At 46.9% G+C, this 975,175-nt stretch overlaps 11 protein-coding genes and 3 long non-coding RNA genes across 30 annotated transcripts in view; 8 read left to right on the top strand and 6 right to left on the bottom strand.

Annotated features, from left to right (window-relative positions):
* The first annotated feature begins 385 nt into the window (after positions 1-385).
* Positions 386-67,569, top strand: ARIH1 (ariadne RBR E3 ubiquitin protein ligase 1). Its single transcript, XM_064517641.1, has 14 exons — positions 386-806; positions 26,381-26,448; positions 35,871-36,015; positions 41,819-41,911; positions 42,265-42,320; positions 46,590-46,656; positions 47,771-47,877; positions 48,669-48,711; positions 50,329-50,400; positions 58,627-58,757; positions 58,856-58,913; positions 60,213-60,473; positions 61,400-61,512; positions 64,462-67,569. The coding sequence occupies exons 1-14, from the start codon at positions 438-440 to the stop codon at positions 64,544-64,546; spliced, it is 1,668 nt and encodes a 555-aa protein (XP_064373711.1). The 5' UTR covers positions 386-437; the 3' UTR covers positions 64,547-67,569.
* Positions 67,570-68,182: 613 nt separating this feature from the next.
* Positions 68,183-111,116, top strand: BBS4 (Bardet-Biedl syndrome 4). 3 transcript variants are annotated; one of them, XM_026115235.2, is made up of 16 exons: positions 68,183-68,295; positions 70,888-70,939; positions 88,541-88,620; positions 93,011-93,074; positions 93,895-94,006; positions 94,611-94,683; positions 96,611-96,664; positions 98,734-98,861; positions 100,667-100,721; positions 102,072-102,140; positions 103,384-103,536; positions 103,683-103,854; positions 104,360-104,429; positions 108,664-108,805; positions 109,199-109,409; positions 110,794-111,116. In XM_026115235.2, exons 1-16 carry the CDS (start codon positions 68,272-68,274, stop codon positions 110,943-110,945), a joined length of 1,611 nt encoding a protein of 536 aa, XP_025971020.2. In that variant the 5' UTR covers positions 68,183-68,271; the 3' UTR covers positions 110,946-111,116. The 3 variants fall into 3 exon arrangements, with proteins under 3 accessions (XP_025971020.2, XP_025971029.2, XP_064373709.1); XM_026115244.2 differs by lacking the exon at positions 96,611-96,664; XM_064517639.1 differs by lacking the exons at positions 68,183-68,295; positions 70,888-70,939 and adding an exon at positions 83,818-83,838.
* Positions 111,117-113,457: 2,341 nt separating this feature from the next.
* Positions 113,458-132,292, bottom strand: ADPGK (ADP dependent glucokinase). Of its 2 annotated transcripts, none has more exons than XM_026115255.2 (7): positions 132,078-132,292; positions 128,194-128,419; positions 126,803-126,865; positions 125,275-125,395; positions 123,098-123,294; positions 122,247-122,345; positions 113,458-121,786 (listed from the first exon to the last, which is right to left on the bottom strand). In XM_026115255.2, the coding sequence occupies exons 1-7, from the start codon at positions 132,290-132,292 to the stop codon at positions 121,235-121,237; spliced, it is 1,473 nt and encodes a 490-aa protein (XP_025971040.1). In that variant the 3' UTR covers positions 113,458-121,234. The 2 variants fall into 2 exon arrangements, with proteins under 2 accessions (XP_025971040.1, XP_025971043.1); XM_026115258.2 differs by having other exon boundaries at positions 113,458-121,783.
* Positions 132,293-132,379: 87 nt separating this feature from the next.
* Positions 132,380-254,290, top strand: LOC112992289 (uncharacterized). Of its 2 annotated transcripts, XR_010390818.1 has the most exons (19): positions 132,380-132,497; positions 134,475-134,605; positions 152,417-152,518; positions 161,708-161,885; positions 177,278-177,534; positions 185,855-186,011; positions 186,355-186,512; positions 197,920-198,052; positions 216,554-216,865; positions 219,750-219,889; positions 223,904-225,087; positions 226,583-231,311; positions 232,790-237,583; positions 238,461-238,581; positions 238,713-239,008; positions 239,747-248,357; positions 248,784-248,912; positions 249,022-249,196; positions 249,951-254,290. It is a non-coding gene; the product is annotated as an uncharacterized LOC112992289 (long non-coding RNA). The 2 variants fall into 2 exon arrangements; XR_010390817.1 differs by lacking the exons at positions 177,278-177,534; positions 223,904-225,087 and having other exon boundaries at positions 161,708-161,998.
* A 5,019-nt stretch (positions 254,291-259,309) lies between these two features.
* LOC135329378 (uncharacterized) lies at positions 259,310-261,842 on the bottom strand. The gene is made up of 2 exons (XR_010390819.1): positions 261,305-261,842; positions 259,310-259,752 (listed from the first exon to the last, which is right to left on the bottom strand). It is a non-coding gene; the product is annotated as an uncharacterized LOC135329378 (long non-coding RNA).
* On the top strand, positions 260,240-476,464 carry NEO1 (neogenin 1). 7 transcript variants are annotated; one of them, XM_064517635.1, is made up of 29 exons: positions 260,240-260,724; positions 326,038-326,355; positions 347,044-347,319; positions 351,701-351,854; positions 359,181-359,317; positions 396,409-396,563; positions 397,407-397,527; positions 423,574-423,733; positions 430,481-430,635; positions 431,529-431,677; positions 432,363-432,501; positions 435,491-435,540; positions 436,435-436,579; positions 437,575-437,685; positions 441,281-441,475; positions 441,915-442,010; positions 443,199-443,422; positions 447,041-447,179; positions 449,952-450,059; positions 453,124-453,318; positions 454,096-454,128; positions 458,112-458,180; positions 459,053-459,200; positions 461,261-461,499; positions 462,227-462,319; positions 468,169-468,327; positions 470,330-470,584; positions 470,924-471,060; positions 473,541-476,464. In XM_064517635.1, the coding sequence occupies exons 1-29, from the start codon at positions 260,607-260,609 to the stop codon at positions 473,622-473,624; spliced, it is 4,362 nt and encodes a 1,453-aa protein (XP_064373705.1). In that variant the 5' UTR covers positions 260,240-260,606; the 3' UTR covers positions 473,625-476,464. The 7 variants fall into 7 exon arrangements, with proteins under 7 accessions (XP_064373705.1, XP_064373702.1, XP_064373706.1 ...); XM_064517632.1 differs by having other exon boundaries at positions 423,514-423,733; XM_064517636.1 differs by having other exon boundaries at positions 423,514-423,733; positions 470,924-471,064.
* A 417-nt stretch (positions 476,465-476,881) lies between these two features.
* On the bottom strand, positions 476,882-479,874 carry LOC135329396 (uncharacterized). The gene is made up of 3 exons (XR_010390858.1): positions 479,339-479,874; positions 477,474-477,583; positions 476,882-476,974 (listed from the first exon to the last, which is right to left on the bottom strand). It is a non-coding gene; the product is annotated as an uncharacterized LOC135329396 (long non-coding RNA).
* An 8,813-nt stretch (positions 479,875-488,687) lies between these two features.
* HCN4 (hyperpolarization activated cyclic nucleotide gated potassium channel 4) lies at positions 488,688-639,852 on the bottom strand. Of its 2 annotated transcripts, none has more exons than XM_064517631.1 (8): positions 639,669-639,852; positions 572,334-572,757; positions 540,083-540,244; positions 530,190-530,408; positions 515,997-516,143; positions 512,554-512,794; positions 510,397-510,561; positions 488,688-493,153 (listed from the first exon to the last, which is right to left on the bottom strand). In XM_064517631.1, the coding sequence occupies exons 2-8, from the start codon at positions 572,736-572,738 to the stop codon at positions 491,574-491,576; spliced, it is 2,919 nt and encodes a 972-aa protein (XP_064373701.1). In that variant the 5' UTR covers positions 572,739-572,757; positions 639,669-639,852; the 3' UTR covers positions 488,688-491,573. The 2 variants fall into 2 exon arrangements, with proteins under 2 accessions (XP_064373701.1, XP_025971754.2); XM_026115969.2 differs by lacking the exon at positions 639,669-639,852 and adding an exon at positions 602,600-603,364.
* A 17,246-nt stretch (positions 639,853-657,098) lies between these two features.
* On the top strand, positions 657,099-685,988 carry REC114 (REC114 meiotic recombination protein). The gene is made up of 6 exons (XM_026115486.2): positions 657,099-657,294; positions 658,342-658,431; positions 673,935-674,018; positions 678,683-678,895; positions 681,201-681,269; positions 684,763-685,988. Exons 1-6 carry the CDS (start codon positions 657,142-657,144, stop codon positions 684,922-684,924), a joined length of 771 nt encoding a protein of 256 aa, XP_025971271.2. The 5' UTR covers positions 657,099-657,141; the 3' UTR covers positions 684,925-685,988.
* On the bottom strand, positions 685,010-742,624 carry NPTN (neuroplastin). Of its 2 annotated transcripts, XM_064517629.1 has the most exons (8): positions 742,338-742,622; positions 712,955-713,123; positions 708,374-708,468; positions 699,345-699,478; positions 697,486-697,759; positions 687,346-687,367; positions 686,535-686,608; positions 685,010-686,074 (listed from the first exon to the last, which is right to left on the bottom strand). In XM_064517629.1, exons 1-7 carry the CDS (start codon positions 742,423-742,425, stop codon positions 686,548-686,550), a joined length of 843 nt encoding a protein of 280 aa, XP_064373699.1. In that variant the 5' UTR covers positions 742,426-742,622; the 3' UTR covers positions 685,010-686,074; positions 686,535-686,547. The 2 variants fall into 2 exon arrangements, with proteins under 2 accessions (XP_064373699.1, XP_064373700.1); XM_064517630.1 differs by lacking the exons at positions 685,010-686,074; positions 686,535-686,608; positions 687,346-687,367 and adding an exon at positions 695,477-695,511 and having other exon boundaries at positions 742,338-742,624.
* Positions 742,625-756,589: 13,965 nt separating this feature from the next.
* On the top strand, positions 756,590-779,047 carry CD276 (CD276 molecule). Of its 2 annotated transcripts, none has more exons than XM_064517628.1 (8): positions 756,590-756,811; positions 763,566-763,711; positions 766,946-767,296; positions 767,982-768,278; positions 772,428-772,568; positions 774,149-774,190; positions 774,784-774,819; positions 777,271-779,047. In XM_064517628.1, exons 2-8 carry the CDS (start codon positions 763,663-763,665, stop codon positions 777,291-777,293), a joined length of 939 nt encoding a protein of 312 aa, XP_064373698.1. In that variant the 5' UTR covers positions 756,590-756,811; positions 763,566-763,662; the 3' UTR covers positions 777,294-779,047. The 2 variants fall into 2 exon arrangements, with proteins under 2 accessions (XP_064373698.1, XP_025971871.1); XM_026116086.2 differs by lacking the exon at positions 756,590-756,811 and adding an exon at positions 760,930-761,238.
* Positions 779,048-790,848: 11,801 nt separating this feature from the next.
* Positions 790,849-794,011, top strand: LOC112992819 (zona pellucida sperm-binding protein 3-like). The gene is made up of 9 exons (XM_026116075.2): positions 790,849-791,310; positions 791,790-791,908; positions 792,006-792,109; positions 792,386-792,563; positions 792,641-792,761; positions 792,870-792,961; positions 793,036-793,181; positions 793,481-793,600; positions 793,832-794,011. The coding sequence occupies exons 1-9, from the start codon at positions 790,903-790,905 to the stop codon at positions 793,963-793,965; spliced, it is 1,422 nt and encodes a 473-aa protein (XP_025971860.2). The 5' UTR covers positions 790,849-790,902; the 3' UTR covers positions 793,966-794,011.
* A 23,650-nt stretch (positions 794,012-817,661) lies between these two features.
* INSYN1 (inhibitory synaptic factor 1) lies at positions 817,662-842,427 on the bottom strand. 4 transcript variants are annotated; one of them, XM_064517627.1, is made up of 4 exons: positions 842,319-842,427; positions 841,007-841,179; positions 839,934-840,754; positions 817,662-818,552 (listed from the first exon to the last, which is right to left on the bottom strand). In XM_064517627.1, exons 3-4 carry the CDS (start codon positions 840,114-840,116, stop codon positions 817,911-817,913), a joined length of 825 nt encoding a protein of 274 aa, XP_064373697.1. In that variant the 5' UTR covers positions 840,117-840,754; positions 841,007-841,179; positions 842,319-842,427; the 3' UTR covers positions 817,662-817,910. The 4 variants fall into 4 exon arrangements, with proteins under 4 accessions (XP_064373697.1, XP_064373696.1, XP_064373694.1 ...); XM_064517626.1 differs by lacking the exon at positions 842,319-842,427 and adding an exon at positions 841,433-841,668 and having other exon boundaries at positions 841,007-841,182; XM_064517624.1 differs by lacking the exon at positions 842,319-842,427 and adding an exon at positions 841,433-841,668.
* Positions 842,428-973,165: 130,738 nt separating this feature from the next.
* The window catches only part of TBC1D21 (TBC1 domain family member 21), a 10,167-nt gene continuing 8,157 nt past the window's right edge, over positions 973,166-975,175 (top strand). Inside the window, exons 1-2 of the mRNA XM_026115524.2 lie at positions 973,166-973,363; positions 973,748-973,855. Coding sequence (XP_025971309.2) covers positions 973,166-973,363; positions 973,748-973,855 — 306 coding nt within the window. The remainder of the gene's footprint in view (positions 973,364-973,747; positions 973,856-975,175) is intronic.

Below are 975,175 nucleotides of genomic sequence, written 5' to 3'. Positions count from 1 at the left end.
GGGCCCGCGCGCAGCATGGCGCGCACAATGCAGGCGCCACCCCCAGCATGGCCGCGCCTCCCCTCCGCGGCCCGCCCCGCGCCACGCTCAAGATGGCGGCGGGCGTGGGGGGCGCGCACTCCGGATGGCCCTCCCCGGGGTCGGCGCCTGAGGGGAGATGGCGGCGGGCGCCCTGCGCGCAGGCGCGGCGCGGCGCGTCACGCGCCGCGGCGTGACGTGCCGTGCGTGCGCGGCGCGCGGTGACGGAGCGGGTCCGCCGCGTCCCTTTGTTGGCTCGGCGGCGGCGGCGGGCGCTGCGGGGCGGCGGGCAGCGAGCGGCCGGGCCGGGCCGCGCCGGGCCGGGCCGGGGCAGCGCGGGGGCGGGCGGGCGGGCGCCAGCGGGGCCGGCGGGGGGGCGGGAGCCGCCGCGCCGCCGCCGCCACCACCACCGCCTCGCCATGGACTCGGACGAGGGCTACAACTACGAGTTCGACGAGGACGAGGAGTGCAGCGAGGACAGCGGCGCCGAGGAGGACGAGGAGGACGAGGAGGAGGACGAGCCCGACGACGACAACCTGGACCTGGGCGAGGTGGACCTGGTGGAGCCCGGGCTGCGCGTGGGCGGCGAGCGCGACGGGCTGCTGGGCGGCGAGACGGGCGGGCTGGGCCCCGGCGGCGGCGGCGGCGGCGGGCTGGGCGGCGGGCCGGGCCCCGGCGGCGGCGGCGGCCCCGAGCAGGAGGAGGACTACCGCTACGAGGTGCTCACGGCCGAGCAGATCCTGCAGCACATGGTGGAGTGCATCCGCGAGGTCAACGAGGTCATCCAGGTGCGGCACCGGCGCCGGGGGGCGGCAGCGGGCGCCGGGGGCGGCGGCGGCTGGGCCGGCGGGCGGCGGCGGGGCGGCGCGGGGCTCCCCCGGCCGCGAGGCCGGCCGCGGCCGAGCGCGCCTCCCCGCGGGGTCCCGCCGCGCCGGGCTGGCTTCCAGCGGCGCCCGGGGGCCGGGGAGAGAGCCCCCGGCAAGCGCAGCTCGTTCCCCTTGCGAGCGTGCCATTTTGGAAGCGAAGCCCAGCTCAGGGTACCGGCCTCCAAATGGCCCTGCCTGGGTCTCACGTGCCGGCTTTCCAGCGTGGCTTTCCAGCTTGGCTTTCCAGCTTTCGGGAAAACCCGAGCCCCCGGCATCCCCTCCTAAACAGCTGCGCTAGGCTTTGTCCCAGCTTGCCCCGAGTTTCTCTTGCTGCTCACTCTTTCTACAGGTGACCAGCGTGCGTGGGTTTTCTTTTGTTCCAGTTTAGTCAGTATTATTCGGAGTTATAGCTAATGAATTGCAAGTGCTTCTGCTCTTCCCATATGCAGACAGAAATAGTGCGAGAAGAGGAGATCTACCGATTTTAAAATTTTGGAGGATGCAGTGCCCAGAAATCAGTTGTTTGCTAGTTGCATGTACTCTTTCGCCTAAGATTGTGCACTCTGGAGCGATTATATTAGCAGCTTTAAAGTGTTGCTCTACATGCTTGATGTGAACAACTGTCGAAGTGTTCATCCAGTAAATTAGTAAATGACACTTCTGAAGTCAAAATGAATAACCTTAGTAATAGCACCATACATGTTAGGCTGAATAAGGCAATCTAAACAAGCTTTCTCATTACCAGGGAGCGCAGCTAAAGAAGGTCTCTTTGTTAAATACGGATATTTGTTGACCAGCAGTTATTGATCCTAACATAGCGAAGCAAATGGGAAATAGCCGTGCAAATAGGAAGTTAGACATGCAAACGTTTGATGAGCTGAGGTTTGTGCTCTTTGAAATAGTGATTAAAATGGTGAGTATGAATTTAATGACTGAGGCTATGAAAATCATAGCCCTTACTAATTGTACTGGACATATTCTACCATTTGTTTCGTCTGTGCATAAGCAGAGTGGTGGAAGTGTCTCTGCCTTTGAGGAGCAGTGAATACTCCTGCTTGTGGATTTTTCCAGTCTTGGCCCACACGGTGAATTCACCTACCTCTTCTTTATGAACTAGTTTCTTAGTCGAGGTCCTGGTTTCTTGTCCATGTGTTTTCCTTCTCTTATGCTGCCCTCAAGCCGCGCAGCTTGTGTGCGTGACGTCAGAGTAGCAGAACTAGTGGACAAAAGTCAATAAAGGTAGAGGACTCTGCTCCCTCTCTTGTACCTGGGGAAACTGCAGAAGGCCCAGCCCTGTGAGGGACCGATTTCGCTGGGATCTGCAGCAGCATTGCAGACCGCCTGCACAGATAACAGTGGATGTTACTTACTTACACTTTAGTTATCAGCAGTGTGTTTGCAGGTGTTATTCCTGGTTTAATAGAGAAGAGTGCAGAAAACCAGTTTATGTTTAGAACAGTAAGGAGTAAACTTAAGAGCTAAAATCAGCTTAAGCACTAGGATGTGTCAGAAGTGGGTAGAAAAACATTCAGTTGTCTTGAATTGTTTTTAAATGCCAGCTTACTGCTGTTAGTTTTCTAGTCTGTTCAGAGGTGAGTGAACTTAATGCAGTCAGTGCTTCAGTATTTGCTCATCCTCGTTTCTGTTGCTTGCGGCGAAAGCTTCCAGGGCTCTCTACTGTTTATTTCCTGCTTTTGGCACCCAACCAGGATTGCTGCTGCCACTTTCCTGGTTCAGTAAACCTTTTCTGGAGTCACATTGGCTCAGGATCCTGCTGCAGATCCTTGGTTGCAGGCCTGTGATTCACTTCTTCCAGTCTAGTACTGAAGGGTTTTGGTCTCTGTGTCTCTGAAATTCAGATCTTGGTATCAAATGAGAACGGTTGCAGTTACAGTTTGTAGTGCTTGGTAGCTTACTTGTTCAAGTGAAGTTGAAATGCAGAAGTGCGCTATGCCTGAGAAGGTTAGCTGCAGGCCTCCTGCCCTCTCATCAGTGAAGGCAGCAATTTCTGATCCGAAATCAGGTATAAATATGATTTTGTTTTTCAAGTTAATCATCTTTGCACTAGCAATGAAACAAAAAGGTATCTGTAAGCAACAGAATACCTGTGTCTGGGGATGGGATGTGGCTGATACAACTCCCATACATAGGGAGCTGGGCCTTAATCTATATTAGAAGACAGCATTTGAGCAGCAGTTTATTAGCTGTTAAGTGTTACTTGAGGAGACCAAGTTCAATTTACTCTCCTATCCTTTTAGTCACTTCCAAATACCAGCTGTGTATGTATGTATATGAAAAACTCCTTAAGGCAGGGTTTTAATCTGATGAAGATGCTGGAATAGTAGCTCTCCTGTGACAGACTTGTTGGCTACTAAGTGTATAATTTGTGCTGGTAGAGTGTAAAGTGCTCTTGAGGGTGGCTGCTTGGTAGTGATACCTGCTGATTTTTGGTCACTTGGCCTTTTAAGACCACCAAACTTAGAGTGAACTAAGGAGGCTTCAGGATGACTCAAATATTCAGATTATTTTGCATTCACTGTCTCTGCAGACTTGCCTGAGCATAAGCAGGATTTCAGGTGCTTACTGATGATTTTTTGCAGACTCTTTAGCATTTATGCTGATAATCTGATTTGACTCCGTGTGCCACACAAAACTCCCCTTTCCCCCAAATGCGAAAATAAACCCCTTAACCTTGCACTGGTGACTGGCTGAGGCTTTTAAACCCGGCCTCAGATCAGAGTGTCACTTCCATTGTGTCACTGTAACTTCATGGATTAGAGATTAATTCAGCAGGTTATTTTGAATTTTAGCCGTCAGAGTAAACGAGCAGACTTCTTGCATGTCTTTCTTACAGAATAACTTGCAGAACAGCTGTGAAAATGTAGGCATAGAGGTAGATGTTTGAGAGGTGGCGTTAAACAAAAGTTTTTCTTATTTGGAAGGTGTTTTCCCACGGAACTTCGCTGTACTCTTCTCAGAACTTCAGGAGGAAAGATTGTCCAAATAAGTCTTTACCATCTTCTCTCTCTCTCTCTCTCTCTCTCTTTATTTCAGATGGCTATTTATATCTTTGCTCTAGATTTTCTGAAAATAAACTTGAAAATGTTTAGAATAGCATGTTTATTTCTACTCTGAATAAGCACATGATGAGCTGCATCTCTGGCCTCGCTCGGTTTAGTTTTCTCCTTGCTTTGTTGCAAGTTTGTGTGATTTCAGTCTTTCTGGGTTGGGCTTGTTTCCCTTTTTGGTCACCTTTTCTGGAGCGACTGAGTGACATCATTGTGATGTCATTGACTGTATTTGTTCTGTCTGGCCTTCATAACTGGTGAAGGTGTCGAAAACATGGGGATGCAGCTCCAGGATGGTTGATACAGCAAAAATTGCTCGAGACCCGTGTTTAAAACAAAACCACGGAAAGGGCAGTCGAGCAGAATTGCGGCCCGAAGCAGGACCCTGGAGGTTGCCGGGTGGCCTCACTGGCCCCCGCTGGATGCTTGGGAGGATGTCGGACTTCAAACATGCTTTTTTTTGGAAGGAGCTGGACTCGCCAGATACAAGAAAACTTTGCCTTGTGCAAAAACACCTTTTCTCTTTACCACAGGCTTTAAAATAACATTCTTAAGAGCAGAACAGAGAGTATGTGATTTCTGAACGTTTGTACTGGATATTCGTTTCTCATTTAGGTGATAAATCTAGACGGCTTCTTTGAAAGTAAGGTCAGGTCCTCACTGGCTGAAAACTTTGACGTTAAAATAAGCCAAAACCCCAGGCCACTTCTAAGTTACAATGCTGTGTTTGTTAAGTTTGTCGAGGAGCAGCTTTTTCGAGAGGCCGCCACAACTGAGGCAGCGCAAATATTCCCCAGAATGCCGCTCCGCCGTTAAATAGCGCTCTGTTACAGCGAGTGTGAATCTGTTGTTGCTTGGGAAAAGTGGTCTTATTAAACAGTGGCTTTACTTGTTCGAACAAAACCTACTGAGTCCCAGGCATAACTTATGAAATTTTTCCCACTGGTGGTGTAATTCAGTGCTATTGGCAATATGTTCAGAATAGGTTGTCCAGAATAGGAATGACTTGCCAGCGAGCAGCAGTAATTGCTGCTACTGCACAGCCTTGTGCTTAAGACTGTATTTAATGTTAGAGGTGACATCCTGAAAACTCTGAGTGCTTGAAACCGCTTGACAAGCGTTAGGTAGGAGTCTGTGGGAGCAGGCGCTTCAGGCTGATGCTCCTTGTGCTTGGGTCTGCTCGCGCTGCCTGTACCGGGTGCGTTTGCAACCCTCTAACGTCGCTTCGTCTGTGGTTGGTTATTTTACAATAAAACGCGGTTGGGTCCTAAATGTTATGATGCTGGAAGGAAATGCTTTTTCAGACTTCATGTTTCTGTCATGTGGCGTTTATAAGGTGTTTCATTATAGTAGGAATGCATTTAATATTTCCAAGGAGCAGAGTAAACTTCGCTGTGACAAAGCATTCCTGAGACCTGTTACATGTGGCCGCTCTGCAGCTTCTCGGAAATGACGCTGTATCTGCTCGCTGGCTGCTGAGACATGGAATTGTGAATATAATAAAAAAATTTTGTGAGAATTATTGTAAATTACACAATTATAAGGTAGAAAAATTTTTCTACGTGTGTAAGTCTCCAGACTAACGTAGATCTCATACTTAAACGACCTGTTTGCTTAGTGCTTTAGATTTCCATTTCTGTTAGGCCAAATGTAAATCTTGTGGCTGGCCATGAGTAAAAATTGATGCTGGTTTCTTTTGCCCCCGCGTAATTTTACAAAAATCACACCGAGCAGCCTTCTCCTGATGAACCTTGTTGATGCAGATGGGGACTGGAATGTATTGGGGATATTTCAAAGTGAAACCGAAAACGCTGCTCTTTGTTTTAGCTGCCCTTATATATTTGTTTATGTAAGTATTAAAAATCCCTTTTTAAAGGGGGGAAGAAATACTAAATTGTAGATACAGTTATTGGTATTTCCTGTGGGTTTAATTTTAGCTACTAGGAACCAAACTTGCTATGCAAAGTAGAAGCGTTACTTCTACTAAAAATTGATGGCTCTGGTTTGCCATTGAGAAGTCAGAATTGAAACGGTTGCTTTCATGGCCCGGGATGTGAAGTGAGAGCTATTTCTGGGTATAACCTGGTACGCTGGAAGCAAAATGAAACTGGAGTTTACACTTTGATATGTATCCCATCTTCTGACTCTTATTTTTTAAATTTGTATGAGATAAACTTCCTAATAGGAAATAAAAATAAGCTTCTGAAGCTCCTTGTGTTTTTGTGATGTAGTATGGAAGTGTAGCGTCAGCCCTGCATTTATTCAGAATTATTTCCCGTTTTTGCTCAGAGCTGCTTGGCAAGCAAAGTTAGCTTCAGGAATGTGGTGCAGAGTCTCGCTATGCCAGTCTCCTGCTCCTTGGGGTTAAACCTGGGACCTGGAACACTTCAGTGTGGGTTTGGAGTGACACCATCAACTCGTAAATTAAAAGTAGCTCCTCAGCGCAGTACCTCCCTCAAGTCTCCCTGCCACCTGTTGTGGGGGTTTTCTTTCAATTTTCAATTTGGAAGCAAGCTCTCTTCCCAGTTATTCTGTGAACGAGATAAACCAAAGAGACTGTTCAACGCTGTTTGGTGTCAGATGTAGTAGAGCAGTTTGAGGAAGTGATCGTTCAACTTTGAACTGTGCGCGTGTTGTAATAGTGAGTCAAGGTTTTCATACAGAAATCATTTCTGAGAGTCTTTTTTTTTCCCTAGAGAATATAACTGCTCGTTCCCCCGCAAAAAAGACTGTTTTGAACAGTTGATAGCTGGGAAGAGAATCTTTAATTTGTCAGTAGAGCTATCGCTTTCTGCGAGAGGTGACCATGACGGGTCACTGTGCTGTCTGTGCGGCTCCGTTAGCAAGGGATCATCTGTTCGGGGCCGTTGTACCTCCATGCCGCTGGACTTCTTTTACTCCTCGAGTTAGAGGGATCGAAAAATATTGCAAGAGGTGTTTTCTCTTGTTTGTGTTTGGCTACATTGTATTATTGGGCATGAGCGAAGAATGCTTGGAGGCTTGTGAGTGTATGTAGGTATACAATACTGCTGGATTTCATGAAGTCATTCAGTAGCTTCCGCATTTGCAAGAATATTGCAGCCTCGTTTATTGTAAAACGGGCTTGGAGGGCTTGCAGAGCTTCAGTACTTCCAAATGGTGCATTTGAGTGCAGCCCAGAATACAGATGTCTGCGCGTTTGAAAAAGGCCTGTCGAGCTAGGATATCGGTGGAGGAGATTCCAGCACGAAGAGGAGGTAGCTGGCTTCGCTTGAGCTGGAGCAGAAACTTTATTTTGTAATTTGATAATGAAAATTCTGCTAATATTTAAGTCTTTGCCGTTCCAGGTTTTTCATTTGGGAATGTTGAGAACCTTGAGTTTCTGGCCCATATGTGATGCCTTGGCTTGCCATGTTTTAGCTTTTGATCTTGAGCTGTGATGGAAATACAGCTTACAGGAATGCTTTGAAAACTGCCGTTCAAGGCTTCACAAGTAGTTTAGTTTCATACGTAGCGAAGCTCAGCAGTGTTTGTACTTCGTAAGTCAGCCTTCTAGAATTGGAAATGTCCATATAACTACAGACACCCTTTCAAACAAAGTCCCTTGTTTTCCTGGCTTAGTATGCTGAGTAATTATTTTTGGTATTCAGAATAGCTCATTGTGGCAAATGTATTTGAGTGCTACGTGAATACAGTGGTTCAAGCAACTATCTGCACTAAGTCTTTCGCCTATTTTTAGAGACTGAGAACTTTCTCCAATGTCAGAAATAATTTCAAATTCAAAGTCTGACACGGATGCTTTCAACAGTATCTAAATCATTCAGAACAAAGAAGGAGCTAATAAGCCATTTAAATGTTTTCTGAAAAAAACTTGCTGCTTCATGTCATAGCTTAGATACCTGCTTCTGGAAGCCTTGGCCTGCCTCCTGAAAGCGCGTTGGGAATCGTGGTGCCTTCTGGCAGTACTGAACGTTTTGCAAACTGTTTGGGGTAGCATTTGAGAGCTGGTGCGGCTTCTGGCTGGTAGCTATTGCCACTGTCTAATAAGGGCAGGGGGGTGGTGGGCAAAAACAACCCTCTCTGAAAGAACTAGCTTGGGAGAGAGCCAAGTACCCTTTTGGTGTGCTCCTCGTGGAGCCCGGACAGCTTAAACTGCAAGTGCTGCTTCTGCCTGGCCATGTTATGGTGTATGTCTTGTCCTTGTTGCCAGGATCTGGCGTGTCGGCGTGACAGCAAAAGGTTGTAGTCCTCAGCAGATACATTGGATAAGGTGAGAAGAACCAAATATCACTGCTGCTGAGAGCCCTGTGAGCAAGGGGCTCGGCCAGGATCTGGGAGTACCTGGGCAGGAGCCTGTGTGCCTACCTGGATCTCTGCTGCTTGGTCTCTTCCTGAGCTACTGGTACTTCCTAGCTGGTACCCACTTGTTCCTGCTGGCACATTAAGTCCCACCTCTCAGCGTTTTGTAAGGCATTCTTGAATTTCTGTCTACCCCAGTTAAAGCTTTTACATCCTGGAATCTGGTGTGGCACTTCAGAAGCCCGGGGAAGGGGAGGCAAGCAGATCCTGTCTTGGCCATCTCGCTTCAGGCCTCCTGGGAAAGTGCTTCTGGCGGAAACATAAAGGTTGAAGTGAAAAAGAGAGCTTTTTCTTGTGGCTTACCCAACTCTTTGCCTGCGCTCCTGGTCTGAGGTACCCTCCAAGTTCAGGGACATCGTGGAGAGGGTGCATGTTAATTCATGAAATAAGTAGTTCTGACTGCTTGGTGATTTGAGAAATTTGGGAGCTGTAGGCAGGCCATCTCCAAAGTGGAAGTTAAAAGCTTGATTATTTGGTTACTGCCTTTATTCTGTCATGCACGGACAATTTCTTTGATGTGCTGTAGTGTTTTGTGTGTTGCTTCACCAGGTAGGGGACGTAGGCTCTTAACCTTGTTTTTCAGCAGCTAAGCAGGATATAGTAGAAGTTACTGCTAAGACGGATTCTGCTTGAGCAAAAGAAAATCCTCTTGAAGTGGAGAATGCTCAGTAAAAACACAGAACTGGAAGAGAGCTGGTGTAACTGCACCTGAAAATAGCCAGCTGGCAAAATAACTAACTTTTTGGGGTGTTCTTTCAAGGATTTGTAAACTCCTCTGCTGCTTCGGCTATTAAGGTGAACGCATGAAGAGGCTTTCTTCCAAGGTGTAGAAATAAGTATTTTAAGTGGTTCTAAAGGTTTCTGTTTGACACCTGATATTAGGAAGTTAGGCCAACCTCTGTGTTGGGTGAGCTGTGTGAGCATACTACTCCAGGAAAGTGTGTTTGACCTGTTTACTTCAGCAAAACTCTTTTTAGAGCCACAGGGGAAGTAGCTGCTGTTTGAGCAAGTCCGTTACATAAAAATCACAGAAAGGCCTGCTTGACTTTACTGTTCCTGTACGGCTTTGATGTGTGCGGGGAAGGTGGTGAAACAGTTGCTGCACAGTCTTTCACTGTGAATAGCTTCCTCTTAGATTTTTCTCTTCGATTTTCTGAGCAGTAGACTAAGACACTACGGGCGGTTGTTGATGGGCTTCCCTTGCGGTTTCGCTTGAAACACTGATGAACTCGAGACGGTTCTGGAGGTTTTTGGGTATCTGATGGTCATCCAAGTAATGCTTTTGGAGATGCAGTGCTGTAAAGATACTCTCCTCCTCTTGCAACCTGAAAAAGGGGCTTGGTTACATGTGTAACTCTTGGCTTAGGCATTCCCTCATGGTGCTGGTACAAGCTGTTTGCATGGCCAGGTAGTGAGTGGGATCAGTGAACTGTCTGATTCAATGTGCCTCTTCTTCCCGGCTCTTATCAGTCAGCTCACTGTTGACCCTGTAAACAGTTGTTTTGCTCCGTTTGCCAGACATGATGGTGATTGAGTTGCTCAGCTGTGCAGTGTCACCAAAAGCAATGTAGCTATACCTGAAGACATAATTTTGGCAGCCTGTTTTGGGTGCGTGTATGTTTGTGGGACCATATTTAACTTTTGAAAGAGCTTTGGATACTTGTTCAAAACTTTGATCTCCTCCACAGTAGATAACTTGGGATTGCATGTGTTCTTGTGTAACCGAATGCAATCGGCATTCCTTTGTCTGGAGAACAGCAATGTGGAGAGGGATTAGGGGAAAACAGGAGAATTCGCATGAGTAAACAGTCTCCCTTGCAATGCGCTTTTCTGTGCGGGAAGAATAAGTTAACTCTTAGCAATCTACATCCCGTTCAGACTCTGAGGTCTGAGAAATAGGGAGGTGGAAGGAGTGGTCTGGAAAGATGAGCTGAGGACCCCTTCTAGGAAGAGGGAGCACGTGTGGGAGATCCGTGCCTCGAGGACCTTACCTAAGGAGAAGTCTCAAATTGGTCCACAGAGCACCCAAGGCCTGACGAGGTTAGACTCCAGAATAAGTGCTCAGAAGTGACAGAGCTTCACTCATCAATATACTTTAGAATTAGACTGCAGAGCAATTTCTTTTTTAATAGAAAGTTGATAAGAACACTCAGCATTGAATTAGCAACTTCATTTCTCTTCTCAGAGCTCTGATAATGTCCCTGCCTAAAAATGAGGAATGCAGGTTCACATTCTGCATTCCTGTATACCTGTATAAATTAACCCAATAGATGCTATGAATGTGAAGTTTCTTCATTGTTGTGAAAGGTTTTGGGGGTATGCACTTGGTATGCGTGCAGAAAATTCTGTAAAAAAAAAAAAAATCCGATGAGCAAACATGCCTGACATCTTTGTTTTGGTCACTAATGATACTTCTGTGACAACTGAAGAGCTGTCTGGGCAAATTGATTTCTTTTTTTCTTTGATTCACAAGTGTTTTATATATGCACTAGCGTGTGTTGTAATGAGCATATATAAGCCTTTTCATATTTACATCTGTACTTGGTAAAATGATGCGTTTGAAATTTCCTTATTTGTATTGCTAAAAGCAGGCAAAATTAGTACTTGAAGTTATACTCTGCTATATTTTTGTCATCTTGAACAAAGATAGTTGATAGTAAATGCAGGTGTAGTTATACGGGACAGTCTTAGTAAAGAATCCCTGTATAACATGACGCAGGTCTTGAACTATTGCCTTTAGAAATGTGAAGTACTTTGCCTTCCACTGGGAATTTATTACCATGGTATTAGAAACAGGTTCAGTGTTAATATAGAGACAGGTACTTGCTTCTTGGCTAAATTTCTTCCTTAATTTCTGAGTCATCATCTGCTTTCCTGCTTCAGTAGAACTCTTCCTGGGTTACCTTTTTCAAACCAGTCTTCCATTGCCGTTTCATACAACTGCCTCGCAGTCTTTGTACAAGCAGATGATGACTTCTTCAGTGAAAATGCAGCGTGAAGACTTGAGTTGTTTTGGGGATGCCTGGGAACTGATACCGAAGCTATCTGAAGGGTGCTTGGAGATGTTTGGGATCGCTCTCATCACGTATCAGGGTGTACCTCCCTCTGACTGGCGTCCTGCTATCGCTTTCCAGGGTACCTCGGCAGGCAGCCGGCCAGCACTGTGGTTTGGAAGAGGCTGAATGCAAGTCTTCCCAGTGCACTCAATTATCTGCTAGTCATTAGTTTAATGATTTGTATTGCCAGCATTCACATCGGTTATAAAGAAGGACTGATAAGGGTGTTTTTTTCCCCCCTTCCTCCCAGAAGCCCAGTGTCTGATGAGAGGTAGCAATATCTTCATGGAAAAGAAACAAGGGTATCCCTGTCAGCTACTGCCCAGTTTATCATGTACAAAATTACACAGCTATGTATATTCTGTATTATCTAATGAAAGGGAGAAAGGTGCTGTGGAGGGTCTGCATATGCTTGCTGGTTAAACTAAACGGATTTAAAAATACTTCTGATTAAATGAGTACAAGTTTGTAGAAGGGCAAGTCCTAAATGAGAAAATCATGAAAAGACTGGAAAGGCATTCCCGTTCTCCCCAGCTGCTGTACAATTTGTTTTCCATTATTTCTGTACTGAATCCCAGTAGAGCATTTTCTCAAACTTGAGTTAGTTCAGGTAGTTGGTTAAAAATATCTACAGCAGTTAGAGACTGCAGTTATGATTATAAGCATAAGCATATCATGTTAAAAAAAATGTGAATGAGGATGAACAAGAGAACTGGCAAGCTCTTAAGGCCTCCAGAATGTCCTTTCTTCAAAGGTGGTTTCTGTGCAGCCTTCTGAGAAAAATGTGTTTTGAGGTGTAAACAGGCAAAATTACTCCATATAGTGGCAATCCTGGCTCATGAAATAGTGCATTGCTGGGGCTCTGTTTTGTTGGCTATGAAATGAAGCAAGATTAAATGAGCACGGTATGGTAAATAAATTGCAAAGTCATCATTTAGTAATGGTCTGAGCAAGAAGAGTTTTGCTGGAAAAAGGATTTTGGCAGATTTTCCTAGTGCAGATGCAGCTTCTGCCAGCAAAAAAGTGCTTTTGCAGGTATAGCTTATTTTGTGCAGGGAAGTGATATAAGCTATAGTGACATCTGCTCTGGGGCTTTTGCCAACAGAAGAGCATTGCCAAAGATTACATCCCCAAGACATTGCTGTATTGGCAATGATTTCCTGGGCCTCTCTCTCTTAAAAGTGTTGAAAGACTTCTAAGGTTTTTTGCTCAACTAGGAATTGCAGGCTAAGGCATAGGCATTAACCGGGTAGACTTATTGCCCGTTCATCAAGGTGACATCATGTGTACAAAACCAAAATTCACCAGCGAGTACTTCAAAGGGTTAAAGTCTTCCTGCTTGGTGTTGCATTGTAATTTGGAAAAACATCTGCCTTTCTGCCAGATGAGGCAAAGATAATACATCGGCACGGCCTTGTATTGGAAAATGGGAAGGTGGCAGGAAGAACCGTGATCCAGTTATGGAGCTGCACCCCTAAATAGGGATGCTAGTTAAATCGGAGTTGTGTGCTGTGATGTTGCATGGCTTTATGCATCCAAGTGCTCGGTTTAGCTAGGTACGTGCTGCAGTGAGCAAAGTTGGGGCCTTTGTGGAGTGACGGGGAATCAAGTCAGCCCAAGTAAGACGTATTTTATAACAGACTATAGAGCGTGGTGCTGTTTTGGTGCTTAGGCGAAATTGCCCTTCTGTCAAACCAAGGTGTGCCAAAAAGGGGACAGTTTGTAGAGCCGCTTGAAGGAAGGGACAAAGCCACAAGCAGTAAAACCAGGCAGAGGGCAGAGAAGAGGAGAAATGCGTAGTGTTTGGATGCTGACCAAGCTTGGGCCTGGAGAAGAAAGATAAGACGGAAGATGTTAAGGATTTTGTTTTCTTCATAAAAATTCTCTAGTGCTCTTTTAAGAGTGAAGTGCCTGGGGCTAGAAATTCTTTTGCTGAGCCTGTGTTTCTTGGCTGCCGTGCTCTCTGAAGGGTTAACAGCAGTGTGCTACTGTGACCATACATCGAAGTATATTTGAAAAAACCTGACCATTGCTATGAGAGAGGTTTTTAATTGGGGCGGCTTTCATTTAGCTTTCAAGGCAGATTTCTAAGTTATTGATTCTGGGCGCTACTTGAATGCAGCTAATGGAAGCAGTTATCTTGCCCTACTGTATTTGTCTTCCCTGTGTCCCTTCTTTGTTGGGAAATGTTAATTAGGCTCTGGAGTGGAAGTCCAGATTTAGGAGATGGGTCGCATTGGTGTGTTATTTTGCCTTTGCGTAGCGAGCATTTTCCCCCCAAGCATCTGGGTGTCCTAGAGCTCTAGTACAGGAGGTAGCTTGTCCTTTTGTTCTAATTTCTTGCCAGAAGAGCAAAATACTGTGTAATCAAGTGTTAAAAAAACTGTCTTGTGGGGAAAAACAAACGTACGTTTGGGCTGGCGGTGTACTTTGGGGCAAGGGTCTGTCTGCACTCGGGAGTTATCCTGGAAACGAATGATTTTGAGGAATCAGCTCGGAGGTGATCTACAGTTTGGTTGGATTATCTTCTTGTCCCATTGATAAACATCTAAACTGTCTTTGTGTTTGAACTTATCGTGTTGGAATAGGTGTTTTCCATTAGTGCCCAGCGACAAAGGCAAATTGGAGACAGCTCAGCCGCGACTGGAGATTTAACCAGTATTTGAGAGAGACGTTTAAGGTTGAGTACCCTTGGAGTCTGGTCCGCTGCTTACGCGCTATCTGAAGAGAGGACACCTTTATTTTAATCCTTGTCTGGAAGGACCTTTGAGACCAGGAAAAGGACAATTTGAGAGACCTTCCTAGAGAATTTATATAACCTAATCCAGAAAATCAATTAGTTATTGGTCCCCCCCACCCTGTTAGCACATGTTTGAGCCAACAAACAGATTTTCTGCTATAGAAATTGTCTACAATTCGTTGTCCATGAATTGTTGGGAGTTTATCCTTTCTAGTATGTGTATTGCTGTGATGTTAAGTGTCAGAAAATATTCTCATCTGTTTAAAGTCTACCTGATTTCTTTTGTCAACTTCAAAAGAATTTTTGAGGGAAGTGGGATAGACATTTTTCAGTCAGATAATATCTGATAATATACTGTAATGCGGAGCAACAGATTTTGGGGGAATGAAGCAATGGTTTGATTTTTTTTGTGTGTGTTTTTTTTTTTTTTCAAAGAACACTCAAAATGCAGTTGATTATCTTATACTGTAAGAAGCTTTCTGTAAAGCTGCTTTTTTTTTTTTTTTTTTGATCTAAAAACCATTTGCTGTGGTTCTAAGAACAGTCCAGCATTGACTCTTCCACAGTACAGATTTCTTACTAAGGGGAGGGATGGTTGCTGATAGCCTATCAGGTCTGTTGTTAGCATCCTTCTAAGGCCTGGTTCCCATTCAGTGCCTGAGTGGTTTGACCAGGCGATGCCTTGAACATGCTTAAAGCAGCACAAGTGAAGTCCTGCTGCCTTAAGGGCATGAGAAATCCACAGAGAAGTCCCAACTATACCTGCCTAGAAGTAGTTCATTGGGCAGAGTTGCAGACAGCCTGTTCCTTGCATTGCATAAGGTCTTGGAAACTGGAGCTAGCAGAGACAGCGGTATTGCTGCCTGATGAGGAGGAACAGTCTCAGTCTCTACAAATGTATCACGTCCAGAAAATGAGTACAAATCCTATGGGTGAATTTGACTCTTGAACAAAATCTGAAAATGAACAAGGCTGACTATGGTGAAGGAGTGAAATTAACTTATTTGTTTATATCTGTATCTATATATATTGTGTGTATATATTTGTATATGAAGAAAAAGAAGCAGGGAAAACCTTTTTCCTTTAAATTGCTTTATGGAAATCTGAGGGGTCGCAAAAAGCAACTGTAACTTGACATTCTTTCAGTTTTATACCTTTACTTTCTGTTTCTCCCTCAAAAAGCACATCTTGCGTAGCTCGCATAGGCAGATCTGTACTTTCCCAGAAATGCTCAGCTCATTCAGAAGAGGAGTTGGACACCCAATGAAGACAGCATTGCCCAGGAGCCCAAAGGCAGTGCTTTGGATCATTTTCTGTTTATCAACTAGATGGGTCACTGACCTGACACATGCCACAGCTGGTCTTTCCAAAATTGACTAATAAAAGAGAAAAGGTGCGTTTCTGTCCTGGTGGTCTCCTGGTTTGGTTGCGCTGAGAACACATCTTTGGGAATAGCGCCAACCTCAGTGAAGTTATTCTTATACCATTTAAATCTTCTGTTTTGGTAGCCCAGCTGAAAATAGCCCCCAGACACTAATGAAACTGTAGACAGGGCCAGATTAATAATAGCTCTTATTAATAACTGTACTGTACCCCTAGGTAGCCACCTCCCTCAAGATCTGGCTTGCCATGGGGTTGCAATGGAGAAAGCTGAAAAAAGGCTGGCAAAAATGACATTGTGCTTGTTTTCCAGATGAGAAACATTCTTCTCTGGATGATGCTTTCAGAGATGAATGATGAAGTTGCTAGTGGGAGGAGGGGGAGTGGGACCAGCCTTTCTGGCAGTAACCTGCATCAGACTGTACCCTACTGTGCTTTTAAGGCTTTGTGGCAAGAAGATTTGGAGGGTCTGTGATCCCTGGGGCGCCCAGCTTTGACATATGCTTGGCTTGTGGCTCTCAACAGACTGATTTTACAAAAAAATTTTTGGAAGCAAGTCCATGTTGTCTGAGTTGTGCCAGCTCAACTGTCTGGCCTCACAGTGATCCTGATCAGAGACTGATCTGGGTTAAAAATAAACCAGCAACCCGCCTCAGCCCGGGTCGCTTCCCCTATCTAGTTCACTCGTAGCTGTGCAAGCAGTTGTGCTGTCGTAGACGGAGAGGTCAGCGGCAGGCCCGGGAGCCAGCGGTTGCATGAGTTTGTTTTGCTGCTGAAGTAAATATTTTCAGAGCTCTCTCTTCATGGTCTGGTGGTGATGGGATGTAGCGTCTTTGAAACAGGTTTTAAAGGGTGTATTTTACTGCTCTGCTTAGTTACTGTCCTGCTTGTTTTTTTTCAGTCAAAGCTACTTTTGTGAACAGCTGTTGGAAATTGTTCAGGCGGGTGTTTTCCCCTCTCAAAATAGGGCCCATAAATCCAGACTATTTCTTTCAAAGTGCTGGTCATTGCAGTGTTGTTTGAACTCCACGGCATAATGCTGTTTGAAGGAAGTACAGTTTAGAAACATTCAAAGTAAAATAAGAATCCAAATAGTCACTACTTTATCTCGTAGGAAAAAAAAAATAGACCTGGTGCAAAGTGAAACCATTTGGGTTTCTGGAGTTTCCCCCGGTGTCTCTAAAAGCACATAGAAGGGAGGAGACCTCTTAGCTGGTTCAGATGGACATGTGCCCTTGGTCTAAACTGAGGGATTTTGATGTGTGTTGCCTAGTCACTGAATTCCTCAGCCTTCACGCTGCATCGTTTCCTTCTGTGGCAAAATGTACCCTTGCATTCCTTTTGAACCAACACAGTATATTTTCTCCGAGCTCCCCACCAGTGAATTGTATTGGTTTGATGGGAGAAGAATTGAAGCGATAGCCAGGTGTCTTTTCTAGTCTTCTGGAGGCTGTTGGTCTGAGCGATCCCAAGGGACTAAAAGTATGAAATGATGCTTCTTGCTGTTATTAGGTATGCTTGTCCTCCGGAGAAAATCAACAGTTTTCTTTTTGTATTTGATGGAGTTGGACCTGTTTGGTATGTGTCTATGAACAGCGCAGTAACTGTCTGGCAGGTAAGTGCAGACTAAGTGCAGAAGTACATGCGTTGGGGTGAGAATTTTTCAGTGCAAGCCCATATATGATAGAGGGGAAAAACTGGGGCCTGTAAGAGCAGTCGTGTGTAATTTTAAGAGAGAAGGGGGACTAAAGGATGCTTCATGGCCACTACTTGCCTGAACAGTACGCAGCGGATGAGCAAGGAAGATGACTACGTGTAGTTTGTTTGTGGCTAGGAAGCAGGTCTCTTAATGCTTTTCCTAAATAGTCATCTGTATTTGGTATCTGTTTGTCTCATTGATTTCTCATCCTAATGGAGACACCACTGTGAGGCTTTGGATGTTGACTGAAGGTTTGGCCTGAGGGGGCTGGTGGTGGTGATTACCAAGGATGCAAATCCCGCCTGAGTGAGCCTGTGGGTCCTTCGCGTTCAGGCCTGCCAAAACTTTGGGGGGTCATAGATGAGGCTCTTAGAACTGTTCCCTTCCTAGCTCAGCTGCTGTGTGTCACATGCTGTTTTCTTCCTCTGTAATGGGAGATATTGAACAGCTACTGAAATAGTAAATTGAAAGAATTATATGGAAATAGTGCCATCACCCTCTCCTACTCTTTTAAGGCTGCTCTTTGCAAACTCATGAGTAGGAGGCATGAGAAGAGAGGGCTGAAGTAAAAAATCAATTTTGAAACGTACTCTAGCACCCATGTGCTTCTGCTCTTGTTCTCTCTTGGTCCGTAAGCTTTAGTTGCTCAGTGGAGACATGGGCAACTGTAGCTGTGGCTCATGTTGCTTACACAAAGTTGCTGAGTTTTTGCTCTTACATTGGGATTCTTGTGGTGGGAGACAACCGAAGGAGTGAGATAGTTCGCATGATACTGCCTTTGTGGGCAATAAAACAGTAGCGCTCCTTAATCCAAAGGGATTAAAAGTGAGAAATTGTTTGTGAAAGCATGTACATTTGGAGACCTCTTGCTCCATAGTCTTTCAAAAGCGTACAGTGGCATAACTTTCTTGATTTCATAGTGCCTCTACAGCTGTGCGCCTTTGTTCTTTAGTGGCTTGACTTTATACCCAAGAACTGTAGCAAAAGGCAGTAGAAGACAAAATGTTATTCAGAAGAAATATATAAAATATAGTTAACATCTCTCTGTATTTTATTATCAAACCATAGGTCTTGTATAGAAGCAAGTGTAGCTGAAACAGTCTTAAATACCTTCCCTGGTTGTAATGCATATGCAGTGTTTAAATTTGTGTTGAGTTGGTGGCAGAGTTTCTGCCATCCTCTGAGAGCCAGTGCTGTCCAGAACGCTTGAGAAGCATGACAAATCCATGTGATGCATGTTTTTTTAATTTATTTAGAAGAATTACTCTGTGAATTCAGTTTTTTGCATTTCCAAATTTGCTAATTCATTCTGGAGTTGTCACCTTTAGTAATTTTTTTTGATTTAAAAGCTTCGTTAGACAATAGCTCTCTGTCATGGCTCTTAATCATTAACCTGAAAACTTTCCAAAGGCTCAAAGAAAATGTAAAGCAGCTGACTGCTTCACTTCTGTTTCTTGAACCAATTAAATGAAGTAATAGCTTTCGCTGAAGTTGCTTTTTATTATCTTCCTCTGGTAAAAGCATGTATGTTCATCAGAGCTAGAAACAATCAGTAAAATGCAGATAGGTTAATACAAACTCAGATCGTAATATCAAGCTACCTTTTTGTGCCATAGTGTGATGGTACTAATTCCATAATTCTGTAAAACTTAGTTTTTGAAATTGGGGATGATGTGTGAAGGGCAGTTAATGAGATGAAGTAGGATGTAGGAGGCTAAGATGATCAGCGTTGAAGCAGAAGCCACTATATATGATGGGAAATTACAGTGAGGTGGTAGGTGCCAGTCTGAGGAAAGCAGTTGACCGTGATGATTGGCAATGTCATAAGGAAGTAGCCTAGCTTCATGCAGCGTTGCTTGGAAATGGTAGTGCTAGGAAAAGGTAAATTTGAGGGTGATTCAGAACTGGCTAGTTAGAAACTAAGCCACTTAGTGTGACTTCAGTGGGCTTGTAGGACGCAAAGTCCATGTCCTCAGTAGGTACATAGAGATGGAAAAGAATGATCCTGATATTTATTTATCTATTTTTTTATTTTTGGCAGAAAGATAGGCCCGGGAGAGAATTACATTCGGGTAAGGAGATGACAGAAGAAGGGAGTATTGATGGGTGGTGGTGGACTGATCTAGTTAGCTACTGTCCTCATCTTCTTACAGCGACCCTTTACATGCTATTTGTAATTGAGTCAGGGAATATTAGGTGACATTAAGGTTTTCCAGCCTTCTCAGAGTGATTAGTCTGAACTGTTAAAAACTAGTAAGTTTGAAGGTAACCTCTTCAGGAGATCGGGCCCTGGAGAGGCTCAGCACTTGGAGATGAATGCAGAAGACGGGATCTTGGGAGTTTTGCTAAGCTGATAGGAGTGAGTCCTGTGTTTGTGAGGTTTTCTGTAGTTGTCTCTTGAGAGAATAGATGTGAACAGACTTTTACAAGTGGAGGTCACTCGGTGCGCCTGTAAAGCCCTGCGAACCTCCCTGTGGCAGTGTGACTGTAATGCGATTCGGACTCGGAGCTGATGTAGCATACGGAGCAAGTGTTTTATGCCTGGCGTTGACTGGGTGGTGGAGCGGGGGTGCAAGGGAAGACCAGTGGCGTTTGAAACGGAGTAGTCAGCCTAGTTATTGCAGCAGATCCATGCAGGTTTTTGCTGTTATTAGCCGACCAAGGGAAGCAGCTGTACGGCGCCTGGCCTGCGTTGACACTTGCCCTTTTTCTGCATCGTAGATGAGAAATGAGCTGTTGTCCGTGAGAGAGGAGCATCGGTATGTAAACGTGTTCGGTTTTTGAGGTAATCGAAGCGTTGTTGGGATGTTTGGCTCCTGATCCGCGGCGGCGCTCCGTGCAGTTGGGTAGCCCCTGTTGGTGTCGGGCCCGCCCGAGGCCTGCGGCACGCCTGCGCCCTGCCTCCCGTAGCCCGCAGTCATCCCGAGAGAGCGGGGAAGCGCGCGGCGCGCCTGACCCGCTCCCCAGGCCATCCGAGTCCCCGGGACCCGGCGACGCTTATCCCGCCGCGACGCGTAGCAGATGTGTCGGGAAGAGGGCTGTGGCGGAGGCAAGCCACAAGTCCCCAGGCCTTTTACTCCTGAATTTACCAAGGAATCTGTTTAGCTTTCTCATGGCGAGGTTGCTCTTGCTCCGTCTGCGACCGTGAAATGTGACCCGTTGGTGGTGGTTACTGATGCTTCCTTACCTTTCCAGGGCACGCTGTGCGCGGTGCCTTTGCAGGGGAAGCTGGGGCGAAGCACGCGGCTGCGCTTTCGACTGCGCGCGCTCAGAGGGCACCTAGAGTTTCCTCTCGGTGCTCTGCTCTTGGCACACGCTGGGGTTTTGACTGATTAAATATTTACGGCGGTGGTGTAACATGCTGTCTTTGGATGCTGCTTTAATGGAGCAAGTACCTGTGGTGCTTGGTTGTAGGAGCTGGAGCTTCAGAGCTGGTTTTTTGACAGCCCTCTGCTCTCCCACTGGTGTGGGCAAAGTGTCGTCACCAAGCAAAGCTCTTGGTCTTTGCTCTCAAACAACTGCCTCGAAACCAGTCGGCTTCCTCTTGCCAGGGAGTTTAAATACCATCTTGCGGCATTTATGTGCCAGCAGACTGTGGCAGTGGATGTCGCTGAGGTTTGAACCATGGAGGATTGGGTAAAGCCAGCATCTGCGGAGCGTCTGCTTTGATTCGGGAGTGCTGAAACAGTTGCGTAGAAAATTAAACTGGAAGCGGTATCAAACCTGCACCAAGTCTGAAAAAACTGCTGCTATGAGGACCTAGACCCTGCCGTTAGCATGAGAAGTGTTGAAATGCTAAAGCTGCCATGTTTAAAAAAGAAAAAAGAAAAAAAAACCAAAACCAAATAAACCCACCATGAAATGGAAAGATGCAAGATGACGGATTTATCAATACCATGTCTCCAGGAGGTGGGGAGGAATTTGGCTGGAGAGCGGAGCTGGAGTTGAGTTGTTAGTAAATGGTTTTAATCCGCAGCGAATGCTCAGATGGAAGCAGCGGCTTACTCCCAGCGTGTGATGAGAAACGCCGTTCTGGAATACACTTCTGGCTGTTATAAACTGCAAGAATTAACTGCACGACTCATCTGGAAAGATGAAAACATGAATAGATCAAGTGCTGCAAACTATCATGCAGCAAATTACGCAGCAAATTATGCTGTTTGAAAATTCAGATTCGAGCTAATGTCCCAATAATCCGTAAACTGTAATTCATTTATAGTGTTTGCGCGCGTCCCGGTTCCTCCTTCCAATTCATACCGTCTTATTTTGGTGGCAAAAAGAATCTAAGTGAACTCAGACGTTTGTAACCAAGCTCAAGTAAATTTTACTGAATGAAGTGGGTCCTCCCCCCCCCCCCCCCGGGAATGTTATTAGCTGCAGTAAGAGCTCCAAATCGGATTTCTGAAGCTTTTTAGGGTTTCCCATCCCTGTATCTCCAGCTAGCATTGGTGCGTCTGAGCATGACAAAGTAGATAACAACAATAAATGTGAATACCTCCACTGAAAATAGCAACAATAAATGTAAATACCTCCACTGCAAAGTAGCAGGAAGGTGGGATCTGTTTAGAGCAGGTTGGAGCTTAGCCGCTTTGTTAAGCGAGGCGATCGCTCCTGAAGGACCGACTCCTTTTCTCTGCGGGCAGAGCTTTACTCAAGTGTGGTGTTGGCGCGATAGTTGTGACAGCCAGCCTTTGAAAGCAGCCGGAGAATTTCAACAAAATGGCTGCTTTCCTCGGGTTTCACTTATATCTGGATATCAACAGGCTTTGCTGCCTCGAGCTCTAGGCAGTCGTCTTCGGCTCCAGCATGTAAAATGGAATAGGTGACTGCTGTAAACGAGATCTGCTGTTTCAGCTTTCATCAAACCGCGTTTGAGTGAAAACTGAACGTTTGAATGTGCCAGCTTTTCCCCAGCTTCCCATCTGTTTCTGGCTGCTTTACTTAGTTATTTTTTCTTTTTTTCGGTAAACAGAAAAAATCCTTTGTAAAAGCACACTTCTCGCTGCTGCGGCTCAGAGCCGAGGTAGTAATCCTGTCTGAGCAGCGCCGTCGCCTGCTCATAACTAATCTTTGGGGTGTAATGATCACAGACAATAATCCTGTGTGCAAAACGAGAAGCCCGTCCAGTTTCAGAGCAGAAGCTAAAATCTGCTAGGAGCTCCGTAACTTGCTGCTGTTTGCCTCCTGCGAGTCCTCGCTGCGCCGGGCCGAGCCAGCGTCAGTGGGATTGCGGAGGTAGGCGCCGCCGCCATGGCAGCGCGAATGTGGGGTGTAGCAAAACTGGTGTCGAAGCAGAGGTTGAAAGGTCGGGTTATTTTGGCGTCGTTTTGCCCGCGCACGCGGCGGGAGGTGTAGCCTTGTGACCGGGCTGCGGGAGGTCAGCAGCTCTGCAGTAGCCAACCTCTCCTGATGCTCCTCCAAAGCGACTCCCGAGAATGGCACGGTAGGTGTGTGCGTGCAATTAATGCAGAGCAGCCGCTACGCGGCACCTTGCCGGTGTGCCTTGCCTTAAATTAGAACAATCCTTAATGCCAGAGGTTTTTACGTTTGTGTTTGACTGTGGTTTACATTATGTAAACCAAGCCTCTTAACGCTTCCTCCCTGCCTTCGGAGTCCTCTGCCTAATGCAGGCTCAGATTATGCTGCGGTCCTCTCTGCAGGTGAACAAGGGCAGAGTCGTATTAGTCCTCGCTTTCTGTGTCAGCGAAACTAGTTTCACTGAAACTGGTTAAGTTTTAATACTAGATCTCGGCTATGGCAAGCATGCAGAAAGCATGCAGCCCAGCTATTTCTGGTAGGCGCTTGCCGTGCTGCTGGTGTTTCCTTTTTTTAAAATAACGCTGAACAAATACTGTTGGAGCTAAAGGAAGCTAAAGCCCAGAAAGCCAGTAAAAGCTTCCCCCGCCCCCCGACATACTTGTCTTAATGCACTGAACCGATGGTTCTGGTCTCTGAAGTGTAATCCCAGAATAACATGCTGTTTTGTACATTGCCTTCATAAAAGAAAGCTATTTTTCTACTGTGACACTGCTGGGATATTTAGGGACTCTGATCTAGAGAAACTTGTCTTGGAAAGCTGCAGTGCTGCTTCTCTGGAAAAACGCAGACGCCGCAAAGGAAACTGGAGCCCCTCGTTCGCAGCCGCGTGTCCTTTGGTGAGCAGTATTTGGTAGGTTTGTCTTGAGACGCTCGACGGTCACTGCAGACCACTTTTATTCTTTTAATATAGTGTTACTCTTCAGCATAGGGGAAAATTCTCTTTCTTCCTTCTTGCTTAAAAAAAAAAAAACCCCAAAACAGAAAAACCCTCTGACAGACCACTGCCTTGGTGGCCTCTTAGCTTGTTAAGTGGTTAACAAATATTCCCAGAAACATATAACACAGGGGCCAAGTGGGCTACTGCAGCAGAAGGTAGGACAAGTCTTTGTTGTTTGAGAATTTAAGAAAGTACAGTTTCTTTGTGCATCCTTTTGGCCGATCTCTGGAACAGACTCCCTGGTCCAAGTAAAGGCTCCCTACGTTTGAGAAGAGCCGCTCGCTTTACTGCCCGCGGCTTGTTTGCCATTCCAGAGCACGGCACAAGCGATGGATGGGAGTAAAGTGCTGTATAAATGTGTGAGAGCGCTGGAAGGATTAGCCGGAGAAACCTCTAGGTGGTATTTGCCTGGTGTGTTTAGCTGGAGACTTCCCAGTTTGAGGCAAGCCTTGTTGCAGAAGAAGTTTTTTTAATAAAAGTTTTAGGGACTGTAGTCACTGGTATTATAACCAAGGTAATCTAGAGATAAGATCAGCTTGTTTACTAAAAAGCACGTTCTTGCCTTTGATTAATTTGCTCTAGGAAGTGTGCATGGTTAAGTGAGCTATTACGAGTTCCTTTAGGTGCCGTTATGTAATATGGATTGTGTTGTAGAGAAAGATGTTGTGGATACCCCAGAGCAAATGCAAAGTAACCTCGAAAGAATAAAACCCAAAGGCTTGAAACAGATTGCGTTCTTCCTTGCAGAAATTGGAGTTGCCCCTTAGTGAAGGAGACCCTTAAAAGTGGTGGTGCTGCCAAACAGCCCTGTTTCCCACGCAGGCGGCAGTACCGACTTCAGACCGTTCTCAGCTGCTTGCTCCTAGCTTAAAGTCAGCAGTGCTGCCACAAGCTTGGTGGCACCACGCTGCGATCCAGATCGGGATTTGCTCCTATCTGAAAGCTTTTTCCCCCCCCCTCTTTTTCCGACTGGGTTGCACGCTGGTTTTGCTGCTGGGTCTGGGCTGCGTGTGTGCCCGGGGAGCGATTGCACAGCTGCCTGGTGAGGTGCAGCAGCTTGCTGACTTGGCTGAGACCCAGCCCTGCACAGGGAGAGGGGAAAATTAACTCCCGTCAGCACAGTTAGTCCAGCTTGTGCCAGAGCTGCACCATCACAGCTTTTGACACAAGGAGATGGGTGAATTTGCCGGCCGGGAGCGCAGTGCCTCTTCAGCAGGTGCCTTGCAGTTTTGTGGTGGCCGGTCCCATACGGTGGTCAGCCGAGGACCTAGCAGAGCTATTGCAGTTAGGAGCTCGGATCTCTCTTGCCTGGGAGGCTCGTCCAAAGAGGGCCCGGGGCTGCGTTTTCACAATACCGACTGTTTGGCAATACTGGTTTTTGTTTTTTCTGCCACATGCCGTCCAGCAGATTGCTGTTGCAACTCTTTATGGGGCTCCCCAAGAGCCGGATCAGGGATCTGCTCTAACTTTTTTAAAGCCGCTTTTGTCCATGTGGGTGTTTTAAGCTGGAAAAAAGTCTTAATTTCGCATTGATCAAACTGTATTGGTATTAAGGAGAGGAAGAACGCGCTGCAGAGGGGAGAGGAGTGTCGCTTCCATAGCAGAGACCACCAGACTAGTTTTCTGCGCTTGCATTTGGACTCCAGGGCTTTAGTTCAGCAAATGGTTTTGCTGGCGTTGCTGCTGAAAGCCGCTGTCCCGCTTGGCCCCGGCTGCCCGCTCCTGCCTTCCCCCTCGCGCCGGTGCGGCTGTTTGTGTGGTCAGGCAACGAAACAGATTGGGGAACTGATTCAGTGAAAAAGCAGCTTAAGAAAAGACGAGAAAGAAGTCGGTTTCAGAGCCAGTAATTTGCAGTGTTTTAGCATAAAACGGCTGTACTAGTGTGGGGTGGTGAGGGCGAGAAAAGGGGGGAGCAAGCGGGGTCAGGGCAGGGTGGGACTGCTGCTTTGGGTGGCAGTAGTGGCTTTTTTGGCAGCTTGACGTTGTAGCTATAGCCTGGAGGCTCAAAAAATTGCATTGCTCTGTTATGTCCTACTTTTCAACAGCTTCAGAGTGTCCATTGAATATTTGCCCTGCAGCAAACTTCCATTTTGGTGTCAAACGGCAAAGTACGTGCAGCCGCTCCTTGGGTGCTGACTGGTGCCTGTGTTGCACGTAAATGGTCCCTGGCCTGAGCTGGGATAGTTTGGATTTAGGGAGCTCAGTCACGCTTCTTGGGTGTAACACAAGCCCCGTGTTTTGTTCCGCTTCTCTTCTCGTGTGGCCAAGCCCTTGGCTGAAGAGACAGATTTAATTGGAGGTAAAACTTGTGCGAAAGTGCAAACCAGCTTTTCTTCCTAGCCCTTGCTTCTGACCTTCCCAGGCTGTATTTCTTTCCTTAGTCGTACAGTATTTTCCGAGTCTCAAGGTGCGTTGGGAGCACCTCGAGATTTCAGAAGAAGCTGCCACCCGACAGCATCAGCCAGTTACTTCCTGGGAGAAATTGCACCCCAAGTGTGTTGGGGTGGGAGGTGGGACAACCGAGGAAGACTTTGGTTCTGCGAGTAGTGTGGAGCTTGTGGCAAAAATGAATAGGGCGGATGCCAATTCACCCTTCCTGCGTTTTCAGGAACATCCTGGATTCGCATTGTGTAAGCGCGCCGGGCTCCGAGATGTTAACGCTTGGGCGTCGTGAGTTCATCCGCTGCGGCAGCAGTAACTGACTGGTTCCTCAAGTCTTCAAGCCTAGTCTCATTTCGTATAGCTCTTCTGCTTTATAGAATTGTTCTTAATTTTTTTTATCTGCCAAGTCATGAACTATTTTCCAGTGTATGTTAATTTTCATAATCTATGTAGACAATACATGCAGTCAGGCACACCGGCTTCCCCATGCACTTACCCAAATTGCTGCTTGGGGTACTCGTATACCAACTCCGTCAAACAGTTACTCACTTGTTCATTACTTTCTTTTTTTTTCCAGAATCCAGCGACTATCACTCGGATACTGCTTAGCCATTTCAACTGGGATAAAGAAAAGCTGATGGAGAGGTAAGCAGCTGTCTTAGCATGCAGCCGCACTTCCCTTCAGACCTGCAAGAAATGTTTATTACTGGATTAATGTGATAATGGATGAATGCACAGTGTGGGGCAGGAGTGTCTCTTGTGAAAGCTCTTAAGGTTTTTTCTTTTTCTTTCTTTCTCTCCCAGCCCCAAACCCCCAGCAGCCTTTACTGGCTAAGAGTGACTCCTTGTCTTAATATTAATAATGCCTATAAGACTTCAAAGACGTTTTGGAAGTCAGTTGCCCCCTTGGAGGAAGGGATGCCTTTCGGTTTGAACACATGCAGCTAAGGTGTTTTTTCCGCAGGCTGTGGACAAAAGCAAGCACAAACAGGTTCCTGTTATCTTGCAACTGTTTCAGATTTGGATGTAGTTGCTTTTGCATGTCATACTACCGTACTGGTTCCCGAACTGTTTATTCTCTAGCCTTGATGATAAGGGTGCCAGTAAGCGTGTCTGCCGTCTTAGTCTTCATCTTTGCGGCACTGGGTTTTCTTTTGGGGGGTGTTTGTAAATAACGGCTTGGATTCTGTCTCTCCTTCCCCCTCCAAGCAGAGCATTTTACTGCTGCTGCTGCTTGTCTTTGATTCATATTTCTTGGAGAATGTTGCTGGTGAAGATACTTTTTATAGTTTCTTGTCCTTCTACAGCAGAGGTTAAATCTAACAGCTACAGTTGTAACACACTTTGTTTTTTTTTTTTGTTTTGTTTTGTTCTTCTATGCCAGTGTTGCTGTTGAAGAGAATATGGGGGAGATGGAGAAATCCATTTACTTGTGCAAGCCTGGGTGGGAGCATTAGGCTGGACTAGAAGCAGCAGTACAGCTAGTGCAGGCACTTAATTTTAACAATGATGTCCTTAATTTTTGTGGTCTTTGCTGATCCAAGCGACCCAAGTGCTAAGAGAGACAAATGTGGTGGGTGGGTGAGGGGAGCAGGACTGGGCCTGGTGGGATTGTTTCTTTGTCTAGTCTTAGTGGTGGTTATTGCTCTGCCTGATGGTCAGGGTAGGAGAAGACAGGATGCTTAGTCTATACAAGCTTGTGTGGAAGCAGACACCTTGTTAACTTGATAAATAGCAGTTAAGAGCTGATGGGTGTTCTGCACTGGGGGTTGAGGCAGAGCCTTGCTTGGCCCATCTATAGCAGCAAGGTGCCCTTTTACACAGGGTGCGAGTGTAGAGGAGCAGCAAATACTCAGTTTGCTAGTGGATGACTCTGGAATTTAGGTATTTCCTCAAGGGTAGGGGATTAATGACCTCTTTGGCCACTCCTGTAGTATTAGTGTAGTATTTTCCTGTGTAGTATTTCCAGTTACTGATGGAGCTTGTGTATCTTTTATGTTTTGTTTGGCCTAGATTTTCTTCTGAACTGATAGGATTTTTTTTCAAGCTTTCCAGCTTTTATTTTCCTTAGACTAATGACCTCAATTAGTTAATGTTGAAGGTATCTGAAGGCTTCTTGTTATGGATGAGCATAGTCACTCTGAGGTTATTTAACTTTGACTACAGCTGTTAAGCATGCAGGTTTAGTTCTTTCTTCATGACTGCTGTCTGCTCGTTGAGTTCCTTGGGCTGGTTCTTTTGGTTGGACTGAAGTTTACTTGTTTGCTGTCTCCATCTCACTTTGAGGTACCTTTATGTAAATGAACTGGAACTGAACCTTTATTCAATAGGCTTTTTGCCCTTCTCACTTAAAGCTTGCTTGTTAAGGCTGGCACCAATTAAAAAAAAAATTCGGCTTTGGGGTTTTTGTGGGGGGGTATTAGTTACTTCTCTGTGAGGTGTTATTGTTAAAGGGCTTTACAGTTTGCAAAAAAAAATTTTAAATACATGTAAATATTTACAATATCCACAGGTAAACAATTGTTCTCAGTGCATATTCATTAAAACACTTATCTTAATTCTATAGAATTATCCCTGTGAGTAATGTTATAAGTGACCCTTGCTACGCAGCTATTGCACACTAGTTATATTTTTGCTGCTAATGTTCTGTTGTACTAGAAAAACATGGAAACAGTTTCTTCAATTAGCTGTCGCTGCTCTCAGTCATCTCTTTGCCAAACAGCCTAGGAGAAGCCCTTTGCAGCACTCCCCTGACACTCAGCTGTGTTAAACCAAGGAGCGGGAGGTTGGGGAGGAGGCAGAGAGCTGACTCTTTGCAGAGTGTTCGAGAAGGCTCTGCGATTGCTGCGGGAAAAGGCGAAGGCTAGGGTAGGAGGCAGGCAGTCGTCTCGGTAGCCGGGATGCAAAACAGAGCTGAGGTGGCGATGGAGCTGGAAAAGAAGCCATGAGCTGGCTACAGATTGCATCTGCTCCCTGGAAACTAGAAGATTGAGAGAGGTTGTTTCCATTTAGAAGAAGGTGACTGGCTGACTAAGCCCAAATGTGGGTTTAGTCTTCCAAAAATAGGGGCCACTTGAGTCTTGCTTAGTCTTGTGTGTGGTTTCACACCAGTTGAATCCATGGTCTGCAACAGTGTTGGAAACCCCCCCCCCCCCTTTTTTTCCCCTCTGGGGGATATTATTTTAAACATTTTTAACTGGTATATGTTTGGCCTCTTTTACTCCTAATAACCATTAGGAAGGCTTCCCAGTGAATTACTGTTGTTGCCGGCGGTGTGGATTGGTTTAATGCTTGCTGAGATATAATATTTGGGTGCAATATTTGGTGCTTGATTCCATACCAAGTCAGAGCTTGAACTCAGTTGCTTAATGGGTTTTTTTTGCAGGCCTAGCCAATGCCTGTTTTACCTTAGCTCAGCGTGAATCAGCATGACCTAACAGGCAGCCTTATCAAGCTTCGCCTGTAGTAAAGCAGATAAATTAAGTGGCTTCATTTTTGATATGTATTGAGCATTACTAGATCTGAGTTTGAGAGATGAAAGCTTCTGTATTTTAAAACATTAAAAGCTCTTAGTTGCTATTTTGTATTGTTATGCATATTTTTAATGAGCAGCTTATTTTTGTCTGTGACAGCTTTGTCATGGACTAATTGCATGGCATTATTAAGAAGCCAAATATGTTACAGGTGTTTATTCCACTTAAAATGAAGTAATATCCACAACTGAAAAAAATGTCCTATCCGCTGGTGAAGCACTAGTTACTTGGCTGTGTTTGAAAGCAAAGCTGGCGTGTTGGGGTGGGGTTGTTGAAAGGATGGAAGCCCGTACTGGGGGAAACACTGGAGTTGAGCTTCTGATGCCTGATGTGCTGCACAAGTCTTGGAGAACAAAGACGTTAGACGAAGGAAAAGATAGTGCTGAAGATGTCTGCAGAAACCCTGTCCTTGGAGGTGAGCAGGTGTTGAAATTTCCCCAAAGCTGAGCATGTCACAAGCTTGGTTACTAGAGGCAGGATCCTGGTAGGTGCAGACTGAGCACACACCTTCAGAAGTAAGTGAAAGAGATGTGCTTTGGATTATTACTTTGCTGCCCTGAGTAACTTCCAGTTTTACCGTGGCTGCAAGCATCTGCCCCTCCTGAGGGGAGCTTTAGCGTGAACCTCTACGTGCTGAAGAGACTGAAGTGCAGCTCTCCTGCTTTACGTGGAAGGAGGCTTCCTCTGACCGTTGTTCTAAAGAGAAGTAGTCCAGCATGTAGCTAAGGGCCCAATTTAATCACTTGAGGTACAGAAAGAGATACAGAAGTAGAGATCCAGCCTCTTGCAGGCACTTATCTCCCTGGCTGCATGTCCACGTCCCCTCTGCGGAGAGGACGGAGTCTAGAAGTGCCTCTTGGATGCTGTTGCTGGCCTAGATTGCCTCTTCCCTCTCCCCCTTGCAGTTGGTGTTCTGGCTCCTCTCTGTAGGTACCTCACTGTCTCCTTTGGACATGTAAGAGCCTAACACTATTTGGCAAGGGCGGAAGAGGTGCCGAATTATTGCTTATGGCAGGCTTTTTGGTATGAAGATACAATCTCTTACTTTGAGTATAGTGATTCTCTAACGTTCAGAAATGCCTTTTTACTAAAGGAAATTTCCTGGAGTGTGTACTAGAAGCTTTTTTATTTTCAGTGAAGAGAGGTTTTTATCTGTGATACTCCCTTGGATGGGATTCGATTATGGCTAGAAAATTGTCGTTAGACAGTTACCAACAGCAGTGTCCATGGAGACCAGCTCTATCTTGAGGAAATAAAGAAGTGGCCAGCTTGATCCCTCAGCCAACAAGACCTGATGCTGTTATAGACTTGGTTTTGGTAATCAGTAAAGAAATTATGTAAGAATTTGAAAATAATTTTCACTTGTGTGACTATTCCTTCAGTTTTAAGTAGCAGAAAAAAACACCATGGTCTGTAATGAAAAAAATGAACTTTGATAAATTAATGGAACTGGTTACTGAAGTCAGCTTTACTGAGCAGAGAGACTCTAATGTTGATTAAACCATAACCTTTCTTGAATATCAGAAGTCCTAAAATTATTGAGTATCTGCATCGCAAAGGGAGAAGAAGGAGCATGAGGGATTTAATGCTAAGCCTGTCTGGATGAATAATAATCTTGGAGAGGTGCTCTGCTCCTCCTCAAAATGAAAAGGAGAGACCTCGCCACCAAGAAGCAACCCTGTAAGAGCAAGAACTGTAGGGATGACGTGAGAATAGTCAAAAGTCAAGCTCAGTTACTCATTTGGCTGTGGAAGCTTTACAGAGTAAGAATTTGGGGAGGAGGAACAGTCTGCAGTAAAGATAAGCTAGAGACAGAGGCTACTTGATCAATAAGAATAAAATGAATCTACTGGTTTCATTAAGAAATGATTTTTGCCTTATGGCCTGTGTGAAAGGTGTAGCATGGAGAGGAGATTACCGCATCTAAAGTGGAAGCAAACCTCAGGGCAGTCCAGGCTGGAGGAAGAGGATGGGGTGGAATAACCCTGGAGTTCTGAAGGAAGCGAGATGGGAATTAAAGGTTTTCTCCCAAGTTTCACAGCAGAGGCGATAGCATGCAACTATGTGATATCAAATATGGGGCATATATAGAAAGGGAGGCAGGGCTGGGAAGTCACTGGCCAGATACAGGTCTGTAGGAAAGGATTACTGAAGACCAAGGTGAATGAAAATTAAAGATGATCTGATTTAGAAGTGATTTTCTAAAGAGATATTGTGTCCAAGTAAATCTGTTTTCTCTGATACCTTCCAATTCTCTTGCGGGCGAGGGAGATGTGATAAATTGCATCTGGAATTCAGTAGAACGTTTGCTTTAGTGCTGTGTAAGTAGTGATTAGTGAAGATGGGTAGAGGGGTTAGTATGGTGTGTGTGAAGTTACTTTGAAATGGGAACTAGCAGACTAGATGGAACCTGTTAGTGAGGTCCCCATTTTGGGGGTGAGTGGTAAAGTACTGGTGAGCGACTTGGCACAAATCTGTTATGAGGCATTCAGTTCGGAGGAGGATCCAGATGTCATAGAGGAAAAATTGGATAGCCTGGAGGACTCCAGCAATAGTAGCAGTAAAAAGTGTCAAGACAGGTCTCGTCAACAAGGAGATGGAGAATATGGGATTTCTGGAAGAGATTAAAATGGAGCTGCTAACATGAAGGAGCTCTGGAGAAATGTAACATCATTTAGGATGCCTTAGGTGAGATTTCCTGGAGAAATGGAGAAGTATTGGTGACATTGTACAAGATCCTCGTGAAATCTTACCAGATTTGCATTTGTTCTGGCTTCCTTGGGTGCAAGAGGGAGGAATGGAAATGGAAACCAGTAGTTGAGAAGGTTTGCTAGGGCAGTTAAGGATGTGGAGAAATGTGGTAAGGAGGTGGGAGCTGACCTACTTTGTCATGCCAAAGGGAAATTGAGAAAGGGGGCTACCGCCGCTCTCTGTGAACCCCTCAAACGGAAGAATGGGGGAAGAGCAGAGGGAGATCTTCTGATGGTCTCTGTCAGCATTTGAACAAGTGGGGAAAAAAGATGTGGTAATTGAAACTGTGTGATTCCTAACCATTGAAGGAAGTGGAACAGTCTGCATTGGGAGCTTGGTGTGTTTGTCTAAGGAATGGTGGAGTAGTTCTGTGAAAGATGAGTGTTGGACTTTACTCCAGAGTGTCCCTGTTGATTTTTTGCTTCCAGGAAGGTCCAGATATCTCTTGTTTTCTTACTACACGATTCCAGCATGATTTTTGAGTCTGAGACACATACATGCAAATAGTTGTGGAAATTATTTTCTTAGTGCAGCCAGGCACACTGAAGAAAATAAATATATTAAAAGAAAACGGCCCAAAATGGGAAAACAGGAATACCTGCTATCCTGTTTCCCTCAGACATAGGTGCTGTTCACAAATGGTTACGAAGCCTATAAAATTAGGGATGAGCAGTTCCGAGGGCAGAACTTTTTTTTTTTTTTTAATGTTTTCTGTGTTTTTTTCCTTCTCTGCATGGTGCTGAATGGGCTAAGTCTGTCCCAGCTGCCTCATTTGTTTCTCCTGTGGAGGTATATGTAAGACCAAGTGGTTCTAAGTGAGATGGAAACAATTCAATATGGGCCATAGCTGTTGTCCCAAAGTATAAGCATCTGCATACTTAGCAATATCAATGCTTTGGAAACTTTTAAATTGGTCAAGGACTCCAGCCTATGCATCTAGCTCTGAGTTGGCTTTATCACCAGCCTTTAGCCCAGTGAAACACCCAATACTGTATTAAACTTTTTCCCCCCCCCTATCTCTTACTGGGAAAATCCTGAAAGTCTGGGAAGGAAATGGATGTTCTGAATTAGTTACCCATTGGAATTTAGAAGGGATAGGTAATTCTGGGTGAAAAACAGTTGTTAGTGACTGTCTTTCTTTCTTGGTCTTGAGCTGGAGGTGCCCTGGCTCAGGAGAGTAGCTTTTGCAGGGATTTCGTAAAAATGGAACTGCCTAATGAAAGTGGTAAAGTCAAGTTCCTGCTGTGATATGCACACTTTAAAAACAGCTCACCATTAAAAATAGCTCTGATATTTCCATGAGCTTATAATTGACTGTAAATGTTAGTATTAAAGTTGCATTATAGGATTTGTCTTCAAAAACCCTTATTTTCTTTGCAAACGTTACACTCAACTATTTGTCTACAATTTTTGAACGGAGAATAGATGACTCTGATCATGCTGCATGCAGGAACAATTTGACTGCTAGAAACCTTTCGCGGAGTTAAATATTTATCCATGACTCTTTAGTAGACAAATACTGTGTATAATGGGAGTGCACGGAATTTACTTGCTAAAATTTTCTAGATAGAAGTAATCCTGAAAGCAAACAAAATACCTCGGTTAAGTTAAATCCATGAGCTAACACTGGAGAACAGTGGCAAACCCTAGGGCATACCATAATTCCAGAATTCACCACCAGCTTCAGAATTCAGTGACCTGAAAATTAGGATCTAACGTGTGCAAAGTATGTTCAGGAGTTGGTGAACTGCATTAAGAAACTTAGGAGACAGTAGTGAACCATTTTCTGGGGGCACATCAGCTCATGCCACTAATGGTTTTGAAGCCATTTTGGTTAGGCGATGGCTGACTGGCACAGCATAAATCCCAAAATACTGTGTTTACTTGCTATGGGGCTGGAGTCATAGAATCGAATTGGCAGTAGCTGAACATTAGCTGACGGGAGATGGAAATAGGGACCTTTTCTTAAACCTTCAGAAGTAACTTTTTTCCCCTTCTAAGGAAGAATGGACCTTTTTCTGACAGTAAGTCAGATCTCGTCCATAAGTAGTACTGTAAGAGGGCTGCTAGGGATTTGGGGCTCTTTAGGAACGGCGGGGGTGCGACTTGCAGGAGGCAGTTTGGTTAGATGTTGCATAGCTGGCCTGGCCCCAGATTTTTGAGAGAGACCTGGTAACTTCTTTCCCCAGCAGAAAGACTTGATTGTCTTGGGTCTGTTGGTGGATAGCAGGGTCTTTTTGTCTGGTTTGTGATGAGTTTAAGTATATGCCTTGTAAAGGTATCTTTAATTTCAGCTCTGCCTGCATGCTTAGCTATAGGGACAGTTATCTGCTGGGAGTTGATTTGCTGGTCTTAAATTTAAGTGACTACTGTATGGTCAGATCTTTGGTTTTTTTTCAGGCAGATGCCACCTTACTTGGATTTAACTTGCTGCTGGTGGTGGTGGAGGAGGAGGAGAGGAGGGGGAAAAGGACTTAGTTTCCTGACACTGAATGGGGGATGCGCATGCGAGCAAGGTTAACTGGTTAGCTGTCAGGTTTGATCAGCTCTTTGCAGCTGCTGCAGGCTGGAGAAAGATGTGGTGTCTGGATGCTGGGAAGAGGCTGTCCTGCCTACTCGCAGTTCTTTCAAATCTAGCTCTCCTAGGCTGGCTGAAGAGCCTTCTGTAACGGTGTAAACCCAAACAGTCTTGTTTTTCCCCCTTAAGGGGATGGAAAATAGTGGTCTTTCCTCTCCCCTCTACCCAATTTTGCATCTGTCCTTCCCCTCAGATATCTAATCCTTGGAAAAATTGTGAAGTTGGAATTGTCTTTTCTTAGGAGGTTGTTAGAATATTGCCTAACTAACTGGAGACAAAAAGATACTTGAAAGGCTGAGATTTTGGCCCACGAGGCACACTGCGCATTCACTCCGTTGCAGGCTTAAATTGAAGACTGGCCTAAATGGAGTTTAGATGCCTGCTTCAACAGATACCTGATGCAACAGCAGTGTTTCCCAAACTCTGGAGATGCCTAATCACAAATGCAGCCCCGCGTTTGCCTTAGCTGGACAAATGCAGCCCCGCGTTTGCCTTAGCTGGACGGCACACCAATGTGCCCTGCTCCAGAGAGCAGGGGAGGAAGTGCTAAAATTGAAGTCCAATTGAAGTCAACTGGACTCCTGTCAACTCTTTGGGGCACACCTCATGTAAACTGAGTTCACTGAGGAAAACACAAAACTCAGTCACTAGGGATGTGCTGATTCACAAACCATGGCTAGGAGTGCTGCTGTCTGCCTCCTCTTTAATGTTGTAGCAATTAGAATATTTGCAAAAAATGGAAGGCTTAAGCTGAAATGAGAAACTAACCTGGCGGCATCAAGTCTGCACGTTAGGAAAGTATCTAGATTCCTAGACTGTGAAATAAGATATTTTTATTCTAGCTTCCTGTTTTAGGTAGTCTTGGAGCTTTAATGCAAAACTCTGGAGAATCATGAATTAATTAAATACTGTTCTTTTCCGTTTGTACTAGCTTGACTGAAATGCAATTGAGGAACTGAAGGTATCTGAACTTTCAGGAACACCCAATTTGAGCCCCAATCTCTGAAAAGATGCAGTTGTCTAATATGCCCCTCTGTGGTGAGGACCACGGTGTGATGTGTTAGTGAAGAGTATGTTACAAGTAGTGGGCATGTGAGTTTTCTGAAGTACTGTCTCCAGCTGTGTACATTTAACTCCTAAACAGTTTGAAAAATGACTTGCAGAGAAGGTAGTTAAATTCGTATTCTCTTATGTGTATTATGCAGGTACTTCGATGGCAACTTGGAGAAGCTCTTTGCAGAGTGTCATGTAATTAATCCAAGTAAAAAGTCTCGAACGCGCCAGATGAACACAAGGTCATCAGCCCAGGATATGCCTTGTCAGATCTGCTACCTGAACTACCCAAACTCGGTGAGTACCTGGCAGCCGAGGCAATTTTTAAGTGATAACCACCTGTACTTTACTATATGAAACTTAACTGAATGCTTATGGGCATCCCTATGAAGACTGCTCCTACAATATTTTAAAAAGCCTTTGAAAAGGAACTGGGGTGTCATTTTTTGATTGATTCTTCTAACCTGTAGGATGTACATTTAAAAAAAAGGAGGTGGGGTTGAGTAAAGATTCTGGTTTTTACCATAGCAACCTTGTGTCTTGTGTGCTGCAGCTGATCCAGATAATATAGTGGAGACCACAGAACTATGTAGTGCTTCATGCATTCTCTTTGAGCCTTGCTTTGACAAAGTTTGACAAAATTTAAAACACCACTACTACCACCCCAAAACCCCCCCCAGACCTCAAACAGTGTTAGAGTACCCAGAGATGGGGTTGTATTTCAAAGGAAATGATTATTCTTTCTGCAAAGACCTTTGAGGATGCTGGGCAGCAGCGTAGTGAAGGTATTTAGAAGAAAGGGACCAGTAGATCATGTGACTCTTACGAATGTCAGATACCTGTTGAGACATGCAAATAAATGCTATGTGAAAAAAAATAAATGTGGAAAGCATGCCAGGCTAAGGTATTTACTCAAATAGAATGAAAAGATAGGAAGTTGCCTAGAAATGAGGTAAATAATGACCCAAAATAATCAAGCTATAAAGTCCAGGATAAAAGTAAGTGGGACTGGGGTAAAATAAAGTTGAGCTGTTCAGAGAACAGAACCAATGGATATGTCTGTCCAGTTCCTAATCGTGGAAGATTAGGATAGAAGGTCTTGCTGGGGCTCTAATTCAGTCTTGGTTTGTGGCAAGATTGGTGATAGTGCTTCTTTTCTATGGATACTCATAAAGTGTAAACTTTCAGATGCACCGATTTGGAGATCCAGGCTGCTTCTGTGTTCGGTACAGGCATACAACTTGCTGTGAATTTTCTGGGCCGCAGGATGCTATGATGGGAGATCCTGGAAGAAACTCAGATTAGTAGAAAAACTCAAACATCAGAGTCTGTCTGTGACTTTGCCAAAGGACAGGGTGCTGACATACATCAGGAATTGTCTCTGTTTATCGGCACTTACCCTTCTGCATGGAACTGTTCTGACCGTCCAAAACACTGTAACATCTGCCTGACCTTCTTTAAAGAGAAAAGCGGTCCTTGTGCAAGATTTCCACTCACACTCTGGGTGTGTTTGAGCTTGCTTTTCAGCAATAATGGAAACCATTATGAGGTCTGTTTTTTATGAGCAGCCTTGAATAAAGTACTCTTGCTGCTGTAGCTTGACTGCGAGGCTTTTCCTTGCTTTGGAACAGGCACAGCAGAGCAAAGCCCAGTTTCAGGCAGCTGAGATTCTCAGCATTAAGATCACTATTGCTCTTGAGCCAGTAACCACAAAACTTCTTGCATCTCCTTTTAAGCCTTGTATGCTTTGACTTCCTTTTAGAGAATATCTGCAAACCGGAATTGTTGCTTGCTTTCTATATAAAGGTACTTATATTTTTTTTGAGAGAGAGATTTGTCTATCCCTCTACCTTATACTAAAATGTTACTGTTTAATCATCCCAGATCTTTCCATGTCAGATAGTAAGGAAGTGAAGTAATTTTGATTTAGGCTTTGCAACATTTTAAATGAAAATAGTGGAAAAATTGAGGGAAAGAATGAGAGGAGACATCTTCAGTATCTTAATATCCATCTACAGAAGAGGCCCTTTTGGAAATTTCATATTTAGGTTCAATATTCCTCCTATAGCTTTCCCTTCCTTTCCTGCTTGTCAGATACCTCCTTAAAATTCTGCTTAGGAAGTAAAATCTATTTAGGTTCTAGACTGACACATTTGTTTTAATACTTGCTTGTCAGCTTCTCCTTTTTGCTCCTTAGACCCCACTACATCCACTGCCAACAGTGGCAGAATAAAAGTTTATTTACTGCTGCCGTACGGATAATGATGAGTTACGTATAGAGAGCCTAAAAGGTATTGCACACAGCAGATTTCTCATTAATCTTGGTTTCTCGTGAGCTCAGGTTGGAGGGGGAGGGTGTGCTGAACAGATGTTTGGAAGCCAGCCTTTGTTACTTCCAGATTTTCGTAAGCTCCTATTGATGCTAAAGGCTCCTTCAAGTGGAGCTGCTGTGCTGGGAACAAAAGACCTACCACTCGTGACTGACAGGCCTTTCCTTTGGGCCGTGGGGTATATATGTTGCCTGGGAAGCAGTTTTCTGGCTGCTGGAGGGAACTCCACAAAGCATATTTGTATTTCTTCTTGGTTTTGTCGTTGGGATAGCACCTTAAAAGTGGTGGTGGCCCAATTATTGGGAGAGCAGTTTCTCAGCTGGGGTGGTGAGACGTTGCAGGTGAGTGGGTTGTCTCTAGCTGCCTAGTGCTGATTGAGTCAAGAGGCAACTGAGGGGAACCCTGTTTCTTTGCTGTATCCAGAAGCTGGAGCATATAGAAAGGCTGATGTTTCTGATTACTTCTGTAAAAGGCTGCGGCTGCTCTGTGTGTAAGGTCACCATAAGCCATCTGGTTTGAAATCTGTATTGAAGCTGCTTTGGTCAATGTGAGTTAGAAATTCTAGGAACAGTTATATTAAATACTTAACTTAAAATCTCAGCTTTTAAGTATTTTTGCTTTGCTTAGCTTTTACTACTTTCCCAGATGGTTTAAAAAGCTATATTTTTCCTGAGAGCCCCTTTCAGCCTTTAGAAAGCTGGGAGTTAGGAATTACCTTGTTAAGAGATTTTACATTGTAAAAGTACTGCAGGAGTGTAAGATTTTTCAAGCCTTCACCTTCTCGTGGGGTCATTGCAGGTGGCATCAGTCTGCCTTTTAAGACGTGGCTGAGGGAAGTACTGAGTCTTTAGAGTGACCTCTTTAGTCAGCTCGGAAGAACTGTGGTTGACTCCACTAAATTGTGAGGAGGATGACCGTGTTGCATGACTTGAGGTTTTGGGAAACACCTGCAAAACGTCGCATGTGATGCCCTTATGGCAGCCTGCATCCAGATGGTTCGAAAGCTTAAGCAAAATATTTTGCTCTCTCCAGGTCTCCAGGAACCAGTGTCAGGTCTCAATAGTTATAAAGGTTTCACCGGGACTAAAGTGAAGACAGGAACAGAGAGGGTTATAGCTTTGCTGCCTCCTCTCTTGCATCTCTTCCTTCAGATCCCATTTGAGAGGAGCGTCGCCAGGGTGGGGGTGTCAGGGAAGCTGTTGTCCAGACTCTGTGTTTTGAGGACGCGCAGATGACCTGCTCTGTTAGACTGGTACTACCATGGCTTGCTTACTGAGGTAAAGAAGGCCAAAGTGAAGCTGTTCTGGTAAACACACCTTGGGGAAGCCGATCCCTCCTTTGATCGGGTTGGTGCTACTAGCCGAGTGGAGGCAGGTATCAAATGGCAGCACGCTGCCGCTAGTGTTTGGCGTCACTTTGACTTCTGCAAGAGAAGTAGGTGATGACTTCAGATAGGGCGAAAGTAGAGCTGTCCCCTGTGATAACGTGCTGTTTCAGCAGTGACTGTTATCCGTTGCACTTGGCAGTTGTGTGTTGGTCTTTCTTGCTTGCTCCCTTGACATCTGCTGTCAGCTTAGCCAAAACTAACTGGGAACTCCCTCAAAGTAAAGAAATGAGTTGAAAGATACTCTGAACTCTCTGCAGCTTGGGAGGAAGTGTGGTGGCTGCCTTTTATGTGGGCATTTAGGAAATCTTTTCACTACCTGAAATAACTGAAATCAGTCTTCACTGAAGATAGGCTATTTACCCCCCCGCCCCGCTTCCCTGTGAATGTTTGCTGCAGGAGTACGTAGGTTCGTTAAGGAATGATCCCCTTGTCCATGCCTACTTCCCATCACATGTGGAGGAGCGCTAATTCTGGGAAACACTCGTGCCTTCTTCAGACTGGATCATGTGCTGCTGTTGACATCCCCAGAGCTACAGATATCAGGGGACTTTCCTACCGTAGCCCTGCTTCTCCAGCGGACATGGTTTGGTCACAGCAGCATCTGTGCAGGATCAGAAACCTTCTCAGCTAGCTCAGTGATGGTTCAATACTTCAAAGTGATTTTTCCTTCTGGTGGAGTTGGTGTACCTTGGCCCCAGAGCCAGCTCCCTCCCGTCTCTTTGAGCAGGGTGCTGAGCGAGCACAGAGCTCTGATTTTTGTTCCAAAGAAAGCCAAGGTTTGTGTGGGTATCTCAGCTTTTACCTGAACCTAGTCAGGCGCTCAGGCCCACTTCATTCTTCGCTGACTGGTCAGGTCAGATTTAACCATGTCGCTGCTGGTGGTAAGCACGTTTTGTTGATGGGCCGTAGGAATGGCAGGCAGATTCAAGCCTGCCGGCTGTGTCATCGCAGGGCGTTTCCAAGCCTGGGGTTCAAACCTCTGCCTCAGTCGACAGCTGGAGTGCCAGGCAAGTGGGGATCACAAAACGGCAAGGCCGTGGGAAGAGCGTGCTGACAAGCGCCTTCCCTGAGCCATCCGAGTGCTGCAGCCGTTGAAAGATGAGCACAGCCTGGCTGTACGCCAGCATCAGGTGAACAAAACGGGTGATACGGTTGTAATCTGGAGTCTCTAATGGTCAAGGAAGCTGTTTTAGCAGAACATTTTTTTTTCCTTAAAATTGACTCCAGTCCATTTTTTAATTGACACCGTCCTGCTGCTGTTTTGGGCTGTTTTGCAGAAGATAACCTGCTCTCTTGCATTCTCTTAATGCAAGATTATGGCATCTCATGCAAGATTATGGCATCTCAGGGTGAAGTTCTTGTTTTGTTTTATTGGCTAAGAATAAGAAAGTTTGAAAAATTAAGCCATCAAATGGAAACCTGCATAGTGGTATGAGTAGACTGTTTCAAATATAGTCTGTCCCTGCCCCTGGCTCTCAGTATAAAATAACTAAGATGGCCTGAGGAAAAGTAATTTCATTTCAGTCTTTGCTCTTCAGTGTTTGCTTCTCCACCCCTTGTGTAACCATTCAATCCCAGGTGGTATCTTGACATACTTCATGTAGATGATGCATACCCAGATGAAGTTGTCCTTGTTGCTGTCTGCAACAGCTAATCATTATTGAATTTTATTTGGTAATTTGCACCTGCCAATTAGGATCTTTAGCCTCTGCAGCTGACGAGCATCTGGGTTTCAGAGGGAAGTTTACGAGGCAAGTTGGCAAACTTGGTGCGTGCCTACTAAAGGCATGAGTGTGCACCGTTTTTATCTCTGTTGCTCAGTGCTTACCCAGCGTGCAGGCTGCTCGCTGATCAGCTGCCTGTTTCCTGAACAAGAGGTGGTAGCTATGTGAGTGCCCGTGTGTAGCAGGTTGGTACACATTTTGGGGTTATGGGCAGCACCCATGTGTGGGAATGAGCCAAGTAGAAGAACATGAGGAAAGAAGACAGTGTGTCATCTTAATACTGTGACCTGTTTCATGATGATGTGCTTTTTTAAAATTTTATTTATTTAACTTTATTATGCGTGTATGAGAGTGAAACAGGGGAGAGCCATGTTAAGCTATGTATATACTCACAAAATAAAGATCAATTTGAATGGGCAGGCAGGATGGAAACGGCCACATTTTCCTTGCTGTTAAGGCCGGGGAGTAAAGTCTGACTTTGAAAGCATGTTTAAAGCTGTTACAGCAATGTTCTGTGGAGCTGATGCAGAAGGAATAGTAGTGGCTCAAACTTGGGGTTAGGGGATATGATAAAATTGCGCAGCACCAGGAGGGGCCAAATGATCCAGTGATTCCACTTGATAAAATAATACAATGTCTCTTGTTCTTTGTTGTTGCAGTACTTCACTGGCCTAGAGTGTGGACACAAGTTCTGTATGCAGTGCTGGAGTGAATATTTAACTACCAAAATAATGGAAGAAGGCATGGGACAGGTAAAGTCTCGATTCACCCATGTTTTTGGGGGGAAGAAATTTGTGTATTGGAGAGGAGGGGGAGAGAAGAGAGAGAATTCTTCCCTACTAAAATTAAAACAAACAAACGACTGTGGAGGGTAGATTCTTTGCAGCTGCTGAATCTGAAAGGAGCTACATGGAATTTGTGTGTGCATCTTTGCTCTGCGTGGGAAGAACCGTGCTGTGCACAGTGGCACATCTGGGCCACCGATGTGTGATGATACAGCCAATGTACAATTTTTGCTATGGGTTTTAGTGAAGACTGTGGCCTTGGAATTCCTTGTGATGCAAAATTTTATGACCTTTTATTTTTTTTCCCCTCTTTTTTTCAGACTATTTCATGTCCTGCTCATGGCTGTGATATCTTAGTTGATGACAATACAGTTATGTAAGTATGATGAGTTGCTACCTCTTGGCTTTCCTTTGTTTTTCTGTTTTGTTGCTCATGTGTTATTCAAATGTTCTGGCTTATAAAAAGCAGCATAGAGGCCTTAAGGCAGCAGAGGGGTTGGTGTTGATTGTCTGTTTTGTTACTGGTATGTCTCTTAACTTCCTGTTTAGGTCTGGAGAACCCATGCCATAGTGCTTGCAGGAAAGGCTCCTTGGCTGATATGGTCAGCATGACAATAGAATAAACACCAGGCAGTCTTTCAAAACCGTGTTTAATTGCTTTGTGCGTTTTGTTTCATTAGATATACTTAGGAATTTAGGACTTCCTACCTAGGTCAACCCACTGGTTCACCAAGTCCCAGACCTATAGTTAGTAAGTGAGTCAGAGGAAGTAAGTCCTGTATACAGTCATAGGAGATGTTTTATGCCCTCTGATAGGGAACAGTTGACCCTCAAACATAAGATTTGATTAAGCTGGTATGTAAGCCTGTGTCACTTTGCTTAAGTTGCCCAGCTGTGGGTTGACTGCTCCTACATGACGGAGCAGTGAATTCTGTGAGCCGCCTTCTCTTTTGTATTGGGTGATGCTCTTGCATGAGTAATATCCCTCATAATCCTAAACCTTGATTAAGTCCATTTTAATTCTTCATGCTAAAAAGCATCTAAATAGAAGCTCATTCCCTGTTACCTTACTCTTCCTTCCTGAAGTCTGACTCATTCATTGATATTACTTTGCTGGTTTTGTATCATTTGCTTGCAGAGTAGTGGCTTCCCGTATCGCTCTGCGTTAGTGGCTGTACGTTAGTCATAAAGAGAGTGTAGGCTGAATAGAAGTGGAAGTTGCTTAAGTGCATTCATGCCCTGTTGAGGGGTGGTTTGTAGAGTTCAGTGGGTGGAAACTGTTTTAAGAGATTCTTAATTTGGCACAGTATCTCGAGTGACTTATTTGAAATATTTGTTTGCTGGAGTCTGAACTTAGCTTGTGGTGTCACACATGCTCAGCAGGGATTTTTCTGAGTACCCAAGACCAGCCAGAACCAATTGAGAACTTGACTTTACTTATCAGACGTACACTTCACGCTGTAAATTTCTTCACAATCCATAAAGTTACATTCTTGATTACATCAATTTCCGAATAAGCTGTTCTCTTGTATCTCCTCAGCTAATGCCCGTAAAGTAGGTTAGTTGAAGGTTTTGAAATCAGTGGAGGCAGTGGTGGTAACAGGGGAAGGATGGAGGAAGAGAGGAGCAGTACTGGCGTGCGTTGCTGCCGCTTGATACGAGGTGGTACGTCTGACCGCCCCTGCCTTTTGCCTTGCGGTTTACAGAGCGGAGAGCTCCGGGGTGAACCAGTGCAGTCTTCACATCTGGTTAGGTGCTGTGAGCTTCTCCTGCAGCTAGAGATGGCAAGCCTAGCTGGGGCTTGTGGTGGTAAAATGACATCTGTGGAAGGAGAGGGGTATTTTCTTTAAAACCCCCAACGCTTTACTTGAATGGCAAAGATGATCTGCAGCAGTCTTATGAGTTGGCATGAATAAAAATGCAAGTAATCCACCTGGGAAGTTCCCCCCTCCCATGTGCTTAACTTTCTCTTTTCAGCTCCTTTCCTTTTCACAAAGTCTCCAGCTCTGGTTTTCCGAGCTATGCAGTACCTAAGCTTAACGTGTAGTGTAGAGACATTAGTTTCTTTATCCATCAGAAAATCGAGTAGATTATCCAAGCTTGTAACTTGCTCCCTCTTTGATACACTGCCTTATTGAGGGCAAGCGTCTCCAAGTTGCATTATTTCCATACAAGTCCAAACTCGGCAATTAAGATGGCTTTCCTGGATTTGTTAGTATTTAGGTAGCTTATTGTCAGTTTTCCTACGCCACTTGTTACTGTTGAGCTGAAGCAGGAGGGTGAAAGAGAGGGTCTTCCTCAGATCTTTCAAGACCTTCAGACCGGCTGAAGGTAATCTGCTTCTATCCCTTGTTCACCCTTGCTAATGCTGATGGTAATTGCTTTAACCTACATGCAAAGTTGTTGATTTCATTAATAAGCAAGGCAGGCTGCCTCTATTAGGGGTGTCTTAAGAGCCGCCACTGTCAGGTGGCAGCAGCCTCGCGGTAGCCTGGAAGAATCAACCCACTCGGTGGGAATGGACAACTTTGGGGGTCACTTAGGAGAAGGCAGATGAGTGCTGCCTTATTTTCAGTCGTTCTTTGTATAGTTGCAAATAACGCTGCTGCTGTGGCACTTAAACTTCAGAGTACTGTAAGGTCGTGACCTTACTATGAGAAAGAAGTAAGAAGTAGTAATTGCTATGGGAGGGTGTTTGAACCTTTGTATAATGTGCCTTTTGCTGAGTTCACCAATTTATGCCTTTGAGGAGTTTGCGTTATCAAAGTGGAACAAAAGTGTAAAATTTGCCATCTGAAAAAGCATCTTCCATCTTTGAATGAAGTTTTGAGGTGGTTCTGAAAACGTGTCGGTGCGTAGTACTTGTTCCTGAACTTAGTTGCCCGAAGAGATCAGGGGATAGTGGCTTCTGCAAGCAGTTTGCTTTTCCAGCCTGGCCGCTTTGGTGTGGTCAGTTCTCCTTTTATGCCTTGGCTCCTACAAGAGCGAAGCCGCGAGGTGGTCTGCAGGCACTGGGAACGGAGCGCGGCTCTTGGTTTGTCCGGTTCCGTTTTGGTGATCGTCAAAGGCGATAATACTCCTAGCAAGGCTCTTAAAGATCTTCCCCTGAATGGCGCTGGGGAAGTGCTGTTGAGCCTAGTAGCCCAGAGCAGGTGAGGCTGCTCACGTGGACCGTTCGGAGAGTTTGGTCGGCAAAAACAGTGGACAGTGCGCTAGGTGTGCTCTGGTAAGATAAGGCATTACTCCATTTAAATTCTAGTCTCCAATATATGTATAATACTGGAAATTCTATATGTGATGTTTATTATGGCTAGAAGCTAGGCGTGGAGTAAGAAAGTGAGGTTTATAATCCATATTACAAGTTTAAATATATATTTTTTGCATTCTTTGATAACAGTTTCATTCTGAAATTGCAGGCTTGCCATGGATGTGGGCCATAATAAGATGCTTTGAGAGTATATTCATTTTATTTTAGCACTGGGAATTTGGTTGTCATGTGCTATGTTTATGTAATAACCAGCATGTCATTTGTTGAAGCTCCCCACACTGCTGAAGGCTAGGATTTCTGTAGCACTGCGTAGTCACATGCACTGTTCTTTAATGAATGTTGGCATAATAACATGCAAGAGCAGATTCAATGCTGGCTGCACCTTGAAATGGATAGTGTATTAATTTCAATATTTATATGTGATATGGCCTGTGTAAAGCCATATTGCATGGTCTTATTTAAAACAAAAGTACTGCAAAATGCATACTAGTCCAGCTTTATATTGTGAGTTTATATATATACACTTATACACACGCACACTTTATATAAATGTGTGTGTATGTATATACATACATAAAGTGTGTATATATATGTATGCAGAGGACATTTTGATCAAAACTAAAAGATGTGTAATAGTGTTCAGCAGTACATAATTAAATCATTTAGAGTGCATCTAGCATTAACAGTCTGCAAATGCCAACCGGATCGGTGTGTGCAGGAGAATAGTGTTTGCCCTGCTTTTAAAGGCTTCCCATCTGTCTAGTTTTCTCCTTCTCTCTCACTTCTGAGCAAGTTTGTTACTGCATGGAATGACTTAATTTAAAATTAAAGTCAGTGTTGTGTACACCCTGCATGATGTTGAATTTAAATCAACTTTGGTTTTTTATGCTAACTATAAGAGAGAAAATCAACATTAATTTCCAAGCTGATAAGCTGTAGCATTCTGTTGAAATCCAGATAGCACTAGGTCTACCAGAGCTATTAACACCACAACAGTTGTTCTGAAGCTTTTAAAAGAGGTTTGCCAAATGCACATATTTAAAGTGAATGAACTAATGAAACTGTTTCCTCTGTTTCTTGGACTCTTCAAGAAAGTGTTTAAAACAAACAACCCCCCCCCCCCCAAAAGCAACAGGTTCAGTTTTCTTGAATTGAATGATTTATTTTTAATGCATCTGAAATTAGTGTTGGAAATTAAATGCAATATTACAGGTGTAACAGAAGTATAATAAATAGAAAACAGGTAAGTACAAAAAAAGTACCTACAGGCATAGAAGGAAAATATCAAAATCATTTGTTTGTCCTAACTTCTTGGCTGTTTGTGGAAAAAGTGGATTTTCTACTACAATAACGTTTCCGTATTCTTCCCTTCCACAGGCGTCTGATCACAGATTCGAAGGTTAAATTAAAGTACCAGCATTTAATAACCAATAGTTTTGTAGAGGTGAGTTTGTATTTGAAATATTTAATAGCTTCCAGGGTTTTTCTTGCATGTGCACCAAAGCAGAGAAGTGAGGCTTGTTTATAACTTTAGAGCAAATTATCTCTTGCATAGTTTATAATCAAATGTAACTACGAGTTAGAGGCTTTGCAGGGGATGTTTTATAGCCCGTTTAGTTATTTGTGTAGCTGTAGGGAAACATTTTTAAAAAAAAATCTGCAGAACACCTGGAGACCTATTATGTTATTGGAAGCAAAAGAGAGGGTGCGATTACTTAGTGATATGGGAAGCAGTGTAGATGAGAGTGCAGGAGGTGCTCAGTGTGTCAGTTCTGAGAAACACTTAATACTTACAGTCCTTGCATGAGTGTTCTCTGGGATGCTTCAGGCTCAAACTGGGAAACATTATAAACAAGAATATGCCTTAAACATTTGCCTTTTGAAGCAAAGCTGTAAAATTGGTTTTAGCAAAATACCAATAGCTTCAGCACTTCAAAATAAATAAACTTAGAAGGTGCTTTGGAGGGTTGTCCACTGTCCCTGTTTCCTATTGCATGTGTTTAGATTCGCTGTAGAGCCTAGTATGTAGGTTGTTACTGGAATTAAACCTTCACAAAAAAAGGTTTGAGGTGAAACACTGGAGATAAACACTTCAAAGCATCTTCAAGGTGTATAAGAAAATTGCTTTTGAAAGCTAGTTACTGTGCATATTTGTGAGTGTTGTTTCAGAAAGGCTGTGGCTGCAGTGGAACAGAGATAGCTAGTTGCATAGGACTTTAACAGATACTTTTTGAATGGAAAGCTTGGTAGCTTCATCTTACTCAAATATATTCTCTGGGTGAGCTACAAGGTCATCGGAAGTCTTCATGCTCCTCCTCCTCCTTATTCCTAGAGGAGACCACTTGACATTGAAGAGTTGACTATGTTATTCCTGTTTTCCTGAAGCAGTAAGAAAGTAAATGCTTAGAATAAGGAGACAGCACTTCTTGTACAGTGGACTGGTAAGACAGGAAGAAGTTTAATTGAAGATCATGGTTAAAAGGATGAAAAAGAGTGAAGGGCAAACTCCTTGTGCAGCATCTTTTTGCTATTAGGGTTTCTCTTGCTTTATTTCCTAGTGTAATCGACTGTTAAAATGGTGTCCTGCCCCAGACTGCCACCACGTTGTTAAAGTCCAATATCCTGATGCTAAGCCCGTTCGCTGCAAATGTGGACGTCAGTTTTGGTAAGAACAATCAAGTAAAAGAATTTGGTATTGCTTTTCGCTTAACGCTTTGAATGTGTGTGAGCGTGCATTTTATAAGTTTATATTGGGGTGTTGCTTTAGATGGTGGGGGAAGCATGGGGATGGGGTGGCCTTTACAAGAAGGTAACAAATCTGTTGGGTCCTTCAGCTGGACTCATTCTCCTCTGTCTCCCTGAATGTGTAAAATGAGCATTTCGCGTGCATTATCACCTCCGATGAAACCAATTACAAATGGGCAGAAAACTCCTGGGATTACTTTTGTCAGCTGATAAATTCTCTTAAAGAAATGTTTGAACTCATTTTCAACAAACAGTACCTGTGCATCACAGTGTCCTTAGTTACTGCATTTTCTTGAGTGTTTTGTCAATGATGTGTGAAATAATATCTACACTTGGAAAATGTATTCACAAATACTGGCATTTCACTTGAAAATGGTAAGCTGGAATTAGGAGCAGCTGGTTGTGAAGGCCATCACTGTGTAGCTGTTGCCTTCTCTGTGCCTCAGGGCCTCATCTGACATAGAGGCAGGCCTGGCTTTTGCTGACAGAGGGGCCATAGCTGAACTGATGGTTTCAGATTAGGTGAGGCTCTTGATGCACTTCTTGAATTCTCGAAGGCACTGTAGAGAATCAAAGTGTTTTTAGGTATCTACTTAGGACTGGCCGCGCTCTTTCAGTAGAACAACCCAGAAGGAAACTTCCACGTTGTTAACTTAGTTAAAGTATAGCCATCTACCTTACTCACTAATTTCTCCTTTCTTTCACTTACAGCTTTAATTGCGGTGAAAATTGGCATGATCCTGTTAAGTGCAAGGTGAGCATGTCTGAGTTCTTATCTAAATACATGACTTTTCAAAGTGTAAAGTCAAGCTATGTGCAAGATACCTAGCAATTGTAGCTGTTCACATCAAGAGGGATAGCGGTTCACCTATTTAGATCATAGCGTAAGGAGCCATAGAGGAATAGAGGAAGCAGCCAAATCGTACTGGATGCCTTCAGTGGTTGACCCCAAAATCTGCCTTTGTGAAGGCACAGCACCGCAGCTGTGTGGGGAAATGTCTGGAGGAGGAGGCTGTTACAGCTGTGACCCTCTGAAGAAGAATCAGGTGGCTTCAGACATGAATGCTTCACTTCACAACGAGTGTTCCTATAATCGTAGTGTTTCTGTAGGTGTTTGGTGCTTCAGCAGGCTTGTGATCTGCAGTGCAGAAGTAATGAATTTGGGCCTGGTTCTGGGAGCTGCTGCTGTGCAGTGATTTCTGGAGCTGGGCTGTTCTTTTTCATGGAAGTGTCAGAAGCTCCGGTCAAACCTGGCATCCTGCGTGCTAGGCCCTGCGGAGAACTTAGACGTGTTTCATGCCTTGAGGACAGAGCAGTCTGTATTCCTAGTGACGAACACAAAAAAACTTCCTGGGGGAGGGGAAGGGAAACCTCAGCAAAGGTTTAGCATGGTTTTGTTAGTGTTTCCGTAACAGATGTGGTTAATTTATTGTCTAACAGGTGCAAGCAGTATTTTGCTTTTGCAGCTTGCATCCATTTGATGTTGCCATGTTCCCTCTAGGGAAAAAAAAAAGCATAAGGTGGAAAGTGTGGGCCTGAGTGGGCATTTTCAAATAGCCTTAGTGCATCTCAAATGGCTGAAGTCTGAGAATGCGCAATATAAATGGACTTGGTTCTCCTAAGATTTCAATTCATGGAAATTTTTCTTATTGGTGCATTTCCCCCAACCTCCCTTCTCTCTGCCATGGTTAGGACTTTGGGGAAGTCTTATGAAACAGTTTAGTCAATTCTTTCCTGTTTGGCTTTTCCTTAGAGCGCTGCTTTTTTTTCTCTTCCTCTTCACATTTTGAGTTAACAGTTTCACCTTTTAAAAAGTGAATGTAGTTGATGTCTTAATTCTTTGGAGGTGAAAATAGTCTTCATGCAACTTACGCACAACGTTTGAGACTCTGTAAGCCTAAGGAAAAATTTATGATATGGCTTGATGTAAAAGCTAGCTAGCACAGAGGGTCTGACTGCAGTTTTCACAGATCACTGTTATTGCTGAAGTGTTTGTGCTGAGTGGTCCTGCTAGCTGGATCAGGATGGTGCTGCAGGAAATATCTGTAACTAAATTAACTTGGACTGCTCCCCAACATCCCCCCCCTCAGATTCACTGAAAAATAATCCCCAGAAGATGGGATTTGAGAATAGTGGTGATTGCGTAGACCTCTGATCCTGTATTCTCTGCTGGCATATGTCTAGAGAGTTGGGCAACAGGTTTTTATTCACCATAGGAAGCTTTGTGAAGTTAGAGATCATCCCACCTCACTGTGGCAGCATTCAGCTCGCATGTGACCGTGGGTTTCTTAGCGTTACCTTAATGTAAGCAACTATCTTGGAAACCCCGAAAGTTCCTCTGTTTAACTCTTTTCTTCATTTTTTCTAACAGTGGTTAAAGAAATGGATTAAGAAGTGTGATGATGACAGTGAAACTTCTAATTGGATTGCAGCAAACACAAAGGTGAGGGTTTTTTCTCATATTTTATATGGACTATCAGATGAAAAGAAGAATGGCAGCCTAATTCTTTGGCACTAGGATTACTTTTCTTTTGCATGTCATTAGTTAACAGCAAGTATAAAAATGTACAGTAGACTGAAGTACTCCTGTTTAAAGTGCAAATAGCCGCTACTGCCTCGAACCAGGTGGGGTTCTTCAGGTGAAGTGGAGTTTGTTTTGGTAAGAAAGAGTTAATTGGAGACCCAAAGGAAGCTCAGGTTTTGTGTCTTGGGGCCTCCTGTCTGGTGCTGATGGCTTTCCTAAGCAAATCTGTGCTCGACTCCAAGTGTGTGAAACATGTTAACACCCCCTGTGGCTCGATTTGGCTGTGATAATTTACATCTGCCTTTAAATCCCCTGGGTTTGCCTCTTTAGGAGGCGTTCATTTCCGCTGGGCGGGATGCCAGATCGAGCCTGGCAGAACAGCTGTTAAGATTTTATTATGTAAATGCCTTGGTTCCAGCTAGCCCAACTTTGCATGAAACTTCAGCGGGGTCTGCGTTTGTTCGGTTCGCGAAGAATAAAAACCAAGGTTGGCACGGCGGCAAGAGAACAAAGCGAGCAGATGCCACTGGGAGGCCGAGGGTGAGGAGCGGACCTGGGCCTCCCGACTGCCAAGTCAGGAGGCTGGAAGAAGGTGGGGAGGGTGTGAGGAAGCGGCCGCTTTGTTTTCCTAGCTCTGTTGTGTAACTAGTTAATGGCATTGTTTGCTGCGGAGCTGCTGCTTTCTGGGGCTCGCTGTGTGTTTTTCATTGAACTGGAATGTCACATTCTGGTGAAAGCAGAAACACCCGTCGCACTGAAATGCACCATTAAAAGCATGCTGAAATTTCTCGGCTCAGTTGCTGCTTTCTGTTCCATGGACTGAGACTTGTGTGGCCTCTGCTTGGAGGCTGGACGTTGCTCAGGAAAATTAACTTGGCGTTTTCTGAGGTGGGTGGGTTCAAAGATGTATTGGAGCTCAAGAACGGAACCAGATTTGCTCAAAGTTCACTTGGTCTTCAGATATTGCCTGTAGTAAACCTGAGGAAGAGTAGCTGAATAGTTTGGAAAGGCTGGATGTAAGCACATGCAAAGCAGCTTTCAGCCTAGGGTATCAAACATTTGGGACATCAAAATTGCCACAGTCCTACTGCGTATTTTGCCTGTGCCACTGCCCTAGGCAGCCAGGTGAGGTGCTGCTGCCCCTGAAGGAGAGTATTGGTGATGGCCTTAGGGCTCTCCATCTTCTATTTGCCCTACATTGGCGTGTGCTGACAGAGACCAAGGTCTGAGCTCTCTGCCTGGGGATGCAAAAGTTAGTTTTGCCCATCCTTCTGGGGAGCTCTGGGCTTGCTAGGTTTTGACCTGGTTAGATGTTAAGCTCTCTCTTACTGGGTTCTGTGCTTGCTAAAAGGACGTACCCACGTGTTATTGTAGATCAAACATGGGTAATGTGCTGGTAACGCTGGCTACTGGAAATAGTAAACGACTTGTCCCTTTTCAGACAGGGAGGTGGGAGTTTTGGCAGCTTGCTTGCCCAAAGCTTTAAGCATAGACAGCACTGCTGTTGTCAAGATGGTCACCCTGTCTTTAACCAGGATCTCAAATTTGTCAGCTAGGAGCCATGCTAGTGGTTGGGCTGCTACTTAAAGCGCAGCTCAGACTGTCAGAAATCAGACTGAATAGCAGGAGCAAGAAGTTTTTGTGGGAAACACCCATGCAGAGGATGATGAAGTGGGGAAGCAAGAGCATGGCGTAGCCCCGCTGGCGTCAGCCCAGCTAATCTGTTAGTTCCTGTAGTCTTATGTCAGCAGGAGCAAGAGCTGTTGTCCTTGAACATCCCTGTCTAAGCCACGTCCTCTAATGCTGTGTGAGACACTCCTACAGCAAGGAAATACTTTGGAGCCCAGACCGTACAGAAGCAACAGGAGGGGGGAAAAAAAAAAGCAGGGTAATTACTCCAGACATTGAGCAAGCCGACTGTCATGGAGTCTTATGATATCCATATCAATCGAATTATCTAAAGGACAATATTGTAATTCTTCTCTCTCTCTCGGAACTGATGCTAGATTCAACGGAGGGGAAAATTGGCAGGAAATGTAACCCACCCCTCTAATGCTCTCTGCCTTCTCGTGAGCAGTGGACATGGGGAAGATGGTAATTTCACACTGCTGTAATGATGAAGCGCGAGCGGCGCTGGTTGTTGGAACATGTGTAATCGGAGCCTCGCGGCCTCCGGAGAACCAGACCGGCCCAGCGCCGCAGGGCCGCCAGCCACCACCTTTTCTCGTCTGAACTGCCTGCTGGCCGCTGGCCAAACGCTCGGAGAAATCCAAGCGCCTATCTGACAGTGACACAGTTCGACTGCTGTTCAGAAGGGAACCAAATATTTGTACAGCTCGGGGGGGGGAAATCCTTTCCTGCTGTAGCGTGAGGTTGTAGCAATACAAAGGGCTGTGAATCGCACAGTGGAGGTGCGGGCGTATCTGTCCCTCCTCTCTGTCTCTCTGCACTACTTGCAGCAGGAAAGCACGTCAGTCATGTTTGGGGAGGGCAGGCTTTTGCCTCCACAGCTGTTTGCTTCAGTGCATGCAAGTCAGGGCCCTAAAGCGGCATTTGATTGATCCAAAGGCACCTAGAAGGGAACTGAATCCCATCGGACTTCAAATCCGATCAGAGCCCTCTTTTCCAAGTAATGCAGTTGTCGTTGCTGCCACGTTTCCGGTGCTGCTGCTGTTTCCAGCAGGCTCTAGCTTCTGCGAAGGGCTTCCTCCAGGCCTCCGAGCGTGACGCCGAGCTGCGGTCCTGTCCCACGGGGCCTGTGTTCAGGGAAGAAAGCTTCCTGTCTTACCAGGATCAAGACGTAAGAGAAAAATACCAGTCTTCCTGGAATGTACGCTTGAAATCTTGGTAATCCTTTGCAACAGGAGAATGCGAGGTAAATTTGTTCCAGCTCGCCCTGAGACAGCGTAGCAAAGGGAGATGAGGCAGTTGCTGTATGAGAGACTAGAAAAGTGAAACCCAACTGAGTTGGTTTCTGCTTGCAAGCTGGAGTGACATGATACCTTTTTTTGATGAATTGTGTAGAGCAGTCTGAATGAAATATGAGATTTGAGTAGTGACTTTGCGGTCTCCTGTATAAAAAAAAAAATCTTATTTCAGGTTCATTTACTTGCACTTGGGAGATCACCGTGCTAGATTTCTCGTCCTGCTTGTACAAAACAGTTTTTGGAAGAGACAGTGGAGTAGGTGGTCTTTGACCTAAAATAAGCTACTTCTGAGTGTGTGAATTCAATTTGACTAAACTGGATTAAATTTGTGATAAGCCAATACAAGTTCTTCATCAAGACTTTAATTCTCAATCTTTCTGTTAGGGAAGGGTTGGGTAGTTCAGGGTTTTGCGTGCTGCTTTCTTTCTCGGTTTGTTGTGCATACTTGGTTTGTAACTTGTTTCTTTCTTCTTGAAATAAACTGGGCAGGTTTCTGCTTTTGTCGGCTTCATGTGGCTTTGCAAATAAAGAAACCACACGCATCAGTTACTTCTGTTAAGTGGGCTTTCAAAGCACTGGGGGGGGGGGGGGGGGGGACCCAAACCCTCAAAACCAGAAGGACTCGGCTTTGTGCATTTATTTTTGGCTTTCTTAAGGTGTATCAGGGCTGCCAGAAAGGAGCCTAAAAGGAGAGGAAAATGAAAAAACGGTTTCAAACCTGTGTTTCAGCGATGTTGATCTTTCTGCGTCTTTGAATCCTAAAGAAAGGAGGAAAGGGATATTGGATCTTAACTGTGCCTGTCTTCGCCCAAGGCAGTGTTTTCTGTTGTAGTTAAATGGGTGTTAATGAAAGTTGCTCATCTGATTCTAAAAATGCCCCTGCTTTACCATTTTTGGCTCCTGGCATGTTACCATCTCATTATCTTCCAGGCTAGACAGGACTTGAATGTCCCAGAACAAGCAGATTGATTCTCCCCCCTCCCAAAAATTAAAAAAAGCTATTGGGCATTTTACCCCTCAAAGCAAGATGGAATGGCATGAACCCAGTTCTGCACCTTTTCGGGTCATTTTTAGATGTCTGAACACGTATTCCCTCCGTGCTCTCTGAAAGTACATTTGTTCCAATGCGTGTAGGTTCTGGCATCCCAGTAGATGCTCCAGCACTCAGCTTTGCTCTCTTGCTTCTCACCGCTGCCATTCGGGGCCAGAACCAGGAACGGTGTCTTTCCCAAGATGTAGAGCTGCCGTCTTTCTTTTCAGATGAACGAATGCTTAAAATACCCCATTTTGTTCAGTGATTCTGGGTGTTGTCACTGTATACTATTTTGCAGTAACTGTAGCTGAGTTCGGCAGTTCCAGATCTGGTTGAAATGCATCAAGTATTCCTGTGGCATCTGAGGATTCCCCCTTTTAGGGCAAGGTGTAGGTGAAGGCATTGCTGTGAGTACAGCTGCTGTGCTGGTGTACACCAGTTGTCTCTGGGAGTCCTGGAGGGGACTAAGCTGTTTCACCTGCCCTGAAACACAGAAGTGTTTCTATTTTATCCTTCTATTCATAGAAGAACAGCTGAGGTTTAAGGTGTTTTGTGTACACACAGCCTTTTATGACAAAACAGGGATTGTTCTCTTTTGCCAGGTTTGCCTGGGCCCTTGTTTCAAAGTGCACTGTGTAAGCACAACAGTGATTTGTTTGGAGTGGAACAATGTTAATGAGGTCACTTCTGCATCGTGGCCTGATAGATAACGTACAGAATAATCTGCTCATTTAGTAATTTGATTTGCTGGCTATTATGTTGTTTGCATGGCCATAATTCTCAAGAAAATTTTCCTTCCCTATTCTCCTTAATCTATAAATCCCTCCTACTTACTGCATTAGTGGTTTGAATAGTTGCTACTTTTTATTTTCTTGCTGGTATTCAGCGTTTCTTTAATATGTTCCTCTCATGGCTTTTTCTTAGTCTTTAGTAATACTTGACTTACGTACTTCTACACAACATCATGAATCTGTCTAGTTTGCTGAGTAATCTGTCATCCTTGTGCTTTGTATGGTGGAGTATAGAAACTTGAGAAGAATGGCATTCCCTTTAATGCAAGGGCTGTAATTAGGGTCTTTTTGTTCTAATTTGCATCGTAGTGCTGCCTGGAAGCCGTAATCACCATTCAGTTTTGAGACATTGAAGAGCTTAGTTTCATCCTTAAATACACAAAGGCAGAATTTCAGTGCTCGCAGTTGAACGTAGCTGCAGATGCTGATGGCCCCACACGTGGCGCGGAAGAGCCCCACTGTGCCTCTCCAGGTTGGCAGGTTGTCTGGGCACCGTTTCTCCGTTATTCCGGTTATGAGATTTTCCTGAGCAGGAGTGATCACTCCAGCTGTTTTTTGATTTAGCTGTGTCTTCCAGTGGGGGAGGCAAATGTAGGCATCTAATCAGATGAGATGTGCTTAAAAGAAACTGCACAACTCTGCTACCACCATCTTCTCTTGAAAAACCATTCATGACTGTGTTCCCCACAGTCATGAATGACAGGATAGTGCGTGAAAGGGATGCGATGACACTCTTGCATGGAAAATGCACGCTAGTGAATGAGCTAACCAGGCTGTGATCTGCCCACACAGTTGTGAAGAGTATTGATGTGATAAATTTAAAATAAAATCCTGATGTTTTTGTGCAGGATTGGGAAAGAGGAGAGGGCTGCATGGGAAAGGGAAGTAGTTATTGTACTGGGCACTGCATTGGAAGGAAAGACTGTTTTTAACTCCAGAGTTCACAAAACTAGGTTGACTATTTGGGAACAACCTTACCTAGCTGGATAACCATCCTGTAGAGAACCCAGCAGGACATCTTGATGTTGTCTCTCTGACTGGTGTTGTCTCCCTGAGTGGCCTTCAAGGGAGCTACCCTGCTTCATTTACCCTGTTTGTAGTTGGACAAATGCTGTGTGATGGGGAGGAAAGCAGAGCAGGCTGAATCCATCCCTTTGCATGCTTGCTTGATGCCTGAAGAACTGATCAGAGTAACCAGCCCAGCCAAAAAACCCTGAACCAGAAGGAATAGCCAGCCAGCTAGCATGCAGTGTACTAGCAAAGCATGAGGACAGGAGGAGAGGGGTGACTGCAGAGAGAAACATTCATCAGAGAAAACCTGGCTGGTTGTGTAGGATGTCACTCATTTCTGCCCAGTCCTTAACCCTTCTTCAGGAGCAGGCAGTTGAATTCAAGCAAGACTTTGAAGAGAAACAAATGATGCTAGTACTCAAGTGGACCTCTCTGCTGGAGCTGGGGAGAATTGTGAAATGTTTTGGGTTGGGAGGGACCCCTGGGTGGCCTCTCGTTCAGCCCCCAGGCTCAAAGTAAGGCTAACATCAAAGTCAGGTCAGGTGGCTGCAGTGAGACTTAGTTTTCATTCGTTCAGGTTTGCAAAATTGCGGTCACCAAGAAGCAAAAGTAGCTGAAAGAACTTTTTTTTTTAAATTAACATTTGGCCAAAAAGAGGCCACAGTTTCTCATGTTAACTTCTTCCTCCTTGTCCCTTTTCCCTCATAACCTGCTTTGCCATACTGCAAACCTCCAACCCTTCTCCCATTGAGAAAGGCATCTGGAGACTGCACTGGTCTTTTGCAGCTCCTGAGCTATTTCTGAATATTTCTTGGTAAAAGCTACAACTTTTTACAATACAAAAGCTAAAACTTGTATGAAAATGTATCTTATGATGATACCTGGGGCACTTGGAGTAGATGTAGTAGAGTATGCTGGATTGTAAAAGTAGTAGTTATGTACTGGTAGAGCATGTTGGTTTCTTTCTGCAGTGGGTGTCTGTGTGTACTGAATGCTGGAAAAGGGTATTGTACTCTTGATTTCTTCTCTGTGAAGTAAAAGGTAAAGAGGTGAGTGGCCATGGGCTATTTTGTATTCTTCTGGCACAAGAGCTGCAGCTGGCTTTACAAGGGAGGATAGCTGAGTTCTGCCAGTTCTTTGGCTTGTGTTGAGTGTTGCCTTGTAGATAAAACCATGGTTTTTGCAAAAATTTCACATTTGTATAAGCTGCTGTTGCTTTTGGAAGGTGCTCTGCTTGTCCCTTCCTTGTGTTGGCACAAGTACTGGTGTGGCTGTGTGGTGAGCTGGACTGAGAACTGATCTGGGCTCAAACGCGTTTTCTGTACTTGTTGGTTTGTTTAACCTTGATGAGTTCTTTGGCCCAGGTTTGGTGCAGCTGCACTCACTCTGTGCTCTGAGTTGCTGGCACGAGGGGAGTGCTGCAGGGACAGGAACGAGTGGTAGAAGGGTGTTGGACCGGTGTCCTTTGCTAACAGAGTCAGTTTAGGCTATCTTTGCCATCTCAGCTTTGTGTGCTTATTGGGGTACTAGAGGAATACTCAGTTTTTTGATGTTCTGCGTGGCATGTCCAGCTGAATATCATCTCATGAAATGGCCACGTGCTGCAGGTGTATGAGAATGATGTTGGTGTTAGGAAGATCTTTGGAGAACAGCTTCTGTGTGCAGTGCTGCTCTTTGATATCCTCACACTCGGCAAAGACTTCATACCTAAAAAAAGGAAGCCCCACGGGGGCTCTTGTAGAAGAGTCTTCAGCGAGGTGTCACATGAAGAGGAAAAGAGGAGCCTGACAGCAAATGTGGAAATGCCCCAGGAGAAGTGGTGTCTTTCTAGTTGACAGAAGCTTCTTTGAAGCACAATAAACTTTTGTTGTGAGTTTTCAGATACTTTTTGGATGACATTTTACAACTGCAGGTGTCTCAGATTGATAACAGCATGATATCAGCACACCGTTATGCTTTTTAAGTTTGTGCTGAAATGGACCAAATACTTGACTGTGAAGAAAGCCAGATGCCTTCCCCTGGGCAATTACGGACCATCAGTACTACTGTAATTCTGGAGAAGGTCATAAAATCGCCCATCCAGTGTACCACTAGGAATGTATGGTAGCTACATACATAAAATTAGTTATTCCTTGGGTGGGTGGATGGCTGCTTTTTTTTTTTTTTTTTTTTTTTTGTTACCCAGCTGTTCTGAGTTTGGAAGTATTTTTAGGTCTGACTTGGAAGAGGATCTTGATGATCAAAGGGACAAAGTAAATCATGCCTTTCACCTGACATGCGATTCCTTACTGCTGTTTGTAAGATGGTTAGGTGTCCCACTCTTCCCTTTTTCCAAATCATGTCTTGCTTTCCGTGTTAATGGTAATCCATGCCCTGTTACCAGGAATGCCCGAAATGCCACGTGACCATCGAGAAGGATGGGGGCTGCAATCACATGGTCTGTCGGAACCAGAACTGCAAAGCTGAGTTCTGCTGGGTGTGCCTGGGCCCCTGGGAGCCCCATGGATCTGCCTGGTGAGTTCAGGACTACGCCTTGCTGGGAGGCAAGGAAGTGGTAATGCACACAGCATCCGTTTGCACTAAAATCTGTGGATTCGCTGTCCCCGTTACAGGTACAACTGTAATCGCTACAACGAGGATGATGCAAAGGCAGCAAGGGATGCACAGGAGGTGAGTCCATAACCTTTGGTGGGTTAGGGTGATCACCGATCCTGCGGCATGCTTTCGGGCTTTCCATAAACCTATAAATCAGTCCTGGGGAATTTCCTGGATTTGGGCACGAATCCAAAAGGCAGTTAAGTTCCACAGCAGCTTTGGACTCTTGTTTTGTGCCAAAGAAAACGTTCAAAGTCACTTTAACCCAATTTAAAGAACACATTAACTCAGTTATCTGTCATGCTGTCTTGCCTGTTTTATAACAGCTCTTCACATGAAGTCATCGTAATGCTGTGGGTCTGAGGCAACAAACCTGACACCCCTTGTAAAATGCTCTTTACTGCAAAGTTCTTGATGCTAATCCTGAGGTGCTTTTAAGCACAACATACCTTCTGAACATAATATAATATAATAGACTTTAGTTGTTCCAGTAACTGTTCTTGGAAGCCTGACATGAGTAGAAATTGTGGGTGAAGTTGCAGCTGCATTTTACTGTTTTGTGAATATGGATGGCACAGGCAAAACCCTTTTGATGGGGAGGGATTGCATGCTGTGTGCTGCAGCTTGCAGAAATCCATTTCCTGCATCCTCGTCAAAGTGCTGTGATAGCCAAAATCCAAAACATTTCCAGCAACCCCTCCTCTGGCAGATAAGTGTGACTTGGATTGAGATTTTGTACATCCATGCTGTACAAGTTTAACCGTGCACATGTTGTCATTTTTTCAGCTGATCTGTTAGTGAAAAGAAAATAAGATCAATGGCTGCGTACTGAGTCATCTTGGTTCTCTTGTACTACTTAACACATGGCATCTTTCCCCTGCTCTATAATCAGCGTGGCCTAGGCAACCTAGGGTTGCCCTCTTAATACAAGCACAGTCATTTTTTTTACTTCAAATTCCTTATTAGCTGAAAAAAAGAAAAGCTGCTTCTTACTGTTTGTCATGACACTGGTAGCATTTATGTCCTGTAATTGGAGATGGGAGGCTGAAAATAAAACTGGTCAGACTTTAGCAGTGTGATTCTACTTGTTTTCAAGGCTGGGCATGAGAATGGCATAGCTGTGCTAGGAAGCTCGCTGTGTGGTAGTGAGCTGCAGCAGGTCTGGCCTCTTGTCCCTGCACGGTGTCGGGGTTAACGGTGCTGTGCAAAGTGGCGCCATCTGAATCTGGCCAGTGTGAGAGGAGAGGAAACACCGTTGGGAAGGAAGCTCATTCTTAGGGTCAGGAAGAGCCTCGTGAAGGGTTTACTTCTCTTACAGTCATTACTTTGTTTTAACTATTTGTTCTCTTTTTCCCCTAATGGGAATTAACACAGCGATCCAGAGCAGCCCTGCAGAGGTACCTGTTCTACTGCAACCGCTATATGAACCACATGCAGAGCCTGCGCTTCGAGCACAAGCTCTATGCTCAGGTGAAGCAGAAAATGGAGGAGATGCAGCAGCACAATATGTCGTGGATCGAGGTGCAGTTCCTGAAGAAAGCAGTCGACGTCCTCTGCCAGTGTCGTGCCACACTCATGTACACTTACGTCTTTGCCTTCTACCTCAAAAAGAATAATCAGTCCATTATCTTTGAGGTAGGAGAAAACATGCTTTTCAGGAACTGAGATTACAAAGTTTACAGTGAAATAGGGATTTAATGCTTGGAAAAGCTGTTGTCCCACAGTTTTACAGAAGTGGGTTGGTCCTGGTATTCTGTTGTGCGAAAGTTAGAGGCCCTGTTGGGCATTACACAGCATTTTCTTTTGGAGAAGGAGAAAGTAGAATTAAAAATTGCTGCATTGTGAAACAAGAAAGGGATCAAGGTTGATGGCTTGAACTGGTGAAGAATGCGTTAAAGCTCAAATCTGGCGTTTTTGTCTTTCCCTGGTGTTGCCCCACTCCAGGTTCCTATCAGTAAAATAGCTCTCACACGCACCCCACCCAGGGTTATTCTCAGTAAAATAGCACTTGAAGGTCTAAACATGGAAGTCTAGTCTGCTTTACAGGTGAAATTGTATTGGCTATGTATGATTAAAACAATCCTTCACCAGTGTTTGTGCAGAACCCAAGCCAAATGCTTCTGTGCTGCATGCTCAGCAAATGCAGCACAGAACTACTGAGCACTATTAAAGCTGTGCTCTGATGCTGGTTTGTGTGCACCAGGAGTCTTTGCTAATGCTAGGAAAAATTAAATAGACAAGGAAAAGAATGGAAGACAAATTGGCTTGTGCCATGCTCTAGTAAGGAAATAGTAAGGAAAGGGTTTGTGTAGGCTTGCTAGGTTGTTGCAGATCAAGGAAGGCATAAGACCTTATGGTAGATACGCATATTCTCTTCTGATTGAATGAAGACATTTCTGCTTTTTTGATTCTGATGCTCAGAGCAGGTTACTTGAGTGAGTAAATGAGATTTTTGGATCTCATCCTGCTTTTTATTTCAGTATTAATTTTCATTTGGATTGTAGAAAAGTCTCATCTGGAAAACAAACAAACAAAAAAACTGGTGCTCTTTGTCTTTACAGAATAACCAAGCAGACTTAGAGAATGCTACAGAGGTGCTTTCTGGGTACCTTGAGCGAGATATATCCCAAGATTCGCTGCAAGACATAAAGCAGAAAGTACAGGATAAGTACAGGTTAGTTTCTGAATCATCTGTCTCAGAGCTGTTCTAGCACCTGTATTTGCCCTCCCATGTGATTAGTACTGGCATGTGTACTTGCCAGGTTACAGATTTCTCCAGAGTCATGTCTCTAGGAAGCTGCTTGCTGTTGGCCTTCTGCCATACATTGTGATCAGCAGCCAGTCCCTGGGCATCTGAGCGCAGCAGTAGTGTTGCATGCCAGCCCCTGAAATCAGCAGCAGTGAAGCCCCCGTGCAGATACTGGCAGCGCTGTTACGTGCCCCGGCTGGGACCAGCCCTCGGGGCGGTGATAGCCTCCAGGGGAGGCCCTCACCTCTGCCTCGCGTCTGCTGTGCTGAGCAGTAGCCGGAAGATGCGAGCCTGTAATGGAAAAGGCTTGTGTGTGAAGAGCCATTGCTTCTGGTCACTGCTCTTCCTACGCAGAAGGAGCCCCTGGGAGCGGCCGGGACCGAGACAGAAGAACAAGGAGCGACTTTGTTGTTCCCAAGTGACAATTTTGGCCTGGGATGTGTTGCCATAAGACAGTGATCAGCTGTTTCCCTTCAACAATGCAGTGTGTGTTGGGTCCATTTGTCCAGTATGTCCCCTGAGCAAATGTAGGTACAGGAGAGGAGCTGTACAGAAGAAAAGGGGAGAGAGCAGCCTGCTCTCAGCTGTGGAAGAGAACTGAAGAACTGGGGCCCAGGTGATACACGTGCCACACATGTCTTCCAGTCCGAGGGAATCACTCCTGCACAGTGGAAAAATACAAAGCTGTAAACGTGGATGAGTCACAGGATTATGGGTTGCGTTTTTGAGGCATTTTGCCAGAGTCGCTAATTTGTTATCTCTAACTTGGAAAAAGAAAAAAGCCCACTGCCAAAGTAAAATGCGCTTTTATGGCTACGGGATTCTGTGGGGTGTGGAAGTAGTCACCACCTGCAGCAGGCCTACGGCTAGGACTGGACAGGTCTATTGGACCTTCTCTTTTGAGACATTTTGTAACTTTTAGACTGCCATGAAGTTGGGATCTCAGCTTGTGTTGCTGTTTGCTTAAGTCCTGTGAAACTGGATGTCCTTCTAGGGATGGTAACAACTATCCAGAACAAATTAAAACCTAATATGGCCTGACCTGCCTGAGACATAATATCCCAAACCTGCCTGTGTGTTTCTGGGAAGAAAGTATGCATCTGTCAAGCCTGCGCAGGTCCCTAATTAACGAGTTCAGTCATGTCTTAATCATATCCTGCGGAGTGCTGTTCCTGTGCTGCTTACAGTATGTTGATGTGAGACTGGGACCGAGGATGGTTGTCAAGGTGGGCAGATGGGTTTTAAAGAACTCTGGGAAATTGCAGCAACTGACCACCTAGCTAATTCGGTTTCAGCTGTTTTGATCTCTTAGCTTGTGAAGTTCATGACATTTCCAGAAAACAGGATTAAACCCCCACCAACAGCAAACAACTGAAGTTTGGGAAAGCGGGTACTGTGCATGTTCCCTATCACATGCTTCATAAAATCAATGGGACTTTGTGTACGATGATTTATGTTGCAACAGCTGATAGCGATGAGAAGAGCCAGAATGGTTTTATTCAGATAAAGCAGACAATCTGAGCAGATACTGGACGTTAGCAGTATTAGGAGTGCAACTTAAAGTGAGACAGTTCTGAGTTCAGGCTGCCATGGTACACTTTCCACACTTATGCCTACATGTTAATGTGTTGTGATCAAGGATAGCCTTTTCTTCAAGTCTCCTGCAATATGCTCGGAGATTCCCCCTATGCCTCTGTGCATCCCCTATGTGCACCTGGCTTCGGGGAGAGGAGGGACGTTTGCTGTTGCAGTGAAGGCAGGGTTCCCAGCTGCAGAAGCCCCTCAGATGCCACCCTGGCAGATACACATGCCCAGGCACTGAACCGTCCTCCCAGGAGGACCCGGTAACTCAGCAGTCAGCTCCTCCGGTCTAGTTTCTTGTGTTGCAGCACGCTGCTCCGAGCTGGACGGGCTCAGCTTGCGGCTCTAGCGTTAGGGCACTGTCTGTGCGCTGCCGAACCAGCACCTGGGGCCTCCGGAGCAGCTGAGATGATGTTTTGTCCCCGGTGTGCCTGAAGATGTCGAATTTGGCATCACCGCTGCAAGGGGTTTAATCCAGAAATGCCTGCTGCTTATTTATAATTTGCTCTTGGAACCTGAATACTTTAAACATTTCTCTGCTTTTATCTTTTTAGTTGGCTAACGCACCTGAAATGAACATGGCAGCTTTTGATATGTTCCTATGATATCACTTTTCCTCAGTATCATTGATCCTGGTAGGACTGTGCCTAACTCTGGGATCAGTTTTATTTGCAGCTTTGTCTGTTTAAAGGAGTGTAGATGGGAAGACCTTACAGGGCCTAGTGCCCCTCTCAGAGGCACAGCAATTGCTGTGCGAGGTAAAATTTGAACTCCGGCTAGGCCAGTACCCTTTTTGTAGCCAGCTGTCAATGCTTGACCGCTTCCATTTCCGCTGGGATTTTGGAGGGGATTTAAAGCGGGTCAGCAGCCCCGAGGTTCTGCCCAGCTAGCTGCTGGCTTGTGGTGTTTTGACATGGCTCGGTGAGCAGTGTTGAGACCTTCATCCCGTTTCGGGTGTCACCCCGTGCTCTGGCTTTTACAAATAGTAGCTGCTATTTCTCCATTTTTTGGTTATTATTGGAACTGAAGGGTTCTCAGCTATAAGGGCTTTGGGGATCTTTTTGCATGGGAACCTCGAGATTTGCATGATGTTTTTCTCAGCCAGGGACCTTGACTTAGCGACTAGAGTAACTAAAGTCTTAATTAGTGCTGTTAACCGGCTACATGTACGAAGCCCTTCTCAGGGGATCTCCTCTTTTGAAAGTGAGGCGTAATTTAGGTTTGTGTTACTTGCTGCGCAGAATAAGCAGTGCTTCCTAACCTGTTTTTTCTGTGCTGTGCCCTTTGCTGCAGATACTGCGAGAGTCGACGAAGGGTTTTGTTGCAGCATGTGCATGAAGGCTACGAGAAGGACCTGTGGGAGTACATTGAGGACTGAGACTGGCCCTGCATAAAATGAACTCTGAAAACTTTACCATCTAGAGTGCTCATGCAATTAAAACAAAATACACACACAAGGCACTACGCCTATTACACCGCTGGTCTGTAGTACCGGGATTCTGTTTTGTTAACAGAAACGTTAAGTAAATTATATTGTAATAAAAAAAAAAGGTAGATAAACCATTGTACAACAGTATTCTAGGCGGCCAATAAGAGTGTGACAGACGCACTAAAAAAAACCCTCCAACTTTAACTTGTAACGTAGCTTCATTCTCCAAGCCGACTCCTTTTTCTTTTCTATCTTTCTTTTCCTGTGTGTAGTACAGATGAAATTTAAACCAGTTTCTTGACACTGCTTTTCATGTCCAAACCAGCCATTTTGATGTACTTTGGTAAGGGGGGATGTCTCTCCCTCCCCCCTCCTCCTCTCTTCCACCCAAGTACATGAATGAATGTCGATTGGCTCATTGTAAAGGTGATTCTTGGGGAGGGGAGGAGGGGGGTACACAGCAAGGAAAAAACTTTGTATATGACTTTTAAAACAAAAAAAGAGGACAACACAGTATTTTTCAAAGTTGTATATAGCGCATATGCATGGACAAAGAGCAAGCGTGGCACGTGTTTGCATAATGTTTAATTACAAAAAAATATTTATTCTTTAAAAATCTTCAAGATTATGTCTATTTGCTGTGCATTTTCTTTCAGTTTGATTATTTTTGTTTTGTTTTGTTTTCCCTGGGATGGGGTGGGGGAAGCGTGTGCTGGTGTAGTGACTTTTTTTGAGGGCTTTTACCAGAGAAGTTGGGTTTCTCCTCTTCCTGCAGTTCCTTTATGTCCATGGCCTCCGTGGTTTTGTGCGTATCCATTGCTGGCAACGGACCCCTCCCCTCACTTTGGGCTCCTGATCTCATTAAGCCGGTGTGCGTTGCATTAGTGATGAATGTACATCGTGATTCAGGATGCTTTGCCTTTTTTGCTCCGATTGGTACCGCTTTACCTGCCCAAATCGACCTCAGCTGTCCCCCCCCCCCCCCCCATGCACGCAGGACACGCGCTCTGAACCTATAGGAAGTGTGTGTTTAGGCTTTTTTTTCTTCTTCTTTTTTTATTCTGAGGCAGGAAAAGGAGGGGTATTTTGCACCACTTCTCAAGAGACTATTGAAAGAGTTCAGCTGTGGCTCTCCTCTCGCTCCCCCTTTCATCTGTCGAATGGAACGTTCCTTGCTGTTAAGTTTCACTTACATTATAACAAGTCGTAACATTGAAAAGGAAAGATGATGGAATTGTCTTTGTGTTTGTTTTGGGCTCAATTATTGGGCATACTGTCCTGGCAAATATTTAACACTCCATCTAGTGCAGTAGAAATTGAAATCAGTGGGGGATTTTTTTCAATTAAAAGGGGAAAGAACTAATGAGTTAGCTACTGAGTCCATTTTTATGATTTCTGTAACAAGAGCTATGTTAAAGTAAACAATTGGTGGTGGTTTTATTAAATTTACTCCTGTATAGGAATTCCTTCTGTGGTATTTTTCGCCAGGCTAGTGTCCTAAAAGCTTTCTGCCAATGTTAAAGGGGGGACAAATTGAAAAGGGATGAATTAGAAGCAGCAGATCACAAGCAGGTCTGTGATGAGACAGGCTGTTTTCAGCTGGCACCTGAGTCACTTCAGCTCACTTGCATTTGCAGAGGAGCAGTTGGATGAGTACTGACACCTCCAGAAATGTAATTTTGTGCCTCGGTATCTGCTTTTGCACTCCGCTTCCCCCACGATGGCTCACTTGCCCCTGGGAATTGCATTGGAGAATATCTGCACGCGTGCAGGTTGCTGTGCGCTTTTCTCTCACAGGCTGCCGAGGGCGAGGGGTGGGACGGAGCAGGCGCTCTGCTCTGCTCTGCTCTGCTCTGCTCTGCTAGGAGGCCGCTGTACCACGGGAGCCATGTTAGCAAAGGCCTCTTGTCGGGGTCAGGCCTGCGGCGGGTGGCTGCTCCAAGCTGCCCCAGGCTGCTCGCAAAACTCTCCCATCCGAAGCGTCGCTCAGATGTTAAAATGCTTTCTGAAGCGGTGTGCTCCTCCGGAGCTGATGTGAAGAGCAGTGGCTAGCCAGGTCAGGTGGGTGGAAGAATGGATCCCACTTGTTGTTGGGATTTTTATTGACTTGGTGTCCCCTGAACTGCATATCCAAATGCAAAGGACAGGCTCTAACTGGCTGCTAATCATGAAGGGAAACCTGCTCAGTGTTGTCTTGAATCTTGATGGCTGTTGACAGACCTTACTTAAGATAATTATGATTAAAACCACCTTCTGCTAGTTAGCTCTGTGGAAGCAATCTGTCACTGTTCCTTTAGTCCAGCTTCTGACTACTCCTACGGGAATTCTCTGTGTGTGGAATGACTTTGTCACCAGTAACACCAGCTGGAAGGGGTGCAGTTCTTCCTGCCGGCTCCTCCTCGCCCACGCTGTGGCAGATACCAAGCGGAGCGGGGCAGGTTGCGGATGGGCCCTGCTCTTTCGCGGAGACACGCTTGTAAGCCGGATGCACTGATGGATTGGTTGCTTGATGGTAGCATTCAAAAGATTAAATGGGTCTCCATGTCTTACAAAGGACTGAGCTAGTGTAAAATACAGTGTAAAAAAAGCTCCCTCTGACTGCTAGGGGCTCTTGAGGCTCTGGTGTTTATGCTCTGTAGGTAGTGACTAAACTTTCAATGCATATAGACCTAAACTGTTCTAGCGCAACCATACCCTAGGAAATTGTGTTTTAAGAGACAAGTAGAGCCCTGACACCTTTCTTACAGAGCTCCTTTCAGCTGCCCAGGGTGCTGCTGCCAGGCACTGGGGTGGGGACACAATCAGAGGGGGGATCGGCCTGAAGCCTCCTCGCCCTTTAATCTTCTCCTAGAGACCACCTTGTGCTGTGGAAGTAACTGTTCTTTAGACAATTTCATTGTAATCTGCTGGACTGTTCCATGTTAAAGATAAACAGGGAGAGAAAGCATTCCTAATAAACTTTTATTTTATTATTTCATTAGTTACTTTTGTGTTTTTCATAGCCAACCGCTCTGGCATGCTGAAGCTTTCCCTTGCCATAGTGCTGGGCGCAGCTTGTGTGCGCAGGCTCCTGACAAGCTCCTGCCCCAGGAAAAGCAGGGACGCTGACGCCACCGGGCAGGACCGTGGCTGTGGGGACAGGCTCCCCGAGGCGACGGGGAAGGAGGGAAGGCGCTCCCAGGGGAGCCTGGGCGCTGGCCGGGGGAAAGAGGGGGTTTCCTCCCCGGAGAAACTAGGCGTGAGATTCTTCCACAGCCCTCCGCATCGCTCTGGCTCTTGGGCAAAGAAAACCATAGGCCGCAGTGGGGAAATGCAGAGGTGGGGCCCGGGCACTCCGGGCAGGGTGAGAGCCACGGCCGCCCCACCGGCCGCTGCCTCTGGCCGAGGAAAGGCCGCAGCCGCCGTTTCCTGTTGCTGGGCCCGGTCGGGCCGGGCCCCGCCGCCATCACGGGGCCGCCGCCCCGCCGCCAGGGAGCGCGGGCGGGCGAGGCCCCGGGGCTCCCGCCGCCATCTTCCCGTCGGCCGCGGCAGGTGGCGGTTTGGCAGCTCACTTCCGCCACGCTCATCTCCTCTATGATTCTGCCTTCCCCATCCTCCCGCCGCCGCCGCCGCCGGAAGCTCTTCCGGGTCGGCCGGTAACCGTGGCAACGAGGAGCTTCGCGCGGCCGGACGCCATGGCGGAGCCGCAGGCCGAGCCGGTGAGGAGGGACCGGCCGGGGCGGCGCGGGCGCGGGCGCGGGCGCGGGCCGGGGCCGCCGTTGCTCCCGCTGTCGCTGGCGAGAGCTTTGCGGCGCGGGAGGGCGGGAAGGCGGGAGGGCGAGCTCCAAAACTGGCGCGGAGAGAAAGGGGTCGAACGATTTAGGTTCCTGTTCTCAGTTTTATTTCGGAGCTGTTTTTAAAAAACGATTTTTTCTCTCTGGACGTCGAGCAGCCAAAGCATAATGGAAATTCAGACCTCTGACTTTCACGGGGCTGGAGGCAGCCTTGTCGCCGGCGGTCTTGCTTTCCCCTGCCGCCCCCGGGGCGCCAGTGGTGACCGGTTGCTAGTTCAGCCCCGCCGATGGTGGTGCTGGATCAAGCGGAACTGGAGACACCTGTGTTCAGGCGTTAATGTAGTGTTAAATTCCCTGGAGAGACCTGTATTGAGAGCTAAAAGGGAAGGTTAAGAACACGTGATGAAATATATTTACTGTATGCTCATTATTATATACTTACTGCACTAACTGTAAAATACATATTAAATGTTATGTAAATGTCACAGTGGGTTCTCTCACTGAATCCAAGCCTTTCTCTAAGTACAGCACAGATCACTTTTTTCCATGTCTTGGGGCTCTTGCAAAATTGTCTTCATTCCACCTGCTGAACAGGCAGAATCGTACAATTTGATTCCTTATTGTCAAAAGCTCTTAAAGAAACTAAATGGTCTTGGAGTGAGAGAGGTCCTCTTGTGGATAAATATCTTATTAAAAGGTGAGGTGCAGAGGGAAGGAATAAATGCTCATTTTTGTGGTGGAGGGAGGTCATCAGTGGGGTCTTACAAGGATCTGTGCAGGGGGTGTGTTCAGTGTATCTACAGATGATCTGGACAAAAGGATGACTAGTAAGAAGTTCCTTGGGATAATAAAGGTGAGAAGTAGCTGAGAAATTACAGCGGAATCTAACAGTGCTGAGTGACAGGGCGCAGAATGGCAGTGATGTGTAAAAAAATGTGGCAGTGATGTCAAAAAATGATGGGCTCTTAGCTGGGTATTGCTGCTTAGGAGCAAGATCTTGGAATTGGGTGTTTCTGCAAAAATATCAACTGTGCGTTTCTTCTTAGCAATCAAAAGAGCAAATAAAACGTTAGAAATCGTAAGGAAACAAACCCAGCAAAAGTCTTTATGCTACGTATGCTTCAAGGGTATTCCCGTGTCTCAGATATTGTATGCAGTTCTGCTCTTCCCAACCTCAATTAAAGAAAAAAGTGGGGAAGGAGGAGTGGGACTAGAAAACATTCCCCAAACATTACAAGGAATGACTAGGTAGACTGACTCTCCAGCATGCAAAATTGCTTATTAAGGAGGGGAGAGGTGAAACAGGTCTATAAAATCCTGCACAGGGTGGGGAAGTGGAGTGAGGGATGTCTCTTCCACCATGAGAACTGGAGGACAAAGAAAGAAAAGGTTCGCTTGTGTAACCACGTTTCTCTTCTGTGGATGCTTGTTTTTGCTGACTAGACAGACTGAGTTCTAAGAACAAGCAAAAGGATGCTGTGGGCTCTATAAAACACATCTTTTTTCCATGAACTAGTTACCTGCTTGTCCGTGAGATCTGCTTTGGGCAGTATTTGTAGGCTGAGGTTTGTTGCCTTCCATGCACGGGACTTTGCTATGCTCTCTCGCGTACTGGCTCTGATGCTTTCTGAAATTACTTCCTTTTGGCCATATTCAGGGGCAAAAGTCTGGCCTAGACATGCCTTTGTTTTGCTCCCTGTGTTCTAAAATATATATTCAGTTTCTGTAAAAAGACCGCAGCTTCACTAAGGCAGAGTAATTTAGCTTATCATCAAAAACAGTGGGAGTGGGTGTTAGAAATGACGGAGTACCTTGAGAATGCACCTGCTTTCAGGCAGTGCACTGGGCAGGGGGCACTTGCCTCTTTCTCTTGAATGGGTGACTTCCCGTAGTATTTATTTCTTCGTCAAGAAAAGGCAGAATGCTGAATATTGAATTTGGTCATCTTACCCCGAAACAGATTCTATTAATGATGACCCAAAAATCATTTTGATGTGAACTGTAAAACTGAATCTCCTGAAGCAAACTTCTCTCAGTTACAGTCTGATCCTGCAAAGCTGGTTCGTATCTATTAACTATAGGTCAGTGCAGAGACTATCCGTTCTTTTCATTCTCTTTCCCCAGGAACCACTTTGTTGTAATTATAAATGTTTTATACAGGGAAATGTCAAAAGCATTTGTTACAATTTTTAAACAGCATTTTAAATGCTTGAGACTTTGGATTTTAAAATGTAACGATCACTTTCTAGAATCCTAATAAATATCAGTGAACCTACAAAACAGGAAAGTACTCTAAAATGAGTGGGTTTATTTAATCTACACAGTGAACAGAAATCTCTGCATCGCTATGGCTAGGAAAGATTAATGCTTGGTAGGGCAGAGTTTGTCTAGCAGAGATGTTGCTATTTTTATGCCTTCTTTTGGGATTTGCCAGTTGTCTTTTCTGATTATTTTGTGGAATATTTCTTCAAGAAACTCTGCCCTGGTGTTTTTAACAATCTTCTTCTGCCTTTTCAGGTTTCTTCATTGCCAGTGGCTACAGAACCTCCAAAACCCCGTCCCAAAAAAGGTTTGTTTTGAGACATGATTATGATCGTGTTTCTTGGGCAGGTTGATTTTAAGATTGCTTTATAGTATGTGTGGCTGTCTAGTAAGAAATAAATGATCACGGAGAAATGATGAGAATATCTAGGCTGTAAGTTACTGAGTACCAGGACTTTTTTCTAGGTTCTGTGTGATCACTAGCTCAGTGGAGCCATAATCTACTGCTGGTGAGTTTACTATACCTCTGGCCTGCATCATGTTGGCTTATAAGATAAGATAATATAAGAGACTATTTTATAATGTACATACTTTTTGGGCTGCTAATGAGTTTGATATTCACTTTCTTGAATAATAAAAGGGGTTTGCTCATTTCAGGTTCTGTAGATACTTGAATTCTTCAGAATAACATCTTGCTATAAAAATGATCTTGTGAAGCTGTGCAATTATGTCTCGTTGATTTTCATGTCACATTTTCTAAGTTTTGAAGTAAAAGGGATGTGCAAGTGAGATCAGACCTGTCTTCAGGTTTTAACTGGTTTTAACTGTAGTTTGTTTGTTTTTCATTCTGAAAGTGAGAGATAATTAACTCAGAGCTGTTGCTTTGAAATCTTGGTTGAATCTGAACTGGAACAGTAACAACTTTGGTTACTAGTTCAAAATGTTTGACGAAAGCCTGATGTTCTGTAAGGGGGTCTACCTCAACCCCCATATCGGTCCACAGAACAGTTTGATGTTGCAGTCTCTCCTTTCCCCTCTTCCTTTGCCCCTTGCAAGGGCGCACACGGCATTCGTTTCCTTCTCTGCAGTTCTGAGCTGCGCGCTGCCAGCGTTCCTAGTAAGGATCTGTTCATTGTAGGGCCTTCTGTACCTGCCTAAGGTGAGGTTTGTTTTTGTGGATTTTCTTCCCCCTTTAGTGTACAAGGGGTCCCATCAGCCCAGACGACGATTAACAGGGAGCTCTGCAGTGTTGTTAGGCCCCCAGCATGCTTATCGTGCAAGTCAGAAGCAGTCTGCCGTGTGCCTTACCTCTGCTTCAGGGAGCTTTGCTTAAGGAGCACTGCACTTTGGACTTCTACCCTTGAATGTGGGCTTTGCCTGTCAGAGTACGCTTTGTGGGGAGCTCTTACATGTTCCTGAATCCCTCGTGATGGAAACTGCCTTGGTGACACTGCTAGGAGCTTGTTTGACACCTGGATGCTACGTCACAGTTTCTGCCTGAAGATGAAGTTCTTGGTCTAGCATGTAGGCATTGTCCTATAACTAGCTCTGGGAGTCTGGAAAAGTCCCTTTGCCTTTTGGGGGGGAGGTCAGTCTAACATCGCATAGTCTTGATTCCTGGCAGCAGAATTCCGACGCTTGAGCAGATTATTTCTATCCAAGGGATGATCCTTGATGTTTCAGTAGACCTAAAGTTGTTAGCTCGCGCAAGTCTGAGCCTCTCCTGTACATTGCCCAAAACTGAGGGGGAAAAGACTGCTACTAGCTTCAGGCCTGTATGCAAGTGAAAATAAAACCAAAATTTACTTTCATCTCGACTGCCAACTCTTTTAGAGCAAGAATGGCTGTTACGTTGGAGCAAACAGCTTGGCTGTGGAGGCTGTGATTCACTCCCAAGTGAGATTGTTCATCTCCATCCTTATCTGTAAAGATTGTGACTCTGATGTGTAGTAACCACCACCTTGTTCTGTCTTGTCACGCAAGTCACATCTATTATATTTGCACTGAGTGTGTGGGTTGGGAGGCTGTGTCTTCTATCTGTTTTTACAGGACAGCGTACACTTACGGCTCTCTAAATAAAACATCTGTGAAGGGAGCAGGCTGGTGGTGTTTGCCAAGTGACAGACTATCACTCTCGTGCTCTTTCCTGGAGGGTTGAGGTCTATTAAATCAATTCTGCATAATTCATGAGTGAATGTAATAGCTAAAAAAGAAAGATGGGGCCATCAACCTTACAAACAAGCCAGCGGAGGTGTGCTGTATAGAAGCTGTCATGCTTCTGTCAGCTTGCTTGTTAAACTGTCAGTCAAGTGCCTTGCTGCTTTTAAGTGTGCACAATTTAATGTTGATTGTTTGGGAAAATGAACTGTGGCAGTTGCGACTAGGTTAATGGGACCACTCGTACGGGTACTGCCTGCCCTTTGATAAAGGGACACCGGCTTACGGCTGCCGAGGAGGGATTTTCTCTTGTACTCGGCATTTTGCACTGACAGCCTTGAAACTGGACTGGACACCTCTTTAAAAAGGAGCACCAGCGCTCCTTTGGCTTTTAAAGAACGCACTCTGAGGCCGGGCGACGGCTGTACGGAAGCACAGGTCTGTCTGCATCACCAGCCCATGGTCCTTCCCCTTCCTGGATTCGGCATGGGTGTTTGCACAGCTGCACGCCAGATGGGAAGCTCTAGTAGCTGAACCCAAGTTATTCACATCCGTGGGTTTCCCTTTCATAAGAACATGACTATTGATTGCAGCAGGTAGCTCAGAACTAACTATGGTAAAGAAAAAATTCCAGCTTGTAACATTTGTAATCATGCCCTTGTCTCTGAAGGCAAATGGAGGCATCTTATCTCCGGAACCTGACACACCTCGTGTTGTTCTTCAGGGAAATGCTCTCAAAGGCTGCGCGCTACTGTTTGGCCGTATTGCATTTAGTGCAGCGAGCAAAAGCTGATTTGAGCTGCCTGTTTGCTAATCTCTAGAAAATGAGGGCAGGAGCAAGATTTGTAATAGGAAGGGATATAACAGTGTCCTTTGTGTGGGTGAATATGGTGTGGGGGACGTGAAAGAGAGGAGAGGAAAGGAGAAGAAGTACTGTTGTGTATGCTTTTGTGGAGTTTGGGGAAAAAGAATAACATTTCTTCACTGAGAGAGCCTTTTTTTCCTAGGACTTTACTAGAGTTTCTTGAGAAAGGTTCTCTTCGTCTAGTTTGGCTGAGGAGACTTATGGTAAAATACAAGGAGCTAGAGAAACCCACAGCAATTCGGTTTGTATAGAAGAGAGCTGCTAAACTTGTTGTAAAGTATCATTTTTAAACACTGAAAGGTAAAGTCCTGTTTCAGCAATTTGCCTTTTCTACTTGCATTTTATTTTCAAGTTGAATGCAAGAGAGATACTGTAACCAACATTAGTGCGAGCAGATCTGTGAAACAGGGGAGACTATATAATGAAATAAATTAGTCCCTTATCCTATAAACAGTTTGGTGGGGATGACATTTGTGTCTGAATGAAGCATGTATTATAATAACTAAACGATGCTGTTGTACATGAATATAATGCACTATGGCCAAGTCATCACTGAACTCCTAACCTTAATCATTGCAGCGTCTGAATTCAGATCGTGGTAGCTTGGCTTTGTTTGTGCTGGGTAGAACTAAGGTATTAAATTTACGTTTCTGAAAATGTGATCTTGACTTGCTAAAAGTGATTTGCGTGACAAAATACAAAAGTGGAGTTTTGTTGCCTAACCAGAAGGAAAGCTGTGTTTTCAGGCTGTCTGAAGCAGGATGCAGATGATGATATGTTGAACACTGTTGAACTGCAGAACCTGAAAACAGAGCAGCTGCCCCTGGCTGTTGCATCACTCTCCTCACGTCGATGTGCGTTCAGTGCCCTCCTGTGAGACAAGAAAAATCAGAGAAACTTGGAGCCAATATATAGTAGCCTGATTTCAGGCCTCTTAAACAAGAATAATTTGGTCTTCAATTAGCTGCTGTCAGGGCTGATCAGTCATGTAGCTCTTTGCTTGCGAACGGCTGAAAGGTGAGGATTTAAGAGGGTCTTGGAGGCAGGTCAGTCCGAAGGGAAAACGATGAGCGTTCGACGAGCGTATCGGTGGTCTGGAGCCGAGCACGGCGGTGGTGGGGAGAGGCATCGCGTGCAGCAGTCGGGTTAGAAATCTCTAACTCGGGCCATCTGAATTAAAGGGCCTGGTAGGCGGCAAACCCCGCAGAGTGCCTTGTAGCTGCGCTTGGTGACAACCACTATTCAGCAGCTGACATGTTAGTGGCGAAAACCATTCATTATTTTGTCCTTTGCCCCCCGTGGGGAGAGCTGCTCTGAAAATCAATTCCCTTTGTTGCTGCGTCGAGATCCATAACTCTCCCCGTGCTGATGTTTCTTCCCCAAGCGATTGGTGGCAGAATAACAGGAGCTCTGCTCCTTGAGGCAACGTAGGGGTAATATCAGCCTGCCGAGGCAGGGTTTTCATCTCCCTGCTGCATTTTAAATTCATCGGATATTTTCCAAAATGCTTTCCTGGTTTTGCATTGCAATAGGCTGCCTCCCACCTCTCTGCCTTCCCTTCACCACTCAGTCCAATCGAATCAGGTTATAGCAGCTGGTACTGCTGTAGTGGAGAAGGCTCCTTACCAGCTTAAATTGTTGATTTTTATGGAATGTTCCTTTTATCGTGAAAAATATTGCCTGAGAAAGGAAGTTCTGGGCTCCCCTGTTAGTCTAATGGTAGATTGTAGGCTAACGGAACAATTTTAAACGCATTTTGATTTTTACACAAATATAGACCCCAGCTTTTGCTGAGCTACAACGATGCCTTTTTAATAACAGGATAGAATCCTAAAAAATTTCTAACACAATAAATACTAGATAGTAGATTAAAGTGGAGTACAGTTGAGTTACTGGGAAAACTTAGGCTAGAAATCCTTCAGACTTTGAAGGAGCAGAATCCTGAATCGGTACCAGCTACCTTCCGTGTTTACCCAAATGAGGATCAGGCAGCTACTTTTCCAAGCTAAAATCTTCCCTCGTGGATTGTAAAAGGATTAGCAGGGATTAAGTGTTCTGCCCGGTTCTGGGCACTGGGATATTTTTTGGACGCATTGTAGGTATGTTTGTCTAGCCTTTAAAGCAAGGAATTCTGCCCTGGATTAATTGTGACCTTTGGCAAACTGCTTCAACTTTGGTTTTTTCAGTTTATCAACCACAAGATTAGTCTAATAGTCAGTGACAGCATTGGGATGCTGCTGACTTTCATTATCGTTAAGAAAATGTTTGGAGACGTTAAAAGAACAATGCTATGTAAATGTATGTATTACAGAGCACTACTCGGCCTGTTCCAGCGCTGCTAAAGGCAGTATTGAAGGGTGCGGACAAGATGTATGAGCACAGTAGTACGGAGAAATTTCCGTCTGCCCTCTGATCAGATCTGCCTGTTAGGCATTTCAGCGTGCTCATCACTTCGCATCAGCACATTTCTGTAAAATAAACCAGGTGTCTGGATGTTTCAAGGCTTGTGAGTCTTTGTAATTTTTATTTTTTAGATAAGTTCATTTCTGTCCTGTGTGATTACCAGCCTAACTAGTCCAAATGTCTTGTAAGGCCAGGGTGGGTTGTTTGAGATGGGGAAATGAAGCTTGTTGTGTTTTTATTACGTTCTCCATTACTGAGACAAAGTAAGTTACTGACCTCAGATTAAAATGATTGATGAGACTGGTGTATCAGTGATCAACAGTGTCCCTCTGTAAGTAACAGCAAAGTTCAGTTAGGTTTGGTTATTGCAGATGAGTTAGAGACTAGAAATAGGGAAGCGTGCAATGTAAGAATGTGTTTTAAAGCTGCGGTTTTTGCTCCGTGGTAATTAATGTTCCTCCATGTGGCTCAGAGTTGCCACTCTTTCACCACACTACGTTTTGGATGGGTTACAGCTACGAAGTATTTTGCATCTTATCAGGGTGGTTTATTTTGTTTAATTGCATTTTGGAATATTTGCAAGCGGTGTGCTTTATTCTTCTCCAGCTAAATCCCTTGTCAATATTTAGCGCAAGTACTGATAGTGCCACCTTTTTTACATAGGTACTCACCTTTGAAGACAAGGATATAGTCAACGGGTTCAAATAAAAAATAATTGCACTTGCAGATCTGATAGGCGGCAAAGCTCCCTTTTTCTGGTATTGACTCTACTTAGGGAGTGCTCCTGAAGATAAGTGATCTTAAAATATGACTGTTAGATAACAAATAACTTTCAGATCATGCAGGAATAAACAAGCGTATGTGTCTTATCATCCGCTCTGCAAATGCAGCTCTCTTCCTCGCCAGGTGGTTCCCGCTCTAGCAGATGAGCCGACGGGAATCCCTCCTGCTCCTGGAAGCATCCTAATGACTCAAGCTCTCTGGAGAACATGAACCTTTTAGTACCCTGAGGAGTGGATTCGGTGCACTGCAGCGCTGGTCACTTCTGAATTCCTAATATATATTTTTTTAATCGATATAAATCCGTTCTTTGAGCCAGCTTCAAAGCTGCCTTTGAACTTGTGAGAGTGAGGCTGCCTGAGAAATCCAGATAAAAAACAACCCCCTTGAATTCAATTAATTAATACTTTTAAGTGTGTTAAGCAGAAAAGGTCGTTGTGGAAATGTCGGGTAGGGGAGCAAACGCAGTTCCCGGTATCTGTACATGCTACTCTCTTTCCATGCGGTCAGGTTCAAGCCAGATTTTTTAGCCCATTTGAACCTACAATCTTGTTAGAAGAAAGTGATTTCTAAATAATATAGATCAGTGGGTAATTACATCATTGTTTTATATGAGAAGCTCATGTTTTCATCTCTGTAGGGAAAGAGGATAGTCCTGTTGTGTTTAATTCGTTCAGGATTTGATGCAGAGGTTAGTTTTGAAAAGTTAGATTAAAAAACTTAAATTACCATTTTTATATTATATTGTATGTATATTTGTAATTATATTGTAGCTATAATGTACTTACTACCTTTTTCTGTCTAAAATAGTTTTTCCCTTAGGTTTGTATGTCCTTCGTCACTCCTTCCTCTTCTCCCCAGGACAACAACCCAGTAATCTCGGCACCATAAAGAATTTGCAAGTCTGGAAGCACTTAGTGTGAATGTGCTAGTGCAGCTCTGCCCTCTTGTGTGTGTACGTTAATATCTGTGGTTATGTGACCGCGGACCGTTTTTCAGATGCAGCACAGTAGGTAGATCTTATTGTCAAGAGTGGCATCACTGTAAGACTTCAGCACTGACTTTTAAATCAGAAGGTTCCTCGTTTTAGGTCTAGCTTTAACATCTTTTGGTCGTTGCCAGCCTATCTCGGTCCTCTCTGTAAAGATGAGGTTCCATATCTGCTTTTTAAGTAAACATAATTAAGCAATGACTGAAAAGTGCTATACAAATGTCACCTCTTGTAGCAAGTATGTATAATTTGAGTATTTTTTGATCATTTGCTGTCAAGGAATATATCACACTAGATTAGGATGAGGAGGAGGGTGAAGTATGGCAACCCAGCTTTAGAAGGGCTAACTGTACGATCGTAGCATGCTAGTTTTGTATCACATTTCAGTTGGTGAATTTATTTTTGAAGTTCCTTAAAGACCTTTGATGCTAGGCAAGTTTCTTTGGTGTTTTAAAGCACTCAGCCTCTTAGTGTCTGTCTGTTGGTGTACTGCTTACAGATAAAATGGCATCTCCTATTGTGATTTTTTTTTAAATTGTATAAAAGTAGTAAGTAGCAAATTTAGGAAGGGTGGGATTCATTTTCCTGAATTACATATCTCTGACTTAGAGCTTTAAATCTGAGCAGATCACTTGTGCTCCTCCTTTGATAAGTGGAAAGCGGTATCTGGGTGCCGTTCCTCTGACCTCTCCTAGCCACCTACCTTTGGATGAGGCGTATCGTTCCTTGGGGACACGTATTCCTCCTCTTCACTGTAAAAAGAGTCCAAGGCAAGTAACTCAGATGCCTCACTTTTCAGATGCCCAGGTTAGGGGAGATGCATCCCACTTGGAGATGGCAGAATTGATGTTGTCTGTGTGACTTTAACGCAAGCCCTTGAGTCTTTAGTGACATGATTACGTATTGACTTTAGCCGAGCTCTCTAACATCCATTGCACAGTAGTGATGGAGCTTGCTGAAACAGGGCTCACAGCTCAGGGAGGGCTTTTTTAATAAAGAATCTCGCCATTATTCAATATACAGGCACACGTCATACTCTGTTTAGCTGTCAAATCCCACAGATAAATTCTCTGATGCTGCAGCGTTCTTCTGAGTAGTGCTCAAACACAGTGTATCATATATTAAAAACTCTTGAGGGAATAACTGCTATGACACTTGACTTTCACTTCTCACAACTCTTCTTGATAAACAAAAGTAGACACTAATTTTGGGTGCCCAACTTTTGATACCTGAGGGCTTGATTTTTTCGGAGTAGTTAACTGTGTATATTATAGCACTTCCACGTCCAGAGCGTGGCTCCTGCTGATCTTGCTTGCTCTTGCTTGCTCGAGTGACTGCGGTGAGATAGCAGGTCCCATGTCTTTCAAGCTGTGCAGCCAGGAAATGATGGCTTGTCCTATAGTGGCCACCTTTGCAGAGCTTGGGGAGGTGATCTTCCAGTGTTAGGTAGGAGCTTTGTGGCAGGAGTTGGAGTGAGATTTCTTTTCTCATGGGTGGTATTACACCCTCTTCCCAAAGAGGTCATTCATTAATTTCTCTCCAGTTCTGTCCCCTTTGCCGCAGATGTTTTAAGCTGCGTAGCAGATGCCACAGGAGCCCTGCGATTTAGTCACTGTACATTCCTGATTCAGAACAGTTTTAGTCACCGTCCAACCTTGATTCGTTTTTGTATTCATTATTTGTAGGATGACGCAGAGGACCTGGTGAAAATACTAGCGTGTTTTCCTGTAATTGTAGATAGGCTACAGACTTTAATTACGCAAGCATAAGGCACATGTGCCAGGGGGAAGAGAGAAGGCTGCGCAGGCAGATACTCATTCTGGGACAGACGTCTGACATGGAAAGCTTCATCCCGAGGCAGTAAGTCTGGAAAAACCGAGTGCGTTCAAAAACAGGGTCTCATAGTAGAAAGTGTTGGACCATTTGCAAGACCAACTACAAAATACTTTTCTTTTGCAGTGGATGAAATGCGGATAGCTTTTAGGTATTATTTCCTGCTGAGTGGGAAGTTTCCAAAGCTGTCCCTGTCATGGTTTTGATGTAAATAGGACAGTTTTTCTTACAAAAGTCTTACAATGGTTTTAGTTTTAATTTTCATTGCAAATATCTTGCACCATAGACAGGAGAAGACTAAGCTTGGGCAGAATTTAGACCAAAACAAGGATTAGACTGGAAATCCCGAAACCGCCGAGTGCGTGGAATTAATGAGAAGCTAGTTACGCAGGTTATTTTGGGAACATCTGCAGGCAGTGCAGCTACTTTTGTGGAGGAAGTGTCCTCTATCCCTATTTTCCTATGAGAGGAGACAGTGGGTGGACATCAGTTGCTGTCTCGGAGCTACGGTGCTGTTTAGATGCCGGTTTATTGAGAAGCCTCTTGTAAAGGCCTCTTCTACCTCCCTGCAGTTTAGGAACAGCACTGGCAAACGGACCCCGAAGGGAGCTCCAGCTACTGCCCGCCCGTCAAGATAGTAAGCCCAAGGCATCCGCGGGGTAAAGCCGTTTAGCTACAGAAGGTGAGAGGCAGGAGGCTATACCGAAGGTTTAGAGCCTGAACCCCAGTGCTCAGAACTGTTGTGCAAAGCGGCACATTTCTTTGTAGATTAACTTGAATTTAAGGGCAGAAATGGCAGAAACGGTTCGAGATGCTCGTTTTTCTTACGTTCAGAACACAGCTCTGCCCAGCCGTCAGCGCCGTTGGTCTAAATTGGCTCACGCCGAGGAAGCAGACTTGTGCGTTTGGCTTTTGAGGTAAATAAAGACAACCATCGTTTTAAAATTTTGTCTTTTAAAGCTCGTATTTGTTGCTAAATTCCACCCTGGTGTCGTTTGCTCTTCGAGGCTCAAACAGCCTGATCAGTACGACACAAAAGATGGTACTGTGCTCCCGTACAGGATGCTCTCCGCAGGCCTCGCGCCGCTGCCGCAGGGTGGCCCGGCACCCGGCTGCTCCCGTCGCCGGGAAACTCGCCCGGGCTGCGGCGTTGGGAAGGCCCAGGTGGTCACACGTACGTATTTATTTCTACATCTTCCCGCTTTAGCTTTGAAGAGTTAAACTTGAGGAGCGCGTGCTACAAAACATTTATACCGAATAATCGCTGGAGGTATCTGTCGCCTGCAAAGAAAAGCATTTCTATTTGGAGCAACTCAGAACTTGAAAAGTCTTAACTCAGGCGAGCTGGTGATGTCGGGGATAACAACTCTTTAAGATTTATGCAGCGTATACTAACGGCACAGAATGCCCATTGTTGGTTTTTCTAGTGTACAAAGCAGATTTAAGATGCAATTTTCGGCACGGAGAGCTCTTCCTTTTAATTTTGGCCTGTTTTCCTGCAGGGGGAGGTGCGGAGTCAGGAATGCCGGCTTTTTGTTTAAACCTGCTCCTGTTTTTCCGCCTCCTTCCAGTTTTCTCCGTGTACAGTGAAGCTATTAATACACGGTAGTAAGATCACAGCTCTGAATTATGGCTTTCTCGCCAGCATCGGGATTGTGTATGATGAGCTTTATTAACCCCAGCTGACTGTAAATAACTAGCAACCATACAGGTTTATTGCTTGATTTAAAGGCATTCCAGCAGCAATTTGGGGAAGGGGATTAAGCAGAGAGAAGGGCTACAGCTGCTGGTGGAGAGGGCTGTAAAGAGCTCTCCTTTTTTCCCTGTTGTTTATATGCATTTTACATGTTTTTGTGTACACAGACAGCTGTATTCTCATGTGCGTGTGCATATATAGAGATACACACACACAATGAGTGACGTACAGCATAAACCATCTGCTCTGGATGTTTATTTTTTGAGTTATTTTTTGTCATTATTGAGTTCTGAATACATGATGTCTCCATTTATGCTGTCTTCAGACTCCAAAGATGGATCTGGGCACATGAAGGACAACGTTCCTATATAGCTTTCTTTAAAGCTATAATGTATTTGTGTTGTTGCACACTCAGTAAAAGCCTTTGAGTATCTGAACTAGGAAGAGGATTTCTCGTTAAATTTGTCTGTGAGCCTGCCCAGCTTGGGTTTTGTAGAGTGCTTCACTGCTATCAAAGCGGGCAGTTGATTTTAAATCTAGAAATCCTGGTGTTAGAGCTTAAAAATGCTTTCCATCCAGTATTCATGCTTTATTTTGGAAAATGCAATTCCCGGCAGTGGTGCATTGCGTTAGAGTAGCTGTTTGGGTTTGTGCCTTGTTAGTTCAGTATTATTTTTATTTCGGAGATGCTCATTACCTCTGCTTTCACTGGTTTTACAAGCGGTAGCTCAGTTCCTCGCGTTGGCAGCTTCTGAGGCTCGAGGCAAAAGGGAAACGTGCACAGCTGGTTTCCTCCTCGCCTTTCCCTTCCTATCAATATTTAAATAAATACGGCTGCAGAAGCAACAAGCTTCATTTTGGACTGTAACCACTTCTATGGCCGGCAATAAACCTTCTCCAGACCGTGGCACGGTGCTTAAGAAAGTGTAAGATCAGACTGGGCGGGAGCCTCTGCTTTGCTGCGGGTTTTCCTACCTGTTAGTTCTGTGCAGCGCTTGGGTGCCATGGTGACAAGCGCGGCAGCGGAGCTGGAAATAACGCTCGGGCCAAGGTCAGCCCTGGCTCTCGTTCACCTCCCCGCGAGTGGGAATAACTGTAACCCTGGCAATAACGTCAGCACCGCGTATCTCCAGGAGAGCGGGTTCGGAGTCGAGAGGCACGTTGGGGATGCTGGTGCTGAGACGCGCGTGTACGGCCTCCTGCCTCCTCCTCCTCCTCCTCCTCCTGGAAGGCCTCCTCCAGCAGCGGGCGAATTGTCATTAGGCCGTCGTTTTCTGTAAAGCCGATGGCCAGGATTAGTTTAAAAGAGGAAATGGAGCTCCAAGAGCTGTTTCTGGGCATTGGAATGAGCCTTGTGCTCTCTGATGCTGGTAACTTGGCTCCCTCTTGGCTTCACCGCGCTCCTGCTTTGATAGGCGCCAAGATGCGCTTCACAAATTCTTCTGCGGTGCAGCTCTATTGGTGTCAAAATGTTATAACAACGAGAGACTTGGGTCGTAGTGTCTGCTTTTTTTGTTAGTTTTGAACATACCTGCGTGTTTGAATGCTTTCTCAAGATCGACTTGTTTTACACCATATAATTTTAAATTAGGATTTGGGAAGGGATAGTTGAGTCAGGATCCAAACCAGGCCTGGTGGATAATCTTACCCGCATATGTGGTGCCTGCTACGGTGGATCCAGACCTTTCATTTAATTACGTTTGAATTGAAATTTGAGGAATTTGAGATCCTTTCTCAAGCCCCCCATCAGGAGAGCCATCAGCCGATCTGTGCTTTCTGCGGGAGCAGTGCCGGGGTGCTCCGGGCAGCTGGCAGTGCGCGATGGGGGACGTAAGGGGACGGGCGAAAGGCTCTCTGATCGCGACGGTTGTGCTGTTAAGCCGAAGTCCTGTTTGCTCTGGCTGTGCCTACAACGCACGTGGTCTCCTTGCACCTGGCAGTGTCTTGAGGAGGACGGCTTTGGCTCAGGCAAGCATTTCCCCCCCCCGAAATTAGATAGAAGCCTTCCAGGGTTTTTTCTTTCTTTGTTTTTTTTTTTTTTCCCCTCTTTCCTTACACTACAGCAGCTTCAAAACCTTTTTATTAAATCTAAAAAGCACTGTTTAATAGATTGTATCGAAGCTATAATTACCCAATATGAAGATGCAAGCACAAAATAATTTCCCTGGGAGGTTTTCACAAAAGGGAATAATTCTGGTTTCTTTTTTTTCCCACTCCTTTGAGAAAATCTCTAATAGGATGACTACAGCGAAGAGTGATGATAGGGCAGCAGAGATACAAACCTGATGATCTTACTCCGATTCTGGTGGGGTTTCCACTCCGGTGACTTCCGTAAAGGGGCATTGTCAGAAAGAAAAATCACACCGCTGGAAGCGGGCTGTGCAATCAATCACCGGCCAGCGAGAAAGCGCTGGATCAGATGGATTCCCTTCTGAATTCAATCAAAACACTTCAAAGAAACTGGCCTGTCTCTTGATGGAGGTATTTAATCATATACTTGGCGCCTGGCTCTCTGTTGCACTTGCTTAATGAGACTCGACTTTTGTCATCCTGGAAAAGAGAGGCCAAAAGATAATTATGCAAGCTACAGTCCCTTTTTACTGTAGATATCAAGTTTTTGGATAACTGCATTTTCTTGGACTGGCCTTGAGCAGATTGATTCACAGAAAATAATTTGATCCCCCCCCACTGGAAGGTATAAACCACTATTTTTTTAAGCGGTAGTGCCTGTATCCCTGCAGATGCCGGATCATTTGTGAGGGTGTGAAAGGTGACAGAGAAGCAGGTTTTCATGTGCTACACAGTGGTTACAGAGGAGGAACTTCTGAGGGTCCTCATCTCGAGGAAGGTGAAAAATCGCAGTGCAGACAGCCTGCAAACCTGATGAATGTGCTCTGCTCCTCCGGGGAGGCCACATGCGGTGGCCTTTGCCAGCGCAGCAAGCTCTGCAGTGCCCAGCTGCGGCAGTAGGTGTTGCAGGCTCTAACGCAGGCGAGGTTGCAACCGGTGATTTGCCGTCCGGAGTCTCCAGGGCTCCCGATCCTCTTTAAGCCGGAGCGGACTGAGGCCTGGCGCTCCTGCTTCTTTCTGTCCTTTTGCCGTTTGTTGCGGCCACCATGGCTGGATCCAGCCCGCTGGGGCTGCTGCGATAGGAGCTCTGGAGCCCCAAGTGTCTGTGCACGCCTTTGTGGGCAAATACCTTTCTGCTTTTCCTCTCCGGTCCAGCTCACTCTGTTCAGGTGTCCTGTGGGGAGTTACTAAGCTTCGGAAAAAAATACATAGCTATTAGGGCCAGTAATGACTGAATCAGGTCCTTTACGAAAGGGACAAAATGCTTCGTGCCCTTGCTCAGCAGCGAGAGGCAGAGATAGCTGGGGATCTGCGTTTCCCTTCGCTTCAGAAAGCGCGCGGGGACCCTTTGCGCGGAGACGGGCCTTGTTGGCTGGCGGGGGCAGCAAACGTAATGAAGACGAATAAGGGAAAAGTAAGGATCGCACCGCTTTCACGGAAAGACCGAAATGCAAATTAAAATGGCCGTGGAGGGACGTGCAACTAAATAACTTTCAGTCTTTTTGCCTCTGAAAAGAATTTAGAGTCCTGGAATAGTCCTTTACCGCCCACAGCTCCTTTTGAGGGTCAGACCCGTTCCTGTGGGTCTGATACCTCTACCGAAGTATTAATTTCTTCACAATTTCTTTGCCCTTCCTCTCTTCCCTGTCCTGTGAAGGCTCCACACCAGACTTGGTCCATGATGTTTATGCTGGATTTCTTCAGAGCAGGGGTCAAACCATTTATATTTTCTTTCTTTCTTTTTCTAGATATCTTTTTATAAAAGCATGAAGCATTTTAGTCTGCCTTTTTTACTCTTTCTGGCCTTGCTGCTAAAACCAATTTGATGTTTATCTTATAAAATAAAGAGGAGGATTAAAAAGAAAAACCAGCTGATGTTTTCTCCATCAGGCTTGTTGCTATTTTCAAACCCGTTTTAGGGGAGTAAAAGCCCCAGTGTTTTCCCAGTTTAGGATTAGCTCGGTGAATTGCCGGGGGAAGCAAAACTCGCTTATCTCGGCAGATGTGAACGCCGTTCTCTTCTGGGTCACGTGGCGGTTTTGTTTTCTCTCTGTTTTGTCTCCGGACGAGCTCTTTTAGATATCTCTTCTAGGTTTTGCAGTCTCTGGACCGCAAGGCAGACACCGCCTGCGAAGTGTTGAGCGAGTGTCCGTCGCCTCCTTTCCTTTCCTTTCCGTTTCCACTCATTTCTCAGCAGCAAGTCAGTAATGAGGAGAAATGACAGTGACAGCAAACACTCCTGTCTCTTGGGCCTGGCTACGCCATAGGTGTTTGAGACGGGCTGTGGTAAATTGATCAAGCTTCCCCTCAAATCCGTTATAAAAATCTGTGTTCATTTCCAGACAGCGTTACTCTCCCCTTCGGTCTCTGGTGGGGTTTTTTCAAAGCTGTAGCGTTCATACGCAGGATCCACTCCAGCTCGGTGCTCTGTTCAGTGTTCATCCTGACTGTTAGTGTTTTGGTGCCCGGATTGGGGGAGCGTTCCTTACTTCTTCCTTCCCAGCAGCGTCCTCGGCAGGAGCTGCCGCGGCGCGGGAGTGGAGTATGGTGTCCCTTCAGTCGTAAAGCCGTGGAACACCTCTTTCCTGCAGGAATTAGCCAAGAGGTCTTCCAGCCCCTTGTCGATGTACCCCAAAAGGTTCGTGTGGGGGTGTTAATGCAATCTGACCTTTCCCATCTCGGCCGAGAACATACGCCAGCCAGCTAGCTCTCTTATATACGTATTTTTTAAGGTTTAATGGCATTCTTTTTGCTACTTTTTCACCTCTCTGTAAGGCTCACACTAAAATTGGTATCAGGTTTGAGACCAGGTCCATGGATATATCTAGAAGGTCTTCTGATTCTTCCCAGTATAAAACAACTGTCATTGCTTGTAGCAATATAGGATTTTGATATCTTAAGCAGTATTACCAGGCAGCATTGTTTGAATGGCACCAAACTGACAAATTTTGCTATAGATTTGACTGTAATTGAAATCTTGCTGATTACATAGGGTTTGCAACATCTGCACTTAAATCTCTGCTTACATAAGAACATAAGACGTGCTCTAGTGGATCTAGGCCAGTGATCCATCTGGTTCGGTGTTTTGTATGAGCCAGCGGCAACCGGAGGCGCTAGGCAGAGGCGCATGCGAGTTCATGCTCTAGGATCTGTAATTGCTATATTTGTTCTAGGAAAAGAAAGTTCTGTCAAATCCTGGCCCCCGTAATAACTTGCACAGGGAAGTCATTATAAACGTGTAAATGAATTATGTAACCCCCGATGGACTTCGGGACCGTAGCCCTCCAGACTCGTGATGAAATACTGTTTCTCAGTCAGTTCATAGCTATTTAGGTACCACTTTTAACTCTTCCCTTGCAGTGAAACCCTGGAGAAGGAGAAAGGGAAAACATAGTGTCATCAGAAATCAAGTTAACCCGATCTGGGAACAGAGATATTAAAATGCTTTAATTGGAAGGATCCGGTTATTACACAGTAGGGCAGAATTTGAAAACATTTGGATTCTTGATCTTTGCGTTTCCATGAGTTTAGCATTTTTGAATCACTTGTTTGGATTCTCATTTTTCTGCTTGTTTTGGGGGGATAATTAAACCATCTTTATAAGGTATCTGAACTTACGTTGCTGATGCGTACGCTTAAATCTCAACTTCATCCCAGTGTAAATCTGGATGGGTGTTATAGAATACAAAGACAAGATAGCTTTTAAATATCTTTTTTCAGCTTCAGTTTCTGAAAGTAGTTTTAGTACCAGCTAAATAAATTTTAGCTGTTTTTAAGTGCTTTCATTGATACTGTAGTGGGATAATTGTGGAGAAAACCTGGTGTTTGCTGTGTGAGCGATGTGTGTTTGCTGCTAGCTGCAGGTGCAGTCCTCACGTGATTAAAGTTCAGAATTTCCAAAAGATAATAATATTTTGCACTGATAAAGTGTCCCGACGTGATTCAGCCCTTGCTGCCGCAGAGTTTCGTCTTTCTGAGATGCGATCCTGACCTGTGCTGCAGGCTCACGGCGGTGCCTAGGGACCCTCTAAAACACTGCCTTGTGTGAGGGGTTCCTGGAAGCCAAGCCTGCACCTCCGTTTCGCCGCGCTGCGGTGGGTTGTGGGGGCTGGGAGAAGGTGCCCGGGTGCTGTATCGTAATCACCGCTCCTGCAACAAGCTTCGCCCTGCTCTGCTTCTGCACTTCTGTCATAATATTGACTTGCAAACATATAGCTTTTTTGCCGGTTGCTATGGTTACCTCGCAGCTACCAGCATCTGAACGGTAGAAACGAGTAACAAGCAATACATTTCAAGCCTTAATGAAATGCACAGCAGTGTGTTAAACTTTTAAACCCAACATGAATATCACCAAGCAACATCCATTCGTGATTTGCCATAATTACTGCTGCAGGCTCCTTACGATTGAAATACTGGAGCTCGAGTCTTTCTCCTCCACTGCATCAAATACATTTTTCTGCCAGTAGCTTCACAATATCTCAGACCTGTGATGTTTCATCATCCCTTCACCGTTTCAAAGAACTACGTTTGACCTCTTTAAATTATTCACACCTTCCCTTGTGGTTTTAGAAAAACAATATCTCCAAAATCTCCTCTTGTGTGTAATACCTGTTTCCTTCTCTCTCGCTCCCAGAAACTTCTTCTACAGAGGTTTGATTCTTCTGTCCTAGTTACAAAATGTGAATCCAACTCATTTCCCCCAAGCTGCTTCTTGCATATCTGGAAGATCTAATCCTGTCAAACCAGCATTAGTGTTGAATTAAAACCTATGTGTAGTCAATGCATTGGTGCCGTTTGCCCCAGTGACTGCGCCAGAAGGAGCAGATGCCTCAAGTTGTTCAAAGTAGTAGTTTTCTGTTTCCTATTAAGAGGTCTTATTTGGTGTGTCTGTCTCGAACAATGCGTTCTTACCCATCAATTTGAAATGTCTCCTTGTAAAATGAAGTGGGCACTAATGACACAGCCATTCTCCAGGCTCCAAGTCTGGTGAGTGCAATTGCAGTTCTTCATTAGTTGTGCTGTGCTTGGCCATTTAGAAAATCTGTGTGTGCTGTGCACAAGTTCTCCGCTGACCATTCTGATTTAGTGTGTTCTGCTCATGTTTTGCATGTAGCGCCGGAGTTACCAATCCTAGAGAGAAAAAACTGGTTGATCTATCTGCTCTACGTCCGCAAAGACTACGACGCATGTAAGGTAAGAGTGGCATTTGAGACTTGGCATTAGGAAATATTTTGAGGAAGTTATGAAATGACATACGAGCCAGATCTAGCTGTGCCGTGCACCACATACCTTGGCCATACCATGATCATCTATCTACTCTGCACTGAGCACTGCCAACAGAAGGCTACGGTGTCATTAAGACTTCTCCTTTCCCCAGAAATCTCTGCATGTCTAACATAACGTCCCTAGTTTGAGGTTAGTTTGGATCCTAACCACACTCTTTCCTGGCTTCCCTTGGAGTAAGGGGAAGCCCTTGGAATAAGGGGACCAAGAGACGATGCAGCTAAAATAAGGGTCAAAACAACTTTAATTTTCTCAAATTCTCAGCTACATTCAGGACTCAAAATTGCAATTCTCTAGAGGTACCAATGAGCTCTATATTTCTTTGGAAGTAGAAAAAAATCAAAAGAATTGCAAACCTCTCTTGTTTCAGCTGACAAAACAGTCTTCCCATCAATTATAACTCAGTTTCATAGTTCAGAGTCTCTCAATGGTACTACAGAAATGCTATGAAAAACACTTCAGTCGAGTAAAACATTTCTATACCGAGTGTGAGAAAAGGTCTTGGCTTTGCTTGAATGAAATTTGTTCGTTTCACATGTGGTATGTTGCACCTTTTAATTTATCTGTGTTTTGGAGGATAACTTGGAAGTGGTTGTTGATTTGGAACTGCAATGGTGAGTGAACTAAGGGAATGGCAAGCCTGTTAAACTGTGTGTTTTCCTGATAAAATGCACACAAGCTATTAAAGGTGATCTGCAATGGGCAGGAGAGGGGGAATAAGAGGTTCTTACAGAACCTGGTTCTGTAACGTGCTAGGAAGATCTGAAAGGATTATTTTCCTTCTGAAACACCAGCACTGGTCAGGACCTGTCTTGTCTCTCTTTGTTGGAAGATTCCTGGGGCTGCTTAGGAAAGTGGCAGGCCAGAGGAAATTCATTTAGGTCTTAATTAATGGAGCTGGAGGGTAGTATCCCTAGCAGAGTGATTTCCTCTCAGGGCTTGGTTTAAATAGATATAAACAAAAGTTATGATTAGCAGTCTAAATAGAAAATTGCTTCCATTTTCTGTTGATATGTCTGCATTTCCTTGGTCTCTCATTTTGTGAATTTACTGGCTTTGTGATCAGATGTACAATCCTGAAGTGCAGAAAAGATGCACAGTTCAGGAAAACAGAAAATAACTGAATGGGTGATGTAAAGGGAATATTGAGCTCTCCAGGTCTTTTTTAGTCACTAAAGGAAGCAAAAAAGGGTAAAAAAAAAAATCTAGAGAATGGAGCTAATACTCTTCTCCTTGGCAGGCCAGTTTTGCAGCAGTAGCTGTCAAACTGAAAGGCTCTGATGGGCAGCAAAACCTTTCCTCATGGCTCACAAAACTGCTTTTGCGGTAACCTTGGAAGAGTTTGATGCCAGACCCGTAGCTTGTAGAGGAATCCTCCATCCTTTTGCACAGGTGTTGTGCATGTGTGCTCAGAGCCCCGGACTTGTCCCGGGGAAGACAGGATCATAAACATCCCAGGATCCTGCTTCAGTCACTGAAGAGTGATAGCATGCCCGAAAGGCAGTTCGGATCTTAGGTGGGCTAAGCTGCCCTCTGGTAGTGTCTGTCTGTCTGTCTTTCTCCTCACTGATGTTAGTGTAGTTGCAGAGCTAACTTGCATGCCCCCCAGGTGCTTGCCTTGGTAGGGGATAAACCCAGGCATGTCCCAAACGTGCTGTTTGGGGTCTAATACCTTCAAAATGAAAGAGGTATTTCCACTATCGCTGATGTCTTAAATTTCTGTAAACTCATTGATTTCAGTATAGTTTGGACATTCCTTAAAATCCATTACTGCTCTTTTAAGACTTAACTAAGAAATGAGTGACCTCGGTTTTGCTGGGCACTCTCTTCTGCTCCCTGCTTTGGTATGCCTCTCTCTGACATGGGTTTTAAAAGTTCCCGTATTTGTCCACGTTGTAAAAGGCCAAGAAAGAATTGCTTGCTTATTAACCTTAGCTCCCCAAAATGAAAGGGTTAAATTACAGCTTTCCCAGTCCTACTTCTATGTCTATTTTTGTGTTGCCAAGCTTTTTGACAAATGTTGCTGCTCATTATGGCACGAGAATGATAGCGCTGGCTGATTTTGGTACCCAGCAAGAGGCAGGGCAAACATCCCCCCGAAGCCCGAGGCTGCAACACCCGCTGTCTCGGTAGCCCAGGCCCCGTGGGATAGGGGTGTGCTGGGGGCAGAGGGCAGGGACAGACCCTGCGAAGCCGTGAGCGTCGCTCGGCTCCAGCCCTTGACACGCAAAGCTAACAAGCTGCTTTGTAGCATCACTTCCAGTTCTTCCCCCTAACCGTTTTTCACAACAGAAATCCTCCGCTTCTGTTATGTGCGAGGAAGGAATTACTAAAATTACCAGATGCTTTTAATTAATTAAAATCACTCATCACTGTTTGGTCTCCTGCCAATATGTCTGAATTCTGTCAGCAAGTTAAATAAACTTAGAAGCAAAAGCTGGGATTCCAGATCGTATTTCTCAGCACAAAGCCTTTTGCTGTGGGATTTTTTAGGGCTTAGAGAATTAATCAGATATCTCTAAAAGATAGCTCTCTGTTGCCCTCTCTTGCTCTGAGAAACTGATATGATGTAGATGGAACAATATAGGGTATCCATATCCCGAAGATTTATTGTTTATGAACATCTGATAATGGCGCCTGTAAAGACTTAAATATGGACTTGTGGAGGGACTCTGGTTAGGAGATTAGCAGATACAGCTCCAAGGGGAAGAGCAGCCTGGAGCTGTTCTTCCTTTCCCTCCTCTGTTTAGTTTTCTTTTCATGAGTGAGGATGCTCGGTGACACCTCTCCTTGCCGTCACCCTGCATTCCTTCTGCGTGCTGTGTTTTAGGTTCAGTTTTCCTCCTTGTTTTCAGGTCCTTTTGTTTGCATTCAGCTTGGAGGCAGGGGATACAGAGGATGTGCGAGTCGGAGGAGCGCCAGGTTATCGCTAGCCTGGAGGAATGCCTTTTTTGTTCCCCCTCTGTCTCTTCCACTTTTGAGCAACAGAGGAATCTCGGAGGAAGCAGAGATGATGTGCTTGATTCTCAGTCACAGTCCGCATCCCCCCAAAGGTCGCTGATTTTGACCGCTTTTATAATTTCATGTCATGTGCGACTGTGGAATATAGCCACGGGACCCCCGACACCCCAAACTGTCATCTGCACGAGTGCAGCCAGCAGGAATTTACATTTTCATCGTTCTTTCTCGTTCCCTTTTCCCTGTACACGTCATCTGTGCATTGTGCTTTCCTCGACTCAGCTGCAGTTGCTCCGATTCAATTTATTTCTCCACAAAGGGCCTGGGGTAGATGTCCTTATCAGCACAGGATGTTTCCATAGATTCCTTGCGGCATTTTCCCCAGGTGATATCTAATTATCTTTGGTAATAGGAGTGAGCAGAGACATACTAAAAGGGCTCCGGTATTCCTGGCCCAGTGTGATGAGTTTGCACCGTTATGTTCACCGTTGCAGTTGTCCCATCCCCAGTCCAGTGCCTTTATTATATGTGCGATTTGTTTGTGTTTTCAGGACAAATTTTGTGAGCTGGGCACTAATATTTCATTCCGATCCATGCTCGCCTGTTGTGGAAGGATCCTCCGCTGCCTTGGAGAGGCAATTAAAATATTCCTTTTTAAAGGAAGAGGGAAAAGGACATTTATGTTCCCTGTGCTGTTGCTAGGAACCAGAGCTGGTCATGTTATGGCAAAAACGTCGTGTACTTAGTTGAAAAATTGAAATTTGTAAATGAGTAAAATCTATTAATTCACACCTATCTATACACCTGAAACTTGATCTCTTTTATTACCTTTGTTAAACTACTAAAAGTTTACCACTTTTATAGAACTTTAATATAGTATATCACAAAAACTAGCTGCAAGTTCTATATTAATACTGACTTTTCCAAGCACAAATTCTGGTTACGTGAATGTCATATTTGTCATGTCCCATGTGATACCATCTTTACTAGTCACATGAAGAAGAGCTTTGTCCAGTAACATGTTGTAAGATGTTTGAATTGAGGTTATTTTAGGGCACTGCACCAAGCATATAGCTATATGTTGTTAAAAAAAAAGAAAAGAAAAGAAAAACAGAACAAAACAAAACAATTCTGCAGAGTGATGTTGCAAAAGGCATTTGGTCAGTCAGAAATCAATTTTTCTTTCATAGGGATTGCCCATATTGAAATATCAGGAGGTTTTGTATTTTTCTGAAAACTGCCATGCTGCAGTTTAATATGGGGGTAATAGTCCACCAGCTAATTGGCTTTTCAGTGCCGAAGATCACATTTGGTTTGTATTCTTTCCGCTTCATTGTTTCAGGCACTCATCAAAGAGCAACTGCAGGAGTCTCATGGCATGTGTGAATATGCGGTGTACGTTCAAGGTACGTTCATGGGCGTCTGAAAGTCATCGGGGTTTTTTTGCTACACCAAGTTATTTCTGGTTTAAGATACAGTGAACAACAAGAAAGGGGAACAACTGAAGGAAAAGGGTATAAAATTCATATGTAAAAAATGCGTTTTTGACATTTTTCTACTTGCTATGTCTGGTTTTGAAATTCAGGATTATCTCAGGAATGTACAAATTAGATTTTCTGTTTTCTCTTTATCGATGAGTTTGCCTTCAGTTCTTCCTCAGACTAGGGACTCTTGGCCTTTAATGTGTTCATGTTTGATCAGATCGTGTTTGTATGCCGTGAAATGTGTTACAGATGCTTGTTTTCTGTTAGAGCTACATGCCTTACGTGACACGTGCCTTACTGTTGCCTTTAAGGATGGTTGTCATCTTCCTGTCCTGCCCTCCGTCCTCTAAGAGCAATCCCCCAAAAACTGGCCTTGCAATTCAGCGTCATGTGTCACGGCAGCGGATTACAGGGGCGGGGGACAGCTGAGGTTTGTTGGCCAAGGACACCTTGCAGCCTGTAAGCTTTGGGGGCAGGGGGAGAAATCCAGGCCTTATCTTAACAAACAATAAGGCTGCCTGTATTCTAAAGAACAGAAAATTTCCAAGCAAGCACAAGTGCTTTACATGCTTTTTCACTCTGCCCTCAGACACAGAGTCTGCCTGAGGTTGCTGCAGAGGGGGAACGACCAAATGAGCGTTGTTATAATGTATTTGTACTCTCTGTTCTGTCCCTGCTGTCAGAAAGGCACATTTTTCCTACAGATAATGGACTAATTTGCCTGATATATGTTGTCTTACAGCTCTGATATTTCGCTTGGAGGGGAAAATTCAAGAATCTCTGGAACTTTTTCAGACATGTTCCATTCTGAACCCTCGAAGTGCCGACAACCTCAAGCAGGTGGCACGATCGCTGTGAGTGGTGGTTTATTGATTCTCGTTGATGTGCCACCCAGGACCTTCCATGTTTTGTTTTTCTCCCAGGCATCCAGTGAAATCCCAGGCTGCTTAATTCCGAGCACGCTTCCTCCTTATCAACACTTGAGTTGGTTTCCCGAAGCGTGGGCTAGCCTTGAAAGCAGAATCTCTGTTATCTGCCTAGCTGCGATTGTGGTGTTTTTTCTTTGTGTTTTAAGCAAGAGGTAGCACCCCACTTCCTAAGGGTGCTGACTTGAGCTCTGTGACTGGCCTTACCGGCTCCTTTCCGTCCCTTGAGTGTCCAGTTTGCTTTCAATCCCCTGGCTCTTTCCTTTTGAGATGAAGGCAGACTACGGAGACTGCGGATTCATTCCTTACATCTCCAGTGCTATAAGGGAATGCCTCGCATCTCTCAGATTCGATGACCTTGGCCTTGAAAAGGAGCTGGCTGGTGTATTACTTGGATTGTAAACTTCTCAGGGCTTCTCGTGCAGGTCTCTGGAGAACTAGCAGATAGCATCATTTCTTACTGGCAAAGGGGTGGTGGTTGCACAGCAGGCTTTCAAAGCAGGAAAAAGTAAAATTTGAAATACTTTCACAGGTTTCTTTTGGGGAAACACAAGGCAGCCATTGAAGTGTACAATGAAGCAGCTAAGCTCAATGAAAAGGACTGGGTAAGTGTATGAGTAAGTTGCAGATTATTGTAGTATGCAGATGTTTCTATACAGCCTTATGAAGGCAGCTGCAAACTTGTTCCAAGCAGAGATGAGCTCATGCTGTCTGCAGTCTGAGCGGAGTGGGAGCTGCAAGGCTGAGAAGCAGAGCTTTTTAGCACAGGGTCACTAACAGTGATGTGGCTCTGCAAGCTTCTGGCTTAGATCACAGGCACAGGGCATCATTGCTGCCTGCAGGAGCCCCCACCTTGCCTTGGGGCACAAACATAGACCCGCGCAACATGTCTGAGCTTTGCAGAGTATTGCTGTTAGCATAACACAGAGCTAGATTTCATTAAGGAAAGTAAGGGAAGCCACTCCCTCTTTGGAAACCCTCAGTTATCATTAAAACTTGTTTGAGTAATCAGGAATCCTTTGGTAATGCAAAACACCATTGAAAAAGATTGCCTTCCAGTTAGCTAAAAAGGTTGTACCAAGTACTACCTGTTTTGGCAAAATACAGGCTGATAGCTGTAGGAGCAATAATTAAATTAGCTCTTCCAAATAATAAGAAAAAAAAGTGAAGGAATAGCACTGCAAAAAGAAAAGCTGATGAGAAGAGAGAGGATGTGGCTTGCAGTTTGGGAGCAGCCTTCCACATGTGACTGTTTTGTGTGCAGAAGTGTTGTTTCTCAGACAGACTTGCTACGTATGATCTCGTGCAGGATGTCCCGTTCACCTGCAAGCTTACACAGAGTAATGGCCTCATTCCCTAAGACAGCAGCCACTCGCTTCTTTAGCTGTGGTTTTGGTCCTCAGTATGTCTAAAAATCAGGCTGAATACAAGGATGCATTCAGTATATTTCTCCTCTTCAACTCAACCTCTGCCAGATGACTCAGAAACCTTTTATGCAGTGAATCTTCTTTCAAGTCTGCATTCTCTGAGCTAACCAGGCAGCCTGCAGTGTGCGCTTGGCAGCCCTGTTTACAACCCCAGCAGGCAGACTTCAGTGGGTATTTTGATTAGTAATTTCCCATACCTGGCTTAGCACTGGAAGCAGAGCCAGGCTGCGCGCTTCCCTTGTGCTCTGTCATTCGGCGAGCCACAGTAACCAGGAGCAGCTCTCTGATTCTTTGCTGTTCTCTGCAGTTGGAGACTGCATGGAGGGAAATGCCATTGAAAGGGGGTTAATGTGGAAATAGAAGAGTTGCCTTTTAAAGGTCAAGACTGTCTAAACTGATGAAGCTTTTACCAGAATAGAAACAAGAAACTAGTGAGCCTTGCATTTCTACTCCCCAAAATGTAGCAGGGTGAAGAAGATGGCACGTAGCTTGTCTATTAAACTCTTGGCAATGAGTTAGAGGTGTGATTTGTTCCCTGCAGTGTCACAAGAGTGTTTAGGATGCCAAAGTGATTTTCCTACTGTGTTGCAAGCATGTTTAGAGTGCCATTGGGATATCAGCCCTTTTGGTGCTCGGCTTCTATTTTGGAAAGCTAGACACGTTTTTCAAATTGTGTGCAGCCGGGTGCAGTATTGTGCATATCCTAGTACGTATCCAATCTACCTACAGATGGATCGAGAGCCACCCATAAGGGCAAGTTGTGTCACCTTCAGCGATCTCACTGGGAATTGAGTCACGTCCCAGCAAAGAAATGGAGCTCTGCTCCTTGCTCTCCTAAGAGACCATCCTCACTTCCCTGCTTTTACCTCAGTGGACTGTAGTCTTTCCTGTGCAATGAGGCTGTAGGTTCCTGAAGTGCCTTGCGTTTATAGAGCTATTTGAATTACGAAGCAAGAAGGGTGTGGGCAGGCACAGAGGAGTCCCCATGCACGTCAGTGGTGGCTGTAACGTGTCTCTGCAGGTTGCCTCGCCCATACCTCAAACCTCATGCTGATTGGGATTTTTTTGGTTGGTTGGTTTGTTTGTTTGTTTTTTGTGCACACAGGAGATCAGCCACAACCTGGGTGTGTGCTACATGTACCTGAAGCATTTCAACAAGGTAATGCAACGCTCATCTCAGCTACCTGACCAATGGGAAGTGACGTTCCCAGAGTTTTCACTCTTCTTAGTAGTGTAAAGTGGAGCAGTTGCAGTGAGAGGTATCAAGGAAGTTTTGTGTGTCAGTGTTCATTTCTGGGAATGAAAGTTTGTGAGCGGTGCCTGTTTTCATTTGCATGTTGAATTACTTTGAGCCGGTGGGAAGTTAGTGAACCGGGTAAGAATGAAACTGAGGATAGCCTTGTTGCAGGCCAGGCGGCATTTTTTGAACTACGATTTTCAGAAAGCATTTCTATTTTTAAAGTGAATGTTGGGGAAACCTCGAAGAGCTGCCTCAAGCTAGACAGAAAAACCAGCTGTGCTCCAGCAAAAACTGCTTCTGTTTCGGAGCCTTTTAAAACTAAAACTATATCCATTGCTGGTTTTGTGAGGAGCAGCAATCTGTAGAGCATGCCAGTTCCATCTTCTCGAAGCAGCAGAAGTTTGACAATTAAGACCCAAACTCTGCTCCAGCATGTAAACTGCTTGGACTGCTGTACCTTGTGCAGAGAGTTTCTTGGGTCTGAAGGAGTTTTCACAGACTCTTGTCTCTGGGCCGGATTCAGAGAGAGGGGTTATAGATTTTGTCTGCTGGAAGTGCAGAGCCCTCTGTCCCCTCCTGCCGTGGAAAGGATTTGTTGTGAGTCTGAAGCTCCTTTTGCCCCAAGCCTGGAGCAGAAGTCACAAAGGAGCACGGCATGGGCAACACTGTTGATGCTTCCTAGGGAGTAAGGACTTCTAGGAAACTTGCAGTGGGGTTTTGGTGCCTGTCTAAGCATGCCATTCATTCCCAGCTCTTCGCTTAACCCTTCCTAGGCACTCGTGATGAGCACTGAGTGGTCCCTTATCATGTGGGGTTACTTAGTAAGGGAAAAATCAGCGTTTAGAAAAACTTCATTCCCAGTTTGGCCGCTTTGCTCCCTGCTACTAGAACAGCAGGAATTCCTTTACAGGGAGGTCTTTGGAGGAGAAAATGAAACAAAAAATATCCCTTCTGCTTGAGATAAGGGTGACAGTCTTCCGAAAACTGCTGTTTTGAATTGACTTGAACATCACATCAGCCACCTGAATTCTAGTCTTTAGGGACCTCTGTGACTGTTGAATTCCTTCTCGGATATATTGCAGTTGATATAGAAGTTCTCAAGCTGTTTCTGGTGGAATATTGTGGCCCTTGCATCGAACCCCTGCTGCATTCCCAGTTAGAGGCATTGCTGTAAAGCAAGAAGCTCTGGAGTATAGGTTCATACTTGGGCTTTATCATACGCACTAACATCTTCCATATTGGGACCTCCTAATTTCTTGGCTGTCCCACAGGCCTGAGATATAGTGGTCGCCCTGGGCAGAAATACATGCTGAATACTTTCATGAGGACCTCTGCAATACAAGGAAGCTCATGGAGATGATTTTGGCTTATTAGTAGTTGCTGATAGCAAATACTCAGTATTGCAGAATTCCTTTCCTTTGTCAGCATTTCTCTTTCTAATATATTGTGTATTCAGAAACAGCGCACATTTTCTACTGTCTTGCTGGCTGGGCCTGGGGTAATGAGAGGAAGACATGCTTGAAAGTCTCTCCTGTTGGAGAGGATCAGTGTGCGCCTGACAAGAGCTGATTCATTCCTCTTGTTTGCTTGGCAGTCCCTGCTTACTGCTGAAATAAGCATTTTAGAAAGACATGAACTGTGCTGTACCTATTAACCTAACAAATCTGGAGCAGCCCTCAAACCAAACTGATTCAAATGCAGGAATAGGCAGGCCTGTGCTCCTCTCTTCCTTGGTAGGTCATTGCCTCTCGCCTTGGCTTGAAGCATTCAGCTTTGCGTTCTTCTGCCCCTAAAAGCACATGGCTCCTGATGCAGAACTTGTTTGGACAATTAGGCTGGGTTTTTCTAGCAAGATTCTCCGAGCTCGGTGGGTTAGCTGTTCCCTCTTGCTACCTGCTAGCTGCTAGGGATTGCTCTTAGGCTGTTGCTTCACTAAGAACTCTGTAATCACTGATTCTGTCTTTTATCCTCTGCGGTGGTGTGTTTAGGCACAAGATCAGCTCAACAGAGCCCTGGAGCTCAACCGACACGACCTGACTTACATGATGCTGGGAAAAATTCACCTATTGGAAGGGGAGACGGATAAAGCCCTTGAAGTCTATAAGAAGGCAGTAGAGTAAGATTATATCCTTTTTCCTATCTGTCCATGTCTCAGCCTATGCCAGGAGAAATTTGATTGGTGTCCCAGGTCCGAATTGAAGACAGAAATGCATGATTAAAAAGCTAATGGTAATTATAGCGTCTTGGTGCAAATTTGGCACTTTCAAGCTCTTTGGCTGTCTCTGCTCTCAGCTGTAGTCCTCCTCCTGCTGACAATGTGTCAGGGAAGAAGGTAGCTGTTTGAAGGTCTGCCAAGAAAAAGTGGAAAGCAAATGGATGGAGATGCCTGCGAGCAAACGTATCCAAAACTGACTTTTAAATCCCGGAGGTTTGTCGACCGAAAAGATCTAACCCTGAGCATCTGTCAGTAATCAGTTGTTGGGCTTTGTGTACTGTTTTCACTTGGAGTAATTTATATTCGAAAGAGTGGGAGTAGGCAGAGTAGAGGTGGGCTGGTGTGCTGTGAGATTCTCCCTGCCAGTCACTGTTTCTCAGTCCTGGTCTGTCTTATTTGAGGGCATTTCTGAGCATAGGTTGACATCTGACTTATCAGTGGTTTTAAAAAGTGGTCTTTTTAATGTGGAGAAACACTAAAGAAAAGCAGGATGTCCCTAACAGCATGGTTGCCAGAAGCTAGTGGAGGATGTACATTTTGTACTTGCCATTTTCACATACTTTTTCCTTAAACATCTGCCTTTGGTGGCTGTCTGACAGTATATTGGGTTAATCTAGAAAGCTTATTATGTAATTAACCCTTGCTAAGCATTTTACCGTGCTTATATTTCTTATCTCAGTGCCCCCCTTCTCTGCCTTCTTTGTTTCTTCTGTTCTTTTTTCCTCATCTGACTATTGTATTTTGTCTGCTGTTAGCAGCTCTGGGATAGTCTGTCGCTACTGTCTGTTTCTGTAACACCCGACACAGTGAGGTTTTGTTCTGGTTAAGATTTAAAGGTGCCTATGTGATTATAAATATTAGACTGCTTAAGACTTCATAGCTCAGTTAACTGCAGTGACTTGAAAACTCAGTTCTCTTAAGGTGAATGAGGCCGTGAATGTGCAGTGTGCCTTTCTGCTTTTTTGGGTGTTTGTTTTGTTTTGTTTCATCCTATTTATTTCTTTGTTCAAAAGCTACTGGGAATGGGGATGCTTTCATGAGTATTCACGACCTTGCTGTGTGCACCCCAAATTAGCAGTGAAGGCTTGGGAGTTGCATGCTCTAACTGAAAACACTCAGAACGTACTTTTTCAGCCTTGCAGTGCTGAACGGGGTGGTGCGTATCGCCAGGGATATGTTTATTGCCAGGGAAGTGCCCGTCTGGGGCTACCAGTGCACAGCAGGGCCATGGTGAGCACTGCATAGCAGCTCCATAAAACCATGTTTGTTATCTTTTTATAGAGTAGTGAGTTAAAAGGCCGATGATGAGTATGTGTAGGATCCATCAGATGTGGCTCCAGAGGCTTGGGGTGGTTTATGGGAAATGACAGGAAATACCAACTTCTGTTTCCAGGTATCTGATGCAGATTCACTGTGAATCTTAAGAAAACCGTGTTATCTTCTTGCACCTCTATTTGCTTATATTGTAAGATCTACTTCACAGAACCATCGTGACTTCTATCAACAGGGCATCTGAGAGCTTCAATGTAATACTGTTCAAAGGGAGTCCCCGTGATGACAGTTGTTCTCATATTTGGGTTTAATAATAACAGTTAATTTCCTGGGGCGATGCTAGTATAATGTAGCATAATAATTCCATGTTCTGCACTGTACCTTGTCCTAGAAAGGCCAATAAACAATACAGCTCTTTGGCTTTTGTATTACAGATTTTCTCCAGAGAACACAGAGCTCCTTACAACTTTGGGGTTACTCTACTTGCAGGTACTGAAAACTGTTAGCTGTTACATGAACTTACTTATTTTCAAAATGATCTAGGTATTATTACAGAGTTAGTTTCTATGCATCTTTGTATGAGTTTCACACATTTCTCTAAAGGCCATGTGTGACATGACAGAACATGCTTTTCTGTATCTTCTTTTTTCCTTTTACTGCTAAAAGGAAGTTGATTTCCTGGAACTGAGCCAGAGCAGGAATTCTGTTTGGCAACTGCCCTAATTTTGTTACAAATCCTCCAGGTACAATAAAACATGACTAGTCATTACCTTGCTTCTCTAGCAGGAGCCTATCATGTTGTTCTCCTAAAAGCAGCCATGAAATTGTTAGTGCTAACGCACCTTAGAAGAAAATTGGGAATAATTTAAATAACAAAAGGATGTTTATCACTCAGATCTGTGAAGTGCATGGGAAGGACCATCTGTTTATTCGAAAAGTAAGCTGCTTGGAAAACATTGCTTTGCTCTGGAGATAGGGAGACTGAGTGGGAGACCTGAATGTCTTCAAGTGGATATGTGGGGATTTATAAGGGAGTCTGGCATGGGAAGGGGATCTGCAAGACAGAAGTAGTATGAGTGTAACATCCACGAGGTGAATTTAGCCCCTGGTTCTCCATGCTGTGACTCACGTATTCTGTTTGTCGTGTCTCTGGATACATACCCACTCTTGGAAGCTGAAAAAGGCTTTCACAGTCTTTCCCCTCACTATTAATTACAGAAGGCACTGGACACTGATGCATCAGTATAATTGCTGGAGTGAAAAATGGACTCTTCATGAAATTTCTATCACCGAGAGAAGACACCAGTAGCCACAACTTTATCCTGGTCAGACTGGTACAATTCTGGCATAACTCCATTGAAAACAATAAGATTTCAGTGATTCTAAGTAGTCACATGCTTACATATGTGCATAATCCTGCCCACTAACATTTGCAGTCCATTAGAAGACATTCTGTGAAAAGAGCGCACAGCGTCCTGAGGAGTGAAGAAGTTGTGGTGAGGGGATCCAGGATGTGTCGAGCAGTTTGTAGTTTCTCTTCTGAAAGAGGTGAAGGAGCAGAGGAATATCAATCCAGAGTTCCCTCCTGTATAGAAATGTCACAGCGCAAACGATATAGAAAAGTTTGTTTTGGTCAGAACAGTGAATTTCATTAAGCAAAATCCATTTTTAGGATCTGTTTTGTAAATTATTAAGCAAGAATGTTTGTGTGTAATGGGAGCACTATAAAACTCTCTCTTCTGCATCCTAGTTTCAGTTGAACTGGAAATTCTGGTATCCAAAAAGCATGTGTGTTCCTTCCTAACCTCATTCCTTGATGCTCATTTATTTCTTTCCCAGCTTGGGGATTACCAGAAGGCTTTTGAACACCTTGGAAATGCGCTTACTTATGACCCCACCAACTACAAGGTATCGTGAGGACTGGAAAAGAACCAGCTGAATGACGATGAGATACCTCTTAAAGCTAATTCCAGTGTCAGAGCTTTGCCATCTAAGACCAGTGCGTGAGCCTGGGAAGGCTGAAAAGGATCATGTCCCAGGAAACTTTCTCTGAAATACCTTCTGGGACCTTTCCCTGGGAAGGGAATTGTGTGTGTGGAAGTAGGGAAGGGGAGGAGGCAGAGAAGAGGATGCTAAGTTGATGCCTTTGGCTTTTAATCTGAAGTTGCACCTGTTTTTAACAAATGGAAATTATTTTGCTATGAAAGTCTTCAAGGCATTGTTTCAAAAATCCCAAGAGCTGTGTCTGAGTGCTTGTGACTCCTAGATATGGAGTGCAGATACAAGTGACGTCCCGTAATATTATCTTACTGTCCATTTATACACCTGTCTGTGCTGCCTGCTGTTGTATGTAGATGTAATTTTTCCTCAGTTTTGGTCTGGAAAGCTAAGCCTGGCATCCAGGTTCGGTTCTTGATGCTGAAGCAGCTTCCCTTTTTAGGCATGTTACTTCATTTCTCTCTGCCTCTTTCTCCTTCTGTATGGTGATAGCAATGTAGGATATGGAGGTGTATGGTTGACGAATACACAAATGCAAACCAAATGTTATTGTGAAAACACCTTTACACTTACAAATTTTATTTGTCACTGTGAAATATTGTAAATGACTTAACTAGCTTACTGTGGTTTAAATATAGTGTGTTGCAATCACTTGCTCTTCTTTTCATGCATATTTCTGTTAATTTGCAATATCAGCCAGTCGGTGTGAACTAGGCAAGCTTTGCTGCATATGTCTTGCCTGCGTATGTTTTAATCTCCAGTTAACTTGCACCAGAGCTATTTCTATCCGTAGTTGTTGATAAAAAGAAACGATTAGCGTATACATCTTCTCAGAGACTCAGGAACTCTGGAAGCTACTGGTGTCACCCCAAAACATACCCTAAGCATTATTTCCAATCCAGTTATGATCGAAACACACAGTACAGGAAGAAATGGATTGCCTCCTTTAGCCTGTCTTCTCCTGCTGTCTGTTGGGAGACTCTAGAGTCCCCATCTGCTCCGCTAGCTTTTGATCTTGGCAGCTACTAGGAGACACCTGAAGAAGACATTTGTTCTTGAGAAGGTTTCAGTTTAATAACTTTGTCCCATTGTTGTCTTGCCACATTTGGGGAGACCCGGTTCCTCAGTTGGTCTCTCTCATGTTCTTTCACAGGCTACCTTGGCAGCAGGCAGCATGATGCAGACCCATGGAGATTTTGATGTTGCCTTGGCCAAATACAGGGTGGTAGCTGGCGCTGCGCCTGAAAGCCCCCCGCTGTGGAACAACATTGGAATGTGCTTCTTTGGCAAGAAGAAATACATAGCAGTAAGTATCCGGTTTCCTTTTATTATTATTATTATTATTTCCATCTGTAATTGACTTTATATAAGAACAAGAGTCCTGTTGTGGCAGAGACAGGAGGTCTGATTGGGTTGGGCTGTGTTACAGCACACTGTTATTCCTTTTTGAAGGCTATCAGTTGCCTGAAGCGAGCAAACTACTTGGCTCCCTTTGACTGGAAGATTCTGTACAATCTGGGGTTAGTCCACCTCACGATGCAGCAGTATGCCTCTGCTTTCCACTTCCTCAGTGCTGCCATCAACTTCCAGCCCAAGATGGGAGAGCTCTATATGCTCCTGGCAGGTACGCAATGCTCCATTACCCGGATCTGGGGTGTGTCCGGCTTAGGAGGTGTAATGTTTCAGAGAGAAAGCTTGGGCTGAAGCAAGCAAACACTGGACAAATGCTGTACCAAGGAGCTGTTTCCCCCAGGTCACTGGCAGATGTGAAGTCTGCATAGTCTGTTCTCTCTGTCTGTTGTGGATAGGAGGGTTAAACTGCAGTGAGATTCAGATTAGACATTAGAAAAAACTCTCTATCCTTAAGAGTTTGGCACTGAACTAGATTGCCTAAGGGAAGGGTGTGCATTTCCAGCACTGGAGATTTGTGTGATCAAGCTGGACAAATATCAGTCAGAGGGACATAAGTTGAGTTACTCTTGGCCTGGGGCAGGGGAAGGAGTCTGGACAACCCTGCTAGGTACCTTCCGCTCTTATTTATTTTATGATTTAATGGCATTCCAAATTGTCTTGAAAGCGAAGTCCTTGTGGTGCATGAACTTCTGTGTGTACGTTTTGTTTTGGTACAGTTGCTCTGACAAACCTTGAAGACATTGAGAACGCAAAACGTTCCTATGAGCAAGCTGTGGCACTGGACAAGTAAGTCTTAATCATATCTGTTGGTTGTTCGATCAAATTGCTTCTCCTCACTTTACCTGGTTTTCTTTGCATACTTTGTCCCTCTGTCTACTTCTACCCTACGTGGTTTGCAGTAGGGGGATATTTTTATGCTTGGAGCTGTGCAAGTTGCTGTTCTAAACACTTTTTTGGGGTACAGGCCTGCTCTGAAAAATGAAAGGGATATCTTGTTTCAGACCAACCCAAAGCTGAGCTTTATTTTGTTATTTACACAGTGAGTCAGTGATAATGACTTCGGATTCCAGGCCTTCTTCCGGTTAATATTTATACAGAACGGAGCAGATTCAATAGAAGAAAAAGAGCTTCCCAGAATATTTTGTAACCCAATGTGCGAGCACTGTGCAGGGCAATGGGAGGCTAGGTATGAAGCCTGTTCTGAGTTGGGCAGAGGGGAAGATCTTTGTCTGGGAGAATGTGGGCAAGAAGCTAATCTAGACGATATAAAAGGACAGCAGCGGCAGCTCTTTCTCCTCCATTTTGTAAACAATGTCTACATGCAGTAGCTAGCCCCTAAAATCAAAGCACGTGACTTCAGAAATGTTAAAATGAACCGTTTCGGTATTAAAAATAGTAGCTGTTATAATTTCAGCTGGAAAAACAAATTTGTGTTAAATTCATGAAATAACTTTGGCAGCCTGGGTCTGCTTTTCTTTGCTTCTTTTTTTATTCTTATTTTAACTAGTAGGTGATTTCATGAGGATTCTTCTCCCCAGTTTACTGTGAATGGCTGCATATTAGCAGCAGCTAGCACAGCGCTCCTGAGCCAGGGAGGTTCTGCGTGCCGACAGCAGAGCCCTACGGCAGGTTCTGGGGAAAGTACCCTTTCCCTCTGCAGTGACCACTGCAAGGTGGCCTGAGAAAATACTGGTCCCTTTTCCTCTTTCCTTTCTAACCTAGATGCACTGGCCAGGTTTAAAGTTCATAGGCCCATAAAAAGAGCAGTAGGTTTCAAAAAAAGAGTGGTTGACATTTTGGTGCAGTCCTCTTTGTGAAGAGGTGCTGTAATGCTCTCGGATGTTTCTGGAGAGTTGCACAGCTCGCCTGCGTGGCAGAGCTCTTGAATCGGTTAGCCCTGTGCAGCCAGTACACATCTGGCACCGCAGTTCTTCATGCTTATGCATCAGCAAAATCACAGAGCAGATCTGAGTGGTACGTCTGCATCTGTTTCGAATGCCACAGAGCTGTGCAACCTCCGCAGAGGACGTGAACCTGTGCGGCCTAACAATGTGTCAGAAAGATTCGGAAATGTTCCGTTATAATGCGGCGTTAGAGCGTTTTGCAATTAAGCGTTGGTCATTCCTACCAAGTCGCTGCTAGTCCAGCTGCAGCTGTGTTTACCTGGCTTTCCTAATCGGCCTTCCATGCCTAGCAAGGCAGTGCGGGATCTACGGTGGTTCAGGCTGCTCAGTCCTGAGTTCGTGTGCTTTGATCAAAGAGCGGGGATAGAAGCTCCACAACTTTGCCTAAGTATTTGGCACTAGCATGATGCTACAGCCGTATAGACTTTCCTATATAGACTATATAGGAAAATAAAACCCCATCAAAGCGAAAATTAGTGCCAACTGCCACAGATGCTGGAGGGAATATGCAGGCTTTGTTAGCCTCTGATCTTTGTGGCTTGTTCAGCTGACATCCCTTACGCCTTCTGCAGTAATTTTTGTGGCTGAATCCGTGTTCCCGCAGGCCTTCTTTGCTGGCGTATTGTGAACAGTTTGGCTGGGATGAAGATAGCCGTGTCTGTTTTCATTACCATAAATATTTTTATAGCAACGCTATGACATTTGGTGTGGGTGCCGTGCTGGGGCCTGGAAGGGAAAGCATCTTGGAAAAACCTTTTAAAAAGATGTCTGCTGCTCCTCTTAGCACTGCTTTTTAGCTCATAGCTGCACTTTCTTTCTGTGATTATTTAGCCATTGATTTTTCTGACTGTGGTGTTGCTTCTCAGCTCTTGAAGGAGGATTAGTTTGATAGGGTTCAATTAGTTTTAAAGCTGGCTATTCCCAGTTTCCAGTGTGGGCTTGTGTGGGGTTGGGTTTTTTGGAAAACTTTAATGGCATTTTTGGGGGTGAAGCGATGGCTTTTTGATATCTTTCATTTTTCACACGTTCCTTCCTTTGCTTTGTCAAAGACAGTGAGGAGGTTCTGTTGTTTTTTTTTTTATTGCAGGATCAGTTTCTCCGTTAAGGGAGAGACAACAGCTATAAATGCTATCAGATGCTTTGTAATAGTCGTCTTTGTCACAGCGCTGTCATATAACTTAAAAGAATTGATAGTCATGGCCTGTAGGTGACACTTTCTGTTTACCTGGCAGTGCTAGCACAAGCCCTGCCCTTCAGCGCTCCTCACAAAGAAAGCTCGCTCTGTCTTGACACCCAGGCTGTGGGTGCTGGAGCCCTTGGGTGGCTCCAGCTATCCCGGGTGCACCCCAGGAGAGGGCACTAGTCCCTCGCTCAGATTTATCGAATACAAGTACAAAGCATCCCTCGCTGACCTGCGTGCAGCGATACCTGCATGTGGCCTCTCTGCAGGGATGTGTGGCTAGACAGCGTTCCCCCAACGCGCTCCTCGACAGCGTGTCCTCTGCTGAAGTCCCCTGGGATCCAAAGGAAGTCTTGGCCAAATGCAGCTCTGCTCTCCTGGGGCTCAGCCTGCAGCTGGTATGAATTGAGCGTCTGGATCAGCTCCCAGGCTGGGACCAGTGGCTCCCTTGCGTTTCATTTCTTTCCTGAAGATATTAGATATGCATTTTGTGGAATTCAGACCAGGAATGGTCAGAGCATTTGGCTGAATGTAAATCTGGGCTAGTCGAGCAACAAGAGGAGGGTCAGGTCACTGAGGCATTTACTTCATGTATCAGCAGAGCCAAGGGGATCAGCTCACTCCTTCCCTCTGGTTTAGTTTGCTCATGCTCCTCCTGGCTATGCCAGAAGGAAAGTTACTGGTCTGGGTCAAGGTATCCTAGTGAAGACAGAATAAGAATAAACAGAACTTCTCTTCCCTTCTGAAGTTGTCTGTGCATGCACTGTTCTGCATCAGGAGGGGAGGCAGGACTGCGTGGGATAGCACTGTAACATCTGCTGTGCTGGGTTCCTCTCTGAATCCTTCATCGAGAGGGATCACCTGCTGTTTCTCTGTAGCGGTGTATACAGTTGCGTATGTGTTTTATTGGGTGAATGAGAGAGAAGAGTTAGGGGAAAAAGAAATGTAAGCAGAGTATTCTGTAGCGTGCTGGTTTGTAAAACACAATCAGTAAGCAGGAGTTGGTTCCACTGTTTGTCCCATCCCATGACAAGCTTTTCTTCTACGAATTTGGAGAGTCATGACAGCCTGAGGTAGGTCAGAGCAGAGATCAGCTTTCACAGTATGATGAAACCTCTGCAACTGCAGTTTCTGCCCCAGGAGCAAGAGGTTGGGAGACCAGGCAGGGATTTGCATTTGGAGGTACCTGCTCAGTGAATGGGCACTTCCTCTGGCTACCAGCTTGCTAAGGACACTCCTATGAGTTGCGAGTCACGTACAAAGACTTGGCTGTTGCGGGGACGACCCTCAAAGGGAGTGAAGCAATCCGAAGAGCTGTCTGCATTGGCATTGTGGAATACTTTGCTGGCCCCAGGCACCAAGTCTCTCGCCAAGCTAATGGGAGCCTAACTTGTTCCAAAACGTTTAAATGGGACCAGACGCAAACATCTCTCAGTGTTAGTGTTTCTGCTGTCAGCCAGGCTTCTGCAGCTGCCTTTCTGAGTCCGCACTTATTGAAAAATGCAAAAGCTTTACATTTTTACTCTGCAGCTTTGTAGCAAACCAAACCCTAGTGCACCATGGCTCTCCATTACGCTGCATACCCCTCCACCCCCTAGTATGCAATGTTCATAGTTCTGAGGTTGGTCAGACGTTGCATGCATTTTGAGGCGAACACTTGTGGTAGTTGAGTGAATCTCATGGTTGAGAGGTCACTTTTCAGGGTTACTTACATGGACCTGACCTGAAAACAGCTGAAACAGAGCACTGGAAACCTGTGAGCAGGTGTGACTCTGGCTCTGCAGCCCCTCATCTGCTTTGGGGTCACATATCCTGTGACTCGTCTGTGCCAGACAGCAGAGTATCTCTAGCTTTGCTGCTTGGGCCCCCCTTAGCTTTGTTCTTGTCAGGACAAGTTTTCTTGCACTGAATGTGATGTATCCTGTGTTTGCTGCAGGTGCAATCCCCTCGTCAACCTGAACTATGCTGTCCTGCTCTACAACCAGGGAGACAAGAAGGGAGCCCTCTGCCAGTACCAGGAGATGGAGAAGAAGGTCAACGTGCTGAAGGAGAGCAGTACTCTTGACTTTGACCCTGAGGTATGTGCCTAAGAATTGTCAGCGGGAACTAAGTAGCCACATTAAGACTGGCAAGAAATGAGCAGGAAATTTGTTTTTTGAGTAGAATTATTAGGAAGAAATTCTGCTTGTGAGACTTTGAGTAGAGCAGTCACCTGCTGAGAGCTGCCTGCTTCATTTCTGTTCTTTGAAGTCCAGTTCTTAAATCAATACACAGCAAGACAAGATTCCCTCTTAATTAAGGGAATGAATTAGGGAGATACGTTTCCCTCAAGCACCAAGGCGCTAGCCAGCTCCACACAGCACGTGCACTCTCTGGCGCTCTCTCTCTCTCTTTTTTTTTTTCTTTCTGATGACTTTATTGTCTTAAGTGTTCCTGTTTACAAGGATCTCCTCTTTTTGTTTCTTGAGAAGATGGTGGATGTGGCCCAGAAGATGGGAGCTGCCCTGCAGGTGGGGGAGAGCCTGGTCTGGACTAGGGGTACTAAAGAGTCTAAATCCAAGCAGCGAGCTGCTCCATCAGGGAAATCCTCCAGTGTTCAGCAACCTTTGGGCTCTAACCAGGCCCTGGGTCAAGCCATGTCCTCAGCTGCGGGGTATGGGAGAACCATGCAACTTCCCCCAGGTACTTGTCTTTTGCATTTCTGTAAAGTGGAAGTATGGGAGGGGTAAATGTTCAGCAGGGAGCAGGGAAATCTCTCTCCTTTTGGGGAGAGAGTTACAGCACGTGGTACTGACGTCAACATTTGGTAACTGTTTTCCCACCTTCCTGAGTTAAGGAAGTATGGAGCAAAGATGCTCTGCCTCTGGGGCATTGTGCAATCCTGCTTTTGCAGGGGTGTGGAAAGCCAGGAAAGTTTCTTTTCTTCTCTGAGCCATGATGGGTAAAACTCCATTAGCATGGGATTGATATCTTGCTCAGGGAAGGAGGTGTTTCAGGAACCAGACCTCTCGTCTTCCTTTGGAAGAGAGCAGCAGCTGACATGCACATAAAGAGGGAGGCAGGCTGCTTGGTGAAGAGAAACGAGGGACAGTTTTCTGAAATGCATTCTCATTTCCTTCATGAAAATTATTGCAACTGAATTGCTTTGAAGTTGTCCAGATGGATCCCTCCATTGCAAATACTGCCAGATTGCTTTTTAATGCAGGCCGTTGTACTGAAAGATGCTCAGGAGATATTTTCAGTCTTAGAAGGCTAAGGGCAATGCTTCTTCTTGCTATGAGGTGGGTAGGTGCAGCTCCTGAGCCACCGTTTATGGCCTGACCTCTTCTCACCCCTCAGCTTCCAAAGAGGAATGTACTAAGGTATTACTCATGGTGGTGATTTTCTGTCACTCTTAGTCTTGTTTCCTGTGGATTGAAACGGGAGAGAGGTTCTGTATCCTTAAGGACCTGTTCTGTTTTTCACGTATGAAATAAACCTTCCACACAGGGAAGACAGGCTGTCAAATAAAACATAACAGGAGTTTGGGGCTTACCTGAAGGACTTTATCATCCACATTGGAGAAGGAAGCTGGCTCATAACAGCAGTTGTAAGCCTAAAACTAAGTGTTGAAACAACTTCAGAATGGAAGTGTTCTGTTTTGATTTTATTCTGTAAGTAGCTGCATTAACTGCCAGGAAACTCCCCCTGAGATAACTATAACTGTAAATTGAAAACCATAGCGTGGATTTGGTTCCAGCTTGAGTACAGACTAGCTTTGATTGAACTATATTCCTGTCCAAAGCGTGAGTTAAATTCTGAGTTTGTAGTGACTTCTCTCAGCAGCACAGCTGAGCTAGTTGCTGTACCTTAGCTTCCCTTCAGTAGAACTTCAAGTACTGTAAGATCTATGTCTGGAAAGCTCACAAAAGAATTGAGTGCTACTGATAAGCTAATGCTAGATTAGAATACATTTGAGAGTAATTAATAGCCATGATTGTTGTGTGTCTTCATGCTGCTTGGAGTGGCAAAAGAGTGGACAAGATGTGTAGTCATACGGTTGCTGTAACTTGTGTTTTCCCCTCAGGTGCTGGAGCATCAGCTCCCCTTGCAAAGCCTCCCTCACTGCCTCTGGAACCAGAACCAGGCTCAGAAACAGGCCCCGAGGAGACCACAGCTCCAACAGAAGCTGAGGAACGAAGGAAAGAAAAGCGCAAGAGCAAGCAGGCAGCGGACTAGAAAGGACTCCGGCCAGGACAGGCAGGCGCGTCTCCAGCACTGCCTGCTGATTTGTGGGGAAAGGCACCTGCCTCCCCCACCCCGACCCGCGGTGGCTTCAGCCCACTGTCAGTTTAGTCTAAACACAGCTGTTTGCTGATAGTGATTTTAGCATGTGGTCTCTGCCTTGTCCCAAGGAGTCTTTGTGGCAATCGGAAGAGGTTCCTACATAGCTACCGTTAGCACGGTCGCACCTCACCACACGCGACTGGAGGGTGGAGATCCTTCACTCCACCAGAGTTGGCTGTCTTCAGTGTTTAGGTGTAAGTTCTCCGGAAGGATGCTGAGGCCATACGATATATTTAGAAAAAGCCAGCAGCAGTGACTTAGCACCTTGGAAAAATGAGAACGCAAAGAGGATCAAACCCTTGCAGTGGCTAAACTTATCGGCAGCTGAGAAAGCTCTACACAAGCTGTAGTAAGGTCAGTGATGATACACTTGGAGAGGGGGGCAAGCTAGAACACCTCGCCAGTGCAAGTGCAGAGTGGTAAGCCTGGCCTGGCACTAGCACAGCCTGCCTCCTGGGAGTGATGAGCTTTTCACTCGGAGTTTCAAAAGGGCAAGACTTTATAAATGCTTTCCCAAGGGTAAAGAAAGGAGATTGTTCAGGCAGGGAGCTGAAACAGTTGGGAGCTGTTACTCCTTACCAGGACCTCTACTAGCAGGGCAGCGTCATGGCCACAAAGTAAGAGAGGCACTTTTGGAGTGCACATTTTCTTCATGAGTGGTTGCTGTGAAACATGGTGGAGCTCGACAGCAAAAGGGAGCTCATCAGGCCATTAACATACAGGGTGGTGGAGTGTGGATGGCCAAAGCAGACCTGCTGCACCAGCAGTACTAATGCCCTTGCACACTTTCTGTTCTAGCAGCACATGTGTTGGCCAGCTAGTGATGCTGGACTCTCAGTTTCTGCTAAATGCTTCTATCCGTTTCCATAGGAAAGTTAAAACTGAAATTTTTCCAGGGAGGAGAATACTACAAGGTCTTCTCCCTTCCCCCCTCCAATCCGGAGGCAGTGAATTTACTTTCTACAAAGAACTAATGCTACCTGTTAGACTTAGCAAGTCCCAGACCACTCTGGCGCAGGCTAAGCCAGCTTCTTTAGGACTGTTCACCCTCTGATCCCAGGATCACTCTTTATATTTCTTGAATCGAACTGAAAAAGCTATTTTTAAGTGTGAGTTTCTCTACGTGGAAGCTAATAATGGTCAAAGAAGGTTGCAAAGCTAGCCTGTGGTAAGGCAGATGCTCGGAGGCTGGCTATTCTGAAAGCAGGCTAGCTGGAGCAGCACAGGAGTCTGCCAGAGCAAATTCCTAATTGTTTGCTGAGAAACAGGGTAAATGAGCCTCAACTAAGCTCTATGCTCATGCAATTAAAGTCCTTCCTTTAGAATTTGTATTGCACGGTAGGAGGGGGAGAGATTGAGACAAAAGAGCAAGACTTTTTGGGAGAGAAGATATGGTCAGCTTCAACGCTAATTTTAAAATGTTTTAGTATGACAGCAGGCACACTCTGAATAATTCAGTTATGCCCTCCTTACAGTAGCTTTGCAGGAGAAATAATTTATGCTAGCTGCAAGAAGGCAAAGCATCCCCTTGCTGAGTGAAGAAGGGAATTTTAATGCCTGTGTGTCACTGGAGATGTTTTGAAAATGTTTTTATATTGGAACAGAAAAAATCTAGCTTTCCTTCCTCTGCTGCTACCATTTTGCTGCTTCTGGACACTGTCTAGAGCTTGATACAGGTCTTCAAAACAACTGCTTTTGGGCATTAAATAAGGCAGGACCATCCTCCTTTACATAAAGAGCCAGTAACTGTGTTAAGTGTAGTTTCTCTTTCCATCTTCACTGCGCACAGAGAAAAAAGTACACAAAGTTAATGTTGCTGTAGGAACTTTTGATCTGGGTTTCCCAAATAGAGCATGTAGCACTTCCCCCATCGAAGCTGGAGCTTTGGCCTCAGTATATTCACCAATTAGGCTACTGAGGTTTTCAAATATATTTTCTGCTTTTAGTGCTGCACTGTTGCATAATATCACTCCATAATTAACATGTGCAACAGAGCAAGGGTTGTAATGGGATCCTTTCTGCAGTAACAATGTAAAAGCTGTGCGACCAAGGCTCTGGATACATTAACATCCCTGGGTTGTGCTTTCTGGTTAGCAGCTATTATCCAGAAGGGCATTAATGCATCTTTAGAGTGCAAACAGGAACCAAAGTGCTATCCTACTCCCCGGAGAGCTCTAAAAGAGTAGGAACCCTTCACTTTTCCCTCTGTTTTGATTGGCAAAACTGCCTGCTAATCTCAAATGTGGCTTTTTTTCAGTCTGTCCTCTACTGCTTGGTTTTGCATTGGTACAGCCTCCCCCTTGCACTCCTGGAAGGTGCCCCTTATGCTAGGGGCTGAAGGAAACAGAGTTTCTTTTGTGACGCACTGGCAAGCTTAAACAAACCAGACAAGAAGCAGTGTAAGTCAGGTACAATGCAGCTATTTTATTCACATTAAACTTCTTACACTCAAGGTTACTGCAGCATAAGGGGGTGCCTGTGAAGAAGAGGTTAAGATTGCAGAGCAGGGATAGGCAGGGTTTGGGAACTCTTTACCTCACCCCCAAAACTTGAGTTCAAGACAAGTTTTCCTGTAACAGTTGCTTGTTATAGTCCTTTAGTCTTACCATAATCCTTTAGTCTTTCAAGCTATGGAAGGTCCAACACAAAGAACAGTGACCAGGACAGAGCGAGTGCAGGCAAGTGAGCACCAGCACTGCTGATGGAGGAAGGCTGAGTTTTCCATCCATTTGTTTGTCACTCTTTGTTTAGATTTTACTGGCTAATTTATCCTTTTTACAACAAGCAGAAGGCAGGGGAAAGCAATGCCAAGACTTGCAGCATTATGAAACCATTTTGCTCTATTCATTTGATGGGTGCAGCCCTTGTCCCACAGGTGGCTGTGGGAGCCTGGTCTGCTTATGAAACACCTTTATTCTCAATTTCCAGCACACCTGAGGCACAAGGAACAGCCAAAGATATAACTCTCTTTTCTCACCCAGACCCACTTGTGCAACCTCTTAGCTTCTTGGCTGCTAAGATGTTTTTATAGGTGAAAGTACTATGGGGTGTATTACAGTTGCAGGTACTGTAAAGGTATTTAAAATATACCTCTCAGTAAAAAGCTTAGGCAGATGATTAATATAATTTTTCCTTCCATGAACAGAAGCAGTAGCACCTTGTTACTTTCTGGATTTGACCAGAGCAGAAGGGAGGTTCATGTCTAAGGAAGCATTTTAAAATATGTAATTACAGCTGGATAATAAATAGAACAGACATTCCTTGTCCCAGCTCCTGTCCTCCCCTGAGTATTCTGATGATGGCATTTGCCTACAGTACATTCACAGTAGTTATATTCTAATAGTAACTGTATAGAGAGCTCTTCTGCTAGCTAACGAGGAGAAGGAGGCTGGACTGTTTTTTCAACTGAAATTAAGCAAGGGATTTTTCTGCAGGACTGTACTAAGTCATTTAGGGATTTTGGAAATCATACCGTATACTGCAAAACCTGCTTCTGGCATCAGCAGGTTTTTCACTTCCTCCCAGGGAAGGGACTATGAGACACTCAAAAAGCAAAGATTAGGCAGCAAGGCCTCGTTTCAGCCAAGAGTTACTGACCGGTTCATCCAGCAATTTGTATTAAAACAGACAACTCTGGTTTTGAGGCCCCTGAGACAAGAGGATGCTGATCTGTTACAGGCAACATTACTGTATATTTGCTACTTTCCTGTGCTCTGTCTTGACTGCCCAGACATGGCCACTGACAGAAGACTGAACAACGTACGTTCAGTTCTCATGTTAGACATTTAAAATTTAGACTTCCCAATTGGGAAGTGGGTTTCAGCTGGCAAAGCCTTTTCTTTAGAGATAGGCAAACCTTAGAGCTGAATGAAGAGGAAAAAAGAAAAAACCCAACTTTACTAAAATAATAAGCTCTACACATAAATGCACTACAAAAAAAAAAAAAAGCATATAATAAGTAAGTACTTCATCTGCCAAGAGTATTTTATATAATAGGAAACACAGTTCTACTACAAGGAAAGCTTTACCACTCCCTCAAACCAAATCAGTGTTTTCTTCAGTGGTTCTTAATGAAAAAAACAGGTGAGATTTGAACTCAGTTTTATCCAGCTGGCTAAGGAGCAGTTTTCCTGAGAAATTCTTAGGGGAGACTTTCAGGATTTTTTTTTCTTGGCCCCCCTACTCCTCCCCTGCATTTTAGTGAGATCATTCACCTTAGCTGCCATAATTTGTATTCTTCCGCTGCCATGAGCTCTTCTCCGTGCTGGCTGATACCAGGTGCAGTTTTCAAATCCACAGCGAGCCTTTCTGAGTCTCTGGCACAGAAGGCATTGGCTGTGCATGCTGTTTCCAACCTGCATTTGCTCCCTTTGTTGAGGGAACCTCAACTCTCCCACACAGAGAGACATCCTACAATAGGAGTTTGGATCAGTAACTCCTTGAGAATCCAGTTCTGGCCGGGGCCTAGGATCCACCTGAGATATTACACAAGAAACTGCTCCATCTGTTATGGAAGAGAACTTAATCTGACATCTTTGAGCAGACATGAGAACAATCATTCCTGGGATGCATGAAGGCTAAGATAAAGTTTGAGTAAAGGGTTTAATCAGACTCAGCACTGCTGGAGCAGAAAGACAGGAGTGAGGCCTGAGAGCAGTCCAAGGGCTAGTCTAGGTAAAAGAATGCTTGTTCTGCCCCATAGCACTCAGGAGTTGTAAAAATAAAGAACAAAGATAACCTTTAATATTCCCATTCCTCGCTTTAGTAAGCTCGCTAGTGCTTGAACGAGGAATGTGAGACTAAATCTTTGTCATGGCTTCTGTTGTAGCTAGCTGATCAAAGACAGGAGGTACTTTGCTGTGAGCTTCATTCAATACAACAGACTGTGAAGGTGGTGGGTTGTTCTGTGGAACGCCTGTTTTCCTGCTCAAACAGTTCTCTTCTTGCTAGTTGCCACTTAGAACAGGGTCCAAGGTTGAATTACGGGCAGTGCATATATGGTTTGTGGTGAATGCAGTTCTAACAACACTGTATCACATTACCCAGCAAGCCTATAGACATGTAACTTCTTTAAAAAAGAACACAGAACTACCACTTTGGTACAATCATGGTTTCAAAACATAACTGTGTGCTTTCACCAAAACATCAATTGTGCCAGAGAAGAGTGCAATTAATATGGCTTGGAACAAACATTTATGTTCAAACATGGGATTGTTCATATAGATATAGCCTGACTTAAACCCCCTAAAGCTATTAAAAAAAGAAAAAAACCCTCAATATTTCCCCCCAGTTTTACAGTGTTCTTTCACATGTACTTAAAATCTTGATGAGTTTCCTTAAAACAGAAATAGTAACGTAACACATGGGGTGACAGAAGTACTTGACAGGACCACTTCAGAACAGATTGCCCTGAGCATGTGCATCAGTACCTAACACCAGATACCAATGCAGAAACGGTTTAGCTGCTCAATAGTTGACAACAGCATTAACTTTCAGCTATGCTGAAAGCAAGAGCCCAACAGTACAGATGTTTAGATGGCTTCTGGGGTAAGTGCAATGAATTATGCTGCCTTTTACCATTCTCAAAAAAGCTGTGTCCCAGTATCCATTTTTACTTTTTTCAGAACATGGCTGGAACGGTCACCCTGTAGGACATAACAATTAGGCAGTTGCTGACAGTTTACTATATGATTACAACACGCACGCATGTGCACACACACACACACAGCCAACCCCAGTTATCATCAGTGGATTGCACAGTTTAAGATGATCTACTTTTTATATCTATTATAAGGCCCTTGCACTTCAGAGGGGGCTATAAGATGCCACCTGCACCTTAGCTTAACTAGTCTTAATAAGCCTGTACAGAAGATAGCTGATGGCAAATACATAAACCGCTGGCAATTTTCTGTTAGTTGTGGAAGTGGACCTAGCTCTCTGCTAATATACAGGTTTGGGATTTCCATAACTGAGAAGTGGTGTCGGGCTCTAAATCAAGCTCTAACAAGGTTCAGAGCAGTTGATGTGGTCTTTTCTAGAGGAAATGCAGAAAGGTAAGGAGAAGAATTTAGCATTTGTTCTGTAAAAGGAACTCACAAGACAAGAACAAACTTAACCAGATCTCACATGTCACAAGAGGAGATAACCAAGAAACATGGAAGTAAAGAAAAACTCCCCTGGGCAGAAAACAAAAAGCCTTTAAACTGCAAAAAAAAGTTCACTTTGGAATATACTCTTCCATGGCCAGGCAGCAGTCGCACGTCAGCATGGGTACAGCAGAGAAGCAACAACATACCGTTTCAAGGCCTGCCAGCTTCCTGCGATTCACACATCTCAAATAACCTGCCTTCAGGAGGCAACACACCCAGGCAGCCTCGTCACCTTTCTTTCGCAATGAGATATCAACAATTACTTTTTTTGATCAAAGGCTGGGGGAAAAAAAAAAAAAAACAAACAACATGCCTGTATTGGCTACAGGTACTCAGAAGTGGAATACCAGCGTTGTGCAAGCCCTGTCGTCTATAAAGCCACTGGTGTGCTCTCACAACGATGAGGTCACGTATCACATCATCAGCAAGCTACGTGCAAGCAAACGTTTCCAGTGTAAACCCTTCGATTCAGGAGTGCAAGGCTAGCTCAGGCTTGATCTATCCACCACATCAATCAGTGTGAATGTCAACGTATGATTAAAGCACAAGAACAAAAAGGATTTGCAGGGAGAGAGGGTAAGGACAAGGAGAACGCAGAGGTCATTTCAAAACTGGTTTTAAAACTTTGGTATTTTTGCAAGCTGTGTTCTGATGGTGAATCCAGATCTGGAGTTTCACAGTTAGATAAGTTTGCTAAACCTCTCACCTACCAAGGACTTTTGTCTTTTACAACCAACAGGGGAAAAAAAAATCCCAACCCCCCCCCCCCCCCCAAAAAAAAAAACAGATCACAGGACCCTCTAAAAAGAATTGTTTAAGTACTCATAAGAAAAACAGGACACAACAGCCTTTTAACTTTTCAGATGTGCTCCAGCTGTTTTCCATAGGGGAGAGAAATAAAAAAAGCAAGCAAGCCCAAGAGCACCAAAAGTACTGCAATGGGGACAGTCAAAACACCAACCTTGAAGGATAAGTTTCCCCCTAAATTGATAGGTATCTCACTAGAGTTTAAACACACAACCCACCACACACGATATTTCCATTTCTGTTGTTCAGCAAAGCCTGTTGAAGACTGAGCAGCCTTGCTTCGCTGTCACTGCTGTTACTGCGCGTAGGGGTCAGGCAGCCTGCGCGTGCAGAAGGGTTTCAAGAGGCTCTGCAGCCCTCCTCCTAATTAAGTTTGGAAGGCAGAAGGAAGCTAAGCACATCAGGTTCACAGCACGTGAAATATGAATTGAAGGAGGCCTGCTGGGTGCTGCCATTCGGTTCAGTTTTATTATCATATAGATTGTTTCAAAACTTAATCAGGGATACCAAGAGCATATCTGATTAACAGGTCGCACGTGTTAAGAATTATCCTTGCTAAGTGAATTTGGTGAGCAGGCAACCCGACAGCGAGATGCCTGATCAAAGCAGCTCTGCAGATGCAGCAGCAGTCTAGCCATCACAAGCTACTTTCCCTCGAGAAGGGACTCTTGCTGCCAGGCATTCACAGCACACGGGCAAATGGCCATAGGAGCAATATTACCCAGTGAGAAAGAACAGACGCAACAGGAAAGGAGTTCATAATAATTTAGGAGTGTTTAGTTTTTAGGCCCAGATGAACTCTCAGCAATAAACTCGCTTCATACTTACAGCAGTTATTTATTTGAAAAAGCTTAAAAAAAACCCCCAAAACAAAAAAACCCTAAACAAACAAAAACAAAACAAGAAAAACCCCAAAACACCAGAAGGCCTGTAACACCCCTGCAAAGAGCAAGCGTAACTCACCCTTGGACAGGTTCTGTTAGTGCACTTACATGATTTTAAATGGCCCTAAGGCAATGACAGTCCAACAAGCCCAGTATCTCAGCAATTGTTTTTGGAAGAGAGAGATCAACTACAACAGCAAGACCATTGCTCATAACAGCTTGTGTGTGTTTAGCTTTGTTTTGTTTCCAGCTCAAGAATCCACACAGCTCAGCCTGATGTCGAGAAAGTGGGACCTACCCTAAGCAAAGAATTAATTCTCCAGCTGGTTGGATGCATGGCCTTTGGTGGCCCTAGGGGGGTTGTGCCAGAAGGCTGTGATCAAAGGTTGCAAAAATAACCCTGCTAATGGCCTCAGACCTTTTAGATGGCTCAAAGCAGGTTTTTTTTAAAATATATATATTTTTTAGAAAGACTAAAACAGAGCTCTGAGTCCCATGCTACAATTTATCAAAAATAAACTCTGGATAGAAAGACTTCCAGTGTTAAGATGATCCCTCATGGAGATAAATGCCAAGATCCAAGGGAAGATCAGGGTGGTCTAAGCTACAGGAAAGCATAGCACTGACTGGGTCTCTCCTCCGGTACTACAGAGCAGGCTTTCCTCAGAGGGGAAGCAGAAGTTAAATATACACTGGCAGACAGCGTTGTGTGTTAGGTCTGTACAAGTTACAACAGCTGTCAATTTTTATCCTTACAGAGCTTTCACAATGGGTTTTTCCAACAGGAAAACATCACTGACAGCAGTATGACAGCAGTACTGTAACCGATCCCTCCAGCCAAAGTGATGCGGACTCCATATCACTCCCCTCCATTCAGATGCAAAGACTGGCCATAAGTGACCTCATACAAATTCTAGTACAGTCCTGGCTTGCATAGATACGGTGATTGCATTTAATTTAGTTATACTGAAAAATTTGTATGATAGCTATACAAATACATTAACATTCCTGGAAGGAGACACAGACAACACAGAAGATCCTGGTATCGATCCTATGCAGGATATCCTGTGCAACTGATAGGGTGCTACTATCAAGAGGAAAAAATATAAACAAAGTATTTCACAAGCTTTCTAAACTAGCTATGCCAAGATACTAGGCATCATTTGCGTGATAAGACACACAAGTTCTAACTTTATTCATTTCAAAGGCTGTCCAGAGCAAAGGAACTGTTATCAGTGACTTCATCCAAAATAAAAAGAGCCTCACTTCAATCTTACCTGGAAGGCGCTGTCACAGCTTTTTAGCCCCCAGAGGGGCCGTGCCTAAGAACATAACCCTTCTGAATGGAACGCAGGGAAACCGGAGAAAATTGCACAACAGTTCTCAAACAAAAGTTTAGTCTCCAGCATCCAAAAGCTTTTTTTGTCAGCTGGAAGGGATCAGATATAAGCACCTACTGTTGGCAAAGGAAGCAAACTGTGAGCCCCTTTGGCTGAAACTCTTGGTATTTAGTGTATAACTAACCCAGGTAAAGTTCTGGGATTAACCCAACAAGTAAGTAAAGCTGTTCCCCCAAATATAAACCTGGATTATCTTCACTTTTATTTGCCCAAAAACTAAGTGCAGGCTACTAGGGCTCAGTTGAATACTGTAAGTCACAGAGACAACCAGATAGCTACCCAAAACAACCTCTGCAGTCTTGAGTCAGGTTTTCTCTGTGCATTTAAGGAGTAGGTATGGTGTGCATCACATTTCAGGACTCTGGCTCCCTCCAATGCCAGGGGCACTGAGGTTGAGAGGTAATTTTGTCAGTAAGAGATTTCATCATCACACCAAGCAAGCAGAAGGTTTGCTCTTGCCCTGTAGCAATGTGCCGTGAGGAGATAATGCAAGAGCCTTTTATTTTTACTTTATCAGAAGCAAGACAGGGCCGAGAACTGCTGTGCTCTCCCTGGAATTCATAAGCAGGAAATTCTCCTGGCTGCTATACTTTCAAGCACTAACAGACAAGACCAATTCATGGTTACAAACACCAGACCTACTCAAAACAGGGATTTGGATACTCATTTCCTTCCCGACATGCTTAAGACAAAGAAAAGCCAGTCTTTGCTTTAAAATACTAAAGCCTCTGCACTTGAACATGAAATGTTCGAGTCACTGCCAAGTGACTGGAATGTGTCTGACAGCTTATACCTGGAATTATTCTTTGGCTCTTTTTCAGTTATATCCAGAAAATGTATCGCACCCTAATTCTATTCCTATACCACCACTGGCTGAAATCCTAACGAGAACACCGTGATTCCTCAGTACAGTACTGGAGAAAAAGTAGGGTCTTAGTCTTCTATTGAGGATATACTTCTGAATATAGTAGTCCTTCAGCTGAAATAGCATCCCCAAGTCCCACGGTCCGGACAGGATCTTTACACACCAAAACGGGAGTGAAATGGAATGAAATCCCTTCTCTGTGCCAATGCACTACTGGCTCATCTGGGTTTAAAGATATTTTGGAGGGTGCCTCTGTCTGGGAGGTCACAAACTCCAGAGGAGCTTTAAGAAAGACTTTGCTGGTGTCAATGGTCTCCGTTGCACAGGCCTGCGTCCCTGCCGCTCTAGCTCCAGCAGCCACAGCAGCAATCTGGTTGCCCCAGTACCCATCCACTGTAACAAGGATATGATAGGCCAGGGTGTGGAAGTGGATCCGTGTGAGATCGGAGGCCCTGTCTGTGGTTCTCCCGTGCTCCTTCAGGATCCAGAAGAGGATGTCACTGACCACGCCGACATCGGGAACTCCGTTCCAGGAAGCCAGGGAGGCGTGGGGACCAGAGGCAGACTGCGTGAGGAAGAGCAGCTCCTGCTCATTCAGCCCAATAGAGTTCACCAGGGGAAAGACCTGCTAACGGAAATACAGGAACAACAGTTTTTCCTTCACACGCAGAATCAGTGTGACACCAGGGCTCTATCACCAGTATGCTCAGCAGAAGGGAGCACCCAGTTTCCTGGTAAGATGCAGGTACAAAGTTTACAAGAGTTACTTAGGCAGGAAAATGCTGAATGCCAAAGGGTGCATGCGCATTTTGTGTAATTAATTTTCTAGATACACACTTTGACATTAACAAGTAACAGAACATCAGAGCTACATGAAACACTCCTAACACTGAGATCAGAGTTGTGTCAAGTTAAGGAACCCAAGTGTTCAGAAAGGAACAGCAGACATTAAACCCATGTTCTCCCTTTCTCTCCAACAGGATAGCCCTCATTCTAAGTTTCCATGTGTATAATCATCTACCAGTTGTGCACTGTGATGCTGAAGAAAAGATCACTGATAAAAGAGCATGTCCTGTCATTTTGGTTACCTGATGCATAATGTTGCTCATAAGATCCTGATCAGTCATACTGGCCAATTCCAGGTGTATGGGAATATCAGTAGGGATATCAGATATGGAGGCCACAGCCTGCAGGGGTAGAGAAAGAGAAAAACAAAATAAAACCACTGTTCATTAAGAAACAGAATGGACAACAGGGTTTTGGCCCAGAGATGCACATTGTTTAATTTTCCCATATATGGGTTTAATCAGGATTCTAAATGAGATTTCTGACAAGTGCCAGAATGTAGTGCTAAGAGAAGGAAATAAAAACAGCCAGCAGCCTTTAGAATGCCAGAGCAGGAAAACTACATCTAATCCTAATCTGCACCCAACTCAGCATTTTTCTAATAGATTAAATCAGAGATCTCACAAACCTCATTGAGTCAAGAAGGGCACTCAGCTGTAAGATGGGCAAACATCTGTAAATAAAGAAAAACTCAGCATAGCTTGTTTGGGCTCGGATAAGGAGATTCCCTCTTGGATTATCTAATGTAGATGATGCTTAAAAAAAACCCAGAAGTCTTGATTACAGCCTTGATCGTCTTAGTATCTAGGATAGGAAAAGTGCAATTCAGGCACTGGGTAAGCTCCAATAACTAGGTAAATCTGTTCCAACCAGACAACCAGAGCATAACTTCTTTTTCCCCCTAGACAACCCACTGAATCCAAGAAACTTTAGCCCTACAGGTCATGTTCTTTTAGCATGCAATAGCGAGAAGATTTCTGGGAGATGTGAAGACACAGCCTAATTACAAGTTCAAACCTCAGAAACCAAGAGTTTCCCATGAAGTGTTTGTTGGAATGGAAATTAAGGAAACATGGATGTTTAAGTATTTTACCTCCAGAAGTCGTTTCTGTCGCATCTCCTTGCTCTGGCCCTCCATCATGTGAAGCCCTGAGAGTACCACAAGATCTGGCTGAAATTCATCCAAGCTAGACACAAACACTTCCAACATATTTAAGGCGCCATTTGATACGTCATGGGAGAAGATGAAGCGGTTGGCATTGGGTGCTGTCACTTGTCCCCACTCTTCACCTAGGGTGCAGCAAAAAGAAAGAAATCAAATTTGTGAGAGAAGCAAATCAAGTCACATATCTAGAGATTATTTTGGGATAGCCTGCTAGAATCTGAAGCCATGGTTTCACAGCATGACTGTGCCAAATTAACAGCTGCCTACTACCAGCAGTGAGAGAGGCCTTTCTCTTCTTAACATCCTTTCCCATTCATTCTCTTCATTTGCTCCCTCTGCCTTGTTTAGATGCCTGTCTGATCATAAAGTAAATCCAATATTTGTTTGTTTTTGCCAGGTTAGCTGTCTGCTGTTTTAATCAGTTTTATTAGTTTGCTGTGCAATTAGGTAAGCATCACAGCCAGCTCAAGCCAAACAGCTGGAGCATGCAAAATCTGAGGAGAGAGGAGACCTCCCCTTCTTGGCAACAGCCACCTCATAGTTTGACTCACACTGTATCATGAAAATATACCCTGAACAACACTCATGGCTCTTACTATTCCTGACTGGGCAGCTCCCAAAAATGATCTGCAGAATAGGGTTGGATCAGTGCTTGATGTGCAAACTCTGCTTTGTTCCTGGATAAGATCACAAACAAAAACTGTTTCACGGGCTGCATCTCTGGGACTCTGAGCCATGAGAGAACAGAGTAGCAACAGCGAGCCTAAAAAGGATACAAATTACACAAGTCACAGTCCAGCTGGTCAGCCCTCGCCAACTCTCCCATCAGTACAAGCATCTTTAATCAGAGAGCAAACAATTCCCTGTGCCCATTATAAATGGGCAAAAAGAAATGTAAGGGAATAATAAACAGAGATGACGAGGGCAGCCTTGGGGAGGTAGAGAGTGTAGAAAAGTGATATAGCATTATTCAAGCATTTTTTCTGCTTATAATTTTAATAGATGAAATATTTCTGAACAGAAATTGTTGAAACACAAGCATTTTTGAGGTTACTGTGGACAATCTCCATCCTAAAACCAGCATGCATGCTTGTTCACTCAGATGCTCCTCTTGAGAGAGGAGAGGGAAAAAAAACCTGACAACAGACAAAGTTCTGTCTAGGAGAAAGATCCCCAGCGTAACTGCTTCTTGCAAGATGGCTTCATTAGGAGGGCAGTTCTCACTGGGACAGAGATGCTGAGAAAAGGCAACATCATATATAAGCATATCTTCTAATGAGGATGCTTTCAGGAGCTGGAAGAGTAAGATTTACTTAAGGTTAATGTATTTTATGTTGGCTACTGTGTAACAAACAGCACTCCTCAGTTGTAATAAACTTGCCTTGGCCAGGAGCCCTAGGTGGACACAGGGTGCTGCTCCACATTAGCTTTGCTGCTGGAAAAGTTTAATTAGTGGTTTTTGCCTTCCATCCTTGCCAAATACTCCCTCTTCTGTTACACCAATATAACTATTTCTGAAACTATGTTTTGAGACAGGGTCTGTGAAATGATTCAGGTTAAAAAACAGCAAGAAAACGCATGCATATTTATTTTAGCCATTACATTAGGGTTACCCTGAATTTCATCTGCATGCAGTTAAATGGTGCCTCTCTGTTTACAGAGAGCACTACTAGATCATTTTAATGTTAACATAGCTTTAGAATTGGACTACCTGGTCTGCTTAGTATATGTACTTCTTTCTAATGAAATCTACCACAATGAAGTGAAAAGTCCACTTGGCTTCTATAGGTTACAGCATACAAGAATACAGAACCAAAGGGATGGCAATGGAGCAGCATGATTCAATATTTACAGTAACTGTATTAAAGGAAAAAAAAAGTTTCAAAAGAGCTTAAGATGTCCGTTTACCTACTACAGCTCTCTAAAGTACATGGAATTATCAGACTAGCGCACTGACAGCTACTAATATTGATAACTTCTACAGTACTTCTGGAATTAACTGATTCAGAGGAAGTTCAGGAAAAAAAAAAAAAAAAACTTTAAAACCACAAATATCTTATTGATGTTCAGGGTTCCCATCTAACATTCCACCTTTGGCGAGGTACCTGCTTGATACTCCAAGATAAGATGGAATTCATCCCCTTCCTGCATAGATTCAGGTGGCACAACTATGTTATCATCAAGTAGTTCATGAAGTTTAGGACCAACTGGGCCACAAAGGAGGATCTAGAAAACAATAAGAGAAAAAACAAAACAAAATATCAAGGATCGATCCCCTGACATGCCCCCACCAGCATTTTGGTGCATCTAAATAGCTATTCTGTTTTATGGAAAGCCATTTTATGGATTGGTTCCAGATTTGTTCATCTCTTGCCAGCAGTAGCTGATGTGTAAGATATTCTCATACAGGAAAATATAATACTGGTTACACATTATAGAGAAATCTTGACTTAACCCATTGCAGAATTAGAACCGAATTCCATTTGTTTTATGACCATACTGAAGGATGGAGGATCCTACACCACTCTATTTGAAACAACGTGGCCTATCACAAAACCACCTGAAAACAGGAACAGAGTTTTACTAAACTAAGAGGATCAGGACCACACAGGGATGCATATTTGGTTATTAGAGAGAATACAGAAGCCAGTAACTCTGCAGCAGCAATAAACAAGATACCGTTACCTAGACAATGGACAGTAGATTAAACTTAAAAAAAAAAAAAAAAAAAAAAACAAAACCACAAACAACCACCTCCCCTCAAACAATGCCCCCCCCCCCCCCACAAGTCAGCTACGGCTTTTGAGTTTGTGAGGCATAAGAACTAGCAGTTGTGCCAGTCCAGCTTTTGCCACTACAGCTCCTGTTGATGAAGTATGGGATAGCTAGGTACAGCTGTCCAACAGGGCAGACTGCCCTCTTCCCACCTCCAAATGGGACATTGTCATTTGCCCAGCCCTGCAGCATACAAGAACAGGAATCTGATCCAACTGAAAACTAACCTGTCCAAAAAATAGTTTTCAGTCTGACCACATACTAGCACCATCGCAACAGATGAGGTGGAACAGGCAGCTGGGAATAAGCCTGGATTGCCCTTTGCTGACAGCCTGAGCTCAAATTTAGTGTTGGGGATGGTCTTGTTCCAAGCAAGAGTTTGAACTAGAGACCTCCAGAGGCTTCTGCTAACCATGAAACCCCACTCAAGTACTGCATTTGACAAGGTCGGCTGAGATATAATGACCATGTCTCCAAAAGAGGCAGTCCCATATCAACCTCCTTTTTTGGCCCCATGTTCCCTTACAGTCAGCTCTGGCACTCATCTGGCCCTTCAGTGAACCAGTTCAGGTCTCACTAAACTGACAGGATACTAGTGATTGATTGTCTTTTTACAATGCTAGTGTTTTGTTTGTTTGGTTGGTTTTAAACTATTTCAGGAGCTGAGTCAGGTCTGTGGAAGTTGCAACAAGCCCTAGTGGTGACACAACGAAAGGCAAACTGCCCTTCAGAGGCAGTGAACCATTCAACTGGTTCAACTGTGGTGTTCAACCATGTCCTGAAAAATAGATTGGACTGCAAGATCTCCACAATCTCATTAAAGACAAGTGAATAGTACAAAGTTTCTGGAACACTTACCTTCAGGTCTGGGTTTGTTGCAAGCTTCTGACCAATAAGAGCAGCATTCCCTCCTACATAAAGCTGTAAAACAGATCAGGCAGATATGGGCATTCCTTTGCTTTTTTTGATAGATTTATACATGCTCAGTGCTCTGTACGGGCTCAAGATTTTAGTAGTTAAGAAAAAGTTTTAGCATCAGAGAAGTTAATGAAGTTTACTGGAGCCGAAGGCAATATAAATCTACAATTCTGTCAGATCCATTCTCAGCAATTTCAGTTTTTTGTTTTTTGTTTTTTTTAAATGTAATTATTTGCTTTCAGGTAACTTGTAATCCTGGACAAGTCAATTAAATAATAATATAAATAGTCCATACTTCTATGTAACATATTTTTGGCAATTTGTAACTTATTTTTATTTGCAAGGCTGACAAGCAATAATTTAGAATGGTAACAATATTTCATCCAGTTTGAGATCAGTGTTAAACCTACTACCTGTGCTCACATAAAGTAAGCAGAACCTTGAAAGTTTCTTCAGGTGAGAAAGTTCGAACTTTCAGGTAAGAAAATTCCTACATGAGCTCTGAAACTCAAAGATCATCATGAGGATCAGAGGTGCTGAAATAGCTGAGAAAAGAATGAGGAATTTAACTAATCCAAAAGATTTATGACTATATTGAGGAGTGTCAGAAAACAGGATATAGAAGATTACAGCTAATAATCAAATGATTCCAGAAAGGCAAAGTAGCAAATACAGTGAGAAACAAGGCAACACAGGAAAATTTTGATAAAGCAGCTGCCAAACTGCATATAAAGCAGCATTAAGCAGCTTGTAGAAATTAGCCAGCTACCAAGTAGATCTCAAGCCAGTACTTCAGAAGACACAATGTAAATTAGAGCAATAGAACTTTGCTTTTGGAAAAGGAGGCTTCAGAAAGATTATTAATTGCTTTTCATCGCCCCTACTTCCAGAGAGAATTCAAATCCTGCATTATGAGCTGAAGTTTATAGGAGCGTTTACAGCTCCTAATGCTTGAATCTATTTCCTTCCTGTCTGCCTCACGACAAGTTAGAACAGCATCAGGCCTATCTGGCTCCTATATAGCATCTTCAATATCTTCAAAAATATCTTCAGTAGTATTCTTGTGGAGGCATCTTGGACTGACAGAGCCAAATACAGGCATTTCAGTTTTATCCTTTATATCTATGCTTGCAAAGGATAGACTGTTCAAGACCCCACTGTTTGGGGTAGCTGCAGAAGGAGAGTTGTGTAAAGTCATTAACACGCTCAAGCAGCAGCATAGGTTTCTTCCCCCAAATGATGTGCACTCTCACTAGAAAGAGAATAAGAGTCAAAGACACAGAAAATAGGAAATGTACTTGTCAAACCTTATCCTCAGTTGAAAAACACACCTGTGCATCGGGGTACTCCGAGGCTGTCTGCGCTATGTGATGGAAAGACTCCGCATCACTGAAGAAGCGCTCAGCAGCTGCCCCCTTTTGCATGAAGTAAGCGAATGCTTCCTTCAGGTCTTGTCTGGAGTTCAGGACGGCATGATTTTTTCCATCCCCAGGATCAAGACCGAGCTCCTCTAACAATTTCACACCAGACAGAACAACATCTACACAGGCGTTGACACTGAAAGAGAGAGAGAAAATGCATACTGGGAAAATCACGTGTGTATTAGGGCACTTGCAAGACAATATAGTGACGTCACTTCCCAGGCCATAATAATTGCTGTCAAGTTCTGTGCAGCCCTCATGATAAGCAAGGAGGGAAAAAGAAAAGCCAGGGAGGGGGAAGGGATTTGAATTTCCTGAAGTTCTCTACTGAAGTGTGCTCCTCTTAACAGGTTTCATTCAGCGCCAGCATTGCAGAGAAAGGATAGATTCCTGATGTTCTACCAAAACTAAAACAAGAAAGCAGAGTAAGCTACTTATGTCCAAAGGTAGTTGCATATGTTGTGTTATATGTTGTGCGCTTCATTTTTTCTCTTGCGCTTGCTCAAAAGAGAACAGGCACAATAGTAACAGCAGCAGAAATGAGGGGAAATCAGAGGGCTGAGCTCCAGCTTCCCTTAGTAAAGGCATGCAATAAAGGAATACTTATTTATTGTTAGCCCTGAGGACACTGGTCTTCTATGCTAACAAGAGTTAGAATATTACCTTTATGAATACAAAGTTACCAAGATTTTCCCCTTACTCTTAAAATAAGAGTTTTTCTTCTACTTCTAGATTAAAGTCTATAAGCAATTCTGAACTACTGAAAACAAAACTGAGAGTTTTCTTTCCAAGTCAGCCTCTAGGGTTTCAGCTACTGTTAACAAAACCAAGAACATGTACACACAGAAAGATCCAACACTCTACACGCAGGCGGCTGCTGCTGTTTATAAGAAGCAGGGAGCACAATTTTTCAGCTGAAACATTTGAAAACCACTTTCAGAAGTATCATCCCAAATTTCCAGAAACTGCAGGCCACCCTTCTCTCAAATAGTGAAACAGAAAAGCTCTGCAATATTTAGGAAATTACAAGAACCATTTCAGCAAATCCAGACTTTAGGTAAAGGCTATGCTGCAGCTCAAATCTTCCAGTCCCCATTTCTTATAAACATAGTGAGTGTAATTCAGAACAGAGCACACAAACATCTGGGCTGGAACCAAGCCCCCAGGAGAGTCCTACATTCACTGCTGGTGTATTTTAGGGAATGTTTATAGCACTTATCCTTGTTTCCACTCCTTGATTACAGACACATACTGATACAAAGAAAATGTTTACTGAGACCAGCCCAGCAATTACTAAAGCATCTTTTGGAATTGTTTTTGACTGTCAGTTATGTTCTTCTGCCCCATGCTCCCATGACAGGGAGCCAAACCATCCCCGCGACCTTTGCAGGATCTCTGACTTTCTCTGACGCTCCAAATGCCTATAGCCTATACCTACTTAAACACGAGCTTGGGGCGCACAACCACATCCTTCCTTCTCAGTAACCTTTCTTGCACAATTTGGGCAACAACATGCAAAGGCTGCATGATACAAAATAAAGGAAATTACAAAGCTTGAAGGTTTTCAGTGCAAGAGGTAATGCAGCTCATATTCTATCAGGAATCCTCCGTTTTGTGCATTATCTCATGCAGTAAGGAGAGAAAGATCCCCTTGCACAGCAAAGAAAAAAAAAAAGAGAGACAATAAGGCTGAGCAGCATTTCAGCCTCAATTTCAGTGCAGCAAAACATCAACAGTCTTATATTTTAATGTATCATTAAAAATGCAAGATGACATAAAACCAAGTCACAGTTCTTTCAGGTGAGACACCTCTAATCATCTTCCAACTGTCTTTCTTTTCCCTCCCTGCCATTTCTCTGCTAACACACTTCATGCTTTTAATATACTCCCTGAACAGCAGGGATATAGTACTAATGAACTGCTTTTGCTGATGAACTTCGAGGCCCTGGGTGTTTGGTGGACATATATATTTAGCCCCTTTAAAGCAAGGAAGAAAGCAGGGAATAAACTGAAGATAACTGGCTCTTTTCCAGTAGAGGCACGGCAAAAGAAGAGACTAAATGAGGTACTGAAAACCTGTTTGTCACATACAGTGATTCAGGGGAGAAAGCCTGCATCAACCGTAACGCAAGAGCAAGACAGACTCCCGTGCACAGTGCATCAGCTACGCAGCCACGAAGGTAGAGCAACTTTTTCCCAACCCTTGAAGGTTGAGTCTTCTGGTCCAAGTCAGGTTATCCTGTCATGCCCTTACATTTAAAAGGGAACGAATCAAGTGGTGTATATAGCTGCAATACCAGTGGTCAGACTTCAAACCAGCATTTAAGATCGATGTGATATTCCTGAACTTTACCCTCTTTCCAACTTAAAAAGAGGGAAAGGGTTTGGATTTCTGCAGGCTCACACATGCATTTTCAATGTCTATTCCTTTCTCCTGTCTCTGCCTTCTCTTCTTTCTTTCCTTTGCTTACATTACCTTCTCTACCTTCACTCAGTCTTCTTCACTTGTATCTCAAAGGTTTCACTCGCTTCCCTACTTTATAAATGCCTCTCATAGCTATATGTTGTCAGGCTGTGCTCCCTAAATGGCACCTTCTAGGGAATAAGCTGGTAGCTCCAAGTCACTGAAATAGTCTCTCAGTATAAAATCATTTTACAGACAAGCAAACCAAGGATGAGAACTCATTTCCCTGACAAGCAAAGCAAGGATGAGAGCACCGGAGACGGCCTCACCAACCGCTTCTGAACCTTACGGCGCACTCAGATCTCCACTACGTAAGGTTTTCTGGACCATTAATTCCCCTCAGCAGAGGTCCACCTATGATTAGACAACCCAACAGCAAGGCGCCTGCACTCACCAGCGGCTGTCTCTGGAAATGCCCTTGTCTGGAAAAGTACAGGACTGGAAAACGGACACACTAGTTTGGAGAACATGTAAGAGCTCCACCAAGACATACAGCCGCGTTGGTGTAGTGTTTGCACAACATGGCGGCAAGCGGTTTTCCGCAGCGAGTTTCCTGAGGAGCCTCTCCTGTCTCCACGTGTGCAGTTAGAGCACGGGAGTCGGGAAGCGCGCGGAGGCGCCTCAGAAGAGGAGCATGAGCCTTGCCCTCGAGGTCTAAACCGCGCACACGCGCTTGCAGCACCGGCACCTCGCGGTTCACCGAAGCATGCTGGTGGTGCAGGTCTGCGTGTCCACGGCCACCCCACAGGCAGGGCCCAGAGCAGTGTCTGCTGCCTCGGCCTCGAGGACCCCCCACGCCTGCCACCCCCCCGGGCCTTCCACGCGCACAGGCTGCGAACAGAGAGGGAGCCAACACCAAGCGCCCGGGACGGGGCAAGAACACAACGCTGCGCTTGCTTGTACACTGCCTTCCTGCGGGGCCGACCAAACCCCCCATCACGTCAGTGCTCGGGGGGAGCTCTACAGACGTGCTGTGCATCTCCTCTGCGGGCGGGCAAACCGGAGGAGAGGGAGAACACTGCCGGCGCGGCCGCGGCAGGGGACTGTGCCCGCCGCCACGGTGGGGAGAGCCGAGGCCTCCTGAGGGCACCGGCCTGGCGCATCATGGCGGGCACCCCCACCCAGGCACAAGCAGTGAGGCCCGAGCACACCTTCCTTACTGCTAAATATACATATATATGTATACAGACATCCCCCCCATATATATACACATGTATCTCCCCAGCAGAGCAGAGCAGCCTGGCCTGCGGGCGCCCCCACGTGCCCCCCACCCCCCGCCGCCAGGGGCGCTCGCGCCGCGCCCCGCCTCTCCCGCCCTCCCCTCACGTACCCGACGGCCACGCGCGCCCAGCCCCGCGCCGGGCGGACGATGGCCGCTTGCCAGGCGGCCACCATGCGGCTCTCGAGGGAGCGGGCGCGGCGCAGTCCGCCCAGCAGCGAGGCGGAGAGGTGCTGCAGCGCCGACTGGGGCAGCTCGGGGCCCAGCAGGCAGAGGTAGCCCACGGCCAGGGCGAGCAGGCCCACGCACACCGACTTGTGCCACATCGCGGCCGGGCCGCTCCGCGCCGGCTGCGCACCAGCCCCTCCCCCGCCACGTCTGAGGAGGGCGGTGGGAGGGAAGCGAGCGGCGGAGGCCTTCTTACGCCGTCTCCGTAGCGCCCCGCCCTCGCTGGCGCCCGGCTGACGTAAAGCTGCTTCGGGAATCGATGCTGGCCCTACGCGAAATGCGCAGCCTCTCCCCCGGCGCAGTGTACGTAGCTCTGGGAGGCGCGCACGCGTGGTGTGCGGAGCTGCGCTACGGGAATAGGGAGGGGTGCGCAGCGCAGCTGGGGGGCGGGGGAGGGAGGGCGGGGCGGCGCGGGGCGGGCTGGGCTGGGCTGTGGGGGAGCCGCCGCGGGTGTCGCGGCCTCGCAGGCCGCCTGGGTGCCGTCGTGCTGGGTGTCCCCCGGTGCCCTAGGCCGGGCGCGGCGGGGCTGGCCGGAGGCAGCGAGGAGCTGAGGGGCAGGGATGCGCGCTGGGCCGCCCTCGGGCCTGGCCCTTGGCCTCGCCGGGTTGGCCGGTCCGTGGGTGTCCCGTCCACCCGAGCACGTTGTGCCAAGGACCCCACAGCCCTGCGTACGCAGCGCTGCTCCACCTCCCTCTCCCCAGGGTCTTCCTCGCGGTCCCCTTTTCCTCTGGCCCTACCATAGACTCGTCTTTAACCTCTTCCTCTGACCGTAGCTTCTGATCTGGCCTCTTTCACACCTTCTCCATGTTGTGTTGCTTCATCAGATGTCGGTGCACGTTGCACAGTCCGGCATTCCCGGTGCAGCCTGTGGTGGGCTTAGCAGGGAGCAGTGGAGGAGAGCGTTCTCTGTTGTCCTCTTCATCCCATCACGTAGGTGCTATAACAAGTCAAGAGGGAGGCTTCCTTTTTTAATGACAGGAAAAAGTTCCAGGCTGCTTTGGAAATCATAGAGACATTAGCTCTAAGACTTATGACAAAATTTGCAGGAGTTTGACAACTGCATGCCACAGTGCGTTGGCTGAGGCAGCAGTTAATTTTCTTACTCAGCTCTGAGTTGTGAGTGATTGTCATTTTCTTTGACTCTGACAAAACAAACAGTAAAAGAGATGGATAGTTGAAGACTTTTTGGGTTTTTTTTTTTTAGGATGCAAGAACTGGTATTCAGTTAACAGCTCATCTACAGTGGTTGTTATCATGAGCTCATTGACTCTGGCCCTGAGAGCAGATGCTGCTCATCAGGTTCCCCTTACAAGCCCGTGTCAAAAAGGACTGCTTCATTTTTGTCCTATTCTCCTGTGAAGTTGCTCTTAAGAACAAGTGAAGAGCTGGGGTGCCAAGGTAGACTGGACAGGCTGGGGCTGCAATTTTTAAGGAAAGAAAGAGAAGGAGAAAGGGGCCTCACATGGCAGAGGATGGTATGCAGGGGTACTGTCCTTTTTTCAAGAGTCTGGAGTGTTACAATAATGTAACAATCTTTAAGAACAGAATCCTGAAAACAAAGTGGAAGCCTAACCACTTTCCCCATTCCTCAGAAATCCTTCAAACAATTCCCACTCCTCAAATAACTACTTATTTAAGTGCCTTATAAAGGACTGATTACGTTCTTCATCAGTTAGACCTATATTCAGCCCATCAGTGTCAGTCTGTTGATATGTAATCCCTCTTTTCCCTTGCTCAGGTGGTCTTTGGGTTTTGTCAGTAGGCTTTGTCATTTGAACAAATTTACTCTCTTTCCCTTTGGCACTCTTCCCATTGACGTTTGATCTGTATGTGATTATGAAGTCTTGCTTGCTTCCAGACTCTTGAACTCCCCAGGGTACAGGCTTATAAGGCTCCCATAGTTATAAACAGTTCTCTAGGTCAGGCAAGCAATGATACGTTGTTTGGGAATAGAGATAATACCAGCCAAAACCTCTCACTGCTCACTACAATCAGGTCTTCACCTGTGGGAGCATGTGCATTTATAGCCTTGTCACAGAACATCATAATTAGACATGCCCATAAGGCAGTCACAGCCCATAGCATTGTCACAGCTCAGGGACTCCGTTATTAGGACTGTGTCATCAGAGGGTTAGCCTTCAAGCAGATAACCTATCTAACACAGTAATACTTAAGGGAATTAGCCATTATTCCAATTTGGGGTGATTAGTTTTTAATCTGATGCTAACGCATTGTTCTGCATTGTTACCCTGAAAACTAAAGTTGTGTTTTTACGCCCAGAACAGGTACAGTTTCCACCTCAACAAAATCAAACCTGCTCAGGAAGAACTACGGCTACGTCATCCCCATAAACTGCTGGTGTTCAGTCTCCATGAACAGTTTTGTCAGTGGACCTGAATGAGACTGCAGAGGTAATTGAAAGATTTCTTTTATGATCTTGTGTCCTGCCAACAAAAATAGAAGCAGTTTAAAAAATAAGAAAAGGAGAAGAGCTTCCCTCACAGGATCTGTCGAGTTACAAAGGTAATGAGCAGCCACTTGGTTGACATTTGTTTGAAACCAATGCGTATCTAGGTTTGCCTTGAACAGCTAAATTAGAGGTGAAATGGTCAGCTAAGAAGTTAAAGCCCGCTCCTTATTTCCTTCCCTTGAGATATACTGCATCCCACAAATCTTATTTAGAGGCAGAGGAGAGGGACACAGCTGGATTGCTCTTAGATTCATAAGAGTTAACTCAGGCCAGGTAAAAGGTATTAGTTCTACACCTGTTTATTTACAGAAATATCAAGCTGGCTACTTCTGTTTCAGGGCTGTGTGTTATTCTGAAGATACGACACACTGATTTCAAAAGCATTTTCTGGAATGCTTCTATTAAAAGCATAGGAAGAGAGAGGAAAGAGTGGATCTCAAACTATATAGAGTTAAATCAAATCTTGCTGTTAACAATTTTCCTTGTTTTCTTCTCCCTAGTTATATGAAGTTCTTTATATAAAAAATCCTTTTCTTGACACTCTTTCCTTTCATGGTATGAGCTGCTTGTGATGGGGTAGAGGGTGCAGGGAAGGCAGTTCTAGCCAGTCTTCAGTTATTAGAAACTGAAGTTGTTCCCTTTGGCAAAAAAGAAAAAAAAGGTAGGGGGGAGGAAAACAAGATTATAGCAGGAGGCAGACAAAAGATGCGTTTTCTTGCTTGTTTGAAAATTAGCTATGGGGAGTTGCACACATATAGCACAGGCTCTCAGCAGCCATTCAGAGCTGACAAACTTTTGTGTGTGAGCTTTTTTAACGACCTTACTGAGTTTTCTTTTCTGACCACGGACTCAGAGCAGTTTTGGGAAATGTGGGTTTGCCAAGCACTTATTAGGCAGGAAGCAAGAGGAAAGGGGATGAAGATGGGCAAGCAGACAAAATAGCAGGGAGCGGTGAAGCCAAAGCTTCCAAGTTCTCAAAGAAACCACGAAGACCTGTTTTTCTTAGCTTGAACTTGTAAGCTTGAAGCAATTGTCTTCACTCCTTGTTATGTTGAATTTACATATTCAAATGGACTCATTCCCTTTGACCTACTTTGGCCAGCTTAAACCATAGGCCTATGCACAACGTGGGAAGAGGAGGAGTTTTTCTGAAACTATGAATTCCTTTATTGTTGTTGTGGTCGGTCATGCATATCTTTAATGTCTGGGATCGAATCTTTGGCTGTACCTAATAAATATTAGGCAGTACTCAGGGGAGGATGTGCATTGCAGATGCTTGCAGTCCTGTTACCTTCTGCAGTATCCAACACTCCCATCATATTACTGCTTTTCTCTGAGTTTCCTAGGCATCAAGTAGTCCATTATTCACCCTTTGTGCCTCCAGCTTGCTCTTCTAAGTGTCATCATCCCTTCCCTCCTATCAAACCTCTCCCTAAAATCCCACATCCTCCTGTCTTTGATTGCAGGCCATTTTTAATCTGAATTAGAAACTCTTTACAGCTGGAACCATATAGTAGTCCATGCTCATGAAATTAGTGTGTACATTTCTGGTGTTTGACCTGTGTGACATTTAATGATAGCCAGTAGCATGTCTTCACTGGACGAACAGTGTGAAAACATGGAAGAGACACTCTTTGGATGGGTCCTTAGTAAAGGCTTGGAAATTTCAAAAGATGAAAATTTGTGCTGAGCCATGCAGATGAGCAGAGGAGCTCTAATTGAAATACAAACTCTGTGTTGTTCTCAGAAACTGGGCAAAATTCCCCATCTCAGCTCTGCCAGCATATCTCAATCCTGGACTTCAGCACCCACTGCTTCTCTGCTCTGTGAGAGAGACACTCAGCTTGGCCAGCGCATCTCAATCTCGATCTGTAACACTTCCTGCTGTTCCAATTCTGTCTCCTTTTTGAGCAAAAAAATACCAGCTCTCTACTAAGTTGTGCCAAATCACTTGGTTTGGCCACAGAATGCGTTTTCACTTTTCACCTAACGGGATACCTAGAGACCTTCATCCAACACTGTCAGCAACAGAGGAAAAAAGAACATGTGAATACCCAGCCCCCTGCTAAGTCCTCTAATTATATAGTGATGTGTTAATAACAAACATGCTTTCATGTCTTGGCAGTTGTAACACACTCATCAGTAGTGTAGTCCTTCAGAAGTAGAATCACACAGGAAAGATGCTAGTCCTGGTTTAAATTACTTAAGTAGTATCAGCATAGCCTGTATCCAGAATTAGAGCTTGGAAGAAATACCTAGTGAAAAGCTGTCAGATGTCAGTTGCTTAGATGTTCTGCAGAACCTGCACCACTGCATTAGAGATATTTGCTGTTGCAGAATTCAGTGGTTCTGAGCAAAGACTGTCTTCTCCCTCCCACCCCACCTCATGGTTATAAATCTGCCTTATTTGGAGGCCTTGCTGTCTCCCATCCTTTTGAGAACTCAGCAGTGGGAGGTGGAATGGCTTCCATCTTGGCTTAGGCACCCAAGCTGGAGCTGGGAACATCCAGATGCAGAATTACCTGCTTTCTTCAGTTTGAGCCAAATTGCTGGATTTTGCAGTGCTGATCCATCATACTGTGTGCTGATCTGCCTGATTCCAACAGAATACACTGGAATTGGGGCAAGCATGACCCCCCACATGTGCTGGTGAATGCCCCAAACAATGAGAATTCGTAGCAGTGACTGCCTGAGCTCAGGAGCATTTGCCTTGTTTCTGGAGCAAATGATTCAGACACCAAAGGTGAAAGAATTAAAAACTTCATTAGAAGAAGAGAGCTTAGGAAATTATTACCAAGAAAGAAGTGAGGAAACTTTGGTGTAAAGATGTCTTCGTTGCATTTCCATTCTTCCCACTATGAGATGCCAAGTTAGTGCAGCTGCACCAACTGAACAAAGTGAAAAAGGTCCTCTGAAAATAAGATGGAAAAGTTAGAAAGCCTTAGAGGGTTAGGCTGTGGGACCAACAGGCTTGGGGGAAAATAAAGAGAGGGGCAGCAAATTAGAACTACAGAAAGAGGAGAGAGAACCAAACGGGAGAGGATTCTTTTTCAGAAGAGCAGAGGAGGAGGCAACTGACTGGTTTCATCATGTCATGTTAGCTCATAAGCGTGAACTTCAGCTATGTCTAAAGCCCCTTCTCATCCATGCGTGTGGCTCATGTGTTGGCTCGCACTTTGACTGGAGCCTGGAATAAGCCAACTTGCTTGCCTGGCGAGGATGGCAAGCTCGGGCGCCCCCCTTACAGACAATATGGCTGTGAGCAGCGGTGTCAGGTGCTGAGCGTGGCATAAAAACGGGCCAGCTAAACACCTATTTATCTGTCAGGTTTGACCCTGTGAACAGTCACATGAAAGTCATTAAATTTATTACAGGTGGTGTTCTATACTCACCCAGAAGAAAGGATGGATATATATCTCATATGAGCAGTGCATGCTAACAAAGCAATGCTTTGAGCACTTTGCTTTATTCTCAACTCCTTTGGCAAGATACAAGATGAATGACAGATGCCCCATCTTATCTTTGGAAAGCAACTCTGAAAACAAAAATCTCAAAATATTCTTTAATCCCCTAAATCCATCCAATTTACATATTCATTGGTGAGTATAGACTGTATCTCATATACTTTTATTCTTTATTATATAGATTACAAATTCAGTGCACATCATTTCAGCATTAACAGCAGTGCTGGTGTCATTGACAGTGAACGTGTCATAAAATGTTTGGTGTTTATAGAATCTGACTTCACTACTGTGACACAAGGGCATTGCTAAAGCATCTTCAGTTCCTCATCAGCATACACCTCAAACTAACAAATTAGCATAGTACAAGCCATCAGCAAAATTATAGGCTCTCCTCTATGTCAGAAGTGAGGCGCTTATTACTGTTACCATTCAGGAAAACTAAAAGCTGGATCTCTGAGGAACCTTTTGTTTGCAACCCTTTAAGCTTTAATTTAAGCCCTTGCTGTGGCAGAAGACTGTGGAAGAAAGATGTAGGTTTTAATTTAGAATAGAGGAGGTAAAGTATTTGTTGTCCTTCAGGGCCCTCCGTGTGCAGAGCTATACATGAAAGCCTTTTGAGGTTACTCCGCCAATGAGTAGGAGAGCCTCTGTCGGATTTCTGCAAGCCTAAGGAAGGGAAGAGGTATGATCTTTGGCTGATAACCCCACAGTTTTGCCAGCAAAAATGCACCTTTACTAGCATTGTTTGTGGAGAACATACAGCCAGTATGTAGTGCAGCTGTGCTAGTGTTAGTGCTTCGTCCCAGAGAGCTTTGCTGGGTTAATGCTCAGGAGTCCTATACTGATCAGATATTTGTAGTACAGTGATAGCCTTTTTGTTTCTGTCTTATTCAACGTGTATCCTACGCACGTTTGAAGTAGGCATAGTCTGGATCTTAGGCACAGGCTATGTCTTCGTGGGGAGCGGTTCTTTCCTGCTGGCTTTGACCTATTTTGCCATTCCAATGGCATTCACAGCTGTAAAGGAAGTGCGTTGGATGGGGAGAATGTAAGGTGATGGTTACATCAGCTATGTGCTGCTCGTCCTTGTAGATCCTGCCTTGCAGGCTGTGCCTGGCTGCGTCCTTATCATGCACCAGTCTGCTTAATGAGAACAGCCCCCAGGGCCACCTTCCCTCCACCCTCCTGAGCTTTGCCTTGTGGATGGCACCTCCCAGCAGAGTGAGCACAGACCGTGCTACAGCTGAAACAACAGGAACTCAAGGCTGTAGCAATTGGGCATTTGGTTGTGCTTGCTCATGGATGGGTGATCTGCAGACTGATACGATGTGCCTTTTGCAGTATTGTAAGCTAGGCACATTTTAACATGCTAACTGAAGCCCCAAATCGCATTTTGCAATAAACCTGTGTATTGCTCTGCTGAGAGGCAGTTGTTTCAGAATTTCACCGGTGAGACTGCCAAAACTATTTGTGTATTTCGTAGTTCGTATTGTAAACTACTTGCATGCATCCCCATGTCATATATTAACTGACACAACTCATAAATAATGGTGCCTAGCGCAGCTGTCTTCCACAGATCTGTCTACAGAGATTTTAGCAATAGAACTGGCTTTAACAAGGTTGTTGCTGGTATTTTCCTCCTGTGTGAGTGACAGTGTGTAAGGCATGGAGTATTTGGTATAAAATGAAGAATCCAGTGGTTGTAACTGTGGCTGCATGTGAAACCAGATTTGTCTTAATAGGCAAAAGAGGTCTCTAACCTCTTCCTCAAATAGGCAATGAGCAGAGAAACAGAAACTTTTCTAGAAGAAATGTGGCCAAGACAAGTAAATCCTGTGCAGGCAGAACACCCAGAAAATGCTTTGTGAGAGAAAAGGGGTGGGGGGAGCAAAGGGAACCTGAAACTGACTGTGTAAGGAGGGGGTTGAACAAGACTTCAAAGAAAGTATCTTCTTACGCTCTGGAAAAAAAACAACCCAACCATGAAAATCCAGAACAAAATCTGTCCTTTTTTAAACATTATTTGAGATCTATTTTGACTAATGTTAGCATGTAGATCTTACAGAGGCTCTCTGAGCAAGAAATGAAATTCATTTTCCCATTGTAGTTTTGAGGCACATATAAATCATATAAGGTGTGCTGTGTCTAGGCTAGGCAATGCATATGACAGGGAGGGGTGGCTGACCAAAAGAGACTGAACTAAAAATCAGATAAACTCCCAGGGAAATTACTATGTGGTCTTACGGGTGACCAGCTAGATTAGGCTCCAGAGACTTCCTTTTCAAAGGCTACATATGACTTAGGCCAACTTCCTTTTATGATCCCAGAGGTTCTCCTTAGTTAATGCTGCAGGGGTAATGCAAAAAAAAAAAAAAAAATCTGCAATGCTTTTCTTAAATATCTTCAGGCTAATTTAGGTGATTGGGTTGCTCCCACTGTCTTAAAGCAAAGCACATCTCTTGCAGAAATGCCTGTTCGGCTTATAGTGCAGATAGCCCACATCGTAGCACTCTGGAAGACATAAGAAAAGGACCGGTAGGCAAATGGGCTAAAGAGAAGAGAGAAGGCACTAAAGCACCTTCATGATGAACATATTGACATAGGCTGTGCCTCCCACCTCTTTACAAAAGTGTAGAAGAGAGCAAACAGATCCTTTTCTGCCTCTTTTGCTTTTCGGATTTCAGAAGTGACTGCTGGGCTATGAAATTTCCCTTCTCAGTAGTGGCCAAGGCAGATTATCAGGTCTCTTTACTCTTTCCCCTTTTTCCTCTAGCTGAAAGTATGCGGACGGCCTCAACAGCGAGTGACTCCATCTGCTGTCTAGAGGAGGTCATTTATTTCTGAAGGGAACGCTGAGACTTACGGATGGCTTGCTCCTGAGAAAGTCAGCTGCTAAATCCCCTTTGACAGAGCATTGGGTTTAGCCAAACGTGGGCTTATGAGAATAGTTTTGGTTGCCCACCAATCTGAAAAACTATATAGTAGAAATAAAAATAAGAGCAACAGGGATGATTGCCAGCCTGGAACAGCTATCGTACACAAAGTTGGATAAACGCGGACACCTCAGCTTTGAGCAGAGATGTTCTGGGGTGATACCATAGAGGCCTGTGAAGTCATCCCTGTCTAGAGGGTGACCAGTGAATGACGGTTTGCTGTCTCTTTCCCAGGCATCGCACTGTTTCATCACTGGCAAAGATGAGATAATGGGCTGTGTGGGTCTGTTGTCTGACCTGCTGTGCCTGTCTTGTGTTCTCCTCTGGAGAGGAGAGGTGTTACTGAGCATGTTACTTACTTCAAGTGAAGTCCTAAGATGCCTGATAGGGAAGGGTGTGAAAAAAATCCTCCCCAAACAGGGCTTCCTTAGGGGAGAGGAGCTGATAACTCTGTGGAGACTGCTACTGATTTAGCATGTGGCTGGCAGCTGAAGGTGAGAAAGACAGGTCTGGGCAGCTGCGCAGGACACTGAACTGGGGAAGGACACAGCTATGCAGCAAGCACCTGATGACTAGACATATATATTATCAAAGTAGATAGGCCTGACTAGACACTGCTCCTGGATGAGAAGCGGGAGCCTGAGGACAGCTGGGTTTTCCGAGACAGTGCATGTTCCTGCCTCCATTGGTTTCAGCTGGAGTCGCAGGTGCTTAGATGCTTCTCACTGTTAGGCTCTTGAGCTTTCAGCCGGGCATCCATCCAGCCATCCGTCACTCCTTGGATCTTGTCCATGTCTGCCAAATGTGATCTGAGAGTTGCCACCACGGCAAAGATATCGAACAGACACCTGGCATTTAATAGAAATGGAGGTAAATTCAACCTGAAAATAGGACTGGATTGTGCCTCGATGGCCGGGCAAGAAATAAACCTGTGATGGGGCTTCTGGCTGTTCCCTGAAGGCTGAGGTCGCAGCCCTTTAGATCAGCTCCAAACAAAAGGCAAAAACAGATGTTTGGATGTAACTATAAAAAATCAGATATGGAGCAGTCAGCCACAGAACCTTAGGTAAATCGAAAGCCAAGATGGGGGCTTTTCCTTTTCCCACAGTGATATGATCAAGTGAGGAACAGCTAAGTGGGTTCTTTTGTTCTTTGTGGCACAACTGACAGATAATATAGAGGGAGGAGGGATTGGTTTTGTTTTTAACTGTGAAATCCATGAAGGGATATGTTCTTTGTGAATTAATTAATTTAGAGAAAATGGAGTTTAATTATTTGACAAAAGATTCCTTTCCACCCACTTTCCAGCTGGCACTCTAGCGCGGTTTAAACATGGACTGTCAGATTCCCAGCATGCTTTAATATTTGAGCTGAAATAACAACTTTTGTTCTGTGGGCCAGTCAGTAAAGGTGGTGTGACCCGTGCTGCTCGCTGGTAACCGGTATTGTCCTGCTGTTCTCCTAGCAGGGAGTGGGAGGCCTGGGTTCTGCCCTGCTTCAGACAGGGCTGATCTAGTAGCTGTGTGTCCTGTTTGACAGATAGGACAAGTGGGAGGTAAGACTTCAGTCTTTCTGAGCAAGGATGTAGGTTCAGTTCCCAGTCCTGCCAGCAGAAGCCTTCTGTAATTTTTCCCTGTTTTTTTCTTTTTTTTTTTTTTTTTTTTTTGAAATTTAGGGAAATTATACTATTCTTCACCTCCAGGGAAGTGATACTATTCTTCACCCTAAAGGAAGGGTTTCCCATTCAGATTATGCAGTGTATCAGTGCTGCAGCAAGCCACATTAATGGGACACACAGGAGCCAGTGTAGTAACTGATGGCATTCTGACAGGTGCAGGGACATCTTCAAGATAGAAGCTGTGGCACATCGTAATCACAGACTCATTAGTCTGCTAATGAGAGCTGGGGGAATAAACCTAAAATGAAATTAGAGTTTGCTCTGGTAGCAGGCAGCAGACACCTGCTGGCTTCCTATGGTCATGACTTGACCTTGGAAAAAGGTATATGCTGGCTAATAATAAATACTGATAATAAGCCAGTTCAGAGACCATGTAAACTTCATGTGTAAACTCCACATTCTGTCCAGATCTTTCAAATGTTTGCAAACCTTTAATTTGGTGTATCAAACTGACAGATGTTATGGAGGCATTTACATCAACGTGATGCACCTGGCCCACAAGAAGTCTTATCCCTCAGTGTAATGATATGAATGGAAAGGTGACTGTGCCTTCTGTTGTCAGTGAAAGGGGTTGCGGGACAGCAATGGCTTTCCTGTTAATGTCACCACTACCAACAGAGCAAAGATATCTTTAAACTGCACGGGAATGTTTTGCAACTGTGATCTCGTGTGAAAAGTTCAAACTGTATTTCAAGGGCAGAAAATCTTCTAAGTAAAAGGAAATCAAATCCCCAAGGAGCAGTTATGAAATGCCACTGTTAGTGCCCCAAAATGTCTTTAGCTTATTTTGCTGAAACTGCATGCTATAGCTTATATATATATGACAAGTAAAGGACAAAAGTATATGTAGTTGGAACACTGAGCAGCTTTACAGTTCATAAATACTGCAAGGCAACAGTAAAATGGGATCTTCACTCTGAGTAGAAGAAAATAGAAAGAAAAAAAAAAAAAGCCCAGAGAGCATCAACCAAGATATCTGTGTGCCCATTTTGAGTGCAGTTAGGAAGAATCTGAGAAGAAATTCTAAAAGACAGAGATTTACAATTGCAAATGTTTGCTACTCTGTCAAGATTGTGGAACACCAAAGAAGTCCCATTTGCAGTCTATAAATACTTAAGCCAACAAGACAGTGCAAGCCCATGGAGAGGCAGACTCAGGAATTGCATCAGAAGACTGATGAGATGTTTGCGAGGAGGGGAGGAGTGCAAAAGTACAAAGTAAGGGAAATCTCGGAGAAAACAGACCTCAGCCCAGTGAATGCTCCAGGATGGTGAGGAACTTGAGACCCGGGAGAGCTTTCTTATTTTGTCTAGAGCTGTTCATCTCTTGGGCTACCTGAAGTAGAAAATACCTGAGATTCTTTTTGTCAGTTCTGTGTGTTTTGTTTTTCATCTGCAATGTGACCCTGGAGAAGTAAACTGTAAACTTGAGTTCCTGAAAGGTTGGGGGTATGCAAGTGCCCTCGTGGTACTGGGCTGCGCATCTGTGATGGAGTAACAACTGGCCTGGGCTTGGGAAAGGAGTCTTAAAGAGCCATGGAAGAGACAGTTTTGGAGTCTATGCAGATCAGAGCGACTCTGGTGCAGTGGTTCAGCTAGGAGAGCTCTGTCAGGACTCTGTCACCATCACCCTCCTACAGTTAATGCCATGGTAGTGCCAGCTCAGCAGCTGGGATGACCACTGCACTCTTAAACACAGCTGCAGGAAACAAAGCAAATACAGGGAAATCAATCTGGATTGTCACAGCTGTACATGGCAGCCTGACACAATGTCTGAAGTCAGGATGCGCACATACATTCAGTGAGAGAGTCAAGGGCAAATGGAGCTTAGCCTGTGTCTCCTTTGGGCAATATGCAGTCGACCTGTTCCTCAGCCTAGAGCACCAAAAGAGGAATTTACTCTTCTATACGTATCTCCATACCCTGGAACCTCTGCTCTCACGATGTTACCACAGCCAGCAGTGAAGGAAGGACTAACACAAAGAGGAAAAGTGCTAGGAAAAGCCAAAATCTCCTATCACAAGCGCACAAAAGACCACCTGGAACTACCACCAGGAGATCCTGTCAGTATCAGACTGTTTCTTCGGGATAAATCGTGCACTTGGAAGCCAGCAGAATCTGTTGAGCAGATAAATTCTTGCTCATACAGCCTAGCAGTAGAGAGTCATATATTTCACTGAAACCACAAATACATACATGCACTCACTACAAGTGTAAGACAAATGAGCCTTGGAGGACAGTGAAATATGCAGCCTCCTGCGGCTCGAGCAGCACGCAGAAGGAACGTAGGCCTACCAGCTTGCCATAGATTTTGGAACAGACTCTCAGCCCCACTACAGCCCAGTGTAAGCCAACCGCCTGTCATCGCAAGACTGGCTTGCACTCACCCCCATCTAGCCACCCACACAGCACGCACAGGACTTTTCACAGTAGCAAAGAATGAAAGAACAACCTTCCCAAGCCTGGAGAAAATCCCTTGGGTGCCAAGCAAGCTGAGTAAGGTAGTCTGCAAAGCAGGGTTGGTGGTGCATGTGATGACATAGCAGTATTGGGTATGCAACAGTACAGATATGTAGAATACATAATATTAGGTGAGATATGTGGTGTTTATTTTGCTCTCTTAGATGACCGTGGCAGGAGGGAGTATCATGAAAAATCCTTTTCCAGTAGCAGCTGCTGGAGCCTGATCCTGGATAGGGCCTGAGGGCATGTCTAGCCAAGCGCTGCGTATGCCCAAGGTGGCGGAGAGCAAGGCCCTGATGCCGCACAGCACTGTGCGAGCAGAGCCGCCTGTCCTTGCTCATGCACAGCCCTGTGCTTCTCAACTGCTTCGGGGCCAAATGAGATGTCCTGGTCAATCCAAATAGCCTTTTATTTCCTTCGAAATTTCTTTTGTTAGCCAGTTATTCCAGCAGCTGTAGGATGGTGCTGAATGTCCTGTGGGTGTACCAGATCTGGGAGCCTGTTGGCTCCGATGCTGGGGGCCTCATGCAGTCCTTTGCATTGAGGAAGAGGAGAAGCGTTTCCACAGCAGCCTTCTTTCCAGCCAGAAAACTTCTGCTCCGAGAGTGTCATTCCCCTTGGAGGAAGGCTGACTCCTCCAGCGCCTCTCTCTCCTGACAGTGCAGAAGGCACTCTGCCAGCTTTTTCCAGCCTGCCTTGCATGTCAGGCTGTGTTTAATGTCCAGCCTTCTCTGTGTGTCTTACAAAGGGGCTTTATCCCTTTCTGTATCTCCTGGGGCTGGGACACCTCATCTTCGTCCCCTTAGAAAGTAAAATGACAACTGTAGTTGAGCTTCATTTACTCTACACATGCAATGTATCTGTATCTGTGAAGCTCTTTTGTTCATATCCTTGGCTCCCAGCATTAGAAACAGCAATTTGTCCTTTAAAATAGTAGCAATGATCCCAAGCAAACTGCCTACAGAAGCAAAGCTTGCTGTTGCTTTTCCTTTCGCCTGGTAAAAGACCTCTCGTATTTCTTCTCCTTGGCTGTGCGAAGCTCCCCGCACCAGTGGGGCGAGGGGGACGGGTCGCAGGCCAGGTTGGTAGGCGGTGCCGGGCGCTGAGACGCCCTGGGCAGGGTGAGGCTGGAGCCAGCCGCTGAGACGCTCTCGGTGAGTGAGGCTGGAGAAGTCTGCCGAGATGAGGGTACCAGGACAGACTGGCAGTTATCCTCGTTGCTCAGTGCACTGCTGGATGTGGTTAAACCTTAAACCTGGGTCCAGGAGAGGAATTTTTTTGCTCCACGCTCCTCTAGCCAAGCTCAGGCCCCCAGCAAAACCTCAGTGAACAGAGCTCACCTTTATCAAGTGCCCAGCAGCTGCTAGCAGTATGCAGCCTAGGCTGTGCGCCATTAGGTGCCAAAATGCCACTGGCCTTGGCTCAGGGCGCGTAGAAGCTGCTGCTCTTCCGAGTGCTGCAGGAATCAGCCCTTGCCAAACGCCGGCTCCGCGTGCCGGGCGATGCCTGGCGCTGGCGAGCCTCGCAGGCAGGCGGGAAGCCGGGGCTGCCAGGCAGGGCAGCGCCCCGAGAGCAAGCCGGGCGCCGGGGCTGTGCGTGCCCCGGCGCTTGCAGCGGCGCAGCGGGCCTCGTCCGGCTGTGCGGCGCCGAAGCCGCCCGTGCGCGGCCGGCCTGCGGGAGAGGGCGCTGCGGGCCCGTGCTGCGCAGCCTGGCAGCTCCTGCCTGTCTGCAGGGCTGTGTTCAGAGGCTGGAGACAATGCGCGGGGCAAAGCAGACAATAGCAGGCAGGGAACAGTGGCGGAGGATTCACCTTGGAGATACGAGGTTTCATTCCTTCAGAGGGGAAAACGTGATGCTGGAAACTTCACACCAAACAGCCCAAAGAGGGGAAAAGGCAACAGATTATCAGCAAATGCTTACAAGAAACAAGGAGCCTGTGAATTACCAGCCTGTAGTTAGTGCATGTGATGAGCAGAGATCTCAGCTTGCACTGAAGGGTGCTTTTGCTGGTGTAACATGCTTTGGAGTTCAGCTGCTGCTCACCAGAAAGGATGGTGGGTTTTATTTCATACGATTAGATTTGTTGTTCTTTCTGTTCTGTTTTGGTTTTGCCCCCTAAATATTCAGTCCTGAAGTTTGTAGCTAGGAAGTGACCATAGAAACGGTCAAAATCTACATCAGAGAAGGCGTATCATATCACAGGCATTTGTTCTCTTTCCATTTCCATGAAAACATGCTCTGGACCCAGAGAATGGTTTGGTGGTTTCAGGCAGAGCGGCCTGGCCCTCTGCCCTGGCAGGATCTCGCTGACTCTCTCCAGGAAGAGCTGCTGGTAATGGCACGCAGATATGCGGCTTGGTCTCATTAGGTTCTGAGAGAGCCGGGTAACCTTGTCCTTTAGAATAACAATTCTTGATGTATCGTCCCAGAAACAACAGCAGTGAGAAACATTTGACTCCATACCTTCCCCTTCCCATCCTACCCGTCCACATCCCCTTTCCTTACCACTGCCCTGTCCCATCCTGCTGGGAAAACAGCATACACCACAGGCTACAATTTTTAATTTCCTGGGGGGTGGAAGGGGTGGAGAGCACATCTTACGGCAACTGACAGGCTTTTTTGTTCTGCGTCAGTCCTTTTATTAACCCCCTGCTAGATCATTCACTCTCTCTGCTTAGCTGCCCCCGCTGCGCCAGTGATGAGAGTGTTTGTAACAGCAGGTCTGCCTTGGGAGATTAGGGGGATCCCGTGGACAGGGAGCAATGGGCTGGTCGGTGTGTGCACACAGACTGCTAGCTGCAGCTTTGCCTCCATCTGCCCTCTCTGCTAGGCTAGCTACCTTTCATTATCCCCGCAGTGACAGCAGTTCCCTTTCTCATCCCCCTGGAGCTGCCCCGTATCTCCTTGTGCGCAGATTTGATGTCCCACCTGTGAAGTCCGAGGCAATGCAGTGGTGGGCAGGCTGCTGAGAGTCCCGCGGGAGGTGGTGTGTTGCGAACGGATAGGAAGGCGCTCAGTTAAGGCAAGGACGTCTTCTGTTATCCTATGCCCTCTGCTATGCTTCAGCTTTGCATAGCCCCTTTCTTTTTTTTTTTTGCATCTCAGGCAAAAATGAGTGTTCCCAATCAATAACCGTGTCCATTCCCCCTTTTGTATTTAGGGTCTCACTTCCATAAAACCTTTGTCCCAGGCATGGAATCAGAGAATTTATGAGAGTAATCTAGAGCTTTCTGGACAGTTTCTGCCTTTTCCTCTTGGATGAGATTATTGTTGGTGGTTGATTATTCAAACAAATTAATTTAGGATGCACACACAAGTTCTAATTAGCTGCAATTATTCACTTACTCCCTGCTTCCCTCCCACATCACTAGAAATTCAAAAATATCACCCTAACACAATGTGCCCTGCAATAATTATCCTCCAGGCCAATCCTCAACCTCTCAATCTACGATCAATACCTTCATCTGTCAGCCACGATTAATTAAATGGAATCCCACTTTCAGAGCTTTGATTCATATCACCCCAGAACAGCTTACTAGGTATTATAATCCAAATGTGATTCTAGTAATGTCCTCAAGTGAAAGGGAGAGGCTGACTGATACATCAAAAACAGCTTCATTAGAAAGCTAAATGCTGCAGGAACTTCCATTGTAAGGCAAGTGGTGGGTAGATGGGGCCACATTCTCCTCTACACCCTGGCTGCATCTTATGCTGCTTAAGCCAAAGGCGTGAGCAAGTGTATTACTCTTTATGAGAAAGGGAAGCAGAATTTGGCCTAGCGTGATTACTTTGATGTCTGCACAGTCTGTGTAGGTGTATTCTGTTCTACACAGGCTTCTTATTTTGGCCAGTGGTTTCAGGTTTGGAATTTGATATGGTTCTGCGCTGTAATGCAGTATCCAGAGGCTGTTCTGGCCTGGCTCTGCTCTACGGCGGTTGAAGCCAGAACTCCAAAGATGCTATAGCAAAGCTCTTCAAAAAATAAAATTAATGTTTTACTTGAGAATCTTCTGATTGTTTTAATAACCCTCCATTCTACACGTGAAGAGGTAAAAGTTAAGTGAGATGTTAAGCCCAGGCATGCAATGGCAAAGCAGGGACTGGATACAAGATTCATGGCTCCCTCTCCTCTTTCCTGCCTTCCTCAAACAGGAAAGGAGGTCAGATCTAAAAGGGGTAATTTGGATCTGCTCCAGGTCTTAAACCTGACAGACAGTACCCTTTTTTTTGCTGATGCTGACCATGTGTATCAAGCAGGCAGCATCCTCTCCTAGGATTTCTGCCTTCAAATTATTTCTCGACTCCGATTCACAGTGAAGCTCTCTCAGCCTCTCTCTCCCAGACGCATGTCCCTTGCACCTGCACCCTCAGGGCTTCACGTGCCTCAGACCCAGCATCTCGGAGTCTGAGGGCGGCTGCTGTTATCTGCGAAAGGCAGGCAGCTGAGCAAATCTTCAGGTGATAAGAGACAATGAGTGGAAGCAGACTTTTCATGTCAAGCCCCCTGGAAGAAAGTGGAGCTGACGATACTGCAGAGAGTCATGACCCCAGGACTGGGAACAGCAAATCTGACTGTGCTTGAGCTCGCCAGCAGTCCTCAGTGTCCAATTTCACCAGTGCAGGTACCCGGGGAGTTTCCAGGACATGCTACATCTTCCAAATGATAGATGTGTTTTGTTTTCTGCCCTTGTAGGACAAATGACTTCTGAGGTGTTATCAAAGGGGAATACATAGGCTGTGTAAAAGTCAGCTCAGGATCCGTGTTAGAGGAGAGCACCGTGTTTGTACAGCACAAGCAGGAGCTTGTTGCCAGTGAGGGAAATGTTAGACTTGGCCTGCCCGGCCGAATTTACACCTCAGTGGTACAGTGCGAATGGAGGAAGCAGCAGATATGCAAAACCTTCCACTCCGCCTGTGTCCACACTCACTAGGGCTGGAGCCCAGAGCCGCAGTAGCATTGCTTGAGGGAGCTGCAGAGCTGACCGCAGGCTGGAGGGGCATGTTTTGCATAGCCGTTTGAATTTGAAGGTTCATTCCAGTTCAGTGAGGCTTTCATGCCTGCTCTCCGTACACAGTTCTGGTATTCATGCTGTAGCAGCACACATATTTGCATCCAGAGATGGTTAAAGCTGGAACATTCCCTAGGCAAATTTCATAAGTTTGATAGGACATTCAATTAGGGAAGAAAAATGATAGCACATAGTGTGCTGGTCACTGAATATGCCTCACTGACAAAGCTGTTCTCTGTTAGAATTTGCAAATTATTTTGCATACTGATCACAGCTGAGAATTTCCCAATTGCTTTGCAGAGAGGAAAACCAATATGCGAAACTTTCAAAATAATAATTTGTTGGGAGTTTTCTGCCTGGCTCTTTCCAAAACACTGTTCATGCTTTTTGCTGAAGATCAGAATGGTACCCTGACTGCTACTTTCATTTGCACTTTAAGCTTCAGTTTGTAAATAGCAAGATCTGTGTGATCAGAATGATTTTAGGTACATGCAAGCCAAAGAATGCCAATTTCTCAGCTACCCACCTAAGGAAATTGAGCAATGGGATTTGCAGTGGAGCAATAAAAAACAGTGCCTTTGTAGGTGTAAACTGCTAGCCTTAGGTTCTCTGCAAGACAGAGGAACAAAGGCCACTTTGCTTTCACCAGCCACTTGAGAAGCGTGGTCCCCCCCACTGCACTCGCGTGGTGAAAGGCTCTGCTGGTGAGGCTTTATAGCCAGTATAAAATGAAAATTACGTGCAAAATATAGAGGAGAAAATTCGTACCTCCGCATTAGCCTGTTGTGCTGGGTATGATATCACTGCTGGCCAATCGGCAAGCTCCCTTTGTGGCTGGCATTCTAATAACAGCCGCTTCATCGGAATAATTTACAGTAATAATTTATTCACCTTCCAGGAATGACACCACCTGACTCTCTAACAGCTGGAGAGAGAGAGAGTGTGCAAAGGTCTCACGTGCTAGACACTGCAGCTGTGCCCTGAACAAGTACATTTCCATCCCTAAGATGCCAGGAGTGGTGTTCAGCTTGCAGATAGTGTAAGTGGTTACTTGTATTACTAGCTCCCTAAGAGTGAGCGCCATAAAGGTGCTCAGCACTGCAGGCACTTGGAGCAGAAGATGGTCCCTGTGGCATCAGGAACTAGTGGCTCCAGTAGGACCTAGCTCTAGGGCTGCACAACCGGGCAGCTGCTGAGCTCTGCCATTCCCGAACGACTGGGCTTGCAGACCTGCTCCGCAAACCTGGGCAGTGTGTGACAGGTTCTTCTTGCTCCCCAGGAATCTAGGGGAACAAGGGGCTGCTTTGAGTGGAAACCTGGAAGAATTTGGCCATTTGGAATTGGGGGTTTGCCTGAAGGAAGGACGGGGAACATCGCATCTGAAAGAGGGAGGCTGAGGCACCACATTTTTGTGTACAGCTGTTTCCTGGTACTAAGCAGGGAAGGAGCTGAACATGCAGGAATGGCTTGGATATGGCCACTGGCAGTTGTGTCACTCAGTTCAGCTCAGAGCGACCTTCTCTCCAGTCTGTGATATCACAAGCTCTTCTGAATATCAGATGTGGCATCCAGTCTTACATGCAATAAATAATAGCCCTGCAGGTGCATGTGCAGTGTGCAGGGACTCCAGCGTGGAAATGCTGAGGAATGAAGACAGACCACACTAAAAAGAGAAGCAGAGCTTGTGGGGTCTTTCCCTGAGTCACAAGAAAGTGTTGCTTGGAGCAAGGTCCTGCAGTACCCTGGGACTTAGCAGCAGGCTGCATGCTCGCTGCACAGGAGGTGTGGCAGCTGCTTGTCCTGCATCCCTGGGGAAGGAGCCTCATCTGCTCCGCAAGGCTCCCAGCCTGGTGTGTTGTGCTGGAGGCTCTTTCAAGGCTATCTTCAGCAGGCTGTGTGGTGCCACGGAGCGTCTGTCTCCGCTGTGGCCCGGTGGTGTCTCTAGCTGGCCTGTGAACTCTTTGGGGCAGCCAGAGCTGTCCCACAGCAAGACGTCTCCCTGTAGTCCAGCAGCAGATGGTATAACTGCTTGTGGAGAGCACATAGGCTGTGTCTGTGCTGCCGGCGTAAGTTCCCCATACCAGTCTCTGCACGAGCAGCGCTGGATTTGGAAGCAGAGCACAGAGGTACTGAACAGACACCAAAACTTGAAGGCAACAAAAATAAGGGATCACTTCTGCCCTGAATAATTTGCTTTCTTTCACAGGGAGAGGAAGCAGCAGAACTGGGACCAGCAAGCAGATGTCCTGAGTCAACACAAGGAACTCCAGACTGACATTCCAGTATAACCCCCAGCGCGTTGAAATAGGTAATGGAGATGTCATTTTGAAGTGCAGCTGGGTTAAAAAACAGTATTTGTTAGGTGGCAGAGTGCAGGGGCTATTCTCACAGTGTGCAGGCAGTAGGGACTACATGCCTTTTGGGAAGTTTGAAATTAGAAAACAAAATCCAAGTAATTCAACCAGTGGAGTTAACTTGCTCTGCAAATCCTTTTGCAAGTGCGTTCAGGTAGGCTTTGTGTTGGGAGTTGCTCCGGTAGTTTACCCTCGCCCTGCGTGCGGCATTGATCCCGGGGAGCAGGACAGCTCGGCATGATGAATAACCAGCCTCTCAGCTATTCTGAACAAAGTGTTCAGCCAACAGTCCGAACTGCTCTGATGGGGTCTGTTATGACTCAGGTTGGAGGAGCTGATTAAGGAGATGATATACAACCTTGTTAGCTGCATGGAAAGATTCCTCATTTAGGGCCAGATCCTGAGCTTAGATGAGTGTTGCAGGAGTGGGGGAGTACAACGAACCACAGACAGTGTTAATGAGGGGTTGGGAGGACTCTGCAGTCCCCTTTGATTCCCAAGTAAATCTCCCCTAGGTAAGTTTTGCCTTGATTTGTTACTCTTTGTGTAGTGGTAAGCCTGAGAGGCCTTGAATGTCCTCACTCAGTGAGCGGGAGCTGCATGGCCCCTTTCTGGATCTGGCCTTCACGGAGTCCTGAAATCATTCAGCTCCCGCAGCCGGATGGGGCTCAGCTCTGCTCAGTCCCTGTGCGGATAAGGCCCTCTGTACAACCTTTGCTCTGAGCGAGGACTGAACAGAGAGACAGGCCAATCTTCCCCAGTGCCCTCCTTTTTCTAGTTGTACCGCTTCAGTAGGCTCTGGTTACTTTCACTGGGGGCCAAATCCTGGCTCAGTTGAAGGCCACAAGGAGATTTGCCACTGCAGTCCCTCCCTGGGGTTGGGCTGTTTCCTCAAGTATTTCCAGGGCCATCTGTGGCAACCAGGAAGCCCTGGTTGCAGCCCACGTATGGTGGCAGTGGAGTGGCCATGTGGCGTATCGCCCTGTTCGTGTAGCGTGAGAGACCCAGGCACCCGCCCAGGCCAGCACTGCGGCAAGCAGTCCTGATACGGCTAGCACAGGGCTTTCTGGTCGCTGGCTGTGGAGGACCCCTTCCAGCTGCAAGCCAGGCCTTAGCCCATACTCCCATACTGTGAAGAAGCACTGGGGGCTTCATGAAATGTTTTGCTGCTTGGATTTTGACCATTTATTTGGTTGGATTGCACTAATCCAGAGAAGCAGCATCCTGTCTAAAGCAATGTCCCAGGCTGGAGGAAGAAAACCGAGATAACTGGGAAGAGAGGAGGACTGAGGTGTTCCACCCAGCTTGTGTCTGTAGGACCCTTTTAAGTGTTGTTTATTGATTTACTTTGAAACTACATCCTTGGCCTTATGTGAGTGCAATCAGAGGTGACAGAACTCCAGAGAAGAGCTTAAAACATATTTTCTAAGAATCACTTGTCATATCTGAAGAGTAAATGGGAGGGTAAAATAAACACACACAAAGCCTGGGATAGTGGCTATTACTGTACAGAGAAAGTGATCTCAGAGTCTGGAGTGATCTGATGAAGTCTTGTAATAGGAATTTGGACAAAGCTGTGCTTTACAGACTTGCTTCTGTTGCAAATGAAGCCTCGTAAAACATCTCAGAATTGCTGGGGCACCTAGGCAAGCAGTCTGGAGAGACCAGGCCACGTTGCCTGACTGTAATTGTGCATTTTATGAAGCCTGGCTTTCAGATAACCTCCACTGCACACCCCTTGGAACCAGCTCCCTTAACTTTGCCTAAATGGTCTGTACCAAAAAGAGATGTTAACTCTCCTCACCCCATTATGCCACCACAGAGCGTATGTCAGTCAGTGAAGAATGTTTTCCGAGAAATCGCCTGACTTGCATTGCTGGGAGAGAAACAGTCAGTTTTTGGCATGGCTCAAGGCTGAATCAAGACCACATAGTCTCTTGCTTCCATCAGGGTTTGTGCACCTTAAACCTAAAAGTAGTTTGTCACACACACGCAGACAGGAACAGAATAATGTCTAGACCACTTATTTTGGTGGCTAATTTAAGTGTCTCACCTGCTCTTTTCTGTTGACTTGGTCAGGTATTTCCAGATTGTAAGACATCTGACTCACTCATTATTCTTCTCAGATTAAGCAGCAGAGAAGTTGCTTATACTTGCTTTAAGTGCCAGAATAGAGCTTCTTGATGCAGCCCTTTTGTTCTTGCAGCCGTTGTCCCATGGATCCATTCCCAGCGCCCACTTCCCCTCGCTGTGCATGGGGCTTGCCGGATTGCTAAGTCTATCTGCAGCTAGAAATGGATCCTCTTTTTCAGAATCTCTTTGCTGTCTTGGGCTCTCAGGGTGACTGCCTAAAACCTGCAAAAACCCTGCATCCGTCTGTATATTACATGAATCCCTACTTGACAAATTGGAGGCCATTGCCAGTGACAAGTTAATCTGGACACGCTCTGCATGCCGTCTTATTCTTTCCAGCCAGTAGACTCAGGTAAATGGGTGATTGCGAAATACAGTGTCTGGCCAGCTGGCTGTGTGATGTAGGGTCAATTGCGACTTTCAGAATCCCGCTGCTCCTGCCCCTGCAGATCACAGGCATTAGCCCTGTCTCTTCCAGTGTCTGGGTAGCAGCTGAGTAATGCTGGAGAGGCTCTGTTTCCCAGCAAAACTCCTTGCCAGCTGCAGCTGTGTGGTTGTCTTTGACAATCTGTGGCTACCAACAAGTTGTGTTCCCTCTCTTTAGGTTTGGTAGTCTCCTTGTAGCTGTCTCTGGGAGGACTTCACTACCCCATCTCACAGTATAGCTGTCAAAAGCTCCAGTGAGAATGTGGCTCCTACCCACTGGAAGGAGTCTCTTCTCCACGGGGAAGCCTTAGCCTCCAGATTAAGTCTGCAGGTGCAAGAGCCAGTTCAGGGTCAGCACTCACAGGCAGCTCCCAGGGAAGCTCCTGAGACAGAAATTGTTCTCTTTGCTCCCAGCTTGTCCTATGCTGTCAAAATTAACTGTCGGCCTGTTTTTCTGACAGCACTTCATGGATATCCATCTACTGGCTTCAACTCAACACAGTCAAAACAGAGTTTTTAATCTTCTCTTGCTTGCTCTCCCATGCTACCTTTCTTGATGACCCTGATCTCTCTAACCATACAGACTCTTGTGCAGACCCAGCATCTGGATCCTCTTTGACTTGACCTCTCTCTAAATACCCGTATCTAGGCCATGCCTAAAACTATGCAGTTCTTCCAGAAGAGTATCTCTAAGATCCAGCTCCTTCTCCCTGTCTACCTAGGTGAAAATCCTTTAGAGTGCCCAGATTTTCTAAGCAATTGGTCTCCTGACAGTTCTCAGTTCTTTGTGGAGCACCACACACCCTTATCGGCAGGATTTTCACCGGGAACCTCTTTGACAGTGCACCGTTAAATGGTTCTGCAGAGTGTATCTTACCAGTTCCTTCATTTTCTTCTCTCTCATATGAGCTGTAAAGTGCTTGTGCCTTCTTCAGACAGACTGTTCTGGCCCATCTGCTCCATCTATCCATCTCATAAAAATATTCCACTACTGCGATACTGAGTCTTGCCTGTCTGCCAGCCATGCCAGTTCCACCATGCAGCTGCATGTTTCTGCACTGTTTCTCCACTCCTCTACAGGGGGGGAGCAACTTGTAAATATTCAGAAAGCTTTTTCTCTTTCCTCCAGATCACTCCTAAAAACTCTTCCCTACTACAGTGCTTGATGTACTGCAACTGCTACCCAGCATCTGTCTTCATGCCTTGTAGCGCTCCTTAGCCTGCGTACTGTGTCTTCGTTGCCTCTAAGCGTGTCCTTGGGATATGCATTTCTGGGCACAGGCCAGGCCCTCTGCTACATTTTTGCAGCGTGCCAAGCAAGATGAGGCCATGGCCTACTGGTGCTCCTGTGATACAGCACATAATGAGGATGGAAAGAGTAATCATTTGGAAGCCTAAATTATTAAGTCTGGTCATTTTGGTTTCTTGGAACAGTGAAGATGACGTTGGTTTTTTAGTGCATACAAATCTTCCCTGTAAGGTTCCATTTCCTGGGCACTTTGCAGTTGTGTTGCCTGTCAAATCTAGCAGATGGTGCTCCTCCCACAGATTATCTGGGCATATAAATGACCCAAGACATATACACTATCATTTTCTCATGCTGTGACTTTTCTTAGACCCGTTGCCCCCACATGGTGCATGACAATAAAATTACCGTGCTTGTTCCTTTCCCACAGACAGTCCTCCAGGCTTGTCAGTCAGCATCACGTGCACTGTCCTTCGTCAAGTACATTTGGGACCCAGTGTGTGATTCAGGAAGGATCTGTTGTGCTGTAATTCACCTTTGTTTGCCTTCAGGAGAAGGATTCTGGTTTCCATGCTGCAAATCTTGTCCCTGCTTGGCTATTTGATCATGGTTTGACTCCTCAGGCCTTCAGAATTATGGTTACTTTATCAGGTTTTCCGGACAAAGCCAGTTTGCCCAAGACACTAGTGACATGTTGGTTCCAGACAAGCTTCCATTTACTCAGTCCCAACTCATCATTACCTGCTAGTTCCGACAGACTCTCTTGTTTCCGCTCTTGCCACAGACTTCTTGTTTCTCACCTCTATTTAAGTGCTGTTTGTATCTAAGATACTTTTAACTTTCTCTGTCACTGTCATCTGGCTTTCCACATTTTCACTTTAAAAGAAGAAAGATCTGAATATTAGATCCACTTTATCATTTTTGTCCCCACTGACCCTTCTGCACGACGTACAACCAGACTTGCACCAGTAACTCAGATGGAGAGCCTGCAAGAGCCTACTGCACTCACCAGCACTTGTTAACAGGGCTCATGTCTCGAAAACGCAAGCAATAGAGCTCTGACATGCCTGCAAGGTTAAATAAAACCCTTATGCTTTCTCATCTTCCTCCTCAAAAGACTTTACATATACACTAAAATGTACACTCTTGGTGCTGAATTTGAGCCAGTCAAGCCAGGATCAGAACTACTTCCAGGCAGGAAGCTTTTTAATCAAATGTTTCCCCAGCAGTGCGTAAGTCTTACTGCTTATTATGCAGTGTGTACATCTGATACCAGGGGAAACAGGAGCAGGATATCAGAATTGGCTGCCAGCTGGAAGCCAACTGGCATATTCTTCTTCCCAGCGCAGACCCTGATGTGAGATGCTCCCTGCTCTGAAGCAAAGTCAGTGGGCTGCGGAATTGCTCCAGGAATCCTGATCTATAGGAAAATCATGCATCGTGCAACTGATGTGCTCAGCAAGTGGTTGTGCATGTGGTTACTGAGCGTTTCAGTATGTTTCGTAGATACATTAGTTCATCCTCAAGGAGAGTTCTTAGAAAAAAGACACGTAAGGAGAAAGACCATGCAATGGCAATGATTTTCAGCCTGTGGGCAGTGGATGACTTCTGTGGAGCCAGACCTTTTTCAGGGGGCTCAACCCTACATGCAGGGGGCTGAAACTAGATCAGGTAACTTTTAAGAGGCCTGAAAGGTATAAGCATCTAAGCGTAACTCTGGAAAGAGTCAGGGACTGAGGGATGAGGAAGACAGACTCCTCAGGGTGTTGTCCCAAGAAGTCAGATGTACCCTACCTTTCAGGAGATGATAAACTTTGTGAAGGATGGGTATGGTTACATGCTTTTTCCTTCAAGCTCTTTCCTCCAGAATATACTAGATTTGCTTTGTAAATGTTGTGTGGTCATTGCATGCCCTACCTAGCTCCTAGCTGACAAAACAGCCATGGAGTAATGGGAACTGGATCTAACAGAAGTAGTGGTTTGTAGATCAGAACTGGAAGATGATACACTACTCACGAGTGGAGGGGTTAGAGGGGAAGGTATTTGGCTGTGAAAAATGCCCCCTGACCACAGCACACAGCTCTCTGCTTGCACTGCCTGTAGCAGAGAAGTGATCTTTTAGGTTTATTTTCCCACCCAGCTGTACAGACCCAATGTCAGCATTGGATCTTGATATTCCACCCCCTTTTCACATGTCCATTTCAGTCTCTCTAGCAGAGAAGGAAAGGCACTGAGGGAGGAATGGACCAAGTTTTCTCTAAAATCAATGGTCAAAGAAGATTGCTGTCAGCAACTTTCAGACTGAGACCTCCGGCCGGTCATGTTGGTGCGTAAAATAATAAATTATCTGTGCTTGAGTGCTTGGCTTTAACCGCAATGTCCAGTTGAGGTGTCTTTGTTGAAGGAGTGGACTGACAGACCTTCACAGGGAGCGGTTGAACTCTTACCTTCCCAGGTCAGAAGGGTGGATCAAAACCAGCTCTGCCAGCAGGTATTCCCTGCATGCTGAAGAAATGGAGAACAAGCTCATCTTGGTCTGAACTTGGTGTTCTGCTTCCACCTTCACAAGGGAAAGGACTTCCATTTTTCATTAATATTTTTCGTATTTTATAATATCAGTAATGACCTCCTGGTCAGACATTTCAGGAAATTTAATGACAAGCTGTGAGAAGGGACCTTGGTTTCACTTATGTCTTCCAGCCTTGCATAAGCTGCCAAACTCATTATTGGCAGGTACAGCAGCACTGATGTTACCTGGGGGGTAGCAAGGTAAAGTTTTCCTGGATCCTTCTTCTCCTGCCTGAATTCTGGGCAAATAGGGTTCACAAATCCCTATTTATACAAGCAGAAAATGTCATTATTCTGTCCAATTATAATCCCAAACTTAAAAATTAATTGGGGTAGGTATTAAATTAAGCAGGTTTTGCTTGAGTAAATATTTTCCATTTTGGAGCTTAATCTGTTCACTTAATAATCTAAAGCAGTTTTATTAATTCTTTTTTTTTGGTTTGCAAAAAAATAATAATGTCTCTTCCATTAGGAACTGTCACTGGCTTAAGAGGATTTTACTCCCATTTTATGGTTTGGCTCAAAGAAAATTTATTCTTGCAATAGATTTAATGATTCTTAGCTAACATTGTCTTCCCAGCTGCAATTGGACTGTAATAAAAAAACCTTTGGCTTTTGTTAGACTTGCACATTCTTGGCTGCCAATAATGATTAATCTTTCCTCCTACCAGATCATCTTATTACTTGGGTTTGACTTAGGAGCTGCCATTCCCTCCGGAGCTTGGTAAGGGCTTTCTCCCAGAGCAGCTCTGATGCAGCACAGGTGTGACCTGCAGTCCCTGGCTTTGTAGTCTGTCTTTGCTCCTTAATTGCTGATCTGTGGCACTCTGCTTTCTAAGCTTCTCTGCGCAGGAATGTTATTAGGGGATGATGGAGAATTAATTGAAAGAGGAATTTCTGAATACTTCCGTGCGTGGAAAGGCCCTGAGAGCCCCAGGCTGCCCAGCAGGGAGGATTGTCCAGACAGTGAGTGCGGTGGAAGGCAGGGCTCAGACTCCTCTGCGGCCGTGGGCAAGCCGCACACCCGAAGAGCAAATAGCTGCAGTGGGCTAAGACACTGCCACCTCCCAGCCTGGGTTAAAAGCCCTCTCCTGCAGGGCACCGTCCCCACAGCTCTCAGCAGGACAGACCACGTGCAGGTCTCTCAGTCTTGCTAGTGGAGAGTCTCCTGCTCGTCTTCTCAAAGCACTTCGTGCCTCTGTGTCAGTCGTCTCTTGGTACACAGGGAGGGACAGGGATGCCTAAATTTCAAAGGTGTGGGGGGATGCTGAGAGAATAGGCCTGGCCTGGGCACGTATCTGTGAAAGTCCTACAGCAGATGATCTTGAGGCATCGCCAAACATATGGGATTGGAGCTTCATGCTGAGAAAACTTGTGTTTTAATTCAAGACCATCTTGGCAGTGTTTTAATGGTTCATAGTAATAAAAACCTTGGGAACAGGAAGGAAAGAGGTGCTTAATCCATTTCAGAGAGACCTTCGGCATTAACAGGACGCACGTGCTTTCTGATCAGGTTGTCACATCTGGCATAAGTGAATTTGCAGTATGTGAATTTGCAGTATATGAATTTGCTGTACTCTCTCTGCCTTTGCCTGTAAGGTCTTTTGGGCTAAATGATCCCACCAGAGATTTTGCATAAAAGACACTGTTCCCCCTGCCCCCTTCCTGTGCTCTGAAAGGTAGCTGAAGGGCAGAACATAGCTAATTACACGAGGAGAAGTGGTCAGCAGTACCTCCAATTAAAACGGAAGTGGAAAACATATCAGACATTTGGCTAGCACCTAGACTTTCTTTTAGAAGGCTCTTGCTAACAAACATGAGTGGTCAGGACTGTTGTTTTACATCCGTCAGAGTCCTGCTGCGTACCAAAGGGCTGGCTGTCAGCAATCAGAGATACGGAGCTGGTGCTAACGCAGCCTCGCTCCGAGCACTGACGAAGGCAAACTATGTTCCACATCGTTTCAGAAGCTAGGGTTAAGTATTGGCCTGGTCCGAGCAGGTTTCATGAACAGCCCTAATATAACAAGCCTATGTGGGTGTAAGGGGGGAGCATAAGTGCTTTCTGGAAAGGAAATTTGCTTCCCTTTCCAATTTTTAAAGGCTTATGATAAATCACAGCTTGAACACTCAGAAACAGAAGCCCCAAGGGCGTCTTCTTATTTCACTTTTCTGCCCATCTCACAGTGAAATAATGGGTGCTGAGGTGAGAACGCACTCTGATATGAGAGATGGTAGGCAGGAGTGCACACTGAGTCACCAGGAAGGAAGCCAAGACTCATCCTGGATTTCAAACAGTATGTGCCTCCTGCCAAAGCGGGTTTCTCGAGGCTCAGGGAGCACTGGGGCATCCCTACAGATTGATGTTCCTGTGAAAGGACTTGAGTCTGAAGGTGCCTTTTCACTGTAACTGAGCCATGTTTGTGGCAAGCAAAACTATTTGCAAAATTCTAGTCAAATTCAATAAGTCGTTTCAGGTAGGAAAAAGGACCCAGCACTCCTGTGGGAGTGGAACATCAGCCTTTTCTGACTTTTTTTAAACAAAATCTCTTAAGTTTTCATTTTGTTTAGAAATTTAGCTGGATGACATTTTTTAAATGCACAAGATCTTCTGAAACCAAAACTAAAAAAAAATTTCGCTTGGGTTGACCAGTCTGTGTGGTTAGTTCTGAAAGATGTTTTTAGATTTGTTTTTTTGCTGCAGTGGGAGAAAGTGGCGAACTTTTGTTATGGGTTGGCCTGAGAATGATTTTTTTTTCTGATTTTTTTTTAGTTCAGTTTCTGAGAGATCCTCCAGCTCCCTCTGACATTCCTGTAAGCTGAGATTTCAGCTCTGTTGGGAGAAGCCTTCATCCTGTTCCCGGTTGGCAGAAGGATTTGTCACACAGCAAGGGACACAGCTGGGCCCTGAAAGACAAGCTGGGTGGAGAGCACAGGCAGAGTTGGCTCTGGTGAGTGGACTCTTTCTGGTGACAAAGTTGAGACTAAGTGCGGATGAACGTCATTTATCCCCTTCTGATACGAGCAAAAAGGGTTTCCTTGCCTGGCCTGGAACACCAAATGGGTGAGTTTGCCCACTTTTTCTTTTATCATTGTACTTGTACTCCTTTCCATAACTGGGTCAGGGCTGCCGTATCATGTATAGGGAATATGCTGTCACCATTCTTGCTGTTCAAGCAAGCTGCCCATCCCCATGTACGCTCCTCTGACTGTTCCTGGGCCCAGAGCACTCATCACCATCCTTCAGAGATGGCCGTAGTTGCTCATCTCCTTCTCAGCTGTTGAAGTAGTGTAACAGAACCCTTTCTGCAGCGAGCAGGCGTGAGTGCGAGGCACACGGTGAGAGGTACTGGCAAAGGGTGTATTTTACCTTTAACCCTTCCGTTTCTTCAGCTAAAGTCTTTCACGTCCTTGCTTCAGCCCCACGGACAGGCTGGCTTGGGCAGCTACGTGGCTTCCCCGCAGGTGAGCGGCACTGCTGCGTCGGTGGCCCATGGCTGCCCTGGGTACGTCGTAGCTGGGATCACGGGTGTTTCTCCTGAGCTCACTACGCTCTGCTGACACATTGCTGTGTGCACAGGCACTTCAAAGGGATTTCCATGAACAGGAAGCAGGGCAGATTAGAGGCACACTAAGGCTTTTATTTTATGCCAGGATTTCTAAATGTTCATGCTGGTATTTCTGAGGCCCCATTTTTAACCACTCTTAATACATGTATATAATGTAGCAGAAGGGCAGCCTGGCTGGCTCTGTGAGCCGCACGCTGAGTCTTCGTGGGATGAGAGTCACAAGGCACTTCACATGCGTCAGAGAGCCAAGGGGCTCCAGGGTGGTTCAGGACTGGCTCCTTCAGGTCTGCTTCCTTTAGCAGCTGGGCCTCAGATCACCCAGCAGCCCCTGACCAGCCTCACCACAGCACGCACTGCTCTGGAGCCTGAGGCTGGCTGTCCCTGGCGCATGTGTCGGTACTAGCTGACACGGCTGCGCTGCTCCGTGCCCTTAGGGACATGCCAACTCCCTTGGAGTGCGCTCAGGGAAGCAGCGTGTGTGCACACTGAGGTAGCCAGAGGTCCTGGCAGGCTGGGGGAGTGGGTGGTGCTGGGATTTTGCTGCCTCTTGCTTTCCCTCATAAGTTTGCACCCTTTCCAGACATGCGTCAGCTCCACTCCCACAGGAGCACTGGGAAGAAAATGCCCCAGCTGCTGTTCCTCCATGGTTTCTCCCCAGCAATGTAAACAGTTTTGCAGAGGACTTTGTAAACAGCAGATTTTGTTTAGGATATTGTCTGCGTTCCCGCCTCAGCGGTCCCTTATTCTGCAGCACAGGGGGAACGCTGAGCTGCTGGCTGTAGGTCTGTGGCTTAGTTGTCAGAGGAGAGGATGGTGATGACCGAGAGGAGGGAGTTGTGTACGCTCCTGCGTTCTCTGTGAGCCTGGTGGATTTGGAGGATCACACCAGGGTCACACGCACACCCCACAGCTGCATGGAAATGTTTCTGCATCTGCCAAGGAGGAAAGTTGGCATGGGATGCAGCTGCTGCTGAGCCTTTTGCAGGACATAGTTACATGAAAGACCAGAGCAGACGTGAACAGAGAGCTGCTTACGCAGCGTCCAGGGCACTGGGAGATAAATGAGAAATCCTCAAAGGTAGGAGCTTCGTTTCAGAAAAGTACTGCTTGTTTGAGAAGTCTCAGAAACTCGTTTTGACTCCCTGGGGAAGCTGGTTGTCCATTCAGGGAAATAAGGTTGTTAAATCAACTCTGCCTTCGTCCCATGGGAATACCCTCTGAAGATGTCTGTTCTTCACAGCTATTCGCTTAGGGATTCTGCCCGTGCTTATCAGTGGGAGATCAGCTTTTCCCTCTCACCCCTAGGCCTTTGTAAGGGAGCACTGAAGGGAGAGAGCAGTTCCTACTTGAGTTTCTGCATCTGCTGCAGGAGCTTTTTGAAACTGGAACTGTGCTTACTCCCAGATAGCCATTAAAAATCAGATGCACACACCAGAGAAAGACATGAGCAGTGGCAAAGGTGGATGAGGGGAGCCTGAAATAGGTTGACATGCCAAGAAGAGGGTCCATGGGTGGGGTGAGCAGCAGACAGACATCATCAGAAGCAGTCAGGAAAGCTGGGTGGATGGGAGACATTCCCCAGGCTGCCAAATGTCTACTGCTGCTCTAAGTGAATTCAGCCTGCTTCTGCTAGTAAAACATTGCTTCTGCAATGTAGTTGCGAGAAGCAGCCGCCCAGACAGGAGAGTGTATGAGGGCACAACTTTCAGGAAGCTCCTGGACATGGCTGAGATCCAGAGTTCCTGGACAGGAATGAACAGAGCGTGAATGTGGCAGTGCACTTAGTATCTATCCTTTTTAGTTTTTCTGTTGTCGTGCTTGACTCTGAGCAGTTTAAATCTGTGACAGGCTCTCGAGTTGCTACCTCTGTATTCAAACATTGCTCACAGACAGGAGGGATAACTGTTGCAGGCCTGTGCGGCTGCCTGCGTTGGGTTGTCAGGAACTGACGGCAGATGATTCTGCTGTTTGTTTGCCCCTCTTCTCTGCCAACCACAAGTTTGAGGCTTGAATTTATACATCTGAATAGAAAGGACAAAATCTCCCAATGACACCTCCAGGTCATTGCCAGGGCAATCTTGTCTCCAGAAGACAAACAGCTTGACAAAGCCAGACACCAGGAGAAGCAATCTGACCACATTTTCCACAGCGTTGGCTTCCCAAATATGTGGCTGCTGGTTCCAGTTCACAGACAGTCTCCGACTCCCCTGTTAGCATTGCCATGTGAGGGGCTGGTGGCAGTGTCCACATGGTCAGTGTTGTTAGGAAGGAAAGGCCAGCAAGGTCTTCTAGCTTCTTGTGTGTCTGCTTCCCTGAGAGACGTGGATGTATGGCACAGATTCAGCCTGGCCTAGGAACAGTCAAGAAGGCTGAATTTTGGACATCTCTGTGGATTTTTTAAATATTGTATTAAAACCCTTTTGGGGGGGGGGGGGGGACGTGGATAGTTAAGTGTTGTCCAGCGGGATTCTGTTGACTTTCTATTGAGCTTAAACTGTAAATATTTGAACAAAAAATTATCTTGTCTTAGCCTTAGCAAAATTTAATCTTTCTGTACATAACAAAATCTGGCTTAAGTCACAAGAGAAAATGAGAGTGGTAGTTTCAGGCAATTCCCTAAGGGGCGTTTGTCCGCATCGCACAGAAACCAGTGTGTTGTCCCTCACGGTTGGCAGCCTGTTCGTCAGGAAGGGCTGGAAGGGCAGCCCCGGTTGCTGGGCAGGAGGGAGGTGCATTGGCTGAGTTTCACAAGGTCCCGAATAGGAAAGCAGGGGGGCTTCAGGTCACGATGGACGAGCTGAAGCAGAAGGTGGGAGGCACGAGGCTGTCAGAAGAATTGCCATTTCTCACATCTTTCTGTTTCCTTGCAAGGTCCTGGAGTTTGGGACCAGTTTTGCTATAAATCCAAATGCACAAGCTAATTGTTAGACCTGCTTGGAGTAAAATCTGCCTGTGATCAGCTTTCTGCCCTGCTTGGTTTTCTTTTGGGGGGACAGCGAGAGGTTCTGGAAGGGTTTCAGTTCACTCCTTTCTTCTCTGGACCCCCACCTTTATCATGCAAAAGGATGGTGAATGGGAAGCAGAAAGCTCTCCCGCTACCTCTCTCTCCCTCTCCACAGCTCCCGTATGCCTAATTCATTCTTGGAGAATTAGGCTACACCCTGGGAAAGGGATACCAAACTCCCAGAGCAGGACTGAGTCTGAGGCGTGGAAGAAGGGTGCAAATTGTTGAGGAGAGGCTGAGCAGATGTGTGGGTGGAGGGAGACAGAAGCAATAACGGAGTAGAAGTGGGAGGACTGAGATGGCCAGGGGGGCTATGAGGCAGGTGAGTATGAGGAGAGTCACCCCCACAGCCCCAAAGGACCACCCGGGACTCACACACACTGCAGTTGAGAGGAGGCAGAAAGATTCAGATATTAGAAGCAGACCTGAACATGCAATGTGATCCTCATAAAAACATATTCCTTAAATAACCTCCTGCTCTGGAGAAATCCGACAGGGCCGGGGTTCCCCAGAGCCAGCAGCAATGCGGGAGGTAAGCAGGGGAAGAGACACCAGGTCAGGAGCGGGGGGCAGGAGCAGAGCTGACTGCCAGGGCAGCAGGTCAGGACCAGGGCACCAGCAGAAAGTCATTGCAGTTCTGCTCGGAGAACATATATAAAGCAGTGACGTTTTCAAAAGAGCAAGGAACTGACAGCCACCTCCTGCAGCCCTCAAGTGCCTTGAAATCCCACCTTCCTTTACAATAAACAGGTGCCTTGCTCAATTAAATGCCTTGAGTGGAAACATCTGGAAGCTTCCAGCATTCACCCCAAATTCACCTTGCTCAAGACACCCAAGCAGATATGTCTGTTCCTGGCTGCTGGTTCTGCAGCTTGATAAAGATGCTCAGGCAGCCCGGCTGTAGTGCAACCATCTGCTGGAGCTTCGCAGGCCTGTGAGGCAGCTGATGGGTTGGAGGTTGCTGGGACGTTCTGCGACAGGCGCTTGATTCCCCCTTCCTTTTTGTATGGGGTCCCTCTTCGAGAGGGAGTGGGTGCAGGAGGCCGTCCAAATGAGCTCCTGTGTTTTGACCTGGGATGGGTTGTGTCCAGGAGCCCAGGAAGGCGGGAGTTAATCATATGTGGTCCAGTTCAGCCGCTCTCCCTGCATCAGGCCTTTGCTTTGGCCTCCTGCTTGATCTTCTCGCTGCGTGCTCTGGCAGAGGAGAGCCCTGCTCTGTTGTTCTTGGGCTCTACAGCAGCAGAATGCCCTTAGCAGCAAGGCTCAGGCCTTATGATAAAGCTCTGCACACAGGACTTCAGGCTCCTCCTAGGCATGTGCTGGACCTCTCCTGCTGGGCTCTGGGTGGACTCAGCTGAACTCGTGGCCTTCTCTGTTGCGAGGGAAGGCGGCTGTGTCGGCTGCGGCCGGTTAATAGCTCCGCGAAGCTGTCTGAGCTTGGAAGTGCCGTTAACCCAATGCTGACTGCACCTTTTGCTGCGAGAGTGGGAGAGGCCGTACTAGAGCACCCAGGGCAAACTGGTGTGAAGGTGGAAGGATGTTTAGACAACCCGCTCCCGGTATTTATTCTGGCTTTTCTATGAAGGGATAGAGAGAGGAGACAGGTGAGAAGAGGATGGCAAAGCCTCCAGGGATCCAGGTCCCTTCTACCACAAAGGGAGCCCTGCTGCTGGCTACCAAAGGCTGGTGGTGCTGCGTGGGCAGAAGCCCCCCATCTTTTGAAGCATGGAGAGGGCAGGTGTAGGCCAAGTGCAGACCAAGAGGAGACGTGGCCGAAGACTAAGACCAAGGGGGGCTAATTAAAAAAATGCTGCCCTTGAATCAAAGCAGAGCCCCAGATTATACAGTATTGCTGTTGGGTAGCAGAGCACAAGATCAGAGGGCATCTTGGTCCCGGGGCTGCTTTCTGCCTTGCCTTGGAGAACTAACTCCACGGGCGCTTGTACGACGGGGTCATGGGCAGCGCGTGTCTCGTGGCTGCAGCAGCGCCCGTGCAGCTGAGCCCCACAGGTTTCACTGCCGGGCTCATCAGGAGAGATGAGTGAGGCAGAGTTAAGAGCGGGCTTGCGAGATGGGAAGTGCTGTAATTAATCGGGAAGATGGTTGTTAATAAACTGGGCGTGATAATACCTCGCGAGGGTGGGACGGGCTGACGAGTGTTTGCAGAGCCACTCCACGACCCGTGAGCACCTCGAGTGCTGTTACGTGCGTGGGGCGCTTCAGGGGCCGGGCGCGCGGGTTCGGCTCGCGGTCGCACGCTGCCCCGCTCGAGGGCCTGGGGAGCACAGTGGCGGTGGGCGGGCGGCGGGGGCCCCGAGAAGCTGTAACAGTTCCCGTTTAGATTTGACCTTTTGCTGGATATTAAAGCCTTGCTGTGGCTCAGTGAGATGAACGCTGCAGCAAGTGCAATTCCTCAAGATGAAATATCTCTCCAGTGGGTAATTCCAGCCTCATTTGAGCTTCCCCCTCTCCCCCCCCCCCACTGAATCATTTATTCCTGGTGTCAGGAAGGTGCAGAATGACTTTCCCCACTGGCTTTCAGAGCTTCATTGATTCTTCAACTCCCACTCCTGCAAATCTGCTGGAACAGCAGCCTTTGGCCTCTCTGATTTTCCCAGCGGGGGGATGGGCAAGGGGAGGGTCTCAGGCCTGGAAGTGCTCTTTAGCGAGCCCACTCATAGTCTGGGGGAGATGCCATTTTATTTTAAGCTCCCTAGTCCAGAGTCTGTGTCTTTTGATTTGCAGGTTTTTTCACCTTAGGCCTGGTGCTATGAAATGCCTCCTCAGCACTCAGCTGTCAGCATAGGGAAGGGGGAAGCAGGACATGTTAAAACTGCTGCTGAAGGCATGTTTTGTGCTGGAAGGATAAGAAGCGGGGCACACTCTTGAGTCTCGGGTCATCCTAAACACCATTCAGATGCCGACACAGGTTGAGAAAGGCAGGGCTGGTCCTTGCCTGACTGAGCAGGGTCTCCAGAAAGAAATGGGGCAAGATGCATTACAGTAGCTCCGCCAAAACACAGAAAAAATGATGGATCGATGGTAGAAAGTGGAGCAGTGAGAAGGATCATCTGCTAGAATCTGTGTGTGTGTGTGTGTGTGTGTGTGTGTGTGTGTGTACGGCACCCGTGGGAATTCCTGAAATTTTACAGAGCACGGGAGACCTTTGGCCCTTCCTGCTTTCTGGTTCACTGTCGCAACTTAACTCCTTTGCTGGTGGTGCGTATGAGTCTGGTTGCTTCAGCAAAGCGATCTATTTCCAAACTACGTGGAGTAAACAAATGCAATCACTTGCGCTCTGCCAGACAGGAGTGACTGAAGCCAGGCCTCTGCCCTGTCATCATCAATCTATTTTCAGACCTGTATCTGAGTTCACACTTCACGCTCTCCAGTGCAGCTCTCTTTCTTGGACTCCTGGGAGACAGGGAAATGCTGTCCTCCTCATTTAGGAGGAGATGGGAAGAGAAGAGGGAATGGAGTGAGATCTGGTGAGAACAGGGCTGAGCCCCATCAGAATTTAGGAACCCAACACAAGATTTAGGAAGCATTAACTACTTGTGTCCAAAAGGGTTGTTCTGAACACTGCCGTGGGTTCAAAGGCACAGCTCTGGCAGTACCTCAGTTCCCGAGGCACCTGTGTTTCTGACCTTGTGTTCTGCAAGTCCCTGAAGCTGAGTGTTAGGGTTTGACTTGCTCCATCAGAAGTTACAGAGCGGATAGGATGCAGTTACCAGAGCACAGTGCTGCTTCTCTGGGTGTGTTGCGTGTGTGTTGCGTTCGTGGCTGCTGCCTTCCCTTGTGTCATAGCCTGATGGTCACAACCCTCCTGCTTGTCAGGGGACTGCAAGCCAGCGTTGTTGGGGGCTGGCTGGAGGCGGAGAGAGGAACGCTCTGCTTACCCTGGGACAGTTGTTCGCTTTGCAGAGCGTCCCAAAGGACGCACCGGGCCAGCAGCAGACACCATCTAGCCTAGTGATTAGGCCCTTCTCAGCTGGCTTTCAGCCTTTTGTCCAAAAGTTATCCCAGGACTTTTTCCGGTGGCTGTTCGATGTCAAATATTCAAACTTCCTGACTGCCACCTACCTGATGCATCTGCACAGGGGAGAGCTGCGAGAAGAGCAATGTCTGCCCTATTTGGGACGGGGAAGGACTGTCACCTCTCTCTGGGGAGTGAGTCTGGAGCTGTGAATCCCAGGGGAAGAGACGTCCCTCCCTGTAACGAGAGGCATAACCCCTTGGAGTAGAGCGGGCTTTAAGGCCTTCCCCTGTCTCCTGTATTTCCCCAGAGGCTGGTGTAGGTGTGGGTGTAGGTGGCTCACACTTTAGAGTGCGTTAATGGTTGCTGTGGACCCCATTCGGAGGCACAAAACTCTTCCCACACACTGCAGCGGATGTTTGGGATCCTGGCTGGGGAGGGCTGCTCCAGGGGCTCAGCACTAAAAATCTGGATATCAAAATAATCTATATTTTTATATCTAAGGCTGCAGTCCACTGGAGAAAGAAGGTCCCATCCTAAATAGCTCTCCCTCCCCTTCTCTTGAACCCCAGGAAGTTACAACACTCTCAGACCTGCGAGCCCAACTGCGACCAAATTGTTCCTCAGTCAGGTGAGCCGTAATAGGACACGTTAGCTTTGGTGCTTTTATGTTAGATTTTTTGCTGTATGGTCTTTTGCTTCAAAGGTTGTTTTTGCTTCTCTACTGACTATTCAGATACTGTTTTTCTCCCTTTCTCTTGGTGGTGTTGGTTTGCCTCACAAACCCATGTATCCTGCTCAGGGAAACCCTCTGCGGTCCTCATCTGAGCAGAACAGTCACAGTGAACGTGCACCAGGCATTTCACTGCCCAAACCCGCGGCTGCTTCCACGCTAGCTCCCTCCCGGCCTGCGCGCGTGCGTTGCCATTGCCTGGTGAGCTGCACAGGGCTGCCGTTGCGCTGGTGGGTGGGTGTTTGTTAGAAACAAAGCTGAACTGAGCTGTCACCTGGGCAGTGATCCACACGTAAGCCTTTCAGGAGCCCCTGTGGGTTAAGGTCACCTTCTCGCCACTCTGCCTTCTGCGAGCACCACGGTGAGCAGGGGAGAGGTTGCTCCCCAGCCAGGATGGGGTTGGGTGGAACGTGAAATCAGCCCTTCTCCTGAGATCTCTGCCTCTGGTTTGGCATTCCTGGACAAACTCAGCCACTTGAGGCTTGCTGAGCGCTACAGGAATTTGCTTTGCACTGTCAGGGTGTTTTTCTCGCCTCCTGAGATGATTTCACCCAGATCCTTTGGAGAGTACACTCCCTTCCTCTGGGAGGGAACCCTGCTGCATATGGGAGCAGGCCTGAGCCCCTGCTGCCTTGCGCTTTGGTGTGGCGCCCGGGGAGGTGGGAGAGCCAAGTGGGTGTGAAACGCCGAGCAGAGCATTGCCTGACCCCTCTCCAGCGGAGGAGCAAATAGAGCAGGACAGCCGCGAAAGGGACCCAGGGTTTTAAGCAGGGCTGAATAGACGCCTTGTGTCCAGCAAAGCTTGTAGCCAGGCGCTTGCTACCAAGCTTCATAGCTTTGATTTAAGGAGTTGCAAGCAGTCTGACCATGCCCATTAGAGTTTACATGATTCCCCTGCCAAGTAGTTGTAAATGTTTCCATTCGTTCTGCACTTGGCCCGGTTTCTCCAGTTTCTTATCCTGAATGCACCCAGGATATGGCCCTGCTCCCCCTCCCCAGCCCTCGTTCCAGTTCCACTCAAGTTCTTTCCATGAACACTGTCACATAAGCACTGCTTAAAGGACAGAAAATTAAAGGGAGATGGGTCTTCCCGGAGATGCTGTGCCCTCCTTGGGATGAGGCATTGTGCTTTTGCATCGCAGCGTCACGTGGGCTGAAACAAATGTAGAAACAAATGCAAAAGGTCACTGGCTGCAGAGGAGCTGGCGTGGTGAGAGAGAGCTGCTTGGGATGGACGGCAGCGGAGGATGCTTAGTGCTGGCAGATATTTAAGTCACTGTTTATTGCAGTGCTACACAGGAACAAAAAAGATCAATATTTATTAGTCGCAGAAAGCATAATTTTGCATGAAAAGCATTGATCAGCCTGTCAGCTGAGACAATGTCATTACGTCTTCTTTATGATTTGGTCAACATCCCCATATGAGTAAGGGCACTGTTCTCCCGGACGGACAGAGCCCAGGGAGGGGAGGGGGGTGAAGGGGAAATTCAGCACGGTGCTATGATGTGAGGTGGAGAGGGGAGCAAAGCCTGGGGTGCAGCTGCCTGCCTCTGTGGAAGGCAGGGGATGGGGCAAGGAGGAGAAGTGTCTTGAAAGGGAGTAAAGTGGAGGATTATATTTCAAAATCTCATCTAGGTGGCATGACCCTGAGTTTGGCCTGGCCTAGACTGCGAAAGTGTCGCCTAGTGTTCAGTTTAGACACCGGGCCTGCGTGCAGCCTCCGGAGCTGTTTGACCTGAGCGTAGTGACTCGAGGCAGCCAGTCTGCCTGGGCGGGCTTGTCGGTCGGTCGTGGCGTGGGGAGCTTCAGCCTCGCAGCACGTGCCGGCTCTTGCCCAGGTGGCTGGCGGGGGAACCCAGGTAGGCAGGGGTGTGGGAAAGGCATTGCCTTGGGACCGCGTGGGGAGAGCAGCTCGGGAGGCGCTGGGAACGGCAGTGACCTGGAGGAGGTAGAGGAGCTTCGGGGCAGCAGTTGGTGGGATGGAGAGGTGCTTGAGGGGGATCTGGTGGTACTGAGTAGGTGGGAAGTAGGAACCTTGGGAAGGTGGAAGTTACTGCAGTTGAGCAGCTGGATGCAAACCCAAAGGGGAGAGGCTGCTGGAGCGCCGCTGCGTGCGGAGCAGCCCTGCTGCTCCAACTTCTCCTTGTCGGGGGTCTGGCGGCAGAGCCAGCTGCAGCCCAGCCAGGGCTGGAGGGGGGTTACAGCCCGCTCTGCTCCACATGCCTGGCAGTCCGTGCCTGAGCACCGCAGCAACAGCAAGATCCCCTTGTACCTCTGCAAAAGCAGCTAAAACCCTGCCATTTCCAGAGCTGTGCTGGCCCTAGCAAGGATAGAGGAGTGCAAAAACAGGCTTGGAAACAGCAGGCCTTGTGGTTTTGCAGAAAGCCTGAGTCAGGACTCCCGGTTCTATTCCCAGCAGTGCCGTTGACTCCCTTAGGGCAAGCCACAAGTTAACCATGTGGGCTGCGACTGCAGGACTCAGCTTCCACTTGGACACCAAAATAATCAGCTCAGCAAGCTGGGGGCATATGGGCTCCTCAGACTTCTTGGAAAAGTCCTGCCGTAAGAGTCACGACTGCACCAGGCCGTTCTGTGCCTCCCCAGCCCCGTGCAGTATCCGAGCCAGGGCAAGGTGACCCCAGCTGGGTGAGAGGAAGCTAATGATCCTGACCAGTTCACAGGCTGGTCGTGAGACTTAATCTAGGTGTTTGCAGATAAAAGGTGTTGTCAAATGAAGATGAGTGGTCCTGTCTGGCTATCTGAATGATGAATGAGGTGTTGGTCCGTACACGCAGAAGGGACCTCCATGTGGATCCTGAGATACTGTTTGAAGGCAGCTATTCTTGCTTCTGCAGCCTGACTGACCTTACAGACCAGCACTTTTGTCAGTGTGAGGCCACTGAAGAGAGTGGTGCTGTCAGAAGGCTTGGTTAAAATAACAGGGTGCCTTCAACCCGCCTGCATTGCAACTGCCGCTGCAGAGATTTGTGGCGGCGGCTCTCCCTAGCGTGGGAGCAGTCCAGGTGGCCGACATATACCCCCGGGAGCGTCCGTGCCATTCCAGAGCTTCTAAGGCCCCAGGTCCCTGGGCCGAGCATCAGGGCCCAGACTTACCTGCCTGTGCTGGGAGCCTGCTGACAGGTCGGAGTGTTAGGCTGGGTGAAACTGGGCCGGGACGTGCAGAAGGAAGGCAAGTTGTGCCCAGGCTGCTTTCAGCGCTAGCCCAGCCACGCAGCTCCCCGGGAAACCTGCTGGTAACTCTGCTCAGTATGGAGGCCAGAACGGGTCAGTCAGGACTCGAACGGGTCAGTCAGGGCTCATGCGCAAGGACAAGCAGGCAAGTAAGAGCAAAGCAACCGATGGGGGAAAGGCAGGACACGCAGGTTAAAGAAAGGGCCCGGGGGCCTTGCGTCGCTGCAGCCAGCAGTGTCAGCCAGTCGAAGCTGCAGTCCCATCCCTGCTCCCAGCCAAGCAGAGCCTTTCCTTGTACTTCCATGATGCTCATCTGGTGTGGGATGAGCGTCCTGAGGATGCTGAGCTGGCAGAAAACTAACCCTGCAACAAATAAAAAGCAGATTGTTCACTCCCTGCAGCGAGTTGGGTAGGGCCAGGCAAGCCCCGGTGCGCTGATGCAAAGGGGCTCGGAGTCAGCCAGGAGCAGGACAGGGAGTGGAGCTGCGAGGAGGGCAGAGGGAAGGATTCACCTTAGCATTGTGCTTGGCAGTGTTTCCCGTCAGCTGTAAATGCTGAAGCAGGAACAAGACGTGTCCTGCGTGCAGGCCTTTGGCACTGGCGGGCCTGGTGCTTCGAGCCTGTCATCCAGGCTGCTCCGCAAGCTGAGGGATCATTTGAGCCCAGGAGCTCAGGACCGTGGCACGCTGTGCCCATCACGTGTCTGCATCAAGTTTGGCATCAGCTTGTTGATGCTCAGAGAAGCTGGGGCCACCGTAGCGCAGCCTGGGCAAGGCAGTGAGCCTAGGTAGGGCCTGCGGAGTTGTGTCACACCAAGGAGCGTTGGGAGGCACCGAGTTTTCAATCCCGCTTTTGCGGTGCAAGCGGAGATGCGAAGAGCAGCAGCCTTGCTGCGTGGAGTCTCCGTGAGAACTATAAATTTTGTATTAGGATATAAAAACTGCCTGAGCTGAACAGACCAATAGTCCTTCCAGCCCAGTATCCTGTCTCCACCAGAAGCCGAGGCCGGATGCCTTAAAGGAAGGCATAAAACTCCCATAATACCCGTAATTGTGCAGTACTACCCTATGGGGGGAGATTTCACCCTGACCCCAGCTGGCAAGCAGCTTAGACCCTGAAGCAGAAGAATCAATAGCTGTTATGATTTTCATTTGAGCTAGTGTCACTGCAGATGCTGTTCTCATTCACATAAATGTCTGATCCTGTTGTGAAACTCTCTAATGCTGTTTGTTATACTGCTCTTTGGATACCCTGGCGAGAAGCTGATATTCTCCGATATGGTGACCTGTGTTCAGGATAGGTCTTGGATGACCTGCCACAGGCTGCTCTTAGGGATCCAGAGAAGGAGCGTAGCCCCTTCCCCAGCACCCCAGCCAATCCTCCTCCTTCTGCTCGTTATTTAACTGTTAGCTCTCCCCATGGCCCTGCTACAGAGTGGCCACGGTGGGGAGGAGAAGCACTGCCCATTTCCTTGTGTGTGCTGGTTCCCTGCTGAGGTATTGCCCTGCTAGCGGTGCGGTGCCAGTGTTAAGCTTCTTTGCTCCTGAAATATTTACAGGACATTGCTTGAAGATGAATTGTGGGTCTAATAGGAGACTGACTGATATTTGGTAGGGTGCAACATCCTCACAGCTACCTCAGGTGATGGAAGCATTTTCTTGTCTGGCAGTGTCCTCATTCCGCCGCTCCTTTTCTCCTTGGCCGTCCCAGCCAAGCCTCCTGCCATTAATGCTAGATGAAGCTTGTTCAGGTGCTGAACAGGCCAGCGTATGATAGAGGCCGGAGCAACTGGACAGTGACTTGCTGCACTGTTTGGCAGGAGACCTTGACCTGAGAGCAGCTCCGCAGGAACAAAATTAGATGTTCCCCCAGAGAAGAGGAATCACCCTCAGGATCCCTCGGTGCAGCGAAAGGATTCATGCTGGGCGAAATCAAAAGCTAGAAGTGCCTTGCCGTGGGGCTAGCTGTGCCACTAGCTAGCAATGCTCCGAGTGACCATGCGGAAGAGCTGCCTTTCGCTCACTGTGAAAGGGCACAGCACAGAAAGGTCTCAGCCTCTGTACGTGAAGTCATGGTGTGTCTGCTCCCAACTAGCCCTTCTTTGGGTGAGATATCCAGCTCAGCGGCTGCCTCTTCCACTTGTCTGACTTTCCCCAACCCCCACCAGCCCTAAGCATGGGAGAAGTGAAAAAGAAGGCTACCCATGAAGGAGCAGCAAAGGTGTGTTTGCCTGTTAGCAAAACAGGAGAAAACAGGAGAGGGGAGTGAAGGCAAGAAAGCAGGTCTCGTCATGCAGAACGGGGAGGAGGTGACACAGCCCATGATAATTGGACCATTAAATCTAGCAAAGGCACCGACACTTACACAATGTGGCTCAGGGAAACAAACGTTCTGTAGTAACAATAACTCTCCAATAGCAAGCAATAATAAATATCTGCAATCATTTTTCTGCTGATCCAGTGCTTAATCCTATTGTTCGGATTCCAGGTCAAATTGTCCTCAAACCTCTGTGCAAAGGCCAGATGTGTTTGCAGAGATGGGCAGGCGTGACTGAGAGGAGATGTTGGCTCAGAGATCACGTTGCAGTTTGTATAGGTCTCAGATGTCCCCTTTTGTTTCCTGTGCCTCCTTTCTGCCACTTCTTCCCCTTCCAGAAACGTCTGCATCGGAGAGAACCGTCCCGGCCCCATGGTCAAACCCCCTTTATTCTGCCGCAGATCTCCCAGTGAGTCTCACTCACCAGCTACGGGCAGTGCCAGAACTGCCTGAGACAGTCACAAAATTGGCTAAAAATCCTTAGAGTTTACAAATGTGGCTTTAATTCTTTTTATTTACTGTAGATCTGGGGAGGAGGGTTTAATCCTTGAGCCGCATTCTCAGACTTTTCAACTATGAGAGTTTTTTGCAATAACAAAAGTGGAATTTTGCATGCAAACACAGGGCCCTGGGAGCTGGGGATTTAAGAACAACACCCTGTTTCTGAAAACCTCACAGTAAAGCGCAGTCTGTTGGCAGTTTGGGGCTTCCAGGGCTGATATTCAATATTGTGACAATATCTTTATATATTCTTAATTCACCAACTCTAATCCCATGGAGCATATCAGACCCCGCTGGATTGTTGTTCATGCCATCAAATACAGGTGCAAAATCTGATGAAGCGGCTTAGATGTGAAGTTCGTCTGTGGCACTGGGTGGGGAGGGCCCTGTCCAGGGTCAGAGCCCAGCTCCCGTGTCCAGGTCCCCCTCAGCACCGGTGCGTTCAGGGTGTGAATGTGCTTGTAGCGCGTTCAGGGTGTGAATGTGCTTGTAGCCTGGGTGCTGGCAGCTTGAGGCACGCTGGGGCTAGGATTGAGAGCAAAGACAAAGAGAAGCTTACCTCTCCGCTGGCCTGGGTTTTTCAAGGCTTTTTTAGCTAAGTAGAGGACATGGAGGGGCAGAAAAACACTTTCTCAATCCTGTGTCTGGCCAGGCAGGGAATCACATAATTTTTGCAGATATTTCAGCCACGTAGCCCAATTGCAGATGGCTTTGCTGGATGCCTGTTCTGTGTCTTGTCCTGCTCTGGGATTTGGGCTGCCAGGCTTTGGTAGAAAAACGGCATACAGGTGTCAGCCATACCTTTTCTTGACCTGATAGTTCTCTGCTGCCTGATAGCAGGTGCTTACCCCAGACTGACTGGAGTCCCTTCTTCCTGAGCACTGCTCACCAGCACTGGAGCTGGTGATTAAACATTCAGATGATATTTCTTCCGCAGCGTGACTGAACAGTGCAGCCCTCCTGAATTAGAGTGAATGATGCTAGTGTCTGAGAACACCTACCATATTTTTACTGTCACTTCAGCTATGTGATTTGCATCCTTTCCTCGCTAGGTGTAGTCCCCGCTCGCTGTTCCTGGGCTGAGTCATGGTAGAAGTCAGCGAGGTGCGTGTTCCCCAGCCGCTGTCTACAGCCAGCTTCACCGCTTCTCCTGCACGGTCACTTTGGTCCCGGCAGTAGGATGGGGGTGCAACCCTGCACTGGGCAGGAGGGGATTGAAGTGGGACCGCAAGCACTGTCAGATGTCAGGCTGTGAGGCCCCCGGCTCAGGCCTGGGGCTGCTGTGCAGCTGGAGTCTCCTCGATGCAAGGTGAGCTGGTCGTGAAAGGTTCGTGGCTCCCTGTAACTCATTCCCTCCGTCTGAGCTGCACTGTGACTTTTCAGAGATGTCTAGAAATGAGACATGCCATGGGCACATTTCTTTTCCTCTTCTTTCCCTTTGATGCCCTCTCCCTAAATAATCCTGGGAGACTTCTGCAGCTTGGGGTTGACCTCCCCTGTTGGATTGGACTGAAACGCTCCTGGTCTCATCAGTGCTGGTGTTAGTAAACACACGCTTGATCTTGCCCTTCTTACTGGATGAAATCCCTGCTGTTGTCTGCATCTGAAGTTGTTAGACTAGTGCCCTGGCAAAATGCGTGTGTTGGGGAGCAGGGAGGCCCCAAACATCGCCATCCCCTGAACTCAGCCCTGCTGAGGAGCCTCTTGGGAGCAAGCAGATACATGCAGCGGGGCAGTGCAGACGGCAGTGTCACTGCTGGGCTCTCTCCCTTGAGACACCTGCCTGGCCTCAGAGCTTGCCCTGCAGCTGCAGGCTGCTGCTGTCCTCTCCCAGTTTGGTGGGGCTTTGCCATCCCAGGGCCTGCAGGACCCAGGGACTCGTCGTTCTTCCTGCAGGGGGGTGCGGCTGGGCAGCGGCTTGCTAGCAGAAGTGTGGTTTCATTTGAACAAAGGATAAAAGAAGGGAAATGGATCTTCCCTCTTTGGAGGCCCAAGATTTACAGACTTGTCTTTCTCACCCAGACCTTCCCACCCCTTTGCTGAGCCCCAGGCAGGCCTCTCAGCTCTGACTATGGCTTGGTTTCCTGCAGCTTAAGATACTGCTCTTTAGCTATTAATTGGGCTCTGGGTTTCCTGAGTTCAGATCTTGGACTCAGTGGCCCAAGTGCAGTTTGGAGTGAGTTCTGTGGTAGGGCAGTGTGAGCGCAAAAACCTCCTTCGTTGTTGCAGGAGCAGTCGTGGGTGGTTGTCTCAAGGTACCGTCCCATGCTCTGCAGATGGTTTTCATCACCCTCCTATTAAGTCGAGCCAGCTTGTTAACAGAGTACACATCCCAGGGCCCAGCTTTGTAAATGACGGATCAGCTGCTCTCGCTGCAGCATGCAGCGGCGAGGAGCAGTGGTGTGTCGCAAAATGATTAATCTCTCCTGTCATACCAGCCTGGAATTATGTCACGACACCTTAAGGGGTAAGAAGGTGATTCAGTCTGTGAGCAGGGTTGCTGCTTGTCTCTATTTCTGTAGGGAGTCCCTCCGACAGAGATGAGAGAACTAGGTGTCCAGTGAGACTGACCCCATACCTCACCCCTGCAGGGCTGAGGTAGGACTCCCTGCCACCACTGTGGGTCTGGAGGTCGGTGTCATGAAGAAGGAGGACATCCTACACCTGCACGCTCTGATGCGTGTTACGGCTGTTGAGGGACCTGAGTTGCAGAACTAACCGCTTCCGCTGGGGCTGGGGCTGGTGTCTCGTCTCCTGTGTTTCCTCTGAGCCGGGCTGTGTAGCTGCCTTTGTCCTGCCTGCGCTCCTGGCCCCGGTTCCCCGGGCTGGAAGGGCTGGGAAGCGTGGGGCTGGGAAGGTGGCAGCAAGGACTGGCAGCTGGCAAGGGAGCGGTGGCAAGGCAGCCACTTCAGTCATTACACGGGGGTTGGCCCTGGTCAAGTATTTTCTGCCGCTGATTCTTACCAGCCTTGTGGCATCCCCAAATGAGGCACAGGGGATTGCAAAGCAGACAGGCTTCGTTTAAACCCTGACCTTGGCATGAGGCTGCGAGCATGGCAAGGAAGAGATGAGTTAGCTGGCAGTCTGCCTGCGTGTGGCAAGGGCTCTCTGAAGCCTCAAAGGATGCATTAGTTCGCTGTCAAGGCTTTGTCTGCGGCGTTCCCTGGAATAGTTATCCTCCCTCTGTGCATGTGTGTGTACACACGTACCTCCTCCCGGCCTGACTCCCTGATGCTCCCCCATCCCATGTGCAAAGAGCACAGTTCGGCGGTGTGGATGACTCCAGCGAGACAGATGGAGATGGATGCAGGCCTCTGTGGGGACAGCTGCGTCCCTGACAGTTCCCTCTGGTTATGCACCTGTTAGGAGCTATACTTAGCATGGAAAACTTTCCGGAAGAAAGCAAGCAGGGGAGAAGCAGAAAGGCTGGGAATTTGGCCTCGTTCTCACCAGCGGGTCTGGAAGTTCCAAAATGCCTTTCAGTAATACCATCCAAAAATGACAATCAGGTGAAAAGCAGGCAGCGTACCCAGGCTTGCTGGCACCGCTCAGAGACAGCCTGAACGAGTGACGGCTTCATAACTCCTGGGTGAAATGCCAGGAAGCCTGGTGTGTTTGTCCTGACAGGCCCCAGCAGTCCAGATCATTCGGCAACTGCCATATGGGAATTCTGGTAGCTACTGAGTGAGGCGCGTGCTGGGGGGGGTCACAGGTTGAGCCTTCACTGTTGCGAGATGTGAGGCATTGCAGACTCTCACGTGCGTCATGTATCAGCCAGGACTGTTGCACTACCTCTAGCTCTTCCCGGTTGGAGCAGCCCTGTTGCACTCAGCAAGCTGTCTGCCTGTGCTCCAACCTGTCTGTGACACTTAACAGCCATCCATCCATCTGTCTGTCCATTCATCCGTCATCCCTGTGTGTATCCACCTACCCATGTAGCTTATAGTCCTGTGCGGAATGGATGGAGGTGGAGATCCTCCTCCTTCGAGGGCTATGGAAAGTTCTGTCTGCGGGGATGGGAGGCATTTCAGCTCTCCTTGTTACGAAGGAAGAGCCTGAAATTAGGTCCCCGTGCTCTGATGATAATTGAGCGTGAACTTTCCTTGCCTTGCCCCCCAAAATCAAGGGCAGTACTGAAAGTACAGAATTGCATACTCCTCACCACCTCCAGCTGTCAGGATGGTCGCAGTGTGGCCAACATTTCACAGCTTGCCAGTCAAGGAGACGAACAGAAAGCATTCCTGGGCCACAGGGTCAGCTGTGAGTTGGACCTTGCTGACCGACAAAGCTCTCCATGTCCCCACGTCTTCTTGCAGCTGTTGACTCCCTGGGGGCCTTGCACAGAGGCCGACTGAGCTGTGGTATCTTGCCTGATTTTGGCAGCAGATCCAGCTGGGTTAGAGGCCATGTTTCCTTTCATATTCTCTTTATTTGGTGAGTGATGAGCTACACTTCCACTACCCAAGACTCCCGTTGGCACAGGAGGTGCCCGGTGGCTGTGCTGTGCTGGCTGTGCTGGTCACTCACAAGGTGCGGCAGTGGCCGCACTCCCTCTAGACCACCCCTCATCTTCCAGGGTTTCGCATGTCCCGGGAGAAGCTCCTGAGCTCCTTCTCTGGAGACGCCCCTGCCCTGGGCTGCAGCGGATGAAGAGTGAAACTCTATCACTGCTTGGTGACTGCAGGAGGCTTTGGATGAATGAGAGTCCAACCGCTCTCACGTGCCTCCAGAGCCTTCCCGCAGCAGGGCCCAGCTCCCCGGAGCCGGTGGCAGGTGGCATTGCCTCCCTGGAAGGACACTCTGCTTTGCTTTCAGCTGCTCTCCTGCTATGCTTGTCTGCACACCCTCTCTAAGACACGCACGCCGCACGTGCAGTTAGCATTTCAGCATTTATGGCCACCTGGGCTGTTGCTTGGCGGGGGGATTTGCTGTACTTAGTTGAAAAATGCAACAGAACTGCTCTGGGGCTAAGTTGAGTTCACTTTTCCAGTCTCTGTAGCTCTCAACTATTCTCCTCTGTTGCCCAGAGGCCCAGTTGCCCTGTCCTGTAATGAGAAGCTCTGGTGAAAGAAAACTATTATGTTGCACTTAGGATCCACCAAATGCTATGGGTTTCAGTAAACAGCTTTCCCGAATGATGTTCTTACTCAGTGCTTCTCCGGCCACAAGGGAGAAGTCTGGGTGTGAAACAAAGAAAAGAAAAGGGAACACAGCATCATCCTGAGGATAGCCACAACATCTCCAACTGATGGGATAAATCCATAACATTCCTGGCTGCCTAATATTGTTATTATAACAGTGCTGCAAAGAGGAAGGGAAAGGTGAACATCCCCATTTCACCAATGGGGAGATGCAGCCCCAAAAGGCTATGGAGCCTGTACGGGGTTACACAGGGAACCCATAGTACAGCTGGGATCTGGGCCTGGGTGTATCACCATCCTTCTTCCGTTTTAAAATCTAGCGCACTGGGGAGCGGAGCTCTTCCTTCTGTCAGCATGGAGGCTCTTGTGGGCTCCCGGCTGGGCTCTGGGCAGCAGATGTGAATAGGGACGTCTTACATCTCCACCCAGAACACTCTGCCAGTCCCGTTCCTCAGCAGAGATGTGGAGTCCTCGGGAAGCCTCTCCTGCATCTTGTTGTTCTTCATTCAGTAACTCCCTCTGCACAAATACGTGTTCAGGGCCGGTGGAAAGGCAGCAGCTACCAGTGCGGCTGGCCCGTGTAGTGTGGATTGCTCTTATCCCAGCTTTCAGCGTCTGTCTTAGGCACCTAAAGTTAAAAGCAAGGGAGCTACAGGCAACTGTTTTAGACGCTGGAGAGAGGGAGGTGTCCCCGCAAGCAGCTCAGCCGACGGAGTGATCCTGAGCCTGGCCTGCTGGGAGTTATGCCTGGTCCGCTGGAGCCCTGCACTTTGTACTGGTGGCTGCTGTGCCAGCTGTGATGCCCCAGGATGGATTCCTCTGCGGTGGGAAGTAGGGCAATGCCAGTCTCCTTTCAGAGGGCGCTTGCAACCTCTTCCTCTCTAAAATGCAGACTGACTTTGAGGCCATAACAGTGGGAAAATCCTTCTCACATCTCCAGACTTTTCTCTGTGGTGTTAGGAAGTGATACGTAGAGAGAATCGTATCTATTTCTGCTTGTGAGTGGGCGAGACAGAAAGTCATTCCTAATCTCAGTTGTGGAGATGGATTGAATGAAGCTAGTAAGTGTGGTATAAATGGATAACCTTTATGTTACTTGCAGGATGCTCAACCTCTCTTTATATATGCCATGGAGGCTCTCCTGGAACTAGAGGCACTAGCCAACGCAAATTGCTTCTGTCAATGTGCTTTATTGGACTACATCAAAGTAGAATCGATGAAGAGTTTAAAAAAAAAAAAACCCAAAACAGGCTTACTAAGCCAGACCAAGTCATAAACAGATCTGAGTGCTGTGGAGGTCAGGTTTCAACCAGCGTTCATGAAAATACGGGGGCTCTGCGTTATCTGAGGGTGATTCATTACGCTGGATTATTGCAGGGGAGGAGAATCATGCAGTAGTTGTTAAAGCACCGCTGCAACGAGAGGAGCTTATCACGTGTCAGATTTCTGCCTCCGAGTTTGCTATCGCAGATTTATACTGATACCGTTTATATCAGTATGTATTATCTGCTTCCAGTTAACGTAGATGAAAGCCTGAGAATGGTTATTGCATTCTAAGTTTGCTGGAACTTGTTAATAATTTAAAATAATAAAGTCAGTCAAATCACTCACTAAATTTGAACTTATTTGCATTGGCTTGTCTTTTTTTGTAGCAGATCTCTCTGCAGGCCTGTGTTTGTGTAAGCTTTTTGTATGTGCTTGTGAGTGTTTGTGTGCATACGTAATTTCCTTCACCATCTTATAACCAAAAGAGGCTGAGCTGGATTTAGACATTGTACAAGAAAAATAGTTTCTCCCTGCCTGTGAATATATTTAGTGGAGGTCCAGCCCAAAGTGAAGCCAAATAGCTAAGATATAAATCCATGGGAAAAAATGGGGTTTGTAATGGAAATGCTCCCTTGTCTTAAATTATAGCTAGGCATATGTGAAGCTGAAATTCATGCTGCAGCATCCAGACGGTGCCTCAAGCTGGCCATGCATTCCCAGAAATAAAGCAAAATACCACAGCCTACCTGCAAAATGACCTTTTCCTAACGCTGACTTGCAGCTCAGAAGCTTTTGTGCTGTAAGAGGCAAGGTAAGATACATGAAGTGACAGATTGCTGCTGACAGTGAAAGGCTCTTTCAGCCACATTTCTCTAAAGCCACAGTGATATATCCAGGGGCTTGTTAGAGGAACAACAGCACCAGCCAATAACCAGTTGGTCTAAGCCCTAGAGATAGAGCGTATGTCCCACACTCTGTTTTCTAATCAACGAATGTAGAGTGAATTCAGCTGCAGTATTACTTCTCTCCCTGCGTGTTATATAGCAAAGATACGCACCCGTATATTTATCTGTGTATGGCAGTGTGCATATCTATAAATAACAATATTTGTATCTGTATGTGCGGGTGTGTGCATATTTATGTGCTTATGTATTTATTATGGGTGAGGCAGGTTGCAGAGCAGTCCAGAAAATAGAAATCCTTTTGTGCAAATCATGTTTTTTTGGAGGAAAGGAGAGCCAGGAGACCGAGGGTGATGAATTGGCCTTGAACTGTGACAAAAATTTTTTAAAGGCAAAGCAATTTCAGGGAAAGGGTCTCCAAAAAAGTCCGGTTTCAGGAGGCGGCTCAATTGAATTTCTGGTTCCTGGCTGCCTGCCAGAAAGGCCTCTTGTCACTTCTACTTTCTTCCAACAAGGCAGAAGGCAGAATTGACAGCAGCCTTCCCGCCAGGCTGTTAGAGAGGCAGGAAAGCCAGATGCTTAGGCTCCTTGCTCCCTCCTCCTTCTGTGGCCAGAGAGCCGGAGAGTTAAGTTACTTAACTTTTCCATCTTTGCTCTCCAGTGTTACGGATCTGGCCTGGCGAGGATTGTATGGAATGAAATAATACCTGGCAGTCTGCAAAGGCAGTGCGTGTGCGCAAAGAGGTTCCTCACTATTGAGGGGCAGGAGTGTGAGTGTCACACCGTAAAGTGTAATTACGTGTTTGCATACAAAGTGTAATTTTACTTCTGTACACCAAGTTTATGCAGAGAGACACATTGATGGAAATGGGCTGATATATGATCCCCTGCCTTAGAGGGAAACCTGGACAAATCGTTGTGTAACAGGACATCCGAACTTCCATTCCAGTGCTTCTAAAGTCACTCTCAAACCATGCTATTTGTGTAACTGCATGTAGATGTTATTCATATAGGTGATATCTAAAATATTCTCATGATTTCTTCTACAAGGACAGGAACATAGTACGCTCAGCCCCTCTCTTTTCTTCCTTGTATACAGTTATCATCTTTAGATAATAAGAAATTTAGGAAGGTTTCAGTTGCTGTTGCATTAGTATTTGTATATGCATCATTTAACTAGATAATTTGCTGACTCTGAAATTTCTGTGTAATCATATTGGTTGCCTTTTTTAACATTTTTAGCTGCTAGTTAGAACTCTTAGGAGAATGACCATCTTTCTTTAGACTCTTGGCAGTAGCAGGGCAAGGGGTTATCCCATATAGCTTTTAGAGACCTGGCCTGCTCCAAAGCAGCGGCAGGAGATTTTCCGGCAAATGTGGCCCAAGGAATTCTCACCCTCCCTGCTCAGTCTGCCAAAGGCTGCAAAACGGGGCGACAAGTCTGTAATGGATGACCAGGAAATGAGACCCTCTCCCTCCCCAAACTCATCTCACTGCAAAAAGCTCCAAATGCCAGTTAAGATGAGAACCTCTCTCTTTCTCTACTAAGCCAGTCTATACGGAGACCGGCAGTCACTGCTCAAAAAGCAGTGAGATGACAGGGTTTCATTAAAATGTGTATAGTCCTCTTCTCCTCCCCTATGCATCCTTTTGTCTTCTCCAGACCCAACAGTTACATCTCTGTCTATCCAGTGAGTGCTTGTACACGTGTGTGTGTGTGTGTGTGTGTGTATGTGTATGTGTATGCACATGTAGAGCCTTTCTTTCCACCACTGGTCTTTTGGTCCCCTCTGCCTTGGAGGGGAAAATCCTGATTGAGCAGGCTTTCCTCCTCATTTGGCATGCATTGCTGCTTGTGCCAACTCAGGCAGGAATGAGCGCCAGCCTAGGGCAAACCATGAACATTTGTAGCCTGCAGCAAGGCAAAAAGGATTGCCCAGAACAGCCTTTGGAAATATTTTAATTATCCCTGGTGAACTGGCAATCAACTAACTTGAGGTAAAGATCACAAGTGGGGACAAAGTCTAAGGGGAATTTTTATGCTTGGAGTCAAATTTCAGCAACATTTTCTAAGCATTTCTAATTGGAGTGGTTTAACAGCCATCACCAAACGTCCCTAAATCAAAACACTTCTAATGTGTATGGAAAGCAAATCACAGTTGTGCTGTCCTAGTACTGTGTTATGAGGTGGACAAATACAGGGCTTATAAAGGAATATGGGGAACAGCCTAACCAGGGAGATCTTTCTAAGCAGCTTTATAGTCAGAGGAAGTTTTTAATGGACTGTGAATCAAAAATGACTTTATTTTTTGTTTTCCAGACTTGCCAGTGAAAGAAAGCCTTGCATTTGCCAGAATGCTTTCAGATTGTCATCTTTGCCAGCCAAAGCAGTCTCTTCTTGTCTGCTTCCAAGAAGCATGAGCTTAAACAACTGGTCTCAGAGTGGGGTGTATCTACAGTCTTAGCCATGAGGAGAGGTGATTATTCCTCACTAGTAATTCAGTTTCCCATAAGGAAATTATCACATACGTAGAGGTGTGCACCTTCCTCTATTCTGTTGACATGCACTGCTAGAAAGATTTATTTCTGTAATAAGATCTTTACAGTGAAACTTAACAAAAATGAGGGGGGAAGTTTATTAATTATATATTTTACAGTTAATGAAACATAATATTTAACAGAAATAATTGCAGGCATCTGCCTTGATGGCACAATTCATTTTCAGTAATAAACGGTTTGTGTTTCCCATTGTTGGACTGATCGGTTACCAAGACAAATCCTGCCTCGTGCTAAGCGCCTCTTCTCTCTTTGGGTTTGCAGGTGATGAAATGTTCTCCTCTTCAGTATATGCAGAAGAGACTGGAGCTTAGCTCCTATCTTCATAACAGTAAAACTACAGTGAAATCTGAATTCTTTGTTCATGTTTCACTGCCTACTTTGAGGAAAACAGTGATCATGAGATCAGACGTCAGCCTCAGGTGAGTATAGATACCACCCACACCAGCTCTACCAACACACTGCAGTCTGTATCTGATTCATTCCATTCTTGTCTATCCCTGGCAGTCCTGCTGCAGGCTCTGGTAGGCATGAAAGCCTTGTTCTACAGGACTCCAGTATCTCACCCCTCTAGCTGCTTCCAAGCATATTGTGGCCTCTTCCAGTTGTCCTGAAATGTCATGTAGGAGCACTTTTCACACTCACCTCAGCTGGGATTTAAGCCGTTTGCAAAATCTGGTTATGGATATACATTAGCTGTCCATGTAGTAACTTGGCTGGTTGTCAGCGTATGTGCCCCTTTGGTGTCTGATACAAAGGGTGGCTGGGTGACTTCTTCTGTACCCTGACATTTACAGATTAAGAAAGTTTATGTTGCAGTATCACTTTGATATTTTTCTATGTTGCTAGCACCTTTCAAGCAAGTTGGATTCTGCTTCATGTAGGTGTCTATCCCTGGTTATCTTTCTGCTACCTGAGGTACACTGCAGAGTCTGTGACACACACTTGAGTGATTTTTTTTCCCTCCACTTGAGGGAAGTATCTTACAACATTTTATGCTGGTCTACTGCAGTTGACTCATGCCACCTCTTTCTGAAATGCAGCCAACCAGGTAAGAGAAGATTAAAAAAATTTTAACAGCATCCAGATCAATTTAGGACAGGAAGTAAAAACAAAAGTTGGTTGAAACATTGTAAAGAGACAAACCCAACAGGCACAGGTGCCCACTAAACACTGTGTGACAGTGTGACATTCCTTCCTTCTTTCATTTTTTTCTTTAAAAATATATCAGTTCAGTTAGTGGGTTCTCCCTGTGGGGTTCACCACAAATAAGCTGTGACAGGTGAAGTCATTAGCTCTAATAGCTATGCACACCTCAAGATAACAGTCCTTCATACATAAGAGGTTGTTGGGAACTTTTCAAGGAGGTGTTTATATAATGACATGCCACAGGGATCAGAGTTAGGTCCAGTCTTCTTTAGTGTCTTCATTAATGAGCTGGAAGAGGGGGTAAACAGCATGTTAATGACATCTGTGGATGAAGTGAAGAGAGAACTATGCAAAGGGAGGTCAGTGGTGCCAGCCAGCCAGAGGTGAGTGGAGCTGGGTAGTATCTGCTATAGGCTTTCAGTGTGGCTTCATGTTGGCCTGGTTTCATAAGCAAAAGGCAGAGCCTTGGGCTGTGTCTGGGCAACCAGGGAGGTGGGCTAGGTGTTTGTAAGGGCATCTGTTAGGCTGTGGGGTTGGCTGCTTGGCTTTAAACCACAGGTTTTCTGCAGACCCATCTTGCAAATGTTGAAGTGCATGAGTAGCGGAAACAGCAAGTTTGGATGGAGTCTTGCGAGTGTGGAGGAGAACAGAGAGCGTGTGTGAGCTGCATGTCTCCCTTTCACGTGTCTGCACTCTCACGTGCGTGTCTTCCAGTACCTTTCGGAGATACTTTCTTCCAAAAAGGTCTGACAGTCTTTCAGGCATCAATCATGGAAACTCCACAATAACCCTGCAAAGTCAGGAAGTGTTACCAAGATTGGGGAAAAGTCTGTGTCTCTGTGTTATTCCTCAGAGGCTGCAGGGGAACCATTTGCCTGCTCCTGAGCAAGGAGAGGTGAGCGGAGGACTGGTGCCTCCTGCAAGTGCGCACAATGGCTGCAATCAGAGCTCTCCCGCTTTGCCTAGAGCCGGGGATGGGAGCCAGGTCTCCTAAACCCCTGTTGCCTGCCTTGACCACTAGAAACACTTCCTCCCCACATAAACCTCACCGTGAAACCACCCAGAGGAGAAGGGCTTTGTTGTTTGGCAGGGAGAGCACAGGCTCTGCTCTACCCAATCCGCAGGCACATTTTTGGGGTTGTGTGTTTACTAAAATCTTGGCTTTGCTGGTCTGGAGAGAATAAAAGTTGATTGTTCACCAGCCAGGGATCGGCGTCTCCCTGCCTGTACGTGTAAATATCTCTGCACAGCCGTACCAGGCCATAGGGAATGTTTGTGGCGCGGCAGCCTGCTTGTGTTAGAAGCCTTGTCTCTCTTCTGCGGTAAACACGTCTCCTGTTACCTGGTCTCGCTGAAGCTTTCCTGGCTTCTCCTGTCCTTTACTTGGCCACATTGGCTTCAGGGGCTCTTGATAGCTGGATTGATTTATTTATTTAATAATAAAACTTAAAGAACTGGTTGTTTTCCAGATTGCTCCGTCCTGGGCACTGGCTGTTTCTGAGGAGCCAGGTCGTGATGGGGTTAGTGTGGAGGGAAGCAGGGCTGCTTGGTGTGAGCCTCAGCTCTGCCAACCCTACTGCTCCGGCTGCTTCTCAGCGTTCTCCCAAGAACCCTCTTTCTCCTGAATTAGCAGGAATGGCTGCGCTGCGTTCAGACTGTGCAGGCCTTGCTGCTTCTGTCTCTCTCAGTGCGTGGCAGGGACCGTGTGAAAGGGAGTTCACAGCCCGAGTTTACAAACAGGACCCTGTGACAGCAGAGGGAAGGTTTCGGAAGACTGTAGCAAGGGAATTGGCCTTCTGTCAGTTATTGCTTGTGTGCAGGTCCCTCCTAGGTGTCACAGCATATGGTTGCTGTCTCTCACCTGCTCCGTGAGTCCACATCTGAGTGTGGCTGCTCAGCACATAACATGTTAGGGAGAGGCTGCAGAGCTTTAGTGTGCTTATCCCATCTTTTGCAGAGAGGGCAGTGACACCCTCCCTACATGGGTTAGCAGTGTTGTCTGTTTATTAGAGTGGTTGGGAAGCAACAGCACTCTGTCAGATGGTGGATTAGTAAGTCTTTTAAGGCAGAAGTCAGGGATCTGAACTCTGGATCCCAGCCTGAGGCATCTGCTGGTCCAGATTTGAAGGCAGTCAACATCTGGCTGGTGCAGGAAAGTGTCCGCCCCCAACAACTTCACATGTGCTGCTGACAAGCCTAATGGGACATTTTGCTGCTTTAGGAAACTTAATTTTGTTCAGTTTCCTAAAATATTCTTGAGTTCTATGATGCCTACACTGGAGCACTGCTTTGAGCAGAAGTCAGTGTTACTGGTTCATCTCTCATGCTCTCCTGCCTGTCAGTTTTACATCTGAAGTAATGAAACCCACCTCCTGTTCCTCTCTTACTCTTCTGACCTTGGTTTTGCAGAGTGTTCAGGGGCATCTTAAAGACTTCATGGTTCAAGAGGCAGGAGTCAGTTACAGCTGCAGGTCAGTGCTTCATATGGTTCATTTCCCTGAAGGTTTGGCTCTTCCTTCAGGAGGAAGTTTGTATCTTAACAGTGTTTCTACCAGTAGAACTGGTAATGTTGAGATTGTGTTTTACACAACAGCAATAGAACGAAGAAAGCGGAGGCAATCAGGACCCAAAATAATTATGTTTATCATCTGTAATGATCACACAGGCTGTAACTGCACGTAAACACTTCTAGCTGGCTGCTTTCAAGAACACAGAATTAAAGGAGTATTAATAGAGGAGTCACTGATTATTTAAAAGGACACCACCCAGTTGCTGAACACTGCAGCAGGGGATTCTCTAGACTGTAAACACACCTATATTATTACATATGTGAAAAACAAGGGCATATCGAGTGTTGACTCCTTCTCTGTGTGTGCAGGCATTAGAGGGTGTAGTTTTCAGAGTGAGACTGCTGGGGAAATAACAACTCAGCCTCTTCCTTAGTGATCCCTAGGATTTGGAAGGTGTAATCGGAAGAGCCTACAGCTGCCTGAGCTCCTCTTCATGGAGCGGATTATTCCAAGGGAGCTCTGATGTTTCCCCTGTGGCTATGTCTGCTCCTCCTTAGTTTCGTGCCAGTCTGGAAACATAACCCTGAATGGGGACTTTAGGACTGGGTTCCCTGCTAGCAAAACTGTCCTCCAGTCCACCGCTGCACAGTCTGAGGGTGCTGGACAGAAATGTCTGGGCGAATTCATGTGATCTCAGTCCAGAAAAGGCCCCTGAAGACATTTGCTGCATTCCCAAAGATAAGCAAAAAAAAGCAATATTCTCCCAGCTGTCCTCACAGCTCCGTTTCTGCTCTCTCTGCTAGTTCCTGCCCTAGTGCTGCACTGTTAGGGAGAGCCAGGCTTTGGAGTGAGGGAGAAGGGATGAAAGAAAGTCTTGGCCAAAGTGAGTACAATGAATTTTTGCGTTTAGCTGTTTGATGGAAGGTCTTAGTAACAACCTGCTTGGAAGTCTTTAAGCTGGCAGCACAGGAAGAGTTAAAGCCAGATTTTGTGTTTGTATAGTGGAATTTGTTGGAATCCCATCAGAAGTCTGTGACACTTCATCTCTTGAGTAAAACATCTGAGATGCCGCATGTTTCTTTTTTCTGATGTTCAGGGTTATAAAGTGGCTTTCTAAACTCCTTGTTTTCCATGATGATGTCCAGATGAGGATGTAATATCTCTCCTTGTCGTGTTATAGGAGGCCAATCCTAAGGTGTCTCTGTGGGTAAGGGAGGGATATTTCTCATCCTCTGAGATCTGTCAATGGGAACTGGTGTTTCTCCTGCAGACATTGCCCCTCTGCCAAGAACCTTCCTTTAGCAAGGCTCTTAGGAATTATTTTCATATCTGGAAGGTTCTTTTAGAGCCAGACGTTGATATAAATGAGTTTTTACTAAAATACAAATGCAAACCAATCAGGATTTCACTCCAACACTTCCATTTTCCTGCAAACTGTTTTTCCAGGGGCACCCTCTCCTACACCAGTAGGGGAGTGCTGTCAAGACAGGAGCCATTCCTCCATATCTGAGGGGCAACCAACCACCGAGGGACTGAGCCAGATACTTATATAGGTATCTCATGCCAGCGGGCCAAGGAGGAGAACTGATCTTTGTGGTGTGCTCTCTGCCTGGTCAGAAGGGTCCTCTGTTAACTGTACAAGTGAGATTCTGCCTTCTGTTTCAGGGCCATATAATCCTAGAATTACAGGATAATGTTGCGTTAAAGAAACGCAGAGGTCTTTAGTCCAGCCTCCTGCTCAAAGCACAACCACCTTCACAGTTAGGTCCAGTTTGTCAGGGCCCTGTCCAGTCAAGTCTTGGATATCTTCAAGGACAGGGATTCCACAGCCTCTCTGGGCTCCTGTCCAGTGCTTAACCCCTCTCAGTATGAAAAATGACTGTACTGGGTTTATTCTGGTGCTGAGTACTCAGTAGCTGAGTGTAAAATCTTTTCCTGAATCTTTTCCCTTTTCTGTGTGCTGCAATGCTGCAGTCCAGGAGACAGAAGAAGGCCAGAACACATCTCATTGTTTCATTTGACAGTCTGCCCATCCAAACTGATCAGTCCTTGGAAAGGCAAGGCAAGCAATGCATACATTTCTAAGTCTTGCTTCCATCTTAGGCCAAGTCCTCCCCTTACTAATAGCTCCTGCGCAGAGAAGGAGACTCCCAGCTGTTCTCTGTCTGTGTGCTCTCTGGTGGCCTGGATATGCTACATAGGAAGGTAGTAGCCCTGTTTTTTGTGTCTCTTACCTGAATACTTTGAGTCGTTCAGATTTTGTGCATTCTACTTTGCTCTTGGCTTTGGGCTTTACTGGAGTTAAGCACAACTACGAGGACTTGCTAGGTGGATTCTGCTTCCAAAGCAGATTTATCTCTGGTGGAGTGTTTGCCTGTGTTTCACATTGGTGAGTAGACTAGTGTTCACAAAGAGATTTTGGGGTGGGATCAAATGTTTCCTAGGCTGGGGACAGAGTCTGGCTCCTGTGGGGTGGGGTGAACACTTGACCTCTGGAACTGGAGGCTGCTGCTTGCTGGAGCAGGGAATTTCTGGAGCAGTGGGGCAAAGCCTCCGGATTTTCATGCTTCAGCTCAACTGCTCTAGGAAGAGACCTATAGGGAGGAGGACCTGTATGGCCAGGACCCTGAAAGTCCTTCCCATGTTCTTTTCCATGGAAATGGAACAGCAGAAGAAGATGCTAAATCAGTGATGCAGATGGGGGAGCTCCTGTGGTGGACCCTTGGCATGAGAGCTATGGAACGAAGCTTCAGGCTGTCTGAAACTGTACAAACACAAAATAAAAAGATGAGGCCTTTCCCAGAGAATTCCCTACCTAAGTGTGAGAGTGGTGGAGGTGAACAGAAGAGCAGTGAAGTGATACTGACTGTAGTCTTCATGCTCTGCTGTGCTAACTGCTGTCAAACTTTTAGCAGGAATCACAGCAAAGGGAGATTTTGAAGAAGACAAGCAAGCAGCTTTGTGGGTGTTTTTCCCTTCTAGAAGCATGAATAAAGAAAAGCACGACAGTGCTTCCTTGAAAATCTTGTGGGTGGACTGGTGCTATGAGCTGATAGAAGATGGGGGCTGATTCCTTGATACTGAATGAAAGATGACAGATGGGGAAAGGCAAGGCAAGGCCTTCAGCACTAATATAATTAAATTACTTCTGAGAACATTGGGAATTTTTTTTTTAATATGAAAGAGAAAAGGAAGGATATTTGCTTGAGATTAATGGCATAATGGGAAGTGCAGAGGTAAACTTTGTCAGTCCTTTGTTCCTGAGAAACCTAAAGTGAAGACACTGTACCAGCTTTAAGAACAGTAAGAGAAATGGGTTTTAGGGTGGCTTCTCTGATCTTAGAGAGGGTAGGCTGCATGGGACTGGTCCTTTCTCCTCCTGCCTTCATCAGTGGTCCCAAGCTCTTGTTTTGGAAGAGAAGGTGAAGAGCCAATACCCCTCCAGACCAGTAATGTCTTTACACCCCTACTTTCCTCCCTGTGTCTTCTCTCTTACACACTAACAAGTCTGAGCCTGCTTAGTTATGCCTTGAGCAGTTGTGCTTTTAATTGTGCTCTGTGTCTTTGACCATCTGTTGTGCTCTTTTCGGAATCTGTTTCAGTTCTGATATCCCCTTTGAGATGAAGGGACGACAAGTGCACACAGTATCCAAGGTGTGGATGAGTCATAGATTTTTCTGTTCTGTTCTTTTTTCCTTTCCAAATGATTCACCACTTGATCTGTTTCTTGATGATTGCTGAGCATTAAGCTGACATTTCATGGAACTGTCTATCACGGAAGGTGGCCTGACTGCTTTATGTGGAAAAATGAGGGCCTACCAATAAGAGTGAACATGGATAAAGTGATGTCTGTTAGACTAGATTGTTTGGACAGGGAATATCACAAGAGCCTGAAGAGAAAGGTTACGGTAACTCCCAGCATGGAAGCCACTGGGGAGAAAGGCCAAGATGCAGTTCATGGCATTACAATGTCATGTGTCAGGAAGGTGCTGCTGTAATTTGTTGATGGAAGTAAAAGAGCAAGCATGGCAGACCTCTTCTTTGACCAAAAGTACAAGAGAGAGGAAAATCAGGCCAGAAGAGGGAGCTGGGGAGGCTCCAGCTTGAGTAGGGAAGGTGAGAGACACAAAATGAAAGGTTAATGAGCCAAGAGAACTTGTTAGGAAGACAGAGCAACTGCCAAGTTTGGGCAGAGGATGTAGAGCAATATCTGTGAGAGAGGGCTATGTGCAAGGATTGCAACAGACTGTGTGGAGAGAGCAGTATCTTCCCTGGCTGCCAAGTTAAACTTGTGGTCCTACTCACCCAGGCCTGGGAGTCCAAGACTGAAGGTTTAGCTCCTAGAGCTCCTTGGAGACTTCATGGAGGATGAGAGCTGAGGTAGGTGCAGACAGACTACAGGTGGCATTTGGTGGACAAAATGGGCAGGCTTAACCTCCACATATTTGTTGTGTAGGATTAACGTAACTGCACCATCTCTTACATTTAGCAGAGCAGAGGGCTGAAGTCTGAAGGAACAGGGTAGCTGGAGTTGGAGGAAGACCAGGAGGTGATACCTGGAAGAGGCCTGTTCTACTTTTTGGGATAAGGGGATAAAATTATGGTCTGGAGCAACTGTTTATGTGCTTTAGCACCTTCTGACTGCATATGAGGCATATTCTCCATTCATAGGGAGAGCATAAGCTCATGTGACTTCCTCTTTATCATCTCAGCACTCGCTCTGGCTCCTTTCTTCTGGTGTGCAGGCATGTTCTGGCCTGTCCCGCTGCTGCCAGGGAGATACTGTGCTATCTCTGGCTCCGATAGTGCCAAGAATGCCTCGCTGTCAGCAGGATGCTCTCGCTCTCTGGAGTCTCTTTGCCATGCAGAGTGCTGTTACTGCTTGGGCCTGCAGAATCCAGCCCCAACACACAACAGTGTGCATTCAGCCCAGTGCTGGCTTTTCTTGACCGCTGTGCATGTTCTGTGCACCTAGGCCACACTGCAAGTGTGATTCTCATTTGGATTTGTGTGTGGTGACAGTGTGTGGACAGGTTGGATATTCATGCCAGCCCCTCAGTATCTTTAGGAAAGTCTTACTCCATCCTAGATTGGGGAGATCATCCCTTTACCTCTGTCAGCTGCTCCCTACCTTGCCTTCTGAGCTTCTCTTAACGATATCTCAGACTGCTTTCATGTGGTTTCCTGATGCCCTTTTTTGACCTTCCTTTCTCCCCTAGGCATGACACCTCGGTTCTTAGATGTCACCCATCATCACTGCTCCCTACATGAGCAGTGAAAAGAACCACCTGATATTTTGCTTGCTGTCTCTCTTCCAGCTCTCTGACACCTTTCACATCCAGCTTCCAACCACAGGAAGAAATTGAGGTATTTAGTCCCATGATTATCAGCCCAGGAAAACTATCTGTTAGCTAGAAAACAGGAGTGTGCATAGCTAAAATAACCAAGTCTAATTCCAATTGACAGGGGAAACATTCCATTGTCCGCTGCTAGTCCTGTTTAAAAGAGAGTGCCGCTTCTGGGATGAATAAAATGAGGCATACAAACAAAATTGCCTGGCTGAAATCAAATGGGATCCATGGCAAAACTAGAGTTACCAAGGAGATCAACTGGCATAACTGCTTTCACTGCTGTTGGTTAGTTACTTGAATAAAGTGAGAGAAACCATGAGTTCCTTCAGTGATAACTGGGGAGCACTGGTTCTTCTTGGAGGGGTTTCAGACAATATCCTCTTCCCTATTCAGCGCCCTAGCTGAGTCCTTGGTCAGATGCCTGTGCCCTGCTCAATCCCAACCCCTTTGTGACCGCTCTGAGAAGGGAATTCTCCAGGCCTGCCTGAGTCTGGAATAGCCACAGCTCTGAGTCTCAGAGCTTCTTGCACCCTTTTCTTCTCCCAGAAGGTGCCCTTCTCTGCCTGCCTAGATGCTCTGGGGCTTGTTCTGTTCCAGCGGGGTTGTCTTGTTCTCTAGACAGTGATATGAGTTGCCAGGTCAGGGTCTCTAGGAGTGCTGTTGACTGTACACTGATGTGCAAGGCCTCTCTCTGTCATTGTTCTACTGTTGCTGTTTTATAAAGCGTGGAGGATGGTGAGCATACATAGCTCACCAAATTACTTAAGGGGCTCTCTCTCCTGTTCCTGTATTCTGCAGGCAGGTCCCTCTCCAATATAAACGTGTACCTGCAGGGTTAGGTGCCAAGCATCAGTCATCTGAGAGGACTGTAAATGAGGTTCCTTCAAGAACTAGTTCTGTTTTGCTTAGGGCCATAATGGGGAAACTGCTGTGTTTCCATTAAATCCCCTTTGTATCAATCTGTAGAGTTCGGCTGTGGGAGAGAGGTGCTGAGATCCCAATAGACCACTAATTAATTACTAACCCCACGTTACTTATTGGCAATGCAGGGGCCTTCCAGCACTGCCTCTTTATAGTTAATTAGGGTGAAAGCCAAGCAGAGGCTCCATTTCACTGGTGATCAGTTAACATTCCCTCTGGCTTTATTCCTTGCAGACACATCTTGGCATTGTGAGGGGAAGCCAAGATTGAACATATGGCTTATTGTGGAGCTCTGACCTTCCCAGAGTGCCAGTGCTCTGGGGCAAAGTCAGACGCCTGGAATTTCCATCTAGCACCACTCAAAAGCCTACCTGAAAAACCACTGTGCCACTTCTGGGAAAACGAATCCACATGTGAAGTGCAAGCAGTTGCTATTATCTCATATTATTTGTCACTATACAACATGGACAGCTAAGAAACGTCTTGTGTTGACTGCAAGACTCTCTGCTCTAATGCCTACCTCGTGCTGCAATGTTAGGTGGCAAATTCCCTCCCAGACCAGCCCCATCTGACTGGCCTAAACTGTGACAGCTGCTCTGCTGCCCAGCTGTATCTGGAGCAGGAGGGAGGCCACGGTGCTGTGCTGTGGCTGTGGGAGCACCTTTTGGGGCTTGATGCTCAAGGCCCTACCAACAGCATCCTTCAAAAGCCGCATAGCTCCAGGGCCACTCTCTGAGGGGAACCCCCGGCCGTGTGTGTCCCTTGCATGCCGCGAGGAATCCAAGGGGTAATAAGATAATGGATTGGGATGCCGTGGGAACTCCAAGACACACTTCTCCAAACCACACATGCAGTCTGATGGTATCTTATGTGTCAGTGAAGAAAAAAGCACTGCTGGGATGAGGCACAGTAGTTGAGAGAGAAACTATCCAGCTGTTCTGAGTGTGAAAAGAATACTGTGGTTGGCCGGCCTGAGAGAGACCTTGGATAAGCAGGATGTAACTGCTCCCAGTGGCTTGCCAAGATCTGGGTGGGAAAAACCTTCCTTTGAAGAGGATTTCCCATCTTCTACGGAGGACTCCCCAGCTGCCGAGCTTTCTTTGTTGCTGTGGCCTCGTGTCTGGGATTTGCTTTCCTCAAGACCTTGAAACCTATTCCCCTTCCCAGCTCCTCATGGAGTTCTCTGCCGTCTGTCTCTGGTAATGCAGCTGTTTGCTCCTTCTCTGGAATCCACTTTGAACAGAAAAGATTTCTACTTTATTTTCCTTTTGCTCTGCTGCGACCTAATTACTTAACTTTATATTGCAGCTTCTTCTGACAGCTCTTGCTAAAGCACTCATCAAAGCCTCCCTGCCCCAGCGCTGGGGAGGTGGGTTATTAGTCTCTCTGTGCTCAAGGTTAGAGGAGATGTTTTCTTCTATTGTGGACTAGCAACTCTCCCAAACAAATCTTTAGCCTCCCTATTCAAGATCAAAACCACAGGCATCTGGGAGCACATTAGAGTAATGCGCATTCAGAGACACTGCTTTGTTTGCTTTTAGTGACTGTCAACTCTGACGTGCTGAAGGCAAACTGACTTCACCCTGATGCTTCACACTTTGTGCCAGGCTGTCTGGGAAGTCTCCGTGCCTTGTCCCGGGAACCCTGGGGCACCCGTGTTCCTCCTGTGCTCCCCAGCACAAGTGATTGTCAGCCTGGCTATCAGGAGACGGGCTGGGAGCTGGTGGGAGGGCTAATGGCCTGTTCTTCCGTCTGAAAACGAGCAAGACCAATTCTCTGTTGCAGAGTGGGCAGTGCTACCCTCACCTTGAACCAGCACACTGGTTCTCTGCTCTGGGGTGTGTTAGTGCATGGCGTTGTATGGGTGTCAGCCTTGACCAAAACCTGGTCTCTTCTAGGGAGGATAAGCTTCAAAAGGAAAAGGCTTCTGCAGCTGAGGACAGTCTGTTACTTTGGAAACTCTCTGGGCTGTGGCCTCACATGGTGGAAAGATTCGGCAGAGTCAACTGAAATGTGCTGGCATATCAGAAGGTGAGCACATGCGGTGGCACGGTGACTCTACTGGTCTTGTTTCTTTTGCTTTTACCCTAGCTATCTGCTACTACAGAGGTGTCTTATGGGTGATAACAGTGAGTGTTTCCACAGAGTGGACGTTACAAATCTGAAGTCCCTCCAGGCCTCCAGGCTGCACAGGAATATCACATACTTAATTCTTGGCATAACTAGGTCTGTTTGGTATTGGAGTGATTGGAAGAATATCTGGTCTCCCTCCTACCTTGACTAGATTAGACTCCCAAATTGCCCTTTTTCCCCTCCGTGACAGGGAGACTGATGCACCTACCTGGAGCCAAGGGCTAATGTAGGCAAAATAAATCACTGTTGGCTGTGATTTCCCGAATGTGTGATGTCCTAGAGATGTGGTACTGTGCTGGCCAGGAGGGGATATATGAGAGAGCAAGAGAGCCTGGTTAAATACCCATGTCCTACACTCAGATTTCACATGCATGTGCCTGAGCTGCATGCAAAGAACAGCTGCTCAGGCCTGACTTAGGCAGTGTCCTGATCTGCACGCAGCACTGTGGCTATAGGAATGCAGCATCTATGAACAAGGGTCGGACTGGCCCCAGGGGCAGAGGGGTTTGTGTCGGGCCAGAGGGTTTGTGTAAGGGGCAACTACTACATGGTGCAGGCCTGCATTAGGTACCAGGACCAACGGTGGGACTAAACTTCCTTGGCCACCCAGTGACTCTGCTCTAGAAACTCACTTCCAGTGAGGAAAGCAAGGCAGGATTTGCAATGATCAGTAAAGAGAGGGGACCAGAAATGGAACAGGAGATGCTGGAAGGGCACTGGAGATTGCTGACAAAGTCAAGGATGGTAATGGGAGCCAGATCTGACTGGGGCTGGAAGAGGGATGAGAGGAGGCTGAGTTGGTCAGAAGACAAAATAGGTGGTTAGAGGCATCCCACTCATTCCTTATTTGAGCAGCTCTGGTCACTGCCACTAGCTCTCCCAGCAACACCATCCCAGGACCTGTGGGGATGTTCACTCACCGCGTGGTCATGTACTGGTGTAGTCCTTTGGCGGGACAGCAGCACACTGCTCCGTCCATCACACCCTGCGCTCACAGGACTGTGTGCATCCGCTGTTCTGTGACTGCCGGTACCCAGCACGTGCCTCTGCCCCTGGGCAGCAGCTGGTACATCCATTTGCTCAGCAGGTATGTTCGTGCATTCCCTGGAAGAGTGGGCCTTTCAGAAGAGGCAGGGAAAGAGAAGAGAGGAAAAATTGGCAGGGGGGTGGAAATAGAGGGAAATGGAAGGCAGAGGGAAAAGGCAGCAAATGACTGAAAGAATTAGAGCTGGAGTGAGGAAAGAACTGTGCGTCCCCGGTTGCTTTGAGCACTCAGCAGATCCTGTGGTGTGTCTGCTTTATTACTGACAGAGTTCTCCCTTCTGTCGGCTTGTTTCCTAATTGCTGGTCTTGTAAACTGCTTGATTTATGGCTCTGTTCATCAGTTCTGGCCCTCGGGTATAACATGCTTTTCCTTCCAGGCTGGGAAGTGAATAACGAATTAACAGCCCGCCTTAGGTTCAATAAGAAGCTGAGCATTCAGGGATCTTTATTGCAATGCATGTGCCAAATCTAACTGCTTAATTTTTACTTCTCATTCATGGAGGGTATTCAGTGACTCCTTCCCCAGGGCAGCAGCTGCATTGTGGATGCTTAGTGCCTTTGAAGTGTCCCACAAGAGAAGCCACCAAGGAATGGATTCGCTGTTGGTTTGCTTAGGGAACTCAATCTGTTTCCTTGCAGCTTGCTCTGAAGCTGATATTGTGTGCCATACGTGTTTGTCTCAGACAAACTTCCTTTCAGTACAGTCAAGGGATGAAGATCAAGGCAGAGAACAAACAGTCCTGCTGAGCTAGAGCCATGACCCCCAATGTGCGAGGAGCTGTCAAGCCAACCCCTGGCTGTCACCTCAATGTTCAGCTCTAAGAAGAGGTTTGACTGAGACCCACAGAGGTAGCTCAGCGTAACTTCAATCTTTTCTCGGGTGTAGTGAGTACCTGTGTCCCTGTGGATCTGAGCGTGGCACCACTACTGGGGGAAATCCAGTTCCTTCCGCACAACTTTGTTCCACATGGCTATATGGCCGCACCACAATGTGCTGGGTGTATCCCTGGCATGTGACGTGGGGCAGACTCACTGTTCGGGCTGTGGAGGGTAAGTGCTCGTCACGTGAATGTGATGTGCTAACTCAGCCTGATGTGGGGGAACTTCAGAGGGGGGTGGCACAGCGCCACCAGGAAGGGCCACCTAAGCCTTGCCAGGTGAGAGGAGGAGAGGGACAACTGGGTACACCTCGTGTTTGGCGTGCAGGACTGACAGATTGCCTCTTCTGTTAATGTCCTAACTTGTGTGGTGTTCCCAGTTGGACTAGAGTGATCCCCAGGCACTGAAATCTCCATTTCCTATGCGGAGCATCTGGCCCCTGGCATGATAATGTTTGTCCATCTCTGTCACCCCAGAGGGCTGTGAGGTTGGGAGCTCCCCTTGGTTCAGAGCATGTGACTGTTCTCCTTAACCAGTTCACAGGACTATGGCCAGGAAGTACTGTCGTTTTCGTGCTTACTCTGGAGCACCAGAGACACACTGCAGCTGAGATTTCTGCGACTGGCTGCATGGCAGAGACTTGCAGGAGAAAGAAAACCTCAAATGCCCATAGAACAAAACCTCTGCAAAGGATGAAAGCTCTTGTAAAGAGCAGAGAAACTACTGTAGAAACAACAGAGCTGTGCTGCAAGCATAACTCTCTGCAAGTACTAGCTCAGGGCTTGCAGATCGCAAGCAGATAAGGTTTAAGCTCACAAGTCCCTTCAGTGCATAGCAGCTCTCTGCCATCCTGCGTTTGGACAGCCTCTTAGGATGCTGTTGCTCTCTGTGAGCTGCTTCGTGGCTGTGGCAGGTAAATCTGGTCAGCCTGAAAGGGGGAGCTCCAGAAAATGGCTTTGTCTGTGCACTCTGCATGCTGTTGTAGAAAGGGGCAGGAGGTGTTTGCATCACGTGAGGCCGTGAGTGAAGGGGAGAAAGCTCAGGAAGTCATGTGGGGCATTAACATAAGGCCTGCAGCCCCTCAGGTGCTGTAAAAACTCAGTAAGAGGGAGAGTTTTAAAGCATGTGCTTAGTCCTGATTCAGTCTGCAGGAGCTCAGCATGCTGGAAGGTCTGTTGGATGGAGCGTTTCCTCTTCCCAGAATCCTGCTGCAGTGAGAGCTGCTGGTGTCTGGTTTACCTCCTGGGGCACATACAGTAAAGCACAGCCGAAACAAACTACACAGTACAGCATTTCTCTCCTAGTAGTGTTAGCAGTACAGCTTGGTTAGATTGTCACAGCCATCCTGTACGCTTTGTCTCTTACTCTTCCTTCCCTTGATGGGTCTGCAGGTGCACGTTCATGCACCATGAAAACTGCCTGCTGAGCAAACAGGTCAGCTCCTGCTGATCTATAAATCTCTAGCTCTTCTCTCAAGTGTTTTCTTGGTCAGTCCTGCTTGGTGATCACAGCCTCCTTCCTGGTGACTTGGCTGTCAAGTTAACCTCTCTCCTGATTGTTGTCTTTGATGGGAGTCATCAGACTGTAGAGCTGGGGTACACCTGAACAGGGAACCTTGTCCATGTAGACACTGTTAGCTCTGTCTGCAGTACATCTGTGGGACTCTCAAAGAAAGGTCTTCCCACAGCACGAATGTGGAAGTTCTGCAAGGTATGTGCTGTACAGACACTTCTCATGATGCCCCCCCCTCAGCAATGATAGCCCTGAAGTTACTTCTAGATCATGGTTTCTCTTCAAGCCCACAGATTCCAGACAACTGGATCCCTGTCTGAGGAGCAGAGAAGCGGTATCTTAGGGTGCCATGTGCTGGAGATATCTGATCTGCCCAAGCCTATCACTGTGGTGCCTGTATCCCAAGCAGTCTGAATGCCTCCAATTCTCCTATCCTATTCTTCAGCTTCTCACAAGGCACAGGTATCTCTAGCCCTTGGAGTGGGCTGGACCCTCACAAGAGTGCATGTGTGCCATCTCCAACAGGATCCCTGACGTGGCCTTAGTTTTGATTAAAATCCATGAGTCTTCCCCCTGACTGCTTCCCTCCCAATAACCTAGCAAGCCTGTAAGGAGAGAGCAGGTCTTGGGGTGCAAAGCACAAATATGGGACTGCAGAGTCCTCACAGGACGTGAGCAGCATGCATACTGTGGTTTTAGTCATTTGGTTCCTCGTGCCATATAGTCCAGAATCCAAAAACACTAGGAAGGGAGATCAGAAGAGCCTCTTGCTTACATTTCACACGTCCTATCACCAGGAGTATTAACTACTAATTACTAAACTAATCTGAATACATGCTCAAAGTCCAGGTGTTATCGCTTACTGATAAAAAGGCTTGACGCTGCCTCTGGTTCTGCGTGTGAGCATGCTCACGCCCATGCAGAATCTCTGTCTTGTTTCCTAAGTTGCATGGCAGGCAAGGTGGTTCAGCTACAATACGTGCAGGAGGTTCGAGGTTCAAGGTCCTGGCCATATCTTGATCACTCTGCTGAGGCTGTGAGCCAGCAGCAGAGATCAAAGGAGTAGCAGTCTGGGATCTGTGTTCAGGGTGAGTAGAGAAGATACACACACACTTCCCCCACTGCTCTGCAAAGACTGGGGTAGTTTCTAGGCCTAGGACCAAATCACGCTCTGGATACTGCTGTGGGGTGGTATCATAACACAGAGAGCTTCTCTTTGGACATGTTCCTACTGCTCCCTCTGGACAAGGGGCTTTAAATGGGATCAGTGTGAAATATTTTTCTTTAAACTCTATATTCACACAGCAAGATCCTCTCTGTCCCCTCTGACCTGTTCCTGTCTGGCTGCTGGAACGGATCTGAGCACTGCAGCGTTGACTCGCCTTCCAGGCAATTGAACAGGAGCTGCTCCAAAGACAGTCGCTTTCCCTCTCTCCTGCCCGTGAGTAGGAATTATCTCAAGCAGGTTGTGGCAGCATATCTAGTAATGACTCTATCAGTGAATGTAGTTCTCGTTGCCTGGATGCAGGTAAAAAAACTATTAGGAGGAAGGGAAGATCTTGCAGCTGAAGGTATAGTCAGATGAGCATCTGTTCCATCTTTAGAATCTTTTTTTTTTTTTAAGTTACCATATTTCAGCTAAAGGTTACTGCCCCTCTGATGTCAGGTCTCCTCCTGCAGCTCGGGTAGCTAACCCTGGTCGTGCTTCTGTTATGCGACCGCACAAAGTAAAACGGCTTTCCGTGAACCCTGCCTACGTGCTCGTCTTGTTCTGGACATCGTGATGTCGGGGGTTCTGACCTCCCACGGGAGTCAGCTTCACAGCGCTGGGTCCTGTGGCCACAAGAGTCTGCCCCGCGACACTCCACAGCCTCAGTCTGCCGCTCGGCCGTTCTGCCGGGCCGGTCGACTGCAGCCGTCGTGGAGGGATGGAGCTGTTTGCCGAGGGGAGCCCCTGGGTCCGTGCGTACACCTCAGCAGGAGTTTGGACCCTCCCTGCAGAGATCACAGCTCTGTTCACCGCAGGGGAAAGGTGTCTGGGCGTGAGGTGGCTCGCTTCCTAGCTAACTGCTGTAACAAGTGGCTGGTGCTAGAGCTGGAGAGCTGACCCTGACCGGGCCTGTGCCCTCGTAAGACAGAGAGCACACTGCACAGATCATTTTGGTGGTAATTTGGCGCAGCAAAGCGCCAAGGCTGGGCTGAATGCTGATTTTGTAGTGAGCAGATACAGTTGTTCTGTGGAAGACCAGGACTGGTGAGTTCCCCGCAGTCCCTGCCAGCGCCAGCTCTGCTTCTGCCGGGAGCAGAGCCCTGTGCCCCGTGCGAGCAGCGAGCTGCTGGTGGTGTAGCAGCCAGCAAGGGGAAATGGGGCTGGTTCTTGTCCATGCATCACTAGCGTTTCTTTGTGTTGCTCTTCCCCACTTCTGAGTTTCATGATGGGTTTCATGAATTGCAGGTTGAGTTCAACCTTGAGGGCGCCTGGGATGAGGGAATAAGGCTTGTCAGAGCCTTCTTCCTCAGCTACCGTGTCAGCTGCTCTATGGATCTGGTACGTCTTTGCCCTGTGGCTTCTTCGTGCCATCTGGCAGTACAAGACTGCCCTAAAGGGTGCAAAATGAATCCCTGTAAGAATGGCCTTATTGGCTAAGGCAAGTTGGACTAAGGTCTGGACTGGGGATGCACATGAAGAGCAAGCTGGGTTATGGCTGTTTTCTACAAATCTGTGGGGATTGTAGGATGTGAAATGTGAGACAGAGCAGTCTTACGCTTCTTATAACTTAACAGTTGTAGCCAAGCAAGACCTTGTGCAGCCCAGAACAGAGCAGCACAAAGGCTGCTAATTGGTGATGTAGCCCACAAACATCTCTCCCTCCCCCTAAGGGACGAGGAGACAGAAGCAAACATTTTTACACATTTAGAGTATAGGGAAAGACAGCTCATTTTGACTGAACTGGATTAGAGTGCCTTCACAAGCGTACCCCAGCTGGCAGCTGTGAGCAAGGGCGATCTCGGGGAGTGGGAGGGTGACAAGCTGCGAGAAGCAGTCACAGCTAGCTAGCGCTGGCGCAGCTGCAGCTTAGCCATGATTGTTCTGCTTGTTTGCCCTGCAGTGCACTCTTCCCTTGGCAGGGGATTGGAGCCGCCATCCCTTCTCCCTACCCACAGGACTGATTGCAAGCTAGAGGGAAGATCTGGCGGCAGCCCCCACAAACATTTGGTTACTTTCCAGCTCTCCTACTCTCCATTGCAGCTCCCAACTTGCTTCAGGTCAAGGACATTCATTAACTCACTGACTGTCTTTCTCTCCCCTACACAGTGCATTAGCTATGCTCTGGCTCTCCTGCCTGACAGAGATGTGCTCTACTTAGACAATAAGTGAAGACTACCTGCAGGGTGGCAGGCGCCCTGACCTGATTTTTTGGTGAGAAAAATATTTGTCCGTTTTTAGTTCCACTGAGCTGGGTGGGGGGTGCCGCATTGCTGAGCAGCGTGCCCCCAGATCCTTGGAGCATCCGCACTGCCGGGAAGGCAGAGCCTGCCTCGCTTTCCACGGGCTCAAATCCCTCTTTTCCCCCTTGCCAGCTAGACCACAGAGAAAGATTGACAAGTATCTTCTGTCAAGCTGTAGCTGGCCCTACAACTCAAGCAGCCCAGCCTCCTGCTTGTACACAAGGCAATGCAAAAGCTGTAGTCCCTCCTAGCAGACCAAGGCTCCTAGTCTGGCGGTAACTGTTGCTTACAGTGCTAACTAGGACCGTACCACCTCTTCTTCTAGCAAGCCTAGTCTGCAAGGAGACACTAGGTGAGCAGTGATCTGTAGGACAGCAACGGTCCCTTCTCTCTGGTTGCAGTCCTCCAGGTCCCCAGCTCTTGCCAAAGTCAAGGTACCTCCCGCTGGAACGCACCGCCCTGATTAAGGCAGAGAGTGCGACAAGCTGCGTGTGGGAGGAGATGTTCTGCTTCCCAACTGGCAGCAGTAATGCAGACATGCAAAATTCTGGTAAGGCAGGCATGGGGAAAGGGAGGTGGCTTTTTCCTCTTGGTTGCTTTGTTCGTTGTTTAGGTAGCGGGTGGAAGAAAGGCTTTGCCAGATACGTTAAGGAAGTTATTGTTTAGCTGAGGGCTTATGTGTTCTATTTGGGAGGAAGATTTTGTTTGCCTTTGGGGGGAAGATGGTGAAACAGCAGTTCATTTTAATTAGTTCCCGTTTCTTTACCTTGGCTTCATTTAACCAGAGAATAAATTTCTGAAGGGAGAATTTTAAAAAGTGAGGGAGAGCATGCCAAAGCAAAGCCCAGATTTGGGCTGGGATTTGGGATCTGTGCTTCCCATTTTCCCCTGACATGTACCCCCTTACCAAGGAAAGCTTTTACCGTAGAGGCATAGGATGTGCCTCATTGCTTTCTCTCTCTTCATAGTGTCTACAGTCACATTAGGGGATGAATGAGGGAAGTCTCTGTATCTTTGTGGTGGGATTGCTGGCAATGTGGAGATGACCTGAATGTATAATGGCCTGTTTTCCCAGTAGAAGGGGCTTGTACCAGCAGCGGTTTGGCCCAGGTGTCCATAAGGGCTATATAGACTCACATAGGAAGCATGGAGTCTGACCAAAACATGGATGTGCTTCTTTATTATCTGAAATCACTTGTAAAACAGGATATTTAGGGCATGACCTGCTCTCTGGCCGCAGCAGATGGTGATAGGTGATGTGTGGAGTGTTCCTTTGGGCCTCCACTGAGAGGTCCGGTTGCTAAAATAGCCTTTCCTTCCTTTCTCAGCTGATCTGTACGTGAGAAGGAAGCACCCAAAGAATTTTCTTCTTTCAGTTCTTCTGCCCTTGAGGTTGAGTTGCATCAGATGCTCCCAGAGCTGGGGAGCAGGGCAGCCTGCTGAACAGATGGGTATGTCATGTAACTGGCTGTTGCTGTGAACATATTTAGGCACCTGTTTATCTGACTTTAGTGAGAATTAGGCATTAAATAGGAGCTGTGGAAGAAAACATTTACATGAACCTGGCCTTTGTATCTTCCTGCTGGGGCATTTGTCTACCTGTGGGCACTCCCATTAGCACTGCCAGAGAGACCTTTGAATGGGGTACTCAGGGAGCAAAATCAAGGTGATGAGAGAAATGACACTGAGGAGCTGATTCCAGGACAGATGTCTTTCCCTCCCCTCCCTTCATATCCGTCCTCTTTTATATCCATTTTCCTCTCTGTCCCTTACCCCCGTGGCACGGTCTTATGGAGAAGGGAGTAGGAGGAAGGTTCCCCTCTCTGTTCTCCCACCCTTGTCTACAGATTTCGGCTGTCTGTGAGGTGGGGGGGCAGCTGGGAAAGGAGTGGCCTGGGCTCTTTCAAGTCTCTCTGTGCCTTGTCACTATTTCTTTCTGAGCTGGAAGGTGACAGTCGTGACAACAGCTGGAGAGCAGGGACAAGCATCTGGGGTGTAGCAAGTTATAGGTCAGGGCAGGGTTTGCTTTTGTCCAGGTCATAGGGAAAGGAGACCTCCTGGTACAAAGAGAGTTAAAAATCTCTCCATTAAAGCACTCCTGGCTGCCTAGGGCTCTGCAGACCATATTTTCAGTCTGGCGGCACTTGCTGGCAGCCTGCTGCCCTCGGAGCTGAGCTCAGTGCCTTCTGTCTCCTCTCCTCTCTGAGGGCACCTCCCCGCTGTTCGGGTCTGAGTGAGCTTGGGGTCACTCCCACTTCAAGCCTTTTTTCCCTTCCCTTTCCAGCTCCTTAAACAACAAAGGTGTTGAGGGAATTTATACCTCTGCCTGGTAACAAGACAGATCAGTGAGACGTTGTCACGGTTTTGTGAAGGCTCCACAGATTTTTATGGCTTTTCAGTCCTTGGGTTCCCAGCCTTCCTTTGGCTTGTAAATTGCCCACAAAATGCAGACACAGCTCCTATTCTGTGAGTTCCTTTGATGATTTTATTTATATATCTTGCTTTGTCTTGTCTTTTATTATAGGGAGACTGCAATTAATTATTATCCCATCAGTTTCTATTTAGCCTGACAGTACAATGCAACACACAGTGGCCAACCTTCTCCTGCCTCTGTGTGCACAAGCGGGCAGCTATTCTCAACAAGAACAAAGGCTCTGGCAGTTTTAGAAAGGGACATGCTGCTAACGGGCAGCCTAAGAGAGTTCAATAGCACCAGCATAGTATAGTAGCAGTACGGCTAAAGTGACCAAACGTCACAATCCAGTTGTGAGGCTCCTGATTTTATCTTATCAGCCAAAGTGATTTTTGTATTGTCACTCTTCAAGCGGGTATAGATTTGTGGTTACAGCAGAGGCAGGGCTCTTGCATCCTTTTCTCACATCTCGGACTGGATTATTTCATGTCTTACCCCCTGTAAAATGGAAATGACACCTGTGAGAGAGATAAAACAGTCCCTGCTTGGTCGGTGTGGGCGAAGTCTCAGTGAGAACGCAAGAGGTGCACGATCAAAGAGAGTCAGAAATAGCACCAGAATGATCAGAAATCTCAGGAACATTGCCCCTGGCATGCAGCTGAAGGAACTGGGACTGTCTGGTCACAAGACAACTTAGAGGACACTTGGTGATGCCCTGGCAAAGAGGGAGGGAATGATCAGTTCTTCACATCTCCAAGACAGTAGGAGGGCAAGAAGGACTTAACTTAGAGCAAGGGAGATTCAGGGTAGACATTGGGAAAGGGCTAAGAATAGTAATGTCATGAGCAGTTTTCCTGGGCTGGAGAGGGAGAGTCTCCAGTGGTGATGCTTGTTAGGAGCTGTTTTGGATATGTGCCTGTTAGGAAGGAATTGACCCCACCTTTTCATAAGCAGATGGACGAGATGACTTCTCAAGGGTCCAGCCCAGTTTTCCATGTCTCCTCATTGTGCTCTTCTGAGGACAAGTTTTCTTAGGTGCTCTCTGTCCCAGACAGTTTCTAACTGGTTTGTTCTGTAGGTGTAGGTCCTGGTCAAACAACCAGGACCCGGCACAACGCTGTCAGGACCCGGCATAACCCTGTAGAAATAATAATGACTGACGGTCTCGAGAACAATTGTGTTTTAGACGGGGAAGTGTGTAATGGTGACTTCAGGACCCATTTCTTATCCAATCTTTAGCACCGGTTTCTGAACCAGGAATATAAGTTTTCTCTGCTGGCTGTTCTGTCACTGAAGAAGCAACACAACTGTTTTTGCTCTTTCCTTTTTCTTGACATCTTGCAGAACAGTCTGTTTCTACTACAGGCCCATCAGTGCAGTGCCACCATTGCTGAGCAGTGCTGGTGATGCAGTAAAGATGTTTCAGCAAGATTGAGTGCTTGGTGAGTGGAAGCTGCCTTTAAACCAAATGCCTGTTCACTTCACTTCTGCTTATTTCTCTCATTGTCTCGTTTGTTTGTTTACACCTGATCTCAGCGGTGGATGTGTCTTTGGCCATACAGCTGTTGGTCAGACCTCCTCACCAGCGACAATGGAGCAGAGCCTCCGAGCTATCCCCAGCATCCTTATGAAACTGTCAGCATAGTCCTTCTAAACCAGTGTCCTCTCCTCATCTCCCCAGCAGAATCCATCCACAGGTGCTTCAGAGGAAGCTGCAAAACGGCCCCTGTGTGGGCTACAGTGCCCTAAGTTCAGAGAGATGTTTCTCGCTCCTGTTCTGCACAGATGGCATGTGCTCACCTGCCCACATCTGTACCAGCCACGGGCTGGTTTGAGTTTTTTAGTCCAAGCTAATGTAGCTCTGAGGCACCGTGGGAGACAAAGGGCATGTCTGGACAGGGAGGAGAGGCAGATTGAGCTGGCTCTGCCATTGCGAATACCAGAATGGAAGCGCCAGGAACTGCAGGGCTGAAATGGTGAGCTGGCTGTAAGAAAACTGGCTCAAGTCTAGGACAGCCTAGCTTCACCCCACTTAATGAGCCTTTCTGAAAGAACAGATTCAATGGCATGGGTGCAGGTCTGCCCAGGTGTGCTAACCTGCCGTGCTAACCGGCCAAGTGAGCTGGGATGGTCCTGCAACCCTGTCCTGTGTTATTTGAACTTATCAGCTCAGTTCTGCTTTGTGTTGGGTCTCTCTGTCCCATGCCTAGAGATGAGGCTAAAGATAAGAGCAATAACTCAGTGCCTGATTCCAGGTCTTCCACTGATAACTCTTGGTATAGTGGTCAAGTGAGCTCTTCTTCCTCCTCCATCCCAGCTGCATCCCAGCTAGGTTTCTACTGAGTCTGTGATTACTGTGATAAAATTGCAACTAAATCCTGCCAGCTCTGAAGCATGAACTATGAGAGCTGGTCTTCACATCAGACATGTAATTACCTGTCTGCAAAACTATGAAAATGTACAAGGAAAAAGAGAGGGAAAAGCAAGATCTCTGTCAAATGAGAGAAAACCTATCATTTTCCCCCCCTTTTTTTGTTTTTCTCCATTCACAGCAGGACATAACTGTGCTTAATCCAGCTAGGAAGCTGCTCAGAAATCAAACTCTCTGATAAACTACCACCTTGTAGCTCCTGACACATGAGAATGTAAGACTTAATATTTGAAAATCCTGGAAAAACGCTGAAATTTGCAACATCTTAGAAGCAGGAAAATCTGTTACAAGGAATATCTTTTTGTGTTAAATGAATACTGACTTGCAATCAGAATGGCAGTACTATTTGTTAAATGCAAGTTACTTAAATAATTCATTTTTCTCACTAATTATGCAGTACGTGGTTAGTTTCAGTGATCACATGTAATTAAAGGAGAACAGTCTCTGTAGTACTGTCATGACTTTGATGGTGCTGATCGAGAAGAGACTAAGATTTCCTTGTAGTCTACAGATTATGTGCTAAGTAAGGGGTTTACATGTCATGTCATGTATATCCTGTGCTCGGAGACAGACCGTGAACATACTCGGTATCTTCTGGTTTCCTAGAGGTCCATAGATTTGACTAAGGTCCCAAGTTATCAAAGCCTCTGCTTAATTAAATACGTGCTTAAAACCTTTCGAAGTCAATGATGCCTGAGTATGTGCTTTGGCTTTAGTCGCACACTTGAGAATTTTGCCGAATCAAGGCCACCGGCTACTTAGGGATAAAGCCTAACTAGTACCTGTTCTTCCCCAAGGATACATCTTACCTCCTTGATTAGCCGATCCAACCCAGCAGGCTTGGAACACCTGTGTGAAAGCACAAGTGACTTCAGTGACTGTCACAGTTAACTTTATTTAGTTTTAAACACAATAGGCAAATCCCAAAGAGCTTGAGAAGTTCTTTCCCCAAGAAACAAAATGAAAGTATATGTGGGAGGAAAAAAATATATAATCTCTGGCTATATTATTTTACAATGCCAACCATTGGGAAGCCTTACAGAAGATTACTATATAGTGAAAGAGGCTTGGTTTTGTGTGTTTGCTTTAATGACTGGACCTTTGTTCTGCCTTTTAACTGTGACCATTTAATAACCACTTGACTCACCTTGCCCACAGCAGGATGTTGCACACAGCTTTGCTGCATTTAAGAACACTCAAAATTAAAAATGTAATTTAATGATTCAGTTGGTAACAGACAGACTACCTAATAGCCTGCCTGCAGAGTAGACCTTCATAAGCATCCTTCTATACAAGAATGCTTCCCTTGGCAAAAAAAACTTGCAGGCATTATGCATCAAGCTCCCAAGTCATCTCATCTGCAGTCTTTAAATCCTGCACATAGAATCGCTACAGAATGTTTAGCCAACAGCAAAATGAGAGAAAATTCTCTCCTTTAACAAAAGTAAAGTGGTTCTTACCTTTCCCTGTGAAGTGGATTGAGATATCTTTGCACAGAGCATGCTGGGAAGGACATGGGCAGGTCTCTCCTCTGGAGAGTTCAGGATTTAAACATACAAGACAGACCAGAGGGGGAAGTGGAAGCAGGCTGCAAGGGGAAGGAGACTTGCCTGAGGCGGCACGAGGGGCCAGTGGCAGAGGTAGTGTTACACCCCGGGCCCCCAGCGCAGTGTCCTGTGCACTGCGGCTGCAGGAATCCTTTGGTGCTTTGGTGGTTACTTGGGATTGTCACCACTCAGGTGTGGGCAAACCCTAAATGGAAGGATGTTATTATCTACAAGGCATCAGGATGGATAAAGAAACTGAAGAAGCAATCTTTTTATACCCAGGAGAAGTGAAGAGACCTCCTGAGCATCTGTTCAGCTCAGGAGGGGAGTACCTGGAGGAAGGAGGTAACCGACAGCGAAGGGCTGGGGCAGACGGGTTTGAGAAAAAGAAGAGGAAACATATGCTGACCGAATGTATCAGTGGACTTCAGTTCTCTGCACTTCAGCTCAGTTACTGCAAGGAAATGTTTCCTACCAAAGAAACCAAAGAAGCAAATCCTGAAAAAGCCCTGTTTCAGCACAGAAAGAGCCTGCAACATGACAGTAATGTCTCTCTAGTCTGCAGGTCACAATCAGACAGTGCAGCAAGGGAAATGGAGGTTTCAGTTTGAGAGAAAATTCTCACTTGCCCCGAGGGAAGAACAACAGGTCTTTCTGCCCGGTCTTCATAAACAAATTAATTGGACCTGACTGTCCTGTCAGGCAGGGATAGGACAAGAAATAATGAATTGCAGTGGGAAAAATTTAGGTTAGACGTTAGGAAATTCTTCTTGCAATGAGGATAGTTTGACCATGCAATAGCTTGCCCAGGAAGCATATTTCTAAGGACAGGTTAGAGAAATACCTGTCAATAGAAACATAGGTAGAGCTGATCCTGCTTAGATTGTTTCCTCTCTGGAAATTCACTCTGGATATCTGCAAAACCAAGACCTGAGGTTTTTTCCAGTTGCTTCAAGACTAGATATTTTCTGGGTGGGAGCAGGCAAAATGTTATGCTGAGGCAAAAGCCCATCTTTCCCAGGGATCTCCATGAATTTCTCGGAGACTAATGAACATGCTCCATGTGCTTTCGTGGCTGAGCTGGGTGCTCTTAGTTTTTGGACCTCTGCAGCTGGATTAGATGTAGATGGATTAGATGTAGAAGGTGATGCCGTGGTTGTGAGCTACCAAGGCAGACCTTACTGGTGTTCCTGCTCAGCACTCTGTCTTACACAAGGTGCTTCGTCAAGGTCCATGGAAGATCAGATCAGATGAAATCCTGTTTTGAGTGCCTCATGCCAGACTTAATTCCTTCAGCTGTGGCTCTCTGTGAAAGGAGTCAAGTGCCCTTGACTGTAGCAGCTCTCTCTGGAGAGAGAATTCTTTGGTACCTCCAATTGTAATTGTACCCTCTGGCTCTCTCTTAATCTGGCCCATTCCCAAAATGATGTGAATATGTGTACGCTCCATCACAACACAAATAGTCACAGGAGGCAAAGACACAAGACTAACATTGTTCTTAGGAAATCTTTTCGGTGGCCTTCATTTACAGCTAGTTTGAAGCTGTTTTTTGGAAAGAATAAATTTACTGTAGTAGGAGTGAGTCAGCGTGGATATATTGCAAGTAAATCATGTCAGACTAATTTGATCACTTATGCTAATGAAATAACTATCAGTCTAGATAGCATAGATCTATCTGGTTTTCCAGAAGATTTTAACAAAATTTCGCATGATGGATTACAGTACAAACTCCCTAAATGTAGGTTAAAATAATCCATTATTGAAAAGGATAAAATGCTGGCAAAAAGACAGAGTCATGACTTGGAGTTAAAGGTGAGCGTCAGTGAGGAAGTGACTGAGAGGTGGAGTCTTGCGGGATCCTCTTCTGGGGCTCTTTTTTAATGTACGCAACACTGCAGCATACAGAATCATGAAATCTGCAGCTGATACAAAGCTAAAGGGATCAGGGAAGACTTAGTGGTCTTTCTTTGGAGAGAAATTGCTTTTGGGCAATATAATCCTGCCAAATTATGTAAATAGACTCAAAAGTACACTATGATCCTGACTGGACCAAAAATCCTTCCATGACCACTACAGGACCTGCAGTGGAGCACTGGAGTACAAACCGTTGAGCCTCTCCAGTGGAGGTGGGAGGTCTGTGTGTTAAGGTGTGGTGTAGGTGGGGGGAGAGGGGAACGAGCAGCAGGAGGAGAGAACTAGCAGATTTTTCCTTCGTTTTTCATTTAGCAAGTCCTTAAGTGAGTGAGTCATTCACCGTGAACATTTGCACAGCAGAGTTTGATAGAGAAGTACTGGGGGTGGCTGTGTTTTATTCTAGTATATAAAATATTATATATTCTGTTTGTAGCTGATGTAGCAGTTATGTCTGAGAGAACAGTAAGGGCTTGCCTAAGTGCAGAGCTGTTCCTGGTCTCCTGGAGTGCCTCTGGAAGGAGGGGGAACTGAGCAGGAGCAAAACATTCTTGTTCTAGTGCAAATGTGTTCGCACACAGAGGTAACTGTGAACGGATGCTACACTCAGTTCCTACCTCATTATAACACACAGTAATGTTGAGAGTAGCCATATCCCAGGCATTTTTAGCTTTATAAGTGCTGTTCCTGTCACAGCCATCATCTCAGCTGCTGAACTGCATGTCCATGTAGGTTTCTGATTTTAGGTGCTCCTCATTACCCAGCCTCTAGGCAGCATCTTGCCGGCCTAGGCAAGAAAGTCATTTCCTTTTTCTCAGGATGCTACACTGTTCCCATCAAGTGCAAGACAGCTGAGCTGTCCAGCAGACAACGCTCAATACCTTCCAGCCATTTCTACCAATTTTTAAGAGTAATGTGATGACTGTGCTACTCCAGTGACAGTGTTACACACACGCTTCTTTCTGCTACCCTGCGAACAAATGTTCAGTCTTTGGAAGACGCACTGAAACTAGCAGCTGATTTGTCACATGAGATTCTGCGTGGAGGGAACAGTGAAAACAGCAAGAGAGTATTTTTCCTCTATTTTGGTCTCTGACTGAAATCAGCCTCTGAGGCAACATTCACTTCTGGGAGCAGAATGATGCTTTTGGATTAGGGTTTCTGCAATAGGAGCAATCTTTTGGGGTAGCTGGTCACATGCATTTCAGAGCTAGTGTAGATGTGTAAAGGTGACCAACCGCACCTAAAATAGATGCAGATGCCATGTTCCTGATTTCTCTGCCACTGAGAAGCTGCCTAGAAGTCTTCATACCTCTGTTACCATTAGCAGAAGGGCAAAAATTTTAAAATATAAGCCACAAAGTAGATCTCTTGAATAAATCAAAGATAGGACCAAAGAAGAGATATGAAATCCCCATGTATTAGGCAGAGCTCATTCTCACTGCCAGTTCAAAATTAACCATAGCAGGAGACTTTAATGATACCATTGTTTAGGGAAATTAGACATGACATTAGCCAGTTACCTTTCTTTTCGCTTGGTTAGGATTTCCTGTTGTTTGACACTCATTAGAAATCACAGTAACCTGCTTTAAGGGCAGTCAAATTAAGATTCCCTCCCTCTGTACAAGATTACTCATCACACCACAGCTACCTGGTAATTGGAAAATAACTAGTGAATTAGTATGTCTTACAGAAGCTGTCATCTGAGCGTTTCAGGTAACATACCAGAAATGATGTTACAGAGAATTTAGTCATATACACAACAGCTAAGAAAAGGCTGTAGCAGGAAGGTAATGCGACAATAATTCTTATCAGATGCAGAAATAATTATTATTCCGTAATGATCCTGGCAGACCATTTCTTCAGGGGGATTTACCTGCCCTTCTGATCCCTTCAGTGCCTCCAGCACGGGAACACATGAATTCCTACCTGGAACTGAGCCCCGGCTTCTCCTTATTCAGGGCGCTACCCCACCACCCAGTGAGTTAGAGAAGCCCTGGTGTTTGCCGGGTCAAGCATAGGGAGTCCTGCACGGAGGAAACATCCAGCCTTCTCATGTGCCCCTCAGCTTGGTCTCTCAGGTCCCTGAGCTACTCTGCCTCTCCCTGTGAAGCAGGAGCCTGCTCCGTGCATTAGCAGCTCTTGCTGAAGCCCTCCAAGGCTGTTGGGCGCCGGCTCTCGTGAGTTCTGGGCAAGCCGTAACCTACTGACACTGGATGTGAAGTTGCTTTCTGGAGGTGGCTCCCTGGTAGAGGACAAAGAATATGGCAAATTCTCCACTACCTCAGGCGAGGGAAGTTTCTGCTTTTTCAGTTGAAGAGAGAGGGTGACTAATGTGAAGCTTACGTGTTACAAGATTATGAATGCGTAGACGTAGCAAACCCAGGGCTGTGAGTGGATCGGGTCAGTGAGGGGATGTTGTTGCCGGGGGCTGTGAGAACGGCTGGTGGGGCTGCACAGATCCAATTTGCACAGGCAAGCACAGAACGTGAGTTGTATGACTTAAGCAAATTCAGCCACATAAAGGTAGCACCATGACTTCCAGGGAAAGACCTGTAAGGACACACTTGCAGGACAGCAGGATAAGCTGCTAGCTCCAAGTATACTGTCTTCTGTCTCCTGCCAGAGGAGACCTTTTTTAGCTAAACCAGAATGTGGAGTAGGTGAAAAGTTTAGTTGATTCCTGCAAAGAGGCTGTATATTGCAAAGGGCTGTCCAGGAAGCATCATGAAGTCTTGCAAGGAGATAAGCAGAGAGGGGCTTCATAGTGGTTATATCTGCACTAGCAAGCAGCAAGGTGCAATAGGAGCAGATCTGGAGGGTGAAACGTTTTGTGCTGGTCTGCTGTATGCATCTTGGGGGATTTGCTTGGGAAAGCTCTAATGTGACCCAGGGCTTGGAACACCCAATAGCAGCTGCAGCATGTTAGCTGAGATTCTGGAGCTCATCTGTTCAATTAGGTTGATCTGAAAGGGATCCAGTTCTGCAGTGTGGACCTAAGTGCAGGAAGTGGAGATGGTCAGGAAGGACTCTAGAAGGGCTGTTCTACTCCAGAATACAACACAAATGTCGATACAGCTGTAGAAGAGTCTGCAGAGAGCCAGTCAAACCAGCTCCTCATTCCCAGAAACAGCTAACAAAGTTAATGTGAACATGCACAGCCTGTTTTATTGTTTCTAAAACGTATTCACTCTGAAATGCTTTTGTTCTAGGGAAGGACTACTTTGCATTCAGGAAGTTGCTCGTTTTGTGATTAGCATCACCATGGCCCCGGAGGGAAGGGATGGCACTGTCTGGATAGATTTCAGATCTGCTGAGGGAACTTGCACCTGATACTCACTCAGCCTGAGATCCAGTCTACAAGTAGAAGAGTCGCCTGACACCAACTGATGGCTTTGGGTTTAGGGTCGAAGAGATGATGTGCTGTGTGGGGCCACAGTGTGAAATGAGAGTGGTCAGAAGTACAGTTCACCCAGTAGATGTGACATAAGTTTCCAGCCTCAGTTTGGCAGGGGAATGTACAGGTAAGATTAACTTTATCAGATTATTGTTTATCATCTGCAATGCATTCATTTTTTTTTCTAGAGAATATCATCCTTATATCACACTGCCCAACTCTATGTATTCCCTGTATATTCAAATAGAAGACAGATGAATTTCCACTTCTGATAGTTCAGCCCACAAAACCAAGAGAGAGGTGGAGAAAAGACTATAAGAAATTTCACAAAACTGTGGAGAGACCCTTCTGCCTCAGTGAGATGACTGATCACTTTTTATTTTTGCTCGGATGCCAGGTCTGGATTTGAAATAAAAAAGTAATACACTGTTTTACAAAGTTATTTCAGGAGGGGGCCCTGGAGGAGGAATGTAGCATGCGGTAAGACAGGGCTGGAGAGATCAGACAGGCTCCCGGAGAACAAAAGCCGCCACTGTTAGGGATCTGGGAGCTGATGCTGGATGAAGCGGGGCCTCCCGCTGTTCTCTGCTCGCTGTTGCCGTGGCCAGGCTGGCATCGCTGTGCAAGGGGAAATGCAGCGAGGAGCTAATCTATCGAAACAGAAGGACAGACTTAGCTTGAGAAGATGAGCATGCTGAGCTGGTTTCTGCTCTGTTACACCCTGAAACCTCACTGACATCTGTAGAGCTCCCCAGCTATAACTAGGAGCAGACAGGGGTTCTTTATGCATTTTCTCCAGAGCCGCACTGTTGAGGATTTGGTGAGGACTGGAGAAACTGATACTGAGATTTTCAGCTCTGCAGGAGGGAGTCTGTGTTTGCTTAATTTGGGAAAAGACAGTCATATAACTTACAGTATGTAAGGCTTAAGCAGTGAAAGTATCCTCCAGAGCGTAGCCTGGGGTTCAGGGCAGCTAAGAAAAGTCTTTCAGGCTGCCTGAGTCTTTGCACAATGCTTCCTCCATTCCTCCAGGTACTCACAAAGAAATGCCTGCTGCAAACAATGCAAACATTTCAACTTTTACCTAGGCATGAAATGGAAAGCATCCAGTCTGGGCCAGCTGCTTGGCACCTAGATACAGGGAGCCTCTTCTATAAGCACCTTCTCTCACTGCACGATTTTAGGACAAGTGTCCCTCCAGAGTGACACTTTGTCTGATTTAATTCTGAAAGCTCCAGAAACTGCTGCAATCTTCTGTTACTGAGGTTGCATTCGAAAGCTTTTTCCATAAGGGTACTCGTAAACTGCACTCGGTGTTGGCAGACAGTTTGATCAGATGGAAATGTGAACAACGTTTATAAGCGATGTGCTGTGCTTGCAGAGAGGACAGCATCACATCTGGCAATAGGTCGGTATTTCTTCAAGATCTGGTTGCCCCTACACCGTGCCAAAGAGCACAGGAAGCACTTGCTGGCGGTTCCCGGTGGTGTGCTCGTTACGGCCCATTGCAGTCCCCATTTGTGCAAGAACTACGCTCTAGGAGCAGCAGGGATTATGACAGCCGTGTTTAGTCTGACCTCCTGTATATGAAGGGCTATATAATTTCTCCCAGAAGGTGAATTAAAGAGTGTCCTCTGAAAAACAGCTAAGCTCATAATTTCACCTAGTTCCCTGGCAAGCTCTTCCAGTACTGAATGGCCTTCACTGCTGTTTCATTATGTTTTATTTCAAGGCTAAATTTTTAGTTTCTGGCTTTTGCGATTGTCTCAAAAGAGGGATCACGATACCTGAAAGCCTCCTTCCACCACGTAAGTGCCTGTAGCAGTAATCAGATCCCTTCTCAGTCACCTCTTTGATAAGCTGACGGGCCTGGGCTCCTTCCGCAGCGTGCTGGCCTGCTTCTGTTCCCCAGCGCCTTTTTGGCTCTGCCGGCATCCCTTCTGTATTTCTTCTTTCTTTTGGAGGAAGGAGCATAGATTGGACACGGTTTTCCAGCATTTTGTCGCTGGTGCTGTGTCCAGAAGAAGGAACGCTTCCTGCTTGGGTTTGTGATTCCCCGTTTTAAACACTGAGAGACTGGAGGAGTCTCCTTATGGCAGTTTGCGCTGCAGCAAGGGCTAAGGCAGATCTGTCATGTCCTCTAAGTCCTTTCCAAAGCAGCTGCTTCCCAAGGCAGCATCCTGTGAGTGTAACCTGCCTTTCTGGTTTCGGATGTCTTACCTTGCATTTGACTTCTTAAATCATGTTTGATTGGAGTGTGGCCAATTCGCAGTTACTTTAGATCACTGTATATTGGTAGTCCAGTCCTGCTTGTTGTTTTCCTTCCACCAATCTTGTTGGCATCTGCAGACTTTGCCACAACAAGGATTATTGTAGCATCATTTAGATTGTTGATAAAAAACAGTGAATAAAACTGGAAGAGGATTTTCACTCTTCTTTTATCCAGGATAGTTTTGCCCAGTGTAATATTGCTCTACCTTTCTTGAATTGTGGCTACTGGAACATCTAGTAGAATGCCTTTGCAGAATAGCCCGTTTTCCAGAAATGCTTTCCACTTTAAATGCGTATTCCCAGTGCATTATGCCGACAGCTGAGGTTAAGGCTTGGGAAAATAGAAATGTTAAATGCACAGGTGTGTGCGTCACTGCTTGGTGCCAGGTTGTTTGCACAAGTGTAACCACATCATGCCCTGTGGTATCTAGGCAACTTGCTGGCTTGTAGATCAGCAATTAACTCTTCTTTGGCCCTCAGAGGTCCAGCAGGAGGTTTCCCTATGCAGAATGCAGCAGTTTCTGGACTGAAGGCGTTATCGTTTCTCATGAATTTTTGTTGGTGGCTTTATGACATGTCTGGTAACTAGCTTGTGGGTTGAAATCCACTGCAATAATGCAACTTTGCTTCCTCCCATCATGGGCAGAGGAAGTGAGAGCCATGCTGGACATTCTGTCTGTGGTGGTGCCCACCGTGTAGAACATACTGTTAATAGGCATTTTGAATGGTTTTTTTTCCAGAGGAGAGGGCAGTGTGCAGCCACTCTCAGTTACCAACCTGGGTCTCCGTGGGGAACAGGGCTGACAGTAGCTCCTGCTGTGATTGCCATGGAGGAAGCTAGGTCTGCGAACTTCTCCAGAGCTGGTCAAGGTGACTGCAGGTGGGTACCAGCGTTCCCAGCACAGCAGTGCAGGCCCTGGCACTAAGAGGTTTTCAGTCTTTATAACAGCTCTAAAGGGGGAAGGCACTGTTATGGCAGAAGGCCATCTTTGCCTTCCCTCAAGTGCTGTGGGTTGCTCAGGACCTCTAATGGATGCAATCCTGGAGCTTGCTTAGATCCTAGATTGTGAGGGTTGCAAACCCAGGAATTTGTTTTTAAATATCCTCCTCTAAAACTAGACTCAGAGCCACTTCCACCTGACTTTGGGAGGTGGTGGTGTGATAGGAATCCCCACCTTTTGCAGCGCTTTCTAGGACAAAGGCAGCTGCTCTGACAGTGACTGTGTAGCAAATTGTTTTAAAGAAATAATGCCTCAAAGTCTCAGAACTGCTCAGAGGGCCTCCGCCAAATATCCCCAGGCTGGTACAGCAGAGCACGAAAGAAAAAGTTGACATACAGAACTTGATCTTTAGCTACATGGGACCTGAAAGCACAGGTGTGTTTGTGCCTCTGGGGACAGGGGTAGGAGGAAGCAGGACAGCATTTGACATGGTAACAGGAGCTCTTACTTGCACAGCTAGAGGCAGAACAGTCATCATTAAAAGAAGGTGACTTGGCCTTCGCAGAGACATTTGAGTTGCTCAGGGTTGCAGCCAGCCTGGGCTTTGAGTCCTGAACTCATGGTGACATTGGCTCTGTACAGGAGACTCTGAAAGAAGGTTATGGCTGGGGAGATTGGCACCGCCAATGGGAAAAGGTCATGAAGAAAAAAACAGAGTGCCTTTGACAGGAAGCAAGGAACATCTCTGGCTATATACAAATATCCAGCTGCTTCATTTCAGGCCCATTGCTCATGGCATGCAGGCAGGAGAAAGCATGAAGGGAAGGCAACTCAAGGTAGCTTCTTCTACATGCAGCTCTGTGCAACCGGGGAAAACTTAGGGCAGCCCATCCCCCATCTCTCCCTGGTTTTCATTATTATTTTTTATAGCCACAAATAAGAACTTTATCGACTTTATTCATCACCTGTCAGGTGCCCAATCAACATTTGGCAATACAGCATTTCCCAGAAAGTGCTGACCTGGTGAGAACTAGTGGAGCAGGAGGTGCTGAGGGAAGGTCTCCATCCCCCTCCCGTCCCTGCTTGCTCTTTTAATTATCTTTCCAAGCTGAAGGAGGACCTGCCTCACCCTCGCTGCCGGCCTGCGTTCCAGAGCACCAGGGGCACGGGAGCTGCCCTGGAGATGTGAATGTGATGACTGTGTTAGAGGTCCCTGTCAGGCTTGCAGGAGATACAAGTGCTGGGGAAAATTTGTCCATCTCTAGTGTTCCTGAGAGCAATGGCAGATGCTGGAGACTCTTCCTATTTTTGTTCCTCCCTCCTTTAAAATAATTAAAGAAAAATGAACCTCAGGGCTCATTTCAAGCCAGCTGTTCCTGGTTGTGCTGGTGTCCTGGTCCAGGAACATTTAAGCTGTAACAGTTGTGCTGTTATAAAAGCCCATGTCCAGTCTGCCATAAGCGTCCACACTGAGAGTAATACTGTACCACTGCAGTGCTTTATATCCACCCCTGAGCTTCCACCATTTCACTTTCCCCTACAGGTTAGCTGTCAGTCCTGTGGCAGCACTAATTAATGGGGAATTAAACAGCCAGGAGGCTTCACCATCAGGCAGCCACAACTGTAGCAGAGATGGGATGACTGGGAAAGAGGCCTCCGGCATCCCCTTGAAGAGGTGCTGCTAATATTCAGCAGTGTGGTTTTGGCCGTGGTTGGAAGACACCTGAGAAGGCATGTGGGGCATCGAGTGTAGGGACAGGCAGGAGCTGATCAGGGGGCAGGGTGTCCTGTAGAGCTGATAATGAGGCATTGCATCCTTTCTTAGGACTGGACTAGGCCACTGTATGGGGAGGAAATTTGATGAATGACTCAGAAAGGGGCTGTGGACCATATGTAGTCCCTGGCTAGTCTAACAAGACTGCACGTGGCAGGGCAGTGTGTGCAAAGAAGAGCTAAGCTCTCCCTTCTCCCATGTGCATTTGTTTGGATTTGTACAGGACACAGACTCTATGCATAAAAATGCAGGGCTCCTTCCTGAAGGATTTCTGATAGAATTTCCTGCAAGTTGAAGGATTTTGAGATCTAGCAGAAGATTGACTAGAAGGAGAGAAACATATTTTTATGTACTTCAGTGTGTATTGGGCTAATAATAAAATTCAGGTGTAACAAGCCAGAGGCAAGTTCTGTTCCACCCGAAGACTAGCCCATGTGCAGCAGCTCCAGCAGGTCCGACAGGTTCCCCGTCAGATCCCTGGGCTCCCACAGCGGCTCACTTGAGCCCCCTTTTCCCACACAGTCGCGCCCAGATTTCTCCCTTAGGTGTGGGTGGCTTGGTTTGCGCTGAATTGTGGTACCTGCCTTTCCACATCTCGGGTTTTCTTTGCTCCCTATCACTGAGATTCCAGCTCCGTGCAGTAGGTCAGGGCAGTTCCTCCCTCTTCTCTGCCACAGTCTTCTCTGCACATTTTTGCCTTTTTGCTCTGTGTGACTCTCCTCCTGCCTCCATGTGAAGTTCCCCTCTGTCCCTGTCACACGCCGGTCTCTCCGGTTGCTCCGACACGTTCTCTTCTGCCCACAGATCCTCTTGGGGCTCCGCAGCCCCTGTAAGGTCTCTTCCCGCACCCCTGCTCCGGGGCAGCAGCTGGCAAGGCTGCTCTGTGGCTGCGAGTGGCTTTGTCACCTGGAGTGACGGTGCCTGAGGGGCCTGGCACTTCCATGCCCATGGGGAGAGCAGCGCGGGCTCCCCCTTCCTCCTGCCCGCAAGTGGAGCTGGTGGGTGGCAGAGTGTCGGGGACACAGTAGCTGGGGCAGATGGGGGCAGCTGCTTCCTTGCCCCAGCCGGGCTCTGGCACCACTTCAGGTTCCCCTGCCCAGAGAGTTCTCCCCAGACCACGTCCCACTGTAAAGGAGGAGAGGGCCAGCTCCCCTCCTGGTCTTGGCTGCTCTCCTTGAAATAGCAAACCTTACCATTAAACAAGGACACAAACCCTTGCAGCCCTCACCCAAATTCGGTGCCTGCAGCCTGGTCCTTTCCTGGCCATTTTTGGCGCATACAATCATATCAAACACCCTGTCAAGTCACCAGAGCTGGGTATCTTCAGTTATCCTCAGCTCCAAGTCCACAGCGAGAGATACAGGCTGTTTAGAGAAAGGGTCCCAGCCGTACAGCCTGATCAGATGACCGCTCATGTGAGCAAATGCAGCCAGTGGGAGCTGAGGCATGCTAATCCAGCCCATAATGCTCCTTTAAAGACATTTCAGCAGCTCAATTAACTTTCCACTTCTGTTTTCTTTTTTCCCCCTTTGCTTTCATGGTCATTTAAAACAAATAAAGTGAGCAGAACATGGCAGCCTGATAACCACCATTTAATTTTCTTCCCACGGGTCTCCAGATTATTTGGTGATTCAGTGGCAGCAGGGGAACATTTACGGAAAGGGAGGGGGGAGCGTCCCACAGGGACAACAGCACAAAACAGGGCCCCTGAGCTTCTCTGAGGAAATACGTGCCTCTGGTTTCTTTTTAAATGCCATGGATATGGTGAGTGCAGCCAGCGAGTCCAGGCCTTGGAACCGATACAGCCACCACTTCCCCGCTTTCGTGGCGTTCCCGTTCTCATTCCATGTCTCGCTGCCCTTGTTGTTCTCACATTGTGAAGTGTGGATGAAGACCAGTGTTCAGGATACATTTCACGCTTCTGTGCAAACACAATATGAGATGGAGAATTTGTGCCCTTAGACAAGGAGAGGAGAGTGTATTTTCTCATAATAAGGAAACAGAGCCAGACTGGAGCCTGCCAATTTCTCTTCAGTGCTCCCCACTTCCCTAGGAAGTTCAAACAAGCTAATGCTTTTGAACAGGCAGAGGGAAGTATACCATATTAAAAAAAGAAAACAAATCCCCTTGGATCTTTTTTACATTCTCAGAATTGTTCTCAAAACCTCTGTCTTCACAGGTGACTTTTCCAGCTCCCCCTTTCAATCTGCTCTGCCTGCAGTGGTGGTGAAGGAGAATGCCGTGTGTTTTCTGTGTTTGCGAACAATTAATAGTGGTACCGCGTTCCGCTGGAACAGCATGTAAAACGCACCCCAGGAGGGGAAAAAATAACAACCAAGCGGACTGTTAAGCAGGCCAGGGCTTTTGCTGTCCTGTAGGAAAACACAATATGAGGGTTTGCTTATTCATCAGCAGCAGTAAATAACGGGCGCTCACCTTGAGTTCTCCTTCAGCTACTTCTTCATCTCCCCAGCCTCTGTGCTAGGCACAGAAAAGAAATGTTTACTGTATTTTGGATGACAAACTGTGTTTTTATAGCTGTCCAAATTTTAGCTGTTGTTTTCTCTCTGAAAAAGCATGGTTTTCATAGCTTTGTCTTCTTCCCCAGCATCAAAAGCCTCTGGAGTGCATTCTGCCAGTCTGACACTGAAAATTAGTCGTGAGCCATTTGCCTGAACCTGTCAACCCCACATCATACCCACGCGTTGTGTATGCAGGTGGTTTGGCTTGGGAAGGACGCATAATGCACGTTAGTCATTTAATACGTTTATAATCTAATCTCTCAGAATGGTGCAGTCAGCAGTTTTTCTTGCTCCTTCTGCAGAAGACACCTTTCTGTCCCTACATCGTTCTGTGCCGGTGCCAGGAGAAGGTGCTGGCTTGCCTAGCACCGGGGTGCTAAGTCCCTTCAACAAAGGCTACGGCAGCACCAGCTTCCCCACACTGACCCTTGACTGCGCCTCTGCCCGCCCTGGCAAGGCAGGACCTATGTCCTGAAGAGCGACTGTTGTCCTGTGAGCCCCCGGAGCCAACAGCCTCTTCACTGGGGTCAAATGCAGGAGTGTCTGCCTGACAGCTCCAGCTGTACCGGGAGCCTCCAGCACGCGCCTTGCCATCGAATGCCCACAGCATCTCTTCGCTGCATCCAGACATCCTGACTTTCAGTGGATCTCGCTCAAGCTGAACGTGAGCCCAGAGGTGCAGAGCTTACAGAGCTTTTTCCCCCCAACCATCTGTGCTCTAGAGTCATCCCATCTTGTCTCATTTTCCGGTGGGGAAGAGAAAGGCGAGGCAGCGCGTGAGTTGGAGACTGCAGTGTGCCTTGGAAGTCCCAGCAAGCCACAAGTGGCCAAGATCTACGAAGTATGTTGACCAGGAGAGCTGCAGATACCGGGCTCCTAAAGGCTGTGCCGTACCAAACATCTTCATACAGTTGCCTGTATTAAAATGGTTCAGGAAACACATTTTCAGACTGTCGGTGAAATACATTCATCACTCCCCTGAATATGCAGCAGATTGTTAATGCTTCAGGCCAAATACCATGTCTTTTCTAATGCCTACAAAATGCAGTGCATGTTGCTGGCTCTATATTTATAATAATTATGAAAGTAACGGGAGTAGCTGCATTCCTATAGGCTAGAAATGGCTGGGCACAGACAAAAAAATGATTCATTGTTGCAATTAATGCTTGAGCTTGCACCTGTGATTAATTAGCCTGGCGATAGTGCTGTGCAAAAGATCAGGGTGAGAATTAATAGGGAGACAAGTGGCGACTTTTAAGATGGTTAGACTACTATTTAGTGTTTCTTCCTTGGACTGCCTGTGCCCATTTAATTAAAGGTAATGGCACAGCCTTGCTGTGCGCCAGTAGATCCACAGGCGGGTGGTGTAGAATATTTATCTGACAGTGCTCAGTAGAAAACTTCAAAATTAAATTCCTGTGCAGGTCTCTTAATGTAATTCTGAAGTGCCGGCGATGGTAAGAGGAATGTTGGCACCGGGTGAGATTCCTGTCGGGACCCCCCGGTGCTGTTGCAGGTTTACGCTGGGCAGCATCTAGAGCAAAGGGTCTTGAGATACGCAGGTGACTTTGCAGCCGTTGTGCTTCGGGGAGTCTGAAATGCCGTGGTGGACATCCTTCAAGGGGTGGAAGGCAGAGAGACTAACAGGAGCGTGGGCTGCACATCAGTACTCCTGTAGCTGTCTGTTGCTAAACGCTACAGACGCTTTGGTTAATGCTGCTTTAGGTGTGACACAACGCTGCTGACGGGGTGGGTGAATGCCCCGGTTTGGGTGTGCTGGCTAAAGGGGGCCAGCGCAGGAGCTGCGGGGGTTGCTGGTGCTGCGGGTGCTAGTGAAGGGGCTGGAAGGGTAACCTGGCACGCTCTGCCCCAAACCGTGCACCCTTGAAGCGGAGTTGAGCACGCCATGCCCTCGTAAACCCGCCAGCCAAAAGCAGCACGTGCGGGGCTGTGTGGCGGCTGTGCGCAGCGCGGGTCCCAGCGCCTGGGGCTTCCCCACAGCAGGCTCTCCGCACTCCGGCACGGCCGGGCACGCTGCAGGCGGCATCGGCGTACGGATGTCACCTTGCTGCTGCCTCCTTAGAGATACTGCTGAGAAGGAAGGAGGAGGGAGAGGGAGTGGGGAGGAGGGAGCGCTGATGAGTGCAGCCTGATGGGATGCTAATGGAGAGAAGAGGGATGAGAGGTGTTGTACCGAGATCCACCGAGAGAAAAAGGTCTCGAGAAGAGGCTCTAGCACCTTTCTGGGAGCATCAAGTCAGAGGCAGGGCTGCCCGTTGTCTCTCTTCTGTGACCTTTCCCTGACTTTCATGTCTTTTCTCCTCCCTTTCTTCCAGGCGTACCTGTCTGTGAGGAGCAGCTTTGCTCCTTTTTTAATAGGTGACTTTGATGGGTGAGATGGAGCAGGAGCAACCCCTAAGAGCCTGCAGGGTCCCATGAAACGCAAACTACACCAAAGAACATACTCTTCAGGGTAAGCCACGCTGGTAAAGTTTCTTCTGCAGGTTTTTCCATCGCTCCTTCAGCTGGCTTATTATCTTTTCCATCTGTGTATTTGGGTCTCCCACCACCCCAAACTCTTCTCCCAGGTGCAGCAGCTATGGACTGGTTTATGTAGATGGGGTTTAACAAGTCCGCCCCCACCTGCTCCTGAATCGCTGACAAGGCCAATTTGCCTGTTCACCCATCAACGTGAAAGCACGTGCAAAATTTTACCTTGGCTGACTTAATTGTTAGGAGCTGCAACCCCGACGTCTTTGTAAATAAAATGGTTTAATCTCATGGGGCATAGCTGGTGGAGAGAGTTGAATAAATACATCAATATGGAAATAGATCCACAAGAGGGGGATGAACTGGGACTTTGCAAAACTGATAAAGCATCTTAGGAGACATGTTGCTGCTACACTTCTTGCATACTCTGCCTAAGCAGACAGTAATGCTGGATCTCAGCCCTGGGTTGTGGGAGAGGAAGGGAGGGAGGGAATGTGGGCCCTAGCACACCGTGACTGAAATTCTTTTATGGATTGATTTGACTCAAATATATTCTGGGGCTGGTCTAATTGCTAGTTTAGTCTTGGGCTTTGATTTTCCTGTTGCTTTCACGTCTCCGCTGCTGCATCTTTCCTGTATTTCAAGCAGCCTTACTGGGGGCAGCACCCAGGCCAAACAGATCCTGTGTCAGACCAGAATGCATGATACCCGTCCTGCTGAGCCCTTCCGCGAAGGGTACGTGGCGGAGTTCAAGGTACGTGGCATGAGTTAAAGGGAGTGAAGGTCGGACTTTTGCTCCGTGGGTGCTTTTCCTGTGTAAGGACATCAGGTTTTATTTTGAGTAACAAAGCCTGAAGCTTCCACGTTGTTCATGGTGGGCCCATGCTGGTGCGGCCCTCAGCAGAAGTCTCCCTCCTGAATTGCAGCAGCCTAGTTAAATGCAGCAGAAAAAGAAGATGCCATGGCCGATATGTTCGTGCTGACACGCATCCTGCAGGATCCTGTCCGCCATGGGACTGGGTATTTGCAAGCTGCCTCTGTAGACAGCAGCCCTAACTTCTCCCTGCCTTGTATCCCGGGCCGTGGTGCCCACCCATGTGAAGTGCCGCTCTGCTGATCTGGTGCGGCTGTACTTCCACCCCCCGGGTGGAAAGAGAGACACGAAGTGGAGAATCCTGCCGGGCGTTTGGTTCACGAGTCGCAGCTCTGCCTGCCGTGTGTCAGACGGGGAAACCCAGCAACCCGCCGGGGACCTCAGGCAGCTGGACGGTTCTGGGCCGATCTCCGCGGAAAGGCGAGGAGAAGCCTCCGGCCGCATCGGCTGGGGCGCTGCGCCGTTTCCGCGGGCTGAGCTCCAGCCCTTGTTTTGCAGCGCGCCGCGGGGAGTTTTATCACCTTCAACAATGAAATCTGTCACCTTCAAGCTGCTTTATTGTAATCTGGGGACTTTCACCCTGTTGCCGTAACCCTGCTCCGGGCTCCCACCACGCAGCGCTGCATTCCCCGCCACGCCAGCGCTAGCAGCTATTGATTAGGCTCCTTGCTGATACCGACGGTGTTAACTTCAGGGACCGCATTTGTACTTGTTTTCTCACCGGGATCAGATAGTTAATTGATCTTCCTCTTTCTCTTTGCCTTGCTTCTGTCTCGTGTTCCTCCGATGGCCGCCTCACCTTCCCCTCCCCGCCCCCGCCGGTTCGGAGAATAAAAGCCGGTCAGACGTGCGGCACAGGCAGCGCTCGGGACTTCTCCTGCTCTGATAGTTTAAAGAGTGCAATGTACAAATACATGTTTTAAGCTATGATACCTTCCTGTTGCATCAGTTACACACGTTGGAATCAGATTAACTGGCATATCTGAGCCTTGAGAAAACAATTTAATACTAAGCTCAGGGAAGGGTACTTCTTCAGCAGACAGGGCTCGGCTGCTAGAGCTCGGGAAGCGTGTTGCCTGAGGTTTTCTCCTGGTTAGTTTGGGAACACTGGTGTGGCAGGATCAGAATACTTTTGCTTGCTGTTTTTCTACGGCTTTTATTGTAGATGCATTTTTCTTGTAGGGGTTAAGTCGTTTTCATTTGAAAGGCAGTTATGTACATTTGCATACACATTTGTACGGGCTAATTAAAAACTTACCGTCAGAGTCGCTTTTCTGCTAACAAACGCTATACAGCAAAATGGTTGTTGCTTTTCTGAAATGTCTGCTTTGTTGCAGAAATTTGAGCTTTTGTAAAATCATTTGGTCAAATCTTTGGGGTTTAGATTTTCAATGAATAACCAATATTTGCAACAAAAGATTTAAAGAAAAAGGGGTTTTCATTGAAGTTTTCCACGGGAAAAAATCTATAACATGTATTATTAAATATAAAGAGGCTTATGTCCTGAGTTTTATCTTGCCACAGCTCTTTATAGCCCCTCTGAAGCTTGAAACGGATGTTTTTCATTGGACAAAACGGTCTGTTCCCCCGCCGCATTCGCTGCAGGCTGCGTGCTGGAAGGTGCCGGTGCCCGGCAGCGTGGGCCTGCAGGGCCGCTCACGTCGCTCTCAGTGCCCTGTTATTCCCTGAGCCGTGGAAACACTCGTTTCCAAAATGGATGTGTAAAGGATGAAGCAGTATCAGGGCAACAACCGAGGGGCAGCATGTTTTCTCCCTGGCGTTTTTGTACACCTGCCTCCCCAAGACTTTTAAGCCCTGAGGTGGCAGCTTTGGGAGAGTCCCCTGGAGATGGACGTTGTAGCCGGTGATGGCCACAGCTCTTTCCACTACTCTCTTCCTTGCCAGTGGTCTCAACCCTGGCCTGTGAGACATTCCCTCTCTCTCAGAACTAAAATGCCTCTGTGCAGCTGGTTACACACTTGGACGTTTTAGGAGATGATACTGGACTCTAGGGCTTGGAACAGGATGATTTCCAGCACCACCAGCAAGGAGCTAGGAGAAAAAGCTCCTTATTCCGTTTCCCGTGAATTGCCGGGTTTGCCGGCAGTGGAACTCGCAGGCCGGTGCTCCAAAGCGTTGCTTAGGCAGCCAGGCAGAACGGGAGTACAGAAATGCTTCAGTCCTATTTTCATTCCCCAGAGCCAAGCTCCAGTATCCAAAATGGGATTACCAGAATAGAAAGGCGGTTGCGTTTTGCCTCTGCTGACCTTCAGCAGCTGCAGCTGCAGCCCTGGCTCCCCAGAGGGATGCACCTCTGTACCGGTGTGTCAGTCCCCGCTCCTCCTGCCTTGAGCCTGTCCCAAGCAGAGGCTGCCCACCAAGCTACCGAGCTGTGGGGATTTTGTGACAAGCCAATGGAAACCTTTTCGCCAGCACGTACAAATACGCTTTGCAAGGCAAAAATAAGCAGTAATGCAGACATCACGCTCTGTTTTGTTTTATATTCCTTTGCTTCAGGAAAACAGGAAGGGGCAAAAAAGGACTGACACTTCATCCCACCAAGGGCTTTCTCTAAGATGCCTGCTGGGAACGCTCTCTGTGTGCTTCTCCCTAGGTGGTAGCTCTCTTGATTTTTCTCGCTGCCTTGCAGGTCCTACTGAGGAGCTTGGAGGAGGATTTGCTGATTGCTTATGAAATCCATTCTCCCTTGAGGATCCGTTCTTTCCATCTTGATAAACTTTTAATTCCTGCTTTCTGATAACACTGAGTAACTGTGTTTTCGGGACCTGCCTTTGTGAGGGATTTGTGATTGATGTTCGTGTGCGCTAGCAGGAGGCCGGTAACCTCATTTCATTTTTGACAGAACATCAGAACAAGGGCTCTGCATCCTTCTCCTTTCTTGGTCACGTATAAATGAAAGAGAAAGTAGAGCAGATATAATCTGTCCAAATCTGTCATTTTGACTCACTTGTATTCCCTTGCCATATTGCTAAACTTCCCACACTGTTTCTGTCCAACGTGGCATATGGGCACATGTTTAAAGGACACGCTCAGCTTCTTTCCCATGTAGCTCTGTTACCTTGTTTCTGTTCTTGGTTCTGTACAGGAAAGTCTGGGATATTTGGAACTAGCTGCTGCAGCTTTGCATGGGAGTGGATTGTTTGAATATGACCTCACGGAGCCCATGTAAATTTATAGCAGATAAGACTTGGACCCAGACTGTCTTTTTTAACCAGTTATTGTCTCCTTCCTATTCCATTCCCTCTGCCCTCTCTTTCTGACATATTTCCAGCAACTTTGAGATGAACATGGCTCCCATTTTGCGCTCAGACCAACCTCATCTGTGATGCCAGAACCGTATCTACCTGGCCAAGAGAGAGCTTGCACTTCTGCATCTGTATAGAGGCACACATACACGTAGGGACCACTGAGGAAGGACTTGTCACTATGAGAAATGATGAAGAAAAATGTCTGTAATGATGAATTCACAAGAAATACATAAAATACTATATAGATATCCAGGCAACATCATTCACCAAACTATGATACTGTTCCCATAGAGAAATGTCACTTCCCTTTTAAGATCAGTTTTATTTCCGTAGGAGAAAGGATGTTCAGAGCACCTTCACTGGCGGAGAGAAAGCGGACGCGCCGTTGTACGTGCCCCGCTGCCTGTGCTGCTCAGCAGCTTCTAAACGCAGGTTTGGTTATTTCTTATTTTTTCCTCTCTCTTTGATTTTTTTTTACTTTGAAATGTCTGCTTGAGTTCTCGGTGAAGAACAGCTGAAAGGTTGTGAAAATGGCTTAAGAATTCCACAGGCCATAAGGTGTTTGGATTTAAAGTAGTGCCTGGGAGAGAGCTTTTTCCGCTGCCTGGCCGCACAATCGCCCTTCTGTCGCCGGCTGGGCTTCCCGGCCTTTGTTCGCCCTGATGTCAGATTCCCATTAGCTTCCCAGTGGGCTGTGGAGCCTTCACGGGAAGGCAGAGAGGGATGAATGGGGCTTCATTTCTTCTTTAAATCTCCCAAGGTCCTGCTTGAAAAAACCAACCCTTCGTGGGCCATCTTCCTTGTTTTACTTGTGCTCCTCGGCTTTGCTTTCTCACGCTCTCCCCTCCGCGCCCCTTTGCAGGGCGCCGCTGAGCGCTGGAGCAGAGCTGTGCAGAAGCAGCTCGGCCTCCCCAGGCCGGAGCCCCCGCGGCCTGGCTGCCTGTTTGGCGAAGGCCGGCGCCGTTTCCGAGACACGCAGATCCTTTTTTCCCCTCCTCTCCCAGGGTTTGCAGAAGCAAAGCTGCTGCCGGCGTGCTGGGCCGGCGCGATGCTGGCAGCCAGGCTGCGAACGGGGCGCCCCGTCGCTCGCCCTGCTGCTCCGCGGCGGTGGGCGGGTGGCGGAGGGAGGGTCCCACCACGCTTGGGTTCCTGCTCGTCCCCTCGGCAGAGGCAGGCGGCAGGGAGCGCGGGGATGTCCCGTGGTACGGGCTCCCTGTTACTGGTTTTTTTGCCTCTGATGTGCAGCAGATCAAGGGGAGAGTTAAGCCAAGCGCGGCAGCCAGGCAGCGGCAGCGCCGCTCACGCCCGGGGCAGGCGAGGGGGCCGAGGGGCCCTGCGGCGCCCCGGCAGCCTTTTTGCCATCAGCCCTGGCTCCGTGGGAGCTGTGAGCAGGGCTCACACACCGCCTTACCTGTGGGTCACCTTTGCCTCTGTGCCGTCCCCTTGCCCGCTGGGAGAGCCTGCCCGCAGGACACGTGCCAGCACCCCGGGAGCGTTTCTGAAGCCATTTTTGTTAAGAAATTCCTGTTGTTGCTTTTTTTGCTGACCTAAGCGAGCTGTATCTTTTCCAACCGTTTCTGACGTTTCTCACAGTAATCTGTTAATGTAACGGGCACGGATTCTGCTGACTTCAGTTTGGCTTCTGCTTGCCTTTGGGCAGGCTCTTGCCTTTATGGGGGAATGCCTCAAGCCAAAAAGAGAGGAAAAAACCCAGCCCCTGAGCTAACTGAAAACAGGCCCGAAGGGGAGCGCTTTCCAGCCGCATCGCCTCTCGCCGACTGGCTTCTGTTCTGTGCTTGGGGACGTGCCAGACTTCAGTGCCTCCGTGCTTTTGATTCCTGTTTATCCCCAGCAACATGATTGCCTATAATTATATATAATCTCTCCCTTGTTTACTCTTCTTCCTCCAGGTCTGAACACAGCTCGATGGTAGCTCTCGGCACAGCCTGCCAAGGCTCCAGCTCCAAACGGCTTCTCGGCATCCTCCACCTTCTTTTTCAGGAGTAACAAAGACATCTGATTTCCTCCCACCCCTCGCCTGCCGCCCCTGCTCTCCCCTCCCCCTCGCTGGCACCCGCGTTAGCTATACAGAATACGGAAACAATTTGCCCGCGAAGCGAACAACGTAACCCGGAGTGAAGCAAGGGAGACGAGCTTATTGTGCAGGCTTGCAGGCGTTTTGGGGGCGAGAGGGAGTGGACTGTTTTCCTTTCTTTCTGCTCTTCCCTTTCAACATCTCGCTGAACCGCTTTCCATCTCTGGTCCAAACCAGAGCAACCAGATCTGACTGCGCGTTTTGGAGGAGGTTCAGGTTGGATCCCTCCCTGCGTCAGAGCTTGGTGAGGCAGTATCTCTGTGCTTAATCCTCTTGGAGGTTTTGCTCTCGGATCACTTCTGCTCCTGGATTAGCATTAATGAAGAGCATGTGTGCTGCAAGGACCTGATCCAGGCCCTCAGAGCTGCAGCGCTGCTAAAGGCAGTGTTTCCAGAGGAACTGTTAGGCTGAAAGAGAAGATTGCCTGGGAGCGGATGAGACAGGAACTTTGTGCAAAGTATGATTTCACTCTTTCTCCCTTCACACACCAAGGATTAGGCTTTCAGAACAGCCCAGAGCCTTGCTAGCACTTGTGAGAGCGTCTCTGAAAAGCAAGCTGTTTGCTCCAGTGCCCGCCTAAGACGTGGAAGTTTGGAGTGAAGCACTTGCAGTTCTCGGAGAGGCAGGTGCCCTTATCCGCTGGAATAAGGCATCAGGAGCTGAGCCAACGTTTGGTTCAGTACCTTTGAGCAGGTCAGAGGTCTTCAGATCTTCCTGCGCACTGGGCCCAGTTGCCACGAAGTCCTCAAATAGTAGTCCAAGCCCAGTCCTCTTTTGAAGAGGGGGATATTGGTGTTGCAGAGGGAAGGGAGTGTTCTCCGCAGGTTGCAGGTCGGAGCAGAGTGGCTGCCCTGGCAAACTCCCCTTCCGGGGAACTCCTTTCTTAATAGCCTCCAGACTCGGGACGTGATCTGTGCAAGCCGTGCTGAGCTGGTAGGACAGAGCCACGAAGCTGCCAACCGGGACAGCATGTTGCTCTTTAAACCGGGCAGATCTCCGATCCTGAACTGGTGCAGGAGATAAACAGTGATCCAATAGCACAGGAGGGAGCCGCGTGGCAGAGGGACAGTCGGAACTCGTGCTGGGCTCTTCCTCGCTCACATCTCACATCGTCCCCACCTTCTACTTACTGCTCCTTCGCAGTCTTCGCTCCTGCACAGAGTGGGAACTTTCAGTGTGCGTATGTTCTGTAACGTGCCACGTCTGCCCTGCCTCACCGAATGGCAGATGTCTCCGTGGGCAGCCTGACCCTTTTGAAGCTAACGGCACAGCGTAGAGACCATTACGAATGCTGTTGCTGCTCCCTTCCTTTAGCCAATTTTTGGCCCAGATTAGCAACTTGTGGTGTGGAATCCAGCACAGGGTGGGAGCAGAGATGCTTTGGTCCCTTCTGTTTTCTGATGTGATGTGGTCAGGGGCAGTTCAGTTCCTCTCTTTGGGCTGGTCTGACTTTTACTAACTCTCAGAGGGGCCAGAAGCAGAAGTGGTTTCTGGTTTCTGCTCCAAGCCGTGCACCAGCGCTGGAAGCTGTGTGGACAGGAAGCCCACAGCCGGGAGCGAAGAGCGACTGCCCCAGCCATCCATCCTCCGCCGGTCCCTGTCGGGTACCAGCTGAGCCGTGCACGGAGGCTGCGGCAGAAGGGAAGCGTGGGTCTCCTGCGCGTTCACTCTATCAACATAAGTGTCTGTGAGCACAGCGTGCTCCTCAGCCTGCCCGTCTCCTGTCCGTGCTGCCTCACACAGAGCCTGTGGATGTCTGCAACAGCCTGCCCGGGCATGTCGCGCGGTGTGCTGAGCTGACTGGCAGTGCCCGAGGCTGCTGAGGGTGTTCAGGTGCGAGAGACTCTGGAGGGCCGCCTCTGGTCCCCCCTGCAGCCGCGCGTGCAGGCTCAGGCTGCGAGGACAGCAGTCCTGGTCTTGGGGACAGTGTCTGGGCACCCCCCTGGAGGCAGTATGGACAGACAGGTTTCCAGTCTCTTTTTGACTCCGAGGCCCCCCTTCACCCCGGGAAACATGAGGCCCTGAGTTAGACAGCATGGAGAGTTATGAACTAGACAGGGCAGAGTAGACTCTTGTAGCTCTGCTTCTAGAGACTTTAAAATGCAGAGACCAGAGGGAGTAGTGTAATTTCAGGGAAGCAGTCTTTGGAGCTCTTGTGTTTCTTCCCTTCTGGTTTGATTTTAAATATTCGAATGCTCATAAAAACATGAGGAAAACACTGCTTGGGATGATTGTGCTGCTGAAACTATCACTGGCTTTTTGGAATTTCCTCTGTCATCTTGTCCTTTTTTTTTAACTATTTTTAGGACTATTTAGACAAGAACAGATTTGTATTCTTCTCTTCGTGCTGCTCAGTTACCACCTGAAATCCTCATCTACTCTTTGCAGTTCCCAGCACAACTGCGAGCAATATCCTGAGCAGAGCGGTTTAGCTTCAGGTGAAGGAGAGCAGCAGAAGCAGATGGGCTTGTAAACAGCCAAGATCTGGTGCTCGCGCAGAGGTCCTCGCAGAGCAGAAATGAGCAGAATGCTTCGCAAACTCGAAGCAACTCTTATTTTATTTCTGGGAAATGTCAGTAGCTGAAATGTGATAATCTGGGGAGGGGAGGACAGCGTAGGAACAGCAAAACGTATTTTGGCACAGTCAGTTATTGCAGAAGCTGTTCGTGTTAGAACTTGTAGCAAAGTGGAGAGTATGGAAACAGGGGGATGTTCTCCAGAATCAAGGAATTTGTAGGTGATGGAAGCAAGATTTCCACCAGCCCTTCCACTCTGGCATTTTTATCTTGGTTTCCTAAGGAAACAGCCTACTGGTTTTCTGTCATCCTCCCCCGCAAATTACTTCCAAAACTGTCAGTCAATCTCCACCAAAATTGTGAGTAACTTCATTGATACGAAGTTCCTACCAGTTCCCTGAGGATGTACAGCTGGACGGAGGAGAAGGAAAGCCAGCGCAGTGCCCCCGCGCTGGACGCAGCCGTTGTGGCCACCTCACAGCCCTCTGGAGCAGCAGCAGCAGCCGCCAGCGGGCCGAGCAGCGCAGCCGTTGCTGCCACCCAGCCCCTGCGGCCGCCTGTGCAGCCACGCGCACGGGGCCGTGCAAGTGAGCTGGAGCGCTGCGGGGAAGGGCAGGGGCAGGAGAGGGACCGTGATAAGTGAGACCTAATTCCCTAACGGCCAGGATTTGGTAGCGCTGCCTGCGGCTCGTTGCCGTAAGCGTCTCCCTGCAGCAGCTCCTTTGGTGGAGTGACAGCGAAGGAAGAGGTGCAGCGGCCCCGTGCACAGGGTGGGCAGCCGGTCGGTCTGTCGTGCCGGCGCTGCTCCCGCAGGTGCGCCCAGGGCACGGTTGCAAGGGAAAGGGGGAGAAAAGCCTAGTGCTGACATAGCCTGTCAGGGCCTTCAGACCAGGCGTTGACAAACCTCCGAGTGCTGCCCCCGAGAAGCAGCAGATGAGCTGTTTCCTGAAGGGATGCAGACGCCTGGCTGTATAAACTCTGGCTTCCCTTTGGTTTCCCGTGTAATAGAGCCCAAGAGCGGAGCGAGCCGGCAGGCCTCTTCCCCAGCGAGACGCCTGGGGACTCCTCCTCTGCTTACTTTGCCTCCTGCTTGGGCAGGTCCCCTTTCCCTGCCGTTTCTCGCCGCTCGGTGCTTACCGTCAAGCCTGTGGGGTTTAGCTGCTTAGCTTTAGAGGCAGGAAATGAATGAAGAGGGGCAGGAAAAGAGAAAACACAGTCAGGAGGCTCACTTCCATAATTTATCGGGCCCAGAGTGGTTTCTCTAAGCCACATGGTGTCAGGTGTAAAAGAAATGAAAGATGATAACCCAAAGTGGAAGAATGGAGCAGCCCAAACCTCCCACAGCACGGCGGCTCTCCAGAGAGCGGCTTCAGCAGCGATTTAATGGGTACCTGATGGCAAAGAGCAGCCCCTCCGCCTTGTTCCTGAGCAGGGCAGGTCCTGATCCGCGTGCTCTGTTTTCATTTCCCCAGGCAGGGAGAGGAGCGCTGGAGCTGTGCTGCGGGTCCCGTGGCGTGCAGCAGTCGCGGAGGAGGGAGACCGAGGGGAGACGGCGCCAGGTTAGAGCTGCAGAGGGGTTGGTGCTGGAGCGAGGGTTGAGGCGTTGATATTTCTATTTTATCTCTATTTTTTCTTGGGTGGGGAGAGGAGGGAGAAGTGAATTGCTGAGTCTTAATGGAAAATGATGAGCACCTGGACCAGATTCCCAAAGGGACCTTTGGAGATAACGAAATGCCCAAAGGAGCTGGAATACACCAGCCACCAGAGTTCATCCGGTCCAGGATAAAACCTCTGAAATAGGCAGTGCTTTAAAAATGCACTTACGGTTGAGGGCTCAAAATACAAGAAAAAAATACCCGAGGAAGGTGAGATAACACTTCCTCCATTTCCTAGAAAGGAGGGGAAAAATGCCAAAAAGTTACTCATTTTTTCTGAGAAAGTCTCCGCCAGACAAGAAGCACTGCAGGTCCAGACAGCCCCCTTGACCTGCGGCTTGCAGCATGGGCTTACTTCCTCCTGGCAACAGGCGTCCAGCATTTCCAGGGAGACCTGTAATTCCAAGCAACGTCCTCAGAGGTTAATTGAGCCCTAAAGTAAGTTTAGTTGGTAGGTGGGCTAGAGGGGGGGTTAATTACGTGTCTAGATCTGTGTTGCTTTAAGCACTAATTTTGCCTGGGAAAGGAAGCCGTAGTGTTGGGAACTGCACCTCCAAGCAGCGGAGATTTGGAGACCGAAAATCTGGGGGGAGAGTACTGGCAAAAGCCCACGTGCTGTTACCCAGAGGCAGCTGGAAATGAGTTCTCAATAAAAAGAATCTCTTTTGTTTGTTTTGGGCCAAAAATAGCCGGCCACGATGGGAGGCCTGTTTTGCGAGGATGGGTGCTCAGCGGCTTTCTGACAGTCAGGCTGTCAGAAGCTATCCAAAACGCAGACTGTACACGTCTGAAAAATGTTGCCCTTATTTCTCTTCTGCTTTGGATGTCAGATTCTCCCTGCAGCTTTCCAGAGTGGAGTTGCTCTTCCACTTGTTCTCGCTTCCCTCCTGCTGAGTCAATTCCTTTATTTTTTACCATTATTTGTGCTGTAGTCACTCCCCGAGTCTGGGAACCTTGCTCAGAGCTCTCCGCGTCTCCTGAGCTTACTGCCAGTCTCCCCCCAAAGCTTTTTATTCTTCGTTCGGTAGAAGAATAAAAGGCCAAAAGCGTGCCTTGACACCCAGGCAGGAGGCATTGCCCCGCCGTTCTTTAAAACCTGCCTGTGAATTGGCAGTCGCTGAGAAGTGCTCGAGCGAGAAGCCTAGAGACTAAATTGGTTTCAGTACATTAAAGGAAAGCAAGTGCTGTGGCCTGGTATCAGGCCCCGAGCTCTGGCTTCGGTTTGGATGTCAACTTGCTCGCTGAGCTCGGGGAGATCGCGTCCTGGCACCGGGCACCTCTTTGCACTCCCACCTCTAATTGTTGCTCTGTTTAGGCTACGAGCTCTTCGGGACTCAGCCCGCCCCTCGCTGCGTGTGTGTACGACGCCAGAGCACAGCGGAGCCTTGTCTTGGTTGGGGCCTTCGGTGTTGCGGTAGTGCAAACAAGAAGAAAAGGTATGTGCAGAGCAAGGCAAGCTTCGCAGACGTGCCACCCGCGAGCGTGTCTGACACCCGATGTGCTGGGAGCTGTCTGTTCCCCGCGCTTGGCTTCTCTCCGCCGGCCAACACGCATTTACTGGTTCCAGTTATGCTGCTGAGGTGACCTGGCCCGTTCCCAGCTCCGCCGGCAACCGGGGTGAAATCGCTAAACTCTTTCTCGCAAACTCAAGCAGCGCCTGAGAGGAGCCTCCATCGTGCGCAGCGCCGGACCCGCCTGGAGCCCAGCCACCTCCCTGCAGGTGCAAAGCTCCTTGCGTCAGCCCCGAAGCTTGGAGCCATCTCAGCCTGCTCGCCGCCGCCGCCACGCAAGCTGGAGCCTCGTCCCGTTTGCCAGCAGAGAAAGGAGCCGAGCAGCCTCCGCTTCCCTGCCTTGCCTGACGAGGTGCGTAGCTGCCCCCCCCCGGCTTTTCGGCCGCCCTCCTCCTTGTGCGTAGCCCCGTCCTCTGACGGCGGGTTCGTTCCCTGGGTCCAGCCCATCTTTTGCATCGCTCCGCGGTTTGATGCAGCCTTGCGCTGGTCCTGCTTCACACCAAGAGAAGGGTATTAGATGGATTCCCCATAGAGTAGAAATTGAATGGAGAGAAGTGGCTGGCTTCCCAGCAATAATTTATCTGATTAAAAAAATACTCCCCAAACTCCCCCTCCTCCTCCAGTCCTGCGCCCCCTCCAAAAAGCACACTGGCACTCAGGCTAGTGTTTGAACTGTATTATTCAAATTGCTGGAAGGGGGATTTAGATGAGAAAATAACTGTCAAAAGATGGCTCTCTGGGGAAAAGAAGCGCGAGCGCTGAAATTTGGAACATGGGTTGTTGTATGGAGGAGTCAGAAAGAGTAAATAATTCTGAGTCAAGTACTTCAGTGATTTCCAGCTCAGCCCTCATCTAACAAATGTTTACGTACACACACATGCACACGCACACGTGCACCCGTGCACCCGTGCACACATGGCATAGAAAAAGCCATTAGCAGTAGCTCCAAAGCAAAGCAAGCTATTCCTCCTCTTTCATTTCTCCTTTCTTTTTTGCCTTAGCTCAGGGTTCATTCCAAATAAAATAAGAAACCCACTTCATACAATGCTTATCTCCTTGTTTGTTACCTGTACAGTTTTATTCCTTTCAGATCAGTGTTATCCAAGACCAGTAATTTTCTCCTCCTGCGAAAGGCAGCATTGCTTTGCTCACAGAGGCTGCTGTAATTGGGGAACAGAAGAGTCACCCTGACACCCCTCTTCATCACAGAAATGCAGCGTGGGTGACCTGAACTATGCGTTTCTGGCCCATCTGCATTTTGTTCTTGCCTTCTTTGAGGGAGAGAGACAGGTATTTTACATTTCACACCGCTTCCACAGCATGCAGTGATTTATAACAGGAGCTACCTTATTAATGTCAAGGGCAGAATTGCTACCGACATTCAAGCTGCAAGAGCGTATGAAAATCATTTAGTTAGCTATGGCACGATCCCAGCGCTGAGGGCTGTTAGCTGATGTGCATTCCCCTCTGCGTTCGCAGCCTCGTCCAGTTCTGCGCGGTGGTTTGTGGGCCGCTGGGTGAAATGCAAACAGGCCCGTTCGGAGCTGGAGCTTTTCAGCCTCAGAACAACCTTAAGCTGGTCGCCAGAGCTCAGGTTTCCTTGATTTTTGACAGGAGTACTGTGCAGATGAAACCTCTCTCTGCTCCTTCTGGAGGATTTACACTGCCACAAGTCTTCATTTTTTCCAGATGTTTTACCTAATAAATCACGGAGCCTCATCAGAGGATTCGAATCCAAAAGCTGTTACCATGACTTCAAAGGCACAGCCTGGAATGGAAAGAAGCGGTGCAGACATTTTATGCCAATCTGTAGTCCCTGATCATGAAAATACGCTTCGGTTCCAGGATCTGTTCTATGGATACCAAAACTCTGCTGTGATTAAATAAAACAGTGCTGTGCTCCTTCAGCCAGCCCTTGCTTTCAAAAATTCAGATTAAGCACTGCCAGGTGGTACGGTTGGCAAAAATGGTCCTCGGTAACATAGGATGGGTGTAGTCCTGAGGGGTGCTGAGCTCTGCCAACCCCCATCCAAAATCAGGGACAAATAACTCAGGTTTGAACTCTGTCCTGCCAGATCAATACTTGCTGCATATTTTCTCTCAATGCCAATTTAAGCTATTCTCACTTGAAGGATTCAGACCTCAGTTCGTAGTCTTAAAATGTCTGGGAGAGAAAAGGATAAAAAGAGTTACATTGCTGCAAAATATGATTGCAGTTATTCATATTGGTTTGTTCCTTGATTAAGAACGTAACATTTTTTTTAGTTAACCCTTTCCATTTTACAGTGTCTGTATGGTGTCATTTTCCCTCACTGTTACACTTCTAAAGAGAAAGGGAGTGCGGGGTGCTAAAGCGCTCTAAGAAACAGCTATGTATGTGTTCCTAATTACTCGATAGCACACCGTACTGCAGGAGAGTTTAATGGAGAAAAGCAGCTGAAGAAGGAAAGGATGTTGCAGTGGGCCGGTGAGCTGAAGACCTCGGGGCCAGGGGTTTGATTCCCTGCTTTCTCGCAGTGCTGCTGGCAGCAGAGCTCAGTCCCTGCCCGGCAGAGATGCCCAAGCTGGCCTGTGCCAAGATAAGCTGCTCCTGTTTCCCCCCCCTTGTCCCCCCCAACCTGTACAGATGATTGCGGAGCCACATGCTGAAGCGGAAGCGTTTCCCAGCTGGATGCATCTCGCAGATCCCCAGGCAGTTGTGCGAGGAGGACTGAGCGGACGGTGCCGGCTGGGGGAAGGCTGCCCGCGGCGGGAGGAGAAGCTGGTGTGGCTGGAGGAGCCTCTGCAGCCGGCGCTGCCGTGCAGAGAGGTGCCCAGGGACCGCAGCGCCGGTACTGCCGCTCCTACAGCGCTCCCGCTCCCCTTCGAGAGGGCGTTTGGACTGCTTATTTCCAGGGCTGCCCCGCGCTGCCTTCCCGCACAGCAGCGAAGAGGGGCAGCTGTGGCAGCCCACGGAGGGTGCTTACGGCAGGGGATGTGAGCAGAGCCCTTCGGGTTGTGGTCTCGGGGGTTTCGGGCACGCGGAGAAGCCGTCGCAGGGTGGCTGTCGGGGGAGGCTGAGCTGGCTCTGCCTCGCGCTGGCTGCAGGTTAGCGGCACGCGGAGGGCTGCTCACCGCAGAGCAGATGGGTGGTAAACGGCTTGCGGATCCCGGCGCTGCGCGAAGGGGGGGCTCTCGCACTTGGAGTGCTGGGAAGATACTGCAGCTGCATAAAACCAATTTGGGACATGAATTTACTCCAGTTAGACCATATTCTGGGTGCTCTGGCAGCAGTAGGCAAGAGGGGTGTGTGGTCCTGCCATACGCTTAACCAGGCCTTAAAAAATTCCCCATGGTTTCGGACAGCGTTTCATAGAGGATGTTCCCGGGAAGGGCAAGTCCTGCTGCGTTCTGGGGCCGGGCTGTCAGGGTGCAGGAAGAGCCAGGTGCATATCTCTTCTGTTGTAATGATATGTTCAGACTAAAAAATGATCTGATATAAATATTAGCAATAAAAAAGCAGTTACCGTGATACAATTTGTTCCTGCCCCAGACTTCGGAACAATTGCTGCTTATCTTCCCTCCGCCAAGAAGCTGAAGCCCAGCACGACAAACTGTTGTGACTGCCTTGGATTGGTGACATCTCGAGTGACACGTGCTGGATCACCAGAACAGAGTGGCAGCAGCACAGCTTGGCTTCGGGAGCCTAAAAATAGGTACTACCATTTCGGAGCTGAAGCCTCCCTCCTTTTTCCCCACCCAGCCCTGCTGTTTGGCACATGCAGCACATAATCGTAGTGTTCACATCGTACCAAAGAAAAACCACATCTCTAAAGCAAGCAGTGTGTTAAGTAGTGGACATGCATTGGATGTAGGATATGTTATGACATGGCTCCTAAATTAGTGAGTATCAGTGACAATGGTTTGCAGATTTTCTATGGGCAGTTGGTATAGAAAGGAGTATGAATCATCTGCTGCACTGCCATATAGAAAAGCATCAAAGATGTTCAGAGATGCACCATAAAATAAGGACCTTGAATTCCCTCCACTGGACAGCTGCTCAAATACTTGCGAGTTGAATGAGTGATGGATGTAGCACATTTGATTTCCTTCTGGATCTTTTCTCTTTTATTCTGCAGCTCAGTGAATCTCAGTGATGCTTTTACCTTTTATCTTTTTTAACTCTACTCACTGGAGAAAGTATTTGTCAGCTTCTGCCAAACCCCAATAAGCTACATTTCATTAAAAAAAAGGATTACTCGGAAGGGGTGAAATTTGATTCACAAAGATAAAACTCTTTGAAGATGTCTGTTCCTTTGGTAGTGACTGATTTAAATGGGTGCCATTTTAGTATGCCTGTTACACCGTTCTCAAGGCCACACAAAGGAGGAGGAATTGTATGAGGCCATATAAATCAGGGTTTGTTATAGGGATGTCAAACACAGCTGCACCATGGGGTGTTAATAGGAAGGAGGCAAGAAGCCAAAAGCAAGTCAGAACCAACTAACAAAAGCTACAAAGCTAGTCTGTCGGATTCTTGATGCTTCCGGAAGTGCACTGCCTGCACTCTCAGGTTCTCCTTCTGGGAGAAGCTTGGGGTGTTCGACTGATCCACATCACATTTTTTAAGTGCTCCAGTAATTGGATAAGTAGTCTTTGTGGAACATCTTTAGTTCTCAATTTCTCCCATCAGGAAAAATCTAAAAATGAAGCTCCATGAGGACATCACCAGTCCAAGTCTCCTATTTACTAACGCCAAGGTCATTCCACTGAATTCGTGGTCGTCCAAAATAGCCGTGAGGACAGACAGGCCACTGGACACACTAGTAAGGGAGCTGTTGGATTAAGCTTCCACCAAACTGTTGATCACTGTGTGGAAGGAGAAAACTCCCAATCTTTGTGCATGCAAATTAGTTTCCTCCTTTTCCAGCAGCACTTCGTGGGTGGAGTGGAGGGCAGCCAAGAAAATTTAACCAGAGTGAGGAACAGAAAAAAAACCTTTTAGTGCACACTTGAAATGAAAGCTCTCAAGCAGCATTTTTGGTATGCTCGACAACAGAAATACTGCACACATCAGAACCTCTCCCTAGGACTGTTCACCCTCAAGACAGCTGTCGCAGTGGGCAATGTTGTATCTCTTACTCAAGTTCTTGCAGAACAGGATTTCTGTCCCCTCTGACATATTCTCCAAAGGAGTGGTCCTGGCAACATCTCCTAAGACTTCATGTGCCGATCATTAATGTGTAGGTTCACTACGAGTTAAACCCTGAGGCTCTGACTCCACTGAGCTCCTATTGAAGCCTATGGGAAGCTCTGGAATAATAAGTGAATGGGGATCTTAGTATGCAGCCTGAGGAGAAGGTGCTAATGAATACACTTTCCCCTCTTCCCCATTCACATAGTACAGTGCCTTGAGCACTTCAGAGGTTCCCCTTCACTCTCTCCTTCACCTGCTCTTGCCTGTAGGACTCAAGGCTGCACATGGACTGTGTGTCTGGAAGGCAAGGTAGGAGCTGTGTGGGCACCATGATAAGCAAAATAGAAGGGGACACTGCTTTCTCTCCTAGAATGACTGCGTGCCCTCTGTGACTTTCCAAATACCTGATACTCCAAAACAGAAACTGAGTTCAAGCTTCCTGAAAAATTGTGTGCTTTCTACCAGAAAGAAGCTTTTAGTGCTTCAAAATTGTGCATGAGGCTTCTTTCTTACAGAAGGAATTCAAGACAGTGGGAAAGTGGAAAGTTTGAGGGATTTAACATAGCTTGTGGGCCAGGATCTTGAACGATTGCTTGAGTCCATTGGACAAACTGCACACACGTGTGTGCCCATGTGCCTTGTGGTTTCCGTATTAGTTTTTGTTATTTCTCAATATTCCCTTTAATATTTAATGTATTTATCTTGATTGCTGGTAATTGCAGCATTGAGAGTGCTGACTCTGATGTCCCTCCGAGACATGAAATTGGCTTGGGACAATCCAACATTTTTGTGTGGGCCTGCAAAAAATTTTCAGCCCACTCCCCTCCAACCCCAAGAACATTCCTGGCTGCTCTGATAACATCCCGAGGCACAGCGCTGGCGTAAAGACTTTCAGGGTGCAAGAGTGACATGACACTTCCAAACACAGTTTTCCAGGAGTTGTGGGTCACTGGAAGCTATTTGAGTTCAGCCTTTCCCAAGGAAGGAAGCCTTTAGCCAGCTCAATCCCGTACCTACAATGTCTACCCATTTTGTGTGTGGGGGGTGCAAATTTGGCCAGACTAACAAGCAGAGAATGAGAGTCCGGAGCGGAATAGAAGAGCAGAGCTGTGGTGCCCTGACAGAGCTTTTCAGAAGCTGATAACTAAAACAGCGAAGGAGAAGCCCTGTTAGTGAGAGCTGGACGAACTCCAGGGAGGGAACAACAGAGGGTGCTGCAGGTCACGGCTGAGCCGGCGTGACAGCCGTGCTGGGGGTGGCACAGGAACAGCAGCTTCCAGTTCAGGGGCAGGGATGCAGCTTTGATCCTTGGTGGTGCCCGGTTGTGCTGGGATGGTGACTGAAGGGATTGTGGGGGACTGTGGGTCAGGAATGGCGGGGGTGTGGGTAGTGCTAGACGCTAGCCAGTGATACTCGTGTCTGCCTTTAAAATCAAGTCAAGCGGAGTCTTGATTTCTCCTCCTAAGTAAAATGGCGGTGTTTAGGACAGCATGGCTCCCAAACAAGCTTGTCTCTGGGAACTGGGACTGCTCTAGGGCAGAGGAAGGGATGCGCTCGGAGGGAAACTGCGTGCACAGGTACCCTCCAGCCTGAGGCACAAAGCTGCATTTTGCCTTTGTGAACGTTTGCCAATTATAGCATATCATGTGCATCAATAGTGCCTCTAACTTGCCTTAATACCTTTTTATGAGAATAAAATTTGTTCTTATATGGTGCTTTTCATGCTTGAGGCAGTTCAAAGCGCTTCGCTAAGCACAGTAATGAGTTAGATCTTGGGAGCGCAGTGATTGTGTAGGCAAATACAGGGACTATTATGTGCTCTGCAATAATTCACAGAGCCGCCTATGCTAGAAGCTATTTTATTTATTGAAGGGAGGAATGTTGGCTGGATCTCATGGTTGTCCTCTGGAAGGTTTTAATGATCTTTAGCTTCCATATGGAAAGCCACCTCGGAGCAGTTGCAGCCCAGAGACCTCGCTTGAGGCAGGACACATCCAACTACGCAGCGCCGAGGCTGCAGAGCTCCACTGCAGTGTCAGCTGGGGCGAGGGGCCCGAGATTAGTTGCCACCTTTGAGCATGAGATTTGCCTTTCTCAAGCATATTACATCTCTCGGAGTCCTATCAGTGCATTCTGGCCAACTCTGTTATTTGATGTCCTCTTTTTCCTTAATTTTATTTATAAAATAAAACCTTTTTGTAGGACCTTCTATCCCTAGGTCTTGGAGAGGGATTGCTGAGCTTAACAGTGGCACTGTGAAGCACTGTGAAAGCACTGTTATTCTGAACAGGAATAAAGCGGGCTTTAAAGGCTAGATCCAAACAGACATCTGAAGTGCAATTTGCACAGGATTTAGGCACCTCAGTCCAAAGTCACAATCCTGAAAAACCTGCTCTCAGCTTTGCCTACCTAGGCTTTGCCCACGCTTTGTTTTCAGCATATAACTTCTCCCTGTGCGGTCTCAGAGGCGTTTGGAGGTATGGGTGTAATGGCCAAAGCAGTTACTGCCTCAGCTCTCCACTGGTGGCCTCTTGCCAGCCAGACCTTCGCTGCTGACCTGCTGGCCAAGCTTCATCTGGGATTGCTCCCGCGAAGAGGTCTGCGGCAGCGTGCGTGGGAGGAGACCTGTGTCCCAGAGACGCTGTGCATGTCTGCAAAAGACCGGGTGCTGTCCAGCCTCAAAGTAGCTTCATGTCTTTTTGCCTCTTCTAGAAAAGGTAAACGAACCCCAGTAGATTGCCATAACCTTTTGGTGGTTACACACAGGTGGTTGTGGAGCCCTTCCTACTACTACCTGGCCTTGGTGCTGGAAAATATACATATCTGCTTCGGCGCTGCGATGGCCTTTCTCCAGTGGGATCCAGCTTTTTCCTACTGCTGTGTGATTACAGAAGCCTAATTAAGCAAGCGAGTGGCGGATGAACAGGAAGATGCCCCCCTCCAGGTGTTGTCTCAGCATGCACCTCCTCAGAGACTCCTTACTTACGCAGGGAGTCGGCCTATGCAGCTTCGCTCTCTGGGGCCATTTAGCATATTTGCCTGCCAAAGTGTTTGCCTACATGGCAAATGCTCTACCCTTCGGTGTCCCCTTTGCAGCGGTACATAGCAGAACAGTTACATAAAGAAGTTTCTTTGGTATTTGTGAGTAGATATATTCTGCTGGTGTTTTGCTCCAAATATAGCCTTGAAACTCCTCCTTAAACTCATAGGAGAGGCCTGTGCTGTGCCTCCTGGGAACAAAGGGAATTTGCATCACCCTTCAGCATTTCCCGCCTGCCCGGTGATTTGTGTCTTAACTGTGAATAACAGTCCTTGCCTCTCCGGAGTTCAGGGCATCAGAGGGTTTCAAACTGCTCTGCAAACAGGGCAGCCCCACTGACGTGAATAGGGCTGGTCAACTGGGAATGTAAACAGAGTCTGACTTATTACCAAATTAACTTCCTAGCAGTCCTAGGGGCAAGGAGAGAAAGGTGTCACTTCAGGCTCTGCTGGCATGGGACAGGATAGAGTAGCTGGAATTGTCCAGAGCAAAACTACCCACAGTTTAAGACTATAAGTAAAAAATAATGCAATCTCTAATTGAAACCAGATGAGACATTCAAGTAGACAGCCTGCAAATACCCACAAAAAGCAGAAAGCAAATGCTTTTTGTACAAGCATTAATCTTCATGCGTCACTAGGGCACAAGTCCTAGTGCGAGTGCAAGGAGAGAATTCAGCTCATTCGGCGCTGGTCTGTAAAGATCTGTGTCCAGTTTTGCACTTAATTCTGTTTAACTGGGGCCGTCAATTAGCTCCTTCAGTTTTTCTGCCTGTCTGTGCTGGGTCCAGTGAATGCTCCTGCACATAAAGATCTGTCACTGATTGCTTGGGCAGCTAAATTGGGCAGCCAGCTCGCTACTCAAAGGTATCTTAACTTTGCATCCCTTTCTGTTGGGGCAGGAATACTGGGGATGACTTCAACCTCGTTGTAATCTCCTTGTACACATTGCTATTCTAATTTTATGCCTAGGTATGGCATTTCCATTACAAAGGAGTTTTGTTGGTTGAGCTCTGCTGGTCCAAGTCTTTCAAAAGCCTCCGGTCATGTGCTTCTACTCTTTTCCTCCAGAACAAAACATCATCTACGCAGATCCTAGGCTATCAAAGCCCATGAAACAGTTGAAGTGCCAAACACAACCCAAATGGCAGTCTGAGGAAATTATGTCTCCCATAGGGGCTGTTGAATATGCACAAACGTATGCTCTGTTTTCCTAACGTGCCTGTTAGAACCCTGCTGATGCCTCCAGCAGAGGAAAATATTTGGCATAGTCCATTTCCCCCCAAACTTTTACTCCTTGCAGGAAATATAAAACGTTCTTTTCCTACGTATTTATTTTTGTCTGACTGTAATCAAAGGATTTCATTTTTCCTCCCTTTCTCTGGTGACCCATGAGCATCCACTTGCTGTCAAGTCTGCGTTTCCTCCATCTTCCAGAGAGCTGTGAGCCTGTCCAGCACCGCCTCTAGCCTCTGCTAAAGTCCGTGTAAGAATCTGATTTAAGAGATGAGCTTTATGATGGGTGGGCTCTGTTCAGGTTTACTCAGCACCCTATGCGGCCTTCCCTATTTTGTAGAGGTCCTCACTCTGTCTTAGTTGTTCAGGTCCTGTAAAGACATTCTTCTAATGAGAACAAGGCTTTGATATGTTTTCAACACAGCTTTATATGCTGCTAGTATTTCAGATTGTTTTGCTGTCTCTTGTTTCCCCATACATTTAACAACGCATTTCTTTGGTGAAAGATGCCCATAGAAGATGCCCACACTCAGTGCTGACTTAGGGCAGTTTCACTCACTTCTGCCCATTTTGAGAGTCTGCTTTTAGCTTTTCTATTGGGGCTAATTATCACTGTTCCTAACACTTAACGATAACTGCACAACTTAAAATGAATGACTATCCCTTTATCTTTCAGGCTGTGGTTTGCTCATCTGCTGCAGTGTCGCCCCACTTGGCCCGGGCCCGTGAAACATTCTGAACGGGGATTTGTCCACGCTGACCGCTGTGTCAGCACACGCTTGCGGTCCTCTGTCTTCTCCCGAAGGTGGGGACCGATTTCTGGTGCTCGCCCTCTGGGTTCGGGTCCACGGGCTGTTTGCTGGCATGAGTGCTCTTGAACTCGCAGAACTCTTTCCGGCCCCCTTCTGTTGCAGTATTTTGGATCACTGGATCTGCCTTCTCTCAGTCAGCTTTAGTCTGGATGCGGTGACTTTCCAGTGCTGTTTAACAGATTCACGGACCTCAGCCCACAGCTTGAAAGGCGGTCTGCAAGTCAGCTGCTGTGCTGCAGTAGATCCAGTACTGGACTTGTTCATGCCCACATTCACTGTGAGTCAAAAATCTACTTTTCAGTGATTTGTCTCAAAACCTAGTTATGATCTGATTTCTTATATGAGTTCAATTAGCCTTTCAGCACTGCAAATCAGCTATTGAGGTTAGAGAATCATAGAGCTTTCTAAGCTTACTCCTTCTTTACATGCATGATATCTGTCATTTTTATGCAAAGTGCAAGATTTCTTGCATTTGTCACTATTTACATAGTACATATTGTTCACCTGAGTCAGCTGAAAGTTAGCAAAACTTTTCATGTGTCAAAACTGGCTGTAGCCAGGCACAAGACTAACTTCTGCTTCTTTCTGGATTGGAAACTGCTCAGAATAAGACCCAGGCACAAGACTAACTTCTGCTTCTTTCTGGATTGGAAACTGCTCAGAATAAGACCTTTGCCTCACTTAGTGTCTGAGTTCTCGCTACTCCCTTCCTGCAACAGGAGCCGGTGCCCAGCACGTGCTCCTTCGGGAGCCTCCTGGGGCACAGGACCCCGTGAACAATTGCATTTGCCAGAAATAGTATGCAGTGGTTAAAAGAAAAGAGAAGATGAGAATAGGAGTTTTATGTGAAGGGATTTTTTTTACTGATATCCTTCATTGGTGCTTTTTTACAGCTTTGTTTTTAAGCTAAGCATAATACCTGAGCTCTGTTCTTTAATAAAAACACATACATTAACAGCAGTAGTAGCAGTAAACATCAAAAGCATGTCAGTAATACTATACCTTGTCTTCTCCTGCTCTGCCTTCTCCAGAAGTAGTACTTCCTAGAATGACCCGGCAGCTTGAGAAGTAGCGGCTCGCTGCGGATATTGCAACGGCAACCCCAGCAGGGCCAGATGACTGTTACCTGATATCTGGTGAGTGGGCTAGAGGTCAGAAGGAAAAAGCTGGACTACCATTTGTGAGCATGGTTTAGACAAAGCTAACAGATCATGAAGCGAGCGTCAGCCTGAAAGAGGGTTTTAGAGGCAGATTGCAGCCATTTGGGGCTAGAAAAACATTAGATTCGTGAGAAAGCTTTTCTTCCTCTGTCAAATATATCTTATTTGGTACCTGCCTCAGAGGGCTCTCATCTGAAAAATGCCATTTCTTCTCTTTGTAGAATGTAAATGTTCATTCCAGATGATATAGATTTCTCTTCCTCAATTTCTTTTCAGCACTCACTGTATGTTTTTGAATGTGGAATCAGAGCCTTTTTGAGAAATGAATTCCTTGTTGAATACATGCACTTTTATACTTTCAGAAATGAAAGGTACTTCTGATAGCCTGAACCTCTTTCTCTCCGAATTCCCCATTTTTAGCAATGGAAGTTGGTTCCAAATACCTAAATTCTCTCCATTTTTTGGTAGTGAACTGTTTTAGCTGAATGCCTGTGGAGTGTGAAGGCATCTTCCTTTTATGCAAAACGTACACTACTTGTACAGTCTATGAGTATCTTCCCTCCAGGCTTCCCTGCCGGCATGTTGCTCATGCTTTGCTGAAGGAGGATGTGCCATTTCAATCCTTGGTCCTTCTAAGAGCATTCCCAAAAAACGTGTATTAGTGGAGGAGGACGTAGGTGGAGCAACACAGCTGTGCACCATTTTCTTACAATGTGGTAGCTGTTAACTAGGATGTGGATTAGATGGACCTTCATCATGCAGACCGTCACATCTTTTCAGGCAAGGCACATGACTGCCAACAGGCAGTGATTTTCAAAAACCAATGATCTCGGGTGGTATAAACTAGTGACCTTCTTTAGTTGTGTGCAGTTCCTTTTGCTCCGTTCCGTATTTCTGAATCTCTTTGTGTGTCGCCTGGGCACAAAGTAACATTCTGACCTCTTTGAGGCTCATTCCATATTTTTTAGAATCAATAAACTTCAAATGCAGTACCAGAAATACCAACTAGTCAGTAAGTCCAGTCAAGTTACGTTAGAAGTAAAAGCAGTGTGTTGTAAGGGCAACATTTTCTTAAGGAACTGCTATTCAGGCATATTTGTTGTTTCAATTAGCCTGATTTAGTGGCTCAGTAAGGGGGCTGCAGCCTGTAGCAGCCAAATTACTCAGACTGTAATTTGATTTCTAAAGCTGCCATTCAGGTACTAAGGAAACAAAAAGATGTGGTAAAACCGCACTGTGACAGCAGATGTACAGACCCTGATGCGCTTAATGTGCAGTATATCTGTCAGGAGGATACAAGGGTTCACGGCATGATCACCCGCATTTCACATCCCATCAGAGTTGCATGTTTTGCTCTCCTGGCTTTGATCGTCGGTCCCTGGGGAGGGGCATGGAAAGGTGGTAGAATGGTGGTGTTTTTTTGGAACTGCTGCCCTGAAGGGATGTTTAAACAAAAAAAGAAAGTAAAATTAATGTGTGTGGAAAGTGCCAGACTGACAGCCTTAGCGAGTGAAACACTACCTATTTGAAGGCTACCCACGTTTTATCTGCTAGAGCTGTCAGTATAGTACCATCCCTCCGCATGAAATGTATTCTTTTCTGTTTAAACTGTCCCTTGTTTCTCTAAATTGCTCAGTCCTGCATCCGAGAAAGATTCAGACAGTACTAATGGGGGTAAGGAGTTGGGCTGCTGAAAACTAGGAAGAAATGCTGGCAAGTTTGCCCTCTCTTTTGGAGATACTTAGAATTTGCAAGAGGCTAGAAATGATTTAAAAATAAAATTTATGCAGAATGATGTGAAGCATAGCTCTGCTTTCAAACTGGAAACTGTTGGGAACAGAAGCTTGTTTCTCTCCTTAGTAAATCAGGGCTTATCCATGTTGTAACTCTTTGGAAAGAGACCTCCATGCTCTCTTCTTAAGAGCTACATAACCAAGATCTTGTCCAGATATCTGCAGCATAGAGAGGTGCTGCAGAATGGCTCCCTGGCTTTCTTGGTAGGAGGGTGCAACAGTTTGGATCTTGCCGATAGAAATGAAGATAACCACGTAAACACTAACAGCAAAGTTTGAATCTTAACATCTGAATTATTCCAGCTGAGTCCATTTAAAAGCTGCCATTCTTATACTCAGAAAAAAAGTAAGCTGGGAGACTTTGGTTTCCTCTGCTACTCCGTTACCCTTGAACATGCTTCTTTGTCAATCTGTGCTCCTCAGGCAGCATGCAAGCTGCTTATTTTGGAAGAGACTGTTTTACCCTGTTTCTCCATATTTGACGCATAATGTAGAAACTCATCTCCATCCTACAGGTTGGGCACTTTGGGAGATGCCATGATCAGCTGCTGTTTAGATCATGTGGCAGGAAGTCACGGAGAAAAGAGAAGTCCTCCAGGACTCCAGATATCCTTCAGAGCTTGGAGAGTAGAAAACCTAATCTAAATGTGGTCTTGGATCTGTTGCTTTTTGGCACTGGTAACAAGATATTTAATTTATTGGATATACAGAGAGTCAAATTAGGTCCCTGCAGTGTTATGCATAGGTAAATTTACATCTATAACCCCACAGTACAATCTTCAAAGCTTCTGATACATGAATCTGAAGATCTTTTCTAAGAAGTTGAATTTTACAAGTATTTGAGCTTCTCCCTTTTTCAGATGCCGTAGTAAAAATGAAGTAGTCCAATATCCGTTCCATGAAAAATCTACTCCATTTATAAGAAATTCCCTCACAGTATTTGAAAGGGTGATGAGGTTTTGAGGAGCATTCCAGGAGGAGGAAGTGGAGCCAAAACTCTTGACTACTTTAAAGGGCTGCCTGAGAAGAGTATGAACAAGATGGTTGCCCATTGCAGCTCTCTCCCTGTCAGGCTCTCTCCCTGTCCAGATCTGTCATCTGATGTTCTGCAGATCATCCTCCCTGCCTTCACTACATCTGCTGTTTATTAAAAACTGTGTTCCTGGCTTAGATGTGAACCCGCACACTGAATGCCCCATCATCCTAATGATGTGTGCCATTGGTTTTGAACTATTCTATTAGTGGACTGAGGCAATTTTGCTGATATTTAACGTTTTGTCCCAGCATTCTAAAACTTCTCTTTGCCTCCTGTTTCCCCCGTTTAAAACAGGGATACCTTCACCAGTATTTTCAAAGAGGGGCTCCTGGAACTATTCTATATGTATATTCAGTTTCAGACACCTAAAGCAGTAGCCTGAGGTACAAGGCAGCCATGGCTGACCTCCAGTACCACAGACATCTGTGGGAGCTGCCGGTGTTGACACGGGCATCAAATCTATCTAGTCTCAAGTTTTTTGCGTCAGACTTGCTCATCTAGCTCTGGCTGATCCATTTGTATCTCACGTGCTGGCAATTTGGCTGCATCTCTCCTCTTCCAGGACTCCACAAAGCAAGTGCAGCTGATCCACCCCCTGACCACTGGATGGGTGTCAGAGCTGGAGGGAGCCTACAGGGCAGTGTAGCCACCAGGAAGGTGCCTTAGCCTCTTCTCTCATGTGAGTGCAGTGTGTATGGCGGGGGGTGTTGGGGCAGGTGGACTGGAGCAACTGCCATATGCAAAGGAGGAGGGGAATTAAGGATCCCAGCCATATGGCCCAACACATCAGCCTAATCGGTAAGGTAACAAAAAAAGGTATATATGTTTTCCAGGCATCCCCTGCTGCTGTTCTGAGATTGTTTCTCTGATTTCCCTTCCCCAGAGGCAAAGGACTGGTATGGTTTCTTTGTGCTAAGTATCAGTTCTCTTCCTTTTGTTTTAGCCTTTCTCCTCTCTCTTTTTTTTCCTCTCCATTTTGGCCTGCTCTCAGGTGGCAGCAAACTCACTTCCCTGCCTTTGCTGGCATGATCGTAGGAGAAAATGTGATAGTGTGGACACAGCACTGAAGCAGGAGAACTCAAGAGGTGTGAAATTTGTCTTCATCGCAGACCTGCTGCACTGCCTTTGGTGACTCGTAACACCTTTCCGTGGTTCTGTTTCCCTCCTAACTTCCTGCCAGTCTAACCTCCTAGACCAGAAGCTCTCTGGGGCAAAGACCTGCTTTTACTGTGTGATCATGCAGTGTCTAATACAATAGGTCCCAACCTCAGGTAAGACCTTTAGATACTCCCATTATATGAATGAGAACAAGATTGTTTGTGTCAGTAATTAACATTCTTGTGGGATTGTTGGAAATGCTTTGGGATAAACGCTGCCTGGAATCCTTGTCTGGCTTATGTGTTTTTTAAGCTGCAGAGAAGGCTCATCCTGTTCACGTGAGCGGGCATGGACCATCTGTCCCTTCTCTTATTGTGTGCACAAGAAGTCTTTCTGTCCAAAAAGAGTTGCAATACCTCAGTGAGAAGCTGGACACTGGAAAAGTGTCTGGTTGCTAGTGGGGAGGAAGAATGGAGACTCAGTTATCAGTGTGTCTCCAGTAATGATTTCAGCTGAGAACAAAAACTATATGATAAACACCAAAACAGAGAGAGAAAAATACCGAACTAAGGGTCAGTGATAATGTTGTGAATGTCTTTGGCACAGCGACATCCCATGACAGGCTTCCAGAGATGAAATCTCACTCTGGTTACATGGATAGCAAAACTCCCATTGACTGCAATATCATCAGGCTTTCCCCTTGGAGTTACCTGGATTTCTCTGCTTCTGAATGCCCAGGTAGCCACATTCCACATCATTATGCACATTCTGATAATACATACATTATTCTTTCCTTTAAAGAGTGGATTAGATTTGGTAATCCCTGCATTTTGGATTCGAGGTTGCCTCTATCTGCATTTGAAATCTTTGAATAAACAAACATTGGATTAGACCTCAACAGCTCCTCTGCTCAGCAACTGAAGCCATTAAAAGCATTTCACACCAACTACTCTGCTCTTATTTCAGACTCCCTATTAGACACTGACTCAAGCTAAGGAGCTCAGTCTTCCTTTACAAAACTTGCCAGGGCACTAACCTTAGTTATTGGAATGTCTGCCTCAGTTTATGACCTTCCCTGACTGCAGTGAGGAGTTGGAATTGTCTAGCTGTTGACCTCAGGAATGACACAAGTATGTGCTGGGGTTAGAGGGCTTTTGGCGAGTGGCCCACTAACCTAGAATTTGCTTTGCAAAGTCATGAGGATGACTTTTAACCTCAAAGCAGTTTGCCAAACCACACCTGTGACCAATACATATGAAAAATGAAAAAAAATCGGGTCCCTACTGAATGATGAAAGAGAGCATACCTTGCTGGGCACTGTGATGCTAGGAGCAGTGTGGGGACCTATGCTGGCTTCATCAAACATGGGTCATCACTGTCAGAAGCCTGTGGCTGTAGTTCATACCTCATACGCAAGGGAGGCAGCACAGCTGATTAAACGGAAGGTCAACATCTCGTAGCTGTAAGTCTTAGACATAATGAGTCAAATCTTTATTTGTACTGCAGCCCCTTTCTACCCCAAAGTTACCTTAACCAGCTGCTGGAGGGTGCCAGTAAAGGGAGGTTCTCTGGATAATGGAAAACTGGTGGAACAATTGTGTCACCTCTCATCCTGCTGAGCAGCAGAGAGATCAAGATCAGAAAGATGGACTTGAGTGCCACTAAACAGTTGACTCCTAGCTTCAAGACCCTTCTCGTGGGCAATAGATAACCCAGTGCATCTTAGAGCAGCTCTGAAGTGGCTCCAAGTCTCACCAGGAATCAGAAAGGTTCTGTGCTAGCCTCGGGCCTGAGGAGTCACAACAGTTCAGTGAAGTTGCCTTTGTTCCATAACCGTGCTTCTACACCAGAAAAAGATAGGCTGGTTTGAAATATGAAGCACTTGAAGCAAAAAAGCAAAATTATAATCACTGGAATTAAGATCCTTCTCTGAATCTCTCTCTGGAGAATACTGTCGGTCTCCACTGCTTATGCAGACTCCCAAATAAGGTAAATTTTGAATTTAGAACTATACAATGTCAACATTTGAATGACAGTATTAAATCTTGGCTATAAGGCTTAAAAATCTCCAAGAGAAGAAAAACACTTTGTCCACTCAACCATGTAACAATGGCTGTGGTAGATAAGGTATATATATTGTCTCCAACTATTAAAGGGTGGTGGAATCACTTACACACGTGTATTATATGTTTGCAGTCTAAGTTCTTTTTTTTAATTATTCAAGAGTTTAAAAGTTAAGAAATGCCAGCATTATGGTGGCCTGTGCAACCGTAATTTGTTCTCTTTTGTGCATTTGCATTATGATACACTATTTAATTGTAATTAGCTCACATGCTGTTCTTTCAACAGGTTCCCTGCCTCACTCATTGTACAGAATAGACTGTGCTCACTAAGTAATAATTTTATTTTCTCTTCGCTGTTCACTATGTGGCCCATGCTTTATTTACAGCATGCTATTCAAATATTGTTCTGAAGACAGATTTATTCTTTTCCTCCTGGGCCTTTCTGCGATACTCATCACTGTGATGTGAGTGCTTCACAAAGTCTAATTCATTTTCTCCAACACAGTTGTGAGAACTAGTATTACCCCTATTTTATGGATGAGGAATTGAGGTATACCAAGAGAATGGTAAAAAAAAATTATTTTAATTTTAGATGTCCAATTACGAATACTTCTGATTTTGTCAGAAAATACAACATGGCAAAGCATCTGATTTAGTCAAAGTTAGTAAATTCTCATTTGCTGCAGTTACATGTGTAAGTGCTCTTCACTTCTGCAAATCAGACTTCAAAATGTCAAATCAGGCACCTAGGAAATGAAGATTACACAATTAGTGCATCACTGTGAAAGCTCGGTTTTAAGCACTGTGCTTTGCATTGTATAGGCGTTGTGAGGCAGAAGCCCCTTCCTGCAGCAGCAGTCACCCACCTTAGTCATGCCAGGATGGTTTCTTCTGCTGCACCTCCTTGCAAGGAACATAAAATAACTGCATCTAATTTTTATAGTAAATTAAGTGGAAGTTGTTTAGGCCCTTACCTGTGTTGCTTGACCTTGCTTCATCGTCTGAGCCAGACATATCCTTTCGCACTGGCAACCTTTATTCTGGTGTTTCATAACTTGGGGGTGTTTCACTTTGCAGCCTAACTAATGTTCTTTTAATGTTGTTTTCCATGTGCATTTCTCGTCCATTTAGAGATAACCTAACCCCCCCAGCAGTTTAATCTTGTGTTGTTACAGTGACATCCATGTGGGCCACCAGCAATGTGGAACCTTACTGCAAATGAGGAATCTAGTAGTTTGCTAGCAGCACTAGGAGAGGACCAGATACATTCTCAGTGTATTTCAGATATTTGGTGTCTGTGGAGACATGACAGTGTTCCAGGCAGTCTTCATCCCTTTTCCTAAATCCTCCTCTGTTTTCTTTCCCGTGCTCTGCCTCCTGTCCTTGGTTGTGTGTTATTCCCACACCTATAACCCTGTCTCTAGGGAACTCCCACGGCCCGTTGCCCTCGCTGCACCTCGGGGTCCTGCTCCAGCTCTCTCATCTCATCTCTTTGCCCAGCGAGGTCTCTTTCAGCCCTTAGCTCAGTAACACGCTGGTCTTGATTCCCTGTCCTTCTCCAGGTAATTCTGGTTTTCTCCCATTTCCAGTCTGTTTTCAGTCTTCTCCCTACCCACTGGCTTCCAGACGCTCCCTGCTGATGAGGTTCGCTCTGTCCCTCCCCAGCAGACCCCGTTTCCCCTTCCAACTCCTGGTTCCCTCTCACCGCCCCGGAGAACCTGGCTCCCTCCAGATCCTCCGTGCCTGCCAACTTGCTCTTCCCCCATCCAGTTCTTGCCCCCGCTGCCGGTTCCTCCGCGAGCGTCCTGCTCGGAGCTGCCCGGGCAGCAGCGTGGACGGGACGGACGGGTTCCCCGCGCCCCGCCATACCTCCCGCCTCGGCGCCGTCCAGGGCTCTGCAGGCCCGGCGGCGGCTCCCACCGCCCCGGGCTGCGACACGCTCCCTGCGGAGAAACCTCCGCGGGATTACAGCCACCGCTGAGCGCCAGCGGGATCTCCAGTCGGTTTTTACGTGGCAGTTTTTGCGGGAGCGGTAGCAGTAACGTCTCGGACAAAAAGGCCATTCTCGTTTTCAGACTTGAAGATCCTGTTTCAAAGCGAAACATTTTCCTCTGACCTGACAGATGAAATGATAGAAGAAGTTTTTTAAATTTAACCGGAGGTATGAACCAGACACTTAAATTTCAGCACAACAGTTAGTCTGGCAATACTAAAAGTGGCTGAAGACAGGATTTAATGATGGGAATTGCTAACCAACTTTAACATTAATTAGCAATAGCAATTCTGCTTTTAATCAGTGCTTCCATTTTCAGTAAAAATTATTACAGTTCACTGCTGGTAATCCTCCTGGCATATCAGATATCCGTGTAACTAGGCAAGCAATCGTATGGAGAAAACCAAACATCCTTGCCTTCCGAGCAGGTAATTATTCATCATTGTGAAAGTGCTCCAGGATATTTTTAGTGGAGGACAAAACTCCAGTTTCCTAACAGAAACACTGAACAAATTTATAGAAGAATGAAACAAGAAAAATGCCGCAGACAACTGGGTTAGCTGATACTTTGTAGTAATGCTAACACTGAAGTAGCATCCTGCACATTGCTGCATGCATATGTGCAGATAAATGCACACCTGCATTTTGGCGCACTGTGAAGTGCGTCAGCCTTCTGATTCACAGGAAAGCCTCCAAACAGACAAACTTGCAAATCCCACTACATCAGGAATAAATTGCACAGGAATATAAGGATGCCTGTGTTGAGAGGGACACCCTTACCACATGTACGGCAGTTCATCCAGGTAAACAACAAACTTTCTTAGAAGTTGGCCTCAGTTCCTTAGCAGGAATGCTTTCTGCAACAAAATATTTTGAACCAGTTTGAAAACGTTTTGTGATACAAGCACGCATCTGGGGGATCGTACCCAAGTTAGCCGTGTTTCACGTCTTGTAATGCCCCAGGGGAATGGCTGTCTCATGATTACCCCACCACCTCTCCAGCCTTGGTGTTACATAATTTATGTAGTGAAATAGACAATTCAATTAGTCAATAAGGACATGAGGAGTGGCAATAGCATGCATATTCTAAAAAAAATATAATTTCGTGAGGAAGAAGCTGAGATGGAAAAATACAAGGCTACATTTCATATGATTAATGAAGGAGGAATGTATATTTATAGTTCTTATTGTGTTCTTTGTAAGGACACAAGATGCAACAGTGAGAATAAAACTGGCTGGTAATGATGCAGCATTCAAATGATTTTTATTTGAATGGCAAATGCTGTATAAAACTAATTACCCCCAGGAGGATGAAAATACATTTCATTTGCCTTTTCAAAGTATGTTTAGTCTTTTCTTCTCATTTATCTATCTTTTGGTTTGTTGAGAAACATGATTACTACAAAAGTCAACATCCAGTATTTAGCAGCAGAGTCCCCCCCCCAAGGAACAAGTTTCTGCAAGTTAGTATTTTTACAAGATTTGGGAATTTCTTTTCAGTAGTTCTTAAGGCAGGATTACTGTGTCTCCCGGCAGGTTCCCAGCAACACATAGCGCAATTACTCCTTGTTTTGCAGCGACTCATCCGACCAACCAAATTTGCAAGAATCGCCAAGCTGGCAGTTGGTAATTGCTGTTTTTGCACGTCTTCTTGCCTTGTAACGTAGGCAGATTATGCAGTCGTATTGTGCTTCGGGTAAGAGAGGGGGGAAAAAGAAGTTTATTTCGGTTAAACACCAGACACTTCATCGCGCCGTTCCCAGCCCGGGCCACCTGCAGCACCCGCCGGACCAGCGCTGCGGGCGGCCTGCGGACCGTCACCAGGCGCCAAGCGCGAGGCCTCCTTCCGCGCCGCCGCCGCGCTGCTACTCGAGGCCCCGCGCCAAGGAGCGGGGCGACCCCCCAGGCCCCCGCGCACCCCCCGCGCCCCGGGGGCGGCTCTCAGCGCCAGGAGCCGCCGGGGCCCGGCCCGGCCCGGCCCCGCTCCGAGGCGCCCCAACGGCCGCGCCGCCTCGTGCCGCCCGTCCCCGCCGGGGGGGAGGGGGGCGGCGGCGCTCGGCGGGCGCGCGCACGCGCACCTGGCGCGGGGGTCGGTCGTCGCGGGAGGGAGCGCGTGCGCGGCGCTCGCCCCGGGAGCGGCGGGGGGAGGGGGGGGAGCGCGCGGGGCGCATGCGCGCGGGGGGCGGGCCGGTGGGTGGGAGCGAGGGGGAGGAGCGCGCGCGGCGGGCGCCCCTCTGGCTCCGTGCGAGGGAGCCGCGGAGCCCGGCGCTGGGACCGGCCCGCGATGGAGTGAGCGCGGCCGCTCGCTCGCTCGCTCCCTCCCTGCCCGCTCGGCGGCCGCGCTCCGGGGAGGCCGCGCGTCCCCCCCTCCCCGCCGGGCTCCCGGCGCCCGCTGAGGACCAGCCCCCTGCGCAGGGTGCCGCAGGGGCGCAGCGCGGCGGCCGAGGAGCGCGGAGCGCGGCCGGGGCGGCCGGCAGGCAGGAGCAGCCCCCGGGGGAGGGGCCGGCGCTGGGTGCCCGGCTGCCGGGCGCGGGGAGCGGAGCGATGGCGGCGGGGAGAGCCCGGCGGCTGCTCGGCTCCCTCTGGATCGCCCTCCTGCTCCTCGGGCAGCCGGGCCCGGCCGGCGCCGCCGCGCGCAGCAGCTCGCAGAGCCTCCTCGCAGGTAAGGAGCCGGGCGAGCCCTGTCAGCGCCGGGCGCTGGGGGGCGGCGGCGGCGCGGGGGGCGGCGGGCCGCGGCTCCGCGAGCGCGCGCCGGAGCCGTCGCTGTCGCCGTTGCGGGCGGCGGTTGGGGCGCGCGGCGGAGCCCCCGCGGCAGCGCGGCGGGGGGCGGCGGCGGCGGCGCCCGCAGGTGCCGCCGCGCGGGGCGGCGCGAGGGAGGTGCGCGGCGGCGGTGCCCCGCTCCGCGCTCGTGCGAGCCGGGCAGCCGCGGACACGTCGCGTGCGCCCGTAGAGGCCACCGCGCGCCCCGCCGGCGGCCGTGCCCGCTCCCCGGGAGCCACCTGAAGCCGCTGCCGGCAGCGCGCGTGGGGAGCCGCCGCGCCGCCTGCGCTCCGCGGGCACGAGCGGGCTCTGCCCGAGCTGGGACCCCGGGCCAGGGCTGCGGAGACCGCCGGGACCCCACCGGAGGGACGGTGGCAACCTGTGGAGGGAGGGGAGCTCGCCGGGGAGCTGTGCCCTCGTACCCCGGGAGCCGCCCGGCAGCGCTTCACCGCTGTCGTTCTCGCACCTTTTCCCATTGTTACCTTGAACGATCCCTTTCTGACTCCTGGTTCTTTGTGGGCTCCAGAACCCGTCAGCTCCTCCAGGCGAAGCATGCTGCGCGCGGGAGGCAGCCCTCTAAAACGGCGCTTGCAAAGACTGATCAGTTCGTACTGCAGACCGCTCTACGGGTTTGCAGTCATGTCAGCTGCTTGTTTTGCAAAACGTTGGCTTAGGAGAAGTAACTTTTTTCCCTCCTTGTCAGCAGTAGGCTGCCGTAATAGCTGAATCTTGTCATGAACGCTGGGAATTTCTTTTTTAAATACTCCTCTGTAGCTTGCATCCTGGTATTTGTAAGGAAAGGTTGGTGTGAGTGGAATTGGAAAAACTGGTCCAAATGGGTGGTGTTTAATAACTCATAAGTGAGTGTGATTAAGCTCTGATATTACATGATACTATTGTTCTGTTTCCCATTAGGCTGAAACGTGCATCCTAGTTATCAGCTTAGGCTCTCCTGATGTAATCACGTATGCTGACTCCTGTTGACAGGGAATATATTTATCCTTTTAAGCGATACAAGTTTTGCAGATTACAGATCTGAAGCAAGATTTTTTCTTTTCCTTCTTTTGGAAAATGCGATACTTAGGTTCAAAGATCTACAGAGTGTGTGTAGTAGTTACTTTTCTGATGTGTAAAATCTTACCAGGGAATGATTCTTTTCCAGTATTCATTGTTCTGCTCTCAGCTCACTGTAGTTATAGTGGTGCTGGTTGTTCTTTGCTGCTTTAACAAAAGATATCCTTTACGGTGTCCAAAAATGGAATTGATAGGTGAACTTTTGTCCATTGAAGTCAAATGTCTAAATTAAGTCAGCAAGGGGGGGATATAGTGCTGAAATACACAAAATAAAGCATTCACTGAAGCTGACTTTTTTTCAGAATGGGAAGTTAAAAGTACGGGTGCAGGAATTCTGGAGGTTCTGGTGTACCCTGCTCTCCCCCCTTTCCTCATATGTAGAAGGAGCTTTTGTGCCATATTGATGTCCCATCCCATTTCATCCATGCTTAGGACCAGACCCCATGTTGCCCTAACTCAGAGTGTTTAATCAAAGAGGGAATCAAAGCAAGTAATCAAAGAGGGAGAGGCTCTTGTGATTCTTTGTCTCAATGAATATTTAATATTTCGTGCAGAGTGGATGAACTTTATCCTAATTCCCCCTACTTTCTAACTGATTTTTCTAGTGTCTTCTTTATTTAAATATGGGATGTTCCACTTCCAAATACTTTCATATTTGGCAGGTGGGAGAGGCACGCTTGAGGCCCTGCTGGTGGCAGAGGGACCAGGATGCGGGTGCTCCATGCACACGTGCAAGTGCTGCCCTTTGTGTTTTTAGAGGCCAGGGTGGTAGCGCTGTCTTTACGCCGAGGGTTGTGTGGAGCCTGATCTTAGATGTGCCCTGAAGATTCTTGTCCGACCAGAGAGGTGCAGGATATCCTAGTCCACGCATCCGGGTGGAGGTTAGGTGCGAGGCTGGTGGCTCAGCAGGCCAGGACTGAAGTGCTTCTCGCTGTGTCCAGAAGGAGTAAAACTTTAATGTAAACAATGCTTGCCTTTTCGCATTGATAAAAATGGTACAGATGAGCAGAGGTTACAGATCTGGATGCCTGTGTTCTTTTATGTAGCCCTGAATGTTTGATGAGTGACATTTGATCCTATCTATAAATAGCCAGTCGCTGCTCTGAAGAAGAATCGAGCGCAGTTGAATTATTTTAGGAAAAACCTATATAACTTCGAGCAGTTATTTGTGTCTCTGTAATAGTAATCTGTTCCCTGCACGTCTACTTGGTTGCTTTGTATATAAGATAAAATGAGACATTTACCTTGGAATAAAACAAAAAAACAGTAGTAAGGAACAAGCATCACCTGAAGCTAAATCCTGCCTCTTGTAGCCATTTGAAACTGACCTCAGATTAATGTAAAAGCTTTGATCTAGATGGAATTACATTGTTAAGAATAAAACTGAAGTTGGTATAAACTTTCTTTATTACTAGAAAGGCTGTGATAAACTATATAGGCCATTAAGATTGCAAGTTAGATTATTCAGAAGCAGGAAGTTTGTTCTGTCCCTCCCTGGGGTTCTGGAAGCCCTTGGAATCAATACCTGTTCCTCCCTCAAGGGACAGGCTGGCAATGGGGGAGCTCCACAGTAAAATACAATTAGAAATGGGGAGGATCAAAGATGCGGAAGACTCCCAGAACTTAACAAGTGTCTTTAATAACATGTTGATTACAGGTCTTTAAAATTGGTACAGCGTATACTGCTGTAGATAGCATGCTTCTTCTAAGGTGTTTGAGTAGTGTAATAAAGGCAAAAAGGGGTGGGAGTAATAGACCTTTCAGGTTACTGAGAAGTGTAAGGTTTTTGCTTGTTTTGGTTTTGTATGTGCTTCTTGATTATTTCTAAATATATCACCAGTTAAAAATACAGTACAAATATTCAGGTTTCAATTACATCCCAAGTCACTTAAGCACAGGACTCCAGTGGATATTCCTATTTCATATAAATACACTGTATGTCAGATTTGTGGTATTCTGGGTGTTGCGTACAATCTGATATAAGCAATTTGGTTGCTTATAGCTCCCGAGATATGCAGCCGCCAGCACCGCTTGTATGTATGAACAGGCCATAGCGGAAGGGTCTGCGGATGCCGGAGCGTGCACGGTGCGGGTGTGAACTATTGCGGTAATAATCTCTGATTGAGGCTCCCTTTCAGCGGGGTCGTGCTGATGCTTTGGTGCCTGTCCTCAGTTGCAAGGGCCTGAGCTGTGTATAGCTTCTGCAGTGCGAGTTTATTTGCTTTATTAGTTATCTCCTAACAGAATGAGTTGGCTTGCTTATGAACCTATGCTAATAAACTAACACTTCCACTTAAAATTTGAGATGTATGTACACATGTATGTATGTGAGATGTATATACTCACTTGTACTGACTATTTATCACAGTGAAACAGCAAACAAAAATGGAGGTACGCCTTTAAAAAGAGAAGTCACCTGGCCTAACTGTCTCCTGCTAATTTTTCAGCACAGTTTACAACTATTTGGTTATTCTTGATGATAAAGTGTCCTTCTGATTTGCAAGATGTTAAACCTTCAACAGAAGATCCTCAGAGAAATCTGGAAACTACTTAGACATTTTTTAAAAATAATAAGCTAGTCACCTTTTTGTGAGAGATTCTGGCTTAGACTTTAATATCACCTAATTTGTTTGCTGTGTTGCGAAGAAGAGGGTGATGAGGGGTGACTATTGGAGTGGAGTAGGAGTTTAAGAAGATCGCATCGAGCAGTATGACATGTTTCTTAACACTCACTTGCGAGTTATAAAAATGTGTGCAAGGTCAGGCTGGGTGCTGTGTACGAGTAGAAAGCAAATTCTTTGTACCAGCACTGGCTTGATGTGGAAATAATCTTCTATATAATATATATGCCAGTATGTTTGCAGCTTGTCTCTCTAAATATGCAGTAGTGGGTTTTTTTTTCAGTTTTACTTTAAAATGTTTATGAGGAGGTCTAGCTGAAATTCTTTCTATTAGCTGATTTTTTTAATGACTTTCCTGTAAGGAGTCTGTCCTGGTTTGGAGAAGTCAGCGAGGGGAAGTAGGCTTCCTGCGGCTTCTCTCTGAATCATTGGCCAGTGGAGACTTTTTCTGAAACAGATTTCAGTGGTGGCAGTATTATTCAAGGCCAAGATTAGTTTCTCATATGTTTAACTTAAATACTAGTTATAACTAGTATTTATTTACTTTTCTGTGACTGTTAAGACCTGGGAGTTCAAGCAGTAAAATATCAGAAGTCGTCGTTCGGTGTTTGGGAATGGTGGTCGGGGTGGTGATCTGCGCCTGGCCGGGGTGGCTCCCGCGCGGGCGGGCTGCTGCGGACGTGCTGCTTCGCGTTACCCTGCTGGAACACAGCTCTGCTCCTCGAATAAACTATACAATGCGCTGAGGATATTGATCTTAAAAAAAAAAAAAAAAAAAAGAAAAAAAGGGGGGGGGGGCGGGGAGGACTTCTTAATAGCAATAATGTCTCAGCACTGTGAAAACAGTAATATTTTCCTGATGGAAAGCTTTTGATTTAGTTCGTTCTCCAGTTAAGTTGCTAAGAAAGTGGTAATCCTGATTAATTCCATATAAATAAATAAGCACAATTTGTAGTTTATAGTTGTGGAGTTCTTAGAAAGACTCAAACCCCAGCTTTATACGATATATTAGGTGCTTTAAGTATTTTTTCCCTCATTTAATATACACACTGAAGAGGATATCTTAATTTTACAAAATAGACTATCAATTCATGATAAACATTTTTTGCATCAGTTAAAGCATTTTTTTTGCTAAAGAGGATCTTACCAAAGGGAACGAGGGAATAAGCAATGTTTTGTTGAATTTTTACTTCAGGATGCTTGAGGAGGAAGTGTTTGTGGTCACTGTCCTGTTCCTGTGGTTTACAGTAGTAATTTCTTCTTAGTTCATTTCTCCTATTTATGAAGATTTAATGTGGTGTATCTGCTAGGTCAGTGACCCAGGCTGTGTGAACTGTTGTTTTGTAATTTTGTTGTGTGCACACAGGCTGGGGAAGGTATGGTGGAAGTAACCTTAAAATTAGCATTGAAAGAAAACTGATGATATTCTGCTTGAAACGCCATTTAAAAATCATTACTTCTCGGTTCTGATATCTTTGTATCCCAAGAATCCTGTGGGAGACCGCTTGCCTAAACGTCTGTTGGAAAACTGCATGCGTAAGAATTATCCTGTGTGCATCCTTCCTGCTTGCAGACATTACTAATGCACACGAAGTCTTCTTGGGAGTTTGGCTAATTCCATGGAGTGAGTGAGGAGTGTGAAATGTTTGAGTTGGGTGGAATATGAAGAGAGATTTAATGTTTAATTGTTAATGAAAGTTATTTAATGCTGTGCTAACAATGATATTGCAGCTTTTTATTCTTCTATTCCTTGTGCGTTCTAGCTTGCGCTGTTACACAGCTAGAGATCTCCTGAGCTGCTAGGTTGCTTTAGAAATATTAAATTGCATATTAGAGAGATCTCTAAGATGTGCTGTTTTGCATACGTTAGCAGTGGGTTTTATTTGTCCTGAAGTAGTTTGTGCAGCTAACTTGACACTGGACACCAGTGAAGAACTTCACGTTATGCATGAGCTGAATTTTTTTCCTCTGCAGATTTTGCTCAGTTGATCTGCTTTTTCTTAATGCATTGTATAAATGTTAGCTCATATGTATGGTCTTAGAGCATTACACGTTGACTCTGAACCACTTTGAATACTGACCATTCATTTGCTTTGTTTTCCGTCAAAGCACAGCAGTTTAATATTTTTTAGTATTCTCTAGTCATATAATTTTGTCCAGGGGTCTTCTAAAAGTGCAGAAAAACTGTTGTGATTGAATTATCCGCTCCTTCATTCACCTATTCAAAGAATGTGAAGTACAACCAGCCTTTGTAGCAAAGATCTTAGTTTACTCAAATTATCCCGTACTGCAGTGAATCTTGCTTTTTTTTTTTTTGCTATTGCCTTTAAAAAAAACCCTCAAGATTGTGTATTGACTATTTGCTGTTTTTCATTTATCTACTATAGAAACTTAGTGTGTTCTGTTTTTTGAGAACAGCTGAGCCATTTTCTTACATGTCCATCAGATGTTTCAGCCTTTTGGTTCAAATGACCTGGTTTTTTATTATGTGATGACAAGAGAGGCAGACTAAAGAAATCACTTACCTGTGTGTTACTGCACCACTGATTCAGATGGCCTGAATTTCTTTTGCTGTCTTGTTTAATATGAGTAGGAATTTTTATACTTTTGTACTTTTGCCCCCTTCTCCCCTAAAATTTCATTTTCTTTCTCCTGGCTTTCTTCTTGACTGTGTATTTTGTATCCTTTTATGGATTTCTGCTTGTTTGCAATAGCTCTGTTTAACTTTACCACCTATTCATCTGTTTTTGTCTTTTGTTTAGAAGTATGGATGTCTTTGCAGTTGTGATTTTAGCTTTCTGCACTTACATATATACTGAATTTTAATATTTTTCTTTATTTTTTTCCTTGATATCTTGAAGCTGTCATACTCTATGGCATTTGGTCAAAGCATATGTCAGCAGCTGGCATGGATGTGCTCTGTTATTATATTTAAATAAATCTGTTTAATGTGCTTGTAACTTTTTAGACATGGGTCTAACATTGGTGTTGACCCAGAGGTGAATAATAGGATGATGCTAATATGTTTATAGTGTTCTGTAGTTTGAGGCTTTTACCAATATAGGTTTAACTGGTGTTTCTTGCTAATTAGATTGTTTAACTTAGGCTTCATATGATTTTGCAGATGTGCTCTTCTACAACTTCAACCTATTTCATGCTCTGTATGTAGTTTATAGCCAGGAATTAATAATGAATGTTTTCCTGGGAAATTCCACCTTATTTAGGATTTTCTTTACTACTAAGATATTCTAAGCCACAGAGGTTTTTGTTTTCACATTTATTACAATTTGTGAACACACAATATTTTTATTTATATAATATGGTACTTCCTACTACATTGTGTCTTGGACTTAAAAGTTGTATCTGTGATCACTCCAGCGATTCCTCTTTCACGCTTTTGACCCAGAAATACCTTTGTATTGCTGACATCACTAATGCACTTGAGTACTTAGCGGCAACTTTCAGCTTTTTCTTAAGCTCCCGTTTTTTAGTTTAATGGTCCAGCAGCTTGATTCCCCTTGGGTTAAGGTGGAGTCGGTTCATTTTGGATGAGCTCTTATCTTTTCCAATGTTCTCTTGTAGCTAATGAACCTAAACATCTCCTTAACGCTGCTTTACGATTCACGTGTTGAAACCCTAGAGTTTCCCTGTGGCAAGAACTGGAACAGGGTGCCAAAACTCATCTAGGTCATTTGAACTATCATGACTTCAGAAGTCTCTTGTATTTGGATCAAAAAAATGGAGTGTAACTTGCTTTCTAAATTTTAAGGCATTACTGTTGCACTGATTAAAAAATGAGTAGTTTTTTTTGTTGCGATGTTGCACGTGGCAAAGCCTGGCTATTAACAAGAAAAAGAGGTATTTCCAAAAGCAGTTTCTGGAGCCAGACTCTCCTGTTTGAAAACAGGCAAGGAAGGAAGTATCAAAGAGCTGGAAATGAAGTAAAACTGCATCCAGAAATCTATTTTGATATTGGTAGGGCACCAAAATGGTTTACAGTAAACTTCTGTGCGGTTGGAACTGGCATTTTTCATGTTGAACTGTCATGTTCCCATGGCAGAAAAATCAGGCATTTTGCTATCAATTTGAGGATCTTTTATTAGAAATGTGTCTGGGCAGATAAGAAGTCCATCAGCTCTGTGAAGTGGTTGCCAAGTGCTAATCCTATTTTCATGTGTTTAGTTTCAGCTTTTCGAGCTGGCACTGCCGTTGAAAGGAGATGGGCCGCACGCTATGCCCTCCTGTTTGCTTTCACAAGCGTTGCGGAGCATGTAGCGAGTTGGATCGGTTCCCTGCTCTGCGCCATGTGGCTGCACGAGTGCTTGTATTCCCCAAGGAAAGAGGGTGACACGAGCATGTGCGACCAAGGTGTTGTGCGAGGGAGACTTTTTCTGGTGGTGGTGGAGGTTGGCTTGGTATTCGAACATGAAAAGCATGATGAACAAAATATTTCAAATTTCTTTTGTCATTATAACAATCCTAAATATTCTGAAATAGGTCACATCAATTTCAGGCCTTAGACTAAAATATTGTCAGAAACTGTACCTTGTCACTTTTAATAGTTGAATTTGCTAATAAAATCATTTGCGAAGTTCAGCTTTACATTGGTAATTAATTCTCAGTTTAACTTTAATTACTTTTTTTTTTAATCCAAGTAGAAATCTCATTCATTTGACTGGTTCCTAAGTTGGAAGAAAGCTGCTATTTTCATCTTAGAAGCTGAGGTCTCCTTCGGCTTCAGGAATAGAAATGTAAAGCCACCAGTGGGTTAAGTTTTTCAAAAGAAGACGGTGGCCTGTAATTCTTTGAATATATCAGCCAGTTATTTGCCTAAAGTCCAGATGAAACTTCAATTAATGGTCGTTAGCTTTGTGCAGCTGAGGGTTTCAGGTGCCGTTTTGAATCCTTCAGCTTCGGGTACTAGGGGCTGCGTCGTGGGTGTGAAAGACCCGGATTTTCAGATGATCCCTGTGACAGCAGCGGGAACCCGTCAGCAGACCGCTGAGCTGAAGTCTAGTGAGGAGCGCAGGGAACGTGGCTACCTGGTGTGCTGCGTCCGTGCTGGGCGATGGACGGTGCGATGGAGCATGCCGTCCGTGACGCATGGAAAGCATGTTTGGCACCTCAACGAGCTCCTAATGTCTGGAGACTCCCTGCCAGTTTAATGGTTAATGATGAAATTGCTCAGTACTTCTCAGGAAAAAAATTGATTTGAATGTGGGAACTAAGTGTCGGAGACGTGCAGATGCTGGGAGGCTGGCACGAAGCTGAGGTGCAGCCAGGCTGTAAAGCCGGGGCAGGTAGGGGGGGAGGAGAAGGACTTGCTGTTCCCTTCCTGCCCTGTGGCCTATATTGATATATTTTGGAGGTCTTCCAGTGCAGTTTAGGTGAGGTTTTTCATTAATCCAATCATGTATACCGATAAGAGCCATGCTGTGCATGTATACATGCTGCTTTTGAAATGACTTAGTTATTCCTTTTTTTTATGGAGATGATAATGAAACAGACATAGAAATCATTCTTCTGTTGATACCGCTGCATCTACCGAGGAGGGCAACTTTGCCGTGCAACCGTATCCATAGATACTGATACAAGGGACAGTTTCAAGGATTATTTCTGAAATTTTAGATGTATAATTTTATATGTTTTTCAAGGGCAAGTAAGTTTAAAAAAAAATTGAGGCACCCTACTTCTACTAGCATTAAAAGCTTCTGGAGTATATACTGCGAGTTTGGAGTGTGACAGCCCTGCTCCGTAATTTTCCCAGGTTGCCTCCTTTTGTAGAAACTGAAATGGCTTGTCTTCTGTTTGAAGTGTAAAAGAGCTTATTTATGCTAATCTTTATGTGCAATTATTTGTTTATTCCTAGTTCAGGTCTTTGGAGCCTTAATTTTCGGTTCTGTATATTTTCTTTTGTTATTCTTCTGGATTCTTTTTACTTATCTCCTTACTTGAACTTATGGTAATTTTTGCGTAGCGTCTAAACGCTAAGAAAAGAGGTCACAAATGGCCTAGTTAGATATCTGATGTGATTTGGTAATAGCTGTTTCTAGGTTGTGGTTTTCATGTAGCTTTTTTGAGAGGCAGATGAAAGAAAACGTACAAATCGCTAAACTACGGAAATAGTGTCATACTGGAACTACTGAGCTCTTTCAGTTGTGCCGTGCAGCGTAAATCAGTGTTCTGCACTTTACAACTTGTTGCCTTTGAACAGAAACAAGAAGTGATATTCCTTACAGTTGACATAAGTGGTGTAGGTCTGGTATAAAAGTATCTAAAACTAAGGAGGCAAGATCTGGAAGGTTTCACCATAGCGTATGAATAGAGGTTTTCATACTTCAAATTTGAGGCTTTGGGGGTGGGGGGTTGATTTCTGAACATGAAAGGAATGCATCAAATGCGTTGAAAGCCAGGTCTGATGCATTCTGACTCCCAGAGTACTGCTAGTTAAAGGCTTTTTCTGATTCAGCTTGATGGAAATAGCTTGTGCTAATAGTAACACCATTATCGGCCTGGAATCTGAAGTGTCCCTTTTCCGAAGTAGTGTTTTCCAGTCGTTTCCTTTATTTACTGTTGTTGCCTAGCTTTTCATTTTGCTGAGGAAATCAATAGTCTGAAGGAGAGAAGACAGCTAATTCACAGTAGCTGAAAATATCTGCGTATACTAGATCTGACCTATATATCCATTTGGACGTGTCCTATTTTTTGTTCCGTGTCTGGAACTTGCTGCGGAGGCGCTGGTCATGGCCTCGTAGCAGAGTCCAAGCCCACGCTTCGGGGACTCGGCCGCTTCTGCGTTCAGTGAATGTCAAATGTTCTTCAGGTACGGGTTTTAACCGCTTTGGTGTAGCGTTTTCAAGCATGTCCTTTGATTATTTATTAAAAGGACCTGTAAGAAATAGGTTTTTGCTGTAGATCTTGTGTGATCTTAAATATCTTTTTTTCTAGTTTACCATATACACAGGTCATCCTTGTTTCTGCAAAGGGTTATCAGGTGGTTGTTTCTGTTATGATTGCAGATTAATATATAGGGCATATTGGTTGCTCAAATCTAGTGTAGCTCCTGGGCTATAATAGGTAACTTTATCACTTAGTTGAGTTCATTTACGTGCTGAAGAGCTGTTGGCTGTTGCGAGTCGGTGTGCAGATTGGAGGAGAGGGTGCGATGGTGTTGGTGTGAAGAATTGTCTTTCGTAGGTCATGGCTCACAGCTGCTGTTGATGGCAAGTTTCATGTCTGATTTCTGCCAAAGGAAAAGTTGGATTCACCGGCCTGTCTTGATTCTCTTGTGGGATACAAAACAGCTGGACTGATTTGGTAAGGTGAGTGTCAAATCACGACACATTCAGTAAACTACAAGAAATTACGTGCTTAGTAACGTAGGTAACTTGTGCAATCTTACTGTACGTGAGCTTTACTAAGAAAAAGGAATAGCCCAAAGATTCAAATGTTATGTCTTTCAAAAAAAAAATGTAACTTGCCACAGGGCAAATTAAGGAGTGATTTGAAGATGCGGAGATACACTCAAGGAGTTCAGACGGATTTCCCTTGGTCTTGGGTTGTCAGAAAAAAGCCAATACCCTGTTTCAGCTAGGGCGAGACTGCATACGTTTGTCAGAATTCCTTTATCGTAATTTAGTGGTTACTGTCTGGAGTTGTCTGATATCCCAATTATTTATGTTTGGAAAACTGAAGGGTAGGGGCAAAGTTATTGCTCACAGTGTCTGAAAGGTAATGGTAATTTTTTAATTATGGAAGCTTTTACAGTCTCTCAAGTAGCATTTTGGACTTGTAGTAAAGAGAGCCCCTTTTGCCGTGTCATTTGGAAGAGATCTTTGCAGGCAATATCGTAAGAGATTGATAGAAGGGCACTTTATGGGGAACAAGTGATATCTGGATAGTGTTGTAATAGCAGATCCACGTTTGATTCATTCTTCTGCCTTTTATGATGATAAATGTTGAGATTATGCAGTCTTTTATGGCTGTTTGGATCAGAAACATCCACGCTTGTTCCTTACTTATTTATATACTCTTCCAAGTCTACCATGCAGGGAATGGAGCCTTCAGTGGTGTTGCTCTGTAATCTTTTGAGGCACTATTTCCCAGTTTTTTTAGGATAAAAAACATAGCATGCTTGTTTTTAAACATTGGAATTTGCATATGGGGGGAAAATGATTCAAGAAGGTAGCTGCAATTTACTCTGCGGGTGCTGTACTGCTTTTGTTTTGACCTTATATATAGTGAGTGTGCAAGGTCCTTTGAATAGACCAGTTGTGCAAAAATAGTCTGATTTAAATTTTTTTAAAAGGGATTTTTTTAATTGTAACTGATCTGCATTATAGTTACACCAGTGAACATATGAACCAAAACCAAAATAAGGTGCTATAAACATTTGGTAGAAAGCAAAGCTGTCGCCATGAGGTTCCAAAAGCATGTAAAGTCTCTGCACGCTCCTTCCCTTCCTGGAGCATGGTTTTGATGTAGCAAAAGAGCAACTGGAAAACTTTATTTTTACAAATCATTTGACTTAATAGAAAGCAACGCTTGACTTTGGTAACTTGTATAAGCAACATACAATGCTGTTACGATATTGCGCAAGACCACACTTTGAGTTTTTGTTTGGATAAATTGTTCTGGGGGAGTGTTTTGTTTTTTTATACACTCCGTAGTGCACTTCCTTGGCTTTTGATTCTGAAGTTGCTGTTATGCTGGATTTCACAAGCTTGTGATAAAATTAGACTGACCTTACTGCCCTGAGTGTTTAATTTCTGTGGCTTTGCTGTCCCTGTATGTATCTCTTGCAGTTCTGTCCAGGCAGAACTGGACCTGATTGAGTTTCTTCTGTGTATATATACATGCTTTTGCATTCTCAAACTTCTCTTTGTTTTACAGAAGACTACCAATAAAAATAGTTTATAGTGGAAATCTGTTTAAACCTTTGTTTGTGACTTCTGCCATTATCTTTTACCTTTTGATATTTGACTAAAGAAAAAATCTGGTGATCAAAGGTATCATAGAAAATCTAAACTCTTTGGTTAATAGGATGGTCATTTTAAATGAGGCTCATAAGTTTTCGAATAACTGCCCGCAGAACTTGGAGGTGTTTTTGAGCACTGCTGTAATGTCACGCAAAGGCACACTTTCTGAAGCTGCTTCATGATCTTAGTGTAGAAAATTAAAATTTTTGAATATTCTTCTGGAATGTAGACTTTACCTGGTTCACATCACTCGCAAAGCTAAATTTAAAGAAAAACTAGGGAACAGTACGTTATTCATACATGTAAAATCCTTGCTAGAATTTTCATTAAAAAAAAAAAAAACCCACCTCTGGATGAATCCGTCCTTAGTTTGCTGCTGGATGTTCAACCCTGAAAAAATACTTGGATGCCTTTCGTGTGTCCTCCTGCTCCCCATCCCTGCAGTGTGTGGGGGACGTTGTATGGGATGGATAACACGTAAACCAGTACAGGTAAGGCACGCACGCACACGGGCACGCACGCACATGGGCTGGGTTGGATGCAGCCTTGATGAGGGCTGTAAGGGGAAGCGGGGAGATGGTGAGCCAAGCTGTAAAATAGCTCCACGTGTGCTTGTTAGGCAACAGCGCTGACATGCATAATGTATCAGAGGACAGCGGTGAAGGAGCTCCACGGACCTTCTGGTGTCTTTCCCTCTTCCTTTTTTCTGTGCAAATCCGCCTTGGAGGATGAGTATGAGCAACATGCCTTGCTGGGCTGTGGGTTTCAGGGGATGTGTACTGTGTTTGTACACAGGGCCTTTACACCTTACGTGGATTTGCAAACTGATTTATTTATTTACATTTAAAAAAAGCTTATACATCTTTAACACGAACAAAATGCATGAATGGGTGTGTGCTTTGTCGAAAGAGGATTTAACTTTATAAATTTACAGAACCGTAATTTGGCTGCTTAGGCAGGTTGTTGTATTTACTTTGCGATCTTCTATAAAGCTAGGATGCTCTAGGTGAATGTAAAATCCAAACCCGAGTACTGTAGTGAAGTCCTCCGTCCTCACAGTTTTTTTCTTTCAATTTGTAAAGTGTCGTGGCCTTTTCCAATGCTCCTCTTGTTCCTTGTTACAGAAAGAATACTTTTCTATTTTTAATGTGCTTTTTTTTCCTTAAACACTTTCACCTTTGACCCTCTGGTATGAAATGCAATAGAAGTGGAGTGGCTGACTGTGCCTATACTGTGATCTGAAATGCAAGAAAAATCGTGCTTTTTCATTTTCTCTTGTTCTCTTTTTCTAGTAAATATTAGTGCAAAAGAAGTCTGCCATGTTTCATGAACACTTAATAACTTCAGTTGCATCTCGCAGGAATGCAAGGCCTTTTAGTGCTATAAAAAATGTCACAGACTTACAGAAGTCCTGATTTGTCTGTAACTTAAAAAAAAAAAATCCATTACTGATTGTAATTTCGCGTTGTTACTAGTATTGTGAACCCCAAAAGACACCCGTGTGTGTTGTTATGCTTTGGATGTTGGCGCTAGTCTGTCTTCTGGAGGCTTGCTCTAATCCTGCTGCTGATATTTTCATTGCTTGACAGAGCAGAGGAATGTTGGAGGCCCGCGGCAGGGGCTGGCGAAAGCCGTTAGCCAGCAACGGGAGCGAGACGGGGCCGGGAGCGCGGGGAGGCTGCCGCCCTCCCGTGCAGCCCAGCAGAAGCGGGGATAAAGCTGAGCAGCTTTTCCTTCCCAGGATGAGAAGAAGTAATTTACTCATGATGTAGCACACTTGTCTTGTGGCGTTGGAAGAGATGCAGGCTGAATTTATGCAGTTTTATTTGCTTGAGAAATTAATTTTCTTTCTGTAACCATGAGCGCTAAGGAGCACAACTAATTGCTTTATACCTGAAGTGTCTCTTTGCCCTGTCGTGCCTTTCCGATAACAGTTTTTGGCTAATATTTGTGTCAAAATGATTTCAATTGATAATTATGCTAAATTCTAGAAAGGCTAACAACTTGAATAATGTTACTTTTGGTGTGATGGGAAACTGAAGACAAAGCTTCTTAATCTGTTGTGGAAGCTTGTCTAGGCAATTCATTGGTTTTTGTCCACATTTGCACCAGATATATATTTATGGGGAGAAGCTGCTGTGTAGATTTATACATAGATGTAAACAAATCATCTGAGGTTTACTCCTTGGAAAGGACAGCACGTACACTGTGAAAACTAAGTAAATACCATTACCCTAAGGACAAATGCAGAAAAGTTTCTAAGAAGTCAGTGTGTTCAGGTGATACCTCACTCAACAGAACTGATGTCACACATAAACATTAAAATTTCCTTTCTTGATGTCTGAGTTTAAAATATTGTGGTATGGACAAATTACATGGAGATGTAGCTATGCACTCTTGAAGCCGTTTATCCAAAAATTAGTCGGTGGTATAGCTGTTGGACGGATCCTTTGCTTGAGAAGCATTACGAACCACACTGCTAAATGTTTACAGTGCCCATATTAAGGCAATACTTGCTGTGAAAATTGAACAGGTGATCAATCTGTAGAAATTTTCTTTGCCATAAATTGATTTAGAAGCTTGTATCATTTTTTTTCTTAACTCTTCTGGGTTCTTGGGACATTAACAAAAAGGTAGAGAGGTATCTTTTACATGGGCATGCCGCTGTGGACTAGCAGGGCTCTGACCAAAGGAGTAAACTTGTTAAATATATGTAGTCATTTCAGGGATTTTTTCATGGAGGCTAAATAAATATATTAAGACAAAGTGCTTACAACACAGCTGCCTTACATCTTGGAAGCTCCAAAGAAAGCACTGTAATCATGTTCACTTGGCTCATTCAAAGGAGTATGACCTGTGAATTTGTTTGACAGCTTTTATCAGAGACAGATGTCATGAAAGCATATTAGTACTTGTTTTGGTGAGTTTACTAGACCTCTAGTATCCATCCCAAAACACACTTATCAAAACTTTAGAATACATTTTGTATTTGCATCTGTCAAAGATGTAGAGGGTACTGTGCATACAGATTTTCTCTGCTTGAAGCACACTGTGTAGCTCAGAGACCTACTTAAAACTAGTTAAAGAATCTGCTGGTTTTTGCCCTACTTCTGCCCCAAGCTGGCTGGACTTGAGACTGCTCTGGTTAGGGAGCTGTGACGCCTTGTTAGCGCGGTGCTCGGCCTTGCCGAAAGGTTGACGATTCCTGCTGGCCTAAATGCAAGCAGCCGTGCAGCCCAGCCGGAATGACTCTTGTACTGAAGAAGCCGATGCAGAGTAGGTAGAAAGGTGTCAGTCTGTTTCCTTATTTGCACCATTTTATAGTCCTGCAAATTGAAAAAAGTATTGTGCACTGGTAATAGCAGTTACATTTCATTATTTATGCCAGACTACTTTCATGCTTTCTTAAATATAGGGCCTGCTAACAGGGGCTCTGACACAGCTTTGCATGGAAGGGAGCTGATCCCTTTTAGTATCTAGGAGCTGATGTTGGGACTGTGCTGCACTTCTGTCACACCTACAACTTCTTGACTGGTTTATACTTGTAAGCACTTTCTGTTCTCTTTAGCAGGTTTTGCTGCCTTTGGTGGTATATTTTTCCTGGAGGTCTTTGTGTTCTGGCTGAGTGGAAACTTAAAGCAAAGTAACTATCTTAGTGGTTCTGTGATGCCTGTAAAATGCCCCAGCTTGCTTTGTTCACTTAAAAAAAAACCCTGCAGAAACCTCCTGGTATGTACCTTTAGACAAACTCTGCTCCATGAAGCCAGGACAGACTCCAGCTTTTTCTCCCCTAGGTCACCGTCTCGCTGTTTCTCCTGTAGGCATGGAAGAGCACTAGCAGCTAGCTGGGTCCCGTGCTCTGCCGCGCGCCACCCAGTCGCCAGTAGCTCTTTCTAGCGACACTAGGCATGGATGATATTTTTTGAAGAAAACTAGGAATTAAAATAAGCTTCAAAGTCTTATTTCCATATCAAAGCTGTGGTGAAAATCTCCTCGGCTTGTTACTTTAACAAGTGGTTTCTATTGTAATGTTTTGTTTCGCTGTTTTGTGCAGGTTACGCTATTCTTATGCATATAGTCTGATGGCTCCCCAAGAACACATAATACTTTATTTGTGTGGCTAAGATTAGCCTTATTTTGGAAAACAAGTTGTAGAGCTACATGCAGTTTGTCGGTTCCCAGGTCTTTCTGAATCGTGATGAGCTCTTGAAAAACCTTCAGAACGTTGACTTTATCGTTTGAGCACAATTTGGGTGCACAGAGTACCCAATATTTAATCCTTTCCGTCTCCACTTTTACTTTATATGGAAATCAAAATGCCAAATTCCCAAACCTGAATATTCTCACGTGACCGCAGACTGTAAGGTGACCTTTTTGGCTCTGAGCCCAGTCTAGGAATGTATCGTTTCTTTGAGTCAGACTTTGAAACAGGTATTACTTTACAATTTAATTGGCTGCATACATCTTGAAAAGGATATAAACCAGTGGTTTTTTCCACTATGGAGACATAAAGGCTTGTTTCACAGAAGAGAGGGCATAAACAAGGCGGTACAAGGGACCTTGTCTGAACTGAGCTATACTGTGTACTGCAGGGAAAAGGTCTGATTTTTTTTTTTTTTTTTTTGGTGGTGTAGCTTTTGGCAGTTTCAAACAAAACAGTCAATGTTCTCCTAGAAAAACTAAGGATTTTCTTAATATCTTGAAAACTTATTTAAAGAACCCCCCTGCCTCCTTTGTGAATTGCTGAGAGTGTTGTCCGGTCTTGCAGGTTACTGCCTTTGCTGAAGGTTCCTGCTTACTGAGTTCTTTGAGATGTTTTGCATGTTCTAGTGAGAATTTCAGTTCTGTGGCACAAGCAAACAACTGCCTTGAAACCAAAGGCTGCTAAAAATTAAAGAAAAAATTGAAAATGTTTAGAGAGAGAAACCCTTTGTTCTGTGGTTTTTTTCTCTCTCCCCCCCCCCCCTTTTCTCTTGCTTTCAGTAGGTGAAAGTGATCTAATTCTTGTCCTCAGCTGGATCCCAAAGCCTTTTTGCTGACCTATATTCAGGCCCCTTTCATCAGTTGTATGCGGTTAAGATCTTCATATTAGTTATTTAGCAGTAAGGAGCCAAATGGGGGGGAGGAGAAGAGATAAACCTTTTAGTTCTTTGAATCTCTTTTTTTTGCTGTTTTTTTTTTTCATTCCTTACTTAAATATCTGTGGCTTATCTTCAATTTTAATCTTATTGTGCTGTTTGACTTTACTTCTTTGTAATCTGTGGGTTTTAATGCCTAAAAGGTCCTAAATATTTGATCAAAATAAGACCTAACTCCTCTTCTGAAGAGAATAAATCAGTTTAAAAGTGGCAGAAAGAGAAACCGTATGTAAGCACAACGTAGTTTGTGGGGAGGGATGCAGCACGCAAGCACACACCATCAATTACTGCAGCTTGGCACTAATGTTCCCTCTGCTCCCTACTTAGCCGCTTCCAGGCTCAGAGAGCAACTTAGGTAGTTTCCATTAATCCATTTAGCGCTAAGAGCTTTGAGCACAGAACTTGTCTGTGCCCCTTCTCTCTGTATCGCGTTTTCTACTGTTTGTCTTGGTTTCTCCAGTTTGCTTTTCTGGCATATTTGGTGTTTCACCCTGTCAGCTAGTGTGGGCAGGATTCCCTTCTTAATGATTGCAACTAGAAAGCAGTGATGGTAAGTTAGTGGCTCTCCACTGCTTTGTAGTTGCAAGTAGGATATAGTGGTAATGTGCATATTTCCTCCTGCTGTTTTAGCAGAGTCTTTCTACTGTGCATGTTTACACTAAATTCTCCTTCATGAAGAGCTGGTGGCGAAGCTCCCCTCCTTGCATTATTCAAAGTTGGGACGATAGGACGATCCTGTGCTGCTGCCAGCTAGTGAGTGTCACAGAGCTGCGAAGGTGTCAAGTGCTGCGGAAGTGAGGAGCGCGCTTCGTCCGGAGGCAGGGCTAATCAAGCTGCTCAACGCACAAAGGGTCTGAAAAATAGAGTTAATGTTTATGCCAAAATACTCAAAATTATTCACAAAAATACTTTGTTACTCTCGTGATCGTGCCCTTTCTCCCTTATGGGTATGGTTATCCATAAAAAGTGTATTTGAAAAAGATACTAGGAGTTAGGTCTGCCTTCTTTTCCTTTTTACAAAATACGAGATCTCATTTTGAGGTAATTCCTGACTCATTAACTCCTGTTAATTTTTTGTTTAATCCTAACTGAGTATTTTCTGGCAAGGTGGTTAAAACTGTTTTAAACACTGAGTATCACTTACCTCATTTTTTAAAAACAGAATACTTAAAATTTTGCCTACTTGAACATCAATAGCATTTATATTAATGGCCAACTAAATATTCTGGCAGCGCAAGTTTGGCATTTAAAAGAAATTCAAATGAGTAGAAGGGGAAGTCGCTAGATAAGCACTGGAAGTAGAGTTTAAGTGATCAGCTACGCTCTGACACTTACCAGGCTTTATGCCACTGCAAGACACATTTTGATGAAAGTTCAGTAGTTACTTCATGCAACCTTAAAATACTAATAAGGAACAGAAAAATCAGGACAAGTATTTTTTTTCTATTCCAGTCTGTAAATTAAAAAACATAGAGGAGATGCTGAGATCTTAGGACCTTGTGATCAAAGCTGTTCGCTTTTGACTTTTGGTCAACAGATAGATCTTAAATGTGCAGAATATGATACCCTTGACTTACAAGTTTATCTAAAGTGTATTCCTTAAAAAGGACTTTTCTATGTTTGTTTATAGCATTCAACTTAATTCATTGTTGTCTATAAAAGTAGCTTGACACAGATCTTAAATAGTTTTACATAATAAATAGTATTTATCTTTTTCTAACATAATAAAGTGTGAAAAGTAAGAGATGGATTTTAAGCAGCATGATTGCCTAATGGCATATGTAAAATATCTCTAAAAAATAGTGTAATGCTTACGAGATACTGTCTTGAAAATTATCAACCTTCTTTGAGGGGTTGGGGGGATTTTAACAAGAACAAGGTTAGTACTTTTTTTTTTTTAAAGTTCCTGCCTTTTTTTTTTTTTTTAAATCACTTTAAAGATCATTGGGGGGAAAAATACTGTTTTCTTGTTCTTCAGAATAATAGAAATTAGTAGTGTGGTTTTCTTTTTCCTTTTATCTGACTAAGCACTTACAGGCTGCCAATTAAATCCTAACTTAAAGTTTTGGTGACCTAATTTTTTTAAACATAAAGTACAGCATTTCAGTAGAAAAAAAATCTGGATCTGTGTATGTGGTTTTTTTTTTTTTTAGGAGTGGTATATTACACACTTAAATCAATTGCAGACAAAATTTTATTAAATAGAAATGGAAGAAGTGTGATCAATGAAAAGGATTTGCAGACCCTGCTCCTTAGAGAGGAATCAGGAACACGGGAGAGCTGGGGCACTGCTGCATCAGTCGATTCTCGCTCCGCTTCCTTCTAGCAGCGTATCTGGCCAAATGAAACCCCTATTGTTAGTGAGCCAGAAACAGGTCTGCGTCTGAGTTTTAGGAATGTGCTTTTGATATTCTTGGACAATTTACCTCTCCGCAAGAATTGTTAGTGTTGGAGCTGCAAAGCCTGAGTAAACTTCCTGAGAGGAAGTAATTGTAAAATATCCAGGAAGTTATTAGGAAACGTGAACTTCTGCTCCTGTTTGCTGACCGTGTGAAGGGCTCAGACTTAGTGTGGCACCAACTCCGCACGCTGCAGAGCTTAAAATGGAGTTGCTCTTTAGTAACCCGAGGCTTTCGTAGAGGCTGGAAGTCAGAAATGGGACATCAAGTACCACTAAAGCTCAAGCTCTTAAGATCCTTAACCACTGTGAGAAAAATGATTTGCTTTTCTTTTCGGCATGACGCGCTTTCAACTGCTGATAGCAATGGACCTAATTTTCATTATTTGCCTTGCTCCTTCAGTTCTAGGCTTGAATGCCAACTAGTCAACTTCAGTGTATTTTTGTTTGGAAAAAAGTAGGCAGCAATAGCAAAGATGGACAAGGAAACGGTTCCGAGAGAAGCAGACCCAAAAACGGAGATCCCAGAGGAGCTAAATCTGGCTTTCAGCATATTACGATCAAGTTTGACAGTGGTCCCCCTCTTTTTCATGTTTAAACTTTACCAGGGCCAAAGACCTGTCTTAAACATGAAGTTGTGCCTGCATTGTGTGCTCTCTCGTCACCCTATATTTTTATTATTATTTGTGGAAGGATGACATGATGGTTTTCTGCCCTGGGCTTCACCTACCGAGAGGCCTGGTCGTTCCAGTGTCCCCCCGGCGGGGTGGGAGTCCCTGCGCTGCCGTTCCAATGTGAATTGTATCTTCACGAGATTAGACTGATTTTAAAATTAGAGTTTCTTTTTTTCTGCTGATTAAATGTCCTTTACATTTTCTCTGGGAGATCTGAAGTCTAAGAAAATTTTAGTTGGTGAAGGGTGTTCTCCTGGATGCTATAATAGATGCAATTTCTTGTCATTGTCTTTAATAAAATAAATCAGAGCTGTCAGCCGGTAAGTACATAATTTCAGGTGGTCTAAGGACCGGCTGATTATGAATGTTCTAAGCGTAAAATACGTCTGTGCTGCTTTCTTACGATGTCGAGGAGGAGCAGCTCTTTTGGTATTTGGAAGATGACAGTTTTTAAATGTGAAGTTCAGATTTTTTTCTAAATCTGGTAGCATTTAAATGTTAGTGTCTCTTGAATTTGAGAACTTTTTTGAGGGGAGCTGAAGAATTTGAGAAACTTCTCTAGTGTTAAAGGTGTGTGTGTGGGGAAATGTTAATGAATAACAACCCAGCTGGTAATTAAAGCAGTCTCACTTCTCTTCTCCCCCCACCTTTCCCCACCAGGTCGTCAGCTGTGTAATGTGCATCTTTGTGTCGGTACTTTTAACGTTCAGAACAGATGCTGCTCAGTTTTGTTACCAGAGGACACAGCAGAATGTTATCGAGGGAACTGAAACATCCTTGAAGCTGCCCAGTGCCATGTGTCCTGTGGATTTTGCAGTGCCGTTTGCCGGTTGCTAGTGTGCTGATGGTGTTGCTGAGATCCCTGCTCAGCTGCTTCCACCTTCTCTTTCCTCTCCCTAAAACCGAACCACCCTCCATGACATCAGTACAGAAAAAGAGCACAATCTCTTTGTGCCAGGTGAAATATCTTCTCTTTTTTCCATGGGTCAAGACTGTTTGGAAACTTTTTTCCCCTAGTGATGGTGAGTCACCAGATTTCGTGATGCTTCAGCTGTGGCAGCCACCTGAAATGAGAGAGCCAGGGAGATTTGCCGAGTTCTTCCAATACAGTTTGCAGATTCTCTTCCTAGAAATAACCCTGTAACTACTTTTGATAGTGATAGATGTGTCTAGTGCACTCCTGCTTTGAGATCTATGTTGTCCCAGAGGAATATAGCTGCAGTGGTGCTTCATAAATTGAGTTTTGCTTTTTGATGCAGCTAGAGCTTTATCCGGTAGTTGCTTTGAAAGTCAGAACCAATTCATAGGCTGATACTGGAAGCTGACCAAGTTGGTGAAAGAAGTTGAGCATAGACCTGCTCTTCTGTCAGTTTTAGCCTTGGAAGAAAGTGTGCAGTTATGCCTGGTATTTATTAAAGATTTTTTTCATATTCAGCTGTCAATGCAGCAAGTTGTAGACTAGACCTTGGAAACCTAAAAAGAATAGGAGGGTACTGCGGTTAAGCCCTTATCCAAAGGAAAGGGAAGAGGTTGGCGTAGCGAGTTGGAGGCTGCTGACTCGCTGTCCCAACTCCTCGACATCCGCACGAGGTGTCCGCACCTGCGTGCTCTGCATGCCTGGCACCGGCACCGCTGCTGGAAGGAGCAGCGCTGCCGTGTAAACAAAGAGCATGGTTTTGGTTTCAAAAAGTAGTATTCGCTGTTTCTTTTGCTTTATGTTTAATTTCTATAGCATGCATCTGGGAGGAAGTAACGAAGTAATTAATAAATAGTTCTGTAAGCCATGTAATGAATAATTCTTTGTATGTATTTCTATTAGCAGTGAAGTACCGTGTGGATTTTTGATGCCCTGAAAAGTTTGAGTTTGATGCAGCCTTTTTCCCCTGAGAGCAGTAAATATTCCTCCTTGATTTGACTGCCTATGTTAGAATTTTGTGGGAACTCCTTGAAATCATTACTTTTGTCCAATTTGGTTTAAATTGGCAAATATAAACTCAAGTTCTAGCAAGCAGGGATTGTTGTATGCACGTATGTGTACACACACACACACACACACACACACACACACACGCGCGTACAAATAACCCTTGTTAATTTAAGATACGGGCTAGAAAATGCAAAATCAGCTAGAAGTGATGATATGGGTATTGCTGATGTCTGGTGACAGAAGGATTTTGAACTTGCTTTCTATTTTTTTCCATCTCTGCCATACAGCTTGTTTTCACTGCTCAGCTAAATTTTAGTTTTAGAGTACCTTTTTAACTTTGTTCCTCAGTGGGCTTAGCTGTTTTAGCAGTTTGACTTTTGCTAACGGATTCCACAATCTGTTTTGTGTATACTTTCATAGTAGTTGGCCATGCTCACTTGAACTGCACTAACTGGGGTGTGATTAAACTGATTTGCTTCTGTAGAGAAAAGAAGTCTAAGTACCTCATACATGGACTCTAGAAGGTCATTTGACTTGTTTCTCTTCCCTGCTTTTGCCTATCTTACCGTTTAAATTGGAAACTTTGCAGGAGTTATAGTAAAGTATGTTTGGGCAGCACCAAACTCAGTGATATCCAAGCTTATGAGAGCTTCAGGCACAGTGCAGTGCAAGTAATGCTAGGGCATGGTCACTCCCCTCCCCGACCCTCCCCCAGGTTTAGAAAGTAATTTGATGGAGAAGAATTTTGAATGCTATTTTATTTTAGAAATTAATAATGTAGAAAGTTGTGCTTAGAATTTAATCCAATATTTATAGATTTCTGCTCTGCAAGAGGTAAAACAGCCTCGTGAGGACAGTTTAAAATTCGTGTTTTTAATAGTCTCTTAAAGAATTTTGGAATCCTCAGGAAGAGTTTTGAAAAGAATGTAGTCGGGAAGAATTCTTCGTGTTACTGCACTGTGGGGCCTTCCTGGTTTCTCCTGTTGCTAGAAAGGCTTGTTTTCCGCTTCAGAATTTTGCTATTTCTTCCTGCAACATAATCCCCATGGAAGGTAACTGTGCTGTTGCAGAGCAGGTGTGATTTTTAGACAGGAACTCTTGTACTTATTGAAAGCCATCTGCCCTTTATTTTAATCCATATCATGCATTGATTTCTCTTGCTTAGCCACCTTCTTGATGGCAATTACAGATTTTATTCAGCTGTTGTGTAAGTCTCATTGGTTATGGATGATGGGCAGTTCTGTAGTATTGTTACTGTACAGGTGCTGTTACGGTCTAGAAATAAGCAGGCTCTAACCTATCTTTCCTGTAACTGCTGCTTAAAATATTTTAAGTGTGTGTGTGTGTGGATTTGTTTTTTATAAGAGGTGATGTGTGCTTCCTAACCTTCTTGAGGAGAACTTGCACACAAAATCAGCAGATGTAATGATCAGTCTGTTTTCGGTTTGAACTGATGCACTGACCTGAACATCTCTGCATGGGTCTCTGCTTCAGTCAAGGGTTGGCTGCTATCAGATTCCTCACTGAATCCCTTAAGAGTAAAGGGGTGTTTGGGAGGTAATGATATTTTGCTTGATTGTAATGTGGTGTAGAGTGGGAACACTGCTGCTAAGCATTTTCCATTAATTTCTCTAAAATGCAGCATTTCAGAGAGCTATGACATGTTTGTTTATAAAATTATTACAGTTTGTTACCCACCAGCCTTCCGTGCAGAGCTGAAATTGTTTCTTGTATTAGCCAACTTTAGGTCTGTGAAACTTTTTCAAATAGAGGAGTGGAGGGTCTGACTTTGGGACTTCAAGTCCCCATGACTCACCTGCAAGAAATAATCAGCTTTTAGGGGCATGGGAGAAGGTTAAAACTGGGTAATTCAAAGGAAAGTGGTATCTGGGTAGTTGCTGTGTGTTTGAATTGAACTTCTAATACATTGAGCCTAAGGTTGTAGAGTTCAAGAACGGATACCTGTATCTACAGATCTGAGAAGGAAAAGAGTCCCAAGTCCAGGAGAACCCAGCGGTTATTAAGAGGTAGGCTCTTCTGGGCTAGTTAAGAGGATCACTCAGGCACTTGGGAAATTGCTGGATGACAGCCAGACCTGTAGAACACACTGATCTGGATTTCAGTCATGCTTCATGAATGCATTTGTTTCTCTCAACCCTGCTAATGTGAACTGCTGGGTCATACTGGTTCTGCTGTCCTTACACGCCGTTCATCTTGGTTGTATTACAGGCAAACATACTGGGTACTGGAACAACAGGGCTAAGGCTGGTCAAATGCTAAGGAAATACGCAGCAAACTTTTTAAGGATTATTTTTGGTGGTTTTTGAGTAGAGAATGCTTGGGCATAAATAGACTTCCACATCCACTAATGAAAGGATTTGAGTGTAACTTGACTTACTGTGTTTTCTGGTTATGCTAAATTACTTTGATGTGGCCCCTGTGGTTATATATTGAAGTTTTTGCTGCGTACTGACTCCTCCATCTTAAAGCCTGCATGGACCACTGTTGTAACGGTTCTTATTAGTAAAACCTCTGTATGTATAAGCAAATGGACAAGGGGAAAAAAAACCAGTATGACTTACTAAACTCTGTAAGTTGGTCTAGTCAGTGTTGACTAATGTAGTTTTTGGGGCAAGGGGGAAGGCTTTTGAATGGAGAGACAAACTTCAGCCTAAAATAAAATTTTAAATGTAGGATCTAGCTGCGTTCAAAGAACCAAAAAATCTCAGTAGTACAGGTAGGACTAAGTACTAAACAGTATTTATTGCAAATTACCCCTGTGCTTAAGATTTGCAACATGTTAAGTTCCCAACAGTGCCATTATTAGTGATTTTTATGGGAGATTCTCCGTGAGGATGAGGTAACCGTTAGAAGCTTTCCACAATTTTTACCGCAAATGACTTCTGCTGGTTTCTGATTCCTACTGCTTTCTGTAAGGAATTAACCTGCCTGGTCTCCACCCCTACCCCATGCTGAGCTTTATGCTGTTTCTCTGGGAGCCACTCTCAAATCCTTACTATTAGTTGTGCTTTTTTCTTTGTTTGACAGGACTAGGCTTTTCATTAAGACCTTGTGGGTTGGTTGGTGGTTCCCATGGCAGAAAGACCTAAGAGACTGTTTCCTCAAAAACTCTCTTGCTGACTGTGTGTGTCGGGGTAGGAAAATCCCTGCCTGCTGTGAAGGCAGGTTCTGGGAAACCTCAGGCAACCACAGGAGCTTCCTCTGTGAGATATACCAAAGCCAGGCATAGTCACTTTGAACTCTGCTTATTCACAGCGTTACTCACGTATTGAAATGTCCAGAAGTGATGCCACTTTTAATGGATTTGTCCTGCAGTTCTCATTGAAACAGTGGCTTTCCTGCAGGTCTTATTCACAGGTACTGTTTTTTTGATCATCCGTATTCTGGATGGAAGTGTAGGCAGTTGCTTGAATGGAGAACACAGGTTATTTGCATGTAAGTGTCTATGACAGTTCACAACCCTCCCTGCTATCTCCAGTTCATCTGAGACTAGCTGAGAGGAACTGGCTCATCGGTTACTGCTGGGTGCATGACACACAAAGGGGTTAATCTTGGGCCTTCCTCCTGCAGGTACTGCTAAGGGGGTGGGGGGGAGCCCTTAACTTAGTGTTGGTGCTAGAGTATTCACTGTGTGAAGCAATGTATAATATGTAGAAGAATGGCCAGAATTAAGTAATCTGTCTTTTAACACCTGTAGAGATCATGATATAAATGTATTTAGACCAGTATGTAATGTGTAAGTTGAATAATAAAGTTAATACTTCTGTCGTCCAGCCACTAGTACCAGAACTTTATCACTATCTAAATGTTTTCCACTTTTCACAAAAAGGCCTTCTCTGTCTGGCAAAATAAAATTAAACATCTAAGTCTCCTAACATCAGCTTTGAAAAATCTGGACTTTTATGCATCTGTTCGTAGCAGTTATGTAGCTGAAGACTAACCTGCAGCATTTCTCATTCATTCCTTTGCATTGCAAGTATCTTGTAAAAATCAGTCTGTGAACATGGACCAAATGCAGCTGCTTGCCACACCAGCAAAAGTGAGTGCTATGTCAATGTAGGAACTTAATGGCAAAATGAAGTGTTAGATTTGAAAATACACAAAAACCATACATGTACAGTTCCTTTCTGGGATTTCAAGATTCAAGTTCGTAGTGTGCAGATTCTACTGACGCCATTGACCTATGAAGGAATCAGGTCATGTCCTTAAATAGCACGTACAGTGGCCTAGTTAAGATTGCACGATGAACAAAGCCAAGATTTGTGATTATCTGGGAGATGTTTTTACTTATTTGTCCAAATCTTTCTTATGAAAAAAATGTAGATTACAACTTATATATTGTATTTCCTATAGTTTGATACTTAATTGTTAAAATGAATTTTATATGATCTGCTAATTTGCAAACTGATCACACTTTCAAGCCATTTCCAGATTTGATAACTTCAGTATTTTCATTTTGCTGTTGTAGCAGTGTGAAAATACAGAAAGAGGACAGTGCATGAACGCTGTCCATAATTTGCCGTCTCTGTCTCCAGTGAGTCACAATTCAAACATCAGTGCAAGTCTTGCAATTCATAATCATTACAGTGGAATGCAGAATCTATCGATGGAGGAATGACTGCTCAAGCTTACCTGTTGAGGGTCTGTTATTGCTTCGTCTATCATCTTCTATGAGGATGCATCACAACTCCTCAGCTGATGCAGTAGCATTGTTATCGTCTGTATTTGTTCATCGTTTTTCGTTTCGTGAGTATTTTAAAATCCCCAGGACTTGAAGAGAACTTGCTTGATAAAGATTTTAGATTATTTTTTGAGGCCAGCTTGGAGACAGTAATATTTGCTATGATTTCATAAGGTTGTGTGTGTCCTGGAATGTGGTGCGGGGGTGGGTTTTCTTTATTCATGGAATTGTTGCACTAAAAATATTTACTTTGTAAAGCATTTCTGTAAATGGAGAAAGGAACCCTGACGTTCAGAACTCTTGCATCAAGCTCCTAAAGAATTTTTTTTTAAAGAGGTTTTGTGTGCGCATATTCAAGGGCGGGGAAGCGGGTGTCACGACAGAAGGGCTTTGGGTTAATTTAGCTTGCTGCTATGCCTTTGCAGTGTTGAGCTGTATTAATTATTGACAAGACTAGCCTAATGCAGAGGCTGGGCACTCTGAGGCAGCATCCTGCCCCATAGCATGGTGTGAGGAGAACAAAAATAACTTGTTTGGTTCTTACTGCCAATGTGGATGATACCGTTAAAGCCAGAAACATTGGTTGAGAAAATGTTTAACATAAAATAGGTCAGTGTGCTAGGCTAAGCATATGAAGAAGTGCTGTGTTCTTATGTAAATACCTCTTTGTAGTGTTTTTTTTAATAGAAACTCTAATTCTGGAAATGCTAGTGACGTTCTGCATATACGACTGACTTTGATAGTTTCTGATGTTTAAATAGGAAATGAAACTTGTATTTCTGTAGCTCCATTTGGTAAAATACTGTCAGTGTCCTGCCTCTAGCACAGAACGGCTTCATGGATACTGAAGAGCCATCTTTACGGCTGCTTCACCTTGATCTTATGCAAAATGGCTGAAGAAGTCTAGAGAATCTGCTTCAGAGTAATGGAAGGACCTTTTTCTCATCAGATTATAGATAGGTTATTGGTAAGTTGTGACTGTAATATTTATTTAGGTGAAGCCCAAAGTATAGGAAGAAACTATTAGTATGGAAGTGTTGAAAGTAATAGGAAGAACTCTACTAGCTATATTAACTATTGGATAGATGTATCTTATTTTCAATGATAGTAGTGGAGGAAAGGACAAAAATGTCCTTTTTTCCGCAGAAAATATGCTTTTTCTATAGCAAGGCACTCGATCACATTTGGTTAGAATCTCAGTAGGACAGGAGTCGTTGAAAATGGGAAGAAATTTTGATGCAGAACTGTGTCTGTCTCTGCGCCATCTTCTATCCTTCCCCTTTTTCTGGCCCCAACCTTTCTATTAACAAAGAAGCTGTGATCTTTTTCACTAGCTTTCCTGTATGTCTTCTTAAATGTACATTTGTCCTGAATTGTTTTCAGCCATTTAGGTGGCCTGTTTGTCTATAGGTGGTATTTCAGAGCAACTGTGTTAGATCATGGTAGCTTTTAGAACATAGCTTGTGTTATCAGATCAGGTAATTAGCTGCCTCTTAGCCTCTCTTGTGGCTCTAGAAACTTGGTAAGGATGCAGTTTGTTCAAGTCCTGTTTTTAGGTTTCCTACTTTAATTGCTTCTATATTCTTGTAAATATTTACAATGTATCAGGAAAATCATATACTATTTCCATCTCTTTTTCAGAAGTGTCAAAATTATGTCCTGTAGGATTCTTCTGAGAGTTAGTGATGCTTTTCTTAACTGTGAGCTCTTTAGACTGTCTCTTTCTCCCTGGTTCCATTTTTTTTCCCCTCGTTCCTTCTACTTCCTAGCTCTGTCTCTGTCCTAGCCACTTTTTTTCTGGTTATGCTTCCTCCTCTTTACCCAGCACTTTCCCAGACTTCCAGATTTCAAGGTGCATTCCCCAGCAGCATGTCCCTCTTGTTTTTAGAAGGTCCTGAATCTAGGTTATGAGGAATATCTTGCAGGAGTGTATTTAAAGGGAAGGTTGAGAACTATTCAAAGTTTTAACGTCTTCCTGTAGTACCGGTTGTTATGAATAAAAGGTCATGATCCTACTTAGGAATGGCTTGAAAGGTGGCTAGCCTCAAAGGTAGCTAGGTCACTTTTTTTTTCCTTCCCCTCCCCACCGTCAGAATTTCTGCATTGTACGGATAACTCCTCCATGATGGAAAATAACCCAGGATTCCTGCCTAACCTACGTATCATTCTGTAAAGGGGTGATGTTACTGTACGATTTCTTTGCCCATCTTTAACTTCTGGGTGTCCTGTGGGACTTCATAAATATCACTTCCTCCAGCAAAGCTACTGATATGAAGCAAAAGCCATCAATAAATTATTCATATGCTGTTCATTTTCTATGTTTAGGAATTAATGCAGCTTCACTTAAAAATTCTCTTCGATGGCTGAAGTAGAGTAAAATTGCTGGAATTAAAGCTGCATACTAAGTAACGTTTTAATTTTCCCTGAGTTATTTTGCATTTTGTAACTAGTGGCTTACTAAACAATGAAAAGTTTCATTAAACGCCCAACTTTAATACTGAATTCTGTAGGTACTATTTTGAAGTTTTTGTGATGTACATGTTGCTAAAATGAAAGGTGCATTTTGGTAAGTCACAAGTGCGATTGTGTACTGTTTATAAGATATAATTTGCAATACTTTAATACATTTATGAAGCAGTAGCCTCAAAATAGGTAGCTTTGCATTTACAAGATGTCTGTTTGATTAAAAAACCACACACACATGCATGTGCCACAAGCTAAACACCAAAAACCTGTCTAAATCCCCAAAGCCTTTGGTGTTGATTGCTTCTCTCACATTTATGTCATGTTATTTTCAAGAATGCATTCTCTTTGTAATTTGAAAAAAGTGTGAAATTATATTCTTTCTCTCATTTTAGTAATTATCTGAGAGTCAAAGGTATATATAGTTTGAATAGGTTAGTATTGTACATGCTACTCTATTTTGTCTAGTGTTTTTTTTGTAATCTTGGACCATGCTTCTGCATTTATCATTTCTACTAAGATTCTGGGGAGTGAGCAATTTTTCTTTAGGTCACGTAGATTTAGTTCATGAAAATGTCCAACTTTATTCCACAAAGACATTATTTTAAGCACTGAAACATGGAGAAGAACAGTGCGAAACCAGACAGGGAATTTGTGGCTTTGAAAAGATATAAAAGATATTTAAAAGCATCCACTCTTTTGCGAAGACAGCAGATGAGGGAGAGGCAGTATTAGTCTTGTTTATGGGAGGAAATAATGAAATGTTAAGGTTTCCTGGTTAGTTGCTAAATGGGCACTTTCCAACATCTCAATCATCTCAATATCCCTTTTATTTTTCAGTGTTACTATGACTTGTCATAGTAGTTTGTTTTAAATTATAGAAAAGAAAACAGCATCAATATTTAATTGCTGTGATGGTCCTAAAATGCAGTTGCTATGGTATGAAAGTATTTCTCATGTTAGTTTGTCTTGAGGTATTTCGCCTTGGGAACAAAATGTAGTTCACTGTAATTTTATCTTTTTTTACCCGTTTCCTTAGCAATAGCATGGCAGAAAGCATAGTGTGTATCATTTTTTTGTAAGTGGACACACATTTGGGTACATGATAGAAAATAGTCTCATGTAAAACTTTCCTGTATTTTTTTAACCATACTGAATCAACTGTAAATTGCTAAATATTTAGAGATGGATATATTTAATGGCTGTAAAAATGTAGGCGAGCTGCAGTGTATCTTCCGGGTACCTAAAGCATCGAGAGGAGAAATAATCCAAATTAAACCTACCTGCTGCTGAACTCAGCACTGGCACTTGCAACTCATGGAGTCGTGGTTGGCAGTTCTCTGATTTTGTTAGCTTCCTAGGCAGCGGTAGCTGAAAAAGCCAAGAAAGGGATGGAAGAAGACAGAGCGGTGTTTGCTGCTGTATAAAACACTGGTGCTGTGGTCAGCTCAGAGCTTGGAGACCAGCTCTGGTCTCCAGACTGCATCTTGGGAAGGAAGTAGCAAAGTTGGAGAAGGTAAAAAGCTCCGATTGTTTGGTCTGGGGCGAAGGCTGAAGTTGGAAGGGAACCTGAGGTTTCCCAGCTCAGGAAGGCAGCAGGTAATGCTCTTTGCAACGCCCAGTGCTCTTCACCGCATCCTGAGGCACTGGAGTGATGTTTCACTGGATGAAACTAGTAGGAGGTTGGTTAAAACCAGACTGTAGAAAGAACCAGAGCACTGGCAAATTCAGAAAGGGGTTAGATGTGTTCATGAGCAACAGGTCAGTAAACGGATAACAAGTCTAGGCAGTGATGTACCCTCTACCCGTCATATAACAGCTGTAGCCAGTGGGGGAGCGCAAGGGGAACGGCCTGTAGAGGGTGGCCAGGCTGGCTCGTTTTCACTAGGTAACATGCTGCTGCAGCCACTGCTGGAGGCCGGGCTGTCGCCCTGACCTGGTGTGGCATTACTTCTGTTTTCTTGACCAAAACGGAGACCGCTCTAGGAAATGCATCCTAGTTGCGTGATAATCGGCTGGAAGCTTAATTTTTGTTTATTTCTTTGCTTCCTTTTATGATACCGCTCCTACAGCTCTCCATTCATAAAATTTTGCAAATTCTGGAATGGCTACGACACGAAGAGGAGGTTCTCTGATGCAGGGAATGTTTTCTTTTTTTATTAGTATATCGCTCTATCTATAAGAAAACAGGAGTGTCACTCCTTTATTTTTAGGACTAGAAATGTGAACTGTAGATATTCCACCGGATTTACAGACTTTTTACATTCAGGACTGTGTAACCAACAATTACCAGATTCATAGATGGCTGCTTCCTAAAAATACCGAAGTAAGTACGTCTCGCTACAGCGTGGAGTGTTCTGTGAGGGCAAACGCTAACTCTGAGACTCTTCCAAGGTTGATCAAGGGAACTGAAGTGATGGAGAGCTTGCCATGTTTCCTGATCGTCCAGTGCAGGAGTAAAGTACTCCCCCCCACCCCTGCATAAAATAAAGACATCTGTAATTAAAACTTGTGGACAGAGGCATCACAAAAAATTAAAATATATTCTAACATCTAACATATTTTGTCATCATTCTGTCTAATTACTGCTGTTGAGTTGCCGCCTCATTTTCTCAATAAAGATGAGGTGCTTTGCTGTTGTCTTGAGAGATTTTCTGCATCACTTGTTTTTGTGGATTTCTGCCGAAGTCCTGTCCATTTGTCACTGTGCTGCAGAAGATGGATCTGAATGTCGATTTCTAGTAAGTTCTTGCCTATATCCTTGGCAGAATTCATAGTCGCTTCCTTGCGGATTTGTATGATGTTCTGACTGTAGAGGGAGGTATGGCACATGTTTTTGCATTTCTACTGGCAGCACTGGAGCATTGGTCGGGATTTGAGTTTTCTTCAGCCCCGAAGCAGAACAAAGCTAGCATTCTTAAAATTAATATTCAAAGGGAATCACTGAATGTGTTTGTGTTTCTCATTAAAAATTTTAAAGCCTGTGTATGTCATATTAGACACTGTCATATTAGTTTTATTTGCAGCTCTTTCTGAGGTGACCGAAGTCACCTGAGTCTCTCTTATTGCAAAGTAGGTCAGTGATAATTTCCATCTATAAGGAATGAGGAATTGATTAGTGAAAGCTGTAAAATGAGTAAGATAACTAGTAGAAGCTAGTGGGATCAGAACATGGGATCCCGTGGCTTGCCCGTAGGCTGCGTTGGTCCTCTGGCTGAAGCACTCATCTTCTCACCTGCCATGGGGGAGAGGAAAGGTGTGGCAGTTGCCTGTCATGGGAGATGGACACTGGGAAGGTCTTGAGCTGAAATGATGCTATTTCACCTGAACCTTTCAGACTGAAGCCATGCTTGGTATGCAGGGTCTTTAAAAGCATGAGATAAATTTCAAATGATTGGTAGTAATAGTATGGGGGATTTGAAATAGACCTTTTATATCTAGACTAGGATTAAAAGGACCTTGTCTTCTGGAATAACCTTATGTGCTACCTCTACCAAATGCTGTACAAATTAACTGAATGATGGACAGTGCATTACTGCTTGCCCCCATTTCAGCTGTAAATCATCTGAAGCTCAGGCTATGCTATTTTAGAGGGAGCAAATGTCAGTCTGAATGTCAGAATTATCCTTTGTCTAACTTTACTGAAATACCACCGCTTTAATGTTTGTCTGGTGTCTTCCATGTCCTTTTCAGGAGAACCAAATGATGCATTAGTATAGAAATATTGCACAGGAGTCGCAATTGTAGGTTTGGGTCCTGTTGAATTTGATCCTGTATAAACACATACCGTATAATCTTTTTCCCAAAGAGTTTATGGCTAACTTCTAAAGGCTTGAATATGAAAAGGATAGGACATGTGTAAGGCGTTTAAGTTGTATAATATAATAGCGTTAGCATAGGGATGTGTCCTTCCCTTTTCAATGTCTTCATAGCTAAATCCCACAAAGTTGTCCTTTTATGTTTGGAAAAGTGACAGTATTTCTGTGGCATAAAGAAACATCTGAATGTTCTGTCTTTGCTGCTGCTCCGTAGTTACTGCATTTACTGCTTTTGTTTAAAAACTGTTAAAATGCGAGTGGGAACACAAAAGGCAAGCTTAGAGCCATTTCTGTGCTGTGTATTGCTGTGGTGTGCTTGCCTTAAAGAGCTAGTTATTAGGCTTTTATGAATACCTTTCTTTCAAGAAGAAAAGAATTGGAAAGTTCAAAATGGTTTAGAACATGCTTAAGCTATACATAACTGCACCTTCAAGAAGAGAAGTAGACGTGGTGGATCGCAGGTGTACTTCTGATATGAGACACTATACATTCTCGTAGGGGACAGCATTTATTTAGTCCACTTAAAGCAGTCAACAGCACACTGAGATGGTAAAATGATTTGAAAAAAGAGTTGAAAGTTAAATTGAAATGTTCTGGTTTTGTTTTTGAAAATCGCATACAAACACCTCTTTCAAGTACTCACTTAGCTGAGTTTAAAGAGTGAGACTTCTGCTTTGGAAAGGCAGCCTGGCTCTAGAAGCAAGTAAAACGTGCCACTTTCTGGAACATCCTTCTGGCTGATGCTGGGTTAACTTGGAAATTGCAGTATTGTGAAGGGACTTTATTTTGCAAAGTGTTCACCCTTCAAGAGTATTATCTTCCAAATATGGATAATTACTGGTATTCATATTACAGCGATTCCCATATTTTTTTTTTCTACATTGTTTAAGACCGCTTGCACATTTGGTTCTTTTTTATGTTCGTTACAGTTGGTTAAATGGCTTCAGATTTTTGCTGAGATTCTCTTCAGGACAAAATGGCTTCCTAGGGAAAGGGCTCGCACCAGCCGCCGGCTCGAGTCCCGCAGTGGAGCAGCAGCTTTCCTTTCCCGAGTGTGCTGCGGTAGTGTTAATCCAGATTTGGCAGTTTTATTTGGTACGTGGTTAAAATCCCACTCTTGTGCTGTGGAGGCTGGTAATGTAGTGTCTAAAATGCCAATATTGCAATTCGTAGTTCCAGACAGTTACCGCCCATATATCCTGATGCATCCTTTCTTTAATTTTTTTAGATTGTAAAGCTTAACCCCGTTTTATAAAATATCATTTTAAATTATAGAAAACATGTACTTGCCAGGTATCATGATAAATGCTTTTAACTTCAAATAGAAAATTCTCTAAGCTATCTCTTTTCCTTAAGAATACTCTTGTAGTGTAGATAGCACCTATTTATGTTTTTAATCTGTTTTTTTTTTCTTAGAGATTAAAAAAAAATTGTTTTGGGATGGTCTCATCATTTCCTCTGTTTTCTCACCTGTAAGTGGTCTGCTGTTTTTTTTCCCAGAGTATGTCGCATTTTGAAAGCTAGTCAGTGCCTTTTTTGATAGTTATAACACTTAATAACATGTGGATTGTTGAAAGACTAAAGCAGGCTTACTTAAAGTTGTAATGTGTTTAACTTTGACACTTCTGTTTTGCTAGCTGCCATCTCTTGCTACTTGTCTTTGATCAGAGTTGAAGACAGACTAAGGCAGCTGCAATATTCCAGCTGTGGCACTGAGAATAGCTTGCAGTGCACACCTTCAGCTCCGTACCGGGAAAAGTCCGATGGGGAGTAACAAACAAGTTACGCATGTAAAGCAGGTGAAGAAAGTGAGGGGAAAAAACTAAGAGAATGGGAAGAGGACCAAAGATTACCGATTATTTTTGAGAGCTGCTGCTTTTCTCCAACGCTTCCACCAAAAGGACTGTGTCTGCATGTAACAGCAACAGGGCTCCCCCCTTGCTCCTTTTGGAAACCAGCAGAAGGGCTCATAGAAAGGACGGAAGAGGAAGCCTGTGGTTGCTCCTTTGGTGAAAAAGAGCAGTGTCTTCCCAATTACTATAGCCTGAATTGGCTTTGTTAAAGATGCCAAGAAGTGTTTTCTTAGTTGTATCTTTTGCTCGTTTTAGGTTGATAGCTGCAAGAAAACCATGTCAACAATAAATATGTTCCTCCTCCCTTAACAGCCTCTTCTATTCCTGCTCACTTCTTGGAGAAAAAGGAAATTATTCTCCTGAATTAGAGGGGAAATCAGATTTTAAAACTGCTTGAAGTAGTAGTGTTTCCTAATAGTAATTGGGATGTATCTTATGTCCTGTATTGTCTTTTACTGAGCCTCATACATGCTGATATAGCTCTCAGCCAAGAAGAATGGAGGAGAGCAAAAACTGGTTTTAAAATGAAATGACCTTGTGGCTATCTTGATTTTTATAGAACAAACTTAGCACTTTTATTATCTGAATGCATCCCCTTCATGTTGTAGGTATTATTTAGTTCACTTTCTTGGCCATGGACTCCTGTTCTGAACTGTATTCGTTTTCATATGGAGTATCGTGACTTAGACCAACTGGTTTGGGGTTTCCATTTGTGATGTTTTCATCCATCATTATTGGGAGACCTGCCTGGCTAGAGATGGTGAGAGCCAGGGCCCGAAGAGAGAACTGCCTTGGCCATTTTGGGATGTGCATATCTGTGCATATCCCTTTCCAATGTGTTTTGCAGCTATTGAGGGGCAAAAAATGTGTAAGACCAGCATCATAGTCTGGTCAAGATAGAGTATTTGTAACTTGTAGGTGGCCCTGTATCTGTTACAGTGAATTTATTAATTAAGCACCAGAGTTTGGGAAAAAAGGCAACTATGCCAATTCTTTTCATCCAAATGAGTTGCTTTTCAGAAATGTGAGTGTTTCTCACCCAGGGCACATCCTATTGGGGCACATTTCATTGCTGTATTGTCCTTCTGGCCTGTTTGGTAGAGTCTCCTGGTAATTTCAGCACCCTTGCACTGATTTCAGAGGACTCAACTTTTAAAAGATTTATCTTCCATCTATAACTATCTCTGCAAGAGGGCAAGCCATTACTGACTTGTAGTAGTCTGTACTTAGAAGAAGAAAAAAAAACCCTAGTAAAAAGGAGAATAGGGATGCAGCAACAAGTCATAACATGACAGGGGTGCATTCTCGTAGAAATATGATTGAATGCAACCTTGGCCTTTCCTGGCAAGAATCCCGTTACGAACAGAGCAATAAGAACTTTATATTTTCCCTGTGAGAGAATTCCTATGATCAGTTTTTCTTTTCAGCTTGCAATTGTTAGAACTGGATTTGTCATTCAGTCAGGAGATCTGGGTCTCTTTGGGGAAAAGGTTCAGTTTGTTCTTCCTAATGTCGTGCAAGAAATGTCTAAGTTGCTTTACATTGTTTAAAATAAGGAGCATAGAAAATCCCAAGACTTGTACTTTGATTTTGGTTGTGCTCCCCTTGTTCAAAGGGAATTCGCTGTCTGAACATCAAATGACTTTATTCTGCTTTGGGCAAGTGGCAAACAGAGATGTCAGATATGCAGATCTTTGGCACGATTGCAAAAGAAGTCCTGCCCTTCCTTTATCTAGGAAGGGAGTTTGTCCCCCTGAGTACCCTGTTCCGTAAGTAACTCCCCAGAAGGCTACCTGGAGATGTGCTGATTATTGTCCCCCAACACTCACCGTCATGTAAAATCAGCGTTTCTTCAAGGATAGCTAATAGAAGTAGAATACATCAGCCTTTCATGAGGATCTTGTGCAAATCACTTACCTGGTTCAGCCGCGGGATCTAGGACTCCAGGGCTGGTTGTGCTTGAATGGAAGGCTGTGATTGCCGAACTTGATTTCCCCTAATAACTACTAGCATTTTTAATAAGTGGAGTTAGGAAAATGACGGGGTGAAGGGATTTGTTTTTCCTGGCACCTTCCCCCCCCGCCCCGGTAAATATTTTTGCACAAGCTCTCCAAAGGCTGTTGGTGTTAATAAACTGGCCCTTGATTTTTTTTTTTTTTTTTTTTTTTTTTAATCCCAGTTCTTCTGAGGACTTCAATTTCTAAGTTGGTAAGCCTTGTGTTTTGTAAGAGAAACTTCTTGGCTGTACTTGGTCAGAGAATACATATTACCTACCTCCTGACTACTATGACTGAATTATTAAACACTTGCACTTTATAGATAACTAGCCAGAAAGGAAATCCCAGTTTTCCATGGTAGAGTTACAATATTATGCAGTTGTCTAAGTTTTATTGAATTAGGAACATTATTTCTTATTCTGATGTATATTTGCTAAATTTCTACTTCCTTTTTTCTTCCTATGTAACTTGAAAGACACTAAGGAGCAATAAAAGCCTTTCTAAAGGGATGGCTTTTTACTACCTGTTTGATTTCCAAGCATTGTTTACATACAGCTTGGTTATACTAGAATAGCTCGCAAGGAAATATCTCAGCAAATGAGTATAAATTCACTATGCATCTGGTTTGTATGGGTTTATTCTAAAGCTTTGTGTGAGTATTTTTTATTATTTTTAGTCTGGGCAGTTCTTACGTTCGTAATTGTTTCTTGAGCGTTTAAATAAATTTAGCCACGACATTGCAAAATGACCTATTGGTAATTCTGCTGTTCACTTGAGCTATTTATTTTACCAATACCCTTCTGAACTTCTGTTGCTGGCAAGTGCCTTCAGTGGCAAGAAAACCTGATTGTGGTTTCAAACGTACAAATAACTTTAAAAAAAATACACACATTATATATATATATGGTATTATATATACACATGTAGCAAGATCCAGGAGAAGAAGCTATGTGTGTATATATATTCAATATATTACATATGTGTGTGTATATATTGAACATATATTGCCCGTGCGCACACGGGTATAGCTTGTTCTATTGTCTCTCTGAACTAAATCTCTGATTTTTATTTAAAGTCTTTTTCCAGGGATAGGGAATGAGTCACTGCTGTTTATAAGGATTTGGCTGTTTACTCTGACAAGCCCTTGATCGGAGACACTTGACAAGATCTCAGTAAATCAATTTGTTCAGGATCTATAAGCATCTCATTAGCATTTATTTGCAGCGCTCAGTCAAAGCGCAGCTGCAGCTGTTTGACACACTGAATCTCTCGGAGATTTTCAGGATTGTGAGCATATGTTTCGCGATTGTGTGCTAAGTGCAGGAATTTCGTGGGCTTTTTCCTTCTCTTTTGGCGCCGGGAACAAAGATCTCTTCGAATCGCATTGCGGGTTGTGTGTGTGTAGCCTTCCCTGTGTTCGGAAAAAATACTGCTGCTGGAATTGCACGACTGAAAAAATATTCTTCAGGAGAAAAGCTGGTATTTGACACTTACACTTATCATTTAAGTGCGCCTGCCCTCCTTCAGCGCCCACCACGCCCTGGGCTTGAACTCAAACGCGGGTTATCTCCCTTTTCGTTACTAGCGGGAGGAGAGATGCCCGCAGGGCGCGTAGAGCTGGCGTCGCCCTCGCAGCCCCAGTTTCCGTTACCTTCCCGAATTTTCGCGCGCGCCGCGGCCCCGGCCCCGGCCCCGGCCCCGGCCCCGGCCGCCCCCCGCCGGCAGCGGGAGCGCGCGGTGCGGGAGCCTGCGCCTTGCGGAACGCCGCCTGCCCCAGCGGCGTCGCCATGGCGACGGGCCGCCCCGGGCGCCCCTCCCCCTCCGCCTGCGCGGGGGCCGGTACCCTGGAGGCGGGGGGGGGGGGGGGGGGGCGCTGAGCGCAGCCGTTGCTCCGAGCAGCGCCGCGTGGGGCCGGTGCGGTGAATCTCGGGTTGCGCCCTCGGGCTTTCCTCGTGGGGGGCAGGCACTTTTGCCGGCGTAGCTGGGATTAAAGTACTGTAGGCCAACAGATGCAGTAGCGAGTTAGCAAAAGACTTGAAGCCCAACTCTGGGGGGGGGGGGGGGGCTGCTTTAAAAACTACAGACCTACCGTACCAACGGTCTGCCACCGCGTTCAGCGTGTTACCTGCTGCAGCAGCAGCTACGGCTGGTCTGCGAGCCAGCCGGTATCTTCAGTATTGTCTCATAAATTCCTTTCCTTGTAAAACATAACCATAACTGGGAATACCCTGACTCATTCCAGCAGTTTCTGTGTACGTTTGGTACCCTGGATAACTTGCTGAAACGGACATAGCTTGATCAATGGTTCAGTATAAAATTGTGATGTGTTTTCGTTGTAGATCGATAATGGATCAATGACTCAAGGGGGAAAAAAATCAAAATACCACCTCCATATAAAATATTTCTTATGGAAAAATCATGTTAATGGCTTTATAACTGCTTATGCTGAATAGCTGTTCTGATAAGAAAAACTTGTGACCCAGAGGCACAACTGCAGAGGGACAACCTTGTGAAAGCTGTATCTCAGTGTACAGTTTTGGAGTCATGAGGAAAACATTTATGTCACACTGAGGTTTTTGGTGGTATTTCTGTTCCCATAGTACAGCACCAAAGAGAACAGGAGGTTTAGAACCGGTGCAGAAATCTAAGGGTGTACTTAAAAAGTTTGGACCAAGGAAACAGTAGTTTTTAAATATATAAAGATGCAGTTTGTAAGGATGTGAAGAGTGCTGGAGAGTTTTGAAGAAGTGTTCATATCTTGCACTAAAAAAAAAAAGTCATGAACCAGTGTGAAGGGCCATGTGTGAGATGTGTGTGCAAGTACGTGCCTCAGGGCGGTGATCTCCATTGGACCAAAGCGCTGGATTAATTTTTAAAAACCTTAAAAAACCATGGTGCTGTGCCTAGTCGCTCTTGTTGCATTTGCCCATCCCTTCCTGGCCATTTGGATGCTTGTGGCAGGGGGCAGCTCCCCTCCGAGCAGGGAGCCTGCCCCTGTGCGTGCCTGGTGTTAGCTGGGGGTGTTTTGATCGTGTACTAGAAAAAAATAACTTTTAATCATGGCTGTAAGTGGGAGAAGTCTCTTCCAGATCTGCTTTTCTAGTAGGAGCACACCCTCTTTTGAGTGATAAACTTCAGTACCTTTTCCACTTCACCGCTCTGTTCTCTCAGTTGTCTGAAATGCTGAATCAGACATCTAAACCTTCTCCTCAAAATATTATACCAGTGTCATCTTTTGTGTATTAAGTTGCACATTTTCTTTTTTTAGTCTAGTTGTTAGTTATGAAATATTAGCATTTAGATTTGTTTTAGCACCACACACAAATAGCAGTATACTGACCAAATATAGCTGTGATGTGAAACAGATAAAGCAAGTCTAGGATTTTTTTCATCTTGACACTGTTACCGCAAAGATGAAGTGAAAAGCATGTGGCTGAGAATATGTGATTTTATTTTGAATTTTATTTAAATCTAAAACTGTAAAAGTGTGGTGAACAGTGGTAGCTTGAAATCGATTTTCTTTTTCTGAAGCCCCTTTGACTATACTGAAAACCTGTCTTTATTTCGTAGCTCCACCTATCTCATTCTTCCAAGGTTACTGGAGAGCTGGAAGGAGGAGTAGGTGAAAAGGGGAGAATCTGGGATGACTAAAATAGTCTCATTTGTGGTTGCTGATGGTGAGGGTCTGTGGCTGTTGTTAATAATTCTTGGTTAGCTGCAGCTTAACCTTGAGTAATATGGCAGGGAAAGTGCTTCCATTTCTTATCACTTAATGAAGACTCAATTATATTTATATTTTGGGCATAGTGTTTAGTGGGTGATCTATGAGTTGCAGCCCAATTAATGATATTTAATTTAATTGATGAGATATCACAGGCACCTTAGTCTAATAATAAGTTTTGACCATGTAAATACTAATTTTTTCCCCCATGAACTAAAAACAAGTTATGCAAACTTAACGAGCTGCTCTTGAAGTGTTCTTATCGGCTTGTTGTTTGGACATGAGCTTCGCATCTGATAAGCTCTTGGTTTGCTGGGGTGGTTTCTAGTCACCAGCCCTTTAGGCATTCGTTTTTGGTACAGACCCCTGCTTGAATTAACTTGCGATAGCTAGTGCTTTGTGGTGCCGTCGTGCAGGCCTGGGGAGGAAGCAGCGCTGCAGGTTTCCTCAGACGTTATGTTTACCTGCAGTTGCAGTCAAGTGGTAAACCCTCAGATTAAGTGGGTTTTTTTGTTTGTTTGCGTGTTTGTTTTTATATATAGTCCTTCCTTGTATAAAAATTGACTCAGATCTGTGCAAAAAAGTACTCAACGCTTGCTTGATATACTTTACGCTTATTCCAGTGTCACTGTTGCCTCTTGGCAACGAGACATTGCTTTGCCTTGCTCTTTTCATTAATGTGCTCTAAACGGAGCCCTCGTTAGATGGTGTCCTTGTATGTGTTACTGTCTCTTCTGTCGCATGGTCCCTCTGTTTAGCCCTGGATTTTCTATAATGCTCTAGATAATTGTAGTTCCCAAGGGGATTTCTTCTTTGAAATCCATTCTGGAAAAAATAATTTTCCTAAGTTGTTAGTTTAAAAAAAAAAAAAAAAAAAAAGTAGCACTTACATACAGGATTGCGTTTCTCTCGGTATATGTAAACATAGTTAAACTGCTGAGAAGAAGCCCAAATTGGACTCCCCCAGTTGCATGGGAGTGAAAAGATGTAAGAGGTGATACCTTGTATAAGGGGTTCTCTCAGCCTGCATGATACCTGCTTAGTTGAACCTACTTACATTTAGGAAGAGCTGCTGGACCATTTTAGAAGTAAAATTAATTTAAATGTTGAGGTAGATCTCATGCCATTATTTGGTAAGTCTCTTCAGTGATCTGGTCTATGCTTTATCAAAAAACACTTCCCATCTGGCCCTGCTGATAGTTCTAATCATCATACGTGTACATTTATGCAGCCATGCTGATACACATATTTTTATATATAAAGACAATGTATGGCTTAAAATAAGAAAATCTTACAGGCAGTTATTTGAGATGCCTGTATAAAGTGCAGTTAGTAAAGCAAAGGTGAATTAGCTTTGGGTACTTGCATGAGATATCATTATATAATGTCTTTTCCATACGATTTCTCTGACACATTTTTAGCCTGGGGCTCCCTCAGTACTGACACATCTGGCTGCCCTAATGTGGTTGCAGTTTTTCCCAACAGATGAGTAGCACTTGGCAGTCTTTCAGCCTTTTGTTTTCGGATAACTTTATACAGCCCAATTGTGTGGTAATGCCTTGGTTTTACTCTTCTGTTGATAGATTCTCCCTTTGTAAGACTGACCTACTTCTGTCTGCTTAGTGTTTGCAAACTCTCCTCCTAATTCCTTGCACACCCACTCTCTCCAATTTTTCCATCACCCTCAACCAAAGTGGGGAGGAAACCTTACGAGCATTGATGTGGCTGGATGTACTGGTTTGGGAAGGAGATACTGCTGGAATTGAAACTATTAGTTGTGAAAATGTGCAAAAAAATTAACTTGGCTCTTCTTTTTGCTTCATGTTTGTGATCGCATTTACGAAGATAAAATATAGAACACTTGCATTTATTAGAAATGTTTTTCAAAACTTTGAGAGGCAAAATAATTACATCTTATTATTGGCTATAAGAAATCTGTACAGCAAAGAAACTCCTAATGAAGTATTGACATAGTTATCTGTGATCTAAGTCCCCTCCAGCATGCAAGTAAGGTAAGTGCTGTAAGGGAGGACCTGTGTAATGTGTAAATTAGATGAGTCAAAGCCAGAAGCTCTACCACATAAGATGTTTTACAGAAACTTAATAGTTTATTTGATTAAAAAAAAATGATAGCAGGTGAACATATTCCTGTGTTTTAAGAATGCTTCACAGAACTGGAAGTGCTGTACCTGAAGGTGCATCACCTCAAATACCCCTCTTGTAAACAATTTCCAGCTTCGCTTTGACTATTTCCTTTTAAAATCAGGTCTGTAGGAGTGGGTGTTTCGGTCATGGAGTTGATGAAATTTACTTTACATGCCTGTGCCTTGGACTTCTCCATGGTAAAATGAAATGAGCATTCCTGGAAAGTGTGTGGGGTTTTTTTCTTCTTCTTTTACCCTCTTCCCTTTTATGAGGGGAAGGAGGTAGTTAGGTAGTTCTGTTTTCTGGATATATTTGTTACCCACTCAACAAAAACACATTATTAGACAACTTTTTGTTGACAATTTTAGTTCAAAAAGTGAAAATTACTGTGCTAAAAACTGTAGATTCCCATTTGTGATATCCATAACGTGGTCTGAATGAAACATAGTTTAAAGAAAGTGTTTTTTTTTCCCCTTAAGCACAACTTCTGAATGTTAAATTAGACTTACCAGGGGCTGTAATTATTTGATTATACTGTAATTGAGGGCTATTTGAGTTGCGAGAGTTTCTCAGGAGAAGTTCATACAGGCTGTGTGCATAAAACCTCAGAACAGACATGGAATACGAGACCAAAGGTATTTTTAGCTTTGTAATAATGTCTTGACAGTGGTTGGTGGTGGATGCCTAGGAGGAGTGTATTTGCCTTTCAGCTGAAAGTATTTGTGGCTTTATCCTAAAGGTGGTAATCCGGTGACTGGGACAAACTATAGTAGAAATTCTTGAAGTATTTGGGAATAGCTTTGTACTGTCTTTTGAAACTTGTTTTATATTCTGATGCTTGTTCTAACTTATTTGTGTAAATACTTGTTTTCTATTTAAATGCAGTTCTATCAATGTACGTTATTTAAAATAGAAAGCTTGTCGCAGCAGGCATCAACTAGGATGCAAATCTGAAGGATATGCTGAAAACCTTGCCTGAATGCTAGCTTGCCCTGCATGCTGCCAATGCAGGAAATTCTTGGGCCCACTGCCTTGCTTGATTTTGCTCTGCCCCTTTCGGATAAATGCTGAAATCATAGTGCTGGGAAGTCTTGCGCAGGTAAAGACCTCTAGTTTAGACAGTGGGCTTGGATGGTATAGGTGGATTGCACTGAGGGAGGGAAGGGACTTAAGGAGTGCAGGCAGTAAGACTAGAAGGCATTGGTGGTAAATGAAGGTGGAGATGTAGGCCTGCTGGAAATGGGGCCTGCTCATATACAGCAGGCTATAGCAGAAGGGGAATGAAAAGGAATCCACTGAAACAGTGTTTAGATCCTTCTATTCCTCACTCATGTAATACCAGTCCATGCTAACCTCTGTCAGCTAGAGGACAAGTGATCTGTTGTGGCTGTTTACCTTACTAGTAGACCATCACCACTGATTGAATGGATTTAAGTTGGTGGTGATAGTCACTGCTGACCTTGGAGTAATAAGTAGTCACATCTGAGAAGCTGCTGCAAACTCTCCTTAGGGAGATGCAGCTGATAAATGGCAACAGCTTACTCTGCATTTTGACTGTGGTAAGTACAGTCTGCAGCAGCTGATAGATAAGCAGCAGAGGCTGTTTCCACCACAGGGTGACAGATCAACTTGCTGAGTTCGGAGCTTGACTGTAGTCAAGAACTGATGTAAAGTGAAGGTGAGGGGACTGGAAGGACATTATAGTAGTTAATGGCTGTGTGTTGAGGTTGAATTCTTCACTGACTCTCTTGGTCATTTGACTTGTCTGCTCTGTGCTTAGTGCCCAGACAATACAATTAACATAGTTGTCAGTGTAAGCAAAACCATAATTACAACATCAGCAAACTCATCAGTCAAGAGATTGATGTGTTTAGATTAGGTGAGGTTGTGTCACAGCCTCATGTTTCCTCCAGAAATGTGTAACTTAAGCCTTTTCAAATACGTTTTACACAGTCCTACTTATGGGATGAATGAATGGTGCAGTTCTGAGAGTTGTATTCTTCTGAGAGCAAGATATGCCCTTCCTGTTGCTGGTCTGACTACCTAAAAGATAGGATTTGCAGAGCATATTGGTATACTGTGTCTTCCTCCTTGTTTCTAAGAATGGTAACAGGTGGATCAGGCATTCTGCCAAGCTCTTATTAGTGGGTTCCTCAGAAAAAGATCTTCCCTAATGTTGCTATTATGTAGCTTGCTCATGTGCATCTTTTTGTGGTCTTTCTGGTTTTAATTTGATAATGTTTAACCTTATCTTAGAGTTGTGATTTGTCAGAAATGAAGTAATGGAAGGCAATTGGGGGGCGTATCTCTTGCCAGATTTTTCTACTTTGGATGCGTGTACATTTTTTTGCTCGTTTGCCTTTTATTATTGCATATCCTTAGAGAGGCTCAAAACTTGGCTGGCCAGATCCCTGAGTAACCTGATCTAATTAGACCTGCTTTGAGCAGGTGGTTGGACTAGGTTACCTCCAGAGGTCCCTTCCAACCGAATTATTCAGCGATTCTGCGACATGCAACTCCTTCACCTGCAAAATATGAAGAAAGGATGAGAATTGCACCCAAGTTATGTTTCAGGAGGTATTATCAGCTGAAATTTTATTTCAGAGAGTAAGGACAAGTAAGAAGCAAGCTAGTGTGATTCCACTGTCCAGGCAGGATAAAGAACTTCTTGTAGTATGAAGATAAACATTTCTCTTGTAAGAACACTTTAAACTTGGTTTAAGTCTATGCATTGGAAGAAATGTTAAAAGAGAATTGTAAATATTTAATTTTGTGTGTTTATCTTTACTCAAAAGTTCTTGTTCAGTAGCTCAAACTTTAACTCTCCTTATTCGGGTGAGCTTTTGCATCTTGCAAACTTGGAAGTTAGAGCCGAAGCAAAAGGGTGATATCAACACAGTCTGCACTGTTTTCTGAGCCATCTGCTTAACGTCTGAAACTTCTGCAGGTGTCGGTGTTGGTTGGAAACAGGTATTATTCTGTTTCTGTGGAGTTATGAGTTCCTTCTGGGTGTTTGTTGCCATAATTTGTAACTTGTTTATTTGTTTAATGGCTTAAAAGTGAAGTTGAGTACTGTATGCCAACTGGCATACAAATGCAAAGTTCAAATCTGATTCCTGTTTTAAGATGGCTTGAGCCTCATCCTAAGAGGAAAATCTTGAACTAGGATATTTCAAATGGTCAACCAGGTAGCTGTCAGACTGCTGAATATGGTCGGTGTTTGCTAATTCGAAATGAAAATGGGATTAATAAGAACATAGGCAGTAGATTGAGGGAGGTGAGCTCCCCGCTGCAGGTCATGGAGAAGCTGGAGCCAGGCTGTTTGGTGGTGCGTGGAGGGAGGACGAGAAACAGTGGCGCAAACGGAAACGAGAGGTTCAAAGCTCAGCAGAGGAAAAGCTTTTCCTCCCTGAGGACGGGCAAGCAGGGTAGCAGGCTGCCCGGCGAGGCTGTGCAGGCTGCTCTTAGGTTTTCAGGACCTGCCTAGAAAAAGTCCTCAGTAACCTGATCTGACTCAGAGCTGAGCCTGCTTGGAGGAGGTTGGACTGGAGACCTCCTGAGGTCCCTTCCAACCTATGCTTCTATAAAAGCAGTTGTAGGAAGCTTTAAAGCTTGCCGCAATCACCATTTTCTTTCCCCATCAGCTGTTTTGGAAACACGATCCTGCCAGTGGGCTGTAGGATCATGTAACAGATGATCTGTGTTGGCCTTTCTGTAGTGTTTTTTGTTTGCTTTTTTTAAAGTGGCTGCAGGAATACGACCAAGAGAGGCTCACTCTCAAGTGAATCGAAGGGATAAGTTATGCACTAGAAGCAACTTACGTTGTTCAGTCAAATTTTCGTTTAGCGGATTCTTAAATATCTAATGCGAGAACTTTCACAATTGCACGGAAATTGGAATAAAAGGGTTAAAAGCAAATTTCTTCTAATGATGATTTAAGAATTTGCTTTTTTAGCATTCCTGACTATCCACTGTTAGCAATTCAGGTAATCTAATATCCATGTCTGTAATCTGGCATGGTAATTTATTTGACATATAAATACTTGTATTTCCATTTTTTACAAGTTCTTTTTAAACACTTTTGCTTTCCCACTTTGATGGAATAATCTGTATCATAAATCTGTTTTTTTCCTTACAAATTTATATAACACTTGCAAAGGTAGTATTTTGAAATGCTTTTTATGTTGCCCTGACAAAAAATGTACTAATCAAACCTCCAGGGATTTAGGAGGTTAAGTGAGTAAACAAGCTAGATGAAAGCTTTTATTTGTCTTTAGGAAATGAAAAAGCAAGCTTTTTCATTAATACGCTTTCAGAAGAGACAAGAATCTGTGTAAAACTTTTAAAACTGTCTTTTAGCTCATTTTACTGTACTTTCAACCGAGATCAAATAGGGAAAATGATGATAGTTAGACGTGCTCCATTATGTTGCATCACATGGCTTATTCTCATTTAAAATCGTACGTACAACTGTACTGCTTTACAGGCAGGAGCAGAAATGTCATCGTTCACTTTGGTAGTTTAGTTCTCCCCTTTCCTTAACAGAAAGGGGAGACATTCGTATACCAACTACTCCTCTTGTGAGAGGAGGAATTGAGAATTTTGAGTGGAAAATCAGGCCTTTGACTTTCTTTTTTTTCCCCTCTTTGCTTAGAAAGTGTTAACAGCGTAGTAGGATCTGTTAGTGAAAACTATCAACTAGGTACAATAACATAACTGCAGAGTTGTAATAAAGGATTAGTGTAATTTAATTTTCATAGATCTGTTTTGAATACAAATGTTAACTGTGCAGTTGCCTTTCTGAAGTATAGCTGTTTGATTTCATATTAAAAAGCAATAAACAACAATCTAGTAATTTGCTCTACTACTTGTATGTTCAGTGCACTTGAAATCATTAAGCTGCAGTAAATAACACTTGTGGACTCCTTTTCATGATTCCAGATCATGCATGTCATGATAAAAGATCAGTTAGTCTTGCAAATATTTCTGTCACATGTGGCTTCAGGGATGAAGCAAGGTGGTTTATAACAGTGGAGCTTCTGAGATGGCTGTAGTTGAACTGTTCTTGGGATGGCTTGATTTATGTGCGGGTGCAGTCTGGAGTCCCTGGTGCGAGGCGTAGCTCCAGTGTGCTGTAGAATGTATTTGTCCTATATAGATATTCCCGACGGTGAAGGGAGTGCTAATGTAGCCAAAGCCGCATTTCCGTTTTCAAACAGAATGAAAGTCTCTAACCATTATTGATCTTGACCCAGCCAAATTGTATAAAAGGCATAAACGTTCACAGGCTCAACGTGCAGAAGTCGCAGCTGAGAGGAAGAAAAAGATGTTTGAAACTGGTGCGCTGCAGAGATGACACAAATGGAGTAACCTGCTTTCATCCACTGCTGAGAGTTGAAAAGAAATACATATTTTCAAGGAGGTGTTATCTGAAAGGGTCATGTGTTTAAACAGTAACTATTTACATGACTTACATCATCATAGATGAGTGTCTTTTTTTTATTTATAGTTCTTGGCCATAGTTACAATGTTCATTTCCATAACCCAGTGTATCCTCTGTTTTAGTACTGAAGCTGATCTAGAGATCTGATTTTAATTTCTGCACCTTCAAACATGCCTGCATTTTTACCAGTTTCAGATCTGCTATGTTTTTCTGAAATCTAGCTCAATAGTGTTCCCGTTTTTGTATTCCCCGTTGTATTTTCATATAGGCAATTTATCAATGGTATAATAAGATCTATAAATCTGGTTTAGATCAGTCATTTTTAAACGCTTGTCTTGAAAATATTTGAGGTTTGAGGAATAAGCAGGTGTTACTATGAAGAACATTGGTAGGTGTGTACAATTATGTACTTAAAAAAAAAGAAAAAGGCATGCAGTATGAGATTCAACCGTTAGCATTTGACGGTTGAAATTCACCAACATAATTTATATTGACTTTTAAATGGTTACTACTATATTATGACTGTAAATGTTCAACTTCAAAAGGTCCTTGCAAAGATTGTATCACTGGACAGAAGTTCACGTTTGCTCAATGGTGCAGTGGTACCCCACAGTCACGCAACGCTGTGAAGCGCCTGTACAAGTGGCTGATGGTGCTGTTTAAGACAGCTATAGGTATTACTATATGTATGTCAATGCTTTTACCAAGCACTATAGCAATATAAAGAGGAAGTATACCTGCTTACGATGAAAATATTGTGACTTTTTACAGTAGGGCCTAGACAGCTGCCATAGCAAAGCTGCCCTTTCCCCTATTCTGCTTGCCGAGTTAGTGTTTTCTCTGGGCAAGTGTTATGTATGGGGCAAGCTCTGCTCGCTTGTGTGAGCTGTTGATGGCAATTATGACTGTAGGCATCAATCTGCATATGGGTGTTCTTGGATATAGGGCCATGTTACGGTGGTATAGAATTCGGACGCTTTTTGCCTCTGTTCTCCATTTGAATTGAAGACAATTTTAAGAATGAACCTTGTGACTTAAATATTTTTTCTAAGGGGTGAAAACCATGCAAATTCCCAGTCTTCTGTTTGTCTAGTGTAAAATGCCATTATTTTTTCTTCTGTCATTCAGTGAATGTTGCATGCATGATTTTTTTCTCTTTCTAGAGAAATGATTTTAATTCTAATTACTGTGGCTTTTCCTCGATGACCGTCAAATGCTCTGCCCCAAGGCATTTGTCTACCTTGCTTATTAAAATGCCAGTAGGGTCTTCAAATGTGAACAGTCAGACCCTTACACTTTAACATGCTTTAAAAATAAACGTACGAAGATGGATGAGAAGGTAAAACACTGAACTCCGTCTATACAGAATCTGATGTATGCTTTTCGTACTATTCGGTTAGTATTGGTGCTCTGAAGCTGTAATGGTTAACAGGGAGAATCTCTGATACAGACTCTTGTATTTCACTACTTGGTGTAAAGATAGGTATTTCTTAAGAGTTTGCCTTTGGACTGTATATTTTTCATTTTGGGCTTCTCAAACAGCGAACAGTACCAAAACCTTACTCTAAGTAGCAAACTTACATATGTGATGCTACTGGTTATGTGTTGTTCCCTCCATTTCCCTGCTGTGGTGTTTTATCTTTGTGTCCCCCATTCCAGCTAAACTACCACTGTTTTCTGTGTCACTTGAGGGCATGTGCTGTACCTGTGTCCTTTCCATGACACTGATTATATGCCTGTCATCTGGCCGCATACCTTTCTGCTAAAAAAGTGTCTCTATTTTGAACTTTATAGTTTGTCGGCTTGCTTTTACAAGGATAGTATTGGATTCATGAAGGGTCAGCTTTATTGCAAGCTTATTTTCCTATATAATAATGAACTCTGCCAGAAAATTTGAATTTTATGGGATAGAAAAACAAGTGTAAATATATGTAGCATCTGCTCTTGACTATTCTGTGATGAGGCACTGAGTTAAAGGGGTTCTTTCTGCTCTGATCGGTGCGACTGTTCTCCTGTTTCCTGCTCCTCTTAGATGATCCGTGCTTGATTGAACATTAAAGGTGTGTGTTAAGAGTGTTCTTCTCTTTTATGAAGCACACGAGGTCCCTTTAGAAAAAGATGCTGGAAATGTTGTTCAGCAACTTTCAGTGTGGTTCTTGCTTGCGTCTTTTTTCATTATTCAGCCCTTCCTTTTTCATTTTTAAGATTCCCGTAGAAACCAGCTTCCCCTCTTGTCCTTGTCGTATCTTTCCATATACCAGTTTAAACCATTGCTCATGCCTGGAACACTCTATTTATAACAGCGTTCCCTTTTGCCTTTCCCGCTTGTCCTGCAGCCGTACTTTGTGATCACTCCGAAGCAGTACGTTGAGTAGGGGGGAGAGAGGAACAAAGAAATCCACAGCGTGCAGGAAGGTCCTTCACGGGAGTGTGACCCTTGTCTGACCTCTGTGGCATCTTTTAAGGAATCTGCTACATCCTATATGTTCTGTTGGGTAACATATAACCTGTTGGCTTCTGAGATAAAAATATTACTTTACCTGTCACATAGAGTTTTGCTGGATGTTTAGTATCTTGCCTGTGTTGCATGCACACTGGATAACATGGGGAATCTTTAAACCTTTGTTTTATTTTTTTACCCCTTTGAAAATTGTTGTTTGCTTTTACTACTACGTGTATCTGAAGAGGTAAATTATGTACTTGTGTGTACCTGTGTGGACAGAACTTCTAGGAAAGTCCATGACTTCAGGAAAAAATGCAAATTCCTTTTTGCATTAACAAATGTAGCATTGTCAGTTGTGGACATCTGGTAGTCATTTCTGTGGAAAAGTCAAAGTACTGTTGTTCACCATGATTAGCAGAAATAAATATTTTCTTTTTCTTTGGTAGGTGTTTTTACGGTGCCCTTTAGTAAATTTCTGTAGAAATGCTAAATATATCTTTTCCCAGACCAGTCTGATAAAGCAGAGAAAATGGCTACTGGAAGAATTAAATACAGATTAAAGTCTGGTCTCATGTAGTTGATGTGCTTTCTGAAGGAAGTACTGCTAATATTAAAAAAAGTGCTTGCCATTCTTTTCTTTTTCATAGTTGACAAGGGAGAATATGAAAAGAACATGCGTCATCTTTCTCAAGTCACGTTAGAGTTGTTGGCTCCAGTAGCTTTTTTTAGTAAAGTGGATCCTTGCTTAAGTAATGGCTGCTCAATCAGAAGTTATCGATATAGAAACAATCTTTCTGCTTAAGGTGGGAGCAAGAAGATTACAGGGGAATAAGAGCCACAGAAAGCATTCAAAAATGGGCTAAAATAGGAGGGGAAAAGAGCCTCCTGTGATAACTTCATATGGAAGATAATCACTTCAGCTTGTTTTGTTGGCAGAAAATAAAGAGAAATTTGACATTGGATGAAGGCCTTGTAGGGGGTAGGGTGCACGCTGGTTTTTGTAGTGCTTGCTACCCTGTTGACAAAGTCATCACCCTTGAAACAATCTTAGCTCATGTATTGAACAACTCCTCCCAAGAGATTGGTTCAGATAACTTCTGTGCCTGGATTTTATGGCAAGAGGGTTTACCTTGTTAGCATTCTGGCTTATTTCTCTCATTAACAGCAATAGAAGAAAGGCTATCATATGCGGGTATGTTTTGTCCTTTGTAATGAATAAAACACAGTACCATTTTTAAATCCTGTGCAAGCATGAGGCATGTATTGGTGAAGGAGCCTGGTTAGTTGCATGAAGATTGATAGCTCTCTGAAATCAGAGGAAAGGATTCAGTAATTTTGTCCACAAAAACTGAAAAATGTTGATTAAAATCATGGGCTAGATGAGCAGACAGGTGGATTGAGAACTGGCTGAAAGGCAGAGCTCAGAGGGTTGTGATCAGTGGTGCAAAATCTAGTTGGAGGCCTATAGCTAGCAGTGTCCCCCAGGGGCATTCCTGGGTCCGGTATTGTTCAACTTACTCATCAGTGACCTGGAGGAAGGGACAGAGCGCACCCTCAGCAAGTTGGCTGATGATCCAAAACCGGCAGGAGTGGCTGCTACCCCAGAGGGCTGTGCTGCCCTTCAGAGGGCCCTCGACAGGCTGGAGAGATGGGCAGAGGGGAACCTCGTGAAATTCACCGAAGGGAAGTGCAGGGTCCTGCACCTAGGGAGGGATAACCCCATGCCCCAGTGCAGGCTGGGAGTTGACCTGCTGGAAAGCAGCTCTGCAGGGGAGGATGCGAGTGGGGGTCCTGGTGGATGACAAGTTGACTATAAGACAGCAATGTGCCCTTGTGGCCAAGAAGGCCAATGGCATCCAGGATTGCATGAGGAAGAGCATTGCCAGCAGGTCGAGGGAGGTGATCCTCTCCTCTACTCAGTCCTGGTGAGGCAGCATCTGGAGTGCTGTGCCCACGACTGGGCTACCCAATACAAGGGAGACATGGAGCTTCTGGAGCAAGTCCAGTGAAGGGCTACCAAGATGATGAAGGGACTGGAGCATCTCATCTGAGGAACGGCTAAGAGAGTTGGGCCTGTTCAGCCTGGAGAAGAGAAGGCTGAGGGAGGATCTTAGCAATGTGTGTAAGTATCTGAAGGGAGGGCGTAAAGAGGATGGGGCCCAACTCTTTTTCAGTGTTGCCCAGTGAGAGCATGAGAAGCAACGGGCACAGACTGAAACACAGGAAGCTCCGTCTGGACATAAGGAAGAACTTTGTTCCTGTGTGGGTGACAGAGCACCAGAACAGGTTGCCCAGAGAGGTTGTGGAGTTGCCATCATTGGAGATGTTCAAATGCCATCTGGACACAATCCTTGGAAACATGTTCTAGGTGACCCTGCTTGAGCAAGAAGGGGTTTGGACTAGATGATCTCCAGAGGTCCCTTTCAACCAACCTCAGCCATTCTGTGATTCTGTGAAAATCGTTTAAGTTCTCCCTCTGAGATGATTTTGAAAAGAAACTTTGCAGTTAGGATGTTCAGGGTAGTTTCTTCATTGGCTTGAAGGAAGTTTTTAATATATGGTGTTAGATGGTTTGACTTTATTTTCCTCTGCTGATTATAAAATCAAAATCCTTTTGAAAGCATGTTCCTTTCAGAAGGCAAGAGAGGTATCTGTGGGACATACGGTTCCTAGGTTTGAATTCTGTAACACCTGAAGATTGTTTTTAAGCAATCTAAAGGAAATCCAAATTGCTGTTCTTGTCAGCTGTAAAGGATTTTTCTTTCTTCCACATCGTGAATAGAGAGTCCAACAGAACTTGTTTCTGAAGCATGTCTGGTTGAGAGTTTCTTAGATTTGAGTATAGTTTTAAGTCAGATCAACAAATAATTGCCAGGAGATAGCTTTAATTTTGTGAACAGTGTGTGTTCAAATATAACGTAATCTGAAGGCCTGGATGAGTAAAATTCTCAAATGGAATTCTTAATTTAAAAAAAAAAGTAGTAGTAGTAAAAGCTATGGCCAGCGTATTGATATTTACATGACTGGGGAAAAAAGTGACTGAGCATAAACAGATTAAGCAGATGGCAGCTTGTCCTTTCTATGTGCCTTGGAGAAAAGAATATAAAGAACTTTGGAAGCTGCAGGTGACTTATGACCAGAGCTATTTTTAGTGACTTGCAGATTTCAGCTTTAGCAATGATTTTTCAGCTTAGGTGGTTGGGCCTTACAGTTTAACTTGTGAGGAGAGCCATCAGATTGAGCTTTCGTTTTTTTGTGGTTTTAGTCTGATGTGAGGCTATTGGTTTGCCTCTTGCCTTCAAAGCTGTGATTTGAAGGTTAAGGCCTAGGTGACTTTTGTGTCATTAGAAACTTCCTTTACTTCTAATTCTTTTGTTAGCAGTTCTGTCTTGGTGACAGAAGGAGACACATAAAGACTTGTCATTTGTGCGAGTAGTTGGGCATTTAGGGGAAGATATGCAAAGCATAGGGGAAAGTACCAAAAAAAAAAAAAAAAAAAGTATTCCAGCCTTTCTTGCCTGACATACCCATGGGAGAAGCTGTAGCCCTACTCCAGAGGGTATTTTGTGAAGGTGCCCCTCCTTTGGGGTAGCGGGCTTGCTGGAGAGTGAGGGAATAAATTGAAAACACCACCACCACCACCAAGAGTGCATAAAACAGTAGAACTCTGGCCTGGACAAAAAAGAAACATATCTCCTGGGTTGGAAGCTCTTGGGGGACAAGTTGCACAAGTGTGTCACAAAAACTGGTTGTAATGAACCTTTAGGGAAAATTGCTGCAAGAGGACTTGTGTCATCTTTTTCTTCAGTTTTCCAAGCCTGATGGAGCAGTAGTTCCTCAGTAAAGGGGCATGAGATTTCTGCCTCAGCATGGCAGCTCCTGTAAGTTAGACAGCTGCTGGAGAGCCAAATTCACAAAGCTTTTGACAATTAAAAACTAGCAGTGCTGTAAATAGGAAAGCTGCTTCCATGTGTAAAAAATTTAGGTAAAAATTTCTAACTCCCTAGAGGTGTTAGAAAGCCCATACATTTACATCTGGTGCATAGTTGCATCTCCTGAAAAGTTTGGTATTTGGAATTATAGTTTGTCTGTAGATTTTGCTGCTAATCGTTATCTTTTTTTCCTTCCCATTATTTAATAATATATGAGAAGATTGTATCGCTTACAGAAAGAGTGACTGGAGTACATGCACGGATGCTTATTTTTCAGTGCTTTACTGCATGCACCCTGTGTACTATGAGGACATTTTATTCTTGATTGTATTTCCACATGCATTTTTTAATGGGCTAAATCTATTTTTTATTGTTTTCTATAATTTCCTGCCTGAAGTCTGTAAGGAAGGTCAATTAAGATTAAACCAACCAAGATTAATTTCTCATTTGCAAGCAAAAGGTAATTGGAAGTACAGTCAAAGCTGTAGAAGTATCTTTGCAAAGCACAGTGTTGTCTGAAGGGCAAGGATACCTTTGAAACTTACTGAGGACAAAATCTTGAAATAGATATTTCTTTTTTTGTTATAGTACTTCAGTGTTAATGATGAGTATCTTGACTTTTGTGTTGCAGGGTGTTGGAAAAACTGCTCAACTCTGTAATGTTAATAGAGAAAAACATGGAAAAATACTTACCTTGTTCACAACTTCATGTTTCTGGACTGGTGCCTGTTGAAAAAAAATTAGGAACAAAAAGGCAGAGCAGACTTCCTTATAACTGAAAGCTAACATCTCTGCATGTTGATAACAGTGTAGATGTATACAGGCTTTCTAGTGTTAAGATGGATTCTCTTTGCAATGGGCCATGAAGAATAATTTTCCCTAAACTATCACTTTACTGCGAATGATTGAGGGTACAAGTTTTACTGTGGTATCCTAAGCAGTTAGTATGCCCTCAGTATGGTATACTCCGTGTTGTAAGAAGGCACCTACACACAGGACTGACAACTAAGGAGAAGGGTCGAATGTTCAGGAGAACGTTCTTGAGCAAGCAGTTATCTCCCTATCTTTCTGGAGCACAGAAGAAGTTCCTTTTATCAAAGGGGGAAAGGGGTTCTGCGCACGTTGCTTCCTGATAGCACAAATAAAAGAACATCTCTCTGTTTGGGACTTCAGACCAGAGCTCCTTCACTTGTAGGCCAGAATGACTCTGAGCCACATTATTCTGCAGACGTTACTGCTAACCCACAGTGCTTGATGACATTAGGGCGAAGATGAGTCACTCTTCTTGATGAATATCTTTGTTATAATGTATTAAATCATAAAAGAGGAAATCTGCTTGTGCCGAAGGAGCAAGAAATCTAGCAAGTCTGGGAAAGTCTAGATTTATATGTGGCATCGCTACTTTTAAAATGTTACATCCACTAGGCTCCATGTCAGCCTCTGTTGGAATTATTAAAGTATCAGCACAAGTCGATATTGTGCGTTTGCAGTCATGGCTAGCTTTTACACTTTTCTCCTTTTTTCTTGGCACTTAAGTGCAACATCTTTTCTGTCTCAGAATTTATAGAGTGTACAGTCTTGTCGAAGAAAGAAATGGAAGGGAGTTCAGAGTATGCAGTTTAGAGGATTTGGCCTTGATTTTACAGTAGCAGTGAACTTCCAAACCACCGTGTAAGCGACTGGGCGTTGGAGGTGCTGAAAGAAAACCTTTGTCCATTGCTGTGTGGTGTCATCTTGTGCAGTTTAATTTGGTCAGGGCATCTATATGCTACTATGAGGGAAGAATGTCATATTAAGCACAAAATCTGTCCTTGCCTGAACATTAGTTCTGCTGTGTTATATTTAATATCATATAAAAATGCTGCTTATTGCGTAGTGCAGAATGTTTTTAATGATGTCAAGGAAAAAAATACTAAGCTAACTAATACTTATTTTTTTATTTAGAGATTAATGCATGTTACAACTTGTCTGTATAGATAATGTGCTCCTTGGCAATGAATATTTTAACAAAACCACAAAACAAGTTCATTGTGAGCTCTTTCTGGCAGCTTGAAAGATTAGTGTTTGTAACGTCTTCGATTAAAATACATTTGTCTAATTCTTGAGGACAGCTTTTATAATGATCTAGGTTAGGAAGGGCATGACATACTGTTTTTAGGATTACAAGGGTTGGTGGGAATGTTAATTAAATTCTGGTGGAAAAACCTGTAAAAGTTCAATCCTGCAGCAAGAGAGCTTGAATCTTTTATCATTGGCTTGCAATACACAAAAAGGGACATTATAATACTTGCTGCCAGTCTGCTTAAGGTCTTGTCAAATGCTTCTATTTTAAATGTCGATTTTTCAAGGGCATTATATATTTGCTCTTAAATTGCTTTGGAGTTTAATTCAAAAGGACAAATATGCCCTGCTTGATACATTCGTGTGTTGAAGAAAGAAGTAATCCCTCTTCCTCGGAGCCTTGTCTAACTCCTTCCAGCAACTGAATCCTTGTGTACTACTAGACTAAAGTCCTATACTTTTGATGGAAGATGGCTTGGTTGCCTTAACATATGATTCTATTCAGAAGAAGTGACTCCGAAGTTATACCAGTTTCATGTTTTATTTTTGGATGCCTATTGCACTGGGTCCTTTTGAACTGGACTGCTGTTTAATTCTCCTGCTCATGTGAAATTTGATATCAAAAGTCTCCTGCTTTGAGTGCAGCTGACAGTTGTTGTCAGGAATACATCGGTATCGAGTAGTTTTGGTGGCAACAGTGCATTAAAGTTGAATCTATAGCACTGATAGCTGGGAAATCTTTCGACACGTGCAGCTGTGTGCTGGTATGAGGTAATTTAGATGTCCTAAGTGGAGCTATGAGATCAGTGTTTTTGTCTGGAGTTATTTTCCTGAACATCATCATTTCTGAAAACCTTGTGTCGGGGAGTTGTTAAAGCATGAATTTTAATAATTTTAGTTTGATAGCTGAATGCTTGTGTCTTTCAAAAATTAACTGTGTAATGAAGGGAAACTTCTTCCCATTTGAACAGCCACTTTGCATTTACTGTTTGAGGAATTGCCTCACCTGAAGCTTTGTTAAAGACTTGCCAATGCAGAAAATGTGGTGCGTGTAGCAGAATGCCCAAAGGGACAAAAAACAAACAAACAAAAAAAAAACCAAAAACCCCCCAAAACCCTCCTGTAGGCACATTAGCAGTAAAAAGGCAGCCAAGGACTGTCTTAGCTCTCCCTCCTTGAAGTATACCACCTTTTGAAAATGCAGCGTTTGGAAAGAGCGGTGCAGGAGCTCTTTCTGTTTTGTCTAACCTAGTTGCTTTCAGATTCCCTGTAGCTGAAAAGCAAAGTGGTACAGTTATATTAAAACTTGCTTCTTTTGAGTTTAAAACTTCTCAGTGGTCTTTGTGGCAGCATGCTACAAGGAAAGGTTCGGGAAGATTCGTCTTAATCCTTAATCAGTAGCATGTCTCAAATGCACTTGCTGTATTGCTGCTCCTTTTTGGGTGAAAAGAATTGCATGCTTATGGTCAGCAGTCCTAATACCAAGAGAACAAGTCATCAGCTAGACTAAGTGAAGGACAAGCTAAAAAGCACTACTTTGAGACGTGTATATATAGAGAGAGATAGATATGTACACACACACATATATTTTTTTTTGATTTTTTTTTATCAGTTTGGTCTGAAGTTGATCTTGGTTGAAGCTATCTCAGATCTGTTGGTTCATTTTGAGAATTTGAGAGACGAGGTAGGAGGAGGCCTAGAAAAGCCCCAAATCCTCTAAATAGGGAGAGAAGGAGCTATAGGGAACTATAAATCAGTCAGCCTGGCTTCAGTTCAAAATTTTTCCCCCTACCACCACCATCTCCTAAGACATTCTTGAAAGGAAGTGGAGAAACATGGTCTAAAGGGACCTGATACTGAATGGCTATGAAAATGGCTGGGTAGCTGCTGAGGGAAGTAACAGTGATAATATCAAAGGCTGTTTTGTGCAGGGTTTTGTGCTTTTGTACTCTTAGTAAACTTCTATTTGATGTCTTGTCTTACCCCATCATCCAGGCTGTGAATGAATGTTTGTTAAATTTTCACATGACAGAGCTGAAAGAAGGAGGACAAGGTGAGAATTCAAAATTGGAACATTTTCTTTTGAAAGTAGAGGCAACTTCAGGAGCCAAATGAAAGTTAATATGGTTAGCCATGGGTAATCAACTAGTCAAATACTAAATAGAAAAGAACAGGCTTCATGACAGTTCCCTAGAAAAGCATCATCCAGGGATTACACTATTGAAGGGATTACAAATCAGATAGAAGTCAGTAGTGTTATGCTTCTGCACTAAACCCTAATGCCTATGCTTTGAGAAGGATGAAGAAGTTGCTGAGCCTCCAAAACATATGGAATGATACTGTACCTGTACTTAGCACTGATCTTGTTTCTGCTGGAGTACTTGCTCATGTTTTTGGCATACCACTTCCAGAAAAACATGGGCCAGCTGGAGGAGATTCAGAGACTTATCAGAGCCTGAGGAAATGCAGTCTTTTAGAGAATTGAAGGAAATAGGAATGTGAAGCCTAAGGACAAGGCTGGAAGGATTTAAGTCCTCAAATGAGTGGAATGCTGTTGGAAAGGAAAAACAGTCTATTCTCCATGCCCACAGTGGCAATAAGATAGGTTTAAAGCATGGCAGTAGTGCTTGGAAGTCCTGGTAGCAGAGGTAGTGAAGCACGGGAGCTGCCTGGCTGTAGGAACTGTTGCGTCCCTGTCACTACTGTTCAAGAGCAGTTCTGAGAAAATCATCTGCTAGGAATGAGCAAGATTTAATTGGTCCAGTCTCTGAGCAGGAAAACATGCTTGTATTGATGTTCTTAGTTGTGCTACACTGGTGTTATTCAAGCCACAAGTCATCAGAAGCTGATGTTTGTTTAACATTTGTTAAACATTTGTTAATATGCATAAAATCCTAACAGCATAAAAATGGCTCTGTTTTAACTAAACTCTTATGTGATATAGTTGCATTATAATTTACTTGGTTTATATAGTTCAGGCATTCTATTTTTGTAAAAGTTTCTTGGAGCAGGATTAACACAGATCAAGTCACTGATGAAAGATGAATACAGGGAAAGAGGAAAGACTCTCCACGAAATACAACAATTCAGTCTTTAGTAATGTGTTGTCTTTAACTGAATAATCAATAGGTTGATGGAGTGGGAGAAATGACTTGTCGATGGAAATAAGTAATTGAAGTATTGTATGCACAAAACATTTTTATGCTGAACCAAGGCTTAAATGAGGTATGAATTCGCTTGGCTAGAGTCTAGCTGTGGCTCCACCAGCGCTTCTCCAGAGGGTGCCCCAGAAACACCAAAAAACCTCTAAATTACAAAACCCTTCTTAGAATGTAGGCTGGGAAGTTCCTTGCTCTAGTTTAATTTTCTCTGTTTTAAGACAGAGATTATTTATTTATCAACTCTTTTATCCACTGCTTTCTGTCCAGCAGCATGGTAGTATCCTGAGTGCAGAGCATTCGCTGTCCCCTCTGGGTTCTTGGCAAGAGTTGTCTTCTGTCATCTCTGAAAGCTAGCTGAGAATCCGCTTTCCTTTATTCTTAAATGTCTCTATTCACTTCTATGGCGTTGTCTCTTCTTTGCATGCTCTCTCTTGATGCCCTCTGCTCCGTAGTGTCATTTCCTTGGGCATCTTGTTGCTTCGAGAACAACCTGCTCTTCCCATCAAAGGGTTTGATCTGCTCCAGTCTGCAGCAAAGGCTGGACAAGTCAAGCAGGGAGCCAGCCTCACGTTTTCAGGGGAAGATGATGTAGTAACATGTATGCAGTGCCATTGATCTTGCATGTGTATGAATTGGCTATGAAGTGCAAGACAGCGCAGGTCTCCTGACCCCTTGGCTCATTGGGATGCACCACTCTTGAGCTTGGAGGAAGTGATCCTTGAATGTTAACCAGCTTTCTTGGACTCCTCTTCCTTCTAGGGTCCTAACCCATGGGATTCTTCCAAGAAAGTCCCTGAAGAGGCCAAATTTAGCTCTCCTGAAGTTCAGCGTTGTTATGATACTTTCTGCCCTGCTTCCCCCTCGCAGGATCCTGAACTCCACCTCATGGTCACTGCAGCCAGGGCTGCCCCTAGCCTTTGCATCTCCAACCAGCCCTTCCTTGTTTGTTAGTACAAGGTCCAGCAGTGCACCTCTCCTTGTTGGCCCTCCATCACCTGTGTCAGCAAGTTATCATCAGTGCTCTCCAGGAACCTCCTGGGTTGCTTGTCCCTTGCTGTGGTGTTCCTCCAGCAGGTATCAGGATGGTTAAAGTCCCCCATGAGAACCAGGGCCTGTGATTGTGGGATTACTTCCAGCTCTCTGTGGAAGGTCTCATCGACTTCCTCTTCCTGATCAGGTGGCCTGTAGCAAGCACCCACAACAGTGTCCCCCATGTTAGTCTGCCCTTTAATCCTTACCCGTAAGCTCTCCATCCACTCCTCATCCACCCCTGGGCAGAGCTCCATACATTTCAGTTGCTTTCCTCATTTCCACCACTTTCCAGTGATTCCCCTGACCACCGCCACCACCATGGATTTCTACTGGAAAGGTCAGCGAAGAGCAGAGAAAAGCAAAACTTGGTGTGCTTGTATTTGCTCGACTAGGGGTCTGAATCTACTGAAAAGGCTGCAGGAGTTTGCAAAGGGGAAAAGAAAAAAGCTTGTGTAGAATTCCTTGTAATGGAAAATCGATGGATAGTAAGGGTGAAGCTTTAATTTTGAGAAATCTTTAGGTTTCTGGAGTGGTGGATGAAATTATAATAATAAACTTGGTACAATAACAAATCCAAAGTAACAAAAACAGTGCCTGGAGATTCTGTAGGCTTTCTTGTTTGTTTGTTTTTAAAATCCTCAGGAAAGACGTGATCTCGAGGATTTGCATGCTGACACCGCACGACTACAGTCTTGTCTGAGATTTACTGTCACTGGGGAAACTTGAGTCTTTCTATTTTTTTCCTCATCTGTGACTGAGTTTTTGGAGGTAGAAGAATGTTTGAATGCTGCAAGCTACAAAAGCATAAATTATCTGTTGTTTCTTTCCCGCCGCTGCTCCTGCCTTATCTTAAGTGCCTGCGAGCGGGGAGCCACCAGGACCCCGGGCTTTGTGCGAGAAGGCTGCAGCCCCTCTCCCAGGGAGGCGGGAGCGTCTCTTCGCAGACCAGAGTCTTCCTGTGCAATTCAGTGATAGAGGGAATCCTATCAATTTGCTAATTAAGGCTATTTTAGACAGTAAATCTGATTAGGAAAAAAACCAAGCAAACAGTTGAGGCTAAATTGCTTACAGGACAGACTCTCTTTGCAACTAAAGGTCTCCTTCATGTTTTTGCTTTTCTTCGAAGAAGCATAGGCTTCGCATTGTTCCATGATGTATGGAAACAAATCTGGTTATTGAATGTGTATGCCTACCCAAGCTGGTCTTAACGTATTTAAGCATTTAATTACTGACCTTACTGGGAAAGAGGAAATGTTTTTGCGAGGAGGAGTTTTACGGGACTGTCTGAAGGATTTAGTGTGTACGGTAGGTGCTGCAGTTTGTATCTGTGCGTGCATTTTAACCCTTTTTTTAATAATGCTTGTCACAAGCGTTACAGCTTTGCTTAAAATCCTCAGGATAATTGCTTGAGAGAGGGAACCCATCCCTGCTGTCCTGTGCGTTGCTGCCGGACGGAGCAAACGGGTTCGCAGTGGATAGGGCTGCTGCCCCGGCGCCAAGTAACAACCATGTCATCTCTGCCTTTGCGGCACGAACAGTGGAGGGCAGATTCTTCTTCTCTGTTTTATGATGTCTGAATACAGATTGCGAAGACTACTATTAAGGAAGGAGGGAGGGATGATAGCGGGGCATCACCTTTCCAGTCTCCAAGCTGTCTGTCTTGTAGGTGCCCAGTAAAAAATGGTGCTATAATGGTGCGGTTTTTGTGAGCCGAAAGCCCCTATTTCTCAGTTTCCAGAAGGCCCGTGAACACCTCTGTACAGGGGAATCCTGTCTCCATTTATACTTAATTTTAACTTCCTTTGAATAGTTCTTGAAGAACTTGTACAGTATGTTTCGAGCGTGTGATTTTTTGAAAAGTTGTTTTTAATATTTTTAAACAAGGGCGTTCTGTGAGTCTGTCACTTCACGCTGAGAGAACACGGTTAGACGCAGCGTTTGCAAAATGTTTTATTCATTAGGAATGTCATTTAGTTGTTGCCTGCCGAAAATATTTATTTTTTTTCAGGCCTTGCAGCCAGACCTTGTCTGGGTCTGACGCTGTGTTTGCAGCTAGCGCTCGTTTGAAGCATCTCCCGCTAGAGCGGCCTCCGTCAGCGGAGGCCAGAAGGGACGGTGGCTGCGCCGGGCTATTGGTGCTTTTGAAGCAAGTTGCTTTGACCTTTTAGCTTTGGTTTGCTGGTAGAAGGCTGTTTATTATTATTATTATTATTATTTTTAAGGCCCCGCTGTCTCTCAGATGGGCATATTAACAAGTTTTGCTGATTTGGAAAGCTGTTTTTCCCTGAAAGACTTTCTTCCTTCCGTTTTCTGTGCGTGATTAAGTTAAGACAAATCAAAGCAGTGTTGGCGCGTGATCCTTCTGCTTGACCAAACACACTAGAAATACAGTAATTAAAATTTGCTTCTTAATGGCAAGTAGATGTTAATTATCGATGTCTCTTGGGAATACTCAAAATGGAAAAGTAATCGTGTTTATCCTTAACCGGGATAGAAGTAAGAAATGTATTACGATCCTTGCATGATGTATTGAGCTTGGAATTGGGTTATAAATTTACTAAAAGTATACTCTTTCTCTCAAGGTCTAAATTATTCTTAATGTTTCATAATCTTGATTATACCAAACAAATGACCGCCCTGCTGCTATTGGCATCCGTACCACAAAAGGCCAAGAGTGTCCTCATGGTACCGAGTGTCTGTATAAACGTGTTGGTCAAGCACGTATTTATTAAGTTATACCTTTGCTAAAACTTTCTGTTCAGTTAGAGCATGGTTAATAGCTTGTGTAAGCACCGATGGGGCAGATTTCTGTGCCTGATGGATAGTGCGGGACTGTAACACACAGTGGTTCTAGTATGAGCGTTAGAGTGTTTTAGGGATGAAAACGGTTTTTATTATTATTTCAGGAATTCATTGGTGAAAATAGATGCCTGGAGTAGACTGTGATGCAGATAGTTTCTGTCCTTAAGCAATACCGACACAGAGTGCCTCCCCTCAAGTAGTATTTAGTTAATTGTATTAAGTACTTGAGTTTCTATTACATTTAGAAGAGCACTGTTGGCAGTTCAAGTATTTTACTAGAAAATGTTACAAATATTTGGTTTTAACAAGATTTCAAATTTAATTATTTCAAGAGACAGCTGTGGGCAAAGGAAAATTTCCCTGGGGAGGGGAAGAGATTACTAGCATAGTTTTGAGGCATGTTGGAGTTAAAAATTGAAATATTGAAGCTTTCTTCAGAAAAGCTAAGGCCTTCTTCAGTAAGGGAAACAGTTACGTACAGGTAACAAATTTTTCATAAACTCTTTTTAAAGGGAAAGTAGTAGAGGAGGAGGGGATTTCTTAAGATCTGGAATAGAATGGGATATATACATATACTTTTTTCATGTTTTAGATGCATAGTTTACAAGCGTGTGTGCGCTTTAAGGAGCAAAGAGCCCTTAGTTGAAGGAGAAAGTACTACCATATAGACCAAGCCATTTCTAAAGCGTTCAGGGAAATGTTCTTGCAAGCAGTGATGGTTCTTATGCTATACTGTACATGTTAAAACATTTTAACAAGATGCATTCTTTTGCTTAAAAAAAAAAGCAGAGAAAGCTGAAGCAAACCATTTCATATGGTTTTTGTTTTGCAGGATCTGCTGTGAGGACCTTCACTCCTTTCCACTTTCTGGTGGAGCCAACGGACGTTCTGTCAGTCCGCGGCGCTTCCGTCGTCATGAACTGCTCAGCTTATTGTGAGACTTCACCAAAAATTGAATGGAAAAAAGATGGGACTTTCCTAAACTTGGTGTCGGATGACCGTCGGCACTTGCTACCGGATGGATCTTTATTAATAAACAGTGTGGTGCATTCCAAACACAATAAACCCGATGAAGGATATTATCAATGTGTGGCGACTGTGGATAGCCTAGGGACCATTGTAAGCAGAACAGCAAAGCTCACAGTAGCGGGTAAGTCTTTTTTTATTTTGATTTTATCGCTAACAGCATGATAATAGATATATTCTCTTTCTTTACAAAAAGAGGAAGAAACTATGAGAAAGGAGAAAATAGCTTCATCACTTTTTAGTAAAGCTGGGGCTGTATCTCTACGAGCTGAAACTTGTCATATATTCTATGTATCTAAGTGGTTTAATATATGGATATTTTTATGGAAGCGCTGAAGATCAGGAAAACTAAGATGAGGAAGTTAAAGGAAAGAATAGTATCAGGTACATGTAATTACAGTAAAGGCCTACTCAAGCTTAAAAGGAAATACATAGCAGAATTTTGCTTTCATTGTGTATGAAAAGCCTTAAAAACTTAGTTTCTCTGGCTGTTTCTGTGTTGAGATTTATCTGTCCTACATGCCATGAAAAACTTGGGAAGCTTCTAAAAACTAGTGGTACGTACCAGTTTTCTAGTTTTTTAGGGATTCTAGGTGACATGGGAATGCTGGGGTTTTGTATTTTTGTATTTTGTGAGTATGAGGCATGAATAAAAACATTTGAAAAGTAATGAACAACTCCTAAAACTTTAAAACTTTATTTACAAACTTTTAAAACCTTCCTCACAGATATTAAGAAAACAGAGATCGTCACCTCACGTTTGGTTTCCTTTTAGGTAACCTTTAGATGTGACTTGGTAATGTTTCTTGTTTAGGAAATAGAAAACAGTAAAGCGAGTGAAGGCCGATGCAGGGGGAAAAAAAAAGAATTTGCCTGGAGAAAACGATCTGTTTTCAGAATATCATTCACTTGTAACTCAGGATTCAGGAGTGTTAGAGTCTATAGTCCTTAGAGGTAGGATATCTTTTTTTTTTTTGTAAACCATATTTCTGAAAGAGACTTATAATTACTGAGTAAGAGTGAGACTTTGGAAAACAACAAAAAAAGGTAAACTGAGGCAATTTAAGTAGGAAAAAAGAGCTGATGCAGCAATTTGTTGTTTCTCTAATGATCTGTGTCAGCCTTTCAAACAGTTTTTCTTTTCCCTTTTTTTTCTTTCCTTAATAAGTGGCTCAAGGTAATGAATTCCTCCTTGCTAGTGCAGCAGCAGGCCCAGAGCTGCTGCTCCTTGTCGTTTGTATGCAGATGTTGTTTCTACTAAGCTATCCTGCAGCGCTGCAGAAGATCAGAAACGTCGGAAATAAAGACTTGAGTTTTTTATCTTATAGGAGTGGCTTTCAGCGGCTCTCTGAATGGAAAACACATTGCTGAGTTTCTTGAGGATGATGACAGTAAATGGAATCCTAACATTTTTATCTCGGGCAATTAGCACCTTCTTACACTGCTGTTTTCCTGTTTAATTCTGCGGCTTCCTACGTGGGATCATTCACAATGTCAGCTGCTGTTATCACACTGGTCCCTGTGATCATTAGATAAAGTTAATAGGGCTAAAAATGAAGATAATGCAAATTGCCTTTCAGTGTCTCCAGTACATTTTTTCCTGCATCAGTATGGAAAATACTATTTTAAGCGATATTTTTTAAGAACGGGATTTTCGAGAGCCTTTTACTATATTAAAAAAGCACATTTGTAATGAATTTTGCTTTCAAAACAAAAATCTAACTTATACTAGAAAATCATAAATAAATCTAGATTAAAGGACTGCTGCTCAGCACTCCCTTATGCCTGGCGTGAGGGCATCGCCTGGCCGCGGTGCCTGTACGCGGTTCTGCTGCTCAGAAACGCTGGTCGAAGGCAGGTGTGCACCAGCCTGTTTACCAGCCTGGTTCGATGCCGAGGCTCTGCATGGCCTAATCCTTTGAGGGGAAAAAGGATCACTTTGGTCGTCAAGGCTCTGGAACGAGAGAAGGCAGATCTGAGGTCTGTTTTAACTTCAATATGGTCTTTCTTGACCTCATTTGAATCTGTTTTATCAGCTTTTTCCTAATATTTCCTTTTGCCCATCTTTGTGTTTAAACTGGAAGCTTTCAGGCCGTAACTGTGGGAGTGGTGAGCTTAGCAGGGTCTCCTCAGCCTGAAGATACCCGCGGGAGGCGGATAATGCTGTTCTTAATTGATCCATGTTGCATTCGCATGGCGCGCATGAATGTCGTACTGAGATCCACTTAATTTCTTTAAAAGAGAATATTGTCAAGTGCAGCTTGCACAATTTAACTGCTGCTTATTCATTAATATGAATGTACATGAGTACATGTTTTGGAGCTTTTAGATTCTTTTAATTGCACATGATGCTGAGCAATCTACCTATGCGGAATCCTGCATAGAACTGTAACAGGTTGGTCAATGTTGAATTTTAGAATTTTTGACAGATTTAAAAATTCTGAATGGTGGGAACCAATGAGCTTTTACTGCTGGTATAGCAGCAGCTGTTGATAAGCCAGGGTGTTGCTGTTTGCTCCTTTTTGTATGCAGCACTCTGATGTGCAGAGGGGCATAGCCAAGCTTTTTATGAAAAAGTCGAAACAAAATACACGTTCCCAGCACCTGAGTGGAGGTGGTTTCGACAGTGACTGAATGTTTCGTTTTAAGAGCCACTATCTTGGTTTCTTGCTTCAGCTTGTTTTTGGCACAGTGTTATAAACTTGTCATGGTATTGGAAAATTGATGGTATGGCACGGACAGTTTGTAGTGTGTTTGACAATATGCTTTTAAGGAGCCTTTTCCACATGCGATGATAGCTGAGAAGTCTTGCTCCAGGCTTTCTGAGATGTGAGAATCAAAGTTTCTGGGGCAAGTCTAACATTCTGGGAGAAGTTATATTTACCTTCTTGTTTCAAACCAGTTTCTCGTGATTTTTTTAAAGGAGAAGAACTGTTGGAAGCTGTGATAAAAGAAAGGAAATACTAAATTATTAAGAAATATTTTAAATCACAATTTTTCTGTGATTTGAACTTGTGTGCTATTGCAAGATTATGGCATCTTATTTTTAAAGAATAATTTCTGGTAGAAAATATATTTGATTTTTCAGAATTGCAAGCAGTAGGCAGAAGGCTAAGTGTGGACAAGTATACTTGGTCTCTTAAGCAAATGCATAGCTTTTAGGTGACTTTAATGGGACGATTTATGCTTAAAGATGATCTGTTTTGTCAAATAGGATGCTTAGGTGGTTTTAATAGCATTCCTGTTAATTTTGAAAAAAATACCTTATTATTGAATTGCTTCTGCGCTAATGAAGTTATTGAAATGACTAAAAATACTTGAACTTTCGCGTGAGTTTTCTCAAGTACTGTTAAAAATAGGACACTCACGTTCTGCTTTGAGGTTTCTAAGCAGACATGTTAGTGATTTGGTAGGATGGGTCTTCACGACCGAGAGTTGCAAGTGCTCAGAGGGAGAATGGTTGAAGTGCAGCAGGTATTTTGGCTTCCGTTTGGTGCGCTGGAACCAGTGCTGTGGTTGCAGCTAGGACCAGGCTCCGCGAGCAGTCCTTGAGATAGTCGTGTTCTTGCCGCTACGAATGGGGAAGAAATTCTGGGTTTGACTTCTTGACATACGTGGGTGAGCACTGAAAGCATGACGTTTGTTAGTTTATTTTAATGATGAGTATGTTCAGGAGATATCTGTCCATTTCCCACCGAGTGCGTGCTTCCACGTTTGGGTTCCTTCCAGTAAATGTAGTTTGAGATTGTTGCTGCCAAAGTCTCTTTCCTGCTTTGTGGCCGTTACTCTTGTTGTGCAAACTTAACCGTGTTACCGTGCTCGAAGCTGGGTTTGTGAAGTGTTTCATTTATTTTAAAAATTTCTTTGTTTCTCTCAAGCTGGAATATCTCTGCAGAAACAGCATGGCTGAACTGCAGGGATCCGAACTAGGGAAAGTCAAAGGAAATGGCTAATATGTATAAAGACATGTGATTTTCAGTGCCTTACTATAGTATCAGTTTCTTTTTTTTAATTGGTTTTGAAATGTAAGCCTGCCTTTGGTGAATGACAGTTAAGCACCACTTGGACCTCAAGAGGAGTGAAGGGCTGGAGTTACTCTTACAAATCAAAGATACAGAAATATTTTACGAGTCTTGGGGAATTATAATTCCTCTTGGAGAAATAAATTTGCATGTATTTTAGTGAAGAGTATGATAATACTAACTTAAAGGTAGTCCTGAGATAACTTATCTTTGCTCCCAGTCACTACTTGCTACTGCTTAGTTAAATCTTTAATGAAGTGTTTGTTGAGACGAGGGAAATGTGAGGGACTAACAGACGTGGACGGTGTCACTGAGTTTCATCCTAGGGATTTACCGGTTTTATATGATGGTTTAAAGACTCTGCTCACTAAAATGTTTATTTCATCTCTCTCCCTTCTTTCCCAATGAATCCATCTGCTCTTTCTTCCTCTTCTACCCCTTACTTAGTCTTGCATTTGTTAACACTTGGCATTACATGTAATTAGCTTGGTTGTGATGAGTTACTCATACGAAAGGTAGTTGCATTGCTGCCTAGATGTGAGCTTCAGGTATGTCTGAGTTTCTCTAAGCTAATAACTAAAAAGCACTTAATGTTTTGTAACATAACTTATTGGCTTTCCTTTTTTTCCATCTTCAATGAAATAAACTTCTTATATTCTTAGGTATTCTTGAAGTATTATAATTTCAAACCTTCATTTTGAAGTTACTTTTGCAAAAAATCACAGATAAATTAGCACTGTTAAGGAATATTCCTGCACTGTAGTATCAAAATATAAAGGGACTCAACAAACAGAAGACACGCTTATGTTCAGTAAAAGCTTAATTTTTTTCAGGAACGTGGCACTTAGCCTGCAACATTTTCCGGTATCTAAAATGAACATTGTTTTTTCTTGGAAATTACCAGCGCAAAGGTAAGTCGTTTGTGCTGTATGTTGACTGAGCACTTCAGAGATCCTGTTTTTCCTATTTTCAACTGGAAATGCTCGAGTGACTTGTGTGTGGGTTGAGACACCCAGTGTGCATATTCTGAACAAGGATTTTGTGTTTAGCCACTGGAGCATGTCCTTGAATGTCATGCTCCTCGGTATGAAATCCTCTGCCGTTCCCCGCTTTTCTGCGCAGAATAAATCCTTCTCCTTCTGCTGATTTGTTCAGCTAATCACGTAGCTGAGACTGTGTTGGACTGCTGACGCTTCTGGCTTCAGATCCTGCTGCTGTTGCATGGCCGAGGGATTGTTGCAGTTTCATTAATAAAATGAGTCTTCACCTCTTTTTTTCTTTTTCATTCAAAAGCTAGGGAACGTCATTTAAAAACCTTTGCAGGAATATTTTGTCTGTGCAATCAAGTGTCTGAAGGTTAAATGCCAGAATGTGTTGAGTATGCAATTGCCATTCCTTTGTATGTGGTATGATTATATATGTTTGTGTATTGTATCATCACTTGAATTCCTCCTGCTGTCCTGTCTCCACCAGCATAGAGAACCAGCCTTGGTGGCCGGGAAACGGGAGAGGACTGGGTGGTCAGTGAAATGCTTCGTGATATTATTGCCGCAGTTCTTGTAAAACTTGGAAGCGTAGCCCTTTTGTCAGGGGACTGTGAGAAGGGAAGATGATTCCTTACTTAAGTGGTAGATTTAAGACCGGAGGAGGAAGGCTGTGATTATATACTCCAACCTGCCGCCTAACGTGGCATAGAAGCTCTCGCAGTAATTGGGATGTCAAGTCCTTCACTTGCGTTTGACCACTGTGATTTATTTGATTCTCAAGACGTCAGCTGGAAAACAAACTTCACTTGGGAAATTGTTCCTATGTTTAGGTGGCTTAGATGGCCTTTTTTAAAGCTTTGTTTATGGCTTGAATTTATCTAGCTTTGGGCTTCTGAATTGATGATCAGAAAAGCTGTCTGTGTAACTGCCACTGAAATTATGGGAAGCCTAGATGAACAACTGCTGTGGCATTTAATGTAACGTGCTTTGCAGGAATTAATTGAATTATGAGCCAGGAGATGCTGATGTCTAATCCTGCTTCTATTACTGATTCATTATATGGTCTTAAGAAGGTCTCCCTGCTTCGCCTTTTCCTCAGTGCGGTAATAATGAATTTCTCCTCAATAAATTAGAGTATTACCATGTCTAATGTACCAAGATGCTGTCCGTGGTGAATAACCTAGGAAAAGGCCATATAGAAATAAGTAATCCTGTATCCACTGCAAGTTTTGGATTCTATATAGTAAGTAAAGTTGTAGCGAAGAAACGACTATCGAGGAACTGCCGTCAGCGCGGTTTGCAGGAGGGCAAGGGAGAGGAAGCTGGATGGATGTTCACTTGCAAGGCACATCCCCAAAGAGGTGGCTTGTGGTCGTGAGAACTTAAATGTTGTGACATATCAGATGTTAGATACTTAAGGTCAAAATTGTTTGGTTATTTGTATTTAAACAGTGGTAAATAGTTAAAAATTTTTGCTTAAACATTAATGCAGGCTGAAATTTTGCCTGCTCTAGCCTTTTGCCCTAGGTATTGAGGACTGCACAAATGTAAGCAAGGTGTGCAGTTCTGTAGTTGTGTGCGCTTTGTAAAGCTTGCCTCGCCACTTTGAAGAGTACATCTGAAGAGCATTTCTGTCGTCCCAGCCCCGTGTGTGCACCGTCCCACAGAAATGAGGGAAGCTTAGTTCTGTGGCAGAGCAAACTGCGCTTCTACCAGCTCCTTGGAGATGCAGCTGAAGTTAGAAACTATAGCACATTCTCTTTATTCAGTAAGTATTATACATTTCCTATTTAAAAAAAAAGAAAAAAAAGACTTAGGATCAGATTATCATGAATAAAGAAGTTTGAGCATCTTTGAGTTGGAAAAAACCTAAGAGCACAGACACTTCAGTGGAGTGTACTTAAGAGCACTTAACTAATAAAAGTAAATGGCGTGGATGACACCTTTTCCTTGCAGAAGTACGCTTTCTGTGGAAAAAAGAGCATCTGCATTTTTCATTGAGTCTGTAACAAATTATCTTACATAAAAATGCATTTCTTTTTGATGGATAAATAGGAAAGGAGGTGGATTTTACCAAGATTGTGGTTTATTCATTTTCCATCAATGTTCAGTAGAAACTGGAGAGTTTAGACATTTAGGACAATAAATGGTCTAGCTTACATGTCACTTCAGATTCTTACAGTCCACATTTGCCCATTCCTAGGAGTTTAAAAGACAAAACAGTGTTTTCGATAATAGTGCTGGGACTGAAAGCAGAGGTCCCGTCTGAGAGCAGCTGTCCGCACTTTCAGTGGAGAATTTGAACAAACCGATTAATATACTTTTGCCTTCATTTCTTTTTTTTTCTTTTCAGACAGTAACTGCAAACATTTGAGACAGAAGGACTGGGTTGTTTAGTAGTAGTTTGATACTGAGTGCTTCATTTTTGGGGGCATACAACTTGAAAAGGGTTGCCTCTGAGAGAGCGCTGGGCTTGCTGTCCTATTGCCTTCCCACCTTCTCTCCGTCTCCCCACCACCACCACTGAATAACATTGAGAGTGTCTTATTTTGTGATCTTGCATTACTTGCATACCATTCTTATAGTATTAGAGATTCAGGGTACAATTATAATCTCACTGGGACTTGACCAAGTTGGTCAAGTCTCATTCTCTGTAGGGGAGTGGTAGGAAAGGTCTGGAGGAGTTGCTCGTGGCTGAAATGATTGTGTTGATTCAGTAGAAATCTAATAGAACTAAAGCAGCTCGGTTTCATACCTTAAGCTGGATATTTGCAAAGATCAGCATGCTTCAGTTCATAGCAACTTTTGTTGAATTATGGGAGGAAAAAAGTGTAATTGCTGGTCAAGTATCTGTTTTCTTTTAGGTCCCCATCTGTGTGTGCACGCGTGCATCAGGAATTGCATCCTGCAGTTCCTAGAACCTGGTTTCCAGACCATATGTATATGGTTAAATCACCCTGTGTTTTAAAGAACACTAAATTTTCTCGTATGAAAGCAGCATATGAAGCTAGGATTTAACATCAGACGGCCTCTCGCTGCTGTATTGATTCTTCCAGTCCTGGGTGAAAGCCCACAGTGGAACAGTTCATTAAACCCACTTGTTTTTTAAGCTATTTGTTTAAATCTAAGTATTAAGTTATAAACTAGGAGAATAGATTCAAGTTTACTGGTTGAATGATAATAAAACCACAGTTTCTTTCTAAAAATGCCGAAGTTTCTTAAGCTTTCATGATCTTATTAACCTAATATGGAATGAAATTAAATAGCTCATTTTGGCTAATACCATCCCTGTCCTTAATGTGTGGGTCAGTGAGCTGCTTAAAGCCTGTTCGTGCTCATTAGAGGGTGAGAATCCTCTTCTGTAGCTCTAAAAGAGGGTCCATAAGTAGATCTGTAACAGTCCTGTGTGAACTTTCTCTTTTAGTAACGCTTTAATGTTACCTTTTGGAAGAAAACTAGTATATCTTTTCCAGAAATGTAGTTAATATGTTGGGTGCAATTAGATGCCCCTTATTGAGCACAGTTAGAAAAGTGGAAGAACGATGGATCCTTTTATCACACATTGGTAGATGCGGGGGAAAAAAAGAAATTGGTGATATTTCAAATTACCATTACCAGCTGTTTAATTTACATGTAGAAATGTCCCTTTTTGGTGGGTCTTTGTTCTAAGAAGGTTGTGGTCACTAGTCCTTTAGGTTCTTAAGCACACGGTGCTGAAACCTTTAAAACGTGGTCTTTCGTTAAGGTTGAGTTCTCTAAGATTAGTTTCTTAATTATGCCTTATTTTAAAGAACATAGTATTTCAAGTCCATATAAGCCAGAAAGATTAGGGTTTGTTTTTCAGTTTATCAGTGTGTAACTCATTTACATCTTGCTGTAAATCAAAAAAAAGAAAAAAAGAAAAAAAAGAAAAAAAGCTTTTTGCAGTATGTAGACAAATCTTGAATTTTGGTTTGGAAATAAAGAAGGGAATACTGATAATCTCCAAAGAAGCATGAAGGGAGCTTCAGTGCCAACTTTAATTTTTCTAAAATCACTTGGGGTTGTAGCAGGAGGTCTGGTGTGTATGATTTTAGATGGTGATACAAAAGTTAAGAGCATTAAGAGCATATTGGCAATTCATCAACATCTATTAAAAAAAAGTTGGATACGCATTGCTACGATTAGCTTTCTCATTTTTTGATGTTTTTCACTCAGGTAATTTCTCCGTATATTTTTGTCTGCATGTCAGCACCAGCAACACTTTTTATGATTTTGTTTGAAAAGTTTTCACAGAGATTTTTCTCTATAAATCCCCGACTGTCAGGCAGTTGCTAGCTACATCTATGACCCGTGTTCTTAACTAACTGTATTTTATAGTGTGAGGTTGAATATGACATTTCAGCTTTGGTGAGGCAGCGTGAAAGTGCTGGGTCTCCACAGAGGCAGTGTTCAGATTTTAGATTAACTGAATGTTGCATTTTGAAAATGCTAAAAACTTGCGCTAGCATGCAAACCGACCCTGCAGAAGATGGCACAAAAGCAGTGCTAAGAAAAGCAGTGGCAGAAGTGTGTGTCTGTGTATATTTATATAAGTATATTGTGTGTATGTGCTTATAAAAATATATAAACTTTATTTTTTCATAATAGAAATTCAAGAGGAAGTTTAATGGCCTTAAGAAGGAAATAAAATGGAGGGAGATTATTGGGGGGGGAATTAATTGATGAAATTAGCTGTGGCGGATTGCGGTAAGGTTGTGGTCTTGGTAAAATGCCTAAAAACCATGACAACAGAATCTCGAGAGCCACATAATTACAAATAATTAAAAATATAATGCTTATTTTCCTATATAAACCTGTATGTTTTCCTGTATAACCCCCTGTTTGGTTGGGGGTGTGGGGAAGCACCTCCGCATAACTTTGCGGTCCTGTGCGGTGCTCTGCTCCCCTCCTTAAGGGCTGTTGGAGTCGCGTCCCTGAACTAGGCGCCCCAGGAGTCTGCGCCTCTGAGTGTTCATCAGCCGAACCCATGAAAAACAAAGCCAGGAAAGGCTTCGTTATGGAGAGACCTTTTAAAAAAAATTCTCTGATATGATGTGTTTAACTTGTAGCGGCTGTCCAAGGGTCAGTGGTGCGATACTCCTTGTCTCAGGTGTGTGGTGTTTTTTCTTTGTTGCTTTCTTTTTGTTTTCTCTCTTTTTTTTTGAGTTCCCTTTGAATGAGCCACTGTTTTGTCTAATAATTTGCTACTTATTCATGCTCTTTTTAGTGTTTCCCTCCTCCTTTCTGCCATGCACCCTTTTCGTCTCTAGCCATCTTTAATAAAATATAAGCTTTTAGTTGGAAAAGAATGAAGTTCTTTCCCCTGTTGTATTAATTAAAAAGTTTCATGTTGTATCAGTCCTTAAATACTCTGTTTTGGAGGGGCTTCTTTGCTATTCATGAATTCTCAGCATTCTTCTATAAAATTACTTAGAAGATTTCTTATCTCTAAGTGTCTCTCCTCAGGTACCAGCGGTCTCTGTGGCTGTCTGTGGAGTTGCCTGCAAAAGTTTTTTTTCTGATCTCTCCTTTTCTCCGGTTTCTTGATAAATTTGTCATGACAGTCCTCTCGGTGCATTAATCCTCTCTGAATGGCTTGTTCACATGAGCTTTCGTAATTGATAGCCTTGCCTGGATCTAAAATTATTTAACCTGTCAAGCTCTTTTCTTTCACCAGAATACTTGGATCTTACTCTTCTTTTGTTATGGCCATTGATTTTTGTCTTAGAAAGAGTAATTGTGAGCCTGTACTTTTTTCCCCTCCCCTTCCCTTTTTTTTAAGCCAGTCTATTGATCAAGACCTGAGGTTTCTTAAATGAGGAGGCAATCCACACACCTTATCTTAAGGTCTTCTCTTAATAACTCAGTGTTTGCTTTATTGTCCTTGGTGTTACAATGAGCTTCAACAGTACTAAGTAAGTAGCTCCATAGTTTGCACCCCCTCCAGTGATTTTTCTGTTGGTATTAGGCTGTTTTTCAGTGTCTGAATGGATCAAATACGTTGCATCTGCTGCAGCTTTTCCTTGCAGCCTTGAGAAGTGCTGTTGACACTGGAGCTTTGCTGTTCTTTGCCCCTTTGTGGCAAGTCCTGTTTCCCATTTTAATGTACGGTTATTTCACCTACTCCATTAACAGAATTAGGTTTTTTCTTTACACCTAGGCAGCCCTTGCTTGCAGTGTTGTCTCAACCTGACCTCCCTGTGCATCTCCCCCCCCCTCCCCCGTTAGCTTTTTGTTAGTTTATGGTTTCCATCAACAACCTCTGTACTTCTGGAGATGTTCCTTGAATCAACATTCTTGTTCTCATTTAGTTCGTGGAATAGCTCTGAGGTTGCCTGACTTTTTTATTATTATTATTATCATTTTTCCCCTTGGTTTGGTGTTTAAAATATGCTTTCTCAGCTCAGAAGGGACAAATAAGATATAGCAACAATAAATTTATTTTTAATATAAAATTTTACATGCTGGTAGCCAACTTTTTTTTTTTTTTCCTTTTTCCAGTTCAGAAGGATTTAATCTTCTCCTGGTTTCTTTATTCTCCCCGTCTGTGATACGGAAGCTGCCAGGCAGCATAGGTGCACCCCCTCTCAGAGCCGCTCTTGCTCGTTGATGAAATCCCTCTACCAGCACCGCTGAGGCTGCGGCTGGGCAGGCTGCGAGGCCGGACCGTCACGGCCGGCGTCCCCTGTCGCAGAGCTTAGCCAGCCCCTGCCTTCACCTCTTGCAGTCCTTTTTCACACAGTAGCCAGGATCCCATTTGATGCAATATCAGGTCATATCAGCTCTTTTATTTATTTCTTGATCTATTTTAATACTTCATATTATCCCTAGGGCTTCTGTCAAAGGTTGCATTTGGCAAAGTAGCCTCGCAAGGTTGGTTTCTAGATGTTCGACCCATCCCTTACTCCAGAGAAGCTGGCAGTGGACCCATGGGGTCGCCGAGTCCTGACTTGCGTGTTGAGTTGTTCTAGGCTAAGCAGTGTTTCTCAGGGATCCCCCCCTCCCCTTGACTGGCTGGTTTCGAAAGGCCCTCGGAGCGGTGTGTCCTGGCTCCGAATCAGAGCTGCTCCGGCACGCTTTGGTCAGATGCGATCCTGTCAGTTAGTGGGGTTTTCTACCGTGATGCATGGGTGTGTGCTTACGCTGTTGTATTTCAGGTTGGGCTTCCAGTACGTTAGATTTCGCAAAGTAGTATCTCTGGTGCTTAAAGGACAGTTATATAGATGCTTTTTTAAAAATAAATTCTGTGGGAAACTTTTCCCAGTTAAAAACTTTAGAATATTCTGATATATATTTATTAGTCAAAATACTCTCTTAAAGGATGTGTGCATTAAAAAAATTTTTTTTTGTAATTTTTTTGTTAATAAGCTGTGGTTCTGTGGCAAAGCTCAGATCTAAGTCTTGAGAGGGGATAACAGCAACCTTGAGAAACGCATCTAGCCCAGCCATGTGCTCCTTGGCATTATCAATTCTGCTTTCACCTTCCCTGTGAAGTTTTTGACAGGTCTAACTCTACTCCTCTTTGCAGAATATTATTAAATATTTTTGAATGCTGTTGCTGTATCTCTGTGTAGCCTTCTGTGTTGTCTGGAGGGACCTCAGGGGAGATGTGGTTCAATCGCCTGCTCAAAATGGTCACTTACGTGGTCACAGCGGGTCGTAGGTGTGTCCGAGTTACCGGTACGTACAGGGACATCTCCCCTTTTCCCCTGCTTCTGCAGTCAGATCAAGGTATATATGCTGTGTTAGCTGTCCTACCGAGGCTCTGTTAGTGCAGCTGTGCTGTAATTTCGATTATGTACTGCAGCTTCCAACCCCTGTTTTGTATTCCCCTGTTTCTAGCTTTAGTTTAGCAACCAAGATGTGCAGTGGCTTTTCTTCTGTTCGTTTGGTAATTCTTCTAAGAATAGTCTGTCCTGGTGCATACTTTAGGTCAGGTTGCATTATCTTCCATCTACTCTGGCTAAGCAAGGAGAAAACAATGTGGTAGTTGGTATTTTTTTTCATTGTAGGGAGGACTTCGAAACCTCTGGTCTTGTCTTAATTGAGATAATGCTGGATTTCTGCTCTCCATGAATGGATTTTGCAGTGATGAAGTCTATTCTACTTGCTAGTGAGATTCGAGAAATATGTCCTGCTAACAGACTGCATTTTAGAGCATGTTTAGTGCCTGTGCCACTTGGACACATGATGCTGAATGATGTCCAAGAAGAGAAGCTGAGATAATTTCATGAATCGTCTGCAGATGGCTGGACTTTGCTGGTTTGTTTTTTTTAACAGGGTTCCAGTGAGGAGCTGATGTGCTAACAGAGGTATACAGTGTCTCTAAGATCCGCTAGCTTACTAGAGCATAGTAGACGTTGTAGCTGTTGTATCATGTTTTTATATTCCTTTATTTAGTTACTTTGCTAAAATCTTTGTATTTTCTGTAGAGCTGTTTTTAATGAACAATGTAGTAATAGAGTTACGATTTTGTCATAAGTTCAAAATGGGTTAGGAAGACAAGAATGGGGGAGAAAATCCAAATGTGTTAATTACCAGCGGTTTGCGTAACCGTTCTTGGTGTCTCTGTGTCCGAACAGCACACTGGAATGGGGAAGAGTTGTAAGGTGGCAGCGTTTGTACGTGATAACCACCGCTAAGGTTAGTTAAGGCTTGGGTAAAATTGCAAAGACCTTTTGTAGGGCCGAGATTGGGCAACAGAGAATTTCATGGTTGATATATGGGAGGTAATAGGTTTGGAAAATATATCGGCTACTCACAAGTTCTACTTTATCCTTACTGAGGTAGAAGTAATCAGGGAAAATACTCATTGAGTGCATTGAGAATCTGCAAAAAAAGCCTAAAACCAGCTCTGGGAAACAGAAAACTGCTAAACATATAATGTGATTTTCTTCAGAACTGCTTAATGCTTACACAAAATATTACGTTAAATTCCAGTCTGCAGAGCAACAGTGGCAGAGACTCTGGTACATGAGAAGAGTGCAAAAATGCATGTATAGATCTGACAGGTTTGCACACATAAAGTTATATAAACCAGCGATAAGCAGGGAAAAAAGTGAATTTCCTTGCACCTTTCTGTTGCTCTTGAGAACAAAGACTTGGTCTTGTTTCTTATTTTTGTTTTGCCGTCTTGTTTCTGCAAGATATGCGTTGATGCCGGGAGGTTAGTAGGGTTCTAAAGAGGATTAAACGTGTATATGGTCGTAGCATCCACATTAAATAAACTTGAACACTTAGTGTCTGCTGACAGTATTTTAAAGCAGAAAGCGAGCACTTACTCTGAAGAGCACTGTCATACGAGCAAGGTATTTAGAGGTGGTTGATTATGGAGTGTGGGGTGTTTGTTTTGTTTCCTTTTCTTCCAGCCTCCTTGAAAATGAATGGCACTGTCCACGGCTGCAAAAGGACTGAGCTAGGTAGCGCCTGGCTCAGTCTAACGAATTCCTGCTGCCCTGGCAAGTACAGGAGATGAAATACTGGCTCCGTTGCAGTCAGCGGACTGCGGCCAGGAGTCTCGCCATCTGCGTTTTCCAGGAGTGCGGGAGTTATTGCTGTTCTAGGCCCATCTTTTTCAGAAGTAAAGACAACAGGCCACAAATCTCAGCACTGCTTAGCCTGGAGGCAGTGTCTGGGTGGAGTATATTTGCATTAAGCAGACTGTTTATGGGCATTCCTCCCATTGCTCTGAGTGAGGGGAGGAGAGAGAGAAAAGGGAAGGAGAAAATAAGGACTCTTCTTTCTCCGTTTGCGTTGTCCGAGCAGCAAATTTCAAGTTTGTGGCGCATGTGATTTCTATTGCATGCATATGAGGCTTGCACTATTGCAAATGTGTTCTCTTGCTAGTTTTTAGAGGACTTTCCAGGTGGAAAATGATCCTGCTGGAGGCGAGTTGATTAACCTGCGTTCCTGCAGAGTTGGAAGTATTTTCCTTCAGTCTTCCAGAATCGATACAGAACGGGTTTGTGCTGCTGAGGAATGATTAACGTGTGTATGTTAGTATTAGAAACCCAAAGTATCAGTTATCGTTATGTTCATTTTAACAAATGATGGGGTGATACCTTCAGCTGAATGCAACATGCAAGTGAAAAGCAGGTGCTGCTTGCTCCTTAGAAATCCAGCCTAGCTTTGAATTACCTGTGTAATAAATCATCTTGCTTTGCCTTGTTGATGGAAATGATTGGTCAATACAAACCGCTATGAGAAAAATCTGTCATAAGAACATTTTTTTTAATTTAACTTAAATGTATTTCTAATTTAAATATAAAGACTGAGTTAGTTTAAATGCTTTCAAAAATGAGATTAACAAGTTAAGGAAAAGACAGGCTTGCAAGTCACTCAGTTACTGTTTTGAGAAGCAAAAGAGAAGCTCTTTAACCAAAAGACTCTAGCCTGGTAGATGGAAGAATATTTGCTTATAGTATATCACTGCAGGAAGTATGCCAGCGCCGTGGGACCTGTTACAGTGTTTATAAACAGGTCTCAGAATTATTACTGAATTTTTGTATTTCCAATGTCTCTTGTAGCACGTTGTTGTTGCTCTGTGGTTGTCTGCCGGCCGACACAAACGGGGCCTCTTCTGTCGTGGAGGCTTCTAAGCAGCGCAGATTGCAAATAACTGTAGAATAAGTGAAAATTACTCTATGGTTATTTTCATTACTATATTGCCAAATCCGTTAGTTTTGGTTAATATGTGTGACAAAATTATGGCCTAGATTTAAAAAAAACTTATAATAAAAATGCACAAAGTGTGATCTTGTAAAGATTCTACTGACACTCATTTAAGGACTAATGAAACCATTTTAAGCTCAAGCTTATTTAACCTTAAAGGAGCACCAGCATGCAGCAGAACATACCCTGTCTGTCTCGTCCAGTGAGTGAACAGTACTGACCAGGAATTTGAAATAAAGAGTAACGCAGCTTTATGGTAGAAATGGCAGGGCTTCACTCCTCCAATGACATTCTCACTTATGCCGTAAGTTGCTGATAAAAGATAATATCGGTAGTAGTTGAACAGCATAAACAAAGTTACATCATCTGGGCTGAAAACAGAAGTTGTGCTGCTGATCTGACAAAAGGAGAAAGTCCACAGCTCCCTCCCAGGCTGAGGAAATACTTGACGTATTAATTTGAAAGTTCATTAGGGAAGGTTTTTAATTAATTGCAAAATCAGGGCTCGTCCCTTCCTCTTGGAGAAAAACACGTGTAGAATATATGCCCCCAAAGGGGAGGGGTGATCACAGAGCAATTAGCCTGATCCCAGCACTGTGTCATTTTAAGAGATATTGAAGGCTAGAGTAATTAAGACAGAGGAAAATAGGAAGGACACTAAACTGTACTGTCACTCTTGTCAGTGGTTTGCACCTGAGTTTCTTGATGAAGCAATTGATGTCTTGGAGCAGCGTAATACGATGGGTATGCTGTGACGTACCCTTTTGACAATGTCCATTAGAAATTAAAGGTCAAAATGGTGGAAGTTTAATTGATAATGGTGAGATTGATAAGAATCTGAAGTAATTATAAAAATTTCATAGGTTACATTCAAAGGGAAACTTTCAGAATGAAAAGATGCCTCAGAGACTAGACTGCAAGAAGGTCGTGTTTAACATACTCACCAGGTATTTTAGCATACGAATTAAGTGTATATCTTTGAAACTGGCAAGTGTGCAAATTTGGAAGACCTTGATACTCTTGCTGAGGCCTTGGTGGCCTTACAGGAAGAATTAAGTGATGCCGTAGACTGAATAGCTGTGAAATTTTTCAGTACAGCATTCAGAGTCATGCCCATACAGCAGCATTCTTGTTACGTAGTTGGGACAGAGGAATTGATGACTTTATAGGAGAAGAAAACCCTCTAGTTAGATTCATTCCTCATTTCAGGATTGGCTATAATCCGCCAGTGTGAAAAGAGCTAATGGGATTCTCAAATGCACCGGGAAGATATTTTCAGTAGGCACAGGGTAGTATTTTTGCTGTTTAAACCTGGACGTCTATGAGCGAAACTTAAGAGTGCATCTGGCATTTCAGTTTATCTGCGGTCACTTTGTCCTGCCAGCGGTGCGTGCCAGGCAGGTGAGAGACGTTGGACATCCACTGAAGCAGGAGAGCTTCTGTCCAGATTTGAGGAGAAAGCTTTGCTCCCTGCGGAGAGCGGAGCAGTGGAACAGGCCGCTGGCCAGGCCCCGTGGGCTCCGGCCGTGGAGGTCTGCAAGCCCCGAGTAACCGGCTCTGCTTTGAGCAGGAGGCTGGACTCTGTCCCTCCTGCCCTGAGTGATCTGTGATGGCTTTTTCTGTAAAGAAAGGTTGCTGGGATGGTTAGGGGATTGAGGAAAAGAGGCGAAAGATCTGAGCTTCATTAACTAAGCAGAACTAAGGTTGAGAGGTGCTGCGATTTATTTGTATGAATACCTCAGAGGGAGGGAGTAACGAGTAAATATCAAGGATGCAGCATAGTTAAGTGTAATACCAAAACAAGGTCAAGATCAAAGCAGTGCAAGTTGGTTGTGAATACAGCAGCACTGGAAACTGGAATAAAGTTTCTTATTCTCAGAAGAGTAAAGCTATGGAAGGAGCCTCCAGATAGTGTTTGGGGGAGGGAACGTGTATGTAACCTGTTTGGAGATGGACCTTTGTAAGCTTATGGAAGGGATAATGTGACAAGACAGAGGTGATCTCAGTGTTAGAAATGTAATATGTTAGAAGTCATAATGTGTCCAGCTTGCAGATATTCTTGAGAGGGGTTGAAGGGAATGATATTTTAAATTGTACTTGCACCATATTTATGTTTCATACTTCAGGCCCTAAAGCAAGGATTGGGCAAGTCTGTTTTTTGATGGCCCCCCCCCCATCAGTTATATATAACTTTTATGTTCATTTGGGTTTGTGTCTCTGTAACATCAGAGATTAGCCGCAGCTACAGAGGCCAGGTATGGTGTTGCTTCTAGTTGTATTAGCATTTTTGCAGGTGCGTGGCTGGTGCATTTAACTCGATCTTGCAATTAGACTGATCACTGGATTTGAAATCGGGAAAGAATTTTGCCCCGGGAACATAACGACGGAGGCCCGTAGCGGTTCGCTGCCGTTCTCTGTGCCTAGGGCTACAAAGCCTGCGGACTTCAGGGCGTTTAACCTGCAGCAGGTTGGATGTTGGTTGTTGGTTGTGGTCTTGATCTCTCATATGGTGACACACAGCAGTTTGTGGGTTTGGGGCTTTTACTATAAGATGTAGAGATGATGCTCTGTGGATTTTTCTCAGTTAAATCTGTTATGTGTTTGGCTTTGATTGCAGAGCCCTGGACTTGATGCTGGTGGTCTGCTTCAAGCTTATTTTGCTATAGGGGAAAAAAACACATAGTTTTAAGAAACAAATGTGTACTTAAGTGGGTGCTAATAACGAAGAATTTTACGGTCCAAGCAAAACCACTTTTCATTCAAGTGAAAAAAGCCTGAACACGTGTGGTATCAGATGTTCCTCCTTGTTCCTTTTCCAAGGATTTTTATAAAAGTTGGACAGTAAAAATCACAATTCCAGTACTTAAGAAAATCCCATAGCATTCTTTTGAAAGTAAATAGGGATTTGAGCTAAAATGATACAAAAGAGTAATTAGCTAAAGCAGGGTATGGTATGGATTCCTTCCTGCGCAGTGGAGCGTTGTGGATATGGACAGAGGAAACCTCCAGAGACGGACTCCTCGGCACCAATGTATAACAGATATGCAGCATGCGGCAATGTGTTTTACTAGGAAGTTGGGGCAAAGGAGGTAGATAACTCTCTTCCATCCCCTTCCTTCCCCTTTGCATTGAAGAGCTATGCAGTATTTTCCATGCATAGGTATTTTGTATACTTTAACAGTAGCTTTTCTGGTCTGAGTGATTGTTTAATATTCCTCTGTAGAGAAGGAAGGAATTATAAAGCACCGAACTAGGTATTAAAAAAAAAAAAAAAAAAAAAAAAGAAAAAGTTTGTCCGTGTTGTTAAATTCCTCGTCATATTTTTGATGGACATGTGTTAAGTAAAATGTTGGGTTGTGCTCTTTGGAAGTCAGGTGTCTAAAACAATTTAAAAGCATCATGTTAACAGAAAGGGATAAGCAGGGGTTTTTCAAATTAGATCAAACTTCTGAAATGGGAAGACACAGATAAGGGATTTCACCCTTACGCTTGCTGAGGGAGATGGAGAAGGTGAGAGCTGAGCTGAACCACCACAGCTTCGTCCGAGTGTAAGCGCGACTGGAGGGCACCACTGGTGAAGAGAGCTTGCGCGGGCTGCTCTGGGGACTTGGTGTGCGCAGCAGGCTCGAGTTGGAGGCTCTCAGAACCTGCTGATCCCCAGCAGGCTCCGATGCTTGCGTCGTTACAGCAGCATGGTTTGATCTGTGTCACCCAAGGTCCCACTTCCATCCTCTCCCTTAAGAGCACGCAGTGTATTGAGAAGACAGCCTCGCAGAACGCGCTCGAAGCGGTGTGCCTTTGAGAGGGAACGGTGGGGAGTACTAAGGGGCTGCTTCAGTGACAATGCTAGTTTTAAGAGCAAACAAACAAAAAAATGCTAATAGTAACTGGGGGCTGACACTACTGCCCTGGAGTCGTGTGCCTTTCCCCATGTCAGTCACCCCTGGGTGACTTGCAAAAAGCAGCTGAGCTGATAAAATAGCTAACTGTCCCCCAAACGGCAGGGAGGAGGTTTTTCCTTCCCTTTTCCTCCCCCTGCTTTGTCCTTTTCCCTCCTCCTTTACTGTATTTACTGCTTTTATTGAGCTGTTTGAAGAGCTTCAAGCAATGGGAGGCTGTTCAGGGGACTGAGCATTTCTCGTGGAAGGTCTGATACCTGTTCTGCTGTGGGAAGCTGCAATGAAAAACATTTTTATTTGGGGAGTAAACACATTCTTCGTGGAGAGCTGCTATACCAATGTTGCAACTATCACTTTTTTGTTTCGTGTTGTGAAGAAATTTAATTCTCAAAAATGTATTAACATGAGAAATATTTTTATATGAACAGATGCAATTTTTACCTTCTAGGTCAATAGATAAGGCTTTTTGTGGGGGAGATCTTCAAAGGGATATCCCATTTCGACTGAATTTCAGTGAGATTTGGTCCTTTAACATCCTCACGCTCCTTTGCATGGTCTGTTTAAATTACTGTGAAGCTGCACCTTTACTTATACGTAGTTGGTGACAAAGTTGCTGTAGAAAATACTTTCCAACTTTTGAGCTTAAATTCTTAACCTCCAGTATCAGAAGTCTTCTCCATTGATAGAGAAAGCCTCACTGTAAGAAATCATGCAGGCTGTAAAATTCAGGGTGGAAGAAGCCTTATTTTCCCCAGAATCGTCTGTTGTTGTTACAGTCCCTAGAACACATCCTAGAGGGCATCTGTGCTCCACCCCGGGGCAGTCGGTGGCTATTGCAGAACATGGTTCAAGCTCTGTTCGTTCTGATGTACCAGACAGACACTTCCTTGACTCTGTCATTTCTGTGCTATATGTTCCTTAAGGACAGAGCCCGCTGGAGCAGTGGGCAGATGTTACTTGCATGTCTTCTCCCATTTCTGAGGACTCTAAGGACTCCTGTATTTTGTATTTTAAGACAAAAGTAGTTTTATAGCTGTTTTTACTTACCTTTACACCAGCTTTTTTTCATTGTGCTCTTTTATCAAATGTTAAGGTTTTTAAAAAGATGTAGAGCAAGTTGGTTGTTTTTTAGCTAAGTTCTTGAATCTCGACTTGGGCTTCAAAACTTTAGTCCCCCTAATTTGTCATGAACTTTTCTATTTCTCATTTCCAGGTCTTCCCAGGTTCACCAGTCAGCCAGAATCATCATCTGTCTACAGAGGAAGCAGTGCAATCCTTAACTGTGAAGTCAATGTTGACCTTGCACCATTCGTGAGGTGGGAGCAGGACCGTCAGCCAGTCTTTCTGGATGATCGCGTGTTTAAATTACCAAGTGGAGCGCTAATTATTAGCAATGCTACTGATACGGATGGAGGACTGTATCGTTGCATTATTGAAAGTGGTGGGACCCCCAAATACAGCGAAGAGGCAGAGCTCAAAGTTCTTCCAGGTATTAATCTATTTTTCCTTAAAATAGTTAAAAAATTAAAATTACTCAAGTGAAAAGAAAAAGGGAAAAGATAATACTTACAAAGGGGAGCAAGTGAGAATCTACTGTATCACATTTTTGTACGTTTTAAGTTGGATGTCTCAATTTAATAGGCTTTGGAGGTTGTTTCTTCAAGCAGATGAAAATGAACGTAGACACTCCACTAAAGCATGTTGCCCTTGGGAAGACTAATCTGCACCATACAGTTGGAGAATAGAAAAATCAAACCAGTTGTCAGTGTCTGAGCCCTTTGTAATTTTGAGAACAGGTCAGAGGCATGCAAATACTTGCTGTATTTAGTGGTTTAGCTCTTAAAAAGGCATTCTTGGAAAAATTTCTATAAAGGGTCCCTAGTAACACGGTTCCATTTTGTGACTTGTTAGAAAGAGGGAATTGACCATTTCTTTGAGTAGAAGAGTTTGGGGATTAATGTGTTTCTAAGTTTCTCAGAGTCGAACCCTATGTTTATAATATTGTTTCTGAAGTTTCCAAAAGAAATTGGTTCCTAGAGTCCCTAGCTGTTGGGGTGCTTAAGCTGAGGCACTTTTAATGGTCCAAATTTTTGGGGAAATTGAGATTCTGTCAGTGTTGGGCCCTTTTGGGAAGTCTCCAGATCCCAAAATGGGGGTGGCCACAAATAAGATTATTTTGAAGGTCTTAGCTGTGCCTCTTGCTTTAAGATGCATAGTGGTTTTTTTTCTTTCATGAGAACAGAAGTTCACTTCTGATGTAAACTGTTTCTACATTTAGCCCATTCTTTTTCTAATGATAATATTGCGTACATCTTTGTATCACCAGATGTTGTAACACAAAGTTATGAAAATTAACCAAAAATATAACAGGAATGTGAAATCACACTTTCCCAAACTAGGGAAGCATGGGTTGTTTTGTATGGGTTTTGTTTTCTTAATTATTTCCAGAGCTTTGTGCTGTGTTGTATCTTCTGAATTAGTCTTTGTTGCAATTCTGATTCAATTTTTACTGCTTGGAAGAACTGCCAGAGAGCTGCTCAATTTCCATCTTCGGAGGTTTTCAAGACCTGACCTAGTGTTGAAAATAGGTGTGCTTCAAGCAGGTGGTTGGACTAGTGATCTTCAGAGGTCCCCATCAGTGAATATTTTTTGGTTTTGATGACTATCGCTTTTCTATTTAAAAGGCTAAAAAGTACTTTAAAATATCCTAAATTACAATTGCAGTGGTCTCCATTTTAAAATGGAGGCATTTGCTAGCCTAAGGAAATTATGCTTAAAGTAAAAACTTGTTTCGTTAAGCCCTAAGATACAGTTTGCTTGTTATTATAATGTGTTACTAAAGGTGACTTAAGTTAACTGTATTAGGGGACACAAATAATGCTGTTCCCTGACTTGACTATGTATCTAAAGCGTTGACGGTGAAGTTTTGTGAAATTCCCCCATCACCCCCAAGCAGGCAGGATTTTTTCCCCTCAAGTGGAATTCAGCTGTTGCACAGAAAGCTTTTCTTAATCTGCTATGTTGTGAATAATCACGTAATTGATAGTTTGGTTTGAGATGCATTTAAATGAATGATCTGAATTAAATTGCTCTTCGATTTTATTCCATTTTTAAACCATTACCTAATGCGTGGCTGACAGTAATTCCACTGTTGTGCTTTGAAATCCTTGAAGTACACCCAACACACTTGCATCGTGCAGATTTGTATCCGTGGAAGGGGTTCTACTCCTTAGCCAGCTTCCTTAGTGCCTCCAGTCTGCCTTTCATCTGCCACCAAGCAGGAGATATGTTTTTGAGCTCTGCTACTTAACAGCAGGTACTTTCAAATACAGGAATGCAAGGGGAAAAAAATGACTTAATTGTCGAATCCAGTTTTCACTAACCTGAGCACTGAACTCCTTTCCTGTGAGCTTGGAGCACTGAGAAGTTCTGTCTCCAGGGAATCATATTAACTCCTCCCCAGTGTAGTGATTGCTCGCTGGCAATCTGTTATATCCATTTTTGTTTTACACCTTGGCTTGCTCCACATGTCACTCCAGGTCACTCGCGCTGCATACATGCCTGTTCACACATGGTCTTATTTCTGGAGCAAGCCGACTGGTTTCCTCCAATAGGGAATGTGGGCAGAGTTGGTGAGACGAGTTTATGCGTGGGCCTGAGACAGATGGTGTGATCCAGGATCACTCCAAGTTTGGTTCCCTCTGCCTAGGGCAATCCTGAAACATGACTCCATCAGGTCTGGTTCTCTCAAATAGCCTTGCAGCCTCTTCATGTTACACCTTAGAGCCCATGCATGCCCTTAGCTTTGTGCTGTAAACACAGAGTTGTTACTCTGCGCGCTTTGAACACCAAAGCCAACAACTTCTGAAGCCCCTGAGAGTATCACGTAGGTCCCACATGAGATAGGGGCCAAATGCTGTGCATGATGGACACAGTGTCCTTCAGCGAGCAATGGTAGTGTAGATGCAGAATAGTCTGCCCCCAGTTAGTCTGGGGGTTTGGCCCTCTACCTTGCATCAACTCAGACAGTGAAGATATAGTCCTGCTTGACCAATTTAGTTGGAATATAGTATCGTAGTAGTATGTGCAGAATACGTGCCCTTTTGTGGTTTAAACGCTTGCTCATCTGCCTTTGGAGAGGAATGAGAGACGGATAGTTAGCAAGAGGGTTCATGCGTTAATCAGGAGTTGCACAACGTAGTATGTGTCTGTCGTTGGGTGCTGGTTTATTTGCGTCGTGATGTAGTGAAGCTGAATTTTTAGAAAGGGATATGAAAGGAGTTACAAAGGTTTGGGGGAGTTGCGTAAGAACAGACAAAACTTAATAATGTAACGGGGTAGGCAGAAGGGGAACTGATGACTCAAAATTGCATGTAGGAAGGAGGATGGACATTGAGGTGTTCAGAAACCGAGAGCGGCTAGTGTGTGTTCAATGATGCGTGAGCCATGGAGGGTAGGGGCTTACGGTTGTCAAAAATGACTTTTCAATAGAAGGTTGAGGGCTTGTCCAATTTTAGGGCTTGCTCATCACCAGACTTCCTCCTTTGTAAGAAGAGATATGAGCACACATCTGAAGGTTGCTAATGCACCAATTCGTGCAGCAGAAGCACTGCTTTTCCGAGCGGTTGGCATAAAGAGAGTTATGACAACTGATACAATAAAAGTGCTGGGTCCAGTACCTAAGAATTCATTTGCTTCTGATTATGGTGTAAGGTACATGTCAAAGTTATTGCAGAGGATGCGGGATCTTACTCGGACCAGGAGTTAACTGGAGCCCCTTGATTAATTTGATTCCGTTTTAGTTAAAGTTGACTTTTAGAACTTCTTTCCAAAGGATACATTTTGAGTCTTAAACTTTTTTTTTTTTTTTTTTTTTTTTTAAGAAAAGTAGAAGATTAGCCTTTTGTTCTGAATGTTTAATTGCAGTAGTTTAGTTGAGACTAGGTTGCTGGGCAGTCTTTGTTGGACACATACTCGGTTCTCACAGTCAAGGTGGCCCTTTCTTGTACTGAAAGAATAAGTAAACACGCATTTGCTCCTGCTTGTTCTTAAGAGGGGAGAAAAAAGAAACAAACTCATTTCAGCCCAAATTAAAGTAAAACCCACGCTAGTTCAGAGGATTCACCATTATAAGGATGGAAAACCATGATATCCTTTTGCTTTAGGATAAAGCTTATGTTACTGCAGCCTACGAACTACTTAGTTATTTCTTTGCTTAGGGCTGACTCTGCTGCAGTGATTTCATCTTCCAGTGCATGAAAGCTCGGGTATCTGTCTCTGTTTCTCCGGCAGCTACCTGATAAAGTTTGGTATGAAATGGTGGCACAGCTGATTTCGGTGCTTTCCATAGCATATTTTTTTGATTCAGATGGCTAGAGTAAGGTGAGGTAATCCAGGCCAACTGTCATGAATTTGTGTAACGAATCCTAATCGCTAGACCTCAATCCCAGAGCAGAAAGTAATTTTATCTTTTAGGAACAGGCTCTTACACACCAGCATTGTGGTTTGGGTGATAGCCACAGTTGGACCTATGTCTTTGCTTAGCAGATACTTTCTGGGTGGTGGTAGTTCCAGCTTCAGGGCTGTAGCTGTTAGCTTAAATTGCTTTCTGGGGAGTCTGAGGACTCTGAACCCCAGCGGGGTGGGGGGATCAGTTTGTGTGTCTGAAGAAAGTGCTAGAGAGCTATTCACCTGGGAGGCTGGTAGAACCTCCTGCAGAGAGCTGGTCGTGTAGGTAAGACAGCGACTCAGGCCTGTGAAGATGGAGGCTTTTCATTGTGTGTGGGTTTTATTTATTTTATTTTTATTAACAGGATGATCTTCTGATTCTGCATCTGGTAACTTCCTTGTCATTTACAAAATATTTGCAGATCCAGAGGTGCCGCGGAACTTGATGTTTCTGAGGCAGCCGTCTTCTCTCACTAAAGTTACGGGGCAAAGTGCAGTTTTCCCATGTGTTGCGGTAGGATTTCCAACGCCGTATATCAGGTGGACAAGGAATGAAGAAGAGCTCATCACAGAAGGGTGAGTAATGGCTAATATGTTTTTACATAAGGGTAGGAATTTAGAAACTGAGCTGGAATTTCCATTTTAGATTCATACCCAATTTGATTTCTGCTTGGTTTTAAACCAGCAAAACGGATCCTAGTGTGTTTAAATGCCAGAGGGCTTCTTGACTGAGTGTTATGACAAGTCAGGTAGTTCATGAGAGCTGGAGAACAATTTCATGCCATTTCCTGCAGACACATGAAACAAAAAAAATCTTATTTGAAACAGAAAGGCTTCAGGAATAAATTACTCTGTTAGATTGCCTCTGGAGTAAAAGAAGCAATTAAGGGCATAAGGATATTGCAGAAAAGCTGAGACTTCTTCATGTTGGCGTCTGTCTCTGTGGAGATTCCTCACTAGCATTGCTTTTTCTGCAGTGAAGATGTCCAAAGTTAAGTATGTATCTAAATGTTCCAGAAGAATTTAAGAATGTGTTTTATGCAGAATTTCATAGTTTTTTTTTTTTAATCCTGCGTACATTTTAATACTCAATTTTAATGAGAAATTATTTACAGGCCTTTAGGAATGCATTAAGTGATAATTACACTATTAAAAATTATCATTGGTGTATTCCTACAAAAGCATGTGGCAGAAAATGGGGAAAAAAACAGCAAAACTTATCACGGAAAGCTATGTTTTTGTCCATCCAATGAAAATACATCCATGAGCATGAAAATTACAAATGGATAGTGGGATGTTCTCAGTGCCCTCCAAAATCAGTGGTGAGACTCACTGCAGAAGCAGGGTAATCGTGAAAGAGAGGGGTAAAGTTAGGTTATAGGCTGGAGTATGGCTGCCCCAGAAGGCAGCTGAAGGAGTATGGAAGTCTCTTGCAGCAGCAGCACAGTAGTCACACGTTATTTTTGTCACCTCCTAAAAAATCTAGGGGCTCATGATTTGAACTGTCTTTATCTGGAAAATGCAAGCTTCTATAGGTAATGACCACCGGTCAGTGCCACTGGGAAGCTGTGCTGATGTCGATCTGATGGCACGTGATTTCTTTTTTGATTCTTTTTTTGTAAATATGAGAAATCATTCACAGAAAACGGATGGGTACAGACTTGTTAAGTTGCACAATCAAGCGTAATGAAACGTCAGAATAAATGTGCCCGGTAAGATCTTAATTTGTTGTCCTCGTATCCAAAATGTTGATGTATTGTCTCTGCAAAGGTGTCCCTACCCTCATCCCACCCCTCTCCCTGCCCCGTTCCTCTCTCGCCTGTGCCACGTTCAGTGCACCACGAGGTGCTGCTCACTTACCGAGCAGCCGCTCTTGTTGTTTTGTTTCCTTCTCACTTTTTGCCATGGAGTCCTGCTTTTCAAATCCTGCTTTGGATACTGTTAATTCCCTTATGAGTTTTCCTGTGATTATCACGGTAACTTCTGAGGGCTTCACAAATGCTTATTTGATTTCAAAATACAAAGTAAGGAATTTTGTAACTGGAGAGCTGAGGCATAGCTTCAGCAAACACATTCAGTCTTGCTCTGTGTACAACTTGAGCTGTGGATGACTGGATTTTTTGGAATATGTAGTGTCAACTTTTTGCATTACATATCACTTTGTACGTTACAAGTACAGCTTCCAGTTGACTTCTGCTGCGAGCAGGAATCCCTTTGCAAGCTGTGCATCGGGCGCTCGCTGCGGCCACGCGCAACAGCACTTCCGCTGCGCTGTGACCGCCTCCTTGCTTGAAACCATTTCTTTCCTTAAGTATCTTTCCATCGTCACGCAGAAATTTTGCGGTAAGGCAAGAACAGAATCCACAGGGCTGTCACTTTTCTCAGATGCCGTTTTATTAAACACCTCTGTGCTTCTGCAACAAATGAGCTGTGCAAATTCTCTGCCGAGCCCAAATTAATAGGCACAGGCCTGTAGTGTCACCTGTTTTTTCCTGGAATATGTGCATGGGAATGCATCTTCTCTGGAAAGCCTGTCGTTGAACTGCACGCTGCAGGTGCCTGCATGTCCTTGCAGGCTTTTTGGTTGCCACATGCATGGATGTGCCTTTACTAAGGAAGGTAAAGTCAAAAAAACAAAGGAATATTCCTCTTCCATTTAAAATAAATATTTTCTTCTCCCCAAAGGCAGAACCCCAAAAGAAATAAAGGAGGGTCTTGAACAAAGAGAACTGTATTTAGTTGGACTTGCTGTACTGCAGAGTCTGGTCTGGCTGCAGATAGTGATGCTACTTTGCTTTGCTGATGAAATTGATTTTTTTGGAAATTATTTTGTATTAAAATAGCTCTTTTGCATAAAAATAAGACTTTGCTAGTTAACGTGGCTTTTCTTTATACAAAGAAAAATGATTGTTATCATGTGGGCAGGTTTTAATGTACTTTCAGCCTAGAAAAATCTCTTAAATCCTCTTTATACATATATATATACACACAATATATTCATGTGCATGCACACATATATGCACATAAGAATATACATTATATATTTCTGTATGTATATATTTATTATTCCTAACATCCTATTCCTGTTCTTGTGTGTGTGTGTATATATATATATATATATATACACACACTGTGTGTGTGTATATATATGTATGTATGGGGGAAAAAAAGATCAGAAATAAAACTCTGGTCAAATATTTCCTTTTTTTTACCCTTGTTGAATGGTTTAGGGATATAACCTTTTATTTTTTACTTTTATGTTTTAACTGTGGCAATTCATCTAATACAGAATTAAATGGTGTTTTTTCCCCTAAGCTCTATTCTTAATAAGAGTCTGTACAGGAACCTGTATTTCACAGATTAATATTAAGAATTTAGGACTGCTGTGGCTTTTGGGGAATAAATATTTATTATAAGGCCAGATAAAGGGAAGGCGTTCAGTTTTGATGGAGGATCTGTCAAGGACTGCAAGAAGATTTATGTTAGTGGATAAATATGAGTAAACTTTAATGATGGTAGTCTTGCCATTTGTTCAGACACCAAGCCTCTAATGCAATATATTGTGAAATTAGTTTGCTGTGATAAAATATTTGTCAAACTAATTTTTTTTTTAATGCATGCTTTGAAGCATTATTTTAAAAATTGTTTGATTTGTCAGTGAGATGATAGCCTGTGAAGTTATCGCCCCAATATGGACACACATTAATCTGAAATTCATGAAATATGTGTGGTTGTCTAGCCTTAGATTTAAAGGTGCAGGCAGACACTTTTAAAATACATGATTTTTCTGAGCTTGAGAGAGAGGAGGAATCATTGCACTTTGAATGAGAATAAAGTTAATTCAATGCCAAAGTATCCATTGTAGTAAAACTGTTGCTAACTTCAAGGAATCATTTCAGGACTTGGTAACTTAAAGATTTTAAATATAAATAGAAACAAAGTCACCAAAACCAGTAAGTAATTTTTAAATGATTTAGTACATTTATTATGAATGCATTATCGATACAGTGCTCAAAGTGAATCTACTGAAAAAGTAGGCGTTGGTGCCCCTGACCGATGACTTAGCCTTGTGGCTTAGGCAGACCTCTTGGCGTCCCAGGAGAGCGCTCGGAGGTCTGTATCGCACTTGGTCTTCTGTTACGTGATCCAACTACAGCAATCCTGCATCGCACAATGAGCGTTCCTCTAGCTGGAGGTGGGACCTGTGCTTGGACTCCCGTCACACCATCCAAGAGGCAAAGACGCGTCTTCGTCATGCCGCTGTGGCTGGCTGGTTGTGTGGTTTGGTCACTGAGACGTGTGCCTCTGGCCACGTACTGGGGAGGGAACTGGAGCAGTCTCAGGAAAGGGCTGCAGGGAGTAGACACATCTGATGGATTGTGGGTTATTCTGCCAAGCTATGAATTAAGGACCCCAGGTCAAAAGATTAGACTGCTCATGTTGTGGTTCCCCGTAATAGAACATGAAGTCTATCAAAGCCTATGAAATACCCCGTTTCCACCCGGGACTTGGAAGTCTCTGTCCTCAGGAATTGAAGAGTAGGAGACTGTCCAGAGGAAGGGTCTCCATGTGCTCGCACTCTCCCTGTACCCTTCTCTAGGCATCGCTGTTTGGCATATTGGGAGAAGCATGATACTTCACTATGTGAACCTTTTTTATCCTTTAAGACCTTCTTTACTGTATTAATGGTTTTTTAGAGATAAAGATCACTGGAAATAGTTGAAAATTGGCCCCAATGAGCTGTGACTGGGAAAAATGTTTGACTGCTTGGATGAAAGTTTTCATTGAACTGGCTCAATATTTAAACTAATGATCTTCATAATATTTAATAATTTTCGTAAAACTGCGTTGTTTGAAATTGAAAGAAAAGGTTAAACCCTATGCTAAATTGAAAATTATGCTGCTGGTCCTCATTGCTCCAGAGTAAAGCTCCAGAATATGAAGTGAACTGCCACTAGGCTCAGACCAAAGCAGATGCAATGAACCAGAAGTGTGAATTCGTTTTGTGTATTATCCTGTGATACAGGGTGTACCACTCCTCACTGCGAGGTTGATGGCTGGCAGTACTGATGCAGCCCCAGCTGCCGTGTTCTCCACGTGCGGTTCAGCGATTTGAGTATGCATTCTGCTTTTCCGGCTGGATTTCCTCCGTGAACTCAGTCTGAGTAACCTCTCTGCCAGGGATTCGGAAGGTGTTGAGAGAAATGGAAGGAAACGGGAGAGGCCACTGAAGTATAAAGCAATTTGGAAAAAAAAATTGTCCTTTTCAGAGAAATCTATTTCTGAATAAGTAAAATCTTCATGTTAGAAACTTTAGATGATATAAAATGCTGTAACGGAAATGTTATATAAGGGCAGAGTAGTTCCTCAGATTTTGCCATCTTTGCGCCTTCCATAAGTTTGTTCCAAAAACATCCTTTGTGGCCAAAGATCCTACTGTGTGAAGATCTGTTTTGTGGTGAATGCTGGAGTAATCTTGTGCTTTTGATAAGTCTGTAATTGAAAAGTGAGGTTTCGGTTGGGGTGGATGCCAGGACGGGTTTGCAGCACTTGGGAGGCAAGCGCTGAGCTTCGAATATGCAGGAGGTGCTCTCCCGCTTGGGACCCTTTCCGCAGGTTGTGGATCGATGTTTTACTGCTGTGGGCTCCAACAGCATCTGTGCTGTAATCCAGCTCGTATTTGGGCATATGCGTGGAAGAAAACACGACTGCCTGGATCACAGGAAGTTCTATAAAAAACTACAGTAAACGAGATGGTTAATTTGAAAATAAGCAATTGAAAGGACTCTAAACAGTAGCTATATTTAATAAAGCTATTAAAGTACCACTAACTAATGCCATACACAAACGTGTGATATTTTTGGTTACGTATTATTGTTTGCCAGGGCCTCGGAGTGATTTGTATTAAGTGAATTACACTTGCCCACCTCAGCAAAGGTTAAACATAGCCGAGAAATTATGGAGATTTTTCTGGTAGTAGACTGAACAGAATAATCTAATATGCTGTCTAATTTTATCTGCTGCTCTTTACCAAGACTGCAAAGAGCTTGTAAGATGTTTTGGGAAGAGTAATTTAAAAAGCAAACACCCCTCCACCCCAGCCCTCCGGCCTGTTACACTGCCTACAGTGAACTGATAAAGGTTTACTATGTTTCATCATACTGAAATGTAAAAAAGTATGCCTAGGTATTCAGAATTACTCAAGAAATTGTATATGAAGAAAGCGCATAACAGTGTAACTAAAGGCAGCATGAAATATGTATAAAAAGCTTGAATTTGATTTTGCCATTCCCTGACATTTGAATAATCGATCTGTTTTTAATGATTTTTTTAAAATTGTATTATTGCTTTTACGTTAAGCTGATTCTTTGTGTCTAGCATCTAAAATCTGATTGCTTTACTCTTTTTGTGCAAGTGCTTTGTTATCCTTACAAAATTAAGGTTTCTTTTTTCTAATTTATTACAAAAGCAGGTTTGTTTTAAGCCCAGAACGATTCCAAGGTAATGCATGCAGAAGGAATCATCAAATAGGCTGAAAGACAATTCTTTTTTGCCCTCTTAACAGCACTGAGCTTGTATTGGATCAGATATTGGTAAACTCTGGATACTATTTTTTCTAGGTTTTCTCAAAGAAAATAATCAGATGGAGTACTTGTTTTTGATTTAAAAAGTGGGGAACAAAATTTAGATGGCCAAAAATATATAACCCTGTTTCTTGGCAAAAATGAGAAACATTTGTTTAACAAATTTGTTTAACAAATTTGTCCTACACAAAGGTGTGTAGGACACTGATGAGGGCGTTTTGCCTGCCCGCCGGCATTGCTGGGCTGCAGCTTGGGAAATCAGTGCTCCGACCTGGAAAGCTGCTGTTTGGTCAAATTCAGTGTTTAAGATTTCATTTAAATGTTACCAAATGTTTCAGGTAATTTGTGAGATCTTATGCGAGACTAATTTTTGTTGCCTATGTGACAGTGCTTAGTAACTTTTAATAATTTTAGTAACCCTTTAGCTGCTGGTTTGTACCCAGACTAGCTGATCTGCTGCCTCCCCGGCAATGTGAAAAGCAGCGTTGCAATGCAGGTGTTGGTGTCCCTTGGATGGCGATGGAAGATCCTGGGCTCTTTTATGACTAGTTTCTTTCCCTTGATTCAAATAATGGTTATATTTGTTCCATTTTTAAATATATTGAACCAAAAATTTAATCAACAATTGTAATAGCACCATAAATCCTCATTAACGTGGTGACTGGTTGGGGAGCCAAACAGCTTTGTGTCATAATTTATATTTCCACTCAGGTAAGAATATTATTTTTACTAACGTAATGCTAGTAAAAAAATTGAAATAGAAAAGGTAATTGTATTGGCTTTTGTATATTGGCCACCCTATAAAGATCAAAAATATGCTAGTTGTAGTCACATGCTCTTTGGTTAGTATTTTGAAAAAAAATTCAGTCCTCTCCCACCCTCCAAACCCAGACTTTCTAGTGCCAGACAAATTCATCAGCTAGGACTGAAGCCATCCCAGCTGTGCCTCCAAATGATTGCTTCGATAATGCAATTCAATTGTTTCATTTTTCTGAAATGTTATCTGTTCTTGTCTAAATATCTTGGATCACATTTAATTAAGAAGAGCTGAAGCTGGAAGTGTGGAAAGTTGCATTGCCGTTGTGCAGAATGGATTTATTGAACTTGGTTTTAAATGCAAAGCCAAAGTGTAATATTTGACCATCTAGCTAAAAATTTTTCTAACCTGGCACCTCGTAAATGGCACCCAGAAATATTGCGCATAAACCCTGGAGTTTGTTTAGACATTTCATACAGAGAGCCTGTGCGCGCTTGTGTGTGGATACTCCATTTAAATCCGTTTTTCCATCTAATTACCAACACGTCCTGTTTTGCACAGCTATGAAAGACTTCTTTTACTTGCGGGAGGGAGCCTGGAGATCCGTGAGGTTGCGGAGGACGACGCTGGGACGTATTCCTGCATAGCCGACGCCGGGAACGAGACGGTCGAAGCTCAGGCAGAGCTTTCGGTTCAAGGTAGGCAGAACATTTACCTTTCAGAGAGGCTCGGTCTCCGGATGCCTGCTCTTCAGGGTTTTATTCTTGTGTGGTCATTTGAAGACTTGGCTGTAAAAGGGCTTGGATCTTTATCTGACAGTTGTGTCCATGCCCTTTTTCGGGTCCCCTTTAAAAAACAAAAACCATGAAGTTGAATTTGCTATAACTCCTGTGTGTGTTATGTGTTACTCAGATTTATTATTTGAGCTACTTATAACTTCATAAATATTGAAATGATTTGCTCATATAACTGCTTCATTGGCCTCTCTTGAAATGGACATTCTAAAAAGTATTTTGCATAATCCTTAAAAATACTGTTATTTTCAAGGAACTCACCAGAACACAAAAGCTGATATACTTACTTAGTAAGCTCCTGTTTTTTTGTGTGTGTATAATGACTTCTCTTGCTTCCTCATGAAAGCCCTTTTTAATAGAAACGGCACTGAAGCGCTGATTTGAAAACATGTTTTTATTTATATAACCTGTGCAAATAATGTAGACTTGTTTAGGAGCAAAGAAAATTGGATAAAAGTTGGACTTTTTGATTATTCTCACATTTCATGAAGAAACATGCTTTGTGCTTTTAAATTGGGCTTTTGCACTGGTTTAAGGTATTTCAGCTAACTTTGACTTGTGCGTCAGTGGTTTGTATCTGATATCCTCCTAAGAACTAAGCTGACTTATTTTATGAGGGATTGTGGCACAGAAAAGTTGGTCTTAGAAATAAGTCTGAAGGGATAAAATTTAATCATTGAACAACTTCTAAGGAAAGCTTGTCCATGGGCAGAACCTTAATGATGAAAACAGGGTGCATTTTTTACTTCACGGGATAAGTATTCTGCTATGCTGAAGGGTTATGCAAAGGCACCTTAGCGGAGTTCGTACTTCTCTACTTCTCTCCCAGCCAGAGGTTTCAAAGCTTGGCAAAGTCTAGCCCTCAAGGCATGCGTATTTATTTATGGTGCGAAGGAGTTTTACATGCCTTAGCTGGCCCTTCGGAAAGGTGGCTGTGCTGCTGGTATAGCGTTGCTGGTGAAGGTCAGCTTTTGCCTTCTGCGGGTTACTGTCACAGGAGCATTTTGGCTAGATCTGCCCTTCTTTAAAAGTTGGGGAAGAATATCTGAGAAGCCTGTTTCTAATGCAATGCGGCTCCACTTTGCCTGGAAGTATTTTGCAAGCCAACAAATTCTGGACATGTAGTGCAAGCCTTTTAAGACTTGTGCTTGATGATTAATAGCACTTTATGATGGTTTTAGGTCACTCAATGTTTGCTGGTGCTTAATTTAGTTCCAAATTACCTATTTTGCAGGATTGGCATGGGGCCTTGAGCTTTATGGGCAGCAGCAGAAATTGGTAATATTAGTGATATGACACAATTAAGCTAAGAAAATCATTAAGACTGAGATTACGGCCTTAATTTAGCATACACTGCCTGATCGCTTGAGGATGGAAGTGATCCAAGATCACTGTTTGTTCCATAACGTAATGCGATTCATTATTTATTTGATTGTAAAGTTTTAAAATCTGGTCTGCCAATTAATCATTTCACACTGATTTTTTTCGTATAGGCCTGGGACGACAAAATATTATTGGTTCTAGTGCTTTGATATTAAAATATATTAAAGATCATTCAGAATGTATTTTGGAAAGTTGCATTTCTGATTTTATTTCTTAGTTCTAAATCTTACTTAGCTCTACTTCCCTTCAGCTTCAGGCAGTCACTATGGAGGGTAATTGCACTCTTCCATTACCGTAATTTGGTAAAGGGTTGAATAGTTTGAGTAGCTGTTATCTGATCGTTGTACCGTTTTCTTCGAGTCCAGAAAAATTGTCATCTTTTCCCACCTAATGACTGTATGATTCTGCTTATTTTAAGCTTCTTTTATTGTTCTTAGATTAAAGTCTGGCAGAAATTTGTAAAAGGAATCCAGGGTTTTGGTATTTAATTCCTGTTTCATCTGTTTTTTTGCATCTTTTCCTTGAAGCAACTGGGGTTTTTTGTTTGAAGATTTCAGTGGCATAGTAGAGGTTGTACTAATGCAGTCAATTTCCCCCCCCCCCCCCCCATTAACATTTCCTGATGGCAAGATGGCAATTCAATGACTCATTTATAAGTCTTCGCTTGAGCGTGGGTAAGATGGCATTATTTGACAGTGTTGGGACAATTAAAGTGCAATAGCGTTCCTGTCGATGACTCTTAACCGAGATTTCCTGCAGGATGGCACTGCAAGGTGCCGATTTATGGAAAATTGCAGGTACTTGGAAACACCCCATGTTACCCAGTCGTAAGCTGGAATTGTGTATAAAATACAGAGAGGGCTCATTACATGTTACTTTGTTCCAAGACCGACTTTCCTGCAGCCTTTAGTACCTTGCAAAGGGAGGAGCTGACGGGGCTTCGTTCTTGCTGGCGGAGCAGCAAGCTGCGACGCTGGAGCGGTTGGTCGCCTGTCCTCGCGCTGCAGGAGGACTGCAATTGCTGGCCCTCGGTGCTAAAGGCTGCCGGGCACCTCGAATCGTCCCGCGTGTAACACCGCACCTCAAACTGCATGAAAGTATATGTGCCGATCAACCCTGAGAGCGCTTGTTTTTCTGTTGAATTTGGCACTCTACTGAATTCAGATAGATCTTACTTTAAACAATAAGGGAATTTACTACATTACTCAGGTGACACCTTAAGATAGTATTGGTTTTTAAATATAAATTTATAAATTTATAAATTTTTAATTCATAAATTTTAATTTATAAATATAAATTTTTAAATATACACACACACGTATATATACATACATATATGTTTGGCATAGTTTCCTTACATATATGGCAGAGGGACTGAGTATGGGGAAGAGGGGTGATTTTAATAACTGAGGGTCCAAAACCATATTGCACAGAGTTGTTTCCTTAGCCGCTGTATCTACAGAGTACATCTGGGAGCCTGAGCTGAGGCCGTTTCATTTTATTCAGAGGTCAGTGGGACATTAATGGAAAATTTTGGTGAACACTTTTTTAAAGGTAGGTGAAAGGTATGCAGTGCAGGATACAGGAAAAAACAGTATTTCACTGCTGGTGTAAAAGGGTGGGGTTTTTTAAAGTGTTTTTAGCTGAGACAAATCATTTAAATTTACGTGGGTTTTGATAGGGAAAAATTATATATTTTTTTGACCTAACCTACATTTTTGGGTAGGACAGACAGAATTGTAAATGAATACCTGCTTTTTTCCCTTTAGTGACCTTCCTTGTATCTTCACCTGTGGAACATCTCCAATAGCTTTCAAGCTTCTGTTAAAACATGTTACCAAAGTAGCTAATACTACAGGTATGAGGGGAGGGAACTCGAAATACTTGCTCTCCAAAGTACATCTTGGAACACAGCGGCTTTTAGTATAGAAATTGCCGCCGATTAAGTCTGTATATTCTGCGGAACGACGGAAAGTGCTGCCGCCCGCGCTGGGGGGGAGCCAGCCTGGCGCCCGAGCCGCCTGCACCCGCTGCGCCACCAGCGCTCTTGCCCTTCCCGCGGTGCCGGGCACCGGATTTATTTATGACACAGGGTGACTCTGAGCGCACGGGAAAAATCTGTTTTGCTCTCGCCAGCCGTGAAAGCATCTGTAGTATTTCCGGTAGATAAGAGTGGAAAGCGATGAAAGAGAAGTCAGGGAAACAAGTAGTAAGTCCATGCAAAACGCAGTTGGCCGGCTTCCGTTCAGGCTAAAAACTGCGGCCCGGAAGAGCCCTAGCGGTGGTGAACTACCGAGAAGGTTACAAGTTCATTCTTCATCTGGGAAATATTTAAAATTTATTGCAGTGCCCAGAGCCCCGGGGAGCTCTGCGAGCGCCGTGATGCGCGTCGGAGCACTGCTTGGCTTCCTGCCGCCTGCCTCGCGGCTTGGGCCCGGGATGGGGGTTCGGAGGGAGTTTGCTCGTTGCGTTGAAATATTTATCGCCCTTTATAGTGAGCCACAAAACAATTAAAAAAAAAATTCCATTTTTGTTTTCCTAGTGCAAATTATAGAATTGATATGGCAGGTCTGAAGTATTTCAAAAAAAAAATCACTCTCTGCTTTGGGTGAGAAGAGTTAAATTGCTTTTTGTTGCGTTCTCTACGTTACTGCTTTTCAGTGTTTTTGGGGGGGTTGCAGAAACTTAGCTGTTCCGGCATCAGTGTCTAATATCTTATCTTAAATAACATGCATTAAATGCCTTCCAGCATTGATGTCCTAAAACTAGAAATAAGATTAAAGGAAAGTTTTGTTTAAGGTATCTTGTTAGTGGTAAATTTGAGGATGCACGTGGCAGTAGTGTGATCACCCCCTCATTTGTGCTGCTGGAGTCAATTGCATAGAGGGGACGAGACACAAATGCAGAAGTATTTTGATAGAATCGCTCCTGTGCTTTGAAAGGAAATGCCTGAAATGTTTTAGTGTAGCTTTATAGCCATATGCTAATGAAGACTCGTTATTCTAGCAAGACGTGTATTTTCTGCTGTTTTTCCTGCTGTGTAGGAAAAAACATGTTTGTGCTTTCTGGGTAGCAATTTGGATAATAAAAGAAATCTAGATAAAGTCTATATTTTGTCTAGTTGGTAGGTTTTGAATTGATAGTTGCAGTGACACAAATCGGATGTGACAATGTTACATTATTACCGCACAGCAGAACTGTAGCTGGTTAGTCCTCCAGACTGTAAGACTTGAGACGTTCTGCTCTTTGCCCCGCGCACCCGACTGCACCGTAACGTATAAAAACATCTGAGGTGGCGATAGCGTTTCCAACACTTGGAGCAAGGCTTGGTGCACAGAAGAGGAGAGCAACTTAGCTTTCACAAATCTGTGGAAGTGTATATAGGTTGATTTTCTCGGGATTTATTTGTACCATTTATAGTCTTACAGTCTTTCAGCTTTATTTTTCATTTAGCCATGCTGCTTGCTGGTGGAGTGATAGATATTTCTTGTATGCAAAACATTATGGTTATTGATGGCAGGTAATACCTTATTTTGAGTTTTGTGTTTGAAGATTGTGGCTGAAAACCTAGTTATGATTATGGCCTGATTGCTATTTGAATTCTTTTCTATTTTTGGTTATGGGTTTAGTTACTGTTGTTGATCCTTAGGAACAGTGTAGTCTAAAGCGGTTGACTAGACTTTAAAAATAGCTTGAAAAATGCTTCCACTTTACCCTATTACAAGGCTTTGGTGACATAGCTTCCCTCCTATCATTTAAAAAAAATTGAGCTTACATTGTTTTTAAGAACGTCCCTGCTTCTTAGGTTGGACAAAATGGAAGTTCTTGTATTTTCAGCTATTTTTGAGTATCTGCTGTGAACTTTTGTCTTCCATGGAGAGGCTTTAATGTGTTTCAGGGGAGTACGTGCATCTAACTGCAGTAATCGCATCCAGCTGTTGGTTATACTTCGGTACTGCTTGGGAGATCAAAATAGCATCAGGTCCTGTTTGAGAAGACTTTTTTGGTTAACTGTTTATGATACATTGGGATTGGCTTTCAGTCTAGATCGTCAAGTGTAGTTCATAATATCTCTTTTTTTAACATCTCATGAAATGTTGAAAAAAGTAGGTTGTTTAGTGTGTAGGAGACAAGTTGAGTCCTCATCTGCATTGGTCGCAGTTGCCATACGTACTGTCCGGGTTGCAGAGAGAGTATCCAGTCCTGGCCATCTGGTTTCCTTGTCTTGCACAAAGAGCCAATTTATTAGGTGCCACTACATTATTCACCAGCCTGACTTAATTTTCTTAAGAGATGGATTTATTAAGAATTTCTCTTAAAAAAGCAAGGGGATATGTGTGGGGGAACGTTGCTTGCCTTGCCTTGCCTTAGGGAATCTTCAGTTTGGCTTCTGAAAGTACCTCTGACCAGATCTTAATCTCTGGCAGATGCTTTGGTAAGAGAAAGCACCGTCCTTCGCAGGAAATCTTAGAAGTTTGAAAACCAAATTAAATCTCGTAATAGCAGAGTAATATGCCTGGGTGACTCTTATTTTTGCATTAAGGTTTCGTTATTGTTGGAAACTATTCTAGGAACGAAATTTGAACCAACGCTGGAAATTGCTAAAACCTTTCTCATACTTTCTAGATTATTGATTTCTGTTTCTAATTAAGCTCTGTGCTGTATCTTGATAATAGGCTTCACTTCAGTAACAGATTCAGAAGATAGTGTGGTAAGCCTGATGCTGTAGAAGTCTCAAACTTTGGACAAAGTATTCTGTTTTTCTGGATATATCATAATTGTGGTTGGGGGAAGCTGTTAATGTTAAAAAGAATTTCTGTGCTTCATACACACTATTTCTTTCCTCTGAAAAATGCAGTGTAACTTCTGTTGATGATTGTTGTTCATTGGTAATACAAAAGATTTGCTGTAGGAGTCTGATGTGGGGAAGGTACATAAAATAATCTCACTGCAGTGTTGGTCAGTACCATGGCACTTCACTGCATTGTCTGTTCTTAATGGCCCTTGCTGCTCTTTAAGTGTAGTTTAATATTTATGGGGCTGTATAATTTACCTGTGGATTCAATTAAATCATATGAATTACTACAGATATTCTTGAGTCATTTTTGCCTATTTGCTGCTTTTATGAGCAACATCAGCCTTGCAACATGAGTGTAAGCATTATAAACAAATATTTGAAATTATGGGGAGGCTTACTCAGACTTTACCTAGAGCCCAATATACCTATCTACATGAGATGCATGTTTCTAATGCTAAATGTGAACTTACACAAATACAAAAAAAAGAGTGCCTTACGTCCCACAAAACATCACTTCTGTAGGGTTTACAGGTACCGAGGTCAAATTGCTGCTGCCCACCACTGTTTTGCAGCACTCCTGGGCTCAGCAGAGCCTCTGACTCTGCTTGTAGTTCTCATTTTCTAAATCTTGCTCTGTGGTCTGTAAACTCCTGTAGACTTTTTTTTTTTTTTTTTTTTTTGGTACGCCTTGATCTTTTTCTGAGACCAGGAGGACCATCTGTGATGCTTTAATATAATGCAGAAAGGGTGTAGAATATCAGCCGGTGAATTTTGTGTGGTCTAATGGCACATAGCCATTTGACCACAAGTATTTCAAAAAAGTCCCCAAGCTGTAATTGCAGCAGCTATTTTAAAGGGGCATTACTGATGCAGCAATATCCATCTTCTAACTTGTCTGACTGTGAACAAAATTTTATGGAGATTTCAAAAGGCGTGTGCGCTGATCTGTCCTGTTCTTGCCGTGCTTCCAAAGCGTAGGACAGCAAAGCTGGTTAAAAGCAAGCTTGCTGTGATTCTGAATACAGACACCCAAATTTGGGTTCCTTTAGTCATGCTTTCTGGAGCAGATGAGCCAGCTTTGCCAAAATTTTGCAGAAAGGATTCCCCTGGAGCAGTCCAAATGCTTAAAACTTGGTTTGACCTAGGTGTGCGACGGCTTCGCGGGCATCCCTCCCGGCAGGACCACCGCGAGGTCCATCGGCTGGCGCGGCGGCTTCCCAGCCTGCAGGGTCACCGCGGGAGGCAGCAGGTTGCTTTTGCTGTAGACAGCTGAGCTGCAGCGGGACGTGTCCGGCTGCCAGCCGCATCCCCCGCCCGCCGGCAGAGCAGGATGAGGGACGGGAAATGGGTGTACCGCTGCCGCAGAGCCTGCGCCGGCTTCTGGGGAGGGATGCGAAAGGCTGTTTGTGATCCCTGAGTTAATCTCGCTCTTTGATCATCCTGTGCCCCGAGGCCCCGGCTCGCAGCACGCCTCTCTCGGCAGCGGGGACGGGAAGGCCCCGGGGGTTTGGGCACTGGCCCAGGGCCGAGCTCTCTGGAGTGACCGAAGTGTCAGCAGTGCAGTGCAGGTGTAGCTATAGTGATCAGTAAATAATACTAATGTTGGAAGGTAAACTTCTTTTCTGAAAGAGTATCTTTTCTGAGTACCTGACAGCCGATAACTAGGAGGGTTTTCTACATGAAACATCTATAATTCACTAGACAATTACATCCAGAAAGATTTTCTTTGCTACGTAAGTGTTGCATGGTTTTCAAACAGATTCTTGCGGCACAGAAAAAGCAGCTGCAAAACAGCCCCCGAAGTAAGTGTTAGTGAGGACAGAGGTGGGATCCTCTTGGCTAAGTGCCCACAACTCAATAGCGTGGTTTTATTGCAAGGCAGGACAGCAAATGTTACAGTAGGTGCCTTACAGGCCTGTGCTGTGCTTCCATCCAGGCTGCCTTTTTTTCCCCCCTCCTCAAAAGAGACAGGAGTAGAGGTAGGGCAGAACGTGTTCCTCATATTTCTAAATATCTCTCCCTAAACCTGTGAATAGTTCAGTGCTAAAAGCCCAAACAGCATTGCCTCCGTGCAGGAGTGAGTTGACGTGGAGGTTTCCCTTTTTCCGCCCCAGCTCGCAGCCTGGCTGGAAGCTGCGAGCGGGGAAACGCCGGCGAGCATGGGAGAGCGAAGGAGGATGGGAGGAAGCTCACAGAGCGGGTTTGTTCTTGAAATGGGGTTACGCTTCTTAAAAGCAATCTCTTCTGACGTGGTGACAACTGGCCGCCAAGCTGAAGCTGAAACCTAAGCTTTTGCTTTTGTTACACTGCACTTGCGGCATTTTGCAGTTTCAGTGTCTTTTCAAAGCCATTTGTTTTCCCAACCGGAGCAGCCATATGGCAACCAACAGGTTTTGTACAGCTGCTTTGGGCCTCCATGGAAATTCTCCCCTTTTCTAGCGAAGATGTGTTGCTGACAAATGACTAACTTCATCAAGTTAGAAGTACCGAGGTGTTCCCTTTGCTGTAATCTTGACTGATGAATATAAGCCATATTGCTGGGATGAGCTTTAGATTACACAGTACTGCAAAAAGATCTAGCAACCATAGTTGTAACAGCCATAACCCATTAACGTCCAGGAACACTATCTTTTTTTGGAAGTTCGTTTGCCAGGGTTGTTGCATGTCCCCTAGTACTTTTTTTTAGAAGACACAGTGAATAGCTGTTCCTGATGCATGTTCTCTCTAACATTATATCTATAGATCTGTTTGAGGTTTTATATTCCATTTTCTTGCCCTTCTCCTGGAGGAATGCCTCCAGAACGGCACCGACATGGAAGAGGAGGTGCTCTGCGCATTTAAGCAATGCTGTGTGATTTCTTCTTCCTGCATGGGGCATACGAGCAGATTCAGTTGCTTGGAAGAAAAGGCTGGAAAATAACTCAGTGAGCTTCTGTGAGGGACAAAAAGTTATTCTGGTCTGTCTGTGGGATACGGTAGTGCTCCTGAACATCTCATACTATTTAGAGTCATGCTAGAGGAAGGAGGATACTTCTCTTCCTCTTTTATTTCACTTTTCTAAGTTTGGAATCATGTTGATGGATGAGGGATATTAATAATATAATTAAGTGTGTGTTTGTGAGTTTGTGTATGTGCGTATGTATATGTGTGTATATACACACATGCATATATATGTATATATACACATATATGCACACACACTCACAAACACACCCTTAAAAATTGCATTACCAATATCCCTCATGTGCATATCTCTCCCCCTCTCTATATATGTATCTATCTCCTTTATATATATAAAGTACCATTAAGAAACCCAAACCCAAGTTATCAGTAACCCATACAATTCAGACAAAATGGTTTTCCATGTAAATGTTCTTGAGTAATCCTTGGGGATAATGAAAATGTTACTAAATTAAGCATCAGTATCTTAAATATCTGCAGTGTAGAAATTGATATTGAACTAAGGGAATTGTAAAAGCTGGTTTATCTTTCGGCTAGAATTTCTAATAAATTAAGATCATATTAAGAGGGTTTTGAACCAGCTGCTGCTTTACGAAAAAAGAACCCTACTCTCACAGAATAGCTTAAAAAAGTGTCAATAATTTTGGCCTAAAGCATTAGTTAGAAACAGTACACACTTTTGCATAAGTCTAATATTTAGATAAGTTCTTGTCTCTTTTCCCAAATCATAAGATATTTCAATAATGAACTGGAAAATTAGACGTTGATTTAGCTCAACGCCCCTTTTCCTTGAAAGCTTTAAGGCTGGTTGCAGGAGAGTGGGTGAAAAAAGGGGGAGGGGGAAGGGAAAGACTGACAAGTATTCATCCCCTCTGATTTTAGACTTGTGTGTCAGTGATGCTTTCAGCGTGTTTTCAGGGCAATCAGGCACTCTACAGCTAAGAACGCTCACTTAAGACAGGTTCCTGAAGGTGAGCAGTAAGTATGTTCTTATATGCAAATAGATCATCTTTCAGCATTTCCCCTATTACCTCCATCAAAGACATGCCCTAACTCGATCATTAACCTGCAGTTTGCAGATCGAAGAGATATCTTTATTGCTTCTCTGTTACAGAAGACGTGATCTGCTGGGTGAGGTGTGGTGCATACCAAATGGACAGTTTTTAACTTAGGTCCAAGGTGTGAACTTGTTGCACATTGACTCCAGGTCCTCCCATGGTCTGAATTTATGCCGTGCCTCTAGGTATAGTTCTAGTGAGGTACTGAAGTACTGGTATCTCCCCAAATTGTGGTGTTTTGTTAGAAATTGTGCTCTGTGCCCATGTATTGTGTCAGGCTCCCCAAGAGCTTTAGGTAGAGCAATTGCTTGGGGCTGCATTGGGAGTGCCCAGCACACGTAACTGTGAAACAGGTGTTCGTTCTGAGCACGGGGGAAAGCAGGACGTTAGATGCCCAGGGGATTCGATTCGTTAGGTGAAGATGTAGATGTACAAAATTGGACAGGCTTTCAGAATCACACTGTTGGATTTAAAGAGCCTGTGATCCTTTCTGTCTCGGAGCTCACGCTGCCCACAGTTGCAGAGGACGTCTTTGGTTGAGTAGGGCTTGGGGGAGTATGGCTTAGGCGTCCCAGGGTCAGAGCTGAGGAGTCATAGGACTGTGCGGCTTTTCCATCTGCATTGGCTGTGGATGGTGCTATGACCAATTCGGGGACCTTTTCTGTTGCTTCTCTCTCTCTCTCTCTCTCCCCCCCGCCCCCCCCAAGTTCATGCTAATGTAAGTAAGCTGCTTCTCCGTCTTGCTGCAAATAAGTCAACACTGCAGTTAACTCAGAAATGGCTTGTTCCTCTTCTCTTCTTCTTGAATCTGGTTTAAATGAAAGGGTTTACGTGGCATGGGATTTGCCACCTTGATTCTGAAGTCAGTTATGTGATGATTAAATTGGTAACGCTGCAAATCAGAAAAAAGGATGGTGCTGCAGTGCAGTGCAGCCAGCCTGCCTCAGTCGGTCACCTCCTTGTACTAAAATGCCTAAGGCAATATTATTGAGGTGACTTTTTATTTTTTAAAAGACAGACAGTGAAGCCTTTTCTATTTTCTGCATCTATTTTCAGCTTGTTTCTTCATAGTTTTCCTTTAGATTTCTTGGAAGAAAATATCTAATCGCACGAATTGTCATACGTGTGGCATGAATACATCTGACATGCTATATGAAGCACAGCATTAGGCTCCTCGTGGCTTATGCAGGGGTAATAGTTAGCATTGGGTGGAAGGTTCATCGTCTGTACAGCTGATGGGATGCTATAAATGATGCTTGTTTTCCATAAAGCGATGGAGGCAAGGTACGCCAGTCAGGTAGTCCGAAGGATTGAACGTTCGGAGTGCTCTCGGGCACGTGCTAAGGACTGAAGAACGTAGCAGATATAATCATAAAATGGAGGTGAGCTGTAGGGTGATTTTTTTAATTATTGTTGTTATTTTCTATCAAAAAGAGATATAACCCTTTAGAATCTCAAATATAAGAAGCTGAAAGATTCAATACCAATTTTTAAATTGTTTATGCCAAAGACTTGCAAGAAATGTAAATGTGTGAACTGAGAAGCTCATTAAAATGCCTTTTTCCTCTAAGTGAGAAATGTTTTTATAGAAAGTGTGCCTAAAACAGCAAGTATTTTTATCTATGTATCAAGGTCATCCTTCCGTGTTTAATTGATCGAGTAAACTTTTAAGTTTGATTCTCGCATTTATAGGTTGCTGTTGCATGCTTTTCCATTTTGACACAGAATTCTGCTTTGTTTTTGGTACCAACAAATTTCCAGTGGGTAATGATGAAATCCGAGGGAATATTGAAATGGAAATGCTGAAGAACACTGCGCATTACTTTTATTCTCTCTCTCTTGAGACTTAATCTAAAGTACACATGTACTTTCTTTAAAGTTAATTTTTATGGTAGTTAAACTGACTCTTACAGCACGAGGTAATTTGTGTCTCTGATGGGAGGTGGAGCATCGCAGTTACTGGCTGTCTTATTACAAAGCCGCAGTCCTTGGAAGGGCATTTTATGCTGAAGTTTCGAAGATGAAACAATTCAGTCATTTGTTGTAAGGAGACAGGCTGTTACCTGGGGTGACGTAGTCCCTGCGCAGTCTTGCAGTGCTGCGGTTAATTAGTCTCCCTTCATGCTGAGACCCATTTAGGAGGAGAGCACCAGAGTGTTGTGATTCCTTAAGTAAAGCCAAGTTTGCTTAGTTACAAGATCAATTCAAGTTAAATGCGTTCTCCTGTAGCAGATGTGAGCTATGTAGTAAGTTAAGCGTTGGTCTTTCTGGCACTCTTAGGTAGCAAGGCATAGGCTGGGTTTTCTGCGTGTTTTAGAAGTGAGGACTTACTGACATAAATTGCAATTTAAAGCAGGGTGGTACTCTGAGGAGTGAGTGCCTGTAGAAGTGGCATCTCGCAGGTTAGGTGCCTCTGACTTGCATCAGATGCTTTTGGTTTCAGTAAAATATTTTGGTCTGAAAATGCAACTTTTGCAAAAGAGGTCGTCTCTCCTTGCTAACCATATTGTCTCACATTTGGAAGGCCAGATGCAAACATTCGGGGTTGCCGGTGTAACCTTGCTGTCATCGATACGCTAATACACAAAATGTATGCTTACTGAAGAGGTCTGCTTATAAAAGGAGGAACAGTCTTTGTTTTAAACTACATTGACTGCAGTGGTGGTAGGCATGTAAGCTGCAAAAGCTGCTTTTTTTTAGTAAAGACCTAGATCTCTAGACACAAGAAGGAGTTTAAGACAGCGTAGTTTTTGCATGGTCATGTTGCACGGTGGAATTGTAGTTGAAGGGTTTATGAAAGCTTAGTGGTCTTTGGAAATAATCACACTTCATGCTCTGTAACTCATCTAGCCCAGCAGTGCTTTGGAGTTTCAACTGCAAATTAAGTTTGTTTATTCTAATGGAATATCTTTTAAGAGATGAATGATGCTCTTCACGATTGCAAGCCTGCCTGCTGCCTATTGACAACATGAAGGCAATCCTCGTGCATAGCAATGAAGCAAAAGGATGAGAAGCACAATGTAAGAAATGTCAGCCCTCTGTAATGAAAATGTCTCTTTTGAGATGAGTTTAGCAATTCATAACTTTGGAGAGTTCTGTCAATGCTGTTAAGCATACATTTTTAGTAAATTCAAATGTTTTCCTTCTGAATGTGTGTGTGAGGCTTTGGGGAGAAGTTTTAAAATAGAATTTTGTCATTCCCATCGCCTTTTGGCAAATAACTTTTATGTGGCTTTTCTCTATTTAATAACCGATTTACTCTTAGTATCAACAACGACATAGCTCAGAATTATGGCTTTTGTCTTTTGCCCTTTTGCCTTCTCTGTAGTACATCATGAAATGCCACGTAGACTTCCTACGCTGTATAAAGGAAGGTAGTTTTAGGGGAAAAGCAATAGAAAAAAGGAATGCAGGAATATTATCCTATTGCATTCTGTTTTGCTGAAGGAAATAAGGTCCAAATTGTGCTGTAAATAATTGGCTAAAATTTAGTTTTGGGCAGCAATCCAAGAATTTCTCTGGAGCGGGAAGGGGAAACAGCTGCCGGAGGCTTCGTGTAGGTGAGAAAGGAGGTTTTGTTACGTGAGATCAGGCCGCTGAGGCTTCACGACACGTAGTGCACCCATCCTGGCACTGACCGTAGATTCCCTGCCAGTCGTGAACTTAATCTGAACAGTGAAAGATTATTGCTCTGCTAATTTGCTTAGTTCATCGTTAGTGTGATTAATAGGACCGATTAGTGTGAGTTAATAGGACTGATTTTTTCAGAGTTGCTGATCTCCCTGCTGCTCCTTTTCTTTACACCTGGAATTGTGTATCCATCAACTTGGACAATGAAAAGGAAGAAAACTGAGGGTTTAAACAGTTAACCTATAAATTTAGGTACAGCTTAGCTGGCCTGTAAGCAGGTGCGATAGAATTACAAGAAATAAGGATTTTATGAAGCCTCTTAAGTGGGTTTCATTAACTGTTTTCTGTGCTGTTCATAAAGTTCTGTATCATCATGTTAATGAAACAGTAATATTAAATCAGTAGTTCAAGTCCTTGGGAAAAATACCGCGACTTCAAATCTTAAGCTGGTTCTTCTCTGTTAGGTATCTCTGGCATTTAGTTGCTTTAATTTCCACATTGGATTGTAATTGTTGATTATTGTAGAAGAGCCATTCCTTCGTAATTCACAGTGCAGAAAAATGGCATTTATGACGGGAAACTGCAGTATTTCTCTTATTTGCCTAAAATAGCGCAAAGATTTGTAATGCTCAATAAAAACAGCAGAGGACTTTTTGAAAAATAGTGATTCTTTATTATCCAACCTTACAAATAATACTGAGCGTTATAAAGTACTCCCTTGAAGTTTGTCATGTTAATAAATCTAGGACGATGTTGGTGCTTTATCAGTGACAATGAAGTCGCCGCTTAATTTGCTAACTTGAAATTTAGAAATCCAGATTCTTGTATCACCTCTCCCTGGTTTATTAACAGCTACTGCGTTGCATTGGTGCTGTGAATTCTCTCTAGTCTGCTCTTTTTGTAGGCTAGGAAGGATTATTTTTAAAAATACTGGAAAATCAGTTCTGGCGCTAACTTAAGCCTCGTTTAAATTTGCAAGATTTTCAGTTTATCATTGCAGTAAAGCATTTCTGGAGTGCCGTAGCAGCGCAAGTGCCCGGCAGCGTGGCCCAGCGCCCTGGAAGCGAAGGGGGCACCGGTCTCCTGCCCGCGCGGTTGCCGGCTGCGCTTCGGCAGGGCGCTCAGCGCCTGGGCGCTCGGCGAGCTCTGCTGACGTGGCCCCTGAGCCCGCAGTGCGCTCGTGGGAGAGCAGCAGCTGGAGGACGGAGCAAGGGACGAAACGTGGAGCGTGGTTTTTCCGATTTTTAGGCCCTGAAGGTATTTTTCCTAGAGACTGATTACTGTAGGAATATGCCTGGTTCCTGCAGTAGCATGTTGTAGGAAGTCCATGTAACATGTCAGTGAAGGTGAGAGGGACTTAAAGGAGTGGTGGAGCCAATCAGTTATTTCTACTACTTGCAGATCTATTTTTTTTCCCCTCACCAAGTGGTCTGAGGCAATCCGTATTCAGCAAACAAACAATCCCTTTTGGCCTTTGCCAGCTTCTTAATCTCTCTCACCCTCAGGCATCATCCCCTTGTGAAGGTCACACAGGCGAATGCTTAAAAATAAGAAATTGTAGGGTTAAGGTTGCTAGCCGTCCTTAACTTGTCGTCTCCTCCTGCCCCCTTGTTATAGGGCAAAGTTAGGATAATCTTAAATTATCTGTTCTCACGCTGTTTCTCTGCAGGACCTTCCTGCTTTGTGCTGCGCAGAAAATTCATAACTCTACTGAGAAAATACTCAATATTTTTTTTTCTTGTTCAGGGGATAGTACCATGATTTATTTATTGTGCTCTGTTCAAATCCATATTTATTTCTGTTTCGGTATTCAGCACCGTGGAATCTGAGAGGTTCACAGATGCTAACGAATGTGGTGTTGCAGTGCACTGAAAAGAAGCGCGATCGAATCCATTTTTAAAATCGACCGAGACGCAGAAGGTGACAAGTATCTAGCTGCTTTGGTGCCTGGCTTGAGACGCTTGAACGTGGGTTTTTCGGAACGTGCATCCCTCGATGTGTCCCTTCAGAGCGGTGATCGCCCTGCGCGCTTGCGAGGGGCCAGCAGCCCCGCAGAGGACACCGGAGCACCGTTCCCCCGCGCCGTGTCCTCTGCCCTCTCCCAGCGCCGGCTCTTTTGGGGGCTCTCAGTGCTCCCGTTGCGCGTGCGCGGTCTCTGCCCGCCAGCCTGTTTCCCTCCCCGCGTGCCTGTTCAGTGATCTGAGCAGTGATCAGCCTCTGCCTGAGTTTATCCTGCTGGCACACACCGTCCGGTTTTCTCTCCCTGTGCTGCCGTGCTCCAGTCCACCCTCCTTCCTCCCGGTCTCTCCCTTCTCCCATCCACCTCTGAGAAAATTGGGCAATTTCCTTCTGTACAATCGCAGACCGCGGTAGGAAGCAGGGGGGAATTTTTTTGCCTGCTGTTCAGGTGCTTTACCCCAGCAGGGGAAATCCTGCCTGGCCCCAGCACAGCTGAAACCTTTCGGGGCAACTTATTTACCGTGAGTGGAGATGATGGTACTTGATTATATGCACGCTGGCTTTCTCGTCCGCATAATTATAGACTGAATTTCAACAAGAAAGGTTGAAGCATGCTGTAATGACACGAAGGTAGCGCTTTCACCAGACTTCGGGTTCCTCCTTCATGAGGGATGCTAAAAGCATCTTAAACAAAATTGTGTTTTTCCTTTACTTCTCAAAAATAGCTGAACACTTATAAACCTCTGATGTCAGTTTTTGGAAAAGTCAGTTCAAGGAAGAAAATGCCCTTGGAAAATTTGCCAAATGCAAGTTTTGGCAAGCTGTAAACAATTAAAAAATGTGTTATTACCAAGGCAATTAGTTTTCATGCACCGTAGATCGAGCCCCCAGTCTTACCTATAACAATAATTAAAAAAAAGAAATTGTTTTGTAGTCTGGTATAAAGATTGGTCTTTAACTGTCAGAGAATCACGTAACTACCTGCTAGCTTTATGGTAACACTGCTGTGATTATAAATGTGGTAAGTGTGGTAATCATCTTTTAAAAGTCTTTGCTGCAACAATAAATGATTAATCATAGATAATATAACAGCAGAATATTTTGCTAGGGAATAAAACTTGTTGGTGGATATGTTTGAACATGTTTGCACTGACACATGCCTGCTATGCTGGCAATTGCTTTAAAAAACATACCTTTACAGGAAAAAAAAAAAACCCTATCCAGATCCCAGAAATCCAGAATAAAAACCGTAAATGCCAGAAGTGACGGTTTTTATTTTCCATGCTGATTGAAGCGGTGCTGCGGATCCTTCATTAAATAGTCTAAGTAGAGGATGCACATTAATATGTTAGCCAGTGGTGTTTGAGAGAGGGAAGAAAAAATCTAAAACTGAATCATCTCCCAAGATGCTCTTGCTTATCAGAGATGGCATTAAAGTATTAATTTAAAGTAGTAAATTAGAGTAGAAACTCTGAAAGTTTCCAATAGGAGTTAGTCTTGTACTGCATATTTGGAAACAAGGGCCCAAAGGCCACAGGCCTCTCTCTTGCGGAGGGCTCTGTCTGCTGCCTCCCCACCGTGTGTTTGTTCTTTAGAAAATTAGAGCTCTGGAATTCAATAAAATGTTCGTTGTCTTTGGCACTGCTGTAAGAAATTTAAATTTTGATGAGCATTCTTGTTATTCAGATGTTTCTGTGGTACTTGGAGTAGATTCAGGGTCAAATAAGCTTGATTTCTCTTACAAGGACTGAAGAAGGAGGGCTTATTAAAAGCTAAAGAGAAGATATACTGAACATAGCATTTGTGCATTATTGATGCCTTAGATCAAGTTTACTGGTTCTAAAAAAGCATCCTAGAAGTTGCTTGAAAGGTTTGTTTTGCATAATAATCAGTAACAGCCACTCGTAAGCACTGCATATGTGTTCTGTGTTTTAATTTGATTGATAAGCTCTTACATATGATCACAGTTATCTCATTTTAATATAGAAATCTATTTTGTCATCTGTTCCGGCGAGTTCTTCATGAGCTGGAGTTGGCTGCTGATAGCGTGTTAATCCCAGACTGTGCCTTCACCGGCTCTCACAGGGAGCGTCCATACACAGAGGATGGGGTTAATCTTGACAAAAAGGAACTGCATCTTTGGTATTTAAAATTAAATATGGTTACAGAGGCATTTTACTTGCATGGACTGAGGGGGAGAGCTGGCAAAAGAAAGTATTGATGTATCATGTGAAAAGTAACAAAAACTTCACATCCTCCCCTAAAAGGGTGGAACAGAAATTAGCAAAGCTCACACAGGAAGTCGGAAAAGGCACCTAAGTATTCAGAGTCCCTTTTAAACAGGTGGCATAAAATTGGAAACAAGTTCTGTCTCGAGCAAGAGAATGGGCCACCAAGCAACGTGATCCTGCTAAGCTGAACTGGGTGAGTGGAGCAAGCAAGGGCTAAGCTGGGTCAGGGAAAGCCATATGGTGACACCATCAGCCGCGACCTGTTGGCTGCGGCTCACTGCACTAAGTGCCCGCGCTTCAGTCGGCTCTCGTCCGAGGCGAAGCTGTGATAGCCCTGTGTCATTCCACTCACTGGTCTTGCTGACATCTTGTAAATACCAAGTTTTGTACGTACACTCATACGTTCACTTGCATTATACATCATTAGTCTGTGAATAGCCTAAGCTTTCATGTGTATATTCCCCTCTTGCATGCAAAATAATTACAAATACAAGCAATTTATCACTGTTGGATCCTAATAATCTTAAACCTTGTAAAAGTAGCTCTTCGTTAATCATCTTGTGGCAAGTTCATTGTTTCATCTGTGCAGAGATTAACTGGGGAGTTTCTGGACCATCCAGTCACCTGGATCAAGCTTCATACGTTTCACCCCTTGGTTCTTTTGCATGTTACGGGTCAGAGCAGCGGGGTTGTACAGCAGATGCCTTATACCCCGCATCATAAAACACATTAAAAATATGACTCCAGGAGGGCCGTGCTGTTTACTACACCTGCTTTTGCATCTCACTCTTGGGGTGTAGTTGCGGTTAACCTACGCTAATGGTCTGTCCAGGCATAAGGCAGTTTGTAGAGTATAGCAATATAAACGTAACCAGATACAAAGCAACAGGCCAGTTACCATCAGCAGCCAAATAAGGAGCTATGTAATAAGACATTCCTGGTCATTGACCATCGCCAAAAATGTTACCCACAGCATAGCCAGTGAGTTTGAGGGTTGTTTTATCACCACTGGCTTGCCAGTTACAGAAGTAGCCAAACTGATTTCAGGGAAATTCACAGAATGCAGAAAGTGCCTGTAAAGCAAAAAGCTCTTCTACCATTATTTATTCTTTTGACTAATAGCTGCAGGGAATACGTTTCGTTTTCCATTTCACCTTCCTCTGCACCACCTTGTAAACAAGCCACCAGGCACCACAGTGCATCCACACACTGCTGCTCCACTGTCCTACAGCAAGCCTTTGCTGGCTGGGTTGCAATCCCAGTTGGCTTGTTCCAAGTTTTTGTGTACACGTCAACCTGCCATGCTATAGGTGTGTGCTGAGTGACCAAAAATTGAGCCACAGGCTCCCAAAGCTATGCTATAAGGTGGGTTGAGGGTCCTCCAAGGTGGCCTCCCTCTGTCTAAACAGCAGCATATTCTATTGTTGCTGTGACACTCTGCAGCACTAATGTTCAAGTCCTTGCACGTGTCCTGTCCCAAAAGCTATCATGACACAGGTCCCTGGCCCTTGTCTGTGTTCTCCACCAATTTGTATCACAGTGATGCGGGGGAAGTAACACCAGGCAGTGCAGTCCTGCTGAGCTCAGCATATTAAGCAGAATAACTGAGGGACAGGCTCTGTCAAGGGAAGCCTTTTGCTTGTGCGCTCATGCATGTCTCTTCAACTGAGACCCACTGGGATGCCACTCCAACCGGTGGGTTGGCAAGGCTGCTCTGAATCATGTTTAAAAGGTCATGGCAATCAGGAGAGAGGCCCAAGGAATGGAAGAAAGCTAATGCCACTCCAGTCTTCAAAAAGGGAAAGGAGGAGGACCCAGGGAACTGCAGGCCAGTCAGCCTCACCTTGATTCCCAGAAAGGTGATGGAGCAGCTAATCCTGGATACCATTTCCAAGCACATGAAGGACCAGCAGGTCATCAGGAGCAGGCAGAATGGATTCACCAAGGGGAAATCATGCCTGATAGCCTTCTACGATGGAACAAATGACTGGGTAGATGCAGGGGGGAACAGTGGATGTTGTCTATCTTGACTTCAGGAAGGCTTTTGATACTGTCTCCTATAACATCCTCACAGGCAAGCTGATGAAGTAGGGGCTAGATGAGCAAACACGTGGATTGAGAACTGGCTGAAAGGCAGAGCTCAGAGGGTTGTGAACAGTGGCACAGAGTCTAGTTGGAGGCCTGTAGTTAGTGTATGCCAGGAGCAATCCTGGGTCTGGTATTGTTAAACTTACTCATCAGTGACCTGGAGGAGGGGACAGAGCGCATCCTCAGCAAGTTTCCTGATGATCCAAAACTGGCCAGCGTGGCTGCTACCCCAGAGGGCTGTGCTGCCCTTCAGAGGGCCCTCGACAGGCTGGAGAGATGGGCAGAGGGGAACCTCGTGAAGTTCAACAAAGGGAAGTGCAGAGTCTTGCACCTAGGGAGGAATAACCCCATGTCCTAGTACAGGCTGGGGGTTGACCTGCTGGAAAGCAGCTCTGCTGAGAAGGATGTGGGGGTCCTGGTGGATGACAGGTTGACCATGAGCCAGCAGTATGTCCTTGTTTTGTGGCCAGCAAAGGCCTGCTAGAGCATTATTCACAAGGAAAGACTGTGAGAGCTGGGCCTCTGGAGACGAGAAGGCTGAGGGGGGGATCTTATTAATGTGTATGAGTATCTGAAGGGAGGGTATAAAGAGGATGGGGCCCCACTCTTTTCAGTGGTGCCCAGCGATAGGACAAGAGGCAGCGGGCACGGCGTGAAACACAGGAAGCTCCATCTGAACATAAGGAAGAGCTTTGTTCCTGTGAGGGTGACCGAGCACCAGAACAGGTTGCCCAGAGAGGTTGTAGAGTCTCCATCCTTGGAAATATGCAAAAGCCATTTTGACGGGGTGCTGGGCAATGTGCGGTAGGTGACCTTGCTGGAGCAGGGGGGTTGGACTGGATGTTGTTGTCCAGAGGTCCCTTCCAACCTCAACCATTCTGTGGTACTTTTGAGCCTGGGGAGATGTTATGGAGCCGTCCAGCAGAATGTGGGAGCAGAGTGCCTGAGGTGGGAATGTGACACGTTGAAGCTGAGCTCTTGCCAAAGAGCCCAGCAATGAGACTGGCCAGAGCGAGCGTTGTGTTCCCCAGGGCTTGACCTGTACTTGTGTGTGGACACAGAGCTTTTGCAGACGTTGCCTTTTGCTTGGTCTGCTTAATAAGTTAAGCTTAACTGTTTCACAGTGTTAGGTGTTCCTCCTGCCAACCTGGACAAGATCAAGCTTATGTGTACCTGTGTTCAAATGCTGGAAGTTGAAGGAGGTGAAAGCAGTTGCAATGGCTGGTTTTCATAAAGGTTGAAATTTGGTGGAATCAAAATAATAATTGAAACAGTTCAATACTGGAATATAATTTAGAGGGGAAAAATAGAGAGTAGCCTGGGCCAGTGGAAGAGTAGTAATGTACATTAAGGAAAGCTCAAAGTCTAATGTCATAAATAAACTACTGTATCAACAAGTAATGTAGAATCCCTTTAAATTGAAATTCCAGACAAATTTGAAATATAGTCGTTGAAGATGGTCATCAAGATTGGTCATCACTTACTAAGGAAGAGCAGAGGGGCTGCAGAGCAGAAAATCATTATTAATGGGAGACTGCAGTTATCCCCATGTAAGTTAGGTAAATATCAGCTGCCATACACTGTAGTTGTCTGATTTTGTGGAGTAACTAATTTGGAAATTCAGAGAAGTAGTTTTTTGCTTGATTCTGAGCAGTGCATGAAACTGAATTGAAAATTTGTCTATCGGTCATTCTGGAACTGTGACCATAATGTACTTCCATGCATTGACAGAAGCAATAGAAACCCCAAATCCACTACAGAAGCATTTAATTTAGAAAGGGGGATCTGTGTATTGTAGAGGAAGCTTATTAAAAGCAGAATTAAGAGAGGTACCAAAAAAGAGTAAACACTTGGCAAGTGGCATGGCAGTTGTTTAAGGAACTACATAAGACTTGCAGTGAATGACTTACACCTGTCACAAACCATGTTGCAAAAACTAAGGGGGGGAAAAAGGGGAATCTTCTAGCAGCAGGGAAAAGGAAAAAAAATGATAAACTTTGTCACATTAATATGCAAGTAATATAATAAAAAGTTTTTGAAAAACAATTCGCTAATAATATAAAAATCTACTAATAAGCTTTTTTGCAAGCCTGTCAGCGATAGGAAGCCTGCCAGAGAAAGTGTAGGATCAACAGATGATTGAATATAAAAGGAATGGGGTGAGAAGATGGCTTAAAGTAGAAGAGCAATTCTTGGTATCTGTGTTCTCTGTAGAGTTGGAAGCTTTTTTTACAGAGCGTTGATTGGAGGATCTACCTGAAATTGAAGAGCTAGTAAAATGTTTTTCAAAACAAATCCACAAAGTGAACAGTAACAAGTCATCGAGACCAGATGGCATTCACTCAAAATTTCTCAAGGAGTTAGTTTAGGTGTGAAATCCTGGGTTTCCAAGTGTGGCGTGTGTAACCTGTCACTTAATTAATTGGAAAGTTGGCTAGTGTGACAATATTTTTTTTAAAGTCTTTTGGGGGAAATCTGGGGAACTGCAGACAAGTTAACCTGACATCTTGACTAGTCGATTTGGGGGGGGTATAGAGTTAGTAGGTACATGCAGAAATATGGGACACTGGAACTGTTTATGTATGTTTTCTAGAAAAAAGCCATACCTTACAAATCTATTGAGAACCTTTAGAAGGATTTGCTGAGATGTTGTGGGCAGATGTATTGAGACTGATGTAGGGCTCTTGGATTTCCAGAATCCTGATATTCTCTCATTAAAGTCTTAATGAAATGATGGTGCTGTGGTGTAATGCCCTCTTGTAGATTATAAATTGTTTAACGGATAGAAAATTAGAGTGGGACGAAGGAGTTGGTTTCATCGCTGGAGCTGAGTTTGCACTGTTCTGCCTTTCTGTAAGCGATCTGGAAAAGAGGACTGCTGGGTGGCAGAGTCTGCTGCCGATGCTGAGCTGAGTGGGGCAGTAAGAATGAAAGCCGGCCGTGAGGAGCTGCAGCAACGTCTTGCAGTATAACAAAAAAGCGATAGAATAGCAGGAGAAGTTCAATGCACTGTGAAGTGGCATATGCAATTAAAAGTAGTTCTAGCTGTACTTATATAGCAGTGGTCTCTAAACTGATGGTTTTTGCATAGGCATGAAATATCGAAGTTGTAATGTGTAGTTCTTTGAAAAATGCGAGATTGTAAAAACCAAATAAAATGTTAGGAGTGATTAGGAAAGGAACAGATACCTCAAAAGAAAAATCATTACGTCTAAATTTTTGATGTTGCTATATATTGAATGCTGTGAGCAGTTCTGGTTCCCTCATCTCTTAAAAGACGTAGTAAAGCCAAGAAAGGTCTGGGGACTGGAATAAGGGTGATCAAAGACACGGGAATGTTGAGAACTGTTCTTTTGCATAAAATCATGAGTGCCATGGAGAAAGCGAATGAATGAATGCTTGTTTCTCTTCAACTGCAAGAAGCAGGAGGCATCACATGGCTGGCTGGCTCAAAGACTGCAAAAAATGGTAAATTTTCTCAGAATGTTGTTAAAATATTGGACTTACTGCTGTGAACATTAGGCTGTTGAATTAGGCATTAGGGTGAGTGATGCTGAATTTGTCACATCTCAGTGATGAGAACAGTTTATAAAAGAAAAATCCAGTGAGGACTAGTAAACACAAAGGTATCTTCTCTTTCTCAGGAAATCCCTCATCGAGGGATTGCTAGACACTGGGGGAATGTATGGAGACCTATTGCTTTTATGCTTTCACTGTTTTTAAATCCTTTCCTTTTTACCTGCTGCTGGCTGCTCTGTGGCACTGCACAACCTTTACTGTGTTTTTATGTTTACTGGCTGTGTCCTGGTGATAAACACCTGTTGTTCACAAGTTATCGGGGTATGGTTACGCAGAAAGCACTGCAAAGCAGAGTCCATGTCTTCTGCAAAAACTGGTTAGATAAGGTGGTTCTTCTAAAGGCCTCCCACTACTGCCGAAAAGACTGGCTAACAAGGGGGGGGGCAATTATAATTGCCTTCGTATAGACAGGATTAAGGGAAATGTGGATCATGCCACAGTCTTGCCACGGCTTTAATGCCAGCGTGCAATTAGTGTACCGAATAGGTCTGCGACTGGTAAGGCGCCCCTCGTGTGGAAAACATACAGAAAAGTACTACTAGTATATAGGGTGCTCGGAGCGCTTGCCCTGTGTTTCTCGACCAGGAAAACTTCCCAGGCGGTTGCCTAAGGGGGGCATGCATACGTAACCTCGAATCGTCTGCTGTCCACATCCATGCTCAAAGCTAACGGCTCGCAACTAACTCTTAATGGTAGTTTTTACTCAATCTGTAGAGTCCTGCGTATTCAGAAGTTCCTACTGGTTACTTTCAAAGGCAGTTTTTTAATAAAGCTTGTACTGAGAGGAAGAACTCATTTTCATACCAAATTAGTCAAAAATCAATCATTTCTCTTTTAGAAATGTATTTTTTGACAGGAGAGTGAAAATGAGATGTATTCTCTACTCCATCGCGACTGGAATTTGTTCATATGTAAGAAGAATTCGTCTTTGGGCAGAGACAAGATTATATATGTGTGAATGCTAGGTAATTTCTTCATTTGTTCCACTTTTAAGTCATTTTAGAGATTGCCTATTGAGAAGGTTTGCATTAAGCCATTTCACCAAAATTTGGTTTAGTTGCTTCAAAAAATTTCATCTCCAGATTCTCCTTAAAAAGTACACCTCTGTCTTCTGCCTGAAGGGTCTTGGCTGTCTTCGCAGTTTGAGTTTTGTCTTTTTTACAATAAGGCAAGAACCTATTTTTGTAGGGGCTTTCAATGTGTAAGGATGATATAAATTGGCTTTTTCTCTCTTTGCAGTGAGTATTTCTGTATGGAGAATGAAAGAACGTCAGGGGAGATTGAGGGGTGTTTGTACTGCAGTCGCGCGTGATTCAGTGCTCTGGGACAGCGGCCTCGTTGATGGGAGATCTGAATGGAAGACTGAATCTGACAGAAGAAGTTAGCCTAGATTTTCCACTTTCCAGCTAAATGCTTTAATATCTAAACATTAGCCTGCAGAAAGACAATCAGTATTTATTTTCTTCCAAGTTGTGACCTAAATTTTAAGTTGCCCAGTTATTTTTCTGATTTTTTGGCTTAGTCTCTGAACTGAGCTTTTTTATTTGCCATGGCGCTATCCTGAATGCGTCTCTCTTCTCCCCGGCGCTGGCATTAGTGCTCACAGTGCTGCAAATGATCCTTGCAGAATTTTTTGAAATCCTTTAATCCCAAATGAATTGGAGCCCGTTCCATGAAGAATACCATTATGGGAAAAACACGGCGCACTTCTCCCCTGTCCTAGGGTAGATATGCTAAGCTAGCGCGTGGGCCTTTGCACATGATGTGTGCCACAGCAGAGATGGTTTGTAGCTACGGTTCTTAAATAAATGGATTTCATTTAATTGCAGATAACTCCTGTTCTCTCAGAGATTACACAGCTACTTACAAAATAGGTATTTCACAGGTGGATGGAGTTCATGAAGTTACAGAAAATAGGGCTAGGAGGGAGCTCAGGAGGTCTTCTAGCCTGCCCAGAGCCGCAGTGCAGGATGAGTTGTATGTAAGTCATTCCTGACGGATGTTTGTTTAATACGCTCTGAGAAAAAAAAGGAAGAGCTTGCTTGGCTTGGTAGTCAGTCTGTTCCAGCACCCAACTCTCCTTGCTCCCTCGCTGCATTTGAATTTACTCCCTTTCCCTCTGCAGCTCTCTCGCCCATTAGAGGTCTCTGATTGTGTGACGCCTTGACCTTGCCTTTGCTCAGGTAACCAAGTCCAGGGCTTCCACTTATCTTTTGGAGTCCGTTTTCTGAGTCACGGATCATTCTCAGTGCTACTTGTGAAATCACAGCCCAGATTTTCTTTTAAATAGGGCGCTCAAATAACATGGTGCTTCAGCTGAGGCGTTACTGGGTGTTGAATGGAAGAGGAGTCTTTGAAGCTGCTGCTCTACCTCCTTGCATAACATTAGCTTTTTTTCGCAACAGGGAGTTGTGTTCAGTTCCTGGCCATTTTTGTGACCTCTGGTAACAATCCTCAGACCTTTATCTGTAGAGTTTGTTACTTTTCCCATTCCACAAATGTACAGTTAAATATTCCTCCCTGAAAAAGTAATACACGCTTGTTGAAATGTATCCTGATACTTTAATTCTACTTCTGTAATTTGTCAAGACAAGTTTGAATGATAGTTATTCTTCAGTGTTCACCCTCTCCTGATTTGTAGATAGTTGTAATGTAATTCGATTGTTCTTTAGTTTCCGTTCCCAAAATGTTTATTTAGGGACTGGCCTCTGAAGGGTATTTCATATTTCAGAAATTGCTGAAGTAAAGCTTTTCACTTTAAATGTAAAACCTGTGCTTTCAAATGGATTCAGATCCGATCTGGTCATCCCCCTGCCTTGCCCTGCCACGGAAGGCATCTCTCCAGGTCGTGGGTGGTGTGATGCCTTTCCAGCGGGTGAGCAGCATCCAGCCGGAGCTGCCCTAGCCTGCCGGAGATACCGTGCAGAACAGCAACCCCGTCCCTCGCGGTGTGCTTCGTCTGTTAAACAAGCAGTGAAAAATTCCTACCAGGAAACATCCCACAGGGAGAGAAGCATTGATCTATATGTGTGCTGGATTTAATTTGCTAAAATGTAAAAACCCATCAATTTGGTTAAAAACAGATGCATGCAGTCATTACCTTACAGGGTAAGAAGTAATAATATTACGCTGCTGCCTCAGAAACCTTCATCATCTTACTGGTTTCTGATCATAACCTGGAATTTAGCTTTTGTGTATTAAAAATGCTATGCATGTACTAGTTTACATTTTTATAACCTTTTTGGGTCTTGGTACACTGTTTTTTTAATATTCATCTGACAGTTTTCTGTTCTGTGGATATTTCTCTAAAAAGATTCCCTTTTGTCAGCTTTTGTTTGCTATGCAAATTTTCGGCCGCATATTAAATGCGTTTTAAGGAGATGACAGTGCTGTTCAGAGGTTGGGAAGACTTTTGACTTCCCTGAAATGTAGTTTTGGTTTTTTTTGTTTTGTTTTTTGTTTTTAATAGAAAACTCCTCCATATGCCTTTACTAGTTTTAAGAAAGAATATTTTAATTCAACAGTTTTGTTTAAGGTGTGATTTCCCTTGGTTCTAGGATACATTTCAAGAAGAACAGCTTATTTGTACAACTGTACTATAGAATTAAAAGATTATTGAAACTTCTGCTGTGAAACATCAATCTGTACATTTTCTCTCTCTTCTGCTGGCAATGACAGGTGGTGAAGGATGTCATTTCGTTATTTTGGAGCAGAATCAAAATTTTGGAAAAACATTAATTCAGAAGGCCAATAAATTTACTAACTATTTTGCAGTTGCACTTTGTTGCCATGAAGCAGAAAACACATTCATAGACTTAGGTGAATGTAAGACTCCCTGAGACTATTGATGACTATCGCTCTCTCCATAATTGTATAATGTTATCATTTATCCTGAATTTGTTTCGTTTCTTTGGTTGACTTGCGATAATAAAACACTTTGCCTGTGTTTTTAACATAATACGTCTGCTCCATGGGTACTCCTCAGCAGTAGGATAATAACAAAAATTTAAAACATTTTCATTCCAGCCTGCCTGAGGTATCATGCCAAATGGCTCTCAGAAATTGGTCAGCTTCAGCTAACTGACCAAGCAAATTGCTATTAGTTTAAATAAAATGCACGGTATGTGTAATGCAGTCTTTTCTGCGGCGAGCATTGAAAAGTTGACTTGTCCCAAGTGGTGAAATGATGTCCTGTGGCCTGAACCGGAGACAGACCCGTCCGCTAAAACATCCTCTAGTTTGGGCAAATTTACAGAAGAATTCAGAGCTTTTTAAATCCTGTTAAACACCTTATTAAAATATAGCAGTGCTGTTTACAGAAGCCTGAGCTATATTTGCCACTTGACAAGAAGATTTGGAGAAGGTCTTATCTGTCGCGGTGCTGCCTATGAATATGTTAATATTGATTCAGGTAGATTTGGAGAAAGTCTTATGTATTGCGGTGATGCCTATGTATATGTTAATATTGATTCAAGGTGTGATTGAATGGATTAACAGTGTGATCATCGTATTCCAGAGCCGTATCCTTTTTAGAAGCACACTTTCAGTTAAAAATGAGTTTAACTTTATAGGGACTCTAACAGGATTTGTGTCTTATTCCCCCAGGAGGAAAAATGAAAGCTCCTCTGGGCTTACTGTTCTGCGATGGTGTGAAATGACTTTTCTAATAAAATGCCCAGTCTAAAAAAATGTTGGTAATTCTGGTTGTTAACTGAAATTTAGAGTTGGGATTCTACCCCCAACAGCTATCAGAAGTGTAGTTATACATGTGAGTCATCTGACCGAGCATGTTTACACAGTGATTAACCAGAGATGCACTATGGAAAATTCTCTCGTCTACTTAGTTCTTACATCTGGTAAGTGGAGTATGCAAGAACAGGTTTTGAATTTAGAAATTACTTTTGTATTTGAACAGTATGCATTGAGAGAAGAAATACTTTGGTCAGTGACAGAAGTCTATTAGGACCCTTCCTTTAATACTCCTGAGGATTGAAGATTGATGAAGATTGGTCGAAGACTGATGAAATTTGATGAAGATTTTGCAAAGAAACATTAACAAGGATTACAGTTTAATTGTGTGATTTTGGAAAACAGTCTCTTATTTTTTCAGGCTTGAGGGCATTTATGGATAGCTGAGGAAGCAGATAGGACCGCTTTCATCTTGTCCTTGATAGCTTCTATTTGGGAATTTGGTGGTTGCATTTCCCCCCTATCTGGGGCCAACTTGGACCACTGAAGGGGGGTTATAAGAATCGCTCAGCGTGCAGAGGGAATAGTCCTACAACAGGGTTCACCCATATTATTTGTTTGCTTGACAGCAAGCAGTAGGTGACAAAACATATGCATGATACTTAATCAGGAAATTTAAGGTCAGCGTGAGTTGTCTTGCCTGTTTGAGATAAGGCAACGCTGAGTGAGAAGAATCGTGGGTTTTGCTTCAAGTTACTTGCTGCTAGCACAGCGATCGTCCTGTCTTATAGATGAGGCTTTTCGTTACTCCACCCTTGCCAGAGACCTGTTCTGCCTATTCAAGAGCTTCACTGGCTGGTGGTGCTGGTTAGTTCAACTTGCATTTTGGGAGAATCACCACGCAGGCATTGCACATGTCGTGTGAGCCAGTGTGTTACATGAGTATGATTGTGTAGTACCATAGCACCTGAATGACTTCAGGTGGCTACGGGCTCATGCCGAGTGGAGTTTGGTGAACTGGGGGCAGCAAGTGGAGTAATTCGTCTGCACAGAACGAGGGAGGCGATAGAGGCCTGGGAGAAACACCAAAATGCTGTAAGAGAGATTGTATCTAGCCTTTACAATTGATCATGTATATGTGGTTTTTTGTCTGATGCTATGCTTGGACCAACAGCTATATTTATTAGTGCTTCCTAAAAAGAGATTAAGCCTTTTTAAAGTAGAGTTTGAAATCCGTTTCTGTTGCATGAAGATGAGACTCTTGTTGTGGGCTGTGCCTATGACAGTGTTTTACGTATATTAGGAAGTGAGAAAAAGATGCAGACTGCAGCTGCCTGTTCTTTGAGTACTAAATATATAATGCCTTGTTCCTTTTGGATTTTTAAAAAAGATTTTAGATTTTAGACTTTATTGTTATTATGGAGGTCTAAATGACCTGCCTGCTAGAGATCACTTCTCTGCCTCTACAAGGCTTTATTTGTTGCTCAAGCCTAATTATCAGGAAACAATACTTTGTTACCATGGGTGGTTTTTTTCTCCTTTAGGGGACCAGTGTGATTTTTAAGATTTAAGTTGATTTTTAAGAAAGGTTAAGGCACAGAAAAATGAGGTATTATCTGGAGTAGCATTTTGATTTGGTTATTTTACAAGAAGGTTCATTATACTCAGAACCTTCAAAATTCTTATTAGTTAGCTGTGCAGAACTTGAATTCCTCCTTTTCTTGTTTACTTATAGCTCAGCTTGATGTTTCACATCTAAAATACGATTGCAGAAGCAGGAACTTTTGGTGTGATTGCAAGGCTGAAGGGAAAGCTCTTCAAGAGACCAAGAGAAGGACTGAACGTAATTAATTTCTCTCTCATTTGAAGCAGTGCAGATGGTGGAATTGAAAATAGATTCTTTCAAGCTACACCCCGAAGGCCACAAAATTGTTCGCTTTCTGTCTTAATGAGAGAGAATGGTCGAGAGCTACTAACCACTGAAAGGATATTTGAAGAAACAGTCATTCTGTAAAGTTTAGAAGATGTGAAGCTTCTTTGTTATTATCTGCATAGTTATTCAAACCTTTCTAATCCTTTTGCATTTAAAAATTAACCCACAGACGGTGCACATCCCCAGCCAACGTTGTTCTTTCTGGATTTACCGTGTTGGAGTATGCTTGTGCGCAAGGATGAACCAAATCCGAGTTTTAAGGCAGCAGGTTGACTTTTGCTGCTCTTGTATCTGAAGATGTGGAGGGGCAGAGTCTGTCCGGTTGGTTTTCAGTTCCTCTGATCACCTGTGCTTGTAGAAGGCAATCCACGCACAGCATCCGTTTCCGTTTCTGTTTCCACTTGCATGCAATGCCTCTTGCATATGTGTTGTTCCTTAGCTTTTCTCATCATTTTATACCTGTTAGCTTAAAAAACATGTTTTTTTAGAGGATTTCACTTTTACAGGGATTTAGCTTATGTTTTGAAGCAAAAATCCTTGAGTTTCAGTTAGTGAGTAGCAAGTAGTCAAGATGCTTTCTAAGTTTGGATAAAGATAGATCCTAAAAATAGTTACTTTTGTAAAAACTTCAAGGCAAGAGAGTTGCTCCTTATACTGTTCTCCCAAGAGCACTACGAACCTCCTATTTGGAAGAAAAGCTTTTAGAAGCCTAAGCAGGAACCATCCCTGAACGATCCTGTGAGTTTCGGCTCCCCTTAACCTTCTGAGGTTGAGCCAGCACAGGATATTAGAGCTTCTGAGACTGGCAGAGCTTCTGGACTGCCCCACAAGGACATACTTAGGTAATTCATTCTGGTGGCTATGAAAGCCTTCACTGTTGATGTGTAGGATCATTTTCTGTTGAAATTGTCTCAAGCTAAACAGCAGAAGGTAGCCAGTGGCCCAGTGTGTTACGATCTAGAAAGCATAAAAGTGTCCAAGTAGGCTCAAAATTCATCAAGCCAGCAGCTATCAGTCCGCCACCAGCTATGCCTAAAAATAGATGCCTTAGGGAAGAACAGGAAAAGAGTAAGCATTTGAAGATGCATTTACTGAACACTTTCCAAGCCTCCGACAGTTTGTAATCTGGGGACATTCTGCACCAGAGGTAGTTTTAATATACTGTGTAGCATATGCTCTTCCAGAAACTTGTCCAGTCTCTCCCTTTAACCTCTTATCACCCATAGCATTCCCATAGCTGTTAGTTCAAGAGCTTAAGTATGTACTGCGTAAAGAATCACCTTCTTCTGAACCTTTGGGCTGTCTAGTACTGGGAGAAACAGAACAATTCTTCATCCTCTTCTGCTTGTCGTTGATCGCTTGGGGTGCCCTTTGCAGACCCTTTTCCAGTTCTGGTACGTTCCTGGTGAACTCATGGGAGCAGAGCTACTCACGTGTGTGAGGTGTGGCTATGCCACGTGTTCATATAGCAGCTCAGCAACATACTGTGCTTTATTCTCTGCCCTTTCCTAATAATTCTTTACATTTAATTCACTTTTTGGGTACTGCTGGGCATTGCCAGCCTTCTGATCCCTGTGATTCGCCCAATGCCCGAGCGGTAGCTGGGACGCCACCTCCATCCTACCACCCCCTTCTTCGGAAGGAGAGGACACAGAGGCCGTGTAAGGGTAACATGCTAGAAAAGTTACCAGCTGCTCCAATAGCCTGGCTTATGGTTGTATTTATCTATTGATTGATTGATCCATGTGTATCTGATGTGTTTTAAAATTAAGAAGTTTGTTCTTGTATATCAACAAAAGAGCGGGAGATGCTCTTGTGCGGGGACTCCGCGAGCGTGCCGCGGCGCCTGTGAAGTGCTGGGTGAGCAGCCAGCCGGTGACGTTCTTGTTTGCGTGGTAGCATTAAGAGGGATAGAAGAGTAGGCTGAGCTGCCAAGTCGTCTTTGAAGTTTAATTGTCTGTTTGGTAACGGAACACATAATCTTCCATTACAAATCTTATTTTATATGGTAATTGGCTCATTTGCTCTCTGGTTATCAATTTAACTTCTCTCCCACAAACATCTGCACTTGTATTGTGTTAATCAGTGTGAATGCTAAACATTGACATAGTCAAACTGTAAATGTGCATTTTGAAAGCATTTTTTAATTCATTAACTGGAAAGTAAATGATAATAAACTGCTCACTTCTCATGTGACCCCTTTGTAAACAGCTTGGCATTTTCTCCATAAGCAAGAAAAGCAAAATCACTTTGAAGAAATAACGTGTTGCAAATTCTGAACGTCCTAAATCAAATATATTTGAGAGCAGGTAGTAGGATATCTAGTTCAACTTTCACTTTTGTGATAAATCTCATGATTCAATATTAATGCTGGCTTGTGGATGCTGCCCCTGGTTAGAGCGATGTCAGTCGCTAGAGGCATTTGAGCAATTACCCATATGTCTGTGTTATAAGTTAGATGTTAGAAGTGAAAAACCAGGAATAATCCCAGAGCTCTGTATTCCACTGATTTTCCCTGTCAGATGTGATGGACGTCCATCATACCATCATTGCCTTACCGCGATCCTCCCTCCTCCTCACCCTCCACCCCTTTCTCCACATGCATACCCTTTACATTAGTGAAAGCCCATCCCATACTGCCTTTTTGCCTCTTTCCTTCTTCTGTGATTTAATTTTGGGATTTGCTTTTAAAACCTGCTAGGTATCGTCAAGCGCCTTATCTAAAAGGTGGGTGCTGCGGGAAGGCTAAACTGCCGTGAAGGTATATGAAGCAGGACGTTAGTGGAGCACCGCTGGAGATGGGTATCACCAAGGAGTTGTGCTAGTATCCTGCTGTACTCCCCAGGCGATGCCCCACGGGCAACATCTGTACACTGAGGAGGAGGGAGCTGCTCTTTCTCATGCTTCTCTTAATTGAGGGACAGTCAGCTGTGCCTCTCCTGGGCTATTTATGCTCCTTGTTTCCTGAATGAAAGGCTGTCTAAACATGCTTTTGAAAGAAGTAACTATTGACCAAACACATAGAGGTAAATGGAAAATTGGATTTAAAAAAATAGTAATTTAATTAAAAGTAAATTGTATCATAATACTACTTTTGATAAAGTAGCTAACATTTTTTGGCAGTAGTTCCTTGAACCCGAACTAGCCAATTTTTGTATTAAGATCCACTCATGATTTTACTGAACTTCCATCCCTCCTGTAGTCCTTGAGTCTCCTGGGGAAGCTGCTAGGCAGAGCAGGCCTTGCAATGCCATCTGCTTTGCACGTATTCTGACTTGATCAGTTCCTTTTTTTTTTACACAAGTTTTGTGCTTTTTTTTTTTTTTTTTGCAGCTATGTAAGCACTTTAAAAATAGAGATTGTGAGGAAATCAGACCATATAAACTATTGATAAAACAGACTCTGGGACCAACTTACCCGTTGGTTAAGAATAGCTAGAGATGAGAAAGCAGTGATCTATCACAGGACGCTTCCAAGATCAGGGCGACACGTCTAGGAGAGGGCGAAGGCAGTAGCAGTGTGAATGGAGTGAGATACTTGCTGCAGAGATAACATTGTATTTATGTCATCTTTCAAGTTGCTGGTGAGCCTCATCTGAAATTGCACACAAGAATTGAAACTCTACGTGCTGCGGAGATGCATTCAAACTGGAAGAAACGGGGAGGGTTTGCGAGGATGATGGGGGTAACTGCTCGTGCCAGTAAGCAACCGTGGCTTGTTGAGCTTGGGGGAGAGGGTGGGAGTGGAGAAGTGCAGCTCCCTGCAAAGACCTGGGGACAAATGCCAGGAGCAATAAAAAATTAAAAAAAAAGGCAGTGTTGCCATAAAAGATAAGCAGCCACAAACTGGTTGCAAAAAATTTAGAAATCAGGTTTTAAGTGTCAAAGGAGTGAAGTTGTGGTTACAGCAACCATCTAATACAAATACTAAGTACAAAAATATCTAAAGGGTTTTAAGATGGAGTTTATGGTAAGTTTATGGAAATGATTTTATGAAATGGGTGTCTGAAATCATGGGCAGCTGGACTCAACGCAGCTGTTGGAGTGCAGATTTTTGCTTCTACGTGAAAGGGTTCAAGGTGTAAATATGTATCTATGTCTTTATTAGTTTCTGGTACAGATTTGCGTAAGTGTCTGAGAGTTACTCCATCTTCTTACTCTGTAAATAAATGCTTCTGGATTTTAATGTTCGGTTATTTCATGTATAATCCAAAGCTTTAGTTTTTGTGGAGGGCTGCTTGGTTCCAGGTGTCTGTTTAAAAAAATAAATAAATAAAAAATAAATCTACGATAAACCTTTTTATGGAGGAAAGTGGATTGTTTCGTCGGAAGGATATAACGTGCTCTAGTATGCTGTATTCCCTAGCACGAAATAAATCCCGTTGAGGAGTGGGGGTGTAAAGCGCTCGCCTGGTGCCGCAGCCCTCGCTTACTGACTTCCTTTGGTAAATGTTAAAGGGCGAAAGGGCGCTCCTGCCTTTCCTGGAACTTGAGCCTCCGGGTCTGCCAACGTAAGTAAGCAAATCGCCCTTGTGTTGGCGAGTGTACTGAAAACAAACAAACAGGTGAACCTTCTTTGTGATAGATGATATTCAAGTTGCATGTTCCCGCAAGCGGCGCCTCTTTCTGCCTCCAAGCTGAGGAAGCTTGGAGGCCCGGGATGCAGCTGGACGCTTAGCGACACAGGTTTTCGCAGAAGTATTTTAAATATGTAGATATTAGCTTTGGACACTGTGGGGATTGTATTACCAGAGAATTCTGCGTGTTTGAATTTTTATGAATTTTGAATATCTTAATCTTATTCTGAGTAAATAATGACATTTTAAAAGGTAGTCAAGACCTGGAGATAGCAACTGTGGTATACATACTTGACTAGAGTCTGTACCCCGATATGATTATAGAGACGTCGCGTATTGAAATGGTCCAAAAAGGTCTCCCTTCGTAGGTCTCTGGAATAGCAGTTTAGGTTTCCCGGCGTCTCTGGCCGCCGGTGGTTCTGCTCTGCTGTACTTTCAGAGCCAGACTGCTTCTCCTTTAGGTTGCACCTCTCTGTAGCTGTTTGCTGGTGCTAACGAGACCCACGTATTCTGGCTGTGAGCAAGAATCAACCAAATTGCCTCATGTCTGTGTTCAGACTCCCAGAGATTTTTAATAAATTTTTTCGAAGTACATAGCAATCTTGAACAGTAGCCATGTGAATATTGGTATCGTCAATGATTCTGGTTCAGCCACATACACAAATACAAGTTAAACTTTTCTCCTATCAAATAATATATTCTTCTTTTGTGAAGAACCTTTGTGTTTTACTTTGCTATGAAATACATGTGCTTGATCCTACGTGTCTGTAATATGTTATCGATACGGTACACTTACATGTAGCTCTGTGCATAGTATTTCTTGCGGGGGGGGGGGGGTATTTGTTTTAACCTGGCAGGTTTTCTTTCTTTAAAATGCCAAAAGGAATGAATAGGCATCTAAAGATGTCTGTGTCTTGCAGTCAAAATTTGACCCTGCCTAGACAAAAATAAGAGAAGAAAATCTTTGGATAAATACAGTATTGTCTGGCTTGAATGCTCAGTTTATTCACAGAAGCACGAGGCAACGGGAGCCCTAGGAATTCAGGATAGACTGGCAAAACGTTTCGTTTAAATTTGTGTCCATTTATTTTTAAAAGTATTTTTTCTTTTTTTAACCTTTTGCCTTAAACATTAAGTACAAAGAACGCTGTCTGCAAAACCTCTGTTGTATCAATGCAGCATTTTGCCTGTATAAATACATTGCTGCTGCTGCTGTACTCTCGGCTGCACAGCCACAGGTCTTTGTTTTATGGAGCTCCAGCTGGCCTTAAAGTGCAGATTATTGAAAAATATTTAGTTAGCAATTTTCATCATAGCCTGTTTTTTATTGCAAATCTAAATTACAATATTCCCGTTTTATGAATGCTCAAACTTTGCTGAAGGAGGGGGTGAGTGCTTTTGTATAACCTTTCGTTGTCTGACTGGGGAGCTCGTCCCACGAGGTTGCTTTTTTATTTTGGTGGAATACACATAAAACTGTTGCACGGTTAAGCACTGAACGGTTTATTCGGGTGAGGTAGTGCAGGGCTGCGAGTGATGGCTGACACGCGCTCTCGTCTCCCTGGAGCGCGGCCCCGTGCCTGGGTCAGAGACGCGAGTGCAACCCGCTCTCCCGCCGCGGGGTGATTTCCCTCCAAGTGGCACGTGTATCTCTGGATTTTAAAATCCTTTCTCGCTTTATGCTTTTTATAAATGCCCAAGAGGTCATTTTAAATTAAAATATCTGTTTCTTTAACTAGCCCAAATGTAATTTTGAAATAACACAGAGCTGCATACATCAGCACTGCTTGGTTGTGCTGGTTTTTTGGGGTTTCTTTTTTAACTTCCCCCGGTAGGATGTAAAAGAAGCTTGAGCAAATGTGTCTTCTGCTGGCTTGGTTGTTCTTGCTCATTGACACATCCCGTTAGGATATTCGAAGGAGCCTGAGTGAGCTGGATGCACGCTTTTCCCTCCCCGACCTGAAAACGTCTGCCAACGTTGCTGCCGTTGGTGCTGCGGTACCTGAAGCCGTTTCTCGCGTGTTGATACTCGCTGTACTTCTGAGCACAAGCGCAGCTCACGTGTTTTTGTGGGTGCTAACGCTCCGTTTTCTCTTTCTTCCATTTTCAGTTCCTCCGGAGTTTCTGAAGCGGCCTGCGAATATATATGCGCATGAATCTATGGACATTGTGTTTGAGTGCGAGGTGACAGGGAAACCTACTCCGACTGTGAAATGGGTCAAGAATGGCGACATGGTGATCCCGAGCGACTACTTCAAAATTGTTGTAAGTACGCTGTCAGTTTTGCACTCTGTAAGCTCTTGACCTGTGGCTTAATCCTCTTACACATATGCAGAGAAGCTCGACTTTTCTATAGGACCAGCTTGCTGGTTTTACAGGCTGGGGCCTGGAAGGATTAAATGGTTTCTTGAATCCTTTAATGCTCTGTAATTGAGTCATTGTATTAAAACGCTAAGGCGTGTGGCTTATACTGCGTGACTCTATTTCTTAGATTTTCCATGCGGGAGAGGGGGACACGCACACAATGACGAAAGGAGATTTGTTGCCTGAACCTGTTAAAAAAGCAAGTTCGTGATTAATTCTGATAGTGTATGTTTTCTGCCATCCTCTGTGATGGATGAAAATTACAATTTCAAACACGGATTTAAATTTAAACGTAAAGGAGTTGTGGATCGTGAATTTTGGCATGCCACTGCTGCTACTGTGAACCTTTAGATGTAGTGAAAATCATTACTGAGACACAGTTTGGAACTTATTGATGGTATAATTGGGTACACCTGAGGCTGCAGGATTGAACAGTGAGTTATTCGGTTATTTTCAGTGCTTAAAATATCATCAAAATGGCTGTGTGAATGTTATGACTTGCCAGTGATACGTGATGCTAAAAATAATAGTGTATTAGTAAGAACTTGTGCTGATTTTTGATATAGCACAATTTGAGGATTTGGTGTAAAAAGAGATGATAGCTGACAGGAACTGCTAGTATGCTTTTGTGTCTTACTATTCCAAATTTTCTCCTGTCATAGTAATGTGCCATAATAACACCACTGTTTTTGCAATTGCAGCCCATTTTTTTTTTAAGTGTTGCGTTTATCCTTTATTCCTCAGAAAGAACATAATCTGCAAGTTTTGGGTCTGGTGAAATCAGACGAGGGATTCTATCAGTGCATTGCAGAAAATGATGTTGGAAACGCACAGGCTGGAGCCCAGCTGATAATACTTGACCTTGGTAAGATAAACAGTGACAGTATAGTGCCAAAAGATGGGGAGGAACAATTTTGAGGGACTTTTTGCACCTAATGTGTTGTATCTATAACTCAGCCAGGCTAAGATGGTTTTTCTTTGAGCCTGTGAGGGGCTCAGTGTCATCTCCTCACTGTACATTTATAGTTACTTAAGAGAAATTAATGAGTTCTGCAGGATTCACCTTGTATTTTGGATAATATTTTGGAAATATTTAGCGCAGTAATAAACTAGAGCCAGAGATCTGAAATATTGTTGCATATGAACATTTTAACAAATGGCAGGACAGCTGAACTGAAACGATCGCTGTGATTACGAAACTGAAAAATGGGTACTTCCGGAGCCCCGTACAAATGAACTATTTCATACTAAAATTGTCACAGTGGCAGAAGCTTTCTTCTGGTATCAGTTGAAAAAAGTAGTGAGCTCTATCACTTCTGCAAACTGCAGATGCAGGAATTTTTTTTTCTTGAGGTAGAGTCACAGTCTCAGGAGAATACTCGTTATTGAACTCCCGTCAGTGGAATCACTAACAACTCTCACCTTCTTGTTGCTGAAACATGCAATGTCCTGCATCTCATATTTGGGATATTAGAAGAGAATAATTGTTGTTTTGATTAAAGAACTACTTTGTTCTAGAGAAAAGGTAGTAAAAACATCATTGCTTAAGGCATCAGCTTGCTTTGCTCTTAGAAGTCACAAGGCTCTTGAAAATAATTTCTAAGAGCGCAAGGAAGAAAACCTGTAGTAAGGAGAGGGAAGAAGCCAGACAAGAAAATACTAATTGCCTACCTCTTTTTGACTTTTATGTTGCCTGTCTTCTTTCAGTAATGTTTCAGAATTGGAATTTCTTACGTGTTTTCCTGTGTATAGCAAAACTTTGGTATGGCAAGATTTTAGGAGAAACACTGTTACATATGACCGGAGGAATGACATAAATTCACACTTGACATTTTAGCAGATACCAAGCAGCTAGACCTGGTTTTGGTGTTCAAGGTACTGAGAATAAACTGTTACGAGTGTGCCCTGAAGAGATACATCTTCCATTTCTTTTCTGATTGTTTTGTAGAGCAGTTGTGCACTTTTAACTTCTGAATTCTGCTTTGGGTATGGGTCTCTTCATTGCTGGCTGAAGAGATGCGTGTCTTTACCCAAGTATTTCTGGAATGAAAGGTGCCCTCTCCTGGATTCAGTGGCTTTAATGCTCTGAAGCAATTGGGTTTCAACCTCGGACTAATGTTAGGCAGCTGGATCCAGCCATGACCTACTGTCATCATGTTGCCAGAAAAATTATGAAAAGTAATTTTATGCCTGCTGTATGCATGAATCACCTGAGCGGTTTCCAAATCTTTTACGCAGAAGCATTATTCTGTATTTTCCACTTTTGAAAAGCATTGAATTAGTGTACTTGAGCTTTGAAGCCCTGCCCTGCCCTACCCAAGGTTGTACTTTCACCCAATTCCCAGTAGTGGTTTATAAATTATTATTATTGTTATTATTGTAGCTCCTGTCATCTCACTCTTTTCCTTTCCATCCCCTGCTGTTTGCCTGGTGCTTTCTCCTTCCTGCCCTGCTCTGGCAACCTGTCCCGTTGTACTAAAGGACTTTGCCTTATAATGCTGTCCTTTCTCTTTTGCATGCTGCCAAAGGATTATGGATGCAGTGTTGGTGGAGACTCGTATCGGGTGTAAAATGACACCCACGAAGTCATGTCGTGCTGTTACATGGCCTGCAGTGTTTTTAACAATATGCTCCCTGTGTAACGCTGATACATATTAGTTGCTGTTCTTTTACCACAGTGGAGATGATTACATGGTACATCACTGGAAGTACACTGTATTTTTTTGTTATTAAGTAGTGGCATAACAAGTAGTGCAGTAGGCATGAATGTGCTGTGTCTTACTCAGTCCTGATTTATAAAAAGTGGTATAATACATACACTCAGAGAATGCCAATGTTTGCTGTCTTATTTTAATACGACAGCACAATAAATAAATGGTGAAGAGGGAAGCTGTGTGAAGGTATCATATACAGTATTCTCTCGTGACAGGTATCTAGATATGAAATTAAAAAATACCAAGCTGAACAAAAAATATTCTAAAAACTTTGATCATTAATTTAGAAAGCTTTATTTATCCTAAATTGTCTCTTGACACCTGATAATGAGAAGTATCTACCTTGCCACTTAGAAAAATAATAAATTTGGGGGGAAAATGTTGATTATGAATTAATCACAGTGTCTTCCAAATCAAAACTATGTTCCTTCCCTTTAGGTTCACTGTTTTCTTCTTCCAAAATGTGATTGGAAAGTATCTGACTATTTACAGACTCTTTCCAGTTAGGCCTTTTGGTTATAATGTTGAATTGATTTTTAATAAATTAAATATAAATGACAAAGTAGAAACCTTACGGAGTTTCTCAGACAGGCAGGTCACATTCGTTCCGTATGGACCGGTGTTGAAGAAATGGTCCAGGACTACTGTGATGGGCAGCTATAAAGAGAATACAGCACTGCTTATGGTATGATTGCCAACAAGCAAGGGGATAGGTGGCTGTCCTAAAAGATGAGTTTGAATAGCTGGAAAAGACTGAGTTACTCAGACTTTGAGGAGGATATGCTGAGAAAGGTTAAATCGGTTAAATAAACCAATAACAGTGGGTTTTTTTGTTTGTACTTTGCATTTTTGATAAGATCTTAGTCGTCTCTTCCATACATTAACTTGTCTGATTCTGAACTCATCACATGGAAATCTTTCCGTGTTGGTTTTTGCTGCCTAGAGCTTTGCTGTTTCGTGCATAGCTTCGTGGAAGTGTGCTGTTAAGTTTCCCAAGTGGTTTGAAAGTAAAATATAACATCTGTACTTTCTTCAGTCTTATATGGTAGCATAATTTTTAAATGGGTGTAAAGTGGGTGTATGTTGTGGTGGGTAGTGACACTTACACGTGCACATGCAGACTCTTGTATATTAAGAATAAGTTTAATATATTTATCGATTAGACATAAGCTTCTTTTGGTTTGGTCTTTCGTGTACTTGCAGTGATTTTTGGAAAGCATGCAATGTTTGTGGAAATTATTTGAGGAATATATAATAAAGCAAAGAATTGACTGGCTAAAAAAGCTAGGGTAATTTGAAGGCTTATTGGGGTGTCTGTTTTATTTTCAGTTTCTCTGATGACTTAACAGTTTAGAAAAGAGGACTGCACTAGGAAAAGGATTGGCTGTACCAGTCCCCAACTTCTGCATTTTCTGCAACATGTAAAAGAGAATTGTGGCATAGAGAGAAGAGATTTTAGGGCGATTGTTTGTAGTTGAGAAGGTCGAAGGGGGAGATGGAGTGGGACTCAGGTAAATGATCTAAGTAGATACTCTTCTAGCAATATCCCTTGCACTTTGGGTGCAGCATTCTGCAAGAGAGTTAAAAAGTATTTCTTACGCTTTTAAAGTATTTTGAGATTCGAAGTCTTGTCCTTATTCCTGAGATACTGGCTTTCCCCTTGATGGTGAGTACCTTGGGAATTGCAGTGGAGGGTAGATCAGCCTTTTAGGGAGAATTTGAAGAACTGCTTAGGAAGGAGCTGAATTACCTTCCTCTTCACTTGCCCTCTGCCAGCCTTTGGCAGCTTTGATGCTCCTGTCTTGGCCTCACTGACTCAGTAGATAAACTGTCTTTTCTTATTTCCTTCGAATGCCACCATGGGGGTCTCCTGCGTATCACGATGAGAAGGAAGAAACTTAATCTTTGTAAGTCTTTCCCAAGTCCAAGTACTTGGGAATGACAGTCTCAGGAACCTCGAAATCCAACCCCTTTTACACAAAAAGAGCTTTTTCTTTTTTGCTTACAATTATATCCCGATCGGTCAGCATTTGACCTTCTCAATTTTACAACATATGGATCAGATACAATAATATGCTTGCTAATTCTAGCAAAGCTATTCCCTGTCATAATTTTTACAGCATTAATTTGCGTGATCTCATGTCCGTGAAAACCTCAGCAATGTATACATTTGGCTTTTCTTGGTAGGGGTTAAATGGTAGTGACAAGACTGAGAAATTCAGCCAGGACCTGTAACCTGGCCTTTTTCAGCGTATCTGGCATTGCTTCCAATTGCCATTTGGGAACTGAAAAAGAACAGGTGGTAATAAGTAAAAGGAGGTGCCTTTGGGGGAGGAAGGCAGATGGTTCCCTGTCACCCCTGTGTGATAGGCGTTTGACAAGTGTTCAGGCAGCAAAAGAAGGAGTGATTACTGAGTGCGCTGTACAGAAAAGCCATACACTGTAAACAAATATGCCACGTTGTTCAGAGAACAGTTTCAAAGCATCATTCGAGACGCACCGTGTCACCTTTAAAATTCTTAAGTGAATGTAGTACACCGAGTGAATTTTGTACTTGCGTCCTGCAAAAGGTAGTGTTTTGTGCCAACCTCGTGAGCTGTGTGGGGGTGAGATCTTGAAGTGAGCGAACAAAATGCTGCTGGTATCCAGTAATATCCTGCACTGAGATTTTTTGTAGAGGACCTATCCATTTCTTTAAATTGTCAAGAAGAATAGTTTATATCTAAGAAAGGATATCCTGCATGTGAATTAATATTGCCAAGAGCAGTGTGCAGCATGGATAACAAGCAGGAGGAATTAGGAGTCTGTGTGTTGTTGCAGAGCTGTGAGGCCATTGAGATTACGGAGACGTGTTGGGACAGCTCACATGACGAGAGTGCTCCAAAGGATGGAGACAGGCTCTTTAGGAAGGACGGAGTGGGGAAGCAAGGAGGAGTTGTGCTGTCTGCAAAGGAGTGGCTCGAATGCACGTAGCTTTGCCTTGGGGTGGGTGATGAGCCAGCACAGAGCTTATGTGTAATGATCAGAGGATGGAAAGATGGCATGGTGGTATGTCTGCTACAAACCGCCTGGTCAAAGGGAAGAAGGAGATGAACCATTTTTTAAACAACTGGGGGAAGCCTCAAGATTGCAGGCCCTCGCACTCATGGGTTTTTTTCTTTTAACCATCTAGTATGTGCTTGAAGGGCAGCTTGTGTGGCAAACAATAATGAGCCGACTAGTGGAGGTGCTGTATTGGAGCTGCTATTCATGAACAAAAAAGAACCGTTCAGAGATATAGAGGTCAAGGCAACCTTGGCAGCAACGATCATGAGATGCTTGAATTTAGGTTCCTAAGAGAAGTGAGAAGACAAATAGCAGAATTACACCCTTGGACTTCAGGAGAGGAGATGTTGGCTTGTGATGGGAGACTGTGGTGGGTAGCAGGAGTACTGCTTGATCCCAAAGTACAGCCTCCTCGAAGTACAAGAATCCATTCCAGTGTGCGGAAAGTCCAGCATGTGTGGAAGGAGGCCAGCACGGATCAACAAGGAACACCTAACGGAGCTCAAATGCAAAAAGGAAGTACGTAGAAGTTGGAAGCAGAAGCAGAAAAGTGGGGGACATTGCCTGGATGCGCAGGGATGGACCTAGGAAAGCAAAAGCTCAGCTGCAGTTGGAAGCAGTAAGATCTAGGAAAGGCTTCTATAAACATATTGGCAGTAAAAGAAAGGTTAAGGAAAATATGGGCTTTTGCTCAGCAGGGCAAGGGATCTAGTGAGGAATGACACAGAAAAGGCCAAAGGACTCAGTGCCTTGTTTGCCTTGTTTTTTACTGGTAAGGTTGCTGTTCAGGTCTACCGGACCCCTAAGCCTACTGTCAGAGCTGAAAGAGCGAAGCCTGCCCCATAGAAGATGATGAAATTGGGAACTAGTTAAGCAGATACAACATACACAAACGCATGGGGCTGGGTGAGAAGCATCTGATGGTTCTGAGGAAGCTGGCCAACGTCACTGCGAGACCCCTCTCTATCGGCTTCCAAAGTTCATGGTTTTGGGGGGGAGGTTCCTGAGGACTGCAGTGCGGCAAATGTCACACCCCTCTTGGAAAGCACAAGGGCAGGATCCAGGGAGCTACACACTGCTCAGCCTCACCTCCATCTCCAGGAAGGTTACGGAGCAAATCCTCCTGGAAGCCATGCCCAGGGACAGGAGGGAGAAGGCGCTGATGGGGAAAATCCAGCATGGCTTTACCAAGGGCAAATTGCACCCGAGCAGCTCCGTAGCCACCTCAAATGAAGTGACTGGCCCTGTGGTCCAGAGGAGAGCAGTGGAGGTTGCTTCCTTGGCCTTTAGCAAAGGCTTCAACACAGTCTCCCGCAGATCCCTGCGGCTAAACTGGGGACATACGGCCTGGGCGGGTGGACTGCGCAGCATGCGCAAAGCTGGCCGACCCGTCAGGCTTCTGGCGTAGTGGTGAATGGGTGAAGACTCACCAGCAGCCAGCTATGAGTGGTGTTACTCAGGGCTTGCTGCAGGGACTGATGGGGCTTCAGGTCTTCCTCAGTGACCCCGGTGATGGCACAGAGTGTGTCCTCAGCAAGTCTGGAGCTGATACCAAATTGGGAGAAGCAGCTGATACGCCAGAAGATAGAGCGGCTGTTCAGAGGGAGCCCAACAGGCTGGAGAAGTGGGTGACAGGAACTCAAAGCTCAGCACAGACCAATGCATAGTCTTGCCTAAGAGGACATCTTACTGCTCCAAAGGTGGTGGGAGTAGATGGAGCTAGCCTCCTCTCAGAGGTGCACCTTGAAAGGATGACATGAAACAGGCAAAAGTTGCAAAAAAAGAAGTTCCAACTAGATTTGAGGAAACAATTTCACAGGAAGGGTAGTTAACAGTTAAAACAGGTTGCCCAGGGAGGTTGTGAAATGTCTCTGTTCTTGGAGATATTTGAGACACACCAGGACAAGGCCCTGAGCAAAGTTGGCCCCAGTTTGTGCGGGCAGGTGGAATAGTTGACCTCCAGAGATGCCTTCCAAGTGGTATTCTATGATTCAGAAAAAACATCAGTCTGAGAGGTGTGAATGGACCTTATTTACCTCTTTGAAGTTTGCAGTCTTAAGTCAAATTAGGACAATTTAAAATATATGTTCCCCTGCTGATGTCCTTATGGGAAATATTAATACCTGATATTGGATGCACAGTTTGACATTGCAGACCAAATTTGATTAAAGTATAACACCACTTCTGTTACACTGTGTGATATTAATTCCTTCACTGAATTGCCTTATGTGAATCCTAATTCTGAGGGATTTTTAAAGACATTGTTTCTTGACCTAAAATTTGTGCTCTCTCTGTCTAATCAGTTGAGTCAGGGCACCATTACTGCATAAATAATTTCATCTTACATTGATGCTTCAGGTCTTATGACAATGAAGTGAAGTGTGCAGGAATTTTGCAATGCAGTGAAGTTTTGCAGAGTCAGCATGTTTCGGCTAGAACTGTGCCGAAAGTATGGCATTTTTATACTGCAAGTGGTATTTTTGGCTTTCACTACATGAGACTTGAGACTAAGGAGAGACATACAGTGGGATATAGCTGATTTCAGTTCATTGCATGACTTTGTAGTGGTACTGGAGACTGATTGAAATGTGTTAGATTGCACTTTGGAAAGCGTGGTATTTCTGTCCTCTCACTCTGCCGTTTGGAGCATTTGCAGTACCTCTGTTACAGTGTCAATCGTTTGGTGCGACTGTCTCAGGCTACCACAGACTCGGGGACTTAAATGGAAAACTCCTATCTTACCTGCTATTTCAGCTCCCATAGTTTGATGCCAATCAAGGAAAATTTCCAGCTGTAGTTGGAGTTCCAATTTCTTGTTAGTCAAACCTTGCATTTAGCTTCTCTGTGAAGGAGGAACCCTTACGTGGATGGAGCACTCAGTCTCTTTAACTGTGATACATTGATATTACTATTCAGTGTTATTTGTTAGCATTCTCCGAATTTTCAGAGGCTCTGCCAACAAGGACATTTCTGATACGGGAAAAGGAGGTAAGTAGGCAGGCTAAGCAGATAAGTTGCCTCTTCCCCAGCCGTTCCCAAGAACATGAAACAACCGATCTGACCAGTTTACTACTTGAATTAAGAAGCAGTCAGTGCTCTGCTCAAGATAGTTTTTTGTTTTTTGCTGCAAGACAGGATTTCAATATATTTGTTAAGACAGAAAAAGCTTACAGAAATAAGTCTATCAGTGCTTTGAGTGGCAAAGGTTCTGATCTAAAGAGAGAAATATTTTATTTAATTATGTCATGTTGAACACTCAGGAAAACAGTCTTTGTTATCGTTGAACATAGCAGCAGTCAAAAGTGTCGCCACGCGGAATTGCGCTCCAGGAGACACCGCTGCTCTCTGGAAGTTTGGCTGATGACAGGAAGAAATAACCTTGGGAAAAAAGCCTGAGATTTTGGGGCAGGCTTCTCGGGTGCTACTGAGAACTGAATTACTGTATATAATCAAGGAAAACAGAAGTGAAAGGGAATTCAAGTTGTCCTCTAGCCCATGCAAAATCCTCTCTACCTCGGACATTCCTGATAGATGTCTGCATTACTTATGCAATAAAAAGCCGACAAAATAACTCCATGGCGTGTCCCTCCGGTAGTGTCTTCCAGTGTTCTGTTTTGCTTATAAATATGGTCTTTCAAAAAATGTCTAGCTTTAAGCTCCCTTTTTTCAACTCTACACTCATTGCTTTTTGTTCCTCCTCTCCAAAGCGAACAGGGGAGTAAAGTTCTTTGCTCTTTGCTAGGTACTTGAAGTTTGTTAGGATGTTTCCTCTCAGTTTCTTCTCTGGGCTGTGGAGAGGGGTAGTTCCAGCAGCCTTCGCCTATGGGGAACGTTTTTTAGGTCTCTGAGCACTGTCCCTGCTCTGCCCTGGACTTTCTGACTGTTGCTTAAGTGCAGGGTCCCAAACTGAGCACAGCTCTCTGAGCGAGGATGCACCAATGGTGACCCGAGGAAGAAGGTTGCTTCTCCATCTTCCAGGCTGTAGTTCTGCTCGTCTAACAGGATGGTTGTGTTTTTTGAAACACTGTTGGCTCATCTCAGCTTGTGATCTGTTATCACAGGTGTGTCCCTTCTTACTTAACTTTTTACTAGGTAGTTATTGTTTTTCCTTTACTGGTACAGTCATTTCTTCTTGCCTAAGTGCAGGGTGGAGAACCTTGCATTTGTCCATATTGTGGATGGCAGTTTGCTTTTTCCGGGCTGTTTCTTCGCTTTGACAACATGCTTTGAAATTCTCTGTTGCTCGGTGTGCTCACAGCCCCTCCAGCTTGTCATTCTCAGAAAGATTACAAGCATTTTCTCTACTCCCTCATCTGAGTTGTCAAAGAATATATTGAAGACGGTGGAGCTCAGCATACAGTCCTGTACATTCTGGTTCGGTATCACCTTTCTTTTTGACAAGGAGGCAATGAAAACCGCTCTGAATGTGGTTTTCCAGCCAGTTAACCATCCACTTTTGTAGTAGCCTCGACTGGAACATGTTTGCTTGCTTATGAAAATGTCATGCGAAACAGTGTCAAAACCCTTTTTAAGTCAAGATACAGGAATTTGCCTTTTCCAGTCTGTAAGTTGTATCATTTTGTTACAGAAAGAAAATATTATTTCTTTTTGACAAATCTTGGCCTCTAGTGAAAGAAGAACTAGACTTGGCATTAACCGGCTTGTGCTCCGCTTTGAAAAGCTCAGTATGCACTTTTTGATATTTTCTTATGTAAAATGTTCCATTACATAAATTTGTCTTCTACCACCTTGGACTGGTTCAAGCTAAGGGCAGACAACTCGCATGTCAACTCAGGAACAATTTTGGGTGATTGTACACACATCAAGTATAACTGCTGCTCAGCCTCTCTCACATCTCGGAGAGGTAATTTTTTGAAGTATTTTATCTACAGTCGCATACTGTGAATCAATAACAAATTTAGTGGTGTTGTCAGGGTGATGCAGTTAATATTTTCTCACTCTGTGCAATTCTATGGAGTCATCTGAGACTGCAAAGCTACTTGAAAAATATGCAGGGTATCGTGGCTGAAATGTCAGAGCAAGATGGAAAAACTGGGCTTAATCGGAGAGGAGGACTCTGTTGGATGTCCTTCCTGAAGACTCTTCTACTTCACACAGGCAGAAGGGTCTTCATGTTGTGTCTTGTGCAATTTTTTGTATCATAAAGCAAGGAAAATCAGAAGAGGTCCCTGCAGTTTGCAGGTGTGGCTTTTGGAAGTCTAGCAATGTCCACCATAGAAGAAATGATTTGTAGATTGAGACTGAAGAGTAAGGCTGTGAAACCCTTGTAGCCAAAAATTCACAGTTTCTGTTACAGGGAAAAAGTACTCCAAAGGAACGGTTCATGGGTCTCGGGGGAGCCGCCAGCAGCTGCTCGTGCAAAGGGCACGTGCCGCCGCTGGGATCAGAATCCGGACAAGACTCGAGAGTTCCCATCTGGTCCCTTATGGGGAAGAGCCAAAACCAGAAAATCCCCTACCATGAGGCTCTTCAGAGACAGCAGCAGCAGGGGGATTTCCTCTCCCACCCAGAAATCTTTATCCACTTCTATCCATCATATATCAGCATATCCTTGTGTATTTTTTGCTCAGCACATTTAAGGCTTTGTTTAATCTAAACTGCCAGCTGTTGTATTCAAACTCTTGCGTTGCAAATTTAGTTGAACATACCTACAGCAGTTTGTCATAGTTTATGGCAAAAATGGATTTGCAACTTAGAAAACAATACCACAAGTCTGGGACTGGGATATTTTGAGTTAAATATCTTCTGTGTCATTTAAAGCAATGTGAATATTTAGGGGCAGTTACTCTGTTTTGAAATCCAAGTCATCTCCTCCTACACCATTGCGCTTGCACCTCGGCTCTCTGTTTCTCTGTGTACGCAACATACTCGCCTCTATGAAAATATTCACATCCGTAAATACTCATTTTCTTTTCAAATGCAAGAGTTCTGGAGTATTGCAGACACTGCAGTTGTGTGAAAACGCTAAAAGCTACGACTGTAACAAATATGACCTCAATACTGATTGCATAATGAGGTTTTTTAAAAAAATGACCATGCTTGTGTTGCGAGTAGGTGAACACTTTTCCAAACTCGCTGTCTTTAAAATATCCAAATGACTTCATCTGAATTAGAGATGAACAGCTTGTATGTCTCATTTTGAAAGTTGTGTTTTAGGAACATAAACAGCATCTGAAATCTCAAACTGACTTCAAACAGTGCTTTGTAAAACCAAAGCCAAACTCTGAGAAAGATTTTGTTGTTAGTTGTGTACACTTTGTTGCTAATTTTCTATAAACATATGTTCTCTTCTGTAATGCTGACTTTTTTTTATTTTAATTTTGATTTTAATTTACATTACTCAGTCTTGCTCTGTGAAAAACAGTTTTATACTTTTCAATGACTGCATGTGTGTTAAAAATTGCAAGAAAGCTGTTTTAATTCATTGTTACTTGAATTTTTTGATTTAGTTCTGGTTTGAGATTTGCTTCTTTCCCATTTAAGGTCACGGCTTAGGTAGAGTCATGTTGAGAAGTCTAACTGATTAAACTATGGTAAACTCTCTCAGACTTCCTAAATTTTAACTTTATGAAATTGTGACCCAAATAGTTTTCATATTCTGCATTCAGTGGACTATTCATGCTTAAAGTTGGCCCGGGCTTTAAGTAAATTGCTCTAATTCAGATTAAATTAATAATAGATTAATGTTTGTCCATGTGCAGTGAATTTCAGGAAGGTTTAATGAAATTTATAGGACACTTTGATTGTGCTTATTAGTTTTCATTCCTTGTTTTATGACTGTATTTACAGTTAATTTGGCAAAGGAATTTGAAACCTTGTCAAGGTATTCACATCAGATGATGGGCGCCATGACTTTAAGCTTCGGTCTGCTCAGCAGAAATAGAGGTTTTGGTGGTTGCTGCTTCTGCAGTTATACTCTGAAACAGTTAGACTGTGTCGCCTGCTTAATTTTGGTTTTCGTGAGTGGAATTAGCGGTTAACAGGTACTCGTGTTGAAAGACATAGTACGAATGTCATACTATAAAGAGGAATAATGCATAAGGAATATTAAGTGGAGGCAGAGAAGGAACCTGTGGCAGTAAAAAGCTTCACTGTATCTTGAAAAACCATTGAACAGATGTTAATAATTGTTCACTCCCCTTCACCTATTCTACTTGCTTGTACCACAGCAGGCCTGGCATGATAGGAACATGTCCGCTGTAGGGCATCACTGCCCAGGCAGGGTTGCCAAAGGGGATCGCATACTCCGAGTCCCCGTCTTATATCCTCCTCCCAGTTTTATCTTGAAAGTCCAGTTAAGCTTCGGAGTTTAATAACTGAAGGGGTTTTTGCAACCAGGAAAGCTAACAGAAGCTGTGGATTGTGTCTCTTCTTACATAAGGTTTGTGGTTACCAGCAGAAAATAAAAATAAGCATGGTGAAAAACATCCACTGTAGGTATACGACATATTCATTGTGTCTTTCTTTTTTCTTTCTTTCTCTTTTTTTAAGACAACAAGTATAACAACAGGGTCAGTTTTAGCTTGATATCTAACAGGACTACTGACGGCATTTCCTTTGCCAATATTCGCAAGCAGGGATGTGAATATTGACAGAAGTAGCCTTAATCTGTAATTGATCCTAGCCTCCTGGTGCAGAGGAAAATATCAGATTTGTTCAGTCTCGCACCAGAAGGGAATAGACGTGTGGATATGGCCTTAATTGATTCCTTATATTTCAGAGTTGCTAAATTATATAGTAATATCAGAGACAGCTGAATGCCATTTGGAGAAAAAGAGAAAAGGCAGGATTGATTTACAGTTTCGTTGCATATGTAATGGGATTTAAACAACTGAATCTGAGGCTGTTATACTCCTGTATTTTTCCAGCAGTGTTGAGAAGGCATCCTCAATATGTCTGTAGGTTTTATATCACATGAAAATCAGTGCACTAACAAATAAATCTAATTTTCACTTTTAATACTGTGCCTTCAATTTGCCTAATCTCAGATTGACACAAACTGAAAGTTGTCACTGTTGTAACTGCCTTAAAAATAGACTTGTGTGATACTTTCTTGAGATGATGATTGTCAGCCCCCCCCCCCCCCCAAAAAAAAAAAAAAGTAGGGGGAATCAAATGCTTTTGGAGACAAAGTCTTTAAAAGCCAGGTGGATCCTGCCTGCTTTTCCTCTGAGCACACTAGTACCGAAGGTGCTAAAGGAGAACGAGGAGAAAGAGCAAAGTCCTGCCTAGGTCTGCTTAGGCTTAGCCTTCAGTCATGCAGAGCTGCTGTGTCTCAGCAATGGGTATTTCGCCTTTGGATTGGAGTAGATGTCCTATATCATCCTTTCCTTTACCGCTTCTGTGAAAGCCGCATGTCTAAGGTGACCGGTCGTGGTGAGTAAGCAGGTATGTACGGCCTTTAACGCAGAAATCCCCGCAGAACGAATCTGCAAAGCCAAGACCACGTGGAGCAGGATTGCTGCAGAAGTAGGTACAGTTGTGCCGTAGGAGCTGCCGCGCGGTCTCATGTGTCGAAGCTCCTGCTGGCCGGAGGTGCTGTCCAAGCCGTTTAAAGTATCTGCAGATGCAAGAGTGAGGGGAATTGGGTTTCACGTCCGGAGCAGCCTGTGCCGGCCGTTCCTCCGGCGAAGCCCGCGTGGGCCGGAGCCGCCTTGGCACGGATGCCCGTCAGGTGCAGGGTAGTGCCCAGGGTCATCCACAGCGGGGCAGAAGGGGAAGATGAGCATTTATCCAGAGGAGGCTTTGAGGAGCATTATGGTCCTTTAGAAAGGTTTCGGTCTGAAATAAAGGGTTATCAAAGTTAGCCAAAAAGACCATTGACAGTAGCAGGAATTTCACCTGGTGGTTTAGCAACCACAGCTCTAAACTGGGTTCATTTATTTCGGTTTATGCTGTTATTGAGAAAGAGATCAAGGGAGCAGTCATCCTCTATTGCTTCTTTGAAAATCCATCCTTAAATAATCGAATGTGGTGGCTAACGCGTGGTACCAGGAAACAGGTACTCTTCTGCCATGAAAGCAACAATTTCAGTCCTAAACCTGACTTGTTGCAAGGGATATTGTTGTTTGCAGTGTTTGCAGAACTGACAGCAGCTGTGGCCCCATTATGTTGGCTCTGCCAACAGCAAGGGAAAACTGGAAAACTCTGCAAAAAAAACCATGAAAGGTGAGATTGGAAACAAAGAAACGGTGAGGTGATCTGCTCAGGCCGACAGCACGAGTTACTGGCAGAGTCCCAGGGAAACTTTAGGCTGAGGGAACCATCTTACCTAACGCTTCGAATAAGTAAACGGATCCACATACTGTAAAAATCATCCCTTTCCAAAAATATACAGTATTTTTATCAGGAGCTATTCCGTAAAGAAGCCTTGCTCAGATGTGGTGCGTTTGCTCTTCAAATAAAACCGTTATTTTCCAATTATGAGATACAGTGGTTAAATTATGATATGTTGCCTCAGACTCTGCTGTTCTGAAAAGATTTTGATTCCGCATAAGAATTCAGTTTATGAATGTTTACATTAAGAAGACAACCTGTACAGGCTTTTTTGGTGCCTTTTTTGTGTCTGTATGGCCTAGGGCTCTATCTATGCATTTTGTTCAGTGGTTTTGCCTCTTTTTCTCAAGGAGGGGTTGTTGCAAAGCCTTAAATCATTTTAAAGAAATAATCACTATGGGATTTTAAGATGCTTTCTTTCTCCATTTTGCAATGTCATTATGGTTTGAATTTTCTCCCAATAACAAAATCTGTTTAGAAGTATGTAGTATTAACCCCCTTGGGAGATAGGTAGGGATGTGTTTGGCTTTTTCCCTTCTTTTTTGTAGTCCGAGTCTCGTGATCGAAGTGCATTGGGTACTTTTTTCCTTTACATCCTCTCCTGAAACGGCGGCGTTTGCACTAGGGCCAGAGGAGAGGCTGCCTTCCTCCGCGGGCTCGCCGCTGCGCGGAGTGCGTCAGTGAGGGCTGGCACGCCTTTTTAATGGCCGTTTTATATCACAGGAAAAAATCAAATTGTTTCCTCTACACCAAAGCGCTTTATAGCGAAATGAATGTGGGAGGAGTATTCTTTATCAGAATGGATTTTATGACTTCCGTTAAAAAATAGGCTCATTATCAGAAAACATGTTTTTCAGTTCGTTCATATGTTCATGATTTATTCAGTGTCCATTTTTCATTAGAATACAGAACCAAATCAGTGCTTAAAAATCAGAATCACTTGGCCTGAGTTAGGACTTTACTCGTATATATTTTTTTGCGAGTATCTGTTGGGTGAAGAGCAAATAACCGTTCACATTCCCAGTGTTAAGGTAAATTAGTCTAAGGCAATTGAAAAGCAGCAGACATTTTTCCTATCTGTTCTAGGCAAAAAAAAAAAAAAAAAAGTCAATATAAAGATATATTTGTAAGTATCTCTGTTTCATTTTTGAAGATAATGAGGGTGGGGTTTTGTTTTTTAGGGTTTTTCGCTGTTCCTTGGGGTCTAGGTCTACTCGAGATAAAGTTGATTCAGAGAGTTGTGTCAGGGTCCTGCTCTCAGTCCTCTTCCTCCTTGGAGGTGACTGAAAGCAATGAGTCTTGCCGGGCTCTGCTGGCCGTGTTCACCTTGAGGAGCACGTTGATGGTGTGGTGCACCTGATCTTGCTTTTCCCCCTGCACATGTTTTCCCATCCCCTTCCCTTCCTTGTCTGCCCTGGCAGTTAGTTGATTCAGGATGCTAAGCCAGCAGAAAGTTTTATGGTAGTAAGAAGAAGCAAATAATTATCTCCAGGTTTCACTCCTTGAAATGCCTTACTGTAGGGTCAGAGACCACCAGCCTATCTACGCAGGTGGGAGTGGGGCATGCTGCACCCACAGCAGTTAACATTGCCTTGGGCACCTCACTTAACCTGTTCTTTGTGTCAGCCAGCGATTTCATGTACAACTGAGAAAATCTGATGGCTCTTTGCAGCCCAAAAGGCAAGTTCTCACTGCAGAGTGTGTGTTGCTGCCGCCTCCTTTGAACCTGCTCTCCCAAGCTCTCCCCTTCAGCAGATGTGAGCTCTTGGAATAATTTCCACTTTTCCTGAAACTTCAACCAGTGTTTTTCCATCAGGAGTTGTGTATCGAATAGCCTGGTATAGTCAGAGGCAGTGAAAATGCTACAGAAGTTAAAAGTGTTGTCTTTAATAAGACCATTGTGTAAGTGCATAGAAAAATGTGCCTAAGGTTGAAGATAGCTGGCTGCCTGGGTCTTTCCTTGGCCAGGTGAAGTGGTAGAACAAAACGATCTTAAGATCCTGTTGCCATGTGAGAGAAATGTCTGAAAAAAATGCTACTAGAAAAATACTGTGCCGAAGAGAAATTCGTGCAGTCAAAGCCTGAGTTTGGGGAACGCTGCCTTCATCTTCTACTCTGCTTCTGTCCTGTTCAGTGCAGAATGTCTTTCATATGCAATGGTAAGCAACATTAATGGATTTTCAATTAACCATAGCAAATAATGTATAAAAAGCTGCAATATATAAAACATGAAAACTCCGTATGTTTTCTTTTTTGAGCCTGTCGTCCCTGATATGCAATACGCCACTGCTATGTAGTCGCGCAAGCATGAGGTGGTCTTTTATAGGGCCCGTTCCTCAGCAGATGTGCTCTGCATTTCCGAATGGTTTGTGCAGTTTTAATTTTAGAAACAATTTCAAGGTTAGTAGGCTTTATATGCAGGTGGCCACAGTTGTGCTTTCTTGTGGATGGTGCCCTTAAAATTGGAATGTGCTTTCTCTTCCTTACAAATTTCCTTCGGCAGCAAAATCACACACAAAATGTTCTGCGGTATAGATTACTTCACGAGGTGCAATTTTGTATATAACTGTTGGTTTAATTGTGCATTTTCTCTGAAATATTAAATTGTCTGTCACGTCAATGAGACATAGATGTGCCTCGCACCGGGTGGAGAGAGCTGCTATTGACTGCCGTTATGAAATCCAGGAGAGTCAGAAAATGGATGTTCATCATACACAAGCAGGAATTAGTTTAATACGTTCTTTTTTCCATGCCAGTTTATTCCCTTTTTCTGTTTCGTATGAAAGCAGCTCTTAGTAGAAGAGGAGGAGCATGATATATTTCTTTTAATTAGGTTTTCCAGGGGAAGGAAGTAATTCAGTTAATCTAACTGATCTATTGAGACTGTTTATATTGAAGTATCAGCTTCAGCGTCGTGGTCATTTGTCCTATAAGAACTGAACAGACCCAGCTACCATGTTTTCCTTTGATTATGGTAACATGCAGGGGACTGTCAGGAAAAACAAGAAGATACCCCTTCTGTCATAAATTAAAAATTAAGAATATGAAGAGGGACAACAGTTTGATACACGGAAAATACTGGAGGAAAAGGAGAGAAAGCCATTTTAAAAGACAGCTGTATGGCATGGACTTACTGATTTTATTGTTTCATACTGACTGCATTGCAAGCAGTGTCATATTTTTTGAATACCACAAGGGAACCTGTAAAATTAAAAAAATACTGGTTTTTGCATATAACTCTCTGAAGTATCCCAGCCTCTTGATCTTGATGAAAGTTAAATCCTTCTGCTCCTTAAGCAGAGGAAGAGAAACAATACCGTATACTAAAGCACAAATTTTGGAAGACAGTGTGTTAGATAAAAGTAGGAAAAATGTTTCAAATTCTTGATCACCTTTTAGGAATCAGTTAAATGGCAATGTACATGAAAAAATATTGCTCTTCACGTAAACACTCTTATCTGTGTGCACTCAATTAAAAGGAAACATACTGGTACCTGTGAGATATTTTTTTCTTATGGTATACAGCTGAAGTTTTCAAAGCATCCAGAGATTTGAATGTCTTAGGTCATGTTTTTCCAACAGATTTTTGAGTGAAATAATGTTTTGCCTTACTCAGTTGCTGTAGTATGCATTCATTGCTGAAGCCACAGATTTATTTACATTTAAAAGCTATAAAATCTATTCTGAAATCTTTAGAGAGAGGATTTTCTTTTCTTCTGTAATATTATATACTGACTGCTTTCAGATGCCCCCAGTTCCACAGTTGTCCCCATAACCGTTTGCTGTTGGCTTGGTCTATCTTGCTCTCCACTTGCCACGGTAGCTCGGTCCTCTGAGGGTGCACCTACGGGAAGGTTTTCACTTGGATCGGGAGAGCACTCTTGAAACAAGCTTTCCCATCGTCCCTTCTTAACGCTCATCGCATTGCAGCTCAGGGTAGGCTTGGATCCAGCTTCCTGCGCAGTGGAGCTAAGCTGGAAGATGTGCTCCAGTCCCGACTTGGGGTTTGGGGTAAGAGCTAGACCGATGTGAAACCTTTTGAGTCTGTATAATGTGGGTGCTGGGTTCTCAGCAATGGCTCTTTCACCCTCCCCTTCTGCCCCGCTTGCACTGCACCAGCCTCCAATGTAGGTGCAGCCTCCAGCATGCCTCAAACACATTCGATGGGCACAGAAATGTGACTTTGGGGCCACTTGAATATGGCCAACAGCCTTCCAAACAAGACCATAAAGTAGTTCTAAAAGTGTTCATGCATCTTAATTTCTTAAGTTTCAATACTGCTTTCACGAAGTAGCTTGTAGTAGTGGCATACTAGTTATGCACAGGAGGTCGCTGAGGCGTGGGGAGTTGGACTTGTCCCAGGTCATTCAGATAACGGCGGCAAACCTGAAAGCAGGTAACATTCCTGTTCTGCTTTTTCTTTGTGTAGTGTATCCGATGTTATAATTGGGATGTTACTGCCCAAAGCGGGAGGAAGCTGTGAATATGCCAGTAATGTGCCACGGGAGGAAAAAAGGAGGAAAAAGGAAATATAAAACGGAGGGGCTGGACAGCATGGAAAATATTTCAGATAGTTAGCTAACAAATAAAGCATTTCAATTGCTAGTTTTCAGGTGTGGTGTGTTTGACAGAGTTGTTTTTCAAAGATCACATCAGTATCCTGAAATGCTGATGAGATAAGAGCATCACAGGCTTACCCTCAGTGAAGTGCACTACTAGCAGCGAGGGTCTTTTTCCCACCTGCGTGAAAGACGGTACCATTTGGGTGCCTCGAACTTTGATGGTCCCCCATAGCTTTTACCTCTTAGACTTTAACAACGTAATGTTTTATGCTGTGCTTCCGCTGTTGAAGATGAGGGTTCAAGTTCTGTAAGTCGCTGGCGGATATTAGCTTGTTTCAGCCTAACTCCTTGTGAGTGTGTGTCTTCATTTTGATGACATTGTTGGAACAGGTACTAGCTGCCCAAAACAAACCCTAGGAACGCCTGCCAGCGAACAGCTTGGCAGAAGGGACTGGAGCAATTAGCAACGCGGCCGCGTGTGCCCGCGCCTTCGTTGTGCGCATCGTCGCGCCGACGCTAGCCGGGAGGCTGCCAGTCTGCAGGGAGCAGACCTGTCCGGTGGGTCACCAGGAGCCTCCTCCGCGGCCGGGTCCGACAGTTGCCAGCGCCACGTGTTGAGCTCCCGTGTAAAGCGTGTGTGCTGCAAGTGAAAAGCGATCGTTAGGGGAGAGGTGGTAAAATCATGCTTTCTCATTTCCCTGTCCATCTCATCCCCTTGGTGGGTGTTGGGGTGCCCAGTGCCTGCAGTGATGGCACGTTTCAGTAGTTAAGCGTTATCTGCGTTTGTTCAGTCACATAATCCAGGCGTTGCTTCGTTGCCCGGGTTACGACATAAGTGTTAGAAAATCCATTGTGTGAAGGAGAAAAAGGACTGTTTGAAATATTTTGCTTGGAATTTAACTTTTTCCTATCGGTTAGATGCAGAAAGATAAATCAGCCTGCTTTCCTTCTCTGTTGGTCCAGAATTAAAATCGTATTGCCATGTTTTTAATTTATCCTCTTAGCAACATTTAGTTACTTAACCTCCGTCTCCCCCTTTCAACCCCTACCTGTAGCGGAGCCACTGTTTAAAGGAGACTGATTTATTCTGTGTCAGCTGTTTTGCTGAAAGATTTCCTTCAAACGCTGTTGCAGACGGTGTGCTCTATCTAGACCCCACAGCCTTTGTGCGACGCTAAATTGAGCAACAGCTTTTCCTTGATCTCGTGGAAAAATACAAGCTTGGAGAAGGTGATCTATCAGCAGTGGCTGAAAAGATAAATCTGTTGTATATATGTCTGGCATGCAGCAACATCGTTTTTTTTCCGTGTTCTTAACATGCCACTTGTTGAATATGCCTATTTCATATTTTCTAAAAACCTGAGATTAATGCAAAGCTGTCAAGGAATAGCGCTGTAAGGAATATTCTGGGGTATAGATGCTTTAGATGAAGTGATGAAATGTATATTAGAAGGAAAAGACTTGTTTTGTGTGTTACTTGTTACATCATGCTTAAAAGCTTTAAGTAATAAAGCTGCTCCCTTATTGGCATTAAAGCTAATTTTAGTGTAATTACTCACTGACACGGCGCTGCACCGCTGAGCGCTGGGCTCACATGGCTGCGTACAAATCAGTCCGTAATGGCACTCAAGGCGTTTTGAGGGAGAATGAGGGAAAAAGAAAAAGAAATAACCTAGTCTTCTAAATACGCTCCACAGCTATCAGCAGTACCAAATTACCACCAAGCTGGTATTTAATTGCAGCTTTCCATGGGTGAGTTTTCCTGCCTATTCATTGCTTACCCTCCTTGTACAATCTGCAAGTCCTTTGTGCTTTTATGTGGATCATGGTTTATTTTTCATACCCTACTAGTTTTTGTTGTGTTTGACCAACCTACCTACAATGCTGTCAGAAGGAATATTTCTAGTCTCTCATCTTGCACAAGGCGGTAACTGAGTTTCTGTTAATCTGGGAAATCTTGGCAGCTCTCCCAGACTCTTCATCTTGATGCCTGCAGCCTCTTCAAGCACCGGGTGCAGATCACTTAAGTAAAAGATGAATCTTTTTCATTATGTAGGAAGACAAATATATGAGTATGTGGGATGTGTTTTAGATTAAGCAGATGAATTTTAAAAATTCATTAGGCTAATATATTTTCTTAGAGAAATGTCATTTTGGTTGGGTTTTTTTGGAAAAATATTTGTATTGCATTTTAACTAAACATGGTGATTTTTAAAGATAGGTAAGCTGCATCTTTTGCCTGAAGAGCATATAGTTTCCAACAGATCACCTGAGAATATCGCCAAGACACATAAGTGAAACCGAAATATTAACACAAGGTAATCTGAAGATATGTGCATTGCATTTTGAGTTGGAATAGGTATCCTAGACAACTGCTGTAGTGGAGAAGGGCGGTCTAATAAATTTCTTTGAAGTTTTGTTCTTTGTAAGTTCATATAGTACGTATTCATTTCCTGAAATCTTCCTAGAGATAAAACAAACAGCTGAAATGGTTACAAGGAACTTTCTTTGTCAAGAAAGTGAAATAGCAACTGTCAGTTGTACTGGATATTTTTAAAGTGTCTTAAGTTTCTTTTCAAAAAAGGGAGGCACTTACAATGTTAGGTGGTTTTAAACATCGTGTGAAGCAATCAGTTACAGAGGTCGCCAAAACGGTTCAGAGGACGCTACTTCAGAAGGCGTTTTGCTGATGTAGCTAAACAATACGAGATTGTTTTAATGACAGCTTCCATACAGATTGCTCCTCAAACTGTTTCATGGTTTTAAATAATTAAATAATGTAACCACCTAACAGAAGAATAGGAAATTACAGCTCTCTGCAAGTGGAAAATAGTCAAATGAAACTTAAAGAGAACTGAAAATGTAAAATTTGAAATGAAATGGAAGTCAATTAAGCAGACACCCTGGGAAGGATGCTGAAAAGTGCAAGCACTGAGGAAGTGTTTTGCAGAATACTGTACCGTGATCCTCAGTGGCAAAACTGTGTGAAGGGAATAAAGAAAAGTGCAAGGATTAAGGCTGCAGTCCAGGGGAACTATTAATACTGGCTCAAATATAAATATAGGAGAAGCCTGGCTGATGTAATTGGAACCATGTATGTACTCAAGTTAAGTATGCACTTAAATATGCTATTGAATTGGCACTGTAATTATCATTTATGAGCAGCAAGATTAATGTTGGTCAGCTGCCCTGGCCCTGCTGCAGGACTTTGCATTTGTCTGTGTTGGGCTCCCTCTGAACAGCCGCTCTATCTTCCGGTGTATCAGCTGCTTCTCCCAATTTGGTATCAGCTCCAGACTTGCTGAGGACACACTCTGTGCCATCACCGGGGTCACTGAGGAAGACCTGAAGCCCCATCAGTCCCTGCAGCAAGCCCTGAGTAACACCACTCATAGCTGGCTGCTGGTGAGTCTTCATCCATTCACCACTACGCCAGAAGCCTGACGGGTCGGCCAGCTTTGCGCATGCTGCGCAGTCCACCCGCCCAGGCCGCATGTCCCCAGTTTAGCCGCAGGGATCTGCGGGAGACTGTGTTGAAGCCTTTGCTAAAGGCCAAGGAAGCAACCTCCACTGCTCTCCTCTGGACCACAGGGCCAGTCACTTCATTTGAGGTGGCTACGGAGCTGCTCGGGTGCAATTTGCCCTTGGTAAAGCCATGCTGGATTTTCCCCATCAGCGCCTTCTCCCTCCTGTCCCTGGGCATGGCTTCCAGGAGGATTTGCTCCGTAACCTTCCTGGAGATGGAGGTGAGGCTGAGCAGTGTGTAGCTCCCTGGATCCTGCCCTTGTGCTTTCCAAGAGGGGTGTGACATTTGCCGCACTGCAGTCCTCAGGAACCTCCCCCCAAAACCATGAACTTTGGAAGCCGATAGAGAGAGGTCTCGCAGTGACGTCAGCCCAGCACCATCAGATGCTTCTCACCCAGCCCCATGCGTTTGTGTATGCTGTATTTGCTTAACTTGTCCGTAACTCAGTCCTCCCCTGCTGCGATCCCCACGCTGTTACTAGGTGCAAAGGCCAGGAAGGCCTAAGAGCAGATCTTGCCAACAAATACAGTGACAAAGAAGGCACTGAGTTCCTCAGCACTTCCCATGTCCTTCATCACCATTCAGCAGCAAGTCAGCATTTACGCTGGTCTTCCTTTTGCTGCCTTTGTGCCTGTAGAAGCCTTTCTTGTTGCCCTTCACATCCCTCCCGAATTTCAAATGCAGTCAAGCTTTGACTCTCCTCTTCCCCCCCCCGCCCCCCCCACAGGCTTGGATGGTGCTTCTATATTTCTTTTGGGTAGCCTGTCTCTATTTTTGCCTCTCTTACACTTTTTGTGTTTGAGCTTGTCCAGGCGTTCCCTGTGCAGCCAAGCTGGCTTCTTGCTATGCCTGCTTGTTTCCTTGCCCATTGGATTGGACTGTTCTTGTGCTTTGAGGAGCCCATCCTTGAAGATCAACCATCTCTCTTGGGTCCCTCTGCTCATAGGCAGGCAGCCATCCATGGGATCCTGTGTGTCCTGTGAACAAGCTGAAGTTTGTTCTCCTGTAGTCCAGTGTCTTTATTATGCCCTTGTCTTCCTCACTTTCCTCAGGATCTTAGATTCTACCATCTGATGGTCACATCAACTAAGAATGCCATTGCCTTTCAGCTGCCTGAGCAAATTTTTCATATTTATGAGTAGCAGATCCAGGAAAGCATCTCTCCTACTGAGTTATCCAGCACTGGTGTCCAGAAACTTGCCCACAGCACACTTCAGCGTTCATGGCTCTCAGAAATGGTGATATTGTAGGTTGGAGTAAGGCTGCAGTGGTGACTGTAAGTGCTGATAGCTTTAGCTAACACCTTCTGTGCCCCCGAGATACTGCTTTTGGCCCTTGGTATATTGAACTGCACCTGTGAACAAGGGCTGAAGTGAGACATCCGGTACTGGGTAGTGTCTTCAATAACAAAGATGTCCTTGGGCTATAGGGCCCTCTTTGAGTTTAGAACAAGAGCTGAAATCTGGCCCATTCGTGTGAGAAATCTAATTAAAGGGACATAAGAATAGTACAGATTTTGCAGTGAATGTGAAATTAATGGTGTAGTCCACTGATCCAGGGTGAGGGGATTTTGGAGAATACTTAATGGTGATCTGTGGCTATTACCGTGTGGAAAGGTTGGTTAAGAAGGAAGGTGTTCTTGACTACCTGTCTTTCTGCAATCTGTGTTTTCAGTATTGAGGCAGGTATAGTCCAGGCTTTGGGAGTCTTAGACAGTCCTCTAAAGACAGAGTAATTGAAGTGAAAAGTTTTGATTTTAGTATCAAAGCAAGGAAGAATATTTAATTGAAATGTAATTAAATTGCTAATTGTGTTTATGCTGGTACTTGCTGGGGAGAGTGAAATTTTCCCAGCTGACACTGTAGGCAGTATCTGAGAGCGGAGATGAAACCTTGGATGAGTTTGGGGAGGGGCGGAAGAGCAGCGGTGGAAGGGTTCCAGGCACGCTGACAACTGGGAAGGGAAGAATTCGTGGAGGACCTCACCAGTGTCTCACGTAGCAGAGAAAACGGAACTCAACCTCCTTTGTGGTTGTTGCTGGTCCCAAGAAATATATGCTTTTCTTTGTGGTATTGTGTAGAGTATTGTTTCATATGAAACAATGAATTGTTTCATAGTTCTGTCCACATAATTTTATTACATTGCGCAAGTCTGATTAAAGCAGATGTTTTATTCTTTCACCATCGTCAGTAGTTGCCTAAGAAATAGAAATAGAAAATGAGAGTTCTGCCAGGTCAAGACCCACACGTGGGATGATTCTTTGGTTGACAATGTTTTTTTTAGAATTTAATATCAAGCTATTCTTAATGATAGACTTTTGAATGCAGTAGAGATGTTCTCAGAGTGTCTGCCTGAAGGTACTCCATGGGTTTCGTTGTTCAGATAACTTCTTCTGTTTCAATCACTGTTTCTGTATGCAGTTTCCTCCTTGTCTATCATGACACAAGTTCATATATTCTAGCAGTACTTTAGGTGGAGATGCTGCAGCTCGCAACAAAAGCTCGACTTGTCCTGAGCTTCCCTTTGAGAAATATCTGAGCCACTTTAGTTTCCATAATTAATGAGCAAAGAAATGTATTTGGCAGCATAGACTCCAGTGTGGAAAATGTCATCATATGGCTTAAGCTTGATAAATGGTTAAGAATCTATTTCATCTGAAAAATTCAGGGTAACCTGAACTTTAAGCGTTACCAATTGCGCTTCCTGTAATACTCTATTGTAACTGGGGCCCCGCTGCTCAGAATATTACTGTTAGATTTACTGGAGGGTCGGAGGGATTGCTTTAATAGGATTTGGAGAACGGCTATTTGTATGTCACAGCTTTTGCTCTTAGCTTGCCAGCCTTTTCATGCCATATTCCTAGGGTTTTAGCCTAGCTTTAAAATAGTAACACAGGAAGACATACGTGATTTACCACCACAAAAAAGTCTGTAAAGTCTTCGTGTAGCATGAAGCAAGAGCTTTTTATGCTTGTTAGTGTCTTTTGAAAATGTTGTAATGTATGTTATGAGAGGGAGGAAGAACACTGATGGACAGAAAATAGTGACATTAGTGGATATTAGGAAAAAGCCTCTATTTCCTCTGGCATATGAAGTTTGTCAGCACATCTCACCATTAGCAGCAGTAGAACCCAACCAGTTCAGAAAGCAGCTGTTATGTGAACTGATTTCAGTTTTCAATTGCACAACCTGGATAAGTTTGCACTCCTTTGATGAATTTTGTATACTCCATCTGTCTTTTTTATGATTGAGAATAGTATAAATTAATCCTGCATGTTAATGAAATAAAGTAGAAGATTGGGTCTGGATGTGTTTTTGAAAAAATAGTGCAAGTTTTTATTTGTAAATGTTTGGTATGATATCTGGTTTACAAAGAAATGAAAACGTTTTTTGCCACTGGTATGTCCTCTTAGGAAGTCATATTTTATCCTCAGTTTTCACCCTTCCCTTTCCCTTGCCACTTCCATTACAGTGGAGATTTGGTCTGCTTGCTCTACAGTGATGTGTCCTTTAATATTTCCCATTAGTTTTCAGTAGTTACCTTTGCCTGCATGTCGGCCTTCAGTTTAATGGCCTTTTTTGTGTGTTCATTTTGTTTTGTTTCCCATCGTGGTTTTGTTTATTTCTTTTGTTTTTTTTCCCTGTTTTCTTTTTTTAAACCGTGGTGGTGTTTGCCCTTCATATTCCCCAATGTTTGCACATGACAAGATGTTGCCATCCCAACATTACCTCCCACTTCACTGACCAGTGCCACTAATGACCATCTAGCACCAGCAACAACTGGACCATTGCCTTCAGCCCCGCGGGATGTTGTGGCCACCCTCGTCTCCACTCGCTTCATCAGACTGACGTGGCGGACGCCCGCATCAGACCCTCAAGGGGACAACCTCACCTATTCAATCTTCTACACCAAGGAAGGTATAAACAGGTAAAGAGCTGTACATGTAAAATGGGTTGTTCTCATTTGTGACTCCTTTTCATGCTAGCTTTGCGTAGAAGGACTATAAAGCTTTAGCCTTTAATGCCCCAATTCACAAGGGCTGCAGAGACTGAGGGGCGATTGTGTTTGCTTCCTTCCTGCCACCCCGTTCCTGGAAATGGTTAGTGGAAATTAATTTTTAATCACTTCATTTAATCACTTCATTCACTTATATTGATCATATATATATGTATGATTCATAGAAAATATTCTGTAAGAGTAAGCTTAAACAGTTTGATCTTAGAACATTCTTGCGGACACTGTTTGTGCATATTTGTGATTGACTGCAAACAGTTGCTACCTGCTTTTAGCAGACTGCTTAGAAACTAAAAGCGCTCATGGACTGTAACACCTCTTCAGGAATACTGACACCGCTATAAATGCCATCTACCATATGCACTTAAACAGCCGCCAGATAATGCACGTGCTGTTTGAGATAGAGCAGTCACTTGATGCTTTAAAACCACTTAAACGTAGTCTGATTCTAGAGCACCATGTGGTGTGGGCTGGCAAATGCTGATTCTCCTCCAGCAATCGCTGCAAACAGGAACTTCATGAATGCGAAGCGTTCATGAATTTTTACATGCTGTCCCAGTGGTTTAGTGCAGTCTACCATTTTTCTTACTGACAGGATCGGCCGCTCAGAATTAAAGTCTCAAATTGTTGTGATAAAGTGAAACTCTTTGGTCGGAGAAGTTGGAGCTAACATTCATTTTAAACAGTGCTTAATTAATTGCAAATTAGCTTGATTATCAGATTTATTACTCACCAGGAAATCATCTGTCTGCTTAGTGACTAGAGCATGAAACTCAAAGTTAAGTTATTTGTAAAGAATATGAAACACACTATTAGTCATGGTGAATTTCTATACCTCTTTTTATTCTGTGGCTTGGCATCTTGTCCAGGTTCATGCATGACAGCTAACGGAGGCAAGTTGTAAATTTTTTTTGTGCCTCACAAATGTTGGTCTACTTCCTTGCTTTGGTAATATTTATTCCTACTGGATGTATTTTAAGTGAGACAGGAAAAATGGAGAAGTTCTGCTAGGCATTCTTGTATCCCGCCTTTCCTCCTCCAAATTCCTGGTTGCAGCTGCTCTACCAGCTGGGTCTTTAGGACGTGATTTGCTGGAGGTGGCTTCATGCCTCTCCCTAAACGGGGTCTTGCTTTTGCAGGGGGCAAAGTGCATCCCCTTCCACTACATATGAGACTGTGGAAATCTAGACAATATTCCTGTTTTCAGAAGCATTGTACAGAACCAAGGGAAAGAGGCATCTCATAGCTGGTGGTCAGTAAATTAGGAAAGAAATTACAGGACAATCTGCTGAAAGTGCTGATTCCAGTTCTTGCAAAATAGTCCTCCAGGGTTCAGTTAATGCAGTCCACAGAGAGTTTACACAGCAAGGTACCTAAGCGGGTGCTTACATATAAGCAGGTGGTTTCATTGGCTTCCATGAGATCTTTGCTTCAGTGTTCTTCTGGATCAGGGTTCCAAGTAGCATCCAGAAGCCTTTTATTAGCACATACTCATTATTTTCTAACCTCTGCCACTACTCTGTCTTTTTGTAATTTTTTGATATGCCAAATAAAGATAGCAGTATCACACATTTCACGGATTGGTATGAAAATACTGTGAAATCCTGATGTTAAGCCTGGATTTAGAGAATGAGAATAATAAAGCTTAAAAAAAATTAAATTAGTTGGGAGCGAGTAATTTGAAGGACTTGGCCATCTGTCTGCATCAGCATTCTCCACCTTCTCATTGAGGACACGTATGGATGCTATTTGCTTCCTCTTATTCAAATTAGATGTGAGCTGATGGTCCTGACAGCCTGCCAGTGTCAGTTCATTAGGGGGTGAATTTTGGTGCCATTAATCTGGATTAAGCAATGAGTAAAATGCATCATTTGTGATAGAACGATAGTTAAAATTGAACTGAGTAGTCCCTTCTACCTGCAAGGTCAGAAATAACTCTTGTAGTTGAATCTGAGATGACGATTAAAGGTAAGGCTCAAGGGAATTCAAATCCTGAGTGTATTCGAAGTGGCGCTAACCTCTCCTGCCTCCCCAAACCCAGCTGATTTTTAAAAGGGACAGAAGCTGAGGTGGTAAATTTAGTAGATGTTTGCCTTTATTAGAGGTAAAGACAGAACGGAGATCTGCCGAAGCTTTTTGACCCTGTAATACTGTCCCCTTCCTTATTTCTAGGCACTTACGATGAAAGTCAGCAAAAATCTCTGATGAGTAGGATGCTGGCATCCACTGAATTTGTCTGATGACTCTTTGTAATTCCCAGGCCTAAAGTGGTTTCTATGCAATCAATAAAGTACCTAACCTTTGCACTGAAGAGTCTAAAATTCCCTATTCTTACCTAGTTTCCTGTATCAGCTTGTTGGAGAGGGCATATCTGTGCCTATGTGTGGGCGTGGGGGGGGTCGATTTACAGTTGCATCTAAGTTTTTAAAAATTCTTTTAAGGAAGAGGCACAGAAACACAGGTAACTAATTGTGTAGAGATTAAATAGATGAGGATAGAATTTTTACTTGAAATTTAAAGTCACAGTAGCAGTAAAGAAAAGCATAAAGGAACAGACAAGTGATTGATCTATGAACGCACATCCCATTTAGCTTTTGGACATTAAGTGGTGGTACTTTTTGACTAGTTGCTTGGCCTTGTGGAAGAGTTGCTTAGTTATTGAATAAAAAATAGATGAAGATGTCATACATAACCAAGCAATCAGAAGCCTGAAAATTTCAAAGTTAAGTTTGGATGTGCGACCATCCTTTCTTTCCCAGCATTATAAAACAGTACTTAAATGTTGCTCTGTAGTCCTTGAATAATACATGATCACATATATTTGCTGTGGTCTTAAGTGCATAGTATCATCTGCTCATACTATAATATTTTTGCCTATGTGTTTCATTTTCGTTGCCTGCATTACTGGATCCTTTTAGTAAGCAACACATTGTTTCTTCTTCACTTGTATTTGGGCAGTGATCAAACTAGGTATTTGATGTACTTACCTTCTAATTGGGCTTTAAAAAAAAATGAAGGAAGAGGAACGATTCTGTAATGCGGAATGGCTTAGCTAGATATGCCGATATCCATTAATACATCTTAAAAGGGCTTCAGGTAGTCATTTTTACATTGGGAATTGTAACAGCGTTTACATCTCTCCACAGTATGCAAGGTGTGCAGTTCACAAGGTGTTGGGTCCAGCAGAGGCTTTGCCACCGCCACTTTGATTTACATTCATTGTATTTTTATTTGTTCAGGGAAATGAGATAAACACAGAAACACGGGAAGGTGTTCCTTAACTTTGCGCTTTGAACTTATTCAGAGGGCTGCAAAATGTTGCTGACTGGCTCATGACTTTTCTTCCCTCCTGGACTAACCAGGCCCTCCTGCTAGAGGCTGCTCCAGTGCCGCGTGGCAGCTCTCGGCCACCAACTGTTTCAGCTGCCAAAGCTGTTCAGGAGGAGATCTCCTTCGGCCCTCTCCCCCTGCCCCTGGGAAATTGTGTTTCACATTTTAAACTCCTTGTCTGCTTGGAGGAAAAAATGTTAAGCCTCAAAGTTGAATATAACTGAAAATTGTAGGCAACTGAAAATAGGGAATGACAGCAAAAAATGCCAGTGCTGCCAAAATTATGATGGTTGCTTCTATCAGCTCCTGAAATAGCCAAAGCTGGGTTTTGATAATATTTAGAGTCTGCAGAGTCCTTAAGTCCTTCTGATCTTATATTCTGGTAAATCCAGGGAAACTGCCAGTTAGTGCAGCAGAACAGCTCGAGGCGGCAGCAGAGGAAGAGGTGCCACGGGGAACTGGCTGAGCTGTCCGGGAGCAGTGAGCTACGTTCAGATACAGCAAGGTCCATATAATGTGCTGTAGGACCTGAAAGGTTACTCTTAAAGAGAAACCAAAGCGATACATAGAAGAGGAGCTTCTCAAAGCATGGAAATCAGCCATGGTGGTAGCACAAGCCGGCTTCTTTGGGCTTGTTTCCCTGACTGTGTAATGGGAAACCGGCTGGTGATGCTTTTCAAATGATGCCTATCTTCATCCAGGACCGATGGCCTGAGTACATAAGAGATGCGCTTTTATTGAGAGAATCGCATGAGAAGTTAGGGAGCATCCCATGAGTTTACTAGTATTTCTAGAAGGATTCAAGTAATGTGATCAGATAGAAAATATTGTAGATAGAAAATATAGGTCATATAGTCACATAGTTACCTTCATCCTTTTGTTCAATATTCTAAATTCAAGACACCTCCCCGAAAAGTGTCTGAAACTTCAAATGCCCTTGGGGAGGGTGTTAATGCTGTGAAACTTCAGATGACCACGCAGGCATAAGAAGTTCAAATCTTTTAAGACAAAAAAAAAAAAAAAGAAATAGCTAACAGAACTGGTATGAGATGGTAAATTATGTATGATATATTCCAATAATATTAAAGCCACAGTTCAGCTTAATATGCCTCAAAAAGGAAATGGAATTTAATCCTGTGTAATCCCACTATCAAACTGTCTGGTTGAGTTCACTGCCGGGCTTTACCAAGGTGGGACAGAGTTGACGCTGGATGACACAAACAATCTTGACTTTTTAGTACTTCCTCGAATGTTTCTTTTTTATAAGTGTAACTTAAAACTGCGAGTTTCCAGTTGAAAACTTGTTTCTGTTTTCAAACTGTGTATCCCTGTAGTTTTTTTCCCTTAAGTACTTGATAGCTATTTTAAACCTTAATGCTAGTTTACAGAGCTTTTTAATTGGGGATTAAGCTGGAATGAGTTAGAATAGCCATAATGTTGTGTCGGGTGGTAGAGCTATTCCTATAGACCATCTGCTGCGCTACCTATTACGCCTACCTGAACCCATCAGAGCTCGGCAATGGTGCTCAAGGCTCCCTCCGAAAGAGCATAAACGAGAGATTCATGTGGCACTTAATTAGATTGATCTCAACATATCTTTAACGTACTGTTGGGATGGAAAGCACAGCTCCCAGTTATTACTGAAAATTGCAACACTTTGACAAGTCTATGAGGATTTTGATGAATGTTGTCTTTCCATTAAAATAATTTGGGGTTTTATTTGTAATTTTAAATAACAACCTTGGATTGCTGTTTTTTTCTACATAACATCAGAGAGTGCCTTTACACTTGAGGTATAAAATGCAAAATATTTTGCATGTCAGTGAGAGATGAATGTTGTTCCACAGCTGTGAATCAGTTGGCACTTATTCTGGGTTTTCAAAAACCAGTCATTATAGCTAAGATGCATCTTAGAGAAAACTAGTCAGCTGAAAATGCACTTTCAACCAAACATTGCACTTGCTATAACTGGAAAAGTTAGTGCTGGAAAATATTTTATCTTTTTCCCTGCGCTCCTGTTGTGTTCTGTAGCGAGTGTGATGCTTCTTCAGTGCTTCTCTATCAGCTTCTTTCTTACCGAAAATATTTTATAAACATGCGAAGAAGAGAAATCTTTTCTAGACATTTTTAATTCAGAATATATAATAGATATAATTATATATAATTCAGAATAAGGATGGTATTCACTCAAAGGTGGAAGTTAAAAAAAAATAAAGCAGTTGAATTGCATTGACAAAGTAGGTAATTCCCTTTCGGGGAAGGACAGCGTGTGAACGGCGGTACCCAAATTCAGGCCCATGACAGTTCACATGACAAAAGCCATGTGTTGCAAATAAAGTCTGTTGTTAGTTGATAATTAATCTTTTATTCTTCATCTCAGTGCTGAGCGTGGTAAGAAACGATCAAGTGCCCTGAGCTGTGTTCAGAGCAAGACCGTGCTTTCGCCCTGCCTGAAACAGCAAATTTCTCCCTGATTGGGAGCTGTAATTGGGGTTTACTAAAAGTAGGGCAACAATCTTTCCTCTTGCAAAATATTCAGGCGTACAGAGCGTCCTCTCCCAGCTGGATTACGGCTGTTAGCTTGCTGAGTGCCTGCCTTTGCCTGCATCTAAAGCACCCGCTTTGGCGGTGCTCCCCGAAGCAGAGCCGGCGGAAGCCGTTGCCGCGGGCCCCCGCGGCGGCGGGCTGCGCTGCTGCACGGGCAGCCGTGGCCTTTCGTCACCTCTGCGGCTCGTGTGGCACCGGCCTAAAAGCCACAGCTGCCAGCTGAGCCTGCCTTGGGGTGTTTAGAAGAAATCCAGATGTTAGGGAGGAACTGAATAAAGTTTGGAGGACAAGGGAAATCGTAAAACAGCTTCTTTGAAAACTGTGCAAAAAGCAACCCAGCACTATTAAAAATGCCTTAAATCCAGCCGGGCGATGTATATGGTTCTTAAATGTTTTTTTTCTTGTGGCTTCTGAATAGTGGGGTAAGCTGTCACCGTGAATTATTGTGTACTGTTACAAGAATAACAGTGGGACTGCTTACATCTTCGTGATGCTGAGTGTAACCGACTCTTTAGTGCATATTTTTTTCAAAGCAACGTTGCAAAATCAGAAGCAAAAATCAGTTGCAAAATCAGCATCACCAGCAATTTTGGCAGATTATCATTGCTGTATAATTGGCGAGATACAATTAAGCACATCATTAACACATTAGGTATTATCAAACAGGGTACAGGTTAGACTTTTTCCAGTATCAGCTACTCTTTTATTCCCCCCCCCCCCCCCCCCCAAATCCTCTTACTAATCAGTGATTGTTTCCATGCCCAAACCTCTGGTTTCCTAAAGGGAACGTGTCGAAAACACAAGTCGTCCTGGAGAGATGCAAGTGACGATCCAAAACCTGATGCCGGAAACAGTTTATGTCTTCAGAGTTGTGGCTCAAAACAAGCACGGCCCCGGAGAGAGCTCGGTGCCCCTGAAGGTGGCAACCCAGCCCGAGGGTAAGCTGTAAATATTTCTAGTCGTCTTGACTTTGCGATAGATTTTCTTTTTTTTCCATTCATGACCTTTTTTCCAGAAAAAGCTGATACTCTTCACCAGTAGCGCACTTGCAGACCTTACTAATAAAGTTTCAAAACGATTTTCCAGGTTACCACGTTGGTAAGCTTGCGTGATTTGTTCTGGAAATAAACTGCGTGAATCTTCTTTTAAAAGATACTTTGCAATATTAATATTTCTATTTATGTTTGTACTGCAACTCAGATGGCTTTAATATTTTCAGTTGCATTAATTTAAAGTTAAAGCCAAGAGAAGTAATGTAAGTTTTAAAACATTAAAGGTTATTTAGTCATTGTTTAAGAAATAGGTCTTATAAAGCCAAAAAACACCCCAGGCATAAACTCAAGCATGCCACAGTTAAAGAAATACATAAGGTAATCATTCAGGCATATATTTTACTTGGTAAGGTAAAGCTCTTTGAATCCGTTACCAGTGCACAATACTTGAGCATCGTCTGTGGTGGCGGTGTCTAGCTCTTAAGGACTCCCGTTCCTTGCAAAATTCCCTGGATTTTCTTTTGTAAAAGGGACACTTTAAATCCTCATCAGTCAAAAAAAAGAGGAAAAGAAAAACTCTAACAGAATGGACTCTTCGTGTTCTGTTAAGATCGCTGAGGACAACATGAAAGTCTGACCCAGGGAGCTGCATCTCTTGCTGTCCTCTTTTGGAAATTCGGGTCCACCTTTCCCCCCAGTGTATCCACGTGAGATGCTGAAATGTGAACAAATACCCTCCTCCTTGCTGATTACTTGTGAAGTTGGCGCCAAAATATTTAGCAACACAGAATGTCACGGGTAGGCTCGGTGACCGGCGTAGTTTTGTGCTTGCGTTTCAGTTCAGCTTCCTGGTCCAGCACCCAATATCCGAGCATATGCCAGCTCCCCCACGTCGGTCACTGTCACATGGGAAACGCCGTTGTCTGGCAATGGCGAAATCCAGAACTACAAGCTCTACTACATGGAGAAGGGCCAGGACAACGAGCAGGTACAGAACTTAGCTCTTTCCATGTTGTATACAATGCCAGTAACTGCATTTCTTCTTTGATAGTATTTTTACCTTAAATTTCGAGAAAGGGCTGGCCAAGCATTCATTTTCCTGACAGGCTGTAGCCTAAAATACAGAAGTTTTGAAAATTAAAAGTCCAGTTGCCACCTAAGAAATAATCCTAACTTTAGGATAATTAATCCCAGGCTCTTGATTTTGTATCCAACAGCGCGTGAATATTATTCCAGCTTTTAAGAAAAAAAGCTGAGGGAAGCTTTTTTGCTTCTCTCGAATATTTTTGTCAGCATATGAAGTAATTTTGACATCACTTTTTGAAATGGGAATGTGTCGTATTCCTCAGAATTACTTTTTCGAGTTCTGCATCCCACTAATGAAAATACAGTATCAATTTTTACTAATAAGTAACTTCGCAAGATCCCTTTTCACTTACAGACCCTGTGTCCGTGTTATGGCTTAAATCACATAGGTAGAACTTTTATTTTGCAAGCCCAGTGTTGTTCTCTTTAAAAGTCCTGGCTGCGTATAACCAGGTTTAACTGCACGTGCTGCAGAACGGTCTCGGTCCTGATGTTGAGTATTACAGTACTGAGAATCTAAAACATTTATAATAGTTGCAGACCTGATTCTGACCTTGACATGTATGTATTTGTTTTTTTCTGAACAGGATGTTGATGTAGGAGGCCTTTCCTATACCATTAACGGATTAAAGAAGTATACAGAGTATAGTTTCCGAGTGGTCGCTTACAATAAACACGGTCCTGGAGTCTCTACCCAAGATGTTGTTGTACGAACACTGTCAGACGGTAAGCTGCTTTATTTCAGGTTTTTTTCAGGAATCACATGATTATTTCTTTTAAGTGGATTCTTAATCAGAAAGACTTTTAAGTTTTTTGTTCAGCGTTGCCCTCTTTCATTAATAATGTGGTCGCTGCGTATTTCTGTGCATGCTGGAAGCTCCCCTTGAGGCTTTCTGAATTGAGTGCAGGGAAATTACCATACCTGCAAAAGTATCTGCGGTTCTAATAATGAAACAACAACGGCCTTAATTCAATATCAGAAGTATACTTCATGGGTTATTATCTCTACCAAGTACTAACAGTGGACAGAAACAAAATTATGTCAAACCCAACAACTTCAAATTATTTTTTAGCTTCTATAATATTTTCACATATGAGCAGACTTTCGTCTTTGGAGTATTTTTATTTTACTTGATTGTAGTTGTATGGGAAAATGTGTATTTCAGTTTGAACTCCAGCATAGATACTATTAAATCAATTGTATATAATACTGAAAGCAGGAAGTGGTAACAGCATTTTCTATAAGCCAAATAAAAGGGTAATGTGAGCAAATGTGGATATGTATGAACAATTGTAGAATGACCAGAGTTAATGTTAACTTCCATTTTTAATATAAAATTTGAAATGTAGATAAGAACAGTCAGACCAAAAATCAGCCTAGCCTGGAATCCTGTCTCCACAAGCAACCAAAAGCAGATGTGACCAGGAGCAGGATGCTTTAAAAATAGAGGTAGAGGGTAACAAAATTGTATTAAAGATACAAGTGTGTAATTCCTAGTATTTGACTGGCTTTTGGGGCTCATTCTAATCACTGAGGTGACATTTTTGGGGTAGAGTGGTCTTGCTCCTCAGTGGTAATGATCTGCTCAGAGGCATCATTTTGTGTGTGGAGTTAGGACCGTTTTTTCCATCAGTGTAACTTTACCTTGAGTTTCATCTGCCACCTTAACATCCAAGCCCTAAATCGCCTGAGGTCTTTCTGCAGTTCTTTGCAGTCAGACCTTGTCTGTGCTATCCAGCAATGCTTGTCACCTCACTGTTCATCCCCCTTTCATCACTTCACAGTGTGTTGAAGAAGGGTCTCAGCACATACCACTGCGAAACTCCACTACTCCTCTCCCACCACATAGACTCCTATCTTCTCTTTCCTTTCTTTTAGCAGTGATTTATTCAGGCGAGAACTTCCCTCCTATCCCATGGTTGTTTAGGATCTTGGGAGAACTCCTCCAAAGGGAGGTCCTCGAGGACCTCCCTTTAAAAGAGCGACATTGTCTCTTGGCAAACATGTCATTTTTCTCCATGTATTTATAAATTCCATGCTTTATTATAGCTTCAGTTTATTTGTCCAGTACAGAGATCTGTCTTACTATGTAAAGTTTCCAATGTTTTCTCCCACAGAACTCCTTTTAAAAATTGGCATCAAGTTTACCATCTCCCAATCCTTGGGTATCAAGATACCTTTAAGAGAGAGGTTATACCCTACTGTTAGTACTGCAGCTGTTTCATTCCCAAGTTCCCTTAGAACTCTTGGGTGAATAGCATCTAATCCTGGCAACATGCTAGTCTCCATCATGTCTGACTCTTTCATAATCCCTTCTGTTGACATTTCAGTTTGAGAGCTCCTGTAAATCCCTTGTAAGGGATGTCATGGAAGCCTCTTCTCTTCCTTCCAGTCAGTTCAAATACAAAGAAGTTAGTTTGGATGGCCTTTTTCTTCTTCTGTCCTACCCTGATCATCTGCTAACTCTGCATATTCTCTGAAGGGCTTCCTGCTCCTTATTTGTTGAAGAATTTATTATTAGTTTGGATGTCATTTGCAAGTTGTTGCCTAAATTCTTTGTGGCCTGAGTTACGTTTCTACATTTAACCTGTAGGAATTTATTTTCTACATATGACAGGCCTTTAGCTTTCTGAAGGACATCATCTTGCTTCTAACAGTCTCATGACCCTGCTGCTTAACCATGCTGTTCTGCTTCTACAATTTCTCAGATCTTTTTGGATGAGTCTCCATCTTGTGTTTTCTTCATTGTGGCATCTATAAGCAATCTCCATGCCTCCTGTAAGGATTTTGTTCTTAGCTGCTACCTTTGGCCTCTTTTTAACAATCTTCCCTGTTTTTATGTAGGTTTTTGCTCTTAATCTACGTACGTTATTGGTGGTTTGTTGCGGAATAGCTCTTCAGGTATAACATTTTGAACCAGGGCTTATGTGCTGCTCATTGCCAAGGATTGCTTCTCTTCTTATGGTGGTCTTGATCTTTAGGCAGTAATGATTTATCACAATCAGAAGTGTAATCTCTGCATTGCACCCTGATGAAGGCCATTTGCCTTACTGTCTTGTCCTTATGGTCTCTCTGAACACCATCAGCATGTCATGGTCCTCCTGCCTGGATGGCTGCATAACATTTGGTGAGTCTTTTCACCACTGGAGTGCTGCAACAAGAGTTTCCTGGGTCTCAGGTTCTCTCTTACATAGCCTTTCTGTCTAATGGACTTTAAACGTCATGATCAGCAAGCTGCTACAGCTACCTACAGGATTAACAGATAGGAGAGGTTTCAAAGCAGGAACTGTCATGATATAAAAACCATGGCTAGAATTCTGAATGTGGATTCCCAGAATCAAGCATCCAAATGAAAGTCTTGGTTTTGAAAAGTACTGAACATGATCTCTCTTGCTAGAGTTAATGGGAAATGTGATGCTTAATATCTTTAAATATCAGGCTTTTTTTATTTAGGTACCTGTGGTAAGTAAGGACTTGAATAAAATGTAAATTCATTCTTTATGCTGGCAATAGGTAAACCTCCTAAGCTGAATGGTCACTGTATGTCACAAAGTACTCCTGGTAGAATTTTGTGTTTACTTTATACGGTGTCTTAAATCAGCATGATTTGTGCTTTCATAGTGGAATGATATCAGAGAATAGTTGTGTGTGGAAATATAGTATTTGACGTAGTATGTAGAAATTTTTGAGTTGTAATGCCTTTAATGTTTCTAGTCCCCAGCGCTCCACCACAGAATCTCACCCTGGAGGTGCGCAATTCCAAGGTAAGATGCAGAGAAATTGCTATTGCTGATGGCTAAATGAAGGATTGATGGGTCTTAGATCAGCCTATATTGAGAGCTGCTCCAGGTCTTTTTTCTGCCACGCTGCTTTCCAGTTATTTGTATACGAGTTACCTAGCAGAATATCTGAATGTGGGGCTGGAAACTTGAGAAACCGTTGTGGGTTGTACATAACTGAATGCAGTGAAGACAACGACAGTGCACCAAAGTTCAGCACGGAGGCTAATTATGAAAGCAGGCGAGGTTTAATCAGGCACAAAAGCCTGAAGCACCGGAGCATGAATATGTTCCTGTTGATTAACTGCTGTTTACAGTGTGTGTGCATACATATGCATGTTTACAGTGTCCTGGGCCACTTTAAAAGAGAAAATGACATACTCAGTCATTATGACTTTAGTGATTATGATTGGAGATTTAAAATAAGCTTTTTCCAAACCCTCTTCCAAACCTCTCCTTTTATGACAATTAAAGAAAAACCCAGAACAACAACAACAAAAAATCAAAAACCCCTTCATGCACACAAACTACAGGTCAGATAACTTTTGTACCTCATAAAGAAAGCACCGATTCTTAAAGATGTGTCCTTAAGTAAGCTATATCTTAAGATAACACAAAGGAAATGAAATGGAAAGCCAAGAGGCTGTTTGTGAAATGACATCAGAAGGTCTCATGGGATTGAAGCACTTTGAGATGAACTTTTACTGGCATGTGTATGGCCTGCTTTTTTACAGAAGCCTACATTTTTCATGTATGAAAATGCAATGTTTCCAATATGCAGGCTCTACTGTCTTACTTTTCATGCAGTATTAGCACTAGAATAGTTTCTGTGGCTGTGTGGGAAGCAATGACTTTGCAATTAGCTTCCATCTTCCACAGAGCATCATGCTGCAGTGGCAGCCTCCGCCTCCAGGAACACACAGCGGACAAATCACCGGCTACAAAATTCGCTACCGTAAAGTGTCCCGTAAGAGCGATGTAACAGAGAGCATTGGTGGGACACAGCTTTTTCAGCTAATTGAAGGTGAGCTAATATTTGCGAGCATTTGTTATCAGAATGCTTTTTTTAATTGCTTTCAGTGGGCTGAGGCTCAGAGACATGTTCATCTAGGGTACTTACTTCGGAAGAAAAAATGAAAACATTTAAAATGAGTGACTGTATGTTCTGAGGTAGTTTGGGCTGGCTGGTGGAAACTGAAGTCTAGTGACCTGTTTCCTAGCCCTAATTTTGCCATTGATTTGCAAAATGGATTGGACAAGTCCTTTTAAAACCTTTGCTATAAAAAGGCATAGAGATTATATGGAGGAGCTGGTCCTGAACTCCTTCTGCCTGCCCAAACCCTAGAAAGAGAAGCGTAGAGAAGCACGCTAAAGAAACCAGTCTGGCTGGATGTTCTGCAGACCTCTCTGCACCTAGACGTAATCTAGAACTAGAACTCCTCCTAGCAGGAGTTGCTTTGTGCCTGTAACCAGAGTATGTTTTTGCCAGCAACAAAGCCTATTTAAGAAGTTCTATGTATCAAATTTTTGAGTGTGTTTTCATGTTGCTTTAGTTATTGCTTGTATGCTCTTGAATACCATAAACTAGCTCTTTACACGTTTTGGTCACTTGTTTTTGATATTACACACCTGTGCTCAGTTACAGGTGTGAGTCATTCTGAACTTAAAACTAATTAATAGCCTGAAAAAGTAAAGTCTGGCTGCTGAGACTGCACACGATACCTCATGGAGTCTGCTGGTGACCTACTGGGAGGCTCTGCGTAGTGTCGCAGCCCCGGGCGTCTCTGGTTGTGGCTTAGCTGTTGCACCATAACTGATGTCAGCTTCTTTGACGGAGTTGTGCTGAGAGTCGTGCTGATTTGCATTCCTGACCTCGGGTTATGCTCAAATTTGAGGTGAAAGGCCATTACTGTCAGATTATGCTTGTAGTGGAAATAAGTATTTTAATTAGGAGGTGGGATTCCTGTGCTCACAGCTGGAATTGCTGGTTTGATATCTTGGCTCCTCTTTGCCTGGTAGGTCTCGAACGTGGTACAGAGTACAGCTTCCGCGTAGCTGCCTTGACTGTTAACGGCACTGGACCGGCTACTGACTGGATATCGGCAGAAACGTTTGAGAGTGATCTAGATGGTAAGGTCGTAAGTGAGAACATATTTATGACACTAAAGACATCAGAATTCATGGGCAGGGTGCAATAAGGTTTGATTGCCTTCTTAAAGACAAACATGATTTTGCTCAATTATTTTTACTATATTCTAATTGTACAAAGTGTTTTATTTATGTTTAACTGAAGTTAATGTCTATTTTAACATAAATTTCTTGGTAAGTCAATAAAATGGCTATAAATTAAGTCCTCCTTTACTTTCTAGTGCTGTATGTTAGCACTATGTTTTTTTCTGGTAAGAAATACCCAATTATGAATGACAATATCAGTGACTCAATATTTATATAATAATAATGGCTTGATTTTTATATTGTAATAAAATTCATCCTGTTAATCATGTGGGTGTTTGCATGCTACAGAATGGAGGTAGGAGGATTGTTTCCCTTGAGGGAAGTAAAATCATGGCTATTTATGTAGCTCCCGATGTTTGCTGATGTGTAACCATTGAAGTATACCTCAAAGAGTTCAGACTAGTGATTTACTTTGCAAAGATATGGTGCAGTGATAAACTAGACATACGTCTGTTGACCACGGCACTGTGGCTGTGGAGTCGGGAGTCTAAGTGTAATCTGTGTTGAATGTGAAAGAGAGGCCATAGTATGATAGAAACAGTGCAAAGTGTGGCTGATGCCCATAGATACTTGCAGTCTTACCACGCTTTGTTAAAAAAATTTCTGTACTTTTTTTCTTTCTCATATTTTCCTTCTAAAGGAAAGAATAAAGAGACAAGAGGGCATTTGACTGACAGTCATTATTGTTTTGCCACTTTAGAGAAGAAGAGGCTGATCATATTTTCAATCCTAGTAGACCAGTGTAGACTATACCTTCTTCCATCAAAGATTGTCTTCTCCAAAGCCATAGGTTCATGATACATGCTGTACAGAACCTTGTTAACATCTTATTTTTCCCATGTAGAGGTTAACAATAAAAGTAGAAAATACTATGTGAAAAAATGTGACTTTTAGTAGTTGGTCACATGGCAAGCTGACTCTTACAGAAGAATTGAGATGAGGAAATCTGCGGGCTTCTCGAAGAATCTGTCTAAAAGAAATTTGAAATTGAGGAGGAAGAGTGCCATTTTTAAAAGCATCACTATATTATTTTGTGGCAGATCTCTTTGGATCTGCCTACATGTATATGGTTGTTCTGGATAGACTGTACCTATTTCAGAAAACCATTTGATCAGTTTTGTTGCACCCAAGTTACCTTATACTTAGCTTCTGGCAGGGCAGTCCCCCTTTGCTATGTTAGAGTAGCTTGAGGGTCATTCTAGTTTAATTAATGCCACCAGTTGCCACTAATGTCTCTTAGGTTCATGCGATTTGAGATTTAGTTATGGTGGCAGCTGGGAGACAGAATTATAAGAGAGTCTCAACACTTGTTCCATGCTGTTGGAAGATTGCTTCAGTAGCCAACTGATTAAACCCCTTGAGAGCCCATGTTTCATCTTTGCGTTATGCAGAGGTGATGCTCAACTTCATATATGCCATCTTATTTCTTATTGTCCTCTGTTTAACCATGCACAAAAGCCAGTGTTAACAATAGAGTTCAGTTTTGCAAGCTATGTAAAGTTTACTTTTCGAAGTTGAAATTGCTGGCATCTTTGGGTCTGCCTTCCTCTGCCTGGCTATGACACAATCTTGTAGCTTTGAAAGACCACTAGTTCCCCAAGCTGAAGCAGAATTCTGTAAATGGGCAGCATTTATTAAAGGTAATGAAAATGTGCTCTCCTTTTGAGTTAGAGTTAACAATTCCTTGTCAGAGGAGAGTGTCAAGATTAAATTTAAACAGGGAGGGAAGAAGGAGCAAAAAAGAACCCTTCCATTCTGCATCGGTTTTGCAATTTTAGTCATTTTCAGATTGGAATATTACAGTCATTACAGGAAATCTAACTTTTTTTATATGTATGCATATGCTTCACAATGTAGAACATAATGAAAATTCCCAATTAAGACAATGGAATATGGTATTCACATCAGTATATATACACGTGTGAGATGCTTGTGCATATGCACACTGGAAAGGCGATCTGTATTTTTTGCTTTTCTTTCTTTGAAAGGCCATATGGATAATTTTAATACTATGCAATGTATTTACAGCTAATCTTTAATTACTTGGGTTCAATATACATGTAAGCCTGATTACTATTTATTCTGTGGTTGCTTTTTGAATTGAAATAGCATATAATTCACTTTATAGGACCCTCGGTGTAAATGGGAGTCAGACCGGTACAATTCTGTGTTAGTTTGTAATTCTGCAGAGTTGGTGCAAGCCCTGCCATGAATGCAAACGTCGATAAACAGTTGTTCAGAGCTGATCCCCAAAGACACTGACTTTTGTGCAGTGAAAAACTTCATCTCTTATATTGCAATTCTGTAGCTTTTCTTTATTTAACAGCTGTGAACTCTGCGTGATCAGCTGTGTGAAATGGGGGCCATAAGCTCTTGGTTTAGCCGGCCAATGCTGTTATTATGATCCAGATAATAGTGTTGTGGTGGTTTATTAAATGTTTTTTGATGAATGCAACATGTTTCTTTAAAAGGTAATCCCTGCCGGAAGCAGAACTCTCTGAGCTGGTTTTATTTCACAGTGGGGAACTCAACTTTGTATTTTGTAGAATATTTAATATCTGTGAACATATGGCAGTACCAGTGGCCTGACGGAGCTACTTATTCGATTTTCAAGAAGTTAAACTTAGGTGTGGACATCAGGATGTACAGCGGTCCCTTTAGATGGCTTAAGTTCTAATTAGCAGTGGGAAAAAATCCTTTTATTAAAAATATTTGGGGATTACAGTTACGTACTGTGGAAGTCCTTCTGTTATTAAGGATTCATTAATCCAGTAGGATTGTGATTAGATTTGTGTTGCTTTTTTGGGGGTGGGGGTGTGTGAGTCTGGGTATTTTTTGATCTCGTCGTATGGCCATATCGTCCCTGCATATATTTGTGAATTATTTAAGAGAGAGTCAAGGACTTAAACAGTGACAAGTAAGGTGCGATGTATACAACAAATCACAACAAACCTTTTTAGTAAATGCAATATCCATTTTATTGACAATTGTTAGAGCTTTGGAATATTTCATTTAATCCGATAGTGAGCTCAGAAACCTTTCTTTCATCGTAAGTATGTTTTCAAGGTAATTATTTTAATGCCTGCAAGCAAGTAATATGACAGAACTGAAAGTAGATTGCTTTGTGGATGGGAGGGAAGTGATAAATTTAAAGAATATTTTGAAAAATTACAAATGGGAAGGAACATGCACAAAAGCCAAAAATCAAAGAAGTCTGCCTTGAAGCAGATCTGATACTTTTCTTCAGTATGACTGCCCTTTCTTTTAAAACTAGTATCTATCGAAATGTATTATTATACAAAACTATGTTAATTTTCTTCTGCTTGTTAGAGTTCTTTCCTTTCTCTTGTACAATGAAGATCTCTCCTTTGGAGCGTTCTCATTTTAATACGAGCGCAGAATAGAATTGCTACATTTGACTTATTAGCTTCTTCATGTAATTACCTTTATTTAAGAGAAATCCTTTAAATTCATCATTTTTCTGTACCAGAAACTCGTGTTCCCGAAGTTCCAAGTTCCTTGCACGTCCGCCCACTTGTCACCAGTATCGTAGTAAGCTGGACTCCTCCTGAAAACCAGAACATTGTGGTAAGAGGATATGCTATAGGGTACGGCATTGGCAGCCCCCACGCGCAGACCATCAAGGTGGACTATAAACAGAGATATTACACCATTGAGAACTTAGGTAAGGCAAATGAATTACCGTCAGTGCCTAAATTTTTCCTCTCATTTAGATTACTGCCTTCTAGTTATGGTATTGTAAATCAATACAACTACAGTCATGTCTTTTAAGAGGATCTTTTGCATTGTGAAGATGCTATGCTAAGACTCCAAGCGGTTGTTAAATTTAAAATAAACTCACTTTTCTGATGATAGAGGAACAGGTAGGGAAAGGGGGAAAAAAAAACCCGGAATCCTAAATGCACAGATCTTGAAGCTTAGTGCATTTTGATCTGATGCTTCCACTTCAGTTCACTTTCAGTTGAAATACCCAAAATAACTAGACTGAATCTGCATTGAGTGGTCTCTGTACATGACTTCTTTTAGCATGAATGAAGCAGAGAACATGCAGAAGCAAAAAAGAGTTTGCACTAAAAAATACATCTGAATTTTTCTTCCTTCAGACCCCAGCTCCCACTACGTCATAACTCTGAAAGCGTTTAACAACGTCGGTGAAGGAATCCCTCTGTATGAGAGCGCGGTGACCAGGCCTCACTCAGGTACAGGCAAGGGCTTGCTTTTAAGTTTTGCACAGCTGAAAATCATTAACATATGTTCTGCACGGCAGTTGAAAATGTGATGATATGTAATGTAAGAGTGTTGTTTTTCAGTGTCATCAAGTGCTCTCCATTTATTTAACTTATTGGCCTTACTGTTTCAGTGATTACCTTGCATGGTTCCTCCATTTATTAAACCACCTAAAATTGATTTTATTGTTAAATTGCAAATTTTACTCTTCTTTAACAACTCACAGATGTTCTTATTCAGAAAGTTATTCCAACTTTAGCACGAATTGTAGGAGTGCAGTTCTAAAGGCATTGAACTTATTTTGCTTTTTGTTATACCAGCATAGATTTTGTCTTTCACACTGAGATTCTGAGTTATTATGCCTATATTTTCTGTGTCTAATTCTCAGTCTGCAGTCACTACGTTAAACAAGGCCTTGGGTTAAATTTTTTCATCTTGTAAATTTGTAAATTAATAAAAACTTGGTGTTATCTTAGACTTTAAGCAGAGAAATTCGTTCACAAGTGAGCTACTGCTATTCTCTGGCTCATCGTGCTACCTGCTACGCTGGTGACATTATTTAGTATTTCAGAGATGATTGTTCAGATTTTAACACTTCTGTATATCTTAACCTTCTGAAGACCAGGAATTCCGATGGGTTTCTAGAGGACACTGGAATCCCAGTTACTTCAGTTATTGCAGATTCATGTGATACGTGGAACTTGATTGTCATTAGCATTCTTTAAAAGATAATGAGAGTTCCCTGTAATTTGTTATGAAGTAGTATTTGCCGATCTAGAACAAGTCCCTCTCTTTTTCCTCGTTATTGTTTTCTGGAGAAGGAATCAGTGGACATTTTGAGGCAAATAAAATCACTATATTATCCTGGAAGTATGTTGGGTTTCTTAGGTCATGACTGAATACTAATATGGTTAGGTGGCAAACTTTATGGCATATGTATATCACCGTTGCCTTAAGAAGGGAACACAGTGCAAGAGTGATTGTATTAGCCTGTCTTATGTCACCTATTAACTCTGACTTTTCTCTCTTTTTCTCCATCTCTCACCTTTCATTTCATTGTATTACCCTGCATTTCCCCTTTTTTGTTTTTGTTTACATTAAAATGCCACCTTCTCCCTTTTTAATTATAATACACTACTTTTTACCCATCAATTCCCTAGACACTTCCGAGGTTGATTTGTTTGTTATTAATGCTCCATACACTCCAGTGCCAGATCCGTCTCCCATGATGCCACCGGTGGGAGTTCAGGCTTCCATCCTGAGTCATGACACCATCAGGATCACTTGGGCAGACAACTCTCTGCCAAAGAACCAGAAGATCACAGATGCTCGCTACTACACAGTTCGCTGGAAAACCAATATTCCTGCAAATACGAAGTACAAGGTATTGGAGTTTCAACAGCATTGATGCAGCTGGAGTATTTGAATGAGAAGTTTCATGTTCAAGTCAGGGTGAAGCGGAAGTTGAGGGTGAAGACGGTTGCTTAGAAAGCAGTGCAGGCTTGTATGGCGTCAGTAGTGTTCAGTTAAATCAACACTTCAAAAGTTGCTGTAGATTTGGTGGAAGCAGATGTTTTTGCGGTCTCTGTTGTGTATGTGCGCGAGAGGCTGAGATGGGTTGGGTACGATGCGAACGGAAGAGCTGACTCGTGGAAGCAGGGGAGGAGAACACTTCCAGGATGACTTTCCCCTGTGGACGCAGTGACTGGTTTCAGCCTTGCTGTTTTACCCTGCCGTGATCTCCTTGTATGACAGATGTGGGCTTCCCTGGAGAGAAGCCGAGAGTGCGTTACTGTGGTCGGTGTTACTGGTGGCTTCTCTCCAGTTAGCAGAGGAATCTGAATTTGTGGGGTGAGTAACACACACCCTCAACCTGGAAAATATTTACCCTTACGGTTTTAGGTTGTTTTCCTTTTTTGACAAGCTTTTCTGTTCACACCAAGTTGATGGTGAAAGTTTGGGTGCAAAATACAAAGCAATACCTTTATGATATCCTCAGCTTCCTAGATTTTCATCCACGGTTTTGATTTGGAGGCTAGATTTGGGGTAGGTTTTTTCATTCGGATTTTTTTTGGTTGGTTGGATTTTTTACTGTTAACAGTTACCTGGAGACCTCAAAAATGCTGACTGTAAATTTCACATTTGAAATGAGACTCAAAGGAAATGGTTGTTAAAATACCCAGCTAGCGGCGCTCCCTTTATGATCTTACAGAGCAATCTTGTTACGAACCAGACTTTTTTTTTTTTTTTTTTATCTAAATGAAAAGATGTATGTATATATGTTCTTCCTCTAAAGGCGGGTTATTTATGAACCCACATTCCTGAGTCATGTGCAGAGGATGTCTCAGGAGTGATTTATATTATGCTGCAACTTCATTAGCTGAGAGCTTAAGCAAAACACCCTCCGTGGTGACTGAAACACTCCCACAGTTCTCGGTGCTGGTGGCCAGCGGTCAACAAGTTTTATTGTGGACCAAAAATAGTATGTAATGATGGCATACGGTTCAAAATTACTCATTGTAAAAAGCATTTGCCTGAAAGGGCATAAGTATGCAAACATTTGTTCCAGTACCCATTTTAACCCATCGTGTCTGGAGAGCTCTCCTGCTGCCTATCTTTGTTTCAGTCATGAATTCTGCACTACTCTACTGAACAGCAATTGCTCATTTTAAGGAAGGCAAACCTCTTTTCAACAGTGCCGTTCAATAAGCTGAGATATTTCAGCCCGTTAAAGCTGGTAACTTCATTAAGTATGGGCTAGCGGATTGTTTGTCCTGTCCCTCTCCAGCAGCTTTGCTCTTTAGCCCACGTTTCGAGGCTGTTTGCCCAGTGGCGTCAGAGCTTCTCCGTTACACACACTGGCACACACAAATTTTATCTTCGTGTCCGTTCCCTGGTATCCAAAGCTGCATCTGTTCGGCTGGGTGTTGCATCCATCATTGTCTTCAGTAAACTGGATGTTGATACAGTTCATTCATAATTTTCTACATTCAGTCCCACTTCCTATCCTGACATTTGTAAAAGGTTTGGTTAAAGAAAAGGTTGCCTGCTTCAAATCCAGGTTCAGAGAGTCTACCTTAAGGAGCCTTATTTTCTCAAATTTATATAGAAGATGTGTCAGTCCAGAGCGTATAAACATAGGAACAGATGTGATACAGTCCCTGAAGCTAAAATAGTCCACCGTGCTTTGGACCGTGTAGTTTCACTAATGTGGATCAGAAAGCATTTTTCAAAGAACCTTTATTGGTGGAGCAGAGTTTTCCTGCTCACAGACTACCTGTAATTTATTAGCTGTGCTCTCACGCATAAGCTAAAATATTAATTCTGCATGTAGATCTTTTAGGACCGTATAGAAAGAAAACAAATTTTGCAGGGTAATATTTATGGAGTTTAATTCTATTAGGTGCACAGGGTTTAGTATCGTGGGATTTGTTGCAATCTTAAAAACAGCAAGTGGTACACGTAATGAAGGAAGCAGAGAAGCCAAGCGCTCCAGCTAGGCTTCCAGGTGTAATGTTCGAGGTGATGTGCAGTGAAACTGAAATTCTGGAGAAGAAGAAATGCTGTTTCTGGGTAAGGCAGCTTGTAATCTAAGATGCTAGGTAAAGGTTTCTTCCATGGACTGGTTATTATATAATTGTCCAGGCCAGAGTTTTTCGCAGCTTCCACTGAAGCATCTGTTATTTCCTGATGTCCCTGAGCTAGACTGCAAAAAGCCTGGATAAAATACTGCTTGGCCCTGAGAGCCGATGAACAGCTCTTCTGAACCCAGGGTTTCATGTTAGTACTAGGGAGCTTGTGTTTGATCTCGTTTTGTCGCAGAGTTTTGTATCTACTAAATGGTAATGGAGAATCCAGTGTTAATTATATTTATCATGTCTTTATTTTATTGTCTGTCCCCGGCCTGTGAAGTTTATCTGGCTAAATGCATGTCGTGACCATGCAGAATCCTTGGTACAAATCTAAGTTTCACTTGGCTAACAGAGTTTTCAGTGGGCGTAACTAAAAAGCTGTCGTTGTATACTTGAGAAATAAGGGTTTTCTCTACAGAAGTTTGTCCTTTTTTATTTGGACTATATTAGACTAGACTGGACTACATTAGTGTCTTGACGGGATGTAAATTTATTAGATAGATTCTTTTCCTTGAAGGAGAATTAGCTGGAAACAATTGTTTTTTGAAGGAAATAGTTATGTATGAATACAGTTGTTATATGACCCTGTCAGAGTTTGAAATGACTAACTCTTAGATTACTGTAGGTCTAGGTAAGGAATACAGATATATGTAGATAACCCTTTTTTTTTTTTTCTTTTTTTTTTCTTTTTTTTTTTTGTCTATAGGTAAAGAAGTTGTAACTAACTGACTGAGTTCTGAATCATACTATAAACCCTGTGTAGTTTAAGCATGTCCCTTGATAATCATTCTTCCTGAAAAAACCCACATATTAATAAAGCTTCATTTTCTTCATGTCTCTGAGCACCTACATCCTCAGTTGATTTTTTAAGTATGTTTAAAATTCACTGAAAATTCTAACATGGATATGGAAGGAAGAAGATCTGGATTTCAAGAAGGGCGTTTATTGTTAACTGTGCTTTATTGTTTTCCCTAGCTAGATGATTTAATGAAATACTGTAAATTAACACACACACACACGCGCACACACACACGCACACACACACACACACACACACCAAGCAGCCGGTGATTCAGCCTGCTGCATAACAAGTGTGCCCTGGACATTATATTGCTTTTTTAATTTATAATTGACTGTTATTAAATGCTCTTGCTGACTGCAGAAATAATTTCTCGTTTAGGATAAAACAAGTGCTACATTACTACTTGATTAATGAATTTGCATGAGAAAGCGAAAAAGAGAATTAATGATGCTGGTTATCAAAATGTAGCAATGTTAAAATGTTTTAAACACCTGCCTGAGGCAAAGGTGTCTGAGAGTTAGTGACTTGACGTTTTTCAGAAGTTACTGACACTTTGCTTTTCTTTCAGACTGCAAATGCAACCACTTTGAGCTATTTAGTGACCGGGTTAAAACCAAATACCTTGTACGAATTCTCTGTGATGGTGACGAAAGGGCGACGATCGAGTACCTGGAGTATGACAGCACATGGGACAACTTTTGAATTAGGTACTTGTGTCTTTCCGGGAAGGCTGATGCTTCTGGCAACATGCATCAAATCTAGTCTGCCAGAATCCTGGAAGAGGGAGTGCAGATATTTAAAATGATTATGTTGATGAATACTTGCTGGGTTTTTTTTTCTTTATAGTTTAGTCAGAAATCCTGATTAAAAAACAACAAGGTACTTCAAAATTCAAAGGCGTGATTGCATCCAAAAGGATTTCCATCAAATCACAGAGATGTAATAAATAATATGCCGCAGTTCATGGATGGGAGAGGAAAAAAGCAGCATACTTTTGAAACATCTCAGATACAGCACATCAATAGCAAATACAAACAGCATAGTTTAGCCAATGGTAGTTAAAACTGGATATAATTATGATGATAACCATTATAGAGTAAGAAAGCTCGTGAGGCAGGAGTCAAAAAAAAATCCCAGTTGGAATTAAGACATGAAAATCAGCTCTGAATTCCTACTCTTTGACCTGAATTGCCATTGCAATTCTTGGTGTAGAAATGACGCACTCCCAAAGTACAGAACAGAAGAGGATCACAGCTGCTGGGAGGAACGTGGGCCTGTGGCATAACTGCGACTGCAGAAGCTTTCATGGGCCGGACCTGTCCCTCACTAGCTCCATTGAGTCTTTCTGTGATTAAATTTATTGCTTATTGTGTTTATGGTTTTGTTTATTTGAACTGTACGTACAATAAGGAGCCTATCCAAATTGCTGTATAGTTCTGACACCAGTTTAAGGTAGTGCAAAAAAATCAAGTATGCAAAGAATCGGTCAGGGCATCCAGATGCTGTAACACAAGGAGGAAAAAAAGCAAAACTTAAACTAGGATAAAATCAAAAAACTCCTAACTTACTCTGAAGTCCCATATACCCTTAGTGATCTTCAGTTGCTTTGAAATCATTGTCTTAGGTCTTGGTGGGAATCCCGTTCATGTGTTCTCCCAGAGGTGGCCCGCTTTGTCCGAAAGTATTGCACTGAAAATCCCGAGACCTAGAGCGGCGGCAGCTGCCGTTGCAACAGCCCAGGTCAGGGAGTAAGGCATGGTTCCCCTCGCAATTGCTGTGCACACCCAGTGCTCAAACACTTTATTTGGTATTTTTGCTGCCACACATACAGTTCTCATCCATAGCTCTACAATAAGAATAGGGACTGTAAAAGTTGCACAGAAAAGTTCTGAAAAGAGAATTTCAAACAAAAAATACGTGAGCGAGGATGAAACGTCAAGTTTTGTGTCTTCTGTTTAAATAGAAAGCTAATTCCTAATCTGTGTTGTTGCAGAGAAATACTTGAAAAGATGACCTAAAAGCTTGAGAACTAGGAGGAAAATAAAATAAAAAAAAAGGCTACATTTATTTTCTCCTAACAGATCTTGTGATTTATACTACTCGCCAAATTCCTGAGTGTGTGACTCATTATTTTGAGTACTCATGACTAGCAGCGCTGTATAGGACTTACTTCTCAACTAATACTGAAGAAAAACACAGGATACTGGTTTCAGTGTTGGTCTGCGCATTGGTAATCTCTGGAGGGCCTAATCCTGATTTTTGTCTCTACCTTACTGTAGGGCTTTGAAGCATGCTTTGCTTGAGTTCATTTCTGCTGAGCGTGTGTTTAAGAGTTTTGGATAATAATCACACCAATTTTTGAGCTTCACTTTCACCATCCCTGGTTTCTAGCTATATTCTGCCGAGGGACTATAGGTGGCCACCTCAGAGGATGGAAAGATTAATTTCTAATAGGTAGCAGACAAAAAGCTCTTTAAATGTGGAAGGCATTGTGTAAGCTCTAAATATTACTGTTACAGTATTAAATATCCAAGGCAGATTTACTCTGCTAAAAGTTACCTAATTAGAAGTCTCGTGTTTTTCATAATGTGGAGGCCCAACTGTAGCTGGTTAATGCACCTTTGGAGATGTTGGCTCTGTGCATTTGAAAGCCATTAATCTAAGCCCCAGCTGGATATTTTAGTTCACAGTGAGAGAGGTCTCAGGTTTCAGTCTTTTGCTGGAGTGGCTCATGCAGTTTTCTGAGTTTTAGGCAGGAGAGGCCTGATGGGGAAAAAGAGTTCTCTCTCTCGCTCACTGTCAGGCAACCCAAGGAGTAAAGTTGGACAATTGTGTTCAGCAAATACTTCTAGATTTTAAATGCCTCTGTGGTGCAGATTTCCTTGCAAATCACAGTTAGATCATTCATAAAGTAAATTAGCAATTATTGGTTGTGATTCTAAACCTCAGGTGGATTGTGCTGATTCAGATTTGAGGGGAAAATTGGCATTGCTAGGTCTTGGTCCCATCATAAACCTCAAAATACGGAGATACTTGGTATGTCTGTGCATGTAGGATGTATTTATTTCACAAGTTCATCTAATTTTCCTTATGACCAAACTAACGCAGGTTAGGAGTCATTAACCCTAACCTATTTGAGTTCTGCAAAGGCAGCATTTTTTGGAAGACACATGGGTGCATTCAGTCATGAATCACAGCATCTGTCGACAGAAACGCTGCAGAAACAGGTAACTTCTTATGGAAAGGAAATACTGCACACCAGATGGCATTTGCCAGTTTAATGGAGTAAGTCAGTGTAAATCAGTACACTGTGCTGGTAGCTTTACCTGAAGATGAATGTTCTGAATTTTTATTATCGTATGCGCCTTTCTTTCAATGGTAACATATTTAAATAGCAGAAGTGCTGAGATTATTTTCTTATATCCAGTGAAATTGTGCAACATGATAGTCTGATCGTCTGTTTTTTTCTTTGTTTGTAGTTCCTACTTCTCCTCCTAAAGATGTAACTGTGGTGAGCAAGGAGGGAAAACCTCGGACAATAATTGTAAACTGGCAGCCTCCGTCTGAAGCCAATGGCAAAATTACAGGTGCAGTTTGCATGAGTTATAAAGGTGGATATAAGGTGCTCGGTTAACAGAATATAATCTACATGCATCCTTGAAAATGTACCATACTTTCTTTATCCTTGAGCTATCCAAGAGTTCTGTATCATCTTTGTTAATCTTTTTAGGTAGCTCAGATTAATTATTTACTTTTGTACCTAGTGAAAATACATTAAGATACAAACAATAGCTGCAGTGTGAAGTTGGCATCTAACCAGAAGTATAATTGAAAGTTCAAATATCTCAGCAACCTTGGTCTTCCTCAGCTTGTGCTACTCTAATAGCCCGCCTCCAGGAATACCATCTGCAATGCATCTGGCCCAGAGTCTTTGATTCGGAAGTTTCTGTTCCAGTGCTCTTTGTCATCTTTGTGCCACTCCTAGAGGCTTGAAGCCAGCGTATTAGCGACTGAAGAATTCCTCCGCTGACTTGATGATTAGGAGTAAACTATTATCTGGCTTTGTAATTGCATCACTTTCATGTAGGATAAGTCATTTTAGAGAAAATAATAATTACCACTTTTCTTTCTGTAAGAGTTCTCTTCATTTGGATTGCCATTTCTAAAGGCTTTCTGAAATAATTCACTTGCTTTACTTTTTTTTTTTTTCCTGGCTGTAAGCTTAAAGCAGATTTTGTTGGCATACAGTGTGCAGTGTTTGAATTTTGCTTGTGTTACTGGAATCGACTGTGGTGCAGAATCAAGCCTTGGAAATCAGTCACCAGCTGAAGAGTCTGAACATGCAGTACTGTAGCCCAGGTTGTAGACAGGAGACTAAAACTAATCAGATTCATCTGAAAAGGCAGAATGTTGAAGAATCTGTTCTTAATAATTACCATGAACTTTGAAGTAAATGGGAGGAAAGGCCCCTAAAAAGCACAGGGCGTTCAGCATGCGGCCCGAAGGCTGCGGGTGGGACAGTGTGGATGTAGCGGTAGGGCTGTATGTCTTTTTGGAACCAGTGTGGCAGGAGGGGTTGTGCATTGTGCATTGCTCTTCACGTGATCCTGTGCCAAGTGTGCCCCACAAGTGGAGATACGAAGATGCAGCTGGAAAAGACCAGCTACTCACACTGCAACAGCAGGTCCGAATGAGCTATCTGTGTGTCTCTGTATAGTTGTTTATATTTTCATCTTTCTCTATTTTCATTTATCTCTATAAAGCAAATTGGGGGTTATTTTATTATCAGCTAGATGTTTCCTCTATATCTAGAGGCAGGTTTGGCCAGAGAAACAAAAGCCTTTGTCCTAATTGCAGGTTAAAGCACTTGGTTGCTAGTGCTCAATCTGGATCACTCAGACGTGTGTGAACTGTAAGGCACAGATATCCCCAGGTTGTGTATATGCTCTTAGAAAAGGTGAGCCTGTCACCTCCGTTGTATCAAGTGTGTATGCGAGAAAATGTGCAAGGAGATCAGCGTTTACTTATAAAGTGTCATTAGCAAAATTACCATGAAAAGGTAATTTTCCAGGTAAAAAAAATCTCCTTGCAATTTCTATACCATAAAGGAAAGCCTCATGTTGATTCACACACGTTGAGTGGAAACGTGTTGTATTCATTAGTTTTTGCATAAGCAAAACCAGCTGAATGTTTTCTAAAAAAAATGGTTTTTTGTAAGTTGTTTTGCTCCCAGGCTGCCTGAGTCCACCAAACCTTAGAATTCAATTTGCCAAGGGCGCTGTTGCGAATTTTCGGGCACGTGTGAACCGAGTGCCCTCTGGTGGAGACACCCAAAATCTGGCATGATTATTAGCTCAGTCCATTCTGTGCATTTAATGGCAGAAAAGCTACGTGAGGCTGTAATTCCATGCACTAGATCGCACGCCTTTAGATTGCTTGTCTTTTCCATTTTAATCTGCATTCAGTGTGGGCAGGATGGATGTGAAGCGCTGGAATGGGCTAAGCTGGGCTCCAGCAGCTTTTGCTGCCCAGCGTGTGCGACTTGCCCGCTAACTAGTATGGTTGTGAGTAAACTCGGAGGCCTTGTGCCGAGCTGCGCTGTTAACTGTCACTACGCTCTATATAGTGCTCTGAACTGTCACTATATATGTGTTGTCCCATTTGTAACCCATCCAAGTAGCAAACTGTTAAATCTACTCCCCGGTAGCTAACAGTATCACGAAGGCAAGAAATAAGCTACGTCAAGCCTACAACTGGTGTTTCACACATCTCCCTCCATGCCACGCTGATTACTGTGATGTATGTGAATTTGGGGAATCGGCAATATTTCTGATTGCTTTAAAGAAGTGGAAGTTGCTCTGGCGAACGAGCATCCCCTCCCTGCTCATACCCCGCAGCCAGAGAGGCTGTGGAACAAGGGAAGTAGCAAGTTGTGCTCATGTATTTCCTCATAGAGATTCATCAGGCTGATGACCTGGCCCCATATTTGTGCAAATGAGGATATATTTTATGGTAGGGTCCTATGTTGCTCCTTAAATAGCAAAAAATTAGAGAGCTTTTACTTCATCTTGCTTGGTATGTGTAGTATATATAATAAAAGATCATATACTCTTCTCATATCTTATTTCTATGCTAAGCAAGATTGCTTTGGTTCTCTTTAGTTTATAGTTTTCTTTGTTAATAAACTGAAAACTAATACATTTTAATTATTTTATAATGATAAATAAGCTGTGCATGAGAATGTTTCTTTGTTTTAAGGTTATCAGTTTTCTCTAAGCACTAATTCTTTGCTGATGTTTTTGTAATAGTAGCTTTATGTTTTTTATGTTGCTTGGACTATGATCAGGTAAAGACATGGAGATGAGGAATTTCTCCATACTTGGATGAATAGTGGTTAAAAATAGCTTTGATATTTCAAATGGCTTTTTTTCCTCTCAACATATGGCTTAAAATTTGAGATGGGAAAGCTGTCTAATACCCGAACGCATTCTTAGTCTTTGAAAAAGTAAGAATACGTTTTCAGAAAACCCATAATCATTTAGCTGTGAAATATCATTAGTAGTTGAGAGAACTTTTGGTGTTAGATCTTATGAATGTTCTGTTCTTCATGCATAATGGTGGTTCTTCTTTTTTCTTTTTTCCTTTGAACAGGATACATCATTTACTACAGTACAGATGTGAATGCTGAAATACATGATTGGGTTATTGAACCTGTCGTGGGAAACAGACTGACCCATCAGATACAAGAATTAACCCTTGATACACCCTATTATTTCAAAATCCAGGCTCGCAACTCCAAGGGCATGGGGCCTATGTCTGAGGCAGTTCAGTTCAGAACCCCGAAAGGTAAAGTATCAGGAATACGTAAATACCTTCTCTGTCATTTTCTGATGAAAGCCATATAGGGATAAATACCAATAGCATGATTTTTTTATTTAAGCTGGAAAAGACAGGAAGAAGATAGAGTTTGATTAGAAGAAAATTTTCTCTTGAGTTGCTCTTGCATGTAGTTAATACATATGCAAATATTTTTCAGCTGTTTGCTTAGACGTGTTGTTTCAGAATTATTGGTAGGCCGTTAGGTGAACAAGTTATGAATGCTGAGGGTCCACATCCTAAATGTGCTTTTTAGAAAGCTAGTTTCTGATTGCTTTAAGATTTTAGGTTGCGTGTGGCATCTGCCCATGATGAAATGGTACCAAGCAGCAGGATCTAGAGTTGGTAGCCAGCAAACGACTGTACTCTAAAGACTTGGATGATATAGTGTGAACTAGTGTGACGCAACAGGCTCTTTAATCTGCTTGGTGCTGGCTAACTGGTGAAATATTAAGACGGCATGATACTTGAAAAATCTCGTACTCCGGAAAGGGGATGAAAAACCCTTATTGTGGGAGGGAGTCGGAGGTAAATGTACTCTGAGGAGAGATGAAAAATAACCTCAAAAATGTTATGAGTAGATTTTCAAACCATACTTTTTCCATGTGAGTATTTGTGGTTAAAAATGAGATCTTAACTCTTAACTAAGTTTATTTATATTATGTGAAACTTCAGATTCTGTCTGTCACTCCTTCAAGCCTTGTGATCTTTCTCTTGTTTTTTCCTTCCCTGTGCTTGTCCCAGTAGCTGAATCCTCAGATAAAATGCCTAATGATCAAGGTAAATGAATAGCCACGCTTTCTCTTTTATTCCATCTTTTTCATGTTTTGTTTTTCCTTTTCATGTGCTGTTGCATTTCTGAAACGAAACAAGTTTCTGCTGCTCTAAATGTAAATGAGCAGGTTCCTGTTGTGCTTTTTATAGTGGAAGGTCTATTTGTGGTTGGGGCGTTAGGAATATAAAGTGATCTCTGTAGTCAGATGTCACATGAAGGGACAAAGCGGGTTGTGCCAGAGCTGAATCATTCTGTCAAAATGAATTTGGATTAAGTGATATTCCAGCCAGCCTCTGACCACTGGATGTGAGATCTCAGTATACAGAGGTGGAAGATCAAACAGTTAGTTAATTAGCATAAGTGCTGTTTTGTGAGCTCTATATCTATAATTATTTTTATAATAAAGGAAAATATCACTACTCTAGATGGCTTTTTTGCAAGCGAGATTCTGCTAGTCAGCTCATTTAGACTCCACTCTCTCCCAAAGACATAACATTAGCTGCTAAAAGCCTTAAGGTTTTAAAATGCTAACTTGAAAAATGGTAGCTTTGAGTTTACTACATCGAATTATATGGTGAATGTCCCAGAGGTATTTTTGCTTTCTTCCAAATAAGCTACAAGCCCAATAAAAAGTGGAAGAATTAGTCTGAAGGGAGGAGTTCAAAAGGACATTGGCAAGCATCTTAGACATACAATTAAATAGATCCTAAAGGGATTGAGAATGAGATATTTTAACTTGTTTTTGAACCTGTTACTTAGCAGTAATTTATTAAATATGCTTTTACCTTTGGGTTTGCTACCTCTGTACCAAATACTGTTGATCTTAGGCTGTTACAGAGCAAATTCATATCCAGACTTCCATAACAGAGATACTAGGTGAGATTCAGGATTGTCAGGGGGGAAGCAGATGTTCGCCATGGCATCGCTAGCTCTCTGTTGCAAGTGGAGCAGAATAGGGAAAGATTAAAATCTGTGTTTTATTTAAAAGTTGCTGTTTTCTCTTCTGCACATTTCTTCTAACTTCATTTCAGCAGATAATTAATCTCGTCACCCAACATTATCATCCTAAAGTAACATTTTCTCCCAGTAACAATTACTTTAATGTTTATAAAACTGTATAATTTATCAATCATAAAAGCTTACCTCCAAGTCAAGAGATTTTGTTTCAGGATACCTATAAGAGCACTCAGAGGCTACAAATCATTGCAGTGGGTTAAATGCAGCAAAGGAGAATACAAGCTGAAGAGCAGAAAAGCTTGCTCTGTGACAAGATCATCAAAGTGCAGACGCGTGTCCTTCAGGAAGTAGCAGACAAATTATTTGAGACTGGAGAGAAAAACACTGCAGCAGGGTTGACTCGCTGGCCTTTCAGCCTGCTTAGTGACTCTTGTCTTTCCTCTTGCCTGCTTTAATATTTTTCCTTCTGTATGAAGTATGTTGTTCTTCGACACACTTCTGTAGCGCAGGTACCAGCTTCTATTAGGAGAGGTCACCAGCTCATGCGGTTGGGCTTCAGGGATTTGCACAGACCTAGTACAAAACCAAAGGTTAAGATACCTAATCCTGGTAAACCTATGTTGAAAAGAACACAAAATAAAATGTCTTGTCCAACTGCCAGATACCTCATGGGCAACACAGAGGTAACTGAACTAAAAAATTGAACAATTTCAAGTAAACTTAAGCCATTCCTTGATACAGAAGAAAATGGAAAAACCTCAGTAACAGCCTTCATAAGACCCTGGAAAATAGGCTGGTATGCACACAGAAGGTGGAGCACGTGCATACGCGTGTTCAGAGCAGGCTGTGGCGCAGTAGCGGCAAGGTTTCTGATCCTTGCAGTGGCATGATTAGGTGCTGCAAAGAAGGGTGGTGAGGTCCAGCCTTCACGCCAGCAAGAACCGTAGGGACCAGTCAGGTCGTCTTTCAGGTAGCGTTACATATGGAACGAGCTGCCCCTATTTAAAGGCTAAACTGGTGATCCCTGGTTGCTCCGGTATTTAGGAACCTAAATCTCGCTGTATTTTGCAAACTGACTTTGTGTGTTGAAGTTAACTTTGCTTCTTTGGAAACACGCACTCACTGCTCCATGGGCACCACACAGTTAGGGCCAATATCAGGTGTCCCTGAACTCTACAAGGATCTCAAGACCCTTTAGAAATCACTGCTTTCCAAAATGCTGGTTTTTCCCACTGGCTGCCAGCATTTTCTTCATCATCTAAGTATGATTTATATTTTGTCACATACACCTCCCCCCAACATACGTGTTTATAAGCCCTGCCGGTGCCTGGGCGAGTAGATACACTGTTCTAGTGAGTGCAGATCGTCCGATAAACTGCGCTGACTTAATGCGTTATGCCCACATTTACTGCATGATCCCTGTTGGTCTGTGCAGGTGACTTTGCCTGTCTTATCTACTCAATTATTTTTTGTCATCGGTTAACTTTAGTAGCAATTATTTTAGCTTTCTTTCACAGTGTTAATTAAGATACTGAATTACACTTGGCCAAGCACAGGTCTTTGCGGCACCTCGTTAGAAATATCCCTTATGAATAATGATTCTGCAGTTATAATTCTTATTCGTATCAGTTAATTGGTTGATAATCTTGTTAATATGTGCCACATTGCTTTTTTATTGTGCTATTTTTAACGAAGCACTGTACAGTGCTCAGTAAAATGTTTATAGAAGGCTAAATATAGGAGGTCTGCATCGTTACCCTTACCAACAAAATTTGTAGTCTGACATTAAGTTTGTTTGGCAATAACTTTTCAGTAAAACAGCGTGGCTGGGCATGAACTGTGCTATCATCTCCTATCCATCAACCTTTCCGTGAACTTGTTCCTGCGTTCAGGATCCAGCTACTGCACTGACAATACGCAGGGCTGCCTATTTGTCCTTTCGAAATATAGTCAGTTATTTTTATTCCCTCGCGAAGCTGCCCCGGTGCTCCAGCATGCCTCCAGTGCTAGGTTCAATGGTTCATAGAATTTTTCAGCGAGTTTTTTCAGGTCTCTTTGGTGGCAGCTATCTCATCATACAGATCTAAGTATATTAAATATATGCTATTTAAAATTGTTGGATTTATTTCGTTGTTGCTGCAAAATTATTAGTCCAGTGCTTTAAAAACAGAATATGTTTCAACGGAATGCAGTTGTCCTCTCCAGACAAGCAGGTGCAATATATCTATTTCGTTATAGATTTGTCCCGCAATACATCATTTCCATTATTTAGACTACATCTAATTCCTTATTGTAACATGTAAAAAATTCTTTCTTATTGTCCTTCTTGGGATTTGATCAGTATTTAGTTGGTACTTTTCGCTGTTCCTACCAGTCGTCCTTATTTCACAATTACTAATTCAGTCTGTGATACTAACTTCAAAATTCCCATTTGTTACACATCCTTTAACTGCTATTTTACTTAGCGTGGACTTTTAACTAAAAAAAGCTTTGTTTCTGATTGTGAAACTGTAGTATTGGGAACAATGTTTTTTGTGGTTTTGGCTTTTTGCATGCAGCAGTGTAAAAATGTGCAAAGTATTATGAATTCCTAAAACCAGACATAGGTCGTTCTTTGCATCTTGCTGTATGCTTCCCCTACTTCAGTATTTTTAGCATTCGTGGCAATTTTGCATTAGCGTATTTTACTCAAAACATGGAAGTGAAAGAACCAGGACTTTTTTTGCTGGAAGCATTCTGCTAACTCAGTGGAGGTCTTGACACTGGAGTTGAACTTGTGGCTTCATGCACCTCGCTGCAGCAGCAAGTGATATACATTAGACCTGACTTTAAAAAGGGGGAAATACTTAGGAGAGTAGAGAGAGGATTGCATTTCAGTGGTTAGTTTAGCACTTGCATTCAAAATGGTTCAGACAGAAGTTCTGAAAAGACTACCGTAGAAATGAAAGCGTGTGGGTTCGTGTGTGTGCACGTGTGTGTATATATGGATATAGAGAGAGATATATACTTATTACATATATGACTTTTTCAGCTTCAGGATCTGCAGGAAAAGGAAGCCGCCCAGTGGACCTAGGGCCAGATTACAAACCACCGCTCGGTGGTAAGTGTTGTTATAAAGCTTTTCAAATTAAATGCGGCGTCCTTTGATATTCCACTTAGAATAGTGAACTGTCTACAACCCTGATTACACCTGTTTCAGTAACTTTTGTCTTTGTATGGTGATAGCCGTTCCCACTGAAGAAACTGTGTCACACTCCTATCATAAAGTTCTTGCCTACTATGTGGGGTATATGTAGAAAATAGTTACATGCATTTAAATTTCAGTCTCGATAGCACATTTTCCTTGTTTACTTTAAAATGGCTGCTGCAGTGCACAAGTGCAAAATTAATTCAGCAAGAACAGATTAGGGAGGGAAAAATTCCTTCTCCCTTTTAGCACTGAGCATTGTGGAAGCCTTGCCCTGAGGTAACACTCATTACTGCTACGTCAAATGTGTTGAATCATCATTTCATCAAATTGCATCAAATGGGTGAATTTTGTTCCCGAGGAGAGTGACCGCTGCAGAATACTGATAGAGACTCGTGTCTGTGTTGTGTGCGAGGGAATGCCGGCTGTGCTGCAGTTGTAGCAGAGCCCCAGGTTAACTCTGCCAGGCGCTAACCTACTGAGTATTTTTATGATAACTATCTGAGTAGGGCAAACATAAATTCTTATAGACTGTCAGTTGGAAATAGATCTATAAGGCACCTTATAGATTTAACAATTGCACAGAAACACAATTGACTAATGGCAAAAAATAAGGAAGCAGTAGAAATCCTATCAGATAAACCAACTTTTGCCTTCTGCTGATCTGTATGATATTGCCATTCTTTGGCCAGTGTTGACTGCTTTTTGCATTCTTTGATGGGAAACTTTTCCGACTGAACGCCATATAATAAATGTCCCCTTTCTCCCCACTCTAACTCTTACAGGCAGTAACAGTCCCCACGGAAGTCCTACCTCTCCCTTGGATAGCAACATGCTTCTTGTCATCATAGTGTCTGTTGGAGTGATTACCATTGTGATAGTGGTGATAGTTGCTGTCTTCTGCACTCGTCGTACTACTTCTCACCAGAAAAAGTAAGATTCCTGTGCAGGACTTTGCCCTGTCCTACCTTTCTCACTTTATTCTATTATTTAATCTTTTCTTTAGGATGCTTTGGAGTTTATTAATTTTGAGTATTGTGGGCTGTAGAAATTCTGTTCGGACAACTAATTAGCTGTGCAGTGTTGTGACATGAGTTTGAATTTAGCATTCAGAGAAGATAACTTAGCTGTATTGATGCATGTTATCTTGCATGTGATGATGATGTTTTTCTGCTTTTCCTAATCAGTGTTTCAGTTCACAAACGATCAAGATAAGCATTCACAGGCAAACCGGGAAAATATTTCATACAGACCTGCATTTGCCCCTCTCTGAGGCGAGATTGTTGGTTAGAATACTGGGATTATTTTATGTTCTTTTTTTTTTTTAAATCAGCTCATGGTGTTTGGAGTAATCACACCATTCTCTGGTGAATATCTTGCTGGAAGTTTAAATGGTCTTCTAAGGGCTGACATCTCTCATCATGCAGCTTCCTTCACTACTTACACCACAGGATCAAAGGCAGAACTAATTCAGGCAGAGCAGCACGCAAAGTTGGATGTTCTGTTTCCAAAGTTGAGCTGATACATCTGTGCAGAGCTGGGTGAACTCGGCAGCTCGGGCAGGTTCTGGTTCCCATTCTTAGCCTGTATTTCCTTGTGCAGCACAGGTTTCCAAGCTGTGCATGACAGTATCTGACTTCAGCTAGATTACTGGAGTGGAATCTGAACCTGGTGCTGGACCTCTTAGAAAAGTGTTCTGAAATCCTAAAGATAGGTGTACATCTGAATTCTCCCTTCACACACCAAAATTAAGACTACAGCAGGGATGCTTCGATTCAGAGGCCAAATATCACTCCTGAAGGTTGTTGCTTCTTCATGTTCTTTGAAAAAACTGAAGAGCTGAAACCTTTTTTTTAAGTTTTGAAAGTCTGTTATGCAAAACAGAGTTTTAAGAAAGTGCTTAAAAGCCAGGCTTAGAAGGTATCCTCCACTTGTTTTGCTGAAGTTGAACCGTTCTGCAAGAGTGCAAGTTCTTCAAGAGAAGGGAGCAAAGATGTACGCGTGATAGTCTAGCAACTGGGGGAAGTGCTTGGGAGAGGGAAGAGTTCAAGGTCCTGTGCCCAAGACAAGTTATTCATTTCTCAAAGAGCAGAAACAACCTTGTGAAATCTTGTCATTCTTTCCTCAGTTTGCAATTGCCACCTCTTCTATGTGCAGTAACCCACAACCAGTGAACAACCTCCTGATCTGCTTCATTCTTTCAACTCCGCTGCTCAAAGCAGAACGCTGGGATTTGAGCGTGTCTGGCTGCGTATCACCTACATGTTCACTGATATTTTTAAAAATTTATTTATTCATGTCTTAGCCGTTTCCAGCAAGTGTGCTACCCAGACAGAACGCCTTCCTCCGTGGTTGCCAGAATCCCAAGTGAGGCATGTGTGTACAGAGGGGAGTGTTGGAGCTCTGTATTTTACTTTTCTAAAATTCCTTTGTGTCAAATGTTTGCCTCACAAACACTCCCTCTCGTTGGCTGCTGATGCTGCTCTACAACGATGAAAAAGCACATTAGTTAGATGTGTCTGACCTGGGTAAAATGAACATTCTTGACATTAGTCTTTAGAGTTAACTATCCTATTGGGATAACTGGCTAATTCCACACTCCTCCTTACTGCTCTTATTTGAGGTTGTTTGTAAGCCCAGGAGTACAGCACAGCATGGTTTACATACACTTCATGTTTAGAATATTGTCTTAATAACCATAAGCACTGGAAACTTAATTTTTGTTAATGAAACCTCAGACTGTAGGGCACAGTTCTGCAGCATGTGGTAGCATTTCAGACCAAAATCATGGCATCAGAGTTGCCGAATATGCAGTGCTATGCATTGAGATGTCAAATCTGCTTGTATTGAAAATTCAAAGCTTCCTGCCCAGTTGGGTAGTTCTCACTCAGCTGGATACAGGATCTGAAAGAAATCTCAGTGAAAATTTGCCCTTTTCAACAAGTAAAGAGATGCATACATCTAAGAACATTTCATTTGTCTTCCTTTCCAAGGAAACGAGCTGCCTGCAAATCAGTGAACGGGTCCCATAAGTACAAAGGAAACTCCAAAGATGTCAAGCCTCCTGACCTTTGGATCCATCATGAAAGACTGGAGCTAAAACCCATTGATAAATCTCCAGATCCCAATCCAATCATGACAGATACCCCAATCCCTCGCAACTCCCAGGACATCACCCCAGTTGACAATTCCATGGATAGCAATATCCATCAAAGGCGGAATTCCTACAGAGGTGAGCTATCAGCGAGTACTTTGATTCTTGTGTTTAAAATTAAGTACATTTTACTGTGTCTGGCGAAAATCACTTTCATGGCACATTATTCACTTACAGTAATCTTTCTTTTTTTGGTTCTTATTTTCTAAATAGTGTGTTTGTTTTGTGCCTAGTTCATAAGGCTCTGTGAAAAGGATGGATCGTGTATTTTAGCGAGATAACTGAGTACGCAAGAGTTAAACCATGAATTTCCCTGAAAAAGTAATGATTAGTAATCAGCAGATCAGGTAACAAGTCTCATGTTAACCTGTTGAGAGAAGTGTGTGACAGATTATTTCAGAGCTCAAACACAATCAAGTTAATGGTGCTTTAACCAGTTACTGCGCATCTTTGAGGTTTGGGCGAGTTTTTCACTCGGTGAGTAGTAACTTGTTAATCCAGCACATTTCATTCAGACTCTTTCCGCTACCAGTCATTGCCCAGAGCTGCATTTCCAGAGGCTTGTGTTTGCCTGGTGGCCTGAAGAATTTTTCCATTGCCAAACAGTCTTTACCCTAACCGTCCTCCTCTGCTCCACCTTCTAGTGGAAAAAGATGAAAGAACTGTTTTTAGCAATTGTGAGTCAAAGAACTGCTTACAAACAAGACAGCCCTCTTTAAGGATAAGAGGAGGATTGAAATCACCTGATGTGGTATCACGGAAGTCTTGCTGCCATAGTAAATAACCTTCAGTGTTCTTCCTTCAGGGCATGAGTCAGAGGATAGCATGTCCACACTGGCAGGAAGAAGGGGGATGAGGCCCAAGATGATGATGCCTTTTGATTCTCAGCCACCTCAGCGTAAGTCTACAGCCCATCTACCATGGCGTGGAATGGGGAGCACCCAAACAAGCCACGCTGATACTGTATGCGCAGGCACACACTTTCACTCACTGTCTTCCTGCCTACTTCTGATTAGCTCTGTCCTGTCTGCAGTGGAAACAGTTCAGAGGAGGCATACTGAATCCCTCATCCTGAATGCAGATTTGGCTCAAACTACAAAGAAAAACTGGGTAGCTGTATTTGAGTGAGGAGTAGGAGTGCTGCAGAAGTGGGGATGGTTAGGAATGTAGTCCAACAGTCTGTCCCAGTCTCCAGCAGGGGCAATTGCAGGTGCTTTTCAGGGAGAACATATGAGCTGGGCCACTTCTATAGTCCATTCTCCTTGTGCTCCCCCAGTGGCTACAGCTGTTACATAGGAATGGTAGAGGGTGCATCACTGCCTGGACTTTTGTTATCCATTTATTGACCTGTTGTTCATGAATACATCTCACCCCTTTCTGATTTTGCTGGTGCCGTCTGCCTCTACTCTCCTGTTGCAGCAAGTTCCAGAAGTTCACTACCTGCTGTGTAATGTCCGTCTTTCTGTAGTCTGATTTTAACCTCCTACCACTTTCGAGTGACTCGTCATTCTAGTCCTTGTTGGTGAAGAGCATTTTGCAGTCACCTTTTCTGCTGCCTTCCTGAGTTGGTAAATCTCAGTCAAATTCTTCTCCACTCTCAGCCTTCTCCTCCCCAGACCAGTCAGAGCATTTTTGGCCTCTTTGCATAAGGCAGCTACTCTGTCCCCTTGATCACTTCAGTTGCCATTCTGAGTACCTTCTCTAACTTCATTACATCCCTTCTTGAGATGCAGAGGGGCCAGAGCTGCATGCAGTGCCAAGGACTTAAATAGCAGGAAGAATGTCCTCTGTCCTGTTCTCAATGTCCTCCTTGTTGAATGACTTACTACCTTTTTTTGGCTGCTATTGTATATTGAGCTAATGATATCAGCGATCTGTCAACCACAATTCCAAGAACTCTTTCCTGAGTTGTAACTGCCACCTCTGAGTTTAGATGATTTTTCCCTCAGTGCACTACTGTACGTTGAAGCTATACTAAAGTTCACCTGCCATTTTTGCCCACTGGCTTAGTCTGTGAGGTCCTTCTGGAGCTCCTTGCCATCAACACAGCATTTGACTACCCCAAAGACCTTAGTGTTATCTACAGACTTGAAGATTTCTTTGGTCATTCCCATGTGTGGGTCATTGAGAAAGATATTAATTAAAACTAGTCCCAGCAATGATACCTGGGAGATCTCCTGATGACTCTTCTCCATCTTGAAAATTGGTCACTAAGCCCTTCCCTTTGCTTCCTATCCTTTAACCAGCTTTCAGTCCGTAAAAGAGCTCTCCCTCCAACACCAAATTAACCCTTTTACAGAAGCCATGCTCGCTCTGAATGACAATGTTTACCCCTGTCTACAGGGATCTTACTCATACCCTGAAATGCAAGACATAACTGCTGTCCCCACTGCATGGACAGCTGAGCTGTTTGTGAGGCAGTCCTTGACCTGCTGCAGTTTACAACCCACCAGCATAAGGCAAACTAAAATCAGTATGGATGTATGTAAAACACTGTAGTGGCTCAGGAGCAGCTTCAGAGACAACTCAGCTGTCCATCCAGTAGGAGAGAGTTAGAGATCTGGGGCAACATATCACCACATGTCTCAGAACAAGACATCTGTGAGCCAGACCCCTTATTTACTGAGCAGAAGAAATGGTCCCAAAGGAGTAACACTGCTCATTTTTTGGAAGGGATACTAAAAGTTTGCAATACTCAGAGTAGTTTTGCTCCACAATTTGTCTGTTGCACTAATCTACTGGAATGCTAAGCTGATATATCACTGACAGAGGCTGAGGTTTTGTGAGCCTGGCAGAGCAAACTTTAAAATGGGGCAGTGTCTGATTTGTTATTCCTTATCTGTGTGTTTTTCATACCCTATCGATTAACGATTATTGAGCAAAAGTGCTAAGTTGGAAGTTTTGTTCTGGCAGTAGCAATACGTTTTAATTATTGTAGAATATTTTAAGAACTAAACAATACCCCAGGTTTTCAAATGATGACTCTGAGATGAGAAAGGACTTTGGTAAACCTCTGAACAGCTGGACTGAAACCCTGACTTAGGACAGAGGTAAAAAAGAACAAAAGTTAATGTGCATTGGTACAACTGTGCGGCAGAATTACACAGCGCTTACTTGGTCCCAGCTTTAGACTTCCGTGAGCGTGTGCTCATGTTCATATTCAACCACGTAGCCAGGTAATTACCACCTCCAGCCAAGAACCAAGTGTTCTTCTGTTCTGTGGAGTGATTTTGGGCCAGTTCATTTTCTCTTATCTTTTTCTTTATTTACTTGAAGTAAGTGCTTGGCCTCCATGTGCTTTTTCAAGCAGCCCAATGACCTGATTAGCTCAGTTTGTGACTTTGCTGCCGTTTGCATGTTTTACAACTTTTTTACAAGAATATCATTTTTTTCCTTGGTTTTAAAGTAAGCTGATGTTCCTTGTTTTCTTACAGTTTTACATGTATTAGGAAAGAGTGGAGGAAACTTCATTTTTACTCTGATTAGTTACTTGAAAGTTCTGTCAGCTGTCAAATACAGGTGTCTTAACAAGGGACATTATAGTTACTGGATCCTGCTACTTTCCTGTCCTGTGCCAGGTGCTGCAACGTCAGGAGTTCAGACTTGCGTGACGCCTTAATGAGTTCAGACTGCAATGACCCTTCCTTTGCACTCTTCTTATATTATAAGTGTTTTTTCTCCCAATGGGATTCATTCCTTCCATGTAAGATAAACACGTGTAGGAGCTAATGCTGGAGTGTGCTGAGTGTGCTGCGTACCGCACAGAAATTGCTTAGCAAAGTGCCTCTTCTGCTAAGTTAATTCAGTGAAAAGGACACTCAGCAGCTTTTCTGATCGGTCCCACAGAGGGTGAAAGATGTGTGACTGACGCGGGTGATAAATGCAGCGGTAGTACTTCTGTGGCAGTTGCATCTTCCAGTTCCACCTATTGATGGCTTTCAGGCTGATGGGATTATGCTGGCAGAAATAGTTCTGGGTAAGATTTCTCCTTGCAGCACCAAACCCAGCTTTGACATCCTTTTGAGAAACCAACCTGCTGTTTGCTTGAAAAACATATTTATTTTCTCCCTTTTTATTAGATTCCCTTGCCCAGAAAGAAAGAACACACTGCAGACATAGCTGGCTGGGTGTGACAGGTTAGCATGGTACATGAAATGTCAGTAAGAATATGTAAGGTCTTCTGGTGCCTTAGGGCTTGTGATTGTTTCTGTGACTTGGACTTTTTGTCCTGTTCAGCAAAAGCTAAGAGAGCTTCCAACTGTATTTTCTAGTAAGTGGAAACATTACTGGAATGCTTTTAGGTACTTTTCTCGCACTGCAGTTATATTGGTTGCTCGGCCCATAACCCTGCAGAGACATTCTGAGCTCATTTTTTTGATTTTTCTCAAGGGAATACAGAAAAACTAGTTTAATATCTGCTGCAAAATTCCAGAAGCAGACTTCCCCTTTAAAGAGGAAGAAAAGCCATGTCTCTGCTCAGAGCAAAGAGGGAGTAAATAAAACACGATCATCACAGTGTAGGCACTTTTGTATAAGAAAGTACCTCGAATCCTGCTGTTTTTAGAAGACTGCCGTACATTTCATTCCTGAGCTGTATATCTGTTGCCTGGATTTACTAGACCCATTTGAAATTTGCCCACTCCAGAGATATTCCCAAGTTCCCTCTTGGTTCAGCAGATGACGGGAGCAGAAGCTGTGCAGCAAACATGACACTCCAGTGGCAGGACTGTTTAGTATGTTTAAGCCTGTGGCTGCAGATATCTTCCTGCTGTTTTTTTTCCTCATTTTAGCTTTCAGATCTAGATTTTTTACCTGTTAAATAATACATTGGAATAATTTATTAGGTTTAATTTTAGTATAATTTACAATACAACAGGAATGCTGTGTGGCTAGTTAGTCCTGGTTAGGGCTTTTTATTTCTAAATGCACCACGTTTCTCTTTATCTGGTTCTACATATGAACTTTTTGCTTCCTTGAAATTAAACTTTGCATCACGATCTTCGTTAAGAACATATAATGTGATATAAAGTTATAATGTGCTGACTTTTGTCCCCTAAGGCTATATGTGATTTAGGCCTGAAACCCAGCAAGTTGATAACAAAGTGCAGTGCATGTGCAGTGTATTTTCATTGTGGTTGCAGAAAAGTACAGGCAGTCTTTTGTATTAACAGGCATTATATTGGATAATGGTTGAAATATTGCTGAAACACAGCTGCAGGCCAGTGGTTTCTGCAAATCGAAGAAATTAAAATGTTTACACCCATAAAATCTTATGCCTTGAAATCTATATGCCTCCTGCCTTGCTGACATGTGAGACAGCTCCTGGTTTCTTTGATGACCGTTGTTTCTGCCAGAATTTCTGGCCTCCAAGATCTTGTGGTTTATTCCTCCATTTGCCAGTTCCCTGGGAGATAAAGTGGCATTTTAATCTTGCTCGAAGCTCTTAGTAAGAGTATCCGACTTTTCACAGTAACCTTTCCCTTGACAGCTATCTCACGAGGATGTACAACGCAGACCTGAGTGCTCAGTTTTAGAGTTTAGTTCCTCTTCATTTTGGAGAGTTTGATAATGGGGTTAGCTTTCCATTGAGGCAGCTTAATGGGAGACAGAAATTGGTTATTCCCAATAGCTGAAAACCTTTAAGTGTATTGCCTCCACTGATCAATTCACGTACTCTGTCCTGCTGACAGACTGTTTTCCAGGAAATGGGGATCCATATCTGATTAGTCAACCTCTGAGTTCAAACTGCATGCATCGAGGCAGGAAGTCTGAACGGGACTCACCACTTAAAAGGACAGATTTGGGTGTCATGTCATTCTTAAAAAACAACTTTCAAAGGCAGCACATCTGGGGGAATTTCAGAAAAGGTTCAAAAGATTAACAGCTACAACCTTATTTTTCTTTAGGGTGCTAGTGGTAGCACTGACATTCGGTATTTCCCTCCTGTTTTCTGTGTCGAGACACTTTCTCCTGGATCATTTGAAACAATCCAGTATTTGAGTCTGCCCTAAGAACTAAATTCTGGGTGTGCTTCTCCTCCCAGCTGGGGAGTGGTGGGAGCTTGTTTTGCTATTACCACAGGAGGGCAAGGGCAAAGGATGACTTATGTTAAGTACAAAATTCAGGTTCTTGAGCAGGAAAAACAGACAGTAAAAGAACAAAGGAAAGAAAAATGAAAAGAGCCTTCTGGTTTGAATGCATTGGAGAGCTTTACTAATTCTTTACAGGGGGACTGAATAGAGCCTTTAGTGTCATACTCTATGCTTATCATCTGTCTTGCAGTATTTAATGAAGCAAAGATGCCACATTTGGTTACAGTGTTGAGAAATTCAATGACAGCCTGAAATGATTTTGGAGTTCGAGCTCATGTGTCTCCTGTGTTAGGTCCAGCATTTATAGCACAGTGTGAAATACATGGAAGTTGTGATGGGAACAGAACTTCATTTTTCCCGAGTGTAACAGAAAGCTCTTGGAAGACGCATGTCCAAGAGAGATGCACTTTCTGCATGGGAAGAAACGAAGAGCTGTGCCTCTTTCTGGGTTTTGTTTCTTGGCATGGAAGGAGCTAAAGACACTGTGGGAAAACTGGAAATAAAGCATGGTATCTTGGTATCATTGCGAATCTGCCGAGGGGCTGGCTCCTCTGTCCGGTGGCTTTGTGGGAGAAGGGCGGGATATGGTGCGTTTCAGTACATGTGCACGCTTGTCTGTATGTTAAGCATTTCTCTGTCTTATATTCATTCACAGCTGTGATTAGTGCTCATCCCATCCATTCACTCGATAACCCTCACCATCATTTCCACTCCGGCAGCCTCGCTTCTCCAACTCGCAGCTATCTCCATCACCAGGTCAACCCGTGGCCGCTTGGCACATCCATGTCCCATTCAGACAGGGCCAATTCCACAGGTGAGATATAAATGATCAGGTAGATTTTGATTGTAATGGAACAATGAGTGAAACATGTAGAAATCAAAGCCTGTAAGACACGCATGAGCTTAACGTGGTCAGTCTCCATGGTGGTGTTTTCCCAGGGAATGTGGAATCACCGAACAGTTACTTTTCTTCCTTTCCGAGGTTATGACTCTCCTTGTGCTGAATGAAAATAAGATTAACATGATTGAGGTTTTCACATGGCAGCTGCAGCTTCAACTAGCGCTTTGTATATCTTCTTCAGTAGCGTGAATCCCAGCATTTTCTGGTTTGTTGCCAATAAAAGATCAGGGAGGGAATGGAAAAAAATTTTTTTTCTTTCCACGAAAGGCAGAGGGATGGGTTTAAGTACGAACAACATCCTTGACACTTAGGCTGAGTTTTCTCCAAAGAATTTCTTGCATAGATCAGACGTTGGTCGTTGGGATACACGATGGCGATCGTATTTTATACACACACATTCAGATAGGAAGATTCCTTATTTTAAAGCCTTTGGCCTGGGAGTCTGAAACTTCAGTTTACATCTAATTAGAACTCGCTTGCTCACTTAATATGATAACAACTTTCCTAATTAACAGCAAAGAAGGACAAAAGTCCGGCTTAGGCTCTTGAGAGCTAATATTAGTTAATCTTCCTGAAGCACACAAAAAAACTTGCTGTTTTTGTGCGGTGTTTTCAGGCTTGAGGTACAGTCAAGTGAACAGTCACTCGCAATAGTTTCTGTAATGTATTCAGTGCTTTGAGAAATTGTGAAGCACCAGTGCTGGAATCACGAATAGCTGATACCTCAAGATGGAAGGAATTCGGGGCTTCTCTTGCTGACGGTCTGAATTTTAATTCAGGTGCCACAGCCAGAGCTGTTGCCAGGAATATCTCAGTTGTTGATAGTCAAAGCATAAAACAATTCATGAGGCTGCAAATACACAGGCGAACGATGTGTTCGAGGCAGAGGTTTCCCTTGTTCTGTTCATACTGCTGAAGTAATTGGAGACGTGACTGCTCTCGCAGTCTGGATCTTTGCTGAATGTGGCCTAAGTAGGGTTGCAGTGCCGTAAATTCAAGTTACCGCGTTGTTGTTCTCCTAGATCAGGATGGAGCGTGCTGCAGCCCAACAAGGCTTGTGACTTCGTTTTAGCTTTCAACAAGTAAAGGAATTTCAAGCCTGTCTCAAAAATTTTCGTCTCTTTGGTATAGGCTACAGTGACATATGCTTAACGTATGCCTATTTAAGAGTTTCGATACTTTGAAATTCTCAAGTGTAAAATGGGGATGAAGATCTGTGTTCCATGCTGTTTCTCTGAGGCCAAGGCTGCTAACTACATCCTATCCCATATAGCTGTTGCAACGCAAAACTGTTATTTTCTTATTAGACCTATGTGCTCTAGTGAACTTTTATGTGAGACTGGCTTCCATATTACTAAATACCTCATTTTGCTAAGGCACAGGAATAGGCGGGGATGAAAGGAAGAGCATAAAAGGGCATGAAGTAGCATTAGATCAGCTTTGGGTGTATCATTTCTGTGAGGGTTCAGAGCACCTCCCAGAACAATGGAAAAATGTAAATTTTTGATAAGCGTGTTTTAGAAACATGGTAATCCTTAGATCAGTATCGTGGCCTTGGGCAGCTGCTCATTATAAGCTTTTTTTCTTTTTCTTTTTCTTTTCTCTGACTGAAAAAGAGCTGCAGAAAAAATACATCTTATAATCAGAGGGCTTTTAAAAAGCTGATCACTGTGGACTCCTCTAGTTAAGTTTACTTTGTTATTGGACAGCTGTGGCCATTTCACCTTAAAATACAATGGTTGCATGGAATTGGTGTTACTTGCTACCGAAATAGCTGCTATATGAACTCACTTCTTAGCTTATAACCGCAGTCTTGGAAAAGGTACTTGTAAACACTACTGCCTTGCTTCCATCTGCCCAAACAGAAAATTTCTGTTGAAGAAAATAAGCCACGTTTTTTGTTCGTCTGTTGTAGAATCTGTTCGAAATACACCTAGCACAGACACCATGCCGGCTTCCTCGTCTCAGACGTGTGCTGACCATCAGGATCCAGAAAGCACCACGGGCACTTATCTGGCAAACGCGCAAGAGGAGGACTCGGCTCAGAACCTCCCGACTGCGCACGTCCGTCCTTCGCACCCGCTGAAGAGCTTCGCAGTGCCGGCCGTCCCCGCAGCTGGTCCCGCGTACGATCCCGCGCTGCCAAGCACACCGTTACTGACTCAGCAAGGTGAGCGGGGGAAGTGGCAGGAGAGACTTGCCAGAAAGAGAAGGAAGGAGATTTGGGAAAAAAAATGAGAAAAGCTCCTTCAGGGATGACAGAGCTGGGCATCAAAAGAAATACATCAGAGGCTGGACTGAATTTCATTGGTATAATTTGCAAAGGCCTTTTATTTTGAGTACATAGATAAACTAGAGGAAAATTCAAAATCAGCATTCCATAATCTGAAGTGTTCTTTTTGTCCCTATTCTGATAAAACCCTTGTTGCTCTTCTACTTTGAAGAGCACTCTGAAATAGGCAGGAGAATCAGTTAACCGATGCATGACTATATGACAATTTATTTTAAGCTCCTAACCATCCAGTTCACTCGGTGAAGACTGCGTCGATCGGGACTTTGGGAAGAACTCGACCTCCTATGCCAGTGGTGGTTCCCAGTGCCCCCGACATGCAGGAGACTACCAGGATGCTCGAGGACTCGGAAAGCGTAGGTACACTTACACTGCCAGTGGCTTTCCTGGGCAGTGCTTACCAAGCTGTGATGAATCTCTGTTCATACTATAGTTGTAAACTTTAGTAATGTCTGCCCTGAGACAGGTGGAGATAGGCGGAGGATAATTAGGTTTCTGACTTCCACCAAGTGCCACTGCCTGTTAACCCTTATAAAAATCCTGTAGTGCAAATTCCTTCCATACAAGTCAGTAAATTCAGAGAATAAGTAAGTACTTAAATGTAAGCTTTAGTAGCGCTTTCTAAATCTGAAAAATCACCAGCAGGTGAGCATATCTCTATTCTTAATTACACAGCACTGAACAGATCCATTGCTCCCATCCATTCCAGTGCACCAGACTCACTGAGTCAAAACTGATTAGCCTTCATCAACATTTTGGCTATCCTCAGGCTATCTGAACAGGGTAATGTTCTCTAAGATTGCCTTTACTCTTGATGCAAAGAGCAGCTGAAGGCCTCCATCAGTGCTCTTTGCTCTTCTGTACAGCTCAAGATGCTGTGTTCATGCTCACTTTGAGATGTCATTTATTTCTATCATCTGTTTTGCAAGCCTGGATCCTATTAAAGTCAGGCAGCTGTTGTTTCCTCTGCTGCTGCAGAGTATCCAAAGCATGAAGTGTGGGATTGTAAAAGAATAATTTAGTATTAATGCCAAAATGTTTAAAGCCATCACCACAAATATATATTGTTTTTAGATACTTAGATGAAAGTGTCCTGACTTTCTCAGAAAACTGCAACTCTTGAGCTGCTTTGGAAATCAGACACCTTTTAAGAAGTCAGGATGTTTTGGGTATCAGGCACTGGTTGCCTTTGAAATTGTAGGAGTTATTTGATAAAACAATTATATATATTAGAGTCACAGGAAATGTTTATTTTGAATGACTTTTTTTCTTATTTCCTTGTTCTCCTTTCCCTTTATCACGTTGCTGTTGTCTCTAATGCACCTCCTTGATTTTATTTCTCTATGCGGTGTTGTGGAGACTGTACGCATGCTTGATTTGGTGCACTTTTGCCCTTCAGTCTGTTCGTCAATCCTGTGTCATTCGTTTGTTCTCTCGTCAGTGCAGAACACGATTCATAGGGGCTTAAAGACATTAATGAACAGAATTCAATAAGGATTTATTGATAATCAATCTTACCTATTAAAATAGATTTGATAAAGGTAGTGTAGCATAATAGATTTCTCTGGGCATTTTAACTAATACTGTATCTTCATTAATAAATTAGTACAATATAAAATCACCACAGTACACTCGATATACTGGTTAAATGATGAGTTTTGAAAAGTAATTAGAATTAGAAAACCATTTGAATTAGTTTTATGAGAGTCTGTAGGACTGAGTCTGATTTCATGTTTACTTCCAGCTCATTGATTTTTATCATTGTTGATAGCTGGCAAATAACTGTGTTGGACACAGGGTAGAGAGGACTTTCCTGGTACAAAGCAGTCTAGATTGCTTGGTAAACTAAAAGTGGCTACAGCTTCATTTCTATCTACGTGAAAGGAAAGGTTTGTAAGAAGCAAAGGAGGTGAGATTACACTGTCAGGTTTGAGGACTCCACTCTGGGGAAGACTCCAGTTTTGTAGTGCACTGTCAACTGAACAGTAGCTTTTTAACATTATACTTATTCATTGTATTTATTGTATTTATTACTTTATTTACATTATAATTGTTTGGTGTATTATTATATATATAAAATAATATTAGGCTCTAGTCAGAAGGTCTAATAATGTACCTCAGATTTATAGAGCAGAACCTATGAAATGAGAGTGCAGGAGTTTTGTTACTTCTAATTCTGCATTAGCACAGCTGGTCTTGGAATACCCTGTGCAGTTCTGGCTCGCTTCCTATGCAAATGTTGTTGAGAGTGTGAAGAGGGTTTGGATGACTTAAGGGTTGAAAACTACAGTGAAAGACTTGATCAGCTTAGAAAAGGTTTTGAGGGAAACTGGTTCATGGTATCTACATGCATGCATTGAGAATGGAATTATGACAGTAGTTCAGTATAACAGACAGACAATTTAAGACAGTATCTATAAGCTGAAGCTATAAAATTGAGGCTAGAAGTGGAGGATGATCTTTTTAGGAAGCATAAGTGATTTTTAAAACTATTGCACTAAAGTGATTCCTGACATATTTTCAATTAACCTAGGAAGATTTTTCTAAAATATCTACTAAATTTAAATTGAAGGTGTTATCTTGAAGCAGGAATTGATAGAAGGAAACCAGATAAGATGATCACAGTTTTACAATCAGTTATTGCAAAAATATCTGCACTTGGAAAGTTGTTTCAAGTTATTAATTCCTGTAAATCCCAATAAATCTTGTTCATTTGTCAGGGTCACAATCTATACCAGAACCACTGGCCATTTCTTCTTATTCCTTATTCTGTCCCCTCTAAAGAAAGCAAGTTATCCTGTCAGTAACTAACTAACTCTTTAAAATTCTCCTGCAGAATTATGAACCGGATGAGCTGACCAAAGAGATGGCCCACCTGGAAGGACTTATGAAGGACCTTAATGCCATCACTACAGCATGACCGCCTTCACCAGGACATGACTCCAAATCCAGTTTCACAAGTCTTGGGACTCAGCCTTGGAACACAAGGAATTGTACAGAAAAAAAAACAGAAAAAAAAAGAGAGACAGCACATGAGAGCATACCCAGCAAGCAAACCAACCAACCAGTGCATTTGTGCTACAGCTGGTCAAAGAGATGACCCTGCTTGTCATCATCCTGCAATGAAGTCATTGCCAAGTTGAATTCTAGTTACCTGCTGAGACCATGCAGGATGGGACGCATCAGGCTGAAATCTAGCATCCAGACAGCAGGAAGAAAAGTGGACTTGACTTTTTTTTTTCTGGTCAGGTTTTGTCTCAGTGGTGTGATTGCCCTGCCTTTTCAGTGTTGGACATTCGCATTTATGTACAATTTTATTTGTGTTTTTATTTTATCTTTTTTTTTATAAAAAGGAAAAAAATATTGTAATCAAAAAAAAAGAAACTGTTGTTTTCCACAGCCTAGGCTGATGTTTGACTGCTTGTTCTATTGTGTATGAAAATTCATTGCCAGTGTGGGTTGTTCTGTTTTGTTTTTTATTCTGCGTATAATTATGTCCCCTTCTGGCAGTTAATCCATGGCCTTTTGGGATGCTGCACTGCTATTTGTAAGCTTTTTTATTATTTTTATATTATAATTATTAAAAGCCTGACTTTCTCCTCTCATCACTGTGAGATTACCAGTCTGTTTGAATTGAAATGTAATTTGAAAGGCTTGTTTGTCGCTTTTTGTGCAGTTTCAATATTTTGAGTGGGGAAAAGTAGATGGGGAAGGGGAGGGGAGCCAGGGGAAGGTTTCATTATTGTTGTTTTCTTGTCTTTCTATACTGACTTGAAAGACTGAAGAAAATGAGAGCATCTTCTGTAACGTCTTTCCTTGTAACTTCAGCATACTGTGTCTCTGGTTACTGAATTGCAGTGAGAGTCTCATTTAGAAACTTTTTTTAAAAAATTCCTTCTGTAAAGTAGGGTTCCTTATGTTTAGATGACACTACAGCTTATTTTGGCAACAGTGCTCCATTTTGTTGTTGTTAGTTTAAAGATCGCATCATGAAACTTTAAGGTGCAAGCTGAGCGCTCGTTCAGCATGGAGAGCGAACTTAGCGCGGGCAGCAGTGCGCAGCGCAGCACAGCACAGCACTTCTCTGCCGGCGGGGCCGGGGTCTCGCCTCCCCGCAGCGCCTGGAAGCAGAGAGCTGTGGACCCTTGTACTCAGCAGCATATCATGCCCTGCCTTTGAACACACAGCCCGGCCACAGGATCCTTCAGCAGCAAGACCGACCCCGGTGCAATTTCTCTCTCCCAGGCCATTTAAACAGTGCTTTGAGATGAGTCCTTGTCAGCGCAAGGGCTCTCGGGAGACATAAGCAAGGCAAAATGTATTTTTTTACACTTTTGAAACCTTTTGAAAGAAAACAGTATTAGTGACTCAGGTGCTGTTCTAGGAAGGAAGGAAAGTTAAAAGGGAACTCCTGCACAAGGGGGAGGGAAAATGTTTTTTTTATTTTCTCCTTGTGTGATAGCTTGGCTCTGCCATCCTCTGTGATGAGGAATGGCATAAAAGGAAGAACTGTATTTTAGTAGAAAAAAAAAGAAAAAATAAAACCCAGCTGCCCAAGAAACTCATGTGCACATTTTCATTTTTAAGATGAAAGGAAACCCAAAACTTACTGATGCTTTCATATGGAGAATCTGTTCCTCCCGAGTGAGTGGATATATGATCTTGAAAGCTCAGCATTAAGGATGGAGGAAGCGCAGCCAACAGGCGTTGCAGATGCAGAACGCTTCTGCCATAGTCCCCAGCTCCTCTGCTCGATGGCTGCGCCTGTTGGGACATTAACAGGAAATATTAGAATGTGTTTAGATTAAAAAAAAACAAACAAAAAAACAAAAAACACACTCGATAGTCAAATGGATAAAAGAAGGGGAAAAAAAAAAAAAGCTAAAGCTGAACTCTGGGCCAGTTTTCTTAGACCCTGTCGCTAAGGCAAAGGAGAGCCAGTGAATTGTCCCGCACAGCAATAGGTATTTGGGTTGTAGTTTTACTTTCTTTCTTTTCCTGGACTCTTTGTGTTGCCATTTCTAGCAAACTTGCTGGGTTTATTTATTATTTGAGGGAGGGGAGGGACTCGATTAATTGGAGCACCATGGGCCACCTAAAAAAATTCATGTTTGGACTTTTAATTGATACAATTCAGGGCAAAATAAGCTACAGAATATGTATTTAAATAATAAAGTACACACCCTGTCCTGAAAGGAAGGGTATATGTTTTCCTTTGCCTATTTTTTACCTATACCCAAAGAAATACCATCATACATACACAGTATTCTTAGCTGGTGGGTCTTTGTGAATATTACTTATGTATAACACCATGAATGTTAATATTGTCATTGAATTTGGGGAGGGGAATATTTTTAATGATAAAACAACTGTTCAAAGTTGGTTTTTTAAGGTTAAACTGAAGAAAACATTTATTCAATTCAGTGTACAATCTGTATTGCACTTTTTCACATTTTAATGCTACGTTTTCTTACATATCCTGTGATTTTAAATTTGGAACATTGTGTATCCTTGTAGTGTCATAGTCAAGCTGTTAAGTGGCAGCTTCCCTCAGAGCTATTTGGGGAAAAAAAGCAAACCTGTATATTGTTTTATGATTCTCATGTAGGATGATTTTGAGGACTGCTGTAGACGTCTACCTTTCTGTACAATTTTTTTGCTTTTCTGTAGTATTGCTGTATACTCTATGGCTTTTTTTAATAACTTCATGTTTATTATTTTGTATTGGACATCCAATACACTTTTTTTAATCCAATCAAATTCTGGTCTGCTTGGAGAGTTTGTTCTCTTTTTAATTATTCCTATACCTTTTTTTTCTTGGTTATCTTGGTGACCAGGTTAGGAATTTTACTTGCACTTTTTTCGGTTGTGGTTTGGCAGGTTGCCTCCTCCAGAGAAAGAGGAGGAACAGCACACTTACTCCCTGTGTCCATGCACACACAATAGCAAAAATATCACCTCTTAACAAGCAAGCAGCAAGAGGGAAGGATTTCAGATCAGTTAAAGTAGCTTTCCAAGAATATCCTTAGTAAATCAATAAATCACAGAAGAGTAATAATTCTTTGCTTTTGGCACTTTCTGGCTCTAGATTTCCAAGTGCTGTAATGGTTATCCTCATGCTTGCTCCAGTCTCATTATCTTAAATGATCACTCAAATACTCAAAGACTCACCTTGATGAACAGCGAGCTTCCTCTCTGCGAGCCAGCCAATGCCCCAGCTACTAGAGTCGCATCTTCTTGGCGGAGTCGGACTGTTCCTCGTCCTGACCTCTGCAAACAGGAATATGAATTACTGCGTTGTTTTGCGCCCCCCCCCCCCCCAGATTTTGCTAGTCAGATTCTTCTCGCAGGGAAATTTTGAAAGCCTGCCGGGGTCTCAGATGGGAACCAGCCTCCCAGCTGCTGAAGGACTGTCATGTCTTTGCAGCTGCGCGGGGCCTGCTCAGCCGTGCTGGAAGTGGCGGGGTGCACGCGTGTATGCCTGCAGGAGCAGAGACGCTGGGAACAGAGACGTTCATGCAATTGCAACTGTCACAGGGCACATCTGAGATGCAGATGGGAAGAGCTGATTAAGCAAAAATTGTGACCTCTACTTACTAACAACATCTAGATTTAGAAGTTAGTTAATTATTTCTTGCTAGGTTGGCCAGTGTGCATAATTTGCTGTGATACATGCTTTGCATATCAAATCAGATGAGGAGGTGACAGTTTTATGGGGTGTTTATAAGGGTCAAGTGGCCCATTTTAAGCCGGGCAGAGGTAGCATTACCTGCTGTGACTTGTCCCCTCGCTGTCCAGCGGCGGCAGCCCGGCAGTGCATGGCAGGGACACTAGAGGGCAGCGATGCCCTGCTGGTAAAGCCACGATTTCTGCACCTACCTGGAAGGGGATAAAGTATTTCTCTTCTGCCTAGGTGAAGGAGACCATCGTTACGATGCTTTCTTGTTAGTAAGCGGTTATCAGTGAACTCATGCAGCAAACTATTTTTCATGCCTAGTTGTGGCCTCCCTTGATAGCACTTATGTTTCCAACACAAAAGTTGTTGGGGTTTGACTTCTTGTGACTCAAACAGCCTAGTTAAATTGGTGTCACACTTCCAGGCTTTGTCCCTGTTAAGAATGGCCTTCTGGCTTGATGCATATTGAGACTGGCTTTAAACTAAATCACAGCGAGTCACTGTTACTCTCAAGTAAGCGTATTCCTATGGCGCTCATCAGGGTTTAACTAAACTGGCAAAATGTTAACCCAATACAACTTTTCTGTGGGGGCAGGTCTCCCCTGATGCAAGATGGGCTTCAGACAGGTTACACGTCTGCTTCCTAGACATGTGGGCGTGAATACCTACGGCCTGCGTAACTCCTAGAGAGAGCAGCCAGCTGTTGAGACGCAGTGTGACTCTTCAGGCCCTGCTATAAACACACACAGAGCCCAACTCCTGCCGCCGAAAAGCTCACCAGCTCTCCAGTGCGATGGACACTACAAAAGTCAAGGGCACCCTCAGCCTAACACAGGCAAGAAAATGTCCAGGGCTGACAGGGCAGAGGCAGGAGACAAGCACACCAGTAGCAGCAGCTTTGGAAAAGGCAAGCAGACCCTCGGCAGGCCCAGTGTGGAAAGGTGGCACCACAAACAGGGTATGAGTGAAAGGACAGCAGAAGGCAACACCCACAGAGCCAGACTGTGCACCTGCCTTTAGAGAAGCAGGAAAAACCTGGGCATGGTGGATTGCCAGGGAGAAGTCCTAAAATCCAGCGAGGTGGAACAAAGAAGAAGCAGGGCTAGATCCAGCCTACTCTGAGGGCTCCTGGCCACCTGGCTGTGGGGAAACATGTTCCCCCACTCCATCCTAGGTAGCAGCTGAGTCTCCCAGACCTGCCTGTACAGTTACCTGGCTCATTTCCCCGCTACAAGCCTGGTGGCAGCTGCACTAGGACAATAACCTCTCCCCTGCCCTTTCACAAAGCGACAATTGACTTTTGTGCAGTTACTCCCCAATTCAGGGCCTGCTCCACCTCCTCTTTCTCCCCTTCGTCCCCCTTTCCCAAGGCTTCTCCTTTCCAGCATACACTGACCTTCCTCCAGACCTTCCTCTCTGAGGAAGAGTGGCCAAAACATCCAGTTCCCAGAGGACTGCAATTTAGAGCAAACACTAATTTTCCTTGGTAACTTCTTAGGAGGAAATTCTCCATTCCCAACCCTGGCTGGCCCAGGGGATCCCACCCGCAGACAGCTGCCAAGTGGCCACTGGGACGCTGCAGGGTGCTCAGCCCACAGGAGCTGGGCTTGGCGATGGTTCAACCACAGTCATTTTGTTCAACACATAACCAGCTCCACCAGTAATGCCACCGCCTGCCTCGGAAATGCAGTGAAGCGCTGTGCTAGCATCTGCTGTGCCCTGTCTCCTGCTGGGAGCGGTGCCCACCCTCTCCTCCCATCTCAAAGCCTGAGGTTTCTCAACTGATGTTACCCCGTGTAGGACTGCGCGCGGGTGTGCCGGGCAGCTCAGAGCCACGCCGTCCCAACCAGGCAGCCCTGGCTCGGAAACAGCAAGCCTGGGGAAATTAAATGAGACACGCCAGCAACGCAGCAGTAAACGCATCACATCGGAGCTTCAGCCACACCAGCAGTACTCACCCTCAGCGTGCGCCAGGCCGGGGAAGAGCGCTCGCGGGACCGCCACGGGCTGCTCTGCCTGGAGCCTCTGCTGCAGCCGCATTTCCCTTCTTCCATTTTAGGCTGGCTGTCAGCGTTTCTAGCCCTGCAATTTTACCGCTCTGTAAAGCTGGGCCGAGGTCCTCTCCCCGGGGCATCACACCTGAGGGCAAAGAGAGAGCAACGCCACGGATCACCCCGGCTAGCGGAGCCTCTGCGAAGGGGCTGGGGCTCGCCGAGGGGCCCCCAGGGAGCCCTGCCCCAAGCGCAGCCCCCCTGCAGCCACAGGCCTTGCACAGGGGGCAGGGGGCTGCTGTCGGGCCCTGCTGTGCAGCCTGGTCCCCGGGCTCCCCCCCGGCTCGGCAGGGCCCCGCTCGCAGGGATCGCAGGACACGAGGGGCTCGGGGGTTTCCTCTGTGAAATGAGGAGGCGGTTGAGGGCCGCGGGCCCAGCAGCCCGGCCTCCGCCTCCGCGAGGAAAGCACCAGGCCCGGTTTCCGCACCCTGGCTCCTCCGGGGCCCCGTTGCCACAGTAACAGCAGCCACTTAATCCGGCCGAGCGCTGGGCTGATGGAGGCGAGGGCTGGCTTCCCTCCGCCGCGGGGGGTTTCTCTCAGCTGCTGCCATTGTCTTAGGCGGCACAGCCCCCCCCCCCCCCCCAAACCACCCTGTCCCTTCGTGGTGCGTGGCCGAGGAGCTGGAGCCTCGTGACAGAAATAAATAAAATTAAAGAAAAAAATCCATCAGTGGCGAAGGGCAGGGAGGTATCTGCAGCAAGCAGCTGCCGGGAAACCATCCCCGCTTGTAGCTCTGCATCTCTCCCCCAGCCCCGGCCTGCTCTGGAGCCGCTGCTGGGCCCCCTCCATCGCCCCCCCCCCCCCCCCCCAGCAGGGCCCTGAGCCACCACTGCCGGCCACCTCAGCCGTGCCCCTCGCCTCCCGGGTGCGCCTGCCCCCCCCCCCCCCCCCCCCCAAGCAGCCGCTCGTGGCTGGCAACGCTTGGGCTCGTCCCCACCGCCGCCTTTGCCCCCTCTTACCTGGCCACAGCCCGCGGAGGCTGCTGCTTGCTGCAAGGAGGCCACAGAGCACCGTCCCCACCTCCCCCAGGTGCTGCCCCCGCCCTCCCCAGGCGCCCCCCCCCCCCCCTTTAGCTGCAGGCCCTTAGCCCGAGTGCCTCACTCAGCGCTGCCGGCTGGATCTCGCCCCATGCGAGACTGTGCTTTGGAGGCCGGCCTGGAAACGCGGGGCTGGGCAGCCGTGGAGGGCAGGGGACGCAGTGGGACGAGGGCCAGAGTGGGACCAGCCCTTTCAGACCGGGACCCAAACAGGCACCAGGCAAAGCTTGGAGCCACCGAGCTCTGGCAAAACCCAGCAAGCGCACAGCAGCGTCACGACAAACCAGAGCTGGCTCCTGAGTCCCCAGCGCTCGTGACTCACGGGCTCTCCGGGGGATGGGCCTAAAGCCCCCAGGCTGGCGTGTGCTTGGCTTGGGGGCTTTAGTTTTGTTTTTGTTTACATAAATGTGGTTTCTTAATCCTCACAGGAGTAGAGAGAAGCTGGTTAAAAAAAAAAAAAAAAAAAAAAAAAACCTGCTCCCACGTTCATTCAGGGCGCAGTGAATAGACCCAAAACATCTACTCACAAATGTTAAAAAAAAAAAAACAAAAAAAAAACACCCACAAGACAAAACAAAAGCCAGCGAACTAAACCCTATGATTTTGGAGATGGCTTGCTGGGGAGCGGGGAGGAGAGATGAGCGCACCAGGCCGTGTGTCCATGCACAGGTGCCTCCTGCTCTCCCCGCCGGTCCCGGGGGCCCCCACGGCATCGCGCCCTGGGGCCACGATCACGCCTGCTTGCTGCAGCAGATGAGACGTGGCCAGAGCCAGGCACGTATCTATCTCCTCGTCGCCACAGCCTCTCCGGAGGCACAAGGCACTGGCTTGTAGTGACATGAAATCCCACGTGTCCTGGCACTAAATTTTTACTACAAACCACAAATGCAAGAAGGGCCCGAGGCAGCAGCGAGAAGGTTAATAATCCCGCTAGGACGCTGTTCGTGCTTGGCAGTGCAGCCACAAGCTACACGTTTGGCTCTGGCCAGCAAATGTGCCTCCCCCTGCCCCTGTGCCCCCTCCCCAGGCTGGCCGGGGGGGTGCGGGGGGGGGGCGGCTGGGTCCCTTGCAGTACCGTCAGGCAGGTCCTGGGCAGGGATGCAGAAGTCCTCACAGAGGAGAAGCAGTGAAGCCCTGTCTCCATCGTCCCTCCCTCCCCACGAGCCAGACGTCACTCCCAGAGCTGCCGGAGCTTTCTGACTGCGGTGGGTTTGTGCCGGGCCGAGTGCCGGGGCGGGCTGTGCCCCCGGCAGGGTGCTGTGGTCGGGTGCCCTCACCTCGCCAAGGAGCCCGTTCCCAGGGAGGAGGCAGCTGGAGCAGCAGCAGTTGCAAAGGGCAGCTCCCCCACCTGCAGCCCCCCCCCCCGGGAGCCCCCCCAGGGGCTGCGCTGGCCCACGCGGAGCAGCGCGCCGGCACCGACCAGCTGCGGAGAGGAGCCGACAGTGACAGGCAGGCGCGAGGCCCGAGCTGGCAGCGCCCTTCGGCCGCAGCAGGCAGCTGGCGAGGGTGGGCGAGACGCGGCACGCCGAGGGGGGGGCAGCTGGCCGTGCCCTCCCACGAGCCACGGCCGCACGCGGGCCCCGCCGAGCGAGCGCCTCCGCAGAGCCGCTGGAAGCCGTGTGTAGGCGAGACCCCCCCCCCCCCCCCATCACAGCTGAGCAAAGTGCGTGTATAGAAAATAAAATAGAAGGGGACTGGGGGGAGGTGTGACCCAGAAGAGCTGTCTGATCTGCAGCACAGTCAGGCAGAGCGGCTTCCCAGGCAGGGGCAGACACTGAGACGCGCAGGACTGGGCGATGCTGTTAACACCTTCCTTCCTGCTCGACCCCGCAGCGCGGCTTCAGGCAGCTCCTGCGCTCCCGCAGCAGCGGCCAGGGCGCACGCGGTGCGGCCGGCGTCGCCGGCGCGTTTCTGGAGGCGACGGTCAGCCCTGCGCACGCGGCCCTGCAGCACCAGCGCCAGCAGGGCACCGGGGGCCTCCGCAGCTCGCGGCGCAAGGGGTCACTCGGCGGCAGTCCTGGGAAGGGCCTGGCGTTCGCGGGGCTGAAGCTCCCACTTTAAGCTTTCCAGCTGCCCTTTCTCCTCCACTAAAACAAAAGCACATCCATCTCTTCCGAGAAACTTCATTCAATGTCTTTTCTAATCAGGTGCCTGCTAAGAGGTGGACTTGAGCAGAACAGTCACTGCTAGCGATTAGGGGCAGCTGGAGGCTGCAAGGCAGCTGGTTTGCAACACCTCTTTAGGGGAAACAAAACAAAAAAAATATCAATTTTCCTTCCAATGCAAGTGGCAGAACCCAGTTAGGATTTTCTTCCTTTGATTTGCCAATTGTAGACGTCGCCGTACTCAGCTCCATTAAAAATCACAGCTTGGAGTGAAATTGGGGCTTAGACACCGGTTCGGTGTGCTGAAATTAGTGAGTCAGAGCATGTGAGGCCTCTGCAAATAACTTACGTGACAAAACCTGTGTGCACATATGTACGGGTGAAAATTCAATGCCTTTTCACTAAGAGGGGAGCAGCCAGCAGGCAGCGGGGGGACTGGTCTGAAGATGCCTTGCCAAGCAAGGCAGCAGCCCCCGGGACCGCCGCGAGCAGAACGTGGCACAGCCCAGAGCCCGTGCTGGCACTCGATTTAATTCTGCAGGTTTCTCGGTGTGGGCTTGAGCCTAGAAACCAAAGTGGCTTCTGGTTGCACCCTGGCTGAGGAGCCACGTGCATGCACACAACCCAGCATCTCAACCTGAGTGTTTCCCCAAGCAAGGAAAGGGGGCAAAAAGAAGGCATCTGAGATACCTGCCAAACTTTGTGTGGGCTCTCCCAGATGCCTTGTGCAAAGAGAAAATTGTGACCTTGAGATGAGCATGGCTCAGAGCTCACAAGCTGTGTCACCACACTCAACGGGTGCCTGTCACATCCTCTCCCTCCCTGCCTGGGTTCTGACGAAGGTTTCAGCTTCACAGACCTTTGCAGAGTCCCTGCGCTCCACTGGAGACCCTCCGGCTGTGCCCCAGCACCTGCCACTGCGGCAGGCGCCCACGGCTGGCACAGCAGGCAGCAGAGCCTGGGCCTCGCTCCTGCTGCGCACCGCAGGTGTGATTAGCTCCTCCTGGGCTGGGGGCTTTGTTTGGCCTCAATCTCCATGCGAAATGCAATCAAGGAGCTGCACAGCTGATGAAAAGCAGCTGTAAAACCACCTCTGGCTCCTGTGGGCAAACCCCAGCAGTGCCAGTCTCCCCCGTGCTCCTCTTCCCCCCACTGCTGAAGGGGACCACTGACCCCAGCTTCGGGTCAGCAGTGGGACAGGGCCACCCATGCCACTACTCACAGGCCACCAGTCGGTCACCTCAGCCAGGGACAGAGGGGTCTGCAAGGGGGTAATGGTGGATGGGGAGGGAGTCTACAGAGTTAACGTGCCACCAGCAAAAACAGTCTGACTGCTTTTTTATGACAGTACCTGCTGATTCCCGGGCTTTCACCCTCGCAGCCATCGCCGGGGACCTGGGGCCTGGCTCTTCTGCAGCGCTGCCCCTGTCAGATGGGTCAGCACTGGAGAGGGCATTGGCCACAGGCTTCCCGGTGTCCTGGCACGTGCTGGCCTCTTTTTTCCCCACTCCTAGGGCTCACATGATACCGATGCCCCTGCTGAACCTCTCAGGGACTTGCAGACGTGGATGCTGCCCACCAGTTCTGGGCAGGTAGAATTACCTTGGAGGGCAAAGATCCTGCCTCATCAGGCGCTGGGCCCATGCGGGTGCCAGCAGCAGCTGCCTTCGGGTCACCGGCGCTGACGCTGTACCACCGTCCTCGCCTATGGGAAGCAGAAACTCCTGGTCAGGCTTTCAGTGCGAGCATGGCCGCGGCGCCTCACCAGAGGCTGCCACCCACCAGCGCTGGGCAGAGGGGGCCACCCTGGCTCCTCTCCCTTCCCTCCCTCCGAGGGCTGGGCTCCAGCTACCTCGGGCACAGGCCTTTGCCGCCATGCTGGTGCCTGCACCCTGGAGAGCCCTATTCCTGCCCTCTACCCTTGTCCCTGCAAGGCATGTGGCCTGGAGCAAAGACAAACTTGGCTGGAAAGATGTCCATCCATCCCATCATTTAAGGCTACGAACATCTGCATGTGCCCTCACCTTCCACACCCCTGGCCACTTCTCTGTTCATGGGGAGGCCTTGGGTCCCCCATTTCTGCAAGCTTTCACCTCTGTGTGGGGCTGATGCAGGCCCACAGGGCAGAGGTGGCCATGTTCTCCACAGTGCCCATATGGGGTGATGGGCAGTCCAGCTTCAGGGGCTGCAGAACAGCTCGGCCTGCTCCACACAGGAGTCCTGCTTCAGCCCTGGGCACGGGGTATTCCCAGGGTTGGACAAGCACTGCCTCATCCTGCAGGAGTGGAAATGTGAGAGGGTGTCTCCTCACCTGGACACCAGCTCCTCCTGCTTCTGCCCGAAGGTGGAGGGGCAGCAGTGGGCGACATGGGGTGAGCAGTGCTGGGCCTAGAGCAGCTCCTTTGTTTGCCTTCTGCATGTCAAGTCCCACATGTGAATGCAGGCAGTGCCCTGCAGACAGCATCCCTTCAACAGCACATCCCAAAGTGATCTTCAGCCCATCTTCCTCAGCCTCCCATCCCTTCATCCTGCTGCACCCTCCTGTCCTGTCCTGTCCTGTCACCCAGGCCTTTTCCTGCAACTCTTCTCTCCTTGCCAAGTTTGGCTCTCCCACAAAATAACAAGGATGCAGAGGCCAGATTGTGCAGATTGCAGCTCATGCCCCACCAGTCCCATGGGCTGGCAGGTAAAAGCTTGGCCCCTGAGGCTGAGTGGAGTGAATGAGCAAAAGCTGTTATCAGTGTTTGGGTTTCTTTATTTTTAAATAAAATATACACTATGATGTATTCATTTCTTTACAGCAGAGGCTGCTAACTTGCTAATGTCTCCCCCAGCATGGAGGGGAATAGGGCAAAAGCAAATCCCCTTTTCTTCTCCTTGGCATTCACTGAAGAACCTTGCAGACTCCCTGTTGCCTCCTCCAAGCTCACCATCCTGTGCCCAGTGCTGCCAGATCACTGGATTTGCAGAGGAGATTTAAAAAAAGGAAGGACTCAGCTGTCTGCTTGCCAGGGCATGCAGAGCTCCTCCCCAGTGCCAGGCAGCCTGGAGACACATCATAGCTCACGGCTGCCTCAGGGGTCCTCCTGCGGTGACTGTGGCTGGAGGACAATGCTGCGCGAAGAGGTCTGCTGAGGGTCTTGCCAGGCCGGTGTCCACATAGCGCCAAAGCATTTTGTGCTCAATGAACCTTATCATCTTGTTGGTTCAAACAGCTCAGTGAGTTTGTGAAGAGGAAGAAAAACCCCATTTCAGAGTGCTGAGCCTCAGCCTGCTTCTCACTGCAGCTTCAGCATCCCTTTCCTCTCTGTCCAAGGTTGCCTGGTGCAGGGGATCAGCCAGTCTCAGTGCTTGCAGAAAAGCATTGCGGGGGGGGGGGGGGGGGGAACAAAAACAGACAGAAATTCTGTTCTCTCCACCACCTCAAAATCTCTCATTGGCTCTAAGAAGTACTGGTTTGGGAGCCCCTGCCTCTGTCCCGTAACCAGCGCTTGCTCTTTTCTAGGAGAGATGGGAGACAGGGCAGGCATATAGTCAGGGACAGTTTCCAGGGACAAAGCTGAAATTCCCATGAACATCCCTGGCCAAACTGCTATGGGGAGGGGGACCACAAGAGCTGGCGATCTTTGCCTTCTCCTGCCGCAACGGGCTGTCTCTTCACAAGGCACTGCAGGGGAGGTAGTAGTGAACAGGAGCTGGAGAAACGACCCTGTTGACAGGAGGGTGACTTGGCTCTGGTATCTGAATAGTTTGTTTCTGGCAGCCAGTGTGTGAATATCATGGAAGTGTGTGGTCCTGAGTCCTTTCAGTAAGGTAAGGCGGCATCAATGCACATGCTAAGCCAGTCAAGCCCTTCCATGTGTGCAGTCCTACAGCTGGCGGGGCTTCCTTGGGTCCTCTGGAGGTTGGAGACAGGGCTTTTCTTTGGTCATGGAAAAGCTGTTTGTGCCATCCTGATCCACACTGACCTGGAGCACAGACGTGGCTACTAGCTGGGTTGAAATGCTGGCCCTCAGGTTAGTCCTTGTTCCGTTTAGGTACAAGGGAACTTGTCCTTGGACATGTTGGCTGGATAGTGCTGCTTGCGTCAGCGCTGATACCAGCGTGGATTTGGCTCTGGATGCAGAAAAGCTTAGACTCCATTAGCTATGCCCCATCAACCGTTCACACGCTTGTCATGAGGACCAGGAGGCTAGTGTGCTGCTGTGAGCTGTGATCTGCCCTGCTCTCCGCAAAGGCTGGGTGTCGTGAGCTCCTCCTGATGCAGTCCTGCCCATCCTTCTGCAACTTGTAGCAGTAGGGCTGCATCTGGGCTCCCTGCTAGAGGCTGGTGGAGAACAGAAGGCAGGTTTCACAGGGCTCTTTAAGATTTCAAAACTTGGATTTCACTCTACTCCAACATAACCCCCCTGAAATCTTCTTGAAATGTAATTTAAATAATTTTTTGACTGGGCAGGACTGACTCACAATTCCAGCTTCCTCTATAATAATAGCATTCAAAATAAAAAAAGCCTGGCACAGACTTTCATTTGGAAAGGCAAAACAAACATCTTACTGCTTGAATTTCTTCCCTCAGTGAAGCTCCAGGGCAACTGACCTACCAGGGCAAGCCCATCTGGTTTCAAGGGAACTGCAGTCTCTGATGAAAATGTTTGGTTTACTCTTTCCTCACCAGCTCTGCTTATAGAGAACCAGACTAGGGCAGAGGACGGACGGAGGGAGACTGACAGGGTTTCCTATTTTCCTGTGGCATCAGAAGCACGTGGAGGGGGAAGGGGAGAGCGAAAGAGGAGGTCCTGCTTGGAAGTCAGTGTCTGTGCTGTGCAGCATCAGTGGGACAGGCATGTGTGCTCACGTCTCTGCACAGCCCTCTCTGCAAAATCCTGGTCTCACACACTAGCCCTCGGGCTCCTTTCCTGTCTTGCAGCTCTCTGAATCCAATCTTTCCTCAATAAATTGTACCAGCAATTTTTGTCATCTCTGGCATTGGGACTCCTGGTAAAGAAGATCCTGGCCCTAGTTCTCATCCCAGCAGGAAAGACACCCTGTTGATGTGTTACCAAATTAAGTCTTTCAGGGGTTGGGCGAGATGTAAAGTTAGAAGGCTAAAAGCAGTGATTGGATGAAAAGGTACCAAGAAAGTGAGATTTCTGAGAAGGAAAAATGAAGGTGAGCGCATCAGCACTGCAGAGATCTAGCAAGGCTCCTGGCTTCAGCGGGTTAGAGGAGAGGAAGCAGGGAGCACAGCGGCTCACTACATCTCGCTGCCGCAGGCGGGACTCCAGCAGTTGGGCTGCTCCGCTCTACACTTTCTTGACTGTGAAGAGAGGGCATGAGGCCATACAGCTCCAATGCGAGCTACTGACCCAAATCATCCATTTTGTGCATATTTCCTAGGGTGGGTTTGGACAGAAACTCAAAGAGGATCTCACAGGAGTGAAATGAAAGGTAAGAATTGAGGCTAGTTTTATCTTCCTAAAATACATCAAGTCCTGATCTCGGCACTGTCATCCAGCTTAATTTGCAACCTGGAAATGGCTATTTCTTTTCTGCCTTTTTTTCTTTTTGCTTTCAATGATAGCCCCGATTCCAAGTTGTTAATGTGTGTTTCCTGCCATAACGGTCCTTGAGCTTATCTCTAAGGATCGCAGAGTCAGTCAGAGGGTCCAGATCTGCCAGTAACGGAAGGCTTCCCAGATACACACTCACAAAAAAACAAGATTTCTCCTTTTGTAATGTTAAACATTCCACTGTAGACAAAGGTTTAAAACTTTTACTGTTAATGGCTTAATTTTCTTTCCTACAAGAGTACGTGAGGTGGGAATGTGGGAGCAGGTAAACACACTGCTAAAGCTGTGGAGTCATCAGGAAAACACAGGCAGAAAGTGAGACAAAAAAATCTACATCTTCTGTCTCCAGTGGGAGAGACAGGGCTGAAAAGTCATGCAAGTTTTTTCTTCTTTAAGTCTCATACTGCCTGAAGTTCAACACCCAAAACAGACAGCAAGTCAGAGGGATGGGTTTTTTATGTTTTTATTTACTAAGGTTTTTATTATGTTTTATATTGCAAACCCCACCCCTAGAACTCTTCCCTCCCTTCCCCCCAAAATAAAACAAAAAATAACAATAATAATTATTATAGTTCCACCTACTGAGACAAGCCTAGTGTTGACTGGGGTCCAGTCGGAGTAACTCAATATTGGCTACTGCACCGCTAAGAACTGGAAAATCAAACAATATCCCCATGAAAATCAAAGCAAAGGAACCCAACCGAATGAAGGATGTTCACCAGACTGGTGGATGGGACGCACGTCTACCAGAGACAGCCCTCAAGGTGCTTCTGTGCACCTCCGTTTGTCTGAGTGTCCACAGGGCTTGTTGAGATTCAAGTAGTAATGCAGCAGTCACAGGAGATTCATCCATGAGGGCCTGGCCTTGCTGAGCTGAAGACTTTTCCCACCTGGTTAGATTGCATTCCCCAGACCCAAACAGTTTAGCTCCCAGCTCCTGACATGCTCGTGCCAGGGGACTGTCCAGCATGTGGGAAAACAAGACTGTTAAAGCAAATATTAAACTTGAGAAGCTATTCTGAGTCTTCCTTCTAGGAACTGCCTGCTGTCTTGGAGAATACGAGAGGTCTGTGAATCTACTACACCTCCGTCAATTAGATTCTGTTTCAAGATGAACCTGTATGTATTTCAGAAAAGCAGGATCTGTACACTATAATTATCACCTGCCAATCAGTCCTACAGGAGGGTCAAAACTGACATGTATTTTAAAACTAGGGGAGATATATATATATAAATATGAATGTGTGTGTGTGTGTGTGTGTGTGTGTGTGTGTGTGTGTGTGTGTGTGCGCGCGTGCGCTTCCACAGGTGCATAAATAGTTTACATATGTGTATAACTGTATACCATATGTATAAAAGTATGTGCATGTACATATATATGTACCTATACACACACACACACACACACACACGTGTACACACCTCCCGCCACACACACTCACACACATATAGTTTTATGTAGCTAGTAGAAAAAACAGTTCTAGATTTCCCCTAACCCTTTAAGGAAGGAAGACCAAAGCTGACTACATCTGGATTCGGAGCCACCAAAGCACAGGGATCAGGAATGCCCACTAATGCTTGCAGCAACATTCAAGATACAGGCACATGTCAGAGTTTTGCAAACAATTTGGTATAAAAATCAGCTGTCAGGCAATGTTTTGGGAGAGAGGGGCGGGGCGGGGCGGGTGGTGGAGGTAAGGGCGACCAGAAGGATCTGTGTTGTTATTGTGATTATTAGGTCGTTTTGGCACTGCTGCAGGAAGTCCTGCTTTCCCTCTGTGGGCTGGGGGGGACTTTGCGATAGCTGGAAACAGAGGAGGGCAGGACATGTGTTTCTAGCAAGTGCTAGAAAAGTTGAGCACCTGACTTTTTATAGTGAGGTGGCCAGAGATACCTGTTGGGCTAAGGAGAAACAAAACAGAAAGGAAGAATTGAAATAAAAAGAGACATTTGCTCTAGAGGTAAAGGCTGTAGCTTCTTGGTGCTGCGTGCACCCAATGGCCCCTTACTGTCTTCTTCCCACTTTAAATGCCTTAAATCAGGGGAGCCCCAAAAATCCAGCTCAAGGACCCTGCCAGGCCCCAGATGTGTCCAGTGATGCTGCAGCTGCAGAGTGAGACCAGAGCCTATGTATGCTGTTATTGCTGGTGAAATCAAGCAAACAATTTCAATTCTCCCATCAGAGGAGAAGCATGGACCATGGCTGGCCAATTTTCTGGGTTTAATCTTTTTTAGTGGTATAAACATAGTTGCAAATCTGAAGGATTTTTGGCTGGGCACCAATATTACCCTCAGTGCCTCAAAGCTCAAACTCCCCTGGGCTAAGGAGGAAGAGGGCTGGGGTGACTGCACCCCGCTTTTTGATCTTGCTGTCCCCAGTTCTTTTCAAAGCAGTCAGCCCATGGACACTGAGACATTAAGACTGAGAGAAGGTTAAAGTGCTGTCTCTTTCTTCATCCCCGCCCAGCATTGCACGCCCCAGCCGGGAATGCAGCACGCACGCCTTCCAAACCACAGAGAGGCTGAGGCTTGGGCCCTTCTGCTGGGGCCAGCAGCCTGGCGTGCTGGCATGGAGATGGGACGTCTCCTCCCACAACCCACATCCATGATGCTTATGGAAATACAGTGGGGATATTCACTGCCCTCCCTATGACTTATAAGTATTATTTCTTGTTCCCACTAGAGCATCAGCGGAACGAGAAAGAGACAAGCATCTGAAGTCAGGCCCGTCCATCTCCTGGTCACCTTTATCTTCTTCAGATGGAGTCCGAGAAAGAGACAAACAAAAACTCAGCCCTTCTGCAATCCCTAGAGGGGACTGCATTAGTGGAACTCACCCCTCTTCTTGCTTCCTCTGCAACCTGCTGATCACAGGAGAAAACCTGGGAGAAGTGAAACTTTCTGATGTGCGCAGTGAGCCATCCAAGTGCCCCCAAATCTAGGTGCTGTGGGCCAAGTTCACAGCTGGTGCAAAGTGGTGCGAAGCCGAGGCCAACCAGAGCTGTTCCAAATACACCAGCTACGGGCCTGACCTGATGTTCCCTTTTATGGCCCACGTCAACCTTGGATCTTTGTCTCAACAGGAAAACCATTTTTGGTGGTTTCTATGGCTGATCATTCATATGTTCCAGCTCAGGCACACGCCTTGTCTGTGCGTTACCTCGTTGGATTAAATTTTCCAATATCCTTTTGCTCCATGTATTAAAATATTCTATAAAATCAAGTGACCAAAAATCTATAGCTCTAAGAATACCTGGTTATCTTCTTTTTTTGTTGTTTTTGTGTTTTTTGTTTATTTCTAATCACAGTTAAACCTAAAGAAAAGAAATGGGGAAAAAAGAGAAAAAAAGAAGAAGAAAAAATGATTCATGAAAGTCTAATCAGGAACTGAATTGCACGGCTGACATACCCAGCTTTCAGAAGGAGTCCTCACAAATTGGAGGGCAGTTTGGATCTGACAGGTTCCAGATCCCCTGTGAGCACTATAGATTCTTTCCGCCCACCAGCAGTCAGAGAAGTAGCGCCTGCAGCACTGGCCCCAAACACCAGCGGATGTGGTAGAGAACCTGAGGACATCTGACGCGGCAAAGTCACACGCCCAGGAATTGAGCTACAAGGCTTCCCAAGAAGTCCAGCCCCTCCGCCAGGGAAAGGAGAGAAGCTGGAAATGGATTCCCTAGAGGAATGAGGAGAACTTTGGCTCAGCGTCTGAGCCAGCTCTTGGGGCAAAGATGGCTGGGAAGCAGAGATCAGCTTGATGTCCTGGCTCAGACGTCCTGGTGGCAGGGGTGGCGTGCTCTTGGACTGCAGGATCTGAGGAGGTGGGCTGGCGGTCTGAGACAGGAGTAGAGATCCGTGAGAGCCTGAGGCCCTGGCAGGGCCACATTGAAAAGTTCTTGTTGCCACTGGGCTCTGACTAGGAGGACTAAGGCCAGAAGGGGTATAACATGGAGAGGCAACACCAGACTGTTGTAGTGGTGACATGGAGGCAAAAGGTGACCTTTCTTGGTGGAGCTGGGCTATCGTTCCAGTTAAAGATCCTAATGCACTTGGATGTGTTTGGCACAGGCCTGAGGATGGACCACCAGAGGCCTGTGCCAGCTGGCTTAGGCTGGAGGATGGAGAACTGGAAGAAGGAGGGGGTTGGAAGTGATTAATTCCCCCCAAAGTTCCACTGCCCGAGAGTTGCTGTAACTGTCCCCCCTGCAGCGGTCTTGTGGTGGGCTGAAATTGGTTGAGAAGACTGGGGGGTGAATTTGATGAAAGCTGGGTGAATGATGTCGATGGGGAGCTAGCTGTGGCTTGCTGGAAGTGCCCAAATCCACTGCTGGAAAGGGGCGGCTGCTGCTGCTGTTGCTGCTGCTGCATGGGTTGACCTGTCCCTAACGGTGATCCAGAAGATGCTTGTTGGAACTGGTTCAGTCCCACTGAGGACGTGCCACTCAAAGCTGGCTGGCTGGAGCCAGCTGGAGGGGATCCCACCGAGGCCTGGTGGAACTGGCCTAGGCCGGCAGAGGCTGAGAATCCTGCGAGCTGCTGGATGTGGAAAGAAGAGGACGAAGGGGTTTCTGCTCCTGGTGTATGCAGCTGGGACGGAGTACTGGAGGGAGAGCCTACAGCAGAAGGCCCGGTTGATGGGATTAGAGACTGAAGCCTTTTCAGCTGTCTTGGAGTCTGGCTGGACTGCTGTCCCAAGGAACCCAAGACAGACACTGGAGGACGGAAGATGGCTGTTGGGAGACGTGGGTGGTGGGTCAGAGCTATAGCGACAGACGTGGTGGCTGCTGCAGCTTGCAGGGGCGCCTGGATCAGTGGAGTCCAGATGACGGGGGTGGGTGTGGATGCGGCCGCAGCAGCAGCGGCCGCAGCAGCCTGGACGTTGTGAGCACAGTGTGCCATCTCTCTGTCGTGCTGCACAATCTGCTGGATGATCTCATTCTCCTGGTAGTTGAAAACACCTGAATTGAGGTCATGTTGGACTTTATGCAGCAGAATGGAATTTTTCTTACCTGTAGAGAAAGTGGAAAGAGAAAGGTGATTCTGATATGTAAACGCAAGGAAGGCATCCTCAAAGATTCATGCCAGACTTTCCTCGAATTGTTGGCACTGTCTACGTTCTACGTTTGTAAGAAAACTCTGTTGTCACAGTCTATCCACTCCAGCAACAAGATGGCACACAACCCATCTCCTGCTTTTGTGATATGATCAATAGACTTAAAGATCCCACAAAACCACGCCTTACAGAACTCAGTCTTAGACAGTAGGATTAATACTGAGGAGTTCAGGAGATTGGTAGTAGAAAATATAAATCTGGAAGGTTGTCATTTTGTGCTTTACAATCTAAAAAGAGAATAGAAGACTGTAATTTTTATGTTTGCAAATAAAAACCTTAAAAATATAGTTCCAGTGAAGCCTGCCTGACTCTTCAGCAACTCTCTAGTTGCTTTGTCTGTCTCAATGAACTTGTTCACTTTGAAATCTCATACCAGTCTGGTAAATTGTTAACTATTTCATCCAAGCAGGCTTGGAGCCATCTCATCTAGTATTTCACGCAGGTCAAACTTGTCTTGCAGGTGAAGTTTGGTGTTTGTTCCTACTTTGTCCCAGATTCAAGTCCTGGCCCTTATACAGTGTAACAGAGAGCTTTTGCAGTCAAACATATTCTACAAAATATCGCTGAAACTGGGACCAAATACTGCAAGTTTTTCTTGAAGATGCCTGATATTTTCCCAAAGATGTAGCCCACTGTTCTCTGGAATTATATACTACATACTCAGCTTCAGATTGCCTATGGAAGAAATCCTCAGCTCAAATGTAGGTCTGTTTGATTTATACATGTTAATTTGGCCTTTCATTAATATGTCCTTAGCTAATGCCCTGCACTTCTGTTGCACTCAAGATCTTGTTATGCTTGAAAATAATCACCCTGTCATCCTATTCTATTGGGCAAAGCCAGGCACAGCTCAGCAAAGTGACTTATCTCAGGTTTCATGACAAATTGAATCCCAGATTCCTGCTCTGATCACGTTATTCCTCATTGCTCAGTGAACCCTTGCTAAGCTAGTGAACTGGCTCTTCAGTTCCTGCTTTGCAGAGGAAAAGCCTCCAGTGACTGAGCACCAAGAGAGCAACTCATATGCAGGGAGTGTTCCCAGCAGAAAGGGGGCTCAGCTGCCAAGCTCAAGTTTGTGGAAAAATAGAGTATCCCCCAGACAGTGCTCTATTTTACACTCGGTGCTAGGCCAAACTCCAGCTAGGACAGGTGTTGGAGGAATGTGAAAGATTATGAATGAGAGCCCCCTTTCCCCATCCTAGAGGGTCTTTGCAAGTGATACAGTCCAGGAACAGGAGAGGACCTGTGGAGAAAGCATGGAGAGACACACCTCAGCCAGGGACAGATCACACTGTTCCCTGTGGGAACTGGCCCACTTGCAGCTAGGCTAAGGCTAGCAGGCCTTACTCTTTAGGAAATGGAATAGGAGAATAGAGAGGTCCTTGGGATTTGGATGCTTAGCTCTGATCTCAAACCATCCCAGGGTTCAAAAGAAACATTTTCCCCTCCTGAGCCATTTAAATGCATGTCTTTTTCCTTACTAAGGACAGTCCTTCAATATCTAAGAGTACTGAAATGTTAAGGTCATGTCTAAAACTTGCTATCTGAGAATCTCACGGCACACTGCAAACCATTATGGGTGAAATCCTGGCTCTAGTGAGGTCACTGGAAGTTTTGCCATTGACTTCAGTGGGGCTAGGACTTCATCCTAAGGCTCGCAACTCCCTAGGAGGAAGAAAGCCAAGCATTTGTTTCTAGCTGAAGGGAAATTTCTCTGTGAACAAGGGACAGAAGGACATCACATGCCAGAAAAGCTCAGCTGGCCCAAGCAAGAGCCCTCAGATATGCTGCGGTTGCCATCTTACGTGGCTGTGAACTTCTAGCCTCAGCTTTAAGGAAACTGCAGGCCAGTGAACCTCATGTTCCAGCTGGACACTCTAGTCTGCAGCAAAATATTAGCTCAGCACTTTATCTTTTCAATAGGCTGGATAATATGGCGTAATGAGTTTGTCTGGCCTTAGAGTGCACCTAGCACTGAAGGGACACTCTCCTGGAATGAAGGACCGAACCATGCAGCGCAGGGGGAGGAGTGTTGCCAGTGATGCCCTTTCACTAGAGCACAGTGCCTTCTCCAAGGAGAGGATTTCTGATGTAGACAGGCATTCTGCTCAACAGCCTTCATATCTGCATTCCTGTAACATTATGAAAATGGGTAACTATAATGGCATTGATTTATGAGAAGCTGGTGCCTCTACACTGGATTGAATGATTTTCTTACAAAAACAGGGTGCATTAGATGTCCTGTGCTTGCCCTGGACCCTGCACCCTGACAACATATGCTGGTTTGAATGGATGACAGCACCTGCATATGGGCTTCCCTTTAGCTTTTGTTTCTTGAGGCTGGTAGGAGTTGAAGGGTTCAGCCTAGTAAGCTCTGTGCATGCATGTGTGTGTGTGTGTGTGTGTGTGTGTGTGTGTGTGTGTGTAGGTGCGTGTGTGCGTCTGCATGCTGGGCTCCCCGGTTGTGTGTCTGTACACAGCTCATTTTGTGGCTGAAGCTCAGGGGGTGCGTGTAGAAGGGTCACCTCTAGAAGAAGCACCAGCCAGTCTGTATCAGATCAGACATCCAGACTGGTGTGTTTTTTACAGCATGGTGTATCTTTTATATCTGTAACAGATGAAGAGTTAGAGTTTAAGGACATGACTCTTACTGTAGCCAACTGTAAAATCAAACAGCTGGTAGCAAAGAACTTAAACCACACTCAGAAGAGGGTAGCTGGTGTCCTGAAAAGCGGTAACTCTGAAAAAGGCTTGGCAGGGTCTTGAATGTAACTAGCTGAGTTCCAAAGCTACCTCCAACAAAAGGTGGAACACTTATTGCACAAATAAGGAGGAAATTATCAAGTAGAAGAAGGAAGATACTAGTCACTACCACATATAATGCTAGGAGGACCACTAGCATGCAGTACAACGTCCCAGTTCCAGTGGCTGGCTGCAAACTTGAAAAAGCACGGAAAACATCCACAAGAATCAGACTTGGAAAGCATCAACAAATAAGGAAGTACAATGTATTCAGCTTTTTCTCATAGAAGAGGTGACTTGATACTGATTTTACATAAGAGGAAGCTGATACGAACCATTCTTTATGGTTTCAGAAAGAGTCATGAGATCTGATTTTGACAAGCCCAGATGAAAAATAAGGAGCAGACTAATAGTAATAGTAGCTAAGCATTGGAAGAACAAACAAAGCAGTTTTCCTTCACATTTTAAAATCAAGAGTGGATGTCCTATAAAGGAAGATACGTAGTTAAAACAACAAAGAGTGTGATACGATAATTATTGGCCTAGGTTCCTTGCACAGTGCTGTGCAAATGCTCATACCACGTAAAGCTTGAAATCTACAGCTCCCTGGTCGGCCTTTCCGGCAGGCTGAACTGCACCGTAAAACCAAACCGCTGGAATACTGGCAGAAGTCTGATTCTGCATCTGCAACTGGTGCCCTGGGGACATGTCTGTTGTGGGTAGCGCTTTGGGACGCTTAATGCTTTTGTGTTTTCCGCACTGCTAATCACTCCCTCCAAAAGAGCAGGAAGGCACATGGACAGGCAGTTATCTTTGAAAGAAACACCAGCCGGGGAAGGCTAAAGGCAGAAAACAGCGTCCTGAGCTGCCGCCTTACTGCATTCAGTGCTGCTAACGTTATCACAGGGGTTGGAGAGCCCGGCTTCACTGCAAGCACTGGTGCAGGACATTTGTACAATGTTGGTTTTATTGTATACCAGACTGGACTAGTCAGCACTGGATATCCCCAGGGCAGACAGAGCCCGATTCTCCCTGCAGTTCACGTAGCCAGTTACACCAGGGGGACTATGAATGTCACCTTTAAAGCTAGAGCATTTTTGCAGTGAATATACAATGAAAGGGAGTGAATGGGGCATCAGAGAGTCTGACTGTACATATGCAATGCTTTCCAGGCAGTATCTTCCAGAATCACACACGCACTCACAAACAAATTGGATCCCAAAGAGCTGCTTAACAGCAACAGAAATACTAATTGCACCAAGTCAGGAGAAAAAGAACAACCTATCTACATAAAATTGATGGGTAAGAAAGGATCTGGCCAGCACACTTGAGGTAAAGAGGGATTCAGACTGCAGGTTTGTAATCATCCTCTTTTGGGAGCTGAAGGTACAAATCCCAGCATGGGCAATCTGCAGCTATCCTGCACCACTGCAAAGTCAGGATGTGGATGGGAGACAGCATGCTGAGTTCAAAGCAGTCAGGCAGAAAAGCTGCCCTGCCGCATTTGCTTTCTTGATAACACACTAGAAAAACCAGGCTGAGAAGGAATGGCTGGGGGTACAAGAATGAGGAATAGCAGATGTTGCTAATGCAGCTTTCCAAAAAGCTCAATACCAGCAACTGCTCGGTGTTTCCGTCATCACACTGACACCTCATCTCACTCTTCAATTCCATGTCACCTGCCTCTGGCTTCTGATTTGCTTGTTTGTGCTTGAATAGCCTGTAATTTCCACGGCCGCCCTCAATCTGAACGAGAACCCAGAGCGATGTTAATCAGAGCTGCACGGATGAATTGAGAGGCCTGATGTTTTCATAACCAGAGCTCTTGACAACACAGAAAGAGCTGAACGGCAGACTCCGGTTTCCTTGGGAGTGCACTAAACAGAGACCCTGCTAACATCTTCCAAACGTGTACTATTTACTGAAAAATGATTTGATCAAAGCTCCTTAAATTCATGTCACACTGACAAAATAATTCCAGCAAAAACCTTGGAATGCTTTGTTTTTTAATTTTTAAACAGAAGATTCCAGTTTTCCTTTGAAATTACACTACATCTTAATGTTTTTCTTGGTACAAGTCAAACAAAACTGTTATTTATCAACTGTTTTATTTGATTAATTTTTTATTTCTTTTCTGTTTTATGAAAAAAATCTCTCTCTTTTTTTTTTTTTTTGTGCCTCCAAAACGTTTTACAGAATTACTGAAAATGTTCCTTTTTATTTGTGAAGGGGAAAGGAATTTTTCAAAACCATTTTTCAAAATTGCAATCGGCTAGCAGACTGAAAAAGTGTTTCCATCACTCTAATTAATTGCATCATTTGTGTGATGCTTCTACACACCGATATCAGTCTTATTAGTTGCTTCTGGGGCAAAACCTCCTTCCAGCCAGCACCAGTTTACATGAGGCACGCAGCAGTGTGCTGCTGGCACATTTTCCTGGTAGGTTTGACTAAAGTCCTGCACGAAACATAAGCCAACAGTGGAATGAGACAGGAGGAGTGAGTTTGCGTGGGCTGGTGGTTCTGAGATTATTTCTCCTCCTCATCTTATTTATGAAATTGCTTTAGTTTCAAATTCATTTTTCCTGCCCTGGATTTATTGTCACTGCACCTGCCTCAAAAGGAGATCACTAAATACAGCAATCAGAGGACTGAACGGCTGATTAGTTTGGCTCTGTGTAACCCTAATTGAAACGACGTTCTGAAGCTCACAGCTACAGTCAGGGAGCTGCAACAGAGTCCTGCAGTCTTGCTAAGCCAGTGAGAGGCTTCATTAGGGGAGGGGAAGGGGCAATCTTGTTTCCCCTTCAATTTAATTATGGAAGCACAGATGCTTTATGTTATCCGGAGTTTCTCCTTCTATGTTGTTTATTGCAGAGAAACTAAAATGCTGAGCAGAGTCTAAGATACTAGAATAAACAGTCCACCCAAGCATGGCCCCTAAACCCCAAAATACTATGCAAATTTATTGCAATTCTAAGAAAAGCAGTAATTTTAATTCATTACATTTTGTTGACATGTGCCATGAACTGGAAATCCAGCAAAATGTTTTGTTTTGGAAATGTCAAAATGTAAAGGATGTTGACCTTGGCATCCTGGCACTGGAGAAGTCTGTCTATCTGGTCTACAAGACAATCTAGGATCCCAGGCCAACCTGAGACTTGGGGTTTTCAAGTTCTGCTGCTGGGAACAGCTCTTGTGGGAAACTGGTGAAACCTGAGGCATTTGGAAATCAACAATTCTAATATACCTTTGTTTCATCAGACAATTTCCATTCAGCTCTATTTGAGCTCTGGATTCGGGAACTGTCTTCCTGTTCTGTATTTGTACACGACATAGCACAGGAGAGCCAGGATTCATGCTCCTGGGCACTTGCCAAATAAATCAGGAATTGACTCCTGGATGATCTTCATGTCAGCAGACCCTGGGGATGGGGTGTTGCCATAAGTATTGATTAATCAGAGTTTGGAAGCCTTTGGACATCAAGCCAATCTCCAAGAATTTAAAGGGCTGTTGCCAGCCCCAGAACTGAAACCCTGGAAAGCTGTGCTGTGTTTGGATGTGTGGCAAAGGGATGTGTCTGGAGCAGCAGGCCACCTCCTCAGGAAAGCTACTCATTCTGCACGGCTTAGGGGAGGCTTTTAAGTCACTCAGCTTCTCCACTACACTGACATCACCAAATTCAGCTCCCCAAAGACACTGGTTTATAGTGAACAAGGAATTAATACCATTTCAGCAACTCCTGCTCTTGCCAGAGCTCAGGGGAGAGCTACAAGAACAAGTGTTTTGACTAGCGTGTGCGTGTGTGTGTGTGTGTGTGTGCATGTGTGTGTGTATGTGTTGCTACAGTGGGGGATATATTTAAAGCTAGGCTCTGCGACTTAGTGCGGTGTCCTTGCTAAGGGATGATTCCCAAGGCAAGGAATTCTCTGCTGCCTTTGCTGAAGAGACTATTCCTCCTGTTCCAAGTGTTGGCCCTGGGTAGATCACATCTTTCCAAATCTTTCTGCCACGTTACAAAATCCTGCTCAGATCTGGACCCAGGTCCTCTGAGGTGAAGGGCTGCTAGGTAAATGCTTCCACACATCTGTCTCTAGAGGTCTCATCTGCTTTTATGGGGGAAAATCACTGCTTTTTGCCTTTCCCTGCCTTATGCTGCTTTAGTGCTTCCTGTGGAGCAGGCAGTTACATGTCTCTAAGTAGATCCTGCCTTTGAGCATGTAACCTGTTTAATACACCTGTGGACATTTTAAAAGCATTAATGCAGCAGCAGAAACCAAGCTCAGATCCCTTATATCCACAATCACAGTCACACTAACCTGAGCTCGTGGAGGCCATTCCTTAATCTCAGCAGACCTCTGACCTCTGTACATAGGGACAGCCTCAGCCAGAGCAGGACCCCAAGCGAAATTTAGACTCAGAGGCCAAATTATTTTTTAAAGAGTAAAGACGCCTGTCCTCTCTCCTAGGAGCCCCTTCCATGGCTGATACAAGTCCCCATTCCCAGTCCTATGTCTCCTGACTTCTTCACTCTTAACCCCCTTTCTTTCCTCGGAGAGACCTACAGCCCCATTCTCTTTTCTTCTGAACTGCTTAGGACACATGTTCCCTGTCTCTATCATCCCATGTCCCTGCCTCCCCAAACTCCTACTCTACATCCTCCCCAGGAGACACAAGTCTCAGTGCTTGCTTAGGTGCTATGTAGCCAGCATGGGAGCCATCAGCAGCTGCCTCATATTCCAGCACCCGTGCTTGGTTAGTCCGAGGTGTTGTAGTTCAAGGCCCCTTACCCTGCTACAGAAGAGAGAGAAGCTGCCTTTTTTGTGTCAAGGGACAAGTCTCTACTCACAGGAGTTTCTGTAGGGCATTTGACAACCTGAGGAGGGGAGGACTGGATGGTTCCCAAGCAGCTAGCTGGGGTGGATGTACCTCTGAACAGGACTGAGGGAGCCCTGTAAGTTCCAGCTAACGGAGCAACAGGAGCACAGTTAACGTACTTAGACTATAAGGTCTCAACAGCACAACTCACTTTTTTATTCCCTTTGTACAGCTCCTAGCACAATATGCTTTTTTTTTCCATGGCCAGACAAAAATAAATAACATTAACTAGTGCTGTGGATTCTAGTCCGCCCCCCCCCCCCCACACACACACACACACAATTTTTCTCACTGCAACAGTGGACTAAACACAGGAAAAGAGAAGAGATTTAGAGCTGAAAAGATGCTTCTAGCAAAGCTGTCAGAGCTTTGAAGTGGATTGGGGTTTGTGAAATTGTGGAAACTAAACTAATAGATGTTGCTCCCTTAATAAAGAATTAGTCAGACATCCTCAACTGCAGATAGCACACAAAGAAACACAGAGAAAGGGCCATGTGATTTCATAAAAAGAGCCAGCACTCAACAATAATTCTTCTATCAAAATATCAAAATTAGCTTTCTGTTGTTAAAATTCTGCACAGACACAGGGGAAATTAGCTGCGACTTTATGTTCAGTTCTCTTTTTATTCTGCCTAAGTCCACCAGCTGCAGTTTAAGAATTCAGGTCACTGAATTGCTTTCTGAATTTACATGTATTTGAAATAATCTCACTTTATTAGGCTGGCTTATGCCCTGGCCTGCTGTCAAAGTGGCTGCCCCCTGCCACATGGTTACTTCTCTCAGGTCCGATCTCTTCTTATTATTCATCCGACTGGGTACCAAACACCCCGCTCAGCTCACTGGTTGCAGCAAGAAGCTCACAGCACAGTGCAGCTATGAAGGTGGGCTCTGCCCTCCTCTGCTTACGGGTTACCTGGGCTGCTCATAATTTACCTTGCTGCCAGCATCCCCAGAGGGGCAATACAGCGACTGGCAACTGCAGGCAAAGAAGCCCTGGACGTACTCATTACGCTGGCAGTTTGCCACAGCTGCTTCTGTGCCCCCGGGAACCCTTCTGCAGCGGGACGACGTTGGCTGGAGGGTCTCCACCAGCTCTTGCCACTGTCACAGCCTTAGAGTCTGTGTATACAGGGAAATTATCTGGATCAGTGATTTCAAAATAATTCTTAACTCCTAGTATATATGCTCTTTTCCTGATCAAGCCTGACTTTCTCTCACATTTCGGTTAACCCATAGTAAACTGCATTAACTGTCATGTAAAGGTCAGCTCGATCTCAACAGCTTCAATTCTGGGTAAGAGCAGCCACACAGAAGTTTAGTGCACTTAACAAATCTGCTGTAGAAATTCATTTAGATTAACTTTTCTGAGAATCTGGCTATGCGAATACATTACAAACTTGATTTGCAGCTCTTGACAAACTGCTCTACAGTAGTTGCGTTTCTCTCTTGCTAAAGCCATACCATTTGAAGTCTGGTGGCACATTTAAAGTAGAACAACATCCCCTTCTCCCCTGCTTTGTCCTCACCAGGCCTATCTGGAGCTAAACCTGTACACATGGGTGTATTGCAGGAAAGCTAGACCCTATATGGAAAGGGAAATTAATTGTATGAATGAGAGCCTGTTATATGGGAACAGTGAACTGACTCAGTTGTCTTACTACCATATTGACAAACAATAATTAGTCTAAAATATTTGAAATAGACAATTCCCTATTTTTCCCAGTGGAGGTTTTCCCTCCCTGCACAGTTCAAGCCTACCCCTGATTGCATCTCCTCTCCCATAAACCTATTAGAGATCTCCCTAAGTAAGTGGCACCTCTTTTAAGAGAGAGAATGTAACCTTTAACTGCACTGAACTGCTGGAGGTCAAATGATACACAGAGAAAAATGTATCTGATAAATCTCATAATAGTTAAACAACATTTAAATTAAATTAACCCTATGATGTTCTTTCCTCCTGCTCTTACTCCCATCATATACAGGTGTGTAGAACAAACAGAACATACAGAGCTTATATTTTGTGAATATACATGAATGGGTGCAAGCACTGTGTAATTTTGGAGTGTTTGTGATGCCCTGTGCTGCCTGAAGCACAGTGTCCTGGCCCTTACCTATCGCTGGAGACTAGAGCCAGAGAGCCCTCTTTTCCTCAAGTGGCAGCAGTGCTTGTGCCTGGAGCCGAAGCTCCTGCACTCAGTTTGCAGTGCCCTACAGGAGCTGACAGCTGTGAGAGGGACAGATCCTGGCAGACTCTGCACTGATGACATTCTGGCACCGGTTTTCTGTCAGTTGTGTGCTTTGCAGTGTGGCCTGATGGCAGATAGCTACTGGATTGCACTCAGGGCAGGACGAGTTTCCCAAGTTTAGAGGTGCAGGAAGGAAGCAGGTCCTACCTTATGTAATTAAAGAGGTAGTTGAAAATTATTTTAAAAGGTGTTGGAGTGGGGAAAATGTTATCTGAACAGGTTTTTATTTTGCTGAAAATAGCCAATAGTTGTGGATGTGGTGGTTCTCTCAAAAGTAAAAAGAATCTGGTAACTCGGGGGACCCATGGTGATGGGGACACAAATACATTGCATCTCCCACCACTCCCCCAACTCTCTCCCTCAAAATCAGTCCTGCTTAATGTCTCCCAGCCAGCCACGTATCTTTTTGTGGTATTTGTGACACCTGCCTAAAAGACCTGCCTCTTCCCAGAAAACTTGCATCCTGCAAGGTACAGTTGTTTCAGGATAAACTGATGTGACCAAGGTCACTTACAAGGTCAGTGGCAGGTCTTCTGATATCTCATTTATCATTTCATACTGCCCCTTCTACCAGGGCTTGTTTTCCTTCTAGAGTTGAATGAGATATGGCATTTCCATATTCAAACGAGGTTTCCGTTCACCTTAATTAAGCTGAAGGCATTTGCCTTCAGTCAGGGCTGGTGGGTTGCTGATGTTTTTGCTTAGTCTAAACACACAATACTCTGAGTCTGGGCCTGCTCTTCAAAATTAAAAGAAATTTAAATATCTAAGTCCTGCTCAACTTCAAGCTCCTACCCTGCAAACACCCATGTCTGAGCTAGATAGCATTTCCAGGGTATGATCCACCTAAGCCATTTTAGATAGCCACTGTAGGAGAAGATGAATCACACTCCAGAAATGCCATTTCCTCTCTGCTGACTATAAAAGAAGTTAAGACTGATTCAGATGCAGATGTGTTCATTGTAGTGTTGGAAATGATGGGAAAAGGTTTCTAGTCAGAGAGCACAGTGGTATTTGAACCCTGATTCCTCATAAACACTTATGTGTGTGGGTTATTCAGATGACCAGAGAGGACAGAGCACAGGAGAACCTGTGTTATCACTTGTCAGCCATTGCTGTCAGCTGCTCAGTACCTGGGTAATGAGATTCTGCCTATTTAAAGGGCTGGGCAGCCTTCAGTGTGTTTTGAGATAAAACTTTCCCCCAAAGCACACACATTTCAGCACTATATATTAATCCTAAGCCACAGGAACTTGTATCTTTAAATCACCTGTGTCTGCATCAGCAGCCTTAAATAAGAACTGCTGTAGCCTTATGATCAAATCTGCTTGCTCACCTCATATGTGCTGTTCTTCGGGGTTACTCACATGAGCAAGGTGAACAAATCTGGGACTGTAATATGGATACAGTGTAAACGTTATGCTGAGTACATACTGTTTTACATATACACACTTTAATCCTTTTCATTTATTCATAAGATTTTGCATGGCACCTGCCATGAGGGAGTAGGCAGCTAAGAAGCATTCAGAGACTGAGCTCCACCTTTAGTTAGTACTATTTTCCCTGTAGAAGAGATGAGGAGCTGAAGCACAGAGCAAAGACGTGACAAAGTCACACAGGGAGTCTGTGGCAGAGCTTGGCATAGATCCCAGATCTTCTAATTCACAGTTCACCTACCTAACATCAGACCAGTCAATCCTCTGAGGCAGCAGATCCCAGAGTATTAGTCATGACCTAGGCAAGTGGGGGGCAAACCCAACAGGATTTCAACTGCAGAAGTGTGATCATGAGCTGAGAAATAGGGTGTCCAGTGAAAAAGCTTAGGAACAGCTATTTTTGTGGCTTGTCTACATGGCAAAGCTTTTACCACCTCTACTACTATAATCTCTTGGACAGACACTCTTGTACCATAATAATACTATCAACAAAATACTGTTGGGTTAATATTTAGATACTGGTTTTGTGTGATCTTAGCTTTTCTTTGGTTTTTAGCAACTGCACCAGAGGAAATGCAAGGCATTCTTAATCCAGTGTTAACTAGGATCCTTGCATCAAAAAACATACGTTTCAGACTACTGGAGTGAGAAATTCCTGAAGAAACTGGAAAAATAACTTTCTCTGGCTTCAAAGTATGCTCTCAGCTCTCATCAGTGACTTTGGTATGGATGGTAAGCAGCTGTATGGAAAACATCCATGATATTTATTATAGCATAACAAATAACAGAAAATAATTGCCCCCCGATATTTTCGAAGGCATCAATGAACTTTGATATGACAATATTCACAACCTGTGCTGTATTTACTTTCATTGAACATTTGAGTGGTTGTGTTTTATAAGTGCAAATACTTGTGAAAATCTAATTTTAAGCCTCAATGGTCACCGAAAGCCAGTTTCAAAGCCAGTCAGGGAACAGAATCATGCGACTTATGTAACTAACTGACACATCACAAACTGGGGCTTTTCACAAAGGCTTGGCAGACAAAGAAGTACTCACTGGAGAAATGATCAAATCATTTCAACATATAAATATTAAGAAGAATTTTACAGCTCGGTCAAGAACAAGAAAAAGAGGAAAGTTTAATCAGTGATATATTAGTCTAATTTCCTTGAGTCTCCATCTTCAGGTCCTGAGCCTGTGGAGAGTTATGCATGTGATTTTCTGCAGCCTGAGGGGTTCTTTAGAGTTTGAAATTACTCCGAGAACAGAGTTAAGCAGGGACACAAATCTTTGTAGAATGCAGGCCTTAGTCAATTCTTGGAGAATAATCTCTCAGTCTTTAAAGAGCTCTGCAAGTGCAAAACACCTGGGAAACCTCTTCCCCAGCAGTGCATGACCCAGGCAGGATGCCAATATCAATTCTCATTAACAACAGAGGTTAGAAGGATACATCAACAAGCTCTTTGCCAGAGCGATCACTGCCGCTGACAGCGCTCCGGGGGGCTGTGCCCTTTCTGCTGTGGCAGTGCACATCCAACAGCAGGAAGCGATGGGGACACACAGCACAGGGGGCATCTGTCCCTCTCTTCCCCCCTCTGTCTAGCCACAGGCTTTCAAACGGCATTTGCTGCACAAAGTGAATGCCTCATTTCACCTCCAGTCAGGCAGTACTGCTCCTGGTGCTTCAAGGGATGGGGTCTTAATGTTCTCATCCTGTCTCTCTGCTACCTAGATGAGCTTAGACCACGCTTTCCCAAATCCCCTGTATAGCAGCTAATCCTGTAAACATCTCTCCAGTCATTGTGACTGGATGGACAGAGATTTTTCTCCCTACTCTCTTGCTTACTCACTGCACAGGGAGAATACTGGTCTGTCCTGGTACCAGAACACGGATAGATCCCTCTGAATCTTTCCATGAACTCAGCGAGGCATGGGCTTCTCAAGGACACGCTGTCAGCTGCTTAGAAGGGAGTTAGTGAATGCACGACTGCTTTGGAAAAAGGCTCCCATTTGCTTCCGTCTTCTGTACAGATGCTGAGCTGAACATATCATGAACCAAAAATATGGTCCTGCTTCTGTTCATACCTGGCTTTTATGAGTCTCTGCTCCTTATCCTCATCCCCCTACAATGATCCCTCTACCTTCAGAGTCTCAGCTCGTGACTTCCCCCAACAGTAGCAGGCTGTTGCACAGCTCTCTCCACATGGTGTGCATTTCAGTGGAAAGTGAGGAAATGCCGTATTTATAAAGACAGGGGTCTCCAAGGGGTCTGCCAATTTTAGTAGGATGTGCATAATTTCCTAGGCTCTTCCGGGAAATCCCAGTCAAAGAGTGTCGGGCACAACAGGGTATTTTGCAACGGTAGAGGATGAAGAAAATTTGGGAGAGTAGCCAGCTCTCCGTTCTCATTCCCAGGGAAACAGGGGCAGCACTAGGATTTTCCAGTGTACAACTCTGCAGGTTTGCGCTTTTTATATGGCACAGGGACTGATGTTGTCTCAGGCCAGCAGTGTGGCAAAAACAGGGGAGGACAAAGTCTGAGCTGTGCCCCGAAGGGCCCGTTATTCCGGTAGCTGTATGCCCCCTTCTGACCTTCTGTTGACCTTTCGCAGCTACATGAGGAAGGGAATTTCTCCTAGGGGAAGAAGCATGTGAGGCTCTTTATGCTGCTTCAGAAAGTAGAGCTAAAAGCAGCAGCTTCTCCCCTCCACCATCACTGCAAGAAAGGTTTCCCACAGCAGCACTCATGTGAAGATTTCTGTCTGGCTTCTGCCAAGCTTCTGGGTTTGACTCCGTGCTGAAACTGGAAAAGGACTCTATGCCAAAAAGACTGTCTGCATCGAAATGCCTCAGTCGAGTGGTCTGACTCAGGGTCTAAGTGTTGTTCCTTGGAAACTCAGGCAACATCACGAAAATAGCTCAGATGTAGGTCTGATGGAGCTGTGGAAAGAGAGCACTGCCTTGGGCTTGCAGGATTAGGAGTTGTGTTGGCAAAGTTAATTCTTCGTAATGCCACTGACTCGCTGTGATCTTGAGCGGGCTGACTTTACCTCCCCATGCCTCAGTTCTCTCATTTGTAAAATTCCCTGCCATAACATTGACTTTCAGTGCTACTTTGGGCAAATCACTTCAATCCATACCTTGAAAGGTGCTCAACTGTTTCTTGCATTGAAAGCAACAGCACCTGGGCAGCTGGATAGCTCTGAGAAGCTCTGGGCTGTGACTACTCTGCAAACTGGGGAGAATAACGCTGTCCTGTCCTGCTGCTGCATGAAGAAGGAACACAATCCATTCTCATGCTGGCAGCAGCAAAGCAGTGCGAGAAAGGTGGAATAACTTCGGGAAGTTCTCTGATGTGGAGACACAGCTTGGAAGGGCATCAACGAGACACTCTCTCTCCTTCAAGTCTGCTCCAGGGAAGAGTGAAAGGGGAGCAAGGCTCAGCCATTCCAGCCACCATCCAAATGGCAGAACAGTGGCTGGTGTGCAGGGCACAGCACTGAGTGCCTACAACGCAGCCAGAGATCAAACCAGATCCCGCTGTTTGATCCGGAACTCCTTTCCCACACCTCCAGCTTCCCTGCCCTTTCTCCTGGGGATCTGGCCTGGCTGCTGATTGCTGACAGAGGTGCTGTATCAGGCAGTCTCAAGGCCCACATGCCTCCCTAGCAGCTGTACAGATGACACTTGTCTAAGTAAACAGTCCCAGCAGTGATTCTCTGCAGTGACCCACTGACTGGTGGAAGCTCTTCCAAAGGAACTCAACCTGACTGGGGCTATCTGTCTGTCACCCCCATTCCTACCTAATCCCCCCAGAGCTGTTGTTAGGTTTTAGGGGTTCAGAGGCTGACAACAATGGGACCTAATAATTTATAAATGCACAGTCCATCTTATTATCTCCCAGAGGTCAGCGGAAACTCAGACCCCAAGTATCTTATCTGAGCTACATCTGCGCGTTTCTCTTCCATGGGGGCTATTGCTCCCACAGTCCTCACTGTAGCAGGAGAGGACATACCTGAGATAGCTTCAAACTGGCTCACTCAGGTACTGGTGTCATCCCAGCTGTGAAGCTCACTGCAGGTTAAGTATCCATGGATTTACCTAATTTCACAGTGGTTTGGGGAAGCTCCACTAAGTTCTGCATGACTACTGAAAAGCGGTCTCTGCTACATTTGCTATGAATTTCAGTCACACGTGCAGCTGCACACAGAGTAAAGGGCAAGGAGCAGGCGCCCTGCCCACTTGTATGCACAGTCACAGAGAGCATAAGGCTAGGAGGGCTGAGCAGCCGTGACCATCTAATCTCAGAGAATTTGGGATAACAAAGTCAAGCTGGCCCTTCCTTCGTTGTGCCTGACATTACATTTTCTAGCAGTTTGTTCAGTTTAATTTGAATAACCCAAGTGATGGGACTGTTGCCACTTACACAAGGGCCTCATTAGCGTGGGCTTTGCCAAACTGTACATATTTAGCTCATAACCTTTTCCTCAAGGGTCAGACTTTCTGATTTGCAGCAGGTAATGAGATGCACAGAATACAATGTTCCTGGCATGAAAAGCCCTAGAGGCACTGCACCCCTTGCTGGGATGCCAGCTTCCTCCCTACCCCCCTCACCCCATTATCCTGTTCGCCTTCTACATTGTGCTCAGACCTGCACTGACCTTTTTGATTCTGAAAAGCAACGAAAATGAGCGCAATTTTAAGTGATGTAGAATAAGAAACTAAAGAAGTTGGACTGTGACCCTGAAATGCTCGGTCCTCAGCTCTGCAAAGACTTCTTGCATGACCTTGCGCAAGTCAGTTAATCTCAGTTAATCACAGTCTCTAGCTGTGCCCGGGAATTGTATCCTGGTCTTCTCTAGCTAGGCAACGAGGCTTGCAGCACAGGTGATGTCTCCCACAGGGCAGGACAGCATCCTGGCATGGGTCACTATGAGGTAGTACAATCCAGAAAGTCTTTGGTTAATAGTGTTTTCTTTGGGGTGTGGAATGTTTTATTACTTGTTCCATGTTCTATCAGGTGCTGATTTCTATTGAATATGTTTATAGTTGGACTCTTGTGGACAGTCGGACAGGTGCTTCACACTTGTGTTTTGCTGATGGTTTTGCACAAGAGTCTCTTTTGGATCAGAAAGCATCCTAAGCTTTCCCTTCCCTACAGCACTTTCTGTTTCTCCAGTTGTTTTTCAGCAATGATTAGAGAAACAGTGGTCCAAAAAAAGCCACTATAGTACCAATGTACCAGGGAAGAAGACTGCCCCCCATCTACATGGCTGTCAGTTTTTATCTTAAAAAAAGTAATACTACTAACCCATGGAGTCATACCATAGCTGTCATCCCTGCAAAACCCAGGCCATACTCTAACAAACAGCCAAGCCCTATTGCTGAAGCATGATTTCTGCCACAGAACATTTCACTGAATTCTGGGGTTGGCTTGCAGGGCTTGGCGGTCAGAGCCTGGCCTGTTTTCTCTCAAGTCTTGGAGGCTGTGGGCATTTGCACATTCTGAGCTAAAATTCAAAAGCTAGTGACCTCACCAGCATGACCCTGACAGCTCAGACTGCAGGTCTCTGTTTCTTAAAAAGACCTCTTAGAAAAGGAAACAAACGGACGCAGGAGCAGGTTGAAGTGTGCACGTGTAAGAGATACAGAGAAGAATGTGGATTCAGCTGCTTGTTAATGCGGCTCCTAGAAGGAGCTGAAGTCAGGAAAGGAGAGACAGACTAGGATCTCCTTCAGTTCACAACTCCAGCTACGGAAGCAAGGATCAAGTCTGGGGATAGAGGGCCAGGGCAGCAGGCAGTGGGAAGGGGACCATCATGCTTTCTTCTTACCAATTCTGTCCAGCCTGTCCAGTGCCACTGTTTCAAAAGCTCGCCGCATCATGGGATACTCTTCCAGCACTTCGTTGAAGTTGTCCACTGAGAGGGAGTAGAGCCGGCAGTAGGTATCAGCTCGCACGCTGGCTGTGCGCCGGCCACGGGTCAGCAGGCAAATCTCTGGAATGAAAGACCCAGCTTGAGAAGGTGGGGACAGACCCCGTCACCCCTGTAATACAAGACCTGCCACTGTCACTCACAGGCAGTCCTGTCTACCACCCAGCCTCCTCTCTAGCTGGAGCCTACCTGCTTTCCCATGGAAAACACAAACAGTGAAAATGTTCTCCGTATGCAATAACATCAGGAAAAAAAAATACCAGGGGGCTCAGTTGTGGCAGCTGCTACATACAATTGCACCTCAGGGATTTTGCTCATCTAATTAGCCAGTCAAGTTTTGTTATGGTGGATTATCAAAGATACCATTTGTGCATTCAGAGTGGAGAGGCTGTCTTCCTCCAGCTCCTCACAGGCACAGGGAGCAGAAGGTCATGCCGTGCCCTCACTGAAGCTAACTCTCTCTAGATTTTCAGTAGAGACTCTACGCTGACCTGTGGCCCTGGTGCCTCGGTAGTAATTGCGATCCCCACATTGCGAAGATTTGTCTTGGCAAAGACACTTGGAAGTTATCTGTAGATGTGCTACAAGCCTAGAGATTGCTGGATTAAGCCAAGTTTGTGGCACCCATTTACTACTAACTCTTGGTGTATTTACACTGCAGGCAGCCGCTCCTAGGAGGGTGCTCAGCTGCTGACAGAACAGAGAGCCCTTGACTCCACCATAAAAGCCTCATCTGAGTACAGACACTCCTTGAACACTCAGTGGAGAGCTCCTGAGTCCTGCTTTCCCACTGATTACACAAAGAGTCCGGGCACCGAAAGCAGGCACATTGAGACAGATGGTGTGACCTAAAGACAGAAGACTCCTTTACTGGCAGCATCCTTCTCCATGCTATGTGTTGGGTGTCAGTCTACCAGTGCCACTCTCAGGATTCATTCTGGGTCTGCCCAAAGCACTAGCACAGCAGCGCTACGAGGTTGCAGTGATCACAACACGTTTTTAGGTGGCTTTCCTAAGGAAATGATACTTATGAGTCTGTGCTGTCTTTGAGCGTATGTGAGCAGGTGTGTGTGTAGTATCAAAAATGCACTGAATCTGCTGGGCAGTTTTAACCAAATTAGTCAGAGTCAGCGTATCCTGACTGCCACCCTCGAATTCCAAATCCCAGTGAACTGACCCCACTTGCTAGGGACTGGCAACATCCCTGCACTCCAGAGCCAGCAGGTAGGTGCAAACAGGTTGTTTACGGGAGCTAAGATTGTAAGAAGATTGTAGGAAATGCATGATAGTGATTTTTTGAATGGAGAGCAGGTCTTACAGAGGGAAGGAAAGGCAGGCTGCATTCTGCCTTTCTCAGTAGGCCATTAACTGTGGTGCATTCAGGGTTTGTACTGAAAAGTGCATCTACAAGAGAACTGTGTGTCTTGGGGTGTCTGTGAGACCTCCGCAGGGCTCTAATAACAGGGGTGTCCCTGTATTACTTGTAGGAGCATTATCCTAAATCTTTTCTTATGGTGTTTTCTGACCTCATACTAGTCTCACTGCTCAGGCCTCTCCTGCTGATACATTATGTCTGCCTGCTGACCTTCATGACATTTTGCTGAGCCACAGGCTGGGGAGATGATGGACTATGCTTTTTCCTCTGTGTTTATACAGTACCTCATATGATAGATGCCAGTCAGTAGGACTAGGCAGCATGATAAATGGGCTTGGAGAATTGAAAATGCTCCATTTTTTTCCTTTAGGCTCTCAGCTTCACAGATCTATCAATTTGCTTGAGGCAAAGAAGAAAGGAACCTTCCAGAACTAAATTTTCCTTCTCAGTTTTACTTGTATTTATTATCTAGATTCCTGCACTGCCCAAGAGTCACAGTCACTCCCCTTTGCACAACCTGCTATATGGGAAGCAGCAAGACAGGTGAGACGAACAGAGACAGAGGGTGGAGGAGAAGGTGATGGAGACATCAGTTCCACATCCTGTCATGCCTTCATGTCCAGGACATATGAGCAATAGCAGTAGGTCTCGCTATGTGGGGGTGACTCACTAACACGCACCTCCAAAATAGGAGCCATCTGCCAGCTTGGTCTCCTTGTTGCCTTTGGTGAGGACGCTCACCACCCCGTGCTGGATGAAGTACATCTTCTTGCCAATGGTGCCCTCCCGAATGATGTAATCCCCTGGCTGGAACACCTCAAACCGCAACTTGGTCAGCATGGAGGTCACAAAGTTGGGATCTGCGTTGGCAAAGAGGGGCATGGAGGCAACCAGCTTCCGGCAGTTGAAGTTTATGATTTCCTGACCACGAAGTGAGTATGAAAGACAGAGAGAGAGAAAGAAAGAGAGAGGAGTGGAGAGAAGGAGAGAGGCAGGGAGAAAAAGTGGGACAGAGAGCAGAAAAGACACACACATCTTCAGTCAACATCTAATAACCTGTGAAGATCCCCCACTTGACCTCTATATTAGAAAATGAACAAAAAAGATGCTACACTCTCAGTCTGGTTCCCCCAGTGCAGTCTGGAATAGGCCTCTGAATGCTCACAGCACACAGCAATGCTAACCGAAGCTGATAGCTTGACATCATGCTTCATCGCCATTCACGATGTTCTCTCTTTGAGCAGCTACAATACAGTGACACCCCCTCTGCCCCCCAAATACACACAATATACCTCTTTCTGTAGTAAACCTTGTACTGTGTGAGGAGTGCATAGCACTGGTGAAATGGTGTATGAAAAAGCCCAGGACTCCTCTCTGGGAAAATGTTGTAGCTCACCTTGGCAGCCCTGTGTTCTGTGTTGCCCTTGCTTGACAATGAGATGCTAAACAGCACAAATGTGCCAAGGTACTCAGCGAAAGAGTCATCCTGGGCAGCTGGGGACAGCGTCGGGAGGGGGGAGGCAGAGGTGCCCACCAGTCACTGGGGCATGGGCTGGATCATCAACCTCAGATGAAGAAAACCCAGTTCAGCTGTTCAGCTGTCATAAAGCAGACAGGGACTGTGCCTGCTCCTGCGGCTTGGTGTCACTCGGAGGGTATGACAGCACTTTCCACCGCACAGGAGCTGTTCTGTGCCATGTCAGCTCAGGCTCAGAAAGCAGCAAAGTGATATTGAGCAAAACACCTCAGTGCAACACTCCTCAGCCAAAAAGTAAAGGAGGAACTGAATGATCGGAGCAGGGAGAGGGAGGGCAAGGGAAGCATCTGTCTCCTTCTCACTGGGACTTCTCTTTCAGGGCTGCCTTTTTAGAATCCCACCTAGCCTTTGGCAGAACTAGTTTTAAAATATAGCTGGTAGATCCTCAACTCTTCTCTCTCCCACAGAGAGATGTGACTGGGAGGAAAGGCAGAAGGAAGACTACTGGTGCTTGTGGGTCATATATAGGAGGTATGTACTAGTGAGAGGCTACATTCCTAAGCTGCAGCTGGGGAAGGTGGTTTTCTGTAGTCATTCCTCTGAATGTGGGCCCTGCTAGGCGGCTCCTCCTTTCCCTTGACTCTGTATGCTGGCTGCTGGCACAGATCAGGCCTGCGTGCTGCCTCTGCCATGGAGGGGTCCTGGAGCAGTAGAGACACCACAGAGGTGTGTATAAACACATGAGATACAGCTTAAGATCAGGGAGCTTGAGGTGGGAGCTCACTCAACCCACAGTCTGAGAGGCGACCAGGCAGAGGAGACCAGGGGAGGGTGTGGGGGGAAGGGGGCTTGCAGAAATGCATGGAAATAGCAAGGCACTTCTCAGAGTGCTCTCCTGCAGCAGCACTTTTAAAATGGGGATGAAGTCTTTGCCATTGCTCCAGAGCAGACACCAAGTGCAAATGTATGTATGACCAACTGCTGGGCACGAGGTCAGAGACGCCAACGTGCTCCCTTTTCCAGTAAAAGCTAGGCTGGTACAGCAAGATCTTTGAACAGAGATGGCATCAAGGGGAAAGCAAAACCATTGAGATCTCCAAGCAACAAAACTGCTAGATTCCTGGCATTTTGTCACATGAGATCTTTTCCCCCCTCTTTTCTCATCCGCTTCAGGTGATTAGATCACGGAGGGAAGGAGACAAAGGACTAGCAGTGCTGTCTATTCACTGCCAGGTTTGACAGCTCATCCAGGTCAAAGAGCAGGAACAGGGCAGAGGTTATCAGAGAGGCAGTAGCTGCATGATGCCACCCACAACCCTTGACTCCTTGCTTGTTTGGTAAAGTTTGATCTCCTAAGGGGAGGTAGGCAGGATTTATTGGGGGAAAGAATAATATATCAATAATATCTACGCATCAGCCACTGCAGACTTGTTTCTGGAGCATTTCTCACATTTGGCATTTCCCTAGAGCAACATTCATGCAGACACTGGGGTTGTAAGCAGAGATGAAACTAGGAGGAAGCTTAGCTCCAACCCCTTCATTTCAGGTAACTGGCCATCTATTGGCAAAGGAAGTACAGGCTGTCAGGGTTTTGTATCAGCCTCTTTGGGAAATGTTGCCGCATTTGCTATGTTATCCCAGCCTCAAAAAAATGAGGTGTTTGTCAACAGTATGGGCTCTGCAATGCCAGGCAGGTAAAGCACCTTTAAAGCACACATGGATAAAGGACAGGAGTAACTGGGGGAGGGGGAGCTCAGTCAGACGAAGATGTGTATTTCTGTTGTATTGAGAAAAAGGGCAGGAGATTAGTCAAAAAGTGCGAAGGGGCAGTGAAATTCATCTCCACATCCCCACCAGAAGTTGCTTGAGAGGTCTACTAGTGCTCTTAAAGAGAAAAACAGGCAATGGACACTTCTGTGTGCTATGCAGCCAACTGGGGGCTAGCCAGGCTCAGGACAGCAAGGAGAGTCTTTCCTGAAGGGATCCAAAATATATGGCTCGCTTATCCTTGGTGATGTGACTGTCTTGTGACCTGCTTAATCCTGCTCCTCTCCAGACACGGTCATGGCCTCAAAAGGTGCCAAGAGGTATCTATTCACATGACGGGTGCATGGCAGGGCCTGCCTATTGCACCTTCCATCACCTTTATGTCATATGCCACTTGTGCTGCAGTGACCAACCGACTCAGGCAGGAGTCCTGCAGCTGCCAAAGGCCTGGCCTTCTCTGCTCCACAGCAGTGACTTCTGCCATGACCAAGGCAAGGGAATCCCAGATGTGCATCAGTGGCTAGAATATACGTCACTCCCTCTGAATGAAACTATCTCGGATAGAGACATAATCAAGCTGTGGGCCATGCTCGTCTTGGCTTTGCTTTCCCAGAAGGTTGGGCACAGTCCAGGAACAGGTAGATCCCCAAGGAAAAAGGCGGGGGGGGGGGTGGGGCTGCATGGATGCGGGCTCTGCTGGGCATGATACTAGAGCATGCACACATAGCCAGTGCTTCTGAGACAGCTGGCCTCCCACCACTCACATCTACCTCAGGGTGACCTCTGCAAACCACTGGGACAGGCCACTGTACACCAGGAGCTCCACAGCTGCCAAAGATGGCAGGAACCCACATTGCCCGTTAAATGCCGCCTCCTTACCTCTCGGAGGGGCTCACTCAGCTCTCCCAGGATGCTCTCTTCATCGAACATCTTGCCCTGGTAGCGGTGCTCATAGTAATCATGGATGCGCTGCCGCATGTCTGCAGGGAGTTTGTGGAAGGACATATACTGCTCCACTTGTTTGTACTGCACAGGGGAGAGAAGAAGAGAAGGCGTTACTAGGACATTCAAGGAAGGGCACTGCTGCTGCTGCTGCTCCTCCTGGCAATAGGTACCCACTCATGGACAAGCACGTGCCAGACAGTACCCATACTTGCTTCCTTCACACCGAGCTCGGCTGGCCTAGGCTGGCAAAGCCGGTGCAGGAGATACCATCTACCTAAGTGCATGAGGGTTTGTAGACACCTTTTTTACATTTGCTAAAAGGCTGCCCCATGTTTTAATTAGCCAGGTGCTCTGTGGGGACCTCTACTCCTTCCCTGGGTGCTCCCATTCTCCCCAGCACACACAGCAAAGGCTGGGAGCAGAGGTGAGTGAAGAGTGACGAGCTGGGGATCTCCTCTCAGCAAGTAACACTGAGCAGAGACCGTCTGACCCCCGTGCCTCCCCAAGGCAGAACTAGAGAAAGGAAAGTACAATGTGCTGTCAACAGAAGGCTTTCCAATGGCTCACCGCAGGTTGGAGGCCAGGATAAATGACCTGGCATCTTGACCCTAAACCAGTGGAAACAAGTAATAGATAATGTGTAGCACCTTGAGGCCCCAGCCAAGCACAGGAACCCTTTGTGCTAGGTGCTGTACAAAACAGCACAAAACAGTCCTGCCTTGGATGTTCACAGTCATACACAGGCTAAAGGACAGACATAGAGAGAAATCTGACAGTTACTCAGTTAAAGCTGCCATACACAGGCCCTATTTTCTTCTCCTTTGTGCTCTCATCTGTCCAGCTATGAGGCCCTACACCTTTGCTTTCCCACTTAGGGCTGCACAGATCCTGATTTTCTTGACCTTCTGCTGTGTCCCTATTGCCCCATGCACTTCTGCTGTCTAATCTGTCTGTATTTTTGCCTAATGATCTGCATTTCCATCCTGTCACTTAGAGGGGAATACAAAGGCACTTGACGGATGCCAGAGCAGTATCTGGAGAGGAATGGTACTTTCTATGAGTACATGACACTTCCTCAAGGGCACAGGACTGTAAGTGGGTTCATACGGCCTGAAACTGCTGCAGGAACAAAAGGTGTGTGAGCCGCAATGGTCATGTCCCCCTGCCACTGGACAGCAGTAAGAATATGATCCTGCCTATGTACCACGTAACTAATGCTGATGGGAGGACCATGCTTCCCTTTTGCCTTCCCTCTTCTCCCCAGTAAACCTGTCCCTGAATGTCCCTTTACTGCAGCTCGTTCTGAAGTGCCTAATTACCAAACTCCTGCTCATTACAGACCTCTCCCTGCACACACCAGTGTCACTCTGCTCTCAGTACAGTCTGTGCTGGCACTGCCTTGCATGCTAACAACTCGATCTGCACCAGAGAGGGGAAGGAATTACTCTAAAAAGCCAAGGTGGCAGAGGGGACACACGGGGTTTCCTGGCATTTCCAGAGGCTTTTGTCTGTAGCTAGCAGCAGAGGAGCTGGCTGTAAATATTCACGACCACTACACCATGATCAAAGTCAAGCAAGTCACAACCTCCCCATGGGGAGTCAGTCGGTGAACTGGCAAGGAAAGTTGCACTTTATTTGGATTGCTGAATTTCTTCTTTAGCGCCTGGAAGCAAGCTGTGTCAGGAGGCACTGTGCTAGGTGCTGGACAGGGTTTGCAGCTCACGAACGAGTGAGCGCAAGGAAGTGGAAACCAGCATTTCACGAATGGAGAAGTCACTGGTCTGAGCCACTCGAGAGTTCTGCATGTTATCCTCTTAACTGCAGCTAGTTGAAGGGCTTGACTCAGATGCTTAAACATAGACGTCTACCACCATTTGAGGTGCACTACTGCGTGTGAGACATCGACAGGGGCCTCGCAGATAGGACACAGGACAGGCAGAATACTCACTATGGAAAGCGAAATCATTAGGCCCTAGTTTTTACTGACTCAGTTGTATCAAATTTATCTTACATTCATAAATAGTTCTGCTTGTTTTAATGCTGTACTTTTGTTGAATAAATTATTTGCCAAAAATGCCACCTTATACGTTCAGTTTTAGCCCAATGATGTTTTGGATCAGACCATGTCTATTAAACCACAAAAGCACCACAAAAAATGCTCTATCAAACAGACCCTGTGTTGAGAGCACCAGGTGATGCCTTTGAGTATGCCCAGAGTCATAAGATGCCTCTCATCACCTCCTACCAGGACCTGGCCTCCACCCCACTTCTCTCTACTGTAGAACTTGTTATGACCAATCTTCAACTCACCTGCGCTTCTTGGAAAAAACACCCCCAACTCCGAAGACTCACAGGCGTAGCTTGCATGGAGGGACTCAGACTCCTTGCTTGTTCACTACCATACAAAGATTTATTGCTTTGCAACAAAGAGCAATAAATTGCTGCTCTGTAAAATCCCTAGGGCTTGTCAGATTCTCCTGTGATCACTGTCTCCAGATAAGGCTCAGAGTAAAAACAGGGCAAATTTATTTCACCAGAATGAAAGGTTCTGCTCCTGATTACAAATTAAAAACATAGTTACAAAAGCAAACAGTAAAATAAGAAACCATAATTCTCTGTCATAGTTAACAAGAAGGATATACCTTGGCTCTCCCGTCTTTGCTAGTGCTGCCTGCCCTCACCCATGCAAGATCTGCTGGCTATGGAGAGTTCTGTGCGTTTTTAACTCTCCCTTACTTAGAGATGGAGCCTTGCAGAGGTGCTTAGAGCTGAAAGCTTCAGCCCTTCTCTCTACATCTGAAAAATGAAAGATCCATATGGGTTTCTCCCCCTCTCCTTAGGGGGCTGCTCCAGCCAGGCTGAAGGCTAGCACTCTTGCAGTGTCCCTCATCAGTACCCACTAAACTGAAGGCCACTAATATTAAGCACTGCATGAGGGAAGGCCTTTCACAAGTGCTGTAGGAAGTCTATGTCTCTTCTCAGCTCTAAGCTCTGAAATGACATCACTTCTGAGGTCACCATCAAGGCTAAACGATGGGACAAAGCAAAGGGGTAAGGGTAACTCTGCAGAGAACATGAACAGCAGAGTGCATGGGGGTTAGAGACTTTGCCTGTTAATCCTGAATTAACAGTTCTTCCTTCTTTAACTGAAGCCCTGGTACCGTGCAGGCCAGGCAATCTCTGAAGCCACTTGAATCAATCATTAGTTTAGACATGTCTGAGTTGTTTTCTCTAGTGGTGAATTCAGCTGGCTAGCCTGAACTCTCAGTGCCACCCTCAGCTAAACTGGGTCCACCTGTACATAACCGTATACACACGGATCAGAATCGCCTCTAACCAGCCCTTAGGTCTTCCTGTTCCTCTTTTCAGACCACTACAAATTCTTGAATCTGACTCCTTCCCAAGATTCACAGTGCTATTACAGAGTGCCATCTAACTGCTGCGTTCCCTGTGACAGAAGGACCTGGGAGGGTGCAGAAAGTCCATGCTGGCTCTTCCCACACTTCTTTGATTATAACTGTGAAGTGCTGAAAACCACATGCTCAGGTGTCTCTGGCAGTACCTCTGGTTTTGATATGAGAAAGCCCATGAAATGCCCACAAAAGCTCCTAGCTTAAGGATGGATGAAGAATGCCAAAAGGACTTGCTAAGGAACGCACAAAGTAACATTTCTTTCAGATGTGGCCAGGCCTAACGTGGCAGCATCCTTTTGCCTCCTTTCTCCCCTGTGTTTGTCTGTTCGGTCTTTGTACTTCTCTCCATGTCCTCGAGCTGCCCTGTGCTCAGAGAAACCTGCAGAGGAGTTCAACCCCAAAGACTCATTTACGAATTATTTAGATCTCTCTGAAGACAATCAAGTCCATTTAAATCCTAGCTCATCTTCTTTAAGTCTGTTTTTCCTCAAATAAGCCCTTGAAGGAGGCGTTAATATATCAAAAGGGAACCATTTCAGTGGGTACTTTTCCTTCTAGAACCAGTCACTTTCCCCAGTTGTCTCACCATTCCCCTCCCCTTCCACCGAAGCCCTCACAGTCCAGAGAGAGCTAAATACTTTTAACTGCTCTCATACTCTCACTCTCTATCGTGACTCCTGCTGTCTTTGGCAGTAATAAATCACTGCCTGAAAAGGCTGGACTACTTCCTAGCCCAGCCTCTGACTCATCACCTGAGAGGAGCTGCTCCTACCCCAGTCCTGGCACTGACACCTCTCTTAAGTTCTCTCTTGGTCCACAGACATCACTTTCCAGAGCTTCAGAGAAATGCTGATTTCTATTTTTGCAGCTTTTGCATTTTGCAGCTCAGTAAATTCAAACACATCTACACAGTTTCACATTATGCATACCAATACATGCATGCACACATAACCTACTGTAACGAAGGCACTGAGGATATGCAAAGACATTAGTGTTTCTGTCTAACCAAAGATAAATATACATTTCGTATATAGAGATGTATTGCTTACACCCTTGCAGAAATAGGCTGAAATGATTGTGGGTCAGAGTTTAATCTTGGTTACAATGGTGTAAATCTGGACTCCATGGATGTCAACATCTAGTGCAAGAAATAGGAGAATCAAGCAGAGTAACGCATTTTCCATTAAGTGAAAGATTAGAGTGCTCTGACAGTATTTCAAATGGGTGAGTAGTTTAGGAGAAGAAAACTGAACTTTTGTAGTACTCGGTAAAATCATGCCATCATCACTGCGATCTTTGTTGGTTTCCCTTTGCAGGGCTCCATGCTTGGAGCATATTTAGTGTCAATACTAGCTTATATAATTTTGCTCTTCTATCTTCCCAAAATTTGGCTGGGGCCTGTAACTGGTGCAAGCTATCACATTTTATCCTGAGTCTGTCAACACTTGTGGACACAGTTAGCTCTACATACAAACTCATGCCCATGAACATAGTCCTGCTGTCTTGCAACAAGAACAGTGAAATTTGTAAAATGAAATGTGCACAGGTACCCCTTTTCGATAGCAATAGCGAAGTGGTTGAGAGGAGCCAAATTCAGGCATATGCTGTCCTTCCAATATCCTGCAGCCCCCAGGGAGCATGAGGATGGAGTTACAGGTGGAGCTGAAGCAGGGTTTGGATTCCTTCACAGTGGGATCTCCAGAGGCAGCTCTAAGTGAACAAGGAAGCTGAAAGAGAGCCAGAGGGGCCTGGGTGGGGAAGTGGCAGGGATCAGTCTAAATCTATACAGGAAAAGACTAAATCTATATCCACCATCTACTCTTCAACTTTGGAAGCTCCCTGATAGCTACCCTCTTGGTCCAATCTTCATTCTGAAAAAAAGCTTTACACAACGTCCTGTTTCTGAGTTCTTCCAAACGCTGCGGTTCAGATCTGGCTTAATTTTTGCAGCTCAGCACTAGCTCCATTTGCTACAATAGGATGATTTTCAAGAGCTGCATGTTACATGCTGAAATACTTGCGACACTTTTGCCCTCACCTCAGCGACTCCAGTGAAACCTTTAGAAATTATCTTAACAAGAAACCAGCTCTTTATTTCTTGCTCTGCTATAAATACCGCAGATACTAGCAGAAAATTCTTGGAGCTTTTTTTCCACTTTCTATACAACATTCATTAAACTGAGGATGGCTGCAATGATCAGCCTCTGTAGCTGCCTCCCCTTGCTGCTAATCAGCACCTATTCAGGCAAGGATTATGCTTCAGACAATCCCATTTCTGGGCTGTGAGCGGGAGATGTCAACAGACAGAGCAGGGTCAATCATGAGCCTGATGAAACAGTTGTTTGCTTCCTCCCCTCAGCCGTATGACTGCAGCGGCGAGCAGAGCAAGCCAGGGAACCCCGGCGGGGGGATGGTGCCGCTCGGCACACAGCGCTGAGCTCACGGTCACACACCCAGAGCACAGGCTCTTTGCTTTGCTGCAAGCACTGGAAACCTCTGCTAACTTCAGGAGTCCTAGGAAATCCAGTCCAACAACTCTGGGACAAACCTGTTTGCATTAAGTGCTGAGGGCAGCGCACGGTTTGTCTGTTCTTACGAGTTCTCAGTGTTAAGGTCTGATCCTGTGCATCACGGCAGGATGGTGTGATGACGAATGTATTATGTACAGACTGGCCCATGGTGGAGCAAAGAGAAGGCCACAGAAAGAGCTTGTTTTTCACAACTAACAGCAGCCTGGGAAAGGCGCCCGAGGAGAATGCCTTGCTTGGTTTTACAGGTCTGATCCCAGCCTGTGTCAGCAGTCCAGCACAGTGGACTTTTCGACTGGGTCAGTGAATCATTTATTATTCATTAAGAGCCGTGAAACCCAGATCACAGGATCTTTTGGAGATGTCAGGCTGTGTCACTGGCTTCATGCAAATTTAGAAGTGTGATGGGGGAAACAGAGAGCAGCAGTGCTTCCATCAGCAGAGCAGGAGAGGAGAGATGAGGCAAAATCTGCCAGCAGGCAAAGGCCAGAGATGGGGAGAAGGGAACAGCGAGTCTGTGCGGTTTGAAATCAGTATTGCTGGGCGCAGCCTTTTGCCAGGAGACATGGCGCAGCAGGGAGGCTCAGCTCCTCGCATTATGATGCATTTATTTATTTATTTACTGTTCAAGTGCCAAAATGAATTTCAAAACTGATAATGAAGTTCAAAATCCCACACTGGGATGCAAAGAACTGCTGAGGCAGGAGCGCTTTCCTCTCCGTGATAGCACAGGCAGCGCTCGCGCGTGCACAAACATACTGCTCAGACCAGGCTGTCATCAATACTGCTCAAGGAACAGAACTACTCGTTTGGCTTTCATTCTCAGAAAAAACATGTCAAAATCTTAGTTTTAATCACTGTATCTCTGACACAGCAAACCAAGACCCATCTCCAAAGTAAACTGGCTGACAGAAGGCAGACTACGTGGCAGGTTCATTTTGCCCACTGTAAAGATGCGCAGCAAAGACACTGCAGGGTCACCGATTTCTTCCGTCCGTCCTTCGCCTGAGCTCGGAGAGGGCACTCCACGTGGCCCTGCGCTTCCTCGCACTCACCCTTCGTACGCTCCACACAGGCGCTGCGACTTCTAAGATGGACGCGCTCACACAAGGGCTGCCTGACCACCACTGCATGGATATACAGAAGGTGTGTTTTACAGCTTCATGGAGGGGCTTTGCTTAATAGGCAGCAGTAAACAGTTTCAAGGAAACTGTAAATTCACCAGTGAAATATTCTTCCTGCAGGAACAAAAATGAGTGGACCCCAGTTCACAGTAACAGCCATAAAAGAAAGACAAATTCCATTGCAAGATGTTTTAAAAGGAAACCATGAGGTTTTCCATCAGGAAATAACATTTTCATTTCATAATGAACCCAATATTCTTTTAAGGAAAGGAATGAATAACCTGAAAACAACTGACCCAAATTTCTGATTTTTTTGGTTGAGCCAACCATTATTTGCAGCACTCTATTACTTATTTCTTACAAACGCTCTTCTAAAAGGGAGTGGATGTAGTCTTGATGTACAGCCCTGACCAGCCATTCTCACCGGACTTTGCCCACTGTCTGAAAGGAGTTTGAATCACGTAGTCACAGAATGCTGTAAGTTGGAAGGGATCTCTGGATGCTATCGGGTCCAAATCCCCACTCAAAGCAGGGTCAACTTACACCAGGCAGTAAATTTTCTGGCAACCTCCTTGGACTTACTGTCTGCACCTGGGTGGGGTTGAGTGTCATGGGGGCCCTTCATTATTGCAGCTGTTTTTTTAACGCGTCAAGGGTGAAATTCACCCCCTCCTGTGATCTTGAGCTGCATCTGATCTTGCCCCCTTCACCTGTTGAACCTAGACTGCAAACCAGCCAGAAAACCCAGCCCAAACTACAGAAGACTCTACCCAGAGGCATTGCCCAAGACACCGAGCCCAGTGCACCTGAGCAGCCCTTGCAGCGAGACACAGTCGATAAAGCGTGCCATTTACAAGTCTTGTTGTCAACCCCAAATGCTTTGATTGATAGTAACACAGGACATAATAGTTCTTAGACCCCTTTCTTAGCAGACCAAGTTAATACACAACTAACACAGTCATAACAGGATAAACCAAACTTTTTCCAATTAGCAAATTTGATTAAATTTTGCATTTGATTAAGTTTCCCAGACACCTTTAATTTCTGGAGTGCTGCACACTTCCTCCCCTCTCCTCCCCGCACACACATTCCCAGGAGAGGCAGGGAGCTTTGCAGCTTTCCCAGCATCCAAGGCTGTGATGCTGGCTCAAGAAGCGGACTTCTACCTAACCCATTTGGACCTCTGAGAATCTGGGGAGGCCACCTGAGAACCTACAGACATTGGAGACCAATCATCTTGGCAATGGCACTTCAAACCCTGTCCAGGCTGGTAATAAATATGAAATTTCTCACCTGGTATCTGTGGCATAGGAGGAGGGGGAACAAGGGCAGTCTTTGCCCATCTCCACCCTAACATAGAGCAGCTGACACTAGTTATGTTAATATAGCTGTGCTGTATCAGAGATCCCCAAGGTAGTGCTGGCTAGGCCAATCCTGAAGCCCCAGGAACTAATATAGCTTCAGTGTAGTGCTGCACTTGCATTAATTAGCTCTGCTTTTGGGGGAAAGGAGGGTGGCTAATCAGCAAGGGCATATTGCCAGGCTAATGTGATTACGCTGCATCCAGGACCCTAGCTAGGATCTCTGCATCAAATTCTCTGTGCTCTGCCCTCATTCATTTAGAGCCCATTCAGAACACTGAGCTATAAAGAAAAACGGCCTAAAAACATAACAGTAACCATAAAGGGTCAGGCTAAGGGCTCTTCTCAGCTGGTTTTATGTTTCTGACAGTTTCAGATGCTTTGGGGAAGAAGAAAAAGAATAAAAGAGGCATATAGCAATACAGCTCCTGGCCATACCCTCCTAGCTTCTGACAAAAAGTAGATTAGGGGTATCCACAGTTAGAGGTTATATCTGCACCTTAGCACTCAGTATCATGTGAAAGATTTTCCTTAGGTGAATTTGTCTAAATATTCTGAGGCTGATTAAACTTTGGGCCTCCACAGCATCTGCAGCAGTGAGTTCCACAGTTTCACCACATACTGAAAAAAAAGCACTCCTTATACCTGCTGCCTAAGACTGTACTGCTGGACTCCAAGAAAGGCCAAGGACTCAATGAGCCCAGAGCACTGTAGTAGTCCAGGTGCAATGGCAGTGTGCTCCTTTAGCTGTACGTCTTTTCTGGGCACTGAACATAAGTGTTCAGAGTTAATCCAGCCTCCAGTCTACCTCCATTTTCATGGGAATAACTCGTTCTGTGGATTTAGTGTGGCTCTCTGAGGAAGATGTAGGAGTTGTGGTTGAGAGTCTGAGGGATGAAGACCTTCATCTTTGGCCACTGACATCAAGCCATTCTGCTCAGTTCACCTTAACTCACACTGTCCCACAGAGATGCAGTGGAAAGGACCACATGAGATCACCTGGTCCAAACTCTTGCCTGACACAGAATCTCCCACCTCCCCACTAATGAATATTAGTCTAACATCTGCTTCGACCTCCAACAAAGATAGCTTTTTCCAGGTAACATGCTTCAGCCTTTACAGTTACTAAGTTTTCCCCAATAGCTATTATCTAAATCCTCTTTGCTGAGTTCAGGCCAATGATGGAAGGGCTGAAATGGTGAGAGTTGAACAGTGAAGTGCCTTTTCACTTGGATAACCAGACCCCAGGGTACAGGATAAAACTGTGACAGCAGGATCTGTCCTGATGGTTAAGCAAGGCTGTTTCAGGAACTGAGAGGTGACATCATTAGTGCTTTTGTAGAGGGATTTATTTTTATAGCTGTAATGCTACCTCCTTGCCCCCTTGCCACTGTGCTGCAGCAGGTGCTTCTTCAGCATAATGACAAGTGAATATGCAAGTATCTACCCAGTGTCAATATATATTTTTAGAACAAAAGGTATTGAATAGAGTGTTCAGGGGGAATGGGGAGCAGGGGGATGAGTGTGGAGAGCAGGGAGTTTGAGAGAATACCAGTGTAGCAGACAGATCTTGAGGAGAGATGAGAACCTGGAGAGACTGCAGCTTTGCTGGGCCCTGCGTTGCTGAGAACAGCAGTTCCCCACCAGTCACTCTTCTAGATGTATCTAACAAAGTAACACAGCAGAGCCAAGCCTCTCCGCAGGATCCCCAACACTGCTTGCATCCTGCTGGGATGGGAGAGCGGAGCCCAGAGCTCTCCGCTTTGTTCCGAGGAGCACGGCCGCAGTAGGCAGTATAATCGCTGCTCCCAAAGGGCTCAAGGTCACAGAGTCTGTTGGGAAGGATATGTGTGTGCGTGTGTATCTGTGGTGACTTGACACAAATATTAATCCAGCTAAGCTTTAGTACACACACAAAAAAGAAATTAATAGGGGAACCTGAAGAAAGCATGGAAATAACTTGCCTATCTGTCTAGTTTACTTATCTTCCGGACAGGAAACACTTCTTCCTCTCTTATGAGCCACAGTTACTGCAGGTTGTGGGGTAGTCACAGCCACAGTCAAAGATGAACTCGCGTTTTAGGGCTTGAGCTGATCCAGGGACAGCTGAACAGGGCCTTACGCCTTTGCTCTTGCTTATAGACTTCCTCCACCATCATCCCACACCAGCTCTGCCACTCACTGGACTCTGGAGTAAGATGATTCAACCCACTAATCTGGCAGAAAGCTAATCCAGAAAAAAGGGAAGTAAACAGCCTTCTGCCAGGTCAGTGGATCAAATCAGCTCAGCAAAGGTCTGAGGAATATGAGAGGTGGAACATGTGAGATGAAACTCCGCAGCTAGGAGTAGGGGCAGGGAGCAGTGGGGGAGAACAGTTGCTCCTTTCAGGCTGGAGTTATTAGACCAACTCAGTTATAATATGTAACTTCACGCCATGCCCTTGGGAAATTTTTCTATCAGAGTCCTTCAGGCTGGACTTGTGGTGATACTCTCCCTTTACCTTCATGTGGGAAAAAGGAAACCTATCCTGCCTGCAAAGACTTGGTAGAGTTAGACACTAGACTGAGGTCTAGAGATAGTGGTCAGCTCCTGCGTCTGCCATTGACTCTCTGTGTGACCATGGGCCAATCATTTAGGGCATAACGCACTCTGCAATGCAGGATAGGATGGAGAAGTGCCTTCTAACCTTGCCTCTGGGTCTGGAAATAAAAGTCACCTCATAGTGCCAGAGCTAAAGAGCTCTTCCGACTCAGAGCTTTCTAAGGGAGGCACAGAGCCATACTTACATGATGGCTGGGCCACTTCCAGAACCTGAGCTAGTACGAGTGCACTGTGTCACTTAGGTATACCAGCACTCTCCCACGTACCCAGAAACCTCTGCACCACACTGTCGTGGAGGATGCAACTTCCCCCTCCAAAATCTCTGTGCTTCTTAGTACCCCACCTGCTTCCCTGTCTTGCAGAAACCAGCATAGTAGGAAATTCAGGTGCTGCAGCAAAACACTATTTGGAGGACAGGGATAAAGTGCCCAAATGTTCAATGAATCCAAACCAGAGTGAAAGATGGGGCCAAATCATGCACCGTTTACTGAGAGAAGCCTGCTGCTGAAGCCAAAAGACAGCAGATCTTGGCTTTAATTCCTCTTCTCAGAAGCTGTTAGTACAAGGGAAGAACAAGTTGGTTTGGCAGAGATACAGACCAGTCTGAAACTTCACTACAAACTCACTCCTGAACCTTGTCCTGAAGGTTATACAAAGCAAAGCTGGTCAGTAAAGCTACCAGGTATACTCCTCTGTCCTGTTCCTATGTGCACTTCTGCCATCTCTGTCCCTCCCCCTTGCCTCCCTTTTCTTTGGCCACTCCCTAAATAGTTGCAAGGGTCTCTACAGCCTGAGATGCTCTGAGGTGAGAGGCAGAGCCCTGTTTGCAGCCCAGAGGTGCACTCAGCACAAGTCTCCAAACTGCTTTCTGCTTCTGCCAATCGACCCTGCAAACCTGTTGAGATTCTTCGCTTATAATATGCTTCAACAGACACATTGTCCCATGAGGACTGAACTAAATTGAGTTGCAGGGCTGCAAATCACGAAGCAGCCTCATTTTAATCATGGCTATTCAAGTGCTAAGGAATGCACAAAGTAAATACATATTTGTTTTAGGTCATCATTTGTCCCATTTGTAAGAGGAAATTGAATGTACTCAATCCCTGAGGCTTTGTTCCTAGGAGAATACCTGGGGAAATGAACCTACTATAACCACCACACATGAAATACATCCTTCATTAAATCCTCTACCCACTGCTTTTGTCACAAAGCTTTTCTCCTGGATCTATTAACCCTCTCGTTTATATCTCACCATTCTAATCAGGCTTTAACATTTCACACTCCTTCCGCCACCCCAGCTCCAGTCCCTGCTGGCATGCTGGTGGCCAATTTCCCTGAGCACTGACTGGAATCAAACTCCCAGGGTCAAGTTCTGCCCTTGTCTTCAGACCTGGCTGGGGAAAAAATCATAGCGCCCAGATCTGCAGGTAAAAACTTGGCTGCTGCTGTGAAGACCAGGTGGTTGAATTTGCAAATCAGTCCTTGACTCTATGCTACTTCAAACACATTTGAATAAATACTCTGCATACACAGATTTGATCAGCTTGCACTCTGAGTGCTGCAGTGTCCTTCTCTCTGGCGTGCCTTACTCTCGGTTAGCCTTTGTCCTGCCAATCTTTAACACGGTGGCAAAACTCTATAGAAAGCCCAGTGCTCAGATTGCCTCCCAGTCCTCTGTGCTTCCTCTCCTGGGCTTTTTCTGTCTTTTAGCTCTAACTCTAGCTCGAGCTCCTCCATAACCTCAAAGAATGATTCAGCCCCTGGTCTTTTCTGCTTTTACTCTCTGGCCTACTGCAAACTCTTTTTATGGCCCAGCTTTGTGATTTCTGTGTCTAAAACCAGTTCCTGGAGCCATCTGACAAATCTGTCCTCCCCACTTTCTCTTATGCAGCAACTTACTTCTAATTCATTATTCAAACTCACTTCTCTTATGTCTGTGCATGCTAGTCATACTTTACCCTTTGGAATAACAGCTATCCTCTCACCTAATCTAACTGCCCCAGGCAAGGTCAGAATGAGCACCTAGTTCTTCCTCTTCTTAATCTTCAGGCCAGATGTATCCCTATGACCCTGATCATAACACCTCCTTCACTATGTCTTCCTCAGCCCCCCTGCTTGTGTTGATGCCTGAAAGTAACCTACTGTCTTTGCTGTCAAGTCCTTTCCGCACCTCTGAGCCACTCAGACCCTTCTCTTAGTTATACAAAGTCACCCTTCAGGGAGCTCTCCTGTTCTGTGGTGAAGCAGGCCTGATGGTTCAACCCAAGCCAGAAGCTCTGCCTGCCTGTGTCCCTGCAGAAAAAACACTGCACTAGCTGGCCCCCTGCTTTCCCTGTGCACCCTTTCGCTTTAGATGATAAAATATGACTGTATAGACAGCAACATACTGAAGGCATGGAAAGGCACTAACTAGTGAAGGAGTTGATGCACTTCAGAAAGTTACCACTCATCAGCTGAATCATGGCGACTGACCCCCGTTTACACTTGTAGCATCTGACAAATGCACAGCATCACCTTAAACCCACCACCATCAGCTATTGCAGCTGCAGTGGTAACCTGACCACTTGTGACATTTCTATCTGTGCCCTACATTATGCGATTCTACAACTGCGCAATTAATTCGATAGTCACCTGGGGAACCTATTCGGTGCTCTTGAGCTTTGATCTGTGCTTTGGGGTTTCTTACGTAGTTTTGCTCATGAGCACTGGAGCGTTTAATCTGGATAATGTTAAAGAAAGAACTTGCTAAACAAAAGCTGCACATTCTGGAACACTCACTTGGGGTTTGAAACACGATCTTAGGAAAAAGTGAGTGACAATCTTAGATACTAGTGACATTGATAACATTGATCTAAAAAGACAGTCAGAGAAAACAAGAATTACCTGCTTGCCCTGTATTATTCATCTGATCTTGCATCTATTTCTTCCTGAGGGTCTTTTTGAGTGAATGAATGGGTATGAGTTACCAGTAACTGCCGTGGTGACAAAACCACCACACCTTTGACCTCTCACATAGGTCACTCACAGCCCTGACTTCACGTCCAGACAACGTGTAAACCTCCATGGGGTCACATGAGGGTTGCAAAGCCCAGTCCTTACCTTCTCCTGGTACTGGCGCCGTGAGGAGTCCAGCGACTGGATTAGGGCTGTGGCATGGCCGATGAACATGGCATAGCAGGTGGCACCGACAATCATGCTCAGCATGGTGAGCCACACATCTGACATGCCAACGGGCGCCTGCTGCCCATACCCAATGCAGAGCATGTGACTCATTGCCTTGAACAGCGCATAGGAATACTGCTTCCCCCAGGAGTCGTTCTAAAGAGACAGACAGACAGACAAAGCTTTAGCAGTGGGACAAGACATTCTCTTGGCATGAAAACATTTCAGAAAAGGATACCTAACATTAGGCCTGAAAGTCCATATTTAAAGCACTTTTATAACTTAAACAAGTGATTAATTCCTTGATGGCTTGGAAGTGCTCGGCACACTGGATTTAAAAGCAAGCTTAAATTGAGTCACCTGACAATAACTGATTTAGTCAGGGTTTTTACAATTTCCATGTACTCTTTCCAGCAAAACCTTCCACAAAGGAAGCCGGAGAGACTGACACATTGGTAAGCAGGGACAAACAGATGATGTGCTGGGATATTTCCAAAATGACCCACATGTGATGTGAGAGAAGGAACTGAAGCAAATGATTATTTGCTGGGAAATGGAGTTTAACAGAGCACTGGTAAAAGAGAGCCCGAGCAAGGCTGCCAGCAGCAAGACTTTAAAGTGGGGAAAATCACTTATTCCCCAGCAATTTATGAAATGTTCAGGAACTCTGGTCATTAACTGAAGAGATGGGAAGGGCAGAAAATCAAGATGATAATGTCCGGGCAGGGAGTTCTTTTCAGCGTAAAACAGGGCTTTTTCCAAGGAGCTGAATAGACTACAAATGGTCTAATTTGAGAGACACAATAAACCACAGTGAGAAACCAGCTGAAGTCAATGGCTTCTCTGGGACATCCTGTGCTTTCCCACTGAAACCACAGCAGAAGCAGCTCAGCAACTGCGTCATGGGATAGGGAGGAAAAAAACCCCAAAGTTTGATCACTACTCTGATTAGCCTGAGTTCATGGAACAGCTCAAGGTACCTTTACTATCCTGTGGGTACTCTATGATAGAAAGTCCTTGCCACAAAACTGTGTAAAGTAAATGCACTGTCATCACATACTGCTATTACAAGGTACGTGAAAAAATACCTCTGCTACAGTGACATTCATTGCAGCACATAATCTGTGCATTCATCAGTCTTCTTTCTGTTCCTAGGAAGGTGCTAACATTATGGATACAGCTGTGCCAATATATGTACCATAGCAACTTAGGAGGTCACCGTGCAGAAGGACAGCTTTGTAGCAAGCTCACACAGACAAGCAACACTTCTGCGAACTCCATGCAGAGAAAAAGAGCAGACGCAACACCAGTGACTAGCAGTGTTGGGAGCCCTGAGGCTGAATGGGCACCGGTGACTTTTAAAGACCGTGCAACCCCCCTGGAGGGATCTATCACAATCAGGTGGGCGGCTGATGACCTATCTACTACCAGCTCCCTGAGTGCCATTAATGTTGGTGGAAATTTTTTAGTAAGCTTACAAGCAGTAAACAGAACCAGAGCGTACTGTTGCTGTTTGTGAGCTGGGGCAAAGAGCTGGAACCTCTGGAGAGCGTTACTGCTTGGTTAGGAGATAAGCACATGGACAAAGACAGTCGATAGTGTTACCCTGGCCATATTCAGTTACCTTACGCAACACAGGCCTGATTCACACTGGCAGCAAGAAGGGCAATGCAACAGAAGCGACAGCGAAGCAGACACAGAAGAAGCAGCCCATTCACAGCCCCAGAAGCGAGTGCTCCCTGCGGGCGCCAGCCTGTCTGGGCTCACCTCCCTGACAAAGGGACAACCTAGTCACCCAGCCACCTGTACTGGAAAAAATTACTCTGAAGACTACAGAAGAGCCAACGTGGCCACTGGTGTCTTTATTCCCAGCTATGCAGCTGGCTTGCCGGGGTGTCAGGAGCTGCAGCCCAAGGAGGTGGAAGCTACAAACAAAGGCAAAGAGCGTTTGCACCCTGCTGCCTCCCACGGGGCAGTGGGAAGGGTCTCACTACTGGCGGCTGTCTGAGGAGCACCCACCAAGGGAGGGCATCTGCTGCCCCCTTTGCCTCACCCGTCGCTATGGCGTGCCACCGAGCAGTGTGGGTGTCCGGACCCCTCCCCTCCGGGTGACGAACCCTCCTTGCGCCGTGGATGTGTTCGCTTGTGAAACTGCACTGGGGCAAGCGGGTCCCTTGTCTGCTGGGGGCAGCCGAGTGCTGCTGCCAGGCAGGAGAAGGGCACGTGTGTTCCTGCCCCAGCCGCCTCCGTGCGGCAGCGAGGCAGAGGATCAAGATCATGAGGAGCGGCCTGAAAGACATCGCCGGTGTGTGGCAGGGGCAAGGCTGGGCACATTCGCTCACGACGGAAGTGCACAGTGCTCTTGGGAGAAGCATGATGAGGCAAGGAGAGACGACTCAGTCCCAGCGCTAATTGCAAACGGAAAGGGCAGTTCAGCTCCAGGTACAACAGTGAGGTGCTCCTGGTTTAGGTGGGCAGTGTCATGATAAAAAGCCAGCAATGCATGACACGGTGGCCAGGCCCACAGCAGCCTGCCTTTCTCCGACAGAGGTAAGAGGTAAGAGGTGAGCTTGGCAGAGAAAAGGAGCAGATGAGAATTTGGCCCAACGGAGCAGAGAATGACTTCTTCTCCCCTTGCCCTCTCATGCCAGCTCATCTTTCTGAGCTTCTTCTCCAGAAAGTTCTCACAGCAAATTCCCTTCCCATTCAAGCGTTTCTCACCAGCCTCTGCAGAGATGCTGCTGCCTTTGGAGTTTAGTGTGGCAGTAGTTTAACAGGGCAGCACACGTTCACAGCAGAATTGAGGGCAGGGAGCAAAGAAATGCCAGGTCGAAATTCTAAAGGGAACGTGGGGAGGCAGAATGAGATTAGCTGAGCTTCAGTTTGATATACCAAGAAACTGGCTGCCAAGGTCTTTAATGACCATAGGTGATCACAGCCTAAGACATGGGTCTGGGTATCAGACAGACACAGGTTTTAAAAGCCACTCTTCCAAAACTTGCTCTTCAGGGGTGGGCAAGTCACTGCACCATGCTAGTTTGGTTTCCTCCTCAGGAAACAGGAGACAATAGTTCCCAACTAAATTTGTGGTTTAGAAGGCTTGTCAATATTTTGTAGGAATTAGTCACCCCAAAACCACCACATCCAACAACACTGAGTCCCAGTAGCATGCAGAAATAGTTCTGGGAACTTTCCCACTTGCAAGCCACAACCACCTCTCCCATCAGCACCACGGCTCCCAGCGAGGACAGCCTGCTCTGTGCCAGGCTGAGGAGATCGCTGAGTAATGGCAGAGAGACGGGCGAGAGCTGGAGGAAAACAGGGAGCGTTTAAAAAAGTCCTGGGCCACATGGCCAGCTGGGAGAGGAGGTCAAGGACTGCTGAAACAGAGGCACTTCCATGAAGGGGGAAATCTCTCAGAACAATTACCCTTTAGGGGACAGTCTCTGAGCTCTCTGAGCCTCTGTAAAGAGCACTGGATCCTCATGGCACAGTCTATGACTCTTCACTTATAGGTCTCAACATATCTTTACTTTTTAGGCCTGCTCTACACCCTTTTGTTTCCACAGAAAAAGTAGTAAGTCAAGAATGCAATACTTCAAGACAAAGTAGTGGTATTGGTTCCAAATGTAACGTGGACACGAGTTTACTGGCATCACGGTGCCTTAGACTAATAAAACTTGTTTCCCTTAACAGTCGTCCTGCTATATTCAATATACCACTACGCCAGCCCCACAGTGGGAGGGCTGTACTACTTCAAGTATACTGGAGTGGCTAAAATGGTCCATTAGGTAGGTAAATGAGGCCTTAAACTACACAAAGAAAATGACGCCTCACTAAGAAAATCTCAAATCAAGCTAAAATGGAGCTATAAATCTGTGCTTGAACGTAGTCAAGAGGAATGTCATCTCAAACACATGGAGGGCACTAAGAGCATCTGCAAAAAGGAGTTAAAATGACTTTGAAGTGGTTTCTCAAACTAGCCTGCTCCTGTACTGGCAGGACTATAAGGGTTTCTCAGGGCTTAGTGTCTGGACTTCAGTGCCTCTGCTCACACAAGCTTGAATACTTGGAGATACGTTCCCGAAACTCCCATGGCAGCACTGGGTTTTGCCTGGCACCGGAAACGGCGTCTTTTAGGATGTTGCTGGGGCTGAGGAGCATGTGCGCATATGTAATTGAACCCTTACAGCAGGAGACTGGACAGAGAGGAGAAGACACAGAAAAGTGCTGGCAAATCCTTGGGGTAGGAGCATCGTCCATGGGCACAACGCTATGCCTGACTTACACCACTAACATTTCACAGTGCTAAGAGGCTGTCTGAAGTGAAAGGGTGTATTTTATTCAGCATCGAACCCCCCTCAGGAAGAAATCTTATGAGCTATGGGCTGTAGTTTACAGGTGGTTCACATCTCAGACCACCAGCCCTGCCAAGCAGAGCGTGAATATGTTTTGTGAACTCCCACATTCACCTCAGCAGTTATCGCATGTGGCCAGAGCTGCTACTTGGGGTTTGCTCTTCCACCCCGCTGAGGTGGTGCCTCTGCACGTCACTGCCCTCCCCTGGACAATATCATAACTGCTGGGCAGGGAAAACGGACCTTGGGCTCAAGTTTAAAGCAAGCTAACAGTGGGGCCAGAAATGGAGATGACAGGTCAAACTTCACACTGGAGAGCACCTGCCTGTTCTGCGCTTATTTCCAGTGAGGGCTTTGCTTGGCCTTCACCTTAAAAAGGGATGATTTTCTCAGGACTCGGAGTGCACCGGTAGGCCTTTATTGCTCCAGTCAGACCTGCATGGGCCCCCACTCGCACACCCATTGCTCCAGGAGCTACATTTAGGCTCAGGCCTGAGCATCCCATCCCCGCCTGAGCTATGTCAGAGGTGCACCTTCTCTGAGCTGGGCCTTGAACATATGTTTAGCCTTGTCTCCAGTTCTGCCTCTGGCTCCATCTCCTGCTGCTTCTGACTGCACTCTCTGGCTGAACCCTGGACCTGAGCATCACCTTGCCTTGTCTAGGACTGCTGGTGGACCCTGTTATCATCACCCCTGCTCTGCCCACCCTGTTTAGACGCTGTGGGACTGTGCCCTATTTGGTGAGGGCATTGCCTATGCTGGGGTGACCCTTGGTTCCTGGCTCATACCCCCTCATGGAGCAGCCCTGATCTTGCTCCATGACATTTTATAAAACATGATACCCTACAATGTGGCTTCATAAGCCTCCCGAGCAAGGGTATGAGGGATCTGCTGGCTTGGGGGAAGTTAGGGGTCAAACAGGAGATCCATATAGGATCTGTCTTCTGCCATAACACAAGCTGCATCAGCTTCCCTTCTTCCTTTCTGTCAAGGAGCTACTCTCCTTCTTTTGGTGGAAGGGAAGATGATTAGCATTTCCTATGCAAGGCTGCTGCATTGAACATGGGGATATTTGCCTTCCCTGCAGGGTTTGTCAGTTCGGCACAATACCCAAGGGAACGAGCCACATGTTTCCAAAAGCTTTCAGGTCTCAGCAGAGCTCAGATTTCTCTGATGAGGAGCTGCCAGGGAAGGGTCTTGGGGAGATGCTGCTGCCCACACACTGGCTTCTCTGCAGCTGTCTCGCTAGTGTTTTCCTTTTTAATAAAGTACTCTGTGGGGATTCTAACGCTGAAGCTCCTGAGATTAGGGCTGAGCAATTAATACTGGAAACATCCTTCCCTGCCATTTCAGAGCCAGTTCAAACAGAAGTCCTAGAAGGAATCCTTCTACAATTGCTAAAGATGAAACATGCAGCACTGAGAAACTGCCAGGATGAATTGGACCCAGGGGTTCATCGAGCCCCTGATATGATTTTGGCAACACCAGACCCTTCACAGATACCTTGGAAGAGGATCAAGCCTTTAAGAAGCAGATGGGAGGTGATAAATCTTCTCTCCCTGCTGGGTCAGAGGCATAGATGGTTTCAGGAGCTGCCAAGTAGCCACTTCAGGTTGCTGTACTTTCCAGGTGGGAAACTCTGGAAGAGCAGCAGCAGTATACTCACAGAAAGTCATTTCATAAATTTCCCTAAAGCCTCCAAAGCATTTGGCACCTGCCTTCCAGCTCCCTTTGAAGACAGCTGCTTTGAAAGAGTCCTCTTTCTTCCCCAGGGGTTCCATCACAGCTTTTTAGCTCCTGTGTGTAATAGGGGTGGTCCTGTTCCTCAAATTTGTGATGAGGTCAGTACAGAATGTCCCAACATCCAGCCTACGGACTCTGTCAAAGACGGATGCTGCCCTGGCCTTTCACCTCCCAACTCTGTCCATCACAGCTCTCCAACAGAGCCATTCTGCAAACAACCATCTAGATCTTGCCACCATGTCTGAGAACAATCCAGGCCACTGGTTTCTTGTCATTTCCTGACTCAGTGACCTCTCCTATTACTTTATTATTGAATATAAGTAAATATTTGCACTAAACATGCCATTCACGTTCCACGCTGGTCCACAGACTCCAAATGATACATCTGGAAACCTCAAGAGATCAGAGGACAGAATCTTATTTTGAGAAGAAACTATCTTACTCTAGAATCACTAATTATTCTCCATGTTAAATGCTCTATATATAGGCTATTCTGGGGCTGCTGCATTCCCGTAAAGCTTCTGGAGTTGAAGCCACTTAGACTATAGCTGAGGCTTTTACCATCCCTCCAGTTCTTCATCCAAGTTTTCTGAGACTCCATGTCTGAGACAGGCACTAAGATCATCATTTTTTTTTCACTTTTATTAAATTGAAAAAGTGAAGGTGATTTTGCTGCAGAGGAGAAGCAGCAAAAAGATCACACATGGAAAGTTTAATTCCCAGCTTCACAGGCTCTCTGGGCTGAGAAGACAAGTACTGCAGTGTGAGTCCTTGCCTAGTAAAGCTCTGCTCTAGATAGAAACTTTCTATCTTGCCTCTTCTGGAGAGGCTGCAGGGTCCTCCTGCCAGTGGGATGCATCCTTCCCCATCTCTCCTCACTCTTGCTGCTAAGAAAGGTGCCTATACTAAATCTTTTCTCCCTCTGTCCTGTCTTCTGGCTTCTTTCGAGACTGCAGCTAATCATTTTCCTTCATTACACAGTTACTTTGAAGGTAATTTATGGACTGTGAGCATGGCCTGGCCCAACTTACTCTTTTTCTAGACCATACAAATTTGCTTCCTTCCTCATCAAGCTCTGATCTCGATATGTTTGTAGCTCTTCTCTCCACTGCACCATGTAAGTGGTCTTGTTTGGCTTTACAGCCTCTGTGTGTAAAGAGTCCAAGAGCAAATTGGCATTAGCTCCTGCCACCCACTTGTGCAACCTTCTCAGTATTGCCCCAGGTGTCTCAGACTCATTCCATTTTAGATACAGATCACTGCAGTATTTGCTTATCCTCGGAAGCACCTGGGGAGGGAGAACAACTCTCTGAGCCTCCCATCTGATTTGCCTGAGATCACACAGGACATCTGTAACAGAGCTGGGAATTGAAACCAGGTGTCCCATTTTCAGTCAGTGCTCCAACCATTGGGTTATTCTTCCTCTCACCAGGTGTGTCTGTCTTTGCTATTCATTGCCTTCTATAATGTGAAGGTTTTCTATGCATCAGTCACTGGCAGACCTGGTTGCTTTGACTCTCCAGGTCACTTTGCAGCTTGTGCTGGAGCTCTCATCTGCTGGCCCTTGGGCAGAGTGTGCTTCTCACACTTCTAACTCTGACAACCAAGTCTAAAGAATTGCAATCCTAGGTTTTACCTCTTCCCCCAGGGTTGGGTGGGAAAAGCAGATGGAAGTTGTTGCCATCAGATGGCAGCCTCCATCCAGTTCCTTGCAGGTAAACACCCAGGGCACTGATTAACATTGTTGACAGTTTTGGCACTGACCTGGAAATTGGCCAGAGGCCACATTTACATTTTAAATTTAGTGTAAGCTTTGGCCCTGCAAGTGCATTGACCAACTGTTGTAATGACCAGAGGTAGAAAGGAGTGTCTGCTTCTCAAAAGACTGAAGAGTCCTCTCCTCTCCTCTGGATCTCCTCCTGCAGCATAGGCAAGCTCCAGGATCAGCTGAACGGAGCTGAGACCTATCTGGCCTAATACTGGCAACTGCCTCATAGACAGTGGGAAAAGGAGAGCTGAGTTTGGCAACTGACAGCTGAACTCAGGAGTCACCTTCCTCTGGGGAAATGAGGACAGAAGGACAGAAGGGGCAACTGCCAGCAGCCCCTTCAGCCAGCCTCCCATTTACAGTGCACCCAGACCTGAGACTCTACTCAGCTTCTGGAGCTGTCTTAAAGGGTCTGATTACTTTTGTGTCCCAGACTAGGGGCAGCTGAAGCTCTGGCTTACAGTTTAATCAATTAGAATATGAGGCCTCCTTGGTCTGCGGTTCTCTCCCAAGCTTTAAATGCAAATAAATACATTCTCAATGGCCATTTGACTAAGGATCAGTCCCCTGCAGGGAGGCTGAACCACCAAAGTGGGAAAGAGGAGGAAGCACCATCTAGTAAATAGATGTTAGGAGTAAGGAAACAGTTCAAATTTGCAGCTCTGAAACTGTCCTGCAAGAGCACCATGGCCAAGTCACTTCATCTGATGGGGATGATTTGTGGCTACACCTCTGAGCTCTCAGGACAGGGAGCTGTCTGGCCTTTCGAACCTGAATAACACAAGCACAATGGGGCCCAGATCTTTCATTGTTCCTGCCATGTAAATAATAAAAAGGCAGCATGGGGGAAGATTAGGCAGCTGCTGCATGGGCTGTGCCTGTGCTGTAGATAAATAAAGGGCTCCAGTCTCCAGAGCTGTCAGTCTGGCACCTTTCAACTGCAGGAAGTGAATGATTATTGCAGTGGGAAGAAATAAATAAATAAACCCAAACAGACGACTTTCTCGTGGATGCTCACTCATCTCAGGCATGTGCCCGCAGCTCCGCACGTGGGAGGCATGGGAAGTTGGCAGGTTTTTTTTATATTTTACATTCGTTCTGCTCTGCCCAAGTGCATGCCTTTTTTTAAAGAAGAAACTGGTTGGGGGAATCTGGAGGTTAAGAGCTGCAATAAGAGGCAATTTTTAAAGGTTTGTCAGTTTTTTCTGCTTAATCAACTGGACATTGTCCCTTTGAATAAAAGCTCCTGAACTGTCAGTGAGATGGTTGAAAGGTACCATGAACTCGCTGCGCATTTACCATATGGTATGAATCTCGCTCACGGCAAGCAGCGCAGTGAGCAGCACAGCTTGGGATGTTACTGGGAAGCCTGGCTACTCTTCCCACAACGGGAGGCTGGAATACGGCCTGGCAGCCTGCTTCAGCCCCCTTCAACGTCCCAGGTGACATTGTGCAGCACCCCAGGGAAAAGTGGGCAGCGTGATCACAGCCACCTTTCAAGCGGATATGGAGCAGGAGGATGAGCAGTTTCCGTAGGAGCAGTAATGGGAATTAGGATTTTGCGGATGAGACCCAAGCATGGCTCTAGGGCCCCTCTGCCTCCTCGCTGCGGCTCAGCTCGCCCAGCTCCCAGCCGTTTCAAACCTCGCTCTCTGCTGTCTCCTGCCAGGAGGGGGAGCCTGGCTCCTGCCTTCTGCTGCAGGCAGCCCGCAGCAGGCTGGCCGGGCTCCCCAGCCCTGAGTGGGACTCCTTCAAGGAGCCTCCGTGGCCACAGTGTCGTGGCCTTCGGAGGGGCTGCTGCGTAGTGCAGGAAGGCCCTCAAAGCAGGAGCGGGGAAATGGGAAGCTGGGGGAGGCCACGTTGGTGCTGGGAGGTTGGCGCTGAAAGGAGGGTTGGTGCTGTGGCGGGGGCCTGGAGGCCCGGGCTCAGGGCGGTGAGGGGCAAGCGGGGCGGGCACTCACCACCATGCGGTTGAGGGACACCCAGCAATCATCGGGGAAGTCCTGCAGCATGGGCACGAGGAACTGGAGGCAGCCATCCCAGTGACACAGCAGCAGCATCATCCCGATCAGGTTCACGATCCGCACCACTGCGCTGGCCAGATCGTAGGTCATGTGGAAGATCTGCGGGGGCCAACAGGGAGCAGATTAAACAGCAGCTCCCCAAACAATCAACCCAACATAATTAGACGCAGCATCGGGGTCAAGAGCCTTGCTAAAGTAACAGGAAAGGCTGAGTCAGCTCAGCTCAGGTCAGTCACTGCATGCAAGCAGAACTAGCTGAAAAATAGATTAAAAAAACCAAAAACCAAAATCACAGTCATTTACCCCTCTTGCCCTTTGATTTTGCATTTTAATTTATATTCAAAGCTCCATAGCTCATTTTACAATACAAGTTGGTTGCAGATGATTAGGGAACATGAGCCACTCCTCACCCATAAACTTCACCACTACGTCACTCTAGCTGCAGTGCCCCTCTCTGATTCCTGCTCTCGCTCAGTGTGTGCTACACCCTGACCCACGGCCGAAGCGAGCTTTGCACTGGATGGCGGAAGCAGGCTCTGCGAGTCTCAACTGCAAGAAAGCATGGCCTCAAACTCAGCAGACTTTGAGGGGAGGACCTGACGCAGTATTTCTTCTACTAGCTGCTAAATCTCTTCCAGTCTTATATTAAGGTACGCAAGGAAAAGAGAAACATGGCAGAACTAGGCAACAGTCTTGTGTTGGCACAATACAGTAGCTTTCAGCAAGGAGGCCCAGAAACCTGGAAATGGAGAGCTGCAACCACATCTCTGCAGCCACTTCTCTAACACGAAGGACGCCCACGACCCGGTTGTCCATAGAACGAGTCCTAAGCAGGACATGCTGGGAAACCCAGCTGCCCTGTCAGTGAAGTGGTGTACGCAGTCTCAGGTTACTTGGTGGCACTGTATTTTATTCCCAGGGTCGGTGCACTGTGCAGACGTTGGGGCTGCTTGGCCCTTTTATGCCCAATTTTGTGGTACTAGCTAGACACGCTCGGCATGCCAGTGACCGCTATCCTAAGCTACATATCCGTCCAGGTATGGTTTTCCCTGCCTTGTAGAAGGCCACAGTGAGACGGGGAGAGAGCCCACCTTCTGGTCTCTTAGCCCATTCCCACAGATCTTGAAGACAGCAATCTTCAGCTTGCCACCAGGCAACGTTTGGGTGAAGGAAGGACAGCACCCATAGTCCTCACAGGGTGCAGCCTTCCAGCTGGGGAAACCCACTGCATCATACGGATTTGGATGCAGCCTTGAGGGTCCTGCCAAATTGTCGGCGTGGCCCAAGCTTCGCAACCAACAGATAATGCTGTTGGGCCATGCTCGGACAGGAAGAACACAATGGTTAAATCAATGCTGCTACAGGTAAGAATGGCCTCTCCCGTGAAACTCGCCTGCGGGGTGGCAAGGGGGAGACAGCTTGTGCTCCCCCCATGAGGGAGTTCCTCTCACTCCAACATCACCCTGCAAACAGAGCCCCCAACACATCTGGCATCCTCTCCCACAGGCTGCCATGCTGTCATGGCAATTTGTGGCAGAGCCAGGATGCACGGAGGCCTGAGAGCCATGCCCCAGCCCTGCCAGCATGTCCTGCCCTAGGGCCTCGCCTGGAGAAGCGCTAATCACTGCTCCCCACACACGGTGCTGCTGCGGCTGCTGGAGGAAGAGGGAAGTACTCGGAGAGCCGTGTGTGAACGATGCGGATGGACTCACCGCTGTCAGCTGCCCCCACCGTGCCTTGTCAGTAGGCCTCCCCATGGCCTCAAGGTACATAGAGCCTGGCGGTTTTGCAGCTCAGCCCACAATCTGTTGACAAAACGTCCTAGCTGGATTTCAAGGAAGGAACTGAAAAGCAGAGGAGTACGAGGGGCAAATCGGACTACTGTGAATCAGCGCAGATGAGACTTGTGATGGGAAAAGAGTATTACTCCGGACAGATGAGGCTGCACGTCCCAGCAGCATGTCCCAGCTCTACTCCTGCATTTCCATCCTGACCTACAGGCGCTGGTACTCCCTTCCAGGGCTTCTTCCAGGCAGCTCTGTCCTAATCTGGCTACGTCAGCTTGAATCTCCCCCTACAGCTCTGCCAGTGCCCCTTCACCAGGGCCCACGGCCTCTCCTGCTATCGCTCTCCAGACTCGCCCCAGCTCTGCGCTGTACCGCTGCTCTCCAGCCCTGCGGGACTGCCCTTGCTGCCTGCTGCCCCACCTGCCAGCCCCCTTCTCGTTACAGGGCAAATCCAAGTGCTTTTGTAAAACTGACCTCCAAGGGAGCCATGCTGGGCACACAGGGACCCCTACCCAAACTCACAGCTCCCTTATGGATGTAGCATGATTTACTCTCCATTCTCCTGATGTAAAATAAACCCATAAACACAACTTTCCTATGGGGCACTGGGCAGCGGGCGAAGACTTATATAGGCTTATACAAGATGCAAAAGTCATTTTCCATTTCCCACGTTGTTATTAATAGGAATCGATAGCGCAGTGACTGCAGCCATAGCACCTGAGAACCGCCGCTGGGGAGGCAAGCGGCTACCAGGGGAGCCGAGCGTCTGTCAGCTCAGCACCTAAAGCAGGTGACATGGATGCAGGCGTGCTACGCGACGGTATGGCTATGGCCATGTAACCGCCTGGGGCTCCGATAGGGGTGGTCCTGCTCCTTCCCATGGCAGTATGTACCTGCCACCTTCACCGGTACCAGTGAGGGCCCTCCTCTGGCCCCAGGGTAAGTCAGCTCGAGCAGCTAAAAAGGCAGAAAACTAATCCTGTAAAAGAAAGGAATCACGTTTTGTCAGTTTGCTCCCTAAATTGGCTCACTGTTCTGTTCCCAGAGCTAGCTGTTCAGTTTGAATGCTCATTTCCACACCAGATATTAACACTTCCCTGCCTCATCAGGCTGCCACGAGGTTATAGGCATTAAGAGATGCTGACACGCTCAAACCACACTGGGCAGGAGCCATGTAAGAAGGCCGGGAAACAGAAAGATGAATGATCTGGATAACTGCATCTAAACCCTATTATTTCCTCTGCGTCCATGGTGCAGCTGGAGTCCACAGTGTCACTTAGTGTGACAAAGGCCATTCTAACAATATTTCTGGGCTGAAAAGAAGAAAATATCCAAAATCCAGCATGAAAGGCTGTTCTAGGAAATCCGACTCTCATTGCCGACTCAATAGGTCAGTATGAAAGCTGAGCACATAATTCATACAGAATAATTCCTACTGGTTTCATCTTTTTTTTTCCATTGCAGAAATGATCATTCTCATTTAGATAACCCAAAGCGAATCCAGCCTGCTCCGGTGACAGCCACGGGCTATGCTTTTAATGAAGCCAGAGCAGCAGTCTGCAAAAGGAGCAGTGAGCAGATCTTTTGTATTGCCGGGGTTTTACTGTGCTAATGACTTTTCCTCTCCTACCTACCCGTGTTTTGCAAAGGGTTTGAGCCCTCCTGTAACCTGGGGATCTCCAGCCAGGCAGAGGGAGAAGCCCCACCAGATTTAGGAAGAGCCATCCTTCTTTTAATTTAGAAAGTGAGGGAATGGCTGGTTTGGGGGAGAGGTAAATGGATGTGCAGCTTCTTCTATGACGATTGGGATCTATTCCGGTAAGGCCGGAGCACAAAGCCTTTACCCGGTGGTCCATCTCCAAAACCCAGGCACAGCGGAGTGTGCTGGTTTCTGCCACGAGGCCCCGCTGCCTCCTCTCATGCGCTGGCAGCTCATGCGCTTGCTGGCAGCTGAGAAACGGCAGCTCTGTGCGAAGCGTGCATGTCCTGGGCACACGCCTTCCCCCACCGCTGGGCCACCCCGGCCCGCAAGCAGGGAGTGCTGCCACCGTAAATGCAGGACGCAGCGTTGAAGCAGGAAGGGGAGCAGGATGCGTCTGCCCGTGTAGCACATGGATGTTCCCATCACAGAGCTCAGAGAGGCCAAGAGCTAAGTGGCCGTTTAGAATTGCCCTCTAATGCCCTGACCTGCCTAGGGGAAGGCTTGCCACGGGCCAGCATAAGCTTCCCACACGGGTAGTGGCTAGATCTGCTCTACGGACAGCAAGGATGGATTCAGCTCAGCTCCTCTGGACGTTCAGACTCCAAGTTAATATCTAGTCTATCACTAGGGGCAATGGATGGAAATGCACCTCCAGAGGGAGACATCTAGTCTGCGGCATTTGTTTAACTGAGAAGGGGTGCACTTTGTCTCAGGAATTCCCGTTTCTCGGTGCGGACCGTAAAGTGAACCTAGATAATGAACCACAACTGTAGACGTCTGAATGTTAGGTGAGACAAATCCAATTTCAAATGTCAGTCCGAGGAGCTAGCAGTTCATGCCCACTCCTCGGAACACATTTGCATTCGAATGTAACAGAAAAAAAAGAAACACTCACCCCACGGCACACAGAAATAACTGCGAAGGGGTGTGAATGAACACCTTTCCCTGAGAAGAAGCTCCTGTAAATGGTCCCTGTGTTGCAGGGAATAAAAAGCTGCAGTAGCTTGCTGGAGAGTGTCTAAGCTAGTGCTGTGGCATCCTAAAGCAGTCTTTAGCTCGCCAGAGAGAGATGGGGAGGAAACGTGCTAGAATAGCTGGTCCACAAGCAGAGGAACGCGAGTGGTAATTGGTACTTCTCTGCTTTTCATCATTAACACTCAGGGCTTTCTCGTCCTGCTGTAACACAACCCAGGCTCAGTCCCAGAGCATCACACCTCCTTCTGCCCCTGGAACTGCTTGTGCTTGCAGTCTTTCAGCTGCCTGTGATTTGAAAAAAGGGAGTGAGGAGAAGGAGAAGGAGAAAGCACAGGTTCAAGCTCAGAGTATCTGTTTGCAAGGCTATTCTCTGATAGACCTAATGCCCCCATTTCTTGACTATCCAAAACAAGCGGTGGCTTGGGAACCCCTGGCACAAAGTAAGTTCTGTGCTTCTAGCCAAAGGGCACCTTGCACGGCTTTCTGAAAGGACGGCATGGGGGAAAGCAGGAGGACCAAAATTTCCCTCAACAAAGTAGTCTCTAGTCATGTAAGGGCTCTCTCTCCCTTGGAATCCCCACTCACACTGGACATCTGTTGGGATCCTAACGGTATGACTGTGAAATCCTGTCAGCTCCAACAAACTCTGCACAGTGCTCCTCAACTGGCTCTGCACTGCAGCAGGATCCCTCTCTCCCGAGAGCTTCTCTGACCCTTGAGAGCAATGCTGCATCAGTACCTGCCTCTGCCTAGGGCCGTGGAGGCTGGACTGCTCTGAGAGATGGAGATACTGCCAACCGGATACTCCGGGGAGGGTGCACTAATGGCCGGGCAGCCCCATGCCGGAGGCAGCTCGCTGCAGACAGTCAGTACCAGCCCTGCCAGGCCCCGGCGAGCAGCAGCAAAGCCCCCCTCTCTGCACTCTGCTCCCCAGCGCTTCGGGCTCCGCAGCCCTGGTAGCTGGGGCGAAACCCAGACCCCCGTAGGCTCTGCATGAACGCGAGTGTAGTATGTGGAACAAATGGGTCTCCCAAAGGGTCTTTGAATCACAGTGCAGAGGCACAGTAATGAATCTGTTCAGAGCCAGCGTGGCTGAGCCAGAGCTAAACACCCTGCTAGACAGAGCTAACAGCATGCACAGTCACTCAGCTGAATGCTGGCTCTGTACAGCTCTGACTCGCATCCGTAGGGTTTGTGAACAGATTCTGCACCACAGGAAAGCAGTGAAACTGCTTGTTGCCCTTCACTAGCTCTAGTAGCAATATAGCAGGATTTCTGTAGCTCCGCATCCAAGCTAAGAAAGCCTGCTGCTCCTGAGCCAGTTCTGGTGTCTGTACCCACACTACGCTTAATACGCAACAGTGCCAAATCCCCCTGTGGATAATCAAGTGGGTGTTAAACTACTCCAGCTTAATAGAAAACAAAGTATCTACTGGTAATTCATGGTTTAAAAAACCCAAAGACCTTAGGAGGGAACACAAAACTCAAAAGAGAATCAAAACTGTACCGTATGCTCTTGTGAGTGTTTAGGGGTCAGAGTTAAGATGGTTCTGCTGCGAGGGAATGCGTATTTACTTACAGTTAAGGGCAGTATTTGTTGACTATGCAGAAGAAGGTTGGGATGTCTTTCACTTTTCCTATCCTTACTTGACTTCTGTACACAACAGTGGTAAAGACATGTTTTCCTCTTAGAGGCATTAGCTGCCTTTTCAAATCTAAGTTTTAAGTCTCTCGACATGCTGGAGGTGCGTGGGTTTTGTGAGAGCTTTTCTGAGCCTAAAATATTGTTAGATAGGCTAGTGCAGGGCATTTGTACTAAGTCCCTGCATCATCAACTGTATCTAATCACTGACTGGGCCTCATCCTGCTTAGTTTGTGAGAACTGACTAGTCAACAGTCTAAGCTGTTAGTCCTTCAGGCCAACGTGTAAGCTAAAGGTAGCTCATTGGGCAAGCAATGCTTTTCTCGTTTAGGGATCATGATCACCCGGCAGTGGCAATTCCTGTGACAAGATGCTAAACTTCGCCTCGCCCACACTCTGCAAAAACCTTGACTGACACAAACCATGCAGCACCCGAAGGCTGTGGGATCCTCGACAAGCAGATAGGTCCTGGCAGGGTGGAGGGAGGGGAGAGGCAAACTACACGCAAAGCTCCCAGGAGGGGCTTCCCCCAGGAGGAAAAACCTCGCCAGGGATATACAGCATTGCACGCATCAGAGCACCGAAGCATGCAAGCCATGAGCATACACGAGCCACACGCAGAGCCAAAACCCCTGAGCAATTCAGACACTGCAGGGACACACATGAAATGAAAGTCAAGAGAGAAAGGGCAGCTCCCCGTGAAATGCAGCGGGCTGGGTAAGTCCACACCAGCAGGAAACACAGTGGTTCAGCGCAGCAGCAGAGAAGATCTCAGTGGCTGCTTTCCCTCTGCTGATGCTGCTGATGAGAAATGCATCATCGACCCCTTTGCTTCCTCTTTCCTCTCTCTCCCCAATTCTCTATTTTTTCTTCCAGTGATGTCACTATTTAGCTGTGCCAAAACATAAACTAATTTTACTCCAAAAGGTTTGCTGTCTCGAGTAGCTCATCAGGCCACACATTTTGCTTTTTTTTTTTTTTTTTTTTTTTTTGGAAAGACTGGACAAAATGCTGTTCTTGCCACTAAAACATACAAAGATAGGAATGCTGAAATTCTGAGGCAACTGCTGCCAGACAGGACTGCTGAAAAGGGCCTTAGTTAAGGAGGAAAATTATGCAAAGGGATACAACTGGGCTTATGTGCACCTTCACAGTGTGCTGGAAAGTGGAATTCCCACATGAAGGAAACCCGCTCTGGGGCAGACAGCTCTGGGCTGTGCTCATCACACCGTGTCTGGCACACAGCACGGGGGCACGGGAGGCAGGGAGCTCTCTGATCCCGACTGTACTGGGACAACGCTGAAAGCAGCCGCCAGCACAGAGCAGATGGACGGGAGAAGGGAAATCTTCTGCGGCGCACAAATACATCAGCAAGCAGCGTGCAGATCCACGAGTGTGCTTGACAGTTTGAGATGGTCTGGGATTTGGTTTTGCTGGTTTTTTGCTGTGCCAGGAAGAAAAACTACAGCCAGCTGATCAAGTTTTAGATGAAGGCAAGAGGCTGGGGTTGCTTCTTTTTTTATGCTTGCTTTGCACCAAATGACATAACCAATGGCAGTGGAGTTGCTGATACTGCCTCGAGTCAGTGCGAGAGGAGGATCGGGTCCGTGATTCATTCGGTTTAATGCTCACGGGTGAGGATACTCAGGAGTGTGCCTGTCTCAGGGCTGTCTGGAACAGCCGAGTTTGAGGGAAGTGCACCCAGTGCCAGGTGTTAAGAGAGATATCCAAGTAGATTTTACACTTTAAATAATAATCCTTTGTGCTGCTGTGGCAGTTTCCGTCTGAAGGTCTCAAGGGGCTCTGCTGACATTCATCTGGTATGCTTCGATATCTCCAGAGCATGTCCTATCTCAATTATTACAGATGGGCAAAAGGAGGAAAGCAAAAGGGAAAAGCCACTCGCCAAAGGTCGCACAGGAAGCTGAGAGCAACGTTTTGAACCAAATTTAGCGGTGCCAGCTTCGACCTCCTGCTCTGACCATTGCCTATTTATTGTGGCTACTAAGTAGAGCCCAAGGAGGTACCCTCCAAGTTCAGAAATGGCCACATCAGCATCATCGAAAATAGGAGTGTGTCTGTCCAGCGCAGGGCAGTGAGAAGAGACTCAGGGCAGCCTGATGCAAGCCTGCAGGACCCCACCTCCTCCTGAGCCGATCTAACTCTCGCCAGGCAGCTTGCTGCTGGCTAATGAAGTTCTTCCCCAGCTATGAGCCGAAGGGCCACAGGCAGAGAACAGCAGCAGAAAACCCAAGGAAAAATTTAAAATAGCATTTCCTTGCCTTCTCCCCCCGAGACTTGTGTCTACTGGAAAATATTTACAGCAGGGAAAGGTGAAATAGCAGGACTAATTAGCAGGCAGAGCGCCGGCATAAATGGCAGATGTTTACAGATATATCTAAAGCCCCAAAGATCGTGCCACCACCATGTGTTTTTGCCTCCTGCACTCTCAGAGTTCAGGTTGTCATGACGACAGCCCCCCTTCCCCTCCCCATGCAACCGTTCCCCGCCTCGACTTTCATCTTCATCATTTTAAGAACTTTTGTCACCACGGCAACACAACACAGACTTTTAAAAATATTTTCCAGCACAACTCAAACAACTGTCTTCCCTGCACGGTTTTCTTGAAACCTCGAGGTCAAACACTCAGCGCTGGATGCTGCCTCCGCTGACCCCGGCTGCAAGCCTCCCACGGGCGCGAGTCAGCAGAGGAGGGAGGCGGCCGGGGCTCCCAGCGCGCAGGGACCAGGGCCGGCTGCACCTCGCCGGGAACGCGTCTAACAGCAGCAGCGCAAGGCCTGGGGCCGCTGCTTCTTCCAGAGCCGACGTGCCTCTGCCGCGAGCGCCCCTTTGCTTTTCAGCGGGGCTTATGCCCTCACAGGCTTTTACAGCTCGGGTTTTCCACAGTAGCTATGTTCCTCTTGATACAGTTAAACGCTACGGAAAATAAAAAGCCTCAAGCCCCCAGCGCTCTAAATAGGTTAGGTGTCTAGCTCTCAGTGCGAATTGGATGGCTAACACGCCAAGACATTTTTTTTAAATATCCTGTGACTCTTATCTGCATCTTGGGAATCTTAATTCTCCCCAAGGCTAGCAACGAAGCACTCTCAGCAACCGGCATGGGCTTTTCTGGAAGTTTATGACTGACCACAGTCACCAGGCCAAAGGGCTGCCCAGCTCATAGATACACACAGATACGCCTAGGGAAAGAACTACTTGGGAAGGCTGAGGGAAAGGAAGCATAGAGACCAGAGAAGGGGGCAAGAAACGTAACTGGTTTGGAAATGGAACTGGACTGGTGTTAGGACGAGCTGGCACCCCTGGGGTAAGAGGTGAGGTCTGTCCGGCCAGGCACACCGAGGAGGAGCGCCGAGCCGTCGGGCCCCGCTCCCAGCAGAGCAGCTTCCACATGGCTCTGCACTGGGTGCCCGGCACTCGGTGACGGTATTCATCCCTGGAAAAGGCAGCTGAGCAGCAAGATGAGGTAATCGATGGATGACTCAGAGGATGTAGGTGAGTTCAGGCTGCAGACTATGTCAGAAGGACCTCATTAGCGATCTGATCAAAACCACATTCAGCTAAGTGGGAAGACACCCCTTGAGTGCAATGAGCTATCAGGCACAAAGCCAGTTAAAATGGTTGGCATGGGCAAGTAATGAGACAACATAATAATGGCAATAATGAACACGTTACGCTATTACCTAGGCCAGTGACACCCCTTCCCTTCGAACCCGAGGTCCATTTCCAGCCAGGGAGCTACAAACTTGCAGAAAGAGGTGTCCTGAGGCAGAGGATCCCAGATCTTTCCCCCCAGCAGCAGCAACCACTCCCAAAGCAGTGCCATGTCACACACCGTCTTGAAGCTGTTTGCTTTCTGTCAAGCGACAGCTTAGTTTGTGGACCCCTGATTAAGAGGCAGGAGTCAAAAATCTATAATTATAGAACAAATTCTGGGACTGTTTGGTCCAAGAAGGAAACGGTGACAGGCAGATATGACAGGGGTATCTCAGAAAGAGCTCAGTGTAACGGGATAGGTTAAGTGCTCATAACTACCCTCTCTCTTACGCAAAGACGAGAGGACTTTTTATGCAACTGCAGTGTCAGCTGGTGAAAGGAAATGCTCCTTTTTCCAAACAATGTGCAGTTTCGCCTGGGTAATACATTGCCCCAGGAATCCTTCAGGGCAAGGACTTGGCTGGCTACTAAATACAAGCATAAATAAATAAATGGCTGAATAATAACTTTAAAAACATTGGTTCATATTCTTTCTTTTCAGGGTTTAAAACAACTTCTAACTGATGAAACGGAGGAATAAATCTACCTGTGGGCAGATTATTATACAGCTGTTGTGTGGAATCCACCACATGCTCCCTCGGAAGCCCGTGACCTCTATTAAGAAGAGGCTACTGGACTAAAGGACCCTCTGGTCTGTCACAGGGCTTCTGCTTCACCATTTACATCCATGTAACAGTCTGACCTGGAGAACTGTTGACTATCATCAGCTGTATTTCTAGGCAGAAACACACAACCAGAACATGGGAAAAGGAGAACCAGATCAACAGAAGAGAACCTTCGAAGGAAGGAAACTGGCTTCTTAAAATTCAGATCAGACAGTAAAACAGCCGCGGCCCACAGCCGGGAGAAAGTTGTCACAAAACAAATTAGCAGTAACCTTTGTCTTCGTATTTCTTCCAGTCACACTTCAATTTTCCAGTCTGAGATTCAGAACAGATTTAAGACAGTCCGAGAATGTCACTTAACGTACCTACGGATTCATATGGTTGGCAAGTTGGATCTAGTAAACGCTCACTAGGTCCTGTCCAGAAAGTGCAAGCTTGCTGAAGATTTAAAGAACTCACAGAGCATATTCTTGATCAGTCTGTATCTCTGTAATGCATCTTGCATCTCAGTTAAGAGTAAAGTACAAGCACATTGACCCTTTATTAAGCCCTATTCCAGTGTCCGGAGATAGCTCAGTGAGAGGTGAGCAGAAACAACACGCTTGCGGAGGTGAAGGGAACATGCACCGGTTTGTCTTCTAAATGCCGCTCTCCACATGAGCAAACCAGGCTGCACCTCCGGCTCGTCCCAGAGCGGGCTCAAGCAGCTGGACGCAGGCGGCTCAGAGGCTCTTTCCCCACCAAGGTCAGGCCACCGGTGGCACAGGTAAGCCTCCCTAGGGGCCACCCTTCGGCAGCAATGCACAGAGATCGGGGCAGCAGCCACAGTCAGTCCTGCTGGCTCTTTGAAAGAGATGCAGCTGTGCACATTTTCACACCGATCTCCTCTCAGCTCCGGAGCTAGCATTTGTTTAAAGGATCAGGCTTTCTGTCGACGGCAATGACGGCAAGTGTTTTCCTCCTGTTTTTAAACAGGGTGGATCATGTAAATTCCCACCTGCCGCATCCGCCCGCCGAGGCGGTTATTGCGTTACGCTTGATGACATTTATGTACCAAAGCATCATCTCTTGCTGCGTGCAGCACAGCTCCGCCTGCCAGGACGGCTCCTGCTCCGGAGGGAGATGGAGTGCTTTCCACCTAACTCAATCCTCCAGTTTAATTCAATTACAACCTCGGCAACCAAACACAACTTCCACCCTGGAGTTTTTTTATGCCATTGGTGGCTGTGACATCCATGACGGGAAGGAGCCCAGCAGGCCCGGAGGCTCGAGTAGTTTCATGCGCCGCGAGGCAGAGTGTGAGCAGAGATAACAAAAGCTCCTCTGGCTCTGAACTCCGCGGCGCTGCAGTTTAGCTGAGACCAGGGCTGACAACTGAGGCCACTCAGCACAGCGGCTGCATTTCCGGACGGGCTGAGCATTTGCCTGCAAAGTTGCCAGTGATCCACTTTGGGCCCCTTTTCGTTTTCTTCTTGCTAGCAAAATGGCAGAAACAGCAGATGAAAAGGAAGGTGTATGTGACACCACAGTGAAAACACGATTTACCTGCAGCACTGTGCAAACTGGGAGCATGGGGTTTCAGGATGCTGGGTAGGCTGCTGTTTGCTCCCCAGGAGCACAAACTTGAACTGCCTTGTTACGGCATTGGACCTTTTTCGGACACAGACTGCTTCGAGGTAGCCTGGCCACAATATTTCCAACGAGGATCCGAATCATCATCTGGGGATGGAGTGTGCCAGTGGAGTACCAAAACACTTCATTGCATAGACTGACGGGAATTTACCTCTATGCAGCGTACGACACATATGACATCCCGCCCAAGCCACGCAGCAGGAGGCACAAATGCCCTCCTGCTCTTCTGGAGTAGCCGCAGTAACACAATCGTGTCAGTCTTGCAGCCTGCACCTTAGAGAAGGCATCTCTCAAAAGAACAACACCTCGAAAATAACTCCTTGGGTAACGCAAACCTCAGAAAACTTGTACCTCCAGGTAACCTTCACAGAAAGAGGCAGAGGAGACACACAGAAACTGGAGGAAGAGGAGCTGTTGGAGGAAGGATGGCTATCACCCTCAACGCGCACGCGGCCCGCGCTGCTTAGGGAGGGGAGGGAGCGGCAGGGCAAGCGGCTGCGCTCCTCTTTGGTTTGATTCAAGCATTTCGGGAGGGGGGAAGAGGAGTTTGATTCCTCTTTAACCAAAAAGCAGTAGGTTGTATTTCTGAAAACATGACAGGTTAATTCCTGCTGTGGTTGAAAACAGATACCATGAATGATTATAGAAAAATGAACTAAATCGGAACAAAGACATTTAAAAGCAGTATTTAAATGCTACCTGCAACGCTCCTAAGCCGCCATTAATATACGCTGGGCAGGAACAGAGTCCCTCAAGGCTGCCATTTTAATTAGAGCTCCAGCAGGAATTGCTGCCTGATGACAGGTTATCGAGGTGAAAATACCCAGAGCTGTAGCCAGGGAGCAGATGGAGATTTGCACAGCTCTTTTAGGGATATAATAATAATAATAATAATAATAATAATAATAATAATAATAATAGTTTGACAGGGATGTGGTAGATTCAAGCAAAATACCAGGGTGTTCTGAAAACCTGCAGCTGCCCCGCTGCCCCCAGCTGTGCCCCAGAGGTGCAGGTCCAGGGGCAGGTCATCGAGCTGGTAACGTAAGGAGGACTCCCCCTTCACACTCACATTACAGGGCGTTTCTGTCCTCGACATGACTCTCGCAGCCTTGACACCCTTTCTTTGTAGTGAACCTACATCAACCGACCGACCAAAGGGAAAAAGATACCAGCAAATGCTTTTGAAAGCCTTTCCTAGGCAGGTTTTTTACGCTTGCTCCCCAAGCTTTTTACCCTGAGAAGGAAGAGGTGTTAGATATGAGGTCCTGGTCCATCATGGCTGGATGAGCCAGGTACCCCCATGGCACTGCAAGACCCTCCCATAAATATTAACAAAATCCTAATGGAAGTTTTTCTTGTTGTTATATCATGTGACCAGACAGTATTTTATTGCTATTTCCCTCCAAAAGGCACATCACACAATAGAATCACTGAAAACAAACTGTTTTTTTTGGCGCAGTTTTGCTGTTTTCCTTCTGCTATGCCTCTACTCCTACATCTAGTCAAAATTTCCTGTTAGTCCTGACAGGAATGTGACACACCGTCCTCTCCTAACTCACCCCCCGCCCAGCCTGTGTGCCTCGCTTCCTCGCACCAGTGTACATGAAGAACAACTCCACTAACTTCGGTTGAAACCACTCGAAGAGAACAAGGTCAGATCACATCAGATGCAGATCTCAGTTGCTCCAGGAAGCTCTGTTTGGCAGCAACCAAAATCAGATAGTTTAGACCAAGGCAAAAGAAACCTCACATCAGGCAGAGAGAAGATATCCCACCTCCTTGGAAGACTTCACCTGAATGCATAATAGCGAGAGATTGATTTAAACTTGGAAGCAGGAGTGTTTTTTAACCTTCCAAAGCACTTGCCTACCTTGTAACTCTGGGTATTCTCGTAACTCACATAAACATCCAAATTGCCCTTGAATTGTGCTATCCGTGGAAGGAGCTCCAATGGCTGAATACATGCTGTCCGAACGAGTATTTCCTGAAATTCATTTGGAATTTGCTGCCTTTTCAATTTCTTTGACTGCTCCATATCCTCGTTGTATGAGGCAGGAAGAATATACAGCCCTCATCTTCTTTTTCTAGCCCACTTATTACCTTCTGCGCTTTTTTCTTTAATCTCATCCCCTTAAAGGAAAGAATTTCAAGCTTTTGATTTTTTCCAGGTTGTCCTCGATCGTTCTCATCAGGATTCTCTGAATTCCCTTTACTCCTACAACGCTGAAGTAGCTGAAGTGACTAGAGTTGGGATATTTTTATCACCAGTTATCCCATGATGGTGATTTATACAATTTTTAATGCTGTTCTCCACCCTGTGTTCCCCCAACCCCAGTTCTACTTTTTTATCATCTCTAGCAGAGACTCAGACAGGAGGAAGCGATATAGAAGAAGACTCTATAAGGAAGCTCTACTGTGAAACAGAAATGGAGCTGCTTTAGTGTTCATACTCTCCTCCTTATTCTGGTACAGTTTCTTGTTCAGTTTTAAAAGAAATGGAGTCCTTGGGGAATTCGCTCCATAACCTACTCATTCGACCTCTCCTGCCTTGCCCTTCATAGTCTGGATCATTCTTCAGCTTATGCTGCCTTGTCTGATTTAATGACACCTCATTGCTGTGAAAGCCCCCAGTGCAGCAGTGGGAAAATTCACCCCCATCAATGTAAGAAGAAATGGGCAGAAGAAGTGATGGTGGCAGCACTGAAAAATTACCAGGGGAAATGAAGTACATAAAAATGACAGCATTGATCATTCTTTACAATTCCCTAGCAGCTCCCTGCATGCTGCTGCAGCAGAGCCTCCCCCGTCAATACCTCTGAATATTTATTCAGAAAAATTAAGTCCAGGGCAAAATCTGCCTTACCGATTCAGTTTTACAAGCACTATGTCTACACTGGCAATGTCTGCAGATGCTACAGACTATGTACATATAGGCTATGTCTACACTGCAAGGTGAGAATGGACTCCAAGCAAGCACAAGTATGTGGAGCCCTGTGACACACATTTTTCCATCCCCAGCAGTGGCTGTAGCTGTAGCGCTGATTCGAAGTATCAACACTTCATTTAGGAGGGCTAGACTCAGGGTATCTGCTCCTGGACTGGGTTCAGCCTCACTCATGCTTGCTCCGCCGAGGTCGAATGAATGGGAGCTGTGCAAAAGGGCTGAAAACACTCAGGCCTTCGCCCTTGGGAGAGGTAAGGCGAACGTGTAGCCTGTGTCTGAACGCGGGCTTGCACGGATGCAGAGCAGCGACTGGACAAGCTGGCACTCAAGGAGTGACTCAGACTCATGCTGAACTGACAGCAGGAATCCAGAAAGGCTTACGTTGCATTTTCTACCCCCTAAAAGAGTACTAATAGAGTGGTAAAACTGCCACACAGGACTAGATTTCTGCACTAGAGAGCTATGCTGTAAGAGGGGACAGGGAAGGGACCAGAGCAGTGCTTCAATGGTTTGCACTTACCGTAACCAGTGTCTTTCTCATGAGCACTTCTAACCTAAGGCAGAATTACTAAGTGTCAGTGGTGATTATAAATAAAGCCACATCCCTGACCCTGCAAAGCTCTGGCAGAGCAGGAAACGTGAATCAGGACACAAGCATGGACAGAGGCAGAGGATGTAGATACCAGGAGCAGCTGCAACATACGGGATCAGGCGAGGAGGAGCAGCAGGGCAGTAGGCACATGCTTCCTAGGCAAGCTCAAAGGTACTCACTTCGGGAAGCTTCAGCACTGGGATTAAATGATTCTCTGTTTTAAATAATACCGTTAGTTCCTTTCTTCGTGTTTATGGAGCTTTCCCCCCCACAAAGCGAATAGGGAGTTAAATTGCAGCCAAAGAGTTCTGGTATGAAACAACATGGGCATGAAATGCTGGGAGGAAAGTGTCATTTTGAAACGCAACTTCGGACAAAGTCTTGGCCCCTTCTCAGACTTCTGTCATCCCAGGGGGATTGGAAGCTCCAAAAAGATGAGAATTGAACCTCTTCAGATTTCAAAGCCTGGATGGGAAAACCCAGATATTAGCTTGCTCCATTAGTTTTGCGCTTAGTGCGAACTCAAAACCATAAGGATCTAATTTCTCAGTTCTGTCAGATTCAGCTGAAATCTTACAAGAAGGGTGGCCTCGCCTCCTTACACTGAATTCACAAGGACTTCTGGGGTTCACAACACCATCACATTTTGCGCACATGGTGGGCAGCTAGTGACACATGGGAATTACACTGCAGTTCCTCTTCATGACCACCTACAAACTGATGACTTCCTCAAGAGAGTTTTCTCTGGAGCATGCAGATGGGTGCAGACACTCCAAGGAGCAGTAAGCAAAATAATCACAGGACTCAGAACCCATTGGGAAGGCTGAAAACGAAGGGAGCCAACAACAGATGTCTGCTATCTCAGGTATCCGTTTGTATCTCCCTAAAACCCAAGGCACCTCAGACTCTGGAAGGGTTAGACTCGTGCCCAAATTTTTTAGCAAATGATTGATATTAGAGTCAGAGCTTTGGAACTCTCCCTACCACAGAGACAAGAAATGATCTGAATGTCAGGATTTCATTAGGGATCCCATCTCATTGATGAGATGAATGGACAAGCTTTCGACAATGGGCTCTTCTTCAGATCTACTGGATGTCAAATGGGAGGTGAGGAGGAACGCGTTAAGGATTGTTAAGGATGGTGTGAGGGGGCATGAAGTAGAAAGTACTGGGATGCAACTAAAAGGGGGACAACTCTAAATTGAACACCAAGGGAAAATACTGACCATAAGGCTCCTTTAGCAGCATTACCTTGCTATGGGAAACGTAGGAAGACACATCATTTGAGGCATTTGAAATCGGAGATGATGTGGGGTGCAGGAGGCTTGTATGAGCAGGTGCTATTTGCACCTGCATCTACACAACCCAACAGATCTTCGCTTCAACCCAGTACTCTCAAGGTGACCTGGCAAATCCGCATCATCAGAAAAGACGGAAACAGAAGACCAGCCGTGAGAGGCATGGAGAGCCAGCGCCAGCCAGAGACAAGTGTCTGGCCAGTGTGTCCTGTTGCCCTCCAGCAAGCCAGCTGGGCTTTGCAAAGTTGTCAGCCCTGTACACACACATATACACATGTACCCAAGATGAAGGGATGTCTCTGCTAGAACTGATGACCACAGATGACCTCTGGCTGCCATCGCTCCAGGAATCAGGAGGATCTCTCCTTGGTCAGTCTGTGAACTGGCTGACATTGCTCTCCTGTAATTACCAACTGCAGGGAGCCAGCTCTTTGCACCTGGCTCCAGGTCTTTCCAGCAGAAAGCAGAAAAACGCACAGCTTGCTGTCCTGCTCTCTGGAGGCCTTGGACCAAGGACTTGGTCTTGCAGTCAAGCCTCCCAGCCAGCCACCTGGCCTGCCACATTTCCCAAGCTTTAAACACAGTTATGCACTAACCCCCCTCACATCACTATGTCCCAGGCTTGTTCCCTCGCCACCACCCCATCTTGCTCCCGGCCCTTTCTCCTGTCACTTCTCTGACACCAGTGCTGGCATCTGGAATTGGCATCTGCCTCCCATCCATCAGCACGGATTCTCTGTGCCAGCTGTCAACTAAGCTGGCTCATCGGTGCAACCTTCCCACCTTCCCAGCCCCCCAGAGCAGTCCACAGGGCACTGAACCGCCAGCCCGGAGGCAGAGAGCTGGTTGTCAGCTGTCAGACATGGTAAGCTCTGCAACATCTGAAAACAAGTGATGGGAGCCAGAAGCCACCGTGTGGGGTGCTGATACCCAGCCCCTGCCCTGAGGAGCTGCCTTGTCTGGAATGAAATATCCTCCGTCCTTTTTAGCCTGGTCTTTTCACTCCAATCACACTGAGAAATACCCTCCCCCATCCCCTTATATTTGAAAGTTTTCTCCACAGAATAGTTCCTCCCCCCTCCCAAAACAGTACAGGAAAATTGGAGGTGGTGTCCTATGGCTCGCATCTCCCCCAGGGAGGAGGAAACACATCCTGGCAACTTTTCCTCCAAATGACCAGAAAAATTGCTAGCTAATCAGAGCAGGTACCGCTTCACTCAAGCGACTGATTGGAGCACTGGCCCTTCTTCTCCCTTCCCTCACCCCCATTAGCTGATCAGGGTCAAAGGCCCGGCTCCGAGGCTGCTTCCCCCCATCTGCCAGGGGCCGCAGAGCCGGGAAGGAAAGAGCTAGAAGGAAAGAGGCAGTGAGCTGCACGTCCTGCTGCCAGCAATCGCTCAAGCTGGGGCAACGCTTAGCAGGCAAGGGAATGGCAGAGCAGCCCAACACACCAGCCCGGCTTTCACCCGCCGGAGCCTGGTGCACTGCACCTGCAGCCCACACCAGCAGGCTGGCCCCAATGTGCAGAGCAGGGAAGACCAAGCAGTAGGAGCCTCCACAGGGAGCTCCGTGGGTATTGAATGAGGTTATAAGCCTGCTCTGACATGTAAGATCCCTGCTCTGTGGTGCTACCGATATGCAGGCTAGAGAAAAGCTAGCAGAGATCGTATGCATCTTTTTGCAGTGATGGTGGATGTTTAGAGGGAGGAGGCATGCCTCTCCCATGATCACGCATGGCTGGTTAGTGGATGCACTGATGCAGACAGGCTGGGAGGAAGGTCCAGAGAGCTTTCTTTTTCCAGCAGCAGAAGGAAAGCCGCTGCCAGCTGCCACCGGTCCCCAGTCAGCACTTTGTGCAGCACATCCACATCTGAGGGCTGCAGATAAGGGGCAAATGCTTTGCGATAAGGTTCCTTTTAAAGGAACCATCTGCGGTAGGAGCTTGCGGCATGCTCTGTCTCGGAAAGGGTGGGGAGGAGGGAAAGGGTAAAGGCCAGGGAGGAACACGTTTGGCTCCAGAGCTCATCTTCTGCATTCCCAGCACTCACAGATAGGCAGTGCGGAAACTGAAAGTTTTTTTCCATCTTCCTAAAATGTGCTGCATTCTTCCTTCCCTGTGAGCAGTTAAAGTGACCTTGAAGAGTGCAAGGAAAGGGGCAAAAATCTGTATAAGAGAAGCAGCAGCTGTCAAGTGGTTGCATCCCCAGCAGCATTATTGCTACAGGTCAGGAGAGAAGCTCCGGGAAGGAGTCCTCAAGTTCCCCTAAAGCAAATGCACTTCCTCTACCCCACGTGCACTCGTGGGGAGCACTGTGCAAGGCAGGCCTGAGGTGCGGTCTTCTACACTCACCGCTACGCATTCATTCCTCTCTCTCATCGTGCGTGAGAGCGAGCGCTTTCCTTTGGCTTTGGAACGACTTTCCTTGCTGGAGAAACCAATCTCCTCCTCCTGGCAACAGCAAAGCCTGGCTCTCCACTCTCGGGCCCACTTGTCTTCTGTGGGCCAAAGCACAGTCATACCCCAGCTAAGCAAGGGAATCTCGTGCATTCGAAAGCAAGTAATCCCATTCACAGCATTCAAGAGGATGCTGTAGACGAACCTCCCAGAAAAAGGGACAATGTCCTGCCTCCTGAAGCATTTAAAACCTATCTGACAACAGCCATTGCAGATCACAGAGACAACTCTGTGTCAGGACAGACTAGATCATGCAGCAGGCCTTCCTCATATCTCATTTCGATCGTCTCATTTCACAGGAGGACTCTTCATTCCATTTTCTTCCTGGCCTATCTGTCCTTCCTCCATTTTTCTTTCAAGTTCCGTGATTGGACTGGGTCTGGCTTATGCTCCAGACCAAATGCAAACGTGTCTTTCAGATCTGGAGGGCAGGGAGCTGAAGGGAGAAGGTCCTATCTGCCCTTCCTCATACCTACAAGCTTAAGGTGAATTACTGACTGAAGAAGTCCACCTAAGCACATGCCTGTGCATCCCGCCAGGGAACAGAATTTCATGGAAGAAGTATTCAGCGAGCGGAGGAGCAAGGCTGTGAATGGCACTCACAGGCCTGGCAGGAGGGGGAAGAGCCTGCTGGAGAAGGCACAATTAATCTGAATCACACATTTTTTTCTCTCCACCTGTATGCAAATGACAGCTGTTTTTGCCCTCTCTCTGCATGAAAGAGCAATATGGCAGCCGAGAGGCAGGTGATCAGCAGAAGTCCTCCCCCCAGGGCTGGCACAAGCTCCCCATGAGTCATTCGTGGCTCCACTTTGCATTTCCCATGGTTGGGCTATTTCCAGCAGAGGCTCCAGCACGGGGCGGGGGATGGAGATACAGAAGGAGCGAAGAGGCACTGAGCTCATGTGATACACACAGTTTGTCAGTGCGTTACAACATATTTACACAAAACCACCAGAACAGCTGCGGGGGATATTCCCAGCCTCCAGGGAGCCCTTGACAGGTATGCAGCTGGCTAGGTTTTCTCTAGATTGTCTCTTCAGACATCCCCGTGGCACACGAGTGCAGGTAAGGAGTACAGTGCTCTGCCAGCCCAGCCATTTGTCAGGACTGCCGCCAGGCTCTGACCTCTGCGGTGTGATGTAGCAACCTCCCAGCGCAAAGGAGGCACAGTTCCTCTGATCGCCAGCTCATATTTTTCAGGGAAGATTTAGGAGGATGGCAATTTTGGGGGGATGTAGCCCCCCTTTAGCACTGGAAGGGAGGTGGTGATCTTGCTGACATGTCTCATCTACCCTAGGCATATCTTGTTACCTGCAGAAACCAATTAGAGCTGGGCCCAGTAGATGGGACTGGTTTTGGGTGGTGGTGATTAGAGGAGGACTGGGATTTACTTCTCTGCTCAGGACCTTTCTCTGGTGATCACTGCTGCTCCTTGATAGAGGCCTCTGGACTTTGGCTGCACTAAGTTTATATAATTAACTTGGCAATTTCAGCTTAATTCTTTGTAGCATCAGAAAAGCCAGGCACACTGTTGGGATAAAGTGGAATTAGTGGATGTTTGGGTGATGCATACTGGAGAGGAGTCTAATCAACCCTATTCGAGGGACAGCCTCTCCAAACTGGGCTGCACTGAGACACAGCAAATCAAGAGGAATTAACACCCGGCAGTTTGCTGGGTGAAGAAAAAAATATAAATGAAAAAAAACAAACACAGCTGCTCCGTCTTAACTGCTCTCCACCCCCTCCAGGGAATTGAGGAAGAGCAGGCCTGTCAGCTGCTTTAAGAGACATTATCCTCACAGTTTCTTCCCAGTGTTTACAAGGAAGCACTGCCACTGCTTGTTTGATTGCTTGTCACTGGCAGCGCACAGAGAGGTTCTCTCAAAGTTCACCCTCCACAGGCTCCACCACCCGAGAGTGGAGCCCGACCTAACTTGATCCTAAGTGAGTAAAGTCTCCTGGCTGCGCCCTGCTCTCTGGGGCCAGGCTCTGTGCTCCACCCCAGCACTGGACAGCACTTCGGAGGGTGACATCCCCTCCCTGAGCTTGCTATCCACAGTGACGCTGCCCTCCTCTCCTCCACTAGCCTCTCACCAAGTCGCTTCTTTTCCAGCTTCTGCCCAGACATCTTCGGTACCTGGCCTGACTCATTCCTCACCTCAAGATTTCCCCTCAGCCCCCCATCTCCTTCTACTCCAAATCCGTGTACATGTCATTACAAAGAGCATCATCTTTCTTGACGATCTATCTTGGCTGGATCCAAGCTTGAGAAACACATTCCCCAACTTCCTCCTTCTCTCTTGCCCCTTGGAGATCTAAGATACAGAGTAACCATGACACCATCTTCCTCTGTGCACTTGCCTTGATGATCTCAAATCAGCAGGTCAAAGGAGAGGATATTAGATACATCACTGAATAAGGAACAGCCACATGAGGCATCAGGGTATGCTAATATGAAAATATATAGGTCCCATGTTGGGTTAGGACTCTGTTTCTAGAACAGAGTAGGAGCTGGGGACAGGGCTTGCCAAAGGGTACTTATTAGAGAAGTGTATTTTTAAGTCATATCTCAATGGGATTGCTCAACGTCTATGTCAGGACAGATCCCAGGTCCCAGATCTAATGGGACCTCACAAGCTTGAATAAACTGCAGCTGTTTAAGATCTTCTCTGAGGAGACTACATTATTTTACATCATTTTACAGAAAGTTTTACATCATTTTACAGAAAGGAACATTGAGGCACTACAGGCACATGGATTATCCTAAACACAAAAGGAAGCTAGAAGAAGAATTCAGATTTGTTTTCAAATCACATCTCTTACTATTTTTTCCTGTTGCCCCAAAGGCAGAATGTTTCCCATGATCAGGTCCTCCCAGATTTCTGGCTTTCTCCCTCATAAATACTGGATGAACAAATGGCAAAGATACAATCACCAGCAGTTCAGTGGGGGACCACTTACTACATGGCTCTGCCAAGGTAGGTAGAGCTTTGCCATTTTACGCTGTCAGAAACACAGTTTTCCCTTTAGATTTAAAAGCCGAAGTCCCTAGTCTTCCTTCCCCTTTCCCTCTGCATATGCACATATACACCTTTGCATTCTGCCCTTGACCAACCTCATTATGTAGAGAACCACTGATGTGAGAATTGAGTTTTGCTTGGTCCAGGCTCCTCTAGAGCTGACCCAGCTCAGAACCGCACAAAGTACGTGGCCGGCTGCCACCATCCATCCCGCCGATGCTGCAGTGCATCCGACGGCAGCACTGCTGAGTCACGCGTTGCGACTTGCTGAGGGAGCCTTGGTGCGGGCTGGGGCTCCTCTGCTCTTTGGGAGGGTTGTGCCATCGACCTGCTATGAAAAGCTTGAAACAAAGGGCCCCAATGAAATGTTTTGGTCAGCTTTTGTGATAAAAAACTCATGGTCCTGGGGCACAGATGGAGGTAGGGGGGATGGAGGTAAAACTCAGGTTTACCTGAAACAGTCAAGAAATAAAAACACTAATACTTTCTTGGACAGAAGAGAATCAGCATGGGTAAGGTGGCAACAGACTAAGTCTGGGAAGATTTTTGCTGGGAAGTTTTATCTTTTGCTCCTTTGTCCAGATTGTATAAAGCATTTTGCATGTGTCACTAGACTGAAATACCAGATGCATGGTGCAACTCACGTCAGGAACTACCAGGGGCAGGAGTATTTCAGAGAGGGCAGGTTCACCAGAAGCAGGGGAATTACCCCTGCTCCCTCTGATTTTATGGCAGAATCTCACTGAGGAACTTCTGGAGAGACTTTCTCCAGCTCTGGCAGCTGCCCTTTTGCAGCACTTTTTCCTTTAGAAGGAAAGAAAAAACATGGGAGGAATAATTACCACTAAGATCCTGATCAGGTGGGAGTAGAGAATATGAAAGACACTGGAAAAGCAGAGAAAGGGGCCAAGCTTTCCTTGGAACAAAAAACTGGGGTGAAGATTAGTACCATCAACCACACACTAGAATTCTTTGCTGGTTAAGTGGCTCTGGACGGAAATGAATGAAAAGGTTCTTGCACTGAGGTTATAAGTCTACTTTCAAGCCTTTTTCCAAGAAGGCAATAAGGAAAATTTTGAAATGCATTGCAAAGAGATTTCAGAAGCATTTTCCATTCTAATGTGAGTCTGGGAATGCGGAAACTGGTTTGTCCTTTCCTCTAGCCCATGGGGTATTTCTGCTTAATCAAAACGGGGAGAGGGAGGAGTTAAAGTAGAAGAGGAACCTTAGAAATATTTATCCTTATGAGAGAGGCAAGAATAAAATGTCATCTCTCAGCTCTGAAAAAGTTACCACATTGATTTCTGCTTCATAAAAATGAGGTTAAGTTGAATGCATTAAGCTGGCAAACTGGATAATTGCATGTCCTGAAACTGTCTTCAAAACAGCTCTTTTCACAGCGGTGCTCAGAAAATAACTTCATCAATAAGGCTCTTGCCCATTAAACCTTCGCACTTCTCTGTGTCTGGCTCAGGAGTGAAGCCTGTCCTTCCCCAGAAAGATTTTTTCCTCATTTTACCTCAAAGTAGTGAGAAAGTAAGGCAGCTTTGCATTGCATTAGCATATTTTTGCCAAGAAGAAGAGGGTGAAAACAAACACACACTCAGGGCGGGGGGGTTTCCAGCTCCAGTTCCTCACACGTAGTGTGTTGCAGATAGTTTTCTACTGCGGCCACCTACTTTTTCTCTAGAGTAGGAGTGAGAATTGCTCGGGACCAAAGCTTGGCCTCGGGTTTTGATGCACTGTGGAAGAGCATTGATTTTTCCCCCAGCCAGTCTGGTCAGGGTCCCGGGCATTCCCAGCCAGCTGAGCAGTCATCCAGCCCTGCGGGCAGCGTGACTCCTGGCCTTTCTGCACAGCCGACATTGCCCTGTCCCGCTCCCTCAACGCACAGCACCCTAGAAAGGCAAGAGCTTGCCTTCAGCAATCTTGTTTGCATGGCAATATGCATGTGTCTTCTGACCCCCAGCATTATCCAGCGATGGTGCTGGAGCCTCAGCTCTGCACGCAGCACTCCTTACTGTAGGGAGCTTTGTCTGGGAGATCGATCCGGGAGTCTTTGCAGCCTAGAGCTCTACAACACTACAGCACTTGCCTCAGGATGCAGCAAGGGTCTGCAGACAGGGAGCTTTGCTGATAATTTGTCCTCTCCAACCGGCCCCATCCACTTACTAGAAGAAAACGGACCAGGTGTGTAGCGCTGCTGTCCAGCCAGTGCCTCAGAGTGCCCACCAGCTTCGGCAGGGAGACAAGCAAAGCAAACTGGCACGGGGAGACTGCACACCTATCTAAGGAGCTACACAGAGACATACTCTTTCCCTGAACCTAAACCCTCAGTTATCCCAGTGACTTGGGTTTTTTTTCTCTTTCCATTAACGGAGCTTTGCTCTCCCATTCACCCTGTGTCTAGACACCCAGTCTGTGGAAAGCAGAAGTCAGTGCAAACTCAGCGCCAGCAGGACCGGCTGTTCAGGTCCCCATCTGGCACTTTCTCTTGCCCAGTGACTGATTCAGATCACAGGAGGATGCTCCAAGGGGAGATGAAGTAACAGACTTCAACGCCTCTTGGCAAAAGGGAACTCCATGCAGCCATGCTCCTTCTTGCACTCCCAAACCTCCTCTTCTTCCTTCCCCTCTAACCAGCTCCAGTTTTTCTTCACGGCCTTATTTGAGCCAAGTTCCTGCTTCATTCACGTAACTTATGGATTTGGCATGTTCCTCTCCAACCCCGTCTTGCTAAATAATAAAAGTGAGGTGAGGAAGTACTGTTCTCTTCAGTTACCTCATTAAAGGTATTTTAACTTGACATGGATGCAGTCAATAGTGCCTTCCTGGAAAAAGCTTTAGTGAGAGAAGCAATTAAGTTGCTACCATTCGCCAAGGCCAATGTGCTAGACACGCTGGCCTTAACGTATTGGCCGAACATGATTCCCACGCTGCTGAAAGACACCACCACAGCTCGGGCATTGGATCAGCACCCAAATGGCAACAGGAATCTCCACTGCTGAATGGCTTCCAGTGCTGCGTCAGCTACCGCTAACATCAGCGCTGTATATACGCACATCAGGTATACACCACACAACTCCTCAACCAAAGACTCAGCCCTGGCTACGTGGAGGTGTGTGCAGGCTGGCTGGGGCACGTACCCAGCTTGAGGTGCTCAGTTCCAGCTCCACCGAGGGGACAGTCCTCACAAACTGGCCTTCGCAGTGCTTTTGCTTTGGGTGCGATTGTGACACAGCAGCAATAATAAAGTCTGCCAGGGCCCCCCTCCGAATACCATGGCCTGAAGAAAAATGACAGGCAGCTGGCAAGAGAGGCGCTTTGAGCTGCAGGCAGCTGGTGCTGGCAGAGACATGCACAGATGTGAGCTCTCCAAGAGGACCTAGCGCAGTGCCCAGCGAAGGGACGTAAGGAGTAGTCTAGGAGGAGTCTGAGGGAAGAGCAAAATGAAAGGCTGGAGCAGCAACTAGCTATCACAGTCATTAGAGACCAGCAGGAGATCAGCCTCTCTCTTTTGAAAGCCTCGATAATTTTGTGCTCGTGTGAAAGCCCGGCCTGACAGCCCTGGTGACACTGAGAACACGAGGCTGGCACAGGCGAGACCCTCTTATTAGCATGTCTTACACCCTGACCAGTGGGGATCTTTCTCCAAACGCGAGGCGGAATGTGAACCCCACTACTGCCGCTAAAGGGAGCGTGAGGCTCACGGGGGCCAGCCACAGGGATGACTGTCCTGCACGCACCTGCCTCCTCGGAGCAGATCAGAGACAGAAAAGCCATGAGACGGCAAATGATTTTCAGTTGCTACCAAGCTGGATCTGAACTGCTGACCTAGAGACAAATGGCTCCGTGCCCTCCTCTCAGCCCCTCGAGCCATCTATTCCCTGTATCATACCATCTTGTTGACAGGAGACCCATTAAGCATTGCCAGAAGGTGACTGTAAAAAAACCCAGCTTTTTGCTTTTTATGCCAACCTCTGTGTCATTTGTAGCTGCGCAGCTATTCAAATATTTGCCTTGCTCCTTATAATTCATTATAACCCATTTTTTATGATATTCTCTTTGAAACTGTGTATTCTCATGGCCCAGGTGGAAAACTTAATTTGCACTACAGCGGCAGAACTTCCTGCTGAAGACAAACGCCACCAAAAAGCCTTGCTTGGTTTCTCCCTCCTGAAAGGTGGCAGGGCACAGGGGCAGGGGTTGGGTCACTAAGCTGCCCGCGGCCACGGGAGAGAAACTGTCACGTTCATATTTGAACGGAGAACATCTCTTTCTTTCCTGTTGCCTGGCCTGTCTTGGCAAGGATATTTTGCTGCATGAGCGAAAACAGTTTAATCTAAAAGGCTGTAGTAAAATCTTGAACCACCTTCTTCCAACATGTCAACAAGAGTTTTTTGCCAACAGCTACACTGCAGCCAGGATTTTCTCTGAGAGGAAAAGATGCTCGAGTTTTGGGTCACTTTGTGCATTGAGAATGCAAATTACTGTAACATGCATTACGGTTATAATAAGCTGCTGTAATGACATTAAAGACAAATGCTTGATAATGCTGCCTTCAGAAATGGGGTGATGCAAATTTAGCAAGCAACCCAGCCCATTCTTCCCTTCCGTGCCACGTTCCCAACGTTTGTTGAATCAGCTCTTACTCAAGAGTGGCCAAAGGTGTTCACGGCTTACTCCCACGCGTCTGCCTTGCCACGTACCACGACTGAGTCGCAAATCAGATCGATGCAATATCCGCCAAGCCATTTTGAACTCCTTGTGGAACGGGAGCCTGCTGTACTACCTGGCTGCAGTAATTTTGCCTAGCTTCTCCACTCTCAGGAGCCAGTTAAGTGTTTAGCCTAAAATTACATCCCCCAGCCACTAGCCACTTTAATTTAAGGAAGGCTACAAATAGGTCAGAAGAACCTAAGGGAATTAGCCTTTCAAATCTAAATGAAAATCAATTGGGAGCTGTATTCCTATAGTCTTTGGAAGCTCTCTCCTACTCCTTTTTGCATAAGCCCTCTATCCTTGGAATCTAGTTCTATGAATATCTCTGAATCTTCTTAAAACTGATGTCACCTTTCAGATAATGTAACCTATGGCCAGTAACAGACCCTGAGAAGATGCATTTCCCTCATTCTAAAACGTCTGTGGAAGACGCAAGCTCAGTGGGAGAAAAGGACAGCGTTCAGCAGGCTTTTCAAGCTTTCATTAAAGTAGCACTCTGAAAATTGCCAAATTGTCCTTTCCTTCAGGTTTCAGTTGCCAATATTAAAAAATTGTAACTTTTTTCCAACAAAAAACTGAAAACATCCCTCTCTTGGGGTAATCATTTATCATTGTGACAAATATCAAAACCAGTTAATTCCTTTCCTTACCCCCATATTCCCTCGCATATACTGATTTTGAAATCAAAATATTTTGGTTAGCTTAGCCCATTTGCTGTTTGGAAACTGATTTATAGGGGTAGGATTTTACTGTTGTCCTAATAAATGTTCCTTGATCGCAAGTCACAATAGTTTGATCTTAAGTACAGGTTACTGCATTCAAGCACTGGGATAGATGCTGCCCAAAAATAGGGAAAGCTCAGCAAACTGGTCTTAGAAAACAATTTTTTCAATCAATTTTGCCTATGAAAACCTAAAGAGAATTTTTTGCTCAACACTCACAATCTGAGTTACACTGATTCAGTGTGACTGGATATATGGGCTACATGGCATTACCCTGTTTATTTCTGCTGGCTGACCTTGAGATAAGGTTTGTAGGATGTACACGTTTGGTCTGCCTTCCCCGAACATTTTCGCAGAGACAACATCACAGAGGCCCAGCTCCCTGACTCCGTGAGCTACATGTCCCCCCTTTTTCACATGGTCAGGAACAACCGACCTGCCCCAATGCCCTGAAGAGCTGTGGGGATGGTTCAAAGGTTGAGGTGACGAGAGCTTGCCTGGGGTGTCACCACGTCTGCTCATGTGAAATGGGGTTGGGCTGGGCACGTGCTAGCTTCTCTGGGCAATGAGAAAACATCATCTCCAGTTTCTTCTGGCCTTTTGCTGCCCTATTTGGGAACTCGGATTCTCCAGTAACCCCTATTCCAGCAAAGCCACTTTGCCAGACTTGTTAAAGCAAAGCAGCCACACAAAAAGGGCTTGTAATCTCCAGTTTGGCCATTTCTGGACTACTCCTATATAGCAATGAGACGTATGACGAAGACACGGCTCGATTACCTGTATTTGTGCCAACCTTCGCAGTACAGCTCCAGAAGGGGCTCTTGCACTGTCTGCGCCAGCCCTCCTGGATCTGTGGTCATGCGTTTGGTACCTAGTAGACACTGAAGCTTATGACATGATATTGCAGCAAGCTAGGCTCAAGTCGAGGCTAGTATGCCTTCCTACATTGCAATCAAGCTTCCCACTGCATGGTAGATATGGGCAGACACTTCAAAAAGATTCTATTTATATTCTGCCCTGCTGGTAAATTCATTTGTTAGACCATTCATGCAAAATGGATAATGCAAATGAAACTGCTACATTTGGAGTTAAGCTTATTTCTGTACTCCAGTGAATATTAGCACGCTGGATCGTTTTTCTTTTTTCTTCTTCTTCTTTAGGGTGTTTGCCCAGCTGTAGACCCCCAAGCACTTGTTTCAGATCTAGGGAAGGATGTCAGAGCAGTCTGCTGATGAGACAGAATGGTGCAGGCACTCAGACCACTGGCTCCCGAGCCCACAGACTCATGACTAGCATTGATCTGGAACTGATGAGTGGCTGGCTTTTTTACAGCATTGCAGCCTTAGAGAAGGCTGCTCTCTCTTCACTGCAGGGTGAGTGATAAATTCATGCAGAGCATGGACAATTGCAGAGGAAGAAACAGAGAGGCTCACTGTGAACTCAGGAAGTGTCCACTTATCCCTGTACTCATTCAGAGTGACACTAATGCGCAGATGAAATGTTCATACAGGAGGCAGAGAGCAAGGAAACTGTCGGACATCTCTGTGTAGGTTGGATCCCCCTCTCCTCCTCATACAGGACCCAGAGTCTCAGCAGCAGTTGTAAGCAGGGAGCTAAGTTTTCCCTGGCAGCAGTGACTGCTTCATCAGAAGTCACTGCGTAAGCTCAGTACAGGTGAGCTGGGATACCCTCTCCAGCCACACTGCAGAACTCTCCCTCTCTGACTAGTCCATCCACCTGCATTAACTCTGCCTCAGACTGTGCTACACCCGCTCTCACCATTTCTACACATACTCTTCTCCAGTAGGCCAGCCTGCCCTACTCAGATGTCTTCTTTAGTTCATTTACTCATATGTGAAGGTCCTGAGAGAGAACGATACTACCTAGCAGATGAGACATACAGTGGGATAGTGTGGGGGAGCCAAGGAGAATGTATAAAAGTCTCTCTTCAGCAACATCTTCTCCCAACAGTCCTCCCTCTTTAACTCTGCACACCAATCTGCCCTTTGCATACACCCAGAACAAGCCTAGGCCAATACTGCTCCATCCTGCAGGAATTAACACTTCCAAATCACCACTGTGACTTGTGTCACTAATCTGTGCAGTGAGGAAAAAGCCAAATGTGAACTTTCAGAGATGGATCATCCGTAGGCACTTCAGAGGAAGAGGAGGAGAGAACAATCAGTGTGATTCCACAGAGCACCACAGATTATTCCCATACGAAGATGAGGAAGCACTTCTCTCCCTGTCTGCTTGTTACTTTGTAGCAGTCACTGCACTAGTGACAAGGGATTTCCCCTTCTCTCTGCTTACCTCCCCAAGGGGAGAAACTTCCTAGTATCATGCTCTCTCCGGGAAGCTGCTACCTGGGTCAAGCCCTGTTTGAAAAAAAAAGACTATCATGTTTGCTCTGCTGGGCTCTGCAATGCATAACAGAGTCTGCATTGCAGTCTCCAACTGCAGTTCAGCACCATCTGTCCATTCCACTTGCAGCACTGCATCACTCCAGGGAGTCTCTTCTTCAGGGGGGATCCGGAGCGCGCCTGGCTACACAGGCCCCTGGTACCCCCAACAGCCAGCAAGAGGGCAAGATGCCCCCCCTAGCTGGAGTACGAGACTGAAATCAGAAATGGCTTCTCCGTGAAACTGTACGGGAAGCAAGACAGGGAGAGGATGCTGATTTGTCTTCATTTGATTAATTTGTAAAACAAATTCATTACAATCAACAGCAAATATACTTAGCTGCTCTTCAGCCACCTTATGGAAAGGAAGTGAAGGAGCTGAGCTGAGTGAGTGCTGAGCTCCGGCCTGCCACGGCTACACGTATACCAGCATGAAGGAGCTAGTTTAACAACGGCCGAAGCCACCAACTCCCCTCTCCTGAGCGTTCTCCTATTAGGCAACAGAGAAGCAACGCAACCAAGGGACAACACAATAGACTTGGAGATATTTCACTGCTCAGCTCAGTGTCTGACTTACCGAGTCACATTGGGAAAGACACTTTCACTGTATGTCTCTCCACCTCTCTGTGCACTTCCTGCCTGTCTCTTTTATGAAGCAAATGAACCTGGTAGTGAATTCTGCTGGGCTGTAGCTGTCTCTCCCTATATGCCTGTACAGCACCTTGTACAATGAGGTCCCAAACTTCGCCAAGGCGTTGTGCGCTGCTGTTAAGTGAAACATTCACAATTCATAATAACATAGAGATGAAGCCTGGAATTTGTGAAGTATGTATCAATGCTCTCCCTCTTAGTCCCTGATGCTATGAGGAAGAAACAGTTCTGCTTTATCATGAATTAGTGCTCTGGCAGCTTGGTGTGATCTATCCATGACTTGCATGGCTGCTCTCCCTTAACATTCCCAGGAGCACACTTGGCATTAGATCATGCTCTGCATTAGGCTGAGCTCCAAAGCAGAGGAGAAAGATTGGGAAAGAAGATGAAACTGCCTTGACCAGCTTTCCTTGTCCTGAAAATATGCTCCTGATGTGAAGAAAGCTGCAGAAACCTCTCTCTCTGCTTTGGATAGCACTAAGAGAGGAAAAGGTAACGCATTCTCAAGCTATCTGTAAGATTGTGGCTCCACTCGCATTAAGCCTGACAACTTGTCCTGTGTACTGGACCCTCCCTGCGACTAGCCCAGGGCCCAGGGGTTGTGGGTGCTCTTGCTTTACACCAGGTTGCTATGCCTTTAAGCAGACCCTATTTGCCTGCAGCCTGCCCTTTCCTTCCTCTTCCCATTAATGTGGTGTCAGAGAATTTAGAAAGCGAGAGGGTTATCAATACATCGCCGAGCCCGTTCCTCAAGAGATGAGCATGTAACAGAGGAAGTTGCATGGGCAGACAAATACCACAGCTTCCGGCAGATCAGCTGTCTCTAGACCCCTCCTCTGTCCTGTCTCCAGACCCTACTGGTCTCTGGGAGGGCAAGACCAAGCTGCCTGCCTAACTGCTTCCCTCACAACTCCACAGCTCTACAGTTCTACAGCTCTACAACTTCGCACTTCCTTCAGGGGAACCACCTGTACTTACTCACCTCTAAGACCATGCATCAGCCCGGATTGTACAATGACTCTGAAGGAGATAGTACAGTCTCAACTGACTAAATAACAATACACTGAAGGCCGTGTTGGGAACCTGCTAAAAGCAAAGTGTTACACTCAAGATGTGTTTCTTTAGCATTCACACTGTGATAAAGTAGCAGAAGGGGCATTCAGTGAAAGTGCCTTTGTGTAATAGTAGGGTAAGTGGAGAAGAGATTAAGGATGCATGTGCACCCAGCCTCTGCTCACCTCCTCCCACTGGTGAATATAGCGAATGAGCCGGGAGAGCCGCAGAAGCCGCAGGAGACTGAGGATCTTAGTGAAGCGCACGATGCGCAGCGCCCGGGCTGTCTTGTACACCTCAGAATCAATGCGAGTTTCAACAATCAGGAAGATGTAGTCCACGGGGATGGAGGAGATAAAATCCACCACAAACCAGCTCTTCAGGTACTTCATCTTGATCCTCTGTGGGTCGAGGATGATCTCTGTGTTGTCCTCCACCACAATGCCAGTTCGGAAGTTGAGGACAAGGTCGATGAGGAAGAACGTGTCTGAGACCACATTGAAGACAATCCACGGCGTAGTGTTTTCATCCTTGAAGAACGTGATGCCCACAGGTATGATGATCAGGTTCCCCACCATCAGGAGCAGCATGGTCAAATCCCAGTAAAACCTGGACAGCAAGACAGAGACACATGAGATCAGCCATACAGTGCAAGAACAGGGAGCCCAGGTCAACAGAACTGATCTGCTTTATACACCTCTATTGTCACTCATTCCCTAGGCTTTGCTAGTCTGCCAGAAGTATTCCCAGCGCACAAGTTGCTAATGTAATTAAGTGCTTAATATCATAGGGACACTCATATTCTGGCTCAGAAGGTACAGAGAAGAATCGGGTACAGGGCTGGACATATTCACCTCAAAACTCTGGGACTTCAGGGCAGCCCAAGGAGACACTGAAGTGTTTTTACATATAAGGACCACACAGTTACCACAGTATTATGAAAGAGAGAAAGAACAAGTATTTGGAAGGGCACAAAGTTAGCATGCCAATATAGCCACTTGGGGTTAACATCATCAGGCTTGCTCCTACTGTCTGGTCCTTCTTCAGAAGCAGCTAATACTGACAGCACTGGGATCAAGATGCCACTGGATCCAGAGCGCTCGGTGTAGGTTTCTTGCCGAGCCAAGCTTACACCGAACTTGGCCTTTAGAAATTTAGTCATCACTCTGTAGACTTCCGTGTCATACAGAAATGATCAATAAAGCTCAGAGTCATGCATCTGTACATATTTCATTTTAAAAGCAAGCATGGACAATATTTAACTACTGTGCCATGAAAAAACAGTCTCCAAGAGGCTTATCTTCTCTTTAGTGGCAAGTCAGTATTATTCTGCGGCCCTTACAGCTACATTCATTTTGATTTTTGAAGGGACACTCAGTCTGTGTATAGTTCCTTATTGATTGATTGATTGACTGATTTTTAAGATTTTCCCCAGGTCTTCGTGTAAAAGATATACAATCACATGATGTTGCTCCAACTCATCCAGAGTGAGAAGTGAAAATTTTTCTGGGTGTCACACTTTGTTGAGGAATTTCACAGAGAAGCCCCTTTGCCTAACATAGTGGTGCTCCAGTCCCCTCCAGATGTTTCACAGGTAGAGATGCCAATGTACTGTGGTTTCGCATTACCAAGATTTCATCAGTTCTAGCTTGTATACTACAGGGCAGTTACTATTACACTGCGAGGTATCATAAATAATTTAAATTAAGATGCACTTGTCACAGTAAATGAACAAAGTGAAGAGCAAACTGATTATTGGGTTCGGTTGCTTAAACCTGAAGAGGCAACATTCAGAAAACTGCAGTGGCTCTTCCAGTCAGTCACACAACCTGGCAGGGTGTTTATATTATTATTACTCTCTTGACTACCAAATAAGCCTACTTCCACAGAGCATAAAGAAAGGCGACAGCAAGTTAACAGTACTAAAGGACTCAAACATAAGGGAGAGAACTGTGCCCTCCTTTAAACCAGATCACCTCACTGCCTGTGAATTCAACAGAGTGATCCTGGATTCACAACGATGCAGTAAAGTAAACTGCAGGGTCTGCAGAAGGAGGACATCCACATGCTGCTTGCTATCTATCTAACATATTATAGTCAAAACATTAAAATGTTTTAGGAGAAATGCAGATCCTCAAAATCTAGATTTGGTAAGAATTGTTCAGCTTAGGCTCGTGCCTTCGACCAGACTCTGAGCACTTGCAGAACAATGTTGCTTTAGTGAGGTCTATGGCATGACAACCATTCAGGCCAAATAAGGATCTGGCCTCTCATCTTAAGTTTATTAAACTCATAAAAGCAAAATAAAAAGAGCAGAATATGCCTCAAAAGCCTTCTCGGTATAGATTATCTCTCCCTGATAAGAATATAATACTTCGAAGGACCTATAAAGCATATTTAAGATTCCAGCTATTACACAGGTAGAGACAAGGTCACAAACCAGCACACCTGCAGTTTTCAGAAATATTCAGCAGAGGCTGATGGCAACTGACTTTAATATGAGCAAAGTTAGGCACTAACAACATTTCTAAAAATTTCATCAGCCACCTCTGTCTTGCTTTCAAGGTGTCATGCCCCTGCAGGCAAGATACCAGGCAATCCTTCACTGGGTATAAAAGTGAAGTAGATGCTGGTAGACACCCAGCAATGAGACGGGTCCATGTGTTTCTAAGAGCCAGGGCCATGTCATACAGTAATATGTCATACAGTAATAAGTATAAATCTCAGCTGTGGTCTTCCTTATTAAGGGCCTGAGATGATGCTGCAGCTTTCCTAGTCAATTAATCTAGATAATCGTACAATAGCAGGAAGTCTGGAAGCAGTGTGTGTATTATTACCGAAAATAAATAACCTCCCAGCCACCTTTAATTTCCCAGTTGGGATGCAAAAGCAGGTACGCACAAAGAAATTTTTTTTCCCCAAGTTTTGAGTGGATGGCATGAGACAGACATGGGCAGACACGCAGAGATGCAAAGGTAAGTGGCTTTCTTCAGCGATCATTGGTTTTTTGCCCCTTATTTCTATGTCAGCTGGCAATTCCAGTGGTCAGCGGCAACTGGGGACAATGGCAACACTGGCGCAGACTGCTCACAGTTCAGGTGAGGGCATCGCCCCACACAAGCCTTGTGAAACACTGCCTGCCTGATGGTAGCACTCCCTGCTCCCCCAGTCCCCCATACTCATGCTTGGTCATACCGTGGCCAGTTGTCCTGCATCCTGATCTACAGCATTTCTTGCTATTCTGACTTTGGGATCCTCAAACTCATCTCACACATGCATTTCAGTCCCAATCTACAGCTTCCAGTGATGTTCTACCGCTGAGCTGTCCACGGAGAGTCAAGGTTTGCAAAGGGGACAAGCAGAGACGAGGTGCTAAAATTCATTTACATGTGTTTCTTAAACCATAGTTCCTCTCAGGTGTGTACTAGTCACTCAAGAGTATTGTCACAGACTTCCTTTGCCTTTGATATTTAAAAGCTATCACTTTCAAAACACAGAAGATAAACCTTTGTATCCAATGCTCTGACTGCCAATAAAAGGGTATCCAAAGTGACAGGGAGGAGATAACCTTCAGACCCCAAGAAAGAGGTAGAAAATGCTGAAAACCACCAAGAATTTGGTCTACACGCTATTCCAGCATAGCAAATCCACCTGCCTTTGAAAGGTAAGCTTCCCAGAAGTCAAAATTTAACTATTAGAATTCCACAGCTCCTGCACATTTTAATTTTATTCACAGGTTAAGTACGATCTGCTCAGGGTGGCATCGCTGAATTTAGACTGAATAGACTCTCAGGGACTGCAGCATCTCAGAGGTCTAATACCATCCATGTGTCGTTTTGTATTTACAGTGAGGAACATCTTTTCACTCCCTGTAAATTATTGGCCAGAATGAGTAACAGTGCATGTGATGTATATAAGGGCAAGCACCAGCTATTAATAACCGTGTTTTCTGTATTTCTGTTGTTCCTTTCACCCAGGGATTCCACAGGGCTGACGGTGATGAAACCAGCTCCACAGCACCCATGAGAGGCAGACGGAGTTATAATCCCTGTCTTCTAGCTGGAGAAGCCATGTGGCAAAGTTGAGAGAATGGGATCTGCTCACCTAAGTCTGAGGCAAAATAAAGGTTAGGATCTGAACTCGATCCTTGAGTCGAAGCAGATTTGAAACTTGTCATGTGGCTTGAATGAGAGTCTAACAGAGATCTGTCTCACGGACATCTCCCTCTGATTCCTGGTCTTGCTTCTCACACTTCTCTTCCTGTTTTCAAGCCCACATAAAAAATTAGTAAGTATGAATGTACTGTTTTATTGTAGTTGACTTAGTGAGACTGAGCAGCTCACAGCACAGGGAACAGGCAACGCTATATAAACCAGACGCCTTGTTCTAACATTCTTGTTTTTAATACTACATTCTCACTCTGTGCACACACTGTACAGCTGAAAATCACAGTCACACGCACCTCTACCTCTGATCTGTTAATTCCTAATACATTATTTAGCTGTAACAGAATGTGAGTTAGTGTAGGCATAGACACTTCACGGATGTATGTTCTTCAAACATATTTGATGACACAGAGTTGATTTGATAGTATGAATACTTTATAGGTATTAGTTTGTGGGTTTTGACCAGAAAGTTAGATCGGCTTTCTGTTCTATCTAATGCATAACATAACAGCAGGCTAGGAATATTGCTTTCAGATGTCTTTTTTTTATTAAATAAACCTTGCTTTTTCAAACCCTGGATGCCGTGTAACCATTTAACGTGCATGAGCTCAGGAAGCATAGTGATTGCTGGACTGAAAATAATGAATCGCAGAGGTTAGGCTGGTCGGCATTACTGTGTCAGCCTAGTATTCAAAGACTGTCCCTGAGTGGGGCACATTTGTGGCCTTAACTTTTGTTCTTCTTGCTCGGTAGTGTTTGCACTGTCAAGAGAAAATAGACTTGAGCAACCTCACCTCTAAATTAACAAAGCTTTTTGGATGTTTTCAGCTCTTGCTGAAAGGCAGCCAACTCTGGATTAAACTGAGGAGCTGCCTGACAGCGTACAGAAAGGAAGCAAAAATAAAAACACATCTAAGTGAAAATGTCAGGGAGCCAGGATATTCTCACCAGCAATGGAATTTAGCTCAGCCACCGTGGCTAACCTTCCTAACCTTACAAGAACAGCGCTTTAATGAACATATCTTGCTAAGACCAAAAACAAACACAAATCCAATTGCTCTACCAAGGCCAGGCTGGGGCACGGGCTCAGGGCTGACTCCAGCAACAGAGTGCCACCTACTGAGTCACCAACAACATCCAGAGCCTCTGCTTTGCACCGGGAGGAATCGCCACCTTATTCCTTTAAGCAGCTGATGAAAATCCACCCTTTTCAGCAGAGCGGCAGCTCCCTTCCCCCCGCGCCCCGCCAGGAAGGCCTGCTGAATTATACACTGCTGCGCACACCAGCAGCTATCCTGACAGGAGGAAAGAGGTTGCACTTTAATTCCCAGGACTGCTAGTCAGGCTAGAAATAGAAATCATCTTCTGTAAAGAGCATTAGCAGATGTCTGTGTGGCTGGAGCAGCAACGGTGGGAGGAAAGTTTACTCCAGAGCACAGGCACCCGTGGGCACCTGGAAAGCTGGAGCGGAGAGAGAAAGAGCAAGGCGCAGGAAGAGGCCGTCCCTCTCTCCGGAGGGATTGCTTCTTCCTGTTATGAGTAGGTGTATTTCTCCTGGAGAGCTACAAACTTTGCATTATTCACAGAGATAATAGGAGCAGTGTGGTGATTCACTGCTTCTAAATACACGAAAGGCCACTTAACCAGCTACCTAGTGCAAGAATTCACTCGCTAGACGAATTCATTTATTTATAGCGATTTATTCAAATACTTGAAAACCTCTTTGAAATGAATACCCGCAAAAAGAATTAGAGATTCATACGACTTACAGAAATACTCTGTGGGCTAAATAATGGGAAATGTTTAGGGAGACCTACTTAAAGCCTGAGACAAACTGTTTTAATTTCTCCTGACCAATCTATGCAAATAATATGTATCCTCTGGCATCCTGAATAAAACCCCGGAGAGCGCGGAGATGAGCCAGGCGTCACGGCAGCAGGGGGAAAAGAGCTCTCCTATGTCCCAAGCCCTCCTAGAGCTCCGCAGAGCTCCTTCAGCCTCGGCAGCACTGCTGCTTCGCGTTCAGCTGGGGTGATTCCCATCCATCAAAGAATCCAGACTCCACCGAACGCAGCTCCCCGCCAGCTGCTGCCTACGCAAATCTGGAGAAAATAAACAGCCGAGATGCACCCAGGGCCGCTTTAGTGGCTAAGGGCTGCATCCAGATGAGCTGCACCTGTGGGCTGACGGTGGGGCACAGAGACCGGGAGCCCGGGGCAGCGGCAGCCTGAACTGTTCACCTCTTCCAACTTCAATATCGTAGTCATCATGATGCCTCAGCTGGGTGTCAAGCGATAAGTGGTATGAGCACGGCGCTGAGTCGGTAAGATTGGACACAGTTCTGCACATGATGAACTTTCCTACCAGGAGCAAGAGGACCGTTAACCGGCGACGAACCGGCAGCGCTTACGTAAGCAGGGAGACGATCAGAGAGGCACAGAAACGCAGAGGGATATCTCATGGCAAAGTGCGCACTCGGGAGGAGGCGCATGCCTTGGAGCGCTTTCTTTCCGTCGAGATTTCTTAAAACTCATGCTTTGTCTTCGGCAAAATTTCCTCTGAATTCAACTGTCAGTTTTACTCGAGGCAAGATATTTTCTATGGTCTGTATTTAGCCTTTCACTTAGATTATCTTCAGTCTACGTAATTGCTCACCTAATCCCCTCTGAACAGTGCAGACTTCCATGCTGTGTCTGGAGTTTAACACATATGCTCACAGTATTATTTTAAAATACAATATACACAGATTGTGATGAGTGGAAAATTAGGAAAGCTATTGGTTACGTAACAGCTGGAGGTGGCACGTGCAGTCCGAGCAAGGTAGCACACTAGCTTTCTACTGTGTCTGTCGTCAACTTTTTAATCTGACATTGAATTAGTCAACAACAATCAACACCATGCACTTCCCAAAGTAATGCCTGTGCATTAATTAAGCCCAACAGACCTCAGTAAGAAGGCATCGTCATCCTATATTACACATAGTAGACTATGAGATACAAAAGATTTAAGTGACTTAGAGGTCAAACAAGTACCAGAAAATGTGGATTCCTAGCTCCAAAAGTGGTTTCCAGTTATGTTATATACTGCAATTTGAGCAGTAGCACCAAGGGGAAAATTTCCATTCTCTTTCACTGTAAAAATATAAATATACACATCACTTAGTGATATTCTTATTCCAGCTATAACACTTGGCAATTTGCAAACAACACGTTTGAGGCGTTGATGCATTTACCCGATTATAACACAGCACATTATGATTTATGCCCTTTCTTTAACTTAGATTAGAGAATGCATTGTATCAATATGAATTCATCTAAATTATTAGTTCATTGACACCACCTACAATACACCCACTCTATTTTCAGCCTCCTTAAAGAGATGAAGATTTGCATGACACAGACGTTTACAGGCAACTTCAAAAGAATTGAGAACTAGTAACGTAGACCTTATGTCAAAGGTGATCTACTGGTGGAGGTGTTTATCTACAGTACACAATAGCCCACGGCACTGAATAACTCAAGACTTTCTTAGCTGTTGACCCAAGCATTGCCTCGTGCGCAGGTCGCCCTGCCAAGCGGTCAGAGGGGGCCCCGACAGGCCCCAGCTCTGGGGGGGCTGGCGACCCCCTCGGCCAGGCACGGGGCTTTTCTTGCTCTAGCTACAAGCTCTTGGGCCTGGCCCTCCCACTGGCTCCAGTCGAAAGCTGCAGAACCCAAAGTGAGCTCATTACTAGGAGACTCTCCTTTTTTCATCAAATATTAACTAAAAAGAAACCACCGAGCCTTCGCCTTGGATGTGCTCTGGGCGGAAGGGAGAACATGCTGCACGCTGTGACCTCCAGAGAGATCTCTTTCTCCTGGGCTCTCCTGGCCAGCCAGGAGACTCAGGACTGGCTATCAGAGCAGCTGGAGGGGTCACCAAGCAACAGACTGTCTTTGGCAAACTCCAAGGCAGACACATTTCTGTGGCCTCCACGTAGTACCACTGGTGGGTTTAAAATCGCCTTTGTAGACAGTCCTGACAGTCCGAGTCTCTGCTGGAACAACTTCATTCTCTCTGCTGTCTTTCTGTCTCAGGAACTCGAAGTACGTTGTATTATCTGTGTGCTGAAGTGCACCAGGATGAACCAAAACCACACTCAGAAAAGTACTCTTCAAGCACGTAAAAAAAATACGGAGCCTTATCCCAAGAGCTGCTGACACTCCTTCTTGTAAGTGCAGATAACTTTCATTCAGATAGGGAAACTGATGATACAATTTAAATCACTTGGCCAAGGCAACACCACTCTAACCACTAGACAGTGCTATCTTTCACTCAAGTTTTTCCAAATGCCATGCAGCGTATGTTCTTACATGAACGAAATAGCAAGTTGTAGCACTAAGCCCAGTTTCATGGAGACCGAACAAACGTTTCAGGGTGTTGTTTCATTACGGTCTGAGGCATGTCAGGACAGAGAAGCTGATGCAGACTACAGTGCTGCTGCCTGGCTTGTGCATGTCCTGGGATAATTAGAGTTCTGGGCATCTAAAGTCAACATCTATTACCTAATCCTGCAGCGTGTTTGATAGAAATTGTATAAGCATTTTCAGGGGTTTTATGTGCAATCTGCCACTCAATAAATGCAAATGTATGGGAACACTTTAACCTACTCCTTGGCCTGCACACACATACTGTGTCACTCAGAAACAATATGCTCCTGTGTTTCATTTCCAATAGTGATGAGACACAGACTTGTCACACAGATGAGAAAAGTCACACTGGATCCTGCACCAAGTAGGCAACTGACTACTATCCTGAACTCACTCTGCTCTCCTGCCTGTAGATACCTGCCTAACAAATTAAACAGTATCTTAAGCCTATACTTAGAACCCAGTCTTCCCAGAAAAGAAAAAATAAACAAGATTTCTTGCCCCCTTCAGTGAATGCATACACATAAACAGAAGGAGCCACAAGAGACCTTGTTTGTTCAGAAACTCCCAGGCTGTAAATTTGGAGTATGGAAGCCAACAGAGCACACATCCCATTTCTGACTAAAAGCAGCATTAGCAATATTTTCTCACTTGCCTGGATGCAGCTATTACTAGCTCACGGAGAAGTCCTCTGTATCAAGCTGCAAACGAAGGAAGATTTTTGTGGGTACTTCCCATGGAAAAGCTTGTTGCCTCTCTTCTTTGAAGACCCAGAGGAAGAACATTTACACACTGGCCCTAGATAGCCCTGTTGTTGTTCTCATAGCACCATTGCCCCGGATAAGGTGAGCAAAGACACAAAGTGTTCTGCAATGAGAATTCATTACCAGGAGTGTCTGGAGAAAGCAGCGGGAGGATAATACTGTTCAGATTCAATGGGAGATTTATGAGCATGAGCTTGCTGCAAAAGGAAACCAGACCAGTGCAACTGCTGGTGAGCCAAGCTCTGCCCGTTCTGGATGGGCTCCTCTCCCTGCTGCTGATGCTTCAGGCCACTTCAGGCTCCCTGCCGAGGGAAGCTGTAGACAGACTGCAGCCTGCTGCTGTTGGTTTGGGGATCACCTCCTATACGGCCACATCACTGCATAAAATGTGGTTCTTCCCCAGGACCCTCCTCATGACACTTCATCAGAAGAAGGAGTCAGCATGACCACATCCTCCCTGAGTTAAAGAATTATGTAGAGTTTTCTGTTCACCATATTTTACCAGTACTGCAGAAACCCTCATGCTCGGGGTGTAAAGCGCAGGGCAGAGAGCTTAACTGCCCCTTCATATCCCAACACACTGCACTGATAAATATGCTCTCATTTCCGCTTCCTCTGCTTCCTGTGCCTAATGCCAAGGGTTTTCAAGGTGGTAGATGTGTATTGATTTAATAGAGCTCCCAGCATACATTATGCATAAGATTGACATGCTAAGGGCCTGGCAATTCTGCATTGTTTGATCTTCTGAAATCTCTCGCTTGTATGAATATGGAAAAGTTCCTCTTTGTTTGCTGCCCATTGATCCAGACGTTGACCCTTCTGGGTGTGCATTTATCTCTGATGATTTAATAATGAAAAAGACCAACATGCTGAGGGAAGGAAGGAAGCCCCTTTAAGGGGACTTATTGCCATGGCAACGTGCCATATGTTGTTGTTGTAGAGAATGGACAGATCAATAAAGGCTGCAGCTTCCAAGTCACACGAATATGTAGTGGAATGTAAAGGACTAAGGCGTAAAGACATGCATAAGCTGTGACATTATGAAGTTCAGGCCCTGGCCTAAATCCAACATCCAGCATGACTCAAATTCAAACATTTGGGCAGTCTGTTACAAGGATGGATTTGCACTAGGGAGTTCTGAATTGTCTCAAAAAGCAGGGATATTTGGGCTAAAGTTATGATTCGTACCCATGTATACATAGGAAAGGGAGTGTGTCTTATTTAGAGTGCCCAGACTCCAGCTTCACAGAGACACACAGGTAGGGCTTTCAAAGCCTAGTTCTCTGAGTCTGGTCTCTCACCCCTACTTTCCAGAGTAGTGCCAGTAACTCAGACTTACAGAATTCAGTGCTGCAGGTACAGATTTTACATCTGTACAGATAGTGAAGATATATGCATGTATGTATGCATATTCAGAACAAATGCTACTGCAGTAGTGGCAGAGAACATATGGCACCAATTGATATACCATGTATCTTCCATGATTATATTTCTCTTGAGAAGTTCCAGGGATGACAGGCTGGATTCTCAGCTATTTCTCCTTGACATGGCTCTGTTGACATCATGCAAGTTTACACAAGATGAGGATGTGAGCCTCTTTACTAGGAACCCACATTTACTAAAATTAAACACTAAAATAGGGCAGAGAGATGACGTGAGTCACATACCAATGTATTGTCACATGCACATGAGATAAGAATCACAACTGAGAAAGTGGAGGACAGTGGAGGAGACTGCTCCGCACTCTGCTAGCTGTTGCTTTGTTTTGAATTGGCAAATTCATGCCCACATGCTCTACAGTAGTCCACAAAGAGGCGAGAAAGGCATGCATCAGACAGCCGAGTCATCTGCCAGGCTGAGAAAAAGACTTCTGGCCATATGAGGTGCTAAAAATGTTCCTCAGAGATATTGCTCTGCCACAGCTTGGCATTGATTAGGAATCAGGATTCCAGTCTCCCCAAATGAAAAGTGAGGTGAAGCAGAAGGTCTCTTCTAATAACATTCCCAAGCCCTTATACAGGCTCCGAGAGCCATAAAGAACCCAGGCTTGGGACACCCACCATAACCTTTGAACCTTGCATCACCAGGACAACCATCTCTGCAACAGGTCATCAGCGGGTTTAAGCAGCCTTCCAACAACTATTTAAGTCATTTAGCTGAGAAGTTGGCCATTTACATCCAGTTGCTTTAAACTGAAAGACCAACAAATAGAGGAAGGGCTCTACAGCCTTCCTGAGCCTGAGGATGGATCAAACCTGAGTCTGAGGAAGGATCAAACCTGAGCCTGATCCAGCTGTTCTTCAGCCTTTTGAAGCTGTTCACTCAATGAGATACCTCTCTGTCTGCTTGCAGGATGAGGCACATGCGCTGTCTGACATGCTCTTTTCAACTTTTAAAGTTAAAATGTTTCAAGAATAAATCAGTGAAAAAAGATTAAATTGATTTTGCTGTTGCGAGGATTTATGTCTGAGACGAGCAGGAGCATCTGCCAGACTGCAGCAGCCGCGCATGTTTACTCTTACCACTCCGCTCCAGCCGTGGATGTACCAGATGAGGGGAAAAAAGAGCTTAACCTTTTTCCTGCTTAACAGTGGGGTGGGAATCCAAAAAGCTACCAGAGACAGGTAATGGAAAGCTGTTTTTTTTCAGTAGTCTGCTGAAAAGTCTGAAGACCCAAACTTCCTAAACTTCAGGCTCACTGAGATGAAAGCTGGAGTGACAGAAGATGTTCCCTGTGGGTAGTTTTCGTCCCTGTGAAGCACAGTTCACCACAGATCTAGTGGTTATGCAGCACAGTGATAAGAAGAGCTGGAAGAGAGAGTTCCTTCCCACCTTACACCTCCAAGTCAAAAGCTTTCTTTAACAGGCATTACCTCTGTGTTACTACCACTTCAGCCAACAGGGATGCCAACTCTGGTGCAAGTTTTCTGCCTACTCTGTGAGCAGAAGCATGGCTCCAAGTTTCAGAGGCCAAGGAAATGCCAGTACAGCAGTGTGTAAGAAGCATGGATTTGAACGGATGGGGTAAATATTCTATACTGTTTCCAAATTCATCTTTTCAATCTCTTTCTTGAGAGGAGGGACTGGAAACCTGAAAGTGCAAGAAGCACTTCTCCATTTTAAAAAAGACTCTGACCCAAATGAGAATTTTATCCTAGCAAACTAGACCAAGTCCTCGTCTCCTGCCAGTCAGTGTTACTCCATGAAAATCAACTGAAGAATGCTGATTTACACCATAACTTTCAGCCCCAGTGGGAAATGTTACTGCTGGATCACTGTTGCTGACAAGCTTCAACAAGAAGTGCCAGCCACAAGCCTCTCCATCTCTCTGTGAGGAAGAGAAGACGGATGTCAATGGTGGGAGCGGGATAAGGACGGGGAATAAGACATCTAAAATTGTAATGAGGTAGGGACTATGTGTGTTTCAGTTTCAAAGGTAGAAGATATTTTTCTCCCCAAACTCCTCCTGGCTGCTGCTATCAGACTCGTGTTTCCATTGAGTTATTCAGACTGGACGGGAGCACAATGAATCCTTAGAGACTAATGCTGCTGGCATCTTGGGGCTATTCGGGTGTCCAAGACCCCAGACGAGAGATGAATCACCTTCTAAAAAATGCAGCAATTAAAGAAAAAAAGTCCAATCCCCTCTGACTATTTTAGGTCTCAGAAGAAACATCCTGTGCTAAGGCTATGCTTATCTAAGGCATCCACGTGAATGAACTATCCCTTCCAAACATCGGATGCTGAATTAATTACTGCATGTAGGGAAACAATATGTAGCTTGCAAGAGATTTTTGCCTTTTGGTCTCAGAGCACTTCACAGCAGGTGGACAAGTCACACCATCAGCTCCTGACAGCTGGGGAAACCGAGGCAGGGAGAGGCAGTCATTTCTTCAGTGCCTCCTTTGCACACACACATCCACAGGGAGAAGAGAAGCCAGAGCTCCCAACACCCATTCCAGTGTCTTGAGGGCAATGGAGGCATGGAGCATGCTACATAATGCTCCTGTAAAGGGAGCTGGTGCTGGGATCATCTGGGCATTTTCACCTAATACATATCAAGCTTCTGCTAGGACTCAGGACATTGATGGATCTCGCCAGCTCTTTCCAGGACATACTGCAAATATCTCTAACTTTTGATCTTTTGTAGAAAGGGCACATCTTTGTGGTGTGGTGGGGATGTTCAGGGGATTCTCCTGCATCAAACTTCTAATCCATGTTGCAGGGCCTCAGTGACCGACACACTCCTCTTCAGCTCTTTGTTCCAGTTAATAAAACTTCCCAAGCAAGTTCTTACTCCAGCCTCTTCTTTCCAGACCATTCAGAATCCCCACTGCAATCAACGGGAGTTTGCATAATATCTCTCTTCAAAAAAAAATATACCCAACAGGGAAACACTGGCTGCAAAACACAGTAGCTTGCTCTAACTATATTAGAGCATCCAGTGCTGTTCCTCCAATATATATAGCACTTTTCTGCCAGAGGCATCCAGACAAATAGTGATGGGCACCATTAAGAAATGCTTAGATAAATCTTTTCCAGTATGGGCTGGGCCTGATCTGCTCTATTTAAGTCAATGGAACACAGCCATTGAGCCCTGGGGGAGCAAGTGCCAGCCCTAAATCATTTCTATGATTAATTGTTCTTGGGAAGGAAGAATTCATTAAGTATTCAGCTCGGCAATTAGAAATAAATATATTTTTAGAATGAACAACCTGCCAGAAACAAGTTGTTTCAGAAATACATTCAGATTGATGCAGCCCATTTTCCATCAATACATAACAAGGAGGCTTCAGCCTGCCAGCTTCCCAGCCCAAGGCAGAGGGACATTGCAGGAGAAAGGCAGGACGACTCCTACCCTGAAGAACTGGCTGTGGAATCCACACAACTAAAGTTCAGATTCTGTGAGCAACTCTCCAGAAAATACTGTAATTTCTCCCTATGTTAGTTTTCCAGACATTAATCATGAATAAATACCCTTTCCACTTTCACAGGAATATTACAAAGCTAGGTTTACCAACAGAGGGGACAGTGTAGATATGATAGCGATGAAAACCCACTAAATAGTGACAAAAACTCCAGTTGCACCTCAGCATCAGGGCTTAGACACGCAAACCAAGCGAATGTGAAATAACAATCTCTTTAAAGCATTTTGGACAGGTGACCCATACAATTCCCACAGTAACTGTATCCGAAACAGGCAAGTAGTTATGTTTACACACTGAACAATTATCAAAAGAATCGTGGAACAGGTATCCATTCTTAGGTGGCGATATTTGAGCACTTTCCTGCCTATTTAAGATCCCACTGACACATGAGGTCTAAGCGTGTAGTTTAAATCTATCTGGTTCTGTTTCAAACTGATCAGTACACAGTGTGCGTCTGCCCACAAACAAGCTGACTGCCCTCAGCAAAGTGCAGAAGTATTCAGGAAACAAAGGCAAAGGAAAAAGGCCGTCTTTTCACTCCCTCAGTTTCTGCCCACGCAGGTGCACGTGGGCGCGGACTGCAGATGGGCAGCTCTTCCCAGCAGCATTGTTTCGGAGGGAGACACAATGCCGCAAGGGCAGGAGCTGGAGGTGCCCGTTACACAGACCTTCCATCTGACTACTTTCCCAGTGTGATAGACCCCCCACACTGGGTCACACAGGGAGGTTTTCCTCTGGCATGCTGAATCCTGGAAGAGGGGCTAACTACAGCAGACTGGATCTGAGGAGTGTGCCGTCCATCTATCAGGGCTCCTCTGAGTACAGAGTCTTGCTCAGGGTTTCCCCAACCGCAGCTGGAGCTGCTGCACTCCCTGCATGGAGTGTAGCAGCTCTCCCACCCCCTGGGAGAGCCTCTCCCCGGCTCGGTGACTCTATCCGCCGGCCGCAAGCGACAGATGGTCCACAGTGCACGTCAGAAATGGTGTGAGACATCACAAAGCAGAAGCATGGGGCTTCAAGCTTCAAGCACATGAAGTATCTTCAGGAGAGAATAAAATCAGAGTCAACTGCATGACATTGAATTACACCTCTGAGAAAGAGAACAAACACGCCGGTGAGGCTGTCCCCTTATGTCGAGGCAGGGACTCACCACAGAGCTCTTTCTATAAGCAGTACGTGGGGTGGATGAGGTCTATTCATGCCTAGAGACCAGAGAAGCATGTACAACCAAGAGATGAGCAGTGGCACTTCGTGCATGGCCCCCCCATCTAGAAAGCTGTACTTCAGGTGTGAAGTCTGGAAGAGGAAACACCTGCAGATACTAAATATGCTCTGGGTATTGAAAGTTACAATCACAAAAGACTGTCCCAGACTTCAAAATTTTATGTCTTAAAAGAAAACACACATTTCATCATTTGCTTTTGGTGCCTATTGGCAAACCTGTTCCCTGCCCTGTTTGGGTAGGTATGTTGGCAACAATGTCACACTGAGTTCTGGCTCTTTCCAGAAGCAACACAGGAACAAACTCTCAAAGGCTGTATTCTCTAAAACATGAAATATACCTAGAGTTTTTTACTTCTACATATACGGGACCCAGTCCCAAAGCCACTGTGACAGGCAGTGACTTAACCTTTGATTTTAGCAGTAGTGAGTATATGCTGTCATATTCTGTAAATTACCTAGGAACTTGTGCACGTTGATAATGCTCGAAGAGGTGATTTCAAGGTTTTTTCTTTTAATTTTTAGTTAATCTACTCCCTCTATTTAAGAAAGCTTAGTAGTAAGTAAGACAAAAGCTAGTGTTTTCCTCTCTGTTCTCCTAAATTCATTCCCCTAGAAATGTATTTGATATAACTCAGCCCAACTGGCTGGCACCCAATGGTTCACAGAAAGGCTGAGCTAGAAAGAAGAGTAGATGGTGGTTCAGTGATCCGGGTACCCGGGAGGATGCTCTGCCAGCCACTTGAGCCAACATCCTCAGCACTCACTGGTTTCACTGGGAATTAGAAGCCTAAGACCTGAGTGGCTCTCTCACTAGCTGAGAAGACCTAAGTGGCTCTCTCACTCCTTGCTCCTCATCTGTCAGGCAGAGAGAATGTACTCCTGAATTCAGTGAGGATTGGGCGAATATATCTGAAAACTGCAAAATGCTCATATGCACCAGTAGTGGGACCACATAAGGGCTTCGGAAGGTGATCTTAAGCAGTGTACCAGCATATATTAAGACAGCCTATTCTCTGGAAATTTTCAGTTCAATTGCCCCCATAAGGCCTGACGGGTGTAAAAAAGTTGTGTCTGGAGAAGAAGTTTCAGAACATCAACGCTCAAACCAAAACCCCACCCTGAATTTTCCAGCCTTTGCTTGATTATTTTCTTTGTGCTCGGAAACATGAGCAGAAAGTTTTTCACTGGGGCCCAGGAAAAGCAGATAGCAGATTAGCTCTGCTCTCACGTATACGCCAAAACATTTTAGCCCATTAGACATTCAGACTGTAAGTTATGGATCTCCTTCATGAAAGACATCATTGAGTCAGAAATAACTATTTTGTGGGCAAAGAACAGAAAATTCTGCACTCTAAAACACTTCCACTGTAGCAATAGAGAGCCAGCCTCACTAAATCCCCCTTTGAAGATCCATTCCACAAACATCAAAATGTGTACATAATCTTGTATCTAGCACTGTGGCGCAATATTAGCAGGTCTCAGACAGTGCAGACACAGGGACCATATGTGCCTTAGAGATACGTATGCAAGAGAGACGGGCTAGAAGTAGCTACAACAAGTGAAACAGATTCCTCCTGTCCTTCCACTAGCTGCAACGGAGTCTCGCTGAGGAATTCAGCTCCTTGTGTCTATTGATGAAGACTAATTTCAAAGAAATGATGACTTCTCTTTCTGTATCCACAAGAACCCCAATGGGTAGAGAAATTTCACCCAGCACTGTAACAAAGCTAGTGCTGGGGTGAAATATAGCAGTTGTTCAGCAGTGCACAGCAGAACAGCGTAAAACTACTGCTTCAGGGCAGCATATGGGTGAAACCGCAGCACACCATTCAAGCTGTACCGGAATTACTTGCATTGTCTTCTGGCTGTCTACAAAGGCTAGCAGTCTTCTCTGTCAATAGCCATGGATTTTGCATGATCAGAGTAGTTTATATTATTGCAAAACTATTTCATTTGAAACATCTTCCCTTTCTCTTTCTGAGCTAATCATGAGCATATATGTTTTTGCCTTGAAAAACAGTTATCAAAGAGTCTGTGAAGAATTCTGTCTCCTTCTTCCTGTGGTCTGCTGTAGGAAAGCTCTGTGCCAGCTCGTACCATTGGAGCTGGAGGTATAGCCAACCATACGTCTTTTTCCCTAACTGGACTACACATCTTAGAATCCACATTTGGGACAGGAACAAGTTTCTACTTACCAGTTTTCACTTGAAGAAGTTACTCCTTCCCTGCAAAAACTCAGCAATTAGGGCATGTATAGAAAGTAAGGCTTAAAGTCTATTTGTTTGCCAAGTTGAAGAATATGTGAATGAGTAATGTCGTCTTGTTCAGCTCTTTCACAGCTTGTCTCTGTTCATCTTATCTAAAAGGACTTGGAAAAAATGCTGATGGCCTGCCATTACTAAGAAGACATGTGTGATGATTACACTAGGGGAAGTGTCTAAGAACAGTTCAGCCTTGTGAAAATATCCTATAACAGCTGCCAAAATCAAAATCCCAAAGGGGTATATCTCCTGAGGCCCCAAGTCATACATGCCTTCTATGCAGCAAAGTCTCCAACATCGATGCTCATGGATAGGATTGTCTTTCAATATCTAAGGGCAAACCAACACCTCTGTCATTTCCTGTTCACCGTGGGGTGCTCTGCCCCGCGACGAGTGGTGGGCTGATTCGGGGACTGAGTTTCTGAGAAATTTCACTGCCTTTTTTTTCCCTTGCTTCTTTAATTTCAGCTATGGGAAACAGACGGCTCGAAAGACATCTGATGTGTTTTAGGGTGCAAGGGATAGGGAAAAAGAGGTGGTGGTCTGGACTTGGGAATCATCATCCCGTGGTACCAGGGGAAGTATTCCTTGTACAGATGTTTAACACACTCAGCTCTGTTTTGCACTTCTCAAATCCACGTCACTCACGAGGTGGTGTATTATTAGATGCACTCCCGATGTTAAGTATTAATTTCCAAAGCAGACTCATTCACACACACATAACACATCCACCCACATGCAGCAATGCTTAGACAGACACAAAACCATCCAGCAGCCAATTATTTGGGGTGGGAACAGCTTGCATTAGCTCATGATGGAGTTTAGCCTTAATTCTACTGAGCTAGAAAGGCTGGAGCTGTGCATTGGTCTCCTGACTGACTGCGGATCTCAGAGCAGGGCAGATGATGTCAAGGCAAATCCTTTTTTGTCTGCAGTGCAGATTTTGCTGTGTGAATTTACTTGCAGATGAGGTTTCCAGATCTCCAGATCCCCTGTTCAAATATCAGGAGCACTTGGCCATACCCACATCTGCCATTTTTAGGCTAAATTCCTGTTTGTGCTGCAAAGGGAGCATGCAACCGGCAGAGCTGTCCTTGTTTGGAAGTCTATGCTTCGGCCCAGCTGTCGATCAACGTGTGCTGTCATCAGAAGCCGTCAGGCTGCACACAAAAGCCAGGGGAATTCACCCCATCTGGGTGATGGCCCGCGAGTAAAGGACAGAGGAGTAGCTATGGTGCAGAGATGGCAGGGCAACCCAGGCAGAATGGGAATACACTGACAGAAGCTCTGAACAATGCTACTTTACACAGTGCTTTTTGCTTTGCAAAACTAAGGACCAGGACCGTTCCAAACGCAGTCAGGAGTGAGCCAACAGTCATTGCTTGTTTGATTTAAATATGCCTTTGACCCAGGCTGCCTTATTCCAGTTCCCAAGTGTGGAAGAAGCCTCTCAATTGATCTCTAACCTAAGCATAGACAGCGTATCACCTTAATCCCAGCTGACGTGATCCGAAGCACACCTATGTTTGCACTAAAAGCCCAGGGTGACAACAACTCATTCAGAAGGTTCCACCGTCGGTGGCTCAGAGGATGTACTCTAACGCTGCCACGCTACAGAGAAGGACAGATATCTTGCTAACTCCTGTACCAGACCTTTTATTCGAGAGTGTTTACTAAAGTCAAGAAGCTGTTTTTCCCAAAGGAAAGGGTAGCATAACTTGCACTACACGACTGGTGAGGAAAAGATGGAACAGTCTCTTTTCGGAGCATCTCCAACCCTCATGCAGGTGCCGCGCAATTCTCACAGCTAGATACAAAACATAAAATTTGTCTCGTCTCCTTCCCCGTGCAGGCTTTTTTCTATTTTTTTTCCAGTCTAGTTCGAAATGTGCCACACAGCATAGCACCACACATGGAATTGTACAGGTGTTGGTAATCCGTTTCTGTACTAAAGAAGACAAACGAACCAATTAGTCAGAAATCATCTAACAGTACACAGACCTCTTCATTTCTGTGGCCCTAAAGAAAGATGGCAACAGATGTAACCAAATCTACAGTAGTACGCAAAGAAGGATAATCATGAAGAAATGCTCATGAAACCACCTTGTAAATATTAACTATATCCTTGTTGTCATCTATTCTGGCACCTTCTGTTACCTTAAAATATTTTGGAGTTCTAGAGCATCTTCCATGGCCCCTCCTTCTAGCAGGATCATCACCCCTTTTTCAAATTTGAGGCAATTGAGACACAAGGAATCCTTTTTGTCCTTTTAACCATTATACAGTGCTTATGACTCAAAGCATATCTGCAGCTAAAGGAGCATGGGAAAATAATACAAATAGATTTGTGTTGGTATTAAAGAGAACAGACCATGGTCTGTGGTGTAGACCAGTCCTTTCTCCTCCCCTGCCCACAATTCACAGAAAACCAGAGATGGAAAAAAACATTTCTTCTGGTACGAACAGAAATATAACTTGTGTACATTAGTGCTTTAAAACAAGGTGGGGGGAAGCAAGAGCCAAGAATCTGTGCTTAATGAACATGGCTTTTCTACTGTAAAAAAAGCTGCACGGAGTCAGTCATCTTTATCACTTGTGTTATCGCTCTGACTGTTGGGAGAGCTAGTCCAAACCCTGACACTGCCAGGCAACTTGTCACCCTTGTACTGCTTCACTATGCCTAATGCAACTTCTGCTTCTCTGCAGAGACCAAGATGTCACTGTGCTCTCTCAGCCCACACCCCTGCGCTCTGCACCACCCCGCCAGCCTCGGCACCAGCGGCGACAGAGGTGAGAGGACGTGCAGAGTAAGGCAGGATAATGAGGGGCCTCGACTTCCTCCCATCCCGGGAGACACGTACGCATGCGCACACCCAGTGCCTTTGTAGATGAGACAACACTGGGTAAGACCGATGCTGGTGCTGTGAGGAGTTAGCACCCCGCCCTGAAATCACACGGGGAGCGACGGCTGGAAGGAAGGGGCTTATTGCTGCGGAGCCCCCCAGTCTCTGGAATGCAGCCGCTATCGCCCTCACAAGCCTGGCAGTGCTGATAACTTTGCAAGACATTTCTTTCCCACACCCAGGCACATCCGATCGCACTTCACCAGGTCTTCCATCCCCCAGACATGCAGGGGTGGCACTGAGCACCAGACTGTGACAATGCTCAGCAGCTCTGACCAGCAAAACCCAATCCCACCAGAGTTCCTCTGAACACAGTCTCTCTGGAGCAGTGTACGGGGATGAGGAGCTGCTCAGTGTACAGCTACTGATTCTCTGGCAGTCACAAGAACCCTGAGAACAGCTGTGAAAAAAAAAAGGAGTTACAGCTCCTACACCAGAGTCAGCTGGCAACCTGCAGCACCTCTCCTGCTCCTAAGCTCTTTAACAATAGATGCATAAACACAGGCAACCTCTCCATCCAAAGAGGCAGAGATTTAAATCCGTAATTAGCACATTTGGACGAGTCACCACAAATGAGATTAGCTTTTGCGCATCACTGGGAAAGCAGTTGTGCCCCTATAATGTCCAATTGATGGGGCCTCAAGCTGACCTTGGAATTCCCCGCTGGATCCTCAGCTGCTTTGCTCTTATCGGCGCTGTCTTCCACGGCTTCATGCAGCGTCTTTTCAGGAGTTAACAGCCTGGTTTTACTACAGTCTGGTGCTAATAGTAGGCATGGGGTGACCATATTTGATGTCAGCCACTGTAAATATACTGCATGGAATGAATAATTTGAATTTGTAAAGGGACTTCCCAGGTAGCAAACCATTCGAACAAGGATAAGGAGCAGAAAGAGGTCTCTATAATAGCACCTTGTAGCCCAGCACACATCTGCTCTCTCTTCTGTGTTTCTAGAGTCCTCACTGCTTTGTCTACTGACAAAACCCTGGTTTTAGTGCTGTCAGCACTGCAGAGCTGTACAGCCACACAGAGCCAAGCTGCATTCGCATCTGCCTTGTGCATCACCAAAAAAATTGCCTACTTAAGCAAGCACACCTGAGCAGCTCTTACTGGCTGTCATGTATAAAGCAGCTTTGATTTGGAGACCCCAGGATGAACTGGCAGAGCTGTTTGGTCAAGAAACCTTGTCCTGACCTGTAGGCTGAAAAGTGACTGTCTTACAGAGGAACCATCTCACTAAGAAATGCTCAGAGAATGTGGGAACGTGCCTTGCCGCTAGAGGAAGAGGTTACCTAAACATTTCTGAACAAAACTTAAATCAACCCTCTTCACCATAATAACTCTGACCCTTCTACAGCACAGAGCAAATAAATCTCACGGGGATATATATCACTCCACACCAAAAAGGTGATGATGTCACCAGGCAGATGCTGCCTGCTTTGAAAGATGGCTGTGGTTACTCCACCTGCACCAGCAGTCACAGGAGCGCATGAGGGGCACGGAGAGGCCAGAAAGGAGGAGAAGAGGACTTAGGTCTCTCCACGTTGGAATAAACCCATGCTCTGTTACAAACCAGGGAAGGGATTTAAGAGCATTTTCACGGGCACTGAAAGTTCGTCAGGGTTGGTCATATTTGTGATCCTTCCTCTTGGCCTTGTGTTCTGCGAGTAGTCACACCTCCCCACGCAGGAGCAGCATGGACCTTGTCCACACAGACCACATGGCACAAACATTTGGGGGTGAAATTTTTTGCTCTAACTAGCCACTTCCCTATGGACTGCCTTTCACTCACACTCATCAGTGGAAATGGATATTTTTTGAAGTTCTGAAGGACAGAAAAGGAGCTGGCACCTTTCTCTTTGAGTGACATTCATTTGCAGGTAAATTGATTTAATAGCTTGTTAGAGAGCCAATTAGAAACAACAATAACTCAATTGACCTATAACTGCCTTGGCACCAACAGAGCTTTCAAAAATAAGAGAAAGAAAGAAATCTCTGCTCTGGCAGAGATGAGAGCTCAGATAGCTGGTTTCAAGAGCAGACTGAGGGATTCATGGGCTTGCTAATGAGATGCTCATAACACATCAGAAACAAAGACAAAATTCAATGGTTTCGAGCTGAAATGACACTATGTTATCTCCAGACAGAGATCACTCTTTTATATGTATAATAAATGGATCTCGATGCAGCAGCACTGGCTCTATAGCAGAAAAAGCTGTGTGCAACAGAAACCACAAGCCCAGTTACCTAACTGGAATAATGCTGCACTGGAAACCCAAGTTTACCTGCTTATAACAATATTGAAAAGTCCTACACGGATTTTCAAAAGACACTTTTAGAAAGCACGGTTTTCCCTCAAATAAAATGTGTTTCACACTAATGCAATGACGATTGTGCTTCTATGCAAACACACCATTTGAAATGCTTCACTTCAAGGATAAAAACATTTTAAGTTTAAAAAATAAAAAATGAGAAGGGTTTGCCTAAACATTGTTGGGCTGGCAGGATCCAAAGATGGAAAGAGGGAGAAAGTAGAAGGTTTTAAATTACTAGGCAAAATGTTCATTCCTTAAATTAGGAAGGAAAGTAGAGACTGGGAAAAAGGAGAGATTGTTAGAAGAGTTAGATGGATGATAGCAACTAAGATTTTATAGGAGAGGAAACAAATGTGGGGGAAACCCATCTGGAAAAGAACTGAAGGATGAGGCCTGAGACTGGCAAAGGAGGAAGCTGCTGTGAGCGAAATGCCATTCTCTCACAACGCCCATGCCTGGGGGGGGAAGGAAGAGAGGAAGTGGCACTAAAAGCTACGGTGAGGTGGAAAAAGGAGGCCAGATGACAAGCTGGGCACTGGGACCTAGGACTGGCTGGACAAGAAGTCTGGAATAAGAAGCCTAGAAAATGGAGGTGGGACTGGTGAGATAAGAAACACAAAGTAGGAGTGAGGGATGGGGAAAAGGACAGGTTGGAGGGAGTGGGGCAGAAGACATCACGTTTAGGTGTTGTGGAGAAAACAAGTAGAGTCTGCAATAAGCAGAGCACATTTCCCTTTGAAGCCTGGAGCATAACCCAAGGATCTGTAGCATCATCACTCTTTTGCTGTAACTACCTGGTACTGCCATTGCCTAATTAAGAGCAGAGGGCTGTGCAGCATATCCTCCAAGAGATCCATACCTGCTAATGAACGCAGAGATGTCATTATGATGAGGATGGGGATCGATTTGCTTTTTAAAATCTTAACAATTATACACGAAAACACCATAGTAAAAGTTAGACTGCAAAGTCAAAAGCTCATGTTAGGAAACAGCAGAACTGAGATTAGCTGTGCATATGTACTATGTTATGGTTATTACATGATTCAAAACAGCTTTTCCCGTAGAATTCATGCCTCATTCAAGATGAGAGGAAAGTCGTGAGGCAGATGCGTGCGGGGAAGAGATTCTGTACAGGAGCTCATTTCTTGCAGAATCTGGAAGGTTTGCAAGAAGTGAGATAAGGAACTGCAGAAGGAGATGTGATGGTCAGGGCAGATGAACGCTGCCCTGGAGATTCCATCTCTGCCAAAAAGTTCCTGCAGAGGAGTTAGGGAAATCGCTCAATCCAAAACTGGAATTAGAATAACATTCTTAGGTGATGATTAAAGAGCACATGATGTCATTGTTTATAGCTATAATTTTTTTTTCACTGTAACAACAGATAAACTAACAAACATCAGAGGTTCGGGAAGGGGTTGGGTGGGCTCTGCATGCCTCTTTCTCAGTCTGGCGGCTGACCAAGTAAGTCTAAGAAACCATCCAAAGCAGAATGTCCCAGTCCTCTCAAAGCACCAGTTATCCTTACAGCAGGCAGTTATCATCTCTGTGTCCTTCTCTTCTGGATTACAGAGGTGTCCAATTCCTTACAGGGCTAAGCACCCACGGAGGCAGAGCTCTGAACACTGTGTAATGCTATGTACTGTGTAAAATGGATCCTCAAATTGACAACACCAAGTTAATGAATGTTTTTGACCTTAATTTCTATGAGTCTCAGCCACCTCTCTATAAACTGGGGGTGATATCACCAGTTCCCTATCCAAGGTGTCAGGAAACGAAATGAACATTTATTGCTTTTATATTTGAATATTTCATAAGTGCCAAAAATCAGAAAAAAGGGCCATGAGGAAATTAACCTGTTTTTTTCAGAATAAGATCTGAATAAGATGAAATAAATACGGCATGCTGTCTTACGGGGAGAGATGGAGAAAAAGTTATATGGCTTTTCACAAAGGAACAACCATCCCTTGTGCACATTGAATGAGGCATGGAGTCTATAAAAGAGAAAACCTGTTTATCTATAGGCAGAGATTTGCACGAAGGGCCTGAATTAAGTTTGTGCAGGAAACCTTAATAACGGCTCTTCCTTAAATCTGAATGTTTGCTTTAGCATCTATTCATATTCTTTCGCCTTATTCATATTCTTTCACCTCATTTTCTGCATGTGAACATGTATGAAAATACTGCAATATTACATGACTATGGTCTTAAAACATATTACAGTAATATGCTGAAGCCTTTTATTGACTGAGGCATTCCTGCCTTCAAATGCTGCCTTTTGTAGCATCTGAACATGTCACATATGAATAACCATATTGCCACAATGATCCTGTAGTGCAGGATGTTTTATCCTCCACCTCACAACATGTGAACTAGGGCATGAAGCATGTGGTGACTTGCCCAAGGACATGGGAAGTATGGCTGCACTGCTTTGGTCTCCTTAGTTCATGGTCACAAAACCATGTTTCTTCTCCTTCAGCCTGATTCACAGTCCACTGAAGACAACAGAAGTCTAATCCATACTGGTTAGTGGGATTTGGATTATCCCTCAAATTATTTCTGCTGTATCCCCTAGTTCTGCTTCAGCAAAACTGCCCTGGGAGTTGGCAGGAAAGTCATCTGCAGGAAAGACAGCAACATCTGACTTCAGGAAAGTGTCTCCCCTTCCCCAGGTAGCAGTGTCCCCACACCATTTTGAGCAATCACCATCAGCATGAAGAGGAAAAAAACAGGGGCAAGTATAGGAGTTGCCTACGAATAAACCTGAGTCTGCTTTGCACTTTGTGTTTGCTTCCAACGACTGGCACAGGTTCTGCTGCGGAGGCGATTGTGTCCCCAGCCTTTCCTTCTAAGCAGAGGTTTCACCGTAGCAGAATTTCAATTTGCAGAGCACAAGGCTCACACAATGGGTAGCTTTCATTTTCCTCTGCTATGAGCAGTGGGCAAGTCACAAGATCAGCGTTTGCCATTGTGGGCAGCGTCTGAAGGTGGATAGGCACGAAGGGAGGCAGCACGCTGGGCAGCAGGTAAAGAAAAGGGTGTTATTGTGTGAGCGCAGGGACAGCAACACCCACCGAAGTGAACTGCCAAAGTCACTGAACAGTGCGGTATGCTTCACAAATTGTTTACCCTCTTAACAAAATAGCGAAAAGCTTACCGATGGAAACAATCTCCGCACACAGCAGCACTCCAGGACACGCTCTGGAAACCAGTTCTACTCAAAAGAGTGGAAAAGAGGAACGCACACATCCTTCCTATTTTTGCTCAATCCCACCAGTGCTATTGGGTTCAGTATTCGGTACTATGATTAGTAAATCCCCCCGGTTCCCCAAGTGAAGGCAGTCTGATTGACACTGCTTAGAGGACTGCGCCAGCACACAAGAGAAGAAATGGTTTTGTTCTCCAGGAATGCCCATGCTTATCTAGTGCACCTGAACGTCTAATTCCCTTTGGTGCCCCAGAAATGTCCTCAGGCTCCCAAGGAGGCGTGGGGATCAGGCAGAGGAAGCAAATGAAACAAAGGTTCACTTTGCTGATGAGTATCCACGTGAAAAAGAACAATGGGAAGAAAAATTCCAAAATCTGAAATTGGGACTGTTTCTGAATGGAATATTTTCCATTGTTTTCAAGAAAGCACCAGCTTCTCCTTTTCTGTGAAGAAGTTAATAGATTACTGGGCAGTGAATAATGTGCAGTTCTATTTACATCCACAGTTTGGACTATTTTGGTCTTTCAGATAGTGTATCTGTTCTCAGTCCTTTCTAAAAGCAGCATGCTACACATTTTTGCAAGCAATTCTGGATAGCAACTACCACCAATATGCTTCAGCTGACTACAAACCAGACAGATCATTATTTGTCTGGAATTTTTTTATTAAACCAATTGTACTGGATCGATGCTTCCTCTAAGTAATAAATTACAATTCTATCTATCCACTGAAAAAGCTTTCAAAGTCTCAGATAAATCTTGATCTAGGAAATAAACATTGGTTCTGAACTGATGTGCAATCAACCATGGATGCGAATAAACTCAAGTAACTCGCGCATACATGTTCTGCACCTCAGAACAGGAACTAGTATTCTTACTCTCATTATAAAATGGTAAGACACCTTTTAAGTGCTTCTAGAACTAGTCCACTGCATTAGTCATGACTACTCAGGGGCATCAGGTTTGGTTTTTGTAAAGGTCATTTGATGTCTTTTCCCCTCACAATGGACTAAAAGCAGAAATGAACAGAGTCTGAATCTATGCTTAACTCCCTTTACTCTTGGGGGGTCAGAGATTTGCCACTGGAATTAGCCATATTTGATGTGAAAATAGTAACTTAAGGGAACTACGATGAAAGCCTCTGTTCTACTCTAAACCAGGCACTCGTCTTGCATAGCGCATAGACGTAACACCACGAAGGAACTGGAGGAGCCACATCAATGTAAGCTTACAACAGAATCAAGCCCTAGCAAATAGGGTAGGAGCATTCAATTCCGAAGTTCACATCTTGAGCAGTGCTGAGACAGGAGTCATGAGTTTTGGAGACCTACCAAAATGCCTGGCGGTACAAGAGCCACTCTCAGAGGTGAAACTGGTTTCCCCCAAAAGACAGGAAACAAGATCTGGGTGTGAATATTTATTAACTTGAAACTTTTATGCCAAATGCTACTGTATGGCTTTAGTGACTACGCAAAGTGCAGGATAATGGAGACTCATGCCTCTCACAACATCCTCATGCTCCAGAATCTGCACCCATCTTCAGCAAGGAGCAATCAGCACTGCATTGCATAATTTGCAAAGGAGAAAATAAAGTCCTTTGGGTCAAGGATATATAGCTTCTCTAAATATTTTGATAAGATCTGCTGTTTGGTGCAATCTGCTGCATTTCAGAGGTCAAAAAATGTTATTCATATTCATGTGAGTTGTTCCCAAGAGAGATGCTTTAGCAGTGTTCAGAGGAGGAAGGAATACAAAACCCTGTCAAAATCGAGCCAAGCTCCCACTCTTCTCCTTCAGTGCAGCCATTGTTCATAGGTCATTTTTTCATGGAAGTCCACACAGTTTCTCTCAGTGGCAGTCATATTTAGACAGATATGCTGCAAGTGACCTAGAAACAGGGGTGATCAAAGTTCCCCAGAAAGCATCATAAGTACTGACCACACAGTAGTTCGTCCAGCTCCTCCTGGCCTCTTCAGAAGTGTCCCTTACACAATCAGTTCCACTGCCCCATCTGATATTGATACATAATTGCAGGTAGAAAGTGCATATTTGCATGCTGGGCTTCTAGCATCAATTTAGAAGAAACACAAAGCAGCAAGATATCAGTCTACCTGGAATCTGACACCAAGCAGAGAATGTCTTGCACGAGGGTACAGATATCCTAGTCACTATGCTTTCTCTGCACAAATGCAAAGCTAAATCGGGAGGATTTAATTATTAATACTAACAAGTCACATACATGCATGCGAACATCCGAGTGTTAGCAGACTCAGTCTGATCATTTCGCTTGGGAGAGTCTGACGTGCCTGCTTATTCCATTCCTTTGTGCAAGGCTAGGAGTGGCCCTATAGTCAAGCACCTCAGAAATAAAAACTTGTCATTTATTGTGCCATCTTAAGGAATAAGCACTAGTTAACTAGGAATCCTCAAAAAAACCCCAAATAACCTCTTAGCACCATCTCACCTTGGACAAGGTGGCTACCTCAGCTACTGTTACAATCCTTTTACTGAAGTTTGCCAGTCTGGTTTGATGCTGAAAATGCAGTTATAAAGATGGAAGGTAGGGAATAAATCCACACTATACATATGCATAAAAGACATGCAAACTGAAGGCTACTTTTGGATAAGTCCACTCGTATGATCCAGAGACTAAACCCAAAATTCCTTCAAGGTGCTACATGCAGATACTGCTTTGCTAGAATAACCCAAGACAGCACAGAGGTTTGTTTGTTTTTAACAACAGACTTGTGGCAAATAAATCTGTAGCCATGAGTATGAAATTGCTGTTAATTTTTTAAAAGGCAATCACTCTCACATTTCACTTTGAGATATTACTTGATCAGTTGCAACTGAAAGGCAATTTTATACCCTTTCCAATCTGGGTTTGAATACGATTGTACTTGCAAGGACTCGGTATCATGATGTAGCTCCTGGAAACCCTCATATGCTCGGTCAGCTGTGCACTTGGGATACTTGAATGCACGGAATTTAAATGACAGTGCGGTCTTCCAATTCATGTAGCCTTCTAATAACGTTTCTTAATCCAAGCAAATATCAAGGAATCGGTTCAGTGCCAGTTCTGAATCTTCTAAGTGTATGAACTGTTTGTTAAATGTCTAAACTGTAGTGCCAAGAGGTTTCTGTTGTTGGGCACCGAAATCCACCCTGCAACTCTTCCCTGCAATACTCTTGCTAACTGAATTTTAGGGAATAAATGCAAGGTTTCTTGAAGAGGCCAAAATTTAATAAAACCAGTATATAGTGTGATAGATATGTTTTTGAATGATGTTCTTCCACTCTGTGTTTTTAAATGTGAGATGTAAGCCAGTTGTAATTAAAGTTGAAGCAATAAACCCTACCCATTGATTGCACTAAGTAATTAATTATTGATTGCAGTACTTTACATACATATTGCAGAGGACAATTCACCTGTGCAGTAGACAGTGCTTTACGCCAAAATACCTAAACACAACCCCCCTGGCTCGGTGGTTGAGAACTGTACAAGATTTGGTTCTACCGCTTACAAGTTAATTTCCGTATTAACCTTCATGGAATTATTGCCAGCTGAGTGAAAGAAAGGCATTACTTCTCATAAAGACAATGTTAACTCATCCCCATCCAAATTAATTTTGCAAATAAACACCTGCAGATGCAAAAGAAAGTCCTTCTCTGTAAGATTTCTGAAGGTCTTAAGTTCCCTGTTAATGAATACTGCTATCCCTGGCACATAGCAATTCCTGACAGGCGATGCTGCAGTAAGAAGCCCTACAAACAGCAGTAGTAGCAACATCCTTCCCTAACTCTTGAGGAAGGAGAAGGCAGAGGATTAATGACCGAGGTATTAAAATGGGAACTGGAATATTAATCAGGCAGACCATGGGCTTTGAACTGGAGATATAGGAGTAGTTAAGCAGCAGACACCATGCTTTTAGTCTAGAGCTGAGCATCAGGTGGGGACATTTTTCCCCATTCACACTGAACTATGAAGAGGCTTTCCTTCATTAAAAGCCTAAGCGAGAGCCGTTTGCAGGTTCAGAATTACAATTTAAAATTACTAACAGTGTGAGAACACTAAAATTTAGCTTAGATATAAACGTACCCTGCAGATTGTCTGACTGGACTGGATCTTGGATTTGTCCTGCAGCTCCTCTGACTAGGAAATTAGCAAGGAAAGTTATCGCGGGGTGTGAGCTCTGTGCAGAAAGGGCCGAGCTGGACAGCGGAGGGGAAGGGGCAAGCCAGCCGGCTCTGGCTGGCCCGGGGAGGGGGGGTTGTACCTGAAGTCGCTGTAGGGATGGATGATCCAGAACCCGGCAGACTTAACCCTTTCCTGCTCCCTCTCCACGGCCTTCTGGCTGCCAAACATCCTCAAGGAGAATTTGTTGACCCCCGGCTGGAGCATGGCCCCGAACTGCCTCTGCATGAAGCCGGCTTGGCCCAGCCTCTGCTCCTCGTCTGGGGTGATCTGGTCGGCCCCTCCACCTCCCTCCACTTTAATGGAGGTGGAGGAGCAAGCCCGGGGGGGCGGCTGCTGCTGGGGCTCCGGGGGGGAGGCTGGCGGCGCCGGCAGCCCCGGCTCCGGCTCCCCGCTGCCGGGGGGGCTCCTGTCCTCGCCGGGGGAGGCCGGCTCCCCTTCGCCGCCGATGAGCCGCCTCTCCTCGGCCGCGTCGTGGAGGTGCCTGCTGGTCAGCGAGGACAGGCTCCCTTTGAAGCGGCGGCAGTCCCCGTTGGTGCTGGTCTTGGCGCCCTTGCCCCCCGCCTCGGTCTCCAGGAGGCCGGGGTCCCCCCCTCTGCCGGGGTCTCCCCCGAGTGCCCGGGTGCTCCCAGCAGAGGGCGAAGGCAGCGGCTTGAGCCTGATGCTTTTCCTCCGGGTGTCCTTGTCGCTGTCTTCCTCCTCGTCCATGATCGACGCCTTGGGTCCTATCTGCTGGGGCAGGCTGTAGAGCCTCTTGCGCATGGAGGGGGGCAGCTTGTCCATGGCCGCTGCTGCTGCTGCTGCTCAGCTGGGGGAGAGACCCCCGCTCGGCCCAAGGAGGGCACCTGCGCTGACCCAGGCCCCTGCCCTCAGCTCAAGGGGCAGGAGGCACCAGAGCCTGGCGTGGCATCTCCTTACCAGACCGTGGCATCCACAGGCTCTGCATCAAAGCACAGGCTCTGCATCCGGAACGGAAGGGAAAAAAAAAAGAGGGAAGGCGAAAAGCCCCCCCCCTCCTCCCTTGTCCCGATTTGGCTACTCGCTGCTTGTCTCCCCGTGGTGAGTGTTACTGCAATCCCTGTCTGCTCAGCTCCAGAGCACTGGGCAAGAAGTCTAGAGGAGAGCCACACACTTCTGGCTGGAAGGCGAGGGAGGGCGGCAGCGGCAGCGGCAGCCGCCTTGCCATGTTGGCTTCGAGATGCAAATGTGCCGTGTCTCCCGGCGGGCAGACATCACCGGAGAGCGAAGCCCAAGCCCGGGCGCCTCAAACTCCTCGACCTGCCGGCCAATAACACAATGAACTGCAACCTGCAGCGGCCACCGCTTGCTTACATCACTGCCATCACTTATTCCTCATGCAGCCGCTGCTCCTGGGAATATTCATGAAGCGATCCCATTCTATTGGGTTGCCATAGGAGCGGCTACTGCACGCAGGCTCTGCCTACCTGAGCCAGCACCCGGGCTTCTTAAAAGGGCAACGCCTGCCTGCCCCGAGGCGCGGCGAGGGGCGCGCCCGCCGCAGCGCCGCCGCCGCCGGGCTGCAGTGGCCGCCGCGCCGGGGCGTTGCACGGCGCCCGCCGCCCCCAAAGTCACCGGGCTCCGCTGCGGCGGCCGGCGCGCTCCGCTTAAGGCGGCCCGTGGTTCAATACCCAGGGCTACCGGGCGGCAGGGCATGTAAAAATAGCAGCATCACTAAAAAAGACAAAAAGGAGCAAGCAGATTCCTTTCTCTCTTATTTGCTGAGGAGCCTTTCTCCTCCTGAAGTTGTGGCTGCTTTGTTGCAGTTTCTTCTCGTGAAGGCACGGGGTTTTTGGGGAGGAAGGGCGAATCCAAGTCTAAAGGAAAAATATCAGTTCACCTTGAAAATCGCACTTGCATGCAAAGCAGGGGCTTGGGGAGTGCCTGTCTTTTCTAGCAGAAGTTTCCCTGACGGGAAACCCGCTGTATTCTTCACCTGCCTGCGAACTGAGGATGGTTTGGAAGGTCTCTTTTTCCTTTGCTGCCTTGCTTTGCCGATAGACATGTAAAACGTTACTATTTCTCCCCTGAGGGGCTGGATCTGTAGAAGTCATTCAAAAAAAGGCAAGCTGCATCTCCAAGAGCTCCCCCACCGGAGCGGGAGGCTGGCTGGGACGAGGGAGCGTGTGGGATGCGTGGGCTCTCCCGACGGCACGGGGAAACCCACCTCCCGGGGCTCCCGAGCCAGCGCGTCCCGCCTGCCCCGACCAGCCGTGCCTCGGGGGCAGGTCCTGCGGAAACAACAGCTCCAGATGGGAATCCTTCTTCCTGTCACTCCTTGCTATAATCCACCTCTTGTAACAGAGGCCAAAGCAGTGAAAAAAGGCAAAAATCAGATTTTCCCCTACCTTCCATTCTTTGGGAGGTTTTTGGGGGAGAAAAGGAGGAGGAGAGGCAGCATTCAGCCCTGCCCTGCCCTTCGTTGGGGAATGGCTGTTTAGGCTATTATGTTTGAGAAGCTCTTAGACTGATAAACTGGTTCAAATTATTTCCTAGTGCAAAGCCTTTGAAGCCAGTGGTGTTAAATCAAGAATCTCTTTAGCCCTACGTATGGATACAAGAGACTATTTGCACGTATTTTTGCATAGATTTGCTATCTGAGGTTTTCCAGAACGTTTGCTGTTTTATACACTTAAAATCATGCCTCACAGAAAAGGAAAACCTTGTGAACAGTGCAGACTGGAGGCTAAGCACGGGCAGTGAATGACCACTGCAAGCAGCGAGGAAATCCTCGCAGGTGCCCTGAGATGCGCCGCAGTTCTGCTTTCCTAAGCAAATGCTCACCTTTCCTCTTCCAGGAGTCACTTCTCCCTGGCATAGGTAACTCTGCCGTTTAAAGCAGCAGGATGTTACTTCAGCTCTTACTTGAAGGAAATGCAGCCATCAGCAGTGACTTCACCAGACACACACTGCACAGGCTTCCTCGTCTTTGTCAGCCTGCTCTCTCTCTCGAGTCCTTTCTCTGAAGCATTTACCTGCTCCTCTTCTCCTCCCACCTCCTGGCACAACCTAGACTGACTGTGACTCATTTAAAATACTCTACAGCGAAGCTACCCAGTGAGGCTATTATTTAATATTATTATTTTCATCATCATCTCCGGTGGAACATGCTTTTCTGGGGAAATAAATCTCAATTTTCAAATGCTCCTGTACATTAGATAATGCAAACTAAGCCAGTTGTAGCATTAAAGGTCTTTTTCCTCTTTTTTTCCTCCTCTAGGTACTAGCGGTGCTGAGGTGTAAGCACTTCTGTGTCTCAGCTGCAATCAACTGCCTTCCAAAAGGATGTTTTGATTAATGAGGTGCATAACATCTGAAACTGATGCAGCTTCTTAAATACAGTCCCTAATGTTCCCGGAGAATGACAGAGCAATAAAGGACGTGCTCAAGGAATCAAGCTGTTCCTCTTCCTTCAGCTATAGGTATTCTAGCTGGCTCTCGGAAAATACCCACACACTTTCTTTCCTGTGCTGTCTGGGATTATTCTCTGTGTGCTACCTTACTTGATGACACAAATGATATTTGCTTAAAGCCCCAAGGTGGGGAAAGACCACAACAATGAATCCCAGCTGCAGAGTGCTCCTCTGTCACTTCTGTAGCTACAAAAAAAGATTTTCAGGGGCAAAGCTTGAGTCAAGACTGACTGGCACCCTGGCATGCCATTACGCAAGCATACAGCTTACCCTGTGCCTAGACCTCTGGCTACCACTCCCCACCCACCAAGTCTCCAGCACTGTCCATGATGCATATGTTTCCTCCACAGATACAGAGAAGGTTTTTTTAAAATTATTGTTTTTGGACTCTGTTTTGTTACCTTTATAGCTACAAAACATTAAGCTTCACTTTAGTAAAAAAAACTGTTTTGAGCACATCATTTCAGCAAATAGTGTAGTCTCATTAAAAAAAAAATGCTTAACCCGAAATGAGAATGTAAATTCTTTGTCGAGTCTAGGCCTTGTTCGGCAGGAAGCCGATAGCCCCGCGTGCTGCAGGCCAGAACGCGCACTCCTGGGGAGCTCCGTCTCACAGCAGTGGTTCCTAAATGCTTCTGAAAACTTGGCTCCAGGAGTCAGAGGTACCAAACTCAGAAGAACTTCTAAAATCCTTAAAATGTGATGACAATTTTTTATCCAAGGAACTTCAAAATAATAGTATTTTATTTGAGAGCCTTCCAAGAGCTACGTGCAGGAGGCTGGGAATTATCCTTGTCTAATGGCATGAAACTACTACCATGGACATTATTTATTATCAGTATTATGGCAAAGCTTTCCATGTCAGCAAATGGGCCTTTATAGGCACATTTTTAGAACAGTTTAGAAAAGCTATGACTGTTGGAGGCCTCAGCCCTGCCTATGATGGACAGCACAGTACATTCAAAGGGGGTACAGAGAACCCACCTGTCAGGGAAAAGGAGAACTGGTTTGGAGGGAAATGATCTCTTTTTTAATGATATTTGTTAGACACTGCTCCAAGATTTGGCACAGCTGCAAAGAAAACAGATTTAGTAGGGAGGATGCAGGTGGAGCAGCCAAAGATTCATTTGTCTACTAAGGGGTTTTGCCAACTGGTCACAGAGACAGCACCTCTGTGTATATATATATGTAATGCTATTTTAATAAAAATTAATAAAAATTCAGAGCTGCAATGCAAATGTAAAAAATCACATTCCTAATGAGCTCAGGACTCTGGAAGAATAGACTGAAAGTCACGAAAACTGATCTCCTCTAGCTTAGGGTACAGGAAGCAGCAGTGCGAGCTTTCTGCACACTGGCCTGTTAGGACCATGTTTGTCTGCTTGAAAATTTCATAGCCATCATACTTGAACCCTTGGATTCTCCGATAATAAAGGAGTCAATAAACACATGGTATATAGATTGGAGGAACTGGAGAAAGTCCTCTGAAAGCTGCATATTATCCCTAGCAGGCAGCTACTAACCCAGAATTGGCATTTTAAAATCCATGAAATATTAAACACTACAAAACAGGGAAATTCTATCCCAGGGTTTTAGTGATAGAGACTTCACTCTCTGCCTTTGCAGCTTATATCATACACAGAAGATAATAAAGAAATAATCACCATAAACACATAAATCCAATCTCCCCCTCGCCCCTGATAACTAAACGAGCATGCTGTCACACTTGCACTCGTTGAAATTCAGCCAGTGCATTCTTATTGCTCCGTGATGCTCCTTAGAGAAACTGTAAGGTGGAGGATCAGACGGCTGCAGCACAGGTTGAAACTTATTTTAGGTGCAGAGATGAGGACACCTGAGCATCTGGCCAGGATGAAGGAAACTGCTGTGCAGTGGGAAGTGAGAGCCATGCTAGGATGTTGATCTCTAGGGAATCATCCCAGCGGGCAAGGGGAAGAGGGGAGAGGTGCACAGAGCTGGAAGTCAGGATGGAAGGACAAAGTACCCTTCTGCTGCCCCAGAATTGGGTTGCATGGGAAGACGGAACAGTTCAAGTCCATCAACAGGAGCACAGAGATATTGAACAGATCCCTAACAACACTGGCCTCAAAACAAGAGGAAAGGAAAGCTTATGTCAGGAAGCATGTACTCAGAAAGCTATAGTCTGTCCCACTTGTGTTGGTAAACAAATCTGGAGCAACCCCACTACCTTGTAACCACAATCAGAATATAAGCATTTGTCTAGGACATCTATTTGCGGGGGTGTTGGCAGGAATGTCCTGATTACTAACAAACAGCTTAGCCACTGGACTGCAAAATAGGAAATGTTATAAAAAATCAGTCATGTTGCTATCTATGGAAATCAGACACAGAGTATGCAGAAAATAAATCCTTGAGATTTTCAGGATGTTTGGTCTTTTTGTAAAAGGTGATAATTCTCACTGGCGCAAGCAGCTACAATTCATAGCTTGAAACAGAATGATTAGCAAGAGCATCCACCCCAACACTAACATTCCTCTAGTAGAGCAGACTACCTGGGGACAGGTAACCAGGCATGAAGCTAGGAGAAGGAGAAATTATATTGACTCCATATCTCTTATTCCTGCTGATTACCATACAGCCATGTAGAGAGTGGGTTGACCTTTACTTGTAAATAATGATCAAAGCTGAGATTAATGCCACTATATGATTTAGTGACAATTACTTTTAGTTTATGGAGTGTCTACATTTTACATTGTGATCTAAACTCTTCTAATGAATTTTTCTAATATTCACATTGAAATGCTCATATTAAGCTTATATCTTGGACTATAATTCAATAAAATTTGCCTTCCAAATGTATATTCCATCAAACTTCTATTTAAGTACTAAGAACTAGCTTATTTTTCTACCCTCATCTGGAATTATTCAGGAGAGGGTTGAGACAGCATGGAGAGGTTTGCTCAGACTGGATCAGTTCAGTGACTATCAAACGACTTTTTCTCAAAATAGCACCTTTCACCAGTATTTAATGAGCTGTAGCTTCACAAAGAATAATGGATCCCTCTTCATGAATCTGTCCCCGCCAATGTATCTTCTGTCTACATGAACTGTACTATTTTTGATTATCAAGCAGTGCTGGATTTGATGGGAAATGTGCTATTGTCTCCGATAACAGTAATGGCAGCCCCCAACTTTGGAAAGTCTAGACTCTGCTCTTAGTGATCTGAAGTCTGGCAGGGCTGACTTTAACCCTTTCTCCTCCTGTCGAACCAGCTCGACATGTTGCTGATGCATCTGCAAACCAAAGCTTCACACCAGTGCCACCCTTCAGATATTTATCCAGCTTCCCCCCCAGCTGAGTATTTAAGAACTCATAATCCTTACGGATGTACCTTTACAATGCTTCTCTGAGGCAAATTGCCGAAGACATGCAGAGGGTTTAAAAATCTGAGCTAGAGATCATCTACTAATTAGAAACAAGGCACTCACAGAATGGCTATGATTCATGCTTTGTGACTGGATTCTGCCCTGTCTAAGGTGCAGGATTCAATAGAAACTTTTCCTTCATGATTCCTAATGAAGCTGGGTTTTTTGTGGATTCTCTGATGTCTAGTAATTTATTGACGCTGATGCTGCCATCTACAGCATGCAATTCTCAATTCTGCTTTGAGCAAAGGGATCTCAGAGATCCCTTCCAACTGAAATTATCCCATAATTCTATGATTCTACAACCCTTATGCTTAGTGGGACTGTAACTGTGGGACATCCCTCCTCTCTCCAGCTATCTAATTTTGCAAATATATAGGAACATATTATCCTTGAGACAAAGATCCCTCTGTCAAATTTTGTTTAAAAGGCATCAAACAGTTTCAAATGTTAGTAAGACGGAACTGACAGACTGATAGATACAAAGTATAACTGTACAAGCTTTATTTCCTTAGGTAACCAGCTAAAAGTCATCTCATGATTTTAGAGAACAAGCTCAGACTTTTTCATGCTTATTCATGATTTTTGATCTCTTGAAGATAGCAGAATTGCAAAAACAAGCTTAGCCAACAGTACGGCAGTAAAAGAATTGTGAGCAGAGGTTCGCACCTTTCCATCAGCCCTTACGTACAGAGACCCTTGCTAATGTTGTTCCCTACAGAGGGACATGTTTTAGGTGGCCACCCCTCTCACTCAGCAACTTAAATGAAGTAGAGTTTCACTGCCAATAAAAACAAGGCCAAAGGCAATGGGGATACAATACTTCTTCCGGCATTTCATTTCTTACTGGCATGAGAATAATGTCTATGAACCAGCAACCAGGTCAGGCCAGTCTCTGAGTCTTCAAGACATTCCCATTATCTTCCAAGAAAAAAGAGCATTTTGTGCCACCAAAATGTCTGTTTCTTAGCAGCAGCGTCTGCAACTGTAAGCTCTAGTGCGTGCCTCAGTAAGCCGGTATATAGGTAAAGGGAAGAGGCTTCAACTGATAAGGCTGCACATAACTCTATGAGATTAAAAATAAAGGCCTCCTCTGTCTGGGCTTTGCTTTTAGAAACCAGCACTTTGGTGACATTGTACGTAACCCACTTTACACCAGAAAAGTCTCGCCGTCATCCTAAAACTAGATATTATTTCCTGAGTTTGCATATGCCTGTGTCTACATGCACGTTTGTTTGTGCTAATCAAGCTATTACTTTTATGCAATCAAGCTATTACTATTATTCAATTCCGGATCAAAAAAGTGCTCCAGGTCCAATTTGGGCCCCTTTTTGTTATTTGTTACTTTTGTTTAATTGTAAGTGTTATTGAAGCATCTAGAAATCACAGTTATCAGAGCCCCAGCAGAGAAAGGTAGTCCAGTCCCAGTCTAAACAGCAGAACTAAACAAAATCTTAGGTACAAGGAACAGAACACAGAAGCAGAGTACACCTACTCATGGTCTTCAAATGTCAGTCCTACGCGCTTTTCCTTCTTGCCTGTTCAGTATTAGAGAAGGATTTGCTGAGAGGAGCTAGAGGGTGAAAAAACACAACCGACAGAGAAAGATGGGTCCAAAGCAGAAGGGAAGACACTAAGAACAGGAGGAGAGGGCATGGTGAGAACTGTTTGCTATATATGTTAAATTTGTGCTGCAATACTGCCATTAAGGAGGGTATGAACTTCCATTTTAAGCCTCTTTAGGGTCATTCTTGTTCTCAACAACTATGCTGATGTTCTGAAGACCTCATCTGAAGTGAAAAGTGAATTTCCTTTTTTTGAAAGTTAAAGCAAAACCAACTGTTTCTGAGAACGTGAAGGGTGTATTTGTAGAACAGAAAAGGAGGAAGATACGCTTTTCCTGTTCTGTCTTTTTTTTAAAGGCTATTCTAGGAACTGCTGTAGCACCCAAGTGGCTAAGAATAAAAACGAGATTTGGAGTTTCTAATAAAAGGAAATGCAACTGTTGTCACACTTGACAAAGACAAAATACTCAGTATACCCATACGGGCGGAGGCAGAAGGTTCATTCAGAATTTTCTTCTCCGTGCCTCTCCCTTCCCAGATGCTCCTTGCCAGCCACGTCTATTTAGATTGCATGCTCTTTTGCTAATTAATACTTAGCAGGCGGGCATCTCCGTAGTTCTCAGGCATACAGACTGAAGACAGACTAAATTTTTATTTTCCATGGTGCACACAAACCTGGCCCAAATTAAGCGACGTTGAATGCCCAGACGCTTTTGGAGCTGGGAGTTGCAAGGCTCTCCTCTGCTCTGCGCAGGCGGCGTGTGACCAGCCCCGCTAACCCTGCCCCGCACGGCGGCAGGTCTAGCAGCCCACCCAGGGACTCCCCATTGATTAATTTTTGTAGACTGCGCTTCCATTTGTTTTCAACACTCTGCTGACCTTTGCGTAAGAGTTTAAATAAAGCTCTGCAGACACTTGAGGCCCTTGCCTTGATAATATCTGTTCATCACTGTATAAATTTGTCTCAGTGGATGGTTTGTGTTTGTGTGTGTGTTTGTGAGGGGGAAGGGATCCCACTCACTTGGCTCTTCTGTGATTGCTGAGGCTCATTTCAGCAAAATCAATGGGAAAACCTCACACTGCATCTGATATCACCGCTCTGCGCTGTTTAGTGCAAGGGCATGACAACATACAGCAATTGGCTGTAGATGCCGCTTCCTGGACTCTGTCTTTTAGTCAATGCCCTTTTCCATGTGATTTATAGCAACATTCCTGGGAACAGGCACCAGAAGTCAGGCCTTCCTGATTTCTCTGTGAACCATCAGATGACAGAATCATATCCCCTCTTGTGCCTATTGATCCATGAAATCTTAAATCTCCTTCTGTTCAATGGGACAACCTCTCCGAGAAGCTTCCTCTGGGACACTAGAAAACTAGCATTTGCTTCACCAGCCACAATTTAGGAGAAAGGAGTATGACCTTTTCCAATGTTTTTAAAAAAAGCTTAAATCTTTCTCAGCGGGCTCTGGATGGCTTGAAGGTATATGCAGTCCTGAACATGGCTGGACTGTGGGGAGTCTGGCTGCAAGCCCTTGCAGAGCCAGTCCTGGGGCTCCTGTGCAGCGGCACAGGACTGCAAAGTTTGGTCAAGCCCCTGGGAGTTACACACCGCAGTACATTACCTTTGAGCACCTACAGCTTTCACTGGATCTGGCATAAAAGACTTGCCTACGGTCACACACGAAATCTGTCTGTCTGTCTGTCTTCTCAGGTTATATGCGTTTATACAGTGTCTAGCACAAACTTACTAGCAAAATGTATTTATTTCTGTTTGCTGCTTCTGTTCACTACTGCTGTAAAAAATTTTGTGTATGTGTGTGTCTACATAATAGCAAAACAGACTCAACAATTAGAAGGCCTGAACACTGCAGTCATTTTCTCCTCCTACTCTCATGAAGAGATGTCAATTGGAGATGTCAGAATGAACAGCATTCTGAAGCTGGAGACATACTCTACACCAGAGGAAGCACTTTAGGTTAAAAAACAATAACAACAACAACAAAAACGACTCTTCCCCTTCTGAGCAACTTCTTGTCATAGTGGATGGTTGACAGGCTGCTATTTAAAGCCTGCTAGGAGAAAAATTATACGTTATTAGCCACTTCTGTGCTTGTTAATTCTGCCTTTGTTTCTCACCGTCTTGCAAAACCTATCATAAATCTCTGTTTTAGTAGAGCAATAGACTTCAACTTCCTTGGATTTGCAGGTTTCACTTAACAGGATTAGGTGACAGGATTTATTTAGAAATGTGTGGTGATAAAAATACACATTTTTTCTCCCTGTTCACGAGTAATGGGGGAAAAAGCTCAGGATTTTGTTGTTGCTTTTTTAAATTCAAACTTCTCAGTAGGGGAAAAGGTTCAAATCAGGTGTTTGCCACCCACACTTTTCAGTACTAGAGGATGCTTAACTTCTTCTAGCAGGGAGAAGGCTGGAGTGGAATAAATGGAGAAGATTGAGTCTTGCTGTGAGATCAAAAGAATACAGATTCAGAATGACTCCATCTTCCCATCAAGCCTAGGGTCGATACAGGGTTTGTTAAATCACCCATTCTGTGACTTTGAGTAGTCTGAATACTTCATTAGCTTGCATTGGCTTTTCACAAGAGGCTTTATGAGTCTAAGCTAGCTAGACCGTACAACCCTTAGCCCTGTGCTTACCCCCTGCTCTGCAAGAGGGTGATATTGGAGGTGCTCTGGCAGTTCTGCCCTTCCCTGTTTCTTGGAAGGCTTCCCCAGTGCTGAAGACTCTCAAGAGGTGGTTAAACTGTATTTTGGACTGCCTTGTGCTGCTTGGGGTAAAAGATGTGACCAGATCCATGCCAAAGACCCTGCTTGGTGGAAAAGAACTGGAAGAGACGTTTTAACGGGAAAGAACCTGGGAGCTCAATCTTTTTTTAGTTAAGCAAAAGGAACGATAAGCAATTATTTGATAACAATCTGTCAGCACCTCATGGAGAGGTGGAGATATGAACACAGAGGACTCCTCATGCTAGCAGACACAATTGGAAATCAGATGCTGCCTGAAATTTGAAGCTACACACATTTAGGCCAAAATTAAGTTATTCATTTTTAATGTTGGGGGCAATTAACCTCTAGATTAACCTGACAAAGTTTTTGGTAGATTCTCCATCCCAGGAAATTATAAAAAAAGACTGGATATTTTTCTAAAAAAATCTGCTTTAGTTCAACCCCAGATACTAGACATGAATATGGAATTAATTTAGGGAAGTCCTAATTCATATGTCGTACAGGAGGCTTGAGTAAGTGTTAATAACATTCCCTTTACAAAAAAATCTAGGAAACTAGAAAAGCAAATAAACAGTAACAGTTTCTTGACTGCTCACACCCTTTTCTGGGTCATTTATAAATATGCAGAACTGCACAGATCCCAGCACAGATCCCTAAAGAACTCTATCGGCCCTCTCCTTCTATTGTGAGACTTGACCATTTACTTCTACCCTCTGTTTCTACTGTTTAACTAACTACTTACACACATCGGTACCTTCTCTTATCCTCTTTGGCTGCTTAACTTTCTCCAAAACTTGATGATGGACTTTGTCAGAGCCTTTTGGAAATTCAAGTGGACAGTAACAATCAGATCACCCATACTCCTTTTCCTGAATGACCCTTCAAAGATGTCCAAGAGGTTTATAAACAGGACTTCCCTTTACAGAAGCCGTGTTGAGTTTTCCCAGGTAGCACAAAGCAGACCATATTTAGCCCGGTTCACATTCTGGAAGAGGTTCTGTTCTGTAGGCTTCTGGTTTTGGTTCTAGTGATCTGTTTGACCATTTAAGATTTCCACTTAGGCTGGGAAAAATAGCTAGCCATTCACAAATTTTATTGTCCTGCACTTTCAACAGAATAGCAGCTAAGTGCTGCATGTGTCATTTATATAACCAGTATTATAAAACAGAACTGGATTCTCTCTTCCCTTCTAAGAGCTGTCAGTACTGTAGCCACAAATACAGTTCTGACAGTGCATGCTGCTCAACGATTTGGAGTGGACAATATCGCTCCAAAGCAGAACCGCAGGAACATTTACTTGTATAAATTCTAGTCCACATAGAAGGTGGGTGTCAGCTGGTTACAGTACTCAAAGGACATGACTTCAAGATGAGAATGCTGAATTGTGCACAGCCTGTTTGACTTGGCATACAGCAGAATGCTTGCTTATATCAAGCCTTATCTCATTATGTAGTTTTACAAGTCAGCCAAGATCTTTCCACATTCTCCTTGTTGAAATCTAACCATCCACCTCACTCAGTCCTGTGTTTCGCTTACATTTCTGATAATTTCAGCGCCACCTCTGGCATTCTGATTAAAATCAGCCTGGAGGGGAACTGTTTGTCACATGTGTCTGAAGCTGAGATAAAACCTTTCCTCCCTATTCCTAGGCTTCTCTCCTACCCTTGAGGGGGGCTGGAACTCCTAATGCACCTGCATGTACAATGACAGCGTTTTAATGGGAATAAAGGAAAGTAGATCAGTGAATCTCAGAAAAAGACTCCTGATGCTTTTCATTCAGATCATAATAGTCTGTTCTCTACTGAACTCATGCCCTCCTTATTGTCACAATTGTGTAAATACTTTCCACAGGGGAATTAACGCTACAATAGGAAATACACTGAAACAATGTTAGTCCAGAGATTGCACCCCCACCCCGGGTCAAGGTAGAATAACCACGAAGAGTGGTAGATATCAGGTTTTGTGTTCCTAAGTCATGTTTTGAAATTTTGTGATAAGTTGCATCATTGTGAACATTATTGATGGTGTTTGCACTAAACAGGAGTCCCTACAGACATTTTTTAAAATGGGCTGAGTACTCAGAGTTTTTACTGAACTGGACCATCACAGTTCCAGTTTCAATATGGACTTGCTTCAAAGAAAAACTCACAATGGATCTTTTGGGTAGTCTCTTTTTTGATTCTTACAAATATCTTGCCAGGAGCATGGCAGTGACGTTTAATGGTGAATCCCAGTTAAAACCCACAAATGGTCAACTTTGCTGGTGCATAATATTCAATTTCCCATGGAAAACGAATGGAATATATCTAGACTTCCCAGTCTGTGTAACTATACTGCATGGATTTCCAAGTGTGATGAAGTCAGCTTTAGTCTGAACTTCATGTTTTATTAATGCCTTGTAGCTAAGTAAAATGACTAATAAACCATCATTTTAAAGAACTGGATGGAGTCATCCTGAAGGCTGAATAATTAACCATTCATTTACTAAGTTCCCTCTAGCAGTTTTTCTGTATACACAGAATGAAAATCATGAAGCTACTAAAATAAGTCCAGTCTACTTTGTACCAAAGATGCTGTTTGCTATATGTGCACAGACTCATTTCAGCACCTTTTCTCTAATTTGTATGTGGGGAAAAGGAGGGCATAAGATCAAGTATCTTGCCCAGCTTACCACAACAAAGTAAATATCAGACCCAGAATTAAAAACCTGTAATAGTCTTGCTGTCATTTTCTAATCAGTAGTCACCATTCTGTCCTGTAGGTTATTACAAGGGAAGAAAGTAAAAAAGTTAACAATCCCCAAAAATCCAAATTAGTTTGATGGGCTCTTAATTTATAAATCCAGTCTTATGTTCTAGATGCTCTTTGCAAAGGGACCAAAGAGAGAGAGGATTTCTTGAAACAGGGGAAAACTAGACAGAAGTTCTCTTAGATCTCCCTTTTTCCCCAACAGAAATGGGCATTTCACACACATTGTCACTCCCATGCACACTACTGGGACAATGCAGAATGCCAGTATATTTGTCTCTACTAAAAATTAAGAGAGAAACCATACGCACTGCTTCATTTTCTAGTGCAAGGTGCCTTTGTACAGTATCAAATAGCTCGCCTTTGTGACTGTTCACTGAAGCGAGTTTTAATGCTGCCTAAGATGACATAATTGAGATGCTTGCTACAGAGAATTGGAAGATTTCACCAAGGCCTCTCAGCAAAGCAGTGGCAGGCCAGGTACTAAAATGCAGGATTCCCTAACTCCTCATCCCGTAATTAGTCCACTGGAACAAGCTGTTTCTTTCCAGTTGTGCTTGTTCAACACTGCCTCTTAAAACCAAAATTAAGCTGTTGCCACCGAGCCTGATCTACCAATTGCCACAAACCCACTTCTATCTCCATCTCATATGAATGTACTAACCGGGTATCTCAGACCAAAGCAGAAATCCCAGTCTGGAACTTGGTGACCAGACATTTTAACATTTTTTTCTTTTATGGCTGTCTTGACTTGTACACTGCATTATTCAGAGGGCCTTACTCACTTTTGCTTCCTGTGTTGTAACTACTGTACACTAGCATGTATATTAGGAACTGGAAGTTTTCATGAGATAAACAGAGCAGGTGGAATTAAAAAAAAAAAGAGACACAGCTTGTAGTGAGAAAAGGAAGGAGACACTGCTGTTTCAAGGTTGCTTTGTGTATCAGATCAGCAACAAAGAACAATCTCCCTGCCACAGTCCACTAAAGACCTCTGAGGCTCCATCTAATACCTTGTCCCTCCCCTCCTATCCAGCTGTATGTGTCCTGGGCCACTTAGGCAGGTGAACATCATGATCACCAACTATCTTCCATGTGAGCTGATGTGAAAGCTGCCAAGTGAAGAACAGAGTCTGAGAGTCTTCCTAAGGTAAGCAAATGAGGTCCTCAAAGCCTGCGTAGCCTGTGTTGAACTGAAACAATTACCAGTCAATGGGAATCATTATGTTAGGAGACAGTTGTTACCTTTTTGCCCTTGACAGAGGTCAGTCTGGAAATGCTAGAGGTGAGCATGTTTCCCAGCAGAAATAACAGCACATGCATGGCATGGATTTATGCTTGTCATTCCAATAATTCTGCGTTCTTGAATTCATCCCTAATTGTAGTGTGCCTCACAGAAGATGTAGAGCATTTGATTTACTGCTCTTATTTTACTCTTCCTGCAATTTAACCTCTTTGATCAGATCTTGCCAACAGGTTTTCATTACCAAACAGGCATTTTTTTTAAATAGCACAATTGCAAGTCATCACCATAAATACCAATTCTTCATAACTCATCTGAGCACTCTCTGTTCTTGCAATGTTGTGTGTCAGGATTCTGCTGCTGAGATGAACCCCACCTGTGTGGCTGCCAGCGTCTCATTCCGTTATTGATTCTCCCCTATTTGCTGTAATTGAGTTTTTATACTTGTCCTGTTTTTCGGTATATAAATGCCTAACAGAGACAGGAAAAGAGCAATAGACCAGGGATTTCCACTCATCGTATCTCAGCAGAAGAGGGTGCTGTGCAACCCTCATTAAAATAGATTCTTTATCAACTGGGGCAGCTAAACTGAGGTTTGTCTATCAGCATATCAAACCATGTACTACTCACCTGTCAGCAGTTTGGTGTAGGAAAAGCTTTATTTTTTATTTTCCAATTTTGATGGGACTGGAATGGATGAGGAGGGAGGAAGGCATAATCTGCAGTTTTCCATCACTGACTCATCTGTTCTGAGTTGCCAGTATTAAAGTAAGCCTTAAAGGGAACTTTTCATTTACTTTATTATAGAGGGCTGTAGTAGAGAAGCTCCAGTACACATCACAGTTCTTTAATGTTTGTATGTATGAAATCAACACCCATCTTTAATTTAGTATGGACTCAACTATATTTGTATATATGTGTCTGTAGGATAGGGTATCCAGTCCTTCCTCAGCTGACAGGCAGCCAATGAAGCTGTAGGCTCCCTGCTATTACTGCTCTTATTGTGTGAGCCCAGTCTCAGGTGGAGTAATAGTTACATAGATCACCCTGTGCAGTTCATGGCGGGTACACCATCACAAAGAGTCACGGATGATGTGCCTCACAGCTGATGTCTTCAGCGGACTCTCGTGAGCCACATTATGCTGTGAGTTAGCCACCCCTGAGATAAGAGGTAGGGGTGAGCAAGGACATTATTTCTAGTTTTGCCTCCAGTTTTACTGGCTGATCTGTCAGTTTCCCAGTCTCTAAAAAAGAAAATACTCACTTGCTTAGAGACCTTTACTAGAAGTCAGTTAGGTATGACTATATAGGGGAGCCCTGCTCTTCTGAGGAGGAGGCTGAAACATTTCCCTGACATTTCAGGAATTGCTACGGGTGGCTGAAAAAAACACCCCTGACCGACAGTGGTGATGACCATCTTCTGCAGCAGGCTGACCATTTCTTTTAGCCTGTAAGATGGACTCACACACCACTTTTATTCAGCAACAAACCATGGCACACAGTTGTTCAACTTAGGCATGAAGCAGGTCCTGTTGCTTCACCAAGCACTGCTCTGGCTATCCGGGCACAAAGCGGCAGTAAACTGGTGAGCGAGTCTGCTTACTGCTGCTATCTGCTGGCTGGAACCAAACTGAGCAGCTGTGTGTCCTGGGCCCTCTACTGCTAACGGCAGTGAGAATATTTCATTCTGCAAAATCATTTCTGCATAGGCTTCTAGGAAAGTAAAAAGTTCTCGCTTTAAGAGACCCTGCAGACTTCCAGGATTCAGCATAAAGATTGCTCTGACATTCTCAGGTATCACTATGCACGCGCATATGTACTAGATGAAACTAATTTTTGTTCTTTTGGGGGTAGTTTAGACTCTTCCATTTTCCAAGTTACTATCCTGGAATTTGTCAGCCATTTTCAGTCCTGCACCGTAGGAATCAGGCATGAATGTATGAGCGTGTTCTGAACAAGCAGATGATTTTTGGCTTTTTGGCGCTTCTACCACTAGAGAGCAGGAGAACGGTTCTCCCAGCTGACTCTCGCAGCTCCAGCAGGGATAGCTGCTGTGAATCGCTGAGGAGCTTGTTATATAACAGCATTTCAGAGGCTGACACTCACAGTGAAGCTAGACAACCTTTCAATCCATTAATCAAAGCTCTTGCAGTTGCCATTTCCAGATAGATGAAACCAGGCTATGTATGAAGCAGAAAAGAACAGCCTGCATTCAGAGTAATGTGTTAAAGATGTTAACAGCAGTACAGACATACCAACAACCACCACCCTATGTTTCACTAATACAATCTAGTTCCTTTTTTTTTAACATGACACCCCTGAGATCCTTCTGTGAACCACTTCCCCAGGCTCAGGCTAATTTGTTGTGCCCTGGAAGTGTAGGAAAGTTGTGGAGTTTGCCAAAAAAAGAAAAAAGAAACCCCAAACAAGAGAGAAATATCCAAGGAACAAGACAAATGGCTTGATCCTTAGGAAAAGTTACCATCAGAGAGAACATGCCCAGAACAGGATGAGGAACTTACAGCTTATTTTTGTGAATGTGGCCTGTGACTTTGAATGTTGTGTGACATGAGGGATATATGAGGCTCCCTTTCTGTCTCCATTCACTCCCAAGAGCAGAGCCTGTAAGCAGGCACCGCGGACTGGAGGAGCTGGACTGGAGGACTGGGGGGAGGACTGAGACTGCAGGATGCCATCCAGGGAGCATGAGAGAAACACTGCGTGGGAAGCTAGGGATGGAGGATCCTGGATGAAGTGTTAATGTTTGATCATCCAAAGATATTTTAGCCCTCAGTGAGTTTCTACAGACATGGCTCAGTAAAACTGAAGCCCAAGAAGGGGATAGCTCTGTGTGTGTGTGTGTAAGTTAAGTGGGAATCTACCTTTATACGGCTAAACACTCTAGTCCAGACTCCATACGAGTAGAAGAATGCTCACTAATAAAGGCTGAACTCCACCAGAATACACCTAGAATAGGAATTACAAGGGAAACTAAATTCATGTGCTTTGTGGTCTGTGATAATTACCCTCTAGATACATTTGCATAGTCAGGAGAGAGACCTCCCTGAGCCATGAAATTTGATCCTAGTTTTTCATTTTTTCCTGATGTTTAAGAAAATAATGAGATAAAATGACCGCTGTGGTTTCACAAGCTGATCTATTAGCTGGCAGATGCCAAAAGGGGCAAGGCCTTGTTCCCACTCCGGCTCTGCTCTCCCTTCCCACTTCTTGTACCAGCTCTAGCACTCACTGGACCTGCCCCAAAGTTCTAGTTACTAATCCAAAAAAGTGTTAATTTTTTGTTTTGGTTGGTTAGTTGTCTGTCAGATTAGTCGACAATATCAATTTATTAAAGCACATGATGAGCACCAGAGGCAGTAAAAGGTAAGCAGCAGAGTGGAGGAGGGAGCTGGGGAATGAAACTTCGCTCTTTCAGCAGCAGTGACCCCTTGGATCAGGTTCACTCTGACACACAGAACAACAGGTTAGGGTAGAGACAAACATCAGGAAAGGATTCCTTGCCAGGAAAACTGCTGAGATGTTTTCAGAAAGAAGTGCTGGAAGCCCTGAAGAACATTTTGTACTGGGCTCTGACTTGGAAGTGTTGGTTAGCACCTTACAGGAATCTCTCAACTCTAATTTCAGTAGCATACATAACTCTCTGTAAGAAAGGGACAGGCTTCAAAGCCAGAAGCAAATTTTCCAGGATGTGCTGTCCAACCAGAGGATTTCAGCCCTCCATTTTTAAAGGACAAAGTTTTGTTTCCTCAAAATAAACTATTTAACATACACCTCTCCTTGACTTAGAGTCATCTGTGAAAGTCTGCCTATATCTGACAAGAGCATGAAGTACAAGCCACCTCTCCGGCACTCATGTGACCTAGGCATGTTCTGCTGTCCCAAGAACTCCACGGAGGCACTTCTGTTCTCTCCTGTAAAAATTAACCTGTTTTATGCCACCTGCCAGACAGCATTACCCTACAAAACACTCTGGAAATAAATGCTGTAAACTCGATTGGCTTGGACTAGACACCACATGGAGCAATCTTCTCTGTCACAGAAATGCTCCTGGCCCAAGAGTAACACTGATCTGCTTAGGTAGAATTCCTATGCTTTTACAGCCAAGGAAGTATTGGGCTCGCTCTTCTGCTATACACTGTAGAGCAAATGCTTTGTCAGGTGGGACAAAGGCAGACAGATCCCAAGCAGAGTTTCTCACCTGCTCTAAAGTAGATTCAAATTCCTCTCTGCTTTGTGCCTTCACAAAAGCAGCTTTTTACATAGAAGTCATTTTCCCACCAGGTTGTATCAGCAGACTGTGCTGAAACCCAAGACACCGATTTTCTCACTTTGGATAACTAGCTAAGGTTCTACTTTACATATTGACTGACCTATTTAAGAAGCGGGCAAGTCCTAGGGAGTGTGCTGCATAAATCAGATGTGGCAGGCAGGGGAGAAGAGGCTGGATTCACACTCATAGTGAAGAATGTGCATTCGCTTGCTCACTTAATTTGCAGTCATCCAGACTTAAGTGGACTGATGCAATGGAAGGACAATATCTCCATTAGAGCCATGTGCTTCAAACAATAGTTCTGTTAAGAGTCCTCACTGTGAGGAGTTCCTAAAGTTCAGAATGGACAGGACAGACTCTCTGATGTGAGCCTAATTTATTTCACAGATTTGTTTTAGATTCTTGTTCAAGCTAATCGAAAGAAATTAACTGTAGAAATTAAAGCTAGAAAAAACAGAGAAGGGAAGAAGATCTGACATAGCTGCGGGAAAGGAAGGAAGAGTAGGAATCTGTCTCTAAATTTCATGACCTGCTCATACCTTAATAAAGTACTAAGACAGATTCTGTTACTAATGAACTTTCAAGGGGGCATTTACAGTAAGGAACAAAGAACTGTAAGGGATTTCATGGCATACTGATTCTCATCATCTTTGCAATGTGCAACCGTAGGATACAGTTCTTTCCATTAAAACATCTCTCTAAACCAAACAAACTAAACAACTAAAAAGTTAGGTCCTTTGCCTCCAACCATCTGCAGTGTGAGACTCTTCCAGAACATCCCTGGTTAGAAGCTTAGAAAGCTTTTTTCCTACTTTTCAGCCTAAATTTTACTTGTGGCCAACTTCTAGCTATGTATTCTTGTATCAATGTTGCCCTTAGTTCATATATATTTTAGATTACTTGCATTCCCTTTTCTATCAGTCTTCTCTTTGGTAAATTCTGTGGACCTGAGCCCCACTGTGGTTTGCATAACTTAGTGAGGGGGGCAGTCACTCTAATGTATTTCTGCAGAGTTTGTTCTACTGCGATGGGCTCCATTATGATGATTTATGGGAGAATCCTAGCAAAAATCAGGCCACTGCTGTGTCAGGCACTGCATAAAACGCATTTTGACAGGCAGCCGTTGTTGCAGGGGGCTCCTGTTCTAGATCAAGGGTCAGAGGGTCAGGGCAGCAAGGCAATTTGACTGAGATCACATAGCTGTTAGTGGTGAAGGCAGCGGTAGTGAAAAGGTCTCCTGAGTACTGATCCAGTCCAACATATCAGTGTTGTTTCTCTGTTAAGACACTTCTGATATTTCAACTAATTTTCCAGTTGCACTGTTTCACCTTGTCATTATCTATGCAACAGATAACACCTAAAATAGCTCCAGCCTAAACTGATCAGTTCACACAGTGCAGTCCAGAATGGGTACAGCCGCTTCTGTGAACAAGCATTGACTCCCTCTCCTGGGGTTCGCAGACAACCAGCTCTGGTGTGCTTGCACACTAGATCTACATACATTTGTATTTGACTCCATCCAGTTGGCCATGGGCAATTAAAAGCAAGCAGTTTCAGAGGGGTCATTTCTCAGTCTAGAAGGTGCTTGAGTATCTGAGGTGCAAGGCCAAAGACTGAGGCAGAAAATTAGTAACCAGAGTTTCTGGCTTCTGTTCTCAGCTCTGGCAATGACTCATTACATGAATTTAGTCCAATTTAAACTGCTATGCCTTGAGGGACTCCTGCCATTAGCTCTATCCACCCTGACAAATAAGGCCGCAGTCCTTACCAGGGTCAAAATAACAATCAACAGAAGACGATGGTTCTCACAAGTAATCTAAGCCCAAAAACTTCCCCAAGTCCTACACACTATGTGTGACCCTGGGCAAGACCTGAGGCCTTAAGATAAACAGAAAATTAGAGGTAAGTTTTCACTGAAATATGTCAGCAGAAAGTAAGAGAAAACAAAACAATTTTGAGGGAGAAACTGCAGTAGTTTTATGCTATGAAACAAGGGAACAGCAAAATGTCTTCTCTCCCAATGTGGTGAAACTGCATCTATAATACCGTGTCCTGTGATGGGCTTCTCATTACCATAAAGACATTGACAGATTTTGGAGGGAGTTCAGAGAAAAGCAACACAAATTATTAGGGAGCTGAAGGGATTGACTTGAGAATAAAGATTAAATTAACAATATTAATTATGTATAGGTTGGCTCAGCAATGACTGGGGGCCCATGATAACCATCTACAAATAGCTGAAGGTTTGCATACAAGGAAGGAGGGTTATTTATTATGTTATGAAGTGCTGTAAAGAGAAGAAAGGAAAAGGAAATGGAGAAAAGGCAGTGCAGGCTAAAGCCCAAGGAGCGCTTCCTGACAGCAAGATACTGCTGCTGTGTGAACAGTGCAACTGATAGGAGAGATATGTTCTAAACCTAAGGAAACAAAGGTCTAGAACACAAACGCCTAAACACCTCTGATATACCAAACTGGAGCATAGAAAGGGAAAGCAATATTGCTCCGGAAAACACTCTTCAGTCACTGCAGAGATACACCTCACCTGCTTCAGCTTACTGGACAACTCTTTTGAATCCTTAGTTATAAACAGGCAACAATGGAGCATCAAGGAAAAGGAAGCACCAGTCTCTGTGAACATGGGTAGTGTAACATAACAAATATGTTAGCATCAGCAGGAGGCCTGTTCATGCACTGAGTGACAGCATCTGTTCTGTCACAGAGACTCGTGGTGAGAGCGATGATAAGGTTTACTTATGAAAAGGCACTTGAATGAGCCCCACTATTCTTAGTTCCCATGTGCCTGCCCTTGAATGCAGCTGAGGAACAGAGTCAAAACTGAGGTTGGCAACATTTATACAAGCGTAGCTTTTGACCTTACCCCTTAGTTTTCTTTTATGCATGGAAGTTAGAGGAACTTGAAACTGGTCCAACATCTCCTAATTACCAACGATCTCACAGAGCTCTCACAATAACCAGAGACTAATCAGAGAACCTGGCCAGGGAGCGTGCAAGTGTGTGTGTGTGTGTGTGTGTGTGTGTGTGTGTGTGTGTGAAGATTAGCTACACTTGTTAAGCCCCTGCAGGCAGTTTTCACAACTCTGCAATAGAGCCAGATAATGTTGTCCTAATTCAGGAAAGAACTCTTTGCCTTGTAAGTGTAAAATACGGAAAATTACATTTCCCTACTTCCTCAGAATACTATGAACCTGATAAACTATTTGTGAAGAACTCAGAGTTCTGGATGAAAATGCAAACAGTTCATATTTGTAGATATCAGAAAAGGCTCTTTTCACGTTAATAGGTTTGTAAGGTGTTAGCATCACATTACAGACAAAGGCTAAAAATTCTCACCTTTCTACAGATTACTCCATGACCATGAACAGGTATCTCCCAACCAAGATCAGTCAACCTAGTTATTCCAAAATCTAGCTATTTGTTTATTCTTGGGTAGTAACTGTATATCCAGAGATATTGTACAAGAGGCCTATAGACAGTCAAAGAGATACAATGGCTGAAGTGTCAGGGACAACTGCTTTTCCAAAATCTCATTAGACAGTCCTTTTCAGCAGACACTGATCCGCAAGGATGCTGCTCTGGCCCTGAGGAGATCGGCTCAGGCTATCTTTAGAAATTACAAAGTATTGAGTGTACACCTTAAAGAAAAGGCAACACAGATAAAATCAGGATATCAGTTTCAGCTAAAATGCTGGGATTGTGCTTGAAAGTAATAAAATGCCCTCAAATTACCAAGCTTATCTCCTGGCCTTGTGTTTTTCCTTTGCCTTGAAGATGTCTGTGCTCAAAGCTTTTCCCTTTCTTTGGACAACATGGGCTGCAAAGGAGCCTTTTCAGTGTGCCAGGTCAATAGTCCAGAGTCTGAAAAGGATTTATGCTATAGATAGTAACAGCATCAAAGAGGCCATTACATCTTCAGCACCAGTAATCCCCATTTTAAAAACTCCATTATCTGACTGGTTCTTCATTTGCTTGTCACGTAATCCTTGTTGATGTGGTAACTCAGAAACGAATGCTGTGAGCTTAATAGAGACAGCAACAGAATTGCCAGTCCCTGGATTCGGTCAGGAAGGTTATGGGCAAGCCAGAGAGAAATCACAGACTGGTAAGCAGGAGTTCAAAGTTGTTCTTTGAACAAAGGGAAGAAAGTCTGTGAGAATCCTGATGCAACTGTAAAACACCCATCAGACTTTACTTGGGATCAACTTCTTTCTGATTTTTAGGAATCATTCAAGATCAAATTCCTGACTCCATAGTTTTATAGGAAACCTTTCAGTGTAGATCATAGTGAACAGACCTGTTCTCTGAGTCTGAGATTGCTATATTTCTACAGAAATCAATGGCTCCTTCTGGGACAATGGAAAATGGGTTCCTTGATTAATCAGAACACCAATTATTCTTCTCTGAAATGAGATGACTTCGTAGGATGAAGATAATGCACTTCTGATCTTGGGTCACCTGTCCTAGCCTAGGTCAGACTGGTATATTTCTAAGGACTAAATCTATTAGCCTACATAGGAATGTTTGGCTGGTGGCCTACAGAAAGATATCTATCAAAAAAATTCAGTCTTCACAATATTATTGGTCTTTCAGCTTGAGCTATAAGCAGGCAGTGGGGAGAAGCATGATAATGACAGATCACTTAAGAAACAAATTTTCCAAACTCTACTGAGCCTCAGGGAAAAAAAAGCTTTGTTATTAAGTTGAGTTTTGGGTTGTATTTTATTTCATTTCAATTCCTCCAATTGATTTCAAACTATATGCCTAGTAATATTTGCCACATCTTTATTTTGGAGGCTAATTTCTATATCACTGAGAATCATATAGCTGAGAGATCCATCTGGTCCTTTAGTGTGTAAGCTGTAACTCAGGCAGTTGCCTTCTCTTTGATCAATAAACTGAAGGTAGAAGTGGAGCTCATTTCTCACCAAAGAGGAAGAGAAAGGCTGATAGTTCTGTCATAGCTGATCTGTGGAAGAAACCCAGGGATCCAAAGACAATTCTAAGTAGCCAAAAACAAGGGTTGAAAAGCAGAGGTTGAGAATCAGAATGAACATTCTTGGGAAGATCCTGTCAGATATAAGAAAGACAGTGCTCTTGATTGCATCTATGTCCAAAATCCCACCTTCACAGGTCACCAAACTTGCAGCCTGGCAAAAAACAAGTTTCTGCAGGATTAGGGGGGATTGCCACAAAGCTCTTCTTGCTGGAGAATGAGCTAAGAGGGACACCAAAGAAGACCAGTTATGGTAGTAAATGTTGTTGGATTGTCTTTAACTCTCAGGAATCTGAAGCAAAGCATGTTTTAAAATAGCCTTTGTAGACACAATGCCTCAGGCAGGCCCAAGGCTCAGGACACATGACTAAACAGCACCTCACAACAAGGCCATCAAAGAAGAAAACATAGCTTCTCCCTTAATAAGCAACTTCTGTAGTGCTTCTTCTGTATGGGACTGAAAGGACTGTAGTGCCTGACTGAAATATGTAATTTCCCTTTTGGGAAATAGTCTAATATTTTAGTCTTCAATTGGAGGAAAAAATAAAAAGAGTAAATTTTTTATTCAGAATGAATTCAGAATGATTCACTTCAAGCCCACATGGCCTGTGTTGTTTACTGCACTATGAAACCTCTTAGGAGCTTGAGGCCCCTCTGAACCCATTCTCCTTTGCAGACTTACAGACCCGGGCCGCCTCCAGCATGGTGCATTGTGGTTTCTCTGTGTGGCAGAATCACTGTGACAGATTTCAGCGGAAACCCAATCTAAAAGGTTTGTTAAAAATTCTGCAGTCAGCCCTATATGGCATAACACCTTTGAGGAGCAGGCAGCACTGTGACATTTGACAAACTCCCAGTATCCTGTAGAGAAGAAGCCAAGGTGCAATGTCTAAAGAGAAAGCTCATGAGCAACCCACAGAAGAGCCTGTGAGCTCTGAAGACTCTACAGTGGTTAGGAAATAAAATAGCTGTTTGGTTGCCTCAGAAATAAATAGTTAGGAGTTAAGGAAGAACAGATAGCCCCATATCAGGTGGCTGTAGATATAAAGGAGGGTAGAAACAAGTTGCCCTCTTTCCTTTGAAACAGGTTCCCGATAGTTGGTTAGTAAGTTGTATGTGGTGGGGATGGATGCAAATGCTCTATGGCTGCTGCTTAATGACTGGCAGCTGGCATACATCATAGACTAAAAAGATATGATAGTTGACTACAGTTGAGGGTGGGGGAAGGATCATCCTTCACTGACTGTGCTGTCACCATAACAATGATGTGACATCTCATTCTGTCTGCAGTGTTTTGCACATCAGGCAGCCTCAACAACAGTAATTTATTATTATGTGACCTTCATTTATTCTATCATGTGAACTTGCAGGAAAGAACAATTAAAGAAATGGGAAGGCAAACCTGGATTTCAAACTGGCTGGTGATGACACCTTCTAAAACAACAGAATTGCTTTACCATAAATTGTTTACAATGGTCAGGCTGAGCCCGGCTTTAGTAGATCCATTTCATTTGAATTAAGGGAGCAACAACTCTGCATTCACAATGCCAGCACTGTGCTCCACAGGGAGACAGGAAAGCTAGCATTGATCTTTTAAAGACACAGCATTGTTAGATCTTCGGTTCTTAGTGTCAGGGCCCGGAGTGCACCAATAGGCTTAATTGCCCCAGTCAGGCTCTCATGGGACCTCCACCCACCCAACCTCCCCCCTTTGTTCCAGCAGCTCCATTTAAGCTCAAGCCTGGGCACCCGGTGCTGGCCTGAGCTATGTTGTAGGTGTACCCGGTTTTGAGTCGTTGTTTGGCTTTTCTGGATTGACTTCAGACCTGACTTGTTGATTTACCTGATGGTGGCTGAACTGCTGATGGAACCTGTTACTGTCACCAGCCCTGCCCTGCTTCCCCAGCTGTGGGACTGTGCCTTGTTGGTGAGGGCACTGCCCTTGCTTGTGCTGTGGTCACCCTCAGCTGCTGGCTTGCCTTTCCTTGCAGAACAGCCCTACTGTTGCTGCTCCCTGATAGTAATTTGACCTACCCCCACTTGATGATGGCACGGTGTGTTTGGATGGGAGAGGATGTGTGTGGGGGGAATTAAAGAAGCAATTCTTCAATGATTACTTTCTCATAGCCCCTTCTCTTCTACACGCTTCTGCTTCGCAGCTTTAATTCACTGTCAGTAACAAAATGAGATGATAGTCTCAGAACTAAGTGGGATGGAGGATATGATAAATGGTGGTTCATGAACTTGGAATGGAGGTTAGAAAGAAGACAGAGTGAATAGAGAATGGTACTGGTAATTGGAGTATCAGGAACAAATCTAGCTCACATCAGATGTCCTCTCTTGATTATTGGATAGAAAATATTAAATGATTTCAGTCTTGTTGCCAGACAAAACTGGCTCTCATATTAACTAAGAACTGGATAAGCCATGGAAAGCGATATTTTGCTCTCACTTTTTAGAGAGGCACATACAAGGACAGGACAAGTTTGTTCTGCTTGAATGGTTTGGCAGGCATGTAAAAGGCTGAGTTCTTCAGGGCTGTTAAATATTTACTATTATGAAAGTTATACACATTTAGCGGAAGTGTCGCAATTATAAAAAAAAATGGGCAAGCTTTTGGGCAGGTGAGTAACCTGAAGAAGGACTTGTGTGTCTGAATTTCCAGTTTTAAGCTTTTCACAACATAGGCACGAACTACCTCCACTGGGATGTACCCCTGTCTAATGGCATTAAAGGAGGAGCGTATACACTGAGGTATGCTTCCATTCCATGGGGTGCTTTGGCTTCATGTTACATTGATTATAAAGTAATGAAACTCAAAAATCTCATTAAAAAAGAATGAAGAAAATATTGCTAATGCTAAGAAGCTCACAGCAAATTATAGTCACGTCTCACTCAAGCATGTGAATTGCAATGATGCTTGCTTTCAGAGCAGTCTTCCTCTCAGGAACTTTCATTTTTTCGTGAACATAACGTATTTTTCTTGCCTTCCTTGAAAGAGGATTATTCTCCCAAACTTGCAGATAGGGTCACAGTCCATGTGGTGACTTCTCCAAGGCTACACTGCACGCATTAGTCCGAGCTAGGAAATGAATGTAGGTATCTCGATTTCCAGTCTAAACACTAGACAGTCATTAAGCAAAACACATTTCAAGTGTAACTACCACACTGGGGAAGATATCCAGAAACAAAACTGCCTTAAAGCCAGAGCAGATCTAATCCTGTAAGGATTCTGTCACACATACTCATAAGCTATTGACTTTTCTTGCTCCAAATTTACCTAGATAAAAGGAAGGTCATTTGAACCCCAATGACTTCCAGCTTCTAGAGCTACTTGATGGACAGTGTAAACTAGATCAAACTTTATGCTGTTCAAACTCCCTCCAGGGAATGCACTGGCACAGCATGCCTCTAACACAAGGAGCCTCAAAATCAGCCAACAGCCTTAGCAGGTTTGTGCTGAGTATGGCTTGGACAGATAGGGATGTTGGTGCATTTAAAGTATCTAAATTCTTTAGTGTGGTTAGAAATAAATAGCACTTTTTCTGCAGAGTTAAAAAAAAACAATATGTACATCTATGCTGTACAACAGAGTTCATCTTCCTTCCTGCTGTCAGTGACAGCAATATACAGCAGAGGGACCCAAAGTCTTCTGCAGCTGTGCTCGAGCATTGTGTTACACACAGCAGGAACATGGTGAGGACAGCCTCTCACAGCAGTGCAGGAACTAGGACAGAGCCTGACAAGGAAAAACTCTTTTGAGCTCAGTCACCCAACACACCAATTAAACAGGAGCAAGACCCATATATTTCAAAAGCCTTTTTTCCTGCCATTGTTACAGGTCTTTGAAAGGTAGTTGGATGGATCAGACCAGTGAATAAATGGGACAGTGGTAACGCTTCTAAAATAGCATCCCCTACCACTAATAGATCCCTTTTCTCTGTATCTGAAGGGTAAAATGTTGGTTTCTTCTGCCTTTTTTCTTGTTATTGTTACTACATATAGCTCTAGCAATAGATTTTTACGGTATACAGCCCTGGGGAGAAAAGGTGTAATTGATGATGATGATCAGCCTTGGACAAAGAGGCATCCTACTGGTAATCACGCTGTGATAAAAAGCATTTTCTACACCATATATTTTCACTTGTTTCTCCCCACTGAAGTGAATTTTGGGGGGTTCTTACGGGTTTGTTTGAGATTTACATTAGCCTTGAAGTATGTGCAATAATACTGTCCAGCTCTGACAATATTTTGTATACAGCACTGTTCTGAATAAGCTTCCTTTTCTTCTCATTTACTAGCAAGTATTTGTCTCCCTAACTTAGTCTTTTAGCTGAAGCTGAACTTAGGAGCGGTGGTGCAGAGTTTTATCTCAGGTCAAAACCAAGGTGAGGCTGTCAAAGCTACGTTCTCAAAGGAGGCCAGTGATGTTCGTTAGACAGCCGGCATATGAAGGACATGAAACATTCCCTTGCAGTTCTCAGGAACCTGCTGATCGGGGTGCAGTAAAGCAAGTCCCCTAACCGATACTAAGAGTGAGCAACCTCAAGCGTCTGAACGAAATATCCCAACCTAACTGCGCTCTTAGAAAGGGAGTGAGACTCAGTCCAAGGGACAATACTGAACTATGCAAATTGCAGCATTCAGAAAACAAGGAACGATCCCTCTCTAGCAGTAATCCAAAGTCTCTGCCACACTCTTTCCCAGTCATACAGGCAGATTAGCAACCAAGCCACAAGTTCAAAATCAAGGTTTTATTTCCAAAGCCTATATCGATATGCATACATACGTGTACATTTACAAAAATTTATATATGTATGTATGTACATAGGCAATGAACACAAAGAAATACATATCAATAGTAGAGTTTCCTATTCGATATGTGCCAAATCTAAATATCTGTACTTAAAAATAAACTCAGATATTCATGCATCACATCCACTGCTATTCATGTTCAACAAGGCTGAATGCAGCCTCCGTATACCCAGTCCTTATATCCAGAATTTGCTTATTTTTGGCGCCTGTGATAAGGATAGTCTTTCTGCAGTAAACTCTACAGCTATCATCAAAAATTACTCCTTTCAGCTACAGGAAGAAACACTCTAAACTGAAAGGAGGAATTTTACAACAGAGCAGAAACCTACCTACTCTTCCTTCCACCCCAAATAAATATAACTTGTGGCATAAGACAACCAATGCTGAATAACATGGACTATAAATACCCTGGAAATCAGTACAAAATGAATGGTTTTGTCTCCTGACTGTCAATGGCATCTCAGTCTTAAACTGTCTTACCTAGTTGTTCCAAAAGAAAGCCAGTTAATATTATCAGCATTATCTTTCTTTTCACCTGACTATCTTACTCTCTTCCCCTTCCATCACACTTCTCTACCACCCCCTACACATTTACTTGAATGCCCTTACTCAGGTTTGGACATACTTTGCACAATACTGAATCTACAGCTTCAATACCTCTTTAGAATATCTACTTTAGCATTACCACTTCATGTGTTTTGAATCAGGCCCTCAAAATCATGAGATCTGCTTTAAAATAATGACTCTCCAAAAATTCATTTGGCGTTTCTCTACATCTTCAAATGGTATTCTTCCCTCCCCCCCAACACATACCAGAAGTAATAAAAGGAATCTCTTATATTTGCCTTGTACTGTTAATTTGGAAGATGTTGCATTGAGAAGTACCACACACTTTGAGACTCAGAAAGAAAAAAAAAAGAAATCTAACTATATTGTTGAAGAAACTCTATTTAAACTGCCTCAACTGGCAAGCTCAGTCAGAGAGGCAGGCTTAAAGTGTATCAGATTTCTACCAGTGGACAGGTCACCTACCTGAGAAGAACGATGCAACAGTCCTCTCCAGATGGCAAAGGCAATTTGAACTCCTTATGCCATGAGAGGTAGAACAAGGAATTAAGAAAAGTCTGATCCAATATAGGAAACTCTAGAGTAACTCCGCTGATGACACTGGGATAAAATCCTGTGCATTTACCCAGTAAGACTGAGAGCACAGTTTAAACCTAGATATTCTGAACAAAAGTTGACAATGCTTTGGAAAAGATTTACTCTAAATAAGCAGCTATTCTGTTACCAACACCGTTCTCTTGAAGACAGGTTAATTGCACAAGACCTGCCTTATAGAAATCAAAAAACAAAGATCTGAACATTAAATTACTGTATTTCAAAGAAGTTTTATATGCAAAAAATTATATTTTGATATCCAGGATAATGAAAAAATATCAGGATAGCATTTAAGTACATGCTTGGCTCTACATATGTGTTGAAGTATAACTGGAGTCTATGCTTAAAGTTATACACTCCAAAATCATGATATTAGTCCTTACGCTTCTGAGAACATTAGTCTCCCCGACTCTATGAATCAAGTTCTTTAGGCCTGCAGTCTTTTCTTATGCACACACAGGGCAAGAAACAAATGGGACCAAGCATTGCTAAGAAGAGAAAGAAAACCTTTAACCAACTCCAAATCTCACACTGACAATAAAAATAGCAAAAGCACTGAATAATTAAGCTATAAAGTTTCCACCTCCAGTCCCCAGGAACAGAAGAAAAGGTATAACCAGTTAAAATATAAAAGCAACAGTAAATAGATCAGGCAACTAATTGGAGTCTCATGAAATTCTAGAATAAGTAAATAGCTGAAAGTAACATTTAATAGCATAACATATTAAACACTTAAAGACTAAACACACTGCTTTAAAGGTCTGCTTGCAGCCTCAAATACACCATTTTGTATTCATGCAATGCCTTAAAACTGCGCAGTGCTGTGTGACTGATAGACACGTTTGCTTGTTTATCTTTTTTTTTTTTCTTGCAACGAAGACTAAAATCTTTATTTAGAATTTACTCAGACACAAATCTTGCTTGGTCACTAGGATCTGCCCCGATAAAATGAAGCGCAGATTCTTAGATATCACACTGACAACAATACGAATAATAAAAAATGGTTTAGTTGATTTATGTATTTGCAGGTTTTAATATATTAGTTGCTACTGAAGAATTTGTGATATATAAGTTATATCCTGCAGCCATGTATATGAAATACTAGTTAGTACTTGAAGCTCAAAAATCCCATAGGCTAATTTGGCTTTTGGAGGACAGAAAACATATTCTGAACTGGTTCTTCTCACAAGGATCTATGCATTGCATTCTTGAACTTGCATTAAGAGTGAGATTTCTAAAACCATCCTTACAGTAACAGTGAAATTTCTAATACCATTCGGTATCTTTCCTGATAGTCTTTTAAGAGACTTGCTGCTTGCAGAATGTTGTGGCAGGGCTTGAGACAATTAATAAAGAAATTTTAAAGCCCACCACATGTCTAGCACATCTTATGGCCAGAAAATGTACAAAATTTCTTTCAGGGTCTTCTTTATTTTATAGGAAGAAGATGTCCAATATATGACTCAGACGACAGGAACAGTCTAATTTTTTCTGTATTCATTTTGAGACTTTACGTGCTCTGTCAAGCGCTCTCTCATGTTATGACCATCATCAATAGTAAACTCTTCCATAGGAATCTACGCAACCAGGGAAAGAGTAAAAGGGGCCCTGCAGTTACACCCAATCCCATTAACTGCTATAATACTTGATGTATTTGGCCCTCTTGTGGCATAAGAAAACTATCAAATGGTATTCACAGCTACCTACACCTTCCAGAAGGACACACAGATTTGTCCATCAAAACATACCTGCAAGAAACTGTCATAAAAAAAAAAGTCTTTATGAGTCATAGGCAGAGCTTTTGACAGTTGCTAAAGCAGGATTTTAGAACTTCATGGAGAGGTAACAGTTATCTCCCTGTGGCTTTTAATAGCTGCAAGTCTTTCCGCTGACTTCAGTGAGCTTCATGGAGTAATAGAAAGGCAACTGCTGTCTACAGGAAGCTTACCTTATTCAGTATAGCACTCAAGCAATCTTAATGCACACTTAAATGTTACTGAATTCAATATGAATTCTACACATCTAGACTGCATTCATCACCATGCACCAGAATGTCTTTCAACAGTGCTTAAAGTGCCATGAGTAATATCTGTCACTTACTTGTTTTCACATCCTCTCACTGGGGGAAAAAATATATGCAGTTGAACTCTTACCCACCTATATATGCACAGATATGCTGTCAAATGTCAAAGATGATGTGCAACTTGCATTTAAAGCACAAAATGATCAGGTTTATGAAGGGCCTTAGTTCTAGAGCAATTCATCCCACACTGTCACAGCTCAGGCCCTCAGAAAAATCCCTCCGTGTCCTACACAGATGAACTTTAGCTGTTGTAGAAAGCTCCATGGTGCTTTAAAGAGCACAGCACAGCTGTATTCATTCCACAGCTTAGGAAGATGATGTAGATATCCTTTGTGCTTTGAAGACACAGAAATTGATCTAACATTTTAAGCCAAGCCTATCGAAGGAGAGGAGGATGGATTTGACATGTTTGTAGTAGCTAGGGTTACAAAAGAGCTATGTGATAGTATTCTTTGTAGAACTCGAAACGAATTTGAAAACAAAACATTTTTCAGTAAAAAAGGCAGTTTGGCAACACTAATATATATTTTATATTTCAAAAAATCAATGTATCTATTTTTCTTTACAAAACAGTATTTCATTAAAATAGTTCCTTTAATTCTCTTAATTACAAGATTAAAATAATACTCTTCAACCTAAAAATGAAATGTTAAACTTGACTTGGTATTTAAATTATGCTTCATTTTTCAAACCTGCAAAAGCTTTTTATTAAGTATTCTTTTGGCTTGATCTGGAACAGTGGGTTCCCTTTTCCTTTTCTTGCAATGCCACTGGGCTGGACTACTGTTCATCCAGCCTGGTCCCAGAACAGCTGGAGTTTGCGAAACAATGAAAAATCCATTGCAGCATTATAGTCCCTCCAATAGGTGGCAAAAGCACAAATAATGGTGGCACTATCATGCCTTTCCAGGATGGGAACAAGTTGGTTGCAGCTCTAGTATATATGGGAGGGCTACAAAATTGCATGGCCACTATTGTACCCCATGACCAGAAACATCAGAGGGTTCTCTGATCCCTTTTTTCCCTTGCCCACACATACATACACACAAACACATATTCTTACTAGCAAATGCAGATGTATGATTTGTTTGGTTAAACATGGATGTCTGCAGTGTAGATCAAAGTCATTTATTCATCTCCCTTTATAATCAATGGAGAGAAACAGAAACTTCCAGGCACAATTACAGTCTGAATGTATATATATACCTCTGTAAGGGGCTGGACATTCTACAGTAGCTCTTTCTGTTCCCTGGCTACGAAGTGAGCTATTCTGTGCTCAGACGTGATGTGAACATCTAACACTGAGGGAGACAAATCCCACCTTCAGTGCCAGGAAAGGTTTCTGAAGCCTTCTGAGTCACTAACTGAAGTGGTCATAAGCACGTGCCCTCAAACAGCAGAGGATACAAGCACTGAAGAACACTTCTCTCCTGACAGCATCATCGCTGGCTCGTTCAGCTTCAAATGCTGCCATTTATTCTTCCTTTATGGGCTGATCTCATTCCAGATGGTACCAAAGAGGTTGTACGTGGTGAAGTATGGACAGAGTCCAGTGACTTGATAATTTGCTTCAAATGTAGAATGTGATTATATATTGCCTTGACTGGGAGTCAGAGTGTCTGGAAACAGAGGAGTATGAACCCAAATCACAGAATTTTAGAGTCTAATGGATAGCTGCCATTGAAAACTCAGAGAAAGAGACACAGAGAGGCTGCAGAGCTAACCTTTTTCCTAAATAAAATGAGTCTTCTCCATACTTTTGGTAAATACATAATACTACATAATGCACAAGTTCACAGATGCTTCTCTGTAACTTTTAATTGCACACACCTTGAGCTGTTTTCATGCAGCCCTGGTGTGGGTTTTTTTTAACATACAATGGGAGTATGTTTGACATCTCTGTAATGGTCTTCTGTTGGGAACGGATTTGCCCATTTATAAGGAAATCCTACTCAATAACCTTCTTGTGTCAACACAGTCAGAATTAATCATGTCCTTTGTTACTCAGGGGAGAAGTTTCCATATCCCACAGGAATATGCTGCAGCCTTGGTAGATATCCTCTCTCTGAGTTACTGATTGTTTTGACAGGTAGGGTCAAAGTGTATGCCACAATTACCCTGGATTTCTGCAGAGCTACAGTATTTGGTGAGTTGAGGTACAGTAGCAGTGCCTGATTGATTGGAACTATTTGCAGTATTATCTGGAAACAGATATATTCTAGTGGCAATACATTGTTGGTGGAAGTGCTTGACCTTCCCTAGGATCACAATGGAGCTGGATCACATCGGAGCTGGATTTCTTTGTAATTAATATGGATCTAATAAAATCACTTAGCATTACTTAGGAAACAGCTTTAGTTCATCCAGTCACATTGCTCTCATCCTCTTGCTGTACTAATGCATCCCAGCTGTGATTCATTTTAGCCTTACTTTTCTCCCTTCACAACCATAAAATAGAGTGCTAACATACTGATTTTCTGACTAGTAGACCGAGGCACAGACTGAGGAATATATAAATATACACACACACTCACACACATATATATATATTTGATGCACAGTGTTTGTGAGCAAACCAGAAAATGACCATCAGTTTCCTACACCTCTGTGTTCTAGGCTCCTCATTCATTGGTTATTAGTCTTTACACTTCTACATTAACAATGTCTAGGCAATACTTGCTGGAACTGTAGAGATCTGAACAGAAGACCCAAAGACTATCACACTGCTCTGCCTAGCAACCAATATCAACAAGCAGATTTTATAATCTTTACGCTTGCCCTTATATCAATAACACCAAAAGAATTATTACCCTGTAATTTCCCCTCAGTGTTGTAAGAACACTTCTGTACTTCAGCAGACATAAACTGCCTTAGGCTACCTATTTTCTAGATATGATTGCACATCTGGGGCAAATACATTAGTTCAACAAAAAGTCTGAGACCAAACAGACCAGTACTTTGTTGACCTACTCACCTTAAAGTGCTGCAGATAGAGCCTCATATTACAGAAAAAAACTACTACAGCTAGTTCAAATTGCTGAATAACATACAAGTTTGCAGCCTTCTGAACACAAAAATAATTGGAAATCAATTTAATCTCAATGAATGCATTTCTTAGAGGCAGGATATAGATTACTGAGATTTTGACAGTATTTCAGACCAAGGAAGCACTGCTACAAATTGACTGAGTGGAGTCAAAATGCTCCGTTGCTCACAATTTACCAAAACTAGCACCCAAACTGCATCCATTTGTTCAAGTCTTTGTTGTACAAGTGATACACAAAACCCACAAATGTTTTCCTGGGAATCCACAGGTTTTCCATTCAGTAAAACTTCATCAAGTGGCTTCTTGCAGAGCTAAAATCTGGGGCAGAAATTAGACTTCTCTATTCTTAAGACACAAGTCTTACTTCCTGAAATAACAGGAAATCAGATTTCCAAGCAAATCTCCTATCAAAGGGGATATGGGAAAAAGGATACAGAAATAATAGCTCTGGATCCAACATTTAAGCAAGATAAAGCAAACAGAAATGCACATGTATGCACTCACAGGCACACACACACAAATACACACAGAAACACACACAAACTTGCTTCCTGAGGATCCACATATAAGCAACATAAATAATGATTTATCTGTAAGCACAGTGCAAAGAGCACTTTGCTAAATTGAGATGATTTAACAAAAGGTGTTTCAACACAGCAATATGCAAGGTTGTACATGTACAAACAAAATACAGAAGTATCTGCAAATTGCAGGATTGTATCCTGACAAAGTAGTGACCCTGTAAAGGACTGTTTGTATAAGCGCTCTACACTTATGTGACCCTGGACTATAAGCAGCAAAGTAGTGATGAGGACGTGGAAAGATCTGGAAAAAAATGCCTTAAAGTAAGAGAAGAGTTCGTTATGTTTAATTTATCATAAAAGGAGATTGAGAGGTGATGTGATCATTTATGAAGAGACATTCTATTAGTAACTAAAGAGCTTTATAAGCAAGCACAGAAACACATAAAAATAACAAATGTCTAGAAGCGAGATCAATAAGAAGGAATACATTTTAATAGAAAGCTAACTATCAGAACAAACTGCTAAAGAAGATGACAAATTCTGTCACTTAATATCTTTATATTAGGACTCAATGTCCTGCTGGAATGTTTGTCTTAGCCAGACCAACTTCAGTGAGGAATAGATGGCTGAAATGGTCTCCTGTGCTTTTCACTTCTGTGAACCTAGTGTAGGACAGGTGTACAATGCACATTACCTTTGTAGGGGAAACACTACAGAGCAACACACACTCTTTTCTGAACAGGCAAATGTACATACACACAGAAGCCTTTCACCAGGTATAAAACAGCAATGGCCAAAGGAAGAAGCCATTCAGATGACATGATCAGTCAAGTACGTACAGGTAGCGGATTCATGCACAAAAAGTTGTATGGTTTACTGTGCATTAATTCAAAATCAAGTTCACATAAACTGTGTGAACAAGCTGAAGAAATCATTTCATAACTAAATACATTCATAAAGGCTACTAAAGGCTACTAGTTTTATCACATTTATTAAAGAAAAACAATGTTAGCCAAAAGGTGCACACATTGTGTACAGATTAGGCTTTATGTATCTAACTTATCTAACAGTGTACCTCAGGTTACATGTCCACTTGTAATGGCTTTGAGAATCAACTGGTAGCTGACACAGCCTGCATTCTTCCCAGACAGACAAAAGATGTGTCCTTAATCCTTTTGCTCTCTTTGAACAACTGATTTGTTAAGACTGCTCAGCTCTGGCTGTTGAAAGCAAGTCCTACACCAACTAAAATTCTGTGCTTGCTTCCCTGCTTGGAAAAAGCAAACTGGCTCTCACTAGAACCCTTGTTTCTAGTGCTGTTAACAATTAACTACTTGCACAGTTCCAGAGGAATTGTTGCTCAATGTGCCATGCATCTAGCCAACAATATGTCAATTCAAATTACAACCACTCTGAGGAAAGAGCCTAAAAATAGAGGCCTTCCAGGTGGCTCAGCAGACGGGTCCTTTTGCCATCCACGGTAGGACGTTAGCCTTTTCAGACTATGCCTTTGGAGTAGAAATACCCCATTGAATTACTGCAGGAGTCAGCACTGCTTTTATGGCAGATGAGGAGTAAGCAAGTATCTAACTGCAGCTTACTTGATAGCCTATGAGCAAACACTGAAGCTTCAGTCTTCTGAATTGTACACTCACAGCTGGATATAGGTAATGGGGAGAGAAGCAAACAGGTGACTAGACTAAACGGAGGATACAAGAGGAGTGTAGTCAGCCACTCTTTAAGACTCCCTTGATCCCCTGGTCACAATTTCAGATCCAGTCAGGACAGGGCATCTGTTGCAGGTTTCTATCTTTGAATGGTATTCAGTGGCTACATTCCTGTGGAATCTCATGCGAAGACCTCATGGAGGAATGAACATGTTCTCCTCCCACCTGCCTTTCTATGGATAGCTATAAGAGCATCCATGGTTTCCAGACTAAACTGACAGGTGAGTTCAGAACTGGACTGCTGTCCCAGAAAACTGGAGTCTTTTATTCATGTTGGTGTATGAACTCCCTCTCACTTAGTGCTGTATCCTCCAGAGCAGATTGACTCATTAGCAACTGAGATAGGTTTATGTTACTACAGCTTGAATTGTACCTGCTCTGCAGAACAAATAGGGACCTTTAGTTTACTCTGCCGTTAGGCCTCTAATGTTTTCTAGGATCTGTTTTTTTAAATATGGCAGGTAAACATGAACTTGGTTAGGCAATAGCACTGTGTGTCATCCATATATATACACACATCTAGACGCCTTTCACAACATGGAGGCAGATTACACCACCTTTCTCCATCAGCCAACAGAAAGAATCATTAGTGTTCAAGGACGTTGCTGCCTACCCAAACGTAGTTCAAAGGGATTTTGAGAAACTGCAGTTTCTTCCTTGAGTTCCTTGTTGGACTCATGTCTTCCTTTTTTTAACCCCAGCATCTGGCATTTACATGAAACCCAGCAGGAATGACTGTTAGGGCAAACGGACAAATCTATCCTCTATTGTATGTCATAACCCAGGGCTTCTCTAGACTCCCAGTGAGAAGTGCACTCAACTTCATTTAACCACTTCATAATTATCTTCAGCTGCTTCCACACTCATCCTTCAACAAGGAATGGAACAACTTGTAACTGTTGGAACAGGTCTGAAAATAATAAATCCAAAGCAGAAAAAATGTGGTGCAATATGTAAGGAGGTACATGGCATTGCCTGGGGATTAGGAATAAGAAGCTTTTTAACTTCGAACTGGAAAAGCAGTCACAGTGCTAGCATCACCTGCTGAGGGCAGTGAGAGGTACTGAGAGTGACAGCAAGAACAATGTGCAACTTGACAGAAAGTGTATAGTCAGTGACAGTAGAAGGCCTACTCTGGAGCACACTCTTTCTGCTGAATACTGGAAGAGTTCGTATACAAAGTCTTACAATCTTCAGCTTCTGCCTTCCCTACTCCTCACAGAGTGGCCAAGCTGAGGATTATTATTTTTATGAGGTGACTTTTTTTTAACGCTTTTCCTTCCTAATTGAGGTGGCTGTTATGAAATGGCACAGCATCATCTGGTAGCTTTAAAGCACAATTGAATTACTCTGAGAGAAATGCTCTAGTTCATCTACAAGCTGCACCAAGAAGCACTGGGTTATATTCTAATGCTTATGGTACGCAAGAAGACAGGCTAAATGTTCCCAGTGGAGTCTTTTTCTGTAAAATATTGTATCCTGAATTGTACTGTAGTGTTCCTTAGTGCATTGCCTTCCTCACTGTATCTGTCATCCAATTGTATATTAAGCAATGTGACAACCACATGAAGTTTGTTTCTTTTTCCTCCTTTTCCCCTGAGGTCTGAATTCTATGGTATATGAATAAAAGGGTTTAGCAAGACATTTTCTAGGTATGGCAAGAAGATTCCAACTAAAGTGTTCATCTGATAGCATCAACCAAATATCTCAATACAATTGTAAAAATAAATTGTGCCCTTTCACTGTGCAAAAGGAAGAAGAAAAAATGAATATGGAACAGCCACAGATCCAATGAGACATAGCTCCTGTCTGACTCTTGAGCCAAATTTATAATTACTTTTTCTATTTTATCAAGTTTTAAGCTATGCAATTAATGCAGAAAGTTAGCAAGAACAATTCCGAAGCTGACATGAGTGTAATGGAATTTGTAAACTTTTATATAAAAATGTCATCAGCTGCAACCTGAACTCCCTGACTTGTTCTCTTTAATCAGCAATGACTTGCCTGAGCAGCTTCTGGATCTGCACACTGTTTCAGAGGACACTTTGAAGTGCCTGGATAGTGTAGTATTTTGTCTTTTATTTATTTGACTTTAACAACTTTTTGGACATTTCTTTCTTGACTGTTCCTCTATACCCTTTTAATCACACTTCAATAACGATATCTTTCACGGCCCTTCCGGCACATGATACAGATTAGGCTTTAGAAGTTATAAATGCTGAGGTCCTCAGTTCTTAGTGTCATACCATTAGTAGATGATTCCACCTTTCTTGTAAAAAAGAATCATATCTCTAGCCCTCATGTTTGCAAATTGGAGCTTGGAAATATTATATACACACAATGAGAGTCTAAGTCAATAGTCACCCTAGAACAACAAAAAAGCCAATGAACTGGCTTGAGAACTAATGCTGACGCCAAAGTGTGTCCATCAGTGTCTAGAAAATACAAGCAAGATGGCTTTAATGGAGTAAGAGGGTAGCTGCTTGCCAGTATTAATTCCACAGGAACTTATGGCAAGGCTGAAAAGAATCTTTTGGTCTCATTATTATTTCATAATAAAAATATCCTGCAGTGTTCATGGAATAAGCAAATACGTTATTCTGCTCAGACACAATGAATTGCACAATTCACCCTAACAGTACACCTTACCTCTCGCCTATCAATTCTTGATTATTGTTTTTTCAGAGAGACTGTTAGGTGAAAAATATTATTAATTTACATATCTATGAACAGATGATAGAACTTTTAAAAACTGTCACATACGTCACAAATATGCCACAAAAAGACTGCTTTATATGTGTTTTAAAAAAAGAAAATCCCTGACAGTTTAAGTCTGTGAGCTTGCATTAGAGGCTGATCAATTAGCATTATGAATGTAAGTGGATATTTTTATTCTATTTCCTATTACGACAATCAGAACATTTCATGTTACAGGTAAAGGAATCCTATATTTTGAATCAGGTCAAGTTGCCTGTTGTATGCATTCTTTACCAACATGCCTTCTTTGGCCCACAGGTATAGGCTATGGGGGATGGTTACCTAAAACATTGCTGGTGCATGATGTGCAACTGCTGAGAGCCTAGCTAGTGCCTACATTCTGTAAGCAGTATAAATCAGCCAGAACTGCAGAAGAATCTCTTCCGAGCTGTAGAAAACTGTGGTCCATTGCATACCTTAAAACTGCAATAGTTTTAAGGCAAGACAAAAATCTGAGTTTAAAGTAAACAACAGTGTTCACCAGACATTTTAAGTCCTGATTCTAATGGCTGGCTATTGGCACATTTCACTTTGCTATGGATTTACCCAGTTTTGCCTGTTTCCATTCTGATAACAGGCAGTAATTTGGAAATATTACCTCATTGAAACAGTGACTCGGCAAAGAAGTTGTATGAGGAGATGAGCTGAGTTCAGGGCTAAGTATCTGCAAATCAATATATACCACTTCATGGTATATATTAAATACTGATAAGTGGTGCTTAGGCTTAACTGATCTGGCAAATCTAGAAAAGGTCACTTAGCACTTAGTAACTGACAGAGGAAACTGCAAGACATGTGTTCTTGCTCCATGAAAGCTTATTATTAAAGCAGGTAAGAGACAGAGGCTGTACATATGTACATTGGTGGAATGCTCCAGGGAGTATGAAAACATGGTGAAGAGTAAGTGGAGATCATTCCAAAATCATCTTTTTTGTAGGAAATGCCAGAGTGGCAGAAGATTGAGGTGTCTTGTAAATTCTCTACAGAAGTGGTTTTCAGTTAGGGAGTCATACAACTCCACAGAACATGGAAGGGATTCTGAGGCACTTAAAATTTTAGTGCAGCCTAAAACCATCCCCTTCCACTCTCTTACTTTCCAATGTAAAATGTTCTCTTATCAGCCTCTTAAAACACACACACCAATTTGAGATTAGCACTACTGTAATTAATACATTTTTACTCTTCTTAATCAACATAGTGGAACCATCAGAATGTATGACTTTGCAAAGGGGCTAGTTTTGAAAAACATTGTTTTGCAGCACCTGGGGAGAAAAAGCAGCTTTTGGTCAATCTCCAAGTTTCCATTTTGACCCTAAGCCTCATCTCTATCCAGGTAACAGAAATGTCTCTTAAAAATTACATTTTTTTTGATTAATGTGAGAGCTTATATAACATCTTAGTTTTCCACTGACACCAGGCCACTATTAAATATTAGCAAATACCCTATCTCTGGAATACTAAAATAGGAAAACAAAATATCCCAGATGGCATTCCATCTATCATACTTGATTTTTTTGCTGAGAATAACAACTAAGATTATGCTTATTTGAGTCCCTGTCTATTCAAGTCCTGTGTAACAACAAGAAATAAGACTGATGACAGGTTCCCATTCTTACCTTCTGTCAATGGATATCAGGAAGTAACACGCTGAAGCTGGCAGAACTGTTCTGCTGTAAATTTACTGGAAGATCAGAATCATACCCAGGTTCTGCAAAGAATGACAACAGATATCTCTCAGTTTTCAGACAGCAATTACATTAGGCTGAATTAAGCAACTGCCTTCTGTATTAAAATTAACTAAAATATAATACAGTAAGGAGAAGACATTCCATATTTATGAAGTGCTGACAGTACGCTTGGCTCTGTAAACATGGAAAAACAAAAATAGTTCTTGTCCCAGAGGTATTAAGCAGGCAACAGAGAAGTCAATGTGTTAGTATAAAAGTGTTTCTTAAAGAAATATCCAAAGCTTAATCACACTTGCCTATTTGGCAACAAGCCCCAGTGAAATCAGGGACAATGGAGGAGAGTTGTGTTTGGCCTTCCGTGGCATAGGGGAGCATGAGATACTGATATTTGCACTTAAGCCTTGGAGGCCTCTCAGGTTGATGGGGTCTAGTTTGTTATAGGGTATTTACCTGCTATTCCTAATGATGCAGATTGCGTGTCTGTGAATATCAGAGAACATTTTCTAGATCACAGCATTTCTGCATGTTCGGTAGAATTCAAAGATTTCACTGGAGGAACACCTTGGCCAAATTCATACATAAAAAAATCAAGTTCTTTGCCTTTTGAATCTCTTTTATTAATTGATAGTCTAGGAAGAGGACCAGGTTGTATTCACTATGAGGCATACTAAGGGTTTTTCACCAGAGGACCCAAATCTTCAAAGCTGTATTGCCTAGCTTGCCACCCAAGTCTAAATCCAGCAAGCTACAGGAAAAAACATAAAAGCAGTTTCTTTACAGAGGCTTTTGATAGATCATTAGATAACAGAAACCAGAGTAAGCAAATAATGCTAACAGGTAGCAAATCATAATTGACTATTACTAATGTCAGAAACCCAGATTTCTGGGTAATACCTTCTGGATAATTACTATTTCAGGCACTGAATGCATGTCTTATACTATGTGTGTTGTATAATCACCCGTCCTAGGCCTCTTCAGAGCTTACTAGAGATGTGATTTGAGGATGCAAATCCTAGAGGGAAGAGGCAGGGGAGCAGAGGAGTACCAGTTAAGCCAGGGTCTGTCCTCTCTTATTTCCTTTAGCAGCCCATTAGTTCCCTCAACTATAGGGTCAGCTGATTTTACACAGGAAACTTCTTAAGGAAACAGACTGGTGGCACCAAGTCTTTACTTCTGCTCTCCAGCTACCTGTGGATAGTTTGCAATCTGCAAGATTTCCTGAAAATCTCAGCCCACATATAGTCTTTTATTTGTTGAACTATAGGTATGAGATAAAGTTGAACATACTAATGGAAAGATTTCTAGCCATAATAATTCCCCACACCTAGGCAATAAAATGCCAGATGAAACTGAATGTTTATAAAGCTACATACATGCGTAAAAACAACACTAACATTTTTTAAACAGCGATGTGCTTTCAAGTAACAATTACCACTAAGGAACAAGATCATGGGGTTATATTAGGTGATTCTGTGAAAATGTCACCTCAGTACTCACTAGTTTTAATTAACAGAACCAGAGAAGAAAGATTTCTATGCCAGAGTGAAAAACGCTGGTGCTATCTGTACATTGGAAACTGTATGTGTTTTGGCAAAATCATTTCAAAAGGGATACACAAGAAAATGATGGGATGATTATCAAAGATATAAAACGTGACATACAAGAAATCGTTAATTAAGAAAGGTTTTCACACATGGGAAAGAAAAGACTGCCGGCAGATGCATTTCCTGTTTCTTTCAATACGATTATTAAGGGCATCAAATGACACCAGCACACGCTAAGTTCAAAGCAAACAAAAGAGGGACTTTTTCCCACACAGTGAGTACTTCATTTGTGGCATTTCTTGATCCAGAAGTTGTGAGCATTAACATTTTCCATGGGTTTGAAAAACAAATACACATATCTATGGAGAAAAACAACAAAGACAACAATTCTAGCCCAGGAACTCTTTAGGCAGAAGTTGCTGGAGACCAAAAGAATGCACCAGGGAAGTGTTACTGCATCCCTGCCTTGTCCTCGCATACTCCTTAGCCCACCACCCTTTGTCAAGGGAGAACTGGATTAGAAGGATAATGGTTATTCTTGTGTTCCTATGTAACATATCGATTTTTCTCTAAGCTCTGCATGGGGAAAAAATGCTGCTTGCTGGGGCCTGAATAACCTGCTTGACTGTATACAGAATATCTGGTTTTGGGAAAGCTTCAGAAACAGGCTCAATAACTGAAGGAAGTGATATGTGTTTATAGACTCTTTATGCCCCAGACTCTGCTTCTGTTGCAACTCCAGAAAACCCCCTTAAATTTCCTGTACTATGAATGATAACAGAAGAGTCTTCTCACTTAGGTGCAGCAGTATCCAAAATGTGTGATTACTTGATAAATATCAGACACAAACGAGTAGCTTCCGCCTTTAAAGAGTTAACTGGTTGGTTAGTTTGCCAAACTACAACTTCAGACGTGATTTTTTTATGATATATAGGAAGATCTCTCTAGAATTGGGAGAGCTCATAGGTATGTTACGGCTTTGGAAAAAATAATCTGATAGAACAGTCTCTTATTTTGAACGTCAAGAAACTGTGGATAGCACGTCCTCTGTGAATGCCCACTATTTCAAGTCTGAAAAAACTCAGTATTAGGATCCACTGGATGGCTTACCCATTCCTTCAAGTTTGAGGTTGGTGAAGACACCTTTCCACTTTTGGGAAGAGACCTTAGCTTGATCTTTCAGAGTTTTGTGCATTGTCCTTAATTCTTCCCTATGCATGCATAAAAACAGCCAAATTCTCTTTTGAGTTACGTTGTTCTGGTCTGCTAACATCAGCGAGATTTCATCAATGTGGGTGAAAGGGAAGCTGACCCAAAAGCATTGACAGGAAAAAATGATGAGTCATACATATTTTAATTATCAAGAAAACCACACTGTAAATTAAATACAGTATAGCTCAATTTCTGCACTGCATCATATGCAATTCAATGTCAAAGCAAAAGTCCTTGAGTGTTGGGGAAGGAATGGGTCTGAAATTTTTCGTCTTCGGCTATCAGAATAAGCAAAATTTCATGTGTGACATGCTCCTGCTCAATATTCTTTTTCTCCTCCATGTACTGATTCTGTCATGTTTGGTGAGACAGGAATGTCTCCAGTACCTAATGTTATGTGATTTGTGGAAACTGCTAATACCTGATACTTCATTCCCTGCCTCACAGGCTGTAACTAACTCTCACGGAAGTTACTCATATCCTGCTGCAGAAGATTAAGACCTCCATTTTATGAGCATGGTAAATACGAGCAACTCCATTAACCTTAAGCTGAAGGAGAACATTTTGTTATATAAGCACATCCCTGCTGCTATAATGCTACTCATATTAATACAAAACACAGGGGAGATTAAGCAAGTAAATTAAATTTATTAGCACTCTGCTGCTTGCTTCCTAAACAGTGTGGAACCTTATGGGACTGGAAACTCCCTCTGGTGTGGCACACGTTCCAGCTTGTGTGCCAGCCAGGCAGCTACACTGATACCTAGTCGCATTATCATTGTTGCTGCATTCAGCTCCCGGGGCCTCTGCAATCCTGAGGGTACCTTGGATGACTTCTATCTTCATGGAATAGTAAAGCGACTATCTGGGAACACTAAATTGTGCTGACGCCTCATTGGGCTGCTGCCACTCTTCCATCATTTCCCCTCCTCACAAAGAAATGACACAAATACATGATAAATTGTTGATGCTGGTACTGACAGTAGTGACCAAAACGATGCTGAGCATGCACATAGTATGATAAATGTACAGAAATGATAAATGTACAGAATAAAAGAGGCAGTGACCTAGAGACAGTTCTCCGCATCTGCGGTGGATGGGGCAAAAAAGAATGACTTCACACTGCAGCAAGTGAGGATCATTTAGACATTAGCAAAAGTTTTCAAAAGTTAACAATAGCTCTTCACAGGAATAGACTACCCAGAACACTCTGAAATCTTGTCACTGAAGATTTTTGCAACAGGTTTGTCACGAGGCATAAAGTCTGTAGGAAAAGGAAAAAATGTTTTATTATGCATAGCTTACAAATAACAGACACACTTTTGGTATGCTTCCAGATCCCTGAAGAAGCGACCGTGTGCCCAGAGGTTTATCTGTTTTTTCTCATCATGCTTCCTCCTACAAGCTTTGCTTCACAAATCACACGGATACAGTGACCCACCGTGAAGGTGATAGGGTGGAGGGAGGTCCATTCCAATCCTGTTTTCTGTCATTTAGAAAGATGCTCATTTGAGACTCAGTTGAGGCCTCACTGATGTCGATAAACACTGTGCCAGTGAGTATACTTTATGGTAGAGTATACCAGAGTAGTTATGTTTACAGGAACAGATAGTATGCAGCTGATTCCTTTCTCTATTCCTGTGCAGAATAGATAAAAAAAGGAGTCTTTGAGCATTCCCCAAAATAAGTTTCTGTTAGAGGTAGAGGATTAAACTTATTTGAGAATAAGGTTTAGTATAGAAAAATCAGTCAGAATTTTGGCTGAGGACAGTAGGACTTTCAGAAGCTAGATGGCTTCAGTTCAATTAACGAAGTACATACAGTTTCTATAAAGTTAATCAAAACACTAGAATATGTTGAAAAATTACGGAAAACTTTATCAAGATTCTTTCTGGGAATAAGCAGTATCTTCCTTATTTGCAACTAGTGTAAACACCTTGATTTCTATCCTCTTTTCATTTATTCATTTTCAGTGTAAGACTGAGTTTACTTTTCTCCAACAGTAGAATCATTGCCACACTCAAAAAAAGTAATCAGAAGAGCTGTAAGGACTCAAGTACTATACTAAGAATACAGGAACCTAAACCATGAAGAAGGAGCTGATATTTATTTCTCCTTAAGGGATTTTTAGCCAATATGCATTTGATTCATAAAGTACTTGGCCTGTTTTAATATTCCACCTGCTGCTCCTGGGAAGATGAGTTTAAGTGTACCATATAGTCTACTTCTTATTGGAAGGCAGAGCAGCTGCTCAGTTGCATGTCAAATTTAGTCTCATGCCATTAACAACTAGAAAAGATCTTCTCTAGTTCAAATGACAGTGTATTTGAAACAGGAAGCTTTGAGTCTTGGACCCAGCTATCATCATTAAACTCTGAGTGGCTCTAACGTGCATTATGCTAACTTACATACAGCCCTATACATATTCAGGGACTTCTTTCTACCTGTTCCTGCACAAAGTCATAGGTTGAACACATGCTAATCCAGTAAAAAAGAAAGAACATGCAGAATTAAAGGGGTGGGGGAGGAGGGAAGGAAAAAATACTCCTCTTTGAGGATGCCCCAGAGCTCAAGCCATATTCTCTTCATGCACATATAACTCTCCCTGACATCAGCTTTTGGGCTGAGACATAAAGAGAGATTCAAAGGGGCATTTTCCCTATGACTTCATTGCAAGAACTGCTAAAAGCAGCAATGCAGCCTAAGAATGAAATTTGTTTTCTCCCTTTTCAAGGGTCTGGTATATATTTCGGAAGAAGTGAACTTTAACAGTAGTATTCAGAAGTCCCTTTCATGGCTGTTGAGTCTATACCAGCATATGTGGGCTGATATCAGGAAATATCCAGAGTTAACCAGTTGAAAAGTTAAAGAAGCAGAGATAGCCAAAGGTTCTGCCCATGTCCAAGACTGTTAGGAACTTAGCTTACAATAATTACTCTTCTCTTTCTGCCCAGGTAACTATTTAACCAGTGGTTAAATGAGAAGTTTCCCAGCTGATTAGGATGGGAAATCTTGGCAAAGACAAGGACTATTTCTCCTTCTACAATCCTCATCAGATAAGGGGCATACAACAAATTGCTCATCTCTGATCTGCAATTCTCCCCTCCACCCATCTGTAAATTTGAATTAATTAATAAACGCCCTTATGCTTTCAAGGTCATGGAAAATGAAAGGCACTCAGCAAAATGGATGCACTGACAGTGAAGCTTTTTTTTTATGTAAATGGAAAATTTGTGAGGCAGAGGCTCTTTCATCTGTGCCATATGAGTGCTGATGTTAGAAGACTTAAAAGGAAAGAAAAGCAGTGTAAATAAATCATGCTTTGAATAAATGTAACCTTCCCTAGAGAAATCCCAAGGCTTTAGAAAACAGAGTGTCAAAACACACGATAAAGCCAAAGACATCATTAAGTCAAGGGTCAAGAAAAACTACACTGTCTTTCGTTTGTCCCTGCTCACAGTGGACAAACTGCTTTTTATTGATGCTGTCCGGAAAGAACTGGTACCGGACTCTTCCACTTGTTGCATGGCAGCAGAGAGACCTCAAGTAGATAGATTTTTTTTTTTTGACAACTACATTCACCCACCTATTTAAAGCTTCTGACTCAATTTGAAACTGCCTCGCAAGTCTCATGGCAGCGACAGTTAAGATAGATAAACTGCAGCATTGCACAGCTACTTTCTTGTCACATAACTAGGAACGTGCGCATCAGTATGCACTGCTAAGTGAGGTTCTACAGCTTCATTAGCTTCCTTGTAAATCTTGTTAAGCATCCTGAAAGACAAATATCCAAATGATACGATTTAGGGAGCTGAATTTTGTCATTAGGTATAGTTAGGAATACCACCATTAGATAAACAGCAACAACACATGAACATATGGAAACAATTTCTGGAGACACACTAAGAGTGAATACTGAAACTCCTGAAAGGAAGAGAGCATTGAAGACTTCGTTGAAGCAAATGTTTTGACTTTGGAGAAAAAGAAGAAGCAACTGTTCAAAATTCTAGAAGGGCCAGAAAGAATCTCTTAACTTCTGTGGTGCTTAAATGGAGGACTCACAATCAATGGCCATCACAGAGAAAAGACCAATTATGAAGTAACATCTGCAAGATACTATTTGAGCCTGATGTCTAACACAAGTCATGAGACTTCACTCCTGCTTTTATAACAATGCTTGAAGTACAGTCAGAAAACCAGCTATTTTGTTGCTGGTTTTTTACTTAAAATGTTGCGAGCTCATTGCAAGGGATAGATTTTGGCAAAGAAAAAAGGGAAAGAGGATTAAAAAACATGAGTAAAATTCAGTGATTGAAGTCCAACTGCTGGGAAAAAAAGGTCGCTGTTAACAGGTGTGTGGAGTGAACTTCTGACACTCCTCGGGACAGAGGCCATCTCAGTAAAGCCCACAACACTACATGCTCCTTGGCTCCAAATCTGTGGGTATGAGAACTCCTCTAAGTTCATCTTCCTCAATGCTGACATATGTTGACAGACGTCACGATGATATTGTTGTGGTGGGTGCAGAACTGCTGGGTAATAATCAAACACTGAGATGTTGTAACATCACTAGCACTGACAGATCTGGGCAGTGGGGTTGCTGACTGTCAGATTACATTCAGATGAAAGTAGGACCAACTAAATACATGATACTTTGATTAATGGAATGAACCTGTCACGTACTGAGGAAGTCACAAGACTATTGGCAGCAACTAAAGCATAAGGTAACACTGTTTATTATAAAATCAAAGCAGTCAGTCAAGTATTCTTGAATACTTGACTCCTGAATAGAAGAATGTTTTCATTGGACTATTTTTATGCCACTTTGAGCAATCTTATTTTTCACTTTAACACAGCTGGGTAGAAAAGGATGGTGAGATGTCAGTACCACAGAGAAATCTCAAAAATCTTCTTGCTATAACTTTTGTTGCTTATTTTAATCAATCTTCTGCATCTAGTAGACTCTATTTTATTAATGCATTATTTGTCCAATTTGTATAAGTTAATCAAATTCATCATTTGCATCTATGGCAAACCTACACCCACACTAACAAACATATTACCATAATTTTATTATTATTGCTGTTATCACCATCATTATTATTGATCTTGTAGACGGCTCAGCAAAATGCCTAGTACCAAAAACAACTGTCATGTATATAGCCTACAGGACCCAGGGTAGTAAGTTATTGTTACATTTTGCTCTATTCCCAAATAATCACAAATTTGTTCTGGTCTTTGCTATGGAAAAAACCAAAAACAAACAAACCAACCAAAAATCCCCCCAACCCCAAGCTATTAGCACATTATCAAATCCATATTCTGTTTCTGCATACTTCTACAGAGCTTCCTGCTCTTTAGAACTAAAAATCTTTAAATGTTCAACAAGGCAAAGTCCCTGTATATTAGGTTGTAAAATTTTCACATATTACGTTTTTAGCCTAACCAGAGGCCCCTGGAAGAACTAATTGGAAAGTGAAATCACATATATGAATAAAGAAATCTCAAACAAAACAACATAAACATTAGAATAAAAGTGAATAGTTCTAAGCTAAAGAGACACAACTGCTTTGGCAATGATAAGAAAAGTAATCAAAAGAACACCAGGCAGTTCAAAAGCTTTCTTCAGAAGTACCAGAATTCAATTTCAAGGACATTCATCAGGAAAGGTTGAGCTAGTGGGATAATCTGGAAATCAGGAGTATGGCAAGGTTTAAGATAGGAAAACGTGTTTTTTGTTTTACAGTCTCTTCTCTGTAACTTTTTCCTTCTGGATTTTATATTTTTATACCTCTAGGCATGTATGTAGCTAGTAACAAAGCTGCTTGGTCACTAAACCTACTGGCAATGCTTGCAGAGGGAATAAATCGCTAAGTGCTGACAGGGAAGGCAAGTTGAGGTTGTAGGGAGACAAGATTTAATCCAATCCAAAATGGAAAAAAAAAAAAAAAAACCCTGCTTGAAACAAGAAAAATGAGGAGGAAAGGGTAGACTTGAAAGAACAAAAGCAGCTGGGGACAGACAGAAAATTCTAGAGCTAACAGAGCAACATGTAAGAGATCTTTAACAATTCACCTTCATAAAGATAAATCAACTTTACCAAAGGTTCCCTTTCTTCTTAGATCTTACAGGCATTGTGCAGATTATTAAATGCACCAACTTATAACTGCTGTTTGTTTTGGCTTTTTTTTTTTCTTTTTTAAAAAGCAGAAAAGAAAATGTGCTGTCTATCTGCTTTTTCCTGCTGGAAAGTGATGAGTATATTGTTAGCTGATTGAAAGATAACACCCAGATGTGTAAGTACCAAACCAACATCTTGAGGGGGAAAAAAAAAACCCAAACCAAAACGAAAAACCTCATACACACACAAAATCCCCACCACACCCCCCAAAATCAGCCTTTACCATTTGAACGGAGGAGAGAAATAAGAATAAAGCACACTCTGATTTGACAAAAAAGGGAAGGAATTCTAAGCCTCATCTGTTTATGGGAATCTGTCTAAAAGATTACATAAATTAAAGATTTCCCACCCCTGCCCCAAATTATAAAACGATTGCTTTTACCTTCACCCTTATTTTCTCCCTCCAACCTCTCAGAAAGTGCCATTTTAGAAGGTGGACAGGACTGGTTACCTTTTTTTTTTTTTTTTTTTTTTTTTTTAAATACTACTGCTATTTACAGAATAGACACAAAATTGCTTCAGCTGGTCAGATAATATATATCTAATAAGGATTTTCTTCTAACTTAGTAACAGGACTATGTGATTTTTTGCTGCACTAGAATTAACTTCTACCACCACTGTCTGAAGTTTCAAGCAGATCTGAAGTGTACCACAACAACAATAGTTGTCCTTGTCACATTTGTGAGATTTGCTATCTCATCTCTGATGGGACACATTTTAATCTGTCAGGCTCACCTACGAAGCCTCTTTTTCTATATTCTATTTTATATTTCAAAAAAAATTGGCAACACCAGCAGCCTTTTGAAAAAAACCCCCATTTTAACTACCTTCCTGCAGCTTTACCCTCTGACCACAAAACTAATGAAGCAATTTCCCAAGGAACTCCGAATCAGCAAAAGCTTGTGGATCAGTCTTAAGGAAATACTCTTTTTCTCCTGTTTCAAACCTTACTTTGTAATGTGTAAAAAAGAATGCCATACTCCTCCTGTAACTCATTCATGTCAAAAACCTAGAAGCAAAGTAGCATTCCCCATTCAAGCAAAACCTAGAATGGGAAAATTAACAGTACTAAAAACATGTTGAAAGGTCAACATCCAAATTAAACATGGCTGTGATACCTCTACATGAGGGAAGCAAGAGATACTGCAGAATCAAGGTTGAGCTGCCCTGACCGGGCTTCGGGTTTAAATTAACTGCAGATATTGTATACCTGACTGAGGTGCCCTAACAAAGCTGTGAAGGAAAGAGCATTTGTATAGCCTTTTGCACACTGTAACTAGCTTCACACCCTGACAATAGTTCCTTCCTTTCACAGGCCATTTCAAAATAGGGGTTTTTTTTGTTTTTTTTTGTTTTTTTATGATTTGATGGAAGCATCTGATGGTCTTGGTTTACTTCTGCTTCTTTGTAAATCACATTTCAATATTTTTGTTTTGTTAAAAGATTGAGCTTTTGTTTTCCTCCTACAGGAGCCTTTAGCATGTCTGTCAGAAACCATTCCTGCAAAACCAAACACTAGAAGATGTTGCAAACAAACCATTTTCCACAACAACTTCAGCTGATTTAGGGGAAAATACATTAAATATATGTACTCATACTTTCTTTTTCTGACATTTAAGCTACCTTCTTCTGTAGTTTCCAAGGAAGTCCCTAAATTTACAGGCCAATTCTAAGCATTTGGCAAGTGCAATATGAGAACTCCTCTTGGGGAAGCAGCGTTTAGAGAAAGCAACTGGTGGCTAGGAGGCCCACTGTGCATTTCCCCTTTCATTACTGATTTTTCTCCGCAACCTTGTCAAGTCATTTAATTCATTTCTGCCTGTGTTTCCCTATTGGCAAAACAGTCCAATAAACATTTTCCTTTTGGAAACACTGTAAAGTTGTTTACTATGGAAATGGCTCATCAGGTAGTTAATCTGGCTTTCAAGTTTGTAACATCAGATGAAAAACACAACGGTCACATAACAAAAACACCAGTTAGTATACAGCAATGGTTCAGTCTGTTAGAAAATAACTAACAGGTTAACCTTGCACCTGGAAGCTTTATTTCAGATGAGGTAGTAGTAACTTGTAACACTTTAACCTTACTCACATGATCTATGCCAGCTGCATAAGGACAAACCATAAAGGTGACAAAAAGCAGAAAAGTTGGCATAAACTTTGTTGTTCTGTCTAATTTAGACATGTGACTATGTAGTCAAGCCTCTTCTTAGTCAAACATGCACTGCTAGTGACAAGCAATGTTCAGACCTGGGATTAATGCTAATGGCATGACACATTCAAGCAGGCAGATGGAAGAAGTGGTTTAATGGGGGCTACTGGTGACCAGGCATCCCTAAGTCAGTTCAGGTTAGCACAAACTCTCATTCACATCTTCGTGAATGACCAGAGGTTGTTTCATGCCCACTTCAATGACTGTGGCTGGCTAACACACATGCTTTTACCGTTAATGAACCAAGGCACATACTATAAATGGAATACGTAAGTGCAGCCTTATTATAAGTCATCTCACCATCACTCTTTTTCTAGAGAAAATGTAGGTTGCTCCTAGGACTATATAATACTAATAAGAGAGGAAGCAAAATAGGGAGAGAAAAGTGCAATTTCTATTTATTATCCAGCTACGCAAACCTGGGTTGGCCAATGACAGGCAACACACAGTGGGGGAAAAAAGAGCTGCTTTTTAAAATTTAACATAGTTGCCCATTCAGATATCCTAAAGCGCTTCACAGTCACTATCCAGAAGAGACTGCAAAGCAGCAGAGAGCGCTGCAGTAAATACAACACCTCACCGACCCAAGAATGGAAAAGGCAGTCTGGAGTTTAGGACAGCTTTTCTACAGGGATGCAGACCTATTTCACCTGTGTAGGGGTGCTGAGGACATACAGATGCTGACACTGTCGCTGGCTTTCGCAGGCGTTTCACTGAGCTAGGCAGGGCAGGTGGCTCCCCTGCCGCACAGCCCCGAGGGTGCTCCCTCAGCCCCGTGAAATGGCGGCGTGCCTGCCGCTCAGCCTGCACTGCCCTCTCTCCCGCTGCCTCGGACGCTGCTGGGAGAAGGGGGACATGGAGCCACGCTGCCCTCGGGAAAGCGGCGGCCTCGAAAAGAGGCGCCACGGCCAAAGGCATCTCAATGCACTACCGAGGTGAGACGAACAGCTGACGCGTCACCGGCCGCCCGAGGAAAACGAGCAAGAACCCGAGCGCGAGCCCAAGCGCGCAACCCCATTGGCTCTCGTTTCCCTCTCACCCGCTGATTGGTGAACAGATCCCCTCACACTCTTTCTCTTCCCGCCGATTGGATCCCTCTTCCCGCTCAAATTTTGATTGACAGCCGCCTGCGCGGGGAGGGGGGGCACTAGGCACCGTTGTCCCCTCAGCGCAGGGATGGCGGCGGCGGGCGCGGGGTGTCCGGCTCGTAGCTCGGAGCCGGGGCAGATGTCTGCTCGTGCTGACGGCCGGCCAGGCGGCGCCGACGCCAACGCCACTTCGCTCCTCGGCAGCGCCACAACGTGGCCCCTGAAGCGCTACGGCCGCTTCTTACCCCCGGCGGACGGCGACGACGAGGGGCGAAGCGGCACCTCATGGAAGGTGAGAGGCGGCGGGGGGAGGGGCGGCCCCGGGGGGCGCAGCCGTTGAGGGGGGGCGCAGCCGTTGGGGGGTGCCGCCCCTCCCGCCGGCGGCACGCGCCCGCCCGCTCCCGGCCCGCGCGGTTTTCCTGCCTTGTTGCCCTGAACCGTTGTGCGGGTGTGAAAGGGGCGAGGAGGTCTGCGTGCTGGGGAGGAGCTGGGCTGCGGGGTGCTCGGGTGGGCTGGCTGCTGGGTATTGCCGTAACAGGCTGCAGTGGGGCCTGGGGGGCTGCTGTGTAACAGGCAGTAATAGTGAGGTCTGGGCACGCATTTTTTAATACATCCTGGCTGTCCAGAGCTATTGTTTAGTCTCAGGTGCTTATTAAATTGCTTAGTATGTTATATAGCCGCAGTCCCTGGTTCTTCATGCACCATGTTGGGATTGGTGGTGGATTTGTAGCTACAACCCAAACTGGAATTTCTTTTCCTCTGTATAACTTGTAGAAGGTGTTTTTTTTCTTTCTTCTTCTTTTATTTTTTTTAAGCAATAGTACATTAAAGCTCAATTTAAAATGATGTAGAATTATCTGTGGCAATATCAGACTTCTTGCTGCTGAGCTAGCTTGCTTCGAGATGGCTGGGTATCTCTGTGCTGTAGTGCAGCCTGCAAATATGAAATTAATGCAGGAGTCAAGAGAGATTCTGCTTCATGAATTATTAACATAAGCACTTCAGTGATGTGGTAGTGGCCCACTTTGTTTTTTTTCCCCTCCTTTAAAAGTGACTTGTGGTATTAAAAATGGTTGGAAACTATAGATTAAGTTGGAAGGGTTCATGTGGTTGCTTAGGGTTAAGTAGCTAAATTCATATACGGAGTTCTAATTTACAAGAACTGCTTGAATGCGCCTGCTTTCTGTGGGACTGAAGGGCAATTTGCATTATTGAGAGGTAATTCTGTATGCCTGAATTCTGGCACCTGCATTTAAAACCTTTTGTTTTACACTAGAAATGGAATATGGAGATTGTGCACTTATATGGCTCTTTTTCTTTTTTGTCTCTCTTTTTAAAGGTTTTTGAGTCAAATGAAGAATCAGGCCATCTTATCCTTACCATTGTTGTATCTGGCCATTTCTTTATTTCCCAAGCGCGAGCAGTACTGGTAAGTTTTTCTCATGATCATATGTAAAGAGCATTTCTCCATGCTTGTTAGCATCAGTCTTGACTTCTTTTTCCTTTTTAAGCTTCATGTTCTCTCTAGTGAAAGGAAACTGCCAGTTTTATTTTGCTCATGGAAAATCTCATGTGGTGTGTTTTCTCTGTGTTTATCAGAATAATGCTAAATGCACTATTTCATACTGAGGTACAGTGTTCCTTCTATGGCTTTAAAATACTTGGTGCTGCTGATGTTGAAACATATGTGTTTGTTTCTTTTTTTTTCTTTTCACACGATTCTTCTACCTAAGCAAATAGAGTAAATATGCTGTTAAGAAATAGATAAAAATATAGCTACAATGTGAAAATTTCCTGCAAGATTCGCTGTATACTCCAACTAGTCTTTTGCCAATAACATGTTAACATTATATTTTGATAATTTGGTTTATCAGGTTTTGGGGTAGTTTTTTTTTTTTTTTTTTTTGCTATTGAGTTGTGTGATCTAAAATATGTCTTATAACATTGGAGACACAACAACAACTTGTATTAACTGGTTTTGCTGTAGCCTGTTTCAGGTACTAAATTATAAAGATTTCACAGTGATGCCAGAGAGGTGAACAGAAACACTCCGTTGTGAAGAAATTGGTTTGATGCTGAGATTGCACTATGCCTCATGACAGAAAAAGGCCTGTCCTGGAAAGTGGGATCACGTTTGTTCAGTGCCTTTCATAGATACACAGTGATGATAAGAAGTAGAAAAAGTCTGATAAATGGTAGAAAACTATTAAAAACTGCCAGAAAATGCTGCACTATTAAGATAGAGAAAAATTTTTACACAGAATGCGTAAGAATGTATGTTGTAGATTTAAATACATACAATGCTATAAATTAGCTTTTGCTGTGCATCTTAGAAGGTCTTAAACTTACAGAAACATCTTGTAAGTGTAGGAGGGGAGCCAAGGTACCCTTGAGGGTTTTTTTTGACATTTGGTTGAATGTGTTAAGGGTATTGAATAGATAATTAATGAGCTAACAGACAGCTGTCAGTCTGGAGACCTAAAATACAACATATGGCATTTGGCTGTCATACTTATGGAGGACGAGTTGGATGTCCTTGGACAAGGTAAAAATGGAATGTGGGAGGTATTTTGGCAGTTATATGTTGAAAAGGAGAAGGAATGATTAACTGAATTTAGTGGCTAGTGTGGACATAAGGTAACTTCCTCGCTTGAAATGCAACGTGGAATTACTGAGGAGGTCTATTAGGTTTGTTGGTTATTTCAGCTTCTAACAGACATTTGGATATTGCGGTAATGATCACAGTTTAAGAATAATGTAGAACAGGGACAGAAGAGGTATGCTAGGTAAATATGACAGGTGTGTGATACGGAGAGTAAAAAAACCATTTTTTAAAAAACATTTATTTCACCAATGCTTCTACACCAACCTTAAGTCCTCACCATTGATGTTGTAATAGGTGCTAGAGAAAAGGTATACAAAAATTGCAATATGTATTTTAGAACCTGACTGTCAGTTTCTTTGGATGCAGTTCTTAACTGCATGTGATTAGGATCATGCTGCAGGTGCATTTTGTGCATACAGAACTATAGTCGTGTGAAATGCACTGGTGCAGCATGCCCTACACCTATTTATATCTCTCAAATCATTTGTAAACAGGAAACTCAACACATTCTGCAGACATCTGCCCATATTCCGAACTAGCTGATCAGATATTTGCTAGGTTTTTCAGTGAATCAAATATATTTAAGAGGGAATGATAGAGGACAGAGCTATGAGCTCAGAGATGAGAGCAGTTGCAGTCCTCTGTCGGTTCCCTCTTAAACAGGAAACCCAACACATATATTTGCAAGTGATTTGGTCCTTCACATCTGGCTTAGTTTTACTGCTTAGGCATATTCATTAGTTAGATACGTGTCCTCCCAGACAGACTTTCCTTTCCCGCACACTGTATAAGACTGACGTGGTGATAAAACACCCCCTTCTGGTACTATCGTAGTCCGTAAGTATCTTTTCAGCCTTTGAGGAACAATTGGTCTATTTAGTAGAGAGGCCAGCATCATCAAATGGAAAAGCGATGCGTAGGGCTTGTGCCGATAAGGACAGCACAGGCACTGGTGCTGCTGGTATACCAGAAGCTGGTATCAGCATTAATATCAAAGTAAGTATGATTGTTACATATATATATTTTTAAGTGGCAGGCAGGGGTGCTAGAAATTAAGTATCATCAGCTAAGGACAGATATACCAAGGTCTTTGTACGGAAGTCCTCTAAGCCCTGGTGAAAATAGGATCTGGAGAGAAGGAGCAGCTTATAATGCAGTAGACTCTGCCAGACTCTTTTTCTTGGTCCAGTCTTGGTTTAGGCTTGAGACTAGGACATAAACTGATCCTATGTCAGCATAACGCATAGGGTGTGATTCATCTGATAAGAAGTAAACATCCACGTTAAGGATGTTGTACTAATCTTCTAAAATAGCTTTTCGACTACAGTTTTCCTGCCTTTGGGCAGATTGCTTATTTCCTCCGGTCACGCAATGGGAGGTAAAAGCAATTCAGCTTCTGAATGCCTAAATGAGATATCTCATAGTTTGACCACAAGTCGGCATGCATGTATATGTTTGTATAAAACAGCTGGCAGTAATGATGGCGTATTAGCTAAGATGGATATTCACATCTGGCTATCACTATATTAAGAGTGGCTGCTAAGAGGTAGAGCCCATTAGAAGACAGGTTGTAGAAGTCCTAAAACACATCTTTTTATTTTTTCTACTGAGATTTTATGTTGGCTATGATGAATTATGCCCCAAACATTGTAAGGTGATAGGTTAAATAAAATGGTTACACATCTGCAACAGATGTGTGAACTAGGTATCAAAGAAGAGGGTTTTTTCTGTCTTTCCAGGTAATAGCAAAGCACTGAATTTGAACTCAGCAATGTCTCAGATGAACTCCAGTGATGTGTGGGATATGAGATGGTGCATCACAAACCTAGCCAAACGTTTGCAAGTAATAGATGAAATCTTGCAGACTCCCTGTCCAGATGCCATATAACAAAAAGGTTTCTTTACTGGACAATGTATGTTACTGCTGTAGAAATAATTGGACTATAGAAGTGGCTAATCTCACTGGTTCTGTCTCCCTGTGGTCTCCAGCTCCCGGGAGTTGTCAAAAGCTGGTCACAATACTTAAACAGGCATTGCACAGCCAAGTGCATATAGTCTTTGAAACTGTCGCAAACCAATTCTTCTCACTGGGAGTTCATTGCAATGGATGTTTTGTCACAGAGGGTAGTGTGAAATGCACAGGTTTCTGCTCCAGAGGGAATGCAGCAAGTTTGATAGAGTGCTGCAGTTGGAGTGATTCGGTTGGTGTTCTTACATTGGCCACTGAGTCTTTTCTTTTAAATGCCAAAGTGTTCTCCAACAACTGCCTGCTGCCTTACTCGCTTGCAGTGGAATTCCCTCTGATGTACTTACAAAACTGTTTCTTGCTGTGTAGTAACTACATCCTTTAAGTTGTTGAAGTCTAGTCTTTTGATCTATTTTCTAATCCCTGCTTTATAGACCCTCTGATGTACAATAGGCTCCTGGTTTTGAGGAAGCTGGATAACAACTATAGTTGCTTTGTGCCTTATACCTCTGCAGAGGAAGACAGTGAGGCACAAGATCTGTGCATAGCCCTGTTGAATACTACTGCTGAAAAAATTCTTGTTGGTTATTTGGGGTGCTCATGTATGAGTTTCATGGGACTCCCATTGGCTGCAACACCCTGGAGAAAACTGAATGGTAGGTGACATTATTCTCTTTATAGTGTACCAGGAAGACAGTTTGCAGTTAACAGGGTATTAAAGAATGATAGAAAGCATCATCTCCTAGGAATGATGTTCCTTGGCTTAAGCATGGTTGGCCTGGACATTGTCAGGCTTGGTTTACTGTGGAGGTGTGATTTAGGTCAAGAACTACTGGATGTTTCACGCTACTGTTTTGAATGACATAAGACTTTGCATTAATGTATTTAAAAAAAAAACCAAAAAACAAAAAAAACCCAAACCTGCGACAAGCACTGCTTCTCAGTGTTTCCTGTCTGGTCTGACTTTCCTGAGGCCATTGCTGTTGATAGAAAAATAACCTTTTTTAAGATTATAGAACCTTTCTGGAAAAGTAGATATTTTTGTCATGGGAGAACATCAAGCAATCCCCAATGTATGATTACAGAAATTGCAGTCTGATACCAGCAAATGTTTCCTCAAGGTCAGTATCTTATCTCAACCACCAGTTACAACCAGTCATTTGAAAGACAAATGAAGAAGCTCAGCAGTGGGCAGTTACTCTTTTGTCACAGGGACTGTTTCCTTTTCAGCTAGAAAATAACTATATTGTACTTTTGTAAAATTTTTGTGGATGAGTATAAAATGACTTTTCCTTTTCTCCCTTGAACAGCAATCCAAGAATGAACTGAACTGATAACTAAATTCAGGAAATCATTAAGTGGTAAAAGTGCCTAATAATATTATTTTTTGCAGTAGCATTTTGTAGCAGTGACAGAAGAGCAGGAGTCCCCCTCACCCCTGAGTTTTATTTTGAACTATTCTAAGTAAGAGGTTAAAAACAAAAACCCCAGAAAGCTCACAAAAATTTCATCTAACATCTGTAACAAAGAAAATTTATTGATCGAGCACTTTTAAAAATGAACAATATTGTACTATGAACTATTCTTATCTCTTGTGGATTAAAATTGGCGTGGAATGCAGTAAAATCAGTGCATTAGTGGATTCAGACTATCTTGTTTTGTACCTTCTATTTTCCTTACTGAGATAAAAGTGAGAGTACATCTGTTCTTCAGTGGCGTGTGTTTTACAAAAGCTAAAAAGAACCTTTTAGCTGCCAGCAAGTTCTGCTTTATGCTGATAATATTGTGGGTGGATGCTTTTTAAAAGTCCAGCAAAATATCCAAAACTGATCTTAGTTGGCCAACATTCTAGTGATAGCTCCAGATGTTTGCTCTCTTAGTGATTCTTCCATGAAATACTTTCATATCCAGTGATGATTTATGAAATACTAAAATACATAAATTATTTTCTGTAGCATACGCTCCAGTCAGTGTGAAAACAAGAGGAGATAGCTTTTGTGTGAGTTATTTACTCAGTGAGTGCTCTTATTTAGTGTGTACCTTTCAGCTACTCTCAGCTTTCCCTACATCTCCATATGCATGCAACTGAGGTGAAAGACTTATTCATTCAGAAATAGAAAATCTGTATTTAGTTGATGGTTGGATTAATCTCATCCATTCTAGGAAAAATATCTAAGTGTTTTTAACTTTATACCAAAATATTTTCTCTATAATGGATTTATTTAAGAAAATAAAAAGGAGAGAATGTGTAAAGCAGGAGTGTAAGAAACCTTTTATTTTTCTTAAAGAATTGTAGCTATTTAGAGCTAAGTAAGGTGAGACTATGACTCTTTTATGATCCGTTTCTAAGAGGAATATTTATAAAATAGCAATAAAATTTTCACACATCCTAACAACTGATTTTTTTTTAATACATATAGTAGACTATAGAATAATTTTTATGAGCCTTAAAATAGTAGGATATTTAATGAATTCCCTTCTAGCAACCTTTTTGCTAATGGACCTTTAAAGACCATTTTCTTGCCAGAAAGAATTCAGTCTCAGCACTTACTTTAAATCAGTCAGATCAGTGTAACACCTTGTGCTGTGTACAGTGCTGTGTGGTTAGGTGCTATAGCTTTGACACAGTTGATTATAGTATCTGAGAATACTTCAGAATTGATGATTAAAGCACAATTCCATGGTACTGTAACAAAAAATCGTGTATAATTTCAGTGTTTCCATCAGTTGCGCAAAGAAAACAAACAATTTATTTTGATGGGTAAACTGTTCTTGGGAATGGGTATACTTCCAAGATTGTTTTAGAGAGTCTTTAATGATAGTGCCAGAGACTTACCTGAATCTGTCTCAATAAGGAAACAACTGCTTTCCTTTAAAAATACAATCTGCTTCTTGTGATCAGTCAAATGGAGTGAAGAGGAGGTAAATGGAACTTCAAGGAGTGGAGCATAAAAATGCCTAATGTGTAATGCAAATGGAAGTGTTTTCTCTTAATTTGGAATCAACTTGCATAACATTTTTAGGATGTGTTTTTGCTGTAATGTGGCCTGCCAGGCTGTTTATCTTACAATATAAAATCTCATTCTTGCACACTGTGGATGATAAGATTTTAACAGGAGTATCTCAATGGCATCTCTGGCCATTCTGTGAAGATGCATCATGTTCTGCGTACCACACACACAACCTTACAACCTTATGTCGTCTTCTTCTTTCCTTCCTTCAGATCAGCACATCATGAAAATTGTATTTTGGTGTTTTATTGGATGCAATTAATTCTGATGCTGGAATTCTTAATATCCTACAAATTAATCAAATTGAAATTGTGAAGAGGTCTTATTAAATAGGATGAAATTAATCCAGAGTGATTGATTTGTGACCTGATCTTTTGAAGTGTAGACTAAATGTCCTTAGTGCCCTCCTGGTCCCCTCATGACTTCTAATAAGCTAGTAGTGCTAAGGATACAGTAGATTCTAACCTCATTAATTAGGCAAGCATTCAGCAGAGGAATTGATGTTCTTGATGCTCTCTTTGCAGTGCCTAAAACTTGTGCACTGAGTTTTTGAGATGATATTCACAGCAGTGACTTAAGTGGTCAAAGGTCCCTGTGCAATAGATGAGGACATCTGACACCTAGGGAAGTGAAGATATTGCTAAACTGTCCTGCTCACTCGTAATCCATTGGAAAGCTAGAGGGAGGTTCTTTTTTATAAAAGGTCCCGTGATTGGTATTGGAAAGTGTAGAAGAAACCTTGGTTTCATTAACTCACTCAAAACCAATTCCTAGTTCAAAAATCAAAATATTATTTTTTATTTTTTTTAATTTCAGCATCTGCTACTGAGATGATTATTTTGGACAAGCTGAATATCTTCGTGCATCAGTTTCCCCATTTATGTTGGATATAATGATACATTCCTTTGTATAATCCTTATGCATTGATGGTTGTCAACAGCAGAGTTTTAAAGGGTTCTGATCTTTACCATTCTCTTCTCCAGTTCTTTTAAACTCAACTACTAGAGTAGTTTTTAAAGAGTTATGACATGTATTTATGAAATATGTTAACCCTACAGTTAAAGTTTAGCATATGGTATTGATCTAGGGAAGTGTATATGAGGTATAGACACTTAAAGAAGAAACTGGGATGTCTTGAAGAGTTTAGTCCTGCAAAGTTTAGTGTATACAGAAAAATGTTACCTGGAGAAGGATGCTCAGGTCCTTATATACCTCCAGAAGAGTAAATTGGGTTGACATAGTCATCAACATGTCTGTAGTCCCTTCTCCCTCTGCCTTTACAATATATTATCAATAGGCAGAATGTATTGGCATCCTGTTCACTGGTCTCTGGTCAAGTTTCATTGTCCTACAACATAATTAAATATATATATTTTTCAGTTTCTTATTATGAAATTTCAAGGTTTGTCCTGAGTTAGGAGCTTATCTTTGCTGTCCATTCCTTCAAGAAACTGTAGTTTGTACCCTTCTGGGGTGACTCTTTCTAGAAAGCTGACATCTGGCAGCATGTGCTGCTGCACCCAACACTTCTGTCTCATGGGTGCCTCTGTGTGTCCTGTATTTGCTACTTCATTTAGCTTTTGTACCCCTGTAGAGATGGCGTTTTCTGAGTTTAACCCTGATAAGTTCTCTGGAATCAAACAAGCTTAATAGCAAGATTTATGATCAGGCTTCTAAGAGATTGGGGATGAAAAAATTACACCCAGAAGATATGCAGAGCTTAACAGCTGGATGCTTCTTTAGTTGTTGTATTTCCCTTACTTAGAACTGCAAAGTAGCAAACAGCTGTTGGACAAGGGATTTGGTGATTGCAGCAATGTTGTATTTTACAAGCATTGCCTTTACTTCTGAATAAACTTTTTCTCTCTGGCATGCATCAGTGTCAGAATTTAACAATTAAGATTTCATGGAGTGCGCTTGTAGAAGATGCCTCTCGGTATGAATGACATTTAATCTCTTTTTGTCTGGAGCCAGATGCCTTTTATAGCATTGGTTTCTTATCTCTAGTTCATACCTTTTCAGCCAAGGTATCAGTGCTTTCAGCCCAGGTATCAATGTTTTCTGGGAAACTGTTCTGTATCATGTTGCCCCCCAGCCTGTTCAGAAAGGTGCAAGCAGGGCTGCTCAAAGGGTGCCTCTGTGGAGTGCTGCGTGTCAGAAGTTTTGCATCTTTAGCTCACAGTGGTCCTTCAGTAGTGCGCTGTGGACAGAGTGCTCTGAGATGCCAGCAGTGCCAGGGAGCAGTCCTAAGCATAAGTGCACAGGGAGTTGGCGTACATGTAAATACTATTACTGCTACACCAAAGACTCTGGGTCTCTATTTACTGCGAATGTCAGGTATAACTCCAGGTGTAGCGACATACTCACATTGGTTGTCTCGGTTCAGAGCTTTTGTAGTTCTGTAAGTGGTGCTGAAGCAGGGATACAATCAAGGGCAATGTGTTAAAGGCACAATTGAGAGTTTGGGTGGGAGATATCCTGGAGCTGGATGTGCCCTGCCAAAGCTGCAGAGATTTCATGGGTAGGCAGAGGGTTTGGGGATTGTGTGGTGACTGCAGCTTTATTACTGGGAGTACTGGAATGCAGGTGGTCTCAGGGAGAAGAAAAGGAATTGATTTGATGAGGGAAGCACATGAGTGTGAACTGAGGTCTTGGTTTGGAGATAGGGTGAAGTTAGATGATGAGAGGTAGAAAGCATGGGACTGGGGAGAAATGGCTGGGTTGCAAATAGCATATATGGCTCTCAGTGCTATAAACGTTTCTGAACATACACCATAGAAACAAGATGTCTGGCCATGTCCTAAAGCTGTAAATAAATGGTTGCATAATTCCTCCAAAGGAAGTGAACTTGTATATCAGTTCTAAGAAGGAAAATGATGAGTCTATAATTTAAGCATGTGAAGTTGTTGTAACTTAAAAAACTTAAAATTCACTCCCTGAAAAGCATTTTTATGTGTGTGTGTTTTTGTTTGCTTTAAGTTTTTACAAAAAACTGAAAGACCTTCTGATCAAGGACTGGTTGGAAATCTTGTTAGAGTGCTACTGGCTGGTTAACCCTCATCCAGCATTGGTTAGTAGTGTTCTCTTACGTGTATCAACACAAAAACACATGATCTTTGGGGAGTTAATTTCTCTCTTTCCAACAGAATACAGAGGAAATCTTTGTGGTTGAATGACATCAGGGCACATGGTGAGGGCATGCTGAAAAGTAGCAGCTCAAAAATATTTATCAGTAGCTGGGACCAACAGATTCTCAGCATCTTCTCATTTTAGTGCCATAGCATGGGCTTTACAACTTCTGCAGCTGGTTCACCCATAATTTAGTTCTTTAGCTCTTTTTCTTTCCACGACTTCTCCTGCAATTGCAGTTAACCTCATGAAGGAGGACTGCCTGACTGGGAAGGAAGTGCATGTACTGTTTCTATAATCAGTCTACTAGGGAGCCTCCCTGATGGCCTCAAACTCTGTCATGATTGCTTGCTGCAGTGTGAAGCTTGTATATTTTAGAGTGAAGGAATTGTTCCTCAGTTGATGCTTCCGCAGAGCAGACAACTATGCATCATCAAAATTGGGTTTGGAAATTCTGTGTGTTTACTCAAATCCTTTGTTTCAAAAAAAAAAACCAAAAAAAAAAAAAAACCAAAAGAAACCTAATATGTAAAGAGCAAGGAGTTGGTTCATCTAAGGAATGTTGTCTGTAATCAGACTGGAGTTAGCAGCACTCCTTTTGCTGCAGTGTACGTCAGTGTATCATAACTTTTACATACTCTGTGCAGTGTTTGTCAGTACATCTTTACATTTACACTTCAAAACATTCACCTGCTGGAGTGGAGCTACTCTGTTTCCTCACTTCTACCAAATTTAAAACATCTGAAGGATTGGGGAGGGCTAAAGGCATAATTTATTTTCTGGTTATTCAGGAAATTTTTCTTAGAATATTACTGATATGGACCTGAAAGGGATACTTTTTCCTTTATACAGCTGATCAGAAGAAAAATTGAGAGAAATTTTTTTTCAAGAGAAGAGATCTGACTGCTCTTCAGTACTCAGGAACAGATAAACTTAAGCAACAAGTAAAAGCTTGTCACGTATCAGTTGAGAGTCTTGGGCCCCTTCTATGCCAGTTTATTTTCAATGTTGGACACAAAACAGGAGAGGAAGGGAAACTGGGAAGTATCACAGATGAGCAAACATTTTCAAAAGTACTTTAGTCTACTGGACTTTCAGTGACAGAAGAGCACTGATTCCATGGGTCAGGTGTTGATGAAAATCCTGCCTTCAACCTCTCTGCTGTGATAATGAGGCCTTGAGCTTCTCTCTTTTGCCATCCTGCTTCAGTTAGCTGCCAGAGTGGTCCTGTCTGAAAAGCACTGGGATATTAATTATTAACACAATAAAGTTCCTTTGATCTCATGCTGACCTCATCATTTCCTATCAACACACATTCCCAGTCTGTGTGATACCCAGTTGAATCTTTAATTCATTATACAAGGCATACATCCATTCTGAATGGTGAGCTCTGGGGACAAAGCATTATAATACACGGAAGTGCAACCATAAGTGGTAACTAAAAATGGAAGAATGTGTGTTTGTGTTTTTTCTGGGTTTTTTTGAATATTGGTTATAATTTAAGTAGGCAAAGTATGTAATGATTGTGATAAAAAGAAATGTTTTACTTCTTTCTAACTTACTGTCTACACACAGTTCAGTTTCATTTAAAAACGTATACTGAATAAGTGATCCAGAGTAACTGATGTAAGGCAGTGTAGCTGAACTGTCTGCTACGCAAAAAAATAGAGTAATATATATTTAAGAAACGTTAAAAGGTTTGCCAAAAGATCTTGCAGTTAAACATAGAATAAATAACCTTTTTCTGTGCTCATATGTTCCTTAGCACCATATTTGAGGTTTCTAGATAATACAATAGAAATACTTGTAATAATAGGCAATACCATGCAACATATCATAGATAGGCCTCATTATTTGACAGCTTCTTGAATGCAGAAATGTAAAAGCAGAACAAAAGCATTTCCCAATTAGCCATGGACCACATATATGTATATAGGTATGTACCTATACATACATAGGTACAAGGCTAGACCAGCCTTATTGACTTCTCTGCCTGATGTGAGGTGTGGTTATGTCTTGTCCTTGTTCCAAAATATTTGGGAAACGTTTTCTGCTTCAGCTTCATTTCTCTATAGGGCCATGAGAGGCTTAATATTTTTATTAGAAGAATATGAAATTGTTTTCCTTTAATGCGGTGTTATTGCAACTATTACCCTGGAGAATGACATAAGGAGTATATGCATGATTGAATGCTAATGATCTTAGAAAAAAGCTCCTTTTTATATCTCCGAATCATAAACAGTTGGGGTCTTTTGTTCCTGACCAGTTCCATGTTGCCATTCTGTCTATATTCCCGATTAATCTTATACTGCCACCTGTCCTTGCTCTTGCCCAATACTGCTCAGCAAAGCCCAAATCTGGGCTCAAAGACCACGTTAAGCAGGTGTGGATGTTGTGTGCAGTGACCACAGCTATCCCTGTTCCTGCCTTTGTGTTTGTTTGCACTATCATCTCAGAACATTGCCATCCAGCTTCCAGAATCTACCCCATGCTTCCTGGATGTTGGCAGAGATGACCTAATTCTCCAGCTTTTTGAATAATGGAGCAAGGGACAGGTTTGTTGTGGTCTTCCTTCTTGTTGCCCTGAATTCATTTATTTAACTTCATATGCAGATTTGTAATTCCCTTGTTAAGAATTAAATAGTTACTATTGTTATTTTGCCATATCTCAAGTGGCCCCAAATACAGAGTCTTTGCAGACTGAGGTAACAGGCAAAAAGCCATGAGGAACAGAATGGACCTTCTTAATATTGTGCTAAATCAGGCTTATTTGCTGCTTAAAACTGAGAAAATCTACAGAATATTGATTGTAATGTCAATTAATGATGTAAACAATTTAATGATGGAGTTCAGTCTGAGTAGTTCTGCAGACCTGAGGTTGTCCGTAACTTTTCAGATAGCTTGCTTGCACCAGAAGAGCTCTATTGTATTGCTCGAGTTTTGCACTGAGATATTCCTTTTTGGTTTAGCTAGTCTTAGCTTTGTATTTGTTTCTGCTTGGCAATATGGAATCAACCGGGGGTGCAAGAATAAAGGAAATACTTTGTGCTTTGTTCTTCAGTTAGCTAATTAAAGTTGAAGTTAAATTTTAGTTAATTAAATTCTGCTCTTGGAATTGAATAATTAAAGTACGTAAGTAAAAATTCTAAATGTTTTTTTCAGTTTGCTTTACCTCAGGAACAGGAGGTATAAAAGAAAGACAACCTGGGAAATGTCAGTGAAGTAGTTGATAGGAAAATTAAATGTTACCTGCTTTTTATGATCTCTTTGAAAACAGTTATTATTTTAAAGAGAAAACATTTTTCTACGTCTTACAGTGAAAGGAAAAATGTTATGAAAGTAAACTTAATATGGGAACAGCTGTTTTTAAATAAACACAGTTGGTGTGTATCAAAAACAATAAGTATTTGAAATGTACAGAGCAAGCACTAAGTGCCCCAACTTAACGAAAGAGGCCTAGTAAAAGAATGGGATATTAGAATTGCTTCACCTACAGCCTTTTGGGACTTGGCAGTGGAACCAGAGGGAGAAGAAATGGCGAAGAAGTTACCTGTGACAGGCAGCGGTCATAGTCCAACACAAATGCTTTCCATGGTTGGTTCGTTGGTTGTCCGGTACTCAGTCTGGGTATGTATCCAGGGTAAATGGTTCTGAATTGGCCCACTTGTTTTGAAGAGATATGGATATTCCACTTGGTCTCAGCAAGTTAGAAGTAGTTGTTCAACATTTACTATTTGAAATTAGGAGCTGAATTCCATGTCAGCACAAGGATTTGATTTCCCTATTGTTTTGTATTTGTTTCACAAAAATAAATACAAACACACTTGCTTTACTGCATTCCAAACTGTGATAATGTTTACTCTTCAGGTCGCTTGTATAAACCCCGAGAATATACCATTTCCAGAAGGGACCTTTACTCTTATTTTACTCTTCATAGTAAGGTTAATCATTAAGTTTTGCCAAGGTCTACTGGGCAATTTTAATGAGAAGCTAAATTTCACTGAGGCTTTCTCAGCTTTCAGTGCATTTGGTCAGTGAGATATTGTACACAGTTGGGAGCTACATGTGCTATGTGGCTCCTTGAGAGCTGAAGAATGGAAATAAGTATAAAATCTCCTGCAGCAATATGGGAGCTACAACCTTTCTGAATTTGCAGCTGAGCTGAAATAAAACTTATTGCAAAGTCTGTTTGCATTACAGTGTTATATTTATGGCAGCTAGCTTCCTGGCACTGATTTGGTTTGGGAGTTGTTTCTGGATCTATCATATTCGTTTGTAGTTTCTGCTGCCTTGTTTTCTGGAATTTTTGCTTCTTCACTTGTTTGTCTCCAGGACAATGACTCTAAATTGGAGAGGATTTTGTCTCTATGTGGAAGGAGGATGCCTTTGGTGTGGTGGACGCAGCCTCCTGCTCCACTGTTTCAGCAATCTAATTGCATTGTGTATTGTGGCTGTGGAGTACTGACTTACCAAGCAAGATGCTCTCTTGTAGTGAGAGGTCTGCCATGTTACATTTGTCTCTGCTAGAATCCAAGTTCCTTTAAATAACTCCTGTAAGAGTAGAGGATGGCCTGGCACTTTCCTTCCATCACAAAGTAAGATCATCTTATTCTTTTGACCTTGAGGCCTTTCACACCTTAGCAATATCTACCTTGCAGCATTTTGAGTGCATTCAGTGCAAGTAGACGTGCTGCCAAGTGACTGCCCTGTCTTACCTGCTGTCAGGGCCTTTCCAAAAACAGTGCAGAGGGAAATTTTCTCCCTCTGACCTTAAATCTTTTGGGGCTGATGCTTGCATGCTGTCTTACCATTCTGGAGTCTATAATAATAAATATCTGCTCAGCAATGAGTCTTTGAGCCAGTTTGCCTTCAGTTCCACTCTTCAATGTTTCTTAGACATCCTTCCTGCAAAAGCCCAGTTCAGTTAAGGTCCACGTGCAACTGCTGTGTGAGGCTGTAGAGCCAGTGTCAACACTTTAAAAGGGCAGTGTCTTACTGCAGTGACTTCTTGTACCAAAACAGAATGGCCGATGGCTTCCCAGTCTGGACTAGCATAAGATGGATATTGACTCTGGCAAAAGCATACTGCTGGTGGTTCAGGATGGGCCTGACTTGTAAAGTTTCTGACCCTTCGGACACTTACAGAAAGCAGCCAGGCCTAGCCTATGTGAAAAGTCATAGCAATTGAAAACCATTATTAGTTCAGATAAAACAGAAATAAAACAGGCAAGTAATTTCCTCCCTGCCCTTAAATTCCTCCCCCCCCCCCCCCCCCAAACTTTGTCAAATGATGACTATGTGGCAGTCTGTGGAATACCTTGGGAACTGCACAGTCCATTCCCTTGCAATGTTCATATGATGTTTTCAGCTTCCTGGGATATTTCTATGGAATGCTAAGCAGTCTGTCTTTTTTGAAAAGACTACCAGTTAACACAACTGAAGTATAAAAATATCTTTATCAAGTTATAAAAGCTGCTGCTTGTTTACCTGAATTCTGTCTGGAGAAAATGCCTGTCTGGGTCTTAGATAAGTCAACTGCTGTCCCATTCTCCAGGTTTGCCTGCCCTCTGCTGCCCTTTTAAGCAACTTCATGGGATGTGGAAGAATTTAAAACTCTCCATTGCAGCTGTTTTATTATGCATATCAAGGAGATTTTCATAATATATATACTCTGAAATATATATGGAAATTAAGATGTACGCTGACATAGTGTTGTTGCTGGAGCTACAGATTTTAATTTAATTCATAGTGTGGTAAAAATTAAGTATTGGCAATTGTGTGCTTTCCATGTAATTTTCCATTATGCTTATGGATAGTAAATTTTTCAGGTTTAATGAAAAAATATTTTCAAGTTTGTAGTTGATGGCTATTTCTGAAATCTCAAATACCAGCCCTTTATGAGTATGTGATCAATATTGTTGGCTGGCTCCTTAGGAAAGGAAGCTATATCATTGTAGTCTGGAATTCACAATGACATGACATGTTCCTCTCGCTTCACTGGGGGCCCCAGGAGGCTCCTTGGGCTGCGTGGTGGGAGGTCATAGAGAAGTCTTGTTATGTTTAGGATTAATATAGTAGAATAAGACTCACAGATATGTAAGATACACATACAGATGCAAATAAGCTTAATGAAGGATGAAATTATGTTAGATAACTTGAGCGTTTACTTCTAAGTGTTGCGTAGTCACTGTTCAAGTAACTTGTGTTCTGCTTAATTTCAGGAAGGCTTTTCATTAATTGATTCCCACAAGTGGTTGAAGATAGTAAGAAGAGCAGACTGCTTGCTGTTTGGGGCAAAGTCAAAGGTCAGTAGAGTTGCTTCTAATATTTCTAATAGCCAACACAGTTCTGTATAGGGTTACTTAATACTGGACAAATTAAACCAGAAATGCTGAGATATTGTAAATTGTCCATATAAAGTAAATATATAAAGTGGACTGAATCATCTTAGTGTCTTTTGCAAATCCTACTGTTTGAGTCTTTTGGACTACTTTGAGAGTGAGCTACTAAAATAGCTAGACTGATATTTATTTAGAATTTGCTGGTCTGAACGTATAAAACCTGAAAATGGGCCCGCATGGCGACAACCACACTGCTAACCGTTAAAAAGATCAAGGGATTCTTATCTATGTCTTACATTCTTAAATGCTGCTTATCAGTCATTTTGAACTGCATATACAACATCTCCCACACTGGCAATTAAATTTAAACATTTCTTTGCTTGAGAATGTGTGAAAGGCAGGTTAGTTTTGTATGTATTCTGTTCTTTCTTGAGCTTGCCATTAGAGTTACATCTTAGAGAACTGGTGCTTCCATTTTGGCACCTCACTCTGGCCAGCTGAATATCTAAAACAATTGGTCTTTTCCTGGCCCCTGAGGCCTGGCACAGTAGTGTCTGGTTAGCGACTCAGGCATTTGGTATTGAAGCTAATGAAAGAGACCTGGACTTCTGGTCTTCCCCTCAGATCTCATGAAAAGTGGTTGGGTAGCCTTTAAATAATTAAATGGCACTTGCTTGTTACTAACTTATGTATAAAATCTCAGTTTTCTTGGTTCTTAAATGAACTCTGGGAGGCTACTTATTTATCTATGCTGAGCACTTGACAGGTTATTCAGAAACAAAGATTGTTTCAAAATGAGAACAGCTCTCCCTGCTCCCCTGATACTTTCTAGGTTTTGTTGTTGCAGGAGAAACAGCTGCCTTCGGTTTAACCATTTGTACTTGACAAGAGAATTCATCTCTAGGTTAGAAACAGGAATTCTGGAAGGAATTATGAGTCCCTTGCTCAGTAGCTGCTAGAGACCAGTTTTAGCTCTTGCCATAGTTCACAGGTCTATTAAGGCATAAAAACATCCCAAGTATTCAAAGTTGTTCTAGCATTCTCCCTGCCAAGAACTCTTGTGGGAGGTACAGACTGGGTTATTACAGTCATAGACAATTGCAACATCAAGCGTAGCTGAAAACTGCACCTATGCCCATTTACATATATTTGGATCCCTCATCTGGCTAATTGTACAGTTTTATGTCTTATAAAAGATGCTACAAACAAAACACTATAGTTTGCAGAGAGGAATGTCTTGCTAATTGCAAAATATAAACAGATGTGAGGCATAATAAATACTTTTCAAATAAAAAGTTATCATCTCATTTCAGAATAAGCCTAGCCTGATAGCGGCACTAGGAAATGCAAAAAGAAGTATCGCAACCTATTTTAATTTCATGGATTCTTGTATCCTGAAACCAAAATACCTTTGCTGATTTTTGTCAGGTTGTATAACAATCTGGAGCATTGCTGGAGAAGAGTATGGAGTTACTGCAGTAATTAGTTTAGATGAATCAGTAGATTCAGTTAATAAAACCAGTTCCCCACCACAGTGTTAAGGGACTCCGCTGCATCTCAGAAGAAACACAAAATCAACATCACAATCATTTTGAGGCTTGAACAAAGCTTTAAGGGACATTTCACTCAGTCTTAAATGAAGTCAATGCATCCAAATGCTTGCTTACCATAAATTCTCACAATTTAAACTGGATTTAGTGGTATTACAGTGGTCCTATCATACAGTGTCTCTATTTGATATCCTAAATGGTAGCTGAAGCGATCCCTGAAATGCTGTAAGTGTATATGTAGTTTCTGTGCTAAATATTTTTAAAAATACTTAAGAACATTCCAGGAAGCCAGCCACAGCACATAACTCCTTATGTTTCATCTTTGGTAGACATAAGTACAAAAGGTACCGGAAAGCAAAGAGTCAAGCAGAAGGAAGTAGAAGCCATTTAAGTGGAGGAAAGCAAGTTACCTTTTCAAGCACAGTTCTTATATTTGAGTGCACAAGGCAACTATGGGGCATGTGCAACTAAATATTCTACTAGATATCATTTGTTTTACCTTTTTGCTCTTTGTTCTCATTCTGTTGTCATTACTGCACTGGTTTCTGTTATTTCACTGTTTTTCTATTCTTATTTTCTTTTGCTTCTTGTTACCTGCTTTGCAGCTGTAGAGAGTTTGAATAATCCGTGTCAAAGAAACATGGAGGTTAATCACTGGGATTATGTACATTAGAAAAAACTGTGTGAACATTAACAGATTGGTTTTCATAAGTCATTAGTATTGCATTTTTAGTGAAAGATTTCTTATGAAATATTCTTTTAACGGAGCCAAGGCTTTATAGACTCTTAGGTAGCAGAATGAATTTCTAAACTGTATTTTGAGAAACTTAGAAGTGTCTTTAAGAGAGGAAGACAGGTAGAATGGATACCTTTCACAGGTATACTATTGAAATTGAGATGTACTATTAGAAATTAACTTATTTAGTGAAACACACATGTATGGCTATGTAATTCTGAAGCCATATCTGTCAGATCTATGTATGTGTCTTATTTATCTGAAACAAAAGGCTGCATGGCTATGACTGCCCTTTATATCCATCTGTCTCTCGTAATCAGTGATCTCATATTAGTCTTTGACATGCCTGTATGAATAAAAACCAAATTTTTAATATAAAAATCTGCAAACAGTACCAAGACAATAATTTACAATATTCTTGTATTAAGCTATTTGTCTTTGTGCTGTTTTCATTAAGCCCACCCCCCAGAGTGGGAAAACATGCAAATTCTACAATCCAAGTGATCTCAAAGCTCATTAATACTTTAGCTCTTGTGTAGTTCAGGTGCTACTGCCCAGTACTCGCAGTTTATGCTAGAACTTGATGCATGTCTTAGCTTAATTATTACTACCTCTTTTTCATAAAGGAAAAAGTTTTACTGTTGTTTAAATGTTTAAGATTAAATTTTATAACAGTGCTTATGAAAAAGTAGAGAACACTATAACTAGCTCAGACTGAAAATGGATTTGGGGATTTTAGGGGTAACTAAAATAGGTGTCCTTTGGAAGGGCTCCAGAAGGAGTTCAAATTAAGGTGCAAGTTACTTTCCTCTCATTTTAATGAGAACTTACTTGTCTGGCATATCCACAAATCAGTTTTCCATTATGTGAAGTTGACTCACTTGCCAGAACATCTTAGCCAATTAGAGGAGAAGTAACAGGGCACTGGTAAAAGAAGGAATGACATTTTCCCTTTAAAAGGCATTAGAACAAGCTTTTATGCTTACAGTGCCCTAAAAATTGCATTATGTATTTAGACATGTAGTGCCTAAAAATCACATAGGTACATCTTAAAATACCATGCATATAAACAGACAGACTGTGCCATGAAGAGCTGGTTCATCTTTGGGACAAAATCTTGAAAGAAGTGAAATATGTCCTTTTATTTAAGTAAGTCAGCAGACAGTATGTCTAGCCATTAAAAAAAATTGGCTTTGTTGAAGTCTCAGGAAGACTCAAATAAGCCAGGTCAATCCAAGTAGAATTTGCTCCTTTTCTGCTACTTTAACCCTATTTCACATTTGAAATTTCAAGATCAATCAGAAGGTCCCAGTAATGCATTCTTTAAATGAGAGTGTTCAGTTTGTATTTGCCTTATGTCATGTGAATGTGCTTAGGACAAGCTTATGATGCACTACAGGCCTTTCAGCCCTCCATTTTCAGTGCAGCTTGCTGGAGCTCAAATATTTGAAGAAATTTCTATTATTATTATACAGCAGGACAACCTGCATTGGAGGTTAACTCTGTCCAGTGTTTTTATTTAGTTTTTAATATTATTTCACTACTAGGAGGAATTCTCAATTTTACTAAATAATGAAAAGATGCTCTCCATGAGCCTATGCTACTGGTGTACATAGAATCTGCCATATTGCAATGGTTAATTTCCAAGGGCTGTTTTCAAGCAAAGGTTAGAGAATAGTTTTTCATTTGCACAGTAGCTCTCTTACTAAATCATTTCAGTTTCTTGCACACTTAATGATCTGTGTTGGCTTCTGTTCAAGGAACAGCTGCATTCATTTGGATTTCTAAATTGAATTTGTATATTTAGCTATACACAGGCAAATCAGGTAGGTAAGGCTGGACAGCAACATAAATCCTAAATGGAAAGCAGAGTTTTCATAAACTTTTAGCTTAGATTCCAAAGTTAGTTAACTTCTGCTTCCTTTAGTGCCATTTCATTTTTATCATCAATAGCTGGTCAGAGTTGGCTTCTTGCTTTAGAATACTACTTGGAGCAGTAAGAACTTAATTTCCCTGCAATATTTGTGTTTAAAAATAATAATAAAATCCTGTTGTCATGGCAAGTTTTTTTCATGTGGCTAAATTTTTGATTAGCTGAGAAGTGACCCTGCTTGTTTACCATTTCCTTGGTTTTTAGTTATTTTTGAACTGGGAATCAAATGTTCCTCTGGTTTAGCTACTGGGCTAGATGAAGATGCCACAGGAAAAACAGGTTTCTTCATATTTAAGTTGATAAGTGATCCAAGAACTGTGACCTTCTTCCTAACAGTGATGAATAGGAATTAATCAAAATAGTTTGAGGAGATGCAGAGTTAAATTAATTTCTCTTTGCTTTTGAGCAGAATGAATGTCGTATGTTCCGTGTTCAGTTTGGTGGAGATTCAAAAGAACAGATGCTGGAACACTGCTGTAATTGCGTGCAGAAACTTGCAGAGTATGTACCAGTTCAAGTAACTGATGAACAGCGCCAGATGCTCTATCAAAGTCTCAATCAGCTAGCTAATGGTGAAAATCAAATGAAGGACTCTGAACAAAATGCATCCATACTACATAGAGTAAGTAAGCAAGAGCACGTGCACTGGAAAATAGAAAAATAATTGACTCTTAGTATTAGATCTGTAAATGATATCTTAGTGCATCTTTGGCAAAACAATCTTTTGCAACTGCTAGACACACATGAAAAATGAGCAACAAGCTATCATTAAAGTCTTGCTAAAAACAAGTTAAAACAATGTTTCCTTGACTGTTGATGGTTGGTGTGTTGTCTCAGCTGTTACAAAGTTAGTCTTTTTCCAGGGAAATAATAAAAAAACTGAAGTAATCAGCCCCTATTCCTTATGAAGAAAATGCTAGCACTATTAGATTTTTTTTTTTTTTTAATCATGAAAAGCTTCAGTTATTTTTAAAGTCACTGTTCTAGGAAATAGACTTTTTTTATTGCTTTATACATCTTAACTGGTAGATTCAGGTTGAACTCTGAAGGATTTGTCATTTTTTTGGCACAATACCTGAACAGTGTAGAGGGTGCCAAAAATGACTAGAGTGATGCATAACTTGCAAGCTATTTTTCTTAGTTAAGATCTGTATTTCATGTCTCAGGAAACTGAATTACTCTTCCTGAAAGCCTGGATAGGAAAATTTGGGAAACCCAAACCTGACATTCAGTTTACATGCAGGGGAAAACAGGTAGTGAACTGGGCTGAAGTTATCCAGGAAGAGAGCTATTGCAGCTGGCTATAATCTTTCTGTTTTATTAGAGTGCCTGAAAGAAAGGGCAGCAGAGTAACCCTCAAAAAATGGTTCTAGCTCCTCAAGCCTATTATAACCTCAGAGCAATCATTTACCCTCTTTGTAGCCTCAAAAAGGTCAGTCATAACCAAGGTTAATATACACAGTTCCTGTGATTATAGGAGGATTGTATTAGGAAGTCTGTGGAATGAGGTTTATAGCTTTGCTCTGGGGTTTGAACTTCTCCTAAGCTGGGGAGCCTGAAAATGAAGAAAACAAACATAAAAGATACAGGGGCTCAGGCAAACATAGGAAGCTATTACTGCTAAAGAAATAACAACAGAGGCTATATCCAAGGGCACTTACCAACTCCCAGGCAGAGGGGGGTATGGTTTGGTAAAACAGTCAGATGCTTTCTGCTTAGGTTAACAAATATGAATGGGGGACAGAGGATAAGAGCTGAGTTGTCACCAAGAAAATGTGTCCAGACTTTCCTAAGTGTCCTTCATCTAAGACTGCTGGGAAGTACCTGGCAGCTTTTCAGCTAGATTACACAGGATAAAAAAAAAAAAAAAAAAAAATGGCCAGAGCCATTCAAATAACTAAGAATTTTCTCCTCCTTTTGTTTACCTACTCCTCTGTTTTGCAGTCATAGAATCTGAAAATACAATAGTTGCATCGATTTTAGCTTAGCCTGATACATTTTAAAGTGATTTCAGGGTAACAACAGAATGCTCCCCTCTCCAAGACAAAGTCCTTAGGCAATCAGGAAAGGCAGATGATGTTTCTGAGGGTGACTGATGCTTGAGTACATACTCTCTTGGGCATCCAGAGGATCACATTTACCAGCTCTCAAAAACATCCCTGCAGCTAACTCAGCCAGGAAAGCTCTGGGGCATGTGATAAAACGTTGAGGACCAAGCCCAAGTCCAGAAGGGGAATCTTGGAGTCCTTATTTACCTCATCTTCAGGACAGAATCTGGGCAAGTCCTGGAATACTGGACAGTAGAGTCCGATTTAGTAAAGAAAGTAGGAAAAAATACATTGCTAAGTTAACTCACACCATTTCCTAGAGGGTGCATGAAAGACGACCTTCAGCAGCTCATCTCCAAGATTTATGGGTTCAACTTGAAGCAGATCACCTCTCCTTTGGGCTTTGCTCATTTCCTGATGAGCTAAAACAAAGAATGGAAGGTAAAGAGTTTAATGGCAGAATACCATTAAATGCCATTAAACAGTCATACAATTGTTAATTATGCTCTCACCAAAAGCTGGACTGAAAACCTCGCTCTGAAAACAAATGTGAACCTGAAGCATTTTTTTTGGTGGTGTGACCCCTAAGAAGGAGAAAAACATGCTCCTGGTGAGCATACACATTTTTAGAATTTCTTCTAGTATGTAAGTAGTTTGAAAGTTATCTTGGTTTAACTATAGGTCTGTTATTTCATGTCTTTAAAAAGTAAAGACAGAACAGATGTGCATTCAGGTTTCATAAAAAGATGTCTTTTTACTGCATAAGGTAGCTGAGCACATTCTCTTCCTGTTATCTCTAAAAATGGAACTACCACCCTTCTTGCACATACCCACACTCTTCTTCCTAAGATGATGCTATTTGAATTTGATATTTTCCAGCCAGATGAGCCTTTACCAGATTCATGCACAAGCCTTGGAGAAAGAAGATCTGTAACACAGCTAGCACAGGTAAAAATCTAATATTTGGATCCTGTAACTTTTTTTCTCTGGCATGGAGAGAGCGTGAGCTATCTTGTACCCTGTAAACATCTGATAAGAGTCTTCACTGAGCATCAGGATGCTATCAGCAACGATGTTTCAATTACTTACAGCCATACTAGCAAAAACACAGGATCTTGTGTGTAATGATCTAGACCTAGGATATAAGCTGCAAAAAAAGGAGGTTTCATGGTATAATTTAAACATTTGCTTTTTAAAAAAAGAAAAAAGACACACACCAAGAGCAAACAAATACCTACATGCCACATACAAGTAAATGACTTTGTCAGTGTTCCAGTCTGCGGTTACCTCTGCAGTTTCCTGCAGTTATAGCATAAGTTTGAAAATACTGGTCACCCTTGACTCACAGCAAAAGCATCTGTAATTCAACTGACGTTTCACCAAGAAGTCCAGGGTAAAATGGTGTTTTAAAATAGTTTGATGTTAATTTTTTTTTGGTATTGTCCAAAATTAATAAGGTGATTGAGGAGAAACAACTACTGTTTCTAACTTAAGTTGCTTTTAAAAGTTCCCAATGCATCTTTCTTGCACTTTTTTCCTAGGGATAGAATAATCAAGTCAGTGCTTCAAATCAATGGTTTAAGGGACAATTTCTATGCATCCTATTACAAATCTGTCATCTCAAAAGTATAAGCCTTAAAAGGCTTTTGGGATTTAAAGTATAAACAGACTTACCAAACACTTTGTTTCCAGAAAGTAGAGTTCTCTGAGCTGCTCTTAATGATGAGCCATATACACGTCCTGCTGGTCAACTACCAACAGCTTTGTTCTTATCCCTGTACAGATCTGTGGATTATATTCTAGTACTTCCAGGTATGCTGAAGCATGATGATAATTTGCAGAAAAAATAACATTCACTTAGTTTTGGATCTAAAAACAGGCTCTAATTTTTACCTGCAGTTTCAGATAATTAGGTACTTTCAAATAAAGCAGTTGCTGCTTAGGGTGGGACTGAGTTACTTGCTGTACTGCAGTACATTAGGAAGTCAGTAGGAAATCTATATGTACACATTGTTGTGCAGCTGAGTTGAGTGCAAACTTAAGCTGTATCTGTTACTTGTCCATTGCTTGGGCTAAGAAAGCAAGCTAGAAGTCTGACAACACCTTAAAATATATTTTTTTGCACCTATATTTCAGCGTTTAGTACACTTCTTGTCTGTAATAAGGGCAGATGGGATTTACTGACAGCCTGAATGGCAATCTCAGGAGTATCTCAGACCTTCCTGATAGCCTGATGTTACCAGTGAGCAGGTGCCTGGCACAGATGGAATTAATGACAGTGGTTGCACAGGGCACAGTATGCCCTTCCTGTCCTGGTCATAGTTTGGCTCTGTGTTCAATATCCAGTACAGAGTGATCAAACAAGGCGGAGCTTGCCTTCAGCAGCTGTAGTTTTTCACAACTAAGCTCTGCTTTAAGAGGCAATACTAGAAAAGATAAACTAAAACCAGCACTATAAAAGAAAAATTTAGCTTTAAAAAATTGCTATTGTTAGGTCTAAGTGTGAGGCAGGTGCCAGACATACCTGCTTCTGATAAAAGCTTTCTGGTACCAAGACCTTTCTTTGCCATACACATTCATCCATTTCCCCTTTGAATGAATAGCAAGCTCCCTGGCACAAAAAGATGCCTTCATGTAGTACTTTTCTATACAGCATCCTCCACTTGTTTCTCTGCTTTTTAGTCAGCTTAATACAGCTGTGCTCAGATATGGTGTTTACCACCCTCTGGCCCACAGGCTTGCAATACCAAGTTCATTCAGGGTTGAACTTGTTTTCCTATTTCTACTTCAGAGACATATCCTTTCAGCTGGCTTATTTATGCTCTGGAATTTAAATTTCCCATTTCTGCCACCTCAGGAGACATTTTCTGAGAGCTCCATTTACCATTTTAAAGTTAGCAGAAGCTTTACTTTAAGCATTCTCTTTACCATTTTTTTTTCCTTTTTCCTCTAACATATCCAACAGACTCCAATTTGTGTTTAAGGACATTGTTCTCTACTCAGGACTATGACACGAGCCCGGAAAAACATGATACTGCAATGTGAACCAACAATAAGATGAGCAAAAGCACTAGGACATATTCCACCCCCCCCGCCTCCCTCCCCCCCCAGTCAAATATGGATATGCTCCAAATGTTAGTGTGCCCAGGCCATCTGGCAGTTGTCCTACACTGTTACAGGTTTAAGCCACAGAAGCTAGGGCCTGACTTAACAGTTTATAGCAATTTTGACTTTTCCAGATGGAGAGGCTTAGTCTACCCTGCATCTCCCAAATCAGTGCATAAAAAAAAAAAAAAAAACCCACAGGTGAAACTAGGCATTTGAAGTTCCTTAAAACAAGATACAGACTAATTATTGTTAGCTCTTTCCCTCACCCCCAGATAACACAGTAAACATTCACTATGATCCCCAACTGCCCCTGCACACCATGCTTTCTGCATTATGAAAGTAGAGTTTTAGTCTTTAATTCTACTTTCCTCTCCCCTGCAGAGTATCTAAAAAGCATTAGTAACTGATGCTCCTGCTGTTACAACCTTGGCAGAGATAAGTAAAGAGTGAGTGGGAAGTGAGGACTGTAGAAGATATACAGCCTAAGTAATGGAAAAATTTTGGTACACAAAGCCTCAGAGACATTAGCAACACTGGCTACAGTAGGACCCTTAGACAGCGAAGTTGCAGTTTCTTCAATATAGCTCAGATCCAGCAGAGAAAACTGGCAGCCAACCAAAATAAAGTTTTAGTCAAGCTGGTTCAGATTGTTGTCAGAGTAGCAGCAGCACAGAAAGTGCTTAGGAGTTGCCATCAGTCCATTAGGATTGTGCATTTCTGCAGTGTATCCAAAGGATGAGAGCAGGCATCTCCTACCCCTGATGGAAGGTTGTCAAGGCTTCCTCAAGCATGATGTAGTGCAGCTACTAGTTTTATATTGAAAAATGACACGATGCACGTATTCCCCTCCCCCCATCACCACCACAAGAAAATGGATGGGAGGGGGGTTTTTAGGTTTTAAAAAGCCCCATAATTTATTTGTAAGAGAAATCTTGCTAAATTAAGGTCTTAGAAGCTAGAATTACCAGAGAATGTTTCAAACAGCATTATATACACTTTATAAAAGATCCTTTTTTGTTACACAGAATGGATTCACTATGAGGCAAAAGTCACTGTTACCCAGGAAATTACTATCTCTGATTTAAATAATTGCACAGTCAAGAATTCAAAGTTGCATAAAAGCTATATGAGAATTGACACTAAGTATCAGATAAAAGTTTATACAGAAATCATATGTGAATGAAAGTATTCAAACAGCATATTAACAAGGCAGATGCTTCTTTATTAAATACTGAAGGGAAAAATCTGATGCAACTGAATTGTTACAAAAAAACATGTAATACCACCTTTTATGTACAAGATTAATACAACACCTTTGTTTTTACTTTTGCAGTCTGTGCTGAAATCGAAGTCTGAGCTCCCCCTTGTGTATCGGCATTCTGTGTGGAGTGCACAGGAGTTGGGGCCTTTTATTCGCTTATGTCTTATGGATCAAAATTTCCCAGCTTTTGTGGAAGATGTGGAGAAGGAATTGAAAAAACTAACAGAAAGTTGAGAAATATTAACTTAGTACTACTAGAATATACAGCACTCAGGATCCACAAGCTTAAATATTGTTAATTATCTGAAAAAATCTCACACAGTTTTGTCAGTGTTTTATTTTTAAAAACAGGTGAATCCACTTTTTTTACATCATTGCACTTCAACAAATACACAGAACACAAGTTCATGCATCTACAGTTACGCACATCATGAGAACCCTGTTAGGTCTATTTCTACAATCTTTAAATCATGAGAAATTACAGTGTCAAACTGAAGAGTATAACTAGTTGCATAGAATATCACCATGCCGTAACATTTCATCATCATTTAAACAAAAAAGAAAATTATAAAAGTTTGCCTGAATTGAATGTACAAGAATATGTTGAACACATCAGTGCAAAAGGATTTGAGAATTTACATGATTTAACAAAAAAAATCACTTAAAAAGCAATCATATATATATATTTATAAACTGAAGTTTTGTTTTTGTTTTTAACTGCATTTCACCACCACCACTTTGTTGAACCATTCCAGCTTTTGAAGTCTGATTATTGGACACCCAAGTCTCTCTATATAGGTTAAGCCCTTAAGATAATTTCAATTTATATTACTTCTCTAAGTACCAGAACAGTATAATTCTCTCATCTTTCAGACATACAGTAAGGAATGAATATCAGCAGCTTAAAAATGAAACACATTTACTGTATTTTGGTTTTCCCCCTCCCCCAAAATATAAATATATACTGTATATATTTTTAAGTTTTGCTGTACTTTACAAAAAAGTATCACTAGATGGCAGCGGTGCGTTTTAGAGCTTGGCCAATTTAACAGCTACCTTGAGTAAAAAATGGCGCATGCATGATCCGACTTACTACTTCTACCGTTTAAATATATCAAGGAAAAAAAGCAACATTCACAGCACATCAAGCCCAAAATAGTTTACACCTTCTACACTGAAGCATTATTAAAATTTATCTGGCTAGGTCATCCTTACAGGAGAGGCTAAATAAGGCATGCTTTAGACAGTCATATTGTTGCTCACTTGAAAAGGAAAAGGAAAAAAAAAAAAAAAAAGAAGACAGAACTGGAGTTCTAGAACCAAGAGTTCCAACCATTAAATTTAGCAGGTCATATTGCCATCAGTCTCTCAGAAACTTAAAGCTCTAAAAAAGAAATGAAAAAAGGTATTAGTCAATGACTGATAGCATTTTCAACATCATGTGTCATGACAGTATGTAAACAAAGCTGTTAACATCTGATTTGCTGTGAAGTTAGATAAAGGCTTCCCAACCATGGCTAGCTTCCAGATTTAAGATGGAACGAGGAGGCTTTTTAGTAGTATTTTTCTTCCAAAAATGCTAAGCAATAGTTGTGATTGCATAGAGTTCTGCAGCTACTGAATCATTAAAAGACCTACAAATTTTGTGCAAAATTTTTTTGATAACTCCGTGTGTTCTTTGAAGTGCGACAGAGTCACGAAGACTAGTGCCATACACTGAACAGCTCATAGCTTTTTAAATGCATGGACAAGTTATGTTTACTTATCCCAATCCCTACCAATTACTACACAAAAAGGAGAACTTCAGTCTGACCATTTCTGACATGTGTGCAAGTCATACTTACATTATAAGCATTTTTAATTTGTGTTTCTCTGACGTAAGTTTTTATCTTTATGATTGTTTGTAGAATTTGTTTTCCTGGAGAAAGAGGTAGAAAAGGGAAAGTCATTCAAAAGTGTAGGAAAACTTTTCTTTGAACATACAGTTAAAATAGCATTTCATTCTTCCTCCTTCTGTCTCTAGGTGATTAAAGACAGCACAAATGACTTCTAGCCAAGTATGTTGACACCTTCTTGCCTAGGGAATTTGCCTCCTACATCTATCATTCTACCTCCTAGTTTTACCACTTACATTTTACAATTGAAGCAGCATATTTTTCCAGTTTGCTGGTTACTTATTATATTTATAATATTACATCAAATATGTTATGCTAGACAGTCAGGAGATCACTTTTTGCTTTAGCATGAATACTTGTTTCTCACTCTTTCAACAACATTGTTTTTATAGCAAAGTTCTTGGCAGTGTCAGTCTTCTCTACTCCAGTGCTTACAAGTGACAAAAGGCTAGGGTTCCCATGAAAGGCTTGCTTTACTTGAGAACATAGACTTTTTTGTGGCTTGTCCCATTATGCTCAGACTTTTTACTCCCTTGCCCAAGCAACAAATCAGAAGAGGCCAGCTTACAGGCTCTTGGGAGTGAGAATTTTGCCTGCTTTTATGTAGCAATATAGTACATGGCACGCTGATCTTTAATAAAGCTTCAGACTGTCAGTCAGTAACATTACATGTAACATAGGTTTAAAGTAACGTAAACTCACATAAACTATCAGATCCCTTTGAATAATCTCAGTAATATTTTTCTTAAAGTGCACTTACATTGGCCCAGCTGGTTCATCATCTGCAGCAAGATTTCAGATGCAATCCAGTGAAAGACAAGAAAAGGAAAGAAAAAGGAAGTCAGTCTTTGTACTGTACACTAGCTGAACTGAAACATAAACGAATCTACAGCATTAAAGGCCATTCCACTTTGGTAGTGCAAAATTCATGGAGTTATTTTTCTGGATTCAGGTTTTAATGGCAAGTATGTTGCTTCAATGGTTTTAGTTAACACTTTGAATGCTTGTCATGAAGAACTGCAACTGTAGCGGACAGATTGTTGCAATATGGTCATACTCATCTTGTCCCCAAGTTCCAGTGGTTCAATCTCATAAAGTAGATGAGAAGACAAACCAACATTTCAGTTGTAAAATCCTGCTGTTTGTTTTCTTGCACTGATTTTTTTTTAACCCATTCTTCAACTGCTGATGGGTAATTATTGGTATATACACAACCAGGGTATATACCATATGCTCATCTTCTCCCATGGATCATACAACCATTTCATAGTCCTTTTTTCTCGATGTCTAATTATACCGGACCAGGTTAGGAGGAGGTTGAAGGTGCAGTACTTTATTCCAGTATCCAAATGTATTCCTTGGATAGCAGCAGGCATTTTGCATGCATCTAATAGAAAACAGGACCCAAAACACCAGGAAAAAATTATGGTGGTGTAATACCCCTAGACACAACAGACTTCAGCTACAGAAGACTGACAGCATTGTTCTGCCTGTGTCTTGGCAAAAAGCCAGGGAAAAATATCCTCTTTTAGGAATTGGGGAAAAAAATCTGCCAATGAGCAATGTTTCAATGAGTAATATAGTTCTTTCATGACCAATTGAACATTATTTGAATTATAAATATGTTATTTTGCCCCCAAGTTGCAGTACAGAAGACAGAAATTAAGTGCATTTAAATAGCAGTACAAAATTAATCCAGAAAGTTAATGTTCCTGTAGAACTATTTTGGGGGACCAATTCACAACCTGCTATTTTTAGTATATTAACAATTGCTGTTCCCCCTCATGCTAGTAGTTTTTTTCACTGAAGTCTTTAAGAAACTCTCAGCAGGATTCCACAAGGGGGCTCAGTGCACATGAAGCAGTTATGGAAATTACGGTCTTAAAACAGTGTAGGCATCCGCATGAGCACACACTAGGAGTAATGTCTGTCAAATGGGACATTACTCCACCTGTACCTTCAAGGCAACGGATAGGCAAAGCCACCGCTAGCACAGACAGTGACCGGAACAAAAAAATATTTCAAAAAAAGAAAACTAACCACAAACCAATAGCTTTACAGCCAAAAATAACATACTAGCGACACACCAGTGTCCACAGAAGTCCATTACCAGCAACAGTACACTATCGGACAAGATACAGAGAAAACTAGGACTAGTAAGGACAACCAGACATCAATGTGCTGTTGTATATACAGTGGAGATATACAGAGACACATCAGGTACTGAAACACAAAGCACAGTAGAGTAAATCTAAATCGTCCCTCCACAAATATCTTTTGATTCACAAAAGATTTCAAAACAGACTATACTATGTACTCTGTATGCTCTGTGGGAAGAATGTTTTAACAGAAGTGGACAGACAGCAAATCCTTAATTCCCCCCCTCCACACTCAGTACCGCTACCAAAGCCATTCTGCTTTAAGACTTGGTTATCTCAGCTTTCTATAAGCATAAGCAACATCTTTGAGAGTTTGTTTTGCTGAACTTCAGAAATATAAAAAACTGCACCATTAAGATACAAGCTCTCTCTTGCTATAGTAACCATTTTTCTTCTCAATTAAAATATTTAGATGCATATTTCAGATAGGTAATTTTTGTGTGTTAATAGAAATGCTTCAGGTTTATAAAGGCTGCCAGCAAGTGTTTTCCTAGCAAAGATCCAACAAAAATGCCTACTGGAATACTTAGGATTATGCATAAGGTCTAAGACTGGTGGCTCACCGCCACTTACCCCTTTCCCATCTATAATCTAACAAGTGATACAATGAGGCTGAGGAAAAGTTTCTTTACGCATTACTCTCCTGGACAGCCATTTAACTGCTGAAGAAGCATCCCCAGTACAGTGCACTACAGTACAGACAAAGAATCAAAACCCTAGCGAAATCAGGGGGAACAGAACAACAGAAAAATAAGTACAAAATTAGATTAAATAAAGATTAAAAACAGCAAACTGAAATCCAAATTAGTTGTGAACGTGAATGAAGAAGTTTTAAGAAAAAGTGTTAACATTATGACTTGTGCATTGTATAGACTGAAGCGGAGATTAAACAAACTCCAAAGCATGCAGATCTCTCACTTACCACCATTTTTTAAGGGTATGATGCAATTGAAGGGGGGAAAAAAAAGAAGTCATAGTAACCGACAAATATCAATATAACTCAAAACCTTTATGCCAGAAGACCCGGCTCTAGTAACTGACTGTCTCTAATGCAATCATATTTGAAACATATGGCCATAGAGAACATGCCTCCGAGTATGCTGCTTCATTCCATTCAGTACCTGCAAGGTTCCTGAAATACTACAACTTGAGCTCTAATTTTATAATTGACCACACTAAACCCCTCATTGTTCAGGAATTTGCTTTTTAATTTGGAAAGGATCTGCAGACTCCAGTCAATCATTCTTTACATAATACAAGATTAAAAATACTACCAAGCCTTCCTTGTAGGTATAGTGATTATCTGCTTAATGTTGCTCTCAAATAGCAGATTTCTAAACTGAAACTTCAGAATTGCTACTACCTTTAATGCGTTGTATAATCAATCCTTCTAGCCAAAAACCCTGGACATTAAAATTGTATGATGATGACAAATAGATATAGTTTAGCTTTCCTCCAACTTGTGCATCTGGTGAGGTTGTGTGTGTATTAACTGTCTGGCAGTATAACTCTCCTGCTACAACAGTCTGAGAAGGGATTTGTTTTTTGTGTCCCTAACCCTGCATTACTTTCAGCCTTAATTTAGAAGTCATTTTGTTTGTTACTCGGTTAATTCTATCTCCTTTGAAAAATTACAATATTTATTTTTAATATCAAGTTAACCTTCTGTAGCCTCTTACGACTGGCAGAAGTTCAGAATGAAAAAAAATTTGCAAGAAGAGGGCTTCAGAGACAGCTTCCACAGTGTTTCTTATACTGACACACAGTAACAGTGAAACCTGCCTTTATATATCAATAGCGAACTCAAACATTATTAAAATATACACCCAAGCAGGAAAACAGCTATGTTAAAATTCTGCTCAAACCCTCAAAAGAAAAAGCCAATGTCTATGCTTTAGTCTTCTGTTACGATACAGCCTCTACAGTCTGCAAAGCAATTTTTTAGAACTACTGCAGAACCTGCTAGAGAATTTTTATATTTAAAAACTAGCTTAAGATTTTGCCTTCTGAGAAGAGAAAAATTTGACAGTGGTGCAAGTAGACAGTTTGAAAACTTTTTAGAAGAATATTTACAACTAAGAATTCAGATGTGTTTGCCCAAGTTGAAAAACTAATGAATTTTTCAGTTGTTAACTCAGAAAACATGCAGAAGCTTCCCAGCCGAGGCATGCTGAGCACTCAAAGCTATCCACTGCTTGCTGCCACGCAGGCCTGCGATGCATTCTCACAAGGCAGCTGTTCACAGGGGTACGATCGTTACAGTCTGTATTAACAATTTAGGGCTTTGGTTGCATGCAAAGATTTAAAGGCAGTATTTGCCACCACCAGGTTCAGTGTAACACTGTTCTATACTGCTTCATTAACAACGGGAATATTTTGGAGGGAGGGGTAAGAAAAGATGAACGGAGACACTCGTCAGGCTCCATAAAACAAACCAATAAAAATAAAGCAGTTGCTCTGAAATGGAATGAAGGCATAACTGTATTTGCAATGAAGAATATCTGGCCAAGATCAGTTATATCACACTTGAGGAGTCCTGATCCTTTAATAGTGTCTAACAAATCAGTATACAGGACCATAAAAGCTAGGCTGACTACGACCGTGATACAGTGATCCTTGCTTTTAGGTATAGTTGATAGCTATATACAGTCTCATAATATGTGTGCCTGACAGTTTTCTTCCCTTGATAAATTCTAGGCATGGGAAAGATAGATGACAGCAACAGGAAAAAAAACAAAAATTAGGTTGTTACAAGGTAAACCGTTTAAGAGAAAACATTTTGTTCTTTGAATTACTTACAGTAATAGCAGGAACAGAGAAAAGTCAAGAAAAAAAAATGAGTATTAGAAAGAATGTGGGGATATGGATGAAGCTTCTGCACAGCCAGAGCAGAAACACATTTATGGAAAGCTTTTATATAAAACTGACAAATGAGAAGGGGAGAATAAAAAAGCATGTATTATAACCCAGTTACCACAAGGCTTTGAGCTAAAGATTATGTAGAATATGGAATTTAAAGTAAAAACTACATTCCTAAGGGGGAATGCAGCCAAGAAGTTTTTACTTTCTACTTACCCCAGAACACACCCTTTAAAACAGCGTATTTGCTAATTTTAGGCTATTTGATCCAAGAAGAACAAAAAACACTTTCTTTAAAAAAGTCTTCTATATACTATATTGAGGTCATAACGGCTGATGACTATGTCTATAAGCAGCTTAAGCTATACCACAGAGGAATAAACAGCTATTTGTTTCCTTTTATTGTATAGTGAAATCCAAGCAACTTGCATTCTGAGCAAAATGCATCAGCAATCCTCGACTGAAACTCTGCTTCTGATCACACATGCAGCGAAGTGCCAACATCTCTGGCCTAAACATGCTGTGTTCATGCAGCTTTCATCACCAAAAGCCACTGGAAGCTGCACGTTATTTAACCACCATGATTTTACAAAACCTATCCGCTTTCTGGAAAAGGTATGTAAGCCATATTGCTTTATCATGTGTAATGCAAGGCAAACTCTGATTTTGAAATTATGCAGAAATTAAAGCGCAATCTTCTCCCTTCTTCCTTCCAGCACATAATTGAATGCAAGAGGGTTTGCATCCATAAGCAAGTTCACGGAGGTACTCACTGCCGTAACCTCCCCTCCAGGATGACAAGAATGCCCCTAATCCACAGGCACTATACCAAGGACTGGTACTGGGCATCCACTAATGCCATCCTTGCACGGCTTTCGGTGGAAATACAGATTGCACAGGATTCAGAACTTCCTTTTTCTGCTACACAGCAGCAGGGGGAAAAAAAAAGCAGCGCTCAAACATCTGAATTATGTGAAGGAGGAAATACTAGCAAATGAGCAGCCCTGTTCTGTGGCAGAAAAAGCAATTAAACCAAACACAAAAAGCAAGGTTCATGCAAACTTAAAACTGCAGTCAGGAAATGCCAAAGCTAAAGGACCGTCCTGCTCTTCTAGCATGGCAGCGTTTCTAGACAGACATAGGGCCTTTTATAAGGCCAGCTAGCACATTGGTAAAAGTGACTTTTGTAGCACACAGGCTATAACCCCCCCACCCCCCAACTCTGAAATGTAAGTGGCAGACTCCACAGCTAAACAGTAAGTTGAGAAGAACTGCTCCAAATTTAACTTGGTATCGGACACTTTACCCATCTTAGCATACCAACTACCTTCTCTCTCAGAAAGGCTGTAGGTAGGATGGGGGAAAAGGAACAATACCAAAGTTGTCTCTTAGGGGCAAATCAGGCAATTTTTAGCCTGTGCAACAGAGGTTATAGAGAAGGGAAAGAATTAACGCAATTGATCTCATTTTTGCTGGCCAGGTAGAGTTCCCGAGCTCTCTGGAAAGCATCCCAGGCATCTTCCGGGATAGAGATAACGTTTCTCTCCAAGCACATCCCCCTGCCAGTAACTGAGTGTTGCTGTTCAGATCAGTTTTCAAAGCCTGTTTTGGTGCTTATTTAGTTTCATCAGAAAGGTACTGCCCTCTACCTACAAGCCTTGCTTATTTCTTTTTAGGCTGATGCAGCTGTAAACACTATTTACTTTTCTATGACGTTCTTACAAATGCCTTGTCTGTACATACGTGCACTGCAAACACAACCAGTGACATTACAGATCTGGTTTGCTGAAGGGTTGCCTGAAAAACATTATATTCCTCTAAAAGCAGTTCTCTATCAGCCGGCGGGTAGCAGGGGGACCCCCAGGATATGCTGCCTCACAAACTTGTGCTGCACTGAATTGCATGATTCGTTAGAGGTATGGAAAGGCTAAGCAGTGGAGTATAGTGTTTGCAAGAAAGAGCGGCAAGATAGGCAGTTTCTGGAAGGTGGCACCATGAATTGTTAGTGAGGGCAGGCTGGTACAGCTGGGGAAGAGAAAGGTAAGAAAAGCACTTGACTTGAATCCTCTTTATTAGTCAAGTCTGAGGCAATCCTGCTCCAACTTGCAGCTTGGGCTGGCTTTGTCAGGGGGTATAAATGCAGCATACTCTGAAAGGTTGCCTGTAACTTCTGCAGGCTTAACTGAGCTAGACCTAAAATCTAGGTCAGCTGGGTACCATAGAGGCAAGAGCTCAGCGTGGGCCAGGGCGTCTGCCCAAGACCCTGGATAAACACAGCTCAGCTGCGTGCTATGTACGCCACTCCCAGTCGGGCTCTGCATGGCTGCAAGCGTACCACCTCTAGGCTGTCGACTGAACAGTTCCTTCAGCTCCAGGAAGGCTTTGATTTTTCCTTATACAGGGGAAGTTGCCAAGTTTAGCATAATCATTTTTCTCCAGAACTGTAATTTCTATTTCAGGACGCACAAGAATATCTAGAGTCATCTTTGCACTCGGTCTGCACAGAAATCATTACTCAAAGAACTCCTCAAAGGGACAAACATTAGGCAATACACCTAAATTCTCAAAAAAAGGGGGGGGGGGGTGACTAAACATGGGAGACATCTCCCTCCCTCTCCCTAAGGTGGTATATCTAAGGAGCCCCATGGGCCACCTCGAGGTGTTGCAGAGTGGTGAGACAGCAGGTACAAAACTTGCACCCCCAACATTTAGGCTGTTTACTGGTAGCAGACGCTTTATCAGCAAAGGTAGACAGCCTGCAGCAGGGCAGCGTGCCAAGTTGAATGATAACGATCCACCGGGCAGCAATTCAAAGTAACACAAAATGGCCATCCATCCTCAAACGTGACTGGGTTTTTTTGGCTGTTTCTATCTGCTACTCTAGAGAAAACGAAGAACTTCAGAGAAATCCTACGGCTAAGTAGAGTCCATAGTTACTCCAAGACAGGGAGACCAGGGAGCAGGGTGGTGGAGGGGTATGTTAAGGAATGTCACAGATTCTAAAGGAAAATTTGGACAGGTCCAAGGACCAGTCCAGCAAGAAGGGCTATCAGGGAAGTTACTCTGCTACCAGCTTCTGCCCATGTAAGGGCGGAGGCACTAACAGCTCAGTCACTGCACTGCTTATTGCTGCAGCAGCCTCATATGAACATCTGACACAACCACAGCCCTTCTCCTTAAAGCTTAAAATGTCAAAAAACAGCACTAAAACAGCTTGGAAACTCGCTGATAGTCTGTAGAGACCACAGCTGTTTCCAAATGATATTTATACTAAGTAATATGGTGCTCAGAGTAGTATTAATTAATGAGGAGTTATGATAAACATCTATGTAAGTCACTGGCCCAGCCTTAGACCACTGATGTTACCTGCTCACTGCAGCATGCAGAGGGGAATATAGGATTTTGGAAGCACCAAATTTAATGACACTGTGTCATTAAATGTTAACTTTGGCATTTCATAACCATGTGTATAAAAGGAACAACAAACTTAAGAGTAACCTGAGTTTCCAGTAAAACATTCAAGTGTGGAAATTGGGAGGCTCTGAAGGGTTTCTCACATATGCATTTGTAAATGCTGCCCCTGCTTATAGGGTGTTTCCCACCACAATATCACAAAAAGTTTTAAATGCAATTACAAAAAGCACAAGAATAACCAAGGGAATGTAGGACTTAAGTCAGCTTTTAAGTTGAGTAGCTTTTATGCCAATCGCGTCTCTTCATCCAAGCAAACCTAATATACAAATGTTGACTGTGATAGTCAGTATTTGATTTCCTCCTCCAGAAAAGCAGGCAGAGAGAACATCTCCACCACAGAGGCACATCACTCTCCACAACTCAAGTTTAGCTGCCTTTAAAATAATAGCAAACCAAGCAAGCAAATTTAGTAATTCAGTTACTTGGTTCATCATCTTGGACACTGCCATCAGAGATGATGATCCTGAGATTCCTCAAGCATCTGAAGAGTGGCCAGACCAGCCAGGAAAACTTCAGCCTTTGGAATAAACAGGTAGCGAACTCAGATATATACTTCACCTCTGGTGTGTGCTTCACTGGGCTAACACAGGCACTGCAATATTTGCAGTTGGTCAAATCAAAACCCATATCTTTTGGATTAAGTCCATTTGAAGCTGATTACAATGAGTATTTCCATATTAAATTACTACCATTAATACCTCGTGTTAGTCTTTGTCAAACTTAACCAAATAAAAATTTGTAAAATGCAGGGAACTATGAGGAGCCACTAATGAGGTGAGATTCCTCCTGGCCATCCTGATACCCAAAGTCAGGCAAACATGGCCCAGCAATATGGGAGAAGCACAAGAGAATGTTTGAATTATTTTTTCAAATCCATTTAGATGTTTTCTGGGCTGGTTCAGAGCCACTTTGAGGACAATCTGCTGGCAGTATAAACCCCTCAACAACCGTAAAGCTGTTAGTTATGCAGACATACATGCACTACATTGTTCCTAGGTGCATTTCCAACAAAATTTAAACAGTCTCAATTGCATGCTCTATAAGCAGTTAGTAAATGCTACTAAAGTGGTTAAGAAAAAAAGCTAGTTTCCTCTAGGTATGCACTATTTTTTGTTTAACAAAGTTTTAGTCTGCTATGGAAGTGATCCAAACCTCAGCCATTTGGAGACAAGGTATTAAAATTTGTTATCAGCTTAGTAAGAGTCCTGTTTCCCCTCCCCTTCTTGGAAATATAGCTCAGGAACAGTGAAGTTGGTTTTGCCCAAACTTCACAAGCAGATCTTTGCCTCAGCACCTATGTTTTCATCCCAAAAGGTGAATGCATTACTGTGTTGTTATCACTCTCTTGTGCAGCTCAACAACAACCAGTCATTGCCGCACAAGTTACAACACATGCTAGAAAGCTTGTCCAACCTCGGAAACACTAACGATTCAGTGCTTCCCCAGACTGACTCGGTGTGTAGCCTGCTGCATCTTACACAGCACCCGCTCTGTTACTGGAATGCATTATGTCTCTACAGCAAGCAAAATGGCATACCATCCGTTTCTCACACGGACTCCTGGGACAGCTTTTCCTGGTAAACACTGCAGTAAGCAACTAGGTGTTACAATCAAGTCTGTTCATTGAGTTGGTTCTTTCAAATACTCATTTTAGCCTCAGACTGCCCCTTTCCCCATCTTTAAAAGAGGAAGACATGCAGAAGCTCAAAGATAAAACAGACAGAACTTTTCTGTATTCCACACAGTTATCAATGCTACCATCAAACCTGGTAAAATAACCTATCTTTAGAAAATATAACCTGCTAGACATTACAGTTAGACAAAACTTCTGGAGCATCCCTTAAATTCATTACAAACTCAGTTACATAAAAAAGACAGACTGCCCCCCTGCCTCTTTTTTTTGGTTGAAAACATTTAATGTTTTTTAAACATCTTTGTGGGCACAATCCCTTCAAGTGTAATGTTCCCTTTCAAACCTGCACACTGTCCAAACCAGGTACCAGATCGGAGAGGGAGCACCATTTGGGATTAGGGGGTTTCAAGCTGTCTCCCTACGCTCCTTCGGGCCGACGGGCAGCATTCCAGGGCTGCTGAAGCAGGAAAGGCAGAAGGAGGCATTAGGCCCACCTTCTGCAACAACAGCTTTAAAGATATTGAAATAACAGCCCTCCTATTCCATAATTTGAGAACCGGAGGAAATCCAGTGACTTTGCAAAGCACTTGGACCATGTACACTTACTGGGCTTAATGTTTGGAGAGTGAACAGCTCACAAGTCAAAGAATTTCTCAAAGCTGAACAAACTGCACTGCTGATCCTTCCTTCTAGGAAGCCCCAGTCTGTTCTGCTGCCGTAAGTCCTCTTTGCCTTTTTTTTCTTTTTTCTTTTAAGCGGCCTTGAGAGCACTTACCGTCTGGGACTTCATCCGGCCTCTTCCTTTTCTCATAAACAACTATGATGACAACGAGGATAATGATTTCTGCCAAAATCCCCAAAAAGGGCCAGAGGGGAGCCAAGTGGCTGCGGACACGGAGGATGGTTGTCACAGAGACAGAGCCAATCAGGTTGGTTGCGTTGCACTGGTACTCGCCAGGATCCTCGTTTATCTGTAGATTTGTGATGCTGAGCTCGGTATAGTTGTCTTTATTTGTAATGAAGAACCTGCCAGAGGAGTTGTTGATGTCCTAATAAAAGCAGAAAGAAGGAAGAAGAAAGAGCAAGAGTTTTCTTTTTTATTTCTATGTAATAGAAGCTGGAAGCAGTCTGAGGAATTCTTGCAAAGAAGTTGATTCCTTCATGCTACAGAACAGTCCACTGCCAGCATTTGCTCTGTATCCCTCACTAAAGTGAATTTTGCTTCAAAACAAAAAACTTGCTATTTTGACTGACAAGCTATATTCAGCTACTTTAACAGCATCAGCCATGAAATGCCGACGGGTGTGATCATGTAAGCTACAGTGTTCTCAGCCTTATGCTTTGAAAGAAACTGTTATATTCCATTCACCAATTTACAGTAATGGGATGAAATAGGCTGGGCTGGACGCATGCGACAGGTAACAGGATACAAGGTAGGTTCCCTAGCACGGGACAAAACCAATGTATCAATTTCCATGTAGAGGGAAAAAAAAATGTCAGTACATATTAAGATTATTCTATATAGCATTAGCCATCATTTTTAAAAATTGTTTAAGGTATGAAGGTCCTACTAAAATCTTGTGTTTGTTATGTTTTCCGAAAAAACACAGGTACTTCCTACAGATTTGTGGGCAGGGTAGCCTAAGGTGCCTACTTCAGGAATATTTAGAGAACATGGAATTTGGGGCACCACATCCCTTCTACATCTGGAGCAAAGAGTTCCAGAGCTGCTTACACTTAAAGTTTTAAAAAGGGACAAAACCTTGGCAGAGTAAAGTACAAGAGAACAGACACAAGTTTATTCTTCCTGAAAGTTAACCTTGGATGAATTTATCAGATTAACCTGAAAGAAGACATGCACGGGATTCTACAGAACCACAAAGGGACTCTGAGGACTCGCAAAACTTGATAAGCCATTCATACAGCAGCTCAGTTCAGTGTCCTCATAAAAACCTCAAGCTAGCACCTAACAGTGAACAATCAATCCCTCCTATTATTTACTGATCATTTTTCCCATGTATCAAGCATGTCATTACAGCTATGGCAGATCACACAGCAACGTGAAAATAGACAGGCTCCAGGATTTAGCAAATTCCAACTTCTCTCCTGCTATTTCAGTTGCTGGTCAAATCTGTTGCTCAACAGGCCAGTTACCACATGGAAAAGATATGGCCACTTACATACTAAAGGGTATCACTGTCACATCCTCATACTAAGTCCTGTGAGCTCAACCAGTAAAACTGAAAAAACAGCTTAAGAAATTTAAAACTAAACGCATTTTTAAGGCACATTTCACAACTCACTTTTTGTAATTTGTAGCGGCCACCCTGAATATCACATCCTTTTTGGCAATTCACAGCTTAGTCCAGTAGCAACACAATAAGCAACTTCATTTGCACAATTAAGTTATAAATATTTATTCATTTTCTATTCACTGCTACTGAAAAGTTTCTGCTTTGCTCACTGATGTCTTCAAGTTCTGAGGAACTGCATTTTGGGAAATGACAAGGCACTAATATACCCCCAAAACGAAGGTGCTCATTTCCTTTATACCCCCAAAACGAAGGTGCTCATTTCCTTCTGCACTGGGGGTTTCAGCAGGTTAATTCGTGCCCGATATCGCAGTTTACCTACCTCGAACACGCCATTGACCTTCTTGCGCCACACCCACTCGGGATGCGGGAAGCCCACGGACTTGCAGTACATGACTGCCTCCTGCCCCTCGTTTTTATTTTCACTTCGTTTGTGGCCAGTGATGTCAGGAATAGCTGCAAAACAAAACAAAAGCTCTGCGTTTACAAGCTGCTCGTTAAAGAAGTGACAACCCTAGGCCCTGAGAGTTTGAACATGCAAGCGACAAGCTCCCCCGAAGCTATCCCCTTTCCCAAGCCGAACCCAAGTTACAAAAGGGCAATTGCGATTCCCTTCTCTCTCCAACCAGCATCTCAACTGCAGATCTGCAAGAAAGTCTTTCGGGATCATTTTGCCAGTCAAGGTGAGGGTCAAAGGAGAAATCTCAAACTTTAGTTACCTACCAAAAAGCACAATCCTACAAAGGCAAAGCAGCGCAGCCGTTTGCCAGTGCAGGAAGCAAGGAGGCTCCCCTCTGCCCAGGAGCGCCCCATCTCCCTCCCCGCGGCTCTGCAGGTACTTTCAGCCTGGCAGCTCAGCAGGCAGGGACTCTGGGTACAACCTGCCCATCGTTTCAGGATTTTGAACTGACACTGTCTTAACATGGACTTGTGAGAGCTCAATCAAGCAGTTATTCCTTTCAGTGGGATTTTAGGTTTGATCCACCAACTTGCTATGACTTGCTACACTTCACACTTCTTACGTCTTACAGCGATACCACTCCTTGGAGCTGTCAGATACCTGTAATGTAGCAAATATCAAAATCCCTCCAGTACAGAATCTTCTCATTCGGCCTATATACAAATATATACTCTAAGGAAGGTTGCAGATAAGGTGGGGGCAATCCTGAGCAAAACACAGCCCTGAATATCAGTGGAGGATATTCTGAATTAACTTGTCTATAAATAATGCCTGTCGTTCACTCTGCCATGTTTGTCACAGCAGCCTGTTGCAGCCTAATACCTCACGAGAGATTACCGTGGCTCGATGGACTGCCTGAGCTGAACCTTCGCTTAAGCAGATGGCTTTGGTGCTGTAGTGACCACCTTTAAAGCCCATTCGCTTTCTAGCTTGCTAATTATGTCACACATGGCCTGTTGTGTGACCGCTGGACACTGATCTGTTAATCCAGTCAAAGTCCAATCTGAGCGCTCCAGGAACAGACCCTCCGGCATGGGAACTTGTTACAAGGGTCTATTCAAGGGAAGTTCCTTTTATCACTTGTTACAAGGGTCTATTCAAGGGAAGTTCCTTTTATCACTAGCAGCCTCTGCAGAGAGAGGTGGAAAGAGAGCATGGGCTCACGACAGCATATCCACAACTGCAAGTTAAAAGAATTGGAGAAGTTTCACAGTTCTGATCAGTCGCAGCAAGGAAAAACAAGCAAAACATCTTGAGCAACTTGCTGCTCTTCCAAGAATTACATCACAACATTCAGCCAGTTTAAGCGCTAAAGCAATTATATTTCCAGTGCAAGAGTTTTCAAATGCCAGAAATATCCCATGCCACTCTCCTGGAAGATCTTTTTAGGACAGTAACACAACTGATTGATAATACTGTTAGAGGAGGCATAAAATAGGTTTCTGAACCACCCAAACCCAAGCTCATTAGAATACTTCAGCTACAGTATTCCTCAGTCCATGTCTGTTCATCCCAAAAGATATGATCAGGGGATGTTCATAACCCGGCCTCTTGAATTTACCCAGGTATTTTATAAAAAACAGGATTTCTAACACATTTGTCACCTTTGCAGAAATTCTGACTGTTTGTCAAATGAAAAAACGTGGACTTGGCACTCACAGAAATCCTAACTCCCAGTCTCATTTTCTAACCCAAGATTTGCTCCACCTCGGCAACAGCCAGAGCTGTTAGCAGGGACCGAGGCTGAACAGGCTCTTCCCACCGGACACCGCTGCAGAGGAAGCAGAGCCCAATCACGCAGCAGAGACACAGCCCTCCCGAAACTGCAACTGACCCCAGGGGTTTCTGGCAGAGCCCTTACAGGGTTTATGCCATTTTAAAATATTTTAACATGTTAAGCAAATTCTTTTTCTGATTTTAAGTCGAACATCTTTTCAGCAAGGGGCTACTCATCACCTAAGGGAAATATCATTATGATTTTAACATCCCTGTCTTATACGGCAGAAAGTGAAGGAAGTACTTGAATCAAGTCTTAAGTATTCACATGGACAAACAAGAGCTTTGCTAGCAATTTTTAATATATGTGATAAAAGGTACAGCAAGGTCAGTGGATGCTGCTAGACAAACACTGACTATTTGCAAGGTGCTGCTAACCATAACCATGATAAATAACCACAAAATGCTAGGACTTTTTTAAAAAAATACTTCTAAAAATGTATCTTTACAGATGCCAAACAGGAAAATCTTTCTTTCTGAAAGAAATAAAACACGAACTGAACAAAGACACCAGTCCATGACAATTCTCTGATCTTATGCAAAAAGTAGCTTTTAGATATATAAACTGAAGCAATTTGGAAAGGAAAGAATGTCCCAGGCTTCCCAAGCGAAATGAATTTTCAAGTTGAAGGTCTCTAAGCAGAAATCTGCTTTAGGGTTAAGTGGGCTGCATTATGTCTTATTAAGAATCACTAAGCACCTGCAACGTTCTTTTGAAACACTGTTTTCGGCCTCAAAAAGAGGATTATGTTTAATCCTGAAGCAGGTGGTTCTTCAGTAAGAAGTGATTTCATCTTGTGAACTATTGAAAGGTCTCACCTCATCCTTGCTAAGTTTGGAAAGTTTTCATTTAAGCAAAAGCTAAGTAGGCCCAATGACTTCCTTGTGATTTTTTTTTCCTTACTTGAAGATGATATGCAGAGATTATTTCCAAATTAATGAAAGGCCAGCAGAAATGGGGCATAAGAGACAGACTTAAGGTGGCAAGGTGACAGTCCCCAAACTGGCACTGATGGGCTGTCAAAAGTGATTGCACATTACTCCAATTAGGAAAAGAAGAAATAGGATTCATCAGCTTAAAGTGAAGCCCCACACAGGCTCCATCTGTCAGCACTTTTTGTTCTTCTTTGCCATCTAGCAGTGGAAAGAGAAGCAAAGCAGAGCCTTGCAGGGGAAAAACGTGCAGTACAGCAGCACTGCGAAGCTGGCCCACTTTTTCTGTAAGGTTACTGATAGATACAGAAAGAAAAAGAAAGAGGGAAGGCTTTCTAGGACACAGTAACTTCTACTGCAGGGTGACCTAGTGTTCTTCTACAGCCAAGAGATAATTATATTTCTTTAAGAAGAGGGCATCTTTGCTGGGTTATCCCAATGAGAGCAGAAGTGACAAGAATACATTCTGCTTTTCTCATCGCTGGGCTCAGTTATGCAGCAGCCATTTCCAGCTCTACTAGGACAGCGACTATTTTTGTACACAGTCTGAGGGGAGCACTACATGGAATATTAATATTTCAGAGCATCCTATGCTAGCTGGTTTCAAGCTATGTCTGAGGTATTAATCCAGTACTTATTCTACCAAAATGTGTGGCTAATTGCATTCTGCTGTGCAAACTACAGTTAAAATACCACTGCAGCTGACCTCAATCACAGAATTAGCAACAGAGCAATGTTCGCCTGTGCAGCCTTTCTAGACAAGATTTCTTACACCCTTCTGCTCCAGTGCCAGCAAGATATAAAGCACAGAATGAAGCAGTTTTTGTTCATAAAGGATTTAGATTTCACTTCCGCTTTTAAGCAGCAGCATTCAGCAGAATTCACTTCCCAGTTCAGATACTATTTGCTGTGGAGCTGTGGACAAAACAGTCTCCATCGGTTCCCACATTAATGAAACCAAGTCAATGCCCCTGATAAAATAAAGCAAGGTTTTTATTCTTACATTATGAACAGGAAAACTAAATATTGGAAGTCTAAAGATCTGATTAAAACAGCATATAGAAAAAGCAAAGAAAGGCAGGATTTAATTAAAAAAAAAAATCAAGTTAAATATAGGTATAGCCATTCTTACCAGAAAAGTAAAACTTTTATAAGCATCATTCTTTTGATAGTTTTAAAAAGCATCACAAAAGAAAAAGGTTTCGTGCCTAATTAAACTTTGCATCTTCAAGCACCAAGTACACACTGGGCACAAAACGCACTGCACAGCTACTTTAGGAATTGTATGCTTTCAGTACAGCCCTGAAGACATTTTTTTGGTTGTTAAAGGGCATGCAATGTCTTTTTTTTTTTACATATATATATATATGTATATGTAAATATATATATATAAAGAAGGGATTCAGTCCTTTGTTTCCAGGTTATTTTCAAGATACTTGACTGGACTTAGTAAAAAGGAGAGGACAACTAATATGCATAACATTTCCCAACCATGTCCCAGTTAACAAAACCCCTTCAAGTTTTCCTATTAAAATACAAAATTAAAGCAAGGGCAAAAGCACCTAAAAATATTCTTGCATGTCAAAACCGGTATGTCTTAAAGATGACCTAGTAAAAAGTCTCTCAAAGTCTTATTTTTTTGCATTAGAATTCTTATCGATTTCTACCTTTATAGGTTGGGTGCAGAGCTAAAAAGGCACGCTAAAGGTACTGTGAAAAGGGGGAATGTGAAATGCCTCCCCCCCCCCCTTTCCTTTTTACTGCATAGAACCATTCCAAGATGCAGCTGTGATGAGAAAATGCCAGATTTCTTAATTCGCTTCTGGTACAACACTGTTAAACTGCTGTAGAAGTTTCCTGGGACAGCCAGGAACCAAGAAACCAAGATCTTCCAAGGCTGCTGAAATAACTGTTCTTTTTCCAGCATGCCACTTGGGCCAGAACCAGAGCAAAGGCTGAAGAATCATGTTCTGGGTGCAGCTATCACGTGTGTGACACAAAAGCCTCTGGCTCAGCATAAGTCAGGGCATTTTACAGAACTGCTAAGTTTTATGCTCTCACAGCAGCAATGGGACTTCTCTGAGCCTTTGCTATTGGGAAAGCAACTAACAGGGGGGACAGGAGGAGAGGAAGCAGCTTTCTAGAGTGTGGAGTGAGAAGAGAAACCAGAAGAACCCCCTTGACCAGTGATGGCAGGAAGGCTTTGTAGGAAAAGGCAATGAAAAGCTCTGCTTGTCCAGGGGTATGGAAAGAAAGAACCTTTGATGAGAAGGCAGGGCAGAGAGAGATGTACACCATCAGTACATCATCTTATGTACTTCCATGTTTTGGTCCTTGTGCTATTTCTGGGCAGCTAGAGGGAACTGGAAGCACATTCTTCCCCATGTTCCTATTGCTGCTGCCCTGCCCAGGACTATGGGTTGAAGAGCATCAGAAGACACAGGATGAACTTGTTTCCTCCTTTGTCTCCCAAGTTCTGGGTAAGAGCAGAAGGATTTTAAGGAAAAAAACCCTTTAAATAGTTGCAGAGGGTTTTTTTTGTTTTAGTCTTGAAGTTTTCAGTAGAGCTGCAGCATAGTAGCAACGCAGCAAAAGCACTGCGGGTACTTCCGCTGTGTGGCAATGGGGCAATTAAAAGCAGCTTACTTAGAGACAGAAAGCAGTTAGCATACTGCATCTTGCCTAGCGACTCTGATCATCCTCGTGGTCCCTACCTACGATAACCGCATCCTCCAACATGGGCCAGTCACTAGCAATACTCCCAGCCAGGTGACCTCTCTGCGAAAGCAATGGGTGGGAGGAGACCCCTATTCCAAGGCAGAAGCCTTGGAACATCCACATTTGCTCGGCTTATAGTTCATATAGCTTAAAGCTGTACTTGTACGATGCCCGACAGCCCGGAGGGGATTTGAGAGGAGCGCACAGAGACTGCGCCAGGCACCTCATCCAAAGCTCAGCGTATGGGCGAAGCCGCACTAAAGTCATTTCCGGGACCTCCCAAAGATCGCCGTTAAACCCCAGTATTCTAATTCAACAGCTTTTATACTAGTTCCAGCCTCCTAATTTCTTTACCAAGAACAGCTGCTTTTAATATGCAAGTACACATAGCAATCCTAACAGCAACACTTACATTTCTGCATTTCTATCTTCATATACCCAGCACTCAGATATACAGGAAGAAGACAGGCAATATTACATAAAAGGCAAATGGCACTGGTGTATCTTGGCTTTCATTTGCTGTGAGGTATCTGTTCAGTTGTTCACAAGTTGTCAAAAAGTCACTATTTTGGTCCACAGGCACTTTCAGATTCAGAACCATCTTTTCTATCTGCATCAGCAATTAACAACTGCAGCACAATTAGTCACCAGTTAAACCATTAAAATTGTGTACAATTGCTTGTACACAAATACTGTGACAGGCCACACATGCTGGTAAGCATTAAATGATGGCATCTGCACAGTCAAACAAACCTCACCAATATATTATCTTATACATGCTTTGCCTAACGAGAATGAAACATGTCCACAGATGAATTAGTATCAAAATCAGCTTGACTGCAGAACTAGAACTGCTTTAGCAGGACATGCACAACATCTACCACTGACTGCAGGAATTGCAAAACATGCCTTTCTTTGCAAAGTGAAAAATCTTGCATATTCTGTGCAACTAGCACGAACAGTATTCAAGGACATTTATATCCAAGAGAATATATGTCATACCATACAAGTTCTGGCTGTACAGCTCTTGAAGGAGCCGTAACTTAAAATAAATACTCTGATCAGAGTGAATTTACATACAGCCCTAGGACTGCAGGGAAACTGCAGACACAGAGATCTCTAACTCATGCTTTAAATGTGATCTCAGTTTACCACTACATAAGTTTCTATTTAATAGAAGTTAGAGAGGAAAACACGTTTTCAGTTTAAAAATACACATGTTCCAATTTGCTTTGCAGAGGACTTGACAGGGTACTTCCCACGCTAGACAACCCCTGACACGTCTCTACGTTCGCGGAAAATTCAAGGCCAAGCAGCAACTCTTGTGACGCTGTAAGGAGGAGCCAGAGAACAGGGTTAACAGGTCCTCAAATTACGACTGCTGAGCAAGCAAAAAGCTTTATACCTCCAAGGAGTGGTGCTAGAGTCATTAACTTATAACTATGATTACTCATTGGTATTTATATATAATGATGCATGGAAAGTTGTTAGTATGATCAGTTATTTTTCTGCTCCTGCCCTTTGTGCCAGTAGTTCAATCACATATATTGAATTTTCTTTCTATAATCTTCAAGTCTGTGTCCCTGTAACACCCCCTCTGCTAAGTTCTCTAGGTGGCCCTATGCTCCCACCCACCGTGGGACAGCAGAGGAGCCTTAAGCCAAATGTTTCTGTAAGATCTTTCGACAGATTATACCAAGCTGGAGAAGGTCTTACGCAATCCACTATCAAAGCTAAATTTCCCGTCTCTGGGAGTGGCTGCTGTCACCCTTGAAAACAGGCTGGAAAAGGCAGAAAGGAGTGAGATCTTAAAGTAAGATGGTATTAGAAGATTTGGCAAAATAAGAGCATAAGAGCAGAATGAAAAAAACAAACAAACGAAAACCACTTATGTACCTTTCTGAAAACCCAGAAGACAAGCTCACTAAGTACAGCACAAACTTGAATTCAGCTTGATCTAAGCAAGGCAAAGATTATTTTTGAAACTGCAGTCACATTTTCAGCAGTAATAGGCAGTTCCTCCTGTGTTCACATACTGCACGCCTTTTGGCTAGGCCAACAGAAATTCATGGTGCGTTCGCACGAGTACATGTTTTACAGAGTTCATTTCTCCTTGCAGAGATACCTTCTGGGCCAGATTTGGTTAAACATTGGGTATACTTAGATAGGCTACTTTATGAGAGATCCTTAAAAAAACTCCTCAAAACAAAAATACCCCCAAAACACTTTTTAAAAATCAGGGCAGTCAATCAGCAAGCTTTTACTACAGATCCGTGGTACCTAATTTAAACAATGATTACAAAATAAATCTGGAGAGGCTCCATCACTGATACAGCGATATCAAGAATGAACGTGAAACATCCTCCTTCCCACTTGCTGTTGGCCGGACAGCAGCAGAGGAGGTTCTACATTTGAGCTGGAGACGTAATGAAGATGGTAAGTAACACTAATTTAGGTCTCAAACAAGTTTACAATACACCTGCATAAAATAAGCATCAGTACAATCCCAGACATGCATAAACTGGTTGCAAGACTAACACATTTCACAGCATCTTACCTGCCTTTGACTAAAAAGCTGACATAATGCATCAATTCTGTGTTGCTACAAGGGGAAAACAATAGCTACTGCAGAGAAGTGAGCCATATCCTTATGTGGGCCAGCAATTTCCACAGCTATTCAACGAACAAATAACTGTATTGTAGTAACAGTTTAACACTGTATAAAACACTATTGTCTCCATACTACCTTTATTTTGTATGTCTGTAAAAGAAACACTCTTCTCTTGTTCAGCATCTACAGTAAAACTCAGTCCAAGGAGCTCTGATTTGCTGCAGCACAAGATTCTCTTTAAGGCAACTGTGGATTTTGCAGTTTCTATCCACAGTTTTAGGCTCCTAAAGATGTCAGGACAGCACTAAAATGCACAGGACAAAAACTGTGCATGAGAGTAGAAAATCCCGTCAGTCTGGTATGGGGCATCTGTCCAGCCTGGAACCCAGCAGCACACCAGTTCCAAGCTGCCATACTTGAGATGCTGGTTCATACTTTTTTCATTCAAGAATAACAGAGAAATTCAAAGTAGACTGAATACATTCAGAAAGTGGCCTCATTTATTGTCATACTGTGAAACAGGGAAGAAACCACAGATGTCTTTGCATCAGCACAGACATATTCTACGTGCTAGAAGGTATTTAAGTACCCTCTATAAAGCTCACCACTGCAGTGTGATACATCCCGTATCTGCGAGATCTTCCCTGGGATTTGGTGCAGGGCTTCCCCAGAAATTATAACCACGGATTAGAGAGATACAGGCATGATTTCAAGGGGAAGTTTTCTTAGGACAGGCCACTTGAGTTAGCTGTCTTGTACGGACACTGAGTGAGATGGCAAAGGCAGTGAAAGTACTTCACTTTCAAGGGAGAGGAAGCAAAACAAAAAGAAAAAACAAAAAAACAAAGAGTACCTCTCACTTCTATAGTGGCGTTGGCTATAGGAGAGTTTGAAAACACAAACACGCACAAGTATTCCCCTGACTCTTCTGCTCTGGGCTTCAAAATCCTGCAGACAGGGAGAGAACACATGAGCCGTGTTAGGTACTGTGTTAGCAACCAAAAATGAGCAGGCTAGGAATTTTTTCTTTCCCCTGAAGACTTTAATCTTTTAAATGAATGCCACAGCTATAAATTGTTAATTCAAAGTAGGTTGTGCAGGTGTATATACTTGAAATAAAGTATTTTGTTTGCCTAGAAAAAGGGTAAGCTCTAATCTGGAAAGTCAGTACCGTTTTAGCTGGAGAAGCTGCATTGAGTTTAAAAGCAAGGAAAAAGGCTGATATCTGTTACGTTCTACACTGCAGTCAGTTTGATGCAAGACATCTTCAAGTCACTAGTCTGCATGGAAGATTAGGCAGGTATCACCTCCCGTTGAGGGAAGAACGTGATTTATACGTACTATCTGCATGGAAAAGACTTGTAGCATATCCCGTTGAAATGTGGCAGACTACAAATATAACCAAGGTTGACACTGTCATCACCTCATAAACTGTTTTCTTTTTCAATAACAGATATGCAACTGGGCCATTAATAGTCTTCTCCGATTCAGACTGTACATGGAAAAACTGCAAAAGCTGGTCAACCCACAAAAAGACGACACTGCATTGGAGTCTGCTGCCACTTAAAACTACAAAAGACCCTAATGCAACAACAACAGAGGAAAAAATAGATGCAAGTCAGCCAGAAGAAAACTGGAGCTGCAATAAACACAAAAATCAAGAATTTATGTTAAAGATAGTGCTAACTTCAAGTCCACCAGGTTTTGCTGTCCTTCAAAAAGCTTTTGGATATAACCAAGTTAAAAGCTGTACATACATATTCTTCAGATATTTACCTATAAAAGACATCTTTCTTAGACTAAGGAGACATACTAAGATGCGACGAGGAATCTTTATTTCCATAGCATAGAACAAATTGTTAGTTATTCCCATCCCTCCCTTTACTGAAAGGCACCTTGGTGGTGTTTTGTTTTTCAAACGCATTAAGTGAATAGCATGTAGATGAACAGAAACTCTGCAGAAGAATATTGTAATAAAAGAATTAGGAAACTGCACCAAGGAAACTGCTCAGACACATGGAAAAAGCTGCCCAGTTTAATACAATACTTTGACTCAAGTCTCACTGTATTTACAGCACTTACTTTCCAGAGTCACTGGTGAAAGTCTGGAGTTAGTTATAAATAAACTTTTCAGATAGACAATAACAGACCCACGTTTTAGAGTTAAAATCAAAGACTTATGGAGAAACGACGATTGCTTGCTATTATCATTAAACACCACAGCAATAATTGCAATTTAAACTGCAGGCAGGCAAAACATCCTTGGGAAGTGCAGGACAACTCTGACCACTAAAGCCCGCTGAGACTATGGGTAAGATGTGGGAAATGGGCACTTCCCACCTGCCTGCAATGGGACAACCCCACCCATCCATTTCCCCCATCCCTAAGCTATTGCGAAACTCTATTTCCAAGGGAAGGCAGAGAATACCTGGCTTTTTGTCACTGTGTCAAGGACCCAAACAGTTAAGTGATCATACAGTGACCACTAGTTTTTATCCTCTATAGGCAATGCTTAAGGAACAAGGGGGAATGTAAAACATTGCATTCTTTCAGTTCTACAGAGGTTTATTTTTAAAGTATGAACCTATGGCAGCCTATTACTAGAGTATTCTTACCATAAATTATTAAACCACTTAAGTGCAAACTGATATGGCTGCAAAGTTTTAAAGACAGACAAGCACTTAAAACAAGTCTGCTTAGCCAATAATTTCCCTCAGTCCTGTGGTTTTAGGAAGGGCCCAGCTCTTCAAAGCTGTAGATTTTTCAGCAGATGCAAGAAATATTTTCTTCCATTTAGCTCAGTAACCTGTCACCCAACTCTGAACTAACTGATGAGGAATGCGGAAGCAAGCGATCACTCTTCTCTTCCAAACTACAAATGAAGATCAGGTGACAGGTTTGCCACCTGCCATTTCTACAATTCTCAAGCTACAGGACATCCAGAAACACCTCCTGTCACTACTTGTGAAAGAATACAGTTCTAATAACTCTTGTTCATTTTCAATGAAAACAGCTTGCTAAAAAGCTATGCTTTGGGTTTTCTGAATACAGCTGCATTCCAGCAAGAACAGCTTTGTCAAATTTGAACGAAGAATAAGGGAAGATGTGTTCCATTTCTCATGTTACACAAGCTCCATACTAATGTCATATGAGGCAGGGCTTTTTAAGAGGGTAAACATTTTAACCTGCGAGTTCTGAAGCTTTCCGGATGGTACACAAAGCTGAACTTGAAGTAATAACTACATGTTTATAGCAAACGAACTTAATGACTATGAAACACCAAGAACCCGCAACTTTTCTTTTGTTAGTGAAATGGACAGAATGCAAAAGATTTAGCCAATCACATAAAACATCAAAGAGCTGCTTGAGCTAGAACTTAACAACTTGTCTTAATTACATCCATGTGACATTGCTTCCATGAATCCTCACTGACAGAATTTGATATTCCTGGATCTAAAAAAGAAAAAAAAATTTTTCTTTCTTTCAATCTAGAAGTTAAGGAGCAGACCAAACGCAGTGCGATCACATGCAGAGAAGAGATGACACAAAGCCTGGAACCAGGACATGCAGCAAAGCAGCTTGCAAATGAGCAGGAATTCAAGAGCTACCTTTCAAATGCAAATTCACTGAATTCTCAAACAGGTTTGCAGCAGGCTCTACTAAAACTCCTATTCACCAAGAACAAAGTGACAGTTTTACAGACTACCCCCCTTACCTATTCCTTCTGCAGGAAGTTACAACTGCAAGTTTAATTCCTCCCTTACAGAGGAATTTGGAAGGGAAAAGCCCACCCTAGCCTGGAACAGATTATAGAAGTCAGCCTTGATGCTTAGTTTCTTGAACAGCAACATGTGATTTTCAGCAATCTTGCTGTAACATGCCTTTCACATCACTCAAGCAAGTGCTTTTGTACAAGACTGCTCATTAAATAAAATTCCGGACCCTGATAAACATTATGAGTGGGAAAGCAGACCCTTTAAAACACACTCCCAGTGTAAAACACTGCACTGAAGAAATAACAGGATGTAATTATAGAACTAAATGAGACTTCTTTTTCCTAATTGCAAATCTGAACAGATAATGCAGAGTGATTTGAAGTGGAAAACAAAGGAAAAACCTAAACACCTACTTTCTCTCAGAATCAAAAACAACTTCCATAACCTCATCAGAAAATACTCTAAGGCAATGAAAATCATGAGTATTTCTTAATCCTGTGCCAGAAAGCAACACTAGTGATAAAGAGCCCACCATATTCTGCTGGAGACAAGAGAAAAATCAGGTGAGTGCAAGACTTGCTTCCATCCTTCAGTGCAGAGAGACAACGCGCAGTAAACCAGATGCTGTGTAAATAGGCTTTGCTCAGAGGTAGGCACCTCTTTCTGGCAAAATAGGTAATAGGAGGGTCAGAAGTGGTCTAGTGTCTCCAAAGACTAAGTCACCACCAGTGGTTAAAAAATTACTTAAGTGTTCTCCATTCTAGCTTAACACTGCAGAGAAAGTTGTACCTGCTGTCCACGCTGGCATCAAGAGAAGAAAACAAAAGGAAAGAGGGAAAAAAGCGAGAAAACCACACATACAGAACAGATCTCTGATGTCGTCATTGAGCAAACTCTCCTATGCTCTCATCAATCGCACAGCAAGAAAGACCCATTTCAGGAATATGGAAGTCTTCACTGTAGCAGAAGTTCTTTGAAATGGAAGAGGTGCCTGAATGCACTCTGTTCTCTTTAGCTGGAGAGCATGGAGACAAAGCCAGAACATGCACATGTGAAACAGATTAATGCTTAAAGCATGGATGTACTGACAAGTAAGAAGCACAAGTAATACAGCTGTACTGGTTCAATCAAGATTTGGTAACATTTCCTAGCACTCTGATGACACATCAGTAACAACTCCACGGTCTTTCATCTTCCAAGGCTAGATGACAACTAAAACAGCTGATTTCAGCAATGATTCACATGCAGCATTTTCCCTGCATGATAAAAGTCACAGCTACAAATGTAGACTTACTGTAGACATAAGCAGGATATAGACCACGCAATATACTCAAAGGAAAAGAAAACCAGACTTTGTGCCTGCATCCATACATTGTGTGTAGTCTAGAGAAGCACTAAAGGAGTTTAGACTGAAATTAGGGGCTACCTGCCAAAGAGAAATTTACAGTATGTGGTATGTTTATGTTGACATCATGTTGACTTAAAGCAATCAAGATAGTTATAGGGAACAACCTTTCCAGACTCATTCTTCTAACATGACTGTCAGATGTGTTCTGCAGAGCCTCTAACGCACATCGCTTCACGCAGCTTGTCTAACCACTGTGAAGCTGAGCCAGGGACCTGGTAGTCCCAACATCCCATCATCTATTTCAAAGCTGTAAGTCTACCAAGTTTGTCATTCTCCAGTATAATATCACGATGGTTCCTAGTTGACTTACTTGTACTCTGTAGTGTTTGAAGATTTTCTGGTGCCGGGGATCTCCTCTCCGTTCTTCACCCAGTAACTGGCAGAAAGGGGGCTGGGACTTGTGGTGAGGTTACACTGCAATGTGACAGCTGGACCATACAGATGGATGGTTACATCCTCACTGGCATTGATCCTGGGCTCTGAAACAACGGACACATTAAATAGCAACAAATCTTCGCTAACGATTGTGCCACGCTAGTTTAAAGGTGAGAGGCGAATTGGGAAGGGAAGGAGGCTACACAAGGAACATCACTGCACTACTTTGGGAAAACATCAAGAAAGTCACAAGAAAACAGCTGACCACTAGCGAAGGCAACACTTTAGGAATCAGCTTCCCTATATGGAGAAAAGAGAATTATTTAGACTGTTTTTTTAATATTTAACATCTCTATAGATTTCTGCATAATACTGTTACTTGTTTTTACACGCTATTCAATATAAGAGAAAGTGCATGTCCTGTGGCAATACGTAAGAAACCAGCCACCCTTTTGGAAGCAATTTGTTTCTGGCTATAGTTGGTTCCTCTACTTATTTTGAGGTTTAAAAACAAACCTGTTTTCTATACAGAAGAGCCTTCAAAGCTGGACAGTCTCGTGAGTAATATTTCTGGACTTCCCCTCTGCAAAAAGACTAATGTCCACCTAAGAGAAACATCCCGTCTGCACCAGGACATGTTTCCACGCGAGATGCGAGCATAGCTCTGCTAGTGTGAACCCTACAGAGCAAATGGGCAGAGCTGCATCCTGGTGAAGCTTCAGAAAGGTTTCATCCTGTGCATACAAGACATTTTGAACACTGCAACTTCTCTGATGTCTAAAATTAGAGCAAATACCAAATGCGAGTAAGGCACAAGTCTGATGAAGAATGGCTGAAAGTAGGCCTTAATGCATAACAATTAAATAAACCAATTACATACCATGTTAAAATTAAAATCAGGAACTATTTAGTTTATAGAGTAACCTTAAATGTAAACATTAATAAAAAAAATTTGAGCTTCACTTAACAAACAGAGCACAAGAGTTTCAGACTCTGCTAGTTGCACTAGGTAACTGAAACCAGGCTGGTTCACTTTACAATCTTACCTGGTAAGGTCAAATTTATATTATTTGTGGTGAGACTTTTCAAAAGCGTTAAGACTAACATGAGGGCACTGTCCTTAAATTTGACAACCAAGTTTTCTTAAAATTGTATAGTTGGCTATTGTTCCCTAAGAAATAAGGCCACTGAATTTTTTGAATAGTTGGAGACAAACTCCCTCCCAAATGTGGAAAAAAAAAGGCCTTTCTGCTGAAGGCCTATGGGTTCTCGGCTGCTTTCAAGTAGTCTGTAAAAACTCCAACACGCTTCATATACTGTATTTGGAGTACAAATTCAGTCATACCCATGCAGTCTTCTGGATATAAAGCACTTGGAAAATAAATTATTGCATGAGGGGAAGTGGAAAATACCAGTACCATGAAAACTGTTGCATTTTTCATAGTTTAACATTTGTCTCTCCAGGGCAGTATTTAGACTGCTGTCCAGAGAGGCAAGGTGAAAAAATATTTGCCTAGCTGACAAAGCCATTTGAGCCCTGTATATCCTTTTCTCCTTTCTTCAGCAGGCTGGCTACATAACTTTTTTCACAGCTATTTAAAATTTCTGCTATCATTTCACTGCAGAAAACAAACTGGCAGCTACTGGAGTTTCTTCTGACGCTTCTCAGAGACACTTCACCATTATCACACGCGTTCAGCGGTGGCTCTGCCTCATTATTCCCATGCTGGGAATTTTACCCACGCACGGCTCTGAGACTCCTATGGGGTACAAAATGGTTTAACGACAGCTATATCATCACTGTACTGCCCTACTCGCTTTTCCATCTCCAACAAAGAGCTCGTGTGCCTTCTCGGACAAACACCAGCAGAGCATTGCAAACAGCTTTTGGAGCATGTTTGAAATAGGAACTCAGCATCAGAACATTTTTATACAGAAATTAATTTTTGCTCAAATTCCCTAATCACACTGGGCTCTGCCGCAAGTGTTTTTCTTTGACATGGAAAGCAGTGCCTGCAAGTTTAGTCCGCAAAACAGATTTAGTATTTTCCTTTTAGGGGGAGGTGGCAGGACAGGCTTACGGGCCACTGAAACAGAGAAGGCGACACATTTAGACGGAGCAGTTGGAAGAGCTGCTGCCGCCTGGGGAGCGCTGCCCCGAGCATCCCGCGAGCTCACGGGGCGACGGGCCTGCAGCCGGCCTGGAAACGGAGAGCACGCGTCCTGCCGTCAGGAGGTATTTATTACACAAAGCCTATCGACAAAGAAAAAGTCACAAAAAAAATAATTGCATCTAGGCTACAGAAAGTTAGCAAAGGCTTTGTCCAGCTCTTGAAAGTGGTAGTTGGGCTTCCGTGTTTTGCTGGTAACGGATGATCTTGGGTTCGCTCAGAGTGATGAGCCAAAACATGCAAATAAAAAGCTGCCTGGAGCTTCAGTGACTCTTTCTGCTAACATCTCTCAGCTCAGCTGCAACGTCCGAGAACATTCGCATCTGTCACAAGCCTGTAACACATTGAAGTAAAGGCCACCGATAGCAAAGCCTTTGCTGGAGCTTACTGGGGGCTTTTGTGCCTGACTTGCAACTTTTCGAAGTAAGTTTTAGGATTTAAAAAATGAAAGGAGACTACAGGCACCTTCAGTCTCATTTACATCTTTTACCTGCATTTACTGTATTTTAAGCTGTAAGAAGAGCAGGCAGGCAATTCGAGCCTGATTTAATTCTGGAAGACAAGCTACAGATGGAATATTCCTGGGACAGAGACATCCAAAGAAAGATGCCCGGCTGGAAGAGCGGGAGGCTGAAGAGGCCTTCTGCACTTCATTTAAACTGTCCATTTTGTGCAAGATTAGTTTTGTTTTTTGTTTTCATTTAATAAAAAAGGGCATTCACAACTGAAATCCATTACCCAGATTAGTAATGACATTCCAGTTCTCAGGTGCTAACTTTTCAAATCAGCAGTTGCACTTGATCTCTTTGCATTCCCTTTTTGATATCGGACACAAGCTATGATTTAAAATGACAGTGAGAAGAAGTTGTGCTCTTCTGATACGTCCGACGTTCCTTTTCCGTGGTGCTGATGTCAACTGAGGCCAGCAGCAAAACGGCCACCATCGGCAAGAAACTCCAACACCCTTTAGTCAGAAAATTCCTATTTCTAATGCAAACCGGAGTTTGCACGCACAAAGCAACAGCATAGACATTTTGAGTGGCTTCAGATGAGATGCCCCCCATGTTGCAGGAGCTGCTTGGAAGTCTGCTCTCCCCCCTTATCTATTTCCTGGATCGTCATGCAGACACTTGATATCCGTGTGCTCCGTTTCCCAAACCATAGTTGCTCAGATCTCTTAATATATGCAGTACTACAGAGCAAAAGCATAAAAGCATTAGTTGGACTTTGTCCCTCATATCAACATGAATAAAAAACAAAACCAGAAGAATTGTCCTGGGTACAAGGCACTTAGCAATGAGTCATGACAGACACTCCAGAATTAGTAGCGCTGGATGCAGATATGAAAGATGCCTTCAACTGGGGATGAAAAGGAAAAGTTAAAACTTCAACCCCCAGAACAGGTTAGTTTCAATGGCCAGAGAGGAGGGAAAACCCAGCTTTCCATATGGAGACATCTTCACAGTAATTCACTCCCAAACTCATGCCACATGAACACCGTTACTGACTTTACATATGAAAAGGGTTTTCCTCCTCAGTAGGTTACTCAAATGAACTGGACAAGGAGAGAACAGAAACACCAGATATTTCCATATGCAAGAGAAGCTAAAGGTCTTAGCAGGGGCATGGAGAGGGGGGATTTCCAGGAGATGTTACTTCCTGCAGAAAAATGTTTTTAAGCTTTGTCTTAAGGTAGTATCATTTCCTAAAATTACACAGCTCTTGCTGTAGGCATTACAAACAGTCTACAGATCTGAGTCCTTTGGGACCTCAAAGGATGAGGGAGGGATCAAGCATTCGGGCTGAAAGCTGAGCAGGTTTGAGTCGAACAACCCAATGCTACTTAAATTTTTAAGTAGATCCACACCATTGGGTTCATGCTCTACTTATTTTTCCACACATCTCAATGTTCTTCCCATTTCCAGGGGGGAGGTTCTCTGATCCGCCAGCAGTGCGCACAGCAGACCGCTCGCTCTCTCCCAGCTTGGAGCAGGGGACATCGCCGCACTGCTCCGTCGCAGCACCAGGCAGTCCGGAGAGTGAATGTCCAGCAGAACAGCAGCCAGAGGTGGACGTGCTTAGAGAGACACCTCTCTAGGTATCCCAAAAATATAACTGAGACTTAATTACAAAGTTTGACACTTCTGTACTTGGACAAAAGTCAAAGTCGTGCATAAAGGTCTCTTGAAACAGGGAGTTGAATGGCAAGACAGTATCTGCCCTCTGCTATTCTGCCTCAAGGTGCTGAGAAATCACCAAGAAAGCAAGTTCTCTTGTACCTTCTACACAGCAGTCTCATATTGCAAATTTAAGTCACATTGCCCATAACTCATTATGCATTTACTTGTTAGCAAATGCGAGAGCTCTTACAAAGCAATCATCTGACACAATACGAAATAGGGTTCGTCTATACCGACTCTGACAAAATAAATGGCCAAACATGTTGGGGACTGCTTAAAAAGCCAGCAGGATGCATAAAAGACTTGTAAAAACAGAGAATAAAAGCAATTCTGGGTCAACCATATTCTCTGCTCTTGAAAGCTTTTCAGTTGCCAAAAGTTGCATTCTCAGATGAAAGTCATTCAGCTAAAGTTAAGTTTAACATTGGGGAAGGAATTTTTTCCCTCTCCTTTTACAGCCTGGTTTAAGAATAGCTGCATCGGTTCAGTGCTGCCGCATCAGAGAACTCATTAGGAAACATGCTGCTGTTCAGAAAGGAAGAGAAACACCATGACTTTATGGAAAAATGTACACATTAAAGGTCACATGTAACTGAAAGGGAAAGATCTGTGCAGAAGTATATACGCAACCAAAGCCACGTGCGGAAGGCATTCAGAGAAATTCCAAGAGAACAGAAGAAATAAAAACAAAACAGTTAGATCCGGGAAGAATATATAAATCAAATACAAAGGCACTCGTGGAGAAGCCAGCATTAGGATGGCTGGAAACCTACTACAAAACTAAAGGGGGTAGGGACAAAACAGAAAAGCAACAGTGGGCTTGTTTTCACACAGAAGCTATAAAACAGATCCATAGGTTTTCCCAAGTCCTTTGATCCTAAGGAGAAGAGACACGGATGGCAGACACTTCAGCTCTACAAGTGGAGGGATGGTTTTGGGTGCAAAACAACGAGACAAGGTGGAAGAGGGTTATATCAAGGGGAACGGGATGGGTAAGGGTCACCAGACTGCCTCTAGTTACTACTGTACCACTACTGCACGGTGCCGGACTCACTCTGAAGGATGCTTATAGTAGCCTGGGCTCGAATCCACGTTATGGAGGGGTTTTGCCTCAAGTCATTCCTCCTGGGGTCGTTGCTGGCCCTGCACTCGTAAGTCCCAGAGTCTTCCAGCGTAAGGCGGGTTATTCTCAGCACACTCACCCCATTCGCCCCGTAGGCAGTGTTAATGGTGACCCGGCGCTTCCGAGCGCCATCCCACAGCTGTTTGAAAGACTCAGCCCGGTTGACTTCAGCATACCACCACTGGATCTCTGGAGTGGGGTTCCCAACCACATCACAGTACAGTTCAAAGGCGTCCCCCGTGAGCTTAGTTTCTGACATGGGCGACTTGACAAACCCAGCTAGAGGGAGGGGCAGCAGAAACGCAGTGACAGACCAGCAGAAAACAAAAGAGCTTATAAAGAACAAAGCAATGAGTTGCAGAAAACAGAGAATCAGATAAGACATTAGCATCCACAATAACAGCTGTTAACATAACTTTCATAGGAAAAAAAAAAAAAAAAAGCACAGAGGGCACTCGTGACCGCAGGTTGTAATTTCGACAGCGGGGAGCTCCCGGGCGGCACGGCTTCACAGCGCTGACCGCTGGTCCTCCCAACTCCGGAGCGGCACCACGGATGCTAGGCACCAGCCCGGGGCGGCCACGTGCTGCAACGCAGCCCACTTGCGACCAGCGGGTTGGGAGACAGCTCCGAGACGCAGCGCCAGCTGATGGGCTTTCAACCTCCTCAGCTGCGCGAACCGTGCAATTGGCAAGCAGTCAAGGTCGGACGTCTTTCTTGGAAGAATTTGCTAGTTCTACACAGCCTAGCTACAGAAATAAAAAAAAGGAAAAAACCTCAAGCTTCTGCCCTGCACAGCTCTCAGTAGTGAACTCTGCTTTGACCTTTCCTTCCATCTATTTTGGATTTAGGAGGCAGGGAATTCCCCAAGACACGAGTGACCTACTTTCCTGAAGTCGCTAGATCACCACAGCTGCAAGAGCCTCACAACCTTCTAAGGTAAAAGGGACTTTAGGGGTATATACACACAGGCAGAAAGACCAGTCCATCACTTGGGAAGCTGACAGCACCAAGTGAGCTTCAAGAGAACAAGCGATATTTGCTTTTTATTAAAAAAGATGTGGTGCTGAAATTCAACACCGGGCCGAAATAACCCTTTTTATGGCATGAATTTCTTCAGTACTTACCAGGTTGAGGACAGTGTTATGAGCACGCATAAAACTGCCCTTCAATCCTATTTTCAAAGGTATCTGTTGAAAAAAAGGTCACTTTAAAGCTAGTCTCTTTCCCTCCCCCCTCCTCCCAGCAAATGAAAAGATTAGACTACAGCTGGCCAGACGGATTATGCAGCAAAACCTGTCATATTGCTCTGCTCCGCGGGCAGCAGGAGTTATCACCAGCCAGCAGCGCTAAGAGTGCCACGGAGCTGATAAGGCACAGATTGTTTCATCCCGCCCCTCAAATCCATTCTGCACTTTCAGGAAGCAGGCTGGAAGACAGTTCAGTGACTTTTTTTTTTTTTAATTATTTTATTTTATTTTTTTAAGAAAAAAGGTAAGGTGGATTTAAAGCACTGGTAAAACTCCTGGTGCACACTCACTGAATAGCACCCTCCCCCCCCAATACCGTTTGGCCCCAGCTCATTTATTACAGGACACATGAAACAGCAAATCCCAGCCGCAGGTTGACAGCCAATTACTCGGGAAGCTCGGGCTTTGGGAGCTTCGCTGAAGACTCATCCGAGCAACAAAACAAAGACCAAGAGTCTCTGAAGCACGAGCCGAAATCGCCCCTCGCCGGCACGGTGCTGCGTGCAGAGCAACCGCGCGCTGGCTGCAGGTAAGAGCTACGAGAACAAACACTCGGAGAATCGGATCAACACCGGAAAGCCTTTTAATTACAAGCTCACTTGACATGGAGTCTCCAGCACTAATGGCAGGGGAGCTTTCGGCTCAGTGGAAATACTGCTGCAAATAAGCCACTGCTGCAGGCGGAGAGAGAAGCGATTCTGCTGGAAGTGCCCTAATTACCAGCGGTTACAAGCCCCGCTAAGACCACTGTTGCTGTTTCTTGAGGTTGACAAGGATCACGCTGTTCTCACACTGCTGCTTGGGGTACCGACGGAGCCCAGGTTATGATCTTGCTCTGCTGGACTGTCCCCATTTCCAGGGACGCTGAACGAGGACCTTGTATTCCTCTGGTGGCGTAAATCAGGCAGCAAGACCTGGATCTATCTGAACGTGGTTTATGGGAAGCAAAAGGCTAAAGCAGTAGCCTATGGCATAACCTAGTTTCTTTCCAAAGGTTGTTTCCCTCCCCCGGATACGATAGTCTGGTTTTCCTGCCCACCATTTCCATAGCATGGGAATGCCACTCACAGCCAGAGAGGACAGTATCCCAGGGAAGGCTGCTCAGAAAGCCACCACGATGCTGCAGATTCCCGCTTTCCATTAGGCGCCGATCCACAGGGAAGGAGACCTGCCCTGGCATAAAACAGGTCACTGAAGGCCGAGCAACTCAGAGCCCTGAAGCTGCAATTTGATCCTACTTCTCCAGCTGCCCAGACTACCCAGAAACCGCGTCCGCATCATGGGCACCTCACCTAGCCGTCGTGGCAGGGATGAGAGGGGGGTTAGAAGACAAGAGAGCAGCAGAAAGAAGTCACCAGTACATTCTACAGGCAACATGATACCGTTCAGCGCCATGAATATTTTAAAACCACCATTAGCTGAACTGCTATTTGGGCTACACAACAGACACACGTAACACGAAGGGGTATGGTAAATTCTATGGCTAAAAGGAGTATCCGCAATTTGAACAGCACAAGCTATCAAAACCTTTCAGTTTTTGACAATTTTGATTGTCAAATTGATTGATTTTTTTAAAATCAGCTGTTAAAATGTTCGAAGTTGTGTGCAGACAAAGCTTAAATGTTAAAAAAAACAAGATTAAACCGGACAACTGCATCAAAAGGCCCATTTAGTAAACATCCTCTGAGCTTAAGTTTGAAATCCTAGGTTTCCATCACTTTCAAATCCTCTTGAAAAAACACTCAGATTATCACAAATTTCAATGCAATATTTTCTCTCTTGATCAAAACAGTCGTGTTTTCAGTGCAGACAATTAATAACGATGGCAATGAAAGACTGGATTTGTCAGGGGCCACCCCTGCATCACCCACCCACAAGATACACTTGTCCTTCAAAAAGATACCCCAGATGAGGAGAAAATTCTGGACGGGAAAATGTGAATGAAGGTGGCAGAAAAGCCTCCACATGCAGACTAATAAAACCGTAGCATTACAGAGGACTGGCAGTGCTATTTAAAACTCTCCACCAGCATCTCGGGTCAGTGTTTTGCATTTTCAGCAGTTCAGAAACAGCACGGCAATACACATCAAACAGCATCAGTAAGTTGAGGCAATGCTTCCAGCTACTGTACATCTGCCAGAGGGCCATTTCTGATTAAGATATCCTGCCGGAAGCTGCAAGCAGAGCTAAAATCTGTCAGTACCAAGCAGACATATTAAAAATAATAATAATAATAAATATTTTTTTTAACATGGAATGCTCTCTGTAACACATCAGAGGTCCAGAAACTGATCTACCGATCCAAGTATTCCTGCTTTTTGGCAATTCTGTCGGCGCTTTCCATAATTGTTCAAAACCAAACGGAGACTGACACTATACAGATTTCATTGCTTATATAAGAGGCTTCTGAAGCCCAGCAGTTGCCTTACTTGGTCGTCTCCGCAGCACCGCACTCGCTGCTTTGCTATTACCGTGTTCTGCAGAACTCTAGAGATGTGAGCATCCATCAAAAGGCACCTAGCAAAATAACAACTGCATATGGAAATACAAACAGATTAAGACAACAGGTCAAGGTTCTGTTAAGGGGATGATAATATTATCAGTTTAAAACTGAAAACCTGCTCTCATGCATGTTTTATGACTGTGTATAATTTTCAAAGTGTAAACTGCAGGAAGCACTGGTTGCAGGAAGGATTTTTAAAGGGCCTCGATGCAAGGGCTCCACTGACTGTGCTTCAGCTCACAAGCGTCAGTCCAGGTTGGAGTAGCAGGGCAAAACCGGGGCCAACATTCAAATGCTGGCAAAGGTAGGGGCAAACCAGGAGCTGTTAGTTGGTATATCGCTCCGTAAAATCATATAGACCGCTGGAAGTGGCGGAAGAGCCCAACTCTTACTTGAATCCTTATTGTTCAGTAAAATGGGAATAAGCCTCTTCAAGTGCTTATAAGAAAAAATTCTTACTGGGTTTGATAAGAAGTGCCAATGACAACTGTATATTCTTTTTAATCATCATCATCAATAGCTTTATTAGTGAGTTTTTCTCACTAAAAGAAAAAAAATTAAGGCTAATTGCCTGTCATTAAGTATCCCTAAATCCCACAAGGTCTTTATAGATCTTCACAATACACCAGAGTGCGAGGAAAGTAAGACAAGATGGTCCAGAAGACACACCTATATAAGTACACTATTATGCTTTCAAACTTTTTTTTTTTTTTTTTAATAATTTACTGTTATCTGCCTGCAGGACACAGTGAAGAACAAGTGACAATTACACTAAATTGCTTCTAATGCAATGTTTGCTTACTGAAGTTTTGAGCTTCCCCCACCAATTGTGAGGATGAAGGCGAGGAAAGCAGAAGACTTAACGCTCTAAAACCAGAGGAACAGGTTAGTCTGGACGCACAGCTCTGCCCCGGGCACATGAATTCCAGCGCACAGCAAAGGCGCTTCATTTGTCAGATCCACACGTTACGGTTTGCATTGTAGTGAGGATCCAGAGTAAGAAAAAACAACGTATTTTGAAACAGACAGGTGGACTTGAAGTGGGAGCGGCGAGAAGCTAAGAGCTAATCGAAAGGGCAGCCAAAAGTTCCCATATGCAGCAAGAGGAACGCATGCAGCAGCCTCCGAGAGCCAGAAAGCTAGCGAAGCTCCACATGAAACAGTCCTGGGGTTCAGGAGGGAAGAGCGGACAAGAAGGCTAAAGATCAAGAGTCAAAATAAATGTAAAAGCCTAGCTTCCCTGCTCTGAGGCAAACTGCTCTCATTCATGAGGCTTCATCAATGAAAGACTTCTTTTCAGATGAATTTTTCTTCTGCCAATAATTGTGAGCTACCTGGGGGTCAAAAGCGAGCGATGCCAAGCTAAGCTACATTCCAGCTTTGGCATATAAATTAAATCACAGCTTTACATACTAGCAATACCCTTTCCAACGTCACACGGCAGCAGCACCGCTTCCAACTCAGCTAGTCCCCTTGCTGACAGCACCAGGGACAGCCAGTAACCTGTCACCTGTGATTCCTTCATAGTTTAAAAAGAGCATCATAAAGACCAAAGAGCTTCCCCATTGCCTCGCCTGCTAGCACGGGCTCGCAAAAAAGGAGCTGGACAGAGAGATCAACAATTAGCATAAAATAAATGAGCAGCTATCTACCAATCTAAGAACAGCCAGAAGACAGTATCTGCCAAAAATCATCCCTCATTTGCAAAAATGACTTTGCTATTGATTTAGATATCCTTTTGTTACCAAAGCTTTGCACAGGATACACTAGGTTGCAAAAGCACCAATGCTGATGGTATTGGAAAGGCGAAGCAGGTGAATATTAATCTTTTTAAGTTCAAGGACTAAAGGAAAGCATTAAAAATAAATAAGTTTTAGAAAATAGGTTCTGCCTTAAGAAAATGCAGATAAATGCTAGTTGACAGAAACATTAAATCAGTCTCAGCAAAAAGACATAAGCAGCTAGCTGTAAATGAAATACAGGGATTGCAAAAAGCCCTAGTAAGATGTAGAACAAGCTATAATTTCTCTAGATTTATTACTTGCATCAGGGATGAAGGTTAGAGCTGAAAAAAGTGCAAGTCCATCAACATCAGAGAGGAGGAGCAGTCTCAAAAATGGAGTCTGCAAAGACAGAGGAAGAAGAGGGCTACATCGCCCAGGAACACGAAGGACTGGTTAAAACAATTCATGGGAGGACACGTGCACACAGATGTACAAAGGTGACCCAAATTAAGGGAATGCAACGTATTTCCAAAAATGTTTTCTATCAGAAGGAATATAACTATCCCAAAGCAATTCTGCAGTCAGAGGCAAGGCAGTGTGTATCTGCCGAGCATGATAATGCTCCTCTGGTCTGTATCATATGGTGGTTTCCACTTATATGTGGAAGAAAGAAAACAGAGTTCAAAGCTCAAAAAGAGGGAAAAAAAGTGTTTGCAAAGCTAGGGCAAAAACACGACCACTTTCAAGCATGACCCTGCAATACACCGCTAAAACACAGACTCCTCAGGGACTGAATGCTTTACAGACTGTGTGTATTTGCAGTCAAAGCCATAACGTAAACAGCAACAGGGCTGATGTTTCATATTTGTCCTATTAGCCTGCCATATGCCCACATTTTGCTGCTTCCCCCCAGCCCTCAGGCCTTCAGCACAGTTCGGGAGGTTTTGTTTATACATATTGTTGATAGCTTTGCCTGGAATTCCATATGTTTATGCACTGAATCAAGTAGATCTCGTCTCGCCTATTTTTCTGTCCCCTTGTCTCTGATCAGCCACAAAAAAAGAAAAATTCTTATTAACATACTGTAATACATTTTTGTAAATACGTGGCTTTAGAAAAGCCTTTCCTCAACAGAATCACACACCCCCAAATATCGTTGCCGAAGCGAAGTCTCGGATGTTCTCTAGAGCAGCGTGACCCAGTGCATCCCAATGAGCTACAGCTATGTTCTCCTAGGAAATGCCACCACTTTTCATACTGAGCTTCTGCCACCAAGAACAGGCATGCGGGTTGAAGCCTTCACTGAGATTTCCTTATTAACCTGCTTTCATTCCTTTTCCTAATTGTTATTTTGGATTATCCACTCTTGGCAGATTTCATGACCACCAGTAGACACTGCAGAACGACTAGACGACAAATCATTTGATCTTTTCTCTTGGAATTACAGAAAAAAATGTGGTTATGAGGATTCAAAAGTGAAGAATGTAACATATCCAGGTGCAAACATTTAACATGCTTCTGAACTGCTACATTTGTATAAAACATTAGAAATAACTGCCTCATTCTAAGGGAAGTCCGATCCCGAGGTCGGTATTTACAGGTCCGAAGTGTGCTTGGAGCACCAGGTGAATGACCAGAGGGACTTCACTTTCAGGAAGATGGATCAATTTAAGTGGTAACTCTAAAGACTTCATTGAGACAGGAAAGCATGGATGTTCTCAGGGAGCCTACAAAGTGCTTCTCAGCTGGGTTTGCTTTGCACTCCCTTTAACCTATTTTTACCTTTATTACACAGCAATAATCTCACTTTTAACTTGCATCAGAATTTCAAAAGAAAACAATAAGCAGCTGCCCTCCCACCCTAGCCCTCAACCTGGGCTTTGAAAGCCTGAGTGTCTGCTACTTAACCTGGTACTCTGCTTAATTAAGACTTTTCTTCTCCAGTGAAAGATGTTAATTAAGTGACAAATTTTCCAGAAAGAAAAAAAAAAAAAAAAGACACCATCGTTTTGACAAAGTATTGCATTTTTATTTCCCTTAGGAGGGAAAAAAGCCAGCCTAATTAACATGCGGTTTCTTTCCAGTACTGACCTTTACTAGAAGAAAGTATTTCAAATTAGTCAAATGTGTACAAAAAAGTGACAGCTGACATGCTGGCTAGAGGAGAGGGAGAAAGATGCTTAAATTCCCCAGGAAATACTAAGCCATACTGCCTGCTTTCTCCTATCATCTAGCAGGTTTAATGGTTTCCCATTCATCCAACACAGGAGAACAAGGGTTTTTTTAATCACTTCAGTGATAAGAGATTGGTTTAATTTTTACAGCGCACTCGCTGTCCCCTTTGCTGCACAGCCACGCAAGTTTAACTCCTTACGTGCCGGGGCGCTGGCACACAACACTTGTGCCACGCCAGGCAAGCGTCACCAAGAGTCTCCTACCGGCAGGGCGTAAATGCAACGAAATGAGAATTTGCCTTCACTTCCATGGCCTGCTTTGCCATTGCCTGCTCTTTCTCCGACAACAGAAGATGCTTTAAAAACAGCACCTGGACATCTGGATCAGATGTCCAGACGAGCCTATATTGGTCTACAAAAATACTCTGAATTGGAGCAATACAAGAACTTAATTCCCGCAGCTTTATATAGACAAAGGTAGGTTATGCTTGTTATCAAGGAAAACATTATACAGAGAGTGTCATACAAAAACGCCTAAGTCGGCGACGCAGCTTTATGCTCATTTCACAGAGAGGGAAACCCGAGGATTACTTTCTCCAAGTCCACAGACACAGGGATTAACATTTTCTGGATTCAGACCAACATTCTGTATTTCTCCGTGCATTACAAAATCTTGCTCAGTTTGACATTAAAAAAAAAAAAGGAGTGAAGGACAAACTAATGTCATTTATCTACTGAAGTAAAATTCAGACTAAAGTAAATGCTTCAGAGCCTTCTCTGCTGCAAGAGCATCCTGGGAATACGTCCCATGCAGCCAAGGAGCGGTTCCTTTCTCCCCGCATCTACGCGGAGGGAAAGGACAAGTTCATCTGCTTTGAGGTTAAAATAAGGGAATCGAGACTGGAAAGGACTTCGGAAGGTCGTCTGGTCCAACCCCAGCCCCCAGCAGAAAACCCACTTAGAGCGGGACGAGGACCTCAGACACATAAGACGCAAGGTTTTCACTCATGTTCTCCCACACACGGTGAAACAGTGGAATTTTTGTTTAAGATTTTCCTCCCAATATACAAACGATACTTCATTTCACACAGCAAACGCTTCCAAGCACCACTACTGTTCTGTGGGCACTGACACCACAGATTGTACTGTGCATGAACTGATCCTGTTAACCATAATTCACTGAAAAACACGTCAAAACACTGATCACAGAAATGAAATCGGCATGCAGTAGGAATTACAGCCATGCCTTTCCAGCTTCAGGAAGCTACTTTCACCCCAAATATAGTCTCACGAAATAATCTTTGGGGTCCAGAAACCTTCTCCCGGCACCTTTTTCATATACGTACATGTTTTCATGAGTTGGAAAGTTGTTCTTGTTTTGCAGCAATCCTATGCCTGTATATTTTTGATAGCATAAGGCAGATGAACTGAAAATACATTCAAGTCTGGAATACCTTAGCAAGTGAAAAATATTCAGGACAAGAAGTTAACATCTACTCCCTCACTTTGGCTTCGTATTGACGTCAGCTTGCCGGTCACATTTTGAAGTGTATGAGATCACAAACCTTTGTTGTTTCTACCTAAAGCACAACATATGCATTCCTGAATCTCTTCTACTGTAAGAGATCACAGTCTGAAGATCTAACTGGGACACCAGCTTAGGTCATTTACAGAGAACAGGGAAACTTGCTATCCCACTTAGTTACTGCAAAAGTGGGGAAACAAAACCAAAATACATTCCACTTTAAACAGAATACCTTGACATTCATATTTAATTGCCAACTTTGCTAAGGATATATAACATGCCGATTCCTGTATCTTTCTGAGAGGGGCTCAAAAGTGCTGATAACTAATGCAGTGTCTCACCTGATTAAATCAACTACTCAGAAGACCCACAAGGAGCAGACATGGGGTAAATGGGTGCTACTTGTACACAGGCACATCCCTGTAGTGCATTCACAAGTTCGCAACAGAGCTCATCTTCTGCTAAGTGCAAGCCCTGTTTTCAGTTTGTAAGCTCGTCGTTAAGAAAGTCTGCTTGCCTCTTAAAACCCAATTTCTTATTAGAGGCAGTGAAGGAAAACCTAGAGAACTCTAAGCTTCACTGCCATGTGAGTTTATTACTGTCCTTCTACGCACTTAAAGAAGGATATGCTCTTACAGACATTTTAGATATCACTTCACACATGAGCAACTGCTCTCTTCTGCAAGAAATATATATATATAAAATCATCTGTACAAGTATAGAAAATTCCTTGTTTCTTAATAACACTAGGATCAATGCTCTCCAAATAAGCAAAAGATCAAAAGCAACATCATTAAGCTATCTCTGATCAGCCTGAAGCATACGTTACCTCGTCTGCAGCACGGTTAACAGTATCCAGATCTACAGTAAGTTCATGCAGCTGGTCAGTGCCTTAGAAACCGTATTGCTTCATATCTCAAAGAAAATGCTAGAGGACATCAGCCAAGAACTACTCAGGGCAGCCTTTAGAGTAGCTCACATACACTGTAAATACCATAGCTGAATGCTGACAGTGGACAAATCCTAAGCAATGAGAGTAGGCTGCTTCTTTCATCAGGATTATATTTAGCTAGGGGATGTTTCAATCGCGTGCTTAAACAGGCAAGGCTGTTTAACTTCATTCGGCAGTTTGTGCAGACCAGCAACTCACCTAGCGTCGATTAAACAAATCCGAATGACCAAGCTGTTTCCCAGATCCCAGAAAAACGGCAAGTCATTGCTCACAGAGGGCAGCTGGCCCAATTCAGGACAGTGCCACCAGGGCGCAAATCAGCTTTAGTATCAAAACATGTGAATCGCAAAGGGGTTTGTCCTCATCACCTTCCTGAAGGCCACATGGATGAGCTACCAATGTTGCCCGGGCTTGACTACGAACTGAAGGGCTCAGCATTGATGCAAGAGTCAAGGGACTCACAGCAGTTTTCATTCTGCAATCAACTGAGTAAGGATTCAAAAGACACATCTGTAAGTTGTAAACCAGTTTACTAAGCGTTCGCACCCTCCTGCTAGTAAAAACCCTGAGCTACCAGTATTCTAACCCGAAGGCAAAACGTCCTCTTATCTGCAGACACTGGAGAACAAACACACACTGCTTCTGGATATCAGACACAATCTAGTCACCTCAATGAAGCGACACTGCTGGTGGTTTTCCTGACGCTGGTGCAGCGCAGGATGTTATGCCAAACATTTCTAAAATTAGATAACTGTGTAACAAACGATGCTTTTTACATGCATTCAAATTCCCACTCGTTCAAAAGAGCGCTCGTCAGGAGACAGTGGGCTCGAGCCCATGGAGAAGCATTTAACGAGTGATTTCCCTCCACTGAGGCTCTGCAGACTCGTTTCTCAAAAAGTTTTTTTCCAAAGATTAAGCCTGCCTCATGCTTGGAAAAGGCTGGCATTATTCTCCAGTTCTCCCCATTTATGCTTCTCTCTGACAGAGCTTAGGGACAAGACTGACACAAAGGAAAAGAATAAGCCAGCGTTTATTAGTTTTAACTCCTTTTTTGGGTCACTACAGAATTTTCTTTTTCTTTTTAGCTAGAAAACATACAAGAATTTCTCCAAAACAGAAAGAGACACAGCTCCTGTACATTGCTAAAAAAGACTGCAAACAACCAGGAACCCACTCCACTCAAACAAGCAGGAATAAATTCCCCTCCAAAACACGGAAAAGCAGAGCTCCCAACAGCTCAGCCGCTGCTGCTTCTTACAGAAGGCAGCAACTCAGGCATGTCCAGTGTTTAAATGCAATACAGCGACTAAAGCCTGCATGCTGAAGACCTCAGGAATATTAAAAACAAACAGATTTGCAACTTAAAATATTGAAAACACTATAAAAGGTTGGTGAGGATGACAAAAAAAAACTTACGTTCAGATTACTTATTTAAAATCCTCAGACTATTCCATTAGAGAGCTGAAGGTTTAAAGCACTTCCCAATTCTGCTTTGACCTTTCTTTATCCAACAAATGTGTGTTTGAAAGGGACCGATTACATTTTTCTTTAGTACGAAGGAAGCACATACTGAACGGCAAATCTATTTTTTCCCCTTTTAGGCACTCTGCAGAAGTATGAGCTGCTCTCGGTCTCATCTGTGATGAGGAAGCAGGACATTTTAATACACGGACCTTTTTAAAAGAAATGCCCTTTGCAGAAACGTTGGCTTATGTAACAGGTCATGCAATCCGAGGCAGGCTCGAGAACAAGTCATTCAGCAAAAATATATGTGCACAAGAAATGTTATCAGAAAAAGGCACAACATGTTAAAAAGCAAATCTGAGAGTTCAACTTTTAACAGAGCAGGATCTGCCTAATATCATGTAAAACTGCCCCCCGCCCTGGGGGTGAAGGTTGGAGGCGGGATGCTTTATTTATATTAAAAGTTTATGCTCTCCACATTTGGAGAGAATTGCTGCCTATTAACTCCAGAGTAACCTCTCTCTAGGTCAGGTCTTGATCTGCCTGGTCAACCAAGGTGCAGCGTAGACACAAGCAGCAATGGACAACCCAAGACATGGGGAGCGCCAGGCACCCTTCTGCTTACAAGGATGAGGGGGGCAGGAAGGAAATTCAGAAGTATCAAGGATGCCACTACTTTTTATTTGCCAGATTTACACTGCTTCGCAAATTGAGATGCTTGTTTTAAGTTGCATTCTTCAATATTTCTCCCCCCCCCCCCCCCCAAACCATTTCTACAGCATCGTTTAGCTTCACCCTGTTCTGACATGCCTGGTAATCTAATAACATGCTTTTGACCACGGGAAGTCACTGCGAACTCAGATGTCCGCAGCGAGCTCTCTCTCAACACTTAACGTTCTGTATGTAGGACATTCCTGTAGAAATAGCTTTGCCCTTCACACTGCTTTGTGCCAGGATCCGTAGCTGCATCCGAGCTGCGTCATAAGTCAGATCCTTCCTTGGACTGGTGGCTTCACCTCGCAAGGCCTACTGACTCTGGTTTGATAGCTTGCACACAAATAAACTTCTGATGGCAGCTCCTGCACAACGTCAAATATTGCCATTTATGAGACAAAATTCAAGTTCAATATTAGGCAAGACCAATACAACGCCTAACAGTGATTGCCCAAATTGGGTACTTTAATCGTTCAGATCTGACGACTTTGTCCCCATGCCTGTCAAGAATTATGCGCAGAAGGACAACAACAGCAATAACTTCACTCAAGGTTAGAGTAGTCCACTCTTGAGCTTCTGGGCTTTCTACCTAAAAAAGATAACCTTACAAGATGAAAGGCAGGCTGGAATTCTCCGTTGAGATTTCTGCTTTGATTACTCAGAAATTCCCCCTGCTCCTGCTTACAACAAAGGCCACAATTCAACTAAGGGATACGCACATCCGGACTCTTCAAATGGGTAGAATAAAACAGAGAAGATAGAAAATGCCGACAGAAACCTGCTCCTTTGTTCAGCATAAGGATGAATATTTACAAAATAGCAACATCACTTTACCGATACTCCTTACAGAAGAAAAACAACCATTTGCTAGAATGCTTCTGAAAGAATGACAGAAGCCCACCAGCAGTTCGGCAAGCAGCAGTTAAACACTCATTCATTCAGAAATTCTTCCAATTTTTTGAATTCGGCAGCAATATTGTCACATCACCAATACTAACACTGAACCATCATGCCACTGCATGAGTGGGATTTCTTTAAAAGAGTGTCAGATGAACCACACTTTAGAGATTCTGTAGCGTTTGAGAAGAATATGAATGGTGATCTAAATAATTTGGTTAAATTTGTATTTTAGTATTTTTGGAATGGTCTCTCTGAACTGAACTAAAATTGAAAAGTACTTATCTATTTTATATCACAGCACTGCAAAACATTGTTAACGATTTGTTGTATATAACTGCACTAAGTAGTCTTCCACATGCTCTTAAATCAAAGACCACATTGAAATTGTGCAGTATTTTACAATGGCATTAAAGGATATTTTTCAAATACCTTATCAGAGGTCAGATCAAAGCATCAAAAGAACTTATCCTGTACCTGGCCTTTAACAGCGATGGTCTGGGGAAGAACAGAAGAGCAGCTCAAACATTTAGTGATACGCCCCCAGAGTACTCTTACTCTGCCTGTCCGCAAAACGTTGCTGCTGAGGGATTTCCTAAACCAGAGGTGATGTTTTTATAACCATCCTAGAGCAAGTTGACATTTCCGCAAAAAACCTGAAGACTGCATTTAATAATTTTCCATCTCGTTTCAGTTTGCAAAGAAAGACTACGGCACGATATTCGGAACCCCCTTTAGGAAATATAAATCCACCTTTTTGTCACACCAAAGCCACAACGCAGCACAGCGGCAATGCAGGACATGCATGCTCATTGGTACCGCGTTGCTGACTGAGCAGCCTATGCCAGGTTCACACTCGATAGGGGCCATAAAAGAAAAGGATGATCATCTCTGCAGTAGTTTCCAGCCTAGAAGAGGCACAAATAAAGGGATAATGAACAAGAAAGAAAAAAAAAAGAATGAAAATGTTTGCTAGTGGCCTACATTCATCTTTTCCAGCAAAAGAGTTATAACTCATGGTCACTGACCTCCTATACAGTTAAAGAACACCCTATTGTATCCCCTGAAGGTAAGACTGGAGACGATGAAGAAATGGGGAAAAGCACATGAATACCACCGTAAGCAGTACTGTGTTCATCCACCTCCTTTCGCAGTTCCTGCCGCGGTCGCAGCAAACTCCTCAAAAACTTGCCAAGTAAAAATTTGATTTTATCAAATCTGAAAGTGAATCATCAGCACTGTAATACCTTAGTCTGATGTTAAGCTCAGTACCCTTAAAGCCAAGGGGAGCTGTGACCTATCCCACAACTTGCAGCGGTTTCAGAAAGCAAACAGCCAGAGAAGACTGCTGCACTACTTCGCACTCCATCCTTTTTCTCACCGCTACCTTCAAAACCTTCATTTATTAACACTTAAAATCCTGCATTTTGGTTTCACAGCCAACATCAGCAAAATCCATACTTGCAGAACTTGGAGCACGGAGAGCTAATTGCGATTGTGAAGAGAAATCCACTGGACACTTTAAAAGACTATGCAAAACTAAAATATATTTATATACATGAAGAATTACATTGTAACCAATCTAAACACAAATAATACAATGACCTCACTCCTAGAAGAAGGAAAGGAAAACATTTATACTACTGTCACGCTGACAGCGAGCAAAGAAGCTCTCGCAGGACAGAACTGTTACAGTCAGGTACTCAAGTGTCACCTTCTCAACCCTTTCGCACAAAGAAAGAATCGGCATAAATAGGGCAAAGCTCAAACACTTTGGAAACTGTAAAGGTCAGAGTTGATAGTGCTTATATCGTAGGGAAAAAAGCAAAGGAGAAAATCCAAAGGTGAAGGCAATCTAAAGCATCATAAAGCCCAAACGTAGTAGAAGGTGAGAAGATAATTTCGTGAAAGAGCACGGGAAGCTTTGAGGCAACACTGCAAACGCCGGTGCCAGACCCAAGACAAACGGCCGTCCCGGGATCACGCAAAGGGGGGACGCTCGTGAGGGCGGAGGGCAAGGACCCAGACGGAAACAAGATAAACTGACCTCGCTGGCAGTCTTCATTTCTAGATTACAGGGACCAACGGGCACCAAGTACACCGCTTCTTGAAGTGAACCACATGAACCCCAAAGGGAGCGGCAATCTTTCCCCTACTGCCAGCAAAAACGTGAACAGATTTCCCTCTTCGTACCGATAATCAACAGCAGCCACAGAGCAACTGTTAAAAAGTTCTCCAAGTATGATTGAAATGCCTATTCGTTCAGCCAGCTGGTGAAGACCATTCTCTCCTCCACCCTCTGGAAACAGCTACATCAATTTTTCCAGTATACCTGAAACATGCTCAGATTTTACTAGGAGGTTAATTACAAACACCTGTTTCTAATGTGATTGTTCATATTATACAACTTAGCCAGTCATAGCTCTGCCACTTGTTAGATTTTCTCACAGCATGAAAACGCAGAGCCCCCCTGCCAGACTGAGCAAGCCCCGGCTTCCCAAGACACAGAAACACAGAAGAGGAGTCCATCCAGCGGAGACGGCCCACGACAAAGCGCAGCCTGCTTCTTGGTCACTAAAGATGCACGTTCAGCGACTTCAGGGTTTTGAAACCGCTGCCCCAAGGCACCTGCAGGAGCGAAGCGGTAAGCCTCGACAGCAACTAACTGCCACACTCATTGCTCATGTATCCTCGCAGTCATAACAGGGGAAGCGTGCTGCAGAACCCTTCTCACCCCGTGCAAGCACTGAATACGACGTACCCCTGCGGGCAAGGGGCCACCCTTCATAGCGCCATGGAAAGCTCGGGGTTATCACTGACCACAGCAGTTCAAAAGTGGCATTTACTCCCCCCTCTGATGACAGGTACCCATCAAGTTTTTTCCTCACCTTCTTAACCCAAAATCTATTAATTTTCCTTTACTGTATGAAAAACATGCAAAAGAACCACATCCAATTCTCATAATGCCTTTCACAACCTCGGAGCTGATGTCAAGATACCTTCTTTTCCTTTCCAACACAAGCGACCCTGAGCAATAAAACCATTACTAAAGCCACCTTCACTGATCCTTCATGTTCTGGACTGTAACAGCAATTTCAGATTTTACTGAAGTGAGGGATCATCTAATATTTTGTCAGTTTAGACCAGTTATTACATACTGTGTTTGGCACTACAGAAAGATTTAGACTTTTTAACCTGAGGAGACTTGCAGGAGTTTAATGAGACCAGAAGAAACAAGCTGAACTCCAGTTTGGAATTGCATTTAAACCAGTTTAGTATCAGTCAATTCACGAGTATGAGCTTAACCACTTCAGCTATAGTCTAAATCAATTAAAATGTTTTTACATTTACAGCTTGAACCTGTTAAGGTAGGTTATTTAACTATCACACAGCTTTTCTAACATAAACTAGGTCAAAAAAATTTAGAAGTTATCAGTCAGCACAGTATTTATTTGTGTGGTTTGGGGTTTTTTAATCAGCCAAGTGTGCCATGTGCGGGTTTGGTTTTTTAACTCCTGCTGCATGCCTTCACTGAATTATTTCAATCTCCAAATTTCAGTCCAAAAACCCTTTGCTCTGCTATGATGTCCTTTGGGAGCCTACCGCACTGACAAAATCATTCTCAAGCTCTTGTTCTAGACATTTAAGCTCGTTTTTTTCTTTCCCACTTCCAAATGTAGTCTTTTGCCAGTCTTACCAACCTCTCAGAATTCAATCCTTTCTTTCCACTTGTGCTGCCACCTGAAGTTATGGACTCATGGGATCTTCTCAAGTCTTCCCTTTTCTAGTCTAGAATATCCTCCTTCCTTTTATTTTCTCATGTCTTCAATATGCTTCTTAGAGAACACGTGTAGTAGTTTAGGTTTCCAGACACGTGCAGTAGTTTAGGTTTCTCGCTTGAGGGAGAACCACTGTGATCCCTACACGTACTCAAACCCAGCAGTTCACATAACGCAGTTACAGGCAACAAGCTCAGTAGTACTTTGGCTTAACAGATTCATCAGTGGGATATTTTTAAAAAATTAATGTAAATACAAATTAAAGGATTCTAAAACCTGCTTTTTTCTTCATTGAAGACAGAACAAGACATTATGATCTTATTTTTCTATACAGACACACCTCACAATGCAAATTTGTTCAGTTAGTTACCTACTGTTAATCTGCTTTGGATGCTATCACTTGGAAAATTTGTTCTTATAGAAAGTCATACCCCACCTGTCATATGTGTGTGTGTGTGTATATATGTATGTATATATACACACATATATAAGGGCTTCCAATCTGTTATCAATAGCTAACATAGTTTACAAAAACATCACATCCCCAAGCCTTCTCTGGAGACTCCATCATTAGATCAGCACCCAACCCCCACCTTACATCTTACTCTCAAAATACTTCTAATTCCAAATTATGGCAGAGCTCTACAGCTTCTGACGCCATATGATGAAAAACCCTTCACAGCTTCAAAAGCTACTGTCTTTTTTCCTTGAATGAGTTTGCGTCAGCACAGAAGTTGTGACTTCAACCACACAGATGACCCAGAAAAGCTTCAAGCTTATCAACATGGAATGACTTTTTAGAAGTCTACAGTAGTTACCTTACTAGGGGGAAAACACTTTCAAGTTTTGACACAAATACAGACACTCAATCCAGGTTGAGATTATACTTAGATGTATTGAGACTGAATCTTTCAAGACAACAAAAAAAGACAATGCAGTGCAAGACCATAAAAAAGTATCAACTCCTAGAGTAAAATTCTAATTAATATATCAAGTAAGATTTTTGAAGGCACATAAGTATGTTTCAGATAGTTATCACATTTTAAGAAACTGGATCTTATTTCTAATACGGACTTTTGATAATTTCCATGTTTTAATAGCCATTCTAAGCCCTCCAACTTTATGCAACTCTGCACATTAACTGTCCCTCCCCAAAATGCCCAAGTCACCAAAATCTTTTTGAAATACAAACAAATAGTTCCTTTTAAAAGTTTATCAGATACACAAAGGCCATCCTCAAGCATCTAACAGACTGAACTTGTCCACCGTGTATAGAGCCAGGTTCTAAATCTGCACATCCTGCTTGTTGCTTCGAGACAGAAGGAGCACCCGAATCACAGATGGGTTCCTGCAAACAACCTGAGCAACTCTGACATGCTTGGGAGGTTCAGGGGACCAGAGGAGCCCCAAGGAGCTCCCACCATCACATCTGCAATTCACAGCAGAAGTATTACAGCGATAAAGACTCAGTCCTGGGGAAGAGCTCTAAGAGTACATCAGAGATCACTTTGGAAAGTTAGATGCTGTCAAGTTGTTGGGTTTAATTACAGTCATCCTACAGTACTTGCAGAGGATGGGCGAACAGTAAAGCGCAGACAGTGCCTACGTTTGAAATGGAAAGGCCACGAAAGTGTAGATCAGTCAACCCAGTATCACTCTCTGGAGATACAACCAATCGAGTCTATTTGTAAGCACTCAAAAAAGCAGAAGGGGCTAGGGAGGGAAGAACCAGAGCTTTATTACTATGTCAGTGGTTTGATACAACTTGACCGTGACAATGCGATCTCCTGCTTAAAAAGCCAATTAAAAACAACAACAAAACCCACCAAGGTCACCGCAGAAAAGGAGTAGATATATTTTTCCTAATTTTAGTAAGGCTTTTAATACTGCCCCATAGAGGAGTCTCCTAACCAAAAATAAAACCTCTTTATCTCTTAAAAAACACACATGGTACATGAAGCTACATTATAGTAAGTAAACAAGCAGGTGGAAAACAACCTAATATAAGACCAATGCTGGGCTAGAAGCAAGCTTAAGTAGTGGTGGGTGCTCCAGAAGATAGAATAAGATTTTAGAATAATTTTGACAACTGGGAAAAAACACCAGAACTAGATAAGATGCCTTTTTAGTAAGAACACATATGAACTACTTAGTTTAGGCAGCAATAGAACGCAAAGCAGCAGCTCTGCACAACATGAGCTGACCACCATAAGGGATCCCACTGGACGCAAGTCAACAGTGTTATGTTGCACAAATGCATTTGTATTACGACGCAAACAGGAATGCCATATGCAAGACGCATTAAGTGATCCTTCCACTCTGCTGAACTTTGGTCTGGTCCCAACTGGAAGCGTGTCCAGTTTTACATCTCACACTCCAAGAAACGTGACTGGAGAAAATCCACAGAAAAGCAACAGGAATGGTCAGGAAGATGCAACTTATGTAGATCAACCATGGTAATTAACCTGGAGGAGTGCTCAAAGTAGCTGCTGATGACAAGTAAATAGATTGCTCCCCATATCCACACAGTTTAGATTAAGGAATAAAAAGCCTAAAAGGATAGCACAGTGGGTGTAGGTTAGATTTATGGAAGATCTTTCCAGCTAATAGGTAAGCAGAAACAGATTATCTACCTTTAATCTTCACAGATTTGTGAGCGGGAGCTGGAGCACCTCCATCGCTAGAAGTCAAGAACAGTACAAACACAGTTGCTCTGGCTTTACAACAGAAGGATGAATCACAGGCTAGCACTGTCCCTTACAATGCTGTTTTACAATTGCCTCCTCTAAAGTAGTACTTACAGAGTACTACTGAGAAAAGCAGCTCATTGTGAAGGAGAGAATGAGCCTCATTCATGAGCGTAACAGCAAGTAGTCTTCATAGAGTATCATATTGTAAGGGTGTGTAGTAAAGCTCTGAGCAAATGTCACCATTTAAAAGTAGTTCCCCTGAGTTCCCGGGTTTGAACTGGTTTTTGCCAGAATGAAAAATACTGTTTGAGATGTTAGTACTAGTGCTTATTCCCTCCTAACCTGTTAGCAGAGATCTGCTAGAATTTAGAGCAATTTTTAAGCGTATACACATTAGTCATATTGCTTGTATTTAAGTTTCCTATGGGGGAGTTGGAGGAGGAAGAAGAAAAGAAATGGTGGGAAAGAGAACAGAACTCTGAACATTTTCCTCCATGCTCAGCCCACACTCAGTCTCCATAAATGCTGCCTGAAACTGTTCCTAAGTTTTATCTAGGGACCATTAAAATCATTTGTCAGAATACAATCAGTGCAAAATGGATGAGAACCAGCAGTCAGAAAAAGCATTACAAGCATGGAAGGAAGGTTTTCTGCTTGCTTTTTTAAGAGAAGACAACTACTCCTCAATTTTATGGTCATGTCTATACTGGTTTCTGCCATGAGAAAAGCCACATTATGTTTTTAGCCAGCTAGATCCCTCTCATTCATCCAACCAGAGTATGAAGAGAGCAGATGTACAACAAGTATCACCTAACTTAATTCTCTTTATTCATCTTTATGTCTAGCTTTGACTATCCTACGTAGCTTTATTAAATCAGCATTCCCAATCTTAAAATAAGTGATGTTTAAGAACTCACTCCTCTACATAAAACAAGATCGAGTTTGTTTTCAAACACATTTTGCCAGACCAGAGCTCCAAAAAGGGAAGCACTAACTTTAAAAATTGACAGCAAATCAGCTCACCTGTTGGTGCACTGGAGAGACACTGGGGATTTAACAGGGGCAGTCCAAGCATCTATTTTAGACAACAGTAAAAATATAGCCATGCTCCTTTAAATCCAAACACTCTAAGGCGAAAGTATTAGTACACTGAAGTCTTTATTTTTAAACAAGCAGCTGGAGAAGCAAATATATTGCTATGGTTAAAGAACAGCAACCAGAAAAGGCATGTCATTTTAAGAGCAAACAGCAAGGTCAAGCATCACTCCACCAGGAGAACAGCATCTGCTCTGAAGCGCTAAAGTAATTTTCCAAAAAAATCAGTTGGAAGCTACAGGTTTACAGGGATCTTCTTTACAGACTGGCTTTTTCCAGCTGTTCTTCCTCACACTTCCTCATCTTTCTTCTATCGCTCCGTTCTGTCACCTCCTCTAAGCTATGCTCTGCACACGAATGACATGCTAGTATGCCTCGGAAACGCAGCCTCACAGCACCTGACAAGTTTCTCAGGAGACTCCTCAGGAAAAATTTAAATTTCTGACATGTAAATTTTTCCTGTGATCTTCAGGTGTTTATGCAAAAGCTCTAAAAAGAATCCATACAAACTCTAAAAAAACAACTTACAGTTTCATTACGCTTAAACCCGTAGGTGATTCTAATTATAAATATTCTGCGCTACATTAATTCTAAAAAAATCACTGGCAACTCCATGGCGATCTCTTGGCAGAAGCAGAGAAGAGGCCGACCCCCAGCAGACACTCAGAGCACATATCTTAGGGTGAAGCGAGTGGTTTCATCAAACACTGAAACTGCAGGAGATGTCCCAACAGGTACATTACTGTTCATTTTTCACGCTAAGCTGGCGCTGTGCTACTCTACACGCAAAAACACTTTGGAGTGTCGCCTTTCACTACAGTGGTGGCGACTTATCAATAATAGATAGCGCGATTCTTGGGGATCCTTCCACGAGTGCACCTCTCAATAGCCACGTAGGGATTTTTAACCAAGTTGTCACTGATGTATTTAGACACACCTATTTGAAGAACGATATTTTTCCAGCGCCTTACAAGAAGTATTCACAGTTCAGTAAACGGCTGTGTGCATTCTGCATGCAAAAGCAGAAAGGAATTGCTCTGCTTTGGGAGGCGTCTCACTGCCCATTACTGGCCGAAAGAAGACAGCTCCTCTAGGGCAGAGCCCACAATCTTTAAATTTCTTTTCACATTCAAGTTGGAGCAGCACCTCAATTAGCAGCAATAAACCTTTCTCAGAAGGACCTCCACCCTTCACTTTGCTTTATGCAGTTTAAGTGCTCCACTCCTTTTCAAGAGGACTTTCACGCACCTATGCGCATTTCCTTCCATCTCAGCACAGAAACTCAGTCTCCCTGACCATATAATTGCTAGGATGACCCTAGCTAACCAAATAAAAATTAATGAGCTTTCAGAATATATCTGGGGTCTCCAGCCTTACTTCACACTAACATTTGGTACTGCTTGGCTAGCTTCATGTCAGCAACGGGAGCCATGATTAACACACAGAAAGCCTGAAGCCTTCCATCTACCCCCCAAAATTTATTCCATTTTTGACCTTCAGACATGTAATTACTGTCAAACAACAAATGTTTGCACTGCCTATCAACCGGCTACTTAGACTTTTTATACCAACTGCCAGCATTTGACACCCTGCTTGCTAACTCTACACAGGAACAGCTTCAGGCACACGACCTATTTAGCTCGCATTTCTGAAGGCTGCTCACCTCCCTTCACCCAAATGAAACGGGAAACGTAACACGGGCAGATTAACTCTGCCAAGATGGTGCTCAGACAGCAGAGCTACCACAGGAATCGGGCTGCATCCCTGCAACAGGGAACCAGGCTTCATCTGCCACACCATCCAACCAGCACGTTCCTGGGAGCTCGCAGGACTCGGATGCCTAATTCCCACCGAACTCCAGTGGGATTTCCCCAGACTCCTTTAGGCTCCTCAGAAATCCCTGGTTTTGCAGGAAGCCCACAATTCTCATTCATGTAGCGTGGGTACCAAAGCTGCATCGTTTTGGCTAACATAACCAGACATGGGGCTCAGTTCTGGTTCAGACGGCAAAATCTGCATATACTGAGGCAATAATTCACATCTTGGATCTACAGGCCGTTATCGCTATAATCTACATCTCTATTATAATCGTCAAACACAATGAAAGCCTCACGGTTATTCTAGAGCACCCAGTCAATGAAGCTGACCTCATGCTGCAAGGTAGAAGTCTCACCTCGATAGAAGGCAACTGCTAGGTCTACATAGTATCTGCAGAGCAGAAAGGAGGGGGGGAGAAAGCAGGAGAAACGATGAAAATTTGTGTTCCACTGTAACGGTAATAAGGTATTGCTTCCGTCTAGATGGGTTTTCCCAACGCACATAAATCTGGGTCTCTCGGGAAGTAAAGACCTCTGATCTTTATAGCACTGGCACGCTGAAGCGTTCCCTCTGTCAGGTCTGCCATGATGCTGCACAGCGAAGCGCCCACCAGAAAGCCCGTGCTTACGCGCTTCTGGGGAGCGCAGAACCGACTTCACCACGCGCTCGGGCTCCGGGATCACACGCCAAGCCATGCATTTTCATAAGCTCTGCGGGCGCTTCCTCCGGGCGCGGGACCCGCCGTGTGGGCCAGCCCCTTGGCCCCGCTCCCTCCTGCCACTAATTGTCATGCACTTGGCTGCGAAGTCGCCGGGGAGGAGGCACGCTCTGCTGGATTTAGCTCCCACTGCCCTATAAGAGGCAGAGCAGGGCTTTCTTCCCTTCCGCGCTCCTATCAGAGGATCTCTGTAGTTGCTAAGAAACTACAATTTTATGGCATTATAAATCGGCTAAAGCAGCTCCGCTGATGCAGGTTCAGTAGGCGGGAAGAGATGTTCCATGTTTCCAGGAGCGCCCCGCACGCCGAGCACCCCCAGCTCCCCGGCGGGGGCCGGCGAGAGCCGCCCGCCCCGCGGCCGCGCCCTGCCCCGGGCTCCGCTGCCTCCGCCCGCCCGCAGCCTCCCCACGGCCGGCGGCACCGCGCCGCTCGGCCCCGCCGCTTGACCCTCCGCCCCCGCCGTAGCCGCCCCCCTAGCAACCAGCCGCCCCCCTAGCAACGCCGCCCTCCCCCCCCTCCCGCCGCCGCCCGCCCTCACCGCTCTGCGCCGCGGCGGGTCCCGGCAGGAGGCTGGCCGTGACCAGCAGGAGCGAGAGCGCCACGGGGAGCGGCCCGGAGCCCGGCATCCTCCTGCGTCGGCGGCGGCGGGCCGGTGCCGCGGGGGCGAGGCGGGCGGCGGCGCGGGGAGGCGGGGGGAGGCAGGCGCCGGCGGCGGGCAGCGAGGCGGCTCCGGCTCCGTCCTTCTGCCTCCGACCTCCTACCGCAGCGCCGGCTCTCGCGACGCTGCCGCCGGCTCTCGCGAGACTTGGCGCGGAGCGGGGAGGGGGCGACGCGCGGCCCCGGGGCGGCCGCGGCACGTGACGGGGCGGGGCGAGGGGCGGGGCGAGCGTGGGCCCCGCCCCCGGGCCGCGGCGGGAGGCGGGGGCGCGCCGGGGCCTGCGGCCGCCTCGGGGCCCCGCGTGGGCGCTGCCTCAGGCTATATGTAATATATATAATATCTATATAATATATGATCTTGTATATTTTATACATGTTTACATCTCTTTATTTCCGCGTCTGTAAGACGCGGCTGTGCTCGTGCTCTGGTTGCGCTGCGCTGCTCCGGGGATCCCAGCCGACGGCAAACCCGGTTCGCCGACCGCTTCAGGCAGGCCGTGGCGGCCCCGAGTCGCAGGGCGGATGGAGCGGCCGGACGCGAAGCCGTCGTTCCTGCGCGCACCCAAGCTGCGGAGACGCACGATGTGCGGAGGACCGCGGGAGGGAGCAGCACAGAAGGACGCTGAGCAAAAGCGGAAAATCCCTCGAGAAGAGGTTTTCTGCTTTCTGCTGTGAGCCCTCCTTCCAGTCTAGAGGTCCCTGCAGCATCAGACCCCTGAAAGAGCGTCCGAGGGGCGTCTGCGGCTCCTTGTCCTCCCTCTAGCCAGGGAGGCGGCTCGGGGAGGACGCTAACGCCGCTAGAAGCTGCATTGCCCTCTGCAGGGAAACCTTCCCTGCCGTGAAATCCCGTTAAAATAATTTCTTAATTCTCTGCTGCTCCGTACCGTGTGCGCAGACGTCCCTGCCCCGAAGGCAGCGTAAGTGCACCCGCGACGCGGCGCCCTGGGGAAACGCGTGCAGGGCCTGTTTGCCTGCCTGGTCGCAGCCGCCGGAAGGGTAATGGTTGCTCATGCTGCTCTAACCCAGTTTGGCCAGGCACCAGTTGTGCCGCCTGCTCCCTCTTCCCCAGCGGGCTCCCAGCAGCTGCTTGGCTTTACCTCCCTGCTCCTTCTCCCCGGCCTGGCCTGGTTATTCTCTGCTGATCCTTAGCAAGCTCAGTCCGAGTGCCTTTACTGTCAGCGTGTCTCAGAAACCTGAAAAGGACCATCGGACACACCTTTTCCGTGAAAACCCCGCTCCTCGGTTGAGGCCGATGAAATTGCTGCTTGAGCACCTCAAGGCTTTGGTGGTGGCCCTGGGCTCACAGCCGCAGCTTCGCCCGGCCGGGCTCACGCAGGAGAAGCGTTCAGGCCTGCGTTCGGTGCTTTATGTAATCGGGGTTGTCCCTCGCTCTCCAAGGATGCCGCGGTACTAAATTTGATCTGCATCAGATATTCCACTGTGCCGTGTATCCTGCGCCTGAGCATTTCCATGGTGCACTGCCATGACTCACTCTTCTCGCCAGCTGAATCATCTGTGACACTACTATTTGTTTTCTTGCCACGCTGCAGAAACATCCTCTTTTTTTCTCCTCGTTTCTGGTGCTGTGGAACATTTCTGACAGTAGCGCTCGAAAACCAGAAGGAATAGGCAAGAAGAACCAGAACGCAGGGCTTCACGTGGTGGTGTCCTTCCTTCTGCTTTCTGCATGCTATTTTGCCTGCTAAATGTTAGCACCGGTGGATTTTGCTATAACTCTCATTTCTGCAAACACCCACTCGGTATTAGGCCTTACCTACACTCAGATGTTTTCCAAGTTTGGAACTAGTTAGTGATGCACTTGCCTCTGAGCATGGCTTGTGTCTGCACAGTAATACTGCTTCGTAACCATGGCAGCTCGCGGTGAGTCATCCTGCCAGAGGCCCGGGCCCAACTTAGCAGGCTTTTTTTCCTCTAACCAGTTCAGCACACTGCTGTTTTGCTGGATCTTCTGCGCACGATTGCATAACCCATCTGCTAGGTTTCTCGCTCCCGGGCTCTGCCCTGGGGGCAATCCCCGGACGCACTGCCCCAGTTTCTGCTGGTTTCGCCCCGGTGGTGTGCCGGCCAGCTGGAGCGCTGGGCCGCGGCGCCGGCGTTTCCCTCGAAGCTCTGCTAGGAGATGGTTACCCGGAGCAGCTGGGGAAGAGGTGCAGGCTCGGCTTGCCTGGGCTGCGGTCGATATGGAGCCGCTGCAAACGCACAGCGTGAGACACCGAAGTGGAGGGTTGCCACGGCCCGTCGCAGAGGAGGCCAATGAGGGACCCGGTCTGAAGCCTGCTGTCATCTTCAAGAATCCTTTGAGGGACTGAACGGGGTTAATACCGGGTCTGTAGCGTACATAGGCTGTATATATATATAGTAAGATCTGTTCTGGTGCCCTGCCATGGCTGGTATGGGATAAAAAGCTGCTCTTCCACCGTGCAAGAGTGTTTCCTCTTACAACAGGTCATGCATATAGCAAAGTCGCTGTGTAGAAAAACAGGATTTGCCGATCCTGGATCCACTGTGATATTTATTCAGCATAATGGTTTGATAGTGAGAAAAGAGCACTTTTTATTACAAATTCCACCAGACTGAAGCTTTAAAGTGCAGGCCTTGCGGGTGATGTCTTTGCTGGCGTGGTTTCACATCCCAGCGCTGGTGATTCCTGACCTTGTGAGCGGATGGGGAGGTCGGACATGTCAAAACTTCCAGGCAGTGTAACTCCAAAGCCCTTTATTTCCTCCCCCTCAGCCAAAGCCCACCTTCTCACCACCTGGGATGGCTTCATTTGATTGGTCTCTGATTATCCATTGAGGTCTTCAGCCAACGTGGGATAGACTATTTAATACTTAAAAAGAAGCAAAGAAGAAGAAAATTCAGGAAACAGCTTCAGTTATTTCTGCGTTGAGGAGCAGCAGAGGCATTGCCCCTTCATGCGGGTCATCTTTGAGCCTGTCTTCTTGCAACTCCATCTGGTTAACAGAAACCTGTTATTTCTGTGTGTTTATTGATATACTTTGGCACTTGAAGAAAGCTTTGCCTCTAGAGATCTCCCTTGCAGTCACCTTCTTTTGAATCTATTACTGAAAAGTTGAAAACATAGAGCATGAAACGTTGTGTGACATCTAGCAGGGAGCTTAGCTGTTGCAGGGGGCTTACGGGGGTGAGTAATGCCGCATAACGTTGGTTAATGCTTTGATGGCAACAAGCTCATGAAAACACAGATCTGTACAGCAGCGGGCTCAACTCGTGCAAGCCAAGTACTTGCAAGCCGAAATGCCTCTGCATGGTGAGACTGCATTGCTAAACGCGTGAGCAAGATGCACGTTGTGTTGGTTTTGCATGTGCGGGGGAGAGCGATAGAGGAGTTAACAAACACATAATGCAACACGTATACGTTATGTAAGGCTGGCCAGACTGCGTGCGAGCTGCCGGGCTCCTAGGCCTCGGTGGCTGCGGCTTGCCCTGCGGAGCGCCGGAGGCGAGTCCCGCTCGTCTCCCGCCCGGTGCGTCAGCGGAGGCTCTCGCGCTCGCCTTACAGCCCGAGGGCCCGGCAGCCGGAGAGACCCGCGCGTGCACGTTGTGTGGGCGCGCACGTCAGCCTGCGACAGCTAGCAGATACCAAGCTGGATTAGTCAGCAAGCAGGATAAGAGGCTGGGGAGCCAGGTATCGAGGAGGCCGTAAGCCCGGGCCAGCTACCAGGGAGCACGAGCTCTGGGGATTAACCAAGAGACCCTCTTGCGTGCATGGACAACCGTTGGTGCTGCTTGTGTTTGCGCGAGTGCTGTGCTTTCTGTCTATGTACGCGCAGCATGTACGTGTGCCTGCCGGGAACGCGGGCTCAGCATCGCTGCCGGCTGGACCCGGGGATGCGGAGCTGCAGCAGCCTCCCCTCTGCCAGGCCAGCAGGATTTGGCCACTGCTAACCCGCCACGTCAAAAATCATAGCTAGAAAGTCAACGGCTTCTCCCATCGGGCAGCATTGGAGCTTGGAGGAAATGCCAACAAAAAAACAAGGTGAGAGGACTAGTTTTGTGCAGAAGTCATGGAGAAAGGAGGAGGAACAGGAAAGAAGGAGATGGAAGAGAAAATCCTGAAGGAAAGAAATGAAAAAGGGGAAAAAGGTTGAACGGGAAAAAGTGTGCTCAGAAATGACAGAAAAACCTCAAAGCTTGTAAAGGCAGAGAAATGGTGCTTCTGAAAGGGAGGAAAGACCCTAGGAAAGTAAGGAGAGAAGGTGGACATAGATGTGCTTCCCTGTTTTGGAGACAGTTGCTTCACATGTCTCCACTCCCCTGGGCAATGGCAGTGCAGTTATTTCTAGCAACCCCCCCGTCCTCCTACATGTTCAAATGTTCCTGTCAGAACTGGTCAAAATGTTTTAAGTGATTTTTGTTTTTTTTTCCTCCCGAAGAGAAGTGTCTTTTCAAGCAAAACAAACATTGTGACAGAAAGTGTAGTTTTGGTCAAGATGATGTGCAATGTAAACACAAAAGAGTCCAAGTGAGAGATGTTGGCATATTTTGCTTGTCTTCTGTTATACTAGAAAACCCCTGAACTTTCTCTTACCTCGACTTATTTTTCTGCAGGAAAGGGGGAAGAACAAGGAAAAATAAAGTGTTTTTTCACCCTCCCTCTGAACCAACCCCAAAGTTATTTTTAATTGCAAATTCTTCATCTGATTCATTCACATGGTAATGTTTTTCTCCCCCCCCCCCCCACCCGATGTTTTGTTAAACCGAGTCTGACAGCTTAGTTTGCAGGTGCGAGCCCACAGGAGCTGTTGCCCGTCCCCGGCATCCCGGGGGAGCAGGCACCGCTCGCGCTGGAAGCGGCTCCGGCCACGCTCCCCCGTGCCCCGGGTCGGGGCGAGGGGCCGCCGGGAGGGCCCAGGGCGGCGCTGCGGGGCAACGCGGGCCAGACCCGGACCCCTGGCGCGATTTGCAGCAGGGCGAATCTGCGGGTGACGCCGGCAGAAGGAGACGGCAGGTGGCAGCCGTGGACTGCGCAGGGCCGGCGCCCGCGAGCCGGGCTGGGGCAGCCCCCGCGGCAAGGGCGGCGCCGCGTGCTCCGCGCTGCCCGTCGCGCCCGAGCACCTCCCCGGGAGGTGAAGCAGCGCGGGGGTGCCAGGGAGCTGCTCTCCCTTGCATGTGCGGGCGGCTCTGTGTCCCGGGGCACCTCGTCCCTCTGGCCAGTCCCTAGACCCATCCTGGGTGCTTTTAGCCTGCAGAGCGGGCTTGGCTTTGGTCCGTGTGATGAGCAAGGGCACAAACTGCTGATCGCTGAGGTCTCTCTGCAAAGCAGGGTGCTGTTTCAGGAGCAGCAAGGGCTGGCTGCTCCCTAAGGGACGGGGAGCCGAGGGGCACAACGCAGCCAGCAGGGCAGGGGCCTCACGGGCCAGGGTCCAGCCCCACGCTGCCTGAGCCAGGCAAAGCAGGGAGGCAGCCAGGGTCAGTCCAGAGCATCAGTCAGGTCCATAGGCAATGAACAGGTCCAAGGTCAAGCCAGGAAGGTGCTCTGGGAGTTGGGGAGCTAGATCAACAAGACCGTAGCCAAGCTGGAGTCCAACAACCCTACAGCAGAGCTCAAAAAGAAGTGGGGGGGGACCTTGGGCTGAGCTTAAATGAGCTCCTGATTGTGGGCAGGGGGGTGGGTGAGGGTCCCAGGTGGGGCAGCTCAAGGCCATTAACGCCTGCAGAGGTGCTGAGCCTGCAGGCAGAGGCTGCCCAGGAGGTGGAGGGGGCCATGTGGTCCCTCACCTCCTCGCCAGGGCTGTGCATGGCCCTGCTCGTGGTCAAGCATCCCCTGGGCCTCCTGAGAAGGAGGGGACAGGCCCACCCTTGACTTCTGTCCCCCGTCGGGTGCCCCGCAAGGTGCAGCGCTTCGGAAAGCGTCACCCCTGTGCGTGTCCCTCTGCGGGGCGGGCGCCGGGGGTCGATGAGAGCGGCACTCTCGTGGCTCCGCGTCGCCGCTGCCCCCGGCTGCCCCCGGCTGCCAGCGCGCAGAGCCAGCCGGGCGGAAACGCCGATACCTTTGACTAAACGCCCATAATTAAAATGCAATGAAGGCAATAAGGCCTGGATCATTCAGGGGACAGCGGAGGGGACAGCCCGGGCAGGAGTTCACTGCAGAGCTTGCAGGCAGCAGGGCCCACGGTGCCCAGCTCTCCTGCAGCGCAGGGCGGCGGGCGACTCCACGCATCCTCTGTGCAAAGATATTTATTTTCCACGTCCCCTGCAGGTCAGCCTTTAGCAGCTAAATCCAGATTAAAGGTGTTAGCCTGCCTTTGCAGTGCGGTAAGCGATACGCTTCGCTAAACCTGCCCTCAGCTCAACCTATTTTCCTAATCCAGCGTGCTGCAAGAGGTCAGATTAGATGTGTGGTTTTTCTAGCCTTAAAATCCGCAGCTCCGTTTGCTTCCCTGGGCCGGGGCCAGGCTTTCTGCGCTGGGGCTGCCGGGGACCGAGGATGTCCCTCCCAGGCTCCGGTGCAAACCCTGTGAGAAACCCTTTTAAGAGCAGTTCAGTGGGAATTAGCTGAGCTGCTGCAGATGCTGCACGGTGCAACCAGGCGGCATCGCACAGAAAGTGCAGAGTTGGGAGCGGGAAGGAAGAGCCAGAGGACCTTCAGAGGAGGGGGCACATTTATTTTAACTAGGGATGCAACAGCTTAATGAAAGCAATTCAGTGAAACCTGAGGCTCCTTCCTCCCTGGAGAACGTGACACCAAAACCAGATAGTGACTGTGGGGAAGGAGGGGCTGCGGGCACTAACAGCCCTTAATGGCCTGAGCAGCCTCACCTCCCCCCGCCCCCCCCCCCCACCACCACCACCCTCTGCCCCTTGCTCCAGGGCTGCATTTAAGCTCAGGCCTGGGCCCCTGGCCTGAGCTGTGTTGGTGAGGCTATAGCTGGGCCTGCCTTGCTGCTGAGCTGGGCTCTGGCCTGGGAGCTGGGCTCTGGCCTGGGAGCTGGGCTTAGGGCTGGGTCTATACTGTAGGCTAGTACTGAGCTAAAGGAGAGGAAGAAAACAGCTTGGAGGTCTCCCATGGGTGAGTTTTGGGATGTGATGTGTTGCAGGGGGAAAAGCTTCAGAGCCTTTTGCACCTTGGACAAAAGCAGCTGAGGAAGCCGTGGCAGGGAGGGCTGGGCAAAGCTTCCAGATGCAAGCACAAAAAAGCAATTTCTGTGAAGAGGTTTTTCTTTTTCAATAGGGGAAAATGAACAATAGGGGATAGCAGCAAGTGACCACGGGCTCAGCTGAGTATCTCCAGTATCTCACCTACAAAAGCTCTGCGGAGCGTCAATAGGGGAGATTTAATTGATGGCAAACACTACAGCTGGGCCAGAATTGGAGGCGCCTCGGACTGAGCCGGGAGGACTTTTATAGCAGCTAACAGATGAGCCTTGTGAAAGACTGCTCTGATTCTTTGGGCATTTCTGGGTTAGACTGCAGTAAAATTGCAGCAAAAAGCAATTTTGCTTTAATCAACTATTTAACAAAGCCTTAACATAGTGACGGGCAGAAGGCGTCAGAAGATAGGAAATTGTCAGCCTTGCTGGAGCTGAAAGATAAGATTGTACTCTCCAGAGCTGGGCTGAAAGAGGATAAATTATCCAGAGGGACAATTGAGAGAGAAAATAATGTGCAATTAAAGTTGTTTGAATTACTCTTTTAGGGAAGCACAGGGAGGGGGAAAAGCCAGTTCCAGTGGAAAGCCTGAAACCTCCTTCCTGTGTGCTCTTAGAAAGCAGAACTAGGGTTTTTGGTAGGGGGAAAAAAAGAGATGATAAATGGGCTAGGGCAGCCCCTGAGGAAGGGGAAAGGATGTGTTAAGAGGGACCCTACAGAAAAGGGAGGAGGTGGCTGTGCTCTGCTCGGTGCAGATGGGCCCTCAGCCGAGATGCTGTGCCTGCTCTTGGCTGTTGGACATGACACGGTCAAATTGGAGAAAATCCAGGAGGAAACAGGAGAGACTGGAGATTTTAAAAAAGCGTGGCCTCCAGAGAAAGGTGAAGTGACTGAAGCTGCCTCGTCTAGAAAAGAGCTGCCCGAAAAAGGACGGACACCTTCTGGCACGTGAAAGGGAACTTGGGTGTTTTCAAAGCAGGAGTAGGACCAGAAAGAGCTTAATTTGTAAAAAGCTAAATTTGGGCTCAGCACCAAGGGGAAACCTGTCCGTGAGCGTGGTGAACCCCATGGGGATGCCACCCCCCAGGGCTGGCTCTGAGGACCAGGCTGGCAGGGGTCTGCGTGGGCTGGGCTGGGGGCTCCTGGGCTGCCCTGGGGGGAGCAGTGGGGCGGTGATGTCTCCTCTTCCAGGTCTGCAGTTCACGGATGGAAAACCCTTGAGCAATTTGCCTCTCCCAGATAAACCTGCGATTTGAACGGGTTACGCTGTGGTGGGGTTCAGGGCTGCTGAGCCTGGAGAGCGAATGCGCCGGGGAGGCAACCTGCCCCGAGCCTGCTGGGAGCAAGAGGCACGTCCCCTTTTCGGGAAAGGCTGAAGCGGGCAGCTCTGAAGTGGGAGGAAGGCTGGAAGCCTCATCCCTGGAGGTCCTCGCCCGAAGGGACGCAGCCTCCGGGCTGCAGCCTGCGCTGGCAAGGGGCAGCGTTGCACCCGGTGGCACCGGGGCCTTGGGAGATGGGTGGCTGGGGAGGCCTGTAGCCCCCAGGACTCCCGCGTGTGGGCTCCGGAGAAAGCCGAGGCAGCCGGGGAGGGCACCGAGGCAGGGGGGTATTGCAGCTTTCTGCTGACACCTGCCCTGCTTCAGGGCTGGTCCGAGCACAGCGCAAACAAGCCCCAGGTTAAAGGTTGAAAGAAAATCTGTGAGAGGAGCATGTTTGCACGAGCTCAGATAACTGTCCTGAGGCTACTTGCCCCCATGAGGGGGTTTAGCGTGGGCACCTTGCTCCGGTGGGGCAGGCCAGGTAGGGCCTGAGGCCAGTCTCCAGGGGGTCCTGCTGCGGGAGGGGGGGTCTCTGCTGCAAACCTCCGCCGAGGCTCCCTGGGCAGTCAGGCCGCTATCCAAGTGCGGGGGAATGAGCAGCTGGTTTTTAATTTGTCCTGAGCATCATCTTTGCTCAGACCCCTGAGTGGGAATCTCCTGCTTCAGCCTGCTCTTAGGTCTGGGGTGACTGTTCCTGAGCAGGTGGCAGGTATCTGGGAGAAGAGCAGTGTATCCCAGGCGGTAACAGCTCCTAAAAGGCTCCCGATTCCTCTTGCCATCCCACCGGCCACCTGTCGAGAGGCCCGGCTCCAAGCAGATGGCTGCGGGTAGGACTGCGATGTGGGTAACGGTGCGAGTGCAGCAACTTGTGCATGATGCGTTTGACACATTGCCACGGGACAGCTGCAGTTTATAAGCCTGAAGCATCAGTCACACATGAGCTTAGTGGTGATCTTTTTTTTGCAGTCGCCACATTCCCTTGCTGGCAACCGCATCGGAGGAAGAGGAGAATGAGGAGGAAGATGGTGCTGAGATGGAGCTGCTGCTTTAGGAAGGGCCTTTTTTTGGATCAGCTCTGTTCTCTGCAGCACAAGGTGGGCTCCAAAAATAAGCTTTGCCTGCTGGGGGAAGGATGTGGTGGCAGGCTGGGTATGGTTAGCAGAGACAGCGCAACGTTGGAGGAACAAGGGCGCTTTGCAGAGGCAACGGAGGAGCTCCTGGCTCTGAGGCTTGTGCAGCCAATGCCATCTGGGAGCGCACAGTGCCTTTTGCTCCTGGGGGCTGGCTCGCTGTGGGAGGAACCACCCTGGCATGAATGCTGCCATCCCTCACCCCATGCTCCAGGTCTTGTGGGTCCATCGATCCACATCGGTGTGGGTGAGGCTGGAGATGGCTGTGCCCCGGTGCTCTGCTTCCCGACACCAGCTGCCCCGTGTGCAGCGCCATGGGGGTTGTCTGCCTCCCCCCTCCTGCCCAAGTTGTCCCTTTTCCCACATTGTATTAACTCCATCTCCCCCATGACCCCTCTGGACAAGCTATAGCATGATTACGGCTAGGACGGAGCAGGGTGGCCCAGGGATGGGTGGACGACGTGTGCCGCTGTGCGAGCTGGCTGCTCCCCAGGGCACGGAGGGCTGCAGGGACAGCTCGCCTGGCCCTCGGGCTGCCGCCTCCACTGAATTTCTCACAAACCAGCAGGACCCAGATCACCCCTTAGTCTTCTACCTTGTTTCAGACTTGATTTAAAATTTGCCAGTGAAGGAGTGCTTTCCTGGGGAGAAGATGGAAGGGCAGCCAGGGGGATGCGCACCCCGGGTGGTGAGGTCCGAAAGGGAAACTCGTTAGCGTGGCTGACAGCGGGGATGCTAACGGCATCGCGGGTCCCTCCCTGGCTTTAGGAGACGCTGCTTCCCTCCTGCTCCTGTGGCCATGGAGGGTTTCGCCGGCGAGGTGGGACACGGGGCAGGAGAGGAGCGCTCCCGTCCGGCGCGCTGCGTGCCGACGGCAATCTGTACCCTCAGGAGCTCCGGTGGCAGATGGCGAGCGACGACTGGGCGCTGGCGGCTGCCAAGCGAGGCCTGCCGGGCCGCCGCGCCAAGGCCCACGCGGTATCTGGTGGGCATTGTCCAGCTGGGAGCCAAGGTCCAAAGGGCACCAGGATGCAGCGCAGCCCGGGAGGCCCAGCGCTCTCGAGCCGCCCGCCCAGCCGGTTAGGGTTACGTGCTGTGCGCTCTGCGGAGAGGTTTGCGTAAGCTCAGTCCCGCTTTGCTGTGAGGTTCTGCCAACTTTACGTGCCTTAAATTGTAAACAGAAGTGTCACGTCCGTGAGCAAGAGCTGGCGTTTAACCACCCTGTGCAGGAGCTAGGTAGGTGTCACATGAGCTGTGAGCAGCACGTATCCTTTGCAGAAAATCGAGTGCCACTAGCTTGAATACCGAACGGCCTCGGCAAACTTGTTTTGTGTGCAATTAATTCTTTGCCAGTGCGACACCTTCTGAAGTCCTGCATGGTGGGACGGTAGTGTAACTGCCTTTTCCCGGGACACAGTGATCCCGCCATGCAGTGCTACGGCTCCAGCCAGGCACTGCCCGGACCTTTAGCCCACTCGATTCCCGTGGGGATGTGCACGAGGCCGGCTGTGCTGTTCTGCGCTGAGTTTCGGGTGCTGGGGGGGTGAATGGCGCTGGCGCCTTGGAAATAGCGCTGCTGTGCTGCCTAACTGGGATTCGCTTATTGTTGCAATGTGGTTTTTAGATTTGACTGAAGAAAACACATTAAGGAAAGGCTTTGGGGAAATTACTTTTTTTTTCAAATCCTGTATTGAGGAAAGGCATACTGAAAGAAATCTCGCAGAAGCGTTGCTGGAAAAACCCTTTTCTCTGATAAGAAAATACCTTACCAATATTTACAGGCAGCTGACTGCTCTGGACTGAATTCATTTTCCGGGAGGTCGAGATGTGCACGCTGTGCAGCAGACCCGGAGGGCTCTGCGCGCTCACACGCGGGGCTGGGCAAAGGCACCTCGCGTGGTGCAGGCAGGAGCTGGCAGCCCCGTGGCAGCGGTGATGGCTACGGAGCCCAGGGAAATGCTGGGGGGCAGCAGGCCACTGCCGAGTGTGCAGAAGGGATGTGGGGACACCCGGTGAAATCTGCTCGATTGCCTTGCTAGGGAGGAGGCGGTGGAGGTGGCCGTGTGCCCGCATCTGGAAAGCTCATCGGGTGGCTGTGATGCAAGGAAGCCGCACGGGCGAGCAAAGCACCCCTCGAGCAGGAAAGGGGCGACGCAGCGAGGGCAGCGGTGGGACCCCCTGCTCCTGCTGGGAAATTCCTCCTGCCCCTGAGACGTGACACTTGGGAGGGAGCTGCCGGTGCTGTGGGACCTCCACCCCGCGTCGGGGCGGCCGTGCAGCCCCTGTGTCTGCCCCGTCTCCTGCTCAGCTGCCATTAGAAAGGACAAACGGCAGGAGCTGAGCCGGGGCATCTGGTGCCTGCGGTCACGGGATGTGCAGCGCACGGAGATGTTTTTGCAAAGCCACTGGTGCTGGACGTGGGATGCTGGACACTTCTTTGGCCTCGTGTTTTGCCAGTGCAAAGCCCCCACCTGCCCCCTTCCAGCTTGGCACCCGCAGCCCGGCGAAAGGAAGATGAGGAGGGACCGGCCCCTGCTGCGAACTCACCGCTAGCAGTCTGGTGGCCTTGTGCCGCTGGAGCCCATCGCTGGGTTCCCCGCCTGCGAACGACCGCTGTTCGCTGCAGAAACGCTGAGCGCTCTCCAAAGCGGCCTGCACAGGCCCAAGGCTGCCGGATGCAGCCAGCACGATGCTCCCTGCGCTAGCGCCTGGCTCCTTCTCCCTGGCGTCTGTGTCGGTTCTTCCCAGCCACCGGCCATTTGCTGGAGAACAGGCTTGGTGCGATCCCACCTTGCTGGCTATCCTGCCTCTCCTTGATCAAATCTGGGCTGGCTGTGAAATTAGACTTGCAAATTGACTGCAGCCTTTCCTTTGCCTCTCTTTTTTTCCCCAAGCTTCATTACTATGCGCATCTCTTATGCACATACCTTAGGTACTTCAGGGTTGGAGGAAGGAAAATTAGTCAAAAATAGTCATTTGGGCAGGGAACATGGACTATTTTAAGTTCCTCGCTGGGAGCCCTTTCATTGTTAATTAGGAGCAGGCTTGCAAGAATCAGAATTTAAATTCCTAGTTGAGTTTTGATGTTGAAAGTCTACCTTCATTTCCAAGTACCTTTTTTGGGGTTTTACTCTTTCTTCCTCCACCCTGAGCAAGCTGCTGGTGCTCAGATGCTCCCTGTGCCTTCACAGGCTGGGAGGAGCAGAGCTGTGTTCAGAGCTGAGACATCAAAACCGGGATGCTCCGTTTATCCTGCGACAAAACGGGCATGTGGAGTCAGGCTGCTGCAGCCCTGCGCGGTGCGGAGAGCTCGTGTTGCTCTGGGCGGCCTCTGCCGTGTCTGGACGTGGCCCTTCCCGGGGCTACGCTGAGGCGCGGGGAGTTATGGGCAGCGAGTCCTGCTCTTAGCAGGTCCCTTGTGAAGCTCCTTGGCTCCGGCTGCATTTTTGGGGCTGCTGAGCTTTCTCGGGGCAACTCTCCAGTGGGAACCCATGGCCGTGCTGGCCTTGCAGAGCACCCAAGGGTGCTGTGATGGGCCACCTGGGATGGCTTGCTGGTGAGGAGGCGTGATGCTAGCGTTGACGCAGCTCCTGGGTCCGGTTTCGGGAGCTTCCCCGGCAATAACCCCCCAGGGCCACGTGCTGCTTGGGAAAGCAGCCCGCTTTGTGGGGCGCATCCGAGGACAGCGCAGGGAGCTGCCGGCTTTCGAAGCCCCGGTGCTGCCTCCTGCCACTTCCTGGCTGCTGTCGCCCACGGTGCCCGGGCCGAGTTCCCTCGGCAAGTGCCTCGGTGTCCTTGCCTGCAGGGGGGAAAAAAGCCTCACATGGCTTTAAATATAGCACGTTTCAGGTTATTTTTATTTGCTTTTTAGTTTTGAGCTCTGCCGGCTGACCGGTGCCAGCCGCCCTCTGTAATCAGCAGGGCGAGGAGCTTCCTCTCCCCCTCGGGAACGAGGCGGGCGAAGCTCTGCCGTGGCACCTGGCTGCGGGCGCCCGGACCCGCTGCCTCTCCCGGAGGAACCGGGTGAAAAACAAGGAGCCGCTTCCTTGGGGAGCCGCGGGGACGGCACCGCACCGCCTGCGAGCGGAGCATCCGAGGGGCACGTCCCCCGCGGGAATGCCGTCGGGGCGCGTCCCCGCGCCCTGCTCTCCTCCCGCCCGATGGGTTTTCTGGAAGCGGCGACGGGCGCAGCCGGCCCCAGACCTCGCGTGGTGGCAGAGGCTGCCGGGGGCACACGAGGGACCCGCGAACCGGCAGGGAGGCGGAGGCGGCAGCGGGCTACGCGGGCCGGGACCGAACGCGCGCCGCGGCAGCCAGCGAGGCCCCGGGGCAGGGGCCGCCGCGTTAGCAACGCTCGCGTCACGTGTCACGGAGCGCCGCGAGGCCGCTCTGCCCGCGGGGACGCGCTCGGCCCCTGCGCACGCCGCCGCCCGGCTCGGGGGGCCCGCGCCAGCCCCGGCAGCATGGTCTCCCGCGGCCGCCGGTGCCCCCGGGTGCGGGGCCGGGAGCGGGGCCGGGTGCGGGGCCGGCCAGGCCTGGCGCCCCGGCGAGGGGCCGCGGGCTCCGCCCGGGGGAGGCGGCTCGGCGCCCCCCGCCCCCGCGGGACCCCGGCAGGAAGCGGCCGCAGCCAATCAGCGCCGGGCCGCCACCCCGGGGCCGGGCCGTCGGGCCGCGCCGCGCCGCGCCGAGCCGAGCCGCGTCGGGGCCGCGCCGGGCGCTGCGGCGGGCGGCAGCAGCCGCGGCGGCCCCGCTCCGCGCCTGGCCTGGCCGCGGTGAGTGGCGGCGGCGGCGGGGACGTGGCGGCGGGCGGGGCGGGGCGCGGCGGGGCGGGGCGGGAGCGGCGGGGGGACGAAGGGGGCTTCGCGCGGCGCCGCGGCGGGAGGAGGCGGCGGCGGGACCAAGGCCCGGCCGCGGGGAGCCGCGCGGGGGTCCGGCCGGGTGGGGCGGGGCGGGCGAGCCCCGCAGGGGCGAAGCGGCAGCGCTGGGCGGGGGTCGGGGGGCTCCGGGGCTCCGGGCGCGCTGCCCCGGCGCCGCGCGGGCGTTTCGGGCTGGGCCGCGGCCTCCGCCGCTCCCCCCGCGGGCGAGCCCGGGGAGCGCGTTGCTTGCGGGGCCGGAGGCGCAAAAACCCGTCCCCGCCGGCGCCTTTCCCGGCGGCAGCTCCGGGGCAGCGCAGGCTCCCTTCCCTCCTCCTTCCGGTGGCTGCGGGACACAGATGCCGCATTGAGAGCGACGCCGGCGGCTTCCGAAGGCCTGGCGCTGCGTGGGGGCTGCCCGCCGTGCCCACGCGCGGTCATCGCGGCGCTAGGCGCTGTGCGAGCGGGCAGCGGAGAGGGGTCCCCGTCTCCCGACCCTCGCCTGGGTGCTGCTGGCCCAGGGCGACGCGCTGGCTCGTCTCCCTGGCCTGGCGTTAAGCACGCGGAGCGGCCGTGGGAGCTGGCCGCCGTTCCCACGCGCGCGTCCTCCCAGCGCCTCCGCCCCGAGCTCCCGCAAGGTTTCGGAGCCACGCGGCTCCTGCGGGGCCCCGGCGATGGGCCCAGCGGCGAAGCAAAGCGCTAAGAGATGGGGCTGTGCGCAAGCATGCGACGGTGCAGAGAGCGCGGGGCGTCGCGGTCCCGACGGCGGGAACTGGCCCCGGAGAGGTCGGAGGTGCCCGGGAGGAAAGGCCGCGTTCGGCAGGGCTGGGACGGCGCGACGGAGAGCGGGAGGCGCTCGGAGCCGCGGCAGGAGGGAGGGGAGAAGGCGACGGTCCCAAAGCGAGCGTTGCTGGGAGGCTTTCCTCTGGGCAGAGGTGAGCTTGGGTGCGAGGAAGGGAGGGTTCCTGGACTGGCACGCCAGCATGTCCAGTTTTAAGCACTGTATTTAATTTGTGCGGTTAAGAAAACCACAGGGTATAACTGGATGAGGTAAAAAATTAGCTCAGAGCTGAGGAAATAATTGTTCCTCTTTTCTCAGGATGAACAAAGGGATAATTTGTCCTTTTTGTTCAACTAGCGTTGCCAAAGATCATGCTCGATATCTCCAGCCTGGGCGGAGGACAAATTAGCTTTCCAGATCCCTGCGCTCCCTGTCTCCCTGCCCATCCTTTGAAGTACGGTCGGGACGTGGCTCTGCCGAGCCACGTTTCCTTTAGGATCCTGCTGTGCTCCGGTTTGGGGTTTGCCAACACTTCTGCTGCTGCTTGGTGAGAGGTTGAGTGGGAACTAAAAATGGATGGCAGCATTTTTCTGGAGCATCAAATCGGTGTTGGGTCTAGAACAAACACGGGGCTCTTTGCTGGCATAAATCCTGGGGAGGCGATGGAGAGAAAGCCGAGCAGGGAGGGACCTCTGCCCAGGGACCTGCCAGAACTGGGTCCGTTTCCGACCTGGGGGTGAGGACAGCTTCTTCCCCCTTGTTTGCAGCGGTAGGTGATGCAGATGGAGCTCAAACGTCTGTGGACCTTCTGCTCTTTGGGCACACTTACTTAAGGTATATTGTGTGCTGGATTTCTGTTGGAGACCATTTATCTCCTGCCGGGTCTCAGCAACGCCTTGCTGCCAGCTTCCGTGGTTGGCCGCGGTGAAAGGTGGCTGATGTGCCCCAGATGTTGGAAACCTTTGCAGGAATGGCATCCCCGTTGCACCTCAGCTCTTCTCGGACTGAGAGGCGGCTCATAGGCTGGACGCTTCTGAAAAGCAGCGTTTCTGCTGCGTGTTGGTACATAGTGAGTGGGGAATGAGTGACGCAAGCTCCCTGCGGTCCCTCTGTAATAACCATCACATGTTCTGTAGATGCTGCTTGCCCAGGTTGTTAATTGTTTACATATGCTTCGTAATGTGACTTAAGTAGTCACTGTGTTGCTGCGGGATCAGATTCAGCCCTCCTGGCTTACAGCTCCTCCAAGGGAGCCGTTCGCAGCCTTAACTACTGCTTGACGTACAGCAGTCGGGACCTGGCTCTGAGACGCCTGGGGTCTCTCCTGCGGCTTATTTGGAAGGTTTTTTTAATACCTGTGTGGAACTTGTCTTTGAGGTTCAGTGGTTCAGCTCCTCTCTCGTTTACCCCGCGTCGCCACTAGCAGCCTTTCTTTCCTTTTCTCCTTCGCTTGCAACCAAAGCTGCGGTCGAGGGGCTGCAGAGCCCCCGCGGAGCGTGCAGCTTTCGGCCGCGTCCCCCGGGGCTGCGGTGCCCGTGGGCTGGCACGCGCGGGCCGAGGGGAAGCGTGGGGCGGCTGTGAGTAGCACGCAGGCCGGAGCGGGTGCCCCTGGGAGGTTTAGTGCAGGACGAATCGCATGTTCCTCTGAGGTGGATCTGGAAACCCTTCAACATGCAGGATGCATGAACTGGAAAGTTATTACCCTAATGTATACATATATGAACTTCATGTCTCGTGCTGTGAGAAAAGCAGTGGTGTGGGCAAGGGGAGATCTTGCAGCTCCTTGCTGTTTCTCGGTGTCTCGGGGACATGAATTGATGAGCCCATGTGAAACAGGGTGGGATTCCCGCAGGAGTAGGGTTGCTGAGTAGCAGAAGGGTGAGACTGGCCGTTTCTGGAAGCAGAGACGGGGTTTGGGACCCTTGCTTGCCCCTGCCCACAGCCGCTGCCATGCTTTTCCTTCCTCTGCTCCTTCCTGCTGTGTTTTAGGCATGAGAGCAGGGCTTGCGCCCCCCTGGCCGTGACCAAGGTGTAGATCTCTCTGGGGCTTTGCTTTGCGCCCAGCAGCGGGGAGGGAGCGCGCAGGTCCGGGGACGCGGCTGGAGTACGCTCTCCGTGACGGGGTGAAGCCTGGGTGGCCTTTGGTGGCTACGTCCACAGCTGGCCTGGCACAGCCCGGGGGTCCTGGTGGGCAGCAGGGCTTTGCCGATGCCCCGCAGAGCTGTCGCCCTGTGCCACCAACCCCCATCGCGTATCAAAGCGTGACCCCGTCACGGGAAAGGCTCGTGCGCCCAGGCCCACCACCCTTATCAGTGAGTGAGAACGGTGCTCCAGCTGTGGAGGGCTCTCTCCTTCCCCAGGTGTTTATCGTAGCCCTTTATAGGCTTGGGCCGAGTTTGCTCCTCAGTCTTTGTGGCAAACGGTTCTCAAGTGACCGGTGGTTCTGGGTGCCCGGCTGGAAGCCTCTGGGCTTGGTTTTCAAGCCGTGACGGAGCTCCTGAGGGAACCACTGTGGGCCAGGTTGTTGTCTTCTGCGCAGCAGAAGCAGAATCAAGGGAGCAGGAAAGCTCCCTGCAGCTTGTCGCGTGTCCTTCTGAGGCCCTGTCCCCTCTCACGAGGCTTGCAGGCTCCTCTGCTGTTGGCTCCCAGAGATCTCGAGGGGGAAATCCCGGTCCTGATGCCACCCGGGGCTGCCCTTCCTGAGCTCTGTCGTGCTCTGGTCTTTGGCAGCATGGAGCTGTGCTGCTCTCTCCTTCGAGAGGACCCAGCAAGACCTTCGGGTCCTGTAGCCAAAGCATGTGGTTTAGTTTGGAGTTCAGTTGCGTGTGGGTCATAGCATCACCAGACTTAATTTATGCTAATGCGTGTGTTTGCAAGCAAAACCCACTCCACCCAGTATGTCCTGGGGTGCTCCTTCGGTTGGTTTTGCCTTAGTGAACAGAGGGATGAACTGGGAAAGGGGCTCTAGGGGTGAGTCGACTCCCCAGTTACCCCGTTCCACTGCGTCTTCTCTGTTTCAAAGTCCCACGTGGGGAAACTGAGGCAGGAGGAGGGGCAGTGACTTTCCCAAGCCAGGAGGAGAGCTGGGAACAGGCAGCAGATCTCCTGCAGCCCAGCCTGTGTTTAGCCCCCAGCACGTTGCTCCGAGCTCTCCAGGTGGGTTCGCTGCCCCGCTTGTGCAGACCGAAGCGTTTGCCGTCTGCATCCGCCGGTGAAAATCTGTGGAAAAGGAAAGAGCATGAGCGAGATGAGTCACCGTTTCCCTCCGCTCGTGCGGAGCTGCCCGGGCAGGCGAGCGTGACGTGCCGGTGCCCATCACCCTCTCCCGCCCACCACCCTCTCCCACCGAGACTTCCTCCCTTCCTGCCTGCTGGGCTCGGCTTCGGCCCCGGGGCCGGCGCTCTGCTCGCCCGCTTGGGAAAGGGCTGCGCTCAGCGGCGGGCGGGGAGGCGATTAAAGAGCTCGGCCGGCCGTTTGCTTCCCCGCAAGGAGCCTCGTGCCTCGAAAGGAAGGCGAGCAGCCGGCCGGCTCCGCTCCCCCCACCCCCGGCAACCACAATTGCTAGGTAATGGGTGGAAAGCGGGGCGGCCGCGGGGCGAGAGGCGGCGGGGGTGAGCGGCAGGACGTCGGGAGGAGAGTGAGCCGGCTGCTATTTGTGGAGGGCCACGGGGTGACGTCAGGCAGGCCGGTGGCTGCTCCGTGCCTCGGTGTCCCCTTGGCGGTCCCCTTGTCGAGCGCTTGGCGATCTTTGGGTGGACGGTGCCGAGGCAGAGTCGCGGTGCGGCGGTGCTTCTCCTCTTCCCGCTGGCAAACCCGCCTCGGGTGGTGAATTTAATCTGGAGGGGGGTCCAAGGCTGGGGGGTCCGAGATGCTCGTGCCAGGTGTGTGCACCATCCTCCCCTCCGCTCGGCACCGCGGTTTCCCGGGAAGGGAAGCTGCATGGGTGGAAATCACCGCCTGGGCTCCGACAGCGGGGAGCTGGAGATGTAAAGCCCTGAAGATGCTTAGGGTCTGTCCGTTCGGGGCTATTCCCCGGGGCTCTGGGTGCTGGGGGGGGGCTGAGGACCAGCGGTGGGTGCCCGAGGCTGGGGGCTTTCCCACACTTCTCTGCCGCGGGCTTGTGCCCAGCACGCAAGACCGTCTGCCCGCTGCCGCTGGAGGTGGCGCGGGGGGACGCCGGGCCCGGGGGGGCGTCGAGGCCGCTCCTGGGCGACCGCGAGCCGCAGAGCCGCCGGGGGCCACAGCCGGGCTCTGGCCGCGCCGCGGGCGAGGTGAATAGCCCCTTTCACGGGAGCGGAGCGGCGCCGGCCCCGCGCTGGCTCCGGGCCACGGGAGACGCGGAGGAGCCCGCCCGGAGCCTGAGCCCGCCGCCGCGGGGTTTGGGAGCAGCGCGGCTGCGCCTTCGCAGGGAGCTGAAGTTCCCTGGTGAGGAAGCGGCTGGACGCGGCCGCTTCTGCCTCGCGGCCCTCCAGACCCGCTGCTCTCGCGAGCTGCAGCGCAGGGTGCGGCGCTGGGAGAGGCCGAAGCACGCGAAGGCCGGCGGCCGCGGCCGAGCCGCCGATGCTGTGGGAGCGAGGGAGAGGCTCGTCCCGGCTGCGGGAGGAGAGGGTCACCCGAACGTGGCCGATTTGGGGTGCAGCAGGGGCACCCCGGAGGCGGCTTACGCCCTCCTGCGACCCCAGGGAGGGCAGGGGGCCTCATCCTCCCCTGCCTGGCCCTGTGCGGGAGCACTGGGGATGCGGCCAGGAGGCCCTCACCCATGGCGTGACCCAAAAACCGCAGCGGTGGCTGGGCCAAGCGGGTCCCGCGGGGGTCCCAGGCCGCCTTGGTGAAGCCGGGGGGCTGCTCGGTGCAGGCCACAAGGGCTGGGGCTGGCAGCCCGCCCCTCGCCTCTCCCTCTCCAGCGGTGCTCCCCGTTTCGTTCCTGATTTTTCGAGGCGGCCTCAGCATTCACGGCCCGTGGTGGAAATTTTTGTGCCGCCGTGACGGGCGGGGGGAGCGTCGCGGCCCCGAGCCGCTGCCGGAGCCAGGACTGTGCAACGCTCGTCTCTCCCCAGCGATTCCGGGCACCGCCGGCGAGGCGTTGGCGGGGCCTCCTGCCGCGGCCGCCGGGCCCTGCGGGGAAGGACGGCTCCCGGCAGCGAAGCGGGGAGAGGGAGGCGGCGCTCGGGGCCGGCCAAGGGTCCCCGGCACAAGGGCTGGCTCGCCGCCAGCCGGCTCCCCGCGGGCAGATGGGCGCCAGCTAATGCATATTAATGGCTGGCGAGGCAAACCCTGCGCTGGCTGGGTGCCCCGCGTTGCAGCCGGAGGGGGAACGAGCGGCTTGCACCGAGCACGCGCCTCCGAGCAGGCTGTGGGCACGGGAGCGGGGACAGGAGTGATGGAGGTGCGTGGGGACGGCAGCTGCGCTGCGGGAGCAAGGCAGGGCGTCGGCAGAGCCGGGATCCCCGAGGCCGGACGCCCCAAGGCTGGATGCAGGGTGTCAGAGTTGTGCTCAGGGACCTTTCCAGCTCGTGCACAGGGCGGATTAGGGCCTGAGGGGTCTCATCCTGCGGGCGAGCGTGGGCTGCGGCAGGGGTGTCCCCGGAGCGGTGTCCGTTCAGGCTGCAGAGCTGCCTGGCTCTGGAGCGGGCTTGTGAGTTGGGCCGGAGGAATCCCAGCCTGCGCTGGCTGGACGCCATGCCTGGGGGTGGGAGAGGGATTATTGGCAGCACGGGGGTGGCTGGAGGCCTCCTGGAAATCAGCTTGGTCCAGGCAGGCAGGAGAGGTGGCAGGCCGGCAGGCCGCTGGCCTTGTTTCTCCTAGGATGCCGGTTGCCAGCCTCCTGCTCGCTGCCTCGGCTTCCCGTTGGGATTGCTCACCGTTTCCCTGTTTTGTTGTGTTTCTTCTCAGCTCAGGGCAGCTGCTGCGCAAGAGAGGATTCCCCGCGTCAAGGCCGCCGGGCCTCGCTCCCCTCTGCTTCCGCACCCGGACCTGGCTCGCACCGAAGATGCTCTGCGCGCTGCTCGTCCTGGGAGCGCTGGCCTCCAGCCTGGCAGGTGAGCGGCGCTGGGGCGGGCGCGCGGGTCTGGGCTGCTCCGAAGGAGACGTCCGAACGCGATGCTCATCCCGGCAGAGCTGCCTTAGACCCGCGGCCAGGCCGCCGGGGAGGGCGGGCGTCTGACCTTTCTCACCGTTTCGTAGTCCCCTGGGTGCCTGGGGAGATGGGCACGGTGTCACGCGTGATGGCTTTTGTTGCACGTGGGTCCCGCTGGCCTGCTGGCTCGCCCCTCATCAAGGGACGCTGTCCCACGCGGCACAGCTGAATGACGAAGGCATGGTGCACGAATGAGGTGTTCCTCATCTCTGCTCCTGGGTCTGTCCCCCTGCATTGCAGCTCTTGGGACCCGCCAGCAGCGTGTGGCTGCTCGCAGAGAGGGATGCGGTGGCCTGGCCGGGCTCCCGGAGCCCCTTGCTGTGCTGCCGGCGCTGATCCTGCCTGGAGCCGCGATCCCCGAGCCAGCGGGGCAGGGACACAGACCATCGCCGGCAGCTCTGGAGACCTCTTTGCTGGCACTTCGCGAGTGCGTACAGCCAGGCTAGATAACGTTCCTAAAACCGACTGGCATTTATTATTAGCCGGAGGTAGACAAAACGTGTTGAGTCTGCCAAGAGCCAGGCTGGCTGCCCAAAAGCTGTCCTGGGCCCCGCAAAGGGCTTGTCTGCCTTGGCTGGCCGGTTGCATCCGACCCAGCTCCTTCCCGCGTGCCTCCTGCGCTCCTCTTGCGCAGTCGTCCTTCACGCGACTCCTCTCATCCTCCCTTCTCAGGTTCTTTCCAAAAAGCTAGTCTCGTGGGGGATGTTGCTGCCCTCGTCCCCAGTGAGGTATGTGCTGTAGGTGATGGCTTTGCTCTCTCCTGGAAGGGCTGGTGAGATCAGAATGTAAAACCTAGATGCAGATATGCCCCCAATCCTCCTCCCTTGGTCTGAGGCAAGTTTTTTCCCTTTTTCCTCCCCTTATTAGCAGCTTGTGAGGGATTAGAGGGGAACCGGTGAACATATGCACCGTTGTTCTCCGTGGCTCTGCTTTGGAGGGGCATTGCTGCCGGTTGCCTGTGGGAGACCCCAGGACTGGTCCCAGGGATGGGGAGAGCCAAAGTCCTGATGTGCTGCGAGGGCCTGGGGGTCAGATCTGCACCCCTGCAGCGAACCGCAGCCAGCTCAGAAGTACCAAAAATGCAAAGGGAGGCTCGCACGTTGGGTGAGCGGTGCTGGTGGACTGGTGGGGCTTGGTGAGGGTGGCAGAGGTGCCTGGCTGGGGCTCGTCCCCATGCGAGCTGGCTTCAGACTGTGCAAGCTGTTCAAGGCCAGCGCAGAGGGCAGAAGGCCCAGCAGCCGATACAGCGTGCAACCCTGGCATGGTGCGGTTGGCATCGCGCTGCGGCATGGTGCAGGTCGCATCACACCTTGATGCAGAGGTGGGGTTGGCATCGCCCTGTGCCGTGGCATAGTTGGCATTGCGCCCTGACGTAGCATCCGGATTGGCATCGCGGCGTGGTTGGCATCGTGCCCTGACGCAGCAGTGTGGCTGGCATCGCTCCGTGCCACGGCTGGGTTGGCACCGTGCCCTGGCGCTGGGTTGGCACCGTGCCCTGGCGCTGGGTTGGCACCGTGCCCTGGCGCAGCGGTGGGGCTGGCATCGCGTTGGAGGGAGCACTGGTGCCACCTAGCGCCTGCGAGACCGGCCGCGGTGGCGCCCAGAGCTGGCTTTCCTGGGGGACGCCGGGCTGTGTGCGACGCGGGTCCCCGCGGGCAGCCCTGGCGAGAGGCCGGGCTGCCTTTCCTGCACGAAGGGAGTTTTTTGGAGGGCTGCTCTTCTCGCCCCTTGACGCCGCTGCCCTGCCTGCCCGTCCTGCAGGGGAGGCAGCTTCGTGCAACGACCGGGTGCAAACGGCCCCGTCTCCCAGGCCTGCCCTTAACTCCTGCCCCGCGCGGTGCCTTCCCCGCTGGCATCCACCCCCTGCGTACCTTTATGATCGTCTGCCCTGTGGTTCGGGGCTCTTTAAAAACTCTCCCTCTGCTGAAACCTGTCTCCTTAGGATTTTCTGCCCATCTGCACGGCTGGCGTGCTCCACGCCGTGTGGCAGCCTCCGGGCCATGCTGGAGGCAGTCCCACATCTTCCAGCCCAGGGTTTAGACCCTCCATCACCTGGAGACCTCAACAGTTGCCTTATCGTTGCAGCCCAGTGCAGGGCCCGCTGTCGGGGTGGCCCTACCAAAATACATAACCTGTCCGCAGCCGCCGAGGGCCAGGGCTGAGGAGGAACTGTGTCCTCACCATTCCTGGGGACAGGAGCTGCTGGGCTTGGCGCTCGCGATTTTTGCAGAGCCGGCAGGCAAAGCTGTGGCTTGAATTGCAGAAACATCACCAAGGAAGAGAGCCCGAGCCGTAACTGCCCAGCCGGCCTCGGCGGAGCTGCGGGTAGGTCCAGGTCTGGGTGTCCCGGCTGCTCCCTGCCAGCTCCCTCCGCAGAGCTGTGCTTGCAAGAGGCAGCGGTTGCTGCTCTTGGACAGCTGAGGGCAGCAATGCCCAAGGTTTGGGATGTGCCACGCAGCCTGCCTGTGTCCCCCTGGGCCGGGCTCGCCTGGGGTGCCGGGTGCTGGTTTTTGTGGTCCCGGTAAGCGGGTGCTAGGCTCAGCCAGGGCTGGGATGGAAGATGTGCAAGGCGTGCTGCTGGACCGCTTCTCCTGTCGTCGCCAGCGAGGACCTTTCTGGGAATCGCTGCTGGGGAAGGGTTTTGAGATGCCGTCTGCTCTCGGATCTCTTCTGCGGGCATCATCACAGAGCGGGAATCCCAGCCACCTTCCAGCTTCGGTCATCGTTGTATCATCCGTTCCTGCAGCCGGGCTCTTCCTGCCGTGAGCAGCTGCTGTGTGTTTCTGAGAGGCTGTGCTGCTGCTCCTCCCCGGAGGCAGCTGCCTTTTGCAGGTGTCCTCTGCATTTCCAGAACAATCCCCCAAAAAGTGCGGTGCAGCGGAGCAGGGCTGGTGTAGACACAAGCGCATAATGTCAGCAGGGATGGGAGAGGGTGGCAACTCCTGCTCTGAGGTCCCGGAGGTGGGTGTGAGCTCCGCTCCTCTTCCCCACCTCCTGCAGACCACAAGGCTAACCCATCCCTTGCAGGTTTTCTCCCATCTCCGTTCTTTATGCTTAGATATAAACCAGGAGCGAGGGGCATGTTTCTGGGGGTCTCATCTCCATATGCCTTTGCTCTCTTGCCACCCTCCCGCAGGTGCCATGGAGATCCAGGTCCCGGATGAGCCCGTGGTGGCTCTGTTTGGCCGAGATGCCACCCTGCACTGTGCCTTCTCCCCCGAGGCCAATTTCAGCCTGAACGACCTGAGCCTCATCTGGCAGCTGACAGACACCAAGCGCTTGGTGCACAGCTTCTCTGATGGCAAGGACCAGCTGGCTGACCAGGGGGGAGGCTACGCCAACCGCACGGCCCTCTTCTACGACCAGCTGGCCCAGGGCAACGTCTCCCTGCTCCTCCGGCGCGTGGAGATCTCCGACGAAGGCAGCTTCACCTGCTTTGTCCGGGTCAGCGACTACAGCAGCGCGGCGGTGGTGCTGCAAGTGGCAGGTGAGAGACGGCGGGTGGGGATGTCCCTGCATGCCTCCTCCAGGCAGTAGGGCTCTCCCCCGTCATACTTTTCTCCACTGTGGAGCATCTCTTTCTCGCTCCATCCCTGCCAGGGTTTCTCCTCGAATCCAGCCCTCTCTGTTAAAGATAGACCAGTCCTGCATCTCCCCTAAATATTGCTGCCGGTGGATCTAGTCCTTTCCTTGTCATGGTGGGGAGGCTCACAGCTGGGTGCGGAGGCAACCTGGCTTGTGGCCTGTGCTGTTTGAATGCTGAGCTGGGTATGTGAGATGCCAGCAGCCCCGTCCTCAGTCCCATATGGGTGTCTCCTCTGTATATTGGATGGAGATGCACGTGGGGCAGGGCTGAGGCACATTTGCTCCTGGCTGGGCTGCGGGCTCTCCTGAAGTATCCTCAGCTTTGGCTCAGTGTTCAACCTGCTCCTGGGAAATGCTGTTTCTCTGGCTGCCTGATTTCTCGTGCTCTGTGGGAACAGCGTCCCTGAGCCCTTGAGTATGGGGAGGTGGCAGGAGTCTCCCCAGTGTGGGGACGGGGCTGTTGGTGTTGTAATGGAGCTAGGGGTAGGTGCCTTGGGGAAATAAGGAGAAAAGGACCATTGGCTGCTCCAGAGCATGATCCTTCAGTCACCTCTATCACCTCGTGCTGGTTCTCTTCTCCCTTTCAGCTCCCTACTCCAAGCCTAGTCTGAACCTGGAGCCCAACAAGAACTTGAAGCCCGGGGATCTGGTGGCAGTGACTTGCCACGCATCCCGTGGCTACCCTGAAGCCACTGTCCTCTGGCAGGACAGCCACGGCAGCAACATCACGGAAAACGTCACCACGTCTCAGGTGGCCAACGAGGAGGGTCTCTTCGATGTGCACAGCGTCCTCCAGGTGTTGGTGGAGCCCAGCAGCACCTACTCCTGCCTGGTGCGAAACCCGGTGCTGCAGCAGGAGACCCAAGCCTCCGTCACCGTCACGGGTAAGCCAGCAACGGGCGGTCAGAGATGGGGTCTCTCTGAAGAAGGTGATGATCTTTGCTGTAGCCCAGAGCTTCCCCTGAGGCTGCTACCATGTATCCCTGCTCTGCCTCCCATCCCAATCCATGGACCTGTGGTTTTGGGCTGTGCTCTCCTGCCCAGTTGCCCCAGTGTCCCACCTCGTCTCTGGAGGGCTGTGCTGTAGAGGCCCTTGCTGAGCTGCAGCACGCTTCTCTCGAGAACTGTACAAGAGTTGGGAAAGGCCTGGGTGTGTTTTTCCTGGTGCTCTTTAGTCTTAGCTTTGCTAATTGCCCTGTCCTGGTCTACACCAGCCCTGAAAGCCACCACAGGGTATGATATTGTTCCTCTCCTTTATGCGCAGTCTTATGGCTGTGGGATGTTCTTGCTTCAGGGTGCTCCATCCCAGCGGCAGCTGCAGCAATCCCTACTTAAGACCCTACACAAATACTGCATTACTTGTAGTCTCAGCTGACCTTCTAATAACTAATCTTGACTGACAGGTCCTTTGGGCACCTGGCATTATGGTGGTGATTTTCCACCTGGGGCCATTCTGCACTGCAAGTAGTGTCTTGGCAAACTTTCTGCTTAGATCCCCTGCTCGTTACATCTCTGTGACGCCTGTGCACTGTTAATTAGAGTCCCAGCGGGCAGGCAATGACGTGTCGGATGGTTGATGGCTCCCTTACAGTTCAGGGCCATTCTCCTGACGTGGAGACTGCCCTGCGTGAAGAAAAGTCAGGAGGAGAGGGAGCTGTGAGAACAGATCATAGATATAGGCTGGTCTAGTTTATTAACCACTGTTTATCGTACAGGCGGTGCTGTGCCGTAAGAGCAGTGTTGAGCCTTGCCACTTCCCTCTGACAATGTCTTGCTCTGATGGCCCGATAAGTAAGAGCTTAATGGCATTTATCGTGGATGGGGCTGGCAGGGGAGCGTGGGCAGGGCTCAGTCAAGGAGGCTGGCGGGGCTGTGTCAAGGAGCTGCGTAATGCGGGGTGCTGAGGGGAGACGGGGCTGGGTGCAGGGAGGGGGGTCCAGTCTGGGGGGGCGGCTTTGGGGATGCTGAGCCTGCGATGGATGGGGGCGATGGCCAAAGCGGGGGCTCTGCGCTGCTGGGGCGAGATGGGCAGTGCAGCAGGTTTGCGTGGCTAGGCTGGGAGGGATGACAAGTTATGCCAGCAGCTGTGAGCCGGTAGGGATGGGGCCAAGCCGAGTGCCCCACATCCTGGCCTCCTGGGGCCAGGGGGTGGATTTGGGGGCTTTGCTGTCCCTCCTCCTGCTGCTCTTGGAAGTCCTGCTCTGTTTTCTGTGGTTGGTCCCAGAGGATCCTGGGAGGGAAGATAGGAGCTCTCTAAAGCCATGTGCCTCCTGGTCTACGTGGCAGAGCGTGGATTTGGTCCTGGCTCTGTTCCCAAGGAGTTTGACCCCCTGGGCTCCATCCGTTGCTTTGCAGGGCTCATCCTTGGCATGCCGGTGACGAGCTTGCTGCCAGTTACGAATGGCTTCCAGTTGTCCTCGCTAGCTCAGCTTTTATAGATGCCTTGGAGCTCTTTATAACCTTGTACACTCACTGGTAACATTAATTAGTGTTTAATTATCCTTGGTACAGCAGTTGTTGGGTTGTGAAGGAGGGTTCCCTGGTGGAGCATAAACCTTTTGGCTGGATGCACCAAACTCATCCAGAAAGCCTAGCGCAGCTGCGCGGACGTTACCTGGAGACAGGGCTGTTTCTGACAAGGCTAGCGTTAGCCATAGCCTGTGGGGGCAAGGAGGGAGCTGGCTCTGATGGCTTTGCAGAAGTCCTGTGTCCGTTGGATGCCGCGTCCGATGGAGACCACGACGCCTCCTCCACAGGCGATTCTTCCTTCTGGAGGAGCAGCGGTGCCAGCTTGGCAGTGGTGAATCCACATCCCACGTCCACATGCGTGTTGCCCCCTCCTTCGAGAAGGTGGACCTGCTGCGAGCGTGCGCAGGGCGCTGGGAGAGGACAGCCCCGTGCAGACGCAGGCTTATCCCTGCCTGTGGGAGGAGGGTACCAAGCTGTGCGGGAGGGTGATTGCTGGCTGATGCCGATGGTCATCGCCTTTGCGTGCAAACAGATCGAACGTCTGCCACAGTGCTCCCACCAGTAAACACGGCGAAGGCACTGGTGATGTTTCCATGGCACTCGCTTCATTTTGCCCAGCAGCAGGGATTTGCTGTCACTGGTGGCAGAGGAGTGGCTTTTTCGTGGCTGCCTCTGTAGTGTGTGAGTAGATGTTCAGCACAGGGAAAACATGCGTGAGTGCTGGATTTAGCCTGGCGAGGTGCCGCAGATGCTGTTACCTTGCAAAGGAGGAGCTGTGTGTGTTGGGGAGGTCTACGTTTGCCTTGTCTCCTCCCTGCTACCGTTCACTGCTAAGGCAGGACGAAGGGCCTGAGAGCCCAGCGGAGGAGCTGCACTGCCCGGGAACATCCCCACATGTGGCTTGTTCACCTCTTCCAGGCCTGCCACATGGTTAAATAACCAGCAGCACATCCAGTAGGCACAGGCTCTGCATCTCCTTTCCCAGACCATCCAGTGCCCCCAAACATATTTTCTCATGTTGTTCTGCCCTGGCTTCCTACACCCGTTTCTTCTTCCCCCTTGCTCGCGGTGTGACTTTGTGCCGCGGAGGGGGTGGCGGGGGAATGCAGCTGGGTCGTCGGCAGAGCCTGGCGGCTGGGCAGGGAGCGGGGATGGCGGGCGATGAGCAGGGGCCTCGGAGCCGGAGAACTGGTGGGTCCCGTCACTTCCATCCTGGCTTGACGCACCACAGATGTTTCCAGATTCCTCAAAATTTGAAGTTGCTTTTGATCTCAACACATGCAGTTATAGGGGATTTATTCGAAAAAGGAACGAGGGAGTCAAGTCTGCTTGTACTTGAAGCAGTGGGCGGGATCAGAGCTGAAGGAGCAGCTCCGCTAGCAGGTTCCTGCTGTCCACGTGGGCTGGTCCTTGGGGGCATCACCTTCCTCCGGTGCCTTAGGCTGGGGGTGGACAAGCCCAAGGGTCAAGTCAAGGAGTCCTGTTCTCCTCCAAGGGGTATCTGTGCCTTGCTCCATGGATTTGTGCCCATACGACGGCTGCCGCCTGCCACGCTGTGGTCGTGTGTGGTGGGAGCACAGCTGGCCATCCCCGATCCCAGGGGAAGTGTTGGGGGCCCGCGTGCTCCCCGGCTCCCGTGGCGTTAGATGAAAGGGAGCGGGGAGCTGGGTGAGCAGCACCTACTTCTTCTCTGTAGCCCCTTAGCGAGCGGCGGGTCAGCTTGTGCAGCGAGAGCACCTGCAGAAGACCTGGCGAGGGGTCGGTGCCTGGCAGAGCACGTGGTAGCAGGCCCAGCGTGTGACCCTGCGCACTGCCCGAATTCATTCCCCCCGGGGCCAGGCAGGCACCTTCCCTTCCGTCTGCAACGTGCAGCTGCTTCCCGGGCAGCAGCTACCCCAGGTTGGCAGAGCTGAGAAGGAAACAGTGCTCGTAGATTTAAGGGGCCCTTAGGAACAACGAGTTAAGTCTGACCCATGTGTCCGACCCACACGCGGTTCCTGGGGCTCCCCGTGCAACCTGTAGCGTAAGTCAGTCCTTTATCAAACCTATCCAGTTTAACCCCTTTGTGAACCTTGCGTGTCCCTCTCTGCCGGTGTCCGACCCTCTCTCGCCCGCCTTGTGGTCGCAGCTTGCAATTTGAATTTATTAGTGCAATCATTTAAAGGTTAATGAAGTATTTTATGGAGTGACTCAACCTGCTGATTTCCTGCTTTTCCGGCCGGATCCAGACCTGCTGGCGCAGGCCGTGATTAGAGGAGCTGATGGTTTTATTTCCGAGGACCCAAACGGCCGGAGAGCGCCGAGGCGCTGGGAGGGGGCGGCGTGCTGCCGCTTGCCGAGGCGTCGCCTGGCCGAGCCCTGCCCGACCTGCTTGCAGAGCCCCTCGCCGTGGCCGTCCCCGGCCGCTTCGCGGGGCTCGCCGGCGGAGTCCCTTGCTCCCGTTGGTCCCGGGGACGTGCCGGCCGGAGGGCTTCCTGGCGCCGGCAGCCCCGACGCCGGGCCCGCGTCCCCTCTGCCGGGCGGCCGCGCTCACCGCGGCGGTGTCGCTGCTCTCTTCCCGCCAGGCCAGCACCTCGCCTTCCCCGCCGTGGCGCTCTGGGTGACGGTGGGACTCGCCGTCTGCGTCCTCGGGCTGCTCGCCGCCGTGGCCTACGTGTGCCAGAAGAAAATCCGCCAGAGCTGCGAGGAGGAGGAAGAAAACGCAGGTAACGTGCTCGGCTCCGCGGCGCGTCGCCTCGAGCCACGGCGGTCTTCTCCGAGAAGACGCCTCCGGCATTTGCCACGCTGGAAACGTCAAACGTGTTGACGCAGGGAAACAGCATGAGACAGAGCTGCTCCGCGCGCTCCCTCGCTTGCTCCTTTATCCCTGCCCGCCCGGGCCCTGCTTTGAAAGGAGCAATTAAAGCTGTGCCGTTGTCTCCCGGGACGCTCCGAAAATCCGGCCTGCGCCCGCTCCGGTTTCGACATCGCTCTCCTTTTCCTGCTGCCTTGATTACGGCGCGGTGCTTTCACGTGAAAGGGGACTTTGTTCCTTTAAGCGTGCTGCTGTGCTCTGCAGATGGCCGTGGGAGCAGCTCTGCTGGCGCTGCTGATTTGTTTTCTCTCGCTGGCTCCCGGGCTGATGTGCTTTGCCAAAGCAACAAAAAAAATCCTTGCTCTAACAGCGTCCGAACGTGGCGCCGCCAGACCAGCGTCTCCGCCGGAGCTGCCGGGCTCCGTTCCTCCTCTCTGCGTTGCTGCCGGGGCGGACGGCCCGCGGATGCCCTCGCTGCTCTGTCCCTCGCCCGGGGCTGGCCAGCTCCGGGCACCCGCTCCCGGGGTGTCCCGTGTCGCCGGGACAGATGAGCACCAGGGTTTCGCTCCGGCGCGTCGCAGGGGATTGTCCGCGGAAGGTGGCTCGGGCGTTTCTGTCCCTTGGGGGCCTGTGAGATGCTGACTGGCTTGAAAGCTGTTTTGATTGTCGTCTTTGATTTCTTCTTTTTCTTTTTTTCCCTCTATAACGGAAACCACAGTGAATTTTTGCTTTTGTTAGGGGATTTTGCTAGGCCATGGCCCCAGGCCAGGTGACCTCAGTCCTTCTGGATCACGAGACGGCTCCCAACCCGCCGTGTTTTTCCCTGACCGCTGCACATCCTTAGCAACGAAGCTCTGCTCCGAGTGCCGGTGATCTGGATCTGGGCAGGGACCCTTCCCGTGCGCCTGGCAGCCGAGTGCTGCTGCAGGACACGGCAATTTTTGCTGCTTTTGCATCGGATTTGGTGGGATTTGAACTTTTCTGGCCCTTGTTCCTCCCCTGTTGCGTTGCTTCAGCAGTTTGGAGGCAGATGTGTCTGAAAAGCTCCCAGCTATTAGGTGTAACTAGGACCTTGCTGCCCTTTAGGAGCCATAGGGGACAAGGCTGTGCAGCTGTCCAGAAAACACCGGCTATTTGCCCAAATAACGAGAGCATTTTTCGGGGCTGTTTGGTGAGGGAGCGGATGCTGTGCTGTGGGGTGGCCTCGGTCCCCCACGCTGGCGGGACGTTCTCCGGGGACACCCTGGGGGGCCCGAGCTCCACTGTGGGGCTGGGTGCTGGAGGGAAGGCGCTGGATACTGGTTGCATCCTTCCCAACCGGCTCCGGCGTCTCAGCAGAGCCCGGCACACGCACCGGGCGACAGCGGCTCCGGAGCAGCCGCAGTCGGAGACAGCTCCGAGTAGTATCCATGCAACCCAGTCGCAGTACCGGGAGGGCGCAGAGCGAGTCGTCTGCGGATGCTTCACCTGCTCCCATCTTTCGTTTTGCAGGGACGGAGGAGCAGGACGAGGAGGGGGAAGAGCCCAAGACAGGTGGGTGTGCTATCCAAGCCGTGGGGTCCCGGGACCGAGGCCGGCTTGCACGCTGCCACAGCTCCCAGCAGCCGGGCGTAAAGCGGGCTGAATTCCTGCGTTTTCCTGCTGACGAGCCCCTCAGACACGCTCCGCGCTGCTTGTGCATGAGCATGCAGCCGTGCTCGCCGTGTCCATGTTCGCGTGACTTTGAGTGCGTTGCAGCAGCGCATGTTGCACGCGGCCGCCGGGCATCGCCCGCTCCCGGCTCTGCGGAGCCGGCCAGCTGGCAGCAGACCCCTCCGAGCCACCAGCAGACTGGCAGGCCCGTGATAAGCCATGTTATCTTTTAATAAAAAGTGATAGTGGTGCTCTGCTGTAAGCAAATGAGTTAATTATATGCCTGGCAATTCCCTTTATCTGCTCTGTGCACAACAATAGCCTGGCTGCGTCCGGCTGCCGCGCGCCCGGTCTCTTCCGGGGAGCGAGTGCGGTGGGGATGCCGGCTCCTCCGTGGCTTTTGCTGCCTCCGAGGTTTCAGGCCTGGGAGTTGGTTTGCGTTGGAAATTTGGGGCTTAATTATTGCTGACCGCCTGCCCTTCTGCCTTTCGCAGCCTTGCAGCCGCTGAAGAGCGCGGAGAGCAAAGAAGGTGAGTGCGTTTGGGTGTCTGCGGGGTGGCGGGCGTAGGGGCGAGAGTCGGCTCGCTGCAGCACAACCCGCGCGGGCCCGAGGCCGGCGGCGGCTGCGCAGCCCTCGGCTCCCCCACACTGCTCTGCTCCAGCTCTGCCCTCGCTTCCCGATTTCTCAGGCGCTTTTCAGTCCTGCTTGGCGGTTCTGCAAACTGATCAGCTGGTGATTAAGACTTCTTGCAAAGCACAAGAGAAATGATACTAAAATCTGAGTGTGTAATATCCATTGCATTTCCATCATCCATCGATTTTCTTTTTCTTCTTCTTTTTCTTTTTTTCTGCAGTTTGCTCTAGGAGAACAATCAAATTTCCCCAGATCAATTATTTCCAAGTATGCAGGACAGCCTCTGCTCTAATTTGGGCTGCTCTTGCTCCAGCTGGCGCTCATATCTCCCAGTAATGGATTAAGTGACTTGACTGATGTCTTTGACATGTTGTTTGTTCTCTTATCCTCTGCCCAGGAGAGGAGTGAGTGTTACGGGGAGTTATTTCCTCGTGGTTCCTTGAGGGTACAGGTTGCCTGTGTTTGTGCTGGGGAAGGTAGATCAAAGACGGGGAGGCTGTTGTGGCTGGGGTTCTCAAAGCAATTTGATCTAATTTGATCTATTCCCTTTCCCAAGAAAGCTGGCTCCTCTCTGGCTTTCTCTGGCGTGTAGTGAGCTGAAGCATGTTGAGATGTCCTGGTCTTTACACCTAGAGCATCACTGAATCTTCTGGGTGCTCCTGCTGCTGGACTAAAGCCTTGACCTTGGGAAAGCGAGGGGAGCAGGGCAGGGAGGGGACTGGCCTGGGCTGTGCTCCTGGCCCCGAGGAGCCACATTTACCTGTTCTGCTCCAGCTTGGAGGCGAGAAGGACGTTGTATGACTTACCCAGGTGGTTGCCCACAAAGCTGAGATGGCATTGCCCGGACAGCTGGAAGGGCTGCAAAGTGCTGCCGGTGGGGTGGGAGCTTGTTGTGAGGAATTTGGGGCTGTCTCCTGGCGTATGAAGTGCCTGGGCCGTGCGTGGGAGCTGCGTTCATCCAGGGGAGGCTGCTCTGCAGCCGCAGGCTCCTTTGAGCATCTCATATTCGAGCTACCAGACCTCCTCCTGGTCTCGCTCTGATTTCCCTTCTGCAAATATCCTTCATCTGTGCACTGATCTCGCACTGGGCCATCTCGGATCAGGGATCTGTTAAGCTCTGTCTGGTCAGTGCCCTTTTTCTTCTGAGCATTGCAATCAGGGTGCTAATGAGGAGGTGGTTGGTGGGACCCGTCCTCCTTGCCTTACGGAAGAGGAGGAGGAGGCAGAGCAGTGAGCTGTGCACGTCAGCCGTTGTCCCCTCCCTCACTTTCCCGAGGGAATTGCATGTTGTCCCCATGCAGATTCCCAGGTAGCAGCCAGGTTACTGAATTTCTGATGAAAATTTGTGGGAATTGGAGCCCGAGCCCCTGTTTCTGCCTTTCAGCATCCTCTCCCGAAGCAGTGGGTCACTGCCTCTGACAGCCTGTGACCACCTCAGCCTGCGCAGGGGTCCAGCGTTTTCTGTGTGTATTCAGCCCCACTCTTCACCAGCTTGTTCCCCTTCCAAGATCTCCTCAATCTTTTCATTTATTTCCCCTCTTATTAAAGGCAGACTTTTCCAGCACAGGTTTGGTCTCAGCCGTGGCTGAATCACTGCTGATTCCACCCTCCCTCCTCCGTTATTAATGGCCCTGCTTTTTCTTAAATGCTATTCTTTTCCCTCCTGATAGATTTATAAAAGCCTTTTCTCCCCTGCCCTTCACACCTTTAGCTGAAGCATTAGCTGGCTCTGCTTTTGCTTTTTTTCCCCCCGCTTCTCCCTCTCCTTTCCGGCCTTATCTTCCCCTCGCAAGCCTTGGCAGACCAAGGGCGCTTGTCTTTCTGCCTCTTTGCTTTTCCTCTCCCAGCCAGGTTGTTTGCTTAACCCCGTATCTGTGAGCGGCCCCTGTGCTTGCTCCTTGGCTGCCTCTGCAGCAGAAATGCAGCCGGAATAACAGCATCTCCCAGGACTCGCCCGCTGCCGGGGTGTATTTTTTCTCCAGTCTGTTAGGAGGAACTCGGCGGCCGAGCAAGCGTGCTGGGCCCCACCGCGCGCTGTTGTATCCGACCTGCGGTTGGCATCAGCTCCCGGGGAAGGGGGGCATCTCTGCTGGGATTTTCTGATTTTATTTATTTATTTATTTGGAAGTGAGAGCCAGGAGCCGGGGGTGGCCGTGTTGTAACCCTGCTGCCTCGGTGGCTTGCGGTGCTGCTCGCGTCCGGTGCAGCTTGTCTGCTGAGCAGGGCCACGCGTTCGCAGCCCAGGGCGTTTCCCGTCGTGCTGCCACGGACGGCTTTTCGCTTTTGGTTTATAATTCCTTTGCCAACTTTGCTTTCTTCTGCTTTTTTTCCCACTCCTCCTTCCCAGATAACGAACAAGAAATTGATTGACGGGAGCTGGGGGACAGCTCGGAGCAGCCCCCCCAAGCAGCCGAACCGGCCCCCCGCTCCCGTGGGGAGCAGCTCCAGGCGACCGAGGACGTGCACCGACGCAGCCTGGCCGCTGCCCGCCCGCGCGCCTGGCCCTGGGCCCGGGGCGGCCGCTCCGCACGCCGCGACCCTCCTCCTCCTCCTCCTCCTCCTCCATCTCCTCTTCCTCCTCCTCTCTTCTCCACGGAGAGCCGCGGTCCAGCTCCTCTGCTCCCGTCCAGCGGCAGCCCAAGCCCAAAGCCTTCGTGCTCGGCCCCGGAGGCGGTGGAGGACGATCGCTCTTCCCGTAGTCCCGCTGCAGTTCCCGCTGGACTTTGGTTTTGCCTTAAGTGCCTGGCGCCACCTCTCTCCCTGCTCGGACCGGGGCAGTTATCCCACGCCGGGAATCGGCCCGGGGGCTTTTTTCTCCCCCCGCCCGCCGTGCCGAGCCGGTAGCAGGGCGAGGAGGTGCCTGCTGGAGGCAGGGCTGGGGGCGCCTGCCGGCCAGGCGGACCCCGCCGTCCTCCCCGCCGGGACGCGGCTGCTGGTTGCCCTGGGGGAACGCGGAGGGAGGGGGAGGGGAGGGTGGGAGGATGCTGAGCGCAAGCGGGCTCAAACCCTCCCGTTTCCCCTGTGTCCAGCTGGGAGAAACACCTCTCAATTGCTTTGCCCCCATGATGAGATCGTCCAGGCTGTCCTCTGTCCTCACCCCAGGCACTGGTGGGGTGCTCAGAGGCCCCCAAGCCGCCGGGTCACTACATTCCTGTGTTAAAGGCACTATTGCAATTGCCAAGTCAAGCGTTGGAAGGGAACGTCCTGTCTCCTTTGTTCCAGGCACTGGAAGGCACTTGGTGACAGACAGGCGCCTGTAGCAAGGAGAAGGTGGCTCATGTCACTCCTGAGACTTGAATTCAGTCTCTGCTCAGCTACAGTTCCTGACAGGTGCTGGGAAAACCACCTAAATCGAGTTTTTTAAGTGGTGGTGGTGCATTTGTGGGGTGTGCGCCGGGTGGACGTTCCCAGCTGGATCTGCAGCCGGGGTCTGACGTGCCCATCGTGTGCTGCATAATGCTAGAGGCTTTGCAAAGTCGGGTCCTGGGCATCCCAAAAGGCACACTGAAATCAAGGAGAACGCGGTTAATCAGAGTGGTCCCTTCAGGGAGTGCTGCCTGGCCCGGTCAGGGCAGGGGTCCCTGGGCTCTGCAGTGGGCGGCCACATAATTAAAGGCTGAATCATAATTCATGGGCACAAGGGGGATGTGCTCAAGTCCGGCTTTCTTGGCTTTCACAGTGCTTGACTTTGCAATTGGAAAAAAGTTGGTTTAACACAGCTTGCTTGCACGTGTGGTGGGAATGCAGCCCTGGGCAGGCCACCAGCTGCCCGAGCTGGGGCCCAAGCCGGAGGCACGGCGTTAAGCTGGACGCGGGTGGATGCAGAAGGGACAGCCCAAAGCGAGGTCTGGGTCAGCGTTATGCCAGGGGGTTGCGCGTGGGGCTTGCCCCACGCCTGGCCAAGCCTGCTGCAAAACCCTGACCGATCTCTCCTTGGTTTTTAAGTGCAGACTCAAGAAATGTTTTCACTTGTCACGTGTCTTTGGTCCCACTCAGGCTGGCAGAGAAGTCACTGCTGTGCTAGAATCAATGGTTCTTCTGTTGTTTTTAATTATTATTTAAATTCCAGAATCTGGAGTTTTTTGTGCCTTGACAAATAAATTCTTGAATCTTTTTGGACAGTGTTTTCCGGCCTGTGTGTGGTTCTTGGGAGGGGCTGGAAAGCAGCTCTCACCGGTCCTTGCTTGCTTCACAAGGGGACATCACGGAGCAGTGATGCTGTCGGATGGGAGCAGGGGCAGGCGTGTTTCGGGGGGTCCTGGGGATGAAGGCCACCACCCTGCCATGCCTCGCTGGGGAGCGGGGCCCTTGCTGACCCCGGCCGGGGCATCGTGACTCCGTCTGTGGCCCAGCCGTGCCGGATGCTCCACAGGGTTTGTAGCGGGGGGCAGCTGGAGGGCAGTAGAGCAGAGCCAACCCGTCCCTTGCTCTGTGCAGCTCCCCAGGAGAAGCAAGCTGTTTAGAGATTTAGATATTATTTTTATCTGTGCCTGTAAAGCCTACATGTGGTTCCTCATTGGAGATGGGCTACCAATATAAGAAATCTCCTGATCCCAGTGGCTGAAGGCAAACCAGCAGTTGGAAAGCGAAGGCCTTTGTTTGGGTTGTTTTCCCATTTCTTTTGTAGGAAAATGTCGATGAAAATGTCAATGAAATGGGAAAGGTTTTTGTTTTCTTTTGAGCCCCAGATCGTTTTCTCCCCCGCTGTGTTCCCGTATCCAGACTATCGGAAGTGGGAGGCTGCGTTTCATGTGCACACCCCTGTGTGGACTATCAGAGGAGGAGGAGAAGGGGAGCAAGAATGAACTTGTCTTTTTCCCCCACTTCAAAGCCCTATTTCCTTGGGAAATACAACCTCCGCGACTGCTCTCCAAGTTTCCCCTTCCTCCAGGACAGTCACTTTGTAAAGCTTTCAGCCAACTGCAGCTACGCTTCACAGGTAGCAGGACTGCACAAGCATCCAGGCAGCCGGTGAGCCTGAGGAGTTGCTCCAAATTAGCTGGTAGTACGCGGTGTTTTTTCTCTCTGGCTGGGTTGCCAGAGGAGACGAGGAAGGTGGGAAGGTGATTTTTGTGGTGGAGGAGATGTAGGGGACGAAGGACACCGATGTGTAGGGAAACAGGCTTCATTAGTCCCTCTGCTCGCGGAATAACCTGGCTATATTGTGTATTAAGGCTCTTCTAATCCGGTTACATTCTGGCTCATTTTTTGCAACATCCATCATCCTAACAGGGAGCTGGGCCCCGGCAGGGTTTGCGTTTGTGTGGCACAAGATGGATTTGAGGGCTTTGAATGAGTGAGGTCCTAAATGCGACTCCTTCTAATGAGCTCCTAAAGACGTCACCTCCTCCCAGGGAGTTTCTGAGCTGAGTTTGAGAGACAGATTCCCAGTGTGGCTGGCAGAAAGAGAAACCTCTGGACACGTCTGTCCCTGGGCTGGGATGTGCCCCCGGTCCGACCACACATCAGGTGGCACAGCAGCCTGTAGAAAAGGGGTGAGACAAGCTTAATTAATCTATCCCCAGGTTGGCAAGCTGAAAGACAGTCAGCAGGAAAGGCTATTCAGCTTTGCCAGAATTAATTTAGATGTCTAAATTCCCAGAGCTGTAAAATGCAGATGTGCAGAGGTGTATTTGAGTGGACCATGCTCCTGGACATACATGGCCTGAGAGCTTCTGTGCTCTTGCCAGACCTGGGTCGTGTTCGCCGGGGTGATGGTCTTTCCAGGGAGCCCCAAATTACTACATACACTTGCCTTATGGACCTCAGCTGGGTGAAGACTACGTGCTCTTGTGTCCCTGATGCAGGTGGGAAGCTTTGGCTCTGGTGGCTCTGGCTGGATGTGCAGACCCCAAGCCACCCTCATGGTTCATCTCTCTTAGCTCTCACTTCGAAAACATGCTGGCGAGGGACAGGGATGCCCAGAGTGTGGCCTTCGACATCGGTTTGAGGGCAAGGGAAGGAGATGGAAAATTATCCATATGGAGCTCAGGACCCGAGAAATGGGATCTGCCTGCCCCAGGGGGTGTTGAGGAACGGCAGAGGGAGCTTCGGCTCTGGGTGGGGTATGGTAGCACAGGGGACTGCCCAGGTGCCGGCCGTGCCGGAGCTCATGGCGGTGGTGTGACCCCTCGCTTGAGGCTTCAAGTGGGACCTGGGGGGGGACAGAGACACCCCCACGGGACCCGGACAGGAGACACTCGTTATGGGCCAGCAGCGTGAAGGGCCAGGTGTCCGCCAGTCCCTTCCAGAAGCCCCAGCTCCCTCCCCATCACTCTCCTCCCGGCCCTGCTGCTGCCTCCGCACCTCGCGCCGTGACAGCCTCATCCATCACCCCGCGGCCCGTGCGCGGGGAAACCGCTCAGCCGGGCGGGCGAGCGAGGGACCTGCCCCGCTAACTCCTCTTTATTTTAATGATGGCAACAGCAGAAGAAAGAACAAATTCCTGGAGGGACATTGCATTTGTCATGCCTGCTGGAGCTTTTGGGGCAGGTAGACCCAGCTGGTTCCTGCAGCTCTCCTGGCTCCCTGCCGGCTGCAGGGCTGCCCTGGGAAGAGCCGGGAGGCTCCCTTTGCCCGGCTCCATCCCCTGAGGGGGCTAACAGTGTCCCCCCGCGCCGGCCTGCAGCTTGGCAGCCCTGTCGGCTCACTAGCAGGGGAGCGGAGGGGGCTGCGGGGCTGGCACCGGGGAGAAGCGGCCATCCTGCATCACCCGCCGACATTGCGGCCAGCTGAGTCTTATTTTTAGCTGTCCTTCCTGGGCGCCAAGCCAGGCTCTGCATTTTAATAGAAAAATATTTCTAAAAGTGAGACAAGTTAAAGCGTGTTGGTATCAAACTCGTATTAGAGAGGCGATGGATGGTTATTTCATTTACGGGCCTTGATATACGGCCTGAATTAAGCCTTGGTGCAATTTTTAACGAGGTGCCACGAGGTGCCATTAATATAATTTACCACCCGGACGCTGGGCTGGGCTGGGGGATTAAAGCCATTAACTGTCCCCAGCTCCCGGAGGTGGGGTCCTAGGGGACAGCGGGAGGAGGGAGCTGCAGGGCAGCACGGGAGACGTCTTTGCTGCGGGTGGTGGCGAGGAAGGATTTCCAGCTGCCCCCAGGTTTCAATTATGTGAGGCAAAAACCAGCCCTGCTTGGCTTCCCCGAGGGTCTCTGCACGACTGTCCTGCAATCCTAAATTAAATTAAGTTGAAGACTTTCATGGTCTTTAAAAGTCCCCCAGCAATTTCCACTGGGGTTAGGCACGCGTGGTGCGCCTGTCCGCTACGTCCTTGCACCCTTCCCATTGCCTTCCCGTCCCTTGTCCCACGCCGCGTTACACAGCTGCCGTCTCCCCCCGCCAGATGCGGCTGTGCATCTCACGCAGCCTAAGCGATGGCCCTGTCCACGGGCCATTACCTGCAATTAGGTAAAGAGGGAAGCGAGATAAGATGTGGGAATCGTTCCTCCGGATGGTGACTGCCTCACTGGGACCGTCGCCTTGCGCGGTGAAAAGGTAGATGCTTTGGGTGAGTTTCTTTGTGCACATTCAAGGATTTTCTCACAAACACCCAAAAACATCATTGGAAACATGTAAATCCTAGAGGCAGATTTCTGGCAAAAATCAAGTTGTTTCTCCGGGGGAGGGAAGAAATTTTAAATAAATCCTGTTTTATTTTCCTTCCGGCCTTGGCAGCCCGTGCGGTTCCTTGCAGGCAAACCCTGGCTTCATACAAGGGCTCCTGACTGCGCGTGCGCCGGCAGGGCTGCCGCCCCGGCGGTGGCTCCGAAGCCCTTGCTCAGGCCACGTGCCCGGCGCGGGCTCCGGGGCGCTGCAGCCCGGCCCGTGCAGGGTGTCCGTGTCTGCTGCAAGAAGCTGTTTCCAGCGACCCGGCCGAGCGAGACATGCTTTAAGCAAAGTGAAGCAGAGAAATCATTCCCAAGGTCGTCCTGCATCTGGGGTGTGACGAGGAGGCAAAAAGCCAGGCTAGTAATTAAGATGTGGAGTGACTGTCTCCATTGGTTACAAGTGGCATTTAGAGCACCATCTCCTCTGTGGGAAGAGAGTTCGACTGCATAAAACAAGACCTGACCTATTCCTCGGCTGCTGGCTGCTGCTTTTCAGCTGTCAGTTTGCTTTTGTGGATGTCTGCCCTTTTTTCGGACCCCTGCGAGAGAGGGAGGCACCGAAAGCTCTGCTGAACTTTCCAGGGAGGACCTGGTGGAGGATGCAGGTTCCCGGTGCTCCTGGCACCGCTGGAGTCAGGAGGGAGGGATGGAAGGAGGCAGGGAGGCGGTTACATCCGAGCAGTGAGACCCCAGCGAGAGCTGTGCTGTGTAGAGGGATATCTCAGGGCTGGTCATGGAGGGTGAGGACATGAGCTGGGTTCTTCTTCAAGGGTTCCTTGCCAAACCCAACACGCTGCTCTGTGGGTGCCCAGGCTTGTCACCCAGGTGCGATGCTGAGGACATCGTGCTGTGCTGTGCTGTATTGGCAGGGTTTTTCCATTACCCAGCAAACTGCCGCCTTCCTCCTCTCCCAGTGCCGGATACGGAGAGTCTGGCAGCCTGGAAAGTGGCTTTTAACGTGGATGGATGTAGCGACCTGGGTTTGACCACAGCCGATGGCACATCACAGGGCTGGTGCAGAGCGCAATGACAGCAGCAGATGAGCTCTGCTCTCCTGCTCCAGCTCATCTCTGCCTGCGGGCAAGGCCAGCCCCTTCCCAGGCTGCCAGGGAGCAGCGAGAGCTATTTGGGAACGGAGAGCGAGCTGGACCCAGGCATGAAAGCTGGCAGCAGCTCAGCTGCTGGAGTGCATTCGAATTTGCTCTTCCTCCTCCGACTTATCCCTCTCCAGGGGCAGGAGAGGCCACGAGTTTATCCAAACACCCTTGCTGCTTAAAAACAAAAATCTAATTTGGCAGGTTATTGCAGAAAGCACCAGGGCGAGTCTCTCCCCAGATCTGATCAATAGCGGCTTCATTCTCTCCATCAATAATAAATACAGGGCGCCAGCTTCTCCTATTGACCTAATTACAGAGGAGGATGAAAATCAAGACGCTGCTCCTCATTACCGCCTTCCCCTGCCGCCGCCGTCCCTGAGGACCGTGCAGGCTGGACCGCGGCCGGGCGGATGTGGGTTAATGGGATGGGGCAGGCGATGCCTGCGTGGTGCGCGGTGGCGTTGGTGCTGCGAGACGGAGGGAAGCTTCCTACGCGGCTCCATGAGATCTGCTCCCTGCTGCAGAACTACATTTCCAAAAGTCTCCTGCAGCACGTGTCCACGCGCACGCTGCTGCCAGGGCTGTCACGGGCTCCGAATAGAGTCGCCAACCGGCTCCTGGCTTTGCAGAGCGTTTTCTCATTGGGGTCTGAGCTCTAGGACTGGGCTTGCGAGCGGTGGGTGAATTTCCCCAGTGAGCCCCTGCATAGAGAGGAAAGGGGACGTTTGAAAAGATACGCACTTGTCCTAATGCAAGTGGATTTGCAAAACCAAGGATTTGCAATAAGCACTGTCTTCTAGATGGCCTCTTTCCATGGGGAGATTTGCCTTGACCTTCGGGTTGAGCAGGATCAGCCTCCTACATTTCCAGTTCTGCCTCAGATCCCTCTGCCCCCCGCCAAATACCCAATTACTAGACTGAAAATTGCCAGGTTTCTCTTAAACCAGACTCAAATTTAGCTGGAAAGCTTGCAGTAAACAGGCGGAGCTGCTTTTAATTTCTAGGCCACTGCAAATGTAACATTGAACTTTCCCGGGGAAAGCAGAGCCCTGAAACAGCTTCAGGCTGGCTCTTCCTTCCACTTAGCTGATAAAGCCAAGGAGCAGCTCCCCAAAGCCAGGGGTGTGATCCTGGTGTAGAGTTGATATTAGGGAGAGGTAAGCCAAGTTTTTTATTACTTTCCACCTGCGCTTGCAGCTTTTTCTGGGAAATAGCAGCTAGAAAATATTTAAACAAATCAGTCTAAAACCCAGGGAGTCACTGGAGGTGCTTGTTACCTGGCAGCTGCGAATACCCCAAACGCAACCCTCCGTTCTTCAGTCAAACAGGGCATTTCGTTCCCTCTGAAATGACCTTTTCCTTTTGGAGGGTGTTTGTTCCATATGACTAATCTTTATTTTATTTCCTTTCTTGTTTTCTGAAGCAGCTGGAATGGAGGCTCGAGTATTCACCCGGCTCCTTGCTAGATCTGCTCTGGAAATGAATTTCCTCTCCTTGGAGAAACCAGTGTTCCTCTGCCACCCTTGCGCCTCTGACCTGTGCAAAGACGTGTGTGCTGTGTCCGTGGGGGCCAGGGCTGCGTGAGGGTGCACGCGGGCAAAGTTTCGCAGTGTGCCTCTTTTACTAATTGGTAAGGCCTCCTAACGAACGTGACTGTTGTAGGTTGGATGTCTTGCTCGTGGCTTACAGGTTTCCCATGTCGGAGGTTGCCGATGGCCAGCCCTGATGAAGTAAAAGCTGTAAAAGAGTATTTATTACCTTTAAGACTACTTATTAGTGAAACTCCCAGAAACCTTAAGGAAGAAACAAAACTGGCCACTTCAGCTACTATCCTGTCAATCCACCCAGAATTTGAAGTGGATCTGGCATGTTTTAGAGCCAGTTTCTCTCTCCTGAGACCCATTTTTCTGGACAGAGTCCCAAGCATGTTATTCTCTACAACGGCAGTGCATCTGGTCCCAACGTGTCCAAGATAACCAAGGAATTTAGAGACGTTTTAATTATAGCCTTGGCTACCCCGTGCGATTTGTCATGGACAACTTTAGCGATTTATCAATCAGCAGCTATAAGTGATCTGAATCAGGAAAAAAAAGCAGAGGGCCTATTTATCTCAGTGACTCAGAGGTCATGGAAGGGCTATTTGAAGTGAAACAGTGATATTTTTTAAAAGTCCCTAGCTGTCATTTAGAAGTGGTCTCCGGCCAGGAAGATTAATGAGCACTACGAGTTTCAAACTCCAAGTAAATCCCCCTATTTTTCCGTTTGGCGAGACGGGTCCATTTCCCTTTAGGAGTACGTCTGAACTGTCGGGTGGGATGAGGGAGGCTCCCAGAGTGCTTGCTCAGATGGTATTTCAATGCCATTTTTACGATCATTACTCAAGCCAGGTGAGACAAATCCCTTGCGGATGCTTTTGCAAGCTGCACCTGAGCGAGCATGTTGGAGACCTGGTGATATCATCATTTTGCTGGGCAGGAGGGGAATGGGGAAGTTATGTTGTTCTTGCTTAATGATCCTTGGACAAGCATGTGCTGTCTGAGGTAAGTAGAAGTTGCTTAAACATTGCCAGTTAACTGTGCAATTCCCCTATTAATAAAATATTTAACACTCCAGTGAAAAAGCACCCTGGCAGATAAACAGATCCCTTCAGATGAGACATCGAGATGAGCTTGGAAGAAGTGCAGACAGTGCAGTTCTCTCCCATGCACAGCAGAGAAATGACTCTCCAGCCTCTGGGAAAAAGGCAGATGTTGGAGCCCCTCGGCTTTCTCCGGAGCGCCGCACAGTGCCGGAGCGGGAGCTGTGTGTGGGGTGCACCTTTCCTCCCACTCTGAAGGTCACCTCTCTGCCCAGTCTCCCACAAGGTCGGCTCGCTCCTGCAGAGGACAACTGTTCGCTCTCCAATGTTTTAGGCACTGTTCAACCAGGTGGAGAAATAGCGTATAAAAATTAAGGGATCGAAGGAGTTTCAGGGGAGTCTGATGAGACCCATCCCAAGGGGAAAACCAGAGGAACTGAGCTGCTGCTAGCCCAGGCAAAGACAGATCACAGCTGGGAAAGAGACGGGTGATGTCCCCCAGTGTCCTTCATTACCAGAGGAAATGTATGGTCAGAGGACTTCGCAGATTGAAAGGGCTATTCCTTCAGAGCCATTAAACACAGATTACAGTGATGGATGCTGCAGCGAGACAGCTGGGAGATGGTGGATGGGTTTTTTTTGCTGCCTATCGATCACAAGTTGCTAATGCACCCAAATGAGAATAAAAGCTGCTCTCCACCCAACAGATTCAGCCTTTTCCACACCAGCAGGAAACAGCAACATTTAAGGCCCATGAATCTTCCATCCTCATTTCATCCCAGACACCTGAATTCATTTTCACACTGTCCTGCTCACAGTGCTTTGACCTGCCAGTGTCTAGCTGGAGCAGATGAAACGCGTGAGGTGGGGTTGAAACGTCCATCATCTGGGCGATGCTAAGGGCTGTGCCAAAACTGATAACTCACATAATCTCTCCCTCTCTCTATATGTGCATGTATATCTTTATTAGGTGTGCAGAGCAGAAGAGTGGAAAATTCCAGACCTGCATCCCTAAGGATTGGCGATGGGCTTGCAACACCAGCTTTTTTGACCTCATCAGAGCTCTTTGCTCTTTTTCCTTTGAGGAGAAACATGGTTATTTCCTCTAGAGCAGCCTCCCTGTCTCCCCTTAGGACTTGATGCGTTGGCCCTGGGCACAGGTCTGCAGCAGCCAGGCTGGGAACTGGGTTTCCTGGGCTCTGGTCTGGGTGATCGGATGTCGCAGTTCAAGCTGTGGGTCCCTGGGGCTGCCAGATTTGGTGCCGGTATCTTGAAAAACAAGCGAGAAAGCTGGACAGGGCTCTGCCTCCCCTCCCAGGGCGCGGGGCTCCCTATACACATCTCTTTAGAAAGGCAGAGGCTTAAAGCTGTATTAGCCTGAGATACAGGGCACACCGCCTTGGGCTCTACGCTGTGGGGCAAAAGACACTAATCTAGCACAAGGGATGACCTAGGTTTACATATTTCCCACCATCTGGAAAGGTTTTTCTTGTTGTATCATTTATTCATCACTCATACAATTATCAGGGACAAGTCCAGGCCATGGAGATCTAAGCGGAGAAGGTTGGCATGTGTGAGTGTGTGTGTGCGTGCATGTGTGTGTGTTCATTCACACTTAGACGAGACCACAGCCAACGCCTAGTGCGCAGGCCAGCCAGGCCAGGAGGGGCCCACTGGGGCCTTGGATGTGCTCCCACCACCTCCTGTATCTGCGGGGGGTGCTGCGGAGTAAGGTCCTCCTGCACTCAGCAACACCTCCAGGCAGACACACGCTCTTCACACCTTGTTTTTCTTCCCTGTTTCCTTTCTATAAGAGCTTCTCGACGCAATCTGCATTCACCTGAGACGAAGCTGAGGTGCTCCATGGAGCCAGCGGCTGGCGGAGGTGAAGGATGTGGGCAGAAAGCACTGGGCTGATGGGCACTTCAGGGGAGCTCATAGGCTGGACAGTGATTATGTGGGGTTGCACTTTGGGACCCCTCGCTCTGAGATGGAGCAAGAAGACTCACTGGTGATGGCTTTGATCTCCATTTGGCCCCCTCCCTACGCACAGGGAGGGCCCTGCTTCTGCTGGAAGCCCAAGTGCTGTATGGCTCAGCAAGCCAGTCTGGAGTCATTCAGATTCATCCTGGTAATTGAGGTTGTCTCCAGAGAGCCCTAATGCGGCCCCAGAGCCCTCCTGCTGCAGAGCCAGGTGATTTCTGCACTTCCTGGACTACAGAAGAGGGAAGGAGGGATGCTTTCTTAAGGGGAACCACAGTTTGAGCTGTCTGGCACATTGGGTTATTGGGAAAAAAGTTATATCCCTCTTGGCAAGCCTTCTCCTGGACTGGTGAGCTGTGAGGAGTCAACGCACATGTGTGTACAAGCTAAAGGGACCTGGAAGTAGTTGCAACAGTGCCCAGTTCACTGGCTCCCCTTCATCTGCCTGATTGGTGCTGCTGCCCAGGCAGCCTCATGCGTGGGATCCTCCTTCCCGAGCGAGCATCCCTGGTGACCGCGGAGGTCCCATCCCTGCGCAGCAGTTGCTGGCAGTGTCTCACATCAGCCATCCAGGCCTGCAGGATGCTGAGCATCTTCCCTGCTCCCGGGAGCCACTCACACCCTTACTGGCCCTGCTTCTCTGGCTCATAATCGTGGGCTCTCCTATGAGCAAACCATGTGCTGCTTGAACTACCCCCAACCTGCATCGCAGCACAGATACTAGCAGACCGGGAGGAAGATGCTTCAGCTGGTAAAGCCCATTTTCCTGGGCACACGTGTAAGGCACCTTTAGAAATGCACCTCCTGATACAACCACTCAGGTTAATTAAGCCTTCCATGGCTTGTTCAGCTGTACCAGCAAAGAGCGTGTGTGGGCAGCCAGCCTTCACCTAATCCGGGGGCCACGCAGGGTCAGGGCAACGATCGCTCCTTGTGTCGAAGGAAAGCTGCTCACCGGTTCTCTGCCACTCCAGAAAATAGCTTTGCATGACCTCCAACCTCTTTATCCAACTCAGGGATGTAGCACCATTAGTCATCGCACTGTATACACAAACAGCTGTAGCAATTAGCATAATTAACACATGAGGGCCAATTAATCTCTTGATTATGCCTGCCATTCACTTATCAGAAGCTATTATGAGAAGATCAGCTTTGGTACCTCTGCCTGCTATGCAAATAAGCTGGTTATGATGCCTTCATTACTCGAGATACGATTACCCAGAGCAGATACCCATGAAATCGAATACGGACAGATTGCCAAGACGTACAGGCTGGGAGCCCAGGTGGCTTCTGCAGTTAAAAGAGAGTTATGAAAGAGTCCTCTCCATTTTTGAATCTGCCACCTTATAACATGAAACTGCTGGTGCCTAATGGCCTGGGCTTTTGGGGATCTCTGACACTGCTGGCGTGCAGGAGGCCGGTGGTGCTTCCTAGCCCAGCCATTGTGCCAAAATGCTGCTGGTCCTTCCCGGGGTGATGTGCATGAGTGCATGGGGGTTGGGTTACTCAGGAGCTCCTCTGGGTGCATTAGTGACTTGTGATCGATAACCAGCAAAACCCACTTGCTGTGTCCCAGTGCTCTCACCTCAGCAAATGGGTTGCCCTCATTTGGAGCTGAGAGCATGGCCTTTTCCACTAGGGCAACGCTCTCCATATAGCTCTTCTCCTTTATGGCTGTGACAGATCTTTTTCCTGCCTCTCTGGCACAGGGGGACGTCAAGGGTCCCTGGGGTGGACATCTGGCAAAAGGGACTCCTGTGATGGCCGGCACATTGCAGGCACCTTGCTGGTCACTGCAGAGGAGCTCCCGGGTGATAGCGCTTGAGGGAGCCTGGCTGACCCCTTGGGATGCTGGTGGCCAAAACTGGCCTATCTCACCTCAGCTAGGTAGAGGGGCATGGGCATAGACACAAGGGACAGGAGCAGAGGGTCTGTGGCCAGCTGGGATTTGGGTACACAGGGAGAGGGTCTCTCGAGGGCTGGCATAGCTGGAGGACAGCTTGGATGCCTGCTGGCCCTGCCTCCTCTCTTGGCACAGGCCCACTGGGCACTGGGGATGGATATGGCCCTCTTGAGATGTGGGTGGCAAGGGCAGCATTCGGGAAGTCAGAGAGACCCACGGCACGTGGAAGCAGCGCTCTCTGCCTGGAGGAGGATGCAGCGTGCTCCCCAGTGCCTTCGCCAGGGCTGGGACCCCTGGATGCAGCAGGGCCTTGTGTCTGCTCTCCCACCAGTGGTGACCTTCCTTTGTGTCCCTGAGCCACCACGGCAGTGGCTGCTGCTGCCAGTGTGGTTTATGGTGCTTCTCCCTCCATCCTATTAGCAAGACTAATGGTGTGACCAGGCACGGATTTTTGCTCTGCTGCTGCTGCCAGGAAGGAGGAGCAGAGGGAGCAAGCTGATGCCACCCCAAACAAGCAAGACAAAACGACAGGGGACAGGCTGAATTGCTCAGGGGCAAGTCTGAGGTGCTGGGTCAGGGTAAGCACCCTGCCTGCCTGAAGAGGGAGGGATAGTCCCAGCTGGGCCCCACTGCCCTGGGCTGTTCCCAGCTGCTCCAAGGGCTGGGCAGGGCTGCAGGCGGGCGAGGCTGCAGCCCCCAGGTGTGCTAGTTCTGAGCTAGGCTGGGGTGCTGGCAGTGCAGGTATAAAGGCTGCTGAGCAGCAGCTCTCCTGTATGCTGGGTTTGCTGAGGTCAAGATGGGGTCTGGAGGCAGCCTGGGGATTGCTCTTTTGTGCTGGGTGCTTGCTAAAGCAGTGTCTTACAGTCCCTGGGATTTCTCTCAGAGGGATTCAGGGTTTTTGAGAGTAAGAGGGGACTCTTCTTGGAGACAGCCTCAAGTGCCTTCCTTCTCCCAGCCCTCCCCCTGGGCTTGGGTGGACATCTCCCAGCTCCAGGCTGCCTCCCCGCTGCACCCTGTGGCCGTGCAGTGCCAGGAGGCTCAGATGGTGGTCACGGTGCACAGGGACCTCTTTGGCACGGGGCGCCTGGTGAGGACTGCAGACCTGACCCTGGGCCCAGCTGCCTGCCAGCCTGCAGCCCTGAGTGCTGCGGACAACACGGTGACCTTTGCAGCTGGGCTCCACGAGTGCGGCAGCATCCTGCAGGTGAGGTGGGCTGGTGAGGAAGGGTCTGGTGCTTCTCTGAAGTGATTATTGCTGGTGCTGGAAAAGCGTGGAAAGGGGGTCTCTGAGAATGTGCTGATACCCCTCTCCTCAGGAGAGGGCAAGGGCTGGCTGATCTAGTGCGCTGAAGTCCACTGGGAAGAGGATGCTTGCAGACCTACAATCTTATAGTCCTTGCATACCTGATGTAGGTATTTGCTGGTGTGAGAGTCCTGGTGACTGGCCACTCATGCAGCCTATGGGGTCATCTCCCTCATTCCCCTCTGCTGGCATGCTAATAGAAAGCTTCATGGTGTCCTACAGGAACTGGTTTTGGAAATGTGGAAGATAGATGCTGTATCTGTGGCTGATGGACCTAGGTGTCCTAGAACAGTCAGTGTTAGGTATCTGAAAGTGCTCAGCTTCTGCGGCTGACAGACTTGTTTCACTAACTTATCAGTTCTCCCATGTGTTCCTTCCAGATGACTCCAGATTCCTTGATCTACAAAACAAGTTTGTTCTACAAACCTACTCCTACTGGCAACCTGGTCATCATAAGAACCAACCCTGCTGTGGTTCCCATTGAGTGCCATTATCCCAGGTGAGTAGATAAGGCTCTCTCTCCTCCTGTGGACCTAGGATGATGGTGGCTGTCACAGATGACTGACATTCTTCTCAATGTGTATCTCTTTACTCAGGAGGAATAATGTGAGCAGCAATGCCATCAGGCCCACGTGGGCTCCATTCCACTCCACCCTGTCAGCAGAGGAGAAGCTGGTGTTCTCCTTGCGCCTCATGAACGGTAGGTGCAACACCTGAAATCCCTACTTCCCTCTGATCAGCAGTCCTGTCTGCTCTTGGCCACAAATACTGAGGGCCCAATCAGAATTACCTTCTGGGCTGAAACTAGCTGTTATGGAAGTGTGACATGCAAATTTGCTGCTTGATTAAGAAGTCTCTTGTGTGCCATGGGGGAATTGTCTGTGGCAAGGCACCCCTTGCTTGCCATGGTGATGCCTGAACACAGGAGGGCAATAGCTTTTCGAAAGCAACCTGTAGCCTTGAAACTGCCTTCCAGATGACTGGAGTGCGGAAAGACTCTCCAACGGATTCCAGCTGGGGGAGAGCCTGCATTTCCAAGCCGACGTCAGCTCTGGGAACCATGTCCCTCTGAGACTCTTTGTAGATGACTGTGTTGCTACCTTGACTCCAGACAGGAACTCCTCTCCCCGATATGCCTTGATTGACCTCAACGGGTAAGGGATGGACTGCTGCCTGCATGGGGTACTGCTGTAGCTGACTGGGAGGTTGCTGACTTCTGACCCCTGTCTAGGTGCTTGGTGGATGGGAGATCAGATGAGACCACTTCAGCCTTTGTGTCCCCAAGACCAAGGCAGGAAACACTGCAGTTCATGGTTGATGTATTCAAGTTTGCAGGAGATGACAGAAACTTGGTGAGATGGGGTGTCTACCCTTCTCTCCCCCACACTTCCCAAAGTGTTGCTGTTCTGTGTAAACAAATGTAACTCATCCTGGGCATGCTGTTTTAATTTCCCTTCCAGATCTATATCACCTGCCACCTGAAGGTCTCCCCAGTTGACCAGCCCCCAAATCCACTAAACAAGGCCTGTTTCTTCAACAAAGCCAGCAGCCTGTGAGTAGCCGGTGTACACAGGGAGGGGGCAGAGACCAGCTTAAGAAGAGGTCTCACAGCTGGTTCTGTTTCAGCTGGGCTCCAGTGGAGGGTACTGGAGACATCTGCAGCTGCTGTGAGACTGGCCACTGCCACTTACATGGAGGATACTCCAGGAGAACTAACCCTCTGGCCAGATGGCCAGGCAGGCGCTTGAGAAGAGATGCGCCTTCTGGACAAGGTATGTCTCTGCATGTCTGAACTGGACTCCAAAGGCTGTGTGACTCTCCAGGTTGGGATGACCAAAAATGCTGAAAGATCTTTAGAGAAGATCTCATCTCAAGGACAAAATGAGCTCCTTCTCTAATGTCCGTGGGCAAGGAACTGTCTGTATCTCCTTATCTCTAAAACTACTGTAGACCTGACTTTGCAGGGACCATACTTCTGTAAGACCTGCCTGTGGGAGGGAGTCAGTTTGAAATGCAGACTAAGCATGAGTTACTTCTCCGAAGAACTCCTTTCATGTCCCTTTCTTCTTAGATGGGTCCTCTAAGAGACTGGAGGCTGAAATCTCAGTTGGACCACTAATAATCCTTGATCCAGCTCAGGGATTATGGAGTTCCTCAGAAGGTCTCTTGCCAGCAGGGAAGACTCCACAAGGTATGGATTTTTCTGTGTGAACATACCTTAAACTGCATTGAAGGTGACTCCAGTATGATCCAGTCCCGAATCCCTCATGATTTCACTCCCAGACAAAGTCATACACTGCAGTATAATCACCAAAAGACAGTCTGGGGGGCTCCTTTCCAAAGCTGCCTGCCTCTGAGTCCAGCCACTGACAGATGGTGGAAAGCCATTAAATGCCTAGTAAATGGATCTTCTCTCTCTTAGGTGCTGCTGGAGGACTTTCTATGCCGGTCCAAGTTGTCATGCTCACTGCAGCCACTGTGCTGAGCTTAACTGCCCTTGGACTCTTCCTGGTGTGCAAAAAATGCAGCTGCCCTCCTGCAGGAGTGTCACTGTAACTTCCTCCTGGAATAAACAGTAACACTTGTCTTCCCTGAGCCTGTGCTGTCCTGGGTGGGGAGCAGGGATGCTAGTCAGGCTTTACACTGGGTCTGCTGCTGGTGGGATGGGAATCAAGGGCTGTGTTCAGGCACCAGCCTCCAGGGAAACCATCTCCTAGTGCAGCCCGTGACCAGCGCATCCTGGTCTGACCACCTTTTGGGAATGGACACAAGCTTGTATGAAGCAGCCGCTGGACCAGCAGTGTGACCAAGGATATGAAGAGCTCACCTCCTCTTAAGGCAGGCTGGGGCCCACCTGCTGACTTGCCAGGCTGGTAGGTTGCTACTGGAGCCTTCCGCCCTGTAGGCTAGGGCTACAGTGCAGCGCTCTGACCTGAAGGCATCTCCCAAACCACAGTGCTTGTTGCAGGAAAGCTTCCCACACTTCCAGCAGAGATGCTTCCCAGCTCTATTGCAGAGGCTCCTTGTACCTTGTCAGCCTCGCATGAAGCTGCAGTCCTAAATGCTGGCAAGATATGGCTCCTGTTTTCAGGTAACCAAGGGAAGATCTCATGCTGCTAACAGATACTAAATGGATTACTTAACTTTAAAAGGCCTGTTTCCTCTTCTTTAGTAGAAATGATACTGGGGGACACAATAGCAGCTCTCTGGGGCTTGTTGATGGTATGAATTGATGTGGCCTTGGTGCAGAGGCTCTGCCTTTTTTGGGGCAGAGCAGCATCTCTGAGGCCCTGAGTGGGACCATCCAGGTGCTGGGCTTCTGCTGAGAACTTAATGATGTTGGTGTGGTGCTGGACATAGGCAGAGGCTGGAGATGTGTGTTGCTTGCAGTTACTACTGGTTTATAATGGCTCTAGCTGTATGGAGAACAGAGCAATGGCTGGATGCAAAGGTGGAGCAGATGACTTTGTAGTTAAGGAAGGAAAGCTACTTGGTCTGCCTCCTGGAAACAGCTCTTGTTGAAGATGGCTGCAGGGCAAAGAGCTAAATCTTCATCTTTGTCTTTGGCTCTTGCTGTGGCAGAGGCCAAGGCTGCAGTCCTCCTCTGGAATAGGTGGGTCTGGAAATAGGACTTAGGTTATTGCCTCTCCTTGCAGCAGCCCTGGGGACTTGTCTCTGCTATGCTGGAGGGACTGTGCCATAGGACACAGTCCTTATTAACCTTAAACTGAGTCAATAAGCACAAGATGGGCCTTAATGTATTGTTAAATCTCTCCCCTTGCTCTGTGGCTTTCTCTCTGACACAGCATGGGCTTATCCTGATGTCTAGACTTAGCTTGCTAAAGGCATTGTCTTGTCTGGTGGAACTCGGAACCAGGTCTGGGGCTCTTGGGGTCTCCAACCCAAATGAGGAGAGCTTGCACATCTTGGGAGCTTGAGTCACTTGAATACTTCTGAGAAGTGTCTTGCTTGCCCTGGGATGTGTGCCTTATGCAGCCCTGGGCCAGTCCACCCCAGGAGAAGAAATAGCCTGGGAGCATTTGTCACTTCCAGTACAACCTGTTCCAGAAGTTCCTCACCCTATGGCTCTCCAGCCTTGTCTTTTGCTAGCTGGTATAAAGATCTCAATTTACATTGGATCAGGTGAATAAATCAGCTGGTTTCATGCAATGTGGGACCCTGTTCTCCTGGGTAAGCGCAGCAGTGGGAATAGACTCACTCAATCATGACTGTGCCTGGGATGGTGCTGGTGACCCTTGTGTGCTTTGAGGAGAATCCCCAGACCTGCTGGCTCCAATCCACCAGTCTGCTCTGAATGACCTTGTGCTTTATGCTCTTACTTCCCACTCTTATCTGTGGATCCTGTCTGTTGAGGCCTGTTGCTTGTACCAGTCCTTTCTGAGCTGAGGAAACTACTCTCAGTCCCAGATAAAGAACAAAATGGATAGAGAAGCAAAGCCAGCTTTGAGAGGAATGCTGGCAGCTCTCAAACTCAGATGTTTGGACCTTTGCTCTTGTTAGTGACCTCTGAAGACAGGCATTTATCAGCAGCAAAACCTGGCAGCTGAATGCTGGAAATGGCACTCTTGCCCTTAAGCTCTTGGACCATAATTCCCTAGCCATCAGGCTGCAATCTAGCTGTGCTGATTCTCCTTGCAAAATACTTAAAGGCTGTAATCATTTGCAGAGATTAAGGCTGAATCTTTCTTAAAAGCTTCTGTTCTCCTCCCAAAAGCAAGGAGAGCTAGCGGTGTGTCATCTGAGTGTGAACTGTAGGCTGCCCTTTTTAGGTCATCAGGTATGTGTTGTGGCACCTGTCTTAAGATCTCCTCACTCATATATAAGGTTATTCCTCTTTTCTCTCACTCTCCTAAGAAATCCTGCTGCTGCTGAACAGGACCTGCTTCTCTTGTCAGTCATATGCAATGAGTTTGCCTGAGACCTGTGCTTCTCTGGGCATGATGCCTATTGCATGAGCTCCTCTGGCTGCAAAAGAGCATAGTCCTATGCTGGGTGTGTTCTGCCTGCTCCACCTCCCTCTCAAACCTGTAAGATACTTAATAAACAAGCCAAGCTTCATGGCTTTCTTTTCTTAATTTTTTTTTTTTTTGAAGCAAGCTATGGACTCCTGCTCTGACATCCTCTGCTGCAGGCTTTAAAGATCCAGCCAAGAACACAGGACTACTTCTTGCCCTGTAATAGTTTTGGCATGAAGTTGGGAGGAAATCTGGCAGTCTCTTGACCAGTTGCAACAAGAAACAGAACTGCTCCTTTGGTCTGGTGCAGATCCATGATGCTTTCCAGAAACATTGTGTACAGAGAGGCTTGAGGAGCTGCTGGGTGTTGAAAGGGATTGCTCTGAGATGATCTGTCAAGCATGGGACTGCATGTAATCTGTACATTCAATTAGCTATTGTTGGAAATGGCTTCCTGAATTACACTTTTAGCTGTGGTGAAGAGAATGGTGGCTCTGCTGGAGTGAAGAGAAACCTTCTTAATTAGCAAGCTGGCTGGCAGTACTGAGAGCTGGAGCCTCTTTGCGTTCTGATCAGCCATGTCTGTGATGGCCAGCCTGCCTCCTCGGCTGCCCCAACATCACACATGTGAAGAGTCCCATTTTTGAGCTGAGTCCTGTTGGATCTGATCCTCTTAGCACTAATCCCATAGTCTGTGCTCAGATCCTCTTTGGCAGAAGATGAGACTTATGCCAGTAGTGAATATGCTCTGACTAGTCATCCCCTCGTGTCAAACCCTGTTCCCAGCCAAGGAAGGACTGAACATCGGTTACTGCTGCTTATAAAATAGCATCAGCTTCCCTTCATGTAGCCAGGGCCTGTGCAGCTTTTAGTGTTTTGATTTAACATAGCTATTAATTCCTTACTACTTGTTAATCCAGAAACAGTTCCCTTCCTCCCCCCCCCCCCCCTTACCGGGGAAAAAAGGGTTTCCCAGACTAAGGCGAGTAGAAAATAAACAAGAGACCCTGGTTTCTGTCTCCTAGCCAGCAAGCTGAGCTCTGACTAAAGAACAAGGTGTGTTTAAAGTACTTTCTTGCTTCATAGCCTCTGTTTGATTAATGTGAGGTGTAGAGATTGCTTTCTGAATGTGATTAACTGCAGTGGTGAGTCTCTCTGCATTCCTCTCCCTTCCCCTAAAGAGGAGGATCTCTGTTAAGAGGCTGTCTTGCTGCAGGAGGTGGAGACAGAAGATAAACTGAGAAATGCAGAGGCTCTGTTATAAAGGAAACTCCTTAGCCCTGGCCTCTCCTCTGCTTCCATAGCTAAGAATAAAGGAAGAGGAAGGTCTCAGGGCTTTGGGCTAAATGAGGACCTTGCTCTGGCTTCCTTCAGGTTGGAAAATGCAGAGAAGGGAAAGAACTCAGTGGAGAAACAGCTTCCAGAAGTCCAGCCCTGAGATAATACTCCTAAATCTGAGATCACTGTAGGCTGATTAAGGACCCAGAGGGTGCAGGGGTTTCACAGGTGATGGGAGGCTTTATCAGGTTAAGGGAGCAGGCAGGACCATGGCTTGCTAGTCATGGGGTGCTCTTATGAGATGGGCAGTATCAGATACCTTCAGGGCTGCCTGGCACTGCTCTCCCATCCTCAAGACACGGAGACTTCTTGCTGGAGCTGTGGCAGGTGATGTGTTGCTGGTCCAGCTTTGTCTGACTTATTACAGCCCTGTTAAACTGCCTGAATGCAATGGGGAAAGAGATCAGGGCCTTGGTGCAGGACCCTCATGCAGCTTGCTTGGCAGTGGTTAAGCTAGAGGCAGAGGGAGCAGGATTGGAAGAGACTTAGTGCTCTCTTTTGTGGCTGCCAGACCATCAGGAAGAACTTGTAGCCAAGAGGAGGGGAGGGATGCCCTGAGGGATGAGCAGGCTGTCTGTGCTGCATGGGAACTGCAGCACAGCTTGAGAAACTTGTTGCAGGCTTGTGCAGGGTGGCTGCTGTGGCGCTCAGACCAGGCATTACTGCCTCCTTGCTTGATGGGCAGTGCTGGCCTGGCTTGTTCAAGGCAAGCAGAGATGTGCTAGGCAGCTGGGTCTGTCCCCTAGCTGGGTCATCCCCAGCTTTATTCACTGCTGGGCTGGGAAGACCTGAATGCTGGTGAGTCTTTGGTTAGAGCTGGGGGGCCAAAGCTAGAGGAAGGAGAGACCTAGAGACAAACTGTGGTACCTTCTTTCCTTTTCTGCTCCTGGGAGGGCCTGGGGTAGTGAGATACTCTCATGCCCAGGAGAAGGATGTCAATCACTTTTCTGCAGCTCTATATGCCCCTGGGAAGCTGGTGTCAAAGTCTCAGGCACCATAAACCAGTAGCAGGAGAAACACTCATGGTGGTCCCAGTGCACAGTGTGTGCTGGAGGTGACCACCAACTTGTCTGTGGCTTCCCTGCTTGTGAGCAACAAGTCCTTCTGCAGCTCACATTGGCCTTAGACCTCAGTCCCATAACTGCTGCTTCTGGACTTTATTAGTATTCCTTTCCCTTGTGCACATGAGCACCTGAGTAAAGACTTAATTAGGAAGCTGTATGTGCTGGCAGAACAATCAATTTGTGGGGATTAATAATGGGAGCAAGTATGCATTATAGTTATTCACTTGTCTCAAGCTTGCTGTAAGTAGCATATTACATGGAGACACTGGTGATAGGCTACAAATGGCCTTCAAGACAACTAAAAGAAAAATAATTTACAGAAAAACATCAGGTGGTACTTAAAGAAATTTAAGGATAAAAATGGTTGCTGTGTTCATTTAGAAACTTCCACTCAAAGGACTAACTTGTTGTGCTGTAGAAGTGGGGAGAGTGTAAATGCCCATCTCCTTCCTGCACAGCATGAGCTCAAGCTCATGGCTGCTCTGTCCTGTTCTCCTCTCCCTTGCTGGGCAGGTCCATCAGGCAGCAAGGGTGATAACTAATCATGCTGCCCACATGTAAATTGAAGATGCTCTGAGGGAGTGAGCTGGGAACTTGCATTTTCTGCAAACTTGCATTAAGTCTGGGCAGATACGGAGCTCCTGTTGCCTGATCTTGCCTGGCTTGGTGGCCATACTGCCTTGCCAAATCCTGCTCCCATCACACACAGTGCATGCGGTAAATCTTGGACCACCTTTCAAGATGGCCCTGTGACTGCACATGTTGGATGGTTCTGCTTTGAGCCTTAACCTTGCTGCAGAGAGTGCAAGTCCCAGATCGACCCTAGTTGCAGATGCCCAAATGCCCAGGGAAGTGAGTGCAAGCTTTCTGCTCTGCTGTCGCATTAAAAGGCCTGGCAGGCTGGAGATGTGTGGTGGAGATACAGCAGCAACCACAGAGGGAAAAATGAAGGAAAGGAGGAAGTGTTCAGTTTAGCTGTTCTGTAGCTTTGTGCTGGGCTTTCAAGCTTATGGCAGGACCTAATCCTCTGGGGGAATGGCCCCTTGGTGTGTGCCACACACATGGATGCCTAGCTGGTGCCAAGGAGAGGGCATGTTGTGTGTAACAAGGGAGAAAAACCACAGTGCTGGTCTAGTGCTGTGGCACCATCCAGAGCACCAAGAGGAAAACGTATCCCCTGGTGCTGCATTACCCTGGGGACTAGATTCCATCACCTGGGCATGGGGCCCAGCATGAGGTCTCTGGGAGGCTTATTTTGGGCAGGCTGGTGGCTCTGGTAGCTCCAGAAGTCTGTCTGCCAGCCCTGCCTTTGTGTTGTCTGTCTCTTCTTCTGGAAAGTTGCCTCCACCATTGGCTTCTCTCTGGCTCCTGATCATCCCCTTTTTGACTTTTCCCATCTCTTCCAAATCCTGCTTTGCTGCCTGGAGCAACGGCCCCCAAAGGTCAGGTTGCCTTTCTCTCTGACCATTACACACTCTCACCTGCCAAGCTGAGGGCATGGAGGTCTCCTGGGACCTCTTCCAGCAGCTGTAACAGAACTGAGTTGTTTTCAAGGTGATTCAGTATCTCACGGCAGCTCTCAGCCTGCGCTGCGAGCTGGGCTCTCTTAATCACCCTGCCCTCTCTGTCCTGCTACAGCAAACCAGACCTTTCTCAAAGGATTCATGGGCCATAAGGCAGGTTGCTAAAAAATAATCCAAACCTCCAGGTTTAACTGAAGACCCAGCCCCTCCTGCTGCGGCGAGGGCAGCCCCCTGCGCTGTCTGGTGCCGCTGGCTGGGGGAGCGGGGTGCCCTACGGCAGCTGGGGCCTCGCGGAGTCCCAGCTCTGCTGCCGGCGATCGGGCGCTGTTTCACTCGGAGAAGCCCTGGCAGCCGGCGCCTCTCCCGCGGCCGCTGGGCTAGCTCCCCTTCAAGGGCTCTCGGCGCGAGCCGCTTCGCGGGCCGGCCTGTGCGGCTGTGTGTGGAATAGCAATCGCTGCCTGGCACAAATCACTTCTCGGGGTCGCTGAGGTCAGAGCGTCGTTTCATGGGTTTATTTTCCAATTTCTAAAGGAACGAGCCTTTCCTATTATCCCCGAGCTGCCTGGGTTGCAATTTAGACACAAAACCAAATTAGATCAGGGCAGTTAAGAGAGCCAAGAGCCGAGCTCCGCAGCTGCAGAGAGGTGGCCTGTGAAACCCAAGGACTTCCTTCCTCCACGTTATTTGCTGCGTCTCGGAGCCAAGAGCCCCATTGCCTTAAACGCTGTACACGTGCTGAGTGAGAGGGGCTTCTCCTGCTGCAGACCAGGCTTCCAAAACCGGTGGCTGAGGGGCCTGATGCCCATGTCCAAGGGCTCCTTTCTGCCCCACCAGCCCAGCCCTGCAGCCACACGCTTGGCTCGTGCCTGTGAACAAGGTCTCTGATGTCCCAAGGATCCTGCTTCTGCCTGAAATGTCTTCTGGGGCAGGGTGAAGGTGATTTGACCCCAGCTCACGGGGGCTTTAGCTACACTCGTGCACCTCCAGGTCCTTGAATCACCATGTCCTGGAGTCATAAGAATGCCTGAGAAACTTGTCTTTTTTCCCTAAAAAAAAAAAAAAAAAGAAAAAATTCCTGCGCTGAAAGAAAGCAGAGAAAAGGAAAAAAAATTATTATTTTTTTACGCTGCTGTGCACCTGAGGTGTGCGGGGAGAGGGCACCTGGAGAGGGTGCCAGCGTGTGTTTTTCCAGCCCTGTTGGCTGGGCTAGGAAGAGGAAACCACCCCTGGAAGCGATGCACGGGAGTTAAACGGCAGCGCTGCGTTGCCACTGCCTGGGGCGCTTGGGCACGAGGACTCCAGGTCCCTGCCAAGCATTTCTTCCCTGCATCGTGCCAAGCTGAAGACGTGACACGAATTGTGCCCTTCCTCTGTGCTCTGAGTCCATGCAGGTCTGTGCCCCCTTGAAGGGGGCATTAAACTTTGATGCCCACGTTTATGTATTAAACATGTACAAATTGGCAGCTCTGTATCAGGGCTAATTTCCCAAAGACATGCATTATTAATGCACTGCCTGCAGATGTCCAAGGAAATTGCTACATGATTTTTTCTTTCCGTGGCGATTAGCAAAGCAGAACATTATTCTAAGCCCTGGGACTCGTTGCTGGTGCAGTTTTTACAGGCAGTTACTTCTGCAAAGGTATTTCCTGCGAGGTCAGTTTTTTTGGTGTAAATAACATCTGTTTTCTTGCAGGGAGGCAAGAGATGTGTTTTGGCCCATTCGAGTTGTCCTGGAGGGCTTGACCTGCCAGCGCAAAGGAGTCGCTTCCCGTTGCGCGGTCCTTGGGCAGCACCACCGTGCCCGGGCGGCTGCTCAATCCCGTGTCGGAGGCGGGCTCGCTGCTGGGCTCGGAGCTGTGCGACGCGGAGGGAGCGGCTGTAGGAAAGGCACTGGGGCGATTTTTCCTGCCTCAGCAAGCTCCGTCCTAGGTTGTGTCCTAGAAAACACGCCAGAGATTATTTGCTGTTATTCATTGCTTGTTATTTGCTGGTTTTAAAAGTCTCGGTTGCCTGATCAGGGAGTGTGAATAATTCCCCGTGCTGGGGATGACGGTATATCATCAAGGGCTGGATGGTTGTCACGGGCCTCCCGGCTGGTGCTTGCTTGCTGTGATTACTTATAAGCAGAGCGGGGAAGGGAAAGCTGCTCCAGCGTGGGGGCCAGCGGAGGAGGCAGCGGGGAGGTCCCAGCTCACACCCCAGCCCGAAAGTCTCCAGCTCGCTCGGGCCTTATCCGGTCGGGTACTGAGCACCGCTGGGGTGGAGATCAGGCTCGGAGCCCCCGCTCCCAGCTGCGGTTTGGGCCGCAATTTGCCTCCTTTGGGCTCGGCTGTCCTCTCTGAGCCCTACAAGACAGAGGCAAAGCCCCGGATTTCTGCCTGGTGCCCGTCAATGCAGCAAACAGACCTGGAAAAGGAGATGAAGAGGAACGTTGCTGGTGCTTCTTCTGGCTATCTGTTCCCATCTGAGCGACAAAGTTGTTTCCCTAAGGACCTGGATTTAATTCACTTCTCTTGTTTTTGCTGTCATAAAAAATGCACTGTGGCGCAAAGGGAAGCGAAGGAGCAAAAGCCATTCGAAAACACTGCTGGTAAATTAAAGTTTTGCCTTATTTGCCGAGATAATTTAGTGTAATTCACTGCTAATGAATTAATGCACCACTTCTTGTTCATTATAGCTTTCCTAATTTGATTGGGACTCTAAGTGCTATCTAACTTCATTACCAGCAAATATTAATGCAATAAAGCCGGTTTGGTGGAGTCCTTTGCTCCCAGTGAGCTCCGGTGCCTCTGCTGGGCTGCGGGCAGGGACGGAGCTATCGCTCCCTGAGCCGTGGGGATGCAAAGAGCCGGGTGCCGGGCTTGCAAGGGGCAGCATGGGCACCCTACAGCCTGCAGGGAGCACAAGGACTTGTTTTTGGGGGCCCCCCACCCCGTACACCTAAGCCCTCGTGCCTCGTCCTCTTGCCAGCTCTCGCTAGGCCCTGGCGTTGAGCACCGTCATTACTGCTTCATCGGGAAACCGTGGGACGCCGCCAGGCACTTATAGGCTGGCCGTAGCGGGAGGGCAGCTCCTGTGCCTCGTCCTGGCCCTCCGTGAACGTTGCACTGGGGCGAGGGGTTTAATTAAGCGATGGTATCATTGCCTCTGTCGTAGGCTACAGCGGATGAACCGCAGGGCTGACGGCAGAGCAGTTTGTCGCAACGAGGGGATCGGATTAGCGCCGAGCAACACAGAGCAGCAATGATATAATTGCCATTAAACTACAAGGGTGAGTGGGCTCTTCGTTACGCCTGCGTTTGCTGCGGGGCCGGGCTCTGCCATAGCTGCTGGGCAGGGGTGGAAAGAGAGAAACAGTGATTTCATTTTGGAAGCTGGGAAGGGCATTTGCTGCCCGGCTGGTTCTGGAGGCATTTGGAAACCAGGGGCTGGGGGGGAGCTGAGCCCCTGTTCACTTGCTTTCTCATCACGAGTGGGTCAGCCTGAGGGGTAACAGGTCCCAAGCCCACGTCTGCACAGCACTGGCTTGGCTGTATTCAGAGAAGATTTAAGCCTACGAGTGACTTGCTTTGCAAAAGCTTATGGGTAAATCAGGGCCTCTGTAAAAGGGTGTTTTGGGGTGTCAGTTGGTATTCTTTGCAGTATTAACAAAAGTGAGACCTTGTATTGGGACTGCTCTGGGCCTGGAGACACCCAGGAGGGTGGATGTGATGGCTTGGTGTCTCTGCCAGCGGCCGGGTCTGTCCGGCGGCCGTGTCCAGGTGTGACGCCAGCCGCGCCGGTGCATGGGAAAAGCCTGAAACCACCCGTGCAATCCAGGTGCTGCTGCTGCGGATGTTGGGACGCCGCGGGGCAGAGCAGGCTTTCCCAGCCCGGCTGCTCCGGAGCCCGGCTGCTCCCTCTGCGGCTGCTGGGGCAGCAAGAGCCGGGCAACATTTGTATGTGCGGAGCAAATCGTCCCGGACCATTTGGGCTGCATATCCTGCCATCTTTCTTCTTGATTTATTTAAATACTTGGCCAGGGAGCATTCAAGCAGCAGATCTATTCCACTTTTCTTAAAGAGATTTTAATAGCTTGTTTAAAGAAACCAAATGCACAAAACAAAACAGCAACTGAACAGCAAAGCCAGGAGCAGCAAGTCGGGGCCGATCACCTGTTTCACTCTCAACAGCAGTTTCCTTGCTGGCTTGAGGACCCTGGGGCCAGCCCAGCCCTCCGATAGAGTCTCCTTCTCACCCAAGGTGCCGCCTTCGAGCTTGGGCTGATTCCCTGAGTGAGGGGTGCCCAAATCTGGGTTCACGGGAGGTAAGGACACCAGATCTGAGGAGCTCTGCTTCTTTCCCTGATCCTTGGGCTATTCTGTGCAAATTTGGGGGCCATGATTTATGGCTGTGCATGTGTGTGTGTGTGTGTACACTCTTGGTCCATCTGTGTCTGTGCCTGTGCGCACCGCTGCTGAGGAGCAGGAGGAAAGCAAGGGACACGTGCCACCCACGAGGCTTCACGGGGTGCCCGTCAGCACCCAGGTCGGGGTGCAGGTGTCGCAAGGGCCCCGGAGCAGCGGCATCTCCCAGGCGGCCGGATCCAGGGCATTGCCCGCTCCTCGGCAGAGCAGCAGACACCCCCTTCCCTGTAGGATCGCAGCCCCCAAATGTCAGGGCGGAGAAACGGAAACCTAAGAATACAGCGACGGTGCTAAATATTTCAGCAGCTGTCGGCTTGGCCGTGGAGCGAGCTGAGTAGCCCGATTCAGTCACAGCCCGGGCTTTGAACTGCTGTCTCGCTTTCTAATAAATATGTTGGAGAAAATGCTAGATGAAAGAAAGGTACATCCGTACCAGAAAAAAGAAGGTGACAGCAAAGTAAAGATGACATCTGTTTCTGAAGGTGCCCGTACCCGAGCGCAGGGGGTGGCTTTGGGGTAGGGCGATGTTACCCAGGGGCACGCGAGGTGCCAGCGCGGGGAAGTGGGTTGTTTGTACCCCCTAATATTTCTCTGTTCATCTTTTTTTCTCCCACCAGAGGCTTTGGGCAGGAATGGAAACACCAGGGATGGTGGTCACGGGAGAAGGGAAGCCCAGCTCACCAGCCTTTGCTCGGACAAGGCAGAAAAAGCCTCTACCTGGCAAAACCACCATGAAGCATCAGCAAGGGGAGAACGAGCATGAAATCACCCAAGGAAATAAAAGTCGGCGAGTGCTGCGTGTGTGCAGGTCTGCTGCAGTAGGGCGAGAAACCCTCCCTGGGCGCTACGTCCTCTCCGCTCTTGTCTGGCTGGAGCTTGCTAGATCAGTGCCAGCAGAGAGGACCTGACGCCGGGGCGAGCACGGACCGGGAGCCGTGCAGTGGCAGGGGGTCCCGAGGAGCTTCCTGAGCAGGATGTGGTGGCTGTGACCTCCCTTTCTGGAGCCTCTGGGCTGTCCTGCTGGAGCTCTGAGCTCGCTTCTGGGAAAGATTTAGGTCCCTGGCTCCACTGGGCATTAGGAGCACCAGCACCCTGGGGCCATGCCGTGGATGCTAGCTGGTGTCCGACCCATCAGGTGGTGCAACTGGAGATGCAAGGACGTCCCAATGCATGGGAGAAAGCCAGGTGCGAGCCAGCCACCCCAGTGCTCCCAAGACCTCTTGGGCTCACAACCACTATCCCATGTCTGCCTGCGGGCAGAGCTGCCTAATATCTGCAAGCTGAAGGACATCTATGTAACAGGTCCCCACTGAGAAAATCCTGGATCCCATAGGCTGCTGCACAGCAGCAGAAAGATTTGTTAATGCTCGAAAGCCTTGGGGCAGCTCACATGTTCAGCGGGGAGACGGTGCATGGAGAGGCCAGGACGGAGGCCGGCACGGTGCCGGCTGCGTTTTGGGCGCTGTGGAGGGGCTGTGCTCTTGTCCCAGGGCTCTTCCTAGGCTGCAGAGCTGTGTTTTGGGCGCTGCAAAGGAACAAGCTCTTTCCCGTCCTGCTCCGTGTGGGGATGCCCTGCACAGAGCCATCCCACTAGCACACGTGCGTGGCCAGGTGGCCCTGGAGAGGCAAGCCTGGCGTCTTCTAAATCATCTTCTTCGACGTGAATAGCTCCATGAATAATTTAAGTGCCTTGTTGCTTATACTGAGTAATCATCTCTACTCCAGCAAAGAGGGCATCGGGAGGGAGAGGTTTTTTTTGGAAGCCTCTTCTTTTTTTCCTCCTGGCAGTGTTTCCTAGGTGCTGGGCAGAGTTTTTTCCCATTCGGATTTTCCCACGCTGCCTCGTGCAGACACTGGAGTCCACCGGGATTTGGGCACTGCTCTTGCTGGTACAGCCTTGAAGAACTCAGCTAGTCTCTGGTAGCTCTTTTGCATCCCCTGCTTCCCCAACACACTTCATTCCTCTCCGGAAAGAAGCTCCCCAAGGGCATGCTCCGTGAGTAAGAAAGGACCTTTCACAACTTGCCATGGGAGTGGGAAGCACGGTGCTCTTCTCGTTCCTCTTTTCTTGGCGGGGAAGGAGAGGCTTTCTGGGAGAAGAGCAATCTTGTGTCTCACTGTCCCTCTCTTTCCCAGCTACTTCCCTTCTTGGCTTGCTACTGGGCCTGGGCAAGTAGAAGTGAGAGCGGATAGTCTCATGAGATTGCACGAGACAAAAGGTGGGGAACCATTTTACCCAAGGAAATACGGCCAATGGTGATGGTGCTGGCATGGAGCACGTTTTTCGTCTATCATTTGAGGCCATAGAGGTTAGTTATGAATAAATTTGTTTTAATGCAAAGCAGAGATCTGGATGTCTTAAACCCCATCCTGATGCCTCTCGGGACTTTGGCCATGTAGGCTTTGCTGTGCTTTAGTGACCGGGACAAGGTTGGTGGGCTGGTGATCTTCCCCAGCCTGTCTCTCCTGTGTGAGCTTGCCTTTGCCGTCACTGGGGTTGGGTGAGACTTTGTCCGACCACCCTGAGATGCCTCCTAGCTCTGCTGGCCAGGGTCAACGTGCTCTGTGCTTTCTCTCCTGCAAACAAGGACTCAAGGGCTGTGCCCTCCTTGGGGACCTGAAACACATGGCCTTGGTGGCGAGTGGTGACCAGAGCCTGGGGTGGCTCAGGCTGAACCTGAGCCGTGCTCCCTGCCAGCGCTGCCCGTGTCGGATCCCACAGTCCAGACCATGGCTGACACCTTCTTCCCAGCCCCTTGCTTGTGCCAACCTTGCTGCCAACACCTCTGCCCCTGGAGACATAGCCGCTCCTCATCCAAGGCCACGGTGTCTCTACACCCAGCAGCTGTGGTCCTCGTTATGGGCTGGGACTGATGGCTTTAATTTTTCCTGTTTTTTTTTTTCTCCTTCTAAGAGCCACAACGTTTTAATTATTTATTTGGAGCGTGATTAATGTTTTGTCTGACGTTGTTCCACCAGGGGAGCCCCGGTACATTTTGGTTTAGTGAGATCTAATTAAGAAGTCCCATCAAGCATGTCATCCCTTGTCTTACAAGTACCTTCAGGGCTCCTCTGCCGCAGCTGCGCTCCTGCAGGCTCTGCAGCCCCGAACGTCACGTCGGCTGGACCTCGGATGCCCCTGCGCTGGGCATGTGGGAGCCCGTGTTGCCCCAGGAGGGCTGGATGGGCCCCAGGGCTCTTCCGTGGAGAGTCTCCCAGCACCCTTCCCCTCCTTGCAGGCAGTGCTATGGTATTTCTAGCTTCCCAAAGAACAGGGAGGGGGACATGGTCCTCTCCTGCCTCCAGAGACATGGAGGTGAGTGGCTCTTTTAGCCTCAAAGGTGCCTTCTCTGGCTGCCTCCAGGGGCAATGCTTTGTGGCAGGGCTCCGGAGAAGCCAAGACGTACCAGGTGGAAACTCTCCGTTCCCCACGACCCCACTGGTCTGCAGCAGGAAGCCCTGCTCCGGCATGGGGACACCGCAGCGTCCGCGCTCGGCACAGGTCCTCGCACCCTGGGAGCACCCGGGAGGGCTCCGCAGGGGCAGCAAGGCCAGAGGCAGCCCCGCTCGGAGCCAGGCGGTGCGGATGTGCGGGTGGGCGTGCACGCGTGTGCGTGCGTGTGTGCACGTGTGCCCACTGCCACCCAGTGGTGGAAGAGCACCCAGCCGTCACTCAGCAAGGCGCATGTCTTCCTGAACACACAGAGATCATGTAACGCACTGCGAGATGAGTCTCTATCTCCTGGCAGTACAGCCTCGTCCAGGGCTCTGGCCTCGCTGTCCCTGGGCTGGCTGATGCCGGAGAGCCCTCCTGGAGGGGCTGGTCTCGTCTGCCCGTGCTCTGGACCAGCCCAGCCAAACCCCTCTCCCACGCTGGCAGTCGGGGGGGACCAGCGGTGGCTGCCTCCCGGGTACCACACACTCTGCAGCTTTCCTTGGGTCCTCCTGGCTTGTTTCTCCTGTCCGAATAATTAGTGATCTCAGCCCAGTAAGGAAAGCGGGAGCCGGAACAGACCTGGGTCCAGGCTGAAGTGGGGGGACACCTTTGGACACAGATACCGAAATGGCTGAAACACTTTAACTATATCATTAAATGCCACGTTTGTAGAGTTCCTGGCCCAAGAGGGCTCTTCCTCCGTGGTGGGCCTCCCAGGCAAATAGGCCTGCTCGGCTTGCACCTTTTGGGCCACCCTGCGCTCTTGTGCCAGGAGGAGATGGGCTTGAATTTGTGCTGTTCCCAGGCAGGTTGAAGCAGAGCAGGCTACCTGGGGCACGCCAGTCTGCTGCTGCTGCTGCTGCTGCACCGCGTGGAAATCCCAGCACTGAGCAGCAATGGGCTGCTCGATCCACCCTCTGCCCAGAGGCCAGGCACTCCTCCGGTTCCCTGCCTCCAGCAGCAGAGCCTGGGCTCCGGCTCACTGCTTGAGCAGCACATTTCTGTTTGTCTTGACCGCTAAACTGTGGCCAGCAGAAGATCTCTGCTGTCTCTGCACTGATATAGCTGTAGCTGAGCCCGTCCCTCTTCATGGCATAGCCACCCCATGTCCTCAAAGCTAAACTCTGCTGTAAATGAGTGAGTTTGGTCAGGAACTCCAGTGGAGGAGAAAATCCTATTTCTTTGGCTGTTATAACCTGCTACAGCAACGCTGTTGGCTCTTTGTGTCGGCCAATATTGTTTCCTGCTCTAATCCAGACACCTGCTGCAGGGTCACGCCAGCAATGACAGAATGAGAAAAAAACAAACAAACAACAGAAAGATGTCATTAATGGTCCTGGCCAGCCTCACCTGGGATGCCTATCCCCCCACCCATGGGCCCAGGAGCCCTATTTAAGCTCAGCCTGGTGCCTTCAGTCCCTGCCTGAGCCCTGTTGGAAGAGCTTTATGCTCCAGCTGGGTCTCTGATCCTGAGTGTGGACTGGATTGTGGCTTGCCCTTGGACCTGCCTCATCATCCCAAACCTGCCTGCTGAGCAGACTCTTGGTTGACCCCCAACTTCCCTCTGGCATGTTCTGCTCACGGTGGCACGCTGGTGCGATTTCTGCCCTGCTGCTGGGATATCCGTCCCTCGGGTCCCTTTTCCCTGGGGGCAACACAGGTGCTGTAGGAAGGCTGCAACTGGGTGATGCCATGCAGACGTCCCTCTGTCAGTGGTTTAATAGGCAAATGAGCAGGCTGGAGCCCACCCTGGGCTGCCAGCTGAGCTGTTTAGCCTGTGAGTGCAGGGAAGCTGTCACCCCCAGCCACAGATCGATTGGCAGCCGTCCTGCAGCAAGGAGGCCTCTAACAAGCTGTGAAATTAAAGGCTGGCAAGTGCCAGGGCGCAAATGAGAATTAATTGGTGCATCGTGGCCATGAGAACCCATTTCAGGGCTGTGTCTAGCCAGGCTGTGCTTATGCATTGCTTTCTTACAGTTACTGGGAGGCCTTTGAGTTGGCACAAGAAAGAGGTGCAGGTGGCTCTATTTTGGAGAGAGGCAAGAGCAGGCTCTGCCCTGGTTGATGAGCATGGAGAGGAGTCTGAGCAGCCAGGTGCCTCCTGGTCCTGTGCTTGCAGCTGTGAGGGAAGGTTTCTTTTCCAGCGCATTTTGGCAGGTACAAGCTCTCCTCCCGACCTGGAGATGCTGCTGCTCCTGGGGAAGGTAAGAGCAGTGGGTCTGTCGGAGCAGGGTGTGGGGATGGGGCTTTTCTTGCTTCTGGCAGCTCTTAGGGACTGAAACATCTCAAGGAGATCATGTGCTGCTGGTGGCTGGGAGCAGCCTTCCTGCTGCCTCTGGTGGGGCTTTCCCTTGCTATCCCAGCTGGGTGGGATCAGAATTGCCCTAGGAAGGGGGTCTGCACCACCTGAGCAGGGGGGCAGGGAGTCACGAGAGAGGTGGGGGCTCAGGACAAGGAGCTCTGGGGTGCTGAGGGATGGAGGGGCATTGGCAGAAGAACGGGGGTTTGGGTCTTAACCCAGCAGGACATGGGGCTGAGTGAGGGTGGGGAGGTCAGCATGGTGCTGGCTGTTGCGGGGGGCTGCAAGAGGGATGCTAGCCTGAGGGCACAGTGAAGGTGGCAGGGGCCAAGGTGGCTGACACCTCCGTGCTGGCTGTCACCTTGTCACCAGGCACCGCTTTCCCCAAGGCTTCCCTGCACTTGCCCCTATCGAACAGCTGAGCAAACAACAGGAAAATCTCCAGCTGGGAGGGGAAGATGTCTACGTGATGGATGGGGCAATAGTGCAGAGGAGGACCTCTGGCCCTGGTGGTAGCGCCCCTGACGAGAGGACGATGTTGATGCCAGTGGCCTGCAAGGTCTCTGGGGAAGGAGAGCAGTGTGGTCCAACCCCTACGGGGCTGAAGCAGGGCTGGCTGGTGCAGCCGTGCATCCCGCCATGTGCACACACCTTACCTCCTCCCCGCACGTCCCAAGCCTGCCGCCACTCCCCTGGCTCGGCTGGAGGCCATGCCTCACTGCGCCGCGTCGGGAGCGCTCTGCGTTTCCTCGCTGTGTGAATTCTGCAAGGAGATAAGTGCTGCGGGCGAGTTATCTGGCTCTGAAGCACATGCGCCAGGTGGAAGCGTAGCTGGAGATAAGCAGAGCCGAGGAGGCATGTGACCGCTGCTCCCTGCATTGCAGAGCAAAACCAGGCTGCGGAAGGTGCAGCTGAGCTGGGCTGACCTGGTGGATGCCCCTCATCGGCAGGGAACGCAACACTAAGCCATGGTTTCTAGGTGGCTGCTCCTGCCCCCGAGCATCCTTCCCTCACCGTGGAGCAGAAGGAGCCGAGGGATGGCTGGTGACAGAGAGACCCTGGGGAAAGGCGTGGGCCCAGGGCTGTGTCGGAGGTGTTCAGGCCCCAGCTGAAGTCAGGGCTTGTTCTGGAGCTGCCCTGTGCCCCCAAGCCGGGCAGTGCGTTGTGTGATGTACCGCTGCTCCCAGCAGCCACCCAGCGAGCTCCAGCCGTCCCCCCTTGCTGGTGCGCGGGGGCCGGGTGCTGCAGGCCAGCCCTGGACTAGTGAGCTGTGAACCAAGCCCGTGGCGTGGTAACTAATCCTCCTGCGCCCGGCTGCAGGGCATGTATCTGTTTGGGAATCAAGAGGGAAATCGAATTGCTTGCAGAGTCGCAGAGGTGGTGAGCTGTGGGGTCAGGGTCCAGCTCGGCTGTGCACCGGCTGGAGGGAAGGAGCGGGCTCCTTTTTGGGGACTGTCACCCCTGCACTGACGGTGATCAGAGGTGCATGGTGATGGGAGGCTGGGCCCTGCGTCACCCATGCGTCTGCAGGATGCAGGGTGGGTCGCCCAGCCCAGGAAACCCCCTTCATCCAGAGGCTCCCCGTTTTGCACGCCAAGCCCTGCCAGCCAGGGAGGCCGGCTGTGCCTCCCGCCGTAGCCCGGCTCCCATAACCTGCTGTGCCCTCCTTGCTGCAGGCACGGACCTTCCCGCTGGGGCCTGCTCCCTGGCGAGCCCGCGCTGCCCTTGGCTACTTGCATACTGGGAGCAAATGCATTGGGGCTGGCTCACAACGTTCATTGCTTGCATTTTGCTGAAATTTGGAGCGTGGAGCTGCAGAGCAGAGCGGATTAGCTGCTCCCACAGGGATGCTGTGTGCTGGGCCCCTCGGTGCAACGGTCCAACGTCCCCAGGCCTGGGCAGATGGGCAGCGAAGTGCAGGCAGCTCGCGTGCATGAGTCTCGGCGGCCCCCTCGCAGGGCGCCGCATGGAAACAGCTCCCGGCAGGCCCCGAAGAAAACAGGCAAGAGCAAAGGGTGGAAAGAGAGCTCCTGTTGGGGTTATAAAGCAGGAGCGCTGCGTGCGGCGCTGGAACGTTACTTGGGGTAACTCAGCTGTGGAACGGCAGCGAGCAAATGAGACAAGATGCGCTACGTTAGCAGGGGCAGGAGGCACAGCCTTCCCCTCGGAGGGCGAAGCAGTTGTCTGCCAGCAGCCGGAGCTGGCTGGCGCGACCTCGGCATCCCACGGGCGCAGGCTCGACGTGCCGAGCTGCGGCGTGCTGGCGAGCGTCGGCCTGGGCCCCGCAGAACGGGCTGTGTCGCGCTCCTCCAGCGCGATCCCCGGGCCGACCTTTAACCACAGGCTTGAGAATATCCCCGTGGCTGCTTTGATCGCTGCTTTTCATGTCCACGAGCTCGGAAGTGAAGTCTCCCAGCAGGCGCGTGGGGGCTATTTTCAGCCCTAACCAAAGCAAGATGTACTGAGAAAGTTTATTCTGGGGAGACTTCTCAGTGGTTTTTTCCCCCCAAGACTGGGTTAGCTTGGAGGAATTTCACAGAAATGCACAGCCTGCCCAGAACCTCCCTCCGTTCAGGTCAGCAGTGGAGCGAGGACCGAGCTTCAGATCCAGGAAAGGTAAAAAGATGCACTTACCGGTCTGCAGAGGAAAGGAATAACGGAAATGTGGGATGTTCACGTTCCTGCAGAAGCCGTGGGGGCACCGAGGATGGGAAGAGCCTGCCAAAGCCCACAGCACTGCAGGGATGAGCCCACCTCCCCCCGGATGCTCAGGTGGGACCCTGGTGGGGCTGGCACTGCTGTGGACCCCAAGGGCCCTTCCCACACCAGTGTTACCACCCAGCTGAATGCCGACATGCCGCGTTGTCCTTGCCCGGGCTTGGCTCTTGCTCTGGGCTGCCGCTTGCAGTCCTGTGCAGTGATTTATTCCTTTTCCACCTCGAGGAGGGGAGGGAAATGCTGAAGAGGCACCTTAGCGCATCCCCCTGATGCATTGCTTATTTTTGCTCTATTTAGAGACAAGTTTTGCCACTTTGGGGGTCTGTCCAAGGACTCGGTGCCTGGCAGAAAGTCGCTCTCTGCAGGTTCCCTGCACTTGCGCTGGAAGTGCTGGGACTGGTCCTGAAAAGCTCATTTTGGCTGGGAGAAAGTCCTCGTCTGCTGGAGGAGGGTGCTTGCAGCCGGTTTCTCTGTAATCCTCCTTCCCTCTTCTCATTTAAAGGTTGAGATGTAAATACCAGCCATGTCTCTGCAGGGCTCCCACGGGCAAGTTTATTGGTGCCTGGGTGGGTGGCAGGTCCCCGTGGGGCAGAAGGACGTGAGCGAGTCCCGTGTTTCTCCCCCAGGCAGTTTCCAGCTGTCCGTATAGCACCGACCTTGCAAGAAAGCTGGGTGTTGGGATGAACAAGCTGCCTCCTCCCAGGAAAAGGCAGCTGGGCTCGGAGCAGAGGCTGTCTCCAACGGTTGCGGTGGGCCAAAGCACGCCGTGAAGGCTGGATAAATCTGCTTCTGGGAGCCCAGGAGTGACGGAGTTGCTGGAAATAGAGTGAAGCTCTGGTTGGCTTTCTTGTGCTTGGTGAGTTATTGCCTGAAGTTCAATTACTGCTGCTGCCAGCAGGAGATCCTCACCCTGGCGCAGTGGTGCCAGCCTTCTCCTTAAGTCCCAGCAAAGTCTGATTTTTGAGGTCCTGAGAAAGCAGCTGAGCTCGGTGAGGGGTGGCTGCTGCCATGTGAGGTTGTGGCTGGGTAAGCAAGGGGAGAGAGGAGCCCCGAAAGCATGGTGAGGGCCAGCGTCCTCGAGCTGCCTCTCTGCTTCCCTACTGCTGCTTCTAGGGCCCTTCCCAGGGAGCTCTGCTTCTTTTGGTTTTATTTTACATGAAAACGCGTGGTGCACAGACACTAAGTTCCCCGGGTCCCAGTCACAAGCCCTGCCCTCCTGCCTGGGGAGCTGTTTCCTGCATTTTTTTCCCCCCAGGATGGAGAGCCAGAAACCTGCTTTTCTCAAAGCCCCTATGACCAGAGACAACTGGTTTGAATGCAAAGCTGAAGCTCTGGGTGCGTGGCAGCCGGCATGCTGGCCACTAAGCATTGCAGGTGTGGGCTAATAAATATTAACTAATTAATATATGGTGTCAAGAGGAAGGTAAGGTGTCTTCCCTGGTGCTATCTGGGCCTTCTTACATGGTAGCTATTGTGGGCAGGCAACTGAATGCACAGAAAGAGTCCCTTAAAAATGGATAATAAATACAAAAATATATATATATAAAGTTCACCAAGGAAAACGAAGCAGCTGGAATTATTTGAGAGTCTCCAGAATAATTCTGTGGTACTATCCAAAACTGCTTGCAACCCAGACAAGTCTGATTACTGCAGTAAATCTTTTGGAAGAGCAACCACGGCGATGTCTGGATGACTTTGTGGCCATCTGAGCCGGCGTGTCGCCCGTGGTACAGCTGCCCCGGATGGGCTCCATGGGGCGTCTCTCTGCTCCATCTTTTCTTTATGAGAGCTGGAGATTTCCAACAACAGGGCAATGTGCTGTGATGCTTTTCCCACGTTCAGCTCACTTTTCTTGAGTTAGGCACAGCAGCTTTGCATTTAATAGCTCTCACTGGTTTGGGTCCCCCCCTCCCCTCCCCAAGATATTTTCCCATCGTGTTTTGAATCCATGTAAACTCCCAGCATCTGCAGCATCCTCCAGCAGCGAGGGCTGCAAAGTCAAGTGCCTGATGAGAGGCTTTGCACCTCAAATGATGGAAACTCAGGCGAATATCGATAAGCTGCCCTGCTCCTCAGATCCTGCCTCCTCTGGGCTCTGGAGACGCCCTGGGGGGACCCGGAGGGACTGTGTCCCTCGGTGTGCAGTGCCATGCACAGGCACAGCAAATTTGGTTTTTCCCAGCAAAGACCTGAACGTTTTCAGCCACGTTAGGATCTCTCAGGACCCCCCGCCCTGCTCCAGGCAGGTTTCCCTGCCTCCTTCCCGGGTGTGATTTAGCGCGGACGCTCGCAGAGGCCGCTCAGCCCGGCACGGTTAACCCAGCGCTGCGGCTCGCCCTGGGCTCGCTCAGACGTGCCAGGGAGCAGCAAGGACGCTGCCTGGGCTCCTCCGGCTGTCGACGATGGCTTTTATTACCGTTCCCCCAAAGCGAACGGGAGCGGAGGAGCTGCCCCTTCGCGCTGGTGGTTCAGCCCCCGTTTACGGAGGTTTTCCATGTGCCGGTCCGGCGGGTTAACGCAGCGCTTGCCATGGCCTGGATTTACGGGCGAGCACGGAGCAAAGCTGGCACAGCTGTAAATTCATCCTTAATAGAAACACGGGGAAAGAAGCCTGCGGAGCAGGAACAGGCTTTAAATCATGACCGGGAGTGCCCATGCAGCACAGGCGGCCGATGCAGCGGTGGGGCTGCGGCCGGGCCGAGGAGCATCGCTCGGGGTCAGTGTCACGGGGCTGCTGTCCTGCGTCCCCCTGCCACCGTCTCCATCAGTCTGCAGGGGAGAGAGACTGTGTTTTGGTGGAAAGGGCTGAACGGGACCGATACGGCAGTCTGGAAATGGTTTTATTTTTAGTTTTTTCCCCCAAACTCGTCAATGTGGAAAAGGTATTTTTAGCCGGCTCTTTCCTCGACAGCGTTTTGGCGATCCTCCGACCGGGACCAGCTCTGCAGCATCGCGCGGATGCGTCCCTGCCCGGATCCCGAGGGGGCGAGGGGACTACGAGTGCGGAGCGGAAAACGCCAAGTGCACGGGCTGCCGCACAGACGATGTTATCACGCACATGCTTAAATTAAGTCTGTGATTAAAGCAGTGTATTTTGATGTGGTGAAGGCGAGCGGAGCTAAAATGCTTTGACAGTTGTCTGTGGAAAATTAGGTTAAAATCGGTGCTAAATACTTTGCTCCTTGTGAGCTGTGTGTACCTAAGAGGGGAGGACCCAGGCCACCCTCTTTTCGGGGACGTTTGGGGATGGTGGCACCCCCGTGGCTTTAGCCCGGGGCCCCGAAACACCGGTGCTGGGGGAAACCGGGGGCACGCGGGTGCCCCGAGAAGGGGGTTGCCCGACAAGGCTCTCCCCGAGAAGAGGCTGGTGCAGCTCCAGCTCCTCCAAATTTATTCCCCGTGCTCTTCCTGGCATCTGTCACAAAGAGTTATTAAAGAACAAAGTGACATCCATTAATCATGCCTCGAAAACAGGGCCGGGCTGGAAAAAGCTCGTAAAAATAAATAAGTAACAAGCTGTTGACATGGAGAGTGATAGGCAGAGCGGAGCGGAGTCGCCGCATCCCCGTGCCGCGGGGAAATCCGGCTGTGCTCGTCGGCGGAGCGGGGCCGGCGGCGTCGTGCCAAAAACCTGCATCCTGCTGGCTTCTCTTTTCCATGTCCCCGGCCCTTTCCCCCCATTTGCTTCTGCTGCTGAAGAAGGGAAGCGCGAAAAGCCGTGTGTGAGCCCCGCAAAGTGATTTAAAGCACATTGAACCTGGCCGCCAGCTGCTTCCGAGCCCCCGGGGGACCGGCAGCGGTTTTGTGTTTCTTGTTTCCTGGAAGCACCATGCGTTTCACACGAGCCAAGATATTTTTATATATATACGTGTGAGATGTATAATGTAATTTGGGCGAAAGGCCTTTTTTTCCCCGCTGCGATGGCAGGGGAATTCGGAGCAGTGGGACCGCTGCTGCTTCCCTCGGCCGGGCATCGCGTGCAGGCGATGCGCCAGCACCCCGGGGTGCCCACGTGCTTCTGCTCACAGGCAGTGAGTGCCCTGCCCCGGGCCGGGCTCCGGGGTGACTCGGAGGAGGTGTGAAGCACGGCAAATCTGGCCTGGATACAAACATGGAGACGAGCCGGCATTTCTTGGCTGCCAGGCTTGGAAAAGCGCCAGGGCGCTGGGGATGCTCGAGGGGCTCCGTGGGAGCAGCGAAGGGCAGGGGGAAGGCAACGGGGTATATACTGCCCCTGGGGCATGTCCCCCAAGAAGGAACCTCGGATGCTAAAGGCTTGGCGGATGGTCAGCGGGGTGGTTTTACCTGGCAGATTTGGGGTTCCCGGGCTCAGGGCGCTGCTGGGACCCCACCACTGCCTTGCTTGGTGCCCCCCGGCCTGGCCGGGTCCGGCCCCCGGAGCTGGGGGCAGCCTGGTTTGCTGGCTCTGCCCTCGGAGGCTTTCCTCTCTGGGGGCCCGCGGTGTGCTTAGAATATAGCTGGGCTGTTTGGATTAGGATGCCATTTGGTAGGTACGGTTTATTGAGATCTGCATCTTCGGTCCACAAAACAGTTCAAAATTCCCTGAGCCTTGAAAAAGACAGTTAGGTAGTTGGATGTTTTTCCTCATTGCCACCTTTTCACATTGTTTTTATTATCAGGTATTGATTTATTTAAATATATATATATATATATATAATTCTGTCCCTCCCCCGGCCCGCGGCGCACCCCGGCCCCCCGGCTCCGGCCCCCCGGCCCGGGCTCAGTTCTTATTTTGGACTCTCTGCCTGGCCGGGACGTAAGGCAGCGCCGTCTGGGTGCTTTTGTCGGCCACGGTCTGCGTGCCGCTGCTCCGGGTGGGCGGCCGGCGGCGGGAGGCCGGGCGGGCGGCGGGCGCCTTGCGGGGCTCCTCGGCGCCCGGCGGCGTGGCGGCGCCGCGGTCGCCGTCGCGGTCGTCGTCGCAGCACAGGGCGTGGTAGAGCACCTTGTCGCTGAAGCGGACGCGCTCGCGGGTGCCGGGCGGGCGGTGGTGCGGGCCGCGGGGGCCGGGCGCCGCGCCGAAGGCCTCCTCGCTGGAGGAGTCGGGCGTCCCGCCGCGGGGGCCGTTGGCCAGCGGGGCGCCGCCGTTCATCAGCCGGTAGTCGGGCGGGCGGCCCGGCGGCGGTGCCGGCGGCTCGGGGCCGTCGCCCGAGTCCGAGGGGGTGGAGGCCTCCAGGAAGGAGCAGAACTCCCAGCTGTCGGAGAGTATGTCGGAGGCCAGCAGGTCCAGCTGGCCCAGCTCCCTGCCGCCGCCGCCGCCGCCCTTCTCGCTGCTCGACGTGCTGCTCGCCGTCGCCGTGGTCCAGTCGTCCGGCTCCAGCTCGAACTCGAAATCCGACGTCAGCCGGTCGATCTGGCTCACCACCTGCGGGGGGATGGACGCGGGAGGCAGGGTGGGTGGGCGGCCCCCGGCCCTGCGTGCCGCGAGGTCCTGACAGGCCCCGCTTGGTCCCTCGGTCCCTGCCCTCCAGCCGCTGGGGAGAGGCAGTCCTGCACTGTGCCAGCCTCAGCGTCCCACCCAGCTCGCCTGGCACCCCGCTGACGCCACCCGTGTGATGAGCCGGGAGTGTCTCAGCCCCCCCAGTATGACGGCTCTCGGCAAGGAGGAGAAGCCAGGAGCAGCTCCGGGGAACCCCATGGCAGAGGGCAAAGCTGACCCAGCAGCTCACGGGACTCGCTTGGTCCTGGACCGAGGCAGCGAGCTCTTGCCCTGGTCCCTCTGCCGCTTGGTGCCACCTTTCCCTCCTTCTCCTCTTTCCATTCTCCCACTCTCATCTCCCCGTGGGAGTGGAGCCACCCTGGGACGCTCTGACCAGTCACCCCAGGGACACCCGGAGGATGGAGCCAAGGCAAAGCGGGGAAATGCTTCCTGGGTGAACACCTGCTGGCACTGGGAGCGGGCACCGCCTGCTCCGTGGGGCACCCGAATCCCGGCTGACCCACGCCCAGGGTTTGCTGAGTCTCTCACCTGGTTCCCGCGCCCACACCTGTCTGCAGCCCCCATCCCTTGCACCCCGCCTCAGCATCCCACCCTGCACCCAGCACCCCTCTCGCTCCCCCCAGTCTGCTCCCGCTGCAGAGCGGCTGCCGGATAATTTTTAGCTGTGCTGTTGCTGGCTGGCAAGAAAACTCTCAGACCACTGCTCTCCCACGGGGGCTTCCCACCCCCGCAGCGCAGGTGAAGCTATTCGTGGCCATCGACACCTCTGCCACCCCGTGCCTCAGCGTCGCAGCGCTCCGGGGAGGAGGGAGCTCCTTCCCAAATCCTCTCTCTCTTGCACAGACCACCCAGCAGCTGTTTGTTACGTTAAGAAGCAGCTAAAACCCCGGGGGATAGGGAGCAGGTCTGACCCGCAGCACTTGTCCCTCCCCGCCGATGCTCCCGGGCGCACGTCCCCTGAGATGGGGGGTCCCACGGCGCGCCCCATCCCCGCGAGTCTCCCCCTCCAGCCGGGTCTGCTTTAGTCCCGCAACAAGCCCTGCCGAGGGACCGGGTCGCCCCGCGCAGCGCAGACCGCGGCGGGGACGCGCGCTGGCACAGGGCAGGCTGAGAGCACGCCGCGGCAGCCGCTTCCCGGGCATGAATAAAACAAGGCCTTAAAAATTTAAAACAATAGGCCGTCATGTCCCAGTTCCCATTCCAGCTCGCACGGAGCCTGGCGACTCACATTTCTGAGGCCGCTGCAGGAATAAAAAGCAGAGCCCCAGGCCGCTCGCTCGGCCCGCTGCCAAGAGCAGGCACCGGGGAGCTCGAGCTCCACCCCAGCCAGGGCTGTTTTCCGTAAGTCCTTGCTGGCGAGGACAGGCGGACAGGCTGGGGTACAGCTGGGTCTCAGCAGGGCGACCAGAGAGCCTCAGCACCCGTGGTGGGCCCCCAGCGAGCACCAGTGCGGAGCCGAGCATGACCTTGCAGGTTGGCCACCCCTACGTCCGAGGGTCGCCCAGAGCCTCCCGAGGTCCAGAAGCAAACCAGCCGGCCCGTGCCAAGGCTGCCTGCCCTCCCTCTGCTCATCGGGCAACGCTTAACTCCTTGCGCACGCTCTCTGGATACCCAGGACCGCTGCAAACCACCTGAGCAGATGGCCACGAAGCGCTGCCCAAGGCCCTGGAGGCACCTGAGGGGCTACAGATGGTGGAAGAGGCCTGCATGCCCCAGGAGAAGGTGGCAGCATGCCCGCCCAGGTGGAGAAATAGGTTAAAGAGGGGCTAGATGTAAAGCATGGACGTGCTCCTGGTCGCTGGGTGGGGGAGCCAGTGCTATGCCCCCTCGTTGAGTGCCTAGCCATGGCGCTGGAGGCAGGTCCCCTGTTTCTCCTGCCCCACAGCTCCCCCCAAGTGGCTCCTCGCGCACCTTCACAGGGGGTGGCCCTCTCTCAGACATGGGGCTCTGGGAACGGTGCTGTCCTGCAATCTACGGGGGTCTGGGTCCATGGCAATAGCCATACAAGCATGAGGAGACCCAGCTCGGTAGGAAGGGACAGAAGTATCGGTACAGTAACTTCCCCTGTGAAGCACGTCAGCTCCTGCGATGGAGGAATGTGGCAGCACGGCCTTGCCCAGAAGTCCGGGCGGCTCACCAGGATGTTTGCCACCACAGGAGGGACTGGGAAATGTGTGTCTAGTGCAGGTCTTGGTCAGCTGTACTGGGCAGAGGTTCAGTCAGCAAGAACCAAGAGGTCACTTTTCTGTGAAGGCTCAAGCCAGGGCCCTGGTCTTCACCAGCCATCTTGATTTGATGGAGAACAAACTCTGCTCAGACTCGCTGAGATGTTCAGTTGCTGTTCACGATTACGTTAGCTGTCATTTTGCTAATGCTGTGATGCATTCTTGAACATCACCTTTAAGGTCAAGATATTTGCTTTTATAGGATAACTGTGCATTTATTTTTGGAGTCAGGACTATAGATCAGAACAAAGTGAAATCTGGAAGAAAGTTATAGTCCCCGGATTTGGTATTTGCTCAGCACCTTCAGGGAAGGTAGGTGTCCAAGGAGGGCTTTCTGAAGCAACAGGGTCATCACCATTTGGACATCCCCCTTCAATTCTTTCGTTTACATAAAAGCCGTTTTCTGAATGACATGAGACATGTTGATCACGGAAAGTGTGGTTTCTGGAGATCAGAAGTTGTTTGTTAAAAATTTTCAACTGGCGTCATGCGTCGCTAAAGATGTTGTTAGCTACTGCAGTATCAATCTGAAGGGTATGATCAGAGGCAGACACCGAGCTTGGAACAGGGTTTTTCCCTTCACAAATACAGATCAAGTTGTTGAACTTTCATAGCACTTATCTCATGAACACCTGCACATCCTCCAGTTAATTAAAGCAAGATATTTGTTTTGATCACGACTTGATTTAGACTGCTTTCGTTAACAACAGGCCCGTTCTCTCCTGGCAAACATGAGCAGGGCACCAGTAAAAGACCTTGACAAGTAATCTCATGGCTTTTAATTCTGGTTCAAAGAAGGGGGGTCCTACTTCCAGATTAGTGTCATAAAGCTGTTCAGAAGCAAGTTGTCAGCCACCTCAGAGCTACCGCTGGGTGTTTCACAAGGATCGAGGGACCTGCGTGGACCAGTGACATGAGTCTCACTACTTCCCCATGATTTTGGTCTGATGCTTAGCAAAAACCCACTTGGAGACAAACTAATTGAGCCACACTGCCCAAACTGAACTGGGAGGGATGACGCTGATGCTGAGAGTGATGGGGAGAAATGCAGAACAAGCTAACGGACGCTGTCAGCTCAGTGTGGACAAGTTGTGACTGCAGAAGACAGCCCCTAAGCTTGAGCTTGCACGGCAACCCGGCCTCTTCCCACCGGAATGTGCTGCTGGACCTTCCTGCTGGGCCAGCAGCGGCCGGGTCAGGGACGGAGCAGGGCGCTGAGCGAGGAGCGAGGCTCCTAGCAGCATCGCCTCCCAATCTGTTCTCATCTCCAGCAGTGGGAGAAGATGGGACGCAGGGGGACCCGGGCGAGCCAGATCCCAGCCCCAGCCTTGCTCGGCTCCCTGGGCTATGGGGGCAAATCCCTGCGCTCCCGCTGTGCCGTGCACACGGAGACACGGTGCTGCGCTGGCACGCGGGCGCACAGCAAGGCGCTCGGGCACCACGGCTCCGTGCAGCGGGGACGGATGAACGGGCAAAGCCGGTGGGGGGGAGGTGGCACAGGCGCAGCGGGCTGCAGCGGGAGGACGAGGGGGCTCGCGAGGCGCCGAGCAGATGGTCTGACATCTGGGTTGCCGTCCCAGCTCAGCCCGAGTCCCCGCGTGAACCCGAGTGACTCACTTGACTCCTCCGTGCGCCTGCTCCCCGGCCGGCGAAACGGGGCAGAAATCGCTCCCTGCCCTCTCCCCGCACCCGGCCGGGGCAGGGCTGTCCCCGTCCCTCGGCCGTGCAGCACCCAGCACCACGGCGAGCTAAAGGGCGGGCCGCTCCGCAGGGCTCCCGTTCCCATCCACCACCCTGACTTCGCCCACTGCTCGGCACACCTGACGGGCCCTCGGGGGATGAAGGCTTTCATCCCAGATCTGCCAGGCGCCGAGCACAACCAGGCACTAATCCTGCCCAGGTTCACGCAGGGGTTGAGCAATAACCCCCTCTCCCCGTTTTCACCCAAGCCCCCGCTGGTGTTACATCTGTGCCGAGCCCTGCCTGCGCTTTGTGTCTGGGTGAAGCGTGTTACCTCTTGGCTGCTATTTCTGTTCGGCTCCGCGCGTGTGTGTGTGTGCGCGCGCGTGTGTGGCATTTCTCTTATGTGGGAGGCAGCGCACGAAGCAAAAATTAAAATCGGCAGCATTTTTAAGTGCATATTTTTGGCAGGGTGGCTGGATTTCCTGCCCCCCTCTGCGCTCGCCTCTCCGGGGGAGCTGGCGGGGGGCCGGTGCCCTCCTTGCTGAGAGCACTGCCAGGCTGCAGGGGGGCCGAGGCAGGTGGGTGCTGAGCCCCAGCCCCTCGCAAAGGCACTGCCAGACGGACGCCTGTCTCCAACCCCGCAAACGCAGAGTCGGCATCGTGGCTTAGGGAGCAAAGGGATTTGCCTGCCATCATGGCACGGCAGCGGAGATGGGGACCCAGGAGTCCTGGCACGCAACCTCGCTTGTACCCACCTGTGCACCAGGTGCTGCATTTTGCATTTTACCCCAGCGCGGACATCTGTGTGCGCAACACCTCAGGCTCGCTTCAATGCCGGCATTTTACCCTGCGAACACTGAGCAACAGCAGGTGCGGTGGTGCTGTGGCCCTTCATTGGACGGGAGTGCTTTGGGGAGAGTTTGACCGGATTCTGTCAAAGTGAAGCGACGTCTTGGACTTTTGATTGGTTAAGTACCTCTCCCTTGAACACGGGCACTTTCGGTGGGCACATTGCTTGGGGCAATCCCTCCATCCAGCTGGGAGTTTGCTGGATGGACACAAGGACAGATTATGCTCAGGGATGGATGCTTGGCTGGCTAAAATTAAGCACGGATGTCTTGGCCCAGTGTTGCAGTGACTGAACTGTCCACGCACCCCCAACCTCTGCCTCGCAATCCCAGCTGCTGTTTGGGGCCTCCTTTCCATGCTTGAACCTTTCCCAACATAAAGGGAAGCAAAGCTATAAAGGGAAAAGCTTGTTAGCAGGAGGTCCCTTAAGGACACCGGCTCCCCAAGCCCTGGCTCAGCATCAAGACGGTCACTTCGGAGGTGCCCAGCAGCTCCCCAGCTGCCTGGGTCCTCCCATGGGATGCTGTGTCCTCTCCTGGCTAAATCCAGCTCTGCATCCTGCCCTGGCGCCCTGAGATTATTTTTACCACTCGCCAGCCCTCCCTGAACACTGATAATTTTGTAACAATAAAGCACTTTTTCTGGCATATTTCAGGCAGTTTCTCTGAGCGCAAACGCTTTGCTTGTTATTTTTCACTACTTCCTTTCTTTTCCCTTCCTTTTCCTTCCCCTGATTTTTCCTAGCTCCCTCTTTCCTGGTGGAAATAAACCACAAGTTTTCCAATTAGAAAGAAAGAAGGGAGAGAAGGAGGGACCAAAAGATGGGAAGAAAGAAGGAAGGAAGGAAGGAAGGAAGGAAGGATGGAAGAAAGAAAGGAAGGAGGGACTAAAGGAAAGAAGGCAGGATGGAAGGAAGTAGCGAAGGAAAGAAGGAAGGAAGGATGGAAGAAAGGAAGGAAAGATGCGAGGAAGGAAGGAAGAACTGAAGGAAAGAAGGAAGGAAGGATGGAAGAAAGGAAGGAAAGAGGCAAGGAAAGAAGGAAGGACTGAAGGAAAGAAGGAAGGAATGATTGAAAGACTGAAGGAAGGAAGTACTGTCCTTGGACCTGCAAAGGGCAAAGCCAGAGCAGTGTTCATAGCAGCCGATCACAGCAGAAATGAGCCTGCTGACCCCAGGCAGGACCCGTCACAGCGCAGCTCTCCTGCTGCCCTTGGCCGCGGGCCGCTGCGGCTCTGCCTCCTGCCCTGCTGCTGCCCTCCCTAACTGCTCCTCCTTCCCTGCCCTCCTTGAGGCCCCCAGCAGAGGCTGGTGACGTCCCCTCTTTGCGAGCGGGGTGTCCCTTGGCCCCGGGGCAGAGGGGTAGCTGCACTGCTGGACCGCGCTCTTGCTTGCTCGCCCTGATGCACAGCTCCTCTGTGTGGCCCCTTGGGGTGCTGTGCCAGCACCTCACCTCCAGCCTGGGCAGAGCAGGTCCTGCCCTGGCCATAGCAAGGGCAAAGCCGTGCTGGCGTGGTCCCTATTTCCAGCAAATAGGGCTGGGGAGGGAGGGGGGCTCCCTTCACTCCCGCCTTGGCCCCTCCAGTCCCCGGCAGGTGAAGGATGCCCTGCCCCAGCTGCTCCTACACAACCTCCCGGCCACGCGGTACAGATATGCTGGGGAAAAGAAAACAATCTCAGCTGCAGTTTTTCTTGACCTTGATGAGCGCTCTGGGCTGGCACGCATGGTGAGCAGGCGGTCTGGGCTGCTGGCTTGCTGCTGTGTTCCTGCCCTCGCACCTCGGTCACCGACGGGGCCACCAGCAAGGCCAGCTGCCGGCCTGGCCAGTGCCCCTGAGCGGTGTGGACAAGGAGGGCAGCACTTAGGGCATCTAGGAGCTGCTTGGCTTTGTCTCACCAGGAAAATTTGGGCTGAAGTGCCAAGGATTGCTGTCCAGGAGCATATTGACCAGTAACGTCATGGCAAAGTAAGGTGTGGGAAAACATCTTTCCACGGAAAAATGGCTGCAGCCTAGCCAGGATCAAGTTTTGGTTGGAAATTAAAGGAGCGCTCCAAGCATCAGGCCCTAAGCATCAGTGAGGGGGGAGCAAAGCCCCTTTTTGGAGATGCCAGGGGCTGTCAGAGCCCTGAGAGCACTTACATGTGTTAATGGCCCTGACCAGCCCCACCTGGGACCTCCATCCACCTCCTGCCCATGAACCCAGGAGTCCATTTAAGCTCAGGTGGAGCCTTCATTACTTTCTTGAGCCCTGTTGTAGGGGTGCCTGTCTCTGTCCTTGTGTCCTGGATGGACCTTGGGCCTGTGCTGTAGGTAGCTCATCTCCTGGATGGACCCCTTGGCTGTATGTCATAGCCTTGTCTCCAGCCCTGACTCCTGGGTGGACCTTGGCCCTTCACTGTAAGTAGCTTGTCTCAAGTTCTGTCTCTGACCCCGTCTCCTGGGTGGCCTGTGGACCTGGTTCATCGCTTGCTCCATCTGGAGCTGTTGATGGATCCTGTGGCTGGTCCCTCCTGGGTCATGCCCTTGGGGGGCAGCTCTGCTCTTGCTGCTCTCAGACAGGGCCACCTTGCAACAACGGCAAGTGTGTGTGTCAGTACACCCATGCTTTACCTGAGCTTTTCTCACTCTCCCATTGACTTGGATTTTCTCTCGTCTGTTTGATCCTTGTCTGCACAAGGAGCCCAGGAAGGGCTGGCAGGGGCTGTTTGGTCCTTTGCTAGAGGATTGCTTACAGCAACGTGTTGGCTTTGAAGGCTGCTGCGAGCCAAGCAGGACCCCTGTTTGAGCCTCCTGGCCAGCAGGCACTGTGTGAACCCCAGCATCTACATATAACTTTCCAAATTAGAAAAGACAATTGCTTTTGTTCCCATTGCACAACTATCCCTCTTTTTTTTTTTTCTTATTGGTTTTTCCTTTGGGGGAGAAGGGGGGAAACTTGAGGAAGAGGGGGGGAAAAGAGCATGTGACCTCTTCTTTTTCAGTGGCAAAAAAGAATGAGGAAAAAAGAGGAAAGAGCTGTCCCTGGGAAAGACCCAGCTATTATTATTTTTTTAATAAGGCAGAAAATGGTTTCACTGAAACCCTCTGCAAAAATGAGATCACCTCCATTTTCAGGAAGGCTCTGTCCCAGTTGCTTCTCAGACCTGTGGTTACAGCACCAGGTTCAGGGGAAACTCTCCCAGTGCTTTACCCCTGGACCTCCAAAACCCAGCAGTGATGGGGGAGCTTCTTCCTACCCCTTCACCCCCTTAATTAAAAGGGTCGGGGCTGAGGGCTCCCGGCACGTGTTTCCGGGGTCACTGGCTGGAGGCTGTGACTTGGGCTTTGTCGTGCTGGGACAAAGCACGTCTCCCCGTCTCCTTCCCTGCTGCCAGCTCCTGTGCGGGCCACCGTGTGCCCGTCCCCCTCCCTGTCCCCGCAGTGGCACGTGGGGATTAGTGTCACATCAGCCATGGCTTGCTCCCAGCTATTTTTAGGAGCGCTCTCCCCGCTCTTTCTATTTTAAACGGGTGGTGGTGGGGGCATTAAGTACCTATGTGACACTTGTTACCCACTGAGGCCTGGATTTAAATGTAAAGTAGGATTTGGTCTTTTCTCCCTGCTGTTCTCCTTCCCACGGCAGACCAGACCGTCAGTCTTTTAGCGGAGATGATCATTGCCAGAGCTGGGTGCGACAGAGCAGTGGGGGAGCGGGGGATGGATGCCAGTCCCTCTCCCCTGCCTGGGCTTGGGGGGGGGGGTGTCTCCAGGTGAGACCCCAGCGAAGGTCTCGCCTGCAAAGGCGAGGGGTGGCTCTGTTGCCTGCAAATGGAGAGGAGAGCTGAGCTGTCCCTGCGTGTGCCAGGGCTGTGGGTGCTGCCGGGTGATCCCTGGGTGCCAAGAGGGTGATGCCGCCCTCCTCCTTCCTCGCCTGTAGGTTTCACCTTGCTTGCAACTACTCAGAGATTGGCTTAAATCCCAAAGTCTGACAGCTCCCAGCCTTTCCGACGTTTATCTTGCACCATTTTGACACTGTAACGCTCAACGCTGCTTTGAGCGGTTTAACTCCCGCAAAGTCTGGGTGAGCCCAGAGGTGGTCCTGCACCTTCTGCGCAGGGGGACGGCGATGGCTCCATCCCCGGAGGAGCCGTGGGGGGGCTCGCCTTGCCCTTGGTGGGGTAACTCTGCTCATTCCCCTGCTCGCGAGCAAGGAAGGAGGAACCAACCTGGCACCATGGTGTTATTTAGGCAAATGAAAACAATCACCCAGAGCACCGAGCCTGGAGCAGCGGGAGGTAGAGCCAGCGCAAGGCAGAGCATGGGTGAAGGGATGGGACCGGGTGCCTGCGGACCCCACCGCTGCTGGAGTGCCGCAGAGACAGGCGCAAAGCAAAACTGCAGAGCTGCCCAGCCTGTCCCACCCCAAAGGCCAGGGCTTTCCTCCCCGCATGGGTCCCTAACAGCCTGCTTATTTCCAAGGATGGCTGTGGGGGTGATGCCCTCCAGCTAAACCCCTTAACGTGAGTCACTGCTTAGCTTCATACTGAGCACCCGACGAAATGCTCGCATGGTGCTGGGGGAAGAGTCGGTCCTGCTGCTCGCAACAAGGGATGAAGGGCTGCGGGGTCTGGCCCTATCTGCCCTGAGCAGCATCCATCCCTGCTGTGTGCCTCAGTTTCCCCCTCTGGGACTAGAGGCTTCTGCGAGTGCCAGTTTTGGCAGCTACCGGAGACAGCAGGTTATGCAGGGGAGAGCCCAGAGGAGGAAGGATCCAGGCACTGATCAAGCACGTGTCCTTATCTGCCACCCCGGCGACAGGCCTGGGAGAGACGAAGCTGAGGGTGAAGGATGGACCTGCAGGCCAGACCTAGATCCCCCCCCTGCCTGGCATGCGTTGGGAACCCGGGCATGGGATGTTTTCCCCAGCTGCAGGAGAAAGGGGACCTGCAGGGGGAGAGCACCCAGCCATGTCGTGTGGGTGTGGGGTCCCAGCCTGGGCTGGGGGCAGAGGTGGTGGGCCCTGTTTCGTGCACTCCTGCCCAGGCTGCAGGAGGGTCTCGGTGGCGTGTTGGGAGCGATGGAGAGGGAGGATGTGATGCAAACGGAGTATGGGAGGTGCCTAGCTCGCTTCCTACGGCCTCTCTTCACTGCAGCAGCCAGCTCCTACAACCCTTCCCCAGAGAAGGGAGAAACCACAGCTCTTTCTGCCTTTGCCTGCCTTCCCTGCGTTGCAGCCCAGCCCAGCCTGGAGGAAAAAGTTCCCGGGCTACCTTATTCTGAAACCACGATGCTGCGTTACCGCCCCATGAGAAACGTCCGTGCTGGCCCAGCTGGGATGTGAGGTGGATCCAGTCATTTTCCACTTGGCTTATGGGACTGAATGACTGCATGGGACAATGCCTGGGGAAGGCGGGATGGAGCTGTGCAGCTGTGGCTGGGATTTCCCACCCATTTCTGCAGCCTGACCACCTGGGAGATGCTGCTCTGAGGACCCAGGTTGGGCAGTGTCCACCCACGGGCATGAAGGGACCCCTGGAGGAAGCACTTCTCCACAGGTTTCATCCTCATCTTGAGCAGAGATCACCGTTGGTCCCGAAGCATGGGGTTTAATGTCTCTTTCTGCATTTTTTTCCTGTCCACTGTGATCATGTGGATCTCAACAGCACCCACCCATGTGCCAGAGCCCTGTGCGGGCTCCTCGCAGCAGCGAGCCCTGCGGCAGTGCGTCCCACTCTGACCAGATGTTACCTGTTCTAGCAAACCATCACAGACACCGTGATGTAGCTGTCACCTTCCTCCTCCTGGAGAAAACAACCCTCTCCAGGGTAGGGAAGGGCAGGTACAAACCAGGCAGTGTCCCAGGCCTGACGAACCAACCTGCACCACTTAGCCCATCTGGGAGATGTATCTCTGGGAACCGGGAGCCCAGCTGAGACAGTGAGCAAAGCCATCACATTGCTGGCTGGAATAGGCCAGCCTGGCTGCAGCTCCGGCTTTCTCCATCCGCCTGTGTCTTTGCCTGCATGCCAAGACCTGCAGAGGAGGCCATCGCCTTCTCCCTGTCTCCGTGACCACTGCCACAAGCCCAGCACCTGGCAATTACAAATGCCAAATACTTTTGACTCCATGCCCTTCCCTTTTGGCCGCTCTATAACCTACATTTCCATCACTGAGTTTTCAAATAAATCTCCTCCCTTCTGTCTCATGACCTTCATGAGAAGGTCCTTAAGCACCTGTGCACCCTGCTCTTCAGCTTGCCCTGCCAGTGTGAGACCTGAAGTGGACTCCTTGGGGGCTTGTGCATGGTCCCCACACCCTCAAACCGCACTGGGAGCCAGGAGCTTTTATGATAAAAGGCTGGATGTCCCAAACTGGCTACTTCCTTCCTCAGCTGGATACCTGGGTAGACAGATGTTGAACATCTGGAGCATTTTTTTTATGGGAGTTTTAGTACTCAGCTCAGCTGCAAATCAAGCACTTTCCACTTGGATCTCTAGCTGTGAGTTAGGTTTGGTGGCTTGAATCTGGACATTTTGGCCACTATTCATAGGCTAATTCTCTTCAAAACTTGGAAGCTGCCGGAGAGTCAATGGACAATGTGGGAGGAAGAGATGGGACTTCAAAGGCTTCGTCTGAATGGGCTGCATGGATTCATCAGCTCCAGCGAAGAGCTCCGCAGGTGGTAATTGATCATACGCATTGCTCTGACTACAGGAGAGGACGGGCTGCAGAAGGAGACGGGAGACGCTTGTGATCAAAGTCGCGCGCGCTGACGGCCCCTTCGTCGCAATCCCGCCTTTGAAGTGAACCGGCACTCAGGGCTGGCAGCACTCGGCCTTTGGAAAAAGCTGCTCGTGGGCTGGGGGCGATCAAAGAGGGGCTGCTGCTCTGCCGCCCCGTGGGGGTGGGAGAAGGGGGTGCCGGGCAGCTGCCGGCTGCCTGGGAATTCTTCAATTCAATGGCTTTTTTTTTTTTTTCTGGAAAAATCACGGCTTGTTGAAACGTACTTTTTCCATAGCAGCGTCTCTGTTTTGGTGGGGACTTCACTTGGAAAATCAAGAGGGACTGCACGCACTTCACGCAGCAAGAGGCGGTGTCAGCAGCGCACGGCTCACCGGAAAAGCTGGCAGATGGTGTGAAAATGGGCTGCAAACCAAGGACGGAGAGTGCAATTGCGTTTTCCCAACCCAGAGCAAAACAACTATTCCCCCTGCCAGGCCAGGGACTCTTCCTTCAGAAGGACACTGCAATAAAACACAGGGGAACCGTGCAGGTTTCCTGGGCTCGGCACAGGGCAGTGCTGGAAGTGCTGGTTTGGGAGCTTGAGTGGTGGCTGCACCTTCTCCCATGCGGCTCTGCTCATGGGGGCACTGGTTGTACAAAGCCTGATTTAGGGCACCCCAGACCCGAAGTCCAGGTGTGCTGAGTGCCTGTAGGGTGCCTCCAGGCCTGCCAGGTGCTCTCAGGGATTTCAGATGGTCCTTTCAGAAACTGGAGCATCTCAAATGCAGATCTCCATCTGTCTAAAGGGGCATGTGATGCTCCCCACCACTATACAGAAGGAAAAAAGCTCGCTCGTTCTGGGTGCAAAGGGAAGAGCAGTTTCTGCGGGCCATGCCCCAGGCAGCTCGCGTGCCTGCTTCCCAGGCTGGCCCAGACCTGCCTCCCTCCACGCTCTGCCTCGCTGCGGGCCAAGCACGGAGGGAGCTGGAACGGGCCCACGTGGCCCAGGCAGAAAACCCCGTTCCCGAGGCAGCACCACCAGGCACGGCACCTTCAAATCAACCCCGAGGCATTTGACACAGTTTCCTCGAAAACCAGCTCCTACCTTGCTCCTCCACTGGGAAAACAGCAACTTCAGCCACCCCCAAAAGCCCCCCTGCAACTGAGCAGCCAAACTTTTCCAGCAAAGGGGCCTTCCCCTGTTTCCCAAAACGCTTTCCAGAGAAGGCAAGGTGAGTAAATATTTAATAGCGAATAAATGATTAATCGGAGCTCGCTTGCAAGCCAGCCAAGGAAAGCTGGGTTACAGAGGCCTCTCTCCCCGAGCTGACACGTATAAATGATTGTGCCGCGTTGTCTGTTCCAGCGCACCACAGACCTCTGGATCATCAGCCGCTAAATAGCTGAAAATCATCACGTAGCTCGCTAAAACGTGTTATTAGAATAATAAGCTGCCTTCTTGCTGTGAACTTTCCAAAGCATTTGTGGCTAATCACCTATTGATTACAACATTATTAGAGTATTTATTATCATAATGGTAGCGGTTTTGGAGCTTCCTTCCACCAAAGACCTTGAGACAGCTTTGAAAACGGCAGCTGGGGGCCCTCCCTGAGCCGCTTCACGCGTGCGGAGACCCGGCGGATCCCGCTGCTGCTCTGGTGCTGGGTGGTACCCAGGGGATGCTGGGGTGAGACAGCACCCGGCCCTGCGGCAGGGAGGTGTGGGGGATTTAGAGGCCGTGTTCAGACTAGTAACATATTACAGAGTGGGATAAAGATGGGTTGGGTTATTTCCTTTAGTCCCCTCTAAATACTTCCCACGGTTGGTTTCCCGTGATGGTCAAACCGATGCCCCAGGGATGGGAAAGGACCAGGCCTAGCAGTGCCTTTGCCTGGCTCACCGGGAGGCTCGTGGGAAGCTCCCGGATTTTTTTCCCTACGTGGGGCACGGCCCTTTCCCCTGCGCGCAGGTCCCCAGTGGGCCCGGGCCAGGCGGGAGGGGAGCGGGAGGCAGCCGGCGTGCAAACGGCTCGGCGGAAGCGCCTCCGGTCCCTGCCTCCTGCGTGATTGTACTTCCAGTGTGCGATTCCATAGATTTAATAATCATTTTCCCCGCACATAATACAGCCCTGTCTTGGAGTGCTGGGGAATAATTATATACACAAAAGGCAAGCAAGAGGGAGGGAGAGAGGAGAGTGGGAGAAAAGAAACTGGTAAAACATCACCCGGAATAAAACGGACATGTAAAACAACCCAGGCGATCTACCGGCGTTCAGATGGGAATTGCTCTCTGCAGAGGGTGCCGGGGGAGCGGGAGGGGATTAAAGCAGGCTCCTGTGCCGGAGCTCCCCTGGTCCCAAACCACGCGGTCGCCTGCTGTCTCGGGGCTGGTGGAGCGAGCTGGGTGCCCGTGAGCAGCGGGGACGAGGCTCAGGGGCCCAGGAGAACCGGGCCCTGCTCCGACCTGCAGCTTCCCTGGGGCTGCGCCCATTTCCCAGCCGGAGCCCAGCACACCTCCCCAGCCGGACTATCCTGCAATCCCAGTTATCCACCGAGAGCCGAGGCTACAATTCAAAATTGCTGCTGAAGCAGGGATGGGGCAAAAAAATGCCTTATCTGAGCCAGAGCTGGCTGCGTGAGGGGCTGGTGGCAGAGCAGGGATTACCCTTGGGTCAAAGCACTCATGCCTACAGAGTGTTTTTGTTGGCTTTTGGGGTTTTTTTGGTTTTGTTTTGTTTTTTTTTTTTGCAAAAGTAAAGCCAAAGCCTGTGCGGTTAAGGGAGACTGGTCTGTCTCTTGTGGACCTGCAAAGCCATCAGCTGCCTCTTGGTGAGGAGTCACCCAGATCCTCCCACCAGGGCTTTGCAAAGGCTCAGAGAAGCAGGAGGATACCAAGGGCCCTTCAACATTGCTAGGGGAAGGTTTTTAGGCTCCATGGCTGCATTTGGTGGAGCGTCCCGTGCAGCAGCAGACCCCTGTGATTGACACTTGCTAAGCACATCCAACCCCAAATCCCACCTGAACAGCAAAGCCCCAGATAGAGGAGGCAGCTGCACAAACAGATGTGTTCCAAGTCCCGTGGTGGCTTTGCTTTCCTCATACCCAGCCTGCCGCGATGTCTCCAAGAGCTGAGCTTTGCCTTGTGCTACTGCCCGAGGCCATACCCTGCAGCCAGGGGTCTTTGTGGATCTCAGGCACCCGCAAACCACAAAAACAAATGTAGCTCTGCTTCCCCCCCACCTTCTTGGCAACTTTTGATGGCCCTGATGACCAGATGACCCCCCACTAAAAAATACAAAAAGCTTAGAGATGGTTTGGAATAGCACTGGGATAACTCTGTTGTTGTGGAAGACCTTGATGCGTCTTGCCATGGGGCAGCTGAGACCTAGACCAGCCCAGGGCAGGATGTTCCTCCGTCCTTCCCAAGGCCCAGGGGTGTTTTCTGCACTTGCTGCTCTTTTCACCACCCAGGCGTCCGCAGGAGACCTCCCTGTGCGGGTGAGCAGGGTGCTGTGCTCGCAGTGGGACCAGGCGGCTGCCGCAGTGCTGCTTGCCCGCCAAGCGCTTCCTGGGGGCTCCTAAATCCCAGGGGAAACCTTGCGTTCATCTGATCAGATAAATCAGATGGGAAGCTCTGTCCCTCTTTTCCAAGGGCCATTTCCTAAAACCTTCAATAGAAAGCAACCTGGGCAAAATAATAAACAAATAGTTGCAAGTCTTGGGGCCCTGAGGGTGCTAACAGGCATTAATGGCCCTGACTGGCCCCACCTGGGACCCCCAGCCACCTCCTGCCCATGGCCCAGGAGCCTATTTAGCTCAGGCCCGAGGTTCAGTCCCTGTCTGGGCTCTGCTGTGGGGGTGCCTGTCCCCAGCCCTGTCTCTGCTCTTGTGCCTTGGCTGGACCTTGGACCAGTGCTGCAGGTAGCTTGTCTCCTGGACAGGCCCTCACATGTTCATGGTAGCTTGTCTCCTGGCCTGTCTTTAGTCCCATCTCCTTTACTCCTCACTGAACTCTCCAGGTGGCCCTGGTTCACCACTTGCTGCATCAATGGACCTGCTACCAGCACCCGGCTCTGCCCACTGTGCTCAGGCCGTACAGGCTGGTGCCCTGCCGGGGAGGGTGCTGCCTTGCTCCCCTCTGGCAGGGAGCTGCTGGCCCCCGCTGCTCCATCCGCAGTGCTGTTGCCTGTGCTCTCCTGCCGGCCTTACCTCAGTGCCTGAGAAGACACCAGCACCAATGGATGTGTGGCTGCTAGCTGGGAATTCTCCTCTGGGAATCCTGATACCGTCTTTCCTTTCCAACCAACTGCTTGTTTCCAGGAAGCTGCTAGAAAATTGAGACCCCTCCTTCTCTGTCTAACTTGGCTGACACCACCTCCGTGGTTCAGAAGCTGGCATGGGACATCCCATGGGGCTGGGACACCTGAATGCAGAGCTACTGATGGTCCCACAACCTTCCTGTGTGAGTTCCAAAACACCCTGTTGATGTGTGGGCACAGGGTTCTCTGCAAGGTGGATTTCCAGGTGGTCTCATCTCCCAAAACACAAAGGCTTCACAGCAAAACCACCAGCATCCAGTTGCATGTTTTCTCCTCAGCAGCCAAACAGGAGGCATCTCCTGGCTGCCTGCGGCCCACGGATCAATACCCAGCCTGGTGCAGAAAACGCACTGCAATCTCCAAAATCCAGCTCTGCCTTGTGCTCGTCACAGAAACCCCCAAGCCCCTCGGCAGCAGGCAGAAGCAGCTCTGCCTCGAGGGAGCTCGTTCTTGCTTTCAGCTGGGCAGAGGGAGGCGACTCCAACCAAAGGAGAGAATTGCTAAGTGCAAGGTAGAGAAACACAGGTGCTTATTTTTTCTTTCACTGGGCTGATTTCCTAGAGCTTACAATTTGCTATCTGGTGTCTACCATATACTTTTCTGGGTGGGCTTAGAAGAGATTTCCACATAACTCACATGCTCTGATTGATTCACAAAGTAAATAGCTGAATTTCCAAAGCCTCTAAACACCAAAGCCTGCTTGGTGTTGGGAGGCGCAGAGAAAAACAGACCTCTACACACCTGGGATGCTGCAAGGTGATTCCTTCAGTTTGCTAATTCCTTCCTGCACTTTGGTCTGCAATGATCAAATCTGCAGCACCAAAACAGTAAGTCTTTCTGGCTGCAGATGACCATTTGCATGACACTGCCATGTTCCCAAAACACCCTGGTAGCACCCCAGGAGAGGGTTTCCCCGGGCTGGCCTTGCTGCAGTGTTTTTCTGGAGTCACTGTGCCCCGAACACCATCAGTGCTCGGACCACAGCTGCCTGCATGGAGAGCCTTTGTGCTGCTGCGTGGTGTTTCCAGTGCCTGCTGTTGCACTGCGTTTTATGCAGCACCACATAAATTCAACAAACTGCCATGAAGTTTTATGGGAGCACTGCAGAAGTTGTTTAGAACAGTTAAACTTTAGGACCCCTCTCCCAGGGAAGACCTGCTGGCCAGGCTCAAGGTCGGCTTGGCTGCATAGCTCTGTGCTATGAGGGGCTCCTCTTGGGCAGCTACAGCGGGACAGAGACAGCTTGAGCCATCGCTGGTGTCCAGGGATGATGCCATGGGGCAAAGTCCCCTCTGGACCATACCGCTTCATAGCACCTCATGGAGAAGCCACCTCGTGAGGCAGGGCTGAGCTCAGCCCCTTGGCTTGCACGGTGCCAGCTCTCCGCAGATGCCCCTTCCCAGCAGTTGGGTAGCATCCCCACGGAGCTGGGGCAGAGTGGGGCGCAGGACGGTGGTCCGTAGCCCAAAGAAGCATTTGGTGGGGGCTGAGCAGGCTCCCCCAGCCTGGAGGCATCGAAGTGCAAAGACCTGCTGGGCCCAACTCAGCTCTACGACCCTCCAGTGCTCCTCCTTCCTTGGGTCTGGTATGGCTTCTAGAGCCTCTTGCCCAGAAGATGTCACCAGGGGACTCCAAGAGCCTCTTATGCCTCCCCTGCACCCTCAGGCCACCTTTCCCTCCTCCTGCTCCGAGATGTGCCGGTGGACGGCTGCCTGGGCAAACCCCAGTGCGAGCGGGAAGAGCGCTGAAGCTCCCGGTGGGGACGGCTCCTGCTGCCACCACGGGGCTGGCTCACAACTTGCACCCACCCCCAGAACTGGCAGGGTTTTTGGCAGAAGTACAGCAACACGCCCAGTCTGCCTCCTCCCACCTGCGAACGTGAGAGCTGAGTCAGTGTTGGGGCTGCGGGCGCGCGTGGTGCCCCTCTCCCAGCTAGGACGGGACCCCGCGCGCCCTGGATGGCGCACGGGGAGGGTTTGGGCAGCCGAGCTGTGCCGAGGACGCGACACGGGTGGCCGAGGGTTTCCCAGCCCCAGCGGAAGGATGGAGACCCTGGCTTGCTCTGCTGACGCGTGGTGGGAAGGAGGGAGGCTCGCGAGACCTGGACGACGACGGGAAGGACAAGCCACAAACCGAGGGCAAAGCCGGCAGCCAAACGCAGCTCACCTGGGGCACGTGAGGCCAGGTCGGCCTGGCTCCACGGGCTTGTTACTTAAACTGCCCTCTCGGCTGTGTGCCCGTGACCCCCCAGGCGCCAGCGTGCCATCTGAGACGGGGCTGGAAGTCGGATGGGGCAGTGAGCTGTAAGAAAGTGCTCTCCTGCTCTGTTTCAAAGGCGAAAGCCAACTTGCCAGCTATTTCCCACCCCAGCACCCTTTGAGCTCGTTGCAGGCTGGAGGGGGAACCCCAAAACCAGACTTGGGTGCCCTGTGTTCCCCCCACATCTGGAAAATCCTCTCTGCACCTTACTTTGGCAGCAGAAAAACTCGCTTAAGTACAGGCCTGTGCAGCACCACGCAGTACCGGCGTGCAGCCTGACACGGGGCGGGGGGGCTCCGCTGTCACGCAAATAATTGCAACGCAGTTACAGGACAGGGCGCTCGGGCAAAGACAGCATGGACGGGGTGACCTCAGCAAGGGTTAAAACCTGGACCACGGGCTCCTCATGAACTTGCTGGCTGAAGCATGTGTTGCTTTTGCTGGGGGTCTTGCGGGTGGGAGACCAAGCTCCTTTCCGCAGCAGGCACAGCATTGACGCGCTGGCGCTCAGTCTCACTCACAAAATGGAAAGCGAGAGACTCATCCAACACCATCTCCCTTATCCCTCTCCGTGCTCTGCAGGAGGGATGCTCGTATGATCGTAACGGTCCCAGCTGGCCTTAAAAATCTATGGCCCTATGAAAAGGGTATTAAAGTGGGCATAAATTACCTTATGCCTCTTTACACCTTTGGAGTGTGAAGTGAGCTTGGGCTAAAGGGAAAATAGCTCTGCCTTCTGATTTTTTTTTCCTTTTTTTTAAATCCTTCAGAGTTTTGCTGAAGGGGTTTGGGTTCCCCATCGCTGTTACAAGAGTCGGGGGCCTTTCTGGTTTCTGTAACGGGGTTTGCTTCCTGCTGGAGGAGCTGACAAGCGACGAGAGGAGGAGAGGAAACCTCGGGCTCTGCCAGAGCCGGGTCGAGTCCTCGCAGGGACTGCCGGGGAGATGCGGCTCCCTCGCCCGGGCGGACCCAGGGTGCCCGGGGCACGGCCGGATCCTGCCCGCAGCCGGCTTCCCCGGAGGGGTGGCCTCCCTCCGACACCAGGGATGAAGCGCAGCCATCCCAAAGGACACGCTGCATCCCTCAGGGGATGGCAGGGGCGCTTCAGGCCAGAAGATGTCACCTCCAGCTCACGGATGTCACTCCCAGCAGCCCCGGGAGCCTCGCTGAAGATCTGTGGCAGCTTCCCCGGGACCCCCACCACGGCCGAGGTGGATTTTGGGGATCCTATGAGCCCGGCTTGCTAGCACAGCCTAACGGGCATGCCTGGCTCTGAAGTCACGCTTCTCCCTATCGAGCTGGGTGCTTTCCACCCCATGGGCTCCCCAACGCTCCAGGGTCGCGGTGCGACGGCGGGGTCAGCATGTGGGTGCGAGGAAGCAATTGAAGCCAGAGGGCAGCGGACCTGGAGTGGGGTCCTCCAGCCCCGTGCCTGCCCCCAGGTCCTCTCCTGCTGCACTGACCTCACCGCCTTCCACCACCTCTAGACACTGAACCATCTGCAGGGCAAACGGGGCAGAAAGGGATGATAAAACCCCCATGCTGAGAGGCTCGGGATGGCCCCAACACACACGCCCTTGCCCACAGCATCTGTCCTGGTGTCTCTGCTGCCGGAGCAGCCACCGCTGCCTGGTGTCACCCAGCCCCTTCCTGCATAAACACAGCCTCTCGCTGAGCATCTCAGAGGGGTAAGTAAGGCTGTGCCCCAGAGACGCCCATGCAAATGTCTTGCTTCACCCACATTGCCTTGCTGGGCTGGTAAAGCTCTGCATCCCCTCCGGGGCTCTCCTGGAAAGGCCCTGGGTGCCGGGCTCCTTGGCTCAGTCCACGGATCCGGCGCAAGCACACACATGCACACACGCGCCCCACCGCAAGAAGCAAGCTGTCGAGTTCTGCTCGAGGCTTCCGAGCGGCTGCCGTTCACAGCTTCCCCGGCACCCATGGAGGCATCCGAAATTGTCAGCCGTGTCTGGGTCCCCTTCCAGCTCCCAACCCTGGAGACTTGGGGCCCAAGCTTTGAGCCCCGACAGCATTAAATTACCAAGCAAACAAATGTTGTTGTGCCTCTGCACTGGCAGGAAACTCCAGCCACGCTTTTTTTGTCTCTCTCTCTCTGTGTGTGTGTGTGTGTGTGTGTGTGTGTGTGTGTGTGTGTGTGTATATTTCACACACAAAATATATTTTTATATACTTTCTCTTTAACAGGAAGCAGCAGAAACGCATCCTGACAGCTAAACTACAGGACGGCTACTCACTTTTTTGCATTACAGCATACAGCCACGCAGGCCCCCCGCTCTGGCCACTGCCACCAGCCTGAGGACCCCCCCGCAAACGCGGCTCCCCGGGGGCTTTGGCTGGAGGAGCGAGAAGGGCGCTCCAGGAAAAGGGGGGATTACGGGGTCGGGGAGCTGGGGTGGCACCACCTGGTTAGAGACCTTCTCCGCAATATCCAGCGTCTCGGAGGCTACACTGATTCCCGACGGCGCACCCCAGCACCCGGACACCAGCCTCTTTGGGTGCCCTCTGCAACGCCACGGACGACGGGCTCCCTCCGAGGCCACGTGACACCCGGCTGCCCTCGGCCAAGCAGGACCCCCAGGCCACCAGCACAAGGTCCCCATGGCCCCCCCAGCTCCCTGCTTTCAGCAGGGGCACGGCGACCCCCCCAAAGCTCCCCAACACAGCGTCGGCACAGACACAGATGGCACTGGGGGAATGTTTGCCGGGGCCGGTTTCGTGACCCGGGGCGCTCCTTCCAGCACCAGCACCAGCACCCGCTGGGCGCTCGACCAGGCGCCTTCGGCCGAGCGGCCGCCCCGAGTCAAGGTCAACAAGCAGTTTCGCGAGACGGGGCCTTTCCCCGTCTTCGGCAATCGCGTGCCGCGAGACGGCCAGGCGGTGCCACCCCGCTGCCCCCAGGTCGCCTGTGCTCCCCCGGCGTCGGGCTCAGCTCCGCAGCAGCCAGCCGGGCCCTGGAGGCAGGATGCAGCCGGGCACGGCTGCAGGACCGGGACCGCCGCTGGGGCCAGGGACCGCCTGCCGGCCCGAGGCGAGGGGCTCGCGCGGAGCCACGTCGCCTGCAGGCTGTGCAATCGCCCGCGCGCCCCGGTGCCGGCTGACGACACACCGCCTGCTCAAAGGGGAACGCAACCTGCAGAGGGGGGTGTGCGCGCCAGCATGCCCCGCGCACGCACGCCGGGTCCCCCCGGGGATGGGTGAGCATGCATCCCCCCCCCCGACCCGGCCCCGCCGCCCCCCCGGCTCTCCTACCTCCCGGAGCTCCTTGGCCACCTCCTTGAGCTCCTGCAAGATGCCTTCCAGTTGCCCGATCACCATTTTCATGCGGCTCCGGATGCGCTCCCTCTCGCAGTTGCTCCTGCCGCTGCTACAGTTGCTGCTGCTGCTGCTGGGGTCCTCGCTGGGCTGCCTGTCCTGGGAGGTGCGGGCGTTCATCCTTCCCTACCGGCCTCGGCTCCCCGCCGCAACGCCGCTGTCCATCCTGCTCCCCCCCAGCCCGGGGGCCTGGCGTCCGCGGAGCCCCTCTCGCCCGGGCAGCTGTCACCATCTTAACGCCCCCCTGCCTCCGAGGGAGCCGCAGCCGCTCGCTCGCCCGCCCGCGCCGCGCGAGGCCGCCCCGCCGCGGAGCGGGGCAGGCGGCAGCGCCGGGGCCGGCGGAGGAAGGCTGCTCCGGGCGCTGCCTCGCCGGGCGGCCCCGGCGGCACCATGCGGAGGGGGCCCGGCGGTCGTCCTTCAGCCGCGGGCCGCGCCGAGGCACGGGGCAGCCATGGGGCAGGCGGGCGCGCGCTGCTGGGCGGCCGGGCCGGGCTGCGCCCGCCGGCGGTGGCCCCCCGAGGAGGAGGAGGAGGAGGAGGAAGAGTCCCTCGGCGGTCCCGGGGAGGCGAGGTCCGGCGCGTCGCTCCGTCCCTGCTCTCCGAGGCCGCTGGCGAGGGTCGGCGGCCGCTGCTGGCGCTGGGCCCGCGCTCGGGCGCTGCTGGGCGATGGCGGGCGGGGGGCTCGCGCCAACCGCCTCTGCTTGGCGCCGGGGCCCTCCGAGCTGGGCGCCCGCGTCCTGGGCCGCCCGGGGCCCCCTCCTGCGGGGACAGACAGACAGACAGACAGCGTGCGGGGGCCATCCCCGCCGGAGAGCCGCGGCGGGGGGGTCCGTCGCCTCCCGCCTCGCCCCGGTGCCAGCCCGCCGCCAGGCCAGGCCATGGACCCCCCCGGCCGGGGGGCAGGAGGGAGCCGGGCGCTGCCCCAGCACCCCCTCCCCGCACTCGGGGTCTCCCCGAGCCAGACGGACAGACGGATGGACAGGCAGACGGACGAGCAGCCCGGGAACTTACCGGCACAGCGGCGAGCAGGCAGCCAGATCCTCCTTTTCCCCGTGCCTGGCTCCGGTCCAAGCTCTTCCTTGTGTCTTTTTTTTTTTTTCCTTCCTTCCTCCCCCTCCTCCTCTTCCTCCTCCCTCAGGGCTCTTGCGTGGCACAAGCGGCGTCCGGGGGCCACCTTCCCTCGGCTGCTGTCAGATGGGGGGAGACGTTAGCAGAGGCGCCGGGGGGGGGGAGGCCCCCGGGGCCCCCGCGGCTCTGCCCGCCCGAGCGGGGCCGGGGAGGCGGCCGGGCGCTCCCGCGGGCGGCAGGTTCGAGCCCCGGCCCCGCTTCGGGGGGGGGGGGGCGGCAAACGCCCCCCCTGTCCCCCCCCCCCGCAAAGCCCGATCCCCTCCCCGGGCAGCCGCGCAGCCCTCCCCGCGCCGCGCCGCGGGCACCGACCGGCGGGAGGCTCAGCGCTGGCCGCCCCCTGGGCGCCGGGAGGGCGGCGGCGGGCGGGCGGCGCCCGGCGCCCCGGGCAGAGCCATGGGGCGGGCGGAGCGCGGCGGAGGGCGCCCGGCCCGGCCCGGCGCGGCGCGGCCGCAGCCTCCCGGCTCCCCGCGGCTCCCGGCGCGGCTCGCCCCGGCGGCGCCTGTGTCAGAGGAAGGGGCCGAGCCTCCGCCGGGCGGGGGGTGTTTAAAGGAGCCGGGAGCCCCTTTCCGCGCCGCGGGACACGGGCAGAGCCGCCGCCGCCCTGGGGGTGTGTGTGTGTGTGTGTTGGGCCGTGCCTCAGTTTCCCCACCCCGTGGATAAAAGCGCCGGTTGCGCTCCTTAGGGCTGGCTCCATCCCGCCCCGAGCCTCCAGGTGGTTGTCCCCATGGAGGGGGACACCCAGCCCCCCCGGCCTGCTCCCCCCACCCGGCTCAGGGCCTCCGCCCAGCCCTGCAGCTCCGCTTGGCAAGAGCAAAATACCACCCCCCCCCCCCCGCCCTGGCCACAGCTGCCCCCCCTGCCGCACTGGTCACCTTCAGGGCCAGTTATCTGTGGGGACTGCAAAAACCACTGGAATTCCCTGAATGCAAGAAAAACACCTTAGCAGAGGGCCCTGCTGCAGGACTCGCCTGGGCAGGAAGGAAACGACAAGCCGGAGTCTGTGTGTGTGTGTGTGTGTGCGTGTGTGTGAGTGCGTGTGTGTGCACGTGTGTGTGCGTGTGTGTGTCCCCGGGCTGGGGGGAAAACAGCTAGGGAGGAGGCCGGGGGAGGCAGCCTGACGCGGAGACCCAGCCTGGGAAAATTCAGCCCCCAAATCTAGCAGCGATATAAGCAGGGAGCGTTTGCTGTCCTAGACCTGAACCTCGACGATAGGTGGCAATCCCAGGTCTGCAAGCGGTGAGCCGGCGTGTGCGTGCGCGTGTGTGTGCCTGCGCGTGTGTGTGCGTGCGCATACGTGTTGTTCATTGCCTCCTACCGGGTGGAATCAAAACTGCTGAACACACGTTTTGGCTCGGACCTGATCTGACTCATCCTCTAAGGCGCAGCTCTGGTGAGCTCCTGGCTGGCACAGGCCGAGCCCCGGCGATGCTCAGGGGGGCTCTCCTGACCCTGCGGGAAGCTTGCGTCGGGGTCTGCGCTCCGCCTTGCTGCTGCGGCGAGCATCTCCGAGGCCCCTTGTGCCAGCTGCGCACATCTGGCGGCGCGGGCTGGCGAGCCGGCCGAGGCGGCCAGCGGTGGGTCTCGGGGAAGGCAGCGCCGACGGGGTGCGTGGCAGATGTCGGTGATAAATCTTGGTACGCAGGCTTGTTGCGATGAGATTTTACCGATATTTTACCGCACAGCTAGTGTGAAGTTTTCACAGGGAACCTTGGGCAACCCACGGGGAGCTTGTCCGCATTCAGGATTTGCTGGAAAGTCAACTCCTGCTTTAGGGAGATCAAAAGAATCAGCCTGGTTTCTAAACTCCTTTGGATAAAAAAAATCCATGGCTCGTTAAGCAGCTGGCATAAAAGGAGGGGAAATTCAGAACATTTGCAATAAGTCGTACCTGGACCTGGGCTGGTGTGAACCCCTGACGCGCGAGTCCCCGAGAACCACGCCGGCTCTCGCTGCTCAGCCCCGATGGTCACATCTTCTCTAACAGCAGGTTAATGGGGACTGGTGCTCTGCCTCTTTGGTTAACCAGGCAGAGTCCAAAATCAAAGGGAATATTGGGACAGTAATTTGGGGAAAGAATGGAGATGGCGAAACAGTGTCCTGCTGCGCCAGTATAAATCCACAGCGTCCCGGTGTCTTAAACGCTGTGTGAAGCGGTGGTTTGCTCATCTCAAAATGCACACAGCAGATCGAGAAAAGATGAGGAGAAAGGTGACAAAACCGAGGAGATATCGAATGAATTTTGTAAGAGGAGGAACTCAATAAACTAGAGCTCTTCAGCTTGGAAAAGAGACTCCAGGAGGCTGCGACAGAGGTCTGGAAAGCCGCAGGCAGCACCCAGCAGTTATTCACTGTCCCCACCACGCGCCTATGGGGCCACTAGTGAGATGAGCGGTGCCAGGTTCAGCGCCCTGCCCGCATGGTGGGTACCTGGGCTGTGCGATGCCCGCCTGCCTCGAGGCCTGCCCGAGCTCAGCGCTGCCTCTTCCGCCCGCGCTGACCTCCCTGCAAATATTTTAAGAGGAGTTAATCAATGAACACAGAGCATTGCCAATAGAGCTGATGGCTTTCAGATAGCGGTCTGTGCGCCGGGGACGCGCTATGAGCTCTCGGCGAGAAGGCCGAGGTGCAGAGGGGAGCGCGTGAGGGAAGCACGGGTCTGGCAGCCCCACGAGGCCCTTGTTTTGGAGCGCGGGACCCTGAGGGGCTGTGCTGCCTGCATGCTGGCCTTGGAAAGTCCTTTCCAGCCAGAGATGGGTGAAACTAAGGGACTCCTCATTCAAGAAATGGCAGCAGATCTGCATCCTGGTTTTTGGAGGCATCATCCAGAAGAGAGGTGTCCTTCCCCAGTGAGACATCACCAGGAGATGGGTAAGTTGGCCTCTGCCCAGTCTGTCATGGCCACGTGCTGCTGGAGGTGCCCCATCTGTTGCTCCATAAAAACCATGCAAAGCTTGCCAGGGAACCCTTTTCCTAGGAAATTCAATGGCCCTGCATCACATCCCCACATGCCCTGCCTGCCACGGTCCCTGACCTTGCTGGAACTGTCACCCCATGCCCTGGCCTGTCCTCCTGCAGTTTCCATCCTCCTCCTCCTCCCCTTGGCTTCAGGTTTCTCCATTATCTTGCTGGTGCAGTCACAGAGGTGTGGGAGGTTCAGGCCTGTCCCTGAAGGGATGTCCAGGGTCTCAGGGTGGGCCCATGCAGGAGGTGAGCTGAGATCCTGGGGGCATGCACCAGATCCCATGCAGGCGTGGGAGAGGGCTTCCCACTCCCTTGACCCTGGAGGCACAGAAGGTGTACAGACAAGCAGGCAAGGCAACTTCAGCATGCTGCAAAGCCCTGTGGGATAGCGAGGGGAGGACTGCTGCTGTTGAACACCTCTTTTTTGGTGAGGACGTATCTACCCCCACTTCTGGAGGGAGCATACGTTCTGGATTGGAGATCATTAGCTTCCTAAAGGTTCGTCAGCATGAGGTGAGATTAAACAAATGGGAGATGGGATGAGCCTTCAGGCTGGGGATGCAAGGTGGTGTTATTCTCTCCCCTCCAAAATTCAAGCACAGTGTGATTTTCAGAGCTGGACAAGGCCTTTTGGGTGAGTGCTCAGCCCCAGCCAACACCGTTCACGACCCTCCAGCCCCAGGAGGGGAGCTGCATGCTCAGCAGAAAGGGGACAGAAGTGGGAGCGCAAACCCCTCCGAAAGGCAGCCTGGATTGCCTGGTCTGAATCTACCACGGCTGCTCCAGCTCGGATCTGGCACAAGACAGGACCTGGGATTTACTGAGCTTGAGAGACCACCACCAGCTTCAAAGGGGGAACAACAAGGTAACACCTGGGCAGACAGTGAAGATCCAGAAGATCCACACAGGGACAGCTGATCTCCAGGAAAGAAAGAAAAACTGGAGAGGGCAAAACCCCTCCAAGGCCAGGACCACAAATGAACAGGGATCAGTTCGGTGTCAGGCCCGGGACGGATGCCCTCGAGGCCCCGTGGCAGGCTGGGGGAGCCCCGAGGGCACCCTGCCCACGAGCTCCCCGCCGGGCATGGGGGCAAGGCCGTGGCCGCGGCGGGGAAGTCCTGCCGCCCGCGCTCGCCTGGCCTTCCCCGTGCTGTGCCAGGTGACGTGTTTCCATCTGGTATTCGGCAGCACAGCCCAGCTGCTGGCGGATTCATCATTTGTGGAGGAAGAATAGATTTTTTTTTAATTTATTTTCTTTTTACCCTGGCAGAGCTGCTGCTTTGCAAAGCCCTAATTCCTCCTCATGAATAACCGCAAAGGGTGCAGCCTTCACCAGCAGCCTCCCTGAGGCTGTCGCTTCCCACCTATGGATCACAACCCCAATTCGGGGGGTGCAACCTCCCCATAAAAACCCCAGCTCCGCTGTCCCGGGGCCCTCACCCCGCCGCACGCCTCCCCAAGCCGTGGGCCGTGCCGCCTCCCGCCCGCAGCATCTCCTGCCCTGTTTCGGGTGCCTGCACCCCCTCGGGACTGATCTGTCCCCTCCATGTCCCTGCTGGGCCCCCACTCCCCTCTCCTACCCCATCCCACCTTCTTGCTGCTCTCCCGGACCCTCACCCTGGGCTGGTGGCCCCAGATATCATCCAACTTTGGCACCCGAAATGCTGCTGGGGGGCCTCGGTTCCCTCCCGCGATGGCCCAGCCTGGAGCGTGACGGGGAGAGGGGAGCGGTTTTACTGCCGCCTTACGCAGGCTGCTCTCTCCCTCCATCGGCAAAGTTTATTTATGAATTTCGTTAGCTCTGATTTACTGGGGATTTTCCCATTACGGCAGGAAAGCTGCTTGGAGGGAATTTCACCATGAGGCTTTCGGGCTCGGAGTTTTTTTTTTTTTTTTTGCATTTACTATGGGTGATGCCAGCGTGACAGCCCGTGCCATGGGCCGGATCCTGCAGGAGGGCCGTGCCGGGTGCTGGGTCACATCTCAGCAGGGCTGGGCTGGGTGCTGGCTGCAGTGGCCACCTCAGGTCCAGCACTGCACCTGGAGCTTCAGGACGCCTGGGTCAGGCCAGGAAAGACCTACCGGGGAATCCCGCTTCAGCTCGGGATCTCGCTAGCTGTGGGGGACATCGGTCGTGGGGTGTGGGGTGGGTGCTAGCTAGAAGGTGCCACATCAGGTCCAGCTCAGCAGCCATCTGGGAGACGTCGGTGGTGTTTCGGTGGTCATCTAAGCAGCCTGGCTACCTCGGGCAGGCGTTTTTGGGAGTCGCGGTCCCTGTGCTGCCTGACGTTGGGTCCCCCAATGTTGAAGGTACCCCGGGGCCGGTCCAGGGCACATTGCTGATGTGCTCAAAGAGAGAAGGAAGGATGGGGATGTTGGACGGCTCACGGGCTAAGCAAGAGGGAATGGGCTCTCCAGCCCCGTCCCCAGCCGGGACGCCAGCTCCCGCCGCGCGCGCTCCGCTCGCACCCTGACCACCCCGGCCAAGCTCGGGGCCGGCAGCCAGCTCGGGAAGCTCCGGCCGCTGGAAGGCTGCAGCTCGGCGAGGGGGCGCGTTGGCGGGCGGCCGAGGCCGAAGGCTCCCACGCAGCGCTGCCGCCGCAGCCCGGCCGCGCGGAGCCGGTCTCCATTGTCATGCTGCTGGCAGGTGCCCTTCTCTGCCAAGCCTGCTGATGGATAGCTTCCCCGCTGTGACTCACTGGCACAGATGTAATTTCTAATTAAATAGCGATTCTTTTCAGAGCCATTTATTTCTGTTTCTTTTGTATTTTGATTGGAATGTCAGTCAGTTTTTCACCAGTTTGTCAATTCCCCTTTCCCTAAAGATTATCTAGGAGAGATGTGAGAATACAGAAATGTGTGCTATCAGTGCCTAGCTCGGGAGAGCCTCCGCTTCCAGGCGCTAAGGGGGAACCTGCAGAGAAGATGTTAAGAAACAGAGAAGAAGGAGGAAAATAATCCCCTAAAAGGTCTGTGCTTGAAGCAACATTTTGAAATCTGCTTTTCCCCCCATCTCTGTGGCCCTTCCCCAGCCCGCAGAGAAGAGAGTCCGGCCCTGCCAAGTCCCCGCTGCAGCAGACGGCAGATTCTCCTGGGAGAAATCCCACCGAGCGCTTGCGGCGAAACAACCTTCACCTGAACGGACTCTGTCCTTGTGCGATTCGGGAAACGGGGCACTGAAACCCTGCTCCGCTGGATTTGTGCCGAAATGCCATCCAGCCTCAAAGCACGTGTGTCGGGGGAGACGGCGTCCCACCTGCCCGCCCGGGCTCTCTGCTCCCTGGGACTAAACCGGGTGTTTAATCAAAATCCTTGAACCTGGTGGTAGCTAGGATGGGTGGGATGTCTTGGTGAGATGCTCCGTGACGGGCCCTGGGATTTGAAGTCAGTCGCTCGAGTCCGTTGCTCACCATGGGAGAGTGGATGAGTGGCTGGAGCTGGTATGCAGGGGCCGAGGCCAGATTCAGCCAGGCGCTGTGCCCCGAGGGGGTCCATGCAAGGCTTCCCGGCCCACCCGAGCCCTCAGGAGGAGACACCTGGCAGGAGAGACCCCATGCCTCTGGTCTGGCCATACGCAGGTGTGACGTGCCACGTCCCGTGTTGGGGACGCGCACACACCTGGCAGCCTGGGGCGGGTGCTGTACGGCAGCGCTGGGGGAAGTGCTCAGGGAGGGCTTTGCTGGAAAACGCTGCTGCGTGGCTTGCTTGCCGGGCTGAGCAGCCGGCTCCTTCAGGCCAGAGAGCTGAGCCACCCTGGGGGACATCCAGATGGGCGCGACCCATAAAATGGGCTGCTTTGCTTTGAAAAAGTGAAAACCGGACATGGGAGATTTCGCGACTGCCTTCCAAAGATGTTCTGGGAATGGGACATGGCCTCTGTCCTGAGACAAGGGTTTTTTAAAATGAATTTGTACTTCCTGATTGAAAAAACCCCCATAGCTTTGAAAAAGAAGCCCCAGGCACCTCCAGGAGAAACCCCACTCCCTGCAAGGAGATGGCGGGACTGAGCGGTGCTGAGCCCCTCCGGAGCGCTGTGCTCGGAGCTTGGCGCTGTTGTCCCACGTTATCCTGGTTTGCTCCACGCTCACGTCAGGCACTGGAGCAGCACAGCACCTGGCTCATAGCCCAAATCAGCGCGAAGGTGGAGGGCTCTGCTCACAGCTCCTCCCAGGGCTGGTCGCCCGGATAGGTCCCACCTGGGGCGGGGTGGGACCACTGGTGTAAAAGGATTCAAGGGACTCAGTGGCCCCCACAAGGTGTTTGAGCAAGGGGTTTCTTTTGGCTCTGAGGTATCTGGTGAGGGGAGGTTGTGTCCATGCAGGCTGTGGAGGACCTGGCACCTGGCGACTACCCTGGAGCAGGGGATTTTCTCCTTGGGATTTGGTCTTTTGGGGTTTGTGCCCTGCTTTGCCAGCTCTTTAGGGATTTGGAGCTGGGGTTTTTTTTGAGCTTCTGCGTGCAGAAAGCTTTCCCAAGCCTCTCTTAACAGTATTGCTACTGGCACTGTGGGAAGCTTGGCGTAGGTGGTAGGACTGTGTGTGACCAAGCCATGGGGCAGGGGATGGCCCAAATGGGTCAGTGTTGGGGTGAAAGCACTGTGGGGAAATGCTGACCTCTTCCTTGATTTTTTTGAAAAATGAGTCTCAGCCTAAGCTTGCAGGCTGCACGCAGCAAAGGAGTTTCCCCTGGTGCCTGGGGCTGGCAGCATCTCTTCTGTGCTGGGCTGGGCTGTATCTCTCACTTCGGTCAAAGGAGCTGAGCAGTTCCCCATCAAGCCCTCCTGCATGGAGGTGGAGTCCCAAATCAACGTGCCTTTTTTCTCTTATTAATGTCTCATTGGGTGAAGCACGGAGAATTTCCATTGAAGTATGAAATGAAGTAGGCAGGGAGTAGGGAGAGCAAATATTAGCGATCTTAATGGCCTTTTGTTTTACCAGCAGAACCACTATTAATCACCCTGGCGAGGGGAGTTGAGTCTGCGCCGGGATCATGCTGAACTGAGACTAATCTGTGCAAACACTTGTGGGAATTAGCGGAGGGGCGACCCGTTAACATTAGCATCTGCAGCTCTGGCTCCTGCCTGTGACGGGGGTGTTTGGGGAGGCCCCTGTGCCGCCCTCAAAGCAGAAGGCAGCTGCAAAATCCATACCTCTGGCTTTGCTAGTGCAGCACGGGCTTCTGGAGGGCAACAGGATTTAGGAGGAATAGTACGGGGATGAAGAGACCTGGGTCCTGTTTCTGGCTGGGTTGGCAAGTCCCACTGATGCCTTGTGCCTCAGTTTCCCCTTGGTTTCTGTGCCCTGAGGCTGGCTGGCAGCAGGCAGATGTCAACATGGCTCAGGGAGGAATAAAAGTCATTATGGTCTTAGCCTGGGCTCAGAGTTCAGCCTCCCTGGGAGGCAGCTGCCGGGCTGAAATGCTAAAGCCTCTTGTCCTCGGCTTGCATGTGACTGCCCTATTTGGAGTGGGTGTTTGTCCGCTGTCATATTTTACATGGAAATCTTTATTAAAGACGTTGATTTAAAGAAGTGCAGCTACAGCGCAGTTTGTCACATTCAATCACGGTGACGGCCGTGGCAGCCCAGCTGGCCGGGCCTGACGGCACGGGCAGCGCCGCGGGGAGGGTCGCGGCAGCCAGGGCTGCGCCGAGCCGGCTGGGGAGACGGGGCTGCTGCAAGGCTGGGCTCAGGCAGCCGCCGAGCGGGCAGAGGGCTGCAGGCCGGGGCCAGAGCTTGCTGGAAAAGCAGATTTTCAGCTGCGTTTTGCATCCCCTGGCACCCAGTTCAGTCAAAGGCTAAACACCGCTTCCTGATCTCCCGAGGATGCAGGCGGCAACCCTTCATCTCGCATCTAGCAGCACGCTTCAGCGGGCGCGCACGCGGGGCGGCACCGCCACCCTGAGCGCTGCCTTTCCAACCCTCCCAAAGCAAATGCGCTGGAAGGGAAAATACGCCTTTCCCACGAACACTGCGATAAGAGATGCCAGATTCTCTCGTGCTTAAGCACCTTTGCCTTTCAGGGCTGCAGCATCAGCAGCGATGGGCTGCAAATGAAATGCTGATCTGGCCCAAACCACATCTTATTTTTCCAGCCCTCTGGCATCTTTTAGGAAGCCTCTCCTTGGGGTGATCCAGCTTTGGCAGAGGGTGCTGGGGAAGCCCTGGGGCAAGCAGTGGGGTGCCCTGGGGCAAGCAGTGGGGCACCTCATGCAAGGCTGAAGTGCACCTGGGAGAGGTGACCCTGTCCTTGGGGAGACCCCTGTGAGGAGAATACCAAGCAGATGGGCCTGACCTGGTGGCAACCTGCATCAAGGAGACCTTGCGCTAATCTCATTTCCCGGAGTTGCAAAGTGCCTGCCTGACTCCTGCCTGGAGGATTAGGCCAGCTCCTTGGGCTTCATTTACATTTTTAAAAGCCTTGTGGTGACCTTATTCTGGTTTCTGGCTCGTGTCCTTCCTCTGTGCTTCTGCGGGGACCGAGCTGTGCTGGCAAGTGCACAGAGATGCTCTGCTGTGCCTGGGCTAGGCAGAAGGCTTTAAATAGGAAGGACAAAATCCATGGGTCCAGGGATGGTGAGCGTGCTGGGCTGTTAGCTTGAGAGACCTGGGATGGTTTATAGGGGTTGTTCAGGCTCCAAAATCCCCATTTGTCTGCCAGGACCGAGGATGGCACAAGCCATTGCAGCATTGTCCTGGGAGCAGGGAGGCTCCTTGGAGGGTGGTGGTGGCAGCTTTGGTCACTGAGACCACTTTCATTTCAGTGTTTCCTGATGTTCACTAGTAGCTTCACCCCAGACCACAGTTGCTTTCCTGATAAACAGAGAAGCGCCAATAAGGGTGAATCTCCTGGGGAGTGGGAAATGTTTCACCTAACCTGAAGAAAACACCTTTCCTTCATGTCTAACCTCTAGGCCTACTGGAAGAAGCTGAGATTGCTTTCTCCCATTGAAATTTTGTAACTCAGGCTTTGCCAGGGTGAAACAGCTTTGCTGAAGCCCCTGGGGGTTCCCCATGTGCCAGGAGAGCTGGGGACAGGGCCTTGCGTGATCACTTTTATGACTTTGCTTTTAAAGCAATTGTGCTATGGAAACAGCGGTACTTGGGCTGCAGAGCCAAGCTCAGCTGTGGCTGGGAAATGCTGGAGGTGGCCCACTGTCACCCAGCCTGGGAGCCTGCAGGTGTCCCCAAGAGTGCTGCCATGTCCCCAGGGCTACCCTGGAGGATGGAGATCACAGCCCCCCGGTGTCCCCTCCTTGGGGGCTGATGCTCAAGGTGGGGATTTTTCCTCCCTGGAAACCCTCCACACGGCAGGGTGCCCTGCCAAACAGCAGCCCGCCGGGTCGCTGGTGTTTCCCCTGGGTGCTTGAGGCGCTGCCGATCCTGCTGCGGTGCTCGCAGGAGGGGTTTGTGCTGCGGCGGGTCACCTCGGGCTGCCGCGGGGACGCTGAGCCTCTGGCTGCAGCGCTGGCTGTCACGAGGGCTGGGTGTAATTACAGCCCTTCTTCCCGCTGCGCCGGCCGGGTGGCATCTACAGTGGCGGCCAAGCCAGGTGCGCAAGCGGAAGGGAACATGAGCGCTGGCAGGGGAAAGGTGACCTCGCTGGCTTGCCACGGGGAAGTCTCCCTCGTGATTTATGGTGTGCAATAACACTCGGCTTCTGTGTGCCCGTCCCTGTGGTATCTGGCCCAGGGAGGTCTGAGCCATCTCTTGGTGTCTGCCCGCTCCTGAGTGGAGCGCTGTGATTCCCTGGCTAGCCGATGTCACCATCACAAGGAGGAAAACAAATTCCGATCGAAGCTGGTTTTGGATTGAATTCTTGAATAGAAATGGAAAAGCAAAATTGCAGGGAATTTCCAAATGAAAATCTCCTTTCAATTGTAGTTGCTTGTTGAAATGTTGCAGTGAAGAGTGCTGGCTTCCTCTGAGCACAAATAGCTCTTTGAAACTTGGACAAAGGGATGGAAATTTGGGGGCTGCCAAGTGTTCTGTGGTTTTTGGGCTGGAATTTTTTTTTTCCTGGAAAACTTTGCCTGTCTCTACTCCAGAGCCATGCTTCGCATGGTTGATTAGCTCAGACAGAAAAATTCCTGTAATAACAGAAGATGTCTGACTGCTTTGTGCCTTGGGGCTGGATGAGTCCAACAAGGTGATTTCTGGTGTCTCACATGTGCAGGAAGGGTTGAGATCAAATCACAGGCTGAAAGCCCATATAGGAACCCCAAATGTTACTTTTTTTCCCCCAGATGTATTAAAGCTGCTATGTTTCATGGCAGGATTAATTAGCAGTGGACAGAGCAGCTCTAGGCAGTGGGAGGGCCTCGTGATTGCGTGCTTTCCTCTTCATCTCCGTTGATTGCTCTTGCTCAGATAACCTTGCTGGTTAGAAAAGATATCGCACAACATCATGCCCCAATCGCAGGTTAGCACACTGCCTTGGTGCTGGAAAAGGGCTGGGTGCCTGCACCCAGCACAGCCATGTATGAGACATCGGAGAGTCTCGAGCCTCCCTGAAGAGGCGGAGGGGATGGTGCCTCAGACCTGAGGCTGGTCCGGTCCTCGCGGCTGCCCCTCGGGGGTCCTTGCGCATCACAAGGAGATTTTGTGGCGGTTCCTCCCGGAGCGCGCGGGGTTCCGGCAGCGTTGGGTTGCCATGGCTACTACCTCCGCCTGACACCCTGGGAGCCAGGACCGCACACGCAGACGTGCCAAGATGCAACTACCTGGGAAATTAAAGCGAGAATCACGGCAGATCTGCTGACTCACTGCTGGCTCGTATTTATAGGCACTGGCAAGGATCCCTTTGGGATGCTAATAATATATTTTGTTAATGGCAAAGGCCACAGCTGAGAGCTCCTTGCCTTCCAAATCCCTGCCATGGCAGAGCTGTGTCTTGCGAAATAAACAGCCCGGCTGGCACAGGGACCTGGTGCTATTGCAAAGAAAGCTGCGAATTGCCCCAAACCCTGCTGCGAGTTGCTGGGGAGGGGAAAGGAGCCGGCCCGGGTGCCCATGCTTCCCTCGGCTGGAGCGTGGGACCTGGGCTGCGTGTGGGAAGAGCTGCACCGCTGGCGAGGCTGTCCCTGTTTGTGGTGAATGGTCCCTTCTCCGTACCTCTCTGCTGTCGCGGGGCTCGTGCAGCGCCTTGCACGCTGCAGGGAAGCTCGGCAGGTGCCTGGGAAAGCAGCTGGGCTGCAAAACTGCCCCCTCTGGAGCCAGGCATCCTTCGCTCCAGACTGTATTCCTTCAATGCTGGTGAAGGACTCCTTGCTTTCCCTGTCACCTGCCTTGGGTCTGCCCGTGCTTTTGTCCCTGGCATGATCACTGCTGAACCTGTGGGGCAGTGACTGCCCAGGGACAGGAGTTTAAATGTTGATGCTAATGTTTTGCAGCAGCTTTTAAGACACACTGGCAGTTTTGCATAAAATATCCTCCAGATGAATATTTTAAATGGACTTTAGTAAGATGCTAATGCGTTTTCACAGTTGATGAAATTAAGGCCATGTTCCTTCAAGCCTTGTGGAGCTGACTTTGAAGGGCTTGTATTTTTTTCATCTTGTGTTTTTTCTTCTCTTTGCAATTCCTTCTCTGGTCGATGCAGCAAGCTGTTTTCTTTCCTCCCTTCAAAGACAGGCAGCAGCATCCATAAGGTCCCCACTGTGTTTACAAACTGATCCCTGTGCAATGAGAATAAGGAAGCTCCTCAAGGGAAAAAACTGGGGGGGAGCCCCCCTCCTAAGAGAGCCGGGGTCTGCCCTGGTGGTGGGAGGCGGACCACAGTGGAGTTGCAGTGGCTGAGCACTGAGATGCCTGCTGCGACAGGCCTCTCCTGCCCCAACACTTCTCCATTACCTGCCACCTTCCCTTCTCTCAGGCTCCTGGGTATCTTGAGCCATGTCTTATCTAGATGTGTCAGGGTGTGATTTAAGAAGTGGCTGCACAAGGCTGGCCGACAGTCTGGCACTGTGGAGCTGAGTGTCCTGGTGGAAAAGGGTCCCCTGCTTGCTGGGGTCATGTTGCTGCTGTGCATGGACTGGCTTGACTGTCTCCTCTCCATCGCCAATGAGCCTGGCCCTGGGCTGCAGAGCTGGCCTCCTCATCCAACATCTTCCTCTTCACCTTAGATGCCAGGGTCCCTGGGTAAGTGTCACCTTCGATACAGAGCAGAAGGGATGCTCTGAGACATAAAACAGGCTGCTGCTTGCAGCCTGCCAAACACATGTAATAGACTTGCAACAGGACCCGCGTGGCCTCCCCTCCCTCCCCCAGCACGGGTCCTGCTCATTGCTCCATCCTGTTGGTTGGGCTGCCAGGCGGGAACGGATAGGCATGCCGATGGGAACGCGCGCTCATATCCCATTAAGAAGTGTTCATTTCATGGCTCTGTTTCTAAACGGCGGCTGATGAGTCCCCCTTGCTTCAGTAATTCACCTAAGTGGCTGTGTTTAGCAGAAGCAGCAGCAGCTTGCAGGGAGTTGGCAGCAATAAAGGATCAGGAAGACCATCTCTATCTTCCAAATCCCCTTCCCTTTGAAAAAGGGCAACTCACGCTTCATTATAAAAACCTTGTTGCTTCCCAACTAAATGACTAAGCCGGGAGGTTCAATTTCTTCCTCTGTCTTTTGAAGGTCCGATGGAAATTAATTGCAACAGCAGCCATCCGGGCTGTGCCTTTCATGCTAAGATTTTTGCCAATTAGAGGCCAGAGCCCTGCTGGCATAAATCTGCGTCCCGCTCCGTGTAGCGAGAGTGGCTGTGCTCTGCGGCTCGCGGGTTGGCGTAAGGCAGGTGGCCAGCGGCGCGGCCCTGGGAGGTGGGCTGCAGCAGTGCGGAAGGCAGGACTTTGGGGCTAGTTATATTGTAAAAGGGATGCTTTGGTGTTGGAGCTAGGTATGGAACTGGCTTTGAAATTTGTGTGTGTGTGTGGGGGGGAAGTTTTGTGCAAAAAGAGGCAAGGGAGCATTGCCCCAAGACCAGGGCTCTGGGCTGTAAGATCTGGGTCTGAACTGAAGAACATGGAAAACTGTTGGGAGCAAGCCAAGAGCTCTTGAAATAAAGCACAACAAGGGTGGAAATGGGTGAATCTACCTGATTTTGGCTAGAGAGCTCGGCCACAATTGCATGTGTCCCCAGAGAGGTTAGCCATGGGGTGAAGGAGAGAAGTTAGGCTCTGCCTTCATTTCCCAGCTCTACCAAGAGACGAGAAAAATGGACTTCAAGTCTGTCCCTTGTACCCCTGCCCTGCTCCTTGCTGCCTGGATTTAGCGTCACAGTTTTGCTAGCATTTGCTGTTAAGTCTTGGTCCTTACACTGCTGTAGCTACCTTGAATTTCCCTTAGCTTATGATGCACCCCTGTATGTTGGTTTGCAAGTGAAGCTGGGCGTTGCTGGGGCCCTGGAGCCTTGCGAGCTGTTCAAGGACGCATGTTCTGGTATGCTGGCAATGTGGCTGCCTGCTGAAAGGCATGACGGAGGGATTTAATTCCTCTGATGAGCCTGGCAGTGCTTAATTGCCCCTGAAGAACAGTGTCATGTCTCAGACTTTCTTGCTCCAGTCTCTCCTCTGCTGGAGGCTGGAGATCCTCCAGTGACAGCCCCCTGATGCTGGGCATCCGTGGGAAGGCTGGTGGGTGCTGGGTGGTGGTTTTGCTGCCTGAGGCACAGGGGCAGGGCAGGGAGCTGGGTGGGCAGGTCCTGGTGGTGTTATGGGCTCACCTGAGACAAGGGAGCAGGAGGTGGCCCATCTTGTGTCCCACCATGCAGAGTTGGAAAGTCCACAGTGGTGGGAAGCAGGACACAGGCATGTCTGCTGTGGAGGGTGTATTTGTGGTGATTATTGTCCCAGCTGCTTCCACACTCTCCTGTTTCAGACATTCATAGCTTTCAGACCCAGCCATCTTCTTGGCCACACTTTCCAGTTTTAGTCTATTTGTTGTTATGAACCTTTTGGGACAGTTTGAACAAAATCTGGCTGTTTCTGCGCTTTGGGGAAAAGAGACATCAAAAAATTCAGTTGCAACATTATTTTTATTAAAGATCCTGTAAGGGATGTCAAATAGGTAGCATCAGGCATAAAGTGTGCTTGCAGCCAAAGTGTGAGCACTTGCCACTGCACCGCTGGGCGTGCTTGGAGGATCTGTCCCTCCTTATGAGCTGGAATATATTTGATGAAAATGCAAGGGATTTAAATCTTCATAACTTGGAAAGGATTAGACAAATTTTCCTCAAACCTTCTTTACTTCATAGATCACGGCAAGATGTGTGTGCCGGGTCTGAAACTTCTGACGGCATCGCTTTAGTTCCGCAAGTTCAAACTTTCCGACTTAAAGACATTTGCTACAAGGCTTGGATTATCCATCACACTATCTTCCTTTCTCTCTCCCTTTGGTAAGAGCCAAGTGCTTAAGTATAGAAGCAACTGCAAGATATATATTTTTCTTCCCTTAAAGCTTGTCGGAAAAATAGCATGGTTTGTTGAAGCTGCTTTGCTTGTGCGTGGGCAGCAGTGAGGGAGGGTGCTGTGTATTTGGGTGAGCTGGGGGTGCCTCTGTGGAGCATGCTGTGTCTGTGCCAGTGCTTTGCTTGGGGGGGGGGGGGTGTATAAATTGCCTGTGTGTGGTATTTTGCTTACCTCTATTTTTGGCTGTGGCTGAGTTGCACAGGGACGTGAGCGTGCACGCTGCGCGCTGGTGTTGCCTTGCGTTGGGTGTGCGTGCGCACAAGTGGGTGTGACGGGGCAGCTGAGTGTGCCCTGCCGCCCGCGGGGAAGGCCAGGACTGCTCCGGGGGCATCGCCTGGTCTGGGCTGGGACCACGCAGAAGTGGTGGAGATGCAGAGACCCCAAGCAGCCTCTCTGGGGCCTGCAGCGAGCTCCTGAGCCGTAGCAGCAGGAGCACTGCTACTTTGCTTTGCAGACTGGAAGGGACGTGCTGCTAAGTCAGGCACAGTTTAACCTGCTGCAAGTGGAGCAACTGGCTTGTGCCTCCTGACAGTCTTGTGGGTGCCAGGCTCTGCACCCAGTGTTATCGGGCATTTCAGGCTTCAAAGCTGCAGTGGGACAGAGCCAGGACACCCTTCCCATTGCCTATGGGCTACAAGAACCGCATAAACCCCCCAGTCAAGAAGGGGAGTGCAGGGGCCTTGCAAAGACCTGTTGGTCTTGCAGCAGGGGGTCCTGCCACCCAAATCCCTTGGGGCTTGGCTGTTCTGTGAAATCCAGGGGACATCAGCAGGGCTCTCGCTGCTGTAGGTCTTGCATTGCTGTGGCAGCTGCCTTTGGGTGTTTTGAGCTCCGGTTTAGTGGTGTGCATGACTCCTAACCATCAGCACATATTTAAATGAATTGGTAGCTACGTGTCAGCAGGGCAAGGGGAGATGGGAGCAGCTTCTTGTGCCCTGTGATATGCAGGCTCCCAGTTCAGGGTGAGCCCTCTTCCAGCCAGCCCATCAGGCAATCGTGGCTGCTGCAAGGACACCAAAGGCTTGGGCTGGTGAGCGGCAGCCTGCTGGGGGGCTGCCTCCTGCGCTTCGCTACCCGGGGAGCGTAACGGGGAGAGATCCTGCCTTTTGGGGCATCTTTGATGTGGCCACTTGTCCTGTTCCGTGCTGGAGTGCGGATGCCAATTACCGCTCCTAACTGGGGAACGGGTGATCTTGTGGAGCTGCTTTCACCCTGTGTGGTGCAAGGCTGCACTAATAACCACAGTGGGCTCAGCAAGGCCACACCAGCACCCAGCTCCATCTGCTGAAGATGGCTGGGGCTGGTGATGGACGGAGGCATTTGCACGGTGGGGAACACGGTTGGCAGCCTGCTGCAGGCTCCCGCTGGAGCTGTTTCTCTCCCAGTCTGAAACAGTGCCAGAATAATGTCCCTGGTTTGGGGTCTTGGCAGCATGGGGGCTATGGGTGGTCCTGCATCTTGGCCTGTGCAATTTCCCTGCTGCCCAAAGCAGCCTGTGCAATTCAAAGGTCCTTGTCCCCTTTGCATCCCTGTGATGGGGAGGACAATCTGGAGAAAGGGGATAATCAAACCTCCTGTGGGATCTGGCAGGTGGTTTGCAGCAGGCTGTGGGTATTTATAGCTGAGTTGAGCTGCAGGTTCCCATCTCATCAGGGTGTTTTCCCTTACTCTCCTCCAATCTGAACCCCCACCTGGTCTTTGGCCATCCGTCTTCCCACTACTCCAACAGCATCTTCCCCTTTTGATCCAGGGAAGAGTCTCCAGGTGGGAGTTTGCAGCCTGCTGCTGGGGCTGTGACCTGGCCTGGGACCCAGCCCCTGCGCCCTCCCTGTGCAGCAGCATCTGCTCAGGGATGCAGGTTTTGTGACAAGGAGTCGGGACTAGAGCCGCCAGGTACCAAACTTGCCAGCCTCTGGGGCTGTCAGGATTGGGATGCCCAAAAGCAGCAGGGGCAGAGGGAGCACAGGCTGGCAGGAGCGTGATGAGCCTGTCACCCGTGCCTGGTGCAGAGGGCTTGCTCTGATCTAGCATCTTCTGCATGTTCCCTGGTGCACCCAGACTATTGGGCTGTGGCTGTCTCCTGCATGGCCTCACTTTGCAAATCCAAAACCTTGGAGATGTCCTGAGAAACCTAATTTCCCACACTATGGGTTTTGTAGCAGAGACCCCACTCAGGACTGAGACCCAGCAAACTTGTTTCATGCGAGGCCACCAAATCACAAGCGCTTTGTCTCCCAAAGGCACCAGCTGCATTCAAACTGGGTGCTGCTGCTCCTAATGCCTTGGCAGGTCCCCTGCCCCGTCCAGCCGGGCACCCTGGGGCTGGCTTGCAGTGCTGGAGGGCTTCAGCTGTGCTCTGGGCAGGCTGCCCTTTCAGCCAGCGCTGCGGCTGGGTGGCCAAAGCGGGTGCTTCCTCTGCAGGGCCCCTGGGACTGGCATGGGGCATCGCTCAAGCCCCCCTGCTCGGGAGATGCACCCACAAATGGGAGCTGCTGGGGCACTGCCCTGGCAGCCCTTAGTGGCAGGGGAAGGAAGAATTGAGCTGTTTGTCCTCAGCCCTTAGAGCAGTGTCCTCTAGTGATCTCAGAGGTGAGGAAATGCATCAGGAAAGGCAAACTGTGTGTTTTTTCCTCTCCCCTCCAGCTCCCTTGTTTCTGTTACAAAAATTACAGTATTTTTAGAAACTGTTTCTGCATGCATAAAAGGCGGCCAGGCAGGCGCTGTGAGCGCTCCTGGAGTAGCGGTATTGTGCTGGCGCTGCCCTGCGTCCCTGAGATCAGCCTCTGTCCCGAAATGAAATAAGTCGCAAGGTCTTTTAAAAGTAGCTCAGATGGTTATGTCATAACAGGAAAAAGTGTGTGCGTCGAGGAAAACCCCCATAATCCACAACCTCCATAACCTAGTGCCTGGCAACCCGGCCACACGTCCGGGACGAGCCGAACCGGGACTCCGCTGACCATAACTCACCGAACCTGGCTCCAGGCTTGGTTCCCTTCTCAACAATTTATACCAAGGTCACGCACTCCCTGCTTAGCAGAGGCGCAGTGGGACAGCGAGGAATAAGTGTACTGGGCTGGTGAGGGGAGGAACTGAAATAAAATGAGAGCCCATAAAAACACTTCCTAATGTCCTATGCTCCATCTGCTGCAGTGATGTGGGAGGTATGCTCTCATTTCCGGGCATTATGGCCTGTAATGTGTAATGATGTGCGTGTGGCATGTAAAATATGATCGGATGTCTTGAACATGCTGAGTTAAGTGACAACTATTGGTGTTATTTATTTCCTGGAGTGCTGGCGATGCCTGGAAGTGTCTCTAAGCAGAAGGCAACCGGTTAGAGAAAAGGGGCCTCTGTTCTCCTTGCTGCATGCAGAACTAGATACAAATCACTGTATTACCCAGTAATTGCTACCTTTCATGCGCAGGCATTACTTACATTCCTGAACAGCTATTGAAAGCTCGGAGAAGTCAAAGGAGCATCTGGCGCAGTCGACACCCCTTCCCTCAATACATCCTGCCTTCCACAGCCAGGTGCGTGAAAATACTTGCACGTTTACAGGGTTTCCCCATACCCAGGGACACTAAAATAAAGAAATTTGTCCTTTTTTAGTACTTTGTTGGCAGTGTTCAGAGTTGGATGTGTTTTCAACCCTGTCGTGGACCCCAATTTGTCTGGGACAGATAATGAACAGGCTTTTCCAGCAAGCTGCTCTGCAAAGGGATGAGGCAGGGCAAGGGCTCTTTGCTCCTAAGCTGGGTTTTGACTGCTTGAGGTCTCCCTGCCTGAGCTGGGGCTGGGGGTCAGGTCTGGGGGAGCAGCTGTAGGGGACAGGGAGGCTGCGAAGAAGTGATGTGACATGACTTTTGTGGCTTCTCAGGTCTGGGAAGCTTTAGGTCTTTGCATGCTTCAGGGTATGGAGCAGGAATCTGTTTCCAATGTATGGGGGGAGGAGGAGGAGGAGAGGACCTGGATGGTGTGTGGGGTGCAGAGGCTTGTTCCCGAAATGCAGGAGAAGCTTGAGGCTTCTGGGCTCAGCATGGCCCTGGCTGGTAGCAGAGTCCAATGCCCCAGCTGATGGGCAACTCAGCTGCTTGGTTTCCCTCTCATTCGGAGCTGGAACAAGAGCATCCATTTCCCAAGAGAGGAAAGCTGAGTGATAATGTGGGAGCAATTGGAATTGTCCTGTTTGGATGAGAGTGCTTTATTCCAATTCTGACTTTAAGAGATGTGTATCACAGTTCATACAAAGTTAACAGCAAGCCAAAAGCCATTTCCAAGGGAGCCATCTTCTCATAAGGCTTCCACCTTAGTAAACACTCTATGCTTTTTCTTTCCCCCTAGAAAATGCCAGTAAAAGCCCACTTCTCCAGAAGAGGAACACCTGATAGATTGAACTGGCTTTCTCAGAGTAACTTGTGTTCATTGGAATATGCCACCTCCCGTGACTTTCCAAAAGCCTGGCCGGGGTGCTGGGGCCAGCCCCTCAGGCTGTCCTGTGGGGTGGTGGCACCAGTGCGGTGACCTTGGTCCCAGGTCCCTCCATGGGCTGGGGCCCTGCCCTGACTGATGCGAGGGCAGGGACATGGGCATGCTATCAAATGCTCTCCCAGGCAAGCATAAAAAAAAAAAAAACCCTTAATGCAAAAAACATGCTCAGCTTTTTGTCTTCAATATTGCATTGCAGGAAAAGTAGGCAAGGGGAAAATACTAAAAAGCTGAGCTTTTATAAGCCCGAGCTGCTCAAAGCCCAAACGCTTGGCTGGGGCTTGTTTTTGAGTCCACCGCTGTGCTGTGGCAGCCCCAGGACCGACACGTGGGGAGCACGTTGGGGCTGTGTCCCTGCAGGGCAGCGGGTACCTCCCGAGCACTGTTTGCAGTGCTGGGGTGGAGGAGGTGTCCTGGAGGGAGGAAGGCTGCTGTAGGAGATGCTGTGTTTGGGCAATATGGTTGTATTGCAACTTGAATGTCCCAGGAGAAGGTGTTATTGGCTGGACCAGAAATGTCTGGGGTGGCTGCGATTCCTCCCTTACTCCCCCAGAAAAATTGAAACCCAGCCTGCCTGTGGCATCTCACTTGGGACAGCCAGTTCAGGCATGGCAAGGTCTCTGCCAGGGGTTAAACCAGAGGCTTTGACCAGGTGGCTCTTGGATTTTCAATTTGTGGGTGAAGCAACTAGGCAGCAAGGCTGCTGCTTAGTTTGAGGGGTTTTGGAGGGGCTCAGGGTTGCTCAGACCTTGGTGCTCTCCTATCCCAAGGTATAAGCAGCACAATTAGGGCTACGGCAGGTGGGTCGGGCTGGATGCTGAGATCCATAAAGGTTACCTGGCGCACAGTCTTCTGGCCCGGGAATGAGCTGCCAGTGCCTGGCAGCTGGGAAAGTGTCTGGGGAAAGACCAGGGTGCTTGCCCTGGTCCTCTCCTGCGGGTGCTGGGTTAGCTGGGGGTGCGGCGAGCCCTCGAGCAGCCCCCGCGTTCAGCCGCGATGTGGGCGCAGGGGCTGACAGTCCCACATCCCCTTGCTGGCCTGGGCAAGGGAGAAGTGAGATGCTCAAGCTGGGACCATCCTTGGTGAAGGAAGCCCTGGGAACAGGGCAGCAGGAGGGGAAATCGCAGTGGTTTTGGGACTCTGAGGGGAGAGGTCTCATTACTTCCCTCTGCCTGAGCACAGCAGCCCGTCTTTAATGGGAACACACCGTAAAACAAGCGTTGTTAAAGCTCTTCTTGAGCTGGGGCTTTTGATCGGGGAAGTATTAATTATGTTTGGAAGCAAAGGAGAAAGCCTAATGAAGGGGAGATCAAAGGGAGCGGCGACCACGCCGAGTTCAAAGCCGCGGCTCGCTGCAGGGGCTGCTCTGCTGGGAATTACCCCAATATCCTGCGAGAAGGTCTCTTGCCCTCGTGTGGACTCCGTCGAGGGCGATGGCGTATCCCTCGCGCCCGCTCTCCATTAGCCGGCTCCCTGTCACCAAGAAGTGTGCTGCAGTGTGACCTTGGCCACCAGCCAGGCTAATCATAGGATCATAGAAATGATTATTAATTATTTAACTGGGGAAGTGCACACGGCTTTACAGCTGTCAGTTTGCACGGGCCAGTAAACAGACCAGCTGCTCGGAGGAGCCTGTACCAGCACGGTGCGGTGGAGCTGCCCATGGGTGTCACGAGCATGCTGGCTCTCAGCTGCTGCTGCAGTGAGACCGAACCCTGGCACCCTGCGCTCGTGGGGGTGCACCTTGGTGGTGTCTCAGCCTCATCTCCCCCAGTTGCCCCACAGCCGACTACCCTTCTTGCCCTTGGCCTATGTCTATACTCTGCTTTCTATCTACCTTCCTCCCACTCCAGCTTTACCAGCCCGTCCCGTCTGCACCTCCATGCAAGGCAGCTCTGCCCTGTGACTCCCCGGCGTCCCCCTTCCGCAGCTGCGAGCTCCCCGGGGCAGAAGTATTGGCCACCGCGTAAAACCACCGCGACAGAGCACTGCCCTCGCTACGGGAGGCCTTCCTGCTGCTGCCGAGGGCTGCTAGCGCGTGTTCGCTGATAACTCATTTGCTCCTTGATGGAACAAAAATGCAAATATTTGCCTCGATTAATTGTATTTATTCTCCCATCCTTGGGGCTGGCTGCATAATGGACTGTTTGGACAAGGATGTCTCCTGCACTGGCTGGCGGGAGCTGTTAGCTCCATAGCCTGTTCAGGAGGACTATTTGATCGGCTCCAGTTTCCGCGATGCAGCTCCCGCAGGCTGTGCTCCTCCCTGCTGTGTGCTAAACGGTTTGTCCTGGGCAGGGAGGCTTCCCCCAGGAGCGGCATGTTTTTAGTGCCCAATATTGTTTTAATAACAGTGAGGAGCGCCGTGCAGCAAATATCATTTTGAGACCGTCAGAATTAGCGGTCTCACTGTCAGGGAGGGATCTGGTGGCAGGCTAATGAGTCTGGAGGTACGAGCTGTGCACACGATCCACTGAAAAATTAAAGCAGCTTTGAATTTTCTTTCCCCTCTGAAAACTCGGTGTCATTTTGTGTGCCTAAAGCTTTTGTTGGAGGTGGATGGGATCTGTTTCCTTGCTATTTCTGCAGCGAAAGTGGGCTTTCTGCAGGACTGGGTTATTACATGCCTAGGCTCCTGGGGGCTCTTTGCCATAGGTTTTGCATGCTTAATCTTGCAGTGTTTGAGTCTTCCCGTGGGCTCTATCTTAATCCACGTGGTGAAGGGATGGACCGGATCCTGCGCCCTGTGCATTTGCCTTCAGAGCTGCCTTTCCCTGCTCTTCCAGCTAGCAGATCTTGCTTCTCACCCTGGGGATACCCCCAGGGTCTCTTCCAGCCCTCCGGAGCCCCTGTATCCAGAATGGATGAGTCAGTCTCCTCCACCTCTAGAGTCTTAGGAGACACTTTCAAAATGCTTGGGGTTATTTGCTCTGCATCCTCAGCCCACCCCCTGTCACGTTTTCCAGCCTTTTTTCCATAAATGCTGCTAGAATAAAGTGGAGGCAGCTGTGACTACCACGCTGCACCTCACCTGTCACCCTTGGGTCTGCGGGAGCTGGAGCCACCAGCGCGGTGGAGGTGGCTCAGAGACCCCATGTGCTGGAGGGGCCGCAGTGCTGAGCACGGGCAGGTCAGGTTCAGCTGCAGCAGGGCTCCTGGGAATGAGGGCTGCCGGTGCTGTGTCTCATGTCCTCCAAACATCCCTCTGGTTCATACCTGTAATCGCAGAGTAATCCCCACATCGGAGGGGCTGCATGGCAACAGGAGCCAAGAGCAATGGGGAGAGGATGGGGACTTTCTATTTAACACTGGCATTTAAGCTTCCCCTTTGCTTCCTGGAGTTTAAACATTACTTAGGCTGGCAGTGAGCGGAGCAGAGAGCTGCCTTTGGACTCTGCAGCCTGGGCTCCGGCTCCTGCAATGATGATGGAGAGAAATCCTGGCCTGAGCTTCCCAGGTGCAGCAGTGAGTTTGTGAGTCGCTTGGTGAGATGATGGCTCTGCCCTGCCTGCCACAGTGCAGCAGCACTATGAGCCCTTCCAGAGCTGCAACAGCTGTTTGGCTCCCCTGCCTTTTTCTGCAAAAGTCAGAGTGTTTTTTTGGAAAGGTTGCAGTTTGTAGGAGACAAAGGACCCAGAAGACTGGAGGAAGAGGGGTGCTGCCAGGATGTGTGATGGGTTTCCCCAAGTCATGCAATGTGGCCTTTGCGATTCTGCAGCTGGGGTGCCCTGCATGCTCACCAGCGCAGCCTCTGCAGCTCTCGGACCCCTGATTTCTGTGGAGGCTGAAGCGTGCCCCTCCCTCGGCAGGCACTTGGGGGAGTCCCCAGCAAGGGTTTGGATGACCCAGGCCCTTGTGCATCTCTTGGGCTTGTGTCTTCCTGCAGTTTTGCTTCAAACTGACCTGTTGATGCAATATTTAGCGGGAGTGGGTGACAGCCAGACAAGGGGAAAATGCCTTTTCTTAGAAAATAGGACTAAAAATCACGGCGTTCACAATTTTATAGAGATGCCAGTGCATATCATGGAAATTGGGGCTGTCTGGCATCCACGAGTGCCTGTGCAGATGCTTTGGCGGGGTGCAGAGGTGCTGGCTGCAGTTCATCACTTCAGAGCAGTGTTACCGCTGGGCAGGGCGTTTGCAGCCCATCCAGCCCCATTTTCTGCACAGGGGGCCCTTAGCTAAAAATTACCAGAGGGTGACTCTGCCACCCGAGCTACCTCCAAAAACCCTCTTCTGAAGTGCTGGGGCTCAGCATGTCAGGCCACAGCAGCAGGTTTCCCGCCGGGGCTCGGGGAGGCTGAGGTTGGTGCCAGTTTGCAGCTGATGCAGATGCTCTTGCTGTGACTATTTGCAGTCGCAGGACCGTAGGGATGACCTGTCTGCAAGGCTCGAGGTGTTGATATTGAATGGTGCTGGCAAGGCTATCATCAGCCGCTGACCCTCAGTGGTTGAGTTAGTCCGTGACAGAAAGAGGCTGAAGAGGAGACTATTTTCACGGGCACCCTGGGGACGCTGCCCCGAACTGAACTGCCGCTTTCCTCGAGGTGTTTGTCCAGGGACAGGACCTGAGCCCGCTATTTTTATAGTATGAGTTTCTCCTCCCTGATTGTCCCGGTCCCTGGCTCCTTCATGTCCAGCAGTGTTCGCATCCTTGTCTTCTGCCAATCGCACTGGGAAAACCCGCCTGGGCTGCGGTGCCAGCTGCTCGCCCAGGCTGACACTGCCTGGGGAGCGCTGGCTTTAATTTAGTCCTGGTGTGCAGAGGTGAGGGCCAGAGGTTTGGCATGATCCGGTCGGGAAGGTCTGCCGTGCTGCTGGCCTGGCGGCAAGGCCCCCCTTCCCTCCTGCCCCTCTTGCCTCCTTTCAGATCTGGAGAGCATGGCTTTTTATTACAGCAATTTCATTGTACTGCAGAGCCGGCACTAGGGAGAAGTGCTTTTAAAATATAATTTTTGCATTAGCTCCTGAGCCCGCTTGTGGATTCGTTATAGCTTGCGCTGAAGCAACGTTCCTGCTGGTGGAGGAAAAGGGTTTAACAGCCCTAAAGCCTAATGCGTCGCCCCGTGCACGCAGCAGGGCCTGCAGCTGCCCATGCTGCCCTTGAGTGATATGAGGCCAATGTGGCTAAGGCACAAGGGAGCCAAGAGCCCTGTGGCATGGCCACCACTGCAGCTGGGTGCCTTGGTGTCCCTCAAATGTGACTTGGGAGCTTCTCACTGCTGTGTCAAGTAGGTGAGACCTTGAGGGTGAGCCTGGAGCAAGGCTGACATGCTGGCTAGGATCTGCTCCTGTGAGGTTTGTCCTGCTGCAGCGCCTTGGCGTGACCTTGCAGTGGATGTCTGTCCCCTTCTCGCACCTCTTCCTTGACTTCTGGGTGCTACCAAGGTCAACTGTGATGGGGACGAGCTCCTTTCTGGACCATCCCCATGCCTTCCCAGGAGCTCAGCACAGCCATCCTTGTGCGTGCAGATGGGATGCACAAGCAGGCATCGGAGGGTTTTTTTTCATGCCCTCTTTGAGATTTTAGCCCTTGTTGCTTTAGGCCTCCTTTTCCCACATGGTCTGTGTGTGTGGGGGGCTGATACTTGCTGTGGTCCTGTTGGTGTTTGTAAAGTGGCATCTGAGCCCTGTGAGGGGGCTGGTGGTAGGGGAGGGATCGAGAAGCTTGGCTGAAGGTGATGGTCTGTGGAAGTGTTTCAGATGTTGCCTTGTGGTCAGTGTCACTTTGCTTTCTCTAGGGCATGGCTGGGAAGGAGGTGAGACCCTACGGAAAAGTGGGGCGTACTTGTCTGGGCCCCCTCTCTGCACAACTTTCACCTTGTCTTCTCCTCATGCTGCTCATCAGCACCTCGTTTTTGGCGAGCACTGCAGCTGCTGTGCACGGGGAAAGCTGCTCAGGTTAATACAGGCTGGAGCTGCCTCTGGGGGAATGATTCTGCCTAGCAGCAGGGCTGAATTTGTCCTGTTGCTTGACTCAAGCCTCCATCTGTTGCAACCGATCCCTCACCATGGGCCCTCCGCCCTCGGGAAGTCTTACTGTCCCTGATGTGATGTGGTGACTCTGGGTCTCTGGGGCCCCTTGGCACCTTTTGGGGGCTGTGCTGCCTCCTGCCATGATTTGGAAGCTGGTGCTGGCTGCACCACTAGTAGCTGCAGTGTCAGGTTTCCTGTGATATTCTCCCTCCCCTGTTTTTTAAAGCACCTAGGCAGCCTGTTTGCTTTTTATGTTTCTGGGCAGTGGGCAGGTGTCTTCTACGCAGCTGCTTGCAGCCCCTCCTCATCTGCTCTCCTCCCCGGTGGCATTAAAAGGCCAATACTTGTTCAAAAAAAAAAAAAAAAAAGATTGCAACAGCACATTATTTGTAAAGGTCTCCAGCTCCTTGGCTGCAGGAAGGGAGTGTAGGGAATGATGCTTGGGACTGGCACAGCATGGAGCGGCCTGGCTTGGGGTGCTCTGGAGCAAGGGCCATGGAGGACAACCCATGTGGTTGTGCATTGAGTGGCTCTTTCCAAAAGAAACAGCAGGACCCTACGATGGCCTTAGTGGGCCTTGTGAGCCGGAAGGCAGAGCTAGGTGTGCAAGGGTGCCCTGGCTGCTCTTAGAGCCTTTGATGAGGTCTCGGTGCCTGGGTTGTACTCCCAGCTTGACCAAGAGCCATGGGCCACCTCTGTGGCGTGGCTTCTCTGTGCTGCAGGATCTGCCGTTACGTTAACGTGCCTTGTGGGAGGACAGGACGAGGACTTGGGAACAAGTGTTTCTGCAGTGTTGTATGGCTTCAAGCGATTGCCACTCCTGGACTGGGCTCTGAAGTCCCATCTCCAGCCGTATTACCTTCTTTTGTGGAGATCTGCTGCCTGCTCCCTTTGCAGAGGTGGCTGTAGAGGCCTTTCCATGTGAGAATGATATTCTTTATTAATATAAAAGGGCTCTGTGGGCAAGAGGCAGTGATGTGGGATCTCTCTCCCATGCTGAAAACATCCTGGCTCTCCCTTCCAAAAAGGCAGGTGCTCTGCTATATCTGAACAACCTTCAAGCAATTTTAGGTCAGGCACTCGACATCCTACACCCTGCCTGAAGAGCTCAGTGACGTGTCATTTGCTGGATTTAGTCCAGTCTCCAAAGCCAAAAGACCAGCTGGGATCAGTTCAAAGGGCTGGGTGGATGTGGTGATGGCATTGTTGTTAGCGGCTGGAGGAAGGACCCCTCCAGATCGAGCTGAAGGGTCTCGTGGAGTTGCTGTGCCTGAGCGTTGTCTGGAGTTGCCCCACTGAGGACTCCTGCTGCAGCCTGTGAGTTGGGCTCCGAGTTTTGGGGTAGGACTAGACCTTGCCCTTGCCTGGGCTTTCAAACTTGGAGCTGGATTTATGGCTCTGGCATTACTAAATGGGCCTCAATATCCTAATTTACAAAGCATCTCTTTATATATGATGCCGTTTACATATCTCCAGTGCCGCATTTCACCCAGCTAAATCAAAACTGTTTCTTTAGCATTCATTAGCATGATTTATGGCTCTGCAGCTTGCTATCAAAACCGTGGCTGTTGGCACAGCGAACCTCGGCGATCCTCTCCTGAGCAGGCCCGGCGTAGCGTTGGAGAGTGTCCAGTTGGCGTGGAAGAGGTGAGCGGGACCACGGAGATGGACGTGGTGTGGGCAAGCGGACCCATGCGTTTGCATTTTGGTAGCCAGCTGTGATAAAAGCGGAGAGCCAGGTGGGGATGGTGTCGTCGCGGAGCCGTGCTCTCTGCGAGCTGTTGAGCACCTCCAGCTCTATGAAATTTATCTGGGGTGCTGGCAGGGGGTCGCTGGTGGTGGCTGGGCGAGCAATCGCTGCAGGACTCTTGGTAATAAGGAGGGAAGCGGCGCGGAGCAGAAGCAGCCTGGCGGAGAGCGGCTCCTCTTCCCTGCGAGGCTTTTTCTGCCGGATCTCGGCTCCTGCACGCAGGCGTTGCGCTCGCCTCTCGCCCTCTGCTAATGACATTTCGCAAGGTGATATTACTACAAGCTGATTAAACAGAGGATATTTGAGTTGAAAAATGAAGACAAATCCCAGAAGGCGGCTGCTGCTCTCTGCAGGGGCAATCATTCGTTTTGTTTTGCTTAGGAGGCCGCGAAAATGAACTCGGCAAGGCAAATGGCGGCACAGGGACCATCTCAGGCAGGCCAGCATCTCCGGGTCCCTGCACCCTGTCCTGTTTTCAGGACTGAGCTGGGGCAAATGGTGTTTTTCCAATTTTGAATCTGAGCAAAATGCTCCTTGCTGAAAAATGGTGCATGAGACAACTTCTATGGGAAGAAAAACAATTATTTTCCTGCCCGAAATACATATCTCTGGATAATGCTAATTGCATATCTCTGAATAATGCTAATTGCATGCAACCTCTGTGAAGACATATGTACATAATAATACTTCAGTCCTCAAATATCCTCTTCAGAAAGCTCATGAATATGAGCAAAGTGCCTCAATTTTGTCCCTTAAAACACCCCCTGCTTTATCACCAAGGGGACGAGTGAGTTGGGGAGGGGCGGAGAAGCTGCTTTCCAGTTGGCGATGTAGGTCGCGTTCCAGTTTTCCTCTCTGATAAGCAGAGCAGCTGCGGGACCTTCCTCCTGCCACGCTTGTTCATGCCCAGACCCGTGACTAGAGCATCACGGCCAATGCTACTGGGGCAGCGTCCTTGCAAATTTGAAAGTGCACAGTTTTGTGGGTTGGTCATAGCTTGGATGGGCCAGCTGTGCGAAGTGGGAAGGACAGTGTCCCTTGAACCTGCAGGGACAGGACCACATCCCATCTGCTTCTGCCCAAAGTGGACATCATGGATGCCTGGAGCACGCTGGGCACCGGGGTCACTGTCCTGTGCACTGCTGGGGAAAGCTGGGTCCCTTCCCCGCCACACGGCCCCTTTGCGGTGGCTTTCTGGGGGCTCATATGGCTCATATATGGGAACAGGGCTGTCTCTGCCACCGGTAAATATAGCTGCAGTGAGAGCATGTCTGCATGCGTGTGACAGTCTGTGCAGCCAAGATCTATTTTTAGGAGTGCTGGCAAAGGACACACACACGCACACGGATCTAATCACAGCTTCTCCCAGGCAAATGTTCTTTCTCTGGTTTTCGAGCCGTGCTTATCAATTGCCTCTGCATTGTTTCCTTCCCTTTCTTCTGTAACGTGACACCCCGCTGCTGGGAGAAAACCAGCTCCAGTGGGAAGGGATGTTGGCAGGAGAGAGGTTCCCTCGGTGGGAGCAGGGTTTGCCTCCCTCTTTGGGAGTTGCTCCCCCAGCCTGGACTCCAAAGGTTGGCCCAGACACCCAGAGAGCTTTTTGGAGCCTTGCTTTTGGGGAGAGAGGCCACAGCAGCCCTGCAGGTGCGATGATGCCTTCATCCCCCGAGGCCTGCAGGAGTCTTCATCGGGGGTCTGAGGTGCCTTTGCAGAGTTTGGTGCCTGCAGCATCTCCTCTCTCTACCCTGGATGCTCCCAGGGCCAGCTCTGGGCCAGCTCTCTTTCTGTTAAGATTTGCAAGCTGCCCAAGCTTTTCTTGGTTATGCTGCTCCTAGGTGCCCTCAAAGACCTTGGAATGAACATTCCCAATTTACTGAATTCCTCCCAGCTGCGTGTGGCCGTGTCTCATGGGGCGAAGATCTCCGCGAGACCTGCCCGCTGGTGGGCGAGAGCGGCCACGCCGGCTCGGAGACATGGATATTTCTGTCAGAGATGTACCTCGGCCAGGAGAAAGATGTATTTTCTACAGCTGATTTGTAGGCAATGGCAAGAGCAGCTTCCCAGGGTCCCTTCCTGACTCATTAAGTGGGCAGAAGCAATTAATTTAACCCCTCGCTTTCTCCATTTGTAAAGACGGACGTTATTAATTGCCCGTGCAGGTGGCACAGATGGATGAGGAGCGCTAATGCTCACCATGAGCTTTCAGTGGCATTTGTTGTCTTCCGATAATGAAACCAAAACACTTTGAATTCCTCTGCTAACGCCCCAAATTCTGCGGAAAATCTTGGCTATGAAAAGCCCCAATCTTTCAACAAAAATGCTGCTTGTCCAGCATTAACAAAACAAAAATGCGTCATGTTCTGAATAGGGCTGCTATGGCAGGAGTGTGACTTTGGGACAAAGGCTGCTTTTCTTGGAGCTGCCTGAAAAACAGACTTTTTAGTTGAGTGGCAATTTCAGAATAAAGAATATTCTCAAGCAGAACCACCCTTTAAAAAAATTCTCAGTGAATGAGATGTTCAAAAACATCCTAGCAGACACATTGCTGTGTTTTGCTTTGATAGGACTATTACTTTTGATGTTCCCCCATATTCAAATTAAAGGAAAGTTTGAAGCCATTTGTTGTTGAAAGGAAAAGAAATCCAAATTAAAAAAGAAAAAGATGAAAAATAGCTGAAAAGGCCATTTTAACTGCTTGAAACTTTGCAATGTGGGGGAAAAAAGCAAAATGGATGTTTGCAGAACATTAGTGTCACTAAATCTGTTTTTTTTCCTGGAAAAAGGGGCGATGCAGGTGGAGGACTGCGGGCTGCACGGTGCTGCCGGCTGCGTTCAGCTGGGAGCCCCTGTGCCAGTGTGGAAAAGCCATTTTCAACTCCAGGCTGGAAATGAAAAAACAGCATCGCGGGAGAAATTGGGAAGAAAATGGCTCTCGCCTGCAGCTCGGCCCCCCCGTCAGCTGCCGCCGCCGGAAGGCCCCATCGCTGCCAGCCCTCCGCTGCTCCAACAAACGGCAAAGCACAAAGGAAATATATTTTCGAAATGGGCTATTTGCTTTCCTTTACCATTCAACATAAACACGGCTTTTTGTCTCATAGCAAAGATGCACTTTTGCTTTTATAAGCCATCTTAAGCACCACTTCTTACATCAATGACTTTAAATGAAAAAAGAAAGCTCTTTTGAATACAAATGTGGCATTTACTTCCTTAATGCCTCTCTTGCGCTAAGCTACCTTCAAACCCATCAGAGACACTTTAATATATTGAACAGAACTCCCCTCATTTTGATGCTAATGCAGCATTTCATGCAGATAATGTGCTTGAATCATGCACTGAAATACATTAAGGTGAAATCTAGAGCTTTGGGAAACCCGCCTGGTGACCGAGCTCCCTGCTTCTTCCCCTCTTTGCCTCTGCAAGCTGGGACCTGGCAGGTCCCTCCGAGCTTCCTGGCACCTCTGTCCTGTGTTACTTTATTAAGTATCTTTTAAGCAATTAAAAACCCTGGATGGGCCATGTCTTTCATGTCGTAGCTCTGCAGCGTGCCGTTCACTTGTGGAGCGCCTTGCTGTGGGATGCTGCGGAGGATGAGGGCCTGCTTTGGGTAAAAAGGGGTTTTGCCAGCTCGCAGAGGATAGGTACCAAAGGGACTAAGTATCCTGGTCTGGATTTAGCCTCCAGCACAGGTAGACCCTGTGCCAGGAAATGCTGAAGGCCAGAAATGGGTTTCTAAAGCCAGCAAAAGGCTGCTCTTGCTCTTAGTTTTCTTCTTATAGTCCTACCCGTCTCCTCCTGGCCTCCTTCAGCGGCAGGGCTCTGAATTGCTCATCCCATCTGGACGTTTTTATAATGCTGCTCTTCTTCCAGAGAATGAGATTATGGATCAGGTCGTCCCCGAAGATGGGAGAGCAACTGCTTCTTCCCGTCATTGCCCAAAGTCAAAGCTAATAAAAAAAATGCTTCAAATTTGAGTCAACGTGAAATGAATGCTTTTTTTCTGTCTTGGAAAAAAAATACTTATGAAGTTTCCATTTTGGGTCAGTAAGTGTCATAGGACCTGACAAGAAGCTATTCATTAAAAAGAAATTAACTTATTTGCGGCAAGCTCATTTTGTTTTGAAGAAATCAAAGTAAGGCACGTCAACATTGGCAACTGCTTTCAACCGTGTTTCTCTGCGACTGCAACTGTGCGCAGATAAAAAAAAACAAACCAAAAAAAAGGTGTCAGACTTCTGCCAAAGCCCTGCAGCTCCTGCGAGTCTCTCCGCTTCCCAGTGCGGACTCCTTGGCCCAGGTGGGAATGGCACGTGAAGGGCAAAACTCAGTTCACTTGTGTCTCGGTGAGTCCCACCTGCCTGGTGCCTAGGCTAACGTTGCAGTGTGCAAGTTAAGCTGCACTCTTATTTTCTTGCAGAGTAAAGATAATTCAGTGTTGTTTTTTCCTCCCCTCAGCAGAACGGTGAGGTTCCCCCATTACTCGCTTGTGGAAATCGCAGAAAATGGAAATGGATAATAAACGATGGTGCAGGTCTCCTGTCCAATGCCCCCTCCGTGCCCAGCCGGGCGGTTCCACACCCTCGTGCAGATTTACAGCATCAACACCCGCATGGGAGAGCGTCAGGCAAAGGGAGAAGACCTCTGGGGATGGAGAACAGGCCTCATTTAAAAAACCCCCATTCAGCATCTGCATTTCTCCATCTGCCTCTCCCTCCCCAGCCTCAGCAGCGAGAGCACAGCAGAGCTCTGGCACCTTTGGCTCTACGAATTGGGTTCGTCTGGAGAGAGATCTGTGCAAAATCACAACCAAGAGCGATGTCGACGGGCCGTCGGCCCTGCAGCTGGGAATCCCTCGTCGGAGGCGAAGCCTCTCTTGGCACACGGTTGCTGGAAAGCACCTCGCCCGGTACATGTTCCCAGTGCCCCAGGCCTCAGCTGCCCTCAGCCGTCACCGTTTTCCTCTCGAGCCGTGTTGATTTATGCCGGCCGGGGATCCTGCCCCTGCTGGAAGGAGCTGCGGAAAATCCGGCTGGAGCGGGATAAGCTGCTGGGAAAGCTGCGGCAGGGAGGGATGGGGTGCAGGAGCTGCCATACAGCAAATGGGCTCCTTGGTGGATAATCGCTGAAATTTGCCTTCTGGTGCCAGAAAAGGTCCCCTCCCGGGAGGGCAGGGAGGGACCCGGTGATCTGAGTGCTGCTGCGGCACGCCGGCACCCTGAAGGTCTCGGCAAACCTCTGACAGTCCCTCTACAGCCTTTGGGATCTCAGCTTGGTCCCCACATCCAGCTCCCTGGAGTTTTACCCTTTTAGCAGTCCGGCCGTGCATTGCGCAGGGCTGCTCCAAGCTGCCTGTGGGCCAAATCCTGCCAGCTCCCCCCCAGCTCTTCTGGGCCACGTGGCCTGCAAGGAGCCTGCAGTGGGAGCAAAGCCCAAAATCTGGGTCTGCCCAATGTGCTGTCTGCAGCATGGTCTGATGACTGAGTAACCCCCTGCAAAGCTGATTATTGCAAAAATGTGGCTATTGAGTCACTGCTGAGCATGCCTGGTGTAGATGGAAACCGGTGGGCAGGTGGAGTGCTCTTGCTAATTAGGTTCATTTCTCTTAATTAGCACCATTCACCAAGGAGGCTGTGTCCTCTCTGCAAGGGGGAGGGTGCTGGGAAATGCAGATGTGCTTTCCTGGAGTCCCAGCAGAGCCTGGCTTGCTGGGTGCCTCTTCCCTGGGCCTTGTTCCAGTGGCCCTGGTCTCCCTCTCCTCCATGCCACCGGCTTTGCTGAGGCTCCTGCACCCCTGCCTGGGGCTGCGGGTTTGGCTGCCATAGCCCAGGCGATGTCTGGCATCAGGTCTCTTCAGCCTCACCCAGCCATGCGAGTTGTCTTCTCGGGGATGGTACCGCAGACGGCAGGCATCACACCGCGTGCGGGTGAGCAGGCAGCGTGTGGTGGGACTGAACGGGCCGACAGCCTGCCTCCATATGGCTCCTCTTCCTTCGTGCCTGTGCAGCCAGTTCCTTGAGCGTTGCATCCTGTGCTCCCCAGTCCCAGCTATCAGCTGCTGCCATGCTGTTTCCAGCTGGTTAATGACTCCATTCCCACCAAGGCAGCATGCAAGCACCCAGCACTAGCAGCTCTATGAGCTCAGGCTATGCTAAATATCCGTAAGTGCAGGACCCTGATGCTTCCTGCTTGCGTGTTCATCTTGGGTGCTACCAGAAGTTTCTTCTGCAGAGCTTCATCAGCCCCTTGAGGAACTGCAGCTCTCCTGCTCGTTAGTCTGTCTCAAAGCCAGTCTCAGGCTTCTCCTGCTCTTTGGCTGACGATGTCCACACCATGCTGAGGGGAGACCCAGCTTCCTGGGGCCATGGGCTGGATGGGACCCCAGCGATAGGATGAAGAGGGACCCCTCTGCTTGGGGACCTTCATGGTGAGACAGGCATGTAGCTGCTTGGCGACTGGCTCAGGTCCTGCAATACCAGAGGGTTGTGAATGTGTCTCCCAGGGGATCCAAAGAAGCAGAAAGGCTCTATCCTCCTTCCTGCTTGGAGAGAGATCAGGCTGGGTGACACAACCGATGCCCAAATGTCATCTTTCTAGCAGCACGGCAATTTCCTGTCTGGCAATACGATGCATCTCCTCCTGCCAGCCCGCGGTCCACGCGCTTAGTCACAGGGCCACCAGTCCCGAGACTCGGGCCGGATTTGTGTTTGGTTTGAAACGCACTTGTCAAACGCCCCCTCACATCAGCGCCGATCTGAGCCACCCTCCGCCCGACAAACCCGTCTCTGCTGTTACGATAACCGCAGCTGACGTCCCCGTAGCGCGTTTCATCCTGACGGGATCTCCCAACGCTTAGCAAACCCTACCACCGCTCCCACGGCGGAAACGCGGCCACCGGCGAGGCTCGGCGGCAAGTCCGGGCGCGAGGGGCTCGGGGCCGCGTCCTCCCTCGCCGGCAGTCGGGGCCGGCTCTCGCCAGCTGATCGGGAGGCCGGATGCGTCCCCTGGCGAAGCAGTGGAGCGTCGCGGGAATTGCTGGGGGTGCGTGTTTGCGGGAGAAAAACGCAGGCGAAAACACTATGCCACCTCTGGGAGAGAGAGGGCGGCAAGGGATGTCCCGGGCTCACCTGCGTCTGAAGGAGGCCAGGGCATCCTTGATGCTGAGACGGGGTGAAAGCGCAGCCCTAGGCATCCCCCTTCTTCTATCTTTGCCACTGTGTTTTGTGAGGGCGCTCGGGGCGGGGACGGAGGGTAAGTGCAGAGGTGCCGCTTGGCTGCCTGCGGACTCAGGAGGAGCCGTCACCCTTCCTTGGGCTCTCCCCGTCTCTCTAAGCAACCTGCCCAGGTTAGGTGACACGGGCTGCTCTGGAGGCCAGGCGGGCCGCCGTCACGGGCTGCCCAGGTGGCTTTGGCTTGGCATGCGACAAACCGGGCACAGCCTGGCGACCTGCTGGCTGCACACCCAAATGCGTGGAAGGAGCCGAGGCCAAACGCACTGCCAGAGAAGGAAATGGAGAAGTCTGGTGTCCTTCTCCCTCTGCTGTGGATTCTTTGGTAGATAATAAAAGGTGAGCTAATTAATTTTTTCCATTTCCTTTCCTGTTAATTGCAGGTGCTCATGAAACCTCATCTTTGCTTGGCCACTTCTGTTTGCAGAACTTGCAGGAATCTCTGCTCTTCACAGCCACTGTCGAGTCTGGCAGAAACGGCTCGAGGGTTTGGGGGAGGATGAGGAGGGAGGGAGATGTGGAGAGAGGGATGCAGCAGGGCTACAAACCCCTCCTTTCCCAGGTTTCCCACATTAAAAACCAGGTGGAGGAGAAAAGCAGCTCTGTCACCGGAGGTAACCAGGACATGGGGAAGGGAGCAGAGCCAGCACGCGGCACCAGGCAAATCCTTTCCGACAGCTGGGAGACGCAGAGGGGGGCCCCTTGACCTGGACCCAGCCGGGGCTACGGGCCGAGCCTCCCCCCCGCCAGCCCCAGCTAGGCCTATTTCTGCAATTAAACGTTATTAGTCCTTGAGCAACAGGGATGAGGGTGGTGGGGAGGAGGGCTTTTTATTGGGAAGTCGTTACTTGCTTAATTGAATTGCTCCTGTTAAACAGCAAAGAGGAGAAGAGGAAGAAAAAAATGCAAAGGGGAGGTAAAGGAATTTAATTCGCTTCCGCTGAAGAGGAGCTAATATTAATAAACTTCTGGATAAAGCGATTTGCAAGGGGTTTGTTAGAGGGATTAGCTCTGAAATGATGATTAGATTTCTGAGAGTAAAGTCACCAATAAACAAGAGAAATGGCATGGCTTTGGCTGCTCCCCGGTGAGCCGTGGGGTCCCTCCAAGGTGCTGCTGATGAGCCGGCTTCGGGGCAGGTGACTTTCCCTAGGTTTATCCCCAAACTGGGCAGATGAGATGATGTGGGCCCTTCCTAGAAGGGGCTCCGCAAACCTGAGCTGGGGTGGAGGCGAGAGCCAGGGTGGGAGTAGCTGGGACAACCTCTGCAGTGGCACCAAGCCAGAGGTGGTGGCTGCCTGATGCTCAGAAAAGCCCCACCTCAGCCACCCGCACCTCCGCTTTTCAGTGGGTACAACGTGTGGGACTCGGCGTTTCAGGGGTGCAAGGAGCTTTGGGTCCAGCTTGGCCCTCGGGGGAAGTGAGGGAAGAACTTCTGAAACGCTGAGATGTTTCATCTTGCCTTTTTGTTTTCTTTTTAATGAATTGTTTTGTTTTGGGAAGCCTGGCACACTGCTAATTTCAAAAAAACAGCCAGTTCGACTCTTGCCTTTAACACTTTTTTTTTTTTTTTTTTTTTTTAATTTAAGAATGGACCTAAATAGAGGATACAAAAGCCTGGAATAACACACGCCACGTTGGGGCAAAGAAACATGCATCATCCTGAGGCAAAGAAAACATTTCTACTTGTCCTCAACCCAATTTTTTTTCCCTTCAGTTTTGCTGAGGCTTTCTGCAAAAGTTTCTGTTTCAATTCAACCCAAATATATAAATATTTTTTTTCCCCCTGCAAGCTTTCAGTTTGTTCCTGGAAATGAAAAATCTGTGCCCTCACCTGCTCTACATGTAGGAGCATAGAGAGACACAGACCTTCACTGCTACCTTCTCTCCTTGAGCCCAGCTGAAGAGCATCAGCCTTTTCTTCCTCCGACAGTGCCCTCAGGCTGGTCTGGGTGGACCTCTGTGTCCCACCATGTCGCATGTTCAAGCCCTGCTCCTCAAGCTCCCACCATCCATTCCTCCTTCCGAAAAGCAGCAGAGCCTCCACCAAGCCACCGGTGGGCTAGCACTGGGCACCTAGGGGCCCTCTGTGTGCTATGTCTGGCGCGTAGGTTTGTGCTGATCCCTGTGCTGCGCCCTTTGCAAGGATTGAGCCTGGGGAAATCCACCTCAAATCTCAGCCAAGTTTGCTGGAAGTGGGGGAGCAGCCCATTTGCTGAAAGCAGTTGCAGTCGGGTTGCTCTGTCTGTGCTGGGGCCTGGCATGAGACCCTCCCTGGCTCATGGTGAGCTCTTGGGCATGGGCAATTTTGCCTGGCAGGGGAGGAGGGCGCTAAATATAGTGCACAGAGGAGTGTTGGTGGCGTGTAGATGGACTTTAAAGCATCGTTCGCATGATGCAATGGGGGAGAAGCCTCCGGGAGGCACCTGGGTATCTGAGCAGCTTGGAAACCGCGGTCTGGTCATTTTTTCCCCTTGCAAGGTTAGAAGCTGATGCTGTCCCCATTTCAGAGATAGACAAGGGGGCCTGGAGCAGCCCACCTCCTCTAATACGTTGAAATGCCTAAATGCAGTGCTGTGCTGCCCAGCCCGGGAGGTGCCTTCCTCCTGCCCGCATCCCCGAGCTGGTCAGGGCTTTGCTGGTGGGGTTCTGAGAAAAGCCAAGCTTCTCAGCACGGTCCCGTAGCCCCTCTCTGATCTGTAGCTGGAGGAAAGGGCAGAGCTGAGCCCATGCGGGGCACGGACACTGGAGGTGGATGTGCAGGCTGAAGGCCTTGTTTACTCCTTGACTGGCAGCTCTCAGACAGGAGCTAGCTGGGACCTAACTCTCGGCTTCTCCCACCCCAGGGCTGCACCCTCTGGCTTAAAACCTCCTCGTGTTTTCCCAACTTCTTCTTTGCCAAAGCTGCATTTTGTTGTCATGGATAGAGGCTGTGGCTCAGGAAGAGGGTCACAGCTACAAATGCCCTGCAAGGGCTGAGCCTGCCTCGTCAGCAGGTCCCCACGGACACGTGAGGAGGGGTGCCAGTGGCAACCCCCCCCCCAGCCCCCGGTTAGTGAGCGCCAGCACTGGTGCAGGTCCAGATTGCCGGGGGTGGGCACGTGCCAACGGGAGGGGTTTGGCCTGCCGAGCGATCGGTGCCGCAGTTGGAGAACAGCTACCTATCAGCATCAATGGGCAATTTGGGCTGTTTTGATCTCATTACACACGCTTGTTTCCTAAAAGTTGAATATTTAAGAGGGGAGGGGAGGAGGGAAGAAAAAAAAAAATCGTTCAGAGGGTTGCAGTCAGCCTCCAGGCCTCACTTTTTATCTGCTGCAAATGGTTATAATCAGACGGGGAACGCCATCTGGAATAGCACCGCTCCATTCCCGTCCCCCCGCTTCCTGCCCCCATCCGCTGCTCCGCTGCAGCCCGAATTCGAGCCCCGCGTGAAGACAGCCTGAGTTTACCGCGGCGAAAATGCCCGTGAGGGAGCTGGGGCGCTCGGCTGGGGCAGAGGGGGCTGAGGTCCGGGTGCATCGCCTGTTCCCGGGGTGTCTCGGCCCCGCTTTCGCGACAGGGGACCTCCCGCGGGAGGGTGGGGGACAGGTGCCCGGCCTGGAGATCGGCACGGACTTCTCCTCTTGAATGCTTTGCCCATTGAGAAACATGATTTAAGGGCTCAGGAAATGTTCCCATTTTCCTGTCGTCTTCTGGATTCGTTTTTAAGGGTTTTCAAATTGCTCGGAACAAAACGTTTTGGTGTTGTTGCCTTAGCGCAGGGCAAAAACCTCATCCGTCACCTCTCCCGGCGGATTAGCTCCGTTCCAGGAAGGGAAGCCGTTCCCAGCAGTAGACCTGCAGCTCCTGCCCGTGCCCCTCTGGATACCCATCACTCCTGGCTTTATCCGACATGACAAATCTGTCCGCGCTCTCCTCTGTATCCTGCCTTCTCTCCTTTCCCTCCCCTTCTCCTCGCTCTGCCGTTCGCAGTGTTTATGCAGCGCTCTGCAGCCTAGAGCGCTCTGTGGCCAGCGCAACAGCAGCTCTGCGCTTGTCCCCGTTTACAGGAGAAACACTAAGTGATGTGGCCAGTGGTGACAGCCGGCGGTCCCGTGACCGTGCGGAAAGCAGCCGGCACGGGGATTGGGGTGCATGCGTATCTGGGTGCTGGGACTCGGGCACGGTTTAGGGCTCTGCTGGATGACTTCGGCAGTGCGGTGACCCAGCTGTGCCTCGGTTTCCCCTCTCTGCATTGCTCTGGCCTGTTACACCGTGTGCTCCCCGGCCGTGTCTCCCTCCTCGTCCCTGCGGGGTCTGGCAGGGGCGGTGCGATGGTGAGTGTCTAGGCAGGGCCGTAAGGAGCACCAACCGCGGGTTCTCCCCGGTGAAGTGTTTCCCTGCTGCAGGGAGCCGACCCCAGATGGTGACAGAGGGACCCAGACCCTCGCTTGGTGGTGCTGGTCAGCTCATCGCAGTGAACAAGCTGAAAACCGAAGCGCTGAGACAATTTAACGGGACCATTTTAGTACCAGGCTGGTGCCCCAGCTGCATTCATGCTGGGAAGGGCAGCAGTAGTGCCCCAGCGTGTTTTCCTCCCCTTTTTTGAAGGAGAAGGCATGCTGTCGCCCTCCGCTCAGATGCACAGTGCTGCTGCGTGCTGCAGGGCTACGCAGGTGGGTTGCTCTTGTTTTTAGCTTCTCCTGGGTTAGAAAGTGCCCCGATCCCGCGGTGGCCGGCAGCCTCGGCTTTGCACGCTGGGCTGCCCGCTACTCGCTGGGGTCAGAGCCGGTGTTTTCTGAGCCAAGCTCCTACCTGGCACAGACCGCTGCCCTTGCGGGTCCTGCTGCCCTTGAAGGATCTGTGCTGCAGCCAGCCCTGCTCCGCGGCGGGGAACGGCGCTCTGCCACAACCCAGGAACGTCGGCGGGGATCGGCTGACGGCGACCCAAAACGTCCGGATTTCAGCGAGGGCCTGGCAGAAATGCTGACCTTGAAAGCGCTGGCTCGGAAACATTTGGGTTTGTTAAAACCAGCGTCGCTAGCGATTGGGACGGTTTATAGCTGACTGACGAGGTCATTTGCAAAACGATTCGTCTGCAGCCCTGGGGTGCTCTCTCTCCAGGAATCCGGAGCGGATGAAAGGGTTTCCATTCACAGGGACTTTCTGATGTATTTTTATGAGGCCTTTTGCACCAAAATGCTTTACAAGCAAGTGACATGATATCCTTGCTTTGTGCTAAAGTGGCCTTGAAGAGCCTTTGCTGAACCCAGGGCATCTCTCAGCAGATTTGTCTGGGTGCATGGTACAAAACATCTGCCACCAGAAATAGCGTAGCCTTGAAACAGAGGAGAGCTGAGTGGGAAAGGGGGGCACGGAGGAAGTGGCTCTGCTGCGTCCCTGCCCGGTGCCCGATCCCGCAGCATCACCGGCGGGACGCGTGAGCCTCGGCACGCACCCACCCGCGCGCCCGCCTCTGGGGCAGCACCACGAGGCGAAGAAAGTGGGGCCGGTCTGGCTGAACGTTGCTATTTCCCTGGGATGCCCGTTCTGCGGACGATGCTTTCGGAGCAGCCTCCACCCCATCACAGCTCTGGTTCTGCTGCTGCAGAAATACCCTCTCCCCTGGCTCCGAAAGCGGCGGACTCGACCGCCGGAGGAATTGCTCGTGCGGCGGCTCCATCAGACCTGGAGTTAAAGCGTTTATGCTGCCGCAGCTCCTTGGGACGGTCCTTGGATGGGCTGCGTGGACAGTGCGGTCGCTTTTTCGGCAGGAAGGGAGGCGCGCACGCGTGCGGCGCTTAAGCCTCGCGTCTCTCCCAGAAGCACGGCTCTGCGCGGGCAATGACTCACCGGGACCAGCAGCCGATGACTCACGGGCAGGTGCTGCAGATAGCTAGGAAATGGCCCCGCTTTGCTCTATTGCAGGAACTCCCGAGGCTCTACGGGTCTGGCCAGCACCTGCGAAAGATGGTGCCCCCAAGGCTGCCGTCAGCTGTGCCTCTGCGCGGTGCTGCGCTCCATCCCTCGGCCTTCGCCTGCTCCAGTCCCGAATCCCTCCTGCCCTGGCCGGGCTGTGGTTTCCAGACTATCTGATCACGTTCTGCCTTGCCCTGGATACCGCTGCCTTAGAGGCCCCTTCCTGGAAGGCTGAACTTTCCGGGTTGATACAAGAGGATGAGGAGGATGCTGAAGGGCAGGCAGTGCCTCCCTTTGCAGCCACTGTGCCCTTGTGTCACAGATGTGATCGCCCATCTGCAGAGCCCCTCCCGATGGGGCTATTTGCCCCAGGAGCGGTGCCACATCAGGGGTAAGGGAATATGAGTGCTCACCTCGTTGCCGTGTCCTTATGTCCTTGCTGAAGGTGTCTCCTCGACAGCCTCGTGCCACCGGCTGGAGGGATGCACCGAGACTAGTCTGGACTGTATCTGATTTTCTGCTAGTCTCTGCAAAAAATGCTTTCTGCATTCAAATGCTGATGCTGACGGAGCCCAGGCTGGGGCCGGGCAGTGAGCAGCGCGCGTGCGTCTTCCTCGCGCTCTGCAGGGCACCAGGACCCTGCCGGGAGAGGCGCAGGGGCCCTGGGCAGGTGGTGCCCTGCAGGGACGCTGGTGGCAGGACAGAGCTGGGCAGTGCCAACCTCTGGGACAGCCCAGAGCAAGAGGGCCAGCGCCGGATCCATCCCCATGTGGTTTTTGGAAGGTCGTGGCCGCTCCTGCCTGTGCCATGCCCTGCCTTGCTCTGTCCTGGAGCCCCGGCGTGGGCATCACTCATCACCCAGCATCGCCCTGCTTGCGCCCGGCTGCGCAGCTCACCCTTGTCCCGTTTGGGTGCTGGAGAAGAACCGTGTCCTAGAGGCTGCTTTCTCTCTAGGGAGCTGTTTAAATCCTTTGCAAGTACTAAAACGCTGCCGCAGAATGACTCCCATCTGTGAGAGAGCACATAACAGTGGGTGAGGGAGCATTTCTCTGCGAGGGAACGGGAGTTGGACAGGGCTGGGGGTGACCCTTCCCGTCGCCCGAGCTCACGTGGCAAATGCTTTTCATTAGCCTTCAGAGGTGTTTGGGAAATGGGAGAGCTGGGGGTCTGCTTTTTTTTTTTTTTGTGCATTTGGAAATTTCCTGGCTTTGACGGCACCGTGCAAAGAGCCTCCAGGGTTCTTGTTCGATGATGCACCATCGTTTAGGAGTGCAAATATCTACGGGGAAGGGAACTGGCGGGCTTGAAGCAGCACTGCTCTTGATCCCTGCAAAGCCCATTTGAATGCTCCGACTCCTCACGATGGCATTGCCCGGCTGCAGCCGTCCCTCGGGGGACGAGGAAGACCCTGCTGAGGAATCGCAGCCCAGCGGGCACCGTTTCCTGACCGCTGCGTCAGCCGGCAAGCGCAGAGCTCTGCTGGGGAAGGCAGCGCCAGGGCGATGCTGGTGACGGCTCCGGCAGCGGCCCCATCACCGTCACGAAGGCTTCGTGGAGTGAAACATGGAGCGGTGGCACCTGGATACCCGGCGCCGAGCTCCCCGACGGTGGCGTGGGGACTCGTACCCCACATGCCGTGGAGCGGCTGCCTTGGGTCGCTGGGCTCTGCCCTCCCTCCATGCATGGAGGGTTTGCATGGGGCCAGGACGGCTTGGGGACCCCCAGGGCCACATGGAACATGGCTTTTAATAAAAGGAGGAAGCACTGCTCTGGCAGAAAGACGCTCTGGAAGGGCCAATAACTTATTACAGGCTTCCCTGCAGCAGCCTCTGCATTAACCCCTGGTGCGGCGATAAATAACCCCAGGCCTCAGCTGAGCTAGAAGCAACCGGGGAAAATGCATCTTTACTACAAGAGGAAGGTCGTGCCGGAGAGCCTTGCTGCTGCCGCGGGGGCGTCGGGGAGGCTGCGTCTGCCCTGAGATGCTGTGGCCGCGGGCAGGCCTGGCCTGGCGTGGACCTGCGGCTCGTCCTTGGGGCTTCCTTCTCCGGCGTGTGGCAGATTTGCAGAGCGAGCAGGGGCTGAGCTGCACCAGGGACAAATCCCCCAGGTGTGGGTCAGTGCTGTGGGCCTGTGCCGCCACTCCGCGGGCTCCGAAAGGTGGGAGAGGGCTCCTGGGACCTGTAAATGGCCCGGGGGAGCCTGGGGGTGCCAGCAGCCCCTGGGGCTTGCCTGGTCTCCATTGGAAGGCAAAAATCAGCATTTCACTTGTCTTTTCTTTTCCTCCCCATATTCAGTCTGGGATCTTGGAAGGGTTTGTATTGGTGAGACCCAACCATCCTGCTGTGGGGCAAACTGGAAGAAAACATTGCACGTTATTAGAAGACTGGTTGAAGGCCTTCAACTGGTGCTAGATCTATTCTTGCTGAGCCAACATGAGACCATTTTTATTAGATGGCAGGCTCTGCTGATAAAGATAACTTGACTTAATGCACTTAGACTTCTGTGAGGCATTTGACTTAATCATGCATCCGAGTCTGATGAAAATACAGCAGTGTACAAGCCCCGTGCAGCCCATGCTAAATGGACTAAAAGCTAGTTAATGGATAGATCTTAGTGTCGCGTAGGCTCCTCTGCTCCTTCTTCTGCTCTCTGATATATTTGTCACTGATCCGGAAAAAGATTAAAAAAGAGGTGCTGGTAAAATTTGCAGATGCTGAAACATGGCAGAGCATAAAGGAGAGGGACAGGGGGACCCCAGGGAGCACAGCAGGCATCTGCCGAGGGGCAGGAAGGTGCCGTCACGCCTGCTGTGCTCCTCCCAGGAGGAGACCGGAGGGGCTGTCACCAGCCTGCCCGCGCTTGCGGGGAGAGGGAAGGGATTTTGGAAAGCAGACGGGCCTTTAATTGGGAAGGGAAGAGGCACATGTAGGTCCACTTTGAGAAGACCCATCCAGATGAGAAATGAAACCATCTTTAAAAGCACTTACCCATAATAAAATGTCGAGCAACGTGGCGACCACTGCACCATTTCAAGTGTTTGCTGAAGCGCCAAAGCGGTGCAGGGGCTCGGGCTCTTGGCGGGACGGGGCTGCCGGCAGCTGGGGAAGGCTGCTCCTCGCTGGCCGTCCCGGCTCCCAGCCTGGTTGCTGGGACCACAGCAAAAGCCACTTTGCGTTTCTGGCCTTTCTTGCTGCGGCGTTGCCTCCCCAGTCCCATCTCCTCAGCCTGTTAGCTCTTTGCCCTGGGGCTAACGCAACTGGGCGCTGCACTGGGCACCGAGGGACCGTTTGGTGGCTGCAGTGCTGCTGGGGGTTGCTCCCCATCTGGGCGATCGGCCCAGCCACCTGCCCGTCAGCCACGCGCTCTTCGGCGGCCACAGGAAGCTCTGCCTCGAGCTCGGTGGCCTCTTGGCTCCCCGCTGCTCCTCTCTGAAGGTGGGAGGGGATTGAGCTGTGCTCAGACGTCCCATTTTGTTTCAACTGCAAGTCCCTTGAAGCTCTTGCCTCTCTGCTCCTTTGTCTTTGAACCGCTCAGCCATGGGAACGCGGCTCTGCCTTGCCCAGCAGGCCTCGATGCTGCTTGCTCCAGGGAGGCCGGGCTTAAGGCCAGCTTTGCCCCAGGTAGGGACCTTCTGGGAAGTGGCTTCACTACCGGGCTTGGACCCAGCCTCCCCCATCAAACATCTCCTTTGGGAGGCCCCAAGGAGCTATTGGCAAGGGGTGACCCAGACACCCCAGGGCAGCACCAAGGGAGATCTTTCCTAAGAGGAAGGAGATGTTCCCTAAAAGCCTGATGAGGAGGCGACTCTGGTCCAAGCAGAGCTGAAACCTGCTGGTGCCTCTGCTCTTTTTGGTGTCTCTAGGGACGCAACCTGGGTGAGGGTCACTGGGTTGGGTGGGAGCTGTCAGTCTGGCAAGGGGAGATGTAGTAGGGCCGTGATAAAGGTCTACAGACCGAGGTGGAGAGTGGCGGGTCTTCTCCTGTCTTTTCCAGTGCAGGAACTAGAGGACAACAAACGCAACTAGCACGGGCAGGTCAGATCCTGCCCATGGCTGGGCCAGACAGGTTTTATCGTACCCACGCTGGCCGCCCTGATGGTCTAAAATACAATGTGCGGCCAAAACCCACTGCAATGCTCTTCAGACGCCGTTAAGATTCGAAGCTGCCCCCCTCAGTAAAGTGGCACACGAAGCAAATTCCCTTTGCAGCTCTGAGGAGACCCGGGGCTTCCCCTGGGTTTGGAGCCTTCCTCCCTAAGATTATTTTGTGTCTCAGCACACCGGCGAATACTGAACCAGAGCTTGCGCTCTGATCCGGGTCCTCTCTTGTTCCCTGACCCAACCATCCCAAGTGGTTGGAAATATGCCTTTTACTTGCCAGCCACTCACTTCTCTCCTAATTAGCAACCTTGCAGGCATTTAGTAAACAATGCTCTTTGTTCGTAATTACTAGCAAAAGGTGATTCTGAGCTCCCAGAAGCAAACTCATTTTCGCTTAAAAGGAAATGAATTTTCTTTTCTTTTTTAAAATCGGTGGGTTGAGAGTGACTGTGTGTTTTATGGAGAGGCAGGCCTAGCTCTGAGGGTGGTTTGATCTTGCAAACTGCTGCTTAGGGATTCATGGTCTTCATTCGCTTTTCTCCAGCGCCTTTGGAGAGCCTCAGAACATCAGCCCGGGGCACAAATGCCTCCCCTTCTCAAGAAAAAACTCCACTGGATGGGTTTTGCCTCCAGCTTAACGAACGTCCGCCCGGCTGCTGCACCGCGGTAACTTCTATGTGTGCTACCGCAAAACCGGCTTGGCCTAACCCTAGGGAAAGCAATTTAAACTAACTTAGGTTATGATGCCTTTAAGTGAGGCGCTGGCATGCAGACAGTCGCTGTCTCGGCTGATGGCCCGAGTTTTATCTCGCTCCACTCTGCCCTTCCTAGATACTCGGTCCCCAAGCTGGTGGGAACGGCAAACTGCCCTACTTTTCCTCGTTAGAGCTTTCTTCACGTTACGCGGCTAAGGCCAGGCTGCCGTACGCACTGCCCTGTTAGCGGCAGGGCTGGAAGAGCGCCTAAGCCGCAAGAACTGTGTCTGGGCGCGCTGACTGGCAAAGACTGTGGGTAAAACACGCATTGGCCGTTGCACCAGGAGCAGCACGAGATACTGTGCCAAGCGGGGTCAAGCCCACCAGTGCTCGCGGGAGCGGCCTGGGCCCCAAAACAGCTTTTTGGCCTTGCAGAGCTTTGCCAAGTGGCCTCCACCGCCCCACGCTCACCGGTGCCTGCGGGCAACGTGGCAGCAGCCGCCAGAGCAGGATCCGGCACCGGCTCGCGGCCTCCGACGTCTTCGCTCTCCTATCTAGAATTAACCAATGTCAGAACTAGCCAGAGCAGAGGGCCGCGGTGCGAGGCGGACGTGGAAAATACGCTTTCCACAGAGTACACAGCACGTCCCCATGCTTCTCTCTCGGCTTTTCATGAAAGACCCACAACACAGATGGGGACAGGCTGCACTTAACCGTGCGGTGGGATTTCTCCCACCTCTTTGTCCCTTCTTGGGGCTGGAGGAGCCTACGTGGGATTTCTAGGACACCTGCTTCTTCCAAAGAGGATAAAAAGGAGGAGATGATGGTCCTGTTTACTCCTGATGCTCTAATTTTAGCTCGTCAAGATGCTCCAGCAGCTGCAGTGCTGGGAATGGTCTCTCCAAGCCTGGCTAAGCCTAAGCGAGGGGCCGAGGCCGTGGGAGCCTCTCGGGGGGCTTGCGTTTTGGGGGAGGGCACTGCCTCGGTGTGGGGACCGGCTGCCACGCCAGCGCGGGGGGACCGGCCTGGCCAGGCTCGTGCTCGCCGCGGAGAAGGTTTTGTGCTTTTAGGCGCCTTCGTCCCCGCGGCGGGTGTTCGCCAGGGGCTCTGCTCCCGCCAGCGGGGTTTCTCGCCGTGGGGCCGGCTGATTCCCCGCACGGCGCAGCCGATTTAAATTGCTGGCTCCATGCAAAAAACCCCCTCCATTAATGCAATTGAGCGATCTTTAGCCCAGCAACGCCGCGAGCAGAAGGGACCCCACAAGCGGCAAAACGGCCCTGGCGCCTGCTCAGCGCTGCCCGGGGCTGGGGGGCCTCAGCACTCTCTGCCAGCGCCGCTGCACCCGCCGTGCCTCCCCGCTGCCGCCTGCGCCGAGCGGCAATAAAAATGTCATGGCTTAGCGATGCAGACAAGCAATCGTTAGCAATTACATTGAGCTGACACAACTCATTTCATTTGTGGGCTGAGGCAAAAGGATGCTCGGCTGAGCTCCAGCAAGGGGAACCGGGCGGCGCTACCTGAAAGCCTCCCAGCTCGTCTACTGTGGCTGGCGGAGAAGCAGCGTAAATGCCCCCGGCTCGGCCTTTTCAAACATCGGTTTGAACTTCTCTTTCTCCCCCTGAGAAAGAAAATCAAATCCGCTCTTGCCAAGGGCTATTTCCACGCGGCGCCTGCGTGCAGACAGGGAGCCAGCACGGGAACGTGCCTGGAGGCCGCCGGTGAGGACGGTGGTCTCCTGCCGCTCTTGGCGGATTTCTCCAGAGCAGAAATAACGAGTGCGTTTCCAAGGTTGCGTTTGCACGACCAATCAATATTCCCCATCCAAAACTTAGCGACAAAGCTGATGAGGTATTTCCCTTTTTAATATTGGTGCCATGCTCGGGGCTAAGGCGGGCTGCAAACAGCCAGCCGCGCCGGCCGGGCAGCTCTGCTGTAACACCCCGCGATGGGGAGTGCGGCAGGTGATACAGGGACAGCGGCTGGCCCAGATACCCTCTATGACGTGTTTGGGTCACTCATCCCTGGCACAGGGACAGCTTTGCGGGCTAGCCACCTTCTCCAGGAGACACAAGCCAGAAGGTGGCCATCACCTTGCTGTCAGGCCTGGTGGGGGAGCAAGGCTACTCTTCTCACCGTCATTTCCCTATGATCCCAAGACAGAATCTCCCTCTCCTGCTAGCATCCCCCCAACAAGCCCATCCTTGGTTGTTTTCCACTCTCAGCTATTAAACCACATCTTAATGAGGCCATTAACTCATTAATGTAATTAATTTGCTCTGGCCCTGTAACCTGCTGTTCTGTTTATTGCTCCCTCCTTCTGCCGCCTTTTCATCTTTCCCTCCGACAAAAGGAAGCAAGAACAAACCCATTGAGTTTATTTTGTCATTAACTGTCAACGTTGCCGTCGTAAATCATCTGCAGCTTGGCGTGAGTGGATTTGGGAGTAATTATACAAGCTGCCAAAGCAAAGGAGGAAGCAGAGGGAGACGGAGGAAAATCCAAAGCCGGGCCTTGATGCTGCAGTTAATGGCTGTAGGTTCCCAATTAGCACCCAACGATGGTGCAGGCACTGTTTAAGGTCACGTCGAGGTGGCTGCATGTCCCATGGCTGAGCCCAGCTGGGCTCCCTGCCTGGCATGGCCCCAGCCGCGCCGGGTTTTGGGCTGGCTCCATCTCATGAAGTTGTGCACCCCTGTGCGTGGGCTTGGAGAGACCCTCCTCTGCCTCTCCACCACCCCGGTCGCTCACGTCGGTGCCGGGGCTCCGGTGTGGCCACGGCCCGGAGGCTCAAGCCCCACGGAGCCCTGCACCTCCGGCCGCGCGGGAGCTCGCCGGCCGTCTGCGAGGAAGGCGGGCAGCTTCGGGAGGCAGCAAGTCCGCCAGTTCTCTCCTGACTGATCTTCAAAAGCACTTTGAAGTTGGGGAAATCAGTTTTTTTTTTCTTTCTGTCTTCTTTTTTTTTTTCCTTGGGTACTAAACTTTATAACTGAAGTTTTTAATGAGGAAGAAGCTCGGCGGCTTTCATCAAATGATGCCGTCCAGCAGGACGCTGCAGCGACAGCGGTAAAAATGAGCACGGAGAGGTGAAAAGCAAGGGAAGGCTTTCCCTCGGTGAGGCTCGAAACGTCCCCCGGGAACCTCCGGCGAAACCTGCACCTCCCTGGCAGGGAAATCAGCTCAGCGGAGTCGGCGTGGGGCCGCGCTCGGAGGCCGGAGAGGCCGGCACCCTTCGTTGCAGGTGTCCGTCCCCCCGGGGCCGAGGGTGTCCCAACGGCAGCGGATCGGAGGTCTCTGCATTGCTGAGCCTGGCTGGTGACGAATACTTTCTCAAAAAGTTTTATCCCTCTCTGTCTCTCTCCCATTTTTTTCCAAGCTGGGGAATTCGGACACTTTATTCAGAATGTCTGAAAATGCAAGTGAAGCCAGTGGGAAAACAAAGACTTTTTTTTTTGTATTTTTTCTTTTTTCTTCTCTCTTTTGCACCACTTTAATATAATTTCGAAATGCAATGGGGCTTTGTGATGGCCAAAGCATTTCCCCGGCTCTGCTCCCCCCTCCCCAGAGCAAGCGGCCCCGCGGCTCGGCTCCTGCCCCTCTTGCGGGCACACGCGTTCCTCAGCGGGAGCTGCTCGGCTGCGAACAGCCCGTTATTTATAGCAGGCAAATTCTGCAGGTGCTTCGCCGTAGGCAGGGCCAGCCTGCAAGTTGCTTCGTATTGTTTATCCTTTATTTGCACCTCGGTTTTAATTTTAGCATTTCCTTCGGTTTGCTGGGGGCTGAGCAGCACTGTCTCCTACTCACCCGGCTTGTTGTTTTTTTTTTTTTTTTCCTGTGCAAGTACCTAGACAAATGTAGACAAGGATCCATTTAAATTACAAGCAGGACAAAACATAGGAGTACGGTCCTGTTTAATAATAGCCATAATACGGATATTACTCTTAGGGTTTTGTCATGCAACAGCTTGTATTATTAAATTCTTCACGCTCGGTGCTGGTTTTATTCCGTGAAGTCACTGCCGCGGTGAGCGCTGACAGTTGTCTTGGCGACGAGCATCCTCCGTGGTGCCTGGAGGAGCACCTTGGCGCAGAGGCTCGGGCCGGACGCTGCAGCCTGCGGGCCGACGCGATGCTTGAGCGATGCATTTGCAACCACCACCATCCGCTGCCATCCCGGGGCCGGATCTGGGGAGCCACCGGGGCTAAAGTTAGACCCCGTGACAGCATGTGCTGAGCAGCTCCTTGATACTAGTTTGCTCTGCTGTCCGACCTCAATCACATTCGACCGAGGGGGTGGTGGTATCTCAGAGGGAAACAGGTCCTACGGGTTCTGTAAAAGTAGTCATCTAAGACCAGGGAGGCAAATTAATGGCTCTGGAGAGAGACTCCAATGGGCTGTTAACCCTATTATTAGCCACCAGAGAATCCCCCCTCCTCCCCAGCCGGTAGCCCTGGAGACCTGGTCTCAGGCATTCAGCAGCCCCACAGAAGTTATTTAAAATGCCCATTTCCCCCGTGGGGTTGCCCAGCCCTTCAGCTCCCCCGGCATGGTCCCCACTGCTTCCCCCTTGCCAGCAGCCGGGTTGGAGGCGGCACCTCTGAGCACCCTGGGTGGAAGAAGTCCTCTCATCCCACAGCGTCTCCAAGGTTTCAGAGGTGCTGCTGCCCACCCTGGGACACAGCTAAGACCTTCTAAAGAAGATTGGCTTTTTTCTCCTCCCACTGAGGAGGAGATGCATCCTGGCTGACGCTGGAGACCTGGGTTCTTCTCCGTTCCTGCCTTTCATGCCTCTCCCAGACCCCTGGCACCCACTGAGCCTCTGATGGCAGGTGAGGACGTCCCTTGCCATGGGCCGTGATGCCTGAGAGGCACCAGATATTTGCCAGAGCTGAACCCCTCTGAAATCGGGCCCCTTCCCACGGCTGGGGACTTTGGAGAGAGCTGGATGTTGGCCAAAGCATGGCCTCATGGGTTTGCCTGGTGGCAGCTGAGCCTGGACAAGATGTGAGCTAGAGCCAAGGGACGCAGCTCGGGGGCAGGATTTGGCACAACCGCCGCAGGTTTTGGCGGTGGAGCATACCACCAGCCTGACAGCCAGCTACACCTTTGGGTTTAATATCCTGAAATGGAGATTTCCCCGTGACTTTGTCCCATTGCTTTGGGAGCCTGTGTAAACTTTCGGCAGCCACCGTGTCCTGCAGCCAGGAGTGCCGCAGGCTGGCAGCCGGCTGGGTGAGAGAAGCGTATTTTGCATTTTGAAGCTGTAGCTCGGCCATTTCATTGCATGTTGCTGGCCACGACTTTTGCATCAGCAGCCAGCACATATCTGCAGAGTGCCCACAGCTGGGGTGGGTTCTGCCCTGGGGCCAAGCTGGAAGCACCTTATTAAGCACTTAGCCTAGTAATTAGCCTTATTAATTAGGCTGCAGCCTTATTAGAGGGCAGGGGGATGGTTGTAATTGTGGGTGATCTGTAGTGATGTGGGTGGGGCTTGGTGCCTGGAGTTGGTGCCTGCAGGGCCTGACCCATACTGTGTCCCCAAAGCCTGGGCACCAGGCAGTGAGTGGGGTGTGGCTGGAGGGGCTGTGGGGGGCATGCTGTGTTTGGGGTGCTGTGACAGGGGTGTTGCAAGCTGCTTGGCCTCCCTGGGGTGATGCTTTCTTGTGCTCACCCCAAAGGGGTGGTGCTGGCTGCTTGGTGCTGCTTGACTTGCAGGGGGAGACAGTGGATAGAGCGGGCTGCTTGGAGCCTGGTGGGGTGCAGAGGGTGTTTGGGGCCCTCCTAGAGCCTTGGGGCTTTGCCTGGCTCTGGGTGCATGCTTGTGCTGAGGCTGGCAAGGGTGGAAGGGGTGAGCATGTGGTACAAGCCCTGTAAAGCAGCTCTTTACCTTTGCAGTCCCCCTCTGAATGCCCTAGAGGAGCACAGAGGCTCCAGGCAGGTTAAAATGCTGCTTTAGGGAAAATCTTACTTGGAAAAGGAGAGTGGGAGAGTACTTGGGGGCAGGAAAGAGATTTTTTTCCAAAACAGGGTGTGCTAAGTTGTGCTTGCAGCTAGGCTGTAACAGGTCAGTGGCGAGTGGTGCTGGGAGCCTGGCATAGGCAGGGGGTTTTGTTCTGCTGGGGTTTGCAGCTGGCTGTTGGGGAAGCCAGGAGGGGCATGGCTCTTTGCTGAGATGTGGAAACTGGGCTCCAAATCTGGATCTGCTTCTGCGGGTATGTGGGACTGGGGTGCCTGCCCCAAAAAGCTGGTGCCTGCAGCCTCTCTGCTGGCCTGAGAGGACAAGGATGGCTTCCCGGTGATGCTCACCCTGTGCCCAGCCCCATGGGGGCTGTCTGGGGCTCTGGAGCTGGGTGCAGTCACTGTGGCACCTGGGATGCTCATGGTTGTGGTTTGGGCCATGCTGAGCTCTGTTTGCGTGTGGCCCCATGTGGCCGGCACCACCTTGGGTGCTGGGAGGAGCGATGTGGGGTGGGCTGTAGGGCTGGCTGGGCTGCTGCACTGTGTGGGAGGGCTGTGTGTCAGCTCTAGCTCCCTCTCCTTGGGCTCACAGGTCCCCTGACCTGGCAAAGCTGGAGGGTCGGCTGTGCCTGAGCAGGGCTGAGCCTCGAGCAGGTGGGAGCAGGGTTTTGCGCAGTCCCCCCCTGGAAGCAACGTTGGGTGCTGGGTCAGGTGAAGGCAGGGGTGGGCTTGGCCTGAGCGAGCTCTGGGGGAGAGCTATGCAGCACCAGCTTGGGCTGCACGCTTGTGGCTATGAGCCTGGCAAAAACCATTTCTATTTGCATCCTTCCAACCCTGAGGCTTCAGTCTGGAGGGAGATGCGTGCCGGTCTCTGGACACTGAAGCGTGCTGCTCCTGGGCACGGCAGCTGGGGCTCCTGCATGGTCCAGGGTGGGAAAAGGCGTGAGGAGACAGCTGAGGGAGCTGAGCTGCGTGTTGCAGCCAGAGGTGGCTGCTTTTTGGTGGTGGCAGGGGGCTGGAGTCACCAAAAATCCCTGCGGTGGAAGCAAGGGCACGTCACTGGGAAGGAGCGATAAAGCTGTGCACACAGCTCCTGTTCCCGCGGCTTAGGGAGGCTCGAGATGAAAACTGTAGGGATACAGCTGACCTGGCACGGTACAAGGAGTGGCTTATCAGACACACGTGGAGCGAGAGGTAGATAGACTAAAAAAAGCAAGGCCTGGAGGAGCTGTGATCAAAGCTAGTGCTGGAAATCTCTTCGAGGTAAGAGGAGACATGAAGGGAGGGAATTATTCAGTGTTGGGAGATGGCAGGGCAGGGAGCAGTGCCCTGCAGCTAGAAAAGGAGGAGTTTCTGCGTCAGGAGGAAGCTCCTGCTGGTACGTGTGGACAGCGAGGAGGTGCTCGGTGCTGGCTGTAGGGGACGAACCGGTCCAAAGCAGCGTTGAGATGGGGCTGGCAGTGAGGAGGCTCTTGGTAAAACCATCTGGCAACAGCATAGCCCTCGGGGCTGGACTCTGACCCTTCTCTGGTTGTGTGAGGGACTGTGTTCCCCAAACACAGTCATGGGGCAGAAACCCAGGTGTGGGTGCAGCATCCTGAACCAATGCTGGGAGAGGACTTTGCCACCTGCTATAAACTTCCTCAGCCTTGAGACTCCCCTTGCTTGTGCTGGGTTGGAGATGAAACCGCAGGAGCCTGGGAAAAGGGCTTGAAACTAGTCCTGGCCCTGTGTTTGGGTTGTGTGAGCCAGACTTGGTTGCAGCTTGCATCTGAGCTGCTCCCAGAGAGCTTGTAAATTTAGAAGTTTATGGTTACATTTAATAAAAAACCTTTTGCAGTGCATAATTTGTTTGTAATATCACATAAATCCTGGTAAACAACTCAGCCAGGTGGACGAGCATCCCAGACTGTCTCCCTCCAATTTATCAGATAGAAAAGTCTGAAATGATTTCACCGCCTGAAATGATTGTAGTTTTAATTGGTCTTACATTTTTATGACATTTTAATTTTCTTTTTGGATTTACATATATCCCCCTGTAAGTAAGCGGCTTAAAGGCAGGGAGGTGAGAAAAACACATTGGTGTTCCTTCAGAAGGTGGAATGGAAGCTTGGACTTCTGCTGCAGCTGTTCTGGTGCTGCCGGGTGCCCTGGGCAAGGTGGGCACCACAGAGGAGCTGGTAGTCACTCCTGCATCTAGGTCACCTAAATTGTTGCTGTGGCAAGGCTTTATTTGAGAAGGTCCCTCACGAAGGAGCAGAGGCTTTCAGATGTAGAGACTTGTCAATAGGAAAGCTGATGACACTGGTCTCCTGAGGTGGTCTCTACCTTGAAGCATCTCTTGGACCTTCTTACCTTAAGATGGTGCTGAAAAGCTCTGGGGCTTCAGGATGGTGGTGGCCTGGGGACAGCCACATCAGCAGTCCCAGGCTCTGCCTGTTCACCCTGGTGGCATTAGCATCCTGGCTGCCAAATTGCAGATGGCTTTGAAGGAGGGGAGCAAGAAGGAAGAAATCAAACACCTCATTTCTCCTCAACTAAGAAGATGCTAGTAATAGCTCAAGTTGCTTTTATTCCCATCTTATTGAAAATCCTTTAATTCCCTGTTTAATTGAATACACTTTGCTTTCCACACCACTAGACTCTTCTGCAGTGCGCGACGTAGGTGCAAAGGCAGGGGAAACTGTGGCCACTGGAGACTTCTCGACTGCAGGAGCCCGGCTCTGCTCTTGCCACCCCTTGTCCAACGCTGTTGCCCCAGTTAGTTGTACCTTGTTAGAGATGTACTGGTGCCATGCTGGTGTGGCCAGATCCAGACCCAGGGCGTGCCAGTGATGCTTACATGGTGGCTGTGCTCTCGGCATACATCTAAAGCAGCTCTGAGCATCAGACTGGACCAAGCCTGGGGTGCGTGGGTTAGCATTAAACATGCTGGAGCGTGGACCTGTCCCTGGGACTCTGCCATGTGGATTTGCAAGCAATTCCTTCTGCTTGCTCCAGGTTAAAACCAGGAGGAGGAAGGGATTCAACCTTTCTAAGTCAGTTTAGGGAGCTTAAACAGATCCAGTGGGGAGGGATTTTATTGCATGGTGAGGAAAGCTGCAAGCCCAACGTAGCTCCCCTTTCAACACCCACTGCCACAGCATCTCCTCCAGCATGTCAGTGGTCTGGCTTTAAAGGAAAGCCTTGGAGCCTGAACGCACACGCAAACTGCAGTTGTTTTGGCCCAGGAAAAAAAGAGTCTGGGAAGAGCTGAGGCAGAGGGAGAACAGAATTGCCAGGTCTTTATCTTGGTGCTTTCCCAACGAAAAGCTTTTCTCTTCAGAAATTTCAAGGTGTTTTGGAAATGTCAAAATAATAACAGTTCTCTTCAGCATCCTATTCTGAAGCAATGCGTGGTCATACCCCTCATCTCATGCACAGGCCTAAATTAAAAAAAAAAAAAAAAAATTGTCTGAGTGTGGGAACTCTGAGATGGATTTTTTTGGGGAGGGGGAAGAAGAGAAATATAATGGCCAGCTTGGAAGTGGCTTGAATGTTTTATTCATTTACTAGCCAAAATCTTGCATTTGTTGCTGAGGGGTTGAGAAGCCAAATATTTTCCTCGCTCTCTATTTGGCCCCTCTGTTTGCTCTGTCTCCTTCATTTGTCTAATCCCACTGTTGTCCTGAAGCATGTTCCTTGGTGTCCTGGTGCCTCAGTTTCCCCTTTTAGTGTGGGCAGCAATACCTCTTTATCCCTCACCAGGGCCCTGGAAAGGCGCCCACAGTGCAGCCGGTCCAGCTCCGGTATCGTACATCAATGGGGGCCATAGGAAAAACCCTAGCTAAGCGGTGTGGAGGAAATCACTTAATTTTACCCCCCGTGATCAGATATGTCTGGAACATATTTCTCGTGTGCTTTTTCTGACTGCTCCCAGCCACCAGTTGGGCTGGGAACAGAGCTCCAAAATAACACTGCCCCGCATTCGTGATGTTTAGCGTGGCATTTTTGGAGGAGAGGAAATCCCAAAATGTATTGCACCAAAACAATCGCTTGTATTGAAAGAAAAAGAATGGAAGCAAATGGTACCTCGGCCCCCTTTCCCAGGTAATTTATTCCCTGGATTTCATGCCATACAAAGCACCTGGAAAATAGCTGTGTGGGCTTTCCATATGGGTTGCTATTATTTTCCAGGGTACAGAAAACAGATTGTTGGAAGAACTCCCTGTTCTGTGGCTTGTGCTATTTTTTATTTCTTTTTTAACCAGAGCGGTAGTCAGTGCTGTTTCCTCTCTGCTGAACGTTGTTTAGAGATTGCTCCTAGTGCAACTCGAAGCGGGAAAAGGCTTAGAGCGTTTAATTAAAAGCCACAATCTGCTTTTTTCCTCCACATGCAAAGTCTCACCTATGGGATGGGAACTGCAAAAACCCACCTGTCTCCTCTGCAGCTGCAGCGTGGGGAAGGACTGCAGGGGGGTGCTGGGGGGCTCAGCCCTCCTTGCACACCAATGCTTAAGGGCTTGGGGAAGCTGTTAATTAGCTGCCGTGCACTGACTTGCTAACTGGGGTGTTTTATTCGTGCCGTAGATGGGCCCGCTCGGAGGAACGGGGAAGGTGGGCCTCCTGTATTTGGCTCCCGGGAGCGTGTCTAGCTCTGCCTGTCGTCCTTCCATCTGCGGCGTCTGGCTCTCCGGCTCGCCTGAGCCCCCGGAATCGACGCTTTCCTGGAGAAGTGAAAGCTTTAGCAAATTAAATGGTGGTTTTCTTTTTTTTTCCTTCCCCCCACCCTGCTCATCAGCAGTAGCTGCTTCTGCCCAGTGAGTCGGGGTTGGCTCAGGTCGGGGAGGCAGATGCCCATCTTTGGGCTCCCCAAACCTGCCCTGTGTAAAGGGGGCTGGGGAAATGCTCCGGCCTCCCCCGGCTGCAGCAGCATCCTTGCCGTAGCTGCCTGCTGTGAGACGGGGACCGTCTCCCGGGGCAGCCTTCCTCGCCTCTCGGAGCTGCCAGCCTCATCCGAGCGCGGGCTGCGGGGGAACGTGCCGTTCAGCCGGGCTCCGCTTGCTTTTGCCTGTCCGCGTTCCTGTAAATGTCACGGCTCATTGAAATAAAATGAGGAGGAAAGAGGCGGGGGAAGAAAATCCCCATAACCTGTAATAAAATAAAGAAGCTAATAAAGATACTGTTCATTTGTTTGACTGTGTTCCTGCATTTACATTTGCCCCTGCAGTAATTCCTCTGGCTGCAATTCTGGGCTTTGAATTCAGATCAGTGTCCTCACTAAAATGTTAAATGTTGTGATATAAGTGCTAGTGGCAGGGGATTTTCTGCTGAACATCCCTGGTGGGATGGGGCAGGCCAGGAGATGAGCTCCAGACCGCTCATCTGGGGGCTTATGCGGAGGAGGATTTTTGGCTTTGGGGGTCTTTATAGCCTCTTAATCCCCCTCACCTTCATTTTCCTGCTTGGAAAGCCAGAGGCAAGTGCAGCTGGCTGGAAATGTGCATTTGGCTTCTGTTTTCATGTTGTTTGATTTTTGAGCCTTTAGGTTTTACCTTGGGTCCAATTTCTGGGCTTTTCCCTGCAAGTGAGCTCCAGGATCATCTCTTCTGCGGGCCAGGGCTTCCCTGTCTCCTGAGCTGGGGCTTTTAGGGACACGTGCAACCTGCAAGACCTTGAATCAATTTATGAGCACAAGGTAGAGACCAGCTCTGCTGTCCCATTGCCACTGAACCTGGGAAGATGTTTCCTGAGTTTGACTCTTCTCCATCTCTGCAGGGATCTGCGGAAAAGCCTGCTGCATCTTTCCCTGACTGCTGCGGCTAGTCCTTCCTCTCGGTCCCCCAGCAGGTTACACGGACTCAGGGATGAAACTCCATCCCAGGCCTGATGCCTTCAGTGCAGTGACTTACTGATGCTGAAAGCAAAGGCTGGTCCCAAAGCTCCCCCTTAGGGCAGCCTCTTTGGATACAGCTCCCTTCTTCGATCCTGATGACACGTCCTGCACTAAAGCTCTAGCTGTCATCAAGTTAATTCTCCTGGGGGGTCTGAGAATTGGCTTGGGGGGTGCAGGGAGGGATGGCGAGGCTTGTGAAACGGGGAGGGCTGGGTCTGTCCCCTCCCCAGCTTGTGTTTCCACCATGGGTGGATGCTTTTGGTGCACCCAGCTCCCTTGGGGCAGGGTGCTGGGCTCACCTGTCCCTGCTGCATGGGGCCCCTGGCAGCAGAACCATCCAGGGAGCTGAGCAGCTCTCTTATGGTGGCAGCGTGGCTCCCTGCATGAAGCAGCTGGGCCAAAACCCTGCAGAGAGTAAGTTGGATGGGGCAAATCATTGGGTTTATGGGAGATGGTGCTGGGCACATGCTGCACTGGTGGGTCGTGGCCTATATTTGGGTCCCTGCACGCAGAGAGCAGCAGCCGCAAGAGCCGCGTTGCAAAGCGGCGGCCGTGGGTTTCTCCTGGCTGTGACAGCGTGATTGACAGCACTCCTCCCTAGCCGCGTCTCCCTGCATCCCTCAGATGTTGCATTGAAATTCAAATTGCATCTCCCCGACTGCTGGGTCTCTTTGTTGCTTCTTCAAATGACTAATTGTCACTTTTTTAATAAGGCAGCGTCACGGGGAGGTGTAGGGGGGTTTTGTAATAATAGTCGTTAAAAAAAAAAAAAAAAAGGAAAGGGGGGGGTTTGGGAAAGAGAAACATAAATGCCAGGGATAGTAAATCTCTTCCTCCTTTCCACATAGCAGCTGCTGTGCTCCTCGTGCCACAGCTATCGAGATACTTCATCATCCTCCGAGTGTTTACTCAGAGGAGTGAATTCTCTTGGGTAAATGCTGAGGTTCCTGCTATGCTTACTCTCGATTTTTTTTTCTTTTTCTTTTTTTTCCCCAAACCGGCTTGAAATAGCTGTGAAGGAGGTAGGCTTGTGCAAAGCCCCTGTCCCATCCCCAAGCAGGGTCCCGGGTGGTGTGCTGTCACCTCGCCTGGCCTGGCCCTGCCCTGCCCTGCTGCAGCGGCTCCTGGGAAGGGGAGGGGACTCAGCAGCCACAGGTGAAGCTGAGATGACCGGACCCGAGTCCCCTGGAGTGACCTTGGGAAGTCCCATGAGGGCCATGGTTCATCAGATGACTACAAAAGCCCAAATCGTGTCTGCTCCCAAAGGGCTCTGATACTCAGACCATGGTGACCTGAGAGGTGTTTTGGGACCTACCTGAGATTAGGGGAGTTAAATTGTGAAGATCTCCTGGGAGTGCTAGTCCTGGTTCCCAGGTTCTTCAGGCATGTCTTGGAAAAACGCTGCTCTTGGGTCCTCTGCCTTTTTGGTAGCTGGGTGTAAAATGCTGCTTTGAGTTGGTGAGTGCTCTTCTAATGGTGATGCTGGCTGATAGCCTGAGTTCCCGCTGCGAGATAAATAGTTATGCCATATCTATGCAAGTTGCTGCTTCTTTGCAGGATGCCTTATGGCTCAGTTCTCAGGTGTCCTGGGCTGAGTCTTTCCAGCTCTCTCCTTGTAGAGTAGTCAACTCTCATTAATTTGAAAAGAGAAGTCCTTCCTGAAGTCCTATCCATCTTCCAGTTGTGCGGTTCAGGTCCCTCCCCAGTGCGGTGCAAATCTCCTAGCGGTTCCTCGAGCTGGTTATGGAGCTGCCCTCGCAGCGTTTGCTCTTAAGCTCTGCCTCCCCCTTCTCTGGTGACTAACCTTTAAGATCTGGTACCTCCTTGGAGGCTGACGGGACAAGTGGCTTGTAGGTGTGTGCGGGGGGGGAGAATGCGATGCAGTGATTTTCCATTCTTGTCGTATCTCGGCTGATCCGCGTCACTCTCCAAGATGTGCTAGATGGGATGAGAAGCTGATTTGATGTATCTGAAAGGCTCTGTCATGGCCCAGGGATGGGGGAGACTCAGCTTTGGCACAGGCCAACTCTTCCTGCTGTTTTTAGCCCTGTGACTGCTTCCGGTCCCTCGCCGTGTCTGTTATAGTCTCCATGGAGCGCATGCACATGGGCTGCTCTGACGCCCCGTTCTCCCCACCCCGTCCCAGCACCGCGGTCCCTGGCCCAAGGTGGTGAGCAAACAACTGAATCTGGCCCTCGAAGTCGAGCCCAGGAGCTGCTGCGGGGTGAAACACTTGCTCCTTCCTCAAACAGGGGCTTTAAGCATATGTGCACGTCCTCGAAAGCTCCCACGCATCCGTGCCAGAGGCTGCGCCCGCCTGCTAGGTCCAGCCTGGCGCTTTTGTTTTCGGGCTTGATGAGTGCTGGGCTCGGAGCTATTCCCTCCCCTCCCTTCCCTCCCTGTGCCAGAGTGCTTTTGATTTGGTCAGTGAACTGAAGAAAAAAAAGTCACCTGCAGATGCTTGTTAGGAGGATTATTTCATCCATATTCTCGCAGTGGAGCTGCAGAGGCGGGGACGGCTGCGAGCTCCCGGTGCTTTCTGATTGGGGTTAAATGGCAAGTACGGGTGAAGAGCTTTCTCTGTAATGCCTTGGCTTCTCCATTAGTCAAGCTCAGCAGGATCGGGCGGACAGCTACGGGAGAAGCCTCACGCTGCTGTTAACCCAGCTTCGCTCGGATGCCGGGAGAGACGCGGATTTGGGCAGTGGGGGGGATGGAAGTGAGTCAGAGCCTGGGAGCGGATAAGCGCGATTCCCTCTGCAAACCCATCTCACCTCAGATGAGCTCCCCGGAGGAGGCCGAGCGGCAAAGCCGTTTGATATGCTCCCTCCCCGCACCAAGCACCAGGCGCTGCTTTTTTTCCCCACTCCGCTTTATTCCAGGCGGCGTTTGGCCCTGGGGTAGGGCTGAGCCCCGCGGGGGTGTATTTCAGGCACGGCGAGGAAAGACCTCACCCGGCTTTATTTATCTCTACGCCTCTCTCGCTATTAACTACTGCCAGCCTGATGCCAGCTGGACGGTTTACGATGCCAATAAAAGTCAAACAGAGACATAAAATTGCACCTGTCATAATTGGGCTTGATTTAAAAGCAGTCGGAGGGAATCGAAGGCTGCAGGGATGTGCTCGGAATTGAGCGAGCGGCAAGCCCGGCAAAGCCGCTCGCGCGAGCGCCCGGCTGCTGAGCCCGCGCTGGCAAGCCAGGGCCCGTGGGACAAAAAAGCTTGGCTATGCTGGGGTCTGTGCTCTTGCCCTTTTCCGATCCCCCTTTTCTGAGGGGACCGACGTGCTGTGGTGTGAGCATCGCCTCCGATGCCTGGCGCCGGCTGAGGCTGAGATCCTCGTTGCAGGCCAGGGCAGGGAGTGCTTTCTCCCCGCTGCAGGATGAGCAGTAGATGAGGATGGATGTTGTGCGGGTGTTTTTGGTTTTTTGTTTTTTTTTCCCTCCCCTTTCCCCCAAATTTCCTCCTGGAAAACAGTTTTCATTCAGAAGGGGTGGATGTACTGCAGAATTGTAGACTTGCACTGCTACAGGCTAAGTTCTCATTGGGAAAAGCTACTTTAGACTGGGGGTTGGGGAGCAAAGGAAGGTCTGAAAATATTTTGCCTGTAAACTACTCTTTCCAAGGCAACGTTTGCATTTGAGGAACCATTTTTTTTGACCGAAAGAAGGAGCAAATGGAGGTGGTAGCAAGGCCTGCCCCACTTGTGCTGTGCAGGTGGCCATAGGAGCATCGCCCTGAAAGACGATGGGAGGGGAGGCGAGCTGGACCCTCGCTTTGGGACGTCCCTTCAATACGTCCCTTGCGCAAAGGCGCCGGGGCCGAACGGTGCTGCTGCGGTGGCGGCGGTCCGTTACGCTCCGCGAGCAGCCGAGGAGGGACACGTGCTTTGCTGCGTGCGCGTTTCATCCCGCTGAAGCGCTCGTACCTGATGCCGCAGCCGGTGCACCGAACCGTCAGGCGCCCGTTCTGCAGGGGAACGAAACCGCTTTGATTCCCCCCAAAGCGGGAGCCTGCACCTTCCCGCTCTGTAGCGCTGCTGCAGCGTGAGCTCATATTTTAAAGTAATGAGGGGAAAGGACGGCTGCCGTTTTAATTTGATGTTGTTGGGCTTATTTTTTTTTCCCCTCCTGAACTTCATAGGAGGTGTGGAGCTGATGCTGCTGATAGATGATTTTTCTGACAGCTCGTGTTGTAACTTTTTAACTCCTGCTGATCTAAAAACTTGGCGCTATCTTTCCTTCCTTCTTAGGAAGGCAGGTTCGGGTGAACAGCTACATCAGGCCAGAGCAAAGCACTCTCCAGGCCGCTCCTGGAGCTGGGATGCTGGCAAACACCCGGCGTAGAGAAGCAGGGCAAGCACACGGGTATCGCCTAGCTGCTTTTTCCCAGCCTTGCCAGTCCATAGCATCTGGCTTGCGTGCAGCCTGCCCCATGTGCCTTGCTCTGGGTGCTTTTACCTCCTGTTCCCCTCCTTGCCCTGGGAACAAGGAGTGTAGGAATTGCTGCAGATCTTGGGACATTTATTTTCCATCTCACAGCAAGACGGGGGGGTGCAGACGCCTGTGAGAATAATGAGGCTCCTTGGCATTTTTAATGTATCCGGTATTCTCGGCTTGTTTTCTCTCTCTTCCCGGCTGTCCTTGTGCAGTGCTTCGAGAGCGCTATGACCTGCGTTTGGTACAGCCTCCCCCCGCCTTGCCGAGGTAGTTATTGCAATGATACATTTAATCACGAGTAATGAAAAAACGACCGTGTAACGTCTGCGGTATCTCTTCGCTTGCCCCTCCAGCAATTTCATATCCTGTTGTAATAACGTGAAGGATTAACGGCGAGATGGGAGCGGTGACAGGAGGACCTTGCGGCAGGGTGGGCGGCCGCCTCGCTGCCTCCCTGGCGCGCGGAAATGGCATTTTGCAGGCTGGTCCCGCTCGCGGCGCCCACTCGAATGAAGCTGCTTGTTCCGTCGGTGGCAAAAGCAACGCGAGAAAAGGTCACCGCAGCCCTGCCACTGCGTGGCCAGCCAGCATGGACCTCGACCACCTTGGTCTGGGTGGAGCTGGCAATCCTGGTCCTAGCTGGGCTGTTTGAGGAAAGGTTAAAGCAGCAGTGATGGGCTGATGCATCGCTGATGTGCACGTAGCAGGGGGACAGATGTGTGCAGCTGGTTAGCTCCGTAAGCCATTAATGTGTGTCCCAGAGCAGCATGGCTCCAGGGCTGAATGAGAAGTGCCTCTGCTCTCCTTTCCGACCTGGAAATGAGGGGAGCGGAAGGTAAATCCGCTTAGAGCTGCCTTTTTTTGGGGGGGATAGAAAACAGCCAAATGTCTTTGCTTGCTGCTCGCAGCCTGGAGAAGGGCCGGTGGATGCTCTGCACAAATCTCCGAGCCCGGCTGCCTCTGCAGAGCAGCAACAGGCTTCAAAGCCGCCTGCTGTAATTACCGGCCTCGCTGGATGTCACTCCACCCCCCCCACCCCCCCAAGATGACTCTTTTGAGGCTTGCTCCTGTCTGAGGAAGGCAGGTAGGTGCCCCCTCTATGGCGGCTCTGCCCGCTGGCTGCCCGCGTGCTGCTGCGCCGGGCTCTCATCTGCGGCGAGGCGAGGCAAGGCGAGGCGGGCTCCCCCCGCCGCCTGCTCTCCCTCCTCCTCGCCTGGGCTTCTGAAACGATGGGATTTCAGGTGTTCAGAGGGGGCTCAGATCTCACCCGCGATCACCTGCCCGTGGCCGTGCTCGGGGCAGGGCTGCCGCCGTCACCGTCCCCCCAAGCACGTGCCCACATCTCCCGGGAGGGCTCGTCCCAGGCTTGGTGCGCAGCAATGTGAGCGATGCGCAAAAGCAGACGCTGCCTAAAACCACACCGGCCTCATATGCTGCTAATGGTGCAAGGGGAGCAAGCTCGTTAAAAATGACCGGCCCTCGAAACGCAGCAGAGCTGGTGCCTGATGCAACCGAGAGCAAAATAAGAGATTGAGCGTGAGGCAAAGGACCTCTGTCTCTAATTAAGGGAATAGCAGAGGTGGCAAGGGAAGATTAAAGTGCTGGTAATGTACCAGCTGTTTTGATTTGCAACCAAGTTATCTCTGAGATGTTCTGGGAGAGTCCCCCAAGTAAAATTAGCTTCTGAGGGTTTTCTTTAAAATAGTAAAAAATTCCTTTTTGTCTCTTTGAGACTAAAAGCTTTAAATGCAGCAGCCTGAACTGTCTTCCTAGCTGTCCCCAAGAGCCACAGCCTAGCGAAGCCTGCGTGGTGTCTTAGAAGCATCCCCTTCCTCTCCTGTAAGGCTCCACTCTGAGCTTTGCTATCTTGTTTCCCCCAGAGCGGGACCTAGGGCCCTGTCCCTTGTCACGGGAGGGTGCTGGGACAATTATTTCCAGGGCTCATGGGCTCCCGTTGGTCTCCTCTCTGCTGTCCTCGCTGCAGCCGCTGCTTCTGCAAGCTGGAGAAGTCCCGTTCTGTAGAGCATCCCCCTGCTGCAGTGCGGGGCAGGGAGGGCGGCTGGCCGAGCCCAGGGCCGGCGTGGGAGCAGCGCTGTGGCCGGGCGCTCGGGGCTGCGCTCGGGCTTTGCAGAGCACCCGCAGGGCGCGTGGGCATGGCTCTGCGCTGCGGGACGGGAGGCGGGGGGGGAGCAATGCCAGTCCCTGTGCCCTTCTTGCCAAGGGGAAACTGAGGCGGAGGGGAGAGCGGGTCTGCTGTTTCTGGAGGGCTGTTTTCCATGCCGTTGCCTCTGGGAAGTGCTGGAAACGTTGATTGTGGGCGAAGCTTTGTGGGGAAACCCCTTTAGGGAGAGGATCTGGCTCCACACAGGCTGGATAAGGTAGCTGCTCGCCTGCGGCTTTGCCAGGGTGGTGTCCTGGTGGAGATGGGGTCCCTGGGTGGCGGGAGAGGGACAGCAGGGCACGGTGCCTGGCTGCAAGGGGGGCGGCTGCTGTCAGAGGCGTGCTGGGGCACCCGCCGGTGGCTGTCCGTGCTGGGTGCCGAATGAACGCGTCCTGTGCCAGAGCAGCAGTGGTCGGGATTTGGCCCTTCTCCTGCCCTGGAGCCCCGGGGGTGGCGGTGGCAGGGTTAGCCTTAGTGCGCTGCGAGAACTAAACAGCCAGGATCTTTGGGGTCTGCTACTCTATAGGGTTGGGGGCTCTGAGAGCTGGTGCTTGGTAGGACTCAGCTGGTGAAATTTGGGTGCCCTTGGCCCCTGGGGAGGAGAGCGCCCAAGGAGGGCTGGAGCAGCCTGGCTCTGTATGCCTCTCTTTGGGGAGACGGCTTGGACCCTGAGCTCCACGGACGGTGAATGCAGCCCAGAGGACAGGCTTAGAGGGAAGGGGGACCCCCTTAAGGGCCATCTCCACTCGGCCAGGTTTGCCGGGGTGGCCCGGGAGAGAAGGGAGGAGGGGAAGGTTTGGGGACCCTGCAGTGAGAGCAGCCCCGGAGGGGCCATCTGGAGGGCGGGGGTGTCCGCAGCTCGCCGCCTTTACCCTGCCAGGGCTGTGGATTTGATGGTATCTTGGGGCAAGGAATCAGTCTGTGACCTGTCAAGGGCCTTGCCACCTCTTTTTCCATGAGTCTGGCTTAGGAAAAGACCTGTTGTTTCTACCCATTAAGGGAAAATAAAAACTGGAGTGCTCTTTCTTTTAAAGAGAAATGACATCTTTAGAAACAAAGTATGGATATCGGAAATTTTTAACTGTAAATCTAGCAAGGCAGTTTTGCAAAACAGTGTCACCTGGGGTTTCCTTGAAAGCTGCCCATAAAACCCCTCCTCTCTGCAAGGGGGTGACTTGCCCCATCTTAGATGGAGAGGTGGCTCGAGTGCCTGGGACTCATCCCTGACTCCTGTTTTGGGTGCAGATGCTCCCATCGCATGTGTGCAGCGCCGAGCACGCTAGGACCTGACTCTGCACGAGCGACGTGACCTCCGATACTTCTGTAGGATGTTCCTGGTGTTGGCAGCTCTTAATTTACTGCCAGGATGGTTCCCTGCAGTCTGGCTTCAGCTTGGGAAAATACGTAACTGACAGCCAGCGAAAGCACCATTTCATCCAGCAACCGTGTGAATCCAGCAAATAATTGTCCAAAGATTATCGCTGCGTAATGGTGCAACAACAGCAGACGCTGCACATCATTAGAGCTTACCAGGGAGTGCGGGAAGAGAGGCAGCAGAACTAAAGCAAACAAATGACAAGCAAAATACACAGCAGATGTAGCGTATTAGTTGTGTGTGGATTGACTTAAGAGCTGTGTGTCAACAGCACCAAAGCGATGCAGGGTTTGGCAAACTCCAGCCAAGACTGGCTGCGTCTGTGGAGTATGGCTACCTCCTGCGTGTCCCCGTCTGCCTCCACTGAGGTTAATGCCAGCGCCTGGCTCAGTGGGAGAGTTTGCTCATGGGCTGAAAGGAGTTAAGGGGTGTTCAGGAGCGACTGGTCCCTCGTTCAGTCCTTCTCAGTGATCTTGGGGAGAGTCTTCTCATCTGCTCTCTTCCCATCTGGCAGGCGGGGACATGGTGCAGTAGCCTTTGCTGTGGTGGCAACTCCTTCTGCCCTTCGTGCTTTCCGGCGTCAGGAAGGGCAGGCAGGGATTTCAGCGGCTACGGTGATTGCTCTGAAGGCAGGTGGGTCTGGGCAAGGGCGAAGTACTGTGTCCCATCTCATCGCTCTTTGCTGTGTGCTCTTAGGTAGCTGGTTGTGGTCAAAACCTCACAAATACCTTGGTCGCTTGATCAGTGGGATTGTACGAAGATGTGGCTTTTGGGACCTTGCTGCCTCAGTTTCCCCATCTCAAAGACAGAGCTGGTGCTGGTTGCCACAGGTGGCAAGAGAAACAGCCGAGACCCTGAGGAGCACAGCTGGCTGGCACTATTAAAAACCAAGGGGGCAATATTGCTATTGCGGATGGTAGGTCACATCTCAGTTTCTTGCTACCCTTGGCATTCGCGTTAGAGCGACAGCCATCGCAAGAGGGGGCCGATGGGAGAGGCCAGGCCCCGCGTTTGGCGACGCGATGGCAGCATGCCCTTCTGCATGCTGATGAAAACCTGGAAAACCATCTCGTTCCTGAAAACTCCCCCGGCTCCAAGCAGAAATGGCCAGGCCGGCCTGTTGCGTTAGCTGCGAAACATGAGCCATATGCTCGGTTCCAGGACCGTGCATCTGCTGAACACCAGAATGAAATTTTCAGTCGCCTGTAGAAGGGAAAATCACGACAACCATAGCCTGCAATATCAGCTTGTTCCTCTTCACAGCCAAAGTGCTTTGGTTGGCAGTTCCCCAGTTCTGTATCTTGGTGGAAGAGAAATAGGTCACTCCAAAGGCGATGGTCAGGGCGTCTTGCTCTGTGATTTCTGTCCCGCACCCGCAACATCCCAGCCGGGCACCTGGCAGGGCAGGCTTGTGCACACAGCCATGCTTTACAGAAATGGCTTGGTTTAGGGTCAGGAAAACCCTCCTCTTGCTGACTTCTCCCTTTCAACCAGGCCAGACATACCGTATGTATACATTGTGCCTTATCCATAAGGGCGAATGGGCAGAGTCTCGAACTTTAGCGCTGTGAATGTTGTGCCTGTGATGCATTTGTGCCCTTGCTTAGCGTAAGGCAACTACAAAGGCAGTGGTGGAGGTGGCTGGGGTGCCATCCAGATTAGGTCGCCCCAATTAATAGAGCCGTGAGCAGCCAGGACAAAGGTTGTTCAGCCTGTAGAACTTGTCTCCCAGAGGTAAGGAAGAACCTGGTTTGGGCTGGTGGTTCCCAGGGGGTTTCTAGCAGAAAGAGAAACTTCCAAAGTTTCTATCCTTTTTGGATTAGTAACAATTTTCTGTGGCAAAGCCAGGTCCTTTGGCCGTGGGCCTGGGAGGGCAACTCCGTTGTCTGCTTAATCCAGCAAAAGGAAATCAGGTGCAAATGCTGGCAGACACCATTTATTTCCAGCAACCCCGTTCCTTGGGGTTAAGGCAAGGCTTGTGAGGACTGACTATCCGGGTGCTTTACATGACTCTAGATGCGCTGCTCATTTGGGCAGCACAGCTGGATGGGCACTGGCTGGAGGAAGCTGTGGTTGCTTAGCTCAGCCGTGACGCGTCACTGTGCCTGGACTGGAAACCTTTGCCTTCACACAGCTGGTCCAGGGGAAAACGAAGCAATCGTTGGCATTGCTTTTTGGTAAAGATGGCTTCGTACATTGTTTTTTTCCTTTAGCCTGGTGCCGTACTAGTCCAGATCTCAGAGCAGCCTGATAAATGCAATTTATTAGAGGATGGGAATGCTCTCATGGAGGCTGTCAGATGCAGTCTGCCTTGTAGCGCTCTTCCTCTTCTGGTTTATATCCCTTTTACTGCTTCCCCTCCTTAGCATCTGAGTCCCTTCCAGGCCTGTATGGAGGATGATATGGTTTATCTGCCTCTTCCTGGACCAGGCCATAGCAATTTGCAGCGTTACAGATTAATTTTGCAAACAAGGCAAAGCCTCAGGCTTGTCTGGTCTGCAAAATACACAGAAACCTCTGTTGCTGGGCATCTGAAATGTATATAAATATCACACCCACTGTGCGACGTAGTGTAAATGCTCAGTGTGAGCTGTATGTTAAAGCTGAGTCCCTGTTGCAACGGTGGCACTTGCAAATCCAAGGGATGTTTGCAGGTTGCACTCATTTGCACTGTAGAAACATGTTTAGGATGTTGTCAACTTTCAGTAATTTATTCCACCTTTGCCTTTTTTATTTGTCACTATGGTAACTACAAAGTAAGGATCAAAGCAGCATGCAAACAGCAGGAAAAGGTATTACTTTTTTCCCTCTCCACAAATAACCTGAACGTGTCCTTTTTGCCTCTCATTCAAAAAAATTCCTTGCTGCTGGTTGGCGGTGTTACGCGGGGGGGTAGCACCTTTTCAGCAAGGCAGAAGTCCATGCCTCCAACTTTTGAGAAATCACGCTGCAAGAGTTTGCAGATCAAATACCCTAATTTCCTTTGGATTGGAAACAAACCTAAAGTTCAGCTGATGATTGCACGAAGGCTCTGTGTAGGAGCTGTAGGCTAAGCAGGGGGTAGTAAGCAGAGGTCTCGGCTTGTTGAGGGGAAATGGGGATTTGTGAAAGGATTGGATAGGCGCATTGGAGGTGGGGGGGGGGCAGAAGTGTCCAAGCACGGGTGTCGGGTTGGCTGAAACCGTGAGCCACCTTTGTGCGGCCTCACCTCCCCATGCACATCTTTCTCCTGGCCCTGATGGGGGTGAATTCATTCACCTTGCTCCGCTGTGGCCCCCAGCTGCGAGCCCATCTTCATCTCTCTTCCCCTGGGTATCCCCCAACCCAAAGCCCTTGGCTGCCCCATCCTTCTCTCCCGCCCGTGCCGGGCTGCTCGCACATCGGCCCCTTCTGCCCCCTCCTGGCTCTGCAGTCGCCACCTCCGGAAGCTGGAGGTGATGGTGAGAGGTCCTCCAGGCCCTGGCGCTGGTGCATCTCCTGCCGGCTGTGAGCAAGAGCGAAACCCGCACCCTTAATCCCTGGTTTCTAAGTAGTGCATGTTCCTCAAAGGAGAGCACGGGGATGTAGTATGGCACTAGCTGCCAGCCTGGATACAGCATCTCAGTGATTCCCAATGGCTTTGCAATTTGTGAGTCGTGAAAACAAAACAAAACCTCAGAGGCCCCCAATTCCCCAGTGCAGCCTCCCAGCCACGGCTCTACATGGCTTCATTTCCCTGCAGATCCGATTTCTTCTGACAAATTGTCTCCTCCCTCCTTCTCTGCTTTCTTGGCAGACTGCTGGGACCTTCCCTGAAAGCCCGGTCCCTGGAAACACAACACAGCTCTGCGTGCTGGGCCGCGGTGCCAGCGTGAGGCTGGGGTGCCCACCACAGGCAGGCGGGAGCGGGTACGTGGAGGTGGCTGTAATATCTCCTGCCCCTTCTGCAGGGGTGACTCAGTTGTTTGTGAAGCCAGTGCTGAGCCACCGTGATTGATTGTCTGGTGCTTTAAAGCCGCTCAGCACTGATTATGTGTCCTTGGGCTGTAAACTTCAGCAGTTGCCACATGGCAGATGAACGTTCACTATTGCAAAGCCCAGCTAGACAGCTAAGGAAGGGCGGGAGGACAGCTGTCCTCAGGGCTCTGAGTCAACCCCTTCGCTGATGCCCAGCAGAAATGGAAGCAAGGTAGAAGCACTGCTGTCAGCTGGCTCAGGAAGGTGTTTTCTGCAGATTGTAAAGGATGTGATAATGCAGCAAAGCAGATATGAAGCAGGCTGTGGAGCAGGCCTTGCATTTTAAAAATGGTGATGCTTTGGAGAGCTGGAGTGTATCCTGGGGCTGGAAGAGCGGAGGGAGAGTCTGGAGGAGAGAACCGGAGCTCCTGGAGGCTTGTGGCGTGGGGGTGACAGAAAGATTCACTTGACTCTGGTAGGGGACAGGTTAAAAAAAAAAATCTCAGGAGGATGCACACTCGGCTGTTCTTTCACCATTGGAAATTGTAGATTGAACAAAACGAAGCAGAAATTGCAGAGGAATGTCACTGGCAGTAGGACAGCCTGCTCCTGAAGAAGGGAGATACCCGTGAGCATGATGGCCTGGGTCTCGCCAGCTCTCGGTGTTTGGGACCACAGAGGCTCCAGCACTGCAGCTGACGCTGAGGGCCCTGCGCAGCCCCCGAGATCTGCCTCCAACCACAGGGGACACCAGGTCCTCTGAGGTCTGCAGGGCTGAGTGGCCCCATTTTGCCGGAGCGAGGGACCGGCGGGCTCCGGTTCCCGAGGGCATCGGGCAGCACGGGGATGCGGCAGGTCAGGCACGCGGCAGGCCCAACGCTGTGCCTTCGTTACGCGTCAGCTCCATAACCTCAGCCCCTAGGAGCAAAGCAGCAACCTGGGAGGAAACACAGTTTTGAAAGGTCCTTATGCTCAGTGAATGAGAAATCGCAGCTCTTTGCTGCCGGCTGTGCTGCTCAGCTCCTGTTGCCGTGGAAGGGGGATATCCGGCTCCAAGCGCGTCCTCCTGTGCTTGGGCTATGACTGTTTCCTCCTGTCTTGGGGGCACATTACAACAAGAAGGGCCTTACTGGAGGAGAGATCGATTCAGCTGTGTGGGGGGCTGACGTGTCCTCCTGGCTTCGTGGAGGAGTCTGCCTTGGGCAGGAAAAGGAGCTGGCAGTGCAGCTCACCAGGGAAACGTGTTACGGGGTCATTGCATCATCCCAACGGCGCGTCGTCAGCTGGCCGGTGTTTTTAAGGAGGACGCTGCTGCCTGACATGCCTGGGAGGTGGCTGACCTTTTGATGAGTGTTATATATCATGCACGGTACAGAACGGCCCGTGCGGGACCCAGAGTGATGGGATGAAAGCTTCTCAGCAGAACGGACTGTCTTTTTCAGCAGAAAATGTCTTTTTCCACCATGTGCCTTTTATTCCTGCTTTGGTGAAGAGCTGACAGTAGAAATACTTGCACTGGTGGCTGTGATGTGCAGTGCCCTTATGTATGGTGCTGGGAGGGTGTTTAGGTTGGGGGTGGGGCAGCATCTTCCTAGGGCAAGATCCCATCAAAACCATGCCAGGACTCAGGTCTGCTGTCACAGAAAGTATGCACAGAAAGCAGAGCTGGGCAGGCAATTGCTTCTGTTTTTCTGGTAAGTCCTCATTTTTTTGGACCAAAAAAAAAAGGATTTGTTTTGGCTGTTCTCCAGTAACTTCACCTCAGATCCAAAAATTTCAGTGGGGAGCAAGTGCTGTTTTATAATTCAGGTCTGGTTTCTCAGAAAGCTCTCTTCCTCCCCAAAAAGGTCAGCTTGTCCCTCCACAATGAACTCTGTGCTGAGCCACCAGGGCTCTTTTTGGCGGTCCTTGGCCAAATTGCTTACCAAAAACCCGGCTAGCCAGCCGAGCTGCTTCCTAGTGGCACATCCCACTATGTGGCATCCTTTGTGTTTTTGTCTTTTTTCTCACTGCACCTGCTGTTAAAGCAGTGTTTCCAGATCCACCTGTTTTCTACAGCTGAAATCTTACAGGTTTGGATATTTTGCTTTCTGTGAAGAAAAGCCCTGAATCTCTCCAGAAACAGCAACATTGGTGAAATGGCTTGTGCACTTTGGGATGGAGTTTTCCATCCCAGCCTGGCCTCTGCAGCTCACCTTAGAAAGCCTGTAAGACTTAGGATGCTGGCCCAACACCTCCTCTGTGATTAAGCTGAGCGTTGCCCTCCCTGGGGCTATTGGTCTGATCCCTTTGGCCGACGCTGAATTGACACCCAGGGTTTTATAACGCTGAAGTGCATGCCAGGGGGTTGCATGTATGCAAATGCCTTCCATTAAACGCTTCCCGTTAAAGGTCAGGCATGGCTTTGTGCGAAACTTGGCAGCTGCGGCGAGGCAAAATCGTGCTGGAGGCGAATGCGGCAGCTGCCAAGGGACAGGGCTTGAGCTAGCTGAGGCGACGAAGCCGGGTTTCATCCCAGAGACCTCTGCCTGCTTTGGCTTTACTGCATTAACCCCTCTCCATGCAGCCAAGGGCTGGCTTTTCCCTCCCTCCCGTTGAATTTGTTGCCTGGCTCTGGAGGGCTCATTTCAACGTGGTGCCAATTAGTGGTTTGGCTTTCTATTATTAATCGCTAGCGAGTGCCGGTTTCAGGGCTGCAGCGTCACCACGGGAGCCCTCCGCGCTCCTTGTTGTGCAGGGAAAGTCCCAGGCCCAGCTCTTCCCCTCCTCCCTGCGCTCCGGCTGCTCGAAGCAGCTGCTCTTTGCAGCCTGCGGTCCCCCCGCCGCGGCCAGCCCTCCTTCCCGGGGCGACTCCTGTCTCGGGGGCCCCAGGCAGGGGAGCCCGGCGGGCAGAGCTGCGGGGTGACGTGGCATCCCGGCTTGGGCACCGGGGCTGTGGCAGCACGGCTGGAAACCGCAGCTGATGAAGGGGGTTTGATTTCCACTTAAAGTGGAAATCGGCAGGCAGGCGAAACGGTGAAGGAGAGGAGGCGAGAGGGAGAGCAAGTCCCGCTCTGGCTGTCCTGGCTGATGCAGAGCAAAGGAGGGTCAGGTCTGCAAAGGGAAGCCTCCGCCAGCTGATATCACGCCTGTCTGGCTCAGGAGGGGTTTGGGGCCCTTTCTGCGATGCTGGTGATAGGAAGGTCCCCCAGGGGACCCCTCGCTGTCCCCGCGGGTGCACAGCGCTTGCGGGGTGCACCCAGGGAAGCCCTCCGCTGAGCCCTGCTGGCACCGCGATGGAAATGAGCCTGGCTCCGACTGAATGCCTTGAAAAAAAGCTGGAAAAAGCTTGAAAATGCACAAGCCTTGAACTCTGTGTTATTTTGCTTGCTTCTTGTTATTTATTGTGGAAACGGCATGTGAACGCAGAACGTTTAGGGAAGGTCCCCGCTCCTTTCGCTAGTGTAGATGTAGCTAACAGGTCTTCAGTGAGAGATCTGGGATCCAAAAGTTGCTCTAATTACACTTGGAATTATTTTAATTACTAATAATTATATTCTTCCACAGTAGATGTAGAAATAGAAAGGCAGAGAGGAAGGATGCCCTGGCAGCAAAGGGGAAGCAGGGTATTGCTCCTGTGTGGGCTATTGCAACGAGCTCCTTTCAGCCGTCTCTTCTGCTTGGCCTCCACTTCCACCTCTCCAAGGCTGAAGCTGGATTTCTTATTGGGATTCCTGGCTCAGCACCTTGCCCAAGGCCTCCCTCCCTTCTGAAAATCCGTTCCCCTGCGTTTCTGGGGTGAGAAGCTTCAGAAAGCCTAACAAAGGAGCCCGGGCACGTGGCGTTTCCAGCCCTGTCTTGGCAACTCAAGTGAAGCTGCAGCAGCAAGTACAATCACAAACTCTGCAGCATGCACATTTCTATAATTACTGAATATAGAGTGTAGCAAATAGGCACAGTAAAACTTTAATTCTGATTGGAAACAGAGGGAAAAATAAGATTTTTTTATACATTAACATATACAGAAGTACCGAATTCTAGCTTTTGAATCTTATGGTTGCAATGCAAACAGTAATCTCTTCCTGTATGGGCCATAAAGCAGCTCTTAAGTTTGAGGGAAGCAAATATTACGTGGTTTGTTGCTTTTGCAGACGGAACAAGACAAACAGTTGCAGTAAAATGCAGTACAGCCAATTAAGCTGGACGTGTTTAAAAAAACTAGCAAAAGGTTTCCGGCTGTCAGGAGAGTTTCTGGAAGAGCCTTCTCGGGAGCTTGGGGACAGCAAGTGGCCTTTTGATTTTTAGGAAGGAATTTAATCCATTTAGGGATGGGGTTGTACGATACTCTTGCTTGCAGGTGCTTGTGGCTAGTCCTGATGGCCTCAGACTTTGACTTTTTTCTGCTGGCATCCGAACAGCCTAGCACTTTCAGAAGGTCGCTCGTGCGAGTTTTGCATCAAGATAGCTAGTGGTTTCTTTTCTGTTTTAAGCAAAAACAGACAACTGGGAACAGGGAAAATGCAACTGCCCAGCTGGCTGTGGGATGCGCTGAAACCTGCAGCGGGTTCCCCTGCAACAGCTGGGCAATTCAGTGAGGAAGAACAGAGCTGTTTTTAAATAACCATGCTTAGCTGGGGCTTTTTTAGCTGCGTAACTCTGCTTTGCTCCAAAAATGATACTGCGAGACCTCATTTAGCACCACAGAATTAAAACTAAACTTTAAAGAGAAATCGTGAAGGGTAATTAAACATTACATTTACAGCAAAGCTGCGTATCGGAGTGGAGGTGGGAAGGTCCGAGCGTTTCTGGCAGGAAACTCTGCATGGTTCTGTTTGCAGCGCTGAGCCCCTGTTTGGGCAGCCAATTGGGAAAATGGGGCAAATCTGTCCTTTCTGTGCCCAGAGGGGGCTGCAGTGAGATGTGCCCCAGCTGGGGTCCCTGCACACCCCGCTCACAGCCCCTCGAGGTCCAGCTGCCGTCACGTGCTAAGACCTTCAGATCCTCTTGGGGACATCGGTTTTCAGGGTCTGTATATGCTGTCTTCTCCAAAGCATGTTTTTCTTGATGTGCTGAGATGATGCTGGGGAGCTGTGGGGCTGCTCGGGGGGTTTGGAGCAGAGGGGACCATCCTGCCTGCTCGCATCCTCGCTGCTTCCTTTGGCTGCGTCCTTGCTGCTGAGTGTCGATTTGAAATGCCCTGTGCGGAGCACTGGCTTTTACCGAGCTGCTGCTTGGAGCGTTTGTCAAAGTAGTCACGGCCGTGCCAACGTCTACCTTGCTGCTCCGGGAAGTACCGAGAGCTCTTTGAAGTGTGAAAAGCAGTTAGGGCAAAGCCAGCTCTGTGCTTTGGAGCTGGTCCCTGCACTCTGCGCGTGAGAAAAGCATCTCCAACCTCCCGAAAGCCGCGACTTCCGCAGCATCTTAAATTGGACCTGCTGCAAAGATGCAGAGCTTCCTCGGTAGCTGGTAACTCCCCGGAGCGCCTCGTTAGTGCCCTGACGAGGGAGACCCCCGCCCGGACCCCTTCCTCTGCTGTGTGCGTGCCCGCAGGGGCTGCGGCTCTCCTCCGCGGGACGCTCGCTCTGCAATGCAAATGCAGCTCTCGGGGGCTGCCAGATGCAGAAGAGCCTCATAAAGTGAGCGGCAGCGGCGTTAGCAGAACAGCACGAGCCTCTCCCTTCTGCCTTGGTTTCGAGGAAGAGATTGTCCTGAATTTAATGAGGCCGAGGATAACGGGAAGGGGGTCTGGGGTGGGGGAAGCCTTTGCAGGCAGCCTATCGCTTTCTTTAAGCGCAAAGAGCTCAGCCCTAGCAAAGCGAGTGGGGTGCGAGTCAGACCGTCCTCTCCGGTGCTCCTGCACCATGGCCCAGGCGGGAAATGTGGGGTAACGGGGACAGAGCAGGTGGGAGTGGGCAGGATTCATCCCGAGCGCAGGTTTGGTTTTGGTTCACGCTCTTGCTGGTGGAGCATGAGCCTCCCCCGCGCATCCTCTGGCACCCCCGAGGCTTGCCGTGCTGGTGGTGGTCTGTGCATCTCCCAGGTCTAATCCAGCACTGCTAACTGGCTGGTTGCTCATTTGAGAATGTAGCTCTGGCGCGTGAACTGCCCTCTGGATTGAACCTAGGCTGCTCGTTCAGTTTGCAGCATCATGGCCCGACCTGGAGGACAGGTCCTAGCTCACGATCCCCATGGGAAATATTTCCTGAGCCCCGGTTTCACCGGTCCTTGCTCCCAAGCAGTCCTCTTCAGCCTGCCCTGCTGGAAGGGGAATATAAACCCCAGGAGGCACAAGCCTCTCTTTGCCCCGTGTATTAATTCCCCAAGCATATTGTATTTCTGAGGTCCCTACGTGTGTCCTTGACCCCTCCTGTCCCTACTTCAATTTTAAGGAGATGGCAATGGCAGCAGACTCCTGCATCGCCTCTTGCTCTCGGCTGCCAGCAGGTCCTCAGCCAGGTACCTACCCCGCGGGGCACGTGATGGGATTTCGGGAATGTTTGCAATGCCTTTGAAGATGCCTAGATGACAGAGCTATATATAGACAGGGGAGGATTGGGGACGTTTCAGTGGAATCATCCTGTCGGAATCTGAAGTTCTGTCAACACCGAAATGCTTCACAAAACCAGGCATTTTCAGCGAGGCTTCATTTCGTGGCAGAAGAAACCTGGGGGAAGGGAGGAGGGAGATAAAGGTCCCAGCTGTGTCAAACTGTCCGGATTCAGTGATTCCAGCAAGGCAGTGTTTTACTTTCTAGTTTGAAAATCCCTTTTTTTTGCCATTATTTTCCCCAGACTGTTTGTTCAAATATTCAATTAACAGAGCCAGGGACTCTGTCACGAGCCCTGCTGGCTGCCTGGGATGCTCGGTAATCTGTAAAGATTTGAGTCTGCTCCCAGGCAAGCCTCGCTCCTCCAAAGCCTTTGCGCAGTGGCATCTCTGTCCCCGGCATGGGCCTCCATTCCCTCCTGTCCTCCCTGCTTTTTTTCTTTGCAGCCCTGGGGAGACGCAGCTGGGGATGTGCCAGCACGGGAATCGCATGCAGCCGTATCCGTGGGTGTGCAGTAGCTCTTCTGCATACTTCTGCAGAGGGATGTGCACATGGGTTCAGCCAAGCTGGGGTCGAAAGGAGCCACAACAGCTCAATACGCCGTTGCTGCCTACGCATGTACAGCCCAGGTCCTCCCCTTTTGTCTGTGTGCGTACAGCACGCACGTATAGATGTATTCCCCTGAGCAACTGCATCTCGCCGCCTCCCAGGCAGGCAGGGTGGCAGGGCCAGGCGGGGAAGTTGGGCAGGAGAGTATTAGAGGCTGTTGTAAGTGCAGCGACATCAAACCAGCGTTTGCAAATTGCTGACAAACTTGATTTTGTCTGCGGTGGCCGCCGTTGCTTAGAGCCATTGATCTGCTTCACCGCCAACAGAAGCTCTTCAAAAATTTATAAGCCGCTCTCCTAAAGTTGCAAAACGCATTATTATCCTGCCTGCTGTTCGAAGCTGCTAGCGGCGCCGGGGCCGGGCGGTGGTGTTGGAAGTGTAAATGTGGCCGGGCGAGCGCTGCGCTGCGGGCGCCCCGGGGAAGGGGAAGGGGAAGGGGAAGGGGAAGGGGAAGGGGAAGGGGAAGGGGAAGGGGAGGCTTCCGCGCCGACCAGGCACTACGAGGCTTTTCCGTGTCATCTTTTTTCCTCCTTTCCCCGCCCCGGGCTGCAGCGCTGTTGTTTGAAGAGTGAGCAAGAGCATGACCAAGTCCCAGGTGAGATGTCTCTGGTCCACATGCTCCCTGCCAAGGGGGAATGTGTGGCCCAGGGGAATGAGGGGAGCAAGAGCCTTTTATCTCATGGCTTTTTGTATCATAAAAGAGAGAAAATAGTTAGCATCTGCCATCTTTCTGCCAGCCTGCAGGAAAGGGGTTGCTGGATCGTTTCAGTGCCCAGGTGCTCCCTGCGAGGCCCCAGGGACAGGTCGTTGCTTTGAGCGTCACTGACGGTGACTGCTGTGTTCTGGCACAGCCTGGACTTCTTCCAGGCCTGACCAGGGACACTGAAAAGGGGCTCAGGTCCGAGGGAGGAAATGGAAATGGACCCACTCTCCCTGTGGGTCTCTCAGAAAGCAGCCCCCCCCCCCCCCACCATGGGCTGCTGCAAACAGCACCTGGGGGTCTCCTGGCTGGCAGCTGCCAAGGATGGGTTGAGCTAGGATGATGGATTCCCACTTCAGAGCCATCTCTGCTGCTCTTTTTTCTTTTTCTTTTTTTTGGAAGTAGAAATCTTTCCTGCTGGTTCTCTTTGTAAGGTCTTGTATGTGAAAGCCCCTGGATTAACCTGGAGAGAGCTGCTCATTTTGCTAGTGGGATCATAGCTAGTGATGAAAGATGCAAGTGCCAAGAGCAATTTGCCTTGCAGCTGGACTAATGTGTTCTTAAGACAATACATTCTTGATATAAATTCGATACTGAAGTTGTGTGAAGTGACCTCAACAGCAGCTGATACCCATACCATCTGGGGAAAGTGTCTAAATAGACCTGACCCACCCCTCTAGTCTCCACATAGTCTTGAACTGAAACCATCATCCCACTATCACTTGAGCTGGACATGTCACATCAGTCAAGACATGGACCACTGGGCATGGATCCCTGTCCTGACTCACCCTGCCCTCAAAGCAGTGCCAAAGGTGTCTGAGGAGCATCTGCAAGGCAGCATCCTCTCCCACCAAGGTTGTGTTAAAAATCTGGACTCAAGTACTGCAGTTAGCTCTGAGCACTTCTGAGTCCGAGGCAAGCTGATAAACTGTTCTGGTTTTTCCTTGCTGACTCTGTCTCGCCATCTCCTTCCACCCCATCTCTTTGCCACTGAGAGCTCTGAATGCTCCTGGGAGTGTGAAATCAATGGAAAGACTCTTCCAGGATAACAGGAATATTACTTCCAAGCAGGTGTGCTCCTGGGCCTGTCAATCTCACTTCCTGGGAGCTAGACCTAGGAGAAATCCATTTTGCTGCTGGTCAATGCAGCTAGGTGTGGTCATAGCACTGCTTCTCTTTTGCATTTTATTTTCTTTTGGTGTAATTGCTGCATCAGGGTTCATAATGGCACAGCCTGGCAAGAAAAGATGACTTTGTGCAGCAGGATAAAACTTTCCCTGGTCTGGATGGCTCCAACATAGGCTGCTCTCTCACGGAGTCTAACCCATGCTGCTGGGCCATGGCCTGCGATGACTCCATGGAGACTTCAGCTCCCGCGAGTGGTTTCAGGCAGGCTAGGTGGCCTGCTTCAGCCTGTGCTTCTATGTCCCCCAGCATCTGTGGTCATCCTCATCTCCGGGCCGTTGCAGGGACTGGCTTGTCCGTGGATCTGGGGGAAGGCTGCCTCGGTGCACGCAGTATTTGCCAGGCTGAGAAGAAAGCAGCCGGGGCTTGGGGCAAAGGACAACCTGCAGCCCCGTCTCCTGGGAACCAGCTGTCCTCTCAGCATGTGGCTCACAGTGGGGATGGCTGGTTTTACCTGCTAACAGATGCGGGGGGATTTCTTTGCTCTTCATTCAAAGGCTGCTGTCTCTGCCCATTCAAACACCTTCTGTGCTGCAACGCAGTTGCCGGAGTCAGGGAGAGCTTTGCAGGGGCTGTGGGGCTTGAGATTTGTTTTTCTGGTCTAATTGGCAAGAAAGGGGCCTGAACAGCAATAAAATTCTGGGCACTGGACCTTTCTGGAGGAATTAACGGCCAGAAGAAGTTAATGCCCCTTGGCTACACCTCGGGCCATCGCCTCTCTCAGGAGCCAGGGGTCGTTAATCCTGACAGATAGTCCCAAGTTTGGCTCATTACTGCTTTGAACTGGGAAGCTTTTGGCAGATCACACAGGGGCTCAGTCTGGGATGGGCTTTGGGTTGTTTCTTAAAGTGAATTTGGTTCAAGTGTAAGCAGCTTCACCAACAGCATGCAAATGCATTTTCTGTCGAAATCTCATTCTGGGAGGGTGGCCTCCGTCTCCCTGTTCAGGTGCAGGTGGGTCTTGTACCTCTCCCTAAAGTCAGCACTCCCGGGCTCCCGCAAAGCAACGGCGGCTAATGTGCAAGCGATAGGGCCGTGTCACTTGCTGTCTTGTGAGCTGCCTCTGGTTAGTGCTTGCTTGGGCTGTGCTCAGCGGTGGCTGTCACATCCCTCCGTGGGTTGTAAGTGTGTCGTGTCTGCAAGCTCAGCGGTGCTGTTAGACGTGGCTGCGAGATGGCTCAGCAAAGCCCACCAGTGTGAGGAGCTGGGGAGCTGGAGGGGCTTGGGGATGGCTCCGGTGGGACAGCCCCAGGGCACGGGGCTGACTCTGGCTTCGAAAGCGATGCTAACAGCTTGGCAGTAAAGCAGTTTGTTGTGAGTGGCGCGATGGCTTTTGCAAGGTTTGAGTAACTGGCTGCATGGATAGGCAGATGCTGGGAACAGCTGTATTGGCAAGGTTTGTTCCTTCAGCTTTAGGGTTTCTCCCATGAGTTATTTCTGAAGGAAGCAGTTGCTGCATATGGGTTATATCTGTAGTATGCTGGGCTGAATTCAGGCCTGATGCAGGTAGATATATGGAGTGGCGCTAGGCATCATGGCATGAACAGAGGCAGTGCTCAGGCTGCAGCTTACCTGCAAACTTTCCCTTCCTGAGCTTTGCTTTCACTGAACGTTTTGAAAACTTTGAGCTTGGTTGTCTTATGTCCAAACAGGGTTTTCTTCTCCATTCCCTGAGTCACTCACCAGCCGTCCTTGGTCTGGGCTTTCTGCCCAAGCTCCGGGTAGATTCTGTCATGGCTAATAGCACTGTCAATGCTTGGCTCTGTACTGGAGCAAATGTACGGCCACTACAGGCAGCCTTTCCATCACTGGATCCCCATGAGGTCCTGCTGTTCCAGATCGCAGCCCACAGAAATGACAGCCACACCAGTGGGGAAAAATCAGCATGGCCCAGCCCCATTGCACAACCAGGTGATGTCAGGTTGGATGCCCAGGACGGCCAAATCAGAGCTCTTGCAAGTCCTTTTCCTGAGCTTACTCACAGCCGAAGCTGAGCTCCTGGGAGGAGCTGGGTCACCCCTCAAGTAACTTTTTTTAGTGTGCCCTGCAGTGTGCTTCCCAGTATGGATGCATGAGCTGATCATCTCCAGTGCTCATGCAGCATCCAAAACGGCTCCCCAGGCGATTTTTGGCTCAAAGTTGTTTAAAATGAAGAGGTGGTTGCATCCTGCCACCCTTTGGAAGGAAAGAAAACACAAAGCCCTCCTTTCTTTGAAATGTTGCATGTTGATACTGAAAATGTGTTGCACAGATGCATGGGAGGGGTTATTCCCTCCCAGCCCCAATCACTCCAACTGAAGTAGCCGTGGAGATGTATTGAAAGTCAACAGCTATACCAAAGCTGTGCATTTCCATAAGACTTGCTTTATTGACACGTATCCCCCTGGCTGTCTTTTGTCTTTTCAGATTCTGTTTTTTGGCAGGCTTTACAGCCAGATTTTGTTTTCATTAGGAAGAATGATTGGCTGGCATTTGCATGTGTGGAAGTCTCTGGGGTGTCCAGGCCTCCTGGGCTGCTCCTAAAAATATTTCTTGCAAAATAGCAAATGTGCTGGAAAAGTGCTCAGGTAGCTGTCCTCTGCTGGACAGCCAGGGCTGACGTGCCTGGCCTTCCTCGCATGCCAGGGCTGCGGCACGTGGTTGCCTGTCTTTGGCCAGATGCCAGCGTCAGATGCTTTGGGACATGATGAATACAGCTGTCTTCCCCTTTGGGTAGGGACACCCAGGCTAATCTCGTGTTTTTCCCCTCTTCCCAGATGCAAGACCATTCGGCAGCCTGTCACAGGATGCGGAGACCCCTGTCTCACGTGCTGCGTGCTTTGGGTTGAGGTGAGGGATCAGCAGCACCTGATACCTGGGGTCCTCTGCGGCTCTTCACTGCATCCTGGGAAGGTAGCTCATGTCTCTGGAGACATTAAAGGTGATCCCAGCAGGATCAGGACACATCTTCTGACCGTCATGGTTTGGCGATGCTCTGCACAAGGCAGTAGATGGGGATTGGTGACCACCTGCAAGAAGCAGTGACCACAAATGCTCTGGCCCTCTCCTTGCATGGCCCAGCAGAGGGGAGCTGTGGTGGTGGTGGTAGTGGTGCAGTCACACCTTGCTGGGAGCTGTCCTGTACAGGGAAGAACACCGGCAGAGGACCTTTCAGAGCAGGTATGGCCTGCATTGAGGCAGGGATGAAGTCTGGGCTGGGGTTATGTGAAGGAAAAAAATAGGATTTTATATTTGCTGCTGCCAGCTCAGGATGCCAAATGAGCTCTTGGGCCAGCATGAGCTGGGCCAATTGAGTCCATGTATCCCTCCATCTACCTCCCACCCAGCCACATCGGCTCATGGGGAGGCAGGTGGGGGTCTGGGGTGCCTTTGCCTAGCCTCGGCCGGTGGCCAGGCTGCTGCAGCCATCCCGATGCCTGCGCTCCCCACGGACCGTCCCCAGGACGGCTCTCACCACGTGGCCCCTGGCTCACGCGTGTGCCGAGGTGTGCTGGCACGGCCGTGACTCACGCGAGTGCGGCCGCCCCCTCTCTCCTCCCACCCCCAAGCATGCTTTGTGCCTAAATATACCCCCAGCTAGCAGCAACACCCCCTCCTACGCTCCCAGCTCCCGAAAACGCACGTGCGCTCTTCTGTGCTTCCCCTGCCTCCCACCCCAGCACGGAGCACCGGTGTCCCCCCTGCAGAGATAAGTCCAGCCACGTAAGCCCCTCTATAATTTTCTTGGGGGTTTTTTGTGCTTAATAATCCCCAGTGTCTCTTTTAGAGGGATGGTTCTCAGCAATACCTTTTTTTGGGGAAAAGCCCCCCAAGTATAGACTGCCTACAGTAATCCTTTCCTACCATCTAACTTTGAATCTTGCGTGTAGACCATTAGCCCTGAAGCACAAGGTCCAAACGCTCCCGAACGGCCTCGGCGCTGTCAGTCACTCGCCAGTTTGCTCTGGTGCATGGGGACCCCAAACCCCTGCTGTCTCCATCTGTCCATCCATCCTTTCCTGTTTCGCATCTGTCCAAGCAAAAGGCCGTTTTCTCCTCTGTGGATTAGCTGTCCAGCTGAAGTATATCACATGCATTAAAGCCAACCTATAGCTGTATTATGTTGCTATTTAAACCTGTCTCAAGCAGGTCTGAAATGCCCTCACCCCATCGTGCCTGGGCCGAGGCTCTGCTGGGGGGAGAGGGAGCTGAGGCCTGTCCAAGCCCGCGTCTACAAGCCGTTTCCCGCAGTTTCACACGGCAATGAGCCACAGCCTGAGCAGCTTCTGGATCTCCCGTGAGACTGCCGCTCCTGACCAGCACCAAAAGGTTGGTCTACCAGCAAACACCTAATTTGCTGGCAAAGGTTGCTGTATGCTTCTCGGACTGGAGCCGCTATGCGGAGGTGGAGTCCAGGCTTCCCGTGGGCCAAGACGGGGGGCCGGCCGTGCCGAGCACGCCTGGCTTCCCGCAGGCATCGCCACCGGCAGACATGACAGCAGCAAAGCCCAGGGGCTCTTGTCGACATGTAACCCGTATAAAAGGCTGGAGGCAGTCCTGGAGCAAGAGGCAGAAGGGATACAAGAACAGGGCCTTGTTTTCCCATAGGTCCCACCAGACCACCAGGTGAAGGTCCTGCCAGTTTGGCCAGCTTGAAAGGGGAATTACCCATTTTAGTGTGTCCTGCAGTGCATCTGGCATGCTGCTTTAGCAAGGTGCTGGTGATTTTTACCTCTGCCTGCCCTCTTCTCCCCCAAAACCCTCAAGGCAGCCTTTCTCCTGCTGTCCTTTCCCCTGACGCTTGGTGCCTGCAGGCAGAGCAGCCCCAGCTGGCCTTCGAGTGATCAAACCCGCCTCTGAGCGCTGAAAGAGATGTCAGCCCCGTGCCTGCTGAGCGTCATCCCTGTCCGTTCTCTGGGGAGCTGTAAACATGACAGTGCACCAGGGAGAAAATGGAAGGATAAATCATCGAGGCAAATGGGATTCTCACATTCGTTTTGAGTTTCCACCTTGTACAAAGAAATCACCTTCTCCTTTTCTCCCCCAATGGCCTAGCAATAAAGCAGCACTGAATGAGAAGCCCATCGCCCTTGGCGCTGTGGGTGCTCAGCGTAGAGGACCCCGCATGGACGCCTGCGTGCGGGTGGCCGCATCGCGAGTTCCTCGCCCAGGCGTTGCGGAGGACGGGGAGAGCCCTTCTCCCTGCGGTGGCACCATGCTTCTGGGTGGCCGCAAGAGCAGGGTGCTGGTGGGGTGCAGGCCACATGCTCGAGGGCGAAGCAGCTGTTTTTGCTTGTATTTTGGCGGGCTGTGGTCATGCTGCTCAGAGCTATGGGCCAGCAGCAAATGCTGCATTGGCCGTTGCAAGCGGTGGTAGCGAGTTGCATGGGAAACACCAGTGCAGAGCACTGGTCCTGGGGGGGTCCGAACCTGTTCCTCTCCCCTTTTTCTCCAGGGTCAAAATAATGGCCATTGTCACCGCTGCATCCTTCATCCACGGACACGTCCCTGCTGTAGGCACCGAGCGTACAGCCTTGGCAGCTTGATTACTGGAGACTGGAAAGCAGGTGAGGAACTTTTTTTTATCATTCCTCTGGTCCATCTGTCAAAGGAGGTGCATTTTATGTTTGCAAACCAAAGACTGAAATGGTAGATCAGGATTTATTTGGGAAATAAAGCTCCATAATTCATTCTGTTCTTTATTTTCCATTCCCGTCCTACAGTCTATTTATCTAATCCATTTATACCCATTCATCTAACTGTCTCCTGTTTATCTATCTGGAATATCTTTCAGTATATATCTATGTCTGTTTCTTTCTGTATTATCTCTCTTGCCCTTATGTATCACCATCAATCTACTTATAAAATCTCTCCCTTTCTCTTTATCTTCTTTGAATAAATTTTGGCTTTTGGACTATTTTTCTTTCTCCTTCTCTTTCATTCTCTGTTTTACCTGTTGCATATTACGTTTCCTAACCTTGACTACATTTCCTCTTGAATAGAATACTTCTAGGAAACATATCATTAGTGACAGAATATTACAGGGGGGGGAAGGGCCTGAGAGGGTTTTATGCTGTTACGTGAATATGTTCCGCATTTAAAAATCCCAACCCTTATGTTACAAGAGCATTAAGGTTACAGAGTCAGCAGATGGGGAATGCCAATGTTAGCAACTGCAGTGTTAGAATATTCTCCTGCCCCCTTTTATGCATGATAAAACATTTCTTTGGTAAATCATCAAGTGCTGTGTTTGGGACCCCGTTTCACTTGATGCATAAAGATGTGCATGCTGCCTTGGGCTCTGGAGGATGTTTCACAGATGCGAGGCCCATGCAGCATTCCCGCTCTGTCCTGTGCCAGGCTGGAAGCACCGGTCTGGACTGTTGGGTGATGAGGTGGGTTCAGCCCAAACTGGGGAATTTTAGGATAGGGCCAAATATCTGCCTGTGAAGCCCTGGGTAGAGCTGAGCTTGCCTTGGGGCACAGCAGGCGATCTAGTAGGGTGCATACCCTGCATGCTTACAGCAAGAATCGCCAGATCGCAGCATGACACCCACCCTGGGAAAGGTTTTGCAAGCAGTGGTGCCAGCAGTGAAAATGCATGCGCTCCCACGTGCACACACGCGCACACCCACAGCACTGCCGCCTGAGCTGGCTGGAGGCTTCAGAGCAGACACAAGTTTCCCACCTCGTGCTGCGAGTTCCCTTGCTGACGCCCAAGCATGCAGGAGAGGTTCCTACTGACCTGTCAGGCTTAGAGGCAGGGAAAGCTGCGTTTGATGTGGAGTGGTGTTCCTCCTTCACCCACTCGCTCCTGCCAAAGTGAGTTAGAGAGGTCTTAGCATTCCTGTCAGGTAATGCTTCCCCTCAGGTTTCAGTGATACCAACCAGGTCAAATGCTTGCTTATAAATGAGCAACTCGGTCCCGTTTGTTTATTACCAGGCTGCTGGTGTTGGTGGGTAAGCAATTAAATAATTTCTTCTCTCCACGTCCCATGGTACCCTTGATTAATTTTGTTCTCAACATCTTGATTTTGTGCTGAGGGCTCCTTTCTTTCCTCTGGTCTCTGCCATCCTCAGCCTGATATTTAACCTTTGCCTTACCGGCATGGTCAGCATGGACCAGGACGCTTGTCCTCTGCTGCTGGCCCACCAAGGTGCTCCTCTCCTCCTGGAGAAGGTAAATCAGCATTTTCCCAAGCCCAACCCTTTCTGTTTGCCTTCTCACTGCCTTGCTTCTGTCTCCCTCTGTGCTGATACAAGGAGCGTGGAGAAGAGGGCCTCATGCGAAGCTAGTGCAAGCCAGGTCTAGAACCGAAAAGGAGTGTTTTTTCGCAAAGCGGATAGCTGATCTGTGGCACTCCAGGCCAAAGGAGGCTGCTGGAGCTGACGGTTTACACGGGGTCAGGGCACTGCAAAGTTTCATGGCAAGTAAATCCATTGAGGTTTCCTACTTGCCCATATTGGGCTCAGGAAATCCCTGAAAATGGCTAGTGAGAAGAAAAAGGTAAAAGGGGAAAGCTTCATGTGTATGTGCCCTGATCCTATACTATTCCCTAGGTATGCGCTTATGGCCCCTGTGGGACTGTATCCATGAGGGATACTTCTACTTCTGGGCTGACCCAGCACAGCTGTTGCTGTGGTCCAATGTTGCATAGGTATGAGAAAATAGGTTGAAAACTCCTGTCCTCACCCTACTTTGGGCTCTTTGAACTCCTCTGTAGTTAGAGAGGTGCCACATGATGTAAATGACACCTTCAGCCCTATCTTGTGTTTGGCTCTGGAAATAGGACGCCCCATCCCTTCAGCTGCTGGCCACTGCGCGATGTTCTTTCCACCCGTCTCAGCAGGGAATCCCTGGCGAGACTCATCTGTCTTTCTGCAATGGCTGGAGGCTCCTTGGCAGGTCTGCCTGACTGTCTGGCAGGTTGGGCTGAGCTGCCGTCCATGGCCTTGTCACAGATGGCTCTATTTTCCACTCCGCCAGCAGGATCCTAGAGGTGTTTGTGGTAGTTTGCGTGTTGATGATGGTTTCCAGTGATGTGGAGACTCTTCTGTCCTTCTCCTTGTAGTCACAGCTGGCCCATCTTCACCAGACTCTCAGCATACAGATGCTGTGGGTCCCTTTCTTCTTGTGTCACTGTGAAGCTCCAAGTCTGTCCCCTGGTTCCCACCCCTCTGGCTCCTCAGTAGCAAATTTTTCTTCTTTATATCTGGCTTGGGGACGTTTCTCAGGTCTAATTGTCCAGCGTTTCTCAGCCCCCAGGGCTCCGCAGTGCCGCAGATGCTTTCTTTGGACACAGACATTAGCACACTCTCCGATTCGCAGAGAGTCCCTCCTCACCTCCTGCAAGTAGCACCTGCTATTGGTCATCAGTGCAGAGGACACCAGCTAGAAAAAAAACTCTCACATCCCCTCCCAGTGCTCAGTGATGCTGTCTGCAGAGCATTTTCCAAAGCAAATAGCTGTCTTGGGAGATAGGGATATGAATGGAGAGAGACTAAGGAGGGGATTGTGGACACAGCTGTCCTGCCCTTTCCTCTGGCTGGCTGATGATCTCTTCTTCCTGAGCTTATGGTCCAGGAACCACCATTCCTAGTCCCATCCATTTTATTCACCAGGCCAGTGACTCCAGAGTGGCCCTAATAACTCTCCTGCCGTGACATCCTCGGTAGAAAGATTCACAAATTCCTGGATTGCAGTCTTGTGCTATTGCTGTGTCTTCCTTCTTCCTCCCTCCATCTTCCTCTTATTTTCCCCCACTTTATGTCCTTGTTTCCAGATTTTAGCTGTCTGTGCACTTATTTTTTCCTTCCTTTCCATTTCTTCCTTTTGCTGATGAAGCTGCTTAAATACTCCAAGAAGCCTGCTTTGCTTTGCTGCTGGGAAATGGACTCAGGTGGCCCCAGCAAGAGACACATGTCAGAACGTTGCAGGTGTTTAGGACACACCAGCATGTTCGCTTTAATATACGATCGTCTAGTTATCATATTAAATTAACAACAACTAGCCATCAAAAAGAGAAGACGTCCCTATCTCCTGTAATAAGTTCGGTAATGGAGCGCCTCTTGGGTAGATCATTGGTAATGCGCCAGACGTGGAAGATCTCTGGAACTGACGGCAATTATTCAAGCCTTTTGGGAGGCAGAAAAACAAAAAGGGCTTCCTGACCGTTTATTTAATCGGTGTGAGATGAGTGCAAATTAAGCTTCCAGGAGGTACCTTGATGTTCTCATAATATTGATGCTCTTCCACACGCAGCACTGGAATAGTGAAGGAGCTTGGTTTCAAAGTCAAGGCGGGGAAGACTCTGGGAGATGTTTGGGTCTGGAGATTCAGCTCTTTCTCTAGTGTTTTCAGTCATGTGTGCTTTTTTTTTTTTTTTTTTTTTTTTTTTTCCTCAGCTGAAATTCCCAGCTGCCTGAATCATGCTACTGCCGGCGAAGGTGAGCTTTCTCTACAGACAAGCAAACACATCCCTAGTTCACATTCACAACCCTGATGTTGTCAGGCTTGAGGAGGGAGAGATGTTGAGCTGTTTCTTGAGAGAGAAACTCAGACATGTAAGTACATGCATTACCAGATGTTTCTGCCTCTAAATCTCTAGGCAGAGCATGGCGTGCTGCCTGCTGTCCTGCTCCCCATGGCCTCCCACTGCCATTGCTTGGTGCCTGCTCCTGCAGCTCAGAGCATTGCGGGGGCAGCCTGGTCAGGTGCTCTGGATTTGCATCCACTACTTTCCACTCCAGCTCCAGGACAGGCTTGCACAGTTTGGCCTCATGTTTTGCCTCCAGTCACCTGCAGACCAGCCCTGGCTGGGAGCCCAGGAGATGTCCATGTGAAAGACTTTGAGGCATATCTGTCTATTTTTGTCCATCTAGAGAATGCTTTTCAATAGCATCAAGGACCTGGAGGGCTTCTCAGGGGCTTTGGAGAGACCTGTGGCCCCTCTGAATGTCTGGAAGCCTTGCTCAAAAGTGGCCTTCAGCCATGGAAACCCTCATGTGGATCACCATTTCTGAACACCTGAGTCTGGTCTTTCAGGAAATGTATTGGGCCTGTGTATTATTTTCTTCCTTCTTGGCAAGAACTATATGCTCATCATGGCTGTTTCTTACATGACAAAGCTCCCATGGGACACCTCTCAGGAAAACAAGGTAAACTCACTGAAATTATTTCCCAAATGTCAGTTATTAGCATGAATTTCTCAGTAAAAAACAGTAACAGGGGATTTTTCTTATTTATGGTTTTGATGGAAGCTAGGATGTATAAGAGAGCCAGCAATATATATCCACTAAATAATTAGATCGAAAGAAAAGCACCCCTCTGAAGCCAATGAGATGAATAAAGAGCTCAAGGTCCCTGAGAAAGCTTAATCCTTCCCTGTTTTCCATTACTTCCCAGGTTATTTCACTTTGCTATTAAGAAATTTGATGTGCTGATGGCAGAAGAGAAAGCTTCCCGACTCAGAAAGAAGGTTGGGTTGTATGAGGACAAGCCATTAAAGATTCAGCAATCATACAAACCCCAAATGTAGAAAGTCCCCAAGAATTAGCATTAGACTCAGCCTTTTTGGTGGGCAAGGCTGACTTCAGCCTCTTCTCTGTCACCGGAGATGTCTGATGTCCCTGGGCCTGCAGCCACCCTGAATAAAGGCAGATAAAAATAGTCTGTACACAAGTGAATGTCCGTGTGAACATCCCTCAGGCCTGTGTCTCTTTGGCCATGGTGATGGGGTGAGGTGAGGTCTCCAGGTGTGAGTGAGGTCTGTGAGAGTTCAGACCCACTTTGGATTTGCTGGGAAGGTCTTTCAGAGTTGGTTAGAAAGAAAAGTTGAACAGTCTTGTTCAACTTATTCATCATTGATGTGGATGAAAGGACAGACCGTACCCGCAGCAAGTTCACTGAGCAGGGGTGGCTGATACACCAGAGGGCTGTGCTGTCCTTCAGGGGGACTTCAGCAGGCTGGAGAGTGGGCAGAGGGGAACCTCATGAAGTTCAACAAAGGGAAGCGCAGGGTCCTGCACCTAGGGAGGGATAACCCCATGTCCCAGTGCAGGCTGGGGTTGACCTGCTGGAAAGCAGCTCTGCGGAGAAGGACCTGGGAGTCCTGGTGGGCAACAAGTTGACCATCAGCCAGCAACGTGCCCTTGTGGCCAAGAAGGCCAATGGTATCCTGAGTTGCATGAGGAAGGGCATTGCCAGCAGGTCGAGGGAGGTGATCCTCCCCCTCTACTCCACCCCGGTGAGGCCACATCTGGAGTGCTATGTCCAGTTCTGGGTTCCCGAATACAGGAGAGATATGGAGCTGCTGGAGCAAATCCAACGAAAGGCTACAAAGATGATTACAGGACTGGAGCATCTCTCAAATGATGAAAGGCTGAGACAGCTGGGACTGTTCATCCTGGAGAAGAGAAGACTGAGGTGGGAATCTTATCCATGTGCGCAAGTATCTGAAGGGAGGGTGTAAAGAGGATGGGGCCAGACACTTTTTAGCTTCTGTTTTCAGGAAGTTCTGTGTGAACATAAGGAAAAGTTTCTTTACTGTGAGGGTGACTGGAGCACTGGAACGAGTTGCCCAGGGAGGCTGTGGAGTCTCCTTCCTTGGGGATATTCAAAAGCTGTCTGGACACAATCCTGGGCAACGTGCTTTAGGTGACCCTGCTTGAGCAGGGGGGTTGGACTAGATGATCTCCAGAGGTCCCTTCCAACCTCAACCATTCTGTGATTCTATGAAAAGGAGAGTCCCTGAGTCCTCATGAGTCAATGATCAAGACGACCGGTTGGCCCTGCTATATGCGAAGGTGTGTCTGCAGCCTTTTCCTCAGCTAGAGGGGACCCGTTCAGGAGGACCTCTTTCCCTGTGGCAGGTCCGTCCCCAGGGAGCTTACACCATCACCCTACAATTCGTCCCTGTGAGGGTCTTCACTTGTACACGTGACAGCTGTTTGTTGGAGAAAACCTCCTCTCAATCTCCTGGAGATCTTACCTGCAGGGAACCTTTGTGTGGCTTTGTGGAAGTCCTAGGGATGTAGGAACCCTTCCTAATGAAAATCGCATCTGCAAAGATATCTTTCCCACTGTGGGGAAGACACTTCCCTCTTTTCTCACTTGACTAAGTCCCTTTTTCAAAAATCCACACTCCGCTTTTCCTTCCCTTTGCCATCACTGATGCTTGGCAGTTCAGTAATCACAGATCCCTTTACAGCTGCCAGAGTCCCCGAACTGACAGCACGACAGCCTGCAGGCAGATGCCACCTCCTCTCCTAGAGCATTCGGCTGTAAAGTTCCTCTCCTGTTGCATTTTAATGAGCACTTTGGTCACAGGAAGAGCTGGATGCTGGACGGAGCCATCTGTAGCTCTTGCGTAGACTGAGGACCCAGAGTAGGGTGGGAAGGGGACTAGTGAGAAGACCTCCTGGCTGGCCACATCCCTTGCAACTTGTGCTTCATTGCAGAGGTGCTGTTTGTGTGGTTGAAGCCCCACCAGCAGCATGGTTAGCTGGGAGGAGTTTTCTGCCAGGTTGAGCTGAGAGCTGTGATCGAAAGTTAGACAGGGCAGCTGGTGTTTTCCAGGTGTAGTTTCAGCTCCAATAGAGGTGATGGTCACCCACCACAGGAGATCACCTACCTACAAACTGATATTGGGCTGCACAACTGCTAGGCCCTCTGTCTGTGAAAATGTCACAGTCCCTCTTGACTGATAGCCTGAGTACTACTGTGCAGTGTTTCTCCTTTTCTCCTTGACCTGAGTGTCAAGTATTTGGGCTGCCAAAAATGGGGATGTCCTACTGTAGCTGGTGCAATTTCTGTGCAGTACAGGGCCCTTTTCTGCTTCTTATGCTCAGTGAGCAGCTGTACAATAGGTAATAATTCTGCCTTGCAAGGCATCAGCAGTCATTTGCAGCGTTAACCTCAGTTAACGGTACACATACCCCAATGTGTGCAGGCGTTTGGTGAATTTGGATGATTGCTGCAAGCTTTTCATTGCCAGAATGGTTACAGGTACTTCACTGATGTAAATTAGAATAGTTTGGGCAATTCTTGGTGATTCCTCTCCCTTCAAAAAGTTCTGCAATCACATGCACGTGTCAGTGTGCTTAAAGGCCTGACTCTCTAGCCATTCCCAGCCACCCTTATGATCGGTGATAGCACGTTCCATCGGAGCCTCATCCTGCACAGCACTTGGGGCTGTACAAGCACAGAGCAGCCTGCTCTTCTCAGCCAACCATCCTTGCAATCTCAGCTGCCTCTGCCTTGATCCCGAACTGCTCTAATTTTCACAAGCTGCTTGATTACTTGTGCTCATCAGTTCATAGGATCCAATTTCAATCAGCATTGCTGTTTGCAAGCTATCCTTTTTGACAGGGACATTATTCCTGCTCCCTACCTAGAAAAATGAAATATCTGAGTTACTTAGATGCAGCTGGAGGCAAATGAGAATGTCTGGCCACCTCAAGCACTGAAAAATGCCTCTCCCCAAAAACCCTGGCAGGTAAACTGTCAAAAATGGATTGGATATCTTCTAGCTATCTTCTTATTTTTACTTTATTTTGTATATTTACAGAATGCTGGTTGTTGTGTTCCAATGTGAGTTTTCTGAGTGATGGAGAAAGGTTTGGATTTGCATGGTTGCAGTATCCGGGTCTGGAAGCATCAAGGATGGGGTGACGATCTCATGAGAGGTAGAATTAGAGGATCTAGATCCTCCGGGTCCCCTTGGCATTGCCACCAGGAGTTCAAGCACCACATACACATACTCTGGCCAAGCAGGCAGCTCCAAGCTCTTCCTCCACCAATTTCTCCCATGTTGCCTGCCTCACTCCTATTTCACAGGAGCTGGGAATGGCCGGAGGACTGGACTCCAGGGCCCTGAGGGTCTGCGCCTGCCCTGAAGCGCTTGGTTAGGGGTGGGCATGGGGAAAACCTACCTGCTCCAGCGGGCTTAGAGCCACGTGCGTGTGAGCCACTTGGCCTGAAGACCAGGATCCTGGCTTGCAGGGGAGAGCCTCGTTCGGCTGTTTGTGGTCCCAAAGTCATCCAGAACCGGCCCCCCCTCCCGCCGAGATGCTCAGACTCCAGGTTAAACAATGCAGGATCAGAAGCTATTGAGGGGTTTCAAGGGCAAAAACTGGTCTTCCTCTTCTTTCTGTGGGGCATCCATGGTTGCAAAGCGCTGCCCGGCTCCCCTCCCGCACAGTCCAGCCCTGGACAGAGGAATACTGGCCAAGGAGCGGGGCGAGTGCTTGCTCCCGCAGCGTCCCTGGCTCTGCGCGCGGACACAGGTATCCAGGCAAACTGCGGCAATTCCCCAAACATCTGTACAAACAGAGTCTGTTCTCGTGAATGCTGCATAACCAGGGGGCACGGCGATCGCCGAGCGAGGGAGCTGCGCTGCATGCCAATGAGCTCCCAGGACGGTTTGCAGCGTCCCGCCTGTTCCCGGCGCGGAGGGCCCTGCTTGCGTGCGGTCCCGGGCGCATTGCTGGGAGGCCTCCGAGCCTCTTTGGGGCCCTGAATGAAGGGGACGCCTGCAATCAGGCCCTGGGAAATGGGGGGAGCCACAGGGTTTGGGGGCAGGATTCAGGAGGATTTTTAGGTGACATCAGGCTTAAATCTGCCCTTGTTTCCAGGGTCAGGGGGGCTCTGGGCTGGTGCAGGTTCAATTCACATCTCTGCTGTTCACGTGGGAGCTGCTTTTAAACCCATTCCCTTCCTTCTTTCCATCCGTTTTAGGAGCCTGCTCAGCTCTGGATCCTGCTATAGACTGCAGGGAGATTAAAACAAAAACAAAAAAAAAAACCAGAAAAACACATTGAGATGCTCGGGAGTTCGGTGAGTTGGAGCCTCCCATCGCAGTCAAGGAGTCGGTGTTCAGATTCGCGTGTGCCTCGGTGTCCTGTCCCCACAACAGGCTAAACCCGCTGCCTTGCCTACCTGTAACGAGGGCCAGGCGCTCCGCTTTCCCAGCGCCTCCCCGGCAGGCAGCAGGGAAGCTGAGGCACGGGGCTGTTCAGGGATTTTTCCAAGGTCAGATGCTGTTTGGAGACAGCCCTAGGCAGGCAAAGCCAGCTGGCCCTAGGACCCTGGCTGGGGGCAAGGAGAAAGCTGCCCAGCTGAGCCAGCTCCCTGCCGGTCACCTCTCCCCACCAGCCTCGATCATCCCTGGCACTGCAGGCGCCTCGCACATCACTCTGTCGTGGCTAACAGCAGGCCAGCGGGGGCTAAGGAGGGAAAAATTTCAAGCAGATACTTTAAATAAAGCCTATATCAATTTCTGTGTGTTTGCAGACATCTAGATCGGAGGAGGAAGTGGGAGAAACCCTCCCACCGGGAGCCTAAAAATATAGATGTGAGAGGGGACCACGCGAGGCTGAGCCGCGACCCTCGGCAGATGTGGGGAAGGGGAAGGAGATGACACCTGCCGAAGAAACTCCCGCAGTCCTGGAGCAATGCTTAATTGCCGACACTTGTGAGACTGGGACCGGATCGGCCGGGGCACAGCGAGGATGCTGAGGGGGGCAGGGGCTTTAGGAGCCTGCTTTCGGCCGCTTCTCCATGTATTTGGGGCTTGTCCATTTTCCCTGGATTTGGCCTGAAGCAGAGGGCTCTCAGCCCCTTGCCGAGGCCGGTGGCCTGGATGAGCGACGTGCCGCAGCGACGTGGGCAGCGTGCCATGCCCGCTGCAAAGCTTCTCTGGGGCTGGCCGTGCTGGGGGCGGCACGGGGAGGCGAGACGGCAGCGTGCTGAGCGCTGGGGCGAGGGGCAGCGGGGAGCTCCTTTGCTGCGGGCCGTTTCCTCCCCGACCCCCTGGGCCAGCACGGCGCGGCCGCCCTCAAGCATGAGGACAGCCCCGGTGCTTTCCCGCCCCACTGCTCAAATGGGCCTTTAATTGCCTCCGAAGGAAGAAACCAGCTAAATGCTGCTGACGCGGCTCAGTCGTAACGAAGCTGCACAGCTGGACTTGGCCCCGATATTGTGCTGTGTTGGGCCTTAGTCCAGCACAGGTAATTACTCCGCAGGGCTCTGTCTCCCCGGTCCTGCCGCTGGAGTTTCAACCAGGAAAGTTATTTCTTGCTTGCCCTCCCAGGTGCCTCCTTGTCCAAGTGGCTCCGGAGGGGGACGCGACCAGCTCCCCAGGCCACCTGCAAAATAAAGCGGCTTCAGATAAAACTTTCTGCTTGCTACGGGAGACGTTGCTTCTGTTTTGCAGGCGAGCCATTCTCCGGTCGCAGCAAAGGAGCCTGTGCCATCGCTGTGATGACAGCGGCTGTCCTTCCCGGCCGGCTCGGCGAGGGAGAAGGCGAATTTGCATCAGTCCGATCAAAGAATCTGGATCAGATTTGAGCATGAGTTATTGATTCGTAGACAGCGGTGATGATTCTTGGATCGCCGCTCTGTCTAATTCAGGAATACCCGCTGCAGGGTGAAGGTCTGCACTTAGAGCAGAGACCTCGCTGTCTAACTTGCACCAAGTAGGGACAGGACTTTAGCCACCGTAAAGCAGTGTAGCTCCATCCAAGCCAGTGGAACGGCAGCGATTTATGGCAGCCGGCAGGAGCTTGTATTTTTACTGTAACCTTCACCCTGAAAAACACGCTATGTGTGCCCACGGTGGTTATTTCACCCCTCGCTAAACTGCAGCCAGCTCTGGGGCATACAACCGCAGCAGCCCCTTGCCACGACTCGGGGGTCCGGAGGGGAATGAGGGGATGCAGGAGGATTTCCAGTGATGCAGCATCGCTTCCCAAGCTGGCGGTGTTAATGGCAAAGTTGTGCCTAATGATGAGTCTTCAAGACATATTGAGTCTGCAAGATGTATTGCTCTGTTCCTCCTGGAGTAATTTCAGTGGTGGGCTCCCCAGCTGATGCCTCACGCCGCAGAATGGGCTTTTCTCTGTCTCTGCTCCCAACTCCACTTATAGATTTGCTCTTAGGCTTTTCCCTTCCAGGGCGTTTGATGGATGAAAACCTAGTACATTAGTCTGATGCAAGAGGAGGTGTTTGGAGACTGCTTTCGTCTCTAGTTATATCAATAATTAATATGTTGATCCAGAGCAATATTATAAACAGGGTAAATACTTTTTTTTCTTCTTTTTCTTCTTTTTTTGTAAGCAGTAAAAGAAAAACAACAGCTGTTAGTGTCACTATTCAATGGGGACTTCTCAGTCTTCATATAGGGCTCAAACCTTCCTCCCTGCTAAGATGCCCTTTCTGGCTCTCCTTCGCAGGTAGGCAAATAGGTGATGTGGTTCAGTCGCTCCATGGACCCTTAGGGATGGGGTAATATCTTGACTTTCTGCCGCCTGTTTGACTTGGTCTTTTGCTGTGCAAAGGAGACTGACACTTCCCTCCACTGTCCTCTCTTTAAATCTAATTCCTGATTCGTAGGAAGTCCATTTCTCTTATCTTTGCTCCTGCTTTCTCTGCCAGGCGTGCCCTGGTCAGTGGTACTCAGCCCCGCGTCTCTGCAGCAGGGTGTTCAGGGGCGTTAGCTGACGGGTCGCTGTGCCAAGCTCAGCCCTTCTGCTGGCTGGTGCTTCTGAGAAGGGAAAACTCTCCGGGTTGCCTTGACCTGGGTGCAAAGTCTCCCCGGGCAGGATCTCATCGTCTCAGTGCCTCCAGCTGGGATGTGCTGCCATGGAGCGACCAGGGATGCAGAGGGGCAGGCGCAGGGCAACCTGTTTGCAGGCAGTAGCACAAGGCTGCACCAAGGGCACTGTGTTGGTTTAATGTCAGCTCTTCACTCAGCCCTCATTTTGTGGGGAGCCTGCAAGCTGTGCGGGACCTGGAAATCTCCCATGTGCCAGAAGCATGGTCATCCCGGATGGCTAGGCTGGGTGGGAAAGCAAGTCCTTTCTTTTTGGAAAGAAGAAACATGGGAGGTTTGTATTTTTGAGGCTCAGCTGGGAGGGGAGGGTAAGATGCTAGCAACCGGTTAGAGGCTCTTCCCTGATTTGTCTTTAAATATAAAAATTTCAGCGGAGCTGGCAGACACTTGGGTTTGCCCGAAAGGCTTTTGCAGCAGGAGGTCGGGTAGGGTCCTGCTTTCCTACCCCTGTTAGCACGGGTCTCAGCGGCTGTAAGAGCAAACGTGCTGGGGACAACATGCAGCTCGCTGCCGAAGCCAGGCTGGGCAGCGAAGCACTTTTGGTTTTCTCATATCGGAGCTGATTATTTCATTCCCCGCCTGGGAATTTCCCGCGGCAGCGCCGGCGCTGCTCCCGGCGCTCTCCGGCCGGGCTGTGCTCGCTGCAGAAACTGCTGAATTCAGCCCTCAGTTGAAGGGCAGCCGGAGCGTGCTTTGCTTGCACAGCCGCTGCTAATTCGGTGCCACAGTTACCTCTCTTGGCTTCCCTCCTTCCCTCCAGAGCTCGCAGAAGAGACAACCAGCAAGCAGGCTTTCTGCTGAATTGGCCCGGAGACCCGTGGAGCACAGACGGGTCTCCGGAGGGTCGGCGGCAGGGGGACCATCTTCCAGGGCCAAAGGCGTCAGGCTGGTTTTAAGGAAACCTGTGGAGCTCTCCTGCAGGAGAGAGAAGAGGAATGATCTCTGCACCGGGGGCCATCGGGAGGCGGGAGCGCTCGCAGTAGGAATCCAGTTCTCCTCTGAAAGAGGTTCATCCCGTAACGCTAAGGAGAGCTGCTAAATCACTCGCCTCAAAACTCTTCTCGCAGCCGAGGAAGCAATTGCCGGCTGAAGTCCTGGAGCTGAAGCAATGTTTCGTACAGCCACGGGGAAGGTGATTTATCCCTGGCGAAGCACTCCCTTTTGGTAGAGCCCTTGCTCTGTGCGTTGCTCCGTCAGCCCTCCCCTGCGTTTCGCTCTGCCGTGCGCCCCTTTCCCGAGGAGCTGCGCTGCGAGGGGGAGCGGGGGCAGGCAGGGAAAAGCCAGGGTGACTTTTGCCACAGCTGTGAAATTCCAGGTTGGCAGGAAAGTGTCACAGGAATTTCCCCAATTCACAAAGTATTTGCAGTCCTGAACTGGGAAAGGGGGAATTTGAGTAAACTACAGTCTTGGGGTAAAAAGGACCACTTTGAAAGGTTTTTAATTGTTTTGAAATATCTGATTCTGACTTCAGCTATTACATGGTATCATTTTTCTCTAGTGTTGAACGAAACAGTTACCCTGAACAAAACCTGCTTCCCCTGACCTTTCCATTTTGAGTATCTCCAGACAGGACATTTGGACCATTTTAGAATTTTGACTTTTTAAAAGCATTTCTTTAATGAGAAATTCACTGAAAATGGTCTTTGGTTTGGGCATTTTCTGGTATTAAAGCCTTTGCTGACAATTTCTCCCCTGGCTCAACTTTTCACGTTTTCTACCTTCCTTTACAACTCTGAAAAGAAGTCATGGCCTACCTCCTTGCCTCTGATAGAGGGAGCTTTGTGGGGATCTCCCAGGTGTAATGGTATGGCCGTGTCCTTTCAAAAAGCCCAGAGCCCTCTGGTGACATTCAGCTTGTTCTTGCTTTGGAGGCTGCTAGAAGACCACCGTATGGCAGACAGCTGGATGGACACACATTTCACCTCTTCCAGTGGAGCTGCTTTGTTTTGTTTTGTTTTGTTTAAAATCTCAATTCCTCTAAGACACATATTTGGATTAAAAAAATCATGCCATGGCTCAATATGTCCATCAGGATTCAGAATATCTCTGGGACAGAGATTCAAGGATGAACAACCTTGCCAAAATGTTCTCAATGGATGCATTTCCAAACCATAGCTGAGTAGCAAATAAAGGGTGCTTTTCCAGAAGCATTTAGTGATTAACTTGCTGACTGTCTTAAAGCATCTTGGCCTCAATTTTGAAATAGTTCTGAAGGTCATTTCATGAGCCAGTCTGGTTTATTCTGGAGAACACTACCACTGACATGATTCACCTGAGGCCAATTATACCATGGCATTTGAACTTCTTAAATATGCAGATACCACTTTCTTCCTCTCACTTGCCTGCAGAAGTCGCCTCTGTCTGTCATGATGTTCCTTGAGGTTCCACAGTCCAAATTAAAATATCATCTGCTATAACTTCAGCACCTCCTAATCCCTCAAATATCTGCTAAATTACTCTTTGAAATACCTTGGGAGCAGAACTAATTCCAAATGGCATTAGCTTAAATTCGCAGTGTCCAACTGGTGTATTAAAAATCACCAGCTTTGAGCTCCATTCATCTAATTTTACTGGCTTTAATAGATGTCCTGCCTTCATGATGAGAATATTTCTGCTACTGAGAACATTGCTAACTTTTCATTAAGGGTTTCCAGTGGATAATGTCTCTATTTGAAAGGCTTTATTTAAACCATATAAATCAATCTGCATCTATGATTTATTTGGCTTTTTGATTCACACCCTTTTCAGTTAATACACTAGGTTTAACCTAGTCTGTTGGTTGATAGAGTCTAGAGGGACAGAGGACAACAGTTAGACAAGTTATTCAGTCCTGACACAGAAATTAATTCAGGGACTAGCTGGTGAATCCAAGCTTATTCCTGTCTGACCCGTCTTGGGTGGCTTCCTCTTCCGCCAGCCTTCACGGGCATGGTGGGATACGTGTTTCTCTCCTACCCCAGGGAAAGTATTTCCTTTCACAAGTGTGCTTCAGCAGCTTGCAAGCAGATACACCATGTGGACAGACCTTCATATTTGTATGGAAGTGGAGGACTCTCAGACAGAGCTTCACATCCCTGGCAAGGCCCATGGATGCACGCAGGACCAGCCATGATTAGGGATGTGTGTGGTTGCTTTTGTAGTGCGTAAGTCCACTCTGACAGATGCCTAGCCAAGGGCTGTGGCTCCTGGCCATGCTGTGGTGCTTGCCCACCAGCGGTCTGGAGAACGTCTTCAAGGAGAGGCACTCCTTGGCACTGCGGCACTCTGCCAGATAAAACCGTACCGTCCAAGCTCTTCGGGCAGTCCTCTCATTCCCACAGATGTGACCCACGTTTGGCACTGAACCAGTGAGCTGGGTAAGATGATGCAAAACCAACTTCTTCAAAAAAAGCCACTGTGGTTTTTTTTTTTTTCCTGCAAAGACACAAAGCAACCAGAAAGAAGGAATAAAATGAATGTTTTTATATTCTCTCCTAGGCTGAACTGAGCCGCTTCCAGCAAGCCCCAACCACCTTGCTCTTGGCCTGGGAAGGAGATGGCTGTCTGCAGCACTTGTCTCCCTTGCTGAGATTTCCTTTTTCTCTCCTCCCCTCCCCTCCCCATGCCCTCCTTAGACATTCACCAAGGGGCTACTTGTTTCCAAATTTCCATCAGGATTTGGGACATCCAAGCTCACCTCTTTATTGGATCCTTGCTGCAAGGTGGCTCTGAACTGGGTCTTGTGGAAGGCCCTAGGAAGAGCCCAGGTGAAACCCCCTGGGCTGAGGCCCTGCTGCATCTCCTCGGTGCAGGCACACAGCAACCTACCTGCTCCATGCTGGGACTTGCCCGGACTTTGGGAAATGGGACTCGGTGCCTTGCACAGACAAGTGCACGCTGAAGCTTGAAAACACATATTTCTATGGCAAATTAGAGAGTAGGGCTCCACCATTTGTATGGCAGTCAAGGACAGGGATTCATCTTCTCCAAGCATTAGTTCGGCACACATCTAGCATCTTGGCGGAGGCTGGAAAAAAAGAGAGGAAAATCAGAGGAAAATTAAGGGAAAGTCCTTGAGGGTTCCTAACCTGGTGCGTCTGAGGGAAGAGCCGAGCTGCCATCTGCACGTCGCGCTCTCTCTAGCGTGGGCGAGGGAGAGAGAAAGAGAAGCTGGGAGCACAGAGGCTGCCAGACAAGGGAACAAGCTTCAGGGGAAGCAAACCAGAGGGAGACGTTCTCAGATCACGAGCACCTTTGAAGTATGTGAAGGAGAGGAAATTGCTCCTCACCCCCCTTGGGATATCAGGCTAGCGGCTCCACGACTTTTAAATTTGATTTTGCCTAGGTGGAGGTGAGAGAGAGAGGCGGTGGGGAGGCAGAGAGACTGTCGCAGAAGGGGGATCTCAAACGATCCAACTTAGATTCGTTTTTGTGTTGAAAGTTTGCCCCAAGAGTTGGTCTGAGGAAAAATGAAGGTCTCCAAAAAGTCCTTGCTGGGGCATGCGCCTCTGCCCGGCTGGTGGTGGCTGTGCAAGACTTGCTGACTCCCGGTGAACAGCTCGCAGTGGCCGTGGGTTCGGGGTGTCCCCCCTCTGCACACTGCGGCCCACTCTACGCCAGCAAGCGTGGAGGTGACCCGAGTCCTCAGTGCCCGATGCGCAGCGGGGAGGAGATAACTGCTGGCGAGGGAGAAGACAGCCAGCTCGCAAGCGAGTTGGGAACGAGCTTTCGGCGGGATTTAGGTCTCTTCAAGGGCAATCTGCCTTTTTTTTCTTCCTCCTTGCCCTAAAGCTAAGCCAAGGCAGTTGAGCAGTCACATAAGGAGCTTAAAGCAGATCTGGCCATTGGAGGAATGAGTGAGGCAGCCTGGGCAGAGGCTGGAGGCGGTGGCTCGTGGGGCTCAGCCCCTGCCGAGCACCGTGCTGCGGCACATCTGCGTCCCCTCTGCGGGCCACGCTCGCCCGACCAAGCCCGGGAGCCGAGGGCGAGATCGAAGGCCGAAGGGCAGGACGCACATCCCGGTGGGGGCAGGACGCACATCCCAGTGGGGGGCAGGACGCACATCCCAGTGGGGGGCAGGACGCACATCCCGGTGGGGGCAGGACGCACATCCCAGTGGGGGCAGGATGCACATCCCGGTGGGGGCAGGACGCACATCCCAGTGGGGGCAGGACGCACATCCCAGTGGGGGGCAGGACGCACATCCCGGTGGGGGCAGGACGCACATCCCGGTGGGGGCAGGACGCACATCCCAGTGGGGGCAGGATGCACATCCCGGTGGGGGCAGGACGCACATCCCAGTGGGGGCAGGACGCACATCCCAGTGGGGGGAAGGACGCACATCCCAGTGGGGGCAGGACGCACATCCCAGTGGGGGGAAGGACGCACATCCCAGTGGGGGCAGGATGCACATCCCAGTGGGGGCAGGACGCACATCCCGGTGGGGGGCAGGACGCACATCCCAGTGGGGGGAAGGATGCACATCCCAGTGGGGGCAGGATGCACATCCCAGTGGGGGCAGGACGCACATCCCAGTGGGGGGAAGGACGCACATCCCAGTGGGGGGAAGGACGCACATCCCAGTGGGGGGCAGGATGCACATCCCAGTGGGGGCAGGATGCACATCCCGGTGGGGGCAGGATGCACTTCCCAGTGGGGGCAGGACGCACATCCCGGTGGGGGCAGGACGCACATCCCAGTGGGGGGCAGGACGCACATCCCGGTGGGGGGCAGGACGCACATCCCGGTGGGGGCAGGACGCACATCCCAGTGGGGGGCAGGACGCACATCCCAGTGGGGGCAGGACGCACATCCCAGTGGGGGAAGAACGCACATCCCGGTGGGGGGCAGGACGCACATCCCAGTGGGGGGAAGGATGCACATCCCGGTGGGGGCAGGACGCACATCCCAGTGGGGGGAGGACGCACATCCCAGTGGGGGGCAGGACGCACATCCCAGTGGGGGAAGGATGCACATCCCAGTGGGGGAAGAACGCACATCCCAGTGGGGGGCAGGACGCACATCCCAGTGGGGGGAAGGATGCACATCCCAGTGGGGGCAGGATGCACATCCCAGTGGGGGCAGGACGCACATCCCAGTGGGGGGAAGGATGCACATCCCAGTGGGGGGCAGGACGCACATCCCAGTGGGGGGCAGGATGCACATCCCAGTGGGGGCAGGACGCACATCCCGGTGGGGGCAGGATGCACTTCCCAGTGGGGGCAGGACGCACATCCCGGTGGGGGCAGGACGCACATCCCGGTGGGGGCAGGATGCACATCCCAGTGGGGGCAGGACGCACATCCCAGTGGGGGCAGGACGCACATCCCAGTGGGGGGCAGGATGCACATCCCAGTGGGGGCAGGACGCACATCCCAGTGGGGGCAGGACGCACATCCCAGTGGGGGAAGGATGCACATCCCAGTGGGGGAAGGATGCACATCCCAGTGGGGGCAGGACGCACATCCCAGTGGGGGGCAGGATGCACATCCCGGTGGGGGGCAGGACGCACATCCCGGTGGGGGCAGGACGCACATCCCAGTGGGGGGCAGGACGCACATCCCGGTGGGGGCAGGACGCACATCCCAGTGGGGGCAGGACGCACATCCCAGTGGGGGAAGGATGCACATCCCAATGGGCGGCAGGACGCACATCCCAGTGGGGGCAGGACGCACATCCCGGTGGGGGCAGGACGCACATCCCAGTGGGGGGCAGGACGCACATCCCAGTGGGGGAAGGATGCACATCCCAATGGGCGGCAGGACGCACATCCCAGTGGGGGCAGGACGCACATCCCGGTGGGGGCAGGACGCACATCCCAGTGGGGGCAGGACGCACATCCCAGTGGGGGAAGGATGCACATCCCAATGGGCGGCAGGACGCACATCCCAGTGGGGGCAGGACGCACATCCCAGTGGGGGCAGGACGCACATCCCAGTGGGGGGCAGGACGCACATCCCGGTGGGGGCAGGATGCACATCCCAGTGGGGGGCAGGACGCACATCCCAGTGGGGGAAGGATGCACATCCCAATGGGGGGCAGGATGCACATCCCAGTGGGGGGCAGGACGCACATCCCGGTGGGGGCAGGACGCACATCCCAGTGGGGGGCAGGATGCACATCCCAGTGGGGGGCAGGACGCACATCCCAGTGGGGGCAGGACGCACATCCCGGTGGGGGCAGGACGCACATCCCAGTGGGGGAAGGATGCACATCCCAGTGGGGGGCAGGACGCACATCCCGGTGGGGGCAGGACGCACATCCCAGTGGGGGGCAGGACGCACATCCCAGTGGGGGCAGGACGCACATCCCAGTGGGGGAAGGATGCACATCCCAGTGGGGGGCAGGACGCACATCCCAGTGGGGGCAGGACGCACATCCCAGTGGGGGGCAGGACGCACATCCCAGTGGGGGGCAGGATGCACATCCCAGTGGGGGCAGGACGCACATCCCGGTGGGGGCAGGATGCACTTCCCAGTGGGGGCAGGACGCACATCCCGGTGGGGGCAGGACGCACATCCCAGTGGGGGGAAGGACGCACATCCCAGTGGGGGCAGGACGCACATCCCAGTGGGGGGCAGGACGCACATCCCGGTGGGGGGCAGGACGCACATCCCGGTGGGGGCAGGACACACATCCCAGTGGGGGCAGGACGCACATCCCGGTGGGGGAAGGATGCACATCCCAGTGGGGGCAGGACGCACATCCCAGTGGGGGCAGGACGCACATCCCGGTGGGGGCAGGACGCACATCCCAGTGGGGGCAGGACGCACATCCCGGTGGGGGCAGGACGCACATCCCGGTGGGGGCAGGATGCACTTCCCAGTGGGGGCAGGACGCACATCCCAGTGGGGGCAGGACGCACATCCCGGTGGGGGCAGGATGCACTTCCCAGTGGGGGCAGGACGCACATCCCGGTGGGGGCAGGACGCACATCCCGGTGGGGGCAGGATGCACTTCCCAGTGGGGGCAGGACGCACATCCCGGTGGGGGCAGGACGCACATCCCAGTGGGGGCAGGACGCACATCCCGGTGGGGGAAGGATGCACATCCCAGTGGGGGCAGGACGCACATCCCAGTGGGGGCAGGATGCACATCCCGGTGGGGGCAGGATGCACTTCCCAGTGGGGGCAGGACGCACATCCCGGTGGGGGCAGGATGCACATCCCAGTGGGGGCAGGACGCACATCCCAGTGGGGGCAGGACGCACATCCCAGTGGGGGGCAGGATGCACATCCCAGTGGGGGCAGGACGCACATCCCAGTGGGGGCAGGACGCACATCCCAGTGGGGGAAGGATGCACATCCCAGTGGGGGAAGGATGCACATCCCAGTGGGGGCAGGACGCACATCCCAGTGGGGGGCAGGATGCACATCCCGGTGGGGGGCAGGACGCACATCCCGGTGGGGGCAGGACGCACATCCCAGTGGGGGGCAGGACGCACATCCCGGTGGGGGCAGGACGCACATCCCAGTGGGGGCAGGACGCACATCCCAGTGGGGGAAGGATGCACATCCCAATGGGCGGCAGGACGCACATCCCAGTGGGGGCAGGACGCACATCCCGGTGGGGGCAGGACGCACATCCCAGTGGGGGGCAGGACGCACATCCCGGTGGGGGCAGGATGCACATCCCAGTGGGGGGCAGGACGCACATCCCAGTGGGGGAAGGATGCACATCCCAATGGGGGGCAGGATGCACATCCCAGTGGGGGGCAGGACGCACATCCCGGTGGGGGCAGGACGCACATCCCAGTGGGGGGCAGGATGCACATCCCAGTGGGGGGCAGGACGCACATCCCAGTGGGGGCAGGACGCACATCCCGGTGGGGGCAGGACGCACATCCCAGTGGGGGGCAGGACGCACATCCCAGTGGGGGCAGGACGCACATCCCAGTGGGGGCAGGACGCACATCCCAGTGGGGGAAGGATGCACATCCCAGTGGGGGGCAGGACGCACATCCCAGTGGGGGCAGGACGCACATCCCAGTGGGGGGCAGGACGCACATCCCAGTGGGGGGCAGGATGCACATCCCAGTGGGGGCAGGACGCACATCCCGGTGGGGGCAGGATGCACTTCCCAGTGGGGGCAGGACGCACATCCCGGTGGGGGCAGGACGCACATCCCAGTGGGGGGAAGGACGCACATCCCAGTGGGGGCAGGACGCACATCCCAGTGGGGGGCAGGACGCACATCCCGGTGGGGGGCAGGACGCACATCCCGGTGGGGGGCAGGACGCACATCCCGGTGGGGGCAGGACGCACATCCCAGTGGGGGCAGGACGCACATCCCGGTGGGGGAAGGATGCACATCCCAGTGGGGGCAGGACGCACATCCCAGTGGGGGCAGGACGCACATCCCGGTGGGGGCAGGACGCACATCCCAGTGGGGGCAGGACGCACATCCCGGTGGGGGCAGGACGCACATCCCGGTGGGGGCAGGATGCACTTCCCAGTGGGGGCAGGACGCACATCCCAGTGGGGGCAGGACGCACATCCCGGTGGGGGCAGGATGCACTTCCCAGTGGGGGCAGGACGCACATCCCAGTGGGGGCAGGACGCACATCCCGGTGGGGGCAGGATGCACTTCCCAGTGGGGGCAGGACGCACATCCCGGTGGGGGCAGGACGCACATCCCAGTGGGGGCAGGACGCACATCCCGGTGGGGGAAGGATGCACATCCCAGTGGGGGCAGGACGCACATCCCAGTGGGGGCAGGATGCACATCCCGGTGGGGGCAGGATGCACTTCCCAGTGGGGGCAGGACGCACATCCCGGTGGGGGCAGGATGCACATCCCAGTGGGGGCAGGACGCACATCCCAGTGGGGGCAGGACGTACATCCCGGTGGGGGCAGGACGCACATCCCAGTGGGGGCAGGACGCACATCCCGGTGGGGGGCAGGACGCACATCCCAGTGGGGGCAGGACGCACATCCCAGTGGGGGCAGGATGCACATCCCAGTGGGGGCAGGACGCACATCCCGGTGGGGGCAGGACGCACATCCCAGTGGGGGCAGGACGCACATCCCGGTGGGGGAAGGATGCACATCCCAGTGGGGGCAGGACGCACATCCCAGTGGGGGCAGGACGCACATCCCGGTGGGGGCAGGATGCACATCCCGGTGGGGGGCAGGACGCACATCCCGGTGGGGGCAGGACGCACATCCCAGTGGGGGCAGGATGCACATCCCAGTGGGGCAGGATGCACATCCCAGTGGGGGCAGGACGCACATCCCAGTGGGGGCAGGACGCACATCCCGGTGGGGGGCAGGACGCACATCCCAGTGGGGGGAAGGATGCACATCCCAGTGGGGGCAGGATGCACATCCCAGTGGGGGCAGGACGCACATCCCAGTGGGGGGAAGGACGCACATCCCAGTGGGGGGCAGGATGCACATCCCAGTGGGGGCAGGACGCACATCCCAGTGGGGGCAGGATGCACTTTCCAGTGGGGGCAGGACGCACATCCCGGTGGGGGCAGGACGCACATCCCAGTGGGGGGCAGGACGCACATCCCAGTGGGGGGCAGGATGCACATCCCAGTGGGGGCAGGACGCACATCCCAGTGGGGGAAGGATGCACATCCCAGTGGGGGGCAGGACGCACATCCCGGTGGGGGCAGGACGCACATCCCAGTGGGGGGCAGGACGCACATCCCAGTGGGGGGCAGGACGCACATCCCGGTGGGGGCAGGACGCACATCCCAGTGGGGGAAGGATGCACATCCCAGTGGGGGAAGAACGCACATCCCAGTGGGGGGCAGGACGCACATCCCAGTGGGGGGAAGGATGCACATCCCAGTGGGGGCAGGATGCACATCCCAGTGGGGGCAGGACGCACATCCCAGTGGGGGGAAGGACGCACATCCCAGTGGGGGGCAGGATGCACATCCCAATGGGGGGCAGGACGCACATCCCAGTGGGGGGCAGGACGCACATCCCAGTGGGGGCAGGACGCACATCCCAGTGGGGGAAGGATGCACATCCCAGTGGGGGCAGGATGCACATCCCAGTGGGGGCAGGACGCACATCCCAGTGGGGGCAGGACGTACATCCCAGTGGGGGCAGGACGCACATCCCGGTGGGGGGCAGGACGCACATCCCAGTGGGGGGCAGGATGCACATCCCGGTGGGGGCAGGACGCACATCCCAGTGGGGGAAGGATGCACATCCCAGTGGGGGAAGGATGCACATCCCAGTGGGGGCAGGACGCACATCCCAGTGGGGGAAGGATGCACATCCCAATGGGGGGCAGGACGCACATCCCAGTGGGGGCAGGACGCACATCCCGGTGGGGGCAGGATGCACATCCCAGTGGGGGGCAGGATGCACATCCCAGTGGGGGGCAGGACGCACATCCTGGTGGGGGAAGGATGCACATCCCAGTGGGGGGCAGGACGCACATCCCAGTGGGGGCAGGACGCACATCCCAGTGGGGGCAGGACGCACATCCCAGTGGGGCAGGACGCCTGGGCTCTGCTCCCCTTCCTCCCTGCGTGCCTCAGTTTCCCCTCTCGGCCTCTCGTGTTTCAGGAGGGAGCTGGCTCGGGGCAGGTTATGGACCTGAGGGTTGTTGCTAGAGGCAGCATCTCCTCCCGCGGGGCTCAGAGCTGTGCCGGGGGAGAGGAGCGCTCCCTGCCGAAATCGGTCCGGCAGCGGGAATCCCTCCGGCCGTGCCAATGCTCCTGGCTGTGCCTGGAGCCGCCTTGGCATCGCGGCCGGGGACACCCGCCACCCACGCAGGAGGCTTCGCCCTAGCTCCGCGCTCACACAAAAGCTGCTGAAACAAAGCCCGGCTCGGCGGCTCCGTTTCCAGCGCTGTGCTTTTGTGCTCGGCGGGAGAACGCTGCCTCTGTGGCCCGGTATTAGCTGGGTTCGATTTCAAGGAGCAAATCCCCCCGGCCGGCGCGGCTGACCCGGCTTCTCCGGCCAGCTGCTTTCCAGGCTCGCTTCCAGCGGGAAGGGCGGGAGGCCGCGTGGCAACTGCTCAGATTATGGGGCTGGAGCTGCCAGCAATTTTCTGCTGTGACCAAAATGATCTTTAATAAGTGTGTAAGGGATTTTGCTCCTTTTTTTTTTTTCCCCTTTCCTCCACGCCTTCGGACTTGGGGCAGACGGTGATACGCGGGGGCGGTGGGGACCGGGGGCGGGCAGAGCACCACCTCCAACCGAGGGCCAGGAGGGCTCGGGGCGGGTTCTGGGAAAGCAGCCTCCGCTTTCGAGGAGGCCGAGCCGCCCCAGCAGCCGCGGGGTCAGGCTGCCAGCGGCTGCCGGCAGAGCGAGGCCTGTCCTGGCAAAGCGAAGGGCTTAGCGACGGCATCCGCTTGCCGACTTAATTCACTTAATGGCATACCGATTCCCGGGCAGCGCTGGCTGCTGCCCGAAAGGACCTGATGAAGCTGGGGGAAATGAAGGGAGCCGGGCACGGCCGTGGGCCGCGCTGACCCTTGCCTCCTCCCGCCCCAGCCCTGCTGTGCTGCGCTCAGGGCTGGGCACGTCCGTGTGCAGGGCTGGGCACGTCCGCACGCGGGGGTGTGTTTTGTGCCCGTGCGCTCCTCCTTGCAAGAAAGCAGATAAGCCCCTAACCCTGTGGCTATTCCAGGTATCTCCCAAAAGGGAAGAGTGGCAGCTTCACTGCTCGAGACTTCCCTGCTGCAAAAGTTCTTCTTGCAGAACACGCAGTTTCATCCAACTGGAAAAATTCCTAGAAGTGTATTAATACCCCCGAAAACCCATTATGGCAAAAGTGTCATAATGGATCTTTTCAATCTCGTTTCATTGTGATAGTCAAAATGTTTCATTCAGATGTTATCGCTTTAATTTCATTCTGACTTTTATACTCTCTCGCTTATGTATAGGCTGCATATTATATTTCACATTACACTGTTTAAACATTATCCAGTGGAACATTGTTACTTATCAAAATGAAACAATCTGGCAGGGTTGGATTGAAGCGTTTCAGTTTTAGACTAAAAGCTTCCCTAAATTTCTAACCCACAAAAGCATCACACATTTTTGCCTTCATGTTACAGGTTGGAATAAAAATAAAACTTAGTGTTTTGAAATATCCTATAAGAAATAAAATTTCAGCTTCCTTCCTGCTGTGATAAATGAGCCACACTTGATTTTGAGATATGACATGTGAATTTTCAGAGGTTTCTTTGGTGACATCAACAAGTTGTTAACTCTGAAACCTAAAGAAGGCAATTGGGCTCCAAGTGTTACATTTTGTAAGCTGACTGCTGCTCCTCCTTTGCCAGTAATTCCTCCTTCTGTGCTTGGGAAATACCCCCTTTTTTCCTGTCTCTGGGTCAAGAAGAGGAGCCTGTTTGGTCCATGGGCTCTCAGCCTGTCTCTCCCAGCACGACAGAGCTACCTCAGCTGTACTCCCCTCCAAGCACAAGCACACCAGAGCTCACAGGGAGAGGCAAGAGTTATCTTTAGGCCACATCTTAGAGCTGGACCAGGCAGACAAGCTTCCTCAGATCTCAGCAGAAGCAGCAGACTCCATGCTTAGTCCCTTTGGTGGCAATTGCTTCAAGCTGAGCTTAATTATTTTGATAAATTAGATAATAAGGGGCAGAGTGAAGAATGAGCAGGAGGTGCCTGGCTAGCAAAGGGGATGAGATGTGGGGTGGTGCCAGGGGAGAGGTATTAATTGCCTGTGGGAGCAGAGGGGCTTGTTAAGAGGTTGCTGTGAGCTGGACTGAGATTTCTCTGTGCTTTTTAGGACAGCTGAGCCTTGAGTATGAGCTGCTGCTGCCGCCTCATCCTGGGAAGATGCTGTGAGTTTATAGTGCTCCAGGCCCTGATCAGGAGCATACTTCAGGAATTAGAGTTGGGAGATTTTTGTATTGCATTTCAGAGGGAAAGGTTTTGATTTCTTCTTGTGTGTTGCTTTTTTCTCCCCCCTCTCATCCCCTTCTTTTTTCCTTTTTGAACTTGCATCTGGATACACCATTCAGCCCTGGATTTTTTTGTCTATGTTTCTTGCTTGTTTAGAAGCACTGCTGGAGCTGGCTCTCGGGGCCCTCCCTCTTGATGTAGTGAGGGGCAGGAGATGGGGCGGTGCCGAGGCATCGGAGAGCACACCGCCGTGCGTCTCAGGCTCATTAAAATTGCTGTCAGGCTTCTCTCAGAAGAAAGACCTATTCTAGCACTGAACAGAGTGAACCTTGTGTATAATGTCACAGCAGACAAGAGTTTGAATAACTAGGAGGGGCTGGAGGATGAATTTCAATGCTTGGTTCAAAGGTGTTTAGCGCGGGGCTGCGTCCCCGGCACGGCCAGGCCCAGGGCTGCAGGCGTCCCGCAGCGCTGTGCGCGTGCCGTCTTCCCTGCTGCCGAGTTTGCAGAGTGCAGGGACTGACTTACTGGGCTCTGGCCAGCGAGCGGAGCACCAGCCAGACTCTGGAAGCCTGGTGCCCATCTCGGTCCTGCTGGAACGGGGACATGGGTTTGGACTTGTCCCCCCTGCCCCCATGCTGGGCTCTGTGGGGTGCCTTGCAGCCAGCCACCAGCAACTGATCTTCCGGGCCTGTAGCAGCGCGGGGTCCCTGGGAGAGGCATGCTGGGGGCACAGTCTGGGGTGGCTTGCCATGGGTGGGAGGAGGCGACAGGAAGGGTCTCCCGGGCAATGAGTGGGAATGGGCACAAAGACCTGATCCAAATGGGAAGGCTTTGTGGCCCTCAGAGGCCCTAGGCCCTGTGGGGGAGAAGGGTGCTGGAGGAGAAGTGGGGAGTGAGGCTGCCTGGGCAGTGTGAGAGGACAGGGACTGGTCCTGCCTTCCCTGAATCCCTCCTGGGAAGAGAAGTGGGACTTGGGCCATGTCTCTCCATGTCCCTGGGCCAGCCCAGCCTTCAGCATGGTCGCAAAGGAGCGATGACGTTCAGGAGGAGATCGGCTGGATCCTGCCCCGTGTACAGGGGATGGTGACGCCCAGGCTGTTTCTTGGGCCTCCCCTAAGGGACAGGAGTTAAGCTGGTGTTTTGTCCAAGGTGTCATCCCTCTCTTCCCTGGAACAGGAACGCCTTGGTAGCAAAGTGGTTAAAGCTTATCAGAAAATCAGTTGCTTTCTTTTTTTCATCTTCTGGTAAAAAGCTATACTGAGATGAAAAAAGCGAATAGGTTATTTGCTTTCTTGAACATCTTGAAAGGAAATGTCAACTTTTTTTCTCTTTTTTAACTTGCATTTGGATATACCTTTCAGAAACCCATTTTGGCATCCAAAAATTTCATAGAATTGGGAGAACTGCAAGAATTTTGACCTCCAGACTGTCAAAAATAAAAAAGATATTGCTTTTTGGTCAAAGGAGAAATTGGTTCTCTCCCTGCATCATCTCCCGCCTGCCATCACCACCCTGTTTTCCCTCCCCAGTGGATAGCAACTTCTTCCTGTAGAAAAAAGCGCTGCTTATTTTGAAACAAGTTCTTCCTCAGACATGTGAACAAGCCGGTTTTTGGACTGAGGCTAATTGGGCTTGGGAAATTGCTGAGGTCAAGCAGTCATTTAAGTGGACGGAGGGAAGGTAGGGACAGGTAGCTTCGCTTTAAGGGTCGCAACGAAATAAAACCATCTCCTCCCTCATTCTCCTAAAGGCCAGTTTTTATTTGAGCAGCTGATGGCACTAGGGGAAGTAATTGCTAGATGATATTCTCTCTTCTTGCCTAAGGGAGAAGAAAAGAACAGAGACAATAACAGGTCAGCAACAAGGGGAAAGGAGACTCAGTGTTTGGTGGAGACACCAGATTGCCTGTTACTGCAGGTTGGTTTTTTCTCTTCCTTATCAGGGGCTCAAGATAAACAGAGACAGAAGGCGGGAAAGTGTCCCAGAAAGGCCTCTGCAGAAGCAGGCTGAACTTATTTAAAGTGGATAAACATCGTGCAAAGAGCTGCACCAAAATGGGATTCTCTTTCTGAATGCGGTGACCAGATGCGGGGCAGGGATTGCCTAGAGCAATGAGTTGTTCTCTAAACGCCGTGCCACATCACGGGGTGGGCATGGAGCGGGATGCTGCAGCAGGAGACCTCCAGCTGGGGCCTGTCTGCCCTCCCTTGGGAAGGGCTGAGGAGAGGATGTGAAGGGCAAAGAGCGTGGCCCTTCTTTCCGAGGTCTGAGCTGCAGTACTGGTGAGACGTAGGAAGACTTGAGGAAATTCAAGATTAGGGGCTCTCGGGTGGCGTATGGAAAAGCAAGGGGAGGGGACAGGGGAGAAAGTGGATTCAAAGGACGAGGAGCAGCCCAAAGGGGTGGATGGGGTGATGGGCCTGCCATCACCTGGAGAGATGAAGGTGCTGCTCTGTATGACTCCTGGGGGTCTTGTCTGCATTTTCCTAGGGACCTGCCTAGGAATCGAGGCAGTGCAAATCTGGGTCTCAGCCAGCAGACTCCTGGGGAGGGAACCCTATGTGGCTTGGTGGTGATTTTCTTTATTGATAGTCCTAGAGCTGCATTTGACTCCCAGAGGCTCTTGGAGGGGAATAACGCTCTGGCACTGCTCTGACTTGGCTCAGTGTGATTCCTTCCATAACCAGGGTAATGGGTCTATTTTTGTCCTGCAAAAGTCTCCTGGCAGTAGTAACAAAGCACTTTGTAAAATTAGGCTGACAATGCCACAGACGCATCACATAGTTCACAAACTCCACCTTAGTCAGCCCCAGGCAGTCTGGCTGGTGTGCAGAAGAGTTGTACTCTGGGTCCAGTTTGGCCACAGGAGAGCTGGTGGCCACGGGCCTGTCCCTTCCCTTCCTCCCAGGGTCTGACAAGCTGCCTGGGTTGCTGGGCCAGCGGCTCTTCCCCATCAAGAGCGCACGGGCTTTGATGGGAGCCAACATGGTGTATACACAGTAACACAGCCTGTAGCAACCAGTAAGGGTGCTCAGCTGGATTTACAAGGATCTTCTGTTTTAAGGGCATCTTCCTAAGAGGGGATAAAAGCACCCAGTTCACTCTGCTTAACAGGCTTGTGTAGCATCCTGCTCCTGCATCCATCCAAGTGCGAGACTGTAAAGCTTCCCCTAGTTTTATTGCTAGTGTTATCAGAAACTCTATCTCCTGTCTATTATCTGCTTCAGGAGGAATTCCTTTATTTATAGGCTTGCTCCACTGCACAAACAAATGAAGTATAAGATTGTGGGCAGCCTACATGTGACAACAGCATCTGAGAGATTTACTCTGGGCTCTGAATTCCAGACAAACAAACGGATAAGGGGGAGCCGCTGGCAGTGATTGATATAGCTCTACAGCACAATGCAGTCCTGGGCTGGGAACAGCAAATCTGGGACATCTAGAATGGTTGCTGGTGTCCTGCCTTGTTTCTTTTTCCTCCATGCTGGTCTCCAAGAGTCTGTCCTTAAGGTACCAGGCTGGTCAAGTCCTTTGTACAGAATATTCTTGAGGGTGGGAGGCAAAGCTTGCAGAGTCGATCATGTAGGTTGTCCCAGTGCCTCCACACAAGAGTTTTTGCTGTGAATACACACTTGGTGGCTGGGACAGATGGAGGAGGATGGGGAAGTTTGGTTGGTCACTGGTTGATGATTGCAAAGAGCAGATCTGCTCAGAGACGTGAGTGTGGAGCCCTACACTGTGGTCACAGCTCTGTCCAGTGTCACTTTGAACAGCTGAGTGGGATTCCTGAGGACAGTCCCCCTGGTATCACCAGGGTGTGGAGAGGTGAAGAGCCACAGCGATGAGAGGAAAACAGCAACCACAAGTAAGTCTAGTTGCTCACCCTCCCCACCAACAGCAGAGGCGGAAGAGCCCAAGGATGCAATGTCAAATGGATGTGTGACCCTCTCCCATGAGACTCCTGAGGCTGCTCCAAGACCCCCCAATCTCTACCTACAGCAGAAACAGCGGGTACTGCATACTGTCCTGCTCCACACTTTAGCTCATGCTGGGCTGAGTGATCAGGGTGGCCCTGTGGCCAGCGGGTGTCCACCACCAAAGCTGCTCTGATCATCATGGAGAGATGAATTCAGAACAAATAGCAAGGTTCAGGGGAGCTAGGGCAGCTTCTTGCTTGCTTCCTTGAATATGTTGGGGCGGGGGGGGGGGGGGGGAACAAGACAGATAAGTGTGGGGGTAGCACGTTCATAATCTTGGTAGGCATGAAATAAAAGATAAATTATCCCTTCCACTGCTTTAATGTCAGCTTTGCAAATGCTATGGCAGCTGTTTCCCATGATAGGCCTCCTGCCTGGCTGGCCCCATGCTCTGCAGTGGGTCTGGTTACACCAGAAGCTGTGTTACAGGACTGAAGGACTGCCACAGAGCATGTAGATGAAGGCACTGTAAGTTTTATTACACAAACATACCTAAGGTATGCATATACTGCACTGATAACATAGGATGTTTAAAACCTTATATTGGTGTTTAATACAGCTGTGTGCTGGATCAGCCAGCTGTGACCCTGCCCTGGCCAGGTGCCATCATCTTCACTAATAGAGGTGGGAGCCTGGGGGTCAGGTGTCTCTTTCTTCCTCTTTTCCAACAAAGATTTATACAGTCAGGGGTCTTGGCATATGTGAGTGATTACTTGTTCACTTCAATGGTCTTGAGTGCTTCACTTTTCACGCTGCTCTGGCATAAGCTGGACACTTTTATGGGGGAGTTAGACATTAATCACTGGTGTAGCATTATTTTGAGTACCTGTGATGGTTATAGCATTTGCAGTAATGCTACATCTGACCACATTAGGCAATGCTGCACCAGGCTAAAATAGCAGTGAGGGGAAAAACTGCAGTCGCCTGTGACAATTATTTCAATATACATATACAAAGCAACTGCTGTTTGCTCACTCTGGTTCTGCTTTCTGCATAATACTTGCATGGATCTTGGGGCTACCAGCTTGGCTAGGTCTGAGGCTACAGGCCTTGGCATCAGTATGCAAAATAAGGCTCTGTGTAAGAGGCAGCCTGACGCTTGCAGGCACAGTGGCTTTACTGCCTCTGCTAGTAAAGGGAAATATTTACCTGTCATGGCCTGCAACTGTCTCTGTACCTGTAGGATCCTCTTTGCAGAGTATCTCATGGTGGTTCATAGTCAGATAGGTCAGAATGTCATAGTACAAAGCGTTGCTGAGGTTTTATCATGATCCTGATCTTTCCTGTTCAGAATAGCTGAATTTGGACTTGCGCAGGCCCAGGGAAAAGACTCCGAGGAATAAGATGTCTGTGTTATACGAGTGACTTGGCTCTGCTAGCTGATGGGTGGGATTGTTGTGTGAGGACACATTGTGAGGAGGGAAAAGGACTATTTAAGCCTCTGCAAGGTAATGGAGAAGATGCTGGTTCAGATCCCTTCCAGGGCCACATGAAAAATAAACTCGGTTCCTCTGTCCAGAGTCATATTACTGCAGCTCCCTCAATCCCCATGAGTGTGGCCAACAGCTCATGGAGCAAGCAGACTGGTGGGAAGAGGCATGCTAGAGGTGTTCAGCAGCACTTAGGCTTCATGTGCTTCTAGGAATATCCCTTCTCCTTTCCCTCTGGATTCGGTGGCATCCTCTCAAAGCACTGGCAATTCATCTAGCCCATATCTGGAGGCTCAGTGCTAGTACAAGGGAAAAGTGGGCATAAAATGGCCAGGGATTATGTAAAGCTGGGAGCTGGAAGTGGCCCTGTGGTTCCAGCACAGCCTTCTGGGGCAAGACCTATTGGCTTTCAAGCAGGAGAGACCCAGTAATACTTGCCAAACTTGGTGAGCCAAGGCTCTGTCTGTGGCTACCTTAACTCTGCTCTGATGTAGGAGGTGTTTTCTCTTCCTCAAAGCGAGGGACTGAATCCCAGCTGGTCACAACTCTGGTTTCCTGTGTCTCAAACCAGCAGCCTGGCCAGGATCTGCTCTTTTGCAGCAATGTCCCCTTGCAGGGTAGATATCACAGGATCCCCCTTGGGGAGGTGTCCATCTAGATAGTGTGATCTGGAGATCAGACTGCTCAAAGAGCTGGAGACAACCTGTTTATTGTAAAAACACTGCGGTGTTTGGAAACATAGGATTTATAATCCTAACCGGGTCTCTGAGGAATCATGGGTAACATCCAGCTTTCAGCCACGGGACAGAGGGAGACAAAACCTTTTCCACTGGCGGTTCCGTCAGCAGTGCAGTTCTGGGTGCTCTGGCACCTAATCCTAACTGGTGGGTCATGCTTCCTCCGTCTGCTCAGACAGAGCCCTTGCTTGCCCGGGCTCTCACCAGCCTGAATGCCTTGCTTGCCAGGCTGTGCTCAACGTTTCCATGCAATTACATGACTTTCATTGGAGCCAATTCTTCAGCGAGTAGTTTGGGAAAAAGATTCCTCTAATTAGCCCATTTCCTGTCCTCCATTCCCTCCCGTTGCTAGGATGGATGTGACTAGCAGGGGTACTCAGCCCCTCCAAGCCATCTGCTTCCCTGCACTTTTCCACGCGTTGTTTAATGTTCAATAATTCTGCCTAATGGAAGAGAAACACACGCAGCGATTAGCCACGCTTCTTGAATGGCTAGAGGAGCAGGAAAGAAATTTGCTGGTTTTCCCCGTGACTGTTTCAGACTTGTGGGAGGGCGAAGGTCCTGCTGCCACCTGCTTCTCCCCTGCTTTGGTGACAGCAATGACACACTGTGCACAGACAGTATTTTGCTGAGAGCTTTGGCTGTTTTGCCCAGAACGGCTCTGAGGTTCCTCTTTGAGAGGTGAGGGGTTGAGGGCTCACTGGATTCAGTTGCTGCTGTTCAGATTTGGTATTTATAAAGTTAGTTCCAGCCCTGAGGTTTTCCAGGCTGTAAACCAAAGGCACTGCTTGCATCCCGAAGTCCCCCTTATGAAATATCTGGGCCAGCACTGGTTGCGGGGCTGCAATGCAGGTGTCTGATGGGTAATGTGAAGAAAAGCTGCAGCTTGCCCAATTCTGCTCCCCATCCGTCACATCCCCTGCTCATGTAGCTTGGGAGAGGTTGCCACTTTGCACGTCTTGCTGCTGCAGTGTATCGCACGTCTCCCTTTGGAGGGAGCCAGGCTACCCATCAACACCACTCCTGTCCTGCTTTCTGCAGGCGAGGCATCCTGTCCGTCACCACGGGTTTGCATAGGGGTGACCACTGACCGAAGGGTGTGCAGAGCAAGTGGGGAAGGGAGCTGGCTTGGGAAGACAGCTCGAAGCCTTACTGCCTCCGGGGAGCCTCAGCAGCCTGCTCTTGGCCTTGCTGTCAGTGCGATGCACGTAGAGGGGCAAAAAGCAACTGTGGCTCTCCAGGAGACCCCTGTTTGGGGAAGGTCTTTCTGCACTGGTGCTTGCTGCAAAGTGGGATCCCAGCACAGCAGGGTCTGGCTCAGGGGGATCGAGTGCTTCCATCCTCCAGCGGCGAGGGCACGGGGCAGATAGCACAGCTGCTGGCGTATAGATCACGGGCTGGGGCAGCTGTGGTGGGAGCTGGCCCACAACTGGACCTGGCAGTGTGACGGGGGCTGTCACAGCGCCCTGGTTTCTGTGCCTGCCCTGCTTGGTGTGAAGGCAGGCGGCTGGCTGCCTGGCACTGTGCTTCCAAAACCAACACAAGAAATAGGTCGCTGATGTCAGGGGAAAAGCGCTCATTAGGGCTCCTCCAGAGAGTGCCGCTCACACCAGCTGCCTCCGCCTTCCCAGGGCTGCTAATGCCAGAGCTGCTCATTTGAAAAATGCATTTTGCTGGCACAGAGAGAGAAACTGTAAAAGAAGCTTTTTTCACTAAGGAGTGAAGTGGGGGAACAGCAACCACAGCACTGAAGGAGCATGCAGATGGATCTCGGCAAGCTTAAGACACCCATCTGCAGCCCATGGCAGGCTGCCCCGGGGTGCTTTTGATCTTGGGCACTAACGTGGGCCCTGCAGGCTCGCTGGGCTCCAAAGGGGGTGAGTCACCCACCAGCGAGGAGGTCAGGGCTGCAGTGAGCGAGGAGGGAAAGTCTATGCAGGGCTCTTTCCTTGGGGTTTTCAGGGTGGGGAGAGGCAGCCCAAGGCTTGCTAATGCTGCAAACAGTGGGGCAGGATAGCTGCGGGTGCTTGGGAGAGGAGCCTGCTGCCCTCCCCTCCAGGGCTGAAATGACCTTGTGTTTGCTGTACGCGGGGCTGGGCGGCATAGCTTGCCCTGAGAGTTCTCCCTGCTTTTGGGCAGATGGGCAAAGCATGGCCAGCAGCTAATGCCCCATCCTTTTCTCACTATTTTCCCCAGTGATTTTGCTGTAGCTGCTTTCCCTTCTATGTGCTTGTTTGCTCTAACCCTGTGTGCTTGGGCTTGCTTCCTAGAGCAATCCTATAGGTGCCCAATCCAGCCCAAACTTGCCAAGGGGCTGGAAATCCTGCCATGGCTGTATTCATAGCTCTTATGCACCTGTGGGCCATAGAGCAGGGAGGACACTCAGAAAACACTTTTTTTTTCTTGACTGACTACAGACTGCCTGGGACTGAGGGATGTGGCACAGTCCCTGGTTAGTTATGTGCAATAGCTATTCCCTCTATTTTGTGCTCATTAGGAGATAACTCTTCGCTACTGCCAACTCCCCAGGAGAAGCCATGTTTCTAAAAAGCAGAGCATCAGACCTGGCTGGCCATGGTAGCAGTGAGGGAGCTGGTTTTTCTTTGAACCGGATGGTTTGAACTGGTTTTGTGCTACATCATACGAGCCTCATAAGCTGCTGAAGTGATACATATCAAATGATGCCGGTACCCAGGTAGCGTGCCTGTGAACTGCAGATCAATTCCCAAACTCCGTGGCTGAGTGAAACGCGCAGTTACAGGAAGCAAGCTCCTATCTGTCTCTCTAGCTCGCTCCCCACGGTGAATCGACTGGAAGTGCAGATCGCTGACTTCTCCCTGCACTACGTAGGCTGGGAAAAAAGGAGCCGCTCCGTCTCCGGAAAGCATATCTGCTTGTGACATGTGGTTTTACTCCGCGGCAGCTCACCAAAGGGAAACTCCAAATCTGCTTCCCTGCAGATACGCCGCTGTGAAGCAGCCTGTGTCAGATGCGGCGCGCAAACGGGACGTGCCAACCTGTCGGAGCGCTCGGCTCGTGGCCCTGGCTCATGCTGAAAGCGCTTCAAGGCGAGAAGAGCCTTTTCCCTTGGTGCTTCCAACGGGGCCAAGGCGGAGAGAGCGGTTTAGGGTTGTGAGAAGGGAAACGTGGCACAGCATGAGGGAAACCTGCACAAAATGGAAAAGTTAGAAAAGCTTCTGCAGACCACTGGGCGGAGCGGGAGGATTGCATTTCAGCTTGAACCACTCTGGAGACTTTCACTGAAATCTTTTGTATTGAAGTGGACGTCATACCAAGAAGCTTACTTTTAATCATTTCCATGAGATTGAGAAAATTCCACTAAATATAGATGCCAAAACTCTAATTACCTTCATTTTTATTATTATTTTTTCTACTTTTCTAATCCTGGAAGTTCCTATTCTCTATATAAATGTCTAATTGCTTCTAAAAACCCAAGTGAATTTTTGGTCTTGGTGGTATGTGCAGCCAAGAACATGCCTGCCATGTCGTGCACGATAGCGTTTTGTTTGGCGTGCAATACAAGTGGGCCTCTGCTGACCTCCCGAGAGCAAGCTGGGGTGCACGTTGTGGGGTCCAAAATGTGATCTGCTGAACAAGAGCCAAACAAACACTGCTACTTCCAGTAATACAGAGAACTGCTGCAACAGATGCTGGTACAGGTGGGTTTTTTGCTTTGTTTTTTGCTTTCTTTTTTTCCCTGCCCTCCAGGGGTTGGTTGATTTCTAAAGATGAGACACAGCTGCTAGCTGCTGATGGAAATCATCTTGGTGAGTAATACTTTAGCCCAAAATACTGTATTTCAGTACTGATGACCGCCAGATCTATGCGACCTCCTATTTTCCACTAAAAATTTTGCAGGACTGGTAACAAAAAACCTCTTGGCATAGTGAGAAGGAATCAGGAAAACTGTGCTTAAAAAACCTAATCCAATGGGGCTGAAAACATGCTGTCGTACTTGGTGGTGGGCATTCATTGCAAATCTTCCACCCCAGAGCAGTCCAGGATAGCACGTGGCAAGAAACGGCCTTTGTTTCTTTGGAGACCGTGTTACGCTGTTCTGAAACCAGGCCCTGGTGTGTTATTTTCTTTAATTTCCTTGAAGCAGGTTTGCAGACCTGCTTATGGCCATGTGTTTGCTAAATCAGATCTGAGCAGGGCAGTGAGAAGGCTAAAGGGAGGGCATGAAAGTTTAATGGAGCTTTGTCTCTAAAGGCTTAAAATTGGGCTGTTCCAGGATTTCTACTTTTCTATCTTCTGTGCCGCTGATTTAGCATGTTAACTGTTTAAAGACCTACTCCCCACACTAGGAGTTGGTACGGGAGCTGCAGCAGGGACCCTTGATCTGGTGCTTGTGGCAAACAAAGATGTAATACCACTTTTTTTTCTTGTGGGGCTTGGTTATAAGGCAGGAGTCCAAATCCACTCAGCTTGGCAATAAACCTTCCTTTCCTCTTCAGAGTGGCGGAATAGCATTGGCCCAAGAGTAAATAAAAGGTTATAATAACCAATCTAAACACTTCGTTGGCATCCTACACCCACATGTCTGCATGTTGCCTAGTTACAAATATAAAAGGCCAGTGGCTTATTTATCCAGGAAATATGTTCTGGGTATAACCTCATGTCTGAATTTTAAACCAGTGTAATTCACTTAGAGCAAGCAACAGTGTAGGTGATCTCAGTGTCATTTGTTTCCTCACCCTCTGTAATTTTCCAGCTTGCCCCAAATAAACCTCTTTAAATGACCGGCATGTCCAAATGAGGAGTTTGCACTGGTCTGGCAATGTCGATGAATAACCCGCAATGTTTCTAATTGCTGTGGGTGGATGTTCCTGTTCCCATAAACTAAGCTGAGGGCAGTTGTCCTTGTCTACTGCGAGGCCCTGACTACTCCTCTAGACCAGAGCGTCTTCTGCAAGACCTGCTCCTGTCTGGTGGTGGTGGTTGTGCTGGATGCTCTCGACAGTGTTGCAAGCGGCGATGAGGAATTTGGAAGGCTATTTTGTACTTCTGACTCCCCCTTTCCACTCTGTCCCACTGTTTGGTTGGTTGGTTGGTTTTTCTTTTTTCTTTTTTTTTTTTTTTTTGACCTGTCCCAGTTATGTCTCACCACATTTTGCCCACCTTCCTTTAGTCCTTGTGAAACCTGGCTCTCCTTCTCCAGGTCCCCTTGCTTTGCAGATTCTCTAGGTGGAATCCAGCACTGGTCCCATTTCCCTCTCCCCTACCAGTTAGATGTGCAGAACAGTACGGTGATGTCTATCTGTTTTGGGATGACCTGTCAGAATATGCAGTCAGTCATTAAAACCGGAGCCAAAGAAAACCTTTCCCCATAGATGGGAGGCCTTCCTTGCAATGACACTGAGTGGGGATTATAGGCAGGAATGTTTCATCACTGAAATCCAGTCCTGGGCTCAGTAAAAGATGGTGTGTATTAAGCAAATCATGGGTACCACATCTGTGTTGGATCTTTTTTCTCTGCCCTTTAATCCCAGGATATTTCCACACTGGTGAGCACCTCTGAACTTTGGGGAGTTAACAACATTAATTTGCTTTTTCTTGCATTGACATAAACTATCAATATTACCTTGACTTCTTCTAAAAAGCCAATTGGTTTGGCTGTTCATTAGGAAATGACTCAATAAAAGTGCTTTTTAAAAAATTTATCGAACCTATAAAAGGAAGTAATGGACAAATGGAGTGATACCAAAAATGTCATCCTTTGTGTCCTCACAGAAACCTAAATACTGCAAAGCAGAGTCCATAAATCTTTGTGGGTATTCCCAGCAGCTGCTTCATTTGGCCACACCAGGGCCTTGTGGGTAATCAATACATGAGGCTGTTGCATTAAAAAGATTTGTGGGTGTTTGGGGAGTGTCTGATTCTAATGCTGATGGCTCTTCCCCCACAGCTGCTGGAAAGAACAAGACTCATCATTACTGACCATTTATATAAAATCAGCTTCATCCATTCACGGAGCACATGCGACTTTGGAGGCCAGGCTTTTTCAATACTTGTGGGATGCCAGCATTCATCACTGTCCAGGCTGGAGTATCAAGGGTGCTCAGCCTCTGGCAAGTCTTGCTGTCAGAAGATGGCTTTTTCAAAAGACCTCTGTGCCAGATGTTTAAGCTTATCTGAAAATCTGTCTCTAAAACAGAGGAAAATGATGGACTGATAGACAGAGCGCCTATACAGGAATAGAGAGGGTGTTGGTTTAAACACCACCTTGGGCTCTGTCTGCCTTCAGCAGAGCTCTCAGCCTCTCTTCCCTACCTACAGAAGAAGCACTTACCTCCCTTCCTCCTGGGAGTGGTGTGAGACTAGATCCTGCCATGGACGATGAAGAAATTCGGAGCCCTTCACAAGCAGGAGCATATTATGGAGGTGACGGAGACATCTGAATGAAAGAAGTTTTTGGCAATATTGATCTGTGGAGGAAGTCTGGCATAAGATTGTGCTCAAAGAAGTTTGCATGTTTCCGCCAGGATTTCTCATCCATCCAGGCTTAACAGTCCCAGTCTCTTCTGTCTCTCATCACAAGACAGTCTTCCCATGCTTAATACCCATTTCTTGTCTGAAGGCTTTTATTGTTTTGTCCTCTTGTCAAATTAAACCGAACTGCGTGGCCATATGTGTTTATCAGAAGAGCAGAATATTAAGCTGGTGGGCCAAGCCTTCCTGGGCAGAAGGTTGATGTATGGATGAGAGGCTGGAAACATGCCCCATCCCTCCAAGAAGTGAGGGGAGCCTGCGGAAGTGGGTATTGCAGGATGCAGCATGGCCACATCAACCACCCGTTGTCGTAGGGCTCGGGGAGAGAAAATGCCCGAGCTGCTTGCTAGCAGTCTCCATGGTAAGGACATGTCTGCTGCTGGGTACTCAAATCCCTGCGTGGGGAACCTGAGAGCCCTTCAGGTGTGCGCAGCTAGACTACCCTGCAACCTGGCTGAACACCATCCATGGTGGTCTGGCATCCCAGGAATGTTGTTTTTGTTCCCCAGCTATGCTGTGCTTCCAGATCACCCGTTCCTTGGGGTGTCCGTAGTATCTGCTGTACTTCACAATTCTCAGCCAGAGATGGGTTTTGCTATGTGACTGGTAGAGTCTAAAAGGGTGGCTATGCTCTACAGGGCTGCTCTTCCACAGGAAGAACACCAAGGTTTGAAATTTGCACCAGAAAAAGCATAACATAGAATCATTTACATTTAATATATCATTGACTGGCTGGAAACACTGCATTTATTTAAATGTGCATTAGAAAGAGAAAGCAGTACTGGCCTTATTGTCCATTCATCTCAGCTGTGTTCCCCTCCTGTGTTGATGAGCTGTGCTGGTGTTTGCAAATAAATCTTTGATTTCAAGGAGGCAAGGTCAAGCCCTCTCTCTCTCTCTCTTTTTTTTTTTTTTTTTTTTTCTTTTTTAGCATTCTAGGAGTAAAATATAGTCCAGGGCAAGCATGTGAATGCAATTACCTAGATTTCCTATTTGACACAGTTTGGGGTGCAGGGTGGGCCATTTTTATTCCATTATTTTATTTATTTTTCCCAGCTTGAATAGAACCAGTGCTGGAGAGAGCACTTTTCCCTGGGCAGCAAGTGAGTGGGAAAGGGAAAAGGCTGCTCCCTTGGCTTGTGGAGCTGCCAGGGAAGGGTATCTCCTTGTGACTGGCTCACCAGACTAGCTCACCCCAAGAGAAGTCATTTTCCATGTGTCTGTGTCTCTGTATTGCTGCTCTCTTCCTTTTCCTCCTCCTCCTCCTCCTCCTCCCAGGCAATGGCAGCAATGTGCTTGTGGATTGTTTCCCCTGCCCCCCCTTTTACTTTTTCTTGTCCTCGGGGTGCAGGATGCTTTGCAGCACTGTCCTGGAGCAGGTGGGAACCTTGCTCTCTATCTATCCCCAACCCTTCTCTTCCCCCTCACCCTCAACACCTTTTTTCTCTCAGAGCATCCACGCACAACTCCCTCCAGGTCTTCTGGGATCTTTCCAGGGAGCAGATGTGTTAAAATACTCTAGACTGTCACTATGAATTGGTGGTTGTTTCTATTTCCTGCTCCTTAACTGCTTTTCTGATCCCCAGAAGACATGTGGCCCGGCTAATTCTATGTCTACCTCACCACAGCGTGAGCTGCTGTCCTTCCTTGCAGACTGAAATGCCATGGTCTAGGGGGAGACCAGGAGAGCTGCTCATCAGGCACCTCCTCGATGGTGCCCCTTCTTGTTGCTGCAGCTGGAGCCTGGAGCTCCAGAGATCCAGGGCAAGTCATGCATCGTGCTTCACCTCCCTCTAGGGCAGGTGGATCTCCATGTGCTGTCTTGTCTCTGTCAGGCCCTCAGAGACCTATCTGCTCTTGCTGGCAGGCAATAAGCAAGTCCTGAGCACTGAAGCAGGGAGAGGGCATGGCAAGGAGTGAGAATGTGCTATTTCACCAAGCTGGGGCACATTAAATGGTAATAGAGATATGTTTGTGTAGCAGCTGCCTATGGGCTTGCTCCCTTCAGCAGTTTCCCATTAATAAGTCTTTGTGAATGTTCCTGGGCACATAAACTTTAAACAGATAGCTTGTCAGCTAAGAATTGAGCCTTTCATAGATCTCTTTGATGGAACAATTTTTAAGAATAAAAAGGGGGGCAGGGAGAGAATGTTTTCAGCCCTGCATCCATAAAAGATGAATGGGTTGCTTTGATATGCTGGTAGAGAAGCCTAACAGCTGTGTGGACGATGGTGGGTATGCTACCCAAAGGGGCTCTTACACCCCAACACCCTTTCATGCCTCTCAAAGAGTATTCCTGCCTTCAATTTCTTTTAAGACCCTCTTGTTTAAGTAGAAAGATACCGAGGTAAAATCCTGGCTCCATCAGAGAACACCCCATCTCCTCTTTCCCACTGATTTCTGTGGTTCCAAGTTTCACTTGCTTAAGCGGGAGACAAGAGCTCCTTGGAAATTTCTTACCTATGTGCGCTTCCTTGAGTATTTCATGGTCTCTCTGGGAGCCAGAAGACGGGAGAGCACTATGGCTGAGCTGAACTCGCTGGGCAAAGTAGTCAAGAGTTTCAGAATTGCCCAGTAATTCAAGGCACAGTTTGAGACAACCTTAAGATGCCAGGTTTTCAGATGATGGGCCTGAATGCTGCCTGAAAGACTAGCCCCATGTGGGTGTGAGATAGTTAAAGATGGAAATAATCAAAATCATTTTTCACTTTTAGAGGTTTTGGCCAGTTATAGCAAGTTGCCTGCACCTTTCTCACGCACGCCTTCCAGCTGCTAGCTGCTTGTATTGAGACATCAGATCTCCTCGTACAACGATTTAGAGGGGTGTCAAGGGAGATCAGAAGGATGGAACGGCTTCTATATGAGAAAAGCTTAAATGGACTGCATCTCATCACCATAGGAAAGAGACGACTGATGGGGACTATGATAGAGGTCTATAAAACCCTGAGCAGCGTGGCAGGGTGAGCAGGGAGTGATTACTCTTTCTCATAACACAAGAACCAGAAGACATCAAATGAAAGAAGTTTTAAAACAGACAAAGAAAGGACTTGTTCACACAACCCGTAATTCAGTTCAGCTGTGTTTGTTGTTTTAGCTAGAAACATACAGTCAGGATAGAATTAGCCAAATGTTGAGAGTGGGAAGGAGAAACTAGTTCAAACATCATTAAGGTTTTTTTTGAACTTAGGGGTACCAGTACAACCTGTGGCTCAGGGACTTGTGAGGAGCTGAGAGCCACTGGGGGAGTGTTACTGCATGTTTATCTTGTCCTCTTACCTTTTTCCTAAGCATTCAGGGCTCCCAGGCTGCTATATGGCTTTTTCTTCCGACCTGAGGACAGCCAGTGGTATGTCTTGTGTAAAGCTTTGGTGAAGCCTGGAGGTAAGGTCCCCGATTGTAGTGCCCAATGGCTATCTTGCAGCTGTGGATCGTTGGAGCTCATGGGACAAGGGATCTGTTCTCCTGGGCTGGTGCAATGGGAGATGGGGAGTCAGTAAATACTTCTGTGAGGGCAGCGAGGCGGCTTTGGCCAGGGAAATGGCCCCATATTCAGCTCTGTTATCTGCAGGAGGAAGATCTTTTATGGGCATTAGGGGGTGCAGTGTCCCAGGCAGGACCTGGTGTGTGCTATAGTTTTGCAGATTGTTTGAAATGGTATGGATCAGCCCTCTCATCTCAAAACTAATCTTAGAATTTTTCTCCATCTTTTCCTCCCTGTATCTACACTCAGTTTTTATTTTATCTCCTGGGGTAAGTGAAAGTTTTCATGGGATATGGCTCATGAGGGACTGCCGACTCATCTGGCTCCAAGCAGACCTCTCTTAGAGGGCTTGAAAAGCAATTGAAATGTGATGCTGAGAACCAGGCGGAGCAACCCTTCCCTTTGGGAGAATCAACTGTTCAGATACGGGGCTGGAGCACTGTGGCAGGCTATGCAGAGGTAGAAATGGTGTATCACGACACTGAATACCCATGTCTGTGCCATGCCATAGGAGATGTCTTCCATGCTACTTCCTCGACCATATGGGACCTCTGTAGTTCACTGAGGCTCTTTGAAGACTGACACAGCTCAGGTAAGGCTGGCCACAACTTGCCTGGATGCAGCAATGTTGCAGTCTTGCCAAGCCATCATAAATGACTGTGCTGAATTACACCAGACCTGATGTCCTCATAGGAAATCCCAGAGAAAAGTGCAGTGCAACAGTAAAATCTTTAAAACTCCTTGCACCATGACATGATACATCATTTCTGGTGACCTGAATGCTACAGGTGCTACTTGCTGAGTGCAGAGGTGAAGTCTGTCATTGAGGATTCCCCTGGACGGTGGAGGAGGATATGTTCTCAGTTTTGGAGGTACTGGCTGCTTTCAGTGTGTGGCATCATATAGCCTTCTCACAGGGTCCTATGGTAGGCAAAGCTTTCTCATTGCCCTCAGAGACCTGGGGAATTCAGGTGCATCCTTGTGTTAAACAGAAAACTCCTCTTCAGTCCACAACTGGGGCCTCTGCAGCAAGTCTCTTTGACTTCAGTTCCCATGGATTTGATCATGACTTGACCTGTACGAGTTCACATATCCCCGGCTTCACTTTAAAGAGCCCGTTGTCAGCTGGGCTCACCCCTCAGGTCTGCATGAAGCTGAATTCACTTCTTGTCTTGTCTCCCCATGGTCAAGAGGACCTGTTTGGAAAGAACTCTAGTTCTTCTCTTTGTGCAAACTTAAGATGCACAGAAGTGGAAGATATTGGGGGATGGTATGGTGAGTTCTGGAGCTTTTCCTTTCTATGTTAAATAACTGGAAAAAAGCATTATTTTTTCATTAAAAATTCATTTGGAAGTGGTGAGATTTCTGGGAATGTAATTAGCTGAGTTCTCCTCCTCCATCAGCTCTCCCCAGAGCTTCCTGGGATCACTCTTTTCTCTTTTCTTCCTCATTTCACTCTTTTTTTTATCCCTTCTGCAACTTGCTTTGGCTTCCCTGGATAGTGAGTGGGGCAGATCCTTATCAGCGTCAGTCAGAAGTGAAGACGACAAAGGAGTTATTATACGAGACAAGATCTGGCTCAGTTACTCCTCAAGAACACAGCAGTAGAAGAGAATTTCTTTGCACCTAGTCCTCTCTTCTTTCATGTGCCACATCATATAATCCCATTTCAGCTCTCTCCAAGCACATAATCTGCTTTCTGGGTGGCTTGTCTCTAGACATACTGGAGTAGCAGGGCTAGCTGGGCAGCTCTCAAGGTTCTAGATGAGAGGACTGTGGGAGGGAGATGGTGATTTTGGGCAAACCTTCCCTTGCATGTTGCTTGCATGAGCATATCACCCACACAGCTGCTAACACTAGCATAGTAGATAATCAGATAATCTCAGATAATCAGTTGTTTGTTTGCAGTAATGAGTGTTGACTGATTGATTTGCAATTGACTGGCTGACTTCCACACTGCTGCCCAACCAGCCAAGCTTTGCAGTCTCCTCCTGCCTACTTGATGATGTTGGTGTTGAACACAGTGCACTGGGGTCATACACAGGTGACCCTGAGGATATGTGCACGAAACCTTCCCTGATTCTGTAAGATGGACTTTTCCCAACTACATCCTTCTGCCTTGTTGCTTGTTGTTCTTTTCTTCTTTGCTTCCTTTACACCAGGTCCTTTCCTTTTCCTCTGTTTTTCGGTTTGATGACCATGACCATCATCTTGGTGTCTCTCCCATTGCTAACAGTCTATGCCTTTGCCTCATCTGTTCTTATTTCCTGGAGCAACCTCTCCATGTGGGGCAGCTTTCCTCCATGAGCTCAAGTTCAGCAGAAATCTGCAAAATTCTCAGTATGGCTTCCACTCTCTCATGGTGTCCTTAAGCCCTACCATTAATTTTAGTTTCCTCTTCAGTGGTTGTTTCCAGATCCTTTTCTTGGAAAACCGTTCTCTTGGGAAGGCCTTCTTCTTCCTCCTCTGGTCCTTGGACTCCCTGGTCCCTGGAAGCGTGGTGGCAAGACCACAGCAAAATTTATTAGGTCTGGCCTATTGCTGACGTGGTTTATTGGTTTGCAGGCAGGAGTTAGTTTGCATCTGGCTGGCACCTGGCACAAGTGAGGTGAGCGTGCAGACAAGTTGCGTCCTTCCGTGCTGTACTGCTCCATGTCGCACGGGCTCAACCACCAACAGTGAGCCACAGGCGAAGGAAGGAGCTTCCTTCCCAGATCATCTCAGTGGAGGCACCACAGACTCACTCAGGGCTCCAAGGCGAGTGGAAAACAACTTCCCTTGCTCTCTCCTTAAAACTCTGTGTCCCCCCCTGCTCTTTTCTTGAGAGGAGGGAGAGCTGTGTCTGAGCCTTCTCCATGCCTCTACCTGCCCGCAGCTTGCCCGCAGAGGGACAGGCAGCCAGGCTGAGCTGCTAGAGGCCACACTTTTAACATGGCATAATCACAATGCATCAAAGGTCACCATCTCTTTGCAATCAGTAGCCTTTTTCTGGTTTTAACCCTGATGCATATCAAGGTCCCATGTATAACTGCATTTCTGCAACCAAAGGCGCTGTGAAGGGGTGGCTGAAAAGAGAGTGGGAATGAAGTGCGTAGGATCTTAAATCTTTGCTACTAGAGGAAAATGAGACATGGAATTCCTCCCTCTGATTCAAAGATGAGAAGAGGCTGATCTGCTTGTACAGACAAACCTCCTGCATCCCACCAGTCAGAGGACAGCAAGTATCTCTGCCTGCACCAGTCTCATTGCTTGTGCCCCATTTTCTTTCTCTGTAAAAGCCAGTGATGAGGATTCCTGTCTGCCTGGAAATGCTTTGTAGTTGGCAGGCATCTGGCCTTGCTTTTCCTGAGGCTTTGCTCTTGCCAAATGATCAGCCACTGATGAGTTAAACTACTGTTTAAAATAGTCTTCAATTAGGCCCTTAATGATGGGGCACTTGGCACCTTTGAGATTCTTTTTCAGGCTAATTTCACCACATGGGTTCACATTTCCCTTACATCCGCAAGGTTAGTTTCGCAAAGGTAAGTGCTGAGAGACTTCCCCTCCACTCCCCCCTTCCCCCCGAAATTACGATTGAGATTGATTAAGATTTATTCTTTTTAATTAAGATTGAGAGTCTGGAACCCCAGGGTGCACCAGCCTCAGGAAGAAGGACAATTATGCAGCAATTACACAGCCTTGTAATCACATTATACATGGGATATAGACTGAGATCTACCAAAGCCATTGTAAATAGGTCATTGGCAAACCCAAGAGATGCTAAACGGTTTGGTCATCTTTAACTCCTGCTGAGGGGCCCAGATTTGTGCCCGGTCCTTTAGGGGAGGGCTTCCTTGCAGTGCCGGCCTGCGAGGACATTCCTGCAAAGAATCCTGACCTTTGCAGCCTCTATCACGCGTGACTTGGTATCCCTGTGACCTCATATTCTGTGACCTCATCGCCTTCGCCCAGCACAGGGTCTCTGCTTTGCAAGTGCACAGCCCCTCCCCCCCTTCTGCAGATGTGTGAAGGAAGAGCAAGGGTCTAAAATCCCCCCCCAGCTGTATCTGTCGTGCTGCAGAGCGCTTGAAGGCAAGTCGAGCTGAGATGGAAAGTGTCACCTCCAAAACAAGCATTTCACGGATCAGATCCTCCCTCTCCTCCCTTCTGGTAAGTGTGTGCACCTCGCTGGCTCCAAACAGACCTCCGTCGTCCGAGAGCCCTCGAGGCAGCCAACAGAGTCCCACCGAGCCGGGGGCTGCACCAACACCAAGGCGGGCAGCAGGGACGGAGCAGCTCTTTGCAGCAATTAGCCATCAGCCAACGCGCAGCTCTTGCTAAGCTGGGAAATGAATATGACAACGGGCAAACTGACTTGCCTGCCCCGGTATCTCGTCCCCAGTGTGGGTGCTCAGAGCAGAGTAAGCACCCGGCAAGCACACACAATATACTTCTTTTTAATACTCCCCCCGGACGCTATTTTCAGCTCAGGAGATTTTCTCAGGAGGAAGGAGAAGAGATTAAAGCCCAAATGTGTATGTGCAAGGTGACAGAAACATACCCCGAAGGCGTGTAAGAGACAGGATCTGAACAGTCGGTAGGCTGTGATTTACCACGGAGCTTCTGGGCAAGCACTGGCTGTACTGGTGTAGCCCAGTGCTGTGAGGATGTTCCAGTTTAGGTCCTTCTGGCTGAGTCTTCTGGCTCTGTGAAGCACCTTGGCCTGGCTCACCTGGAGCCAGCCTGGGTTTTCTGCACCGTGTTTCTCCTGTGCCCCTAGTCCCAAGGCGAGCAGAACTGTCACGAGTGTGTCAGTAACCGGGGCATGGTCTATTTTCTGCTGGAGGGTGGAGAGTTGATAGTGGATGAATAAACAAACGTGAGAATGGCTGCTGGAATCAGATCAGATAGTCTTGTCTCAAGAGTGGCAACAAGAGATTTCTTGTGATGGTGATACTTTGGCCAGTATGCTCTCCCTGTGTCTGGTAGCTGTAGCGAGAGCTACCAGACCTGTTGGTTCTTGTTGGGACTTTTGTGCAGAAGCAGCAGGTGGTATCAAAGAACATGCAGATTAAAAAAAAAATAATAATAACAAACCCACCCCTTTGTAAACAGAACCAAAGAGTGAAAGTCTTGAACACTGTCAGCAGCTGGTGGCTGGAGCAAGGTGCCTGTTGGCTCTTTGTAGGGACTGAGGGGCTTGGAAGGGAGCTTAGGGGCATCCTCTTCCTACAAAATAATTTGAAAATACCAGGTGCATGTGCATTAGAGGCAAATCTGTGCACTTTTGGGGAGTGACTGTAAGTGCTGCTCTCAAATGTCACTCGGTGTAATGCTGTTAATGCTCTCCAGCCTGGCATTTGCGTCAGTGCCCAGAGCTGGTACGTCCACCAGAGGCAGGAAAATCCACTCTTATTTCCATTCAGTTTGTTGCCAGATTAAAAAAAGTCGACTTCCCTGCTTCCTCTCTGTTGAAAGAGCTGGGCATCAGTATTGACGGCATGTATCCTGAGCACCGCTGCCTGGATAGCCGTTTCTCCACGGACTCTCTTTTGACCTGCGGGGGCACATTATTAATTGTTTGTTAGTTCTGCTGGATGCACAACTTTCCGATTCTAATAACGTTTGCTCTCCTTGCCTGCTCTGCTGATTTTCCTTCCCTTAATTTCTCCTCTCCGGTTGTTTCTAATTAGCAGTTCTAACCTGCACCATACTTGCCTTTCATCCTTCGCTAGAAGTAGGCTTGGACTGGAATTAAATGGAACGATGCAGGCTTGGGGCTGCGTTTTCCCACCCTGGGAGTTAGGGTACAGAGGCGAGAGGAATTAAGAGTTGAAGGCAAACAGGTTGCTGATGTGGTTTACAAGCCTCAGGGTGGTGTTAACCCAGGCAGCAATTAGGAATCGGAAGAAAGGGATGCAGCTGCAGGGGATACAAGAGCCAGAGGAGGAGGCAGAGGCGAAGCACAAGCCACTTGCCTTCTGGGTTGGATCCCTGACAGTGAAGGGATCTGAGTGCTGGCAGCTTAGAAAGAAAAGGTGGAACAAGCAAGCCTGGGACATGCGGGCAGCGGGGGATACGTATGCTGGGGAGATGCTTCATGTCAGACTATGAGTAGTTAGCACGGTGCCAAAAGCCACTCTTGGGAGGCCAGGGCACTGAAGCAGAAATGCTTGAACTGAAGGTGCAGTGGTAGCATGGGTAGCCGTGTCCTCCCTCCTCCATGCTGTGAGGGATGGGCCGTGCTGCGGCTGCACGGTAGGGAGCTGCTGGGGGGCAGTGGTGGGTGTTCAAACGATGTTCCCCTGGACAAAGCCGAGGCTGAGAGCGAAGACCTGACCTCGTGTTTCGTGATCCGTGAGGTGTCACGCTGGCTAGCTTGGAAGGGTTTGAAGGTAGGACTTCCAGACCCGAGCTGCAATGCCTTGTGCTAAAGAGCCTCTGCTCTGCATTTATCAGCTGTCGAAGTCTCAGTCCCTGCACGGCAGAAACCTCGCAGTAACCCACATCCGTGGTTCACACCTACGCCCCCTGAGCTGAAGAAAGCATTTTCATTACTCCAGCCACAGCAGCCAGCTGGAAACCAGAAAGCTGCAAACAGAGCCAAGGCAGGACTGTAAACCTGTGTTTAGGGTTGCATTGCCTAAAATGTGCAAGTGTACTTCCGATAAAATTCCTTGTCCCTGCTTGGAGGTGGCTTGTGCAGCTGAGCAGCTTCTTCTCTCCTGTCCCAGTCTCCTCCTCACCCAACTAACCCCCTGCTCTCCTCCTGCCTCTAGGAAACCAAGAAGCTGCCCGTCGACCGGAACGAATGGGAAGGCTATTTTGATGAGAGTGGCCACCTGGTGAAATCCTGGGATTTTATTTCATCCATCATCCTCGACAGGGTGAGGAGGTCTGAAACAGGGAGGGTGACAGGGAGTGGAGGGTAATGTGTGTTATCCTCTCACCTCAGGGAGCTCAGGTCCAGACCGAGACACAGGTCTCTGCTAGGTAGTACAGGGAGAGGAGCAGGGACCTTTGAGCCACCTTCATTTTTCTCTCAGCACGATGCCCCAGCGGTCCCCGCCGGTGAGAGCCAGCAGTCGCTCATGGCTGTTGAGGGGAAAGGCTCTGGGAAACTGATAACACTCCTGGGAGCAGCAAAGGGCTGTGAAATGCTTCTGGCCTCCAAGAGTGTTCCCAGCCTCACATCCACCTTCAGAGCTCACAGGTTTGCCTGGGGAGGCAGCTGAAGGGTTAACGATCCCTGGAAAGGTGGCTCCACCCCCCCCCTCCGTTTTTGTAGAACATATAGGTTGTTGATCAAACAGCATCCCTTCGCCTAGCGATGCTGCACACTTATCCTCATTTGGCATTTCTTGCTTGCTTGCTTTCTTGCTGCTTCTTTTTTGCTTGCAGTTTACAAATTAGTCAGCTTTGCCCAGTGAGGAAGAATTGATTTTTATCACAAAACACTTTTTTTTTTTAAAGCCTCTAAAAAAAGCTTTTCACTTCCATGAAAGAAGCCAGGAGAGCTTAGAGATGAACCAAGACAACCTGTCACACTTTTTGAGAGCTGTGAAAACACTCTGGTTCCCCATTGCCTGGTCTGGTAGTGAGAAATTTTACTGTTGCGCTTAAACGCAGCCACGTTGGTCTTGAACCAACCCCTGTGGGAAGAGCTGGGGCTGGGTGTAGTTCAGGTGAGCTGGGATAACTTCTGGGCAGGTCAGGCCTTGCCCCCTCGTGACACGATGCCTGGCTGGGGTGGGGACCCCGTGGACAGGCAGGACCGGCGCGCCACCCCCAGAGAGATTTTGGTGAGGGCTGGCTGGGAAAATGCTATTTGCTGTGTGGTGGAAAGTTGTGGTTTGTTTTGAACCTCTTTGTTTTGAAACATCTTGGTGAAAATGCTTCTGAAATTATAACTGAGATAGGAACAACTTTGTTTGAAGAAATATTGCACCCATTTTCTGTTGAAACATTTATTGTTTGTTGGGAAGCCTTCCTGAAAAACCCAAATAGTGAGTGTTCACCAGTTTGTTTTTTAAATGAAATGGCAACGTGGACACACTTTAACCACAATGAGAAGTTTCCTACTAATAAAAATAGGAAAACCTGAAGGTGCTTGCCGAAATAGCACGGTCTGGGCCAACACCATACAGCCAGCTTCACAAGTGACTATCCAGATAAGAGCACAAAAGATGCTCCCAAATGTACTGCTG

The sequence above is a fragment of the Dromaius novaehollandiae genome, chromosome 10, assembly GCF_036370855.1.
Source record: "Dromaius novaehollandiae isolate bDroNov1 chromosome 10, bDroNov1.hap1, whole genome shotgun sequence".
In the NCBI taxonomy this organism is placed as follows: domain Eukaryota; kingdom Metazoa; phylum Chordata; class Aves; order Casuariiformes; family Dromaiidae; genus Dromaius; species Dromaius novaehollandiae.
This window is presented reverse-complemented; position numbering and strand designations above follow the sequence as displayed.

Bases quoted from the DNA above. Each gene is read 5' to 3' on its own strand.
- ARIH1 (XM_064517641.1), top strand. From the start codon at position 438: ATGGACTCGGACGAGGGCTACAACTACGAGTTCGACGAGGACGAGGAG. The intron at 36,016-41,818 runs GTGAGTACCTGG...TTGTTGTTGCAG, and splicing joins ACCTGAACTACCCAAACTCG to TACTTCACTGGCCTAGAGTG. The intron at 58,758-58,855 runs GTGAGTTCAGGA...TCCCCGTTACAG, and splicing joins GAGCCCCATGGATCTGCCTG to GTACAACTGTAATCGCTACA.
- BBS4 (XM_026115235.2), top strand. From the start codon at position 68,272: ATGGCGGAGCCGCAGGCCGAGCCG. The intron at 94,007-94,610 runs GTGAGTGGTGGT...ATACTTTCACAG, and splicing joins AAGCAGGTGGCACGATCGCT to GTTTCTTTTGGGGAAACACA. The intron at 96,665-98,733 runs GTAATGCAACGC...TGGTGTGTTTAG, and splicing joins ACCTGAAGCATTTCAACAAG to GCACAAGATCAGCTCAACAG.
- ADPGK (XM_026115255.2), bottom strand. From the start codon at position 132,292: ATGTGGCACAAGTCGGTGTGCGTGGGCCTGCTCGCCCTGGCCGTGGGC. The intron at 128,420-132,077 runs GTACGTGAGGGG...TCTCTCTTTCAG, and splicing joins TGGGCGCGCGTGGCCGTCGG to TGTCAACGCCTGTGTAGATG. The intron at 122,346-123,097 runs GTAAAATACTTA...CTACCCCTGCAG, and splicing joins GACAGAAACGACTTCTGGAG to GCTGTGGCCTCCATATCTGA.
- NEO1 (XM_064517632.1), top strand. From the start codon at position 260,607: ATGGCGGCGGGGAGAGCCCGGCGGCTGCTCGGCTCCCTCTGGATCGCC. The intron at 441,476-441,914 runs GTAAGGCAAATG...TTCTTCCTTCAG, and splicing joins TTACACCATTGAGAACTTAG to ACCCCAGCTCCCACTACGTC. The intron at 468,328-470,329 runs GTGAGATATAAA...CGTCTGTTGTAG, and splicing joins AGACAGGGCCAATTCCACAG to AATCTGTTCGAAATACACCT.
- HCN4 (XM_026115969.2), bottom strand. From the start codon at position 603,300: ATGGACAAGCTGCCCCCCTCCATGCGCAAGAGGCTCTACAGCCTGCCC. The intron at 516,144-530,189 runs GTAAGGACTGGG...TCCCCTGTGCAG, and splicing joins GGCGCCAGTACCAGGAGAAG to TACAAACAAGTGGAGCAGTA. The intron at 493,154-510,396 runs GTAAGAAGAAAG...CTTTCTCTACAG, and splicing joins GGACAGGCTGGACAGAATTG to GTAAGAAAAATTCCATTCTG.
- REC114 (XM_026115486.2), top strand. From the start codon at position 657,142: ATGTCTGCTCGTGCTGACGGCCGGCCAGGCGGCGCCGACGCCAACGCC. The intron at 657,295-658,341 runs GTGAGAGGCGGC...CTCTTTTTAAAG, and splicing joins GAAGCGGCACCTCATGGAAG to GTTTTTGAGTCAAATGAAGA. The intron at 674,019-678,682 runs GTCAGTAGAGTT...GCTTTTGAGCAG, and splicing joins TGTTTGGGGCAAAGTCAAAG to AATGAATGTCGTATGTTCCG.
- NPTN (XM_064517629.1), bottom strand. From the start codon at position 742,425: ATGCCGGGCTCCGGGCCGCTCCCCGTGGCGCTCTCGCTCCTGCTGGTC. The intron at 713,124-742,337 runs GTGAGGGCGGGC...CCGTTGTTTCAG, and splicing joins ACCCGCCGCGGCGCAGAGCG to AGCCCAGGATCAATGCCAGT. The intron at 697,760-699,344 runs GTAGGTAAACTG...TGCTTTTATTAG, and splicing joins AGGTCAATGGCGTGTTCGAG to GACATCAACAACTCCTCTGG.
- CD276 (XM_064517628.1), top strand. From the start codon at position 763,663: ATGCTCTGCGCGCTGCTCGTCCTGGGAGCGCTGGCCTCCAGCCTGGCA. The intron at 767,297-767,981 runs GTGAGAGACGGC...TCTCCCTTTCAG, and splicing joins GGTGGTGCTGCAAGTGGCAG to CTCCCTACTCCAAGCCTAGT. The intron at 774,820-777,270 runs GTGAGTGCGTTT...CCTCCTTCCCAG, and splicing joins GAGCGCGGAGAGCAAAGAAG to ATAACGAACAAGAAATTGAT.
- LOC112992819 (XM_026116075.2), top strand. From the start codon at position 790,903: ATGGGGTCTGGAGGCAGCCTGGGGATTGCTCTTTTGTGCTGGGTGCTT. The intron at 792,564-792,640 runs GTAAGGGATGGA...ACCCCTGTCTAG, and splicing joins GCCTTGATTGACCTCAACGG to GTGCTTGGTGGATGGGAGAT. The intron at 792,762-792,869 runs GTGAGATGGGGT...TTTCCCTTCCAG, and splicing joins CAGGAGATGACAGAAACTTG to ATCTATATCACCTGCCACCT.
- INSYN1 (XM_064517627.1), bottom strand. From the start codon at position 840,116: ATGAACGCCCGCACCTCCCAGGACAGGCAGCCCAGCGAGGACCCCAGC. The intron at 818,553-839,933 runs GTAGGAGAGCCG...ATCCCCCCGCAG, and splicing joins TGGCCAAGGAGCTCCGGGAG to GTGGTGAGCCAGATCGACCG.